A 1,153,433-nucleotide genomic window follows, 5' to 3' on the forward strand; every position below is an offset into this window, starting at 1 on the left:
TACTGTCGTGGTTTGAGAGGAAGTGAGTTTTTGGGAGGTGGTGGTGGTCAAACCAATAGGTGCTCAGATGTGGATATTGGCACCTGGTTTGACCATTGAGGATATGGATACGCCTCTGAGAACACAGGGGTTAAAAGCGAGGAGCTCCCAGGGGAACTCTTTCTTGGTTCCGGTGGATGGGAGGTCAGACCTCCCCTGCCCGGCTGCGGGCTGGGCGGGGGAGGAGAAGCCACGAGGCCGAGGGAGGTAGGCCGGAGCCTTGGGCAGAGACGGGAGGCGATGGCTTGGATAAGAGTGAGTTCCCCACAGAGATGGAGGGTGGAAGAACTCGGAGAGGCATCGGGCAGCCCCCCTTTCTCAAGAGGGAGAGAGAGAGAGAGAGAGGTGCCAGTGCTACCTTGAATTCGATAGCACTGGCCTGGCCGAGAAGGAGAAGGGAAGAGTGGGAAGAGTGCGCAGCGGAGCCAGCAGCCAGCGTGGGAGTTCGGGATGAGTAGAGACTGCGATTTTAACCCTTCTGTGGGATGATGGAAACCTTGCAAATGTTGATCCTCCGGGAGCTGAGAGAGAGGAGAGAGACGGATAAGAAGGAATGCGCAAGTGTGATGCAGAGTTGTGCAAGTGAAGAAGGACTGGGAGAAGTTGAGAAAAATCCTAGGTGGAGGAGATGATGGAGTGGCTTTTGGCTGGACTTTTCTTGTATAGCCATGGACAGAACCTTTCCTGTAATACAGAGACTGCATTTTAGGGGGAGGCGGTGGCTTGGTGCCAAAGGAGCGATGTGAGTGGAGACGACAGGCGATGAGGTGATGGTGAGACCCCTCGGCCCCAGGGGGTGAAATATTGGGGGGGACTGGTGTCCCGAAAAGGTGAGAGACTGTCGTTTTCTCCTGGAACTGGGCGAAGCATCCTTGAAAAGGGAAACCCTAAAAGCAGCTCTGGTCCATGTGCAGTGGTGAGAGCACTGAACATGGAAGGAAGAAGTCACGAAGGTGGTTGCTGAGTGACGGGGAAACACAGCTGGACTCGGCTGTGTTTCCAGGGGAATTTGCCTGTGATGCAAGGGGGCTCGTCTCTCCTTGATGAAATGAGAGGTGATTGTCGGAAGGGTGGAGATGGACTGAGTTGATCATTTGAAGGGTGATGGACTGGATAAAGATCTAAGGTTTTGTGTTATTCTGTGGGAAATTGAGTGGGGGGAGGAGAAATGTGTGAGAGGTTTCCATTTTGCTCTGTGAGTTCATTTTATAATTGTATGATAATAAAGTTTTTTTCCTTCCTTGTTTACAAGTGGAGGCCTGCTTTGCTCTGTCTCTGATCGCATCTCACAGCGGACACCAGGGAGAATAGGTTTTCATGGGGGCACTGGCATTGGGCCAGCGTCAAACCATGACAACTACACATTTCAAAAATATCGAACTCTTTCATTTCTGTGTTAAAAATGTTATATTAAATATTAAAATTATATAATATTATCAATTCCACATATTTCATGGCCTGACAGACAATATTCAATCAATTAAAATATGAGAAGAATAAAATGTTAACCCTATGTTTCTACCTTAGACTGAAATCTTTCAGTAGTAGGTTGTGGGTAAGTAAAGAATATTTAAATTTTATCTTCTGAACATTTTATGGAAAATTTCTCAGCTTGACTTTTAAAAGTAATTCTAGTAAAAGAATTATTCTGGTTACACCTAGACATCAGGTATCATGGAATTTTGATTTATCACAGCTCCCTCATTATTTACTTCTTACTGCAGCTGCTACTTTTCCTCATCCACTGAACAAAATATAATAGTACTATATAGTTCCACACTGTAAATATGATTCACAGTTATCAACTACCCATTAACTGTTAAGCATTACACATAATTACAGGGAATTAAAATAAAATGTTAAATTACTAAAGTATATATGAACCATAAATTTCTAGAACCCAATACTTGGTTCTTCTGTTTATGGTTTCCAGCTTTGGGATGAATATAAACTTCATGTACTTGGTGCATAAAACTAGGACAAGATCACAATATTTCATGTAAATTGATAAAAAGGTCAGGAAATTGTGTGGAACAACCAATTACAGGATACAAGAAAGAGCATCAAACAATAAGCAATATGGTTATGCTTGAAAAGCCTAAATGTCAAAACTGCAGTGTTAACCGAAAGTCTGCACATTCCTATGCAGATTTTATCAGTTCAGCATAAATTCATTCTTACTGAAAATAAAAACAGGGTCACAGAGGAAACAGACAATGAAACATAATAATAAAGGTAAATTAGAAAACAAGACAAACAAATTTGTTTCTATCTCCTAGTGTAAAAAACAAAAACAAAAACAAAAACAAAGAGAACTTGCAATATACAGATAAATGTACTGTTGATAAATAAGATTTAAAAAAAAAAAAAAAAAAGAAGGCAAATTGAACAGGTAGAAAATATCCAGTTAGGCAATCTCACAGCTAAGACAAAGAACAGAAGATCTCTGCCTTCTGCTATATTACTTGACTTCACTATCACAATGACCACATAAGGGTTGGTATAACTGTAAGGTAAATCTGTACTGATGTGGAAATGGTGATCAGTCCTGCCATAAGCTCCCTACTCATTTTCCGAATCTCGCCAATACAATTTTTGTTTGTTTTTTTTTTTTTAATTCATAATTCTTCAATTAGTTCTCTAGGAATAGCATTATAAGCCCATTTCAGACAGTGCCAAATGAGATGTCTGTGGTTTTCAATGACCTAATAAGAATTTATCTGAGAGATATAATTGCTTCACATGTCTCTCATCTAAATTTTAAGGGAGTTGTTTGTTTGGTTTATTTTTTTCTTATCTCCTTAGTCTTCTCCCTGCAAGTGTCTTCAGAGACTGTTTAGATATTCTCCCCATTTTTATTTAGGGCCACAGTTGCATCTTTAAGTGCCATTGGGACAGTGTAAAGGAAAGAACTTTTTTTTTCCTAGAAACATTCACAGAAAAGACCATCTTTATAAAACACATCTAGAGTTTAAAAGGAAATGCAGTGTTATCTAGTGAACAGATTATTGCAATTTATTAAATTTTGAGGTCATAAGGATTTCATTTCACCACTGACTAACTGTAAGTTCTCAAATAAATAAGTTAGTCTTTGGACCCAGATAATATTAAAAAAAAAAAAAGACAAATGAGTCATCTTCAGCTTTGAAATTCCTAAAAATTAAAACAATTACACAATCACTGAATTGTTGCTTTGGTGTAGAAACTCTATCTTCAAAACTGTCAGACATTGTAAAACTGAACTTTAACATAGAATATATATTTATTGAGGTAATACAGACTTAGAGGATTACTGAAATTACATGCAATACAGATTAGCATAGAAAATGCAATATATGTTTACATATTTTCTGTGGCTCTGAATTATTTTAACTAATGAAGGAAGAAAAAGGTAATAATTTCTCTGAAAAGAGCAAAATGCAGGCACTTTGAAATAAAGCAAAAATATACAGGAAATAATTTTGTGAGTATTATTTTCTAGTCAGTGGAAGGACATTTCCATAGGTTCAGATTCATAGCCTGTTGTTTTGTAGAAGTGTTGGGGGATACAGAGAATAAAACAGACCAAAAGATCTACTGTCAGGTCCTTCAGGTGAGGAAACAGTCTTTCTAAGAGCAGAAAAATAAGTAGTTTTTATTTGAAAGGGTGATGGGCTGATGGCAAAAATTACTATTTAAATCTTTGACCTTCACTGAGAGAGGGTTAAATCCAGATTGTTGTGGTGTAATCCCGGCCTGCAACTAAACCCCACACAGCCTCTTGCTCACTCACCTGCTGAGATGGTGAGATGGGGAGGGAATTGGTAGAATAAAAGTGAGAAAACTCAGCAGTTGAGATAGTCTAATAAGTAAAGACAGTCTAATAAATAAAGCAAAAGCCATGCACAAAAGCAAAGAAAAACAAGGAATTTAAGCAAAATAAGGAATTCATTCATCACTTTCCATGGGCAGACAGGTGTTCTACCTTCAGGAAAGAGCAGTTACTTGGGAAGACAAACATCATCACTAAAAATGTCCCCTCCTTTCTTCTTTTTCTCCACTTTTATATGCTGAGCACCACAACATATGGTATGAAATATCCCTTGGGTCAGTTGCAGTCAGCTCTGTGTCCCCTCTCTGCTGTACACTGGTGTCGCAATGTGTGAGGTAGAAGAGGCCTGGATGGTATGCAGGCACTTCTCAGCAGTAACAAAACACCAGTGTGTTATCAACACTACTTCAGCACAAACCCATATCATAGCCCCATACTAGCTACTACATAGAATATTACAAAGAATCACACAGAATCCCTATGTTGGAGGAGACCTACAAGATCATGAAGTCCAACCCAGCCCTAACGCCTCAAGTAGACCATGGCACCAAGTGCCACATCCAGTCTTTTTTTAAACACATCCAGGGATGGTGACTCCACCACCGCCCCAGGCAGACCATTCCAGCACTTTATCACCCTTTCTGTAAAAAAATTTTTCCTAATATCCAACCTATATTCCCTATGGTGCAGCTTAAGACTACTCTATTAACTCTACCCCAGCCAAACCAGCAAACAGATGGGCAAATAACATAGATCTTTCTGGTTTTAAATACTGTGAGCTTCAAAACAGCTTTCTGTTTCAGTTGTTATGTAGGCATGCCTCTCTTCATTTTCCCCAGCAAAAAACAGTGTTTTTTTCTAGACCAAAAGCTCTCTAGTCTTGAGTAAAATGCATTTGCACTATAATTTCAGGGATGATGGAGTCCTTCTATCAGTTTTTGATTGTGGGGATATCTACAGACAGATCATGTGAAAGATCATAGGTTTCTGTGTTAGAGCATCTGATATCAACTTTAAGGTACATGAAACAGAAAAACAGAAGTCAGGTTAAAAATATAAGAGCAAATAAGTGAACTGAAAGTGATGCCATGTATGCATTTTGGGAAGTACTCCAGTGCTTCCGATTTAAGTGTCCAGAGGCTGCTTCTCACTTGTTCACTCCTTGTTTAAAAATTGCTATTTATACATAATCATGAACTGAACAGAGTAGAGTAAGTAGAGTCATACATTCCTAGGAAACAGAAGTCTGGAAATAATTTACCAGTGTTTCTACAATCTGTGCTTTCTTTTATTTTATTAGCTTTCTCATTGCCAGAAAGAGCACCCTTGAAACTACTCTCAACCTCACCAGTTCACATAACTGCATCCGAGATAGGTTTATTCTCCTTCCTAGTATGAATATGCTCACATATCTGTAAAGATACCCAGTGTTTACTTCCACAGACCTGAAATCTACCATTTCTCCACATTGTAAAAAGACTGTAAAATACAGAGATGGATATAACCCTGTACAAACAGAGTACACATGCAACTCTGCATCAGAGAGTATCGTTGCTTCAGTGAGAGCAGACAATTATTTAAATTATAAATGGCACTTACTTTGACAGAAGAAGAATCATTTTAAGTAAAACAAGCATTCATAAAATGGCATGATTATGCTTTTCTTCAGTTATTTGGTGATAATTTCTTCTGGAAATACCCCTGCTAAACACTGGAAATTGTTTGAGGAGTACAGTACGATTTAATATGAGTAAGCTACAGGTCTGAAGTTCTTCTGGATAAGTAAGTACTGGACAGATAAGGATCTAGCAAGCTTCTAAGTCAATATAAGAGTAAGCTATTTTTTTCTTGTAAAAGCTATCACATATAGACAAAGAGTTCTTCAACTAAATAAAGAAGACAAATAGCCAAGAATTAAGATAGCTACCTTGTGAAAACTCTGCATTTTGAGAAAAAATGTGTATGTTTGATTTGCATTTCCAGTTTAGCTCGTCAGTAAAGAAGACAGATGGCTGTATTAACATTTCATTACTAATATTGTTATTTCCTGATATGTAGAGTCAGTCTCCATACATCATTTATAATGTATGAAAACAGAAATTACATTTACCAGAATAAATGGAACAGGGATCATACTGCTTTGTAGCTGAATTAAGAGGGAAACTTCAGAAACTTTCACCTTTCCGTATTAAAGTTATTACCAGTCAGTTCCTGTTAGGTATTGTGAACAATTAATGGTGTCCAAACTGAGTAATCACTTGTATCAAGGATTGGAGGCCTCATCTGATGGTTATTTTCAATAAAGTTAAAATTCAATTTCAATATATTTTATCACCTCTCTGTTCTTTCCCTACCCCAAATGTCACTAATTTCACAGAGGCTACCACAACAGTATGTGTTTGTCCCCATTTGCAGAGAAGTTTAACTGTGCTCTAATGTAATCAACTTCTCTGTCTTTCAGAATTTAAACAGCTGAATAGGAACCACAAAGACAAATCCTGTCCTTATTAGGAGGGGTTGGGAAAGAGGATTGGGAAAAATCAAAAGAGAAAAGTTATGATCAATGGCTCTGGTGATGAACTATGTCCCTCTGGGCTCTGTCTTGAACAGGTTCAATATCTTCATCAATGACACAGAGAGTGAGATTGAGAGCATCCTCTGCATGTCTGCCAATGACACGAAGCTGAGCAGTTCAGCTGACACGAGAGAAGGATGGGATGCCATCCAGGGAAACCAGAACAAGATGGAGAAGTGGGCCCACAAGAACTTCATGAAGCTCAACAAGTTCAAGTGTAATGTTCTGCACCTGGTTCAGGGGAATCCCAGATGTGAGTACAGACTTGGAGAAGAACTCACTGAGATAGTTTCTGTAGACGACTTGAGGGTACTGGTGGATGAAAAGTTGGATATTAGCCAACAGCATGCACTCACAGCCAAGAAGGCCAGTCACATCCTGAGCTGCATCAAAAGAGGGGTAGCCAGCAGGTCAAAGGAGCAAATTTTCTCCTTCTACTATGGCCCATAGAACCCCCATTGGAGTAATATGTCCAGCCCTGGAGTCCTCAGCACAAGAAAGACATAGAACTGTTAGATTCGGTCCAGAAGAGGGTCACAAAGACAATCTGAGGGCTGGAGCATCTCTTCTCGGAAGACAGACAGAGAGAGTTGGACTTTTTCAACTTGGAGAAAAGAAGGATATGAGGAGACCTTATAGCAGCTTTTCAGTTCCTGAAGGGGCCCTATAAGTGAGCTGGAGAGGGGCTATTTCCAATGATATGTGGTGAGAGAACAAGGAGAAATGTTTCTAAAATAAAAAAAAAGGAGATATTTAGATTAGATGTTAGAAGATACTCTTTATTATGAGAGTAGTGAGGCACTGAAACAAGCTTCCTAGAGAAGTTGTGACTGGCCCATCCAAGCAAGTGCTCAAGGCCAGTTGGGATGAAACCCCAAGCAATCTGATTTAGTGGGTGGCATTCCTATCCATGTCAAGGGGGTTGGAACTAGATAACCTTTAAGGTCCCTTCTATCCCAACTCTATAATACTTCTATTCTATATTTCTATGATTGTTCAATTTGTAGTTCTTGTTGAATTGTATAAGATTTTACAATATCCATTTCTACAACTTCTCAAAGTCTGTCTGAATGGCAGCACCACCACTGATGAATCACTTTTTCCAGATTTGTGTCATTGCAGCATTTCTGAGAGTGCATTTTGTCCCATCACACCATCATAAAAGATGATGTTCATAACAAAATTCCCTGGCAGTGTGTTCTCTTTATTGATACATCAGTAGGAAACAAACTCAAAAAAATAAAAGGTAATCTGCCACAGGTCTGACAAGCTTGTCATTTTGATGACTAAATGTATCTTATGAAGGAAATAATTTTTGTAGCTGTCGGGTTTCTTAGAGGGAAAATAAAGCTGTCCACCTTATGTCTTTTAATCAGATGTTACTTGGTGAACTTTGCTAAGCTAGCTACTCAGAGTCTGGCATTCTCCTTCTAATTAAAAATGGTATCCCCCTGAGTTTAGTAGAAGTCTTGTTAAGATTAAATTTTCAACGGTTGTCTGTTTCTGTTGCTGACTGTATTTTAGAGAGTGTCAGAATACTTACCATCTTGGAGCATCTATTTGTAGACAGATTTAGAGGGAACAGCTGCAGGTAGCAATCAATCATATTTGGTTCAGTGACAGAATTTAATTAGCTGACAACAAAGTGAAATAGGCTATAAAATAAATTAATTGTTATTCATGTACAAACACATTTCCTTTTCAGGTCTTTATATAACATGTAAGAGACAAGTGAAAGATCAGCATATAATGATGATCCATGACTGACTCCAAAATGAGAGGTAGAGGTATCATCCCGCCCCTCTGTCTGTTGCCAGGATGCTTGCTTTGCAATTAGTGATATGCATCTTCTTTCATCACCAAAATAATTTTTGTTTCTTTATGCTTGGTGCTTTGTGTGACATACATGCTTTTTCTATTGATTTTTACTATAAGATGGGTCAGTTGGTTACTGATAAACTAACCCTTGATGATTGCAACTCTTGTCTCTGTATGAAAGAAAAGTGGATCAGATATTCTCCCACATCTGGAATAGTGACTTAAGAAAGACAGTTAAAATAGTGAAATACCAATACTCCTGTTGGATTCTTTGGACTCTTGGAGCAATAGGAAAAGTGATATTCCCTAGAAAACAGCACTCTGAGGAAAAAAATGGCTATCATGGGTAAAAATTGTATCCAGTGTAGGAAAGCACAAAAAAGGTTTTACTTTTACATTTTGTCCAGAAGACATCAACTGGAATTAGACTTCTCATGGGTTGGTGTCAGGGAACAACAGGAAGAATTTCTTGCTATATCCAATGGTGCAGTACTGAGTTGAACTTAACAAATGGTTCTCTTATTCTTTTTCACATGTTGTAACAATATTTTAATCTGTTTGAGCTATAGATTGTTTTGAAAGTGGCCTTTCTGAATGACTCTTCACAAAGTTAGTCCACCCTGTAGAAAAACAATAAATTACATGCTACAGAAGGCATCATATGTTTCAGCAAAAAAAGTTCAGTCTCTGGCCCAACAAACCATTATGCTGTGGCTCCCACTAAGGCTTAAAATGTATAACAACACATAAAGTGGTTCAGTCGCATCATGCTTCTGGTAATTTTTTGTGTTAATTCACTGACTAGAATTCCCTTAAAGGAAGTATGTGCACTATGTTGTTTTCCCATGTGTACAAGCTCATTTCCCAGATGTTTTAACCTTCCTTTCTCACTTCTGTGGTAACAGTGAAATGCACAATAGCTCTGACCTGTACGGAAGATCTAGATGTGGCCAGAGTGCATGTGCTGTAGGAATTACCTTTCCCCAGGTGTATAAAAGATGAGTCAAAGCTCCAACATGGATCTTGGTGTATAGACAGTTTTACCAGGTGAATATGTGCACATACATTTTTGTGGAAGGAGAAAATGTGTGGGAGGACTTATATATATGTATATATAGATATATATGCATGCATATACATATATATGTGTGTATATATATATATATATATATACAATATTTTAAAAATACTGATATTCTGTACTTTCATCACATTTATTTGTGCTTAACTCTCCAAAATGCATCATAATTCATGCAGTAGAGGGACATGACACATGGCTCTTGCCTAATTCTCTCAGCATCTAAGATGAAAAAGAAGGAGCATATTTTGTTTGCCTTTATCCTCTGCTGCTTGCTGAACAATGTTTATGCTCCTCACTGGCCTCTGCAGCCTAGCATTAGAAGGGAGAGCCCGTAGGTTATTTAAAGACAGCATGAAAATGGACTTTTCCAAGGAGAAGGTTATGTAAAGGTGAGTTAAAAGTCATATTTTTGCATTCCTTCTGACCTGCCCCCAGTGGTCTGACTCGCCACACTATTCAAAGAGAACAGCATCTATAGAAAATGTGCTTTTGTGGAGAAGCACCCTCAGCCTGCAGCTACTTTTCCTTTCTGAAGAATTGATTTATTTTTTTCTTCTTAAATGAAATGCTTATTAACCTGAAATGTTTTGGAGAAACTCTTCTGTAGCTAATCTCCTCGCTATTGGCAATATACTAAAAGTGAATTTTTCTCATTTTTGTTTTCTAATCAATGCTAACAATAATAAGAATAGTTTGCAGGTTTATAACACAGTTATTTAAAACTTCATTGGCGCTCAATTAAAATTTGAAGGGGGAAATAGAAATACAGAACCATTTTTGTGGATTTTACCACCAACAATTCAGTGGGAAAGGTAGAAATAGTGGCTAAGCAAATTATTTATTAGGTAAAGTAGTTTGGTAACAAGAAAATTCCTGACTTTACTGGTGTTTTGCCATCACTCTTAGAACAGATTGGATTTGCCTTGTGCAGCTGAAGGGCAGAAATTTTAGCCTGTCCTTACAAGGCAGTGCAGAAAAAGCAGCTCAGGTATTCTAATTTTGGCAGCTTGCTGCTTGAGTAAAGTATATGTATATGATTCTCATATCAAAACGTTATTGAGAATTAACTGAATTTTATTGACCTGCATGGTAGATACATGTAATTGCAAGATCAGTTACCCTGATTGCACATGCCAGTCAGCCTGTAGGCTTAAGGACCTATTTATATGCAAGAGCAATTTATCCCATCTACATAGATAATTACAGATAAAACATATAAAAATGAAGTTCACGGTTGGGCCTGCAAAAAGCACATGAATTTGTGTACTAACTCTGTTTAAGCATAAGAATTATGTCCAAAACCCCTCCTGTCTTACTTCATATTTCTTTTTTATCTGTAGAACTACGGAAGTAGATAAAATAATACAAAATGTAAAACAATGCAGATACTCACTTATGCTAAAAATGAAGGCTAATATTGAAAATACATAAAGTACTGAGGAATATTCAAAATAAGATGCAATAATAACTTAATGAACTTCTTTTGGAAATAAGAATTGCTGTATTTTCTTAACCATACTTCAGGTTTTTTCTGTACTTCTAAATTCACACACATATACATGTGAGAAAAAATACACTGAAAAATCATGTAAGTACAGCAATTATGAATTTAAGAATATAATTTACCTCTCATTGGAACATGAGTCTTTCTGTGCATTAAGAATATACTGTTTGTTAGAGGTTTGCATTAGTTGCATTAAATCTGAAACATTTCTGGGTTTAAATCTTTGAGGAATGTATAAACATAAAATTCTGTGTACAAACTTAAAGCGTCAGAAAAGGAAAAAGTGAAATAGTATATTGATATATACTGAAAAGGGAGTACACCACTTTGGGTACAGCATCACGGGATTTGGACTTTCCCAATGGAAGTCAGGATATCACTTCCTTTCAGCACTCAAAGAAATGATACAGGGTCAAGACCAAAAATCAATGTAGTCAGCTTTATTTTTCTCCAGCTGAAGTACAATTTCTGAAACAAAAATTTGTGAAGTGATATTGAGCTATAGGGAGGATTGTCTAGATACTGAACATGGTAATTTTACCAGGCTAATTCTAAGAAAATATAAAGGCAACCAGAACAAATGGATTACACCATAGCTGCATTTTTTTTTCTTCATTATAGAGATGAAATGTGTTTCAGGAGTCAATCAGACGTGGACCAATACCTGTCTTGGGAGCTGGCATACATGATCACTAAGTCTGGAAGAAATTGAAAACAACATATTTGTTTCTCTCTGGTAAAAAAGTGTGCTTCTCTCTACTTGTATCCAGGAATGAGTAAATAATTTCCTCTAACTTTCTCCATCTAATTAGTTGGATTTAAAATGTCCCTTTCTTTAAATACTGTGCTTTTCTTGGAGTTTTAATCATATATATAACAAATTTTATCTCTATTTAAGGTAAATGTGATGTTCAAAATTTACCAGACAGGGATAAAAGTAACTAGCAGCCTTCTTTATCAATGGAGAAATTCTCTTTCATTTCAGCAGTAGCTGGATCAAGCTCATGAACAAGTTTTATTCTCTGTGTCCACTTTTCATTAAGAGTCCTTGGTGTTTCTGCCCTTGAAAATTCTAGCATATTCTAATTTCATATGACTGAGGAGTGCTGGAGCTGATGGGTGGTTTGATAAAGTGTGGGTAGAGGATGACCTGGCTACCACTGGGGAAATCAGCAGAAAGCAACGGCCGGCAATTTTGGCTGCACTGCTTGGAGGAAGCTGTCCAGCACTGGCAAAACTGATGTTGCCTGATGGGGATGTTTTAAGGCAATCACTCCTAAAAGCTCTCGACCTGGCAGCACCCAACTTCCAGAAGGTCCCTGGCATGGCAGCCTGGAAGATACAGAAGTCCGAGGTCAGGCACAGCTGTGAAATGTGACTGCCTGGATAAGGAAGCTCAGCCCTCCTGAGGACCCTTCATCCCAGCCCAGGATCAGTGCAAGTGTGTCTGTCACTCATTGGGAGTGTGTTCTCCCAATGAATTCTGGAATTTCTTTACCTCTGCTTTAGTAGGTCACTCTCACTGAAAATAGAGAGTATCTCCTACCTATTTATTCCTTGAGCAGCAGTGATAAAAGGATAGAATAAGTACAGATAAGCATCTAAGGTCTCTAAAACAAGGACAACAGTTCTTTGGTTTGCTAGAATAAATGGGAAAAGGAAAGAAACTTAATCAGTGTTCCCCAAGTTACTGCCTCCAGAGATATTAATATTTTCTTCCTATTTATTGCCTTCTAACTGCAGTGTAGCCATGATATTTTATGAAAATCCTTTTGCCAGGATTTTCTTCTCCTGAGAAACTGACGGGCCTCAGAACCAAAACCTAAACAATGACTATCTGCTGTTGTGGAATGCAACAGGTGCTTCCTTGATTGGTCCATGTTAGGTGTTTCTACTTAATAACCAATCAAAGATGCAGCTGGGTCAGACTCTCTGGGAGTCACAAGACTTTGTTATTTATTCCATTCTATTCCTGTTTTGCCTTCTGATGATTCTTTTCTCTCTGTTCTTTTAGTATCATTTTAATGCAGCATTTTTAATATAATATATATCATAGTATAATAAACCATCCTACTGAAACATGGAGTCAAGATTTCACATCTCTCTTCACTCGTCCTGGCTGCCCTGAAGACCACATCGCAGCATCTAGTAATATGATTATTCCAAAATTCCAGTAGTCAATGAGAGTAAGGTAACAGATTTTCTCTTCTCCATCATAATTGAATGATAGGTTGAAAATATCACTAGAAGGTTATCAAGGTCCCAAACAATTTTCCCAAAGTGTTTTGCACTTTGTAATTAAGGAGATTCCCTAATTGCCTAGTTAAAGGAAACTGAAGAAACAAGCGGTTGAATTGTAAGGCTGAGTCCTGCAGTTTTCTGTTCAGATGAAACAAGTTCATAATTTCTTAACAGCTTGCTTTCTACAGGATTAGCTATTACTGAAATTTTAGGACTGACCCTCAAACTGCAACAAAAAGCTTTTTTTCTTTCTTTTTTTTTAAACAAAAGTTCCCAGTATTTAATGGTTTGCAGTATTATGTGAAAGAACTTACCTGAGTGACTTAATTATTAAATGAAATCCCAAGTGCTGATTTCACAAAGAAATAATCTTGTGTCTTACACTATGCTGAGTCAATTATATTCTAAATCATCACATTCTTTCATAAATGTGCATTTACTCATTCCAGGGAAAAACATTTTTGAAAGGTTTTCAGGATAGGGAAAAACATTTTTGAAAGGTTTTCAGGATAAAGAAATCTATGTTTGATTTACTTAAGAGTAATAATGTAACTCCCAAAAGAGCATACTCAGACATCTGCATTGACATCTGTATACTTGTAAGTGAAAAGTACTTTAATGTCAGAGAATAAACGACTTTTGTAAGATTTCTGGTACGGTCACAGATTTCCATGAAGATTTTTTCTTCTAGTAGTCTTCAAGAATTGGTATAATATATGTATTTTTAAAAATATTCTTATTTGCAATATTGTGTATGAATGCTTTCATTAATAAAACACATCAAAAATAAGTTTACTGTAAGACTGTGAGATTTAGAGATAGTGTTAGCAACAGCTGATAAATTTTCACTTCATAGGAAATGGTTGCCATTTGTCTTGTAGGTCTTTGACTGGACAATGACAAGTGTAAAATTCATCATTTCAATGTTTTCTGATATTGGTTGAACTGGCATTCATCTAGGAAGGGGTTTGGAGACTTTGAGATAAATTTCAAAAACCTAACAGGTAATTATATTTAGTTTTGCATTACATTTGAAAGAAAAGCAGACAAAAGACTTTTTTTTTAGTTAATAATCCATTTTTATTGATTAGAAGAAGAAAGGATGGGATAGAAAATGCTTGATATTTAGCATACATATGGATCTTGAAAAGAAGGATCACAGTTAAAAACACCCCTAAAAATCCCTCAAAAATACTCCAAGAATAAGACAGTCTGCACTAAAAAGATCAGAAGTAATTACCAACACTTCTTTTTCAACATCATTATGAACAGTAATACAAATTTAATTCTATAACAGTCTATAATAATAGATAGAGACTCCCAGAAGTAGAAGGCAGGGCAATTCAGTATTTTGCATGAGAGTTTGGAGGATGCAGTAGTTATAGATTAGGCATTTAATTATTTGGTATTCTAGGCATGAACAGGCTGTAATGCAGTGTTTAATCTGCATATGAAATGATTCAGTAGCTGCTAATGTCACCTGAAGCAGGAATGACTTTTGTCCCTGTCCCTGGTTGAATGAGAAGAGCAAGTCATATGACTCCAGAGCGCAGACAAAATTAAAACAAGTTCTACCCATTATTAACAATCAAACACTTAACAAAATGCACTTTCTAAATAGCAGGGTTGTGGAAAATATTGCATTCTTGAGGCTGTTTGCTTACATTTTAGGACCACATGACAAATAGAAGGAAAACAGGCTAGACACAAACAAGACAATTCTGAGGTACTTTTTGAGGTGCCTAGAAAAGGTTCATATGTCCAGTTTTCAAAGATGACCCCGGCCCTCTATATCACAAAGAAATAACATCAAGTTGCACCAGAAGAGGTTTGTATTGGATATGTCAAGCATTGGAACAGGCTGCTCAGGTCAGTGGTTGAGTCACCATCCTTGGAGGTAATTAAGATATGTGTAGCTGAGACAATTAAGGACAAGATTTAGTGGTGAACGTCACAGTGTTAGGCTAATGCTTTGACTCAGTGATCTTAAAGGTCTTTTCCAACCTAAATGATGCTATGGTTCTGTGTTTCTATGTGGCTTGTTCTTGCAACATTAAGCCTCTAAATATGAAATTATGGCACCTAATTGATATAGCTCCAAAAATAATATTTAAGTACTTATATATTTGGAGGCTCTTGATTCAGAATCCCTTAAGTATAAGAATTCTAAACTAAATCCTTAAGAAACAAAGATTTTAATTGGCTGCTAAATTGTATGCATTACCATGCATAGATTTTAAATGGTGTTAGTCTGTGGGAGGATGGATTGTAAAACAATAGAGATCGTGCTGAAGGCAATCTCACCCCTGAGGAGTTGCAGCTAATTACCAAAAGTACTAATTACCAAAAAGTAGGAACAGCCCTGCCCTTAACAGGCCACAGCTATGTCCAATAAGGATGAGTGCTATAGAAGAGTGGGTTAGCCGATTGTGAGGAGAGCTGGGGTTGTTGGTTGTGTTGTGAGGAGGAAGGGTTAGGTGGCTGTGTGAGGGACAGTGAGGGCTAGACAGTCATGCAAGGGACAGGAAGGAGTCAGCTGGCTGTGCAGAAGAAAGAGAAAAGGAGTGAGTGTTGCAAGAAGCTGCCTGCGGGAGCTGACAAAGAGAAGATATGAAAGTTTTACAGTAAGATAACAAACTGGCAATGATAGTCAGTTTCCATCCACTGTTGATTGGTGCTAAGCACTGACACCATCAATTGGTGGCCTGTATGGGGATGGGTCCCAACATTAATCAGCATAGAATCTAAATTCTGCACTATCTGTATATCAAGAACAGAATAAAAGAAGAATAATATGGTTGAAGCAGGAAGCCCAGAGAATTTGTGGCTTCTCCATTCCTGGAGATATATAAAAGGTGTCGACACTGTCCTGGGGATCGTGCTTTAGATGATGCTGGTTGTTATGGGGGCTGGAACAGATGACCTCTAGAGGTCTCTTCCCATCATTCTGTGATCCTGAGATTCTCTACGCAAAAATTTGGAGACAAGAATAGGAAACATTATGACAGGATTTTTGACTGACATGTGGGAGATGTAAATATATATTTGTGTGCCCTTTGTTTGGATATCCAGTTTCAAGACCACATCATGTGTGAGTAGCTAGCTTCTATCGGGTGTGGTAGATGTGCCATGGGGTAGAGTGCACTAGGAGAACTAGGGAAGAAAGTCTTAATTTTGTGTCAGTCAGGATCCTGCCTGTCAGGCAAGGCACAGTCTAGTCACCTGTGAGACACAGGACCTAATTGTGCTTTATCTATCTGCTCTATACAGTTTAATATAAAACTTTGTTCAATAAAATAATAAGCTGAGCATTAGAGAAGAAGACTATGGAAGGCCATTCTCTTTTGGGTGTGAATGACATTAATTCTCTCCTGAGAGATATAAGTATTGAAGCTTACCTGGGAAAAACCTCTTGACTTGATATGGAGCCAGCATCTCTTGGTGCTAGACCTGGTGACCATGGAAACGAGGCATCTCAGGGTTGGGGAGCATTATTACTATGGCATCAGAAATCTAAGTTAAAGACTTTAGAAGGTATTCTGTGGTTGTGGTGTGACCTCAGTGAGCAACTCTGTGCCACACAGCCACTTGCTCACTCACCCCTGGTGGGATGGGGGAGAAAATCAGAAAGGTAAAAGTGAGAAAACTCAAGGATTGAAATGAAGACAGTGTAATATGCAAAAAAAAAAAAAAAAAAAAAAAAAAAAGCTGCACACAAAAGCAAGAAAAACCAAGGAACTCACTGACAACTATCTCCAGAAAAGCAAAGCTCCATCTTGCATAATAGTGACTTGGGGAGACAAACTCTTTAATTCTGAACATCTCCATTTCCCATTCTTCCACAGAACTGTGTCTCCTCCCAAATTCTAGTGCACTCCCAGCCTACTCACTGGTGGGGTAATATGAGAAATAGAAAAAGCTATGATGCTCTGTAAGCACTGTTAAGCAAAATTAAAACATTGGTATGTTATCAACATTGTTTTCATCTCATCTTAAGAACATAACCCCATCCTAGATATATAGAAAGAAATTTAACTCTCACAGTGAAAACCAGTACATATACCAGTACAATGTAGTGCTATCTTTTCTATTTCTATTGCTACTTTTAAAGCCTCTGAGAGTTACTGATTTGAGTAAAGCCTTGTAAGGTGCAGCAGGAAAGAGAAAATGCAATATTTGTTTCCAAGGGCTTTTTTTAAAATTATTTTTAATTGTTTTATCTGAATTCTTTATCTAACTAAGCACGTGTTTTTTTCTGTGTCTCTCTTTAAAACTCACTTCTAGTTCATATTGTAATTAAACATATCTGCTGAAAGATTTAAAATAATATTTTTTTTTTATATTTGCCTCAAGAGAGTTATATAGTCATTGCTCAGAGCGCTGACAGAGTCCTATCACTTTGTGATAACCATAAGAACAAGTGGATCACCAACACTGCAAAGAGATTGTACAAGTTAGACAAGGATTCAGATAAGTGGGAATGTGACAGAATCACTTTTTATGCTTTTGTACATCTACAACTCAAGGCAGACAGACTTGAAGCAGTAAATACCCTAAACACCTTAGAAACAACAACAAAAAAACTAAAGGAGAAAAAAAGCCTTCCTGTTAGGGGCTGTGACTTGAGGCCTTTGGTCTAATTAACATTTTACATGTGTATTTGCTTTTGGTTTTCCCCACCAAAATATTACATACTTATTTTTAAAATAATCCTAGGTTATTTTTTGTTTACACAGCAGAAAATAGACCAGGATAATGTCACTGTAGACCTTAATACATGCTCTGATAATTGCTTCTACTTTGAAAGAGAGTGGTGGCATGATTTGTCTGCTGCAAATAAACCAGATTTTACTTTGGTGTAATATCACATTTAATTAGAACTTTTGTCTGTAAAGAAAAATAGAGATAGTAGAATCTAAGAGAGGAATTCTTGACTTTTCTATTGTTTTCTTCATAGGATATTGGTAGTGAGTGTAGTAGCTTAGGTGAAAATAATACAAATAATTACCAATAGATCTTCATAAATTCCAAAAAGAATTTAAACAGCAAAAAATGAAAAATAAACCATGGGAGGAAATTTTATTGTTTGTAACTCTTTGGAAAAATGAAAAAAAAAAAAGGTAAGAAAATTGCTATATTTAGTGTTTTTGACAGTTAAAGAAGTTCATAAGTTCTCCATAAACAGCTACATATATTTCTTCATATACAGTTTCAGTTTTTCAAAAATGTATTTCTTCTTTAGTAGAGGATATAACGTCACTCTCTAATGTACCTTTTTTACATATTGGGTTTGCTAATTACATGTAACCTGCATACCTTTTCTTACAGTTCTTGCTTTCTTTTCTTCTTTTTCTAACCAATGGACAAAGAGATGTCCTCTATCTTATCTAAGCTCTATGCATTTGGCAGTGTGTCAAAGTTTCATGCATGTATCAGTCTGCTGACTTATCTTAAGAACTAGACAAACCTTTTCCTTCACCCAAAAGGTCAGAAATAAAGGCAAGTAAACTCTGAGGAATATCTAGACACCACTTTATTCCCTACTCCTTTTTAGTATTGAGATATATTTGGTTTCCAGTCACCAGGCAAGGGGAGATTTTCTAAGTACTGAGCAAGTAAAATACTGAAAATAGTTTTTGGTGGTTGTGCATTGCTTAGTAGGTATCAGTCTCCTGCCCTTCTGATAAGCCTCAGGGCAGAACATGTCTGTGTCCTGTTCCCTGGCTATCTCTGCAAATAACTTGGCAGCTTGTGATCACCTAACTGTGAAGTAATATTGTACCAATGTAGGCCTCTGTCAGATACATGTTCAGCGTATTGCTCCCAGCTGGAAAAGCTTTTGGCAATCAGTACATAATAGTACATCACGGATTAGAACATTTTCATTTAATACCAGTTTGAGTGATTGCTTCAGCCATTTCTTTAGGTTTATTCTGAGGCTTGTTCTCAAGAATTTCTTATTGCAGCGATCCTTCCATGTTTTTTTATGGTAATTAAAATTAATATATGTTTTTTAGCATACAAAATACATTGCATAAAGCTGTTCAATATGTCTGAAGAAAAAATAAATTTGAAATTATTTTCATGCAAGCAATTCCTTATTTAAAGTTGATGGCTAGGTATTTTAAAGCAGATAAAAAAATAAAGTATTGTTAAAGAATACGGCAGAAGACCATTTGCCTCATGTTGTCATGTGGACAAAAAGTAGGTCTTACTCCTTTACAGAGATGATAAACTAAAAATAAATATTCAGCTAAATTCTCCCATAATAGTCTTGAAAATAGTAACTTATCTGAAAAAAAGTAAACAAGGATTTAAATTTTTATTTTAGTTGAATTGCTTTGCTTTTAATACTATCATACACTTTTTTAAAAGGATTTGAAAAGGGCAGGGAAGAATGTGTACAGGGATGAAGATAAACACAAAAGCAGAAATTAAAACTGCTAGGAAAGATCCATGTGCTCAGGAAATGGATTTACACAATGTCATGCTTTTCAGTATGATATGAATTAATGTATCAGTCTTTATTCTCCTGTTTACATATGCCAAATTAAGTTGCTGGTTTGCTGCAGTTAACTGAAGTTAACTGAAGTTAACTGAAAAGAAGGATTTGTTTTATACATCTAACAAAAAGTAAGAATAAACAGTATTTCCTGTATTAAAACCTATATTGTGTATTTCATTATCCGAAGGAAAACTGGGAACCAGAACATTAAAATTATCTTTAGATATAATATTTCTTGTCATTTTTATGTATGGAATATTTTTTAATTTTTTGCTTACTTTTAAGACATTTTTGTTGTTTTCAATGCTGTATGCATTCCATGCTTGAACTTTCTTCACTGAAATTTAGAAAAAAATCTACTCTTACAGTATTTAACACACTTTCTTACAATTATATGTAGAGTTTTGAAATTTGATATATGAAAATTGATGTGATGCAGTTTTTCCAGTGATCGACCCAGTTGTTAAAACAGCAATTTTCAGCAAACATCTGTAAATGAGATGTTTCATTTGAGCTGTATTAATTTATTGAGTCATGAGCTGCATTATTATAACACTATACAGAGCTATACACTTTTGAAATTATGCCATTCCTGTAAAGAAAAATTCTGCATTCTTGAGTGTGCCCTTTCCTTTGCCTCATATACTGAATTATAGATTTTTGAGTAAAAGGGTCTTGGAATTTGAAAGAAAGGGAAGTTCTATCATGAGATTGGCTGGAGCTTTGACTCAGCTATTTTAAGTTTCCTGAAAGTTTTCAAATCAGAAGCCTTTACAGAAAACAGGCCTGTGTCTTCTAATAGATGTTGTGTTTGTTATAGACATCTCTGACTTTTATTCCTGCAGGTTTTGATTCAGTGAGTTGCAAGAGCACCCTGTAAATGCTAAGATCATCCTCTTTCAGTCATTGGTCATATTAGATCTAGTGCCTATACATTTATTTAAATCCTAATAATTTCTTTCTATTCAGTGGGTTGTAGGGACTTAAAAGATCACATTTGCCTGTCTCAAACATTGTCAGGGCCACAGAAACTACTAGTCATAAGATAAGCCACTGCAGCAGGAACTTAAGATAAGCACAGAAGGGAGGAATTTGTCAAAACGTGTATTAACCTTCCTTGCTCTGCCTCAAAAGTCTTTAGATTTATAATGATTTGGCTAAATTTTTCAGAGATATTAATGAGTAAACTTAATAGTCTTAACAAAACAAAAGAAAATGTTATGGTTGAGTCACCCTTCCTAGAGCAGAAAGAAGGACAGTCAAGGACCAAAATGGGACATGGATAAAATACAAGGAAGCCTTTTACTAGCTTCCATGCAACTCTACATGGAACCATTTTTGAAACAAAGCATGTATCAATCATTAGACATTATATCACAAACTGCAATTTCCATTCCATGGTGGGATTCTCCTGTCAGGAATGTTTTTTTTCAAAGTAAATCAGATACTTGTATTCCCATTTGAATTCCTATTTCCAGTATATTTCCCAAGATGTGCTCTAATGGCTTTTCACTTTACCTGTGATTGCAATTCTGTTTATATTAAGGGCTGTGGTTTTAGCTATTCAGATCCCGGTTTATCACATCAACTGTTAGAATATAATCATGCCCTGTGTTTATTCTTCTGATACTTGCTCTCTTATTTCTTACACAGAATTGCAGAATGACTGGGTTGGAAGAGACCTTCAAGATCGAGTCCAACCCAGCCCTAACATTGCAACTAAACCTTGGCACTGAATGCCACATCCAGGAATGGTGACTGCACCCCCTCTCTGGGCAGACCATTCCAATATTTTATCACCCTTTCTGTGAAAAACTTTTTCCAAATATCCAACCTATATTTCCTTTGTCACAGCTTAAGACTGTGTCCTCTCCTTCTACCAGTTGCTGCCTGGAGAAAGAGACCAACCCCCACCTGACTACAGCCACCTTTCAGGAAGTTGTAGAGCGTGATAAGGTCACCTTTGAGTCTCCTTTTCTCCAGGCTAAACAACTCCAGCTCCCTCAGTTGTTCCTCACAGGGCTTGTGTTCCAAGCTCCTCACCTGCCTTGTTGCCTCCTCTGGATGCACTCGACAATCTCAATGTCCTTCCCAAACTGAGGGGCCCAGAACTGGACACAGGTGCAGTCTCACCAGTGCCAAGTATGGGGGAATAAAATTAAGAGGAATTTCTTTTTTTTATAGATTATAATAGTTTAGTGTAGTATTGTGCATTTATATTTTGTAATACTTTGTAATCGTATGATTTTATATTCCCTTATTGTTCCCAAACGGTACCCAGAGTGTGCCCCTTCCCTTTTGCCTATCTAGGCATTTCCTTTTGCTGAGATCATCCCCAAACCCCCCTCCCTGGTTTCCTTGTCAATCACTTAGTATCCTGTCCCCTATATCCAGAACTTTCGGACAAAGTCATCAGGTGATTTGCCAGGGGCCAAAGGTCAGCCCCCCAACTACTGTCCTATACATTATCTCAAATGTCCATTCCCCATGGCCTGATGCCTGGGGAATCTTTATTGGTCATGCAATGCAAATACCTTCTATTTCCTCCCATCCTTAAAAGTGGCCTCCACATTCCTTTGGGTGCTCTGAGCTAGAGGCCCCCCCTCCCCGAGGCAACCAGGGTCCCTCTGGGGGCTCTGAATAAACCTTGGACTGGCCTCCTGTTGAGAGTCAGCCTTTTACTTCTACCACAGTCTCCAGAAGTCTCTCTGCTGCAAAGGCAAGTAGCCTAACAGCCACCAGCACCCCCGGGCACGAGAGAGTGTCCCCCCTGCTGTTGGTGCGCTTTGGGGGTTGCCCCCCCACTGTGTGCTGGCCGGGGCCAGACGGGGTTTGCTGAGAAGGCTCCCAGATAGAGATGGAGACAGTTTAGGAATGGTATTCTCTTACTGAAATCATGTGCCACTCATCCTTCCCTCTGCAACTAGAGACACAAAAGGCAAAGATCACTGGTTAAGAACAATTTACTGGAAACAGCAACAAGAGAAGAAAAATAACAGTAACAGCAGCAATATTAATAACAAAAGTTATAAGAAACAATTCATGAGAAAAATTAAACTCAACAACAGACAATACTGGATTACTCCCTACACCAGGTTTTCTCAACTAGACAGAGTCCCTTGTCCAAAGAAGAGAATCCTTTTCTCCATCCCTTGGCAACAGTGTGAGGTGGTAACTTCTGAGTTCTAACCATGACCCCTGTTGACTACTGCAAAAAAATTAACACTGTCCTGGCTGGAACCAGGACATTACTTTAAGAATGGTCTTCCTGGAAAATCTAAATTACTAGATTTTATTATTAGATAATTGCTATTAAAGTATCATAATTTTATTAAAAACTAAAATTAGATGCTGGTTTTTAAAAGCTGTATTACCATATAGAAAGTTATCAGCATGACCTCTCAAAAGACCGTTTTCCCTTTAACATTTGTTTCTGTGGTACACATTTGTTTCATATTCTGAAACAAAATAAAGTTGTTATTCTGGCATTTTTTAAAGTAAGAAGACTGAACATTGAAATCATCAGTCTTAGTGCTCCTGAATCTGCTTAGTTTCAAGTCAGAGCTACACCTATTTGTCCTGCTAAATGGATTCATAAATCTATTTCTACTAACTGTAAAAATTATTTCAGAGTAACACTTTACAGCTGCTGTCTTGTTACCCATTTTTATATTGCTGTAGCCCATCAGCACCTCATATTACCATGCTACTATTATTTTTTTATGTAATAATTCAAAATGACATAATGGAAAAAGTAATTACAGGCATGAGAGCTGTTTTATTCTACTTTTTTTAACACAGACACCTTCCCCTGTGTGCACAACTGTAGTAATTAGTTCTGGTTTTTCTCTCTCATCTGGGAGTTAACAGGAATTTGGCCATAACTAATAAGTGCATGATTAGTTTAGAACCTTTTAAACCATACACTCCTTTCTACTGACAATCCTAATAATATTTCTAGAGTCTCCACTGGGATTCTGAGAGCTATAATCATGTTAATATGATCACAAATTACATTCTAGTAATCCAGCATTTATTAAAGAGGATTCCCATTAGAAGAATAAATGCAATAGTCTCATACTTGGCAGATTTCAAGAAAAAGTAAGTTACTTGCTTGAATTCTCCAACTCCTTCCAGTGGCTCACAAGCATTTTCATACAAATCTGAGATTTATTCAATACAGCCAACGCATGGAATTCAAATGTAATTCCTGTTTCCACGATCATATATAACACATTGGTAAAGATTTAGGGATTTGGGGTAATAGTTAAATAAAAGTCTGTTTTGATGAGGGCATTCTCAGATCTCTTTCAAGTCAGAAGGAAAGCTTTCATGTATCATGGGTGCCATAAGTCTGCATTCAGACTATGTAGCTTAGACCAGGAAACTCCATGCCCTTAGACATAGAAAACTACTATGAAGTAATGCCCTTGCACTAAAAGGAATATAGAATGGAAATATGCATATTGGTCACTTTGCAGACTGGACATGAAAAAAAAGAAGCTAAGTGACTTACACAATGCCAAGAAATAAGACTACAGCAGGAATAGAAGACCACTTAACGACAAAATCATTTAATGTGTTTTCTAAGAGCAAAACCAATTTTAACATAAGGTATATTGTTAGATTCTCCTATTGCACAAATATAAAACCGCCACTTAGATATTATTATTATTAGCTTGAGTACTAGTGAGTTGTATTATATAGCTCATATCAGGTGAGCAATTGATGGTTTTGATTAACCAATAAGTCAATAAAATATTTTGAATAACTATTAAAAAAACCCAATCCTGGATTGAATTTTATTTAAAAAATGAGGTGCAGTACCAACAACCATGTGAACAGGTGTGGTCAGTATGAACTTTTGAAAAGCAGGAGAAGGGTCTAAGAGCACAGGTCTTAAAACGAGTAGCTGAAGGAACTGGGGTTGTTTAGCCTGGAGAAAAGGATGCTCAAGGGAGACCTTATTGCTCTTGACAACTACCTGAAAGGAGATTATAATGAGCAGAGAGTTGGTCTCTTATCCCAGGTAACAAGTGACAGGACTAGAGGAAATAGCCTCAAGTTGCACCAGGGGAGGTTTAGATCGATATTAGGGAAGATTTCTTCACCAAAATTGTTGTCAAGCTTTGAAAGAGGGAAATGATTGAATTACCATTCCTGGAGGTATTGAAAAGACATGTAGATGGGATACTTAGGGACATGTTTCAGTGGTGGATTTGTTAGCTACACTGTTGGACTCAATGGTCTTGGAGGTCTTTTCCAACCTTTATGAAAATGATTCTTAATGAAAATGAAGTGAGGATTGTGCCAAGTAAAAGGGGCAATAACTTGTAATAGTATCAGTAATTTTTTTACAGAAAATATTTTCAGTCTAAATGTAGGAAAGATTTGAAATTATCTTGGTTACATATGAACTGAATTCCTTTTGTTCTACCACAGTGCATTGCTATTACACTATACACCACACTTAATGAGCTATTTGACCAGTCTTATTGAAGAGGCTAATCTCATCATAATTGGTCTTTCATGTTACTATGCCTTTTTTGGCACATGATTTAAGAAAGCTTGACTTCAATTGTAGAATATATTGCTTTTTTGTTCCAGGAATTCTTTCAACCCTTTCTTCTATTTTTTTTTTTTTAATTCCTCCAGCACTGTGGAAGAGCAAATAATCAAGAATATGAGCCCAGGAACATAATCCCAGGGGGTCATGAGCTAGGCTTGGCAACCAGTGAAAAGGAGATGTGTCCTCCAGAGTTCAAGCAGAGCCAAGACATTCCTGAGTCCTGAGTCCTGCCCTGGCAGATGCTTTTACCATGGGAGAGCACTGTGCCTTTAGATAATAGGGTACTGGGAAATCATTCTGATTAAAATGAAATTACCTTTTCCTTCTCTCTCCTCATAATTGATCCAATTACTGGGTTTAGAGTGTTGAAAAGAACTCTGAATATTTAAGGCAGACGTAAACTAATTCTTAGGAAAATGTGCTTATCTGGAAAGAACTAGTATTGCCTCATCAGTTCAGAATGTTGGTATCAGCTCTTCTTCAACTACTGCACCATAAAGGGAAAGAAAATCATATAATTAGTCCTCCTTAAACAGGTTCAAACAAATCATATAATTAGCCCTCCTTAAACAAAGTTTAAAAGCTGCTGAAATTCATCACCCTATTACTATATCTTCTGTGAGAATGGAAGAAAAATGACATAGGCGATATGAAAGCAACTTTTTTTTTGTTAGAAAGGATAAGCTGGGTCAGTACTACAAAACAGCAAATTACTTGGCCCAGTAATTTTTTTTTCCCCCAATAATGACTTTTTTCCCTAACAGTTACGGAACTACTCAAATACTCATACAAGAAGAATCCCTCTAATCATTCCCAAGAAGAAACTTCCAGCAAAGCAGGGAGGGAAATCATGCTAATGCACAGAAAAATTACCAGGAGGACACAATTCCTATTCTCCACTCCCTGTCTTGTTTATTTATACACAAAATACTCCTGCTGCCTCAAATTAAAGAAAGATAAAAAATCACTTCCTCATTTTTGTAACTTTGATCACCAGGAGAGATGGACTTGGTGCTAAGCAGTGAGCTGGTAGTTATTTTTCAGCTCCTTATGAAGTTACTTTGTAGATGACAGAATACTACTGTTCCAGCACTGGGCTGTGCCTAACTGATATAATCAAGTCACATTTATCCAGTTAGACAGTGCTTTGCCTTTAGGCTTTGTCAGTTCTCAGAGAGTGGATTTTCATCTACCTGTTGAAACACTTGCAGTTTAGCTGTAGGTCTGGTTTCCACTCTTCAGTGGTATTTCCAGATTTCACAGGCCTATTTGATGCATATGAGCTGTAAGATTTCACCGAGTCATCTGTAAGGCTATTTCATACACATTTCCTCCAGAACCTCTCATAAACACAGTGTGTTAAATTGCTCAGCATTAATATTGTCTGTGCATTGCAGATAAAGATCTCAAGAAATTAGATACAAAATACAGATGAGCAGAACCAATGCTTCTGAATGGACACTAGCTTGTTTTCTTTAGAATAATTATTGAACGACCTTGTTTGTTTCAAGTAATCACAGAAATGGTGCTGCAAAATTTCATTCATAAATATTCACTTCTTACTATTTCTCCAGAAGGTAGTTTCACCTCACTTCGTATTTTCCAGTCTTCAGTGATGCCTTTAGAATTACTGAGAGTATAAGTACCCACTCTGCACCAAAAATTTGAAATAGCGTTGCCATTATTTACTTGCTTAAAATTAGAAAGCAAGGAGAAGGAAGTAGAAAATATCAATGAAAATATTTTTTTATGAAATACTGATTATTCTAAAATACTCCAAGCATATGACAAATTATTCACTACTGTGACCTTATTTCACAGCATCTAACCTCAAAACTCTTTGAGTTCTGAAGGTTTCCTTCTTGCCCAGTTTTAGTTTGCTGTAGTTTTACAAAGTTTTGGAAAACAATGGAGAATAAAACAGCTATATCTATGTATTTGCTTTAAAAATAGGCTATTAACTGCTTTTAGTTAGAAGAAAACCCCTCATGTAGCCTGCATAAAATATTTTGGTCTATTCATTGTAAATAAAAATGGAAAACCTTTATTCTGAGAATCCTAAAAACACCTCAAAACTTGCCCATGAACAAAGAAACATACAGGAAAAAAAAACAAAACAACAACCCATTGAAAAAATCCTTTCAGGAACAATTTTTTCAGCTGAAATCAGAATTTAAAAGCTACACTTTGGTACTATTTACAGTTTTATGTCTATCCATTAGCTATAAGGGGATGGTACAAAAACCATCTAATTCTAAACATCTGATTCTAAAATATTTTTAAAATTATAATTATAATTATGATTATAATTATAATAAAAATAATAATTTGCTTCATGTCCACACTAACTTCACTTGCTCATTTTGCCCCAATGAATATTAGGTTTTTCAGTCCAGATATATAGACAAGAAATATGTACCAAACACATTCTAAAGAGCTGCAGCAACCATGAGCTTTCTGATCCTTCTGTGTATAGCAGTATAGTAAAGAAACACCTAAAAAATAAATTAGTCAAACCAAAAAAACTAAAACCCTAAACACTAAAATGCTATGATCTTTTTCTTTCACAGAGAATGATTTGTGGTCTGCATACATCATTTGTAGTTTCTGAGGTTTTCAGTGTACATAATGAAGCATTTGTTTCTCAAGCAGCTACATAGCAGAGGCAGACAGAATGCACAAAGCCACTGTCCCTATAGCTGCTGGTTAGCTTCAGCTTCATTTCCTTTGTTTACAGTGTTTCACAGAGCAGTGGGTTTTTTCTAATGAATGGCAGTGCCAGCAAAACCAGAAAGATTATTTCCAGTATTTTGCCAAGGTATGTCAAAGATGTTCTGTAAGATCTCTCCCCTATATTTTAAACGTGAGACACATTGGGGTGAACTACATATTTTAATAGATCATGTAGTATGTTTATGGCAGTGACAAATTTGTATCTGTTCTGAGAAGCTGAGATAATGCTGTGCACTATACTAAGGTTAAAAAATTGCATTTCACACATCTCATCTGATTGATATTCAAGTCTGCATGAAGCAATGAAGACACCATTAAATCTTGTATCCCTTGGTTTTAAAATTAGTATAATCACATCTGGTTTTTAGAAAGATAGACGATTTTTAAAGACAATAATTCAATCTTCAGATTTGGCACTTGATTTGAAAAGAAAATATGTACACTTCAATATTTCTGTTCAATCTAATTAAATCTGATGAAAGACACATATCTAAACTCTCTGAGATCTTCTTGTCAGATACCCAGGTGCTTTTTTTTTCTCATGGAGTAAAATCATAATCTCAAAACACAACTTTTTCTTGGGTAATTGGACCTGTCACTATGCAATGTCTGAAATTTTACACGTGTAAGTAGAATGCTGGCAAATTCATGATTGTCTAAAAAGTAAGTCAAGCCCAAAAAATGGATTTATTTAAATGCTCAATAATATTCTCAGTACAAGTTGAGCATATGATTTAATTAAGTAAGCAAAATTGTGCAACACTGGGATCACGTGACAATGAGATAAAACAGGACGATCTATAAAATCTAATTCTTGTAATACTGTATGAATCATAAATGACAAAGTAAATATCTAATTCTCTCTTTTGACAACAAAAGTATATTGAACAAATACTCTCCATCCATTGTGGGGTTTCACCCCCGGATTGGGATGACCCTGAAAGATGGAAAAGTCCCTCCTCCAACTCGTGCCTTCGAAGAAAGACTCAGTAGTCTTCTGTTGTCTGTTCTCAAGGTAGTTTATTGTTGGTTATCTACAAGATTCTTCTCCCTGAACTGCTGTGGCCCGTTCAGCAGCTCAGACAAAGGCACACTGCCCTCTCAGGGGGCTGGTGCCATCTTTTATATCATATATTACGTACTACATGTTTATGCTTTTTCTCCAATACCTACTATCTATATTGAATGGTGACTTTCTACTCTAAACCAATCTGTGAGTGCCAACATCACCAAAGACATGGAGGTTAGGAAGGAGAAAGAAAGAGGACAGGGCACACCCAAGTCCCTCCATCTTAGATCTCCTGACCCCCATGTACAAAACTTGGACCCCTGCGTACAAGGCTTAAAACCCCCCTGTACAGCACTCAGAAATCCTACCCTTTACTTCGTGACTACTTCTACTATGCTATCTAAACTTGTGTGTGTGTGGCTTGTAATTCTTCATATAGAGTTAGTAATTTGCTCCATGGGCTAAGATCCAAACCCCACGTGTGTCTTTGGCTGCATGCCATGGTCTCAGAGCCCCCTGCCAGCAGCTCTGGCCATCCAGGGCACCCAGAGGAGAGTCCTGGGTTCCGACAATCCATTACTAATCAAAAATGTAGCTTGTGCAGAGACTGGTTCATGTTGTTGATTGAACACAGCAGACACAAACACAAAGACTTAAATTAAACTGAAATCTTAGAATTAATACCTCAGGAATCTGTTGCAGAGTTCTGATGGGAAAAAGTTTTACAGATGACAAGCTTACTTCACCTCTAAATATAAGCACTGACAATTAATTGCTATGACAACCACTTCTTCAAGTGCTGCTTTCTGTGATGATAAACACTAATGCTTGATGAATTATGTATCAAATACATCTTATAGACTACTCTGGACCTGTTCTTATGGATGAAGTTACAGCACTTACAGCTTGGTGATACATAAATGAGGAAGGAACCTCTACTTGAAGAATTGATAGGAAAGTCACATAAAGGAAATGCTTGAGTAAATATATTCAAGAGTTGGCACATGACTATTACATGAATTAGTAGTTTTTAATACCTTCTATTGACACGTCTATCTGAGGAAATACATCAGGTTTCTACTGCTTTCTCTGCTGCAGAAACTCCTTTCAATTCCCTGTAGTAAACACTGAAAGTATGTTTCTGAATATGTTTTTTGTTATTTACGCTACTTTTTCAGCTCAACTATACACTAGGTTAGTGCTAGGTTGTAGAAAGCTTTTTGCTTTTTACGAATTGAAACATTTAATTATTAGTTTTAATACCTTCAAATTTGCTTCTCATAGTGTCTAAAAGGTTCTTTTCTGTTCTACTCATTTTGATATGGTTTCTACTTTTGAAGGGTACTTTTTATCCACTAATAGTCTCTTGTAGGCTTCTCTCTAATCATACTGATGAATTAGTTCCTGCTTTATGTGCTTTTTTTAAAGGCCATTCTGAATGGCAGTCTGCATTTTCCCTGAGTTTTTAATATTGTATCCTTCTGCAAGGTTGCAATGAATAGGAATTTTATTCTTTCAGGTGAAAACTTTAATTTCTTTCTAATGCACCTCTTAATCTTCAAAGCTCAGAAGTAGAAATTTTGGCCTTCCCAGCTACAAGAAAGCTGGGTTTATGTGCGTCTCTTTTTTTCCAATGTGAGGTGGCTTTTATAGTCTAACATCTTGAACTAGAACTTTTCAGGATTACATTAGATATTTTTTCCTGTGTGAGTTTTCCAAGTAGCTACTACAAGAAACCTTGAGTGTAGCTTTCAAATCCTTAATCTTCATCATGTCCTGATGTGTACTTTTTCTGACATGTATATTACCAGTTTACAGTTTTTACTTGTTTTTACTGTTGGCAGGTTTTCTGATCTCCTGTAGTACTTCATGGTCCTTGTTCTAATCATACACTGGAACTAGGTCAGACATATGCAGAGCGGAACAGTGGATTTGCTTTCCTGTTCCAAACTGCTGTGTTCAGGTACTGACCTTCTTTAGAAGGACCATCAAACAGTACAGATTACATTATTTTCTACTCCTTATATTCCCTGTTTCCTGTGTTTCTTTTCTCTGGTTCTTCCTCCTTTACCACTCTCATCCCCTACGAAATAAATTCTTTCAATTACTTTTTTTTTTCCCCATTAGTTCCAGCTCTATACCCAGATATGCATCTAAATTTGATATTTCTGATACTTCCAAATGGGTGACCATGGCAATGCATACCAATACTGTTGTGAAAGCAAAAGTCACAAATACAGGGATATTGCTTCCCATGGAATTATAATTAAATTCTACAAATGACCAAGTAGATCCTGAAGTTTTCAGGAGGAATGGAAAAGGCTGTTTGAGTAAGACACTGTAATCACAGGTGTCAGACAGTTGTAAGAGGCTTTAGTGACAGCATTCTGTCTCAACGACTGATGAATTATTTTTACTCTTCCAGTTTTCTAATTCATCTAATCCATCCTCATCTCTAATATATTGCCTCTCAGAGGATTTTTAAAGGAGGTTAATGTTACTTCTTGGATGTATTTGATATGTGCATTTGATTTACTTTGGTTCTGTAGTTCTTTGTATTCCCTTCATTTAAACAGTGATGTGCAAAAAGGTAAACACCAAGAATTTATTACTTGTTTTTAAGAACTATTTACTAATGTAACCAAAATTCAATAGTTGTTACTATTAACCCAGTTACAATGATGCAAACACTAGTTATCTGGATTATTAATTCTAAAGAAATTTTATTATCAGTGCTAAAATTTCAAGTTCTCATACAAAAAAATAATATCTAATATCTTCACCTTTTTTGTTTGCATTGTGCTTTGAGATTTTCATTGCTCTTTAGAGTCCTAATGTCAAGACTTCTGCAGGGAGGAAACAATCATAACAAGTTGTCAGTATCCCAAGCATGATATACGCAGAGGTAAGTTCCTTCCCTTTTTGTAGTAGGAAGAAGACATTAATATTCAAGGTTTTTTCTCTTCCTCACCTTAGGGTTTGCTTAGGATTATTTCTATTGTTCAATTTACATGTTTCATACCTTCTTTCTTAGAATCAGAATGATAGAATAGTTTGACTTGGAAGGGACCTTTAAATGTAATCAAGTGCAAACTTCCTGCAACAAGCAGGGACATCTTCAACCAGATCAGGTTGCTCAGAGCCCAGACCCAACCTTGAATGTTTCCCTGCATGGGGCATCTATCAACTTTCTGGATAATCTTTTCACCATCTTAATCTATTAATCATCTTTCTTCCTTATACCTAGTCTGAAGCTACTCTCTTAGTTTAAAACAAGCCTGTCACCATCTTTCTTACTAGCCCCTCTCAAGTGTTGAAAGACTGTAGTAAGGTCAGTAGGCTTGTCTTCTCCACACTGAAAACCTTCAGCTCTCTCAGCCTATCCTCATGGGAGAGATGTTCCAGTCCTCTGATTCTTTTTGTGGTCTTTTTCATTGAAACACCAAGTTATAACTCGCTTTGTTGCGTTTGGACTGTTTTACATGTATTAGGTAGAGGTTGGGTTTCATTTTTACTGCACCTAAAACTACTTTTGTCCAGCTTCTATCTTTGCATTACTGTCAATATATGGCTACTGATGACTTTGATAGACTTTGGTTCTCCAGTGCCATCCTCTGCTAAGAGTTTCCATTGTCACTGTATGCCAACATTCCTTAAGCTGGGTCTTTGTCCTAAGGCCCAACACAAAGGACAACTACTTGCTATTACTGTCTACATAAAAAATCGTAACAATGCTTGTTAAAATTTAAAAATATTATACAACAAATTAAACATTACACAACAAATATAACAATATTTTACTCCAAGTTTAACAAAACTAAAGCAAGCTAGGTAACAGCTACATTGTTGTTACACAAATGACTTTATAGATAAATATGCTAAAAGAAGGCTATAAAAAAGACAAGTTGAGAGTAAATGCTTGTGATAGTCCCAGGCCTGATGAATGTGGCATTAGCTGAATACAAGGAGTAGTCTGCTACTGTGAATACTAGTACTTTATTGTATAACTACAGGGCTAAAAGGGCTTTGATAAAAGAAAGCTCCTTCTGTCTTTTAAATATTTCTGTGAGAATTGAGTTTTGTTCTTACCTGAGCTACCATAGACAGTGCTACCACAGCGCTACCATAGAAAGGCAGACAAAGAAAAGATGGCTCTTGGTTTTGATAACAGAAGTCTTACACTAAATGGGATGGCCTTTTAGAATATTGTTGCAAAGTAATTGCAGAAGCTGAGGGGACATCTGACTGTGGGGATAAATTTATTGGAAATTATGCAGGGAAAATATGCTGACCTATCCTACTGTACTACAAACACTTCAGTCCATGATATAGAGAACATCATAAAAATTAAAGCATATCAATTAGGAGTTCAAGTTAAAGCCTCTAATATAACAATAAGTAAACAACAGGGAAAAAAAAAAGCAAAAAAAAACCCACTAAAAAAATACCACATAGCTTGCTATGAAGATTGAACTGTCTTGATGTCACATAGTCAATGTGTTCTTCAGTTAGTTTTGAGCAGAATGAGCAGGAGAGTTTTGAGCAGGGGCTGTCACATTTCACATATGACTTCTTAAACTTCTCAATGGCAGTTATTGCTCCTAAAAATAAATTATTAAAAATACAAGCCTCAGAAAATATCGTATACTGCAATCAAAATACTTTAATATATGTACTAGAATTCATTTCAGGTTTAAATTTGTCCTTTTCATAACTGCCTAATTCCATTGATATATAGTCCTTTTCTGATCAATTAATACAGTCTTGTCCTCCTTATATTTAAGAATGTGACATTTCATTTTATCTGATAAATTCTTGCTAGTCCTTAATATTGAGAGACCTGCACCTAATATATTGATTCTATTTCCTTTATCTCTTAAAATCAAGCCCATTTTTAAATACACTTTTTTGTTGATCTTTTTAAAGGTATTGATTATTATTCTTTTGTGTCATATCATGAATGGAAATATTACACTAAATCAGTCCCCGGAGATGGTATTTGAGGGATACCATCTTCCTAGTTTTTCCCAAGTTTTGTGGTCAGACATCAAGAGAGGAATTTAATGGATACTTGTCAATAGATATGTCAATAGATTATTATCTTTTCTTTGACTTTCCTTTGTCAGGCTACATATCTTTAACAGCATATTAAATTCCTTTCTATTATTTCTGATTGTTTTTCTTTTCAGTGAACAGCTGTGTGTCACTGTTCTTGTAGTATTTTGGAATGCTGGTTAACGATACTCTCAATTTCTAGGATAGTTCTGCAAACAAAGATTATAATCAATGGAGAAACTGCCTCTCATATCTAACTTCCAATAATGTCACAAAAAGCTAAAAAAATATATGAGCATCATATCATGTGGTTTGTAAATCTGTCTTCAAGCTTGTTGTTCCAAAAAAACATGTTCCTGATATGTAAATACACTCAACAAATAAATATCTGTCATGTTTGCCATCTGTGCTAAACCCATCAATACCCCTCTCTAAGAAAACTAAAGCATCTCCTCTCCAAAGCAATTTTACCAAGGGAGAAGCTTCATTTCCTGAAATATCTACATGAAAATAAATAGACAACATTTCTACTGAGGATTTGCTTGGTTTTGTGTTGTTTTGTTGAGAGCTTTGTTGAGGTTGGGGATTTGGGTTTTTGCTTGGTTTCTGGGTTTTTGGGGGTTTGGGGTTTTAGAACTGCATTATGAATTCAGCATTCAGTCTTGTCGGTAGGTAGCCTACTTTTTTTACTGTATGACTTACTTTCATCAAGCCTGTAATTTGCTTTGTTAAATTATACACATCAAAATGTTGTTTTCAGAGTTGTGGTATAAAAAAAATGAGTTTCCTTGCTGTCATCAAAATGCTGCCCAACATCTTTCCTTCATGCTCTACTTGGGAAGTCTTGTAATAGTTTCTAGGTCTAACATGCACACTGGGTAAAAATGGATGTGACATTGGAGAAATAGTTGGATGACTAATCTCACAGCAGTGAAAAAAGTGGGCATTTAGAGTAGGAAGCCATGCCTATAATGATATGATGGACATCTATCTCACGAGGGAAGAAGCAAGTTTATGTGCTAACAAGCTAGATAGTAGGTAATGGAGAGGAAAGAACTCCTGACAAAAAAATGGAGCTAAAATATCTAGATTATGTCAGGTAATAAATGGACTGGAAACAGAAAAAACTCTATCAGTGAAGTGCACAAATGGCCCCCATAAAAAAATAGACTGTGAAATAATGAACTCTGAACACTTTTTTAGCTTTATAGTGAAATCAAAACATAAGAATATCTATAGCTATAAAGTGCTACTGACATTTTAATAAAGTAATTCTATATTTTTTGTAACAGAGAGTTGCCTACAAATTTCATTTCTTGTAGTAAACTTTCTTTTATTCCTTGCATGTTTGCTTTGGTGTGGGTTTTGTTTTTTGTTTTTTATTTTTTTTCTCTTTTGATGTAGAAGGCAGTAATTGAACAGCATGATGTGAATACTGTCATAGAAGAGGGATTGAAGGAATGAGGGATAATTGTGCTTGGATAGTCTTCCAAAAAATACAGCCCTCCTTTGATATAAAAGTAATCTCTTCCCTAGTTATAAGTCTTCAACAGAAGTCCAACCATTACCCCAGCAAAAGAACTGTCCTTTTAGTTGAGCCCATCCATCATCTTACTTATGAAAAGTCATTTAAAACATGCATCTTTTTCTCTGCCTAACTGCACTCAAAGATCCACTACCACGTATCTTTGAATACTGATCCATCGATCAGTGCCAACCATGATCTCTCTTTTCCATACTTCTTTCTTAAACTTATTTCTTCTTTGTTAGCATTATACCAGAAGATGTGACACTGAATAACTGAAGAAGTCACTACATAAAAATAAAATAGGGAAGGTAAACAGAGAAATAAACAAACAAAACCACAATAAACTCTCCAGAATAGTTCAACCATTGCATCCAAATTAAAGCCAAGTCTGTCGGACCAAAAAACACTTGACACTTACATAGGATAAAGGAAAATATCTCACTCATCAATTCAGAAATTTACTAATAGTTTCATTAGATTGCTAATAGTCTACTCAAAATTTATTGCTCTCCAAATTACTGTGATGGTAGTATTTTTAATCTTACTTTTAAATGGTCTGTCTCTGAAAAGGATGTCTTGGTCATCATTCATTCATCAAAACCCCGTTTGACAGATTGTATAAAAAATTTCAATAGTATATTTGTCACTGTCACTTGTTACAAGAGAATGTAGTTACTATAAAGCAATTATGTTTAAATTACATGAGACTTGGAAGTTAATAAAAGCAGTAACATTGAATGAAGTAGTGTGGGAACAAGTAGGGCTTCTTTTGTATACCAAGAAATTATGATATACTTTCTTCTCAGCTTATAGTTAATGCTTGATCCTGGAAATGTCAAGTTGGTCTTGAATCTTACAGTGTTCTCATATGGTAGGACTGTGCCAGAACTCCTGCTCTGTGTCCAGTTTACAATTTCACCATCTGTTAAAACATGAAATCTGCTTCTAACATTATGACAGCCACCAAAAGTAGAAAAACTTGTTAAACCAAACAGATCTGAATAGATTTGTTCATCAAGCCTATTATTAACTTCCAGCATCATGCTAACTCAGAGCCTTATCATAATTTAAAGTCCAAATTTCCCTCTGTGTTTTTATGGCAAAACTCCAAATGGTGTTCTTTCCTACCACTAATGGAAAGGAACAAATTCAAAAATAATTATTTCTTTCCGGATTTTGTACAGCTGCAGGGGTAGTATCCAAAAGAAGCCTAAAGGAAGATAGCTGTTAAAAACAGACCATAATCAATTCTACTGATAGAATATAATCATCTATTTATCTTCAAAAAAACCTCTCTTTGAGCAGGGTCTAAGCTAGTAAAATTTTAAATTGGGACTCCAGCTGCACAAAAATTAGGGCTGGAGGGGGAAAAAAAAAGGAGTGAGCAATGTGTTCTGAAACTCAATATACATATATTCATAATATTGAAATTCTGATTTTCAGAAAGTGTTTAAAGAAGCCTTGTGAAAAGTCGACCTCTTACAGAAGTCTCAGACTTCTGAGGGTAATCACTTCTGTGTGACTGAAACTCTCTCTAATTGAGAGTCAAGGTGCCTGAACTGACTAGACAAGTCCTTATTTCCTCAAGCTCTCATAGTCTTTGGAACTTTTGTTGTATTTAGGGTTTTCTGTTGTTGTTTCCTTCTCTTAACCTTAAATTCTGATCAAGAAGACGCAGTCTGTTTTTGCTCCATCAGAAAATAGAAAAAAAATGCCTATATGTATCAATGCCTCCTGAAAAGCACGGGACATGGTACCCTGCATTTAGACTATCAACGTTTACAGACCTTTGTCTGACACTTTACATCTTCAGGCAAGTGCACAGCTTGTTTTATGGACTCTGTCAACTTCAGTTTATTTCATAGCACATTTGTCTGTCACAGATTGCTTGCAAGCAGCCTGCCTTAGGAATGTATATTCATGTCACATATGTTTAAATATCATAAGTGGTCTTTCTCTTGCATTAAATTTTGCTGAGGGGAAACCATAAGTGACCAACAAATTAATCTCTTTTCTTTGTTCATTGTCAAATATCCTTTGTTTGTAAATAAGAAAGATAAAATGTCTGCATGCAACTTTTCTTAACAAAATACCTGACTATATATTGTGATGGCAGCCTGACAATCCTAATAAGTATTTATGTGCTATATTTATCACAGAAACAATTTTTTTCCCTTCACCAAATATACTTAAAATAATTAAAAGTTCTCTTTCAGATCTTGTTATAAGAAGAACAAAGTTGTCACAACTGTTTATTTGTTATATATTCCTTCTATACATCACAAAGCTTCCTCTTTCATATTTTGCAGCAGTTTTTCTAAAAATAAAACCAGTGTTCAATGGCAGGGTTGTGATGCTGTACTTAAAATTTTCAGTAAAATCTAGCACATTTGTAAACAGTACTTGCTATTCATAGTAGCATAACACTTGTACATAAACTTTAAAAAAGAAATTACACAAGTGGGTTTAGGTTTGTAGTCAACTTTCCCTCAATTTTTACAGCCTGTATATTTTAACTGTATACTTTTAAATCAATGAGTGAAATAATAAAACTAATATTTATCTTTTCAGTGTCTTTCTTCATTCAATTCACTTTATACAACTTTTGTGATTACTTGTTTTGGTTTGTGTTAGAGTTTGATTTTGGTTTTGTTGGTTTGGTGTTTATTGTTGGGGTCTCTTTAATCTTCTTTTCTGCAAATATGTAATTTTAATCAGATTTAATGAGCTATTAAAGCAAATTTGATAGGTGGCAATAACCAGAATAACCACATAAAGAAAAAGCTTTCTGTCAAAAAAAAAAAGCTGTATGATGTATATCCAGAAAACTTGGGAATCTGGTTTGCAGTTACTATTTCTTGTTACGTCATGCAAACTAAAAAATAAAGTCCTATATTTCTCCATGTTTACTTGGTCACCATGTCTTTGACTTTTTCTGGAGCTAGAAATTATCTAGTGTGTAGCTTGTGCATTATAACTGTGAAGATGAGCTGTTTAATCCCATGTGCATTATCTATATAGAGATGAGAATAAACCAGATTCCTCTTCAGCACCAAAAAGTGTGTTTTTATCAATGAAGTCAGACAGTGCCATTCCTATTGCAAGAACTGTTATTAACTACATTACATATAGTTTAACTATGTATCAGAAAATTTCTATTTGAAGTTTATCATAAAATCAGTTCATTATAAGCATTGTACAGTAAACACACACAGAGAAAAATTATTAAGTTATCTAACTTAGCAGGTTTTTTTAGATTGTTAATGACAGTATCACTCCAGTGTTCTGTGATAATCTGTCTTGATTTACACAATATTGGCTATGTGCAGCTGACAATGGTTTCTAAGGAAAACAAGACTTTCAAAGAAATAAAACTGGTATTTATCCACCAATCTCTCATGGCTTCAATCCTATGAATATAGAGAGGAGTGAAATATAATCCACTTAGGCAAACATAATAGGAAAAAAACAAAAGCAGACATGGTAATGTAACCTATATCTTAATATTTATCACAACTTCTGTAGCCTGCTGAAAGAACCAAAGGAATCACAGAGTATTCTAAAATACAAAAGTCTGTGACCTTACCATTTTTCATCCCACATTTTGCCTGAAGCCCATGTGGATGTGAGGTATTAAGAAAAGATGCATCACAAGTAATAAACTACCTTTTAAATAAAAGTAAACAAAAATATTTTAGTATCAGCTACCAGAAAATACAAACTCCACATAAATGTTGGTCCTTTTATACTTATATATTTTCTCCAATATTTTCCTCAAACCAAAGTAAATTAAAAATAAAATGAAAATTAAATCTTTAATAAATTGGAAGATTTTTTGGTTTTGGGGGGTTTTAAACATTTGTTAGAAACATGTATTTATCATCGAGGTAATTGCTACAATAGACTAAAATAGGATATAAGTATATGTTAACCACATTTATAAAGCCATATGGCAAATATAACTTCTTAAAATTATGTAATCATAATGATTGATTTAGTGGAGGTTGCCATGCTGAACTCATCATTGCCTGGCGCTGGTGGTGTCAGCTGGAGGTATGGGCCAGATTGTGTTACTGACACACAAAGGACAACAGTTTTTTCATGTTCAGAGGAAGCTATTCTTTTCAGTTTGTGCTCATTGCTGCTGGTCTTGTCACTCCCTAGCACTGAGAAGAATCTGGGTCCATTCCCTCTACACCTTCCCTTCAGGTAATTATATATATGAATAAGATCCCCCTGCAAGCCTTCTCTTTTGGAACAATTCCAAATGTTTCCTCCAATGATGAAGTTTTGTCTTTTATCTGGCTTCACATTTTTTCTTTGTTAGTCTGATTAATTGGAACAAAAGCAGGAGGGCAGAGAAGAGCAACCCGACTGGTGTTAGGGCTAGAAGGCATGTCCTGTGACAAACAGCTGAGGACTCTGTGTTTGTCTGGTTGGAGAAAAGGAGGCTGAAGATAGATCTTATTGCTCTCTACAGCTTCCTGAAGAGGGCTCAGAGAGACAGAGGTGCTGAACTTTTCTTCTTGGGACACATCATAGTTTAAAACTACACCAGATGAGATTTAGACTGGACATTTTGAAGCATTTATTCACCAAAAGGATCATCAAACAGTGGAAGAGACTTCCTGACAGAGGTGTTTGATGCCCCAAATCTGTCAGTGTTCAAAAGGCATTTGGAAAACATGCTTTAACTTTTGCATAGCCCTGAAGCAGTTAAGCAGTTGGATTAGATGATTGCTGCACACCCCTCACAACTAAAAACTTCTTTTTTCTTCTTTTTTTTTCTTCTTTTTCCCTTTCCTTCCCTTTTTTCTATTTTCCTTTTTTCTTTTTTTCTTTTTTTTCCCTTTTTTTCCTTTATATTAGTTATAAACTTGGTCTCAGTTCTTCAATAACTGTCTGTGTTCTGACAACTATATCAAGTGCCTTCAGAGTCTGTTTTTTTTTTTCTTAGGAATTTCAGTTGAGTTAATTGAATAATTGAGTTCTAATTTTAAATCTGTATATTTCCAAATTAAATTGTGCTTGTCTCAGTGGATGTAAAATTACCCAGTGTCTGGCCTGCTCTCCTTATGGAAAATGCCATTAATTAATGTGATCATTGTTCAATAACACTTCACAATTATAAACTGTTTCTACACTTGTGTATCAGTGCTCATCTATTGTTCTCTTTTTTTTTTTTTGTGTGAAATCTTTAGTAGTTATAAGGCATTTTGTTTTATTTCAGAATCAGATGGTGTTGTCAGTCCTGGCTGAACTGTAAATTCAGGATCCTGGAGGTAGATAAAGTTAGTTTTCGCTCCTTCTCTTGGGAAAAGGAAGGGAACACAACATTATTGAATTATTGGATGTTATAATTTGATTGTCTCTAATTGATTTTTTATTTTCACAGAGGAAAGTAAGCTGTTCTCAGGGCCAATAATTAACATATTCTTAAAAGTGTTTATAAGATCAGTGTGATATCTGAATATTCTGGGATGTCCTAATGTCTGTCACACCATTTGTCTTAAGATTTCATTGGAATTTTAACTGCAAACTAGGAGGTCTGACATATACATGATGCAACGTGCCTTTTCAAAAGTTTTACATCCAGCCAAAAAATATAAATGTGTATTTTCAATTCAGAATAACTTAATTCCCTTTCAAAAATGTCTGAGAATTTCTGAAATGAAAACTATTCTACACGAATTAAAGATTACCATCATACGCTTTGGGAAAGAGGTTCCTAGAAATACATGAAAAACATATGTGACAGAAGTATGAAACACTGCTTCTTTAAATCAAGAAAAACTGTCATTGATGTTATTGTGCTCATGAGCAATCCTGCACGTGAATGAATTAATTTCTTTGTTTCCTGTTCCTTAAAACCTTTAAAAATGCTACAAGAGATTATTCCAGACCAATCATCAACCCAGCACTGCCTCTGTAACCTAAATGGCTAAGACAGATCAAGCAGTGAGATTCAAACACCTCCTAAACACCTCCAGGGATGGTGACTCCACCACCCTCCTGGGCAACCTATTCCAGTGACTACCTAACATGTAAACGATCATAATGCCTGTAAACACTTTGTATGAAAAAAAAAAAAAAACAAAACAGACAAAACAAACCTCCACCACAAAATAAAGAGCAAATCTAAGCCACAGCAATATCTTGCACCACAAGTCAAAATAACAAGTCGTATACATCCCTGCACTTGGTGAGTCTTGTTCTGCATTAACATTCAGCATTTCCCAGATGATTGTACAGAAGGTAGGTATTCTTCTTTTATCACCAGATATTGACAGGGATATGTACAGACCCTCTACTGCCAGCTTTTTCAATTCTTTTTGCAGAAAAGATAAATTATTTTTTAAAAATTATTTCATGGTTTTACCTGTCTCAATTGTAATCTTTCCAATGGAGGTAGAATAAAGTAGGTCTAAGTGCAAGAGCTATGTTTCAGTAAGGATTTAAATGTGAGCCATTAAAATTCATTGAGTGAGGACAAGATAAAGTAGGAAATTATTTATCACCATGTGAATAGAAGAATTAAATTATTCCTCCTGCCTCTTCTCTACACTGCTTTTTGGGAACACGTGTATTTTACTTAAAATATTTCACCTTATGATGTACAAAAGGGAATTCTGTCAAGTAAATGGCAAAAAATTTGGTCTGAGAAATGTACTGTGCAATGCACATCAGCAAATAGAAAGCAAAATAAACTAACTCAATAATGTAGATTAAATGATCAACTGAAAAAAGGCAGACAATCATTTACTTCATTTCATTTGTCTGTCATATTTGTGATATTCAGCTGTACTCTAGAAATGTGTCTAAATCTTCCTTCTCAAAACTAAATAAAAATTATTAGATTTTGCAAATGTATTTAAGTAACCTGATTAAAAATTAGCTGGCATAAGACTCTGCATGAAAAAAACCAGCAAATTTAAAGAATATTTTTGTTGTGATTTCCAGCATTTGTCAGCTGCTAAAAAGCCCGGAAGAAACAACAGAGAAAAGACTTTCTCAATTTTGCTGTGTGCCTTTCTGAAAAAACTGAATGAATCTCAAACATTGTTATTGACTTAGGCACATTGCTTGCTATTTTCATCTGAAAAGAGTGGCTTGCATAATAGCCTAAATGGGTTGTTATTGCTGCTTGTCAGGCCTCTGGCACTTTGTTGTTTTATGCAACTGACTACCATATGTGTGCTTTGAAGATGACCTTGTAATCAGAATGAAAAGTAGTTTAAATCTTTTCCACTGGTGCTAGGTCATTACAAAAACAGGTGGCCAATTTCATAGAGACCAAAGGTGACTAGAAAATAGCACTACTTACCAAAGAAGGGGTTTAATGTAAAATATATAAGCAACAAATTGCAACACTGAAAATTTTGGCTAGATGTAAGGAAAAGTAAATCGGACAAATAGCAGTGCAACAGGATGGCCTGTGTATATGAAATCTCTACCCTGGTAAATATTTACAATTCAGCTAGATAAGACCCTGAGCAACCTTAAATAACTTCAAAGACAGCCTTAGCCTAAGAAAACAGACTAGAGGACTTCCAGCTGTCCCTTTCACCCTATATTATTGCATAAGTCTGACTAAACTTAAAAAAAAGAGGTTTTTAATCCTGCATTATCTTTTTTGGGGGGGTTCTGTATGGCTTGGTAAGAATTAGATGCATGCTCAGCCATGCTTTGACCTGGGTGCCTATCGAACTTTAGACCCCTAAGCAAAAGAAGTCACACTTTAACTAACTTGCCCTTTATTTAATCTAAAGCTCCATTTAAACCCTGGACTGGACTGGTCTTTAAGGTCTATAGTCGCTAAAAAAACCCCAAAACCAAAGCCAACCAACCAATCAAAAAGCCCCAAAACAACAAAACCAAAACAAACAAATAAACCATAAACAAACAAACAAACCAAACCAACCAAAAAGAGTGGTGGTGTTTGCAATAGCCATATAGCTGTATAGAAATACACCATAGCCAAGCAACCAGAAACAGAAGAATCATGTACATCATCTTTCCTTAGATACATTCCCCTGATTTGGAATGGGGTAGCTATTTCATCTATTTCTTGTAAAAGTAATTTTAAAAAGAGAAGTGACTATCACTTCTAAAACACAGGAAAGTAAAACATGTTGAAATAATTTCTAGGGTGTGGAAGATTTGAAATAATTGTTGTCTCTGCTTAAAGGATTGAAATAATTTTTTCTTTCTTAGAATATTTCTTTGACCTTTTAGCAGTGGATTTGTGATCCATCAGGCTAGAGAGAAAAGAAATACAACTGTATAGCCTTATGGAAACTCTTTTTGACTACTTATGTATCTGGTTCCTCAGATGTTGTAAATAGCTGGTAGATACTCTAATATAAGTGTATATAAATACATACATAAGGGAATAACTCACGCACACTCTATTTTCTTCATGGTGGACATAGCCAATTCTTTATTCACATAACTCGTTTTATTCAGTTTTACAGACCTCCTGTGTAACTCAAATTGGTTAGTAGCTTTCTTGACATTTACTTTATTGGTTAGAAACAAATTGTTATCCTGTAACTATTGGTCACTCAAACCCCCAGTGTGTACATGCAGGAAAGCTGTTCGTGAGAGATAGTTTTCATTTTTCTATCTAAGGGTGTAAAACCAGTTTATACAGGTGCTAGTCGTTTTTCACTCAGGAATAGATTGTTATGTTATCGAACTGCTCACACCAGGATTGCTTTGACATGAGAACTTGACAAGGCCAGCCCTAATTTTAGAGAGTAGGCTTAATTTTATAAGGCTTTTCTTTTTAATTTTTCTACCTTACTGCAACACATACATACATACATACATATATATATATATAATATCTTCATAAAATACAAACATCAGGAAGATTATTGTAGAAAAGCAAATTTTCAAATTTTATTGGTGCAGCTCACCTGGGCTTGAAATATTTGTGTATCACTGGATTACTCATACATGATACTCTAACTAGATAAAAGAAAGAGGGTAGTCCTATGTCAGGAAAGCAGCTGTAGCAATGCTTTTAGTCAATTATTAGAAAGGAATAGAAAGTATGTTAAGGATTATGTTTTAAAAAAATTATTGTTTTTGAAAAGTAGCATTGTGGCATGGATGGTTCTCTTGCATGCAAAACATTCTCTGATCCTCTGGCAATACAGAGAATTATCAGATGATGTCTTTTAGGAATAAACATTTTTAAATCAGCAGCTCTGGATGTCTTGAATCTGTGTATCCTAAAAGTCACATAGATCTTAGGATCCTGATTTCTCACATACATCTTAATGAGGAGAAATTTACACAAAAAAATCACAAAATCAATAGATATATCATTTGCAGGATATTTTTCTTATCTAGCTGATTTTCAAATACATCCAGGAACTACAGGTCACTTCCCAAGGTGATTTTTCCATCATTTGCAGGGTTCCATATATCACACTGCTGTTACTCAGGAGTCTACTAAACAAATCCAGCAGATTAAAAATCCAACAGCTATTTATTAATTTATATCTGTCAAATCCATCTTCTGATCTGATTGATATCCAGTACATACCAAAATCCTGAGGGTACTGACAAGCTAAGATTTGTTTCACTTGTATTTCTGATGCTAACACTCATGCAGTTTTAACTTTGAAGGAAGGTTTATGACCTATTTTAAAAGGTTAGTCCTGGAAAATGAGCTTTCATGTAATCTAATATTGGTTAATACCTTTCACATTTTTCAAAGTCTACTAATCATCTGTAAAAATCACTTTAAAAACTATTCAAAGCCATAAAAAGAATCAGTTTACAGATAAACCTGCTACTCTCAGCCTTTCATCTAGGTATGTACAGTTAGTATTTTCTTTCATCATGAATAGATAATATCCAATACAAATAGGTTCTCTACCTTGAGCTAAACATTTTATAGATCTGAACAATATATACTAACTGATCTAAACCATGTATACTATACTTACTAATGCATCTGAACAATGCACACTAATAACATATTAAAATTCAAACACAAATATCCCCAAATCCAAAAGTTTTAGAGGATGTATATTATGCTACTTCTGCAGGCTGGTCATGCCCCAAAGCTAAGCACATTATTCTTCCACAGTTCTCTGTCAGGCCAGTCAGGACAATGTGGGATGGAGATGCTCATGTCTTAAAAAATGACAGGTTCTGGGGTGAATTAATAGATGTTAGGAAACCATCTTATATCTCCACACCTCTTTTGCCTACACAGTTTGCACACAGGGAGCAGAAGATCTGTGTCTACCTGTCATTGCCAATAAAAATCGTTGCTAAGTGAAATATTGTTCCATCTTGGGAACAGTGGAAGGACAATTCTCTGCAGCAGCACCTCTGAACATAATTCCATGTGTTTTCTTTTGTGAGATGGGAGTGTCAAATGAACAAGAGATTATTTAAATTATTATTTTGTTATTATTGTCCATCCTTAGATACATGTGATTGCCTCCTTGACATCTTGCAAATATCCATCTGCAACACTAATGCTGCACACTTTAAGATTCTTTTTACAAAATTATGCACTAAGGAAAAACATAGTATAAAAAAATTGAGCTACTTAGTACAAAATACCAGTGGATTGGGAATTGTCAACTTTCTTATCCAGAGTGGCAAAAGCTCATTTAGTTCCACCTGAGGAAGGACTTGGTACAAATAAGATCATCTGACACTTTGATTATAAAAACAATGTACTATCCTATACATTTTCACAGCAAAACATGTGCCTACAGTAATTTTTTAATCTTCACTCAAATAGCCTGGGGCTGTGGTGCACTTTTTCTGAAGATATGATATACAGTATCAGCTTATCAAGCTCTTTACTTATCACATTTTTATTCCTGAAACTTGAAATTCCAAGAATCAATTTTCCCTCATACTGAATTACTATCTCCTCCTATATTCAGTGCTGCTGATTTAGAATTTAATAGCATGCAGAAATTACCTTCTACTTAAAACTATGAAATGGTAACACACCAGGTAAAATATGTTCAAAGTGAACTAAATTTTCATTTGGAAAATGAAACCCTCTTGAAACATTTCAACTGCTAATAAATTTGTTTTAATCATTTTCCTTTTCACTGATCTTTGCTTGTAATTCTTTGTTGTTTTACACTATATCTCAGCATCTTTTCAAATTCTTTTCCTGACAAACAGAAATCTTTTCTGACATGCAAAACAATCTTTTGAAATAATAGCTCCATTTATGTCTCTGTCAGACTCCGACTATTGCATCTGCAAATGCTGGAGTTGGAACAAATCACCTTTTTTAAAATACATTTTTCTTCAGCTGCTTCAACTGCAACAGAAATTATAATAGTGGGAAAGAGGTGTGAGGGAGGAGAGTAGGGGACATTGCTTTCTACTGTTGCCTTTGTGTGCTAGTTTTATTTTTATTTATATTTTTTAATTTGTATTTTATTTTTCTTTTAGTTTTATTCTTCCTAAAGAAAATGGATTCTCTCTCAGGCTGAAAGCTCATGAGAGATCAATAAGAAATGCAAGACAGGAGTTTGCATAATCACAGAGTTCTGGCAAGATGAGGGAAATTTCTTTACCTCTTCAAGCAGCCATTAGAAGCCAGAGATTGCGGTTTATAATGAGATGAAAAATTAATAATAACAATTATCATAATTATTTAATAGCAATAACAATAATATTAATAATAGTAAACAAAAAAACCCAATGATGGAAGTGAAAGGAGCAGGGATTTTAATTGATTTCAAATTCTTCTAGATTGAGCTCTTATTTTGGCACTAATCAATTCAAAATATGTATCTGACACTGAGAAAATTGTACATTTTGCCTTAGCTGACAGGCAAGGTTTTTATGAAATGTGCTTGGTAACATTTTTAACTTGATAAAACCCAACTTTCATTGGAATAACTACAGCCATTTCAAAAAGAAACATACTTTTGATAGCACAGATCCCATTGATTACAAAATCATCCAAAATGATGAAAACTCAACTTCCAGACTGTTACCAAAGAGACAACAGCTCAAAATCTTTAACTATGGTGAATCCTTTTCTGTGATTTAGGTTGCGTTGTTTGTTTCTTTGGAAATGTCTCCAAGCTCAAGTCAAAGCACAGGAACATACTGGTTTGAGCTAAAGAGAAGGCAGCCCAGGGCTGGTCACAATTAATGCTTTCTGGGGTAGGAAATTGTCTAAAATTCACAGTGAGGAACTGCTGAGTTGTATTAATTCTCATTTCTAGAAACCTCTTTTTCTTACTGTTGCTGGGCATTTATTTGGTTCTGGGGTTTTTAGTTGAGGTTTTTTTTGGTTGGGAAAAAAGAGAGACAGACATATATCCGTAGTAGTTGGATCATTAATTTGAACTTCATGATGTTCTAACTACATCCTAAAACTATATCCTTATCCTACCCTTAAAACTCTAAAGAAATTATATTACCCTTGGCTCCTGGAAAATAGACCAGATGATCATGGGAATTTAGGCATAAAAATCCAAAAAGATCAGATAGTAGGACTATTCCTCACTCTAATAGACAGTTGTGGAGAAACTGCAGCAAACATCCTTACAAATTAATTATGTAGTGAGGTTCTCTCATTCTATGTGACTTCAAGCAATACTGTTTAATATTTTTATAAGAAAGTGTTTTAATTTACATTGATGTGACTGATACTCTTGTATTGTGCATTTTACTGCAATTTCAATAACTCTAGGCTTTATAAAATGATAGAATGCTAAAATAAATAGATGTATAGAATATGCTGTTAAGATACATGTTTTAAGTTCTCTGCAAAAGTTATATTTAAAATGCAATAGGAAAAGATTCATAGAAAACTTGCTTTTTTTTCCCCCATATCATATATATGGCAGAAACAATGAACATTTTAAATTCTGTGAATGAGGAATACATCTAGCTATTTCATATCTGCGTAAACTGAATGCTAATTTCTGAAATTATAGTTTCCTTTTACTAGTCTCAATATTAAAGTGCAATTTTAGAACTGCACAAATGCTGGAAAGTTACAGCCAATGGTTGTGGATGAAATATGAATTCAAATTTTGTGTCAGGCATTTAAATAAAGTATTTTATATAATGAATTAATAGTGGTGGCATTTTTAGTTAATCATAAATTTGATGATAATGAGGATAATAATTCTCTCTCCCATGAGAATTTTAAAAACATGCGTTTGTAATGTTTCTTAATAATTGCGGCATTAATATTTTATTCAGAACTATTTGAAGTTCACTCCTGTCATTGATAGCAATTATTAAAGATTTTCACCTATATAATTGATTGGAAACATTACCTCATCAGTAACTCTAAAAATAGTCTCAGCATGAAAACAACTTGTGTGGCATTTTGTGATTTACTTAATAATACTGTAATACCAGCATAGCATTGTAATTATGTTCTCTATGTTCTTGACTTATTAGCATTTGAAATCTCTTCTATTGCTCATTGCTGAGTTTTTCTGGTACTTTTTTTTTTTTTATAATTACAACATAAAGCTATTGCAATTTTTCATTCCATGCATTACAAACTTTTCTTTAAACATTTGTTTGGATTTAATTCTTCACTGCGCCTCAATGTCAGAGTAAGTTACATTTCTTTCTAAAAATTCAGAACCAGTCCATGAGCATAGAGAATTTTTTTAGAATATTTATAGGGATGTTTTAGTTTGGTGGTTTTGGGTTGGGCAGGTTGTTTTTTTTTTTAATTTCTTCTGTGTGGGTTTTTAATAAACTGTTACAATGCTGAATTTCAAAGTTGCAATTTGACATTTGAAAGAAGGGGTTTTTTCCCTGATATCTCTCCCTATAAAAATCTTAACTTTGAATGGGAAAAGTTGAACTTCACTCGTTTTAAGATAGTTCTTGACAGAACATCACAAATAAATTGGCCATGATGCGATGCAGATTAAGCAGCCTCTGCCCTGGAAATGAGTAGTAGTAGCTCCTTTTTTTCATTCAGAGAAGGAAAGTTTTGCACAAGAAAAGGTTGAAGGAGTTTTGTCTCCACTGCACTGTTAATCTGTTAGAATGGGAATCAGATTTCTGAGATGGGCTGAGCTGGATGCAGGCTGCGGATGAAGGTGGAAGACTGTCAGAAACCCTGAGTTAAGGTAGACTGGAGAAGCACACGATGGACTACCCAAGATTGGAACAAAAATTATGATCTGAAGGGATTGCTGTTACTGACAGAGATCCTGCTGAAAATCCATAGTTTTCTTAACTGAATGAAATAATGAACAATATTTTTCGTGCTTTCCTCAGTGAGTTCTTTTTATATGTTAATCTCTCTGCCTCTGTTCACCATCTGTGGAATTAGGATAATAAGTTATAATGATGTATAATTATACTTATTAAATTTGTGAATTAAAATAATTTATCATCATTTCTTTAACAATGAACACTGTAGACTTCAAATATACACCTTCGTACTGCACGATTCACCAGAATTGTTGGGGAACAGTTGAATTCATGTGCTCATCTATGCTCACAATTTTTCAGCATGCCCAGAAACTCAGAAATAGTGGATAGTGGAAGGTCGCATTCTTTTAAGATCATTCTATTGAAGTCAATACTGTAGAAGCTGTTGCTTTGATCTCTTAGTGTTTTTTTGGTCAGGGAGATCTCTGCAGCAACATCAACTGCCTACCAGACAAGCTCTAGAATAACATGTAAAATAAGATCTAGTATAATATATCAGATGATGGAAACCTGTTGAACTGCATCCTGAACATTACATTGAAGAGCAGAGGCTCTAAAAGTGATTTAGGTGATGTGCTGGACAATAAAGAAACCATAAGGACTCTGTTTAATGCTATAATAGAGTGGTAATTCATGTATTGGTTTGTTGAATCAATACAAGAATAGTGAGCAGGTTGATTAATGTGGAGACCAATATTAAGCTTTTAGTTTTAATATCTCCAGCAAAAACACTGAAGATTTGAGGACAATAAAATTGGTGGTAGAATAACTAATAAATATGGTTCTACTGCTACATATAAATATGGTATAACTAATAAATAACAGTTCAAGACAAGAACTGTAAAAATGTCCTTAATATACCCTCACTATGTTTAATTTATTAAAGATATTATGTTACAGTGTAAAACAGTTTATATCCCAGGCATGATGGTCTCTCATATGGAATATCACTTTGATCAGTTTGGATCAGCTGTCCTTGCTGTGCTCGGTCCCAATTTCTTGTGCAGCTCCTCACTGGCAGAGTGTACAACACTGAGAAGTCCTCAGGGTAAGCACTGCTTAATAACAATCAAAACTTCGGTGTGCTTATCAATATTATTCTCATTCTAAACCAAAGTATCAGCTACTGAGAAGAAAATGAATCCTATCCCAGCTGAAAACAGGCAGTATAAAATACTGAGATACTGGAAAAAAATTACATTGGAAGTGTTGCACTGAGGTCTCAGTTTCTTAATAATGTCAGTATATGATGAAACTGATTTTCTGAAGCTTAAGCTTTACTCTAACACAGTTTGTAACAGTAATATGAGATTGATAAAGTAAATTATTGTAAGTTGTGTTATTCAGAAAGTCAAACTGCATTACATAAAGGTCTTTATACTGTGGAAACTCATTTATTAATAAAGTGAAGTGAATTTCAACTGACTAGATATTTTGTATTATATTTTTCCTAGAATAGTGGTTCATAGTTACACTGGCTTTTAAGACATAGGACTTTATTTCTTCTTCCTACTGGGAAGTGCTTGAAGATTTTTCTGTTCTGATTACAAATATATCATCTTATACTTGAAAATATTTTTGTGGTTTCAGATGGATCACAGTATTTGTATACAAAACAAATTTATAAAAAAAGTAGAAAGTTTCTTGATTTTACAAGTCATCCTAAGTCAATGCACAGAGTATAAGGCAAGCAGATGCATCTAGGTCTATTTATCCCATTTCCTGTGTATCTTCTTGCTTTATATTTTGCTCAGTAGTATGGGTATGATCATATATTTGTGTGAGACTACATTCAGGAAATTATCTCATTAGCAAAACATGGGTATTTCACCCTTTCTTGTGTTTTTTCTTTAGAGAAGTTCAACATTCTTTAAAAATAAAAACAAACAAAACAAAACAAGAAAACCCCTACAAAACAAAAAAAGAAATCAACTTTAGACTTCATCTGGTTTTGAGTTTTTCAGTTAAGACAGAGACAGTATGTTTTTTTAACACTACTTTTTCTGTTGAATTCTACAGAAATATATCTTATTTCTCACAAGATGTTTGAACCTATGCTATTTCTTTTGAAAAATTTTTGTTTATTTCTTAAAATCTTTTATTTCTGTAATTAAAAATGTGCTCACTAAACTCTGTCACAAATCTCCTCTTAACTTTTATTTTTCTTTTTATTCTATTTATTCTTTTAAAGAGCAGCCTGCTTTTTGGCAGTTCTGCCCAGGATATCACATGACCACTATAGCCTGTTTAAAGTCACAACTTTTCATGATACTGTTTCCTAATCTAGTTATAATTTCCGTATGTTATTCTTAGAACATTTTATTTTTCACTCTTCAAATGAGGTGAGTTCATGTTTCCATACAAAATTTGCTATATGATTACTCTGTCCTCATGATTTATTATCATTCTGTCAATCTTTGCACCATCTGGAAATGTAATCAACATTGAACTGATGCCTACTTCAAGAGGATATATTAAAGTCTCAAAGAGGTTTGGTTTTAATATCAACCAGTTTGGACTTACCCTAGAAAAAATGTTATTCAAACAGGATTCCCCTCTGAAAACTCTACTTTTAAATATGTTAATCTAATAAGGCTTATTTCAAGTAATATCTTTTTGTATTTACAGAATCCCAGAATGGATGATATTTGAAAACACTTTCAGAGACTGTATAGTCCAAACTGTCCTGCTTAAAAATAGGGGCAACTAGGGCACTTTATTCAGGGCCATGTGTAATCAGGTTTTGAACATTACCAAAGTGAAAGGAGATTCCATAACTTGCACAACCTCTTGTCAACATCTCCAAGGTTTGATTCTCACAACTTCCCTTGTCCAATGCCTTGATCATCTTCACAACCCTTCTTTTCTTAAAACATGATAGGTCTTTAAAATCAAAATGTCAAAACTGTGACACTGAATTGTGAGCTGACCAATATTCTAATCAAGTCTGTCTTTGTCAGTCAAAGCAGTCAAATTTTAGAAGAAAAAATATCTAGAAAGCCATTCTAATTATTATTAATTCTTTTCCTTTAATTCTTTATTTGATTCTATATCAGGATTTCTATTAATATACACAAAATAAAATATTAAGCTAATTAGTTTTAGAATTACTTAAATAATCTTATCTATCCTTTCTGAATATTTGCATAATTTTAGTTTCTTTTTAATTTTCCATTTAGTCACAGATTACTCATGTTTGTATCCACCCTCTGAATGCCTCCTTTTTGTCTTTAAATAGATAATACTTTTTCAGCCACATAGGTCTGGCCTTTTTTGATTGATTTCTTCCTTGCTGTGATGGACTGCTCTTGAACTTGGAGCAGGTTATTCCTGAATATTAACCTGCTTTCTCAAATGCCTTTTCCCTCCAGGATCTCATTCCCTGTGACTATGCTCAAAAGATCCTTGAAGTGATCAGTCTGCCTTCCCAAAGTCAAACACTGTGATCCTGCTTTCTGCTGTGTTTCCTCCTCTCAGGAACCTTAATTCCATCATCTCACAGTTGCTGCAGCCGAGGCTACCTTCCACCTTTATGTGCCCAATAAGTGTCTTCTTGTTTGTGAGTACAAGGTCCAGCAAAATAATTCTCTTTTGGCTCATTTCTCACTTGAATCAAGAAGTTGTCAATAAAGTCCTCCAGGAACCTCCTGGAGATTTTCTTCTGCCCTACTTGTTTTCCCTCCAGCAGGTATCAGGTTGGATGTAGTCCCCCGTGAGGGCAGGGGCCTGTGAGTGTGAGGCTGCTGCCGACTCTGTGGAGTGCCCGACGGGTTACAGGTCACCTTCCTGGGCAGGTGACCCAGAGGAGACACCCACTACAATCTCACCCAAACCAACCTTGTCTGTCCTCACCCATAACACATGAAAAGAGGATGGAGTTTGGAGTTTGGAGTTCGGAGTATCATTGCATTCTGGATTGAGAGATGGTTGCATCTTTCATTAAAATCAAGCAAGGAATTAAGAGCAATTAGAGATCTCTGGGGAAAAGAGCTTTTCTATTTTTCCATATAAAAACTGTTACTTCCTTTAGAAAATTAATATTTTCCTTGAATAAAATGCTTTGAAAAATGCTAATTCTGTCCTAATCAGCAAATTAGTGATATAAGTCTTCAGTAGTCTGTTTTTAGGAATATCAAAGGTATTATTTGAGTAAGTGAACATAAGATGTTTCTAACTAGCTAAATTTAAAAAATCACTACTTTAATACTGTTAATAAATTTTAACAAATTAGAAAAATTATTGTTGAGGCAGTATGACACAGATACTTAGAGACAATATTTCCTCTTTTTATTGCATTTATTTTTCCACAAAGGTCGTTCATAATACTCTTATATGGAAACTGATTTCGATCAGAACTCATCTGACAGATTTCAGTGAATTATACCACTACTAGCTATTCAATCATAATGTTCAAATACTATATAAAGGTAATAGAGCTTAAAACAGACATTAAAATATTTTATATATAATTGAGTTTTTAAGTTATATTGAATATAAAATGATCAGATAACTATATGGTCATTTTATATTCAATATAACTTAAAAACTCAATTATATACTCAATTGGAGCAACAGATTTTAGTACTGAAATAAACCAAAATTTTAATATAGAACAGCTAACAGCAGAATAATTTTGAATATAGAAATATGATTTTTTCCTTGTCATGCTCACCATGTGTCAAGATTATTCAATAACTAAGATTCTCCAAATAAATTCAAATAAATTACAGATATTTATACATATATTCATGATACTTTTTGCTAATTTCAACAGAAATTATAATAACTTATTTAAAATATCTTCCATTTAATTATTTTGCATAAGTCCAGACATATATTATGAAACAGTAAGAACCCATATGTTCAAACCAGACACACCACCACATGAAATGAAAATAGGTTTATTTCTGGATTTTAAAACCCAAATATTATTAAGCAAATTTAAAAAAAATCTACATCAGCTTTTCAAATATAATTTGCTTAATATGTAAAGTTCCTTATTTTTTCTAGTTTGTTATTATTTCACTAACATCCATGTAACATCTTTGAACAATCATTTGCATTTAACATTTAAAGTTAATTCCTATTCTGTACTAAAATTATGATGCAGAATTGATAATACCATTATCACCTGGTGACTGAATGGACTTAAGAATCAAGCTGTTATGAATAAAAACTATTTTTTTGCACTGTTTCTAGGAGCCCTGCAATCAAGATCTTGATGATCATGAACACAGTTGGAGTAAATTAATTACTTCCAAAAGCAGACTGAATCATCCTCAATTTTTCATCAGCTATGATTTATATAGAAAATAATTCTATATTTTACTATCTGAAATATTCTGAAATTTCTTCCCAGTGTTATCTGTAGCTAAATCAACCATCAAACTGTTGATCTATAGTGAACTGTGAACTATCTTAGTTGTCTAACTGCATAGTTAAATAGTTTAGGACACAGCTTCAAAGTATCTCTTCCCTTTTTCTTGTTTATTTTTTATTTTCCTTTATTTTCTTGTTTTTCGTTTCATCTTGCTTTCTTATTCTCCTTTTCCCTTTCCTCTTTTCCTTAGGTTTGGTTTAATTTTTTTGCTTTAGACTAAAAACCTAGAATGCTTTATGAACAATAATGTGCACAAGACACTGCAAGATGACAGAAGGCTTCCATTTCTAAGTGCCAGTAGTTTCTGTTTTGGTTTTGTTTGTTTGGTTGGGTTTCTTGGTGGGAGGTTAAGGTTTTTTTGTAGTTGCTTTAGAAAAAAGCGAGGGGAAAAAAACCAAAAAAACCCGAGTGTTTCTTGTGACAAGGTATACTTGAATTAAAAGAACAGTTTAATAGTACATGCAGTTTGAGTTAGGAAGGTGATCCTGGAATATATTGTCAGAATAAGCATGGTTTGACTGACTGTGTCAGAATAGTGAACATCAGAAGAAAACAGGTAGGTGTGGTGCCAAGATAAATTGGCTAGCATATAAAAATTATTCAGATTTCTCTTTTAATGGGATTTAGTAAATAATGAAATGCTGGTATATAGAGGCTAATATTCATGTATTAGGCTGCCAACATAACCAGGACAGTTCCTACCCTTTGGAAGGAATTTTCTTGCTCTCTAACATAAGCTAAAATATTAATGTTGAAATATTAAAATACAATCTCAACTACTGCGCCGTACTTAGAAAAGCACAAAACCACAGAATCACAGAATATGCTGAGATGGAAGGGATCCACAAAGATCACTGAGTCCAATTCCTGGTACTTCACAGGGCCATCCTCAAGAGTTACAGCACATCCCTGAGAACATTTTCCAAACTCTTCTTGAGCTCTGTCAGGCCGGTACTGTGACCACTTCTCTGGAGAGCCTGTTTCAGTGCCCAACCGCTTTCTGGGAAAAGAACCTTTTTCTAATATCCAACCTAAACCTTCCCTGACAGAGCTTCAGGCCATTACCTTAGCTTCTGTCACTAAGAGAAGAGGTCAGCACAGAGAGAGATCAGTGTCTGCCTCTCCTCTTCCTGTCAAGAAGTTGTAGACTGCAAATATCAGAACCCATTCCTCTGGCTGCCCTGGATGGCTAGAGACCCTGGCAGGGGGCTCAGAGACCTTGGCATGGAGTCAAACACACCTGTACCTTCGATTTTAACCCAGGGACAAAATTACCAGCTTTGTGTAAGGATTTACAAGCCACAGGAGTTTGAGTAGAATGACAGTTAATTTGTCACAGGGTGAAAAAGTAGAATTTTGCGGGTTTTAGAATGGGGGTTCAAGAGGCAAGATGGAGGAATCTGGGTATGTTTTGTCTTTCTCCTTATTCTTCTTGTTCTCCATCTTCTGCTGTGATGGTGACACTTTTGGATTGGTTTAGAGTAGAGACAGACTGTCTAACATAGGTGATAGTTATTGGAAAGTTATTGTAAATAAAGTATACGTAGTTCTTAGTATAAATAACTAACACTGCCCCCAAACGTGGTCAGTGTGCCACGAACTGACCTGCCAGACAGACCTCCGCAGGTCAGAAAAAGAATGTATTAGATAATAGAAAATAAACAACCTTGAAAACCAGAGCCGAGGAATCTAGACTACTTCTTTGGTCACTGGGAAAAAAGACTTTTTAATGCCTTGGGAGCCATTTCAGCAACATGAAACCCGAGATGCAAAGACTCATTCCTCAGTCTCCTCTTCTCCAGGCTGAACAGACCGTTTGACCTCAGACAGTACTCATACAGCCTCCCCTCAAGGGCTTTCACCATCTTCATTGCCCTCCTTTGGATCATCTCCAATAGTTTAATGACTTTCTTATATTAATAGTCAATATAAGAATTGACTATTCTTAGATTCTTATATTGTCGCACCCAAAACTACACACAATATTCGAGGTGAGGCTGGCCCAGTGCACAGCATGCCTGGACAATGGTATGCTTCCCCTTGCCCAGCTGGTGAAGTTGTGTCCAATGCCCCCCAAGACAATGTTGGCCCTCCTGGTTGCCAGGGCACTGCTGGCTCATGTTGAACTTGCCATCAACCAAGATCCCCAGGTCCCTTTGCACAGCACTGTTTTGCAGCATCTCATTCCCCAGTCTGGACTTAAATCCAAGGTTGACCCATCCCAGGTGTAGAATCCAGCATGTTCTCTCTTGAACTCTGCATTGTTTGGGATTACTCAGTCCTCTGATTTGTTGAGGCTTCTCTAAAGGGCCTCCCAGTTTTGTATCATCTGTGATCATATAGTTTGGAGTAACAGATTTTATACAGGTATCAGCATCTCCCAGTTTTGTGTAATTTGTGAACTTGCTCAGTATCCTTTCCAGTGCTGTGTTCAAGTAATTGATGAGAATGTTGAAGAGCATGGAACCTAATATAGAGCCCTGTGGAACCCCACTAGTGACAGGTCACCAGTCTGATGTTACCTGCTTAAACAAAATGTTAAAAGTTAATACTGTACACTGCATCTTCATCACCTTCAAAGAAAACCTGTGTCCATGATATTACAATGGGCAATGTAACCTTTCCTTCTAGTTACAAGCTTATATTAGCTTATAATAAAGAATAAAATAAAATAAATCAATATATTAGCAATGAGAGATTCTAGCACCTACATTTTTTTTCATCTCAGTGTGGTACTGTGGTTCCCACCAGTGCTCTCATACTTTCTGCAGATGACACAGAGTCATTGGAACCTTTCTTTGAGGTCCCATGGCTGTGCTTGAATTAGATTCATTTCTGTACAGAAAACCTCTGAAACATAATTTATTTCACTTCCAGTACACTTCACTATTTACTCTTTTAGTGGATATTTTGCTGGAAACGCTCACACAAGAAGAATCCTCATATCCTGTGAAGAAAGAGAAACCAGATTGTTGCTTCCATGACAAACCCTCAAGGAACAGGGAGTCGGAAATATGTAAGACAATAAGAAATGGCATGGCACAAGGAAAATAAGAATCAACTTGGACAGGTAATGTATTGCTTCTGTTCTGGTATGTTAGAACTTGGACCTGTCAAGTGTTAGCTCTGGGCTTTAGTGGCTGCTGTATTAGAAAATGGATGAATCTCTCTACAATCAGAAAGGTGTTTTTACTTATGCAAATAGATGGAAAGAGGATCTTGGTAAGTAGACAAAAATTAAGAAATTAATTTAGCCTGCCCAAAAATAAGGGTTCCTCTGATAAAGGAATTAAAAAATAAAAGGTATACTTTTCCAGAAAGATTAAAGTAGTTTTAGAAAATTTTAGAATATTTTAAATATCATTTATAAAATGAGCTATTTATGTTAGTTGAGTAATTAATGCTGAAAGAATTATAGATGCTGTTGCTTTGTTCTAAATGAAATGAAAGAGATTAGAAGTCTGATAGTTGAGCTGAAATCTGTTGGGAAATTGGAAGAATGGGTGTAGTTGTGGGGATTTTCTACCATTTGTTTTATAAAGTGTACAGTTAGAAAATAATTCAAAGTACTACTAATATTTTTGATTAGGAGTACACCTATCTTACCCATTAAGAAATAACTTTAACAAGTTCTACTAACTAGTCTATGAGGGAGAAGAATTTCAGTTTATATTTGCCAAAATATAAAAAGTAAAGAAGGAAGTCCCTTGTCCTAACATCCTGGATTGTACAGGATATTTCAGAAGTATTGCAACAACTTTTATTGAAAATCATTCAATTGAGATGTCAAGTTAATTCTAGCAGTTCAGAATCTGATTTTACAGTACTATTTCACCTAGGTGAGCCATTCTAGATGACTATTAGACAATATAAGCAAGAAAAAATTCTGGAGGGAGACAAAATTTAAATAGCACAAGTGTAAATAAGCAAAAGTGTAGACAGATAATGGTCTAGGATGGAACCAGTAATATATGCAGTAATAGTTTAGTTTAGTACAAAAAAGAATTATTAAGTGCATAGGACAATAGCATTCAATCTTTGATATAAATAGGGAGAAATATGCATTTTTTAATTTAAACCAGTAAATTAAGAAAATTGTTTCCATCTTTTTCAGACAGCACCTTGACAGCTGATGAAGAGCATAGGTGCCTGCAATTTATGAGCCAGAGGCATCACCTCAAGATGACCTCAAGTTGATTCACTTCTCTCCTACAGACAGGAGGCAAAAAGAAAAACAAACAGAATGTTTAAAGAGCTAGTGACCAATAATAATACAGTCTTTTACGTGTGCTATTTATTGTCAGCATTATATATGTTTCCATCTGATTTTGAATGGAGAGGGACAATGTACCTTCCTGTGAAGAGGAAATTAAAATTTTGCTTATCCATCTGCCCTGGATTTACTTTCCTTATAATATGTTTCTAAAATGCATATACAGTACAAAAACCAATTATTGAGGTTATCTCAAGTGATCTTTTTTGCAATTCTTTAAACTACAGAGGGTTAGATCTGGTGTAGATTGTTTGACATTTGAAATTGCCTTTTAGCAACAGCTTAAGAGGTGTCAATACGGACAATATTTTATTACCTGTATGGAATTTAAAGAAAATGTCATTACTAGAATACCAAGTTCAATGCTAACATATGTCAGGGAAAATTCATACTAGAGACTATATTTGTTATAAAAAGTATTTCATTTCAGTCCAACTTGTGATTGAATATGTGGTCTTTCTTGGACAGATGGATTTAAATTAACAAAATACAGAATGTAGGATCCTTCCTTTATTTGTAATCCAAATCCAGAATGAACCAGATGTCAGAAAAAAAATTGTGTAAGGATTTTATAACCTATTCACACCAAAAGAAATCTTTGGAAATACAGGATACCATTTTGGAACTAATCATTAGAAAGTACTTGCTAGACTCTGGAAAGTTTAACAAATGTAGAGATCAAGATCAAAATGAAAATTTATTTTCTCCTTTTGCTTTTTTGGTTTTGGGGGAATATGGTTCAGTGCATATGTTTTGCTGTAATGAAGTATATTTTTCCTAATTTTATGAGTTTGAAGTATTTCATTGCATCAGAACCTTGTATTCATTACCCACAGAGATGCTATCCACTGTTAATCATTCATGTAACAGCAAAGAGGAAGAGCTAAGTCTACCACTTGTACATCTAGGCTTCATTTATTGGAGGTTGGAGTAGATGACCTTTAGAGGTCCCATCCAATGAAACCAAGCTATGATTAGTTTCATCACCTTTTTTTTTTTATGGAAAATCTCTTTTCAAGTAAGGATAGAAATATTTAATTAATGCAGAGATGCTATACACAGTACATTTTTAACAAATAATCGACATTCTGTGGGTGTGTAGATGATTTTTTCAAAAGGCATTATTTGCTTCTGAAGAGCAGAAAGCTTAATAAATTCACAGAGGAACTTCTAACATACAGCAGCTACTGTGGAGAAGAATACTCCAAAATGTGTGTTATGTACAAAAGCTCAGTCTAACTTATCCCCAGAGTAAGGCAATACTTACGTAATGAGAAATTACCATTGGTGACTACATTTAGGAGGACAAAATGTAAGCCATCACAAATGTTATACTTAATAGAGAAAAATAGTCTATTCTTTCCTTCTTCCATCTTAAATGTGATCTGGTTTGCATCAATGAACATGAGATTTAATAAAGTTTCACACGGTACTCCATGACATTTAGACATCTGCAGTGAGAAATCCAACTCAAAAACTTTCTCCCTTTGAATTTTGTCATGTAAATGTTGGGAAAATGGTCGCTTGCAATTATTGCAATAAAGGTTTCAAACATACATTGCAACAACATTTGAAAGATAAACTTGGAATAAAGAAATACAGCTTATAGTAAATGGTGTTTATAATAAATGAATATTTGTAAGAAACAGCATGTTTTTCTTCAGATAGGTTTCATTCTGATAACAACTACATAAAGAGTTAGAATCAAATATATGCAGGTAACTAACATGGCCAAAATCCAAAGATGAAGTGCTTAAAGAGTAGATTTATTCCAGCATCACACTGGCAAAATGGGGACACAAACACTGCTAAGCTCATTCTCTCTTAGCAAGGGCAAAATGTGCCTGTTCATCCCCTACTTTAACAAATCATAGGGGTTTCCTTGTTCCCACATTTCCTTCACAAGAATGTGTTTTCCTAATTTCCAAGCTTTGTATCTCTCTTCCCCCTCCCCACTGAGAGGCCTAGGCCTGTGAATAATGTTGTTTAGGTCTTTTTACAACATCCTGTTATCTTCTGCAGAAATTCCACTCCCCAAAGTAGACAGAAAAACACAAGATAACCACAACGTGTAAAATTCCCACACCGAATATTCTTAGTGTCTTCCAGCTGTAAGTTCATCTTTGAGTAAAAACAACTCTTATTCTTTTGCTTCTCAGTCAATTTTCTATTTTCAACCCCCTTCTCCCTGCATTACCCCATGCAATAATATATATTGCACCATGCTTTAGAATACAGATTGCAGAGATAATTAATTTATTTTGTAAGAAAATTTTGAGAAAGGGAAATTTTGAAACAGGTTATACAGTAAAAAATAATCAGGGACAAATAAATTAAGGTCAAGATACTCAGAGGTGATGAATAAAAGAAGTATGACACAATCCTTCTCAGAATATTAGCCCCTTGTTAAATTGTTCCTTGAATGATGCATATAGATTGAGACACTCTAGAATCCTAGTTACTTTGAAATTGTATTAATTATTTTAACCTGCTACTCTTGGATAGTCCTCTGAGAAGCACAGCAGACACATGGGAAAAACTGATACATAAGATTCACTGAATGTGCATGACATCGTCTCAAAGCTAATCTATTACAGCAATTTAATGGGATCAGCTTGAAGGCTTTTTCTGGAAGGACATGTTATATTTTTATTAAAAAACCCACAAAATATAAATTCCTTGAAATTTTCAATATCTACTTACAGAATGGAGACTCAAGCAAGTAGCTTAACCAAAGGGAATTTTGCACATATCTGTATTTTTGTTTGCAATTATGAAAACAGACTGTCTCATTCAGGCTAGTTATAACATTCTTAACTAGAGGTAATTTTTCAAATAGACAATATTACCATGAAAAATAGATCTCCTCAGGTTTCACTACTATATAAGTTAAACTAAACATGAAGATATTTATGCTTAGCAGGAAGCAAAAAACCTAAAATCATATAAATGACTACATTTATGTTTAAATGAGTGTTGTTTTTACTAATGAATCAATTTTATTTTACTGTCTATCTACAGCATTCCAAGTGCACATGTATACCATTGCCAAATGCTAAGGTTATAATTTGTCAAACTCTCTGAATAAGCAATTTATTCCCTTTTTAAGACATATTTAATTATTATAATAGACCATAGGGTAATTGTAATAGATATTTGATTCTGGTCGAAGAATTTTTGAAATATCACAATTGCCTCAACATTTACACTCTCAAGGATACTGCAAAAATTTCAAAGACTTTTTATATTTTAAAAATCTTTATATTTTAAAGAATTCACAGTTTCAGACCAAGAAACAACACAAACAACCACCTCTAGGTAGCATCCGGAATGGTACATAGAAACTTCACTTCTTCAAACAGGTATACCTTACCTAGTGAGATTAAAAACTCCTCTAACTCAGCTAACACTGTTGAATATTATTGTATATTGGTGTCTCTATTGGCCAGAGGACACAATCAACCCTCTGTATTTCTGTCAACTCTTCAGAACAGTTGCTATTTTCAAGATGCACACATGTGCAGACCTTATTACAAGTAAGAGAAAAATGTGCTACCAGAGCAGTTCTCAAAGGCAAAAAGAACAATAACCTGTTATTTATGAAACTTTAAGCCATCACTGACATACTGTCATGGTTTAACCCCTGCCAGCATCCAAGCACCATGCAGCTGCTAGCTCACTCCTCCACCAGCAATACTGGGGGAAAAATTAGAAGGATAAAAGCCAGAAAAATCAAGAATGAAGACAACTATTATGAAAAGCAAAAGCTGTGCACACAAGCAAGGCAAAGCAAGAAATTAATTCACCCCTTCCCATGGGCAGGCAGGTGTTCAACCATCTGCAGGAGAGCAGGGCTCCATCATGCATTATGATGACTTGAGAAGACAAACACCATCACTCCAAATATCCCCCTCTTCTTCCTTCTTGCCCTCACTTTATATCCTGAGCATGATCGCATATGGTCTGGAATATCCCTTTGTTCATTTTGGGTCACCTGCATGATTGTGCTTCCTCTCAATTTCTCATGTATCCCCCAGTCTTCTGACAAGTGTAGCGGTACAAAAAGCAGAAAATTCTTGGCTCTGTACAGGCACTGCTCAGCAATAACAAAAAACATCTCTGCATTATCAACCCTGTGTTAAGCACAAATCCATAACTCAGCCCCATACCAGCCACTGTGAAGAAAATTAACTCTACCTGAGCCAAAACCAGCACGTGTAGTCAAGTAATGAACATTATTAATAATTTTGTAACTGAAACAATTTCAGAAGGTAACAGAAATAATGGATGTTTCTTTCATTGTGCATAACCTTACATCACAGGAACATGGTTCTCACCAGCACTATGCTGGTATGACAGCAAATGATAACAATGTGATCATATTTCTTGAAGTGACAAACATGGTCCACCCATTTCTGCTCCACTGACAGATTCCAGATGAAATTGAATCACATAAAGAAGTGAACTCTCAAGATGTTTTATTCTACACAAATAGTTATTATACATTGGATGTTAACACTTCATATTTCTGAAATATAGTCCATTCTGAATATTGTAAAATACTACTAAAAAAGACAAGATAAAATGAAATTGAGGAATGTAAACAAGATAAAATATTAATGCATTTAACACTGTGTGTCTATCTGCCTTGAGTTTTGTTACTGTGTGTTATTTTCTTTCTTCAAACCATCTCCCTTTAAAGATGTTAAAGCTCATAAAAAACTATTAAAAACATGCCTCGTCCCTGAAGAGTCTCAGAACTAACCAGAATTTACTTATTCTCTTTCTGGCAAGAAGATGACATTTTTCTTTTTCTTTTTTTTTTTTTTTTAAACTGCAAACAAGATATAAGTGTTTGTTGTGTAGCATGAAATATGAAATTTTACTCATAGCAATAGTATTACCCTTTTCTAGAATCTCTTACATTCAGTCAGACAATAAAGATTAAAACATCAAATCATGAACTCATTAAAGGAACAAATTTCCTGGGTAATATATTAAGCAATGTCCTCAATAGTGCTTAATTAACACAATCTTAAAAAAAAAAAAAACAAACCAAAAAACAGATGAATAAACAGCATGTGAAGATACTTTAGAATGAATGAAAAATGTCAAATCCTGTGTATAATTTTGGGCCCCTCACTGCAAGAGAGACACTGACTGAAACATGACCAAAGAAGGGCAACAACGATGATTAAAGATCTGGAGCACAAGATTTATGGGGAACAGCTGAAGGATCTTGGGTTGTTTAGCCTGGAAAAAAGGCGGCTCAGGGGAGCCCACATCATGATCTGTAAGTACCTGAAAGGAGCTTGTAGCCAGGTGGGGGTCGGCCTCTTCTCTCGTGTTACTAGTGACAGGACAAGAAGAAATGGCCTCAAGCTACCACAGAGATGGTTTAGACTGCATACTGGGAAAAATTCTTTCACCAAAAAGCTATTTGGTTTGCTTTCCCCTCCACCCCCATCCCAATTTATTTATTCTCCTTCTCACAGTTCATTATTACTGTAAGTTATTAAAATTGAATAAACCTGACAAGTGCTGCTGATATTTTTAAGTGCCGCGTCCCTGATCACAAATTAACAATGACTCCAAACTGCGAATTCTTAGTTTAGTAAATATACAGATGAAATTTCAAATTACAAATTTAGGTGGCAAATTGCAAGAGGTTTCAGTCATCCTAAGGGCATTTTTTGTACCTCTTGGATCATAAATTCATATGGTTTTAAAGAAAAAATTACCTGGATCCTATTAAAAGTTTGCATTTCACAAACGGACGTCTCTATGAATTCTTGTGATTCTGATATTGCAGAGCAAAGGATAGAGATCACAATCACAATAGATTATGGATAATGCAATTTTTATGCTAGCCCTTTCGGTCAAATTTTAAGATTGCTGGTATTTCCATATCAGGACAATTATATATTAGTCTTTTGATAAGAGCTATCTCTGCTATGCTTCTTTTTCTTGTTGCACTTACCTCAACCATCAGGTGTATGTCTGAATGTAAACTGCCATGTGGATACTGCACTTAAGGACATGGTTTAGTGGTAAACAGTGGTGGTGCTAAGTTGATTGTTTGACTTGGTGATCCTAGAAGTGTTTACCAACATTAATGATTCTATACTTCTATGATTCCATAAAACCTAATTTTTTTAGTTTTTAAAATTTGAGTTCTTAACTCTATCACCATCATATTATGAATAAAAAAAGTTCTCCCTTCCTCCCTCTCTTCCTCGCTTCCTTCCTCGCTTCCTTCCTCGCTTCCTTCCATCCCTCCTTCCTTCCTCCCTCCCTCCTTCCCTTTCCTCTCTTCTAAGCACATGAGTGGGAAATGATAAAGGGTGAATATCCTACTTTAAGATAAGGAGTAAAAACCCAACTAAAAGCAGTTGCTATCACCTTGTTAATTTGTTTTAATAGTGAGAACTGATGAATAAGGATGGGCTTCTGCATCTGTTCTGAATTTTTTGTTAAATATTAACATTCTCTACTAAAACTGTTCTCATTTTGCTTCTTGTATTTCACAGTTTTAAAAACATGAACAAATTTCCTGGTTTATAATCTTATAACAATTATAAAGTGAATTTTCAATTTTTCCTTCCAGAGGCATGGAGTACAATAAAGCTTTCTGGATTCTTCTAAAATACTGGTATTACACTTAGTCAAATTCAATTAGAAAGAGTGATGTCATCTGTTAAATGTTTTGCTTCCCTATTACCACAGTTGTTTCTGTTTACATATTAGTCTGTAGTATAGTAACAACAGTACTGAATTTAGCAGTTTATATCTTCTTATCACAGAAAAAAAAAAAACCTTGAATATTAAACATATAATTATTTCTATTTGAGCCATAGTAAAAGTGACTTTATTATGGTTGAGCTTTTTAGTAGGTAAACAACTAAAGGAATTCTGTTAAACTAGAGAGGGCAGGTATGGAAATTTATTTTATAACTGAGACATCTTAGTAATTATGCAATTTATTTTTAATGGAATAAGCACACATGAATTGAACTTCATAATGCTTTTTGTCTGGACCTATACCATTAAATGAGACAAATATTAAAAAAATAAAATATTTATGTGCTGCTTGCAAAGCAATCGAAATATTCAAATTTATGATACTTAAAGCAGATGAAACACTTAATAGAAATAATGCCCCCACTGAAATGCCTGAAGGCATCTGCTAACTTAATTGTAAAATTTCATTATATAAGACAAAAGAACTGTACCTAGCCATGATATATTTGAAATGCTGGTTTATTTTTTTCCTTAGGTCCCAGGATAATGATTTTCCAGTTATGGAGAATGCTTCTGTGTAAATAGACTCTTCCTTCAGGAAAATAAGAAATGGCTAATAAACAAGCTTGGCATTTTCAAAGGCAATTAGTACAGCTTGAAATTAGATATGCAAATTAGCAATGCTCCAATAAATTGGTGGTTGGTACACAGATTTCTCTCTTTAGATATACAAAAATGCACAATCCAAACCACAAAAGGAATTAATTTATGCTTCATTTTACTTTAAACCAGTGTAGAGATTTTAGCATTTTACTCATGGTAAGTAGCAGAGTTGATTATGGTAATTTGATGGGTTTTTCTTGTTTATGAGGCAATAACCGTAGTCCTGAACATAAATTTTTAGGCAAAAGGTGTTTATTAGTCTCTATACAATTTCTAATGTACTAAGTATTACTGTCAAATTACAGTCACACTATAATGCTGGTTAATATATATGTTATTTTTTCTGTTGCTGTTTTTATCATTCTTAATGGTTTTGGTTTATTAACATGAACAGCACTTTCTGGACATGTTAGTAACTTAATTAAGAATCAGGACATTTCCAAATAGAACAGAAAGCTGAGGGACTCTTTCTGTTACATTATTCTGGAAAAGAATTGGGCTGATCAGGCCTCCAACCAGATTCAGGCATTTGTTCATTGGTCAGAGAACAAGAAATTTGAAGTAAGAATATTACTGAAAATTAAGAGCTTGACAAAATGTCTTGGAGTTGTGCATTTTTCTCCACCCCTATAACTTAAAATACTATTATAAAAGTTAGGTTATGAACTGAGTTATTAAAGAGTTCACTGGAAAACTCTGACCCGCACAATTTTAGTCTAAAATTTATATCTAAATTCTACACTAACTGATTCATTTTACTAAAGAACTATTAAAGATTTATAGATGATCCTGAAACTTCAAATATCTTACCTATATTTACTGAAAAAAAATTGGAAAAATAAAAACATCATACAGAGATGTAGTGATACAAATATAGCAAATATTGCCTGGTAAGCATCTCTCACTAGAACTATAGGGAAATAATTGTCTGATCAACCCTCTTATTCATAGATAAAAATAGTGTTGAAAATTTTTGAAAACTGCAATTCTTTTCAGCCATAGAGTCATATTTTCTGGCAGTGATACTACTGAATGTCTGTCATAGGTGTCCTATTTGGTAACTTTAGTTCCCCACCCATTATAGAAGCGTGTACATACCTGCAGGGCTGCTGTTTCTCCTAGAGCCAGTGCCGCCAGGCTACCTCTTGCTCCGGGAGCATCTGCTCTGCGGTGCCATCTGGTACCACCCTCAGCCCACCTTCCGCCCAAGCCCAGATGTCGTAATATAAAAGCCTCACCACCGAATGAAGAGCAGGAGGGCTTCTTACGTGCTTAATCCAGAGAGGTTCATTGAGGAAGAAAGTGAGGAGCAGCAGGGACACAACCTTCTCTGAAGGGGAGTAGAGGCAAAAAAGCCCTGACCCTGAGCGGGGTCCGGGTATATAAACTCAGGGAGGTAGGCGGGGTTTGGGGAGGAGCCAGGGTGGGGTGACACAGCACGAACCAATAGGGGAAGGAGGTAGGAGTGGTTCCAACCTTGGGACCAATGGGGAACAGAGAACCAAGGAACCTTCTAGAACAGGGGAGTGGGGAGTGGGTGACTGACATGGTGATTGACATGGGATCTCGCACTACACACATGTTGTCTCCCAAGGCATTCCCAAGCTTTCTTCCCTCAGGCCGCCTCCCACACATACCTTCATCCCTTTCAGCTTATTCAATCTCTTTCGTTCTTTCCTTGTATTTATTATTAATTTTTTGTTGTTGTTGTTTTCCAGATTCTTCTACTTCCTACTCTTTCTTTGCTTCTTTTGATGTCATCTAAGTTTGGTAGTGTTCAAGTCCTGGTTTCATATTCATGCAAACTTTGAAAAATTGCTAGTAGACTTTGACTAAAAACTCTGTAGAATGCATAAAATTATGATTTGCCTTCTTGTCCAGAAACTCTTTGTTGGTTTTCTTACAGATTTTTTTTTTTTTTCTGTGTAAAGTCCATTTTTACTAGATCTCATCAAGCTCACTGGAGAGTTTTATCATTCTCTAAACAAAGGAAACTTCAATCAGTGTTATGTCTCATAAAACCCTAGAGTATAGTTCTCAGTTGATATTTCTCTCCCATATATATTCATTAGTATTTGTCACTTATGTGGATGCTTCAATTATGAAAGATACTTTGTGCTTAATGAATCACAAAGATCTTGTCATTTATTGTGCACTGTGCACAATAACTGACCAGCTTAAAAATATCAAAGTTTAATGATACGGATATCAGTTTATAGGACCAAGGGGGAAAAATCAATTCTCAGAAGTGAAGATCATTTTAAGACAAGTAATGATTCCTGAGTGAAATTCTGCCAATTCTAGCATTAGAGAAAAAATCATTCAGATTGACTTTAAAAAATTTGCTTGTGATTATTTCAATAAAATGCAAGGAGAAGATGGGTGTCACTATACAGATGAGCTTTTCATGCATAAGAAAATATTAGATTGTCTAAATGCCCAGTAGATTCAACCAAAACAAGAATTTCCAAACTCAGTAGTTGACACCCTGATGAAAACTATACTGCTTTTCTATTTTTCCAGAAAATTTTCCCCTCTTCAGGTGGCTATATTCAGGCTAATATGAAACTTTCACTCTAGTGTAAGCATGTGCTCTAGCACAAGATACATAGGTACTTCGTGATTTTGCAAGTTAGAAAATTATTTTGTTAGACTGAAGCAAATGTTTCTCTTTGTGCAGTAAATTCAAGTTCTCTTTCTGGGAAACAAATAAGATAAATCTCTTAACAGACTATTAGCCTATGAGATTTTTCTGTATGACTTTCACTATCTGCAGTCCTTTCATGTACAATTACCAGCAAGGACAAGATGTCCAAAACCTCCTGGTGAAGCTTATATTTTAATTATTTTGTAATGCATTTAAATTGGATCTCTAGCAGTCAGCCGCTGATGAGGTTTACTTTTTTAAAACAAGTCATGACTTTAGCCAGACCTCAGAGATACAGAAAATTATCCTTTCTAGTAGCCATTTAGATTCCAAATTTCTGTTCCTACCTTTTTTTATTCGGTAGATAAAATCTTGTCACTGCATCCTGAGTGTTTTATGTAGCATTGCTCTCTAAAATCATCCTGAAACTTATTTCATTATGAAGAGCACTTTCAAGACAAAATATATACCCATCAATATATTTGTAAGAGTGTGGTTTATAAGAATATCTTGGTGATAGCTATTCACAGTAAAGGCAAACTCAATAAATTTTAAAAGCCCTGATACATAAACCATGATGTAAAGGGGATTTTTAAAGAAAATAGCAAACCCTGGAGCTTGGGTCACTAACAGTTGGGTTTTTAAAGAAATGGTACAGCACTGACATGAAAACGTTAAACCGGCTCTATCCTGTGTGAGTGTATGCATTTGCATATGTGGATTCTGTTTGTGTATGGGATTCTCTTTTTTACTCAAACTGATCTGCACAGCAAGTCAATGCTATTCAGACTCTGAAAAAGCTGGTGTCAGAAGTGAAGGCTGGACAAAGACAGCCCAAGACATGGGCTGGGACTTTGGGAAGATATGATTAGCAAAGGCTTTGCAGGCTTTGAGAGACATTAGCAGATGAGCATGTGTCAGTTGCTCAAGGGAGAGTTGGGGATGGGGGAAGTGATAACAGGGGAACTCTTGTCTTGATAAAGTGAAGAAAAGAAGGACCTACCTGCCTGAGTTGTTCACAGCTGGGAGTGTTGATGGGGTTTAAGTGGGTGCTAGGAGGATTATTTCTCTATGTGTGATGTTATTACCACATCTGTCCATCCATACAGATGTACCTCTGCACTGTGTGCATGTGTATCTATATTTTTGGACATGCTTAGTCTTGTTGCCATGGGGTCATCTAAAGAGTAATATCAGCAAACAGATGGGATAAGAGCTCCCCTAAGTCCCAGATTTGGCCTTGTCACGGTTTGACGCTGGCCCAATGCCAGTGCCCCCATGAAAACCCATCTTCCCTGGTGTCTGCTGTGAGATGTGATCAGAGACAGAGCAAAGCAGGCCTCCACTTGTAAACAAAGGGAAAAAAAAAACTTTATTATCACACAATTACAATAAAATTAACACACAGAGCAGAATGGAAACCTTTCAAACATTTCTCCTCCCCCCACTCAATTCCTTACAGAATGACACAAAACCTTAGATCTCTTCTCAGTCCATCACCTTTCAGATAATCAACACAGTCCATCTCCACCCTTCCGACAATCACCTCTCATTTCATGAAGGAGAGAAGAGCCCCCTTGTGCCACAGGCCAATCCCCCGTCACTCAGCAACTGCACGTCGTGACTTCTTCCTTCCATGTTCAGTGCTCTCACCACTGCACATGGACCAGAGCTGCTTTTAGGGTTTCCCTTTCAAGGATGCCCAGTTCCAGAAGAGAACGACAGTCTCTCACCGTTTCGGGACACCAGTCCCCCCCCAATATTTCACCCCCTGGGGCCGAGGGGTCTCACCATTACTCATCACCTGTCGTCTCCGCTCATATCACTCCTTGGCGCCGCCTCCTCCTGTTCGGGACACCAGTCCCCCCCAATATTTCACCCCCTGGGGCCGAGGGGTCTCACCATCACTCCTTTGGCACCGCCTCCTCCTGTTCGGGACACCAGTCCCCCCCAGTATTTCACCCCCTGGGGCCGAGGGGTCTCACCATCACTTCTTTGGCACCGCCTCCCCCTAAAATGCAGTCTCTGTATTACAGGAAAGATTCTGCTCATGGCTATACAAGAAAAAGTCCAGCCAAAAGCCACTCCATCATCTCCTCCACCTAGGATTTCCTCAACTTCTCTCCGTCGTTCTTCACTTGCACAGCTCTCATCACACTTCTATATTTCCTCTCATCAGTCTCTCTCCTCCTTCGACTCCCGGAGGATCAGCATTTGCCAGGTTTCCATCGTCCCACAGAAGGGTTAAAATCACAGTCTCTGCTCATTCCGAACTCCCACACTCCCGGGCACTCTTCCCTTGTCGGGCCCCCCCCCCTTCTCTTCCTCGGCCAGGCCGGTACTATCAAGTTCAAGATAGCACTGGCACCTCTCTCTTTCCCGCTCTCTCCCGAGGGGGGGGGGGGGGGGGGGGGCTGCCCGCCACCTCTCTGAGTTCTTCACCCCTTTTATCCAGTCCACCCTTCCATCTCTTCCACCCCACATCTTCCATGATGTGGGGAACTCACTCTTGACCGAACCATCGCCTCCTGTCCTCGGCCCATGGCTCCAGCCTACCTCCCTCGGCCGCATGGCTTTTCCCCTCCCCCACCCAGCCCGCAGCCGGGCAGGGGAGGTCTGAACTCTTCCATCCACCTGAACCAAGAGAGCGATCCCCTGGGAGCTCTCGCTTTTAACCCCTGTGTTCTCAGAGGCGGATCCATATCCTCAATGGTCAAACCAGGTGCCAATATCCACATCTGGGCACCTATTGGTTTGACCACTACCACCTCCCAAAAACTCATTTCCTCTCAAACCACGACAGGCCTGATGTTAACAACATTATTTAGTACATGACTTATTAAAAAATTATTCTTTAACTGAAACGTAAACTGCAATTTAAAAATTGGCAAAAAATAGGTAAAATATTAATGGAATGAGACTTTCCATTCCTGAAAACATAAAGAAATTTAATCCTATTTTTAGGAGTTATTGAAAATTTTGAGTCAGTGCTATACAACTAATTAGACAGTAATGTCTAGTGAAAAAAATTGACTTGTAACCACTAACTGTCCTTGGATTTTATTTTCATTTGGCTACCTTTGGAAAAGCTTTATTTCATCCCATGTCTTTAAAACAAGGGACAGTGAAACTTTAAATCTTCAAATGTAGAGGATTTGCACCTGAATAACTCATTTTCATGTGTCAAAGCGGATAGGGATTTTGACCATGTTTACTTTCTCATAATACTGGTCTTAGACCATCAGTTACAGTAAACCATAAATAATATCTTCAAGCTAGGATTCAGATAATTTTACCTCTTTTTACCTCTTTTTATTTTACATACAAGATTGTAAAAACGGCTTATGAGACTGAGAAAATATATAGATACAGTATGTTTTAGCAACATTACTACCACATATGACGTTATAGTTAGCTATGTAGACTAGAAAAGAAAATGTAGAATATCTAAGCTATAATCACAGGCAGACAATGTTTGAAATAGAGGATTTTGTAAATCACTCCCTAAGATTTCTAGTACAAATTTTAAGCTATAAAATTTGTTCCTTCCTTAACAAGGTAATGACTGATTATATATCATATATATTCTGTGCCACCTTAGACTGTTTTTGGCAGTGTTATCTCATAAGATAGGTTTTTCTTTTTCCAAGTCATCCTGCCTGTCTTTCTCTACACTTGTTCCAGTTCAGCTCATCTTCATTACAACAAAGAACCAGAGCCTTAAACAGAATTTCAAATGAATTCTCAGTGGTGCCATTTACAAGAAAGGTAGCACTTGTCAGTTCCTGATGTATCTGTCTTGGAGTATTCTGGCTGTGTAACCCCCTTTCATCACAAACCTTACCCACAATTGAATTACTTCCAAATAATGAACACAATAGCTTATAGCATTTTTAATAGAACCTAGGACTGTAAATTTTCATTTCTAATACAATTTTTTTCCTGTTTCTATCCTCTCATTTTCCAGTTTTTCCTCTTCTGTGATATCCTGTTTCTCTCTATTGATAATGTCTCAACTTAGTGCTGTCAGACTTCATCACTCACTACCAGCTTTTCTGCAATGGTGACTAATTTGACCAATAATAAAAACAACCTTAGTAGCACCTTTATCTAAAAATACAATGGCATTTTATATTCCAATAGTAAAATTCAGAATAAAACAGCAACATGTGGAATGGTGTTAAATGTTGATTATTCCTATAGGAATGATAGTAACTATATGTTAGAGGGTTTTCTTGAATTAATATTTTTAATTAAACAAGTAGAAATTTCAAGTAAATACACCTGGATTTTAAATTAAATAGATTACTGAAAATATAAATATGAGATTGACCTCCTTTCTTGACTTTATGCTTAAAGAAGCCTACAACAAATCTTAAAATTGATAAATCTTCAGGATAATTCCACGAGAAGACTGAGACTACAGATAGCTCCTTTAATCTTTACATATAAAGATGATAGTGGAAGCTAATCAGATCCTATCTGATGCATCTTTCACAGAAGTATGTCAGGTTTTTTGTTAGTTAAAAATTTATGTTGAAGACTATCCTAAACCAGAAAATATTAAAAACCTATTTCAATTTTCAAAATATAGCTGCTTAAAATTTAGTTAAGCAAGCTGGAATTATGTAAAAAATAGCAAAGTCTTGAAAAATATTCAACAGAGAACAGACCTGCTAACAGAAATGATAATAAAAAATCAAATTCATCAAGACTGTAATTTTTGTATTGTACACCAGTTACATGACTGATTGGAACTGAACGCTTATTTCGTTTTCATAATCTTCATTACTGTTTCAAAAAAATGTAACTGTACTTTTTACAACTAATTGCAATGCACACAACTCTTAGGAGAAATGTATATTAGGAAGCAAACAGTAATAGGAATAAGCTGTATCAATAGAGTTCTAATTCTAAACTGCATAATTGATGAAGTGTTGTATTGCCAGTGTCCTGATTATTAATGCTTGTAAATTGTCTTAACATCCAGTACTGACAAACAATGTGCATGTATTGAAGCAGCATTTCACAAAATAGTATTTGTACCTTCTTCCCTCCTCACACGGTTAGATGCTATGGGCATGCTCTGTCTACACAAAGGTTTTATAAGTAGGCACAGGAAAATATAGAAAGATGGCCTTTTCAAACTCACATGCTTGTTTCTACTTCTGCACAGCTCCACCAAGGAGCAGCAGAGCAAAATGGCTCTGCAAACCCAGGAGACTGAGGAGTGGGATTCACTGCAGGGCAGAGGGAAGGCTCAAGGCCAGCCATGTGCTCTCCTGTGTGGATGAACCAAGTTGAGCAGGGCTCTTTGGAGGCAGCAGCCGGGGCAAACAAGAGTCCAGTTTCACCTCTACATCCTCTGTGCATAGCAGGTTCAGCCTCAAGGTGGAAAGGAATGTCTGGTGGGCAGGTTAGAGATATCAGACCACTTGCAAAGCAAAGCTGCCAAGTTGGTTAGAGATCTTGAATTTTAAAGCAAGTCCCAAGCAGAAGAGGCACTGAACTCCTCTAAGCATCACAAAGACTGCCTCTTGCAGTCCTGAAGTGGCCATCAGCTCAGATCACCAAAGTCCCTCCTGGGGAGAAACACAGACACAGAAAATTATTAGTTTTCCAAAGGAAAATTCTTAAAAACTTGTTAACCATATTTTAACAGATTGAATCCTTTTGTAAAGTTAATCCATTACTCTAATCTCATGAGAAATCTTGATACATTTAAATGCATTTCTAAATAAAACATACTCATTTTAAATAAACCAAAACCTCCTAACATAAATCACTACAAAAACACAATATACCAAAAATAAGGAAAGAATATATATATATATCTTTCTACAGATTTATTCTGAGTTTCTATGTGGCTTCAACATTTCTATAGGTATTGAGAGAACTGACTAGTTTTTATTTTTGATGGCATTATCAAAAGAAGAAACATGAAAGTTTACACAGAAGCTTTTACACAGGTTTTAAAATTACTCTGAATCTTCTCTATTTTTTTGAGAAAGCCTAAACACTACATTTCTGTAGCAAAGTGAATAAGAAAGTAACAAGATAATTGGTGTTTCCTCTGTTACAGAGGAAATGGCCATTCCTGTTCCACATCATTCTGTACCAATGCCTAGTATGCTTCTGAAGGATAATTAGCACCGATACATAAATCACAAACATGAAGCAGAAAATAAAGAATTTTTTAAAATGTTGCTTTCCCCTTAGACATCTTCATCACTGATGAGTCATATTCTAATAGCTTCTGGAGTATTTCTTGTTATCTTTCTGACTTTTTTTCTGGATGCAAAATAAGAAATCTTGGAAAATTCAAGGAAGATGGAAAAAAGTCTCATTAGTAAAAATAAAAAGGGAACCTTTTATAAGATTTCAAAATAGATATAAGAATGGTGTGACAAAACATGAATAAGAATCTACAGTATAATCTAAACTAGAAAAAACTCTCTGTATACAAAGTGTGTACAGTACTCACAAAGAAAGCAACATGAAAAAAAGAAACCTTTAGTTTCCAGAACTTATTCTATTGAATTTAGCATATCAGTCTAGTTTTCTTTAAGAAGCCAATCCAACTTCATTGATACTTCAAAATTAAAGACAATGAAGGAGGTTAAGTGAATGCTATCATGCTCAATATACTGAATCCTAGAAAATAATTACTTGTCTTGTGGAGAAGACAGATGCAGGCAATGCAGCACTTCAGTGTTAAAAGAGACTGTCTTTCACAGACTCTATAAAAATGTAAATGCCAGTTTCTTGCTCTATAGTAGATAATACCCAGTTCTACATCATAGCTTCTTGCTTCAAATTATAAACTAGTGTCAGTGAAAATAGCATGTACAACATCATACTGCATAGACAGTGTTCATTGTCCCATGCATTCAGTGATACTGGAAAGAAAAATGATATAATGTGCATGCAAACTGATGGCTAGGTTCCTATCCTCACTGCAAAACACTTATTGTGTTTGTATGAATGTTAGGAATATCACAGAGTATTATAATAAAGGAATGTTATATCTGACATTTTAGCAATATAGATTTTTATTCAATTACTGTTGAATAGTCTGTGATTGTGGTTTCTAGATATATTAGTAAAAGGTATTTCAAAAATTTGTTGAAATATCTAAATCCAAAGCTATTTGAGTACCTGCTTGAAATCACAAAAAATGTATCAACAAGTTAAAAAAATATAGGAAAATGTATGTGATAGTACTAATCTTTTTTTTTTCTTTTTTTTTGTTTGTTGTTGCTGTTGTTGTAAGCATTAATTACTGAAAGAAACAGAATAATTAATAATAATTTGTACAAATATTTTACAAAGTCACTAATTTCAAGGAATGATAGGTAACGTACATATTCAACAACTGTATCACACTCAGCGGGGAGGCTGGGGGTACACAGTGAGTTTGGAGGAGGCACAGCCAGGACAGCTGACCCCAACTGACCTAAGACACAATCCAGACCATATGATGGTCTGGATTCCAGCATATAAAGCTGGAAGAAGAAGGAGAGGGGAAACATTCAGGGTGATGTTGTTCGTCTTCTCAAGTCATCATTCTGCGTGATGGAGCCCTGCTTTCCTGGGGGTGGATGAACACCTGCTTGCCTATGGGAAGTGGTGAATTAATTCTTGGTTTACTTGGCTTGTATGCTTGGATTTTCCTTTGCTTGTTAGCTGTCTTTATCTTAACCACCATGGTTTAAACCCATCCAGTGACTACACCACTGCACCCACTTGCCCACTTCCCCCCCACCCTGCCACATCTCTGGTGAGACAGAGAGGAGAATCAGATAAAGGTAAAAACTGTGAACATTAAGAATAGTTCAAGAAGAAGGGGGAGAACAAGCAGGATAAAAATAATACCTTACCTGTAATGGAAAAAAAAAAAAAAAAAAAGAGAGAGAACAAAACAAAAAACACAGGAAAAACAAGTGATACACATACACGATACAATTGCTCCCCACCTGCTGACCAATGCCCAGCCTTTCCCCAAGCACTGATAAAGCCCTCCTGGCCAGGTCCCGCTAATTTATAGATTGAGCATGGTGTCATGGTATGGAATGTCTTTTTGTCCAGTTTGGGTCAGCTGTCCTGGCCATACTCCACCCCAACTTCTGATGCAACTCCCCACTGGTAAAAAATGAGAGACTGAAAATTCTTGGACTCAGTGCAAGCACTGCCCAGGAACAACTAAAACATTAGTGTATTATCAGCATCATTCTTTTACTAAACCCAAAATACAGCACTGTAGCTGCTACTAGAAAAAAAACTCAACTATTGCAGAGAAAACCGGGACATCAACCCACAAGTTTTTTCACATTTATTCTTCCAATTCTTTCCCCCATCCTATCCAGGAAAAAGTGTATGATTAGCTGTGTTGTGCTTAGGTACTGACAGGAGTTGCTCCACAGCATTGCCCTCCAATAGTGGCATATGACTAAAGTTCTAAGACTAAATTTATCACTGGCTTTATTTAGAATTTTTAGGTGGCATTACATAGTGTTCTTTAAGTTAAAAGACATCATGAATAAATACAATTCTTTTTCAAAATGTTTGTCTCTGTATTTTTGTCTAAAATGTCACTTGCAGGTAGGAAAAAATCCATTTGCTATGATCCAATTAGTGAGAGGTACCGTTGCCTGAATTAAGCTAGAATTTAGGTTTTCTGTAGTGAAGTTGCCTGTGAACAATATTGGTATATGTTCAGTCACTTTTGCAGGCCTTTTTCACACTTAAAATACTAAAAGGCAATCAGTATTTTCCTGAAACTATATGACTTGAATGCTTCCAAGATGATCTGCAAAAGGACACTCAAGTGATGTGGGGGGATAGAATATAAGAAAACAAAGATAGTATAGAAAGTAATCTTACCCCTAAGGAGTTGCAGCTGGGCCAATTATCAAAGATTAGGAGCAGGCCTGACTTTAACAAGCCACAGCTGTAACTAATAAGAGTAAGAGCGTTATAAAAGACTGGGTTGGTTAGTTAAGAAGGAATGCCCTGAAGTGGGAAGGAAACTGGAGTCAATTTGTTCCCTGGTAAGGGAGAAGGCATGTGCTTGGAGGAGTTGCTCACCAGAAGACACTGGAAAGGTATGAAACTTTTGTGATAAAGAGATGATAGTATAGAACTCTTGCTATATATGTATGATAACAAAGGGTGCAACTCAGATTGCTAAGTATTATGAGGGACATTTTCTTGTGCTGAAGTCAATAGTGTGGATTCTATTTAAGAGTAAATGTGAGGTATAAAGATAAAAAGAGGGGTCAAGAAAATGGGAGAGAGAATGATAGGGAGAGACAAGCAGATGATAATCAGCCCCAATGGATCCAATGGCATCCCTTTGGTCTTCTTTCAGATTGTGCCTCTAGATGGTGAGGATCCGAGCGTTCTTCTGAGGGCACCGCTTTTATACAGTCCAAGTTCCAGGTATCCATTGAGGCTGCTCCCAGGCAGTTCCAGTTATCTGTAGAGGCTGTGCCCATAACTTGGAGTGATCTCTGTGTGACTAGTGATATATGTAGAAGCAGTCACCTCCTTTCTCACACTTTTCTACAGTGGCATTTTTTTTTTTTTGTCTGGATTCATTAACTGTGATGTGCTAACCAGATCTGTCTCACCAGGCTTGAAATTAGTACCTTCCTGTTGTAAATTTCTCCTGCCTTTGTTTATCTCAAGTTCCTGCTGTGGTGGTTTATCTTATGCAATTTCCTTCAGTGGCCTTGACAGTGTTCTGAGAGAGGCAACAATATTCATTAAGTACTTACAGCATTAAAAATTTCCAAATATGATGTCATGTAAAAAAAATGTTACCATTGAGAAAGGAGGGAGAAAATTATTATAAGTCACAAGAAATGGATTAACATCTTGGACAATTAGATAATTTATTAAAATACAGTCAGAGCTATGAAATTGGTGGAAGTCCTAAAGTTCTGAAGTATAGGCTCCAAATCAGAATATCAGTAATCAATCCACTTCTATATGGTCATTGTATTTAAAATTTAAAAACTATTTAAGATTTTTCAGACATTTGCTCATTGAGTAGGTATTCTTACATGTGGGTAACACCCTGAACGCTTCTAAACAAATCTAGCTTAGAATGTAACTTTCACATTTCAATAGGCTAAAATATATCATTTAAGTGTTTTTTTTTTTTTTTAATTTGAATTCCTTCATATTCAGTTCAGTGTTGCTTGTTTGGAAGAGATAAAATTATGTTAAAACTAATACATATTTTTCCAGCAATTAATTTTATGCTCATAATTTATGCTGAGCTGAGTCCAGACTACTGACTCCAGGCAAGGAGAAATTAATGTGTATAGTGTGAGAGTGGTTATAAAATAAGTATTTATTCAGATCCTTGACTATATAGCAGGACTATAAAATAATGCAGTCACTAAATAGTAAAAAAATACCTGGGAATATCAGGTTTGATGGATTATATGTTTTATATGGATACAATCCTGAAATAGATTTTTTAATACAGCAGAGCACTTTTCAGCATTTCAGTATTTAAGGGGAAGATGTGAATGTAGAGAAAATCACAAATTAGAAATATTGCTGAGGCACACCTCTCCTGCAGAGTCCCTGACCAGAGCTTACCTGGTCTGTCAGCCATTGTGAAATGCATGTTATACATGACTCTTGTGACACCTTGAAGGAACATGTTCACATCTTCACCTAGTGAAATTACCTGTAAAATTTCAGTTTTCCTAGAGAAGTTGTCTGTGAAAGTGATTGTTATATGATCAGTCACTTTGTCATTTTTTTTAGAATGCCAAAATACATTCAGCATTGTTTTCCTGAAATTATATTATTTGAATGCTATTCAGGATGATCTGCAAAGGACACTCAAGTGACACAATTTTGATTGCTAAGGATTATGAAGGATTTTTTCTGAAGGTAACAAGAAAAATGTGGTACAGTTCATTAATATATGTTTAGCAGGCTCAAAAATTTCTAAGTTTGCCTCTCATGAGTCCGGGAGAAAATAAATGAGGTTTATCACTCAGAGAAGAGACCTTGATGTCTCTGATCACCTACTCAGATAGGTGAATACTGTGGATGAGAAACTGGGTAAGAGCTGGCAATCCAGAAAGCCAAATGTATCCTGGGCTGTATCAAAAGCAGTGAGGCCGGGGGGTGATGCTCCTACTCACTAAATCCCTGCAGGGTCCAGAAAGGGGGCTTATTAGAAAGATCACTTCCAATCCAAACTGTTGTATGATACCATGATTCTACAGTTCTGTGTTCATGAGTCAAATAATCGATATATGTATTTAAATCATGTGATCATTAATAATGAAAAGGGAAACCTTGGGGATATAATAGCTTTCTATTATTGCATTATTTGTGTAAACATCATTCAGTTTTCAGTCAATTAATAAAGTGCATGATAAGTTATTTGAAAATACCAAGATATAAAATTATTACAAATCTACAATTTCCTTCCCAATGAATACATACCGCAGCACTGTTGAAAGTAATGGAAAGGCTAACAAAGAACTGACAGCATGGCCTCAGATTCTCTGATGTTCATTTTAACTACCTTGTTGTGCTATGAAATATGAAAGCTCTTTAGAAAGCTCCTATAGGACAGGTGACAGTGTTTAGCAGACATACTAAAATACAGCAAAATACTGGGAATCTATTGCCTTTTAACTGCTCAATTTCTTTTTGCTGAGCATCTTCAGCTTAATAATAAACAAATTATCAACAGAAAAATACGATGGGGGAAAGGTTGGCAAGGAGCTCAAGAGGCCAAGGTCCTAGAAAGCAACAAAATACAAGTAAATAAATTACTTCATAAGCTTCAAGGGAGATACTACCTTTTAACTAGAAATTCACTGAGACAAAGTTAAACTAAAGCTGTGTCTTTTGGGGGATTCTGGCTGAATCACTGTTAACTGGCAACTGATAAGGCCATTCTAATATCGCCTTTAGGCAAATGCTTTATCTATCGAGATATTTATGATCAAGCAGGTCTACAGTCTAGATTTCAGAGTATGATTGCAGGGTACAGACAATACCTGTGTAGTTTAACAGATATAAATGTTCCATACTAGATGATGACTGGGAAGTGTTGTTACGTGTTTATCCTTTCCATATTGTGTAGAGAGAAACAGATATTGAAGAGAATAATAGGAACACTAAAATTACTGTCAGGAAAAAAAAATGGACTAATGATTTTACAGAGGGCTTAGTCTTTGAGTTATAATATAGCTAGAGAATAAAAGAGCAACAAGCTCCAGAGACCCACTGGCATCCACTAGTTCATCTTGTAAAAGGGCACTGGGGTTAAACCATCTAGAAGCTGTCTCTTCAATTACTTTAAAAGACTAAAAGAACGATGATCTTTTTCTAAGTCCTAGTTACACTGTATAGTCCCTGCAGGTAAAAAAAGATAATCAGACTGACAAAATTCAGTGAATGGACAGTTAGTGCTTTTTACTGCACAAGCCAACAGCCTGGAGACAAGGGAGGAATGTCAAGTCCCAGTTTATTATTGCTTCACTGGGCTTGTTAACTGTTGCTTTTTCCAGTTGCATGACATGGATATTTTGGATGTCACTTGAATCTTTTCCTGCATGATCAGCTCCTCTTGAATGTTTGTTTCAAGCAGCGGAGTAAATTGTAATCACGGTTACCACAGTGTAAATCAAGAGTAACTCCAGTCCAGGCACTGGAGTGTCATGTTATGAGGCTAAACTCGGTTCAGAAAGAAACTCACTGAATAAATGCTGTGAACCCGCTAAAGAGTCTTTTCTGGCACAGAAGTACATGTCAAATTATCCCTCATATAGCTGTCCAAGATCACTGCAGCATGTGTGTTGGTTCTTTCTTCTTTAAACAACAAAGCTATTCTTTCCTGTGTTCCTGACTCATCCAGTCATTCTCCCACCCCCAGAGTTTCTACTATGTCTGCATGCCTTTTAAGAAAACGCATGATATGATGAAAAAATTCTCTAAAAATATCCCCAGGAAATTTAACATCAGGATGAGAAATGCATGAGTTATTAATATCTTTTTTTATGGGCAAAGAAAAAAATCACTTTTTGTTCATTTAACAAATGTTGTTATAACTTAAATAGAGTAATTGTTGGCCAGATCATTATTACAGAATAAGAAAAATACTAATGCACTTAAAATTGTTAAATACACATTTCTCAGTATTACTCCTGCTCCTGGTGTTGTGTTTACCCTCCCCCTGCTCCTATGTTCTAAGTTTCTTTCTAGTGTTGGTGTGTGTGATGAAGTGTTATTGGGAATTTAATATCTGAGCTACATTGCCCAGACAGAAAGATATGATATTCATGCTGATAGTGTCTTCTACGCAGTTTTTTCTCTACATTTCCCAAGAAGTCATTTTAATGTTTAGTAGCATGATCTTTCTTCAGCGGCTTGCTCCTCCAGACTACCACCAAATTGACTCTATGTGCTGGTATGCTAGTACATGTTGCCTGTTTTCTTTGTTGCACTCAGAATCAGTTTCTGTAAGTGTTCATGGATAAGTTGTTTATAGAAAAGGGCTGTTTAAGCCTATACTTCTCTATGCTGCATCCCATTTCCACACTTTTCAAGGACTCTGCTTTCCTATCAGGCCTGCGTTACTCTACCCTACATCACTTCTACAATGGAATGAATAGCATCAGAAGACAAGGGAAGAGCAACTGGTGTTCTGTCTTGATAATGTTGGTCAATGACATTCTTACACCTACAGTGGCAAGATATATATTTGAAGAAAGAATTATTTGATGGAGTTGGCTGTATGGATGCATCCAAAGTTGCAGACAATGGCTCCATGCCCAAATAGAAAACTAGTGATATTCTTTAGAGTGTCCACACTGGGTCCAATACTATTTAATATCTTAGTTCATTACACAGATAATGGGATGAAGTGCATGCTCAGCAAGCTGAGTGGTTCAGTCAATATTCTTGAGCAAATGGATAGCATCTAGCTGGACCTGAACAGGCTTGAGGAGTGGGAAATTTGGACCTCATGAAGTTAAACATGGCCAAGTGTAAGATCCTACACCTGGATCAGAGAAACCAATCCCCACTATCAATATTGACTGGGCAGTGAATATGTTGAGAGCAGCCCTGTGAAGGAGGACTTTGGAGATACTGGTGGCTTCACTTAGAGCAAGCCTGGCCAACCATAGTCCTTATTCATGCAGTCTTGATATACAGTTCATAGACTGCTTCTAGCAATACTGTATAGTATGATTAGCCTATAGACTAACACAGAACTTGCAGTTGTTCCAGTGGCTTATATTTTGTTTTCCTGGAATGACATCAGCACCTGATATATTATGTAATTTGATGTGTTTGTATCACCTTAAAAAACAAGCTACTCATCTTTTTATTCTATTATTTGCTTTTTATTAAAGATTACCTTTTTATATTTATTAGAGTATAGTTTCACTACTTCTCAGATGGAGAAATAGAGAATCCATATGTTATTGTCTACATTCACTCTCTTGTAAAGAACACAAAAACTTTACACAAAAGAAAGATTATTGACCTCAGCCCAAACACAGGCGCACTGTAAATAACATATTGAAAGAAACACAGCTTCTAAAATATCTGTAGGTAATGAAAATTCTTTATAAAGGGCTAAGATATGACAACTGTTTTTCTGCTGTATCTGTTCTTCTAATTGACGCCATTTCTCCTACTGTGCTCTTTGCTGACTGCCTACTACATTAAGAGGAATTATCAGGTGACACAAGGTAGGGTTAAAAACACAATGGAAATCAACTAACTCTTTGGCTTCTTAGATTTTTCATAGTATAGATTTCAGGTACACTCTTTTAGTCCAGAAAAAACTTCACCAACTCGTGCTATGAAATATGAATGTTCATAAAAAGTATCAATCAGCATTATTAATACTCTTGATCATATAATTACATATGTGTGCTGGTATATTATGCAACTTTGCAAGTTTGATATTGAGTAATTGCAACTAAATCTTTCTGCCTCATGGAGAAAAGAATGAATTATTAACATGATATTTTCAATAGTTTGATAGTGAATAAGTTCTCTTGTATCCTTTGGATATGTAATGCAAACATGATTTTAATGTTTTACAACAGTTTCTGTAAACCAAGTCTTATGAGGATGATTTTTTAAATTAAAAGAAAACTAAGCTAAAATTTAAAAATGTGATTTTGCTAGAAGCCAATGTCCTTACTTGACTTTAAAACCATGGGGTAGCTACCTAAACAATGTAGGGGGAAGAGTTAAACACATTAGCCTCCTAGCCATATACTCCCATGTTCATATTTCAGTCCTTCTCCTAATTGCATACACCTGCACCAAATTTTTGAAATAATTACTCTCTTTTTCTTCAAGGTACTACAAAATGCATTCTACAGAGCAGTCAGACCCCCAGTAAGAATTTTGTTTGCTCCTGCAGGAACTCTGAACCAGTTTTAATATCTCCTCATGGATTCTATAAACATTGTAATGTTATGAAGCGCTCTTCTATCATCTGGTTAACATGGAAGCAGTTGCATTTCCATGTCATAATTAGAGAGGCAGAAAATATCTGGTGTTCCAGTAGGTTGTCCAGAGAGTCACAGGAGTGGGAGGCAGAAACTTCATCTTTCTTCAGGTAGTTTATAGTCTTGCATCACTTTACAGCTACTTATTAGTGTTAAAATATATGGGATGACTTTCATGCATAGAACTAGAATTTAAACAAGGGGAAGGGTCTGTGATGTGCTTCAAGCAATGCTACAGAAGATGGAATTTTTCTTGCCTAGATTTGAAACTGAAGAAATTGCATCCTCTGTAAGTACACTGCAAATTTCAGAGCAGCCACATTCACTTTTTTTTTGCAGCATCCAGTACTACAACTGGTGTGCTGGGCAGAGGACCACCTCAGTTGCTGATGCCAATGCCTCCTACTTAATATCAAAGCATGATACCTACCAATAACTGCCAATAAAGAGAATTTTATGTTCCAACTAAGTTTAAATAAATAACATTTTACATGATATTGCATTCTACATGCTTCTTTGGTTTATAGCTGTGATCAACAGCTCAATATCCAAGTAGAAACCAGTGATGGTTGATGTTTCTCAGGGGTTGGCATTTGGACTGGATCTGCTTGCCACCTTTGTCAATATTGTGGACAGTGGACTTGAGTGCACCCTTAGCAAATCTGATGATGGCATGGAGACACTGTGGTGCTGTCAACATGTTGAAGTGAAGGGATGCCTTCCAGAGGGACCTGGACAAGCCTGAGAGGTGGGCCTGTGTGAAGCTTATGAATAATACAATTATACAATGTTAAGTGTTGGAAAGGACATTAAAGATAATCTAATCCCAACCCCTCTGCTGAGGGTAGGGATGCTACACATTAGATCAGGTTGCTCAGAGCCTTGCTCAGCCTGGCCTTGAACACTGGTAGAGTTGGGATATCCACAACTTTCCTGGGCAACTTGTTCTGGTGTCTCACCACTTTCACAGTAAAGAATTTCTTCCTAATATCTGATTTAAACCTATCCTCTTGCAGTTCACAGCCATTAACCCTTGTCCTCACAAAAAGTCCTTTTCCAGTTCTTTTGTAGGGCTTTATGCAATGGTAAGTTCCCCCTCAAACTTTCTCTTCTCCAAGCTGAATAATCCAAATTTTCTCAATTCATCTTCATAGATGAGGTGCTACAGCCCTCTGTTTATCTTTGTGGTTTTTGTCAGGACCTGCTCAAACAGGTCCATGCCTTTCTTATGTTGGTGGCCCCAGAATAGGAGGCATTACTCCAGGTGAAGTTTCACAAGAGCAGTGCAGAGGGGAAAAATCACCTCCCTCAACATGCTGGTCACAGTTCTGATGTACCAAATATTGGCCAATGAGGTATGAATAAAGATTCCAACCTTTCAGGTAGAAATGGCCCTGAACAGCCTTCTCCTATCCCCTGAGATGTCTGTGACTTCTGGTCCAAAATTAGCCTTAGTAAATTTTGCAGGGATTAATTTTTCAGTTTAATATATGAAAAGAAAATTCAAGTAAAAATAAAAAGCTCTGCTTTCAAAAACCCCTTTTTTTCCTCAATTCATATTTAAAAATATTTTCAGATGCCCAAGATCGAAACTTGTGAAATTTTACCTACTGTTCATTAACTTTTTAGGAATTTCACCATTGTGTTCCATCCAAGTCCTGCTGAAGTACTTATAGAGAATTTCGGAATACCTTGCAGTTTACTAAAAAGCCCATGTTCAAGTCAGTGTCCTGGGACCTCTAAAGCAGCACTTAAAAATGAGATACTGTCTCAGTGGTTTCAACAATGAGGCTAATGCTGGTAAGCCTGTTCAGGCATAAAGGTAATTAGAAAGAAAAGAGAAATGAGTAGTCAAGCCAATATTTATTAGCTCTGTCACTAACTATTCTGATGGATTTAAAACAGAGATCTGAAACAAAATCCTATGATAAATGGTTATTTCCATTTTTGAAGCTGTTGGGTATACAGAATTGAGCTTCTGATGCTGGACAAGCCCTAAAGCATGAACCACCATAATATGAATAGAGAAGCAGGTCCAACTTTAAAGGCAGATATGAAAAACTTAACTTTATCATGGACTGAAACTCCCACTTTATAAATAAATAAATCTGTAGGATGTACTGTCATTACCTGATTGTGGATCAAATTCTAACAAAATAAAAATAAACATCTCTATTAGAGAAAAGTAATAAATATTCCTGAGTCAACATTAATGGCTAGGCATAGAAAAACAGCTGTATGTAGTAAAGCAGGACTGAAACAGTAGAATTAAATCTCAGGAATGGGAGGAAATTTCATGAAAACATGAGACTAAGCTGCATAAAAATGAGATATTCAATGAGACTTACTGTCATGGTTTGGTGCTGGCCCAATGCCAGTGCCCCCATGAAAACCCATTCTCCCTGGTGTCTGCTGTGAGATGCGATCAGAGACAGAGCAAAGCAGGCCTCCACTTGTGAACAAGAAAAAAACTTTATTGTCTTACAATTATAATAAAATGAACACACAGAGCAGAATGGAAGCCTTTCAAACATTTCTCCTCCCCCCACTCAATTTCCCACAGAATAACACAAAACCTTAGATCTTTATCCAGTCCATCACCCTTCAAATAATCAACTCTTAGTCCATCTCCACCCTTCTGACAATCACCCCTCATTTCATCAAGGAGAGAAGAGTCCCTCTTGCACCACAGGTTTCCCCTGGAAACACAGCTGAATCCAGTTGTGTTTCCCCATCACTCAGCAACCACCTTCGTGACTTCTTCCTTCCATGTTCAGTGCTCTCACCACTGCACATGGACCAGAGCTGCTTTTAGGGTTTCCCTTTTCAAGGATGCTTCGCCCAGTTCCAGGAGAAAACGACAGTCTCTCACCTTTTTGGGACACTAGTTCCCCCCCCAATATTTCACCCCCTGGGGCTGAGGGGTCTCGAGAGCACCATCACCTCATCACCTGTCGTCTCCGCTCACATCACTCCTTTGGCACCAAGCCATCGCCTCCCCCTAAAATGCAGTCTCTGTATTACAGGAAAGGTTCTGTCCATGGCCATACAAGAAAAGTCCAGCCAAAAGCCACTCCATCATCTCCTCCCACCTAAAATTCTTCCCAACTTCTCTCAGTCATTCTTCAACCTTCACAGCTTTCATCACACTTGCGTATTTCCTCTTACTTTATTTCCGTCTCTCGCTCCTCCTTCAACTCACGGAGGATCAGCATTTGCAAGGTTTCCATCATCCCACAGAAGGGTTAAAATCACAGTCTCTACTCATCCTGAACTCCCACGCTGGCTCTGTCTGCCGGGCGCTCTTCCCACTGCCCCCCCCCCCCCCCCCCACTTCTCCCACTCGGCCAGGCCAGTGCTATCAAATTTCAAGGTAGCACTGGCACCTCTCTCTCTCTCTCTCCCTCCTGGGAAAGGGGGGCTGCCCGATGCCTCTCCGAGTTCTTCCACCCTTCCATCTCTGTGGGGAACTCACTCTTGTCCTGCCGGGGCCAGGGGCCTTCACCTCCTGTCTCTGCCCAAGGCTCCGGCCTACCTCCCCCACCCAGCCCACAGCTAGCTGGGCAGGGGAGGTCTGACCTCTCCATCCACCGGAACCAAGAGAGAGAACGTTCTCCTGGGAGTTCCTGGCTTTTAACCCCTGTGTTCTCAGAGGCATATCCATATCCTCAATGGCCAAACCAGGTGCCAATATTCACATCTGAGCACCTATTGGTTTGACCACCACCACCTCCCAAAAACTCACTTCCTCTCAAACCACGACACTTATGTAATCAAAAGTCAAAGTACTTGAAGAACATAAATTCTCATTGATTCAAACAGGATCTAAGAGTATAAATGCTTTTAGACATTTGGTAATCAAAAAAATAAATATATATGCCTGTTATCCAAGAGATTTGAAAATTCTCAGAAAATATTTCTAGAAGGACAAATTAATTAGGTTCTCACAAATTAAATTTTTCAAGTCTATAATTTTTAAGAGTCAATTTGTGGCATTTCAGCTTTATGAATCAGCTGAGTTCACCACATGATCTTACTTAAAGTCTCTTACTTAAAATGTTTACAGTGTAACCCAAGAAAAGAGATTCTTTTTTTCCTTTTTTCCTCCTCCCTCCTTCTTCCTTTTCTTCAGTCACTGGATAATTAGTGTGAGCACTTGTCTTCTAGTTTCACACACTCTACTATATTATTTTTTTATCCTCATTGAAAGTTACAGTATATACCACCTCAAACTCCAGCAACTGCCGAAGTTTCTCATGCAATATACATGGCTCTATGTTTAAAAAAAGAAAAATGAAAATTCATAGAATTCTGATTTTGATACTTGAAAATATTTTAAATGAAGAAGAACACCAAAACGGGAGTTACAATTTTTGTTCATGAGAAGAAAAAAACACAACTAAACCTGTTGGCACCACATTAAATAAAAATTTATCTGGAGAGAGGATCAGTTAAGTACTGAGATTTAGGAATATAAAAGTAGCTATTTTAAGAAACCTGGCGTTCCTGAAAAGAAAGGATAAGAAATATTTTATGTGCATGAGGAAGGCCTTTACAGGACCTGAAATATGAATCATTAGAAATTTTTACTAATGTGCCTTTGACTAATCTGGAGCTTCTCCTCTCTATTTGCTCTATGCAAAATACTCCACCTATACTGCATTGCCTAGAAATGACAACTATGAAAGTGCTGGTGTCCTAAGATCAGGATGCAAACTTCTCTTCCCCTTTTCTATTTTTTTTGCATCATCTACTGTCTCTTTATTAATATCAGAATTGTAAAGTAATTATAAGATATACTCATGTTCTGATTTCATGTGTACACAGCACAGTAATCACCATGTGCATGTTGGGATGTCTCCAAGGTACCAAAAAATGCAGACATTAAATGATAATTTATTGGTTCAATATAGTCTGAAGCAAGTTCTCTAAGCAGTTTAGCTGGAAAAATTATTGTGAAATACTATAAGTAACTTCTATTCTTTTTTTCTTTTCTTTAATGAACAGATTTAGTTTTCATTTTTGATTGCCATTTCAGAAAATCATGTTGTGATGTATGAAAGTTATTGTTAATATTTTTATAATTTTATTACTTAAAGCTGAGCATTTAAAATTATTTAATTTTAAAATTATTTTATGTTATTTATTAAAATTTATTTTATGTTTTATTTGTTTAAATAACTTAAAAACAAATTAAAAACTGCTAGGCTACTGTTCTCCCCATCAGGGGATTGGATTTTACCTATTTTTAATCAGTTATTTACTTCCAGGTGTATGTGCAATATTCATTATCTCTATATTTATGAGTGTACTTTTTGATGTCAAATTATTTGTAGAATCCCACATGTTGACTGTGGTGTTACCAGCATTATATAATGCTGATGGAAACTGAAATTTTCCATTGAAAGATCTCATTTGCAATTGGTCGCTACTTTTCCAGAAGTTAAATTTTCAAACTGAGATGCTATATTATGTGTGGCAATATCAAACCAATTGGTTTGTTTTTTTTTAGTTTAGGAGACAGATTTTCAAAATTTTCTAGGGTATCCCATTCAAAAGCTAGAAGAAGACAGATGAGTAGACTAAGTGTAAGCTTCTATTGAGACAGGCACTACCTTTCAGATAATTCTAAATGTTCTCAAAACTTTAAGGAAATCTAGGTAATCTTGGGGTTCAGTTTGGTAGATTTTCAAACAGTTCATTTATTGCACAAATACTTAGTCATTGCAGTTGTTGTTCAAAATAAAGCAGATGCAGGAGCTATGGATGGCTTCTGTCTCATATCTAACAACTTAGAAGTTGAAGATTCATCCATGACAAAATGGTTTTAAAATATCTGCTAGTTGAGGTAAAGTTAATCAGGCAGTTCCCAGGAGACATACTTTAAATATTTACCTGTTTTTTCTTTCGCGCCACCTAATTCTTCTTCCATACCTTTAAAAAGCTGTGCTATCACACAGAAAAACAAAACAACAACAACAACAAACTGAAAACAAAATAAAACAAAAATAAAAGCTCCCCCAAAATAAACAAACAAGAAAATGTCCATGGGCTGAAATATTAACAAGCAAAAACATGACTCTTCAATGTAGGAGGAGTCAGAGTATTCAGATGTTCAGAGAAGACAAATATTAACAGCTTCCAGTGCCCTGGCTGCTCTTGATTCTCAATTAAAAGGCTTAAAAATTAGAAATACAACAGGCATGGAACCATAGAATCATAGACTATGCTGAGTTGGAAGGGACCTATCAGGATCATCAAGTCAAACTCCTAGAGCAGTGCAGGAACACCCAAAAATCACATCATGTGCTCAAGAGCATTGTTGAAATGCTTCTTGAACTCAGACAGGCTTGGTGCTATAACTACTTCCTAAGGGAGCCTGATCCAGTACTCAACAACTCTTTGGGTTAAAAACATTTTCCTGATATCTAGCATAAACCTCCCCTGATTCAGCTTCATAGCATTTACTCAAGTCCAATCACTGGTCTCAAGAGTGAAGAGGTCAGTATCCTCTGCTTCCCCTAATGAGCGTGTTGAAGATCTCAATGAAGTTTTCCCTCCGTTTCCTCCAGGCTCAACAGACCAAGTAACTTCAGCTGCTCCTCACACACCTTCCTCTCCAGACCCTTCACCATTTCCATTGTTCTCCTTTGGATACTCTCTAACAGCTTCATGTCTTTCTTGTATTGTGGCACCTAAACTGCCCCAGTGGTGAGGCTTGAGGTGAGCTGCCTCAGCACTTGAGGTGAGGCTGCCTCAGTGCAGAGCATACCAGGACAACCCCCTCCCTGCCCAGCTGGTGATGCTGTGCTTGATTCCCCCATTTGGCCCTCTTGGCTGCCAGGGCACTGCTAACTCATGTTAAATGTGCCATCAAGAACCCCCAGGTGCCCTTCTGCAGCACTGCTCTTCATCCTCTGGTTCCCCTGTCTATACACAGAACTAGAGATGTCCTATCCCAGGTGCAGAATCTAGCACTTGCCCTTGTAACAGTGCTTAAAAAAGGTTTTAAGATTCTGGACATGTCTGAAGCCAGGAAGAGAACTAAATTATCTGTTCTCCTAATTTTTGAACAGAAGGTCTAAATACTGGGTCACTGGGGCATCATAAAAAGTGTCTCTTTTTTCTCCTCCACAATGAGCTGCATTTACAAGAAAATATAGTATGGAATTCATCTCTGAAATGTTTTGAATCTTCTGGCATGCTGTATATTTCTTCTAATCACATCTTAAAAAATTGGGCACCTGAGAGTATGCCATTTTCCTCTGTTTAGCTGTTTATTACTTTTTTTGAAACTCAGACTGAATGCTGATAGCCTGCATCTGCTGAGATATATATTCTCTGGAGAAGAAAAGCTAGAAGTGGCAAAATATAGCATGCTTAGGTAATTTCAGGACATAGACCCACTGAGCAGAGGGAATGCTCAGCTTTTGTTTTATTTAAAGCCTCAACAAGTCCTTTGCTGTATCTGTGCACTTAGGGATTAACACCAAAAATATCTTTTATGTTCTGAAGGCTTGAAAACCCAGAGTTGGTGTAAAGTATTTTGCATTAGTTGGCAGCATGTACCTATATCCATATTTGTAAATTCAGTGTACCAGACATTCGTTTCTGACTGCGAGGCTGGCTACTTTGGAAAGGTTTTCTTTTCCATTGTACTGTCATATTCTTAACTTTGCTATGAGCCTCTCATCTTTTTACTCTTGGGCACAAGGGAGATAAAAACAGCAGGACAATATTGATACTGATAAGGAACATTTTGTCAAGCAGCTGGACCAGACCATGAAAACTGAGTCTTTTTTAGGAGGTCTTTCAGTAGAGAATTTTATTTTACTCTTATCATACCCAGAAGAAAGGAAAAAAACTAATTCCAGTCTAGATTAAAAAAAAAAAAGGATTCTCTGACTATAAGTATTCATTTCCTTTCATGGCCAAAAATATCTTTCAACTTGAAGTGTTCTTTGGACTGCTTCTTATATAACAAGAAATGGTAAATACAAAGTCCGTAAATGCTGTATCTATAACAGAAAATTGCATTCACCTTAGACTATTCTCTTACACTGAGAACATCCATTGTCCAAATTACCTCATTTCATTTCTCTGACTAGCATTTTATCATGTCAAAACTGCCTTCTGGAAATTATCTCTAAGCAGTAGTAACCTATGAGCCTCACTTGGGATTTATCTAAGAAAGGTTTTGCAAATCCATATCAAAGTTAAAGTGCAAGTTTCTAGTTTGTATTATAAGTGGGAAAATTCTCTCACCTTAAAGACACCAAGCTTGCATGTCTGGAAATATTTCTTGTGTTCATTATTTTATCACCTTTGGAAGAACAGACAGGCAACTCAGAACTATCTTGAGCCAAAACTCAGAAGGGTGTCATGAGATTATGCAGGGAAAAAATTAGGAGGGCAAAAATCCAAATAGAACTTAATATGGCTAAAGCTGTAAAAAACAAAATGTTTTTATAAATATATCAGAAAAAAAATGAGTGCAAAGGAGAATCTCCATGCTTCTCAGGTTGGGGGGTGAAATCATAATAACACAGGATGAGGAAAAGTGTAAGATACTTAGCACCTTCTTTGCCTCAGTCTTTAATAGCACAAGTTGTCTTCAGGTTGCCCAGCCTCGTGAGCTGAAATACCGGGAGCAGAATGTAACCGCCATAGAACAAGGAGAATCTGAGGTCTGCTACACCTCTTAGATACACAGAAGCCTACGGAGCCATCTGAGATTCTCCCAAGCATACTGAGAGAGCTGATGGAAGTGCTCACTGGGCCACTTTCAATCATTTGCTAGCAGTCCTGGCTTACTGAGGAGGTCCCAGCTGCCTGTATGTTAGTTAATATGATACCCATCTGCAAGACAGTCAGGCAGGAGGAGCTGGGGAGCTACAGGCCTGTCAGCCTGACCTCGGTGCCAGGGAAGATCATGGAGCAGGTCATCTTGAGTGCCATCACATAAGATGTATGACACAAGCAGGGGATCAGACCCAGAGAGTATAGGTTTATGAATGACCGGTCCTGCTCAACCTGCCTGATCTGCTTCTATGAAAAAGTGATCCACTTGGTTGATGACAGAAGGGCTGTGGATGTTGGCTGCCTAGATTTTATTAAAGTCTTTGACACTGTCTCCCACAGCATTCTTCTGGAGAGTGTGGCTGCTCATGGCTAGGACAGGCGCAATGTCCATTGTCTAAAAAACTGTCTGAGTGATGGGGCCTAGAAAGTGATGGTGAATGGAGTTAAATACAGTTAGTGGCTGGTCACAAGCTCCCCAGGGCTCAGTATTGGGACAAATCCTGTTTAATATCTCTGTTTCTGGATGAGAGGATTAAATGCATCTCCAGTAAGTTTGCGAATGACACCAAGTTGAGTGGGAGTCTTGACCTGCTGGCGAGTAGAAAGGCTCTAACCTGGAGAAGCTGGATTTATAGGCCAAAGCCTAATGGCTAAAGGCAATTTTCTCAAGTTCAACAAAGCAAAGTGCTGGATCCTGCATTTGGACAGGCTGAGGGAAGAATATCTGGAAAGCTGCCGGCAGAGAAAGACCTTGGTTTTCTGGTCAACAGTGGCTCAACGTGAGCCAGTGTGGGCCCAAGTATCCCAGAAGGCCAATGCTATCCTGGCCTTCAGTGTGGCCAGCAGTAAGAACTCAGAGATCATCCCCCTGTACCTCAAATGCAGTGTTTGGTTTTGAGCTCCTCAATACAAACAAGACATTGAGGGGCTGGAAAATGGCTAGAGAACATCAATGAAGCTGGTGAAGGGGCTGGAGCACAGATCTCATAAAAAGCACCTGAGAAAGCTGAGGTTGTTTAGCCTGGAGTAGAGCAGGGTTGGAACAACCTTCACTCTCTCTACAAGTGCCTGAAAGGAAGTTAAAGCTTCGTGGGTGTCAGTCTGTTCTTCCCAGTAACAAGGAATAGGATGAGAAGAAAAGGCCTGAAGTTCTTTAAGGGGACATTTAGCTTGGATATTTGTGGAAGGCCGTGGGTTGGGCATTGAAGTGGGAGTGCCCTGGGAGGAAACTCCCTTCGAGGTCAGGGTGAGAAACTAAAACATTCTCCCAATGTTCTCCATTCCTTTATGTAAATGTAGACCTGTTGCTCAAATAGTACTCCCTCCCCTGTTCTGGAAGTTCTGTATCTCCTGTTTCCCCATTGGCTTTTTCTGAGAGACCACTCCCACTCTACTCCCTCATTGGTGTAGTCCATGTCACCCCACTTCAACTCCTCCCCTGATTCCCTTTCCCATTGGATAATTTGTATCCTGACCCCTCCTACCTTCCCCCAGTTACATACCCTCGCGCCTCCCCTGTTCTTGGCTTTTTGCCACTGGTTCCTTTCAGCGGAGGTTGTGTCCCTGCCTGCTCCTGCTTCTCTTCTCAGTCTCACCCCATTCAGACCCACAGGCCTACCCCCAAAAACCCTGCTGGATTCACCAAGCAAAGAGCCCTCCTTCCGCCTCCGGTCATGTGTGTTTTACTACATCCGGGCCAGAGTGCGAGGTGGGCTGGGGGAGTGAGTTGTCCCGCCTGGGAGGAGATTGCTCTCACGAAGGTGGTCGCCCTGACAGCACCTGCCCAGGGGTTCCTGCACATATTAGGGAAAATTTCCTCACCAGAAGGATGGTCAGGCATTGGAGAAAGCTGCTGAGGTATGTGGTAGTGTCAGAGACATATTTTATGAAAATCTTTTGCCAGGATTTTCTTCTCCTGAGAAGCTGAGGAGCCTCAGGAAAGAAATGTAAGCAACAACTTTCTGCTGCTGTGGAATGCAAAAGGTGCTTCTTTGATTGGTCAATGTTAGGTGTTTCTACTTAATAACCAATCAAGGATGCAGCTGGGTCAGACTCTCTGGTTAGTCACGAATCTTTGTTATTCATTCCTTTCTATTCCTGTCCAGCCTTCTGATGAATCTTTTTTCTCTATTCTTTTTCTCTATTCTCTATAGCATTTTTAATATAATATATATCATAATATAATAAATCAGCCTTCTGAAACATAGAGTCAAGATTCTCATCTCTTTCCTAGTCCTGGGACCCCTGCAAATCCCACATGGTAGAATCACCATCCCTGGAAGTGTTCAAAATATATTCTAGATGAGCCGCTTGGGGACATTGCTTATTGGTGAAGGTGGCAGTGGTATTTCGCTGATATGACTCAATGGTCTGTGATCTTGGAGATCTTTTCCAGCTGTAACAATTTTATGCTTCTATTTTTAATTTAGCGTATTTCCAGAAATGTAGGCAGTTCTCTAGACTTCAGACAAAGCTGTGAATATAGCATTTCAGCAAATATCTTGGCTGTCTTCTCTTACAGGTTTACAAAAACTTATTCACAAAATTCCAAAAACAAAGTTTTTTATGGCTGCTTTGTCCAGTATTATGGGCTAGATGTGTCTCAAACTCAAGTTTAATTTAGAGTTTCAAAATAATATTTGACTAACTATAAAAGTTAGTTTATAGTACTATGATTCCCTGGCTCTAACCACTCAATTTGAGATTCAGTAACAAAGGGATGCTGTGTTCTTCCAAACAATAAGTACCATCAAGATTGACATACTGAAAAATTCTATTTTTGCAGGCAGAAGGACAGAGATCTTGTAGAAAACATGACATTTATAGTCCCATGAAAATGACATTGCAAAGAATATATGTAAGTAAATTAAGGAAATAAATGAAAAATGAAAATAATAATAACTCTTTTTTCATTTTCTAAGTTTTGAGGGCTAAATGTGTAAAGTTAGGAACATAAAGAATAGCATTTTGATGTTTAAGTCATCATAGTTGTATGTGTATTGGCTAATGTTATATTTTCAGATTTAAGTGAATAATATATTTTGATCAAGGGAAATGATGTATATACTTAGATAAACAATTCACTTACATCATTAAATCCAAGTACCAAGGTATACAGTAAACAAGTTCTAGTTTAATACAGTATTTGCTGCTAAAAATTCTCAGTTTAAATTCCAGGAACTGACAAATGAGGCCAGCAAACAATAATTGAGTCAATTAATGTACTGCAACATGTCGGGGAAAATGAAGCATTTTCATGCTATATCAATGAAAGTGCTACCTCTTATAAAGCTAAAACATAAGCATTTGTAGGACATGCCAATATAAAGCTTTTATCATGTGCCTCATTCATGTTTTGAAGCCAGTGCACGAGAGACATTAGAATCTGTTTTGCATTCTGTTCAACGTTGTCTTTTTCTATAGCAGTTTGTTAAGGCATCTGTGATGAGGGATTAGGACACACACTTAACTGAGAGAGTAAAAATTTCTCTCTAGGAAAAGAACAGTTATAAAAACCAATTAGCAGAAAAAAATAATGAAAGCCCTGAAAACTGAGGTAGTTCCCATTTTTCAGGAAATTAACCTATGTTTGTTTAAAATATTGTTATAGGTGAATAGGTATTAGTAAAAAAGCAGACTTTTGTCTTGGGGTTTTTTTTGAGTAATTTGTGAAAATGAATTCAAAATGTTGAATTTTAGATTAGAGAATGAGATGTTCAGAGAATACCTACTAAGATTTTGTCAAAAGATCCTTGAGGGCACAGCTTAAGTCATGATTTAGGATAGCTTTAACAGCTTCAGTTTTAACTTGAAAATAAAGGACTTAAAGTAAGAAAAATTCTCGTGTTTGACTTTTCCATTTAAATTAACACCTCTGAAAACTTCTGAACAAGAACATATATTAATGTCATAAGTGGGATCAAACAAAACTTCAACTTTTACCATGAAGTGAATAATTGCCTCAGTATGGAGGCTTATTTCTGAATTATTGTGCATTAGTTTTCTGAAACCACCCTACGTTTTATTTCAAAGGTGCATCAAAATATTTTATTAATAAATTAGCTTTTCATTTGGAGTATTTGACAGTAAACAGGTTTATGGGAAAAGCAATGTGAATTTCTAATACATTCTTAGTCTTTTTGCTGTCTAATAGAGGCATAGAGTAGCTTGTTCATGAAATCCAAATTTTAAGTGAAAGAATGAATGAATAAATGAATAAAACATAAAATATTTGAAAAACAGGAAAAAAAAAAGCCAGGGAAGGCCAAAAACATGTGTGTATGTATGCATGTTTGAATTATATATATATATATATATATATATATATATATATTTTTTTTTTTTTACACACATATAAAAATATAAAATAATATTATATATGAAATGATAAAATACTTTAAGCTTTATATGTTTATGCACATATAATAAATACAAAGTAGGAGATGCAGTCAGGTACTAATGCATTCAGTCAGTACATTTTTAAACCTTTTTGCTTTATGAAAGCCAAGAAAGCTAGAAAAAGAAAGCTGTCTTCATGAAAGTGAGATGAAAAGGACTTCAGAATGAAGAAATACAATACAGAAGAAATGGAATTATGGTGGAGATGACAGATATAGTCGCTCATATAAGAGGAGAAGAAGGCAGAAAATCATCATTCCTATGAAAGAATGATGGAAGCACAGAGTAGAATTATACTTTTTCTTATGTGTTAGTAGAAAAATAGAGTGAGCAAAAGCCTAAGGAAATACAAAAAAAAAAATTCACTAAAAATAGTGGAGATGAAGAGGTCCATTACTGGGCCATGCATGGACCTTCATGACTTCATAGACAACTATTGTTTGCCTTGTATGTTGAGGCCAAATACAGGTCATCTGGAATGTAAAATATGGAACAAAAGATATTTGACCAGAAAATTAATAAATTACTGTATAGCAAGATTTCACTGGCAAGTCTAGAAGGATGGGGAGGTGCAGCTTTGTTTGATAAACTGTCACAATCACGTGAAGGGTTGGTATTATAGGTGTTGGGATACTTTTTAGTAGGATATGGTACTGTGAGAGGTAGGACAGCATGACATCTTGGGTAGGATTTTGCCTTACCAATTCTGGGTGCATGAGTAGTTATTGCTTATCAGCTGCACTGGCTCTGGAGGAAAAAAACACCAGATTAAATCACATCACTCACAACATTAAAATTATCTTTTTCATTTCTTTGCAGACCATAAATATAACCTAGATGACTGGTGAAGCTGTAGCAGCTATTGACAAAGAGGCAATGCTTTGTAAACTGAATCCCAGGAAAATTCTTTCAATATATACTTATACGTAACACCTGCAGGGCAGGCTGTCCTACATATCATTCAAAAACTTGGAATATTGAGAATATGTTCACAATTCTTGTGATAGGAAAAACAATAAAATAAAAAAGTAGGGTATGAAGGACTTAAATATTTTTGTTTCCATTGCATTATGTTATTAGAACTATGGAAATATAAATATTTTGTACTTAAATGTTACATCATTTTACTAGTTGAACTCGTAAACTCTAAAAGCCTGTAAAACATTCTAAGAAATAGGTCAGAAAGTGCTAAAGAAATTTTACAGTATTGCTGTTTTAAAATTATTGGGTTGAAAATACACATATAAATAGTCCTACTGCAAAAAAGCTTGGGCATATTTTTAAAAAAAATCAGGTGGCTATATATGGATATTTCTTCATGTACCTCAAACACAGAAGAGTTTATGTAGAAAAATTGAAACCTAGGACAAGGTACTAAGCATAAGCTGATCCGAACAAAATCAGGAAAGCCATTTCACAAATTAAATATACTAAGGTACAAAGTTACACAAGCAGTTCTTCTGCAAGTAGGTTAACAGCAACATGAAAACTTTGAAATTTATACTAATGCCACAAAAATGAAGTATTTCACATTATACTAACTTGATGAAAACAGAACAGATGGCAATTACAATGAGAAAGATAAACTTAGTCGGTAATAAGCAAGAAAATTTAAAAGTGCTCAGGTTAATTCACACATTTTCCTTTTATAGGTTAATTTCATATAAATACACTTGAGATTTTGGTAATGATGTCTCAGAGTTTAAGTAATTTATCTCTTTAGAATTCAGAGATACTTGTTGAAATTTTGAAAGACTGGGTAAAGCTCTATGGTCCCTATTTTCATAAAATCAGAAAAGAGGAATTACTAGATATAGATATACCTGGCTAATAAATGTTCCTTCAAAACTATTAGGAACAAGTTATCAAACCAACTATGTTTTCCAGTTTTCCTTCTTTCTGTGTTTGCATGTGAAACATCATAATAATTGTGGCTAAGAAATTAAACAGATGAGACATCTGGTGGTATGGATAGAACAGTTCTGAACTACTTTGTTAAGGCTTTGGAGCCTCTACCACCCCTGTTTAAAACAGAATAAAAAGAACATATGTCAAAAACGACTTAAGCAGAAACTGAGTTAGATACCTTCATGAGATACCTTCATGATCTCCTTTCCAATCACAACATGCAATGAACCGAATAAAAACAATAGACACAAAAATATTCCAGTGGCATTAGAGAACTGTTCAGAACCAAACTTCTGTATGACCATAGCAGTAGTGTCTATTTAAAAAATGAATTAAATTTATTTATTTATTTATGTAATGTAACTTTTTAAACTGAGTAGCAGCTGAAAAAATAACATGAAATCTTCTCATTCAGAAATATTAAATTCAAATGTGATAGATGTCTTCTTTTAATTGCTTACAGTATTTTTAGCTAGTCCTCTTACTCTGTAACTTAAAACTGCATGACATTCTATAAATAATCAAAATTTCAACTTTAGACTTTACAATGGGTCCCACATTAATTCAACCTGCTTGAAAATCTCTTTATCTTGATTTCTTGGCTTTAAAATCCATTATGTCTATTACAGGATCTCCTTTTATCCAAAATGTCATAGATTGCTCTCTGTATAATAGACAAACAACTTTTATATCTTGGAACAAGTTCAGAGAACAATGAGTTAATTATACTAAAGCAATGTCTAAGCTAGTTGCTTTTTACACAGTTTTTTCACTCCATATGTGCCTTTTCAATTGTTCAGTAATATATTCATAATGCTTTAACAGAAAGGAGAAATAGTAAAATAATAAGTCATAGGTACATTGAAATAAATACCAGAAGGAATCATTGGCTTGTGTGGCCTGAGCTACTTTTTTTTTTCCTAGTTAATCTGTATAAAGCCCAATTAGTTGTAAAGTCTCAGAGTTTTTAACACTTTTTTTTTTTTTCCAATAAGAAGTCATATAAGGAAACTTCAAAGATGTTAGCTTGATCTGATGAAGGTCAATTTAGTCTCCTTGCTTGAAAGGAAATCAAACTCTCAAAAGACACTCTGAGGAAATACAGAAACATTAGATTTCCTGCATTAAAATGGCATTTGCCAATGCAATGAACAGTTTTCTTTGAAGAAGGGAGAGGGACAAGGAGGACAATGACACCTTCCTAGTTCCCTTCTTCAATGACAGCCAGATATATACAAAACCCAGTTGTATGCTCATGCATGTGAACTATCTCTCTGAAACCTGCAAAAGGTTGAGCATTAGAATTACAATGCAGTGGTGAGAGAACATTTATATTCTTGGCCTCACAAAGAAGTCATAAAAATTGGAAACTATCCAGAAATTACTGGAGGAGAATGCAAAACTGCCACTGATGCACAGAACAAGGTAGGAATAGTTCAAGGATGCTATGTTTTAAAAAGTAAATAAAACTGTGAGGTAATTTCAAAAAAAAAAAATCTCCTTGTTTGCTGAGAAAGAACTTAAGGAAATTTTCACTTTTCTTGCACAGGAACAACTCAAGAGAGAGAATCCATGTAGATGTAGATGATATTGATGTAGAATAAACCAAGTACTCAAGCAACATAAAAGCTACAGGACTCTTAGGAAGAAAGGCTTTTTTAAATCAGCTTAGTTTTGAAATGTCTTAAGAAGCTGATGATATTGCCTATCTATAGCTTTGTCTCATACAGTCTCATACCGAATGTTTGCTGTCTCTTCCTCTAGCATTGCTTGGTCTTTTTATTGTTTTATTCTTCTAAGGCTTTGGGTTTTTTTATTGTATTTTCATTTCTTCATTCTGTGCCACATTGCATCAGATACCACAAGGTATATTCTGCCTAATGTTTTTAAATTTTGGTTCCTTCAATCTCCTTATGATCAGGATCCTTCTAATTTATTTGATGTGAATTTAATTTATTGTATTGTCTGTAATTAATTTATTTTTCATGTTCCTGTGACTACATGTATGTCGTAAAATAGTTTAGCATAGATTTTTTGAAGTGTGTGTTAATCCACACTTGTTTTCTCTTGTGTTTGTATATTGCCTGTTACAATGACTAACTCCTGAGTCATGGCATAACATAAAAATTATAATATTAATAATATATTATTAGTAAATAATACAGTTAAACATAGAGAGTATATTATTATTTGATTAGTAATATATTTTAATAAAATGCCTATGTATACCTGAATATATGGAAAGAGACAGAGAAATGTATAGTTGTATCTTCATTTTTCAGCTAAAAAAAGAGCAGACTGGGAAGGGCCTTTAAATCTGCCTTTTTCATTGTACCAGAATGAACATGCAAGAAGAAAAATTGTGAAATCTTTTACTTGTATTCATACACCAAAAATGAGCAGGTCTAACTGACACAATTATTTTGCACCTTTTATAGTGTTAGCATTTAACCCAACAAATATGAGAGTTCAATTAGTTTCAGTTTCCCCAACCTTTTTTATTAAAAAAAAAACCAACAAAACCAAACCTTTTTATCTTTTAAAATCATATGAATAGGAAATTGCTGACATAACTGTCTCATAGATCAGATCTTATTTGTGGAACTTTTCTGACATTACACTGACAAGGATCCCCTTTCCTAAAATCTACTTATTTTCACATGTTTTTAAGTAGCTTTATGCCACATCCCAAAACTTATAATTTTTACTAAATCTTTGCTTCCACAATCTTTCTTTCTGTGACATGAGTGTTTAAGCTGGGTTTATCTGACTATTGCTGAAGAATGTGTGCAGACACACACAGAGTCCGTGCTGAAGATGTGTTAATTTCCTAACAAAATTATTGTTTGAGAAGTGGAAAAGCTCTCTCTCCACTCATTATACTGCAAACATTTGTCTCTTCCAAATACACTGGAAAAGGCAACTAGGTTCCATGAGGAGCAGAACACTTCCCAGTCTTCACATTTTGGCATCGTGAAACAGATATGTGTGGAATCAAGTCCACTGGGGGACATTAGAGCATAAACTACATTTGCCTCAGACTTTTAACAAATTCACCATAGTCTGAAAAAAGACAGTTATTCGTAATCACACATGTATTTTATGTGTAAACATATATGGATATATGAAAAATATACATAGTATATATTTAGTGTGCATGGGATTATACATATGTAATTTGCAATAAATCAGTCCTAAAATTCATAAATCATGTGTTCACTGTGAATTTGTCTAGGCTATTACAAGTGCTGCCATATTGAAGCCTAAGGAGAAGGTTCATCTATACTTTTCCTTTTGTCAGCTTTTAATAGATCTAATTGCCTAATTATCTGCTTCAGTGCAGTGGTGGAGTGCTGTAACATTTCTCCTCTCCCCCGGGGAATGTGCACATTCTCCTGGAAGTTGCCATCTGCTTCCATTTAGAATACTGGTGAAGCACTCATTTAAGCACTGAGGGTTGCCAACTTCATCTGTCAGTAGGCTTCATTCAGAAAGGATTGACTGTTTTTAATTCTGATTCCTGTTAAAGTTGTAAACATCCTGGAAGGAAGAACAGTTTATCATCAGAAGTGAAAAGATGTATTTGTTACTGAAAGTGACCATAATACCAACCAAACTAAACAAAAAAAGCAGCTCAAGTCAGCTATTTCAGAATTATAATTTTTACCTTCTTGGTCCTAGTTTATTCAGTTGATGAAACACATGTTTTAAAATGTGCCCATGACCATGTACAACAGGCGTTAAAACCACGCTAAAACGCTACCCCCTGGAAAGGAAGCATATCTTGTTTATTTACAGTGTACAGTTAAACTCCATTCAGTAGTTCACCTCAATTACTGCTTGCAAAATGTAAAGGAACTCAAGTACCCTAAAAAAACCATACAATCTGATGGTTATTACCTGGTACAACAGAAACCAGTGCCGGTGTAACCTGCTTGTACTTCTTCCAAGAGGTTTCTTCTTGGTCTGGGTAACTTGCAAACACAGAACATATAAAATATTTTAAACAATTGTCAGTAGAAATTATGAGATTTTTTTTTTTCCTGAAGACTTGTCTGGCTATGCAATCAGTTAAACAGAAAAAGCACAGGTAAAGGTTGAAATTTTTCCAGTTTCTGCACAGTGTGGTTAGAAACCAGGCATATTTCAAGTTGTACACCATCTAGAATTTTTGCAGCAAAAAAAAACCCCAAAATCAAACAACTACTAATATTGAGAGATAAAAATCAAGTCATTTTAGTCTGGGTAGGTAGATGTAGTAAAGAAAAGTTTGTCAGAATTTAGATTGTATTTAAAAGCTAAAATCTGTAAGGTTAATTTCTGATTTCTAGACAATATTTTGGGTGGTTTAATAATCTTTTCCAAGATAAATGCCTACTGACAATTTACACTCCCATTTTTAATACTTTGAAGCAGTTCTAATCTTTACCTTTGTAGCTCACTGTGACACTTCCCCATCCAATGTCCAGTCGCAATTCCAAACTTTTTTCTTAAGACATGCCTTTGGTACATATTCTACACAGCAAAACCATCTACCAGAGACTATTATGGAACAACTGAAGTAAATTTGAGAAGTTCCACTTTGTTTAGCTAAGGATGTGTTTTTAAAGTAAGCTGTAAAATGTTGGCAAAAATATTTCCTTAATTTTGTATTAGCTTAGATAGGAAGATAATGGGCATGACAGATCCTACATTTATGAAAAGTTGACCACCATGGTATATCAAATGTTATTTCAAATAACTTCACTGCAAGTGAAATTAAAACCTGCTAAAATAAAACAAATTTAATGCCTAAAGGGCATGGTTATATACTAACTTACCATAATAATTCCACTCCAGTAGATATTTTCCACAATACTTTTATGAAAGTGATCAATTGCATAATCAAACTACTGCAGCACCAAATTCTGCTAATTGGATGTAATTTTAAGTTGTTAATTTTTCTCCAGAAGACAAAATATTATAATTGTTGAAACCATAGAGTCTGTATCACACCACTGCGTGTCTCCCTTTGCTAATACTAAAAGTGTGAAATAATGGCTAATTTTAATCATTTTGGTATCAGTGTCCTACTGCTATTATGCATGCAGTGTTCACATAATGAAAGTCAAAAAGGGAGTTAAGAAATCTCTTTTCAAAATTATATTCTGAAAGCAGTAAAGAATCCTCATCAAAGGTAGAGAAGCTTACATCATGAAGTGGGAGTTGATGTTGATTGCATTGTGATTGTCTGTTATCTTTCTGTAAACCCTGATCACAACTTTCTGTATAATTAAAGACCACTGAGAGAAAAAGATAGAAGGGGAAATAAAACAAAGCAAAACAAACAAAAACAATTAATTGAAGTTAGTGACAAATTAGGAAGAAAAAAATTGTCTCTAAATGCTTTGAAATCAAACTACATTGTGAAACAATTATATCCTCTTTTCATCTTTTACTCCCGAAACAGCTAAACCAAAACTATCAAAATATAAAGCAAGTCTAATTTAATGTTTCTTTTAAAATCAATATTTATATATTTTTATAGCATCTTTTTTCAAATGCTTGTGCTCTGTAATTACTAATGAACATACTCAAAGAAAAAAGAATATAGTAAATCTTTGCACTACACTAAAATGAAACTGTGGTTATATTCATATTAATTTCTAGACATCCCCCATCCATGTCTTCTTTTTTCACATCTTGATTTCTTTGCAGAACAATTATTTATACCCTTCATTTTCTGACTTAGTTTGGTCTTGTTGTTTACATGCAATGGTTTACCACAGCAACAACTAGGCTGTGTGGATCCATCCATTATAGCTGCATCTACTTCATACGCATATATACATGCACATATCTAACATACTTTATGAGATTAACTGCATTAATTCAACCTTCTCAATTTTTACAATATCACACATAGTATTTATCATTAAAGTATTGTTCAGTTATTTTTGTTTCCCTGTAACAGATTTCCTTTCAGAACCTGCATATTTAATTTGATTCTAGAGAATATATACATTTGTGCATTTGGTCATTATTTCTACTTTATGTTGCATCCAACTCAATCTCTTTACATTATGTATTTTTCATAGAAGAATCATGATTTCAAAAGCTGTATTAGCACATCAACAAAGCAAAAATGAAAAGGACAGCTGACACCTAGTCATAATATTCCAAAGCCTAAAAGACATCTTCCAGTTTGACTTAGAAGTCCTCAATAGTTTTATCTCTACATTTTCAACCACTTCCACGTTTCCAGGAGCTTGATATCTGACTCCTGTCTAATTCACTTAGGCTCCAGAAGATTGACACAATGGTACTTAAGAACCGTCAGAACCCAAATTCAGTAGTGTATCACTAAATTATCTACTATAATTATCTACAGGATCAGCTCTTTCCACAGTGAGTCTTGCCATCTACATTTTGAATTTACGAACATTGTGATGACTCTTTTGCTGTAAGAGTAAATGGATAAGATTCAGAAATGTCTTTCAGGTCAGGGTCAAGCCATTCACCTTCCCAAACAAATTTCTTTGCAAAGTCAATAAAGCCATTGTCTGTCACATCTTGAATCAGGTATTTCTTTCCAAACAATGTCAGAAGGTAAACAAGAGAGTTTTAGTTTCCAGCCCAGTCTGTGCTATGACCTGAGGTTTAAAGTCCCTCTCATGGGAGAGAAGAAACATGGTTTGCATCCAAGTGTCCTATTTTCAGGGGATGCATGCTGTCTGCTGAGAGTTCAGAGCTCCTAAAAGGGATTCATGTCATCTTATGGCAGTGTCGCTAAGGTGATAACTGCTGCAGCAGGGTGGGAATTGAGTCAATTTTAATGACTTCATAGCTGAACGCACAAGTCTAAGTGTAATTATCTTTAACTGCAAACTTGGCAACACCACTCATTTCATTAATTACTCTAGTGTTGCTGTTAGTTTTGATGCATCTTTCTTTTGTAAATACCTGTTGTGTTTTTATCTCTGTTCGAAATTCTATTACCACCAGTTGGTTTTTAAGAGTTTGAAAGAATTGGTCAGTTCATTAAAATTAAATAATTATTCCTGAAGGGCTTTCTTTTGGAATGCTATTTTTTCTATTTTAATCTTTCTGATATATTTCTGAGAATTTCATATAGTCAGTACTCATGAAAAATATTTGCTGGTCAGTGTTTCATGCCATCATATTTTTTGCTGGACTAGACACGTGAGTGTTTATATTTCTTTAGATTCTGAATGTCCAAGATAGGTTCCTTAGCATCAAGTTTTTTGTTAAAAATTTGCCTGTTTTTCATTTTATGGTGAGATTTGAGGCCATGCAGGGTCTGTATCCCACCAGGGTCAGAGCTGCCATTTTAGCTCACTAAGTTCACACAAGATAACCAGCAAAAAGAGCCAGATAAATCATTAAACAGTTCATCTCTTCCAGAAGAGTGTTGTACTCATCTGGTAATTGCAATTCACAGTCATGACATGTAAAATAGCTGTGGAGCTTGATGGATATCTAATGGTTGCATTTGGAGGACATAACACTGTAAAAATTATATATTTAACTTGTTTTCAATATTTTGACTTGGGTAGTTGTTATATAATAGGCAAAATTTATTATAAAGAAATTATTTGTTATTAAGGTACAGGAAAAAAATTAGAACTGGTATTCTTCTGAATTTTGATGATCACATTATTGACATTGTATTTTCTAAAAGCTTTTAGTAATTTGAAAAGTCACCCAACATGGTAAAAAAATTTAAAATCAATATTTATAGTAAGATTGCATATTTTAGTTCAAATGTCTATTGAGTTTTAATATTCCATAACTCTTTGTCTTAGGTTTCAAGATCTAGCTGGGGGTGTGTATATTCTATTGCCATCTATTAGAGGTGGGGCAGTTATCTTCTGTTAATTGGGCCACCTGCTAAAACCAGGTGGGACAGTTTTCTTTATCTCCTCCACAACCAGTCTTCCCTCTGGCAAGTATCTTCTGTTAATGGGCCGGTGAGTCTCACTGCATGACTGATAAAATTGCATCATCCCATTGTAAGATGTTCTGCCCAGGGGGAGGAGCCAAACATTCCTACCTGGATGTAATCTGACATTTGGAACACCACAGGCAGCCTTTTCCACTGGATTCCCAGAGAAGCAGCTTTCTTTTCCACTGGATTCCCAGAAGAAGACCAGGCCCACCTATACCACCACCAAACATTCAGAGGAAAACTGCGCCCTTCTACAGGATCACTGCTTCAACAGAACCACACCTGTCACTGCAGGAAGACTAAAACCACCATTTAATCAGATGTCTACCAACACCCTGACCAACAGATTGTCAGGTGATATTCTGACTCTGTTGTTTTATATTACTGCATTTTTTTTCCCTAATAAAGAGCTGTTATTCCTAGTCCTATATCTTTGCCTGAGAGCCCCTTAATTTTAAAATTATAATAATTTGGAGGGAGGGGGGTTTACATTTTATATTTCAAGCAAGGCTCATGCTTTACTTAGCAGACACTTGTCTTTCAAACCCAGACGCTCTTTTGCCTCAGTCTTCACCAGCAAGTGCTCCAGCCACACTACATAATTCACAGAATTAAAAGGCAGGGACTGGGAGAATAAAGTACTGCCTGCTGTAAAAGACCAGATGCAAGAATGCCTAAGGAACTGGAAACAACACAAGTCCATGGGATCTGGTAAGATGTATCCAGGGGACCTGGAAACAATCCTGGAGGAAACAATCAAATGCTAAGCGACTGTCGATCGTGTTTGGACAGTTATGACAGACTAGTGAAGTTTCCATTGTCTGAAAAAAGGGATGACACCAAGCTGTGCACTGTGGTTATACTGTAGAGGGAAGGGATGCCATCCCGAGTGACTTAGACAGCTTGAGAGATGGGCGGTGTGAATCTCAGATAGTTTCTTAAGGCAAGAAGGCCAAGTCCTGTATTTGACTCTTGACAATCTCGAACATGGATTCACACTGGGCAAAAGTAGACTGAGAGCGACCTTGGGCAGAAGAACTTGGGGATATTGGTGAATGAAAAACTGAATATGAGTTTGCAACGTGCACTCCCAGCCCACAAAGCCAATCACATCCTGGGTTGCATCAAAAGCAGATTGGCCAGCAGGCTGGAAGGATGTAATTCGCCCCCTCTGCTCCTCTCATGAGATATGCACCTGGAGTTCTTCATCCAGCTCTAGAGCCCTCAACACAAGAAACATGTGGACCTGTTGAAGTATGTCCAGAGGAGGGCCATGATATGATCAGAGGCTGGAGCAAGCAGATCTCTGAAGAGAGGCTGAGAGAGATGGAGCTGTTCAGCCTGGAGAAGAGTGCAGGGAGACCTTTAGAGCAGCTTTCCAATACCTAAAAGGGGCTACAGTCAATGGGCCCTTTTTCAGTTTTCAATGATTGGACAAGAGGGAGTGGCTTTAAACTGAAAGGAAGTAGGTTTAGACTAGATATTAGGGAGAAAACCCATTAGAGGTGGTGACACTGAACCACGTCCAGAAGTGGCTTGCATCCCTGGAAGTATTAAAAGTCAGGCTGGATGGGGCTCTGACCAATCTGGTTCTGTGGAAGGTGTCCCTTCCAGCTGTCCTGTTATTCTAAAGTGATATATTTCCCTGGGAAGTGACTTACATAGCCATTGCTGGAAACAGGATGCAAAGCTAGATATAAAAGTTGTATAGAAAAACTCAAGATGTTTTTATATTTCATAGTTTTTATCCTTCTGTAGATGAGAATTGTCTGTAAACTTATCAATGCACTGTACATAAATGCTGTATTTAGAGACTATGACAGAGCAGGACCCTCAGTAATCAAAAACTCTTTACACAGCATGCGCAAGAAATATGAATTTCCTCTTTTATTTTCAATTTTATATGTTTTTTATTCTTTTCACTTTAAGTAATTTTTTTCTAATTTTATTTTGTTTCATGTTGTTTTAATTTCAGGGATAACACACACTGAGAGGGGATAATATGACATGAATCCCCCATAACATGCCCCTGCCATTTGCTAAAATATTACTATGACTAATACGAATGGCTTCATCAGAGCTATTGTAACAGAAAGCAGAAAGCACCTTGAAACTTATTCCAGACTTGTAAGATTCAAGTCATATGTGCTATGGGATTATTTAATTCTCTTGATAAAAAATATGACACAGAATTTATCAGTGTCAATGAACTGATGGAATTTGAAACATGCAAATTATTTAGTCCTTCTCACATACCCCTGGTCACAGCACAATATTCCCCTTTATTTCAACCAAGTCTATGTTTTACAGATCAATAGACCATGCTGATAAAAGAGTGTCACACAGTCTGCAGAGAAGTCTGGTTTGTTTCACACCTCTGATAGACCTATAGAGTTACCAATCTGTTCTCCCTCTATGGGGTCCACAAACAGATCCCCAGGATACTGTCAATTCTCTCATTCCGGTCTGTAATCCAGATTACTCCATGTCTAGAAATAAACAATACTGCATTGAACCTGAATATTGCAGATAGCTAGCATGATAAAGGGGAAAGTTTTAATTTATTTATGTCCTATGATTAGAAGACCTAAAACTCCTGAGAGCTTTTAGACTTAAGAAAATCTGCCTTAAAGGAAACTAAGCAACATCTCCTTGGCATCTCAAGATTTATTATCTGCAGATATTATATCTTTGCAGATATTAGACTCGCCCATGGGAAATTATAGGTTGAGTGACAGAAAAAAAAATTAAGTGACCTAATTATGGTGTGATCAAGAAGACAAGTCAGATTTCTGCATTTCAGGAAAGGTTATTTTCTGTCTTTGTTATTAAAATATCCCTCTAAAATTATGTCACCTGTTCTATATGTTTAGATTTTAGCACAATTATATTTACATGAAGTTTTCATCTAAAGTTTCCTTTTCATTCATAATGCTGGACAAAATTAACCTATTAATTTTAATTTTTATTCCAGAAATACATGAAAAGGTACTTTAAAGGTAATTTTTTCTAAACATATAATTACAAAATAATAATAAAACTCTCAATATATAATCCAATCAACTGATAGATTTACTAGACAGAGGACATGCATTTACACCAGATTCTGAGCTGTTTTTAATGAGTTCCACTAAAGCAATTTAATATAAAATCTCCATTCATTAAAGACTGCTATGAAAAGCTTAATGTTTAGCCTAAAATTGATGTTTTCCATTCTATTCTTTCACAGAAAACTTTGCAACTTTTCCTACGGCACTGAACAATCTGTCTTCACTTGTGTCTCTATAGAAATCTTTTCAATAGTTATCTTCTCCACTTAATCTCAATTTATCCCTGTTTACCATTGTCCTTCTTCTAATGTAATGCCAGCCTTGCATGCCCACAGAATTTATTTAACCATAGCAACACAGAAACCATTGTCTTGTTTGATCCTGAACATAATTCCTCAAGACATCCACTTGTATGCATCAGTAAATATCAGTTTCTCCTCCCTCAAATATATCTCAGCCTCACTTTTGGAATTGTAAAAGCTTAAAAAAAAATAGAAATCAGAGTCATTAAGTCCTAGACACAAAATTCTACCAGAAGATTCCAGGTCCTAAACCCAGCAGCGTGTTTGGAAAACAGAGCAAAATAATAGTAATCATCTTTGTGATTCTGAGAAACCATAGCAAACTGTAAGGAATTATTCCCTTGAGGTCAATGTAAGTTGAAGACACCTCTTTGCAGGACTTGGTTTATAATAAGCAAAAGCAAATACCATTGCAAAATTAACTGTCACTCAGATCAAAATCTGTGACATGAAAGAAATTAAGTTTCTATGCTACATACACAGTGGGTGTTTTATGAAGTTTTCATGGTCTATTTTGAATCTTATTGGATTGAGCATGGATATTTTCTTGACTTTCATTAGAATAATAAACAAAATATTGTTGGAATTGTTCCAATATGACGTCTTGCCCACTGCTTCTAAGACTGAACTGAGATGTTCACAGGTGCAATACTGTTCAAACACTATTGCTAAGTGTCAGTTTGCATAAAATTGAAAGCATTTTTATACACTAAGAATGCAAGATTTTCTGCAATTTTACAGCAGTTATTAGTGTGACTGCTAGTTCTTCATAGTTGACAAATGTCTATAGTGTTCTCATATGGCAGATTTACAGATCACAGGACCTAAAGATCCTCTTAAGGCATTTTAGGAGTATCTCCTTTGTTTATTCTCAGAATGAGTTAATTTCCAGCAGCTGTCCTCCTGATAGTAATGAGCTATCAGATATTAAAAGCAAATTTTAGAAAGAGATAACAGTATCTTATTTTTGTGTGTTTTTTGTGAGGGTATGCATGCTTAATCCTCTGAATTTTGTGCTATATTTAAAGGGAGCATAAGAAATTAGGATTTTTAAAGACCAATATGAAGAAATGTTGCTGTGTTAAGAAATAAAGTCTAAAGAAAATAGTCTCTTAGAGGTGCAGTTTATAGTACAATGTGGTTTTCTTTTTTTTTTTTTTTTTGTCTTCTGGAAACTAGTTTACTGATACTGGTATGGTAATAAGCAATTAACTTTTTTCTAAGAAGCAGAATATCTGGGTGCAGGGCAAATAAGCAAGGTTTTGATTTTAAAACTGAGCTTTGATAGTTAATTTTTTTATTGGAAAAGTAATTATTTTGCTTTAAACTCTATAGTACTCCTACTAAATGTTAATATATAAATGTAGATAAATGTTAAATGTTAATAAATGTAAATAAATGTTAAAGCATTTATTTTTCATTTATCACAATGCAGACTATTGTAATCTGATTTATAGAAGAGTTTTCAAAATAAGAACTATTTTGAAAGAACCCAAAATCACAAGAGATTGGCAGAGGCATACACATTCAGACGTGTGTCTCTCTCAGTGATAGATAAATAGAGAGAAAAAAACCTCAACTATTTAGCTATTTATTCTGTTCTTCAAAGTCTTGGATTTCACCAAGCTTCTAATAAACAGAAGATCAGATCCAGTACAAGACTTAGACACCTAAATGTATTTCAGAGAAAAATGAAAAATAAAAATGAAAAAAAAAACCTAACCAAAAATCAACTTAAAAAATCCCCAACGAAACACAAACCACACCAAACAAACAACACTCCTCAAGGCCCTCTCAAAGAAAACAAAGACCAAGCCAAAACAGCCAAAACCCACCCACGCACCCACCCATCAACCAACCAACCAACCAACCAACCAAACTAGCAAAATAATTAAGGACAGTAAAGGGACTCTTCATATTCCTTAATTTGTTTTTAATTTATATATTTTAAACATAGAAACCTTGCAGACAGACTTTAAAAGTAAATGTGTTTTTTTAAATCTTCAGGTAAACATTCCAGAAAATTTTCAAAAACTTAAACCAAATTGAGCAATAATTGGAGGAATTATTCATATTGTTTTGGTTAGAGTCTCAGCATCTACCTTTTGCAAAAACTTAAGATGGACAGGTATATGAACTAAAATAAGCAAGTTCAGCTTGTAAAAGTCTTGCATCTCAACAGCAAAAAATGGAAATCGAAGGCTGCTTTATAAATTTTGTAAACTCTTGAGTCTAGTACTTCATACTACTAAAGAAAGACATTGTGACATCACCTGTGAAAACTAACCTGCAGTCCCATTCCTTAAGATAGATGCTCACAACTCGTGCTTCCAAGTAGGAAATGAAGTGTGACAACAAAGTTAATGCTTGCAGGACTGCAAGGTAATGATATGGTGGGCTCCTGATGAGCAATTTAAGCAATTCCCTAAAGATATATGAACCAACAGTTTGTGCTGTGCACAGTTTACCAAGAACAATTCAGCCAACAGGACTAGTAAGGGACCATCTCCCTGTACTTAGCAGTGGTGAGGCCACACCTGGAGTCCTGCATTCCGTTCTCGGCCTCTCACTTTGAAAAGGACATTGAGGTGCTGGACTGTGTCCAGAAAAGGACAACAAGGGTACCTCATGAAGGATCCAGGAAATGCATTGCATGAGGAATGGCTAAGGGAATCGGGTTTCTTTGGTCTTAAGAAAGGGAGGCTAAGGGGGGGGAATCTCGCTGTTCTCTACAAGTACCTAAAATGAGATTGTAGCAAGGATTGTAGCTGGTTTCTTCTGCTGTGCCTGCAGTGAGAGGACCAGGAAAAATGACCTTAAGGTGAGAAAGGGAAAATTCAGTTTAGATATTGGGAGAAAGTTTTTTCACTATAAGGGTGGTCAGGCATTGGAATAGGTTGCTCTGGGAGGTTGTAACCTCACTGGAGTCATCCTGCCTGGAGGTGTTTAAGAGATGTTTGGATCTGGTGTTGGGTGTTGTGGTTTAGTGGTTTAGGGATTACTGTGGTAATACTGAATTGATGGTTGGAACTGGTGATCTTAAAGGTCTCTTCCAACCCTGATGATTTGATGATTCTTTAATATTAGTACATGTTGCCAGGCTAAAGGAGAAAGGTGGCATGTAGGATTTAATGGCAGAACGAGATAAAATCATACACACATCTTGATATCTGTAATCCATGCAGACCTTGAGATGTCCTATTAATATTTCCATTTCAACTGGACTTCAGAAATAATGTAGCATAAATACCTGAGATTGGTATTCCCTGTTTGTTTGTTCAAGTCAGAGAATCAAGACATTAATTGTTCATAATTCCATACTTTCAGCAGTGAGAATTTATGGTGACTGATATTGTTACTGTGCTCAGAAAATGTTCAGACTTTAGTGGAATAAGGCCATGCTTAAATTTACTAATGTTTGTCATATTTTGCAATGCTGAGTGTTAGCACTGGAGAAAAGGATGAAAAAATCCAGACGAGCTCTTCCAAATAGATGAGGACTGATAGGAAATAGAGATTTAGGTATTTATCTCACCCTGGCCAAAGCAGACAAAGCCTTCACTTCAAAAAGGTAATGTTATGAAGTGTCCATGTTTCTGACACTGGGTATATGTGCCATGGGGAATGTTTCAGAGACATAATTTATATTGCAGCTCTTTCCTACAATAGAGATTTCATGTATTATCATTTCTCTGGCTTGCAGTTTGAGAACTAAGTTTCTTGTAAAAGAAGCTTTACTAGTCATGATAGTGTAAAATTATGGTATAGATAAATATTATTTTTAGGTTCTTGCCTGCAAATCCTAATAAAAGCATGGGTAGATTAATATAAGTATAAAATCTAAAAGAAACAATGCAGTCAGATCCATAACTACAGTTGTTGGAGGGAGATGAGAAGAGGGAATTATAAAAACTTAGTCTTTCAAATTCTCATACATTTGTAAGGGTGTTTTAGACTGGATTTATTTCCATTTTATTTCATCACATGTGACAGAACCTGCTAAAAAGATGACATGCTAAGACTAAGAAGTCAGCTTCTGGTTGGGATGCATTATGTGATCAGACTGAACTGCAGGGCACTGATGGATAGCTAATCTGAACCCCCTGCTGTAAAAGAAAATCAGTCAACAAAGGCCATAGAGGCCAAATTTATCTGGTAATTAGTTGTGTACCCAGAAACTACAGCAGACATTTAAGATCTTACAAAGGATACTCTTTCGCCTGTGAACCTCTTTCATTTCAGACCTTTTATCTGTATGAAACTTATTTTGCAGCTTTTTGACTGTATGAAAATTGTGGAAGATGGTTTAGTGTCATGAAGGGTTGCTATAACTTATCCATAGTGCTCTGCTTAGATAATCATGAATTTCCATTCTAGTCTGCGAGCATCTGGAAGCCAATAGGATCTTTTCCAGATAAGAACAAATTCCTGTCTTGTTCTATAAAATGCAAAAAATAGGCTGTTGTTTTATATCACAGCCCCTGCTCTCAAAGCATCAATTCATGCAGCGGTCCAGAGAAGCTGACTTTATCCATGGGGTGGATGATGGTGGTGTATTCCCCCTACCAGGCCCCTGTGCTGCACCCCTCTTGAACTCAACTGAAGCATTGTCTGTGTGTGATCTAGAACAGCTGCCTTAATGAGCACCTGCTTTTTAATGAACAGCCTTGAAAACTTAAATTTCTTGCCTGAATAAAAAAACCAAGTGGAATAATGTTTTTGTTATTGAACCTTCAAAGAAAGTTACTGAGTCAAATGGAGGCCAGGATATAAAATACTAAGCCCACTCGTGGGACGTTATAAACAGTGGTCCAAAGTGAGACCCTTTGAGCTCTCAATTCCCAGAAGATTATGTGCTAAAGTGTATGTCTCGAGCACTGATAACTGGAGGGCTGTGAAGCCAACCAAGGACAGTTGGTATTAAAACATCCTAAGAAAGAACAAGATTTAGCTGGAAAAGGGGGGTCCAAGTGGACAGAGAGGCCAAGCAGCACTTTTTTGGGAAAAACATCCTTCCTGGCACTATGCAGCACAAGCACAAGAGTTAGGCCAAGAAGTGGCCATGGACTGTAGGGGTGGATAAAGACTACCAAGGACCCTTGTACCCATTTCCAAAGTGGCCTGAAAAGCAGACTGCACATGAAAGTTCATTTGCATGAAACCTATCTTCAAACTGAAGAAATCTATCCATAAAAAGAAACCCTGCCCAAGCCCGGGTGGGGCCTCCAGGACCCTGAAGCAGCCAACTTTTTCTTTTTTTTCTTTTTTCTTTTCTTTTTCTTTTCTTTTCTTTTCTTTTCTTTTCTTTTCTTTTCTTTTCTTTTCTTTTCTTTTCTTTTCTTTTCTTTTCTTTTCTTTTCTTTTCTTTTCATCTTCTCTTTTCTTCTCTTCTCTTTTCTTCTCTTTTCTCTTTTATTTTCCATTTTTTTCTCTTTCTCTTTCTCTTTCTCTTTCTCTTTCTCTTTCTCTTTCTCTTTCTCTTTCTCTTTCTCTTTCTCTTTCTCTTTCTCTTTCTCTTTTTTCTCATTCCTCATTTTTTTCTTTTTTTTCCTTTTCTGTCTCTGTGTGTGGGTGTGTGTGGGTATGTCTACCTCCCCTTCTTCCTTCCCCCACTTTGAATTAATTTCTGCCTTTCTCTCTTCCCTTTCACCCTAGTGCTTAATCTGAAATCTTCTGACATGTACTTATATAATAGGTCAGGGACTAAGACACCAATTTCCATGCCAAGTATATAATTTACTAATAAAACTTTCTTATTGTGAGCCTTCTGAATTTTGTCATTAATTTCAACCATGAGCATTTACAAGTCTGGAATGCCACCATCCACTTAAGGGTGGGACATCAGACATGATTCCTCCAAATCGGTGAGTTTTAGTTTGATGTCTCACATAGACTTATAAAAGCATGTACAGCCATGCTGATGCACTGCTAAACTGTACAAAATTTCCCTCACCTCTGAGCCTCACAGAAAATTGTCTGGGAAATTACTGAATTTCTTTTAAAAATACCAATCTAAAAGGTCATGTGGCTGAACACCTCTGAAGCGTTTTATTGGCCAAAAAATATTGGTGTGCAGCCAGTAGGGTCCTTATTTAAGCAAAAATAATTTTTGAGTAGACTAAGCTTTTCTTAATTTCAGCCAAAGATAGTCAAAAGCAGGATATCCATGAAATTGTCTAGAGGGGTTTTTTTTAATGTGTTTGTTTCACTGTCTAATTACATTGCCTGTCAACACTGCTCAACAAATTCCAGTCTGTATATGACCTTTATTACCCAGAGACTGTTTTGTATACATTAAAGGCTTGTTCCTTGCTGCTGTCTCTGAGAACAGGTATGTCCATCTCCCAGGGTTGAATTCTTTTAGTGATCACAATTGACCGTAAGTATTTTTTATCTTGGACCCTCTGTTATTGTCTCATAGTACTTTCAAAAAGGTTGCTGTCATATTGTGCCTTTACTTTTAGGTGTTTCTATTTCACAATCTAGCACTCTGCAACATGTCAGAAAAACTGTCAATCGATCTTGAAGTGAATCACTCATTTTAGTTACTATTTTGAGTGTCTTGAGACAGAAAGAGTAAAAAACCAAACCATCAGTGTTCTTACAAATTCATCAAATAAGGCAAAACCTGTCCCAGGCTTGGTGAAAAGGCTGGGGGCAGTGGAAAGTGGATGCAGTGTGTGAAACAACCAAATTATATTCTAGTGTTATTTCATCTAAATAAGTCAATGATATTCCTTGAGTTTCAGATTTTTGAAATTTACTGAAATTTTTGAAATTTTAAAACTAAGTCTTTATTATTTGAAAATTAAGTCTTTATAAATGCATGCCTATTTTAAACGAAAGAAGTGTGGAATTTGGTGTAAGAGAACTAGCAGCAAAAGAGACATTTTGGCTCTGTTCTGACATTTACTGAATTGTTCAAGCATCTTTTTGTTTATACCATGTAACACTTTGGCCTGAAGAACTTCACAGACACAGAAAACCTGGTGCTATCTTTTGAAAGAGATATGGTAACAGCCATGTTAAAAGAAAAAAGCTTTATCAATTAGGTCCAGCCTAGTGTTGGAAAATTTTTTTTGGATATTGGGATATTATAATATTGAAATATTTCAAAACGTATTTTTTCCTAGAATCAAGAGTAGCTGCCGCTTTGCTTCAGAGCTAGATGAGTCCACAGATACTACAGTTCTCAGTAGATTATTTATAAATAAAAAACAAAAACTAAATGAAAGCTGTTGGAATTTGTTTTGCTTTGTCACTCCCTTACCAAACTGAATGCACACAGAAGAGATATTCAGACACAGATTATGTGTTAGAGGAAAATGGCACAGTCACAGAGTAAAGGCATGTATGTTCAAGGATACGAGCGTGGTGGTTTCTGTACACGTGGCAGCTGCTGCAGTGGTGAGAGGAACCTCTTCTCCCAGCTAAATGCCTAGTGCTTCCTAAGGCTGTTCGGCTTCATTCACATGGTCCTGTGCCATCTAAGATGCAGATCACATTTTCTAATAAATAAGAGCTGGCGTGGATGTGGGATAATTAAGCACCCTATTATTTAATTAATTGTAAAAACATGTCTGATATTTTACATACCAGGTGACCTGCTACAGAGGCAATTGGTAATAAAGGGAATCTTCAAGCATATCTTAAATCAATAAACAAGATAAATCCATGAACCATATTTAGTCTAAGATATTTTATTGAATATTGTTTGACGAAATTTTCTTATGTATGAAAGAGCCAAAGGACTAAGTTGAAAGGGAACAAGGAGAAGCAAAGACATAAAAGACACAAAATAAATAAGAGAAATGTAACTAAAACAACATGGGATAATTTTGGAACTTTGTTTCCAAAATGTAACAGGACCTGTGTACATAGACATTAGCACTATCATCTCCTTCTGAAGATCCAGAAAGCGAACATTCTAAATTGCTCTTTAAATGAATGAGAATGGACTTTACAATAACAAAACTGATTGAATTATAGATTTATCTCTTATCTCAATTGTAGACAAATGTCTAATATGGCAGATCAGCACCAAGTGGCAGGTCAAAAGGTAGTCTTTGAAACTTGGTTTGCATCTTAAGTTCAATAAGCAAGGGTGTGACATTTCCAGACTCATGTCTAAATTATTTTCGAATTCCTATCTCCCTTTTTCAGCCAATGAAACTGATGAACACTCTATAAAACTGAAAAGAAATATTTCTGTTCAAATAATAAATTTAATAATAATTTCACTTACCTTTGTCAAATATAAAACTATACTGCTATAAAAATGAGGTAATAAACCCAAAGAATTATTTCATGAAAGTATTTCTTAGATTAAGGATAAGCATTGTTCAAGCTGTTATGCTTATAAAGTGTGTGTAGACCTTATTTAACATTTCCTTTTAGTGAAAGTACAGGCTAATTAACATATCAATATCCTACTGCAGACTGGGATTTTCCGTGATATTTAACACAAATCTCATACTTGAACTTTTCTAATTATTTTAATTATCTTTACCTTTTGTCCCACGTTATCTGACAGAGAGTGGAAGATGTTAAAAAGAGTCTAACACCTGGACTTCATAGTATGAATGTAAATCACTGAGAATATGCTGATTTACAATTATTACCAGTAGCAATGGCAATTGTGAGACTGAAACAAAATGGTGGATTTAGAACTGCAGAAGTACCTAAAGACTTTTTTGTAATTTGTGCTCAACAATAGTAGGAACAAGCAGTGGACTGCAAGATGCAAGTTCTACAGGACACCAGACATAATTCAGGAAGGTAAAAGGAGCTCTCATACTATTCTACCAAATCATGACCATTAAAATATTGGATCTGTAGACCAATATTCCAAGGAATGGAAATATTCCAGAAAGCAGTCAACAAAGTAGATGAAATTAACAGTCTGTTGAAACAGGATGGAAAGGCAATGAAAATTGTCTGTTATGAAAATTAGGAAAAGTATAAAAAGAAAAAGTATTCTTATAAGTATTCTGCTTGCACAGCTGCTGAATCAATGTGCTAGTTAAGAAAACTAATTGAGGTTATTTGAAACTACCATAATGAAGTCTAAGCTGTCCTCTCTGCAGTGAGAGAATTTTTAGTCTTTCTTCAAGAGTCTCCTGATTTAGCTGGAGATGCCACTGCTCGTTGCAGAGGTTTGAGCTAGGTGATGTTCAAAGGTACTTTCCAACCCAAACTATTCTTTAATTTTAGGAAGGAAAACAAAAAGAAAATGATATTAAAGAAGTACAAGGAAATAGTTACAGTATATTTTGAGAATTCAACTGTTGGTCATCCTGTCTTCTGATATAATCACAAATGAAATAAAAGCAAGAAGGAGGAAGGAACTAAATTTTGGCTTGTTGATTTTAGCTTAAATCTTAAAATGTTTTTAACTATACCTTCAGTTGTTTAACAGTATTTTGCATTTAGTGTCACTTTTTTTGGCCCTCACACACTGAGGGATGCCAGATGTAGCCAGCACCTACTCTATGTAGAGAGAAAAGGTTATGACAACCCTGTTATCATCATAAATGGTTATTTTTTGTTCTCTAGACTTGAACTATAGTCTTCTTATCCCTTTCCTCATACTATTTGTTTTACTGTAGTTTATACATTTTTGCTCATTTATAATTTTCAATAGACATTAGGAAATCCACACAGTGTAAAAATAAACAACAAAAAAAGGAGTGAGCATTCCATGTCAACTCATAGTACTTAATGCAAGTTTCAGAGGAATTAAAGTATTTGCAAATGCTAAATGAAATTTAAAATATTGAATTTTTTCCCACAAAAAGTTTATATTTGACAATTTGATTTCAAGAAAATATATTAAAAAAGACAATATTAAAAGTACTTGGTAACAAACACATGTATTTGTAAAGGAATATAGGACTAAACAAACAATCTAAATCCTGACATATGCAATAGTTTTTCTTGAAAATCAGTACTATGTGCCAGCACTACCTGCCCTTCTTTATAAAGAAAAGAATCAGCTCTGAAGATGTCTGTTCTGTTAGTCTTATAACTAAATTGATTTATCTATTTCTAATTAACAAAGCACTTCTAAGAAGGGACTTTAACCTAATTATTTCTAAATTGATGAGTTTATATCAACTATATCTTTATGTGAAATTGCTTACTGACAGCTTTACAAACAAACTTCATCCAAAGTTCAGGTAAGTTCAGAGAGACATTGGCCTACATTTAGGAGGCCTGCAGATGATCTACAATGACTTTTGAAATGTCCAAATTTTGTGGTCTTGGTTTTGTTTCCTTGTTTGGTCATTTTCTGAATTATGGAAAATTAAATTTTATATGCTTGCAGGTAAATTGTTCATATAAGAGGGATTTAAGTTTTGTTTGTTTGCTTGTGTTTGTTTGGTTGGTCTCTTGTGGTTTTATTTTGGTTTTGTATTTGTACATATGCTGTGACGCTTCACGCCATGATCAGTAGCAAGAAAGGAACCAACATTTTATTCTTTATCAATACTTGGCTACTAAAGCCTGCGGAAAAGTCAGTAATTTGATCCTATGAAAGACAGCTACAGACTATTTTAATTTCAATTACACTGGACAAAAGACTGAAGCATTTTTCTTTCCTTGGACTACAACTTTGTGACCCTGTGCTTAGGTGGAAATTTAGCCTATAGCATAACTTTTGAACTGATTTTGCTTTTAAACAACCCTCAAACACTGAAAATTTCATATATATTACACTCTGTCTGAGACAGTCATTGTTTTCAAATTACTATAAATCTGTAATCAGTTAGTAACCTTTATCTTTCTATCTCTTTTAGAAAACACAAATATTACTGGTACACCTGTTCATGTAGGAAAAGGTTTGCAATAAATAGGCTTGTAAGAAAACACAAAATGGATTCTTTCATTTGCTTAGGATGTACAGTGACAACAGAGAAACCATAATTCCTTGCCTTGAATCATATATTTAGGATCTGTCTAACATAAACTTTAGGACAACAGTTGTGTCTCTATTAAAAATTTCTAAGGAGACAAAAGGGGTTGATCCTATCAACCTGGTGCTGATGAATGTCTTCTAAGTCCCAGGAGGGGATTTCATTAGTCAAGATATTTACATAAAAAATTTGTCAAGGTGGTGTCATCTTTTATTGCCCATGCTGACTCTGTGTTGCAGCCCAGACACAAGCACCTGTTCTGAAGAATGCTAACTTTATATAATATCTCATAGCTGAAGTCATTAGGACATACATTTTCAAAAGAGAAGGTAGAACTTTTACTTCATATTTGGATTCTGACCAAGACTATTGTCATGCATGCATAGTTCAAACTAAAATTTAAAAATTATTTTGTCTAGTAATTTTAAAATCTGATTCACACTGCTCATTTTTCCTGTTAAAAATTCCAAGCAAATTGTATGGAGGATTCTAGCAGCAGGAAGAGCAATATGTCAAAAAATTTAAATACTTTTAATAGTTTAACATTACTATTCTCTCTACAAGAGATATAAGCACAATGTTGATAAGAAAAGGGAAAGGAAAAAAAACACAGAAAGGTAAAAGGGAAAAAAAAAAAACATCTCCTGAAATGGAATTACTTTTTTTTCACAAGACTTATTAATACATGAGGGGCAAAAAAGGAGGCTGTCTCTTCCAAACCTCCTTGTAACACTGTGCCTTAAATGGAGAGATGCCAAAAGTCCTGAGAGTTTTTTTTCACTGAAGATGCTGTTGCTCAAGCTCTTCTGTATTATATCTGTAGTGTGACTGCAGGTGATTAAGGTATCTTGTATCCATGCTCTGAGATGTGGGTGTAGGAGAACACATACCAAGGTTAAACTACTCACTCTGTCACTAATGCTGCTGAGGTTATGTTTTCATGCCTTGTGTGAAGATGAACATCATGGCAAGGTTATAATTGGATACAGCTATCTTTTCCAAAATACAAAAATACACAAGCAACACTGTAACCACTGCATTTTAGATCAGTTCTTTCATGTTGAACAAACAATGTTTAAAAGCCCCTGAAAGCTCACTGCTGCTTTTCCTCGCTGTGACAACACACAGCACAATGGACTCTAATTTATGCAGGGTTCTGAGTCATTGTACACCTAGCACAAACTGCACTTAATTCTGTAACAGATGAATCACACCTGAAGGAAGTATGAATAAACTACTGAGAGCAGTCTTCTCCTTGTGCCAGAAAAATCTTATTAAAAAAAAAAAAGAATAAGCCACTCACCTTCACAAATTTGAATTTTGGAAAAGAGGTTTCTAAATGTTTCAGATTAACAAAATGTTGTCCAGAAGGAATAAAAGAAAAAAACAAACGTGCAGCTTGTATGCTTATACTAACTGATACTAAAGGATGTCCAAATAAATATTCAAATAAATATGAAGTTAGATGGGAATAGCAGGTGGCATGTGTGGATGAACAAGGAGCTCCTCATCAAACTCAAGCAGGTAAAGGGGTAGGAAGCAAGGGTAGCAAGCAGGGTGTGATAACATGGGAGGAATCCAGAAACATTGTTAGAACACCCAGAGATGAAATTAGGAAATCTAAATGCCAAATGGAATTACATCTGGCCAGAGATGTCAAAGTAAACAAGAATTTGTATAAGCACATAGGTGACTAAAGATAGACTAGGGGAAATGTGAGCCCATTGCTCAGCAAGATAGGGACCTGGAAAAGGCTCTGGTATAAAAGGTTTTCTTTCTTCTGCCTTTGCTTGCAAGACTGTCCTTCAAGAAACCAAGATCCTAACAAAGGGAAAAGGCTGGAGCAAAGAAGATATACACTGAATGAAGAGCACCAGATCAGGCAACACTTATGTGAAATGGATATAGAGTTAGTCCATGGTCCCTGATGGGATGCTTGCAGTGAAAGGATCCTTGCCCACGGCAACAGGGTAAGAAATACATGACGTTTAAGGTCCCTTAACCCTTCTGTGGTTCTGTGGACTAATCTGTTTAAAAAAATACTGCAACACTTAAACCCCACTGAATTCTGTGTATATGTTTAAATATGTAAATACATATGAAGTATATTTAGATTATTTGGAACATATTGTGAGACAGTCTTATCTCATACATAATGTTTAAGAGTTACACTGACAGTTTGCTTATATATTCAAGCAGATTATTGTACGTAAGTGGGGGAAAAAATAAAAATACATACAATTTGTCTTATCAAATTACTTTTCTTTTTCGTAAGAATAATACATATGTATTCCATGTATAATGGAAGAATGGAATGGAACTTGCGCGCAGAGAAAATTTTGTATTATCTACCTCTATTGATCTATTAGGCTTCACTAACAACATAACTGTGAAAAAAATATTGACATTTTAAACACCAAGTTATCTTTTTATTAGTTATTATTTTTATTAGTAGCAATCTAATTATATATATTATATATATATAATATAAATTAAGAACATGACTATTTCTAGATGCTTTTGAAAGACATACATGTCAATGCAAATTACTTTTCTACCAAAGAGCAAAATGTTACATTAAATTACAACCATTTTGTGCTTTATTTGTATTAGATGTAAAGTGTAAAATAACATCCTATATGTAAGAAGTGGAATCTTATATATAAATGATTTATTTCAAGATTGTAAGAAAATGAATTAAAATGGCAGCAATTCTAATCAGGACACCAATTCTGATTAAAACATGATGGAATTAACTCTACCAAAAGCACAAAATGGGGTTCAGACATAACAATTTTTCTAAACTGCTTTCTCCTTTTTTACTTTTGTACACTGGAAGTTTTTTATATGTTGTGAAGGAGGAAGCAAAAAAAGCATAGTTTTTCCATATAATTTTGGGCTTACCAGAAACTCTTTTTTTTCCTGAAGTAATTATTATTTAATTTTCAAAGCCATAATATTGTCTCTTTACTTTGTGCAGATGTTCTAAATACTTAGAAATAATTTTACCCAGCATTACAAGGAACATTTTATAACTTCTTTCAAGATTTTGACTTACTGATTCAGTCATTTTGACTTTTCTTTTAGCACTATGGCATTAATTTCACAATTTATACCTTTACAGGTCAATTTTATCTTGCCTCATAAACTGTATTTTGGGTATGTGTAATTTCACTTCAGAACAATGATTGATATCCTTGCTGTGCACATTTTTTCCTTCCTGCTTTTACAGAATCATTTTATATTTGCTTGGTATCACCACATGTTCACTGAAGTAGCTGGCCTTTGTTCTGTCCCAAGATTTTCATTTCTTGTCACACACCAGAAGGTGAGCTGAGATATCTCATTTCGGGCTTGAAGGGATTGTCACTGAGGGTCAGTCACTGCAGTATCTGAACAAACAGTAAGATGAGAAGAGGTGAGGGTATGCAGGATCTGTCTGGATAGCAAGCAGTATCCCAAATATCTAAAATTCCAAGAACTCCTAAAATGACCTTGGGATTAAGCCCCATTCACTTTTGGACTTTAGGGCAGGTGTAAGATGATGTGTTGGTTTCGATCAGATGTTTTAAAATAATTAGGCCTCTGATGAGAGCTGTAGCTTTGCGTGAAAATTATAGATATGTTAGTATGACAGACTGACTGAATTCAGAGTTCTAAGGATAGAAGTGGAGACTATAGCACTGCAACCTCAGACAAATGGTTAGAAAAAAAGAATGGATTGCTTAGAGGTAGAAGGTTCAGCAATTTCTACTGTTGTCATGACATATGGCTGCAACTGTTTTTAACACTAGTACTTATGACCTCAATTTTTCTGGCACAAGTGATGACTCTATTAGCCTCTGTCTGACTTTCTCTTTTCTTGTTATATCTTTCAAAGCTGCTCCCATATTTTTAGGTTTTTTAAATGATACCTGATCTACAACAGCAGAAAAGTTGTCTCTTTTAATTTTTATTTATTTATTTAATTATTTTTATTGGATTCTTCTCAGTTTTCTTTTTGGCCAATTAACATTGCTTATTTTTTCACATCTCTGCTTTATATTTTGCCAGGATTCATTAATCTACAGCACATGAAAAACAACTGTGTTTTTTCAACAATCTGTTTTGATGCAGGTCCAGCATTAAAGCATGAAAGGATTTAAAAGAATTTATGCTGCTGCTTATAGTTTTTGTCTTCCATAGAAACACAGGAAGGAGGGGTTAGTTTGTGATTTGGAGGAGGAGGGGTGTTCTTTTTGTTGTTTTCTTTTCATAATACAGGTCTGATTTTAAAGACAGTAAACAGAAAGCACAAGTTATTTTACACTCATGACATTTTTTCAGACTTTTTGACAATTTAAACAGTCTTTTTGATGCTTTTTAATTAACAAGAGTAGCTATCTTCTTGCAGTCAGTTGTAGTCTCATAGCCCTCAAGTGCCATCTAAAGTCTATTTACAATTCTTGTGAATTTTCCCTGCTGACTTGTCTTATGCATTTCCTGAGTCCCTTGCATCTTCTTTCCTCTTTGTTTGCTTTTGACTGTTCTTCATCTGTCAGATCTCTCCTAGCAGATGAATCTAGCATCCTCCTTTTTTAAATTCTGAAATCTAGTTCAAGTTCATTACTAGAATGTGTAGTCCTGTGACATGTGTTTATTTAATTTCAGCCGTATGTTTGCCTCGTTTAACACAAGGAACTTTTATTTTCCTTTCCATTTTTTGTTCATTTGATCTCAAGTCAGCCAGGCATTTTGAGTGTGATACTGATTGCACATTCAGTGCTTTTCAAAATTTTCAGATGTCTCATATACTCAATATAATTACAGTTTGGTGCTCTATATTTCTTTGAAGTTCATAAATTGAGTTCTTTCAAAATAAAGATATAATTGAACTTCTATTTCCAAATTAATTTAAAAGAAAAAAAAGTTTTCAGCAGAAAAAAAACAACAAATATGATAGTATTTGAAAGTATTTTGCAAAAATAAAGTCAAACTAATATTTCCAGCTACAGAATTTCTGTTCAACAGTGAACAATGCTAGCATACTGGTCTATATTTTTTTTATAGCAATCACATATATATATATATATATATATATATATATATGTATACAATTGAAGCATTACCCCTTTAAAATAATTTATAAGAAATATTTCAAATTTTCTAAAACATGTGTTCAAAAGCTTCTAAGAAAATAATATGTTATTTCTGTCTTTAGAATTGTTCCTTTTAAATCTTAGAAATAGATTCACTGGAAGCCGTCATTCTCCAGAATCAGATTGGGAGTTAATTTTCTGAATGAAAGTGCCCTTATTTCATGAGTTGTCCATCATCTTGAAATTGCCTTTGACTCCTCTGATGTTAATGGTCTCAGTTTTGAATAGTTCCACTATTTTTATAGTTGCATGGATATTGAAACTTTTCTAAGTCTAAACAGAAAACAAATACCTTCCTACACTCACATGCGGTCCACCAAATATTCAGTAATCAAGTTTTTCTCCATTTGCTTTCATTCTTGTGGAGTTTCGTAAGATTTTCACTTTCTTAATTTTTTTGAGGAAAAAAAATCATTCTTTTATAATGAAAAATCAATAAAGATTATAATGGAAATTAATTTGCTTTCACAAATACTTCTCTGCAAGGTTCATTATATAGCACCAGATGTCCTTAATTTACCTTATAATTTCCTCCAGTCAGAATTCCAATGAGCACCACCAGACACATCATTATTTATCAGTTTCCCACACCTGTATAACCTTTAATTACAGCAGAATTTAAATTATACAAGTGGATCATCTATACATGCAACTGTAGTCAGTGTAACTGTAACCATAGCTGCACAAACAATACCTAAGGTATTTCTGGGACCTGTTGAATTTATCAAAATTTCCTTCAAAACTTCCCAAGAGCTAGGACACGGTTTATTCCATATTGTTATATGTATGTGATTCCCTAGCAGAGCAGCTATAATTTGTTAAAAATGAAGCAATATGAAAGGTGTGTCAGGTTTTGGATTTATGACTTGAGTTGCTTGTATTGGAAATGTACTGATTTTCAAAGGTACTATGGCACTTAAGGCACTTGATATAGACTTAAAACAAAGAAAAGAAAGGAAACTCCAGGTCAGAGGCTGAATCTACACATATGTACTGTAATAATGCATATCTATGTATATCTAATGCATAAACACAGGCTTGTCAGGGTGACATAATAAAAAGGAATGTATTGAAATTCCCTTGTTATCCTAAAAGAAGAAAAAATGTTAATTTAAATCTTATTTGTGGTGAAAGTAAGAGATAGGAAAACCTTCAGCTTTGCTATAACTGCTAAAAGCTCTCAAGTAAGCTGTTACCATCTGTTGGTACAAAGAAGAGTACTCATTCTTCTACTCATTCAATACTAATAATTTCAGAAAGAAACTATTTAAATTTACCCTTATTAATGGTTTAGTTAATAATCCTCCATCATAAACTGAAACACCAGGGAAAATTACACTTGTTATGAAGTATTTGGAAGCTACTTACTTCAGCCAGCTAAGTCATGAAAGTGCTCTTAACTACATGATGCTTCTGCCATCTTTGAAGTTTCGACTTCTGTGATAAATGAAAAGGGCAGTGGTCTTGTGGAAAGTCTGATTTGAGCTGGAGTAAAGCATGTGTTTCACATGGGACCTGCTAGAAGATTGGGAATTGAACTTCCAGCAGTATCTTGGGAGTTTCTATCACAAAGGACTGAAAACAAAAAAAAAAAAAACTTTTCCTAAACACATCTAAGCGGCTTATAGTTTGCTACAATATTGATTCTGAAATACATTAAATTTTTATTTATCTACTTTAGGGAGTGAAATTCCACAGGGGCTTAAGATTTCTGCTGATTCAGATGGCTTTCCTCCAGATCAGAGGCTTTTTGGAAGTATAGTAATACAGAAATGAAAGATTTTCTGGCTAGATTGACACCCACATGAGATATTGAAGTCAGTGAAAAAATGCTTAAATATTGATTTCTCCAGTGAAAAGTTGTAGGTCTTATATTCTTATATTAAACTTCCTTTGCAGCTCTATTATGTGAAAATTAAAGGCCTGTTTTTTCCTTTTCGTCCAGTTAATTTTTATATAAATGTGAGCACCCAAGCGATTAAATGTATAAAAAATATGTGTACCTCCTATCTGTTTGGAGGTACAACTGACAAAGAAGTCAAAAAGATCATTTTTTTCTTCATGTTTACTCAGACTACTTTGACCCCAGTTTCCCCTTCAACATGAAGCAAATTTTCTAGAAAAGAAAGTGCAGGTAAGAATTGTCAACTGCCTGGGGGAAAAAAGAATCTCTTAATTAATATTTTTGAAGTATATTGAAGTACATTTTTATTACTGTGGGAAAGAAAGTTAACATGGTGCCAATAGCTGACTATTTGTTCTGCATTCTTTTTTATAGCTATTCATCTTTTTAAAAGGAAAGACATCGTTTGGATAAAAATAACTGCTTCAGACATCTAAAAGCTCCTCTAGAATAATATTCATGTTTGTGATTATTTTGTGTAATAGAAAGAGTCAGTGCAGACCTTTTGGAATTGGTAGAGTAGAAGTAATCAAGATTATTAACTTGAAAGACTGCAAAAGAACATGGAAGTAGCAAAACCTGTTTGACAGTGAGAGATTAAAGTGAGCTTCTGCACGTCTCCATGTGCTGCTAATGACAGTGGGGTCTTGTCTGTAAGATTAAATTTGTGCATAGTTTCATCTCATACTGACACCTAAAATATGCCACATTAGGGAAGATTTGTCATAATTGTCATTCCTTGGGATGTCTGTTTCAAGTTTACTGATGAAGGTTTCATATTACATTCTAGTTACTTCTCATCAGACCCTGACAAAAGAAATATCCTGATATACCTTTTATTTAAACTTTATAGGTGACAAGATATTTTTTTTTCCTTTACCTCCTTATAATAAATGTCTTCATGTCCCCGAACTAATCTAATTTCTCAACAGAATGCTTAAGATAGACACTAAATTCCAAGCCAAAGTTGTTATATCTCAGCAGGTGAAAAGAATAATCCTTGTACATCTGTACATTATGATTTGAACAAGATAGTAAATAAGTCAATAAAGCATATTTAGTAGAAAACTGGTAAGCAGCTGAAACTGCAAATGCCAGCTGAATGTTAGCATTATTAGTAGGAAATTGACTATTTTTTCAATTATTGGAATTATTGAAACAGAATAAAACAGTATTTCCATTGTGATGTAAATTACTGGGATTTTCACTATTTTAAGTAGGGTGACAGACCATATTTTGCATTTCCAAGTGCTAGTGCAGACTAACAACTCAAAGGGTCTAAATATATTGAAGGTGAGATACTTAATTTTGTCATTTACCATGAGACATGCTGCATTTCAAGGTAAGGAATTATACTCTTTTGGTTTATTGGTGAAAAAAGCAACAAATAAAACTATAAAAATTTCTGCCTGCCTTTCTCTCCAAATGACTAGAAGAAAAGTATAAAGAAAAAAAAAATTCTTAAGGAGCAAATTCAAATTGTGTCAAAACCAAATGCAACTTCAACAACTGAAATCTTAAATAAAAATGAGTAACCTTCTAAAAGTTTCCGGGTTCCTCTTTTTCTCAATAAATGCCAAAATACATTTCAGCCATTAAGCATGATAGTAAATTACTTTGAAGGAAAATTATGTTAATTTTGCTGAGAGCAGCATTCAGAAACTTAACAAGAATCAAAAAGCATACATTAGGAAGAAGATTATAAAGCATTAACTTTTTTTGTGTATGTAGAACATCAAAATCTTGGCTTTTCTTCTTTTCTTAAGATGGTGTTTATAAACACTTCCTATTTCTCCTTTCTACGTAATCTTAACATTCGTTTGAACAGTGTACTAAGCTTAATGACTACATCTCAAGGTTCAAACCAGGTATGGGCAGTATGTCAGATACTGGAGAGATCAATAGTTTCTATTAGCTCTAGAAAATCTGTTATAGTAAAGTTATGTAAATTATGGATCTTGCTTTCAAAGGCAACTGGTAGGTCTTTTCTTACATTAATTCTACACTTTTCTGAATGGAAAAAATTTTACATTCAGCAATGGAATCATGACTGAGTGTGTTAAGGCGAGCTCCCTGCTTGTGCCCAGGAAATCCACTGACTTGCAGAAATTGTGTCTGAAATAGGTTCAGATCTGAAGCTGTAAGTGTTAAAAAGCAAGGTTATTCCATCCATGATCAAGGACGAGTTCCATGTAGCTATTAGTAACAAAAAAGAAATGGGTTTAATCAGCAGTAAATCTCAAATGCTTCTGAATCAATTGGACAGTCTCCTCAGCTAGTTCTGGGTTCACAGTAGCTTTGATGGACATACAATGAGAATGCATGATCAAACAGTTTTTCATTTAGCCATGATAACACAGTTTCCTCATGTGGACAGCTCCCCATGCCAAGACAGAGTTAGGAACAGCTGTTAGCTCATAAGGAGCTGCTAGTTTCTGTTAATCCTGGTATGGATGAGATTTTCAAAGTAGTCATTCTCTGGAAATCCTTCTTTGTTCCCAGGAAAAGAAATTGTTTGCCACTCCCTTTACTCAGGCCAGGATTAAAACCAATTTTTAATTTTCTGTTAATAGCACTCAAAATAATGTGTCTTCATTAAGAGCACATTTTATTTAATGTGTAAATATAATTTTTTTTCATATAAGACACTTGAAGAGTGAGGAGGGAGAGAGATAGGTCAAGGAGGAGAAAGAGAGAGAGAGAGAGAGAGAGAGAGATAGGGGAATTTTTCCCACTCAACATAACACTGAAGGACAGGTAAAATTCTCATTTTACTCACATCAGAAAGTGAAGAGCTCTTTCCATTTCTTTTCTTAATCATTTAAGAGACTTCTAGTCAATCATCTTTGCTATAAATTTTTTTAAATTGTAATTGGATTGTCTTCCAGATTCTAGGAGGCCCATTTGTCAGTGAAATTTTGGGATTATTTTTACTCTGATTAAATTAATAGTTGCCAGGTTTACAAAGGACTAACAGAATATATGGGCTTTTTTGTTATTTCTGAAACACCAGCTTATCAGCAATATTTCAAGAAACTCTCTAACAAAATATATATTCCTGTATATCCATGTTCCTGAATTTGGTCTTTGTCAAATGTGTCTCTGAGTTTATAATATGGTTATCTGCACATGTGTGTTTTATTGAGTAGTTGGACCTTAAATTTCTTGTTTACTACCCTTGAACTTAAAGATCTTAAATGCAGGCACATTTTGAATGAACTGTTCTAAATCAGCTTCATTTTTGGACTCTGAGTGTACATTTACCTCTTAGTCACCTGCAAAATCATATACTTATAACTTTGTTTGCTTAGGTTCCAAAGTTTTGCAAAAAGATATTGGTTCATCCAACCAAGCTGGGATATGGAAGGACTTTGAGAGAAAGCACAAGAGTGAAGAATCTAATCTTCCATCCTCATTGATAGTGATTTTGACATTCATATTCATGTCACAAATGTCCCTGTAGTCCATTTTTTCTTGCCCTTATTTTCTTGTGTGATTCTTAATCATACTCTTCTATTCCACTCTTTCATTTCATCCTCAAGTTTTTCTATTAAGAAGGTTATTTGTTTTGACTAGTAGCTCATCCTCTTTTTACATTCCTGCCAGTTTCCTTCTTATTAATACTCTTACCATGACTTTTTAACAGTTCTGTCCATCACTTTATCCATTAATTATTGTCCCATCCATTATTTTATCTGTGCTTTTTATTTTCCAGTTCTTCCTTTTTTTCCATCATCAGAGTTACATTATCCTGCACATTTTCTCCACCTGCTCTGGTGTGGGGCTCCTCCACGGCATGCAGGGGGATCTCTGTGGTCCTCCATGGGCTGCAGGGGCACAGTTGCTTCACCAAGGTCTGTACCATAGGCTGCAGGGAAATCTCAGCTCCAGCGCCTGGAGCACCTCCTGCCCCTCCTTTTGCACTGACCTTGGTGTCTGCAGAGCTGTTCTTCTCACATCATCTCACTCTGCTCTTAGGCTGAAATTAAAATTGTGCCACCACTTTTTTTTTTTTAATTTTTTTTTTATTTCTTCTTAAATCTGTCATCACAGAGGTATTGCCATCATTTCAAATAACCCCAGCCTTGGTCAGCAGCACGTCCATCTCTGGTGCCACCAGGGATTGTCTCTCCTGTACACTAAGAAAGCTTCTAGCAGATTCTAACAAGAGTCGCCTCTGTAGCCCCCCATGCCACCAAAAAACAGGCCATGCAAACTCAATATACATATCTTCTTTGTCATTAAAAGATTTGACAATAAATGTCCTTATCACAAAATATCTGAAAACATTAAATATTAAAGAAAATTAATAGCTTCATTTCATGAAAAGTTTCAGGGATAACTTCTTAAGTCCTGGAACATTTTATGAACATACAGAAGTAGTAATTTCTCTGCAACTCAGCCTGGCACAAAGCTGATTATCACCTTAAATTTTCAGAAAAGAATGAGGAAAGGATGCGGGGGTTTTTTGGTTTTTTTAAGGAAAAATTGGATATGCAGACAGGAAAATAGTTCAGCACAATTCAATTACTATGGACATAATTACTGTGGACAATTACTGAGGACTTAAAAAAAAGGAAACATTTGTTTTTTGAAGCAGAATGAAAACTATGAATGACGTTGATCTAATGTCATTCCACCTCTGTAGGTGGAAGAGCTGTGTTATTATAAAAGTAATATTAGAAAATCCTTCCTTCATACAGAAAATTGGGAATAAAGATTGGTAATTCTAAGCCGTGATGGACAGGTTTGGTGTCAATGCAGAGAAAATAAAAATATACAGAATAGAAAGAAAGAAAGAAAATATGCCTAGGATTATTATTCACAAGATATCTTGCCTGATTTCTTTCTCCAGACCTCCTGTCTGGTTTATTTCAAGACAGTTTCTTGAGCTGATTTATATCTATCTTCTACTTTCCTATTTCCAGTAAAATGATATATTTTTTTCTCTTTGAATCTAAACCATGTTCAGATATTTTTGAGGGCTTGTCTCTGTCAGATTCAACTGCCATATTAAAAGTTTCTTAGGTCAGTTTCAAAAAACTTGCTTTTAACTTGCATTACAGACAAAAAAGTTTTGACTTAACTGGACACACATGATATACAAAGTTGTGAAAGAATTGCACTGTGTGGTGTTTTCTTTTGTGTGGGTTTTTTAGTATTTTAATTTCTTGTTATTTACACAAGGTCAGCCAAAATCAATCAGAGAGAGTCAAATTGTCCTGTAATGTATTCTGCTGCAAATCTTTGAGGTCAAACAGGGTATTAATGAGCCTTCATTTCTTTCAGATGGCTGTACTGACAAGTTAATTTTGCAATGCATTTGGTGAAAAATGCCTTAGTATTGTGATTGATGGGAAAAGAGAAAAAAAAAGATAATTACAAAAGGTCAAGAATTTCAATAGGAGCTCAAGTCTGCATTTTTTGATGACAGTAGTATTTTTATACCTTTCTGTAATTGTGTATTTTATGGTTTTTTAATCTGTGATGTACATAACAATTGGCTACACTATGTTGAAGAACTGTCGAAGGTCCTAGAGTAACAGAATTTTAGGGTCATAGAATCATTAATGTATGAAAAGACTCTTAACATCAGAGTGCAACTGTTAACCTAACACTGCCAAGTCCACCACTATCCCATATGCCACATCTACATTTCCTTTAAATATGTCCAAGGATGGAGACTCACAACTTTCCTGAGCAGCTCATTCTAATGAGCTTGATAACTCTTTCTGTAAAGAATTTTTTCCTAATATCCAACGTAAACCTCGCCTGGTACATCTTTAGGGCATTTTTTCTTGTCCTATCACATGTTAATTTGGGGAAGAGACAAACACTCACCTCACTGCAACTTTCTTTCAGGCAGTTATAGATAGCAGGAAGATCTCTCCTGAGCCTCCTTTTCTCCAGGCTAAACAACCCCAGTTCCCTCTGCTGCTGAAGACTTGTGTTTCACACCGTTCTATCAGCTTCTTTGCTCATCTCTGGACCTGCTTCAGCACCTCCGTATGGTTTTTGAATAGAAGGACCCAAAATCGAACAGAGAATTTGAGATACTGCCTCACCAGTGGTGAGTACAGGGGAACAGTGACTACTCTGGTCCTGCTGGCCACACTTTTTTTGTGACACAGGCCAGAATGTCATTAAACTTCTTGGCCACTGAGCACTGGCTGGCTCATGTTCGGCCAGCTGTCCAATACTCCCAGGTTTTTTCCTGCTGGGCCACTTTCCATGTCCTCTGCCTCCAGCCTGTAGCACTGCATGGGTTTGCTGTAACCCGAGTGCGGGATCTCGCTCAGCTTGGTCTTGTTGAATGTTTTACAGCTGGCCTCTGGCCATCAGTCCTGCCTCTTCATATTCTTCTGTACAGCCCTCCTACCCTCCAGCACAAAGGCACTCCTACACAACTTCCTTTGATCTTCAAATATACTGGGGGTGTGCTCAATTTCCTCACGCAGATCATGGATAAAAGTATTAAAGAGGACTGGCCACAGTAAAAAGACCTTGAGAACCCATCCTCATTGACCAGCCAACTGAATTTAAGCCCATTCTCTGCCACTGTCTGTGTTTGGCCATTCAGCCAGTTGTTTGCCCAGCAAACAATACACCTGTGTAAACCACAAGCAGCCAGTTTCTCCAGGATAATGTTGTGGGGAGCAGTGTCAAAGACTTAACTAAAGTTCAGGAAAACAACATCCATGGCCATTTCTCTATCCTATACACATGTTATGATGTATGTGAAGGAATACAAGACTGGCTTGGTAACAGGGACTTTAAAGCTCTGGGCCAGATGATAGCAGAGATTAAAAAAGGCTCTGGAATTATCAAAAGCTCATGCATGGTAAGTTACTGGTAACAATGTAAACTCAGAAGGTGAGAAAACCTCATGTTTAGGGGCAATAAAAATATAAGTATCTAACACATATTAAAAGCCATGTATACAGTAAAGTTGAAAATAACGGAGAGCTGCAAACTACTGGAGAAAAACCAATATTTATGAAGAGAGGTAAAAATTGGACTTAAGCAGAAAAAGAAGAACAAATTATAATCATTGACATCATGGCCATCCAGACAAAGAAAAAGAAGAGATTCTCACCATAACAATGCTTGCATCCTGGGAAAGACATTAGGAGGCTCACGATTTATTATAGCCATGCTCCACAATCTTTTATCAGTACACAGGAGCAGTCCAATGGTGAATGCAGCAGAAAGGAAGCATAAGAGATACTAGGACAGTAAACTTTTCACTGTAACAGTGTTTAAAAGAGGCATTTCATAGTAATTAACTAATTCAGACTATGAGTGTTAGCACCATCATAACTGGTTGGAGTTTTGATTCAACTGTTGAGATATTATGTAGAGTAAAAATAGTTTGAAAAAATTTATTTTGCAGTAATACCTTGTGTTTTATTTTATGTAGAGAGAATTACATATTCAGTTTCTGATCTCAGAATTGTTTTTTTTTTCTTGACCTTCTGTAGTCTTTGCAGTTAGCACTACTTAACCATGAAGAAACTAAAGACTGATTAATTACAGCATGTATCAAATTTAGCCAAAGGAAAGAGAGAGAACAAGTGATTAAATTTTTTAAAAGCTAAATTTTAAAATCAATGGCTCTGTAACTTGATATTACAGATAATTATTGTCAGGAAAAAAGATATTCAGAAGATGAATCAGGATATGATTTTCATTATAATGTCAAGAACAACTCTATAGTTGTTCTTGTGAATATGAAAGTACTTAACATGAATGATTCTTTTCAAAAATCTCTGATGACTGAGAGAGATGACAGCTGATAACTTAAATGTTTAAGGTGATATCATCAACACATAAATTAGTGTACATACATGAGAAATAAGTACACACTGTATATTTAAGTCTCCATACAATCTCTTTCAGTTTACATAAAGTAAATAGTAAAAACAGCTTAAGAAAGAACAAGAAATTATTCACCAGAGACAATATTGATCTGTTTCTGAGAATCTGTATGGCTACAGGAATTTTCTGGCATTTAATATGTTGGGAACTATAGAAATTTCTGATGGGGAGAAAATCAGAATGATAGAAGTAAGAAAACCATGGACTGAGATGAAGACAGTAAAATAAGTAATGTAAGTAATGTAAGAGGTGTCCACATAAGCAAAATAAAGCAAGGAATTAATTCACTGCTTCCCGTGGGAAAGGCAGGTATTTAGCCATTTCCAGGAAAGTTCTTGCCACACAGAACTGTTACTTGGGAAGATAAATGCCACCATTCCAAAGGTCCTTCCTTTTCTGCCTTCTTCCTCCAGGTATGTATACTGAGCACGATGCCAAATGCTATGGGATATCCCTGTGGCCAGCTGGGGTCAGCTCTCCTGGCTGTCCCCCCTCACAAGTTCTTGTGCATCCCCAGTCCCCTCAATGGTGGGCTGAGGTGAGATGCAGAGAAGGCCTTGATGGTGTGCAAACATTACTCAGTAGTAATTACTAATACTATCTTCAGCCCAAATCCAAACCATAGCCCCATAGTAGATACTGTGAAGAACACAAAACATCAACACATCTATTTTTTACTGTCTCAGATTTTGAAACCCAGTTACAAAAACATAGACATAAATACATCAAACTGCTACAAGTACTTATAATTAAATTAGAATATGTAGAATAGTAACTTTATATTTTAGCAATAGTTTACTTAATAATCTTAAAGAAGTATCTGATTTTAAAATAGCTGACCTACTTGCTGTTGTATGTGCAGCCTGATAACACTTGTGTGTCCCTGGTGTTGATAGCTCTATTAAGCATAAAAGTAGTACACATCAAACATTCACTCCTGTGAATTAGTTCATTAACAAATTCTTACAATATTTCAAGAGGAAAATAAAATATTCTATGCATACGGTTATGTTAAATGCACATTGTATATACATTGACTAATTATGTAGCGATGATGCTTACAAAAGTTACTTATACTATTGATTGAATATACCTTGATTAAGTAGTGGTCAGGTGCTGTCCATCACCCAGAGGTACGATCCTGGATTAGCCATTGTATGGATCAATAATTCCTGCCTTCTAAGCTGAATACTAGACAGATCAACAAGACCTCTAATTTTAGGCCTCTCTTCCAGTTCATACCTTTCACACACTTTGCAGATCTTACATGTAGGGTAGAATAGGATTACAAAGAAAAAATTTAACTTAGGACATAACATAGGACAGATTGCTGTCCTCAGGTGCAGGGCTCTGTCAGACAGCTTGATTGGCTAACTGCAGGCTTACAAAACATTAACCATTTTAGGGCCCTTGTCCCCCTTTTACCATACTTGTTCTTCACCTGAATATTCCACAAATACCCTCAAATATCCAACAGTAAGTTTTACGCAGTTCCAGAAATAACAGCAAAAATACCAAAATACTCATGTAACTTTTGTTTTCCCCTTTGAGTGATGAATTTAGGCCAACTCTCTTCAAGGCAGTGCCTGACCTCCCCTCAGTGGTTGATAGGTTCTGATCTTCTCTGATGTCCCTGTTGCCACACAATGCTAATGCTTTTGGGACTCTGAGTCTGTGGGTTTGAAGGCCTAATTCAGCAGTTTCCTTTTTATTTCCTTTTTATTGTACTGAATAGTCCTTAAGCAGATAACTGAAAGAACCAGGTATTTTAACATTTCTTCTATACTTACACTCTGGCCCACACAAAGTGTTCAAGCAGCTGTTGACCTGCAGAACCCTGTTGCATCTCAAGATATTTCCCTTTGACAACAGGATTGAGAAGAAAAAGACCTGATCCCTCTATGCCCTTTGCTGTCACCTCTAGAGACATGCAAGCAAGATCGATACTCTCCAGGTTTTCCCATGGCAGTGTCAGCACCTGCAAGGAATACAAGCAGAGCATGATGGTCTAAGGTCTGGATAAGGATTGGCAGACTAGATTACCCTTAGTCTGAGCCCTGGCAAATGGGAAACCTTTCTAGATCAGGCCTTACATCTGATATGGGGAGGAATTTCCTTTGATTTTCATTCATGTCACCCTCATTAGGGTTTGGGTCAACAAAAATCACACTTTGCATGTTCAGTCTGTTAGGTTTATTTAGAAGATATTCAGATTTGATCTTTTCCTGTCAGGCAGTATGTTTTGGTATTTTCTAAAAAAATATGTATGCATTTTAATAAAAAGTTGTCTGTCCTTCAGTCAAAATCCTTGCTCCTCAGTCTATGGGTTATTTATGGACAGATAGTTTCTTAATTGCACATTAAGAACCATAGCAGCATTGTAACCCCCAAGGCAGACTGTACTCTTGATCCTGCTGGTAGAAAAATGGAGTTAGTATAGATCCATAGCAATGTTACTGTCTCTGAAATGTTGAGCTTATTTTTATCATCATGTTAAGCTTATTTTTCTCATCTGGACAAATTGTGTAGGAGAGTTGAGGTTTTACTGAGGATACACAACACTACATTTTAATACTTTAAATTGCTCTATTTGAAGTGTTTTGAAATAGAAAATTACTAACTGCATGAATAAGGGACAATGTTAATGAGATAAAGCCAAAGTACTGAAATATTAAACAAGAATGGTAAAAGAAAGACCCTCAAGTATTTGTGATGAATAGTCACAAGAGGCAGATCCAGTCCTGCTCTCATTTATAAGAATGAAATAATATCTTATAATTGGTTAATTGATGTCATATTACTATATAATAATTGCAAAAGTATCTTTCCTGTACCACAATAACTAATAATCTGCAGTATTTTCATCTCAATATACAGTAAATATATTGAAAATTTTTCACTCATTTAATGCATTCAATTAGTTTTTATGTTTCCTGATATTTTAGTGATTCCATTGCTTATGGTATCATTTGAAGAGTTTGGGATTTTTTTGGAGAAAGAAAGCCCTAACCAATCTCTGCATGTATCTGTAACCTCAGGGAAAATTAACACTCAGATGTGGACCTTTTTGGTCTTTTTAGTATGTTACACAACAAGATGTGATGCTCCTGGGGCAATCTTGGGTAGACTTGTGCCTGTTATATACTTCTCTGCTAAGTTTCTGCTGTTTCTTTGCAATACCTAGAAATTTTTGTTGTTTAAATCCTTCTTTTCAATCTTTTTAAGATGCTGATATTGTTTCTTCAGGTAATTTCTTTAGTCACCTTTTCTATCTTCTGGGAGTTTCCTTTACTTATGTGTTTGTTTACTATATGGCATTTTGGAATTTTAGAAATGTTGAAAAGTTCCCGCTGAAGCCTGTGGATGATATTAGCTGTTCTCCAAAGAGCCTCATTTAATTATTTCTATAGAAAAGGCTGCTTCAAGAGTCTTGCAGGCTAACTGCAGAAGCTGCTTGACAGCCAGTGGTACTTGCAGTCAGCAGCAGATGGGTGGAAGGAAAAAGAAACCAGTCCTGTTTTCCATGTTTCCCAGCTGGGGCATGAGGAATCACAGTAAAATATATAGTGCTGCGCAAAATAGACTAAATTGTCTATATTCATCTTGGCGAATGTAGCCCATAGCCTGTTAAACATCACTGTCAATTTCATGTTAGTTTCTTTGTTTTTCATAAAAGAAGACACCATATCATCTAGTCCAGTCCCTGATTCCTCAGCACTGTTGGAAATTTCATCTTTCAATCTCTTTGACATATCTTTCAATGTTTCTTGTATTTTTTTTCTGTCTTATACATTTAAATCAGTCCTTCATAGGAAGGATTACCATGCTAAACTTCAAATAAATACTAGAAATGCAGATTTCAGTAGCATTAATCAGGAGTACTGAAAAAAATAGAACAAATTAAAGAAATGTTATTTATTCCAGAACACTAAAATTCGAAGAATGTGTATTAACAAGAATGAAGTCTGAAAAAGTCCTTCAGTTTCCAGTGATAGTTTTCTTTTCCACTAATATCTGTAACTCCCTGAATGGCATCTAGAAACTAAAATTTTATGTCATGACTGAATAAAGCAAAAGTTAAATAGAGCACTCTCATTGCAAAATGCCCATCTTGAATACTCCAGCTCTCTTATCTCACATTATGGGTGTCTTGATTTCAAAATTTTGTCTTTGATAACAAGGGGTGTTTTCTAAGTCATTTCCATAATGATTATGCATGGCAAAAGAAATAATATCCTGTATGTAAAGTTACTCATTTTACAGTTCCAATTAAATGATGTGAAATTTCAGTTCTCATGTAAGAACCATCAAAAACACTTATTCAGAAGTCCATTTACTTAAACTCTTATGGGTTGAAGAGTTACTGAAAAATTCGTAAGGGTGATTAAACAGACAAATACCAAAGCCTTTGATTATGCTTAATCAATATGAAAAGTCTGGATCCCATGGATAAATTATTAATTCTGAATTTTCCATTAAGTGTTAGTAAAAATTTTGTAACTTGGTTTTTGGCTAATAAAACATTGGCAATATCCCAGTAAAAGTCTTAGGAGAAGTAGAATTTTTGATACATATTATAATCTAGTACAAATAGAAGTTACTACCAAGGTGATGATATTCAAGAATATTTAAAAGGCAGAAGTGGTGTCTAGGATATTATGAATCAAAGGAAAATTATTGATTGTTGTACAAATTTAATTCTAAATATTCTATTAATTTTATATTGCAGATATCTATAATGGGAAAATCTATTTAATTACTTCAAGATCAGAGAAGTGGCAGTACATCAAAATCTAGAATTGAGTGAAAGTAGCAAGGGCAATTTTGATGAAAAGCCCAAATCATAAACACTGTCTGACAAAACCAAAGATGAAATACTAATCACTAGCACAGCAGAAAGAATTTAACCAAATGAATACTGAAGGAACAGTGTGCAGGCAAATGTATCTGGTCTCGGTAATGAAAAAGAAAACATAGTGGCCCAAATCTGGCTTGCTTTCTTACATGGTTAATTCTACTGCAGTTCATTTGCCTTTCAGGTATTTTTTTCTCAATATCCCCATCAAATTACTAGCTTAGAATACGTCTTACAAATGCCTGAAAAATCTTAGGTCCCTTTGAACATTGAGAAAATGCTATTTTCTGTAAGTAAAGAGAATAACATTAAGGCATCTCATTAATAGCCTATGACTATGGATGTGACTATTAGCTCTTAATATCAAGAATGCCTTTATAAAGATCTTAGTTTCTGTTCATCTAAAGTCAGTATAAAGAGTCTTCCTTTACTTCAATCATTTAAAGAAAGGAAGACTTATATTTCCTAAAATTACAGATAAAGGATACAGTCTGATTACATAATTCAAGAAGCAATCAAAAATTCAAACCAAAAAACATAAAGAAAATTATTAATGCTTTACATTACTGGCCTTCTTGCTAGCATACTTCTGCACATGGTTATATCTTTCTTTGTATAGTCTGAATTAGATTTTTTTATATACATCTATGATTTGTACAACTGTTGTGAATTATTATAGCATAAATTACTATGATGCCAGTAAGTATACAAAGCATGTGTAAAGGAAGAACATTTTTTGGTATGAGGACTCTGACATTAATATCTCATTAAGATCAAGAGCTATATTAATGAATAACACATGCACGTATTTGCACATACACACCAAAGCCTGGGGAAAAATTAGTTACTGTTTTTTGGGAGGTTATGGTTTCTCTTTTTTTTTCCCTATGCAAAAACAGTATTGGCAAAGCAGGACAGGGTCATCTGTGTCCCAGAGGTACAACACAGGCAGTAGAAGCACAGGAATTTCCTAAATTAATTTTTCTATAAAAGCAAAAAAACTAATTGCCTAGGAAGCTCCAGCGAAGTTTTTCATGCTTTAATCTAGCAGCAGATTGTGATATTTGGTGTTCTGTTGAGGGGTATTTTTTTCTGTGTTTATGTGTTTTTAACCAAAATTCATATAAAGAGGCAGCTTACACAGTTTGATAATTCTCCAAGTTCAAGTCGCCTCCTGCTACAAATCCCACAGTAAGATATTCATTAGTTGAAATTTCCAGCCAAGTGACAAGGAATTTTGAAGACTTTCTGCAACTTTTATAAGGAATTATTGACCCAGAACAACACAGATTAGGATTCCAATATTTTCAGGTTTATACCTAAGTCTTTCCTCCTGTCAATCCCTTTCTTGATGGAATACCTTACACATAGCTGCCAAACTGGGACATATTACAGGATGCAACTCACAATGCAACTCAAGTATGGAGGGGCTTGACAGCTGGCCTGCAAGCAAACCTGAGTTCATAGAAAAAATAACAATTGATGATTTTCAAGTGTATCCATAGCAAGGAAGAAGACAAGGCCATCAACATGGAAACAGATTAGAAAAGATACATGAAAATTTTTGTAAGCTGGACTACGTGCATAAGTAGATGTGTATACATGCCTTATTAAATTCTGTAAAACTTTTACCAATTATATTGACGCTAATTGCTTTGCACCAATGAATATAATAAGTTATTGTGATGTAGTGAATGACTTAAGATCACGCTTTGTTAAGAGTATATAAGCTGGAGAACACGCAGAATAAACTGTTTTTTTTCTTGGACCCTGATCATGTGTGTGTATGTCATGTCCAACCTAATGGTGACACTCACGTATAAAATAAGTAATCTGGTAAATCACACACTAGACAGTGAATCTTTAGGTTATAAAAAAAGTATAAAATAAGCTTATAGGTTACTGTAGTAATATTTATGTGTTTTCCCTCTGTCTTAGCAGGGTTGATATTTTGCATGACTAGCTCATAGGATTAAATCAAAAGGAAAAAAAGACAAGATAATCTGAACAGGTATTGATAAAGGATGTTGAACAGTGGTCATGAGGAGGACAAGGACATAAATTCTTATGTTGGTGATGAAAAGAATGATCAACCTACAATACCCAAAGACTAACATTTTAAGTGACACCAAAAAACCTTGTGCTTGAGTGTTATTCCATTTTCAGACAGCAGTTGTGAAACAGATAGACAAAATAACCTTTTTTATATATTTCAACTTAAAGAAGAAAATTGGATCTCATTTACTGCATTAAATGAAGTGGCAGATGGCTAGCATACCAAAATATTTCAAAATTTCTCCTGAGAAAGTCATTGAGATATAACTATAACATAGCCAGTAAAACTTTCTACTTTTCAAATCGACTCAAAAACTCATCAGCTGCAGCCCAGTGTTTTTAGCTAGTTCAGAGCCACAGATTTTATAATGACAATACAGGACATGAGATTGTTGTGAATTTAAGCCAATCTGGATTTGTTTTATCTGTGTTAAAAACTATGTTGCAAATAGGAAATTTCTGCCTTAGTTTTTTTTTAGTTTGGTTGAGTTTATGGGAAGAGTAGTTATTCTCTGTAGAATGAACTAGCTGTGACCCTGTAACAAAAGAAAACAGAGAAAGGAGATGATACTACAGGTCTTAGATTGTCCCAAATACTGTGCTCAGTTTCTGGTCACTGCAGCAGTGCAAATTTGTGAATCAGATAAAAACAGTTTCGTTGATAACCATAAGAACAGAAAAATTCAATATTTAGGAAACAAAGAAAAGAGAGATGACTCAGACTGCATTCAGCAAGGATAAAAATGGATCCAAGTGGCCCAAGTCTGATGAGGAAGAAAGCCACAGCATAAATGTCATACTGTTCATGATTCAGGACTCATGACTTTGAACACGTTACAGCTGTGTTTCTAAAAAAAGCATTGTCTCCAGGACTTCTCCTAGCTTAGTGAAATATGCAGTGAAATATGTAGGAAGGAGGTAATTACAAGCAAATGAGAAGAAGTATCGTACTTAAGCTAGCTAAAGAGGACAAGGAAGTTAAAATCTTTATGAAGGGGTGTTTAGTACCATTTGAAACATGAAAACTACTTCAAAAGCCTTCAGTAGACAACCAACAAGGCTTCAGGTTTTGTGTGTCTTTGACTACCTTCCTGGAGAACCAAAAGAAATGGGTGAAATCCCTTCCTTGGAATTTCTAGCTGAATGCTGCATAATGCTCTATAACTAATATTTTAAAATTATACTCCAGTCAAGCGTAAAAGAAACCACATACATACATAAGAAAGCCCTTTTGCTTCAAGTATTTGAGAGGATTTCAGAAAGCAGCAGCTAGATTACAAAGCAGTACTCCTGGATAATGAACAATATAGATGATATAGAAATTTCATTAAGATGGACTAAAAAGTTAGATTTTTTTTCATATCTAATATTGATGTGTTTCATGGGTTTTAAATGTTTGAGACTTTTAAAAAATCCATAATATAGTAAGGTCTTAAAATTTTCATTACTATATAATCTGTAAGAATATAGCAAGATTAAATAAATAGTCCTGAGTCTTCTCTTTTTTGCTGGGGAATTTAACTTTGATCAATCATCTGTATTTATTTAACCTACAGGAAGGGATTTTCTCATTTCAAGTTTAAAACACATACTTTATGTATGGGGTTGAGTTGTTTGTTTGTATACATTGCTATTTACTAACATTTTAGGTAAATTAAAGGTACTAATGGCATAGCCTAATGGAGAAATCCTTATTCTGTTCAACTCCATGCTGAGAATCAAATTAACATTATTTTTTTCAAAGCAGCAAAAATACCAGAGTGTATATTATTAAAATATTCTGATATATCTTATGTCACTGCTAGTAGAATCATGCTGCTGTCTTATTTAAAATGAGCCATCAATCACACATGGAGACAATAACAAGCACTTTGCTGACAGTTTTCTGACCCAGATAACCTCAAAGTGAAATATTAGAATACAGAGTGGAAAAAAAAATAGTAAGGTCTGATAATTTTATGTATTAACATGACAATTAATTTACTGGATAATTTATAAAAATAACATTCGGCAATTTTTTTTTTTTATTCTTTGTATAACTAACGAAATGCTGGAGGCTTGAGTTTTGTCTGTTTGTTTTCCACAAGAGGTTTATTTCACTTTACTCCTTTCTTGTTGAAGACTATATTTTTTAAAATATGAGCTAATTAATGAAGATTAGGAGTTGTGCTTAAACTGGATGATTAACACTATATTTTGGTTATTCCTATATTAGAATGACTAGAAAAGCTGTTTATGATCTGTTAAAATCTTGGAACATTATTTTTCATTCCTTGATTTGAGGAAATTAATGTGTTTGTAATAGAATTTAACATATCCCACTTCAACTGTCAAAGTACCACACAAAGGACATAACACTTGTGTGTTCCATAGCCCAATGAATTCTTTTTCATATTCACATCCATAGAAGGCATACAGAGGTCTTCCAATATGTATGTTGGAATCAAGGAAACAGACATAGCAGGGTCAGCTTGAGCTTGATATAGAATTTCACTGTGAGGTTTAAATCTGGATAAGTTTCTTTACATACAAAAATTATTGACTTCACATTTTATCAAACAATGTAGAAGCTGAGACTGTCATTTAAGAGTTTCATAAAGTCTTTCAACATACGTATTACAAAGTTTAATTAAAGCAAGAGGAATATGATTTATCAAACCTTAAATGCAATGAGAGATGTATGTCATTGTTTCACAGAGATAGCACTGAAATTGCAGATAACCTAGGTATTGCCTAAAAATTACATAAATTCTTCATTCAGGTATCAGAAAAGAAGATAATTTCAAACACAGAGCAAAAGTAGAAAATCTAATGGAAATGGAAGCATACTTATGAAACTGTGTTATGTGAGACTGTGTTTTAGAGAGAGTAGCATAACGTCCCTCTATTAGCACTAAAATAAATGTATTACAAAGCTACTGAGACTTTTAGAAGGACATCACAATAAATCTATTTATATAATCATGGTATTATAACCCTGGGGAACTACCAATATGGTGAACCACTAAAGAATCTGTCTTGGGACTACTCATATTAATATACAATTTTTTGTTAGCATTATTGATAGAAGAATAATGATAATGTACTTAATTTATAACATAAAATTAAAAGGAATGAACAAGATTTGAGAGAATTGGAATATTATACAGGAAGGGATGGATAATCTTCAGGGATGAAAAAAGAAGAATGAAATTCAGTGGAACAATGCCTAGTTCTTTTATTGATGCTAGTGAGAACAGAGGACTTTTTGGATTGAAGCAGAGGAGAAATAGGACCTAGGATTTATGAACTGATAATAAGGTGGTTGCAAATTACCAACGTGATGAAGCTATGAAAGTAAACAAATGTAATCTCTGGATACAGTAAACACAATTTAGGTATGAGGTAATATTACTGTCAATGTACAAAGCATTAAGTGCAACTCCTCTATGTAGTATGGTCTGCTGTTTAATCAATATTTAAGAAACATATATTTGAGCTAGAAAAAATGCAGAAAAAGCTTGTTAAAAAGTGCAGGGTAAAGAAAGGTTTTTTTAGAAAAAGAAAAAATAAGTCTAAAAACTATTCCTTATGTAAAGTTGAAAAGAAATGTAGGTTTCTTTCTATAATTAAACTAGGGAGGCACATAGAAAGAGCTAAAGGAAAATGAAGGCAACAAAATAATACAAACTGACAGTGGAAAAACTCAAGGTTGTTTCTAAGAGAATAAAATGTTTCTAAGAGAATAAAATGTGCTTCAGAAATGAAGCACAGAATTATGGAAAACAGCATCAAATATAACTAGTGTAGCAAGATAGGGAATTGGCCATATCTCTTGCCAGAATTTACATCTGCTGCACAAGACCAGAAATTCCACAGGAGACTAGACATGCATAGATGCTCTCTGCCTCAAATTGGACACATTTGTGTTGTAAGTGGGGTTGGACTTCTGAAAACTGACAGCATTTCCCTTTTAACTAAACCCCCAAAATTATGACTGATAGCTATCTCCTGACCCACACAAAATGAGTTGATTCATCATAGTCTACTTCCTGGAGTAGAGTTGTTTGCCAGATTTGAAAATAAAACCATGAACTTAATCACACTTTTCCCCCTTTACTGTCAACATACACAAAACATTAAATGAGTCAGTATCATGCAGTTAGGAAAACTCCTTTATCCTAGCAGTAGTAGATAGCTGCAGTCTGGGTTTGAAATGTATTTGCAATAATAGTCTTCCATTGTATTCTTCCTTTGCTATTTTGGTTCATGCATTAAAATAAATAAATAAAATAATCAGGCTTTAAGTCAGCTACTCAGGCACTTTTACTCAGGAACTGAAAATAAGTCATGACTGTGAGAGACAGACAAGCACTGAAAATGTCATAGAAAATCCCAGTAGGCTCCTGTATCACCAAAGGAAACTCTAATACAATAACTTGCTTTTTGTTTATTCATGGTCTGTTTCACTGACAAAAAAGAAGGGGCCAACAAGACCCTACCCATTAGTCATATTATGAAACTAGACTTACAGGGATTTACTGTAACAAATGGATAAAATATTGTTATATAAAGCATACTGTAAAAATTTCCACATCCTGCACATCATCCTTACATATGGATATGTGAGACCCCCATAAGTAAATTGTTCATCTCTTTTAAGTAGAAAATTTAAATAACTTAGAAATATCTAATGCTGATGAAATGTGTCTGGAGACATTTTGAATTTCTGGTTACTTTAAATTCTTAAAAAGTCTTGATAACATAAACAACTATCACATTTGTGTCTTAGCTGGAATCACCAAACTGTAGTCACAAGAAGAGTTTTTCCTGTTCATTTTTCATATACTCTATAACCTAATGTTATGTATTCTTGCAAAATGTGATATCATAATTAATGAAATTGGCAAAATTCATTGATAAAAGGAACAGCTTTCACATTTCATTGCAACTTTTGCAAGAAAAAAAGGCAAGAAGAACTTTTCTTCAAAAGTTTTCAGACCATTAAGCTGTCTATGCTTTTCAGTTACCTGAGAATTTATTGCACCACCTCTTTTTCATCCACTGTTATCATTAATCATGAATGAAAAGTCCATGACCCCTGCAACCACAAATGTAGCCTTGATTATTCAGCTTTTTCTGTTATAATGTTCAGCATGGGTATTAGCAAAATCCGGCTCCAATTCCACTTCATTTCTGGGAGGAGAGACTTCCAAAAAAAATTATTTATTTTTGAGGTTTGCTTTTTATCATAATGATTTGCTTTTAATCATAAAAGTGAAGCAAAAGCAAGACTAGCACTTTTTTCCCACTAATTTCTCACTGAAATATATTACAGAAGAAAAAAAGATAGACCTTTTCTCAATGTGAAATGAACTTCAATGAATGAAGTTTGTCTTTATTTCAGATGTGGAAGTGCCCTGGCACTGCTGTGCTTAAACGTCAATGACCTACAAAACCTTTTTTAAATATGGAGTGTATGGGGCTTTCTCTAAAGACAAACAACTGAAATGCCATTGGCAGATATGTCAAAACCATTTCCATCCATACTTTGATCCTGAAGTTTTCTACAGTAGGAATTGTATCACTGTCTCTGCACTCCATAAAATTTTCACATTTGGTATTTTGCCACTATGAAAATGTTTAAAACCAATTCTATAATATTATTATCTGTCTTTGACATGAAAAAAATCTGTATTTCTATTTTCAATAAAAGTCTTTCACATTCTTTGAAAATGAAAAATGTCTTAAAAAAACCAAAACAAAAAAAATTAAAATCTGTTGAGAGTGATAGGGAATTTTCAGGCAAAAAGAGAATTCAAGACACAATCACATCCTGCTCCATATTCAAAGATGGAACAAGATCTTCAGAATACAGCTTCAGGAATCACTTTAATGAATGCTTTCCTGAAATACAATTGTTAAAACAATTGAGAAAGTGCTTAAAATTCTTTATATGTCAAGAAATTTGCTGCATGATCCCAGCAAAACAAGTCTAAAAAGGTAGTTTAAAATTATTTTTCTACTCACTTTTCTGAATCACTCAGAAAGACAATAAAAATTATAGGATTCTATATAGTAGTATTTGTATTTTTTTATCTACAATAATGTCATTAATAACCTTTTTAGAATCTCCAAATAGCTTGTTATTTGTAAAATATGTTTTATTTCATACAAATAATTTGGTCTTGACAATTAGTCTTGACAAAGAAGAGTCTCTAGGATACAGATAATTTATTTAATTCTTAATTTAGGGTGCTGGATATATGCCATGTTTGATAAATGAAGGGGGAACTGCAGACTGTAGAGGGGCCACTGAAGTATGGCAAATGTAAATGAAATGGTAAATGATGGAACCCATGAGAACTTGTGCTGATTTACCAAGATTCTATTGTTTATGAGCAAGCTGATAAAGACAGCAGGATTTACCTTGTCTGTGGTCCTGGGTATTTAATTCATTTTGTCTGTTGATGCACTTTAATGTGAAATGTGTCCATAAAAGCTTGAAACTAATTTGAAAGGCATTAATTTTGACAATTTACTTTTAGGTGGGCTAATTAGGTGAAAATAAATTTTCCTCTCCTTCTCCCTTCAAAGGACATTGCTTGTGTGTCCCTGTAAATTTAATTCAGATTCAACTGGGAACTGCTAAATTTTGTCTGGATTTCTTTTTTTCTGTGTCATTTAGCATATTCCACCTATAGAGAAAAAAGGTAATGATATTTTCTTAATTTAGAATTCGGTTTTTTTTTAAAGTAAATTATTTTTATAAAAATAAAGGTTATGTGTGTTTAATGTAGTGAATTTTCACATGACAGGAAAAGGAAATAATTTTCTGCAGTATTTAAAATAGAGTTCTGCTAGAAGATTCTATGAAGTTTGAAATTTTAGAAAACTTCCATGTAGTCATTTAAAGTGAGGGACAGTGCAAAAAAAAACCCTCACAACAAGAACCAACCCATCAAAAAGCCTCCAAACCAGCAACAAAACAAAACACAAAACCCTCAGACAATCTCCAAACCAACCCTGAAAGTAAATTTGAAACTACCATTCTCTATGTAATCCATTCCTTCTCAGAAATTCCCACCTGCTATAACCCCTGGTATTGCCCTGTTGTGTCAAGGCTTTCTACTGTCCTAAGCCTTGATAAGCCACCAAGCCCTGGCCAAGGGCTGTGCACAGGAAGGGCACGTGCAAACGCCACTGCTCTGTAATGCTGAGACCCTCCAGGCTTCATGCAGTGCTGCTGCAGTGAGTCCTTGGGCTGTCCCTCCACATCTTCTGAGTAGGTGCCTTACCAGCAGGGTGTATGACACTGGACAGCGGAGGGGAGTGTTTGGTGGTCACGATTCTGGCATTGTTTCAACAGCTTTATCAGCTAATAATTGCACAGAATAAGTATTTGGAGGCAAATTGAAAGAGGCCTAACTCTCTTCATGTATGCTTTGATTATGCTTTGTGGATTAGTCACATCTCAGATATACGAAAAAAGTAATTAGACATATCTACAACTGAGTTCAGGTCATAATACAACATACCAAGTGCTATGTATCTATTTTTCTGCTGACATTCAAGTTCTTAGACAACCCTCAGATTAAATAAGAAAGACATTAGTGGGTATTTTGCTTCTGAGGCAAGTAAAAACTTACTGTTCGTTTTAGTTCAACTTCTAAGAGAACGCATTAGAGCTAAATCTCAAACATTTTGATAAGAAAATAACTACTTTGAAACCCAACATGTTACATCAATTAGTTTCTTTGTGCCACATTTTGGATCTGTCTTAAGCAAAACGCAGAATCTTTTTTCAAATTCTGAAGTGTGCTAAAATGATGATCCCTATGTTAGGTTTGTAATAAAAACTATATCAAATGGAGTTTAAGGCTTTTAGCAACATTGGATATATAGCCAAGAAAAGGACTGTCTGTAGTCAAAATGTACTATTATCTCATCAAAAGCAGTTTTTCATATTTAAAGGTATATTCCTCTGGTATTTAGGGCAATGTATTCTTTTCTTCATATTTCAAAATGTTGCAACAACTTTCTTAAACTTTTACACTGCTGACTGCTTGTAAGCCTGGATATCTGTAACCTAAGCTGTTTCCTTTGATGTTTGGCATCGGAAAGCCCTGAAAATTCATGTTGTGTTTGGAGCTTAGCTCATCTCTAAATCTCTGAGGAAAACCCATCTGGATCTACCACTGCCAAATTTACTAAGCCTCTCATTTCAGATCAAATTCTGTGACTTCCTTTAAATGTACAGAATTAGCCATCCATGTTAGAACTCTCTAAAAAGCTAAATAAAACCATCATTTTCTTCAGATTCTCAATGGCTTCTAGCAGCAAAAACATTGACAATAAGGTCAGTTTTACAAAGCAGCTACTAGGAAATGTCTTGCTTACAGAAATGTTTTGTAATGAATTTTATCTAATATTGATAAAGGCATATTGCAAAAAAAAAAAAAAAAGAAATTTTACATAAAAATGTTTCTTTATGTTTCTCTACAATCCTAAATGATGAAGGCCTTGTGACATGACCTTTAGTTCTTGACATGAAAATTTCCCCCCTCCCACCACTAACATATCACACACACACACACACACACACACACACACACACATCTAATGAAAAAAGAAGCTTAATAAAGTTTCCAGTAATCTGTTTAGCACCATGCTTAATATAATGCAATAAAATTAAAAATTAAAATGGAGCACAGCAACTTATTAAACAGAGACCTCTAAACACACTGAAACAAGTGGCTGAGATGAATTTAATACAACCATTTTTCTTCTCAGTCAGAAAATGCTTTTTCTTTTATTCTTCATTAGCTTTCAGTGCTTTTTCAAACCACATCCTGGGGAAATTTCTTTGTTCTTCCAAAGTTGAACTGTGAGTATGCCATTTACCGCATGATCTTTCTCTGCTCACACCGATATGTTGTTCCTGCAAATTGTGTAACTATCCTTGGTTAACTACACTTTGACAACAAGCTATTTTTTTGACAGAGATTGTCGTTAGTTGACTTTTTCATTTGCTCATTTTTATCTCCTCAAGGTGGATAAGGAAATCACAGATAGAAAAAGTTTCTCATTTTTTTATGATTTTATAATAATTATTTTATAATCCTCACTGTAATATATTTGAGAAGGAGTCATTAACCTCAAGGAACTTCATAGCTATTTATATCACATTAAGGTAAAATCTCTTAAATGACAGCTTTACACCACAGCATATAACCTGACTCAGAAACAAACACGTCTTGACAGAGTCAGAAGTACTGTGTGTAACACTGGTGGCAATTTTTTATTAGGCAATAATAAATACAGTGTATTCAGAAGCTTGATTAGACATAGTATATTGTCCTTCACAAAAGCAATATCCTCAGGGTGGACAGTGAAGGTCTGGCAAGATTGTCCTACCTTGAGCAAACCTACAGTACACTTGTAGTTCATCTTTTGTCTATTCACACTTTTGTCCATCTTCCCAGAGGCACAGTGCCTGTAATAGTTGGGTTTTTTTTTCATTTCTTTGCAAGATATCTGCCAAGACAATGTGCATGCAGATGGTTAGTGTGCAAATTATTTGAAAACCTTCCCCCTTTCCTAAAGAAGCTCTCTCCTTTGAGACTTCATTGCCTCGTTATTTCAGGTGCATCACTTCTGGACAATAGATGATTTGCATAAGCCAAAAAAATTATCTGAATAGATAAAATGCAAAAAAAATAGATTTTACATAATCATACAGCTGTCAGTCAGGCAGAATATGTTCTACTGGGCAGGTGGAGCACCCATTAAGAACAGTCGTGATGTCAAAATACATTCAGCTCAAGACTGCATTCATCTTAGGTTTGCAACTGACAAACAGTGATATCAATGCCAGTTGCTACATCAAGAACAAGAACATTCATATGCCCACCCAAACATATACCTGATATATTTGATATCAGTTCAAACTCATAATAATATATTATAGTTTTCAGAAGCACTTTTACCTTTTTGTGAAAGATGTAGATCTTGAGACTCAAGTTATCAAGATAACGTGTACAAATGAATGATTTGGAGCTTGGGGAAGGATGTACATTTGGCCAGTCCTGACTAGAATTGTATAGAAGAGTCAAATGAAGCCAAGACTAAATTTATATTTACATTTCTAATGCGTTGCATATAGGTAATATCTGACAAAAGAAAAGCCTTATAAAATACAGAGTTAAGCATGCTACTATGGCTGAATGCAGCTAGCAATTAGCTTGTAACTTGTCATGTGAAAAAATCATTAGAATGAAAGCCAGTTAGCACAACAATCTATTCTGATAAGAGAACCATTCCCACCTGCAAGAAGAAAAAAATCTGTCCCATGAGAATCAGTGAATAAAATATATAAACTAACCAAAAATAGAGAGGTTTAATGGATATGCAAAATGCCATTTACTGAGCAATGAACTGAGTGTCAGAGTATTGTTAGCCAATTAAATTTAACACCATGCCCTTCTGATGATCCTATAAAAATATGAACTATGCAAAAAAGATTGGGCTTTTCTGCATGAAGAAACTGAGTCCTGTCTGCTTATTATTGCGACACTAATAAACTTCCCTGATCCCTCTTTGAATCTCGTCTGAAATCTCACTTTATCATCAGTTTAGTTTATTATGTTGAGAAGAAAAGACTCCACAGATATTTCCCAACATAGCCACTAAATGTGTTAATTGTCCCACCCCTAAGAAAATACCCCAGACATTGTACTAACCCGCCCATACTGGGTTGCAGGAACTCTCAGGATTTGTCTTGTTCTGAGATACTTTAACCTGGTTTTAAGCACTCATCTTTGTTTTTTTAAAAACATGTTGACGTGGGGATTCAGAAGGACACTAGGTAAGTGAAAGTAATACAAGGAAAAAGGGGATTACATTAAATAGATTTTTTTCCTTTGTTTGGGTTTGTTTTATTAAGTTTTTTTTTCTCTTTTTTTAAAATTTTAACTCTGTTATTGAAGAGGTTTTTCCTAAGTTCATTCCAACTGAGTGTTGTAACTGGAAATCACCTGTATTTTTCTTACTATTAGTTTTTTTTTTTTTAATTTTGATTAAACCCTCTGCACTTTAAGTAGACCAATAATACATATTATTATCTCCACAGCTAAGTTGTCACTCCTTTTATCTAGAAATAAATTGAAACTTTGGATATTCCTTATGATAATTCGGCCAAAATAACACATACAAGGTTTCCCATTTTTGTTAGGGACTCTAAATAGACACTATAATCTGGATTTTAATAGTAAAGGACTGTAATGCCATACATTATTCATGTGTAGGAAAGTACTCCAAAATTATATTAGAAATAGACCCTGTAGCATGTTTAAAACTCAATATAACTGCAAAGCAAAATACTGAATCAACTGAATCTATTTGTAGACTCTGTATCTTCTTCTCAAAACTGAGTCAACTGTCACAACTGGTAGAGGCCAGTAGATTAATTGCTAGATTTATCTTCTTGTACAAAATCCTCCCCTGACTGAGGAACTAGGTTTATTAGTTCAGATTTACCACATGAAATTATTAATAAACACCTAAATTTCAAACATACATTCATTTTTAAATCAGGCTGATGCTGTGCTCAATCCTAAAGCATCCTTATACTTATGTTTTGTTTAGTTATCTCCCACTGGAAACAATACAGTCGCATAACTCAATGCAGAATCATTTTCATATCCCATTTTGGTAATTCAGTATTGCTGTGGACAGGCCACATCCTATTCTAAGGTTTTTTTTGTCCTAATTATATAAGAGCAGTGCAACTCTGCCAGTTTATCCATGACAAATTAACCACAGGCATCATTAGATCAGATATTAGTTTCATTTTCGTCTGTATATTACCTGCAGGTATATTAAAAATTACTTTAATCTATGCCAGATTCAAATAATAAATCTAAGGAGCCAAGGTGATACAAAAATATTCAGAACCGTAGATTTAACTGTAAAGATATATTTTTAATAATAAAGCCTGTCCTCTAGCCACTGAATTGGTCACTAAGGAAAACCTCTGTTAAGTGCTAACTTCAGTTTCAAGAATTAGTAGGAAAATTTAATTTCCCATTCCATTATGCAAGTAGAAATTTACAGCAGTCACTTTTTAAAGTGAAAAGGTGCAAGGTGGAAAGATTATTTCGAATCACATTTCATCTTCCATTGAAAGCTGCATAGTCTGCATAACTGAAGTCACAAAACTCACTTTTTTTGCTGACTATGTTCTCAGTTATTCAGCAGACTCAGAGTTTAAGTTTTCCATAATTTCTAGGGAATTCTACCCTGGGAAGGGAAGAAAAAAAAGTTATGCACATTTGCATCACCTTAAAATATAATATGCAAGGGAAAAAAAAAGTTTGGGTTTTGTTTGGTTTTTTAAAGAGAAAAAATGTGGAAGTAGCGCAAGTATTTTGCAATGGGAGGGGCAGAATGAGTTTACAATTAACTTAGAGAATAGTAAAAAATAATTAGTGAATTTTGACCAGGCTGTACTACCAGAATTTTAAAGATCCTCATTCTTTTTTATGAATCCACATTTCTTATAAAACTGCACATCTGATTTTGAAGGCAAATTCAGTTTGTAGCAAATACACTATATGCACAAACCTTATTTCTCCTAGTATTCCCAATGCAGACCTCAGAAAAACAAGTGAAACAGGAACTCAACTCAAAATGATTTACAGCCTATATGATAGAAAATAGCTGTTTGGTTTAATAACATGAATATACAACTCTCCACAAAAATTATATCAAAATGGCATGTCATCAACAGTTCAGAAAAACATTGTTAATTTGATTCTGATTTAATTAAGAGCATATTTACTCCATTTATTTAATAATAGTTTAATGCTATTAAATTCCTCGTTGACATCAGGACTCTTCTATTAAAATCCAGCAGCAAATCAGATGAAGAGTGTTGAACAGGATAAAAGCATGAAGGCAATTTGTCTTAAAAAGAGTACTGTATATTTAAATTTTGTAAAGTGGGGATACTGAGCTTTAGAGAAAACCTACTAAAGTCGTGTCTCGAATGTCATCTTCCATTAGAAAGGCAAAGAACTTATTGCTAAATTATATCCCAAGACATGTTTATTCTTCTTGTTATTTTTGTCATCATTATTAACAGTAAAGTAGTGCCCATATATTTATGTTCACAGAATAGCTCTATTACAAAACATTTGGAAGCTTATCTATGTTTGCTGTTTGACTCAGGAAAAATTGTCAAGAATATTTTGCTTAATCTACTCCAAAAGTTTATTTATTGGGTTTCAAAATTAAATAATAACTTATGGTATCATTCTACTCTGGAAAATAAATATTTTTTCAAAATAGTATTTTAGAGCTTGCTAGTTTCTCTTCTACATTAAACATAGCCATATCTTGAAAATATTATTTGGCTTCTACCTTGTAGAATTAGTTTTAATTTATAAAAATCCACAAAGTTAACATTATTACATGCATACTCTAATAACTGAACTGCTCTAGATGGCTTCATCAGCAACTGAGGGCAGGTAGCTGTCGATAAGACTGCTGGAATGTTTACAGTAAGGTTTTCCAGAGTGGTCCTGTACAGGATGTGAAGATAAGTCAGTTGCTATGAAGTTATTTTTAACCTCTGAATATGCAAGCAATGTTTCTGGGAGGAGAAAACACAGATTAAGAAATCAGCCCTATGGGGAAAAATACATAAAAACATGCTTTATATGTTTTTAAGTGCAAACTTTATCTTGAAGTCATACATTATGATATATATTACATGAAGTCTGGGTAGTGTATAAGAAGAACATTAGCAAGCTATTGAATAATTTTTGTTTTCAAAATAATTCTCTGTACTACAAAACATCTTTAGAAGTACCAAAACATTTTCTATGTAGGTTATTTCTGGTTTTGTTTTTTTTCTTGACAGGGAAAAATTATAGTTTGAAAGGCAGCAGGGAACTACTGTTGCATGCTTATAATTGCCCTGAGGTTTGATTCCTTTTTAACACATTCTGAAAACTCAGAATGTTGATCTGTGCTTCAATAAACCAATCCCGTCCAAGTGTATGTCTCATCAAGGGAGCACAGCGGCTTCCTTTTCTTTTTTCAGTCTTCAGATCAACACAGAGTCTTCAAACTTTAGGTTTCTTCATTTATAATAGCTGACAGATCAGAAACCTTAAGCAGTCTAACACCTATTTGAAAAGTCCAACAAATAATATTCCAAAGAACAGCTAGAATTATGATAAATGTCGTTTCCCTCATCAGTTTAAATGTACAAATAAGGAAATCTTGTTCACAAAAAAACAGTGATTTTTGTGCACTGAAAACTATAGTCAGAATAGGTGATTTTACCAATTTTAACAAAAACTGCTTATGACTATCTCATGCCTAATTTCCAAAGAACACTACTTTTGCAGAGGAATAGCCCACACCATTCCTGTGTGTGGTTGGAGGTAGCTGGGTGCTGCTTGCGTGCATTGAGCAGTGCTAAGCAGAAGCACAATGTCTTGCAAGAGAACAGCAGATGGCAAATGCAGTCATTCAAAGGGTTCATCCAGAATTCCCCCATGCTGCTATAGCTAACTTGATAAGAAGATAATTATGTGTCCTGATTTTGGCATCTGTTTTCCTGATCTTTTTCTGTTTGGTCACTCTAATCCAGGTCACAGCATGACTGGGTGTGGGCAATGCCTCAGGCATTAGAAGAAACATTTAGTACTTGTTTAGCAAAGCTTTAAAAAGTGGAAGGCACTTGTCACTAGCCTGGTACAGTAGGTGGAGGGCTTTGCCTTCCACAGTGAATGTCCTGCCAGGGTCCTGGCCAGGATTCCAGGTGCATGGAACAGAAATACAGCTCCTGCCATGCTGCAGTCTGATCCCATCCAGCCATGGTGGACAGCCCAGACTGTCTGATCCTGATCCTCACCCGCATGCTGCCATCATGGCCTGGTGTCAGCCCATCCCCTCAGCTGCCCAGTTGTCCCAGGTTTGTGTCTGACCTCAATTCCACTCTCGCTGCACCTGATCACGACCCCAGCATTGGCCTCAACCTGCCTTGTCCCCAGGCAGATGCCTTATGCCTTGCCTGGAGCTGCCTTAGGAAGCCTGCCCTGCTCCCTGCAACTGCTCTGACCCCATTAGTCCTGTTTCCAAAAAATCAATTTTTTCTGTATCTGTTGTGTCAGAAATTGAGAATGTGTTTCTCAGAATAAGGATGTAAAAATTCACCTGATCTACTTTTGAAAATGCAATTTCTTATAATGTGTTGGTTTTGTGTGAATAACTATGTTGGGAAGGATTATGTGAAATTATGTAAACATAAAGTACAAGAAAATTCCAGGGAAAATTTCTGAATATTCTGATTTTATTACTTAAGCCTGAGAAAACCTAAAAATAAAATAAAAAATCAGTCTTTATTGAGGTAATTTTTTTTTTTTTTTGAGGACAGGATTTTTATTAATGCACAGAAAAAGACAGTGGGCTCTCTATCAGCACCAGGCTAATGGGTGCTAGGTTACAGCTGTGTAAGGAGCCAGTTTTCAGAAAGCAGTGATTCTACGATGCTTTTCTTTCAGTCTTTTTTTTTTTTTTTTTTTTAATTGTTCTGCATGTTTCCAAAAAATAACAGCCTGGAGGAATATGTTTTACATTTTGCTGATTACCTAGAAAAAGTTGGGCTTGTTTTGCTGGGGTTTTCTTCACTGTTGTATAGGCTGTCCTGAAATAGAAATAATTTTAAATTTAAAAATCCAGCATGGTATTTCCAAGACGCACTTGTAGAAACATGTAACTGAAACTCAGAGCAAACTGATTATTTCTTCTGCCCAGAGACAGTGTTATGTTACCACTGTGTGTTATATCTGGCTTTCATGAGAAGCATGAGAGAGAAAAAAAAATAACACATCATTCAATGCTGAAACATAGAACATACACTAATGTATGGAAATACAGAAGTATCATACACATGAAAATATTTTTATACAATTCTTTATTTCATAGAAATGCTTTTCCAAAGTTTTTCTTTTCCTCAAACAAGATTTGTTTATTTTCTGATTCTTTAACATATAAACCACACATCCCACAAATCAAGAAACCAACCCAAAGCAGAACGTGTAATTCTAAATAATGCAATGTGACAATAAAGTTACATGTCTAAAGCCTATGAATCTTATATTACATCTGAGCCCCTCCTGGGTGATAATGTGTCTTTGCTCATCATATAATTTAAATAACATGTGACATCTTTGCACTTTGCCAAAGATGCCCATCCTCTCATTTCTCATGGAAGCACATGCACATCCTTGGAGGCGCCTTACAGGCCTGATTATTTCCTGTGTAGTAAGAAATCAAGCCTTCTTTTGGATATGTTTTTATGCCTCATTTAATTCTGTGATAAATGTCTGTAGATTCTTAGTCACAGTGAAAATAATGCACCAAACCTGAGAGAGAAAAAGATTCTACCTCATACTTTACAGCAGAGAAATGTTAACTGAAATTTTTGGGGTTCATGACTACATATCTTGTTTTGGTAGCCAAATACAGGTTCTACCAAATGTTAGATTCCTTTGTAAAGCAGTAAATGAGAATTAAAATTATTTGGCATAAATATGGCAAAATAACACTTGAGAAAATAATTTTAATTACTATTTAAACACATGTTAAAACTATTCATGATTCTTAGGTTAAATGTACTATACACAAAAGTGTGTCAGGGTAGATGCTGCAATAATAGTAAAAAATAACAGCAAGACTGTGGCAGGAATCTTTTTGATTTGAAAATGTAGCCTATAGGTTACAGTTCTTGCTGTTGTTGTCATTATGACATACAATTGCCAGGCAGCATAGAAATTCACTATAAGTATCATCAGGAGAAAGGTTGTTTACATATTTGTAGAAGGGTGTCTCAACGCTATTAAAGATGATTTACTGAGCTTTTTGAACATCCATAAACCAGTCTGTGCTCAAATCTGTTCTGGCTCCTGAAATTTTATTGTTCCAGCTATGTTATGGTTAAACGGCATGATGCTGATTATTGATTATGACATAAAGGGCATTCCAAATTTGGGATTGAATTTTTAAGGCACTGTAAGACTGGTCATGGTGCTAGTGGCTAATGAGGACATCGCACTGTTTAAATGAAGAAACAGTACTCACACTGAATTTATGTTAAATGTATCTATGAGATTATGTTTCTCATTCGATAACTCAGCACAGTTGGTGTTTGAACTATATTTTGACTACAGCTTTTGATACTTTGAATCTCCTTTGCATGCTGAAGCTTCATTTTCAATATTCTGTATTGGCCATACATACATACAAAACCTGGAATTTTCTTGGAAGCTTTACAGACCACTTGATCTTTAATAACATAATATTTTTCAGGACAGAGCTTAGCATCATTTTTGCTTGAGGTCTCATGACCTTTTCAAATATATTTCTTTCTCTCTGCCTGCCTTTCTATTATTTCATGTGAACCAAATACAACCAGATATGGGCAAATACTTGAAACTAGTTGTAAGCTATAATTCACTAGCTGGGTAAATATTTCCATTGAAAATGTATACATGAGACTTCTTTCAGAGGTGTGCCTAGACTTTTAAAAGCTATGGGGAGTTTTTTAAACAAGTGCAAAATTAATCCAGGCAAAAATAAATCCTTCCGTCTAAGTGAAGGAGCCATGCAACAATTAGTTTTTGTTTCCTTGCTCCTGCTATACTCCCTGAGTAACACTGAAGTCACTGGATTATGAACTTCACTGTTTCAAAATTGTCTCCATTTTGTCAACTGGCTTTGTCTCTAGCAGCAATAAATGCCTTCTTTCTTTCTTTTTTCTTTTTTTTTTTTTTTTTTTTTTGGTCATAAGGCAGGTAGACAAGTATTTTATTTATTTGTGGACTTCATCCATACTGTCAATGCAAGGGGTTTGTTTTCATTCTGGTTCTTTTTCTGTCTTGTTTCCTCTTCCCCTTACCTATACCTCCTGCATATAAAAAACACATTAAGAATGCATTGCTAATTCTTGTCCTGCTTTTTAATGTCTACTTTTCTGCTTACTGAGTAGTTTTGATTATCTTCCAAGGACTACAGCAAGAACCAAACGATAACCATTATAGAAATGCAGAAAAATCCTCAAAAAATGTTTAAAGAATGCATTTTAACATTTAATTATCCAGGAATACAAACTCAAAAGCATTTCTAGATTAGTTTGTAGTTCCTCTGTAGTCCATAAAAACTGGTAAAGGCCAAAAGGTTAAATATGTTAAGATAATCAGACTTTTTCCAATTATAAAGAAAACTTTCAGGAAATATTAGTATGTGTCCTTTATTATTATTATTATTATTATTATTATTACTATTACTATTACTATTACTATTATTATTATTAAGTTTCAGTTTTAAATACCTTGGAAAAAACTTTTACTTGAACTTCAAAACCTTGCTTCCATTTGATGTTCATCAAATTTATCACATTAGTAAGACTTGTGCTGACTCTTGGGACCTTACATCATAAGATTTTAATGGCAGCTTGGCATATAAATCCTACTGCTAAACATTGTAAATCATAGTTATGTCCTAGTCAGCCATGGTGAAGGACAGTTCTTGTCCATGGTTGATTTAGATTTCTTCTTCCAATATTTCCAAACTGAGACTCATTATATAGTAATTGAGTGTTATGCTTATAGCATTTCAGGAAAAACACTTCGGTAAAGTATCTCAATTAGCCAATGAGTTCTATCAGTGAGACAAAAAATAAATAGAAGAAATGGAAAGGAAGGCAAGTAGAGCCCACCATGGAATATGGAGTATGTCACCTTTCCAATATGTCAAAGGAAGTACAGTACTCAGGGAACTGTCTTTCACTTAAGATGATAAGGAAAGTTCTGTTCTTGATGACATAGGGCATTTATCGGATCATTTTTTAGAAAGCAAAAGTACTTGGCACTGAGAGAAAGACAAACTTCTGTCAAAGTAATCTAATTTTCAGTCTTGTCCCATTGTTCAACACAGTGCCATTGTACAGCTTCAGGCTATGGTCTGTGCTACTGCTATGAAATCACTTAGACCTGTTTTAGCCAAACAACAGTTTAACAATTTTATTGTATTTGGTATTGCCAGTTCACCCTGTTACACACATTTCCACTACTTACTCTCTTGGTATTGTATCTTCCCAAACCCAAGAGTCAAAACAGACCTTGTGATATGGTTTCAAAAGAACTTACCAGGCATGAAAGTGCCCCACTATGCCCACAAGTTTTGGGTCCTTCCGTTGTCCCCTCTCTGGTACTCTATCTTCTATTTCTTCTAAAGTCTTGAAGTTCTAGAAGAATTTCCTGAGAGACTTGAGTTCATTGGAATACTTACTAATGAATTGAAAAAAACAAAACTGGTGAGAGCAAGGGGAACTGTCAGCAAGTTCAAGGTCAGGAGGACATACATTTTGAAAAATAGTTTGTTTCATCTCTCTACCCTAAACTAAGACTGAAATTTCAATATTCCATTTTATATTATGGAAAACCAAAGCCAGAGAAATTATGACAGAAATTGAAAGTGTTTCTGTATACCCTTATATACATACACACACGCACAAAGGGACATATTGCTTTTTTTCCTATCCAAGTCTTAACATTCTTGATGTTCTCTCTATTGGCTCTTTTTTTTTCTTCTGAGATAATCTGTGATTTTCAATTACAGGCTCTCTACTCCCTCCTTCCAGATCATTATTCTGTGAAGCACAATAGTGATGCAATATGGCCATGATTAACTGTAAAATTCTTATTGTTATTTCTCTTCCTTAGTGTGTGTTTCTTCACCAGACAAAATAAACAATAATTTGCAGTATTCAGAGGGGTTTTTTTCTCCAATATCTTCCAGTGTTATCACAAATAGTATTAAAATTTAAACATATTAGCTATAACTGCTTTTTTAATAACTTGGAGAATAAAAAGAACTAGATTAGAAAAAAATATTTTCTGTAAATTTAAGCATCATTTTACTGCTTTTTTTAACATTCAAGCCTTCTTTCCCCTTTCAATATATTGTTCTACAAGAGCCAGAACATATAGAATGATGTGCAGGTTATCAAGTTTCCATGAGTTCCTGACACCTCAAATTTGGTTTTCTATTTTAGTAAAATTAAGTACCATGCTTGCTTATCTTATGCCAATTGTTTTCTCAAGAGTTCAGGGCTTTCTTATGAATATGACTTATTGATTATTTTGTAGCTACACATGGGTACCAATCATTCAGCCAATTTAAAATTGGACTGTTCAAAATGCTTGACAATATAAAACATCCAACAATTCTTCGTTGGTGAGTGAGAGAGTAAATGACCTACCAGAATTTGATGTTTTCCTCATCACTGGTATACACTGATGAGTGATCTCTTATCAAAGCTGTCACCAGTATCATTAACAGATTGAATTTTTAACCAAACATGCATGTTAGATAAATTATTTTAATTCACAATAAACAATTCAGATATCTCCACATACAGATAAATCAATCCTAGATTTTATGTAATAATATTTTCTGAATGAGAAAATTTTCAATTAAAAAAATCAGAATTTGAACATAATTTTAATGTATTTCACTGTCAAAATATGATTACATTACTCACATTCAGTGAAAATCAAACACATAGAAGAGTTACAAGGCATAATAAAATCTGTTCTATATTTTAGAGGAAGACAAATTATTCAACCTAAACTCCATATCTGTTTTTTTTTTATTTTTATTCTGTGTATATGGAAAGAAAGGTGGCATTTTTTTCATCTGGATTCAGAGAGATAAATACAGAATAAGACGCGATCTACACAGACTGCAGTACACCTGACGAACTTTCTAGCTATGGGGAAGGGAAAAAAGGAAAAACAAAGTTGTCTAGTTGGGTGAACCCAGCAAGGGAATAAGAAAGTTTAGCATATCTGAGAAGGAAGCATTAAATATTCTTTTAATTTCTTCCCATTTGAGGATATTCCTGGACTAAAGCTTGATTGCAAGACATTAAAGCCTGGGAAAAGGCTTATTTTTATCAGAAGCATTTTTGGATAGATTATCTAAGTTATGCTACAGTATTTTATTTCATTTACTGAAATCCTTTGAATTCAGACTTGTCTTTGAATCCAGATGAGAAAAGTCTTGTTACTATTTCTCTGTCAGTTGCCCAAAACACATAATGTGAAATATGAAAATAATGCTTAGAAAGAAATTTCAGAGGATCAGAAATCAAAGGACACTTTCCAAAATCCTTTGCTCTTATTTCTGCTGACTTTCCAGGTACCATTCTACACGTACCTGGGAAAGAAACAATAAGTTGCTGTGGAACTGGAGCAAAAGTTATAAGCTCAACATTTTTGTGGGAAGACACATCATTGTATACTTGATTGTAGAACTACATCTTTCTGTAGGAAGGTGAGAATTTTAAAACGTCAAAAAATAGGACAATATTCAGTGATGAAGAAGGGCAATATCTATCTACATGGTATTGACAAGTACATGAAAAGTGGTCAGAGTTAGGCATTCAAAAATATAGTGAAAAAACAGGGTTGCTGAGCCAAGGTTTTTGTAATTGAATTTGCGGTGTAACTGAAATTTAGAGAAGACAGAATATCACAGTTAATCTACATTCACACAGTATGAAATATAAAATGCTCTCCAGTCCTTTATCACAATGCTAAGACATTTTCTACTTATGACACTGTAAAGTACTGGAGAGAGGGAGCAGGAGAGATGAAAAGCAACATTACAACAGGGATAAGAAAATATTTAGCCAGCAACTGAAAACCTTCTCTAGAGTATTTTGTGGTCTGATTAGTGCACTTCTTAATAAGAAATGTAAGGAAATCAGTATATAATTTGTTGCAATTAAGAAAGAAGCAACTTCATCCCAATCCTATGACATACTACTGAATAATTGAGTTACTCCATTTAGTAGACAAAAGCAAAACAAAATCCAATTACTAGGAATTAGAGAATTATGATTTGATATAAGCTTCAGATTCTTAACACTGTGTTAATCATGAATAGCTAAATCAAAAATTACATTCCTACCTGCTAAACAAGCCAAAAACCTTAGTGTAATCCACATTTCATTTTATAGTTGAAATTACCAAAACAGCTATACAACAGAGTTAATATAACAGCTCAGTAAGACCAGTATGATTCTTTTGACCTTAAAATGCCTGAGGTTACAACAACCCCACTGCACAGTGACCTAATCACTTCTAATCACTAGTGTATAATCTGTTCTCTCTGAATTTACCACTAAACTTCCAACCCCTTTCATATGCTGATTTCCAAATGTAAATCAATCTGTAATTGTATCTTTAACACGTCTACCAGATGATGTGATAATTCAATGGATTAAATTAGGTAAAATTTTTGGTTTTGCACTAAATACCTTTCTTGGGTATATATGTAAGCAATATTTTCTTAACAAAAAAATAAGCTATGAAATACTGAGAACTTAAAGAACAGAGGACATGCAACATCTTTGGAGATGAAAAAACTGTGATAATAACTATTGTTAGAGAAAATTTAAAGAAAACATTCACGTTTGTTTCACACATGTTAAGACAATATCCATTTAAACTTAATTTCTCCCTTCCTCTTATTTGAATACAATGTTCATATTTAAGGCCTAGGGAAGATGCAGTGCACATAATCCAAGTTCTTTTCATATCAAAGCCAAGAATGGGGAAGGGTAATTCTAGGAAGAAGACATAGAGATAAGGCATTACCGTTGTCTGCAAGTTTCCAAAGACAGTGATATTTATTAACTTTCTAAATTACTGTGTATTAAGGTAGCCATTTTAGAATGTTTTAACAGCTTAAGCATAACTACTGATATAAAATGCAATTTCAATCAAAACACACAATTAACTAGCCCATGAACTGCCTGGCTGATAAGGCTGATTCATCTAAATCACTCAAAGGCATAACTACTTGTTCATGCACCTCAGCTGAGCTTAGCCTGACTGAGCTTTAAATTGGCAAAATAGGACTAGCTGTGATCCAAATGCCCAATAGCTTTCTGAGTATGGTTTTGTGTCTGGGTTAACATTCCCTTCTGAGAATCCCATTTCAGGAGTCTATAAACTGTGATGAAAATAACTGACCTGACAACTGAGATATGCTCTTAAACACATCTGTCATGTCTCTGGTACTTTATAATTATTTTCTTGGTATCTCTCTGTTCATCTTCTTCTTACTCTTTTCTCAAACCCCTATCCTTACAGAATGTCCAAGATAACAATGTTACTTTCTTATCCATGTGAAGTTTACAGTGACCACATTGATGATACTACCTTTTCTTAACCAAAGCATTACTCAAAGCTGTTCCTTATTTGTTGAGGTTTCAGGACAGACTATTATGTGTAACTGTCATTCAAATGAAAAAAATGCTCGAAGTTTCATTCTTTTGGAATTGGGTCTTGAAAGATACCATATGTACAACTTCAGCTCTTATAAATAAAAAAAGAGCTACCTAAACAAAATATTAACCAGAGCCCATTCAGAACAAGATAGATATTTTTGTAGTATTTTTAAAACAAAACAAAACTTAAGTCATGTAACTCAGATTAGTCTTTATGAAGATATACACAATGTCTTACAATACTGTTGTCCTGAGGACTGTTTCTCAGTAAGAAAATCTTCAAAGAACTTAAGACTTCCACAGGAAGTAAAAAAAAAAACCAACAAAAACCAAACCAAACCAAACAAAAAAAATCCAAAAAAAGCCACCCCAAAAACCCCAAAGAAACCCCCAAAGAAACCCACAACAAAAAATACCAAAAATAAAATAAAAAAAAAAAAAACCAAAAAAACTCTGACAAAAACCCCCCAACCAACAAACCAACCAAGCAAAAACAAAACCAAAAGCAGGGACCTGCTGGAAGATGCTAGTGGTTTTATAAATGTCCATTTTATGGTCCACTATAAAAAATATCTGGACATATACTTCAATGTCAGACTAGAAGAGATATTTTAGCCTCATGGTGCAATCCCTCACTACTGGACAACGGGTGGAACTTTATTCCACGCCGAGTCAAAGGTGAACATGAGAGCTCAGTGAAGCAGTTAAAGATGAAAAGAAGAGATGACAAGGATAAAAGGGGAAAGAAATGAAATTATTTGGAGCAGAGGAATAAAACGGGATAGCGATTAAAACAAGAATGGAGACACACTGAGTCTTTGTTGTGAATAGTGAGGGAGGAGAGTTGTTACCAGAGGGCAGAATAGACAGTACTGGATGGCAAAATATCTTTTACAGTCTATTCAGGAGAAAAGCACTGTTAGAAGAGTGGAAGAGTAACACAGTGGATTCCCACTGAGTGTGGACAGAGTCACCTAATAGTTCAGATGAAGCGCGGCTAAAAACAGTAGGGATGGGAATAGCCATCCACCCTCAAAAGATCATATTCAAGGACAAAATGCCTTTAAGTTTCAGAACAGTAGAAAGCTGTGGAAGACTGCAAAACTTGACATCTTGAAGTTAAAACAAGGGTTTACAGGGAAAGACCTTTGGCTTTGTCAAATTTGAGATACAAGTGGCCTACTAAAATGTTTCAACAGACTGTGGTTTGATACTTAGGAGTTCAATGTAAGTTTTGTGCACACACAAAGCAAATTCCTAATTAAATAATTTCTTCCAAAAGAAGAGATTACAACTTTATCAGAACTTTTAATTTTTTTCTTCTTTTTTTGATTCATCCTCTAACTCACAAGAACTGAATCTTACTTTGTAGTTGGAAATTCTTAATGAGGAAATATATATTAAACTAGGTTTGAAGTGATTGTACAATATGTTATTGATGTGCATGACTTCTTTTTCACTGTCTCTCTTCTACATGGGTTCTAAATACTATGCAAAAAGTTACTCCTTAGCCACATATTTTTGTAGTTTTAAAAAAAAAAGTATCATTCTTGGCCACTGCAATCACCCTACAAATGTTTCATGTCCTTTACAAAAATAACTAATTTGCAACTATTTAAATATTATTGGTATGACAAAAATAAAGAAACATTCACTAGTGTATATTTCTTAACTTGTTATCCCCAATTGTGGGTTAATTTCTTTCATACAAGAAGAAAAGTGGCAGTAGACTCTTGATCTTCTGAATAAGTGCCATGGCACTTAGTCTTTGCAGTAACAAGGTCCATGGACTCAGCATTGTGGCTCTCTTTCTTCTCATTCCAGGAAGATGCTTCTGTAGTTTCAGAGTGAGGCATACACTGTGGTATAAGAGTCTAATTAACCACAGTTAGCCACAGAACCCTTTTCCTTGGTGCTTCCTCTTGACTAGGAATGTTCAATTAAGCAGTGCTCAATTTGATGTCTGGCTTTTATGGATCCATCCTCAGCGTATGCTGTATAAAGGTTCTATATCTAAATTAATAGACAAGGATGCATGTTTTAAACACCACTTCAAAATGCTTCCAGAAATTTTTTTGGCCTTTATCAACAAGTGCTCTTCCAGATGATGTCTGGGGACTTTGTATTCCAGGGCTTGTTTCTCTGAGGCAGGATGAGTGACAGATCCCTGGCTGAAGCAGGGTGAAAGTTTAGCTAAATGACCCTCAAGTTCAGTGAATGATTCAAAGTCCACTGTATTTCATAGCAAACACCATCATATCTATCTAGGGACTTTGGATTTCAACATGCTACGTTCCTGAGCACCATGTACTTTGCCTTTTTTTTTTCAGTGCTGTACCTCAGTGACTTTCAAGATGTTGAGAATATTTTCCAGGCCAAATACATGCCCTTTGAAGAATTCTGGGCTAGACTCCAGGAACAATAGAGAAAAACAAAACAAAACAAAACAAAACCATATCTTACTCCAATATGCTCTGAATTCATATAAACACTTGAAATTTTACAGTAATCAAATTCACCTGATAATACAGTCCTCTAAGACATGTCTATAATCAGTGATGGATAACCCAAACAGAGGAAATTGAAATAAAGAGGTGAATGTTGAAATAAGCAAAATTTCAGGCAAAGAAACAGATGTTCCTCTTTATGAGATAATTCAGAAAAACAGTTAATATTATGTGTATGTTTCAGTTTCATCACTATCAATTTGACTTATGGATGTATTAAAATTAGATTTATAAAGATGCATCTATAGATTGATTCGGACTGTGTGAGTTCAAGCATTATCATTACAGGTGACATTAAACAGATACATCACGTCGATGAAATATCCAAAAAAACAACAAACATTGTGTGTATTTGTTAAAAGTGTTGCATATTTTGTTCCAGAAAAATAACCCAAAAATACATATCCTTGGGAGACAAAATAAAGCAAAAAAAGTAGCCTTGCTATTTAGTATATCTGATAACTAAACTGGATTTTCAACACCAGTATATATTTGTATGCATATATATATTTAGTATTTCTGAAATGAGCTCCCTAGCTAATTTTTCATTATATTAATGCAATTTTTTTAATGAAGTACAATGTAAATTTTTTTTTACTCCTCTGTATTTTCTGGATTGTGCTCTTTTCAATAACTTGTTTGTTTTTTCTCTTTCAACATTGATTACAAATAGTTCAAAAATATTTGCTAAATACATAAGTTGTACAGTTTTGAAAATATGGCGGCGTTTGTTTACCCAGACAGCTTAGAAATCAAAAAAGAAAAGACAAACACAAACAAAAAAGCAATTAACCGAAATGCCACGCTTTAAAAAAAATGAAAACTTATGTTATATTTTGTTATATCCAAATCTCAAAATTTTAACAGGCAGAGCTGATTAATTAATTTTAACCCTTCAGAGTAACAATTTCAATGTTTGTCTTAAAATTACTGTTATTACTTTAAAATTAGTTTGAAACATAAACATTAATGCAAGAAATTTAGAAAAAATTTTTGCTATCACTTAGGGGGGAAAAAAAAACACTAAATACAAATGGAAATTGGTAATTTTCTGTATTTTTACTGTATAATCTAGTAGTTGGTTCTACTCTTTTAATAATACTTGAAGAAGCAGGATTAGAAATAAATTCTCATTTCCCATTCCAGAATCTTGCTGACCCATAGGAACATAAGCCTTTCCTTAATGCCAAATAATGATACTGTTTCTGTTGTAATATGTTCAATGACTCATGAATTATTCTGGTGACTCCAGGAGGGGAATTCAGCCCTACAGTTTTATTAAAATCCTAAAACTTTCATTCATTTCATACAAAAACCCAAACACCTCAATTTGTTTGGAGTATTTGTGTGTGCATTATGGCATGCTAGGTTAATCTGTGTTGGTTTGCTTCAATTCATTTTGATAGTAGGTATGCCTAGGTGCTGCATTATTTTATCAATCAGAATGGAGATTAACACCAGATGGTTTTTTGCTACTTGTATCAAGCTGGGGGAAAGGGGAAAACAAAACCAAAACAAAACAAATACCATCACTGAAAAAAAAGAAAAAAATAAAAAAATGTTGGTAAATGTTAATTTATGTGTGCTTTCCCATTTCAGAAGTAGAAGGGCATATCATGACACTTACGGTGTAAAAATAGAGCTGTGACTACCTGGAGATTGTGAGAGATATCTGGAATCTTTGGATAATCATAGGACATGTAGCACAGCTTCACTCATGCACTTCTATAATCTCCACTTCCAAATACTTCACTTACACATTCATCTTCTCTCATCAGGTTGAATCTGAAAATGAAAAATCATTGAGGACATATCTGATCACTAGCAAATACAGAGCTTCATTTCTGAAATGTTGTCCTTAAAAATTGCCGTTATTAACATTTTATATATACAAAAATGGTAGAAAATGCTTTCAAAATTCAAAAATACTCTGCATTAAAATACAGAGAAATTGAACAATATTTTTGGAAAACCTTTGTGAAGTAATTAGGATAAATAGTGTCCAAGAGCTAAACCCAAAATTCTATACCATAATATGTCAAAAACTTGGGCAAATAAAATCAGCCCATGTTGCTAATATGAAACTTTTCTCTGATATGCTCTGTTTAAAAGACTATTACAGAGTTTACTATTTTATTTTGCCTTGAGGTAGATGAAATATAGCTAGTAAAGGTAAGACACCATATTATTTCATTTCTATGTGATTGTCATAGAGAGAAACAAATACGCCCTCTGCACTTATTTCATTATTCTCTTTTTAATTAAAAAAGTGTAATAATGTAATAATTAATATCAGCCTAAAAATATTCTTTTTAAATTGACATTTTAGAGATGTATTTCCATTGCTGTGGCAGTTCAATGGCACCCATTAACTAGCTTCAGAAATTGTTCATAACTCACATAATTGTTCTCCAGGATACACTATCTCTTAAAAAAAAAAGTCCTTTGAAGAGGTAAGTGGGAAGCTGCTTGAAGATAGAAAAGCTGCACTTAAGCTCTCAAAGTATATAAAAACTAAGTATAAGCAGAAGAAATTTGGGGTTATCTAGTAAGAAACCCATTCTATTTTTCAAAAATATCTCATTTTACCCTTCAGATGACATGACATCAGAGATGTTGGGTTGCACATACAAAAGGAATAGCATCTGCTTTATTTCTCTTCATCTAATGATGAAGACCCTATAGGCACTTTCTCCTACTATCTGAGTAATGACAGTGTATTTTTATGTGTTTCTTCATTTACCTCATATATTTCACCTGAACTTACTATACCTGAATATAGTTGCATTTCAGGTGCACAGAGTTACATCAGAGGAAAATCTTTGAAAAGGGCAGTGCCTGTCATAGTAAGGCTATTTCTACCCTACTAAATGAAACAGCACTAGAAAATACCCCACAATACTGCTTAATTTACATATACATTCTTGTCCTAAATTTTATGAATCTTGGTTTCCCCCCAAGAAAATCACTCTTTTCCCTTAAGGGTGGGACACCACATCATTCAGTACACTGTTCTATTTAAAACAGCTTAATGATATTTAACAATTAATACTTTTTTTCTCCAGTGTTTCAATCAATTTAATTTCAAATTGATGAATACATCTTTAGAACTCTGGAATAAAGTAAGAAATTAGGTAGAATTTTAGAAATTATTGTGTCTATCTTTACCTCGTTATACCAGCAGATTATTTGTTCTCATACACTTTAAACAAAATAATAAAAATTAAAAAAAATGGAAATAAACAAAATAAGTTAAATATTTAAGAATGATGATCTAAATTAACATGCATAGTAGAGTCTGAGGCTGAAACATTATATGTCACTCCAGTGGTGTGTCTTTTAGCCGTATCAGTCATGTATTTTTAATGAAAATGGTGTGGAAAAGGTTAGAAGTCATGGTTTATTACTGCATCCTTTTGCTTTTTGCTTGGCCATTCATTGCAGTGGACTGCTGGAAGCCAGCGATTTCTTGCTGGACAGAAGAGAGTTTCTGGGACATGGAAAAGATGACACTGACTTCATGCCAGTTAATACACATAAAAAGGAAAAGGGCTGAGTACAAAATTAACAGCTGGGAAGTGATATTGGAATAAGCAGAAAAAAATCTGGCTGGCGTTTCAGAATATTGCTTTTAACTTAGACGGTAATTAAGATAGCATAGGCAGAATAATTAAGGCTGGAAGAGAAATCAGGAGGTCTCCAGTTCATCAAGGTCAGGTGTGAAATCAGTTTAGGTTGCTCAGGGGTTTATTCAGTTGGCTTGATCAGATCTGGAAAAACCTCCAGGGGCGGGGACTGCACAGACTGTCTCAGCAGCCTCTTCCCATAGCAGGAAAAAAACTCAGCTTATGATCATTGCTCATCCACCCACCAAGCACTGTTCTTATCAAGTCCCATCTTCAACCAGCCCTCCACCCACTCAAAACTGATCCTTCTGCAGGCTGATCAAGTCCACTAGATTCTGCTCACAGGACAAGTGCTCCAGTCTCAGACAGCCTGGTGGCCTCACAAAGAATTCACTACAGTTTATACATCACTTCTATGCTGGGAGACCAAAACCGGACACAGTATTCCAGATGTGGTCTAATAAGTGCTGAATAATAGAGGATAATCACTTTTTTCAGTCTATGGGCTGTGCTTCAATCTCTAATTCTGTGAAACCTGGCTATGTACTGATATCAGGCTTCTTGATTTCAGGATTTTAATAGGTAATGTCAAAGAGAGATGTAAAATGCAATATTGAAAAAAAAAGGAAGTTTGAATTTTCACACTGAAAATATATAGAGTTCATTGTTATTATTTAATTTATTCCTATAACAATGCATGAGGTTTTCCATTACACTACTGGTTTACTTTAATACTTTAAATTGCTCTGTACCTTCAGCTATTTTCTTTTTTTTCTACTTTTTTTTTTCCCCTTCTGGGAATTTCCTGTTCCTATTTTTTACACCTTATCTTTACCTTTTTTTTAATATCCTGATGATATTAAAAATATCATCGGCATGATATTTTTAGCATATTATTATTTGCATATTATAGTATTTCACCCCTGAATATTTGGGGAAAAAAACCTAGTATAAACATTGAAATGAATATTTAATGTATTATTTATCAGCATTAATTTCTTTTTTTTTTTTTTGTGGGAGTGCACAGAGATACAGAAATACATATTAATTAAAATAACAAGTAAGCAAAAAAAATTCTGCTAGAGTGAAAATAAATAGAAGTTTTGTTTAGCTTAGAGTGAATGTTTGCAGACTTTCAGATGCTAACCTCTGTTAGATGAGTTTTGTATCCAGGGCTGCCAGGGGGAGCTCTTCTGCAGCAGCTGTACATTTGGAAACTCTTCTAAATCTGACTTTCCAACCATCAGGGAGCAGATGGGTCTCTGAGAAAAAGTTAACTTCAAATATGTTACATTTTTTTTAATCCTGACCCATCTAAATTGCTTGCCTAGAGGGTGCTTGTTTAAAATGTTGTCAGCTCTCATCACACAATTGTCTTTTTTCAGATATTTTGAATTTTAAGTTTGTTTTTGTCTCTTCTTTTTTTTCCTCTTCAAAGAGGCAAGCTTCTGAAAATAAGTGTTTATGAAAGAGAAAAAGACTTTTTGCCTGTACTTACAATATTTTTTTTATTTGCAATAAATCATTTGAAGAAAGAGACGCTCTTTCCTGCAAGAAAAAAAGCATGTAAAAATATGTACGTAAAAGAAAAGGATCATGACTAATTGTCAGGTTCTAACACAAATTTTAGTTAGTAGATTTTGGAATTTCCACAGATCTTTCTTAAATGTAATTTGAGTGGGAAATGTTTATTTGAAACAAAAAAGCGAAATTTAATTTGCAAAATTATTAAACCTTTGAATAAGGTTGAAATTAAAAAAATTCTGCAGGCATGGGAGAACACATGAAAGAAGTCAAAAATGTAGATGCTTTTTTTGTTGGTGTAACAGTGCTCTATTTCTATCCAATAAAAGGATGCAAGTAAGTACCTGACACAGGCATTTTATATCATCCTTATATCCTTATTCAGCTGGACATAACTCTCAACATTAGTGTTATTAGGCTTAAAATGTCGTTATCCCCACAGTATCAGGTGCTCAAATATTGACAATAAAATTGAAGCAGATTTCCTCAGCTAGTGAGCCAAAAGCAAGCTAACAGATAATGTGATACTAATACGTAGTAAAAGCTGTGTTAAGAAATGTGGATGGTCCTCCTAAAATGCCTGTAAGTAACTTGGAATATGAATAGCAGAAATGAAACTGAGTTGCACAATCTCATTGCACAGGTGGATAATGCTAAAATAGATGCACATTTGTTTGTCAGTGTCAAATTCTATTCCTATGAAGCCAGATGGAAAATATGAGAAAATAAATGTTATCCTCTGAAGAGGAACAAGGAGAAAAATTAATCCAGTATTTGTAAAAGCCACTATAATTAGTAAATTTGAACAGAATATAGAAATGCTGACTAACAAAAAAAGAGTTTAAATGTAAAACTGTGTTAAAAAATATACAAAAAAATATTATTTCAAGTGGATCCTACGGTGAGGAAAAAGAAATCATCAACTTGCACATTATATTTCACTTAGTGGTGAAGGTGTCCAGGAGCTGACCACTCACTGTTATACCACAATGATCAGAATGAAACCACCAGTCTTAGAATGCAGAGAAGGGCAAGGGTGAACGCAGTAAAAGGAAAGGGGTAGAAAGGGTTTATGATATAATTTGAACCATGTTATTATTCTTTCTTTTTTTTTTTTTTTGTAACAATTTGGTATGAACTAATAGGCTAAAACTCTTATGATTTCAACCGTAAGGATTATAACAACTATTTCTTGGCTTTGTATAAGCTACTGGGTGTATACAGATTGCCTGGGCTAAAACAGCCAAGGTTAACCAACAAAGAAAAGCCTTATTTATTTATTTATTTATTTATTATTTATTTATTTATTTATTTATTTTAAATGCTCAGGTACCTTAACTTCACCTTTGCTCATCTCCATCTGCCATCCAAAGTACATCCTGAGAACTCTCTACTTCTCTCTGAGAAGAAAAACTTGTCTCCCTCAAGGTCAGGACATAGGGACCTCATTTTTTTAGGACTACACCTATGTAGGACTGAAATGCAAATTTTTTAGAATCTAGTGACAGAGATGAGACAAACATCCACAATTAGGTCACGTTTCTCATTTTTTACTCTTGTGCGGACAGGAACTCCTAGAGTTGCCTTTAGCTGAGTTTCCAGCTTCCCTGTCAGGTCACTGTCCCTATGTCTTATCACATTCTTGGTGGACTGACACTTTTGAAGGAGCTGTGTGACACTGGAACAAGGAATGGTATTTATAGAGCTTTTGGGAGCAGAACAGTTCTAAGAATGCTTAGGAACAGCAGCAAAACCCCGAGCATTCTTCTGAGGAAAAATTTACATTTCTAAACTGCTAGTGAGTTCCATAAGATGATAGCAGTTTCCAAGACCTCAAAAGGTGTATTTCATATAAAGGCATTCTAAATTTCTACCCCAACTGTGCAGCTATGCTGCTGCAATTCAAACATAAAAAGGTAAAACTTTCTAGAACTAGAAGAAGCAACTTAATTACTTGACATGAAAGTTTAATAATTTTTCAGGCATAGATCCTGGATGAAAAATTGTCATTTGACTGTTTAGATGTGGATATAAAACCTTCAAAACAAGAAGTCAGGTATATGAAAAATATATCCAATTATTGAAGGTCGCAAAAAATATTTTAGGAGTAGAAAACTGAAAATTACAAAACCATTTCAGGTTCATTTGCAATATCTCCAGTCAGAAGTATGGGGTTTGTGTTTCTCACTGAAATGACAAAAATCACCATAGAAAGCATGTGCAGCAAAGTCAAGCACAAAATCACCTTTTGAATTTCAAGTGCAATTTAAATTGTAACCTATCTTCCTATATAACTATAAAGGCACAACTATTTTTAATAAATGTCTAGAAGCAGATGAATCTTCTTAGATAGTTCAGGCTGTCTGTATTTAATGGATAAGATCCATTTTTATAAAGAATTCCTGATGAGATTCTGTTTCCCTAACTATAATCTCTATTCTGTGCAAATAATAGAAAAATTCACTTGGACTGACTATTGCACTAGTTTTTGGAAAATTTGATCACAAGTTGAGTAGATATGCACCCCACCTGATTAAGGAGGCACACTTATATCTCCAATGATGAGTGAATCTCTCTTCAATTTAACATTGCAGAGTTTCTCAAATGGCTGGCACATTCATTGTTTCATGCATCCCAGAAAACTGACACTACTTAACATTATATGGCTAATTTAAAAAATGTTATAGCATCCTTTGAAACAATAGAGGATAAAAAAATCTGGTCTGACATCTGTAATGCATGCTCCTGATAAATTCTGAAATGCTCAGATTTTTTCTGTTATCCACTACAGAATCATAGAATGATTTGCATACCACATTCATAATATTTGTAAATCCATTTGTGCAACTTATTTTTGCATTTGTTTTGCAATATATGGGATTAAACTATCATTTTTGATAAAACAGTGTTAGGAATCTGGAATAACCTTATACTGAGGTCTTCAGAAACTCAGCTTATTTAAAAAAAAAAAACAAAACGGGGGATCCAAGATACCAGATTATTGTTTCCTGTAAATTTGTACTACATTTTAAAATTATCTGTTTGCTTACTTTGTCTTATTCAAATACTGATTTATTTGAATTTCAGATTAGTGGACATACTAAAGCTAGTTATTCAGCTGGCAGATTGTCATATGAAAATCTACTTTGCATATGAATAAATGTAATTACCAATTTTCATCCAAATCTAAATTTATTATCTCAATTCTAACCAGCTTTTATACATATGCATTGCTTTTCAATTTTTGATATCATTATAATTTAATTTCTTCTCTTTCCCATCCTATAATATTCTGTAGTCATTTTAAGGCTTGGAAGTAACGTAAGCATTTTGGAGTGGCAATACATATGCACCAGTACAGGCTGCAGGCTGACTTGCTGGGAAGCAGCTCTGTGGAGAAGAAGCTGGGAGTCCTTGTGGAAAACAAAGTGACCAGGAGCCCAGCAGTGTGCCTGTGTGGCCAAGAAGGCCAGTGGTGCTCTGGAGTGCATTAGGAAGAGCATTGCCACCAGGACAGCAGAGGTGATCCTGCCCCTTTACTCAGCCCTGGTGAGGCACATCTGGAGTGCTGTGTCCAGTTCTGGGTTCCTAGGTACAAAAGAAACCTGGAGATCCTGGAGAGGGTGCAGAGGAGGGTGACAAAGATGGTTAAGGGACAGGAGCACCTCCCTTACCAGGACAGGCTGAAGGAGCTGGGCCTTTTGAGCCTGGAGGAGATGATTCAGAGGGGAACTCATCAATGTCTGGAAGTATCTGAAGGGAAGGTGTCAAGAGAATGGAGCCAGGCTCCTCTTGGTGGTGCTAAGCAATAGGACAAGAGGCAATGGGCAGAAACTGATACACAGGAAGTTCCACCTGAACATGAGGAAGAACTTCTCTAATGTGCAGTGACCATGCACTGGAAAAGTTTATCCAGAGAAGGTGTGGAGTCTCCCTTACTGGAGATATTTGAAAACCATCAGGGTGCAATTCTGTGCTATGTGCTCTAGGATTACCCTGCTTGAGAAGGGAGGTTGGACCAGATGATCCACTGTGGATACTTTCCACCTTACCCATTCTGCAATTCTGTGATGAAGATATGGTATGGCCTCATAATAATAGTCCCACAAAATAAAACCATGTATTACCAGTTGAAGACATAATGCTAGCTTGGAGCTCACTATCTCTGGGACATTTAACAGCTCAAAGCAGACAGAGTGCTGTTGAACTAGTGAGTTTTTTTTCCTTGTGAGGGAGATATAGCCAGGTGACTTCTGCTTTCAGACTTTCATACTGTTCAATTGATACAATATGCCCATGATGCAAACTGATCAAGCTTTTATAAAGTCAGACAAGTTTATTGGCAGCTGTGGGCCATAGTGGTAAAAGTATTGATAATTTGTCCTTGCCTTTCAAAGCCCTAAACCAAGAACAATCTGGCTGCACTGGTAAAAATGACCAATTATAATTGTGATAAAAATGAATGATTATTTTTGATAAAATAGATACACATTTAATTTATAATTTAGTGATTTTTTTCAAGATGTTAACATGAGCCCTCCCAGCAACTGGCTGCCTGGGTTGCTTTTATCTGTTTGTTTTGAATAAAAAGTAATTCTAGAATAACTTCATTGAGAAATCAGGGAAGGAGTAGTACATCTATTTTCATTTGATTTCAAGACCCTAAATAATACAACAGGTGTTAAATGGGACAATATGCATTCATTGTGGGCAGCAGGCTGACATATAGAATACATTATTACACCTTGGAGAGATGGTTTCTGTGTGCTAATGATATTTCAATTTCTTTGATGTAAGATAGACTAAGCTGCACTCCAGAACATGTACCTCTGTTGAGACCCATTTTAAATTATGAACTGATTTGCCATTAATATGGGAAAAACGAAAACGAGATTCAAGCTTTTATGGAACATTATCTTTGGAATTCTCCTACTCTGGAGCTATCATACCTGTATGTAACTTCCAAAAATATTTAATGTTCATTGCTTTCGGAGACCTCATATTTCTACTTGAAGCTATGGCATAATTACATATTTTCTGCCTCACAGTTATAAGGTCATTTTGTCATTGTTAATAAATATTTAACTATTGATGCATTCTTAGGAAAGCAACAGGCAAGCCCTAATGGACTCAAGTCATTGCTTTGCAAAAAATTACACTATTTCTAACCCAGTTGAGTCCTATTCTAAGCTGATTCCTTATATCTGCTTGTATTAGCACCAGTCCTGTGAATGCTGATGTGGGGCACCTAGTCCAGCCTTTAGTCCAAACTCCAGGTTGCTCTGCTGCCCAAATGTAGCTCCTGTGTGCTCACATTGTAGGATGGCTGCAGGACAGGTAGATGCTGTCTGTTTCTTTTCTCTTCAACGGAGTCCATCCCTCTGGCTATGGAATTCCTGTTTCCAGACAATTTAAACCCTTTTGTAGGTGGGCCTTCTCACCCTCCATTCCAGACTATTTTAGTGTCACAAATTACCACTGCTGAGAACTTACAATTGAATTTTCCCATCAAGCAGTGAACAACCAGTCTAGCTTAAATAAATAATAAATCAGTCAATCTGTTGTCAGAGGGTGTCATATTGCCAATTTTGTCTATGCCTAGAGACAAAACTGTCAATCCATTTAAAGAATAAACCTTGCCAAATTTAAAACATTCAAGTGCTGTTTCCAACATCTAAATTCTGAGAAGATAGCTCTATTACATCACCACACAGTCTTATATGATGACAGGAGGTCAGCAAATTAGCAGCACCTATGCAGTGCATATGCCATATGCCCTTTATATCTGTAAAGAGTTGAGGAAAGGTTTTCTGATTCCACAATTTAGGCATTGACCAGAAAAGGAGAAATAAAAAGTTGCCTAATGGTAGGACACCATTGCAAAAGAAGGAATAAATCCTGAGAATCCTGGAATTCCAGCACTGACACAGTGTTGGTATGTTCCGATCCTGTTAAGATAATGTCCAGATTTCACTTCTGTGGTTAATTAATAACATTATGACATAAATGAAGCAAATAAATTGTGACATTCTAGTACATCAACCAAATAGTTTGAATTTTTCCTTAAAAGTAGTGCAACCTAGCCTGAGGTTCATCCCTTAGACTTGACTTTGATTTTATATCCCCTTAGCTTTTTACACTTATTCTCTATTTTTCTGCCTATTCTCTATTCAGGCTGATGCCCACTATGTAATTTCTAACTCTGCTGTACTTCTCCCTGAGATCATTGAGACCCCCTGTGATAGTGTTCCTGCCCTCTAGCCCTGCATCTCATTCCCTGACAGCTCATTGAAACTGCAAGTCTTCACAATTAAAAGGGATATTTCGTAAAAGTAGAGGAACTGCAACATTAAGCACAACGTCATCATCCTACTGTAAGTACCTAATAATACAACACATAAATTGTATGCACATAGAATCCCAAGAATATTTTAATATATATTCCTAATAAAAGAAAGCTGCTTCTGAGAAACTAGTAATTTTTGTTCTGGTGTCAAGCATATCTTTCTGAATTTTCATACAAGTCTAAAATATAAAAAAATTCACCAAAAATATACTACAGGAATATAGTTATGATATTTTATGAAAACCCCTTGGCTAGGATTTTCTTCTCCTGAGAAGCCAAAGGGCCTCAGCTTCAAGTGTAAACAAATTGTTATCTGCTAGTGTGGAATGCAGCAGGTGCTTTCTTGATTGGTCAATGTGAGATGTTTCTACTTGGTGATCAATCAAGGAGGCAGCCGCTCTCGGACTCTCTGGGAGTCAAAGAACTTTGTTATTTATTCCTTTCTATTCCTGTCGCGCCTTCTGATGCATTTTTCTCTCTGTTCTTTTTAGTTAGTTTTAGTGTGGTCTTTTTAATATAATACATATCATAATATGATAAACCAGCCTTCTGAAAAATTGAGTCAAGATTTCTCTGTCTCTTCACCAAGTCCTGGCTGCCCTGAAGACCACATCACAGGAACATTTTGTCAGCTTATTTTAGTGAATTGAATTCTAATAGTCAGTGCAAAGTATAAAGTCACAGATTTGAGTTTTTCTTCTTCTCCTATCTAGGTGTGATTGAGTAGCTCAATAACCTGTCAAGAATTCCAAATAGATTGGAAGTTACAATTTAAAGAGGCTGAATTCATCAAAATGTTTTTTGGAAATTATGTAAAATAGTCAATGAAATATATATATAATTCTGGTGACTGTGAAAAGACTCCATGAGTTAGCTTTCCATTCCAGATCTCAGGGAAGCTTTTTAGATGTCAGAGGTAATTGCTGTATAACACATAGAACTTACTGCCAAGAGAGACCAGGTGTTGTAGCTGTTGGGGGAAAAACAAACCCAAAACGTGTCTCTGATGAAGGCTTACTGGATCATAGGCTAATGATAGTAAATAAAGACCTAACTGACATTTTATACTCCTCCAAATGTCTGGAGTCTCAGATGTTCTGTATAAGTTTATCACTATTCACAGATTAGAAAATCCAGAAGATGATAGCACCATTCAGTTCATGTCTGAAGTGCTACAGTAGCACACATGAAAAATTTTTCTCTCTTTCTCACTTAAGGAGGAGCTGATTCTTGAAGGGTCTGCTGTGTGGCATGTCAAACAAGAATTATATAAAGTATGTTTTAAAAAAGCCATAATTATGCTTGTATACAAGTGTCAGCATCTTTCTACATGTAGCTTTTAACCCTGGTTTGCAGATTTATGATTGACAAATAAGGCTATTTGAACGGTTCTCCTGATACATTTCAAAATCTGATTTTAATAGGAAAGAACGCAGGGTACTTACTCTTCTCCTCCTATCTTCATATTTTATTTTAGTATCTGGTTTTAAAGATGGAAGGTAGACTTGTAAACTGTAGGAAGTAGCGATACTTTCCTAGCTGCCTTCTGTTTTAAACTTCCAATATAATTGGACTTGAAAAATTTCTTCTTTAGGTATTGATTTATTGAAACTTTTTCAATGTGTCTTAATTCCTTATTTCTCCATGCTTCGGTATTGTTCTGAAATATGAATATAGTTTAAAATGTATTAGTATTCATGGCTATCATATTTTTCACGAGAACTTGATCTTTAGATTGTTAAATGTTATGGGAAATTCACTACTGCGACCAAAAGGCCTGCAATATCTTGAAAGATTACATCATAAAAGTACACAATATATGACAAACTCATTTGTAATAACTGTCATTCTCATAAGGCTGCATTTTTTGTCATGTAGAAAAGCCAAGGGTAGACAGAAGAAGCATATGAACAGTTGTGCTTTCCTTTGAGTTTAAAGAAGTATCCAGCATCTTTTCCTGCATGCTAGAAAGTGCAAAGGATGTTTCTTGCTTACTTTCTCTATTTTTGGTGAAGGAAATCCAATCTAGTAAGCCGTTTAGGTAAATGCACATAAGGGATTCACAAGGATGTATCTCTCTTCTGTGCGTGGTCATATGATTTTTGTAGGACACCCTGTGGCCAATGTATCAACGCAAAGAGTGCAGGCCAGGTAATAACAGGGCCTGTCAGAAAGCAAAATTCCATGAATAAATATAATCTCAGCAGTATCTCAGTAGGTGTAGCATATAATCCCACACTCCAATTACTGAAGCAGAATAAAAAACCCCTGCAAATGCAGGCATCTGCAGGGCACAGGAAATGGGAGCTGAGCAGAACTCATGCATGGAAATGAAGATTGTTCAAGTCCACGAAGGATTGCAACCCAGAGTGTACCAGAAATCAAACTAAAACTTAATGGTTTTTTCCCTGTGGAATCTTGACAATTCAAGCTTCCGTAAAGCTTAAAATTGCACACTCATGGTCTCAAAATACAGGCAACTATTTACTATGTTGTCATATTTAAATCATTACACACAGATAGCAGTTTAGATACTGGAAATGTTTTATTTCAAGATCTGGATGATCAATAATGAGGTCTTAGATAATTAAAATTATGCACAAATGTAGTGTGCATCAATAGCTTTCTACAGAAATGTAGAAACATGAAAAACAAACAAAAAACCACCTTCATAGAAAGTCTGAAAACAGGCAGAGCTCAGTGTGAGCTTGGCTCCTATCTCTGCCACTGCTGTGACTGGTGTTATTGCCTTGCATTGTATGACACCCCTCTGCCTTCCATGACATGCAGTTTTTGGACTGAGTTCATGATTATGCTATGTGATTATCACACCATTTCCACTGTGTGCAACCTGCAAATATTACAGAAGGTAGAGCCAGACTAGTGAGTGCATGTCAGCAGCTTCAGATTCTCCTGGCAGCTCCTGCCTGCCAGCCTCACCTCCATAGTGCTCCAACTCTGCCCACGTATTGAGAACATAACACAACTGATGACTAAGCTTGCACCGGGCTGAGAAGTGAAACGAAGCCTGGGATAACAAAAATTTTCATCCCAAGCTTCAAAGGAAGCTAACAGACAGGAAAATCACATAGGTTCTGTTCTTAAAAGAATTTACTGAAGTAATGAAGCAAATGCCTATTTCATTAGCAAGTTGCAAATTCATGATGAATGAGGCTTTCCAGGTCACCCATAGGACAAGGACTACTGAGAAATGTGTGTGTAAGGGCAAGTGCAAGACTAGAAATGATCAAGCTGTAGTAATTTTAATGATAGTAATAATAAATTCCTGTGTTTGTGTATAAGTTGCTTCTTTTTTTACATAAAAAATTAGCAAAAGAGAACTGTTTTTTGATAATGGATCCTGGCCAAAATGTGCCTGGAAAATTGAAAACTGCTTGGAAAGGTCAAGGATGATGATGATGACGGTCCTCTACTCCTAAACTGTTATTACACAGCTTTTAGGTTTCTATCTGTCATATCTTTGAAAGAACAGTCAACACCTTATCCCTGACTACTCATTATCTTGAGATAGCATCCTCCCAAAGGGATATGAAAGACCATTTTTACAAAAAATACGAACAATTCCTTTATTCTCAAAATTCCTTTAGTCCTTTGATTATAGAGCAGAACATATCTGCCAGAGGCATATGCCAAGATATCTCAGAACAGATATCTGACAGCCTAATAATCATCTTGGAAATCTGTGTTAGGCTTCAGCTCACAGAGAAATGTAGATTTTTAATATCTCCTCAAACAGCCAAACACGTGCCAGATAGTTGTAGATGGAAGGATCTTTTCTGAGGCTAATGCCTGGGGAGCACTTAAGATTTTCGCTCCAGAGAGGTCTCACCTGAAATTTATATTATCTTGTTACCTTAAATAATTTGGTTCACACCCTCCAAACAGGTATCTATTGAGTTAGTGATAACTAACATGTAACTTGAAAGATGTCACAGGTGCCAAAGTAATCGATTGAGGCACCTAATGAAGCAGAAAGACTAATTGTTTTGCATAATCTGGGATGAAGGGACACGTTTAATGTTGCTGTCTTTCAATGTCTGTCCAATATCACCCATTTGACTGGAGTACAGCACTGAATAACAAAAATCACTCAGCATTAAGTCACTTTCTTTACATTTGCAAGCCTGGGGTGACAGGATTAAGTTAATATGATATATTTTCTATGACTTTTTCTCCTATAAATGATTACAATATTGTAATTTTTATTCATGCTCTGAGGTTATTCTATTTGCTTGCCGGGTCTACAAACATATACCCTTTTTTTTCTGTGTTGTAGCAAACAACCCCAGCTCAGACAGCTGCTCAGTCAGACTGTATTGACTCTATTGGGCCACTATTGATCCCAGTTAAACCTGGTTTTTTTTGCCACAAAGAATTTCTTGCTTAAGTAATTTTCCCTATTTTTGCAAACAGCAGATAGGAGGAACTAGGATTCAAAGCATCATATCAAGGATTTTTTGGTTATAATTTAAATGTTTTCCTTGTGATTTACTTCTGGGTGATAAACATGTTTTAAATAAATAAAATTCAATTTATATCTGAACAATGTGACTCATTATCTTTTCTTTGAAAATCCTTGATTTTTCTACCAAATCAAACCACCCATGCTTGAGTAAAAAAATCAATAATAAATTTCATTCTAATAAATATCATCCTTTGAGAAATCAGTTACAAGAGGCTTTCTGATTACAGTTTTACCTTCAAATTCTGTCCCACATACCACTGGGAGGAACAAGCAAATGTCTGCATGATGCTGAGTTACCTGCTTAGCTTAAGCCATGCCAGTTTTTGGTTTGGTTTTTAATTTTTCACACCTATAAGATTTCACTGGTTTATATTGCAATGAACTTCTATTCAGAAAAAAATATAATTTGCTAAGCAATAAGTTTTAAAAAGAAATCCATAGTTTTAATTCTGTTGTTTTTTTCCAGAAAATCTTTAAGTTTTACTTAAAGACACGTCAACAGTTTCTTTAAAACCATCCATGGGTATAAATATGTCATGGAAAATGTCCTGGCACAGCTGTTGTAAAATACTACTGGAGAATCTGAGCTGATTTTGTGCTGTAAGAACCTAGTCATGTAGATTTTTCTTTCCACTGGCTCAGTTTGAAAATGTATCTGGATTGTCTCACAGAAAATTAAAGAATCAAAGACCGAGAAATACCTGAAAATGGACCTCAAAGTGACCTTTCAGTTCTCCATCCCATAAAAACAATATTTGCAAATGTGCTTTAAACATTCTCGTGCCTTTGAGAACATGAAGTACAGATGATGAGGCAGACAAACCACAACCTAGTGTAGCCAATAGCACAGAAAAGCACAGAAGGCAATTTCTACCAATGGCTCAAGTCACGAGACTGATAAATATTTCCCTTTGTTGTTGCATTGCATTCTTGGCCAGAGAGCAGCCAGCAGTCCTTCTTCTGCTTACTGTCATTCCTGATGCATCATTTCCTCTTACTTATGACAGAAAGGCAGCCCCACACCTCCATCCACATCACTGCTTCATTCAGACTTCACTTATTTGTACAGTGCCTAGGGCAGTAGAGCATCATTCTCAATCACATGTAAATAAATAAATAAAGTCATATTCTCTCATATTTATCACTGTGTCAAGTACTCCTAGCAACTGAATAGAATTTTAAAATCATTATTTCCTGTTTGTGTTATGGCAGCAGCAAAGAATATCCCTCATGCAATATGAAGTGTCGAGCATTCTGAAAATATCATGCAATGCTGGAATTGATAAAGTTTTTCGAGGATTTAGAATAAATGGAAGAAAAATACGTAAAGCAAAAGGATAATGAGATTATGCAGTGAGAAAATATTGTTATTGGTGACAAATTATGACTTGCTAGGTATAGCAGCCATTATTAGAAAGAGTGTTCGTGGACATTTTAAATTCTTGTGCCCTGTGTTTGCAGAAAGCAATTTGATATGTTGAATTTCAATTATGATAATCAAATTTCCCATTGAGTTCATTAGTTACAAAGTCAGCTCATTAAAAAACAGAAGAAACACACAGGTAGGCATTTCAGAGTCTATATTACAACTACTTTGTGAAATAATCATGTATGGTTTTTCAGAAATAAGCACCCCAAATTTGTGAAATTTTACCACCTTCTTTTAAAGGAAAAGTGGAAAAAAGGGAGACATTTAATCAATACTTTTCTCATTTTCATTTTCTTTCTCAAGAGTTTAATAAATAAAGTTGAAAAGATAAGGCTGAATTGGATTTTACATATCAGATATTCTGTCAGGTTCATTTCTATATTCATTTTTCCTTAAAAAACAACCCATTAATTTAATTCTTGGTTTAAATTTTTAATGATTCTCTATGGACCTGAAAGAGATGGTTGTGTCTGTTGCAGAAGAGCCTTTTACAAATTGATAATTCACTACTCATTCAAAAATTTTTTTTACCTGCATCTCTTTGACACACCCATCATCTCCCAATTTTTTAACAAATTAATTTGTTTGGCTTTATCTTCCTCTGACTATGCATTTTCATTTTATGCAAACAAGGAAATTTTTCATTATAAATTTCAATTATTGGGATTTATATTTCATTTAGAATAAGGTAAACATTTAATTGATTTTCTTTTTTCAAAAAAGTCTCTAGAGAGAATTTTAAAAGCAGATTTTAGTGGCAAATTAGTGGATTCCTGGTGCAAACCAGTTGGAAGACTGTATTATACTTCTGGAAATACTGCAATAACAAATAGGTACTATTATTAAATTATTTACAAGATAAAACTATTTATGGGCTTCCATTATTCTGAGCAGTCTAGTCTGGAAATTCCTGGTGTGTTTTTGATAGTGCACTGGAGCAATCAAATGTTGCAATGCCACTGATCCACATAGAGTATTTTTTTTTTTTTTAAGTAGAATGCTTGTGCGTTGGAAAGTTCTCAATGAACCCATATTTTATCAGGCCCTGAACACAGCTGAAAAATTCCTTTCCAAGTTACTAACTTCACAAAGCAGTGTTCTAAGTGGAGGTCTGCCCTTTTCAAACTTGAAAAACACAAGTTCACTGAAATTGTTTTTAACTTTATTAAATTATTCCAGGTGGTTAAACTGAGATTATCCTGTTTTATCCTTGAAATCTCCTGGTACCTCTGAAAACAGTTCTACTACATAGCCATTTAATTTACCAGAAAATGTTGTAACACAAGCATTGCCAACATTTGTAACTGTTGTAAAAAATATAATTTATTATTTTCATATTACGGTATAAGTGGGAAGAAGTTTTCTGATATGCAGACAAACAAAATTCTTTTTTATGAAAAGCTGATGCTTTGCAAGAATGGATTAACACAGTAGAACAATGAAAGAATTCCTTTTTTCATATAGAAACTGAAATAATGGGTGAAATACATAGCCTTGGAAATGTTTTATCCCTGATGAATATAAAAACTCACTAAGTCAGAATTACTGATTTTATCTTTTTTTCCCCCGTCTATTGTAAGTTAACTGTATGAGGGACAAGACAAACAGCAAAACTCATAACAAGTAAATGACAATATTATTTTTCTTGAAACATTCATTGGCTCCTGTATTTTGGTTTTCCTTAAATTTTAACGTAAAATCCTATGTTTGCAAATGATTTTGAGATCGCCATAACAAAGTACTCTGTCAGGACATTATTTACAGCTCCAGAGCCATACAAATGCTATTCCATGGATGGTTTCTTGTCAACCAACTGAACCCTACCAAATAATTTTAGAATATATCACAGCATCAGCTTTTAAGTAGAAGTCCTCACTGGAGTCAACTTCTGATATATAAATGATTATACTATTTGGATTTTGTCAGTAAGCCAAAAGAAATTTTTTGAGGACTTTAAAGAATAGATCTGGATCCTGATGTAATTATAAAATGGAGACTAGAGTGAGTATAAAGGTTAACAGGGCTGCTGGAAACCTTCAAATGGCTCAGTTCCTATTACTTCAACAAACTTGTGCTAATCTGCTACAGCTGATTGATATTTGGATAGGAAAAAGTGGCAATGAGTGCAAGTTGTACTGCACAGTTTCATAGTGATAAAAGAAGGATTTTTTTTACAGTGAGAACAAATAATCACTGGAAGAATTTCCCCAGGTATGGGGTGAAGTCACCACTGCTCATGAGGTGGCTGGACAGGGTGTTGGATACTCTCATCTAGACTCCCTTTCCCTTGACGTGTTGGACCAGTTGATCATTCAACTGGTGAATGATTTTATTATTAAACAATTTTATGATTCTATTATCTAGTACAAAAGTGACCGTTCTTCATACTTACTGCACGTAATTCTGGAAAGTAAAATTTTTATTGCACTTATATTAGCATGGTAAAACATTGATCTACTTTAATGAATCTTTCAGATGGGAAAATTAGTGCCTATATGTTTTCAAAATGAGAAGAAAATATTGTATGACAGTTACCTTAAGGAACTTAGATATGGCCTTCTATGTTTGTGGGTTTGGGTCTATCCTGTAGTCATTTGTCAAGATCAGAAAATTCCTAAAACCACTGGAAGTTTGTCTAAATAATGGGCAGTCCCAGTGCAGTTCAGTCTGACATGTCTCCTATTTTCTTCTCTGTTTCTACATCTAATATAAATTGTCTTGCTCTGACCAGTGTCATTTGGTCAAGTTATTGGCAATGCCAATCAATTAAAGAGTTTATTTCAATTCCAGACTCTCTGTTGCTAAACAGAATACTCTGGTTTTCTCAGGACTCCACAGAAACTCAGTGTTAGGGAAATACAAAAGTATGTTCATTTACAGTACAGCTAAAACGTACAAACATACTCAGACAGAGGTGATGCAACCTGGCTAAGGATGTGAGGTATTGCAAACAAACAAGCCCATGGTCAGTTCTGCACTATGCAGTGAATTTCATAAAACTTCTCAGCACTATAAAAGCATTAATATTTTTTAAAATTAAGTCTATGCTGTGCATTCACTTGTCACACTTTATCCAAGAGGAAAAAGAGCTATTTCACTTTGTCCATTGCATTTTTTGGCTTGTATTTTACTGTAGAATCTCTCTACAGTGAAGGACCACAGAGTGACACCTTAAATTTGCCTGTGATAATATTAAAACATATATGTCTTATAGAAATTTTCTTTATCGATAATACACACTTTTAGCCTTTTTATGTTCATAATTCCTTGCCAAGCTGTGAAGACTTTGCTATTGTCCAAAGAATTCCAGATCTGTCATAATTTCAGAAGTAGAGTGCCACTTGGTCAGTGATAATTCTGTTTTGAAGGCTTTTTGGTGGGAGAAAGGATGAAAGATGAAGTCGGATTTTTCTTTCATACAGAGTAAGAAGGGAGTTAGGATTCTCAGTACTTTTATATAAATCCATATATCTGTATTTGTATTTGTCTAGATCTAGATAGATATATACAGAGAGAAAAAAAAAACAACACAAAACAAACCTGTGAAGTTTCTGCTTCTGAATTTTTCAACTAGGAAAAATGGCCTTGAATCTCAGTGTCATTGACTCCACTTTAACTTCATCTTTGTCCAGTCTTAAGAGTAAGAATATTAATTATTACTCTCATACAGTCTGAAAAAGTGTTCATCAAAATGCAAAGAGTAAAGGAAGAGTCCAATAAAATAGGAAATGTATTTGTCTATGGTATCATTTACCATTTATTATTTGATTAATTCAATCAAATACTTTACCCATCATTACTTACATGAGGTACTCCTGCCACTAGTGAAATATGAAATGTAAAATCCACATACAGAATGGATTTCCAAAGACACCTAATAAAGATGACTGTATGGTGATGGAATAGATGCTATTTGCCCTATTGCATTACAAACATAATTCATTTTCACTTTCAGATGACAAACACTACCCCGATGCCATCTGAGAAATATATTTTCTCCACAGGAGCATCTGGTTCATTGGCAGACTCTTCAGGCAGTTGCACTGACATTGTCTGCACTGCCTGTACATCTCCCATATCATTATGTTTATAATTTGTCTGGGTTACTGTTCCCTTCTGTTAAAACCTTCATTTGTTCAATATATTAATTTATTAATTAGCAAATTGTTTTACACAAGATAACATCTTTATAATCAGTCATGGTAAAAAATCAGTGATTACACATTTCTGCAAAGTGTAAAGTTAACTTCTTGTGTGAATCAGAATAAGAATGGAAGTCTCAATAAATTCTTTAAGAGGGGGGAATTTTAAGAGACATTAAAACACCACTTTTTCTGGTATCTGTACACTTTTTAAAATAATAGTCTTAATAATTTCATTACTAACAGACACCCATGCTTTTTCATATTTAAAAGATAACTCAAATGTAAGTACATGTCATAGGAAAACTATCTCCTTAAATGGATTATACCTGAAGGATAAAATTTCAACAAAATGTAGTTATCACTATGGGTGTTCATGATTAAAGCACTGAATGCCTGTAGTACTGACAGCAATTAAGAAATTAAAAAAAAAAAAAACCAACAAAACAACAAAAACACCAAACAGGCAAGAAGGAATCAGAAATAAGTAAGACTAGCATAAGGAAAACTTATGGATTTAAATCAAATACCCACCATACTTTCTGTCCTGTCTCTAAAAGTAGCAAAAAAGTAGATGCCTGGAGTACAAGAACAATGTAAGCACTCTATATCTCCCCTGGGCACATCCTAAGTCACTCAATAAATTTGAAATTTAATGATATTTCTAAGTTGTCAACAATTCTCAACAAATTTTTCCTTCACAGATAATTTGAACTATTTTATACCTGAACATCAATGATTTGCGAATATGATCTGATTCATAACATTTATAGCAGCTACAGCAAAGACTCTGTAACACATTTTCTGATGTGATTTTATAATTAAGGTACACAAAAAGGGGAAAAAAGGGCAATAAAATAAAAGCTTCTCAAATATGTGGGCATTTGGGAAGTTTGAGATGAAATGAAAATAACATGCAATCTAACTGTAGCAATCTGTTTATACAGTAATCCACTACAAAGATCATTCTAAGTCCAAAACCCACTGATACTACAAATATTTGCACACTTTAAATTTATTCCTATCTATATAAGTTCAATTTGAGTAAAAACATAATTTGGAATTCATGATTAATCACAGAACTATAGAACCATAGACTATTATTGATCTGGAAGGCACCACAAGTATTACTAAAATCCATCTTCTGGTCCTGCACAACACCATCCCCAAGAGTCACACCATGTACCCAAGAGCATTGTCCAAACCCTTCTTGAGCTCTGCCAGCCTGGTGCTGTGACCACTTCCCTGAGGGTCCTGTTCCAGTGGCCAACCACCCTCTGGGGGAAGAACATTTTTCTGATATCCAACCTAAACTTCCCCTGACACAGCTTCTTGCAATTCCCTTGTGTCCTACCAGAGATCACCTGACAGAAGGAGTCAGTGCCTGCCCTTCCACTTCCCCTTATAAGGAAGCTGCAGACCCCAATGAGATCTTCTCTCTGTCTCCTCTTCTTCCAGATGAAGAAACCAAGTGATTCTTTGAAAATCTTAAAAAACTCAGTCATTCTTTATGCAACTTCCCCTCAAGGCTGTTCGCCATCTTCACAGGCTCCCACCTTGGGGTGCTCTCTAATAGCTTTATATCTATTATATACTGTGGTGCCCAAAACTACCCTCAGGACTGAAGGTGGGGCTGCACCAATACAGAGTGAAGGGGGAAATATGAAATATGTAAATATTTCAGCTTAAGAAATAATGAAAAGCAGTCTAAACTGAAAGCTACCTATCTTCCTTAGGTTTTTTGAGGGTTTTTTTGTTGTTTTTGTTTTGTTAAAACACCTTAGTGTGTTTGATGTAACATTGTTGCCTAATCTGCTCTTGTAGAGAAACAGGATCCTCTTTATTTTTTATTTAATAAACAATAAAATAACATTTTAAAATACTTTTGATTATTTTTTGTGCCTGGTCTGTATATTTGTTTTGAAATGCATAATTCTGCTTTGAGAGATACATCTGTTTTGCCTATAAATACACATATTTTGGGGGCAGACATCAAGGATTTCTGACATGATATGGTGTAATAAGTAGTTTTATATAACAGTATAATAAATCAGTTTTCACCAGTAGATATTGGTGCATATGCACACAAAGAAATGGATCATTAAACATTTCTGAAATATGTTAATTATATTACTCTGAATTTAAGTGATTGGACAAGATAAACAAGTTAATTTAGCAAAGTTTGTTTACAGTAAAATAATTTCTTTTCTTCTCCTCTACTATTGTCACTGTCCAATTGGGTTTATTTCCACAAGCTTGTCTTACCCACCAACTGTTCCTTTGTAACTTCTACTTCTTTTTCATAATTTCAATAATTAATCTTTCTTCAAAATTTATTCCAACCCCAACTAAACCTGAAGTACATGTTTTAAGCTGTAAGTTAATATGTCTATATTTTATAAACAGTAAATGTTATTTCCTGATAATTCCCTTAAATATATTTTTTCTACTACTTCTGAGCATACTCATCTTCCTTTTCATGAATTTAGAAAGCCATACATGAACTTGTAATTCCTACGAATGCAAAATTGCATCCCTGGATGAGTTTACTCAGGGCGCCATCCAGCCTGGACTTAACCAATTCCTGTGATGGAGCAGCCACAAGCTCTTTGGGCAGCTTGTGTCAGTGTCAACAGCAGCAACAACAGCAGCAGTAAAAACAATAAATAAGTTGTTCAAAATTATTTTAATAAAACAAAATCTGAAACCAAATTAATTAGGAAGCTAGTTGGTCTCTCAAGTCTAGTGTTCTTTCAGCTGGGAAAAATGCAAACCTTTAATGATCTACCTACTGTGAACCCTGTCTTACAAAGTGATGTCCGGTAATTTGTTTGTGCTAATTTTATAGAAGGAGAATAGAATTTAAACTCTCCTTACTAACAATTGCAGGAGGTCATTCGTTGGACTCCATAATCTCAAGGATCTTTTCCAATCTGTAATTCTGTGATTCTTAATTAAGAAATGAAAATATAGAGAGAAGGAAAAGGATATTTAAAGGATGAAATAAAATTATCCAGTGCTTTTTTGCACAACCTTTTGCAGTATACTCTGCAGCAGCAAGCTACACTTTTACAATAAATGTCTGGGAAGCTGTTGATAATGGAGTAAATAGACAATTTAATATAGCAGGTTTTCTTTTCCCTTGTAGAAGGCTATACAGAGGAAAAAATATTTAAGAACATGATGATAACATGTTTACAGCTTTGGTGCCTTGTTCTTGAAGTTATAAGGACCTTACATGCAAGAATATTTTATCTTTCTCTATCTTTTATTCAAGAATTTATATTAGATAGCACACTTATCCATCTTTGAAAGAACATTGAAATCATAAGCTTTTCTTATAAGCATTTTTTGAAGAAAATGTTAAAAAAACTTGTAATTTCTTTCCTCTTGAGACATCACATTAATAGACATCAAATGTACCTCAAATAGCACTGAATTCAGTTTATTACTGCCAGCTATGGACATTTCATTAACTGGATCAATATTTTTTTCCTGAGGAAAGAAATAATGGAGAGACAGAGTATTGCATGTCATTCATTTCACTCTACTACTACCAAAAAATAATGCTGGTGGGACACAGTTATCCTAAGGTGTATGGCTCTATAATTGTAGCAGAAGAATTAACCTACAGCAGTTACTGAACAATTTTCATTTACACCAACAGAATTGCTATAAAGCTGTGAATGAGGTTGATGAGGTTGATTTTCACCAAAATTTGAATATGTTTCTAGCCTAACACTTAGATTGCTTCTTTACTAAAAAAAAAAAAAAAAAAAAAAAAAAAAAAGCTTCTTACAATCACAAAAAAATACTGGACAAGATTGTGGTACAATTACCCACTGATTTTTAATTTGCATCTACAAAATAGAGGGTACATGTACTTTATTATCATATGAGCTAAAGCTATTGAATTACTATGGTTTAATGAATTATCATGCATCAGCTAAGCCCTAATAGCTGCTTGCCTCAATTACACCACTTTGGTTCTGAAGTAATTTTCTTTATCAAAAAACACCATTATATTGAGTCAGTGAGCAACAGTACTAGAATGTGCAAAGAAATCACATTTTGCCACATGACCAAACAGTTAATAAGTTGTAAACAGCACAAGAAATAATTCTTGAGTATTAATATTCATAAGAGAAATATAGGAACTCTTATGCAACTAAATATTTAGTAAATCTATAGAAAAAGATTCATAATTTATTATATTTATAAAATAACAGGACAGAAATTTGCTGAGAAAAAATTTTGAGTACATCCAGTCATGTACCTCCCATGTGAGTGAACATGCTTTTAAAATTACCAGACCTGGTAAAGTGAAAAAAGATCACTGAAGTGATCATTAAATCAAGATATGCATTATATATTTTTACCAAGAGAAATAACATCTGACAAATTTTTACTGTGGAGTAACTTTGTCTAATCATCACGAGATAGGCCCATTACTTTCAGTATTCTTTTAAATGCATATCCTTTAAAAAGGGGTATGGTTTAGAGCCCTTCTGTCCCCCTCTTCCCTCTGAAAGAAAAGCTGCAATTGTATGAAGTGTACCCAACTATCCACTCTTTCACGCATGGAGAAAATCTTTTGCTGAGCAATGATTTATTAAGTGTAGGCCTTCCAAAACCACAATGACATTTTACTTCAAGTATGATTTATGAGCACCAGTACTTCTGGAAAGCTTCCTAAGTTTCATTAGTTTGTGCATTTTTACAATATCTGCATCATGCCCCCAATTTTTAAAATTAGTATGCCAGTAGGGTATTACAGAAAACTTAGAGTAAACCCCTTTCATTTTAAAACTATTGAAATTAATTTTTTTAAGTTTTGTTAAGGGTTTGATACTTTGCCGAAAACCCAAAATGTTGAAAGAAGCATTTTCTGGACTATATTGGAGGAACAGATTAAAACTGTGGACAGATGAGATTGAGGTACTGAACGTGTTCTTTGGCTCAGCAAAGGGCGGCAAAGGAAAAATTTCCTCCTCCAAGGTGACTTTGGCCCTTGTGTTAAAAGGAAGGACTCAAGGAAGAGATCTGTTAGCAGTGAATAAGATGTGAGTAAAGGATCATTTCAGAACTTGAGCCATGTAAGTCTATGAGATTGACACCTTATATCCAAGCGTGATGAGAGCTGGCCTGTGTCATTGCAAGGCAACTAGCATTTTGAAAAGTTTTTTTTATCAGGGGATTCTCCAATTAGTGGGAGAATGCAAATGTTTCACCCATCTACTAAGAACCTTGGAGACAATTTAGAGAACCACAGGCTGATCAGCCTCTCCACAGTCCCTGAGAAAAATCAAGGAATGGATTCTTTTGGAATTTCTGGACATTTGGAAAAGAAAAATCTGGTTAGGAATAGCCATCATGAACTTATCAAGAACAAATCAGTCCTAACCAACTCAGTTGCTTTCTATGTTATGCCTGGATTTCTAGATAAGAGGGGCGCACTAGATGCAATTTTGGTCTTTAGGATGCCTATTGTCACTCTGTCCCAACAGTATTCTTTGTGTCCAGGTAAGGATATTGCTTGGATTCATGGACAACCAGTTAGGAAAAGGAAAATGGAAAAAAAAATCTATTGGACTATTGGACGATTGGAACTATTGGACTCAGGGTAATGGGTGATACCCTACCTAGATGCTGGTAACAAGAACAGTGCCAAAGAGGTCTGTCCTGGGGCTGATCCCATTTAATGTCTTTATAAAAGACTGAAAGAAGTGTCAGTGTGCCCTTATCAAGTTTGCAGATGGCACTAAACTGGTAGGTGGACTCATGACTGTGCTTGAGAGCCATCAAGGAGATCTAGGCAGGCTGGATGAGGGGACAGAAGCCATGGGTTGTCCACAGTGGGACATCCTGTGCCTGGCAAGAAAGAATCCCTGACAGCATTATAGGGTAGGGTCTGATGTCATGGAAAGCAGCTCTATTCAAAAGGCCCGGGGCCTCCTGCCAGACAGCAAGCTGATCATCACCCAGCAGTGTGCACTGGCAGCAAAGAGAGCCAAAAGCCTCCTGTGCTGTGTTAACAGGAGTGCAGCCAGTATAACAGGGGAAATTATTGTTTTTCTTTAGTCAGCTCTCAATAGTCTGCATCTAGAATCCTATGTCTAATTTTTCATTGCAAACAGAAAGAAATCAATAATCTAGGGATTATATAGTGGAAAGCCACTATGCTGGCCAAGGCACTTTTCTTGTGAGGAGAGGCTGATTCAGTGTGGAGAAGGGATGACTATGGGAAAACCTCATAGAAGCCATTAAACATCTATAGTGAGGTCATCAAGATAGGAAAGTATCTCTGCAGGGGTTCCAAATAGGACAGAGACAATTGGCATAAGTTAAAAGAGGAAAGGTTCAGACTATATAAAAACTTCTAATGATCACAGGCCAGTAATGAGCACAATCATGAATTAGTACAGCTTGTCTAGAGAATCTGTGCAGTCTCCAGCCCAGAGCATCCTTTTCTTAACTTTATGGCTGACCCTGCTTTGAGCTAGAGGTGGAATCAACAGCCTCCCATGATCTATGTCACTCCAAATTATTGCATGATTCTCTGTATTTTCATAGATATAGAAATGTATTTATTTCTATGGCAGCCTTATGTAGTATTATTTACTACATAAAAGTACTCTCAAAGCAGTTAAGTATGAAACCTTAACTGCCCTGAAACAGCCTCACACAGAACTCCTTGTGTAAACCCAGACCAGGGCTTTCAATCTCAGCCCGAGTTATTTTGTAGGTAAAATGTACAGTTTCCTTTACAGTATTGCCTTTTAACATGATTTCCATGGAGTACAGAACAGCAGTAGCAAAGTATAATTCCAAATACTTTACCAGTGATTTCTAACTTCTTCAGTGGGTATGATGAGCTCTCACTTCAAATTCAGAGAAGCTTCATAAGTAGTGAAGAACAGAGATAAGGTTTAGCTAATTCAAATAGCCTATGTTATATGAATAGCTACCTTCACTTCTTTTCTCATAATTACCTATGTTACCTTGCAATCAGATATACAAGGAAAAAGGCAGAATTAAATGTGGCAGTGGGGGTTTGAAGATGTTTAGTCTCTCCCTGCCTGTAGCAGTGGGGGTTTATGTTTAGTCTATGCCTAAAGTTGTTTACCCCCTGTCTCACCATGGTAGTTATAACAATTCCAGATTTTTCTCTGTCTATCCTCAAAAATCCTGCCCCTGCAGATTGTCTGTCACAATTTGTTACACCCCTTTATTCAGAAGGTTCGCTGTCAGTTATGATTCTTCCCTTCTGCCTTTGGTGTGTGACTTTTCCGCTCCAGCTTATGTTTACATTTTGGTACCCCGGACCCCTCCTATCCAGCCATTCATTAGCTGGACAGTCTCCTCCCAGGATTCCATCCCTCTCTTCCATAAAAGCCACCGTTTTTCTCTGTTTGCCCGCTCTTTTGCCGCTGTCCCCTTCGAGTCCTGCTGTCCCCACGTCCCACCTGCGCAGCGCAGAGGTCAGCAGCCTCGGCGTGCCCCTCCGCTGTGAGAGAGAAGAACGCCCACGCGGTGCGACATCAGCTGTCCCACTCTGGCAGCAGGAAAGCCCCATCGCCACCCGCGCTGTTGTTCCAGCCTGTGCTTCCACGGCTCCTGCCGTAGTAAAGATCCAGCGCGGCTGCTCCTGCCCGTGCTGTCGCTCCCGCCGCCTGCGCTGCCTCTGTGGCTGCCGCTGCCCGTGAGGTTGTGTCACCTGCCTTGCTCCGGTGCTGCTTCTGCTGCGGGGAAGAATAACACCCGCGCAGCGGCCCACTGATCCCTCAGCCCACTGATCCCGCAGCCCACTGATCCCATACAGCGCAGCCCAGCACCGCTTCTGCGCGGGAAAGAAATAAAGCAGCTCGGAAAAACAAGCCAAGAGCCCTTCCTTTTCCTTTATCCCGATCCTTCGGCGTGGGTCCACATTTATTGGACGCTTCTGGCGGTCTGGATCCCAGCCAGTGGCCAAACCTCAATCCTGCCTGCCGGCAGCAGAGGTAGGGCACAGCCACTCCTGGCGTGTGTGCTGATGGCCTCCCGTGATCTGGACACAATTACAATTAATGAAATTGCTTTTTTGCACATTTAAAAATCTTCTATCACATATGCATTATGATTTTCTAATGACCAAGTAAGAAATCCAGTGTTTAAGCTGTACTATCTTTATTTATCCTACCCAGCTGTTGATGCTGTGATGGAAAGATTCTTGATGAATTTGAAGCATATTTTGCTTTGAGTATAGAATGACTTATATTTCAATCAGAAGACAACCAAAGGACATTATTTGAAATAAATAACTAAAAATTCTATGACAATAAGGAAACCAGTATGCAGTTCTCACATGGGGATCTAGTGGAGAGAATGTAAGAAAAAAACACAGTAAGCATAGGCTTGCTTGTACTGTGCCTGTGACAGCATGGTTCTGCTCTACACCTGCTACACTTGGATGTGTCAAAGACAGTAATTTGAGATTGGCTTTGAGCACACCATATTAAATTATTAAGCTCTCAGTCAAATATATTTGACGTTTTTAAATAGGGTTCAATAGTATAAATAAGGATAGTAAATTTAGAATTTATTCACCCATTTACATAGATTTTTTTTAAAACAATGAAGGGGTTTTTTAGCTCTCCATGACATTTGGAATGACGCTGAAGAGGACCAAACATTTTCAGGAAAATGGGTCTTTCATTTCCTAGTATGAGAAAGAAGCCACTGAATGCTCTGATATTTAGTCTGGTACATATGTGAAGAGAAGCAAAGGATGACGTTTGAATTTATTATCTTGATCTCTCTTCATTGAAATTTGCTCTCTTCAAGAAAAAAATACCTAAAGCAAAGGAGAAAAAACCCAGCAACTTTTATGCTTATAATCCAGGATCCATAATGTTAAATAATTTGAAGTTCTTTTAAATCTGACCAACAATGTCCTCAGCATCCAGAGATTATCTCTGCACATGGAAAAGAAAAATCGTCAAGTTTCTTCAGAACTTTGGAGAAATGTTTCTTTCTGTTGACAAGTGATGTTACCACCCAGAAATGCCTCAAATAGGAGCATCCTCAAAGTCTAAGTAAAGATGTAGGGATAGGCTGTTGACCTTTTTGTAAGCAGAGTAAAAACAACTTAGACTAGAGAAAAATTTTTCTAAAAATTCATATAAAGTCACACAGGACCCTCCTTTGGTACTTCTATTACAAGTATGACAGTAGACCAAGACTCAGAAAAATGTTAGACTCTGTTAATGGCACATGAATTGACAGGAGGAAATTATAAAGTTACATGGAAAATACTTTACAATTGTATTATGTGCATTTAAATCTAGCTGTTTGAAGTTATTGGTGTGGTAGTTCTCATCTGATACAAAGACCGCCAAATTCAATGCAACTGAAGTACAAAACATTGAGTTCTAGCTGGAAAAAGCCAGATACATTTCCTACTGTGCTTAAAGCCAGCAAGACACTCTTTTTTAGCTGGCTTTGTAGTGTTTCTGCTCAGGGAGGATTGGCATCCTGTTCAAGTATGAGCAAGATCTTCACTCCTTGATCACAAATGCAGGGATTATTTCAGTCTGGTCAACATGTGACATTTTAACATAATGAATCCTATTGTGCCTGTTTCACAGTTAGCATCACAGATGCTTTTTGTTAAAATCAGTGATTAGTTTTCAGGTTTTCCCCCTTTCCTGTGTCTTCTTTCAAACCTTCTTTACATGTACATCAAATGGTATCTTAAAGAAAAAGAGATGATCCTGATTCTTTTATACACTCTTTACTGATTTTTTGTCTGCTTAGACCTTTTTTCTCAATAAAATAATATGTAAAGTTGCTACCAAAATAATCTTATATTATCTGTTTTCATTTTTGCAGTTTGTTCTGTTTAAATTTACAAAACTCTGTTACTTACCATCCCCTACTCTATGTGACTAGGCAAGGCTTGAGAGTAAACTACTCAGCAGAGAAAGAAGAGACATTCATGTCTAACAGATGTTGCCATGATAGCCTCCTTCTACTCTTTCAAAGTGTTGAAGCTTTAAAGGATATTTTTAGACAAGATGACTATTTTGTTTGAAGTAGATTGAGTTCTTGTATGTTCTTTTCATACGGCAGTATCAAGAGCTGGGGAGCTTCCAGCACAGAGCAGTAACCAAACAGCTAAAGAAGTTTTATTTTTTATCTCTCCAAGGGGAACCCTAAGAGCCAAGGACTAAAATAAGACGCATAGGAAATAAATTGTTGTTAACTTGGGGTAGAAGTGCTATGTAATATTTGGGCTGCACAGCATCTTTCCAAGATGGACCAGACCTTAGTCAGTGTCTTAAAAAAGACCATTTACCTGAATTTCTAGAGTAGGAATATTATTACCAAAAAAAGATTTCTTGCTTATAAATGCTTTCAAATTTTCAGTAAGAAGTTAATTTAATTATTTAAATTACTTTAACCTAATTTAATTGAATTTATTATTTTGAAATATGTATTTATATTGTGATTCGATACACCACAAAAAAACACCTAGTAAAAATATAAAAAGGCACAGAATTGTTTTAAATGGAAAGTTAAAACCATTATTGGTTTAATGCAGTAGATGTTCTGACAGAGCTGTATATTTGAAATGGTGGCCAACTTCTAGCTTATAATTCCCCCTTGTTTGGATGTCAAATACAAATATATAGAATGACAGGTCAGCCCACCTTTGCTGGCACCAGGCTGTTCTTTTTTTATGTTTGCACATTCAGCTGCACAAATAAAAGAGCAAAATTTCGTAAACCAGAGTGATATAATCAAAGTAGTATCATTTTGTTGCTCTCAATTTCATTATAAAATCAATAACATCCTCAAAACATACATAGGGGGAAAAAAAGCAACAAACTCTATAGTAATGAAAATAGAAAATAAGTTATTGTGACCTCAGTTACTAAAGTAGAGAGGTACTTCCATAATGTTTCTTTCACTGTCTTGGCTTCACGCCATAATGTCCTCAGATATTTAATGTTCTCCATTTCCTTCTTCCCAGTCTGAAGGTCATTCTGCTGGTCAAACCAATCAGGTATCCTGGCTCTTTGCTTATATAACCTCACCCCACAGCAACTTGTACTATGTTCCCTGCAACAGCAGAAGGATTGACGGTAGAACCATGGCACTTAGTAATGAAAGTTAAAAGTATTTAGGTAGTCCAAATATAGTTGTACTGTACAGCCAGGAATAAGAGACCAGGGAATGAAAGCCAGAATGTGCAGCAATTTGAGCTTGCACTGTGCAAAGCAGTGCAGCCTCACAGCCACCATTGAAGTGTTTGGGTTCCATTGAAAGGGTATTTTGCCCTTCCTAAAGATTTTTATTCTTCTCTTGCACCAAAAAAGATTTGGCATAAAACTGTATAAATATAAACTATAGTTATCATCCACAGGATTTTATATCCAATCTATGCATCCATTGCACACTTGATTGCAAAAATATTGCAAATCTAAAGTTTTACAAATTAGAGTTAAGAGATTGCAATACCTTTTCTAAACAAGAAATTGGCATGGTTAAAGTAATTGTATAAATTTCAACCCTACATTAGCCTGAGCTGTGTTTTACTTACATTCTGAAGACATGCTAATAAAATAATCTAATAAAATTTATTTCCTCAAATTGATTAGACAGAGGAAAGTTAAACAATAGTAAGCATTTTGCAGAATAATTTCAGATGATAAGGAAATGCATGGCAGAGTTTAGCTTTGAAGATTGTATGTGCTTGATGACCATTATCTACCACAGCGAAGAGAATGTTTTTAGAAATTCTAAACCAAACACAAAATAAGAAATTTGTTAGTCTTATTCAATGTTTTCTTCATTGGGATGTAGACAAGGTGGAAGGAACAAGAGTGTTTGCGTTCCTGATTCTATAAGGGAGAATATAATCCTCTATTTTGTCAGAATGCAGCTCATTATTATTATTGGAAGACTGCCTAAGTATTTAAAGTGATCTTAAAAAAAATGCTAAATGTACAGCCAATTCTATCAAGTTTTTAACCAAAAATAAATTGGTACCTCAAGCCAATCTACAAAGATAGCTCTATGAGTCTTAGAAAATATAGCTTGTTCCTCATTAAGGTGAAGGTTTGCCTTTAGATTCAGAGCAAGGCAGGATGCCACCATTTTTTTTGCCAAGAGGTGTGCAGTGGAGATATCATACCTCTTTTTCATAGAATTAAAGAATTGTTGAGTTTGGAAGACACTTCAAGAGGGCATCCTGTTCAGTCGCTCTGCTCAAGCAGACTGATCTAGAGCAGGTCTCCCATCAAAATGGCTTAGGAGTATCTTCAAGGAAATACTACAGCCTCACCGAGCAATCTGCTCAGTCACCCTCAAAATCTTTCAATTTTCATGATCAGAGGGAACCTCTTTTGTTTTGATTTGTGCCTCTTACCTCTCACTGGACAGCACAGAGAAGAGCCTTGCTCTGTTGTCTTCACAGAATCTCTGAAAGGGTTTATATACATTGATAAGATCTCCAAAGACTTCTCCAGGTTGAAGAGTGCCAGATCTCTCAGCTAGATCATCTTTCAACATATGAGAGACATCTTCTAGTCCCTTCATCATCTTAGGATGATGAAGTGCTTAGGATTTTTGCTTCCTTCTCTTTTTAACCCATGAGAAGGATATATACACAAAGACATCCAAATGAATAGAAGTCTTAGTTTGCCTCTGACCCACAGAAAAGTCTATGAAACACTGACTTGTTATATTAGATACAGCTTAAAATTTTCAAGGGCAATTAATGCTACTGATGAAGATTTGACTGTGAATTCAAGGAAGAATGCATATGATTATGATTAGTATGTACAAGTGAGACAGCAGACTGTATTTTTCACTGTTTCTAGGCCCTTCTATCTCTGTGTTTGCAAATTATTTACAGCACTTTGATGATAAAAGCTGTGTAGGCTATAATTTCATTCACTAAAAAAGTTTCCACAGGCGTAAAGTTTTATTTGTGAGCTTCTAGAGAGTGTGCTATCTTATTGAAATTCACACCCATAACATGTAAAGAAACAAGCTCCAAAATGGCATTCATAATTGATTTCCTTTTAAATGAATGGATCATTAAGCTAATATCCCACTTATTGGAGAAGTCATGGCGGTTTGGTGAAGTTTCAGCTTGCTAGAGAAGAAGAAATATAACACTCATTTTTAAAAAGAGAACAAGGATGATACAATGAACTACAGGTCAGTCAGCCTGGCTTCTGTGCCCAGCAAGATCATGAAGCAGATCCTCCTGGATCCTCCATGCAAAGCTACATAGAAAATTAGGAGGTGATTGGTGACCACCATCATGGTTTCAATAAGAGAAAATGATGCCTGACAAACTTGGCAGTCTCCTATGATGGGTAGATCCTTACAGTCATCGTAGATAAGAAGAGAAACAGATGCCATCTACCCAGTCTTGTGAAGAGCATTTGACACTTTTCCACGACATTCTTGTCTCTAAACTGGAGACACATGGGTTTGACAAATGGATCACTTGATGGTAAAAGGAATTGTCTGGATGGTGTCACTCAGTGTCCAAATGGAGATCAGCAATGAGTGGTATTCCTTAGGACCTGGTGCTGTTTAAAATCTTTGTTGGTGATATGGACAGTGGAATTGACTGCCCCCCCCCCCCCCCAGCAAAAACAGTGAGGCCAGCAGGTCAGCAGAGGTGATTCCTCTACTCTGCTCTTGTGAGGGCCTCCCCAGAATTCTTTGTCCAGCTCTGCAACCCCCTAACATATGAAGGAATTGGACATGTTGGAGCAAGTCCTGAGGAGGAACATGAAGATGATCAAAGAGCTGGAATATCTCTCCTATAAAAATATGCTGAAATAGTTGGGATTGTTTAATCTGAAGTAAAGGAAGACTTTATAACAGCTTTGCAGTACATAAAAGGGGCCCACAAGAGAGCCGGAGAGGGTCTTTTACAAGGACAAGTAATGATCGGACAAGGGGTAGTGGCTTTAAAAGGAGGGTAGGTTTAGGTTAAATATTAGAAAAAATCTTTACTGTGAGGTTCGGGTACAGGAACAGGTTGCCCAGAGAAGTTGTGGATGCCCTACCCCTGAATGTGTCAAGTCCAGGTTGGGTGGGCCTCTGAGCAATCTGGTCTAGTGGAAGGCCAAGGGCACAGGGTGTGGAATGAATGTCTCTTCCAACCCCAAGCATTCTATGATGTTACCTAGGATTATCTACCCTCTTTTTCTTTATAGCATTTGGTTTAGTAAATGGTGTTTAAATTAATATAGAGTCTGAATGCCTTTCTTACTGAGGTCATGATGAACACTAACACTGGTACATCGCGATAGTATTAAGCCTGATCTCTGGATTTGGTCAGCTGCATTCTTGATTGGTCTGCCACAATGGACATCCATTGTAACATGGTAGTAAGACACGACAGAACAGAAAAAGTTAATGCATAGGATACAGCTTGATGGCTCCACATCAAATACGTATTTCTGGCTGTTTTCATATTTTTTCCTATTACATGTCAAAAGAAAGTACTTCATACTAAATTCTTCATATTTTTCTGTCATTGTTCTGCAGTTGAACAACAATTTGACCAATTATACGATGGTTATTTATAGATGTGAATGGCTACTAAGGACTCATTTATAAGTTGTGAATAATAACAGCCCTGTGAGAATTAGCCTACAATATTGTCTATGAATATGTATACATTATGGTAATCATCCTTCACTAGGTTTGAGAGGGGAAATGGCATATATAAGGCACAAAGCTTTGCTAAATTATGCTAAATTCATAAAAAATTGGTTTTGCAATGTCTGTGTAAATAGACTGCTCTCTGTGGAGAAAATGTGTGGAACAAGGAGGACAAGCAAATGCACCCATACATGACTAGTATCCTGGGGTCAAAGGCTTTTAAAAGTAATTAGCTTTGGAGTTTCAGGGCAGCAGTCAGCTCTTGGCTATGTTAGTGGAAATATTCCCACAGGCTGGAAATTTGGGTGGTGTGATCTGCTCAAAATGGAGCAGATTGGATTTTACATTGGCATGTCTGCATTTCAATAAATTTCACAGATTCAATATGGATTTTTATTTCTTGTCACTTTTTTTGACGAATAGGGTGGATGATTTGTAACCAAGTTCAAATTTATGTATTATTAAGAGGCCCTGAATGTATTTGTGTATGTGTGAATAAGGGGAGTGTAAGTGTACAAGAGAAAAGTTGTCCCTGGGAGGGCAATTACTTTTTGTATTAGCCATCTCTAGATTATATGATCGCTAGAAACTCTTGTCTTAAATTTAAATTTTTGAAAGCGGTTAATGTAAATTAAACTATTGCATTTGGGAACTAGATATTGCTTATATTCTTCCCTGTCTGTCATTCAACACCAAAGCTTTAAGGAACTTGATATTTATCAGAAATTATATTACTTTCACTTTCTGTGTGCTGAATCTCTTGGAATTACGGGTTCTCAGATTTTGACTCTGACATTGCAGTTTGAATTAGCTCTCCTCATTTTCCAAAGTAGAATTGCAACTGTATGTTATTTGTTTTTAAATAATTCATTGGTAGTTTGTTTTTTCTTTTTAAATCCTGTTGCTCCTGGGAAGTCTCAATTCTTCCATAGGGCAGCCCTATCTAACTTTTCTCTTCACAAAAAACCAATTCCTGGTCTATATGACTTCAGTCAATCATTCCTGGCCTTCCTCCACTTAGCTGTATTCTGAAAATATCTGGCTTTAAAGGGCTGCACTAAGTTGTGTAATTGCTGTGAGATAATCTATTTAAGACTATTTTATAAATGTGGCCATATCCCAGGGCCATATAAGACTGTTATGATAGACGAAACTGAGATTATGAATAAGCTACCAATTCCAGTATATCTAAATCTAGCCGAATGTCATAGGGTTGCTCAGATGTCTTGCTGAAAGATGGAACTACCTGCTAACTACTTCTAGTCTGTATTAAGATGGAAGCAGGGCTATGTCAACATGGCTTTGAGAGACTTCTCTAGTTTCAGTAAGTAAAGAGTATGTTTCATAAATACAGGAGAAATATTTAAAGTCTGAAGGGTTGGAAGAGCTGTATTCAGTATTTTAAAAACTTTCTGGCAATATCTTTTAATCACAGGAAATTATTTTTAAGAATGTATGAAAGTACCAGATGACTGAAAAATTGAGAAGATTATATTCAAAAGGAGTTAAGGGAATGAACCTGGTAACTGTATGGTAAGTATGTCATCAGTGATCACAGACTAGCAAATGAGAAAGCTGTAAATTTGTCAAAAGAAGTCACATCAATATATAAGAGCCAGACATATAAGATACCTAAAACATTACCCATAAACTCTGACTAACGCATTTTTATTGTAAAGGACATGAGCGTTAGAGTATATGATTGGAACTAGAAAAGAGAAGGCAGAATATTAATCAAAGTGATTGCTTTAACTGAACCACTGTGATAAGTTTATAATGGTGGGTCCAGAGTAGAATTGATGCTGGAAATATTTGTGCAAAAATTCTTAGCAAAATCTGAAAGAATAGTCAAGACCTTTGAAGAATTTAATAAAACTTCTGATATTGTGTTATGAATAGACGTGGGGGTTTAGATAAATCCTTGCCTTTTGCCCAGGCCTCTGGCAGCAGGCAGTAGCTTTATTGAGGTGGCCAGCACCCCAAAACCCACTCTCACAAAGAACTCACAAGTTCTTTAATAATGCCTGATTCAATCTGTTATAGAATGAATTATTTATTTAATAGACATAAAACTAACAGATCTAAGACTTAAACTAATACTACACAGGAATGAAGACAAAAATAAAACTACTAGTAGATATATACAGCCTGAGGTTAAAGGCATCTAATGATTTTACAGCTAGAGAAGAAATAATATAACTTAGGATTCAATGTATCTTACTATCCAATGGTTGGTGGGGCATACACCAAGATCCTTTCCCTCAGTCCTCAGGAACGTAACCATGGAATCGGCGTCCAAACTCCAGGGAGAAGTCTTGAACATTTAAGAGTGTAAGAGGCTTCTGCTTCTGAGATAACTCTTGTGTATTTTATAGTTTGTAAAACAGTGTATCTCAGTCAAGAATAATTATTTTATCTCTTCCCACATCTGCTCTCCAAACTAAGATGTTGATTCTTAGCTGAGGCCTGAGCTCCTTTGGCACCAGAGACAACCCCTTGCTGGGCCTTTCAGCCTGGGTTATCTCTTATGCACCAACTATCTGTGGTACAGAGGAGTGGGGCAAGGGGGGGTAGGTGTCCTGCCACATATGGACAGTGACAGATAAAATTCCCAGATAAAAATGGCAAGGCCAGTCATATTTTTTTCTAGGAAAAGAAATCCATGCAAAATACAGAGCAGTGTCTGGAAAAAATCTGTTTGTTGTGAGCTCACAATTTTTTTGTTTTATTTTAATATAGAGATTATTGAGAAATTATTCCAGTAAAAAAATTCCATTGCTCATCAATGGAATGGAGATTAAACTAAAACCACATCCAGGAAATGTCACTGTTTTTTCTTTACCTTAATCTGAAAATCAATGGTGCTGTATACTGTTGTGTATAAGAGACCTAACCTGACAAGCAATTGGTTTGAATCAAAGTGTCCATTCTCACATTCATATAATAATCTTTTCCCCACCTTTTACCAATGGTTTGGCTACCTACTCATCCTTTATTATCTCCTGCTACTTTCTTTACTGTCAGTCCAGTAAAATGGAAAAGGGAAAACGATTGATAAATACACAAAAAAAAAATAAGAATACATAATATTTTTTCTTTTTACTAGTAATCTTGCCATTCCAAATTATCACAAATGACTTATTAATTCAAGGGAATAAAACCAAATACAAGGCACTTCCCTCTACCAGTTTTACAGGATAGTTATGGAATGCATCTGTGAGACCATATGGATTTTCTTTCTTCATTAGTAACATGTCATGAACTCAAAAACCTGTAAATATGTCCAAAAAAAGTTTAGATAATATACACAGATAAAATAGCAGGTATTGCCCAAGACACAGCTAATAGCTTTAAAACTACAAGTGTATTAAAATGGCACTCAGTACAAGTTTAATTTTAATACAAGTGTATTAAATTACATTTTAATTACATTTTAAGTGTATACATTTTAATACAAGTGTATTAAAATGGCACTCAGTACAGATAAATATGAATTCTATTGAAAACAAAGCCATAAAATATCAGAGCAAAAAGCAGAGGAAATTACTTTGTTAATTTAAGTCCACTTAATAGTTCAGGTTTCTTCCTAGGCAGAAACAGATTGCATTAATACAGTGAACAAAAGTACTATTACTAACCTTGTCATCACCATTTATCATTTTCAACCATCTGCAAACCACTTAGCCATCTGCCTCTTTGGGTCCATGAATTTAAAAAATGGAAACATAATAATACAAACATTTACAAAGTTAAATATCTTGAGGAAAAAAATATGCATTACATATAGAGTGTCTGGTTTAATTTTTCTTAATTTTTGTTTTTAATCTTTAAATACTATTTCTAGAAGACATACAGTACAACTACTGTAAAAATTCTGTTACATGTAGCCCTACTACAACAGAAGCAATGCCTTGGGCTCAGCCTGAACATAGGGTTAGGGTCTGGTTCAGGAAAAAACAGAGCTACTTTGGCAAAACAGAGCTGACATGGCACTGCGAATGGGAGCAGCAGGCTTTCAAAGAGCCCTGGCTGTGTGAGGTTCTTCCCTGTGGTATTATGTGACTTTTTTTTTATTTATTTGGATAGCATTTTGCAGCACAGCAACACTTTTGCTTTAGAGTGCCTGTACTGTTAGTCTCATATGCTTTTCCTCATTCTCATGCACCCAGGCATTTATATTTTGTTGTTTAATGTGATGCATGGGAAGTACATTATTGTCTTTGAGTCACCTTGTCCCTGTTTCCTTTACATGTCTTGTTTGTGTTCTTTGGCTTATTTTGAAGAAACTAAATTCTCAACTAAAACACAATTCTCAACTAAGAAAATAATAGTAATTTCAGTACTTGACAAATATTATCTAATAATATTGTGAACAGAAGCTTAAGAATGTTAATTCTTATTAACATACTTCAATCTATGCTAACAAAATCATAGTCACAATCAATAGCACAATTTTGCTGCTCTATATGGAAAGTCTGTTGAACCTGAGGTAAAGCACAACATCTACAAAAGATCATAATCTTCAAAATATTTTTCATTGTCACTTTTTCCTTGCACTGGTGAGAGCTTGTAGTGGGGAATGCTCATGTCGGACCATGTTTCTCCTATCCCAAGAAGGGCACCTGGGAAGAGTTATCCTTTTTCAATTTCCTCTGTCTCCCTGTCTCTCTCCCCTTCTCTCTGTTAATTTTGTGGACCTTGGGGTTTTTTTGGCATTGGAGTTGATGTATGCTGTTGCATAGTCTCTAATAGATTTCTGCACATGAGACTCCTGCAGTCACCTTTGTGTAGCAGAAGAGAAATGTTCTTCAACTGCATTTTCCTCTGGGCTATAGTTAGTGTTTTCTAAAGGTTAGCAGAAAAGTTAGTGTTAGGTTTGACAAAAAGAATAGAGTGAGTGGGAGTGGAGGTAAAATTGTGTTATTAAAGAAAAGCTTTGAAAGCTTTTCTAAACGTTTTAGTATTATTTCTCATTTATATAGACCTCCATTCATTTTTTCACTACTTTCAACCAACCAAAGGACTTAATTTTTTTTTCAAGTTTTGTGTAATTTTTCATGCTCTTTAGGTGCATTTTAAACTCAGCATCTGTTGTCTGGGAAAGAAATAGTCTTACATTCACTGCAGTGTCTCCTAGAATCTTCATCTTTCTGAACTACAATGTCCTAATCAAATATCTATTAAAAGTATTTTAAAATATAGTGTTGGTTTTATGAGTGCACATATAATTTTCTATGCAAACTATTAATACAGAATCACAGAATCACAGAATGGGATATTTAAGATCATCCTTCCTATGGGTAGGGACACATGTCACTCTCCATGAGGGCTCACAGCTCCCTCCAGCCTGATCTTGAACACTTCCAGGGATGGGGCATTCACAGCTTCTCTTGAAAACCTGTTCCAGTGCTTCAATACTCTCAACAGTAAAGAATTTTTTTCCCTAATATCTACTGTAAACTTACCCTCTTTTAGTTTGAAGCCATTCCCTTTTGTCCTACATGTCCTTGTAAATAGTTTCCATCTATGTTGCAGGATCCCTTGAGGTACTGGAAGGCTTCAATTAGATCAACCCTGAAGCCTTCTCTTTTCCAGAGACTGAAAAAATCCAATTCTCTCAGCCTTTCCTTGTATGAGAGTTGCTCCAGCCTTCTAATCATCCTGGTGGCCCCCTCTGGACTCGTTCCAACAGGTCCATGTCTTTCTTGTACCGAGGACCCCAGAGCTGGACATGGCACTTGAGGTGAAGACAACACCAGAATGGACTAGAGAGGCAGATTCACCTTCCTCCACCTCCTGCCCATGCTGCTTTTGATGCAGGCCAGGACCTGTTTGGCTTTCTAGGCTGCGAGTGCACATTGCTATCTTGTGCCCAGGCTCTCATGCAGCAGCATTCCCAAGTCCTTCTTGACACTGTTCATCCCTCAGTCTGCACGGATACTCAGGATTTCCCCAACTCACACAGAGCACCTTGTACTTGATTTTCTTAAACTTCATGAGATTCATGGACCCACTTCTTGAGCTTGTCCAGGTCCCTCTGGATGGATTCCATCCTCCAGGTGTGTTAATGGCACCACTCAGCTTGGTGTCTTCTGCAAATTTGCTGAGGGTGCACTTGATCCCTTTGTACATGTAAGTAATGAATATATTAAATAACCCTGGTCCCAATACAGACCCCTGAGGGACACCAGCTGTCACTGATGTCCATTGGGACTCAGCGCTATCGACTGCTACCCTCTGGGTGCAACTGTCCAATCAATTTCTTATCCATCTAACAGTCCCCTCATTGAATCCATCTTTCTCCAGTTTAGAGAGAGGAATGTTTTGGGGGATGATGGTAAAGGCTTTACAGAGTCCAGAAAACTGGCATCTGCAGTGCTTCCCTTGTTCACTGATGCAATCATTCCATCATAGAAAGCCATTAGGCTGGTCAGTCAGGACTTGCCCTTGGTGAACTCCTGCTGGCTGTCTCAAATCATCTCCCTGTCTTCCATGTGCCTTAGCATGGCTTCTAGCTAAACAGTAGGAAATTGTTATTAAAATGCCACCTCTCAGGATTTTTTTCCATATTTACAGAAACACTGGTTTTCAATAGTGATGACAAGTTCTATTTTCTCATTTCTTTCTCTGTTATAAGGTTGAAATTAGAGTAGACTTTCTTAAAGACCTTGATATATAAACATGATATATTTCTGAAGTTTCTCAATAATGCATTCACACCCAAAAAGGTTTTATTGCATTTATATTCAGACCTTTGAAAAAAGGACAATGTTGGAGAATATCTGTATAGAGTATGAAACTAAGTGTAAGGCTCCTATTGCTTATCTTCATGGACAGCATGTTTTACCTTTTCCTTCTGGAATTAGAATCTTACAGGAGTTCTCTAAAATGAAACAAAGCTGTAAATTGAATGTTGTAATAATGGAAACTTGCAGCATCCTGCTCTTTTCTGTGTATATCAACAATGACTCAAGCTGTTGAATTATATTTAGGGACAAGGTCACCTCTTCCACACAGCAGTATAGATCCCCACTGAAAAAACCTAACTGAAGTCAAGACAATGACACCTTTTTAAATCAAAAGGTATTTATAATCCAAATCAAGTTCTCCTGCATACAAAATAAAGATTAACAAATGTAAAGACTGTTAGGCAGCGTGCAGAATAGTGCCATGATGAGAAATTTATCACACCTTTATCAGAAATTTATCAGGGCTTTTGAGCTTTGAATAACAAAATCTAGCACAGGGTGAAAGATCTTGATTCCAAAAATACTCTTTGGAAAAGGTTTATCAAAGGTTATTTGGGCTATGGAAATGGATATGAGAAGTCTGAATAAAGAATCCTCAGTATTTTGAGTGCCACTTTTGAATTTAGCTCCATTACAGGAGAATATACCACAAGTCTTGTGGCACAGCATAATATAACCTATACAGTCTTTACATTAATCCTCTTCATTAATCATCTTCAAAAGTTGATGAGACTCTTACTCTTCAGAAAGACCTCTATCATTTTATTTATTTAACAGTATCCAGGATAACTCTAATAACTGTATTCTTGGAAATACAGTTTCCAGGAACTGGAAACTTAGAAAAATTAGGCATTTCACTTGTAGTGTAATAATTGTATACAATTTTCCTAAAATTTTTTTGAAATTTATATCCATCTTGGATTTTTAAATCATTTTTGGTCTTTTTTTTTCATTTCACTTATTTGTATCAACATTTTATAATAAATTTAATTATCTGTTTGTTAAATGCTAAATTCTTTTAGAAGTAGTTTGCTTTATTTACTTGTTAATAAATTTTTTGTCTCACACATCTGTGTTTTTAGTGAAGTATGTAGTAATTAGTAGAGCTATTACTAGTTGATTTATTCATTGTATGTGAGTAGAGAAAAGTAAGATTCTAAGACCATCGTACATTTGTACACAAAGCAAGACAAGGCTAATTAGTGGTCATGTTGCTGCAAGGCAAATTATTTTTCTTTTAATTTATTTATTAAAACACTCAGGTTTTTTCCATAAAATATGCAGTACAAAATGTACCTAAAGAAACATTTTTATCTGCTTTCAAAAAAGGCAGAATCATTTTGTTATGGCAGAGAAATTTATTTTGGTTTAGTGACCTGACAATTTTAAACAAGTTTCGTATGTACTGGTTTAATGCCCTCAGTCATACAGATTCATTCACTTACTGAGCAAGTTGTACTGAGATTATTTATAAAGAACAATGCTATTTAATAGATTTTTATGCCTTAGTCATACATGAAGCTTTTGTGAGCTTTGCAGCTTTTTCACTCATGAAGTCATTTGTTCAAACAAGACTTGAGTAGTTGGAGTACATCAAAAAATCACTTTTTCTTGTTCAGTCTTAAGTCACTAGAAAGCTGCATACTACTGTTTCATCTCATTCCAACTCACCACTGTGCACAATAAGGTTTTCCACTCTCAAGAGCAGACATTTCTTTGTTTATTATCTTTCTTAGAACAGGCAAAAAAAAGCGCATCTGTCTAGGCTCTCTGTACTTTTTAATCTTTCATAAAACACTGTGGGTGGTCAACATAATTCTTCAGTTGCTACTATGGAAGAAGTCAAGAGGAATGGGGATACTGTCATGAAAGTTCAGGGCTTGCAGGGTCTCACCTGCATTAAGCAAAACAAAAGATCTGTCTTCTCAGAAAAGGTTACTCAATCAAAGAAGATTTAAAAAAAACCAAAACAATACTCACAAAAACTCCACAGCCTGCTGTCTTATAAGCTGAAGCTGTGATGCTAAAGCTGTAAATGGTTTACATGAATCTTTTAATCTTTTCTAAGAAAAAAAAAAAAGGTATACTTGCTTTTCTGGAAGCAGAGTTTGTTGCTTTTAAAATGTTACAATCCTCCTGGTGGTAAATAAAATCTTAAAGTAAATATTGGACAAAAGTCAATGTATTCTTGACCTGTGTGTCCTTTGATCAGTTTACTTCTTAGAGACCATTAGTAAAGAGCAGTGCAGACACTTCCATAATTCTGTGCACCACATCAGCCTTTGCTGTACATTTATGGAGTCTTTCCAGGAAAGGCTTTGTCATCATGCCATCTGCTGAGTGGGCCATGGGATTTAACTGCCAGAGCTGATAGATGTATTCCATACACATTGCAAGTAAAGCACGCGTGGGATTTCCCCACTGAGGAATGCCAGTGACTCATGGTTTCTACCTGATGACTCTTCAGCTGTTCTTCAGTGATGAGATCTGCCAAGAGGTGCATTTGGCTTAGGGAAAATCAAGCACTGAAACTGCCATCCAAACCAGCCTGTGTGTTTTCTAAAGTGATGTATATGTAGGCTGCTAGTTTAAGAGCACTTGGCGAAATGTCTTATTCTTTTTTTTTCAGGGAGACAAGGAACTCAGCTGCAAGATAATCCAAATAGAAAACAGGAAAAAGGAACATCTCCACTCAATAATATGTGGGGGATTTTGACTCTTAGACCTATAAATTCTTCATGAGGTAGTTTAACTGCATTTATTTTGTTTCTAATTTGATGTGATGTAATTACTTCTGGTAAAAATCTTACCATTTGAATATATTTTATCACCACTCTTTGCTAATTTATAGGGTGTAAAATGTGGTAAAGTGATTGTGGCTAGCTTATCTTCCTGATGACAACAGCAAGGAAATTTATTTTCCACCTGCACTCACATCAAACATACAATTCTGTGTGTCCCTAAATGTAATCCCCCAGTTAAAAAAGATGTTATAATAAGACATTGCCTACATATAGTGCCAAAGTTAAATAAGACAAAAACGTCTTCTTCAGACTTTTTTTACTGCGTCAGTTGACCCCTAATACTTCCTGTCTTAAGAGAATTATAGAGACAGAGACGTATAGAACAGTTATGATTAGAAAGAACTTTGAAGATCATCCAGTTCTATCTTCTCTGTCCAGCTTATGTACTTGATTTTATACAACGTTATCCAGTTTTCACATGCTACCAACTCAAGAGCAAAATAAGAACATGGGTGATGGAACTAGACAGAGGTACACTATAGTCACAACAGTAAAATGATGAGAAAAAAAATGTCAGCCTGCCATAGTTTGTTTTTGTCTGCTTTTTTTTTGTTTTTTTGTTTTTTGTTTGTTTGATTGTTTTGGTTAGGTTTGGTTTGGTTTTTTTCCTTCAGCTTTTTTCTCTTACTTACTTCTGCAGATTCCCCTAAAACTTAATGTTGCATGCCTGAAATAAATAAGCAAATATGCTGCCTAGATGGTATGAAGCTGAAGGCTATTATTTTCCCTGGCTGAAAAAACAAAAATGAATATTTTTATAATTTCCAAGTATATTTACTAGTGACAGTTTGATATAACAAGGTGGGAAAGTAAAAGGAATTGAATATTTAAGCTTTGTGATTTGTTTTTTATTTCTCATTATTCAACTCTTAATAATCCTTAATGCACTAAATTAATTTTCTCTGAGTCAAGTCTGTTTTCTTTGTTACTTGTTCTTGGTATTTGGGCAATGATCTCTCCCTGTCCTTATCACAAGCTTTTTGTAATATTTTCTCTCCCCTGCACAGGTGAGGAGTGGAGCAATACAGTGGCTTTGGTGGGAGCCTGACATCACCCAAGGTTAACCCAGCACACGTGATTTTCTTGTATGTGCCACATGATGGTGTGCCTCAGTCTCAGCAGCAACAGACAGCACACTGTGGTGATGACCTCACCAGTGCTTTTTAAACTAACCCTAGCTTTTTCTAACTTTTCTCTACTTTTTCTTTCTCTTTCCCTCTTTTACTATTAAATAAAAAGATATCAATTTTTGGCATCAATATTTAATCTCATTTCGTTTTTATCTTGATTTTTGGGAGTATTTTGTACCTTCAAAGTTTTCCATTTTATTCACAGAGACTTCATTTCCTTTGCTCTTCTGTGTTTAAACTGGTTTGTGACAGATGGCTGCCACATTTGTTAACCTTCAGTCAACTGGGACCTCCCCAGTTAGACAGGACTGCTGACAAATTATTGAAAGTGGCTCACTGAGCACTTCAGCTCAGTACCAGCTCTCTGGGTACTCTCTCAGTACCAGTACCTCTGGGTGAATTTCATTCAGCCACACACCCTTGTGTGTGTCTAAGTGGTGTAGCAGATCAGTGATCATTTCCCTTTGGATTATGGTGGCTTCATTCTGCTCTCCATCTCTATCTTCCAGGTCAGGAAACCAGGTACTCCAAGAATAGTTAGTCTTACTATCAGAGACTGAGTCAAATATGACATCAAATACCTCAACATTTTCCTCAGGTTTTGTTACTGGGTTTCCCTGTACATCTAACAAAGCGTAGAAATTCTCCTTAGCTCTCTCTTGGCTGTTAATTTATTTACAGATTTTTTTTTAATTTTTGCAATAGTAGTCCAATTAAAATTTAATTCTTTGGCCTTTCTAATTTTCTCCCTGCATAGTCTTATGACATTTTTCCATTCCAGCTCAGTTGTCTTTGCCTGGGTTCTTCCCAGGAAACGGTCAAACAAAGTAGAGAGCAACTTAAATGCCTTTAGCCCTTGATTTGCTCTCTTTTCCTTACCACATTGCTCCACATTTTCTAGGTGGAAAGAGGGGCACATTTACAGATGAAGAAGTAACTTAAAAAGGCATGACAAGGGAGACAACTATCAGCTTGTCATATTAATAATGAAGTGTGAATGAGAAAGAATGAACAGAGCTCATCTAATTTAGTATAAAAGATTTGTTTCCTCATTTCTAGTAAACAAACCATGTGACTGCACTCAGCAACATTTTCCCTGACTTCTTCTCTACCTGAATGCCCTACCATTCCCCTATGACTTCTACTGAAACATCAATAGTTGGAAGGATCATTTGGAAGTCACCTAGACTAACACATATAAACTAGGGCCAGTTAAACCAAGTTGCTTATGGATGTGCCCATTTGATTTCTGAATGATCTCCAGAGATGGAAGGAGATTCCACAACCTCTGTGGGCAGCCTTTAAGTGTATTTGATCACCCCGTAGTAAAAATATTGCCCAAATAAATGGATTTCCTTTTTAAAATAAAAATTGAATATCTTTGTAGGATGAGGGAAGAATACTAATGTAATTTATCTCAAATTTAGAAAGTCTTTAAAGTGACCCAAAGTACTCCTCTATCTGAGTTAAGATTATAGTTTGAATGGGTGGATAACCGTCTGAATAAAAAAAATTGTTCAAGAGGTCAGGATCAAAGGAGATTGTTTGCCCTAACCATGAGGTCTGGTGATGTTCCTCATAGGTCCATTCAGGAATCTGTCCTGTTTAATATCCAGAGGAGCTGACAGACTGAATTCTCAGCAAATATGCAAATGACAATTTGTGAGTGAAAGAACAGCCAATACTGCTGAGGGCAGTGCTGCCATCCAAAAGGACCTGATACACAATTACAGAAACTTTATGAAATTAGACAAGAACAAAGAGGATACCTTGCACTTGGAAAAGGTATTCCTCTGGCTACAGTACAAGCTGGAGCTAGCAGCAGGGGAAGAAAGTTCTCCTGAAAAATCTCAGGGAGTTGCAGCTAGCAGCAAGCTGATTACGAGCTATCAGTGTGCCCCACAGCAGAAGGGCAGAGGAATCCTGGCCTGAGTTAATAGTAGGACAGGCAGTGGAATGAGGGATTTCCTTTTTACTCAACATCTATTAGACATCACCTAGAATGCTGCAGCCAGTTTAGTAACTTCCAAAGCAAGAAAGACGTTGATAAATTTGCTTTTTTTTAAAGGAATTTAGGGGCTGCAAAATTTGTTTTGTGAGGCTTCAAAGGCCTGAGTTCATTTAGCCTAGAAAAAAGAAAACTTTGCAGGGAGGACCTAATGTTAGTCATCCAAAAACCTGCAAAAATGGCCTCAAGAAGACAGAGTCAAAATTTTTGCAGCAATACATGTCAGGAAGACAAGAAATAACAGCCAAAATTCATGAGTGACTCCACCTTTATCAACAAAGAAACTTTCCCCCTATGAGGACAGTTAGGAGGTAAAAAATGTTAAAAGAGAAGTTGTGCAGTCTACAATTACTGAGGTTTATAAGACCCAACTGGATAGTTACTTGAGAAACTTTAGATAAAGCATCTGAGGTTCCTTCCAGCCGCAATTACTCTATGCTAATATAATCCTGCGATTCTATGGTGAAGAATGAACTATTTCAATAGTTTGAAATTTTTTTTCTACCCAATTGTAATATTCCTGGCTATTATAACTGCTGCTTTCCATTATTGCACAATAGTTAAGAAAAGTCTTAACCTGAAGTTTTAAAAATTGACTAGAAAGAAATACTGAGCTTTATATGTATATTTTAGTTCTGAGAATTTACAATTTTGTTTCCATAGCTAACATGAGTTATATAAGCTCATCTTCTCAAGAGAGACCATTTTCAAAAAACCATTTTCTTCCTCCCCAGAATTTGTTGCTCTGTCCAAACACAAACATTTTACAAAAGAAGTTTTTTTTTAAATATGAAGCTACTAATTACTTCTGGTATACAGATTTCTGTAGATGTCTGTTAATCTTATGGGAGTTGTTACAGTACCTTTTTCCATTATTTTAATATGAAACATATTTTACTTCAGACATCGGATACTCATTACTATTATGGATCAATATAATGCAAGTATACTATAATTTGAAACAATAAATGTTTTATGAGGATCCTCCACTTGCAAAATTGACTAAGCCACATAAGTAAAAAAAAAAAAAAAGTATGTATAAAAATGTAAATTTTGTGTATATATTAGGCTATATGCAATATATATAACCTACATATTGCATATGCTTCCTATGCGTGTAGAGTAGTATACTAGTTATAAATTATATATTTATATAGTGTATACTCTATACTGTATAAATTTTATCTTTCCATTAAAAAGAATAATGAAAATTTCACCACAGTCAGCTTGATTTCAAATTAGATGTGTGCATGGATATATCTGGTTTATTTTTTATTGTATAGTATGTATACACTCTGTGTACACATTAATATACATCCAGCATATATAAATATATACTCTCCAGTGTCTTCTGGATCCTTATATGATACATTCACCTTAACTGGATCCTCAACTATCAGCTTTTTATTTTCTTTAATTGCTTTTGTCACTTTACATGGTTCTCTGGAGCCCTTGGCTGTGCTGAAGAGAGTTGCCTGTTCTCATGAATTTTATCTCAGAGAGAAATTGACAATTTATCTTAGCTCATTCACATGTGATATCAATTCTTTATTGAAGAAAGCTCTGGAAAACTGAACTTTTGGCAACCAAATCAAAATTAAATCACAGAAACACATAGAAATTAAAGGAAAATTAGGGATTTTAGGGGATGCTATGTAGATTCTCTGATGTACCATGAAAGGCTAGTAAGACTACAAGCAACATATGTAACAGGAGCTCTGGATCTTGGTGGCTGAATTTAACATTGCTTAAGTAGTCATCCAGTCTCTTCATGTACCTATATCAACCCTCACTGGAAATCTGAAATTATAAAATATTTTCATAAATTAATCTAACAAAGACTGTGGAGCTTTAATATAACAAATTATATAAGATATATTTTCCTCCAACTCTGATCATCCTATAAATAAAGATGCTGCAACATGTATGGACTTAATGACTTGGCTACAGGCTCACTTTAGTTTCCATTAGCTCTCCATAGGAAGCTATAAGATTTGTAGCCATTAAACCATTTCCTTGACAAGAACAGCTTGTTCTACTTTTGTCAGTGAATTCCTTCACATTAAGATGTCTTCATATCAATGGCAGTTCTGTTTTACAAACCAAAGTAAAATACAGGAATTTAAGCTCAATTTTATGATGCTTCTGAGAAATTCTACTAGAACTGCTATTTTGGTGAGTGTAGTTGAAATGTTGTGGTTTCTGGATTCCAGTAACAAACCAGATCATGGTGAGATTTAATGGCATGTACTGGACAAGATGGGTCTTGACACGCTGGTAATGTAGAAATAAAAGCTCTCCATGTTATAGAATCTTAAAGAAAATTTTAAACCTTAGTCCATAATATTGCACAAGCTGTCTTAGTCTTGAATAGACTCACAGAGTTGCATGACAATTTCTATTCATGCACATTTTCGTTGTGTACTCACTTTGCTTGAATAAGGCAGCCAAAGTGGTATCATCTATTCAGCTACCTTCCCAAGAAAAACAAAAGACAGTGAGTAGACTGTGCTAACAACCTCCAGTGAAGCATCCAAAACTTGGAATTCTATCTGTCAGAGTGAAAATTGACCACTCTGCTACTAGGAAATCAAACACTTCACACATAATTTACAAGTCACACATGTCAGGAACTACAGGAACAAAAACCCACCCCAAAAAACAACTCCCCCGCCCCCCCAAAAAAAAAAAAAAAAAAAAAAAAACCAAAAAAAAGGAGAAATCCACAAACAAACAAACAGATCCAAATCCAAAACAAAAGCAAGCAAACCAATAAACCAATCAAACCCCAAATTGATTCTATTATGCATAGGACATTTTCTATAACAATGAAGTCAGTATAACTCTTGAAAAGTGCAAACTGGGTATATTAGCTAAGCTAATTAACATAATTGTGGAACTAATTTGATATAAGTTCATTTACTTTTATATGTTGAAACATATAATGCTAATAAACAAAAATTGAAGTGCTTAACTTCATATTCTCGTTTGGCTACTGTGAAACAGGATTTTTTTGTTTTGCAGAGTGAACCAATTTACTCTAGAACACCACCTCCTCCCCCTCAAAAACATAATCCTCATGCTTTTTACACTGAATCCCTGATTCTCTAATGTATTTAACAACACAATTTTCAGCAATTTCAATATGGACCTGAACTGGCATTTTTAGTTTATACAGAGCATCAAATTCACAAATGAATTTTCGACTATTCTCCCATTCCCCCATTGTACAACTAGTATATCAGATCAGGATTTGCCATCCACTTTCCATGCTTATAAGTAAAAGGGGTCATAAAAAGACAGTTACAGTACTATATTAATATAATTAACATCCCTCCTTCCAGTTCAAAGTCACTAAAAGAATCACGGGGGGTTTTCAATGCCAGAAAATACTGTATGCTCTGGTACTGTCCTGCACATTTCTGAGAAAAGGTAGCAAAATAATATGCAAAGGCTGTCTACAATCTTGAGAAATGCTAAGGTTTTCTACATTACTTTTTTTCTTTTAATTTTTTTCATATGCTTTCCACTGGGTTGGCAATGGTTGGCCTATTTTTCTGTAAAACTGCTTCTTCAAGTAAAACCAAAAATTAATTTTAGAAAATAAAGAGCTTTAAACATTGTGTTCATCAATTTTTTTTGAAAGTAATCTGAATCTTACAACTTCTCCTAAAATTTGCAGAAAGAGGCAGAGAAATTAACACGATTTTAAGACCCACAAGAATACCAAATTTGAATTGTTAATTTGGTTATTTTCTCATCTTCCCAACTTAAATAATTTGAAAGCTCATCTTCCAAAGAAGAGACATGGTTAAAAAAAGCAATTGTCTGGTTTTATTTTGTTTACATTGCACTGAAAATTTACATCATACTTTTACAAATCCTTTTTCATAAAAATATACTTCTTTACAAAAGTGTATGCATTAATATAAGAGGAGTAGCCAGTTGCAGAAGAAACATTTTAAACGATCTCAAATGTATTAACCTTAACATTAATGAATGAATAATAGTTATTGCAGTCATTTGAATAAACAAGAATAAATAACAACCAATGGTATAAAATATAAAACAGCATCCTTTTAGTAGAATACAGTTTGACAGAGTTGTATGAATATTCAAAACAAAGTGTTGTAAAATGATTTATAAGAAATTCATCAAACTTTATAGAAATCCAAGCAGCAATCCTGGGTACAATGATTTTTGGTAGGCACTCTCTATTACGGTAATAAAAAGGTTATTTTCACAGAATTATTAATGTCTAAAAGGGACAATAACAGATAATTCACACTGGCTAACACACAGCATTTGAGAGTCATGCTATGAATGGAAGACAATGACCTACACCAAATAAATTACTGAGTTCCTGCTGAATAATTCTGATATGAAATAACTGTAAAACTAAAAACTGCATTTCCTTAAAAGTGATTCTGGAATGTCTAAAACTTGTATTTGAGGGCTGTGGAATCTGAATTGTCCCTAAAATGAATGGATTGTCCGTAATAAAATCATGGCTTTATATATATATATAGATAGATAGATTTTTTTTTCATTGCACTATGGTAATATATTCAATTTTAAATGAGCTGTAAGGATTTGCTTCCATAGAGTATGGAATATATAGATAAAATAGATGTGAAAACACAGTATTTCCAAATTATAACTTCCTGTTGCCTTGTAGATAGGATCCAAAGTTCATTGAAGTCTCTCAGAATCCATCAATTTCAAAGGGATCTCATCATGCTTTATGCATACATTTTGTCAAAATGCTGAAGGAACAAACGGGTGGGATATGGCCTACTTTTAAGTAACATGGAGTGAAAAATGGACTCCTGTTTTTCATATAGGGATTTCATTATTAATATTACTGTAAACTGCACTTTTCAATAGGAAATATTAAATTATGTTTTAACTTTTGAAAGAAATGTAAGATGGTCACTCCTGAATGTTCTTCAATATTAAAGGAACATAGTCACATACAAGACTCAATTCATATTCTTCATTGTAAAATTTGTCTAGATATATGACTGACAAAAGAAATATAAAAACATTGCAATTTGGGGACATTGTTATTAGAAACAGAGAAAATAAGCTTGACTTGGAACATGAAAATGAAGCACGATGTAAAGCAGGGAAGAAAATTCATTTCATAAGGACATGAAATTTTAATTTTTTTTTTCTGTGATGTGAAAAGAGTAAGTTATACTTGCTGATTTCTAAATACTACATCCTGGACTCAGAAATTCAACTGTTCTGAAAAAAATAAAATGACTGAGAAATTCAACTGTTCTGAGAAAAATAAAATAGTTAAAGGGCTGAAAAAGCAAAATAGGTACAAACTCATGAGAAAGATGTAGCATATGACTGTTAAAGAGAAATCAGTGACCTATTGTCTCCTGTAAGTATAGCTCTTATTTTCTACCTATATCTTTTGTTTTTAACCCAGTCCCTCTATTATAGTTTTTATAAAGCACAGAATACTGATAGTGGATGCTCCTCCAATATATGCAAATATGTTTTATGTTTTAGAATAACCTCCTTTTTTAAAAAAGCAAATAAACTGTGAGTAGCACTCATGGAGTGCAGCAAAATTTTTTAAAACTCTCCGTGGCATACACAAAGAAGAATTCTGATCCAGTTTATGAAAAACAAAATCAAAACAAAATAACAACAACCCAGACTTGCCTATCATCCTCAGGAAAAGGTGACCCACTAGATCCTGAAAAGTGTGCTTTAATATTTTTTTCTTTTTTTTTTTTTTTTTTAAAGCAGTGAACTGTGTGTGCACTGTGTTGTGTGTCAATTCCCAGACTTTGAAGACAAATCATTACCACATTATACCATTGTGCAAACAGTGTTCAAGTTGGGGTCAAATCGTACTGCTTTCCCTTCCACTGACTTTGCATTTGTGTCATACATGGGGTTTTCAAAAGCAGCTTGTCCATTATTATTTTCATGTACAGAGCATCCTGTGTACTGTGTTTTAGGTGCAGTCCTGTAGAAGAAAGACAGAACATTTGAAACTGCAGTTTTCCTTAATATAGTTTAAGAATCAGAACAGAGTTTTACTCCCAATTACAATTACAGGAGCTAAACATGACATCTTGATTTTTTTACAATATTTATGTTAAGAATTAGTAGTGTCTTTATTGAAGTTAAAGGGCTTTATGATTCCTTGGAAATGGCGTTCACTTAGAAACATTGTTAATGGCCTTAGAAGAGGCTATCCTTTGATATTGTATCCATTATCCAAGTTGTTATTCATTCCACTTGGATAATGAGATTATAAAGATTACAACAAAATCTTGTAAAGACACAATAATTCCTCAGTCAGATGAGCTTTCCTTTTTCCCTTTGGAGACTCAGCATTTTTGCCAAGAATAAGTTTATAGCTGAAATGCCCTGTTTTTCACTAAATAGCTCAAAATACCAGAGTTCAAACCCTTACAATTGTTTGATCTCTATTGCTATACAAAATGCATACTATGTTTTAAGTCATCGATATAAAAAGCCAAGTCAAGTGCTTACAGCATGCAGCTAATGGCAAATACATTAAAATTTACATGGGCAATTTTTCATATGCTGGAGCAGTTGAAAACAAGTAGTGCTAATTAAAAATGGTTTAAACTAATGTTATCCTCTAACATATATTACTAGTAGTATTGTCAGACTATCAGATGTAAATCACCATTTTAGCACTTATTATGCAATGAATTGTCTTGGCAGTAAAGGAATTAAGTTTTCTTTAGCAATCAAATGCTTTAAAGCTACAGCAGAAGCTTACTGCATCCCAATAATTAACACTGGTCTTGGTAACATGGAAAAAATGGATCAATTTAGACTGATGAAACTGAAAAGGCTAGGGGCTATTTAATGTACTTGCATATGAACTAATGATTTCAGATGCAGAAAGTTTCACAATGAAATCTCTTAATGACATAGTGTTTGCATATATAGTTGCATGCAAATAAACTGGTCAGGCATTAAGATAAATTACTCAGGATATGACTCGATTCTGTCACATGAAGAAAATAATAAAGGCAATTTATTCTTTTCTTCATGTGACAGAATCTTAGTCAAAAAATCTACCAATTATATTATTCAGCATATGCCAATAATTTACAGCATCTATTTTAACATGAAGAGATAAATTTATAAGATTTTAAATAGGTAGGAATGAAAGTACAGCACCGTCTAATAAACTCATCTCTTAGTTATTATACCAGATATTATTAGATGTAGTAAGAACTGTCTACATGCATATTTTGCAAAGCCTTTGTTGCTTTACAGAAAACTTTATTGACACTAGCAAAAACTGAAGACAAAAAATCACCAACACTTAGAATAATAAAGGAATTCTGTATATATCATTTGTACTTACCTTTGTTTATAAAGATAAAAGCCAAAACCAGCAAATATAAGGGCAAAGAAAGGCACAAGGATAGCAATGGCCACTGAACTACTATTTGTACCATGTGGTTGATTAGAGGAATTTGAACCCTCAGACATGTTAAGACCTAAAAAAAAAGAAGAAAAGCAAGTAATATTGTCTACATGTCTGTTTTCAGCAGCACATACAACTCCATAATCTTTGGAAATCAATAACACTTTGTTACTAGGTGTTACATCATCATTTGTTCTGCTGCATACATATAGCTCTATGCTGAGGCCATGTGGAATTTGAGTATATACCACATTCTGATCAATATGTGGATGCCACAGGTTGGCAGAACAGTACACCCACTCTGGTACAGTAAATATCTTACAGCATAATTCTGCATGGGATTCAACTTTTGTATGTAAGGAAAGCACATTACTGTGATATGAAAAGTTAAATTTGTAATAATGGATATGTTAGATTGATTATATTGCTGGTTTAATTTGTATATTTCAGTAATTAATAAATACTACATATACAAAACCCAAACATACTATCAAAGATAAGGTCAAGGAAAAGAAAAATTGAAAACTCATTACTTCCTTACGTGCTGCTATTGATACACAGAGTGAAAGAGATAGGAAAAATTTGAATAGTTAAAGCCAGATATTGATTAAAAAAAGAGAAATATTATTTCCTGCATGGCTGAAGAATACATTATCTACATAGACAAGTTATACCTCTTTTAAATGTGAAGAAAGGTTATAACAATGACCCAGACATTATAAAAAAATTTTTTTACAGAAAAAGTGGGCATTGGATTAGGCTGGACAAGGAAGTGGTGGACTCAATGGCCCTGGAGATATTTAAAGACAGATGGGTTGTGGCACTCAGTGTCATGGCTTAGTCGATAAGATGATCTTAGGTCATAGGTTGGACTTGATGGTCTCCAAGGTCTTATCCAAACTAGTTGATTCTGGGATCCTCTAATGCATCTTCAAAGTTAATTTTCAAGATTTTAACTGGATCATTTATGCATTGCTTAGGTCATAATGTTTTCTGAATTTCTTTACCGTATAAGAGAATATACAGAAATTAAAAAAACAAACAAACAAACAAAACACAAAAAAGGCCCCAAACAACTATCCATGGTTGAGATCTCAAACAACCAACCATGTGAGGAAAATTATGTGAGAATAACAGTCAAAAACGTTTATTTCAGAGAAGCTAATTTGGAGTTTGTGTGCTTGAAGTAATGAAGTGGTAAGCATGCTAAACAAAATCTGTTCAAAGATTGTGAATCTCTTTATAGTGATATTATTGATTATATTAGCTACAATTAAAAATTGCATAGAATTTGACTCTTAATCATTCCTTTTCCTCGAAGTTATACAACAATAAAAATTACCTTCAATATATTACAGAAAATCATCCAAAAATCAAATGAAGAAATATAATTTTTGTAATAATCTATCAAAACAATTTGACAAGGAAGTCTTGCATTTAATTTTTCTTAGATGACTTTAAAATGTTTAAAGAAGTTAATAAAAGGAAATAAATTATAACATTCATCTAAAGAAAACATTTCTTGATAAAAACATTTCTAAAAATTCTGGCAAAGTAATTTGCATATGAAATCACAGTGAAAAACAAGATCAGTATATTTTACTGTGACTTAGAACTGTGAAAGAGAAAAATTTTATTTTAGATTCATTTTTTCCAGCACATTCAGGAATTAAAGAATTCCCTAGTTTTACTGAAAAAAAATAAGAAAGAACAATACTTTGTGGCTGAAAGAACATAATTTTTCATCCACATATAGAAATTTTACCTGAAGGTAAGAATCTAAACAGCCATTATATTAGTAAAAAGGAAATCCTCTTCAAAGGCATTCTCAACAGTATTTTATCATTTAAAATTCAGTATAAACTAAATTCAAATTCTCATGTAAGGAGAAATATCACAGTTCTTAAGACAACATTAGAAAAGAAAATTAAATTATTTTCTTAAATAGCACAACAGAATGTTGTCACCTGAGCTCTGTTACTAAAGCTCTCTTAGTAGAGAAACAAGAAGTTAAATTTTATTAAATAAACACTCATCAAGTAAGACTTTTTTCTTCTTAAAAGTTATATAAGTATTTACCTGCAAATATCTAGCAGTTTCCCTCTTCTAACAAATGTTTAGGTGAAATGGTGTCTCAGCACCATAAGCAAGAAATCAGTTTATCAAAGCACTCTACAACATGGGTTTTCTAGATAGCTGTTAAAATATGAAACTAAATGCATTTTACACATAACTGGCTATAAAAATTGCTCAGAATATTACAAATTAATATGAATACTAAGCAGTAGATTACAAGTCATCTTAAAGCTTATTTGTGAGTTGTACCACTTAAATGACAGTTTAAAGATATTAATATCTCAATATTCTATGAAACATCAATTCTGTAACATCCTACAGATATCCTCATACTACTGGATATAAGAAAACTGAATATGGAAAAATGAACTAGCAAAGAATTCAAATTTTTTGAATACCTATTCTTTGAAGCCCAAATTGTCCATAATCTTTACCCTGGATGAATCCTTGAAAAACATATGTTGCTCCATCAGGTTCAGCAGAAACCTGTAAACAAAAAATACTTTGAATTAAATGGGGAAAACTTTGTTGCAAGTTGCATGTATCTGTTTGATAGGGAGCTGTTCTATTCTACATACTAATATGTTTGACTGGTAGCTGCTATTCCCCTTTATAAACAACCTCTTTTTATAGGAAATTTATATAAAAAGTTCAAAAGAAAAGACAGGACTGGGCACAACTAGGCACAATTTAGGCATGGTGGTTTATGGTCACATATGACAGCTTATACTACCTTAAACTGTATTTTTTTAAAACTGCTAAGGCCTAAAGTTTCTGGTAGTTCAAATGTCAATATTACACTTCATAGTTTTCTGTTTTGTTTGGGAATTTGATTGAAGAAATTATATTGCATATAATTCTAAGGATGAAAGTATTGAGGTTTTAATAGCTAGTTTTAAATGAAATAAAAAACCTCAAATTAATTGAAAGTTATTTTGATTTTTCTCAGTGCCTGTCCCAAAGAGCACTTAATTATACAGCCATGGACCAGAAGAATATTGAATAAAACTTTGGCACAAGGGCAAAATTTGCTAGTATAAAATAAAAGGCCTGTGGGAGGGAGGAGATGGTTGTGATCCCATGATTATATCTCTTACTACAGTCTAAAGTAGTGTACTGCATACAACTCGACAGATACTTGCTTCTAAGAATAGTTATTAGGTTTAAATTCAGTGTTTTCTAGGTAGGTTCCCTCAAGCTTTTCCCTTAAGCTTCCCTTTCTCAAGACACAGTATGTCTTCTGCAGTGACCTGAAACTGTGTTTTCACTGAAGACCGGGTGCTTTTTTTAGGTGAAGGTTTTACTTTGGGCTAGAGCAGCCTCTTTGTGCTATTCCAAAACTCAAAGGGGAAAAAAAAGGCCAAGTAGGAACATTATGTAAATAGTTTATGGAATGTAGGGAGTATACTGTCTATTTTTTGTATATTTAGTTTGCTACCTCAGGAGCATGTTCGTGAAGCCTTCAGTTTGCACAAGACGAGAGAGTTAAGCCTTTTTACTAGTTCATTGCTTGCCTAATGAGTTTAAAGTTTTCATTCTGCACCTTTGAAAAAAAAAATTGTTCAACCAGTTCCACTTTTTATAAAAATATAAATTTTTGTGTACAATTCAATGTAAACATGGCGTGTGCAAACATAGTGGTGGCCCTCTAGGGCTTAACCAATAGCTGAAACAAAAGAAAACAGACAAATTCCTTAAAAAATCAGATGGTGTAGTAAGGATATATGAGTGTTTATCCTCATCCAAATAATTTTAGCCTCTTTGTTTTATAAAACTTCTACTTTTGTCTCTATTTATTCTTGGAAGGTATTTCCTTTTCATGGTTTAATCACATCCCAGAAACCTGGGCTATTTAACCATCTCCTTTACTTCTCCTCCTCTCAGTTATGTGTTCTCTTCCTCTCTGTTTTAAAGAACAAACTCGGATCCAGAACCCCAAGGGGCCCCAATGCTAAATTGAAGTAATCTGTTTTGTTTTCCACATACAGGTGACAGTTCATCTTTTTCAAGGTATTTCTAAAAAATCACCAAAAAGTAGAACATGTATCCTAATATAATGATTGAAATTGTTATAGTATCAATAGAATATAGTATTATAATAAAATGGGTTTATGTTTGATTATTATAAAATTTCTAAATATATTGGAATAAAGAGACATACAAGAAAGACTTCTGTACTAACACACATTATAATTATGCCTACACTCTATAACTGTTCCCATATTTTCCCTTGGACTGGTTTACTGCATTTTACAAGAAAATTTTCATGTAATTTAATGAATCAGCCTTGCTAAAAAGATTCCATTTTATATGTCTGAGGATTTTTTAGATGTCAACACCAACATGATTTCTATAATATAAAAAAAAAAATCCCTCTCTTTTGTAGCAGAAATATACTCACAAAACCATCCATAGCCCATTTTTCCTCTTTCAACTTGCTTGCAGATGTATGGGAGGGTGCTTTAATGAGATATATGTGGAGCATTAGCCGAGCTTCCTGGCTTTTATACACTCCTGTAGAATATAGTTTTAAAAATTCATATTTGTGTTGACTAGAAAAATCATGTCATCTTTGAGAATAAACACATAATCTCTTGCGCTTAAGAGAAAAAGCAGGAAGAATAGGTACCGATTTTCAAAATTGTTTGTTTAAAAAGATGCACTCTATTTTGAAATTATTTCAATAATTATAAGATTTCAATAGAAACACATTTTATCTTAGCCTAGAGAGAGGAGAGAAGGGAAACTCTATTCACACACATTCACACAGCTGTTACTTCAAGCCTTAGGCAGAACATTGACAGCAATCTGATTTGAAATTGAAAATATTGCTCTGAATCAGGAAAAGTGTATTTAAACCTCACATCCCTACTTTCAATATATATAATTTAGCCATTACATAGAAAATGTGATAATAGGAAAATCCACACACAAATCCTATTCCAAAAGCTGCTGCTAATTAAAAAAAAAATTGAAAAAAATTTTTTTACAATTGGATTGTTCTTCATGAGTTAGTATTGTCATTTACCAACCAGTTTCTTCCATATAATGAGAAGACTTGTATGCCAGCTTATTTACTTGTAAACGTAGTTATTGACTCATTTTTTTTCCTGCAGAATAATTGTTTAGAACCCAAATATCATCACTTGTTAATTTGGAAATGAAAATAAAATACCACAATACGTTTAGCGATTTCGTCTTCCATTCCTAATTCATGTCTCTTGTGTACATGCCTAAATCGAAAAAACAAAAAGTCTTCTCCACATTAAGGATTGGTGACTGCCCTATAGGAGGTATCATTACATATAAATAATCTCTGAGCTAATGAGAAGACTTACTTTCATGTAAACACTGCACTGAGCTCAGATGAATGAGCCTTGGCAAGATGCATTTATTCTACGTACAATTACAGCAAGCACAGGTGTCAAAATAAAAAAGAAGTAAAGACAGATGCATCAAATGATGGGATGAAAAACAGTAAATTATGTAGGAAGAGGGAACTCATTTTCATCTGAGAAAAATACAAACTGAGTATAGGTGAATTCAGCTTCCTAGCATGTAAGTGTATTTTTTGATCTATCCCTACTTCCCTGGCCTTAAGATACCCTTTCACTATACAAGATCTCAGTGTTCTATTTTCAGAGTAGGGAAATAAAAAAAAAATATTAATTACCTGATGACATGTGAAATGCCTGTACATAGAGTGGAAAAGGGCATTTGGAATCACATTTGTGTCTAGTTGAAGGAACCTTTTATTTGGAGGATAAGTGTTGAGTGAGAAAACATAGTGGTTCACTTTCCAAATAGAAAATACTACACCTGTTGTTCCTAATATCATCACAGAAACTACATAGATGAAATTAATACACCAGAAAAAATTCACACACAGCCCAGACAAACATGGTTGTCAGTCAGAAAACATTCCGTCCACTCTCAAGCATGACTCTTTAAAGGACACCTACAAAATAATTTAAAAGACAAACCTAGTAATAAAAATTCACCATTCTACTCAGAAGAAACACAGATTTTGTGACTCATCAGATCCTTCCTGTAGATCACCCCTCTCAGCAACCAGGAGATCAGGCCCAGCCAAATAGGCTTATGAAAGGCAGATCTCTCTTGACTGCTCTGGGCTCCTTCTATGATAAGGGGATAAGGTGACTCAGTGGATGAAAGAAAGACTGTGGATGTCATCTCTCTGAACTTTAGTCAAAGCCTTTGACACCGTTTCCAACAGAATCTTCCTGGAGAAACTGACTTTTCATGGATTGGACAGGTGGTCTCTTCAGTGAGTAACAAGCTCTCAGGCTGGATGAGCTCAGAGATTTGTGTTGATTAGTGTTACTTTCAGTCGGTGGCCAGTCACAGCTGCTGCTCCCCAGAGCTCAGTGCTGTGGCCAGTCCTAATATCGTTATCAACAATCTGGATAAGGTACCCTCAGTCAGTTTGCAGATGACACCAAGTTGGGCAGGAATGCTGATGTGCTGGAGGATAGGAACGCTCTGCAGAAGGATCTGGACAATTTGGATCAATGGGCCTGCACCTGGGTCACAACAACCCCAGGCAACTCCACAGGCTTGGGAGGTCCTGGGAGTGCTATTCATGGCTGAACATGATCCTTCAGTGTGCTCAGGTGGCCAGGAAGGCCAATGGCATCCTGGCTTGTATAATAAACAGGGTGGTCAGCAGCACCAGGACAGTGATCATTCCCCTGTATTTGGCACTGGTGAGGCCACACCTTAAATACTGCATTCAGTTTTGGGCCCCTCATTACAAGTGAGACATGGAAGTGCTGGAGCATGTCCAGAGAAGGGCAATGGAGCTGGAGAAAAATCTGGAGCACAGGTCTTATGAGGAGAGTCTCAGGAAATTTGGGTTATTTAGTCTGGAAAAAAAAAGAGATTGAATGCAGACTACATCCTCTCTTCAACTACCTAAAAAGAAGTAGAAGCAAGGTGCGTTCTGCTGCTTTTCTCAAGCGGCAAGTGGTTGGATGAAAGAAAATGGTTTCAAGTTGTGCCAGCAGAAGTTTGGATTGGATATTATGAAAAAGTTCATCATTGAAAGGGTTGTCTGGCATTGGAACAGGCTGTGCAGTGGTAGAGTCACCATCCCTGGAGGTATTTAAAAGATATGCACGCGTGGCACTTTCAGAAACATGATTCAGCGGTGGATTTGGCAGTATTAGGTTAACTTGGTTATCTTAGAAGTCTTTTTAGACCTAAACAATTCTAGGATTCTAACTTTTTTTTCTTCCTTAGAAAATCTAACAAGTGTCAACTCTAGTTTCCTTCCATGTTCATTAGGTATGTCTGACTTTTTAGGTCAACATATATCAATTTCATCATATTTAGTATTAGTCATTAGGCTACTGTGGGGAAATTTTATAACTAAGAATTAAGAAAATCTCAGTAACAGTACTTGAAGTTTATTTAAAATGTTTAAAAGAGAAACATCATAATTAATGTGATTCTTTCACTCCTTATTGACTATTAACTCCAGATATAGTAAAACCTTGAAAAGTAAAAAAAAAAAGCAAATAAGGGGAAGGGGAGAACTGGAAAAAATCCCTACTTTTGGAAAGGAATTGAAATGTAATGAAAATTTATTTGATAAGATGATAAAATTTAAGTTATGCAGGAAGTTACAGGAAACCAATGTATGTAAGACAGAAATATAAAAAAAAAAAAGGAAATTAGTTTTCCTTAGCTCATACCTGATAGCAGCAATTCCATATTGCTGTTTGTAAGTGTTGCATTTACTCGTCCTGAAGTTGCATTGAAACTGGTAACTGTCAAAGTCATGGGTTGCTTCTTGCTTTTGTAATTATAAGATCCTTTCCATATATAATTTTGGGCAAATACATCATCAGGAACTAAACAGATGAAAACACGTATCAACACATTTTGCGATATTTAGTACTTAAAAAGTCAAATAACTAATAAGAAAATGTATATTAATGTAAATATTAGCATTTGCTTTACTCTTTATAAACTACTAGGCATCATTTCCAGATATAAAGCATAGAAACCTGGCATGAACTTTTATGAAAGAAATGTATTTGCACTGAAGGACACAACCACAATTACATCTTCATTTGCCTTTTTCCTAAAATACTGACCTGTCCCAGAGTTAACTAGTTTCACAAATTCTAAAAGCTTTAGCCAGAAGATCATATTCCACTCACAGTAGAATCTTTTCTATGCCATCACAGACAGCTAGGAACATATGGCTAGCGTGAAATTTTGCAGAAATTAGCATCTATTTAGGTATCAAAATTTTCAGAAGCAATTTCTTTAAATGACATGAAATATTATAGTAATTTTCTTTATTAACTAGTTCTTTATTAACTAGTTTCTTTATTAAATTTTTCTAATAAAAATATATAAGTTTTGTTTTGTCTTCAAATGCTTAAAAACATTATGAGCTTCACCAGGAGAAAAATATTAATTCTGTAATTTAAAATTTAAAACAGATCATAGTCTGCCAGGGAAAAAATATGCTAGATTTATACCCTCACATTTAATACTTATCATTAGTGACCTGAAAAATTATTAATTTAAATAATGCTATATCAGCAAGAAAATAACCCCACCAAAACAACGAAAAGCTACCTGTGATGTAAAAACTGATGCATGCAAATCTTGAAAATCTTAAATGAGATACCTTTCAAACAATTAAAAGTGATTTACCATGGGCTTACTACACTTTCCAAAGTAATGTATCAGACTTATCCCTTTAGGAGTCACTATCTAAAATCAGCACTTTCACATTATTTGAAGTACTTCAAACTTAAAGCTCTGTGCTTCTGTGTGCATTGGCATCTCATGTCAGATAAGCAGAGAAGAATATTTGCCCTTTTCTCTCTCAGGATACCCCTAAATCCAAGACTGGGGCACACTGGAATACCCACATCATTTATTCCTCATCATTTCCTTCATCATTTATTTTATGCAATACGAAGGTCTTCTCCATGAAGGGTAAAGGAGCTTTCCTAGTTTTTTTGTCTCTGTACATGTATAAATATTTGTATATGTTTCTTGAAAAAACATGTAGCTACTGGACCTGTAAGCAAGGAAATTGCATGGTGGAAATGCTCTGATGCTGTTGATTTGTAGTCTGCCTGAAATATATATTCCTACTTTTAGGAAAATTGATTTTTTGTGCTATATTGGCAGTTAACTGGGATTGCACAAAATGAATGAAAATTTTCTGAATTAAAAACTTGATGTCTACCATTCAGCAGAACATAATTGAAAAACACTGCTTTGAATTAGTACACAAAATGCTAAAAAGAAAAAAACCCAAATCCCCATATGCTAAAGTACTACTTTTGAACCTTATTCATTATCAGTAGAAATTAAATTGGTTTATTATAGTCAAAGGTTAATTTTAGGTAAGGAGCCTGGTCTTTTCAAAAAATCTATTCAGTAGACAGGGAGCTTCTCTTGTCAGGAGATCCAAATATGGTCTTCAGCAAATCTGTTAAAACTGAAGATTTGAGCCAGAATTGGAGAGATTATGTTGTCTCAGCTAAAATTAGCTTTTTGTCTAAAGGCTAAGTTCAAGGTTAATACAAGGTATTTAGGTAAAGCAATTTAGATTAGAGATGTGTGAAAAAGTGCAGGACTGAAGAAAACTGCAAAACATCTTTAAATTATTTCAAGGTGAGTAGTACAGCTTCTAAATAGGTAAATTTCATAGAATCTTACACAGAACACAGTGATTTCAGTGAAACCAACTAAACTCTCATTACATTACAGAAATTGTATCCAGATAAAAATTACACCATATGATAGATGAACTTCAAAATTAGGGAATAATCCAATTATCTTTTCCCCCTTGTTAATAGTGCCTCATCTAATATCCTTTACACATTCTAAACCACTCAGTGCCATCTCACTAAACTGATCCTCATTTTTTTTTTCTACAGAAATGGTTTATAGCTATATAAACCTTGGAGTACTCACCACTTAGTTTGGGACTTGGTGTTCCCAACGCTGGTCTGGGATCCTTCACTAATATTTTAGAACCAGCTGTTAGAAAGAATAAAAGATATAAAGAGAAATAAGTAGCAAGATGTTACTTAGAAACAATAAAAAAATCCATTATGGAATTTATTTGTTTAAAAGCATATAGGATGATGTTTAAAACTCAAATATGAGTAAGATTTCAGTTGGTATCAAACCTCAGTATCACAGGAGCACTGGCACACAAATTTCTTCTGTTCCTCCATATCCTCCTAAATCAGGCACCAGCACCTGGATGCTATTAAGTCATTCTCAGCTGTCAAACAGTGCAGGGTTTCACTTCAGAATCCATGTTTCAGAGTTTACAGTCCTGGATCATGCACCTAATATGTGAGATGCCTTCTAATATAGCATCTAATCCACTTGGATTAGGAACAGTGAACAGTGCATTGACTGCAATGTAAGACCAAAAAGGGAAGACACACATAACAAAGGGAGCTTGAAATAATTTCTCTCCAGGACTTAACTATCTTCAACAGTACTGAGTGAGACATCTTCTGTTCAAGACTGAAAACCCATAGGTACTGCTTTAATCTCTTAATACTGAAGGAGAAGGTCCCTGGTTCTTTAAAGGATAACAACAGAAAGAAAGAAACAAAAGAGGCTGTCCAGAGTATCTCCAACTGCTCAGGTGATATGAAAATTGAAAGTTGGAGAATATAATTTCTTCTCTGCTTAGAGCAGAGACTCTCCTATCACTGAAGATGATGAACTAAATGCACTAGGACTTTATAATTTCCTGGAGATTAAGCTAATTTTTTCAACTAATTTGGATTCATTGGAAGATAAATAAGACAAATAATTCTGTATCCTAATGTAAAATATTCTCATGTAACAGTAGACTCAATTCCTTGCTCCAACTGTGATTTCAATGTTTTCTATTTGGGTCTTGGCCTTGAACCCAGGCCTTTTCTCTCCAATCCATGTTATAAAAAAATACACAAGAAAAGAAACTTCCTTGCCCCTAAGCTGAGTATTTTTCTGCATAAAAATGAAATTTTTGCAAGAAGGACTGAGAATATTTTTATTGAGAATAAAATTTAGCTTTTTTAAAAGCTTGTCATGTATGTTAAAACTGTGCAGAAGCAAGGGCAGGGGTTGAAATGCAACCAAAGGTTTTCATGGACTGTTACTACTGATTGATTAACCTCTATTTCCTCTCTGTTTTGAAAGAAACTTACTGAGCTTCACTGTACATTGTTGACCTGGAGGGCATGGTTCAACAGCGTATGCTTTCTGTCTACATTAGGTTCAAGTTAGAAGTATCTGGATCACACTTTCCAGCTGGGCTTTAGCATAAAAAGACAAGGAGTCAATTTGCCTTGTCAAGTTGAAAAATTTCTAGTCAAGTCCACAACTGAAATTTGAAAGACAAAATAAAACCTAAATACAAACGATAAATATAATTTCAAAACTAAAACTAGTTAACTATGAATTTTAAGTTCCTAGACCTAGATACTTGCATTGGACTCTCAAGATTTCAATTTTGTATTTAAAGCATCAAATTCTAGTTTAATTCCCCTACACATCCCTTTAGACCTCTCAACTCCAAACATTTTATTCCTTTTCATCTATTTCTAAGGGCTTTTTGTGAAGTTCACAATAAGAGGTGAATAAATTCTTCCAGCAGCAGCAGAAAATTCTTGAATCAAAATACAATCTATGAATCATATTTGGTCTGCCATGATACTTTTCAACTATTGAACAAGTCATAAGCTTCCTGGCTGCTAGCTTTCTAGCACTTTCCCAAAGCTCTCCTTTATTTTCCCCCAGCAATTGCCTGGCACGCAATTCCAGGACACCTGTTTTTTAGTAATACAAACTATTCATTTCCTATTTCCCTTCCAAGTAGCAGTGTTTGGCTACAAAGCCTTTGAATGCCTCTGCAAGAGCCCTGGGGATAACCACATCTGAAACATTAGGTAACAGTAATCTGAAAAGGCCTTTAATTATTCAGGAAATAAAATTCCAAACAGTTCCTACACTTGAGTGTATTCCTTATCTCACATGAAAACCACCTTGCTCACCATGACTTGGCTATGGTGCTTTTCATGTCCTACCATGAAAAAGTGGATAGTAAAAATTAGAAACAAAGGTGGGAACAGAAAGGAAAAAGTAGATACATTTTATTTTCTAGTAGTATACAGTTCCTTACATAAAAATATAAAATAGTAAGTAACTCTTTGGATTAATTTCACACAGTGATTTGCACATCTTGGACTTAAGGCATCTTTCTCAAAAATTACTACAAATTCATTCAATCATTTAGGTTGGGAAAGACCTCTACAATCTTAGAATCCAATAGCTAACTTAACACTACCAAGTCCTCCACTACATATGGCTCTAAATGGCACATCTCCACCACTTTCCCAGGCAGCCTGTTCCAATGATTGATAATTCTTCCTAATTTTTCTTTAAAATTTCTCATAATGTCCAACCTAAGCCTTACCTGGCAAAGCTTTAGGCCATTTCCTCTCACCACTTATTAATTTGAAGAAGAGACCAACATTCACCTTGCTACAACCTGTTTTCAGGTTGTAGAGAGCAATAAGGTCTCTCCTCAGCATCCTTTCCTCCAGGATAAAGACCCTCAGCTTCCCCAGCCTCTCCTCATAAGCCTTTTGCTGCAAACTTTTCAGCAGCTTCATTCCTTTTCTTTAGGAACAGTCCAGTACCTCATTATCTTTCTCAGAGTGAGGGGTCCAAAACTGCACACACTATTCAATGTGTGGTCTCACCAGTGCCAAGTACTGAGTGACCACTAAGCAGGTCAGTTTGTTATAGAAGAAGATTTGTTTCATCAAACAGGACCTGCCTTTCATAAAAACATGCTGATTGGGCCCTATCAAATTGCTGGCATGCATGTGCCAACTGCAAGTAAAGAAAAGCATTGAAATATGACAGATGGCAGATGCAGTGGGAAACAGAAGCGCTTACCTTCACAAACTGGAACTTTCCCAGTCCATGTGCCATCAGACCTACAGGCTCTGTGCTCTGATCCTCCTGCCAAGAAGAAGCCTGGCTGACAAGTGTAAATCAATGTATAACCAAGTGATGGAAGATCCATTCCTGCAACATTAGCATGACTAGGTGTTTCGGGTTGTTTACAGCTGTGAGCTACAAAGAAAAGATAAAATATCCTTCAGTCGAAATGGTGAAAATATTTCTGAAAAGATAACATATGCCCATTCTGACAGTTAATTAGCAAAGTAAAAAATCAATAGAAATTACATATTAATATATTTTAATTCACATTCTGAATTACTATATAGTCTATAAAATATCACCATGAGTCAGTAAATACACCTTTAAACATGGACCTTTTAATTCCAAGGGACCAAGAACTGACTGAAATGCACTTGAATGAAAATTGCATATGAGAACAGAAACAGCATACACCATACTTAAAAGCAATCATAGCTTGTGACTTACACCACTTATGATATCTATGTAGCATTGTATAACAACAAGTAAATGGTCAGTTGGAAAACATTATGGAAGGTCAAAGAGAAATTTAAGGTGAGTTGTAAATATCAGAAAAATTAAGTTCCCATTTCTAATGTCATATGAAGACTCTTATATATTTAACAACCACCAGAATGTGGGATTTATGTGTTATCTCAAAGAGAGCATACCTCCAAGAGCAGAGTTCACCCTTCACACTGAGCTACTGATTTGCTGTTTGCTTAACATTAACGCTAGCAGCAGCTGAAATAATAGTAATGCCATTTCCTTCTATGGATATGTTCTCCATTCACGGTAGTGATTCCATAGGGTCAGATCTTACAAAGTAAGACTATTTCCAGAAAAAATACAGCTGACTAGCTTAACTAGAAAGATTAATCATGATCTTATGTCTTCAGTAAATTATCATTATTTACCAAAGTGTAAAAGATCCATGAAATGAAATGCTTCTGTCTATATTCAAAGAAGATTGTCTCTATTTTAGATTCAAAAATTTCTAATTGCAAACACTTTTTTCCTCATCTTAAAATATGTTGACTCCTTGGCTGGGAAACAGTTCAAACTCTTTCCTAGAACTGATTTTAATTAAATGCTTTCCTGTGTATTTTAGAATAGGGCCTTCTGATATGTCCTATTCTCACCACCTCCTCTCTGAGTTGGAAGGGTTGCACCCTCTTAGATAGAAATTCTTTGGATGAAGACCTGCCTATTTTATCTCCTTTTTTTTTTTTTTTTTTAGTTATATTGTTATTTTACTCAGAATCATATTTCTAGCTGCTGTAAGCTAGTAATGCAGATTTCTGTTAACTTTCAGTTAATAAATTCATATAGATTAATTTTATGACAATGTTACTGCAGCTAAATAATCAAGATTAAAAAAATTGAGGAAAGAAAAACATTTATAATTTCTTACGTATACATTCTGGCTGGATGCCACTCCATGTAAGATCAGGAAGGCAAGTTCGTGTTGTTGAACCATGGAGTAGGTGTCCTTTTTTACACTGAAATTGAACAACATTTCCCACCTGTTGAAAAGTAGAAAACACAGTAATATTGTTATGAGCAACTATCAAGCTGGGATTTTTTTCCTAAATTTGATCACTCCTTCACATAATACAGACTTGATAAGTTGTGATTCCCTTTCTCTGGAAAGTAAATTAATTTCACAGAACAATTTGATATGAAATAAAAAACTGCTTCATTCTCAGTAGAATTACTCTCCCCCCAAAATTAGATCCACCATGGAAGAAAATCGAATCCTCATCTTCTGTGGTCTCTCTAGTTGTGTTGCTTTGGGCCTGGAACACTTGATGACCTGTGAGTTTGGAAACAAAGCTCACGTTGCCTTCCCTACTCTGGGCCAAAGGAGAGCCAAAATTGGCAAAATTGCCACAAACAAGGGAAGTCACAGAACTGAAATGGGTATTGGATTCTGCTGGATTTTTGCTGAACTAGATCCCCCTTTGGGGAATGCTGGATATATTCACAGGTTATAAGGAGAAATATTTGATTAGAATAGAAGGGGCTGGTCAACAACACTGTCTCATGCTTCAGAATGTTCCTATGATATTTTAATTTTGTTTTTTGATGAAAGGAGGAAAAGAATAACAGGTCTTCATACCACTTTGATAATATAAACTGGAACACAACTACATTACAATTTACAATAGCAATTCATCTGAGATTAGCTTTTAATTATTATCCTTATTATGGGTATGTGTTGCATAAAAAGAGAAATAGAATTCTTACAGTTTCTGCACAAACATGAAATGGAATAACTTGTTCAGCATGTCCAGTCATGGTGAAATTGATGAAAATGCAAATAATTCTTAGTTTCCATCAGAAGCGAGGAAATTAGATTAGAAGTACATAATTCAGCAAGTATTGTATTACACAGTATGAGTGCTTAACTCAAATATTAAGGTGCATAGATCATATCTACTGTTCTGCAGTGACCTGTATTAATATATTTATCAACTCATGTTTAAACAAGAAGTTGAAAACGTTAGGCTATCTGTGACAGCACATTTATAGTTCTGGTTTGGGTATGATTTTTTAATTATTTTGCTTAAATGTGTAACACTTGATTCAGACTGATGACCAAAGGTAAAACGTGGATTATTTTAGTACTGGGAAACAGCGTTTCACTGCTGCAAGTATTCATTTGAAACTTTATATTGCTATTTCATTTCAGCTCAAGTCTCTCATCAGAATGAAATTTAACAATAATCCATGAACTACAGATAGTAGCTCATCAACACAGGATGTTATTTAAAATTCATCTCCCTTTATTTTGCTCTTTCTGTGTTCACTGGACTATGTAATTACTTGTAAAAGATTTTGAAGGAAATACGCTAAATCACTCGCATGATTAAGCACAAAGTAGTAAAATACTACAAGTTTTAGAGATTGCACCAAGTAGCTATAGAAGCCTTTTTTTTTTTCTTTCATGGTAAAGATCTCAGTTAAAACAATCACCATCAATCTATTACTTTAAAAAAGTACTAGCCTTAAGACAGATGTGTTCATATGACTACATCAGTGGACAAGGGAAGCACTACAGATATCTTTTTCTGCAATTCTGTCAAGCCTTTCTCAAGAACCCCTCAAAACATCCTTCTCTCTAAATTGGACAAAGATTGGTTAGATCAGTAGACTGTTAGACGGATAAGAAAGTGATTGGGACAGTCACATCCAGAGGGTAGTGGTCAATGTCTCAGAATCCCAGGGGACACCAATGACACATGGTGTCACTCAGGGTTCAGTATTGGAACCAAACCAGTGTTATTAAATATCTTCCTTAACAACACAGGTGAAGGGACTGAGTGTGCCCTCAGCAAATTCACAAATGACACCAAGCTGAGTGGTGTGTGTGACACATCTGAAGGATGAGATCCATCCAGAGGGACTTGGACAAGCTTGATAAGTGGCCCATGAGAAAATCCTGAGGTTTAGTAAGACCAAGTTCAAGGTGCTGCATTACACCTTATAGTAGGGGTGCACTGGGATATGAACAGATCGAGAGCAGCCCTGCTGAGAAGGATTTGGAGGTGCTGGTAGATGAGAGGCTGGACATGAGACAGCAATGTGCACTTGCAGCCCAAAAAGCCAGTTCTATCCAAGGAGGCACCAAAAAAAGTGTAGGGCAGCAGGTTGATGGAAGTGATTCTGTCCCTTTACTCTGTTCTGGTGAGACCACACCCAGAGTCCTGGGTCCCACTTTGAGTGTCTCAGCACAAGAAAACCATGGACTTGTTGGAGAAAATCCACGGGAGGGCCACCAAAATGTTCTGAGGGATTCTCCTCTGAGGAAAGGGTGAGAGAACTGTTTGTTAAACCTGGAAAAAAGAAGACTTCATTCTGACCTAATTGTGGCCTTCCCATAACTGAAGGGAGCCTACAAGAAACCTGGAGAGGCAATGTTTACAGACACATGCAGTGATAGGACAAGAGGGAACAGATTCAGAAGAGAGTAGGTTTAGACTAGATACTAGAAGGAAGTTCTTTGTTGGGAGGGTGGTGAGAGACTAGGACAAGCTGCCCAGAGAAACTGTTGATGCCTCATACCAGGCTGTGTTCAAGGCCAGGCTAGATGGGGCTCTAAGCAATGGGGTTTACTGGAAGGTGTCCCTATCCATGGAAGGGGGGTGAAACTAAATTATCTTGAAAGTCCTTTTCAACCCAAACCATGTCATGATTTATAGTTTCACAAAAAACACAAACTTTATTAATATAAGCACCAAAGCAGCATCAAAAATACAGCCGCTGCCCAAGGGATGCAGATGTTTAAGTGCTGCCATGCTGTTCAAGATTACAAATAAATGAAAAAATATCAAAATTAATATTTAATAAAATATATCAATTAATTATATAGGATATGTATAGTAATTATTAAACAAATAAAAGTAATTTTAAAAAGTTTCGTGGTCTACTTTGCAATGTTCTTGCACCAGAGGCAGCAGATGGCGCTGCAATACAGTATTCTATGCTGAAAAAATTCCCAGTCCTGAGATGTTCAGGTTTGTTCTAAGTTTTATTCTATAGCTCAAGTAGAAGCATTAGTACTCTGGGCAATGGTGTTTGCATCCAATAAAAAAAATAGTGTTTGATGTCTGTTCTATAGCTGCCTTTTCTATAGTGTCAGTTATAGCTTGGATATTCCCAAAATTAACATAATAATTAACTTTTTTCTTTTTTTCTTGCTAAACCCCAGAGTGTATATTTGTTATTCTCTGACAGGAAAATATCAGAAGAAAATTCATAATTTGAGAAGAAAATGAACAAACATCAACCTTCATCCTTTTATAAAGTACTCTAGATATTTTTTTCACTAAATAAGATGAAAATAATGTATAACAATTATCAAAATAATAAGTTATTATCCTTCTTATTGCTTATATGTTTGTAAGATTGGAAGATACTTCCAACTCTCCTGAGTTACTCTACAGTCAAGTTTTTTCTTAGATTTCAGTTCAACAAAAAGCATGAAGATACTCTAATAAATTTATTTATCCCTAGTAATTTGTGCTGAAGAATTGAGAAGCTAAGGGAATGCCAGTTATTTATCTTCAGTAACTTTCAGCATCACATTTTAAGTGAATGAAAACATGCTCAGTAAGTCTTCACTATATCTGTAGTTTGGTAACCCACAAATACATTATTGCCCTTATAACAGGGTTTTGAGTTTGCAAGACTGCTGGGCAGAAGCTTGACAGGCTTCCTTTGTCTGCAAGTGTCTTGAGCTGCCTGGAGTTTTGTGTTTGTTTCAGTTTTGTTTTGTTTTGTTTCTAAACTTGCTTTAGCTGTAAAATTTAAATTTCCTGTGATCAGGTAGCTACGACCAGGCTTTATGCCTTTATCTTTGTATGGCACAACCACAGATCATATCCATAGCAGAGAAAAAAGAATCTAGTATTGCAGAATGAGCTATTTCCCACTAATGTGATGCAGTACAGAGAAATATAGGCCTGGTGCTGGAACAACAGCAAAGCCCTTGACAAATGCAGACAGCGGGATGCTCTGAGGAAGACTACAGTGTGACTGTGATAGAAGATGCAAGACAGTCTTAGCACTGGAGATCCTGTTGCTGTGAGCAACTCACCCTTAAAGACATACAGGCCTGGGCAGGATCAGATTTCAGAGGTAAAGAAGAACAACTATAGGTGAAATTTACCTTATAGTATAGATTGAAATATATGTGTATGATAATGAGCTGTAGTGTGAGTGGTGTAAAAGTGTGTTAGAAACATTACAAATGTTTCAAGTGAAACATGAATGACAGACCCTTAAAAAAAAAAAAAATCATATTTGTGCTAATGAAACACTCCAGATTGTGACATTAACACACTGACACCAGAGACCTCAGGACAATGAGAAGCAGGAAAATACATGGTGTCTGATATGGCTTAAATTACATTTTCATTGATGCAGTGGTGGTGCCAACTGCACTAATGGAGAGAGCTATACTGTGGCAGTAGAGTACTTCTCTTGGAACTTCATCTTACAATTTAATCAACACTGAAGTTTTTATAAGCATTACATTCACAGAAGGAGATTATTTGTACGGCTGCTCAACATCTGCAGATCGAGTTTCATATAGAATTTCATCAAATAGAACCCAAGAGCTAGCAGAGGGCTGTCACTACTGCATTGTGTCTATTTTCCTTTTTAAATTATGACTGCTCTTTGGCTCAGTTTAGGCCTCAGTATAAGGGAAGATAGCTGAGTTTCTACAAAACATGTTGGAAAAATATGAGAAGTAGTAAATCTTATATATATGACTGACTGATCTAAGCAGTTCTAAACTGTTCCTTCAATTGAGTAGTACCTTGTGTTACAATAGCTTATGGTGAAAGTGCTATAAGCACTTTTCTCTTTCTAGCAGTATAGCTGAAGAAGTATTTCAAATGCCACAGTTTCTTTCCAAGGAGTGATTTATTTTCCAGATTACAGATGAAGTCAGTATTCACTAAGTTCTAAAGTTATTTTGTCTTCATTGTAACACACTGCTAAGGTAGATCTGTCAAATAAAAATGGCTCAGATGAAAGGTAAACATCGTAGATGTATGTATTCATAACAATTAAAGCAGATGATGCTACTCATTTCCATGCCATGCCAGATACCTAAGTAGAACCAAACTGTTATTTGAACACATAAGAAACTGCTTCTGCCTGAAGAATTCAATACTGAACAATAATGTCCCTGCAAAATTCTGTTGCCTCATTTTCTACAAAGTTCTTTTTTAATAGTTGAAACATCATTCAAATGTGGTGATACTAGTGCTTTTGATAGGGTAGGTTCCCGGACATCAGGTTTAGACACGCCTTTTAGTCAAGCCTAGAATTATCTTGTATTTGCCTGAACTTTCAGTCCAATCAATGAGATAGGAAAACAGATAATCAAGAGTAGGGGAAAAACAGGAACAAAGAAATGGTGCTGTGGAAGCTCATAACTTGACATCAGTGTTGTGAAAAGCAAGTGTCTGTGAGTGATTTTTGTCAGATAAAAGAAGAAGTAGTGCCATTTGATAAAAAGTACTTAAAACATTATTCCACATATGAAAACTTGAATTCTAAGTGTAAGGCTACAGCTTGGTATTTTTTATGACACAGAGAAAAAAATTTAAACTTTGACAATTAACTCAATTAAGTTACCCTACTAATATTAGTTTAAATATTAAGTATTTAAGAGAGGTAAAACAAAACAAACAAAATCTAAATAAAACAAAACAAAAAAACCCACATCTGTATTTTGCAACAATTTATAATTATTCTTTACCTTCCTGCTATGGATGGAAACAAAAATCCCTATTATCCCATTCACATAGGAAGCTAATTATAGCATAATATACATTATTTAACAATATTTTTGTGGTTTTAAAGGAGCCATAACATTATACAATATATGATAATGCAAAAATTTCTTTCTTGGATCTACAGACAATAACTCGTCTAGAACCAATCATTTTCACAGTTGTTTCCACCCAATCAAGAGCTAAGCTCAGCTTCATCTGTATGACTGATACTTCTACCCAGTTATGTATTAACTAAACAATCATACTTAGAGTAACCAGAAATTGCACATTTAGTTACTACATAAAATCAAATTCACTGTGTGAACATGAGAATAAGTTGCTAGCTGGGTAAGGGGACTATAGCACATGCACCTTAAATACTGGGCACTAACCTTATAACTGTTTATTATTTTAAATTTTTTTTTTTTTTTTAGAATTTATAGCGTTGTAAACTCTGCCAGCATTTACACTTATTTTACAAATGATTTGTTAATTGACATTTGGCTATATTTTTACAGTTCTATGCTAGCTATGAGTGCTATTTTACTCACAACAACTACAGCACAAATGAGAGACTGCCTTACCTCCTCCCATGAAAGCTCATTAATATGTGAAACTGCGATAATAAATTTATCGATAGTACTTAATAAATTATTTCTTTCATACATAGTTGTATAAAGAGTTGTCCTCTAGGATAATATGGTATTATAACTAAACAAATTTGGTTATAATAAGGTCTGCCCCTACATATCCTATCTTGGCACAAAGTAGCACTTTCAGTTCCTAGAGAAATCTTAGATAATTTTATTATCACTTGCATATGATTGTGATCTAGCACAATCTGGAAACCCAAATATTGCAAAAAGCAAGCCAGAGTAGTACTGCATAAAGGCCACCAAAAGGATAAACCAAAGAAATTTTTGGTTGTGAAACTTTCTAAAGTCTTTAGCTATAATTTGCTTTAAAAAACGAATTTAATTTTGTAAATTTGTTCAAATTTCACCCAGTCCTTTCTTGCATTTCCAGCAAACTGCAGTTTTTTATTCTCCTCCTACTAGACAGAGACCTTATACAGCTGCGGAGCTGCTAGGTACTCTTCGGTTCATCCCTCTTCATATGCCTGGAGCTTTCAGCCCTGACATCAAACACAGATGTCACAGGATAGATTAGGCTCTCTCTTTGTTCACAAGATTCCTAGCAAATTAAAAGGTACATTTTTGCATGTCTAAACCATTCACTCATGAAAACATCTCACTGACTTAAGTGTTTTCTGTGAATCAGAAAATCAGTAGTTCAAAATAATTTTCAGTCTCACAATTCTTTTTCCAACAGAAACATATCCACCATTTGCCACAACATAGCCTTGTATAAAATGTGGCAAACAGTCTCCAGGAAGGCATTAGGCAGAGCAGTGAAAACAGGTCAAGGAAGGTGTTTCTTCTCCTCTGCTAGCCCCAGTGAGTCACAAGTGAGTGCTGGGTCCAGTGCTGGGCTCACCAGTGCAAGAGAGAAAAGGACAATACTATATTGGGTCCAGCGATGGGACACAAAATTGATTAAGGGACTATAGCATCTGAAATGCAAGGAGTAGCTGAAAGACCTGTGGTTATCCAGCCTGCAAAAATAAAACCCTGGGGGCAGGACAAGCAACAGAAGCAGATTTTCTTCAGTGGTGCCCAGTGACACAACAAGAAAAAATAGGTATAAATTGAAACATAGAAATTCTCTTTTAGACTAAGAAAAAAGTGTTCATTTTCACTGTATAGGTGAACAATTTGGCACAGGATGCCCAGAGGCACTGCTGGGTCTCCATCCCTGCAAATATTTAAAACCACCTGGAGACAGCCCTCGTAAACCTGCTCTAGCTGACCCTGTTTTGAGAAGGGGGAGTGGACTAGAAGTTTTCCTAACAGGTCTGAGACTCTGCAATTCATTTGTTATTCCAAACAGATTTTCTCTCAGGAAAAAAAGGACTGTTTTTTAGAGTATGTCTATACTAGCAGTTTGACACACAGTATGCACACTTTTGAGGAGAAAAAAGCCTATTTAATAAATTGTAGGAAGCACTTATGTATTGGTGGGAGATACTGACAGTCTTCAAAGTGAAATCAAGTGGAACTTGATTACAAGTTCTTCATGTAGTGCCTTGCTGATAGGAACACAGGGTTAGTGTAATCCAACAGCTAGAAATAAGGAAAGAGAGGAACACAGCAGCACACAACTCTTACAGAAGCAGTCTCTGAACCTCTAATCAGATGTTTCTAGACTTTGAGGTAGTATAAAATATTTAAATATTTATGGAAGTTAATAAAAAAAAGTATACTCTACCTGATAGCCAAATGTGTTATTTTGTGACCCATGCCTTGGAACTCCTGGATTTTCACATGCTGTGCGAGTAGGTTCTAAAAAAATGCAATATATTAAAGACAAAACAAATTACAGTATTTTAATTACATACATGATTATATGACAAAATTAAGCTTGTTCAGCAACAGGCAGTCATAAAGCCAATCACAAAGACAAAAATAAAGTGATTTAATTCTTAGAGAGTATAGAATAACACCAAGATAATTCAAAATAACGGAAAAATCCTAGATTGACTTAGCAGGAAGAGGAATAATAAGCATTAAAAGAAATTTCAATTTATGGGCATAATCATACCTATGCATCGAGGAGAAGAACCACTCCATGTTCCATCTGCTTGGCAAATCCTGGTGTTAGAGCCAACCAAAATAAAAGGAGGGTTGCAGCTGAAAGAGACTTCTGACTGATAGATGAAGCTTTTGCCTTCTCTTTTCCCTTGAGCAGGCACTCCAGGGTCACCACAAAATTTTGCTGTGGAAAAAGACATGATAGAAATGGAATGTGGCATTTATTAGAAAAAAAAAATAACACAGCTGAACTAAGTGAAGAAATTACTCCAAATTTTGTATTTATTTTATTAAACACAGGTCAAATATGGAAACATTTAATAGGAATTCAGAGAGACTAGATATATAATATTTAGTCTACTAGATTGTACTAGTTCTGATAGTTGTTCAAAATGACTATATAGTGTGCTTGATCAGTACCTCACACTTAACATATCAAAATGACAACTTATTTTATTAAAGTCCAAATATTCATACATCCTCCAAGCCCCAAATCACATCAGTCTGAAAATCTTTAGAGAGCAATCATAGAGTGTATCACACTTCCATGTCAATCTTCCCTCCTCTCCTGCTTTCTTGACACCTACCCAGTGCTCAACATTTTTGTATGAATAAAGGATTTAGCAGATAGATTTTAGGAGTCATAAAGTCCTGCTTCCTCAGCCTTCACTGAAATACAATACTTGAAAGTTAGAACAGTTAACAAAAATGAAGCACCAAAAAACCCTGCATAATAAAGAAACTTCTGTAGCAATCTAAAAGTCAGATACTAATAAACTGTAATTAGACAGGATAAATTTCACTCATAAAAATCTGTTCTTAAATGGATATTTTTACCTTATTCCTATCACCTAAGGATTCCTTATGTCTATAGCACGTCGTAATTGTGTAAATGCACTGTTAGCAAACTTACTGGCCTTCTTCTGGTCCAGGAACTAAATGGACTGACAAGATGCAGATTAAGGTCCTTCTGGAACTGGAGGGCAAAACAACCTACCCCCTCCATCATGACCACCTCTGTCAAATAAAATGAATGGTGGTTTTCATGAACCCCTCTGAGGGAATCGGAGGACCCAATATGCCAACCAGACCTTACTCACAGAGAAGCCTGCTGCCTCTCTGGAGCCCGGGACATTACTAGAAAACTCTCCAGTCTGGTACAACCCTCTGATTATTATCTGCTGTTCTTTATGGCCACAGAAATGAGGTAGCAAAGAGAAGTCCAAGGGTAACCAAAACAGATTTCAGGCCTTAGCACAATTGTTTGAAGGATCAGGAGGACATCTAGTGTTTTCTTCGATTCTTTCAATATCAGGGAAGAATACTGAAACGAACAGGCAGACCCAACTGATCAACAGATGCCTCTGGGGATGGTGTCATCAGAGGAACTTCGGCGGTTTTGATCATAATGTGGTCTATACAAGATCAGATCAACTGCTCTTCAATGGCAGTCAGAAAACTCTCTTCTCTGAGGAGAAAAATTGTTTGTGTGCAGGAGTTAGAAGGGCTGACCGGTAGAGTTTTAAACTACACTGGAAGAGGGAAAGGGACAAAATCAGGTTCATCTGTGAAAAGCAATGGGAAGGCATGCCAGAGTTTTAGTATTAGTGAGATCCTTCAGTCTTCTCCATGAAGACCTAGAAGCCTTGACTCAGCCCATGAAATATTACATCCTTGGCACAAGCAAAAGCTGGTGGGATCAGTCCTGTGACTGGTGTGCCAGTATGGAGGGTTACACACTCCTCAGGAGGGATAGGCAAGGCAAGTGAAGTGGGGTATGAGGTAGGGGAGAGGGGTGTCAGACCTTCCTGTTTGTTATGTCTCCTGGTTTAGGAATGGTACTTCCCAGTTCAGGGTCACCCACTGTGATTCCCCAAAAGCACCCTGCTGCTCTCTTTCACTCCTCTTGGTCTGTATCAGGCTTGGGTGGAGAATTACAGGGACAAAAGGCAGAGATCATGGGTTGAGATAAGAACAAATTACTGGCAACAGCAATGAGATAAGAAAACAAACAGTAACAACAACAATATTAATTACAAAAGTATAGAAAAGAGAGGCTGATTTACTTGCAAAATATTTACTGCAGAACCCAATCTGACCTGACCACAATCATATTTTTCTGATTGGAAGGACAACCTTTCTCCTCAGAAGCAGAAATCCCTCCTCCCCACACCTGGCAGTTATGTGGGGTATTATAGAATAATACCTGGGACCTAGCCCTGCCCCCTCCCAGCTACTGCAAAAAGTTAACACTGTCCTGGCCAAAACCAGGACATTAAGGCATGGTAAGAGCCTTTGGTAAGGATTAAGGGACACACAAACAAAGCAGATGTTATGGGGGTCTACTATAGGACACACAGTCAGGATGTTGACACTGGCAAATTATTCTTCAGTTAACTAAGGGAGACCTCTAAATCAACTTCTGTTGTCCTTTTGGGGGATTTCAACCTGCCAGATGCTAACTGTGAATGCAAACAGCTGGTACAAACAGGTCCAGAAGAATCCTAAAACACCTGAACTCAAAGGTATACTAAGTGTGTTTGCTGTTGACACTAAATTGGGAGAACCTGTTGACTCACTTGAAGGTATCTGTGTCCTACAAAAAAACCCAGACAGGTCAGAGGACTGGGCAATCACCAATAATATGAAGTGTAACAAGAACACTGCACCTGGGATGGGACAACCCTGGATGTACATCCAGAATAGGAAAACACTGTTGCAGAGCAGTGCTGCAGAAAGAGACCTGGAGGTTCTGCTTGGTGAATAATTGAATATGAGCCAGCAGTGCCCAGCCATCAGGAGGGCCAACCATGTCCCAGGGGCATCAGGGACAGCATGGCCAGCTGGGCAAGGGAGAGGATTATCCTCCTCTGCTCTGCACTGGGGCAACCTCACCTTGAATATTGTGTGAAGTTTTGGGTGACACAATATAAGGATGTAAAGCTATTAGAGAGTATGCAAAAGAGGGCAGCAGAGGCAGCGAAGGGCCTTGAGAGGAAGCCACGTGAGGAGTATCTGAGGTCACTTGATTTGTTCAGCCTAGAGGAGAAGAGACTGTGGCAAGACCTCATTGAGATCTTCAGCTTGTTCATGAGACAAAGCAAAATGACAGGCACTGATCTCTTCTGTGTGGTAACCAGTGACAAGACCCAAGGGATTGATATGAAGGTCAGGGATGTTTAGGTTCTATATCAAGAAAAGGTTTTTCCCCCAGAATGTGGTTGGACACTGGAACAGGCTCAGGGAAGTGGTCACAGCACCAAGCTTGACAGGTATTGAGAAATCCTTGGACAGTGCTCTCAAGTACATGGGTACAACTCTTTGGGTTGTTCTGTGCTGGGCCAGAAGCTGGACTTCAATGATCTTTATGGGTCTCTTCCAATTCATTATATTCTGTGATAATTCTATGATTTGAAGTTACATCTGAAGTTAGGAATTTTTTGGCATAGATCTACATTTTTGCCATCTATTGCCAAACCTATCAAACCAGCAATACTGAAACTACTGCATGAGTAATTAAGCAAACAAATTTACTGGGTCATAGATGACAAATACTTAACTGAGGACACAGTCATATTCCATTCTGATTAATTATTCTATGTCATAACTGTACCTTGCACATCTTCAGCTACAGCCTCTATGGAACCAAGCTAGGAAATAATTTTCTGATGTCAGGAACTGCTTATTGAGAATGACTTTCACCAGCTCCCCTTCATTTCTGCCAGATGGCAACTAGCTTAAGCTCTTCAACAAGCCCGGGCTGCCAATTGTTTTCTCTTGCAGGCCAATGGATAACCATTGCACATCAACAACATTCAGTTAATGTAATCTGCATGAAATAGCCTTTAATTCCAGGCAGCTGCATTCTGTGCTAAATATACCTTTTAAAAAGTTTAAAGGTAGAGCCTACTTTTCAGAGAATACTGCAGTATTGAGTATTCCGACTTTAAAAATCATAAATTGCGTGTGGTATCCAAAAATGAATGAAGGACACCATTTTTCAATCAAGAACAAATCATGAAAATAATTTTTCATAGTCTCTGATATTCACAGTATAGTAGACTTTAGAAGAGCTCTACATTGGGAATTTAAGCAACAAATAGTGGTCTTGCTCTTTTTCTTCCAGAAAAAATGCCTTTAATTATGCTCCACCTCTGGCACACAGAGTTTCAGCAGCAGTCAGAAGATGATGATATGAGAATATAATTGAAAAAAAAAGGAAAGGAAAAGATGGTCTATGTATTCTTTCATGGTACTGGGATATAGCCAAAATAGAGAAAATTTTTGACAGGGAGAGATGAAAAATGAAAAAAAAAAGGTAAAAGAAAAGAGATGTGCATTTTGCAACATTTAGCAAACTACCTGGCAAGCAGAGCTACTTGGCAAGTTCAAATTAAATTTCAGAGACTGTAAAGCCATGAATAAGATATGATCCTCTTCCAGTTAGACTCTTTTTTGAAGACCATTACAGAATGGTATAATTATTCTGCAAATAACTACAAAACCTCCCTCTTCAATGCAATCAATTGACTATTTCTCAAAAAAAAATCACAATCACTTTTAATGAATGGGATTGGATATTGTAATGAAATTTTTTGCAATACAGGAATCCATCAATGTTATTTATAACTTTCAGATTAATAAAATTTTCTGCATAAAATATATTGGTTACTTTACTGCAGGGTGAAAAATAGATAATTGTCACAGAATCACCCAGGGCCTAGTCGACATGATAGCCAGAAAAATTTCTCTGTAACATCACAGGAAGTTTAGGATGAGTCTGAGGAAATGAAAGGGATTGTAATGAAAGTTACCTTATCACATATGTAGCTGGATCTGAAAACAAGACAGAACCTTTTGAATTGCCTTGAATTATGTAGTACACATTGCCTGTAATATTTTTTTTTGGGTCTGTGTCTAAAGACTCATATATGCTCACACAGGGTTTACAGATATTCCCATGACCTCAATCTACTAGTAAAATTAAAATTTTGAAAAATTTTAGAAATCTTTAGAAGGATTGTAATTATCCCAGGTTTGAAATTAATTGAGCCACGGCAGGAGGGAGGGAGGGAGGGAGGGAAAGAAAAAAAAGTGAAAACTTCAAAGAGGAATAAACCATAATACAGCAAAATACAGACTATGATGTGAATACATACGTAAGCACTGAGGTACTTCACCACTCCATGTTCCATTCCCAACACAAGTCAAAACAGCAGGAAAAGAGAGTTCATATCCTGGAGAGCAGACATAGCTAATGCTAAATCCCCAGTCCAAGTTTGTTCCTTCCAACCTTCCATTAGAGATCTGCGGAGGAGTTGGGCAGGTAACAGCTGCAATAATATTCAAAATAATTAGGGCCAGCTGCTGTAAATATCCTCGGTGTACACGATTACTAGAAGAACCATATGGGCTAATTTCACCTTTTTTTTAGAGGACAATACAGTCAGGGCATGCTATCTTTCTCACTGTATTCTTGCCACATTTCCTGAAGTTAGTACGTCTGGTTTCCTTCATTTAGGAGGCAGCAGATGATTGATGAAGTGTCTTAAATAAACCAGGATGCTGCATCAAACCAAATAGGAAGACTGCCTAAAAATCAGTATGGAAACTATGACGTGTAAGACATTTAAGATATGTCTGGTAATCTGCTACAATTTTTTTTTCTCTGTTAAGACAACACGGAGTACAACCATATTTTATTAGTGTGGCAATAATAAAATATTTTCTTCCTGTAGACCAGCTTAGGCACTTGTTAGATTTAACATGTAGGGATGAAATCCCAGGACAACTGTTCTTAAATATTAGTTGAAAGCTTGTTTCTAGGTAGCACGGTTTGGTTACTGTTTGCTTTGTGAGTAGCTCATCACCAAAAAGCATCTAGCTGCTAGCAATAGGGAGAAAATGTAAGGATTTGCAATTCCTTGGAACTGTTAGTATTGCTACCTCTAAGAAGGCGAACATGAAGTATTTCAGTATATTCTGTAATTGCCAGGCCTCCTAGGAAAAATTAGAAACATCTTCTATTTGCTGGTAGGCAAGAGGACTGAAAAACAGTACAGGAAGGCAGTAGAAATAAAGAGAGAAACTGTTATGATGAAGATAAAAGTGTTATTCACTGGATGGAGGTAGAGTAACAGACAACTGCTAATTGAAAGCTTAAAGGAAAAGTATTAAGGAAATTAAATGAAAGAAAACCTGAACCAGAAAGGGAAAGGATGAAATTTAGACCAAATTGATAGAATGAATGAGGTAGACAAAAGGGCAAACAGTGCTAGCAAAAGAGAAAGAAAGCAAAAAAAATCTAATACAATTTAATCTGGTAAAGCCAGTTGGTATAAATGAGAAGATGTAGTGATTAAAAATTGAGCAGAGAACACACAGGTCACAACAATGGAGGAAGTTAAATGCTGCACCCATAATCTTTAAACTAATGTTTAGAACAGCTGTCATCTTGCAGGCTTAAAAGAATTCAGAGGTACTAGGTGATGAGTAATATGTATTTGAATGCAACCCGCAGAGGGTTCACTATGTACCATTTCTACATTCCTATTATTCTCTTCACTGAGAGAATCTCAGTTATGTAGACCATAAAAATATTTTACAGCAGCATTCATGGCTGTTTGAGAATACTAGTATCAAATAACCCTTTGCCAGCCAGTAAATCAAATATAGATTTTGGGACCTTAGTTTTGTTCTAGAAAAGGACATGATAGCTTTTGCCACACTTCTATGGTGTTTTTAAAAAAGTAATTCAAAATAAGTGCTCTAAGAAGCAGAATTCTGTCGTCATTCTCCAAGAGCTTCACAAATAGTCCTTTTAAAAGGGTCTATATATTTTGAATTCTGAGCTGACTAATAAGGGAGGAAATATTGGTGAATACTTGGGAAAGGAGAGAAGAAGTGGAAGAAAATAGATGTAACATCTGAATTTTAGGGTGAGAAAAGGAAAACAAAACAATACCTAACAACAAGCCAGAATGCTTCTTTGTTTTGGTCAGAGACTTAGACATAAATATGTACCACGACATTCTCAGTTTAGGACCTACAAGTGTATTACAAATGCAAGTCTGCAAAAAAGACAATGTTAGAATATTTGAATATTTAGTTGCAGATGAACATGCATCCTTTTCCAACTTGGCACAGCAGAGCAGTATTTATATCTACTCTTTCAATGGCACAGTGACAATTATGCATGTGTTTTCTGCCCAGTTCATTTTCCAATTATTTTAACTAAATAGTACCAAAGGACCCTGGCACTTCATTCTGACAGTAAAAAAACAATTGTTATACATTTAGCACTACTGCATATTATATATTATTTTAAGAATATACTATTAATTTACACTATTAACTTGCCTACAGTACTTACACAAACTAATGTAAAGTAGAATGAAATTCTGAGAACACTAAAGATTTTTCATAGGATAATTATTTAGCATTTATACAAGCCTTAAATATGTATGATCCAAAACCAGAAAGACTCAAAAACTCAAAGTAAAATTTACAGTAAAATTCTTTCTTTGTATGATTCTTCTTGAGTCAAATCAGAGTTAGATCTCCTGGTCCCAGTTAGGTGTCCTGTAGACCATAAGAATTTGAGGCTGAGAGACTTCATAAAAAATACTTGTTCTTTCTCATGATCTAGCTGTTGACTTAGAAGCACTCTTGGAGACAGACAGATTCTTGGTCAAAATGACCACTATGACAAATCTTCAGTTCTTAAAATAAGTTTTAATTGAAACTGAGACTATCTATGAGCACAATGCAAACAGGGGAAAAAAAGTGAAATGTCAAGAGGATTTCAGTGTTTGACATCTTTAAGAATGTGTCAGGAAAATAACTTAAAAATTGATATTATCAAAGGTGAATTAGAATTAAACTGGATTTGGTAAGATACTGGGAAAACTGTGTTCAGCAAGAAAAGTATTTGCAAATATGGTAGAGCTTTGAAATTAATTTGATCTAGTTTGACAAATGAATTCATGGAAGGAAAATGAGCACTGTTTAGCAGGTGTGTTACTTTGGTTCTTTAAAATAAAACAGAAGAAAGATGGATAAGAAAAAGTAAGTAAAAAGGTAGCTAACTAAGTTTTGAAAGAATAGAGATCAGACATATTTAGTGTGAACTCAGAAAGAATACACCAAATAGTAGTGCTGCTTTTCTACAGATGGAGTATCAGGGAGAGAGAAAAACTACACTAGAGAGAACTTGTTTTAGTGTTGAGCAAGTGAAAATATTTTCTCAGAGAAAATATTTTTAATGACAGAGATAAGTTTGTCTTTCAGTTATGTTCAGATTTTTGCTGTTAAAATTTTAACATGGGTAAATTTTAGCATTAAAAACCCCAAACCCAACTACAACAAAAAATCCCCAACAAACAAAGAAACCCCATAAAAATCAGGAATGCAATTTGAAAAAGATAAAGAAGGAATATCTTGAGATTAATGCTTTCAACTTCCACAGTAGAGATAATATGAAATAGAAAAATCTTGTTTGGGAAATCTGTAGGAACAATTTAGTCTTTTTGTAGCAAGGTGATGCTTAAAGGTACCTTTCTAATTTATGGAGGGATCAGGGAAAAAATCTTAGTATTATAGACAGAGTAGTTCAGATGAATTTGTCTTTGACAAAGTTCAGTTTGTATATATTTAGATCTTTCCCAGAGGTGTCTTTGACATATTTGAGTGTTCTGTTTCTAAAAGCAGAGACATATATATGGTCACTTTCTTATGACATGCTAACTGCAATTAACAAATCTAAGCCATCCAGCAAAGTACTAAAGTATTCTACAGAACCATAAAAAACTGTTCAGTGTATTGTGCTTGTAGGAATATAAAAGGGATAAGAAGTAAAAGATGAAGTCATTGTTTCTGCAGCCAAATAAATCAATTCAATGTATTCATATTAAAAATAATATTGTGGAAATACACAATAAATTAACAATTTACAATAAACAGTGTAGGTAAATGTCACAGAAGAAATAGCTGACAAGCAAAATAAATGTTGTACCTTTGCATGTTGGGATTGCTCCACTCCACGTGCCATTGCTAGTACAAGTGCGAATTAAGGAACTATTTGCTTCCATTGTATAACCAGGTTGGCACATATAAGTAACATTTTGTCCAACAACATAATCATCACCATATCTCATGCCATTGGCTGGGACTCCTGGATCTCCACAACTGATAACTGCAAGTAAATAGTTGAGGAACATATTTTAAAATCTAAGTGAGATTTATCTATATGTGAGGGGAAAAAAAAAAAAAAAAGACAAAACAAGGCATTGACTGGGGAAAAAAAAGGAGCAATAAAGTAACATAAATTTTATCTCCACCAAGAGAAGATAAAGATATGCCATCCTAATTAGCTGCCAAACATGTGGAGCTATATAAAAGTTATATTTGGAGAACATAAATGCTTTAGTTCAACAGTAGTAGTAAAGGACTGTCCAATTTTTTTGAAAAAATTTCAAGATTACAAAACAAACAAAAAAAAAAAAAGAAAAAAGGCAAGAAATAATACATACACCACTACCACCCCTGGATATGCTAAAATTTTCCTATCAATTCAGTTTCATTATTAAAAGAGTAGATGCCCATTACTTACTTTCTTTTCTATGGTTTTCCTGAAAGGAAACAAAATCTGGAAAATTTAAAATATATGCCTGCATAAGCCTCCCACTTTATAAATGCTCACATAGTTGCTATGTATATAAACAGGTGAGAATATTCAGGTGACCCTCAAACATGGGCTATAGCTTACATAAAAAAAAACCTGGGTCTGTAGTACTTTAATGTGTGGGAGTGGTTGTAAAACCTTTTATGACTTCTAGTGTCAGGAGCTGATTTAATTTACTAATGAAATAAAATACTCATAAGGAAGTAATAAAAAGTTTTATATCATTGTAATCTAAGAATAGTGCTAAAACAGGTAAGTTTCCCTCAGATCTGGTCAACTGGATCTATCAATTTCTGGAACAGTTTTTAGAGAGAGAACACCAGTGGCAATGCTAAAAAAGGGACAAAGGGAAAAATCTAGTTCACACAAAATATATCATTCCATGTGTTTTATGGTTTATTTTATAGTAAATTTGAAATTCACCCTACAGCACTGCTATTTCTTCTGGGGAAAATGTGAGAATCAGTTTCCTGAGCAGAGTACACATCCTGGCCACTTCTAACTCAATGCCAAAGCATGGCTGATGTGAGTGTCACCCTTTCTGGATCTGGATCTCCAAAATCACAAAAATCCATAACTACAGATTTGTGGTGTAGCTCCCTTGACCTAATAACTCAGGCCCTGAGAATCCAAGATATATATAGTATACCTTCTCTACAGTTTACCATGGTCTGAGTGAGCAGATACTAATTACACAGCATATATCAAATCTTAAAATATCCCCTGCAATCGTTGTATGTATATAGAAGAGACTAGAAAACATACCACAGGGTTATCTGAATTACTGCAAAGTTAGCTAATGTACTGATAAAGAAAACAGGTAGCTAATGTACTGATAAATAAAACTGGAGATCAACCTATTTTAGCTTACCTAGTTGCACAGTAATTTCATTTTTTTAAAAAATTAAAAAGCCATAGATTTTTCTTGGTCACTTTTCAAATAACATAGCACTGGGTAAGATAGAACTGTTTCTCTTATTTACCCATGTACTTTCAAATACTCTGAAATTTTCTTTATTTGACATATTCCATTTACTATTCTTAACGTGTAAATTTTACTAAAATAATGCACAAAAATTTTTACAGATATACTATTGGTTTGACTGAATTAAAATATAGAGCTAATGCCTTTATCCTTTTTCCTCTTATCTTCGTTTCATTTCAATTGGACCACCTTCACTCAAGTCACTATTTTAGGCAAAAACATCTTAAATTGTTGCAGTGATGTTGACCAGAAGACCACTTCCTGTTGAGAGCCAGTGAATCCCAGTAGGGTGGAGGTGGGGAGCCCCAGGCCTGCGCTGCACAGCCAGGGTGGCCTTCAGAGGCCACCTGGCCTTCTGTGTGCTGTGCCACACAGATCTCCTGCCTGGGCACAGCCTCAGCCAGCTCCCAGCAACAGACCTGCTGCAGGCACTCAGTGATTGCACCTTGCTGACTGCACAGCCTTGCTTTTTATTGAGCAGTGCAGCAAGAAGCTCTCATGAGAATGTTATTTCTGCTTGGCTGCAGAAATGGTAGCATTGTTTCTTTCTAAGAAAATCCTACAATAACTTGCTATGGTCTAGGCCTGCATGAGGTTGCACACGGGTCAGTCCTGTTTGATGGTATGCTGCCCAGGACTCCCAGCCAGTAAAGGAGCATAAAATTATCTATTCTATTCTCGTCTTACAGTGTCAGCTCTTAACCCCCTAAATTTTGATAACACCTTGACTAAACAAAAGTGGTATATCCTGAATCTCCCTCTCTTTGTTTTACTATGGTACTTCCTCTGTCAACGTATTTCAAGTTAAAATCTCATGTTTCTACCTGAGTAATGTGTCCTGAGAAGACTGTTTGGCATATATTTCAGCAAAACGATATTCTAAAATACAAGAAAGAATATAGCTGCAGTTGACATCATGAACCACCTTTATGTTTGGTACAATTAATCTAGTTCTCATTCTAATTTGTAAAATAATAAATAAACAAAAACATTGGGCTCTCTCTCTGGCTTTATGACTGCAAAAATTTATTAAAGATGGATTTAACAAGAAGTTTTATGATCTAGCTTTTGGCTTCTATTTGGGTTGCTCTAAGTGTGTTCAAAATTTAAAAACCAGTTTGCTATACCTCTGATGAGGATATGTTTCTTGAAAATGATAGGCAGTCTCATGAACCACATAAATGTAAAATTTTCATAATTGCTACTAAAAGATGAACTAGGACAAGTAATAAAGAAGGAACAGATGGGCTTGAAAATAGTGTTGCAAAATGCTCATTATGAATGTTCGAGATGCTGTAATAGCTTCTGTTAGTTGGGTAGCCAAAGGAGTTTTAAGGTTAATGAAGAGGCCAAACAGAAGATGATATGTCAAAATGGGACAACATTTTTAACCTTAGAGTCACTACAAAAAGAATCCTCAAGTGTTCATTACAAGGTTTTTATTTTCTGCTCTCTGGAAGAACAGAATATTATACTGCTAATTTTTCAAGATGAAATAAAGCAATTAAAATAAAAAATGTCTGGATGTGTTGTATCACAAAACAGAAACAAGATTGAACATATATACTGGTAAAGAATTAAAGCGGGTAGATAATGTAACCATACAACTCCCTTAAACTGAAACAGCAGTCTACACATTTTACTACGCTCTGCCTTTAAAAAAACATATTCTTCACATTTGCATAACATTATATTTTTTTAAGTATTTAGCACACAAAATTATGTAGGAAGGAGTGCAAGAAAAAGCTGAAAATTTATTGGCAAGAGACTTCTGTATCTTACTTTATTTATTTATTTATTACTTTCAGAGGAGAGGAAAAACTAAGATTAGTCATTAGAAATGTGTCTTACTTGTGCAGTTTGGCAAGGATCCAGACCATGTTCCATTGGCAGTGCATTGTCTTACAGATGATCCAGAAAGTATGTATCCTTCCATGCATGAATAAATTACTGAATTGGAGAATGTGGTCCCATCAATACGAAGTACTTTTCCGTTAGCAGTTGTTCCTGGATTACCACACTGCACAGCTATAAAGGAAAATGTGGAATATTTTCAAAACGTAGTAAAGATGATTTCTGAAATGGGAAAAATTGGAGCACGAACAATCCTTCTTCCAGCAGTATTACTTGGTAGAAATCCATTCTATTGTCATTAAAAATGTAAGTTTCCCCACCTACTGATAAGGCACATTGTACCGTAAAAACTGTGTGCATGAATTACTATTTTTCCCCTTTGGTTTGTAGAGAAACAAAACCTACAAATTTAGGATATAATCCACATTAGTAAAAAGATAGTTTAGCTGAAAACAAACAAACAAACAAAAAAACCCTTCCAATTTCAAAAAAAAAAATCTGATCAGCAATTATATTTGTAGATCTAATTTGAATCGTATGTTTCTAGCATCAACAAAATATAATCTTTCTAATTCAAAGCAATGAATGGAGTCAACTTCACAGGCAGGCGGAATCCTGATGTATCCCAGTGCTTTATTGTTCAACTTGGGAATTTAAATATGTCCTTCTTATGTGATTGTATATTTAAACATCTAATCTATATGACCTAAACTAGAACAATATACCTGTGCATGCACTTCCAACACCTACATTTATCTGTGAACTATATTTATCATTTCAAGAAAGATCAAAATCAAAATTATCTTAAAATTTATAAGAGTTGATTTATTTCCTATAATAGATAAGGTCAAAGGAAAATAGCAGATGGTAGAGTTGGGCAAAGCATATCCCTTTTGATACCAGCATAAATATACATACACACACACACACACACACGCACACACACACACACACACACACACACACATATATATACTATATTTTTAATGCAGTGTAAAGTTGTCAATCACTCAACAGAAAGGATATTACAAAACCAGTTTATGAAACAAGTTGTTATTTTGAAAATTAAATCACTCGTTCGTACAGATAACACAGTCAACAGTGATAAAGTAGAAATTAAGAGTACAGGTTCTCAAATTATTTTCTTCTTTTCAAGACACCTTTGTTTTGCAAAAGAATCTGTTGGAAATTGTTTTCTTATTCTGAAGCAAGGTAATTTAGGCAATGAATGAATCTTCAGAAATATCCTCTTATAGCTTTCTTTTATGATAATTTATCTACCGTGAAATTTCCAGAATTATATTTTACAAATAAGCTTGTTTCAGCATTTTGTTTTCTATTGAAAAAAAGTAATGTCAACAGTATTATTAAAGGAAATTTTAAGTCAACTATTCATAAATAGATTAATAAATCTAAAGAAATCCTGACACTGACATTTTCCTAAAACTGGGGTTGTTGTCTGAAATTCAGGTGTTATATGGTTGTTATTAAAGGTCAGGTTATGCTGAGATTTTTAAGTGAAAAAATACTCATCAAAAAATTGAATTCTAAAGGCTTATCTGTTTCATTCCTCAAAACCTGTAAACATGCAGTTTCACTGGTGCCAGGAAATGGTTTCAAATTTTTCACCTGATGTCAAGCCACTGCTATAGTGCAAAAACTTATTTGAAAAAATTTTTCAGTCCAAAATGTCTGCACCCTGTTCACAACAGAAAGCTGGCAATGCAAAATTGGTTTTCTGATCAACAGTATAAAAAACACAGTTTAAAAATTGAGTGGATCTTTGATTTACCTTTGCACTCAGGTTGTCTTCCTGTCCAGCTTCCATTTGCCAAACATGTTCTTTCTTCTGAGCCATGCAGGATATATCCAATATCACAGCTGAAATGTATCGTGCTTTTAATTTTAAAATTGTTTTCTTCCCTAGATCCATGGCCTGGGATACCTGGATCACCACAAGAACCAGCTGTATCACCTAGATTTTAGAGTACAAAGATTAGAAAAATTATGAAATATTAATATGATTCTGCATTTATAAAGCAGGTCTCTATGTACTTATAAACAAGTTTATAAATAGACATAATTTTTTTAATCCCCATAGATATCAGTGGGTGTGAATCCTTATATCTGCAAAATTACTTGATACTCCACTAATTTTTTCTACTTATTTTATAGTATTGCAGTATTTTATAGTATTTACGAAATTCCCCTAATACCATGCTAAGATTTTGATAACAGAATTATCAAATAAATTAGGAAGAAAAAAAGACAATCACAAAACCTTGGTAATTTTTCATTTTAAAATAAGGAATTCTGAGGAAAAGCAAGGTCCTGATTGCAAAGAAAATTTTCTTGCGTATAACTAGTGTTCATAAAATATTTCTTAGTTTTTTGATATCACCAGAGTTGGAAGAGACATGAAGAATTTTCCTGAATTCTAGAAACTTTGAAACATCACTTCAAAACTGCCTGATAGCTAAAATCTCCCTCAGATATAAATGTTTCAGAAAATTCTAAGATAGAGGGCTAATGGTAAATATGTTTCTATTTATATACAAATAAATTAATAATGTTAAATACTATCTGTTGTATATAAATGTTAGACTAATCAACAAAGTAATAATGATAACAATAAAAAGTAAAAATAATATCTAAGATTACACATCTAAATCTTTAACTATGTAAGAACTTTTAGGAAGTTCTAGGTGATATGAACAGCAGCTCATTTGTTTGAATATTTGAATATTTACTTAGGATCATTTACTTTATTTTTTTAGAGAACTTTAAGACAGTTTTCTATGTAAAAAGATATGAAAATATATTATATTCCAGAGTTTCAATACTGAAGAATTGAATTCTAGAATTCTTGGAGCTCCACTGTTCTGGTTTCTTCCCCACAGCCCATCTGTTTTTCTAACAACTTGCAAATAAAATTAAAGTCTTCTAGACAAAAAATATGTTAAACACACCAATATTTTTGAGAGAAAATCTGCATTACTTTGTAGTTAGTTACACTATTTTAAAAAAAGATTAAATATTTCAAGAATCAGGTAGAAAGAATTAATCCTACTATGTATATAATCTGTAACGCAGATTTTCTGGGGTTTGTCTAAGCTTAAACAGAAGTAATAAGAGCAATTTTTACAAAGAAATAGTAAACAGATTTGCAAACTCTAAATATGCAAACGAATAAAAGTGACAAACTCACTGGAGAGGGGTTAGCACCCTGGAGTCTTACATGCAGAGAAAAACAAGTGTTCTGCTGCCTTAGTTGTCACTGTATATTTCTAAAAAATGCTGTTGGGAGTGAACAGTTGGACACAATTCCCTACTGACAAGAGTACGTCTAGAACTGAATAGTGAAGGCAGAAGAGTAGAACTAGCTTCCTTTGCTTTGAAAACTATGGTACATTAGCAAATACTTGGTTTAGTCCATTATGCCTAAGAAGTACAAGGTACTATGTTTTAAATTATTTCATAAATAACAAATACACTCAAGTAAGTAAAAGGGTTAGCTGTCTGCTTCAAAATCACAGGCTGAGAAGTTAGGCTGTTCTCTGTTTACCCATTTCATTATGTGACACAGATCATTAAAGCAAATTGCCAGCTGTAGCCATGATATTTTATGAAAATCCTTTTGCTAGGATTTTCTTCTCCTGGGAAGCTGAGAGGGCCTCAGGAACAAATGTAAACAAATTGTAATCTGCTACTGTGGAATGCAGCAGGTGCTTCCTTGAGTGGTCGATGTTGGATGTTTCTACTTGGTGACCACTCAAGGAGGCAGCAGCTCTCGGACTCTCTGGGAGTCTCAAGCCTTTGTTATTCATTCCATTTTATTCCTGTCTCGCCTTCTGATGCATTTTTCTCTCTGTTCTTTTTAGTATAGTTATAGTGTGGTCTTTTTTATATATCATAATATAATAAACCAGCCTTCTGAAACATGGAGTCAAGATTTCTCTGTCTCTTCACCAAGTCCTGGCTGCCCTGAAGACCACATCAGCCAGCCCTGTTTAAAAAGACATTGCAAATAGTTCCAAACCATAGCAAAAAAAAAATATAAGGTTTCAAAATAATTTATGTCCAAGGTACTTAGGTAACTTAACAACGCTCTAGTTTGAAAAAATCTGCTTCATATTTTTGAAATAATTTTTAAAATAAGTTCCTAGATCAAGGATGCTTTTTGTTGTTTTGGGAATCTGTATCTTACATTTTCTAGTAGTATTTAGTTAGACTACGGTAAAATTGGAACAGGGCCTACTCATCATTCTACACTTGTAAAGTCTCCACAATAACAGCTCAGTTTTTGGCAAGCTATTTAACATTATGCCTAAAAGAATTTTATGATGAAAAAATGAAAATAGGTTACTTGCTATGCCAAATAGAAATCACATATTCCATATTCTTCTTCTAAGTGAAATCATGTGTTCTTTTCTGATGCCTAATTATTACTATGGAGTATTAGACTTTTTATTTTAGGAAGGTTAACCACCAGCTCTTTTGATTGAAGGTTACAGAAATAATTTTTCTAAATGACTAATCACATCAGATGTGATGAAATCAAAGAATCACAGAATAAGCTGAGTTGGAAGTGACCCGCAAGGATCACTGAGTCCAGCTCCCAGCCTGCACAGCACCATCCCCAAGACTCCACCGTGTGCCTCAAAGTATTGTCCAAATCCTTCTTGAGCTCTGTCAGGCAGGTGCTGTGACCACTTCCTTGGGGAGCTGTTCCAGTGCCCAACCACCCTCCGAGGGAAGAACCTTCTTCTGGTATCCAACCTAAACCTCCCCTGACACAACTTCAGGCCATTCCCTCAGGTCCTGCCACTGGACACCACACAGAACGAGATCAGCGTTTGCCCCTCCTCTTCCCCTCAGGAGGAAGTTGCAGACTGTGATGAAGTCTAACAGAACATATTTTATTACCTCATGCAGACTCAACTAAATTGTTTTTACAATTAGTTATGAGCCATCCTTCACTCACATGTGTAACAAATTCTCAGTTGACATTTAATCTTGATGAAATGGAGGATATTTAGACTATTTACAACCCTTGCTGCACTTATGAGGAATTCTACATTGCAAAAAATTTCTGACTCCATCTGAGAAGCATATGATGATTGAAAACTGTTTCTGAATGCCAATATATATCAATGGGACATGAAAATTCCTCCTAGCTCAATGTCATGTGACAAAAAACTGTCATAAAGATGATGCTAAAAATTTTGTTACCTTAGGTTCACTGATCTAGGGTTTCCTTTGTTAATTCTTTTTCATATACTAAAAGGACAAGTATGCTGTATCTTTTCGTAGTTAAATATTCTATATTTTATATTATCAATAATATCAAAAATCATGCAAATTTTAATGTTTTAATATGCATTAAAATGAAGAAACCAATTTAAAGGCTAATAATGAAATCTGGTGATTTAACCTATCTTAGATGCAAAATATATGAATTCTGTGTCATGAACTGAAAATTATTTCATAATGAGAAAGCATTTCAGATATAAGCTTTGAAAACAAAATCTCAAAATTTTACTAAGAATTATAGTTGGGTACAGTAACGTAAAAGAAAATAAGAGCTGTATTCTGTACAGTTTGATTCATTATGATTAACATTTAAATGTTCTTATGTCAAAGAAATCTTTCTTCAGATTTTAAGAAAAATAATTAGATCTGATTAGAGTTTCCTAGGTGTAGGTAGAAAAACAATAATTAGAATAAAAAAACCAAACATGTACATCTCTCATAATATCCCAAGATATTTCAACACTTATTTAATTTAATAGGAGAAGTACTATAAAATAGTCCTATTTCCAGTAGGGCTGATTTCATATTTTCATATGTATTTTTAGGTTGTACTCCTTGATAGTTTTGTCTATTTCTTAAATTGTTTTTGCAATTAACAATTTAGGTTTTTAAATTTTTTTTTCTTATTAACATTATGAAAAATTATAACAAGTAGCCTTAGATTTTATCTAAAGAGGATTTTTCCTCCCAAACACATATGGATTAATGCTAGCTGGAAAACCACTTTTTATTAAAATAGTTCAAATTTGCAAATACATGAATATATCATTATTTATTAAATAAGATTATTTGACATTAAAGTTTGTCTTCTAATGCATAACTTTAAAATTAAAGATTATATGAACTTGATCTTTGCTTCATTTTGGCAAATTTAGTTCTATTTTATTAATAGAAAGTTTAAGGATTTAATTATGCATACATTTTTCTAGGTTTTGTCACATTCTAGTTCTTGAGAGTTTGCAGGAGAAGGCTCAGATACTGAAAAATTCTTCCAACACTTTAGAATTTAATACAATATTTTAACCAAGAAGCTCTATTTTAATATTTTATATTAATTTTCAATTATTTTTGTGCCTTGGGATGTAAGATTTTGTATCCCAAAACTGCAGCTGATAATTAGTTTATAACTGATTACACTGAAGAAATAAGGGCAGGAGAGAAAAAAACCAAAAAGGTTTTGAATATGTGAGACCTCCACCTGGACTACTGTATCCATTTCTGAGGTTTCCAATACAACAGAAACAAAGACCTCTTAGAGGACGTCCATAGGAATTCAATAAATATGATCAGAGGGCTGGGTCACCTCTGCTGTGCAACAAGGCTGAGAGAATTTGGGCTGTTCAATCTGAAGAAAGGAAGGCTTCCGGAAGACCCCACTGTGGCCTTTCAATACATAAAATAGAGAAGAAAGGTGTACAGTGGGTTTTTATCAAGGTTTGTAGTGACAGGAGAAGAGGGGACAATTTTAAACTGAAAGAGGCTAAATTTAGATTGGGCATAAAGCAGACATTTTTTTACAATGTGTGCAGTGAGTCACTGGAACAGGCTGCCCAGAGAACTTGTAGATGCAACACCCCTGGGAGTGTTCAAGGTCAGGTTGAACAGGACTTTGAGTAACCTGATCTAGTGGAACACATCTCTTCTTATTGCAGTAAGGGAGGACTAGATGATCCTTGGAGGTCCCTTCCACCACAAACCATTCTATGATGCTAGTGGAAGATGTCCTTACCTATAACCAGAGGCTGGATTAGATGATATGCAAAGGTCCTTCTGACTTCCACCATTCTATGCTGCCATTATTTATTAATACTCTAAATAACCTTGGATTTTGAATGTGAAACTAGTAGAGCATAGTCAGTCTTGCACACCAGTTATTTTTCACGTCTAGTTTTGGCATAGATCTAATCTAAGAAAAACATGTCACTTGTTTTCTTATTCTTTTCTGCCGTTAAACATGTCAAAGTTCTTTGAATTACATCGGTTTAAATAAGATTCAAAACTCCTCTGATTTCTTCAATTAAATTATGAATCAATATGAAACATATTCACGACAACAAAGAACTTCCACCCATATTTACTGAGAATTAAAACTGATAACATGGTTAACCTTCATCACAGTATTTGTTTACATAGTCTGCAATAACAAAAGGGATTTAATCAAATCCCAAATTAGTGTGTGACTTGGATTTCTGTTTTTCACTTGATCATTGCTTTTAAAGTGAATCAAACTGAAGTTGTGAAATACAATATTCCTAAGCAATAAGTTTTTCAGAAAACATATCTTGACTTCAGTGAGGGCTAAACTACTACAAGGATTAGATGGTGTTCCCTCAAAAACTGAGTACCCTATCTTGAAACCATGTGGACCCTACCTGGCCTTATTATACAGATGGATGTATTACACAATCAAGTTATATTTGAGGTGTCATCAAGCCAGTAGACATTTTGAAAGTTAAAAGAAAAAATATAAGAAAATTAACCCATCATCTTGAAGAGACAATGTTGCAAGATTTCACTGTGGAAATTAACACTCTTGCCAGAAATCACATAAAAATATTTTCAAAGCAAACTGGTTTCATTAACAATCAACTGAATGAGAAATATCTTGTTCATATCAAGTGCTACCAAGAAAGTCTACTTCTTCTAGGTTATTTTCTTGCTAATATTTTATGCTTAATTTGGTTTTGCTTATTTTTTTACTTCTACTGAGTTGGTAATTCTGCTTTATACATGATTTTACAGATTTTTAAATGGCCTTCTGAAAAAAATCAAAATATATTTAAAACAACTTCAGGATACAGTCATTAATTCATATATATTACCTGAGCAGTGAGGAAGAGATCCACTCCAGTGTCCATTTAACTGACATGTGCGAGATGACTGCCCCAACAGCGATCGTCTCCCTGTGCAGGTATAATGAACAGTAGAACCAAAGGTATATTTATCTCCAGACAGGACCGCGTTTGGAGGAACTCCAGGATGTCCACAGTCAATCACTACAATGCATAATTATTGGAGATAAAAGAAGGTTATTATCACTGATCATACAATTTTTAGTTTTCATTTTCATAATTGCACACATAAATTTTGTGAAGGGGCTAACATGTTTAGGGTTTCAGGGAAGGGGGAAGATCATGGGATTAGAATCAAAATATGCTTCAGACCAACAGCTGTGAAAGAAATGTTCAGAGGTGTCAAAAAAAAAATATTTTAGATACATATATTGATGTTCAAAACCACTCATTCACTAAGTTGATCTTTATGTCATGAACACATACACACACCTTGTACTCTTCAGTGAAAAATTACAGGAACACAGTATCTGACAAAGTCACTGCTGTGGTAGAGAGTATGCATCCCTCTTTTAATAATTCAGGGCAAGGAGTTAATTTAAAAGCAAGTTAAATAAATCAAGTTTGGGAAATGCACAAAAATTCATGAACCAAAATTTCATAAACAAATCCACTATGTACACAAAATGAATATAGGCCTGATGTTTTATTTCTTATCATACATCTGTCCATGGTATGTAGTTTATCTTTGCCAGAGATATTTGTATTTATGTATGATGAAACCCACGAATTAGAGCTGCAAATATCAGTGTAGTAGAACCAGATGCTAAATCATACAACTGAAGTTTTTATCAAAATTTCATTTCATTAAATACTATTTTCAGCAGGACTTTTTAATTAAAGAAAAATCCAGACAGAAGCCTGATCAAGGTCAAGGATGTGTTCAATTCCATGGCATTTTAGATACATGCAACGCTATCATGGTTGTACAATACAGCGTAAGACTAAAATCATATATGGCAATTTTTCTTTCTTAAATTATTGTTGCGGTCTTAGAGCTTGAATTTATGTATATACTGTTTTGCATTTAATGATATGTTCTCCCAAAGGTCCAACCTTCACAGTGCAGAACCTTCCTGACAGGATCACAAAGGATTTAGGAATGTGGTAAGAAATTGACCAACTTTGATCTTACCTAGTGTTGCTGACCTCTCTGTTCTGCTATGAGGACTTTAAGTATTAAACAGCCATAATAGTCAACTTCACATAACAAGCACTTGTTGTCAGCAGATTATTTTTTTAATCAATTGCTTCCAACTAAAATCTACTATCAGTTATGGATAATTACTGAGAATGAAAAATTAGAACACCATAAGAAAGAAGCATGTTGGTCATGCAGGCTTCAACAAAATGAGACCTTTATCTTGTGAAGAACATTCACAATTTTTCAGAATATTTTTTAATCTGAAGTATTCTTGATTGATTCTTTTGCCCTATTCAGATGTCAACCAGGACACCCTGGTACCTTACAGTTTCCACTTTTGGGCTTTCCTGTACACACTTTTCTGTTTACATTTATATCTAGAAGTCTTGGATCCCTAATAATTGACTTTAAAATTATAGCACCCTTAATAAAATTACCCTTAATATGATTATGCATTCTACAAAATTTAATTTGATATTAATGTTTTCAGGCTGAGATTTCATATGAGAAGTTGATTAAATTTCTTTTTTTTCTAATACTAACTAATTTCTTCCTTTCTATTTTACTACCCTCATTAAAAAAAAAAACAAACAAAAAACCAAGAAAACCAAAATAAAAAAACCATCTCTAAACAAACTCTTTTTAGTTTAAACCATTACTCCTTGTGCTATCAATACACACCATTGTAAAAAGTCCCATTCCAGAAATAATTTGCAATCTAGAGGCTCTTAAAAAAGGCTCTTAAAAACTTTTGGTAAGCTTACGATTACAAAATATCATGGATACCACTTAGGTAGAATTAAGTGACCCCTCTATAAAAATGACAAAATAAATCAGAAGATGCCCGTTCAAAAGTACATTTATCATTTTTACTCCCAAAGCTCTTTTATAAAAAAGAATAAAAGCTGTATTATTAAATTACTTGTGACAATTCAGACAAAAATGACTAAGAGATTAAAATACAAATGTAGAAAGAAGAAATATTTGCAACTTTACCTTTAAATTAATTTTTCTTTGGAGATATTTTACTATTAAGGAATAACTGTCTTTGGCAATGGTAATGGTAAAGTCACCTTTAATTTGACATGCAACCAATAGACACCTCGTTTTAATTTTTACTGTGACTTGCAGTCAAGCTACTTATTAAAGATAAGGACAAGTTCCATAACTGAAATTTTTATTAATAATAAGAAAAAAGTTTATTTCTTCCTTATTTTTGAGAGGGAATAGTAGAACTGCTGAAGGCTCCTGAGGACAAATAGCTCCAGTATTGCAAATATCAGTCCATGATTCCTGAATAAGGAACCTTTTCCCTTTAATCTCTAGAAAAAAAAGCCTTTCTCAGTGAAAAATGTTGATCCTAAATGAAACCTATTTCACAGACTGATAGAGAGCTGGGTAAATCAACTGTCTCAGCCAATTAAAAGTCTAAGAAACATCTCTGGCTATATCTGCATCACAGTGACAAAGTTGTTCATGACAAATCATAACAAAAATATCCTACTTGTGTTGATCCACTTGCCTTAGTGAATAGGTTGTGTATGAGTATGATGTTCAGGTACATCTTTTAGTGTGGTAAACTGAGGACACTGCCCAGAGGACATCTCAGGTGTTCTACAGTGCTATTATTGGTGAAGTCAATGGACAGGTTTTGACCTCGCATCTCTACTATCAGGGATTATTATGCTGGAGCCTTCAGCGATGTTTGTTTGGCTATTGCATTTCCTAAGTATTCTATGTTATTTGCTACATACAAGAATAATATAACTGCTACTTCAGCAGCTACTGAGACCCTCCATCAGTACTGCACACACACACAAATGTATATAAATATGGTTATTATAATTGCTGTCATGAGACTGATGAAAATGTTGTATAAAATAATGACTCATCTAGTCCACATTCTTTGTAGAAGCAAACTCATTATCTACTTACTAATGCATTCAGGTAGAGGTTTGTCCCAGTGGCCATTTGGTTGACAAATTAAAACTGAAGAGCCAAACAAAAAATATCCAGGATTGCAGTCATAAAATACCACTGTGCCATACGTGAAATTTCCATGTTCAATTTTACTTTCTCTTATAGAATTTGCAGGAATTCCAGGATCAGAGCAATTGACCACTAAAAAAAAAAAAAAAAAAGAGCACAGACTTGAGAGCCATACAAATACAGTCTCCTAAAATGGTCTCCTAGTCTTTGTGTATGAAATATCCAATGTGTTGCTGGTTTTATATAACCTAACTTTTTATTTAATGTTAGTGAATTAGGAAGAAGAACTGAAATGAGACACTAAAGCCAGAAGATATTAAACCCAGAGCAAATAAAAGGAAATGCTTCTTTACAGTGTGATAATACTGTAAAATTATTGGCCACTAAAAGTTACTGAACATACCAATAAAATAAATTTATATTCCTGTCTTGACACACAATATTGTCCACAAATAGAAACATATTTTGGGGCTTGATGTGATTTTGGTCTAATACACATAGAAATACAAACATATTTATGTTCCTAGACTAACATTTTGATAATGGATCACCTTTAAGACAGATAAGGTCAGTTAGGTAAGACTGTGGTGAATCTGACAGAATAAGAACATATTCCAAAAAGTGTGTAGGAGCTTTTAAAAATAGAGGATAACTTTAATGATGATGAATTTTTTGAGTCCTTAGTACTTTAAAAGTTGTATTTTTGAAAATTTCTGAATATGGATATTTTTCCCCTTTTTTGTGTCTCATAGTTACCTGTGAGTTCAGTATAATATGTGTTTTGGGGGTCATGAAGATTATTTTAACAGTTTTCATATGGTTTCCTCTGGTCAAGGAAACACATCATCATTTATTCAATGTTAATAATTTTTTTTTTCTAGAAAACCAAAGTTCACACAAAAATTACGTTCCCTATATCCTTATAATCAATTGCATGTTTATATACAGGCACTTGCACACACCTGTGTGCAAATCTATATATCTGCATGTGTATTCAGGTGGAATTTCATGTGCATCAGTTCCTAGCTATTGCCTCTCATCTTTTTACTTGGCACCACCAAAAGGAGCCTGGCTCCATCTGCTTGACACCCTCCCTTCAGTTACTGACAGTGATGAAGTCCCCTCTCAGTCACCTCTTCTCAAGACTGAACAGGCCCAGCTCCCTCAGCCCATCCTTGTAAGAGAGATGCTCCAGTCCCTAATTATCTTTGCAGTGCTCCACTGGACACACTCCATGTTCTCCAGATGTTCCTCATTAGGGCTCAGCTCCCTCGACTGCTGGCCATGCTCTTCCTAATACACTCCAGGACAACACTACAACACTGGCCTTCATGGCCACAAGGGCACTGTTGGGCTTGTGAACAGTTTGTTGTCCACTAGGACCCCCACTAGGGGGGACAACAGTCTGGACAACAGTTTGTTGTCCACTAGGTCCACTAGGACCCCCTCCTCTGCAGAGCTCCTTTCCACCCCAGCCTGTATTGATGCATGGGGTTACTGGGGTAATTCTTCCTTCCCCAAGTGCAGGGCCCTGCATTCAAATTTGTTGAATTTCAGAGATAAATATGCTTGGATGTCTGTGTATTAAATTATTAAACTATGCTGAAAAGCTCTGTAATCTGCAAAGGAAAAGTGGTATTGCCAGATGCAATTAAAGATCATTTTTCCTAACTAAATCACTTAATGTAGTCATTTTATGGCTCATGTCCTCTCTAGCCACTATTCTAAATGTTGTAGTCTGCTTGTGTGCATCTTCTAGCAGGTCTCAAATATTGATACTACAAGCCTAGAAAACATACCTTTTCCAAGGACAGAAATAGCTTTCTGCCTGTATTTGATGTCTTTAACAGTAAAGGACAGAACGATTTGTTAGCTACATTGATGGTCAATACTGAATTTTTTCTTTTCCTGGAGGAAAGCCTGAGCTACATTTCTGTCTTTTTTTCCGTTTTTCCCCCTGCAAGGATCATTGAAGTCCAGTTCCTGACCCTGCACAGAATAGCCCTAAGAATCACACCATGTGTCTGAGAATGTTGTCCATGTTCATGTTACTAAGCATATATTTAACGTAATAAAAAGAATTTATTCTTTATTCAGGAGTAGTGAGCACTTGAAACAAAATACAAGGAACTTTGACCATTTCAATAGTTTTCCACAATTATTACGGTTGGCTAAGAAGCTAGACATTTAACAAAGTTGTAAATAGTATAACAGCAAGTGCACTGAATTTATATGAAAATTTTATGGGAGAAAAGCAAAGTCTTCACAACAGTGTGCAACCTTTTCTATAATACTACACTTTTGTGAGTTTACAAATATGCAAGGTAATAGTTTATTATTATTTAACTTCAAAGTAAATAAACCAAAATCATATTAGAATGGATTTCACTGCACATTGTTGACATAATTAATCATGCCCAAACACAAGATTAGTATTTATTTTAAACTCTCTCCTAAAACCAATACACAATTTCAGGACTGTGTAAAGTTTCAAAGAGCAACCTGATCAACTTATTTACCAATCCTTACATGCCAATAAGTTTCAGCACTTTGGCACATTGCTATGCATACGAGAACACCAAGATGACTGATAGCAACTGGATTAAAAATGAGTTTAAGTAGGTACCCTAAACACACAGTACATGTTTTGTATTGTAAATTTAGAAAATAATATCTTCTCATCAATTAAGAGTTCCTTGCAAATTTAAGTTCTGCAAACTATTTGGCAGTATCTCTTAGGGGAAAGTGATCATATGAAAGTGGAGAACACCTACTGAAAAGAAAATGCAGTTAAACAAAAACTTAAAAAAAAACCTCCACATGATTTAGTTTATGCACAGATAAAAGTCCATAGAAGCTGCAGAGAAGATGCTGAAAAATAATAATTAGAATTTCTGCATATGTACATGCAGGTTACAGCAAAAAGTAAATTTTTTCTAAATAAAACCAATTACTTAAAAAGCACATAAGAAATTTTAAAAAGATGGGGTGAAAAAACCTTCCTAAAACTGTTTATGAAAACTCAAATAGGACTAATTTCATACTATTAGTTTTCTAAGTGAAAGAATTTTACATATAATATCTAGAAGCATTGAGAACCAACAGAAATGGGCAATGTTAATAAATTAGAATAACAATTTTTAAAGTCATGATGCTCAGTGGAGCACCAGTGGAAATGTAAAAGGAAGAAAAGTAGCTTTTCTTATGTGTCTGCTAAACTATATTGGCTAAAATGCAGAGAAAATTATTTCAGGTTTTAAGCTCCTAATTGTCTCTCCATAATTTTGCTTCAGTAACTGGTAGAAACAATTTTTAAAAAACAAATACAATCTATGGACACATAAGAAAGTTTCTCTGTAACTGTTATCCTGGCAACCTGACTGTAAAAAATCATAGCATCACAAAAAATCTTTAATAACAGGATTATTATGTTAGTTAATCATTCTCACTGTTGGTGAGAAAGGAATAACTTTGTCTTGTGTTCCTTTACACTCTGTTTATTTTTCCACCTGAATTTCACAACATTAAGTTAGAAACCTGTAAATGCTGCTTTCTTACCTTTGCATATTGGAGGTGAGTGGCTCCACTGCCTATTAGCTTGGCACTGAGCTTTGGTTGGTCCTTGCATAACATACCCAGTATTACATGAAAATGTCACAACATCATTGAAGTTGAAACCATTTCCACTTGTTCTTCCATATATAGGACTACCAGGGTGACCACAGCTGACAGCTAGCATAGCACCAGTCAAAAAAAAAAAAAAAAAAACAAACCCAAAACCAGAACAAGATGTTATCACTTTTCATTATTTATTATACAATAGATAATAATTATATAATGGTATTTTCAAGTTTTGATGTTATAAGATACTGCATATTTTCCATGATGTAATCATGTTCAAGAACTTAATTAAATTTTTAAAAAAACTGAACAGAATTTGATATGTGGTAATGAAAGCAAATGAAGAAAACTCTTCTGAAGAAGTAGGAGAAAAGCAAGCCCTAGATTTTCATTATGTATAGTCTGAAATTGAAAGGAAATATTTCACTACCTTATTTCCTCAGGTATTTTTTGCAAATTTGTCTTATTATCAACTCAATATTTTATAATTGTGGCCTGAATACTTAGTGAAGCTATAAATTTATGACATCTCTTTGAAAAAAACCCAGAACTACTGGCACAGTGAAATTTTTCTAATTTTTTTGTTTACACAAAATCTATCTAAAGAAGGTAATGTTTCTTTTCTGTGCCTACAAAAACCAGATGGAAGAAAAGTAAGGAAAATTGGACACAAATTAATATTCACAAAATGATCCAAAAAGCACTTAACAAACATTTTCTTCTATTTTGTAACAAACTGTTGGTTAAAAAAAAAAAGGTTAATCAGTATAAAAAGTAAATAATAAAAAAATCATAAAATAAATGTATAACATGACTTGGCAGTAAGCGAATTTCTGCTTCTAAGATAGAGCTATAGGATTATTTGGAGGCAGATTAATACAGTTTCAATACACTAATATTACTGAACCTGTAAAATAGAGATCATTTACTTTAAAGTGCTTAGAGAAATCTCAAATTTTCTTAAATTAAATACATCATTTTATGTTAATTTTTAAAGGTCTTTCCTGTGATGGCTTGACACACTTATCATCCAAAAGAAACCTCATTAACAAAGTACAATATTAACTCAAAAGAACACCAAAACCAAAAATCAAAGTAACAGCATCTCTGTGAGGAGGAAGAAGAAAAACAGTGGTAAAGAAAACACTTTAATCTGCAGTGTTGATAGTTTACTTCAACAGTATTTACTTATGTAACTGAAACAGTGAAAGCAAATATACATTAAATATTTCCAAAGGCCACTCCAGGTCATAAAGCCATTTTCAAATTTGAGTAGTGGCATTCATAAGTCCTATCACTTTCTGAAGAATTTTTATATCCAAAACAGCAGGTATTCAGTTGCCAAATGATGCAGTGGAAATTTTAGGTGACAACACTTAACTTCACCTGATAGAATCACAGATTTTACGTGGCCCCATACTTTTGAGGACGCTTCAATCCTCATCTTGTTTGACACAGAAATTCCTGTAACATCAATCAGTATGTGCTGCCATGCTTACTTACGCACACAGGATGGAAGTTGGCCAGACCAGTTGTGATCCTGTTGGCATATTCTTACAGAAGAGCCAATCAACCGAAAACCAGGACTGCACTGGTAAACAACTGTGTCTCTATATCCATAATTTTCTCCTATTACTTGTCCATTGACTATAAGATCTGGGATACCACAGTGACCAGCTAGATTTATTTATAGTAAAGAAAAAAAAAAAAAAAGATACAGAAAAAAAATCAGTAAATATGCCATAGAAATTTTAAATAAACCTCCTTAACTAAAACAAAGAAATGCTGAATATCTTTCCAGGTTTTTTATTGACCTAAATCAAAACTTTATTTTTATTACCTTGGTAAAAACTGCAGTCATGCATATGTAAAGGTATAACTATACACAGATAAAACTTACAAAAAGATGATGTAGCAAAGAAATTAAATGCCATACATATCATCAAATTTCCTTTAAAAATATGGATAATTCCTTTTTATTGTGACATGTAAAAATATGTATTATTTACCTAAATAAAAATATATTTTGGTTATGACTAAATGAATAAGGTAATATGAAAGCATCACAAAATAAATAGAAAAATTCCATATAAAAAAAATTATACAAATATTGTAGATATCAATCCATGTGGACATTACAAATATAGCCTTCGTGCAATAAAAAAAAAATAACTTGAACAATTTATTGCTGGAATTTGATTCTCTGTAATGTTTTCCATTCTTTCTTCTTCCCAGTGGAATCCCAAAGAGATTAACATCCTTAGGTTGAAGGCAGTCAGCACAACAGCCACCAAGTCTTATGGCAACCAAACAGCAACCAAAAATCTGTCTATGCCTAGGCCTAATCTTTTACTCTGTATTATCAAAATATGAGAAATATAGTATTTTCACTATGAAAGTCATAAGGCGACATTTAGTCTAAAAAGAAGGTGGGAAAAAAACAACACACTGTGTAGTTTGTCTTCTAATTTTCCTCAAATAGCCTCCACAAACAAATCTCCAAAGCATGGAATTGCTAATAAGAAAAGACATATAGAACTACTATGGTCTGGACTGTTTTTTCCTTTGAAATTTTAAATGCTTCCAATACCCTGATGTATTTTTCTGCATTTTGCCTCATTCATTTGAGGCTAGAAATTTCAAAAATAAAAATAAAAAGAAGATGATCTTACATTTTCTTACAACTTGAGTTTTGTATTGTATTACATTGTATGAATCATGATAAAACGATCAGAATTTACCAATTTACCAATTCAGTATTGGTAGTACATGAACCTCCACATATATTAGATTATTGACTGCAATTTGACTTCTGTGTACTTATCAGGAGTCCAAAGCTGGAACTGTTCAAAGCTATATTATCCCTTCTTTGTTCCCTCCCTGTTTCCCTCAGTCTTATGTAAAAAACCGGTATGCATGAAATTTATGTTTTCTAGGGTAAAATGGCATAACATGTTCAAAAAATTTTTGCCAGAGTATTTCTTGATTTTCCAAGAAATTCATAATCCAGTCAGCATATGTTAGACCTTTTTGAACATGCTCCAAAGGAACTAATTTCCCTATTCTCTCATATTTCTGACTGTAAACAGGACTAACCAGATGAGGAATAAAAAATGAGCTGTAAAAGATTAGTTTCTATCAAAATGCAACCAGACAGTCTGCAGTGATTCAGATCATGTTCAAGGAAATATTTTTCTAGTTGCATTTAATCAAAATATATGGCTTGGTTCCTAATTAAGAATTTAGTGTTGTTTTATGGCAGAGTGGAAGCAGAATACTTCACCAGAAAGGTCAGTCTCTGTTTCCTGTGCAGAGAGAATAAAATTGAAGTAATTCAACATGTGAGGTAACTGAGATCACAGTGCAGTTTCTGCAACTGTGCATGGACTTTATAAAACCCATACAACTTCATCAGGTGAAAATTCATTACAAATCATCTGTATGTTTTGCAGTAATGTCCCAGTCTCACTCCAGAAAATTTCAAGTAATTTGAAAATCCCACCCTCTTAGTCTACTTCCTTTCATTGTCATGAATCTCTCAGACCCTAGTTTTTACTTCTTTTGACTTATGAATTTCTTTTTTTCTTTATTTTCTTCTTTTCTTATGACTTTCTTCAACATCTACTATATACAAGGAGAGGGATAGTGGATGCTGTATACCTGAAATTCAGCCAAGTATTCAACACCATTTCCCACAGCCTTTTTCCTGCACAAAAGGGCAAGATACAGATTGGGTGGTTGGTCTTCAAGATGGGTAGGGAATGGATTAACAGGCTGTACTGGAAGGGTGGTGATCAATGGTTTGCACTCAGGCTGTAAATCTATCACAACAGGGTTCTCTAAGGATCAGTAATAGGCCCCATGACATTGAATATCTTCATAAATTATCTGGATGATGGGATTGAAAGCAGCCTCACCAAGTTTGCTGATGACACCAGACTGGTGGTGAGGCAGACGTTACAAGGAAGAGACATCTTACAGAGAGACTGAACAGACTGGAGGAACAGGTGAGAAAGAGCTGTCCGAGGTTAACAAAAACATCTGCAAGATTCTGCCCCTGGGATGACAGAACCAAAGAGCCCAGAACAGGCCATGATCTGTGTGGCTGGGGAGCAGTGTCACTGAAAAGCACATGAGGGTCTTGGTGGACAAGAAGCTGATTGTGAGTCAGCAATGTGTGGCTGCAACAGTGAAAGCAAAATGGATCCTGGGCTGCATCTGCAGAAGCATTATTAGCGGTGCTAGAGATGTGATCATCCCACTCTACCCAGTGCTTGCCAGGCTGCACATGAAAGATACAGAAAGATTCAGACAGACTGCAAAGGCAGGTCATGAAAATAATCAAAGGCTGAAAAACCTCTCCTATGAGGAAAGGCTGAAGGCATTAGTTCCTGAAGAAGCGATGACTCAGGTGGGGTGGGCTCATCACAGCATTCCAGTACTTGGAGAATGGCTATGAAAATAATGGAGGCTATCTCTTCACATGGAATCACATGGAGAGGAGGAAGAATTCTTTTGACAGTAAGAACAAGCATTTCCCGGAACAATCTATTCAGAGATGTGATGGGAGTCTACATCACTGGATGTTTTCAAAATGGGACTGAACAGGTTGCTAGGTAATCCCATCCCAGCTCTCTTTGCCATGAAATGTTTGATCATATGATTTTTCAAATTCCTTCCAACTTGGGTTGTTCTATGAGTCTGTTACTTCAAATCCCTCTGTCTTGATTATTTCCTCCCACTCTGTGTAACAGTTAGATCTTTGGAGCACTAACTATATTGCATGACCGATTGTGAACTTCCCACTACTAGTAATGAAATATGTTTTTAAAATAGTAGAGACTACTTCTATCCCCATTTAAGATTTCTAAACTGAGAAATAAAATGGAATTAATTAAGAATATTATAATGCTGTATTATAAAACTGTAGTTCTGTCATAACAAAATTCTAAATCAATCAGTGAAAAGTGTTAAGCAAGTGAATATAATTTAAAAACAGGATATATCAGACTTGTGACACATTTTTTATCTTAAATCTAAAAAAGAGATTAAAGCAAACAAACAAAACATTGGGATTTGTAGGATTTTTTGCCAGTCTTTACTCTGCTTTCCAGAGGAAGTTTGGACTTCCTAGTGTGACTGGGGGATATACAAAAAACATTAAAACCAAACCAAACAAAAAAAAGAGGGGAAAAAATCCCAAAACCAAAACAATCCAACACCCCAAAATTATGGGTTCAGCATTATTTCTATTATTAAAAAAAACAAACAAACAAAAACCTGACATTTGTCATGTAGGTGCATGTGGAAAGCAGTTCACTGTTTGCTACGAAAAGTCCAAATAATGGTGTACATAGTTCCTGTCAAGAGAATATTGGGGAACTTTACTAGAATTTCCACTGATTCATGCAGGTAAGTAAATTCCATAAGATCCAAAAAAGTTAGAGAATCATTAATATTTTCTAGAACTTTTATTCTTTGCTTTATTTTCCCACTCTATTTTACACAGCCATAGAGATGTTCTCTGCCAGAGGAAATTAAGACCTCAACTTATAGTAGCTGCTATCATTACTTCTCCAATATCAAGAGGGAAAAAAAAAAAAAACCATAGAGAAAGAAAAATGAAACACTTCTCAAACCATCAAAAGACCTCTATCACTATCAACGCCTGTATTTGGAAGAGCAATTATTACTTCAACTCTATTCTGTGTTTTTTTGCATTTCTTCTAAAAGTAAGGTGTTTACTTATTTTTCTCATGAATTTTAGTAGAATTCTTACCTTTAACATTTTTCTATTAAGCTATCTAAGAAAATAATTCCAAGATGTTCATTATAGATTAAAGATATGCTCATATTTATTGCTATATATTCTGATATTTTTAATTATAAATTCTGATGGTAATTGTTACCCAGGACTTTCATTTAAACTCTTATCATAAGGACTTTGTGACAAATAAGTATATTCTAGTAGTAAATAGCTGGTAGTAAATAGCTGACTTCCCACTAAGTTAGGATTCTAGACTACATTAGTCTATGCCATTCTAGACTATTTTCATGACATCTTTGTCCATTGTCAATATCTTTTTTTTTTTTCTCTGCTGTACCGTAAGACCAGCTGTAGTTCCATTTTTTCTATGACATGGATGTAAAAGATTTTTTTTCTGGATTTCTATCAATCCAGATGAGACCTGTGGGTCTTCATGTAACCTGTAACATTGGTTAATAACCCTGGTCATAATGTAACCTGTAATGTAACCTGTAACCCCTTCTAATACTGAATCAAAAGATACCACTTTTACAAAGACAAGTGAAAATTAAAAAAAGAAAAAAAAAGTATTAAAAGAGACTAAATGTGAAGATTTTACTAAGTAGCAGATTTGAGAGAAGAAATAAGAAATATAATAGTCTCAGCTTCCAGTCTAGCAAAACTTGAGAAGAATAACTGCATGAAATATTATTAAAAAACAAAATTAGTCAGATTGGGAATGAAGGATATTAATAACCTGTGACCACCAAATAAATTACCTAATTTGACATGAAATCCTGTTCTAGCAATGAAGAATGAGCATAATAACTTAGTGTCAGAACCTTTGAAACCATAGCTGTAAATGAGATTTCTTTTCTGCAGGTTGTTCTGTGAGAACAGGAATAAATGAATACAGAATCTTTACATTAAATAGCCAAAAACATGCCTGTGCTTACTTTAGTTGTCAGTAGTGTCAAAAATGACCACAGTAGTGAAACAAATGTATGTTTCACAGTAGTGAAACATACCCTAGTGAAACATACCCACGTATTATTGAAAACAGACATTTATGTTATTTATTATTCAACAAAGTTAATTAACTTGTCAATATGATCTCAGCTGAAAAGGGAAAAATCATTTCCTGACTTTTTTTCTTTCCTCTTTATAGGGCTTCCATTTCATAAAAAGATATAAGAAGGCACAGCTCTGGACAAAACAGGGCTTGGGGCATTTTTCTTGCTATTTTCAGAAGAGTCTCATTTTGACAGCTGTTCAAGATGTACTAAAACTCTTCAGGATGAATGGTAAAGTTATTTTAAATCTTTTTTTAATCCATGGCCCACAGAGGGAAGTTCTCTGCTGAATTCCTTGAAACAGCTAAATAATTCTTTAAAGATGAAACATCATATACCTAATTTGAAAGTCTAGTTATTATTATACAGTGGTACTGAAGAACAAAGAGAAGCACATGGCTAACTCCAGATATATTAATTCAGTAACACTGGAGATACAGAATCCCCCTTAACTGAAGTAGCAAGAGTTTAAAAAAGAGATTTAAGAACAGTGAAAATGAAGAGGGTAGTGGCTTATATATTTTTTCTAGAAGTTTCAAGTATGGAAATTGTGGAAGAGAGGTTACACTTCAGAGGTTACATAGACACGGAAACCTTTCAGTGGCTGAAAGCTATTGAGAAAATATATAAAATACTAGTGATAAATTAATGCACTGAACATTCTTTGCTGTTAGCTTACATGGTTGCTTTGCCGCATATGGTATGCCTGCTATTTTTTTGACTCCATGGACAACATTGTTCTTAGAGCTGATGGGTAACTGGTTTTCCTTTACGAGTAACAGGCTGCCAACAATGACTCATTAGCATTTTAAAGCAGTATTTTTGTATGAAAAAGGAGTTTAGTAAAGCTGGGATAAATATTCCCCAGCTAACACATCAAAGGTTGTGTTCACATTAGAATTTTGGTTCAGATCTTCCTTCTCGTAAATGTGCTGAGTGATTTTACCATGAACAAATTAGCTTCCTTTCAGAGGAAGCACACTGAGAAGCTCAACTAGGTGCACAAAACGTGTTTTGTCTCCTTTTGGATGAAAAGTAATCAAAATTAATGACAGATCTTTTTGACAACTTAAAACCATATAAGAAATGATGGCATTTAGCCTAGAGGACTAGAGCAGATATAGTCCAAGGAAAATTCTCTGAACCATATATAATGCAAATGTAGATAATTCTAAATCAATTATTTGTTACATGATCTGCTTAGTCTGATGGATTATTTTTTAATTCAGACAAAGACACAGTATGTGAAGTGTAGCCTTTCTCTTAGGAGAAGAGATGAATGGTATTCTTAATATTATTGCTTGGGAAGTGCAAATATTGACATTTAATGTACACACTAACCTAAAAAGCTATTTTCTTCTATCCATCTGCCTTTACTGAAAGATCCTCTAATATTAGCCATGTTTAGGCTACAGTACCTTATGCCTTATTAATCAAATAAACTTCATTCTTCATTTTTGCATCTAATTCATAGGGGCACTTTATAAAGGTGCTCTCCAAATGAACTGAATTAACATCATTTAGCATGTCACAATTAAAAACAAAAAATGAATCTTACAGACCTTTAAAAATTTAATCATATCTCATCATTTATCTTTATTTGAGATTTAATACTAATATGCAGAACTGAACAAAACTATTGTTCCAGAACTTGCTGATTCTATCTCGTTTGAAATAACAGCAGTGACTTTTGGTAAATAAGGGAGAGAATATCAACAAATCTGTTTTATCAGGATGTTTGAATGTCACGAGGTATTGAGAAAGAAGAAGGAATTAAGTGTTAGGTGTTGTACAGCTGAGATGAAGAGGATAGAGTCACAAGTTCAAGAAATGTGAAAACCTGGCGTTAGCTCACCAATCAACAAAAAAGAGAAATGTGCATAAAGTATCTTTTCTCTAAGTATTGGTTGAAAATCATACTTTTTGCTGCCTTTCCATGCAGTTTTCATTGATGAGATGTCTAAACAACACTTAAAATTACTATCAGTCATGTAACTAGCACAAGTGAGAGAAGCTCAGTTAGATAACCCCCCAAACAGAAGTATGGAACTTTGTAAATTGCATTAACAATAAGATCCTAGAAAGAAATCAGAATTCTCTGTAAGAATCTAAGAAAATAACTGCTCCACTAGAAGAGCAGTAAGAAGAACTGTATCTAACAGAAAGACTTTTCAAAGCATGCTATACTTTTCTCTGTTAGTTTTACTTTGTTAACTGTTTTTGACTAAGCTGTCTAAAATGTTAACCAAAATAAGACATAAAACATTTTAAAAGGAATAAAAATATCAATAAAAAATAAAAAGGAAAAAGTAGTCCTGATCATGATGTATAAAAGTAATGTTCAGAAAAAAGGGGAGGAAAAAATTGTGCTAGAGAAATCTTAGGAAATGTTTTTCACCATTCATATACTAGTTAATTCCAAAGTTTATCTGAAAGTACTGTAGAATTAAAATAGACCAAATTTACTTCTAGTCTAGGAAATTCCCAGTTTAATAAATATCTGATTACAGGGATTAAAATAAATACACTAAAAAAATAAATTTAAGTATGATAATATATGTTCTTATGATCAATGCTATTCCTAACAGTATATTTAAGAAAACAAAATAGTGTAATAAATAAAGGCAATAATGCAAACTATAAAATTGTAAATATGTCATCAGTAAATACTGCAAATATACAAAGTTTTCATACAAACAGACAAAAGAATAATCAATTTCTTGCTGAATATTTAACTATTTTTCCAAGAGGAAAATGTGTAACAGTCACAGATTTGTCAGCCTCTTTTTATAAGTAGGATATTCAGTAAAAATCTATTCCATGTTTCTAAATGTTTCTCAGGATCTATTGCATAGACAGTTTCAGTGTTACCAGTACAGAAAAAGATCAAGCATAATAGTGAGAGACTGTTTGTAACCTAGGAGACACAACTGTCATGATTTTAGTCTTTGCTTATTTTTTATTCTAAATGACTAATGTGATTTTCTTCAATAAAATGTCCTGAAACATTTAATTTTTTAAACTTCGACAACAGAATTACTTTAGAAACCCTATTCTGTTTTGTTTCCTTTGTTTTTTTCAATTTGAACATTGTTTCTTCTCACCAACTACAGAGAATAAGGACCAAGAAGTCAATTTCTTACTATTATAATAATGTGATTACTCATGAAGTACTACTTTGTCATTTAGGTATTATTTAAAGAAAAAAAAAGTGGGATTGAGAAAGGAAGGCGATTGTGTTAAGTGTTCTGGTTTCTGCCACAGATTCATTATCCATAAATTATCCATCTTTTAGTAAAAAAAGTCAGAATGAGAAAAGAAAGTCAAAAAAGAGCTGTGAAACCTATCATCATATTCTCACTATTATGACTGTCATCAAAACCATGCCCAACTGTTCACAATGTCATGGAATAACATGACTTGGATTTTAGTCAATATTTTTGGTGATTTAAATCTTACCTCAGTTCTAATTCTTATCTATATCTGGTTAGGTTCATCACAAACTACTTTAGAGTTCTACTGCACATACTTAGATTCTAGTTTGTTCTACCTTTCATAAATTTTTAACATTACCCATACCTGGAATTAAAATCAGGCTATCTAATTCAACAATTAAATGTCATTATTTCAGTAGCACTTTTGAAAAAAAAAAAAAAGTGCATTTCTAAAAAAAATACTTGAAAAGGGTATTATTTTATCCTGTAGGATTTCATGTAAGTGTATTCCTAAAGGCATCTTCAAAACTTAAAACAGAAATACATTGGTAATCACTTCAGTCCAAGAACAAATAAATTTTTCAGAAAGTAAAAGTGAAAGGCTCAGTTGTAAAATATTTTTACAACTGAGAGCACAAAAACCTCAGAAGTAGATAGTGATCATTACGGATAAGTTGCACAAAAATTAATTTCTTAAAAGACCCACTGTTAAAATACCCACTCTGTAGGTCTTCCTGCTGTATTTGATCTCCTTTCTCCTACACTGTAATACTTCTTTCATTTGCTCCACCTCCTATACTTTCTGACAACAACCTTCCTTAAAATATTTTTGATTTGTCATTAGCTGATCTCAACCCTCTTAAGTCTCAAATTTCTTATGGAAGAAACAAGAATTGAACTGAGTTATTCTGAGTCTGCAGGGCACTCATTCCTGCACAGTGATGTAACACAGTAGGCAGTGTTGTTGCAAGAGCAATTATGGCAGCCATGACTCTCTCCCTTTTATAAATTTCCTCTGTCACTAACTTTACTTTTTTTTTTTTTTAAGCAAGGTGTACATTTTTTGCCTGCTCTATATGATGTATATTCCATTCTTTCTGAGTAATACTTGTTTTCATGATGTCTTCAACAATTTGCCATAATAAATCTTTAAATATATGCATTAAAAGATTTATTGTTGTGCTATTAGTCTGATACAATAGGTTTGGTTTAGATTACTGTTTTTGTCCTGTAGTTGTTTTCTTAACTTTTTATTGTTACTGGACATTATAGTGTAGGAACTGAATAACGACAAAACTCTTCTGAGAAGTAGGGGTCCTCTTTTAAGTTGCAATTAAAGATTATGTAATCTGTTACTATTATTAATTATATTACAATTTTATTTCTACAGGCAAATGTAGGAGAAATTCAATTCATTCTGTGCTGATCTTCACTTGGCATGAAGTTATTTTGGCAAAATTCTTAAATGCAAGTATTTTTCCAAGGTGCTATTCACAAATAGCATCCAACTTATCTACTTTTATATAACAATTTTTCTGAAGAAAACAGCTGCAACTTCTGCAGAAAAATCAGTAAAGTAAAAACAGACAAGCAGGCAAACAAGAAAAAAAGCGGAACATTTTGATCATGCACATAGTATGGTGCTTCAAAAATTTAGATTTAGAACATCTTGTAATTGCTGACAATTTAGAAGATGAATATCAAGGGCGTCCATTGTTAAAGTGAAACATAAACAAAGCCTCTATCTCTCTCTGCTGCATGTCAGGGAACATTCCAGCTGCAGACTTGTAACCTGATAAGCAGCACTCACTTCTGCTCATTCATGAGTCATTCACTAATGAGAATATTAGAAAATAGTGCTGTTTTACAGAAGAAAAATTATTTGGGATTTAAAGTAGTTTAAAAAGGTGAGAGGCGATCTGTACAAAGATGTATTGCAACAAACCCCTATATTTAATGTATATTATGCTAGTTCAGTTTTCTGAGAGTATCAGTCTGTATATATTCTGTTATATATTCATGCCTTTACAAACAAGATACAATCCGATTTGTATATTTCATTCTAATTCAGAATGCTAACATACTTTTGATTTCAACTAAAATCAAAATTTTGGTTAAATATAGAGTTAAAATCTATGTCTCTACATAATATAATAACCCAGCTCAAGGTACACATGGTAATGAATCAGAAAGAAGCCCTGAAATTGTTTAATGTGCTCATTTTATTCATAAATAATTTAGGCAACAATGTCTAATTATTTTAAATAAGAGAAGATGCCTAACCTCGTACAAGTAAAGGGTCTCAAATTCTGTAAAAAGCGTCAGGATAGTGGTTTTCTCTCAGAAATAAGGTTGCACTGGTCCTGTAAAAGTTTCCACAATTTTTTTTTCTTCCTTCTGTATCTTTTCAAGAATAGAGTTTCTATGACATAACCACTTACTTCAGATCTACTATGCTGATATTTTAGTGAAGGTATGTATTAGAGCTGATACATATGGAATCAATCTCTCTTGCTGCTTTTGTATAGTTCTACTTTAAAGACATATACAAAAATACACTAACACAGATTTTGTAAGTTGTGCAGATAATAAAATTTTTGAAAATATAAATATAGTTCTAATTTTATGAGAAAAACAATGCAGCCCAACCACACACATGCAGAGCTCTCTTCAATGTGTCTGCTAATAGAAAAGGACAAGCAGATCACTTTGCTTACTTTTGTCTCCTAGAGAGAAATAAAATGGACAAGTCATGACAGTAGCATCCATACCTAAACATCTGGTCTCAATTCCTCTCCAGAGTCCAGATGACAGGCATTCCCTCACTGCAGAGCCAACTAGCATGTATCCTGAGTCACAAGTAAATATAGCTGTAGATCCATATGTGATTTGAGTTCCAATCTTATTCCCATTTGGAGGTATAGGAAGTTCTCCACAGGAAATAACTTCATGGCAAAACAAAAACAAAAGATAAGTGTACAACTAGGCATCACAAACACCCATATAATAATGCCTATCAACTAACAAGACTTATCAACCAGCCAATCAGATAAATAAATTTCACACCTTGAAGTATTTTGGAAAAATCTGTAGAAATCATAGATTAAAAATCTGCTATTAAAAAAAAATAAGAACTATTCCTTCCCCAGAAATTACACTTGGGAGAGGGGGAAGAACAATTCAAATAATTTCTATAAAGTTAAAAAAGCCACTCAGAATATTAATAAATGCTTTTCAATTACCTTGGTTTTATCTAGTACTTTTTGTGTATTGGAACATCCCAATTGCTATCAGATTTAATTATGCTTCTTTGGGAAGGGCCATTTGGTCTTCTAGGTCATAATGAAATGCTTACCCTAGCATTCACACATTCACATATCAGTGAATGATATTGATGGAATTTCTTGATATTTATTTACAATTGAAAGCATCTTTTCAATTAAAACAATATTTTTCTTTTTCAATTTTCTTATAATAATTTAAAAAAAATTAAAAGTAGTGAATAAGAGGCTGAAATTAGGTAGCATACTTTATGCCGAGAAGAAAAATGTCATAACATTTCAAATTAAGTTTCTCAAAACATAGCTAATAGTAGTTTGTCTTTTATAGCAAAAAGAGATACAATTTAGAATGTAGAATTTATATATACAGAGATATAAATACAGACATATACACAAGTATTTTTAACAATAGCAGAGATGAAATATTGAAATTAACTTTTAAAATTTCTCTAAATTATATATTAGATTTCCATTTATAAAGAATTCAAAATTAAGGTTAATTTACACTTTAATTAATGTCTTTGAAAATACACTTTTAAACCTCTTTTTTTTCCATAAATATTGTCAATAAACTATAAATGTATTTTAAGCCACAGTTATCTGTCTTATCTACAGTTTTTTTAAGATTTTTTTTTTATTTCTACATAAACATGCAGATACACACATTTTTAATACAGGAACCAAAATCACAGTTGTATCCCACTCTGTCAGAGGGTCATATTTCATAAAGACAAAGAGTTTTGCAGTTTCAAAATGTAACCAAAACCCCATAGCTTTGAAAAAGAGATCTCTAAATGTAAATATATAAAGAAATATGCTTTTCACAGCAGTAGGGGAGGGAAAAACAATTATAGCTACATCTTTAGTTGGTTTAAATATCTGAATATTCATTACTTTTTTTTTTTTTAATTATCTATTGCAGGTTACCAGCATACCAGCTAATGGTAGGAATGATGTGGATGTGTGCAAATGCACACTGCATGGTAACTACCTGAAAGAAGAGATTATTTTATTTATCAAGTGTGCAGATAGGATACAAAGGTTTTGCCTTTTTCAAGACTTTACAACATTCCTGATCTAAAATAAACATACAGGAAAATATTTTCTTTGTACCTTTATGAATTTAGGGACATTTAAACTCCAGAAGTGTGCCTACAGGTATGTCCTTGTCACTAAATCTAATGTATTATATTTGTAAATAACAACCTTTAGGATATCCAGGAATTCCAGCCAAGAAATACTTTTTTCTAATTTACAGTTTTGAATACTAAATTAGTTCATTTCTAGTTCACCCAATAAAATATTTTCTCCTGAAATCTGTACAGCAGATGCAGATAAAAGATGTACTCACTTTGGCAGTAAGGCCGCTCATTTCTCCAGCTCCAGGTGCCATTAGCAAGACACTCGATAGACGCTGGTCCCAAACCATAATACCCAGGATCACAGCTGAAAACTACTTTTGTTTTATACTCATAGTGTGAACCATTCACTATTCTCCATCTTCCATGTTCCAGGGTAAAAGAATTGATGCTTGGACATGTAACAACTTCCAAAATACCAAAAAGACATAGTTATTGGTGGCTTAGCACAGGGAAATTGGGCAAATCTGTACTATTATTAATTTTAAAAAATGTATTTTAAACACAGTGACATAATCTTTGGAAACTAAAGCTGTACTTGAAATTGGCTGTGGTTAAAGGGCATGAGTTTTCTCATTTAATTAATAATTACCCAGAAAGAGAAGGGATTGTGTATGCAGAGTGATGCAGTTGGTGTAGATAGGAGCTATACCATGGTTGAATTCACTATAGGTCGAACTACTGTGACATCAGGCACCAGAATCTATACTAAAATTTTAAGTACATTTAAATGGAGAAATTATTTTCCTACCCAGGTAAACTCTATGAGATATGAAAGACTTCTTTGAGAGGCTGTACATGGGTGACAGAAAAAATAATATCCATATACAGGCTGTTTTTTCAACAGCTATATATTTTTGTCTCATTTCATAGTTCTAAGTGCTCTTCCTCCAGAAATGGAACAATGGCATTCTACAACACTAATAGAATAAAAATAGTATAAGAAGCATAATGAGAAGCATGATGATTTTTCCTACTTTGTTTTTCTCTATTTTCAGTGGTTCTTTAGAAAGAAAAATTCATGACAGAATGAAATTTTCAAGAACAAGAAGAAAAAAAAGGAGAAGGAGGAAATCCTTGATAAATACTCCAGTCTTAATTTGCTTTCATTTCCAAAAATTCATTCGGTGAGCTAATCCAAATCCTAATGTGCATTAGACATTGACATCCCCGTATCGCTCTTGCAATCGTCTGAGTTTTCATATCCCATTTGTAACTGCTGATATCCACTTCATTTTGGAAGGTAAATGCATTTTCCCTGCAGTGATGTTCCTCCAAGTTTAGATGGTGTAGGACTATAATGATGGGGTGAATATACATAATAAACAGCAGTTTCAAACAATTATCACAGGTTTTGCAATTCTGGATAGTAATAAGGGTTTGCTAACAGTACATGAATTATACAGCTATCACTGAAGAGAGGACTTTTGCTGCAGAGAAAACCTCTGCAACCATTAACTTTGATTTAACTGTAAATTAATTATTAGTTTCATTGTATTCTACAAGCTCTAGCATGCTTTTTCTGCTTATGCTGTTAAGTTTCAGCATGTCTTAGTTACATATACTTCACATATATGTATTTCATAATAATTGATTAGCCGCAAATAATTAATAGATTAAAGTAACCTGAAGATGAAAGTTCAAGTCATGGGAAGATTTGTGCCATGGATATATAAACAAAATGTACAGACAGGTTTTTACTCACCAGAGACTTCTTACATGTTACTCACCTACACAGCGAGGTGTTTTATTGTGATTGCTCCAGGTACCATCGGGCTGGCAGACTGCAGTAGTAAGCTCTTTGGCTGATAGCCTGTATCCATCATTGCAAAAATAAGTAACGCGGGTGCCAACCAAGTAATCTGTAGTTAATATCCCACCATTTAGTGGAGCTTTAGGAATTCCACAAGATATTGCTGAGTAGAGAGAAAGACAAAGTTTTTTATGTCTTCAATATAAGTTTCCATTGACCTCAGAGAGCTCATGCATTGCAAAATCACTAGTCTTGAATACATAAAAATTAATTTTTAACTCATTAATGTGAGTTTTAAACACAGAAATAAATTTTCTTAAAATGTTAGGGAATTGAATCTAATGAAGCTTTTGCATTTTGATGAAGAAAGTAAAAAATAAGAATAATCATTCATAACTCTGCAGCTAAGAATTCAAAATGCAGATGATAATAAAGAAAAGGGAATAGAAAATATCTGGAAAAAAAATATGACCAGCATGGTTTAATCAGTAAGGCACCAGTCAGAGAAACACACTTTCTGTGTTTCTGTGTCTTATGATTTATGTTCAGATTTCTTCCATCAGTTGTACTTTGTGACCTCTGGACAATCACTAAAATTACCTTTCAACATGCTATTTTTTTCACCTGGAAAGCAGAAAGAAAATGCCCTTTTGAAAATATTGAATCATAGAATCATAAAATGGCATAGGGTGAAAGGGGCCTTAAAGCTCTAGTTCCAATCCCTCTGCAATGGGCAGGAACATGGTTTACTACATCAGGTTGCTTACTGTCCAGTCCAGCCTGGACTTGAACACTTCCAGGCATGGGGCATCTACAGCTCCTCTGGGCAACCAGTTAGGAATTCCCTCCTGACGTGTAATTTGAATTGATCCTCTTTTATTTTAAAGCCATCCCCCCTATTTTAGCACTAAATACTGTTGAAAAAAGGCCCTCTCCAGGTTTCCTGTAGGCTTCTTTTAGCCTTTGTCTTTTTAATCTGTGACTTGTGAAGCGAGACTGAAAGACTTGTCAGTGAAGACTATCAAAACCACTGCTGAGTACCTCAGCTGTCTCCATGTCCCAGGTAACCAGGTCTCCTGTATCCTTCTGGACAGGGCCCACAGTCTTCATTTTATCATCAATATATCTTTAGAAGCTGTTTTTGTTGCCCTTGACAAGCATGGACAGATTTATTTTATCAAGGCTCTAGCTTTCCTAACCTGACCCACAGCTGCTTGGACAACTTGTCTGTATTCCTCCCAGGATGCCTGTACTCACTTCTACCCTCTCTAGGCTTCGTTTTTGTATTTTGTTTTGTCCAGGAGCTCCTTGCTCATCCAGGCAGGCATCCTGAAGTTTCTACCTGACTTTCTCTTTGGCAACATTTCTGAGGATGCAACATTTCTGAGCTTGGAAGAAGTGCTCCTTTGACTATTAACCAGTTGTCTTTGTCTATAAAGCCTTACATCTAAGGCTTTATTCCATGGTACTCTACCAAGCAAATCCCTGAAGTGGTCAAATTCTGCTCTTCTGAAGTCAAGGCTAGCTATCACTCACCCTGCCCTCTGCTCAAAGGATTTTTGTACCCTAGAATTTCACAGTCATTGCACCCTTCAGCTTTATATTCCTCATTAGCCCCTGCTTTTTGCTGATAAAAAGATCCAGCATAGCACCTCTCCTTGCTGGCTCCTCTATCTCTTAGAGAAGAAAGTTGAAAACTGCAAATGAAAGTAAAAGCTACTATTTTATTTCTTTTCTTTAACAAAAGTAATGTACCAAGAGAAGATCTGGTTCTAAATAATTCTCTGTCTGTTTTGGGACTAAAAATAAAAACTAACCCCTTTCCACATTCTGAAACCATTTATCTAATGTAGGTCAGATCAAAAAAGAAAAGTGAAAAAAAAAAAGGGCTTAGACATTTAAGTCTGAAGTACCTTACTTTGAAGTCAAATCTTGAGCCCTAAGAAAGTACCTATCATGCTCACACAGGAAGGTTAATCCTCTCAGACTATGTATAAATACTTGGGAAAAAAAAAGAGTGCAATCTATTTTTGCCCCTACTGGGAGCTGATCTGACATAAAACTGATTTGCTTCATAAGCAATATAACAACTGTGTGGCACAGTACCAAAGCTAATAATCACAGCTAAGACACAGGTAAGGCACCAATCCTATAACAACTTGCAGAACAGAGGTGTAAGAATCAATGTTAAAATATTCTTGCATTGCCATAAAAAAAATCCCTTGCATATTACATGGAAATTTAAGAAAAAGAAAAATCAAAAACCACAGTACAGACACACTGTGCTGAAAAGATCACAGAAAAATATTTCTAATTTGCCATCATCCTGTCTTGGCAACCATAAAAACATATACCTAATGACTGTCACAGTATCTATTGGCAAGTAGAGACAAACACACCTTTAGAAAAACGTAAGAAAACTGATGAAGAAATTGAAGATCCCAAGAAACTATAATTGAATTCAAAGCTCCATGGGGTATGAGGACATGACCCCAGAGAGATAAAAAGTGACAAGTTAATTAAACGAGAATGTTCACCTTCCATCTTTTACTGAACATCTGATAAAACTACTATTTCACTTGCCATCATCAAAGAAAGAAACAACTTCTATGACACTAAAATTAAAACATGTGACCATGTTTATTACTTCTTAAATTCCTTAATAGCTTGGATTGCAGATTAGGCAAATCTATCCATTCCAAGGTGATAGCTAAATGCTTGTATAACCAAGTAACTCTCTTTACTGCATAACTGGCCTAGCTTAACCTCTTCCTTCAGAAGCATGTTAATAAGAGCTTTGAGACAATTACAAGAGTTGTCTGAAGAATGTTAGTCATGTTACAACAGGGCCAGCATTTAGCAGTGCATAAAATTAATATCCAATTGCAAAATAATTGTAACATGTAAACAGCATTGATTACAATTCTAAGCACTAACAAATTCTACCATATTGCTTATTCACATAACGGACATAATTCACATCCTGTCTCTTTTACTAGTCAGTAAAATATATATCAGATGCATTCTAGCTGCAACCTGAGATGTTCTATATCTACCACTGAGATTAATTACTCCTTCAGTATTCAAAAATCGCCATTAGTGACTTGATACATTTTGAGTCCTATTATCCATGTTAACAGTCAATCTTGCGGCACAAGAAAAATATAACCGTCCCTTAACCCCAATTTTTTAAGAAACAAGATGCAAACCAGCAAGGTATGATAAAAGACTATTACATAAATAATAGATCTCCCAAAGGTCACCCAATGACATTTTAGTTTACAGTAGTTTTGAGCTGAATTTCACATTTGTGGAAACTTGCACAGAAAAGCTGCCCAGAGAAGTTGTGGATGGCCTATCCCTGGAAGTGCTCAAGGCCAGGTCAGACTGGCCTTAAGCAACTTGGTTGAGTGAACAGTGTTCCTGCTCATCTCAGAGGGATTGGCAGGAACTACATATCTAAGGTCCCTTCCAAGAAAACCTGTGTATGATTATATGAAAATTACCTTTTAATTAGGGGATAATGCAAAGAAATCAGGAAAAGTTATTGCCACATCAGATACTTCCACAGGAAAAAATGACAAATAGGAAATATCCAAAATTCCCTAAAAATAGATCTATCTCACAAATATTTGGTCACTATATGTCAGCTTGGACAACATTGTTAATCAAACTGAAACATTAAAATCTATTCCTTTTTCACAAACTTTAGAACATAGTGCCAGTTCCAAAGATATACATTAAAAATATACACAGTCCTTGGAAAACCTCGGTCATATTAGTTCTCAAAGAACACACCAGCATTTTGAAGACTTATGTAAAATTTCAAAAGTTATTATTGGACCAAAATGAAGTTCTTAAATGTTCTTCACTGAATGTTAAAGCAGTGTTTTTTGTATGTCAGTCTTATTACCTCCTCTTGAAATACTGTTTCTTAAAAGTGCATTTGTTTTTATGAGGTTGAAAAATTTTGGCACAGAAGTATGTGAAACATTTCCCTTCTATTCATTTTGAGTCAGAAAAAGAAAAAGAAAGTTTCTTAGAGTGTATCTTTTCTTAACAAAAAAAATTTACCTTGACAAGCTGGGACTGGAACGTCCCACGAGTAATACCCATATGGAGACTTCCTGCACACGGCAGTACTTTTCCCAATGAGCCGAAAGCCGCGGTCGCAAGCCCAGCGGACCATGCTGTTGAGCTGTCCGCCTGTCTGACTGACAATGAAACCGTGCGGGGGCGACTCTGGGGTGCTGCAGTAGAGAGCTTTAAACATAAATATTAAAGGAATAAAATATGTGTTCAGAATTCACATAGCAATTCTTAAGAAATTCTTGTTGAACTCAGTGGACATCTGATTGAATGCAGAGAAACCATTGCTAAAAGTTGTATATTATGTATGATAAAAATTGTATATTATGTATGATAATGCATGCATTGACCAATTTCACAAAATATAAAGGTAATAAAAATAGAGTTTTATAAGCTATTTACAAGAATGAGGTTTCAGTAGACTCCAAAAAAAAAACCAGAATGATAGCTCACTTTTATAACTGGCTATAGCTTTAAGGTTTGGGGTTGTTTTTTACCATCTTCTTTTTAAATCAAATAAGCTACTGAACTTTAGTTGATGATGAAATTTATTGCAATTGTATACATTTTAGTAGTATACAAATTTTTGGAAGAAGGAAAAAACTAGTTCATCCTGAATATAACTCTTTTTAAATAGTCCTTTTTTTCTGGTCCTAAATAAGTTCTTTCATTTAAGTAATACACTGAACTGAAGTAAAATATTAAAAATAGATTTTAGTGATATTTATGATGATCACGATAATCCATGGCAAAAATACCGAATCTGCTTTTAGTTGTTGATTTATTTAGAACACATTAAGTTTTACAGAAGTCTTATCTAGAAACTGTAGAAAAAATCCTTACTCAATATGAGAACAAAAAATATATCTAAGAGTTACAGTTCTTATAATCTGAAATTATTTATGTACTTAACAACTCTGACATTGAATACTGGTTACTTACTATGTTTCCTTTATCTCTCTTGTTTATTGAGTACCAAGTAATTTAGGTTTGGCTATCTTATCATAGGAGTAGATCTAGAAGGCTCTTATAACCTGGTAACTACTTTAAGATGAATTGTGTGTGTGTAAAAGTTTAACTTGGTCTCTGATTAATTTGATTAATAGCTGCTAGCCATAAAGGCTGTTTTCCCTTTTTGTAGAAAAGAAAACTGTGCTGGAAGTTTGTTTTCAAGTGCTTCCTTTATGCTTTGGTGAAATGTTGATAACTTAATCTTTAGCTTCACCCGCTCTTTAAACTTTTCCATGTCTTGTGACTTGCTTCAGGTCAATCTTTCTCACGTGAAAGCTTCTTCTGACCAGAATGGAGTCATATGGCTGTTTGTTTACAACAAATATTTATTAAACATACTAAAGCAAAGAGCAGAATCAGAACTACTGCTATATCTTTCAGGCCACATACTATGAAAGTATTTTCTTCCTTACACTAAATGTCTCCTGACTGACACTTTTTGAAAGATCCAAAGATACAGAGACATAACATTATTTTCTGTGTGAAAGAGACCACTAGAAAATATTTCCTGTCTGTCTCTCAACAGTTCTCTCACTGTCTGAAAGGAAGGTCTTTGAAGAATTTTTTCTTCTTTCTCTTTTAACAGATCCAAACCAGACTACAGGAAATGAAAATCGATAGCATATATTATTGTATGCCTAGTAAAGAGTGAATTTTACCTAATGAACAACAAACATTTTACGTCTGAGAAAACTGTCCTCTCCTAAAGGGAAAGATGGAATTGATGTATTTGCAATATATATGATCATAATTATTTTTCTCCAATTGTGACACAGCCAAAAATTGAGGAAAACAAACAAACAAAAGAAAAACTTAGTAGAAAGAATTTTATACTTATTCTTTATTTCTTTATCCACCTTGCAAAATGAAACTGCTTTTATGCCAATAACTTCTCTAATATCTACAGACACTATCCCCAGTACTCTTCCTTATGTGCATTTCATATCTTTGGTCATCATAAAAAAATTCAAATATAGATTTTGTTCAATTGCTGTAAATTGCAACAAATCTACTTTAGCTTGACTAATTAAAATATTTTCCAGTAAAATAAATATTATATAATAATTCTGTAAAAGCAATTTTACTAAAATGAAACTTTGTCAGGTACCATTTCCATACACTATTCATAAATTTGTTAATTTGAATTAATAACACATAAAATACTGGCTTTTTTACATAATAATTTATCTCTTTTAATGTTGATTGCTGCTTCTGTTGAACTTTAAATTAAAGAGTTCAACCCTTCAGCGTCTTATATTTTTCCACTTTATTGCTGTACACTCCTGACTTGTTGCAATGCTGTCCCCTGTCCCACCTGAATTCTTAATGATGAATTGCACAAAGATCTTGTTAGAAAAACACTCCAGTATGAAGAGGCACACAAGTACAAATAAATGGGAGGGAGAAGGGGGAAGCTGTTTCTTTTATCTTTAGTACTGGCTTATGCCATTTTGATGCCCTGTCTTTTATTAATTCTCTACAGAGCACATGTGTGGGTTTTTTTTTTTCCTCACAAGATGAGGGTCATTAGATTCATATATATAGAACAGATTGGATTTCCTTTTAGTTTGGTTAATTAAGGATACCAAAGATAGCTTGTATTACCCTTTTCACATAAACAAATGTTCCGCATTGAAATTTTATGCCCATTATAAAAAGTCACATTTGCATACCTATATATCTTATCCTGAAACCTTTTTTATTGGTGCCATGATCTGCTGACCACCGGAGAAATACTTCATGGCCATTGCTTGTTATATTTAGAGAAGATGAATAGTCCCCACTGAGAGATATGAGCAACGGGCTATGACTATTTGGTCCTTGGTACAAAGGAAGGAAAAAGAAGAAGGAAAAAAGGAGTTACAAAGTTTAAAATAACATACAATAAAATCTATGCACACAATTAGCATACATGCAAAACATCCTTCAAGGAAATGGCAAACTAATTTGAATTAAAAATTGAAATACATTTTAACTGAAGTTATATATTTGCTCAAAACAAAAATTATTTCTAAGTATAACATGCAGTAACATGTTAGCATAACAATTATAGCATAACAATTTTAAAATAAAGTAATCCAACACTTCTTTTTATCATAACAAATCAAAACAATTGCCTAACATTTTTTATACTGAAAAATTATGATATGCGTATTTAGACAGAAACAATATAAAAAAATAATGATATTGACAAGGTATCATCTAAAGTTATGTATCCTATAGTTACCATCGAAAACCTCAAGTATATCAAATTCCTTTTCTGTCTGGAAGAATTCAAAGAACATGCTGATATTATAACCCTTTTCCACAGTAATGGTCCACGCACACATCTGGAGGTTTGGGTAGCTGTCAGGATATCCAGGGCTCAGTATTACACCTGTTGAATCCAGACGCATTTCATTGGCTGGACAGAGAACTGTGAAACAGAAAAATTGGCAAAAAAATCTAAAGCCCTTTATTTCTATTTCATGGGATTGACGAGATTTTTCTGAGTTTTAAAGAACTGCATTACTCATTTTATTTCCTTAAAATTGAGCAACATAGTGATTTAAAATATAAGTAATCTAATTTTGAATTTATCTGGATTCACTAGGTCTACAAGAATAACCATCTCATTAAATAGAAATAGTTGACCATACCATCTTATTTGAAGTTTTTTTCAAAAAATATGTTTACCTCATCATGTATGAATAAATGCCTTTATTGTATTTAGAACCTAACAGTGCTAAACAGGAGCTTTGAAATCCTTTTATACTGGCAACTAACTCCTACATGAAAATGAGTTAGTCCTGAGTTACTCAAGAAAAATAATAGGATCTTAGTTTTCTCAAGAACACTGGAAATAACATTGTCTCATTATCTAAAAAAATCAGGTTTTATGTTGAAAAATTTATTGGATTATGGAGATAAAGAACACAGGAAAGCAGAGAAAGGGAGAGAAAAAGAGTATTTATCTTCTTAAAAGACTTTGCAAGAATCACAGAACATTTTGGCTGCAAGTAACCTTTGAAGATCATCTAGTCCAACCCTCTTCAAATGCATCCAAACTGAACTTGAAAAACTGTATCTGTCCATATATTTTAAAAAATATTTGTAACTCAGCTGCAAATTAGCATCTAGTTGCTAAACTTCAAAAGTTGTTTCTCGTGTCCTGTTTGTTTCAATTACTCAAGAAGAGATTGAATACAGCACGTCCACCCCACTTAACAAAACTCATCTGGCTGGAATCTGGCTGTCAAACTACAGTGCTGCACCACTTGTGAAACGTATCTTAAGAAAATGAACAAAGCAATCCTCTCAGCTTTTACATACATATAGACATATATTTATATAAAAATGTGTAGCAGGAAGAGCATTACAGTAATCTGGCTACACTCATTTATTTGCAGCTGGTTACGCCTTACAAACTGTCCTTAATTTTGAGATTTTCAGCTAAACATCCCTCAGGAATTTTTTAGAGAATTTAAAGACTTGTTTCTGTTAAACAGATTCCCTTGGGAATCGGGTAGGTAAGTTTCATGTGAATCAGAGAAAATGTTATCTGAGATATAGTTAAGAGATACCATTAAAGAATTTTCTCAGGGTCCCCTTACTATGATGCAAAATACAGTTTGAATCTTCTTACTCTGAAATTTTCATTTTATCCTGAAAGTAGAAGTTACAGGCTTTGTTTGGACAATACTCTATTTTAACTAAATAAGTTTATAGAAATTGGCTAAACTTGTGGAATTTAGTGACTATTTTCACACCTAAAGGAAATCTGCAAGAATTTTGAAGAAATGGTCATCCAACTGACACACACAAGAGAAAAACAAAGAAAAAAAATTGACATAGTTTTAAACAGTACTAAATGTGATGTAAACTAACCTGTAATAATTAAATTTACCAAATAAATATTAAATATATTTTGCATCAATATTTTTTTAGTAATTATTAATTTGTCTAGTATATCTTTACTGCAATATATTAGATTCAAGACAAATGTTAGTCTTAAATTTTGCTCAGCAGCATTCTTCAGATTTACTTATGGATTAATTTTGAATGTAGGTATCAATTTATTTCAAGTCAAAAATTAAAGAAAAAAATCAATCAAATGCCACTATACTGGCTAAAGGATATAAGATATGCGCAAGGTTAAAGCATCAGGAATTAACAGTATTAAATTAAAAAAAATATATGCTCTACCCAGTGAAAATAATTAGTAAACTAATACTAATATGAGCCAACAGAATAACTGAGACTTTTCCTTGAAAGTGACTCTTACGTAGCGTGTTATACTCTGCACAGTGAAGTGTAGTAGGTTACCCAGAGATCAATGCGAGATGGTAAAATCATGAAAGACAGAATTTTTTTGGCATGCATTTTTGCTGCCTTTAGATTCCACAAAGCTCTCTATTCATCTTCCATTACTGAAATGTAACTTATATACTGTGATCTTTGGACTTAGTCATCAGATAAATTAGGATAAAAGAAGATATGCTGCTTTCTTTTTTAGGTTGCCTGTATGACTGGTCATTTTTACACAATTTGACAAATTCTTTTGCAATTTTCTTTTTCATTTTCTGAATCTAACTCTGAAGACCATATTAATTTCATTCTGCTTTAAACAAAAAATATAAGAGTATCAATTTAAAATTTAGCATTGGAACCAATGTTTAGCATTCATATCTGACAGATAAAAGATTAGCTACAGTAAATGGAGTCATCATTCCTGAGTTTTTGTCTTGGGTCTTGCATTGAATACAAATATGCCTTCAGCAACATGCACTGAGAGAATGCTTCAGGATCAGCACATATGTCTCTATTTGCCCTATCTAATATTGCATCGTTTTAATATTTAAAGCAATGCCTGGAGGTTACTATGGTTTTTCACCTATTAAATGCTATATGTCTGCCAAGTTAGGATTTAAATTTAAATTGAGGTGTTGGAAGCTATTTCTAGACACATTTGTATCTAACTAAATGTCTAGATTTTCAGAAATCAGTGTGAAAGTTCTTATGAAACTCACATTTCAATTTCACTTTGCATTTTTAAGAACTACACTCAGTGCTGTGAATGATTTTGACTTCTGCATAGCTTTGTTCATAAAATCAAGGGAAAACAGCTTATTCAGTTATAAGAGTAGACCCTTCCAACTTTCCAGGAATGGAGGAAAGGAGTATATTTATACAAGTTTTTTTTTAATTCTCAGCTGAAAGCTTAGGTGAATATTATAGTAATAATAAAGTCCTAAAAATTAATATACTGATATTTAATTTCTTAACATCTTTATTGTGCACTATCATATAACTTTAGAAGATGCTTAGAAACAGTAAAATATCAAAGTTTTACATATAAATTTAGTAGATTTATTCACAATTAATTTACTATTGCCCAATAAATCTTTCATCATGAGTGTTTTATGGATATGTTAATGAATTAAAATTACTGTAGAAGGACACACCAAAACATCAGATTGGTAGAAAAAAACAGATGACAGTATTATTCATATAATAAAATGTAAATCAAATGCACTTATTGTGACTGATTTAGGAAAATATTTTAATCCTGATATAGATGTTAGAATACTAAGCTCAGGAACAGATGGATCACAAAAGTATATCACAGAAACTAGCAGAATTCAAAATGGCTTTTGTTTACATAACATACTTTTATGAGGCTGTGGTGTTTTGGTTTGGTATTTTTTTTCTTGAAAAAGCTTTATCAAACATATTTATAACTCTAGGTCCTTATTTATCCTTCCAGATATAAATGAAAGAATTTGCAGCAAAACATTAACTCATGCCCATCGCTGGAACTGCAAAGAGATTCCATTTTTTCAATTAAGCATATTCAAGGCTGATCTTCATTTGTTTCCTAATCAGTTTGGGATGAAAGAAAGATCTCACTATTTTTTTTAATTATGGAAAATTCATATTCTACCATAACACATCAAGTTTCACCTTAATAAAGACTGGTTTAATAAAGCATGATGTTAGTGGCTGGCAGGAGTGTAATTGTTTTGACCTTAACAATGAGATGGCATTATCTCTGTTTGCAGTGCTCAGTAAGAGAAAAAGTGAACAAACACATGCACACATACACACACATACACTCACACACACACATGCAGAAAACCTCTTTTTTAGAATACACTGAATAAAAAATGCAAGTACTTAAAACTGTACTGAAAAATTATTTTGTGAGCCTGTTCACCCAAATCCATGCTATGTTAATTTAGTGGTTTTGAAAATCCCCATATAAATTTTCATATTATGTTGTATGGAAAATGAATCTCATTATTTACATTATTTACCAGACTCCCTTCCAAAAAAAAAAAAAAAGAAAAAAAAAGGTATTGTAAAATCATTTCCGCAAAGTAGAGTAGCAGCCCTTTCAACTTGTGAAATTCATTAAAAGATTACTAATTATTTTGCATTAATATCTGACATAAATGAAACAAACCAAAGACTGATATATTGGGATAAATCCTGAAAGTCTGAAATAGTTTCAGTATGCTCTCTTATATAAAGAGATGCAGAAGTTATTTAAGGAATCACCACTGAACTGGTCTGGTGGCAGGAAAATAAAAAGGAAAAAAAACCTTGACAAGTAGGTGGTGCTCCATCCATCTGAAGTCTTTCCCCTAGTCGGCATGTCAGAATCTCATTACCAACCAGAGTAAAGCCTGGTTGACACTGGTACCTTATTATGTCTCCTGTTCAGAAAAACAACACAGGGCAAAACACACAAACAAAATAAGCATTAAACAACAATTAACTGGGACTTTTAGCTTTGAAAACATTATTGATTAATGAAGTTTCTTAACACCATATTATACAATGGGCTAAATGACCTCTGGCATAAACAACTTTGATTAGTCTAAGAAATGTGGTAAATGAGCTTTGTGCTGCACACTGTGCTGCATCTATCACTCCTTTCCACCACATAATTTATTAGATAGTTTGCTAAGTTTCCTGGGTTTGACTGATGCTATGTGAACCAAATGTCCACAGAGCTTTAAGCAATATAATTTATAGGATAAGCATTATGGAACTAAATAAAGGTCTAAGATCAAGTCAGTAATTCATACAATCCTGAAGGAAAAAATTAAATAGCAAATGGATTTGTTGATGTTATCTCAATCTGGCACTATGAGAATAAGAAATTTGCATTTTTTAATTAAGAAACCAAAAATTCATATAGTTTTATGTACCAATAAAAGTAAAAGCCTGCACCCAGCAGTTCTCATTGGCTTGTTTTACAGAGAGAAAATGAAAAAAAAAAAAAGAAATTTCTTTTTCTGACCTATACAACTAATCATATATTGGTGCATATACTAAAAAAAATATTTTCTTTGTCATAACATGAGCAAAACTAGCTCACCAGACATCTGAAATCAGATCATAAATCATATTTCTTTGAAATACAAGTGGCTAAGTAATATTATTGACATGTCTCAGAAAGTCAGAATATCCCCTTCTCTGATCTTCATAACTTTTGCAAATTTGATTTTACTTTTTAGGTCACAGAACCTTAATTCTGGCACAAAATATACCATTGTCTACATGTTGTCTTGTGGGTTTTGTTTGTTTGTTTGTTTTAGTGTAATATAATGTTTTATATTAAATACTATGAAAAATGTATTTTAAAATTAAGTCCATTACAAAGAGTTATTGTGTTACTGACATGGATGGGATTCAGGATGCATAAGAAAGAGGAATGATTTCTTAAAAAATGTTTTTTAAAAAATGTATTTTCAGATAAAAATCTAAAATATTACACATATCATTTCCATTCTGAAAAGCACCCTATGCACAGCAAGTTTATTTCATAACCAAATGTTGTGATTTTATTTTATTATATTTTAATATTACCTATTTCAAATTCATCATCCTCAGCTAGAATTTCAGCATTTGGTACATTTGCTGGAGGCTGGCAGACACGGAGCTGATAGGCTATAAACAGGAAGAAAGCACAGTTGACATTCTGAAACATTATTGATAACTATAGTTATCATAGCCATGCAATACCAGATTTAATATCCACATTAGCAGGATAAACATAAAAACTCAATTTATATTGAAACTTTCAAAAGAATCAAGATAAAGGAAATGAAAGCATTAGAAGTTGTGTCTGCATTCTCAATTAGTTATTTAGTTTTAGTGGCGAAATCCTCTTCATAAATAACATAAGAACTTTAGAAGTGGTTGCCAATTTTCTCACTTGAGCAATTCCAGTCAAAAAGCAAATATTTTTGTACTTTTCAATCATTGTTTCACTTGGGTTTTTTGTTTTTTTTTTCATGATACAGTTTTACTTTTGAACGTTTCCACTTTTGAAATCTTGCAATAAATACAAGTTGTGGAAACCCAAAGATTGTACATGGAGGCAGCATAGCTAATGGACAGAAGCATTTTGAATGTGAAATTTCCTAATAAACAAACAGTTGTGGAGTACACATAACCTGCAGCTAGTGTCAGAGAATAATCCTGCTTTCAAAATTCTCATTTGAAGTTTCACACAAACTAATGTTCTGAGATTTAGCACATGATACAACAGCCAGGCAAGATAACCATGTCAAATAAATAAAAAATAAGTAGGAAGTGTATGCAGAAGTGGTGCAGACGGATTTTTCCCCCAGAGATCTAATGAAAATGGGCCCATATTTGGAGACAGACAAAATACAATCTGATCTTAATACAATTAGGACAGAAATCTGGAAAAAGAAATCACTTTGACATATTTTTACCTACAGTGGAGTCTTTCCTGTGTTAAAGTGTATGTTCAGGATGAAATATGCTTGGTTTTCATTAACATTACATTTTCATACAGCATTGGTTTGTTGCATTTCTCTTCAGCACAAATTACCATCTATTTATAGCAGATGGCAGTTCAGCTTCAGTAATACCCATTCTTGGTTGCTTCGTGTGATTAGATCCTTTAGTACTCTAATTGGTCAAACTTTTGAAAATCACAAAATTTATACCGTAAATATGACCTTTTGTTACTAATGAGTCACCCTTATTTGATATCTTCCTATTACACCTTTTTTTCACACAGGTAATGAAGATCTATTTAAATCAGTGAGACAGAAAGTCAAACCAATAAAACACACCAATTAAACATGAAACAGCTGCGCTGTTTGCATCTTAAGAAAAATAATAATAAAAATCATGAACATTATTAAAAATTGATTCAATAAAGAAGTCCTACAAATCATCTCAAATGTCTCTCATTTTAGGGTAACAGGAGTACCATTAATTTTATCCCCAAAATTATTTATTTTGAATAAATTTGGCTCCTTGCATTTATTTGACTTCTTGACTGCTTTTCCTTCATTACTATAATTTTTGTCCAGCTGATATGAAGGATCATAGACTCCAAGATACAGAGAAATTTATTTGTCTTGACAACATTAGTACAAAAATAGTTTTAAGTTTCTTTTAACTAATCTTTGTGCTGCTTGGTTTGCATCTTTATTGCACATTATAGTCCATACCTGTGGTATGAAAATTTTCACAACAAAAGAAACAAGTAAAAGGAGATCTTTAGAGACACTTTAATACTAGCAAATTACTGGACCAGAATAAATAGCCTCAAGTTACTCCACATGAGATTGGATATTAGTAAAAATGTGTTTACCAAAAGGGCTGCCAAGCATTGGAACAGGCTGCCCAGGGAAGAGGTAGAGTCACCATCCCTGGAGGTATTTACAAGATGTGTAATGTGCTATTTATCAACATGGTTTAGTGGAAAATTGGCAGTGTTTGGTTTATAGTTGGACTTGATGATCTAAAAAGTATTTTCCAATCTGAATAATTCTATGATTCCAAGAGCATTTTAGCATATGTTTGGTCATATATTGATATATTAGTAGATATCAATACATATGGACTCACTAATGAATACAAAATGTCATTTTGTCCTTTGCAATTTGATACATTCAATATAGATGCCAAGATTTGGAATGGAAATTCTGATCCCTCTCTGTCTAGCCCTGCTGGAGTCTCTACTCCATAATCAATTGCTAGTGGTTTTTTTTTCATTGTAGGCTTTATGTAGTTTTCTGTTTTGTTTTGATTAGCTTAAAGTTCCTTTAAGCCCATAAATTCTGTCTATTTGTATTCACCACTGTCTTTAATAAGTCAAAAAGAAAATCTTCTAGTCACAAAATTTGACCGGCATCCAGAAAACAGGTTGTAGTGTGTTCATGTTTCCTAGGATGTTCAATCCAATGGGCCTTCACAAAGCACCTAAACTCACCCTTACTTCTCAATCTGTTTCCTTGTAACTATAGCAATGTGCAAGACACTTGGCCACAGAGGGTCTGGATGACTACAAAAAGAGGTAGAATTCAGTGAATTAATTCATACACATTTTCATTCAGTCAGTATTTACTTCAAGTTAATTAACTTTAACTACACTATGTAGTTCACTATCATTGAACTATATAGTGTAGTAAACAATATATCATAGATATAGTTCACTATCGTTGATATCTCTACAAAAACAACACTTCAAAATATCCCAATTTCAAAAAGAAATTTAATGTCCTCCAAAGCATAATTTAGGTTTCAAAGGAATTTTAGAAGCATTGAAAAAAGTAAAAGAATGCGCATCTTGAACTTTAGGGTCTTGATGCTGCCTTCTTTGTTCATGTCTCATCATAGTGCAGTGTGGCAGTGGGGTTTTGAAGATTATTTGTTTAGTCTCTCCCTAAAGTTATTTACCACCTGTCTTCCTGCCTTTTCTCTGTGGTAGTTACGATATTTCCAGATCCTTCCCTGTCTATCCTCCAAAAAGTCCTGCCCCTGCAGCTTGTCTGTCATTATTTGCTACACCCATTAATCTAGAAGCTTCATTGTCAGTTATGATATTTTCCTGCACTCATTAGTATGCATCTTTCCCTTCCCCTTCTCTATTGGTTTTATGTTTACATTTATCCCCCCATACCCCTCCTATCCAGCCCTTGATTTGCTGTTAGGCAGTTTTCCCCCTTGCAAAACAGCCCCCCCTTAACAGCTGCCCTTTTTCTTTGTTTCATGCCCTTTTGCCTCTGCCCCGCTTCGAGCTGCGGCACTGCAGCACCTGCACTGCTCCCGTCACAGGAGAGAATACAGACAGCTCGGAGGTACAAGGAAAGAGTCCTTCCCTCATTCCTTTATCCGGATCCTTTGACGTAGGCCCACATTTATTGGCCACTTCTGGCGGTACGGGACCCCAGCTTGTGGCCGAACCGCGAGCTCCTGCCTGCTGGTGGCTGAGGTGGGGCAAGGCCACTCCTGACGCGCGCCGAGGGGAAAGGGGGTCGGAGCTCACCAGTGACTGGTGCCACCCCCTTCTCCTACCATTGGAGCGCAGCGTCAGCACAGTCCTTGAATTTTTGTTTGACTAATAGCAAATTTAATATCTGTTCCAGAAGATAAATTATTTTCATAATTCGTGTTAGTCTTTCTTATGTTTACATCACCCTAGTAGTGGTCAATCATATAATTAATAGCAACTCTTCTTAGAAAAAGCAACTAATTTTTTTTATGTCTTGTATTCCTCCAGTGACCAGTAAAAACAGTGAAAAAGTTTAATTTGTCACACTTACCATGATAACTAAGTACAAAGAAGCCACTGGTAGTAAAGTCACTGTGAAACTTTATCAGAATCTGATTGGAAGTGCTATACACTGATTCTAGTGCAGTGTTGCCACTAAATTGTCCAATTTGAGGGGAAGTTTGGTCTGGTCCATCCCTAAGAAAAACAAACAGAATAATTTTTTTTTTGTTCTTTGGTCCAAAAATTTAATATGATTTCTCCAAATTTTAAGTGAATGCAGTAAATTTTCCTTAGATTGGACTAAAAGGCATGAGACAACTAAACTAAGATAAACCAGACAACAAGTGCTGAAGACATCATATCCTGTACGAGGATTGAATACTAATTCAACCACCTTTTGAAAGTCAAATTCTTATTTTCTAATAAAAATTTCAGCCAACTCAAAATTACTGAATTTGTGATTGTACTTCATCTATGTGTCATAACCTCTGATCACATTTTTGTATCTATACATTCAAACGTGGCTATCAGAAAAATAAATAAAACTAATAACTGTTCATGTCCTCCAGTCTTTTGAATTCGATCATCTCTAGGAAAATTTAGAGACAAATAGTGTTGTTATGATTAATTAAGAGAATGAATTTAAAATACAAGAATGAATATTGGCTTTGGCAAAAATAAACCCAAAATTGTAACAGACTACAAGATTCCCCTTGAAAACTGCATGTTGACATCAATGAATGCACATTTTATTTGTAATGCTTATTCTAAGTTACTTTTAGATATGCTATATTGTCAGCATATTTTAGCATAGCTTTTCCCTGCTAATTAATAGTTTTAATGTTGTTATTTATAGTTCATAGTATATATGCATATATATGAATTAATTTAAAGTTTATTTTTATGAGTGATTCAGTTTTCTCAATCAATGTGTTGCTCTGTTATGAATTTTACATAAATGATCATGTCTTTTTGACTCAGTTAGTGTCATGGTTTACCACTACAGGTAGGTATTATATATTTTTGGTCGCTTTAACCAAAACTGAGTATGATAGGCAGCTGATTAATTTCTTGAATCCTTCTTCATATGAATGAACTGATATTATTTTCTACTATTTTTATGATTTAGACAATACACGTACTGCTCAAAAGATCATTGCTACCTTATGGAGAAATGAAACACTCATTTCAATAGAAAAATTAAATCAAAGTTAGTAGTAAACAAAAATGGAACTGTACAGAGGACAGCATCATGGTACAAGAGTATTAAATGTTCATCCTTGTTTCCTTCCAGATTAGAATTGTCAAATAGTAAGCAAGAGATGTTTAAATTTAAAGGTTTTTTTTCAATAGCTATTAGCATAATATATTTTTTAAAAACAAAATAAAAATATGGATATATTTTATTTTGAAATTTTTGTAGTAATATGTTTTGTCCAAATTATGGCACATTGATCATTTCCCTTCTGATTTATCAGGGAAAATGTATGCTTTGAAGCATTTGAATTGTGAATAAAATTGAGGGGTTTTTGCATTGGAAATTGCTATAGAATTTTGGAGCTGCATTATAAATAAAAAGTATCCCAGAAATGGTATAGGCTACATAATTAAATAGTCATCATGTATATAATAAAATTTTTACATATGTGTACAAATGAGGACTAAAGCCATTAAATATCTTCAGATACGCGGTGGAGGGATTAATGCAATAGGCTGCTGCTGAGGGTCATCATGCAGAGCCATGACAGGCATGGATTCAAGTACACAGAGAACAGAATTTGTTTACAGTTATTGTAAGCTCAATTTGCTTTGTCACAGCCAAATGCAAAAAGAGCCTCTCATTTTATGTACTCTTAAGAATAAAAGAAGCCAACTTGGAAGAAATGAATGAAGTGTTGCCCTACTTTAGTTTCTAGTAGTCTTTTTCTAAAACACTAATGCATACATCTGAAACTCTCTATCACTCCTTACTTTCTTAAGTATTATTTCTCTTGGTTGTTTATGAGCTATTATAGCATACCTCTGTATGCTTTTCTTTGTTGGCAAACTGAGAAACACTATCACTGCTTTTGATTTCTTGTCCAGTCTTATCTAGAGAGAATGGTCCATTGGAAAACATGGGTTGGTGCAACTCAGTCATTTCTCCTAGAGAGAACACCAGTTTCAAGGGGAAAATCACAAATATATTCTTTTAAATTCATATTTGGCTATACAGTGTCACATGAAGATTAAATAAATGCCAAAAGTGTTTTCTTACCAGACAGTTATGAAATCATATATTGGCTCTGTTTGGAGAACTGTGAAATTGATGTAGATTCCATTCCCAGGTGGTACTCTTACAAGCCAGAAGCAGTCTTGAAAGTTTGGATACTCATCAGGGTATCCTGGAGAGTATATGGTGCCATTCATTGCAGTTATGTTTCCTCCACACAGAGCTATAAAAAAGACACTTTTTAAAACTAGCCAGTAAATGCTTTTTGCGTTCTATTTAGACTATATAAAAACTCTAGTTTTGAACGCATTTGCTACACTTAACTTCATTGCATGTGACCATTCCTGTGCAAAGAAAACAGATTTTATTCAGCCTTGTGCAGAGTCAGAAGTCTATTTTGACAGTATTTGTCAAATATAAAAGTAAAAAATAATAATTCTGATGCAACAAATACTATCAGAAGTGGAATTAAATAAATATATATACATATGGGGGAAATTTCCTACACAAGTGAAAATTGCATTGTTAGGGCTTTGTGTAAATTTCAGCCACAAATTAGCAACAAATCACACTAATTGTTTTCATGTATGGTCGCAAGAAGATAGCAAAATTAACACATGAAAGAAGGCACATACAAGGTTGAGGGGTGAGTGAAGATTAGAGGGGTACTTCAAAATTAAAACATTGTGTCCAACAGTATGAATAGTAATTTTGCATTTAGGGATACAAATTCTGGTAGATAAAGGGTAATATGTGTCAAAGAGTGCTAATTTTAGACATCATACAGTGCAAGAGTGACCGTACAGATTCTGGACTTTTATAACTCTGTATTTCTGGAGAACTAATAGTCCAAACTAGATTATTTTCTCCATATAGATTTCAGATGTATGTTGAATATGACACCACGTGGTTATATTACAGAAGAGAAATGCTATACAAGCCTAGCTCTGGAAAAGTAACCAAAGATTAAAATTGTATAATTTTCTTTATTTTGCATACATTTATTTTGCCCACTCCACCCCACAAGGTGCATGGTATAGCAATGCAGATTTTCTAAAATATGTTTAAAAGTGTTCAACCAGAGCAATTTTGACATTGAGGTTTAACATACAGGAATAATGTATCGTTTGTATTTAGCAAAAGCATATGTTATGGTTTATGTTTATAAACTTTGGTACTGAACTGTAGAGTAAGAAGTGATGCACAGTGACACTTCAACCATTCAGACTCAACAGTTTGGACACTGCTTTTCCTCAGCTTTAACCTTAAAGGCTCAAGGGAGTTTGAGCGATACAGACAGAAATTGTTTTGCAGCCAGCTCTTAGGAGAGTGAAAACATGGTCTGATGACTGTCAGGGAACAAGACTTCTTGGAAAAGGAGAGGGAACAGAATCCAAACAGGTTAAAGCAAGGGAGATGAGTTAAGAAGGGACAGAGAGTGTTAGATGATGCTGAGCACAGGTTAAAGGAATATAACAAAGCAAAACAAAACAACAACAAAAAAAAAAAAAAAGAAAACCAACTCAAAAAATATCTATAGAATATAAAAATGTCACAAAACCTTTACTAAAAATACCATAGTAAGTATCGGCACAAAACCCCATGTAATTTAAGAAATTTGTCTAGGAGCTGAGTAGTGTTGACAGTCTGTAATCACACAGCAAACATGGATCTTAGATCTCTATTATCAAGTTTGTGGATTTTTTTAATCTTCATTTTTCATATCAAATTAAGTAGCAACAAAGCTACTTTTCAGGAACTTCATCAAAATTGATATTGAGAGAAACAGCATGCTTTGGATATCTTAGAATTCACTAATTAAATTATTGGCTCCAGTAAGGTATTTCAAAGAAACAGAATCCCTGCATTCAATAAATTGTTTTGATTGTGAGGCACAGAAAATACAGCTAGAACTAACTAACAGGAAAAGCTAAGTGTTTAGCAGTTAAGACATGAACTATGAAAGCATTACTATTCCACAAGAGCCACAAAATGGGTGGTGAGACTTAATTATAATGAATTAACTTCTTCCCCTTTCAAAAAAAATGTCAGTGTAGGTGTCATCTGTCTTTTATATTGTAAGGCTTCCCCTTCTGAATTCTGTACCAGTTAGGTCCTAATTTAGCTACTACATCCCTCCAAAATTCCTAAGGCTCACCTGAGTCCAGCAGGAATTTTGAACAATGAAGCTTCTCATTTAAGTACCTAAATTTGGATATATGGCGCAAAATATAATGAAAAATATTGAGAAAATGGGGGAATGTTTTATTTTCTATTTGGGTGGTTGCATTTGGCTTTGGAGTATTTTTGGTTGTGGCGTATTGCTGTTGTATTGTTGATGAGGGTTTTTAGTTGAACATTTCTCTCCTAGTGAGGATGATAGTGAGGATCCCATTCTCCATGCTGTTTCACCATTCAATAGATCTAGGCCTTTAAGTGGAGGACTGACCTTCTTCAGCCTGCGGCTTAGAAACAGATTCCTTTCCATATAGCTAGGGAAGAGATAAACACTTCTACAGAACCATCACAGTCATTCTGTCTCCTTAAAATTATAGCTGTGTGCAAGTCACAGTTCTTCAAACCTTCTTTTTTGTTTCAAGCACAAGTGAAAAAAAACAAATGTAAAAGGTTAAAAAATGTAATTTAAAAAAATATATTTAGAAAAAAGCATATGTACAAACGATTTCACAGAGCGCTGGCTGGAGAACAATTTCACTCTAGACCACCTTTATAATTTCTTACTAACTGACAAGAAAGAACATAAGTGGCCAGAATTGGTAAATTCAATTTTTTAAGCCTTTTTTCTTAATTTAGTCCAGAGTTTTTACTTCATTGCCTCACCTAGATTAAAAGTGGAATGGGTGTCTACATTCCAGACTTTAAGCTTAACCTTCTAAAAGCAAATGTAGTACCCCAGATAAGTTTTCAGAGATTTCAAATTACAAAACATTTCAGCTTCTCTACTAAAATTTTAACGTGCAAAATTGAATACTTCCTTTGCAAAGACTATGCTGTAAATATGCAGGCCTCTGTAAATCAAAAGCTGAAATTACTTCAGTTAACAGTCTTAGGAAGACTTTCAAATGATGAAGGGTTTATAGGTCACCTGGAACTTACCTTCACATCTGGGGAGAGGATGATTCCAATTGCGGCTGATGCCATGAAGACACGTTAGAGCTGAATTTCCAATCAACGTGTAGCCAGGAAAACACTCAAATGAAATAGTTTGCCCCACAGTAAAGTCATTTCCAATAACAAAACCATTACGAAATGGTCGAGGATCAGGACAGCTTTGTAGCTGATATGCTGAAATAAATAACAATAATGGTAGAAAATCAGTAAAATAAAAATTCTGATTATCTCAAAAATAAGAGCTTTTAATTCAAATAACAATAATATGCCATGGACAGCCTATATGATGGGAACCAAAGTTCCATGATGCTGATGATCAAATAATTGATTTTACACCTGGAGAAGTACAGTGAAACCAGCTACCCTTTTGTGCTGCTAAATAACATTTATTTTTGCTGTTTGAAGATACTGTTGTGAGATAGATGAAGTGCTTTTCTGATCCAAAAGGAGTTTTCAGTTTTTACATTCTTCTGTTTAAGGAAAAAGAGAAATAAACATGTCTATACTTTTGCTTGTTTTTCACAGAAGAATTAAAAGACTCTTTAACGAACTGGAATATCAAAGACTTTATTGTGAACAAGTACAATTTGAAAACAAACTTTTCACACACATCTTTGATTTTTTCCAAGAAGATTTGAAGCATTGTCTTCTTATTACCAATGTGAGAACAAATAAGAAGTTGTGTACAGTCTGAAGTATAAGAATGTCATGTTGTATATATTTGAAAAAATAAGTTCTGTCTCATGTGGTTAAAACACAGAAAAGAACTTACCAGTTTTTTGACAAATGACAACATCTCCAAAACTATTACTGTTACTATTAATAGTATATGGTCTTAGGTTTTTACTGTCCTCAGCACTTTAGGCCACAAATTGACTTTTTCTTTAAAAGCTAATTCTTTTTACAGTGGCTCGCTTCCAGAATGTTACACAGAGTTCAAATCAATTTGGACTTGTTACTATTAAAAGAGTAATAGGAGACTGCTCTAAAGTAAAATCTCTTTAAATCACTCTTAGGTGTTATTTGTATAATGAAAACAGGTCTACTTTAAAAGACACATTTGACCTTTTTTCATGAACAGTGGTGATCTAATCCCTTTTAAATAAAAATGCAATTCTATAAACAGAACTATGATCTCGTGATCTTCACCAGCTCAACATGACCTACTTGGGTACAAAAGAACAAGAATCTTCAGAGAAATGGTGAACTAGGAAATAAAATGGATTTGTAGATTTTTGGGTTGGCATTAATTTGCACAAACCTACATCCATCCAGTAATACAAAACAATATTTAGATGTATACCTTCCAGAACCCATGACACAAAATTAAAATTCCAGTATGCTTCCAAACATTGAATAGATACGTTTCTTTTGTAAAGTCATGCAATGTAAATTAATATGCCATTCAGTTTCAGATATTGGCAATTATCTGTTTGCTGACATTTGACCTGATTTTAAAGAAAAAATATGCAATTAATTGTTTCTTTTCATCTTAACTTTCTTCATTCTTCTGTTTTATCTCAATGTTTAAAGCTTGGCACCAAAACACATAAAATCTTTTATATTTATTTATAGCAATCTCCAAAACCCCATAAAATCTATAATAGCCACCTTATTCTCTCATAAGAATGTCCAAATCTCACCTTGATATACAATATGAAATCCTTGTTTGTTCTGTGAGTAATCACTGTGAAAGTATAGGCTGGTTTCATGAGTTGTGCTGAACAGAGAGGATGGTAGCTGTGGGCCGCTTAGTCTCCCAATAACAGTGCTAGTTTCTGTAGATCCACTCCTAACCTCTAAGTAATCGTGTATGGTCTCCGTTGAGAAATTCAAAAATTGCAAATGGACACCTGAAAAACATTTTCAGTAAATAAACATCACCAAAACCAGGAGGGAAAATAAAATGTGTTTATCTTACACTGATAATTGCAGAAAATAACCAGGTGGAAATCCATGTGCTACCTGGCCAGCATCTGTGTCTTTCACAGTTCTGATGTGTGCAGGGCTGCACATCTGCCAGCAACCTTTAAATTGGACTAGACGGTGAGCAGAAAGGCCTCAGGTCCAGCTCAGAGTATCAGGCAGGCAGAGCCTCTCTGCTGGTACATCAAGGACTTGTGGAAGCAGAGTGCATGGGAAACACATGCGAGTGCTCCACATACACACTGTGGTATATGATGGTTTTGGTGACAGAAATTTCTGATTATTTGGTTCAGTAAGGAACAAGAAGGCAGCTTACTATCTATTATCAAGTTATCTCTCCTAATCTGGTGATGTATTACAAAAAATTATGCAGCATGAAAAGAAAATTCTATGCACTGAATAGTTACAGGGCTCTTAAACATTTTCCTGTTTATAACATATTTCTATATAAGTTACAACCAAGAAAAAATTGCATTTTGTCTGGATCTATTGCAACTATGGAATAATAATGCAGTACTTTCATTAGAAATATGATTGAGTCCTTTGTTGATTGGCAAAGACAATCAACACAATTTCATATAAAACTGAAAGTAAAAGGTATAATGTTGGATAAATTTTGAAAGTCATGAATAATTTTGTAACTCTTGAACTGTAATACCTAAATAGTGTTTCTCACTGTCTATTAGAACTTTTTCCCCAGATACCATGACAAGTTTATGAAAGATTTTCTGAAGCATGAAACATTTTATATGCAAGTTAGGCACACAATTAAATTACTGTAACCCTGATAATTTCTGTCTTGCTTTATCTGAAGACAGTCTATAAGTGATAAGAAAGCTTTTTAAGTGCCATTTTTTGACTTTGTTGGTATTCCAAATATTTCCTACACAGAGAATCAAGCTATATTCAATCTTTGCTCTTTCTATATCACAATACTTTGGCCTTTCAATTGATCCTATGAGCCATACACTTTTCCAAAGGTTAGCCTGTCATTAATAATTGCCAGCTCATGTGACCTTGCTGTCAGTTTTTTCCTCTTTCACCAACATTCTTTGATATAAAAGTAGAAATATATTTTCGCAAATCATCCTGCTCTCTGTATTGCACTGTCTTTCTCTTCTAGTTTCTGAACCATATCAATCTTCAAAAGTATTCATCTCTTGCTCTGCCAGTAGCACCTGCCTCTATTTTCTGAGACTTCAGCTTGTTAGAGTGATTTTTTCCTATGCCCTTTTGCAGTTTGGATATCCTGCTTGAAAGAATGGTTAATATCTTTATATATGCAAATAAACACAGTGTTCTTGGTAAAACATTACACCATTAGCTAATATACAGTGGAGAAGATTATGATCTTAACTTATAATTGGGAGAAAGTCTTCCTAAAAAGAGTTAAACAAGTGAAAGCCTATAGAAGGTTCTGATGATGGTGGTGTTGAGTTTTTATATTTACTATACAGAAGAGTTGGACATGCCTCCACTGGATCAGAGTCACAGCATCACTAAAACCAGTTTTAGCCATCACTTCTTCAAAGGCCATATTTTATTTTTTTACAGTGAAATTTTATTTTAATATATAATTTAGTTTCAAACATATCTCACTTTAAAAAAGTTAAAAACCATCAAGTATGTTTCAATCTGTGCAGCTTTAGTTTTATTCTAGAAAATTAATAATTTCATTTTCCTATACAAGAACTGGAAAACAGTTCATAAACCCAGTGAATAAACTTCAGTTAGTACAGAACAGTTCAGAACTATTGATTTTGGTAGTTAAGCTTACTTATCCAAGAAACTATTTCCAAAACTTCAGTAGTTAAATCTCCTGCCTAATGGAAGTCAAACTAAATAGTATGTTAACAATGTAGAGTGTAAATAGCAGTCTGAAGAGTTAAGTTAGAATTATTGGACACATAAGCCTGGCAGAATGCAAGCAAAGAAAATGGAGTAAGGAGTCAGTATGGGAAGAGAGACAGGATAGCAGTAACATGAGGGAAGAGGCAGATGGCAATGTATTCAGGATAAAAAGACAGCAGGTTCTGGAAGCAGCTGAACATACAATTTTATCAAATTTGAAATTTAAGCTATATTTCAGATTTTTATGATTTCTTCTCTATTAGCAAATGCCTTTGGAATCATCTGTCAAAATATCCTGTTCCCTTATAGCTCTGACTATCCTTTTCTCCTGTGGATTTGATCCAGAACTAATGCACCTACTACTGCTATATTTTTTTTGATAACTTAACAAGCAGAAATCTATTTGTGATTCTAGACAGCACTATGACTCATAATGAAGCACTACAAATTGTTCCATTAGACTATCTAAAAATTCAGGTAGTTGCAGAGTTAAAGTGTCAATATTACTTCTATAAAATGCTAAGACAAAAAAAAAAATCAATTATCGACTGCAGTCTTGTGTGTTTGAACAAAATGCAAACAAACAAATTAGGTTCTGTATATATACCCCCATTCTAATATAATGTATTTCCCCTAGCTAGATTTGGTTCAGTCAATGTTACAGAATGTTTAATATTTCTCAATATAAACAACCCAGGCAGAGAAATTTGCTTTCATATAAATTGTAAGTAAACTAGGCTCATGGGATTTCTAATTAAAAAAAAAAAAACCAAAAAAAACCCCACATAATTGATTTTAAAAAGAGGAGGAAAAGAATCTGAACCGGTGCAGAAGAGAATGTTATTTGGGGTGTCACACTCACTCTGAAAGACCCAGAAATTCTGTATTGTCAAGTAAAGAATTTGACAGAAGATGGCAAGTATAAATTAGAAAACAACAAGGCCTGTCTAAGAAAACCAGCACACGATTCAACTAGCATACAAAGGAAAAAATCCAAGTACATATGCTCCTCAAAAAGTGCCACATGTGTTAAAAAATTAGATAGGAAAACACTACTGGCTAGATTCAAATAAAGATTTCACAATAAAATATGCACAGGATCCACTCAAAGTTGCTCAAGGTGTTAGTTAATGTAATCAAAATGCTGATAGTACCTATACAAAATCATAGTGAAATAAAAGAAGTTCTAGTGACTTGAAAAAGTCTGAATATATAGTCACCTTTAAGACAACAAAAAGGATCTGGGAAATGGCAACTACAGGTTCCCTGCAGTCCTTGGAAAAATTATGGAACTTGTTTTTTTGGAGGCAATTTCCAAACATACAAGAGACAAAAAGACACTTAGGAGCATTCATCATGGATTTTCTAACAGAAAATAACAGTTAATCAACCATTATATACTTCTATTATTAAACTGACAAAGGAAGAAAAGTGTATATAATATACTTTCACCCTGCTATGGCTTTTGACTCAGTCTATAACATTCTCATCTGAAAGCTGAACATACATGAGTTTGATGAATGGAAAGGAAGTCAGTTAAAAATTTACATAACTTTGAGACTCCAAGGGTGATAATCAGCCATTCAATGGTTGGCAGCCAGTAACAAGCACAATATTCTGTGGGTTGCTATGGAAGCTTACACTGGTTTATGTCATCAGAAGAGACTTGGAAAATGAGAATGCATCCTCAACAAATGTGTGGATGATACTAAACTAGGGGTTATGGATGATATGTTAAATGACACAAATTTTGCCTGAAGAGCACCAAAAAACTTAAGGACTGAGCAAATAAATGCTTCTTAAAAGTTTGCACAAGGAGAGGAGCAAAATTCTACATCTGGAGTACAACATCCTTATCTATTACAGGCTGGGGATTGATTAGGTGAGTAGCAGCCCCAGTGAGACAGTTCCACCAGTCGTGGGCTTGATCCAGTGTTTCTGACAATTCTACTTAGAGTGGGAAGTTTGACAGCTTTAAGTGGGAGGCTTCTACATTTCTATGCTGCTATGAATTTCACCTAGGATATGCAAAGAAGCTTAATGATAAAATAATTAATTAAAATGTAGCTTAAACTTCTAAATTGACTTGGTGTGAAATATTTATGATAGCTCTTTTTTTTTTTTTGGTTGGGTTTATGATTTCCCAAAAAGATAAATCAATCCTGTAAAGTCAGAGAATTGTGCTGAATGCTAATTAAACAATTTTGTCTTTATCAGAAAATGTTGGTATATATTAAATGAAAAACCAAGAACCTTGTAGCTTTTTTTTTTAATATTTCTTTTAAGATTTTGTTAACTTTTTCAAAAGAATTATAATTACTTTTGGTTTTTTGCTGGCATAAAGATTAACAATATTTTTTAATCTATGCTCAGTGTTTTGCACTCATAAAAAAGCAATTTTAAATCCATAAAACAATACATACCAAACCCAATAGGAAGTTTTATTGTCCACGTGCAATCCAAGCTGCTAGGATAGTTGCCAGGAAATCCCGGACTGAGAATCACTCCACTGAAGTCTGACATGCCACCACCACATTGTGCTAAAAAAAACCACAAACAACAAAACCAAATCTATTTTTCAGAGGAGTGAAATGAGCAAAAAATTAATCCATAACATTGAAGATCTTTAGAGCATTAATAATATAATAATACCTAGGGTTATATTTAGACAAATACACAAGCATGTCTTTACCACTAAATATCTGTTAGATATTAATTTACAGGTCGATACCTTGCAACCTTGTATCAGCTCTGAATTGAGTAGATTTTAACTTGGGGGATACATGCACACAAAATAGAACAGATTACAGAACTGCAGAATCATTTAGGTTGGAAAAGACCTCCAATATTATCAAGTCCAACCTCTGACTGATCATCACCTTGTCCATTAGACTGTGGCATTAAAGTGCACATCCAACCACTTCCTGAACACCCACAGGGTTGGAGACTCCTCCATATCCCTGGGCAGCCCATTCAGTGAAGAAGTAATTTGATATTCCTGACCACCTTTCCCATAAAGAAATTCTTTCTGATGTCCAACCTGAACCTTCCCAGGTGCATCTTGAGGAACTGTCCCCTCATCCTGTCAGTGGCTGCCTGGGAGAAGAGATCAACCCCACCTGGCTACAGCCTCCATTCAGGGAGTTGTAGAGAGTGATAAGGTCTCCCTGAACCTCCTTTTCTCCAGGATAAATACCCCCAGCTCCCTCAGCCACTCCTCATAAGACTTGTGCTTCCACCAGCGTCATTTCCCTAATGCTTACTCTGCAATCTGTCTACCTGAACAGAACTGTCCTTTTGACAGGCAAGCAGCATCTTATAGCAGTGCTGAGACAATTGTGCTTGTTTGTAAAGGAGCATCTGAATAAAATAAGATAATGTATTATAAAAAGATTTTGTACTAAAAGCTATCCAAGAGGCCTTTTAAAAACTGCATTTGTATCCTTTTGTTCTAAAAATGAGATAAAATAAGCAAATTTCGAAAAGTAAACATACACATGGTTCCAGAAATTAAGCTAAATTCATATCTTAATTTTATTTTTGTTTTCAGGCATGACAACAGTAAATAAAATTACTTAGATGTCCATATTACATTTAAAGGTGGTAATTATGATAAAAAGAACTCTGTTTAGAAGTTTTGTCCAAGTAAAATTTGCTGCAGCATTTGAAACACAAGTAAAAATCATTCCTTGCAAAAAAGAAGGAAAAATATATGGAAAAAAACCTCTAAAATTTTAGCACAGCATCTGTATCTTCAGAATTTACCAAGAACAGTGCAATTACAATATTAGACTTCCTAACCATATGCTAATGCATAATGACAAAAACTGAAGACTAACTCCTGAAAAAATTCTTACGAATATCTCAACCTTGTTGAATATTTATAAATTCTAAGCTGAGGGAGCTCAATACCTCACAGGAGGTTTTTAAAACCTCACAGGATTAAGAACAGGATTATGTGAGGCAGCTCAAGAGGATATATATTGACTGTCTTGAAGAAAACCTAAGCAAAAAAATCTTGAATGAGATCTACAGCATCCTGCTTTCCATACATTCAAGATTACAAATCCAGATAACTTTTAGTCTTAGAGAACCCAAACAAAAACACGTTTCTATGCAGTGAAAAAGATTTCAACTAGGAGTTTTACATGCCTCACATTTATTCATCATATAGAAAGAGTATATTTAAACACACTTCACAGGTTTCATTTTGGTTCCTGATAGGTTATCAGTGCTTTTCCCAGTAATATCATAGACATATGTATAATTCAACTTGAAAAATAATGTATCTTCTGAAATTCAGTAGACATGGTTATGTTGAACTCATTAGAGATTAAAATGTAATGTTATTCCTATCTTCTACAATTGCCATTACTCTTCTGGGGAAATGAGTCCTAAATAAATTAGCTGTGTTGCAAAGGTCTCTGGAGGTGTCATTCCTGATAATGAATTGATGATATATCTGACTAAAACACATAGAATCATATTATAGAATAGTTTGGGTTGAAAGGGACAATGTGTTGTCCTTTTACTGCTTGGACATTTAGGAAAGATTTGCTAACATTAGAGTGCAGCAGCCTTTGAAAATCTCTAAATTTAATTTGACCATTTTCATATTTAATTTAGTTCCTCTGGTTCTCCCAATTCTTTCCACTACATGGGTCTATTGTTTTTGAGGTTTCTGGTTTCCTTATTCTGGTATATTTAAGAAAAATGATGTAAGCTGAACATACCTAAACATATTGGAATGGGATAATTCCATCTTCTTACTGGTCCAGGCATACAAGTGATATGTGAATGTCCCTAAAATGACACAATATTTGCTAATTCATATTAAAAAATATACGTTATACAGCACATTAGTATTTCAACAAAAAGAATGTATAATTTAAAACCTCATCAAAATGCACAAAACCAAAAAGGCATAATATTTATATTGTACACTGTGAATTGTACCATGCCTTCAATGCAGCAGACTGACTGTTAGCTCACTACATGATGTCTATTAATATTATTTCTTATAGTATTACACAATTCAGCTGAATCCTATGCTTGTTTCAGTGTAAACCAAGGGTCTGGAAACTACAGGTCGAACGGAAGCAATGTTTGCATAGTATGGATGCCCATCAGATGTTGAATGTGATGAAACTATACATACTATATAATTATGTAAGCTCTGACTTTACATCTTAAACACATCATAGACACATCCTCTGTGTTGTTCATCAGCCTCATGTAATTCTGTCTTCCACAGAAAGCTAACAAAAATGGAAAATCTAAAGAGAAAACTGTACTTGGGATATCTTCCAAAACCATCTAGTCAGACTGCATAAGTCAGAAAAACTGTATGGTGGGAAGAAACTTTACTTGGTTGTTTGCACTTTGTTTTAAGTTTGCTCTTAAATTCTTTATTTTCTATACTTTTTATTTTCTTTATTTCAGCCATTTACTGTAGCTTATCTGTTCACACTCACTTGTATTTACAGTGAGAATTAAAGCAAAGAAACAAAAAATATTTCTCGGGCTGTTTCCAAGAATGGCCAGTTAAAACCAGACAACATAAGAAGAAAACGTCAATAGTCATTCTCAGAGTTGCAATCACAGAACATGTGTTTCATCTATTCTTGAAATGCTAAAAATCTGCAGACATGACTAGGAATTCTATCTTGAAGGAGAAATTGGGATAGAGGTTTCAAATCCAAACAGCAATTGAAATCTGGAAGCAGACAAGACTACTTTGTTTCAATCACTGTACATAAACTAGGTTTTGTTTTTTTTGTCAAAGAATATAATTCAATTTTTATTTTTGATGCAGCACATATAAACCCAGTATGTAGGTTTTCACAGAATTATGTAAAATAAATATTTGAAATTATTGGCATTTTTAAAACTTCATTCATGACATCAACACATGTTATAGGTGAGACTGATATTAATGGCATTTTGACCATTCTGGCATATTTTGCTATTTTGCTATTTTGCTCCAAAAGTATCCATAACTCCATTAGCAATTCATAATGTGCTGTTATATAGAAATTATTTTCTCCCTATTACACTCTTCTTTTTGCAGTGCTTGGGTAATGTAATAATTTTCTGTCCTTTTAGCTCGCAAAGAGCTAGAAAATGGAAGATTGTAGAATTTGCAAACTCTTTTTGGGGAGTCTCAAGTAAAAACAATACTTGGTTTTGGATCTGATTCTATAGCATAATTGTACAAGTTTTTGAACATATTTTCCACTTCTTTCCTGTTGGCAGACAGGTTCCTACTAATGATTTGCAATCACTGCATCTCCTGTGGATCTATCTTTTGCTAGTACAAGGACATTCCAAATTTACTTGGCAAAAATACACCCCTATTTGATAAACATTTTGGAGAAAAAACCCCAAGAAATTGCTGCAAGAAAACAACTGACACTATCTGATTTACTAAGAAAAGCAATTATTTCGTTCCCCTTTTTTAACCTTAGTTCCCCTCTTTACTTACTTTCTTTTTCCTCCTGTGTATAGAGAAATACTGTCAATTATTCAAGTGATTTTAACTTTATTTTGCCATAGTGGTTCAGCTATAATTATCAAAGATTCTATCGATAATAAATAACAACCTATAATCACTAACACAGAAGAGGCACCAAGTCATCCACTTCTTATGGAACATTTGGATAGTTTCTAATTCACTATCTGGTAGAAAAGCAAACAGTCCTGTAAACTTATCATGTGTACACGATTCCTGAAGAGTTCAGTGTCCATTTTGCACTGACACACCCAAACATTACTATGTTAAAGATCTGAAAGGCACCATTTGAAATAGGCAACTTGGCTTACCTGCAGAGAATAACCCTGGTCACACTGGAAAGACACCACATCTCCAACCATGTATCTGTCTCCAATTTTGATCCCATTACTTGGGGTCTGCGGTTCAGGACAGGAGTCCAAACCTATAGCTGAGAAAAATAGAGAAGTTTAGTCACTCTAATGAACATAAAATTGTTTTTTAGATTTGCATAGGACTCTGTACAGTGTACATAGGCACACTGTGTTGATAAGTTTTAGGGTGCTCTTGGAAATCAGCAGTTGTCTGTGGATAAGTAGCATATTATTTCGGAACAACTGTGCATAAGGAGAAAAGATATTATCTCCTGAGTAAAGGAAAAGGATCAGTGTGGCAACAAACACTTCCCAACGTGCACTCTCAGTTTTAAAATTCCACTATCTCCTGGCACGGTCTTATTCATTTCTACCTCCAGTCTCACTTGTAATTACAGCCTTCATCATTCAGACTGGGAACACCTCCGCTATGCTTTACCAGCGTGTGTTCTAGGGAAGGCTGGCCAACACTACATCAATTGGAAAACATTGGAAGAACAGTGCAAAGTAAAAGTGCTCTCCAGCATTCCATCCTCCACAAGTCTGACCCAACTCCTTCATTTGTTCACACACACACACACACACACACACACACACAAATAAAATAAATATTTGTATCAGAATTCATCTAATCTGCTATGTTTAAAGTACCTATAGAGCTATAATACTGATATTTTGAATTTCTGACTGCAATGGAATCTTGGTTGCCAAGATACCACATGCTTTTTTCATGGTCATCAAAAAGAGAAAATTTTTTTCCTTGCATCTACTGAGGAAGGCCCAGGAATGTAAGAAAGTATAATCAACCAAGTTGTTTTCGTTGCCTATTGTAAGAATTACAGCCTAGTTGTGAAATCAGAACTATTACACAAGTGGTCATCAGTACACAGGATAATACAGAAACATTGTGGGATTTGATTATGGCCTCCTACTACCTCAGAACAGTAGTAAAATCTGCATGTTTTCAAACTTACTAAAGTAACTGATCACTTCACGTAAGATTCTCACTAAGTAAAATCAATCACCTTAAAAGAGTGAATTTTTATACAATATGAAATATGAAAGCTAATAAAAATTTTGCATTTTCAAATTCTATTTTCTGTTATCAAACTAGAGAAGAGCAAAGAACTGGTTTTGAAAGTGGCTGATGGACCTAGATCCACTTTTTACGTTTCAGACATCTGGAGTGTGATCCACTTAATGTACAAAGTACAAATGCAAAATAACAAGTGTTCTTGGCTTATACAGATCATTGCTTATTATCTGTTTTGAACAGTTAAACTAAGAATTAGCAGGTTTTAGTTTCCAATAACTGAACCTTCAGTTGAAATGTGTAACCTAACTATGTGACTAGTCAGGCCATGCAAAGGCACATGACTTCATCTAAATGCCTTTCTCAGGCTGCCTTAGCAGCACAAACCACATTTGCAGGTATTCATCCTATTGTCTCTCACTTCAATTAACAAAATCATATTTGGAAAAAAATACAGTCTGAATGCCTACAATACCTTTCAAGAAACTGAAACAAATTTTGACATCTTCCCAGCTGAGGACTAGTTCAGAGCTTGTGTCTTTGGAGTGTCGTGATATTTATTCAGGTCATAAAAATGTACTCATAAATACATTAATAAATTGCAGTCTGTTCATTATTGATTTATTTGTGGTGCATGAATACTTTCTTGAACTACCTTATACTACTCTCACAGTAAAATGTGTTAAGTTATTGAACTTTCATAGCCAATGGTAATAAAAAGAGATTTTAACATAGGCATTCATTGAAAACATACTTTCAGTATCTTCTGCTTTTCATATAAGAAGAATTGTGTATAAAGAAAAGGAAGCTATTTGATGCTGTCTTGCCCTTCTCCAGAAGCTCCTGTGATGCTCAATACAAAAACCTACCACTGAATTTTTCAATAACACAAAACTTTAGTTAGAGAAAATGAGCAATAAATCAAAATTTTTATAGTGGTGTAAAAACATATAAACATTATGAAATTGTTTACCAAACCATTCTGTGGCATTCTTTGTTGGAAAAGTTCAGGTGATATAATGCATTTTCAATGCAATATATTTTTGCATTTAAGATGTCCAGTGTAATTCAGAAAATGAATTTTGTGGATAAAACAACAATTTAAGAATTCAACAGAGAAGTAAAAATATGATAGAAGAAACATTATAGATAAGAATACTAATCAGTTTCAGAACATAAACACTTAATTCTTTATGTAAAAGTATCATTTACTTGTGTTAAAATATTTCTTCAACAAATAAAGTTCCTTTTGTTTTCTTTTACTTTTATATTCACATTTGGATTTTTTAGAAGCTCAAAAGACAATCCCTAGCAGACAGGACAAAAAACTATTCATGAGGGATGAAAAGAGATATTGGAAATGAAACAGAATGAAACCTTCTTAGAGAAATCTGTTGCTGAAATGAAAAAATAATCATTTTGGCAAATGGGGCAGTTCAGACTTGTGCCTCCTAGAATAGGTGAAATAGACTTGGAAGATGTGCTACAAATTGGTCAAAACCAATCTTTATGGCAAGCTCACTTGAAAAACACTTAATAAAAATCTTCAACTGATGTGATTCTGCATGGGAACCATGCCCTAATATTTCAAAGATCAAGACTTTAATTCAGCTGACTCCTCATGATGTCCTTGGCCAGCATGTGCTCCAATGAAATGAAATAAATTAATGAAACACTGACATTAAAATTTGGCCATTACTTTCCATTTACTAACTATCTTTATACAAATAATTACAGCTTTTAGAGCAGGAACTGCTGTCTAAGAGTCAGATACGACCAGGACAATTGAAGAGAGCAACTCTGTATCTCCTTCTTTGGAAGAAATTTTTGGCCAAATTTCTTCATAAATACAGCAGTTTTGTGAGTTCTAGAATTGCAAGCAAACATCCTATTTGTTGTAGAAAAATGCAAGAGAAAAAAATCCAAAAGATACACAAGACACAGTTTCTGTTGTCTTTCTTCCTAGTAATAATGACAAAATGTTGTCCCTTAGCTTAATCTCCCATACCAAATTCGTGATTCAGCTCAATGCAGAATTTTCCATAGTCTCTTCTTGAAAAACAATTGAACAACAGATGGAAAAAAAAAATCCTAAAACTTTCACAGGTAATAGAGACTATGTCTTTCTTGGAGAATAATGGAGGAGTACGAGTCATGGATTCAAGCAATGAAACAGCTGGTGCCTAGGACTTGAAATCTGCACTAAGCAACTAACTATAAGGTTTCAGGACAGCTGACCCCAACAGATCAAATTCCATATGACCCCATGCTCAACATATAAACTAAGGAGAAAACTGGCTGGGGACTGCTGCTTGTGAACTGGCCAGGTATCAGCCAGTGGGTGGTGAACAACTGCATTGTGCATAATCTGTTTTGTATATTTTTTTATTGTTATTATTTGTTTTATTTGCATATCATTATTATTTCCCCTTCCTTTTCCGTTCTATTAAACTGTTTTTATCTCAACCCACAAATTTGACTTTTTTTCCAAATCTGTTTCCCATCCTACTTGGGAGCAGGGGGAGAAAATTGAGAAGCTTTATGATGCTTAGTTGCTGTCTGGATTAAATCACAAGAGACTGAATGATGTTTTAATCACATATCTCTATCACTTACAGAAGAAAAATAAATTAATCATTTATCTTCCAAAGCAACATATTTTACTGAGTTACTGGTTAATTGCATATCTACTGAGAGACATCAGTATTATTTCCTGAATCACAAATATTCAACATAAACTTTGGGTTTATACATTCACACAGAAAACATTGTTTTTGTTCAGATTCACACATACATCCCTGTATAAATCCATACACACATATTTGGTTATTGTTCTTGACATAGAACAATACTTTAAATAGTGTACTGTTAATATTTTCTTTTTTTAAGGTGGAAGTTGTACATGGGCAGTATATTACACATATTATTTGGACATGTAGGAATACAAAGGTGCATTTTCCCTTTCACTGGATTCAGTCTAATTTTATTTAATTTTCATAACCTCCTGATGTATTTTTCTCATCTGAAGTTGTAAGCAGCTGAGAGACTATCCACATTTCAAGGAAATGGCAGGATAATTCTACCTATAATTAATGTTTAGTTATAGACAAGCGATCAGGCAGTAATTTTGCAAGGCTGTGTTCTCCAACTGGCTAATCAGACAACCAGAGCATGGGATTTGCATATGGTAAAACTGACAAGAAATAACTGTGACACAATTATGCAGATCAGACACCAGAACCAATATAAGCAGAGGGAACCACACAGCTGGTGATTGCCAGAATTCCTGTCAGTCATCTGAGACAAAGTCATTCAGACAGAAAGCATGTTTATAACTACAGCTGTTTCCACTGGTGGTATACTCAGCAATAATAAAAACCATTTGAAATAATTCAGTGTTCTCACCAACCTGCAGGCATTTCTCACTTAAGATGCACAAGTGCTATTTTCAGATTATTCCTTCTCCCCTGTTTGCCAAGGGTGACTAGTATTTGTATCCTACACATATATATTGTATATTACATATGTTATTGTATTGACCATAATTTGTATATTTTGGCAAGGAGTGCAGGGGTGGCATTTGTTAGAAGAGACCAGGGCTGCACTGGACACAATGGATTAGGATTGCCACATGAGCCTATCTGCATTTATTTCTGTCTGCTGTAGGTTCAGAGAGTTTTTCAGAGAGCAAAAACAATTTAAGGATGAAAGCAAGACAAACTAAATTTCACAGTCCTTATAGTACAGTTTCAGGCCTGAATTTGTTCACTTGAATTTAAATGAGGAATTTTAATGACTTTTAAGTTACAGTATGTAGCATTATGAGCAATGCTAAATATTCCTCTACAGTTTAGGTAGAACTGATGTCTGGAACCAGCAAGTGATCTTTATTAATTGAACATTTCTGAATTACCTGTATACTCAAGGTGAAATCCAGCAGCTGAAACACTGATATCAGACTGAAAATTGAGGTACAGATTATTTGATGTGCTGTTTAGAAGTGGGGGTATGGTTGTTCCTGAAAAGAGAATTCAAAATATTATTGAAAAGCACAGAAAGTGACATAAATGTAGACATAAGGGTGATGTCTGTGTGTATATAAACAGAATTAAGGAAAGAAAAAGAGAAAGGGGGAGGGAGAGAGAGAGTGGGAGCAGTGGAGAGGGTGGGAGCAGGAGATAGATCACATAACCAATTCCATAATATTCTGTCAACATGGATGCTATCAAATAGCTGTCCGTATAAAACTTTTATTACATTTTCAGTGCACCACAATATCAGAGACATGAACAATAGACAAGGAAAGGCTAATATAAATTTATATTATTTGCTTTTACCCACAAAAGGAGAAATATTCACTAGGGTCTTTTTAAAAGCAGGACCAAATCCCCTCCCCAGAATGATTCTAAACATAACAGTCAGGTTATGTTTATTTAGTATGTCAAAATAATATATCAAGCAGCTCTGAAAATATGTTGCTGGACTGTTTTTAGAAATGTGATGGACTACTTATTTGTGTTTCAGCACAATCAATATAATATGAATGCCTCTGATCTCTTAGCATACACATGTATTTAGTATAATGAAAAAAACCAAAAGAAAACAAGAAAAAGAAAAGCAAAAAGGACTGTCTTCTTTGTTTAAAATAAGGACAAAGAATGCATCCTTTTTTAATGTACAATATCAAGAGATATCTATTTTTGAAGTCTGTATTTCTGGACCCAGCTACAAGTGTGAGAAAAAAAATGGATTGAGAAAGGTCTAGTTTGGAAGCCTCTGAGTGTTATTTTATTTCTAACATTTTAAAATGTACAGGTTTATGAAAGTCTGCTAAGTGATGACTGATTAAAACAGAATACTACCTGTTGCTAGATATAGGAGAAACAAACACACATACTCTGCTCAAGCATGCTTACACACATAGAAAGAGCTGTGTGTTTACAGTAAAGAGTTGAATCTGTGAACCATTTATTGTAAAATCTTCTCAGTCACCTGAATAACTTCCAAGCCTTGGAGCATTGTTGTCAGCACCATCGTAGAAGTCTAAGGAATCCCAGTTGTGTTCTGTAGCAAAACTCACCACTTGCACCTATGAAGAAAAATGTGAGGCAAAGAACATAAACTTCTTCCTCTCTTTATTCAAGCTCAAAGATGACTCTAAATTGTGGCCTCTGTTGCTCTCAGTCATGAAAAATTGTCTTCCTCCCCTTGTCAAAGAGAATGGAAAATCATCATTAAGTGAATAAAATGGCAACTATTTTTTACTTGATTGCAAATTCAAACTATAAATCCTGTAACCCTTAGTGACAACCACATATTACCTCTGTCAAGAGTCACCCAGCCATGAAAATCAGATGGGTGTAGACTATGATTCTCTTGTTTGGAGGACATTGAGGAGAAGATGAAACATGGTATTTTCAATACATGTAGGTTTTTTTTGTCTATTTTTTTCAGGACTGAACTAGTCCCACAGGGATGTATGATGCTTCATCTATTTTGCCATTTTAAATTATGCCTCCAGGTAAGAGAAAACTGCTGTGTTTGATTACCTTCATCATCAACTCAACTGAGGAGAAGCAGTCACTAGCATGCTACAAACAAAAGGCAGAATAGTCACTTCCTTTCTTCCAGAGGTGAAAATATTCTTCCACTCATATGGAGATGCAAAGTGGTAAGGAGATAAACTGCAAAGAGGGAGGCCATACCTGCTCTCATATAGTGAAATCACACCTTACAAAGTAGAGAAATATCAGATTCTTGTTCCTGATTAGTAGGGGAGAGTTTCTAGTGTTAGCTTTTTGTTTGTTTTAACTGTTTACCGAAAAGCTTCAAAAGAGACAGAGGCATGATGAAATCCCAACCACCCTCAGAAAGGGTCCCTCAGTCATTAAATTAGAGAATAATGCTTCTTTTGCCTCATTTTTTTTCCCCAGAATGGAATAATTTCAATAGAAGAAATAAACTCCAGTTCCAGTAAAACAAAGTAATGAAGTCATTTTTCTATGTGAAATAGATCACTTGGACCTTGTTCCACATGAAATAAATGTTCAGTCTGGCTATCTATTTCTTGGATGGGGGCCTCAAACACTGTACCTATATTTGTAGGAATTGGTCAGATACTATAGCCAACGGATTTCTTTTTCGTAAGTGAAGCAGCGAAGAGGCCCTCGCTGTTAGCATGCTTCAAATACCTGGAGACACTAAATATATCTTTTTGTTTATTACAACTCTGGGGCAAAAGAGTATCACAAAGATTAAACACCTAAAATGAAATCAAAGTTAGTAATTTAATCACCTCATTAATGATTCTGAAAAATGCAGCCTGTGATAAGAGATAAACACTTTCAAAAAGCAACAGTGATGGCCTAAGTCAGGAGGACAGTTACTGCCTAATTTAAATCCTCTGAACTATCTTCCTAGTATAAGAAATGCACAGAACAATGTATCCTAACTGTCAGCTGTCCTAGTCAACTCTTTAAATCAAGTAGTGCTCCTCAAAATCAATCTCAATGCTGATTTAGGCTATTAAATATTATTGAAAACTCTGTAATGAAATTCATAAAAAAAGCTTTAAAGCACTGTCAAGATTTTTTCTGGTTTTCTTCATTAAGTCTCTTGCTACATAAACAGAGTTCTTTATTCATTTTCTACAGCAGTTATACTTTGAACTAGGATAGACATAGAAAACTTGCTATCATGGTTTCTTGATGTGCATTTTGCTAGGAATTTGCTCAGATGATACTTAGAACTTCCAATTTATTAAACTCAAATGCCTTTGCAATAACCAGATTTCTGTCAATTTCTTCAGTGAACTCTTGAGATATGCATGACTAAGCTTAATGGATACTTTCGTACTGTGTGTTCTACTAGGTTCTTAATCTATGTAAGTAAGTAACAACTCTGAAACTATTTAAAAGAATAAATTCCCATCTCATGTTGAGACATAATGAAGCATCTTTACATTACAGTGAACTTCCAAAAACATAGAGTAAATAGCAGAGTTTCTAGGAGAACATATCTAACTTGTCCTTGAAAGCAGCTCACTTAATTTTACTGTATTAAAGGAGATATGTAAATCCAGGGAGAGCAAAAAAATACTTCCTAGGAAGGCTCTCTATTTCCTTTGGCTTATAAGGAGTCACTGATCTGTCGAAATACTTTTGGAAGTTATGGTGATATTCTTCTAAGTGAAACGTTACAAGTACATATTTTAAGATTTTAAAAAATATTATAACTTTCAATCACTGCATAATTAAAAAGATGTGCAGTAAAGTCCATTTTCAGAATCATTAATGAGATAGAAACATTGTACAGATAGGTGATCTTTTCATCTTTTGCACAAGAAAAACTAGTTTTAAATATGATGATAGCAAGCAAATAGCAAGTAAACTTACTTGAATTCCAGCTCCCTCTGGTACTGTGATCTTCCACACACAATTCAGATTGTTGTCATAAGGCTCAGGATAACCAGGAGATAAAATGGTCCCTTTGCGCTTTGTTAAAATACCACCACAGGGCACTGAAAGGAAATGCATAAGGCAAGAAAAGAAGTATGAAGCTTCAGAAGTGAGAAGACTTATTATAAAAGCTTATACCAAAATGAAAGCATTTTAAATGGATGCTGCATTAAAAAATACATATATGCCTCAGGAAAATAAAATTTTATATCTCAAAACTCTTCTATTAACTGACCAAAAAAGGAGTAGAATTAGAATTATGTCAGTTTCCTACCTGACAGAATCATGCTAATGTTCCCCTTGTTTATTTGACTTTTACAGAGTGAAATCCATTTTATTGTCTCCTGATAATCTTACAAAAATAAAGCATTTTTTAAGGCTTAGATTGAAGTATATGTATTGTATTACTATAAAAGATAAAAAGTGTCACAAAAAAGGTAACATTTTCTTCTTTCTTTCTAATATTCTTTCATTCATTCTTTTTAATATTGTCCCTATAAATAATTAATAACACCAGTCTCAACTCCTTGACTGTTCTGTGCTTGTGTGAGTTATTTCATCACAGTCTGTGCATCTACTGCATCAGTAAAGAATTTACAAGATCCTTGTAAGACTACATTCATCACATTTGTTCACAGATTAATAAAAGTGTTATGCATGAAACAGGACAGACACATTAAGTAACATCAAATTTCTCTTTTGAATGTTCAACTTGAATGCATCTTGTCTATATCATTAGAGGCTTTAACACAGACAAATAATAGTACATCTTAATCTGCATACAGATATTCCGTTGGTATTTTTGTAGTTGAAAGAAAAGATTGATGAGATGGTTTATCAAGTCCATTAAAAGCTAATGCATCACTTCTATGCAACATCACTAAGTTCTGAAGGGACTTCAGGAGCTGCAAATGTGAAGATTTAGAAAATAGATAGAATGAGACTTATCTTAATAATAAATATTGTAGCTACATATTGCATGGCATAAAATTAATAGAATCTGTTTGGAACTACATGGATAAATTAAAAGCCAGTGCTACTTAAAGTGTTTAAACAATTACTCATAAAAGGATGACCATACTGAATGGTTGATGCCAGGCTTCATCTTGAGTGCTGTGTTAATTTTTGGGCCCCACACTACAAGAAAGACATTGAAGTACTGGAGTAAGTCCAGAGAGGGGCAACAAAGCTAGCAAAGGCTCTGGAGAGTACATCATCAGAATGGCTGAGGGAGCTGGGGCTCTTCAGCCTGGAGTAGAGAAGGCTCAGGGAGATCTTATCACTCTACAATCTGAAAGGAGGTTGTAGCCAGGTGGGGGTTGGGCTCTTCTCCCATGCAAGTAAGGCAAGAGGCCATTGCTTCAGGCTGTGCCAGGGGAGGTTCAGATTGGACATCAGGTGAAGGTCTTCACAGGAGGGGTGGTTAAGCTTTAAAATGTGCTGCCCAGGGAAGTGGTGGAGTCACCATCCCTGTAAGCATCCAAGAAAAGAGTGGATGTGGCACTTTGTGCTGTGCTGTAGATGACATGGTGAGGTTTGATCAACAGTTAGACTCGATGATCTTGTATGTCTTTTCTGACCTTAATGACTCTATGATTCAATGATTATATGTCTATGATCTGAATACATAATATTAAAACATTCACTAGAATTAAGGCAATTTAATATGGTCACATCTACCACTTTAATTATTAAACTGGTTTAGTTTAATGTAATTTTCATCTCATAGGTGTTTTATCACCTTTATTGACACAGGAATTTCCACTCAGAAGGTGGCCTGTAGCCCTTCCTTAATTTAGCCTGTCTAGAGACAGATAGCTTTCTCTTCATAGACTAAATAATGTATTAAAATAGCAATAATATATCGTGAGCAATGTCCAAAAGAATGATTTTAACACTTTGTCAAGTTGTTATTACTGAAAAAAATAAATGGAATATAATTCAAGGGGAAAAGTAGTACAATTCTACTGATTAAACTGTAATCTATGAGACTAAATGAGATATAGCTATATACTTCACCTTCTTATTTATATAAAAATTGTGGGGGCATTGCTATGCCTGAAACAGTCCAAATCAACATTATTTGTTTAAAACTTGATTAATCATATTTTATCAATAGTACCCCACTGATACTTAGCCTTGATCTCTATCAGGATTTTGATATTTTGGAGATAATCTTATCATTTACTAAAAACCACATATACTCTACTGGGCACCATCAGCTGTTTAGCATGGCAGATGAAACATCACCCTAATGAAAATATGTTCTTTATTTTCTTTTCATCTACTCACATAAACCTCTGTTTCTGTATTCTGCTGGAGTCAGTACCATAATGCCATTTTTGCAATGGGTTATGATATCTTTTATTAAAAAATTATGTTCCCTATCAGGAAAAGTAAAGTGGGGAATTTCATTACAATTACTAGATTCTAAGTTGGTCCGAGTCAGTTCATAAATATCAATGGATGCACTTTAAAAATTTAATTTTGAGCATTTCATCTCAAAGTGACTAGAACCAGAAAAAGTATGTTTTCTGATCTGAAAAGCTACTGGCCTTTTCCTGACAAGTAACAAAATATTAATGTAACTATTTCTAAATCTTGAATATAATAGTGTTCTTCCTAATAGCTTGCAATATCTTGTTAGACATCCACAAGATGTCTTTTTGTGTAAAAGCATCTTAGTCTTGCAAGAAGTCAGGGCACAAACTTATATTTCTGATTCTTGATTAAAGAGGGATATCCATGAACTTCCAGGGATGTTAATGTAAGAGAAGCTATCACATTAATTATGGCAGCAGAACATGTTCATGAAACTTGTGAAAGTTCACAGCAAGGTTAGAATAAAAATAGAATAGAAAGGAGAATAAAACTTAACCTTGAATAAAAAAGAAAGGAAATTAAAGTAAGCAAGAATAAAATACTATATCAATGACAAAGAATAAACAGATTCAACAGGAAAATAGTCTATACTTTAAGCAGCAACTATTTATATTAAAAAGCCTTAGAACTCACCAATACATGTAGGGAGTGAATCATTCCATTGTGCCAATGCATTTGGTACTGTATCACATCTAATTGCTGTTGACCCATGGAGAATATAGCCTGGATTGCACTCAAAAAGAACCAGTGAACCAACTGCAAATTCATTTCCAATCCTTTTTCCAAATCTTGGTTCAGGTACAGAGCTACACTGTGTTGCACTTGTTCTTGGAACAGCTGTGAACATACAAACAATTGTGGATTCCTAATTTTTGATTTGGTGAGGGAATACAGATATTGAATCATAAACATTTAAAATGTCTGGAAAAAAGTTTCAGCTATTTCCCAGATGTGAACATTTCCATAATCCCCAAATAAATCTTCACAATAGAGATTGCTCACTTTTGATGTCTGAGTTGCTATTTAGGAGAGCATAGCACTGATATCCTTGCCAAGATTGGAAGTAATGCATAAAATCCACATGGAAACCTTTCTAAAATGACACTTATAAGAAATACTACCATGAGATACTCAACTAATACAGGGTTTCAAAATAAAATTTTGTGTCAGATATTTACATTTATTCATGTGGATTTCTAAATGTGGGTTCTGACTGTCAGAAGAGGATTTATGTGTAATGAAAGAGTGAATTGCAGTTGCAAGTGCTGGTATATAAAAATTTCCCATTTGACCCATAAAAAGGCAAATAATGTAAGCCAAGAAAATAATCTTAATAACAGTAAGATCATTTTTAACCCACAGGTAATAACATTTACAGCTATTCATATTTAAATTGAGAGATAAACCAGTTAGAGCACCCAGATGGATCTAACATTTGTCAATCAGATTACCAAACACAAACAGCAGTTTTGTAAAACTGTCTTCTTAAATTTGGAGCCCCTCTTATGTTTCTTAAGTATTTGATCTCAGCTTTAAAATACAGATAAAAGAATAGTTTCAAACATTTTTCAACACATGTAGAAATAGTGACACTTTTTCTATTGTTAAAATGCTATTAGTTTCCTCTTTATTCTCAGTCTGTTACTCTCTGATGATTTACAAACTATGATGAACAGAATAAAGTACACATTTCCCTCGGTTTTCTCACCTTGATAAACAAAATGAAATCCTTTAGCTGTTACTGGTCCAACTGAGGTAAATCTGACTGTGATCTGGTTCCCCGAGCTCAGTGGAAGGGATTCACCTACTCAAACAATGAAAATTATACAAACTTATCATAGCCACTTTTTAGTAAAGAAAACACCTGTCAACATCTTTGCAGCTAGAAATAATACTCTCCAAACCCTGTTCTGCTTCAGTAAACTTTGCAAGATACATGCACTTTTAATATTTTATGTTGACAGTATTATGTCATTCTACAAAAGGGGAGTTAAAACTCATCTTAGTTACTAGGAATATTTGTTGCTTTTTTCCTTTATCAAAAACAAACAACTCCCCTCAAAAAACCCCAAACCAACAAACCAATGACGACAAAAACAACAACAAATACCCACACCACAACAAACATCCCTCCCCAAAAAATAACACAGAAAACCTAAACCAAAATGGAAGAAAAAAAAAAATCCCAAACCCCCTACCTCTTTAAATAGACTCAACATGTAACTAATCTATTTAATTTTACTTTGGTGCAAATATGCCTTGATTTCCTTCCCTTTAAAATATGTACTACCTATTTCAAATTACTCACTAGATAAAGCTATAAAGGCACAGAGTAAGACATCTGAAATACCCAAAATATTAGCTAAATATCAAAAGAAAAAAAAAGGCAAAAAAAGAGCAATTTTACTTCATTTCATTCATCAATCCAAAGATTTTGAAGTGCTTAGTTCAAAATGTAGACTTCACATATTTGTCTGAAATGAATTTAGGCAAATATGACAAACCTCTTTTTCTCTTTTTTTTTGGACTACATTTTCTTACTAGATTCATTTAAAAAAAAGTAACTATATACTGAGAGTTCCATTAAATGATACCTGAATGAGATCCTGAGAGAGAGGATAACAAAGATGACTGAAGAGCTGGGCCATCATATACTTCCACAACATCATGGAGTGACGTCTGGAAAAACACAAACTGGCCAAAAACAACTGACCAAATAGAAAGGAAAAGAAGGAAGAGGCGCCAGTAGCCAAGACAAAAAACAAAACCAAAGCCAAACACACGGAATAGAATAAGAAAGGGGAAAAAACAAAAGAGAGAGAACAAAATATATATTAATGTATGGTTTTAAAAATAACTACATCACCTGTCCTGGTGCTGAATGTAGGTTATTTTTCAGAACCATTAAAAGTACAGTAAAAGGATGAAAGTACATCTAAAAGAGACAATGAAGGTACAAAAGCCATACATATACATATAATCATTAAAAGATTCTAATAATTATGGAACAAAATTTTTCTGCTATTGAATTATTTTCTACTTTCAAATTTTGTGCCCTCCACCACACATCTAAGTCCTCAGTGCAATTTTCTGCTTTATAATTCCAGTCATATTATTACAGACTGTGCTTTATTAATTAATTTTGTGGAAAACCCTCTGTAACTTTTACTTAGCTTTGAATTTTTCCCTTTTTTTTTTAAGAATAGTAACATTCCATATATCTTTACTTTTGTGAAATAAATGAGAAACTGATTGAAGGCAGCAAACAATACATCTACTGAATCACAAAAATCCTAATTTTTAAATTTATTCTAGTAGAGCAACTCAGTGCAAGACCTATTTATGCATTAAAGTTCAAAGGTTTGCATATCCCATTTGAATTAAAAGTGCTTTCCCTTTCAATACAAGTAATCAGTGAAAAAAAAAAAAAAAGAAAAAAAGAAAGAAATTTTTGTGTTAGTTCTGACCCTAGTACCTAGAAAACATTTATATCTAATACTATAAGCAATGGAGGGAAAAATTACTTAGGTACTACACATGTATAAAGGTGGAAGCAGTCAGATATTTTTATGTACTGGAAGACCTAAAAAGAGAAACTGAAGCATTTCTTGTTCATTATCCAGGTTAGACATTTTGGAATAAATATTCCAATGTGTTCCTACTAGGTTCTATTTGTCTGTCAAAAGTTCTGCAGTATCTTCATTTGGTAGTTTTAGTTATAGAAGATGAAGCTCTCACCTCCAATTCTTTCAATTAATTATACACCCTTAAAGCTTTAAAAATTGTATATTAAAACTGAATTGTCTTCAAATGGTTGACTTTTTTTGACTGGTTTTTTTGTTTGTTTGTTTTTTTTAGGCAGTTCCATGTTCCTTACTCATGATCTATGGTATATTTGTTTCAGTTTTTAAAAGCCTCTTTTTGAAGGAAAAGATTGAATGTTATACTTATAAAAATTTGAAGCAGAAGTTTTTCTGAGACACTTCTAAAGATTCTTGTCCATATTTTACGAGGAACCATAAGAGATATGCTGAATTATCTCCATAATTTCTCCTTCAATTTCCAGGAAATTAATCATTGATGTTTTTCATAGGTCTGCTGATTTTCAAAATAATATTTGTCTGGATTCAAGTCTTCTCTTGGTGTTGCTAGAGACAACTAACAAGCTTTTAATCCAGTTAATTTTTTCTGTCATATTTTGACTTTTATCAAACCTTTTTTCATACCCAGGGAATTTCATTTTGCCATTGAGACAGGAAAAGTTCCTTGTGACTTCCACTGCTATTTCCCATTTTGAATTAAGTTTCAAACTATCTGTAGAAAATTCAAGAGCTGTATCCTAGGAAAACTTTAAAAATGGAATTTTTAAGCTATATTTGTATTTTAATGGGTTAGGAAATAAATAAATTAAATATTTACCAACAATTTTACCATATATTGAGTCAAATTCCAAGGTCTTTTTGTATATTTTGTAAGTATTTCAATATTGGTTTTGCCTGTAGCTTTGTCCTGTGAACCCTTTGATCTAAAAGTGAAGAAAGGGAACTAATACATGACCTGAAATCAGCCACTTTGTAATGAGGAAGGTCCACATATAATTTTTGGTAACTTTGTTTTTTTTATCATTTGTGCATTTCCTAATAAAATACAAAAATATAAGAACATAACCAAAAGTTTTCATTGACTTGAGATAAAATATATTTAAAAGAGACTTGAGGTGGCTGAGACATCAAAAGAAGTGACAAAGAGGAATTACTGCCAGAATGGGATTACCATGGAACAGCAGAAAGCTCAAGTAAGGGGTTTTGAGCCCTTTATGAGTGATTTACATGAGTCAAGCTGCTTTCTCAAATTAAGCAGGAATATGCTGCAGCCACTCAGGAAGAAATAATCTAGGTCCTGTTCCTTCCTTTTTGTGTGACAGGATACTTTATTTTTATTAATTAAACTGTAAAATGTTGAAAGGTATAGTGACTGATACCTGACTAGTTGACATAATGTCATGAGAAAGGAAATTCAGATTATTAGAAAAAGAACAGTTCCGTACTCCTGTGTTTTCTGGTGCTCTATTTATTGTCTACTCCATTTGGCATATGTTCATTCTTTTATTTTCTAGTTTTTAAAAAGAATTTTCTTAAAATTAAATAATAACCAACATATTTGTAGCCAGTGCAAACCACCTTTTAAATTAGCAAATGTTGATAAAATATTATGTAAGTACCCAGTATAGTCTGCCCTTGGGAAACAGATAATTGAAAACTATTGTCTGGTTCAAATAAAGATCAAATTGCTTCAACTGACGAATTTGGATATGGCTTTTTTTTTTCTCTAATGATGGATGGATAAGCATTCTCTGAATAATGACTTAATCATCTGCTATCCCCTGTCAACTGAAAGCCATCTGTCCAAAGATGTCCTTTAGACTTTTGACATCTAAAGTTGAGTAAATTATTTCTGAATTTATACTCATCTTGGCCTTCAATGTTTTACAGCAACACTATTTAAAAATAAAATACATTTTTCCCTGTGTTTTGTGGTTTAATATTTTATTTACACATTTAGTTATCTTTTATTTTACAAGATAAACAATGCAAGGTTGTTCAAAAAACACTTTCTCTTGAAATTTTGATAGTTAATGATTTATGCACTTCTTAAAAAAAACAAAATACATTTTTAAGGTCTTTTTTATGCATTTCCATTTGTGTGATTTTTTTAAAATTTGAAAATTCCAGGAAAACTGTAATGTTAATACTGCCAATAATTTAGGACAGTGAGGGAATACATTAATTCAAATTATGTCAGCACAAAAAACCTCCCTTTTAAACAGGCAAGAGCTAGATAAGCAGACTTTCCATGCCTCTACATATCTAGATGTTTCTATGGCCTTCATCACTGTAACATCTGGACACTTTCAATGAGTTTGGAAAGCATCTAACAACAGATGGAATTGGCCAAAAATAGTTTGGTAGTTAAAAAATTTCATCAAAGAAGTTTTAGTTTCATTTTTAGAGTAAGAATAAATATGTATAGAATTTACATCTGCCTGTTTAAAAAAATACCAGTATAATTTAAATAGTATTAGATTATGAACTAAGTATAATTCTTATCACAAAATTAGAAAATAACTGAGACTAGAAGCCTTTGACAATTATCTGGTACTGTCCTTTTTCAGACAGGATGGCCAGATTGCTCTGGTCCATGTATAATCAGGTTTTGAATTTCTCTGGGGATAGAGAACCCACAACCTCTTTGAGCAACCTGACCCAGCATTCTGCCTCCCTTACAGTTTTTATCCCTTGCCTTGCCTTGCCTTTCCCTGCCTTGCCCTTCTTTCTTTTGGCTGCACAGTGCCAACTCTCTACTTTTAATTATCTTGCTCATCTCCAGTATCTGTAGAAGGTGACCAGGACTATTCAGGTACAGAGGTGAGTCAACCTGGCTTTTATTTCCCTCAATCCTTCTCCTTGCTTTTCCTGAAGATAAGAATGTTGTTGTCTTTTTCCATCCCTTGGGTACCTCCCTCAGCTGTCACAACCTTCCAAGGGTAACTGATCTCCCATGCACCCATCATGTCCCATGGGCTTGCCCAGTTTGTCTAAGTGCTCCTAGTCCTCCTCTAGGTCATCCTTACTCTAGACTTTTCTGCTGGTCTCAGGGTTCTGGGATTGTTCAAGATTGGTTTACTGGCAAAGACTGTAGTTAAGAAGAAATCTATTAATTCATGTTTCTCTGAATTTATTTTTCTTCAGAGACTTCGCCCCAGATTCAATTCTACATGGATTTTGACTTTCCTAACCTCATCTTTTCAGTGTATTCATGTTTGTATTCCTCCTCAAACATCTGACCTTGCTTCAACCCCTAGTATTTTTCTTTTTTTTTATGTTCAAGTTTTATCAGCAGTTCCTTGTTCATCTGTGCAGGGTCTTTGTTTGATAGTCTGATCATTGGCATGAACCATTACTTTCTTGAAGTAGTGATCCCTGAAAATTAAATATACTTCCTGGACTTCTCATCTCTCCAGGGTCATGTACAATCAGAGTCTTCCAAAAGAGACCCCTGAATTGCTCACATTTCTCACTGTATTGGGTCTGACTGAGATAGAGTTCATTTTTCTTTAGCAGCCCTCACGGTGCCGTGTTTTGCATTGGTAGCTGGAACGGTATTAACAGGGGTTGGGAGTGGGCAAGATCCTGGGGGAAGGGACAGAACCAGGACAGCTGACCAAAATTAACCAAAGAGATATTACATATCATATGATGGTTGCACAGATATAAAAGCTAAGGGAAAGAGGAGGAATGAGGGGTATTTTTTATCCTACAGCGTTTGCCTTCTGGAGCAACTGCTAGCTGTGCTGAGGTCCTGCTTCCTGGGAAGAGCCTGAACATTGCTCTCTGATGGGAAGTGGAGATTAACTGTTCACTTTATTTATGCACAGACAAAGTTTTGCTTGACCTCTTTTTTGCTTTAAACCTGCTAGCTTTTTTCCATCTTATTGTCTCTACTTGGTCTGCTGGGAAGGGGACTTATATAGTGTCTTGGTGAGACCCAGCATCCAGCCAAGGCCAACCCACAACACTGACCCAGTAAAGAGTTAAAACTAACTCAAAATTCAAGCAAGTAGCATGCAATTGTCATTAATGCTAGTACTCATCAAGTAGTATTTACCTGGAAAAAATATATTTATTTTATATATTATGCCAGCTATTGGATATAAAGAAATAGTCTTAACAACTTGCATTGATAACGATGAAACAAGATGATAATTCTTTACCCTGGATTTTCCCTTTTAGGGATATTTTGTGTGCCTAATGATTTACTGAAATCAGTAAGCTTTAGTGTAAAATCAAGTCCACTACTGTTGTAGTTCACATGCCTCTAAAAAAACACCAGAAGGACTAACATGGTTTGAGCATTTTTATTACAGAAACTGAAATGTGCAATTCATATATGCCCTGCTGGTGAGACTTTAGGCATTTGTTTAAAGGCTGAATCAGCATTTATAATGATTGGTCTTAGTAACTGACAAGGAAATATGAAAATCAGCCCTATTAACTATATTAGAACCCAAATTACCTTTACAGTTTTTATGTCTCCAATCAGAATCTATTTCAGTCTGGAAAAGACATATATGGGCTATATCATGGCCCTTATTTTCTACAGTAACTTCACTGTTTCTCTAGCACCAAATTAGTTGGAAGAACTGAGCAAAATCCTAACAAACAAAAGACCCAGATAAATCAACTTATTTGTTAAGAAAGAGAATTTAAAATTGTGATATAAAATGGTAGTTTAGATAATTTCCCCGAATATATTGAAAAGAAGTTTCTTCTAACTGTGAATGAAAAATTAAGGTGTTCAAGTGTCTACAACTTGTGGTATAAAATAGGTCTAATTTTAGATCTAGAGGTCTTAGAATTTGAGGTTACTCTGTAGTAGTTAACTTCTCACAGTTTCAAAAACTTTTCTGTAATCAGTCTAAATAATATTTCCAAAACAGAGTTTTGTTCACAACATGAACAAATAAAACATAAAAAAATTATTTCACAGTGAAAAAAACCCATAAAAATCTGTTTCTATGTCTGGTTCACTAATGATATGCTCTCTTTGCTTATGATTTAGCTTGATTTTTTTTTCCTGTGAACTCCTTTCAGGAAATTACAATATAATATTTAATTCTTTTTTGGGAAAGTAAATAAAAAAGAGGAAGAAGTCCACATTTTTGAGAAACTTCTTAAAAAAACCAAGAAATCTCTCACTAGAGAAATTGTATCTATGGTGATTAAGGATAACAAGGAAGAATGATAAGGATAACAAGAAATGCAAATTTCTCATGCATCTTAACTCCCAAGTCTGGAAACCCCATTCACTGTGCTAAGTGGTAGTTCATGGTCAGTCAGACAAATGATAAATGACAATAGAGAACATCTATGCTTTAAATAAACAGGATTCAGGCATAACACCAGGAAGCAGAAAACTACTGTTTTCTGTCAATGAGAAAGACTCAGTAAGTCCTTACAGTTGATCATGTGAGTGTCATCAATCAAATGATCAACTGATAGGAAAAACCTTGTGCCCAGTCTCATAAGAAAGAGAGGAATTCCTCACAAAATAAGCACTTGCATTAAGATTTGACTACCCTAGTATGATGACAATCACTTTCAACCCATTTTCTTTGCAGAAGTTACAGATTTTTTAAAATATTTTTAGGAAGAGAAGTTTTGGGTTTTTTGGTTTTTTGGGGTTTTTTTTTGGTACAAAATTGTACATTATTTGAATTTTTCACTTCTACAATTTCCTTTGGATGTCACTATGTCACTTTCAAGACATCTCAAACCAGCCATGGAGTAGCCATGAAAAAAATAAACGCATAAATGAATATCAGAATGTCTGCATCTAGAAATATTTTAAAGTTAAGGTGCATACATTATTTATATGAAGTAGCTCTGCAAGCCAAGAGTTTTGCATAACATAGCTTAATCATGGAAGTTATATATAACAAACTCAGAGATTATCCAGTTCAAAGGCTTATTATGACCCTTTGCTGTTTTAATCTATGATAAAAGCAGAAAAATCACTTTTACTATAATGTTAAAAAAGTCAGTCTACCTACTGTTGCAATTTATATCTGCCCCTCCTACAGGAGCATAGCCTTTCTCTTTAAATGGCTCTTTTCATTTAAGTATTTAACTTTGAAACAAACAGGAGATAAGAAAAAAATTATTAATTTTTCCATTATATTTAGGATGAATCAGCAATACACTGTGATGCATTGAACTAGAAATACAAATGACAGACTGACTCAGTATTTTAAAAATAAATTATATTCATGTAGACACCAAATAAACAGATATTTGCCCTCTTCTGCTGAGAAAAATGTCCAGTAAAGCTGCAGGATAATTTGAGTGTTTGTTGGGCTTTTCAAAGAGAGGCAGTTCAATAATCTCTGAGAACTTTTTGGAGGAAAAGACTGAAAGAAGACACCCTAAAGAGATGATCTTAGAGAATTCATGGGTAGGAATACTGCTTTCAGTGAGGAAACCTAAATTAATTTTGACCAGCTCACATAAAAGAATTAGAATATTTGATTTTTTACTGTTCAGTGCAATACTTCAGTTTGACATAACACTTACTATGTCTGAGTTAGCACTGCTACTATAATTTCTAAATTAAAATAGTAGCAGAAATATAATTTTTTTAAAAAAAATGTTTCTCCTCTTACATTTCCAAACATTTGGTTGTCTGCCAGTTCCTGCTAATACATTCAGTCTAGTCTGTGTCTGTAACAGTGATCTTTAGTGATATCAGTTGCATTTCTCTGTAATGGTTGACACTTCTTATCATATGCTGTAACAGGAAAATTATTCATTGTTTGTGAATACAAAGTAGAGTCTCTTCTAATAGTATCTTGTTGTGTAAATCCTAAATCATTACAAAGCAACAGAATGAAACAGTTGTCTAGTGTTCCTGACCTTGGAAGAAGTAAAAATTAATTCCATCTGTATGAGCCTCTTGGGTGTACTACAGGCTAGATATCAAAATAAGGCTAGAGAGGGGTTTATGTGTAAACCATTGAAAGGGATATTCTTCCTGGCACGAGTTAAGGACAGAGAGGTGCCGAGAGACTGAGCAATGAAACTAAATGGACTTGATGTATTAATGTTACTAAACATAATCAGGTATAAAACTAAAGTGAATAATGATATAACTGAAAAATGCTAAAGCTGCCAGTAGGTAAAAGGAATGCCCCCATATATAGATCGATCTATCTATCTATCTATCTATCTATCTATATCTATATCTATATCTATATCTATATATCTATATATCACAGATAAATATTTACATACATATACACATTTTCTATAGCAACTGAACTGTAGATAAGCTAGAGAAACTTTACACAAGTTTCCCAGTGTAAAGAAGCATGACCATACAAGACAAACCTACAAAAGTCCTCAAATATAACAAAATTCTATTTCAACATCATATGTATAGCACAAATTTACTTCTATTAGCAAATAATTATGAGTGATTAACATAAAAGTCATGGAGGTATTCCAAACCACACAAAGATGTGCCAGTTAACTGTACTTGAATAAGGTGAATTAATTGGAATACATACTAGTTCTTACTAATGTTTGTTGAACAGAAACATGATGATTTGTCGTTTCTCCTGTTACTGTATTCCTGCATTCTCAGACTGGGAGAGGAAGAAGGAGATGGGATCTGCTGATTTCTCATATTTGAGAAAAGGAAATATTTATCTGAATGTATAAAAAAGACAGTAAGAATAAATTTGGAGACAGAAGATGGGGCAGTTATTAACCCTAGAAGATTAGCATGAGGAAGTGATGTTAAACTGCACAGAAAAAAATCTTACGTGCATATTTCCCCACAAATGAACGCAATTCCACAAAAAAAAAATGTGAGATTTAGGACTTTTCCTGGAGCTGGAAGAGGACTGAACTCTCCTATTTAACACATTTCCTGCTTTCTTCTGAAATCAGCAGAGCTTATTACACTAAATAAATGATCATTCTCCTCTGGCTTCAAACCTCTGCCTCCCTTTCTTCTCCCCTTCTGCAACTCTCATCCCTCTCTCCTGGCCTGAATCATGATGCATACATGTAAAGCTCTTTCAGGATCTGCAACAACACAATAGTAGAGGGAAAAGAGTTAAAACAGAATTTTTAAAAATTTATTGCTAGTTATATCATGTTATTTTATATTAATAATTACAGAGTATATTGTTTCCAATAATTTAAAAATTACTATTGCGTACATCTGCTATCACAGAAACCTTGAAGAAAGCATCAAACTTACAACTTTCTTTTCTCTATATTGATTTGTTTTGATTTTACTCAACTGAAATTCAAACACCTACTATTATCATTTGTTTAAAAAGGTAACAGATTTATTTATCCCTATGGACAAAAAAATGTATCTTATAATTTTAACTCCTTTAATACTGTTCAGATTTATGTTTTTTATATCTGAGATGTTGAATTTATCTCATTTTGTCTTACCCACTAAAATATTTTTGCTGAAAGGAAGGAAATGTAGGACCACATTTAAAAAGAGAAAAGGCCTCTGTTCCAGTGTGTTCTGGTTTCAGCCAGGACAGGGTTACATTCTGCAGTAGCCCGGAGGAGCATGGCCAGGACAGGAGGTTTTTCTTTACCACCTCATGTGATTGTCAGAGGCTGGGGGAAGGAAGGCTCTTTGAGAAGAAGGGGTTCCTTCAGATCCTGCAAGCCTGGCAGAGAGAGAGCCATCTGGTCCTGTCTATTATCATCTGGCTTCTTTTCCATGTGAATTGTTTCTTTTCTTATGTCCTTTGTCATTAATACTGTTTCTGTTACTGGTCTTATTCTTATCTCATTGCTGTTTACAGTAAATTGTTCTTATCTCAAACCGTGATCTTTTGAGCCTCCAGTTCTTATCTCCAGTCACCCTCAAGAGGGAAGGGGGATGGGGTAGGAAGTGGCAGTATGGTTTTAGTGGGAACACTAAATTGGACTAAACTTCCCAAATCACGACACTGTGAAACTTGCTTGACCTACAATTTTGATTTTTTTAAATTTTTGAAAGAATGTCATCCTCAATGTCTCACATGAAAAATATACCTCTCATATGTTGCCAATGTAGTTTCTAAACTAGCGAAAGAGGGTTGAAGTGATAATGCAGCTGAAGTGGAACAGTTTGAAAAAAAAATTAAATACAGCTAGCCCTAGGCAGTAATTATGTTTTATTTAATAGACTGAGAGTGAGCTAACAGACCTGGAGCACTGACTAGAGTGAGAATCAGAAATTTAGTTTGAATAAAAGCTTCATGAGGAAAGCCTACTAATAAATAAAGCAATATATTTTTTGATATAAAAGTACACTAGTTTCAAAACATCCTACTGAAATGCTTTAATGAAGGTGTGGAGACATTTTCCTACATTATGTCAGTCCTATATGCAGTCTTTTTTAAAAACTAAAGTAGGTCTTTGGTCACTAGTAATGCTTTTTAATTAGGTATTTGTGTGGTATATAACACAACACATTTTAAATCTATGATAATGCCTAACAGATCCATCAGTGATTAATGGTATAAACCTAAATAAAAGCAAAAGAATGAGAGAATTATGTTTCACATCTACTTTGCACAGGCTGTGTTTTCTGAGATTTTACCAAAGCACTAGTCAAAGCTGCAGACCTAGCTGCTAAATCAAAATTAACTGTTTTGTACATTTTAAATTTCTGGCTTCAAATCTACTCTGAGGGGAATAGCAAGGGAGACAAAATTGTGTTCACTTCTCTGAAAGTACATCAGAGAGCAATATAGTAGTGAGAAAAAAATGAAAGTACAATTAATGATATTATTTTTCTTCTTCTAAATAAAACACTGTTATAATGTGCAAGTACTCTCGATTCACTGAAAGGAACAAGACAATTAGGTGGAATGCTTTTTATTTGGGCCCAATAATTGTAACCTAAAGAGTTTTTTTCTTTAGTCTCTTACAAAATAGTATGTGAACATGAAAAGAATCCAAGACTGTACAGCTAACAACTAGTGACATGTACTTTATCGTGAAGAAGGTACTACTCAGATAATAACATTCTGAGACCAGTTGTGCACACTGCATGATCCATCACTTCATCGGTCCATTTTATTGAGAAAAATGAGTGGAAGAGGTCAGACAATGCAGACAGTAAGTAGGAGGCTATTGCCCTGCTACTACAAAAGTGTTCTGAACCACAGAAATGTGAAAATTTTGGTAATCTTGAACATGGGCAGCATTTTCCAATCCTGCTTCATTGTGTTCTTACACAATTGTTTACATGCTTTGAGAAAACAAACCACAATCACACTTTCATAGCATATGACTGTCTAAGTAAGATTATCTGGCAAGAAAAAAATCTGGTAGAAGTAAAACATCTGAATTTTGTTTACTGCTAATTTTTGTATTACAGTTTCTGAACTGAAGGAGAAAGGAAACACCTGCAATTTTTTGTTGTTTTTCTGTAGATCTTAACCGTAGCCTGTATATAACAGAGGGGATACCCAAAGAGAAAACAGATCAAGAAATATTGGGTTTGTTGATGACTCTTGTGATGGCAATAACAAAATCATTCATAAAACTATTATCTATAGAAACACAAATTACATGAAGTTCATATTAATCGCATTTTTCAAATCCCTTCATTATAGTTCTGGGAAGAACTGACTTTTAAATATAAGAAAATAAAAAAAAATGTAGCAAGGGACCATGAAATGGGCTAATGAGGTATTTAAGTAAGGTGCCCAAATTATTAATTAATTATGTAATAAGGATTCTAGATTTAATGGTAAAGTCACTTTGAAAAAGCTCTGTTTCTTCAGACACCTCTCAGCTATTTTAGAGCTACTAATTAAAAGTACAACAGCTTTCTACGTTAATTTTTAGATCAGATGATTAATCACTTCATTCATCTGAAACAAACTATCACTTCAGTTTACTGAATCATATGGATGAAATTAATATTTGAGTAATTATTTTTCTTTTCATTTGTAGGCAAACCTGAAAGAACTCCCAGTGGAATGCAAAAAAAAAAAAAAAAACCAAAAAAAACCCTAAAACAAACAAAAGAAAAAAAAAAAACACCAAAAAAACAAAACAAAACAAAAAAAAAACTGGAGAAAACATGAAAATAATCCTTCATAGTCAAAATCATCAAAAATTATATAAAGGGAACTTGTGAAAGGAAAAAGTGAAAATGTTCCAGCCATTTGATGGCAGTAAATATGAGAAACAGGACTTCATCAATATGATCCTTATAGTAAATAGGACCTCTTATCAGTTGCCAGTCTGGCAACAGATGTATTGCCAGTCTGTCTGAGTCTATAACTGAAAGGTGAAGTCAAAACCTAGGGAGGGTTTCAAGACCTAAATGAGAAACATTTTTGTTTTTGGAGAAAGCAAATCTTGCATTGCAATCAGCTTGTCATTTCAGGATCTACAGTCCTTTACAGAAAATGGGAATAGGAGAAAGGAGGATGAGAACAGGAGAAACAGATGGCTTGGAGAAACAAAAGTTTGACTTGGTGATTCAATAATGAGAAACCTTACAAAACACAGGCTTTTTAGAAGCCTATTTCTGATTGCCTATTATAACTTCTAAACAGTGCAAAGTGGGCGTTCACCATTACATGTATTTTGGTCTCTCCAGGCCTCAAGTATCGAGACAAAAAGCAGAGTATTCCATCTAAAGTTACATTTAATACATACACTGTTAGAGTGGAACTTGAGGTGTGATAGTCCCAACAAGAGAACCACATTGCTCTGACATCATCCCAAACACTTACAAAACCTGGACAGATGTGGTACAGGTGCTCTGTCAGACCAGTGCTATTGCATGGTCTCACCCCATGTAAATAACAAAGTTGATGTTTGCCTTTTTCTTCTCATGCAACTCTCATATAATCAGTTAGAGTTGGGCAAGTCTCATTAGCCAAGTGTTGGTTTCAGGGAGGCTTTACCCTTTCACAAAATATAGGTATATGTATCCATACATATATTTATATACACACACTACTTTTCCTACTCTTTCCATTCCTTCTTTTGCTATTCATCCCTTGTAATCATCAAATTATATGGTCCTCCTCCAGTTTCCTGTCTTACTGACATACACTAGGTGCTACCTCTCAGAAACAATAGGACTGTCATCCTTCAATTGTTTCCATGATGGCCTCCAAAACCAGAAATTCAACATCTTCACTAAGTAACAACTCAAAGTAATTTTGTATCACCAAATAGGCATATTGTGACAGTCTCTCAATGACTTCCCAAAATAAAATTCAAGTTCTAAACTCCTATAAAGACATGGGATTATTTTTTTGCCTCAAAATATGTGCAACTTTCAACTTCCAAACTTGGTTTTTTTCCCTCTCAGAAAATTTATTCACATTTTCCTGAAATTTACTCATATTATCAGAGCAGATGTATTTCATCTCTATCTAAAATTCAACTAGAAAATTTCTTTTAAAATTACAATATATAAACAACTGGATACAAACAGCAAATGGCTAACACCTCCCCCACCCCCCCTTTTTTTTCAGTAAAACAGATCATAGTCAGGAATATATATGGAAGAAACACAAAGCAAAATATAGTGGGGGCTGCAAAGACCTTTTTATTTGTTTTCTAAACAAAGAAAGTTAAATAGAAATAACTGAGAGAAATCCAGTATCTTTGAAGTTTGTATATGTGTACACAGTGGTGAGCACAAATATTTGAGTCAATACAGGTAATCTCACTTGAGAGAGAATTGGCTTATATCCAAAGGAATATAATAAAGAGGAAAAGTAAGAAATATGGATTACAAGTATGTAAACAGGGCCTAACAGTGAACCAGTTTATAAGCAGAAGATGTTTTGTAAAAGAAATTTTTTCAGTTCCTTGATCCTAGTCTGATCCTAATGAGCTCCTTTCCTGAAATATATCAGAATAGTTCAGGATGGAAACTTGGCGATAGTAACACTAACTTTTCATGGTATTTGTTTCCAGATCTCTCTGTCTCTCACTGCCAACAAGTGAAACATGCATCAGGGAGGAGGCATTTCTGCAATTTTTCTGTTAGGATGATTTTCCTATTGGTATTTGAAGCTACAAAATAGGAAAAATGCAGTGGAGGAGGACAAACATAGGAAAAAACCCCAAACTGCTAAAACCAAAGAACCACAAACCCCAAGAGAAAGAAAGGCCTGGTCCCTACAATTGGCCAGGCTTGAAGACTGAGAAAGCAGATTTTTTACTCATGCAGAGACTAACAGTAAAAATCATGCCTTTATTATTAATATAACTTTATAATAAGATGTCCTAACAAATGGAGATTCAAGATTTTGCTATTGTCCTTCCAAAGTACTGAAATCTTATCATAAGAAGTAAACCAAATAGAAAACAGAATTGTTCAGAATATATGTCACCATTCCGTCTCCTCCTTGGGACAGTAACTTGTGTTGAAAAGCTTTCAGCAATGATTGTAATGTAGTCTTTCCTCCAATATTTTGAATAACCAGAAACCCAGACTAATTTCAGCTATTTTAATAACTTTTAGCCTTTTCTGTGAACAAGATTTGATGATTAAATATTTGGAGCAGCTGAAGTCATACTGCTTGGAAAATTAAAAAAAAAATACTAAGAAAAAGTCTTTAGAAATCTTTCATCAATTCAATCACATTACAGTCAAATTATTTTACTTATTGGGTAACTGTGAATTTCTTTGAAGACCACAGATGTGGTCTTATTCGACTTTGGGTTTAGGGCATTAAAAAGGCAGCTCTACTGGTGCCATATGTTTATAGTCAAACTCAATAGCTTCAGCTATTCTGTCGTCTGTATTTAATTGGTCATTATTATATTCAAACACATCATTAATATTTGAGCCAAAACTAATCATTTTTATTGAAAAAATCTAAAAACAGCACTGAAAAAAGTGACTTCAGATCAAATGAAGTGACTAAATTCTTTAAATTTCATTTCAAAAATGTGTTGAACAGTTTGAGGTCCTTTAAATGTCACCCTATGGTGACTTTTGTATTGGCATCTGCTCTCTTGGCAAGCATGTTAAGCACTGAACCACTGAATGAAGTACTCCCCAGCTGTGAGTTTGAGTACATAAAACCATCTAGTTCTTCCTCTCAGAACCTAGGAGATTCATAGTTAAGTGGAAAGTGATGCAAAATGACCTTCTGTTAATTCTGTAATTTATATTGTTAGCATCTCAATGACACAAACTTGTCCTTGAATTAGAAAAGCAAACCAGAAGTTAATAGTTATACAACTAATGCTCACCTCTCTTCTTCAAAAAAATCTTAGGCTGCAAGCTCCAGCTATTCTATGGAAAGCCTGTAGCACAGTAATCCATGTATACTTGAAATTATGATAAAAACCATATTCACTATCTATCAGGTATGTTTCATAGACAATATTTTGCCACTGGACTATTCCTATTTAAATAAAAGTAGTCAGTATTATTGTTCTGTGTTTGAAATACAATGAAAATTAAAAATATTTGGCACAACCTTGTTAAAAGTAGCAAAATATTCTTCAAAGGAATAAATTCTTGCATTAAAGAATAAATAATTTAATAGTTAATATATTTAACTTAAATTCTTGTACTATACTATTTTTTTACCAAATTATTTTCGCATTTTAAATAGCACTTTTAGGTAAATATATTTTATATTCTGGAGAAGAGAATTCCTAATACACACTAAAATTCCTCCCCAAACTTCGAATAAAATGATTTCCAGCATATAATCAATCCTGCCTTTCATTTTTCTTTTTCAGGTAGAAACATAAATCCATTAGGTATTCATTCTCAAGAAAGGCTATAGTGCATGGCTTCCTGTACCTGTAGAAAAACTAACATAATTCAGTCCATCACCTGAAATTCTTTTTGTGTCCAACAACACTCTAAGAAGGAGAGATATTATTGTCAAATATACACTTAATAATAAGACATTATTAGACATTTTGTTCACCTCCACAATTAGGTTTAAAACATTTGAGGGTGAGGAATCACTAAGAATAGCTTGAATTTGAATCAACCAATCCCAAGGTGCTAAATGATTATTCACTGAAATGTATCAGAAATTTTCAGCTTTAGCACATATGCATAAGATAAAATCATGAAGTTATGCATGTGCAATGTGACTGCAGGATGGATGGAGATCACATATGCAATGTTCCCTAATTCATTTAACACTTTGTAGCTGCTAGAATAAAAATGATAAAATAAGGCTGTGCTGTTTCTTTTAAATTACAAATAAATGATGTTCTTTCAAAAATTGCAGATAGATGTTTTAGGTAGGCTGAATCGCACCATGGGAATATGTATCTCTATTTGTTGATTAGAGCAAGGATCTGAATGAGTTAGATTAGATATCTATTTAATTAGCTGCATAACTAAAAGAAGAGGAAATGTATTCCAGCATAGGATTCAATTACATGTATACACACCTATTTGCTTTGCCTGCAAGCCTAATCTGCAGTGTTGAAGGGTAGCACTTCAAGACATTCACAGATTTAGATCATCCCCACTTGGATTATACAGATTAAAGCACAAATCCTGTCACTGTATCTAACTCCAAAAGTCCAGAATTTACATTTATGGATGAAGACTTTTTTTTTCATTAGAATTTTCATGTCCATTTAGTATGTAGAAGATAGACTTCTAAGCTTTTTATTTCTGGCTCAACACCAGTACATTCTTTTCTTGCTAAATTGCGCAGAATATGAGTCAAATTCTACCAATTTTTATTGTATTCATTATATAGCTATACAATCTTCTTACTTTAAGGAAGAAATGAACCATCACTTTATATGGTTAATTTTATGCATTTTAAATTTCAGAAAAATTGTCCGTTTATCCTATTTAATCAAAATAATAGTGAAAAATAAATTCATACTCAGTCATTCAATGCACATTGAATGAACATTGAGAATATTCAATTTCTATTGTGGTAGGAGGGTGCATTAATTTGTTTCACGCCCAATGAACACAATCTACATATTTTTCTGGCCCTAAGCAACCTGACTCCAAGCTTAACCCTCTTCAGTTCTCATCATTAACTCTCAAAATTAAATTTGAAGAAGAGTCAAATGAAAAGACATATACCTATCATATTGAGCCTACTCAGAGAATTTTCAAATTCAAAAAATATTCTGGCAATTTGCTAAATTAACATAAAGCAGAATTTACACCAATATTGTGAATGCTTCCATACTGAAACACTCATTTCCATTCATTCACTAAAAAAATTACTTCAGCAATTGTAATTAAATATTATATATAAATATTACCTTTATTAAGCTTATTATCTCTGGGATGAAAAGTACTTCTGTGTCTGCCTGATATCCTTTGCACAATGATCTCTCAGTTCTGGCCAGGGTTTCCAAAGTCTATCAGAGATGAAACTCCTGCTAATGTACTTTTGAATGAAGCTTAATTAGCTGACTGGAGAAAATTCTAGAAAAGGACTGCCACAACATTTTTAAAGCTGAGTTCTTGCAGTTTAGTTTCAAGAATTTACTAAGAATCATTCTAAACTAACCAGCACAAGATCCTTTGAAAATATTGCAGTAGCAGAATGGTAGAAAGAGAAATAACAACATGGCAACAGAGTTAAAAGAATACCAAGAAAAAAGGACGAGATGTGAATTTTCTATCAACTATTGGTATTACTTATACAGCAGGTACTTCTTCCTATTGTTCACAATAAATATTTGTATTTACACCTTCAGTATTCCATGATGATCACTCTATACTTTAGAAAGCTGAGAAAAGAAACCAGAAAACTTAATTACTCAACCAAATTTGATTTCATTACATTTCTGGATTAAGGGATACATGTTTTTAAAATATTTTTAGTTTTTATGTTTTTATGCAAAAATTTTGTGAACAAATACAAAAATATGGATTATTTTTTCTTTAAAAATAGTTTTATGGTTACATTAAAAATGTGTAAATAAATAAATAAATTATCCCTTTTCTTGGAAGTCATTTTGATTTGAAGTAATTTTTGGTTTTGGGAAGGAAAGGTGAGCTGACTTGCTTTTTATAAAATATAGGGTACAAGCTGGATCACTGTCTCTTTCTTCTGAAATTAGTGTCTTGAACCTTTATACAGTTGGACACTCAAGCTTTTGGAGCAGTCTTTGTGGCTTTGCTCCATCTTGTTGACAAGTAATCATTGTTTGAACAGTGCAGTCTCACAGCTTTGAAGTGTTTGCTTTTATAAAAAGAGGGTAGGAGCAGAATCAGATTCCTGTCTATGGTGGCATTTTGATATTTTAGATAATATTCTTTCATTTCTATCTCCCTTTCAGCAAAGCGTTGCTTAATTCAATAATTGTTTAGTTTATGTTTAAAAATATTGATGCTAGCTATTTAGCCAGACATTTCCATCCATTTTTACTTAAGATGGAGAGTTTTTAAAAATGTCAGTCCATATGCATCTGCCACATTTCTTAAATTATATTAAGATGTACACAGCAGTGATGAAGGATTCAAGTTACTAAAATGTTTTTATTGTAGATCTACATCTGTAGATGTACAGATGTTTAACTGTAACTCAGATAAGTATTATCAGAAATACCGTTTTGGTTCTCATTCCTTCTTGATGTGAGGTTGTCATTTGGCACATTCTGCTCCTTATGATTTGTCCTTGCCTGTCTTTTTCTTTCCAAATGTAATCTGAGTTTGCAATCATATCAAACTACTGAAATAACTTTACTGTGACACGACTGTTAAGGGGTCTAACAGTTATAGATGCAGTGAGCTGTCTTAACAGAAAACATATGTTGACACCATTGTTTGATTAGTGTGTATTTTCAATGGTAGAATAAAATCTGTAGATTTACCTTCTAGTAACTGATAAAAAATTATTCTTTCAAGGACATTATTAATAATAACAGTAATCCCAAAGTTCAGCTGTTTGGTTCTATGTAGTTCTTTCCTGTGTTGCTAATATGGAATAACTCAGGTCTATCTCCTAGAAATTCAAGACAAGACATAAGCAAAAGCGGAAAATGGCATAAATGTGTCTGTGAATATAAGCCAGTTATTCAGGAATTTAAGAGAATAGTGGAATTAAATTTCCCTGTTTACAGTAAGAAAACTGGATCTACCTTCATTGCTATAATTCTAAGAAGTCTTGTCCCAAAATATCACTCTTATCAATAAAATTCTTGCAATTTTTTGTATTATTTTTCCAGTAGATGTAATGCAAATGTTTCTATGGAAACTAGACATTTTCCCAATTAATGTTTTAGCTTCTAGGTAGGAAAAGATAATTCTGATTTAAATTTCATAATTTTTGATGGCAACTGAGAGAATATATTTATTTTGTGATAGCATAGCTCAAAGCCACACTTACATACCTTACTGCGTATGTTCAATCTATCTTTTTGCTCTAACAGAAAAGAAAGCCATTTGCTGAGGCCAGCTGATATAAAATCTATTTTACTGTTAAAAATAACAATTTAAAAAGAAGTATAAATGACACCATTATACAGAGCAGAGCATACAAATTAGGTCATGTCCATCAGGGAAAATAAATAAAATCTCAAACATCTGCATTTTAATTGTGACCAAAGCTATATTTCAGGACTGAACAATTAACAATCATTACACCACTTAAAAATATCAGTAGGAGAGTGTCAGATAAGAAGCTGAGTCTTCCATGTTTACAGAAGATTTTGCCTGTGGCACACTGTGTGCTTTTGTGAATCATTTATCTTGTAGCTTAAACCTGTCATGGTATGAAATATTGCAACTGTGATTCTGCATGACAGAATAATGAAACACTGGGAAAAAGTCCACACTGAAATGACTTTTCCACAGAAATTTTGACTTGAGAACCCAAGAAGCTGCAGATGAAATAGGTTTTCTTTTCAGTCCATCAAAAACTAATCCAGGCCAATGAGTTCCCTTCTACACACTGAATATGTTATTACACTGTTTGTGGGTTTTGTCTCTATTGACGAGGTTTTCACTTTTTTTTTCTCTGTTTTTTGTTTTAAGTTCCCATATACTGTATTGGATGCCAAAATCAGTTCTTGAAGAGCAAATATTCAGAAAATATTTGATTGCTGTATTTCACATTGAAAGTTGTAGCCACAGAGAAGATGACAGATTTGTTGCTGTTTTCTTTAGGAAAATTAAATTATCATATGTCAGCAGCTTTGCTGGAGTACCCCTTTGTAGCAATGTATCTGAACAACTTAGACTACATTGTGCGCCAGTCATACTGCTTGTAATCCTTCTTAGCAGAGCCCTCTGGAATGCATCAAAGTTACAAAGACATAAACCGTTCTAAAATAAGAAAGAAGAGGCTGAGAAACAGAATATCAAGACCTTGATATCAAGAATATCAAGAACTTGATAACAGAGAGCTGTGAGGCACCTGGACTGTAACCAATCACATACTCTGAAGAGTGAGGGGAGAACGCGTGGACAGGATAGCAGCACCAATCAAGAAAAGCGTGATCAGTGCATGCAGTAGTTGTAGAATCTATAAATAAGTGCCTAATGTAAACAGTAAACGGCTTCTGCTCAATCATATTGGTTAGTCGCACAGGAGTCCTGGTTTCCCACACCCCTTCATTCTCAAAAACATTATTTTGACTGTTTTCTGTTGTGAGTAATCTCTGTCAAATCTACATGATGTGATGCATATTACTAAGTGAATTAAACATGAAATCTGATGTCTTTTTCCACAAAGGCCACATTTTTTTGTGACCATTTGTCAGTGAGTGATCCCTACATACCAATTATTGCAAGTGAAGACTCTTAATGCAATATCTTCTATCAGAACCCAAAACAACAGAGTTACAGGAAAAAAAAAATTACCTACTAAAATTGATCTGAAAGACCTCAGCACTGCAGTTTTATGGCTATTCTTCTCTGAAACTGTTCTTAAATATATTTTGATGAGTGAGAGATAAAAGCTATTAGATAAAACACATTCATTACTCATACACTGAAATTTCAGATTGAGACAAATAATTACATTGCATGTAAAACACTTTGGTTAAATCAATTGTCAAAATTACTTTGCCTTTCTTAATGGTTTTTACTGGAATAATTTTAGTAAAGACAGATTACAGAAAGACCCTAGGTCAGGAAAAAATCTATATTAATAACTTACCAAAAAAAATTGCACACCGGAGTACAATTCAAAGACAGATTCAGATTTTAAAATGTGAGCTTCTTGCTGTCAGTAATTCTGCTTCCTATTCTTTATGAGTATCATTGGAAAAAAACAGCTAAAATGGAAATATCTGTTTTGGCACTTGTTTTATGTGTCATGTCATCCTCATTTTGAGTGGTTACTACCAGTTACCTTTTTACCTTTCTCGTTCAACAGACTTGTTTTCTGCATTCACAAAAGTGGATCAAATATCATCCATGATATATTCTACAGGTACCTGAACTAATTGTCAAAATACACTATTTAAATACAAGAAAAAAAGTAAAGGTCTATCCCAAGGTAGGACAGACAAAAAGTTTAGGTATTCTACAATATTTATATTCCACAATATGTCAATGAATCCTTATATGCTAAGGTTAAGTATATTTAAACCTTTTTATTTGCATCAGCATTTTTGTCTAATCACTGTGAAACAGTTAAACAGAATTCCTTAATACTGTTACTATCATGCTTAGTGTGTAAGAAAACCAGAATTTCTCAAATTATTCCAAATAACTATGCAGAGCAGTGGGATGTTTCCCCATTTCCATGTGCTGTTTTGGGAAATCTGACTTTATTTCTGGAAATCACAAAACTACACATTTTGAATCCATTATTGTAGTAATTTTAGGGGTTTACATGTTGAGATCTGTTTCAAAAACTAAGTACCACTATAATGATATTAAATTAGTAACTTCAGATTTGATGAAAATGGGAGGATAGAAACCTTACAGTTTATCTAAAAGTGATTAGCTGTGTCAAAAGTCCATGCTTATAATAGCTAGAAATAAACCAAGAATTGCGCACATCTATTTAATTTTTTCTTAATATTTTTGGAATAAGGAGAAATCAGCCTGACTTAGGAGACAATATTTATAAAATCCTATTTATTTTGTAGTAGTCTATGCACCTCTACACTATACTCAAGAACAGGCTAATTAGATATTAAGAGAGTTCAGATATCATGAGGATGGCAGATGGTCACACAGAAGCTGAAGCACTGTCTTTAATTTGGCTAAGATGTTTGCAGAATCACTATGAAGGAAGGTAAAGAAATACCCATCCCCATCCCCAGGCACCTATTATTTGACAAACTGAAATATGAGCTGGGGGTCATAATGAAGTCTTGCTTATCTAAGCATAAATCTACAGCGTGGATATTTAAAGCTTAAATGATACTCAATATGTGGCATACTGCTTACCAAGAAGTCAAAGTGAACAAAAAACCCATCAGCTGGTATCATAGACATTTAATAATCAAGTGAGAGAGAATAATTCATAAATCCAGGGAGATAAACTGTCTTTGTAAGGGACAGAAGACACCAATAAAATATTTGTCTAATTAACAGAAAAAATGTTAGAATGGAAGTGGAGTTTTGATGGAGGTTCAGAGAATCTACAAAACCCAAGCAGAAACCTGCTGCTCTAATTTCATTTGTCAATAAAGACTATGCCAATTCCTCCTGATGCAGAGAAGCCAAGGGTTAAAAGAGCAACGCTACCAAATATATAAGATAAACATTGCTTCCCCTGCTTACATGGACTTACTGGAGCTATGCTTCACTTTCTAGAGCATAGGCACATGACCCTGGGTGAAAAGAAACCTCAAATGGTACCACTAATTTGTTAGCATCACAGTAGTATTCTACATTACATGCTAGTTATTACAGTGAGACAAAAATACTGAACACTAATTTCAAAAGATAAAGGCAAAAATAAATGTTTTGAGAAAATAATGCACTATAAAATGATAAAAGTGTTAATAGAAGTATCAGCTTAAAACAGCTTATTCACATTAATAATTTTATGTAAAAGCAACCATACAAATCCAGAATTGTTGAAAGTATTCAAGCAACAAAAATATATGAATGAGACCAGACCTACTTACCAAATTCCTTAGGAACAGTGATAGAGTAAATACAGTTGTGACCAACACTATAATTCTTGGGGTAGTTTGGTGATAATACAGTCCCTTCAGAACCTGTTGATCGGCTTCCACAGGGTGCTAGAAAGTGAAGATAATTGGTTTAAAAAAATGTAATACCATTAAAAAACCAGTTTAAATTGTGTTACAAAGCAGAGTGATGCAGAATCCTCAGGCAGATGCATTTGTTGCATGTTGGTATATGATATTACAGGAAATTTTATTACACTTCTACACTGGATTAAATTTGTACATCCTGTGACATACCGAGCATGTGCAATTTTCTCATATATCGAATGAGAATTGATGGCACTCTGCAGTTTACCAGATCAATTTTTTTTTCTTTAAAATTTATAAACCTTCTTAATAAAAGTAATGATGAGGTTTATATGCAGTGTGCTGTTATTTACAGCATACAAAACTATTATTCATTCCTATGATGCTTTATACTATGTTAAGAGCATAGATTATACAGCCCTTCTGCAAACTAGTAAATTCTTACTCATGCCAATACACTCATCATGCAAAATAATGTCTACCACTACTGATATAAGAAAGTCAGGTTTTCTTGACTGAACATGATGTACCACTTATTTATATCTCAATTATTTATAACTTTATATATAAAAAGCTATGAGCACATACTTTTCTTTATCACAGAAACATCACGCTACCACAGCCATAATACTTGACCAAACGGAAGATAGATACAAATGCTTTTTACCACAACAATGTATTTTTCTAAGGTTTATAACAAAACTTAGTATTTGGCATTATTCAAAAATGTCAAGCAAGAAACAGTGTTATTTCTTCTTTTTTTTTCATAAGATGTACAGGTGCATATATATGAAACATTATTCAATGTCAGTGGTTTCTTATGTCTATTACCTGCTTGTCACAGAGACCTCAGAGTTTAGGGCTTTAATTTAGATTTAAGCCTAATCTATTTTCAAGACCATGACATCTCTTTAGAATATTTTTTCTCTTTTGGACTATAAAACATTTTTAATGAGTTTAGTGTTAACTTATCTATTTAACAAATATATTTCCTATTAAGACATTAATTTATAAATGAAGTAGTACTCAGTGTTTCATTTGCTAAACACATCTGGGTTTTTTTTGTGGTATTGTCTCAAAATATTAATACTTCATGAATTACATTAAATAAGAAAAAGATGGTTTTCTTACTGCTATTCCAGAAGACTTTATCTCAGTAAATACTAAATTCAAGACATTTATTAGTGTCACTACAACTTACATATTTTAACACTACTTATAGTTAATTCACACAAAATGTTTGGTGGAGTATACCATGAAAATAACACATCTTTAAAATGTAGCAAGTTAAGGCCCCAACACTATTATGGGTGGGAGCAGGCTTATGCAATTTGCATTAGCATGGATTCCTTTCAGTATGGTGTAACTTCAGAGTTTGGCAGGCTGTGTACCTGGAACAGGAGCAGATGGCACCTATTGCTCCAGTTTGCACAACGGTTTTGGAAATTATTTAATGGATTGCTGTGAAAGGGTATTTGAAACGTGTCAACAGAAAGGTCATACTTTTGCTTGTGCACATGTATATGCATGTGGCAGATGTGGCACATGCACACACATGCTCCAGATATACTGGAGCTAAGTAAATCCATCAGGACCCAGACCAGGATGAGCTCTTGGTGAGGCTCAGGGCAGAAGATGGGCACACGCCCTGACACATGGAGTAAGCACTGACTTCCACATGTACACAGAATATTGCCCTCTGTGGCTAAAAGAGTTATCTCAGTGCCTTCCCTCAATCCATCACCATATAAAATATTAGAAATTAATGATCTTTTGTGAAAACATATTTAGATAATAGAACTACTGGGACTTTTTCCAAGAGATAGTAAGTGCCTTGTAGTAATCTTGGCTGAGCCTCATTTGCAGAGACTTCTTTGCCATGAGTTACTAGAAAAACACAAAAGTAAAAAACCTTCGCTATTTAAATGTGGCAAATATTTGTGATAAAGACAGATCTGCTTACTAGCTTGTAAGTACTCAAGATTTTCTATTCCAGATTTTTGATTAAGCAGAAGTGAATATGGAAGAATATAAGCAACAAAAACATTAAAATAAGAGAAATAAGATTGTCAAAAAAATTTATCCTTAACTCCATTTCCCTCTTTACTGTTTGTGAGTTGAACAACTAAGCTACAATCACCAATACCGCTGTCCCACACTAGCATTCACATCATTATTACACCTTCCTAATCAGCAGAAATAATGTGCAAATTTAGGGTAAAACTACAATTCCACTATAGTCAATGGCATTGACACAAAGGAAAATAATTTCACCCTTAATGAAACTTGAAGTCTTTGTACACAAAAGCAGTACTTAAAATAAAATAAAGAGCTAAATGTGGTCCTCAGCATATAGTGGATCTTTACTTATAAAGAAAAATAAAGATGTGCTTATAGATATCTAGAAGTCATTAAACTCAACAATTTTTGCAAATTAGGAAAAAAAATGTCTAGCATCTTCAAAAATCTGAGGGTTCTCATTAATACTCAACTATGGTTAAAATAACTTCCAAGTCTCTAAAAGGTGAAGATAATACCATTTTCTTTTAAAGCTGATAATTGAAATGTTTATATGACACTTTGTATAAAACATCTACATTTTTCCCACACACTGAATTCCATGAAAGTAACATACATCTGCACTGAATTTAAATGGGGATATATATGCTCACAAAAGAGAAGCTGGCATAAATCTGTTCACACAGAGGAAGAAGAGACACACTACTAGTCTGAAGCAGGATTTCCAGTGAAGATCTTTTAGGTACAAAGTCTTTCAACAAGAGTTGTCTGCAACCTTTGCTACAATGTACTCAGTACAAACTGGAGTCAGACATGAACTATTTGTCACTCTGGCATATGCAACATACAATCAGCAGTAAGAACTTAATATCTGTGTTAAGTAGTTCTTTCCTTGAATTTCTTTCCTTGGTCTTCTCATTCTGGATTTTTTTCACTCAACCCTTTCTGAGTTTACTTTTCCCCTTATTATGTCCCTTATTTTCCAACTGCTTCTGTAATGACTGTTATCTTCACAAGAATTCACATTCCTGGGTCTCAAAATCAACTAGTATAAAGGGAAGTTGGCTCAAGACATAAGCATCCAGCTGACCTTTACAAACTGAGAAAATGTTAAATTTTGTAAATCATTAGGTAGTGAATAATTTAACTCTCATAGCAGCCGGATGGTCCTTCAAGATATTTCTGAATGTGTCAGGGAGGAGGAAGAGATTTGCTTGGTATTTTAGTAAGCTTAGAGAGCTCACTAACTATATTTCCTTCCTTGCATTTTGGGAAATGTTTAATTTAAAATGCCAAAAAGTTTCAAGAAGAAGAGATTTTACCCTGACCTACACTAAACATTAATGCTCAGAAATCAAAGATGGACATGAAACCATAGCTACAGTGAATTGAAAACATTAAGTTGATGCAAACATATATTTTCACCTTCAGAAAACAGCTAGCATCAAGTTGTTTGTATAGATGTAAAAGTTTCACGATTACCATGCTATCCATTGACTTTCACTTATGCTTAATTCAGCTAAGTAGGTCTTACTGTCTTTGTTTCAGTTTTATAGTGCAAGGATTTATTTAGTTTCCTTATGAATAAAAAGTCAAAGACTTAAAGGTTGTGAAAGTGAACTCATCTAATTATTATGATCTGCATTGAAAAGTCTACCTATAATAAAAATCTAGCTAACTCATCACACCCACAAATATAAATTGTTAAACAAAAAATGCAACAAATACTGCGAACCATTCCCCCGGGAATGTAAAACATCCTGCAGAATAAAATAACCCAACCAATCAACCAACCAGCAAAAAAACCTCTTCAGGAGGCAACTGATATTTTCTAATGCAATTCTCCAACAGTATTTCATTATTTTTTAATAATGTTTGCTTAGACTCTGAAATACTGTATTCCTTTATGTATTTATTTATGATCTAGCTTATTCTAGTTTATTCACCAAAATTTTATGCAGTATGCTGTCCTTGTCCTGCTTTCCAGGGTCAGCAATGGAGCATTAGTGGGAAATCAAGAGACTTGACTATGTTAAGAATGTGATAAAGATCAGTGTGTTGATGCATTGCTCACTATTTCTTTGAAACATTTTTAGCATTAATGGTAAAAAGTTCCTGTGTGTGCTGAACCTAATGGTATCTTGCCTTGTAAAACAGCATCTCCTGTAGCCCTTGACAAACCCTATCACAAAAACAATAGAGAATCACCCATTCTGTATGTAAATTGGCAGGCATTTTATCTGGAAGATTACCCACCTTGATCATTAGTATTCACTTACCTTTGTCAAAGAACTACATTCTCATTATGGCAGTGTATTAGTAAATAGAGAATGCAATATAAAATGCATTACCATCAGAGTGACATCTTTTCTCAAATTTCAGTAGTTGAAAAGAAATGTGGTTGAAAACCACAGAGGGAAAATCACCCAGCAGAACAATAGGTTCTCATAATTTATGCCTAACTACTGTTATATAGCCAAATTTTCTGTGCCTTCAGCTAAACAATACCGTGTTAAAAGCCCCAGTCATGAGCTTATTGCTCATATGTTTTTCATCAGGCCTTTGCAGTTTAACCAAAAGAAAGAATGCACAAGGTGAAAGTTGAGTAAGAAAAAGGGAAGAATGGACTACTAAAGCATGAGGATCAATTTCAAATCTCATAATTTTCTTTAAAAATTAATATTTTTGCTATCAAGGTTATTTTAATGCAGCTTGAAGTTTTAAATTCCTACTCTTGCTTTCAGATCACCTACTTTCTAGCTCCTACTGCTAAGATCTAATATAATTTAATTGTATTTGCAGATTTAAGTGCCATATTGCACCATCCATTTTTAAGCAGCAGTTCTCAATGGAATCAGTGGGGAACACTGCTTAAAAATGAATGGCACAATATGGCTTTATGTCATGCAGATAAATTTGATTACATAGCTACAAATACAATCAAAAAATAAGAACAACTGTGCATGCAGTCTAGAAAAGGAGGGAAAAAGGCCTTGAAGAACTGGTGATGGGATACTGACTTTTCATCTAATAGGTCACTGTATCAAAATCCAGACTAAGATACCTAGTATTCAATTCATCTAAATGAGTAGGTTCAGAAAAAAACTTACTTAGTGACATCATTTATGTTTATAAAATTTAATATATTATTTTGGTTTAACTCCAGCTGGAAAATGAATACCATACAGTCCTGCATGTTCATCTCCCCTTGGTGGGGAGAGTGAGAGAATCGAAAGGGTAAAACTGGATATTGTAAAGAAAAGGAAAATAAAAGAGGAACGTAACCCACAAAAAACAAGTAACGCCGCTGAAAACTCTTGCTTGCCATCAAGCAACCAATACCTTGCTAGTTACTCATCAGTGACCCCAGGCCAACCTTTCCCCTGTATTATTGCTGAACATGATGCCATAAGGTACAGAATGTCCCTTTGGTCATTTGGGATCAGCTGTCCCACCTGCGCTGCCTCCCAGCTTCTTGTGCCCCTCCGGGTTGTTCACTGGTGGGATGGTATGAGGAGCACCAAAGGCTTTGATGCTTTGTAAACACTGCTCAGCAGTAATGAAAACCCCCTGGTATTATCAAACCAGCAAAAATCCAGGTCCTACTAGCTACTGTGAAGAAAATGAACTATGTACTAGCCCAGACTTTCACATATATTAAATCATTGGATGCTCTTTTTCCTAGTCCTACGTAATAACATATCATTCTATTTATTCTTTGTAGTCCAATTGCCAGATTTTCAGTTGCAATGATTTCTTGTAGTGGTTATAAGTAAAAAGAAAACAAATACAGTGACTGATATATCACCTTATAGATACAAAATAATTTTAATGCAAAGTTGTGGAGCATTCATGTTCTGAGGAGGCTGTAATCTCAGTTTAAGACTCCTCCCATGGGACACCTGATAAAACCCCGACCCTGGGTCTGCCTCTCTCTCTGCCCTCTGCTCTCGGCTCTCTGGGTTTTGCTCGGGCTCCTGGGCCTCCGCTCCTGCACCCCGCCCTTTCCCCCTGGAAAGGGGTTGGGGGGGAAATGAAATGGACCCTTGTGCTAAACAACCAAGAGACTCGTCTCATCTGTTTCCCCTGCAGTCAGGTTGTGGCCTCCCTGGATACGATCTCGTCGCCACACCCTGCTACACAAAGGACATTGTAACATATAAAAATGGTAGACATTTATTCTAAAGTTCTAAATTACAGATATATTTATTGTGGATATCAGTCTGTAAATGTGAAGCTGATGAAGAACATAAAGCTGCTTTGAAAATACAATGAATATGTAAATGACAATTGGATAAAAAAATGTTTTAGTTGCAACTTGGAAAAGCAGAAATACATTAGAAATGAAAACACACTAAAAATACAGAGAGAGAGAGAGAGAGAGAGAGAGTGCAACATCATAATGCTGAAAAGCAGTATGAAAGAAGAAAACATAATGAATATAGATTTCCATACTGTAGTCTCTTCAGTCTTCACAACAGAATTTAACTATACAATCAAAACTGATGTAAAAAATGAGAGAGAAACTGAGGCTAATATACGTAAAAGTATTTGATTGTAATTAGCCAAAACAGGCCAGCAGAAGCTGGCAATTAAGAAATTTACTAAAGCAGGCCCTGAATCATTAACAGAAAATGGGGAAATCATGGCATTATTTAAAAGCAAACAAATAAAACCTCCAAAACAAAACAATAATGAAAAAGAAAAATCAAACCCAAACGAAAGCCCCCCAAACAGAGAAATTCTAAGTAGCAACTTAAAACAAGGATTAGCAATTGTAGAAAAGCAGCTAGCAACTGCTGCAGAAAAACTTAAAAGGTCAAAGACAGATTTTGAGTTTCAATGAAACATTGCTGTAGAGAAAGATATATCTAAGTTAGGCTTTAATGTAGACATAGAAGGTAACATTTCTGTTCCATTTAAGAGCAATGAAGTTTCAATAAGAACGTTGCATCAAGTTTTTGCCATTTAAAACAAAAAAAACCTCCATATTTTCATATTAGCACAAAGTTTTGAAATACTAGGGGTAGTTTAGTCTCCAAAAGAGAAGAATGAGAATATGGGCAGTCTGATCACTTTTTGAAGATGTAGTAGATTGAGATAAAGATTAGAGAAATAAATGCCAGCAATTCTAGTATAATGAATTAATTTTAGACATTCTCATGAATATTTTTGGGAAGTTAATAAATTTTTATGTGATTCCTGGAAAAAAGAGAGATTTAAATATCTGTCACAATGGGTTAAGGATATCAAAGTAGACAAGAAATAGTATTTATATAATTGGCTATGGATCTATCCATATTAATTGATTCTAAGATGACAAGGAAGTTTGTCTGATATTTTTGGTGCTGGCAGTGGTAAACCCACAAATCAAATGCTGTAGCATGATGGGTTATTTAATATTTTCTAGAAGAGAAACTCATAAAGAGAAAAGATTATGAATAAAAAAGTTCAAAATGGGAAAACACCAAATGGCAATTCTTAAAAAAAAAAATCCCTGAGAACCTACATCTATTTTCAAAGTTTTCTAAGAGATGTATAATAAGTAAAATATGTCTTGTAAGGAGAAAATCAAAGAGATTAGAATCTGTGTAGCAGATAATTAGCAGAGAAACACAATTAGATACAGTTTAAGAAGTACATTTCAAGAGGAAAGTTCCTCTTTTAAATAAAGAGAAGCAGCAGAGAATTTACCAGTGCTTTTGATGTTAATACATAAAGTTTATATAAATAAATAAAATGCAATTAAACACATTATCAAATTATTTCTATGTGAATTTATTTAACAGTTCATCAACTTTTACCAACAAAGCCAAATAAGCCAAATAACTTTGTATATTCAGTTTCTGTTTCTTGAAATCTTTTAAACAAAACTAGATGCTTTTCTGAAGATTCAAAAAGCAGATTTTATACAGCTAATTATGAGATACACTTCTATATTCAGGGGAAACCTAACTTCAGAAACAATGTTTGCTCTCAATTTAATGATTAATTATAAATATCAATTCTATTCAGTTTTTCCTTAAGGAACTGTGGTGCACAGAGTTTTCAAAAATTCCATATATTTTTCTCAAGTGCTGAAATCATGTGTTGCTTAAAATCCATTTCCTAAATTTACTCATTTTAGCCAAGTGTAAGAAAAGTGTGAAATGATTTTTTTAAAAATAGAAACTGAGATGTGGCAGAAGGTCGAAATCCTACATTGTTTTGTGTTGTAGAATGGGTTCACATCTGATAGATCTTTGATAATATTGGCTGTTGTTAAAAAATCCAAAATATTATCAGTTTGCAAAATTATTTCTTCTTTACTTTTTTCTACATTTTTCTGAACAAATGCAATTATCTGGAAATTAGACATATTTCTGTTTCTACCCTATCTGACTAAATTCAAGTCCATTTTAGATGAGCAGTAAAGTGAACCAGCATAAATGAAAAATTGTGCGCTCCTATTTCAATTTTCAAAGCCCTAGAGAGAATATTAAAGGAGATTTGAAGAGTCATATTTTCAATTTTATAACCCCAAATCTAATTCTATATAATGATTCCATTTTTAAATGTCAGGGTATAGCTACACATCATGAATTATTTATTATCAAGGCCTGTGGCATGTAAATGTCAAAATATTGCATAGCATAATCAGATACCAAATAAGTATGGTTAATATGTTAATAGTCAATAAATAAAACTAAAAATAACCAGATTAAAATAATCTTAAATTATAGGAAATTTTAAATCCCTCTTTAACAGATGCATTAGTAAATTTTTATTTTAAAAGAGCTAAATAGCAGACAATTATTATTCTTAATTCTTCACTTTCCTGCTAATACTGCAAGAAATAGCTTCCTCAAAGAAAGATTTTTTCAACAAGGAGCAGTGGATTAAATTAATTTCCAGTGAGGTATAGTGTTCTAGAATCTCAAGCGATGTTTAATGCATTAATATTTTTGTTCTGAAGGAACTGTGTGCAGATGATGAAAACAAGTTCTTATGTTGTTTGCCTCTAGAACAAGGGGTGGAATCTGAGGTCTCCCTGTCTTGCTGTTTGCATGGGAGCTGGAGCTCCTCTTGTTCATGTTTCTCACTGCTCCAGTTGATAAAACCAGTAGAATGCCATGTGATATTTTTGCAGGAGTCTCTCACTGCATAAACAGTCACTTAATAATGTTGTGTTCTTTCTTTCAATGTTTTGTTTTCTTTTGCCAATAAAATCAAATTAAAGTAGTAGGCTCTGAGAATGGAGCCATCAAATAGGAGAAAACATTTTCTAACTTCTTTTGTGCTAGAATAAAGATCTTTGCAGTGAAACACTCTCTGCTTATAATAAATGGAGGTGGAATAGGTGTCTGCAGTCAGCCTATGCTTCAGCACAGCTTCATTCCTTTGAAAGAGCACACCAGTGTTATAGTTTCCACAGCTGAAAAAAAGTAACTAAATAAGAGTTTGAACAAGCTTTTCAAGTCAACTGCCTGCAGGAGACTTGACATGATATTTAAGGAACTTCTGAGGGAAAATGAACAATGATTTTAAAACAATTTAACTGCCAACACACTAAATGAATAAAAAAGAAGAGAAAAGAAAATTGGCAGTCTTCTGGGGAAGACCACTTCAGAGTCTTTCAAGCATATTAAGATAGCAAGAGGAAAAGAGCATTATATGACAGATGTGTAGAAGTAAAAATAAATCAGAGATTAACAAAGCTTAACACATTTTAGCTACAATAGCAGAATTGAGAGATTGATGCATCAGAAAATATGAATCAAAAATGTGTAAGGATTTATAGATCTCTTCACAAGAAATAAGCATCCCTTCCTTTTATTTTTTTTTTGTGAAGGTCATATAGCCTACTTATTATTTATTTGTTCATCTGTGCACTCTTCATATCTAAATGAGATTTCATTACTTATGGTTTAAGAATAATTTCTATTATATGATGAAGAGCATGATGATGGCTTCTAAGCAGAAGAAACATAAAAAAATTGAGGATGAAAGTTAAATTATGAGCTTTCTCAGAACTCATTAACTTTATGAATTCATTTAAAACTTCACAGAACAAAGAATCTACTTATTACTATAGTATTATAGAGTTCATAAGTGATATCAGCCCCTGAATCCTGTTTTGGCAATAGGACTTTCACCATTTTAGGGCTAGGGAGGCTGGAAATTCAAAGGAACTTAGGAGTAAAAAGAGGATGTATCATCTTTGGAAGGAGGGTCAGGTTTCTCAGGAAGTATTTAAGGGGGTGCTAAGGTATGTAGGAAAAATATTAAGGAGGCCAAAGCTCAGTTTGAACTTAATTTGGCAATTTTTGTAAAGGATAACAAAAATATTTTTACAAATATTTTAATGGCAAAAGGAAGGGTAAGACAAACCTTTGCTCTCTACTGGATGTGATAAGGAGCTTAGCAACTGCAGATGAGGAGAAGATGGAAGCGCTTAATGCCTTCTTTGCCTCAGTCTTTCATAGGAAGACAGCTTGTCCTCAGGAAAACTGTCCTCCTGGGTTGGTAGATGGTGTCAGGGAGCAGAATGGCCCCCCTGTTATCCAGGGGGAGGCAGTCAGAGAACTGCTGAGCTGCTTGGATATTTATAACTACAGGTTCAGATGGGATCCATTCCAGGGTGATGAGGGAGCTGGCAGATGAGCTTGCAAAGCTGCTCTCCAACATTTACCAACTGTCCTGGCTCACTGGTGAGGTTCCAGATGACTGGAACCTGGCCAGGGTGACACCCATTCACAAAAAGGGTGGGAAGGAGGATCCTGGTAATTATAGACCAGTCAGCCTGACCTCATTACCTGGTAAGGCAATGGAATGGTTTACACTGAGTGTCATCATGCAGCACTTACAGGATGGCCAGGGTATCAGACCCAGCCAGCATGGGTTTAGGAGAGGTAGGTCATGTTTGACCAATCTGGTCTCCATTTATGACCAAGTGACCCTCCTGGTGGATGCAGGAAAGGCTGTGCATGTTGTCTACTTGGACTTCAGCAAGGCCTTTGACACTGTCTCCCACAGCACACTCCTTGGGAAGCTGGCCGCCCACAGCTTGGACAGGAGCACTCTTTGCTGGGTTCAGAACTGGCTGGGTGGCTGAGCCCAGAGAGTGGTGGTAAATGGTGCTGCATCCAGCTGGGGGCCAGTCACCAGTGCTGTCCCTCAGGGGTCTGTGCATGGGCCAGTTCTTTTCAATGTTTTTATTGATGACATGGATGAGGGGATTGAGTCTTTCATTAGTAAATCAGCAGATGACACTAAACTGGAAGCGTGTGTCATTCTGTTGGAAGGTAGGAGGGCTCTGCAGAGAGACCTGGAATGGTTGGATGGATGGGCAGAGTCCAATAAGATGAAATTTAATAAGTTCAAGTGCCAAGTCCTGCATTTTGGCCACAATAACCCCCTGCAATGTTATAGGCTTGGGACACTGTGGCTGGACAGTGCCCAGATGGAAAGGGACCTGGGGGTACCAGTCAGCAGCCGAGTGGACACGAGCCAGCAGTGTGCCCTGGTGGCCAAGAAGGCCAAGGGCATCCTGGCCTGTATCAGGAACAGTGTGGCCAGCAGGAGCAGGGGGGTCATCCTTTTGCTGTACTTGGCACTGGTGAGGCCACACCTTGAGTGCTGTGTCCAGTTCTGGCCCCTCAGTTTGGGAAGGACATTGAGACACTTGAGAGTGTGCAGAGGAGGGCAACGAGGCTAGTGAGGGGCTTGGAACACAGGCCCTGTGAGGAACGACTGAGGGAGCTGGGTTGTTTAGCCTGAAGAAGAGGAGACTCAGGGGTGACCTTATCACTCTCTCCAACTTCTTGAAATGTTGTTGTTGTCAGGTGGGGGTTGGTCTCTTTCTCCAGGCAACAACGGACAGAATCAGAGGACACAGTCTTAAGCTGCACCAAGAGAAATATATGTTGGATATTAGGAAAAAAGTTTTTTACAGAAAGGGTGAAAAAGTATTGGAATGCGTTGCCCAGGGAGGTGGTAGAGTCATCATTCCTGGATGTGTTTTAAAAAAGACTGGATGTGGCACTTGATGCCATGGTTCAGTTGAGTTGTTAGGGCTGGGTTGGACTCGATAACCTTGAAGGCCTCTTCCAACCTAGTGATTCTGTGATTCTGCAACGAGGATATTGCCCATTCAACCCCCCTTTGTGTTGCTGTATACTGCCTAGTTGCATGTCTCTAGAATGGTTTTTTACCCAAATGAGTTTTTAAGCACTAGCAATGAATCACAGCTAGAAAAAAAGAATCAGCTTTTTCTTGAATCATCTGCAAATAATATTACTATATTAGAATGACACTTTAGGTTTCCAAATGATGATCACTTTGTTTCCAAGTGATTTTAAATATTTTGAGTGTGTGTGCATCAGCAGTTTGAAAGGAAACTGCAGGAACAGTTAATGATTGTAATTTTAAATGTGAGATCTGACAGTTAACAATAAATTCACTGAGGTCATTGTAATCCTCTCAATCTCAGTTTTCTTTTCCACCACTGCTGTTTAGGTTTGCCACACAGACTTTTAAATTAACTTTAAAAAGACAGAAATTCCCACTTTTCAAACTCACTAAAGCAAAATGAACTAAAGAAAATGAAAAAGAAGGATGAAAAAAAGACTGAAAGAATACACTATCCATAATTAAAGACACATTCAGATTAGAAGTCAATAAAACTAATCAAGAAATTTAGGAACAGGGACTCCTGAAATACTGGAAGGAAAAGTAGGGTCAGAAAGAACTATAAAACAGAACAATAGTAAAAAAAAGTAGTCAATGAACAGCTATGAGCACAAATACGAATTGAAAATATAAAATTAAATAATACAGAATTGACATTTAAAACGTGCAGAAGACAAAGAAATATACCCATGAAACTTTTGTGTCTAGGAAACTTTCACACATGTCGCTGGGATCTCTAGGGATCAGCAGAATCAGAGAATCTTATTTACTACATTTCAAATCACCAAGTTGAAGAGTGCATAATGTACAGATCTATTTCTCAGTATTGGAAAGATTTTTAGTTACATTTCTCAAAAATTTAGGTTTTTTTATTTTGTTGTAATAAGGACTATATATAAAAACTTCAATTCCATTTTTCCTTGAAGTATGAATGCTGAGAAATAGACCCTTCTATAGCTACAGGCAAGAAGTAAATATGACTTTCATGTTACATTTGTTTATTTTTTGTTAACCCTGCCTCATCAGAGTATATCTTATGGGCTAGGATGCTCTGTGAGGAAAAAAATTCTTAAATATAATTCTGATAGAATTTTTCTAATCTGCAAAAGACTAGTAGTAATGATTTCAAGGTAATTTATCTTAGACTGGAGCATCTCTCTTACAAGGACAGGCTGAGGGAACTGGGCTTATTCAGCCTTGAGAAGAGATGATTGAGAGGGGACCACACGAGTGTCTATCAGTACCTGAAGGGAGGGTGACAGAGGATAAATTCAGGCTCTTCTTGGTGGTGCCAAGGAATAAGACAAAAGACAATGGGCAGAAACTGATGCACAGGAAACTCTACCTGAGCATGAGGAAGAGCTTCTGACTTTTAGGTCACTGCCCAGAGAGCTTGCAGAGCCTTGTTCATTGGAGATATTCAAGAACCATCTAGACAATTCTGTGCCATGTGCTCTGAGATGAATCTGCTCGAGCAGGGAGGTTGGACTAGGTGACCCACTCTGGTCCCCTCCAACCTTACCCACTCTGGGATATTGTGATACTTCACAACCAAAATCTAGTTACCATCACATGCTCATACTTAGGGTTATTTCTTATGTAAGCATTTTATCTGCACTTAACGGAAACAAAATTTTTGTACCTTTTACTCTGTGCATTTGACTTTAGATATGATTATACTATATAATTTTGTGATAATGTGAACTTCGTCATCTCAAATTTATGTGAATTTTTATTGGAACAATACAAATATTGCACAATTCATAAGAAAAATATGCATGAGATCTTTGTGGTAGCCTTCCTTTATTGATTTTTCCTAGATAACTTAAAACTGGACATGACAACAACTTTAAATTCCTACCTTGTAATCAAATATTATCCTTATGCATTATATTACTTTCCTTTAAAAGATGCTATTTTTTCATGGAAGACTGCCAAACATCTTTATAAATTCAATTACATGGTTACAACTATTTATAATTTTACCCATATGCTTGTTGAGCTCTAAGACATCCCAAAAAGATCCACATTCCTCTTCTCCTCTTCAAAAGTTATATTGATTTTTCTTCAGCTTGTTGAACAATGTGTCTCCTAATTCTACTTTTTTTTTTTTTAACTAATCTCTACCAATTTTCTAACAGTGGAAATTGGCCAGCTGCTCATCAAGGAAGATTTCTGACAGGTTAATCACCTCCCACTGCTTTGACAGAAAGGCTAACTTAACCTCAAGGTCAACATTTGTACTTCAAACGCTTCATATCTATCTCTTTCAGTACTACACAGAAAAGATTGCCTTATCCTAGCAACTTGCTATGCTTCTGTTTATTGATTTGCCTTATTTTGACTCAGTTCCTTCAAGCCAAAGGGATGGTTCCAATGCACTACTTATCCTGCTACCTCAGTAGGGTAATATAAGAAATATAAAATAATATATAAGGAATTTCTTTTTTTTCCTTCCCCTCAATAACATTGTCTTTGAATACACTTTTGGCCTTGAACTGTTGTTGAATCTTTAGCAAGTTTCTACTTTTTTAATCTTTGCAAAATTGTATTACTGCTTAAATTAGGTTTTATTTTTTTCTCACAATCCTGGTGGCCACACTTTCTACTACCTTATTTTAAACAAGATTTCATTTTCCTGAAATGTATATCCTAATATCTATTAGATCCCTTGACTGTGTTGTTTCATCACCTCTTTTGGTTATCCATTTAAATTTTGATCCTGATTGGCAATATGCTAAGATGGCATTTTTACATGATTGCAGGTCAACAGTAAATACTTACCTTTTTGCTTTTGTGTTCAAATCTACTTCAACAACCTTCCCGAGTTTGATATCATTCCCCATACGAAGTAAAAAAAAAAGAATTTTCCTCTTTCTTTCCTCCCAGAGTGTCCAATTTGAATGCATTATAGACACTTCAGATACATTTTGAGCATATTATTGCCACATTTACTCCCATTGAGAAAATCTGCTCTGCTTTGGGCCAGTTGTTTCTCTGTTCATTCCATACTTTTATCTTATACTGAAATAAAAGATGTTAACTGAATCACCAGCATTTGAACTGAAAATAATTAAAATATCACTGAAATTAATGTTCCCTGGTCTTCTACTACTTATATTTGCTCTCAGTTGTAAATATAAATATAGCTTAATGTCTAAAAATACTGTTTTTTTAAAATTCAGCCACAAACTAAAGCAGTGTATTTCCTAGCATGTCACCTAACTAAAGGTTTAAACTACCATCTAAGTCAGTAATGGAAGAACAAAATAATAGAAACATATAAAATGTGCAGTACAACAGGGAAGAAATTGTAACCTTTTAAATTTATAGCACCAAAACAATTTCTGCAATAGATGGAATACACAACTCTATATTGCATGGTGCTAGGCTGCTTTACATTAACTTCTTAAAACACAACTACCCTTTATGGTGTAAAAAGAGCAATATATCATGAAAAGACTCCAGTAAAGACCTCAAAACTAAGAGTAAAGTTTTGTTGTGAAGGACACCTTTCCTTCATATGAGTATAACATCAGGAAAAAAAGCTGTAACACAAGCAGCTCCTGAGTTAAATGTCAAGAGACATGGGATCTGTAAGAGGGAGCTGTGCTCCTTATGCTGGACAATGTCCTTGCCTACATTCCTATAGCATGTTGGCAAAATGCTTTATGTAGCCCAGTCAAGAAGGAAAACAAAATAGAATTCAATTTTAAAACAATACAGTCCCTTAATTGCAGGTTTCTTCTGTTGCCCAGAACCATCCATCCCCCAGTCTCCACTGTGACAGACAAAGTGGAGATGACAAAACTTGTGCAAACAATGAAATATGAGTCCTATGAATGTAACCACCAGCATATTCCACATAGTATATCTTCTTCCAGTGCATTACTGAGGTCTTATTAGACAAGAGGATGTTCAGACTGCTGCCTGAGGTTAGGTTAGAAATATGCATGTCAGCTATAGCCAGTGCAGATGATTGGATCAGTTTCTTTAATTCCAGTTATTAATTAATTAATTTACCATGATTATTAACTGATACTTCATAATCCTGTCCCAATTCAGTGTCTTGCAGACTTTGGAAAATAAATATTTGCTTTTCTGTGTGACTAAATGGTAAAGATATATTTTTCCTTCTAAGAACAGAATACCCTGAAATCACCTTATCTGTTTGAAAAAATCTTCAAAGAAAAAGATTCACCTATGGTTCTAACACTAAATACAGGAACAAGCATATATTTATGTAAACTACTGCTAAAACCAGTTTTTCTCTGCACCTCAAAATACATGATCAAAGATTTTTTTTTAAGGTAATGTTTTTTCAATCTTCTACTAGAAAATTTACATATTCAAAGCACAAAAAAGTGTCAGTTTTTAATATTCTAAAGAAGAAAAAAGATCACATAATTTATTCTATATTTTCATTGGTACTTTCTGTATACTTTTATTCCCAAACAAATTAGAAACTGTCAATTAATTTACATATTTTATAATTAACACACTACTTTAAAAAATATTAAAGTCACTGTTACATTTTGCATGCTAATCCACAATGTTGTTTTAAACTAATAGTTGCATACAAGCAAACATTTAAAATTATGGCTTGAATGGATATGCTTGATTTCAAATAATTTATTTTACAGCAAAGAAATTTAAAAAAAATGAAAGTTGAAAAAACCCCAATTTTATATAGCTTAAAATATTTCTCTTTTTTAATGTTTCCTTCTTTAAACTCTGCTCCCAAAAATTTGGCTGCAGATTTAGTTCAACAGAAGAGGAAGTGACTGGTTTTATGATGCACTCCACTTAAATAATCCTTTAAATTCATTGGGAATTAGGATTCTCTGGCAGTTGATTTTAATAAGATCATTATAATTAACAACTTTCTTCATTTCTAATACTTTACTTACCATTATATGATATGAATACTTCTTAAATGAAAGCCTGGAATAATTACACACAACATTTATTATTCAATGGACTTTGCAAAGCCATAATGTGAATTCCAAATGTATATGCAAAAGGTCAGACAGAGTAGCTCTTGCTGTGAATATGCAAGCATGTATAATAATAATATATGTCTGTATTATCTTTTTTTTCTGATCTTTCCAGAATTATTAATACTTATAGTTAATTCCAGTAAAATTTTCAAACTTTTTCTGATATGAAGAGAACATCTGTAAGAAAAGCTGAGCTTTTAACTTAATCACTTTTAAAAAAAGCCTGTGGGTTTTTCAGCAAAATACCAGCTGTCTACATAGCCATAAAGAAAGATATTAGTTTCATTTCCTATTTACAAAACTATTTGTGTATTTTACAGTAAAGAATCAGTCACACATCTTCAGAAAAATGAGACCACTGTCTCTGAGAAGTATACACTGAAAACTGAATCCCTAGTCAGTCACTGCAAATTCCACTATGCAGAAGCTAGATTTTCTCATTTTGGCTTTTTGACTTGATAGTTCTTAGTGTACAATGGTCTCCTTTGCATGGGTGAGGAATAATGAGTGTGCTCATACCAAAAAGGGTCTGTAGTGTGAGGTTTATAGGTTAAGGTACACTCAGACTTAGATGCCTACTTCTTTACTTTACTCAGAAATCTAGCTGCTTAATTTTAACACATGCCTCCGAAACTGAGTTTGTTGTGTGCTTTTAGTCCAAACAGTACTGCTTCCACACAGGACATTCAGATATTTCTCTAGATCTAGTATTTCCTGTGTAGCTGTTCTAAGTCATATTCTGCTGAGCAGGCAAGCAGATTAAATCCCTTTAATGCAGCCCAGATGCATATGGAAAAATATGCCTTCTTAACCAGCTCTTTGAATCCCCCTTGATGACCTTTTAAGGAGCCTGTCTCTCTCCACTGACTATATGGAAGGAAAGCTTAGAATGACAAAGCAATGTACATAAATTTGTAAAAAAATTGGAAGTGGAAGCTTGGGAACAAAACTTCAGAAGATAGTTCAATAACAATAAAAAAAAATCCTTAATATTTTTTTTCAAAATACCTGCAATTGATTTTTAATGTTTGACTATTAAAATTAACCTTTCAGAGTATTCAGAATTTAAAGAGCATTTTTGTATTCAAAGCAAAATCCTAACTGATTTAAATTCTACTTCTATGTACTCGGGTCATTGTTTATGTGATTCTACAAAACAAACATGATGTTCTGGGCAAAAAGAAAGTGAGAAATGCTTTGTAAATAGTCAACATATGACAATTTTAAGTAAAGTATGCTGCTTAAGTAGTTAAACTGACCATTACTTTGGAAGTATAAAACATAGAGACACAGAGCATCTCATTAACAGTAACATTCAGCTTCATTAACTGCAGGACTATTCTGGCTTGTGCAGTTGCCCAACTCATTCCTCATTCAAATTTTGAAATAGATTTAAATAACAGCTCTTTGTATGGTCAGTATATAAAAAGTGCATAAAAATATGAGCTATAAATCCTCTGATTAGGTAAACAATGTTGAATGATTTATGAAAAAGTTGTCAGCATGTCCTATATTACGAAACAATAAGCAGTAAGATTATGCTATTCTGTGCATATCTCTTTTCTAACCTAAAAGTTTTCAGATATAAACCTGATCTGAGCTGCCTCAAATAGCCATCAGATCAAAAGAAACTGAAATGATACCCTGAATTGGTTTTGCAACCAATTAAAAAAGTGAATAAATCATAAGCATAGGCATATTCTCATAGGCAGTTAAGAAAATATTAGATACTGTTAGCTATATCTTACAGATGGAGTTTTTTTGAAGCCTGGATTCAAATATTTCCAAGGATTCAAAAGTAATGAAATGTAGTAAAACGTTTTAGTGGTCAATAAATTATTTCTTCTGGTAGGAACAAGGTTTTCACATTCAATTAAGAATATAATTTCCCATTACTTGGATTTTTGCTATTCTGTAAACAATAGTTGTTCGCTACCAAAAATTTAAAAATACCTATAGTTGCTGAAGCTGAAAGAAATTGTTAATCAATGTCTCTGTCATACTAATAATGCATATGCATATGTTCATTACATCCCTTTCTTAACATCCATAGTGAAATACCAAATACCTTAGCACATTAGCCTAGATAATCTTAGCATGTGTTCAATTTTTTTTTTTTTGTGACTAATTAACTAAGTAAATAAACCCCCGATATACATTGAGGTGGTATTTTATACCATATTTCGTTGTAACTCTATCAGTTTCAAAGCACTTGCAAAAATACAAACCGAAGAATGGAGGAATCTGATTTCTACTATGCAAATTTTATTGTGTAGGTGAGAATGGTTTTCAGGAGCTAAAATTCAGCTCTCAAATTGTTTCTGCCGTCTCTGTAACTGAAAGCTAATTAACTGATATGATCTTTCTTGTATAAGAGTTCTGTTTTTCTTGAAATAAATCACACAAAATTGGAAAGCATTGATAACGTGGTCAAAATATAATATATCACAGCAACATAACTACAAAACTCCATTGACTTTTAACTGGAAGAAAAAGCAACAAAAGAAAAACAAGTGAAAACATCTATTCTGTGTTATCACATCCTAAAGAAGTATGGGGTTTGTCATGTTTGAAACAAGGCCTTGTTCACCCAGGAAAGAGGATGGTCCAGCTGGAATCAGTGACAGACATCCACTACTTCTTTAACAATAAAATTTATTTTTTCCATTTATTACAATGGCAGTATTTCCAAGAAAAAGACTCTCCCTTCTCTGAAAGTTACAACAGACAGCACTGGAAGATTGCTAAGTGGATTATAAGTGACACTAATAGACACAATTATTGCATCAATAAAGTATTTTTTAACTGTCATATACCCATCAAAAAGACCTTCCAAAACAAGGGAATCTGTCCCCTATTGTACGCAACAACCTTCCTCACCATCTCCTCTCTAAAAAATAACGTTCATCCCTCATTTTAAAACGTGGAAAAATATTTGACTTCTAATGCAAAGATTTTAGAAGTTTGAACACACTTCCAAATATTTGCAAGGGCCAGTGTCCCAATTTGATGCCTCTGAGTTTTGGAATGCAATGTTATGATTCTGGTAGATAAAATATTGAACTTCTTCAAATGATAATAATGTGGGATCTTTAGATTAGACAAATTTTTTGTTGGTTTTGCTGGTACACTGCCATTCCCTTTGCAATAGAAATTTAAGTACAAATCAAAGAAAATCCATATTCTATTTAAAATATATGTTTGTTCAAATTGGAAATGAGTTTAACGCATATTTTGTCTTCAAATTGTGAAAAGAAATGGAAAGTAACTTAATAATTGGATTTTATTTAACTTAAGAAGCAAATGCTAGTTTTCTCATATTAATATCTGCCTATATGGGAGAGGTTTTGTGCTCAATCTTACAGAATATGTGATTTTTCAAAAAGTTAAAATTGCAAGTGGCTATCACTTCTTGTTAAGACATCAATAAAATAAAACTTTAATCTTTTCTTGGGGTTTAAATATGAAAATGCTGATGCTTGAGATTTCAATGGTCATACAACTAAAATTAGAAGAATCTTGAAATAAGCAGACTTAATATCTGTAAAAGTTTGAATAATTAGATATTTCCTGCATTTCAAGGTTTAACTTTTCCACACGCCCAAGAATTTAAACCTTGTAATGTGGTATATACAAAATATTTCATCTGCATGTTTTCAAAGCCAGCAATAGCAAAAAGAAACAAACATCTATTATGACATCCAATGCATACTTACTGTTGCATTTAAATACATATATATAGTATATATCTCTATACTCTGCTGTAAGTTAATTCAAGAACACATGTTGACATGGAGAATGACATCACTACTAAGCTCTATTCAAATAATAACATTATTTATCCAATGTTAATAAAAACTGCAATCAATAGTTTCCTGAGTTGTCATATATGCATTTTATTACATCTATCATTGGAAAGGGTTTTTTTCTGAAAGAGAGTATTAAAATCACCTCAAAATTTTCGCTTGTTTTTTCCCTATTACAAAGCAAGAGTAATGACAACAGCAACTAAAATAAGCTAAAAACTTCTCTTACCATGACAGCTGGGCAGGGCTCTGTTCCATCCAGGTCTTCCATCGTCTCCCATGATACATGTTAATGTAGAGTATCCCTGAAGAACATATCCTGCATCGCAGTAATATGTAACAGTGGAACCCAGTTTATAATCCATTCCAAGTCTGGTTCCATTCATTATATTTCCAGGATCAAAACAAGACTCACGAAGTTTTGCTGTAGAGGAAACAAGTGTGAATATAATTCTAAATGTAAGCCAAAGTGCATAAATAATGACTATAAATAAAAATAAATATAATCTAAATATTTCCTGAAGTTCTTTTGAGGTCTTTTTAGAGTACCCAGTAGAACCTGCTTTTTTTATTAAGAAGACTTTCCATCAAATGTCTTTTCTACTTCATTTTAACAACTGTACAAATTACTATATAATGACAGAAACTGTCTTCTGTCTTTTTTTTTTTAAGATAATTCCTATAGTGCTCCATTTTTTTTTTTCAGAATTCATTCTGATCAATGATAAAATTATGTAGTTAGATAAGTTAGATATACAGACATTTTTCAAGTAGATAAGGCACATCCTAGTTTTAAAATCTATGGTGTGAAAACGTAAATGGAGGAAACCAACATGAACAATTTGTTGCAAAATAAGAAGTATGCAAACCAGAATGTTTTCAAAATTAATAAACCTCAGATGAGTTTCTATATGTATATGATATGATGGTATATATTTTCATATACATATTTATCCCTCAGTGGACAAAAAAAAGTATAGACGTTCCCTAAATGTATTTAATTTTTTTATCACTTATAGCTATTTATTTTAAATTATTGAAATAAATTCAAACATATGCATACACTTTTATATTTGCTTCCCTTTTACTTCTATAATGTGAATACCAATGTCCAGTAACATACTGAACAAAAATACATACTCAAGACTTCTAATTAACAGCATTATTATGCAGAAGGTGAGAAAAGTAAAACATTTAGGAAAAAATGTAATTTCCTTTAAGGAAAAAAGAGTAAATGTATTATGTAGAAGCTGGAGTAAAGCAGATTATTTTATGTTGTGCAGGATGGAGTCTGCAGTAATATATTTTATCAAGCAGAAGATGGAAATTGCAGACTTTCGTTAACATTTAAGGGTGTTGTGGAGGAAATCAATAGGAAACATTTCTTCATTTTCTACAAGACCAGCGCCAGCTTTCAAATACATCAAAAAATGTTTATTTACCAGGCATATTTGCACTGTGGAACTTTCTGCTACAGGTAGGTATGGTTGCCAAAAGATTATATGAGCTTTGAACTTCCTGGAAGGCTTTTTAAGAGTTTTATATAAAAAGACACTTTATCTGATCCTCTCAGTACCTAAAATGAAGTTTCTGAGAAATTATAGATAAGCAGGAACAATTATTATTTATTTGACTTTTATATAGTTTGGCCACACATAAACGATTGGTCAGTACTAGAGCCAAGTTAATGAACTAAGTACATCCCTTAAGGCGACTTTTATGTTGTAGTACTTCTGAGAGGAGATAAATAAATACATTGTGGTAACATTTGAAGAAGGAAACACAGAATAATTCTTTTGAATTTTCAATTTCACGTCTTTCAAAAGAATGTCAAGATCTCCTAATGTGTTTAAAAATTTTTTATGATTTGCATATATAATCTACAGAGCATGGTTCTGATATGAAAAACAACACAGTAACAAATAATAATTACAATATATCTTTAATCATTAAGAACAGGATTAGGTATTCACATTAATTCATATAGGTAGTAGTGCTGTGTAGTCTAAAACTTATTTAACACTCATTCAAAAATTTGGATGGACAATGAAAAGTCAAAAGATGCAATTTACTAGAAAGTCTATAACATATCACACAGATATTAATAATTATTGAGTAAGCCATCCACACATTCATTTGAGAATTCTGGCAAGTCTTAGGGCAAGTTTCAAACTCTTTCAAGTCTAGTTTATCAAACTTAGGGGGGAAAAAGGGGGAAAAAAAGGATAAATTCATTTGGGATTATAATACTTTAGAAAATTAATACAATAACATTTTTTCCTGTTATTGAACCAATATTGATATAACTGTATTGATTCATAATTGCTATTGTGAGATCATCATTCTTGAGTTTATGACAAAAAAAGTTCAAAATGTTTCAAAGGTACTTTAGAAGGTACACAGATAAAGCAGATATTAGGACTAGATGAAAAAAGTAAAGAGAGAAAAAATAAAGTAATCTATTATGTCTGGTGCATAAATCAAAAATTGAGAAAAGAATTATCTGTCACAGCACAAATTACCTCTAGGGGAAAAAATACAGCCCTGTAATTTTCTTTTCCCCAAAATTATAGTTGTGACAGGCTCCTGAAATTGCTGACTAAACAGTAACAATGTCACTATAGAAATACAGTTTTTTAATACCAATTTTGAAAAATAAAGCCTGAAATACTAAGTATCTTAAAACTACTTCTGCAAATCTGAAGGAACTGCTAAGTGAACTTGCAGAAAAAGTTAGTAGAATATGCTACAGTGTATGAAGAACAAATCAAATTAGGCAAAAGAATTCTTCAGATCAGGCTGAGAACCAGTGGAAAAAAAACAAACAAACAAGCAAAAAGACTGTTTCAGCAAATTTATAAGTGCTCCCAGGAGACAGAAGGGAAAGTTCTTCACCACTGATATCATGTTGCTCCAACTGAGAAACACAAGACATAGATTATCCCTGTAGCCCTTTCCCTTTTTTCCTAACAATGTAACTATCATTAAGTTAAAAACATGTAAGGGCAGTGAAAGATTTAGCAGAACATCAGAGAAAATGATGCATTATTACAAAGATTTTTTTTCAGTAGGAGCATTTTAAAAATTATTTTGTGTACTACTAGGCAGAAAATATTTTTTTTTCATTGGGCAGTTCAGATTTAGGTTACAGTAACATTAAATTCTTGGCTGTTCCTACCGCGTGCCAATTCCTTCTGTACATAATAAAATTTTGCAACCAGTTTCAAAGAAACCAGCATTTACTTCTCTGATAACATCGTCACACCAGTGGATCAAGTAAGGCTCTGAAATACAGGCTGAAGACAGTGACACATGCTATTTCAATCTCAAGTGTAACAAGGAAGTCTCTGTTGAATAACATAGTGTAATGATGCCAAAATCCTCCTGAAAACTAGTATCTCAGTGCATGGAAAATGGTATTGAAAGCCAAGAGAAGCAAGTGCTTTGTCCAGAACATGATGACTTACCACTCCATCCCTAAGTTTTAAAGAGAATAAAGCCATAAAAATCTTCTTGGAGATAATATTACAGATATACCAAACTATAGCAAGCATTCAGTAATTATTCTCCAGAGTACTTAATAGAACTAATAAGCTTTTCCTTCATTATGACATAGAAATGATGTGACGGAGAGAGAATGGGAATTAAACTCAACCACGTGGTTACAGATCAGACCTGAGTCATGGGTCAGTCTGAGATTTGGATCTGAAAAATAAGATCCACCAATGAAGTGTAATTTGAGTACACTGTCACTTTAAATAGGATTAGTGTACATATAGGGCACAACTGCATTAGTTACAATTTGTATGAAAAATGTATGTTCATCAAATCAGAAAAAATTAGGTTGAAAGAGATGTAGTTCAACTCCCATGCAAATCAGGGCCAATTTGATTAGGTTACTTAGGCCTTTTTACAGTCCAATTATGATTTTGAAGGATTCTGATGACATCATCTAAGGAAAAGCAGTTCCAATGTTTCACTATTAGAGTGATTTTATTTTTTATTAATATGCAATTGAAATTTCTGTTATATCAATTTGTCAGTTCATTAGCTCTCAGCTTATCACTATGAGCACCTGAGAAGACTTTGGCTCTGCCTTTTCCACATGCCCTGCAACACTCCCTCCTTAGGTAGTTGGAGCAAACCCAGTTGGGACAGCTGATGCCAAATGACCAAAGTTGGATCCTACCATATGGTATGGCATCCATATCATATGATGCCATGCCCAGGATATAAATTTTGTGGAAGAAGAAGGAAGAGAGAGACATTTGAAGTTATGCACTTGTCTTCCCTAGTCATCATTACTGGAGTCATCATCTCCCGCTTTACTGGAGATGGCTGAACCTCTGCCTGCCCATGGGAATGAATTCCTTATTTTGCTCTGCATGTATGCATGGGTCTTGCTTTTTATATTAAACTGCCTTTATCTCAACCCATGAGTTTTCTCACTTTTACTCTTCTTATTATTTCCCCCACCCTGCTGGAAACTGGAGTGGCCATTTTCCTAGAACAACACCCTTTTGTGATTTTTCCTTGCAACTCACATTCCCATGTCTCTAGGATTGAGGTGGATATTCTATCTCACTTTCTCGTGTTCTCTCCATGTCCAGTTTATCTATTGATTGTCCCTCCCTGTCTTCCCAGATCTTTACTGCCAATGAGGTGACATTTGACATGCTCTATAAAAACTTACATCATGTGGATCATTTACACAGGACTTCTGCATCTTTGGATAACTGCTCTGTATACAGGTCATCATAAATCACCTGTATCATAGCTAATTCCTTCAGGTACTGGATACATCTCCTCATGGGGGTCCATTTCCCTGAATGAATTATCATCTTAGAAGGGATACCTTTTCCTCATGCCTGGAAGGAATCATCTTCAGAGGCTGAGGGCTTGTGCCCCATTTTCAATCATCTTGACAATACCTCCTTCCCTAGAAAGGGATCCTAGGTGCTGGACTTTTTCCTCTAATTCCAGATTATTGACCCTGTTAACCCAGCATTGGTGCAGCCAAGGTGTCTGTTTGCTGATTGTATGGTCACTGACTTGTTTGTGAGTTCTTCCTCTTCCTCCTCCTCTTGTGATGTCCCTTCGGAGTAGCCCTCTTCATCCACTTCCTCCTCCTTTTCCTTCTTAAGAGGAATTTCTTTCCTTACCAAACAAGCTGATATTTGCAATATTTCTGTTTGTGTGTAGGGGTGACTGATACCAGTACGGGCTGTTCCTCTGGTTCAGTTACAAGGCCTGTCATGGCAGCTGGAGTAGCCAGAACTCCCGTTGTTTTGTTGTCAGATCCAGAGATCTCTTCCACTTGAGGACAGTCAATTATGTTGAATAGGGCTTGGTAGGTCTGGGCCAGGTCCCAGTACATTGCAATGATTTATGTCTCTCTAGAATTGCTAGTGTGACAAGACACTTTCCTCAAATATTTTAGTAGTTTTTGAGCATTCTACACTTGTTCAGGGCTGAACTACCAAAACATTGGAGGTGGACACTGTCCTTCATACTTGCCCACCCTCTCCCATGCGTTCTGTAACTTGTAATGATCCAGCTTCAGGGCAGATCTCTGGGCAGTATCCCTAAATGATTGTTAAACCTCAAGCAAAACCTGAAACACATGCAGGAGACATAGCAATATGAATGCACTGGTTTGAACATCTCAATGATATTCAAAATTCTCAAAAGCTAATGAAATTAGACTGGAGGAGAACGAAAAGGTGAAAGTGAAGGAAAAGGTGAAAGAATGGGGGAAGTGTTCCTCCTCATCTGCCCCATAGATTGGGCCTCTGATGAGAAAATATAAAGGCTGTGATTGTTAATAGTTTTCAAGAGGTGGTTCCCTAAAAGTACATATATGAGAACCATACTGAGAAAAAATTCAAGATTAGTCTCACAAACAGGAATTATTTTATCATATCTTGAGCCAGTGTTACACAGTCTATCAAAATTATATCCTTAATCCAGTCCCCAGAGGTAACAAAAGAAGAACATATAGAGAAAGTAATACATAACCAAATTCTCAGAGCAAGCACAACAGCTCTGACTCCAAATAAATCAACATTGTGACCAGTGACAATTGAATTAACATAATGGATGATTAAATCAAATTTGCTTGAACACACTCTGGTCAGACCTGCAGTCAACCTGCCAAAAAACTGCTGAGTTTTAACCCCAGTCAGCAAGTAAGGACCATGCAACTGCTCATTCAGTGGGATCCACAGTGGTATGGGGAGACAACTGGAAAGGTTAAATTGAGATAATTGGTAGATTAAAAAAGGAATGGTTTAATAGTTTAAATAAAATGTAATAATAATAATAATAACAATAATAGAAACAATAATAAATTGTAATGGAAGGGAAATTTAAACAGAGACAGACATAATACCCCAGAAAAACAAGTTATGTAAATGAAAAACAATTGTTTATGACCAACTGACTGATGCCCAGCCAGCACCTAAGTAGGCTCTCCCAGGCCAGAATATGATGTTGGAAAGGTGGGGTCAGCTGTTGTGGCTGTGTTCCCTCCCAGCTTCTTCTGCTTCCCCAGACTCTCAGCAGCAAAGAAGCATGAGAAGAGACTGTCTCCCTAATAAATAGCCTTCTCTCTTGGATTGGTGGAAAGGAGAAACACTTTGATTCCATGACACAAGACTTCATTCAACAGCACAGAAGAAAAATATTTGCCTCTTTAAAAGAATTTATTTTCTTGTTCTTCAGAAGTTCTGTTATCTCCCTATAGCACTTCCATCTGCATTTATTATTTTTCAATTTTGTTGAAGAAATATATGTAAGTGAACTGAAACACTTTATACATCTGGGCTTACCACCAACATGGTTGAGACCTACTTTTAACTTTTCAGGATTAGCTCATACTGTGGAGACAACTTCTTTGACATGTGTAGGATCCAACCACTGTAGGAAAGTATAAGGAGGTTTCATGGGCTTTATGAAGCAATAAATACGTTATTCTTTCCCTTCTATATCTTTGCAATTACTTGTGGAAGGGGCTAACAGCAGGCCTGTTAGCTAAAGGAGCAAGAAGAAGCTGAGAAGCAAGAAGAAGCTGATAGTGAGCTTTCTCCAAGGCTGTAACCAAGGAGACCAAGAGAAGTGAGGAACTGAAGAAAGGTAAGAACTTCGCAGCTGGATGAAGTATTTTTAGAAAGTTAGTTAAGTCACTGTAACTTTTCACCAATGGTGCTATGTTGATTTATTGTGTCCAATAGTTAGGGTAGAAAAAGCATAAACAATCAGAAAGTGTATAAAAGGTCAGCCATGTTTGATGATAAAGAGTTGCCATCTGAGACTGCTTGTGGTCTCTGCTTTGTGTCACGACCGCCTCGACAGTGACAATTACTAACTTCTCTCAGAATGAATGGAGAAGAAAATATGACCAAGGAGGTCGATACCACCCCTATATTCTTTCTGATTCTCTTTACAGAATATTTTCATATTCATTTAATAGCAAATATTTCTTTTTCTCAAGCTATGCAGAGGCAATTATGAAAGTTCATATTAATTATATATTTTTGCAAGTCTACATTTTCTTGTTCACTGTGATATGACCTCAGGTATACCTGAGACAGGCGGACAGCTCTACTGTGGTCTATCATACAAAGGTCTAGCCAAAATTGTGTTTTATTTTCAATATCGGACTCCTTGATTCTAGCACATCATTTCATCTGACAGGACCTTAAATGCACCTAAATCAACATGACCTTCTATGTAAAATCTAAAAAAAATTAAATTCTGGATAAAACACACACACACACACACACACACACACACACACACACACACATATATATATATATATATATATATATATATACACACACATATATGCGCTGTTAAGTTATGCCACTGCAACATTATTTTTGAAATCTGTAAACTGCTGTCTCCTATTTTTTCATAGAATCAGTATCACAGACTCATAGAATTATTTATGTTGCAAGGGTCCCTAAAGATCATCTAGCTCCAAATGCTCCTGCCATGAGCAAGGATGACCAGGTTGCTCAGAGCTTCCGCTAGACCAGGTCGCTCAGAGTTGCATCCATCCTGGTTTTTAAAACCTCCAGGGACTGGGAGTCTACAATCTCTCTGGGCACCTTGTCCTGGTGCCTCACCACCCTCACAATAAAGAATTTCTTCTTAATATCTAACATAAATCTGCCCTTCTTCAGCTTAAGGCCATTCCCTCTTGTCCTATCACTACATGTCCTCATGAAAAGTGCCTGCCCAGCCTTCTTCTGCTTCAAACACTGAAAGCAATCATACATTCAACATTACAGGTAAATGAAGTCATACTAGAAACTTTATTTTAAGTTAGCAATCTTATAACATTGTACTTGTATGAATAGAATATTCACATCATCATATTTTCAGGCAAAACAAAAACATTACTAGACAGAAAATTATGAGAAATTAAACCATAATTTGCACTCATGCATTGAACTTTGTAAAGACAGAGAAAAATAATTTTATTTACCTTTGTATTCCAGATGGAATCCAGTAAAACTAACAGATCCATCACTCCGAAAAGCCAGATGCATGGTATTTGAACTGCTCTCTATCCTCTCTGGCAGTTTGCTGTCTTGAAAGCTCCCAATCAGCGGGCTATTACTGTCTGGCCCATCATAGATATAAAGAAAATCATAATTTGGTTCTATACTGAAGCTGGAAAACAAAAACCAGAAATGTCAGATGGAATTCGCTTTGCCTAACATTTTCACTCCTATTAGCTTAAATTTGAAATTTACTATCACTGTTTAAATAAAAGGAAAAAAAAAATCCCTCCACTGTCAGAAAAAAAATGGTTTGTAGATGTGTTTTATTAGCAAACACAGAAATACTCAATCTTTTGGTTCACACCTTAGAAACAATAATTTCCTGCTAGCCAGAAAAAAAGTAAAGCTTTTTAAATAGATAAAAAATAATAACATATTTCTAAAAGTTTAGAAAAATAAACAACTTAGATCTATTGGAACCCTTGGCAGAAACGCTTTATGATACAATGCACTCCACTTTCAGCCAGGTTAAACAGTTTCAGACAGCCAGAGGATGATCTTCCCAAATATTGTAGAGCAAGAAGCATTTTGCCTATGATCAGTTTAAACAAAAAGATGAAGTATTGAAACCTCCCATTTTCTTCCAAACTACATTATTAACTACATTTGTTAACTAACTTACTTAAATTAAAACTTAATTTTAGTTAAGGGCAGAGACTTAACCAGTTTTACTTGTAAGATTGTTTCCATACAAAAAGAAAGTTTTCTAAAAAGGTAGTTAGTAAGAGAATGAAAATCCATACTATTATGTCTCTACTTGACAGTAGCCCCCCACTGAAATAAATGTAGGCATTGAAGACCTGATAGAGCTCCCCTTTTAACTTTTGGATGATTTCAAAAATATTTCCTTATAAAAGAAATGCAAAAGGAAAAAGTCAACAGCTTTGATTATTAAAGTGCCATAGTTCATCTTGAGTTTAAAAGGATTAGCTGGAGTAAGTTACACTCAAAAGACTATTTAACAGTGCTTAGGGGAGTATTCAGTGTTTCTCACTCTAGGTCAGTCTGTGTGTCATAAATGAGGCAATTCTCAGTAAAGATGCAATCTACTTTTACCAAGACTAAGCTTCTGAGTTTCTATCAAAGATTCATAACAATAGACCATATTTTGAGATTTTTTTAAACTTGGTATTTGGGATCTATAAACTGTTCATAATATCTGGATTCACATTGCAAAATATTTTTTTTATTCTAAGATGGAGGATCTCATATCTAAATGTAGAATATAAAAATCAGAATATTCTTAAATATATTGAGCTCATGATATTAAGCCAAATCAACAACAGAAGTACTAGTACACAATAGAAAGTTTCATTACCAATTTAGAACATTCTGAAATCACCAACAAAATAATTATACTGTTAATTTTGTAAATATAATTACATGATTAATTTCCTTATGATGGATTCACAAAAACACATACTATGTTACTGACCACCAAGAACAGACAACTATATGACCTACCTCTCTTAAGAAGTCATCATCTTTGGACTGGTCAGAACAATATAGACACTATTAAAGAACATCCAGCATAAGAAGAACTTAAATTTGATGGGACATCATAAGTACCATTTTTACCTTTTCTGCGACATATTTTTTAGTTGGGATGCATAATTTACACACATAATAGATATATTAATTTACATCATGTGCTACAAACAGTGCAGACAGCAAAAGTTCCTTTGTGAATTTTAATAAGCTCAATTTAGTCTTCTATTGTGATAAAAGAAAAATCTAGAGCAATTCCATTTAACAGACAGAACATCAGGAAGTATCTTGAGTGTCCTGAAATCATATGGACTAATAAAACTAAATTTAAAGATTACTTTTGAAATTTTGCCAAAATAGCAGCTGTCACATACAAGTAGATGAATCAATAGTTTTTGCTATTAAAGACCATCCTGGTTTTCAGACATTTCAGTGAGTTACTCCATGCCACCTTCTTAGGAACAGAATCTCAGCTAAATTAGGCAACATCTACCTCAACATTAACCAGTGAAAACAGAATGCTTTTAAGGAAACAGCAATGAAAGTTTCCAAGCGCCACCTGTATGTGTATTGATGACTCTGACATCTTTATTGTAACTTTTGACACAGATAATGATTACTAATCCCTTTGATAGTTATATTAAGTACATATATATTACCCTACAGAGATCTGAACAATAATAAAGTTATAATAATGAAGCAAATAATAATAATAAGCAAATAATAAACATGACTTTAAAAAATTTAAGTAGCAGCTTACCTGATAAATGCTAACGATATGACATAATCACTATTAACATTGATAGTCCAGTCACAATCTCTACTATGGGGATAAGGATGAGGGAAGTTTGGTGAAAGTATAAAACCTGATGAGCCAGTCAAGTTTCCTCCACAGGGAGCTGTGAATAAAAATAGACTGAACTTGAGGAAAGAAGGTAAGAGACAAAGAGGCAAGTAGCAGCAATCTGTTCACTGACATTTAGTGTCCTCTAAAAGTTAAACAAGCGAGATATTTACAAAGCTTTAATAGAAACAAATAAAAAACATATTCACATTTTGCCTTAGACAAATACTAATACTACTATGTGAAACTCTTGATTTTGAAATCTGTCCTTTTGCTTGCATAGCATCATTTCAAGGTTTTTCTGCATGTACTGTGAACTTGAAAAATGCTCTGGCTACACACATAAAAAGACTTGACTGGATAAGTTTTCCTCTTTCTACTTCTTGTTAAAGGCGTTCTAAAAGAACCCTCATGCTGTGGAACATGATACTTACATTGATAACACAATCATCTGCCTTTTTACCAGATAACAGTGATTAGTAGTTCAGATCAAGATGGATATAATACAAATTAAATTAAAAGAAATATTCAAGTAATTTCACTTTTCAAACTCAGAGATAAATAAAATAGCTTTAAGCACAATCAGAATAAAACAACCACATTTTTCTGTGTGATTTTGAGGTTCCCAAATGTTGTGGGGTTTCAGTCCAGAAAAACAAATAGTAAGAAAGAAGGAAAGTTTAATGAAATTTTGTTCTTCAGCATTCCTTATCTGAGACTTCATGTAGCAACAAGAGAATAATCAGGTTTTATAAAGATCTTTTTTGAAAGAACTTCTTATAATGTTATTCAAAAGATCCCAGACAAGATTTATAAAGATTTATAATTTTGAAAGTTTTAATTCTGCTAAGTAATCATCTAGGCCTAGGAAGGTAATTGATTACTCAGGTCTTCTGTAACAAAGATTCTGTGAGCTCTAAGGTTATTTAAATCTCTTATAGAATCATATAGATCATTGTGTGCAACCACAAACCTAACACTGCCAAGTCCACCACCAAACCATGTCCCTGAGTGCCACATCTATATTTAAATACCTCCAGCGTCAGGGATCAAGCTGCTTCCCTGGTCAGTCTGTACCAATGCTTGGTAACCCTACTGGTAATGAAGAAATTTCTCCTTACAGACAGATATAAGGACAGAAATCTGTCCTTATAGCCAATCTAAACCTCCCATGGTGCAAACTGAGGCCATTTCCTCTCATCCTGTCATTTGTTACTTGGGTGAAGAAATAAACACTACCCTCAATACAACTTCATTTCAGGTGCTTGTAGAAAGCAAGAATGTCTTCCCTGAGCCTCCTGTCCTCTACACAATACAGCATCAGCTTCCTCAGGTGATCTTCACAATGCCTGATCTGGACCCTTCACCAGCTTAGTTGCCCTTCTCTGGACTCATTCTATTACCTCAATGTCACCAGTGCTGAGTACAGGAGGATGATCGCTGTTCTGATCATGCTGGCCATACCTTACTGATACAAGCCAGGATACCATTGGATTCCTTGGCCTCTAGGCACACATGGGCTCTTGTTTAGCCTCCTGTCAACCAACAACCCCAGGTCCTTTTCCAACGGGCATGTTCCCAGCCATTCATCCCCCAAGCCTGGAGTGCTACATGGTGTAGCGCAGGACTCATCACTTCACCTTATTGAACCTTGTAGCAGTGGCCTTGGCCCATTGATCCAGCCTCTCCAGATCCTGCTGCAGAGCCTTCCTACCCTCCAGCTGATCAACACTCCAGCACAACTTAGTGACACCGGAAAACTGAGAGTGTGCTCAATCTCCTCATCCAGATCATCAATAAAGACGTTAAACAGGACTGGCCCCAGTACTGAGCCCTGGGGAACACCACAGGTGATGGCCACCAGCTGCATGTAACTCCATCCACCCTGACTCTCTGGGCCCAGTCATCCAGTCAGTAGCTACCCAGTGAAGAGTTCACCTGTACAACCTATGAACAGTCAGTTTCTCCACAAGAATGATGTGGGAAACAGTGTCAAACACTTTACCAAACACTGGATAGTTAACACCCTGAGCAGGTGTCCTTGTCATACAAGGAGATCAGGCTGCTCATTCAGAACCTACCTTTCAGAAATCAGTGTTGTCTGGACCTGATCCTCTGGTTGTTCTGTATATGCTGTGTGATTGCACTCAAGAGGATTTGTACAGATAAAGATGATATGTACAGGTATAATTCAACCTACTGGGAAATATACAGAGCATTTCCTAATAGCATGAGAAATCCTGCTTCCAGCTCTGGGGCATCCAACGCAGGAAAAACATCAAGCCTTTGGAGAGAGTCCAGAGGAGGGATGATCAGGGAGATGGAACACCTCTCCTATGAAAACAATCTGAGAGAGTAGGGATTGCTCTACCTGAAGAAGACAAGGCTCCAGGAGAACTTATGGTGCCTTTCAGTGCCTAAAGAGGGCCTACAAGAGAGCTGGGGGGGGATTTTTCACAAGGCCATTCTGTAGTAGGACAAGGGGGAAGTGTTTTAAACTTAAAGGTAGGTTTAGATCAGGTTTTAGGAGGAAATTCTTAGCTGAGAGGGTGGTGAGACTTGAAGCAGGTTGTCCACGGAATTTTTGGATGCCTATTCCTGGAACTGCTCAAGACAAGGCTGGATAGGGCTTTGAGTAATTTGGTCTAATGGAAAGTGTCCCTGACACAGGAGGAGGGTGGGAATTAGGTGGTCTAACCCAAACCACTCTGTGAATCTATGATTCTATTAATTAAATCACTGGTCATTTATGAATTCAAGTAAAGCAAGTAGAATACTTAAGTACATTAACATATCCACAGTCACAGTATATATGAGTATAGTCTTTCTATATATTACATATCTGTTTTTATTAAAAGGGAGAAATGAATAGCAAAATTAATTCAAAACAAAATGAAACACCAAAAGTTAGAATCTCCGCTTACATTTTGGTATTAAAATTGGTGATGAATCATAAAATTATTATTTTGTGTAAAAACAGTTGAAGTGGAAATAACAGACTTTAGGACAGCTTTAGGAACACAATAATATCACAAATTAATAGTACTAACAAATGCATAAAATATATATTACAGACCTAGAACCATTTGTTTTGCTTTTTTTGACAACTGCCAAATACAATTTTTATCACAATAACATTTTCCCAGATGTTTTCAGTTGATAGGTAAAGTTCCATTAGCTACAAGTGAACAGATGGGAGAAATTTCATTTAGTGTAAAACATTTACTTAGTTTTACAATAAGGATAATAATTGCAAATTTTCTGTCTTCAAAAAATTAAAATTTGTATTGTTTCTAATTAAATGCATGTGACATTGAATGTTACTTTGTCACAATTTCAGAATGAGTAAAATTAAATTATTATAAAACAATACAGATCTATTAATTGTAAAATAGTTCAGTGTAACATTCTGTAACCTTGTTGAAGTAAAAGTTCCTCTAAAAAAGGAACTGTGAAGTTGTATGGAATGTAAAGGCTGCTCATCAGCTGGAACTAATGTTCTTCAGTGTAACCCTGTACATTCCTCTTTTTCTTGTACTTTAATGGTTTAGGTTGCAGTCCCTGCATATCCTAGGAATGAAAATGTGAAGAATACCAAAGAGGATATTTAGGTTATTCACTATAACCAGGCTTCACTGAAATGATCACTAAACTGTTTGAGTCTGGTGATATTTTTGAAGTACTCTGAACTGGCATATAATGATACAAGGAAGTTAAATGCTATGTCCTTGTTCCAGACTAAATTCTGCCAATGTCTGCATTCATGCTACTTTCCTGAGCTCTTGTTTTAGTTTAGTTCCCTGTTAGTTCATTGATAGAATATTTTCATATGAGTAACTTCTTTCTCATACACCTATTCTTTACACACAACAGCAGTTACTTTTGCTATTTACAGTGTTTCCATTTAATTCTTCCCAAGGTCTGTTGATAATCAAAAAGGGAATAAATGGAAAGCACACTAAACTAGACAGACAGCCACAGTATATTTTATTTCAAGTCATGGCATTAACAGCAGTAAAAGATAATAGATAATAATAAAAAACATAATCTTCAACTTCTCAAAATATCTCCCAGATAAAAATTTCTACATATATAATGGTTTCAGATTATTTTGTCAGTTCACAAGATAGTGAGTTGAGAATGTTAAAATAATCTAGTGAAAAATGTTATTAGATTATGTTTCCTTTTCCAGTTTACTATCTTCTCTAAACTTAGTCACAGACTTCTGTCTCTGTGACTTTTAATTAAATTCTTATGTGTTTCAGAATCCATAACTTTCTGAGTTAAATGTGTAGAAAATTATTATTGCCATAACCTCATTTTTAGCTGAGGACAGACCAGCTCTGAAAACAAAGTTTAAAGAAAACCTTTTACAGTATTAGACATAAGAGGTAAGACTGAACAAATATAACAGCTCATCTAGATAGAAAGGCAAATGTCAAAACACTATGAAAAAAAAATATATTTTTATGTGTTATACAGTAAAAACTAGATGTAGGCTATGTGAGCCTGTCTTTATAAACTTCTGGGTAGACACAGTGGTAAGCAAGCACTGAGCCTTACTGTCTCTGTGATGATCTCAGCATTCATTATTTCTAGATAAGGAAGCACAGGTTGGCGGGGGGTTTATTTACAATCTATTTATTTTCTCCAGGAAGCAAAAAATCTTATTCCACAGCTTTTTGGCTTTCATTTATTTATTAATTTATTCATTTAATTACTTCTTAAGAAAGCAAACAGAATGTATGGTGCGATTTACGTTTTGTTTTCTCTTTTTTTAAAAAAAACCCAATATATTAAATAATGAATTATCATATTATTTAATTTTGAATGGAAAATACCACTGGAATTGTTTACAATAAAACCTTTTTTATAGATATAAATATGTAAAACAAGACCTTGCCTGAAACAAAACAGTCAAAACAAGCAAAATCAAGCCACAAGGAAAAAAATATTGACCTATGAATTTCTGAAGAAAGTCTGAAACCTTGGGAGACAGTCTATACTTCCCCACAATGTATAGTTAACCGGAATCCTAAAATCTGTTTTTGCATATTAGAATTTTTAATGTAATCCCTGAGAAAAATAAGCAAATACAGTCACTTAAGATTCTGGTATCTATGCAGGATTGGAACCAGAAAATCTTTGGAATGGAAAACATGGGGCTATTTTTTTGCAGCACAGGCACAAACCAAATGACTGTCTTTTGGCAGAAACATGCTCTCAAATTTATAGTTTCTCAGAATAATAGAAGAATTTCTAATTACTATCTTTCATTCAAATATATGAATCATTATTTAATTCTTTGTTATTTTCCCATTGCTAGTGCCTTTGAAAGGAAGATGTTCTTATAATTTGGTGAGGCAAGACTAAGGGGATTAAAAAAAACAAGGCACACCCACAATTAAAAAGTACATTTACCTAGTTTTGAGCATTATTAATTAGGAGGTTCAAAAAGACACTTTGATGTGTAAAGAACCAATAAAATAGATCTAGAACATGGTACAACTACACACCTTAGGAATTATTCCTGCCTCTTATTCTTTCATCAAAATTATGTTTGTTTTTTTCTAAAACTTTGATAAACTATGATGATGCTGAATTTATGTGTGGGGTAAGTATTGTACAGTTTGGATTTACAGGGATGGAAGCAACATTAATGAATATATTACAAGTTATGAGAAAAAAATCAATTAACTTCAGGGTGTACTGAGCTACAACACAGTTTTGAAATCATTTAGCTCCAAGGCAAGGTTTGCACACTCTAGTCTATTAGCAGTTCATATTCTCCAAGAATGTATCATTATAGGAAATCAATAGAGAATAACTTCATGCTTGACATTTGGACAAATAAATCATCATAATAAGCATTCTGCTACTCTGTGCACAGTAGGTATTTTGCATGAAGTGTGGAACTTACCAGTATTAGATAAACGGATGCATGCAGCTAAAATCAAGTGTATGCATATTTAATATGTACTACAGACAGGTCAGTTGAGCACCAACACCTACATTTAATCTATTTTGTGATATCATCAACTCACTATTGATAGTGATTAAAACCACTAGTACTGCTTTATAATAGGGTAGTTATTTTTCAGTTGAGATATATATTTTAAAAACAGCAATATCAAATAAGGCCAGCACAATAAAAAAATACTTTAACTTTTGGGCCCAAAGCCCTAGAATTCCTTTTACTTGTTCACTCAGATATCTACAGATGTTCAGTTACCATTACTATAAAATGCATATTTTCACATCTAAAAATTATAAGAGATGAGCAATAAAATGCTTCTTTACTGCAGTCTTCCAGAAAATAGTCTAGACAGTTCTTGTCTTCAAGCCCATAAACTCCCATGACACAGGGAGGCATAGTAAGGAGAGTAAGAACAGAGAAAATAACACTTTAACACATTAAGTAGAATAGCCAAGACACCAAGTCAATACTGTAGTGTTTGCAAACACCTTTCTGCAGATATGCATGAACAAGGTAGACAGTGTGCATACAGAGGATATGCAAATAGAATGCAGATTTTATTTCTAACAGCTAAGGTCAAGATAAGTTTACTAAATGAAACAGAGTGTTTGAAATCTGGACAGTGCTCCTTGCAGTTGTAATCTCTGGCAAGTTCCTCCCTGCAATGTTTATCCAAAAATACACTACCAAGGATAGTAGTCATTGAAACTGACTTGTTTTCTCTGTCCCAGATCATCAAATTATAAATGAGATGGCCCTGAGAGGGAGAGCATGAGAACTATTATACTAACCACTACAGAGGAAAGGCTTTGGTTATGACTATCAGAGGTTGATGTAAAATAGTTTTTAAGAGGTACAGTACATGTATTTTTTTAAACAAGTTCCTAGAACAGTGTAATTCATTACATAAAGATTTCTGGTTTTAGGAAAGCATTATTTAATTTTTTTCTGCATACCTATACAGACTGGTGGGTTTGGCTGCCAGAAGTACCGGTTTTCTACCTGAATGCAGGTTATTCTCTCATCTCCTTGAAGTTCATAGCCAGGGTCACACTGAAAAATGACAGTGTCTCCAGGTTCTCTTCCATCACCATTTCTAGTTCCATTCATGGGGACACCAGGATCACGACAGGCAGTTGCTACAGAACCTAGCAACACAGTGAAAAAAATGTAAACACATTTGTGGAAAAAAAAAATCATTTTGTTACATTTTTCTGTTCAGGAAGCTCTGCAAATTCAAAATATTCTCAATCCCTTAAAAATGTTGAGAAATCATCCAACAATCTGCTGTTTTTATGCTATTATTTTTTTCTATCTCCTTTAATTATTAAAAGCACCTAATTTTTCTTTGTTATTTTTTTTATTCTGTGAAGCACCACAGTATGCAAAAAGGAAAGAAGGAGATTTCCTATTAACCTAGACATTTAGCACTTTTAACTCAGAGCAATTTTTAATATTAATAAAATTAAAAGCAGATGAAGGTCTTCAAATTTTCCAATTAAGGTATGCTTGCATACATCTTCAGTTCTCCACAATTCTATAGTTCATAAATATATCTATGGTGTAACATTTAGCTGAGACTTTGGAAGTGAATTTTACTGATCACTCGTATCTATACCCTTGCATATGACCTATCTACAACACTAGACTTCTGTAGTAATAATAAAGAAATCACTACAAAAAATACACATGGATTTAGTCTGAGACAATGTACCGCTATATATAATATATAAGTATAGATTATTATTAAGATAACATACAATCACAAGGATTAAAAAAAGTATAAAAACGTTAAAGATATTTTCCTCTTGATAAAGATAATAAAATATATTATGCACAAAAACATGTAAGCTTAAGCAAAAAATAAGTACATCAATATTTATTTAAGTAAATATTATTTCCTACTAATATTATGGAACTGAAACATGTTACATGTATTACAAATAAATACCGAATGTCAGACTTGCCTGTGGAACTAGTCCCACTGAGCTCAGCAACCTGTGTAACATAAACACAAAGTGGCAGTACTGAGATTTAATTCAGATGCCCTCTTTCTGGGAAGGTAATACCAGCAGACAGCAATCTATTCAGCCAAAATGTGTCTGGGTTTTGGATTCACAATGTTTTTGAAGAGCAAATTTTGGTCTAAACTGTATTTCTCTAAAAAAACCCCCAAACCTCCAAGAACCTTCCTTTCCAAGACATACTTAATAAAAATATAGTTGGTGGTATGCAGTTATTAGGATTTTTATGGGATTGTTTTTAAACATAGGAAATACTTAGTCCTCAAATATTAAATTCATATTTATTTCAAATGTTTCATAATAAATATAGGATAGTTTTTTTTTATATTGTCATGCAATTTTTTAAAACTTCTGCTTTAGACACTACCATGGCTCCTGTTGGTATCTTTAAATATGTTGCTGGGTTTAAAGTTAGAAAAAATATTACTAAAATATGAAATTACTAAATTGACTGTGTTCTGCCCACTTTAATATTATCTGCCTTGAATTTTGCCATAATCACGAAAAACAGTTCTCTGATTAATCTAAAACATGCAATTCCAGAAGATTGGGTACTCAGAATTTGCAACCTTGAAGGGACAAAGAGAATGTTGTCATGCAACTTGTTATTGTCTGTTCATCATATTGCTCTTACAATGCAAAATTGCATTGTTCTGTAAAAAAATAGGATATGGCTGAAAAAGATATGAAGAGGCCACATAGGAATTTCTGAGACAATCTCTTTAGGTATTTTATTCACTTATTAATATTTATGCAAATTAATTTTATAAGATGAGATCTGTGTGCCAAACTTATCACCTTATCCTTATTGCCTTGTATAGCAGTCATCTTGCTTGCACGCTTGCTCAACCCACCTCCTGGTCTTTTGGCTTTGTTGCCAAATTGATGAAACATGGACTAGATAAGTGGAGTATGAAATGGATGGAAAACAGGCTGGTGTGCCAGGTTCAAAGAGTGCCCATGATCCAAAACATAGGCAGGAGCTGATTAGCAGCAGTGTCCCTCAGGGGTGGTCGTTGACTTCAATTAAAGATGGGGACCATGAGACAAAGTTAGCTTTTGGAAAGTTTATGGACACTGGCTGATCAGTTGATATGCTCTAGTGCAGTGATGCTATTTAGGGAGGTCTCAGTGGGCTGGAGAAACAGGCTGAGACAAACTTCTGTCGATTCTAAAAAGGAAATTCATCCTGGACAAATGAATCCCAAGAAACAATTTACCAGAAAGCAGCTTTACAGAAAAGGAATAGAGAAGACAAAAGCTCTTTTAGGAAGCATGTGTGCAGCAAAAGCACAAAGATAGCAATAAGAAGACGCAACAAGCAAAACTCCACATGTATTAAAGAAAAGTTTCACTTTAAGTGTGGTCAAACATTTTATTAATTTTTTTTAAGAGGGCTTGTTATCTCTTTGACTGTTTTGTGACCAGGCAATTGGACTAGAGGTCTTCAGAGGTACTTTCCAAGTTTAACTATTCCATGAATATTTTTAAACTTTGCAAATTCACACTAAATACACACAGATCTAATTTTAAAATAAAACCACTGCTTAAAGACTGGTGTTTTTTTTGCATTAGAACACTAGAATGCAAAAGAGAGCTTCTCTGCTCCCACTATGTCATCATCTGGGTTTTAGAATTTTAAGTAGATGATTTCTAGAAGTCTAATTCTCATTTTTTCAGAGTTTGTCCAGCAGTTTGAAAGGCTCTATTAAAAGTATGAAATCTAACTGAAGGGTTTATGAACTTGTCTGACAGACCAGGTGAGCTTCTCAACACGTCGATAAAAAATTTATTCTGAATGAACAGGATGTAAGAAAGGGAAAGAATGCAGCATGCCATTAAAAGCACTGCATATACTTTGATTTATCATAAATAAATAATAATTTATTAGGCTAGATTTGCTTAAAATCTGTGGGAAATGTTGCTTCTATCTTCTCTTTAAAATGCTACTTAAAGGAAGAGAGAAAAAACCTTTCATACTTGTTATGTGATTTATTTATTCTCATAGTTGCATGACATTATCCTAAATATCATCATCAGGATAATAAAACAGTGACGAGTTCTTAGTGACAGCACACTGTAGAGCTATAAAGCTACAAACTTGGAGCACTTAGGTACAATTTTTCACACAGCCTTTGGAGATGTGGTAGGCTAAAAATAGGTAATAGCCTTAGGTATTCATATTGGATAATTCAAATATAAATACAAGGTTTTAAAACATCTTTTTCTCTAAATGTTTAATTTGTATCTATGTAACAATCTATTTTTTTTTACTTGAAAGCAAGAACTCCAGTGTTTTGTGTCTTTCACCTCTATTTCAACATATACACATACCTCCATGGAGCATTTCAACAACTGGAATTGAGAGATTCAGAAACCAAATTTCAGCATATATATATATATATACATATGCTTATACATGTTGGTTTGTTTATTTGTTTTTCTTGCATGCCACCATACTTTGTGGTGGAAATAAGTGAGCATTACAGAATACCTAAAAATGACTGTTTCCTGAACTTTCTTTTTTTTTCCTGTCTAATTCATTTTAAAGAGCATAAACCAGGAGAAGGTATCCAGAGTTCCACAACTACAGGGAGATTGGAACATAAATGAATTATTCCTTCATGGTATTTCTGAACACCACATATTCTGCTTTGTAAGCACATGTCTAAATCAACTTGCTTAATTAGGAGTGGGATTAATTTAATTTATTTTGGCCATGCAAAAGTTGGGTGTCTTATTAATAAGCTTGTTCCCCAGATTCCCTCTACAATCACAAGGGAGAAACTTTTACTTAAGATCGACACTTAATGTTCTCATCTACTGGAACAGAAGGAAACACATGATTTTTTTTTCAATTGAGACAGAAATGTTATATTAATAATTTATTTTAAATGTGTAGTCTATTTTATTATTAAATCTGTTGGTAAATTTTATTTTTACTTGCTTGTTGTCATATATTTACCTCAAAGAGGAGGTGGATTTTTTTTTTAATAAATAAATTTGTCAGAATAAGAATCCTCAAACACATAATTATCTTTTTTTTGAGGGAAAAATTAAAAAATAGTTATGCAAGAAAGAGACTGGAGAAAGAATATCTCAATACTGTTTGTAATTATAGAATTAATACATTTCTGGAGAGTTAACATATATTCCCCATATATTGAAACTGAATTTCTTAATCACAGCTTTCTGTCATGTCTTCTGTAGCCATAAGGGTTTTTTCATGTGCCTGACTCTAGCCCATCACAACTACTGTCAAAAGCTGAGTATGTTTCCAGGTTTTTTATTTCAGAGGGGCTCTATGTGTATCCTACCCTCCATTCTCAACTCTGTTTGTCTCTTTAATCTGTTTATTTTTTTAATATTTTTCATTACCCCTCTTCAGCCTTTTTTTTTCTCCTTTTAGAGTATCAATATTGTTTATGAACTGTATATTCCAGTACAAGAAGTGGGATTTTTTTCCTGTTATATATTCAGGCACCTCAGTCACAGAAGTGATCACATCATTCCCCATGAAAATTTGTGGAGTAAGCAAAAATTCTGGGAATGATGCCTTTATATATGCCTGATTACCTGCAATGCAATCTTGAGAGCTTTCTGCAAAATAGTGGCCTATCACAATTCCCCGTAAGGTCACGTATAAGCACTAAAGTTCTTTGTGATGTATTAGAGTTGATAAAGCAAGAAAAGAATATCTCATGTTTGAAGGAACCCGTGGGTTTCGGGCTGTAAATCCCCCCGGCTAGCTTAGGATTTAAGCCCACACGGATCCTACATGGGCATAGTAAAGGATGAGAAGCGCTCTTTCTCCACGTGGTTCCGATGTCCTGTTTATTAGCTGGAAGGGGACATCTACATCGTAGGGTTTCCAGGTGAAAAAAGAGCAGGAGCTCCAAACTCAAGGGACATTTATACCCGCAGTATGGAAGGTGGGGACGGAAGGCCACAGCCAAGGGGACACCAGTGAGGAGGAGCGAAGGGAGGGGCTGCAAGGGACAGACCACCTTATCCAAGGGATACCATGGGAACAGTTCACCCGGTGCAGAACATCTAAATACCTATATAGTGCATCACAACACATGTTTTATTCTATTGTAATAATTGTAAACTCAGAGTTTGGGAAATATTGTCTTGACTAACTAGTAAGCTGTGATTTGTGAATGTAATCCATTAAATTCCTATTAAAACATTTTTCTGGGAAATGGACGAACCTCAGATGTGTCTAATACCTAATATATGCAGCATAACAGGTGCAAGAGTGACTCTGTGTGTAGCACAAACCTGTGAATGATCATCTGAGAGCTTTTTTTCTCTAGTGAAGAGAGAGAAATACAGAAAGCTATTTTATTCTTTCTCTTGGCACTGCTAGTTCAGAGTAATCACATGCAATCAGTCAAACAATTTGGGCTAGATAAAGAATTAAGAGACAATTCTTGATCACAAATTCCAAGATGGGGATGAATGCAGCTCATGCTCAAACTGTTCAGCCGGTGAGAGACTCGTGAACATCTTAGATACACAGAGGTTGGATGTCTCTCTACCTGGTCAGAGTGACAGAAAGTGTTTCAACACAATTATTACACACTTATGAGCTGAGTTTGTTTGTAAAATAAAACTCCAGATTGTGTTTTGGTCTGCAATGAGGAATGGTTTTGGAGCAGATGAGTTGTTTTAATTTGGATGAAGCTAAATTTGAAGATACACTACTGAACTACGCTAGAATGACTTTGAACTAAGAATATCTCTAAACAGTGTTGCCAGCAGCGGTTCATTACCAGCTGTTTCAATCCATGTATCACCTCCCCTTAGTTCTGTGTGATGTGCTCACACAGAAATAACTGAAGGACCCACAAGTGAGACTTAGTATCTCAGATAGCCATATAACCATATTTTCTAATTTAGACTTTGAAGATGAGGTCACCAATCCTGCAGAAAACAAATGCCATTCCACAGGCAGAAGTATTTACTCTGGGAAGTTGTTTATCTTACACAGCTTCTGCTTGGTGACTTGAATAAAGTGGGGCAGAATCTTGTTTAGAATCTTAGGAGCCAAGCCATGCAAAAAATTAATTTCCCTTCCACCTAAAACTTGTTCCTAAGAGCATTCATTAAACAAATTCCTATGTTTTGAGCAGTAGAGTTAAAGGAGATGATCCTAAATCATCTTTTTATGAGCTGTACAATACAGTGCAAATGCTCCTACAGTGCCACAGAAACCATTAAACCAGCATTCAATCATATCCAGAAAAGATGTAAACACAGATCTTTCTATAAGTGTCCTTTATGTGGGATATAAAAAAGTTTTGATTCATCTTTTTAATAATAAGGAAAGAATATATTTAATCCATAAATCAGATAATTAAATATTCTAAATTGAGTATTCCAGCTTCAAAAGCAGGAAGTTACTACCAGGGTCAAAAAGTTTCTGATAGTTCATAAGCCCAGGTGATTTAACAGGTGACTGAAATGTTCTAAAACGACAGCTCTAATTTCGTGGAGGAAAGATACCTTGAAACATAGCATTAAAAGTTGGACAAGGTTATCAGAGACTCCACTGACGCTGGAAACAATATAATAAATGCCTTGAGATTTCTTGGTGTTAACAGTGATTTCTAAATTTGATGTCCTTATGCATACCAAGTCAAATATAATTAAAGAGTCTGAATCTCAAACCTGGAGAATTAAGGAAAAAAGGAATCTTTTTTTTCTTTTTTTCTCCTTTTTTTCTTTCCCCATAGCCCACAGTCATGTCAGCAGCTTCAAGCCTTCCAAATTTCAAGCTCTTCATAACACAAATCATGTCCAAAATATTATTATAAACTTATTTAAACCAACATATTCTTCCAAACTCCTATCACTTTAAATAAAGGCTTTCTAGTACTGCTGGTCTTTCAAATGTGCATCAGCTTGAGCCAAGCCTGACTGCACCTTCAAAATTCAAGCTGTCTCAGGACCCACATAATACCTTTACCTATATGGACACTGCAGTCTCCCTGAATCTCTAATGCTGTTTGACAACCAGGTGAGCCTGGTATTTGCTATTTTAAATCCAACCTTCTATAGAACTTTTCCTGAAAAAGAAAGAATAAATTACCTACAGCATTTTCATGGTCTTCTACCAACAGAAACACTGCTGATAGCATTTCTTAAACCTATTTTTAACTCTCCTTTCCTAACAGATATTTAGAAACATGGTCATTGTAATTCTTAAGTAAATTCTAACCACCGACTCCATTTGTTGATTTTGCATGACTTCATGGTTTCTATCTAAGTTTCTGACTAAGTTTGTCAGTTATTATTTGAAGATTAAAATGGGAAAATATTAGGAATAAATCAAAGAATCAGAATTTCATTTGGGACAACAAATCCTTTCAAGGAAGAAGTTTAACATCTTGCATAACCAGGGTTTTCTAGGTTGCATAGGCCGGTCTCTGTGTTAAGGAAACTTCCCCATCCAACCATCCTGGACTAACTCTGACAGTCACACATGAACAACCAAAGCCTGGACCAAGGCTCCTTCACAACCACACACCCCACACGCACAGTCACAACTAGTTTCCTCATCAGCTTGACCCCATCTCATACATCAACTGAACTTATTTTAAAACTCTTGTTTACTCTGTAACCTGATATAGTCTCTTTTTTGAGGGGTGGGTGGGGATGGTAAAGGGAGGAAGAGGGCAACAGTGGACATGAAGATTTTTCTTAAGGGTTTTTATCTGATTTTACTATCAGATAGGTTAGAATTATAGATAGGTTATCAGAAAAATAGTTTATGGATCGTACTACTAGATACACTGTAGTTCTTAGGGAGATAACTGATATTGGTTTAATGAGATAACATAATTTTACTTTTTCTTATTATTTTGTTTTGTCGATTTATACTAGTTGTTAAAACCATCCAAAGCACTACACTTTTCTGACCGTGTCCTGTTGGAAGCCTTAAGAGTTATTTTATCTCCAGTTCATAAGTAATAATCTTTTTTCCCCATAATATGAACTCTTCACTTTGGAACAGGTATTATTTCTTAAGTATTTGCTCAGAGCTTTGGCAATGAGTATGAAACTCAGGCCCAAATAAATAAATTGACATACAGTTTCAGACAATTTCTGAAACGCAGTAGAAAATGGATACTGTGACAATATCTAATCATGCTGGCAATGCAGTCCAGCTGGGAAGAAGGGTTTTGAAAATCTTAATTTCATTTAGTTTGCATGTTTAGGGCTTGGAGCTTTTTGGAACCTTTTGGTTCTTCTAAGATTTTTATACTATATCAGACCACATACTCCTTTATGTATACATGTGAATACAGTGAGACAGAAAAAACTTCTCAAAAAGAACAAATTATGAGAACCTTGGACTACACACAAGGGCTGCTCATGCAGTGAAAAATCTTACTAATAGTAATTCAGTTCTTAATAGCATTTCTATTAAAAAGATTATTCAGATGATTTGAGGTAAAATGTGTGTGTTTCATTTGTTGGTCTGCAGAATAGTGTGCAACCTGCTTTGTTGCAACTGTTAAGGATATGGTTGTTCAACAGAGAACAGCACTTCTGGTTTGCCTTGTCTTTTAACTGAAATCTTCTGAAGAGGGGGGAGATTGTTCCTATGTTAAAAGTTAAATTTTTTTATTTTGCCTTTTAGTTTCACTAAATTATAGACTATATTAATTAAACTAAATTTTAGATTTATAGTTTCAAATCACCAAGAATATTTTGATAGTTCCTAAGGATATGGCCAAATCTTTAATCTGTCTTATTTTTTTACTTTTGCTAATTTTTTCCAATAAATATTTTTATTTGTTTGCTTGGGTTGGGTTGGAGGAGTGGGGAGGGTGTACCATAATTGATAAGTTTGACATTGATGCAGAATTTGCCTCATCATTTGGTAATATTTTGTCCATACACTTGAATCTCATTACCCTGCTCTTTGCTAAGGCAATATTCTTTTTTTCTGTTGAAGAAAGTATTGCACTGTAATCACTTGAAAAATTTAAAGAACACTGTCAAAGAATAGCTTCTGTTTTCTTTAGCATTATACAGATTACGTTTTACCAAAACAACGATGGAATATAAATAAGAATGAGGATTCTATATTTATATATTTAGCAAGATTTTAAAATTCATCTCTGCAAATGAATTGCATCTCAGACTGCATTTCAGAATATGTCCAGCCTGTAATTGAAGACACCAGCTCACAAATAATTTTTTCCACATTCATACACATAGGACCAAAAGACAAGCACTCATCAGTCAAGAGTCTTCTCTCTATCTGTCAATTATGAGATCAGGCAGATTACTGGAATGCTGTTAAGAATAAATATAATTTCCTTAACAAAAAACAGCAGCAAAAATCTCTCTTTTTATATTACTATGTTACAAAATGGGTATCTCTGGCCAGAAATGGGATAAGAGGGAAAGTAGGAACAGACAATAAGCTGACAAACTTGAAGTCAACTCCATTCTAGCAGTGTGTTTGTGCTATACAGATGGTTTGACTTGATGATCTTAGAAGTATTTTCCAACATTAATGATTTTATATATATACATATATATATATATATATACACATACATATGTATATATATATATATATATATATATATGCCACTCTTTCAAAAATATTACTTCTCTCTAGATACATTTCTGTGATGTTCAGTCAATTACAGGCTTGCAATAAAACCTCCAAAACACTTTCTTTTCCTTTGGTGAGGATTGTATACAATAGAATATGCACTTCTCTTACACTCATTGACTAAAAAATTAGAGATGTTCAACTGAGAGGAAGATAAGACCTTGAAGAAATAAAAGATAAGTCTCAAAATAGTTGTTCCTCCTGTACATTTGTGAACTCTACTGCAATCTGAATGTAGAAAAAAGGTTAACAGTCCTGAAAATGTACCTGTACTTGCAGGAAAGATCCCATCATATCTGTGCATGTGCATACATCCATAAAGGATGGCACATGAATGATAAACAAAGAAGACTAATGATACTGAAAATGATGAACAGAATATCTAGCTCCAAAGTAGTATTAACCAGAATGAATGAAAACCAGAATTTCTCAGTGGCAACAGAGAACAGAATAACTATGGCATCTAATTTATCTCCCATTGGAAAATGGCTTCGCCAGTCATGTGGTTGAATGTCAATTCCACAGTTTTCTTCTGTATTACTGGAGAATTCTGCAAAAAACAGCTCAATATACTGTTCTCCTATGTACAAAATTTATTGCAAGATGAACTCCACATACATTTGAAGATGTGCAACCTGTCACCTGTGTACGGTTTTGTAAAAATAAATCACATAAGCCTTAAAGGATGGATTTGTCAGTCCCACATTATTTTGCTTGATGTTTGGTATAAGATTACAAATATGGACTGATGAGTAATCAATCTAGCATATGAATGCAGAGAATAATTTTCATAGTGAATTCTTCACAAGACAAGGGGTTTGGGTTATGTTTCTTTGTACGTAGAAGACAAAACATGATAAGTCTTAGTCCCATTCAGTTTTGTTCACTTATTGGTAGCAAAAGAAATACGAAGGAAGGAAATTATACTTCTTATCCAGTCAATGGAGTCACATAATTTTGGCCCCCAAAAAACATAAAGAGGCAAACTATATTATTAAGCATAGGTTATTTGATCACCAGTCTTCCTCACATCCTCATTCTATGATTTGATATTTTGAATAAAATCATACACTTATGTATGTGGATATAGACCAAATTGTAATGTTTTTCTGTTGGTGTCACGCCTAAATGTTAGGAATTTACCTGGTACACAAAATAGCATACCCTGAATACTTTTGACAAATTTTTAGTGACTAATACAAAACATAAAATAAAGTACATCATGTTAATTAAATCTTCAAAGTGTCTCAGTTGAAATAATTTCAAGGATTTGTATTATTACATGAATATTTTGCTGTCTGGTGCTCTATTTTGATCAATAGTTGATTTAGATTTCAATGAAAGAGATTAGATTAACCAAAGGATAAAAAATATAAGGAAGTAAGAGAACCTTTTCTGAAAAAGAAAAGTAATTTTATTTATAATATTAAGAACCACACAAGTATAGTTTTGCACTTCCAAATTTACTTTGCTGTATACACAATTATAAATATTTGTGATGGACTTCTTCTGCAATTAAAATAACCCATTGGAATTGAAAATTTTATCCAAGCAACTTAAACCAGAGTGTTCAATTTTATTATTCTTTAACAGAAAACATAGCATCAGATTTTTCAGATTCAAAGAATAGCTTTCCCACATATAAAATTGAAATATGAAATTAAAATGTTAGTCTGAGACACACAAAATTTGAAATGTGGAACCGTATCAGCTTGATTTCTCTGAAACACCATGTCACAAGTCAGACAAAGTCACCTTTACATATGTAAATTTAGGACAGATGAGTAGACTTTCTATTTATACAAGTCAAAAGGGTTTGGACAAACAATGCTGCATGGGATTTAAAAGTCAGGAATTTCAATCTGAAATATAATTAAAATAAGTTATTTTTATGGTGACATGGTGGAAAGAAGGATTTGTTTATTTATAATGTTAAAATTATTTATAATGTAATTATAAGTCACCAATTTCTTTTGATATTTCCTTTCAGCTTTCCCTTGTTAATAATATAACTCCAGGTCTCTCTAGCTACAAGTCATTACTAAGGCATTTTACATGGAAGCATTAACTCATAGTATTTGCCTGCATAAAATGCACATACCCTCTACACTACTGAAGTAAGAGATGACAGCTACTAAGTTATTGTAATTTACAAACTTGTGACAGGAATGACATTTTTTTCATTGAAAGACATAAATGGTCACTCCTTTTACTAATATCTGCTTCTTAAAAGAAAGGTAATAGCCGATAGGAGAAAACAAATCTATTAAATGGTTTCTTTTTTTTTTAAGCCTCTTGATGCTAAAAGCAAAGCAAACCCACCCCTACCCCCAAAATCAAACAAAAAAAATCCCCAAACTAAACAAGAAAACACACATCAATACCACCTCCTACAAACCTAAAACAAAATTACTGAGCTAAATGTACAGGTGTGGACATCCACAGATATTTCCGATAGGAAAGTAGTGCTCCTGCAATCTATAAATCCAAAGAATTTTGCTCGAAGTTGAAAGAAATCAGCAAATCAGCATGTGAAAGTATTTTACATTAAAATTTCTTTCTGGTACGGAATAGACACAAGGAAGAAGAAACCCTATGTTAGTGACTTCATAAAAGTGAATAAGTTATGTCAGAAGTGATCCCTATACTACCAGTGGTAGGAAACAGCATTCTGAGAAAGAAACTTGTAAAATTCCCTATATGCATTTGCAAATCACCTTCAGGGTAAATATATCAGAAGCAGAGATCTTTGTTACTGTAAAGCTGAAGAAAAGAAAAAAAATAGAAATACAGGAAGCTGTTCATCATTAAAAGAATCTTCCTAAATGAGACTGTGGCTAATACGTCTGTCTTTGAACAAAAGAAATCCCACCAAAAAACAATAAGAAGAAGACAACAATGAAAACAACCAAAAAAAAAAAGAAAAAAGAAAAAAGAAATAAAATAAAAAAATTGAACACAAAACATTTAGAAGACATTGTGGCTATAAATCATAAAGATAGAAGGTTGACTTGCAAGCATTTAATCACCACAGTAATCAATGTAAGCAATATGATGCATTATAATTCTAGACAGGAAATTAATATTGTTAGACTTAAGCCATGCAAGCAGGTATATGCCTCAAGTGCTCTAGGCTTTTTCTATAGTATACAGAGGCAAGTAACTCCAAAGGGCTATTCATCCAGTCTTAAAATAAGGAGGAACAGCTAGCTGCAGTTTGACAGTAAACCCAAGCATTTTAAGGCATATCCTGTTACATAAGAAATACTGCTAGAGCATCTATTTACAAAACCTTCCCAATACTCAAAAAATATTTACAGTTTAGTTCTGCACTGACTGCCTTACAATGCTCAAAAATGCTCTATCCTGTGTGATGTTTAATTAGTCAGAAATGTGACTGCACTCTGAGATCTGAGCAGAATGTATTCTGTAATGCTGAGTGATTCAGCAGCGCAGCTATCTATTAGTGGTGAAATAATGGCTTACTAAAGATGAATACAGATCCTTCCTTTCTGCATGAAAGCCAAATGGTACCTGAAGTGTTAAAATTAGCAGAGAGAAAACTTTCCTGTAATACCAGAATCAAAAGCCATTGAAATCTGTGGAAAGGATCTGATTAAATTCATTGGGATTTGATCTAATAATACACACTTCACATATACTAGAGTGATTAAAAATATTATTTTAAACATGCACACAATTATTATAAGCAAATGTTTTACATTTTAGTGTTCTTACTCAACTAGTTTCAGTTCTCTGTCTTTTTTTCACAGATTCTACTTTCATCTTGGTGACATGAAGTGATATCAACTGAGGAAAATGTTTCACTGTGCCTAATATTTTGGTCTGACCCTGAGAAATACAGCTCATGTCTCTGGCAAATACATGATTGTTCCCTTCGTTTTCTCCTTCACTTGTCTTTAAGGTTTAGTTTTCTATTTTGTGCAGAATTTACTTAAAAAAAAAAAATACTGCTGATTTAATTGGTGTTTTTCCAGTATGAACTGGGCTCCTCATGCTCTGTCTCTGTCAGGTGAGAGAAAATATGCTGTAACAGGTATTTCCTGTTTGCATCTTGCTTCTGGCCTGTTGTCAACTTTTCACAATTCTTTAAGGATAGACCTCTGGCATCTGTTCTATAGCTACATTATTCACAAGCCATTTAGACATGTTCCAAAATCCTCATATTTTTGTCTTACTGTTGAATCACCAGAGGTTCTTATTTTCCTTTTACACATATATACAAAGTTTTTTAAATACTCTGCTTTATTATACATATTTTTCTACATTGATTTGCAGGATTTGTGGGCTCTGTTTTCTATCATGTTACTTCATTGAAGTCTCAAAGGAGACTGCAGAAACTGAAAAGTTGTAATGTTTAAGATTAAAAATTAAGAGATACTGTTGTGGTCATTTGCAGAGGCCCAATACAAAAATTAAAGACTTAAAGACACATAAAAGAAATATTAGACCAAAATTCTGCTCTGCCTAGTGATGACATGTGAAGTCAATTATTTCTTTGTTTACATTAGATGTATAACTGAAGCTTCACTAGTTTCTTTTAGTATACTTTCACTAGCCCTGGATAATTGGTGGAAAGTAGAGAAGAACAATCAGGCTGAGTTCCCTTATTTCATCTGAAATTCATCACTTTTATTTCCTCTTCTCAGAGTAATGTAAAATTTTGTTTAATTTATCCTTGTCCAACATAAAAAAAAATCTCCCATATTCTTTAATTCAGCATAAAATAAATAATTTCTTGCCCCTCTACTCTGACCTTGTGAGATGCCAGCTGGAGTACTGCATCCAACTTCATGGTCCCCAGCACAGAAAGGAAATGAGCCTCTTGGAGTGCTTGGAGTGAGTCCAAAGGAGGTCACCGAGATGATGTGAGAGACAAGACACGCCCCCCCCCACCACCATGAGGAAAGGCTGAGAGAATTGGGATTGTTCTGTCTGGAAAAGAGAAGGCTACAGGGAGTCCTAATTGTGGACTTCGAGTACATGAAGGAAGCCTACATGAAACACAGAGAGAGACTTTTGACAAGGGCATGGAGTGGCAGGACAAGGATCAAACTGAAACAATAAGTTTACATTACATATTAGGAAGAAATTCTTTACTATGAGCATGATGAGGCACTGGAACAGGCTGCCCAGAGAAGTTGTGGGTGACCCATAACTGGCAGTGTTGAAGGCCAGGCTGGATGGAGCTCAGAGCAACCTGTTCTAGGGAAAGGTGTCCCTGCCCATGGCAAGAGGATTGGAGGGTTGGAGCTGGATGGTCTTTAAGGTCCCTTACAACCCAGACCATTTAATGATTCTGTGATTATTTTCTCACTGAAGGAGATTACGAATGTTTAAACTATCAAAATAGTTGTAATATTTTATATGCAAATAACTTTTTGGGTATTTTTTTCCTCCACAAAAAGACAAGCTAACAAAAAATACTAATTGACATAATGAGCAAGAAAAATTTAATTGTGAAACTTTTTCCCTTAGGATCTTCTAAATTTTACAATAATAATAATGATAATAATAATAATAATAATAATAATAACAACTTCCACGACTTTTAAAGGATTGCTTTGGGCAGCCCTAGATAGAAACAATTCTAATATTACCTGCTGTAATACATAATAATAATTAAATATAATTTTCTTTCTACTTTTTATACAACATTTCATCTTCTTTAGGTTTTTCCATCCACCCTTTAATTTGGTGAAGGATGCTATCTCACCTGCCTTTTGTACCTCTCGACAAAAATTGTTTTTCTGATTATTTGGATGGCTTATAGAGGAGTCAAATATAAATTATACCACATTATCAGTGGTGAAAATTTTTGCTCATTAAAGGACAGATGAAAAATTGTGTAAGAACAATTGATAAAATGAAATAAAAACTGTAAGGAAGGTAATAAAAAACTAATAGGAAGGTTTAACCCATTTTTGGAAACACATTTTTTGTTTAAAGGGTAAGAATATAATAGAGAAGAAAATAAAGCATTCAAAGTCTTAAAAGAGTTTGAACGTAAAATATCTGTTGTCATCGAATAACATTCCTCTTGAGGTAAAAGGGTTGATAATCCAGTTAAATACTCTTACTTCATAAAATGGCAAGAGGAAAGTAAAAGTAGATACCTCCCTTGTGTGAGCTTTCTGTTGGTTACTTACAGTGTAGCTAGAGTATGAAGACACCATCTGTTTTACTCAGACAATATTATGTACTCAACAAAAGTATACAAATACTTGGAACAAAGTTGCAAAGAATTGTCCTTCTTTATCTGCCATCTCCTCAAATATTTTTCTTTATTGGTTAGTGAAATAACATGTCCATAGACCAATAGTGTTATTCAGGTTGTGTAGCTATTTGCACATTACTTTAAAATCGTTACTTAGGGGAAAAAAAAAAACAAAACAAAAAAAAACCAAAAAACCCTCTGTTATTCTACTGAGAATATACACCCAAACTGTGCCACATCAACAGTTGGAGAAGGATCATTCTGATTTTGAGAATCTGGACTAAAGACAAAGAGTAATGCTGAGGCAGCAAAGCTTCATGGATTCTTTAGTGTCATTAGAATTCAACAGATTGCAAAACCATGGAGAAGCAAATAAAAGGCCTATCAGATAAATTTCTAAACCCTCTTTTCATATAAATCACTGCAACTGCATCAGTAGCTGTTTTATAACTTTACTCCCATGTACTATCCATTTTTCCTTGTAACTCCATTTTTATTCTGCATCAATCTATTTTACCACTCAGCTTTAAAGCACTGGACTAAATAAGTCCAGTGCATAATTGTCTCCCTCTCTGGCTTCAACATTAAATATAAAAGCATGTTTGAGAATGGAAACACACGTGAGGATCTCTCAAACAGGCTCTGGAAGGGGGTAAGGTTGTAAAATGGCAAAAATACCTTGGAAGCCAAGGGATTAAAACCTCTATTCACAGCTTCCAAAATAACCTGATGGAGCAGAAGCACTCTGTCACTACAAATTAAATATCTTTCACTTTTTACTCTCATTTACATAATTCATTCTTCCTTTAAATTACTGTATGCACATACATGTATTTGTACACACAGAAAGAATAAGAGTAGGGAAAAACAAGGGCTAATACAACTACCAAGCACAGGAAGCACAATGAGGTAAATAGTGTTAACATTGAGTCTCTGTGTCAACCCATGTTAGAAACGTTGCTACCACTACATAAAATTATATTAGACTAGATCTTGCTAATCTTAAAAAAAAATACATATCAACTTCATTGACCCGAGGAAAAAGAAGGTCAAAATGGACCTGGCTCAATGATTTCTTCTGTTTCAGCAATAAAATGTCTAAAGGGATTTAATAACAGTTAGGCAACTGTTTAGATTTGTCATCCTGCTGCCTGTAATGAGATGATATAGCACTGGAAGGCAAAAGGGAGAAGGACATTGCTATTCCTGTGGAGTTCTTTCCTGCTTCATCCCACACAATCACAAAAGAAATGAAAACTCACCACAGATGTCTCTGAAAGCAGAAACTCTTACTGATTAGAAAAGGATGGAGATTTTAACATGCCTACTTCACCTCCTTCATGAAAAACACTAATCATAGTTATAAGCATTCTTGCACTGCCCCAGCTGCCTTTGAAAACCAACACTAGCAAAGAACATGGTATTTCATTGGTTTTGTTTGTTTGTTTCTTTAAGATAAAAATATAGCTTTACAACAAATCTTTAAGTCTGTGCCAGTTCTTTCCATTAAAACATCAGAAATGTAGTCACTGATTTCAAGTGTTTCCAGCATGACAATTTTCTGTGAGTGAAATGTCTTATAAAATAAATTAAAAATTAAATTAATCCACTTACTTGAAAACTGTATGGCGAATCCAGATTTACTGATATAAAAATCTGTGTCAAACTGGATAGTTACTATGTTGAGTGTACTGTGAATGCCTTCAGGAATAAGGGAGCCACTAATTTCTTTGAGCAACATCTCATTCTCAGGTGGACCATCCCAAACTCGAAGAATGTCATGGGATGCCTCAGTATCAAAAGCAAGAAATTGGAGGCTGAAAGAACATCATGATTTTATTGTCAGCTTTATTGTCAACTCAACAACATAACTTCAATAACAAAACTAAGCAAGCAAGAGAAAAAAGCAAATAAAATTTAACTTCAAAGGGCAATTTTTTATAATGTTTCACACATTTATCTTTGAAGCATGAGACCCCAATACAAAAATGAATTTGAAAGAAAAAAACCTTAGAATATTTGAATTTGTCCACCATAAAGTAATATATCACTTTAGCCATTCAAATAATCTATAAGTATCTACACAATGTTTTCAGAAGAGAGTTTCCATTTTTCTAAGACAATATTATATTATCACATGCCCATCAAAACTAATTAACTAAAAAGAGATGTGAAAATGCAGGTTGTGTTGTTTTGTTGTTTTGTGTTTTTTTTTTTTTTTTAATGTAGTCTTTCACTAAAGAGTTCTTCTGCCTCCAGCATTTCACAAAATTATAACCAATTTTAAAGCTCAGTCTTCTTTGGATAATGCTTATTAAAAAATCAACAGTTTCAACCCAAACCTAAAATGCCAAAACCTGAGATCTGCACCTTAAGTTTTTCACCCAAAATCCCTTTTTTTCCTCCACTCTATAGAGTGATTTGGTTATTATGGCTCTAAGATTTGGTTATTATAGAAAAAAAAAAGTTACAATTTTGAGATTCATTTTCAGTACCTGACAATATTTCCTGGGTCTACTTCAATCACCCACATGCAACGCAGATTGTTGTCATAGGGAAAAGGATAGCCAGGAGACAAGATTCTTCCTGATGACTCTCCTTTAAACCGTCCTCCACATTCAGCTAATAAAAAACAACATTATGAAATGATCTTACAGCTAATCATCTGAACAATCAATTTATACATCTACTCTTTTGTTGAACAGGTTACATAATTAAACTGATCATATGCCATAGTATTAAAAAACCGCATATAAAGAGTCACATATAAGCATTTCAACCCTTGCTTCACCTACTTACTCAATCCCAATTTCCTCTAAATTAGGATGAAAAAAAAACTACAATAATATTTAACTCTTGTCTTCTTATCATTCTCCTATGGGAATAATGAGGCTATAGGTAGCTGCAAAACTTATGAAGTTATAGCAATATTGTAAAGAAACAGGAATGACAAAAATAAAAGACTACTTTATATCTCTTCATATCTGGTTTTATTTTATTTAATCTATTTCACATAAATATATGAGGTTTTTCTGGCTTATTGATATTTACATATAAGTTAAAAAAAAACTAGTTTTACAATGCCTTTTTCAAAAAAAAATTTATAATGATTATTTTCTGACATTAACTAGATTTGCATGTATTACGACTTTCAATATGCACAAATATTTAAGAACTGCTATTTTTAACCTAAAAAGGCAATACTGCTTAGATAGACTTAGATGAGATAGATGCAGAGAAGACTGTAAGTGCCTGTGTAAATAGATCTCTACACATATCAATCATATCAGATCACGCACATCAGATTTTACATAGATATAACAATCCTTACAATATTTTTTCTTTCTTGCATTCAAAAAATAAGTAAAGAAATAAAAAAAATAGAAGAATGTAATACCAATGCATGATGGTAGAGGATAATCCCATGCCCTTCTTTCCCCAGTCATACACTTGAGAAGGCTACTTCCATGGAGTGTGTAACCTGGATTGCATCCATAAATTATAGTACTTCCAGCAAAATGACCTTGGTCACTAATTTTATATCCAAACTGTGGCACACCTGGGTCCTCACAATGTGACAGCTCAAAACCTGTGTGAGGAATAAAATGTTGTATTTACAGAATCAAACAGATAAATACATTAAAGAAATTCAGATTTTCTGGTTTTCAGTGGAAATCAATATTTTTCAGACTACCTATAACATCTTTAGGATTTGTTCTCTGTTATTAAGCAGTCTAAGTAGGATAACTGCCTATACACCTTTCCCAGAGCATGAAAAAGCTGTGTCATAAATTCAGTTTTCTTAAGAGTTCAATTAAAGACAGGAAAAATCCATTATCAATATCAATCAGTTTTTAAATTTTATGATAAATTATAAACTAGAAGCTAAAGGGCCTGTCCATGTACTTATGAATAGACATTTAAAGGCTCATAAACAAAACAACAAGCAGATTTCTCATTATTTTGCATTGTAACAACAGCAGCACTACAGTACCAGTGGCACCAAAGGAAAACTGCTATTTTCATCAATCCCTATGCTAATTTTTTGTTCAGTAGCTCATAAATTTAAGAACTACATGCAGGAATCAATGAAAATGATGATAGAGAGATTTCAAGCCAAACAACTTGGACATTTTTGAGACTTAAGAGACAGGAAGCAAGAAGAAAACAAAATAACAATGCATTACATGGAAACAGGGAGGTATACTAACTTATGGGTAAAAATAAACTGCGATTTGGGAGAAAAATTTTCTATTCCAAATCAAGTTTTCTGTTATCAACTAAGAAGCAACTTGAAATCTCACTTTGTTCCAAATCAAATAATTTTACCAATATCATGTGCCTTAGAATGTATATAGACAAAAAAAATAGAGCCTTTGTATCAGATTGCTGTTCCTATACATAGGTAATATGGGAGGAAATGAAGGGGTTTTCATGTCTACTTTGTTCAACAAATCATTCACACAGTATCTGTCCATCTGGTCAACAGTTGGTCGCCCTTCATAATCTCTCCTCAGATGGTGCATTACTATTCTTTATTGAAAAAATCTTCTTTATTTTACAGGCAAAATACTTGTAAATGCACTGTAAATGTCGGAGAAGGCTGCCCAGAAAAAAAAAAAAAAAAGAAGTATATCAAATGCTGTGTCTTTGTGGTTCTTCCTTCAGCTCATTTCATGTGTGACTGAACATGTCTCAGCCTCCACAACCTCTGAGCTGAACTTTTCTCATTCCTAAACTATTGTTTCTTAGTACAGTGTGTACTGCAGAAGCTCTGAACGACATTAATGTGAGTCCTAGATGAAGAACCATTTTTGATAATGCTGGTCTGGACACTTATTGACCAGTCAAAACTACCTCTTTTCTAAGAAAACTGACCACACTGTGAAAAGAAGTTCAAATCTGCCTTGATCCCTGATATGTCCTCATTTCTGGACAGCCTTTTTACAGACACAGAACCAAAGTCAACTTTTTAACTGATCACCCTTTTGAGCGTGAACATGTAACTCCGTTGCTTAGCAGCATTTTTGCTGCCTTAACTGTGTGTGGCCAGAGCAGGCAGAGGGCATGGTGCCTCAGCCAGGGCATGGTGAGGCAGTTTGTGTGGGACAGCACACAGGGAGAACACCTCTTTGAAGGATAAAGCTTCCATGGGCCCAGTAGAGAGACTTGAACTCCTCATAACTCAGCCCTGGTTTTTGAGCATCTGCACCGCTCAAGGGTGCTCATCCAACCTGACCATCAAGGCAGAATGGTGGGCACTCCTCAGAGCACAGGCTGCAGCTCTGACTGGGAGGTCTGCACCATCTCTCCTGGTTTATGGATCCACCCAGACAGAGCTCAGACTGAGCACTTCCTGGTATCCAATCTAAATGTGCCCTCTTTTCATTTGAGGCCAGTACCCGTTGTCCTGTTATTACATGTTCTTGTAAAGAGTCCCTCTTCATTTTTCTTGTAGGCTCTCTTTAGGCACTGGAAGATCCTAAAATGTCTCTCCAGAGCCTTCGCTTTTCCAGGCTGAAGACCCCCAGATCTCTCAGCCTTTCTTCATACGAGATGTGCTCCAGGCCTTTGATCATCTCTGTTACCTTCTTCTGGACTTCATTTTTTTCTTTAAATTCTACCACTATCAACAAAAGAAGACTCATCACTCTTCAGGCTAAGAATTCTTCAGGCTAGGAAAGTGTACTCTAATATAAATGTCTCAAAAGAGAGGAAATGTTATTGATAAGGTTCAAGTGCTGGGCTTGGTTCTACCTATAAAAATATGAAAAATTAAATTCCTTGACACATATAGTAACACAGCACTGAACATCCTATCTTTAATCAGGGTACAGTTCTATTCTATCACATGCTATTACAGAATATAATTATGCAACTTTAATCTGAAAAATAATTACATACTCTTTTATTATCTTGGAGTATTTTCCTTTCACACAGGAAGAATAATGCTCTTTTTTATTAGAATTAGTTTTAAAAACATTATGCTGGGCTTTTAAATGAACAATTTTTGAACAGGTGAAAAATGAATGACTTGAGCACACAAGGAGAAAGAAAATATGTTGATAGCTGCATTGCAGAATTACCTTTTAACACTGTCCTGCTTGATAAAAATTAGTTCTGCATAATAATTTAGTGATGGCAAAAAAAAATTATACACTAAAAAGTCTTATACACTACATGTCAATAGTCACGTGCTACAATTTTCAGAAACTGACACTTGGTAGAGTAGATGTATATAGCTTCTTCATTTGCCCTCTAAGCCAGATATCACAAATATGTTTTTCCTCTCCTCATCTTCATAGTTGAGGTCCATATAAAGGTTTTTGTTAGGAACTTTATCATTTTGGCTCTAAACAATAATCCAAACTCAGAAACAAAAGCAAAGTAAATATCAGAGATTAGTCTTAAGAAGGAGAATTTAATTACTTATCTTCACGAAATAATGGTTTTTGTTGCATCTTTTAAACTACTCACATACTTGAATATTTTTAAATGCTAAAACAATTAACCTAAACTCACCCTGTTTTTTTCTTATGCTTTCCAAAGTTGAAAAATACCCCTCTAGAAAAATGACAGAGATTTATGTACCAGATTAAATATCAAAACCAGGTTTCAGTATGTTATGTGTTTTGGGTTTTATTGAGGTACAGCAATTAAAGCATATTATTTTGATAAGTAATTTGCTGTTAATTTCTTCCATAATTGTCATTTAATTGCATTTTCATCTTATGAGTGAAGAATTTTCATTCCTTTAAAAGCATAAGTGTGTTCCTACTATTTTCTCAAATACTTACTGGTATACACAAGCTGAAAACCTTCATCAGTGCCCTCCATGTCCGAGTTAAATTCCAACCATAAATGATTTGAAGTGCTACTTAGCGTCAGGCCTCTTAATGATGCCCCAGTATATGCTCCCAGCAGGTGAGCAGTGTTGTCTTTGCCATCATAGATCTGTAAAAAATGTGGGTTTTACAGTTATGAAGCAAGAAAAGAAGGTATCTTTTACTTACAAAACAATTCTGTACATCTGCATTAAGAGGAAGAACAGCTTTGTCAAGGGAGATCTATTGCCAGTCAACCTGAAGTACTATTTAGATATACCATTTGCCTCTCTTGACTTAAGCTGACTTAGGTGTGGTGAATTTTCAAATGTACTTTAAAATATGTCAATTCCTTTTTTACATGACAATAGAAGGGGGCAGAGGTGCCATATCAGCTCAGGTTGTTGAGATCTCTATGTTTTCTCTTTCACTGTCAGTATTGTCATGCTGATCACAACCTATCAGCAAACACCTATAACATATATCTGCCTCTAGTCTGAGGTGGCACAACAGAAATCTCACATATTCCCAACTTTGGCCTCTTAAATAAACCTGGGGTGGCTTTTTTATCCTGTAAGACAGGTTAAAATATAACTGTGAAGTAAAAGGAGACTAGAAAATAAATTTAACCACTGCTTCTATAAGCTGAAAGAGTATTGTAATCTATATGTAAATCATAGAACTGCATTTTTATTATTTATTTTCCTTCACGTGTTGTTCTTTTCCATCTATCAGAATACTAAATATATAGAACAATCTTCTAATAATTCTCAGGAAATTTCCCTACAAATCTGGCAGGTTGTTGTATTCCTGTAATTCCTAAAAAAACTTCCTATAATTTAACTATAATTTCTCACCCAAACATTATTTCCTGTAGGATTTATTTAGGGACTTCTATAATAACTAAAACATTGATTGATGTGTTTTATGAAAAATTTCACTTGCAACTGAGTAAATTGACCTGTGAATAATTTTCAAATTGCAATAAGGGGAAATTGTAAAGCCTTATTAAAAGCTACTGAATTGTCTGCAGTTCTAAATTCTATTTAAATTCTATTAATTACAAAGTTTGCATTTTTAGACAGGAGTCTTCATCAGAATTAAATCATAGCAAATACATCAGCAATAGAAGTAAGACAACAAAGTAAATGTGAAGTACTATGATGCCTGTTCCCTATCTGTAAGAATGAGTTACACCTCTAATTCCTATTTTCCAGAAATCCTCATGTCTCTAGTAATAACAAAGATTTACATTTAATGAAATGCTGAAATAAAACAAATAAGTGACTTCTAGCTATGTGTAATGAGTAAATAATTGTACAGGAGTTTAAGATGCACAACATGACTTGACATAATTCCTTGGTTTTTAGTGACACAAGCAAATAAATTCCAAGCAAACTTAAATTTAAAAGACCATTTCCTCATATGGACTAAAAGTAAGAAATCAGAAAAGAAGAAACAATTTTAATTAATGCATATCAACCAAAAAATAATTTCAATATATATAAAGCAGTATTAAAATAGATGTCTTATCTTTCAGAAAAAGGAAAAAAACCCCAAAACTAATCCCAAAACAAGAAAACAAAACCAAAACCAAACAAAACCAAACAAAAAAACCCCACCCAATCCAGAAAATTAGTTCTGAAATGCACTTAGTTTTGTTTTAGCAACTGAATGGAAAATACCCATTTCAGGAGATTTACTGCTATCTAGCAGATATATTTACCTCATGACAGACAAAAAAAAAACCCAGCTTGAACCTACTTATAATTAATAATAACCTAGGATTCGGGATTTATTTTATTTTTAAAAGCTATATAAGAGTAAACCATTTCCTGCTGTGTATCACTAATACTTAACCAAAAGAAGCTGGTAAGAAGTTATAAAAACTATTTTCAACATTTTACACAAACTTTGAATAAGCCGTGTCATGATACCAATTTTCTTCATGTTAGAATTTCCCCACACACACTTTATTTCCAATTTTGTTAGATGTCCTACCATATTAAATCTTGCACATTAGTCCACTGACATCTCTCATTAGTTAATATTCTTTCTATTTCATGGGCTAACCAGCTGTCACACTGTATAATATTTTTAAAACTATATAATTTCTATGAAGGAACAGAATTTAAAGTATCTAACACTTCTGAAACTGATTCATTTGAGTAGGAAAACTGCATTTGGCTGAGCCAGGATTGTGATTCATCTGAACACCAAATTGAATTATTTTTTTCTTTTGGTTGCTGTCTTTCAGACATTGAAAGTACCCCTCTTCCTAAGACACTGGGGTCTCCCTTAGGACAAGAAATGAATGCATGTTTTGTAGTGTAACTCTCAATTTAGGTCACATTTTCATTTCTCTATTACATTTGAGGTAATAGGGACAAAAAATGGAAATTAATAGAATTATTTAAACGATACCATTTAGCTTGCCAATAAAATGGTAGCAGACCATTCTGAGATTTGCAGAACCAACGTTTTCTTTCTAACCTTGTTAAAGTAGGTGGGAACTAAATAATTTGAAAGAGTTAGTAATTCAGCTTCATCATTCTTTTGGAAGGCAATATTACATGTGAATTAAGGCAGCACAATTAGCTTATCTTTAATATATGAATATACTTTCTTATAGGCCTTGCCAGTGCATCTAGATTTAAGTCACTTGGGTGCTAAAGATAAGTCCAAGAATAATCATTATAAAAATATAATCCACGTGGATATATATATATTTTTTTAAGTCATCCTGTAACATTAATTCAAAGATAATCTATTCATGACTGGATAATGCTTGTTATGCCAGTAACAAAGTATTCAGAGGTCCATCTTTATTAGGTATTTAACGGCCCAATCTTTTAAATTATTAATACATAAAGAACAAAAAAAGCACAGAAAGAAAATTGTGTTAATGTTCTTCATACCACAATAATATGTTCAAATGTTACAGGGAAGGATGCTATTAGTGAACACTCTACCTAAATATTTGAACTAATAGATGTTATATTCAATTTTTGAAGGAAGTGTTGCTTGCATTTGCAATTAGAGGGCAAATAAAACTTGCTAATCTCTGAAGTGGCTCCATTATCAGCAAATTTTAAATGCTAAAATTTTAAATTTTAATGCCCTTTTTTTCCTGCTGACTTATTAAAATATATGAAATTTTAGCAAAGGAGTATCATAAGTGAATGTATAAAATTTGTGCATTTTAATCAAGCTATTTTTGAGATTTTCCATTGAAACATAAAAGGCATATGGATATGAAGATCTGTTGCTTTATAAAGAGAAGAAATAACATAAAATCAGCAGCTCAGAACTGAGGCTGTCAACGCCCTGTCAAATGTATATCACATGCGAATAGAAGCACTAATATAAAGACAGAAAACGGTCCATATGTTTGGGGGGGTGAGGGGGTGGGGGAGTTTGTGCCCAACATTTATTACCTTTTTCTCAGTCATATTCAGGATGATATTGCTAAAAGTATAATTATTATAAACATGAAGATTCTTAAGAAACAAATTAGCAAAAAGATCCGACTATCATCATGTGCACACATTTAAAATCTGGCCCACAGAGGAGACAAAGAACAAATGCAGTAAAACTGAATTCTCTGTATTTGGCAGGAGCACAAACAGTGCTGTGCCAAGCCCAGCCAAAGAGAATCGAGTGCCAGTTCTATTTGCTGACACGCTGTTACCTGCCTGTTGCTGCAGCGAGTGCTTTAGTAAAATGAAAAAGAAGGATTGCTTTATAACTTTATTAAAAATAATTATTAAATCATTTTTTTCACATAGATGCAATATCATCTACTACATCATTTCTCATGCTACATAAAGCCAGGAACATAGTCTGTTACAAAAGAGAAAAAAGATCCTTTTCATAGTCAATGTTTCTCTCTCTTGTTTTAGGTTTACTCAATGAAATCTGCAGAATTTTTGGAGGGTTTTGTTTTGTTTTGTTTTGTTTTTTATTTAAACATTACCATAAAACTACCAATTAATTAGTACCATGCACAGGTACATTTTTATTTCTGCTGAAATCTCCTGAAAATAAAGAAAACAATTATATTTGCCATGTCCAAGTTTCAATTTTAAAAAAGGTCCTTTTTTCCCTGTAAATTATAATGTTAAAATATCCTTGATATAAAAGGATATTTATAAAAATATTTGAAAAAAAATTATATAAAAGAGTATTTTCTACAGTCAACAGATTTACAACACAAATAACACGTTCACTACTATCAATGGACTATTCAGAGAAGCAGAACAATGATAACTCTGTTCTTACTGTGTATATCTCAAGGACTTGCTTACAGCTAGCAGAGACTAGAGTTTGCGAGCAAAATTGGTGGATGGAGATAAAAGCAGGGAAAAAAACAGGAAAAATATTTTCATACATTGAAAAAAATGTATTATTTATCTTTGCCTCCCACATAGGTAGTTTAATCTAAAAATATTGAATTATGGAAATGTAGTGCACAAACTCAATTATCTGTACAATTGAAAAGAAGGAAGCAATTGTTACAGAGTTTCTGAGTTAATATTAAATGGATTGGCATGTAGCAATTGTACAGATCCTAAATTCGTCATATGTTTTCATATAACTTTCATAAATATTAGAACAATGTATGGGACTTTCAAGAGCAGGTTATATCCCTACACACACACACACACGCACACAAAAGAAAAAAAAATAGAGATATTTATATCTTTCTTACAGTTTCTAATAAAACCCTAAAAGAACTACACCATTAATGTAAGTAGCCAGAGCAGTTTCATTCAAGGGAGAATAAGAAAATTGAATATTAAATGAAGTAAATGAAAAACAAATTATATTCTCTGAAACCTCTGTTTTATACCAGTTCACAACTGATAAAAGGGAACTCCTCCTTCTCTGTCCCTGAAGTAATAATAAGGGTGATGATTTACTTGTGTTAAATATGCTGTTTCACTCTAAGGCTGCATTCCCAGTACAGCTGTTTCATTGTTTCAGTCACAGTGCTTGTCAGATAAAAGCATCATCTACGTCAGTTAACTCACATGGCAAGCAGCAGATCTCATGGCTTTGATAAAGAACTTGTCAAAATTTTATTAGAATACTTAGTCTGTTTAGACTTTGAATGGAATTTTAGCTGCATACCTCTAGTGATCTAAAAATCCTAACTGCATGAAAAAGTAACACAAAGTACATTACTAATTTCCTTGCCGTCATTTTCATCTCTGGATTCTGATGAAAAGAGATGGATTATTCAAACAAAGCTTGTCACTAAAAACCTGAGTTTTAATCATGATATGGAGTTGCTTCATTTGTGTTTAGGGGAAGGAAGACCTCTCTAGAAGCTGTTGTTTTGAGTATCTTGATTTTAAAATGGTGACTACTATACCCTCCCTCTTTCACAGCTGAAATGGAACTCTGTATTCACTAAATGTCACTTGGCTGTTTTGAAGACAGGATGTTTTTTAGTTTTTTTTTTCTTTTAACTTAAGTTCTTTCCAGTTACAAAGTAGTGATACATATTAGGTTAAAAGCATTTGCTGGCTATTAATGATTCATTTAAAACTAAAATATAACCCTAATGTTCTATTCCTGTAGCCAAAAGGTTTTTCTCCACAATCAGCAAAACAGTCAAATATCTCCTTTTTCAGAGTAGAATAGAATCATAGACAGGGATCAATAGACAACTGCAGAACTGATTCTGGGAGAAAAGGTTTGGAATGTGTGATGGATAATGTATTTCGTGAAGCATTTTTCTTTATCAAATGAACACATGAAAAAAGAGAGTGATAGAATTAAGACATTTTGTGAGAATTTCATCTAAGAAAGGAGGCAAGAAAAGACACGATGGGTTCTACAGATATTTCTTCCCACAATTGTAAAGGCTGAGTGCCTCTGCCTTGCTATGATGTCAGATAGACTGAAAAAAGTGACAGTCATAATCAAGAATACCTCTTAGAGTTTGTTTTGGATTTTTTTAATAGGGAAGAACTTCAGCTTAGTATAATTCAAGGCTGCTGGTTTGAAAAACAAACACCCCAATTACACAACAATAGTTTTGTTTAAAAAATACACCTGCAATATGCAGCAAATATTTCTGACACTGACATTTACAGCTGAGTGCTAGCATTTGTCTATTTATAATTAATTTTGCATTGCTCTTAATTTCAGATTAATTGAGTAGCAGTATTAAAGCAGAATTTTCTTCTCTAAGTCTCTGAGTTAAGGTTATCTAGTTAAACATCTGAAGCCCATATGGTTCAAATGGCCCTCGAAAAGTAATAAATTATAAGATCATAAAAAGAAGAAAAAAGTTGAATTGTTTTATTTTTATATTCATATTTACCTGACTGTGCATAACTGTATCTCCATTCCCACAGAGGGATGTATTTTAAATTACGATAATCGAGTTGAATGGTATCAACCTAAAAATCTTGAGAAAAATCCATCCATATGCTTTTATTGGCCAACAGTTACTTGAACAACTAGTCTGGTTGGTTCATTGTTTGGTTTGAGGGTTTTTTTCCCATACTACTTATATTTTAATAAATACTAAACAGCTTTCAAATTAAATCTTTCAAAATTAATTAATGTAACACTTAAAGGGCATCCACTTGGTTCTTAAATAAACAACAATTTTAATATAAAATAAACACACCTGTGCATTCTGGGTATCTAGTACCTTTTGGTTCATTTTTCTTTGCTTCTGTTTTGCTTTAAGAAGAGCATAGTATTTTTTTAAACCATTTGATTTGCTTTTTCTTTTTGATGCCTAATTTCATTTTACATTAGTGGTTTAGGTCTGCTTGTACTTTAGGTATAATTAGCCCATTTTGGAAATGCTTGTGTCTGACAACTAAAGACAGAAACCCCACCCTAATACACAGATGGTTACATTTAGATGAGATAAACCCCAGTATGAATCAGAGTTGTTTCTTAGGAATAGATATTTTCATAATCCTTCTTATTTAATGAGTACAGGGTACTTATTACATAACTAATAAGAATATGGCAGAAAAACTTTTTTAAAATAAAACATTATTGGCATGGTACCTCTTGTTGCTTTGATTTAGAAGCAAATTTAATTAAATTACATATTCAGAACAATTGGACAATTATTTAATCACAGATATCTTATTGCATTGGTGTGCAATTGCAGATGGCATATATGAAAAGACACCCTGACCAACATCAGTTTTAAATGTGTAGATGGCTAAGTAATACATGTATCTGGAACTATACTTTTTGGAGTGCAATAATAAAGTCTATGAACAAATCAAAGATGGGGGAAATCACTGTATCAAACTCTGGTAGGTGGTAGTATCCTTCTTTCCCTCTTGTTGTTTCTTTTTTCCATGCACACCAGATTAAAGTAATTTAAAGTGTAAAACTTAGGTACAAAAGGCAGCATTTAGACTGTGTTAAATTAAAGTTATGGGTGTTATGTTTTATTATGTTTAGATCGCAGCTCAAGTTATGAAGACACTGTGGAAGAAAACAAATCCAAAGATGTAACTGATGAATATTTAACACTAAAAATACAATACAAATAACCATTAAGGCAACATTTGTTTCATTTTTTCAACCTCTTTTTTTAATTATCTCTGTGCAGAAAAACATGTGTTAAGAAACAGACTATAGGTGCACCTGAGGGTGCCTAATTTTTAGCGTCTTAAAAATAGAACCAGTTTAGTAAGATATTTTTTAAGAGATGCTTTATATCCACTTACCTGGTACTGTACTATTGCAGATAAATCTCAGTGACGGGAGGTACTAGAAATTGAGAAATAACAAATAAGTTACATGATTACATACCTTAAGAACATCTCCTTGGGCTAAGTGAAATGTTCTGGCAGAAATATTGATTCCTTTCCCTGCTTGTACCTGAATGCTATAAATACATTCATGGTTGTTTTCATAGTTAAGAGGATAATTGGGGGACAGTAAGATTCCTTCATTATTTGTTGTGGAGGCTCCACATTCAGCTGCAATTAAAAAAAAAAAAAAAGTTAAGGCATGTTTTAATAGAACATATAAATATTTTAGTAATGGTGATAATGGTAATGTTAATGTAACCTAGTTCAACATTAATAATGTTATTATTATCTAAAATCCAGTTTTAAGTACATGATCATGATGGTGATTGGAGTCTACAAGAATATTTCTAAATTGCCATACTTTAGTAAAAGTATGTCAAAAACCATTGAGAGCTAAAATCATATAAATTACACATTTCATAATCATATTGTTTTTTAGGATCTTCCTTGAATTTTGTTGGTTTTGTTTTAATTTCTCCAACACTGAAATTCATAAAGATGTGCAAATTAAATGAAATTAGAAGAATTCTATAAATTTATATGAATATTTATTTATATATACACACACATGTGAATAAATATATGTGTAGGTAAATACATTTTTACATAGATTAATGAAAACCAGATTTTTTTTCCTCTGGTCTTTTTAACCAAGATAACCAACATAGTCAATGGTGTAAATTACAGTAGTAAAATATTATGTAATAGCTACCAGATAAATATAGAAAAAAAAATCAATAACAAGAAAAGAAGATAAACATAACTCCTAGGGGAAAAATAGAAATAATTTAATTATTTTCAGGTGATACAGTTATTTCAAGAAGTAAACCTTATAATCAAAGATTTTGGCAATTCATTTAATCACCCAAAAACCCCCTAGAAACATAAACACTTGTGGCAATGCTTCATTAGGCATTATAAACTAACTTCATTTCCTATCATATATTGGACTATATACATAATTTTAATTAAGTAATTTTTAGCATTTTGTTACCACATATTTTAAATAGACACTGAAAAGCTATTACAATTCTTTGCTTCCCTTTTTATTTAGTCTTGATATGTGGCCATTATAGTGCAAGTACAGAACTATTTCCTGTATTTTAACCGATTTAGATTAATTTTGAATTTAATTGTATCACTAAATTTTCTGGGTTTATGTTTGTTTTCAGGGTTATTTCAGTTGTCACTTCTTTTACCCTCATGAGAATGCATCTCTATTATTTTAACCTGGGAATTCAACTGATTTATAATTTCACAGAATAAGTAATGTTGTTGTGCAAAACTATGTGGTAATCTTAATGTTTTAGAAGATGTTTAGGCAAACTATGGTGTCTATTCTAAAAGCTTTTATTTGTTTTTAACATTTTTATAATTTCCACCCCAGACCTGAGTAACATTCAGGATATTAAAATATACACTTTTAACATGCAATTAAAAGACAGCAATGACAAAAAAACCCCAACTTGATAAACTACCCTTTCTGTATGCAACTGAAGCAGACATTGCACAGAAATCCAAATCAGCCACAGATCAAAGAACAAATGCTTGATGACTACATCTAATTCAACAATATAGAACAAGTACCCAAATAATTCAGGTGAGACTATTTTGTCCTGGAACAGCTGGATACACACAATCTAGGCAGAAATGGAAAACCTTCTATTCCACATGATCACAGCTATCATTTTATTGCACTCTCAAATAAATGGGTGTTTCCTATTTCAAAGATGCGTAGGTCACTTTGAATTACAACAGAAAGGAGTAAGATGATTGTAATTTCAGGATTGTGAGATCTCTTTTTGCAATCCAGAGAGATATAAAAGCCAAAAGGCACAAGGTAATTATGGTATTAAGTTGATCCAACAACTCTGGGCTATGTCAGAACTGTAATTCAAAGCAATTTTTTAAAATCTGAACACAGCAGTAAGTTAACTGTTAAGACAATTTCAACTAGTGTTTTACAATCATGCTAAGTTTTCTGTTAAGAAGAAGGATGCAATCATGTAATTGTGTTTCATGTCATCGTATTTATCAAAATGATTTTCTGAATTTAGAGAGAGAATATTGTGTTCCAAGTTGTGGATGTCCCATCCCTGGAAGTGTCCAAAGTCAGGTTGAATGGGGCTTGAGCAACATGATTGATTAAAAAATGTTCCTGCCTATGGCAAATGGATATACCACATGATCTTCAAAGGTTCCTTCCAACCCAAACCATTCTGTGATTCTTTGTATCTTGTGTTAGCCAACAAGAAAGCTAGTTTAGTAAATGCAGTGCCAAAAACCACAATATAATAGAATTTCTCCCATAGCATCATCACAGTCCCATGCAGGCACACAGTCCTCCAGTTGCTTCTTTTGTACACTTATCAGCAGAATTCTGACAAAATCAACAGTTAGCTCCTGGCTTCTCTCTTTGCCTCCTGTCAGTGCAAATTATGGCTTAAAAACCCACAACAGAACAACCGACCATAAGGCATCAAACACATGCTCAGACAAAGACGAGAGTTGGATCAAGTGCTAAATCAAACTGGGAGGGTCCACAATTAATATTGCAAGACATTCCAAACTGCACCATAGATAGTTATATCTGAGAATCTCCACTCCTATCTCTAAACATGTTATATTGTTTAAAATCATATGATATGAGCTTCATGGGACATACAGTTTCTTTCTATTCTCTGATATTAATACTAAAGCAAAGATAAAAAAACACCATAATGATTATATATGCATTTATGTGCTGAGTAAAAAAGTGTCCAGAAAAAATAATGTCAGGGGAGTTCTTAAGTTTAAAATAAATCCAAATATTAAACACATGCAATTTTTTTTCAAAGTGTTTGCAATATAATTTTAACAGGCATTACAGTGAATGAAAGATAAAAAGAAACTTAAGAGGCAAACCAGGATGAAATTAAGGGAATATGTGTAAACAGGGAAACATAGAAAGGAGGTGACAAAACAGGACTTCAGAAGTAAAGGAAAAATTACAGTGGATCAGAGAGTCTGTAACCATTCTTCAAATCATAGTAGAGCCGTTTTCAGAATTTACAAATATTTTGTTACTGTATTTGTTTCATTTTAGTAATATTCCCTGTTCAACAGTGATAAAAATCAGGTTGCTTTATTAATAAAGTTTTGTGTTTTTTTACAAAAACTACTTGTTTCAGTTGAAACTTAGAACCTGCCCTACACTTTCCTGTATGAAAACATCTAGGAAAAATATTCCACATCCAGATATATTTTCACAAAGACTTTAATTCAGCCTAATATAAAGTAGAAGTATGTAACAGTAAGTAAATTACTGAAGTCAATTACTGTTTCCAGACTGTGACAGAAATAATAGATTCATTTCAGTATTAGAAAGGAAAGTAAAAAAATAAAAAAAAGAAAAATAATGAAAAGTAAAAACTTCTGTAACAAGATAAGTACAGTGACAGACTGTGATGCTTTTTGTTATGAATGTGTGTTCATTGTACCTTTCCATAATAAGACAGATGAATTTTAACTGCTGTTTATTAGTGCAGTTAAATTTTGTAAGCAAGGGAAATGTCATTGTGATGGTAATGTGATTGTAACCAATGAAAGAAATGCATCTATTTGGGTAACTTAACCATTTGAACTCAATTCTTCAATGAATTGAAAGGCTTAAAAAAAAAAAAAGAAAGGAGACTATTGCAACATTCCTCACAATTTAGCCGACTAAATTCTTGCCATAAATAATTATGAATAAAAAACACACTGTGTGCTCTTACAGATCAAAATTCAGACAGAGGGAAATTATTTTCTTCAATACAATCCTTTAGAATCAAAAGATAAGAGCTACGACTAGGAGTCCTGTGTTTTGAAAAGATGTGTCTCTTGGTAAGGAGACTGTGTATTGCAAAAGCTTGACTGGGCAGGTAAGCAGAAGCATTCCAAAAAGGATTTTATCTTTATACAATTTTGTACTAAATTCTAAATAAACAGGTACTTCAGAAACTGTATCTAAATTCAGTGCTCAACAAAGGGTGTCTTATAAAGCTGTTTGTCTTCAGACGTTCTACCTCTTCAACTGAAGGCTGACAGAAAACAGAAAATAGTTTCTTGTCAATACATAGCAGTAAAAGAGATGGTAGCACAAAAAATTCAGAAAGGATTAAATTGTTGCTAAAGCTTTATTTCTGTGAATAGCATGAATCATAAGGTCATCACAAATTTTCCAGGCAGTTTTTATATTCTGATCGGTTAAATATAGGGAACCCTACACTGATGTAAAAAGTAAATAGAATATTATCTTCTTCAATCAGTAAAAATTATGGGATTTCCTTTAATTTTACATTGTTCCAAAATACAAGACTTCCTTTCATATAGACAAAAATGATGAACAGAAATTTCTTATTATGTATATGCAATTTGACCTGAACATCAAAAGATTGATGCAGCTGTTTGTGAATTAAACTTATTTTTAATATACTTTGGCTGGTTTATGACTACATTATTTTTTTTATAATGAAAGATAGTATTTCTAGATCTGGGAAGATCCTGTATTTATGACCCAAAAAATATTTTACAAAAAGATATTTTTACATCAATGGCCAAATGCCCAATGGCCAAATACAAAAGAAAACTTTCTTAGAAAGACTTATTTCCATTATTAATGTTATTTTTCATAACTGATCCCTCCAGCTGACAGGAATGGGTAGGAGTCCCATATACATTTAATAATTAGCTCCTGCATTGCAATCAATCACAGGAGGATGAAGAAATAGCATGACAAATGAGCTTTTGAATTAATGTTAGCAAGGCAAATTGTATTAAAAAACCCACATTCTATATTAGAAGAATTTATACTACCAGTGTGCATGATCTTCCTTTAAACTAATTATATATTTCAATAAAAAACTCCAACATCAACAAAAATATCCCAAAAACATGAACAACCAAAAAAATCCTCCACAAAATAATTCAGGAAGTGCTGGAACTGTTGGAACTTAGTAAAAATTTCCACACGAGGAAGAGGAACAGTTAAAACTTGATGCAAAATCTAAAAATACATAAGAAATATTAAAAAAATCTTATCACATCATAATGCTATTATACTAACATATGGTGAGACCTCAATGACTGTGTTTTGCTTTTTAGAGGAATCCTATCCCTGAAGAAAATAATAGACATATAACATTTTCACACTTGACAGAAGAAATATTTAAGGGAATAAAATTACTTCTGATGAACAGAAGAAAGTTTAGGATTCATTTGATCTGAGAGGAATCAGTGACATTTAGAAGTGGATATCACAATCCTTAAACTCAGAATTCATGCTGCCCAAACATTCCACATATTAAAAGAAATCTCAAAACTAGCAAAAGGACTTTTTTTGAAGAAAAGTATATTAAAAGAAATCTTTATTTTTAATATTTTGTATGCATAGAAGTGGACAGAGCTATGTAGATGGAGTAAGATTAATGGAATATAGAATAAGATGCACAGAGGGTAACTAATGGTCCTCCTGCTAATAAGGGAATTTACAACAGATATGTCTGTGGTAGCACCTTCCCTTCCTTGGTTCCATATTAATGCATATCCGGTCAATGCCGAATTTATTTTTTCTTTCATACAATATAACCTTTCAGACATTTCTGAAATGTCTGTTCTTGGTATTCTTTGAAAAGCACTTAAACTAAAGCTTGGCAAAGAAGCCGCATCACTGAACACCTTGGCAAAAAATCTCTGACGGAAAAAAAATCATGTACAATATTATCTGAAAAGTATGCAACACAATAGAAATTAATGAGTTTGCCTGTAGGTATTTTATGTCTTTTTGTCTGCTTTTTATAATTTCAAGGGGCATAGTTCGCATAGTTCCTTTGAAATCTGTAAGTCCAGAAACTGTTTATGACCTACTGAGAAGAATGAACAGAAAAAGTGAAAGTAGCACAGGAGAAAAAAGTTTTAGAGTCAATAGTTTCCAGTGAAGGGTTAGCAGTCTGGAAAGAAACTGTATGGCCCTAAGAAAGCCAAAGGAAAAGACTTAACACAGTCGGGAAGCTATGAAGACACAGATTATTTTAACAGACATAGAAATAATTAGGATCTATACATTCAAACATGACAGTTATAATGAAAGGTAATACAATTTGGGTTTTGAACAGCCTTATAAGGAATGAAAAAACTAGAAAATGGCAGGTGAAAGGAAAAGAAGACATAAGAAATCCTGGTATAATACAAACAACTTTCCACATTTTACTGAAAAGAAAAGCAATTCTAAGAAAGAAATGTGTGTTGAATATGAACAGTGCATTTGGTTATCACTTGAGTATGGCATAAAAATAAATAAATCATGAAACTAAGGAATGACAGTGTTCTAAAAGATCTTTAATTATCTTCATTCCATTATTGATGATAAGAAACATTTAATTTTATCTATGTCATTATTTTTCCCTTCAAAGCAATAACAATTGCTCTTGTTTGTTCCTATCTGTAACACAGTTACAGGAAAATTACTGTAATCTATTGATGGCATTGAAAATTATAAAGAGAACTAGGCAAAGATGTCTGAGCTCCAAATGCATGAGAACATTTCAGAGGCAATACAACCCTATGAAAGCAGCTCCATATTCACAAACTTAAGACAATTTCTCTGCTCTTTATTACACAAACAACGGAGACAAACCCTTAGCATATTGAGGAAAATGTTGATTCCTTAGGACCACCCAGAGCTTAGATTTTGCTTTTTATAAAGTCAAAAGTGAACACGCATTCATGCTTACTGTAGGATTTTTTTTTTTACAAATGTATTACTTAGACTCAAAAGGAGACTGCTTTTTCACTGTCCATGGAAAAGTTCAAATAAAGCAATTTAAAGATTATGGACTTTTTTCTGTCATCATTAGATACACCCATTTATTCACAGCTTGTTCAATTGGCTGTGTGATAGTTACTTTGTTGTAACTCATACAGAGTGTGTTTTAGTTTTGTTAGCCAACACAGAGTAGATAACACACCAAAGTTTCAGCTACCATCGAACTATGCTTGCCCCATGAGTGACCACAGACATCTATGCCAAGAAGTGCTGCATCACGTAGTGAACAGAAAAATGGAAAACCTTTATGCTTTTTTTAGAAAAATCTTATCATGAAAATTATTTCAGCGCATCATGACGCCCTACTGAATTGAGATAATACCATAATTCGAGAAATTCAGCCTTAAAAATTCAGTAAAACTATATTTGTTTGCTATTTGAACATTAATTATTATTAAGTAAAAATTATCAAGTAAAAATTCAAAAGAATTTACTAATAATTTAATAATTTATTAATTCATAATTTTAATAATTATTATTTTAGTAATGAATCTATTTCTAAAATGAATCTTAATAATTTATTAACTCCTGATTTCAAATAACTAATAATTATTTAGTTATTTAATGATTATTAATAATTCGATAATGTTGATTCATAATTTCAAAATTTAAAAATTATTAATAATTAAATATTCTCAATTTAATATTTCCTAATTTCAAAATTTCATTCCTTAAGTTTTAAGTCAATTTTTTTAAGACTATTTTTACAGATTGAATAATAACATTAATAATAAATTACAAGTATTTATCCATCTTCTGAATAAGGAAAAGGAAAGACAGCTGCTAATTTTCTGGCAAATTATTTGGTTTAGAATTGATTATGACTGACTAGTCTGTTTCAAAACCCAACACATTAGCTTTTGTTGTATCCAGGCAGGGATGCTTGGCCTTCCACCAAACTTCTACTTTATCTGTCTTCCTTGCATTTTATTCTTTTGTTGACAGTCTGAACACAAATATTATGAGCAGTGTTTACTTCTCAATTGATGTTGCCTGTATGTGAAAGTGCACGTTGCATCGGAAGCATTCTCTCATTGATCATTTTGACAAAAGACGCCAAACATGAGCAGCAGTACCAATACATAAATTTTGAGTCCAATATAAGTGGTCGACAGGAATTTCTACTCTTGTCACGTTTGAATTTCATTATTATGACACATAAATTAAGCGCAAGACTGACAATGACTGGATATTTAAGGAATGAAAATGGCTAATTAAGCCGCTCTAGTTGAGACTTTTATTTTCACAAGTAAGGAGAAAACACGTAGACTAGAAAATAAATTATTATTTCTACTAAAACTTTTCGCTTTTCCCCCAACAAGCAAACATAAACATTATTTTTCTGTCATGAAAAATATATAGGGATTTTTTTTTATATTTATGCTGTTGTGAAAGATTCTTTTTGCTGATAATTTACTAATTCATTTTATATTAACCCTTCCTGAAATTTATTATTGAAATTTAAGCTATCTTCTTGACTGTGCACGCATTCATGATTATTCTTATTGTTAAAAATTCATTAACCCCAAGACAAAAAGAACTTTTGTTCATCCATTGCTCTGACTCAGCATCTAAACCATCTCTTCTAGAGGTACATATATAATTGTTGCTAATGCATAAGCTAAATTCATAATTTTCCTTATACTGAGGTAAATATAGGAGTGGTTTGAACCAAAAACGTTGATACAGTAACTAATAACAGTAACTAACAGTAACTAACAACAAATAAGAGGAAACACATAATCAACCCATAGATACTTTGCAATCAATATCTGAAAGACATTTATGTTTAACTAACATACAATTTAGTATGAAAAAAAATTTAAATGCACATTGATACAGATGTTTTCATGTATAAACCTTTCCATATAGTACATACTCTTTAATAAATTTCACCAATGTATCCCCCTAACTAAAAATAATGCAGACACTTAACAAACTATCCTACTTTTTAGAGACCTTATAGTTTTAACAGTTCTCAACAGGACTGAAAACCAAATAACTTAGGAAGCATTCACCTCAACCAACATCCTTTAGCCATTGAAAGCTAAATTTCTAGTTAAATTTACATAGATAGTCTACCTCTACAGTGAGTGGAGAGTGTTAGGTAGGAATCATCAGAAAGTGTTTCTTCTCAATTATCTTAGCTATTATTTAGAAACCAGAATAAGTGTTCGAAGGATATTCTGAGGATATGGTTCTTACATAGGATGTCCAGGTTGACTGTACTCCTACAAATGGACCTAGTTTTATGAAACTGGTCTAAATGATCTGGTCTAATTGCTTTCAAGTATAGACTATGAAGTCCACTTATAATACCAAATATATTAAAAAAAGGTTTAAAAAATTGACTAAGGAGATATGGAGAATATGAGAGTACATTAAAAAGAGGTGTATTACCATGCTTTTCCATGCTATAAATCTGCAAGTCCATGGACAATGACTACACATACAAGCAAATGAAAGCAGCTGACCACGTACCCACACACCTTGGCAGAGGTGCACTCCATACTCGTCGTCCACCACCAAGACAAATAACCTCAGAAGCTCCTTCTAAACGATATCCAGATGAACAGGAGAATGTCAGAATATCTCCAACGCCAAAATTAAACCCTATTCTGCTACCAAATTGTGGGATCCCAGGATCTTCACAAGGTTCAAGATTATATTCTGCAAACAAGTGCAAGTAAGCTTATATGAGAACATGTTCTTTACCAGCCATATATGTAATCTTGCAGTCTAGTAATTTCTGTATATTTCCACCTGAATATCAATACAGGCATCAGATTTTAAAACAAAATTACTGTATGATGTTAAATTGATAATTAGATTATGTTGAAATTAAGGCAAAATAATACATTCACAATGTTTTAAAGATGCATGACACAACATGATTTATCATTCCTATAAGAGCCATAAATAACTCCATTATATAAAACAAATTTAAAAAATGGCACAACAAAAACTAAATAGTTGACACTTCAGCTCATCTGGAATTTCAGTAACTGAAATTAGACTAGTTCTGTTCCCTCCCCTCACTTGATAATGAGTCTTACAGTTTACTGCCATCTTATTCATCATGTGACACAGAGGTTCACTTGCTTTTAAATTATTGTGCTTAGGGAAAAAATTATATAATACAATTTTTCAGTATATATATTCATCAAAATAATATTTTTTTCTTTATATAGCATACAGAAAAAAAAACCAAAACAGCAACTTTTTCAGGAGCCAGATATTACAGGTATTTCCTTACCAGAGAAAGAAATATTAAATCCTTCATATGATATTGAAAAATCTGAAATAAACCGCAGCTGAGCTCTGAAATTTCCATAGAGACCAGCATTGATTGGTGAAGGAAGCTCTGAGCCTGTCAGACGTGCCAATGGCTGTGTGAAACTGCCATTCTCTGTTATTAGTAAGTAGTCATGATGATCCTCCAAATGAAATGTGTAGAAGGTGAATTGCACACCTATTAGAAATAGTAGAATTAGATTTACATGTCACCCTATTAACATCCATGTAACTAAGCTAAAGTTAAAATTCATGCATCGCATTATGAATAATCCTTTGGAAAATTAAAATAATCCATTTTTTCTAAAAATTAGTATCTGTCTTGATTTTGGAATTAAAATATCTTTGCAGTAGGTTTTGTTTTGACATCATATTTAACTTTTGCCTTTAGCTGCAAAATGTGGACATCTGATTTATAGCATTTAGAGATAAATGCTTCCATTTTTGTGTAAAATCCAATGACACGCTATGTATATTCAAAACTGCAAAGAGTTAATGGCAGAATAAAAAAGGTAAGCCTTGTTTCTTACAATCACCAATATCCTTGAGTAGCACCAGTGAAAGAAAAGATTATAAAATATATGATATTAAATTCTAATGACACATCAGTAGCATCACCAATTCCTCCCAAAAAACAGGAGGTCTCTTAATAAGATGTGACATACGTTAACAGTACAATTTTTGCCAATCATCATATATAAATTGCACATCTACAAAGGAAGACATCTCCTGGAACACAGTAGCAAAAAAAAGACTTAAAGATCAAGACAGACAATTAAATCACTTCTGCATTTTTAACTAAGAGTTAGAGCATGATCTTTTTGTAAAATGCACAGAAAAGCCAAGAAAAATAAGCAGAAGAATCCATTAGCTAGCTTAAGTGATTACAGATATCTCCAATGTAATACTATTTTCAGTTTTATCATGTAAGTTATAAACAAATTATTCAGTCCTTCAAATATATCTGAGGATGCAATATTTAGGATGGTCCATTCATGTGATTACAGATTAACATAGTAAATGAATAGTAATGACCTTTGGATACTCTCACGGCCAATAGATTTTTAATAGTAAACATAATTTAATCAGAAGCAAAGAAATAGTTCCCCTTCCTACAGACCCAACACTGCACCGCTCCCCCTACCCCTGCCACCACCAGCCCCAAATTTCCCAAACAGGGTAATAAAATCCAAGCTAGATGTACTCTGCTTGACTAAGCTGTCTAAATAAAGAAATATAGTGCCCCTTCAGATGTTGTAGGTTACCTTTTCTAGACCTCACAGGCAGTTTTAGAAGCTCTCAGTACAATTGTCTGTTATTGGTTTTTGTTTGTTTGTTTGTTTTTATAATATTTCTGAGGTTGCCTAAATAGCATTAAACATTTATGTTAATGTAACTCAATCACACCTAAGAAATACAGCTTTTATGGGTATCTGGAATATAAGGACACTTGGTTTATGAACCTGGTAAAGTACAGGAAGCAAAGACAGGAAACAAGAGAAGTAATGAATGGTATACACACACACATAAGCTTTAATGAGCAGGATTAAGTGGAGGTACTAACAAAGACCAGATTTCTTATGTTTCTGTCTGATGGTAAATGAAATGTATTACTGTAATCTTAAAGCAGTAACATCTTAGTAATTGATGATAATGGGGGAAAGAATTTTATCTTGGGTCTCATGAAAATTAGAAATTTACCATGGAGTACTTGAGGGAATTTGTGAGATTAAGTAATATTGAAGATGAGATTTTTTTTTTTAAATGGTAGTTGGAGACCTTAAAACTTTTGGTGAGATGTTTTGGGCCAAAGGAAGATAAGGGAAAGGATCATGCTTGGTAAGAGTGAAAAAAGTGTCAGAAAAGAGAAAGGATTAAGGCTCTCTAATCTCTACACCTAACCTGTGCAACCTATCCTTTATTATTTTAAAACTTTACACCTGACTAGTGTGTAAATGTCTCTTCTGTCCAGAGAGTGAGCACATGGGTGATCACTAGTGAACACTAGTATGGACTGTCTTGGGAGCAGGATGAGATCAGGGGACAACTGGAAAAAGAGCCACTGATCACAGACCAGGCAGAACCTAGTAGGAGTAGAATCTGGAGTCCAGCTCCTGGGTCAGAATTTGGGAGACTGGGGGAACACATGCACGTGCATGTGTGAGTGCCACTTTTAACAGACTCCTTTTCCCCTCAGCCTGGATGGAGAAATAGGATTTGTTTGCCTGTGGTGTTCATGTCTATTTCAGTGCTGCTGGTGTTTCTTTGTCAGCCGATAAGATATTTGCCTTCATCCTTGTTAATCTGTGTGAACAGCGTACATACTGGTATCTTTAGAATACATGCTTAGTCTTGCCATCAGCTGGACGTACAGATGGGAGCAATCAGAGAAAAATCTTGGATCTTGGAGACCTTTATCTTTTATTTCCCTTTAAAGAGACTGGAGAACCATTCAGATTTTTCAAGTAGATAACTCCTTCTCTTCTTAAAACTTCACACACATCACATACTCTCTCTGAATCCAGTAAAACACATTCTTACTGAGTAGCACTGACATGGAAATTACTGGATGAGATTTTATTTTACGCTTATGGTAAAATAAATAATCCAAAAGATTTATTCTGGCTTTTAAAAGTTCTTAATTTACTAGTTACATGAGCAAAGCCATTCATTTATTTTGATCATTCTATTTATTCTCCCAGCTTGTGTGAACATAAATTAGCAAAAATGACACAGAATTCTGGAATTGAGATTGGGTCGCATAACTTTTGAACTAATGTATATAAATATAGCTTTGGAATTAATAAATTCTTAAATGTCTGTGGTTTTTTTAACTTAGTTCATATAGGATATAGTGTTGATTTCACATGCAAAGAGCCCTTAAAAAAAACATGTGATATAGATACAGAATAGGACTGAATTTCAGCTCATATTTTTTTGCATTTACTGCAAATTAATTTTTGGTCCTTTTTATGCATGCATGTATACTGCAACAACAAAATCAGAAATGCCGAAGAAAATTTTATGGTAGTAAGCCAAAATAATGAAATTCCTGTGAATCACAGCTGAGCTTCACTGAGTATTGTTCAAACATCACACTCAAGGTTTAACTCAAGGGAATGTTTCAATCAATTTTGCAGATTGCCATGACATTTCTTAGCAAAACCCCAAGGTATATTACAGCAGTAGCTGTACAATTTGGTTTTCTTCAGAAAATATTCTAATCACATTAATAAGTGCTGTGTGACAGATTGTGTCTTCTCCAGGGAAGAATTTTAAAAGATATGTTCAGGTAGATTCCTTCTCATTCTGCCTCATATTTCTTTATAAAGGGAATATTTAAAATCTGAAATGAAGATAGGAAGACATAACACTGTGAAATGTCGCCTCTCTATGTTACAATCCAGACTGTTGGGGGACGGGTTAATTAACTGATCTCAGATCTTTTAAAAGATACCAGTGATACTCCACAAATTTCATTTCACCATATATTTAAATTGCATTCTAATCACAGAAAAAATGCAATAATTATTGTCAATAGGTGTTTCCTTTTCTCTTCATTATAGTGATTAATAGATATATTAACTTTATTTAAGATAAATATTCAAGTCTCATGTCAAGAATCATAATGCTGGTCCCCAAGAACACATATGAAAAATTAATTCTAAAACTTTAGATACACTTGAAGAGTAAAATTAAAACCACATATATTTTTATTGCAATATTGTCACTTAAAGCAGTATATACAAACACAGAAACTGTTTATACAGACATAAAATATACATAACTAAAACTATGCATTTAATTACCTGTTATTATGTAACAGCAGTATGATGTTGTAACATAAAGATGTGTGAATAAGAAAGTACCACACAGCATTCTGCAGCTACAAGTTATACACTTTTTCTTGGAAGTCTGACATGAAACTACAAAACTTTATAGAAAAAAAAAACCAAACAAAATAATCTAAAGTAAAAATCATCTCACTAGTTAGTAGCTAGTAGAAGATACTCCTTGTATTTCTGAAGTTGAAATTATACTACCCATGAAATAGAGCAGAAAATGAGATATCCAGAACAAAGTTTATTTCTCCCTCTCATTAAAATAACCCATTTATATGTATGGGATTAATTTTTCTAAAAGGCAACTGTGTAAACCTTAGTCACTCAGTCTCCCCATAAACACTACATCTGGGGGCAACATTAACCCACTGGACATTACATGATGAATGGAGATGAACAGGTACCTTCAGAGGATAGTTCATTCCATCCACTTTTTCAGGGTGCAATGACCATATCCTGAAGATATATGCATTTCTCCTTTAAATACAGAAGTGTGCTATTGGACTAGTTCGCTGTGACATGGAACTTAACTGTTAGAAATTTAAATTAAGTAAGCCTGTGACTTATTATCATAGAAGGACAGCTATCTTCCTCATGCAGTACAACAGGAAGAGCTTAAAGAATTAATAGCCTTTTGCCAAGTACAAAGTATGAGGATTTCACACATTATTTCCTACTCAGAGCAAATACTCACTCTACAGTTTTTTCCAGCAGCTGAGTGGCATGAGTCAAAATGTCCAAGTCAAACTGTGACATTGCATACATGCTTAATGTTTTTCCTTAATAACATTTCCACACAACAATATAAAAATTACAGAATCATAGGTCATTTAGTTTGGATAAGACCTCTAAGATCATTGAATCCAACCACTAATCCAATACTGCCAAGCTCACCACTAAACCATGTTCTTAAGTACCACATACACATGTTTTTAAATAGCTCCAGGGATGGCACTTTCCTGGGCAGCCTGTTTCATTGACCGATAACTCCTTCCATGAAGAAATTGTCTCCTAATGTCCAATTTTTGGACACGCTCCAGCACCTTGATGTCTTTTTTGTACTGAAGGGCCCAGAACTGGACACAGGACCACCAGTGCTGAGCACAGAGGTATAATCACTGCCCTGGTCCTGCTGGCCACACCATTTCTGATCCAGGCCAGGATGCCATTGGCCTTCTTGGCCACCTGGCCATGTTCAGCTGCTGTCAAACAGGTCTTTCCCCACTGAGCAGCTTTCCAGCTACTCTGCCCCAAGACTAACATTACGTGACATTGAATCAAACAAGAATACGAGTCTATAAATAGGTGTGCATACATGTATCAGTGTATATGTGCTTATAAGTATCCATATTTTTACTATTACATCTTCCCCTGTATATTTTATTTCTGCAAATTTGTTTTCTCAGGAGTCTCATTATATATGGTGGATTTTCTCAAGGCTCATGTAAAATATTACAACATCAAGAATTTCAGCTTTTATTTATCCCAACTATTAAGTACTTCTCTATCTGAGGTTTTAAGAAAAAAAGATGAATCCCAAAAAAGCTACTTAATTTTCTAAAAAGGAAAAGAAAATTAGAGAAACCCCCCAAAACTTCTCAAAACTTCCCAAGAACTTTTCTTCATAATCCTATTTTTGATTTAAGAGATATGAAAGAGTTAATAAAATGTCTTTCAAGAGTCCTGAAAAATGTAGCTTAATCGGACCTCATTTTTAAGGTAGAATTTGCATAGTTTTCCATCATGTCTTACTCCATGAAGCTAAACTCTTATCTATCTCTGCTACTTGCCTTCAATTCTCAGATTATAAAACTTGTACTGTTATCCAATGACTTCTCAGACAGAGTGCAAAATAAATGACTACAGGTCTAAGAGTTTCTTTACACTTTCTATTAGTCTTTTTTGCTTATCCAGAAGAACAAAAGATACACAGTCCCTTATATTCCCACAACTCTAAAAGCCATGTATCATACCTAGAGGTAACAAAGGCAAATGTAGCATGTGATGTAGCATCACTAAGTTCAGGAGGCTCTTTCACTGAGGATATTTAGAATCAAATTACACTGACACAAAGGCATCACTTGGTAATATGACAGACTACGGAAGAGTTGGGGCAATAATTTTGAGAGACACACTTTACCACTTTAATGTTTTAAGAAATTTTAAATAGGACAACCAGTCAGAGTGATTTAATATCTAGATGAGAAACTATCACACAACTTGTACAAAATAGAATAAGGGCATCACAGATCAGCACAGTTCTCTTTATCAGAAGTCTTATTTTTATGTTATCAATAAGTCTTTCTTAGAGGAATACATTATCACCATACTTTGTCACATTTTTCATGCTCTCACAGAGAGCATAGATGAAATTCAGAATTGAGCTTGCCTTCCTTCCTTTTATTTCTTTTTTTGTATTCTCTCCAGTGTTATAATTCTCCTTTTCGTGTTCTTACCACCTTATTCTCTTTGTATTAAATTTTTCTTATCTCTGTCTCCTTCCCCCAACATTAAATCTTAGACCTCTCTATCTCTTTCCACCCATAGTACAAGAGTCACTCCCATATTTAATATAAAATACCAACAAAAAACTAAAAGTATGATCCATCTCATCTAGTACCAAAACCTTTCATTTTAAAGCAACTAGGGCATATTATTTCTAGGAAACTTTGCTACCTGGAAATACCAGCTTCCATTTGTGACCTAAGCATTATTTAACCTCTCAGAGGAGAGCAAAAATCACTATTATATCTTTTTTCCTGAAATCTAACATCAAGAAATAGCCACCTCTTCCTTAAAAGCCTTCTGTGCTTCAGCCTCTGTGATTAGCCATTACATAATTCTTTCTCACTGACTTTTCATTCTGTGGGAAGTATAAGGGCCTAGTCCACTTCTGGAATTCTTTGAATGACTACAAGAAAATTAAACAAACCCAAAAATCAGCAATGCAAATCCAAGTGCTTTGGTGCTAACCTAGGTCTCCTTCTAGAGCAGAGAATACTGGACTTATATACTAAAAAAAATAAATAAATAAAAAAATTAAAGGATTTATTTACCTTTTCCATGGGTAACATCCACAGTCCATGTGCAATTCAGTGAATTTGGATATAGATCAGGATAACCTGGGGATAAAATTGTTCCACTAGGTCCTCTAACATCTCCACCACATAGTGCTAGAAACAAAGAAAATAACAACAACAATAATAATATAAATAACAGAAAACATACAGATAATGATTTAGCAATTTCAGATATGACGACAGGCCATTTTTATACAGTAGAAAAAATGCAATCAATTATTAATTCTTTTGTGTTTATTATACATAAGAAAATCAAAATCAAGTTTCATTAGCTGTTTTTTTCAGATTTCTGGAGCCTCTGTGAAAATTCTTAAGTTCAGCAGAGTGATGCAGGCAGATGATAGAGAGCCAAACAATATTACTAAAACAGAAGCCAAGGCTGGAAAGTCAAAATGGTGGATCTTGGCTGTTGAAGAGTTATTTACTTAAAATACTTGTGCAAGGAAGGTTGACCTGGTTTCATGAATACAATTATAATTATTGGTTATGTGTTTATATCTATGATGACAGTGCTAATGACAGATTCCAATATAAAAATGAGCATTTCTACAGTTTCATTAGAAACTTTATGAAAGTAATCGGTAATTGAGCAATACAAAAATTAAATTACAGCTTGAATTAATGCAAAATACAAAAATTTAGTCATTACAACACTGGCAAAAATGTACAGCTCAATGATTTTCTGTTCTGGGGTTTTTGAAATACAACATTAATCAAGTAACTTTTAGTAAGGAATAGTCTCGCATTTTAGAATTATCATATATCAATAACAGTTATTAAAATTCAGTAGCAAATCATTACATCAGAGTTCTCTGAATATAGATTATCTCAGAAGGGCATACATTATAAAACAAATGAGTAGTTCTATATTTTTTTTTCTCAAGGTTAAAAGCATCTATTCCTTTTATTTTCCTTAGCCTAATTATATGCATTACCAAAATAAATTTGCAGAAATATTTTAGCATAAAACAGTGACCTATTGTCACCAGTTTCAGGTCAAATAATCTAGACCATTCCAGTAGCTGATCGCAGCTCTCCATAAGAGCAGTCCTTCCAAAGTAATTAACACAAATTCTTCTCTTTAGGAGATGTTAAAGGTCTTCAAAGGCACTTTTGGAGAGATGCAAATGACAGCTGTTTGTCTGTAACTCCAGCTGATACAAATATCAAACCCTCTTCTTGTTCAATAAGCGGTCACTCAACTATTTCTTGCTCAGGTCTGTGCTTCCCACCCTGCTGCCACAGCAATGAGGGTGAGGGAAGGAGCCTGTCAAAGGTTGTAGGAGCAATGCCTCCCTCTGAGAGATGCTGCCCCACCTGCCCTAGCTGGTTTAACCTGCTCCTACCCCTCCTGTAACATCAGTAGCAACTCCTAAAGCAGCACTCAACAGCGGGACTCGTAAGGAGGGGAGAAGTTTGGCCTTTCAGTACATGCTCAAACTTTACTTACGTCAGGAGTAAGGTGCTGTGAGTAATTTGCTGGATCATGCTGTTTCTTCTGCTATATCTTGATATTTATGCTGCTTATGGCAATTTCTGATACACTTTGATGGAGTAAAAGATTGATGTTATACTCATTCTGCCTTTTCTGCTAATGCTATGTATTTGAGAATGGACATGGCACAATTTTCTGCTTGTAGATGTAAATTCAAAACTGATTTGAGGACACAGCAGACAGGGAATCAAAAGAATATCCAGAATGTATCTTCAATCTTACCCTGTACCTAAGCAGACATTTGTGTCAATGAAATAACTGTATTTCTGCCTTTCAGTAGCAGTGAGGAATGTTTTCATAAAGATCAATTATTTTTCATAAGGAGGTTATGGCATTGCATATCATCATTGTGTTCAGGGCACTAAAAGAAGCCTTATTTTATAAATCAGAAATGGAATTTCATCCTATATACTAGGTTGAAGGCTGCCCTATCTTGCCTAGCTAAAATTTGATCATTCTAACTATGTTTCTGTTTAAAACATGCTTACTTGTCTGAATAGCTTCATGATTGCTTTGTATGTGCCATTTCTCCTGCCAACTTTCTAGCCTTTGTTGGCTTAATTGTAAGATAGAAATTTGCAAATCCAGTACCACAGGCTGAAATAAGACATTCTAGGACCACATTTGCCCAATCTCTTCAGTGTTGCCACAGGCAAATAACCTCCTTCCATATTAATTTTCCCCCTCACTTCTCTGATGAAGAGACAGTGAAGGCAAATACTGCCACCTTATCATCTGATCTTGCTATATTTAGACATTAGCAAAACACAGCCAGGGCTGTGACAGCATATTATTGGAACTCCTGATGGTAACTATCTACTTCATCCATTAAATAAAAAATACAGTCAGTTTTTATAATCATGGGCTATAGACCAAATAATATATTTTACAGGGGTGTTTGGAAAACATGTCAGGAATGCAAATAGTGACAAAACATCTATGGCATGCCATCAGGCCTTCAGTGTAACTCTATGAAGGCTAGCAGATGGCAGAGAAAGGCATCAAGGGAGCAGCCTTTTGAAAATAAAGCCAAGCTGACAAATCTGAAATCGTAGATGTGCAACTGGCCCTGATAAGATGGCTAACAGCCCAAGCACATAATATCACTACTAGTATCTGACTGTTTTTCAGAGTGCAAAGGAAAAGGAAAAGGAGCACATAAAAATAAGGAAAACAAAGGATAAATACACATATTTCCAAATTCTACCTTTCTTTCACTTTATCTGATTACACCAAGATGGAAGCTAGGACAGAGTAAAAGTAGAATGAATACTTAAGGAAATAATTGAAGCACTACTTTTGATTTCTAATGCAGAAAATGGAACATTATGTTAACACTAATTAACTTTTTTGTACAATCAGACAAGTTGAATCAAGACATGCCTGCATTACTGTTTTCCAAATATTGAGAATAAAAAGAAAAAGAAAAATTTTAAAAACCACAAAAGAACAACAACAACGAGAATAAAAGAACAAAAAGTAAAAAGAACAAAATATAAAAGTGGTTATATGAAATACAGATCAGTATGTGGAAGTATATACTGTGGTGATCAGAAAAGATGTAAAAATTTAAGAAGCAAGTTTTGGGTAACTATGAATGAGGATTCCAATTTAATAGTGGAGTTTGGTTTAGGTATTCTGCTGAAATAAATTCTTACAATATTGGGTTGATTGTTTACACTCTCTTTTGTTGCAACTGTATTCATTTTGCTCAGTAACATGATCAATCACAAATAAAAAAAAAAAAAGTGACAACAAGGAAGCCTAGCTTAGAAAATGGTCCAATATATATTTTGAAAATAATTTTTGGCCCAAATAATTTCAGAGCCTTTAGTCAGGCTACTCGTGTCTCAGTGGGAGACATGCAGGGCATGCTTCATCCCAAAAATACATAAATAATTGTAATAAAAACACTTGACTTTTGTCATTCATAGCAAAATTCCACTTCAGACCATATTTCATGCTACTATAAAACTGTTACAGGAAATCAATATTGCAATACTAGAAATAGCCTTATAATTTTCAACCTAAATTTATTCATAATCTTTTTTTACCCATTTGATCTTCTGCCAAACTGTCATTATGTTGTATTCCCTCTTGGGGTCTCACTTGGGGAGGATAGCAAACAGTGTAAGAATCTATGATTTTGGATCAGTAATGAGACAGGGTTTTTTAATTTCCTAAGATATGTTTTCCATCTCTACAACCCTGCATTAACAATTGCAAGTACTTAGGTATCTTGTCACAGCAGCTATGCTACAGAAAATATTTCTGGGACACTCCACATTTGATAATGACATGTTTTTTCATATTTGTTTGTTTGTGTTTTCCATTTTATTCTCACCTGCGCTCTGTTCTGGTTTTAGCATGTTTATATTTTACTGTAGAAGTCAGTTTGTATATTCTCTTCCTGCACAGGATCATCCTGTATAGCTTAACATTTACAGAAAACTCTCTTAAACTTTGCTTTTTATAACCATCAGGAAAACTCAACAACCACTAAGTATGTTTGCTGTCACCTGAGATTTACAAATATAATTTACCATCTATTTAAAGCTAGTTTGTTTTGATGTGATACAAGTTAGTCTCAGAGTTAAGAAGAGTATAGTGATATGAAATGTCTAGAAATCTGGATATGAGAGGAAGGGGGTCCCCATCAGAAAATGAAATATTATAGTTTATGACTGAAATATTATAGTTTATGATTTAAACATTTCCATGAAGGTCTTCTAAAACTGTATTGCAAAAGCCACAGAGAAGAACACCACACCCTGAATGGGGCTCTGAGAGGCCCTACACCATTCGCTGGTGAATACAAGTTTTAGTAATAACTCAGGGCTGGCTGGGGACAATCACGAAGCACAAGCCTGGTGCCTTTAGGGTGGAGACCACAGCCCAGGGCTATCAGCTGCCAGGCTCTCAACAGACCCACCCAGCAAAGGGTGGGGGAGAGAGGCTTTGGGTGTGTGTTGGAAAGGCCTCTGGTCAGGGGCAGTGACTGCCACCCTCTGCTGTGCAGAGGAGCCCAGCTGAGGGGCCCCTCATCCGGGGAGAAGCTTATCCACAGTCCCTGCAAGGGAGGCACAGGGCAATCCCACCTGCCCAAAGCATGAATTAACCCACGGGATTCTGCACTCTTCAGCGTGGCGCGGTGTGTGGTGGCAGCCACAGGGGACCCTGACCACTAAGAAGACCAGATGGAGGGGAGCAATGAGACGTAGTTGGGACCCTCAGGTGGGTGATATGCTTCTACATAACCCCTGTCTGTACTTCCTTCCTTCCTTCCTTCCTTCCTTCCTTCCTTCCTTCCGCCACTTCCGCCACTTCCGCCACTTCCGCCACTTCCGCCACTTCCTTCCGCCACTTCCGCCACTTCCTTCCGCCCCTTCCGCCACTTCCTTCTGCCACTTCCTTCTGCCACTTCCGCCACTTCCTTCCGCCACTTCCTTCCTTCCGCCACTTCCTTCCGCCACTTCTGCCACTTCCGCCACTTCCGCCACTTCCTTCCGCCACTTCCTTCCGCCACTTCTTTTTTTTTGATGTATTTCAACAGAGAGTGTTCACTAGTAATTCACTTAAAGAAAACCAAACAAACAAAAAAAACCACCCCCAAAGTGTTTTATTTTTTTAGCCTGATTGATGATGGTGATATCTGTGAAATTAGCATTTTTCACATTTTCAAATGGTATCACCTATTATTTCCTTAAGTAAAGATTTTTCAAGAGACTAGCCATAGATCACTGCTCACAACTCAGACACTAACACAAAATGATGTATCTCAATTTTCTCAGGAATGATAAAATACTCTTAAGAAGAAGAAAAGCTTTCAGGAAAAAAAATTTCAGAAGTTCAGTTTGTTGTAGGTACACATAATTGGAAAATAGTTGGATTTCAGAAGTAATGGGAAGAGAAAACACACAATTATAATTGATAAGTAATAACAATTAGCTTTAGATTTGAAGCATCATCAAAAAAGACTAATAACATATGCTATTTTAGAAAGGACGGCAGAGAAAAAAAAGAAAAAAACTATTTATATGGTAATATATTGGGTATATATGTCTAAATACAAATATATGTGTTCACAAACACATAGAGGCCTCATTACATTAATTTCTTTAATTGACTCTAACTTCCAACTAAAAATGTAATTCTGAGATGATTTTCATTTATTGTGCAATTGGATAATAAAAGTGGCATATAAAATAGACTTTGAAATTATTGAAACAGGGAATTAGAGTTTGAATCTAATACACTGTGCTTCACAGACCAAGTAACTTCAGCATTTGTCTTCCCTAATTATAGAAAATGTAATGTATCTTAAAATGGGATGTAGTTCTGTAGGGGTAAATAAATAAGGATATGGACATCAAATTAACATACTCAGCTTCAAGAAATAAACCTTGGACTTGAGTTATATTATGCAAGAGATTAATTTAATGTAAACTAGTGTAGCCTGGATTACTCACAATATAAACTTGCATTTTGACCTTCTCATTTAAATCTAAAATAGACCAGACGTTCTCCATTTCCAGTTCTGGCCTCTACTTCACTGAGTATTTGAAGCAGGTTTTTTAACAGCTGTGTTTTAATGGAATTATTATTTTTATTTTAGAGATGTCAACAGAAAGGACATAACACCTCTGCATTATTCCCTGAATATGTTTCTCATGTACTGCATAAGTCATATTTGCTCATTCATTTGGACATCTAGGAGTTTCCAATATAATCATTAAAGGTATTTTTTTCTTGCTTGAATTATTTTCATTTTATTTATTAATTTTCTTAAGTAAATTAAGATTGAGGGAATGACAATATTTTTAATTCAAATAATGAATAAGAACTTTCTATTAGCATTCAATTTAATGTTATGATGAAGGGAATAAAGAGTAATTTGCGCTCTTAAGTAGATATCTAACTTTTACATTAATTTTCCTGTGACTTTTGATGGGATTACTAGAGTAATTCATATACTGGGTAGAATAGGGTTCCTCACATATATTCAAAGTCTAATAGCAAAATTCTCCTATAGTATTCATATAGAAAGGACATTATAAGATACAATTTCATCTTTTTAGTTAAGCACTGGGTGGTGATTACAGTTAAGAAATTAAAGGCTTTCCAGATACATAGGTAAAAAGTGAATCATGTGTAGTTGGCACATGGGAATGGTAGAGATGCAATACAAGCAGTGCTTTTCAGCAAAACTCGTAACCATCTGGTTTAGCTCTTTGTTTATCTCTGCAACATCAAACACATAGTAAAAAATTTAATTTAAACTCCTTCAAATAATGGATTTTCAGTCAACACCATGTTCTACTTTGAGGAGGAACTTGTTTTAAGCAGTCTAAATTTTTTCCTTTCATAGTCACTTCTCCAAACCACACCCACTCAGGAGTTGCCATGACCTATCTGCACAATTACCATAGTCTGTCTCCACATCACTACACGCATAATTATAAAAAGAGAGATGTGGTTATCAAAAGAACAATCGAAAAAGAACTTGTCTCTTCAGAAACCATCAGAGTAACATTCTGAATGCACAGTAATAGTGACTGATGTGTTTGTTAGTGGTATGATTAATACAAACCCATACTCTTAATTTCTGCAAAGAACAACCCATTTAGCAAATGCCCTTTTTTGCCTGGGGTGCAAGGACTCCGGATTATTTTAAAAAAACATTCCACCAGAGAAGAAATCCAGCAATTAAATTAAAATTACATCAACCATTAACTGATTACATTTAGTAGAATAAATGTACTCAATCCTACCTTTACAACATATTAATGGAATGGGAAATCACCATTTAGCAATGTGCTCTGGAGAAAAAGAAACTTCATTTACCTAATGAATTGCATACTAGTTCGGCATCTTTATGAAGAAATTCATCATAATAAGTAATTTTATTTAACAACAGAGCACAGTATTCATAGGGAGTGTGCTTATTTGTTTGTTTTACATGGTTAGCATCTAGTGCCTATCACCATTAGAAAACACATCCTAGTTTTCTGGCCTGTTCAGCAAAATATAGTCCCCTTAACTGCAAATTGTGGGAACCCTGCAATTCTTCATTGCAAGAACTTGACTGAGATGTAGAAACCTTCAGAAAATGGACTTGGAAAACTACAGATGGCCATTTTCAGCCAAGTTATTATTCATGTCCTTTTCTACTACCACAGATTTTGAGTATTATCATATACTGACGCCATCAACTTCCTGAATATAAAATCCCAAAGCATTTCCTAACTAAACAATCTGAAGGCCAAAGTCCCTACCATTTTCTAAAGAAAGTAATGCAGTGGGAAGGAATAGTCTTCCATATAGCAAATCACACATGATTCAATGAGCTTCTTCAGTCTTCATTCAGATCTTTCTTTCAAAATTAGTGTCATTAGACACTAAGAACTGCATTAGAAAAAATACAGTATCATGTACATTCTGTAGCTCATAAAAGCTCAGGAGATTTTCTTTGGTTAAATACTAACTTAGAATTAAAGGGTTATATTATTCCTGTAAACATTTTTAACATTAAAAACATGCACCATGCTGCAAGGAGGGAAACTGTTTTAAAAAGTAAATATCTCAAATAATGTAACTGAATGAACATTTCAATCCACTTTCTTAATAGTACATATAATTGAAATGACCCCAACTAGGAAAGCATTAAAATGAACAATTCCGATTACAAGAGATGACTGAAAATGATAAATAGTTTTTCAGATTTAATGATATGGTGGAGACAACTTTTGTTTGGTTTAATAATCACCAGGTATAATGTGGTCCTCATAAATTTCCACAGTGATTGAAGGGTGTGAAGTTCTGTTTACAAGCTATAAACAGAGTAATCATCATGAAACGGGAGAAAATGAAGTTTTTGAGTCAGGTGCAAATAAATTTAATTTCATGGTTTTTATGTCAGCAATCTGTGTCTATAGATGGATATCCAAACACAAATATTTTTAAGCTGCACTAAATGCTTTACAACCAGATATACACAAAGTTTGCAATCAGTTAGCTCACAGTCACATAAATTCAGATAGATATACCTTCAGTAATCTGCAGGATTAAAAAACTATACATCATTATCTGTTTCATATGCCTCATCACAGAGATATATAGAATTTATTTCCTCTAACTATTCTTTCTCTTTCTTAAAAATACAGGTTTTATAGGCTCTGGCATTTAATTCATTTTGACTAATAATAGTTTGGCAAAACGTGTATATTTTAAAGTACTCTGTATTAAATCTGTTTATCCTTACCATCACAAGTTGGGAGAGGGTGACTCCACCAGTGATTTTTTTCACATAATAAAGGCTCCTCATGACTGAGCCTATAACCTGGATCACAACTAAATGAGACAGTGGAACCTATAGAAAAGTCATGTCCATAACGACGTCCATGCACTGGTATGCCAGGATCCAAGCAAGAGTAAGTATTAACAGTTACACCTAGATTAAAAAAAAAAATAGAAAAAGAAAAGGGAAAATAAAATAATTAAACAAAGGACCTATAGATTTTTTAAAATTAATTTAAGTAATAGGTTGTGATTGTTGTGAGGTGAAGGCTTCATTATCTCACATTTACAGTGAATTATCTTTCCACTATTCTTCTCCATGTTACCATTAAAAGATACTACAGATCACACTTTGAATCCTGCCATTGTTACAGAGAAAAATAAGAAAAATATCTCATAATTTATAGGATATTTATTTGTATCCTGTCTTAGCAACATTAAGTGACTTTGTACCTGATGCTGATATTAAAAAGCTTTGATGATCACTCAAAATTCTGATTTTCAGCCTCTATTTTTTCCTGATCAAAATTTGCTAGCATAGCTGAAACTGGTTACATTTCTTCTGATATTTATATTTTAAATATTTACGTAGATCAATTATTTATATAAATCATACTCATACCTAGTGTTATTTGATGTATGAGACAATGAGAAGATAAAGACTAGCAGAAAAGAATAAAGAGAATTTGACTTGATAAAGAGATTTCAATGTGTGCTAAAAATTAAACCTTTTAGATTATTTCTCAGTGAGATGTTCATATATAAACTCGTATAAAGAAGTTCATTTTAAAATAATAATGAAAAAAACTCAACCCTTTACAGATAATACTGAAGTTAGTAAATTACTAGAAGTATTCAGTGCAAGATTTTTTATGGGTGCTATTCCTTTTATTCCTACATAGAAGTCATAAAAACATCCTTCATTACAAAGAAATTAATTGAGGAAAGATATTAGCATAAAAGTTATGAACATATAAAAGATCTTAGCTTTCAGTACAATATTTGAAGGAAGAAGAAATGATGAATAAGAGACCACTGATCATTATTATTTGTGTTCTGAAAAAGGAAAGCAGAATTGGATTATACTGGATAATGCAAGATGAGAAACCAGTAAGAATTAAGCAAAAATAAAATGAATACTAGACTTTTGTGTATAAACAGGGCCTATTAAACAGAAAATACTGAAAATTGTTTATTTTGTGTACAAATGGTAAGAATATATATTTTCCATGCTCTCTGATAGCATAAATTTAGCTTTTTTTCTCCACTAGTGTAGAGAACTGTGGGGTGTGGATCGGTTTTACAAAAAATAGGATTTTTTCATGAAATTTAAGAATTCATTTATAAAGAAATTTCAGGTTTCCTTTCCAATTTTATTTAATTGAAACTGTTTATTATTTGTAATAAGTGCAGAGTCCCTCATTTTGCTGTTCACATTCCCAAAGTATAATCTCTACCATTTAACATTATTCAGTCTTTCTAGGAATTTAGTCTTGGTAGGCAATCTTCATCTAGTGTTCCTGATGTGTTAGGATTGCCTTCCTTTAAACTTCAGACTGGATGAAAACTTAACAAAATCATCACTTTTTCATAATGCAGAAGATTATACAAATAGATGTTTGTGTGTGAATGCTAGGACAGGTAATAATTTTGGTATAATAAGAGATTTTTTTTTTTTTCCAATAAACAGCCTGAATTTAAAGTTCACTGGAGTTCAAATCAATCCAAATTTTATCTGGCAATATCGCCCCTCTGCATATTACCTTATAGTGGCCAGGAATAGTGAAAATTGCAAAAAATAATGTTAAAAATTAAGAACATCTGAAGTTTTTGGTGGTAATTCCAGCAAGTAGAAGTACAAGCAAAGTGCCAATGACCTTTACTAAGCAAATAAGATAGTGATTACAGTAAAAATATTATTTCTCATATAAGTAGGAATTTTTACAACAGAAGTTATATTTAGAAAGATAAAATGTAAATTGAATTATAGTATTTCAACATAGGAATCTTAATAATTCATGAAGTATGAAATCTTACAGATACTTTCTGCAACATAGTTTATATGACTATAATAAGGACAAAAGAGCATTTCTATGGCAGAAAAATAATCATATAGGCAGATTTTTAGAACATTAAAAATCCATAATCAGCCAATTCCATTTCTAGATTTTTCAGGTCATTATGAAAACTGCATTTTCCCCTACTTTCTGTTAGAGCTGCAGATACATCAACCAGAACACTAATTCAGTTTTTTCTTAGTTTTTCATAATCTTCCTGATCTCATGCCATTTTACATGCACAAAAATGCATTGTATAAAATATAAGAATATTAAGACATAAAAGCAGCCTCCAGAAGAAAGGCATTTGCTTCTCATTCTCATTTTTTTGATTCTTAAAGCACAGAGCAGTATATCAATGATAATAAATATAAATAAAATTAGTGGTCATCTCTTTTGCAGTTTAACATTACTAAATCTTTTTCAGATGGGGAAATAACAGGAATTTAACCAAGATGACATCATTACATGACTAGGGTAAGCATTGAGAGGGAGGGGGGATCAAATAATACAACACAGAAGTACTTACTTTCATAGTGAATTTTGAATCCATTGTTAGAACGACTGTTATCAGTTGTAAAGAGAAGATACATGAAATTGCTACTGCTAAACAGAAACTGTGGGACCTGTGTACCATTGTAAGAACCCAGAAGTGGAGATAATAGGTTTGGTCCGTCATGAACTTCCAAAACATCATAATTCAGTTCAGTCTGAAATCTAGAATTGTGGAAACACACAGGAACAAATTTAAGAGACAGTTAAAACAAATTCAAAAACTCATATTTTTTAAACTATGCACCTTTCCTGAAAATATTTTTTCTCCACATATCTATTTTTCAATACTATTACAATAATATAATTATCCTATATAATTTATACAATAATAAAATTTCAGGTTAGTTCCTTAGAAAGATGAGAAATAAATTTAAACTCCTGGAGCTGGTTTGTAGGGCAGTAAACAAAAGCTAGAAAGAGTTTGTTAATAAATATCAACATTACTTGCATATGCTATTTTATAATAATATTATTTTTCCTTTTGAAAAATATTAAATTATATGAAGGGCATGTTGACGCATTTGGCAAAAATATAAAGGTACTTTGTATGATCAATGTCTCATACTCTTGAGTTCCTACCTTACAATCGTCTATAAGCAGGGATAGAATTACTTGACTCGTGACTCAGTGGCATTCTGCCAGCTGAGACTCAGTCCAAAGTAGTGACAGAAGTTATTTGAAGAAAAATCAGCAACTAAAAATCCTTTTTAGAAAGCACTAAATACAGTATGTGTGCTCTCCCTGGCAAGAAAAAGCTGAGTGTGATAGTGCTGCTAGATATCTCCTTGCTTGTCTTGTTTCAGATGGTGTCAGCAATTCCAAACACCTGTTTGGTATTTTGACCATGGTTTATCTTTTTCTTGCTATGACAGACTTTAGATCAATCATAATGCTTATGATGGACTCTGATGGATTACTGAAAAACCTTTCCAGAATTAAAAAGCAACAATTAACAGCAGGATCTTACAACGACCCTTAGATAGTTTTAATTCTCACTTTGATTTACTTAGATGCCTAATTCAGCTATGTGAAATCCATTCAAAGAACTGTATGAGTAAAGCCAATGTACTGAGGAACTCGAAATTTCAGTATTTATGTCCCATGAGTCTGAGCCTAAAGATCTGAAGGAGTCTGGCAAAAGACAAGAAGTCAAATTAAACCTACAAAACATGTATTTTCTTTTATTGTCGTTCTGCTCCCTCTAAACAATTATAAAAGAGCACAGAACTAAAGTGATAGGGAGTTACAGAAATGAAGTGGGATAATCCTAGAAGCAGGAAAACTGAAAATTTTGGGTTTTGTTAGCTCCCCCAGTAACTTGCAATGACATCCTGCTGAAAAGCAACTAGACAATAACTTGCTCTTTCCAATATTTTCTTTTTTTTCTTTTTTTTTCCAGCAATCCATACAACACAGGAGAAATCATGGAAACAGATCATTTAGTCTTGCTCAACTTTCTTAGCACCTATATCAAAAGCATACTTGAGACAGAAGGTGTTAAAAGCCGTGCATCTGATAAATGTAATGCAACTAAAGTCAAGTGGAAATTAAGTTGAACCTCCAAAGACATAAAGAAAATCTTCACAAAACTACTTAGACTATAGCACCTCAAATATCAGAAAAATATGAAGATGAAAAAAATTAATAATCACCCATGAAAGAAAATGTAAGACCCATTTTTAAGTGAGATGAACTGAAAAAAATTCAAAGAGGGCATTACGTTCAATGCTTTTGCTTGGTCATTTAGCTGAAAAACTGGTCAATTTAAATTTCATTTATAAATCTTATGCCTATATCAGTTTTTCCTTCAATATATTTTCCCTTGATGCTCAACATATGTGCAATATTTACATATTTTTTCCCTCGATGTAATAAAACAGTGGGGGCTTTTAGGAAAATCAATAGGAAATACCCTGTGCTCCTGCAAGACCTTTCCAATGTCCTTTCCTACTTAATTGATCATTATTTTTAAATTAACCTGAATGTCTTAATTGCTACATCATGTCTAATCTTGTGAAGCACTCACAAGCAGACAGGAGTGAAAAAAGTTTTAACACAGGAGATCCTACATACAATTTTTTAGGAGGCGTTATTTGAATAGATAAAGTTGCCTGAATATTTATAACACACATCTTTGTTTCTAAGTGACAGCCTTATCAACTCATTGCAGTGTCAGGATTTCCTGCTGCACAGTAAATGCTCAATAGGCAAACGTGACTAGTACCCCAATCAGTAGTTTGCTATCAGCATCTCTCACATTCAAGTACTCATAATTAAGCTTCACGATAAACACTTCATTACAATCAAGAATGGCATTGCCATTTCTCACTTCTGTCATTTTAATTGAGCCTAAAAAGATACTGATTTATAACAAAATATCAACAGATTATCTATCTTAGCTATGCTTGTAGAACAGGAATAAACATTTTAAAAAATACATGTACAATCATATAACAATATATGAAAAAAGTTATTTTTTGCATGCCAAAAGCACAAAAGATAATAGGCATTTTTATTTGATTTGTCTGCAAATCTCCTTCTTTTCTCATGTCCCGTCTGCTTGGCACAGGAATTCTTTAGCATGCGGTCATGGAATGCAGTACCTCACTCCTATCCAATGTGGTAAGAGAGAAGATATAGGAAGGTAGGAAGATTAAAAGGAAACTACTCTGCAAGTGAGAAAGTTAGAAAATAAAAAAAAATATTTAAAAGTTATAGACATGTAATAAAAATATTTATCCCTGACCAAGAAATTCAAAATCTTTCAAACAACAACATATATTGTGGAAGTTTTGGTATTTGCACCAATAAAGGCTTAAAAGAGTATGTGTGTTTCTCAGGACAAAGTTAAAAGGCAGAGAAATGGGAAAACCATGAGCAGTTTTGTTAATCATATAGGAAAGTCATTTGGCTATAGTTTTAAAACTGTGTATTTCAACAAAATTATCCTTTTCTTTTAGGAAAGTGCAGCTGAAAATTTGCAAGCAGAAGCAGCAGAACAAGAGTAGCCAAGACGAGAAGGAGCCTTTAAACAGCTAATGCACAAATCACTCAGAAGGCAAATTTAAACTATGTGGAAAATAATAATGTCTAAGTAAATAACATAACAGTCGTTTACAAAATGTTTTCTTTCACTACACTACAAAGTTTTATTCCATCATTTAATTTATGGAATAACTTTGTCTTTGCACACAGACACATAACTATATATAGCTAAGTGCATCTGTGTGAACATACATAGATGTATTTTTAAGTGTACTTCTGCACAGAGATACATGAGAGTACACGTTTATCTGCAAGTAGGGCCTCTCTGAATTGCTGCATCTGAGCAAAATGTGTACCAGACCAATTCTGACAAGTGACAAGAGTGTCAAAAATGAGCAGCAATGAGGCAAAACGTGTCATAAAGAGGATAGAAGCTTTCTCTGTGATCCAAAGAGACCACATCTTGTTCTTTTTTGATCTTTCTTGCAAGAGTAATAGAGATTGTGCAATTTTATGACAAGGCATTAATGTATTACAAAAACTGTATGCAAGAGAGTTTCAGATTTAGCAAAACTCAGGTGCAAAGAAAGAAAATGCAGCTGGCCTTGTATTTTGCAAATACGAAGGCAAACGCTTTTTACTTTGAAATGACTATCCACATCAAATATGTAGTTTAAATGAATTGCTGAATTAAAAAATCAACTATTTGAAATAATAATTTTCTTTTCAAACACTTAACAGAAGTTTCAGCAGGAGGAAGTTATTCAAATTTTTATTGTATTTAATTGGCAAAAATTTGGTAAACCATTATTTTAAGTGATATACAAGTGATTTTGGAAGAATAGCTTTCATGTTATGGTAGGGATAGAAAATAACTAAAGTGTACATATTACTTGTCCTTTGATTGTCTATATTGTCCCATGCATACTTTATTATGGAATAAGCTATAGTAATAAAAAAAAGGTTTCAAAAATCTTATCACAATGACAAATTTTATGAAAAGAATATGAATTTAATCCCTTGCTAAAAAACCTTTTGAATTATATTAAAATTAAGAAATACCTTCTTTTAAGTCAAGTGTGAGCAGGTCTGGTCAAAACATGATACATAAATATGAACTGAAAAGTACTTGTATGGTATCTGTACACTTAAATTTTGATCAGCAATGGCACTTTTTTACTGGGTTGTCATCTAATTTTTTAATATTTACAATTAAAAATCATCTAAAACATAAGAATATCATTCTTTATTGAATTTTTTGGTCTTGTTTTCTGATAAAGAGTTTAAATTACATGCCAACATCCTTCTACTGTGAGAAATGTAAGGTGCTTCATCACATTTCTATCCTTTGAATAAGGAAGGGACTTAGTAACAGACGTCAGCCTAGGAAAAGTGGAATGCTGCAGTAATTTGGGGACACTGGAACTCCATCCTGAGAGTACACAGCCCTTTCACAACAATAGTTCAGCTGATATGATAATTAAATATTCAGAGTGGGGAAAATTGTGACTGCATTTAATTTAGTTTCCACAGCTGATTCAGATTTTCAGAGTTGACGATTATGTGATTTTGAAAGACAAAAAAAGAACTTAGCAATTATAATTCATCGTAGCAATATAATTAAAAGCAAATGAAACATGCTAATATTTAAGAACAGACAACATTTTTACTGGGCTAGACAGGTTTAAGTAAGGGTAAGAGAGTAGAAATTTTAAAAGCTTTTCAGCACATTAAAGTGGAAATTACACTGAAGATAATATCCATGCTCTGAAGGAGTTTGCAAAAGTCCTACATGGTAGTAAAATTGCTTGTTTTTAGAGATAATGCAAATTAATGTTATGATAAAGCTAATAACTCCTGGTAAAAACTGGAAAACATGAAGTAAGAAAAACATTAGCCAAGACCTTTCGAATGTAATTTTGATAGAGTGTCCAGGTTCAGCTTCTATCACCCACTCACAATTCAAGGAATCTTTATAATACCCTGGCCAGCCTGGAGAGAGGATTACTCCACTTGGAGATGAAAAATGCCCACCACATGGAGCTAAAAATGAAACAAAGAGAAAGGTAAATAGTAGAGATTTATTAGGTGCAATTCATATTTACCAATTTCAATATAGGACAATTAGAATGAACAAATATTGAAAATCCAGTTGCAGGAAGATGCAGTCACTTCAAAGCTGACAAGCTCTGTGGTGTTCAGAGTTAGATGAAGATAACTGAATTAAGACCTTAAAAAGATGAAATAAACTGTTCAATAGTTTTGAAAAAGGTTTTTTCCCTACTGTGTTCTTATGTGCTTAATACATTTTCTGCATTAAAGAACATAAACAAAACACAGTCTCTACAAAATATCATTCTTTTTGCTTTTAATTGTGGGCAGAGAGTCTTGAAAAACTTGCTGAAGTTTCAGCTGAGTTTAAAGCTCAAAATCAGTAAACTGTTATTTTAAATTTGACATCACGGAATCCACTGTCATACCACATATATTTTGCTTGGCATGTTAGCAGTTCAAATTCCCCATTCATGAAAAATACATACCATTCTTACAAGATTAGTTGATTTTTTATTGGAAAATATATATAACATTGCAATATATACTTCTGCAAGCAGCACTCATGTAGATGGGAAAGTTCACCTGTTTCAGCCTGCTCAACAGTTTGCCTTATCCATCCCAGAATACCACTGACCTTTTCTGCATGAAGGACAAATGTTTATCTCACTGTCCATGAGGACACCCAGGGCCTTTTCCATTTAGACAGAGAGCAGAAGCATGTTACTTTGCAGGAAGAGAAGGCTGCACCATAGAGTTTCATAACACCAAGGTTCCAGTGCCTTTATGCATACAAGGCTACTCAAAAAAAAAAAAAAAAAAAAAAAACCGAAAAAACCACAAACAAAAAACCCCAAAACAAACAAAAAAAACCCCCCAAAAACCAAACCCAAAAAACCCAAAAATCTATGTCACTGTTAGTGTCACTGTTAACGATGCATGTCACTGTATATTCAGTGTATATTGCAAAGAAGTTGGAAAGGTCTTACTGTACCGTTGACTAAAAATAGTGTAAAATATACAACATTTTCTGACAAAAACATGGCTATCTATTACATTTCTGATTTTGGTTACTTCACCTAGTAGAGCCTGCATTGCTCATTTTGATGAAGTGGAACAGTACATATCTATATTATTCTGAACTTTTCCACTAAAAAAGAAAAATAGATTAATTTTGCTCTCTTTGACAAAACTTCAAGTTGAAGACCATGAATTATTACACATTTTTCTGATCTTCATTTTTCACAGGAGAATACCAAGGCCCTATTTTAAAATGACGAATTACTGTAAACAGGTTTGTTTTGGTTTCTTTTTTTTTTTTTTTTTAGGACATAATGCTCCATCTCTCCATCCTGTGTAGGGAAAAGAAAGGGTTTGTAGAAGTTACAGAGTTCAGAATTTAGTATGTTGCAAACAATTCTAAATATGCAGTTGCATACCTCTTTTTTTACATATTGATGGATTTAACGTGGGCATTTCTCACTTTTTATCTTAGAGTCTCGCTTTTTCATACTACCTTCAGTAAACAGTATCAGTCAAACAATAAGTTATTTAAACTCATACTTACCTCAACAACCAGAAGGTTAACTCTAGAAAATTCATAATCTCTATATTTCATTGTATATAAGGACTTTGAAATATTCATAATACATATAGAGCCTAAACTCTAACTACAAAATATATTGACAGGAATAGGAACCAGATGGCCTTATTCTGAGCCAGTACACTCCATAGTTACAATACAGTATTACTATACTCGTTCAAAGTTCCATATTCTCACTAAATTTTCATGACACAGATTGCATTTAGAATACAAAAAGCTCCAAACTTTTATTACAAAAATATTCCTGTGAATAATGCATTAAAAATAATGCACACTGTAAGATTGCCTAAATTTGGAATGATTTCTCGATTTTATTTAGGAGAGTTTTGCTACCAGCTTTCCTTAAAGAAAATGTTTCTTATCTGTCCTCTGATTATGGCTCTTGCAGATAAATATCAAATGGATTTTTTTGTTTGACTTTCACCATTACATGCTGATTTCCTAAACCCAGGAGTACTTCTCTTCAAAACAGCTGAGCTACTGAGCTTATCTTAAAAAGCCTTGTTTTTAGAAAACAAAACTCTCCAGTCATCGTGCCAAAGGATTGTTTTCCTAACCTTTTTTACACTGATTTTAATCCCCTCTTCATTCTTACAGTCCTGTTTGATGGTTGTCTGACAGATTCATACCCAGTGTTCCTGTGTTCAAAATGAAACTCTAGAAATATAACACAACTAGAGGTGCTCATCAAGCAGAATCTCTTTATGAAACACAGGCCTATGTCAATTAGTAAAGGACAATCTCAGTCTGATCTAAGAATTCTCACAAAGTCATTTGTATTTATTTCTTTGTATGACAAGGTGCACAGGTTGAAACAGGAAATTTTCCTACATGAGCATGAAAAAAGCCTTTAGGATAACAGGCTATTCACGGAAACACTAAACAGCTTGTAGATTCATAGTTTTAGAAATGTTTTTTTGAAGAGCTTATCACTAATGCTACAGAGTGGCAGGATATTAAGCCTTACAAGTGTTATGCAGGAAGACCAAGGTTAGAGCTTCAGCATGGGTACAACAGCACAATATTCGAACAGATTATGGGAAAATCCTCCATATTACCCTCACACAGGAAAGATGAAAGGCATGAGGACAGGAATCCCAAACTCAAAATCATCAGGAAACAGCAAAAGCAGGACCCCTTCACTAAAGAAAAGAAGCCAGGAACCAGGGATGCTCACTTGTGAACACGCACGCACAAACACACACACACACACACACACATAGTTAGTGCCTTCACAGATGTATCCAAGTCCACCTGAGAAAGCTGACCAGGACTGGATTGGTTACAGGGAAGAGGTTTGGTGACAACAAAGTGGCTGACTGATCTGAAACAGAATCCTGGGCTGTGGGCAGGGCTGAGAGGAAGTCCCAGCAGAGGCTAGCCAGGATTGCCCTGAAAAACTAGTATGTTGACCCTGTTAATCTGCACCAGATTATTAAATAGCTCCCTCCTATATACTGTAATTTCTGACAATTCTGAACTGTAAGGAAAACTGCTCAGCAGTCACAGTCCTAGTCAATATGTGGAGCTTATGCCTTTGACTTCATATATATGACAATGAAATTATGAGGTATATGTAGAGTTTATACCAAACAGCTTACATCAAACATTTTTCTGTTTTACATACAAATGAGTACACAGTCAATAAAACTTGTGAACACCCTAACAGACCAAATTAAATTTTCAATTTAAAAATACTTTAATTTGCCTTTCAATTTTATTATAAATTTTAGAAATATATCTAATTCTACAGCTGATAAAAACCATCTAATTCAAATATACCTGTGCGTCAAACTTCAGGATTCCAATATATCTTCCACTCAGAGTCTCTGACCACCTGTGAATCATATTATCATTGTGCATGGACGTACACTTAAAAATATTCCCGGTAATTTAAGATTTTAATGTAGCATTGAAAATGCAACCTTATATTTTATTAGCAATGTTGTACAGATCCATGAACCTTATAATAAAGAACAGGTAATATGGCCTATCCTGTCTAGTGAAACTGACACACCTTATATCTATGAAACAATAATCACTCATCACAGAAAGAAACCATGGATGAAAAGCATATTATAAGCAGTTGCCATAATGTATTAAAATTGTTCAAATTTTGTCAGGAAGGCAGTTACATAGTGAAAATAAGAGCTAAACAATTGTTTCAAGTAAAAGCTAACAAACCAGAGATTATATTATCATGTTTGTTTTGTTTTTTTTTACATCATTACAAACAGCTGAATTAATTTTCCCCCTTTAGGTACAAAGATCCTAGAATACAGACAAGTAATGAAGCAAAGATTTTATTTTAGTGTCAATTAGTATAAATAAATCAAAGGAAATATGTATAACAGTATGATTTTAGGTTGCTATGTATGGAAGTATTAATTTCTATAAAAAAGAAAAATCAATTGCTAAGAGAGTCTTCCCCAGCTTAGAGGCGCTGTAGGTAGAAGAAACACAAGCACTGCAACAGAGAGCTAAAACATCTTAAACAGTTTTAAATAGCATAGCCAAAGACCCAGAAGAGATCAACATCTTCATTCTAACGTAATACTGCATCAGCAATACAGAAGCATTCAGTTACTCATTTGCAAAAATCTCAACTTCATTTGGTGGCAATTTGAAATGCATTACATCAAGTTCTCCTGATTTAGAAAGAAATATTATACATACCTCCACACTTAGGAATGGGTCCACTCCACATTACTTTACCATCCACTAGCATACAAGTAATTGTTTCAGTTCCTTGTGTTTTAATAAATCCTTCTTCACATATAACTGAAATTGAGCTCCCCAGCTGAAAGTTATCACCAAAACGCCGAGCATTGATTGGCACTCCCGGATCTGGGCACTCATTATGTCCAAATGCTTTTTAAGAGAAAAATAAAGAAAAGTGGTAGAGGACATAGAACTCTTGCAAGGAAGATCAGATTTTTGTTCACTAGTAAGAACAAACAATTTATATTAGGAAACTGAAAGGAAAAATAAGAAACAAGAACTTGCTCAACAGCAGAAAATGCAAAACAGTATAAATAATTGCTTTAAATATGAAGTTATATCAGCATGGATCTCAGCTTGGACAGCTTGTTGCTGGTAGATTTCAGTGATGGCTAAATTCTCCTTTTTCAACAATACTCATCCTATTTAATGTTAAAATGGGACAGAATGTTCCTTCAGAAGGGCAGGGCAAGCATCTATGTATGATACAAAAACTCAACTTTTGTACATGTAATTCACCATCACATTATTTGAGCCATACTGACCTTCAAGGGCTTGATCCTACCATAGTTAATTTTGTTTCCTGTATTTAGAGCTGGTGAACAGTGAAAAAAAAAAGGGTTATGTTGGCCAAAGAAAGAAAACTTGAAACTTTGAACATTTCAAGTTTAGGTCTGGATAAATTGAAAAAAAAATTTCCCTGTATACATGTAGATACTATGACAAAGACTGTTGATGTCTTTTACTGCAGAATATACCTTACTTTTGGAGAAGAAAGACCATCTTCCTAACAGAAATTAGCAAAGTAACATTTATAGCATTATCATTAAATGATATGTAGTAGTTAGTTACTGTATTTTGTTGTTTTATTGATGAAGAATACTGCACATACATCTGGTATTTTTTAAAATATCGATTTTTCAGTAAGAAAAAATATTCACCTTCCTTATGTATGATGACTGCAAATTGTATCTTCCTAAACATGTTTACATGGAGACATCAGAAACTACTAAGTCCTTAAAAAGATGATTTTCACTTTTTTCCCCTGCAGTTTTACTAATGTATCTGCTAGACAAAACATATACAAATTCCCTAATGAAGTTTTTTTTAAGTAATATTTAAATAAGTTACTAGAAAGATTTCTCAGATGTTTCATTACAGAGGTATTTTAAATCATAATAACGGACAAGAGAAAGCATTTATTTATCAACATTTTGACTTAGACAATGCCATATATACTGGGAATGAAAACAGTGCTTTCATTGAATAATCATCTACCATTTAAAGATTGCATTAAGAGTGATGCAATCTCATACTTTTTCAGAGGAGTTACAAAAACTTTTCCAATTCTTTGTTCACAGTCATCACTTTTAGGGAAGGCATTGATAGTCTGTTTTTCTTACTACTTCAGACAACCCAGAGATAGATTTTCAATATTATTATCTATAAATGTAGATAAACGTTGACTCCAGGTTTAGCTTGCTTGTGTGTGACACCAGTTTATTAAGGTTGAAAAATCAATTCATTGCTCTACATTTCAGCTTGGAAAATGCTGCCACTGCTGCTCCTATGTGATCAATTTTACTGCATAGAATGACTTTGGGAGACAAGATAGTGAAAGACAATCGGTCCCACCAACAGCAGTCACTCGTAGCTTAGCCTGGCTACAATTATAATATTCAATGAGCCAAATTCCATCTGCTGATACTTCTAAACAACATCATGGTGGAGCTGTAATATTAAATACCAGCCTTAGGCTGAAAAGAAAAAGAACACATGGTTATGTAATTAGTTAATATTTTACTTATTATCAACAAATCAAGAAACCACAGAAAAGTTCCTTATGAACTATTACATGTAAAGAGGAGATACAGTTTTCCTGGCATTTATCTTCATCAACTATCATGACTGTACAGGTATATAAGGCAATATCTGGAAAAATGTCAGGAAATAGAATCACAGATCAGGGCAATGATGATATTCTCCTATTAACTCAGAAGTATATTAAAATATGCATTTTGCGTTAAAAAGAAAACAAAACAAAAAACCAAACAAAAAAAAAAAAAAAAAAAACAAAACCCCAAAAACAACAAAACACAGGGGGAAGGAACTGCAGAGATCTCATGAGATAGGAAGGCAGGTAGCTCATCTCATCTAAAGCCAGCTTGGAAAGGTCCTTTCAAACAGGACTAGAAAGGAGTGGTCCACTGGCACAGTTAATTGTTTTGGTGGATTGCCCTACCAAGAGTTTTAGTTGGTAAGAATAGCAATAGCTTTGAAGTAAAGATAGTATTTTCAGAATAAAATATCAGAGAAAAAACAAAAGGGAATATAAAATAATAACAATATATTTCATACTAAAAACTATTGTGAAAGATTATTGAAAGCTATGTAAACAAGTGGCAGCTTATTCAGTACCATCACACGTAAACTCCTACTTCTTTCTAGTGCACTACCCTCTGAAGAGTTCTAGCTTGAGAAGTACTAAGACTGAAAAAGTCTTAACAGGAGCAACTGGCAGGAAAAATGTGTTGTGATGAACACACTCTAACACAGCAATAAACCACATTAAATCAGTTTTTATATATAAACACATCATCTGGGATTGTCCATGTTTTGGTCCACTGAACTGAAATAACTGGAGTAAAGAGGCTGATGTCAGAGGCCCATAGTTTGACCTTTGTCAGGCTGCTATGTAATTCATAAGGTTTTTGCTAGCACAATTAAACAGCTGTAATAAAAAACAGTAACAGAAATATCTACATAATAAGAAACAGCAGGTCTTTCAAGCTTATTCAAAGATATTTCCCAGTCAATGAGGAACAGCTCAAAGAAGTCCACAGCAAGCATAAATCAAGCGATCTGGAAGATGCTTTCCTCCTCAAAATACTCATCCACTTCAGCCCAAGGCAGGTTGACATGAGTCTGGTTTGTGGAGTGCCTGCCCATGGAGGACCTAGCAATTTTGAGGTTCCTTTGCATTAACTCCTTTGCCACAGGAAGTAAATATGAGCTCACATGGCTTCAGTTGTCATGCTGCACTTTAAGTGTGCATTTCATCTATTCTAACCTAAGCTAGGAAATCTACACTGAAGCAAAGAGGCTATATAAATTTATTTCTTATAATTATTGTGACTATAGTCAATACTATGAATAGCTCTGTTCTCCATAATTAAACAAAGATATATGTAAAGAGGGAAGAATTCATAAAGGAGTCACAAATGTGATAAAAGGCTCAGACTTTCCTTGAACTGAGTAGTTCAATGCATATAGCTTACTACAGGCAGGATTAGGGGATGACTGACTTTATTAATATCTTCACAGCTAAATATCATTAACAGCTCTTGGGTTTGGGATATAAAGGGGAAACAAATGAATCAGGTGTAAGTATGCTTTTCCATAGCAACTTAAACCAATGCAGTTTTAGGTTGCTATGTCCCTGTGTTCTGCTGCACCTACTGAAACATTCTTCTGCCTCCTTTTCCAAGCAGAAAATCACAGCCTTTCAGTTCCTATTCCTTTGCTTATTGCAACATTCTCTGTATCATGCATTTTCAAGTCATGAATTTCTATGATATAGTCCCAAAATTTAACTAAATAGGAAATCTTTGTTAGACTTAGTGCAATAACTCAAAGATGACGCACTTGAAATTTAATTTTTTGCTTAATTCCAACTAAAGTTAGATTTATGTTCAATTTTACTGGAAGGAGTGCAATTATCTGACACCACACATGTTTCTGTAATAAAAATAAATATGGCATTGAAAAATTTTATGAGAAATACCATCAAATAATCAGATAATGTAATAGTAACTCAGTTTTATTCTTCTCCATTCTACACATCAAAACCACCAATGAAGTTATTTACATTACTAGCCTACATTCTTATTAGAAAAGATTGACCAAGACATACTGTTTCTGTGATATACTGTTCCTACTCTTGAAAGGGGCAAAAAGAGACTGATAGCTTTGGAATATATCAATTGGAGTGTTAGCAGAAAACAGATATTTTCAATTAACTTTGGGTTTACAAATGCTAAGACAGAGTGAAATTCTATTCTCTCCTTTTTTTATTATCTCTTTTGGTCTTTAATTAATATGGAAAGATTACTTCTGTAATTTATCAGATTGAAGCTGTCTTTACTGAAGAAAATTAGACATTATTTGGAGATGTTGTTGTTTTTGTAAGTAGATTTTAGCTACAGAGTTTAATAAACACATACTCAAACACATCCATGAAAAAAATAAAAAAATAAATGTGTTTGCTCAAATGTGTAAAATGTTTTGAATTCTTTTCAGAGTTAATTGGTTTCATTATACAACAGGTAAAAGTTAATATTGGATTGTCACTTCTTTTTAAAATAAAATTGTATCACTTGATGCTATTGGTGCATAATTTAAATGACATGATCAAACTACTACATGCACAAAGAAGTCTGCAAACTTTTTAAAGAAGCAGAATTTATCGGATAAGTATATTTCTATGTAGTTGAAAATATGAACTAAATATAAGAAGCCTTCCATGCTAATCTTCTCCATCTTTCATTTTTACTACAAATTCTACATGAACTGATCTATATTTAGATCTAGTTGTGCGAAATGGGATAACTTGAGAAAATCCACTTATACACAGCTCTTATTTTTATCCTAGAAGACTACCTTAGTTCCTCTAATAACTGATTTTGGTTTTCTCATCACTAGATTTAGGCTTGACAGCATCGAGCACACCACAATTAAACATTAAAGTAAAGAGAACTGTTATAAATGTTGAAAGGACATGAGACAAAAGAAAATAAAGAGCAAATGTTAAAACTTCTGTAAAGAAACATGGATTCAATATCTCATTTTCTTTATTCGTGATTTCATATTTCGGTAGCTCTGAATAACCCCTGACTTTCCAATATTTAGTTACAATACTGAGATATGTAGCTACCAGTCAAAGGTTAGTTTGGAATCATGACTGGTACCTATAAAAACCAGTAAGAAGATACCATATGTTCTTCATGCTTACATTCTACATTTGTGACAAATGATCTGAGGATGAATCAGAGGGCAGAGAGCATAAATATAAGACAATATCAGAAAAATAATGTTTACAGAATAATCTAGTGTCAGTTTATCTCTTTCCTATTCAGACAGCAACGTTTAATGTAGGTCTTAACAAATAATTCTCTGAAAGACTGACAACTTAAACCAAAACAAAAATAAAAAGAGAAAAAAATAAACCTGGAGTGGTGAAAGATGATGTAAGAAAAGTAAACAGCCACAGGGGAATTCAGTCCTTGAAATTTTATGAAAGCAATATTAACTTTTAACATTCGTTTGAGAAAAATGTGAAGTCTGGATCTCTCACCAATTTCTCTTAATCTCTCATTTCCTTTTTGATTTAAGAGTTATTTTAGGTTCTTTAAGAGTGAAAAAACCTAAACAGCAAAATTGTTTGTTTTTTGTTTTTTTTTTCATACAGTCCAGCAAGTAACACAGGGAGGGAGAGATGTGCTCTCCTTCAAATCATGCTGTTGTATATTCTCTTAAATCTCAAGCAAGCCTCTGGAATTATATATACTGTCAGATGTTAGAGAGAAAGACAGGAATAGGACTAATTACACATGACATCACATTTTGGAAATATCAAAATATTTATTATATTTTGCTTATTTTTTTTTCTGTCTGTTGGCATTCAAAACTCTGCTACACCTACCATCAAAAAGAAAGAAAAAGAAAAATCCAAGTTTCCAGATGTAGGGGGATTGATGAGGTGGTGAAACTCTGGTTGAAGGGTTCCAATGAACCCCCTACTAGCTGCTCTCTTATTCCTATCACGCTCTACCCATAGCAGCAAGTCTAATACTTCAGCATACTGCTGGAGTGGCAAATTTAATTTTGCATACACTCACAGGAAAGTTTCACAGTGTATCTTGCAATTATTCATGCTATGGCCTTGCATCACTATGTCTGCACTAGCTGGGAATATATCCTGTCTGGATTTTAGAGTGGAATAAATACCAAGTTACTTGGTACCAATGCAAGGTAGGCAGCTCTTCATATGTGTTACAGAAAAAATGTAACTGTTTTGGCAGCAAAAAGGTGAATACATGCTAATGGTATTTAGTACTGGAGAGGATATTTGATATCACCTTCAATTATTATTATGTGGTCAGTAAATAAGGAAGGTAAAACAGAAAAAAAACCAACCAAAAAAAACAAAACCAAAAAAACCCAAAAACAAGTCTATTGTGGTTTGACTGATCAAAGGGCTCCTATGGCTGCTCAATGAACTGCCATGACTAGAAGCTAGCAAAGATTGCAGCCACCAGCTCCAGAAAATTACGTATGTTCACAGCTGAATATATGAGTTTTCCAGAACAGTTTTGTACAGGCAGTGGTGGTGATTAATATTATGTGGCATTGCGTTGCCAGCAAATTTAGTAAAGTCCTATTATGCAATTTGGATCTGGCCTGATTTGTCAGTCTGCCAAACACTCCTATCACAATGATCTCTAAAGCCATAAATGAGAACAATACATGTATTTTCAGCCCTAGCACAGTATTTGAGCAATAATCTAAACACATGTATTAGGAATTTTTAGCCATATAGAATTTACTTGAAGCTGCATTACCATAGCATCATTTTTTAATATTTAAGCCTATCTCCTAGACTTTATGTTGAAAACAAAACCACACACACACACACAAAAATACAATTACTCACTGTTATAAGTGATGTTAAATCCACGTCCTGACATTGAATGGTCAGCTTGAAATTCCAGACGCAAAATATGACCATTACTGGTAAGATGGGAAGGGACTTCAGCACCAGTAAATGTTCCAATTATGGGGGAATCAACAGAATCACCATCTTTAACTGCAAGGAAGTCAAACTGAGATTCCAAGTCAAAGTCATTAAAGGAGAGATGAATTCGACTCCCAGGGTCTGAAATTATTGTCCAGATACAGTTTAAATTATTCCCATATCCCTCTGGATAATCAGGTGAAAGAACTGTTCCCATTGGTGCAGTGAAATTGGAAAGACAAGGAACTGCCAAAAAAGGGAGAGATAAATTAGATAACAGACTAAAACACTTCAATAAGGACTGTTTTTAGTGCTATGTTTTTGCAAGAAATCTTAAAACTCTCTGAGTACCTCAACTGAATAATCCATTATTTGTGGTGATATGTGAATCTGGAAAGATGGTTGTTTTTTCAATATTCATGTTTCCTTCTTCTCAATAAAACTACCTCTCAAGCAGAGCCCACAAGAAATACACAACGTATTTGTTGCATTGGAAATCCATGGCAGTCATTACAATTTATCCTTTATAACAATCACTTGGCACCACTTATTTTCTCTTGTAGGGAACTGCTTAGATGAGCAGACCTCCAGCTGAGCACATTAAAGGGGCAGAAAGTCAATAGTGCCCTTATCATTTGTTGTTCACACAGAGGCACAAGAAATTAGGAAGTCTCAAAGAGACCAGATGTTTTGTTGTTATCAGGATAACATATTATATTCAATAAATTCAGCTGAGCCATATTAAATTGAGTTGCAGAGATGAAAGCAACTGATTGCACTCTGAATATATTTGATCCATACTACTTAGTGGAAAAGGTAAGAAAGGTGCTGCCACAAATAAGTATCACAGCATTGTATATACCTGTGCTATATAATACAACTTATGCTATTATGCTATATAGTGCAAATGTTTTACTTATGCTACATAATGCTACTGGAAGAGAGGTATAAATATTTATGATAATTTAAGTGCCAATAGGTATTTATATAAAATACATGGGGGAAACGTAAATAATTTAAACTCTTGATTTCAATTCTGCGACTTCTAATCTGAGGAAATATATTAAAATTTAAGACTGGCTATCAAAATTGTACCATACAAAATTTACATAATAAAATCAACAGAATCCTACCCAAAAAAAAAAGCGCCAATAATAAACCACCACATCAAAGCACATAAAGAGAATTGCTTTAGGACTTGGTATTAGAGAAAAAAATGTTTTAGCAGTTTTAGAACCTGTCCCTTGGGCATATACATTAGTCAAACCTGCTAAGAAAAAAGTAAATTCATCCTCTCAAGAGAGTTAATAGTATTTTACTAACTCTGAAATCAATCCCACAAATAATTACCCATAATTATTACCCATAAGTAAAACTTATCACAATGCCTTAAAAATAATAATAAGAAAATATGTGGTACATACAAATACAGATTGGTATGTTTGCAGACCACTGGTTGTTTTCTTGGCAAATGATAGATTTCTCTCCAATTAATTCAAATCCAAACTGACACTCAAACCTTAAAACATCACGGTTAGAAAATCCGTCCCCTTCTCTAATACCGTACAATGGTGTTCCAGGATCCCCACAGCTTTCTTTTTCAATTTCTGTAGAAATAAACAAGGAATTTATTCATAAAGAATATAACAAACTTGCTGCATGTATATGCTGACATGTAGAAAACTCCAAGCAAATTAAAATGATCTACATAAGAACAGCTGTCAAAATGCACCACTGAGTCTGATTGTATACCCCAGCTTCTTAGGGAGGAAATTCTGCATAAGGAATTCTGCCAGGGGAATGAGTGAGTGGTTGTGTTTGGCTTTGTTGGCTACAGTTAAACCACTACAAGGATTAGAAAAATCAAAACTCTTTGTGTTTATAAAATACTTGAAAATTAAAGGATGTGAGGAAAAGTATTTCTGCCATTTTTTTTTCATAAAATTTTAAAAAATAATATCATTAAATAAAATACTGCTAGTGGAACATGAACTCTCAAAGGTAGAAACAGAGACCAGTTCCCCAGTGTGGAAACACTGCCCATGTTGCAATACAGTTCAAATTGAGGTACCAATGACAAGGCATATAAGGGAGTGGTGGCACCAAAAGAATTGTCCACAGGAAGAAAGGAGGCTAGACATAAATAAATATACAAATTTATATACACATACATTATGTAAACATATGCAAAAAATAATTTCTCTATAGTCAAATGACATTTTACCTCAGTAGTCTTAACAGCAAGGAATCTGAATGATTACTAATTCAACAAATATTAGAGCTATGATATTCTCTCAAGCTGCATCCTGTTTTGAACTTTCAGTGGTTACAGGCATGGAAGAATCTTCTTAAAATTTACATTTAATGACAGCAGAAAACATCGCTGTTCGAGGGATGTTTTTATGGAAAACATACCAGAGGTTGAGGTTTTCTCTTTAAAGGTCTTGAAGCCTTTTCTCTTTGTCTCATATTTCTATGTATGATAGTTTGAGTGCAAGGTAAAAATAGAATAGCAAGTGTTTTGATTTTAACCTGAACAATTTTTCTAGGGTAATATTTTCAACAGCATACACATGATTTCTAAAAGCTTTCAGATATTAAGGTTCTAAACACAATTAAAATGCGACATGAAGCAAATAAAAAAACATTCTATTTTAACAAGAAACTGAAAAAGAGTTGAAGACTATCTAAAAAAAATACTCCACAGAGTTTTGAAAGGCTTTATTATTCTTTTTGACTAAAGAAGACTCAAAAACAACAAAAGAAAACCATCTAATAAAAAAGCACAAAAAAACCCCATGTACACTTCTTTTTGGTTTATTTGTATTTTTTTCCAAACAGTTCTAGGAAAGGATTGATACAGTTCATTATTATAAAAGCAAAAAAACCCACCAGGTTCAATTTATCCTAAGATCACAAACCTCAAAAAAAAAAAAAAAAAAAAAAAAAAAAAAAAAAAAAAAAAAAAAAAAAGTTACAGCTTTCCTGAAGAAACAACATAAGCTATCCCGAAGAACACACACTCTCCTGTCTTCAATTTTTGTGGCACTCTTAATGTCAAACCTACAGAACTGCCCAGTTTTTAACTGCCAAAGAAACAGAAAGTTTTCCTCGGATGTCCTGGTAGATGAATACCAAGTGTCTAAATAATTTCATATTTCATTTGGGCAAACAAATACATTCTATAAACAAATGTAATCTATAAACTAGTTCTCCAGCAAGTGGCTACATCGTGTAACTTACTGTAGTTTTCTCAAACAATGTATACTAGGCAATAAATGTATTTATACCTACTTCAATTTACTCTCTTTTGGGGCTTCTATTCTGATGTATCTAGGCAAGACATTCCATGCTTTTTTCTCAATTTTGAACAGATACGTAGCTGACCAAAACTATCCCTTTTAGGACTTAAAAAAACTGTTCTGCATTCAAAAAATGATTAGGCAGAGTAAAATCATTTACAGGATCTAGTTGGAAAAAAATTCTATGTGATTGCTGTATTTGAGAGATTACATCCATAGCCTTATGCTGAATTTGCTTTCATAAACAAAATCAAGTAGAACAAAATGCTGTAGGAATAATGGATTTATTTTAATTAAACCATCCTTAAACCCCATTTCTATTAATTTAAATTTATAGCAAATATTTCCTTCATTACTTTTAAAATTTTCCTGGGTGCATTGCTTGCAACACTTTTATACAGTTTCTAAATTTTGTGTTAGCATCAGTTCATCTCTGACTTTAAAACAGACTATTTCTGTCATTACTTAGTTTACCACAGGAGCAGAAATGATTTGGTTTGATTTTCGGTTTTGTTTGGGGTTTTTTTGCTGTTTAGTTGTTTGGGTTTTTTGGTTTTTTTTATAATTGAATTGCAAATACTTCTTCAATTTCTTTAGAGAATGTCAATAAACTTTCTTTAAAACAGAGAGGAAAAAACCAAGCTGCTACCTGGGCTTTTGTCAGGTAATCCATTTTAAATAGCATGATTTTAGGAAAGTGTAATAATATTTATTTGAATTCATATTTTTTTTAATTCACAAAGGAATAAATTAAAATAACATTTTTTTACTGCTAGTTCTACTACCACTTGTGTTTTTGCTTCTCTGCACTACATATTTTGTTTCAAAATTTCCTAAGCAGTTAGGTTCAGAGCCTGACAGAGCCTCTCTTCTTGAAAAAGTCAGACTAGTCCCTCATTGTAAATAATTCATTAATGATAAATAGAAATAGTTTACTGTTGTTTTACGATTAGCAGAAAACCAGTAAATTTTCAGGCAGCTCAATTAATAATGCCATAATTAAAACATGAAAAACCTCACAACTATAAAACTGGAAACTTCAGTATGAGGCACCAAATAGTGAAGAGAAAGAGAAGGTACATGGGCTACTCTTCTGGAATATAACCTGAATGCCTGTCAATAAAATTGCATGTAAGAGTCCACTGCTTAGTGTATTTGTTGGACTAAAATATTAGTAATTATTATGCTCTCTTTCATGTAATGCAAATGTAAAAAAGAGGTTCTGCAATTCACAGCAGAAATTTCTATAGAGTATATTTTAGTTTAGGAACACTATTTCTACAGTATATTAGTGTAAGTACTTGGAATAAGTTTATTATATATATCAGCTACCTTGAAAAGTCAAAAGTAAATTTGTTGGTTAAGCACATTTTTGTATTTTATTTTACATTTTGGTTACTTTGTGTTACTTAAACATAAATAAGCATAAAAATAAGTGTTACTTATTGGGTTTTGTTCTCTTTTATGATTCATTCTGCTTTTCGAGATTTGCACTTTGTGTTAACTACAATGAGATGGCTAGGATGGATATTTGCTTTCCTGTGATCATTACCACTGTGATACAAAAGATAAGTATTGCTATTTGTGCCTAAGGAAAAGAACAATACCTTATGATAAATTATTTCTGGTAAATAGTCCTTATTTCCTTTGTAGCCTTATAAAAGGGGAAAATAACCTCTACCCATAAATAAAATTTGCTTAATGTGGTAACAATGAATCAGGCATATTCGTTTGTGTTTTAAGTTTTTTGAGATAGAAAATAAAATCCATTTTTGTTTTCAGAAATTATTTCACAAAGAAGGACATTAACAGTGAAAGGAGGGATGATTTCTGGCAATGTTAGAAAGCCATATTTTTTTAAAAGATAAACTCCTGTTGAAACTATTTTGGATACAAAGTTTGAAAAAAACAATTACCCTAGAAAATCTATAGAGTTAGATTTTTTTTTTGTGCAGTTAGTTTCACCGCACTGAATTAAGTTAATAATTGCCAAAGTATTCTAAAAAGAAATATCTAGAAAACATATCTGGTTAAGGGAAAAGTAAAATAATAATATAAAGGAAATTAATATAACCATCTAATTTCATTTTAAATTATCCTTACACTACTTTACTATATCTCACTGAAAGATTTTGAAGATCTCTAACCAGTGATGTACTGAAGGGAGAGCCCCAGGCTACAATAGCCCCTTGTATAGCAAGAGAGGAATGTTTTTTTTTTTCTCTTACCCTTCTCTGTGTGAAGGACAAGCCCATTTTGGAGGTGACTAAAGGTGGCCTTGGGGAAAAGAAATGGTCACTTACTACACAAATGCATTTTGACAGAAATGCACTGGAGTTAGGGTTTGAAAAGGTAACTTGTCTATTTTTCATTTCTGTAACTCAAGAGTGAATAGAAGATAAGAATGTTATTCCTATAAGGAAAACAATTTTGAAAGAAAAGAGATCACTGGTTCACACTGGAAAAGTGCAATACTGAAGACTTATCACTTCAGCAGAGATTCAAAATCTTTAGTCCTTCAGGGAAACACCAAGCAAGACCAAACATTCTTTACTTTAACAACATCTCAGAATAATGCTCATTATTTGTTTTAGTGACTGCATCAAAGGAAATATGACACACAACTAGATTTGTTTAGTCATTAATAAAAGAGCCTTTGAATTCATTACATAGTATTTTTTGAAAAAAAGAATACTGGATGAACTAAATACTAGTATGTAAAAAGAAAGTTCAAGTATGTAATTCAGAAAGATAAAACTTGCTCTTTGATATTTGAATTCTTTATGCAAAAGCTACAGGCATTCATCACCATACATTGACACACTGACATTTTGCAAGTTAATGCGTTAAAAATTTATGTAATCCCACTTTGAAATACCATGGTATGTACAATTTATATACACATTGCTGAATACATATATCTAACTTAGTTGTGAAATTGTTATGCTTATGTTCCCAATGCAGGATTTTCTTATTCAAAAATTTAGAAAAATATACCATCATATATTTTACAGAATCACAGAATAGGTAGGGCTGGAAAGGAGCACGGTGACTCATCTGGTCCAACCTCCTGGCTCAAGCAGACACGTTGCCCAGGATTGTGTCCAGACAGGTCCTGAATATCTCAAATAAGGGAGGAAATTTGTGAAATTTTGCTTGCAAAGGCCAAGGAGCTAGTGTTAGTATAATCATCTTTAGGTTTGCATGTCAAGGTTTTGGTAGTGGAAGGACTGTGCCCATGAAAGGGACCCATGGTGGATCACATTGAAAAGAACTGCAGCCTGTCGGAGAAGTTTGTGGAATTCTGCCTCCCCATGGGAGGGACCTCATGCTGGAGCAGAGGAAAGGTGTGAGGAGTCCTTCCCCATGATGAAGAAGCAATAGCAGAGACAGCATCTGATGAACTGACCAGTCCCCATTCTCTGTCCTCCTGTGCCCCTAAGAGGCAGAAGGGAGAGAATTCTGGAATAAAGTTAAGGCCAAGAAGAAGGGAGGAGTTGGGGGGGGGGGGGGGGGGGGGGGAGGGGGGCAGGAGGAAAGTGTTTAAACATTTAGTTCTTTATTTCTCCTTATCCTACTCTGATTTTGATTGACAGAAATTAAATTAATTTCCCAAAGTCAAGACTGTTTTGCATCCCATGATGACTGGTAATTCTGGTCTTATCTTGACCCATAAACCTTTTGTTATGTTTAATCTCCCCTGTCCTGCTGAGGAGTTGAGTGATAGAGCCACTTTGGTGGGCACCTGGTATCCAGCTGGAATCAATCCAACACATCATCTATCTTATCCTGAAAATTCAAACCTAAATATTAAGGAGAAAAGGCACAGAAAAAGCAGAAATTGGGAAAATAAAAACTAATAACTTATGAATGAAGAACATATACACTTCTCAGTGTAAACCAGGATAAAAAATAATGTAAATTACACCATGTTTCTTCATAGTATGTATACCCAAAAAACATAAAGATATATAGCAGACAAACAGTTTTGGACCAATTTCAGCAGTCTTATATGATTCTTACCAATTTACATGGTAATAGATTGAAGATTAGTTATATTTATTTGTAATAGAGTTTAGGTATCTATAACCAAACAGAAATTTGAATAACTTAATAGTCCTTCTCCTAAATATTATAATATTTGTATGTATCTTCAAATAAAAGACATAATTTTGTGTATTACTGTAAAGTGTGAGTGTTTTGATAAACAAAGGATGGAAGTTCATTTGTGAGAAAATAAAATGTCTATTTCCATGTGATTTTCAGTTGTATCTTAAAGGTTATCAATACCCTTACTTCCTTCTAATGATCAGATTTTTATCTACAGATAAAAAATGTCCTGGGAAATCCAGATATATAAAACATTTTTTCCACCTTAACCACTACTTTTACCCAGAACAACTAGTGTGATTTTCTCACCCTCAATTCTGACCAGAATAGGTTTTATATTTATTTTAAGGTTTGTTTTTTTTCCTTCCTTGTTTGCCTAAGAGATAGGGAAAAAGAATCTTCTCTAATGTGTAATGGGGCTATTTTTTTAGCAATTGGCAAGTGTAAAGACAGGGAATGAATCTTACATTGTTTTTAAATACAAACAGAATGGAACAATGCCTGTAGCCAAACTTTAAGAAAACTCCATCTGTGCCTGACTGCTCCAGGTGAGACACACATTACAGCATTCCAGCACCTTCTCTGTGCTCCTGGGTCCCTCTACAGAAGAAACAGATATGCAAAGGGAGGAAAGGACATGATGAGGAGGATTTAAGCATATAGTCTTTTCCCTATATGATTTCATGAGATGTTTAGCCTATAATGAATAATACAGAACAGTTATTCAAGGGTACAGAGTCAGTTCTATTCTGCTCAAATTCTATGGGGAGAAAACAAATCTATAAAAAAAGATTTATTCTTTCCCTACTATGTAGGTGGTGATAATTTTCTTTGCCCTTGCTGAATTGTGCCAGTTGTCAGGGTACGTCTCATTTCCTGATCATATGAATTGATGAGCCAGAATGTGAACATTTCACAAAGAAAAAAATGGGGATAATTAATAAAAGGAGGATAATTTTTCTAACAATACTCATAGTAAAGTCAGGTGAAGATCCTCTGAGAATGAAGAAAACAATGGCAGACACCATTAAAAGTAATATTTTATGTATATCACAAACACTCAACATTTCTAGTATAAAGAAAACAAGTTACAGCCATTCTTCATGACAATAGATTCTTCAGAGGGACAGCAGATATATCAACATGATTTTTATTCCATAACTTATCTGAAGTTTTCTACTACTAGCATAATATATTTCATAACTATGTTCTGTTACATATTTTAGATACTTAGAGACTGTATGGATATACATATTCCTTCTCTTCTTATTCAGGACTGTGTTCCATATCTAAAGTTGAGCTATTTACTAGTCAGCCAGAAATAAGATGACCTGGCTAATGAATGAGCCCTGGGCGGCTTTAAATAATAACCAACCTCCAATAAAATAAGTTACTCTCTTAATTTAGGTTTAGAAAATGAACTGTTATGTAGAAGTCCACCCATACAAACAATTTATTCACACCATGAGACTTCTCATTCATATAAAAAATGAAAAAAACCTGGGGTATTTCCTAAATTTCTGCTGAAATACTGCTAAATCACAGTATCTTGTTAATTCCAGATTTGCTTGCAAAAACAGCTGGTATTTCATCACTTAAAGAATTTCAGTTAAAATTGTGTGAATTAGCGACAAGGTTTGTATTTCATCTATTCTGCCTCAAGAGATTTCTGTTGCCTTCATAACTATACTGTCCCAAATGCCGTCAGTATGGTCTTTCTCCTTCAGTCATATTGAAGTAATACTGTCTTTGTTTCAGTGTAATTTTGCTGTGAAGATGCATGTCAAGAGAGACACTGTTTTCTTCTGAAACTGCAGTGTGTATATGTATCTTTACATTCCTGTCTGCCTGTTTAATCCCCTTTGCTTCCCAAACACTATAGCTTTTAATCAATCACACCTTTTTTTCTTCAGCTAATCTCCCTCTGCCAAGAACCTAGACAATGGGATAGAAGAAGGCATATTATATTTGCTTTCATTGAGCAGCTACTTCAATCTGGAGCAACTACATTGGGGCATAGTTAACTACTTCAGGAGGACTTTTTCTCAATGTACATGACTTTAGCTGGACCAAAGATGGATTACTGAATAATTTTAATAATGTTTCATGCAACTTTTTTAATTTAAAACTTAAAATGCAGTTTTGACATTCTGGTGTGCTATATCACATAGTTAAACCTCAAAAAATAAAGTAGTTTTGTTAAAGAGAGAAAATGTCTATGAGTTTCAGTAGTTCTACCTTAGTATAACTTTTAGTAGCAGCCAACTACATTATTAGGTTTCCTTATAGAACTATAGACACTAGGCACTCTCAAGGAAGAATAAATGGAAAAATAATTATAAGGAATTTTATCTAAGTCTGCAATCCTTTACATGAACAGTTTCAATGCAAATACACAGAATATCCCTTAGACCAGCGATTGCTGCTTGACCTATCAAAAGGAAAAAAAAATGTGGAGTCACCATATGCAGAAATGCCTGAAATAATTTTCAAGGTAGCTTTAAGACTAAAATACATTTATTAGCAGTTAGAAAAATTCTATAATTTCTGTGTCTGAATCATCTTTATTTACATGGTGGGCCTTACTCATTTTAAAATAAGACTGGTTTTCTTCCATAGATTAAATAAAATGTAAGCATGTTGTTAATCATCCTAAAGAGATTGAGCTGTAGAGAATGTGCTTCTTTGATGTTTATGAAATATTATAGGTTATTATAAGAACATGCAATACCCTGCTTTAATAATATGAGCAACAGGAATCTCATTTGTGTCATTGATGATTTGACTAAGGCCTTTCACTCCACTTTAGAAAATCTTTGGGAAAATAAAATAAAAAAATAAATATTTATTTTGGGAAAATAAATCTTTGGGATAAATGTTTCACTGGACTACATATCTTCCTCTCCAACTGTCAGTATGCTTTTGAAGAACATATAAACGAAAATGAACTAATTCAAGGGATATTTTTCTGGCAATATGGGAGTCAGCATTGTACAGATAATTTTGATCCTTTTGCTATAAATAGTGCTCTTCTTTTTTATCTTTAATGGTAAATGTGTGCAGATAGAAGTCCAAACCACAGACTGTTGAGGCTAATATCAAGAATGTATCTGTGATACATACAGAGTTGGTCTGTGACAACAGTGAATCTATTTGCAGCTAGTATATTATCTGTTGACCCTTTCAAATCTATTGATCAAGGCAACCTGCACCAGCTCTGCAACTCTTCTTTAATGGCAATCAATAAATTTGTCCTCTGATACCTTTCATAATGGTTCCATGTTCTGAATATACTTGTGACTGTAGATCACTACCAAGGTTTTAATTTAGTAGCAACTTTATTGTCACTTAAACTTTTTCAGTTTTGCTGAGCTAAACATCTAGTCAGGATGTAAGACTGTTAGTTCCACCTTGCTTTTGCCTTTTTCAGAAGGTCACGGAACAGAGCAAAAAGGAAAGTCTCTAGAGAAACAGTTACCAAGACTTATTTATGTGGCTTGTCTTCTTTCCCAAACTTCTGGTCCCGTGATCCTTCAACCTACTTCTTTCTAGTTCAATCAGTAATTCCCTTCTGAGACCAGGAAACTATATCTTTCCAAAAGGAGGCTACAACAGACTAAAACCAAACATAAAAAAACCCCAATCCCAAAACACAGAACAAATACTGTTCTCTGGCAAACACATACACACACACACACACACACACACACATACACACACACAAAGTTGCCAGATCAACTCTATGAACATAAGCAGGGTTTGCTCCAAAAGTAATTTAATACATTTGTAGTGGGCTTAGAGGACAAGGTTTTGGTAGTCAGGGGTCTGCAGAAGTGAATTCTGTGAGAAGAGGCTGCTCCCATGTTGGACAGAGCCAGCTCCAAGAAGGACCTACTTCTGGTCAAAGTTGAACCCACCAGAAACAATGGTGGTGCCCTTGTAAAAACATATTTAAGAAAGGGTAAAAAAATGCTGCAAAGCAACTTGACAGAAGATCAATAAAAATATGTGAGAAACAGCCCTGCAAACACGAAGGTCAGAGAAGGAAGCAGAAGAGGTGCTCCAGGTGTTGGAGCAGACATTCCCCTGCAGCCCATGGTGAGGGTCACAGGGAAGCAGGCTGTCTGTCTGCACCACATGGGGGTCTCTGCTGGAGCCTGTGGATGACCCCACATTGCAGCAAGAGGATAAGCCCTGAAAGGATCTGCAACTAGTGGAGTAGTCCATTCCTGAAGGACCACACTCCATGGAAAGGACACATGCTAGAGCATGTTCTCTAAAAGAACTACAGACAATGTGAATGACTCCACAGTGAATCAGGGGAAGAGCATAAGGAGGATAGAGTGGCAAAGAACAAGTGTTATGAGCTGGCCACAAATCCCATTCCCATTCCCCATTCCTGATCCACCCTTACTGCCCTGGTGAAGGAAAAGTTAGAAGAGGTGGGAATAAAGGAGTAGAGTCTGGGAAAAAGAGGAGGTGGAGGAAATTTTTAAAGTTTGTTTTCACTTTGCACTATTCTACTTTGCTTTTTATTTTGCAATAAATCAAATTAAACTTCCTTTAGTTGAGTCTGTTTGTCTTTGACAATAACTGTTAAGTTATCTCCCATTCTCATCTCAATCCATGAGCTTTTTCATCCTATTTTCTTCCTCTGCTGAGGAGGGGGTGGAGGGAGCAGCTTTGTGGACATATTGCAGTCAGCCAAGTTATCCAGCACAGAGATGCATATAAATTTCACCTAATGCTGGCTGTCAAATGTAGACTTTTTCTAAGTTAGAAATGGAGTGCTCTCACACACCCTACCCCCAAAAAAAGAAAGTAATAATAAGAGAGAGAAACCTTGCTAGAAGCTCTGATAAGACTGCAGCTCGGACTGAGCTCTTGGGGATTTCAGTTTCTGTAAGCTAAATCCTCTTAAACAAGTGAGTAAGCCTATGCAAATCAGAATTTTACAAACTGAATCTGGTTAGATATCCCCTTGCCAAATTTCAGGACACCAATTCAATGGGCAAGAAAGTTAGAACTTATCAAAAAGGCTATCGGGTTTTGGTTTTTTTGTTTTGTTTTTGTTTTGGGCTTTTTTTTTTTTTACTGGTCACAATGGAATGCATTTTCCTGAAATCATGGTATTTAAGCTTCTAAGTGTTTTCCTTGAACTTAGTCATAAGCACTTCAAGTGAGATAGCCACTGAGTACAAATAACTTCAGCCCAAAAAAACCAGTTAAAGTTCAGAGTTTCTAAACTGTAAAGAATAATTAAACTACTTCTTATCTTACTTAGGAAATTATGATTCAACCTCAAAGTAATGAACTGGTTTTGCCAATAATATGTTTTATTGTTTCACTCTCTATTATGGTTGAAATATACAAATTGGATAAAAGATTTTATTTGCATATGGATGGGAGAAGAATAACTTAAATTTAGACAGGAACTTCCCCTTTACACCAGGAAGATTACTGCTCTGACTGCGTGTCCGAGCTGTAATATTAAAATATTGGAAAAATGTCAGTGTGATGATGAGAGTAAATTTTTCAGTCCATATATTGAAATAAGTTTATCTACAAGTTGCATGTGATCTTCATTTAGTGCATATTTGCACACTAAATAAAAGACTAAGAAATATCTAAAGAGCATGAGAGGAAAGTGCAGCATTCCAAATTTCATCTACATCCAATTTAATATCAAATTTTTAAAGATAAAAATCAATAATGACTGAAACTAAAAGTGTGGCTTCTAAATTATAAAGATACATAATGGATGGTTTAATGCTTTTTTAAACTATAAGCTTTAGATAAACTACAGGACACTGAACACAACCACATCAGAAACATAGAAGCACCTCATTTCTTCTTCCTGTTGTTTTTTTTTTTTCTCATGTCCATCCCTGTGTTGTACTGAACCTTACTGACAGCTTATACAACTTGGAATATAAATAGTAATGTTATTTATGGAAACAGAAATATGAGAGAAATTAGGATCACAGAAAACAAAAGGACTCATTCAGACTGATTCAACGCATATTCAATTATAATAGTTCATTAACGTGTTAATTTTCCTTGATACACAATACAATGTCTTTGTTTTGAGTCTAATGACCTCATTTTTCATAGTCTCTATTAATGGCATTTTCATTAAATCTGATAAGAAAGAGAAAATATAATTCATGAAATTAGGGAAATATCAAGCTAAACCATTCTACATCACTAAGAAAAAATGTATTTAAAGGAGTTATGTCAAAGCACTTGAAGATGCAATATTTTTTATTTGAGTTGTGCACACATCACTTGATAGCTGAGTTGAAAGGATTCAAGCAAATGACAATGTGAATAGTCTGACAGCCATAAAGTTTATTTAGGCTGCCTATTACCATTTTCATTTACTTATGAAAATAAAATAGAGATGACGAAGTGAAAAAAGTGAAGTTAAACAGCACTTAGAAATCTGTTATCTTTCTCAGAAGCTTCATTTATTTTGAAGCAGTGATAAATATTATGAATCAAGAGAGCAACTACAGCTTCTTGTTTACTGTTTCTGACTCAAAGAGCATGATTTCCCGGCAAGGTAGTCTAACAATCTCAAACACCTTGGGCCACTTCTGCTGTAACAGTATGAGTACAGCATGAGTTTTCCCCACAAAGTAGATGGAGTTAATTATAGATTTATTATTCCAAGTGATATGCAAGCAAATAAAATACAACTGGGCCTCTGAAAATCATCAAACTCTTGAACAAAACAGCAATTATGCAGCAATACTCTCATTGTCAGAACTCCATGTTCAACCTGAAGCTGAGAAAAATTGCTGTTTACTCTCCAATCTCATGCAAGACCTATAGCTTGCACTGCCTTTACAATCTGCTCCTTTACACTATTATATCTAGGGAAATCTTTTAACTAGCACTGTAGGAAAATTTTATCATGAAACATTTGATCATTGCCCTGCCATAAATGATCAGAAGTAGTACTTCTGTCACTACATCATCTGCTACGCTATGGTTCCACTCTTCCATGTATTATATTCAAAAGAGCTCATAGTTTCAATGAGTCAAAGATCACCTCCTTAATACTGGACAGTTTCCTGAAAATAAGAGTTGCTCCTGCAAAAATATCACTATGCTACTTTTAAGCTAATGCAGAAACTGAAAACATCACAAGACATTTGAAAGAAAGCTTACAAAACAAAAATTCAGAGAAAATATCTTGAAAGGTTTCACTACAAGCTGGTGTTCTATAGTGTCATGGGCCTCTTATTGCATTACACATAGGAATTTCTTCCTCCATTAGAAACAAATTAGTGAGTAAATAAATATTCTTATGTTAGAAATTGTTTTTAAAATGTACCTAATAATTAATAAAGGTGAATAATATTTATTTCCAACCTTAAAACTTAAGTTACAAAGGAGTTAGGCTGCTGAAGGTCAGCACAGTGACATTAGGTAAAGCAGTAAAAGAATGCTAACACTAAACTAAAATTAAAGGTGTGCATGTTGTGATAAAATATTTATGTAGATGCCCACAACACAAAGTAAAATAAAGTGTCATAATTTATCCTAAAGTAATACAAAGGTTGCCCAGCGAGTTTAGGCTAGGCTTCTGTAATATTCACTAAGTGCTACAAAAGACCGTTTTAAAACTCTTTTTTTTCCAGAAGAAAAAAAATGTATTACATGATTTCACCTTCAGTGAAATAATCTGCAGCAGTATAGTTTGGTTTTTATTATGTAAGACAAGAATCAGTAAATTATTTGCTTGCCCTATGAGCTCATGCTTTTCAGAACAATGAAACTTTTTCCTGTATATTTCTCTTCCAGGAAGGAATTAAATCCTCTCTTAGCTATCACTTTGGTGCACATACTCCAAAGAGAATCGTCTAAGAATGTAACTTGAGGACAAGCTGTTTTCTGGTGCAGCAGAATAAACTTATCTCAGTTTTGACATGAAAAATCTCAAGAGAAAAAAGTGGAAGACAGACTTTCTACACCAACAGTAAGCAGTGTAAAGTGTATTGGGTATGGCTGGAAAGGAGTCACCTTTCCCCACAGCAGATCTCATAGAGATGTGCTTTGTGTTGGTAGGTAGAACATGTTGATGACACACCAGTGTTTTGGCTACTGCTAGGAGGTCCTGATACAGCATCAAGGATGTCTCTCCAACCAAACTGAAGTTGGGGACTTCAACTTGCCAGATGTTAACTGTGAACACTACACAGCTGATAGAAACAGGTCCAGAAGATTCCTAGAACACCTGTTGATAATTTCTTGATATGGGTATTAAAGGAGATGACTAGGAAAAATGTTCTCTTTGATTTGTTGCTTGTTAATAGAGAGGGGCTCTGTAAAGATTTGAAGAGCACAATGAATTGTCTCAAGTACTGTCAAAGAAGGACGTTTCCATAAGATAAGCCCATACAGGAATTTAAGCACAGATGGCAAATGGCAAGTCGCTAATACCAGACCTAACAGAGGTGAAGGTTTGGAATTAGCACACAGGACAAAATTCTACTGTGCAAACTGTGGGAAAAGCAAAGATGGCAACAACAGGAAGATGCCAGGCCTGGTGATGCAGATCTGGGTAACTTGTCTGGACAAAAATTCCCACAATGGCAAACTGTGAGAAAGTAAGCTAGTCCTTATACACATCAGCCCAAGCTGTGGGAACAGCTATTACACTCTGTGGATACAGCTATTACACTCTGTGGATACCTGGGACTCAGACTGTATAAAAGTGCCTCTCCTTCCTTCCTCCCTTCCCCACTGAGAAGACCAGAAGAAGAAGGGCTGATGAGATGCTGCAGGAATCCAGGTGGTAGTATCCATTGTTTATACCCTCTCTATCTCTCTTCTCCCCTTCTCTCTTCCTTCCTTCCTTCCCTCCCCACAACTCTGTCCTCCACTCCTCTTCCCCCTACTCTTTCCTTTCCCCTCTCTCCCCTTCATTTCTTCTCTTCCTATCTATATTGCTACCTCACATTTACTGTTAAGTAAAATCTGTACTATTGACTTTGGCATATGGTCTTGTTTGCACCTTAATTTGGGCAGAGGCATCTCTAAATAATCTTACCCTGACATTATTTTGGGGTCAGAAGTGGGATCATAATAGGCTCATGGGTCAAGCTGTGATTGATGACCATATTTGCTATAGGAACAATAAAGCAATTGGGTTTATAATCTCCAGTGACAGGAGGAAAACTGTCAGGAAAAACTTCACCTCTGGACATAAGAGGAGAAGACACTTTGAAGCTGCTGAGATTCATCAGTGCTGTTTTTAAATGCCACCTCCTTAGTGCACAGGAGCAGACCATTCCAAAATGTCAAGCAGGCATGGCAGAGGCCTGACTTGGTTCAACAGGGATCTTCTGGGCTTCAGGTGAAAAAAATAAAGAGTATTACCTGTGAAAGCAAGGTCGAGTGACATAGGAGGAATACAGAAAGGCTGGTCTCCACTGCAGGGAGAAAATTCATGTTGCCAGAGCTCAGTTAGAGCTGTATCTGGCCAGAACTATGTGGGACAGTTAAAAGAACTTTTAAAAATTCATTGATAGCAAAAGGCAGTGAAAAATAACACCATCCTATTGCAGCAAGAGGATCACCTGAAAAACAGGGACATAGACAAGACAGGGATGGTCAATGTTTTCTTTGCTTCAGCCTTAAACACTGATTATGGGCCATGAATTTCCCATTGCCAAGCTGGAGGAACTTGACTGCAAGTATAATAAACTCCCAGCAAACTCCAAACTTGTGTGGGATCTGCTGCTGCATCTAGATCCCAGTCAGATTCATCTGAGAACACTGAAATAACTGACTGATGTCATGGGGAAACCTCTATAAGCGATTTTTTTAATCTTAGGAATCTGGAGAGGTACCAGTTGACTGGGAGCTGGCTAATGCATCCCAGTTTTCAAGGAAGGCAAGAAGGAAGATCCTGGAAGCTACTGTCAGTCTCACTTCAGTGCCTGGTAAAACTATGGAGAAGACTGTTCTGGGAGTTATTGAAAAACACCTGAAGGATGACTAATCTGGGAGGAGCTATCAGGAGCTATTAGGACAATGTGTAATTGATAATGTAACTGTAAGATTGGTCTGAGAAATAAGCATACAGGCAAACTAACAGATACTACAATACAAAGCAAGCAGAATTCCTTTGGCCTAAAGGTTACTGCTCAGTAGATATAGTATAGGCAGATCAGTATACTGACAGTTAGGTATTAAATCTGTAAAACAAAACAAAACAAAAAGACATAAAGGATTATTGTGGGGAAAATGTGGATTGAATAAATTTATTTATAGCAGTTGCTTAAATATTAGTTGTATGGATGAACACAGTTTTATTTATGCAAATTACTCTTGTTCAAAAAGTTAGACTATGCTTTCAAATCAGCTTGAGATGAAAATTTTTGAGATATTTTCTACAGGGAAGAGAAACCAACTAGTAAAATATCCTTCTACACACCAAGAGCACACTGTTGCAGTTAAAAATGTAATGAGAAGAATCTAAAAAGTTGGAGTCTGTGATGTACTATAAATGTTAACACCATTAAATGGATAATAACAATGAATGTATAAGCCTGGAAAGAATGAAAAACCAAAATTTTAACATTTTAACATCTCTCGTGTGTATTTAATTTTTGGAGTGTCTAGGTTGAGATCCTGGTGTCTGAGCAATAATAAATATCAGGAAAGTATATAAAGAGAGATAAAAGGTATCACCTAATATTGCAGTTTGGTTAGCAGCAATCAAGCCGAGTTGTGCATCATGCAATAAGAAGTTATAACAGTACTTTTGCCACTACTTCTGATTTATTCTCATCTCATTTTCTCCACATATAACACTAGGATAATAATGTTTTTTCTTTTGAAGTGGAGAAGAAAATATTACAATTTTTACAATTACAGTTATTATAATTGTTGTTATAACTAAAAAGTAAGATCAAATATATGTTGAAACTGATAGAGAATAATTGTGTACTTATTTCAGGCTTCAAAAGAGTGTGCAGTAAATAAGGCAAAGGCCAACACTTGAATGATGAACTTAAAAATTTTAAACAGCTGCCGCATACTCAAGACAACATTCATCCAATGCAATGAAGGAGGCAGGGAGCCTAAGGGAAATACTGTGTGACTGTAATTAAAGACTATGCTAATGAATTTGTGCACAGAGGCTGAATTAAGCTTTCATGAGTAACTTACATATTGACACTTCTTAATTTTTGAAAAATCAACTTTGCAAAAAGACTGCCCTTGATAAAACCCATCCACTGTTTTTTTAATTCAATCTATTCCATAGGTAGGTTAAGTAAAGACAGAAACATCACATATTGTTTAAATAAACTTTTCACCTCTATCACATTATGTTTCACTAGTAGTTATTGAAAATGAACTACTGCAGCACAGAGGTCTAATGATAAACAGGTTGTGAAGAAATCCTAATTCCAGCACAGTGGAAAAGGATTACTGTGACCTGTTCTGGTGCATCACTCAAACATCACTCATTCAGGTGCCAAAATAACATAGAAATCTCGAGAGAATAAACAGGTTTCAGATTCATGCTTTTTTTTTCCACAGAAACATCTCTGATTTATAAAATAGTACTGGGTATATGAGTTATCTCTTTACTAAAATGAAGAGATCACTTTAAATACCTCAAAGCTGTAATTATGGACTCTGTCAGAATTTAAAATATTTATTACATTTGAGCTTGATTTTCTAAACAGATATAGGATTTTTTTAAATCATGAAAGAGATAATTATATATCAGAAACATTTCTAAAATGTCTGAATTTTAAGAGAAGGAGCACACAGCCAATATTACTTAGGTTTAAAAATATAATTTTTTTGTGACAGTTATCTAATGAAGAAATGGTCTTGCTTTCAAAATTAGGTTTGTGCATGCTTTTGTTAGTATTAGTCACTCATCTAGTTAAGGCCTGCAAAGGAACAATGATTAGATAAAATCAATTTTTGGGGTTTCCCTATGCTATTTTATGGTCACACATATTCAAAAAAATAAGCCTTAAAGATTATAAAGATCAGAAAAAAGATGAGTAGTTATCAGATAAGGTCTGCTTATATTTTGTAGTCATGTTTTTTGTTATGCGACAGGATATTACCATTTAAGACATTGCTCTTTTTAATAGTTCTAAGGACTTAAAGAGCACAGTTGCCTCTTTCAAAACACTGTGAAGGCCACAGAAGGAACTTTCCATAAAATAAGCCACCACAGCAGGAACTTCAATGAGCCCAGAAGGGAGAAATTTGCAACAGGAAGATGCTGATTTCAGGCAGACAGAGGTACAGCCTGGTTAGTACATCCTGGTGAGTGTATCCAGGCAAAAGTTCCCAGTGTGGCAAAGAGTGAGAAAGAAATAGCAGCTCATACAGAGAGTCACAGAATATCCTGAGTCGAAAGAGGCCACGAGGATCATTGACTCCAACTCCTCAGTGAATGGCATGTACAGGGATTGAAAGCACAACCTTGGCATTATTAGCACCAAGTATACATGGAACTTGGACTGTATAAATGTGGTATTCCCAGAAGAACAACTCTGGGAATCCCACCACTGAGAAGCCCAGGGTGAAGAAAGGATGCTGCTGGATCCACGGGTGGTAATTATTTTCTGTATTTTTGAGTTCAGCATGTGGTCTCATTTGCACCTCAGTTGGGGCAGAGGCATCTCTCACTAATTGGATCATAACAGTAGTTTATGGGGAGAAAGTAGATACCAAAACTACTGCCAGAATATTTATTTTAACTTTAACTTGTGCTGTCAGGATTTTTTAAGCAAATGTGATATTTATTGATGTGCATAATGAAGTCTAGAGAGTCTCTTCAGTCATGTATAAAAAGTTTACTACAACAGGACAAAATCTCCCTCATGGTCCACCATTTGAACTTTATTTGAGTAAAAATAAAGTAACTGTTGTTTTTCTATGATAGGCAGAATCCAGTTGTTAATTTTTTTTCAGAGAATCCCAATTTTGCAATAAAGGTTGGCAGCAAGACAGTTACCATGAATAAGACCTGTCAGAGAGCCACCACAGCTTTTAACTTTCCATGTTTCCATGGAAGTTAGGTAGGTTAAGTAGATCACTTTATAAAAAGGACATGTGAGGTACTTTGGAAATTATGCAGCCTGAAAACCTCCTTCATTTGCTAGAACTGCAAAATCATGGATCATGCATTTTTCAAAACAAAAGCTAAATGAAAACTGTGTGCCTAATTTTTGAGCTACCACAGAACAAAATCATTTGGACCTACAGGAAGAATTGGGAAAAAAAAGGATGACATAATTATCTCTACATCATTCCTGCAATTTCAAGACCATTAACATTTGTGACAGTCATGGAGTCATGACAAGGAAATTAAAAGCAGACGATGACTTCAAAGACAAAGTAGGGAAAAGCATATAAAACAGTGAATTCCAACAAATAGCATGTGCTCCTCTTCAACTTACAAACAAAACTACTCCCCTCATGACCACCAAGAAAGATATTTAAATTCAGATAATTTAGTCTTCCTTGTATTCCTTGGAATTCCTTTGAGTGCATTTACTGTTTCTAGTGATTTGAAACTCACGCACACAAAATAATAGATTTAAAACCAGCCAGAAAACATCAAGTACTGAGTATTGCATTTAAGTTACACTTTATGACATTCTATTAAAATGCGTTTTATTAGTGACAGCTCCCTATAATTTCTAGATATAGAAGTTAAATGGGGATTCCTAAGTCTCATTGAATAACATTCACAGGCCCAGGAGGCAGAGTGTTAACTGGGTTTTCCATGGGTTTAGGGACTAAGAACATACCATGTATATGTCCACTGTCATCCAATGGAAGTGGATTAAATCAATTGAAAATCAACTTAAGAAAAAGAAAATGAAAGAGTGAAAGAAGGAAATACATAATATTATCATAAGTTGGCCTCCATGTCATTTACAAATTCTGCAAGACATAATTCCATTCCTTTTGTGAAGACGAGTGTTTTAATGAAGCTGGCAAAAGAAATAAGAAATGTCCTTTGTTGAAGGGAACCTCTGTGGAGAGAAAGGAATCAAATTTGGGACTCCATGCATGCTACAGCTGGAAACTGTTTTGCCTATTTGAAGCCTTTACAAGCTTAGAGAAAAAGTACAAGTCAGATACATTCTATCAGATGCCAATTTTTCAAAAGCAGGTTCAGCAAGTCTAGCTGGAAAAAGCCGTATTCCTACACATTTGATTTCATAAATGCAAACTCATGATGGCAGTATTGAATAGGCTAAACTTTCACTTGAAAGGTCTGAATAATGTAAATGACAATGGAATCCCCAACAAGATTAGGAACCCCTTAGCCAGAAAAAAAACATTCATCAATAATCAGCTCACTTCTACTACTGAAAGTGGTGGTGTAAGTGGTGCTTAAATGTAGGAAAGGAGTAAAAATGAAATAACACTAGAAATCATGAAAAATTAGAAGTCTAAAGAGTGACATTTATTCTTGGATCATTTCAGAAATGATCTAATGGGATGTTACCCACACTTAATTATTTCACTAAAACACTCAGTAAATTTCAGTTCTGCAAGATAGCTGGACATGGAACGCTTCTCTGCACAAAATGCCTTTGATCTGACTTTTACTGAGAATTCACCATGTTCACCTTGTCACCAAATAGCCTTGGGGCTATTCCATAGCCACATTATGATTTTGAAAGATTGTGTTTTACTCTGGGGTGCCACCCCTGCTTCTCAATAGACAGTTCTATGAAACTGCTCAAGATCTAAATTTGATTGTTCACACCAACTCCATTACATTAGGAGGAGTTAACTTTCCACCAATAGTTTTAATGAAATTACAGGAACTTGAAATTAGGTCCTAAGTGAAATGTTCATTATTTCTCTAAAACTTAATATCTGCCACTAAACATTACCTTTCACAGAAATATTCTGAAGACAAGTTGCCATAAAAAGATTAAAAGGAGCTAAGAAAAATCCAACAAAACAACAACCTCATTTTATCCTTTTGTCAAGTGACTGAAGCACTTATCTCATACAGAAACTGTATTTATTCATGCATTTCATTGAACAAAAGAAACTTGGATACAAAGTAAACTTATACTTGAAATACACTAAAGCAATACGCTCATTAAAAGATGTTTCTGTGGCAACAAAATGTAACATTATTTGAAATATTTAATGAACCACATTCGTTTCTTAAGTATTTCAAATATACTAGTGGTAGTTCAGTAATGGTGGAAGAGGTACAGGAGTAATGTGAAATTGAAGCTGCACTGGGCCCAGACCACATCATGTTGCTATGATTCATCTTCACTATCAGCTTGGGTCACAACACAGAACCAAAATCTTTTTGATCTTCTTTACCTTCCCCCAATAAATCAGTCTAGGGTTCAACATACCATAGAATTCTGAGAATTTTATAAAAGGAGCATTTAAGTCTGACAAGAATGCTACTTGAAATGCTCCAGAAAAATAAAATAGTTAATGTGTCAGCAAACAACAAGAAATCATCCCTATTTACAATAAATGTGGCTTTTCAGAAATATTATAACTAGTAGAAAAAGTGGGAAAATTAAAGTTTTTGTAAACAGATGCACATAATAGACAAGAATAAGTGCCTCCTTTAGTACAGAAATAGTAGATTTAAATACATTAATTTTGACTGCGTTAACAATTGAAACTAGAGATAGCAGTGCCAACTTTCTGACCGAATCATCCATTGGCATAAAGCCAACCAGAATTCAATGGAAACAAAATGATCTTAGGTTATTATCTTATCTTATTGTTGTGCCGCTCCAAATGTCTTAGGAATAGCCCAGTTTGGGCAAAACCTAAATCTTTAGGTTTCTTTTTCTTTTTGAATTACTATCTAAGTCTGATCTTTTCCCCCACATCCCTCTCCACCTGGCAAATGAAAGGTATAGCTAAATCTCATATTTTGAAATAAAGATGACGTGTTAAGTTTTTTCAGTAGTATTGGTCTCTCTGGAAACAGGAAGCTTACAGTCACTGAGGAAGACTGGAACAGTTATCCTTTTGATCAGGTTAGTTCTGGCTGGCTAAGCAAAACAAAGAGACAAAAGGAATAAGGTATTTTTGTGCTGGCTGTCCATACATTACCTGCACAAAGCATCTCACTGACAGAATATAATACTTTTTCCACTTTCAAGTCTTATTAGACTAATACTTAAATGAAGGTATTTACTCCAGAATTTAGCTAACAGAAGGTTCTGCTTTAGCAGACATACCTATGAAAAAAGAGGGCATCTGCAGGAAGAACTATACTCGTCATTGGTGAAGCCTCACTGCAAGTAATGAATTCAGTTCTGGGCCACTCACTTTACAAATGACAATGAGGTGCTGGAGTGTGCCCAGAAAAAGGCAACAGGGCTCTTGTAAGATCTAGGAAAAATGTCTTAGCAGGAATGGCTGACGGAGCTGTTTTTGTTTAATCTGAAGAGGATGTTCAGGGGGGACCTCATCACTCTCTACAAGTACCTGAAATGAGGGTGTAGCGAGGTGGGGGCCGGTTCTGCTGTGTCTGCAGCGACAGGACCAGAGGAAATGGTCTTTAGCTGAGATTGGGGAAATTCAGAGTAGCTATTAGCATAAAAATTTTCACTGTTAGGGTTGTCAGGTACTGGTATAGGTTGTCCAGGGAAGTGGTGGAGTCACCATCCTGGGGATGTTTAAGAGGAGTCTGGATCTGGCACTGGATGATCTGGTTTGGTAGTTTTGTGTTTGCAATGGTGGTGCTGAGTGAACAGTTGGATTGAGTGGTCTTGAATGTCTCTTCCAACCTTGATGATTTTATTCTAAGAAAATGTTGTCCTGGCATGGAAGGTAATAACTAGTTACTACTTAGAGAAGAGAGAGAACAAAACTCTTAACAATTGAGAACACACCTCAAATGTAATGATTTTAATTATAGTTCACATACCTAGCCAGATATCCTAAATATAGCCATTTTAAAATTATTGCAAAAGACACTTTAAAATAAACTATAGCAATCATGGAGAAAAGATTTCCAGGATGAGTCATCTGGGTAATAAGGCCATGTTAAAGCAAATTAATTTTATAATCCTTAATAACTAGTTGAAGAGATCAAAACTAAAAAACTTCCAATCACTACTCTATATTTTTATATGATTATTTCTAATCTACAGATGCATTTTGGATAGATAAACAGAAAAAACCCCATGATATTTGTAGAAAAACACACAAAATTAAACCAGTTTTAAATACTCTTTAAAATAAGGGTGGAAGTGGGGAGGAAGAGCAAACAGTTTGAAAAAGGCATTGACAATCTTTTTTCAACTCCCTGCTGGGTAATATGAGCATATCACCAATAGGTGTGGGACCTAAAATTGTTGAAAGTGAATAAAATTTGACCCACCATCTGTTTTTCTTAAAAGCAGACAATTAATGGTTTAATTGACTTGGCACACCATATATTACAGTACATATGTCACACTAGATGATGTGATTTGGTTTCTACAAAGTTGTAGAAAAGGTGCCTTGAAGCTTTTAGATTATTCTTATTTCTTCATTGTAATATTTTAGAGACCCTTTTTTATTTTGAGAAAAAACCATGCCCAGGGCTTAAATTCTGGCATGTGCAGCTTTTAGTCTTTTTAAATGCAATGCTAAAGTAGGAAATAATGCACCATACCGCTATGCCAAATGTTATTTATTACACTGTGTCTGTGCTTTCATTTGATGAAGCCTGCGGCTTGACTGTCAGATTACAGGTGTCTTTTAGGTTGAAATAAAAAGTTAACAGTAGTAATTGCCATGTTAACTGAATACATAGTGTATTCACTACTGCCCAAGTAGTGCCTTATAGGCATTTTCTCAGATTATAAGTACACTAACACAATGAACATTTTCAGGATTATTTTTGATTTATCTATTTCTTACTATACATTTAAGTGGTTAAGCTTAGGGAGAAAATAACCAATTTGAGGAGAAAATAATATTAGCACAGTACACTCAAATAAACAAATTGCAACGCAGTATCTTTAGATAGCCATAGTGCTCAACAGCTTCTATCATCAGATATGAAGTTATTTTTTAACCTAAAAATGATCTACAAATTTCTTCTAGAAAGCAACCATAACACTTATGTTCTAACAGTTTTTTCATACTTCTTACAGTTAGGCTTATGACAAGATTTGTTATTATTGCAGCTATGTGCATAACCTACAGCTATTACATTCATATCTGTTTTAAGTAATTGCAAGACAGAATTCTAAAAAATTCATGGTTGTATGTAATAAATAATAAATTGGTAACAGCCTCTAGGTCTTGCCAACAAGAAAGTGACTGCATTCAACAGTGCACTTCATTTTAGTCACTCAAATTTAAGGCCATATTATTTTCCCCTCAATTTAGCCAAAATTTTAAACTGAAAGGTCTTTTTTTCTTTTCCTTCATTACTACTGACAATGCTACTACCAAAAAGTTCAAATTTTTATATAATTCACTACTTTTCAGAAAGTCAGGCACAATTTCTTCCCACTTTTGAAATTCCTAGTTGTTAAGGCAACCATTATCTCTCTGCACCTGTACGTATTTACCGTAAATCTGGTCTATAAAAGCAGTCATTTCTTTAATTATAGTGAACTTTTCCACTTGTCTGGTTTTTCCCCTATCCCTAACTCATCATATGTGAGATGTTGATTATTATTTTTATCATCTCAGACTGAAGAAAGAATTCATTTAACATCATTTTTCTTCATAGAAATAATTCAAACACCTGTATGTTTCACGATTTCTAATATAAAGCTATTATATATATAAAAATTATATGTGGTCTACTTGCTAGCAACACATAGACAACAGACCAGAGAGAACTCTGGATTCTGGAGGCCAAGTCTTAAAAGCATTTAAAGTTTCTTTTTAAGAAGGCTATATAGTGTGGTTGCTAGCCCATTAACATTAAATGGGCACAAGCATTGCAATGATCTGCCATGGCAGGGTTCTGTGTTTGGCTAGGTTTGACTTGGCCAGAGCTGTTTTTAAGCTGGTTTGAGACAAAACAGAAATTTTTTTGTAATGGTGTGACCTATTACTTATCCTGTCTGAGCTTTTGTGCCAGTCATGTGCAGGGAAGCTCTAACCAACGGGGGTGGACACTGCATAATATTCCACAGCCCTTGGTGGTTGTGGGAATAGGGGTGCAAGGTGGAGGAGTGGATTCTGCAAGTTCAAAACAGTAAATAGGAATCAAAAAATAAAAAAAAAAAGAAACCAACAACAACAACAAAAACAAACCAATCACAAACAAGCTGGCTGTTTCAAGTAGTATGTCAGGATAGCTGCCTAAGGAGACCCCAAAGAGAAGGGAATCCCACTAGGATCATCCTACTCCTCCAAGCACGGAAGTCAAGATGTTGATAAACTGTAGTACATTCCTCCCCACTGCCTTCGGCAAGTGGAAGGCAAATGTTAATATTAGGGCACAAAAAAATTTTGTGAAGGAACTTAAATCCAGGGAAAAGGAGCAGATACTAGCAAAGTTATGTGCCATCTTATCTGCATTGTTAATAAAGTTCCTCTGTGTTAATTAGATAATCTGAATGCTAGACTTAAAAAGTGAATTTGACAAAAAAAAATTCTTAGTTCTTTTTATATTGTATTCCCTTTTGCTTATGCTTAAACTGAATGTATTATTCCACTGAAGTGCAAGTTGCTCTTTATCCCTTCCTTTGTCTGGATGGCATAATCTTAGATGAGACGATCTTCAGATCACCTCCCAGAAATGCCTCCTCAAAGAGGAAGAATTGCAAGCCCCACGATTTTTGGGACAAGGTGCTCAAAATTTCACCAAGTAAAAATTAGATTGGAATAATATCAGTTAAATTTGGAATAATAAAAATTTGGAATACTATCAGTTTGTTTCTCTATTTCCAAGAATTCAGTTGAGTTTTAAATAACAACATTACCAGACCTTCTAATTTCTATTATTATTAAATGCCTACTAAAAGCACCTTCTAAGGCTGACTTGTGAACTCATTTGTTACATGTAATCTAATTAATTTCACCAGGTTAACTTCTGTATTTGTTCAATAATTTACATTAATACTCAGAGAAAGTTGTCATAATATCTCTTTAATTACCATTTAATGAAAATATTGGTCATGACACTTATGTAGTAAAGTTCATTTGCTTCACAAATGGGTCTCTGTAACAATCAAAACAGTTAAAATTAATAGTCTTAAGTGACTAAGAAAAGGAGTAATCAAGATTTATTAGTTTAGAGGCATATCCTCATATCTCTATATTTTCCCAATAAGCTTAAAATGCAGATTTAATTGATATTCTACTCTATATGATTTTATATGTTTTTCCATATTAGTTAATAATTAAAAAAAAAAACAACCAAATCCGCCACCATCTCCATTTCCATTTAAAAAGAAAAAAAAACCACTATTATCTAAAAGAAAAAAAAAAGACCCTATTATGAAGATAAGGGTCTTATAATATTCTATAATATTTTCTTATTATATTAAGGAAAAAAAACCCTATTATGCAGAAAGAAACAGAGACCTTAAATGCCTTTCTGTATCACCAAAGTTTCTTGAAACTGTTTCAAATTTCCAAGACATTGTATTTTCAAGTGCTGTTCTCCTAAGCCCCAGTTATAAGTAGTTCAAAACAGCATCCCAAAACTCAGTTTAGCTGAGAAGTCAGCTGTGGTCTTTTTTCATTAGCTGTCTCCATCACCTGTTAATCAGCAGTATTAAAGTTTTCACCATAGAATTAACGTGTTCAGTTTTACTTTCACAATGCAGTTGTACTTTCACCTAGGTAAGATAATTGAAATTGCACATACATATTGGATTATTCAACTGCAAAAAGTCTGTGTGCAGTGTTTTGTTGTTTTTTGTTTTTCTTTAAAATCTGTTCCCACTTGAGGGAGTCTAATTTTTTCTTTTCTCCCACAGTAAAGAACAAATATATAACTCTGATTGTACAAACCATAAAGGAACAGGCATTTTTCTGGAGAACTACCCTTTCTGGTAGTTCTCAACATGACAAAACTAAACCACAGAAAATTGTTTCCAAGGGACACTGGATTGATATAAAATGATAAGTAATTTAAAACAAGAAAAAGCTGAAAATAATTTTTAGAAGAATGACACAAGAAAAAGTGCAAGTTTATATTTCAAAACCCTCATTTTTTTCCTGCTTAAAAAAAGCAAAGAATATTTGTTTCTCAGATTATTTCCAGAATTGCATAGTATATAAATGTTGACAGATCTATTGAACCTGGCGTTTGTGATACCTAAAGTTAAAAATAGAGTAATAGAAGGAAGGTATCATGGAGAGCATAGGAAAAAAGTTTTTTACCCTCCCATTTCTTTTTCTTTCATTTTAACTTAGAGATTCCAGAAAATAAAATTAATTCTGAATATTCACTACATTTTTAGAGTGAATGGGACCAAAGACTGCATCAGAAGCACTAAAATCCACAGCATGTTGTCTGGAAAATCGCAACATTTTCCGAGGCATATCATCTTGGATCTTCCTAGGGTTTCTCTGCAGCTCACTTTCTCAGGTGTTCATGAGATCAGACTTCATGAATATTCATGAAGTTACAAGGAATTTCTGATCAGCTACTCTCATCTTGTGTTACTTTAGCTTAGCAGATCACTTTTTACATGATATGCAAGACTTTCCATAGGCAAAATATTTCAGCCTAGAGGAAGGGGAGAGGAAAAAAGGAAAAGAAAAGGGGAGAAGAATGAGATGGAAAGAGAGGGAAACAGAAGAAGTGGGAGAAAAGGGGAGATTGAAGGAGAGAGCAGAGTGGCCCTGACAAATAGACCTTTTTGTGTAAATGGAAGAACTTTTCCTCAGTATCTGGAGAAGCCATTAATTGCAAATGATAAAAGACCTGGACAGATAATAAAACACAGAAATGTAATAATGGCAACATTATTATTGTAATAATAATGACTACAACAACAAAAAATGTATGTTGAGCTGTTGATAGAGAAGGTAAAGACTCAGTGTTTGGACACCTTAGCACCCCCTTGGAGAACTAGCTAGTCAGTGCAGTATTTTGTTTTCTGATAAAATTGAATCTTGCAGCATTTTGCACATGCTGCTAGTGGTTAAATAAAAAACAACAAAAAGCTAAAGCTAAAGGCAAAGGGAGATGCCACCCTCTTCCTTTTATTACAGTAAAAGATTTAAAAGCCTGGATTTAGAATTAAAGTATAAAGATGATTGTCTATTTTTTGATGTGACAACATAGAAAAAAAATCCTCTTGAGATTTGAGATTGGATTTTTGCCTTAGTTTTAAGGAATGCAAATTCATACAATACATCTCACTTTAATAACAGATTTGCACCATGGGGATCAACAATGTGTTATTCCAGCATTTTTCATATGTCATGAAATACTTTACACAGAGAAATACATCACACAGGGCTAAAAAAGGGGGAACAAAAAAAAAATATTATGGATTTCTATTTCATTTCCTACATTAAATATAATGATGAAAGGAGATATTCAGCATATATTTTAGAAAACCAATATGAATTATCAGCATAAATAAGGCTTCTTTTAAGTTAAAACTCTCTTTGTATAGTCTTTCATATAATTCTCAATTTAAAAAAACTAAAAATTAAAAAAAAAAAAAAAATCAAGAAGAAATTCACATAATGTCCCCCATGGCAAAGAAACCAGATTTTAGTAAATTGTTGCTTCAGCACCAAAAAATATGATGAAACCTTAGTAAAAGTTTGGCAATGACACCAATTACTGTGAAAGTACAGGCTCATCAGTTCAGAAAAATAATAAATGAATTTAATTTCAAAGTAATTTAATGATTAGTGCACTATCTGTGCACCATCTTTGGAAGAAAGCATCGTAGTAAGCTGGTGTAATAGTTTTGCCTGGGGTAAGGGGCAGTTTTCTTCCCAGAATCTCATGGTACTGTTTTGGATTTGCAATGAAAATAGCATTGATGAGACACTGATGTTTTACCTACTGATCAGTGCTTGCACAGAATCTAGGCCTTGGGTGCTCCTCACCACCCTAACAGTGAGGAGATTGTGGTAGCACAGACAGGAGGGGTCACAGACAGGACAGCTGATCCCAACTGACCCAAGTGGGGGCCATGCCATTTGATGTCACGCTCAGCAATAAGAGCTGGGAGAAGGAGGGAGACGGGGACCTTCAGAGATACAGAGCTTGCATTCCCAGGTAACAATTATGAATAACGTTGCTAAACATCTGCCTGACAGCAGGAAAAGGAAAATGAGTGCCTTGCTTAGTATTGCTTGCGTGTGCATCTTTTGATTTACTTATTGAACTCTGTCTCAGACCATGAGTTTTCTCACTTTTTCCTTTTGGATTGTGTCCCTCATCCTGCTGCAAGGGGTGCAAGCATGTGGGATTTAGATGCCTGCTGGGGTTAACTGCAATAGTCAAATATAAACAGGCAAATCATTATAGCATTAAAGCATTATAGCTTTTAGGCATTTTCTCTCGAAATATGTTACAGAAAATACCAACCAACAGCAAACGGAAATAAATGCCAGCAATAAATGCAAGATACACTCTAATACAGTATAAGTAATTAATAGAAATTTCTCAGACTATGAAAATATATGATGAAAAGGCCTGCTGATGTAGTTGTTTTCTAGCATAATAGCACTCACAGAAATTAATTATTGACTTGGAGGAAAAAAGAAGGGAAAAAATAATATTCTCATGGCATATGCTTGGCAATATGGAAAACCCAGAAGTCCAAGTTAGTAAAGTGTAACATCTCAATCAGTTCTGCTTATTCTTTTGAGTGTTTCATCTGGAAAAAAATTGAAAGAACAATTTATACATGCATACACTTTAAGTTCTGACTGTATTCTAAATATAGTGCTGAACTGCTTGCATTTACCTGGCATACTGAAATATACAAAACAAAACAACTACTTCACCCAAGAAAGATGCATTTTCAGCCCTCTGTTCCATGCAGTGCCAACAGATGAAGAAATTAAGCAACTACTATGCCATGATGTTACTTCAGTAGATAAACAGATGGAAATCTTACTTCTGTCACCCTTTCACAGGCTGATGTAGCAGGAAATGCATCTTAGTGTTTTGAAAGCTGACATCCCCCGAGACTGCCACACACAGACCTTCATCACTGCGAGGAAATTGTTCAGTACAACCAGGAGGGGAGCCTCCATCAACTCAAATGCAAGTGTAGTAAAAAGCATGAACTAATCAGGCATGGCAAATTCTCAGTGTTGTAGAATGTGTGGAGAAAATGAGGTTTGAAGTCAGGAACCACGGCCAGTTGGTGGAGAACACAAAAAACAAGTACTGCAAATAAGGAGGTAGATTCACTCAGAGATAAGAAAGGTATTAAGTATGGACAACGACTCCATTTTTCATATTCCTGCCACTTTTTAGAGCTCAAGATACCCTAACTGCTATTCTATCATGTTAGGCTTTTAAATTCTACCCTTTACCCAGGAGAATCTTTGAAAAACATGAATTGCTTTGTTATTTGCGTATTTGTTTTTGCTTTCAGTTATAGAGATAAAGCTCAAAAATGCTTGTAACAAAATTCTAACTTGAGCTGTTTTGGATATATATTTTTACTCCCAAATCAAAGATAACCAGTTACTCTCTCCTATATGCTTAATGCAGAAGACAATGAAACCACTTTCAGTTAAATACACACTGAAATACTGCAGAGAACAAATTAGCCCAGTGTCCTGGTTTAAGCAGTAGCTAATACTTAGGGACATAGCAAAAGATGACCTTTCCACGTGTAATGTATTCATATTGCCCAACAGACTAAGGTCAGAGCAGTGAAAATCCTTCCAATTCTTTATGGATAACACTATCACAAAAGGTTGGATTGCTAAATGCTTTTAATTAAATATTGTAAAGCAGAAAGAATGACCTACAATTTTATTGAACAAAATTAAAAAGTCGGGGGAGTCACCTTCAAATAAAAACTTGTCTGACCAGTTCTCCACTGACAAGAGGGGAATTGTCAAAAAGGATCATAAGTCATATGCCACCTTCCTTTTAGCTGAACAATTAAGTACAATTATGAATATTAAATTGACTTTTTGAAGCCAAATAATGTCATTTTTGAATCAACTTGGAAAGTATAATATTAAACAGCACTAACATGGAGAATCAGTATACTTAGGATAGGAAGAGACCTCTGAAGATGGCCAGTCCAACCAGAGATGATCTAGCCCAATAGCCAAATCAGATTTAAAACTCAGCATTCAAAAAGAAACTTATATGCAAAAAGCACCAGTAAATAAATATTTTGGGACATGGAAAGGTGAAATGGAGAAAAAGCATGCAATTTCATTTTCTAAGAACTTGCTTTTAGACTGAAGACCTATTTTCATCAATCTGGGAAAGTTCAAAGAAAAATGAAAGTTTCTCAATACCAAAAAGATACACCTTCCAGAAATTATTTTAAAAGACATCCAAAAAACCCTACATGAAAACGCATTCTGATGTAACAACTTTTAAAAACACAGCTTATTGTTAGTTTTAAATTACCTGAGACAAATATATTTGCTTTGGAAGATTACAGAGTTACAAGAAATACTGGTAAAAATTTATTGAGAAGCTAAATTCCAGTGGCTGCATAAAATGCTGTAATTTTTTAACCATCTACTACATTATATTTTTAAGACCTTCTTTGTATTGTAACCTGCATAGCCTTTTAAGATCTCAGAAATATCACTTAAGATTTTATGAAAGATCCCATCTGATGCAACATTGATTTATATTTGTCCCTATAAATTTTATGAAGTAAGTGTATAATTTTGAATATTTAAAAATTACAAATTACATGGTAACATTTGACTATTTGTTGGATTGAAAGTACATTTGTGTGTGTTTAAATACACATGAACACAAAAAAATTGCACACAGTCTCTTGATTAAGGGTAGAAAACAGCTAGTGGAGCAGCAGTAGTCTTTTTATTCAAACCCAAATGCAAAACATATATCCTGATAAAGATAGAAAATTCCTTGTTTCAGCCATACAACAAATATGAACTTTGCTAATAATGAAGATGAACTATTGAAGATTGAAATGTTAAAAAAACAGTTGGAAGAAATTAGTAATTAAAAGCTAATATCCCAATAACAACAACAAAACAAGCAAAACCAATAACAATTATAAAAAACAAACAAACAAACCACAAAACCCAAACAAACAAAAACCCCAAAGAAAAGAAAAGAAAACAAAACAACCAAAAACACATCACAAAACCTCAAGGTACACATCAACGTTTTGGAAGAACTTATTTTCCAGGGAACAACACATGATCATTTGCAAACAGCCCTCTCATAACCCCCAACAACTACCAACTAGTAACCAAATAACATATTTACTCCATCAGAAAGAAGAACAAAAGCTTCCAATTTGCCTAGCTGCCATAAGGCAATAGTATAAAGTAATTTTTCTGTACCCATGATTATATGAGAAGAACTTGGGTTGTGATTCAAAGTGCAGGTTGAAAAGCTTAAGAAACGTCCAATTTCTTAAGATGATTTTAGTAGTGTAGGACAGGGATGCAAATATAGTTTCTATTTTCAGAAAGAGTTCCAAAGGACATCTGAAAAGTACAAAGATGCAAACCTGAGATGTAACAAGACTGTAGAAATTATAACTAAGCTTAAATTCAGCTGACGCGTGGATAAAAATGATGTCTACAAACCACCACGGTTTTTTTAAAGCAAAGTCCTGCATTATAAATCCACTGATGCTTTCCAGAAAGATTAGCTGGCATAGAGATGAGTGAATTTCAGTTTAGGTATACTATTTGCAGTTCTAAAAGGGCATTTGAGGAAGCGCAAATGGAAGGTTCTTACAGAGATTAGGAACTCTTTCATAAAATGACAGGCTTTTTTTCTGCATGTTAGCCTAAAATATAGTTAGTTGATGGTAAAAGTAAGTGGTCAGTTCTGCCAGAGAGAAGTCACTAATGGACTTCTGTATCTAAAATATTTCACAGAATCACAGAATGGGTAAGGCTGGAACGAGCGCAGTGAGTCATCTGGTCCAACCTCCCTGCTCAAGCAGGGTCATCCCAGAGCACAACACCCAGGAGAATGTCCAGATATTGAATATTTCCAGCTTTTGAATATTTCCAGTGACGGAGATTCCAGTGCATGGTAACTGCACTTTAAAGTTCTTCCTCATGTTCAGGTGGAAGTTCCTGTATACCAGTTCTTGCTCATTGCCTCTTGTCCTATTGCTTGGCACCATCGAGTAGAGCCTGGATCCATTCTCTGACACCCTCCCTTCAAATACTTATAAATATTGATGAGATCCCCTCTCCAAGAGCTTTTCTCAAGATTGAAGCCCAGCTCCCTCAGTCTTTCCTCATAAGAGAGATGCTCCAGGCCCTTAATAACCTATTTTGCCCTCCACTGGATTCGCTCCGGAAGCTCCATGTCTCTTTTTTGCTGAGGATTCCAGAACTGACAAAACACTCCAGATGTGCCTCACTAGGGCTGGGTAAAGGGGCAGGATCACCTCCGCTGATCTGGTGGCAATGGTCTTCCTAATGCACTCCAGAACATCATTGGCCTTCTTGGCCACACAGGCACACTGCTGGGCTCCTGGTCACTTTGTTTTCCACAAGGACTCCCAGCTTCTTCTCCACAGAGCTGCTTCCCAGCAGGTCAGCCCCCAGCCTGTACTGGTCCATGGAGTTATTTTTCCCCATGTACAGGACCCTTCACTTGCCTATGTTGAATTTCAACTCTTCTCTGCCCATCTCTCCAGCCTCTTAAGGTTCTTCTGAAGGCCTGGACAGCTCTCTGGGGTGTTGGCCGCTCCTTCCAGCTTTGTGTCATCAATGAACTTGCCAAGGAGGAATCTGCCCCTTCATCCAAGTCACTGATGAATAAGCTAAATGATATTGGGCCCAGTATGGAACCTGGGAGGACACCATTAGAGAAAAACCTTCAACTAGGTTGTCACTGATTATGACCCTCTGGGATCTGCCATTCAACCAGTTCTCAATCCACCTCACTGCTCACTCATCCACTCAACAGTTCCTGATTTTGTCTATCAGGATTTTGTGACAGACAGCATCAAAAGCCTTGTTGAAGCCAAGGCTCTCCCCTCATTGATCCAGGTAGTTGTTTCACTGTAGAAGGCAACCTGTTTGGTCAAGTCTGATTTACCTTTAGTGAATCTATGTTGAATGCTTCTAATCTAATACTTCTTGTAATCCATATGGATACAGATAGATTTCAGAATTATGTGCTCCATCACCAGAATTATGTGCTCCATCCAGGGATTGAAGTGAGGCTCACTGGCCAATATTCCCTGTGTCCTTCTTCTTGCCCTTTTTGAAGACCAGGGTGGGATTTGCTTTTTTCCAGTCCCCAGGCGCCTCTCCTGATTGCCATGACCTTGCAGAGATGACTGTGAGTGACCTTGCTACGGTGTCCAGAAGCTCTCTCATGGACACATCCTGCCAGAGCTCACGGGCTTGTGGAAGTCAAGTTTGCTTTGGTGTTATCTAAGCCAATCCTCCTTCACCAAGGAAAAGTCTTCTTTCCAAGACTCATTTACCCTGGTCTGTGTCAGAGAGCCCTGAGGGCTGATCATGTCAGTGAAGATTGATGCAAAGAAGGCATTTGATAACTCTGCCTTCTCGGTGTCCCCTGTTACCAGAGTCCCCCATAATTTACTAATGTCCCCACATTATCGTTTTGTCTTAATTCTTTTGATGTATTTTAAGAAGGCCTTCTTGTTGTCCTCGACATCCTTGGCCAGATTTAATTCCAGATGGGCCTTGGCCTTCCTGGTCTCATTTCTACTTATTCTGACAATCTCTCTATATTCATTCCAAGAAGCCATTTCCATTCCTGCTTTTATCTGTGTATTTCCTGTTTATGTTTGAGTAATGACAGGAGTTCTTTATCTACTCACACACCTCTTGTCCCCTCTGTTTGATTTCTTACTTGTTAGGATGCATCGTTCTTGTGCAGGGTTGGAAGTGATCCTTGGATATCAACCAACTCTCTTGGACCCCATTTCCCTGTGGTGCCTTTTTCTATGGGATTCTTCAAGGAGCATCCCCAAAAAGACTGAAGTAATCTCTCCCAAAATCAACGGCTGTAATTTTACTTGCTGCCCTGCTTGCTCCTCACCCAATATTGAACTTCACAATCACAATCTCAAAAGCCAAGGCTGCTCTCAACCTTCATATCACCAAAAAGGCCTTCCCAATTCATTAGAAAGAGGTTGAGGAGTACGCCATTCCTTTTGGGGTCCTCCAGTACCTGTGTCAGAAAGCTGCCATCAGTGCTTTCCAGGATCCTCCTGGATTGTTTCTGGTCTGCCGTGTCGCTTGTCCAGCAGATGTCAGGGTAGTTAAAGTTATTGTCTGACAATATATTAGAAGATGGAAAACAAGGCAAGCAGTGAAGTGACAAAGCTTGCTGATGATAGTTTACACAAAACAGTAATGAAGACAGTTAACTGTGAAGAAATAAAGGTCCTGCAAAACTGAGTAAGCAGTAAAATGGAAGATTAAATACATTGTATTTTTAGGAAAAAAAAATGAAACCGCATCAGATAAAGATAGCAGAGCTACAGTGAACAGAAGGAAATACTTCTACACTGAAATGTCCCTGCCATAAAATATTTAGAACATTAAAATTATATGTGAGCTTGAGAGGAAAAACAGACGAAATCATGTATGAAAAAGTCCATCAATTTTTACTTAATCTAAATATACTGTATTTTGGAAGTGTCTATGACATAAACTGTTAGGGAGCAAGAAAACATTTTGTAGAAGTATCACTATATAATTTCTTGCTCTTTTTTCCTTATGTTGTACCCAGGTAAATTAATTTTTATTATGCCTCTCTATGACTGTTCTCATATTCTCATAATCTAGGGATTGCAAACGGGAAATTTTATGTTGAATGCATTTTTTTAAAAGTAGATAAAAAGATTGTTAACGTATTTGGATAATGCTGACTGAAAAAGTCAGAAAAAGTCAGTGGTGAATTGTGGCCAACAAAACAGGAAGAACACAAGAGCAAAATACACAACCAACTACTATCTTGGCATTAAGTTGACAAGGGGAACTGCTACAAGTTTCTGAAATGGATGCCCTTTTGCTCAATATGTTCAGGAAATATCTGAAATAGAAATGATCTTGAATTACAGAACTTGCAACAACTTTCAGCAGACATGGAATCAGTACAGAGAAATTTTTCCTGTATTAGTAAACTGTTGGTAAGTGGTGCTGCCCAAAAATAAGTGTTTAACTTTTTAAAAATACAAAGCAGTATTTGGATTTAATAATTTGAACTAATCATGAAACTTACATGGATTAAAATAATTTGCATGCATTTTCACCATTAGTGTGAATCTCTTCATGTCATTCTTTCTGCAAAATGAAGTTAGGATGCACAAGGAACAGAACTGGGGCTAGAATCCAATTAAATACACAATTTATATAATCCTGTCTAGTTAATGCACCACAAAACACACAAAGAGAACAAGCACATGATGAGAAACACAGAGAAGAGTGGATAGAAAGGCAACAGAAATCATCAGAACAGTGAAAATACCACAAGAGGATATACAGTGAAATTTATAAAATTGAACAGTTCAGAAAGTAGAAATGTGTCGTAGATTTAATTCTTGATTTTGATATGCAGAAAGCAGAAAAGCTTTACGTCCCCCATCCTCACAAAAGGGGGATTACATAGTATTTAACTAAAGAAACACATCAACTGTCTTGTGAAACCCAAAACTACATAATGAAACTGTCCACAGTCTCGTTGAGGTTTAGTTTTTTTGGTTTTTTTTTTTTTTTAAATTAGCCAGTAATAAGAAGAGCAAGAAATAAAGCTATATTTTCTCTTGTTAGAATGAACATGAAGGCACGTGTTTCACAAATAAGCCACTTTCACAGTTTGTCAAAATGAGACCTTCCTGAAGTCTGTGTTATGGTAAATGTTTCTTATTTCATACATTTGAAATTCATGTTTCTAGACATGAGGGACTAACAATGGATTCAGATAATTTAGTATTTTGTCACCAATAGAAAAGCAATCACTGTTGGGCACTTAGTCATGGAAAAATATCTCTGCCATCTGTGACAAAAAACCTCAGATGTGTCAGAAACTCAGTGCTTATTGCTAGGAAAATAGGATGAAATGTGGATCACAAACTCCAGACAGCTGCCCCAGGCTGCACTAGCATCCCAAGAACTCAGGAACAAGCCATAGTGCTTGAAGCAAAATGAATGTTGTGCTTTAAGCAAAAAGAAATCTTCTGAAATCCTGGACATCAGAGTGTAAATCCCATATTCTAACATTCAATGATCATTATGGAAAATTGAACAAGCAAGTCTACTTTGCTCCAAATTCATTTTTTACCTACACTGCTATTTAGCTTGGCATCTTAAATAGCCCTCTACTTAAACCTATCATTGCACTTTAGTCAATGTAATCTTCTTCAACTTTATTTTCTTATTCAATTAGATTGGAGTATGTCTGATGTATGAGTAAACAGTTTTTGTCCTAACAGAAGACAGAATTATCAGGAGAACCCACTGATTTAAGAGTTTTCAAAGGATAGACAAAAATAAAACAGATACACCAAAAGAGAAAAATTTCCCTCAGATTTGGCCACAGCACAGAAACTGAGGGTGTGATATCAGGACCTAACAGAACAAGACTCTCCTGAGGTTAGTTTCGTATGTTTCAAAAGATTCATATCTGACCTAAGCAGAAGTTCAGCTTTCCCACATGATGCTGATAAAGCCAATTTTACTGTGTTTACATTACTGATTTCATTCCCTACAGCATCTTTTCCAACTAATTTACACGACTATTTACACTATTTGTTAATCCCAAAAAATTTTGTCATACAGTGTATGTTGAAAGACTGTATAAGAAATATCTTGTATTTAATCTTTCATACATGTCCAAAGTTACAAAAGTAAAAAAGAGTGTATGAAAGCTATTACACTTTATATTCTCATATATAATTTTCCAGGAAATATAATATTCTATTGCTAGATTATAAAAGTTTTTTGTGAATCAAAATCTGCAAAATCTTATCTCAGAAAAATGGGTTTCTTTGAAGGCTCTGCCATAAGTTTGTTTGTCTCATATTTTGTGTAGCTGTTTTATACTCAATTATAGATGAAGACCATTCAGTTCCAGCGTTTGAGTATGTTGGAGATTGTTTCTCTCCTACTAATGTTTAGCTAAATATTTCTTTTGTCTTCACCATGGCTTTGAGAATAGAAGTGCTACTGTGACAATATGGTACCATTTCCTGAAATATTGAATCATCCTAAGCATTCATGAAACATGCCAACATTTAAAACTATTAATTTGTGGTTTCTTTTCATCATAATGATATGGGAAGTCTGCAAAGAATCCATTATTTATTTGTTTTATTTGGTAACTGCACAACCACCAAAGTCAAATCTCATTTCTAAAGAAAGGTTTTCAAATAATCCCAAAAATTATGATGTGAAAATATTTCAATTACAATTTGTAAATATTCCATGTTTTTTCTTAATAATGCTACACATACATTTGAAGTGTGAAACAGACCCAAAACAGTTTCTACTACAGTGGATAACAGATAAAATATTATCTATAGTGAGACAGTGCTTGTACTTCTGCTCTGTCTAATCCCTATATTAATTATTCTACCTTTTTAAGTAGTGTTATTTTATGCAATACTGGAAAAGAGATTTCAAAACAACAATATTTATTTACTTTAAAATAGTCTCACAAACATTTAATTTTATAATTTAAATATTTATGTTATCCAGCTATTAAAAACCATAAAATAGCTCCATGTACACATGTACTCCCTCAATGTAGAAGTAAACATAATTTCACAAAATCTTTCTAGATTTTCTCAAATGACAGCTAAATAAAAGAGGATCATCTGTTAGTTCTTGTAATAACATAAACTTAAAAGCATTACTCAGCTAAAAACTGATAAATACAGATGTATTTAAATTTTTTCTATTTCTATCACTAAAAATGATGTGGCATATTCAGTTCTATTCCAGTCAGAAAGGAGGTGTCCTCCTATCTTGCACTGTAACTAAGTATACAATTTTGGGAAACAGTGGGGAAAGGACACTGAATGATGACATCCCATAATCTTTTGTTCCTCATATTCCATGTAGGAATTGGAACAATCTTCAAAATGCCTGGCAGAATCAGATGCAAATGTCACTTAGATTTAAGAACATCTTTATGAATTTTGATGCGCTGAGGCATGGATATCTCCACTACATCCAGTTAGTTGAGTCTGAGAAGCACAGCAGCAGATCATCAAAACCTTTTAGTAGTAAATTATTTTAGTGTTAGTAAGTACTGTTATCAAGTACAATATCAAGTAATTAACTCCAGCATAAGCAGATCAGTACAGTGAAACAATAAATACCTGTATTATCTATATGCATTTCATTGTGTTTTAGTGGTTTTACTTTGAAAAAAGCTTTACAAGTTCCTGAGAAATGCCCATTAGCAGCTGGAGCACCAAAGCAATGCTATTCCTGATGCCATTCAGTTGCATCTTATTAATTACCTCAAATAAATCTAATTTGGGCCTTTCAAGATTGCTCCATGATGAAAACTAAAACAAGGGCAGTGGGAATGATCAGGAGAAGATTCAGTTCAAAAACCAAACTGCTGGATCTAATGTAAAATGCTAATACAGGTAATTGTACCTGTCACGTAAGCAGAAATTTACAAGACTTAAACACATAATAAATACATGTAAAAATAAATACATTATCAGCCATAGCTAGCTGTCTAGGTGGATAGTGAAATTTTTGAGGTGGAAGAGGTCAAGTTAAAGTAATACATTTGATCTAGTGAAGAGATGAACAAGCAAGTTAAGCATACATTCTAAAGAATTCATGAAATAACTTAAACTGAAATTGCCTTTGACCCTGACTTCTAGAAATCATCATTCTCATAAGTATTTCTAAAAATTCTCTGAAAAGGGAAAATTCTTTACAATTTTTTCTTTATTCTAGTAAATAATTCAGTGTTATGTCACAGTCCCGAATGCACTGTTCTAATGCAAATACTCAGTTTACCTCACCAGACTTTCTCTCAACTTCCAATTCATAAATTTCAAAACTTAAATTGCAGAACAGTTGCTAAACCAAAATACTACCCATTTATGCATCTATTTTCAGTGCCTACCATGGTTACTAGAAAGGGCTTAACACAAATTTAAAAACAACAGAAATAGCAATCTCTTAAGACATGACTTGCCCTTGACACCCTTTCCATTTTACTTTATGACCATTGCCCAATTTCTGATGTGTCTAATAAACACATCCTCTCAGGGATCAAAATGAAGGCAGCTTAGATGAAAAAATTATCCCATACTCTGTCTTGGCAGTGAGGTGGTGGTGGGGAATCCCACAAAATAAACCCAAACCAAAACAAAAGGAAAGAAAAAAGGCAATCCCCCCCACAACTACCACCACAGAGCACATATTCATTGAGTGTTTGCTGCATTCAAATGCTATGTAGTGAACTAACATAAATTACCATTGTAGGGCAAGGGACAAATAGATTCAATATCTAGGCATACAATCACAAAGTTGATTATATGGAGATGCTGTTGTGAATGTTCACCCTTTCTGTACCCTTCTACCTATTCATATTCAATTATTTTATTCTTGCAGAATGACAGCTTCTAAGAATAAATGTAACTCATGAATAAAAGAAGACGTAGCATATAAGAACAGACAATAATCCTCTGCCTTCTGCAAACCGAAACTGTTGTAAGTAAAACTAATTTTATCAGGAAAGAATCATGTAAATAAAAGAATTTACAACTTGAGTTCTGCAAGTTAGGGTTCAGATCTAAAACTCATCCTTTTCCACTGAAATATGGTTCTAGTTTTGCCATATTAGAAAATTTTTAAACTTGTTTGCCCCTTTCAATAGCCCGAATGTAGAAATCCTAGGTCTTAATTATTAACATGCAACAAAGTACTAAGATCTTCCTATCTTAGGCCACTAGATATGAATATCTAGAGTGCACAAGTGCACTTGTACCACACCACTGTGGAGCTTTACTTTACACTACAGGAAAGTTATGGACAAAAAAGAAAATAACCCAGCAAGTCACACTGTGCAGGTATATTCACAATATGTTCATTCACTCCATCTGCCGATTCTCAGCAACATAAGCTCCACTTCCAATAGACACAGTCACTGGTTTAACTTTTGTCTCTCCTCTCTCATTTTCTGATGAATAATCATACTTTCTATTATCTGGTTTTGGTGCTAGACAGCAACCATGCAATTAATAAAGCTCTTGTAAGAAAGACATACATCTATGTTAAAAGTAATATAAAAAAAAAAAAAACCACCACTAATTCTTTAATAATACAAAAATGCATGTGTATGTATATATATATATGTTATACTTTAGCTTTTTTTTTTATTTTGCTGTTCATGCTCTATAGAAAACTGTATATCCTTCCAGAGGTATCAAATAGCAACAGATTGTTTATATAGCGCATTATGCACTTTAAGACCATAAAGAATAACATTATTAGGTTTTTCTTGGTCCTGGCTCAAAACTTAGCAGTAATTCAAGTTGTTCACTCACAGTGTTTTTTTATGTTATCATAGGCATTATTTTTCAAAAGAATGTAGGAAGCATTCATTTTTTTTTACTCATCCATCTTTAAATAACCACAGAATTATTTCATTTTAATAGTTGCCAATGTTAAATAAGAGAAAATAAGAGTAAAGTTATATGTCAGAACTCAATTGCTGTAACAACACATCAAACAAAATGCATGCAGTTTCATGTAACACAACACCTTTAAGAGAACTTTTTTTTTTAACAATTCAGCTCATATTTTTCTTCTTTTTAAAACTGACAGAACCAGAAATAGAATGCATCCACTCACTAATATGAAAGAAAAACATTTCATAATATTGGCCTAATTTTTGGTACACCATTACATTTTGCTTCAAATGATGTCATTACCTTTGTAGTTAACCTTGAAACCAATTGAGCCCACACTTTCATCCGTTTGAAGGTGCAACCACATCTGATTGCTCATGCTCACAATTAAGTCTGGTACAAAGCTCCCCGTTAACCTATAGATAGAAGAAAATTTCTGTAAAGCCATTAAGCATTAAGTAAGGAGATTTTTTTTTTCTTTTTGCAAGAAATCTAAATAACTGCCAAGCATTATTTTTAATATTTACTTTTAAGTTCATTGCATTCAGCTCACACTAAATTAGTTATTTACTAGTTGGCCTGCCAAGACAGCTCTCACATTTCCAATGACTGGAAATTTGATAGTAGTCTGTAAACACAAGAAACTACTACTTATGTTGTATTGAAATATTTAATCTCACTTTCAGTTGCCGCTCCAGAAAGAAATACAACTTCCCTAATCCTTAACCTCATCTGACAATCCAATGTCCATTATTCAGGTACATGAAGGCATATCAATGGCATTAGAAGCCCAGAATGAGGTATTAGAGTGATTCTTTGATTTTTCCAGTATGCAACTGCCCACTTTGGAATATATGTCTTCCAAATTCAAAAGAAAGCTGTTATTTTTAAGTAGCAACATTATTATGAAAGCTCATGTGTTCCCTGCACTCTCTCACCGCCTCTCATCCCCTCTTCTACAACAAAGGAAAAACAGCCAAAAAAGAATCAGCTGTTGTCTATTACTTCATTAAGAATACTAACAAATGTCACAACTCTAAAACCTTCTACTGTTACAGGTTGCTGATTAATAGGAAGAAGCAAACATGATTTTCTTTCCTTTTTTTTAAATTTTAATATTGTTTGCAAAAATTTGCAATCAGTGCAATTCTAAATGTTGATTCTATTTGCTGAATGAACAAAGTGATAGCAATAAGGAAATGTTGTGAAAGCTGCAGTTTTATGTTATATTGCATGTTCTTCCCAAAATTTTGTCTCAAATTTGATTATAGTTTATTATCTGAAATGAAATGCTGAAAAGTTTCCAGATATTTTTCATTCCTGTAAAGTAGATCACAAGCACAATACCGCATAGCAGTGAAAACTGTTCATTTTTTGAAGTTCTAACCATTCTTTAAAGCTAGTTGAAACTTTAAATGGACTATTTTAAATGCATTTTACAGTTAATTTTAGTTCTTCCCTCTGGTCTTTTTTAGCTTCCTTCTGTATTAAATAGTCTGCTGCGGGAAAAAAACCCACGTCTGTTTCCCACATCTGTGTTCACAGATGGAGCTACTAGAAAGACTCTTGCCAGAACTGAACAAGTAAATGCCTGGCCAAAATAACATATTAACTGCTCATTCCTGCACTAAGGAAAAGTGTCTTCAGTAAGTTCAGTCTTTGCCAAATTAGTAGATTAACAGGATGTTTCTGAGAAACCACACTGATGTAATGGCTAACAGAGTTTTGTATTTGTCACTGGTGACTGACAGTCTGTATTTTGAATATTAAGGGCATTGAGAATATTAATCTCTCTGTTGTGTCAGACAGAATAATTTCTGTAAAAAAAACTCCATCAAAATGTTCAGCATTTCCATTTTCTGAAATGAATTATAAATACTTTTTTTTAATCCATAGTTTTTACAAGAAACACTTTCCAATTAAATAGTACAGGAAGAAAAAAAAAAACTGAAAATACATTTATATTAAAAAAATAATAAATCAAGAGAACACAAAAATCACTTGTTGATCTATCTTTTAAGTCCTTTTTTAAGTCCATGTAAAAAATTTAGGAATGGACCACAGAGCAATAAGATCCAGGAAAACCATTATTATATGAAGGAAGGTTTTTAAGAAAATAATGAAAGTCTGCAGTGGAGAATTATTCTTTCTGTCCTTCTGGGGGTTTATGTAGGTTTCTCTACCCTGGATTTAGTACTAGATTCCTCTCCTGGAAGTACATGTTCCCTTTTAGGACCGGAATAGTGAACACTGAGAACAGTAGAAATGGAAGTATGTGATTATGATGTCTGCCTTTCTATTAAACAGCTTAACAGTTACAACACTCAGCAGGGTGTTTTCGACTTCTTCCTCTACAACTCCAGAACTACTCCTCCCACGTCCTAGTGACATATATTCTCCCCTTTTGAGAGTTCACTGAAGACTGGGTTTGAGGACATTCAGAAGATTGTGACACTCTCCATTTGCTGAAGACAACCTGTAATATGAGATTAGACACATGCACACCCAACACAGCAAGCATACTAAAACATTGAATTTCACTATTTTTATGCTGGATTTTCAAAAGGCATGTTACAGGAACCAGTGCCTAAATGGATATTGCATTAAAAAGTCATCTGCAGCAATTGTCAGACCAAGCTGCTGAAAGCAACTTCCAAACCTCCTGAAAAAGTGCTGTGACTGATGTATGGAGTCACTATTTATTTTCCTTCTTCCTCTCTATCCCTTGGTAATAACACTTAACACTGCTCCACCTTGCATTTTAGTTTCATAGGAAAGCATTAAGAATGCCTTCATATCAGTCATGTTTTCAAACGGACTAAAAATATTACAGCAATCAGGTTTAAGTTCACTCGGGTGCCAGGCTCACCAGGCTGGAGCAGACTGTCACGTTGCTGGGTGCATGGATGTACAGGCTCAGAATCATAGGCACCCAGGGAAACTTAATGGCAAGTACGGAAGAGGCTTTGGAGTTTAGCTCCTTCTGTGATTAACATCAACAGAATAGTAATAATCAGGACTGCAATTATCAATTTAGGAAGCCTAATTCTATTGAAATGCCACTTAACTTCCGTTTTTGCTTCTCAACCTTCCTATCAAGCAGTGCCCAGTAAAACTAGCAGATTAAACACTTGAATAAGTTTCTTGATTAACCCTGATAAATTGGAAGATAAATGTTTTCACATTATTAACAAGTAAACGAGACATATTTAAACCAATGTTCTTTAGCAATTTTCCAGGGGAAAGATAATTATTTTTAAATGTAAAACCCCAAAATAAATGATACAACAACTGATTTATTTGCTACGCATCATATCTCAGACAAAATCTGCATGGCTCACAGGAGAAAAGATTTACATGGTTTTTACAGTACTTAATTATCTTCCATCTTCTGTGTAATTTTTAATGCATTCTAACCCTAATAACTTCACCATTGATACTTCTGATCAGAATAATGATTCTATGGGTAAACAAAAAAATATACTTGTGGCTTGTTGTAGAATGTTACTTAATATTAAACCCCCATAAATTAATGGAGTATTTTTTTGTTTTTCCGGGATCTTCATAGTAATAATTCTTTAAAATTATTTAACTAGTTAGTTACAGTTATTGTATGTTAACACTACACAATTCTAATTAACTTTTTTAATTTTAAAAAAATACTCGGGATTCTTTATACTTGTGGCAATTTTATTAGTGTAATTCCATAATTTCTCCCCAACCTAAGGTACATCATTAGAAATACTTTTATGAAATGCTAACATCTTCAATTAAATACACAGACTGTTCTACCATGTTACTCAAAATTTAAAATATTGCACTTTTCCTTAATGCATCACTGTAATTTAGTAACAATACTTTAGTTAAACTTTAATAAGAACTTATAAATTGACACTTAATAAAGGTTCCTTCCACAAGAGAGACTATTCCATGTATTTTAAGAATTTGAGAATAGCTGAAACTGAATTCTAGCATCATCAGCAGTATTTTTTAATGATTAGTACTGCTTAAAAAGTAGAGATTACAGTACTTCCACACGTCTCAAATTTATTAGTGGTAGCAACTAACTCATCTGCAATCCATTAAGAGACTGCATTATCCTAAAGAAGTTGCACCATAAATACTTGGCCAAATCCTGGTCTTTTCATGAATAATAATCCTGGAATCAGATATTTAGGTCAGAAAAGACCTGTAAGATCACCAAGTACAATGGTTAAACCAACACTGCCAAGTCCCCACTAAACCATGTCCTTAAACATCACATCCACACAACTAAACACCTCCAGGGATGCTGACTCCAATACCTCCTTGGGCAGTCTCACCCAGTACTTGATATTGGAACAATGTGCAATCCTTCTGACATTAGTCAGAAAAAAAAAAAAAAAAAAAAAGCTGTTTCCCCCGATAAGTGAGAGGGAGAATTGGTGACAACAGATATGGAGAAGGCTGGGGTACTTCAGAGAGTTCTTTGCCCCAGTCTTTATTGGCTGTCAGGTTTCCCATTTCTCTCAAGTCCTTGATCCTCTACATGGGATTTGGGGGAGAGGGGTTGCTTGCACTCTAAGCACAGAACAGGTTCGAGACCACTTGATGAAACTGAAAAGTCTCAAGTCTATGGGGCCTGATGACATGCATCCAGGATCATAAGGAAACCAGCTAATGTTGTTGCCAGGTCACTCTCCATCATTGGAAAAGTTGTGGCAGTCACGTGGTTACGGGAAGGAGGAAAACATCACTCCTGAAAGAAAGGAAGATCCAGGGAACTACAGACCTGTGAGCTTCAGCTCTGTGTTTACCCTCCAGCAGATGGACACTCCTGTCCAGCTTGGTGTCATCTGCAAACTGACTGAGGGTGGACTCAAACTCCTTGTCCAGACCATTAATAAAGATATTAAACAAAATAGAACAAAAAAGAAAGGATAGAATGATTACAAAATCAATGAAAAATAGAAGGCCAGATAATCTATCCTCTGGAGGATAAATCTAAAAGGGGAATTCATTAGAAAAATCTGTAAATCTTAGTAAAATTGTATGTTCTGGTCAAAATTTTGCAACTACTAATACGCATGAGGTAAAATTAGGACAGAAAAAGGGGCAAATCTTGGGTTTAGTGTATTCAAATGAAACTAATTCTTTATATAGAATTAGTATAGAATTATATAGAATTAGTATAGAATTATATAGAATTATGGTGAATAATGGAAAACTAAAATATGTAAAATTTTTAATATATTTCCAATAAATATACTGCAGGGATTATCATTCTAAAGAATTCTAATGTTGGTATTCTTTTGTTTTATGATTTAGTATGTTTTATACTAAACTTGTATCACATTCTTATCTGTGTTTCAATTATTAACTCATTTGAATTACTTATAACATCAGGTGTTTGCTGAAAGGGCAGTTTATTTAAAATTAACAACTAAATATTATTTGTCCTTTAAAAGTATTTTCTAAATAGCAGATAATCCCTTACAGGCAAACAATGGTTTTTCAGCATTAGATAACTTTTTTTTAAAATAAAATTGAGTCAGATTTGAGAAAGTAAATGCAATGTACTTTAAAAGATATCAATTTCTTCTACATGACTGATTTATTCAGACTAGAACTAGAGTCACTAGACTGATATAAAATGATTAATTATAAGGCCTAATTGCAGTGTTCTGCATGTTTTCAAGTCACTGTGGAACAGAGTCACTGACTTATAACACTGTCTTGAAAATTTTACAAACTAATACAATTCTGGATTTGTCTTGAGACAATTGTTAGTATTATTGCCAAAAGCTAAGTATTTGAGAAATATGGATTTAAAGTTAATCAGTGATTGTTAAGAATATTATATATCTATATATCGGGGCTCACACATTCTAGAAAAAATGTCCGTGAATGATAAAAATCCATTCAATACTCAATGCTGGTTTGCAAAATGTGGTTTAGGTAACATCCTATTCAGCCTTTCTCTGTAGTAATTTTCTTTACTATGTTAACTTACTCTTCTGAGTTATCTATAACAGTCACTAAGCAAATTAAGGTCAAGACACTATGGTACATCTTTTAGCATGCTAACCTTGCCAGAGGACTGTAAAATTTGTGCACAAGTTGTCCATATATCTATTTTCAATTATGTTCTTATACACTTTTTATTTGAGAACACACAAAAGGGAGCACCATACTTCCTAAAATTTACATATCTAGATATAAGTGTCCACAATATGCCTTTCAAACTTCTGATTTGTGTTCATCTTTTTATTTTCTGATGTCTAGGTCATCTCTTTCTGACTTCAGAACAGTAAACATATAGCAATATATTTAAACTGTCACCTTTAATAATTTTAGAAGCTCACTTAGTTTTTGCACAGATTTATCTGATTTGAATAATTCTATAGTCTCATCAAAGCACATTAATGGCATTCTTCAATGCACACAAACTGTAAATGCAAAAGACTTACACTTGAAGTACGGTTTTAGGATCACCCACTTCTCCTCCATCACCAATTGTCAGTGTGTCATAGCCAATCTCCAGATCAAATTCTTCAAAATTTATCTGAATAACCTAAAAAATAAAATAGGTAAGTATATTTTAGAAATAAATAAATCTATTTGAGAGATGAGTCTGTAAATTAAGCTTTTCAGCAGTGTAAATACAAGCGATCTTCCAATTAATAATTGCAAGTAAGTTTAGCATATTTCACAATAAATTAGTGTAATTAACCCCAAGGTTTTGATTCATGAAATGTGAATTATAATAACCCTTTAGGGGTCATCACTCTGCTGACGTCCTCAAAGCACCATTCACTTATTGATAAGTGATTTCACTTATTTATGTAGTTGTTGCATGTTTTTTACAGTTGTGGGTAATCACATTACATTTTGATTAGTATATACTCAAAGGGCAAAATAACTAATTGCATTATGTGCAGTACCACTGTCTTTAAATACCAACTAAATAATTGTACATCATTGAGTAAATGCAGTGAAGGTGAAGAATATAATTTACTCCTGACATGTATAATGTGGCTCAAGTAGGATAAAGAGGCATGAAAGGTAAAAGCAGTTCTCTTAATTCATGCAGTTGAGCAAAATACAAGTATCAGAATCATTGCCATTTTTAATATCCTGTAAATTAAATCACGCTATGCAGATTTCTGCTAAAGGATAAAAATTTCAGCACAATTTTAAGAAAAGGAAAGAAGAAAAGAAAAGAAAAGAAAAGAAAAGAAAAGAAAAGAAAAGAAAAGAAAAGAAAAGAAAAGAAAAGAAAAGAAAAGAAAAGAAAAGAAAAGAAAAGAAAAGAAAAGAAAAGAAAAGAAAGAAAAGAAAAGAAAAGAAAAGGAGGTACATTGTTTCCACCCATGTATTAATCATGGCAATTCTGTCTTTAGTTCCTCAAAATTTCATATGGATAAAAATGACAGAATACTTATATGTAGGAATTTTAATACTGTAATACATCATCTTTTATTACAGTTATAATTGAGAACAGAGAGCATTTGTGTTTAAAGATGTGGATGCCATTCTGATGGATTATTATCATGTCCTTGAAAGCTCCTGTTCCTTTGTTACACTGGGGTTCTGGTAATTGAAGAAGAATGTGTTTCTATGAGCAAAAGCCAGTTACAGGCAGGCTGGAAAACTGATGTATGTTCCAAGGACTGCAATTAGTTCCAAAGGGAGGAGAAACATTTTCCTTTACAGGTGTAAGTGGTGACATAAGTACACTGAAGAACAGCCAGTTTGGCACATTCACATATATAAATGCCTGTGTGTGCATGTATATGTGTACATGTATGTGCGCCATACCCCAGGGACTGCAGTCAAATACAGAGAGTTAAGAGGGTGCAGATAGAAAGGGACATGGAAAATTGTGTAGGCAAGCAGCTGATTTGCTTTAATTGAGTGAAGAGGAGAAAACCACACATAAATCTTCCTAATCTTCTTAGTTTAAAAAAATATTCTGGATATTTTGTGCTGTTCTAGCCACAAAATTTTTAACATGAGACATAAGAATTTAAACTGAAATCCATAACTACATTTAAGGCTGACTCATATTTCACTCAGTACTTAAAAAAAAAAATGAACCAAAAAAAAAAACAAAAAAAACCAAACCAACCAAACAAAAAAGCCGTAATTTTTGGTCCACTTTTAAATTCTGTGCAACTAGATGTGCAGTTTCAGCAGAACAGAAGACTTCACAATAAAACATGGGCAAATAATGTTAGTACTGAATTCAACTTGAAAGCATACTTCACTTACGAACAGTAAAATACATTTTGAAATAATATTGTGGCAAAACCATCAATAATATAATAAGAAGAAAAGGAAGATAGTATGAAAATTGTACAACTAATTCATGATCAGAAATCTTAATCCTGTTTTCTATTAAACACATGAAGGAATCTAATTTCATTATCAATTTTTTTTGTAAAGCAATGGTTATATTTTTAAAAATTTATATCCTTCTATATATTTTATATGAGTTGAGTACCACCAAATTGATACAAGGGATCTGCTCCTTTGTCATGGAAGTACTTGTCTTCATAAGTTGCATCGGAGAGCTAAAACAGATTTTCTTTAGCACAATCAACATTATCCCTTGTGATATGTATTTCATCAGAGGAGAAGATAGAGGTTAAGGAAAACAGAAGTTTCAAGGTATGGGATTTTTTAATTAGAAATGACAAAAAATGTTTTCTTTATTTCATTGCAGAAAAGAAAGATCTTTGTCATTCTTTTTTAATAATGCCCACGAATAAAAAAGTAAGAAAAATCTGAAAAATATCTGTCTCATTAAGGAATACTGTGGAACATGAAAAAATAACCAAAACTGATTTTTTTTGCTCAAAGCATAGGCTTCAACTTCAACCTTTGAACGTGGCTTCAGCTTCAATCTTTCCACTTGTCTGTAGTGAATATCCAAAATATTGATGACTCAGTTCTAATCTGGCTGCTTTGATATAGCCTCTCACTTTGCTACAATCCGAAATTCTTTTCTATGATAAGGAGAGTTTTTTATTTTTAATCAAAAGAGGTGTACATTTAAAAAGTTTATGGGGTTTTTTTCTCCATTAATATTTTTCAGAGGAGGATGTTTAATTACATGATTTTTGTCTTGCTCTCTTTGTAACTCACCTAAAACTATGATAATGGGATAGGTAGGACATTGAAAACTGTAATTCTATAAAGCCACATGAGCATAGCTGAGTCTACATTTGTCTTGTATCATATTCTGTGAAACAGTCACATTTTTAAGACTATAAGAAGCAATGATGTCATTAATGACTTCAAAAATGTTAGAATATATAAAAAAATATGTTGTAGGAACTGACGATAAGTAATTTGAAATACTAACATTTGATAATCTTATTCTTGTGAGTCTATTACCTAGATTTCGTCTTAAAATTTTTATTTCAACTGAAAATTAGAAAATGTGCAAAATTGACACTAGTAAATTAAAATCAGGAACAGCAGTCACCAAATAGAAGCATATTTTGTGTACAGTAGAAAGTAAAACATTATTCCTTGAGACAGTAAATTGTTTTGTTCACCATGCATACCCCTGCTGGAAGAGGGTTAAAACCAGTTGCTACGGCCTACTCTAAACATTCTATAGTATCAATGAAGTATTTCATTACTCCAGGTCATTAAAAGGTAAATGAGCTGTATGTAACAGTTAATACACAACCGATTTCAAACTTAGGTTTAACATAACCTTACGTAATTTACAGCACTAACTTTGGAACTGGTAAAGTAAACTTGCCATTTATTTAACAAATGTGCTTCTCAGCTGATATTGAAGATATTTACTTTTAAGAGAATTTGCACAAATTGAGCAAATGTAATGTACAGAAACAGCAGAGCCATCAATATCCAACAGGAAACTAATTTACTACACATGTACTGTGCAAGCCTTTACATTTTCCTACTGTAAAAATAAACCCAGGATACTTCATGGAAATTCATCCTTTGACATGCAAACTACACACACAATACAAAATGTACTTCAAATCCTTCAAAATATGCCAATGAGCAAGAAAATAAGTAGTCTTAAGGCTATGTTTTCAGAGTCCTTGTTTTACAATGTCAGCTTTAGTTAGATCACCCTCAAAGTCAGTCGGACTTGCAGTGCTCATAATATTGACTATTCCCTTTAGAATACTGAACAGGTTTTTTGATTATAACAGCATTTAAAATTGATTGTGATGGAACCTTTCAAAATAAAAAGTAAAAATTTGGGTAAGATGAGTAAATAACTTAAAAATTTTTAATAAACTTTCCAAAAAGTCTTCTTTTACCAGTTATCTAACAGCATCTTTGTTAATTTTTCTAAAAAACCTATAAATGGCGAAAAATTGAATAGGATCCTTGAATCAGTTTATTATTAGAGTAAAACCTTAGAGTTATTTTAATTTTTAGTCTGTTGTTCATAAGAATAACACTTCAGGGAAAACTGTGTTGATTTATTGCTTTATTTACATATTTTTAAATCAGACTAGCATTACTAAAGTGTGCTATTGATCTGGTTAGTGGATGCATAGCAATCAGAAGCACAGGGACAAGTATTTTTCTCGATCTACACATTCCAGTAAAGCCTATTTTTCCAGTTTCCCAGAGCAAAATTAAAGCATTTATATAAATGAAAGAAGATTCATGGGTTTATTGATGTACACAAACATTGATCATGCTATAATATATTTATGCATTTATTGCATTTATCCACTGCTCCACAGTCTCTTTCAAAGCTGAATAGAAAAAATGAGGGACCACAAAATATTTTCAAATAACAAGGTATAACATCAGGGAACAATATTATGAACAAAAATATTCATCAACGATACGTCTGAGCTATAAGATTCTCTATAACAGGATTATACTACCAAAAGTTGGTTCTGGAAGGCAGAAGAAGAAAATTTCAAAGATTCCATCTCAGTTTGCCACCAGACTTGAGCTATCATTTCACCCATAATGAGTCAACTAATAATATCACATACATATCTGTATGGCTTCAGAACTGAGAGAATATCTTAAAATTAAGGAATATATTAATTACTATCTTTCATTTTTTAGAAAGAGATACTCAGTACTCCCTAAAAGTTTTGTGCCTTTATAATAGCATTTGTGATAAATTCAGCAGGTATCAGACTGCTACAATTGTTCTGACATAGGCTAATAATATCTTGAATTTTGTTCCAGACGATATTATTAAATACATCCCTATATACTACTATGAGAAAAGCGTAATTTTGCATTTTCTCTTCCTCCATATACACACTTTATAAAAAAGGTACAGTACAGTACTGTACCTCTTTTTGGAGTTTTTTATTCAAAATATAATATGCTGACCTGTGTACTATTACCTAAAAAAAAAAAAAAAAAAAAAAAAAAAAAAGTACCCAAACAGAAGGCAAAAATCCCTCTACATCCAGGGCTGCTCTTGCTATTTATAAACCCAAAAACAATTAACAAGTTTGAATCCCTGCTTTAATTGAAGTTATAAACCTAGGCAGAAATAATAATAAGAGGCAGTAAAACTAAAAAGTATTATCCAGTCTCTACAGGGAAAAAGTAAAGTCCTATTTGAAAAATAATTTTCTGAAAATTGTAATTATGTACTTTGGTCTACAATTATTTTGCAAGAAATTTTTCAAAGGAATCACTTGGAGCAGAGATCTAATTTTTAACAAATATCTGTAGGTGTACCTTCTTTCTATGTCTTGGAATCTATCCATTAGAACCTACTCCTTGGGCAAAACACCAGCTCAGAAGTAAAATGGGAAAAGGTTTTATTGAATAGCTAACGACTAATTTGAGAACTTCCTACAGCTTTTCAGAGAGAGCATGCTCAGAAGGATGTGTTCCAGACAACAGATTTTCCAGACAGTTGTTCAATATGATGAAATTACCTCCCTGAAGATTTTTCAGGGAAGGTAGTGTTCCAGGTGAAGTACTCAACTTTTAAACATTTCAAACCATCCAAAGCAGAATGGTGTGTAACAGAGGCAAGTATATGTTCCTCAGGACTGCTTCTGAAGGGGAAGATACAAAGACACACATACTTGTGCATCTGTTTTCCTGAGTCTTCCAATGAAAATGTAACTCTAAAAATATTTTCAGATGTATAGTAACATTTCCACTCCATAAAATGGGACATTCTACCAGTAAAATAATGATGACATTTCTGTAGATGTAATGAATCTTTTCTCCTTACAAGTGTAGTTAAGTATTAAGCTAAGATACAGCTTAAATTAGATATATATTAGATAATATTAAGGAATAAATATTAATTAAAACATCCTTACAAGAATGTAACATATCCAAGACTGTTGCATAACATAACAATAGTTTAATTGGTTCTTTTGCAGTTACATATTATAAGAACAAAACATAAGAAATTCACCTCACTGAAAAATATTCACAAGATATCTATTTTCTCCATTTTTCACTATTACTCTAGCAAGAAAAAAAATACCTAAAGACTCTCAATGATGCCTGGTTGCCTTTGTCAGTTGTAGAAGTGAGATTAGGAAAGGAGAAGAAAACACATCCTGTTTGTGTCTGAGTGTCCCCATATGCCCTCAGGATGGTTAATTGCTTTTGTGCTGAGGATGTCTGAATACTTCCCAGTAAGTAAATAATGGACATTTATATCTGATAGTACAAGCTAAGGAAATATCACTGTCTGACTGACTGGCTTTATTGCCACCTTTTCCATAGAATCACAGGTCCCTCCATCAAAAAATTTGTGTTATCATACATTTGATCATAGAATAATAGTTTCAGAAGGAAAATATATTGAATCAACCATTTATTATAAGATTTAGCTATTATTTTATTTAAATTATTTATACTGGGTATAATTTTATTTAATATTACTGCTACCAGGGAGCAGCTAATCCTGGAAAATTAAGGACAAGAAAATCATCAGGAGTAGTCAGCATAGCTTTTACCAAGGGGAAGTCATGCTTGACAAACTTTGATAGACTTCTACAATTCAATGACTCGCCTAGTGGCCAAAAGAAAAGCAGTGGATATTTTCCACCCGGGCTTCAGGTAGGCCTTTGGCATTGTCAAGATATAAACAGACAAGCCTTTGATGTGTGGGCTCAACAGACAGCAAGGTGTATTGAAAACAGGATGAAAGTCTGGGCTGAGAGGATGGTTATCAGTGACACAAAGTCTTGTTAGGGGCCAATAACCCATGCTGAATCTCAGGAGTCAATATTGGGACAAGTCTTCTTTAACATCTTTATAGGTTATCTAGATGATGGGGCAGACTGTACTCTCAGCAAGTTTGCCACAACAGTGAGAAGGGATGAGCAGTTAATAGGCCAGAGGGTCATGCTGCCATGAAGAGGGACATCAACAGGCTGGAAAAATGCTCCATTAAGAACAAAGTTCACAAAGTTCAGCAAAGGGAAGCACAGTCAAGTCTCTGGACAGGAACTACCCCACATACCAATATATAGTGGGGGCCATCCAGCTGGAAAGCTGCTTTGCAGAATTTTTTTTTTTTTTTTTTTTTTTTTTTTACTTTCCCAGCTATAGAGATAAAGGGAGATAAAGATGCTCTAGATAGCCAGAAAGGAAGTATGACTAGCCTGGACCATTAAAAGGAGATAGTAATAGGTATAAGCAGGAAAAATCAACTAATTTGTAAAACCACAATGAAAAAATCACACTCATCTTTACCTCAAAAAACTAAACTCAGTGTCAGAGTTTACAAAAACAAAAAAATTATTATTCACAAATAGCAAAATAATTGCAATCATAGGAAGGGCCTGTGGACTTCAAATTAACTTGTCCCTGCTTTGGTTCTTCCTTTCAGTAGCTACTCAGAAGGATATCCTTGCACCCAGCATAGAAATCTGCACTTTTTAATCCCACAGAGGGTAAGCCATCTGTTCCAAAAGAAAGCAGAGAGGTCACTACCTGATGTCAACCTAATCTGATGCCACACATCCTGAAAGGGATGGAAAATGGGAATCATACTGTGACTTAAGTCTCAGTACAAGCCTTCAGGTTCCACTCTGAATGTGTATTGGGTTTACAAGGTAAGATTTTGGAAGCAGAGGTACTGCAGGGTGAGGGGGAGTTGCTGATTAAGATTTCTTCTTATTTTAACTATTTTATTCTGATTTAATTGGCAGTTAATTTTATTAATTTCTCCAATCTGAGTCTGCTTTGCATATGAGAGTAACTAGTGAGTGATATCCCTGTCCTTATCTTCATCTATGAGCTTTTTCTGCCCCTGTCCTGTTGAGGAGGGAGCATTACAGATCAGCCTGGTGGGCATCTGACAGTCAAGATTAGTACATCATAGAATGGTACCACAAGCCTTTGAAGGAGTCCCTCCATAGAAAACAGAGAAACAATCAAACAAACTACTATCATCTCTATTTCCCAGTCTAATATCACAAAAAAAAAGGTATGTATTGAGCAGAACAATTTCCTGGAAAGATCACTCGCAAGAGCAACCAAGTGAACTCAACCATGGAGAAAAGCGACAAGTTCTATGCCAAAAATTCATCAAACAAAAAAGACTGAAACTTCTCAAATGCTCACAGTGCAAGCACTGGAAATTTGCTATCAAAGTCTCTTAGTCATATACATATATCTTTTTAAAAGTTCTAGCTTGGGTGTGGGTATTTATGATAAGTAAAAGTGAGAAAAATGTTTGCATTTAGAATTGGTGAGAGACATAACTGAGACCAAATTTAGGAACTTATAGAAAGTCAAACAGAACTAAAATTCAAATTCGACATTTAATTTTACATCCAGTTTTATCAAAGGGTGGAGTTAATAGCTCCAGGTATAGTAAATACAGGCAACAGCTAGAATTTAATATTGCTAATGGTTCAAAGAGAAAAAATTGCTTTTGTTGTAGCTATTGCAATAAGTACAATCTCACCCATTTCCTATGGTTGCTCATATTTTCAGAGTGTGAAACATCACTCCTATAGTCACAGACATGGCAGGAAAAAACAGTTTATAATAATGAAGATAATGAACCTCTCCTCCTTTCATAATGAAGACCTATAGCAAAATTTCAGGATAGAACGACAAGTCATTTATCCCTCTACAACTGCACATACTTCCTGACTCCAAATTATCTTCTTTAACAACTTAGTCTGTTCCTTCACAGCCAAACCTGTTAGCTTCTTGCCATAGGAATAGCTGGATTCCCTACTGTGCTCTTATTCTGCTGAGAGAATCTCCCCTCTATACACATATATTTTTAAGATTTTTTAACTGTAATATATATGTGACTCAGACATTTTAACTGGATCAAAATGAACTTGACACATGAACAATATGGAAGAATATTTTTGCAAACAGAAACAAAGAAATTTATTGTGTTCTGAACAGAACCAAAATATATTTACACTTTCTAGTTTCACATAAGATAAAAATGTGTTATCTAATATAGATAAATACCAGAGCAGCCTATTTAATCTGCATGGATGAAGAACACAATTATGGGTAGAGTATAAGTTTAGCAAGGGTTTAAGTATACGCGTACTTTTTGAATCATTTCACTGATTGTAACACCCACAGTACAGCTTCACACTAGACTTAGGAAGAGCCACGTTTGAGGCATTTGCTTGCAAAACAGAGGAGCAGTGTGCTTTGTTCCAACAGACCTGTCCAAAAGAAACTTCATGAAATGGGTCTTTGAATTCATGCCGAAGCACCCTGCCTGCTAGAGATTTATGCTGTTAACCTGATTAAATATGGATGGCAACTGGGTTTAGGCTTAACAGCAAGCTTAGGAAATGTTCCACTGACAGTTTTGACATGGTTAACAAAATAACACAGCTGTGGAAAATTAAATGTAAATACTCAGAGTTTTGCTGAATATTTTTTTGCTTATTTTTGGCTTGGTCTAAAAGCAGAAAACTCAGAAATTGAAAGATTCTTTTTTTTTTGCAGGAATAAAACAGCAACTTAATGACATGAGGAAGGAGGAAGGGAGAATTGAATGTAAAAACAGATTTAAAAAAAACTATTTTAATACAAAGTGATTAAATGAAAACCATATTTAATATTATTTCACTAATAGTTGCAATATATTCCCTCAGTATAATTGTCCAGGCTCGCAGAAAATGTCATTTGAGGAATTTCCCAGATACTTTGAATTATTTAAACAGCTTCTTAGAAAGTAAAGAACTACAGCAATTGGAAACAGATGTTAAAAATTTTCAGTAAGCTCTGCCATTTCAACAAATTCAGATTATAGATTACCTAACAGACAACTGACATCCACATAAAAACCCAACAAACCAAATGAATAAAAAACCCTCCCAAAACAAAAAACCTTAGCAAACATAATAATTAAAAATCCCTAAAGCCAAAATCAAAAGTCAGCTATCTCCCAACTCTCAAGCATGTCATTCTTAATTTCAAAATTATTTCAAAATTCAATAGATAAAAGGATAAGAATGTGAACACTGTCAAACTTTCAGAAACCTATATTCTAAAGAATAAATTTTAAAGAATGTATTTATTCAAGCAGCATAGAGATTCTTCTGATTGAAATATATTCAAGATAAAATATAGTGATGACAAAAGATACCTTCCAGGTAAAACTTAAAAAAAAAAAAATTCCTGACATATAAAATTAACAGAACCGGGATCTAGTTTTCTTATCCATCTAAATTTAGCAGTTAGCTCACCATATTTAATTTCTTCTTACAATGCTAAAAAAAAAAAAAAAAGAAAAAGCTTGATTTTTTTTTTTTAAGGAACCCTTTTGCTTATTTTTCTCCTTCTTGATGCTTGGTGATGAATGATATGTGGTGTGAATGCGGTTGAGATCTGTCAGAAAGTCTGCCATTCTAGCACTGACATTTTCCACAGTGTTTCTGTCACTCTGGATTAGAAAAAATCAGCAAGTATAATCCATAAGACATGAACTCTGGTTAACTCCAGCCCTAATTCAGATTTCACTGGTATTTTAGCCTGGCATTCAATTAAAAATTCATCATTTTTTAGTCCTTCCTTCCTTTTTTATTTCTTTTTTTTTAAATAAAACAATGAAAGGAAAATAATTTTTATTTTTTTAGGAGAAAAGAAGTACAAAAAATGCATTGGGGAGGAGATGGGAATTAAATCTTGAAAATACAAACATTTACTACTCAAAATGTAAATGTCAAATTATCCCATTACCTAATGTCATAATAAATTACTGGCAATACATAGCATGGTCCAGAACCTAACTGATGAGTTTATGCAATATCCCACAAGATATTCAAGTATCATTTCCCTTACTAGATGTGGGAGATGTAATGAAATGGAGTCCAAACTGAGGAACTCTTCTTCTCATTTCTGTTCAGATATTCACAAGAACTTTTTCAAGGGACCCAAGGATTAATAATATGTGCAGCAAAGCTGAAGACAAGTAAAGAAGTTTAAATTTTGTTGCTTCTTCAGAGTTCCACATAAAGGTATGATTTTCATTAATGTCCTTTCAGGTAGATCCCTGTAATTATAGCTCTGCTATTTTTGATCAACAAAGCTTTTGTTGATTCCAGAGCAGCCGTGGATAAAAGTGGCAACAATCGCTTCATTGGTGTATGTAAAACACTCTATGGAAAACATGTTAAGACAAGTCAGAAATGGGAAAACTGTCCATAATTTCCTCTATCATATACTGTTGGAAAAGCCTTACATGTGCAGGTACTGATCTTCAGAGTATTTCACCCTTCCCTCCTAAGAGGACAATAAAGGTACACGGCATCAAGAAGGTTTAAAGATTATGCTGGTGTGATACCATACAGGCATCCATAGATATTTCACTGTTGCCAAGTTATGTATCAATTGCCCATATTTCTTTCTCCACGGAATCATTATTCACAGCTTTGTACATCATATATTATAAATATTCTAATCATAATATTAATTATTGAAAAAATAAGTTTTTTTCTCTTAAACAGATCAGCTCCAGAGAACAGGATCCTAATATAAGAATAAGAATGCAAAAAACATGCACAAGAACAATGAAAATATGGGGATCTCACTGATTACATCAGATGTGTCAGTGTACCTTCATCAATGAGTTTTATTTTTTACTCCATCCACATGACTTCCCTTTCACAAACAATTTTTATTCTACTTTTTAATAGTAAACTCACTGTCATCTCTGGCCATGTTTGAGATTTTTAGTTATGGCCGTACTGCACTGTCAACAAGGCTTGCGCATGAACAGTATATTTAATTGCCTGTATGAGGCAAGAGACTAACTATAATCCATACAAAGCTATGGAGGCAGATAACTGACTGGGGAAACATTTCATTCAACTATATGGCGCTGTTACGAAACTTATTTCTGAAATCAGTTTGGGAGAAAATTAGCTGGAGTCAGTCCTGGATAAAGCTATTTACATTAGAGTTTAAAAGCCTTTCAGGGTCTTTCATGTATTGTGTTCTCCCTTAAATATTCTCAGTTTATGATCTATTTTGTTGCAAATGATGGAACAAGTAGCAGCCCTCAAGTACCAGGATCACAAAGTCATCCTGGTTCTCACAGCTGTGGTATAGAATATTGTAAATATTGTCATTTTATAATGAATAGCATCACATTATTTGTTGTAGTCATTATAAAAAATTCTTAATGACAAATCTTCATTTATACATCAATGAGGTTTTTTGACTTCAAGGCACAAACAATCATTAAAATCCACATTCAACATACACTCTTCACTGAGAACAACAAAAAAAACCCAACTAAACTAAATAGAAGAAAAAAAGTTTCCTACATCAAATCCAAAAGCAACATTTTCACAACACAGAACCAAAGAACAAATTACAAAAAATCCACCCCTGGACTCTTCACAACAATTATGATACAAATTCTCCAATATCATTCTACTTCATAAAACAGTTTAGTACTTGCTTTGCCCATTATTTCTCCCAATTAGTATGCCTTCTAGCAGTCATACAAGGCCAGCAGCAATATTGTGTTCAGAACAGTAAGGCAATGTTAGCATGAATCAAAACTAAACACATAAACCATTGCTTATATAAGCAAAGAATTTATACATCCTAAATACCATTGATTATATAAGCAAAGACTTTATACATCCTTTATACATCAATATATCCTAAAAAGAAGTTGATCTAACTTGTAAAAAGATCTTATTTTCTTTTAACCTCAACAAGTTAATATTCTTCTAATCAGTGCTAGACCCCTTTCTAGCACCGTTCCAGATACCATTGTAAACCTTTTATCTGTTCCTTAGTTTAAAAACTCCATAGTTCCTCTGTATCTGCATTTCATTGCAATATCAAAGACCTATAATTTGTCCAACCAATACAATGCAAAGAACAGTACTTTCTGGGTAATACTGAAGCTATTATAATATAGCTCCTAGCACTACAATCTACCCATGATGAATCTAACTCAGAGTACAGTAATTTCGGTGGTATATTACAGAAGTTCAGATACAGTGTCCAATTTATACTTTGAAATAAAATTACTTGTTTGACCTAACATTACTTCTTTGCATTCTTATTACTGATGTAATACTAATGTACCACCAATACACAGGTGTTCCTTCTTAAGGAATTAGGCCTTACATTAGGCCTTACATTAGGCCTTACCTAAATGTTCATATTTAATTTTAAATAAGCGACCTGTTCTTAATTATTGCTTTCACATTATATCTTCAGAGAATTTAGATATTTGAGAAAACAGATAAATATGCAAGGTACGCTCATTTAACTTTGTCTGGCTGTCAGATGCTCACCAAGTCACTCCATCACTACCCCTCACCAGCACAGAATGAGAAAACTGGATGAAAAAGCCTGTGGCTCAAGATAAGGACAGGGCTATTGCTCACTAATTAGTGTCATGGGCAAAACAAACTCAATGTAGGGAAAATTAGTTTTATTTACTGACAATTAAAAATAGAGTAAGAAATTGGCAAATAAGAACAAAACTAAACCCAACATCATCCCAACCCCTTTCCTCATGGGCTCAAATTCACTTTTTTGTTCCTGACTCTTCTGCCCCCTCCCCTCTACCAAAGTGGCAAAGGGGAACGTGAAATGGGGGCTGCAGTCAGTTTGCAACACTTTATCTGTGCTGCTCCTTCCTCCTCACGCTCTTTCCCAGCTCCAGAGTTAGAGCCCTCCCACAGGAAATAGTTCTTCACACTCTTCTCCAACACGGGTCTCTCCCACAAGACTGCAGTTCTTCAAAATCTTTTTCAGTATGTTCCTCCCACCTCCCACCTCCCACGGGGTCACAGGTCCTGCCAGAGACTTGCTCTGCCTTGAGCTCTCCACGGGGTCATAGCTTCTTTCAGGCACACCCCCTCTTGAGGCACATATCCTGCACACACCACAGGTCTCTGCTCCACCGTGGACCTCTGTGAGCTGTGGGGAACACCCTGCATCAATCGCACTCTACAGAGGGTCCAGAGGAATCCCTGATCCAGCACACGGAGCACCTTCCACTCCTTCTGCTCTGCCCATAGTGTCTGTGGGGTTATTTCTCTTAGGTATTCTTATTCATCTCCTTCAGCTGCTGTTGTTCAGCTTTTTTTTTCCCTTACTCAAATAAGGTATCACAGAGGTGCCACCAGCTTGCCTCATTTGCTCATCTGTGTCCTGTGGTGGGTCTGTCTTGGAGCCAGCTAGAACTGAGTCAGTCTGATATGGGGGCCACTTCTGATCTCTTCCTAGAGAAGTCACTCCTACAGCCATCCCTGCTACTGAAACTCTGCTTTGTAAATAAAATCAAAATGCATGTACTAATCAAGTCAAACTGAAGCATGCATGCACTGAAGTATTTTACTGAGTCAGCAGAGGTTAAAACTAAGAGTTCTGATTCATCCCCAAATATTAAAACTGTGTATACTCTTACATGGTGTTATCATTCAGGTATTAGGACAGTTTTCATATGGTCATATGCTATTCTGCAGTATTTACAGTTTAAGGAAAAAAAAAATCAGTGTAGAATAAAACTTAAGCACATATTATTTGAACTATAGCCGGCATGATCTCTGACTAAAGAGAGGGTCAATTCTATTTTCATTAGAATTGGAATTTTTATATCTGGAATAACTTGTTTTTTTCCAAGTCTTTTGAGAAAAAGGAAAACTGCACCTGCCCAGTACAAGCGAAATAGGAAGCTTCTAGAGAGAGTGCAGTGAAGGGGCACTAAAAAGATTAAAAGATTGGAACTTCTTTCATGTAAGGTTGAGATAGCTTGGCTTGCTTACCCTAAAGAAGAATAGGGTCACTGAATCTCAATATCTATAAACTCCTGATGGGAGGATGTAAAGAAGATGAAACCAAACTATTTCCAGTGGGGACCAGTGGCAGGACTGGAGGCAATGGGCACAGAATAAAACACAGGAGGTTCTTTCTGAACATCAGGAAGCAGTTTTTCCCTGTGGGGGTGAGCAAGCACTAGCTCTGGTTGCCCAGAGTGGTCATGGGGTTGCCATCTTCTGAGATATTCAAGTCTGGGCAGCTGCCTCTAGGCAGCTCTGCTTGAGCAGTGAAGTTCAGCTACAGGATTTCCAGAGGTTTGTTCCAACCTCAATCATTCCGTAACTCTGTCAAGCACACGGACAACCAGAGACAAAGCATTTGTTCAATTAATTTTTTGCAGTTCTATAAATGCAGAAAGTGGAAATTTCAAAGGAAAATAAGACTGAGTAATAATGTTTTTAAATATTCCCATTAAAATAATTGTGGTAAAAACAAAATTCTGAGGTTTTGCACTAACACTGCATCACCATTTTGTGAATTGGCAGGGAGGGAGAAGGAAGGCAGCATTAAGACATGAATATCACCAGCAGAGTGTAATCCTTAATAATCTCCAAGTCATTAATATCTTAAACCTGCAGTCACCTGTGACTTGCCAGTAAACATGTACCACTTTGTGAGCTCAAGGGTTTGCTTCTACCAATGGTAGAATGTCTAAAATCTTATTTGGCTTTTTCTTTTTCTCATGTAGACATGTCCTTGCAGCATTTTAGAAAGGAAACCATTTTATGCATTTTTATGGCCTTTTTAGTCTTAAATTCATTCAATCACTCACTGGAGATTTTCAGGCCATTTAGAAAACTTGTACGAAGTGTGGTAGCTGTGTTTCATTTCCTCAAATAGTATGATACTAAATTCTGCTGGCACATTTGACAAAACTTTCAGAAATTCTAGACATGTATACAGATTTCATCTTGTTCACAAATAGTTTTTAATTAAAGAAATAAAAATGTGAAAATTCTTTGGGATGAGAAATCTTAAATACTACTTTTGAGCTTTTTGCCCATCTGTGGAACAGAGACTGAATCATTTTTCAAGAACTCTTCACACTTTTTTTATTACCTATAAATTGGATAAATTTGATTAGCAGTCCTTGGACAAGGATCAAACAAACAAATGACATCTTGCCCAAACACATTTATAATTTTCATTATCAAATTCTAATCAGTTTTATATGTATCCTTTTTCCTTTTTGTAAAATTACAGTGAAAAATACATCAGTGTAGCTAAATGTTCTTTGAAATTTTGAAAATAGTAAGGTTTTCACTGAGTCCTCTGATGAATTCAGGCACAAAGGAGTGGGCCTTATAGGCCTGTCTGAGCAGTTAATGGAGTGTGATGCAGATGGCAATATAAAACAAAGTTAAGAGGTAAAATATATCCTTGTACCAGCAAACACAGATGATGATAGTCTTTTATAAAACATTCCTGAGTTGCACAGCTAATTTATGTTTTATTACATCTAAACAAGTCCATTACACTCAGTTCACACAAAATTATACACCTGGAAATAGAATATAGCCATTGCTTCCAGGTGTTTAGTTCTTGAAATTAAAGACAACTGGTGTCATAACTTAGCTTAATTGCTCTACTTTGACTCGTTTGACATTATCAGAACTCGCAGTACTTTTGCTTTAAAGCGTAGGTATAAAGTACATGGGATTTTAATATAGTGGTTCAGACAATAGAATAAACATCTTCAGAACAGTTCCTCACAAAGGGAAAGTGAATTCAAGAACTTCAGTGATTTCTCACACAGTCGAAGGCCAAACATGATATAAACATACACAAAGTAGCTATTCTGCTTATAACACAATACTAGTGGGCCCATGAAATTGCCTCATACCTTTGAATAATTGTTTCTGGGAATTAAGTTAGAGAATGACATAAAAAAACATGAGAGTATCTACTTGGCATACAAAAACTAAAACAATCTTAGGGGAAACAAGAGGTTTTTTAACATCTGTCTATACTCATCTGGTGTCAGACATTTCTTAAAAATATCTGAAATGCACCTAGTACAAAACCTGGACTGTAGAGATAAATCGTATTAGTGAAAAATGTTATGGTCTATGTGTGCTTTTGTTTGGTTGGTTTAGAGTTGAGGGGGTAGAGGTGGAGGGGGGGCTTTGTTTGTTTTGGGTTTTTTTTTAAAAGAAAAGCCAGAATATTAAACTTACCTTATTAGTATTGATAGCTGTGATGATCCACACACATTGAGCATTGCTGTCATATTGAAATGGAAAATTGGGTGATGCAAAAGTGCCTCCAGGCCCCTGAAGATTGGATCCACAAGTTTTGACTGCAAAAAGAAAGTTCACCTTTTAATTCACATAGAAAATACATGTAGCAAATTCATGAACTGATCTCTAACTTTTATCAATATATGAAGAATTAAAATACCATTGAACAAAAACAGAACCACCTCTTAGAAGGGAATAAAACATTCACATTTAATTATTCTGACAAAATAAAGTAGATCTTCTCTTGTGTCTAAACTTATAATCTCAAAAAATGTTGAAAGTATTTTGAGGAAAAATAGTAAATACAGTAACAGAATCTGCACTACTTATTTTTAAAATTCTTTAAAATTCTAACTTATTCCACCTTCACTAATGTCTTGAAAGGCAAATTTAAATAGTAGAAACCTTTATCACTGTGCATATGTGGGGTTTTTTTGTGCATATGTATTGGTGTATGGCATGCCAGCATTTTTTCTCCTATAACCCTTGTACAGCCCATTGAATCAATGGCCAAAGCACTGAAAAATTTAAATTAATCTTGTAAAAGTTAGACTACACAAAACAGTGTTATCTATTTCTAAAGATTACAAAAGGTATTTATTTTCAATTCAAAGTCTGTATGGTTATTTGCAATAGCATGTCAGTAAAAAAACCCATATTCTTATTTACATAGCTTGGATCTCTGTCATGAATAATACAAAGGATGTGTCCTTTGTGCTTTCAAGTGACACTTTCAAGGCACTAAATTCCTAGTCTGTTGAAGTCAATAACACTTTTATTGTTCTTCCCTTGATATTCAGATCTTTGCTGAATGCTCTACTGGTTAACTTTTCCTGTATGAGGATGTAAAACTGACAAGCAACCTCAACTAAACATGAGCCTATACTATTTCTCCAGTGATTATTATGACACTATATAAGCTGCAAAAGCTAAAGAACTATTTCTGCCACTGTATTCTGACAGACCATCTTGCATAATTGAATAAAACAAATTGACATTTAGATACGTGAAATAATCCTAGAGTTGCATTGCACTTTCACAAAGCATATTTATTTGATCAATACTGAACACAGGAAGATTCAGCTGCTGCTGGATGAAGGCTTGTTCCTTCACTCACGTTACTCTCTAGAAAGAATGCCACTTTTGCACCACCCTCAGAGAAACAGTATATATAAACACTCATCAGGGTGATGAGTGTGTTCAAAGTCACAACAGATCCCTGGAAAGAAGTAGAGGGTAGAGAGATGAGAGGAAGGCTCCTCATTTAGGATCAGTAGCATTAAGGTCACAAGTGGCACTAATGCCAAGCATTTTAGTCTATATCTTTAATAAGAAATTGTATGACTTCTTGCAGCTTGTATGTGCGAAGTAATTCAGGAGACGAAAAACAGTGAGTGTTCTAGACAGTTTGTTGCTCCATCTGAACATGTGGGTCCATCTTTTGGGGCTGAGTTGGAACATAAAGCACAGCTCCTTTGTCTGTGTGCTGCAGAAGAGTTATGAGCTCAGTTTGCTGCCTTTTCTCAGCGTAGCCTTGTAGCCTCAAAGGAACCATGTTGTTCTACAGTGGAATGAAATCAAAGTCTTTGACACCCAATGTCTATTATTTATACTGAATTTAAATATTCCTAAGACACTTGCTTCCAGTACTTTAAGTTTGAAATCCAGAAAAAAAACCTGTTGTGATTAGGACAGTTTCTGTGTATTTGTGCACATTAATATTTTCAGTATATATTAATATCTGATCTGTACCTACACACTAATACTTTCATTCCTTGATTCAGGTATTCATCATACTACTTGCTGCTGTATTTTCAGCAAAATTCCTTCATGCTTTTTTTCTTTCAGTGAATTTTTTGCCCTTTATCCATTTGCTCAGGGTCAAAACCAGGTGTAGACTTACTTCTCCTACTTACCTATAATAAATTCAAGAATTTCTTATCTGCTTATAAAATGAGTAATGAGGAAGCTTCATGAATTACTGGTTTTATATTAAATCACTGCAATTTTGATACCCATCTTGATAAGTTCTAATAATTAGCATGTGATAGGTTTGTGTCAGCTCCTTATAAAGGAGCAAAATTTATAATGTAAGTTGCCCATGGAAGCAAGCATGCTGAAATACAAAGTTCATGTTAAACAAAACAGCATAGGAGAATCCTTTTTTATTGAGAAAGTGGGGACACTGGGATTAAAATTTTAGGTACTTACAAAAAATTTAATAGGATTGGCTATCAAACAATGGATAGATGCCAAATGGAATAATCACTCTGAGGGTAACAATTTCTGTTTACCTTTACACACAGGTCTATGATCACTCCATGCAGCAAAAACTTCAGCTATCCTTTGACAGGTGATACTTTTGGAACCTTGTAGTACATAATCTTCATCACAGGAGAACTGTACTGTTGCTCCCAAGCTAAAATCAAACAATGACATAAAAAGAAGCATTTTTAACAAATAGATAGCAGTCCATTGTTCCTATTCCTTTAGATATGACAGTCTTGACAAACAATACAAATATGTAATCCAGAAATCTCTGCTCTCAATAGTAAAACACTGAGGGCTGTGTACTAGCCTGATAGTGCACACTGTTCAGCCCTCTCTGGGCCTAGTTTGGCTGGAGCTGGTTTACCTCTTTTTACAGTCATTTGGAGGTCAAGTGACTATTTTCTGACCTAACTTCAGACCTCCATATAGTAAAAATTTGTCAAATCTAGACATTGTGTAACTAAAAGTAGCTATTTATGTTAATTGAAGCTAGGAAAGAATGGGAAAACAATACCAGGGAATCACCTAGAAGAAAATTCAAAAGGTCAACTACAAGACTGAAAGAGAAATTCCTATTATAAACATTTTATTTCTCCCAGTGAAGACCTCAGGATATAAAATATGCTGTGAATATCTCCCACCCCTGATTGTTCTTGAGGAAGTCTGGTACTTTTGACTTTAGAACTGGAGAGCATTGGAAGGAGGAGCACAATGCCAGAGAAAAAGGGCTTGTTTATTGCATTTAAAAATAAGTATATTATTAATAAGATTATACTATGTTAATATGTATTATTGTAAAAATATTAGTTATAGCAATGCTTTATATTTTGTTTAGTAGGTTAAGATTTTAATTAAGCTTGCAGTGAAGTCTTAACTTCATAGAAGTGGTCTCTGTACTCTTGCCAGTAACAAGATTTTGAATGTAACATCTACTAGATAAGTTACAAGAAATTAAAGTCACTAGAATGTGAGGACTTGCTCATTTAACTGGCATATGTTTCTCAAATTAATGGAAGAAAATAAAAGATTTCTAGTGTTTAGCTGTGATAATTTATGAAGTTATAATGCTGGCTTGAAGAGGTTTTTTACTTCCTCATATGAAGCTGACATCTGGTGCTGGAAACAGCTCAGGACAAAACAAGAAGTCCGGCAAAACATTTTTGGTTGTTTGTTTTGTTTTGTTTTGTTGTTTGTTTATTTGTTGGGTTGTGGGTTTTTGTTTGTCATTTTTTGTTGGTTGGTTGGGGTTTTTTTGTTATTTTTATTGTTGTTTGTTAAGTTTTTCTGAGAGGAGGATTGAGGCTGGGTAGGAAGAAGGAAAAGGGCAATTCAGTCTGGAAAAGTTGAATAAATCAATATGTAAATGTATATTCTTGAGATAAGTATTTTCCTTTAAAAATCATTATGGTTTCAAATCCTGATTATAGCTGAAAAAAGCCAATACATCAGGTCTTTCTCTGATATCAGTACCTCACACTTCATAATTTCAGCCTGCTGTTTTTAAAGGCTTGTGTGTCACAGCTGCCAAGTGTAAAATGTTTTATACATACATATGACTTACAAGATCTTGGCTACACTGTGAATGCAGTTCTCTGGGTATTTTAAGATTAAATGTGCAGTAACTCCCCAAGAGTTTGTTATAGCAGCCTTCCTATATAACACTGTAAGCCATGTAGTTATCGGACCCTCCTTGGATGGATGGATGGATGGATGGATGGATGGATGGATGGATGGATGGATGGATGGATGGATGGAGTTACCTGACCATCCTTGTATGGATGACATTTCCCTGTCTGATACATTACATTGTAGTAGGTAGGGAAAAGCGCTCGGAAGATTTTGGGCTGTTACGGAAAGTTACAGGAATGTCTCTTCCCTAATCCCCTAAGATAAGCCATCACCCTTGGAATGTGTAGCCCCCACTAACATGGCTAGTAACTTTCCACTCTACTAACCCAGAAAGTGTTGCAAGACCCCCTCCTGACGTAGTGAAGTACCCTAGAGTATATAACCCCATGAGATGAAGCAATAAATGCCTTTAACCGTCCACCACATTGGTGTTAGCGTCTTGTTAATGGCCCGAGCGACCGTGAGGAGTAGGTCGCCGTACTGTTTCATCGGAACCAGGTTGCACGCCTTTGCAATCAGAAAGGCAACATTACATACTGGTAAAAAAAAGGTTTGTAAATTTCTCTAGACAAAGTGTCAATATTTACTTGACACTTTGCTTGACCCAGTCTTCAAATCTGGGTTTGATCTCACAAGGTATGACATACATTTTTGGCAAAAAACGTACTAAAATTAATTTTTCTCTCAAGGGTTTAGCTTGCAAAGAATGAGGCCTGTTTTTCATTCCTTATAGATGGCCATTTTAGTGCTGTGATTCTTCAATTCACAAAGGTAAAGAGAAAAATAAAAGCACACATTCCAGAGAATAACTTTTGTCAGGTAATCTATTCAAATGCATCTATGATGAAAAAAGCTACTAAAGAAGATTGATACTTATCAGAACAAGAATTAACTTAAGGGAGTTAGAAATGTTAGATATTTGAAAAGGAATGGTGTCAACACAAAATAGTTGATGAAATCTGGGAAGTACCTGGGCCTTACAGAGACATAGATACTAAGAAAATGAGGACATGAAACATGATAGTCACCTGAATAGATATCTCAGGAAAGGAGGATTTGACAGTGGGTACAGCTCTATAAACTGTTCCAAAACAGTTCCTGTTTGAATAAGAATGTTAGTGAAAGAATGGGATAAAGGATAGCTGCAGAATCCACAAAAAAGGAGATAGAAGAGTGATAAACTGAGAAAAAGAAAGTAAACATAATGTAAAGGCCCTTGCAATGTAAGAATAAAAGGCAACTGAGGAAAAAGACCCACCAGGCAGATCATAGAGTTGGAGGATATTTCAAAACTATGAAACACAAAGATTGTCTATAACTAATTTTAAAAATTATGCACAGCTGCTACAGGGACTATATGGTTAAGAAAGTTCAAAAGGTAGCGATTGGGAAGACAAGAATATCTTTCTCAAGATTAGATTTTCATAATTCTCTGCTTCAGAAAGTCATATTGAGAAAATCTGACTGTCTTTATTATTAGGATAAAAAAAAGGAACACTTGAAGAAAAATAACATAATAATATATTTCCTTTAACTAGCTGTGGACTGATTTAAAGAGGAAATGCCAAGCAGGAAATACACCATTTACAAATAAAATTAAACTATTGGTAAAATAACCAAAAAACCTGTAACAGACAAAAATCCCAGAGGTGTGAATAATTATGAAGACTGTGCAAGCATAATAATTATTTCTATCACCTACAAAAGTATAAATAACATTCACATTATGAAGTCCATTTTACTTATCCAAATAATTTTTGATAATTAACTGATATTTAATAGTATATGACTATAAGCATATGACTGGACTCAGAGTGGAACTGGATAATTTAAGAAATCTGTGACATATATGCTGTGTGAGTGAGACCTACTTAGGGCCATTAGATAAGCAGATGATAAAATACCAGTCTAAGAAAAAAAATGGAAGAGCAGGAGATTAGTTCCTATGGAAGATCAACTAAAAAAGGACAATAATAGAGAGCTTTTCAAGAAAATGTTAAGAAAATGTGTCTCTCAGGAACTTAAAAGCATAGTCAAGATTACCACTTTTTAATATTTTGCTGTCATTATCTATCTATACACTCTTAAAAATGAAAATTCTTTCAGCTCTTTCCAAATTTTCTAGTATCGGAGAATCACAGAATCATAGAATATTCTGAGTTGGAAGGTACACAAAAGGATCATGGAGTCCAGATCTTGAGTGAATGGCCCACACAGTGATCGAAGGAGAGATTCTTCTTGTTTCTGATGACAATATTATTTTTCCAATACCTTTAATCTGTGAGCTAGAATTATTCAGAAATTCATCTTTCTCTTTAAACAGTTTGATTACTCGAGTACAAAAGGGTAAAGTGTCACTTCCCTCCACTGGCAGGTGCATGAGGCCCATGAGGTGAATATGATGAAGATTCAAAAAGGACATGCAAATTGCCAGGAAAAAATTATTAGCTCTAAGAAAAAATGAAATAAAAGATAAGCCACGAGTTTGATGAAGGTTTGTGTGCTGTGGTGACATAGCAACAATTTAAGTAAGGTTTTGAATTTTTATTTTCTGTTTTCCTTTTCTTTGACAGGATCTCAGATGATGGAAGGATTGTGTTATAGACAAAGACAGAACCTTGATAGGATAAAATTGATGACATCTATTACATATCCAGAGGTACTGTAGGAGGACATGTGAGAGATCTTATCTCAGCCTTCTGGTATGTTAGAGAACTAAAAATTGTGGAGTGAGAAAATCAGACTGTGGAAGCTGGTTTTAGGGGAACCTCTGAACTGTGGGCAGGTATTATTTTAGAGAAAACTGGCAGAGTGGTCCAAAAACAGATTGTGGGAACAAATGACCAAAAATAGTGTGAAAAAATAAGGACAGTTTGATCCTGACTTACATTTGGTCCAAACTGCTTACCAGATGAAGCCCCCTAAAAGTAGACTATTTCTGCTTTGTAAATCTCAAGAGAAATGAAGCATGATATAATTAGGAAGCTGTTCATTGTGGTATACAATATAGATATACATCATCAAAAAAAGAGAAAAATTTAAAGCATAGAACAAAAGTCTCATAAAATTTTAGAATCAGAATATATTAATAAAGAAATTGTTTGTGGATGCAGTCAATGGCCATTGAATTCAGTATGCTAACACTGAAAGAGATGAAAAATCAATGCTCAGAAAATCTTTAGAAAACAGGAACCATTTATAGTGCATCTTCTGGTCATTTATGATTAATGAACTTTCTGAACTGGACCTACTAATTTAGGAGTCCCTGGGTGACTAAATTAGACTTTTGAATGAGACTCTAGCTAAAGCTAAGACTAGTGAGGTACACTGGTAAGCAAAAATGCTTCTTTGTGTGTATTAGTCATAAAAGCAAGTTCATATACAATGCAGGTTCATTTGTAAATGGATGAAGCAATCTTGTGGTGCTGAAATCCAATATGGAAAACGCAGAAGCACTAAATGTCTTTTCTGCATCAATTTCTACAGCAGATGTGCTCCTAGGTATCTGTATGTACCAACATAATTTGTGAAGAAGAGGGTCAGAGAATACTGGGAAAGAACAGGTAAAAGGAGGTAGCTGTTTTCAAGGCCAGGTGGCCAAATAGCTTTCTCCAAAGGCTGCTGAAAAATCTCCATGAGTCTGTGCAAGGTGGGTATAATCTATGAAAAACTATGATGAGATGTTCTGACTGATCGTAGAAAGGCTAGCATCGCATGAACTTTTAAAAAGGGCAAGAAAATGCTTGGAATCTTTCATTGATCTCTGGAAGAACGTGCTGTAGTAAAGCATGAACTGGAAATCAAGAGGACATACACAAATTTACCAAAGTTGAATTATATTTGATCAACTTGATTGTCTTCTATGACAAAATGACTGGCTACATTGGTAGATGTTGCAGCCCAGTGGTTGATGTTGCAGAGCTCAGTGTAACGTTTCTGAGAGCGCCTTTCACAGCAGTGTGTTTTGAGAGCTGACAAAATACACACTCAATCGATACATATTCAAAATCTGCCTGGCAGCTGTGCTTAAAGAGCAGGAATCGATTGCTTCATATTCAGCTGGTGGACAGTAATAATCTGAGCATTAGGAAATCAACATAAGGTCTGATACTGTCTCATATTTTCATCCTCAGCCTTGATGGGGAGACAGAATGTATGGATCCATATATTTATGCATCAAACTAAAGTAGGAAAAGTAGCTGACACACTGAAGATCAGACCTTCAATCCATAAGCCTGGCAAAGTCCAGCACCGGGCAAACAGAAACCACATGAAATCCAACAAGTAGAGGTACAATGTTCTGCACTATTGAACATGTTCTCATCCTGAATAAAACAAACTATATACTTATCAATACTAGAAGTGGTGGCAGCAGATCAAGTGAATTGTGATACAGCTGATGAAGCATTTTCATAAAAACCCCAAACTTTGGATATATTTTTATTAGGAAAAATGTATAAACAAATATCAAATAAGGATGTTAGTATACAAATTTGACAAAATTTTAAGTTCCTGTTTTTAAATTTTTCATAATTTGCCTCAAATTTGTGATTCCTCTTTAAACAACAGAAAGTAAAAGCACTAAGGAGTCCAAAATGAACTATAGAACCTCAAAAGGATGAGAAAGTTTAAAATTTTGAACTTCATATAAAGTCTATACTGAATAGTATTACACTAATAGTTGTCATTTGTGTAGCAAACTACCTCATTTTAGGTTCTTCTCCTCCATTATTTGATAAGTTTTTTAAATTATTGTTGAAAAATAATAAATTATGCAAAGAATCAAAACCATCATTATGATGTATTAACCTGTTCAGCTCATGCCTGCAACTGAACAAATTTGAGAGAGGGGTACCATTTTTAGCCATAGAAGAAAATGTACAGCCAGAAATAACTAATCAGTTCTTAAAGTCCATCTCCATCAAATTGTAAATTTAGCATTATCATATATTTTAATCCTAGCATAAAGAAACAATCAGCACATATATTAATTCTTCTGTCTGCAGCAAAAGAAAGCAAAGACATGTCAGTTTTCAAGATTATGAACAGTGATTGTTTTTTTAACCTGGCAACTTTCTGCACATTACTGATCCATAATATTTTTATGTGCAAGCTACACATAGGTTCTACTGTTGTCTTTGAGTCACAGTATGAGAGCAGAGCTAAGTCACAGCATCTCTCTCAAGAACATCCATAGGAACATTTTCACAGATCAGTTTGTACATTACTTGGAAATATTACTGCAAAATGCTAGAATTCCATCATATTATGTTAGAATATCTAAATCTTCCAAATTTCTGACCAAGAAAAATCCTTACTGAAAAAACTAAACTGATGACTAAATTTCAGTTTCAGAGGATTTCCTGACACTATGGAGGTCATTGGTAAGTCATCTTTAAAAAATAAGTATAATCTTTTCTCACAAAGCTTTTACTGTCAGACACTTGTCCTTGACAAAGGATCCACTTAACTTTTAAAAAGTTATAGGTGCAAAAATCCCCCATAAACTAGCCTCATATCTCATGCTGCAAACCAAGTTTGATTTGTTTTTCAGGATGTTTGGCTTCAAGTTTCCAAGTCTAGAAGCTCACCTTGCATATCTGCAGAGAAGGATAGGTGATTCAGAGAAGATTTAAGGAAAATCAAGTGTGAAACTTCTAGTCAATCTATTCAATTAATGCTGAACTTCATTCTTCCAAAGAAAATAACTACAAACTAATTTATTATATAAAATGAAAGAAGACATTATAATTAGTTATACTGTAAATCAATCTGTTGGTAAAAAAAACTGTCCTTATAAACTTCATATTCTTCCTTCTGTCAGTAGAATGTATATTTTTAAGACTGCATCAGCATTTTTTGTCCAACAGTATTTACTGGTTTGTTGCGATACAGGTTTGATCAGAATCTCACATTTAAATCCTAGTGGGACCACACTACAGAGGTAGAGGGATAAAGATGGGCTTGTTAATTCATGTCCTGAAGATAGAACTTTAAGATGGTGGTGAAAGAACATGTATGCCTCATAAAAAAACACCTATTCGAGGATAATTCAGGATATGAATATGGATGTGTTTATTCCACTAGAAATAAACAAAAACAGAAACAAGACCATGTGAAAACTTTTTTCCTTGATCTATTACATCTCATATTTTTACATAGTGGCATTCATTTTAAAAATGGACACATGAGAAAGATTTATTATTAGTTCTAAAAAGATTTATTTTAGTGGTTGATGAGTAAAGAAAAATTAATTATTTAATTTAATGAATAATTTTTCAAAATAATGAAAAATTATTCAGCAAATTCCAGCTGAATAATCACTAGTGTGTCTGAAATTTTAAGAAACTCCTAGGGATGGGAAGTTTTCTTTCTGAAGTAGAATGTTTTTTTCAGTACAGGAAAAGCTGGCAGCTACAACTAAGTCTTCTTGACTTTATTTCAACATGCAAAACCTTTTATGCTCAAATATGCATCTAGCCAGATCAGAAAAAATGTCTTAAATACTCCAAAATGCAGGTATGGGGAATTTTATCATTAGAAAAAATATCCAAAAGGGCAAACATGGAATTACAGGCCCCAAATAATGTCATGGAATGCTCCAGTTTGTCTAAGAGCTTGAATTGCAGATTTTGTAAATCTGTGTAAAAACCATGTAAGGGGAAATTAATGTGCTGAGAGCAGGTAGTGTTTGTAATCAGAACAGAAGTTCAGCTGCAATACAATGCTTCCAAATGTACACCTTCACATTTGAAGAAAGCTAAGGAGATGTGACAAGAGCATGCTCTTCTCTAATATATATTAAATTGTACAGAAATCAAATTTTAATTGATCTTAGCAGAGATAGAACCAAACCCTTCTTCAAAATACTGTGTTTTCAGATGAAGGCATTGTAATTGGAATTGTGCTTTCTTTTCAGAAAGGAAAAAAAGAGGCAAGCTTAAAGTAAAGCTATTTCCTTCATTACAGAGAGAGCGACTTAGAGAAAGAAAAGGTGAAAGTGTGCTATTTTTTAATGTGCCAGGTATAGGTCAGAAAGGAAAAGATTTTCCATGGTACTAGATGTTTTTTGACAAAATGTAACACAATAATAATTTGTAACATTATTACTTTGGAAGCCTATGAGGCGCTTGAACAACTATTGTCATAACGGCAGGAATTGAAACCAGGTTAATTTAAACAGGAATTTTGTTAAGTCTGCTGAAAATTTTTGGCCTGCTTTTGTTCCCTGTAAGACCTTTATCAATGTATGATGTTTTCAATTTGAGCTAAATGCGCGTTTTACTAATATGCACCAGTGCTGTTTTTAACAAGTATAAATCCATAAAGATTATTGGGGGATTTTTTTAAAAGAGAAAAAAATGTCACCAAGATTAATGAGAAATTAGGGAAAGGAAACACTGGAAAAGATATTGATGCTGGTACTTGTATATCTTTTATACTATTGTTCAGTAATTTGAACACCTCTTCCTTTCATTTTCTCATCAATGCATTTGAAGCAGGAAAGCCTGCTACATCATCCTAGTGTACAGTTAAAAATAATGCTAACTGAAATCCTAACATTTTGGTCTAAAAAGAAAGATGAGGGCATGATCATCATCATATCTTTTTCGAGGTACTGCCCTCACATAAGTTTAACTGGAATCATCTTTGTAAGTAGGTCTTTTCATGATCACTTGCAGAGATAACACTAGAAAAGAACTGGCAGGTTGTCTGTCAAATGCTGTTGCTCTCAAGCCATATTTTTGAAGTTAAAATACAAAATACCATCCAAAGTAATGATTCTAGAACATATGACAGTTAAATACAGGTTTTTTTCTATTTCTCTGAAAATACAAACTTTTTATTTTGAAAGCTAACATTAGAAATTGTATTTTATAAAATTAGTTATAAAGCTTTCTTGGGTGCATATTGAACTTCTGCTTTTCTCAAAAGTAGAGAAATAGGGAGACATAAAAAATAGAGAAATTGTAGTTACTCTGTGCTAGCTAGCGCATTTACTTAGGATGTAATTTTCAATCCTGTTTTCTGCTTGATTACAAGGATTAAAGACAAAACACACAAAAAGGTACAAGAAGTTATGCAAAACATGAAATATAATTTTGTGAAATCTTTGTACATCCAGATTACTCTGAGTTCTCTTCAAATTCTTAGAAGTGTGTTGTAATATGTACAATACAAAATACATAGAAAACAAACTTGAATGTATCAAAACAAATTAATTTAAAAATTATCACACTTCTACTTCTTTCTGTCTTTTTTCTTTCATCATTAAGGTGTTTCATGTTTTGTAAACATTATGTGAAATTAGCATATGATGTGAAACAAGAACATAGATTCTAATTTTTTTATACAGTCTGAAGTGTCTTTGTATGTGAAATATAAAATAATATGCATGTTAACTCTTTTAAATAAATGTTCAACAATTGGAAAGGAAAAAAACGAGAAACTCGGAAAAGAGATTAAAATTAATCCAAAACATTCTCAAAAATTCATTATGTGTGTCTCTACTCATCAACCACTGGTGGTACTGGAATTTAGAGTCAAGCTAACTGATAAAACAACATAGAATATTTTGAAAGAGTACTGAAAGCCTGTTTTATCTTACAAGATAAGGAATTTGAATGATAGCTGTGAATAGAAGAAAAATTAACTAAAAAATGGTCTGGATTAAGAGTCCTAGGCCAATCTGATGACCACTAGGGAAATACATCTGCATGTATAAAACTTCTGGGGTCCTAAAAAACACTCTGTAGGGACCATAAGTTCTCTATTAGACTGAATGAATATTTCTGTACGATCTGAAACTTCTTCTCTGAGGTTTTATTGTTCTTCTTGTGTTATATTCAGTTTTGCTTTGTACTTTGCAAAAGCCTCCAATACAACATGTATGATCAATATTTATAAATCTAACACAGTATTTACATGAGAAAATAACATAAACTTACCTTCAATCCTATTTTTGTCAGATTTTCAGAGATGTATGATCTCTCCTAGGTATTCTATCTTTTTGCATACTAGGTACATGCTATATTGCATTACATAATTCTATACCGAATTATAGTGCACCTTCTATTAAGAAGGTCAGTTTTGAGAAAGTACTCAGCAACACAAATACATTTTCAACATATTCATTTTCCAAGTTCACTATTAGAGAAATGATACGATGGTAGAGTTTATATTTTACCTAAAATCTGAGCCTATCCGTTTTCCATTTTCTGGTTCTCCAGGATCTGGACACAAATTGGACGCCTGTTTAATACCTCCCTCATTTACTGGAAAAAAAAAACAAAAACAAACAACAACAAAATAAAATAAACAAAAAATAGATAAAGTAACAAAGTTTTCAGAAAATACAGAGGTAAGCAATTAACAAATATGAGAGTATATTCTTTTCCTTTTAGGTCTTTTAAAACAGATTTTCTACAGAATATGATCACCCATATAAACTCTATATGTAAGTTTGTCCTCCCTATAAGTAACAAAGCATGTATTTTCTGGGTTATTTTTAAAAAAAAAAAAACCCACAAGTTTTTTATCAGATATATTAATAAGCAATTTTTTGCTTGCAATATTATTGAATCCATATGGAAATGTTATTATTATTTTTTAGAAGCATTAACATTTAAAGGAATGTTCATCAGGTTTAGGGCTGTAATATTCTGAACATACGCTAATAAATGTCATATCCACTTAGAGCTGACCTTTTCTCCTTGAATTGTAATAAAACTTGAATGCGTAAACTCCTGCTGAGAGAATTGTCCTTGATCAGTATTGAAAATGGATATATACCCAAAATATGGTGATCTGAAGGTAAACACAAAATGCCAGTTTGATTCGAATACATTTATCTTACAATAAACTAAAATGGATCTTCAGAAAGAAACTTCCTGTGAACCATTCTCTGTATTTTTCCAGAAATTTGTATGTAACAATACAATAATATCTCAGCATATTCAACCACCTATTCACAAAAGCAGAAAATTAGCAAAGGATGTTAGTCTGCTATTACTTGATAAATTCATGTCTTGACAGAAAAATATTTAAAAAAAATAAGTTGACATGAGGCCAAGTAATTTGTATTAAGCAGAGAAATATTTTAACCTTTATTCATCTTTATTACTGGTGAACTAGACCAATAATTAGGGTAACCACACTGCTGAATTAAAAAAAAAAAAAAAAAGTAGATTCTACCTATACTTTCAAAGATTTTTCATTAACTTTCAGCTTTTAATGAAGAGAAATATAATTCAGAATCCTTGGGGGTTTCTCTTCCTTGAAATTTGTCTTCTTACACACACAGAAAGGGAAGAATTGGTTTGGTACCGCTGAGGAAGCCAAAGGCCAAAGGCAAATGTTTTACAGGCTTAAGCAGAAAACAACACAGCACACTGCTCAAAAAACCTGTCAAGCTCAGTGCTTGTCAGCTGGAACCACCGTATTTACTCTCCTCTGTCCCAAGACACCTGTAACATGTCAAAGGTTGCTCTAAAAACACTCCAAGGCAATCTCTGGATTTCTATGTTCAGGGAACTTTTGGGCCAGGAGGAGGCTTCTATCCTGGTTTCAGATTTCAGTCTTTTCCTCCTCCAATAGATGTCCATGTGATGAAAGCATACTAGCTACAGAAACTGATATTCATACAAGTGTTGAAATATATATATTTCTCTGACAACTACCATTCCATAGACTGCATGGAAAGCAGTCAAAGCCATCTTGTTGGATAGGCACTTAGAATTAATGCTCTCTTTGAAATATTGGGTGCTTCATTATAAGATGTGAGAAACTCAGAATCATCAAAGGTAGCCTGCATATAAATAGAAGACATTCAAACTTTTCTGACATTAAATATATAGTAAAACTATAGTTTTAAAATTATTCATGATGTCTGATAATCATATTATAGAAATTATAATGGTGCCATTTGGCCATGCATTGCAAATCAATGCACACAGAAAAAAAATTTTACTGTAAAAAAAAAGAGTTTAAACAATATTATCTCTATTTATTATAGTTCCTGTTTTAATATTTCAAATAATCATTTTATTTTTGTACATCACTTTTCCCCATACACAGGTAATAGAGCAAATATTCATATAAAAAGAATATTCTGCTGGATTGCAAGACACAAGAACTATTATACATACACTTAGATTTCTACCAGAAATGGAAGCTTGAAAATCCTATTGGTTTTCGACACTTTCTGTATAAAGTTTAATTCCTAGAAACACTCTACAGGATATAATTTTAAATTATATTTTATGGAATTATCAGTACTAATAAATAAAATATAAAGGCTTATGTAAAAGAAAATCAATGAAATAATTAAAATTTTAAAAAAAGACATATACTGCATTAAAAATAGAGAGAAAGATTTTATAAGTAGATACTGATTTCTAATTTGATCCCAATTCCAAAATACATTTACACAATATTAAAGCCATTCTGGTTTCTGTAAAGTGCCTAATGAAAAGTAATTTCACAGTTTAGGATTTTTGTATTGATGTTACTTTTATAGACATAATGCCTGACTTTTCAGTCTACAGCCCTATGTAATTCCAGAGATATCTGTCTATATATTTTTGTTTTACACCTCAGATCCTTATGCACAATACGCAATTAAAGGGTTTCCTGTAGTAAATTAAATACATCTAGGAAAAGCATTCATTCATGATCTAATCATGAAACTGGTATCAAGAAAGTCCACAGTTCGAATCCAGATTGAATTAGATCTGCCGATTAATTCACTTGTCAGTGTCAACACTTTTAAACTGAAGCTGATGCATACTTGTTTCAAAGTGTATCATCATACCAAATATCTTCTGTCTTTACTATGTGCAAATCGCCTCTGCATTACTATTGAATGTTATACGAGTGATACATTTTAAAAAAAAACAAAAAATATGTAAAATAAGGAAAGGACATACAGATGAGAATTCTAGACAAAAATTTCTAGTGTCATTGCTAATAAAAGGCATTAAGTAAAATAGATATTCACTTATCCTTATTTTCAGTAACAGTTGGTCATTGTTTTTCTTAAAGGACCCTATCTGTCATTGTAATGCAATGACACTAGACCCAGCTGGGGCCACACTGAGAAAATTATCTTGTCAACAGCCAAATACATAAGCTTCTTAAGAAATACTATTTCTTCAACATTCTCAGCTACCACAGTGACTAGAGAATCAAATGCAAAACTATAATATAAAACCTTAGTTATCCATTTATGACAAGATTATGGTCACTAAAGATAGAAATCACCAAGGTTTTCACCTTCACTTTTTATTGACTCATATATGTAATCTATTCTGCATAATCAATAACAAAAAAGATAAAGAAGTTTCCAGCTTCATATAGAATATGATAACATATGAAAATATCTAAAGACCTTCAAAAATATGTTGATAAATTTCATCACTAATTTCATAGCAATCAGCTTTGGATATCATGAGTATCTGGTATTTCATTATAAATATGGAATTCCTAATAAAGTTTATATAGTAGAAAATGTAATCATTAGCTTAAAATAATATCTTTTATCATCCATTGTATAATTATTTTATTGTTATTTGCAACTACAGAATCACAGATGGGCCGTTAGACAGATACCTCAGTGATGTACTTTATAAACACTACTGTAATTATCTTACTGTTACTTCTTCTCCATAATCGCTCTGGTTTCCATTCACCCAATAGGTATAAAAAGAGTATTTGTTTTTAAATACCTTGATACAAAACTTTCAAGTAAACCAGAAATGGCTTACAGAACTATTTAGATGATGCAGTTTACAGACAAGTTGAATATGGCAATACATGACATTACAAAATCTGAACAGAAGTGTGTTTTGCTTTTTTTTTCTGACTTGGTGAATGCTAAAGGGTCATGGTACTTGGAGATATCTTTGTCTAAAACATAATACCTTGACAGTTTAAAATCTAACAATGAAAATAAAAACATATGCTAATGCTGCTAAATTCTGGCAACTGAATCCATCACTGATACTTCAAACAAATAATTAATTCAAATGTGTCCAACCTAGGGAGCTTCAAAAACAAATCCCTTCAATCCTGTGAAGAGTAATGAAATGTAGTATAATCCAACATATGCTAAACATTTAGTCCATTTTATTTACTTTTAAATATTTAAAATGTGGTTCTATTCCAAAAAGGTCTCTATAAAAATGGCACATTCTTTTTCGAAAGTATCCTTTCAATACATTTAGAGAAATGCCTGTTTAATTTGTGCTAGAAAGTTGCCTGACTCCTTGTGATTTAATCAAGACTTGGTCCACTGAGATGTCAAGCACTTTGAGTTTCTAATTTCTGTAACTAAAATTGAGACACCAAGCATCTCCAGAATTTTTAAAGCTACATCTAGTTAATCAGTTAAAATGTCAAACTTAATGAATTTTTAAAAATTTCAAGTAGTGACCTTATATGTGGTTGTGCACTTGTAAATGAGGATACTCTATAGTTTGCACAGCATTTGATGCTACTTCTAATGTTAATTTAAAAAATTGATCTCTTACAGCTAAATTTACAGCTGACACCTAGAAGGCTGAATATTTGTTTCATTTCAAATACTGTAAATTTATTGTAAAATTATTGACAAAATAACATGTCTTTATACAATGCCAGATTTATAGAAAGGCTGTCTTTGGTGTAGAACCATACTTAAAAATCCACCATGCAGACTGGAGTAACCAGTTCTATTATAAGAATACATAAATAATTACACACAAACAGCACACCACAAACTTCACTCTTGCACTAGAAAAAAGTAACAAAAAGGAGTACACTCACAGATAGAAAACTTGTTGCTGTTGTCTTTCCCTGGAAACAATTTAAATCCTCTAGATTTAAAATCTATGGCCTTTTTCACTAGTTAAAAACAAAACAAAAAAAAACACGTATCAGGCAATACAATCTAAAATATTTCATTTGACAAATTTTATCATGGAAGTATATACAAATTAGAGTACTGGCTACCTCACAAGTTCGGATTTCGTACCTTTGGTGTGAAACAATTTACAAAAATAAATATTGAAACCAATTTGTATACCTGACAAAGGAAAGAACTGGTATTTGCAACTTAATTTTTCTCCTGCATAAATAAAAAAAAAAGGCTAGGAGTGTTTATTTCCATGCACCACATAATTGTGTAAAACATTGTCACACATTTATGGAACGTGGAAAATGAAACTAATTATAAATATGTTTGCTCTAAAATAGCTGTTTCTGTGGTGAGGAAAAAAAAAAAAAAAAAAAAAAAAAGAAGAAAAAACGTATTTGAATGTAGGAAATAAAATACAGTCCAGTATTCCACTCTTGGTTCTGCAGCTGGTCTTCTTTCTGGTTTGAAAATTGTTATTTGCAAAATGTGATGTGGAAGGTAGCTGTCTCCCACCTTTCCATTAAGCCCAGAGCTCATCTGTAAAAGTCCTTCTTGTGGGCTGGCTTTATGATATAAACAGTTAATCCTGGCAAACCTTGTGGCCTCAACATATCTTTGTAAGAAAACAACTAATCAAAAGAGAATAAACCCAAAACTTAACATATATAAAAAATGTAAGCAAGAATAAACAAATAATCTACAAGAAACTTTCCTTTTCAGTCATTAAACTAAGTGCCTCATCTCTAATAGTCTTGGCCTGTAAGCAGTGAATTATACATTAAAATGGACCTGCTTAAAAATTTTAAATTTTAAGTTGATTTTATGTACAATATACTTAAGTGGCTTTATAGCCACTACAGCCCCTGTATATTTTTTTAAAAACTATATAGAAGATGTTTTATCTTGGCTAAAAGCAAATTCTGCTGATGAAGACAGCATACATTAAAGGAGCTGCATCTAGGAGAACTTAACCTAAGTAGACACACTGTACCTCATCAAATAATTTTTCATACTCATAATTTCTTACAGAAAATCAATGGATAGTCAAAGAACCTTTACATTAGGTATAAATACCACAGTAGCAAAATATTATTGATGTCTTTTTATGAATAAAAATATCATTACTAAGCACAAGAGAAGAACGAGATTCAGAAGAAAGAGCATTCTACTAGGAAAGACAATTTATAGGATAGATACTGGATGTGTTAATAAATATTTTTATACCTTTGAAGAGACCAAATTTTCTTATAAATACAGAAACACTATTATCTCAAAAGGCAAAATGTAAATTTACTTGTGTGTTACTATAATGTAACATACAAATATTGATAACAGTTCTAGGAAAGACATTATTTGCATAAGTAAAACATGCATGTTAACACAAAGTACTAAATTTTGAAATTTTTTTACTCTTAATAGGAGAAGGCCCTCCCCCTCTCCAAATTAATTGAAGTCCATAAGCAATTCTACCCTCAGGGGAAATCATAGACCAAAGAACTCTATCTTCATACAGCAGAGCAATACTGGAATAACAGCAATGCTCTCTTGTCATGGTCTGAGCTTTCTAAAATGTTATTTCTATGTAAATAGGAATGTTGAACTATAGCTCTAACCCTCTCCTGGCCTTCTGTGAGGATCAGTCTAAAACAACTCCTCATGAATCAGAAGATAGGCTTAGTTATTCTTCCAGCAGCTAAGCAAGATGACAGTGGTCTTGAATATATGATCTCAGATGCTGGAATGAGTTTAAATGTTCTCATTAGAGATATGTTTGTCCTTTATTTTCAGAAGTCATCAAAATAACAGACTAACAAAGGAAGACTGTCCTGTATTTCTTTTTTTTTCATTGGTTTCTACTCATTCTGAAACATGTAGACAGCATATCCCTAGTACAAAAGAGAGTCCACAAGATCTAAGGTGGAACTGCAAATAGTTAAAAGAGTGTCTTGGTGACTTTTATAATCATTTGCATCACTTTGCCAAGACTATTAAATACCACTACGAAAGCAAGCAATTCCAGTTCTCTAAAGCATGTTTACGAGAGAAGAATTTTACTCTAAACTGGGGTTTGTATGTTGATTTACTGAACAGTAGTCACTGAATACACTGTGAAGGAGTAGTTATAGCAATTTATATGGCAAACATGCCAACTCTAAACTATGTGTTGGGCTGCAAATGCATGAACATACATAAAAATAACCCTACCATTACCAAAAAAAATCTCCTACCCAATAAATAGATTGTTTTATACTTGGCAAAATAAGGATTCTTTTGTATGTCAAACATATGACGGTAAGAACTGAAAGTGGATTTCACTTTTCAGAAGTCTCAGAGGATGGAATCATGACAACAAACTGTGTAGTTGTACACATCTAAGCCCATCCGCAAAGAAAAACAGACACTTTAAGAGATCAGTTAACCTGGTCTTAAATTACCTATTTTTGCAAAAAATGAGTTTATATGCCCATTTATCTCAAGAAAAAGTGTTCAGAAGTAACAACAGTACAAATATTTAAATACAGTCAGATTAGTATGTTCTCATATATTTGAACAGCCAAGAGCCTAGAAAATAGATTACAACAACAAAGTAGGATACTCCTGTTGAGACATAAAAATATAATAGGAAGGTAGTGATAAGACAAAAGTATATTCTACAAATAATCTAAATTTATAAAAAACATATATGACATAACCACCTTTCCAGTGTTAGAATACAGAGAGAGGCTTTTTTTTTTATGATACTTTAAATACCTATGGCTTTTAGGTTGGTTGGTTGGTTGGTTTTAAATTTATAAAGACAGCAGGTTTTTTTATTTCTATTATTTATTTTTGGAGAAGAAGGAACACTGGTGCACATCTCCTATGTGAATAAATCTCTGACAATCCTAAATCTATTTTTGATCACATGACTGGATGAAGCATAAAGAGCAGCATCAGAACTCTCCAAAACCAAATCAGAGATTATGACAAAACACTGAAAATAATTTAGGCATCCACCTTGGGATTTCTGCTCAAGCTCGTGCTTTTTTCCTAGTTCAAGTCATTTTAATACAAATACAGAATTATTATTATAGAATCATAGAATGGTTTGGGTTGGAAGGGACCTAAGGATCACCTAGTACCAAGTACCTGTTCTAGTACCTCACCACCCTCAAGGTAAAGAACCTAATATCTAATCTAAAACTACCCTCCTTGACCTTAAAGCCAACCCCCCTTGTCCTATCAATACCTGTCCATGTAAAAAGTCCCTCTAGAGCTCTCTTGTAGGTAATCTTTAGGAAACTGAAGGTGCTGCAAAGTCCCCAAAAAGCCTTCACTTCTTCAGACTAAACAGCTCCACCCTTCTCTCCCTCTCACTCTGTAACTTTTTCTAAGGTTAGAAGGCCCAATATTTTTCATAAAGAAGGAAAATGGATCTGAATGCTTTATTAAGGAGGGAAGTCCCAGTAATAAAGGCAAGAATTTTTTCATTACAGATGTTTGAGCTAATATTCAGTCTATAGACACACCACAGACATGCACACTTTTCAAGCAGCCAATTTAAAGTGAAACATGTTCAGAAATATTTTCTTGAAGTTTTTGACCAAAATGGTCTCTCATGTAAGATAATGAAGATTCTAATACTTACAGGCAAAATTTTAGGCACACATAAAGAATAAAATATTGTCTTTTTTTCTTTTCTTTAATAAAAAGGCTGTGTAATTATGCATATTTATCCAAATTCTTATGTGCATGTATGCAATATATGCAGGCGTGCTACATACAAACACTTGTAAGAAAGGACTAAGTGACAATTCCAGCATTTTATACTTCAGGAGAGGCACTGCATTAAAAAAGGGCCTCAAGTAAAGAAGTTTTAAGCATAGATATCATAAAAAACCCCACTTAGTTGTAAAATTTTAATAACTACCTATAGTACAGCAAGATCTCAAACATTAGAAGCAAAATTCATTTTGAATGAAGATTGTTCAGTTGACACAGTTCTGGATTCATTGAAAAAGTGTGTCCTGAGGGCCAAATGAGAAAAAAATTCAAGAAGGAAAATTTGCTTCTACAATATGGAAGCATCAGGATAATACAGCCATGTGAAGGACATTAATTTAAAACATTGTCAACAAAAAAATCACATCTTTGTATTGGTTGTGCAACAGCATTTATGTAACAGAAGTATCCAGCTTGTCCTTTCTATATTTTGTAAATTTTCAAATCAAATAGAAACAGTATTTCAGATACTGAGTACTAAAACACCACTGTTCTATGTAAAGCAGGCACTCAGGTTGCATTATTTCAACTATTTACAGAACAATGGAAACAACCCTCTCCAGAACTACTCTTACTTTATATTCACTATCACTCAGCTAATGGACATGGGGAACAATATGATAACATCAAAGCCGTTATTTCAAGATTGTATATACAGTCCTACTTAAATTACTTATGCAAAAGCATAATACTGTGGGAAAATAGGTTATCTGAGAAATAAAGAGGAATTAAATTTTCAACTGCTTTCTGAAGAGGCAGGAAAAAAAAGTGTTTGAAATACAGTGTAGAACTGATTTTGACTTGTGCAGAACCAGTCATTCATTGATTATTTAAAATCTTCAATATGTGGTGATGGCAGATTTTACTCACAACAAAGCAATTTCTAGTGACAGAAAAAAGAGTATTGTATACTTTGGACTTCCAGCATTGGCTGTGCATATGCAGATATGCTAAATACATCAATATATCATGCATGATACTTCCAGTTCACCTTTGGCATATGTTAATTCATCAAATTAATTGTATTTCCTCTAGAAGTACATCCGCTGCCAAAATGCATTGAACTTCTACTCACTACTCATAAAAAGGTCAGTTACCTTTTTTTTTACATCATATTCTCTACTCATGGGATACAACTACCTATCCATAATTTCCAGATTCTAACAATGCAAGAGTTAAATATCCAGGTATCTTAGAGATCACCACTAAAAAAATCCCTAAACCTAGTGATTACACAAATGTACTTCACTGTAACCCAACACCAACTAATGTACATGTAGCACTATCTTCTAGAACCTTTCTGCACCTTGAAAGTCAGCATGAGAGAAATAAGAGAACATGAATTTTCGTCAGTATTTGTAGTACAGCATGAACTGCATAGGCTAACAATTTCTTACATATGAAGAGCCATACAGGAGATGAAAAGACGACCAAGTGGTGAAACACCCACTTTTTCATACTAATAAATTTTTGACTTTTTACATGAACTGATCTTGATTTTTTATTTACTATCCACCACTTCCACCCATTTTCCAACATCCCTCCCCTTTAAAGTACCCTGGTAAAATCAAATTGTATAGAAGATTTATATTTCAAATTACTGCAACTACTGCATTACTCCACTGAATTATTGCACTGTGTTACTAATTTAAAATTATTAAAATTGTATTTTTTGTTCTATATTCTATATTTTATTAAATTTATGTAATTTGAAAAAATATTATTTAAAAGGAAGAAATACATTTAATATGTGTTTTTAATATTAAATTATAATTTCACTATTTTTTAATATTCTAATTTAAATAAGTCTGATTTATACCAGCAATTTGTGGTCAAGAGAAGAAAACCTGAAATACCAAGGGAAAGTAATGATACAACACATCAGACAAATATCAATTATAGAAGTAAACATTGATAGTGTAAAGAAAAACAAGAACTGCAGGGCGTGCAAAAAACATGAATAGGAAAAACTAGTTCTGAGAAGAAAATTGACAAGGAAGTACAGCAGGCAATAATTCAATTAAAACATTACCACAACTCATTCATTAAAATCAGTATGACTGATTTTCTTTTTTTTTCCCTTTCTTTCTTCTAAGCACTCCAGACTTGACTGTTGGATGAAAAAATTATCTCCATTCCTCTTTCCCAGTGGGAACATATCAAGACGTTTATGATATTATTATCATTTTTTGTCGAATAAAAATCTTGACCTTAATGAACCATCCATTATAGAGCTCATCCACCAAACAGAACATATCTGTGGATTTGTTGCACATATTAAATAGGTATTTCCAAAAGTATAATGAAATATTAAACAAATTTAATTCAATGATTAAATGTTTGAGTGCTAGATTACATTTGTGTTATGCTTATTTCTTAAAACTTTTAAAATTTTCTAAGAAGAAAATTTCTTATACACAATTTTTCTTATGTACAAATAATCTTAGAAACCTTACTGCCAAATACATTTAATTTCTTCAGACTCCCATCTTTGTGTTCTGGGTTTCACTAACAAAAACAAAGAAACCAAAAAACCCTGAGGACATATGCAGATTTATTATCTACTAGATTTAAAAAAATTAAACAGCTCTTCAAAAAACCTCTCCATCTTTACTCCTCCTTTCTTCTTCCTGCTTCTAAGTAGACCTCAAAAAAATAGGATGTGTGAATACATATTTTCTTACAAATTCTTATAAGTTTTATATTGAATAATCCCAAAGTAATGATCTATTATACACTTTTATCAGAATCTTAAAAAAAAGGATAAATAATTTTATCATACCACCCTTTTGTTCTCAAAAGTTTCATTAGCATACAATTTAATTTCCTGTAACAAATGTTAAAAATGTCAAAAAGCATAAGGCAAGTATGTGGTTGTGATATTTTGTGAAAATCCTTTTGCTAGGATTTTATTCTCCTGAGAAGCTGAAGGGCCTCAGATTCAAGTGTAAACAATTTGTTATCTGCTACTGTGGAATGCAGCAGGTGCTTTCTCGATTGGTCAGTGTGGGATGTTTCTACTTGGTGACCAATCAAGGAGGCAGCAGCTCTCGGACTCTCTAGGAGTCACAGAACTTTGTTATTCATTCCTTTCTATTCCTGTCTCGCCTTCTGATGATTCTCTCTCTCTGTTCTTTGTAGTATAGTTATAGTGTGGTCTTTTTTAATGTAATATATATCATAATATAATAAACCAGCCTTCTGAAATGGAGTCAAGATCTCTCCTTCGCTTCACCAAGTCCTAACTGCCCGGAAGACCCATGGCAATACAAGTACTCTTATAGTAGAGAGGGGAAAGGACATAAAAATTATAAAGGCTTACAAGAAAGTAATAAAAAACATAGAGAAAGATAGAGAATGGAGATATCCATAGAATTATAAAGTTTTGTAAAAAAATTGTTAAGTAGAATTATCAACACATATACATTTCCTCAAACTGAAAATATATGGTTAAAAATTTGCGAATGCATAAAGACATTTCTACTCTTTAAAAAGAGAAAATTGGAGTAATAAAATTTTTTGGAATCCAGAGTTCTCTTGAAATTATTTTCCTAAGAAAAGCAGAGAGATACTTGTGAATTGCTAGATTATGACTAGAGTCTCCATTAAGACTTCCTGGCACTATTTGAGCCTGAGTCTGCTAAGCAATTTTTTTCCTCCAACTACTGTATCTCTTTTTCTGACTGTTTATTTTTTCTAAATTTAAGTTTTGACTTACAAATTGTACTAGAGGTCTTTTTCATTGTTTGCGCCTGGTACTCATTTATTTCTCAGGGGCATTTAAGGACAATGTACGTGTATTTCCATATTAAAATTAATATTGAGAATAGACTAGAATAGAATAGAATAGAACAGAGCAGAGTAAAATAGAATAGAAATGACTGGACAGTTGGAAGGGACCAACAACAATCAATACACAACTTCCTGACCTCTTCAGGGCTGACCAGAATTTAAGTCATATTATTAGGCACACTGTACAAATGCCTTTTGACATTTGGCCAAATGTCTCTTAACATATCTTTAGAAAGTAAAAGTATGCTATGTAAGCTCTCACAAGAAAATGTTCTAAAATATCTCTCATGATGTATGTATATACACAAATAACAATTCTAAAACCTTGATAAGCAAAGTATGTAGTTGATACAAACTATAGAACAATAGGACTAAAAGCATTACTAAACTCTGAATTCACCATATGAAACAAAAATCGTAGAAAACAAAAATATGTCAGATTATCCTCTATTAATTTAGTCATGATGAAGCCAACCATTCTTAAATACTTAAAGAGAGGAAAAAAAAAAAACCAAAAACCAAACCCAAAATGAAACAAAACAAAACCCCAAATGAACAAAAATAAACAAACAAAAAAACCCACTTGGAAATATCATGTTTCTATCATGTTTCATTGTCTTCTTGTTTTCACATCTGAGAAATACAGATCATACTAGGAACTGTGATTGTAGCATCAAAAAAAATTTCTACTAAATCTCAGCATTTGAAGTTTCTAGGTTTAACTGAATGAAAGGGGTTAGGCATCTCCCTTTTTCTCCCCCCTTCTTCTGAATTCAGGACACAAACTTTCCTGCATTCAACCACTTAGTTTCATTAGATCTAAGGACCCAAAAGGTGCTATTTTTCACTACCAGCTATTCTATCTAAATATATTTTTCATTAGCCTGTCAAGGTGCATCTTCAAAGCAAGCTTCTCATTCTTCATCTCCCTCCTTCTACATGGTTTCAATGTTCCAATAAAAAGAACTCTTCTTACTCATCTCCCTAATAAAAATATTTACATAATACATACTAACTTGTCCTTACTTAAGTTGTCTACATACTGACATTCACTTCAAAATTTATGCTTTCATCCTGTCTTACATTTTATTTTGTAAGGGGTAATCAAGAAAATGTAACACCATTATAGTACCTTTATTTATCTGATTCAGTCTGAATTCTTGTTGATGAAGAAACTATAATCATGTACAGTATTCCTCAAGAGATTTCTACTGCATTATAAAATAATACTTGTACTTCCTTAACTTTAAGGAAAGTATTTCACCAAATGCACCTAAAGTTCATTTTTCCAGCTTATAAGCTTAGAGAAGATAATAATCAGTCAGCCTTTGACACAATTTAAATTATTATTGAGATCCAAGTACTATATATAGTACAACAATTTACAGCTAGCAGTTGAATTTTGGGTATATATAAACCTCTAGTTCTCTCTCTACATCTCGTTCATGCACTAACTTCCAAAACATTTTTACAAAACGAGAGAGTATTGTTATTGTCTATTTGTTCTGAAACACTTTATTCACAGAACAATCCCATGGAAGGCCAACAGTACTACTCTTTTTCTGCAGTTATGATTTTGCATCTATGATAATGTATCATAAAACTGCTCTATTTGGGTCTTACTATTAATATTCTCAAAAAATCGTACAGTTAGGTCTATACATACAATAAATTTTTACAATTTTAAATGTTCACACTTACATAAAGTAAGTTTTAGTAACTATATTTTGTATATTAAATTTTGTCTTCTCAAATTAATTTTCACAACTTGAGGGTGTTATTCTTAAATTTAAAATAGCGAAAAAAATTTCCAAAGTAAAAACTAATTTTTAATGGCTATTAAATAGAGAAATAATTTAAAAGTAATTAATATAAAATTCTTAAGTAAGTAATATAATTCCATACTTATTTATTATGCAGAGTTTTTAAACTTCTGCACATAATGCATTGTCGAGGAGAGGTTAAAATACTTCAATAATAACCTACAGGAAATTCTATAGAAATACCTCTGGAACAGCCCTCTGTGATAAAAATTCCTTCAAGTCAATTAAAAACTATCTCACATTCACAAAAATTCCTTTAGAATATGTCTGTGTCTTTTTAATAAGGAATATTTCATGGAAGTAAATTATAGTTTATTTATTCAAGGTCATTTGATATGTTTTAATAGCTGTTATCAAATATTGCTGTTTGCTGAGTAAAAATGGTAAATTTTACTCAGCATAGGAATATCCTTTAATAGCATGAACACCCATACTGTTCCATGAGTAAGAGAGACAGAAAAAAAAATTAAGTTTTTGAATAATGTGCATAGCAAAACCAAGACTTTCAATGTTGCATGAGGGAATAAAATGCACATGCAACTAGGTGTGGCCTTGCTTCTCCACTAAGGTCTACACAAGTCTGATTTCAGTTGTACGTGGGTTGTTATACCTTTTGATATGTGTAGTACTGTTTTAATATGTGAAAAATTAGCACCATAACATTATTTTAGCAGTATCTTGATGTCTAAATGATTCTCCTTTTTTTTTATAATCTAATGTTTAGCATTTTTTAAAAAAAAAATAATTTAGAAGCACATGCCGTACCTATATCTTGTACTAAAGAGTAGGTCAGAGAAGAAAGGAGCACTGAGAAAACAGTGGAGAAGACACTGCAGTGTAATGATTCCAAAGAGGAAATGGGAAAAAACTACGTGTATCACAGTTACTGCCATATTTATCTGCCAGAGTAGAACATTCTTACATCTTTAAATTAGAAGATATTATTACAGATCGTTGTATGCTCCCTCATAACTGAAAATAAGCCTGTTTTCTTTAAACTTGACCAAAGACATTGTAAAGTGAGTACACAGCCACACAACTAATACAAACCAAACTGTTGATTAATTTACATCAGTCAATAACCAGAAAATACTTCAGATCTCCACTGAAATTAATACAAATGAAACATAAACATCTATTTAATTATTTCTGTTTTATATGCAAACCAAAGACAGTGTTTGTTTTTCATTTATTCTATTTAATTATATATTTTAAAATTCTGAAGTACTGCAGGTCTCCTGTTTCAAAAAGTGTTAGTAAATGAAGCTACAATAAGTTACACCAGGTGACTATCCACTAAGACAACAGATCCCAAATAAAACTGTCTTTACAAAATATCAATCATATAATAAGACTTCTACAAATTGTTTGGGCTATAAAAGGTGCTTCTAATAAATATATTTGTTATTATAAATTTTTCATGTACAATTGATTAACATGAAGAAAATAATATAAATTCAAAATGAAAAATAAATTGCATTCAACAATATTAGCCTGAAAAATTAAGCTGATCCTTTCGTGAAATTGTGCATGCTTAAAAACAAAACACATGCAATTTTTTTTCTGAATATCTGCTGGTTAAATTAAGACATTCTAGCATTTCTTTTTTTCAACTTCATGTTTCAGATATAGACATTTACTTTTAACACAGCAAACAATGTTAGTTTTATAGTTCAAATGTTGTTCATTATGAATACTTTAGCACGCAGATTAGATGATCTCAATATAAAAATATATGAGATCTTTAGCTTTAACACTTTGATATTAGCTGAATATTCTAGTGTTCTAAATGTTGCTTTGATAATTGATTTCATGTTTGATAGAATGAATATGCACAGATGTTTTAAAAAACAAAATTTTGCTGAAGATTTAAACAGATGGGAGATGAATACAACTGCATCACCTACTAGTTTAGAACAGCAGCTATTTATAAAGTACATTCTTAATGTTATGGTTAATTATATCTAATCACATATGCAGAATAGATTAATAGTCTAATCTCAATTCTCTAAACTTTTATCAGATATCTCTTACACTAGGCTTTATTGTGAAATATAATGATTCAAGCTATAAAGTCACATCAAAAGAAAACTCCTTATATGTACATTTTGTCTTTTTATAAATCAAATCAGTTTAAATAACCAAGACAATATTATTACTAACTTTGTTTTTCCATCTGAATGACCTACTAGAACTCAAAGTTAGACAGATTTAATCCCTTTCCCATTTGGTTCACTTACATTTCCTAAATGGATACCTGAACTTTCATTTTTTAATAAATACAAAATATTCTTTCATAACTACATGGGCACAAGTAAAATAATATCCAATACCTCTATGAGTAACAACTGCAAGTTCTTTAGTTCTTTCTATCTGTTCAGCATTTCTTGGTCGTCGTCTTGTGCTTTGTAAATGTGCTTGATGAAGAGAGAGTGTTTCCTTGTAAGTGGCCGACTCCAGAACTGATTTTCTCATATTCATAGCTTGTACTCGTTGTTCTTCAGCAGATTGTCTACAGGTGGTCACTGCACTGGATACAGCAACATCAGCAGATGTGCTAGCAACAGTAATGGCACCAGTAGTGGCTGCAATATGCTCCTCTAACTCACCAGTGGAGGCAGTTTTGATGAAAGAAGAACCTGTGGGACACACAGTAGTACTGGATGCTAACTTTTTCTTTTGAATTGTGTTTTCCTGATCAATCTAAAAGATTAAATTTTCCTCTGTTTAACATAGTAAAGACAACTGACATGAAAAGAGGAAAGTCAATAGGCTTTATTTTAAAAAGTGAAGGAATCAGAACATTGTTTAATGCTAGTGAACATTTTGTAATAATAGTGATAATACATGTTAAGTTTTAAATGTCCTCAAAACTTAAACTTTTTTACCAGTCATAATGACAACACATAATTTCCACCCCTGCATGTTCAGTCCTGAATCAGCATGGCTAAATCAAAATATACAAATATACAGCTATACTATTGATAGGGGCCTCACACTTTGAAAAGTGGTAACCATACTATTGAGAGGGAAATGGCAGCATTATGCAGTAACCTAAGTAGCAGAAAAAGCTGCCATGAGCTACTAATCCAGCTACTAATAAGGCTGCCAGATATGCTCATTCTCTTCATCAAAGCTTGACAAGGCTCTAAAAGCCCATTTAGACTTGACACGAGGCCAAGTGTAGATGAATAATAAGAGGTACCCATTTAAACAAAACTTGTCAGCATTATTATTTATACTTAAGATTGTCAAAAGGTTTCATGTGTAATTTTCTTTTTTCTCTCTGGTTTCTGTAATAGACAAGATTATTTTACTAAAAATCCTCACAAAATGTTTGGTAAGCTAATAAAATTGTCCATGTCCTGCCTGTGAAAACATTTTTAGCACTTTTAAGTTCTCTAGTATTTAGAATATATAGGAATTTTTTCAATATTTTCTTAACATTTTCATCCTTCCCCAATCCCCATATTTGGCTGCAAATGTTTGGAAGCCAAGTCTCTCACCTGTGAGCATTTAGAACATCTTAACATTGTAGAAACTCCATCTTGACTGGAACAAATAAATGACTGGGCAATGAATAACAAAATTCACCATAAAAATAGCAGAAAAAAGCTGATGTAGCATGAACTGTAGTATGTTTTACTAGTATCTTTAAAACTTTTATTATTCCATCATAATGGTTAGGGCTCCTTGAACAGTCTTTCAAACAATAATATTCCACACTTCTCTTTTTGGTTCTGTGCTCTCCTCTCAAACTTTGAGACTTGTCTTTTAAATGTAATGGGTGATGTCAGGATGGAAAGCAACATCAGTTTTCACACTTTTAGAAAAATCTGTCCACTAGAAAATGGAAAGAAGACTCCCAGAGGAATTAAGCATTATATAGCATTTTTATGGCACAAGGTATATCATCAGATCTCTTGGCAGAATTCTCAAATGTTGTGTATAAAATAATGGAAGAGATCCTCATATCAGAAATAGTCTTGCTAGTAAAGTCTCTTTTGTTTACTGCAGAAATTTTAGGCTAAAATGGTTTATTTTATCATATTATTAAAAATAATAAGATAAGAGGATATGTTAGCTTTATAAAGACAACAAATTAAGCTGATGTGGGTGCATATTACTTTTGCTATCTGACATTTAATGTCTTAACATCTGTTCTGTAGTATAGCAATTCTAAATCATAGTGGTGGTTTCCCCTGCAAAACTAAAATACCTTAGAAGCACCACATAAGATTCCAGGTTTATGTATCAGAGACCAAACCAAAAACTATTTGCTATTCTATAATTGCAGTGGCATAAATAACTAAAATAGATCTAGACATGTTTTATTCTTTATTTCATAATAAAAAAAAAAGAAAATTGTCACAATATGCATAATATCAAAAGTCTGGACTACTTATGACTCACTTTACAATAAGTTTTGACAGACTGGTATCAAGTTTAAAACACAGAAAATACAAATGCATGGCCAAGAGATATTTTGGAACAGAAAAATGGTGTTTAAAACAAAGAAAACTTAATGTATGTTACATAACCACTGCTATTAAAACAAAATCTACGTGAACATATCTTTTTCATGCATGCAAATGTACAAGAACAGGCATTCACCTGCTTCCAATATCAAGGTCAAAGAAAAACTATATTCAAAATTTCCATCAAATGGCATGATCTATCCTATTTATTTAAATAGGCACAGCACTTTAAATTAGAACAACTTTAAAGAAAGTTCATCTCAAAAGAAAAAAAGCAAGAAAAATTAACTTACTTAAAGCTACAAAGCTTTCACACTGGAAAGAACTGCTTTGATACAGAGGCAATTTTCAAACAGAAAGTTGTTAGTCTTCTACATCCATTTACATTGAAGAACTCATACAGAAGATCAGTAAAGTTAAACAATATGGCTTGATTTACATGGAGGATTTTGAGAGAAAATTAATGTTATGTATAAACAATCTTGTAAGTATCAGCTACCGCACATGGTAGATCAATCAATGTTTTCCATAAACAGTAATCTGCAAAAGTATGAATTTTGCTGTATTTATTTTATAAAAAACAGTCTTAGACTAGTTGAAACACATTTGTTGCAAGGGCATTTTAACATACTCTCCACTCTTCTGCAATCACATCTGACAATTCAGTTTGTCAAAGAGATTATTTTAAAAATTGTATTTTTCTATGTGATAAAGAAATACTCCTATATTATTTTACTTTAATACTCTAGTTAAAAGAAAAAAAGAAAAAAGTGAAGAAAAACTTTTAATGATAAATGGCACAAAAAGGAAGAAAAGAAGACTGAGCTCTGCTTTTTGGGAAAAGCCTCAACCAAAGTTTTGCAGTCAACTGAAGTCAAATCAGAGGTAGAGCATCACTTTGAGTTCACAATCAGCCACTGAGAAAATGTGAAGTTTGAGGAACTGCCAGGATGAATCATATGAGGAAGCAGTAAGGACACAGGGACAAGAAAATATAATGGCTGTTTAGGGCACAGGTTCACAAAGAAAGAGAACCTGACCAACCCACACTTAAACACTCTGAGACATACTAGATTGGACCAGCATTTTTCTAAGTAAGTCTGTGGAAGGAGAATAGATGAAAGCCAGTAAAACAGAGGACCTTTAATGTGTCAAATTAACCTCCTCACACAAGGAAAGATTTGAAGTGGTATTTACACTTAAAAAACTTGTAGCTGAGTAGAAGTGAAAAAAGATCAAGTTGATGATCTACAGAGAAATTCAGTTCAGAAGACTAGTCTTAACAAGACACCACTCAAAAGTGTTGCAACTGTTAAAACTTAGGATAATGCAAACATATGGGAGACCCATAAGCCTTTCTATTTATATGAGTGGAAGTTGCTCTTGATTCCAGGATCATTTTTAGTAAAGAAAAGAGGCAAGAGCCTTTGACATTTGCCTGAAACAAAGCTCCAAAAATAGATTATGAATCTGTGCTAGATGCACACACTTTGCATATGCAATACGCTACAAGTATACACAGGGCTCCTGCTGTAAACATGATACCAAAGGAATTTACCCCAGATAAACTCATAGCGGAAGTTCAATTGCCAATTAATCTAGTGGACTAACTTTTTATGAGTAATTCCTGAGGGAATAATACAGGATAACAATAAATACCTTTGCCCACTCTGAGAAGCATTCAGCAGAAACAAAAATAAGGCAGAAAATGGTATCTAACAGAGTGAAAACACTTGTTGAAAATGATATTTTTATTTTTTCCTTTTAGAGGACTCTGACTTTGGAAAGCTTTCCTCTTCTCCAGGGTGAAAAAGCTCAGGTTGCTCAGTCTTCCTTCACAGGGTAAACCTTCCAGCCTCCAACCATCTTGGTGACCCTCCACTGAACTTGCTTCAGTGAAGAATTTGTCTTCCCTGTCATGAAGCCCAAATCTTGAAGCACTGTTCCAGCTATGGTCACAGAAGACTTAAGACAAAGACAAAAATCTTTCCCTTTCAATGTACTGACCACATTTTTATTAACATAACTCAGGATGCTCTTCACCTTCTTTCTTCCCAGGGCACTCTGCTGTCTTGCTCAGTTTGCTGTCTGCCACAATGCACAGGGTCTATTCAGCAAAGTGGTTTTCTATCAGACACTCCTGTTGCCAGGGGCTCTTCCTATCCAGCTACAGGACTGACTTTACATTGACCATTGTTGAGTTTCACAGGATTCCTGTTGGCTCATTCCTCCAGCTTGTCTGTGTCCCTGTGGCAACCCTGTCCTCAGCTATATTGATTTTTGGTCCTTGACTATAATTACTGACATTGTGGTGTCATCTACAAATCCAATGAGACTGCTCTCTGTCATTGATTGAAGTGCATTGATAAACATATTGAAGACAACTTGTATCAGAACAGACAGCTTGTAGAGCTCCACTTGTTACTGGACTCCAGGTAGAAAGTCTGGCCCATTTATTACTATTTTCTAAATTGAATTTTTTTAACGTCAATGGTTGAAGAATAGATAAAAACATGCAAATTTTTCATAAGACCTAAGGCTACCATCCAACAGCTATTCTAATTCATTAGAATTTGTTTTGCTGATTAATTCCTAAAACCATGTTGAGTTCAAAATGTTAAAGCAAATTGGAAAATTCACTATCTTATTTATTCAGGATGTATAAAAGTGCAGGACTTCATTAGTTCTTGTGACACATATGATCCAGCCACAGACTTCCCAAGTAAGGCTAAAGGTCCCTAATGCAGATCCCCAAATGGGACTCAGACTACAGGAGGGTGTTAATGAGGTAACTGACATGAGGTCAGCCTGGGACTTTTCCAGTATATCTTATTACCAAAAAGTCAGTCTATTATTTTGCAATAGGTAGTTGAGAAAAAATTGTAAACAGTCTTGAGAAAAAAAAAAAAAAAAAAAAAAAAATTCATACCTCATTAAAGGAAAAAAGAGAGTTACAATTATGAACAGAATTTTTTAAAACAGCAATAACTATATTCCAACTTCATTCTTTCAGATGTTCCAGGACTTTCAGTCAAGGCTTATTTAGCTTCCTCACTTAAAACTTTCCAATACTTCACTAATTTTGGAATGACCCCAGCATCCTATTAAGAAGATTTTTTTTCTTATTTTAATTAACTCTACTCTTTGATGTTCTCTGTCATTAAATATCTGATGCTTACAAAAAAATTTCCAGTAAAGTTAGAAACCTAATTAGAAGAATATATTCTGGATCTGTTAAGGGAATGTTCAAGTTTATGTAGATATAGCAGCTTATTTGACTCTTTTAACATATGTCATTCCAGATATATTATTTTTAAAAATCACTTATTTTAATCTTCAAAAATTTCTAGTATCTTTACCTGTTCTTAGGATCAAATTGTAATAGAAAATAAAGGAAACAGAGACATAAATATGGATTTTAGAACATAAAATCAGTATTAATGGCTGCCATAAAATATTCTTCTCACAAAATTTATTTTCACCTCACAGCTGTTCAGAAAAGAACTGAAACTGTGGTTTTACAGAAATACAAGAAAACCGTGGTTGTAAAGAAATACATGACTGAAAAAAAAAAGGGTTCAAAACAAATTTCTAGACTTTAGTTCAAACAGGCAATTGCAGCAATGGCTTATACAAATAGCAAGAACTCTAAAAGTTATATAGTCAGAAGTTTGAAAAAATCATTTTGGCTGCTTTTGTTTTGATGTTGTCCACATTCCTGATACTAGAGTCAAAATTTCATTTCTATTTCCTTTTGGTACCAGAATTTACCTTTTTGCATTATTGCATTCTCTTACAACTGTTTTTTAAGCTTGCCTTTTTTTCTGCTCTCTTTTCTTAACCTCCTTATTGTTATCTCTTTTTTCTCTTTTTCTTTATTGTTTATGTAAATTTAATCAATTGCTACAGTAAGACATATACCAAAACACTCTGAAAGTGACAATTAAGCATCACCCAGAAATTTTCAGACATGCAGGAGGTATGTCATACTTCAGTATACACAAATGCATGTCTAGATGATCTTCCATATGGCTCAGTGAATTTAAGATCACTTTACATTTTTAAGCAGATATTGAAAATATGGTAATTTTATGAATCTTAATTTTATCAAATTGATTAAATTTGGAAATCTGAAAATTCAGACAAAATGCCAGACATCTCTAACATTATTTATTTCTTTTCTATGAAAATCAGGACATAGACAGAGCTACTATTTTTTAACATATATATTTGTCCAAATAATAGAATTTATTACAGCAATTTATGTTTGTTAAATAGAAAAAAATATGAAAATGACCAACATAGACCCATAAACATATGGATAATGTTATTTCAGTTGGTTGATTTAAAGTGAGAAAGCACTTTTTAGAAGGCCTGTTACTTAAAAAAAAAAACAAAAAAAACCCCAAAACTTAACACAAATGAATGTTAGCAAATGAGAAAAAGGTTATTCAAAATATGAAACAAAAAATTCATATTTTCATGCTTAGTTTTCTTTTCAAAAGAGATATGCATCAATGTGACATAGATCTGTAAAATCAAACATAATCATACAATTAAACCCCCAAACAATACAACTTAAAAATTCTTCAAGACTCTCAATAATATTGTGGGAGTCTATGAAATGAGCAATATAATGCTGGGAAATGAAAGCAGTCACATTTATTGGCCATAAAAAGAGTAGCTTTATTGTATTTTTCAAGTAAAAAGCCTGACGAGTATTGTCTTACATATTTATTTTCTTTCTAATTTGATTCTGCAAATCATAGTGCAAGAATGTTATTTCCCTTTTTCAAGAATAGGATAATATCAAATAAGCAAATCTGAAAGCATAATTACAAACTATGTACATTAAAATGTATATAGCAACCACTTAACAAAAAGAGAAATTTAAAATTTAAAGGTTCTGACTTCTAATTCTGTTTCTTGTGTCTCCATGGATATGCCATGATATTGTGGTGCTCTCCTTTCTTTTCAACAAAATTAAATTCTCACTTTCCTTTTAATATTAACATTAGTTGCATAATATGTGGTCTTAGGTTGCAAATGGGGGTGTGTATTCTATTGCCTTCTGTTAGAGGTGAGACAGTTAATCTTCTGTTAGTTGGGCAGTTTTCTTTATCTCTTCCACAACCAATCCTCCCTCCAGGAAATATCTTCTGTTAATGGGCCACTGAGTGTCACTGCATGCCTGATAAAATCACATCACCCATTGCTCTGCCCAGGGGGAGATGCCAAGCATTCCTACCTGGATAGAATCTGACATTCAGAACACCAAAGGCAGCCTTTTCCTGCTCTGGATTCCCAGAGGAGCAGCTTTCTTTTCCACTGGATTCCCAGAGGAAGAGATCAGGCCCATCTACACCACCACTGGACCTTCCGAGGAAAACTGCACCCTTCTACAGGATCACTGCCCCAACAGAACGACACCTGTCACTCCAGGAGGACTGCAGCTACCATTTAATGGGACTGCTACAAACATCCTGACCAACAGGGTGTCAGTTCTTATTTGACTCTGTCAGTGTTGTTTTGTATAACTGCATTTTTATTTTATTTTTATTTTTTTGCTAATGAAGAACTGTTATTCCTATTACAAAATTATAATAATTCAGAGAGAGGGGGTTTACATTCTCCATTTCAAGGGAGGTTCCTGCCTTCCTTAGCAGACACCTGTCTTTTCAAAACACGATATAGGTGTTCATTGTTATAAGCAAGCAGAGTGGTATTTATGAATCAAATATACAGTTTCAGATAGAACAATACTTGCTAAAGCTCAAATTATCTATTGATATGACTGACACTCAGTCATAGTTTTAACATTTTCAATGAAGTTCAGATACGTGGGAAAATAATGAATCTTAAACCCAGTAATAATCTCTTTCAGTTATTCTCAATAGCAAAAATCTTTGTACCATTGCTCTTGAGTCTCTAATATTTGCCATAAGCAGACTAATGCCAAGATTTTCTATTCTAAATCCCATTTCAGGCATCAAGAAATATTTGACTTAAACTTATTGCTAGAGATTGCTAAACTAATTTAAAATAATAAATTATCCAATATAGTAACTTTCATTACAGAGAAGATTATTTTAATAGTTAATATATTTAATGTATTTTTAATTATTGTATGATTCAAAACTGATCAGTACTTATTAGAAATGATGTAAAGTTCTTAGTAAGTTTGTTCATTTACTTGGCAAATGGTAAAGACAGGGTTGCAGAAAAGTTATCTTGAATACAAATCTTAATACTTAAGCATATTTTTTCATTGTTTACCTTACCTATGTCACACAAAATGAATAGATACTGCAACCTAGTAAGTAAAAATTGGCCATTAGTAATACAAGGTGACAGAATTTATGTTGACATCATGTAGGCTTGCCTTGGCCTGAGCTGGTTTTCACTATTTTTGATAATTCATAGGTGTCAAGTGAATATTTCCTAAGCAGGTGGCATTTCAGAGGTGTTGTGCTTTGATACTACTGCATACAGTAATGATCTGATAAAGTTACATAGGTCTTGCATAGCAAGAAACATACTTAGGCTGAGGGAGGCTAATGTGCAACTTTCAGATTTTAGTAAAGAATAATGAGAAACAAGCAGACTATGCTAAGAAAATAGACAAAAAAAAGAAGAATTCAACTCCAAGACTAAAGAGGAAGTTCACTTCTTCATGTTTGGGAGTGTCAAACTTCTCCTAACAGATCCTTGGATGCTCTCAATTGGTTGTAATCTCCAGCCAGGAGTACAGAGAAAAGGATAAAACTAAGACAAAAGAAATAGAGGGGAAAGTAGAAAGGCAGTTCTTAACTTCTATAAGTGTATTATTATCCTTGATGCTTTTCTATATTTGATAATTCAGACTATCAGATCATAATAACATTAATTAGAATAACAATCAATTGTGTTCCCTTTGGCTATAACAAGATTCTCTGGTTAACATAATATTACACAAGTGCATTACAACCCAACTAACTTCTGAAGTTCTGTATATACCATACATACACTATTTTTCTATGTACCTTACCCCACTGAAGTACTCTCCAATGATTGTCAGGACTCTGAGGGCTCTGATGGGCCTAAACAGGACTGGCCAGCCTTCCCAGGGCCTCTCCCCACCCATGCCTATGGGTCCAGAGCCCCAAGGCTGAAGCCATAAGTTCCTGCCCCAAGGATGCCACAAAAGTGCTTGTCCCCCTCTTCCACTATTCCTGCTCTACCTAGCTATGGGGCTAATGTCCTTGCCTGGCCTTGACCTGTCCTCTTTGCCATGGAGATGTCCAATGCCCAGGGTTTGGTCTGCCTCCAGATGTACCCAAAGCTGCTCTACTCCCTGGCTGAGGGCCAGCACTGGCTGAAAAGCCCTGCACTGCCAGCCTCAACCCTGATCCCTGAGCCCACCAGCCTTCAGGGAGCTGTTAGCCTGTGCTTGTCTCTTATTCACTGTGAAAAATACAATGCCTAAGAACTAAGCAATACATTAAATTTAACAAGAAGTGTTATTTTCCCCTTATTTCTCACTCTAAATAAATAAAGTTGATCTCTAAGCAGAATGAATGTTAATTATAAAGCAAAGCAAAGTTGAATGATTTATAAATGAAACTCTACTGTCTTTTATGTTTTCTTTTTATCTAAAAGGTCAGGATAGACTAAAAAATAATACTTTTAAAGAAAGGTCAGGTCCTAAGTGAGATGAAAACAATTCTCTAGCAAGGAAAAAGGTTTCTTCAGTATAAAAACTGATTCAAAACCCACTTAGAGTTTACAGAGATAAAGTTATTCCTGCAGAACATTGTGTGCTGTCAGCATCAAGTGGGTAGTAAGTGAACTTTTAATTTAAGAAGTGGCATCCAGTGCAAAACCAGAGCTTTGCCTGAGGAAAATCTTCCCTGTGAGAGGACCCCAGCGATCCATTAGACAACAATTTCAACATGTCCTAAGGTAAATGCTTACACACTAAAACTTCAAAATCATTTTAAGAGGAATTACATATGCATAGCCTTAGAGAGCATTTCAGGCAATTTTGCACCGCAATACAATGATAAAAATTATAGTGCTCTTGTTCAATAGCCAAAATTGTTCCTAATATCCATAAAAGCTTGGTTACTGTAAGTATCTTTCCTCACTTTTATGCTGCACAGAGAAATCCTCACAAAGATAACTTCTACAGGAAAAAATATATTGGCAAATCTAAAAACATGGTAATTTGACACTATCTTACATAACATCCTAGCAGGTAAACTCAGGAAATGTGTGTTAGATGAATGGGCAGTCAGATGGATCAAGAACAGGCTGAATGGCAGAGCTCAGAGGGTCATGATCAGTAGAGTAGAATCCACTTGGAAGCCTGTACTCAGTGATGAATCCCAGGGTTCAATATTGGGTACAATCTTCTTCAACTTGTTTTTCAATGACTTGGATGAAGGGATTGAATGTACCCTCAGCAAGTTTGCTGATGATTTGAAACTGGGGGAAGCAACTGATACACCTGAAGGCTGTGCTGCCATTCAACAGGAAGAGTGTGATCAGCAGATTGAGAGAGGTGATCCTCCCCATCTACTTGGCCCTAGTGCAGCTGCATACAGAATGTTATGTCCAGATCTGGGCTCCTCAGTACAAGACAGACAAGGACCAACTGGAAAGGGTGCAGTGGAGGGCAAAATAGATGACGAGGGGCCTGGAACATTCCTCTTATAAGGAGAGACTGCAGAAGCAGGAAGATGAGAGGGAATCTCATCCACACATGAAAATGTCTCAAAGGCAGGTGTCAAGTAGACGTTGCTGGATTCTTTTTGGTGGTGCCCAGTGATGGCACAAGGGCCAATGGCCATAAACTTAACCACAAGAAGTTTTACATCAACATGAGAAAGAATTTTATGTTGAAGGTGGAAGAACACTGGGACAGGCTGCCCAAAGAGGTCGTGGAGTCTCCCTCTCTGGAGACAGTCAAAACGCACCTGGACGTGCGCCTGTGTAACCTGCTGTAAGTGACCCTTCTTTGGCAGAAGGGTTGGAATAGATAATCTCCAGAGGTCCCTTCCAACCCTAACAATGCTGTGATTCTGTGATTTTTCAGAAGTTGCAGCAGTTTTTAGATACTTCTTAACTGATAGAACATAAAAATGTCATATTTTGAGACGGCTGGTTGCTCACCATATCTGAACATTTCAGACTTCATCAGAATGATTGAAGTTGAAAGACATCTTAGAATTTGGCCACTTTCAGAACTGTCAGCAGTTTTACAGTCATTGCTTGATATTTACTTTACCTACATTAAAGGATATGACCATCTCTACAGAGGCAAGAGTTTCTAAGAGATTCCACACAGTTCCAAAGCAACTTTCTCACATGTAAGCAAAAGTTGCTGGATGGCAGTCAATGAGAGTTTTCAGCAGTAACTTTGTTCCCCCAGGAAATAATAAATAAATAACCCCAACAACAAAGAATCAAAAAAAACTAAACAGAAATAAACCGCCCCCAAAAATATAAACAACATCATCACATTAATTCTAGAAAAAGTGAGTACAAAAAGAGATATTTTGCCTCAGTACAAAGACCATGGGATACTTAAATATTAATTACACATTCAAAAATGACTGTGGTAGCCTTCACAAGCAGTATAAATATATGATATTTAAGAACCATCTGGACACAATCCTCTGCAATGTGCTCTAGGAGGATCCTGTTTGTGCAAGGATCCTCCTTTGTCCACTGTGGTCCCTTCCAACACTACAAGGCCAAACTGGATGGGACAGAGCAACCTGGTCAAGTGAAGGGTGTCCCTGCCCATGTCAGGGATTTGGAACAAAATTAGCTTTAAGGCCCCTTCAAACTCAAACCATTCTATGATTCCATGATTCTATGATATTCATTATATGATTCTGTCAATTTCTTTAAGGTTGGTTAATATTCATAATTTCCCACTAGGGTCATTGGGAATTTGAATGATTCTTGGCTTACCTACTACTGACTGGTTTGCTCTAAGTGTCAAAAGAATGTGCTCAAATGTCTTCAACAAACAGAAGGTCTGATTATTATAATTGAAATTTCTTTCAAAACTATAATATTTTTATCACTAATTTGTTTAAATTATGGGTTTGAGAACTTCCTAGGGAAAAATATTATTTAAACATGTAAGCCTTATATATTTTTCATGAAAACCCAAACTACCCAACATGATGCTGTATACAAATGAAGAATCCTTTTTTCTTATAACTCCAATTAAACAGCTGTGTATGCTATCTGCCTGTTACACTAATACACTAGACATATATGTTAGAGATTAAAAGGTATGGCTTTTAATCCCAAGTTTACTATTAACTGAGAAGAAAAGGAAAAGTACTCAGGTGAAGAAAAATAGAAAAAGCAGCAGTTTGTTTTATTTTCACAAAGTCAATGGACATCTTCCCTTTTGAATTTGAGCCAGCCTGATGTAATTTGAATATATTCCCTTCAGTTTAAGCATTCTCCTCACAAATATTTTCATATATCATAGTGTACCAAGGCTGCACTATAAACTAAACCAGCATTATCCAAGCAATTCTGCCAGCTTTGTGAAAAATGGAATGATAAGTGTTATCTAGCTTCTAGCTACCCTGGATTAGGGCTCAAAATACCTGGTGCCCTATTCTACTGGTAACTTAATTATTTTGTGTAAGTCACTATGAAGCATGTGCCTCAATTCTGACATCCAAAAGAGACCTAATAAATATTTCCAATATCCCTGTGATTCATAACTTTATGGCCTGTTTATCTCCCCTCCTTCCATAGATATATTCCTTTGCCAAGCTGCAGGGTCAGAATCACTTTTCAATCAAAAATTTACCCATATGTTTGATATCTTTGCTTTCTCTGAACTTTCCTCAGCTTTGCTATATTCTTCAGAAATGCAGAGAGGCCCGAGCAAGGAGTTAAGGTGAAAGTTGATTTATACAGCAGCATGTTTCCTGTTCTGTCCTCTACTCTTTTCCTAGTATTTAGGTCAAAAAGCACTAAGGTGTGCTTTTTTAAGAATTCTAACTATGGACCTGAGGACTATGGAGTACCCTCAGTATATCTTTTTTGCCTCAATCTTCATTGGCAAATACTCTTCCCTCACCTCTTGAGTGGATGGGCTTCAAGACAGGGACTGGAAGACCAAAGTCCTTTACACTGCCAGAGAAATTTAGGTTCATGACCACGTGAACAGACCTAAATCTATGGGACCTGATGAGCTGCACCCCAGAGTTCTGAGGGAATTTGCTGATGTAGTTGCCAAGCCACAGTCCATGATACTTGAAAAGTCATGGCAGCCAGGCAAAGTCCCAGATGACGAAACATTTTACCTATGTTTAAAAAGGGTAGAAAGGAGGATCCTTGGAATGACCAACTTGTCAGGATCACCTCTGTGCCTGGAAAAACCATAGGCCAGAATCCTTCTAGAAGCTGTGCTGAGGCACATGGAGGACTGGGAGTTGATTCAGAACAGTAGCGCAGCTTCACCAAGGGCAAGTCCTCTCTAATCAACATAGTGGCTTTCTATGATGGACCAACTATGTCATCCAACAGAGGGCCATATATGTCATCCATTTGGACTTCTGCAAAGCCTTGGACATGGTCCCCCACAACATCCTTCTGTCTAAAGTGAAGAGAAATGGATTCTATGGGTGAACTGTTCAGTGGATGATGAATTGCTTTGACAGTTGTGTCCAGAGGGTAATGTTCTGGACAGTTTAGTGTTCTGACAGACACCATAGAAAAGTGATTTCCCTTGGGAGCCCATATGGGGATCAGTCCTGTTTAGTGTCTTTATCAGTGATATATACTGAGGCATTGAGTGCACCCTCAACCAGTTTAAAGACTACAAGAAGCTAAGTACTGTGGTTGACATGTCAGAGGGATGGGATGCCACTCATAGTGACCTGGACAAGTCTGAGAAATGGCCTATGAGAACCTCATTAAATTGAACAAGGCCAAGCGAAAGGCGCTGTACCTGGCTCAGGGTAACCCATGGGATCAATACAGCCTGGAAGATGAATGTATCAAGAGCAGCCCTGTCAAGGAGCCAGCATGCTGGCAGAGGAGAGGCTGGACATGACCCAGCAATGTGCAATTGAAGCCCTGAAGGCCAATGGTATCCAGGGCTGCATCAAAAGCAGCATGGTCAGCAGGGCTAGGGAAGGGATTTTGCCACTCTACTCTGCCCTTGTGAGATCCCATCTGGAGTGCTGCGTCCAGATCTGGGGGCTTCAGCACAGGAAGAACATAGACCTATTACAGAAGGTCCAGAGGAGAGCCATGAAGATGATTAGATAGATGAGGCACCTCTCCTATGAAGAAAAGCTGAGAGAATTCAGCCTGTACAGCCAACAAAAGAGATTTGTCCTGGTTGACTGTTCACTCCAACAAGCACAGACTAGATTCCAGCCAGGGTATGAATCATACAAGAAATCATAATTATTCAACAGAATCCCTTCAGGTTCAATCTCTGCTGCACTGTGTCCCTCTGCTCCCGGCTGGGGGAGCAGGATCGACGGCGGCTAGCTCCGACACAGCCAGCACCGGGGGGCACTCTCCAGAGGCACTGCCGTGTCCAGAGAGCGCCTGGCTGTAATATTTAGAGGCAGCTGCGGCAAAGTGATGAAAAGAGGGTCTCCGTCCGGGGGTAGAAATCCGGCTTTATTGAACACCAGGGCAACCAGCCGACCGGGGACCCCGGGCAGCCAGCTACACGGGGTTATAAAGGGGGCGGAGAACAGGGGTGGAACTGGACCCAGGTCCAATCAGGAAACAGGGGGGTGGGGGGACACAAAGGAGTGACTGTAGGGGTAACAAATGCATTTGAACTGGGGGCGGGACCCCGGCTCCTAATCCAATCACTCGACGGGAACAGCAGAAGATTCTGGAACAATGGGAGGGGACGCTGAGTGATGGATAGGGGTCTGGGGAGGGGTTACAGTAATGAATTATCACAAATAAGGACAATTGGGGTGGAGATAAGGGGATTGGCATGAACTGATGGGGAGGGGAGAACCAGGGCAGAACCATGTAACAGGAGTGAACAGGGGTGAACAGAACATACCAACTTTACATCATCTGCAACAAAAATGACACACTACAACAAATCTCCTTATTACTCCCATCTCCATCTCCCATCTCCATTACTCCCATCTCCTTATTACTATCCGTCTTGTCACCTAAATCTTTCTTTCACAATCCCTCGCTCTCTACTCCAACCACTTTACTTGGCTGTCTGTCTTTCTTCTACATACTCAGAAAATTTCCTTTTCTGAAAAGGTATTAACAATGTTCATATTGACCCAGGATCCAGACCGAAAATAATATACATTTTGGCATCTATAAAACTAAGCAAGTACATCAGAAAGAAACACATAATACAACAAATATCAGTGCGAGAAACACTTTAGTATTCACACTGCTATTCTATGTTTGTTCTGACATTTTTCAGACAGACTTAGAAGGTTTGACCACCATGGTTCTCAGGGGACTTTTACATTTCTTTTAAATATGAATGGTACTGAAATTTCATAATACAAATCTAAGAAATTATATAACCGAGAATCTCTTTGGTACTAGTTAGTGGTTTTGTACATTAACAAATTCCATAGAATAATATTCACTAGTATGCAAGTTTTATTGCCTCAGCTGCATTTAAGTGAAAAGACTTTGTCAAACAGAGATGTATGTTTAATAATTTCCTGGTGCTTGTGAATAGGGAAAAAAAAATAATTCCTTCAGCTTTCTCATACTGCTACTGAGGCAGTACACAAATAAAGCTGCCAATGTTTTAGAGTATAAAGAGATCCATTGACTGGAACTAAAGTGGAGAAAGTGTAACTGGGAATTAGAAAGGTAGTTCAGAAAATTTTATTTCTTACTTGAAATAACATTCATTAAAATATTAACTTTTAATTAAATAGATTTGACTCCTTATTTACTAGGGGATACTTTGCAAAAGGTACTTTTACTTTTCAAATTAGATAACCTTAGACTTAATTCTGAAGAATACCAAAATGTCCTCATTTTATCTATACTGGGAATGAGTAAAAACCATAGCATCTCATTTAACACTAAGAAATAACTTCCGGCACAGTATCTTGCACAGGCCACTTCCATATTCATATTCCAAAGCAGAATTTTGGATTTTTTTTTTTTTAAGTATAACTTTCCTGTCTTTAGGCAGGAGGTTATCCAGCATATGGTGTGATTATTTTTACAAATAATAGTCCAGGGAGAAACATTTAAAGAACACAACAGCTATTATTTACATATATAAACCTAGCCAATTCATTAATTTAAAATTAAAATTAAAACTACATAATTACTCCACCTTTTTAACCTCAAGGACATGAGGATATGCTTTCTCTCACAAATACAGGTGCTCTCAGTAACTAAATAACAAAGAATACTCAGTTTAATTAAGAGAAGAAAGAGAGACACAAAGAAAAGGTATTTCTGAATACTAATTTATGTCATTTAATTGGAAGGTAAATGGGAAAATTTGAGTGTGAGGGTAGACATAAAAAACCCATATTCAGTTACTTCATTCTCTTCATCTTCCTGTTTTCTTATCAAAATTATTTCTTTTCTTGTGTGTGTGTCCCCTAATGGTAGAAAATCACCCCTCCAAAATATGAAATTACCTTCTAGAACTAAAAAAAAAAAAAAAAAATGTTGAAAATGCTGAGTGAGGGAAGAGAAGGAAATGGGAGTAAATCTTCCAGCAGAAATAAATCCAATGCATCTGATACCAGTGACACTATTAATTCTAGTATTTAAAATCTACTTTCTAAAGTTAGACCATATCAGGTTTATTTCTTTAATGTACAGTAAACTTATAATGGTGAAAACTATTAATAAACTAACTTGAATGGCTTCTTGCATTTAATTATTAATAATAATTATTAGCAAATAATTTTCACAGCTGAAAAATAGAAATAATTTAATAAAAAACCCAATTATATTATGAGAACATTTGCATATCAAAAATTATCCAAGAGGAAGTAAAATGTTCCAACATTTAATCTCACCACTAAATATTCTGAATGTAAACAAGTGTTTTATTCCAGATTTTTCTTTCAGTTGTTTTATCATCCTGACATGAACAGATTGTCAGTGCAATACATTACACTTATTGGTGGCTATGAAGCATACACATGTGTAGGTTAATGTATTAATGTCTTGACCTAATCAATATGAAGAATTTTGAAGGTCCTGTAAACTCTAAAGTTTATCTAAAATTAATAGAAATTTTCAGCTGCCATAGAAAATTTATTTTCCCAGTTAATTTTCCTTGAATTTTAGTGGACTTCCTTAGATGAAATATTTTAATAGATGTATTATACACATATATATATATGTGTGTATATATATATATATACACAAATATATACAAATATATACAGATACACAATAACATAGGTAAAATTGTTATAAAAATATATTATATACATTTTTATACATTTAATTTTTTTCATATATTGATATAGGTATATATATGTCTACATACATGTGTGTATATATATATATATTTATCTATCTATATAAATAGGACCACTAAAACCACACTGAAGTGTAAATAAATCTTTTCCCTTCCAGAAACCAGAATTCTTCATAGTACCTATGGATTTTTTAGTTTCAGTATAACATTTTCCTAGTTTTTTCTATTTGTTTGAAATCTTGTATTTAATTTCAATTTCTAAATTCCTGAGCTTTCCACCAAAGTGACCCAAATAAAGAAAATGCTTGCTAAGCATTAGCTAAATTGAAATAGCATTACCTAAATGCTAAATCTTAGCATTACCTAAATTGAAATAAAGAGTAATTCAGTACTTTTTTCTTGTCTTTTGCAGAGTTGAAATTACTTACAGTCATTAGTAGTACATAAAGTATTATAATTTACTCTTTTTTAAACAATAAAGAGGAGTATGTATGCAGAATAGTAAATGAAACAGAAAGATATTAAAATTTTTGAATGCCCCTAAAATGTGAGAGTTTTTTCTTTATGGTAAATATGAAATTAAGAAGACGCATCCATTAAATCATTAAAAATGGAAACTTTTTATTGCATCGTTTAATGCTCATTCCAGAAGTAAATTACTACCATGTCTTAATATTTAATGTTAACTCTATTGACTTTTTTAAAGAAAATATGATGTTACCTGAAGTAAAAAAAATTTGAAATTAAATTTTAAAATTAGATCTCTCTGAGTCTGTACACAGTATCAGAACTGCCAATAGTGGTGTTACTAAAATCTAACATTGAGGGAATTCTAAAAGTAAGTTCTTTAAATTTGGAGATGGTCAATAAAATGCAACATTTTTTCTCCTCTACAACTTGATTAGAAAAAAAGTCAATGTCATTCTGCACGCTGTAATTGTGTGGGTATATAATTGTGAATAAAAGACATCTCAAGGGTGCAAAGGTGAAAAATAATCTCTTTAGAAAATATATCTCAGTATGAGATGGAGTTGAAAGACCTGAGAGTATGAAAATCCACTAAAAACATTTACATATGTGATGATGTATGCAATTTAAGCTCTTGTTATGTATGCCTGGAGGAAAAACAAATAAAAAGATTACTTCTGAGAGGCTCAGGTAATTTCAGATATGAAGAGACGATTCCTTTCTCCTGCAACCATTGCAAAATCGGGTAGCCATCTGTGCTGTATTGACAAAAGAATTTCAAGGTCTTAAAAGTCACAGATTCACAATTCTGATAACTAAGTATCTGTCTTAAAAAGTAAATATCTGTCATGTGTCAAACATATTATCAACGAAAGAAGCAACTTATTTGAACTGGCCTATGCAAAAGATACAGCCCTTATCAAAGTAGGAGACTTCTACAGATGTGACTCAAGAGATGCAGTACCTTTCTTTCTCCTAGGGAATCTCAAGCTCTTGAATGTTCTGGTATTAAAAAAACCATTTCAGTAAGTGATTAGTAAATGCAAACTGAGATTAAAAACCCACATCAGTGTGTCTGTACTTGCACTAGGCATACAAATTATTAGAAAAAATGCAAATCTAGTAATTGCATTCAGTGGAATGTAGTGTTTTAATTAATTTTAAAGCACATATCTAAGGATACAACAGATGCCTATACGCTGTTTCTTCCTTCCCGTCTTCCAGTTTCTATGCCAGAATGGCATGGTGTCCTGGCTCTTGCTACAATAGAGTGAATTTTCTTCCTAGTTGCTATTATAGTGCCATGTTTTGGTTTTAGGATGAGAATAGCACACTGATGTTTTAGTTCTTGCTGAGCAGTGCTCACCCTGAGTCAAGGACTTTTCAGCTTCTCTTGCTGCTCTGCCAGCAAGGAGGCTGAGGGTGCACAAGAAGCTGAAAAGGAACACAGCTGGGAGAGCTGACCCCAACTGGTGAAAGGAATATTCCATACCACATGACATCATGCTGAACAGGGGATGAGGCAACTTGTCTGGGAGCTGGCAACCACTGCTCAGGGACTGGAATGAAATTGGTTGGCAGGTGGTGAGTTGCTTTGTGCATCACTAGTTTTGTGAATTCTTTTATCATTATTTCCTAATGAAACTACTACTTTCCCATCATTTTATGTCGTGTTAAATTGGCTTAATCTCAATCCATGAGTTATACCTTTTTTCTGACTCTCTCCACTGTCTCGCTGGGAGGAAACATCTGCTTAGTGTTTTGGTGTCTGACATACTAAACAAATCATGTGATCTCCTGTAAGTTCGACTTGCCAGCACCACGCAGATGTCTCTTCTACTCTAGAACACCTCTACCCAACATCTACCATGTGGTCAGCTGAATCACTCTGCAATCCACACTGGCAGGATTAGTAAGGTATGGGGAAGGCTCAGTTACCCACACATCATTTGAATTGGAGAAATTTTTAAATTTTATAACATACGTCTTGGTAACACCTTGGTTTGTCTGCCCAAAGAACTTCTGCACTTCTGTCACTGCCAAAGAAACACATTGGGTATCTTGGGTAATTTCTGTGATCCATCTATGCACATTTATACAGGCACAGTGCTTCACAGCTCTCCAGCTTTAAGGGGTATGCAGGCACCTATAGGTGTCTAAACAAAAATCTTACCTATATCTCTGTTACAGCTGCTAGTCTTTCAGCAGTAGTACAGTGTAGCATTTGTTGCAATAGCTTTTGAGATAAGAAATGAATAACAAAATGCTGATTAAATTGCCTAATCTTGTGAAAAAAGTGATAAAGACAGTTTTCCCCTTCTGGCAACTCTAGCCATGATGTTATAAGGCAGCTTAGTACTATTGTTCTTTACCTGATTGGCAACTGCTTTACATTCTTTCTGAAAGCAAAACCAAGGAGAAAAAATTAAGAAAATCTAACTCCATAAATAATTTATGGATGAAGACACATTTCTATTCATAAACAAAATGACAGAAAGAAAAAGAAAATAACAAGAGAAAATAAAGCAGAGCAAGAAGAAACTTTTCAACATCTTTTTCTTCATATTTCATCCCACATTCAAGGTGCGCATATTTATCCAACCTCAGCTCCACATAGCTGGCTGTAAAGTATGAAGGAGAGTAACCATTTGCATACTTTTAAATATGAGCAAGACAACTAAATTTTATTCTGTTCTGAAATGCTCATGGATATATTTCGTAGCTTCATTTGTATTTTCCTATAAGCAAATATTCTTAATGGATGGCAAATGTGTTTGTGTACTCAATTTATGTATTTGATACTATTTTGCACAAAGTGGAAGCATGAGTTTGCACATGGCTTAAAGAGAGGTAAAAAAACAAGCGAAGGAAACAAAATCAGTTAAGAAATGGATTTCACAAGTGAAATGATTAGCAATTGTAGGGCTATTGTTGAAACCTTCCAGAGCTTAAGGAAGGACGAAGGTAGAGAGTGAGAGGAAAAGGATACTGGATCTAAAAAGATAGCAAAGTTATAGATGCTTAAAGTAATGTCTAACTATCAGAAAATGAAGATTATTTTTTTTCTGAAAGCCTTTTCTGAATCTGGGTATGCTTGATATAAAGAAGGTTGAAGTTTGTGTATGCCAGTCAGTAAAACCAGATACTGTGAAACTAACTTAATCCCTTCTGCCCACTTAGATAATATTATGGATTCATACGTAAATGATGGAGTGCAAAAAGTAACCAAAAGAAAGCAGCAACCAAAAGGAACTGGAAATTGAAGGAGTAAAAGAGTACAACTAATTTTAGAAACAGCAAAAGAGGATTACTGGTGCCAAGAAACAGTGAAGCAGCTGCTTCTTGAAGATCCAAAGAAGCTTTTGTTCTACTTCAGCCAACAGTTTCTGACTCAAAGTGAGTTTTAACAAGGCAACAAGAAGAGAAAGCATCAAGGCAAGGAACTCTCAGTGAATAGAAGGAAGTGCTGAAACACAGATGACCAGACAACACAACCTAGGTAGGGAAATATTTTCATTCTCCTGTAACTGAAATTTCTTACTGAAATTTTTCTTCTAATCACATTGGTTATTGTTTACCAACATCTTTGAAATATTCTATAAGTGAATGCCTTTCATGAATAAAATTGCCTATTACACATAACTCACATGACCGTTTACTTCCGTGAAGCTGAGAGCTTCCTACAGTTTCATGTACCTCATCAGATTTCATCTTTTCTATAAAAGTTAATTTAAAAAAAAACCTTTAACGGCCTTAAAGGCCCATGCCTATTTGTAAGGTCTTAAACAGAAAATTAGGAAAATATATTTAATTACATTAAAAGTGTGGTTAGAAAAATATTATGTCATACCCTAGGTTTTCTATTTTTCTTTGTTGCTGTGGGGTTTTCTTTCCATATTTTGACTTTGCAGTGCATCACTTTTCGTCTTCTTTTCAAATGTCTAGGCCACAATAGCTTTAATATTACACTGAAGCTCAGCTAGGTGAGGCTGCCTATGAAAAAGAATCTTAAAAACCAGTTTTCATAAACTTAAGAGAACAGAACAGAATAAGACTGTAATTAGCATAAATGCCCGGGGTTTGGTAGCAGAGGAGTATAGGGCTGCACATATCACCTCTCCCTTCAGCAGGCACTAAGCTGCCCCATGCTGGTCACAACTGGCCACATCTGGCTCCACAATGGACCCACCACAGGACACAATAAACACTGAGGGAAAGGAACCAGATCAGAGCATGCATGCTCCATTCCAGAGCGAGCAATACTCTCAAAAGGCTTGCAGTCCATGGATAACCCACACAGAAGCAGGTTCTTCCCCTAAGAGACAATGATCCATGGTCCATGCACATCAAGGCAGAAGAAATGAGTGAGAGGGAAGAAATGGCAGAATAAAAGAGGGAGAAATGAGGAGCAGCAGAAATGAACTCCTACACTTTGACCTGATTCTTCTGCACTGGCTATCACATCAACAAAGAGACAAAGAGTAATCTGTGGTCAAATAGAGGAAGGGGAAGTGTTTGGAATGAAGTTAAACTTTCAGAACAGGAGAGTGAGGGTATTTTTCATAATTTCTTTTCTATTCATCTTTGTTTTCCAACACCCAAAACAGTCATTAAAGGTTTTATAACAAGGCTGTTTTTTCCAGGACAGTAGTTGATGAGTGATTTGCCACATCTTCATTCCAGCCATGAAACTTCTCACTCTTGTTCTTCCTATTTTCTGCCCCATTGTACTCTGAGGATGGCATGAATGGGTGAGTGAGTGAGTGAGTGAGTGATGGTGAGAGGGCCTCGTTGCTACTTAGGGTTAAACCATGACCCAAATACACTAAGAAAATGTGCACTAGTGCAAATAAAATCAGTAAACCAAGGGAATGATTAGTTGAAAAGGGTACTGCAGTGCCACGCAGTGACAGACTAAAATTTTGCAGTGTTCTGAAGTTCAGAATTTGAAGTCTAGATACTTAAAAATATGTAACAATAGGTTAAAAAAAAATTAAACTAGAGGAAGTACTAAGAAATTAGTAAGTCTGTTTATAGTGGTAATATGTAGCAAATACTATGTTTCAGGAACTCAGAAAGAAGTTACAGTCAATCTACATAAATTAAGCAGGGGAAAAACCTAGCTTTTAACACAGTTACTGCTGTGTGGCTCTGTGATAAAAAAAAAAATAAAAAAAAAAAAAAGCTATTGAAAGAATTAACATATTCCCTCTCAAAAGTAATACAGAAATAAACTCTTGAAAATAAATCAAGCCCTTGTGCTACATGACATTTTGCAATATTTTTAACATTTTTATCAGTTATCTGATTTTCAGAAAACTCATGTCAGAAAATAAGTGAAATTAAAGTCTGAAAATTGTCATACAAAAAGGCTTAAAGTTATCTCTAACTGAAAAATTTAAGGTTATATTTCTCAAAAAACTAAAATATTTTGTACTATAGATTTAATGTTTCTTTTCTAAATGTAGGGAGGTTTTTTAATATATCCCATCCCTAGAAGTGTTCATGGCAGAGTTTGAGTGACCTGGTCTAGTGGAAGTTTCCCTGCTTATGAAGCACAGGGATTGGAACTAGGTGATCTTAAAGGTCCCTTCTAACCTAAACCATTCTATGATTCTATGATATTTAATTAATTTCCTTACACTCTCTCCTTTAGTCTGCCATTAGCCTACCAGAAAATACACATCCCCTATTATCTGACTATGTGTTTTTCTATTTTCTACTATCAAGGTTATTTTTTATTGATCATATAGGCCTGAGTATGCACATTTAATTCCTTTACATGCTGATTTTTTACTGCATACATTTATTTAAAAGTTGCAAAAGACATTTTCTTCATTTTAAGTATGGTAGGCTGTTGCAGCATTTGACAACTTGGTATTTAGTCCACTTTAACATACATTCATCAATACACAATTAAATATTAAATGAGCAAACCAAAATAGTAAAACCACTATTATTTAATCACTACATTCTTGAGCAGTAAGGAGAAATAGAAGACACACAGCATATTCAAATCTCTCACACCTACCAACTCACACGTTTTATGGGTCTTTGATAAAACAAAGTTTAAAAATAAACATAAGCCTGTTCTCTTTCATTAGCTATTACCTCACATGTTTGGCAGGAATGCATGTATGTCTACCATGAGACATTGTTTGTTCTTCTTTTTTCACTAGCTCAAAAATCCAAAACACTTCACTTAAATCACTAAAATAGTTATCACATGGTTTCTCAATTGTGGGGTGGATTTATAAGAGAGAATCCTTACTTTCTATCTTTTACAGTCCCGTAAGCTAGCAACTTCTTAGTAGAGAGTGGTTCATCATTTGTGGTATGAAAGATATCATGCAAAAAATGAGTCAGTGTTTTCATAAATCATTATAGCAGCCCTGAAGCTACATTAAGAAAGCTTCTTTCATATAAATTCATTCAGAATACACATTCCAGAACATCTACGAACTCAGGAAGAACAAATAAAGATATACAATACCTGCTGAAAATAGTAATAATTTTTTTCTGTTCTAGTTTAGAATATGCTATCTGAGGCAATCACACAGAGTTGTAAAACTTGCTATTATCAAAGATCAAATTAAAACATTAGTCATAAGCTTTAGATAATTGCAATTTTTGCGACACTTGACTAATTTTATCAGATTCTGAAAAACTTTATATAACTAATTTCTTCCTTTGCTAGATTTTCTATAAGAAACTGTAAAAGAAATTGCTGAACTAGATCTTGATAGGAATGCCATGATGTTTTTCATCAGATAAATGAAAAAAGCACAAAAACACAAAAAGAGGTTACTCCTCCCTGAAGATCCATTGATACACTGTGGATATTGAAAAATATTAATTACAGAATTACCTTGCACTACTGACATTTAGTTTTCATTAGCACTTCATAATTAGAATGACCTTGTTTCAAACACTGACATTCCCAAAATTATGCTTCAGATGCTTTCACTCTTACTCAAAATAAATGCTTGTTCATAAAAACTGTGGGTAAGAATTTTTCTGGTTAATTAAACCTTTAATAATGCAAAGTATTTCAAAATATAGTAAAAAGTAATAGTGATTAAATGCTACTTTAGTAAACAGAAACTTACTGCTTTACAAATACGACTTATATAACTATAGAGTCATTCCCATAATTTAATGATAAAGACATTCTCTCTGTTACTGTTCCACAGTATTTTTCAGAATATTATCACCATTTTAAAAGCTAAGTACTTGCACATGTTAAAGTAAAGCAGGGATCTCCCGTAATATTTTTTCGTAACCTAATTTAGATACACTAGATAATACACCATCCATATTCCAACAGATTGTAATTTGATATAGAAGGTTGAAAAAAACCCTTTACTTTTATGAGGTACTTTTTTTTTTTTTAAAGTAACCCTTCCCATTTCCTAAAACTTCAGGCACTATTTTTTTCTAACAAATACAGCCACAATTACAATCTATTTCTTTAAATGTACCTTGGTAGTGGGCACTAAATCCACGGTATCGGTGATTGCTGTCTGTTACAAAATGTAGTCTGAGCCAGTTTTTGTTGCTTATAACTGGAGGAGGTATATTCATTCCAGAGAGCCTGAAATGAAACAAACGAATAAAAAAATATTAATAAAGGATTTCAATATTATCAGGAAAATTTTTATATTCAATCTAGCATTCATTGACATGCCCTCTGTGGGACTTTTTATTTATTGGTTAGTAGCATTTTAACAAGCATGAACAGACAAAATTGTATAATATGCCTGACCAAGAGATGGGATACAAATCAGGGCTAAGCCAGAAAATACACAACCATGTTATTGGTCAGGCACAGCACTGTAAAGATGGAAGTACATGGCACTCAGGATAGAAAGAATTTGTGTCAACACAGGTCAGATAATGGGCTAGACAGAACACTGCTCTGGGCACCAGGGAAAGGTTTGTACCTTGTGACTTTCACCTTCAAGATATGGAAGAGAGCTTAGATTATGCAAAGCACTATCTAAAATGATAAAATAAACATCTACTTTTCAAGAGTAAGTAATTTTCTATATTCAGGGTATAAAGATAAAAGAAGTATTCCATCACTTGTGTGGATTTGAAAATTATGTATTAGATGTACAAGAAGAGTAGGGAATTCTAGTGGATTGACCCCAGCTAGCAGTCAAGCACCACACAGCTGCTCACTCCTTCCCTTCCCTGCCCCAAACAACTGCAAGGGGAGAGAAGAGGAAGAGCAAAAGCAAGAAAGACACTTTAAAAGACAATATAGTAAGTGAAGAGTTGAGAAAAAAAAAGGAAGTGATACAAAAGCAATAATTCACTATATTCTACAAATAGATCAATCAAAATTGTCTCCAATGATTAGTACCTGTCTTTCAGCACCTCTAATTTTTTATTGCTGACCATGAAGTTATATGATATAAAATATCCTTTTGGTCAATTTGGCTCTGTTTAATTTTTTTTCCCTTCCCAGAATCCTGACTATGCCAGGTCTACTCACTATCAGAAAGGAGGAGGAGGCAAAGAAAGCCTTGATGCTGTGCAAGCACGGCTCAGAAGCAGCCACTACATTGTTGTGCTAGCAACTCTGGTTTAGCCACAAATCCAAACTATAGTACCTTATGGGCTTCTATGAAAAAAATAACTATGAGCCATTAAACCCAGTTTACAAAATTACCTGGACTTTTTATTATTTTGGTTTTCTGTTTGTTTTTTAGCATAAGGATATTGCTCCAATTACAGTAGCGTTCATCTTGACTGGCTCATTAAGAAAGTCTGAATTTAAGTTCTTTTTTGTTTGGGGGATTAAGTGGGGTTTTTTGCTTGTTTGTTTTTTGTTTGTTTTGTTGTTATGATTATTGTTGTTATTTTATTTTAAATGAAATGTCATGTAATAAAGGTGAATAAAGTTTAGATAGAAAATTCTTCCATCAAGCCAGTAATTCAATATATATTTCTCACCAAAACCAGAAAGATAAGTCACATCTTCAGAATGTCAATATACTTACCTATGCTCTTCCATTTAGTTATAAACAGAACTATTCCTGCAGTTAAAATAAAATGCTAGCCAAGAAGTATGCCATTTTATGTTCCCACATAATGGATTCCAAATTTATTTTGAGAAAAACTCTATTCATAATAAATCAATTCTGAATGATTTTTTAGTAAAATAAAACCCCAAACTTTGCTTAAACAAATAATTAATAAGTTTGTATAGGTACTATTTTGTGAAGAAGACTTTTGAAATAATAATAGTTTAGAGGTAGAGTTCTTTCCATCTTTTCCCACCCACTTTACCTCAAAACAAAATACGTTTAAGACAACTTCCCAAATTTCTGAAATTGTAGTAGTACTCTTGTTCCCTCAGACACTGATATAAATGACATATATTGACCGACACCACAGGCTATTAAAATTCCTTCACATACTTGCAAAAGAATGTTTTTTATACTGTGGAAACATATTAGCTCACATAATTCATTTCAGTGGAACAACACATAGAATCTAAGTTTTTTGAGCTTATGAAACTGACTTCAAATTTTAGATCCAAGAAATCCAGATGATGAAGTTAAAAAAAAAAAACAAACAAAAAACCCCAACCAACCAAATGAAAAAATAGTGCCATTAGATTACAACAGGATGTGGTATCAGATTGCAACAGAATGCACATTGCTCTGTACCAAAGTCATATGCACTAACATATATATGTATATATATATATATATATATATATATATATATATATATATATATAAGTGTAAGAGGCAGAAGCCTACACCTTTCAATTAGAAAACATCAAATAATTCTGCATTTTCCTTGTGAATTTTAGAATGAAGCACACTTTTTAACAGCTATAAAGTGGCTTTAGTAGCTACAAATTTCTTCTTACAGATAAGAAGTGTACTTTATTTTGCAACTTGTTTTTTGGAAGGTAGAAGTTAGGGTATCCTTTATGGTACAGCTATTTCTCTCTATAATAATATTACCTAATGATGCAAGAGGAAATAGTTCTTTTATTTAAATTCTCACTCTATAAATAATTGTTAGGCAATATAGAGATAGAGGCAACAACCTTTCACTGCTTGCATATTTTAGAATAAACCTATTACTGGAAGAGGTCTTACTAAACAATTGAAATAAAATAAGTCTGTAAAACACATTTCCTAACCCGTATTTTGACTCATATATATTCTGCCTATAAGAAAGTTTCTCTTCAATAATCACAAAACTATGTGAAAAATAAATTGCAATTTCATTCCTAGACATAAGAAAATATTACCCTAGACATTTAAATATGTTCACAGTAAAAGACTAATTTTGTTTCTAAAATACCTAAAAATCTAGCTTACCTATCAAATCAGGTATTTATTAATATATCTATCCTTGCATCTATGCTGACCTCTAAGTTCACAGTTCCTACAATCCTATTTTTACAGTTCATGAGTTCTATGGGATTCTTCTCAGAAAGTAGATTTGCAGACTGACAAAATTGATTCTGTCGATATAATTGTCCCTTTTCTCATGCCAATTTATCTTCTCAGCAAATTATAAAGCTGTTCACCATTAAAATAATACATTGGCAGCCCAACTTACTTCTGTGTCAGTTACTATTCCAAGCGTAGTTATGCTGCATCATCTACAATATTTTCCTAAAGTTCAAAGTAAAACACCATATCTTCCATAAAGGAAACACAGCTGTCTCATGTGCTTTTATAATTCAAAAGATGTAGCTCCCTCTCAAGCTGCACAGAATCCTGCATAGTAAATTTAAGTCAACCGAGAGTAGGCTGCTCTTCTGCAGATGTCTTTCATAAACTCTTAGAAATGTTCATGGAGAATCTTGGCTGTGAACCAGAGATTTAAAGTATCTTACCACTACGTGCAGTCAGCAGCATTGACTGTTATCCACTGCAAAGTGCATTTGAAAAAGGAAGGGCTTTCTGAAGCAATGAACCTTTGTTGCTAAAAAAGGGATTAATAGAAGTGTAAATCTGCACGAAAATATGTCAGTGAAGTTCCTATCTATGCACTTAAGTTGTGTGAAAACCACAGCTTACAGAAGAAACAAGGGACTAACATTTTTGAGAATCAAAATTTCATTCTTCTTGCACTTCATTACAACAATATGCCTCTACTCCCTTCCTTTATACACTATTTAGGTAGTAATTAAAAAAAGCAATCACCTATTTTAGGCTAATTCTGATCCAGTGTAGTCAATTTGTATTTTCTTTGCCCTCAGAATTCTAACACATCATTCCCACTTTATGTTGCAAAATGGAATTCAGGGTTAGTGTGTTTTCTTTTTTTAATAGCATAGTGCACATCCTTTATTTCTTCCAGAGAAGGAACAGTACATTTACTTTAACATTTGAAATATACACTGTCAGATAGCTATAATCTTGACAAGTAATTTAAACATTCCCATCTTGCTCATGTACCAGACTTTAGCTTTAATTTCTAAAAGTCATCTAAAACGACAGTTCTTAGAAACATATTGTCACTGATTGTCACAATTGTCAATACACTGATTATTATGATGTAATGCAGGCCTTAATTTAGTCATTCAATATGTCCAAAAACATTCCAAAGAGAAAAAAGTTTTTCTTATCTTTAAAAAAAAATATAGCAAACTTTCCCCAAAATTTCTTAATTAGGCATTCTACATTTCCTCACATCCCAGATTCACAGAAATTGAATTAATAAAAAAAAAAAACAACCAAAAACTGAGGTTGATACCACATGTGTAAACAGTGCTGAAACCCTTTCTAATTCTACCAAAGCCTCAGGCTGACAAAGACTTATATCTAATCATGACTAAGTGCATACATAGATCTCATTTCACACATATATGCACTACAAAATCCTAAGTGCGTGTTTTGATGCAAACTGCAGCTGTGTGCATTCTTTCTTATTGGTACTATTCACATGTTTAAGTAAAACCACTGTATATAAAGCTTTGATTTATAAAGGACATATTATCACACATTTTGTAAGGCCTATGCATGTTCATATATGTGCTATTGGGGCTTAGAACTTTCACAGCATAATGCACTAAAAGAGAGAGAGTAGCCACCTGTCCCTTGAAAGAAGAGGAAAGACACTCAATAGAACAGTACCTGATCAATGACCTTTCTGGTTTTGTTAAATTATACTTAAATGAGGCAGTACTTGCATTAAATATAAATTTTAAGTAGCAACATCTTACAGCTTATTGTGTCTCTTGTATCTGTATACAATGTATACTCATTACCAAAGACATCTGGGACCCTTTCTTTTGTTCTTCATGATTGCCTTGATCCCATAAAGCGACACCTCACATAGCAAGATTCATGATAAACATCTTTTGCAAAGGATCAACCACACAATGCAGATTTAAGGGCACAAGATTAAAACTCAGGTCTCTCATTTAATAAAATCCATATCTGTTTAAAACTTCTCTAGCAGTTGCACACTAGAGAAGCAAAGCTGATTTCAACTCAATATTTAATATAACATTCGATCTGAAAGATCCTGAATGATTTCATGACTAAGTTAACATATCCCTCCTGTTGCACCAACTCAGTTTGTATGATGTTTACACTGAAGTTAATCTAACTTAACTCTTTGGTCAAGCACTAAAAAAGTAAGTATTTTGTAGAACTAGGAATATATACATATTTTTCTTAATGTTTTCAATTTCATTGATGAGCTTAATGGGTCTTAATGACATTCATTATAGATGTGAGTGTCCGTTGCATGACAGCTTTGGTTACTGGCCTTATTTTTCCTGGAAATGTTCTATCCAAATTACATTAAATCATTTCAGAGCAAGGACACTGCTCTGACCTATATCATCAAAAAGCAAAGAAAGCTCCACCAACTTCTTATGTTTCTTGCAAATCTATTGCTGTCTAAACTGATAACTCAGGATTTAAATATTTTTGAAGATATCATATAAATATTAAATGTTAATAGGCATTTTCTGTTGTCTTTGGATAGCAACAAAGGTCAACAAAATGGATAATTGCCTGTAAATTTTGCTTCTGTGAAGAATTTCTAACATAAAGTAAATATATTAAGAGCTGTGGTTTCCCTAGAATTTTAATTGTAGCGTAAGTTATGCAGTACTAACATTTATAATATTAGTATATCTGTATTTCAGAAAAAGACTAAATGAGACATCTCTGTGACAGAAGCTATAGAACGTTAATGTAAGTTGAGTTTTTCATTTAATTGTATATGTGAAACTCAAACTGCTGGTGGGCGTCATCACGGCTGCTCTTGTGTGTGCAGTCAGTACATTCAAGTCATTAATTCCCTGCATGATTAAGGAATTGTCCATCTTGTGAGATAGACTGGCTTCAGAAAAGAGACTAATTTGAAAGGTAATTACAATATCAAAATAAGCTGTTTCCCAGATGAGACTTGAAATGATGAAAACAAAAATAACACAGGAAGAGAAAGACTAACTTGGAAATAAACAAGCATATAAATAAAGAAAACAAAAGAAGAAGAAGATTAAGTTATTCTTTTGCATTGCCATAGTCCAATATCCAGTCATAATAAATGACAGAACACATTGTTCCAATGAGAAATTAAACGGTCATAATTCAGTCTTTAAAGAGGAAAGAAAAAGAAGTTTTTTTCCTAAAACAAACTCCTTCTCAATGGTAAATATTCATTAGAAAAGTAAAGGAAAAATGCCCAAAAGAAGTGAGCCTCTACTAGAATTTTGAGGGCAATATATAACCCAAGTTTTAAGTGGTTATAAAGTTATTAAATTACCTAATTCTTATGGTCAGTCCCTGTAATATTTATAGCAGGACTGAGCATTTTATGTATCTGTGAATGAGGACACTCACAAGTTTGATATTATGTTAATTGTTGTTTCTATATCTCAGAATTGCAGCCAAATGAATGACAAAAAGCAGGTTTTTATTTTTAGAACAGTAAATTGCCACTCTTCAAATTTAGACTCATGAGCTATTTAAAACTAAACCATGGGTTTAGGTTGAAACTTCACTGCAATCACTTATTTCTGATTTATAAAACAAAAAAATTGAAAACTGAAATAAGTGAGTGTTTGGGAGGAAGAGAAAAAAAAGTTCTACATTATTTAACCTTGAAAAAAATACTTGTTCTGTAAAGTACTTTAATAATCTATTGATTAATTTTAGAGTTATTCATCTAGATGGATAAAAATAATTCACCCTTTGACTCTTTTTGTCAAGTACATTATGATGTCTGAAAGACCAAAAAAAAGTCTTTGTTTTAAAAATGTCAGTGTTGAAATATATGAAAGCTTTGTCTTTCCTTTGCAATGCTGGAAAAAGTTCAATTTTAGAGTTACTGTCATATAAAGCAGCTCCATGAGAAGCCTGTGTATGATCATTAAGGACTGAAGTCCAAGTGATGATTAATGAAAGTTTATAGAACTCTGGATATGAAATTTTGAAAAGTGTCAAGATTAAGAAATACTTTTTAAATTCAGAAGTTGATCGCACCCTATAAAACCAGATGTCAGATTCCTATGTCAAAGTTTTCCAACTAATCTCTTGACTTGACAGAATAATAAAGTATGAGGAAAGGAGCCTTCTAAACACAAAACTGTTAGCTCATGATACATGTAATCTTGTCTTTGTGATATAAGAAAATAACACTGATGGACAGTGGTGTGTCCTGATTGCCTGCAGGCCTAGTACAAGCTGCTGATTTTCATATAGATGTCAGGGTCTTAGAAGGAGTCATTTTTCATAAATGTGATGCAAATACCTTATGTACAAAGTGACCTTGCACTCACAACTCAATTTCCCTGAGCATATCATAGAAACAATATAAATACATATTAACTTCACCTGGGCTGCACATGGTGGTTAATACATGAGTCTTTTTGCCACACAAGCTGTGACGAGTTCCACAAGCAGCTCATTGGTGCAGTTGGTGAGACCAAGCTCAGGGCAGTCAATAAAGAGCAGAGGCAGATGAGCGTGGATGCAGCACTGATTAGCTACAGGCCCACCTGGCACAGGCTGCGCAGTTTAGGCCTCCCACAAAGGCTCGGATCCTGCTGGCCCAGAAGCTATGATAAGGTGGACACCAAGAACTGTCCCAGGATGTTTTTATCTGCACATGCTAAATCAAACCGTCTCTTTCAAGAATCCCAAATCTGAGGGCTTTGGCTGGAGAGTGGAGGACCTTGAACAGGTATAAAGATGAATGTGATTATCTGAGCATTTTCTGTGGAATCCTGCACATTTCTTCCCCCTACTTTCACATCTAATCTAAATAAAACTAAATTGAATACAACCTGTATGTGTCCAATACTTCTTTAAGTAACAGTCAAACTGAATAACTGGGACTATTACCTGGGAGAGGCTTATATAATTTACCTCTCCTAAAATGTTGCCACACTCAGTTTCTGAACTGGCTGTTTTCTTTTCAATTCTATATAAGAAATTGTTATACTTACAAGTATTGCCTGAATAGGAGAAAGAAGCTTGTTCTTGAGTCTTTCTGGTAAGTGTCAATAAATGAATGAAACTAAATATTCAAAAATATTACACTTGCCCTACAATTTGATGTTCTGCAATAGGATTTGTTACACAGAAAATCTTGTTGGGATAGAAAAGAAGAGCCCCATGTCAAAATTATTATTAGTCCAATTAATGCTTTAACAGAGTAACAGTCTAAATATTGAAAAGTCTCCTTAATACTATCAGTAACTTATTTTTTTAAAGAAATTGTTCTAATATCTATTTCTTTTCTCAAGTGTTATGTCCAAATTTTAAATGTCCCTCTGTACCTTGAGATCAGCATTTCATTCTTTCCTAAATAGAAGGGAAAATTTTTTTATTGTGAGTAATTCTGCCCCTCTAGTGAGCTCTGGTGAGGCCCCACCTGGAATAGTGCATCCACCTCTGGAGTGCTCACCACAAGAAGGACATAAATCTGTTGGAGTACAGAGGGGGGGTCCATGAAAATGATTAGAGAGATGAGGAATGGCTGAAGAATTGGTGTTTTTTATCCTGGAGAAGGGATGGCTCCTGGGTGACTTAACTGTGGCCTTTCAGTTCCTGAGGGGAGCCTATAAAAAAGCTTGAAAGGAATTTTGACAAGGTCATGTAGTGATAGGACAATGAAAGTAACATTAAACTAAAAGAGAATGGGTTTAGATAAGATATTAGGAAGTAATTTTTTACTGTAAGGTCTGTGAGTCACCAGACCATGTTACCAGAAGCTGTGGATACCCAATCCTTGGAGTGCTCACAGCCAGGCTAGATGGGGCTGCAAGTAACCTGGTCTAGCAGACGGTGTCCCTGCCCACAGCACAGAGGTTGGAACCAGATCATCTTTATGGTCCTTCCAACCCACACCACTCTCTGATTCTATGACCTGAGATCCTGAGATCATAATGATGCCACTCTCCTTCCTCAGCCTTGAGTAATCCTTGGGCTATCTGATGCTTCCTAAACAGAATCTTTGGTTTTTCTCATTGGTTCCCAGCTTTCTCAAGACCCAATTATCATAGAGGACCAACATGTGTTGCACAGCAACTGCTTAGGGTTGTCAAACCTTCGGTATACATGACAGTCATATAGTCACTTGAACAGTAGACAAAGAAAATATAAAAACAGATAAGGTCAAGACACTTCGGAAGAGTCCTAAGAGAATCCAGCTGTCAGATCAATACACGGCCATACAAAGCCTGTGACCACTTCCCAGTAATAAGGCAAAAGTCATATTTGCTGACTTATCAGTTGCTATCAGTATGGCCAGATGTATACTAAAGAAACATGGAGGCACTAGAAATAGGAAGCAAAGAGTACTTATCCATGAAGCTAATTCTCATTTTACTTCTTCCCATAATCATTAGTATTTCATGAAACTTAATATTTCATGTAAATAAAGTAGGTAAAATGAACACCTCATATAGGTATGCAGTGGTCAAACTATTAAAAGACTCTAATTGTATTTTCTGTAGTATATGAAGGGAAATTGGCATGCAGCTCTGCATAGATATAAAGTTTAAAATATAAGTCAAATTACTCCCACTCTGCAGCAAAATTAAAAACCCCATGGGTCTTACAAGAAAAAGTACTTCTAGAGTCTGAGTTTTCCTGAGTATCTGCCACTCTAATTGCTGATATTTAGATATGCAAAATGCAAATTTATCTTAAAAGAGTTGTTCCTTAACACTAGAATAAAAATTTGAAATGCTGTCATTATAAGTCTGAGTCAGTTATATTATTTCATCTCTTAAGGGTGATAATAAGACAGTCCTGAAACGCCTTTAAAGAACAACTCATCAATACAAAGTAAGAGGGTAAACATTAAACATTTCAATTCAAACGACAGGTGATATTTTTCTGAGAATTCACTTCCTCCTTTCTTCCTCCTGTTTCTTCCCGTTGAAAATGTATGAAGGTACATACCGAAATCCGTCAGGAAAGGCTCATTTTACTGCATAGTTTAAATATACTTGTAGTCAAGGAATCTATGCAGATTACTCACAGAACCGTTTACCTTAGCTTTCACCTTCTATGGAAAGCGTCTATGGAAGGTGGATTAATATTTTGTTCAGCTATATATTGTGCAAGAACTTTCTTCTATATAGCCAGCATTGTGACTCCTTGTGATTCTACTGAATTTAACACATTAGACATTTAATTTTTTTAATTTATTACATTTATCTGTTGTGACTTTCCCCCTTCTTCAATATATCTATAAGGTAAGAAATTTCTTAATAATTTTATACAACTTTTATCTCAAAGTGTTTGTCAAATACCAAGAAACTACCATTCTTCACATAATGAGGATGATGATGATGATATTAATAACAATAACAATATTTTTTTAATTTCCAACACATAGATTTTTTTTTTCTCCACCACAAAAATCTAAGAAAAAATCAGAAACTGCCTGGGCTGTAAGAGTACCCTCTTGACCTTGGCTTGGTCTGCCTGGGGATTCTGTTAAGTCTCTGCCTTGTATCCTGGAACCCCATTCCAGCTCAGCCTAAGACTGCTTCTGTTCTGTCCTTGGTTATCTCTGTTTGACTGGGCTCCTGGAGGGATCCTGGACCTGGTTTATCACTTACCACATTGGAAGCTGTTACTTGACTCTAAGTCCCTGTGTTCAGCCTCTGGAGGACTGCATATCATAGATGAGTGAACAGGAAATGTGGCCTGTGTAGAGTCTCCCTTGGTTCCCAGTTATCTCTGCCTTGCTCCTGTTGCTCCTAGATAGAAATAGATTCCAAATCTCCCAATTAAACTGGTCTAATCATTAAAAATTCTTTCTATGACAATTTACGTTCTTTAAACAGCACTATGAATTTATTGTTATTCTGCGTATTGATCATACCTCTCTTTACTGTAGCCCTGACACTAGTAACCTTCATATTCAAAAGTATATTCAAAAGTTGTCTGACTGTATTTAGGGAAACATTTCTCACTTTTTTTGTATGGAGAATTTTAAGATGTTGTGATAAAATTAAATGTGGATATCATACAGCTCCATCACCTGTACTTCATATACATATAAGCAACAAAATTCTTTTAAAACTGAGGACCAAAGCTTTGAAATTATCTGAGTAATAAGGGGCATGATATTTTATATTTAGCCCTATTAGATAATAATTAAAAAGGAAGAAGGGAATTGGGCAAGTAGTATCAGCACGCATGCAGAACACCTCATTTTGACAGAAATTACTTTCATGCTTTACAAGATTTTAGACTTTAATTCCTAGTTTGATGGCTCCTAATTAAAAACCTCAAAACAGAACCATTAAGAACATATGATCTGTTTCTATTTATATGAATAGGTGAGATTTAGTAATCGAAATTGGTTCCCTTTGGGGATCTTGTCAAAGGAGGCTTTCGTAACAGAAATTGTGAAACTTGGGGGATTGTAATGAGTTTGAGTGGCAAGGTTTTGGTAGATGGAGTGGCTTCTGTGAGAAGGGCTAGGAGCTTGCCCTCTGACCACCAGAACACATGCCAATTGGCTGCCAGATGTATCCACTAAGGGGCCAAGGACAAGCCCACCAGTGACAGTGGTAACACCTCTAGGATACCATATGTAGAAGGAGGAAAAACTGCTGTACAACCACAGTTGGAAGAAAGGAATGAGAATATGTGGGCAAAACAGCTTTGCAGACACCAAGGCCCTGAAGAAGGAGAGAGAGCTGGTGCCCTGGGTGTTGGAGAATTTTCCCCTGCAGCTTGTGTGAAGACAATGGGGAGACAAGCTGTCCTCAGAAAAGTAGTGTAAAAAAACTGAAGATCTCTTTCTCTAACCTGACAAAGACATGAAAAATATCAGCAGCTGAAGTCAATGATAAACACATAAAAAGTATATTATTCCCTTATTTTTGCAACAATGGTGAGTAACTATCAGAGCAGATTAAAAAAAAATTTAAAAAGGAAGACTTAAGTATTCTAATCACTTAGGACTTTTAGGAGAAGACTGGTTTGTTTTTTGGGTTTTTTTAATTAGCACAGAAAAGCAAATGCAATGCACAAAACTCTCATTTACAGCAGGGGCCACTAGATTATCCACTAATTCTTTCTGGCATTAAACCCTGCATCTGTGAAACACATATTGAATCTTAAAAATTAGAAGGTTTGCTTCTCTCATTCAAAAACAATGCCTTTCTTACTGACCCCTGACACTAGTAACTGAAATTCTGTCTTCTGTTCTTTACTAGGAACACACAACCTCTTCTATTCTGTGTATATTCTGGAGATTACTGGCTTATCTAGACAATGAAGAGCAACACCTCTGAGATATTCAAGTCAGCACCAAGCACCTTATTAAATCTGAGCTCTGGACATCCCACATCTGCTTTACAGTTTGAACCACTGGAGACCACACAATGTGGATATCAGATACTAAATGAATGAGCACCAGAGCCCTTCCCCTTTGTGCCACATAACTAACAGGCTGGAGTTAAAACACTCCTGTATTTCATATTGAAAAAACATTCAGAGATATTCATGCAATCAAAATCACAAATATTTGCAGTGAGCAAGGATTCCTATTGTTAGAGCTGTACTGCTTCCAATTCTAGACCCAGGCTGGTATGACACTGAACATTGGAAGCTGTACTGCTTCCAATTCTAGACCCAGGCTGGTATGACACTGAACTGACCCCTGTAGATAAACATGAACTGATGTGTGTGTAAAGAAAGTCTGGGCCAAACTCCACTGATTTACAAGAGATCATGTTGAAAAGGATTCACCAAACTTTAATATTGATGTACTCTTGATTATTGAGTTTTCATATGGAAATGGATGCTAAGACATCCAGAAAAACCCAAGGACATAGTTTTTCAGTGTGTTTAGTATCTTTTAGAAAAAGAAATATTATACAAAGAATTTTAAAAAGAAATATTTGTGTCAAATTTTATGGGAAATGAGACCGTAACTTTTGTTTCTTAAGTTGAAGCATAAGCAAGTGTAAAAATTATTTATGTCAATTCTTAATATGCAGGTGTGTGTAAAATTACATTTTTATATATATAGAGAAAGATACAGATATAGATTTTTTTTTTTTTTAACTAAATGCTGGTCTCAGAGATGAGAATACACTTTGGGATACTGCATAGGTCTGACTGCTAGCTACCTGCTGTTTCCAGTAAATCAGCCAGTGAACAAGCCATGACACAGCATTTTCATCTCTCCATGATTTGACACCATGTATCCAAAATGAACATTTGTTATTTAACTTTTTTAAAAAAGACATCACACTCTCCATAAACAGAGGCTGTACTGAAGATTTAAGAAGAATAAATGTCTAAAAATATGATACAACAAGAAATTATGAAATAAGAAGAATTTATAGGATTCTCCACAATACTATAAAATCCCATAATCCTTTTAAATTGGGGGCAATTATTATTAAAAACAAAAGGTGATTGATAATTGAAAGTACTTCAAAATTTTTTTTTTTGTACATCAATCTGTGTTACTCAAACAACCTCCTGGGATTCAAAAGTCTTCAATTTACAGCTAAAAGAAACAGTAAAAAAAATTAAATAAATGTTTGTTCCTTAGAAAGTAAAACTAAAGTTTTCATTGTCCTATAGGCAAATATAACTTGTTCTTAACCCTCACGTCTTAGCCTCTTCCTCTGCCACAAAAAATGAACCAAATAGACCTGCTTAATAACGTTGGCTTTTACAAGGAACACAAAATGTTTATTATAATATTTCTTTTTAATAAAATTAATATAATTGCTCAGTATGCTGACTAATAAATAGGAAAGCTTTGCTAGAGAACAAATACAAAGCTTACAAAATTTATCAATATTCTGTGGTTTTAGAATGAAATATATTACTACTCTAGGAAATTCTGGTATCCTAGTTGAACAGCCAGCTCATTATGCAGATTTTCCAGACTGGAGTAGATTTTAAGTAAGTTTCTCTTAATAGTGATTTTTATTTATTTCACCACATAAATAAAGTATTACAGCAAAAATTGAAGTTGCCAACATAAACCTTTGTTCATGAAATTTGACTGGAAAGTGATATATTCTAAATTATGCAGTAAAAAGAAAATATCAGTTTTAAAAAACTTGTATCAGAGTCTATTATCTGTTAGATATGATGCCTTTACTGATATTAGTGATAATGAGATATTGTTATCTGAACACCTCGAGCAACTCTTCTGAAAAATATGAGTTGAAAAGTTTGCAAATTCTCAGTTCTAATAACTGATAAAAGATCGTTGGTCACTAATTCACATGCTATACATTAAGACTGACCTTCAAAGTATTGACTTATAAGAATGCAGTTATTAGAAAGTTAGCCAGACTTGGGCAGGTGAAAGCGAGCTTAGGCTCCACAACTGTGCCAGTATTCTTTAGTCCCAACCCTTAATACCCATCCTAGCATGACTAACCAAACAAATGTTGGGCCTACTGAGCTACGACATCACCTGATGATTTAATATTGTTTCAAATGGTTTTTTTAAAATTTATTTTATCAAGATATACTAGGAACTACCCCATTAGAAAGCATGAAAAGATTTGTGTTAACTGCTAATGCAGTTTTAAAGGCTGTATAAATATCAAGTGTCATTTACATTTGTAAATGAACATCAATGCACAATTTTTTCTCAGTTAAATAAGAATCCAACCCTTTTCAGAATCTTTATTAACCGCACCTGCCACTTATAAAAGTTGTGTGCTTGTACTATAAAAACAATTTACTTTTGCACACATAAAAGCATGTGCACATAAGGAGACACTGTTCAATAATTTTTCCTAAGAATATTTATTTGTTTTGTATTTTCTTGATCTATTTAATCACTATTAGTCCTCTGACTGGGTATTTAGTCTTTATTTGGTATTTACTCTTATGCCTTCTTTATTTAGCCTACCTCATTTTTTACTTCTCTGAAGTAAATTTCAATGTTCAAGTTCCCTTTGATTTATCAGCATCATTTTGAAGTATATTGCTGTCCTTTCAAAAGCCTGTAACCCTCCAAATTGACATTATGGATATTTATGTATAATTCTTCTTCCACTGAGATATTGCAAAAATATTTAACATTACTGGGCCTAGATCTAATCGATTTAAGATGCAACACAACATGACTTACAGAGACTAAACAGTACATATTCTTTGTGTGTTCTGTTCTTTAAGTACACCACAAATTTACAGACAATACTGACTCTTTTTTCTGCTAGTTTGTAATAAAAAATTGATCAGTAAATTTTTTTTTCATTCAGTAGTTTTTCATCACTTACTCCATTATTTTTACAAGGTTCAGAACGAACTGTCTCTATTACAACTTCCCAGGTGTCCCTTTCCTTTGCCCTGTGCTGCTCTTGTTTCACTGAGGAACCAATTTTTCTTGTTTTCTCTTTCCTTGTAATGTAGCTACAAGCTCTCTCCATCATTGTCTTTTATTTCCTTTGGTAATTGTAATTCAGCAACTGTGATAGCCTTTCTTACTGTATTCTCAAAACTTCTTAGTATTTTATGTTTTTATTCATTAGTCATGTGGTTCTTTTCTCACCTTTTGCAAAATTTCTTTCTGCTCTGTATATCTTTATGACTGCACCAGGAGCTTTAAAGGTCTCTTACTATGATATATATCTTTCTTTTGTAATAGGATGGCCAGTTATTATGTACTTGATATATTCACTTCCACTTACTGCCAGATCTCCTGTGGATTATATTAACCTCTTCTTTTTAGAAGTGGTTTTGGTAAGTTTTTCAATGCCTGATGTCCTTCTCCCTAGTATTGAAGTCTATTTACCCATAAACAGCAATAAAATTCCATTCATAATGTCTTAATCCTTCATATTTTTAGACAAATACTTTTTTTTCAAAAAAATAAACATCTTAATATGCCTATATAAAGCCATTCTGCTGTTTCAAGAAATTTCTAGATAAATCCTCCTTTTCATCAAATAGTCTTTTACATGTAGCTATTTTTAAGTTTTTTCAGAATACAAAGAATGCCTTGCTCTTCTACTTCAACATTCAATGGTGGCAGCCCTAGTCTTTTCCTTTCTTTTTTTTTTTTTAATTCAGATTTATATTAAAATATAATACCAAAGGATATATATAATTTTTTATTTTGCTTAGATCAATGCAGATAAATAGGTATACAGGATTTTTTCTACAGTACCTTCCTTTTTGTCTATTTGATTTAGCACCAAAAAATACCAATTATTTATCTGTCTGAGTACTGTTCTCCCCAATGGCATCTTACTCCAAATTCTGATTTTTCTCAGGTTTAGTTGCAAACTTGAGTTCACAGTGTTTTTCCCTAGATTTTTTTTTCATAGGAAAACACATATATATATTCTCTTGAATGACCCAGTTGCTTGTATCAAATGGTTTTCAATCTGAGCACCACAATAGATATTCCTACCATGAATTCTGAGCCACTAAAGTTTAAATCTATGTCCCATGTTTCCAGGTGAACCCAAAGGAAAATCAGAGACCAGGAATACAAGATATTTTGCAAAGTAATCTGGACTCCACTGTATAAACTGAACTAGCTTATTGAAACCACGAGCTTCATGTTTTACCCTTTTCGTGCATCAGTGCAACCTTTGCACAAAGTAAGAGGAAAAGTCGTATTAAACAGAGCAGACTTTTATTTAAACCAAGTTGCATCACTTTTAAACAGCAACACATACTTGAAATTACAAGTTTAACAAGTTAAGATTTCTATGGAATCTTTATAAAGCAGAATAATAAAATGTACTGCTCTAATTCACAGTTTTGGGGAGCCTGTGTTCAAAATCGCCAAAACCAGATGGAATGGCAATATTTCTGGGACACTCCAATTTATGTCTTTATATGCCTAATGCACAAGATTACAGTAATAAAAAAAAATCCAGCCTATCTAGCAAAGCTGTGGCTTCAAAGTTAGTGAAATTTTCAGTATAAATGTAACTTTCATCTATCTAGTTTAAATCCATTAAAAGTTGGTGGAAGGTCTTGCTATTAGATTCATTGTAATTCAAAGCTAAATGAAAAAAATAATGCTCCAAAGACTGTTAGCCTTTGCCTCTGTCATAATCATCTCTCATTTCTCTCCCACAGGAGCTGAACTCTGCTTTAAATTGCATTCAACACTGTAGCAATTCCTTAATTCCACCTTATTACAGAATTCCCCTTTTATAATTAACTCTCCGGAAAACACGTACGTCAAAAATAACCAAAATGCAAACAAGCGAAGATGCATGCCTTTTGGGATTGAATCTCATATTCTATAAATTATTTAGGATTGGAAAGTTAGGTAAAAAAGTTGGAATGTTCAGTTCACAATTGTTTTGATTTTTTTTCTTGAAAGGCATTTTGTCAGTTTCCAAACAGAAAATAAGCCTTATACAAACAGTCTTTCACCTTACCTTTAACTTCCCTTAGGACATTCAGGACAGCACATTCTTGCTCAAAAAATAGAGATGATGGTTTAAGTTCGTCCTCTGACATAAAAAATAATGGGGAAAATAATTTCTGCAGCAGTGCAATATATCCCCATGAAAGATGTCAAAACCTGTGTTATAAGCTTCAGGAAGAAAGAGTATGCACTATGCAGTAGGTAATTTTTCTGCAGGTTCAAAGACACTAGTCTGGATACCAAAAAGGCTGATGGAGAGATGTCAAGCTGCCAACAACTTACTTACGGACTCTTACAGAAATATCCAAAAAGTCTACTTAGCAAAGAAAGAAGAATGAAGTTTGCTTAATCAGGATATATCTTCCTTAATAAGCTTTTTAGTAGAGGATAGAAAAGTAGTTGACTATGAAAAAGCCTCACAAAACAACCAAATAAAGCTGCCATTGAAAGTATAGTTTACATCTTATCATTTATTATGATTAAACATTAGATAATGTTAGGTGAAATCACTTAATCAGAGAATTATTAAGGTTAGGAGACCTTTAAGATCATCAAGTCCAACCATCAACCCGCACGACCACTCCAATCCCTAAACCACTAAATTATATCACCCAGTGCCAGATCAAACATCTCTTAAACACCAGCTTGGTGTTTAAGATACTCCCTGGACAACTTATTCAAATGTGTGACCACCCTACTGTATGTGGAAGAAATAAATATAGAGTAAATGTACATAACTGGTTTATTTTCATTTTTTACAGACTATTAGGTCATGGCCAGAAAGTTGTGGATTGTCACTAGCCACCTGCATATTGGATGGCACGTAATTATAAAAAAATTGTTCTGACACCAGTTTGACCTTGTGTGGATCCTTAATAGAATGGAATTGCATTAGCAGATTCAAAAGATGCTTAATTGTTTGTTTTAGTCACTGGTTCATTTTACGAGTGAATTTGCACCCTACATATCCTAATGTGATATTCACATGCAAAACAGATGGACAATCACAAAAAGAAGCATCAGTTTGTGAAGTTATGTTTAGCCTGTAGGGCCCATATAAATACTGTTTTATCTTGTCAGAATTTATTAATGAATGCAAAGGATTTTATTCATCTATTAAAAATATTATATTTTTAGCTATTGTAGCCTGAGACACAAAAGATGGAATTATGAATGCATGTAGTTTGCTCAATGTACAAAACATACTAAAATTTTTAATTCAGAATCTAGAAATGAGAGTGATTTGGGATTATCTCTTTAGGGATCACTGTTCTCCCACAACATGCCACTTACGTTGCTGAATAAAGTAAACATGGCAAAGACTCCGAATATATGAGAAGAAAATGTGAAGTTTTAATCACTCTGGAATTAAACAATCATACGTTTTGCAGTTTAGTTGTTCTCTGGGGCTTGGGTTGATTGTGATGTTTTTTCCCTGTCTTGTTTTAAGATTTATGCTATCCTAATACACCATACAGCTCACGTAGCATAAAACTTACTTACGAGTTCAGTCACTGATGTTTCAGTCAAGACAAGAGCAACGTCTCCCTTACTACTCCAACAATTGCCATCCTGAGACTATAGTGAATGACCACATCAAAACAAGTGCAGTATTCTGCTGCAGTAAGCATACTGAAAGTGCCCCCTGTTAAATCATCAAGCCATCTTCCTAACTCTATTTCATTCCCCAAATCTGCTGTAAGAGATTTGTTTTTTTTTCTTTTCTACTTTTCTTTCTTTTTGCTACACTTTTTAAGCATTCATTAGCAAAATCCCCCAGGTCTAGACTACTATTTACCTGGTTTCTACAAAGCACAGTTACAAATAAGCCACTCTGGAAGCATTCTGTTTCATCAAAGGAAGATTAAAGTGACCCATGGAAGCACAAAAGCAGTAGTCTTTGTCTAAGAGGGATGTGGGAAAACCAGAGTACTGCTCTTGCATGTAAAGATTCAAGAGAACTGTTTTTCAATTTGTTTCTGAATGTTGATAAGACTTTGTGAAATAATATAATCCTATCTCTGTTGAGAAGAGTATACATAAAAAGCCCATCCAATGTATAACTGCTCATTTGATAAGTGCTGAATATCTGACTCCAGATGAGAATAACTTCATGCATATTAAAAAGTACTATCAGAATAATGAAAACATGCAGCTTCAGAGAAGGCTTAAAAATGTTTCCTTTTGCAGAGCTCCTGAACATAGAAGTGGACGAAACTAGGAGCAGCTTCAGAAAAGTTTCCTTAAAAGAAGTGCTTTTAACCACCTTTTGCAACAGCAACAACCAAATACTGCCTTCCTGACATTGTGTACATAAATCAAAATAAAATATTTCATGCCATCACACGAATGCATTAAATTAAGGATACAGTATAAAAAATATAAAGGAAATAAAATAACTCTGTGAAGTTTCTGCACCGACTGCAAAAGAGGAAAAAAAAAAGTAGATCTTTGCATAGGTACTGTTATTCAACATACAAGTACCTGAGAAGACAACATATCAGGCTTTATTTTGACAGTAAAGTTGTTCTACTCCTTGAAGAAACAATATTCCCCTCCCGATGTGCGTTGCTGTTGTCTTCAACTCTTGTGTTTCCTGCTCACTAACACAGGGGGGAAAAAGCGTAGTTTTAACTTGTATAACTTCCTGGTGCAGTTCCTTTGTGACTGGGTAAATGCCTGAACTAACACCTGGTAGGGGATGAGTCAGAAATAGAAGTGAGAACACTTTTTTTTGAAAAGCAGCATCACAGTGCCCATATAAATTGTTCATTTGTACCACAGTGAGCCAAGGGTATTCTGTGCCTGCACCTGACTTGTCTGATGCAAATACATGGAATTTAACAGATGGTTTTCTCACTGAGGCTTGACTCCACTATGTAGTTGTAAATCACATGCGCCAGATAAGCTTTAGCATTTAGCATTCTAGAGGAAGAGAGGACAAATCATATCTCTGCTCATGTACATATCCCTGTGAGATGAATGGGATAACTTGAGCCTGACAAAGGAAGATCTTCAACCTGTGAGCTAGGATTGGCCATATCAGCCAACCTGCTCAGGAGAAAGGTCATACCACTATCTATCCATAAGGAAGAAAGAGAATGCAGGAGATGTTTGGACCTCAAACAGATAATTTGTAATAGTTAAGTCTTATGTGTTGATTCTGACTGAAAACAATCATTCCTAAATTAGGAAAAAATGGAAAAGCTTTTCCTCCCATGAGGACAGTCAGGAAATAAAGAAGGTTGTCCATGTAGATTGTTTGGACTCCATGTTTGGATAAAGGCCTGAGTAACCTTGCCTCACCTAAAAGCTGAGTCTGCTTTCAGCAGTAGATTGGACAGGTCAGCTCCTGAGTTTCCTTCCATGCAGAACTATCCTGCTTATAAGGTTTTGTCATTCTGTCTTGTGTTTCCTTACAACCCGGTTATGTGGACACATACATAACATATTGAAGTCCAGGATTAAACTGTGGATTTACACCTTGGTTGATTTCTATTTCCATGGATATGACAATTTCTAGGAATTGCATTTTTTTTGCTAAGCACTAAATCAAAATGCCACAAAATAACTTTTATAAGAAGCATAGACTGCAAGGTGTCTACCCTTGAGTGACAGATTTTCATCATGTAACTCATGTTTATATGTGTCTATTCTGCCTGTAAAGTATGAGGCATGTTTGTCACTGCACATTGAACTAAAACCTGAGAAATTAATGCAGAAAACCCCAACAAAACAGGGTACTCACTATAGAAGGGCCTTCTGTTTCTTCAGAAACACACAAGAACAAATAGTAGAAAATAACGCAAGAAAAGCCTCCGCCTCTACTGTTAAACATATGATTCGATATCTAATTCCTCTCTTACATTCAAATCTTTCTCATGTGTCAGTAAGAATTTGAGAGTACCAGATGTAAAACCAGTTTCAAAGTCCTTTTCAGATGATGATTGCCAGATAGAATCACACAATAGAACAATGAAGAACATGTCATTAACCTCCACAGTCACTGTAGCAAATTCCCCTCCTAAACACTCATTGTGCCTGACCTTACACATTACAGAATGCATTGTGCTTCTAGGAGGGTTCCAAATGACCTCATGGAAATGCCACAGGTGAAATGCTGAGTCACCAAGAAAAAAATTAAATTACAGAAGTAAACAGTAAAGGACAGAAATACCTTGCTTCTGTGGAAAGCTTTTGTTTCCAAGAAAGCAAAGAATTTCATTTTTGTTCTCAGTCCTTCAGAAAAAGATAAAAATGATAACACATAATTGATGGATTATCAAAGGCTCAAACCAGATAATATTTTTAGCATTGGTATTCCTCCTATTCCTGATGTTCTGCTCTCCCTGTTCCACAGTTAAGCATTATCTCTGTTATCTTCTGTACTCATTTTGGAAGAAGAAAAGGATTTAGGCACCCCAAAATTTGGCCAATTTTTGCAGTGACTTTTTTATAGTTTTTTGGGTTTTCTTTAGTTTAGTTTTCTTATGTGTGTTTTTTGCTTGTTTGTTTTGTTTTTGCAATTAAATCCAGTAAAATAATTCTATCCACTATCAGTAAACTAACACTCTGATAATTACAGGAGGTTTTTATGACTGCACTTTGCTTGCTCTATTAATTGAATAAAATTTTCTACCTATTTGGCTACAACCACAACATTCTTCTGAAATCATTTCTCCTATGATAAGCAGTATCAATTTTGCTACTATTATTTAAATTTAAATTCAACTGTTATCAGATTACAAACATTTTCATCTGGGGCTTTTAGCATACTTATTAAAATTATATTACACATAAGCCTTACCTTCCTGAGTCCTTCCTCTGAGCATTAAACACAGATTTAAAAACTTTGTAATAGTGAGAAAACAGTAATAACTATCTAAAGCAGTGTCAACTGTCTTCATTATTAAAAAAGAGATTGTTATACTTGTCACTTTCTAATTTGAAGTGATTTTTCAAGAAAATAAATGCTGGGCTTTAGGTGGGTTTTTTTTTCCTCCTATTTTAATCTCTTCTTATGAGAACCTCTGCTTCTTGTCTTGTCTGTTTTGCTTTTTTTCCTCCAACATATTATTACTTTCATTCATACTTGTACTATTGAGGTGTGATTTTCATCCCTGTGCTGCCACATTCATGTCAGACAGAGGTTTTCCTCTGTAGCCTTTGATATGAGCGCTATTTAATCAAGTACACTAACTGAAAATAAATCTAACCTGTTCGGGCATTGGTAAAAAGATCTGATTGCGAATCTGTTTTATTAATGCATGTGTCTGTTGAAGATTAATTGCATGACAGTACACTTAATTTTTAAATGCCTCCTAAAGGCTAATTTTTATTGCAACCAAACTGGCAATAAAAGTGACCATGTACCTATGTAACATGGACAACTTCATTTTCCACACACAAAAAAAAAAAAAAAAAAACCAAAAAAAAAACCAAAAAAACAACTCCAGAAAATACCCTTTTCCATAACAGATATTATCTGCCTGCTCACCCTCACTTTAATTACCACTAGTTAGTATATTCTTAACTAATATTTCTTACAGGTTCTGTTTCTCATTTTGCTCTTTCATAGCATAGTAAAATAGGATTAAGGATCAGGAAATGCTATTTAGCAACCAAGCCCTACAAATATGGAGGAAGAACAGCTGTCAACTTCTGTATTGGTTTGGCACAGCCTGTTTTTTAGTAGACAAAAAGGAACATCTCACTAGATCATATTTACTTTCAGTGTTTTGTTTTGCTGACAAAAATGGGGAAAATAATTTCCTCAAACAAATAATTTTCCTTCAGTTCCACTTCCAAAATCCAAAATTTAAGAAATGCTATAATTCAGCTCAAGCTGGCAAATGTTAAATTAAGCAACACAACAAGAACCCTGAATGGCATCTACACAACTTTTTACTGCTATTTAAATGAAAATGGCCTATCAAGATTTTCTTGAGAGAAAAGACTGCCATATCTGAAATATTATAACAACTGACTACAGAACTACAGAAAGTTAGCACATCATAAAGAATTCCAAGTCTTGTCTTATGAATAACATCAGTCTATCCACTTGATGCATATTCTGACTCTTTATTTCAGTTAAAGAGATATTTTTTACACAGCAGATATGCAGAAGAAAAGTTTGAGGGTTCGTTTTTTTTAATCAATAGGTATAATAGTCATATAAAGCACAAAATTTTCTAACATATTCTTTTATAATACTTATTATCCAGATCAACCAGTAAGTTTTTAGTAATTTTGGAAATTAGGAAAGTTTTTTTTCCAGAATGAAAGATAAAGAACCTGGATTTAGTTTTTGATTAACTATAGTCTAAGGGCATATATAGTATTACCACTCTAAATCTAATTAACAAATTGCTGTTAATTAAGCTTTCCAAAGCTGTTTTTCCCAACATATGGGGGATACTTTTCCATAATTGAACACATCAGTCCTATTTAGGGAATATAAATGACAAGCTAAAAAAAGAATATGCTCTCAGTCTGTTTCTCTACATGAGCAATTATTAAATTAGCATTGTAAATTTTCATGTTTTGTAAACATATAATGGGAATTTCCATATATAAAGTAATCTTATTATATCATTTGAATACAGTCTTGTATTTATAAAACAAAAATTGAAATCATTGTTTGAAGCTCATAAATGAATAAATAAAACACATTCAAGAAAAACCTAATGCACATTCAGCTATTCAAGTGATTCATAATGTCTATATGTCATTGGTGTTACCTCACTAATTATTATAAATTATTATTTAAGATTTATTTTAGCTGACAGCTAGTTCAAAAGATTTCAGTTTAAGAGCTTGAAAAACTCAATGGCAATTAAGTAATATTCTAATACAGGTAATTAACTATGTAGGTGGCAGTATAAATTAGCTAAAATTAGAAAACATTATTTGCTAAATCTTAGACTTATATTACACCCTGAAGCAGTAAAAACATATTACTTATATGCAACACTTACAGAAACCTAGTCTGATGCTTTTAAAACAATATAATTATCTAATTTTAGATCTTTCCTTATTATAAAATCAAAACCATTTTATTTGGTCTCTGTTACATTTGGAGGGGGTTTATACTGATATGAAGAAAACAAGACTCTACTGACCTTAATGTGTCTAGCCAACCACTTGTATCACCTGTTGTTCATATGCCTCTGTCACACAGAACCTCCAGAAAGCTTCATGAGCCAGTTAAGAGATCAAAATTTTACTGGAGACCATAACTGTGATTTATAGGTTTGTATGCAACTCCTTTTCTGTGAATCAACAGCATATTTAAACCAATAAAACAAACAAAAGGATTTGTCATATTGACATGTTTCTTGAGTAGCGTGCTGCTGTGTTACCATAAAACTACCAGACCAGAAAGCCACAGAATGTATATTTAATGTATAAAATTTATTTTTCCTATTTAACTGATCTTGGAAAAGGTTATTTACTATTTTATTTCTTGTGCTTGTGTTACAAAACCTATATAACACATGTACACTGAGATTAAAAATTGCAGAAGTCAGACTAACAAAAATATTTTTACTACTGCTAAGTCAACAAACAAAAAAACAGTCATAAACCCTCATTAAAGGTGCTATATTTGGAGTAAAACCAGCACCAAAAAGTACTGTGACTACTCAGCTAAGGGTGTTTGATCTCACAGATCAGGATGGATATTGCAAGGTAAGTGTATCGCCAACCGTACTCACATTATTCAGAGATCTTGCATACAGTTTGCTGTACAGAAACTCCTCCAGAGACAAGCCATGACCAACAGGTGTGGCCAATGCTAATTCTCCCTAGCTCTGTGCTGAAAGCCTCCACGCCATTCACTTTCTGAGATTATGAATCTCTCTGAAGGCTTCACCAATCATTACCAGTACAACAGTCCATTCCAGTCTGTTTCTAAATATACGCATTTTTAACATAATAATGGTTAAATGGTTAGACACATAGACAATGAGGCAAATGAGTCTACAGTGCCCTTCATCTTGGTGCTATACCTTTGGAATATATTTAAAAATCACTTTACAGCTGCAATTGGAATATCAACATTTATGCCATGGTCACACTTATTACTGTGAAGGGGTTTTTTTAGCAAGACTACATATTCAAAAAAGGAAAAGTAACAAAAAGTTGTATTTTCATGTTTCATCATCTTTTTTATCACATTAAAATTGCAATATTTGACTTACCCTATTGTAGGTGGTTCAGAACCTTCTATTTCTAAATAATCATATTTTTCTTCCATTTGGAAATCTGTAAATATGAGTGAGATAGTATCACCAGGCTCTGCCACAATTGTCCATGTGCAATCTGCATTATTATGATATTCATTAGGAAAGTTGGGGCTCGAGATGATTCCACTTGATCCTCTCATAGTTCCTCCACAAGCATCCTCAGCTGTAAAAAAAAGAAAAATAATTAATATCATCCCTTAAAAATGTATATTTTATTGCTGAGAATAGAAACTCATTACTGTTTAGGTGAACAAATGCTTAAAACCTTTTAACATGTTTGACTTGGAATGTTGCTCCAAAATTAAGGTGTTAAAAATGTAATGTCTTCAAGTTACTAATTAAATAAGGATGATTGTACTTGTGCCAGCACATATTTTTATAATCTACTATTTATTAATAAGTATAAAACTTGATTAGCATTGTTTCAGTCAATTTACAATAGCATTCAAAAATGTTTGCATGAATCAACTCGAGTTTAATCCCTATCATAAACAGTCTGACACATGAAGTGCAGCAGTCACATTATACTGAGAAAAGAAACACGAAAATCTTACCCATTATACACTATTTGTATTGCCATATTTTATTTTAGTGAGTATCAAGTCATAAAGTTTATTCTTGAGAAATCATTTTCTCATTTTCAATCAGCTGATCAGTTTTCAAACCAAAGCCATTAATGTGTGATTTCTTAATGTCACATGAAAGATGCTTTCACAATTAAGATGTTTACATCAGTGTAATAAGTTTTAATAGATCAAATATTTACAATTTTACCATAGGAATACATTTTCATGTCATATGAAACTGTGAATTGTAAAACTATTTGACCAATTATCACAATGTATTTTTTTTTGTTTTTACGGTGACTCTGAAACCAAAATTACTCTGGTTTTTAGCACGTGATCTTACACTGGATATATCAGGCAAACATTGGATATTCACAAAATCAGTTCTAAAAGAATTTATTCTATGATGAAACAATTCTCAAATGATTGGTGTTCTGTATCTCTTTATTCATAGTATATACATGCCTAATAACTCAAAAATTACTTTTGATGATCTTATGTTAAAATTATTTATGTGAGCTAATAAAATTAATTGCAAATTTAGTGCTTTTTCTTTCAAAAATGGAAATATTTTTTCAAATAACTTGAATGGAAATACCATATTGCATTACTTACTCAGTTTATTACCCAAATGTTTGAAGCATACTTGAAGATTGTTTCTGCTCAATTAGAGTGCTAGTATGAATAAAATTTGCCCCAGAGTCTGAAAATCCAGTCAATACTGATGAAAAATGAATGATAAGGATAGGAAAAAAACCCCCAAAAAACAACTTTAAGGAGTATAGGATCACAGAACAAAAAGTTCAAAGAATTTTTATATACACAATGGCTCACTTCTAACAGAAAGAAAAAAAAATCATGACTCTTTCTTACAGCAGTGTACAAGTGTAAAATAACAGGTTTTGACTTTTAAAAATTCTGCTAAATTATGCCACGGCCAGATTTAAAAAAAAAAAAAAAAAAAAGTAAAAACAGATCTTAAATTTATTCTTACTAATTAGGCAAAGCACTTTCAATCCACTAAATATAATAAAACAGAGAAACCTCATCACATCACAGGTTCTGGCCCCATACTGTGAAAGGAATAATAAATATATATAAATAAATAAGAATATAATATTTTCCTGCATTACAGACATTCAGAAAAATAATTCTAAATTGCTAGTTTACAGCAGAAAACTTTCCTACTGAATTGCAGAATTCATGTTCTGGTTTTCACAAATGACTTATAGAGAAACCTATCTTAGTTCTGAGAAAATAGCAAACTGTTTACTTACAATGTTGTTATAGTATACCAAAACTTTAAAAATTAGTGTGGCACTGTTTAAAAATATAAACAATGTCAATAAATGTGCTATATATTCTGAGCCACAGCTGTTTAGGAATTTTTCCAAAGTGTGATTTTGCTACCATCAGCAAACTGGCCCAAACAAATCATCGTGGTTTTTATTCTGATTCATGTAGCAAATTTGCTACAAATACAATTATTATAACCTACATTTAAGTGTTGCATATATAACCAAAAGCACACTCATATTAGTCTATTGCAAGTGTTAAAACAATAAGTAACAAAATTACTGTTCTGTGATTTTATTTTTCTAATTTTCTTGGTTCAAGTCTTGCAATCAGATCCCCATAGGTAAAAGTTCCCATCTGTGAGAAGATTGAAAAGCATTATACCCATGCAAATGTTTGGTGCCTTAAGTTGTGAAGACAGTGTAAAAAAAGATTTGATCTTCAAGTAAAGTGACAAACACTGTTGACAGGAGTTCTACCACTAACTTCATAGTGTACAAGACCCTGACAAATAAAAGAAAATATAGTAATTGTATCTTGTGCAACCTGCTTTTAGCACCCCTATTTCTATCACAATTGAAGCAGCATAATTTCTTACATGTCAGCTATGAAATGTTGCAAATAAAAGAATAACTGGTGTGGGAACATTTAGGAAGTGTAACAGTGGCTGATCTTCATCAATGTGCAACAAGCCCAGTAAGGAGATGTGAAGAAGGAAGAGAGGAAGATAAGCTTTGCTGTGATTTTGGTACAGATTCACAATAATCTCTTTCCCTGCCTTTCTGTAACATTCTGAATTACCTCTAACAAACTACCAAGGTAGGAGTCCTCAAAGACACTTAAGTGCCTAACCCCCTTTTTCCGTGGTAAAAGACAAGTCCTTTCATGGGATTGTCCTTGATCAAGGACCACAGTGTACTTGGTGGCTAAAGCAGCCGGATGGGGAAATCCAGTGCATGCGTCAACAACATTTTATCTTGGGGGGAAAAAATAATCTGTGGTGCAGATTATGTTGCAGGGAGCAAAATAGCAGGAATAACATGAACCAATGAAGAATGAATTTTGTGAGGAGCAAGGACAGTGTGGCAGTGACCTGGATCTGGCTGGTGTTGGTGCCCAATCATCAAGTGTTCTACTTCTCCTGTCATAGGCACCCATCCTGATGAATGGATCCCAAATCATGGCCTATTTTTGAACATCTGGAGGGGAGGATGAAGTCCATGAAATGGGAAAATAATATCTGTCTGTGAAAGGATGGAAGATAGTAGTTAATGAGAATATATTTATCTGTTTGTTGGTTATCAAGAGGATTTAAGGATGTAGTTACGTTGTGTATGTATGTGCCGCATGCTTCCACACCCAATACACACTATGATCACTACAGTCAAAATGTGGGTGCTAACCAACAGTAAAGCACCTAAATACCTTGAAAGAATTGTGTGCATCCCTATCCTTTTTATTTCCAGTTACCAAATATGAAGAAAAGCATTCACAGAAATTGTAAGAACACTTCAGTTAAGACTTGATAGAGTCTGACATTGTTCAATTACAAATACATAGCTAATACTGATTTATTTTCAAAATCTACTTTTAAAATTCATACTCCATACTTTCAAAATTAAATTGAATTGGTCATGTACTGGGAAATTTTATCCAATAACAATCCTGCAAATGTGATATGAAGGCATAAATTCAAAAAATACACTTACTGCCAAGATGTCATTTTTCCTAACATATTTCTCTGATCTTAACCATATGCTGAAAGGGGAAGATTTTTCAAAGTGATATGCAAGAGGGGACTTGGCATTAAAAAGCTTTTCAAGGTATTATGAATTCAAATTAAGATGTCTGTTTGAATATGCATAAGGGCTCTTGTGCAGAGGGAGTATTACTGATATCATGATGAGTGATGATTATGAGAGTAATGTTTTGGAGGTTTGGTTTTTGCTTTTATTTTTGTGGGCATAGATTATTTCTATTTATGTTCATACATACCTCCAGGTTTTTATCTCCTTTTTTTTTTTTTTTTTGCTTTTACAATCTTATGATTAAATGCCCATTAAAAAGAAAAAAAAAAACAGTGAAATATGTACAAGTTCAAATAATTTCCAGTGAAATTTGTTTTCATAAAATTTTATCTTTTTTTTATTTCCTGGTTTGCTGTTCACTGTTTATTTTTCATAATAAATTTTGAAAATCTATTTCTCTAGTTATGTCTTATTTAATTTCCTGCTTATTCTTGTAGCTTTCAGTGATATTCACAATAATGTTACATAAATATTGAACAGTAAATTTCAGTAAAATGGATGATCAAAGACAGGCAATGTCATCAGTGATTTATACAACATGCAAATTTGTGGATTTCATTGAGAATTCAATGAGATTGCATGGTAGATCAAGCTTTAATCTAGTACACAATGTATCACATCATCTTATCTATCTAGATATTTATAGCAAACTAAACAGTTAAATTTTCCGCACATCCTATACTGCCTTCACAAAAACCCCCCAGCTTCAATTTAGTTCCTTATTCTGTTTCTTCATTGGCTGTGCTACAATCAGCAGAATAGAAATTATGCAGGCTGACTTGAAAAGCACCTTAAAAAGTTAGGCCCTCTTTTAAAGTTGTAGTATGATTATGAAACTTGCTAATGAGCACAGTAATAGATTACATAGGAACAAAAATATCTTTAGGAAGCTCTATAGGCATTGCCAGTTCCCTCTGCTTGCACCTTTGCACAAACAGCACTTACTGCTTATGTTTCCTGCCCACTTTTCTTGGAGAGTCTGTATATGTCTATTGCAGAACTCCAGCAGTGCCAGCTGTTTTGCTGCGGCTCTGTAATTTTAATAATGTCATTGATCTCTGACCGCATGTAAAGTTGCAATTCTTGGGCTTCCCATGCCACATTTGCTTGCGTACGGACAGTTGAGAGCTGTTTCTGGTCACCCCACTTCATCAAAAAGAGTGCAAGAAAATCCCTCATCAGTCTGTTCTGGGTGTACTCTGTCTGATCCTCTGCTCCTCAATAAACCTTCAAGCTTTGGTAACCAACCACAAAACCCAGTGGACCTGGGTCAAAGACCTTCTCATTAGGTTAGCAAGATCTTGCTCTGCTAAAAAAAACTAGCTCTTCAATTTAGTCTCAATAATGTAATGTTTAGAGCCAGAGACTAAAAGAATGGATCTGTACAATATAGAGATCAGTGTCTGTAGTATAATATATATTATATTTATTTTGTATAGTATTTTGATATGTTCTAGAAACTCCAAATTATAATGCAAGATAGATATATAAATATATAATATGTGAGAAACGCTTATATGTTGACTTTTTCTACAAATCTATAGAAATGAAAATATTTCAGCCTTTCCTCATAATTTATGCACGAAGAATAACCTTACAGATTTCAGAAATTTAAATATAAAGATTGCAAAACATCCATCAACTGAAAATCTTTCAGGTTAGCTTTGCAGAAGATTTTTCATCTTTGACTTACATAAAGTTCATCCAGCTTTTGAGTAAAGGGACATAAAACAGTTCTTGAGGACAAATTTGTAAAACTCACAGATTTTAAATTCCAAATAATGATGATGACCATAAATGTGATGACTATAAATTGACATGATGCACATCCTAAAATCTCTCGCTTGGCATTTTTGTGCTGTATACCAGTAAAATTTATACAGATTTGACAGCCAGAAAAAAAAAAAAATCAAATAATGCATCTGTAGCTCAAGAGGTCAGGAGTTTAAGTGGTGCTTGAACATAGGTTAAATGGAATAAATTGCCTTCCCGTCTACCACCGCTGAGACAGAACCACAAAAACTACCTAAGCCAGAGGAAAACACTACAATACCCACACAGTCTGTGCCTGCCTGGAGGCCGGGATCGGGCAGCATGGGGTGACCCCTGAGGAAGGCGGCGGGCGCCAAGGGCACCAAGGGCAGAAGGGGAGGCACAGTGGGGCTCCAAGGGCATCGAGGGTGGCAGGAGAGGCATAGCCGGGCACAAAGGGCACCAAGAGCAGAAGGGGAGGAACAGAGGGGCACCAAGGGCAGCAGGGGAGGCAGAGCCGGGCTCCAAGGGCAGCAGGGGAGGCACAGTGGGGCACCAAGGGCATCGAGGGTGGCAGGGGAGGCATAGCCGGGCACGAAGGGCACCAAGGGCAGAAGGGGAGGAACAGAGGGGCACCAAGGGCAGCAGGGGAGGCAGAGCCGGGCTCCAAGAGCAGCAGGGGAGGCACAGTGGGGCACCAAGGGCATCGAGGGTGGCAGGGGAGGCAGAGCCGGGCACCAAGGGCAGCAGGGGAGGCACAGCCAGGCACCAGGGGCACCAAGGGCAGCAGGGGAGGACACGATTTGATGAGGACGCAGAAAAGGATGAGGGACAAAGGGGAGCCGGGGGCGCTGTCCCCTTGTCGCCAGTCAATGGCTGGAGGAAGGTGAGGTGTGGCAGGAGTGAGGGGAAGGGAGAGATGGAGCCCAGGTGAAAGCAGAGGAAATCTCTGCTCTGTAAGTGCTCTGACATCTTGTCTTTGTTTGTTTGTTTGTTTGTTTGTTTTGTTTGTTTTGTTTTGTTTGTTTTGGTTTTTGTTTTGTTTTGGTTTGGTTTGGTTTTGGGGTTTTGTTTGTTTGTTTGTTTGTTTGTTTTTGGTGGTTTTTGGTTTTTTTCGCAAATCCTGAATCAGTGACTAAATGTTTATGTTACCTGGCAATAAATTAAAGATCACTGATATCCTCAGAGTTGCCCCTTTTTTCTCCAAGGGATTGTCATGTTGTGGATGTAATTTAGGCGAGTTGGACTCTTCTGTACTGCTCAGAGAAGTTACTGTTTTCTAGTAAATGGTGCACAGAGGTCTCATTTATTATTGTTTATTCTATAAAGAAGGAAGGAAACATTTAAACACAAGTAAAGTCTTGGCACATGAAGCCAATACTTTGTCTTTGTTACAAAAACAAAACAAAACACAAAGAAAGAAAAAACCAAAACAAACAAAAAACAAAACCAAAAGCCCCCAAAGGATGCAGCCTCCTGAACTCTTACCTATATATTTAGTTAAAAATGTACATAGAATTATTTTTTTTTAATTTTCTGTTTTAGTAGAACAGAGCTTGAAATTGATGGATTAATTGACAAGATTTTCTTAACAAAAAGAACCAGTCTGTATATTAGTCAACTGTGCCTTTACTGTGGTCTTCCAACAAAAAAAAAAAATACACTTTTTTTCTCATATAAAATGAACTTTGGAAAAAGATTGGTGCTTTTATTGCTTACAAACCAAGATAATTTGAATTAAAATATTTGGGCAGGCCTTGTATGAATATAAGCACAGCAGAAATATATATAAAGATTTCTTGATGATCAAACTGTTTCCTATTGCTTTGTGAAACAATAAACCTTAGAAGCTCTGCAGCATTAAGATAATCATTTAGATTTCATGTGCTCAACCCTGATATTTACTGTTTGAGTTCCTGAGGGGCAGAAGGCATGAGTAAATTCATTAAAAATGGAATACAGAGAAAAGCAGAAATTACTTTAGTTGATTCCTTCAACAAAGAAAAAGAAAAAAAAATACCTAGAAGTAAATACATCAATTCATCAACTTGAAATTCAACTATTTTTTATTTCCCATTGTTCCTAATATCAACAAGAAAAAACAGTTTTTACTATGACTTATAAATGTAATTTTGTCTTTAAAATTTGTCTTGTCTTTAAACCAAGCATGAAAAATGTGAAAGATGATAAATAACATAATACTTGAGCTTTTAGAAATTACTGAGGGTCTTGTGGATTTTGTTTTATTTTTTTATTTCTTGAGAGAAACTACATCATGGGGTTCTTTTTATTTCTTGAGAGAAACTACATCAAAGTATGAACTTGGCAGTGGCTGATTTTTATACCTGGTTTTGCAGTTTTGCCTCTGAACCACAAAAAAATATATAATTAAATTATTGTAATTTAAAAACAAATATTTATGGAAATGTATAAAATAATGGCAACGTTGTGTTTTAACCCAGCTGGCAACAAAGCACCTCACATCCACTCACTCCAAAAAAGTAACTATTTGAAGTGGCAGTTGTTTTATTTATTTGTTGATATTTTACTATATAAAATAAGTTGGTTTCTGTTGTGCAAAAATCACGTGGTGGTAGAGTCAGGAAGAAGGGTGAATCCTAACCAGAGCACCCTGTGTCATCTGACAGACAGGGCCTGCAGAGAGGAAGAGTTAGTGCTTCCTTTGGGATCAGTTTTACACCTCTTAGTTTGAAGGACCTTCTCAGGAGAAGAGTGTAGCAGGCAGGATGTGAAAGCCACCAAGACAAAAGCTTGCACAAATGAAGATTGTACTGGGTTAATGTGGCAAGGTTTTGGTATTGGGGGCTGCAGGAGTGGTCTCTGTAGACATCAGGAGATGCCCCCATGGAGCCAGTTCAGGATGCTCCAAGAGGGAGCTCCACCACTGAGTAAAGCTGAGACAATTAGCAATATCAGTGGTGCCTCTGTGGTAACATATTTAAGAAGAGGGAAAAATGCTGTGTAGCAGAAAGAGGGAGCGAGAGAGACAGAGAGAGAAGGAGAGGGAGGTGTAAGAAAAATGAGAGATTCAAACCTGGAGACACCAAGTCCAGTGAAGAAGACCACAGTGATGCTGGCTATGTCCTGGGAGCTTATGTTTGCCTGGAGGGGCTGTGGAACTTATGGCCTTGGAAATTTTCAAAAGCTTGTGAGCTGCATAAGACCCAGAGAAAATATAACTGCCTTTAAAGTCAGACTTGAGAGGTCTGTTAGATTTGATAACGTCTTGTGGTCCCAAAATTAGTTCTCCTATAATTCAATATAGTTCTCCTATGATAGATTCAAGATAGAAAAATGTCATCCAAGCAAATTGAAAAACTAAAACAGTGAAGAACTTGTGTTGTTTAAATTCACTTAGTATTTTTTAAATTTTCCTGCACATAAACTAGTAAAACACCTAGAGCAAGATCGGGGGGAAAAAGAATACTTCCTTTGTTTTATTTTCAACTTTCTTGACCTGATTAAAAGTTTTATTTTTTTTTTTTTCTGTCAGAACAGGTGCACTATTTTAAGTTTTGCACCATTTAATGAAGAATGAATTTCAATGTGTACATCTTCAGTTATTTTTATCTTAGCTTTAAAAATGTTGGAATGAGACCACTTCAGTTGCTAAACCATCAAGCAAGATTCCATACTAATTTTCTGTATTACATTCAGTATTGGGCTTTAGAGGCTATTATAACTTTCATTGTCTAGACCTTTGAACCTTCTGGCCTAATGACATCTAGATTACAAGGAGCATGGAGCTTAAAACAATTTACTTTTATGAACTGAAGAACTAAGTGCAAATGCTCAAAATTTCTTCCTAAAATGTGCAATTCCATATGCTTATTTTTGTAAAACCTCTAAACAACAGGCTGTATTCTTACCAAGCACTGTGAAAAATAAGCAGCACAATTTCTGTGGCATATTTGTGATCTCTTCTGTAAAGTAATATTTCTACAAGAATTTTTGGTTTATTGCATTACAAAATACTTAAATGATGGCAAAATGTTTTCAAGGTTTCAGCGTCAAGATTTATGTAGTTGCTTAATTATGCAGAGACTTTAGAATTCAGCACTCCTGAATGTGAACTCTTACTACTGCTTAACCAGAAGAAAGAAGCAGGACTTAACCTCTTCTGAAGACATTTTCTCAGCCAATTTATGACTGCTTTGGCAGCTCTGTTATCTTATTTGCCAAAATTTATCAAACTTAAATTAAGTCTGCCTGCATTTGAAAAGTTCACAGAGACATTCAAATTTGGAAAACTAAAATCAGAACTGGAAGAAAAAGATTTTTACACCACAGAAGCATTTAGAAATAGGAGTTTCAGTGTTCTGCTTGAGTGATGAACAAAGTTTTCAAGTAGAAGTTGAATATATCTTCTTCACTTTAGCCAGTAACACTCTCATAGACAAACTGATAAAGTATGGGGTAGATGATGAGTCTGTGATGTGTGTTGAAAAGTGACTGAAGAGCTGGGAGGTGAAATGAAGGGTGGTGAAATGCATGAAGTAGCATAAAGTCCAGGCAGAGACCAGTTCCCTTGCACCTGGAGTACTGAATCCAGTGATGGCTCCCCATATGAGAGACATGGACAGAGAGAGTCCTACAAAGGGTCACAAATTATTCAAGGACTGGAGTTGCAGACATAGCAGGGAATCTGAGCGTGCATGTTCAGCCTGGGGTAGAGAAGGTTCAAGGGGAATCATCAGTGCTTAGAAATACTTGACAGGGAAGTAAAGAAGATGGAAGTAGACTCTTCTCAATGGTACCAAGAGAAATAACGAGGAAATTTGGCATAAATTGAAATAGAAGGAATACAGTTCAAACAGTTTTTTTTTCCCACTGTAAGGTTTATTGAACATTCAAACAGGTTGTTCAGGGGAGCTGTGGGGTCTCTGTCCCAAGATATTCAAAACTCAACTGGACATGGCTCTGATCACCCCACTCCAGTGGCCTTGGTCTCAGTGGGAGGACTTGAACTAGATTATATTCACAGGTGCCTTCCAGTCTCAGATACTGTCTGTGGGATTCTGGAAATATTGTGCTCTCTCCTAGGTCAAGAACTGAGTACAGTGCAGACTGCAGAAAGCCATGGAAACCAGGATACTGTAAACACAGTCTGAGTGTCACGAGTCTTGACATTAGCCACAGATCAACAACTGTCAGACCAATACCAGAAAATAGAGGAAAGGTGTGTAGCGTGGGTGGTTGTGGACTGATCTGATTTCCTACAAAGACCCTTGCCTGTAGACATGTGCTGGAAATGTTTTAATGCACTCACACGAAATTGCATAGAAGCAAAGTGCCCACAATGGAACTGCTGTGTGTTAAAGCCCAGCCACTGCATGAACACCAACACTGAGTGGCTGGAAGGAGCATTGACTTCTGTGGTTGCAACCAACATCCACTCTGGAGTGGTGATCACAATGTACATCAGTGTGAGTAAGGTAAAAGCTTTGCCCTGACACATCTATTTCCTCTGATCTTCTACCTAAAAGATTGAGCTCTGGCAAGTACATTTTTCAGTATTCCTTTCCCCCCATGACAAATTTCACAGTGAATATATACACATACACAAACACATGCACATACACATACACATACGCATAGGCGCTTTTTTAATATCTGTGCTTTTTGTCCCTTCAACATTAATCAAAAAAGCTAGACAGAACAGTTCTTTTAAAAAGCCTTGCATTTAGAGCCATTGAGGCTTACAATATATATCCTTCTTACTACACACATCATTGAGTCAACAGGTCATCCTGGCATCTTTGGAGCCATTCTGGTTTATGATAGAAATCCAAAGCATTAAAGATGTGTGCTAGAAGTCATTATAGATTTTTTTTTTCCTAGAAAATCATAACGCATGTTTAATAGTCAACTTAAAATCTCAGGTTGGTGTCCATTTTACTACTTCAGATTGAAAACGTGATTCGAATCACGGTCCAAATGTTTATCTTTTATTTTCATTAGCTTGGTGTCAGCTTTTGAAAATTTCAAAGATTTAATTGCCAGGACTTAAAACATATGCAAAAACTTGTAATAATGACCCTGTTAAAAAAGCAATGATAGCAGAACTGAGCTAATCATAAATTTAAAAAAAAAACCCCACCATGCATCTCTCTAGTGCTGTTTTCAAATAAGGATGTTGCGATACATTTGTTGATGTTCAGAGTCACAGCAGTCTGTATGACTACGGCTATTACAGACACTTCCCAAAATGAAACGGAGCTGAGTTGAAGAGCAGATATTTAGAGAGGCAGCAATCTCACAATTAAAACTCTGAGGTCCCTGATGACAGACCTTGTAGTAGACCACCTTGCTGAAATCAGAATTCTGAATTCTGAAACAGGTTCTCTTTATTTCCATATTCATCCTTTATTCCCCTATTAACCCTCTAGCAGGATATAGAATCAAGTAATTGTTTTAGTTGGAAGGAGCCTTAATCATCATTTAGTTGCAACCCCTCTACCACTGTCAGGGACACCTCCAAAATACAAGACATGGAAATATTTTGTTTTATAAATTCTTGTGAAGTACACTCTATCTCATTAAGTTTAAAACTTTGTCGGGGTATGACAAAAAAAGCTGAATACATATGGTTGCTGTCAAACTGTTCTCTTGATAAAGGCAATTAAAATCAGTATCCTGATACTATTTGGGATAAATATTTACTGGTAGCATGTTGAAAATGAAATATCATATTACAATGGAATTGTGCTGTTGAAGTGCTTAGACAAAATAAATATCAAAAGGGAATCAGTATGAACATCTTATCTCATTATAAGCAACTTCATACTCTGACTCCTGTAGCTTGATGTCGTGGTTTGAGAGGAAGTGAGTTTTTGGGAGGTGGTAGTGGTCAAACCAATAGGTGCCCAGATGTGGATATTGACACCTGGTTTGACCATTGAGGATATGGATACGCCTCTGAGAACACAGGGGTTAAAAGCGAAGAACTCCCAGGGGAACGCTCTCTTGGTTCCAGTGGATGGAAGAGTTCAGACCTCCCCTGCCTGACTGCGGGCTGGGCGGGGGAGGGGAAAGCCACGCAGCCGAGGGAGGTAGGCCGGAGCCTCGGGCAGAGGACGGGAGGCGATGGTTTAGACAAGAGTGAGTTCCCCACAGAGATGGAAGGGTGGAAGAATTCAGAAGGTGGCGGGCAGCTCCCCCCCCCCCCCCCCCCCCCTCGGGAGAGAGAGAGAAAGAGAGAGGTGCCAGTGCTATCTTGAAACTTGATAAGCACCGGCCTGGCCGAGGAAGAGAAGGGGGGGGGGGGCCGACAAGGGAAGAGTGCCCGGTGAGCTAGTGTGGGAGTTCGAAATGAGCAGAGACTGTGATTTTAACCCTTCTGTGGGACGATGGAAACCTTATAAATGCTGATCCTCCGGGAGTCGAGGGAGGAGAGAGACGGATAAGAGGAAATGTGCAAGTGTGATGAGAGCTGTGCAAGTGAAGAACGACTGAGAGATGTTGAGAAAATCCTAAGTGGAGGAGATGATGGAGTGGCTTTTGGCTGGACTTTTCTTGTATAGCCATGGACAAAACCTTTCCTGTAATACAGAGACTGCATTTTAGGGGGAGGCGGTGCCAAAGGAGCAATGTGAGCGGAGACGACAGGTGATGAAGTGATGGTGAGACCCCTCGGCCCCAGGGGGTGAAATATTGGGGGGGACTGGTGTCCCGAAAAGGTGAGAGACTGTCGTTCTCTTCTGGAACTGGGCAAGGCATCCTTGAAAGGGGAAACCCTAAAAGCAGCTCTGGTCCATGTGCAGTGGTGAGAGCACTGAACATGGAAGGAAGAAGTCACGACGTGTGGTGCTGAGTGACGGGGATTTGCCTGTGGTAGCACAAGAGGGGCTCTTCTCTCCTCGATAAAATGAGAGGTGATTGTCGGAAGGGTGGAGATGGACTGAGTTGATTATCTGAAGGGTGATGGACTGGGAAGAGATCTAAGGTTTTGTGTCATTCTGTGGAAATTGAGTGGGGGGAGGAGAAATGTTTAAAAGGTTTTCCATTCTGCTCTGTGTGTGTTCATTTTATTAGAATTGTAAGATAATAAAGTTTTTTTTTTCCCTTTGTTTACAAGTGGAGGCCTGCTTTGCTCTGTCTCTGATCACATCTCACAGCGGACACCAGGGGAAGATGGGTTTTCATGGGGGCACTGGCATTGGGCCAGCGTCAAACCATGACACTTGAGCTGAGGTCTATTACAAGCATAAATTAAAGTGCTAATCAAGATATAATTATTTGCTTACCTTGACCCCCAAACTAAAAGCACTGGAACTGTGTAGCCAATCTAACCTAAGCATTTTCATGATGTTGTATCACACCACAGAGAGACACAATACACAAGGGGCTTTGAGAGGTATGTGAGTGATTCACCAAAGGGACAAGGATGTTTGTAGCTGCTCATAGGAGACATCCCTATATAAAAACCTGCAAGGTAAGATAAACACCAGTAACTACTGACTACTGTCCTGTCCATTATATGAGAATGGCTGTCAAGGATATATTTTCAAGGGCCAACACCCTGATAAATGCATGTGGCCATATTTATGCACATTCACTTGTTACACTTCTCATCCAATACTTGGTAGATCAGAGTGTTTATGAAGATGGTGCGATGTTATGTGTACTGATGGATTGATTTGCAATTCTATCTGGACCAATGGCATTACACAGGATTTACTAAAGCAAGGAAAGTAAAGGAAGGTATTTAGAGATAGTGTGAAGAAAAAATCTGAGTTCAGCAGACTAAATTTCTATCAAAAGAATTTTAAAACATTAATTATAAAATTAGTCGGCTTTTAATGTCATGCTGACATAAGGCAAATACCATTTATGTGTCTGGGAACCTTCAGTGAAGTAACAGCAAAGAAAATCAACAAGAACATACAAATTGGCTGAGGAACCTCATGCAATTAATTGGCTGCAAAAGTATTTGCATCAAGTGACAATTCTCAAAGCACACAATGTAATAATACAGTAATATGCATAATGTGCTATTTTCATCATGATGACAGTGTAACAGTTAGAATCAAAGAAAAACACATTCCTTACATTATAGCATAGACTACCTGAAAGTTAAATAATTCAACAACAGCATAAATGTCATATAAATTAAACATTATGCTTAGGAAAACACAGCACATATGATTAGTTGTATAGCAAAATGCCAAAGAAGCCCTGAACTGCACTGTTGAAACTTAATGCTGAATTGACTATACAATCACTAAGAATTTCAGTTTGTCTTCTTCCTTCTCCAGCGTATCTTGAATCTATAGCTGAGCTTTTAGCAGATTTAGCAGTAGTGACACATTCTGAAAAACACTGCTAAAATTTTCATGAAAATAGGCAGCTAGATAGATGTAAATAACTAATCCCTTTGCAGAATTCACACAATGGAGAGCAAATACAATCATATTATTAGACAATGAAAATTGACAGAAGGGAAAGGACTAGAAAGCCAATTTTTTTTTTTTTACAGCTGACCACCACAGAAAATACAGATTTTCACCTTGTTTTTTTTTCTTTGCTTGTTTTTGAAGAGTTAGATAAGGGTCTGAAGATAGCTAAGTAATTTTCTTACTTTAGATTTTAAATCTAAAGTTATTTAAATCTAAATATGACTTTATTAATTACTTTTTTCATATATTCTAAGCTGATGTGGTTTCTATATGTGATTGTATTTCTCTGTATCTACAATAACCTCTGCTAAATGAGGATCAGTCCTAGAATCATAGAGTGGTTGGTTTTGAAGAGATCTTAAAGATAATCTAGTTCCAACCCCCCTTCCATGAGCAGGGGCACCTTCCAACCTGAGCTTATACACCTCCAGGGACAGGACATCCACAAATTCTTTGGGCAATCTATTGCAGTTACTCCCTCACACCACCCTCACAGTCAAGAATTTCTTCCTAATATCTCATCCAAGCCTACCCTCCTTCAGCTTACTGCCATCCCCTATTGTCCTATCACTACACTCCCTTGTGGAAAGCCTCTCTCTAGTTTTCTCTTAGTAGTCTCTTTCTAGGTACTGAGCGTCTACCAAAATTACTATTTTTGAAGCCGTGTTCTATTTACTTCCTACTCTACTCTCTAATGCAGAAATTCCCTATACTTCTGCAGAAATTATTAAAAATTAAGATCAGAAAGTTACACTTTTGAAATATTAAAACTTGTGGAAAATCAAAATTACAGTGCTCAGCTTGTGGTATGCAATTTCAAAAATATTATTAAAGTAAATTACCTCAAAAATAATATCACAAGACCATAGACACATATAGCAGGTCATTATAGTGTTTATATAAATATATATTTATGGGCTTTATTGGTAAATGTGTTTTTGTATGTATAAATAATGTACTCAGTAGTAATATCTTTATTGTTTGAAGCACACATGTGAAAAACTTATAGGACTATAGTTAGATTTTTTTAGCAAATATATAGCATTCATTGAAAATGCAGTGGATTTATGAAGTTTATCTTTTTTTTTTTTTTAGTTTCTTTTTGAGAAAATGCTATACTATAATGAGTGAATTTTTCCTTTGCCTCTTTGATGCAATTAGATTACTTGCCATTCAATCTGTTAATTTAGGGTCAAGATAATGTTCATGTTTGTCCTTCTGACACAGTAAAAATCTTTATCTCAATTCAGCAAAGGGAAATGTACCATTTTTAGCAGAACACAGTACAGTGGTTATTGATAAATGAAGAGCAGCATATTTAGACTCTAAATATGATCATATGTTGTTTGACAAAGAAAGAAAAAAGAGAAAATAAAATACAGACTAGTTCATATTCAAAAGTTTGGTTGTTTATTTCTCAAAACAGATTCATATGCATTCAAGGAAACATACAACTTTTTTGCCCTGGAGAAATTTGTTTCCAGTTGTATGTATTTATATCCCTTTGTGCACCCTCTCCATTCCCCCAGATTTGACCTTCTCATTTGGTCCTTTAACAATACCCTATAATCACTGTATTGTTCTTACTCATCATTTTATCTTCTGTCCTATCTTTAATTGTGGTGACTTTTTTTTCCATTAACAGTTTCAAAATTGCCTGTTCCATTTCTCAGAATATTCTTGCCTGCTGTATTTTGTGTTCCCTCATACTTCTTATTCATAGTCTGGTACTTCAGGATAGGTTTTTCCAGCAATTTCTTTCACTTTGCATTTGCAGGATCCACTTAATATATGGAACTGGAAATCTCACCTAATTTTCATATGCATACACACTAGACTTCTGTATTTGAGCTGGTCACCTTAGGCTCTTTCATAATAATTTATGAAAAGTAGACACTTTTACAGTGCATGGTATTAAAAGACCAGTATGAGTGTAAAGGGTCTGAATGACAAGGTTTTAGAACAAGGTGGGCTACAAGGATGGCTTCTGTGAGAAGCTGCTGGAAGCTTCCCTTGTGTCTGGTGGAGCTAATGCCGGCTGGCTCCCATGACGGTTCAAGGATGAGCCCATCAGTGACAGTGGTAGCACCTTGGGATAATGTATTCAAGAAAGGCATAAAAACTGCAATTTGAGCTGGGGAGAGGTATGAGATCATGAGGTAAACAGCCCTGCACATACCAAGGTCTGTGAAAAAGGAAGGGGACAAAGTGCATCAGATACCACAGCAGAGCTTCCCTTCAATCTGTGGTGAAGACCATGGTCAGGCAGGCTGGACCTCATGGAGGTCCCCAATGGAACAGATACTCACCGGCATCCTCTGGAGAACTGTCGGAATCCAGGACATCCCTCTGGGTGCCCTGGATGGCCAGAGCTGCTGGCAGGGGGCTCTGAGACCCTGGCATGCAGCCAAAGACACACGTGGGGTTTTGATCTTAGCCCATGGAGCAAATTACCAACTCTATTTGAAAAATTACAAGCCACACACACAAGTTAGGTATTGTAGTAGAAGTAGTCACGAAGTGAAAGGAAGGATTTTTGAGTGCTGTACAGGGGGGTTTTAAGCCTTGTACACAGGGGTCCAAGTTTTGTACATGGGCGTCAGGAGTTCTAAGATGGAGGGACTTGGGTGTGCCCTGTCCTCTTTCTTTCTCCTTCCTAACCTCCATGTCTTTGGTGATGTTGGCACTCACAGATTGGTTTAGAGTAGAAAGTCACCATTCAATATAGATAGTAGGTATTGGGGAAAAAGTATAAACATGTAGTACGTAATATATGATATAAAAGATGGCACCAGCCCCCTGGGAGGGCAGTGTGCCTTTGTCTGACCTGCTGAACAGGCCACAGCAGTTCAGGAGAAGAATCTTTTAGATAACCAACAATAAACTACCTTGAGAACAGACAACAGAAGACTACTGAGTCTTTCTTCGAAGGCACGGGTTGGAGGAGGGACTTTTCCATCTTTTGGGGTCACCCCAATCTGGGGGTGAAACCCCACAGAGAACCTCATACTGCATCAGGTAGATGCACCTGATGGAGACTTGGTCCCATGGGAACTGAACTGAAGTAGACTCCTGACAGAACCAGTAGAGAAGCCTACACTGGGGCAGATTTGCTGTTAGGACTTGTGACCCCATGGGATATTCCACACTGGAACAGTCTGTTCCTGAAGAACTGCACCCCATGGAAGAGGTCTGTGGTGGTGGAGCAGTTCATGAGCCACCTCATGGTGGAGCAGTTCATGAGTTCATCAGCCTGTGTGAATGACTCAATCTGGAGAATTTTTTGTGGACTTTCCCCCATGGGAGGGACCTCACCCTGGAGCAGAGGAGGAGTCTGAGGAGTCCTGCCCATGAGGAGGAAGGAATGGCAGAGACAATGTCTGATGACCTGACATCAACCCCCATTCTGTATCATCCCTGCAATGTTTTGGTGGAGGGGGTAGAAAAAATCTTGAGTAAAGTTAGGCCCAGGAGAAGGAATGGGGTGGGGGGAAAGTTTGATTGATTTGATTTTATTTCTCATTATCCTACTCAGATTTCATTGGTAATAAACTAATTTCCCCAAGCTGAGGCCTGTGACAGTAATCCTGAGTGATGTCTCCCTGTTCTTATCTGGGTCCATAGGCTTTTTGTTAGATTTCCTGTCACCTGCCCAGCTGAGAAGGGAGAATGATAGAGCCAAGGTCAGCCCAACACAGCAGAAAAGACAAAGGTATACTGGACTGAGTGAAGTTGAAGGTTGCCACAGTGATTTGGGAGCTGGAGCATATGACTAGAGGAGAAGCAGAAAAAAATAGATATGTTCCGGTTGGAGAAAGGAAAATATATGGGGCACCTCACTGTTGTCTTCCACTTCCTAATGGGAAGGCACTGAGAACATGGAGCCTGTTTCTTCTTAAAGGTAAATATCAAAAAGGAGAAGAGAAAATGAACATATACTGAAACGTGAAATTCAGATTCCATGTAAGGTAAAATAAATTTTCCATGATTGAGGTCAAATATTGGAACTGGGGCCCAGAGACAGTCTTTAGAGACAGTATCTCCATCTGTGAAGATACTGAAAACAGACACAGGCCCAAGCAAATTACTGTAATTGACCTTGCTGTGGACAGAAGGCCCTTCCAACCTACATGATATCACAAATCTATGATTTCTTTTAGCAGAGAACATAAGATGGACCATAAGGGGTTTATTTTCTGTTGTGGCCTTAAAAATATAGAAATATAACAAACATGTAGACTTCTATATTGAAGATGCTTGGGGGAATCCCTCTCATCCTGGCTATTCCAAATCTAGCTAAAGACCATTCTGCTTTGTAACTTCACTTAAGTTGATAGTACAGGAGACTGATTAACTCTTTGGTCAGCTAACAATATTGCTAAATACCAAAAATTTTGAGAACTGCCATAAAATGAATTAAAAATGTTATGTGGTTTTAATATGAAGCAGTCATATAATATGAAAATGAATTTTCATGAGAAGAAAGGGACATTTGAGAAATGGAAAAAAACCCAAACCAGTCTTACTTAAGCTCTTTTCAAAGATCCCAGAAGACAACACGATACTTGTATTAGTAAGGTAACACAGTTTCATTTTCATTACAAAGATAGATTTAACAACATATTTACTGCTGTCCTGCTAAATGAATCTTTCATTAAAGTGTTTTCTCGTCTAAACATTCTATTTTGCAAGTATGATTTCTCTGCAGTTGTCAACAAACATCTCAATTGCATACACAGTTCAGAGCCCAGAGGAAATGTTTAAATGCAAACATTTCAGTCCAAGAAAGAAACCCCACCCTCTAAGTGCTGGTATTCTTTAAGAGCTGTGGAAATTCAGATATGGAGGAAGCAAGTTATTAGGCTGTTGTAAGTCACATGTCCATACCATATTCCTCGTCTTTCTTTTTTCTTTTTTTTTTTTTTTTAAAGCTAATAGAAAAAATAAGCATGACGGGAAAATAGCAGTCTAGGTCACATTTCTCATTCATTCTCAGTAAATGAATAGTCATATCCTCTTAATGTAAAACTGCCTAAAATTAGAGCAGCAGCTTAAGATTCACAGAATTTCAGAGCTTATTATAGAAAGGAATATATTCAATTTAATGAGGAGATTAAATGCTTTCATTTATTGCACAATTTGAAATGAAATGCTTATGCACAACACAAACCACCTAAAAAAGAGGAAAGGGGACAAATCAGAGAATACAGGACTTTTTGGAGTCTTTAATAATGTTCTTGTTTCTATGGAAACCCTGCCAGTGTGCTGGATAGACTCCTCTAGGGAACTGGTGATCGCATAATGCTTCTTAATTGTTTAGCAACAACTTGTTTTATTTTTCAAGTATAGATCTTCACTTAATACCACACATATATTGCCAAAGGACACAGGATAAATTTCATGAAAAGAAGAACAATACAACATGAAAGTATGCTACACAGAAGGACAAGGTAATGTTTTCGGTTGACTTACTCCAACTCTACTTTCTCACATTTTAAATACATTAAAATATATGTGAGTCTATTAAAAAATAAGAAATCAAGTAATATAGGTAGAAAGCAATCCAATTTTTAAGAAGCAATAGAATATGAAATGTTCCAAGTGACCTTGTAAAAACCTCCTAAATCTAGTCAAGCTGAATTGCACCCAGCCATCTGACACATTTGGTATCAAGACAATCTATGCAAAAACTGCAGCTTTTTTTTTTTTAATAGAACCTCAGTGAGAATACGCTCATCTGTCTGAATATTTAGTAGAAGAAATAATCTGCATATACACATATGCATGTATGAAATTTTAGATTTGTTTTCTGTTTGGAATACTTTGCATCATGCACACTGAACCTGAAATCACTGTCAGTGGATTTGAGTCTGAAACACAGCACATACCACCTCTCCAGGCACTTGCAAATAGATGTCTAAGGCCTATGCTTTGAAACAGGGCTGTCCCGAGTTCCTTTTTTTCTTTCTTCGGGGTAGCCTGTGCATCAGTCTTATTCTTAGATGAACTTTCTTACTTGTCCTCATCAGCCATCTCCGCAAAACAGTCTTTAGAGGCTCCTCATTTTCAAATTCTCCATAAGGCTTCAGTTTGCATAGGCCTATTTTGCTTGTCAAATATTTGTTCACTTGAAATACTGTCATTTTTTTCAGAGTTTCTAATCTGTAGTTACAAAATAAATTTCACTTTGGTTTGCAGCCTCTGGGCAGGAGCTGTTATGAGACTTTGAAAATTATGTGTTGACTATTTACATACCTACTAGGTGTGTCTGTGACTTAATCTGTTCATTTTTCTTCATTTGCTATTTGGGTTTGCTTTAGATTTTGATACAAAGATGAAACGGTAGTTTAACAACATGAAGTCTTTGGAGGTAGCTATGACAAATGTTATAATTAGACATGAACAGTTTATCTTCAGAACCCCCTAAATAGATGACAAGGAGAGGAACAAATGCATTTTTGACCCAGAATTCCATATTCTGTCCTAAATATATGAGTTATATGACAGACATTATTAAATCCATGAAGTTTGTGCTTTTGTAGGATCTTAATGCTCATATTTTTATCTTCAATTTTTAAATATTTTCCACAAATGTGTGTAATATTTATCCAAAAACTGAAAGCTTTTACCAAACAGAGATATCTGATCAGTGTCCAGAAATAAATGTGTTCTCTTAGCATGCTAGAGTTGCTTATAAATTTCAAGCTATTCTTCAAGTCTATCAAAATATTTATGGCAAAGCTCTTCGCTAGCAGCTTCTTGATTTGGACCATAGATCTTCCAGACTTTTGCACAAATGATTGCACAACAATTAAGAAAAAAAGTTGGATCTTTAGAAAGATTGGAAGAGTGAAATACTGGGGATGATGGAAAAGGGAGATGTTAGTGTAATTATTTGTACGCATTTAGAAAATCTCTTAATTGGACCTTCTAGGTAATACCCTAGCCAGAAAATGGCTGAAGTGCAGCAGAATCTACTAAGCCTGCCAACTCCTGTGCTGACATTGTGCAGATTATACATTAATTTATTCTTGGACTAGAGGGCTACAAAATCACTATTGTCTGTAAACCATTTCCAGAGTGCTGGCACAAAGCAGATAATATGCAGCACTGGAATTTATGTCTGAGAGGAAATTATTTGGCTAATAGCAAGATCATTATAACATCCTTGTTCAAAATGGCAGGTAGTCTTACAAATAGCAGAGTAGACATGAGACACAAGCAAATATAATACAAAGATACTTGAAATTAGAATGGTTGTAAGGCTATATGCAACAGCACAAAACAAACAGAATTAACATGCAGTGTCAGACTTAGCAATTCATGATACAGGATGCATATTTCTGGCTCTTCTATGCCCATATGAACCTTTGGTCAAGCAATTTATCTAAGGTTCTAGGTGGTGAGCAGTAGTATTCATAATGGAGAAACAAGGCATGTAAACAACAATGTGCTATCACGGACTGAAGAAGATACTGAAAAATCAGATTACCCTGTAGCTTTTCCAGTAAACAGAGCCTGGAAAAACTGTAAAATCATTTCCCTCACTGATCAAACTTAGAAATTATATCTGGAATCTTAAGAATTAGATTACTGCTATTGAAGAAATATTATTTGTAAAGCAACGTTAGCTTATGATAATTAAACCAATTTCTTGCATTTCTTGTGGATACCTCCAGAGTTAAGAGGCAGAAATGTGATAGAATGAATGCTTGAAAACTACACTTCTGAAAGACAGATTTGTGTGCAGATGGATATCATCCTGGATTTGCATATTCTTTTCTAAAATCATCTTAGGAGTTCTGTAAAAGGTAGGATGGAAAAGGGGACCATGGATCCAACATACAAAATTAATATAGATTTTTACTAAAAGTAAAGTCAGGTAGTGGACTTCCTAGGTAAAGTCTTTGTTTACCAAAATAGCATATATATTACTCTTCCCAGTAGCACAGTATCTCTGTTGTAGCATAATCCTTTGAATCCCTTTATCTTTCCTGCTTCCTCTGTTTTTCTCTTTTGCCTCTTACCATCACCATTCAGTTCACTGGAACTTGGGGAAGTGGCTGTAAAGGTTCCTGGTGAAAAAGAACCTGGGGACGTTGGTTGCACAGCAGCTGAACATGATCTAGCAGTGAGTCCAGGTGGCCAGGAAGGTCAATGACAGTCTGACCTGTGTCAGTGACTGTGTGGTCAGCAGGACCAGGGCAGTGATTGTACCCCTGCACTCAGCTCTGGTAAGGCCACTCCTTGAATCCTGTGTTAAGTTCTGGGCCTCCCACTATAATAAAGACATTGAGAGGTTGGAGTGTATCTAGAGAGGGGCTGCTGAATGTGTGTGCGATGAGCAGCTGAGAGAGCTGGGGGTGTTTAGCCTGCAGCAAAGGAGGCTTAAGGGAGACACCACTCTTTACAGTTGCCTAAAAGGAAGTTGTAGAGAGGTAGCTGTTGGTCTCTTTTCCCAGGTAGCAAGAGATAGGATAAAAGGACATTGTCTCAAGTTACAGCAGAAAAGGTTTAGATTGGCTATTAGGAAAAATTTCTTCATGTGAGCAGTTATCAAGCTTTGGAATAAGCTTCCCAGGGAGGTGTTAGAGGGGGGGCAGACAGCAAGGCTTTATGAAATGTTTAAAATTCAGTCCAAGGAGCATGGTATACTATGTCCAAGAACATATATACAGTATACAGTGTACTCTGGTCTCTTTGATAACTACAGTTATTAAAAGAACAGTTGGAAATTACTACGTATGTGAAAATAAACACCTGGTTTACTAAGCCTTTTTGTGCAAAGAGAAAAATGTGTTACTATTGGGAATGAAGTGGAGAAAGATAATGTAAAAATCATTAAGATGGTTGGTGGTTTTTCTCTATTTTGCTAATGAAATGAGTATATCGTGTACAAACAGCTGCATCAGTAAAGGAATTTGGGAGGGACTTCTTGGTTTAAATTTAAATTATCCTTAGAACAGAGAAAGAAATGCCTTTTAATTGGTACCTACAGAAGTAAAAAGAGCAAAATTATAGTAATCAGGTTGTTTCTCACATATTTAATGAAAATATCTAATTTATTATATCTTTATCTGATAATTATAAGGCCATTAGGAAGTGAAATGAAACATGCCTTACTGTGTCAACTATACATGACTGGAACATCCAGCCACTCTTCCAGACAGCTCCAGATGAAACAGGATCAAAAGGGGAGAACCTTGTTCTGCTGATACAGGATTGTCAGAAGGAAAAATAAATGAAAAGAACCATGAACATATTTACCATAAGTTGAATCTATATTTTATTTTCTGATTATAGTTGAGTAGATCTCTATTTATTAAAAAAAAAAACCAACAATAAAAAAAAACCCCAAAAAACTGCTCATGACTGTGATCAAATGTTAAACCTGTAATAACATGAAAAACAGTTCCCAAGAGTGCCATCAAACTGTGTGAGACATATGAGGCTGTGTTTAATTTAAGGCAAGAGTTTACAGATTCAGAAAGCAAGTCCTAAATTTGCAAAATGGGAGTTGAAAGTATCTTTTAAGAGGTCTCTTTAAATAGTAGAAATTTTTCCACAGACGCACCTATAGCTGTGCGTTTTCTTGCACAATTCAAGCTTACTTGAGCAGCTACAGTTACCTGCAGAAGAGGATAATGGAGTCACCATGCACCTACATATAAAGAATGACTGGTCCTACTGTGGCTTCCTGGAACATTTGGACAGAGCAAATGGTTGGCAAGTCACTTTGCTGACTTAGCTCTATTTAAAATGCAGCTATTATTCTTCTTCTGCAGTCATTAATCTTATACTATGACTAATGCATAACTGCATGTTATCTGGAAAGAACTGACTTCTCTATCAGGGAATTAGGAAAGAGAAAAACCTGTCATTATTGTACTTGAGAATCCAGAGAGCCAGCTATTGATTATTGTGCCATCCATTTTTATGCTTTCTCCCTTCAGGGAAGGAGTGCTCTTAATCCATTTGCTGTACCATTTATCGGTGATAAACCCTAGCTCAGTGAGTATCAATCACTTTATTGTTATTTACTCAGGTGATGGAAGCCTAGTGTTTGCTAATGATTATAAAATTTGACTTTAGTCTTTGGTATTCCTAGTGGAAACGGAACACTTTATAAATCCTTGGTGTATGGATAGTATCCACATGACTTGGATAAATGACAGAAACTCTCTGAGCTTTCATCTCCAGTTAAAACAAAATTCCAGAATGTTTGCTCATGAAGTTACAGTCATTATTTTTACTAATAAAACTCTGTTTAAGTAATGTTCAGATAAACAAATGTACAAAAAAAAAAAATTTTCATCATTCTTTCAGTTTGACATGAAGTAACCCCTACCTCAGCATTTTCACTTGGTGTTCAAAGATGCAGGAGAACTGAATCTCCAAATATTGCTTTTTCAGTATATGTATTAAATGAAATAAGAGTAAATGGAGAGTTAAACCACAGCATTTTTCCTATAGATGCATGCACTTTGCTTTTTACTTCAGATAGTTAGAAAATTGGAATTTGACACCACATTTTTGGCCAGCCCAGAGATTAATAGATTGCAGTACATAAACACCATATTATTCTGGGACTTTGGCCAAATTTGTCTACTGAAACTCTTTAATTTGTGTCTTACCAAAAGTGCTTTCTTTATTCCATGGACAAAATAGATGGATAAAAGCCTTGGCTATCTACCTGGAATTCAACAATTAATGTTTTGAATAAAAACCAAAAACCAAACAAACCCAACCAACCAACCAACCGATCAACAAGAAAAGTAAAACCTAAATGTATTTTCATTAAAAAATGTTATTTAAAAACCAGGACATTATTTAAAAAGGGGACAAGAATTAAAATTGCCCTCACAGATTAACTGGGTGAATAACTGGACACATCTGGGGATCAGAAAGAGCATGCTGTAAGTATGAGCCATGATCCATGAAACACAAAAGTTCTCAGCTAGTCTTTGCAAATCAGGTCCCAGTACTTCAAAAGAAAGCATAGATAAATTAAAAAAAAATTAAGAGGAAATTAGCAAACATTACTAGTGGTCTCATGAGTTGTAAAGTAAGATAGCATTAGTATTATAGTAGTTAAAGAAGACCAAAACTAAGTATGTAAAAGGAAATTGCAAAGAGGAAGAAAATAATTGGTTTCTTTAGTGCATAGGTACAAAAGTATATACAGTGTGGAGGGAAGGGGGAGGTGGAAGATAGTATGTTTCAATTTTAGTGGGAAAAAATGTATGTGGATTAAATTATGAAAGTTCTTTCTAATAATATTAAATGCAAAATATATAAAACCACTGCCTTTGGAAAATGGTAAAGTTTTTAAAAACTATCTGGACATTATCTAGAGGCAATAAATCTTGCAGCGGAATGCAGGTGTGGATTCTTTAAGATCTTCTGAAATCTTTACAGTTTTCATCCTGCCCTTTTGCCTTTTCAACAAGAAACAGGAAGGTTAGAATGTATGAGAACTAAAGTATGTGAATTAGAGAATTCCTTGAGCTCTTTTAAAGAACACTTCAAACATTTCCTCTCCTTTATCCTGACAATATAAGTTCCTTGATTGTTCTAGTGTTCTCTGATCCTGATCCGCAAACCCTGGACCAGCCCATTCTGAATCTTTGTCTTCTGAGAAGTTTGCATACATCCTTTGTTACGCTCCGGCCATGTGAACTGCCCTACTATCTCTGTTATTCCAACAATGTTGCTCTTCTGTGACTCCTGCTTGCATCCCAGGCTGACCTGAGGCAGGTATGCTTTCACCTTGCCTTATCATTTCTGATGTCACCCGTGTGCCCATCATTCTGCATCCTTTGTTTATGACCCCTGTCCACTGCTACCTGACTTAAATGTGGGTCAAAAATGTCTGTTTCCCATGGATCTTAGTTTAAAATTATTTTCTTTTCAACTTGATTATGTAAGTATTGATACTGAAAAAGATCTGCTTTCCTCATGGTTCTCTAAAGAAGACAAAACTAGGAACTAGCAGGCATCAAAAGCAAAGACTACTTTTTTCACAATTTACACAGTTTTTACAGGTTCTAAGATGTATATAAAAATTCTAAATATACATACTTAACAATTATACCAGAAAAAAGTGTGAAATATGGGGGGGGGGTCTGTCTCTTCTTTCATGTTTCAAGAGGAAATGGCCTCAAGTTGTGCCAGAGGAGGCTCATATTAGATATTAGGAAAAAAACTTTGCCAAAAGAGTGGTTAGACATTCAAAAAAATTTCCTGGGGAAGTGATGGAGGCACCGTCTCTGGAAATGCTCAAGAGGCATCAGGATGTGGCACCTGGGGATATTGATTATGGTGGTGCTTGATTGATGATTGGACTAGATAGCCTTGAAGGTCTCTTCCAACCTTGATGATACTGTGATTATGTGAATTATATAATGTTGTGATATGATATTAAGTCCTCAAAATGAAAAATTAGGGAACTGTGACATTATGTAGCAAGAGATAATTGATGCCTAACTGCACACCAGGAAGTTTCTTGCTCTGAACTGCAAAATACCAGCCAATATTAAGAGTATTTAGAATAGGAAGGTTAAACTGATGAGGCAGCTAGTGATCCTAAATTCTCACAATTAAAATTATTGACCTCCTCTCAGTTTGCCTTAAAAGAACCCAGAATTAACTTGATGATGTAGTGCAAATAGAACTTTTACCCATGAACTGTTTTGTGCAGTTTAGATAAAGTTACCTCCACTGGTTAACAGAAATGCAAAAGAAATTTAATGTGCTACACTTCTACAGATCTACCATCAAAGATTTAATCCTGAACAAAACTCAGAAGGCCAACATACAAGATGAATGAATTAACAAAAATGACTGTTTACCTATATGTTCATTACAGTATTTTTGTGAGAAATTAAATCTTTGCTGATGGAACCTTTCATACACATGTAGCAAAAATGCTACAGCTTCATTAAATTTAAATGCCTTTCCAGAGTCAAGATAATTTAAGACAAATTTGTTTTAGCCCCTTAATTTTCACAGCCGAATGAAAAGATTAATAAATTTTGTGGAATTCCAAATTTATTTTAGTAACACAATGGCATCATCTTCAGACTCCTTCATCAATGTACAATTGTAAATATTGGAATTTAAAAACAAATTACAGTTTTGAAAACCATCCAACAAGACACCAAAAGTGATGTCTTAATATTTAAATAAACCAGCAATATTTTCACTAATTATGAGAACAAGATTAAGAACATGATTAAGATGAAGATTCATGTTCCATAGGTGAATCAGTCTTTAGGCGAAGAAAGATACAGTCTTAGACAGATGTAGTCTTGAAGAATCCTAAAATGTCATTCTAGAATTTTAGCAATGAATCTTTCACCTGCAAAAACCACTACTGGCCATCAGTTATTCTCTTGAGGAAATACTTGAAGGACTTTAAATACTCCACAGGAAACTAATTTGCTGTAACTTCTGCCTTCCAGATGTAATTACAACTGAGTTATAAATCAGGATTTGCAAAGTGATACCAAAATACTGGACAATATTCTCACAATTTCCATTTAGATCCAGGTAAATTCTCATTTTAGGCAGAAACTGAGATATATTAAAAGGTTTATCAAGCATAATTTCAATAATGTTAGGAAAATGTACTAGTCTGTTTAAAAGCCTATGGCAGCCAAAGGTTTTAGATTAAGCAGTTTAGTAAATTGAGTTAATGAACCTGGGATGTACCAGTAATTACTTTCAAAGTGTCTCAAATTATTTTCCAAATATTATTTCTGCTAATTGATAACTACGAAGATTTTATCCAAGAATGCCATATAGAAAATGATCCGTGGAAGAACAGAATGGTGTTAAAGGGAAACGATTGCCTTGCAAAAGCAGAATTTACTAGCCCAAACTGGGATGAAGGTAGTTATACATTTAACAACCATTCTCTTAGAATAGTCTTAAAGCGTTTCTAACAAATAAGGATATTAGTTTTAAATCAGATAATTGGAACTCTTGTGAATACTGTTGCTCATTCTGGGTATTATTTTGCAGATCTTCTCTGCCCTGCTTGAAAGCACACAGCATGGTATTTGAAAACACTCAACAATAATTCTACTATTTCAATAAATAGTAGATCTTTTTCATCATTTCCACCCCCCAAAGAAACTTAGTTAATATCTCTAATTCTAGGTAGCAGCATTGGCATTTATGTTTTTTTTAGATACTACCCATAAGAGTATTAGCTGTTCTAAGCCACTGATTACTTATGCACCAGAAAGGATCTGCAGAAAAGCTCTGGAAAACTGCTCATATATAGTTGCTTATGTATAAATACATCATTCTAGATTTTTTTTTTGTTTTCTTTTCAATTTTCTCAAATAATCCAACATGTTTCTTATCCAGACTCACACAGCTGTGCTTGGGCTTTTCCCAAGAATAAGCAAGAATAACTATTTGTGTATAAGAATTCGCTTCAGGCAGCAAACTGCTCATTCCCTGTGAGATGTAATTTATTCTTGCTTTCAAGTCAGTGCACTCTATTTTCTTCTGTGTATATTGTCAGTTCCAATAGTTAATGTATTACATGGCATCAAGTGCAGTACTTTGGCTTTATATCCTGCTTTGTTCTTTACACAGCCTACAAAGACCAGGTTATAACGAAGATGCAGAGGCAGTCGTCTTACTTTACTGTTTCTATTACTAGGTTCTATTTGACGTGATTTCATAAACTCATAAATCCATCTGCAACCAAATATATCTGTCTGTGAAATGTTTACACTGCTGTATGATTATTTCTTGGCAATTATGTGAAGTTTAATTTTAGTTGTTTTCTTTTCAAAATTCCATACTATTCTATGCTATATAGAAACAAATACAACCAATAAATATAAGTGTAGTGGAAGGTCCACAAGACACTTTAATTTAATTTAAACCTAGTCTCTGTTTCATCTGACCTGAAACTTACCTCATGGAGTTGAAATATGTATAGTCATGTATCTGTGTAATTACACAATTATACCAGTGACTTGCAATTAACAATTTTTTTCAGTCCAGTGAGTTCTGCATAGAGGAAATGGCAAAATATTTAAATAGTGAGCTGAATATTCTAATTCAATTTTGACATGTGTTAGATCACTTTTAAAAATAAGAGCTTATAAGTATCTCAATTCAGTTCATTTGGAATAAATCCACTGAAGAAGAAGAAATTAAGTATAAAGATAGGTAAAAAAAAGCATATCTTTATAATTACATACATACATTTGTATTGCAGGGGAGTTACAGAATTCCCAGACTTGGAATTTAGTATGAACCTTTTCAGCCTTTTACATGCCATGAAAACATGCAAGAAATAATTCAATGTCCTTCCAGATATATAGTAAAAAAGCAGAAATGCATTTTTTTTCAATGGAAAATAATGAAGCTAGTCAGTGGGTTGTACACTTCTCTGATCAAAATACATGTTCACTTAGACAAGTAGAAAAACAAAGTCTCTCATTGAAAATACAGAGTTTTTATATTGGCAAATATTTTGTAGCTATATGTACAGGCAATTGGAAGGCCCACAGGACACTTTATTTTAATTTGAATTTTATTAGAACGTCTAGGAATACAAATACAACTGTATTCTGCACTTGAAATTTCTGAGTTCTAAAAAAACCCAATAATTTTAGAATGGAGAATCTTACAACACCCATTTTAGCATGGGATAAGAAACTTTTAGAAGACATAAAATCAGAATGCTTTCTTGATTATGAAAGTGCCTAATTCTTATAACCTTTATGGAATGAAAATATTATATACAAATGTAGGATTATTTATTACTATCAGTAATTTTTTTCTGGTTTGCTGCATTATGGAGAAACTGCAAGCTGCAGCATTAGCTCAGGAATAGGTGATGTAATTAAGCTTCTGTCACATTTCATGATTAAAAACAACATTATCAAAATTAATTTTTCAGGGGAAACAGTTTATTTAAAAACTCGTCATGGATTGTGCACAGTATAATTCAAAGAATCACAGAACCACTAAGTTTGGAAGGCAACACGTGGGTGATCTGGTCCAAACTTGCTACTCAGGCAGGGTCAGCTAGAGCACATGGCACAGAATTGCATCCACCGGGACCCCCAAGTCTTTCTGCACAGAGCTGCTTTCCAGATCAGCTCCCAGCCTGTGCTGGTCCGTGGGGTTATTCTTCCCCAGGTGCAGGACTGCACTGTCCTTTGTTGAATTTCAGACAGTCCTTCCCTGTCCATCTTTCCAGCTTGTCAAGGTCTTTCTGAAGGTCTCACAGAACTCAGGTATTGGCCACTCCTCCCAACTTTGTGTCATCAGTGAACCTGCTAAGGAGACATCTGCCATTTTGTTCAAGTCATTGATGAGTAAGTTCCACAATTCTGGGCCCAGTATGGAACCTTGGAGGACACTGCTAATGACAAACCTCAAACTAGACCCCAAGTCACTGATTACGCCCTGCTATTCAGCCAGATTTTAACTGACATCTGTCCACTCATCCAGTCAACAGTTCCTGATTTTGTCTGTCAGGATTTTGTGACAGACAGCATCAAAAGCCTTGCTGAAGCCAAGGTAGACAATATCCCCTGCTCTTTCCCCATTGATCCAGGTAGTTGTTTCTGTAGAAGGCAATGTTTGGTCAAACCTGATTTACCTTTAGTGAATCTGTGCTAAATACTTCTGGTTGCCTTCTTGTCATCCATCTGGATACAGATAGATTTCAGAATGAGGTGCTCCATCACCTTTCCAGGGACTGAAGTGAGGCTGACTGGCCAATAGTTCCCTGTGTCCTTCTTCTTGCCCTTTTTGAAGATCAGGGTGAGATTTGCTTTTTTCCAGTCCCCAGGAGCCTCTCCTGATTGCCATGACCTTGCAGAGATGACTGTGAGTGACCTTGCTATGGTGTCCAGAAGCTCTCTCATGGACACATCCTGCCAGAGCTCACGGGCTTGTGGAAGTCAAGTTTGCTTTGGTGTAATCTAAGCCAATCCTCCTTCACCAAGGAAAAGTCTTCTTTCTAAAACTCCTTTACCCTGGTCTGTGTCAGAGAGCCCTGAGGGCTGATCATGTCAGTGAAGATTGATGCAAAGAAGGCATTTGATAACTCTGTCTTCTCTGTGTCCCCTTTTACCAGGGTCCCCCATAATTTACTAATATGCCCACATTATACTTTTGTTTTTCTTCTGTAATTCATGTGTTTTAAGAAACCCTTCTTGTCCTTGACATCCTGGCCATATTTAATTCCAGATGGGCTTTGGTCTTCCTGATCCCATTTCTACTTTGACAATCTCTATATTCATTCCTTGTGGCTTGATGCTCCTTCTAACTCCCATGCATTTCCTGCTTATGCTTGAGTAAAAACAGTAGTTCTTTTTTCATCCATGCAGGTCTCCCTCCCCCTTTGCCTTTGTCTGATTTCTTGCTCATTGATATTCAGCATCATTGATTTTGCAGGAAGTCAACTTTGGATATCAGCCAACTCTCTTGGACCCCGTTTCCCTGTGGTGCCTTTTTCCATGGGATTCTTCCAAGAAAATCCCTGAAGTGGCTAACATCAGCTCTCCTGAAATCCATGATTGTAGTCTTACTTGCTCCTCTTTTCCTGATATGTAGCTCCAAATTTTCATGGTCACTGCAGCCAAGGCTGCCCACAACCTTCACATCTCCAAAAAGGAGATGCTGTTAATATGAGGTTGAGCAGCTCACCATTCCCAGTGGGATCCTCTAATACTGGAGACAGGAAATTGTTATCAATGTTTTCAAAGGAACCCCGTAGAATATTTTTGCTTTGCTGTGTTGCTTCTCCAGCAGATGGCATGGTGGATAGAGTCCCTCACAGGGACTGGTGCCTTTGACTTAGAGGCTGCTCCAAGCTGCCTGGAGAAAGTCTCATCCTCCTCCTTCACCTGAGCAGACAGCTAGTACTAAGCACCCACAGCAGTGTCACCTTCATTAATCTGCTGTGATCTGAGCCCATAAACTCTCAACTCACTCATCGTCCACCCCAAGGCAGATGTCGATACATTTCAAGTGTTGTCTCATATAGAGAGCAACTCCACCACGTAGTTGAACAGAAAAAATAAATACAATTTAGCTTTTTTATATTAGGTTTGTTTTTTTTTTCACTTCTAATAAATCTAATACAGTAACAATATTTTAATGCATACCAAAACATGCAGGTGAAAAACTTTGTACATTCAAACAATTTTCAGTTAGAAAGAGGATATGAAATAAAGCAATCATTAAATATGTCTGCTGATTTTTCAACAAAATCCTATGAAGACAAGTGAAAGAATAAGAACTCATTTGAGGAATAACTATTTTCTTCATGAATAAAATTTGGCCCAAAAATATATTACTTTAAAAAATGCAAATATTGGTATAATTTAACAAATATAAAATTAAAACATTTAGTAGGGTGTCCTGTATATATGCTTGTGACATTACAAAACACTGTTGTTTTCAATGAAATTCCCCATTTTTTAACATCAATCCATAATAATCATAATGCTAAAACATGAGCAGGACATTTTCATCATCTCTTCATTTAAAGTGAAGGCAATGTAAGAGGAAAGATCTAAAATAATTATTTAAAAACAACTCCTCAAATTCATTTGTTCTGAAGTCAAGAGGCAGATGAGATTGATATTTACACACAGCTGGTCTACAGACATCTGTGATCTTATGTCTGCTGACTTCTAAGTGTGCCTCAAATTCAGTTTTTTTCTTAAATGTAAAAACAAGCAAACAAACAACCCTCAAATTAATATTGAACAAAATATACGTTTGTTCTGTTCTTAGAGTTTTTCCTGCTTGTGTCAGAATCCTCTGTGTTAGATGTAATGACCATTGGTAGGGAACAATAAGACATTTATCACAGGAAATCTTTAAGGATGAGTGTTTAATCAGTGTCTCCATGGCAAAGAGTGAGAAAGAGATAAGAAGCTCATTAGTCCATAATCATCTTTAGCAACCTTTTGCAGAATTCTGCCTTGGATAATTGTATTAGGCAAAATTAGGAGAAATTCATTTGAATGGAATCACAAGGGTCCATTTTATATGTAAAGTTAGGTGTTTCTAATATAAAACATTGACTCACAGAAGGAACTCTTGGAAATAATTAGTTATTTTTCTTCTATTAGACATGGCAAAAAAATATCTTAACAGCAATTTGTGCATTAAGGCTTTAAGCCATAATATTAAGACTTAAATCAAGAATCTGTCACATTCTAAAGTTATGTTTCAGTAATTTGTAATCACCACTATTAAAATATGTACCTTGGGTTTTTGAGGTATTTTTTTATCAAACTTATACCCTTTAAATTCCTCACAGCTATTGATTAAAGAATTGTCTTCTCAAAAAAAAATTTTCCTTCTGCATGAGTTTCTGCAGTGAATCAAGCTGTTGTCTTAATCTTCTTTCAAGTACACGGTTCGAGTCCCAGTCTCTAGACACCATGGCAGTTTTGAAACCTAACAGAACTTGTTTCCTCTTTTTCTGAATACTTTCCAAATTTTTAACTTTATTTTGCCTTAAGAAATGACACTTTGCAGACAATGGCCTCTCTAATTATGAGTTTAAAAAAATGATTTCCATATTCTCATGCACTAGTCTTACAAATTAGTAATGTCTAACCACAGGGCTACTTTAGGAGTTTATCATATGAGTTCAAATTTACACAGTATATTTTCACCTCCTCTTGGAGCAAAATCAAAATATCTCCAAAGATCTCCTGAAAAATTCAGAATCAGGAAGAAGAATGTGTAACTCCTTCAAGAATACAATTTTTTATGCCATTCATTTCAAAATTCATTTCAAAATTGGAGAATTTGAGCAATGGAGTCCATTCCACTTTGATTTTGGTTACAAATGTCTTTTTCAAGTTAATATATTCTCATCATATCTTTTGCATTCTTATCTCCAGAAACAAAATTGGGATATATGCCTTGATTTTATATCTCCTTCATTATTAGCTAGCAGTTTTCTGGGAAGTAGGAGTGGAAGATTGAGAAGTTATAAATATTTTTACTGGAAAATAATATTATTAAAAATAAGTTTGTAATTTTTTCAAGACCATCAATAAACATATTAAATAGCTGTAATCCAGGAACAGGAAATGAATGTATGGTATTTCCAATTACACACTTTTCTCATACATAATTAATTTTTTGCAGTGCTGTTTAACCATGTTTTAACCAATCTGTATTTATTAGAATGGTAATTTCAGCTGGAATGTTTTTGTAGCCTCTGCAACTCTTCATCAATGTCTTAGACAAAAATAAATGTTGCATTTTGTAAAATTAACCTGTGAATCTAGAAACTGATCCCAAGGTTACCTGACGTATTATATTTGGTTGTGTGTAGTAGTGATAGTGCCTTCATTTTATCAGCATAACCTCCTTTCACTGCTCTGCAAACATTATACATCTGTAACAATATTCCTCTCCAAAAATAAGATTTACCCGTAATACAGGCTTCCCTACTACTGCTATATTTCTAATAAGAGCAAGGGAAAAGGATTTGACCTACAGTGCTTGTTAGAATACAAGGGATATCCTATATATAAATCTTAGGATAATCAAACCTGACTGGCAGTGAGGTAAGACCCTGTAACCCAATTGGTTTGGCAGTTTCATATTTCTGTTTGCTCAATAGCCAAGTTACTACTAGACAAAAAGTCAGTTCTTAGAAAGCACTAAGAGATCCCAAATCTATATTCCCATAGTTGCAAGTACATTATACACAGACATTTATAGTCTACTTATTGCTAGATTTCTAGTTCATATTACATAACATATATTTTAGAAATAAATGATAACTATAACTTTAGTAGAATATTGACCTAAAAATTAGTAGGAATATATGCTGACATACATCATATATGTGAACAAGAGATCAAAATATTCAAAAGAGGGGTTCTTTAATCATACTTTAAAACATAATTATTAATAGATTAAAACTTGTTAATACTAACGTATATATTCAAGAACATTACTGTAGAATTTGTCTTACCTCTACAGATAGGAACAGGGAAGTCCCACGATGCTGTATTGACAGAGCTGGCTATGCAAGTGAGCTGTGGGTGTCCATCCAAAATATATCCAGTTACACAGCTGTATCGGATTTTGTCACCAACATCAAATCTTTGACCATACAAAATACCTTTTGGTGGAACTCCTGGGTTGCCACAGGAGCTACTCTGTAATTCTGGAAAAGATACATATTTATGAATTAAAATGTTTTTATACTTAAAATGGTGTTATAAACAAATGTTTCATTTTGCTTAAGAGCATAGAACGCAAATTAAGGCATCCTAGGAGAGATAGTGTTTTCATGGATATTACACAACTCTCAACACTGAAAATCCATTGCTGACTTATTTAACATTTGCTTAAGTACCCACATATCCTAAGGCAGATGAAAATAAGCATGAGATTTTACTTAGGCTCCAGCTATCAAAATATTAATGTAATTTTTAAATTAAATTGATACAAAAGAAAGATTTCTTTTGTATCAATTACATATGAATATCATACATATACATATCATTACATAGAAACAGGAAACAAAGCAGTTTGATATATTTCTGACTTTCAAGTTATACAAATGAAAAACAATAAACAAAATTGTAATACAAACATGAAAGAACATCAGATTCAAATAGAAAAAAATTTGGAAGAAAAATAAAATATATCAAGACAAAAGAAACTTTTAACAAACGTAAGTCTGAGCATGATCAGGAACCTGTTTAATGATTTAATTGATTTTAGATAATGAGGAAAATGGATGAGATACTGTGGGTAACTGATTTCTGAGCAAAGAATTAGTTAATTTAATCATCATACCACAGGTCTGGTAACATATATAATACAGAGCTTTAAACCACTGAGAATCCAAAATGACTCATGGCCACTCTTAGTCTGATCTCTGAAGCCATTAATTAGAGTTTAGTTTCAGTAGCTGGTACTCCTTTGACTGCGTACCCTTTTGACTCGTGTTTCAGCATCATAAATAGCTTGATTACAACATTTTCAGTCATTTACTACCAATGTCATTTAGTTAATGGTCATTAAAACATAGATTTTTTTTTTGCAAGTGTGAACAAAAGACGTTTCATAATTTCATCCTGAGCTCTTCAAGGCTTGTGCCAAGTATACTTACCAGCCTAATGCTAATGGGGAAGAGGCAAATCAGGTAAACCTGTATTTGGATTCATGCCAAATGAACCTGTATTTGGACTCATACCTAATTCCCCTAATTTCCATCTAAAAAGGAAAGTGATGAAAGAAGAAAGGGTTACGTATGTATTGTTTTAATTTCTTTTCCTGAATTCCAAGTGACTAAAACATTCTTCAGTAGCCCTAAATTACTCATGAGTGTGTGCACAACATATTTAAATATCTAAGGTGTTATAGGTTTCAATTAAAGAAAAAATATATATAAACGCTTACTAAAACAATCAGTATGTCTCCCAACATTCATTGCATTCTCAAACTTCAATGCCCAGAACTACCAAGAACTAGGAAATCCTATTAGATTTGTGATACCAGCCAAGAAACAAAGCTATGTAACAATTACTAAAAGGCAGAGTCCACTATACTCATGAATACATCTTCTACATGTCCATACATATATAAACACTATATGCAAAATATATGCTAACAATGAGTTAATTTACAAGATTTTATTTACCAATCATGTTCTGATGTGAATAAGTTAAATATGCATATTAGCTGCTGTTGTCATTGCTGCTATTCCCTGCTTTCTCTTACGTAATCAACTGTGGGTTTGGATTTGACTTTCATTACCTTGCACAATGACACAACACAGAAGTAAAAAAGTAGCCCATCTCACCTTGGGCACTTCAATGCTCATCTAAGGAACTGATATTCTTATCACTCTTTTGCTGAAGTGTTCTGTGCTGAAGCAATACTCCCCTGCCCTCAAATCTGCTTGCAAGCTCTACAAAGAAGGCAATACTACAGCATCTCCTGCATATTTGCGCAAAAGAATTTCTTTTAAATCCTCTAATAGTTTTCAAGGCTATTCAATTTGTTGTTTATCATCACAGCATGTCAAAATGAAGGTAAGAATATCATCCTGTGGATTTTAGTTATCATATGAATCATATTGTATTAACTTGAAAACTCGGCCTGTACACAGTGTTTTCATTTTCAACTTCTCCCAGAAGATGAAGTCTTTCAGAAGCCTGTATCTCTTAGGGTTTTGTAAAAAGGTCACAGAAAGATTCCCTGTCCTTTGAAATAAAAAATGTAAAGATTAGCAATGTCACTACCAAAAATTGCTTCCTTTACTTTTACTGCTGTCTCACCAAGAATTATTCACAGAAGGCAATTTATTCTTGTGGAATTACATTACATTTTAAAGCACTAATTAAAAATCACCCTCCTTCTAAAATAAAACTGATTTTCCAGTTGCAACACTATATGACTCATCTAAAAGGAATTCTTGCCATTTTTCATTAACTTTTTAACTTTATGATAAAGTGGCATGGGAGTATGTTACTACTTCTAACCCTTCAAGCCATTTTGCTCCTGATTCTAGATAAGAAAATAGAAAAAATTAATCGTACACTTTTAAGTTTATAATTTATTCTGTGAGTATTTTCGTTTTGAACATCTATAAGTGCCTTATTTGGGGACAAGAGGGAGATAATTTACTAAAGTAACTTCATTTGTCTTCTTTGATAGGTAGTATCTATTTTCAAACTGAAAGTGACACTGTACTACCAACTCCCTGACATTTAAAGCTATGGATTGTTACCCTGAGATTGTCATCTGTCAGGGAACGCAGGAATTGCCTAACTAGATTGTAATTTTTATTCAGCTCTGCACAGATTCTTGACTTCAGTGACATTTTGATAATCACTAATGATATGAAGGGTGGAAAAGTATTTCCTTTTAAATTTGCCATCTTGCAGTTTGGTTGAACTTCTCCTTGTTCATGTAGTTTGAAAATAAGCATAATTGAATTTTTTACCCCTTCCTACTTTTTTTAATTTTTGTGTATTATTTCTCATCTCCTTTTCAAAGCAAGCTGCCCCAGTTGCTTCAATCTCTCTCCAAGCAGGAATTTTCTTTGTCCTAGATTTAATTTTGTAAACAAGGTATGTATGAACATATTTGTCCTCTTTTTTTTTTTTTTTTTTTTTTTTTTTTTTTACATAATGTTAAAACATGAAGCCTAAAATATCCTTCAGTGCTGTTCAGTAAGTTTCTATTGAATTAATTCTTGTTAATGCCACTGTAAATTCTGTTAAAAAGCTGTGGGTAAAATGTATCTGGGAGAGTTCTGGTCAGCAGGAGTGGACCCACTCCCTTAAAGACTGTAATTAGCAGAAATTCAGCCCCTTATAGATACCAATATTAACAAGATATTCAAATTAAATAACATTAAATATAATTTATTTCTGAATTTCTTTTTTCAAAAAACAAGGCTAGCAGAAATTTCAACTCTCTTTCTGCCTTCACTCAGGGGGAAACAAATCAGAACTAGATATGGAAATTTCAAATTTACTTGCTTTTTATTCATTTTTTTCATCCAGGAATGTTTAGAGTATTTTAACATGAAATTTATAATCAATGTCTAAATATACAAAACAAGTATTTTCACGTATTCCAGTAATAAAGGCATTTGTCACAGCACTGCATTCTATTAAGCTTAGTTATGAATACTAATGTCCTTCACACACTATTTTATTATAACATTTGGAATATAAATAATTTTTTCTTTTTTAAAGGGTTGATCTATTTATTTTAATCGCTTTTGTTGCAGTTATTGCAAAACATTATGATCCCATTTTTCCCAAAATAAAGTGAGAAATACTGTCAATACATACATCTTCATGAGTACTCACTTATTGAAAGACATATTTAATATCCTGATACAGGCTAATACTTGTTTCATGTAGTACTTTTGAAATTAAATACTCCTGGTATCCCTGCACTCCCAGTTTGAGATCTCCCACTGTGGGAGTGGTACCAGTCCTAGACTGTTCACTTGTGTCTACTACTCCAGACAGTAATTCCTCTGCCATGCAAACATGAACATGAGCATGTTATTGCAGGGACCACTCCAGCTGTTATTTGGGACAGGACATGGTGGTGTACTGGAAACACTAGAATATGTCTGTACATGGGTATCCCTTGGAAATATGTACTTTTACTTGACAAGCAAGAATACTTCGGTATTGAAGACTCAAAGCTGATTTCAGAAGTGCTGCATGTAGTACATGTGTGGATATAGGCAGAGCTGTGCATTCTAAAGATCCCAAATACTACAACAGGTGCTGTCTTTGTAAAAATAGGACGTAGCCTGAAATTACCTTTTCCAAAATTTCATCTATATTGGATCTTATAGTAGTTTATTTTAGTAGTCCGTTGTTTTCCAAAGGTTTTGTAAACTTAAAAAGTAACTTAGATGCATAGCTTTTAGCTTATAATATTTTGCTTACTTTCTATTCTGTCCTCATTCACATTGTCTGAATATATGAGTAAGCATGGCCTATATTCAAATATAATAGGGACTAGAAGAATTAACTGATGAGTATAGGAATACTGTTGTCTTTCTACACACATATTGAAATGCACATATACATGCATGTTTCACTTGAGATTAGAGAGTGAAGGAAACCACAAGAAAAATTTGGAGTAGGCAATATAAGAGCAGTAAAGGAAAAAAATTAAAAACTTAATATTGAAATGTCAATTTAACTGCACAAAAATGTAACATTCAGAGTGTAAAGACACATTATAAATGAATGCTTTAAAAAATCTATCATAAACAGTGCAGATATACTAAAACAGTTATTGAGTTTTAAAAATTCCCACCCCAAATTCCAGGTTTTTCCTTTGTAGAAGTTCAACAACAAAAATCGTTATCCCTTCATTCCAACAAATCTGTCACCTTAAGATGCAAGTGCAGAATGAAGAGTCTATATTCTGAAATTCACTTTTGTTTACAACAGCCACAGGAACGGTTTGTCTAACAATCTAAACTTCTCTGAAGTTCTAATTTTAATTTCTGCATTTTTTGTGGATCAGTCAAAAGAGACTGTCACATTCTGGTGTCTAACTATAAATAGCCAAGCAAGAGAAACTCTGAGAAGATTTGGGTGCTTTGGTTTTTTTTTCGTCACAAGGAAAAGAACATTTTTTTCTTTTTGTGTTCTAATTACTCTTTCTTAATTAATATATCTGCAATAGTAACCTCACTGAGGGTCTCTACTGTTCACTAAAGATAATACAACTAATTACCTTGCAGTTATCTACCTATTTTCAATGAATGACATAATTTTGCTTTTTTCTTCCCTTTGAGATTATTTTCATATCAAAAAATGACAGAGGACACTGTTATGAGGTAACTTTCAATGTAGATTTTTTATACTGAATTTGACTTTGTTTCTAAATACATTGAAACAATCCCTGGATTTGTCTTCCTTGCCAGTAAGACAAGAATGTTTCTATTTATAGCATAAAGTCATATGCTATTTTAATAGGGGCAAACTTGTTTCAGCATTAAGTTAGAACTGCATTAACATAATTCTTCTACAAGCAAGGGAACAGCGAGAAGAAGTACAGAAAAAAACCTCCAGGATATGTGAGGGAAGCAAGGGATAATTACAATACTGTAGTCACATTAATACAGTGAGCATGAAAAATGTCCAGGGCTTGCAATGTATTCCCTTTACATGCAGTACATGCTCAGGATATCTGCTTAAATCAGCTGCAGATGCAGAACAGCACTAGAGCTGAAGGACCATGCCAAAAAAAAAAAAAAAAAAATGGCAGTTACTAATTTTACAACAGGGCATCATAACCTGGGACCAAGTGAAACCAGCAGAAAGATGCCTACATGCTTCAGTAGATATGGTTAAATCTGATGCTTCCCCATCAGACACACTTCTGAAGTGCTACCTGAAGGGAATGACAAGCAGGCAAATACCAGATTGTTAGCAAAGCTAGACAGTTAACAGCAGCAGCCACCCTTACTTGCCTTTACCAAATTCCACTTGAATAGAGCTCTATCTGCAGTGAATTCCTGCACAGCTGCTGAAGGCACCAGTTTAATTCTGGGTATGGCTGGAAGGTAAATGCACAGATACTGCATGGACTGAGGAAGACCATTAGAAACAACATGAAGTTTTGGCCTGGATGTAAAGTATCAATGCAAGTAGCACAGAGATTGCTGCATCCACTCTGTCATGACACTATTCAACCAAATCAGTATAACTTGAGTCTTGAGATACTGTATCTGCCACATGTGATGGTTGTTCAGCTTCTCAGGTGGATGAAGTCCAGACAGATGCACCCTGCCTGCCATGCAAAGGCAGTGTAGATATATGTGTCTAAATAGGTGTGTTCTATTTAGACTGCAGTGTTTTCTGAGTACTTTTTTAATATGGCTGTATTCTGGAGTCAGCTGGGAAGAGGCTGTTGAAATTACCAAAAAAAGATTATTTCAGAGCCCAGGACAACCTAAAGTAAAAATACTCCTAAAATTTATGCTTTATTGATAATCCTTCTGCAATATATATTTCTTACTAGGTCTTTTACAGTTGTATAAAATAATTCAATTTTCAATTTCTGAAATATTATGGCAACAACTATCTCATTGTATTACCTCTTTTATTCCACCTTAGCCTCAATGCCTCACCTGATTTTACCTTGTGTTAGGTAATATAAATGTTGCATTTTTACCCACTGGCTGTTCTTACCTGGAGAATTTACAGTTACCAAATTTGTAAAAAGCTAACAAATTTAGAAAAAATCAGTTTAGTCACTGAAGGAGGATGTCATAGCACAAACAAGTTACGTGGTATTATATAGGCAGCATCTCCAGATTTTACAAAAAATAATAGATACATATGTCAAATGAATGTGATGAATTTTATATATTTGATGTACTAGGATATCTAGTTTCCAACTGAAATTAAGGTTCCATTTTTTGTTCCAAGGTGTAACAAAAATACTAGGAAGATGCATGGGTTTTGTATTCAAGATAAAATTTCTGAAATTAGAGAGCAGGATAAAATAGCACATTTGATGTAAGAGTACTGGGACTTCTAAAGAAAAAAAAAAGAAGAAATAGAAGATTCAGTGAGCACTGATAGACATTTTTATTTAATTCATTGACTCTTCAGCTGTTGCAAATGATAGCCTGAAAGATTTATGTTTTAAATTATTGTAAATTAGAGACTGGCTAACCTTAAAAAGAATATAACTTCTTTTCAACCTTCCTGTTGGCCAAGCTCATCTGAACTGACCAGTGTGTAATCTGAGGATACAACCACATGGCTAATCAATCATGCTTCATGTCTAACTTATTAGCCAAGGTTTCCCTGCTACAGGCCTTTTTCACAAATTGTGTCTTAACATGAAGGCAGAACTCATGGTATGTTGAACATTTCAACTTATTTTAAAAAAAAGAAAGAAAAAGGAAAAAAAAAAGAGAAAGTTATTTCTACTACTTTGAATTACTCAGAGTTTAAACATGGAATTTAAAGCATAAGATGTGGATATGGAATATGGGATATGGGATGGGATGTCATAGACATGTTGTTGGACAGTGGCATATGGGACATATGTTGGACAGTGGCATAAAAGGGCACAAAGAAAACCAGTTTTCTCCTGAAGGCATCTTTGACACATGAGAACTGGGCACTAGGTGGCATCTGAAACATTCAGAGCTATTGTATGATCTTGCAGAGTAACAAGCAGTTCCTTTTGTGAACGTCTCAGAAGAATATTCCAATTTCTCATATTGATTCCATATGCTTTGTATGTACCTGTTGTTGTTTATGTCTAGAATTACTATTAGGAGACACTGTAGTGCCCTATTAGAAGTCCAAACAATTGCATCACTGCATTGACCACCTCCTTCTTTTACTCAAAGGCCATGTTGTCTCTTACAGGGATATTTCAGTCTGGCTTCCACCATTACTTTTGATCTGAAAAACCTGTGACAACATTGGTTACAGGAGAGGTGTTAACAAATTTAGACCTACATTCCTGTGTTTATGTTCTAAATGCTTCTGGTTTAGAAGAAGAAGAAGAAAAAGAATAAAATTTGAGAAAAAGCAAGATGGCCTTAGTTCTGTAATTTAATTTTCATTTTAAAAGTCTTATGGTTTAGAATTTTCCTTTAGAAGATTATATCATTGTTCTCTCCAAAATCTGTATCAGAATTGTTTTTGCAGTACACCATTTCTTGATAGAATTCATGTCCTTATTGTATTTGATGGCAAAGAGTCATAATCAGCTTTCTGGGACGTCATGAAGACATTAACCAGCTCTTCAAAGGGTTTTTCTAAATTCCATAGTGCATCTCAGCTGGTGGGTTGAGAATTTTGCTCAGTAGGTAGGATACATGGTGGTTGGGCAGTGCCTTTGTTGAGCCAATACTAGATAAATTTTCTGGCTGTTCCTTTTTTTACTAGTCTTTCTTTTAGAAGACACAAACTCTTTGTCCTTTTATGTCTCAATGTCTCAGAGCATCAACTGAAATTTAAAACCCTTACTCCAAGCTTCCATTTAAATTATTTTTGTGAATGCTTCATGGTGCACCAGCATATCTTTCAGGCTTTATATGGCTGTCATACAGTTTATACAGTTGAATATATTTTATTGCATTATATATCTGTCATTATTATTTATGCATACTCTGAAGAATGCAAATTTGTGGTAATGTAGAAAAATTGTGAGCTAAATTTCTTCATTCTAAAATATAGCATCTTACTGTTTATTGAATTATTTTTTATCAAAATACTGAAATAAAATCTCCACTCTAGGTTAGGATGGATGTGTAATCTCATTTGCTTACATCAGACTGTATCAAAGATTGTGCATTCAGAATATAGCTGAAAACAGTGTTGATACATTAAGCAAGAGAAAATTTATGGTTAAAAGTGTACAACTATGAGTAGTAAAATTCCTTTATTTTGATCATTTTTTTAAGTGTTTATGACACAACTCAGAAATACATCCAAAACCTTGCATAATAAAATGCTATTCTCAGAGTCATTTTTTTTAATATAGTCATAGAGTCAAAGTCTAAAGCAGAAGGCTACCTAATGAAGTACTGTTTACTAGACAATGTCTTTCTGGTTAATGCTCATCTCGAGTGTAATATGAATTTTTCATTAAAAATGTCCAGATGAGAGAACATTTAAAAATACTAGATCAAGTATATTTGCATTATTATGCTTTTAATGGTACTTGCCCTGATCGTTTTACAGAACAAAAATGCATTATGGCTTATTGACTCCATTTCATAAGGTGAAATAACGGAACATTACTGATCTTGTCCAAATTACTTACATGATGATTGCTTAACCAAGAAAGACGGTGTGATCAAATTAATGGATAGCAATGTGAATAAACATCTGCCACAGGCCACTCATCAAGACCAAGCACAAAACCTTTGAATAACTTACATTCCATAAAAATTTTGTTTTATGAATCAGTGCTGAGTTGTGCATACCTTTCAAAAGTCTTCTTTCCCCGTGGGAGAAAATATACATTATACTGCAAACATGAGAAATTTAAATCTGCTTTTTCTACCTATTCTAAATTTCCTTTTCACTTTTAGTAAGAGTATCCAGATGCCCTTCACTTAAGCAATCAACTCTAATTGTTATTTTATTTCAGCATTATGCTGTCATTTTCCTGTTGCAAGAGTTAACATTAGTATCACAGAATCAGAGACTGATTTGGCTGGACCTTAAAGATCATCGAGTTCCAACACCCCTAATATGGGGAGGGATGCCTTCCAGTAGACCAGGTTGCTCAAAACCCCATCCAACCTGGCCCTGAGCTCTGCCAAGACTGGGTCATCCCTAACTTCTCTGGGTAATCTGTTCCAGTCTCACCATCCTCACAGTAAAGAATTTCTTCCTCATGTTGTTGTTCAGCATTGCTGTTCATGCAATGTTCAGCATTGCATCCTATTATCACCTTCATTGCCTGGGCTTAGAGAACAGTTCTTAGAGAACATCTCTCAAGTCTCAAAATTTGTGCGCTTTGCCTTATGCTGGAGGCAAGTTCCCAAGTTCCCTGGAACGTTTGGAAAAACATTTTCAGAACTCTGAAGCATGGGAGAGTGAAAAGTACTGTTTGATGAAACATGATTTTGTTATGCAGGAATGATTTCAAATATCTGAAGAAAGAAAGAACTTTCAAGCTGATTGATGTACCAACATTCTTCCATAAGCAAGTATCACCTGGCATAATGGGCACTGATTTATATAAGCTATCCTTTGTGGATCTCGAGGAAAAGTGGTTAAAAGTGGTTAATCAAGACTCTTTTCTCTTTTTAATAGTGAAAAAGTAAATAATATATCAATGTGAACAATTTAGGACATTATTGATTCTGGGCTAGGGACTTTTATGGGTATATTTTTTTTTTCCCCAGACATTTTAATATCAAAAGTGCTATCTGCAGTTTCTAGTCTGAGTCTTGTAGGATCAGAGATCAAACAACTTGCTTTGCTTTTCCTTCTTTAAATAACTGATTTGAGACACAAGTAATAAAAGGCATTTAATCTTATTTTATAGATGTAATTGTGGAGATCAACAGCTGAGTAATTATTGTGACGTAAACATGTAAACTTTCTTTCTTCAAAGTCTCCTCTAGTAAGTAATATAAACTAGAATTAACATAGAGAGCCTTCATATTGGCAGCCAGAATAAGAACTTCTTTTATTCTTATCCCTTCATGTTACCTTCCGTGGGTCGTTACTCTCTTGACTAATTTGTTATTGGATTGAGTAGAAGTGGTCATAACTTGAGAGGAAAGAAAGGATTATACTTAAAATAACTCAAGATTTGCATTTACTTCACACTGAGCATCTGTGTAGGCCACCATTTCTCTGGCTATCTCTACATGACAGGTTAATACTGAAACAGCTGTGACAGTTGTGTCTCTGAACTTACTGATATTTCTGTATTGAAAAATGGCTTGAACAACGCCCTGTCAGCTTCTACTTTTAAATACTTTCAATACTCTCTGATTTTATTGAGAAAAAGAAAAATGTTCTAGGAAAAGCCTGCTGCAGTACTACACAAATCACTGTTTGACAGAGCTTATGAAGTGTTCGTTGTGGTGCTAACTCACTGAAAGATCATATATCTTACAGAGATCTTTGCAAAACTTCTTTAAAGAGTGACAGATTGGTGTGTTAGAAGAGCTAAACAGAGTCAAAGAAATATATGTTATACAAGTAGGCTGTTAACACAGTGTGAAATGGTAGGGAATACGCAGAAATCTATCCTCTGGTCTATATCTGACATGCTCAATCACATGATACAGAGTTCTACATTAATGTGTAAGGAGCAAAAGATTGCCAGAGTCAATTGACAGACAAATACACCCCTATTTTCAGGTTAATTTTCCATTTTTGTTGGACACACACTCCCAAGCTGATGAACATTTCAGGTTTTTCCTCCTTTTTCCCTGCAAAATGAAGGTGAATGGGAAAAATGAGGAGAAAAATCCATTTTTAATTCTTTTCTCAACAAGTTTAAAAAGATGTGTTTTCATTCAGGGAAAAAAAAAAATCTTTCATCAGACACATTTGTAACAATTGAAGCACTTTTGCAATTAACATTGACTTGGTTATCAGATGTTATCTAAATTGATGTATTGGCCAAATATAAACAGAAAGCTATAAGGAAAATTAAAAATAATTAAAAAAAAAAAAAAGATTGAGTCAGGTGCATTAAATTCTTCTTATCTGTCCTTGATCATTTCTTACAGAGATTACTATTTTGATTGAAGTCACACTATTTTGACATGGTTTTAATTTGAATAATGTTTACCTGGTGAAAATAATTAGCTTTTAGTTTGCTGAAGGTGCTTTGGTATTTGTATTAATAGTACATTTTCATGGAATTAAAAGTTACTTTTTCTCAGTTCAGAATTTGCTTGGGGTTTAGTCTATTTGTGTTTTCACCTCCAACAGTCTTGCTTTCAGAAATGTTTCCTGGTGAAAACCCACTGCTTTGTCATTCTGGAAATGTAACTCAATTTCTCTTTTGAAAACACATTATAACATATGGTTATGCTGTTGGTACTGTTTTGGATTAAGTAATTACCTAAATAATTTTTTATGAAGCTGATAAATCCCATTTTTTCCTCACTTGTCTGTTTCCAAAAAATGTCTTTACTCAGGGTAATATCTTGAGATCCCAGATAAAACACAGTATTTAAAATGAAGAACATAATCAGGGCATTGTGTCTTGGATTAGAAAATATCTTTATTTCAAAATAGTTCAGCAGAATGAATTACTCATACTGTAATTGGCTGGGATAAAGGATTTAGTATTGGTATTGGCATGAAGGTATCAGGACATTTTTAAAGGTTTCCTTGGAATCTGTATTCTACTTCTATTTTTCTGATTATAGCACTAATTTAGCAATCCCATAATTTAGTGCTATCTCTAAGGAAAAATTACAGCTGAGGACAACTATTGCAAATGGGTCTTTGAGCAGCAATCTAGAGAATATAGAAATTTTGCATATAAATTGAGACATACAAAGGCTTGCTGTAGCTCTCTCATTATCATCAGGCCATGCTGTTCATTGCAACTTGCTACACATCCTGCTGCCACAGACATGAAGCTTCTACAGGTGACAGCAAGAGATTTTGAGGGCACAAAATGTTTGTGGGTTTTTTGTTTTTTTTTGTTTTTTTTTTTAATGTAGGGACAATTTCAATTTAAAAATGCACATACTTCCATGTTCCAAGCATGGTAAAGAGGATGTAAAATAGAATCAAAACAGAAATGGGTCTGTTACAGGAGCAGCAGAAGTGAAAATTTCTTTATCCCTGAAACCTTTATGTCTGTCTTCCTGTATTTTGTCTTTGATTTTAATTAGCATTGGGCCTTGTTTTAAAAATCAGGTAATTCTACTACACAGAAAGTTGGTAAGGTACTGTCATGGGCAGGAAAGTGGCAGTCAGGGTCTAGTTTCTGTGAATGTAAGAGTGAAAGGAGTGACAATATACTCTACCACAAGAAGCAGAGGAAGTTGCTTATATTCGCTTATATTTATTATAAGGTGCTTATATTTGTTGGTATTTTGTGATGCTTTCATGATGAAATATATATTAGGTAGTGGAGCCATGGTGTCCTAATGTGCAAATTTCCTTTTTCTTTCTTTTCTCAGTTTCTGCAATGCCAGAGATTTGCAATATTAGTGATCATGCAGATCTTTATATATTTCAGTATGTTGATTGCTATATGCTTCATAATATTCATATTATTCATAATGTTGAACAGCAAAGCAAAGATCTCATCAGTGCTGCCTTAAATTTGAAATTATGCAGATGTATTGGTTTCAAACTGGGGCAATTGCCCCGAGGCATAAGTTAAATTAATATCAACACCATCACTAACTTGTCAAGTATTTTGCATGTATATAGATTTCAAATTAAACAAGATTTAGCCTGATATATTTTATAGACTAAAAAAAACTAGTAGCTTAATATAATATTCAGTTATTTTTCTGCAGTTAGCATATAATTTGCCCTCATCCCATTCATTTACCTCTTTATGGTTTTTAGTTCATTTCTTTTTATATGTCTGCCAGAACAGTCATCTCTTGAATGACTTGAGAAATCAGAGTCTAAGGTTAGAAGTGACATGTCACGAACATCCTAAAACTTGGGGTTTCTAAACCTCAGATCAACAGATTTAGATATATTTTAAGATGCCATCTGGTAGCTTTATACATAACAACACAAACTTTGAAATTAAAGCCCTTATTTATTAAACAATGATGGTTATCTTAACATGATTCATTTACTAGTAGTGATGATTTGCGTGAAATAAAAATTGTTAAGCAGCATTCAATTGATTTGTGATACTATATCAGCAATTGTTTGTTCTCTCATGTTTGATGTATAACATGTGAAACTTTACAGACAAAGCGAAGTTTCCTAATGACCTAGAAGCATATTAATTAACTTAAACCATCAGTCAGGAAGCCAAACTACCATACATCTAACATTTTTTTTCTTTTTTTCCTTTTTTTTCTTTAACATGACTCTTTCTTAGCTGGACATGTACCTGCTCCCATTTTCCAGCAAAAAGATGCAGCTTTCCTAGCTGCTTAAATACTCTTCCTAAATCATGAAAGTAGTTCATAAAAGCCCTTCATCTTAAGATAAATGATACTTTATTTCATCTCCAAAAGTATGTGCCTTGGAATGATAGTTTTTTCCTGTTACCAAACCATGATAAAAGTGACTATCCCTTTTTCTTGCCGTAATTTTGAAATCCTTAACTAATTATTTTTGAAATAGTTTTGAGAATAAATCAAATGATGATCTAATTGTAAAAAAGTTGCCAAATTCTCTGTTGCTTTATCTAGATTTTAAACACCCATTTCCAAGGCAAAAATCTAAAAAGCTGCATTCTGTGTCTTAGTTCCATGTCTTACACACTGAAAAAGTGAATACCAAGGAAAGATAGTTCCCATATATGGGTATTAACTGTGAGACTGTACAGAATTTGGTAGCTGGTAAACCCATGCAAAGCAAGTGATTTTAAATGTTTGTCAAGTGGGAGGTTGAGGCTACATAAATGTTTGTAAAGAAATAGGTCAGCAACCATTCTCTACCCCGGAGAGCCAGTGGAAAGCCATGGTGAAAATCCTTATATTCCAGTATTTTCTCAAACTGTGGCAGCCTCATCCACACATGAAATCCCCTACATCATGCCTTTGAATTGTATCAGGGTGCTAACTTATAGAAATGGAAAAAATGCTAGGGAATAAATATTGTTACAATTAAACAGCAGAGATGATCAACTACTAGGGTTGATCTAGACCAATCCTTTAGAAATGTGGTTTACCACTGTGTATACAACTGCAGTGATTCAGTCAGTGCTGCATAAATGTCTTTCCATCTGCTCTAATAAGCTTCCTTGTTAATTAAAACCGTGGAACTATTCTTGCAAAGCTCAAGCTGGGATCATTGTTTTATCTTTAACTTTGATGCAGTTACAAGTGGCAGATGTGATGTGGATGAAGGAAATGCATTCCCTGAGCAAGAGCTCTATGTAGGAGGCTCTAGAAATCACTGTTAATAGCAGTGTTAAGCAGAAGGAAAGCCCCTACAGCAAAAATTTGAAATTAAATTTCCAGAATAATGGAAATTTTGTGGGGCAAGCTCTCCATATGGAGGGAAGACATATTTATTTGTGCTGACACCATTTGGATGGGAAATAAAATCTGTGTGGCAGCAAAACTGCTGCTAGGGCTGATGGAAGATGCTGGGGAAGGACTTTGCCTCCTAATGTAGATGAGTACAGACACCAGATAAATTGCATTCTTGAAGCACACCTCTTTTTCCTCCAACTTAAAAGAAGCACACAGTGTCTAGGTCATATATACACCATAGATGCCTTAAATTAGGTGACATGGTATTTATCTGTTTCATTAGAATCTAATCAGGCTACTTAGGTTTCCACACAACTTCACAGACAACTGAAATAGAAAAAAGTATGAAGTTGGGCATTTTCTTCCTCAGAGTAGGTAAATAAAACATTTTCTGACTTGGTACTTGTTTTGTGTTTTTGTTTGTTTGGTTGGTTTTTGTTTTGTGGTTTGTTTGGGTGCTTGTTTGTTTGTTTGCTTGTTTTTTAATTAAAACATTACTCTTTCCAACTATTTATTCAACATATAAATTCCAGATGCTTTGCTGAACTTTAATTTTCTAAATTACATCAACATTTATATTCAGACCTCTATTAAAAAAAAATTACAAAAAGACATTACCAAGAAAGATTTGTACCAATCAAAATGATAAAATTAAAATTTCTTTTAATCTTATACCAACTGACATATAAATTCAGATCTTTAAAAGCTTAAGACTATCCAGAATGCTTCCAGAACCAGTTTTATCAGACCAAGAAATAAAAACAACACGGCTGTTACACAATAAGATTTCCCATGACCAAAAACCAACTTGTTTAAAATAAACAAATTGTTATTTTTTTTTCTCCAAGTACCACATTACACATCTTTTCAAGTATCACAAAGTATCAGAAAGAGGAGAAACACGAAAGAGTGCATCAGGTTTGGAAAAAACCCAGAGTGCAGTGAACACTAACACATGCATATTATTTGCAGAAGAAGCTTAAACAATTTGTAATTATTATCTATGATTATGGTAACCCAAATAGATCTTCCCTAGTTTTAATGTTAAAGAACTTTTAGGTGAAATCCCTGCCCAGAGTTTTAATTTCTTTCACTGTGAATTTTGTTTTCTCAGTTACACTTCTGGACTTTGACTCTGCCAGAATTACCTGAGTTACAGAGATGACAAACAAGTCCCTTGAGGAACATGGCTAACCCTGAAGAACTCTTTAGGAAAGCTGGCAAATACTATTCTTTCAGCATAGTCAAAGGTGACCATGCAACAAGAGTTCTCTTTAATTCAAGTTTGTTTCCAAGTCATGATTAATAAAGCTGATAGTAGTAGTCCTGCTCAACAGACAGACACAGCACAACAGGTGAAAAAGCTTCTCCTCCTCCATAGTACTATGTATAAGTCATAATTGTTTTGTGATAGGAACTGCCTAAATGTTGCTTTTGTGTGAAAGCAAAATAAAGTAAAGCTAAAAAATTACAGCAACAGGATGCAAAAAATAGACTTACAGGACAACAGATGGTAATAATGAATGCAGACATATATAGTGTAGTTACTTATGAACTGTTCATCTCCATTCCATTTATAATTAGTTGTTAGCAGCATCTTTAAAGAAGAGTTAATTAGCTTAATGAATGGCATTAGTGTTATACCAAGTTGGGTGGCTCATGCTTTATTTCCTGTCACTTACAGAAAAAGAACAGTGATTAGCTCACCTCCAGACATCAATATTGTTAACAACTGTGAATGATGAAGACTAACCCAGCCTGTAAGCAATTCTGTAATAACAGTCCTTAACATAATTTGCCTAAATTAGAATATAAAAAGTAAATCTTGTCCATGGTATTTTGCCCTTTATTCCTACATGTTAAACTTTTAGTTACACATTAAGTTTTTGTGCATATACTGCAGGTTTTAAATTGCTTACAGGTAATGTCAAAGAAACTCTTCTAGCTACACACATAGCAGAATAGATTAGATACCTTCCATTCAGAATGATTCCATCTGTGAGAATAACTAGTACAGATATACTATAACTACTGCTACTATTAACTACCACAGATAGTGCAGATAGGATTTTCTGTTTAATCTACAATAAATTAAAGCAGCTGTACTGTGCCCTGTAGAAATAGATAAACAGTCTCTGTCTTTACCATGTACACATGTTGGAAGTTGACTTTATTTGCCATGTATAAAAATTCATTTTGAACTTCATAATTTTTGACAGAGAGGTCAGGGTTGGATGTCTAGAAAGAAGAATATATTTAATGGATTTATAAACACCACAAGACACATGCAGAATCATGACATGAATAGGGACTTCAGAGGCCAAAATAAATACAGGTCTTTGACATAACTGCCTTTTAATAAAGCTGGAAAAACCCTTTTGATTTCAGTGCACAAACAATGAGTTTTTAGCATATACAAAAATAAAAAGATATTGACTCACTATGAATAAAACCCCAACAAAATTATGAATAAAATAATAAAACTAATAATGACAACTTCTGTGGAAACATCAAAATTGCAATATTTGCCTTACATATTCTCTTTTTCTGTTATATTTAAAGAACAAAAAGTTGAAGCTGCATTCAGGAAGAAGCAAGAAATGTGATCTAGCTTGTTTTTCATCCCCTTTCCTGTACAGAGCTGAATTACAGGGAAAATACCTGCTTCTACTTATTATTTTTAACATACATTTAAATAACTCTATTGGTGTGGTTTCTGTGCAGCAAAAGTTGTACCCTGTGCAAATATCAGGATGGTTAGGCTACAGCCAAGCCTTTAATTCACCCATACAATTCACATTAATGTAATAGGGAGCTGTAAAAACAAACCAAGGGCAAGAAGTCCTGTGGCCCTTTGGAGAACTATAAAACTGCAAGTTTTTATTAGGTGATATTTTCTTGCTTTTGGCATTCTATGAAAGCACTGAAGTTTTGAATTGTAGAAGCAAAGATTTTTTTCCATGATACTCACTGCTGAATGTTCTGACATAATTTTCTGTCCAAAAAATGAGTATAATTTGGTCATCTCAACTGCAGTCATTTATTCCAAATGAAATGCTAGATTTTATCTTTGCCTTCAGGTAGATTTTGTGGGAAACTATGCTGGAACCCACAGTCTGGATGACACCATTTTAATGGTGTCTAGACATAACAAAAAATTCCTGCAATCCAGAAGCAGGGCAAACAGAATATAAGCAGCATGTCATGTTTCAGCTTTATCTGACATATTTTTCTACTGAACTATCAATTACCACTTCCCCATCTTGCCTAAGGTTGTACTAATACTGTCCTATCAAAGTGTCCATCTTTGTCACTGACTATTACAGGAAGAATTCTTAGTCACTTCAAAAAGAGACTCTCCCAGCTATGCATATCCAAAATAAACCCCTTATCCAGAAAAGGAGATTGCTTTGTACACAGACTATATTTACATTTCTACCTTGCCATGGTATTAGAAAGCTGTAGTTGATGCATCTCATTTACTACTCCAAGTCCTCCATGCTAAGTAAAGCGGGCTCTGGCAGTGTTAATGATAGGAAGGGCAGATATAGCTCAAAGCCTGCTTTTCACAGAAATAGAAATTGGGCAAGAACAAACTGGTAAGAGGTGTGAGTGTTGTCATTAACTTTACATGGTAGTATTTGTTTTTCCATTTTTGTACATATGTCAAATGCAAGCTGGGGAAAAAAAATGGTAATTAAAAAAGAAGTTGGTAAAATGAAGGTTTTAAAGATTTTTTTTTTTTCCTAGCTCACTCTCTTTTATAAGTCCACTTCTTTTGGTGTTTGTCATCTTGAGCAAATGCTCCCAGAAATCACAGATCATCTGCTATCCACACAAACAGATTATAGAATTAAAAATACAAGTTTCTTCCCCGGAGCTGAAGGCCTGGAACTCTTGACACTTGAAACTTGAAAGGGCTTGAATGGTTTCTCCTTCACAATTTAAAAAGTATTTTATAAATTTTGCTGCTCTTATTATGTTGCAGGCAGTAGAAATGCTGACGAATAACATTTTTTAATTCAAAGCTTTTGTTCAACAGTTCACAGCAGAGAAGTGACCTAGAATCCTCTATGACAGAGGATTTTCTATGACAGACATGCTGCAGTTATGAACCCTGTAGAGATTATTTTTAAAATATCATTGTTTCTAAAATGAAATCCTATGGTGTCCTGGATCTCTCCTGATGTTTTAAAGACTTGGGATAGGGGTGAGGGTGACTGTATAGATATGGAGTCCTTTTTTCCTAATCTTACCAGTTTTTAGCCTCAATAGTGAGCTTTCCACACGGGCTTTAGTGATTATTTAATTTTATCATTTTTAACATTTCATTTCCCAGTACAGCCAAATGCTATTAGTTCACTTTTGTTTTTCCTATTTCCTCACTAAATTGCAGGAGAGGAGAATTCAATTAAAATAGATAAACATATTAAAGACAACATATGAAGGGTTAATTGAATTTTGCAAGAATTGAATATAGTAGAACGTAGAATGCAGTAAGCATTTAATTTGAAAAAAGGTGCTTTATTAAAGTTTACTTTCATTAGCTGATGAAAAAACTGCTTCAACATTGAAAGCCTAATTGAATACCTACAAAGACAATGAAAGAGCAATTTCTATCACCACAGTGAAATTCTGTAAACAAATGATTATTTTATTTAAACTAAAACATATAGAAATATGGATCTATTAATTACTTGACTAGAATACTATGCTCTTGATTAGAAATATCTAAATACTGCATTTATAACAGAATTGAAACACAATATTGCTTCTGTTCTTGAAATAACTTCTTATGATATAGTAGCATTTAGGAGTTTTTCCCCCACTTTGAAGGCTAAAGACATCACAACAATGTTATGTTCATTACAAAAGTAGGGGAGAATGTTACAGTGCACTGGGTAGAATCACTGGCATTTGTTACCTTGCCTGTAGCACTTAAGCACTCTCAGGATAAAGTTAAGTCCTGAACAGTGATGAGCACTGATCCAGTCCACATCAGGCTGCTATTGAACCACAGTCTCCACTAACATTCTGTGAGCCCCTGGACTGGTCTGCAGGAAGAGGCACTAAGGTTGGTTAAGTTTAACGTTACCTCCAAATTGCAGATAATATCTTATGATGGCTAATTAGACTGTGCCTTATCTTTTTTTCTGTTACTTTTCAATAAAATTATTTAGACCTCCTTTATGCAAAGAATAAAAAAAAAAAAATCAGGAGACATTTGCATTGACAAAGAGTTCTTCAGTAAGGTGCTGGTAGAGTTCTGGGGATGAGGAAAGCCTTCTAGTTCATGACTGTTTTGCAGCTCCTTAATAAGCCAGGAACTTTACTGGAAATGACCACCAGGCCTCCCCCTATTCACAAATCATACCAGTAAGGCTGTATGGGAAATAAGAACAAGTCTACTAACCCAGATCTTTTTTTTTTCACTAAAAGGCCTGGTACTCCACACAACTTCTGAATCTTGCCTTTCCCTTGCTATGAGAAACCAGGGTATTTAAAGTGGTACTTGGATTTTTGAATGAAGGAAAAATACCGTAATATAAATATATAAGAGTATAAAACTTACATTTCAGTAATGAGAACCACACCATACGAATACCTATTTATTATGGTTCTATCATGCTGGAAAATAACCACAATCAATAGATCATAATACTATGCAACAAAATTAATTTATAAATTAAAATATTTAATTTTATTACTTTATCTTCATCTGTTTCTTACTATGATTTATCATGCTCATTTCCCTTTGTTAATATAATCCCCAACTGAACCATATATTAAAATTTTTCTGTTTTAAGGAATTACATTTAAGTTGGGCAAGAAGATTCTTTTACAATGTAATTATGTCTTTTACTGCATTACAAAAAAGGTTTTCATGTAACAAAGAGTATTTTCTTAGTAAGATAAACTAAGTTTATCTAAGTGTTGAAATATAAGTGTTCAATTCTTCTGTTTTAATACTACTCAGATCACATAAATTAATGCTTTTCTGGCAGACATTTACGTACATATTTTTAAAATTTAATTAAAGTTCTTCACAACAAACTCAGACGAACAGACACAAAAAAAATTGTGCTAAAGTTAATATTAATAATACCAAATTTTTGAATGAGAAAAAAACTTTCCTCATTTGAAATAAAGCTGAAAAAGAAGATACAAAAACTAGTATCCTACTGGGTTATGCGAGTTTGCTGAGAAAGAAAGAGAGGTCCTTCAAATAGAATAAAAGAGATGAAAATCCCTGTTGAAAGAAATACTTAATTGTCCATACAAGTGGAACACATGCAACCATCTAGACTGAGACAACCACTACAGATTATCTGTTAATTAACAGGTTCACAGACTCCAGACCTTGAACAAAGTGCCCATTTCAAATTTAGCTGAATTTGCAAGCTGGGTGGCAATTTAAATTTAGATCTTTTCTTTAAGAAGGGGTTTTCTAATCAATACAAGAAATTCCCAACCTGCTGACAGTTATCTTTTTCAGATTGCAAAGCTATTAATCTACTACATTTGGTTCCTCTGTATGAGAAATTATTTTGACTTGTTCATTTTTACCATGAGATTGAGCCTTATTAGGAAAATGAGTTACTCATCTAAGATGTAAATTCCTCCTTTCTGTTTTCAAATTTCAACAAATGAAATCCAGATTTTTTCCCTACAATCTGTAGACTTTTTCCATCCTCTTATCTTTTCAACACATTTTCATGTTCATGATAATCCAGTTATCTTTCTTGAACTGCTTGGTTTTTCCATGAAGTCTCAGATCAATGACAATTCATTGTCTCCCTAGCTGAGGCTCTTTGATAAGGCCAGATATTGATTGTTGCCTTTTGTTATATTTCAGTCTTTCTGACAATCCCTTTACTTTTCTGGTTCAGGCTGTGAAACCATGCTCTTGCATTGTCTAATATTACAGTGGAATTTCTAACGATAGTACTATGAGTTACAGAGATTTTTTTTCACTTGAAAAAAGTCAATGACGACATAACTCCTAGTAAAGGACAGAATGGTTGAGCATTACTAAAGGAAACAAACAAACAAAGCAACAAGAAAGAAGATAAAAAAAAGGTAATATAAAAAACCCTTTAATTTTAGGACTATTGTTAATACATACTACTATTGATGGTTTGTTTTGGTTTTTTTTTTTTTACTTTTTAAAACTCTGCAGTTTACAAAACAAGTCACAAGCAAATAAGTTCTGCTAATAAGCTCTCAATGGTTTGTTGAAGTAGATGAACACTTCTAGAAAAGTTGATAGTGAGAACTACTTAACCACATCTAATTTTCTTCAGAGCTGGTTGTTGGCCAGAAAAATTAGCCAAAAAGTATTCAAATAATTTGCTGTATTGAGTTTATGCAGCTTTAATTAATGGAATTTAATTAATTTACTTTCTAATGCTGGTCTGGGAGTAATGAACATTCCAAAGGTATTCTGTATTGGCAACGTAATTTAGACATTTAATCGAAGTTTATAAACTTATAGTAGAATTATACTCTCTCAGCCCGTTGTCTTGTCCATTGTATGGTCTGTGACACACTCAATTTGCAAACCTTTCAAGGTTAGGAAATGTGTTTTCCACAGCTTTCAAGTATAACATGTAAATTGATGACACTTTTAAAATATCCCAAATACAATTCACTTAAGCTTATTTCACCAGATAATGCAGTGGTACAATTACATTTTGAAAAGAAAGAAAATTCACAGTCAATATTAATGATTAGTTTTGTTTGTGCTCAGTATCAGACATTCACTGCCCTGGTCCTGCTGTCCGCACTACTCCTGACACAAGCCAGGATGTCACTGCATTTTTGGGCCACCTGGGCACATGGTGGCTCATGTTCAGCTGGCTGTTGACCAACACCACCAGGTCTTTTCCCACCCAGTAGCTTTCTGGACATTCTGCCCCAAACCTCTAGTGGGGCTGGGGATTGTTTTAAGCCAAGGGCAGGACCCCAGTGTGGAGCCTCATATAACTGGTGTCAGCCCATCAATCCAGCCTGCCCAGATTCCTCTGTGGAGCCTTCTTACTATCAAGATCCTCATGATGTTAGGTTCCTATTTTGGTTCTCAAAATTAAGAGACAATGCTTTCCGGGAAAAATCAATGGAAAAAAAAAAATTCTTTTTCAGGGGATGATTTAAAGTCCAAAAAAAATTATCTGAGATAAACTAAATTTAGTATTGTAAACACTTTCATCATGCCTTCTGAGCTATTTTGAAGGTAGAAGGCACCTGGTTACAAATGTTAAAATTATTGTCCTGTGGAATGTGACATGATGGTATTTCTGACTTGTCAATTCAGAAATATAAAGAATAAATAATGTAGTAAAGATTAACAGAGCATGTCTGCTTATTCATAGATTTCAAGATATGTAGTAAAACTCCAGGATCTGCACACTTGCAGCTATCACAGTTCAAAAAAAAAAAAAAAAAGGAAAATATACATACACAAAGTAAAAATATCTTGAATAACCTGAGGCAGATTAAATGCCAAGGCAGTGAAGGCAGCGATAGAACAGCGATAGAACTTGATCAGTATCTACTGGCATGTGCATTTCCGTGGGCTCAGGAGTCCCACTTCATCCCAGTATGGATCCATCAGTGCCCTCCAGCCAGTCTTCAGATGTCTGCTGCACAGATGCCTTGGCCCAGATGTGATGTAGTGTGTTTAGCCCTGTAAGGACTTTCAGCTCTGTGATGGCACTTTATCTCCAGCCTGGCCCTCACCCTCTGTTAGCAGCTCTGCGACCCATGTTGAGTCCCACAGACCCTGTGGGACTGTGCCCATATTGAAGAGAGCACAGTCTGTGTGAAACTAACCCAGTGACCCTCAGTTTCAGGTTCTTTGTTCAGCCTTTGCTTTTCTCTGACAGTAAAATTACATTTAATTGGAACTATGTCAAGCTAACTTCAAAATCTCTCTGTATTTGCAGGGAAATAAATCCTTCAAGAATGCACATTTGATGTTCATATTAAACTATGAAGTTAAAATTATTACTCTTGGTTACTTTCTATGGGTTGCTTGGTATAGACCTATAAAATAATTCAGGTCAGAAAAACTTCAGGAGAGATCTAGTCCAACCTCCTCCTCAAAGCAGGGTCAACTAGAAGAATAGATCTCAAAGGGGAGATTCCACAATCACTCTAGACAATTTTGGTAAGTATGTCTGTCTTTCCATTCACTTCGATGAAGACCTTTCTCTCTAAGCTCCATACAAGTATTTGAAGAATGCTGTGACACCTCCCTGTCCCCAGAAACTCTTCTCCAGGCTGAAGAAGCACATCTCCCTTCACCTCACCTTGAAGAGTGAGTGCTCCATGGCGACCCTTCCCTGAACTTGCTGCAATGTATCAGCATCTTTCTTGCACTGAGGATCCAACAGTGACTGCCATATTCCAGATTTAAAAGCTGCAGTAAAATTTGTTTTCCCTGGTTTACTGACTGCACTTGCATTGATACAGCCCAGTATGCTATTGCTCCCATTGCTTCCTGGGTGCACTGTTGAATCATGTGACAAATACTTGAAGCTTATGTTTATCCTGTTACAAGAAAAGAATTTTCTATTAGCGTTTTCCCAAAACAACCCAGTAACAGAAAAGATGATTTTAGGCCCAAATGAACGACATGAACAGGAGTTCCTGATATATTAATTTTCTTTTAAAAAACAGTATAGCATACCTATGAGGGTCTCAAGGGAGTCTGTCTGGAATCACAGAAAAGCTATTGTTTTGGGGTTTTTTATCCTGAAGGTGACCTTCTCTGTAATATGAAAATCAACACTAGATTTATCTTCCAATATTTACTGGAAAGACAAGGGTCTGTAGTGCAAGCCTTGAAATAATACTTTTCATTTGTTTCCAAACCATAATGGTCTTGTCTTTTAAAAAATCTACTGCTTTAACATGTGGATATATAAGGATATATATGTTTATTTTGTGTACCAAACAAAGAGACGGAATTGTTGCCGCAGAATGAAAACCTTCAATTGACTTCAGGTGACTTTCAATTGATGCCCTGTCTGTTACAACTAATTAGTTCCTTCATCTTGTTCCTAAAGTAAAATAAGTTGATAACTATCCTTAGAATTCTGTGCAGTTTCTGTGGTAAATGAAATGAAATTAATTTAGTTATTCTCAAAAGCAAAAAAGAGTCAACAGATCAGATGAATTGTAATGAAGTTCTAATTTTGATCAGGACTGGAGATGCACATATTTAGGCCAGATCTGTGGACCATAACATTAAATATAGAGTAAATCCAAGTAAATTCTGTGAATAAGTTTCCTAGCTTCAGACTTTCAAAGAAGCAGACAAATTCAGAAAGAGACTGAAAGTCTACTCTTGCCTTTGTTGCATACAGGCAAAAATCATAGGAAAAATCCACCAGCAAATAACAGGTGAACTGATCAGACAGGTTGGTTGAGGGTAGCAGTATGGAGGAGTTTTTGACTTTAGTGCTCTGATGAGGACAGGATGAATTTAACTGAAATACTGACGCAGCTTTTCAACACTCCCACTAATTGCAAGTCCCAGCTGCCCTAGGAGTCACTGCAATGCTCATCTGTGACCCAAAGGCAGGAGCAGCAATAATGTCACAAGTACTTATGTTTTTCACCATGTCACATGCACCTATGTGAAGATAGTGTAAAACTGATTAAGATTTCTGGGGAATGGGGTGAAAAACATTAATTCTCAAATATGCGTGATCATGGCAATGAAGAGAAAAAACTGCTTGTTGTAGTGTGGCCAGGCATGGCTTACCTATACACCTACAAGTCCTATTCATTTATGCTTACTTTATAGCCAATAGTAAGGAAAAAAAATAGCATAGTACTCTGGAATTGTTTACCTCTACCCTCTACAGTACAGGATGTCTGCAATGACAGGATATTGATATAAGCACTGTAATGTGTGTTGGAAGACTTGTGTAGTGAATCCTGACCACCTAATCCCTCACACATGGTAGGAGTTATAAACTGATGTAGCAATCTTTAAAAATGCCACCTACAAGATAGTGTGCTGGGATTAAAGGAGAGAGCTATAGAAACAATGTCATTAAAATGAAAGCTAAAAAAAAAATCCTAAGAAAGGAAACTAATGCCAGAAAACAGGGAAGTATCCTTTTCTCCTTCTTTTGCATTTTTGCTATAAGTAGTACTGTTAATGAAGACTTATGCATATCATAATTTTCATGGACAATTCAGAACATTCTATCTATCAAATAAATAAACTTGATTTAAGATCTAAAATATAAACACAGAAGAAGACAAAAGAACTCCATCCCATAGAAGTGCATAGTGAAAGTATATTCTGAAATATCTCACATGGAAAAGCCAAACTTAAAACCAAAGGGTTTCCAGATGAGAGTTTGGAAAAAAGAGATCTCAGTCTCAAGGGAAATTGAAACATCTCAGAAGGAAAATAAGTGTTAAGTTTCTCTTTTTTGTAGAAACAGGGCAACCCCTGATGAGGGGAGAGAATGATGCATCTGACTCCATCTTATCAGAAGGCTAATTAATTACTGTATTATTCTATATAATTCTATATTATTACACTATATTACATCACATCTAAACTGAATCTAAGCACTCAACTCTGCACACAACTGCACGGAAACTCTTGACTGTCAGCCGGCAGTCCCGACACACACACACACTTGGCCCTGATAGGCCAAGGAAACAAAACACCATCAACTTTGGGTAAACAATCTCCATATTGAATTCTACTTCTGCACAACATAGGCACAGCAAATAAGATAAGAATTGTTTTTCCTTTCTCTGAGGTTCAGAGAATGTGAAACTCAGAAATATTATTGGGAAGAATTGTGCCTTGCTTTTCTCTGTGAAGAGAAATGTGGCTACACTTTTGTAACCATTTTCAATCTGTAACACAAATTTAATCTTTGGGACTTTTTTTTTTTTTTTTTAATCTATAATTTCAAGTCTGCATAGTGATTAAACTGGATTCAAGTGAATAGAACAGACACGCTGTGTAATCCTGTCATGAAAGACCCAAAACCAAACATGACAAACTTGCTTCTTGGAGCCTTTTCAACTCACAATAATCTTGAGAATCCAAAATACTGTGATGCATTTTCTTCTAAGCACCAAGCATCAGTTTTGTGTGAGTAAATCTGTCAGCAGGTTTTAAGCATTGAAATGCAGATAATTAGTGAGTCAATTTACAGCTCTAAGACTGCTAAAACCTCCTATTGTCACTCTGCATTACACATGATGCATCAAGATGGAATTTGATAAATGTTTTAAATTAAAATAAATGTACTGTTGTCAATGGAGCAATGTTTTCTCACAGCATCAGTTGTGTATCTTGTTTATGACTTTGGTTGCTTGGGTTCCTGCTGGTGGTTTTGAGCCATACAGCAGGCTGGATTACAGAAAAGGATAGGGGAATAATACAGATGCAATAAAATTTGTTTTCATCCATATTATTTCCCTGAGATTGCTCCCTACATAACCTGGTGAGTGCTGAGCAGAGAGGGAGAAAGTAACATGACAATAGGTATCAGATTAAGTCTGTAGGACCTCAAAAGCAATAGTGACATTAAATAATCAAATTAAAATAATTTTCTCTTCACTGTTTTTTCAATTCCTTTTCTTGCTCTCTAGTTCTGACTTAATCTCATCAAAACTTCTCCCCTGAAAACTTCTTTAGTACTGTGCTTCTTTGTCTTGGTCTGTTGGTCAAAACTGAAATGCGTTGCCCACCAATAAGAAAGTGAGGAATGCATGTTATAAAAGTCTTCCTTTCACCTTGCATTTATAACTAAATCTGTTTCATCAATGCTTAGGTTCTGTCTCCTTTTGCATTTTAATCTTTGAAGAATTTCTTTTTTTGATTTCTTTTCCAATTAACTCCTTGGTTTTGAGCAATTTTCCCTGATTTTATTAAATGTTATTTTATGCTGCACTTAAGAGGTATCCTATGAATAGTAAATAAATAGATATATTTAAATGATTAAGAAGAAGTGACTCAACCTGTGGGTTTAGATTAGATTTTATAAAAAAGAGCATGGTGCTAATAATGCCAAGGTCACAGGCTTGATCCTGGTATGGGCCACTCAGTTAAGAGTTGGACTCAATAGTCCTTGTGAGTCCTTTCCAACCCAGAGTAGCCTGTGATTCTGTGAAAAATTCTTTCCTGTGAGGGTGGTGAGTCACTGGAACAGGCTGACCAGAGAAGTTGTGAATGCCGCATCCCCAGAAGTATTTAAGGTCAGGTTGGATGGAACTCTCTCAAACCTAGTCTAGTGGAAGGTGCCCTGCCCATGGCTGTGGATTGGAACTCGATGAGGAATCTGTATTTCATGGCTTCTCAATAATATGTGAAGCTGGAATGTATTTTAGGTGTGACAGTAGCAGAATTGTGGGTGGAAGTAGAAAGTTTTTCCAAATTAAGATGCCTCATGCCCAGAATAACACATTCTATTTCTTGCAGTATGAGCTCCTGTGACAAGTACAGAACTGAGCAATGCTACACTGTAATTAAAGATGACACAGCACGTTTTTATTTAACAACAATATTTGCCTATAAACATGTTATTCTTGTCATCTGTCTACTTACTATTAACTGGTAATCTGGAGTGACAGGGTGCTGAGAAGAATAAGCATTTAGCACAGACTTTTATTTCTACATCATCAGTTCAGACCTGGACTTCATGTTGAGAAGCCATCATTTAGGAGGATTTTCTTATCCTGTGATTTCAAATCATTTCCCATAGCATGCATATTTCATCAAAAAATCAGCTCTACAACTGGCACTAAGTGCATCAGTGTTGATTATATCTTTAAGAGAGACTGGGAATTGAATGCTGCAAGCGGCAAAGGTATCTGGTCCTAAAAGAGGTAAGAACACATTGCTTGGAAGCACACTGACAGGAGAGTAAGGCTAGAACAATATTAATGCTAAATTAAATTTTTAAAAAATCTTTTGTGATTCTAATATTTTTATTTCTTCTTTAATTATGCAATAAATACATAAGGATGTCTCCTAGTCTTCTATTTTTTTTTCATACAAAAGCAGTAGGATTATTTTCTGATGTCAGGTTTCTTCATTTTCTCAATACACATTTCAGATGCTATTTTATAGCAGGGAAACTGTAGAATGTTAAATTAAAAACAAAAGAAAAAAGGCATAAGAATTCTGCACCAAAACTTCAGCTGATACTTTAATGGGTTTTCTTTTAATTATTCCATTGGTACTAGTTTCATAAAATTCTTTTTACATGCTGCATTCTACATGTAATGAACTAATGTTTTTAGTATGTAATCTTCAAAGATTTTAAATAAATACCTATCAAGAATTAATCATGAATTCATCAATGTATTCAAAATCAAAAATTTATTATGATTTTTTCTTAGAATAAATATCTGTTTAAGAAAAATAGTCTAGCTTTTAAATTTTAAAAAGAAGTTTTAAAACTTTCTGAATGCTTTGTGATCTTTCCAAATACATCTATAGTATTTATTTTAGCTAAATAATTTTTAGCTGTAACATACCACTGATGGTCCCTGAAATGTTAGTGGCCTATTATCACCTAGCAAAGGAATGACATTTTCTTTATGGTGTTCAGGGGTTCAAAGGAGAATGGATCTTTCAGAGAGAAGATTACTATTTACTTGTAGCTAATTACTTCATATATATAAAAATATAATTTAATTATAAATTACTTTCACTAATTTAAACTTTTTTTTTCCAAATTGTAAGGCAGTTGAGTGACCATCTAGATCACAGTATTATTATCCATCTCAAAGCTCTCTACATTTGCACTGTTTTCCTTGGATGGCCTCACAGGCTATTGAGACATTCTCTGCTAAGAGTTGATCAAAAAAGTAAATATCTTTCAAAATACACTTCTAACAATTTTTTTAATAGGCAGAAAATTCCAGTGCTGAGTAAGCAAATTATTTTCTCTTCATGTTAAAATAAAAGTGTTGTCATAATCACCACTAAATGATTATATTGCTATTGTTCAGGCTGATGTTAGTGACTGACATAAGTGGATACTTAAATTTCACCTATTTCCAAGTATTTTACATGTCACGTAATTTGTGCTCAACAATATGACTATCTTGTATAGAACTAAGTGTCCAAATATGAAATATAAATTTAACTCATGTGAAAAACTTGCAAATTTGAAAATCTGCTAAGATGACAAAATGAGTCTTTTAGGTTATAGTTCTGTAATATTCTGTATTATGTTCTCTTCATAAATAAATTTCTCCATCTGCAGAGCTCCTATGTTTTGAAGAGTTTTTAAGTTGCATGCTGGCATACTGAACATGTTCTTGCAGATTTCTGTGTTTTGATACTATTGCTACAGAAGTTCTGTCAAAGCTATCACAAATCAAAGCCAAAATGCTATCAAAAACCAAATGCAGATTGAAGGATTAAGCCATGTAGTTCTAGATTTGTAAGTGGTACTTAGCAGCAGTTTCATTTTTATGAATTGTATGGATATTTCAAAGTCTGCTATTGTGAATTACTATTTAAAAATTTCATTGAGCTGTAACTTAAAACTTGAAGGAAGGACCTGCTTATAAACATGGAACTGCATTTAATTAGATGCTTTATTGAGCAGTATATACTTATTCCTGCAGAATACTGTTTCAGCTATATTGGATTATAGTTATCACTGCTTGTCTAGACATGGGATCAAAATGTGAATCTTAAATTGGATTTCCTTAGGATCTGCTTTTGTCAGGGTACTGCACGTATCTCAACAGTCCAGTAGCTGACGAATATAAGTTGGCCAAGAAAACCTTAGAATCTCTTGGGAAATTTCTTTCAAGACTTGCAGTATATATTCAATTATTCTTTTAATGAAAAATGGCATTGAAAATATAAGAAAAAATCTGCTAAAGTAAGGCTGACGTATAATTAAGATTTCAAATTAATCACTGTCTTAGTTAAGCTTCAATATGAGCCATGTATCAAAATGATAAATTGCAGTACCATAAGTTGACAAATATGGCTTACTTAACAACATTATTCTGAAAGAAATAAATTAAACAGAACATTGAAATAATAAGTGGATTTTTACCAGACTAAGGGAGAGACATCTCTTTTTTTCCCCAATAATTAAGTTTTTCTCAAGGCAGAAGAAATTATATGTTATTCATTGGTTTTTAACTTTCAAAGAATGACATTTTTTGCAAAAGATAAAACAAATAAATATATTTTCATTCATTTTGTCTGGAGCAATATTATGCATGTTCTGTGGCTCTCTAATCAATCAACTTTTTTTGTTTTTTTTTTTTAAGATTTATCAAAGAAAACTTAGTGCTTAACAACCACTAGAGGCTAACTGCTAATTATGGTAGAATAAAACACTAGATCTATAATCAAGCACATGTGCATGAGCTTTTTTCTTAAAAAATTTTATGTTATTTTTAAAACAAAAGAACAGGGAAGAGAATGACAAGTCTATTTAGATGAATTTATGACATATTCTCCCAAAAATAGGGTGACAAATATTTGGCAGCAGAAACAATCTTTAACTATCTTTAACTGTACTTTTTGCGTACTGATAATAAAGTGACACAGCCATCTACAATGAGCTTTTGAGAAGTTCTAGTGGTCAGATACTCACTCCTGCATGGCACAGTCCCCTGCCTGCTAGGCAGACCTCTAGTCTTGGACTGTGTACTCCTTGTCTGGAGCTCAGGAACATAATTTTACAAAGAATTGCTCTTTTTTTCAGCCTCACAACTGCTACTTCATGCTATTCACTCATCTGGGTGGCAGTAAGACAGCCAAGGGAAACCTTAAACTGATCTAAGTTTGATATGGGATTCGGAGGGGAAGAATGGATGTATGTGATCCCTTAAGGCGTTGGTATCACTTTCAATCCTTCTGATTAGGAGAAAAGCTCTGGCTGCAAGTGCAGCAGAACAATGCCTAGTTGCACAGTTGTCTCCATGGGATTGGGCTTCATAATCAAAGTACCTCATCTGAAGATGAAGTAGGACTGCTGGGAAGAAATGAAACTACCTGATCAACACAAATAAGAATATAATCATATGCAGGCATTTTTAACTCAGAAGGAGGGCCTTTAAAAACACTCTTTTCAGGGGACAGGGATCTAACTACAGAGTAAAAGAAAACTGAGTCCAGGTTTAGAAGGAAGGCTGAGAAGTACTAAAATTGGGACAATAGACTTTAAGATATCATATTTGGATTTATATGGGGAATTGTAAGGCAGAATCTCCTGGGAAGCAATTATGGGGAGGAAGTGCAGTCAGAGAGATGGATGATTTTTTTAAAAATGACAACCCAACTATTTTAAGAGGAAGTGAACTTTGGCAAATGACTCATGAGGCTAACAAGGGAGCTTCTTAATGAACTAAAATGCGAAGAAGTACAGACAAAAAAAAAGAAGGAAAAAAGGGTGGACAGATAGAAAGGTGTATAGAAAAGGCACTCAGGAACAAAATCAAGAAAGTCAAAGTCCAAGGGGGCACTAACACTAGGGAGGAGTTTCATGGATTATACAAAGAGACTCGACAAGTATACTAATGGCAAAAAAAGGACAGGGAAAATTGTAGATTCACCAGGTGGAAAAGACAATAATATTCAGTATAGAAAAAGCCAGAGAACTCCATGCCTTGTGTTCATCATTCTTCATAAGGAGTAACCTGTTCATGTATCAGTTCAGTTGGGAAGGAGAGAGGTAATTGGTTCTGGGTTTACATCAAAAAGTTGGATATATTCAATTCACAGATTCACCCAGGGGTACTGGCAGAGCTGTCCCATCCTGACTGAAAAACTGCTGTCTATAATCCATGGAAAATTATAGCAATCAGCAGTAGTCCTTCATAATTTGACAGATTAGTGGTACACTTGTACTAATGAAAGCAAGAGGGATCACTACAGGCACTATAAACAAATAATCCTTCCTTAATTCCTGGGAGTGGCCTTAAGAGCACATTTTTGTAGTCCATTTTCCATCACCTAAAGAATTACTCTAACTGGGAGTAGTTAGCATAGTCATACCAAGGGCAAACTATGCTTGGTGAACCAAAATGATATCTGAATGGATGTAATAAGTGGCCACTGCTTTCAGCAGCAACTGGCCACTGCTTCCAGCAGCTCTGAAACCTGGTCATTTCCTTGCCTGGCCACAGAATCCCAGACCTGGGACAACTTGTGCCCTGGGGATGTAAGTCAAGCCAATGGACTTATTTGCTGGTTTCCCATTTGTGGATTTAACCAGTTTCACTTCTGAGTAAGTACCCCAGAGAAATACACAGACACACAAGATACTGACAGATTGGGCTACAGACTGCCAGAGGCAAGACTCTGCTTTGCCAGCAGCCCCTGAGCATGAGCATCTGTGGCCAAACCCTCTCTTTGTCTGGCAGACACAGAAGGCCATCCATGGAGGCACACACACAGAATTACCTGACTGCATGGGCACACATACATTCACAGGTCCCACAGGTACCAGCATGATCCCTCTGCCTGCCTGGAAACCCCGCCCAGATTCCAGGCCCCCTTATTGGCCTCTGGAGTCCTCTCATCACTGGCTGGTCCAGCTTGATGCTTACTAGCAAACATGCAGTACTGGCATACTTGTCCAGCACGGACTCCCCATCCTCCCGATACCTCACCCTAGATCCAGACTTCCTTCCTGTGGTTAGTCCAGATGGAAGTGTTCAGGTGAGTGACCCATGCACACCCAGTGTGCAGAAGCTGAGGACAGTTGTCATCACACTGCCTCAGCACCTGTCACACGGCTTACTCCAAGTGCTGGCACTGAGTCCCTCTCTTGCTTTGCTCATGCAGGTTCCTCCTGATGGCTGCTTTTTGGGACACACACCATTCCCACCCCAGTGACTGGCAGCTGAGATCCCCACCCTCTCCAGTAGCTGGTACCATGCCAAGGTTACCTACATCCTCAGCCTGGCTCCAGCAGCTGGCACTCAGCCCTTTCAACCCTCACACATGCAGGACAGAGAGAGTTTGCTCTGAAAGTTTAAAAAAGATTTAATAAGAAGATAGGACAGGTTATGTTGATCAGGTGCAGGCCTCAGCCAGACAAGTGTACTGATGAGAGCCCTTTTTCACACAGCTGTAACAAAATTATGAAAATTCAGAAGAATGACAGAAAATAATTCATTATTTGGAAAATTAATGTTAATGCTTCAAAAGCCCATATTAAAGGGAAAGAATACTCTGAAGCCTGAGATTTAATTGCAGTACTTAAGAACCTCCATAAGAACTCACAGATGTTAATAATAAGGGCTCTATAATTTAGCAGATAAAAGCAGAACAAAAGCCAGTAGCTAGAAGTTCAAAAATCAGAATTAAAAAGTCTTACTTCCAAGTGAGGCAGAGTGATCAGTACGATCAAAGAAAGTTTTCTTAAAGACTGATGTCTTCGAGAGCTAACTTTGTTTCTAGAAGTTGTTCTTTAGCCAAATCAGTGGTTGTGGTATCCAGAAAATGCTATAAAATTAACCAGATTAAGTGTGTGAAATGCTATAAAAATTAACCAGATTAAGTCCACAGAGCTATTTTTCTCTCTACTTCCTCTAGACTTATACAAGAATGACGGTACCAGCATAGCATATAGGTAAAATAGGTAGAAGCAACATGGCAACCTAGTATTGATTTCATACGGAATCCCTCCTCTCCTCTCCTCTCCTCTCCTCTCCTCTCCTCTCCTCTCCTCTCCTCTCCTCTCCTCTCCTCTCCTCTCCTCTCCTCTCCTCTCCTCTCCTCTCCTCTCCTCTCCTCTCCTCTCCTCTCCTCCCCTTCCCTCCCCTCTCTTCTCCTCTCTTTAATTCAATTTTTATTAAGGGGCTGTTGAAGCAATGTAACGACAGAAAGCAGCCACACCCACAGCAGTTATGGCAAATGTGAACAGCAACAACAAAGAGCCTGTAGTATCCGTCAGGTACCAGCTTGGTGACTAACAGCTTAAATTTGGTGCCTTTTAGACCTCCAACCTGGCAAACAATTCTTTCAGTGGATTTCTTGTAGAGAGCACTCCAAAATCAAACAATAATTCATTAGTATGCCTTTAAATTTTATATTAAGCTAGCAGTGATATTATTAGCTTTATACACCTAGAACTTCATGAACCTTACCTGAATCCAAGATTTAGATTATGTGTAGCCACATTTCTGAATTCTGATATGTAGGAGAGCTAAAAATTGTTTATCCTATTTGTTCAAATTTTCTAGCTTTATACCAGCTGCCAAAATTATTTTTAGCACCCACATCCTAACATATTTAAGTCCTGCTATTATTTATTATCTACATGCTTCAATAATGCTGTACATCAGCTACCTATTTTTCTCAATATTTCTGAATGAAATGAATGATAAGTCCACAGAAGTCACTAGATGGAAATACTGTTCTGTTAATAAACACCATCTGCTCCTTTCTTTGCTTCCCCACCTCCCAATATTGAAAAAGCTGTGATCATTCATGACATTTTGAACATTGCACTCAGATAACTCAGACCGCACTCTCAAAAATATTTCAGCAGAATTTCTGAACTTCGTAGCAGCACTCCAGTACAAATATTAAAACCATTTCATTACTTATACAGTATCTAATAATTCAGTTTTATAATACAGCTTTAAAATTATGTGCAGCAGTACAAACCAGGTAAAGTTATATTTCATACCACTACTATAAATATTTGCAATTCACCTCCTGGGCATTCAGAGTTTTTCACTATAAGGGTAATCTATATATTATTTTTTTTCTATTCTTTGCTATGGCCAATAGGATAACACAAAAATATCTATCATCCTTAACTTGAATAAAGATTGCCATAAATTTTAGCAGTCCATTTCTTAATGAAGTCAATGATTTTAGCAATGTCAGCTACCTGTTTAAAAGCTGTAAAATACCACAGTGAGAAGAGAAGGAAGCACTGTTCAAAGCAGGACTAGGTCCACTGAATCCCCTTTGCTGAGTAGCCAAGCTGCTATGCTGCTTTCTTTCTCAGCAGCTGTATTTCCCCTCCTGTACTCTCCATGAATAAAGCTGCTTATGTATCTTAGGACAACAGGAAATGGAAAAGTCCATCGACCTCTTCTATTCCAAAACCAAATTATCCCACAAGAAATAAAATAAAAGGGCACATCTACACTGTACCTAGCCTAAATTATCAAATAGGAGATTAAGTATAGCATTCCTTCTCCAGATATTAATACATGTTGCAGAGAGCCTGAAAGCTACTAAAAACCTCCCCATAAACATCTCCAGAAAAAAAAACAACAACAAAAAAAAAAAAAAACGGGCACAGAATCAGCAGGCTTAGAACTTCCCCATTTCTCATTCCAACCAGCAATGCTGTGTTACTAGAGAGTGATAAAATTAGCTCCAGGGTATTTTTAAAATCCCTCCTTAATTTTTAGTGCACCTCACCATTTTCTGTTGTCACTGTAAGTGACATCTATTACTTTTGAGTAATCTGTTCCAGTTTTCTCTCGTGAAGTAATTTTTCTTCAGGGGTATTGTGCCATACAGAGAGGTATGTTTATCAGATGTGTTCTTTTCTGAATAATGAAGAAGCTGAACATGAAGAAGTTTGTGTGTAATGGTGCCAAAGATAACTCAAATATGCCACTTGATATAGAGGAAAGAAAAGGGGGTGAGAAGAAGAGAAAGAAGGAGAGAAGAATGAAGGGACGCAGATTGCAGACTGAGGCTTATAATATTGATGTTTAGCAGGCCAGAGTTGATATTTTATGATCTATAGTCCACTTGGGTTGACTGAATGAAATTGCAGTGGCTTACATATGGTGGCTCAGAATAGTCTTCCTATTTAATGATATAATTTTATATCTTTTCATAAGCATTTTTATTCTCAGGAGATCAGAAAATGAATATGCTTCTATATGTTATGATCAAGAAAGTCCACATTAGGTCCATATTTCTCACAGATTCTGTCGGGTACTATGGAGTTTCTTGTCAACTTTCAGCTCAACTGCAAATTTGTCAAGAGGATAAGAAGTCACTACAATAGATGTTTGGAGGCTTTGTTTATTTTATTTCATTTTTTTAAAATACTGAACAGTAATGGATTCCATGTAGCCATCTACCTGTGTAATCTATTTCAAAACATCTCAAAAGAAAATGTTTTATATTATCTCTGATTATGAAAGGTATGTTCCTTCTTTTTCAAATTACAACTAGATCTAATCCCTTCAGATATATGTCACTACTTCCCACCCTATCCTCTCAAGCAACTTTTATCATTTTGCTTTATTGCAATGACAGGTTGCTAATCATTCCTATCCTAAATTTCAAATTACATATCCATAATGAAGCTTTAAATTATGGGGCCTGATATTTAAGGGTACTAGGTATGCAGATGTTTCATCAAGAAGCTAAAAAGGAGCTACTGGGCAATCAAAATTTTTGAAAACTGGATACTAGGCAGAACCAGATCTTAAAATGTTGATTGCAGGGTTATGCATGTGCACAAAGAGTACAAGAACAGAAATGGAAATTTCCCTGATGTGATTATCATTTAAATACATCTATTCTCTCACATCAAGGAAAGAGGCAGTAAATGAATGTAATTTAATGTAATGAGTTTTCATTTCTTTGCTGTCTGGGTATAAAGAGGATAGCTTCTCATGAAGTCAGAAAAAAAAACTTATTGAAAGAAAAAGTCTCTGACTGAATGAAGTTACCTTGATTCAAGTCTTAAAACTGTAGATCTGGCTGTGGTAAGGGAGACTCCATTAAACGGAAACTCTGGTATCCAGCCTGACTTTTTAAAAATTTCCTAATTTCACAAAATAAAACATCAGTTTCAAAAAGAAATTAGTATCAAGTTCAAGATAAAAAGTTTATGCTTTGTTCTAAAATGCTGATTTCTGTGGTTGAAGGTAAGATTTCCCCAGATTTTATACTGACCTAGGAGCTCGAGTTCTATTAATCAGCATGTTATTTTCTCCTAGAAAGGAACTATGTGAGGGGTCAGTCATATTAGCAAGCTGAAGTCTATAGCTGATCTTCCATTTTATCTTAATTATTCTCTATCATGACTGAGATGCATAGTGTGTTGTGTATTAGTGTTAGCAGTACAAAATCTTTCAGTAAATTGTTTATAAGAACAGATGATACTGTATATAATGAATTCAATGAGAAGCATATATTTTGCATAATTAAAAATCCATAGGAATTTAATAGTGAATTTTAATATAACAGTTTTAATTATGCTGCTGCTGAACAGAGTTACCAAATGCTTAAAAAATTAACAGACTGCAGAGTAGCTGTAATCTAGACAAAACCATTTACATACAGCCTGAATTTCTCTTCCATGTCCACCGCCAACCCCCCCCAAAAAAAAAAAAAAAAAGATAGTGTGTAATAATCTCAGCTATTATCTCTAATAACTCAAGGAACAAGAAAGGCCTAAAAATTATTTTATGTATTTCATTTCATATCTTGGTATATAGGAGAGAATTTCTACATGAGGTAGAATTCTAATCCGTCATACCTAAAGGTAAATTATTTCAATGGCAGAAGACATTTTCCTACAGAGTGATTCTGGACTGTATTTCTACAGCAGCCCTTCATTGCATTACCAGTTTTTGTATAGCTTCCTAGCTATCAAAGTGTTACTCAGCTAGTTACTTTCTCAGAGATTAGTTTCTTTGCAGATGGGACCAAGCAGGGTACAGCAATGGCCTCAGAACTTCTCTAGGCAGCTTACTATAGCTCCAGCTTTGCTGGCAGAGACACTTCGTGGAAATAGAAAAAACAAGTGTCTTAACACCAAGTGTCCTTTAAAAAAAAAAAAAAGGTGGGGGGGTAATCCAAAAATGAAAAAATCAAACCACAAAAGACAATAGCAAAGAAAAAGAGAAAAACAACAGTTTATGTTGATATTCTACAAAAACTTGTTAGAGTTCATACTCCCTGGTACCAAGAAATGAGTTTAAAAATGAATGCATGATATAAACCAACTCTTCAAGCACTACTATACTGAACTTTATCATAAACAAGATCCTTTCTGGAATGTATATATGCAATACTATGAACTTCTGGGCTTCAAGAATACATGTTCCAGCTCATTAACTTCAGTGCGTGTGTGAAAACTGCAGACAATTGTGAAAACAGCAATAGAGAAATATATTTATGTCAATTCAGAGCACTGAGTCAGCAGTTCTCTGGAGCAAACATATGAGAAGGCTTCCATCCATAAAATTTGCAAATGCCACTATCCAGCGAAATTCAAGACTAACTAGTAATGTCTTGACATTAATTTGAATAAGCATGTGTCAGGAGGACCAGAACAATAACAATTGTTCAATAACAATTAAGTTTTTCTGAATTAAAAGAACTTGCCACTATTAGAGATCATGAAATATTTGTGTCTGGATGATACTATAGTTTGTAGAGTGTAAAATATTTTGGTTTGAGATATGACGATGCCTCTGTGACTGATTACCTGAAAAGCAAATATAGCAACTTGGATAAGGTTATATACGTGTAATTTTGTACATTTCTGTGGGATGTTTAGGGTTTTTTTATGTATAGAGATCAGAGGAAAAAAAAAAAAACAAGAGATTATTTTGTTAAGAATGTCTTACCTTCATAGTAAACTTTAAACCCATGAGCACTAACTGCAAAGTCACTTGTCAAGCGCAGTGAAAATACAGATTTTGTACTTGTCACAGGTGGAGGAAGATGAAATCCTGTTAACCTAGGAAACAAAAAAACCACAACTCATGGTTAATTGTTTGGAAAATAAAACTGTGTGTGACAGATGGTTGTTCCCAATAATGTTTAATCATGGAAAGGACAAATTTCTTAAAAGGATGTAGTTTGCATTACTTGAAAAAATTATTTTATATAGTAAATGAGGAAATAATAGAAAATTTGACTACATTTGATGGACACTATACTTAGTATAAATGATAGCAAGATGTAGAAACTGGACTTAAAACCAGTTCAGATTTTCAGTACCTGAAAAAATAAAACAACCAAAGAAATCACAATACACCAGACAATTTAGATTCTTTGGGTTTATGTTCAAAAATGTATTGCACTACATATCTTACACAGGTTTCTGCTAAAATTTGTAGTAGCTGAATTTTTCCACATTAATATGATGAAAGAAATTGATGTTTTCATTGATGTTTTTTCTTAAGCAATCTTTGGAAAACAAATCAAAATTCAAAAAGAAACAACAACAAATTCCTCAATACAATAGTCAATTGTTGCCATGTTACAGTCATGACAGATATGAAAACTAAATGATAGTAGTACTCATATCACATAAGCATAAAAATGAAAAACATGAACTAAAGAAGCAAAGACCCCTAAAGAGGTACATATTCACATATCTATATTTAGCAGGTGCTTAGAGGGCGTATTTAGAAAGCTGGGGGGTTTTTTTGTCATGGTTATCTTTATGAATAATGTCATTAAAACAAGACTAAAGAACTTACGTTTACATGAAAAATGGATAATTATGTACAGAATATTTATGATATAGGAAATGCATTTTTTTATTTCATTAGGAAAAAAATATTTTTGTTCTGTTAATAAAAAAGGAAATAAAATGCTTACATCTCCCAAACAGGCACATGCATAATTTTTTAATAAATCAATATCAGTGCATTTTTCTAATAGATTGGTCATCAACCAATAAATAACCTAATTCATAGGTTAGCATCAATACTTTGAAATAAGCTGGCCTAATGTAAAACCAGACCAATAATTAGAATAAAACTCACTGTAGGTTTGGCTGGTATCTATTTATGTACTCAATGATTTAAAAGAATTCTGGGTACAAACATATACCCAGCAGAAAAGAAACACACAGTTATCCCAAAGTATTGAATTTTATGAGTGGTACATAGGCACAGCTTAGATGGGTAGTGGATTTTTAAAATGAACACATATGTTACTAGCATAGTAAACATTACAGCTCCTGATGCAAAACAGATCATTATGGGAGCTGTTGGATACCATTTAGCTTTCAGCAGTGAGCCTTTTATAACCATCATTATGTTGCATTTAGCCAAAAAAGGATAAGCTTGTTTCTTTAATTTGGTTGCTACACTTGAATTGATAGGAAGAAATTCAAAGGTGATATTTTTGGTTTAGTGGATGCAAAATTAATCAAAAATTTTAGTAAGAAAAAATTCAACATGCAAATATCACTCAGTAAAATACTACAGATTTTTAGAAAGAACTGTAATGTAATTCATATTGAAATAACCTAATACATGAGTATTATTCATTAGGTACAAAAGGATATTGACCTCAGAGTTTAAGTCTTATTTTTATATTAAACTCTACAAACTATCATACTGTTAGCTAGAATAGTTTTCATTGCCTTTTAAAATTAAACATAGCCAGCACATCAGAACTGCAGGAGAGAGATGGCAGGTAAGCTGCAAAATACCTGTAAGATAATGTATGTGCATAGATCTGATTGTGACTTACTCAGATCAGTCTCAATGTCCAACTAAATGTTAGACAACTAAATGTCTAACTCAGTACTCTGGTAAAAGTGAAACTTGAGGTGGAAAAATTATGCAAAATAAGCAGTCATCTCGTTAAGCAGATATCATATGCTTATTAAACACATTTAAAATTTAAATTTCCTCTAGTAGCTGAAGTTTTTTTTTATCTACAACAATTTTCCATCTTACATTGCATTTGCATATCTCATTTCATTTGTATCAACTTTTTTCAAATTTAAAATACCTAATGGAGTAGTCAGGTGACTCTCTATTGCTGTTTTAGATACTGTGAGATATTTGAAACATCAGCACAGAGTGGGTAGGTATGACATTGTACCACCATGAGATTGGTGTGCTTCTGGAGAGATGGAGGACGGGCAGGACTTGCCTACATCTTTTGGTAGGGTCTTCAAATATTCCTTTATAGTCTACCACTTTGGCAGAAAAAAATATATATATGGCAGATGTGCTTTCTATTCTTTTTTTTTTTTTTTTCTTTTTTGGTGAGATTTTCTGTTCCTTTCCTTCTTTCCCTTTTTGATTTTGGAAGTGTTCTCTGACCTCATTAAGAGACCCCATTAGCACCTGATACCAGGTAGCCATGGGAAATCATAGGAACAAAAAGACAATGACTACAGAGGTTTAAGAAAATATATTTTTTTCTGTTTCAACTCTTAAAACCCCAAATTTCATATTGTGATATTCTACTTGAGTATTTGATTTTGATGATGCAGTTTAGCTACAGAATGTTATCAAACACAGAACAGTGATACAAATTTGTAAGTGAATACACTGCATATGAATGAATATATTTCCTTTTTTCTTCCTGATGTGTCTAACAGTCTTGCCAGGCACCTAACACCCATAGGAAATGGTCACATTGTGTTTGCAGTGCAAGGTTACAGATGTTTCTGGGAGTGTATGAAAAGGTTAAGAGGTATTTTTATTTATTCAACTTTTCCATGTCAGAAAGACCAGATGCTCGTCCTGAAAAATTCACTATATAGAAATTCTAAAACTCCAGTAGTAAATATGTTGAAATTAAAGATATCATTTGGAGACACAATATGTATTCAGAATTTATATATTACTTGCATACAAAACTACAATGCTATATAGCTTCAGTAACGTGAATCTGGCAGTGTTTTTGCAATCATCTTAGTGTATAAGAATGGAGAACAGAAACACCCATTGCCTTTGAACCAGAAAAAAGGACATACGAGATATGTGATTAAATTACTCCATGCAGACCCAAGAATGAGGAGAAGAAAATCATACTCTGGATTACTCTGTGACAAAGGATTAATCTTGCTCGTTGTTTGCCATAACTACCCCATGGTGCCATCTTTAGCCTCCCAAGCAAAACCAAAGTGGCTTAGGATCCAAATGGACATCAACAGCACCACAGACCACGACCAGAAAAAAATAAAGATATAGATTCTAGTAGAATACTGTACAATTTTATCTGCAAATTTTTGAATAATTAGTTGCTTTGAGTGTGTTAGTAATATTGTAGGCAGATTAGTAACAATACCTGTCATATTCACTGCTACATTTTTATTTGTTAAGACTTCTTGGTGAAATAAGACAGATTTTGTTTGAGTCCTCAGATGTCCTGAGGGGTGAGAGTGCATACAATTTCTTGATGTACAAATAAAGTGGTTAAAGGATGTTCTTTTACAGAGAGACTAAAAGACTACATAGAGGTGAAAGACTAGTTCTGAAGGAATCTGTGTCTTATGTGTCTTCTGATGCCATCCTCATTTATTTTTTCAGTAATGGAAAAAGTCAAATATATTGACTTATGTACACAGGAATTTCTAAATGTTCTTTCAATATTAATTAAAATACAATAAATAAATTCTGGGCAGTAGTGATAATGTTTGAACCTATATGCAAAATTTTAGTAATATTTTTTGACGTTGTAAATGATTGAAAATGACATAATTGTTTTCTTTCAAACATGTCATTTACAGAGTGTGTCCCTGTGTCTCTTCCTGCTGTACTATATTCTGTCACATGCTAGAGATTCAAAAAAAGAAGGCACCTATATTAAACAGTTGAATCTGTCTGTTTTGATTTTCTAAGTATATTTTAAAACACTAGTACTCCAAGAGTAATTATAATCTCTCTATTTTAATCTCTCCCACCATCTTTTCTCAATCACATAAGACATAATTTTAAAATGACAAATCATCTCAGATTTGTGGTATCCAAGACTTTAGAGTTCTGACTGGAAATTTCTGCAGTTTGATCAATTATTTGTTTTCTGCTTTTACAGTGGTCCTTGTGATAAAACTTAAATCATATATCACTTTAAGGTGCATGCTGAACTTTAAATTCATCAGCCATCTAAGGAAGACTAGGTCACAGCTTCAGAATCTAAATAGAGCAATCATTTCATAATTGCAAAGTTGAAGTTACGGAATGAGATCTTGATTAGTCATGGAAAAATGCTCCTAGATAAATTGTTTACTTGAGACTGTGATGTGACGAATAAGATGACTGTATTTCCTCTTTGCTTGTGTGTCTTAGATATTTGCTGTTTGACATTGAATATGCTTTTAAATAGGTATTTTTTACATGTATTTTAACAGCTCTTTGTATTATTTTGTTTTCTTTTCAGGTTCACAAGATTCCAGCTCTTCTACAGTGTGTTAGTTATTTCCAAAGAAAATACAGTTCCTCAGGAGTATTCCTGCTTAGATTGGATAGTATCCAAAGAAATTCACCAAAAAAGTTTTTTTAAGTGAATAACAGTCTCACGTAACACCAACAAATTTTTGATTAGGTCACAGAAATTTTACAGCAGGAAGAGTTTTTGTCTAATCTGAAAGGTGCAAGAATTGTTTGTCCTAATTTATGTAAAATGATGCAGAAACATAAAACATGTTAACATGCCAAGTTATTGTACCTTTGACTGTAAAATTAAAAAGCATGTCAAAGCCTGTGCATTCTCACTGTTAGTTTGATCTCCAAATAACTGTTTATTCTTGTAAAAAGAAGATGGATTCTGAAAAAGAATATGCATAATAAGCAAAGTCTTAAGTATAAAAGAACAGTAGGTAAACAAACTGCTGTGTAACTTCATTGAGAATCTTCCCCACAAGTAAAGCAAGACTTTCTGAGGACAACAGAAATGTTATTCCATATTTAGCAGTTTATAGGAAACTGAATATCTAGTATTTTCAAATAACAGATAAAATATTTCCAATTTTTTTTTCTTTTACATGAATTTCTTTTTCCACTAAGAAATTTTGGTCTTAATGATGCATATTTAATTTTATAATCTTCAGAAAATATTATTCTAAAATCCCTAGCACATACACAAATGAAGCTTCATCACCAGTGGCTTTTTCCCATTAAGCTAGCTATAATCCTTCTACCAGTCATTTGATTTGCTGGTATGTCCAGTAACTTGCTATCTGTTATTTGTGCAGACAGTACCAGTCAATACTTAGCAAATAAATACATCTTGAATTTAGTTAGCTACTGTTGGGGCTTGGTTTTGTTGGACCACATACTGATGAATCCATTATTAGCTGCTGGAGTCCTGTCAGTGTGATTTTGTATTCATATAAACTTCTATTAATTTTCTAAGTAGCAGATGATTGGATTTAACATCTGACTAGCCTGATGCTACGCTGACTCAATTTCAAATTTAGTGAGATCTTTTGCCTGCCAGATACTTGTTTAAAATTTTCCCACTAGCTCTAATTATTATTAAAAAAAAAAAAAAACCAAACCAAGAAAGCCCTCAACAGAAGGGTTTGCTTATTTGCATTCTCTAAGATAAAAGCATGATCTTCTCACCCAATTTGCTGCTGTATTTGCTGTGGCCAGCATCTACTTGACTAAAATAACAACATTCTTCAGTATTTTTTCTAGATGCAATTTTGTTTTCATCTAATATTCATCAAATATTTGGTTCTGAGGACCATATCCCCTTATTTCTACATGTCATGGCATTTTCTTATTTTTAATACCAAGATAATAAAGAAAATATATGATTACTTAATCAAGTATGGATTTTAAATATTCAATGTATCAAATTTGACATCTCATGTTTTGGTTGTTAAATTTTTTTGTTGCCTTCTTTTATGAGAATGCAAAATCTAGCATCTCTTTTTCTTTCAGTCTGTTGTGTGATCTTTTTTTTTCCTGTATCACTTCCATAATAATTCATCAGACGTGTAAGCATCTGTGCTGATTTTGACTGGGGCAAAGTTAATTCTCTTCACACTGGTTAATATGGGCTGTGCTTTGTATTTGTGCTGAAAACAGTGTGATAATACAGGGATGTTTCTGTTCCTGCTGGGCAGTGCTTTTGCTGCTTCCCGCCCTGCCGGGCTGGCGAGCAGGTTGCAGCTGAATGGGAAGTTGGGAGGAAACGCAGCCGGGATGGCCGACTCCAAACGACCCGAGGGATATCCCATACCACATGGTGTCTCGCTCATCATATGAAGCTAGGGAAGAAGAAGGAAGGAGAAATGTTTGGAATGATGGTATTTGTCTTCCCAAGTCACCATTACTCCTCATGGGACCCCGCTCACCTGGAGATGGCAGAATACCTGCCTGCCTGAGGGTGTATGAAGTCCATGTTTTGTTTTGCTCATGTGTGTGCCTTTGGACTTCCCTAATAAACTGTCTTTATCTCAGTCTATGAGTTTTATCACTTTTACTCTTCCATTTCTCTTCCTCTTCCCACTGGTGGGGGAGTGAGGGAATGGCTGTGTGGCGCTTAGCTGCCAGCTGGGGCTAACCACAACAGCATCTCTGATCTCTAAACAGCAAACTGATTGTCTACCGGTAGAAAGTTTCAAAATCTCTGAAAACTATTTAAGGAGCAATAGCAGTCATCCGTAAATGGCAGTCAACAGAAAAGCTAAGAAAAGCAAGGTAATATGCTTTTAAAAACTAACTTATGTATTTCGCTCCCAAAAATGATGAAACAAAATATCTTCTATGTCATTAAATACATTATTTAACTACCAAAAATGCTTTTAAGTATATGAAAGAGTAACCAAAAAAATTATTTTTAAAAGTAAAGTCACCTACAACTGTTAACTGCAAATATCTTTGCTATTGAACAAAACCTTTAAAGTGGTCCTGAACATACTTACCTATGCTTCTCCTCCCTCTCAGAAATCCATGTTCCATACACAAATGCATACAGATCATTCAGTTTTAAGTACATCTCATATTATTGTATTTCTATATCAAATTCCACAGCCTAGTGTTTGAGATGCAGCTCTAATGGTTTTAGCATTTTTTTACTGTCTCCATATCCACTGTAAAGTAGCATGAATGCCACAAAAGAAAGGAGACTTTTTTTCACTCCTGTTATGTTTTTTCCCTTGCACATTACCAAAATTACATTAATCATCCCAAATAAATAAATAGAAATGTTTTAATATGGAAAATATGAAAAATATTTTTGAAACTTACTGTAAAAAGATTGTTGGATATAAAAAATATTTATTTCACAGCACTAGATAAGAGGCTATCCAACAAAGCAGGGACAGCACTGGGGTCAAAACAGTTTTTTCAGTGCTTTCTACAGTTAGGTCCTGAAAATCTGCAAGGAAGGAGGTGTCTCAGCCTTCCGGGCAGTCAGATTCAGTCCTTAGCTGTTCAAGAGACACATTATATAAGATTCAAATTATTCTGTGTGATAATAGCCTCTGTCACCTGATCTAAGCAACAGACCTAAGTGATCACAAATACCACAGGAGAGAGAACCTTGAAATTCTAACATGCTTAGTCTGACGGCACATACCAAAGTCAGAAAGTGTTGTTCTTCCAGTAATTGAGCAGGTACAAAGAGTTGGATACGAGGAATCAGGCTTGTCTTAAAAGCCCTAATCTCTGTAGAGAGTTCTTTTTCACAGTCCTTATGACAAATAAAGTCATAGGAGCATAGAAACCTTTGGGCTGTAAGCCACCTTCAAGGGTCATCTAGTCCAAGTCCTTTGTGATAAGCAGGGATATATTCAACAAGAGGATGCTGTTCAGAGCCCCATCCAACCTTGCCCTGAATATTTCCAGGGATGGGACATCTACCACTTCTTTGGGCAGTCTGACCCACTGTTTCACCACCCTCATAGTAAAAAATTTCTTCATTATATCTAGTCTGAATCTAACCTCTTTTGGTTTGAAACCATTAACCTTTGTCCTATCACCACAGGCCCTACTGAGTGTGTTCCTGTCTTTCTTTTCTTTGTGTCACTTAAGTACTGAAAGATCACAGTAAGGTGTCCCTGAACCTTAGGGGAGGGAAAAAACCCAAATCCTTGTTAGAACTACCACTATTTACTTATGATATAAATTTTACAAGAGTATTTCTACATCAAGTAGATATACAAAGTTCACCACATACAGCATTAATTGCCAGTTGAGGGAGTAGATTGTCCCACATTATTTTGCACTAGAGTGGCCTCAGCATGAGTACCATGTGCAGTTTTGGGGGCCACAACAGAAGAAGGATGTAAATCTATTAGAGAGAGCATCTGAAGGAAGGAAACAAAGATGTTGAAGGGCCTTGAGGAGAAGCCATGTGGGGCGAGACTAAGCTCACTTGGTCTGTTCAGCCTGGAGAAGAGGAGACTGAGGGGACACCTCATTGCAGTCTACAACTTCCTCATGAGAGGAAGAGAAGGGGCAGACACTGGTCTCTCTCTGTAGCGACCAGTGACAGGACCCAAGGGAACACAATGATTCTATGATTCCACTTGCACACCAAAGCATCATACTTTCCTTAGTTTATACTATATGTTTGGGGTGGGGTTTCTGAGTTACTTTTAATTTTTTTTTCCTTTTCCAGATAGAAAAGAAATGTTTTCTAGAATTAGAAGAAGTTTTACATTTTTTTTAAATACAATATTTTAACATTAGTACACTGCAATATTTCTTAAAGCAAAATAACACTGTTTACATCTTACATATGAATTCAAGTTTCTGAAGATTTGAGAATTGTGTATCTAATGTGATGGATAGCATCAACAATATTTCCATGATTATATCTTTCTGATGACTCTTTCACTGCCAGAGTAAAAATAATCTCCCATTAACTTTTCCATGCATTGACCTTTTCTCACATCTATGTTTTATGTACCCACCTATGCAGCCATGCCTTTTTGAGCTTTGAGCAGAAAAGACCATATCCTAATAGCAAGTTCAAAGAATCACAAGGGTCCAAAAGTCCACAAACATTAGTAGGTAATCCAAATGAGGATCAAATAAACTCCAAAAGAATTCTGATTATTTGGATCACACAATCACCCATGACAGTGATCAATCACTCACTTGTTATATATGCACACTTATTAATTAAACTGAAAAGTGTCAAACTAAAACTGGTAAAATGAAATTCAATTGCTTTGTTGAACTAGTTGTTCAATTAATCAAAAGGTTTAAAAGCGTTCGGAAAGGGATTGGACATGTAACTAATAAGTAAATTCAGAGTTCAGTAATATATTGTTGATAGAATTGCTAAAGAAATTCATGGGATATGAAAATCCCATAATTCAAGAAATCAATCAAGTTTTAGGCAGTGAATTAGACTGAGGCTCTGTAATAAGTAAATTTCATATATACACTGGGTTCTGGTGTAAAGGTAAGATCTCCTTGTCTTTGTCTTGACCCAGGAGTTTTTTCATCTTATTTTCTCTTGCTGTCCAGCTGTTGAGGGGGAGTGATGGAGTGACTGATGGGCATCTGGCAGCCAGCCAAAGTCAACCCATCACAACCTCTCATGTTCTTTTTTATACATCAATTCAGAACAAACATCTTTTAAATCTCAGGAGTGTGTTAGAAAAGGATAACACTTATCTACTGAGTAATAGACAATTAAGTTCAAATATCTTTAGGGTTTATGTTTTTGGATGTGCTTGTTTGCATTCATGTGTACATGTTGAGAAGTTAATAAAGGTGTTGAATTGCAGTTGAAAGTATTGCAAGATTGGATTGCAAAATCGTGGTAAAATTCAGCTTATCTTCTGTCTTTCAAATTTCTTTCTAAAGAAACAGTTACTTAGCCATTCAATCAAGAAGAAAGTAAGAAATTTAAAGGCTTCCTTAAGTGTATTCCAATTAAAATATTAATAGAAGTAACTCCTACAATTTTTATATGTCTTTTTAATTGGTTTAAAATAAATAAACAGAATTTAATAGTCTATAAAACAAAGCAAACTTGATTGAGCAGAAGCAGTTAACTAGATTCAAGTTTTACTCTCATTGAAAATATTAATAAAAATATGCCTTGTTCAACAAGTCATTAACAAATTGACATATGATTTATGAACTAATTTACTTTTTGTCAAATGATAATTCTTTCCCTGTCAAAATGCAAAACTGCTCATGCAATCTATTATTTTAAAATAATGATCATAGGTCAAGGCTGAACACTGTTAATTGAACAGCTGCTTTGAACTAAACAATAAAGTACTCATCAAGTTCTGGTATGATCATTATATTCTGTACAAAACATGTTTCTAAAAACTGCCATTATCTGTTATCACTGTAAAACTTTTATTATACAACTCTCCACTTTTTTTCTATCATCAGAAATTAAACATTTTATAAATAATTATCTTTTCTAAAGCATTCAATTTGTGTTAAGACATAAAACTATCAAGAAGAACTTCAAATGATAAGTAAGAAGAACCAGATATTGCACCACCATACAAATAGTCTAAAAATCTGTAGGATCTGGATTTGCTGGCTTCTTGGAGAGAAAAACTCTTAAGAACAAAACATATCAAGACAATAACCCTTTAGAGAATTTGAAAGCATCCTAGGTCCTTAAAATAACTAGAATTAAAAAAGAAAAATATTAAGCAAGCGGTACATATTTTTAACCTTGAGCATCTGGAACATTATGACAATATAGTTTACTGTCCTCATCTTAAAGCTGACTGAAGATCTATAGTACATTTTAGCAGATCTTGGAGCTTCCAAAGCACCAAAGGGGAGGAACTTGCTCCTTCCAATTTTCCCAGAGTTTTGACACTGTCTTCACACTGGTTCTAGTCATTTGCACCCTTCTCTCTGAATTTATTTAACCACCCTGATGAAGAATTATTGCTTTAAAAATAAACCTGAGTCAATTCAGTTAGCAAAGGGAAGCATATCCTCAAAGTGGTATGCCTGATGAGTGCCAGAGCCAATGGAAAAAAGAGAAGGATCACACAGACAAAGCCAGAGGAACACAGGAGATGGGTTTGCTTCTGTGAGTGACAACATGCTCTTAGATGAGTTGGACTATCTTTTGTAACTTTGCCTTAATGTGTGAAAATAGCACAATATGGAAAGAAGAGATGCCATATTTTGCTTCTCACCATTGTAGGTGCCAGGAACTTCCAGAACAGCTTCAGCTTATATGAAATATTCTGTGTCACTTTGGAATTCATCCATGAGCAAAAGGCTTGTGACATTATCACCATACTCTTTATTTCTGTTCTGGTATAGAGATAAATTTGTAGTAGCAGGCCATGTAAAAGAGGACCAACTATATGCATATATTTCAGAATCTATATACTTTTTAATATGAAAAAATCAGCCTTTTAAAACAGAGTAATGACAACAAATTGAAAAAAACCAACTGATTCATCAGCTAAATTAGCTACAATAACTAAAAACACCAAGCAAACAAAAAACTCCATGGATTTTATTTCATTCATTTTCTTCCAGAAAACTTTCACTGAGTCAGAAACTACTTACTTTTCTGACAGGCCTCTGTTCACTTTAAAAGAGAACATATAAGGAGAGTATGCCGTAAAGAGCAAGAGAGGGAAGAGAAGGTGCTAGAGTAAAGGTGTCTCTCCTCCAACACTGGGTATGTCTATCTTTACACTCAGAGGCTGGAGCATATGGTGTTTCAAGACAGAGCCTGAATCCACTGCAGTGAGGAAATAACTATGAATAAAGTCTCTTTTTGACCACTGTGGTGAGAAATTAAACTCTGAATTTCTCTGAAATGCCTTGGGGTTTGGGTAGGTAAAAAAGCAACAAAACAGACAATCAAGTAAAATACCAATTAGAAGAAAAGAAAACCAGGTTGTAATGGAAAACATTTTACATTTACACATCTAAAATTCTGGAAAAGACAGATCTAAGAAAAATGGTTGCAGCATTTGAGGTTCTTTTTATCCCATCAAACCAGAAATGTGATCCTATAATGATCTTTACAAATGCAGTGAAACAAAGGATTTGAGTAATGTATCTATTACATAAGTACAATTTATATTCTATATAAGCATAAATAAAAAACATGCAATTTTCAGTCTCATAGAAGGTAAATTATTATATCTATATTGGTTACTACATATGAAATACTGTAGAAAAACTTCTAGCAGGAAAATGAAAAGCTCTTTTTAAAGAAAAGGATACTTGAGTTTAAAATAGAAGATATTGTTTCTGTCATATTTTTTGGAAAAATCCCTTTGCCCAGGATTCTTCTCCTGGGAAGCTGAGAAGCCTCAGAGAAAAAGGAAAACAATATTATCTCATTTGCTTCTCCTGTGTTTTGCTACTTTGGAATGTGTGTGGAGATTGTTTATCCAACTGGTGGTTGTTTCATTGGTTTCATGTGAATTGTTTTGACTTAATGACCAGTCAAGGCCAAGCTGTGTCGAGGCTCTGGAAAGAGTCATGAGTTTTCATTAGTATCTTTTGAGCCTTCTGTAAGTATCCTTTCTGTATTCTTTAGTATAGTTTAGTTTAGTATTCTTGAATATTATATAGTATCTTCTTCTAAGAACATGGAGTCAGATACATCATTCCTTCCTTCGTCTGGGAAGCCCACAAATACAAGACATAAGCTCCCACTTCCAAGGGAGAAAAATTAAATTAAAATTTGGACGTGGAAAACATAGAAAATGTAACAGAAGTGCATCAGGTACCTTATTCTAACCTCCACTTTTCATAATCTTCTAATAACTGATTGAACATAGAAGAAATACTTCCAAAATGAACAAAGAAATACCACAATGATTTCAGAAAAGAGATTTTAAAAGATTCTGTTACTTTTGCTGAAATTGGATAAGAAAATTGGATTAGAAAATGCAGCTAGTGTTTGTCTTTGTATTTAGGATTGGATAACAGCTACGGGCACATAAAATGCACATCTGTAAATAGTTATTGGACTGACAGGTCTGCAAATAGCATTTGCCTTTTAATAAATGAGTTTAAATAAAAAAGAAACTTATATTAGAAATATGAGTCCACTTAGCTGATCTATTTTGCAATCATCAAAGGATAGGTTATCTGTGTTATCTTGGTTTCATATCAGAGCCATGTTGACCGACATTAACAGAATCAGATAGTGGAGTAAACAAGATTTTAGAAAGGAAGCAATTGTTACTGCAAACAGGATATCTCACAAAGAAGAAGATGAGTTGGCTGCCCACATTTCATTCCAAAATAAAGAGTTGGAGTTGTTACTTTTTAGTACTATGACTGATAAAGACAATGAAAAGCCTACGTAGAAAGTTTAAAATTTTTCCATTTTCCTTGCATAAATGCTTTATAAAAATGCTAAATATAACTTCTTCAAACCACTGCTTCACATAATACAAAGTGAGAAATCAGTTCAAAATTCTTCTTTAAACAACCCATTTAACAAGGCATAAAGTGAATAGGGTTTTTTAGAACACTCAAAGTTGGTCTTGCTTTGAACATTTCTTCAAATTTTACCTTTAATTCAATATCAAGAATAATAGGGCACTACTCTAAATACCAATCTAAAAAAGATACTTTGTTTAAGAAAACATATTTTTTTACTAAAAAACCCCAAACAAACATAAAACAAATAAATAAATTTGTTTGTGTGCTGAAGTTTAGATTTATTTTTTTTAAAAGTAACTCATGTTTTTGATTTGAGTTCTTTGTGTCTTACTATCAGCTAAAAAATTTCTTACAGCTGCACCTCATAAAACAGTATTAAGAGCCACTTCCATATATATCTGGAACACATTAGCATAATAATAAAACATGGTGTTACAGCATATTAATCTATAACTGAGTGCAGTTCTGTACAACAAAATGTTTAGACACAATCCTATGTCCAATAATAGACTGGGAAAAAATCCAAACAAACAAGACTTAATTTCCCTAGACAACCATCGTGAAAACCTGAGATACAGAAAGATTAAATCTACTTCACCCAAAAAATAAGGGAAGAGAAAAGGTTTAAAACCTCTATATGAAATTGTGGAATCATGTCGAATGCAATTCCAACTTTCAATATACCAAAAGCTGAACGCTACCGGCGTATTGCTTATTACAGGTGCAAGTATTAGAAAGACAGAGAGAAAAATTCTCCAGGTAAAGCCATATGTCTGATGTTCCTTCTAATTAGTGTATATGTAAATACATACAAACAAACATATATTTGCACAAAACCTCAAAGGATTCTTTTGGCTTTCTTCAGACATACCAGTTAAAATAGAAGGATCATGTCTTTCTTCAAAGATAGTAGAAATAGTGTATTTATACAGGAACCAATTGTTCAGGGTTTAGTTTAGTAACAATATATGGTTGTTCCAGATATATTCTGACTCAATTATCAACTTTTTAAGGTATTTTTACTGATACTGCTGACTGCAATAATACAAGGTGAATTTAACACCTGGTTTAATAGTTACCTTTCTGTCATGTAAACAGGTCTAACAGTAACACAACCCTGTAATAGAATGATACTTTCCCAAAGACTATGACTTTCTGGCACAAGATTATTATTGTGATCATTCTTTTTCTTTCTATAACTGAGACATGGATGAAAAACTAATGGCCACAGAGAGAGCTGGCAGGCTGTGTTACAGTATATAAATGGCCTCCACAACAAAAATCAGCTTTTCTTCCTAGGTTGTTTCAAATGCCATGAAGCAATTTAGCAACACAAAGAAAAGTGAATAAGTAAAATTTTTGCTTCTCAGATATGGCCGTACTCATCTCACGGGCAAGTGCACTCTTCATATATACATGGTTACCAGTTTAAATTAGTTACCAGTTTATCTAAAGACAGATAATAAATCTCAGAGTCGGTAAAAGAGGTTTTTTCGTGCATTCTATGAGAAGTAAACAAGTTAGACCAATATCCATCAGCCAATTCAAAGCAGCCAAACTGGCCCTCCAGTTCAGAGAAGAATATCCTATGGAAAGCTGATAATGGGAAAGTCTCTTTTAAGGTCAGTTACTAGAAAGTTACCTCCACCTTCGAACATAGCCAAAATTTTAGTTGGTTGTTTAGGTTGCATTTAGTTTGGCTTGGTTTGGTTTTGGGTTTGGTTTTTAAATCCTTACCATTTAACTTCAGATTTCCAGCTAACTATTTTTTCCAAACCTGCAAAAACCTTGTCTTCTTTGTAGTAATGTAAGCATAAGTTCAAGTGGCAAGTGGCACCTTGTCCAGACAAGCACATTCTTTTATCAGTTTTAATTATCTACCTTTCTCTCTCTATCAGTGTCTAGACTTTTAACATCATATAAAAATATTCCTGAGTGTAGAACAATTGGTATGTTCTTTCAGCTTTGCATTTATAAGCATAGCACCAAAAAATTTTATTGCTTCAATGTATTTTTTCATAAAGCAAACTTGTCTGATTTAAAAAAAAAACCCCTCTGTTTAAATGTTTTGTCTACTCAGAATCCACCTCAGAGCTGAATATTTGTTTACCAATACATTGAATTCTGTTACATCTCTTTCAGTTATCTGTTTCTCTTATCTACAAGTTTTGCTGTATTTATTGTTGTGTCCCCACCAATTTTCAGTTCAAGATTCCACATATTTTCTGTTCACACAGTATTTTTTTTATTTTGCAGGATTTATTTTGCTTGTTTGTGCAGCAAAAATTTTCCTAATAATAATTTAGGGGTTTTTTACCTATCTCATAGTTTTCCACTTTGTTTGCTGGTTCCTTATTTCCTTTTTTAATGGCCTTTGTTCTCTCCTTCAACTCCTTTGGTATTTGTTCCTATTGCTTTCTGTATCCTTATCTAGTCAATGGCCTTTGTCTGGGATTTATACCTTTTTTATTTTCTCTTTCTTTGTGAAAGGAGAATATAATCTGCTTGGTTTTGTTCACTAGTCCCTAAATTGTCAAATGAAATTCCTTTCTCTCTTTTCTTTCCAGGCAAATAATGACGAAATCCAAAGAACCATGGAGCAGCTCAAATAAAAATCACTGTGATAAGGACTTGAAGTTGTTTCCAATGTGGAGAATCCCTAATTTGATCCTAATCAGCTGACAGTATCTGCTCTGGTTGAAAATTTTGACAGGAAGTGAACCATAATGAAAGAAGAAAAATGTGTATTCTTAGGGCATAATAAACAGCTTGAGCTGAAAAAAATCAGAGCTATGGTTGAAAATGGAAACTTTTTGAGGTACAGTACTTTTTGAGGTATGAGTCATTGTCTCCCTATCAACAAGTCCTGGTCTTCATCAATATCCAAAAAGATGCAAACAGGAGAGTGAAAAAGAAAGCTCTGTAAGTTTCAATTGTCAACATTAGTGGTGAATGAAGACTGGAGATATTCCACTCTGAAATGTCTTAAAGCCATAATGACAAAACAGTCAGAGAGAGCTTTTCTCTGACATACTTAATCTAGAACCTCACAGAGTTGACATTTTTTTCTTTATTTTATTAGTAGTCTGCTAACTTGAGCAGCTGTTATATTAGTAGATGTAAATTACAGAATTAACTTGGAGTTAGATACTCCATCTGCTATTTAAAATGGCAATAATCTAAATGAACTGATAAAATACTCTGAAAGGGTCTTTATATGGTGTAAGAAGGAATTGTTCATATGAGAAACAACTTAAATGCAAACAACTTATATGAGAAATAAGACAAAAAAGAATACACATACAAGAAGTAAAATGGATCTACATACAACAAAATTTGGATTCAGGAAGGAAAATTAACACACCCTTATGGTATTTGGCCCAGACAAGTCATTGGCTCCAGCTCTGGGCACCCAGCACTACATCTTGTAGCACTGTAGATCACCTAAAGAGAGAGGAAGTGGGAAACGACAGAGCTAGTAAAACAAGTGTTTAAGTCAGGAAATTCTAGAAGTGGAAATTCTGACATAGCAGAAATAGAGGAAAGAGGAGGCAAAAGCTAAGCAAAAATGTGAGCCTTTTTTTGACTTCTGGTTTTAATGAGAATCCGTATGAGAAAGAGTGGAACACTTGCTCCAATAATAATATATAGTGAATATATAAAAATACATAATAGCCTAATTGTTTCCAAAAAAACATAAGTTAAGGAGTTTGGCTGGGAGATAGAAAAGGGTCCAAGATACATATAAATGTTCATTAAAAAATATGGATAAATTTCTAATGACCAGGAGAAGGAAAGAGTCAGGGTCAGAAAAAAACGCTTACTGGAGCTACCAGGGCTGTATTAGTTGACAGAACAATGTTAACAGAATCATCTAATAGCTGCCTCTTTGACACAGACTGATAGCTACTGAAAGGAGAAACACATATGTGTCTGAATAAGAAATGCAAAAGCAAGCAGAAGTATTAAATGAGGATACTGGAACCTTTTGCTAGTGGCAACACTTATTCTTTTGCTAGCATTTCTTCGTCAAAGTTTTGTAAGATAAATTTGACAATTTAGCACATGAAAGATGTAAATCATAATTCTTTCACATTAAAAATAGAAAGTTTTAAAGGCAAAATCTAGTCTTCTAAAAATATATTTTTCTCCTTTTAAAAATTGGGCATTGTTAGCATTTAACTTAGTGCTATTTATTTTTTAAGGAAGAACATGAAATTAGGAAAGAATTCTTGATTTCGCTTCGGATTTTGTTGGTGATTTTGTTTTGAATTGGTTTTATTTATCTAATTTCCTGAATGGTTTTCAATTAAAATTTAGATGAAGAGAAAAGGATGGATAATTCTATGATTTCAAAGCTCTAAAATAATAATAGTAATAATAATAACAATAATAAAGTAAATTATTCAGAGAAAATGTACCTTAGATTTGTGATTGGTTTTGAATTAAAACACAGTGTTTACTCATGTTGACAGTAATACCTGGCACATTTATTATGGAGAAAGAGATATCTGAAACAGTTTTCAGGCCAGCAGCAGGCACTGGTGGAATGCTCAGATCATGGATATGGGTGTTCCCTCACCAGGTGGGGAAAGCATTCCTCCTGCTCTTTGTGTGGTCCTGTAGACCACTGAGACAGGTCTAACTCCTATGCATGGTCAGACAAGCCAGTTTGGCTTCTTTTTCTGGCATCTTTGATGGTTTTCCATCCCATTCTTATTTAACATAGCCTTGCCCTAGAGTCAAGTAAACACACAATTCATCTACCTGCAATTATAACAATATTTAATATGAATGAATATTAAGGATTAAGTGTAATTTTACATATTTTTACAGGCATTTTTTCCCTGCTTTTACCAAAGTTGGACCAAAGAAATTAATTTTAATTTTACAGTCAGTATGAGTCTGTTGGTTAAGTACATTATTCAAACCTCTGGAATTCAAACCTTGAGTGAGGAGCCAATACCAAATTATATTTAACACTAGGAACATACTGAAATTTTAAAGATCCACTTATTAATCTACTGAAAATGTTGTTTTCTCTGAAATGGGAGTAAATGTTAAAAATGTAGGCATAATCAGGGAGTCAGATGTTTTAGGAAAGCAATTCTCCAATAGAGGAAAAGTAGCAGATGTCTCCAGTAATTTCAGTTAATTTCTCCTATTCAGCTCAGCAGGACTGATCAGGTAACCTGTACATTTAATTCTTGGTGGCCTCAGCAGGGAGTGTAGATGAAAGGATGATTTATCTTGCTTAAATACAAGAGATTAAAAACTATGAGTATTAACTCCCCTTTTAAACACTATGGTTAAAGCTTCCTTCCATTTAAGTTCCCAGGAGAAAATTAACCACAAGTCACAAGAGAAAAGATTTTAATATAATTAAATCTTTGGATGCAGTGATGTTATCAACATTTAAAAATATCTCTGCAGATGCATGGTGATCTTGCAGGCTCTCAATACAAGGAAAAAAAAATTATTCAGTGATCAAAAATTCCATTTTGTGGTAGTTTTTCACAACTCCACTTATAATATTTTTTAATAAACATATTCATAGTTTGGGGTTTTTTTCACTTATGCAAACAAATGAATCACAAATGATTATATCATTTTTCTAACTGCAGATCTTTCTAAACTTCTGTACCATGTCTGTCCTTATGAAGACACACATGATGGAATTTTATGATGATTTTTACCACAACATTATGTTAGACTGATAACTTTCTAAATAATTTTATTTTTAACTTTGTGAAATATATAGTTTTAGCTACTAAGAAATTGCTTTCTGAGCATAAACATATGAAAGATTATTTTAGTGAACATACAGAGACAGAAATATACTGGATTAAATGCTTCAGCTTAGCCAAGTACAATTGCAGAAAGGATGCATTTTATTTCTCTGTCTAAAATAGATCTGAATTTATTTCATTGATTTCAATGCAATGTTAATTTTGTCATGAATATTTAACAGGCAAATAAAGTTACTGGTTAAGTTAATTAACTGGTTAAGTACTAGTAAATTTTGGAATATATTTCCTTGGAACTGCAAACAGTTGGGTATATAGTCACATTATTATTCAAATATTTAAAGCTATTTTGAATACTACACTGCAAGTTGGGGTAGCTAATTATAGAATAAAAAGAGTTTTTGACAACTGCTGAGTACAATACCTCTTTTCAAATTAGTATTTAATTCTAAGCACCTAACACCTTAATTAAAAAAAATACCAACATGTTTTTTGATATTTACTGATAATATATTATGTCTTATGCTCAACAATTTCTTTTAAAGAAAGAAGAAAACAAGATATTATCCAAGTTGCAAAGTAAAATAATTGCAAGGAATAGTCAAGGTTCATATTGCCATTCAGTCATCCACCTACATATGTACCATATATCTCTGCCACAGAGCAGTGTGCTTTAAAACTAATAATGGTTTCCCTGTGGCTTTTCAAGGACTGACAAGCGGAGTACACAATGAAGAACTCACATAGTTAGGCCCATACCTTTTGCTTTATAGGTAAATATTAAATAATTTTCTCACAGATTCTTTTCTGTAGAGTCAGGACTCTGTGAAAACCATTAATCCTTCCTGGCCTTAACAAACCTCAGCTGGTGGCACTGCCACCCACCACTGTCCATGGTTCCTGGGCCTCTGTTTCAACCCACTCTGTGGCATCCTGCTGCAGCTCTGTCCCCATCCCTGCCTCCTTCATGAGCCTCAGTCCTCCTCTGTGGTGAGCCCTGTGTCCGTCCGTTCCCAGCTGCACTGTCTGGAGGGATCCTGGACCTGGCTCAGGCTGTGCAGGGTGTGTGCTGGATCCTCCCAGAGTTCCAGCTCTGCTCTCCCTGCTCAGCCCCTGCCAGGCTGTGCCTGAGCAGGATTTCCTTGGCTCCTGCCTTGTGCCTATGGACAGCTCTTTTCCCACCACTCCCTAGGATAAAACTAGTACAATGAATTATTTACAAGTTGCACTAAGGACTATTTTCTTAACATGCAAAAGGTATCATCAGATGACTCCTACTGGCTTTGCAAAGCAGTTGATTTATGTGGTGTTTTATTGGTTCAAGCATACCTTCTGCTAACTTTATTAAAGCATGGGATTTCTTATCACTAGTGCAAACAAAACCCTTTTTTCTCAAACTGGGCACTCAGAAAATTGAAAACATATTATATAAACTTAGCTGAAATGATTCTTCTGGTGCCACACAAAAAAAATTATAAAGATAGAAATTTGGAATAAAGTTGAGCAGGAGTTTTAATCGGGAAATGCAACACTTTTATCTAGAACAGGAGTTGGAAATATTAGCTACTTAACAAAATAAGGTCCAAACAATGTTTTTAAAAGCAATCAGAATATCAAGCCCTGATTTGATTTTTTTTTTTTTAATATGCATTGGGGGGCAACAAGAAAACTCTAAAACTGAGACAGTGACATGACCCAGAATTACTCCCAGCTATGAAATTTTGCCAAAAGCTTGGTTCAAATACAGGAGCAACACTTTCTTTCTGCAAAGAAACTTTTTTATTTGTGATTACAAATATGATTTATGAAAAAAATTGATAAAGAGTTTTAAGTTATTCTGTATTTATAGTTTGAAACAAAGATTATAATATGAAATAAACTAAATCAAGCATACAGTAACACAAAGATGCAAGTGAAATACTGACTACACTTTCCATAGTGGTCATATCTGACATGCTTCTTTTCCATTTACTATTATTTATCTGCCATTTAAGTGCCAGGTGAATCAGTTAAAAGCTGTTGAGCATTTGCTGTAGACATGCAATGTAATTTCAATAAGATTTAATTCTGAGGAGACCAATTAGACGAAGTACAAAACTGGATGAGGAGGGAGTCAAAGGTGATGAGATTCACAAATAGTAGAACTGCAAAATCATTTCATTCATATAAACAGTTATTTCACATTATTAAAGTAAAAAACAGAAGTAGTGGACTTGTCTATCCATTACAATTTTTTTACCTGTCTAGTTATGTATTTTTTCAAATACATATGTGTAGTTCCCTGAAAATATTTTTGCCTGTTGAAAAATTAAAGGGAGGGAGAAAAGTGTAATCTAATTACACTTTCATTCATGTCACTAAGTAAAATGTCAAAATACATTGTCATACTAGAAGGATAGTTTCCACAAGCAACTGTACCTCAGTAAAACTTCACTTATTTGTAAAAAAGAAAACTTAAAGAAACATCACCTTGCTAATTATTACAATAATCTGAGGAAAAAAAAGTCACTATAAAAGATTTAGTAAAGCTTGTGTAATTTCACTGTCATGCTTCCCTAATTTTAAAGCCAATTCTCCACTCACAAAAATGTGTACTATTCTTCCACACCCACACTCTGAAAAGATCTTGAAAGTCTTGCAAAAGTAGTCTATTTCAAGCCCTACATTGAGGCTTAATCATCTTTTCCTTTTTAAGTGCTGACTGATTCTTTTCTCTTTCACATAACTTACACTGTTCTTCACCAGAATCTAATGGCATCCTAAATATACAGTACTGAAACATTTAAGCATGACAAGTTTCCTTGACTTTCTTCTAAGATATTAAAAAAACCCATATTCTAAAGCTCCAGCATTGAAGAATTAGTTTAATTTCAAAAGAATCTTGCAAACATCTTTACAAATACACATATAGCTATCTGTATATCTATGTATCGATACATATACATATAAGTGAATGTATTTGTTAAAACAAATATATATAAACCATTTCAGCAGCTTGAACAGGACATAAAGAAAAATAGTTCTGCCTTTACAAGATATTATTTTCATCTCCCTTTTAATCTGCTAACTATCTTCATCTGCTTTCCCTGGTGCTTATTTAAACTCTAACTCAGTAAGGACCATTGGTTCCTAACTGGAATCATAGTTTTATTCTTTGCATTTGAGCAGAACATTTTTCACATACTCCTTGAAATTGCAGTTTAGAGTAGATTCACAGACCAAAGTTTTGACTGACAGTGAGGGCCTTTTCGGTTCAAACATTTGAGAAAATCTCGGTTTTATCTTTTGAGGAGTGAACAGAAAGGAGAAAAACTTGTGGAAGACAGGTCTCAAATCTTTTATCTGTGGGTTCCCTCTTTCCTGTGGCTGATATCAGAATTGCATTCAAGCACTCATGAAACAGAAATGAAAACACAGAAGTACAAAGGAAAACAATTTCATTAGAGATGCATCTCTCTGCATCTGCTGACTGTTAACCATTTAAGAGAATTTATATCCTGCACAAATTTGAGATGTAGAATTTTACTCTTCTAATTTTCTTATAGTACCAAGTTACATATTCTTTTTAGTGATCAGATGCCAGACTGTTATGCAATAGTTTTAAAAAAAAACATTACCAGCGTATCAACACTTACCATAAAATATTATGAAAATATATACTTTCTTTGAACAGAGTTATGCAAAGTAAAATGAAACTGGATGTTCCCTGATTAGGAAGAGGTATTACATTATTTATCACAGGATAAAATCATGGAATGGTTTTGTTTGGAAGATCACCTTGTTCCAACCCCATTGTCATGGGAAGGGACATCCTTCAGGTTACACAAAGCCAAGACTTTTCTGGGCAACTCGTTCCAGTATTTTACTGCATTCTATATACAGGATTTCTTCCTCATACCCAACCTTATGATAGATCCATAGAATTTTAAGAGGTTGGAATGGACCTTTAAGATCATTTAGACCCAACTTCCCCAGGGACACCTCCCAGTAGACGAGGTTGCTCAAGGCCTTATCCAGCTGTCTTTGAACACTGCCAGGGCTGGAGCATCCACAACCTGTTCTAGTGTCTAACCATTCTCACAGTAAAAAAATTTCTTCCTAATATCTAACCTGAATTTCCCCTTTTTCAATTTGCACCCATTCCCCTTTGACGGATCACCACAGTTCCTAATGAAGAGTCTCTCTCCAACTTCCCTGTAGGCCCATTCAGATACTGGGAGGTTGCAAGTCTCCACAAAACCTTTCCTTCTCCGAGGTGAGCAGCCCCAGCTTTCTCAAACTGTCTTTGTAGGGGAGGTGCTCCAGCCCTCATCTGTGTTACAGGCTCACATCCAATTTTTCATCTACAAATATCCCCAAGTCTTTCTCTGCAGGACTGTTCTAAATTCATTGATCCAGTAGTCAGTATGGATACTGAGAACTGAGCAGAACTCAGCCTCATCTCATTGGCCCGCTCCTCCAGCCTGCTGATATTCCTCTGGATAGCATCCCTCCCCTCAAGCAAATCAACTGCACCCCTCACCTTGGTACCACCTGCAAACTTGCTGAGGCTATACTCACTTCCACTATCAACATCGTTAATAGAGGTATTGAATAGTATTTTTCTGAATACAGACCCTCTGAGGGATGCCACTTGTTGCTGATTGCTAATTGGACTTTAAGCTGTTGAATGCAATGTTTTGGGTATGGCCACATGGCCACTGTGTTATTCATCAAACGGTCCACCCAATCAAATACAAATTTCTTGCCTTTAATAACAAGGATGTTGTGTGGCGATGCCAAAGGCCTTACAGAACTCTAGGCAGATGACAAATTGACTTACAGAAGTCAAGATAGATGATAGTAAAGATAACTAACAAACATATGAGTAATATATCTATTGGTATTGTAGAATTATTATGTATTCCATAAGCTGCAGCCTTCCAGAACTGAACATCTGGGCTAAGACTCTGAAGTAGGCTCTGATAGAAAATGTTCTGTGGCACATCTTGATATCTCAAATGGATTTCTTCACTTTTTTAAACCTTTTTTGTTAGAAGATGTTCATATACAAACACACACACACAAATTACCTAGTCCACCTTAATTAAATTTTTCCTGATCTGTATAAAAAGCCTCCTGTTGCACAAGGTAGAAAAGTTCCACTGCTACTAGATCATGCAGCTGAGACCTCCACAATCTCATATTCACTTTACATTAAATGTATCCATGCTCATAGGCTTCTTAATTTATTATGTTTCATTGAGACCAATTTTATGAGGGCTAGATTAATTTCAGCTATTACTTTAACTAGAATTAAAACACTATATACATTTTGACACCTGATTAATTAGAGGAAGCTCACCTTAAAGACTAAGAAAGAATCCATATATTAAAAACATTAGCTTTAACTATTTTACCAGATATTTTTTATTTCCTACCACAAGTGAGATTTTAATAATATTTATTCTTTACCTTGTCCTAAAGTTTGCAGGGTGAGGATGCCCATCATATAATGACAAATAATCATATTCTTCTTCTAGAGCAAAAGACTGAAAGACGATCTGTATTCTGTTTCTTTCTTCTGCTATTATAACCCAGGTACAGTTTGCACCATTTGGATATCCATATGGGAAGCCAGGGCTTTCTATAGTGCCATTGAGTCCTTTTAAAGTTCCACCACAGGTATAAATAAATCCTAAAAAAAAAACCAAGAAAAAAAAAAAGTTAGTAATCCATTTTTATATCAACCTTCAATAGAATACATCACTAGAATTCATGATTTCTGAAAAAAAAATCAAATTTTTTTTTAGCAACTACTGCATTTAGAAAGGTAAAGCCCATGGTTTTTATACAAATGCTGGCCACTTAATGCAAAACAATCCCACCTACCTAACAAATGTGTTTTCCATACTGTTTATCTAAAGACATATGGTAGCATCTTTGTAAATAAATATGACAACATCTATGACTAAATTTGTTTGCTTTTGAAGCAAAGTAGTCACATAAATTCCCTTCTTTTTTGTCAAATGTAAGAGTAAATAAGTCTCTTTGGATACAGGTCTGATACAGGTGAAACTTATTAACCTTGTGAGTTTCCTCCATGTATTTTGGCTCTGGAAAAGACTGAAACAAGCTATTTATTATTAACAAGCTTTTCCCAATCAATAATTCTGGGTTACAAAAACTCTGTACTTAGGGGTTCAATCTGAAATAGCCATCTGTTGCATCATTATATCATCTCATGTAAATATTAACAGTTTACATGCTTTGACTGACCCTATGTGGATATTGTTTAACTGCAGTGATCAGGTAGGGCCCCAGAGCTGCTCCCTCACACAATACATTCACACCCCCCTCTCCCTTCCCCCATAGTGGGATGGAGGAGAGAAAGAAGAATGACAGTGAGAAAACTTGTGGGTTGATACAAAGACAGTTTAATAGGTACAGCAAAAGCTGTGCATGCAAGCAAAGCAGATGAAGAAGTTCATTGGCTGCTTTGGCAGGCTGGTGTTCTGCCACCTCCAGGAAAGCAGGTCCACATCAGGCCTAATGGTTACATGGGAAGACAAACACCATAACCCTGAACGTGGTCCCTTCCTCCTTCATTTCATTAGTGTGGTCCCTTCCTCCGTCTTTCCATCAGCTTTTACCACTGGGCATGCTGCCATATATTCTAGAATATCCCTTTTATCGGTTAGGGTTATCTATGTCCCATTTGTGTCTCTTCCCACCTTCTGGCCCATTCCCAGAAGTATAAGAAACAGAGGAAGCCTGGATGGTGTGTAGGCACTGATAAAATGTTCAGCATTGTTTTGGTCACAAATCTAAAACATAAGACCATAGGATCTACCACAAAGAAAATTAAGACTATCCCAGCCAAATTCAGTACAGTGCATCAAAGCTGATAAGTTGTTCTGCTGATAGATCCTTTTAAAAATGAACCTTCTTAAATGTCAGAAATTACCCCTACATTCAAACCCTAACTTTTCTTGGACTGCAAAAAAATGTCCTTTTTATATAGAAAATCCATTTCCTTAGAAAAAATAAGAGAGCAAAAACAATTATAAAAAGGCCTTTCCCAAGTCACTGTGGACTGATAGGGCAGGTCCGTTTCTATACTTTTGTTTCAAATTCTAATGCTCAGTTATGGCAGCTCTTAACTCTTCTAGGACTTTAGAATATTTTTTATTTTCCACCAGGTTTGTAGTCTGAATGTAGGTATACATCCCCTCTCCAGGCTTTCTGCACTCTTATCCCCAAGAATGCTCAGAGCAATCCTCCTCTTCAAGTGGAGGGATTTCATCTGAGAGAAAGCACAAAGCACTGAGCTGCTCTTTCACAGCAACATGATGTACATTTCATAACAAACTACAAACAAACAAACCACACGCCAACTCTTAAATTATACACACATGTATATATTTGAGCTCGTTAAATCATCTTCTTCATGGCACATTCACAAGCTTGTCTTCACGTTGAGCATTTAAATGTACAGAGGCCTCTTTCCCTGAAGTACTAAGCAGAAATCTCTTGAGATTTTACACTTTGTATTGCCATTTGTGTTTTCTTGACAGAAAGAGTGGCATGTACAATTTTTTAATCTCAGCTTTTTCATATATATTTACAGTGGTGAGAAAAGGCGCCTCTTATGAAGTATGACAGCTTTTTTAATACAATTATCAGTGTATCATAGATATATAGGACAAAAAGTGAAGGGAACATACTCTTAGAATGTAATTAGGGTTTTGTTTACCTCATGTGACATATAAAGCAAATTTTACCTTTACTCTAAGGCAAGTTGCCTTAGAGAATTAATTCTCGTATTAGTGCCTGCAAACCTTCATTGTTAGAAGTCTGGTTTATTTATCTCTTTCTGCATCTCCCTCATATACTTGAACTATTTTTTAATCCTCTTTATGTGTTATTATTTATTATTTAAGCTCAGCTGTTTTATTTAGCACTTTTGGAATACAGTTTCACACAAGACCCTTTGGAAAATCATACTGTTTACTCATAAGATCTACATGCTAGAACTTTAACACTTCTTCCCAAAGACAATCACTGTAATAAGTCTTTTTAAGTATCTGTCTGCACATATTTATTAATCTAGTTTTTCCTAGAAAACTCTTGCTAAGGCCTACTTCAATAGAGTTAGAGAAAAAAAATGTAGAGACTTGAAAATTAAATAGCATACACTGTTAATTTTTCATCCATCTCTCCAGACCAAGTGTGGAAAGTACAGTATAAACTTTGACTCAAGATCATAATACTGCTCTATAATTCAGAACCTTTGTTGCTGTACCTATTTAATGAAAGTTTTCAATTACATATGGACTATTCTGTTAATTCAATACAAACTACAAAGTAAAACTCATCTATAATAGGTCTACTGTTACCAAAATAAAATTATATTTAAAAAACCCACAAAACAAAACAAAAACACAGAAAAAAAAAATCCCATGAGAAAACACCCACCAAAAAACCCCAGAGCCACCACTATGAGGGAACAGAGTCCTGTGAGATAACATGCTACTTATTAAGAATTGTAACGCTTCATACTCAATCCAATAATTAGTCCTATTCATACACAGATATGAAATGTAAACATCCATGATATATACACGTTCCAATTACTCCTTTTATTCCATATTCAAACTGTAACAAAAGAGAATTATTCATATGCTGCAAGATGATACAACTTGGATGTTTCTCAGAGATGACTAGCAGAATGTAGCACAGCTATGCACGTGTCAGAAGATACACTTTTAATTCCAAGAATGGAAAAAAAACCCAAATGAACCAACAGTGAAGTTTGATTTTGATAGGTCTAGTCTTTTAGTCTGTAAAATAAAAAATCATGCCTACAGAATCCATGTGCACAACATGCACTTTAATCTCTGCTTTCATATGTTAATTCATTCTGTGATGCTCTTCACCTTGGCAGTCCAACTTGGGTATGATCAAAATAGACAGCGTGCATTAACTGACTGGTCTGATCAAATGTGGAAAACATGACACTTATTTTCAAGAGGTAAAATTCATGCTGAAATAACTAGTAGCATATACTGTGATCTTTTTCATTTAGATTTCAGAACCAGCATTCCAAGCAGAATTTACTTGCAAACTGCTTTTCATTAAAGGGATGGTTTTATTCAAAGCACACAATAAAGAATTTTGAAAAGCTTGATGTTATACTAGAAAAGAAAAATTCTTGTTGAAATAAGTATGAAGATGAACAACACCACTCATGAGATTCTCTTAATAGCTAGTATGATTCAAAGTTTCTGTTGCATTGTTTTCTACCAGATTTTAAAATTCAGATGTTTAATTCTCATAAATTTTACATGGATAAATACTTATTGAAATCAGAAAACACAGCTCCTCTTCCTGATTTCAGTCATCCTTTGATTCACTGTTGGATTATTGTGAGCATCAGTAACAGCAGTTCTTAATCCACTTATTCAACATTCATTGCCTTCTAACAAAGCAAGAGTTCTTACATCATGTCCATACCCCTTGCCCTTGAATGTCCCATAATTACACTCATTCAGTACTCAACAATATTGTCTTTGCCTTTTTCTCTTCCTCCTGACCATTCAATTATACTGTTTAATAACATATTTCTACACCTTTCACCTTCCAAGTACTCCACACCTTTCATTTAATCTTCCTGTTTAGTGTGCTCTTTAATAATAGTCATTAACATAAGATAATTATACTGAGTCTGCCTTGATTAACACACTTGTACATTTCTAAGTTGCATGTGTATTTCCTTTTAATTAAGTTTTTAATACTCTCTTTCTTTTATTTTAAGACAAAACCAAGGAAATGGAAGATGATTTGTTCATATGCTGTATTTTTCTTCAATATCTTTTCTGATAACGTGATCACCTTTCATTTCTTTCCCTTTCACCTATCTTAAAACATAGACAATCCTATCTTAAAGTATTCCTTAGCCATGTCATCCATGTTCATGTCCCTTTATTGTGTGAAATATACCTATTTGCAAAATTATTCTTGTCCCTCTAAATGGTAGTTCTAGTCAGGATACTTTGTTCACTTATCTCTCCTCATGCTTATCACATGTTTCTGCAACACCGTTCTGTGGTCTTTGATCACCTGACTGTATTTGGCAGCAAAGATAAGTTATTTTTCATGCTGACTATAAATCAGTACAAACTGTTCTGCTAATTCTGTTCTGTTTTTCTGGATTCTCTCTGTTCACTTGTATTATCATCACCTTAGTTTATTATGGTTCCTGTATGTTCATCCTTTTTGTTAGGACTTAAAAGAACCTACTGGAGTTCAACAGAGATAGATTTCATAGTGATGTGAACCCATCCCTCTGCTGTGAATCCTTTTCTTTTGCTATCAATCTTATCCAGTTCTGTAAAATATAAGCTCAATATTAATTTCTAATATTTTATTATTTATTTGTATCTCAACTTTAATTGTCCTGACATGCCTCACTCGCAGATCTTTAAGCCCATTTATAAAACTGATAATAGGATGCTCACATCAGACGTGATGACTGCATTTTACTTTTAATTGTGTTTGAAATTAACCTTTTTTATTACTTTTCATCATGTCTTAATTCTCTTTAATTTATTCTTTTCCATTCCCATTATGCCTCTTTTCTGCATAAAACGAGCCTCCTTTCACTAACTTTAACTTCCAATAAGACAAAGTTTTATTGCCTTTTTCACATGAGTACAAATATGAAAGGTAATCATCTCCTTTAATGTACTGGACTTAGTTCCCTCCTGCCCTCCACCTTTTTGTCTTCCTACCCCATGTGTCCAGCAGCTTGCAAGCTTCTTCCTTATTCTAGTGTGTTTTCATATGAAAAGATTGTTGACTGTTTTCCCAGTTTGAGACACCTTAGGACACTGTTAAGGACACTCACTGGTGTCCCTTCCTCCCAGAACATTACAACCCCCTCTTCCTTCACAGCTCTCGTGTTTCCCCTGTGCTGGCAGGGAGGCACACACGCACACAGCAGCCCTGCACCACAGCACACCGGGACAGAAGCACGCTGCACCTGGGCAGCAGCAAACAGTGGAGTAGGAATCCACGCGTGCTGGGGTGACTTTATGATGCTCGTATCCCCATTCGTCTGTTTAGCCCAGAAATAAGTTTTGCATCATTAAGACTGGTTCTGAGAGCAAAGGTGGGGGCAGAAGAAGCACAGAGTTTGTTTTCGGAAACTGCAATCACTCCTGCACATTCCTGCTCCTGGACTGTGTTGTCTGCAGATGGACAGACAGTGGGACAGACCTCTCCTTTGTTTTTAGTTAGTTTGAGCTAGCTAAGGCAGAGAAGCTCCCTGGACTGTGTTTTTTCTTTTTCTTTGGACCTGTTTAAACCTGCTCTGGACTGAACATCAGAAGAGCACCAGCAGCTTGCACCTGTGGCCCACTGGGCCAGGCCTGGGCAGTGGGCAGTGGCACTTCCAGTGCCGGAGGGACTGATACCAGGCTGGGTGAGCTGAGCTACAGCCCAGCAAGGGGACATTCTGAGTTTGTCATCCCTTGGAATGGCAAGAGGTTTTATTGTTTAATATTGTTTTTTTTGTTGGTTTTTTTTGTTTTTTTGTTTTTTTTTTTTTGTGCTGGTGAATGCTTTGCCTGTTAAATAAACAGATTTTTCCACTTTTCTCCAAAGAAATATTTTCTCAAATCAGTTGAGGGAGGGGCTGCTTGAATTTGCTTTGTAGAGAAACCCCTTCGGAGGTTCTCTCCCAAATTTGCTCTAAACCAGGACACCATGTCAGCCACAAGGCCTTTAGAGCTGCTGCTATTTCAGAAAAGACTATCTTGTATTCCTATAGATCTCTGTGTTTGTTTAACTTGATGTTCTGTACTTCGAATAATTCTCATTTCTATCTCAGCTCCAATAGCAGCTTTTATAATGAGCTCTCTACCAGCTCAGAAAAGTTTACATTTAATATTTTGCCTGACCACCTATAATTGTTGCTGCCATACATTTTAATTTCCCAAAGTAATAAAAACATGGAATCATAAAATAGTCTGGGTTGGTAGGGACCTTAAAGATCATATATTTCTAAACCTTTGCTGTGGGCAGGGTCCTTTAGACCAGATTGCCCAACCTGGCCTTGAACACTACAATGATGGAAAATCCACAAGTTGGGGGACCCTGTTCCAGTATCTCACCACCCTCACAGTGAAAAATTTCTTCCTGATATCTAATCCTGTCTCAGTTTAAAAGCTATTTCTCTTAGTCTTATTACTACACATCCTTCTAAAAAATCCTGCTCAAGCTTTCTTTCTAGACTTCCTTTAGGTACTGGAAGGTTTCTGTAAGGTGTCCCTGGAACCTAAACCACTCCAGCTCTCATGGTTACAACTTCTTCTGTCTTGGTAATGTCTGTCTTTTTGGGTTGCTTTTTACTTTCTGTTTTCGTAAATAATTATTGGGGTTTTTGACATATAATGCAAATTTTCTTGATTTAAGACATTTCTTTAGCCCGAGATCTCAGACCTGCTTAATAAAGCCTTATTACAAAAACAAACAAAAACCCCACAAAAATATTGTGTTTGTGAAGTGCATAAAGAACACTGAAGAACTTCTTTGAAAATCAGCTCTTAGGAGTTCCAAGTAATTGAGGATTTCTTAACTAGGTTGCCATTTTATTTCAATTTGTTCTGAAAAGCATTTGCTTTCTCAAACAACGTATTCTGATGCTTATTCTCTGCACAACTTATTGGAAATTGGGACATTATGAAGTTTAGACATCATGAAGTTTTCAAAAGAAGTTTATCTGTGATTTTTTATCATTTTAAGTCTATGAGAAAAGGTGGTTATATTTTTTTTTTTATAAATAACTGAGTAAGATAGATTGTCTTGCCCTTGCATAAGCTATAACAAGGTACCAAGATTACTTTTCCAATTTTTTGGTAGAGTTGACAGGAAACTCTATAACTTAATCAGGGGAACTGGTACAGAATACCAGTCAAAAAGAAACAATCACTGCATATTATCACCACATTTGAAACACTTTCTGGATGTATTGCTTTTCCTCCTAGAGAGTAATTTCTTATTTCTGTTACAGACACATTTTCTGAAAGAGGTTTAGAAACATTTTTTAGTCTTGTCTTCCACTTATCTTAGTTATGAAAACTACTAGAAAGCCAAAAGTTTCTGTTCTTTCCTGTCAGCCTTGATTGCGTTACTTCTTTGGAGAAACATAAGGTCTAAGAAACAGTAGGACTACTCATGTTCACATGGAATACATTCTGAGCAGCAGGAGGCTTAAATTGGAAAGGCAGCAAAATAAGAAACTGGATCTCATGTAACGAAAGTACCCATACCATTTTTATTACATGTATTGAAATAAAGTTTTATTGCCATTGTTTGTGTCTCTTGTTCTACAACAGAAAACTGTCATTTCTTATCATTGAGAACAAAGAGGGCTTAGCTTCAATAGTGTTGTCAGTCTTTGAGGAATTTAAGAAAAAGATGAAACATAAATCTAGATATCTCTAAGTCATTCCATAGAGATTATCACCTTCACAGAAACATAGAGGGGATTTTAACTCACCTTTAGGCATTTGACTACTTTGGTTTATACATATCTCTCTGACATGAAATAGTCTTCTGCTTCTATTTTAAAAGCATTGGTAGTACCACCACAGATGAAAGTCTGGTTCCAACAAAGTCACCTGAAATACACCCAGGATTTTATCCCTGGTATGTAATTAACTTTCCTCCTAAGGATATTTCAATACTTCTCTCCTATTGCTCACGTAATATCTCAATGCCTTGTAGACAAGGGATCATCTGTTCCAAAACAACTGCCTCCTTGCTCATGCAGCCAGATAAGGGTAATCTCTCAGATGTGACAAGCATCTGGGCAGTAGAACTAGACATAAAAACAAGAGAGGACATTTGGAATCTCATCACAGAACAAATTAAAAATACTCCCTGGGATTTAAATCCTGCCGTATTTAATACCCTTCACACATGTGAGCACTACAGAATTGTGGGGCAATCACATTTTTATGTTTAGGGAGAGTCTAGCTAGATATTAAATAGTTTTGAGGTTTTTTTAAAGATAATTCTGATTTCAAATAATGGAATTTCTCATCTCAGTGTCATTTGGCCATCATGCTTCTCACTCCTGTATTTAAGAATAAATGTTTTGAGCTATGACTTCCTTATTTTAGGAGAACTGTGAAGTGTCTTCATTAGTATTCTAAGCTTACACTCTTTCTTCATCTACCTGCTCTTCCTGCAATTCTTCCACTTGAAAAGCGGAAAGTAACCATCATACAACCAGAAATTGCATCAGGAATCTTCCCAGCAGTCCTAAAGAGACCACCATATCAAAGCATATCTGAAAATGAATTCATGCAAATTTTGTGTTTGATAACATAGGATGTTTACTCTTGGAAAAGACAGAAACAGAGATTCCTTTGCAAAGTTAAGTTGTTGAAAGAAATATATTTATTTTACATTTCCTTTTCACTGTTTCTTTCTCTGCAAAGCTAACCACATGTCCAAAGATTTTAATGCTCTTTATTTGCTGTTTTTTTTTTTTAATTCATATGTGTGATCTGTGAAACTGTTAATTTCATAATTAAATTGTGATATTTGTAAAGTTAGCTTAGAACCATCTCCCAGCAAGTCAAAATGACAGAGAAGACCACTCACAGAATACTATGTATTGGCAATATATTTTGAAATGTTATGTTCTTTTAGAAATAAAATCTAAATTTGCACGTATTACCTAACTGATTTGTACATAAAATACCTTTGAGTAAAATTTTCATTTTATTAAAATAAGATGATAAGTACCCAGTTCTTTTCATGAGAACTTCATGAAGACAATCGTAAGATTCAACCACTGCAGTATCAGGTCAAACTGCTTCTAAAGCATTTATAATTCACTTTGCTTTAAAGTACAGGTCTTTGGGTCTCTAGGATATAAATAGATAACATGGCTTGGAGAAATTTTATTTGCAAAAATATAAAGAGTAAATTGAGTTTTCCATATCAGAATAATTAATTAACAATATATACAATTTAACAAATGTAAAATTGATAAAGAATTGAGGGAAACAGTCAAAAAGGTGTTTAAAGAGTCTTTGCTCTTGGCAATAGTGGAATATAAGGAAATACTCTCTACAAAATAATGTATGAAACAAAAGTAACTTCTGAAGAAATTAAGATAGATTTAGTACTATGCTTTTACAGTTCAAATGTCCCATAGCATTAATTAGTTTTCAAATCAATTCTAATGTGACAGGAAAACAGACAATATAATGCTGAGTCAAATTCTCTAAATGTAAAGCCCATTGTCATACACAGTAAACCTCTGTCATTATATACCTGGTTCATCAAAATCTCAGACCTGGGATATGGACCACTGCAAAGAGATTTACACAGAGACATAATCTAGTGAAGAGAAGAAATGAAAGGAGGAGAAGGGAAGGGAAGAGAACCACAGTATTTTTCCTCTGGTGTTGGAAATCTTGCAGCAGTTTCCGGTAAGTGACAGAAAAGATTATTGTAAATCTAAGTAATCTGCTGAGATTCATATACTTAGCTTTAGAGAAAGAAAGAAACAGTTCTCATAAACCATCTAAAACATCATTGATTTAATCAAACTCAAAAAGGGATTGGGGAGAAGGGGTAAAAAGGTCAGAATAAGGATACAATTTTTAGTAAGCATTCAGATAGGAAATAAGCACCATTAAATAAATACAATGCTGGTCTGAAGTGACTTCAGCAAGACTAAAAAAGATTTTGAAAACTCAGGTCTTGGAAAATCAGGACAAAATTAAGGCTATGTTTAAAGTTTCTGCCAACAGAAATTGAACAATGTTGACTAAACACTGTCACAGACAATCTTCCTGTATTCTGTTTCCTTCTTCCAAAAAGTGAAAGACAGACTTCTGTGGCAGCTCAGATTACTTTAGACATAAACAACCTAGTTCTCCTCATTCAATCACAGGAATGACCTTAAAAAAAGTATAATTTTTACAAAATAAAATAAAAGTATTCCTACTTTAGATCATATGGAAATGATCTAAAGAGACCTTTGAGACTTTGCTATAAATTTAAGAAATAATTACCTAACTAGTATTTCATGCTTCTGAAACATTACCTTCTTCAGTGAAACGTCAGCTTTCACAGTGAGGCATATATAAAATTTGATGTCAATAGCTACTCGGCAATTCCATTACTGTAGGATTTGAACTGTTGTAGCAAATGCACTCCATGTTCTCTACAATAACCTAAGCTATATGAGGGTAGCAAAATTAAAGTTGTGTTGAGAATTAAAGGAAGCAGCAGCAGGAAAATCCAGCTATAGCCTTTGATATACTCCAGGGGTTTTCTGCTTTTCATTTTCTAGATCACATAATAGTGGAGAAAATCCCAAAACCACTTCAAAGAGATACAGACTATATAAGGGTCAACTGAATGCAGGGAGATCAGGAGAACTTCTCATGAAGAATTTGATATTAGGGGACAGTTTCTGTTGGTTCTTAACAATGAAGGGGGCACAATTTAAACATCTTGGAAAAATTTAAACACTTTTTATAAACCGAAATTAATTCTGTCTTTTACACTTAAAATTTCTAAGAAATGTAATTTTTGATTGAAATAGCCTTTTAATATATTAAAAAATTAATTATTCTACTCTAAAAATCTACTGAGTGCTGTGATTTTTTCAATCATTTTAGGTGTCTGAATCCAAAACTAATTTTTCAGATATTGTCAGTTCTGCTCAATTTTTAACTTTTAATTTATTCACATTATACATTTCTGAATTTGCAGGTCAAAGGATAAATTTCTTTACCATGTACTTTTATGTGTCATAAATACATATATATATGTATATTTTATCATAAGCCAGAATCTAAATTTCAGTAGTCTGTTGAGACAGTTTAGGCTAAGGAAAGATCAAAATATAAAGACGGCTGTTAGTTACTGTGATATCTGAGCTTGTAAGATTTTCTTAATGGTACTTAATTTGTTGATATAATGAAAACAATAACTTTAGTATTATCAATATTGTTTATGTACTTATATTATCTAATGTCTCTATTATATATATATATATATATATATATATATATATATATATATATATATATATATGTATATATATATTCTCTCATTATTTCCATTTGGAAAGCAAACACCATCACTGGAGGGTTTGACTTTAAAATACGCAGTATTTAGCAAATAAAATAATATTCTAAAAAATAAATTAGACATTTATTTCTCCATACCATGAAAAGCACTTCAAAGTCATGAAAAAAATTCTAGAAAAGGTAATAAAACTGTTTACAACAAAAGGTGTACAAATGTGCCCAATTCTCTGGCACTGATAGCTTCTTGTTTTTTTTTACACTTTTTAGTAGAGATAAGAATGCTAAAATGCTATAGAGCTGAGCAATACAATTGAGAGTTGTTTCAGAGTTTATTTTGGTCCAAATAATCACAGGACTATTGAAGCTGTTGCTAATGCTCTACATATTTATTCTGGTCCTTTGCAGAGAAGACTTGCTTCACTGGTAGGTAGAGGCAGACAGGTGAATTTCATACCCTGAGTTTCTGAGGAGGAAATCAGCATGACAAAATGTTAGGAGCTGATGCTAGGAGCAGCCAAGTTTTAAACATCAGCAGATGAGAAGTGCCCCTGGCCAACTGCCCTAAGTATGACTTAGAGGTACAACTTAGAGAGACAACATGAACTGATTCATCCACTCCAGCTGATGTTTCCAGCCTACCATGTGAGATAAACATCCCAATGTAGAGTCATCACCATCAAGAAAAGAATAATTATCTCTCTACCTACTTTGATAAAACTTGAAGCTACTCTGTGATCATTTGCAAAAATGGGAAAGAGGAGTAAACATTTGACAGCACCATTGGTGTTCTCTCTTCCCGTGCTCCATTGAAAATAGCAAACACAGAAAACAAAAACCCAACCACACCAGCTCAGCATCAAAGAAAAACCCATTTGATCTTCAGAACTGACCAGTTACCCTTTTCCATATTCCTGCCAACAACATCTTCTGGCCAAAAATGCTGGATCACCCAAACTGGGAATGCAGAACAAAGTTAGACAAAAAGGTTATGTGAAAAGTCATAAGAAAGGAGTTTATACAAAATGTTTAAGAATGGAAAAATAAATACCCCAACAGAATTAAGTCAAACAGTGCAGCACTGAAGCAACAGAAACAGGAAGAAGAAATATTTAGGTAAGTAGTTCTGACTTGGATAACATACTTGGAATGTAAAATTGTTTTAGAGGACAGTTGCACCATTTTATTTTTTAAAAAATTATCCTTGTAAATACTGAGATATTGTTAGCAAAATGTCTTCATGCTCATTTGTATGGGACAAAGGAGTCTGGCATATTACTTACTTTCTGCCATACCTGCTGATTGGAATTTGGACATACTTTACTAATGTGCTAGGTATTGTGTATTCACTAACGCCTCTTACATACTATTACATCATAACTACTCCTATGCCAACAATTTATGCATGGGAAAAATGCAGATGTCTAGACTGAGTCTTTCTTCTTGGGTTTCAGCTTGTATAAGCACAAAAAAAAAAAAAAAAAGAAGAAAAAAAAGAGAGAAAGCCTAATTATTTCTTGAGACTTAATGAAAATTTGTTGTACAATAGCCCAAGTCTCAGACATTCAGTTCCTCCCTCCATATCATTAATACTCAGCAGGGTCTAGTGTCTTTTTTCTGATCAAGTAAGCAGAACACATCATTTTCTATTAAATTGTGTGACGTTATATCTGTAATTAATGTGTTCCCAAGTTTTAGCTTATTTCACCTTTTGGCAACTGCTACTCCAAGTGTCTCATCCATTCTGCAGTACTGATGTCTGCTTTCAGTAGCTAATATTTCTGAAATTAATCAGTACCCTACATTTTTTAAAAATTGCTGGTAATATTGCTAGTGGCTTATCATGAATAATCATCCCCTCTGACATGACAAACTAGCTCTAACAGAAAAGCTATTACTTTGAAACAAATTGTACTGCATTGAAATATCCCCAGTAGTAAAGAATCTCAATAGAGTACTAAAGCTTGTTCAATTGAAACCAATGAGGAGAGAAACCTTTGTGTCTTTCTCGGGTCGTATTCTTTTTATTAAATATCAGATAATACCAGTGTCTTATCTAATAAAATTTTCAGGAGGGAGGCACTATTTTTTCTACTTTGATTTTTATTTTGGCATTAAAAAATAAGCATTGGATCCTCTTAGTATAAATATTAGGGACCTCACCTCTTTTTTATGCTGCTTTCTTTCCCTAAACCAATGATATGTTGTTATTAGTCACTGATTCTCTACTTCCTCACAGCAAAGGTAAATGCCTGCTTATAAGAGAGTAAATAGGAACATAGAGGCAGCCTTTTTCATGGGAAATATTTTTAAGTACTTGATTTCTTTATATATGGATGTGTGTGAATACAGAAAGAAAGAAAGAAAGAAAGAAAGAAAGAAAGAAAGAAAGAAAGAAAGAAAGAAAGAAAGAAAGAAAGAAAGAAAGAAAGAAAGAGAAAACACACATGCCTATAATACTTTACATATTCTTTTCAACAGCTCAAAATTATCCTTGTAATGAGGAAATGCTCAGTCCCACCCTGTGTATGGTGTAGGAGTGGAATTTGGATTGATTTTTGGTAAAAAAATACCAGAGATGTGGGGAATGGTAAAAGACTGCACCACAGTGAAAAAGCATTGATTGTATCAAAGTCCTTGTCTCAGAGGAGATTTGACCACCTTGTGTGGCACTCTCTTCAGAGATAGTTTGTGCAGCTGGAAACAGGATTGATTGTAATGTTTGGGTATAACTACTTATCTCTTTTTTTCCCTTCCATATAATAAAAATTTGTTCAATCAAAACCTCTTTGAATGTATATTCAAAGACATTTTTATTAGGGTTTCTTAATGCCAACATGAACTTATGGTCTAACTAAGAGTGACATCCCATGTAATAGCTAGCTGTTCACAGTAATTACTGGGGTATACTAAACTCAATTTCAAGTCCTCAATCTGTGTTCTCCCAATTTATGTGTCCCACAGAGTATTTGACACAGGTTAATTGCAAGTCAGCTTCATGCTTGTATCTTCTAGAGTGTCTTAGTTTTCATTAAATTTGTTGTTAGGATCGAATCCAAATTTGCAAATTGTGTTTCTGTAAAAGCAGATTTATTTTTTCAGCCTTAACTGCATGTCAGTAACTTTTCTGCCAGTGTATCCAGAGTCCTCTAGCTACTGAATGCAGTCCAGGGGCTTAAGTCATCTTTATGTTCCAGTACTGACATTTATTCTTCTCTCATCTGCTTACAAATGAGATATAAAGAGCACAATTTGATTAAATGTGGGTGTTTACAATGTCCTAACAGGAAGGCTCCTGTTATTATCAGTCAAGTCCGGGACAATAGACTCAGAGATGATTAGTCCTGTATATCAGACTGCAATCAAATAAACTGACTCTGTTCTTTTGGCTATAACAGAATTTAAATATCTAGGTCAACTTAAACACTTGTTCCACAGGTGCCTAAGATCAAGTGAGAGAATCCTGCCAAAGATACATCGATACTTTAGTCCTTTTCAATTATTATATTATTGCCTTTTTTCTTCTCTAGCAAGACAAGGACAGGAGTAAATATATGGAAAAAAGGAAAAGTTGCTTAAAAACCTCAGTATTTACTTGTAATTTTTTACCTGTAAGGTTCACAGTGTTTTCTTTTTCTCTGCCTTTTCTGAAAGACATGAGGGCCAGGCACCTGAGCATGCAGGCAGTGCATGCTCAATGTCTGGTCTCCATTTCCAACTTGCACATTACAACCTGGAGTTGCCATGTTTGGTGCCATCACTGTAAAATGTGCAGAAGAATGCAACATGGCCAACACAGCAAGGCAAAATCTGTCAGCATGTTCCAACAGTACATCTTGCCATCCTGCCATTAGACAGGACCATCAAGCTGGTTTGTTTCAACTCTATGGAACAGCTTCTCCCCCAGATCCAAGAAGTGCAGAAGGTCAGTAGGCTGCTCAACTGCTCTCTGTCTCTGTCTCAAATCCAAAATCAGATCTTGCTGTGTGCAAGGGGGAGTTGTTGGAGACATGGCAGTGAAGAAAACAGTTCATAATAGCAATACAGCTAGCTCTTCAAGAGAAACTGAAAATTGTATTAGCTCTGCAGGTGTTGCGAATGAATGCTCCACACTGGAGAGTGCCCCAGCCCACGTTACACCAGTGACCAGCAGCAACAGCTTTATGGGAACAACATGAAACATTTGAACAAGGGCGAGAGAGAAAGAATAATACTCATTGAAAAACATCCTAACAGTAACCCTCTGACTCCTTCCTTCCCACACAGGCTTTTGTTACAAAACTTCTGTATTGCTGCAAAATGTGATGCAACAATGAATTTTAATGAGTCCTTAGTGCGCCAGAGGAAACTTCTTTAGGAGTAAGGGGTGGTATATTCTTTTCTCTCTTATTTTCTATCTCTATAATTAGGACTATGTGATTATGCTATCAGTGCAATAAAGCAAAAATGAAATCCACATCCAGTATGAATAATTTACCCATTCTGCATAGAAATTACAGAATTTTCAAACAAAACATAATTATATTTTTATGCTTCTCTTAATTACTTTGTTGTAATTTGAGGGATGTGACTAGGGTACTAACACACTGTAATATGCTGAAGTCAATGCACAGTGAACCCAACAACTTCTAAGAAACAGCACTTCTTGAGTGCAAAGGATGTACTGACTTTGTTGAATTATGGTGGCAAACTGCATATGATTGACGCTGCAGGGATGGGAATACAACTGCTGCTCAGTGCATTCAAAAGTCCTGATTGCTAGGCTATAAAAATTGTGTCCTGCTAAGACACTGCCATCATTAATATACTGGAAAGGCTTTTTGAATATGTAATATGAACTGCTATAGCAAGGTTGAACACTGATTTGAGTTGATTAATAGAGTAACTCAGAACTCGCCAGAAAGCTGAGAGGGTCTCCGTTTAAAGAACAGATATCTCCTATGCACAGATTCTGCAACTTTTTTCAAAGCTTAGAAGTTCATTAAAGCTCTGTGAAAGTTCATCAGATGTGCAATAAGAAACTTCAGAGAGGACTTCTCAGTACTTCAGAAACAAAACAAATCACCACTTGAAGTTGTTAGCTTTTAAAAGAATAATGCTAGAGTGCATTGCATCTGCCTTTGTTTGATAAATGTTATAAGAACAAAAGGGGGGTACAGAATCAATTTTAATTGTGATTTAATTTTTTTAAGTGCCATTGGTCTTAACATATTAGCCACCCAATGCAACTAACTCATTAGCTTTAATTTGAAATAGAAGATTAGATACCAAAAATGTGTATATCAAATATTCAGAAATGGTGAGAATAAGGCTGTTCCTGATAAGAATAAGACTATTTCTTTACATGAAAAAGTCAACATATTTTTAGATTTCATTTAGAAAGCATGGGACATGTTGTCTAGATCCTTTTGATACTTTGTGATTCTGTTCACAAAAAAACCTCACAAAAATTCTTCACTTGCACTCCAAACTCCCTATAGTCTAGTGGGAATTTTAAAACAATTAATTAATCCATCTTATAAAATATTTTGTCCATCTAATAAAGCATACAGTTTAACAACACTGAGGTATATTTCAAAATTATATTTAGCATGGAGAAAATCTGAAGATTTAACATAATATTTTTATACTTTATCAATGCCACAGAAAAATCTGTGTTCATTCTTATTAACAATGCTTTGTCACAAACAATTTATCAATAATGATGGATACCACCTTCCTAGATGGTCCTATTCAGCAAAACAATTATGCAAACTCTCGAAATGAGACATTCTAGTCTATTTTGCCTCTATATTTGTTAATATTTTCTTTGTGTAAATCTGTAATCCTAAATGTTCATAGGGTTAATGACCCCACACAGACTAATAAACAGCAAGAATAATTGAAATAATTTATTTAAAATTGTTCATGCCTCTATGAAATTCTAAATTGATTTTTTTTCATGTGAGCAGGAATAAATCAAAACAACTTGTTTCTTACAATTCACAGTCAATTAAAGATTCTGGTTTTATAAAGAAACAAGGTATAGATTTTATTTTAATTTAAAATCCATAAATATTGATGGCTCTAATATTATACAAAACCCATGTTTTGGAAAAAATACCAATTTTTGGGTATTTTTGGCTGGTAATTCCAGTCTGTTTAACTGGTTTGCTTATAAATGCTAAGCCCTGTACTAAATTAATCTCAATTTTTGAAATAACACAGCACCCAATTTGTGCCAGTCATGAAATGCATTTCTTTGATGACCACTTAAGTACAGATATTCTCTTTCAGTTACCTTGCTATGCTATGAACGATATAAGAAAAAACTTTAAATTAAATTGTATGACTTATTGAGAGTTTATATACATATATCCTTATGTTTTATAATTAATTTAATTTTGTACACCAAATACTAAAATTCCCATATAAGGACAAATTGTAAAGACTGCTGTATTTGTATCAATTTATGATGGACAATATTTTAACATCTTGGTTATGGTATGATTTTATATTTACTATTTCATTTTGTTTCATCATATATTTGTTGCAGTCAGCTGTTCAATTTTTTTTTAGTATTTTCTTCTAGCTTCTGCATGAATTGTTTTCTCAAAAAAGTCTTCATTGTAATAAATTATATGCTGTATTTTTGGATAATTTGTTTTAATACTTCTTTTCTAATTTTCATACTACTTTGGAAATGAAGAAAAAAAGTAAAGATAAGTAGTTTTAGGAATGAAATATAAAACATTAATTTTATAAATGTTTTTTAAAATTTTCAACAGCAGTTCTTTTAAAACATATGAGAGAAAATGTCTCTTAATCTGCCCTTTAAATTCCATTTGATGGGAATTTATTGCCTACTTAAGCTAGTAACCTTTCTGTGGCTTGCATTACCTGCTACAGGGGTAGATGACATTGAGATTATGTCAAGAAACATACTGGAATATTCCATCTGGCTGAGTTACAAGATTTTCAAAATGCCTAAGGAATAATGCAGAAGCACTAGCTACAGCTATCCTTCTCATAAGTCTTTGGATGTAAAAAAAAAAAAAAAAAAAAAAAAAAAAAAAAAATTTTCTTAACGACAAGTAAATATAATCATATCCCTGAGAGTTTTACACTTTAGTCACTGACCCAAAATCAGGAAATCAAGAAGATTATTACAGCTAATGAGCTCAAGAGACATGAAAGAACTCTTAAAGATTTACACTGAGCTGTTACTGGGTTCACAAATTATGACATTCTTGGTCACTTTTCTCTTTAATTTTCTCTAACTTAATGTTCCTTGGGATTCTATATGGCAAAACATTTATATTAAAAGTTAAGACAAAGGAGTTCGTAGATCGTTATCATTAATTCATAAGGATCAGACCTAACTGATAACAGTATGACATAACGACAGTGACTTTGAACTAAGATGATCATTGCTGCCTTGCCTTAGGAAAAAAAACAAAAACAGAGAAGAAAAGATACTACAGCTATGCACAATGATATCAATAAAGTTCACTAGCCTTCAAACATCAGTAAATTACTCATTAGACAAAAAAATTCTCCAAAAGAAAGGAAAGGAAACAATTCCTACCTGCAAAATTACAAAGCACTTCCAAAGGAGATGTACTTTTATTTTCTGCCTCTATTATTTTTCCTCCTTTATTACACTACAAAATTCATGATATTTGTTTTATTATTGAAATAATGAACTTTGAGCTAAAATGCAGTTAGAACAAGACATCAGAACTGCATGTGTTGCAGTCTTACACAGTCTGGCTATAGAGACTTGATTAGCAAGTAGAATATTTATGTTAGATTTGGAAGACACCTGCTCAAAAAATGCTCAATGGGTAACTTTCATGCCCCTCACTCCACTCCTCTGCCTTCAGGAAAAGAAAAGAAAAACCATATGTTATTCAGTTTATTTCTTTTGCAGTAAGATTGGTATAAAATTCTCTGGTTTTTATTTTGTTTTTGTTTTTTGTTTTTTTCAAATGACATTCAAAAGGCATTTAAGATGTAATGAATTTGATAGTACTATAATTTCCATGAGACTACTAAGGAAAACTGGTAGCTAAAGGCCCTGGATTTTGGAAACCTGATAAAAACAATAATGAAAGTCATGACAGTCAGAAGAGCACAATCCAGACAGTAAAAAAAGATTAAAAATTTGTGTTTGAAGGTGGCAGTCTTCAAAGTAGTGTCCCAGAGGAGAAAGAGCAGGTATGACTTATCTGAATGCCCAAAAAGCTTAGGATAAAGTCCTTTACAAAAGCCTTGCAAGACCATAAATTAATTAGCATATGACAGTGAAAGATAATACATTGATACGGATGCTAGTAAGGAGGTGAATAGAAGTACATGTTTGATCATGTTTATTATGGTGGCATCAAGAATCAGCGAATCATTTAGGCTGGAAAAGACCTGTCAGATCATTGAGTCCACACCAGCACTGCCAAGTCCACCACTAAACCACGTCCTTAAACATCACATCTACCACCACATCAACACATCTCTCATATATCTCCCAGGATGTTGACTCCAGAAATCTTCTGAGCAGCCTCTCCCAATACTTGACAACCTTTTTGGTGAAAATTTTTTTCCCTTATATTCATTCCATCTAAACCTCGCCTGACACAATTCAAGGCCATTTTGTATTGTCCTATCAGTTGTTACTTGAAAGAAGAGACTGACTCCCACCTCACTACACTCTCCTTTCAGGTAGTTGTAAAGAGTCATGAGGTCACCCCGACCCTCCTTTTCTCCAGCCCAAACACTCTCAGCTCCTTCAGCAGCTCTATTCCCCTTCCTTGGACACACTCCAGTGCCTCAATATATTCTTGTAGTAAAGGGACAAAAATTGAATACAGGATTGGAGATGCTGCCTCACCAGTGCCAAGCACAGGAGCATCATCACTGTTCTAGTACCAATGGCCACACTATTGCTGATACAAGCCAGGATGGTGCTGGCCTTCTTGGCCACCTGGGTACATGGTGGATGATGTTCAGTCCCCATGATGTTTTGTTCAGTCCCCATTGATGTTCAATCCCCAGATTCTTTACTTCTGGGGCAGCATTCAATATGCTCTGTCCCAAACCTGTAGCACTGCATGGGTTTGCTGTGACCCAAGTGCTGTGACCCAAGGATATGACACTTGGCCCTGATGAATGTGATAGAATTGAGGTTGAACTTGATCCAGCTTGTACAGATCCCTTGCAGAGCCTTCTGACCCTCCTTATCATCATTATTCCCACCCAACTTGGTGTCATTTTCAAACTGACTGAAAGATCACTCAATCCGCTTGACAAAATCATTAAGATACTAAACAGAACAGGCCCAAATATGAGCCCTGGGGAACAACACTAGGCAATCAGCTAGATTCACCTCCATTCACCACCACCCTCTGGGCCCAGACATAGAGACAGCTGTTTAGAGTGCACCCATCCAAGCCATGAACAAACAGTTTCTCCAGGAGAATTATATGGGAAACTATTGTCTAATGCTTTTTACTTAAGTCCAGGTAGACATGTGCACAATCTTTCTCTCATTCACAAAGCAGGTGATCCTGAGGCAGAAGGATATCAGGTTTGTCAAGCAGGAGCTGCCTTTCATAAACCCCCACTGACTGGGTCTCATCCCTTGCCATGCTGTGTCATGATACTGACTGAACATGGTCTGCTCCAGAGCCTTCCCTGTCTCAGAGGTCAGGCTGACAGGCCTATACTTTTCTGAATCCTCCTTTTGACCCTTCTTGTAGATAGATTTCATATTTTTCTGTTGTGTAGCATGTCACTGATCATTTCCTCTTGGATTACAGGGGCTTCATTCTGCTCCCCATCCCTGTTTTCCAGCTCCAGTGTCTGAGAACCAGAGAAGAGCTGGTCCTACTGTTAAAGACCGAGTCAAACAAATCATTAACTACCTCAGTTTTTTCCTTATCCTTTGTCACTAGGCTTTTCTCCAGATCCAAAAAAGGATGGAGATTCTCCTTAGCCCTTCTTTATTTGCTGTGGTTTTAGAAACATATTTATTGTCTTTTACAACAGTAGCCAGGTTAAGTTTTATTTGGGCTTTGGCCATTCTAATTTTCTCCCTGCACAAACTCACAACAACCTTGTGGTATTTCTGAGTTGTCTGTCCCTTCTTCCAAAGTTCATAAACTCTCCTTTGATTCCTGAGTTCCAAACAAAGCTCTTTGTTCATCTAGAATGGTCTTTCCCTCCAGCTTGTCTTTCAGTGGATGAGGACAGTCTGCTCCTGTAATTAGGCTTTCCTTATTGAAGAATGTCAAGTGTTCCTGGACTACCTTTGACTTTAGAACTACACCCCAAAAGATTTTGTCAACTGGTCTCTCAAACAGGCCAGAGTCAGCCTGTCTGAGGCCCAAGGTAACAGTTCTATCAGGCCTGCTCCTTACTTCTCTGGGAACCATAAACTACCATTTCATCATCACTGTGTCCAAGTTGGTCTGCAACCATCACACCTCACACAAATTCTTCACTCTCAGACAGGTTCCTTCCCTAGCTGTCTCCCTCACCAGCTGTGTCAGGAAGTTATCTTCCACAGATACAAGAAATCTCCTAGGATGCTTTGTCTCTGCTGTATTTTATTTCCAGCAGACTTCTGGAAAGTGGAAGCCCCCCACAAGAGCTACTAATCATGATAGTTCTCCCATCTGCTTATAGAATATTTCATCCATCCCTTCATCCTTATGTGTGGTCTGTGACAGCCTCCCACCATGTTATCTGCTTTCTTGGTCTTCTGATTCTTACCTAGAAGCACTCAAACCTATCAGCAGCAGCATCAAACTCTAGAAAACTGAAACTCTTCTAAACATACAGGGCTACATCACTGCCTTCCTTTCCTTGCCTATCCCTGCTTGGGAGTTTATACCCTCTATGAACAAATCAAAAATAGAATTTAATTGTTCTAAATTTGTATGAATACAGATACCTTTGAAAGTTGGTGGATCTAATACCTACTTGTATCAGGCTGTAAGTTGTGTGGAGTGTAATAGAGAAGAGAAAGAATACGGTACTGCAGCTCTTTTTTCTTTAAATGGATACTGATTTTTGAAAAGGGCAAAGGAAGACATATCAGAATTTTACAGAGATGAAATCATTTGAGAGAAGGAGGATGGAAAAAAGTCAGGAGGGTGTTTGTAAGGACCACAAAAATGTATTTGAGAAAATGAAAGAGGATGAAAAGGAACATAGCCTGATATAATTTAACACACTTCTGAATGAAAATTAACTGGTTTAACTGGACATAATTTTGATTATCTGTATAAAATCTTAATTACACTGAAACAGTGATCTAAAATAGTTTTTTAATTATAAATTTGTGTGTGAACATACAAAATTCATTTAATGTTTTTATTTCAAATTAAAGCACCTGAAAATTCTTCCTCTGAAATACTAAATAACATCCTCTTCTGATACATATTGGAATAAATCCAATGAAGCCCAAAAAGTTACACTGATATAAGACAGCTGATGACTGATCAACTACATTCATTTCTCTTTAGAAATAATACAGAAATTATAAGAAAAAAAATATATGCAGAGATACTGTGAGAATGAATGAAAGGAGGCAATTTAAAAGAGATAAATAAGAATGGGGTATATAAAATGATGGAGTGCCTAAATGATAGGTCAGGCAGTTCAGATAAGATGCTCTGAAATTATTATTTTGTCTAATTCTTGAATATTAAAAGAAGATAATTATACACTGTAAAGTTCTGTTTAACCAGTGTTCCATAGAGGCTGTTCATGCAAGAAAAGACTTAGCACATGAATTTAGTAAAAATACAAGATAAGCTATCTCAATGGAAAGAAAATAGTTCCCACAATTACATTACATAGGTGTACAAGCAGTCATGGTCCAGATGCTACTGCCTATCCCTATATTATGTGATTACAAAATTACAGCCACTGAATTTTTTGGTATATTTTCTCTAGTTTTTTAAGATTGCTCTAGTTTTTCTTGGATTAAAAAAGATACCAAAGCCCTTTCTTCCAAAATCTCTTCCTTTCCTAAATCTAGAGCATTATACAAAACCTAACTGAAGCTGCAGTCAGACTGGCAGATGTAGCTCCATCACAAAGAACTCTAGAATAAACCTTTCTATGAATTATGCTTTCTTTTTTGCAACTACATAATGATAATGAGTATGAAATTATGCAGTCCAAATAATAAATGAAGCACAAGTATTGTGACTATGTCAAAGACTCTGAATCGCTGTATATTCTTAATTAATTCAATGAAAGATAATGGAATAAAATGACAATTTATATATGTTAATCCTATATTTCTTCTCTATATGTGCCCAATACCACACCATTGTACCAGATTACAGACTCATTTTGATGGCTGCCATTGTCATTTTAAGGTCTGCATGCCTACTTCCTTCAGATTTCCTTTTCTTAGTAAATATTCTGCTATATTTTTTTAGATTACTTTATTCTATACACAAAGAGCTGCCTTCTCTTTTCCTTACTATTGCATACAATCCTCCCAACCAAACAGTAGGTATTCTCACTGATGGCCTCTAAGACATCAAAAGAAATAAAGAATTAGGGAAAAACTTCTTGTATTGGCTGAAATAACAAGAAAAGTTGTGTCTCTGACTTCATCCAGATTCTCATAAACATATGGAAGAAAAGAAAATGGTTTAACAACTTTATCTCTTTCAATAAAATCTTGAAGAGTATGCTTTTTTTCCAAAAATACTTATCTGGAAATCTGGGTAAGTTTTGACCTTTTCAGTATGAATAACGTAGAACTGATTTGTGAATCTGTTGTCAGCATTGCCTTTTTACAACTCCTTTTCTGATTTAAAAGAGAGAAAAAAAGCAATTCTATAGTAACTCCTGCAGAATAGCAACTTTTTTTTGTTCCTATGAATTTGTTACAAGTAATAATTCCACCAATGAACCACGAAAAAGACATGAACTCATATCTTCCTACAAAAAAACAATAGATATCATCATTTTTATTCACCATATATTTTTTTATGCTAATACTCTTTTGATTAATTTTTACTCAAGAGAAGATACAGCTTTTTAATTCAAAACTGATTGTGCAAATCCTTTTAGAGAGCTGAATGATGTTAAGCTTTACATTTTGTTAACCTTGTTTTGTTATCATTGTTAATTTAAAATATATTTTTGAGATAAAACATCCAAGTTTTGGTTTTATGAATTCAAATCATGAGAATGGGGAATGCAGTAAGTTATACAAAAAATGTCAGTAGAAAATTATTTATTAGAGACAAAAGAAATCTTACATTATAAAAATCATATTGCAAAAATAATTCTGTTCAGCCTTGCATATAAAATTTATTCACAGAAGCATTCCTCCAGATAAAACCAACATTAATCAGATAAGGAAAGTTAGATATTAACATGATTCCTTCAATCATTATAAACTTTAAGAATGAAGGTACCTTCGTCTTTGTGAACTGACTACACTAAAGAGATCCAGATTTTATATGTTTGGAAGGCATTTGTTTTCTTTGTGGAGTGTTATGGGGTTAATGCCATTAAGCACTTGTCTTCTGATAAGCCCATAAATTTAAATGGGCCCAGAAGCTATTAATTCAAATAAGAGGGGGAAAAAAAAGTCTATGTTTCTATTTGTTAAAAAACCTAAATTTTCCTCCCAGGTGAAACAAAACACCACCCCTCAAACAAAACCTCAAAACCCCAAATACCCCACACCTGTATGAAATTTTTTTAAGCTTACGTTCAATTTAAAAGTAGAAGGTAGCCTTTGCATTTCTGAAGGTTTCTTTAAATACAATGATTATAACTGATGTTTCTTCATAAGAATTCAAACAAATGTCAAGGTAGAGTAGCACCACAATTTTGGTTTTTTATGAGTTTATGACCAACAAGTTAGAGGTCCCAGTCCGCTCCTCTGCATTGAGAGATTACTATGCAGTGGAGAAGGGGGGCAGGGGTGGCAAGGGGTTGTGAGATTCTTGATGTCTGAGTTTCTTAGACTAGCTACTGGAGGATTCACAGTGTGATTCATATTTTAATATACAAATTAATTTTAAAATGATATGTGGCACCAATAGAGAAATGAAGATTAAATTTTACTCATCATATTGCTTTACCCTATCTCTTAATTAAAGGTAAAGCCTATTTTAGTCTCTAGAAATTAGACAAACCTTAATTTCTGCTAGATGGTACATGGAAGATGCATCCTAAAATAAACAAGAGTACAAAAGGCTATGACAAGAGCACAATGAATGTGATGTAAATTCTTGGGGAAGTTGGGGGGGGAGGGGGAAGGTCAGTGAAATTGAAAGACAGAAAGACAGTTTTTTGCATGGGATTAGATTGTTTGCACAACATTTACATAAACCAGTTTAAATGTTGGGAATGTACAGAAAGTATACTTGATGCATTCACACTTAATAATAATATTATAGAAATCATATTTGTAAATCTAAGAAGTTTTGTATCACAGTCGCTTCTTATTTGAGTGCTTTTAAGAATTTTCTGCGCGGTGTACCCGCTGTGCTGGAGGCTCCGGGCCTGGGTGAGCTGCTGGAGCTGCGAGGGGCCGCGTTCCGTTCCCCGCTCGCTGGCACGCTCCATCTGGCGGCTCTCGGGGGCGCGGCGCAGATGCAGAGCCGCGCTGCTCCCGGCGAAAGATGCTCTCCCTTTCCTCTGCACACCGACACTGCGCAGCAGCATCAGTAATGTTTGTCACAAGCACTAGCGGGCATCTGTAACTTCTAGCATCCATAGGATCATATATTAGCCAAATTATGCCCATTTTGACACTGATAATGAGGAAATCCTTAAGTGTTCCAGAAGTTAGAATACTACGGATTTCTGTCACAGAATTTCGGAAATTCAGAAAAATCTGAATCAGTCATATGGAAAAGTTAAGAGGGTCTAAAATACCAGAATTATTTTTAGTTCCCCTTCTGTCCAATTCCTATAGCAGTAACATTCCTGATCAGAATTTAATTTAATAAATAATCATGGCTGTAAAACTTCAATAACCCACACTGTGTAAGACAAATAGTTTTGGAACAGATGTGCTCCTTGTAGCCTTCTACCAATAAGAGCCCTCATCTCATTCCTTCTCTTTTATATCTATTGAGAAAAATAATGTTATTGAAGGACTTCAGACCCAGCTCTGGGAATAAATAGATTTGGTAACAATAAAGAGCTGCATTAGTCAGCCAAGCAAAAATCTGCATTGTTACATCAAAGGTCAAAATATCTCCAGATAGAAGTTTCTGTATAGAGATTCCACTTTTGAGTTCTAGGCAAGTGCAGATAACAAACTTCCATGTCATGTAGCAAGGGACGAGAGGAAAAGAGCACTTCAGAGGAAGGAAGCTGCTAAACACTAAAGAAGGATGTTGCTACTGCACACTTGCAAGCATCACTCTCTATCTGTAGTGGATTCTTGCCTTAATTTTACATAAAGATTCTGAGAAAAATGCCTGTGCAATTTCAACTAGAAGCCTATAATAAGTTTTTGTCTTAGTACTTCATAATAGTGAACACATCCGTGTTTTCTTCTGATTTTTCTTTGAAGGCAGACTACCATGATCTTAATTCAAATAATTACTGAAAACTCATTTATGAAAATTGTGTGCAGCTATCCTGTGCTACATATTAGTTTCCCTAGTATATTTTTAAAACTGAAAAACAAACTTTATCTGGAAATGCACATAGAGGTTTCAAAATTGCTCTGATGCTGCAGGTTCTTTAATTTGCAGGCTTAGATATGTTGAAATAATTTAAACTAAGCTGTCGTATTTATTTACTTATATACAGCAGATGCGAGAAAATAATAAACAGGGATTGAATGAAAAGGGTGTTCAGTATGGATCCATAATTCTCCTTTTCCTATCACATTGAGTACTTCCACTGAAATCATTGGAGGTTTGACTTTACATGGGCAGAATGCAAATACTCCAAGTATTTTTAAAAACAAGTCATATTTCTTACATATATGTGAAAGATAAATGTAAGAGAAAAATCAAAAGGAAAACAAAAGCTGCATTTTAGTCCTTTCTACTTGAAATATTAGAGAAAGATGGCAGAAAAATACTATATTATTTTCACAATTATTGTAGTCATTAAATGCTAGAAAATGTGAGTAGTTAGTTGTACAATTCATACTGCATGTACACTTAACTACATGCTAACTACATACTTCTCTTTGTGTGAATGTGCTTTTATAAAATTCTCAGCAATTGCAGAAGTGGAGAGAAACCATAAGTGTGAAAAAAAGTTAAGAAAGGCAAGAATAAGGTAAGTGCTATGAGTAGAAAGAAGGATTAGAAAAGGAGAGCACTGAGTATGGGAGAAAATTTCTATGACTGAAAGAACTTAGTAACAAGTAAATCGCTGAGATTTCTTTAAGGTTTACTCTCAGTTCTTATTCCACCACTTTTTGTACAATGTTGTTGTCTAAAATAAATTTTTGTGACTCTGAATCCCATTTACAGAAATAGATTATTAAAATAAAACTGTCCCTCAGGCTTAGATATTGAAATTGTTAGTTCCACAAAGCACAAGCTAAGTATTTTTTCATGTGTTTCATTTCCTCCAGTACTGTTTAGAAAAAAATACTACTGCCAAATATTAAAGGTCACTGCTGCTAAATTATCTGATGCTAGGAAAGATACTATTGTAAACCTCAAAAAATTCACATTCATAAGCATGCAAGTAACCTAATTTTTATGGATCATTTTTGTGAGCACAGCTTCAATATTGAAAATTCAACAATCCCTAAGACTCACATTAAAACATAAAGAAAACTTAACTTCTTTTTAATGTGAACCAAGGTGGGTGGGGTTTGGTGGTTTTTTGGGGGGTTTTGTGGGGGCTTTTTCTTTGTTTTTGTTTATTTTCTTGGGTTTTTGTTTGTTTTTCTTTTGTTTGTGGTTTTTTGTTTGTTGTTTTGGGGTTTTTTTTATATGGTAAGTCATATTGGCAATAAAAAAACAATTATCAAATGGTCAGCTTTACAAAAAAATGTTTATATTTAAAATAGTATAGCTATTTTTATATTCAATGTTATAGGGCAATATGAACTGTACTTCACATTTTTTTAAACAAGATAAATTATTTAGTAATGTTAGTTTAGTTTATTCAGTAAATTTTATGAAAAACTGAAGATTCCAATATTGCGTTCCTTTCCAAAATGGATGCAGGTTCTGAAATGACAATATTTACTTCAAACTAATTTGTGAGTGACATTTCTCTTAATTAGTTTTTTATGTATGTTGTCTAATATAATTCTTTAAAATATATCATTTCATTATGTGGGCAAGATTGTTACTATTGTGATTCAGTTCATCTGTTTAGCAGTTAATGTAATGCATCCCAGGCTTTGTTTATCTGTGTAAGGGTGCCTTGGAGTCCTTGTACCTTGGGGAACTTGCAATACTTGGCACTACTTTTGCTTACAGGCATGGAAATTAATTTTCTCATCTTGGGATATGAGAGTTATAATTGTGTCTGCTCAGTTCAAAACCTGTCATTTTCAGCCATGGAGATACCATTCCCACTTGGGCCAGCCTTTGGTTGACAGGGATTATAACAAATTGGCCATGTCTTGAAATGCATGCCATTTTTCATAAGCAAAGATCAGACATGAACATCCAGAATTATTTATCTTTTTAATTTGATAGCAAAACAATATGAAAAGATTAGAAAAAGCCTGCATGTGAAATGGCAGAGACAATTTCACTACTGAAATACAGTGCCTGTGCCTGTGCCTCAGATAGAGCAACCCTTCTACAAGTATCAGCTACCAAAACTGTAAACATCACCAAAAATATCCATGCTAGATTAGCTAATACAGTTTATAGGAGAGGAATTGAATCACATAGCCTTCAAATCCAAAAATAATTACAAGGTTTGTATTTAAAGTCATCTCATTTTTCACACTACTTAGCAGTCTGTAACATTTCATGAGTTCAAAAGCTGTACTGCCAGCTTCCATTGGAACAGTAAGTCTTAGTGCCCCTGTAAACTCAGCCTCTGGGACCCTGGATCAGTTACTGACAAAAACAATTGAATCCCTTTAAAGTTTTTGTTTTAAGTCACTTATCACTAAGGACTCTGGATCACAGGAAATGTATGGGCATTTTAGGCACCTAAGTCCAGACTTCTGATCCTGAAAATCCTCACTCAGCTTAACAAAGGAGGTGTCTATATTTCATTGACAAATTAATTTATCACTTCAAATTCTTTAGAGGCTTAAAAAGGCAATCTTATCCTATGATGATTTCCAATCTAAATAGTGTGCCAGTTTGTCCTAATTATTTCTCTGTGGAGCCATACTTGTTTTCTGTTCATATCTGGGAGTAATTTGTCACAAAGCTTTGTTGCTTCATGTTGTTAAGGGGCTTTATAATCTTCTAAAGGAACTGTTATAGATGTGTGAAATGTTACTTGGATTCACATTTTCTTTCTAAAGAAATGAAAGTAGCTTGCAAAGTCCCACTTCTACTTCATAAAACATAAAAATCCTGTAACGAAAATATTAGAAATAGTAGGAATTCTAACTGCTACCTGCCTAGTGACCAGTGTTATTTATCCCAAATGCAACTACTTCATTGTCACATTTAAGTGTCAATCCTTTCCAGCCCTTTTATTATTCTATGCATATCATGCAACTCTTACTGCTCTCACTACAGAAAAAAAGATCCATTGATGCAGAAAAATACAAAAATTATTGGTTTTCTACCATTGAAAAAAAAATTAATTGTAGCACCATTTTGCCAATGGACAGTAGAGTATGTTATTGTCCTTTAACATTTTTGTCCCATCTGCAGCTTTATTCTCTGAAAGTAGAAGGAAGAATAAAAAGCTTTTTTGAAAAGTTGTATTAATATTCCTGTTTAACTTTCCTTGTCTTGATGGAACCTAAAAATCTATGTATGCCTATCCAGTACTGTTTAAAAATAGTTCTTTCTTTTAAACACAAAAGGTTAAAGAGCCTGAAAGATCTGAGGTTGCAGTCCCTGAAATACTTCTCTGCTGTCCTGGGAGTCTGACAGTCAGCAGAGATGAGCTGCCTCTCGCATCCGTTGCTACGCAACCTCTGTGGCATCCCATGAGCTCAAATGTCTCTGTCCTGTACTTCATGCACAAAATGGGGAGAAGAGCTGTCAGCTTTGGGGGTTTTATCAGTATTTTTTGCTTACTATTCAGTCAAGAGAATTTGTGTAAAAAGGTTTAGAAAACTGAAAGGCAGAAAGAAACTTTAACCATGGGCAACATGGTCTTAAAAACAATCTCTATCAGTAATTTATATGAATAGCAAAATAGCACTTTGTTCACTTGAATCCTTACTGGGTTTTTAATGACTTATAACAAAAACTGGACAGGATTTTTTTTCTTGAACAACCTGTAAAATCTATATTTCTAACAATATTCCCATTTAGAGAAAAAGAAGCTGAGTTGAAAAGAAAAACATAAGAGCAAGAGTAAGATAGGAAAACAAGGAAAAGGAAAATAGGAGCTTTCCTTTGTTTCTCTAGCACCTCGGTCTCAATTTCATTGACCGTTACATTTCTAATTAAAATAGAAATGAAGCACACTTTTTCTACTAAAAAAAATGTGCTGAATTATGAACTGAAAGTTCTTTTTCTTTTTTATTATGCCTGGGGAAGTCTACTCGCAGGTCTTTATTCCTTCTTCTCTTGGTGCTTTTACAATTTTACAAACAGCTTAACTTTATAGTAATGCATGCAGTCTCTAAGCTACTTCAGTTCACCTGCATTTGTAATCATAATATAACCTACTTGGAAACAAAATACTTTATGGGAAATTAGATGGTACCATCTAACTTTATCAAGAACTGGCACCAAAGTTACTAACTCGATGTGAAGTTAAACCTGAATGTTTTATGGCCATGAAATCCAAATCATAATGGAGAAATATATTTTTATGCCCATATTAGGCATAAAACTTAGCAAAAAAATCCAAAATTGGCATTCAAGAAAAAAAAAATCTACTTAACTTTGTGTTACCTTAGTTATAAGAGCATAATACATTAAGCCTCAAATCCAGCAGTCTCTATAATCACTAATTGTGTCATATCTGCTGTGATATCACACCTTGCTTTAGTTTTCTCCTCCATTAAAAAAGCTTTCATACTGAAGTGTTCCACTGAAAGAATATGCACTGAGTGAGACCAATCAGCAGCAGGTTTGGTTCATAAAAGTTTATAAGGTTTTTAAAACAAGGTCTGCATTAACAGCAGCTGTGCTGGTAAAGGTGTAAAAGACAGACATGGATTTCACATGGTAAATACCAAGAGAAGTATTTTAAAAAAAATAGAGAAAAAGGAGCCATTTTTACAAGTTTATCTAAAAATTCAGTGTGAAATTCTGAGTGTTCCCAAAATGGAAATTTAAATCATATATTCAGATCATTACCTACGTATTTGGAACAGTTTTATTTAGGTCCTATTTACATTTCCAAAACTTGATCATTTGAAATTGAGTTATAGGAAAAGATAAATCTTACATTCTTATAAAATGAAATAACACAGAGAATGACCTATTACTTGTAGCTGTACTATGTTTATCCTTCTGTGGATTCTGTATCATTCTGAATTTGCTGTATTTTATAATAGATTAATGAAGTAACCTCACATCCAGATTAATTCACTTTATTCTTTCTAATATCCTAAGTTATTTAGTTTTGGGTGTGAATTACAGCATTGTAAAGGAGGTTTTACTAAGTATTGATTTTTACATTTATTTTCCTCCCACTTTGGTGTCACCTAGAAACTGCATAATTTTCTTCCAGTCATAGATAAAGGTGGGAAATAAGACAGGCCCAAGATCCTGCCCTTGTTATCAGCCTCTGCACTGTCCAACCCACTAACCACTGTTCTCAGAGTCCAGCCATCAATACACTTTTTACCCATCTGATTTTCCACCAATCCAGACCATAATGTTTAATGTGGCTGAAAGTATAACAGGTTTTGCTGTAGTCAGTGTAAATGACATCCACTGCTCTCTTCCTATCTACATACCCAGTCATTTTATCATAGAAGAAAATCAGATCAGTCAGGTGTGATTTACCCCTGATAATTATGGCCCAGATTCTCTGCTGAGCTGCACATCATGTTTTTCCTCTTTGAAATTACTTAGGACTGACTTCTAGAAGTCCTGATCACCTCCTTTTTCCATCTTCCCCTCAAAAGTCTCTCAGATAATTTAAACCCCAGATTTGGTATACAGTTGCTGAATTTACATTAATGTAACAGAAAATACTGATTATTTGATGTTGCATCCCTTGCTGTCCAAAATACATCTCCACTGAAGGCTATGGTTATATACTCACATAAACATAAATATATGTTTATATAGAGAGAATTTTCCACATCAAGAAAAGATTCCTTATTGCAGGCTTTGATAAAATCACAAATTAAAGAAATAAATTAGGAACCAACAAATTGCAATTCCCCTAATATAGTGTAAATACTGTGTAACAATGCTTAATGCACTTAATTACATGGTAGATTTGAAATTAGTTTTTTTCTTAAAAATCATCAGAGAAGCAAAGGGAACATATTTAATTTGCATTATTATTTAGGAACTGAAACAGAAATAGAGTTTTAAAGACAAAGTCAACATTTGGGAGGAACTTTGTCCTACACAGATAAGATATAGAATATCTACCATCTTGATCTTGAAGTGCACCGTACAGGTTTACAAGTTTTAATCATTGTCTACACATATATATTTAGACACTCTATTCACAATAGAATTGAGTTCTATCTTTATCATTTCACTGCTTTTCTTCAACTGCTTTGATATTTTGTCCCATTTTGATAGTGCTTCTTTCACGGGAAAATGAGAAAGTGTTTAAGTGAAATTTTGTTATCTCTCAGATCATCAGGTTGCAGAGGATGCTTCCTTCCTTTTCCCTTAGGTGACTATTTTCATTGACAACCAGGTACCTTTAAGTAAGGAAGATACTTAGTTGACTAGATCCCTTTTCTTGGCTTGTTGAAGACTTGCAGATTAAGAAAGGTTAAGGTTAAAGAAGGAAAAAAAAATAAGCTTTAGAAAATGTATTCTGATAGCTATTACAAGTCTATCTTCTATACTCTCAGGAGCAGAAAGACAATGTGCTTAGAATAGATATGTCGGATTTACAAACTGATGCATTCAAAAACAAATGAGAGAATCCATAACTTATCTGACTGTACAGGTAAACGTTTCATAAAGAAAATGATTATAGTTTTAACTTATTTAAAAGGAATTCCAGCAGTTCTGACCAAAACCTGTGTGCAAGATATAGGCAAACCAGGGACAAGGCATCTGACCAGCTTACTTCCCCACCCTGATTATCCCAAAACAGAGCCTTGCTATGAAGTAATTCATAGCCACACGTAAGTGTTTTGGTTCCTCCAGAAAGACTAAGATGCAGATTGCTTAACTAAAATATTTCCATATCCTAAAATCACCAAGCCAATGACCTGCTAGGCTGTAAAGTATTTGTTTACCTTTTTCATTAAGGTCACTGCCTTAATAAAAAGGATCTTCTCTTATTAATTCACTGGATGAAATGGAGGAAGTTAGGTTTTGATGTCTTTGTTACAAGTGGACACAGCTAAAGATGCACTTTTCATAACTCCAGTTCTCATATCCATGCCTTTCTTTTTAGTCAAGTTCTTGACATATAGTTCTAGACATTTTTGAGAATAAAGTCTGGAGTTCCAGAACAGCTAATTTTAAAAATATTTGTGTGTGCAGTTCAAATACTTATAACTAGCAATCACAAAAGGGTAGTAAAAGTGCTTAAAGCACTTATTATTTGCTTAAAGCAAATAAAATATGTGAATTCTCACCCTTATGCTTAATGGAACGTTCAAGAGAACAATTAATACCATACTCACAACCTAATTTTTCAGGAAAACTGCTTCCAAATTTCATTTTAAATGTTCATTCTTCACACCTTCCCTTTCTCCAAAACCATTATGGAAGTTTTCACAGAGCAGCATTCATGTTTGAAAAGATTAGAATGTCAGCATTTCAGAGGGCATCGTTCAAAGGAATAAATTATGTTACATATGTTAATAATGTAAAATATTAGTTATAACCCTATGTTTACACATTTCTGATGTTACTGTAGGCCATTAGAAGGTCAGAAAATTTTCTAAAGAATCAATGTAATGGTAAATAAATAAATATTTAAAATTTGGAATCAAAGATATGCAAATTTTAGGAAAGTATAAGAAAAAGAATGAAGTATTTAAACAGATCACAATAATGTACATATTAAAGCATATATTGAAATGTATGTGTCTCCATCAAAAAAGTGCATATTCCCACTTCTACATATTATTGTAACCTGATTCCCCAAACCACAGATTTCTTCCCTGCTGTCAAATTCGATTCTACAGTGCTACATATTTAAACATACTCTTCCTCTTTATTGAGATTATACTTGCTGAATGGAAAACCTGCAGATCGAGGTAGATCAAATTCAGCTTTCATACAGTTCCTTATACTTTTCAATATGTAAAATGGGATATGTACACATGTATGCACATGCACACACATTCCTTACTCCAACTTTGAGGCTTAGTCATCCCTGAATTACTACTATAGCTCTCATTCAGAACACTCAGAATAGAGAGTTATTTGCATGAGAATACTTTCACTTGTTGTTGGTTCTTATGGTATTATCTATCGTCAGAGATGGAAGAAAAAATCGAAATTCAGTAATACCCACAAAATTTTTGAAATGTGAGCTGCAAAGGACAGGAGTTTCACTTTGAGTCCTGGAAACACAGGAAATGAGAGCAGTACTGTGCTTCTGCTTCACATGTGGGTTGTCTGTTCCTTCAGAATCCATTAAAAATCTCATAAAAATGTAGCATGCAAAAATGCATTTTCCTTCTTTCATCTGGAAACTGAGCTTCAGAAATTTATACAGAGAAATAATCCTGAAGAATGGTCTCCTGAGAAACTGCCTGCTGTTTCCTTCCTGCGCATTGGCCATCCACACAGCTTGGTCTTTCCTGTTCTGGTTTAGACAGGTTTCTAAGGAAGTTCTCACAGTCACTTTTGTGGAGAAGTTTTCAGAAGATCTAGACTGTAACTTTTTTTTTTTTTCAGATAGATTCACACAGGTTGTACACACAACTTTTCATATATATTGCAACTAATCACTTTACAAACACCAACAACCTCATATGGAAGCCCAACAGTGCATTCACCATTATCTTGAAGATTGTGGAAATAAAACATTTTGAATAATTTGGAACTCCAGAATACCAAATAATTTTTCAGAGTAATTAAAAACAAATACACGACTATCTGGGAGGACACAAAAGCTCAATGTAATTATTAATTATCTAGGTAAGTAGAACACTGCTATTGTAGAGTCCTCAGACAGGAATATTAGCAAAAATTTCTGAAAAAACAACCTGAACATGGAGCCACATGGATGCACAAAAGGCATCCAATATGTGTCTTCTGATATCACCTACTGATACGAGGTAACAATAGTTCAGATCCTCTCCCACCACTCTTACTTTAATCACTTAAATGAATTATTCAATTTCTGAAACTGAATTATGATTGAGAATCTACACAAGAAATGAAATAAAAACAATAAAAATAAATGAAAAGTAGACCATCTCGACTGAACAGAACTGAAGGAAATAAAGAGAAAGGAATGTTCTAAGGTGATCCTCAATAAGTGACTTCAGGACTGAAGTCTTTTGTTGTCTCAGTGCAGGAATGAATGTCTATCTGGAAGATGTGTTTCAGACAAACACCACATTGCCCTTACGTGCAAAAATAATGAAATTATCTTGTTCTAATCCTGGTTTGCAAGAATAAAAACTATATAATTTAATTTTAACTTTGGCCTTCAAAGCAGCCTAATTCTGACAGTGTTAAATTATAATTCCTAAATCAAATTGCAGTACAGACACTGAAAATAGTAAGAAAACATTTTTTATTTTATATCATTTTTGAAAGTGAATTTTTCACATAGAGACTTCAAAGAAATAATTTGAGTCAGATTTGTAGCTATCAAAAATCTTAACAGTGCTCCAAATTTAAGAACATCTTATTAGGGCTTAAAAAAAAAAAAAAAAAAAAAAAAAAAAGAAGAAGAAAAAAACCAGAGAAAACTCATGTCCTCACTGCCAAATTCTGAAACATGATGTGATATTTAAAGCTTCTGGTTCTTTAGAGAAAAAGAGAGAAGAGTTCAGTAAACATATTTTACCATCTGCTTGGGATTCCATAAATTAAAGATGTCTGGGTATTTTTAACTGCATTCATACAGACTTGGGTATCTTTTCTCTGTTTTGCATCTGTCATATTTAGCTTCTTGGTATAAAACTAGCAGAGGGAGTCCAAAAAATACAGAACATGCTCTTACTTCTGGATTGTGATAGAGTGCAAAAAGATACTCACACACAACTTGGTTTAAGATGTTAATATTTACTACAAGGTGTTTACTATCTTTCTATTAAACCTTAAAATTCCTTTATCATCTATTATCTACTCATTGACAAATTCCAGAAACATTAGAAAGAAATATAAATGTACAAATAAAGAACAAGCAATGTCAAAGACCCTTCCCTCAAAAAACATGATGCCATTCACAGACTGTTATAGTTCTTGAAAAAATACATTATTATTTAGATAATAGATTTTTATTTTTATTAAGTAATTTATAAATTTAGATTCTAAAAAATTAAATTAAATTTAGAGGGTTTTTTATTATTTTGATACATTGAGTAGTATTTTTAATACTTTCCTGAAACACTGTGGAATTTGAATAATTTGACTACAGTTAGCAACAATTTTCAAAAAGAAACTAGTAAAAAAAACCTGTGTATCTGGAAATTACTGGAATGTAGAAAGTTCCCATTATAGTTCTTAAGCAGACCTCCAGTAGAGATAAAAGGTTTCTAATGTTTTTTTCAATTCTTTTTTTTGTTGATGGATGATAACAGTCATTACTCTTTGTTTTCTACTTCATGCATTATGAAAAGAATTAAGATATAGTGACTGCATTTTCTGCAGGACAATCTTACCATTGTAAGGTTCTCCTGAAATACTTCTTTTCCCTAGAGTGATCTCTCCCAGTCCTCACAGAGATGTTGATGAAGTATGGGTAAGAGGAACAGAGAGTGAGGCGAATTGGATGGCTGGACCCAGAGGGTGGTGATCAGTGGCATGAACTGTACTCAGAGTACAGTAACTGGTGATGCACCCCAGGGGTCAATTCTGAGCCCAATTCTCTTTAACATCTTCTTTAATTATCTGGATGATTGTATAGATTATAACCTCAGCAAATTTGATTAAATCAGAGTAAATGCTAGCAGAGTGGTACTTGTTACCTCTCTTCCTATATAACACCAAAGCTGTGAAGAGGGCAGTGTAGGAAGAAATTGGAACACTGTGAATAGAATAAAGAACATAACACAATGTATGTAGTATTTCCATAGGCATCAAAATGCAAAACTAGACCAGGAAGAGATAGACAATCTCCAAAACATGCAGAGCTGTTGAATGGAATCAGGCATCCATTAGCTCCAGCACGTACCAGAGAACACAAGAGAAAAATCAGCACATCAGTTCATGTTCATTAACAACTTCTCACAAATTAACATAAGAAAACACAGAGTTCTATTTTATGAGGTGCTTGTACATCAAAATCTTTCCTGAAAAACTGAAGGAAATAACCTAAGAAAGGCTGAAAGCAGTAATATTAGACTCTCACCAGCTTCAGTGCAAAAGAAAAAAATGGCAACTAACTACCCTTCCTAAGTTTATGAATCCTCTGCTACTATTGATTTAATAACAACACATGGTTCAAAAGCAAAATTTTGCATGAAAAGTTCCCATAAATGTATTCATCCTCTCAGGTGTACATCAGGCAACAAAGTCAATTCCTTTAATGGGTCTTGCATGGATTCTTTTAAAAGATTTTATGTTTTTATAGTAGGTATTTTCCTAGGAAGTGGAAATTTATGTTCTTATCTCAGCTTTTTTATCATGGGAAAATAATACAAGCTTTGTTACCACCATGAATGTAGCCTGGGACATGAGTAATAATACACATATATTGTTTGCATTTGAAAATCATACATTTGTTAAAAACTGTTATTTTCCTCACATTGCTATTACATCCCTAAAAAAGAAGCACAGTAAAACTTAGACTGGCTTACAAGCATGATATATTAGTCAGTAAATTAAATTCTTGGAGAAGAGTATGAAAGAAGGAAGCATGCAGTAAAACTTCCTTGGCATGTTCTGCAGTCAAATTCCTCGGAAATTTATGAACTTAAGACATGTTCCTTTATGCTTAATATTTCTCAAGGATTTTATTTCCCAATAGTTTTAGAGGGAAGAAGAGAACACCCAATTTGAACATAAGACAGGCATTCAGTAAAGATGTGATGCATATGAACTCACTGATTTTAATACTATGAAAAGCAAGTTTTAAAAATATCTCAACAGAAAATACCTATGTACGTTGGGAGAATAAAAGCAAAACAAAACACAGTCTTAAGGAAAGTAGATGAACAAAACATATTATGTATCATTGTAATAACTTACTCTATAAGCGAACAAATACTTTTGATTCTTTTCATGGATCACCATAATCCCTTTCCCTAATAAGTGTATTGGTTTTGCATGGCAAGGTTTTGGTGGAGGCTGGGGGCCTGCAGGACTGACTTCAGTGGGAAGATCTGGAAGCTCCCCACGTCTGACAGAGCCAACAGCAGCCGGCTCCAAGAACAGCCCGCACTGGCCAAGGCTGAGCCCACCACAGATGGCAGCAATGTCTCTGTAGCAGTGTATTTAAGAAGGAAAAAAAAAAAAAAAGTTTTTGAACAGAAATAATTGCAGATAAAAGAGTGATGTATATGAGAGAAACAGAGTCAGTGAGGAAAGGGGGGAGGAGGTGATTTAGGCACCAGAGCTGAGATTCCCCTGCAGCCTGTGGTGAGACTGCTGTGTCCCTGCAGCCCTTGGAGGGCACAGGGCAGCAGACATCTGCCTGCAGCCCCTGGAAGAACCTACACTGGAGCAGGTGGATGCACTCAAAAAAGGCTGTGACCCCGTGGGAAGCCCATGCTGGAGCAGGTTCCTGGCAAGTATCTGGAGAATCGTGAAGAGAAAAGCCCACACTGAAGCAGGACCGCTGGTAGGAATTATGACCCTGTGGGGGACTGATGTTGAAGCAGCCTGTGCCTGGAAGATTGCACCCCAGCAGTTCGTGAAGAACTGCATCCCATGCAGTGAGGGAAGGACTCACTTTTGACAAGTTCATGAACTGTCTCCCGTGGGAAGGACTTCAGGCTGGAGCAGGGCAAGAACTCTTCCTGAGGAGCAACAACCTGTGATGAACTGACCGGAACCCCCATCCCTGTCTGTCTGTGCTGCTGAGGGGGAGGAGGTGGAGCTGGGAAATAGGGACAGTTGGAAGGAAGGTGTTTTTAAGATTTGCTTTATTTCTCATTATTCTGCTCTGATTTTGCTTGGTAATGAATTCAGCTAATTTTCCTAATTCAAGTCTGTTTTGCCTGTGATGGTAATCAGTGAGTGACCTCTCCTGCCCTTATCTCAACCCACCGGTCTTTCATTGTATTTTTTCACTGTTGCCCATTTGCAAGAGGAGTGGTTTTGCTGGGTACCTGGCACCCAGCCAGATTCAAACCACCACAGTAAACAATTCTGTTGCTTGCTACTGCTGAATTGATAAGATTTCTTTTAATTATACCCATGATAAACTGAAACTATTTAAAAGGACTAATTTGCTCCTATTTTGCTATAATTTTTCTGGTTTATTTTCTCTAATAGTCCAAATTATTTTTTGGATGAGAGCATTGCTTTGCATTGAAAACATCTGTTTCATTGAACCTAATCAAGAAGAAATACAAAAAAGATGTAAAGGAGACCAGGTTAAGGAAGAAATGCTAAAAACGTCAAGAGGGATCATGGATACATGAACTACATAGATATTTTCCCCTCTTCTTCCTTAATAAATGATGACATAATATTGTATTTATATTTCCTAATTTTGATTTTTAAAGACTCAAATGATTTCAAATCAAAGTTGGTGGCAGTAAGTTTATAGCATTTTTTTAACTCTTTCTCTAATTAAGATTAATTTTCCTTGCCTATACCCAACATATGCTGTTAGGACAGTGTAGTTTAAGCAGCAGAACATCTGCATCCCACAGACCCTGACTACATACATTAGAGACACACTACTTTCCATAGTTTATAAACCAGTTCATTCTTCCATGTGCTGTTAGGAAGTGCTTGAGGAAGGTGGGCATTGCAGTCAGTGAGGGAAATACCTAAGCAGTGGATTGTTGTTCTGAGGGGTCATCACACTGCTGTAAGTGAAAAGCAAATTCGATGGTTATGAAAGAGAAGCAAAAGTCTCTTGCAGTGTAGCTTTTTGGACCATGTATTCCTTCTGCATTCACATCCATCTATTTTAACTCTCAAGTAATTAAATGCATACTTTGTAGATTGCTTCAAGACTTTGTGGGCAATAGACCTTTCCCTCATATATATAGTAGATACTCATGAGAAAATTCTTTGCAACATTAACTTCAGGCTGAGCAGTAGTGTGGAGGCTACTTATCCCTAATCATTGGCCTTGTGGATGAATAATGAAAAATGCTCCTTAGTTTATAACCTTGCTGTGAAACTCTGAAAACTTTTCCACTGTAACCATCCATTCCTCCGGTGTTGTTTCTCAATTTTCCTCTCAGGAAGTTTGGTGGCAAGTCAAAAATCTACTCAGTTCTAATATCCTCATTTTCATTTCCCATCAAAATTCAGCTAGTTTTGAGGAGTGAGAACATCTGGAATTAATTTTCTTGATAATTTGCATTGGGAGAGATTGATGGCATTAGAATTCTGATATTGCATTACTTCACAGAAGGAAGAAAACAACACATTATAAAACAGTGTCACATTTCAACCTCAAGTTTAGCTAGTAAAATTTACAAAGTAAATTATTATGAGGTTAGTACATACATGTATGTGGTACAGATTAGCGGTTATCTACATATCACCTATAACTAGAGGGGCAATTAAGTACCTCTGTTATCTTCATTCAGTCCTGAAAACAGCATGCTACTAGCAGAATTATTCATATGAGAAAGCAATCTAGCATCCTCTGAAGTCCTGTATCAATTTTTTGTTCTGATTTTTCATCCCTTCTTTATTCAAGAAGCCTTGTAAAATGTTAGGAATTCTGTTCACCTTGCTCATCACAGGAAGAGATGGTAAAATCTGAGGCAGGCAGAGGGGATTATTTTAAACTTCTAAGGGACTGAGTAGATATAAATGTACAAATTTAATGAATCCTAATTTGATATGGTTTTATAAGGTCAAATTCACAACATCAGGATGTACAGAATATATTTCTTCAAGACTAAACACCTGGCTCTTAAAGAGGAAGCATTTCTGTGGCCATGTAAAAGGGACTGCAATGTTAATATAAGTGCAAATGCTCATCAGTACCAGATAAAAATCAGAGAAAGAGCTCAGTGATTTTTGATATCATGATGTCTGAATAAAATAACAGGCCATTCAGCCTTAAACTAAAAAATGTGAGTTTTCTACCACTTGCTTCTTATGTCTAAACAAAATTTACTGGCCTTTGAATTGAGAGTTAAGTGTCTGTTGATGCACAAGGAGCTGTAAATTAATTATTTAAGCATTATTGATATTATTATTACATGCATGTCTGTATTTTCTGTCACCTATCTTTAAAATCTTACAGTTATAGTTTTTTACTTTCAAGAGGTTTATTATTAAAAAAACCCACTAATTTTTATTAGTGAAAATAAATTAGTCGAGGTTTATTCCTATGTGCATGAGAGAGAGGCTAAAAAAACCCCAAAACCTGACCCAGATGAGCAGCACAAGTTTGTATCTGCCAATCAGAAGGATGTGTGTGAATGTAAGTATAGCCTCAAAGTCAGAGAAATAGTTTTCTATGCTGAGATTTTCCTCATGAATATGACAGCTACAGTACTCAGTTTTGCAAAATGTATTTACTGTACAAAAATATTTTTATTCTGAAACATAGTTTCAGCACAGTGGCTGGTTTTAAAGATTAAAGATGCCCATCCTTAGGAAACCCTGGAGGAACAAGTCTCTGCAGAGGAAAGGAACCAATTTTCTTTAAAGTTTTCTTTTATCTATTTCTATACAATTTAATTGTGATGACCCAGATAGGTACTTCATGCTATCATCTTTTGTTATATTCTGAATAGGGAATACAGTTTAAATACAGCTACAGAAAATGGGAAAATACTAACCACATATACGTAATGTTAGCAAACATCATTATAGCCATATTAAGAGGAATTTTTATTTATGGAACAAAAATAAAACATATTTTGAAGACAAAAGATATAAAAATAATTTCTATGGAGAATACTGTAGAGTTTAAAATAAACTTTCAGTTTTAGTTGGCTGAAACAGTCCAAATTGAGGCACAAGGAATATACAATATCATAATTTATAGATTACTGTTATCTGCACCATTCTTTGCAGGCATAAGCGAGAATGTGGATTTTTTTTTTTCTTGGAAAAACCTTAATATTATATAGGACTAGTAATTATAGCCTTATTTTCTATAAAAACCTGATAAAGACTTATTTTTAATCTCCAAAATAGGATAAAAGACAGCATTAGTTGTGTTTCCTACACATCACGTATAAACCTGAAGCTGCATTTTAACATATCTTCCTAATCTCAGTTTTTCTATATATATTTTTAAGGCTTTGATTAACCACTTCTTACTATAAATACTAAAACTCCCTGTTAAAAATAATTGTTTTCTGATTTATATTAATAAATGCTTTCTGAATTTTCAAAAATTCAGAAAGATGAGGCAACTAAAGGGTTGCCTCTTCTGTTTTCATGGAGCTAAGTAGCAGAGACTGAATGCAAAAGTACATAATTGAGAATAGTTTGTCATGAAGACAAAATTAAGAGTAATCCAAACTGTACTGCAAATACAGCTACATCTGGTAAGGAATTATGAAATTAAAAGCAAATTATATTTTTGTGGGCAGAAGGAAAGATAAAATTGTGATTTCACTAAATTTTAATGGCTGTTCAGCTACTTTTTCTAACTTTTACCTATCTGGGATATCATTGTTTTCCACTTACAATACAGTTCTGGAATTCTCTAACTGCTTCATTCAAGTAAATAGGGACTGCGTGAGTTTGTGTCAAGGTTAAATTTAGATGTATAGGGTAAATTATGTTCTCAGTTTCATTGCACTGTAAATACTGAGTAATTGAAATCAATGGACCTACTCCTGATTTATACGAGTGTTAGTAAAGGCAGAATTTGATGTCTCTCAGGTCAATACCAAGAGTCTTGCACACAAACAATTACATTAACCTATATCAGCTCTGCAGCTGTGTCAAGGATACCACTACGTGTAAAGTTGCAGCATTTTTTCCAGGCTGAAGATTAACTGAATCCAGAACAATGTCCTCTTAATGGCATTAATAAATTTCCATAATAGAGGTGAAATAAGTTGCAGCAACAATAACCACCTTCTGAAACATACAACATAGTCACTTAAAGTGCTGATACAGTCAGTATACATTGGCAGTCAGAAGCATAAAGGCTACCTGGATGAATATGAAGTCATTCCAACATTGAAAAGACCCTTTGTTTGCTTTTATGACTTAAAAATACTAGAAAATTTCATGGAAATAAATCACAGTGAATTCGTAACCAAAGAGACAGCTAAAACTAGACACTAGTGGATATTTTTAGCTTATATTTGAAATCTTATTGTCAAGTAAATATCACTAAAGATTGTTATAAATGCAAGTAAATTTTATAGATGTAATGATTTACCATCAATTTTAATAAATTACTTTTAGTGTTTAACATGTTGCTTAGTTAAACCATTGAAAATTTTACAATTAAAATTAGACATAGGTATTTTTTTAAAAAAATGAGACAGTTAAAATAAAGTGCTTAATCAATGCCAATTAAATTGTAACAGATTTTTAATTGTAAATTTGATGGGTCCTGAAAACAATGCTGCAATTCCATACTGCAAATTAGTATATTTCAGTAGCAGAAACCAACCTGCACTAAATTAAGCTGGTCATTGATGGATTCCTAAAGTAAGAATAAATTAGCAACACCATTGACCTTAGCAAGTGATATGTGTACTACTTGCAGCACCATTACATACATGACAAACTAATAGGACAAATATCTGGGTCATAAAGCAGAGCTGGTGGATTGGTGAAATGTGAAGAACGTTTATATTTCCAAGACAGAAAGATTAATAACCATTTCCACTAGGCGAAAGCATTAATTTAATGCAGGGCCCACTATTCTTGGTTTCCCTTTTCTCGTCTCAGCTTTCCTTGTTATCACACCATAACTGACCTGGATTTTGCACATGGGGGTTTTTTTCTTTTATTTTATTTTATTTTTATTTTGATTTCTATCTAATAAAAATTTACCTATTATTTTTAAAAGTCCTAATTTTTCACTCTTTTTATCCAGACTTCCTAGTTGATACTGACAATCAGAATGATTTATATAATATTCTACCCAAATGACAGTTGTGAGTGTATTCTCTTCTTATTTATTCAATTTCCAAATAAGAATAAGTATATAAATATTTTTAAAAAACAAACAAAACAAAACAAAAAACAGAAAAAAAAATTGATTAGGTAAGTGTTTCTTATCTAGACCAAATCTGAAAACTCCATTTTAATTCTCCTCCTATTCCTATAGATTTCCATTTCTTCCCTTGACAGTTGCCCTGGCACACACACAAACAAGGAATTCTGCTTGCAGTTGCTCCACAGCAATCATTGGAAGAGTCACTTCTACAGATCTAAGCCAAAGCCAAGTATCTTCATCTTTGGAAATTTGTATAAACACTCTGAAATAAATCAGTCTGCTGTGTATGGAAAATGTCTAAGAAAGGTGAGAAGAGCTCTAACTACCTCTTGGTAAAAGGGGATCAGGAGAAGCAAAAGCAGAAAGCAGCACAGAAACAGAGCATTAAACAAAACCAGGATTAATTTAAAACAGAGTTCTACAGCTTAAAAGAGACTGACTTTCCTGGAAACTACATGCTTCTGTTTTTCTACACAAAAGCAGCAATTTACCCTTCTCAATCCTACCCACATTAGTGTGACCTGAAGTGGCCACCTCCCTGGCCCATCCTTCCTTATGTGAGTCCTGTCAGCAATAGCAATATTGGCTGTGTGAATCAATTTAGTACAGTGGACACTCTCAATGTTTTATTAGATTATCCAAAGTCTGACACAAATGGGAAAAAAAAGCTGAAACAAAGTAGATATTCACTACCAAAAAGCACAAGAAGAGCACTAAGATGGAATTAATTCTAAAAGGCCTTTTTAATTAAGAGTCGTGCTTACAATTTTCAGGAAATGTACAGGCAGCTCACCATATTTACTCCCTCCCTGTACTTGTCATTCTCAGTATTCCCTGAACACTTGAACTCTCAAGACTTTCAGGGTCTCCGGTGTTTATGATTTTGAACTATTTCAAAATGTTTAAAATGCTAAAGAAATTTGATCTAGAGCTCCTCCATGCCCAAATTTTTGTAATAATCTAAATGTTCTTTTTTATGAAAGACCAAGTTATGTGTCATTCATATTGTTCAAGTACTTTCACTGAGAGAAGGAGGAGAAGTAAATCTGACTGACAGACCAGTGGACAATGGATTGAAATTTAAATTAGAGAGATAAACCCAGACAACCTCTAATAGGTACAGCAGCTATATTTTTATGCAGTTGAAGAGTTTACCAATTCATAAAAAAACTTTTTAATGAATTCATTCCAAATGCAGATCAGAGGATACAGCATAAAAATTCACAAAGGAAATATGGTGGCCTATGTCTGATTAAGAGATTTAAAAGTTCTATACCTTTACTTGAAAATAACTTACTCATTTAAATTACACTATAAAGTGTTTAATTTTTAAAAACTGTAAAATTTTATTAAAAATTAAATTAAATTAAATTGCATTATGTTAAACTAAAAATTGTATCTGCATAAGTTCAGATTATAAAAACAATGATTAGAGTAAGCCTGTATTTTGTGACAATCAAGCATCAAGGATCTTTCCTGTCAGTCTCTCAAAACTATATCAGCTTATTTATCCTCATTCAGTATAGGCAACTATTTTAACTGAAATGGATAGGTGGCACTTGCAGTACTGAAGTGTTTGCCTGAAGATGCAGTTTCTTGTCACTCGCTGCTGGCATTAATGAAATGTCTAACTCATAAGTCATGAATCTTTCCATTAAGTTTTTTTAATATGAGATTTTGTATTCATAAAACAACACAAAGTGCACAAGTACAACTAAAAATAATGGATAGGATTTGCAGTAGCGCTCAGGTCTGACAAAATCCCTTCTTTTAGAGTCTTAAATGAGACAAGATTAGGTCAGTACTAAGGGCTTTCAAAATCTTACCCCCTATATTATGCCAAGCTAAAATGTATACACTTTAAAAAGGCAGCACAATATCTACATATTGATATTGTGTCCATAAAGAAAATAATTCTTCATTTCTTAGGAAAAAACCCCTAACTCTAGGAAATAAAGGATATAAACTAGCTTGTTTACATAAGCAAGTAGCCTGCCTTCTTCAGACACCCTTTTTGGCTGTTTTCAGTTAAATTAATTCTTAGATTTTGCTCCAATTAGTCAGTTGGACTATGGAAGTTGGAACAATGGAAATTGCCAGGAGAAAGGGAACCTCAGTCCATACCACTTCTACCAGTTTGATGCCACTGCCAGCAAGAGATGCCCAGAGCCTGGAGAGGGACTGCAGGTCAGCAGGAGAACACCTGAAGAGCAGCACAAAGGAATTCCAGCCACTCCAGACCATAGGGCAGCTTCACCAGGGCTCCAACTTAAATGCCTCTATGCAAACACAAGCAGCATGGGGAATAAACAAAGGGAGTTAGAGATGTGCACATGCCTGCAGGGATGTGATCTTACTTGCATGACATGCAAACCTGGTGGGATGGATGTCTCCAATGAGTGAAGCCTTGAAATGAAAGGATACAAGGTCTTCAGGAAGGACAGGTAGAGGAATCAAGGATGGGGTGTTGCATTCTTTATCAAAGACCAGCTGGAGTTCATGGAGATCTGTTTGAGAATGATTGAGGAGCAGACCAAGAGCCTATGGATCATCAGAATTAAAGGAAGGGCAGGGCAGGTGATATAGTCACAGGGATCTGCTACAGGCCAGCAAACCAGGAAGACCGAGTGTGTATGATGCCCTTTAGAGATAAATGGGAGCAGCCTTACATCCAGAAGTCCTGGTTGTCATGGAGGACCTCAACCACAGATACCTGTTGAAGGGACAACACAGCAGGGCATAAGCAGTCCAGGAGGCTCCTGGAATACCTTGATGGTAACTACTTTCTCGAAGGGACAGAGGAACCAGCAACAAGAGGTGCTATGCTTGACCTTGTTCTCAGCAAAGAGGAGGGCCAGGTCAGCAATGTGAGGCTTCAGGTTGTGAAGGAATGTGAAGCCTTGGCTGCACAGACCATGAATTGGTAGAGTTTCAGATCCTTAGGGCAGTGAGGAGGATGTGTAGCAAGCTCACCCCTGGACTTCTGGAAGAAAACCTTGGCTTCTTCCGGGATCTGTTTGGTAGAGTACTATGGAAAAAAGCCCTGGAGGCAAGATGGCCCAAGGAAATAGGTTAATATTCAATGATCACCTCCTCCAAGCTCAGGAGTGATGCATTTCAACAAAGAGGAAGTCAGAGGCTTGCACGGATGAATAAGGAGCTCCCAGACAAACTGAAATGCAAAAAGATATGGAATGGAAGCAAGGACAGGTAGCCTGGAAGGAATACAGAGAAATTGTCTGAGCAGCAAATGATCAGGTTAAAAAAAGTTACAGCCTTGACAGAAATCTGGCCAGGGATGTCAAGGACTACAAGAAAAGCTTCTACAGGTATGTTAGCAGTGAAAGATTGGGGAAAATATGGGCCCTCTCTGAAAGGACACAGCAGACCTGGTTACACAGAGTACAGAGAAGGCTGAAGTACTCAACAACTCAACAAGCTCAACAACTTTTCTGTATCAGTCTTCAGTGTCAAGTGCTCCAGACACACCACCTAAGTCACAAAAGGCAAAGAAAGTGACTGGGAGAACAAATAATTGTCCAGTGTATGAGAAGATCAAGTGCAAAACTACCCAAGGAACCTGAAGGTACCCAAGTCCCTGGGACATGATAAGATGCATCGGAAGATCCTGTGGGAATGGGCAGATTAAATTGCTAAGCCACTATCCAGCATAGCAGAAAAGTGAGGTTCCCACTAATTGGAAAAATGGAAACAAAACTCCCATTTCCAAAAAAGGCAATAAGGAAGACACAGGAAACTCCAGGCCGGTCAATCTCACCCCTGTGCTTGACAAGATCACAGAGCAGAACCTGCTGGAAGCTGTGCTAAGGTAAATAAGTAGATGATTGGTGACCACCAACATCCAACATGGCTTCGCTAAGGGCAAACTGTGCCAAAAAATTTGATGGTCTTCTATGACAGGACTATAGTGTTGATGGGTAAGGGAAGAACAAGTGCCATCATCTACCTGGACTTGAACAAAGTATTTGACACTGTCCTGCACAATTCCCTTGTCTCTGAATTGGAGAGGCAGGGATTTGGTGGGTGGGCCACTCAGTGGATAAGGAATTGGGAAGATGGTCACACTCAAAGAGCTTTTGTCAATGGTTCACTGTGCAAGTGGAGACCTGTAATGAGTGTTAGTCCTCAGGGGTCCGTACTGGGACTGGTGCTCTTCAACACCTTTGTCAGTGACATGGGCATGAGATCTGGTGCACTCTCAGCAAGTTTGCTGACAGCAGCAAGCTGTGTGGTGTAGTCAACACTCTGGAGGGAAGGGATGCCATCCAGCAGAACCAGGACAGGTTTGAGAGGTGGGTGCTTGTGAACCTCATGAAGTTCAGCAAGATCATAGGCAAGGTCTTGCCCCTGGATCAAGACAATCCCAAGCAAAAATGCAGGCTGGGCAGAGAACGTTTTAAGAGCAACCCTGAGGAGAAGCCACATGGGTTGGTGGATGAGAAGCTCAACATGAGCTGGCAATGTGCACGTGCATCCCAGAAAGCCAGCTATGTCCTGCATCAAAAGGAACATGACCAGCAGATCCATGAGGAAATTCTCCTCTGCTCTTCTGAGACTTCACCTGGAGTAATGCATCCAGCTCTGGGGTCCCCAGAACAAAAAGAAGCGCCCAGAGGATGGCCACTGAGATGATCAGAGGGCTGGAATGCTGGACATGTGGTGATAGGATAACAGGGTATGGCTTTAAACAGAAAGAGCATAGGTTTAGATTAGCTATTTCTCCACTGTAAGAGTGATAAGACGCTGGAATACACCTCCCAGAGAATTTATGGATATCCCATACCTGGTGGTGTTCAAGGCCAGCCTGAATGGGGCTCTGAGCAACCTGGTCTAGTGAAAAGTGTCCTTGTCCATAGCAGAGGGGTTTTGGAACCAGATGATGCTTAAGGTCCCTTCCAACCCAAACTATTCTATGATTCTTAGATTCTATGAGACAGGCTGCTCCCTGCAGTACAGGGAGGGCCATTGTGGAGAAAATAATCACCTGCAGCCCATGAAAGACCCAGTGTTGGAGTATATGGATGTGCCTGAATGATGCTGTGACTCTGTGGGAAGATGGTACTGAAGCAGGCTCCAGGCAGGATCTGTGGTCTCATGGAGAGAGGAGCCCACCCTGGAGAAGGATTCCTGGCTGGACTTGAGACTCTGGAGGGGACCCACACTGAAGCAGTTTGTGAAGAAATGCATTCCATGGGAGTGACATGCATCAGAGGAGTTTTTGCCATCTGTCTCCCATGGAAGGGACTCCACGCTGAAGCAGGGCAAGAGTGTGAGGAGTCCTCCTCTTGAGGATGAAGGATTGGCAGAGACATGTGATGGACTGACCACAGGCCCCATCCTCCCTAAGTCGAATCTGTTTCGCTTATGATGGTAACTGGTGAGTGATCTCTCCCTGCCTTGATCTCAACCCATGAGCCTTTTTTCATATTTTCTCCCCCCTACCCAGTTGGAGAGAGGAGTGATAGAGCATCTTTAGTGGGCGCCTGGTGTCCAACCAGGGATTAACCCACCACAGGCTTTTTTTTAATACCACATGAGAAGAAAAAGCTGTTTGTTGCACAGAGATGTTTCATATGATTATAACCAAGAAACTTCTGGAAAAAGTAGAAAAAATGCCTGTAATTCAAGGAAGTACATAAATTCAATTGCCTAATTTTAAGCATGTGTTATGTATTTTAGTGAAACTTCAGCTTTATACATAAGGCCATTGAAGACATTTTCTGCTGCCAAATGGGAGCAAGGTATTACTGTAAAGGGTTAATAATTCTTTACTCTGATTTTCCTTGCTTTCCTTTGCTTTTCTCCTCCCTTTTCATTTGTTTGTACTTTCAAGTGGCTTTTTATATCTCCACTTTACCTAACAAGCTTTGAAAATCATCTTCTAAAAAAATAAGAAGAAAAGAAATTGGATTTTTTTTTTCAGATGGAATTGCTTTTGCTCTAAAATATTCTGGGAAATAGTCTCTGGGAAATATGCTCTTGCATGCAACACTGAAATGTTCTATGGTGCAATAATTAAAACATCACTTCAGATTTATAATTGTATAATTGATTGGTAGAAGAAAAATATTCTTACTCATTTTTTTTTCTGTCAGCACTTTTGTTTACTATGTTGGTTAATTTCTGAAGGGAAAACCAACCCTGTACATGTGCATGCATTTTATGTGCATTTTACTGCTTTTTATGTGCTTGGTAAAAGTAGATGCACAGACTGCTAGGTGATCTCCGTGAAATCTATAAAATCTGGATGAAAGGACCATTGAATTGTTGGGGGAAAAAAAAAAAAAAGAAGCTTGAGGCAATCTAAGCTTTTACCTAAGTTAAACACAAGTCACACACAGACAGGAGTAGAACAGCTCTGTTCTAGCTTACATGGTATTTTTTAAATGGCCTTTGGAAGAGAAGGAGGGAAGGCAACAGTATTAAGGGAGAATAAGGAAGAAGGGAGCAAGTAAATGCTGTTTGTTCTATGATACCCGTGTAATTGAATCTAGCCACACAATTAACTTTTCATATTAAGAAATTTGTCTGGTTCTTCAAGTTCTGTGGGAATTTTGCCATTTAGATGAACAGGAAGAGAACAAGAAAGAGTTAGTAGGATTATTTCACAATAAATTAAATTAAACTTTTGTGTGCAGGATCAGACATAGAAGTAAGAACATACAGCAAGGTATTATGCTGCATAATGGATATTTCATTTTTTCCCTAACATTTGGACTCATAATCATAGAATCTTTTGCAAATATTATTTGGTCTCTCTGATATACTTTTAGGGAATGAAAAGGAATTTTCTCTGCTTACAAATTTTTTAAAAGAAGTGAAGCTGCATGAATTAATTATGAAAATTTACATAAAGTTCTGAGCATTTATTTTATTACAAACTATGCATTAGAATTTTTACACAAGAAAATCTACATGTCGCTAGTAAAAAGATTGTTTATATGATGAAATTGATACAATTCAGAATTCACATGCTGAATTCATCTCATACGCTTTAGACCCACAAACAAGGATTTTTAGAGAAGTCAGCTTTATGAGGATGAATTATCAAATGCAGGATAAATAATATCAGAACCCGGCCAAGAGCAGCAGAGTAATAAGATGAGAGACTGACTTTCCATTATCAAAATGCACTGACAACAGAGGAGTAACCATATCTACTATTTCTTGAATACTGAAATATTTTTGTATTATTGGTGGGAACATTTGCTCTTAAAAACAATCAAACAAACAAACCAACAAAAAACTCCAAACAACTAACTCACACCAAAACCAAGGTCCAGCTGGTTTAGTTTCAGTAGCCATGTACAGTAAATGAATGCAGTTCCCTTTCCCAGCTATATAGATGACAAACAAGGTCCATGTGCATGCCAAGTTTTTCTGCAGGCATTGTAGCACAAAATAGAGAAGGTTTAATCCCTAATAGCACAAAGACTTACATTGGCTTGAACTCAGCTATGAGAAACAGAGCAGTTACTGTGTTTTCGCACGTAACCGTTTCATGCACGGCCAGTGAATTACTTCTGATGCATTCATATTTTGGGAATTTACAAAACCAGAGGGAGGGAAGGAGTAAACATCCACAGGAAGACAAGATACACAGGCTTCTTTAAATACCCATGCAGCAAACAGATAAAATTCATAAGTAAATTCAGTTCCTTCAAAAAACCACGTATTATTTGGCAATAATTGTTTAATCCTTGTTATTGAAAAAAAATCCAGCGTAAGAAATTTAAGCCAAGGTATTTAAATTCAACTACTTTTTATAATTATTAAGATGTATCATTACTACATGCTATTTTGACTTAGTAAAAAACCTTAATAAAACATTTTCCATTTTTTTTCCACCTACAGATCTCCCAAACAGATAGAAATGAATCCATACATAACGGTATGTAGCAAATCATGTTCATTATTTGTTCTGTCTACTGGATAAGTGTTGATATTATTCAAATATGCCTTTTGGGTACAGGATTTTTTTAGAAAGTATTAGGCATAGAGAAGTTCTGCGCTAAATTGGGGATTAAATAAGTTACTTCAAAGCAACTGACACAATTGGAACTGGAGTTGAAGTACCTCTGAAGATTTGAGCATTTTGCATGCGAAACATTCAAAATCTGCTTGGCCACAATTAAAAAAACCCAAAACAACAAGGACAGAATAAACTTAAAATCTTGGGGTTTAGTATGATGGAGTTGAGACACTGAGAAGTTCTCTGATACTTACTCTGGACTAAGGCCATCCCTTTTCTCCTGTCTTCAAAACATCTAGTAGGCATTCTCAAAATGCATCTAATAGACTAGGTCTCCAGTCTGTGCTGATCGTTTGTGTCCAAAAAAGGGTAAAAAAAAGGGTGAAGGGTCTAGAAAATATCTTAGCAGGAGTGGGTGAGGGAACTGGAATAGTTTTGTCTGGAGAATAGGAGGCTTGGGACACCTCATTGCATGGTACATCAACCTGAAAGGAGGTTGTACTAAAGTAGGGATTTGTTCCCTTCTGGTGTGTTTCAAATGAAAGAAGGAGAGGAAAGGGCCTTAAGTTATACAGTTGTACCAGGGAACATTCAGATTAGTTACTACAAAACAAAACAAAAAAAATAATCACTGAATTAGTAGTTAGGCACTGGAAGAAATTGCCCAGGGAGGTGGTGTGGAGTCACTGTCTCTGGAAGTGTTCAAGAGGGATCTGGATATGGCCCTTGTGAATATGGCTTAGGGGTTATTATGATGGTTCTGGATAGACGGACCAGATGATCTTAAAGGTCTTTTACAACCTTGATGATTCTGTGATTCTGTGACTTTTAGAAAATGTTAAGACAGTCACAACTTTACTCAAAATACTGCAATTTAATGTAATGCTCTGTTCCTTTTTCTAGTTGTGGCAGTTTCAGTTTGAAACCTCCTAGTCTCAAAAACCTCCCAAAGAGAAAAAAATAAGTAGAAACACGACAATGAAGCTTATAACTAGATTATTCTTCCTGGTTTAGAAATTGTTGATTCTTCACGAAGCAATTAACTCATCTTCTATATTTTCCTAAACACCAGACTATGATTTTTGGACATTGTCCAGTCCTTCATTTGTAGTCACTCTATTGCGATTTGGCAAAAAACTATGGGGGAAAGAAAAAAAAAAAGAAGAAAAAAAAAGAAATATATATTTGGACACAAAAGGAAGATCAAGAATACAAGCCAGAAAATGTCCTTGGTTCAAGCACTAATAATCACTTAAACAAATTTTCTTTCTGTGTCTCATGAGTTACACATCAAACCAAGAGATGGCCATTAAATCATAAGTAGAATTGTCTGACTTGAGTATTAATAATAGCTGTTGGCCAATACAACTATAGCAAACATGGACAAACCCCTCAAAATTTCAGGGGAAAAAAAGATAATTTAAAGTTTATATTATTTGAACTTGTAATGGATATAGAAAACACATATCAAGATAGAATATTTACATACACCTGAGACACCACTAAATAAAAGTGCAATATAAATACCAGAAGCTAAGTCTTCATTACTTTGCATCTGGTCTGATCTTCTACAACCTTGCAACTCCTTTTCTCACTGTAAATTTTTTACAAGAACAATGTAAGGATGGAGCTAAAAAAATAATTAGCATCTAACAGACATAAATAAACAACAGCAATGTAGTGGAGAAGCATATTAATAATAAATACTTTAGTATGGACTTTATTACAAGAGTGAATTCCAAACTGGCTGGCCTCTTTGGTTGACCTCTTTGGATACAAATTAGAATGGATACCAAGGGGGTAGAGAAAGTTTGGCCCATTTTTTTTTCCTGAGATTTCTGCATGTTTCAGCATATTGTGTGGCTAATTGCATTTTTCTGCAATCCAGGGATGGAAGTTCAGTGTGTGTATGTCAAAATTATCATTAATGTTTGGCAAAGATGTGCTCTAGTTTTATTAAATGGAAAATGGACAAGAATGCAGACCTTCACAATGCATATTTGAGAAATCAGAATATTTACAGACTGTTAGGCATATTTTTACTGCATATCTAGCATATAATGTGACAATTCATTTTTTAAATTCATGCTTAAAAATAAAAACCTTCAAGAAACCATGAAATTTTTCTTCATTGAAAATTGACAACTGATTTAATATGAAAAAGTTCCAGTTAAAGTATGAAGTTTTTTGTGATATTCAAGATAAATATTTTCTATTTTGGACTTTAATACAGTTAATAAATCCCCAAAAAAAACCAAACTAACTTTGAAGATAATTAGGTTATTGTTACATGCATTTTGATTAATCATTAATCAGTCTACTGAAACATGCTTAAGAGATTAAAAACTTTTGAAGTCCAGTTTATTTACATGCCAAGAATCCCACAGAGATGAGGTTTGATCTTTCGTCTCCGTGAACATCCTTTTGCCATTACAGTCTTTGAAAAATGGACATAAACTGCTATTGTCACTGGAAATGCAAAATTATGATTTGGTTGTATTTCATAACAACTCTGCCTTTCAAAAGCAACAAGCAGACAGTAATTAGACCCACTGAATCATCTACATGAATAGTTTCAGCCATTATTTTGTGACAATATTTTCAAAATATTGACATATAGAAGGTGGATGTTATGCTGCACACTGCACTGAGACAGGAAAGACACCAACTTCAGTTTGAGAAGACTGCAGACTAAACAGAATGCAGGATACTGCAAGTGCATGCAGACCAGACAGCACAAGAACGTGCAGACTAGAGAGCACAAGGAAACAGTGAGATGGTGCTAATCACCATAAAATGCAGTGCTTCCAGTTCACCAGCTGCCAGACATGTACCAGGTTTGGAGAAACTGTAGCAAAGAAACATTTCAAAAAGAAATTATTCCTAGTGCATGTTAAAAAATTCTACACTACTTCTTTTTTTACCGGTCTCCTTTACCAGATGTACTCTTTTTTTTCACATATATTTTGGAAGTACAGTTATTTGTATATTTTAGTCAACACTAATAATTCTCATATGTGAATGTGTCCCTTTCCAATGGCTTTGACTGTATATCAGTTTATATGTCCACTCAAATTTTAATGTTTGTGAGAGAAAGTAATCCCTAGTAATTAAAGACTTGTGTCACCTCTATTTTATGAATTATTGCACTAGGCTGATTATTTAATATGTAAGGCAGATCAGTACTGAAAAGTGGCATAGAACCTAACATCTTATTAGAAAAAAACAGAAATTTACAATAGTATAAAAACCTCCTTGGACACTGTTCCTTTATAGCTAGTAACAACATGGTTAGTATTTCATATTTACTTACAGAAAAGGAGAGGATTTTTCATGGATCACTGTTAACAGATGCGTCCTGGAATCAGGAGACATGGCTTCAGCTTTCTGCTTGATGAAAGACTTCCGTAACTTTGGAAAGTCACTTGGGACATTTTTAAAATTCTTCAAGATTTTTAAAAGGTATTTTCCAAAGAGGGCATAGCACGACTTTGAAAAATGTAGTACCTAACACCTATTGAAATAATGGGTCTTACACATTTAGGCTTCTGTCAGTTCCACTAGGAACTTGCCTGGATCATTAGGTACCTAAATACCCTGAACTAATCTGGCCCATAACTGACTTGCAGAAAGATTTTCTATCTGCAAGCAAGGTAACAGGTAATAGCATTCCCTTATGACATTGGTAGAAGGAAACATGCATTAAAGATTACAGCACTGCTGTAATATATTCAAGCATGGGATGGTATATCAATATGTAAGACAGATCATTAAAAAATGTCATTACATAATATTAATGAAGCAGTATTATCTAGAAAACTGCAGACAGTTGTGCCCAGCCTGTACCAGAGATGACACAGCAGAATTAAAGGTGCTTTAAAGACTGCGACAAAAAGGATTAAGTGCATTGAAAAAAAGGTGTGAACAGAACTTGAGAAGAGTTGAAAGAATCTCAGAGACTAAAAAATAAAAAGGAAACCAAACTTTCAATCAAGATCTTAAATGATCTGGTATGCTCGCTGTTCTAATCACCTGCACTTTGTACCAATTTACTTGCATTCACACATTCGACTAACACTTCAGCTCCAGGTATTTTCCATTTCTCCTTTTGTTTAGATGCACTATTTATCTATCAGATATTCTGTAAGTAACAAAGGTATTTTACATTAAAAGCCAATATATGTATATGTTCAATGTCAAAGCTTATCTTTGTCTCTGCTGTTTTGTTTGTTTGTTTGTCCTGAGTTGGCAATCCTCTTTTCTCTATAACTACTGATCAGATCAAAAGAACACTTCAAATGTCCATTAAAACAGGTGTGAATTTAATGCATGGCACTGCTAATGACTGAAGATTTTGCATGGAATTATTGTACTGATGAAATAACAACTGTTAATAAATTTTGTGAAAGAAGATAATAAAAAATGCAATGCATGAGAGAGTTAAAAAAAGTCAAAAATACTCTTGCAACATGACAGACTATGTCTAACCAATCTGTTCTGGATCAGCTACCATTAGAAAGTTTTCTGGAAATATTTTTCATATTATTTTTTTCTTCTTACTGGTTCTGCTTCACATATACTGCATTTGTATTTTACTAACACTTCATATTATTTTAGAGGTCTTTTGGACCAGGACTTCTCACAACAGCATCTTTGTGTCACTGTTGCTTTTTCAGTATTTGAAAGTAAGGCTGTTATCCTGAAATGGAGTCATTTCCTTTTGGCATGTGAGTAAAACAATGCCACTAGAAATGGGCAACTCTTATTAGGAAAGAGAGCAAATCTAAAAAATAATCTCAGTTTTAATGAATCACTTTGAAATAGAGAATATAATGAGGAAAGATTACAAAGAAAATTGGACCCGAGTCTTAATTACAACCAAACATGTTACATCCCACTAAGAGTATGCATTTATGGAACAATTAATGTATTGACAGAGACTGGAAAAACAAGAGCAATTAAAACCCTCATAACCAGCTTAAAAGTTGAAGTTTTAAAACATACTTCTACATTCACTTACTAGAAATGACTATCGTATTTTTATATATCTAAGCAGCATTATTAAAATCCTTGAGGAAAAATTTAACTGCCAGAGATTATTAGAAAAACAGTATTCTGTGAAAGATAATGTTTCTTTACTCGCATCTCAAAACAGTGACAATATTTAGCTGACACCACATGAACTGCAGCTTTTAAACATGCTGTTCCTAATCAGTAACAGAGAGAACTTGTATTTTGGAATAAAAATAACCCAATCACTGGGCAGATAATCTGCCTGGGTGCCACTTTCTCCCCTACACATCTATTTTCCTTTCCATGACTTCAAATACAGAACGTATGTGGTTTATTTTGAATGTCAAACTATGATTATGTGATCCTACATTTTAATTCCTTTTTAGCAATAAAAAAGAAATATCTTTGTCTTTTAATAGTTCTAAGCAATTAGTGATGGATTTACATGTTTCACTATTCATATTGGCGATGTCTGTTTTGCTATGGACCTTAAAACCTGTGAGGTCAGCAACAGGACCTATGAACTTTGCAATGCTAAGTATAGTGATGTTTGGTTCAGTCCTTGACAGTGAAAGGAGCTACATGAAATCCAGAAACAGTGTGGTATGTATGGCAATATTTGTGAGACACTTTTTTTAAAGATTTGCCATGGAATCATCTATTTAATTATATTTTTTATCACTGTAAAGTTCTTACCATATGTAGAGTTAAGGCAAATAACAGTTTGATTAAATAAATATTTCATTTTATTCTGTACATACTTTAGGTCCTTGTTAATCTGCCATGTAGAGATAGGAAGCAATGGACAGAAATCTGCTTTAAAGGACATTTTACTTTTTCTCAGTCCTAATACAGTAAGGTTCTGACACTTCCCTTGAGCAATACTAATAACACCTGAGATATTTTTTAGGTAGTGAACTCCAGAATATAAAAGTTAAGGAATGTCATAATTACATATTTCCCTATGTTTCAAAAGCTGCAATGAAAATGTCTTTTAGGAATTACCTTAACATTTCCTCAATGAGAGGTACAATGTTAATACTATGTACTGCATGAAAACCAGATCATTGCATAAAGGAGTTTGGTCAAGACAAAGAAGAAATAAGGTCTAGTTGAAATCTATTAATTCTCCTGTAATCTTCCTTAGAAAGTCTCTTCCCAGATGAAGAAAAAAAATTCAAAGAGATCTGCTTCTGCTTTAACTTTGCTGGCTTGAATGATTTTGCATTGAGATCCACAGATGGCTCCCTGAAGCTGTGATTCCCCATTACATCTCAGCATGTCTGCAGCTCAGACATTGTCAGCAGTGAAAGCACTGGTAACTGTACATAGATTAACTTTTTTTCAGCATGTTCCTCTTAGAAAAATCACCTCCTATTCCCTTATCCCTCAAAGTATGTGTCCCTCAAAGTACAAGTTTTTCATACAACACAAAAACAATACAAAATACAATTTCTGGCATGAGCTAAAGACACCCATGAAGACTGTAGGGTAAGCAAGCCTTTTCTTCTTTTCTGTGGGAGGGGAAACCATAGGGGTTGCTGCCTAAGGCATTATGAGCCTGAGAAATTTTCTGTAAGTTTTAGGCAAAGTGACAATGATAGGAATATTCAAGCCATCCAAGCATTTCTTATGCAGTGAGAAGAGTTGATTTTTTTTTTAAATTTTGTATAATTTTTGTCTTAACTTTTCTGACTAGCTTTGTATAAATTGGTAAAACTAAATTGTGAAGTATTGCTGATGTTCTTACCATTGTGTAATTTAGCACTTATATCCAGGAAGAGAATAAAGGTGGAAAAGAAAATCTGTTATGTTATGCAACCAAACACTAATAGAAGAATGCATATAGAATGAGCAAACTTCATACAGGCAGAAGAAAACATCCTAAGAAAATGAGAACCTTAAAGAAGATAATTTGAAAATAATATGATGTTTGTATGCAAATAAGATACTGATTACCTCCCTTTTCTTACAGTATATTCAACTAATTTGCCATGAGGCAATGTAGAAAGCAATAACAGTGAGCTAGCAGAGTAGGGAACCTTTGAATGTTCAAAGGAGACATTCAATCATTTAAGACTCACAGTATAATGTGGTGTGAAATTATTATAATATGCTGGGAAATGGCCTAGTTAGCACAGAGGATGTTCCACTCTGCGTGGCTGCTTTGTTCTCTGTGGAGAAGCATCCAGTGCTCCCTGCAGGTCCACTTGCTCTGTACAGGTGAGCAGCTAGGCTGCCTCACTGGCAGATAAACCTCCCAGCTGGGCACAGAAAACAATAGGAAGACACCTAAAATAATTGTATGGCTTCCTATTGAAGTAATGCTTACATGGAAGTAGCAACTTTCAACCCAAAGGACCACAAAGTGTACAACAAACTGAAATTTATATTGTCTTTTAACTGTCTCTGTAGATGAGCATCTGTGGAGTCAGGGCAGAACATGTTGCCCTAAACGCTCTCACAAGGTTTGTTTGGCTCTTTATTTTCCTTAGTTCTCACTCCCAACAGGGAAAGTTTGTGAAGTCTTGTAATGATGAGACAAAAAAGAACTCCTAGATCACTTCTCAAATAAGAGCAGAACAACCAACCAACCAAAAACCTGCCACAATGTTTATAATGCAAACAGGAACAAAAAATTAATTTTGGTGAGATTGTCTAAGTAGTTTTGATAAACAGGTGTTGATTGTCTTGGGAAGAAAATATATCAAAGGCAAAACCATAATTCATAATTTATTTGCAATTAACTAGCAATGTACAGTGCATTCTTATTAAAGTGCAGAAACAAGCAACAATTACTTTTGCTTATTATTTTTGCAAATAAATAACTTCTTTTGTCAAATTTTTATTTTAGTCTTTGAAATGTAGAATAAGAAGCACTTGAGGAATTCTCTCTTTTTCTTCCTTTTTCTGAAATTCAAACTCTTTTTTTAGGAACTGCCAGAAATATATTAAAAAAAAAAAAAAAAAAAGAAAGAAAGGTGCGCTATTACTGAGGACTGAGTTCACAACCATAAGTGAGTGCAAGAGGAAACAGACAGTCTCATATGTCTATTTGGTAGTTGTGTAACAGCAATTCAAAAACCTCCTGCCTCTTAGTTCAAATGTGCTGATGGACTGTAGGAAGTCAATTATTTCAGCACTTGTAACTGTGTAAGTTATTTTCTACCATGGTACACCCTGAGTTGTAAGAATGGGCCTGGAGAAATTTTCAGAAGCTGATACAAAGAGCCAGCAAGCTCAGAAGGGTAGGAAACTGAGCAGATGCATGGGTCTAAATAGCCATGGTGATACAGTTGTTTGACCATGGTTTAGATTTTTCATATGTTTCAGCATTTTATATAAGAATATTTACTCAACTAGTCAGCAGGAAAATGTTTGATTTTAGGTGCAAAAACACGGTATGTTAGTGAGCACAAAAATCAGAAATAATACATATATAAATGCAGATTGAAATGTAATACAATTATGAACGTGGGGTAATCATCAGGAAAAAAATCTTTCATGTATGAATGAACTCTTACTCTATGAATTTTGAAAATGTTGCACAGTTTCCTTTGGAAGAAATCAAGCATTATCTGAAAGTTTATCTGTAAAGAGGTATGATTTCTTCTCCTAGTGAAAAATCTAATACCCAGTTGGGCTCTTAGCAGCATGCATTAGTGAAACCCAGCGATCAAAATGAAGAAGCTTGGAAATAAATCCTTCAATCAAGTTTGAGCTCAAACATTAGAAATTTTTTGTGCTGTCTGCACTGGATTTGTACCCATGCAACTTCTCAGAGCACTTATAAAACAAATAATTTATTGCTGTTTCTTAATGCAGATATGAGGTGATATTACTTGCTCTTTTTCACTTAGCTATTTATGTAACTGAAAAAATCTTGCAATAATATCCCTTGAAAAAACCATATAAAAAGGCTTTTATGAATAATTATTCATGGTTTCCATCTGTTTAAAGTAATTAAAGCAGATGATATTTGACCCACTAACTTCAAGATTTTATTTTTGGTGTTTCTCTAGCAAAGGATAGTAGCAATTCCCTTGAAGCCAATTTCTTACACAGCTATAAAGAACAGAAGACTTCAAAGTGCATTTCAAACTGCAATAGGTATACTGAATCTTTCTGGCAATGTAGTGTTAAATTGCACACCAAAGTACCTGAAGTTTCACTAACCATCAGATAATGAAACTGCTTAACAGAGAAATAAGCTCATTCCATTTTTCTCTTGATCATTATCTTAAGAATATTGTTACTTTGTTTGGAACTGTGCATATTGTATTACACTCCTATTTACTAATTTTGTATTCATACAAGAAACTAAACTAATAAAAATTCTGTACTGAGGAGGCTCCAAAATAGCAGTTAATGCAGTTTTTGGCAACAGTAAGTCATAGCGACTATCAGGCCAAAAAGTTCTCTGTGTTTTTGTAACATCAGAGAAATGGAGATATCCTTAATCTTCAAGATTGCAATCAACTCAACCACCTGCACTGTAACAACAGAGTTTTCTTAGAACCAGATTTAAATGGTTTCTCAGAGGGCTATAAACAACCTCTGCTTCCATTCCATCCAGACATGCATCAATCCGGTGAATACCTAATTTGCACATAACATTACGTAAAGTGGTCTTGTTATTGTGCTTTTTTAAATAGATTGGACTGAGTTTAGACATAGTTTAAGCACACGTGTGGGTATGATTTTTTTTCTTGAACTAAAATAATGCCAAACAGTACCAGAAGTCATAGAATTATTATGTGGTTGTATTGTTCTCTATAAACCACCACCCCCCCCCCCCCCAACCCCCAAAAAAGTTTTACTATGAACCTGTACAGAGTTCTCAAAATGCAGGGTGGAACAATTATGAGCAAAAATGTTGACATTGTGGTCTTTTCTACATGGAGAGCAAAAATCTTTGGGCTTGATAGAGGGCATTCTGTGGAAGGTAAATAAGTTTGGAAGAAAGGGTACAGGAGAGGGTCTCTTCTAGTTTAACATATGTGTCAACAGGCCCCAAGGAATGATGGAGATAGTGAATATAAGAACACCCCTTGAGTAATAACATTTCTGTGGCATCTCTTTTCTTCTTGTCTCTTTCTTACTTTGCTGAATGCTTCTAGTTACCATCAGACCAAGAGGGAGAAACAAATACCACTTTTGATGGACCAAGGTGCTGATGCCTAACAAATTATCCTTAAACTAGTCCAATAATGACACATGTTCAAAGACATGTCAAGCAATTGTGGTTAATGTCTGAATCGGCAGGAGAAATGTGGCACGCAATATGAGTGATCAACTAGCCAACTGTCCACAAAATCCTCCCCAGTTAATATTGAATTCCCTTCCCTTCTCTTCTCACATTGAAACAAACAACTGAACTAGTATGTAATCAGCAAAATGTTGTACTCAACTACATCTGAAATGTTTCCTTTTCATCCATTTATTTCAAATCTGGGACTTGACTTCATGACTGGTCCAACTGACCCATTTTCTCCCTTTGATTTTTTTTCATATCTGAGGAAGTTCAAAGCTTTTCACAGCTTTGCACTTTTCTATATTCTCTTGTGTACTAAAGTTGTGGGTATTAATCCTTCATCTTGAATAAGAAATCTTTATTTCAACCTTCAATAACTTGTAACTTTTCCAAAACTTTCTATACAGATTTCTCCAGGCTAGTACTTCTCATCTTGGAAGAGCATACTGTATTGTTTATCTAAAATGTTTCCATAAACTCTTAATTAAATTACAGCAATCTTGTTAAGGAGGTAGTTTCCTTATTTTCTTGTACAGTGCTAAGGAGCATTTCCTACACCAATGCTGCTGTGTAATTTATCATTGAGCACTGAGCAGTCAACACACCTTCTAAAACAGTTACTTTCCCCTTGCATTTAGAAGCAGCTGCCTTTTAGATTAAATAGATCTATTATTTAATAATTCTCAGAAATGCCCCTCAGAAGATTAGAAAAGGAAGTGTAGAAGGTTATTTAACACACTCTGCTTAGAGAATTTAGATAGCAGACTGTAATTATCCAAATTGGAATTCAGCCAGCAGATGAAGGCTAATAACAATCTTCTGTGAAAAATACCATGCAATCTTTCAGGACCAGACATGCCAGCAACATCTCATCTGAAACATGACAACTGCAAGAGCTCAGTGTCTCTAAATTTTGCTCAGAATAGTAATTTAGCTCAAATTCTAGAAAATGCTTCCAACAGAAACAGCACCATTTCCTGCTACTCCAGTAATACATTTTTAAGTCAGCTATTAAAGTACTAAACAGTCTCATTGTACCTCAAAAGTACTATGAAAAGTGCCCTGATTTAGAAAATATTTATGATTCTTCTGTGTAGCAGAGAAGGCAATGTATACAGGCAGCTCTTCTGTGGTTTTTGGTCTTTGGTTAAAGCTGTCACACCGGAGAAAGTAATTCTGGGTATAGGTCCATTAATAAGAAAAACCAATCTTTTTAGGTTTAGTCACTGTGAACATTAAAAAATCTCTTAACAAGGCTCACCACCAAAAGCTATTAAAAATACTTTACTACAGAATGGATGGAAAGATCCTTTTATGAACTTAAAGATGTTAAAATATAAGACAGAATAGGTGATGATCACTTGCTTAGATGACGAATCAAAAGTGGGGTTGCCATTCAGATTAGTGATGGCATCAGTTGTCCTCACATCTCTCTCCTCAACAGAGTAAGGAGTATGTAGGGAAATTTGCTAGACTGGAGATGTTAAGATCTTTTGGGTAATCAAATGGTGCACCAATGTCAAGGTACTCCAGAATAATCTCACAAAATCAATAGGTGTGCAAACGCAGAAGTAGGCAAGTTTCAGAAATTAATGTGCATATAGGAAAATATAACTAAATGATACCTGCATGATGATGAACTTGAAACTCAGAGTTTTGACCTCAGACACATCAACGAAATTTCTTTGAAATTACTGAGTTCATGTTCCATGGCACTTCCACAAACAGGAAGAGTAAGATAAAGAGAGTGAAATCTATACCCTACAAAAAATACTGATGTACACCTACCTTGAGCACTGCCTGGAGTTCTAATCTCCTTATGTCAAGAAAGGCAGAATGATATTAAAGAAGATACAGGGATGGCCAAATAGCTGATCTTGGAACTGAAGTAATTTCTTCATAAGGAAAAATTAAAATTCCAGGTGTCTTTTTGGAGAAGGTGGCAGTCTGGAAAGAAGGTATCAGAGCAGTATCTTTCTCATTTTTATTCAGGATATTTTCTTTGAGCTTTGTCAGTCATTGATGTGGGAACCTTGGAGAAACAGATTTCATTCGTCCTGCAAACCACAAAGGCAAAAATGCTAGAGGATATTCTGTTTCCTTGAAGGACCCCTGTCATAAGTGAAAGCTGTTCTACGGGCACAGAGATTTTGCAGAGCTGGAGCAAGGATGGCATGTCTGAGTCATCCACCCTAAGCAATCTCTGCAGAGCAAATACTGTCTAGTTTTTCAGGTGGTTATAGCCTGGACAAACTGGGGAAGATTTTCATGGTGGGAATAGAAAAAAAAAAAAAAATTAAAAAAAATCTCTTCCAGAGAGTCTTAAAGACTCTATTCTAAAGTTGGCAAATAATGGAGTTTCTACATTTCAGAATTTGTAAATTAGAGTCCAGACAATGGCTTTTCTCTCAAATTATCCTCTGCTTCCTCCTTCACTCAGTGAAGAAGAGTTCAGCATAAGTACATAGTATTAGGGCAGTGGACTGATAATTTGGATATGTTTTGTTGGTTGTGATTTTTTTTGCCATGTCAAGTCAATAAGAAATTTCTTCTATGATAATACCTCATTATCATATTAAAAACGGTTGATTGTATCTGGTTAATCATACTTTGCCAGAAAGGTGACTCAAAAAGATTGAAAATGGAGGTTAAGTTAAACTTTTAAGCATCATTGGCTGCCTTTGCATTTGCACAGATAATGCTGTATTTTTCTTAAAATACTTTTTGCCACTGCTGCCTCCATAAGTGGATGTCTGGAAGAAAATATAGCATTGCTACAGTTTAGTATTTCCAACACAAATTTCCTTTTTTTGCTCCTTTCAAGAATTTATATATTTAACTGCATTGTGAAAGATTAGACAGATAAAGAAGCTTTCAGCAGAATCACAATACAGGTAATTAAGGGTCTGTCAGCATTTTCATTATGAACTCCATTTAGTATTAAGGGCTTAGCATTTTTCCATCATTTCAGAAAATGTCAAGCTGAAAGCTGGCATGCAGATTAGCAGCCTGGATGCAAATTTGTTTACACAAAATATTTAAATCTGCTCAGCTGTTTTAGATTTAGAGATCAGCCAGAAACTTTAAACTCTCAGGGCTCCTCATGTGTTTCTGCCAAATTCTAGACCAAATCAGTTAAAAAAAAAAAAAAAAAGTGATTGGTTAATAAACTGTTGACTCATTGTCTTCTAAAACTTTGATATTATTTACTTTAAAAAGGATTTTAGACTTTTGGTCATCTTGCAACTGTAGCCTTACTCCTGCCATCTTTATAAATTAATGATGAATTAGAACAGGATTTGAAAATTATAATAAAACCGGATATTAATATTTTAGTCTGAAACCTTGTTTTTGTTGACTCAACTGCTCTCTAAGACAGTGAACAGAAATGGAGCAAAGCCTGTAAGGTTTTTGAGAGTGTCAATAACTTACCCACCTAGCTCTAATACCATTTTAGGGTACTGGCAAATAGAATCTGGTGGAGTTCAACTGTTACAGCTTTTCAGTTTCATCAGTTCAGACCCATGCAAGATATAAACAGTTTTGTGGGGCTGTCACATCCTAAATAAACTCCTCTGTATTGAAATGAGTATTTTGCTTTTTAGCATCAATCTGGTCTGTTCTATTAAAAGTCAATGACAAATCTTCAGTTCAGTGGGGACCAGCTCTAAAATAATCTACTGGTAAATATTTCAACAAGGTTATAATTGAATGGATGATCACTCTTTTCAAAAGTACACTTCTCACTTGAGAAGTAAGAAGCTTTGAATGGGAAGACTTAGAGCCACCGAGCAGTGTGAAATAGAAACACTGTTAGGAGTATTACTTGAGCCATCAATAGAAAAGAAATAAAAATATAGTATTGTCATGTAGGAAAAAAAAATGACGCTAAGATTGTAAAATACAAACATTCAAGTAGATAATGGACATATTTTTAATACTGATAAGAGATGGGAAAAGAGGAAGAATCAAAGATACACCTTCTAAAAAGTGCACAATCATCCAAGTGTGCCAGACAAAGAATAGGAACCTTGCCCAGAGCAATCTGAATTAAAAGCACAAAAAAGGTATGATACAAAAGAGATAGTGGAAATAAATTTTGTACACATGAAGCATGGAGTTAATAATGCAAAATATCAGAACTTGTAAGAATGAAGAAAAACATTCTGCAGAAAACACCTCGACATTGTAATGCAGTTATGTTTTCAGAAGTGATAATTCAATGCTCATTGTATTGCATACAATATTCTAAAATAAACTATCCATTTTCCATATAGTTACCTCAGACTTATTGTAAATTCCATGAGGTAATTCATGTTTCCTTAATAATTACAGTGGTTCTGATGAGCAGAATCTCTCCTCAGATGGTATCTGTGGCACACTCTGACTCTTAGATTTGTGTTAACTCAGCTGTCAATGGATTTCAAAGAGGGGACAAATACAGGAGGCTCCAAAGGGAGCAATTTGAAACAGTACCTTCCACAAATCAGATACACAGCAAACTCTCCTGGCTTCATTGGAATACACAAAGTCAATGGGAGCAAGTGTGTAACAGCATCCCAACAAATCTAGTCCTTTTTTACTGTATGCAATTTTTTTCCTTTTCTATTTAATTTTTTTCTTATTCTACAGTATTATGTAGAATCCAGAGTTCAAACAAGTCAGGAGTCATCCCAGAACAATGATATTAGTAAAGAAAGGATTAACAGGACCAATATTAGATTGGTAAAATTTCTCTTATCATGTCACTTGGACAGTTTAACTGTATACATTAGAGCTTGAAAAACCAAGAAGATATATCTTGGATTTCCAAAATGTATCAGGTGTTCTAATTTTAACTATCTGATTCTGTACTGTTCGTTTATACCCAAGTGGGTGTAAGAATATCTTACTATCAAATTTTGGACTCTTTTTAATAATGTGTTTTGAAGTTTTCTTCTTTGGGGTGAATGGGTATTACTTTGGTTTCCAAACAATAATCAGGTAAACAGGCACAAGATACTGAAGAATGACAACTGAAAAACCTCTTCCAATCTTGCTTTCTTGGAGATGATATAAAATCCAAAGAACTTCCTGAAAAAGTTAGTAAGTCTAATCTATGACTCTAAGGCTGGGAGGATATTTCATTTCCTAGCATATTACCCTTACATGATTATTACTTTGGGCCAAAAAAGGACTTTACAAATTATATGGAAATTGAAGAGAACTTTCTATATTTTTCTGCAGGCTTTATGTTATTGGGACTTCTCCAGCAGTACTTGTGGAGTGGGAAGAGAATTTGGGAAGGGAGCCCAGAAGTGCAGAGGAGGCTGAATAAATTCAGAAAAATTACAGGAGCTAGTTGATGAGCTAGATTTGAGCGTAGTAAAAATATATGGCTAGAGCTTAGGAGAATGGTGAGGTTTTTTATGGGTAGTCTAATTTAAAAGTAGCTGAAAATAGTGTAGAAACCCATACATGTTTCAATGGACTGCAATTGTAGTACTAGAAAGATTTAGGAATTTTGAAGCATATCCTTAAGAAAGTTATGGAGGCAGGCATGCAGGAGTCAGCAACACCATTGAATGTTTTCTATATTAAACATGATTCTGTTGCTCATTTCTGTATCAGATAAATAGCTTTGCAAATCAAAAGTTTGTCAGTACGTTTTCAAAAAGACTATGTCTTAGATGGTGGATTGGTGCAACTTTCCACTGCTGACAGTGCAAATGCCAATATATTTCAGTATATTATACCAATAAAAACTCTCTAATCAGGTGAGAACTTTTGTGAGCACTATATTGATGCAAAGAGTGCCCTTTTATTATGAGTTATTAAGTATACATATTTCTTCTCTTGTGGCCATTAAAACTGCCATGTCATGCATAGCACTCATCACTCAGCACTGCTGGGTTAACAGTTGGACTTGATGGTCTTTGAGGTCCTTGCCAACCCCCCCAGTTCTCCCATTCTATGCAACAAGCATTGCTCAAGTCAGCAGGAGTCACATAACTGAAGTGTCAGCACAGATGTATTCAAGGGAAATCACTGAAGATGAGAGCATAGTCATAAATTAGGCAGAATTCTTCCTGACAGAGGACACAGTTACAGATGCCTGCTACCAGGAGTGCTGGTGTGTCCGTGTTCTTGCATGCCCCTGGAGATGCAAGAAAAAAGCATCTATTACCACAAAGCCAATGGTCATGATTATGTCAGGTGGCCAGAGACTTATTCTTTTCTTCTCCCAATCTTTCAATCTTTCTTCTCCCAATCTTTTAGGCTTCCCAAAAGTCAGGATTTGGACTTTTCTTTTCTACTATATTTCAGTTCTTTTGATTTTGACTCAGCATATTAGATGTCTTTAAACTAAGGCAGTGACAAAGACAAAGAATGTATTAGAAAAAAAAAGATGCAGTAAAACTCTCATGGAAACTTTCTGACTTTTGTGCTTTGGTTTTACAAGCTAATTCAGCACTTTCAAATGTAACTCCATACTGGAATATATGATAACCTGATACAAGTAAAAGCAAATTGCATTTATAATTAAATTTAAAGCATTTTAAATTGCTATCTATTTTCTTAAGTCCTCCTAGTTCCTCTGCAGGCATTAGCAGCATTGTGCAAATTCCAATATGCTTTACTGGAAAACAAAAAAAAAATTAATATGAAATCTCGAAAGTAGGTTAAAACATTGCTGTAATTCACCATATGTCCTGACAAAAACAGGACTATTCTGGGGTTCTAAGGACTACACCTGACATTGTATTAGAATACTATCATTACACAATCCAGTGGACTCATCCTGAGAAATGCTGATGTGACCATCAACAAAATATGGAAAGAGCATTTTCCTACTGTATCCAAATATATAATTTATTTTCCCTCATTCATAAACAATTTACTTGTGCAGTCCTTAGGTTTACAATGCAATAAGAGTTTTCCAAAGACCACTTCTAATTAAAATATCTAGCGTATATTGTGAAATACATTACTGCTGTTATAATTAATAGTTATGAGTCAAACAAAATAAATGTCCAGCAAATTGTAATTCAAAACTCAGTACAAAAAGAAACAGGAAAATCTGCTCTCAGAGATCTTATTCTGGACTCTCCTTTTGACTTCAATGGGCTCAAACAACAGATAGCTTAGAGGTTCTTTTTATATCCCATTTTACAACTTCTATTTACCTTTGGATCAAAGCTCATACAAAGAAGAAAAATACAACTTTTAGTATAAGCTTTTAAAAGAATACTTTTAATTAGACTGAGCTTCATTTCCCAAAAAAAAATGCACAGCAATCAAGAAAGCTAACTATAGTAGACTCTGAAGTTTTCGTTCTGGGTCAGATTAAATAGTGGAGGAAAGGTTTTATAATTCAAGTAGTTCCATCTCAACACTATATTAAATGAGAATATGTGTACTTTGCATTTATGTGGTTAATTTTCACAAAGGATTCCAAACTACACTTGCCGGTATCCACTTGCTGGGTTTGAAAACAGCTCTATGAGGAGATAATGATGGCAGAAGGTTCCTTTTAACTGCCACTGAAATACAGCCACCTCTGAGATATGTCAGTCTCTTCAAATGATAATACCAGTATTAAAATAAACCAGAAAATAGCACAGAAATGTTCATTTTCTGTATACTTGAAAGGTGATTGGAAGTTTTCAATCTACTAAAAACAGTTTACAGAAACTATATTTGGTAATAATCACTAGAAATAAATATGACAGTCAATTCTTAATTTAAGTTTTTAATTACTGTTTTAGTAATTAGTGTTATTTCTTTTCATCAAGCTTTCCTCCTAACAAGTACTCCTAGCTATCACTACTATAACTCTTCTTTTTTTAGTGAAATCAATTATGTATAATAGTGGAACTTCCTTCTGAGATTGGGAATACACAATAAATTAAGAGGTAATAGATAACTTAGGAAGTACATAAGCTTTGAGTTGTTACCTGTGCCTTTGACAGGTAACAATGGAGTCTGTTAAATGTCTTCATAACATAATCAAATATGTGGATATAATTTTTACACATGCATATTATATATGCATGTGTAAACATATGTGTATACATATTTCCATGAGAATTAAATCAAACAAATTACATGCATAAGGCTAATAAGATACATAAATAAGGGAAACAGACAGAATAGAATTCAAGGTCAGAAATAGTGATTCAATAGCAGTATAATCCAAGTAATCAACTCAGTCATATCTGCCTCAAGCCTCCAGATTCTCTCAGTTCTATTGCAAAGACAGTCTGTGCTATTTACAGGCCTTGGGGGATGAGAATTCATCCCTCCAGGAATGCTACTGTGGTTAAGTTATTTACAGGTATTTTCCTTATTTCTAAGATACAATGCAAATATGACACATAACGGCATGAAGCATTTTGTAGAATCCAAGGGAAAATGGGCAGTCCATCTCTCTATGTCTGTGCTGGCTGCATCCCATCTTGTTTTTCAATATGAGTTCTATAAGAGGAGCAGCCCTGCTGGGATCCCTTGTTTGCCATTTATCAATACCCCTGGGCTCACCCTTTATGAATAACACTGTTCCTAAATCTATAAACTTACCCAACTAAGATTTCAGACCCGGGGAAGGACATGATGAATTCCCACTATTTCCATCTTTGACATTTACAACAGTACTCAGCATCTGTAATGCTGAAATTATGAAGCCATACTAAATCTTACACGTTCTATGAGAACAAAGCAATGCAACAATGATTGTAAATCTGCCCAGGAAAGGTAAACAACTGAATGTAAACAAGAACAAATGTAAATGGTGTGTCTACATGTATATTTGTATTTTAAATAATCCTCCTTATAGTCCAATATCCTTCTCCATTCTACTTCCCAGAAAATAAGCTGGATATTGGGAAGGAAACCTTCAACATTTTCAACTACTAGTTGTTTTATTTTTTTTTAAAAAGAGTTTTAAAACTGGTGCATTACGTGTCACACCCTGTTCTATTCAGGCCTAAGATAATTGCCAAATATTGTCCCTTGAATTTTAAATAAAGACAAATGTTATCCTTTTCTTTGTAAAGAAATTGTACCATTTCATTGACAAGGAAACATTCTCCTCTAAAGCTGATGAAAAGGCATGTGTCTAAATCTTGTAAAAGTTCTGGATTTTTGCAATAAACTCTAGCATGAAAATTAAATAAACAAAATTTTGAGGTAAGGTTTATAGCCTTGCAATAATTGATTTTATCAGATGTGTCTCTGATTTGTGACTTTAAAATTGCTTCTTCAAATATCTCACATAGTAAGAGCTGTTTTAAAAATACAGGGGTTCAAGGAAAAAGACCCAGAAGCTTAGAGCAAATTGTCTGTTCTTCTCTGACTGCTCTTTCCTGGACATTGCTTTGTAGTAACTGGTAAGCTAATTTCCTTCAAAGGCTTTGTTCTGTCCTTCCAACCTCAACCATTATGGTCAGAAACACAAGCTGAATGATATGCATCAGCAAGTAGTTGAAGCTGAGATACGACAACCCCATGGAATTAGAATTGAAGTTTCCTATAAGCAGTAAAAATCCCAAAACAACAACTAATTGTACAGCAGATCATAAAGCCTTTCTTATTCCTACCATTCCAATTTATCAGATTCTGTGGAATTAAAGTTTTATATGTAATTTTCATTTATTTTATAGATGCTTTTTTTTTTTTACTTATACTGTTTCTCTGTGTCTCAGTATCATAATGCTGGACTCACTTGGGCCTTGCTTCAGAGGTGCTAACGTGTCCCCCAGACTCTTACTAGAGCCACCTGAAATTGTAAATACTCAATACCTCTGAAAATCAGACAATGTCTAAGACAGTATCTTTTTTTAAAAAGCTACAACACAAGGCTGTCTTATTCTTCAGAATATTTTCTCTGAAAAGTTGTTACAATCAGGCAAATTGAACTATCCCCACAGGATATTTTAAACTTTTTCAAATTTTTCTGAACAAGTATGTGATTTTCTTTCTTGTTATTAGATACATGTGCATTCAATGGTTTCAAAACTCAGATTTTGTGGGTAGACCTTCACATCACGTCAACAACAACCAATTTTATCACAAATGCTCATACAAGCCAGTGCTTTCAGCCAGATGAAGACTGTAAAGAATGCAGGATTTATATGAATGCCATGGTATGGAACAGGGAAGGAAAGCAAGGCAAGATAAGGCAGGGCAAAGCAAGGGGAAAGGCAGCAGAATGAAAGACAATGGACAAATGAGAGGAGGCCAGTCCATGCCTGTCCAAATGAGATGTTTCAAAAGCAGCCTGTATCTTAGGAGATCCAAAGCTGTTAGCTGCTGAAATCCAGGACGTGCTAGTCACTCCACTTGCTGTGTCTCTCCAGTCTTGCACTAGCCTGCTGCTAATTGTGATGGTTGGAGATAAAGGGCACTAAGATAGATGGGTAATTATCCTGCTAGACTTGCTCAAAAACATTCCCCCCCACCCCGCCCCAAATACAAACAAACAAGGAAAAAAACACCGGTAGACTACAAGTTTCTGCTATGTTTCTGCACAGGAATCTTGGAAAAGGAGGAATTTTGAAGCACATCCACAGAATTCTTTAGGTCTCATGCACTGGTGCTTGCAAACTGAGATGCTGATAATGGAGTTGAAGGTACAGCCTGTCCCTCTCCATCCTGAATGGCCGCTGAAGTGCTCAGCCTCTCGCAGAGGCGCGGGCTGGTTGTGCTTAGGGACTGAGGGGCTATTTCTGTGTGTCAGCCGAACAAACCAATCAACCGACCACACTAGAGCTGCCTTAGACTTGTCAGCCGAAGGAAGACGTGCAGGAGTGACCGAGATAAAGTAAGCAAAGCCAAAGGACGGAATTCTGTCAGGACTGCCCGGAGGTGCGGTCACCTCAGGCGGCTGCGGGGCCGGGGCCGATGCCGGCGGGCAGCCTTTGCTCCGAGCCGGCTCCGCCTTGAGACTGCTGCCCCTCACAATGAAAAAGAGGAAAGCGAAGGTGAGGCTCTCCTGTGCCCTTTGCGAGTCTCGAGTGGCACCGGCTGGAAAAGGAGAAACAGTCGCTGCTGCGTTTTTGGGAGGGATCGTGTGCTTCTTCACTGCTGCCCTGCAGGAGAGGAGAAGGAGGAGGCGAGCGCTAAGCGGGGGCACAGCCATGCCGTGTTTTAGTCCTGAGAAAGGCGGGGGTGACAGAGGGTAACTTTGCCTGCAGCCCTGAAGAACTGCGTAGCTTGAAAAAACGGCGAGTCGCGGTGCGCAGCCCGCTGAGCACAGCCAGCCCCGTGTCACCGGCGGGGGCTTACGGCAAAGAGGCACCCTAGAGGAGGTGAGCGGGTGTGGAGGAGTTGGAAAGGAAGGACGACGCTGTCCCTGCTCCAGTCAATGCGTCCCTCTCCCCCTGTATGAGTATACATACACACAAACACACGAACTAACACAACGCACGCACCCGTGCACACAGAGATGCAGCACCGGCATCGACCATCTGGATATGAGGAAACCTGAACCTGCTGCTACTCTCCCGACCATTCCCGCCTCGGGGACAGAGCCAGCATCTCGCTGCGCCCACCCGTGCCCCACTGGGGAAAGCCATCCGCCAGCAATCCCATCGTCAGTAACTCCATAAATCAAGTGACTGGGAAGGAAGCGGTGGGGAGGGGCTGGCAGAGCATGAAGGGAGCGGGACTGAGGTTGGAATGAGGGAAAAAAGAGATTGCAGAGGTGGTTAAAAGAAGCAGGGCACGCTTTGTCCCTGCTAAATACTCCCACATGCCAGGTACCCATCACTGGAAATGGAAATGCTTTTCATTTTCTCATCACTTCTCTTATCAATGAGCCGTTTAAAATCTCAGTGCTTCATCTCCCTTTCATTTTAAAAGCTGCCCTTGTTCCGCTTGTCACAACTGCAAGAGGGGAACAGAGGAACAACAGCAGCGGCAAAGCTTCATTTTAGCCAGGCAGACAAAAGTCGACCTTGGTGCTCTCTCTCGGAGAGACAGTCAAACAGAAGAAATGGATGAATCTTGTGGAATCTGGTCATTTTGCTTGATTTCTTCTCAGGTTTGCCTCTGCTACCGAAGGCGTGCAAGTCCTCTCCTCTAAATCCCAGGAGGCAAAGCTCACTGATGCTGCCTAATTTCTTTTCTCCTCATTTTTGCCCTCTTCCCCACTTTCTCTAAGGGAGTTGGACAGTGGAGTTTCCCATTCCCTCCTCCTCTAAACTTGGTTTGGATCTCCCTTGCCTGAGGGGAGGGAGCTTTCATGGGTGCCTTGTTCATCTGAAGGGAAGAGCACAGGATTCATCACCCCCTATAACTGATCAGGCATCACTCTGCTTGGCCTTTTCTAAAGGCTGGATCATGGATGTGTTTGCTGGTTTTAATGCCTTTCATGCCACTCAGTATTCAGTGGTGTCATTGCTTTTTTACTCCATGCCTATTGAAGGAAGATTTTGTTGGAGATGGTTCCATGGCATAAATGGGATATTGTATAAGCAAGATATTAATTGAAAAAGGAACAATTCCTCTTTACTTAGCTCTTCCTATCACTCCTTCCTCAGCAGGTTTGACAATTTCCTTTCTTCCACCTTCTCCTGCTTTCTTCTCCCTTTTCTAACCCCATTCAATATTGTTGGAGGTTCCAAAGAGTCATGAATTTATAGATAGATGTGAAGGATTTGTTTTGTCCATATTAATATATCCAAGGAAAGCCTAATTATCCAGATGTGAACGTGATTCCTTAGGCATCCTGGCACCTGTAATGATGGGAGAGCTGTGGATCAAGACTAGGGAAATATTGACAAAAATTGGAAAAGCCTGAGAGGCAGATATCAAGTAAAGCTGTGGAAATGGTCTGATGACAGGAATGACAGCAACAATTTGGGCATTATGACGTGGTGCTGGACTGTTCAGTAGAAGTGTTTAAGCAAGGAAGGGTATGGGCTAGAGCTTGCAGATGGGGTGTAGTAAAAAGGCCTTGCAAAGCAATGGTAGAGGAGATTTAGGATCTGGGAAGTCATCTTGCTCCCGATATTTGGAATGCTTTAAATGAGCAAGTATTCATTCATCCTTTGCCTCTGCTTTCTGGGGGCAGGAACAGTGTTGACACAATGGGAATGTAAATCAAAGTAAAATGCTTTCATTCACGGGAGTGGAGAGAGAATTAATATAAATGTCCAGAATAGATGCAGTGCTGCAGTGAGTGTAAGCCAGCTCTGTAAGACTTGGCTGCCTAAAGGAACCCACATCCAGAATGTAAAATCTCACCTCCTGGGTCGGCAGTTTTTGGGTGAACCGCCCCAGTCCAAAGGAAATCTATGAAAACTGCCAGGGTTGGCACCGGGGAAGCTTAGGCCCTAACAATGGGAAGAAGGAGAAACGGCCAGTTTTGCAAAGCTCATTTTCCCCCTGTTTCTTGGGCTGTTTCTGGTGCTTCATCGCAGCTTTTGCCCTCTGTGCCCAGCGCTTTTTCCTCGCCCCACGCCCAAGGGCAAGCGGCGGCTCTCAACAGGTGCCGGGGGAGCCGCTCGGCTGCGCGGCCGCCCAGCGCGTCCCTCGGTCGGATGCTGCCGCCCCGCGACTCGCGCTCACCACGCAGCCGCTCGGAGCCGCGCCGGAGCCCCCGCTCGCCCCCGCACCGCGCCCGGCCCGCATCCAGCCCGGGGCTGGCGAACCCTGGCACCGGCACCGAGAACGCGCTAATGGCAGAAGGCTGAACCGGGGAAAAGAAATGCCCCCAAAGCCCGGGTCGGTGCTGACAGCAAACCGTCTCCAGACCGGGGCAGAGCGCCGGGAGCGGCTCCCTTCAATAGATGCGAACAGAGAAAGGCTGCCTTAATTACAATGTGCATAAACGTCGCAGGCAAGCCCCTTGGATACCCCGCGTCAGGATAACGCGGGATGAGGTAAAAGCCCTCCAGACCCTCCCCGTGAAACGCGAATTGTCTTTTTCAACGCGATGCAAATGGGGGGAAAAGCAGCTGCAAAGCTCTACAATAAACTGTTTCATCCAAGCCAGCGCCAGCTCAGGAAGGCACGCCTTTGAATGCCACCCCCACAAGACACCTCCTTCCCACCCGTGCAGGCAACCTCTGTAGGCGATAACCAAGTCTAAAAACTCGGAGAGGATCGATAATGTCTACTAAATATTCTGGGAGTGTATGAGTGTGGCGGGGAGGAGGGATGAGGATGAGGAGGGGGATAAAAGGGTGATTAATCGGATATTAATCACTGGCCACAAACAAGGGGAGATTATTTCGGGTAGGCAGCCGACTGTGGGGAGTAGCAGAATAGATCCTTTTACTGAAGGCACGCGTGATAGGATCGGCACTTCACTGTTTAGTGATGCCTGTGTAATTCTGCAGGTGCACATTATTCAAGCCACATATTTCTTCTTTTCTCTATGTGTAGCATTTCCCTTAACTGCCTGCAAGCACAGACTTAGTGAAGATATTTATGCCGCTAACTAGACATTTCCTTTTTGCCCTCCTTTCATGAACACAGAAGCAAGAAGAAAGCAAAATAGCCCCTGCCTCGGGGAAAAAAAAATATATATATATAGAGAGAGAGACAAAAACCACCATCCAAACTCCCTCACACACATCAGAGAAAAGGGACCAAGGGAGGGAGTAGAAAAGGTGTCGATCTTTGCACCCAGCGAGAAACCAAGGCTGAATTACTAACGCACAGCCTGGGAGCCCTGCATGCGTACAGACAGCTGAGCGTGAAGCGCATTTCGGGCTCTGAGACGGCTACGCGTACGCTGGGCTCCTCCGTAACTTTCCCCACGCAACGGGTTAAACTAATAAGTGCATCGATACAGGCATTCCCGCAAAGATCCCGCTGCTCGACCGAAAACCAGAATTGTAGGTAATCCCCCCACACACCCGGCACTAACACCATCGTCACCTTAAAAAAAAAGTGAACCAGTGGGATTTGTTTGAATATACACTAGTTAGAGGCTATATGAACCAACTCACGTCTCCGTTTGAGCATACTGCAAGAATATTTATTGAGCCCCAGCTCAGTCACTGCATTGAACGCCAGCTCTGGCAAGCAAATACATTTCCTATCTCCGAAGAGAGCTCTGAATCAACTCCTTCTTTCCTCCCCGCCTTAGCGATCGTTTATGTATTTCCATTGCAAAGTACCAAGGGCAAAAATATAAAATAAGAGATAAATATATTTTGAAATACACCTTGATGCGAGGCGAGAGCTTGCAACGCCCTGATAGAAAGCAAATGGACCCCTAAAAATATACCACTCAAATACTACCCTACCTTTCACACACGAAACCATCAATAAAAAGACGAGGTTCCAAAATGTAAATCCACTTTTAATCTCCATTTTCTTCACCAGGATGAAGTCCAGCCGGCCACATTTAGTACATCCCCTTTCCCAAAAGTCTGCTAATTTCGATTCCTTTGCACGGATTTCCCCTCTGCAGATCCCTTTCATATTATTCTTGAGAGCTCCTAATTCCTATTCCTCGGCCAGGCGCAGCGGAGTTGTTGCTGTTGATGGTGCGCGGTCACAGCTCGGAGTGAATGGTGTTTCTGGGATACCACAGCAACCTTGACGAGGACTCAACCATCTCTCCAACGGGGGCACAAAGTCTCAGCTACTCTCGATCGTGTCTTTTCCTCCCCCACCCCCCCCGCTACCCCAACTCCCTGCACAGCCGAAACCCACCACAACCCTGCCTCCTCACAGCATCCACCGGGAGCCACGGGAGAGCACCTCAACGCTCAGACGCTCTCTCCAATAAACTCCAAACAGCATTTGCAATTGAGACTCTACCCCCACCCCCTTGTTCCCTCAAGAGGATCAGTGCTGCCTGGGAGAACGGCTCGGGAGATAACGGAGTGGCGGGATCCCCCCGCCGCCCGGCGGAGCCTGGGGCGGCCGGCGCGGCGGGGCTCGCCCATCCCGCCGCCGCTCGCGGCAGCAATCACAGCCTCGTTATTAACCACGCACGTGCGGTGCTCGGGGCTGCCATCGCCACACCGGCTCGCCCGCACCGGCTCGCCCGCGCCTTCGGGCAGGCACACACCCCGCGGCCCCCGGGGATGCGCAGGCTGATTGCTCTGCGCGGGGACATTAATTACAGGCCGGGCAGGGGGGAGCGGCGGGCACAGCCCCGCTCCCCGTGCGCTCAGCTGAGGGGGCCCTTTGCCGCGGCGGGCGGGGGCCGGGGCCCGGCGGGCGGTGGCTCCCAGCGGGCCGGGCCGGGCCGGGCCGGGCCGGGCGAGGAGCGGGGGCGGCGCGGCCGCGGCTCCGCCGGGAAGAGCGCTGGCGCCACCTACCGGCCGCGCCGCCGCGCCGCCGGGCCGCGGCGCTCCGCGGGGGCGGGGGCGCTGCGCGGGGACTCCGGCCGGGGAGCGGGGGGGCTGCGGGACCAGCGCTGCCCCGGCCTGCGGGACTCGAACCCGCGCTCGGGGCTGCCCTCCTCTGCCCGCCCCACACCGCGCAAGCTGCGCGGTTCTTCCGCAGCGGGAAGCTTGTGGAGGGGGCGGGCGGGCACCGCCTGCGGTGCGGAGGCGTGCACGTGGGTGGGTGCGGGGGTGTTGTCCCAGGTGTGCGGGGGTGTTGGGGCCGCATTTCTGCGCGGAAGGGCTGCACGCGTGTGTCGGGCTCCGCAGTGCGTGCGTGGGAGGTTTCTCTTGGGGGCGGAGTGTGTGTTTGGGTGCGCGTGTGCATGTGTGTGTTTGCGCTGCTGCGGGAGTGTCTGTGCGTGTTGTGTGTGCTGCCGTGCTGAATGTGAGTGCGCGTGTGCACGCGTGTGGTGTGCGTTGTGCGTGTGCCCGCGTGTGCAAGTGCTTGCGTGGTTCAGTGAGGGTGTGTGCAGTGCGCACACGTGTTTTGTGCATATGTGCACGCTTCTGTGTTTGTGTAAGTGTGCATGGATTCTTTCCAGTGCCTCTGTGTATGTGTGTCTTTTGTGCACGTGTATTTGTGTGAATGTGTTCTTACACGTCAGCACGTGTGCCTCTGATGTGCCTTTGTCTCGCATGTGTGTGCACACGGGTTTGTTCACACACCTGTTAATTCATGCAGGTTTGTGTGTATAAGTTGTTGCATGGATGATATGGTGCATGTGTGCACAAGCACATGTGTTAAATGTGTGAGCTGCGTAAATGCATCATCTAAAGTGCCAATGGAGATGGAGTTGGCTGTGTGAGCCGGGAAATTCTGGTAGCCAGTAACAAAGCCTGGATCTTTACAGGTGTGTCCACGGAGGGGTTTGCATTTCCTTGTGTTGAACTGTATGGGGGTGTGTCTTAAATGCATGGAGTGCATTTTTGGAAAGCTCTATCCTGGTTAGGAACTTTGAATGTGAACTGAGACTTTCTAAATAGGTGTAGGTGCATGTATGAATTTGTATGACCACATTTTTTTATATATACACATGTCTATTTTTTATATATACATGATAAATATAATAGTGCCACAACACCATAGATAATAGTATTGAAGAAATCTGGAAAGGCAGTGATTCACTCTTTACTGCAAAAGCTCAGTGTAAAAGAGGAGGTTTGTGTGGCTGTAAGTCTGCTCCCGTGTGGGTGTCAGGGTGAGCAGTATGTGCCTTTCTTCCACCTGTACTTAAAACCAAACCCTCTTTCAGTGAGGCCAGCAGTGATTCAGAATGTGGCTCTGCATATGGCTGGCTGTACTCACCTCTATAACTCTAATGTACGAGCGAAGAATACTTCAGCTACAAGTGCTGACACTTGCCAGTCCCATTGGATCCATACATGTTTGTTGGCTGGGGAGAAGCCAAGGTATATATTTCACAGCCCTGTGTACCATCCACAGCCTTCTCTTGCTGACACATAAGTCCTGAAGTGTGACTGCTGTAATTGAAACTTGATGATACAAGGATGTGATCACACAAATTATGTCAGCCTTGTGTTGGTGTTAGGGGCATTGCCCTGATAGGATCAGTGTTATGACAAAATTTCATTTAAAATTTTTGAAATTTTTAAAACAAGTGTTTCTTGTTTTAGCTAAAGTGGGATTGGTGAAAATCACTCTGTTCTAAACCTGTCAACTGTATTTATTAATTATGGAATCTCTATCTTTACTAGATACTTGTATTTACATTTATGCATGTACCTGTAATCCATTTTTTCAAGAGAAATTCAGAACTGGAAACCTGTGCTTTCTGAACAGCATAGATGGCCACGCCTTGAGTATTCATATTTTGGAGTGTGAGTCCTCAAAATAAATTTACTGCCCCAAGAACACTTTCTTGTTCTGAAATTCAAAATCCCTTTGGGTTTTTTTCTTATACTCTACTACTTTATCAGTTGTCAAGTATAAGAAAATAGATACTGAAGATACAGACTCGTTATTTCTAATTCATGCATTGCATTGCTCAGTACTTCAATACCTAACTTATTTAGAGGTCTTACTTTAATGTCATTAGAAGTCACATCTGTTTGACATCCAGCAAGATTTATGCTTCAAGTTATCTGTATTACTTTTGGTTCATCTTTTAGATGTTCAACATGAACAAAGAATTGCTTACAGGGAAGCAAAGGAACCAAAGATTTTCTTGTGGTGAAATTCCTACTAATTTTCAATGACCCTTAGGTTTTCAAGTAATTTAGATGCATTTTTAAAATAACACTTCAGCTACTAAGGCAAATGTTAGGCACATTTGGTAGTATTAGTGCTAGAGATGAACTGGAATTTCTTCATAGTTCACCCCCCACCCCAACCTCCAACAGTGTGATGTTGCATTTTTCTTGTGATTGATTTGTTGTTCAATACTAGTGTCCCATAACCTTTTGTGTGATTCTGGGTTCAAGTTGTAGATTATGTTAGATATTTCATATTCACAATGTGTCCTCCTCCATCTTAGTTTTCCTTCCTGTCTTCCTTCCCCCTCTCTCTCTCCCCTCCTTCTCTCCTTTCTCCCCTCAATTTCTTCTTTCTTTCTTTCCCTTCTTTCTCTTCTTCCTCTTGTGCTTCTTTATCCTGTTTTTCTTCCTCCCTTTGTGTTTTATATTTTCTTCCTCATTCTTTTTCTTTCTCACCCTCTTTTTTTTTTTCTCTTTCTCTTCTCTCTGTTCTCACTTTTGGCATGGTCAAGCTTATTGATCATTTGGGTATCAGTCAAGGATGAAAGTGACTTGGCAAGGACCATTAAGTCAATCACTATGATTAAATACTCCCAAGAATTTTAAAATGTGCTGAAATCAGAAATGGGCAGATACTTAACTGTCTGACCTGTCAGGCACATGACTATCAGCATTGCTAGTGGAAAACTTGTATCCCAGACCTGACAGGCTGTGATGCCTTAGTCACACTATCTGTAAGCAGGCACTTGCCTCTGAATCTCCAAGAAGTAAATACACCAAAATAGTTCTACAGAATAATGTGTTACTATTAGTATTCACATTTTCCCCGTTCACAGTTCCCTGCTCACTTTGCCAAGGCAGATCAAATTCAAGTTTGATAATTACATTACGAATTCCTCCTACATTTTCATCTGCATTTGTTATTCTTCATTCACTGTCATATACTTTTGTGTGAGGTAGCTGCATTTTTTTAAGTAGCTCCTACATTTTGCTTCCAGGTAACGTCACTCTAATTGTGAATAGACTGATTGCTCTGCTTTAAATAATGCAGTGGGGTCTTCTGTGACAAATAATGCTGTGAATAATACGGTGTACAATGCTTGCAAATACAGACAGCATATGTAGGCATGTGCAGAGCATGTAGGCAGTGATACTCAAAAATGAGTATTTGACTTGGGATACAAAATTTATTCACTCATATCATATAATTCTTTTGAAAATCCAGACCAGATGTAGAATATTCTGTATTGCCATAACTTAGTCCATGTGGTTATGAACGCTGGTATGATTGTTGGTCCGAACTCTGACCCAGAACACAGACTGCATGTGTAGCAGTGAGACCTAACATTGTTGAAAACACTAGGAGAGTATTACAAATATGCTGAAAACTTCTATTTCCTCACTTAGGCTTTTGAACATGTGTTGGAGTCCATCAGGAGAAGTCACAAAGAGGAGGACACCATTGTGCCACCCCCACTTCACTCAGACTAGAATAATTTTACTGCGTGAAACAGATAATGAATTTTTGATAGAAAAGAGTGTGTGGAGATCATTCCACAAATGTTGGGATACTATGATGTGCTGCTGTTACTGCTTCATATTCACAGTACAGGATACAGTCATAGTGTGAAGATTAAGGATAATACAACCCAAACAATGAAAAGATGCATTAAAGCAAATACAGCAATGGAGAAAGCTGGAGGGGAAAGTGCAGTATTACTGATGTCTTCTTGTCTACTTAAGCTTTCACAAGTAAGGAAGCTGCCTCTAACACAAAATATCTCTGTTCAAGAAAACTAAATATTCAAGAGTACCCACTACAGTTCTGACTTAAAAAATAAAGAGTATTTCCTTCAGATGTGCTGTGCACAGGGAGATGAGGTTCATATCTTTCAGTATCAGAATTAGCTTTGATTTTGTTAACTCCCTGTTAAACGTTCCTTGTATTCTGCTAGAGGCCACATGTGAAATCTGTTTGCAGACAAGAGAGAGAATGCAATTCTCTTTTATGCAATGTTTCCTGATTTAGATGTTGTACCATAAAACACTTAGTTCTCAAGTGGAATCCAAGGAATTAGTTTTGTTCTGCTGCTACAAGATTTTTCTTATCTTAGTGACTAAATTTATTGTATTATAAAGTATTGTATTATGATCAGCCATGATCAGTCAAGATGATGTTGGTGTGTAGTTGTGTTTGTCTGAGATTAGACAACAGGCATTGTCAGCAAAAGCTGTCACTACTGTAACATTCTGCCATCTCTTGTCAGCAGAGTTGGATGATTTGGGAATCCTATAGGATATGTAAAAACCAGAAGTGTCTGAGTTCTTTACACAGGCAGAATGACTTTTTATGTAGTATGTGCAATGCCATTAGCTTTGGCAGAATTTATCTCTTGATCCCCCTGTCTTTACTGGTTTCTGTTCAGATACCCATTTGAAGAGTAGTATTACCCCTTATCTCCAGTAATTTAGGCCTTTCAGTCCATGACCAAAAATGCCAATGTTTATCCTGCCCAATGCACTGTTTTTGTGGAGATACAAAGTAAGAGAGAGTATAACAATGTGATAGCTCCCACATGAATGTGATACAGTACAGCATTGTGCAGTGGCAGCTTTCCAAGGGACACTTGAATGGTGAAAGTTTAGAAAATACATTTAATATGAACATTGCACCAAGTAAAATTATTTAGTATATACTTAAAGACAGAATATCACCTTGAGTTCTGTATGCCATTGTTTTCCATGATAGGAAATTACTGCACACAGTGTCAGTAGAACAAAAGAGAAGAAAAAGTAAATATTGCAGGGAAAAAAGTGTGCTAGGAAATTGCTATGCTTTGTCACTAATGTAATAAGCAAAAGGGAATTATCCAGAATTGCATCAAATATTATCCTTCTGTCGTAATAGTACTACTGCAGTATGTAAAGGAAAAGAAATCAGGAAAGGGTAGTGAGGTGCTGAAACAGGAAGAAAAAAAAATTGTTTATTTAGTGGATTGTGTAGGTAATAAAGTTGCTGAGCTGGTGGAAGGATGTTAAACTGTCCTTCCAAATTCCATTTTTCTGTTTGCACTGGATTGAGATATAGTTAAGGTATATTAAACATGTCAGTTACTTACTGCAATTGAGTAATAATGAAATGCAGTGTATGTACAATCATTCTTCATTGATCAAATCTGAAGTGCATTCCACTGGTGAGTGTAGATTTTCCCTGTAAACTTCTATTTGTTAGCTGATGGGGTGAAAAGAATTGTTTATACAAAAAAGTTTTCTTGCATCTCAGGTTTTGCTTTAATTATTTCTGTGACTGGGTTTTGTTTGTTTGTTTTTTTCCCCTGTATTATCTTTTGTAATGTTTTCAATGTCCTTGTATGGTTATTGAAGTTTCAGGGAAGATAAGCACTATAGCTATAAAATTATTAATTATTCTTGATAATACTTGCAGAAGTTATGGATATAAATATTCTGGCATATGCCAGAGAAGAGGAACAAATCTCGTAGGCCTCTGTTTCTGTTATTCTTCATGAAGGATTCCCTTGGCTTGAACCAGAATTTTGTGCATGGAGCTGTACATAATCTAAGCCCATAAAACATTGGTAACCCTGACTCTAATTCAGACTAAAAATTACATAAAGAACATTTATAAGTAATTTGTAGCTAGTAAGAAGATGGCCATTCTACCTGCCATATATTCTTTAATAAACACTTAAGAACATAATGTCTGTTGACATTACAGACAATTGATAACCTGGTTTAGAGATGTATTTCTGGACACACAACTAACATATACTGATGGCTTTTAGATGCCATATGTTGAGATTTTAAAGTTACAGATAGCTTAGGAAATTCTGGTAGCAAGTGTTGGTAATTACTAATCTTGAAGAAAAGACAGGCAAAACTGGATCTTAAGGGTATCTGATAAACAGCTAAGATTTAATTTCGATTTGCGACTGCATTATTAATTTGTCGCAGTGTTCAAGACAGCCTAGTAAAATATTTCAGGCTTTTCTTCATATTATTTAATGTTAGACATTGATCAGAAGCTGAGGGAGGGTCAAAGAAAGTGTGTGGGAGAGAATATTGGACTAGTATCAAGCTATTTTGTTTCAGCTAGATACTTGGTATGCATGAGCATAGCTAGACCCTTTTGCTATCTATTTCTCTCTGTACTCCATTCTAAAATGATTTATAATGTTTCAATCCCTTCCCCTTTTTAGCTGAGTGCTGTATTACAGTGGAGAGTCTATCGGTGCTGATTTTAAATAGCATTTCACAACCAGCTCTGTCTCTTGCTTTGTTCTCTATATGGGCATCACGTCACTTGGAGAATGATGAGCTAAAAGTAATGAGTGTTGATGTGGTGATTCTGTAATTTTTTGTGCAGCTTGAAATGCAGATCTGAGCTGACCTGTGTTAAGGGATGTGATGAAAAGCTTACCTTCCCCCTCACAGAGGAGCGTGAAGTCACGAGCCCTTGCCCTGAGCTCCTCAGAGCTGTCCTGGGAGAGCATCAGCCCCAGGTGAGATAAAGCACCACAAGTCCCTGGGGATCACCCTCTGGGACATGGGCTGAGGGGTCCCTGCCCTGGGGGACAGGGCTCATTATGGGATACAGGGAAAGAGCATGCTGGGGTGGTGGAAGACTTACTATGGAACATTTAGGGGGGGAACCAAAGGTGGGCAGATGAAGGCATCAAGCCAGTTTGTGTAGGAACAAATGTGCAAAAATGGAGACAGAAGAAGATAAAGGGAATCTGTTGACAGTTTGCTGGTTGGTACCCTGATCTGTGTTTTAGGTGGTGGGCTATGCTTTTCAGTCCTATCGATCTATGGTTTAGGTAGTTTGATGCACTTGAATATGCTGTTTGTTACCTATTTATTGGTTTCATTAGTGGCAAAATTTGTTGACATGATATGTGCACTAGTTTTGATTCCATAACTATTCTGTAGTTACTTTTTTACATAAAAATATGGAATGTATTATATTACTCATTCTCATGAATGAACTATTGTTTTAAGTCCTCCAAATTCAGTTATTAAAAATAAAAGTTATTAAAAATAAAGTACTTCAATAAAGTATAGTATTAATATATAGGGGCACTAATTTTTTATTTTCCATACTGATGTATTTTTACTGCTTTAGGATTTCCAGTTTCCCACTAAAGTGTTAGCTACAGTTCTGAAAGAATAATTAGTTACATTTTTTATTTCAGGCATATTGTCTGTTCATTTATGTGTTTGTCATTATTATAGAAAAAAAGAAAAATAAGACTGTAGTGTATTGTCTTGCTGAATGTATGACTATATGTGTCTCAGTCTATTCATATTTTTAAGAAAATTGTTTCATTTATAAGCAAGGAGTTTTTTGTCTGAAATCCCAATATCCTCTGGCAGAAGTATTTTAGAGATCCAATTAATGGTATACAAATATTTTATACTAAATGAGAAAAAAGATTTGCAGTAGAAACATTGAAGGGCTACAAGCTAAGAAAATAATGAGATCCTTAGATATTGAATATATTGAAAAATTGACAATTAACTCAGGTGACTGTAAAATAATCTTCATTAGTTCTACAATCATTAAATGGAAAAAGTTAAATTTAACTGTAAATATTTCAGTGTTATTTCAAGAAAATCTTTTGGAAATAACATTGAATATTTGAAAGACTATTCAATTAATTTGGTTTCATCACATTAAAATGTTGGAGTATGCCTAGCATCAAATGGAAAATAAATAGCACACTACAAAATATACCATAGGAACTTCATAATTTTTCAGTATCATTAATAGATAGTATCATAAAGCAAGCAGGTGGTGTAGAAGACCAGCTTGCCTGAACAGAGAACTCCTCTTGGAGATCAAGAGGAAAAAGAAACTGTATGATCTCTGTAAACAAGGTTAGGCTTCACAGGGAGATTACAGAGATGTAGTTCACAGACGCAGGGAGAAAAAAGGGCAAAGCTCAGATACAGTTGCAACTGGCTAGTGTTATGTCTGGAAACAAAAGAGACATTTTGAAATATACTAATAGCAAGAGACATCTAAGGAAAATGTTTGATTGATACTTGATTGTCACCTGACAAATAAGGGAGAAGAAAAGGTGGAGGCATTCAATGTTGGGGGCTTTTTGCCTCAGTCTTTAATAATACTGATAAGCCCTTGGGCTACGTGGTTCTCTGAGCTGGAGGACCACAGCTGCAGAAACAAGTGATTTTCCAGTGGAGGACACTGAAGTTTTAAGGGAGCAGTTGTATCAGTTGAATGTCTGTAGGTGCAGGAGCCTGATGTGATTCGACCCAGAGTACTGAAGGAGTGGATGCTATGGAAGGACCCCTCTTGATCATCTACCAAATGTCTTGGAAGTTCAGCGAAGTCCCTGCTGACAGAAAGCTGTCCAGAGTTACTCCAATCTTCAAAAAAGGGTGTGAGGGAAGACCCAGGGAACTGCAGACACCTAAGTCTAACCTCAGGTCCTGGAAATATTATGGAGAAGATTATACTGGGTGGTATTGAAAGTCATTTAAAGAACACTGCAGTCATCAGGGATAGTAAACTTGGGTTTACAAAGGGAAAGTCCTACCTTATTTAGTATCTTTCTGATTAAGGTCACCCACATAGTGGATTAAGGCAAAGCAGTGGAAGTAGTTTTTCTGGATTTCAGGCTTTTTGATACTGTCTCTCACATCTTTCTCAACCCCTTGTCCACCTGTAGGATGAGCAAATGCAATGGTGACCTGAATGAAGAACTGGCTGAACAGGTTGCATTGTGTGGGGCTACATGTGGCTGTACCAAGTGTCCCTCAGGCTTCAAATCTAGGGCCAGTTCTGTTTAATATTTTTCTGAATGATCCAGGTGCAGGAGTTGAATACACCCTTAGATAGTTTGCTGATGATACCAAACTGGGAGATGCCATGGACTCATGTGAGGCCCGCAACATTACATGTAGAATTTAGGGGAAATAGAGTGAATATAGAATGGAAAAAATATAAGAGATGAGAAAATATTTCTGAATAAAGTGAAAAAGTTGAAATTTATTAAATTTTACTTTCTGTAATGACTATTTAGTAAGAATTTTATGTCATACTTACTAGGACTAGACACATGTTTCTATCCTCTTAATTAATAATTTAATATTTATTTGCGGCTTTTCTCAAGGGGACATAGCATGTTTTTCTTCTTTGATCAGTGCCCATGCTTTCTAGGCAGTCTGTCACCTATTCTGAGCATCCAGTCTGACTCCCAAATCCTGGCAAGCTGCCTACTCCTGAGATTTTTTGCTAAGCAGAATTCCTTTCAGGCATCCTCTGGAATAAATTACTCATCTGTGTTTCTTAAAGAAATTGTTTAGGAACCAAAGTCCATGAGAGAATTCTAGGCTGATAATCCTCATAATAAAATAATTTCCCTTTGGATGAGAATCAGGTGTGTAAACTCTTGATGCATTTTTTCATCATTCTATAATTGCTCATTCTGGAAACTCTCTAGTCAGAGGACTGGCTGTTGTGCGTCTGATTATTGAATGCCCAGGTCTCTTTGTGTGTTTTGCCCGGAGCAAAGACTTTGAGCTTAGGGTTTAAATAACTTATCTTGGTGCCAGACACCTTGTAGCCAAAGCAGAGGAGATTGAGTTAACAAGAAACTGTAAATGCTGTAATCTGTATTAATTTGCCTTGATCTCAAGTGTAAGGGTGCTAAAATAAGCTAAAATAAGGCATTAATATTATGTATTGGTTTGTGCTGTGATGGCAGAACTGTGCATAACTGCTTCACAAAGTTGTGAGGACTGTGAACATCAAAGGGACAAAGATGTATTGCATACAGGATGATTTGGGGAATACTGAAGAAGCGTGACTTACAAAATGAGAAAAAACCCAATATAAACAGTTTTAGAAGCAGTTGAGAGCCTGCTTCCCCTTGGGAGAACCAAATAGCCTAGAAACATTAGACATACTGAAAATATAAAGAAGAAATAAAATTAATGGCCTTCAGTTATAAATTCTCTCATCAAAGTCTCTTGGTCTTAATCATCCTAATCTCAGCAACTGAGAACCGATAATGACCATAGCCAACAGTGTCATCCTGAAATCCTTGTTGTTGTATATTCATAATAAATGATACACATATTAATGAGAAGCATATTAATTTACTGACTGACAGTTTTGTACACATTGCTGTGTTTGGTAATATGGAAAAACTAATTATTAGCCCAAAATGTGTTGTTAATAAATAAATTTAGTAATGTTTGGGTTTAAAGCTTAAAACTGACCTGATTTGTCAGTCTTCTAAACCGTATATAGCATTCTCTTAATTAACTAAAAAATAGATAAACATACTTATATAGACACATACTTGTTTAATTGCAGTGACCTAAAAGTTGAACACTGAACCACTGGCCATTGGAGAAGAAGCACTCCAATGTGTCAAATTTGTGTTTCAGCCAGCTCATCTTCTGCAGATATTGTTTCCACTGCAGGATCCCCCCGGTCTCAGTTTGTGCTCTCTCTTGATTTCCCACCCAGACTCTTCATTGCTGCTGTCACCTCTACTCCATGCTGTCACTAAGGACCTGGAAATTCTTTTTTTGCTGGTAACATTCATTGAAGCAGCAGCTGTTCAGCTTGTGGATGATACTTGCATACTCAGAAGGACACTCTACTTGTCCCATGCTTAGTGCTGAGTTTTCTATTCTTACCAGTCTTTAGAGAATCCTAGATCCATAATTTAATAATTTCTAAAATGAGGGGTTTGTTAGCAGAACCATTGAACATGACAGCTTTCATAGCATCTCACTGTCAAAGTGTTTGAAAATTAGATTAAATGGACCTCTTATCTTCTACATCAGATGCTGTGTTCCTGTGAAAAAGATATTAGTCAAACAGATGAAAATAATGTTGTTTTGTATTTTTAATGGATCTATGTAAAAGCTGTTCAAAGCAAATAAAATCAAAACTAGCATATCTAATTCAAAGGTAGTAAAAGTGAAATGTTTAGCAAGTTATGAGTTGTTAAAATCTGTGCATTCCAGGGCCAGGGTTTCTTCTTTGCAGTTGCTGAAGCCCTCTCAGATGCAGCCTAGGAACCCAGGGGTCTCTCCATCCTGCTTCCATGGCTGCTGCTGCTGCTGCTGTTCCTGTCTGCAGGTCTGGCAGCTGGTGAGGCTGAGCCTGTGCACCAGAGTCTTCATGTCAGCTCATGGACTCTCACACACACTCACACACACACAAAAGACTCAAACATTTGCTAAGAAATCACACACACACACACACACACATGTTCAGGATTAAATTCCTTGGGCAAAGATAAACACAGTCAGGTCTCTCTAGTTGCTGGGACATCCATTTGCTTCCACTCCTGTGGAATGTAGCATTGATATATAGGATAGAGAATGAGAGAACACCAACAAACAAGGTAAGAAAAGAATTTAATAAATTCATGCGAGGAAAATAAGGGATCTGAATAGCAGAAAAAGTTGTTACACTCCTCACCAAGGAGTATGTAGTCTTCTGCTAGTATATGTTTTTTCTAGAAAAGACTGAAGGTGAGATTTAATTCTGGTGGAGGGTTTTGGTTTGTTAATTATTTCCTCTCCTAATTTGACCCCTTCTTGCCTTTGAGCAAGGAATTAATTAACTTTGCTATCATTACGGAGACAGCATTGAAGAGGTTATATTAGGGATGCTGTGTAGGGTATATCTATTCTCTGTTTCAACTTTAGGTCAACAGATAGTAATCATGGAATGGCTCTGTATCACTTTGTAGATTGAGGAATGATTATTTCATGCTGTTGTATCATTCCACAATGATTTCTTGCTTTCCAGTTTGGAGCTGGAACAGCTTTTAGCCCTTTAATTAATCCATGCAAAACCTTTTCTGTCTGATTGTGATGCTCAGTGAAAAGTAGGAAGACCACAGCAAGAAAAATGCAGAATTTGCTGTTCTGGGTTAGCAGGGGAAAGAAAAACCAAAGACATACATTTTCAATTAGTTTTGGACTCGTTGTAAATGTTACCAGCAGTATGTTTCTGAAGGTTCTACTGGTGTGAATCTAGCAATTCTGATGGTTGGTTTAGCAAGAAATTGAAAGGTAATGTCAAATTGAAAGGGATCATAAACTCCTCAGTGGATTTAAAGTAGATGTTGTTAGATGCATAAATGCTAGGACCTGTGGAGTCTAATTATCAACAGATCTTTTTATTTCCATACTCAGGAAAAAAAAAAGTAAGAAGAAAGGGGAACTAAATGGGCATCATTTAAATCATTAAATGCTGACATTTGAAATGAGTTCATTGGGTAAATTAATTGCCTTAAATTTTACTTTATTTTTAGTGTCTTTGTATACTCGCTCTAAGCATAGAAGAAACCCACTTTCCATTACAATCACAATGCATCTTTTCATCAACACTAAATTATCTTCAAATGGTTTAAAGAAAAAGAGGGAAAAAAAGAAAAGGGCTTTCACAAGGGACTTAAAGTATTCTGCTTTAAAAGCCTGAAGCCAACATTGTAAACCTTAGAGTTACACATCTTTTTTTCCTCAAGTGTGAGACTGCTCATTAGGGAAAGTTTCCTAAAACAGCAAAATAATAAAAACATTTATATATAATAAAAAATCAAATTATCCAGTACTTGCAGTCCCTAAGTGTAGATTTTAATAGGAGGTGGCTACTATGGAATAATTTACCTGAGCATATGTCTAAGAAATAAAAGCCACAGAAACAATTATTTCCATGACATGAGTATTCAAATGTATTATAGGCACAGACTCAGATTTCAGCCAACTTTTCTGAAGTTATGGTGTTCAAGGACCTTAAAACAGTTTAAATTTTCACAGTTTTGTATACCATAGCTTGATGTAGCATAACTAAAAATGAAAGGAAAATTACTTTTTTTCTTTTTTTTGGAAGAAATTGTCAGGAAAAAAATCAACAGGGCAAAATATATACAGAAAATAAAAAATAGACTAGTAAGTTGTGCTCAAACCTTCTTTGATATCACAGTATTTCTATATCGTGTTCCACAACTAGTATCTTTTATATAAAGGATTTTATTACTATTCTATACAAATTTATTCTTCAATAATTAATAGAAAGTGCTAGTACTCTGGGGTTTTTAATTTTCTCTCATAACTGACAGGCTTTTCAATATGAGTTGATACTTGTAAGCTTTCTTTAGACATAGGAACATGTGTTTGTCCTGTAGCATTCACATATTGAGATTATAAAAACCTAGATGTTCTATATTTAACTCACAGTTGCTACTTATTGCAAGGCTTCAAAGCATACAAAGAAATGTACATTCTTAATTTAAGATGGTATCGTTCTTATTTAGTTAAGATATAGATAACTAGCATAAATCAATATAATCTCAAGAGAGTCAAAGAAGGTAGATCCTAAGTAGCTGGTCTTTTTCATAATATATGTAATAATATTTCTAAACAAAAATAATTGAAAAATGTATTTGGTACTAAGCATTTTAAAGGACAATGAAAATAAATCATACTTTTTCATAAGTAACTTTGCCGATGATACCAAATTAGGAGAAGCTGTTGACTCCCTCAAAGGCAAGAGACCTCACCAAATTAGAGGACTGGGCAATCGCCAATCATGTGAAGTCTAAGCGCAAGTGAAGGCTGGATTCTGCACCTGTGTTGGGGCATCCCTGGATGTACAGACAAACTGGGGAATGGGACCATGGAAAGGGACCTGGGAGTCCTGGTCAGTGGCAACTTGTCCATGAGCAAGCAATGCCCTGGCAGCCAGGAGGGCCAACCCTGTCTCGGCGGGTATCAGGCACAGCATCACCAGCTGGGCAAGGGAGGGGATTGTCCTGCTCTGCTCTGCACTGGGGCAGCCTCACCTCAAATATTGTCTGCAGTTTTCAGTATATAAGAAAGATATTAAGCTGTTAGAGAGAATCCAAAGGAGAGCAGCAAAGATGGTGAAGAGCCCTGAGGAGAAGCCATATGAGGAGTGACTGAGGTCACTTGGTCTGTTAGCCTGGAGGAAACCAAGACCTCAGAGGATTCTGTAGCTTCCTCACCAGCGAAGCTTTTCACCAGAAGAAAAGTAGCAAGCATCAATCTCTTCTCTCTGGTGAGCAGTGATAGAACCTAAGGAAATTGTATGATGCTGTGTCTGGGGAGATTAGGTTGGATATTAGAAAAAAGTTCATCACCCAGAAGGTAGCTGGGCACTAGAATAGGCTCCCCAGATCATGGCACTTTATTTCATGCCATGTTGACTTCTGAACCTGTGTGTATCCCAACTTCTTAAATTCTGGAATACTGGATGCCAAAAAGTTCATGTCATACTGTAATATCTTATTGCCCTAGACATTTTTGAATTATAAAAGTTTTGTTTCACTGTGGTGTGGAGTGTGATTTTGTTTTTTTGTATCTCCTGTCTAACACATCTATCCTGTATAAAGACAGTATGTGCCAAAAAAAAGAGCAAGTGTTGCTGAATCTTTTTCTATATATTGAGCTCCACAGGGGACAGTGAATGTGCATTTTTCTTTCCATAACTACACAAAGACAGAACTAGAACTCAAATAAAATGGTCAAAATTGTGTTTCACCTGCTGCCTCTGGCATGATGATAAGTGTGTTTCTCACTAGATTTGTCCTCAGAAACTGTCACAGAAAACAGAATTTCAGCATGATTTATTATGGCTTGATGAAACACTGAAAAATTGATGAAGGAAAAATTCAAGTACAAATACAATTTATGCTCATGTAGTGTTCTTACTTTAAATATTGTTAATGCTAGCAGAAATGCAATTAACTAGAAGAAGTATTCTGAACACTTTCAATACAATGTGAAAATAACATTAAGTTCTATTTTCAAAGGGATATTAAAAATGAGCAATCACTCCCTATTTTGCTGGTTTTGTCTGGGATAGAGTTAATTTTCTTCATGGTAGCTTGTGTGGGGCTGTGTTTTGGATTTGTGCTAAAACTAGTCTTGATAGTACAGGAATGTTTGAGTCCCTGCTGGAAGTGTGCTGTATGTGTGCCTGTCTCTGATCTTGTCTCCTGGGTGTGATCTGCACTGCATATACCTTTGCTCCTGGGTGTACCCCTCATACCTAGGTCCTAGACTGTCATGTATTACCATAGGCATTATATGGCATAACCTATTCTCTTCTGTTCTATGTTATCCTGTCCCATCCTCTTCCCTGAGCTCACCCTGAGTCAAATGATGAAGAGACTATTATTGTCTGAAATGCCAAGGTTTTTTCAGCTCCAAAAACATTTTCAAGGACACATATCACAAAGATTACCAGTGGAAACTTTATTTTATTTTATTTCTTTTCTCTTTTTTTTTTTTTTTATAAATCTGTTTCAGAGCTGATGCTTATTAGCATTTAAAAAAAAGGTGATGTAGCCAAGAGCAGGCTGATTCATTCTTCAGTTTTCCTTGGAAAAAAATACCCTTTGCAATCTGACAAAGGCAAGTCGTAGAGCAGCAAAATGCAGTGGAAAGACAAGACCAATCGGTCCTGTTTCCCAAAAAGTGGAAACTTGAAGAATGATGGCCAGGACTGACCACAGTGAGACTGAGGAGATGTGTGGTTCTCTGGGGTGTTTTTGAAAGTATGACACATATTGGTGACAAGCCTACTTTTGCCTTCAAAAACTTGCTCAGCCAGTGATGCATGAGAAGCGCTGTCATGCCGGCCCCGTGCTTGTACTGCATGCAGAGAGAGCTGGAAAGTGGCAGCTCCAGATTATGCAGCAAGCCTGGAGCCCATCCAAGCACAGGATCTTTGGCATGAGTAAGAACACCTGGGAAATGGAGCCAAAGGAAGTGCAGAGCTTGTTCTCACTACAAAAGGTGGAGATACAGCTTTCTTTTTTTGTCTCATGGATGCCATGAAATCCAGGTTATGAAGTAGACAAGGAAACATATTTCTTGAACTATTGTTTTCTTCAATCTAAATTCAGAAGACCTGAGCAAGAATTTCATTGTTACCTACATTTGATATCTTATGTAAGAATAGTAGCTGTGGGTAATGTTGCTAATTGAGAACAAACAAATGTGTTTCAGAAGAGCATAACTGTGGTAGAAAGCAAAGTAAGTTCAGTAGAGTTTTCTTTAAGTATATATTTAAAGATATCTCTTTGCTCTTTTCTTGAACAGAAATCGGTTGATATATTCCTTTAGCAGAAGTAATGACTGAGAATTTAGAGAAATCTACTAGTTTTCAGAAGGCAGAGTAGTTTGTGGTTCCACTGACTTTTAATTAAAAATAAACATAATAAGATATCAGGTAATGAATGCCAGTAGAGTAGAGCTTTTGCAGAGTTTAAGGAACAACATCCAAAATACTAAAGAGGGTCCTACTCACTAGTCATTGGAAATGTGTAATTGTCTCTATAAGGTTAAACTAAGGAATGATGTAATAGAATGCAGACATATTTGTTCTGAGACCTAACTGTTGCAAGATAAATAAATAATTCAGGGGTTAAAGGCAAAAAAAAATGCTAAAGGTAAAAGGTCTGTCTTCACAATAGCTGAGCTTTTTCAATGGGTTGCAGTTACAACAATGATCTAATGAAATGTGTGGATTTTTTTAAGGATATAGAACAATGTTGAAAAACTCTCCCAGAGAATCTCAGAGAGCCACATAATCAAATGAATACTTTTGTTCTTTTTTTTCTATGTGGGATGGATTCTACCTGCTGATGCTAAAGTGATTATAATAACTAGGCATTTTAGAGCTCTTTCATCATTAATACCCTGAGGGAAGAATCATCCTCACTCCTTTCCTAAAAACATCACTTACTAAACAGACCAGTGTTATTGCTAGAATGGTACCAGAATTCCATTCTGGAGCCTTCAGAACAACAATATGGGCTTTTTAATGAGATCTAACAGCTAATTATATGAATTCATTGAAATATGCCTACAAAACTTTATGGTCTGTAATGGCAAAAGGGCTGCTTCCACAAGCAGGTGTGTAGGTCAAGCTATTAAGGTTTCTGTGCATACATACATAAGTACATAGCTGTAGGTATATATATCCTTGAGAGAAGACATTTATGCAAGATCTATTTGATCATTCATCATAAATTACTACTTAGGCCCGAGGATTTTATTTGTTTTATTTGTTTGTACCTGCTTCATTTTAGCAACAAGAGTGGAAGACATATCCCTTTTTTAAAAAAATGCACAGTACCCCATTACCGTAGCATGCCATCTAAAATGCAGAGCAATAGCTCCTTTCTCATCACCTATTTTTATGACTTGAGTAGTTTGTCATCATCTTTCTCATGTAAGTAAATAAATTACCTTTGTCTTGCAGAATACAGAGTGAATTTTGCTTGACACGGTATATGAATTTCATAAACTGAAAGCAGAGAAGAGTACACAAATATTATTTAAGGTCATATGCTTAATATCTTTCTGTTATTGTGAATTATGTTGTTCATCTTACAGTTGTACCTAAAGGCCTCATCTAAATCATACAAATGTTCTTTGTCTTAAAACAGAGCAGGAAAGCTTCCCGGTTTTTTTTTGTTTTTTTGGTTTTTTTAACTGACTGCAGTTTGAGAAGAAAAAACAAAGAAATGGTTGCTAAACTTTAGGAAACTAAACACAACCACTTTGTAGGCTGATAAAAACTTTAATTTTCTAGAGTTTGACAAAGAGGTAAGGATGTCATAGAGCTGTTCAGGGTTAGTTAACAGGATCAAGAGAAAAGACAAAGGAAAATTATATTGGAGAATGAAAACAGAAATAACCACAAAAAAAAAAAAAAAGGAGAAAATGGAAACATAAAACCATTTCATAGTACAGAATTCCCTTTTCTTATAGATTAGATTTTCCCATGTTATACACATGAAATAAATTAATTGCAGGTCCAAATCTGGTAAGTAAACTGCCAGTTCTGAGCTAATAAGAACATTATTATGTCAAATTATGCTTAATTTGTTAGGATTTTATTTAAACCCTAAAATATTGTATTTCTTTTGTAAAACATAATCTCTGTCTTCAGTAGCACTCTGTGACTTTACAAATGCAAGAGCTATAGAATATTTTTGTTGGGCAGACAACATACTTGCTTTGATTTGATACATTTCTCATGTGATTTTTTTTTTTAACATAACTAGGTGCTACAAAGCCTATGCTTTCATCTTGGAAAGTGTTTAAGAAGAAGTAACATCTAAGTTCCCAAGGCCTTTAAGTGCAAAGTATTTCTTCAATGAGAAATTTCATCTAGGAGCTCAAAGACTTCCTGTTGCAAAAATGATGGATTTTTATTGCTCAGCTTAAAAATATGAATCACTCATCAAAAATCTGGAATATAAAGTGATCCTTTAAAATATTTTGAGGATGCTTTTTTGAATTTTTTTGACATCCACTTGATTTTTTTTTTTCTGACTCAAACTGCCAACTAACTTCTTTCTCTGGAGAGTACAAACACTGAGATTGACAAAGTTAGAGGGGAAAAAATAATTAGCATACTGTGTATGGGCAGCCCAGCCAACTGTGTATTTTCTAGGAGTACATCTTTGCTGGATCAATATATTGTATCTGGAAATAATTCTAGATGGATACCTAATGAAGTTATTCTCTGGGCTCACAGTACTGTTAGCTGAAGCATGACAGAATGTTTGTAAGGAGTACATAGGTTACATTCTTAAATGTTATCAGACAGAAACCATAGAGCCACTAATATGACTTTTTATCAAGTGTCTGTTTCTTTCTATAAAGTTTTGTTTAACTAAAGAAGTTTACTGCATAATACCTTGTGGCTTTTTTTTTTTCAAAAGATACTGAATATGATACAAATTTCACTGAAATATTTTGAGCCTTTAGATGAAACTGAGATATTTGTGATTTCCTTGCACACATTCAACATAGGAAACTAATCAACTGATTGCTTACATTTCTTCTTGCATCTGTAATTTGTGTAGGTCAAGTGTTGTTTGATATCAGATACACTCAATTGTACACAAGTATATGCATACATGCATTCTAGTAAAAGAAGACATCTACTTCATAAAAAAAAATCAAGAGGAACATTAACTTTTCTTTCTGGAGAACCATGAAACTCCCAGAATAGGGATGTCTTCAACCATTATATTACCTACTTCTTTTCTGCTGGAACATGCTTAATTCAACAACAGCCTTACAGACCCTGTGGAAATATACCTCCTTTCTCTTTTCTTGAAGCATTGCTTAGCCAGATCTTAGAGAGTAGTTTATGGAATCAGTAGACCAACCTGCATAAAAAGAGTATCATAAATTATTATTTGTTTAAAGGACTTTAAAACTAGCCAATAACTTTTAAATTAAAAGAAGATCTAGTCCATGAGGATATCATCCATACAGCTAATAAGCCTGATGCAACACAGTATAATTGTAAGGACAACCTTTAAATAAGTAACTTCTTTTTCAGAAATCCAGGGAGCAGTACTGTAATTAGAGGTCCAGAAGCTCTAAGGATATTAAAAATTTAAGCATGGAACCAGCTACCTTTGCAGTGTTTGTTTGCTAGCAGGCTGTTCTGTGAATTGAATCAATATACAGTCTCTATATAAAGACATTTAAGTATGCCAATAATTTTATTTTTACCAAGGTTAATAGTTATATTATAAAAAAGTTTGCTAACTAAAAGAGAATAAATTGTTATGTGCAGAGAAAAAAAAACAACCAAACACTCATGTAATCTGTATTTGAGGATGATTTGCTTAAATAGCCTGATTTCACTGGATGTCTTTTATTTTGTCTTTCTGCTGAACAGTTCACATGAGCAAATTCATACTCCACGTGCTATTGATTAATTATTCCCTGTTCATCATTATTGCTTCATCTTTGGGTAGTTTGGCTAATCAATTTGATATGTGTATAAGGACTATGTGAATAACTGAAACTTTTAAGAAAGGTTATTGATTTTTAGAAATAATATAGCATATAAAATGCAAAATAACTAAATACCATATTCCTATGGACATTAATATTAGGATTCTTTTTTTCTTTACTACAGCCTCTCAACTGAAAATTTTTTTAAATACTAACAAATTACAGGGCCTCTAAATACACAGAAAATTATAAAATATTTGAGGTGGCTTTTTTTGTTGTTTGGAAAATATTATATTATTTTTTATGTTTCTTTTAAATTTATAACTGAATAATTTCTTCCAAGCATAAAAAGTTATATTTGTGCAAGATATATTGTACTAAAGATTCTATTTACACCTAATGATGCCTTTTTTTTTTTTTTTTTTTCTGAGGCACCTATGTTTTGGAGAAACCCAAAGTAAAATCTCTTAGACAACTTTCTTAACCTGTTCTTCGGAGTACCTGTAAATTGTTTTTATTTAACAGGAATACCAATGCTCCCCTATTATAGTTGTTCTCTGTTTTATAAGATGGTGAATTCTGTCACCTGCTAAGTAGCATTTGTGTTGTGCTGAGTAATGTTGTTCAACTCGATAGGACACATAAGTATGTGCTCAGCTTTCTGCTGAAACTAGTGTATTCCATGAATGTCAATGAAATCAATTCATTTGAATGGCATTAGGGATAGACTGTTCACTACTTTCCAATTATTCAGAAATAATTTCAACCCACAGTTCCCAATTTCTGAAAAAAATGCATTCCTTTAATATCACATAGTTAGTGCCTTACTTGTAGGTCATCAATCTCTCTGTACAATCTTTAGAGGTCTATTATCATAGTATTTAATGCAAAGATATGTGATGACAATATTTAGGTGTGTGGGTGTTTTATATAATCACACAATTATGTACTTTGTCACAGTTATTTAAAATATTATGGGATTTTATAAGGGGAAGAGCTAACATTTTTTGGTTGCTTTATTCAGTGGGATGCCTGAAAAACTTAAAATTTTTAAAACCCCAGTGGTTTAAAAGAGCCTTTCTCTAGTGACACTTGTCTTTACATAAGTCTCTTGACACTAGAAGGCAAGGAAGTTTTCCAAAGCATCAATTTGTTTTGAAAACTCTAGACTTTCTTTTAAATAATTTACTTTATTACAAAACAAATCATGGCTACATCCAGTATCTAAATTATAAAATAATCTAAATTTTAAATATTCAGTAGAGCTCTGAAAGCTCTCAAGTTCATAAAGTGGCACTCTGATACTACAGATTTTTTTTACTGGTCGTTGTCCAGAGCAATGGAAAAACATATATTTAGTTAACTCTTTATCTTGAAGACATTGATGTTAGATTTTATTGCATCTCATCACAGCAAGAAAAACTTGTTATTAACATGTTGTACACTTGTTCTTTTGCTCTAGGAACATAGGTTTCATGTCTCACATCATGCTTTCTTCAATATGTGCCAGAGTACACTTTAATTAAGTAGATGAACATTTACTGAGCTGTATGTAATTATTCACTGTTGCATTCTCAGCCCATTGCTATCAACCTGAGAGGAGACACAGCCATAATAAGCACAGGATATTAAGTGAGGATTAACATGACCTTTAACTGCCTGGAAAAGCTGGCTGTAGGAGAGAACAACAGTTTTTCTTTGATTGCAGTCTTCAGACAAGCAGTTCTCTGAACTCATACATGGCTTGATTATCATTAGAACCATATTTTTATGTGCTATGTGCATTCTTACCATCTGCAATTTACTGTAGAAAGTACTATATTAGTCTGTGGAATCTCCCAAAGAAATTAAGATGTTCTTTTTCAAGCTGAAGGAATTTCATGGTACTTTATTCAGGAACAATATAATATTGCTTACAAGTCCATATTCTAACTCCTTTGTTTGTATAGGGAATTTAGGAAAAAAATCTGATTATTCTTATGATTGTAAGATCCTGGACTAAAAATAAAAGTAGACTAGAAAAATTTAAGAAAAATCTGGCAAAATGAAAAGTTAATTGGTGTGCCTAGACTTATAAATATCTGTGTTATTTTTATTTTTATGGAATCTGAAAGTTTATATTGGATTTACCAGATGCAACTGATAAATGTAATGGAAGATTTATTTCCATATGGTTTCACCAGTAACTGCATTCATAATCTGCTTTTAAGCAGAATATAACAAGATCCTGTTAATTCCAGAAGTAGGAAACCGGGAAAAAATGAAGACAGGAAAAAAAGTGAATTGTGTGGTCATGTTCCTGTATTTGTTGAAGATCTCTCATTTTACAATTATATTGGAAAAACTATTCATAGGTATCTAGCTTTGCTATTGAACTGGGAAGGTGTGTTTAGACTTATGTTTATCATCCGTAGTTAAGTAACAAGTCAAATGTATGTAGAAATGATTGTACTGGTTTTAAAAACTCACTGGAGAAAAGTTAAGACTGCTCTAGCCATACCTCTGGGGGGAAACCAAAGAAAACAAGACTGTGAGAGGTTAAAAAAGTCAGAGTCACAGTTTTACTGAAGCTAAACTCACAAACAGTACAGAGAAAAAACATTTTACCTACAAATCCAGCAAAGGCAAAACCCCACCTGGTCCCCACCTCTCAGGCAAAACCAAAATTTCCACGTGGCTGGGAGGCCAAAGAAGGCCATTCCCTCTGACGGGATTTACTTTGCCCAGGCACTGGTCTAAGGCCCAGTGCAGCGGCGGCCAGTGAAGCGGTGCAGGTATCGCTGCAGCAGAAGTGGCCAGCGAAGGCAGTGCAGGTATCGCTGCAGCAGCGGCCAGTGAAGCGGTGCAGGTATCACTGCAGCAGAAGTGGCCAGCGAAGGCAGTGCAGGTATCGCTGCAGCAGCGGCCAGTGAAGCAGTGCAGGTATCGCTGCAGCAGAAGTGGCCAGCGAAGGCAGTGCAGGTATCGCTGCAGCAGAAGTGGCCAGCGAAGGCAGTGCAGGTATCGCTGCAGTAGCAGCCAGCAAAGGCAGTGCAGGTATCGCTGCAGCAGCAGCGGCAAAGCAAGGCAGGTATCGCTGAAGCTGTGGCCAGCGAAGGCAGTGCAGGTATCGCTGCAGCAGCAGCGGCCAGCGAAGGCAGTGCAGGTATCAGTATCACTGCGGCAGTGGCCAGCGAAGGCCATCGGTATCGCTGTGCAGCGGGGTGTCGGTGTGGGCAGGGCTCTCCCAACACCTCAGTGTGGTTCCAGCAGCAGCCACCTCTCCTCAACCCAGATAGCAAAGAATTCTGCTTCTGCCTGCTGCCCCCAAGAGGCAGACCAATAAGGTAACGTAGATGGGTGTAGAATACTCAATTTGGTCACCCCCACATAGTGCTAAAGTTTTCCTCCTATCCCTCTGGACAATGATGAACTGAAGATGTTTATCACAAATGCAGGTTTGAAGAATCAGTTTAAAAACATTTCTGAAAGTGATTTCCTTCGCTGAAGCTGATGTTACTGTAGAAATTATGCGTATCACAAGGCAATCTTCAAAGAAACTGCAAGTAATGTATAAATATCTCAATGTACAGAAAGTTCTGGTGAATTTTTGGTTTTGTGTGGGGTTTTTTTTGTTTTTTTTTTAACCTGCTAGAGACAGGTATAAAAGGAATCATAGCTTAAATTATAAAAGCTAGTAAATTAGAAATAAAAGGTATATTTTTTTGATGAAGTGAAAATGCAATTAAATCAAGTAGAAAATGATGTGGAGCCCCAGTCCTCACTTGGCAAGTTTATTAAAAAAGGTCTTGGGGTCCCTGAGGTGGGTGCATGGGAGAAATGCAACAACATTCTCAGAAGGTTAAAAAACCAAACTTTACTGGCAAACTTCAGATCAAAAATTTGGCAAAACTTGAAAAAAACCCATTAAATCAAAATAAAGTATTTCACTGAGAAAAGGCTTAGCAAACTCTACTCATCCAACCTTAAATAATCTATATTTCAAGAAGAGGGAATTAGGAACAGGAAGGAAGAGAAAGAGAGAAGAAGAAAGAGGGAAAAGCAAGATACAGCTAGTGTATCTTGCTGTAGTTTCAGATGCCATAAAATCCAAGTGTAATAGGGATACAACTATGTGTGTCTCAGGGCAAGAAGTTTTATCTGCTCTGGCCTCTTGTTGCCACCCCCACCCAGGTGGAGCTTCCAGACATGTGGCCACTCTGGGGCTCAGCTGGGGCTGCAAGGGTGGCGTAGGGGCGTTGCTTCCCATGTGCTGGATGTGCCAGCAACTGACAACCATTCTGGGCTGGGCTAGAGGCGCCAGGGGGATGGGGTGTGGAGCAGGGCATGTCCTACTTCCACAGAACTTGCACTGCTCCCCCCCACCCCACATTTCAGTTGTTTAGAGCCAGTAATAATTTTCTCCAGTCTCTCACAAATGTTAAAGCTTCCTCTTTCTGATTCTTTGAATAAAGACTGGATTTCTTTTTAAAGAAATGATTTATTGTTATGCAATCACTGAGATCAATAAAAATTACCTTTTACAGAAGTCAAGCTGATAGTCTAAGAGCTTTGTCTGGATCAATCCATACTGAGTTACTGCCTTCCAACAAGTCAGCAGACAGATGCTATATCACTGCAATGGGCTACATGTCATCTTAACCTTGCCAAAAGATAAGGTAAAATTTATACCCCCATGAAATTACTTTAAACTAATGCATTTTACCTCAGAAGATAGGTGAGCTAAGAGTGCACATATGGGCTATTGTAACTCACCTCATGTACAGTGACTTGTAAAGCTCCTGTAAATTGTTAGCTTTTGATTCTGTGCCCCTGTGCTTCCATGAAAGGAAATACTCCATACTTACAAGCTTTCACAGATTGGCCCACCATGGGCAGTAGCATTTTTAAGAGATGTGATGGATCTGTAATTCTGATGGGAATAAGTACTTAATAGGAACACAAATCAGTTTTGAGCCACTCACTACATGAAAAACATTGAGGGGCTAAAGTGTGTCCAAAGAAAGGCAAAAAAGCTGGTGAGAGGTCAGGAGCAGTCTGATGAGGAGCTGCTGATGGAGCTGGGATTGTTTAGTCTGGAGAAAAGAAGACAAAGGGGAGATCTTCTCTACAACTCCCTGAAAGAAGGTAGTAGCCAGGTGGGAATCAGTCTCTTCTCCAAAACAATAAGCAACAAGACAAGAAGAAATGGCCTCAAATTGCACCAGGGGAGGTTTGATTCAGGTATTAGGAAATGTTTCTCAACTGGAAGGATTGTCAAAACATGGGAAGAAGCAGCCCAGAGAAGTGATTGAGCCACCACGTCTGGAGGTGTTTAAAGATGTGTAGATGTGGTGTTTAAGGACATGGTTTAGAGGTGGACTTGGAGTACTCGTCTACAAAAATGGTTGGACTCAATGATCTTAGAGGTCTTTTCCAACCTAAGCAATTCTACAATTTTATAATTCTAAGTGCAAATGAATGTAGGTCTGTATTAAACTAGTTACAGGATCATTTTTTTGTGAAAATCACATGACACACAGATGGTAATAATGCTATGCATTTGATAAAATTTGATACTTTAAGACCATTGATAAAATAATTTATATTTTAAATCCACTGCCTACTCCTTGTGAACTTCAAAAAAAACAATCTTTCTCTTAACAAATGACCTCAAAGGTAAACAAAATTAATGAAAAGGTTTGATCAGAAAGGCCTTAGAATTCAAGAAAACTACAAGGCACTAAAATAACAATATTTTCCAACAGTGCAAGATGTTTGAGTTCAAAACTTTAAGCTATGTTAACGATTTATATTGCCACAGACAGATGATTACAAATTCACACTGAACAGATAACCTGTTAGAAAATAAAGATCCTATTTACACTTACACTGCTTAATAACGCTGCATAAACTAAGAAGTTTTTTAAAAAGGAAATCAAAGAATTTTTACATTGTTCATCAACAAAGCATTGTCTAAAGAGTGCTACAAAGTGTGTCTGTATATTTGTTCCTGCAAATTAAAATTTGAAAGTAAAAAATAAATTATATTATCTCTACTTTTCTCAGGCTATACAGTGATTCATCAAATGTTTTTCAGAAAAAGCTGTTATTCTCACACAATAACTGGCTTCTGTGTTACCCTTTCTTGTTGAACAAAGTAAGTGAACAACCTTCAAACACTCTCTTGGATGTGCTTCATCCAAAACAAGGCTGAAACACCTACCAGTATGTCTGTGTGAGAGGCTAAAAGTAGTGACACCTGCTCTGCAGATAAACATCAGTCTTCAGAGCTGTCACTGCAGTGTCTGCTGATGCTGTTCAGTTTTATGTAACCCATTTTCTTATTTTCCATATGGCCAACAACCTTGAATGAAAACAGGATCTTATCTGCTTATTGTCTGTACTTGAATTAATAATCTTCTGTTTGTGATATCTCAAATTATTGCTATGAAAATGATTATAATTTCACAGAAGGCCATGGTAAAAAAGAAGATGTAAATGCTTCTAATCAAAGATACTCTTCATGCAAATGAAACTCTAATTAGAAGAGGAAACAATCTGTTTTAGCAGACCACTACGAGAAGAGCTCCTCAGCATCAAATATAGCTTGGTAAAGACATTAGTTTGCAAAAACATACTGGAGTAAGTAAAAGTCACTGAGTATTTAATCTGGCTTTTAGGATATAATCCTAGAATATTCAATCCATGGACTGAATTTAAGAATTGGAGTTAGGGTTGAATATAGCTGGAATTAGAATAATTTTTGCTGTGAGGGCCTTTAAAAAAATCTTTCATTTTCTTACACATGTTGAAAGCTTCTTCATTGAAATGGGGAATTTGTGTTAGATTATCAGAGTTTAGTCTATTTGCACACAGAATTCTATCATACAGTCTAATAAGGTTGTCTTGAACTGCTGAAGACTATTACACCAGGGTTCCAAGAGTAACTGTCACACTGCATATAAAACAATAATTTAGATTAACTATTAGTTTGCATAATTTTTATTTTCCTTTTTGTTGTCTGAAAGGACTGCAGTAGGGATTCTTTGCTTATGTTTCTAACTCTAAAGATGGGGTTTTTTCAGCTCTGTTCCTTCAGGACGTTCAAACCCACCATTCTGAGAAGCGTGCAGGCATGCATTTATCATTAGAGTTGGTAGACACAAGTATTATAAGCAGACACTGGTATGATAACAAAATTTACACTATTAGACAATACAAGTTTGTCAAGAGCTCTCCAGAGAAGCAGACTGATTTTATGTAAAATGTAACAAAGACAAATATTTCATTTCAGAACAAAAAATTCAAGATCATGAAACAGTGAATCAGAATGAAACCTTGGAATAACTTCATATGTTTTCAAAACTGAAAACATTCAGATCAAGTCTTTGCATTATTTTGTCTTCCCACATTAAAGGAATCTTATTCACCAAATACCTTTTGTTTGCTTTGATTCGTTGGATTTTGCTTTGGTTTGTCTTGATTTTCTCAGTCTTTTTTTTCTGATCAATGGAATGTGATCACTAGATTATGGAGAGAAACCCATAGCTCACAGAATATAACACGTGGCTGGATTATAGAGTTTAGGTATATCCTGTTCAACTGAATGGGGCAAAGCAAGTATTTGAAATTATGCCAGCTATTTCCTATCAGTTTGAGAGTTTCTTTATTCAAACCAGGCAAACCAGGGTTGTGAATGAAGTCATAGCTACAAACTGACTATTTGCAGCTTTATAGGATAATGCTGATTCAGAAGTCTAGTCAGTTCTAATGGGAATAGAACTAAATTACCTTGATGTAACGAAGAGACCACCTCAAAAATGCAAAATCAGACTCAAACCTGCACCAAAACTGTGCTATAGGTTTGGGATGTTCAATTAATTTTCATACCTGGGATAGAAGATAATTAAATTCATGGCTTTAAGTGCAAATGAAGTTCAAAGAATAAAAAAATACTATAATGCATTGTGCATATTCCAGTTATGTGAAAAAAACATATTTATGATGAATATATATTGTATATCATTAATAGAGAGCATGGTATAGTATGGAAAAGTTTGTTTAAAATCTTATATTGTGAGAAAACTATTGGCATCTAAGCATATTACCCATTGAAAAACATCTGCATACTACAGCTCCTTTAACTGATAATTATAATGAAGAAATGTTATCTAACCTTTAACATAATGTTCTCTATACAAAATATACATTTTATAAATGTACTTACATATGCCAAAATAGGTTCTTAAGTTTATAGGGAATGCTGCAAAAATGTCAAAAAAACCAACCCAAACCACCAAATAACCCCTAATCCCCATAAAAGCTAAAATCCAAATAAGAGACATAATATCTATATAATTTTTTTATTTATAATCAGATATATTATTATTACAGTCAAGAAAAAAAAGGGCTTAACCAAAATGATCAATATTTTAAAAAATGTGCTAAGCAGTGAAATTTGTGAATTTGAGACAAATCCAATGAACAGTGTCACCTGGGAGAAAATCCTGTAATGGGAAACTCTTAATTTGCCCTTGATAATGCCATTCTATCTGATTTTATACTTCCCAACATGAATTTCTTACTGTGTCACTCAGCAAGGTGGGTGTGGAGGTGGGAGGGAATGAGAGCCTGAACTCAATGTCAAATATTGTTTATGGACTTTAGGTTTAAAGTTAATTGGAGAAAATGCATGATTACTCTTGGGAATGTTGGTCAGAAAAAAGAAAAATCTTAAATCTCAGAAAAGACCTTGTTATATGGAAGCCATTAGGCTTCTTTTTGCTTATTCTCTGTATGACTTTCTTGGTAACTAACAGTATTCCTTTTCCATCAGGAGGGCTAGCTGCCCCAGCCCCAGGCTCTGCAGTTTGTAAATTCAGACACTTTCTCAGAAAGCAGAGCAATGCGTTTAAGGCTGCTCTGGGCAGGAAAGACTTAATATCTCAATTCTGTTACTTTCAATACTTAAGGTGCTATTACTACAGGACTGCTCTGTGAAAGAATTGCTATGTTTGTTCCAGTGGTCTTGTTTGATCAAAAAAGTAGTTGACAAAATATTCCTAAAAGAGTATTTTGATGTGACTCATGTTTTCTGTTGCTTGGTTCTGTTAGTTGATACAGCCTTTGGAAATGTTGAGAAATATGTTGGTGGAGAAAAGTGACTTCTCCAGAAGATCTATTTGGGGAAGCTGTGGAAGGAGTCTGGCTGCCTCATTAGGAAATCCTTCTTGAAACCAGGAAACCACTTTCCTGTGGTAGGTAGGGTGCATATGCCCCTGGGTTGCTTTTAAGTTCATGGACAGACCCTGAGCTGATAAAAAGCGGATGTAAGTCTGGATGATGTCAGGCTGGAGCCTCTGATTTCATTGGTAACACCTTGAATACTTTTAGTGGTATCTTGTCTTCATTAACTTTCTTTTCTGGTGACACATCAATTCCAGTATTTGGATCTACAGCTGGCTTTTCATATTGATTTTTAAAATTAATTTAGAAAAGGTTGTGAAGTTCTTCCGAGTAGATATGAAATGATTTATCACTACCAAGAACTATGTGTCTCTTCAGTGGAATTGAAAAGAATTCCAGTAGGGCTCAGCTCCCACTGTTAACTAAGGGCTCTTCTGTATATTGAGCTACACTTAAAAAGAGCAGGAATTACTAGAATTTACTTAGGTACATTTTATCCTTTGAATATATGTATTAGAATAAATCTACACATTTTCTAGAGCCTTTGGGGAATCAGCATGCTTCATATAACTAAGGAATAGCTGGTCACCTTGCCATTTAGTTATTTCAGTTCATTTATCGTGATTCCAGTTCTTCTGGAGAGAGGCAAGGAATACAATTTAACCCAAGTATATGGTCTAAGAAACCTTACACATGTGGTGATAAAAGAATTAAAGTCCCAATCTAATTTTAGTTGTGACTAATAGATCTTCTTTTGACAAGTAGATATTTTATCTAAAACAATGGTAAGTAGGCAAATTATTGGTAAGTTTTCCTAAAGTGGCAAAGGTGACAATTATGAATGTAGCACTTGGTGACACCCCATGTGATGATAGCAAATTCAGAATGAAGAATGATGCCCTTTTCTTCCCTGCCATTTGCAGTGGTATTTGACACAGTGCTGGGGTGCAGTGCACTAGTACTGCTCCTTTTGATATCAGAACACTGACAAGGCTTATCGCTGCTCCTCCATCTCACCCCCACGGCACATCTATCCCTCGCTTTTTCCTATTTCTCCTTATCAATTACTTTCCTAGTCCAGCTCTCCTATGTTTTTTTTTTCACTTTATCCAATCATCTTCTGTAAATAAGGTTATTTCCATTACAGGTAGAGGGGTCATAGGTTTTGGGGACTCAGGATGATTGTACTTGTCTTCTTTTATATATATTAGCAGTTGCTTAATTATCAGGTAACTGAAAATTTTTGCTTTAACTTATAGTGAGAAGACATAGTTATTCTGTGCAGATTAAATTGTCTCTGAATAAAATATGGTGTGGATGAGTGGACACAGAATGATACCAGAGGCTACCTCCTAGTACTGAAATCTTATTATGGGTATCTTGTTATGTGTAAACACTTAATATATGTAGCCAAAAATTTGCTTTTCATACAGTTGAAATCTTAACAGTCTATTCAAGATTATTTTATTTTATTTTATTTCATTTCATTTCATTTCATTTCATTTCATTTCATTTCATTTATTATCAGATTCAGTTATTGCAGAGTAAGAAAATACAGAGTAATGCCATTATAAAAAAAAATCTTTTAGAATACTGTTGAAGTTATTATGCACACATCCTGGTGCCTAACCCATTTTTTCTGAGCTTTGACTATCTTTTCATTGTTCTCTGTATCCTGTGGTAAATAACTTCAATTGGGGTATTGCAAGTCATCAGCATCCTAAGTCCTTTCACATGGAGGAATACGATGTTAATTATGATAGTTTCTTCCTCCTTCTCTCTCCTGAATTTACTTAGGACTATTTTTATGCCTTTGTTAAACCCACTTTGTAGTTTGATCTCACTCCTGTGGTCTGTAACCATTTCATACATATGGTGTATTTTATATATATATAGTTTAGGCTTCCTTTGTTCTCTTTATGAGCAAACCCCAAAACCAACTCTCATGTCTGCATTTATTTGAGTTGTTTACAGCCCTGAGGTCTGGAGCCTGTGTTCTGTTTCTTTGCCACCCCCATGCTTTTACTTCTCTCTATACAAAAACTGCAGCTACACTATACAAATATAAGTGAAAAGAAACCAAATTTGGTATAGCCCCAGTCATTGGAAGAGTTACTGTCATAGAGAAATCAAATAAAAACAAATTTCCAGGTAGGATGAATCAAATTTAAAGTAAACTTTGTAAGCATCAGTCTGGAGGTCCCAACTAAGTCATTACACAACCTGTTACTAACAATGTCAACGATATATTTACTAAAAATGGCTAAAGAGCTAAAAGTGGTAGTTCACAAACAGAAATCACAAATCACACCAGTTATTGTTCAAGATAAAATCTGTTTTAAAATTAACAAGGGGCAGAGAAAGCCTGAAGAATCAGGAATCACTGAACAAAAGGACACACAGACAACCAAGAGTTCCACAACTGACAGAACCAAGCTGCTGGAAGACATCTTTGCACTCTGTAGGCTTGCTATGATGCTCTATTTTATTTTATATCTGCCATATTCTGATTAGACTGTCAAAATTATTTTAATTGAATAAGTTCTTGGATTCCCAAATAAAATGTGTACTTTTCATGCCCAGGACAAGATTTTTAATGCAACACTCATTTTTTTTCAAAAGGAAAAGAAAGCATTGATCAATTACTAACATAGATCTTTTAAGTGATTATTCTGAGTTTTATCAGTGCTTAATATCTCAAAAAAATTTATTAGTGTATTTCCAAAATCTACCTAAAGGAAAAAGATTTGGTCCTTTACTACTAAGTTACTACTTTCCAGTGAAGAAATTAGTATTCATTAGGTTTTGGAATCTAGTTTTATATATTTTGAATTCAAACATCTAGAGAACTGAACTAATCTCCACATTCCATTTTATGTTTTGCTCTGCCTTCTTCTAAAGTTTGTCTGTTGTTGCATTATTGTGAAAGTTGTGAAAGTCATGACTGACACCTTTTTAAAGCATTCTTATCAAATGACTTTGTCATATTTGCCTTTGCAAGCAGAAACATAATCACAAAAGTAGTTGGGAAAAGTCTCAACTAATATACTACAAAATTCTTGAAAGTATTCTTCCAAAAATTGACTTAGCTCCTCAGCTGAGACCTGGTGAATGAATAATATGGAGAAAACAAAGAACACAGATGAAAAAATTTCATAGCAGCTCAAAAGTCAAAATCTGGACTCATTAAATGTCTTTTTTTTTTTTTTTTTTTGTCTGTGTGTTTGGGGGCCCTGATTTAACCTGTCCTTGGTATCTAAATTCACTCTGTGAGAGATTTGAAACCTGCTCAAATTTCTATACCTCATAGTCCTATTGTCTAATCTGTAAGGACTAATATGAGCAATATGATTAATGCAGTGAGCAGTATTCAGTCTAATTGAAATTACTACTAGTTAATTAATTAATTACATGCCCAGTTTAGGCACTTAAGTAAGAGGTAAATCCAAGCTTTTCAAGAGTCAATTTCCTTTATGGATGAAGAAAGAAGCAATTACTCCATGAAGAAAATCAGAGAATAGTAAGGAGTAGGACTAAAATATGGCAGCTTTGAAGACTCCAGAAGGTCAGTCAGACCAAAACCAGAAAACCATTTCAAGACCAAAATTTCAAGACCATGTTAAGACAAAGCTATAAAAATTTGTTTAACCAGGGAGCTTTACTAGGAGCAAGATAAACTGTAGCATTTTTTCTGCCCATAATTTTATTTTCTAAATTATTTGGCGGGGGAAGGGGGAGTTTTTTCTTATTGTGTGTTCTTTTTTAGTGATTTTTTTTTTCTCTGAGCAGATATCATGCTGAGTTCCAGACAGAAGGCTCTCAAATACCATGTTTGCTTATCTCCAAAGAGGCTACAAAGTGTACAACAGTCTGAATGCTGATTAAGGTGTTCTGTTTGCATGTCTGAGTTTAGTTATGACTTATCTATAACAGCCAAGCATTCAAAACTTGGATTTTGAATAATTATTATTTTTACAAAGAAAAAAAAAGAGAAAAAGGAACTGGACTGAGTCTTGTTGATACATCTACAAGTATTTTATAATGTATTGTATTTTATGTATTTTATAATCCATGTTGTTGTGTAAAACATAGAAATTTTTCCTCTTTCCTTTTGGAAATACTGCTTTATTTCTTTGAATTTTGTTCCTGGAGTGGTGTACTGGCTTTCTATGTTCTGCAATGTTTTTTCTGTTATCAAAATCTCTAGACTATCTTATCTCTCATCTCTTGACACCTTTGTTTCTTTTCTTTTTACCTGCAGGGATTTTATAGTTTTTGATGATGGCACTAAGGTTATTTGATGTTTAGCATATAACTTGGTTTTCAGATTGCATTTTCAAATCTGCTTTTCAATGGTGATTCCATGCTAAAGAAAAGCAAATAAAACTGATTTTGTATCTTACATTTATTTTCATAATAGCAAAATTCCACCAAGTGAAATTCTTTTAAAATGTCTACAATCTCAAGTCTACTTGTGTTGAAGTGTTTTCTTCTTTTTGATAGGTGTTTTGTAATTTGAACAGTTTATCTTTTCATCATTTTGCTTTGCTCTATACAGCAGCATTTTTTTCCTTTTCTTTTTTTCTTAATGCAGGTTGAATTCTTATCTTCCAATTTTGAGTGAACAGGTTTTTTATGTATTTCACAGCGCATGAAATATTGTGGAATATTTACAGGGGAATTCCTCAAGCAGACAGTAAAAGCTATACAATCAGTAACAGAGCAAAATACTATGATGACGTTGATGAAGATGATGATGATGATTGAAGAGAATGATAAGAAGACATAGTTCTTCCTTTAAAATTAAAATACTAGTCTTTATGCATAGCAAATTAAACTTTGGTATAATTTATTTTTTTTCTGGAACAATATTGAATAGAAAAACACATTTTCGTTTTAGACAACCAGATGAAAGTTAGGCTTTCAATTTCTAAAGTCATACTGAATAGAAATGTAGCATTTGGAATAGAAAATTTCAGAGTCTTAATTATCATAGCTGTCTTTTCTGACATGCAATTAAACATTTATCTTTTTATCTCTCTTCTGGGATAGAGTTAATTTTCTTCACAGTACCTGGTATGGGGCTGTGTTTCGAATATATGTTGAAAACAGTGTTGATAACACAGGGATTTTTTCCTTATTGCTGAGCAGTGCTTAGACAGAACTAAGGCCTTTCCTGCTTTTCAGCCACCCCACCAGCGAGGGTGCTGGGGATACACAAGAAGCTGGGAGGGGACACAGCCAGGATAACTGGTCTCCACTGTCCCAAGAGATAGTCCAGACCATATGGCATTGTGCTCAGCACATAGAACTGGGAAATAAGGAGTGAGGGGGGAGGGCTTTTGGAGTGGTGGTGTTTGTCTTTCAGGTCACTAGGGCATGCTGGAGCCCTACCTTCCTGAGCACCTCCTTGTCCATTGGCAGTGGTGAATGAATTCCCTGTTTGGCTTTGCTTACATGTGCACTTTCTGGTTTCCCTATTAAAATGTCTCTATCTCAAATGATGCATTTTCTCACTTTTACTCTTCTGATTCTCTCCCCCATCCCATCAGGGGAACTGAGCTGCCACCTGGGGTAAAACCACAACAATCTCTTTTTCTACAAAGAGAATATCATGATGCTGCCCACTACACAGTACTGCTGTGATGATACATGGAATATTGTGGAAGATGAAATACCCTGTTGTTTAGCTACATCTGAAGGAATACTTGGCATGGTGGCGTTCAGCCAAAGATCAGACTTGATGATCTTTGTGGTCTTTTCCTTAATGAGTCCATGATTCTATTAAATATAGTATGTAGAATTGTCTATTTGGGAATAAGAAAATATAGAAAGAAAGATCTTTGGAATTTTCTGTATAATGAATTTTCTATTTATTTACCAGGTTATGGTTCCTTCTCACCTTCTCCTTCTATATAATGAATTTTCTCTTTATTTACCAGATTATGGTTCTTGAATGAACGTACTTTTATTTTTAAGACTTCAATAACTTTCTAAAACACAACACTAGCATGTTCCTCAATAATTGAATAGTCCTAGGATGCAAAAAAGCACTGCAGGGCTGCGTAACTAATTACTTCTGACATACACAAGTAGCAAAATAAAAACTTGAGGCCCTATGTTGCTGTATAGTAGTTTTTTGCATATGATCAAGGAGATTTATACTGAATCAATATCCATCTTATTCATTTGCTCAATTGTTCCAATTAGAAATCTAAGGAAGTATCTTTTCTAATTTTGAATCTCTGAAACTCTTCACAAAGAAATGAACTTCATTCTTCAAAAAAGAAATTAATGTAGAGAAATAAGCATAAATTCAGTATAGAAAAATTCACACTGGTGATAAAATTGTGATCAGAAATACAGTGTTTACATTTCAAGATTTAAGCCACGGGTTTGTATATTGACAGGAATTACTGCCAGCAGTTTTGAGCAACAAAAAATACTAAGTAAATAACAAAGTTAATGATCTTAGCATGGCAGGTAAATTGTGTTCACTTTAGAAAAGTACGATCAATCATTGTATTGTAGCTCACCAGAAGCATCCTATCTTCCATTCCCAGCACAGCATGATTTGCTGGTGTTAAACACCAAGAAAATCTATACTGAAAATGGCACTGCTTCTTAACCAATTCACACAGTCTTTGATATTAAATTTATATACATTAATAAGAATAAATATATCAATAAATTTTAATAGATCATCAATCTTAAAAAGCAAAGAAAAAAACTTTAAAAACAAAGAAAAAATGTGAAGTGATGAGTCATTTGAATAAAGCAGCTAATTTTATCAATTCTATAATTTTACTGCAGTATATTCTAACAGAGAACACTTTAAAGATCAGAAAGGGTATCTGTCTCAACAGACTTGAGACACAAGTCTCACATCACAAGTCTCACTTCAGTGATGAGGTAATCATAATTTTCTATTTCATCCCTTACTACCCATAAACCAACTAAAATATCTCTTAAAGTCACTTGCATTCTCTGTTTCAAACTCTTTCTAAGGAAGTTTATTTATAGTTGCTAAAAATATATTGTTTCCTTTTCTGAATCCTTGTCTTGATTTCCCCAGTGACCACTGATAAGAATGTATTATTTCCCTTCAACTGTCAGTTTTTCTTATGGTGCTTTAGAGAGAGAAAGGTCTCCTGTATTGATCTTTGTTTTTTGAATTTGTGTGTCTTTTAATTTGTTCCATGAGGTAATTTCTGAAGAGCTAAAAATGGACTGAATCATAACTTTCTTTTGAATACAATGGGGTTTGCTTTTGCAAATGTTTTACTGCTTTTACTGGTGCTCATCCAGGATAAGGCCTAAATATGTAAGTAGAAAGGACCTGCACTGGATTTGGAGTTATTTGCCTCTGGCACTGTAGCAAACTCCCTGAGAAATGAGGAGACTGCGGGTGATAAAAGGGAAATAAGTGAATTATAAATGACTATGCTTTGCATCCCCTAATGAAGCACTGATAGAGATATCATATGAGTGATGAATTAAGTAGGAGCACTGCTAAGAGGACTTCATGAGACACTATGGCAATACATACTACGAGACTAGAGAACATCAAACTCCCCTCTGCCTGTCCTGGAGGATTCCTTTGCTGAAGATTCAGCTTGTTCTAGTTTACATGCAAGGTTTCAGAGGAATCCTAGAAGTTATTAATTAACTAATGTCTCTGTGAACTAAAAAAATTTGGTTTTTCTGCCTCCTTCAAATCTGTTTTTCATGTCTGTTGTTTAGCTCACCTCTCGCTGCATTCTGTAACAGTAGATTTCTCAACAGGAGCTGAAGTTAGTTAGATCTTCTAATTCTTATTCTTAATCTTCTAATTCTAATTTAGAAGATCAGCCTCGTTGTATTCCAGGACAAAGAGAAACTGTAAGTGATTCCTTATAAACTCAACTGTCCCTTGCATCTGTTGCTTAGAAAAAGAAAGCAAATAAATTGTACTAATAAATTGAATGCAGCAGTTTAATTTGTTCTGTTGGTCTTACTTCTCTGAGAAAGGTGTAACTTATATCATAAGCAGACTCTTCTTGCTACCCTCAAATATCAACATTTTAAAAATCCTTTTACTTTTCAAAGTAAAGTAGATATAAATTGAATTGAAACAAAATAACTACAAGGAAATGTGCAACAGGGTTTGCTAACACATATGTAGGTCTTATATCCTTGTCCCCAAACTCATCAACTCAGGCTTTAAATGCCAAGCACATTTGATCCAGGCCCACAAATATGGGCTTTGCAAGTGATATAGAAATCCATACTACTTAATAATGGCACAAGAGTATTATGCATCCTGTGATGGTAGAAAAATAAAATGATAAATCTTATGCCAAATGTGCCAGAAAAACTAATATTTTCAACATCTTACTGAAAAGCTTATAAAATTCAGGGTAATTTATCCTTCTAATATTTTGGAACTTTCTAATTTCCATGTACCCCTACTTCAACCTATTCAAAGGCATGAATTCTCCTCATTTACAACATGAACTGTAATTTAGCTTTTTTTTCCCTGTCATTTTAGGAAAAGAAAGTACAATGCTCTCTGTCATTTAACCTATTAATTTTCATGTTTGTACTGGTACAATGAGATTGCTTGCCTAATATGACACATCAACAAGTTTCAAAGCTGGTCATAAGACCTTTGTTTGGTTGGTTTTTTTTCATGTCCTCTCTCTTCTGTATTCATCAGATCAGAGCATTTAACTGTGAAAACCCTTCTACTTCTTGGGTCATCTGCTGTGACAGATAACCCAGTCATACAAGTTATTTCACCCACAAATTGAAGTTTATTATTAAATTGCAGCTTATCATTCAAGTAATTTTTGCATCTCCTTCATCCTTCCTTGCTTCCTTCTGATTTATATCCTTTCACTACCTCATTGTCACTGAGATACTTCTGGTATATTTTCACTAATTTTTAATTCCTAGGGTAAATAATAATCTCAATAATAAATTAATAAGAACAATTTATTTGATAGCAAATTTCTAATAATATTTTTCTCTACCAGCAGTTTCCATTTATTGCTAGTATTTATTTCCCAGATGATTACAGTCCTTCATCTTCCTTCTTCTTTGCCCTTTTTTGCTTGCCAAATTGCTTTTTTTTGTCCTTCTCACCCTCCTCTCCTTGTGGCTCTGATGCATACAAATTCATTTTTCAAGATTACCTGAATCTGATTAATAACTGATCAGGGCTTTAGGAAACACAATTCAGATTAAACCAACAGGAATCTACCTCTAACGATGGTTCATTCACCTTATATTGTCAACAATATCCAGCAGAGGTAAATCTGAATGACTCAGCCCACAAAGGTGGGGCCAGGAATTTATTTTTTTTTAATTAGCTGTGAGAAAACACAGAATCATTGAAAAAATTATGTTTTCTTTGCTGTCCTTTATTGGATAAAATTATATAAAGTGAAACGGGCAATTCTATGAGGCAGAAGAATAACATTAAGCTATTGGTTATGGAAAGTATTTTGAAATCTTTCACCAAGCTCTTATTAAATCACCAGTAACTGCAAGAGGTAAGCATTCAGTACTTCCTCTCAGTGTTAGGCCAATAAAAGTTACCTGATTGAAGTAGGTCCTCTGTCCATGGAGGCAAAATAATCAAAAGCATTAAGAAAATTTGAAGTATTTCATTTTTCTATGATAAAAACTTTTGAATTTGTTAGGATTCTACCATGCATATCTTAACAAGTCCCATTCTTCAAAACTCTTTTTTGGAGTAAACCCTACATTGTGTCCTTTTTCCTGTGATTCTGGAGGAGTCCCTTACAAGCATTCCCCTTCTTTGGGTGGAGCATGATAAGGTAATGCATTCTTTGAGATAAGCAGATAGATGTCTTATCCTACTTGAGGACTACTAGTGATATCCCCTCTTAATACTAATGTTTACTGTCTTAAGTGCTGCTGAGTCAGTAAAGCGAATGACTCACTGACTTTTTCACATTAACTTTTCATTTTGTTTGCCTTGGATGTATCTACTTGAATGTGTTCAGTAAATGAACACCAAACAAACTCCTGAGATTCAGAGTAATTTATATGTCAGAAATGTCAGCTGACTGAACAGTTTCTGAAGAAATGGAAGACAGGCCAGTGCCATAATCCTTAATACACCCATGTGGCATTTACTGGCACCAACCTGAATGGCACTTCAGTATGAAAGGTTGAATTAATAGCTGTTACTTAGCCCAAGTAATGCTTATGGTATAGAGTCCTCTGCTGAAGTTTGAAATATCAAGGGGAAAAAGCAATCAACTGGCTGCCACAAAGGGCTGAACCTTTTACAGTCAGGAAAGGTTTGATGTGGATTCTTTACCTAGTTCCATTGCTGTCATTTCAGTTGCCCTGCCCCGTTGTTTCCACAGATACAATTATCCCTGGGGAAGGATTAAAGGAAAAAATACTTTTTGTTTCACTTTTTTCGTTTTCTCCAAATTATTTTTATGCAGAATAGGTCCTTCACCTGGCATTTCTGGAGCTCCCCAGAATTCCTACCAACATAGCTAGTACTAAAAAAGGAAGGCCATGTGCAGGATTTGGAGGCTTCTTGCCACTTGAAATACAGCCAGGAGAAATCCATGTCAAGTCATAGCCTTTTCTATAACCAAGGTAGGAAAAGTAGCTATAAATACTAAATAAAATAAAATTTAAAAATAATATTCTGAGTTACTTAACCCACTAGCTTTGAAAAATGAAACACCTTGCACAAAAGATGTTCAGGAAAAAAAAAAACTATTTTTACTCATTTTATGCATTGATCCTGTAACATGATCACCAAGTTAAAAAAAAATCTTAAAATCTGTATAAATTAATATTTTATTTACACCTGTTGAAGTGACAAAGGCTCCTGAAAGTAAAACTCTTAGAAAGTTCCTATGATTTAATTGCTCTTAAACATAAACTTAGGAACTTGACTTTAATAATCTTTTTTTGAAAATCATTACTTCTGCATTAAAAATTTACATTATCATTGTTGATTTAATCCTTTTATCTACATCATTGCAACCTCAAGGATGAGATTAATCTTTTCATTTTGGAGTGAACTTTCATATTTTACACTAGTTGTGATCTAGTCTGCAAAAATTTTTGATGTTAGGTATCAAACCACTTTTTCTTTTGCCAGTTTTACTGAATGCCATGAAATAATGTTATGAATAGTCCAAATTTTGCTGTGTAATGAAATTATGCTGTTCTAAGTAAAACAGAGGGTAGCCTTGATGTCTCCCTGTGAAACTCCTTCAATTCTTATATTTTTAACCTTTTAACCACTGACCTACAGTTTACCAGTATTTTAATTGTAATACATTAAAGAAAAAAAAAAGTGAGAGCAGGATGTTGTCAAAGCTGAGGAATTTTTCTTTTATAGGTTTTGAGTTCCTTATAACCACATGATATCTTTGTGTTTTTCAAGCTGGAGAAGTGGATCCGTGTGAACCATGAGGGTCAACAAGGCCAAGTCCAAGGTGCTGCACCTGGGTCAGGGCAGCTCCAGGTGTCAATACAGATGGAGAGCAGCCCTGCCCAGAAGGGCTTGAGGGTCCTGCTGGATGGGAGGCTGGACATGAGCTGGCAATGTGCACTCACAGGCCAGAAAGCCAAACGTGCCCTGGGCTGCATCCAAAACAGAGTGGGCAGCAAGCCTGGGGAGGGGTTTCTGCCCCTTCCACTCTGCTGGGCTGAGACCCTGCCTGGAATGCTGTATCCAGCTCTGGACTTGTCAGTACAGGAAAGAATGGACCTGTTGGAGTGGGTCCAGAGGAGGCCTGTGAAGAAGATTCTGATCAGCTCTCCTGGGAAGAAAAGTTGAGACAGCTGGGGCTGTTCAGCCTTGAGAAAATGGAAGGGAAGGGAAGGGAAGGGAAGGGAAGGGAAGGGAAGGGAAGGGAAGGGAAGGGAAGGGAAGGGAAGGGAAGGGAAGGGAAGGGAAGGGAAGGGAAGGGAAGGGAAGGGAAGGGAAGGGAAGGGAAGGGAAGGGAAGGGAAGGGAAGGGAAGGGAAGGGAAGGGAAGGGAAGGGAAGGGGACCATATTTTTTCTTTTCAGTACTTCAAAAAGATGGGACAGAGTTTTTAGTAGGGCCTGTTGCCAGACAACAATGCCAGACGACAATGATTTTCCACTGAAAGAGGGTAGATTCAGATTAGATAGAAGCAAGAAATTTTTTATCATGAGTACAGTAAAATACTAGAAAAGTTTCCCTGGGGAGGTGGCAGATGGCCATCCTTGGCAACCTTCAAAATTAGGGTAGGTGGGGCTCTGGGCAATCTGATCTAGTGGGAGATGTCCCTTGTTATTGCAGGGGCATTGGATTAAATAACCATCAAAGGTCTTTTCCAGCTCAAATGCTCTATGATTCAAACTAATCAAGATCCAAAACCTTAAAGTGCTTTCGGGATCTCTACTCTGCCACAGAGCAAACCTAAGAAATTGAGAATATGAGATCTGAGCTAATTTAATGGGTGTAGTGAGGTACCTTCACACAAGGTGAAAGTCTTTTAGCTGTTTCTTGAAGGAAATTATTCAAGGACTGTATTACATTGTTGACCAGGATTTGATAATTTTTTAGATGTTATATGCTTGAAGGCTCAGGTAGTGTCTCCATTTTCAAAGCCTCTGCTAACATCTTACACTTGTCATTTTCTGCATTTCATTTTTATTCTAGGGTTATAAAAAAACACTTACTTGCTGTGAAGATCTATTTGTAACAGATTAAAAAAAAAGAAATTATTATAAGAGGTGTAAGAATAGCAGAAAATTCAGCTAGAGCTAGATTGAGTCAGGTAGCATTCAACCTGGTTGTTGCCATGAAACAAGCAAGTTTTACCTCTACGGAGGTCAAGATCAATTGGGCAATTTTTATTCCTGAGGCCCTGAAGACTTAGGCAGTGTGGACAGCAATACTATATCTTCAGATCTACATTAGCTCTGAATGGTTTAAAATACATCTACCTGAGCAAATAGTAGTTATTTTATGCAGAAGAATCTAAGACAGTCTGGAAGAAATAAAGATTTCCTGATTTTTAGTCAGGATTACTCTAGGTGTTTTCAGCCCAATCAAGTTGCAGTGAATCCAATAGTCCTTTGTGGATGCATATACAATATTTTCAGGTGCAGTGCAGGGAAGGAAGGTCAAACACTTGATTTAACATGGTCTGCTATGGTTCCAGGACCATCATGTAGTTATTAGCAACAAATTTTGCATAAGATCCTGGTCCTAGCACAAGCCATGCACACATAGAAAGAGCAGCTGGAGAACCTTGCTTCCATGGGGCAAATGGAGTGCTTTCAAGTGACTCCCTGCTCTGTGGCTTCAGCGCTGGTTCTGCTGGCAGTGAAACTGTTCTGAGCATATCAGTGGTGCCCTCGGGTGCATGGTGCAGGCCTGTGAGCATGGATACAAGCAAATTGCCACCAAACACCCCTCTGTAACACACCAGCTGTATAATGCAGATGAACCCATTCATGCCTCTGGATTTTGTGTTCGGCCATTATTCCATCAGATCAAAACGGTTTCTGCTTTCTTTGATCCTCATGCTGTAAAAAACCCCAGCATTTTCAGAAAAGCTCTTTTCCCATAAAAGGATCAATACTGGGTTCAATTCTATACAAAATCCTTGTAAAATATCGGATTAGAGGACTCTATGCCTCCAGAAAAGACTACAGGCATCATCAGATTGTGAGGAGAGCAGATACACTTCAAAAACAAGCCACTGCATGGCAACACAGCAATAGGCTGGAAAATTAGGATAGAAATAATTTTATTATGTTTAAAAATGGTATATGGAAAGTATTGCACAGGAGAATAGTCTCCAAAGAAATACAGGTTGAAGTATAGTTCTGCTGAAGTGCTTCTGTGGACAGGAAAATGAACATTGATTAGCAGCGTGGAAGGGCAGCAAGGAAGGCAAACCTGTGCTCCATCTGTATGATAAAATCCAGCAGATAAAGGTGTGTGGTTAGTCCACTCTACTTGCAACATCATAGGCAACACCTGAAAATGTGTCTAGCTGTGGCTTCCCTGAGCTCAAATAAAAACTGTAATATTGAAAAGGGCCCAGTGGGGCTCCACCACTCTGATGATTTAAGGACTGAAGAACTTGATGCATGAAAATGTTGAAGAAAGTGGTGTCATTCCTTATGAGAGGAGGTTGCTGATGGACATGTGTGAGTCTGCCTTCCAACACCTAGAACATCATTACTGTAAAGATGGGGATATTTCCTTCCTAGACTATATGGTGGCAAGACTACATGCATGAATTTATTCAGGGGGAAATCCCGTTTGGATATAAGAAACATAATCATGTTTGTGGGAATAACAAAATACTGCAATAAATTGCCCAGTGGAGTGGTTCAATTTCTTTGCGGGAAATATTCAAGACAGTTTTGACAGAGCCATGAATACTCTAATTTAATGCCTTCTTTCAACAGAAAGGGAGCTCCCTTCTAACCTGGACTTTTCTATGATTATGTCATTTTTCCTTGACATTCCTTGTATATATATTCCAGTTGAAGATGATTTTAAATACAGGGTCTAAAGCAACATTGGTATTAGAGCTGTATGACTGCAAGAAGCTTTAAAGATTCAAAGAAAGAAGTCTGACAGAAGGGATAAAAAAAAGATGCCCCCTTCAAAGAAGCCATCTAGAATGACTACGTCCAAAGTCTACAGACGTTAATAAGAGTCTTTTTCTGTGACTACAATGGGCTTTGGTTGTCTCTTTAAGTGTTCTGGCTTATTATATTCTTTTTTTTTCTCCACTTTTTTTTTTTTCTTGTGGATGTCTAAGAATGTTTAAGAATGCCTAACATCGTCCATAATCGTCCATATTCTGTCTGCATATTGGACTGGAATTTTTTTTTCATTTCATACATCATTGGCACTTACTATTCTGATTCCAGGAAAAAAAAGGGTGTTAATCTTTACCACTCTGGAAACAAAAAAACAAAAACCAAAAAAAAAAAAAAAAAAAAAAAAAAGGTCATGTATTGTTACAGAATTGAGGAGCATTAGCTGTGTGCTTTAATAACATATATGTTATATAGAATAGAATATACGTTGTTTAAAAGAAGACTTCTATCCTAATTTTAATGAATAAGTGTAAATATTTAAACATAATTTTTAAATTATATCTGAAAAAACAGAGAACATGTCAATATAACTATGCATGATAATATATTACCAAATGTGACTGGTTCTAATTTAATAGGCACTAATAAAATTTCCACAAGCCAAATGATTTGAGTTTGTAAGGAGCTCTGCGTTAAAAGAAATGGAAAGAGCAAAGGGAAATTCTTTTAAAACACTGCTTTAAAGACCAACAAAAGGCTCTTCCTGTTCAGTGAAGCTGTCTGTGAATGTAAGGATTGCTTGAGTCTCTGTCTAGCATGTTAATCAAAAGACCATCTTGAGGAATAATAAGGTACTTTTTTTAGCATGTACAGCAGATTATCCATTCAATAGTTCAGTGCTATCTATCATCAATGTACAATTTACTAAGGAGATGTGAAATTTGGGCTGCATGTTTAGGGGATCTGGATATGTAATTTCTAAATATGCAGAAGACCCTAAAATCAACAGATTTGGATCAATTTAATAAGTTTTTACTTGCCACAAATCTAGTGAAAAATACCTATCTAGGTTTCATTGGTATTTAGTAGCAAGAGCCAAGCACATCTAACCTTTCTGCAATGTGTGTCCTGGACAGGTGTCTTAACTGACCACAGAGGCGTCCTAAGTTCCTATCACTTTAAAAGGCTAATATTAGCTGCAATCAATTAAGTTCTAAAGGTAAACTGGATGTGTTAAATGTACAAAAAAGTGAAATTGTAGAAACAAATGGTTTGGGGCCTTACACAAAGTGACTAAAGAAAATAAGAATACTTATTCTTAAATAAGAATTGACTTCAAATTAATTAAAGGCATCAATTAAATATACCCACTTACAGAAAGGTGATGATATGGTGCTAGAGGTAGAATATTTTATTTTAGAATATACTTTTAATTAGAAAGAAGAATATAATTTCAATTAGTAGAAGAGGGTAGGGTGTTAATTTCCTCTTGATCATTCTGTTGATTTTTGTAGGAAAAAGAAATCAATCTTTTGGTGTAAAAGTTATTGTATTTTTTATTTCTTTAAAATACAAAATGAAAAAACATAATGTTTTGATAATTTTCCATAGGACTGATTTCCTTAGTAAAAGGTCTATACTTCTTGCTATTAGTTCTTACTAGTTAAAATAGAATCAGCCTTTAGTGCAGAAGATACACAAGTATTTGAATAAAGACACAAAAATGCATCAATTCACACCCACAGAAAATCAAGTAAAAATGTGCAGATTTGAACATTTGGTGGGTGGTTTCCTTTCATACATGACAAAAGTACTGTAATTATATTACATTTAAATGCAACAATCTATAATACATTTGAATGACAGATGCTAAAAGACCTTTAATCCCTATGTTAATTGTATTTTGCATTCATAAGATATAAATTAAAAAAGAGATCTGATATCAAGTCCATCTACTCTTTGAGAATAAAAATAATTTGCGAAGATGTGACTTTGAGGAATTTATTTCTATTTTAGATTTATTTCTATTTTAGAGGATACTACACCAAACAAGAACAACGTTATTCTTTTATGATTTCTTTCTGCAACACACAGAGGAAAGATTGAGAATAGCAACAGTAAACTCAGATTAACTGATTAAGTCTAGCCTGTTTCCTATTAAATTTATGTCTGATGCCTATTATGTGACCACAAGATTTCTATGAAGTAGAAAGGAGCAGATTTTAAAAATTTCAGTTGTTTTTTGGTTTTTATTTTACAGGATACACCAGGGTAAAAATTAAGGAAAAATGTTGTTGATTAATATTCCCCAGGCATCTGGGTCCCTCCACAGTTCCCCAGCCTGTTATGTGAATTCCAGAAGACTCCATTTCATGACTTGGTTGTTCTGCTTTTTCTGTTGTAATGCGTGGAAACTCAGTGGGCCAGCTCCCAGGCGTACTAACTGCAACTATCAATAGATTGCAAAATGCTAATTAAAAATGTGAAGAATTTAAAATATTTTTCAATAAAATATTTGCTGTATATTTTACTGCATCCATTTTAGGTTGGAAATGACATTTGCCTTTTTTACTTCAAATGGATGGGATAATTTTTCTTCTGAATAGTTTTTATTTATAGATGCATGATTTGCCCAGTGTCTTAAAAATTTTTTTACTCTATTTATTGTTTTTCTCACTGAATTTCAAAAGCCTTTACATCTGTGCATTAGAAACTTCCTGCTAAGATCACAGAATCACAGACTGAGTAAGGTTGGAAGGGAGCACAGTGGGTCACCTGGTCCAACTTCCCTGCACAAGCAGGCTCATTCCAGATCACCCTACACAGGATTGTGTCTGAATGGCTCTTGATTATGTCTAGCGAGGGACACTCCACAAACTCTTCGGGCAAATACAATTTCTTGTTGCAAATATTTGAGTACCTTAGAGTCAGTTTTTATTTCTTTTTGAAGTATTCCTATCAAACCACCAATGCATAGTATGTATTTTAATTTCTCTAACAATTACTTTTTTCCAGCTCTCGTCTTTGGCAAAGAACGTTCTTTTTAATGCAAAGGAAGATTGACAGTAGTTTCTACCTGAGCTGTAGCTCAGCTACTTGCAGCATTGTTCCTTTTTTCATTTTTCTTTGCAATGATGGAACCTTTCTGGGGAGGTATTTGACCTCTAAACTTATCAGAGTACCAGATGTGAGGTGCTATTAGTGTTCACTGGGACTGAAAACAGTCAGGACACTTATGCACCAATTAATGTTGTAAAAATATACATACTGACAAATCTATAAGCATCTTTATAAATTTATAGATAAGGCAATTGTGCAGTCTCCTCAAGGTGGACTTGCAAGGTATGCAGACTTAAAAAAAAAAGTAAGTGAAAATATAAAGTTGGTAGCAATGTCTTCTAACCAAATAAACTCATCATTAAACCTTAAGAGATCCAATATGCATATGATTTCAATTTCAGCTTTTCTGAATTCAGAAAAAAAAATTGTATTCATGCCTCAAAGATCAGCAGCAGTAGCCTTCATGATTAGCATAGCTCACATTGCAGATCACATCCTAAAGGGAATAGTTATTTTTTCTGGTGTGAAGCAAGGGTAATTAAGCAACATGCAAAAGAGAATCCTTATGTTTTCTTCCATCCAATCTCTCAAATATTATTCTAAAGGGATTTTTTAATACAAAATATTCCTTCAGGGAATAACTGACTCAGATACATCATGTGTTTCTGTGTTCTGTGTTCTGATAATGATTTATGCTGTTTTTTAAAGCAATAATATACCTAAGCCACGAAGTCTGGTCCTGAATTTAGAGTCCGTTCAGATTTAGGTTTGTAATTTAGTTGTGAAAACTAAATCAGGATCCTGCTCCAACTTCAAGCTGAGTAAATGAAGATCAAGTGAACAGATTTAGATGCAGTAAAAATTTTACACCTCCAAATTAATCTGAATATTATTCTTTTACACATAGATATGCAGGCTCTTCATGAAGATTGCAAAAGTAAATGCCTTCACCCGTGCCAGAATTTGGAAATATATTTAAATGTTTTGGTAATTTAATCCTTCTCCTTTGTTCAGTACTAGTGGGAAACATGGTGATTTTTTTTTTTTCTGAAGCCTATCTATAAAAAAGTAGATTTCCTTTTCACAGAATAATAGAAAAAAGGATTTTATAAATATGCAATGTTTCAGATTTGGGTTCTGTGGATTGGGTATGACCAATTATAGACACGTTGTAGCAATTTCTTAATTTGACTATATAAGGTACAGATGTTTGAGTGTACAAGATTGTGAATTAACCATTTCTCTGTTCTCAAGTTTTAAAGAACTATTCCCATTGGTCAGTCCACTGGAAAAATGACCAAGAGGGTTTTGTTTGCCGAATTAATTTAGCAAAATCATAGATGTACAGAGCTTCAGAGAGAAAGAAACCCCTGTCTTCTCTTCATGTGATAGGAGCATAAAATAGGGCTATCAAGAGGGCTTCATTTGTGCAGGTTTTTAACCAGGAATTCCTCTCATTTTTAAAAGCACTAATACCTTTTGCAATCTTGAATTTTTTCATGCAGGCTGTCTGATGTTGGAAAAAAAGGTGGATTGGAAAGGGCTGTTCGAGATAACCTTGACAGCAATAATAGGGCTAATGTATCACAGAAATTTGAGATCTGGGTGCTTAGATAGGTCAGTGAAATTAAGCAAACTCTCATTTTATCTTTTCTTTCAAGCATTACCTGAAATTGAAATTATAACATGCTGAAGACAGAGAATGATGATGGCACTCTCAAGAGACCTGAGAGAAGCTGACTGAATATATTCCTCATTTGGGAACTAAACATCAAACTGTGATATGAGAACAATTTTCTGGATGGGAGAGAGGTAAATGGTCTGGTACTGGATAGTTTCTCTACTAGATATAGCTGCTGGGGAACCAAGGTAACAGTTTCCTGATCATCTCCCCCTCCAAGACTACAATTGTTTTATTATGGATCCACATGCAAAAATAATGTGCTTTATTTTCTAATAATAATTTTTTCCATGTTTCATACAGAGAATCAGAATTTACTTTACCCAATTTCAACAACAAAATTAAGAATCTATGGAAATATCCCCAAAGGCTAACTGTAGCTCAGGGATTTCAATCTCCCTCTGATTCCTCTGTCATTAATAAAGACAACTAGGCATTTATCCCAAGAGACAGTACACTACTGAGGATACCAGGAAAACGTAGTTAATGATTCGAATGTAGTTAGCTCTAAGAAGAAAATCTGCTGATTTGAACTTAATTTTTTATTTCACTGACCATTTGATCAAAGCTGTGAAGTAATATTGTAGAATAATAATTTAGAAAGAATAAAAAAAATAATTTCATAATTGCTAAAAGTTTTAATTTTATTTTCCCAGTTGTCCAAAATCATCAATTGTCACTGGAAACAGATCCTCCAAAAAATTGAGAAGTTTATCAAGGGTGTGTTTATTGTATTACACTCTCATTTTGTCATGGTTTCTATAATATTTTTTATTTTTTTTAGGTTTGCCTTCTTTTGTTTCTTGCTTCCTCTCTTCCTGTATTCTAAGGGAAATGGAATAAAGGAAAACATGGCTTTGGAGCACATTTTTTGGAGTCAATTTGACAGACTTATCATGCACACTTAGTCAACATTCTTAGTTTCATGGCCTGCCAGCAACTTTTCACCTTTCATTTTTAGATTTTCTTCCAGAATTATTCACTTGGAATTTACTTATTAAAAAAAAACCAAAAAACCAACCAAACAAAAACTAACAACAAAAAAACCTCATGGAAATGTCAACCTTGCCAGTGGAAACACTGAGGAATACTTTTCTGTCATAGGAATGACAGAAATAAAATGACCTCTGTATTCATTCTAATTTCAATGCTATTTGTTACAGTAAGAGACATAATGGGTGAGATTCTATCAGACTATAAAAGAGGTAATGTTGGATTACTTTTTTATTAAACCTACTGTGGCATTCTGATTCCATAAGCAGCTGCCTGTACTTATGCTTCAAATAACAGCAAAAGCCACCATAAAGCACTTGTCCATCGTTTAATGTCATAATGAGAGAAGAAAAGTTCTTTCCTGACTCCCACAGATTATCAGTTTATGCCCTGAAGCATACAATTTTATTGTAATTATGTTAGCTCGCATAGTTGTAACTGTTATTAATGATCATAAAGTTGTAGCTTTGCCATGTAAATGTATTGGAGAAAGAAATAGGACAATGTAAAGGGTAACTAACCTTGACATCAGTTGAAGCTGTGGGAGCCCAGCAAACAGGTCATTTACTGAAGTGTTGAAAATACAGTTTTGGTAATGCAAGGAGGAGAAAAGAGTCCATATTCTTTAGAGCCATTATGGTTTTATGGATTGTGAGTAGGTCATCTAAAGGTTTGCACAGAAAATGTGCAATGGCTGACATAGTTTCAAATTGCCAGAAGGTTTAGGCAATAGCAATATGAATGAAATGGGATGAACTGACTGAATATTCTATTTGGGAAAAAAACCCTCTTCAAGTTGCAGGGGGTTGGTTTTGGTTTTGGTTTGGTTGTGGGTTTTTTTAGTTCATATTCTTCTTTCTGGCATTATGTTTGCTTTAGTTCTAGTTTTGGATCAATAGGAGAGAAACAGTACTCTACATCTTCTAAAGATAATTTTGATTGAAAACTGGGTATCAATATGCAGAAAACATTAGAAATTGAAAGCTGAAAATTATATTGGAGACTATGCAGAGAGGAACCTTGAAAAAGCAGAGAAAGGGCTAAATGAAAATATATCTCCAAAAATGACAAAAAATTATAATCATGGGATGAATTGAGGTTTTGCATTCTAATGGAAAATTTTTGGAGTCTAATCTGGACATGTCTAAATGTCTAAATGTCTACTGAAACGTACATAATTAAATATACTGTCACCAGCAAAACAATTTATACAGAAGCTACATCCTGAAAGGATTAAAATAATAAAGAAGTTTAAACTTTTTTTTTCCTTATTATTTATATTCAGATTTCCCAGCATGGTTCATTATTCTTATTTTCCATCCATTTCAATATGCAAATGTTGCGAAGACTAAGCATATTATACAATTTAGGAATTAAAGATTTTGCATTTAACATTGTGGAAAAAGCCAACAACTGTTGATTGTTAATAGGTGGAAATGTATGATGCTCTATGTCTTTCCATTCCAAGTTATGTTAGCACAGTTACACTTTTCCCTCAGTGTAGTTGTGACTAAGTGAATAAAATGTCAGTTGGGATAATGAAATAAGAGCAGCAAGATGGTGCCGAAAATTAACTGCCAAACTAGCAGCTACATTAGCATGCTAATGTTTGTTTCAGTCTTTGACTTTAACAGGTTGGAAAAATAGCAAAGAAAAACACTTCTGTACTCTTTGCTCCTGGGTAGACCCTTCAGGGGGAGTCTAGCAGTGCTTGTTTGGAACAGACATTTAGGATTGAGGTGGCAAATTTCTGAATATATGTTATTCCAAGAATGTTTGACATTTTGCCTGGGAAGCTGTTCTCTAGTCCTGAAAGAAGAACAGGCATGTTTTTGTACCAAGGAAACAGAACCATCTTGTTTCATCTCTGGGGAGAGATGAGACTCTCATCTGAGTCTAACAGCAAACAAGTAATGAAAAATCCTTTTTCATAGAGTGTCCAGTAATTGCATGTATGACACTACATACGATGTATTTTGGGTTTTTTTAATCAGTGTGTGTTACTACTGCTAAGTCTTAGTGGAATAGGAATTTATTTTGGCAAGATATATGCACAGTGTTTCATCCAGAAAGACACTAAGCTGCCGCTCATATCAGTACGTGATCATAAACTAAATAGATATCAATATCACAGCAATATCACAAGATTCCTGTACACATTATTGTACTATTATATATAGTTGTTATATAAATTATATATATACTGGGCTCTGCTTTTGTCAGAGAAAATTATTAATATATTTGGAATAAGAATGCATGTGACCAAATTATATAAAGACTGCAAAAGTCTGACCTTGCTTGGACTTCTGAAAAAACATCTGACCTTGCTTGGACTTCTCCCACCCCAAAACCAGGGTTTTTCAAAGTTCAGGAGGCTCTTAGGCTATTTTTGAAAATTACTTTTTACTGATATAAAATTGCATCATACCCTAATATGGAACCTATACCTGACATTGTAGGCAGAGCTGTCTGTAAGCTCTCTAGAACACTACAGAAGACTCCAGCAGAAAGTGGATAGATTATTCACAGTATACTTGAGAAACTCATCTGCAGATTGATTACTCCTGCCTCTTCTTGCACTGCTGCCTGTGTAACCATTGCCATTAAAAGGAACTGCAGCTTAGTATTTGCTCCACAGTTTTGTTTATTGTTTTTTGTTTTTGTCTGATAAGATGTTGTGGTTTAGGAATGATACTCCCCAGAAGTGTCCCACAGACACTTCCTGCACTACTCACTTGGTCTCCCCACAGCCTTCCCCCCTGCAGTGGGCTGAAGAGGAGAATTGGAGGCACAAAAAGGAAAGAAGATGAATTGAGATAAGAACATTTTCCTGGAAACAGCAATGAGAGAAAACTGAACAGCAGCAGCAACAATAGTGATGGCTGAGAATACTAGAAAAAAATGTTATTGCCCACTGTAAAAGCCCCTGAAAATAAGCAATACCCCAACACTCACTCCAGCTTGAAACCACCATTACCCAACTGTTCCCTCCAGCCTGAAACCAGGGCCACCAACCCACCTCTCCCTCTAGCACTCTCACTCAACCAGAAGGAACCCCTTTTCCTCATAAGAGACTCCCTTTCCCCTGCCCTTGGCAATGACATGAGGTGGTACAGAATAACCTCTGGGTCCTGGACATGCCCCCTCCTGGCTACTGAAAAATCAACCCTGTCCTGCCTGGAACCACACACTAAACTACCTTCCTTTACAGACTGGCAGTTTAATATGAATGCAAAGGCTTTCCCAACTTTATAATATTCCTTTGCAGAAGATAGCAAAGATAAAGCAAATAAGGGAGACAAGGAAGAAGCATTTATATTGTTTCCCATTGCTATCACTCTGTCCATATTAACTCCACTCAGCATCTTGATTTTTTTCTTTCTTTCTGGTTTTGTTGTTGGTTTTTTTGTTTGTTTTTATTTCCTTCTAGAAGAGAAATGTTATCTTACATTTTATTCTGGTTCAGTTTTTTGGTTTTTCCTGCTTTTTTCCTGCTCTCCCCCGGTAATGTATTACTACCACATGTAGCACATTTTCCAAGGGAAAAATCAAGAAATGTGAGAGTCTTTTCAGGTAATCTCTGACCATCATTCTTTCCTTCACTCTCAGTTACCAAGATGCATAAGAAAATTTAAGTATTATAAAATTTGAATGTCTATGTAAATTGCAGCATAATTTAAATATTTTTATGTTCTTTGGTCTCTGTATGTATATATACATGCTCTACACATCAGAGAAGACTAAATTTATCAAAAAAGAATTTAATAAGCATTGACATTTGCAATGCATCAATACCCTTAGCTACTGATCACTTGACACCTTTCTACTGAGATGTAGAAATAATACAAAAATGTTATAAAATACAGTGAGAAATCTCAGCTCTCATCAGAAAAACTAATCTGCTGCCAAAGTTGAAACGTTTTTGTGCAAAGTCCTTGTGTAAAAGTTCTTGTATAAGTTTGTCATATAAACATAATAAATGTGTGCCTAATGACGTTTCAGTTTGAAATTTAAGAAAATTTTCAGCAGTGGTCTCATGAGCCCTGTTAGGTTTACATTGCTATCAGATTTCCCAAAGTGTGTTAAAAGTTTTTTAGAAACAAGTTAAGAGCATTTATCTCCCTATAGAAATCCAACACAGTCAACCAAGCACAATACACAAAGAGAGAAACGCATATGTTCATGTATCTGACAGCAACTGAAGTAATGTATGCAATCAAGATTTTCACTGGGAGTTGTAAGCAACAGATCATTTCAAAAGGAAAAGTTGTGCCTGCAAATGTTCTTTGAAGTTTTGCTATAAAGAGGGTTCAGGATCAAACAAACAAACAAACTAAAAGGTTTTCCATTGTTTTGCAGAATTTTGAACTCTACATTCAATTACTTTTCAGATATGTCACCTCAGGTGTTTCATGTAACTTTAGTCTATATTTAATTCTAACACAATAGTGAAGGGAAGAAAATCTGTGGAAAGTTGGGTTGACTGGAAAAGGACAAGATCTATAGTTAAGTATTCATTTGTACCAGTGCCAACATTATCTATGCCACTTAGAATTCATAGGGTTTAGGTATGAGACATATAAAATTATCTGTGCAATTTGAATAAAGGGAAATGTGGTACTTAATGTACCACAGATAATGAATTCATTATTACCAAAACTTCAGTCATGCATCCTTTGCTGCTTGAATGGATATGAAGGCAACTATATGGGCTACTGAGAGGAATTTAAAACTCTTACTTTCTTGGTATCTCAGGCTAAGTTTTACCAAGATCTTTCTTTAGGTCTCTATTTGTTTGTGGATTTTTTTTCCAGTGGAAAAAATAAATTCATATTTTTTTCCATTATCCAAATAAGGTATCATAGAAGTTTTTCACCAAAGTCATAAATAACAGAAATATGGTCTAATAAATTTTAAAAAATCAGTTTTTCTAAGCAGCTTTAGGAAGAAAACTAGTAAGATTTTGTGCAGATGCTGAAAAATCATTAAAAATATTGACTTTCTAAGAAGAAACAAAATAAAGCTTGGGTTTTTTCACCCATGTTTAGTTTTTTGCAGAGGCTGGGGATAAACCTGCATATATATATATCGATATATTTCTCATTTCTATGGCAACTAAGCACCAACAATTATTTTATGACACTTGTCCTAGGGTAACATTATGATCCTTGTATTCCCACTTGTCTGTTCTGTTTATGCTGGATAATATGTCCTGTGCCTTCAAGAGTGGCTCTGAAGAGTGAAGTTTTGTTTTGTTTTGTTATCAGCCTGCTCACTCCCCCACAGTTGGTGGGACAGAGACAGGGCAGTACATAGTGTGGCTTTTGCTTATTTTGCACTTGCTTTCGCTTTGCTCTTGCTCTTGCTTTGCTCTTGCTTTTGCTTCTGCTCGTTAGTTAGCTTAGCTGGGCAGTCTGAATTTTCCCTGGAGTGGTTTTTTTTTTCCTTTTCTTGGAACCACTCGAACCTGCTCCAGACTGGGACCTGGGAAACACAGAGAGTTTGCACCCTGTGGCCTGCAGCAGCCATCCCCAGCGCTGGAGCGACCAACAACAGAGCGACCACTCCCAGGAGAGACTTTCTGAATTTTGTCCTCCTTTTCAGAGAGATGAAATAGTGTTGTCATCTGGATCGGCTCATTCTGTGTGCTGGGGGGTGCTGTGCCTGTAAATAAACAGGTTCTTTCCACGTCTCTCTGAGGAATCCTTCCCAAACCGGTTGGGGGGAGGGGCCATGTGGGTTTGCTTTCTGGAGGGCCTCCTTTGGAGATTTTCTCCCAAATTTGCCCTAAACCAGGACAACACTAAACATTCAGCAACCATTCATTAATCATGAATTAAAATATCTGAGGGCAAATGCTAGGGCAAATAAAATGTGGAAGGAATACTTATTTAGAAAACATTTATCAGTGAAGAATTAAAAGTATAAAACTTTTGAAGATGATGTAGAGCATTTGCTAACTATTCTTATCAAAACAGAGTTGGGTAAAAGTTGTTACTGGGTTAGTTTATTTTTATACTTTTATATTCTTATGGTTTTTGTCCTTTCTTTGGGCTCTGGGTTCCTGGGCCTTGGCAGGATGCATCCATGAGTGTTGTGAAAGCTGGCGGACATTGTAGCTATGCCACTCATGATCACTTTGGAAGGGTCATGGTGATCAGGAGACTGGAAGAAAGACTTGCTGGAAAGCAGTTTTGTTAAGGGCCTGGGGATTCTGGTGGACAACAGGCTGTCCATGAGCCAGCAGGGTGCCCTTGTGCCCACGAGAGGGGTATGGTTTGCTAGAAAAGAAAAGCAACAGAAGACAGACTAACTCAGCATTATAACATAAAGGAAAAGTTCTTACACTGAAACTTTAAATGAAGCTCTTGGAAATGTTCTGGGTAATGATTCAGGACAAAAGGAACATTAACATTATAGGAGTCCCCACAGATCAGTAAATCTAGAGATCATATGAATTAGGCTTGTTGTGAGCAATCTCACATAACTACAGATATACACAGTAAAGACTTTTGCATGGGAGCTGGTAAATCTAAGCACTCTACCTGGCAGTGGAAGAAAACTGCTACTCACTGCTGCAGTTATGCAGTATATGATGAATTGCATTCTAAGAGTTTTGATTCATTACATTACCTCTACAGCAAAATGAAGTCATAAAAGACATTTACATGTCATCAAAATAATTAATCCCTCCCAAAAATATAGTAATACATAACTGGGTTTACTGTTAACTGCATGCAATAACAAGAAGGCATGAAGAAAATGAAAAAGTTGGTTTGCTAATACTGGGTCCACTCTTAAGAGGGTAGGAAACTGTTGGCAGATGATGATAAGAAGTTCAACATGCTAAGTTATTTTTTTTAGAATTCTTGACTAAAATATCACCTGTAGCCTAGAAATAAATGTAGTTAAAATGAGCAAAGAAAGATTTCAGCCTTAAATAAATCAAGAATAAGCTAGAGACTATTTATAACAAGTTATGTTTTCATATTTTGAGAGTGCTGGATTTTAGTCTATGTAGTTAAAGGTTTAGTTAAAAGACTGGTGAAATCGGACCTCAAATGGTAGTTATTTTGAGAACTTACAGATCAAAAAGGTAATTGCTGTGCCACATTTAAAGAAAATACAGAGGAGGAGAAGCTGTGGAACTGTGCATCTTTTAATATTAATTTCTAAACAGTAACTGGAAAAAATAATCTAACAAACCTGGAGTACCTGCAAATAAGAAAGAGCAGAGTAATAGACAAAAAAAAAAAAGGTTTATCAGTAACAAACCACCTCAAAACACTTTAATTAACTTCTGCAATAGGATAATAGCCCTTGCAGACAGAAGTAGTAGAGTCATTAAACTTAGCTTTTAAAAGTCTTGTAACGTTGTGCCTCATGATAGTTCTAAGAAAGCTGAGGAAAAAAAAAGAAAATGTTTGAATAAAAAAGATTGAGGGTGGAATTCCAGCAAGTCTGGCAAGGAAATTGTGTCTGTTGTAGTCTTGAGTTCACTGCCAAAAAGATGGGGGTTTGCAGGAATCAGTAAATAAAGCACTAAAAATCCTACTTAAGAATGAGTTTGATTCTTCTCACAGGATCTTCAACAGTGGAGTAAAAAGCACCTCACAAATTTAAATCTATATAGTGTATACATAATAGAACAGAATGTCCTGCCAGAGGCAGCTGGAAAGACTGGATAGTCTCTTGAGAACCCTGTGTGTCTTCTTTCCTTAGCACATATAAATTGATGCAAGAATAGGTGGCAATGTTTTAGCCTACAGGTTTTATTTGTCTATTTGCTTATGCTGATAACAGTTTTAGCATCAATGGGATTATTTACAGTCAAATGCATTCATTTCTGGAGTTTTTCTAAATACATCTAATTGTTGGTTAAAGACAATGTGTGATTTAGTACTTGCAGGCAATTCCTAGGTCAAATGCAGAAGCAGATATTTAGTCATATGTATAGTTAATTACTCAGACATAAATTAAGAAGCATCAGTGTTGTGTTTTCACGAACAATGCTATTTATAGATATCATAAGGAGGTGGACTGTTTTTCAGAGAATTTGAAGATTTAATGGTGGATTTCTGTGCTTTTAGGATTACATCTATGTTGTATAGTATTTACTAAATTAAAAAGTTAGGTTTTAATGTTAACACTACAGAGTTTGAAGTCTAATTCTAGAGAAGGTTCAAATGTGCCTCTAACTACACCATATGGTCTAAATGCTGAGTATTTTATAAACATGCTTGAGACAGCTTTAAATTAGGTCATGGCTAAAACAGCAAAATCAAAGTCAAATTTGGGTCAAAAAGGACCTGCTTGTCCTTTCTGTGTAACACAGAAATAATTCAATGCATAAATCATGTACATCTGCATAGATGTCTAATTTGTGAATCATGTTTTTGTCATTAAAATTTCACATGCTGTGTAAAGCCACAGTGCTCTATGAGTATCAAGTTATGCTTTACAGAGAGAAAAAAATGTCCTACTTAGAAAGAAAAATATGTAGGCATAAGTATTAAATCCATAGTTAATAGGTCCTTAAGGTTTTTTGAGATCTTTCAGCTGAAGCTGGATTTAAATTCCCATGTCCTGCAGTTCATGACTAAATTCATTCTCTGCATCTGTTGTTATTACTTTTTGCTGGGTAGTCTAGTTTTCTGCAATACTGTATATTAATCCAGAATACTCATATATTACATTATACATATGCAATAGCTGTTAACACTGTAAAATATGGTAATTTCTTTCCTCGGAGGCTCTTAATCTTTTGATGAGTATCACCAGCATGATACCATATTGATCCAGAAACTCGGGACAGCCAACTGCAGAGGATAGCTGACATCTCAAGGATGTATCTGCATAAAGCTCAGTTTCTTAATAAGGCTTGTCTCAAGATTTTTGGAGTGGCTTAGCATAAAGATGGTATTCAACTCACCTAAAAGATTATCTGAAAATTTCATATTTAATAAAACCATTGGTCTTTGACTATTGGAAGGAGAGCTACCAGTGGGGACATAACCTTTTCCTCCGGTGGGAAGGAAGCTGAGTCAATACTGACCCAGTGAGCCTGGCTGCCTTGGTTCCCTTGCATTTCCCTCAGGGTATGTACTGGCTCCTTTTCTGTCCACATACCCAGATACATATTTTCACATTTCCAGGGGGAGGACAACATAGACTGACCCTGGCATGCCTACGGAGCAGAGACATTCCATGGAAACCCTATTCAATAAAACTGAGGCATACCTGGGGGGCTAAACAAAGCTTCTGTATGTTCCCATCTCTTTCTTATGCCTAGACTTAAATTGGACAGCTAATCATATAAAAATACTTTCTGTTATTGAATGCTTTCTGATTTTTTTTTCCACATCTTAAATATATTTCCCAATTTATTAATTTCCTAACAATCCACTGGGCTGAAGCATTGAGGAAAAGAGGTTTATCAAGATATCAAGCACTCAGTTCTGTTTCAGTTTTAATTTCACTAAAAGTTCTTTATAGATCTGGGAAACATTTTATTTGTCATTTGTTTTATTAGTAACAAATGAAGCTTTGGATGGCTTGGAAAGATTATCTGGAAGATTCTCATATTTTTGCAGTAGCTTAATATTAAGTAGCTTTTGTTATTTTTCAGAAAGTAATTTTATAAAGCAATGACTCATTAATCCTGTGCAGTCAGCGATTTCAGCAAGAAGTCAATACAGTATTTACTTCACATGTGAACATATATGGTACCATTCAAACAGCTTAGAAGAGTCACGTCTGTATTCTAATTTGTAAGCAACACTTTTCATCAGAAGCCTACAATAGTTTTAATACATAGCATTTTTTCCTGCTATAAGTAAATTAAAATCAGAATAATTTATAAATATGTTAAAATGTAATTTAGCATGATGTGACATATACTAATGAATAAACATGATCAAATTTCAAACATTATGAAAAATAATGTAAACCAAATGTATAATACAAATAACTTTTATTTCAAGGTATTTTTCACACGAAAATGTTAACAGTGCAAGTGTTTTCCGTTTCTCACACTAGAAAGTATTGCTTTTCTGGATATTCATAGTGAAATTTTGGACACAATTATATGGCATTTCCTCAGCCTAGATGAGATTATCTAGCATCCTGTTAATCATGTCTTATAAAACTTCAGTAATGGGGACTCTACCATGTCTCTGGGGAGGTTGTTCTAGTCACTGCCTGTTTTCACTACAAAAATTTTTTCCTTGTATCAAGATTAAATTGGTCCTGGTCTTCAGCTTGTACCCACTGGGCATGGATTTTTTCATGTAGTTTCTGTCATGAAGAGACATCACTCTGTGTAACAGTCCTTTAACTACAGGGATAGTGTTATGAGGTTCCCACAAGCCTTCTCTTTCCAGGGACAAAAGACCTAGCTTATTCAGTTGATTCCTCTTTGGGCTGGTTTTCCAGCCCCTTTGATCTTTACGATGACACTCCATTGAACTCTCCTTAGTCTGTCCATATCTTCTTTTCAATTTCTGGTGCCAAAAATTAGCAGAGGACTTAAGTTGTGGCCTTAAAAATTCTGTTTAGAGTGGGATGATCACATCTCTAGCACCGCTAATAATGCTTCTGCAGATGCAGCCCAGGATCCATTTTGCTTTCGCTGTTGCAGCCACACACTGTTGACTCACAATCAGCTTCTTGTCCACCAAGACCCTCAGGTGCTTTTCAGTGACACTGCTCCCCAGCCACACAGATCATGGCCTGTTCTGGGCTCTTTGGTTCTGTCATCCCAGGGGCAGAATCTTGCAGATGTTTTTGTTAACCTCAGACAGTTCTTTCTCACCTGTTCCTCCAGTCTGTTCAGTCTCTCTGTAAGATGTTGTCGTGGTTTGAGAGGAAATGAGTTTTTGGGAGGTGGTGGTGGTCAAACCAATAGGTGCTCAGATGTGGATATTGACACCTGGTTTGACCATTGAGGATATGGATACGCCTCTGAGAACACAGGGGTTAAAAGCGAGGAGCGCCCAGGGGAACTTCCTTCTTGGTTCCGGTGGATGGAGGAGTCAGACCTCCCCTGCCCAGCTTCGGGCTGGGCGGGGGAGGGGAAAACCATGTGGCCGAGGGAGGTAGGCCGGAGCCTTGGGCAGAGGACGGGAGGCGATGGTTCGGTCAAGAGTGAGTTCCCCACAGAGATGGAAGGGTGGAAGAACTCAGAGAGGCGGCGGGCAGCCCCCCTTTCTCAGGAGAGAGAGAGAGAAGGAGAGAGGTGCCAGTGCTATCTTGAAATTTGATAAGCACTGGCCTGGCTGAGGAAGAGAAGGGGGGGGCCGACAAGGGAAGAGTGCGGAGCGGTGTGGGAGTTCGAAATGAGCAGAGACTGTGATTTTTTCTGTGGGACGTGACACTGCTCCCGGGAGTTGAGGGAGGAGAGAAACAGATAAGAAGAAAGCCACACAGATCATGGACTTTTCTTGTTCTGGGCTCTTTGGTTCTGTCATCCCAGGGGGTGAAATATTGGGTGTCCCAGAATCTTGCAGATGTTTTGTGCAGTTAACTGAACTCAGACAGTTCTTTCGGCTCACCTGTGTTCCTCCAGTCTGTTCAGTCTCTCTGTAAGATGTCTCTTCCATGTCTGCCTCACCATCAGTCTGGTGTCTCAGCAAACTTGGTGAGGCTGCTTTCAATCCCATCATCCAGATAATTTATGAAGATAGTTAAGATTATTGGGCCCAGCATTGTTCCCTGGGGGACCTCACTGGAGACAGGCTGCCAGCCTGAGAAAAAACCTTTGATCACCAACCACCCACTGAGTGCAGCCTGTCAGCCAATTCCATACCCAAATCACAGACCACCTATCCAAGCTGTGCTTTGGCAGTTTGTCCAGGAAAAGGCTGTGGGAAATGGTGTTAAATGATTTTCTCAAGTCCAAGCGCTCTGCTCATGTTGACAGAATGTGTTATTTTGCTGTAGAAGGTGATCAGGTGAGTCTGGCATTAGTAAAGGCATGTTGCCTTTTCCCAGTCAGCAACTTCTTTGGGTTTCTATCATCCTACTAACAGACTTCCCTAACCCTGCTCCTGTGGAGGAAAAGGATCAAGCCATCTGTGCTGTTCATACTTGTGTGAATGCTGTGCATTTGCATAGGTGCTGGTAAGGCACAGTTTTCCCTCGGTGTTGTCTGTGCAGGCAGCTGTGTGCATGCTGGATGTGTGTACGTGTGACAGGCTGTTCAGGTAGCTGGCTGCGAGTGCGGTGTGAGTGTGTGTGTTCCTATTGGGGATGGTGTGATGAGCCTTTTTGCCAGCTGCACTCTGGAAACAGGGAGCACAGCAGCCTCATCTCCATCAGGCTACCCAATCCAGCAACCTGCAACATGGGAATATGAATCTTCAAATCAATCTCATATGTAATGCTGGTAAGAAAAAGGGTATTTTTCTACCGCATGTGAACCTGATATACCCCTCAGGGACATATTGTGTCCTTGACACATTTGTGTCCTTGAGGAACAAAACAGTGGTCTGGCTGAGCTTTCTGATTTTTCTTCCTGTTTGCTTTTTCGCATAATTGCTATTTTAATTCACTCAGAGGTAAAACAGTTTATTTATATCTGATTGGACTGGCTTATCTTACAATGGCGATAAAACTATTTAAAATAATGCGGGGATAAAAACTTGTTTACTTTGTACGGACACCACTTCAGTAGAATAAACATTTCAGAGTAAGAAGTTTCAGTTTTCATTGCAGCCTTTTAATAGCAATATAGATTTTTCAGCAATCAATATTTCCCCTAAAATACTCAGAATAATTAAACAGTGAAGATAACTACTGGAAAAAGTACAGCACATCTTTGCATTTATCACAGAGAGCAATTCTTGCTGGCCAGACTATGACAAAAAATTTCTCTGACATGACTACATATTATACGTATATACTACATATTATACATACAATTATATGTTATACAATTCATATAACAATTACGAAAACAAAACAAAAAAGAAAACTTATTGCTTTCAGGAGAACTAAATATGAATGCTGTTGTCTGCATTGTTGTTTTTATTAGGAAAAGAGATTATCTTGGGGTTGGCCTAATCTCTTTTCTCCAGAGGTAGACCCCTTTAAAGAGTCAGGGGTTTAGTAAAAATCCAAAGCAAACAGATAGAGAAAAAATATTTAGTAAAATGTTTCTGAGAAGAATTTGTACCAATCACCTACTCTAGGGAAGAAAAGCTTATTTAGATGAAACATGGAGGATATAAACTCAAATACTTTATTCATCTGAGGAAACATGGGCTCATGTTACACATAAAAGTTCTCTAATGCCTTTATTATATGGTGTTTTGGGATTTCTCAGGCTTTATAGCATGGAACTAACTATAAATTGCACAAGCTAAAAAGCTGGAGAAATTCTGTGGAGACTAATTGTATTTTGCTGTGTTATTTTTCAAGTCAACTCCTTGCTCCAGTCATTTTGTGAAATTTGTTCATACACACACACGTGGGTGTAGCACAAAGGTACCATGGAGGAAAGATGAAGATAAGAAATGGCTAATGGTGATGGAATGGATGTGCTTATGAAGTTCTGAGGAATGAGATGTTTAGTTATATTCTTATATATCTAAGTATTGAAGCTGTAGGTACTGATATTCTAAGCTAGTGTTCTGGTTTTTGTAAATCTAATTCTTGGGGGTTTTTACTAGTCTTAGTCACAAAACAACAAGAACAGTGGGAATTAAAACAAGTTTTAAGGTGACCAAAAATTAGTAGCTGTCATAGTGATTACCATACCCTGTGAATTCAACTCTTCAAGGATTTTAGCTGGATCCAAAAAAAGATCACAATATTATTTAGACCAAACACAAAGATATCCAAATTGCTTTCAGAATTCGTTCAATTGTTGCCTATAAGACTAGCCAATCAGTGAACTATATTGTACAAATAAACATATCAGAAAGTTTCACACCTAACTGTACAGGAGAGACTGTATTCAGAAATGAATGAACAGTGTTTACAAGAAAGTTGATAGGGAATTCTTACATAGGATTTAAGATTTATCTAAACATAGAAAGGTGTTTATCTATTGGTACAGAACTGGGACTTTCCTATTTTGTAAATTATCACTGTGTTTGAGAATATTTAAGTAATATTAAATTTGCCAGTTATGCAAATAATTACATACACATTGTACTATCCATATAAACAGATTGGATGAAACTGCATAGAAGAACCTGCATGATTTTTTTTTTAAAACAATGTTTTACTGCGTTTTAATACCCATTCAAGTTTTGACTTTTATATCTTTTTGGCTAGTGACTAGTTTCATTGTACTGTGACTATTTTTTCAGTTTCTCTGTTTCTTGTCTTTAAATTTGTAAAGATAAAACATTGACCTATATATAATTCCTACTGTAATCTTCATGTAGGAATTATGATAAGAAGCACTATTATTTCATCCAAAATAGGATTTCAGTTACCATGAGTATTTTCCTGAAAGCTTAAGGAAGGAAACTTCTGTTATTATTTTTTAAAATAGCTTTCACGAAAGGAAAAGAGAAATATTTGTGAAGGATATTGAGTTGCTGAGTGAGATTTTGTTTGAGGACTCATGAAAATTAGTTAAAAGCAATTACTTGAGAAGATCCTTTCTATCAACAGACAACTAAAGAAAAACTACATAAATTAATAAAAACAATTAATGTTGGGCTGCACAATTCCAAAAGAGAAGCTCATTTTTATTACTTTATTTAGTTAGTTTTTATTAGTATATTTATGGTAATTCCATTTTATGTGTTACATTATTGTCTAGCCTCTTACAATAAATTAAATTTTTGTACAAGTTTTGTTCCATTTCCACACTTTGTGTGTGTGTGTGTGTGTGTGTGATTCAATAAAGCAATAATTATATAAGTATGAAAGAATGTATTTTACCATTGCCTTGGTTTGAGACAATTTAAAGAGGTGGACACTCTACAATGAGTTACCTTCCTTTAGTTTCAACCACTCCCTTTCCATCAATAAGCAACTACTACAAGAAAATCAAAGTGAAAAAATAACAGTTTAGTAATAAGTCAAACAGCAACAAGCATAAAATAACAACAAGTAATCACTAGATACAAAACTGCTAAATCTTATGAACTCCTTGGGAAAGGTTACCCAAGATGACGGAGCACCACCCCCTTCCAAGATGGCCCCACTGCTGACTGTGTGTACAGAGACAAAGGGGACATTACATCAGACCGTTCCCAAGAGGGAGCCTGCCATGGTGTTATGGGCTAGGGAAGATGCCTGTGCACAAAAAACTCAAGATGCAGTCAGAATAGCAAAGCAGTAAATACAAACTGACCCCCGGATGTCGGAGAAGCCGCCAAGCAGGAGGAGGAGATAGAGTGTGGCTCCTGAGTGGGAGGGAAAGGAGGGCAGTGCACCTTCAGGGTGTCCCCTGGATGAAAATTATGTACCTCATGTCATCCTCAGCCCTCCACTCCAGGACCACACTGTCGCAAGTCCCAGCTAGATGGTAACAAGGGGCGTGACAGACCCCCCTTTTGGGCTCTGCAGAATCCCAGCTACCAGTGGAGGTTCAGCACAGAAACAAAACCACACGTGTCCTGGGGTGGAACTGGGGTAACTGTATTCGATGGCAAAACTCGCCCTCCCCAGCATCCCAGGACCCCGAACTGAGGGCAGACAAGAGCTTATAAAGGGGGGGAGGTCTCAGGGGAGGATACAATCTTTAACTAATCAGGAGAACTGGGGGTGAAACACAAGGCAGGAATACAGTGTGTAAACCAATAAACAATTTCAAGGGAGGAGAACAGCTTAAGTGAACAAATGGAGTTTGAAAGAATACAAAACTGACAGGGAAGTTTCTAGGGGGAAGGCAGGTTTGGGGAGAGATTGACATTTAATGGAAGGAGGAATAAAGAAGGTTCTGGGGAAAGGGTAGGCGGTTTAAAACTTAGCAGGGAGTACCTAGGTAACAAACACAAAACCAACACTTAACTAAACTAAATAACAATAAGGAAGCAAGTCTAGTTTTAGAAATATAAGATACAAAATGGGAAACCTGTGCCACTCTAAAGGCAGGGAAAGGACAGCATAAGGGAATTACAGAATTACAAATCAAACAGTAAGTGTACTAATAAAACTAAAAAAAGCACACTGCAACACCACACCTTATATCTCTGCCTCAGGAGTGGCCAATTTCAACATCATCTCACACAGAGCGAATGCATGAGATGAGGTCACAATGGCCCATGATCACAATAGTTTTATTGTATATTGCTTCCCTTTCACAGGATAAATCCCACCAGGTGACCGATACATAGTTTCATTTCTGAAGGTTAGTCCTACCAGCTAACCATAAGTTCTACATTATCTTATTGACGTGCACAATTGTGGACAAATATGTCCGGCCTTAGACCTGTCTTCAGTCCCTGACACACACGGGCGACTGCGTGCTCTGGGAAACGAAGGGACAAGGTGGTGGCAAACCCTTCCTCTATTGTAGGAACTTAGGGAGAAGTTCTAGAAGCAGATGAAGGCTGGCCAGCGTGCATGGGATCAGTACCGCTGCCCGCTGCTTCCTCCTGCTGTCTGTCAGACTCCACGGTGTTGGTGCTGATGTCCCCTGTTCTGTGGGTGTGTTGGGGGGAAGGGGAAGAACCGCTCTGCTGGCGCTCACACAGCGCTGAAATGGCTGCCTGGGCCTGGCTCATGCTTCACTGCTGATAGAGTGCAAAGTTCACTCCAAGAACAGTTTCTAATTGCGAAATGCAGTTTTTCCAAGTTGCTCCACTTGCAAGCCCAGAAACCCATGGGAAGCAACCCCCTCCAAAGCTGTGCCTCTGCCTTCAGCACAGGCTGCCAGGCAAAACAGGGAGTCAACTCAGCTGCCCCCACCTTTTAAGAGCACTGACACCTCCTGATACAGCCAGCCACACAGTTCTGGTTCTGGTCACACCTCTGGGCTTTTAAGAGACATTAACAAATTATGGGCACAGATAGTGAAGGAATGCAAAAACATTTTAGGTTACCCAGGACAATCATAAATTTTAATTGTTGTGGAGTAAACAAATGTATGGTGTTTATTTCTCTTACTGTATTGCAAAATATATAAAGCTATGTGTTAAAGGATATCCAGCTCTTTTTCTGTGGAGAAAAGGCCACAAGTATGATTATTAATCATTCCCAGTAGATCATTCAGTAGATGAATCCCAAAGTACTGAGGTGTTTGCAACACTGAATACATTCACCAGACTGGTTTACCAACCAGCAACACTAGCATATCATAAGCCAATACTTCAAAATACCCCTTAATGATAATCTTAGCTCAAGCCCCAAGGATAATGAACATTGCCACAGGGAACACATATTGCAAGTAAGATACTATTGCTATTACAGCACAAAACCCTGACCTAAAACACAACTGTGAGAGCAAATCATTATAATCAGTAACTACTGAACCAATACAACGAATGTTTATAACAACTTTCATTTAACACAGTATGGTCAGATCTGTCATCTCAACCCATTGTGCTTCACATTGGCCACCAATAAGGATTGTTGTAGTTGAAAGCCAGCTGGCAACTAAGCACCATGCAGCTGCTTGCTCACACCCTCCCCCATCCCCAGTGGAATGGGAAAGGGAATCAAAAGTAAAACTTGTTGGTTGAGATAAGAACATTTTAATAATTGAAACCATGTAGAATATAATAATAATATTAAATAATAGTAATGAAAAAAATGAACAAACCAATGAAAAACAAGTGATGCACAATAAAATTGCTCATCACCTGCTGACCACTGCCAGACCCTTTCCCAAACCCTGACCAGTCCCCTTTCCAGATAACTTCCCCAGTTTATATACTGGACATGATGTTCTATGGTATGGAATATCCTTTGGGCCAGTTTGGGGCACCTATCATAGCCATGCTCCCTCGCAGCTTTTTTTGTATATCTCCTCACTGGCAGAGCACGAGTCATTAAAAAGTCCTTGATTTAGGATTAACACAACCTAGCAGTAACTAAAAGATTTATGTGTTAGCAACATTATTCTCATACTAAGTCCAAAGCACAGCACATTACTAGCTTCTGAGAAAAAAACTAACTATCTCAGCCAAAACCAAGACACAAATCTATTCATATATGCAATCACTTGTTGTTAACAGAATTTCACCATATAACTTTAAATATTTATATTTATATGTGAGTATTCATCCATTTCCATGTATTTATTGAAGTAATTTAAACTGGTGGTCCTAGAAGAGGGTTTGTGATAGCAAAATTAATAATTGAAGACAAAAGTTCACAGCTCAGTAAGAAAGTATCACTAATCAAGCAATTACTAGCCATTGGCAAGGCAAAAAGTAATGAAGCTTGATGCTAGAAGGACAGCCTTTGAAAATGAAACACATTCTCAGTGTTTGATACTAAAAGTGCTGTATAAATGAATGAAATGTAATGTAATATAATTTTAATTAAGGCAAAGTTGAGGTCAAGTATCCTTTATACTGAGACTGAGCATGTTATTCACGACAGTGCAGGCATCATTAGACATGTATAATGTCTATAAAGATGAAGCTATGTGAGAGGACATCAGTAACTAAACTTGACATCACCAGTGAGCCAATTCAGACTACTTTTGTGAAATGTAAGAAATATCAATCTTCAGGAATATTATTTTGTGATGGAACTGGAAACATAAACCTGTGTAACAGCAAATCTGGGACACAAATCTCTATACTTATGCAGTAATTCATTTGTAATTATTTGGCAATTGATAAATGACACACACAACATGAACAGAAAAGTGGGAGGTAAATTTAGAAGGTAAAGAAATAAATTCAAGAAAGAAAAGAATGGGAGGAAAAAAATAAAGATGAATGTCACTCCCCAGTACCATAAAATCCATTTCAACAATTTCAGGATGAAATATGAGAGAAGGAAGCATAATGAGAATAAAGGTGAAAAAAAATTATGAAATTCAGTAGTTAACTGATGTAAATTATGCAGTCTGGTTCTGTTAAAGTGTTATCACCAGATGCGATGAAAGTTTAATATCTTATGTAAAATGGTAAATATACTTTTGAGAATAAATGACATCTAGCAGTTTTGACCAAGAGAGAACAGACTCAACCTTTTTTTATTACAATAGTGTCACTTTGCTTATAGGGACATTTTGTCATGAAAGTCTTGTTAATTTGTGACAGGGTGCTTAAAAGGAGCATATGCATGTTGATTCATACATTTTAAAAAAATAGTAATGGAAGGTGTTGGAACCACAAATATTGGTTAGATTTAAAAGGGCAGAAACACCACCAAAGTCTGTTTTTGATTTTCTGCATGCATGTCATTACTTTTTCCTCTCTCTTCTTTATCTATTCTCTTAATTAATATCTAAGTGATTTTTTCCTTCCTCTCACACCCCTGTATATTTCTTTGTTCAACAGTTAACAACTACAATATATCTATATCAGTATTTATATCTATATCTATATCTATATCTATGCCTATATATGTATATATCTATATACATACATGATGTAGTACTCCACTTACTTACCTGATGTAGTACTCCACTTACTTGTCAGATTACAGACAAACATTTGACAGCATTTACAGACTTTATGAGGCCATGGACATGTATTTTACAAAATACTTTTAGTGAAGCCTTTTTTTCCATGGTGTCACGATCCGCCCTCACGGACAGGATTGTGATGGTTCGTTATCTGATCTCAGGGTACAAAACACCAACATGGCAAGGGGGTTTGCAGTAACAATCAAAATCAGTGTACTTTATTGAATAATCACAGCAAAATGCATTGGAGGGGACTGGGGAAAAGAGAGAGAGAGAGAGAGAGAGAGAGAGAAAGAAACCCTGCAGGAAATGAAAGGAAAGACAGAGTAGGTATAGCTACCAACATAGAGGCGATGTAATTCTTTGAGGTCCAGTCGATGTCCAGTTGAGGAGTCGCCTTCACGTTGGGGAGATCTCGAGTTAGCTAGCTGACTCGAGGGGTTTTTATTAGAATTTTCTACTGAAAGTTGGGAAGGAGGGGGGAAAAGATACAATAGTCTTATGATCTCAGCAGTGGGGGAGAGCCATTGTTTTCCCTGGTTCAGTGGTCACTACCTGCAGGCAAACATCTCAGTTTGATCAGCTGTTCTCCCCCACACACACTGCCCTTCTCCCCAACCAGGTTACATGTTTCAGTCCTTGAGGAGAAAAGGAGTCTTTCCCATATAGGCGTTTCATGTCTCAGTCTTAGAGGGAGTGGCTTCTCCCATCTCAGTCCATCTGCCATGGTGGTTGTACAGTAGATGAAGGGTCTTCTGTGGAGACCACCAAAGGGTAATTCCAGAAGAGAGTCCAGCCAGGCTTGGGGGTGGAAAACTCCAGGCCATTGTCACAGAGCGATGCAGGCGAAGGAAGGTCAAGGTGCTCCTTCTCCTTTCACTGGGAGCAGTGTAGCATAAGGTGGACAAATGCACCTGTGAACAATAACTCAAATTCCAGTCCCGGGGCCTTGGCAAGCCCCACCAAACCAGGATGTAGGATCCTCTTTCAGTGGTTTTTCACGACGATCGTGAGGCAGATGAGAGAGCAATTTTGGGCAGAGTCTTACATATGGTCATGGAGATTATTTCTAGTATGTGAACTATTTGTTCTCATTTAAACATATCTATCATATATAAGTTTGCCTTCCTGGATACTGAATTGGATATTAATCAAATACATTTCTGAGAGATGAAAGAGATACCACAGTGTCTTGTCCAATACCAAAAAGAGAATCACTACAGATCAAAAAAAACCCCAAATAAACATAGAGAACAATGAGAACAAAGTCTGTAAAAAGGGCATTTATATCTATTAATTTAACCTAGATGGCAAGTATAAAGGTAATAAACCATAAATGAGAGCATTTTATGGGTAAATAAAAGAAATAAAAATACCACCTGCCTTTTTGCGGGACTCGGATTGGATTGTATTTTTTACCAAATATCAATTAATGTTCTTCTATATCCATATTACTTTGTTCTTATTTCTGTACAGTCATACTTGTATTACATAGTAGCATAGAACTCTTAAGAAAATCCATGTTAAATTGGAAGAATGTGGTGCTATGGACATGAGCTCAGTCAGTAAATATACGAATACACAACATACTTAATCATGCAAATATAATAAATATACATCAGGGTTCTGAATTATTATTTGTAAGCTCTCAGTAGCAGCTTCAATTCAGGAGTAAACTGCCCTCTATTATGTATTAGCTTAACAGACAGACATTGATATGGAGCAGAGGACATCTCTAGGTTCCCTCATATAACTTGTTTATAGGTCTGTATCATTATTTGGATGCATGTGATAGACAGGAGAGACATTAATCATTGCACTGAGAGGAATGAAGTAACAGTTCAGGCATTTAGCTAGTGCAAGAAGATGGATTAGCTCTCTTCTGTAGACTCTAGTTTTGATAGCTGACTGCTGAAGACAATGCTTAACCTGCATCTCTAAAATGCTTATCACAACTATGTAACACTTGTCAGCCTACTCAATTTCTGCAAAAATTTTACGTACAATAATATTTAGCTAGGAAATTTAAAATTGTAAAATTGTAATGAATTGTGGAGGGGCATGGACAACACAGATATTAATAATGCTATATTCTGAGAAATAACAGAGATACTATTTCCAATTAATTTATTCGTCTTTTACCAGCGCAATACGTCCTGAATTTTCACTGTAGACCATTTTTTTTTTGCTATTTTGGCTGTTCATTTTTCTTCCATATAAATTAAAATGCAAGTAATATTAGGGGCAAGATATAACTTTTCTAAGTTTTTTATTTATTTATAAGTGCTGTGTATAAGGTCTAAACAGTTATATTTGAGTACTTCTTATATAGTCTTCAATGTTCAGAATAAATAAGGCCAAAGGAGTTCTTGAAACTCAACTTGTAGACTACTTCTATAAACACTGTCCTTGGCAATCAAGCTTATCATGCGTATATTCTATCAGCTTAAAACAAAGCATGAGCATGAAAGCATTCTATGCTAAGCTTAAGGATATTTTTCTTGTTATGTTCTGGTTCTTTTTGTCCTTTCTTGCTCATCTTTTCTCCTGGAAAAAAAAATTACAAATCTGTCTTTTGTTTAATTGAGTTTTTCAGTTACCCACCTTCTGTTCATTGTGGGGAACTCTAAACCTATCATTCTTAATTTGAAACTTAAAGACCAACTTTCCTATGTTAATCTGACTTTTTTTTTTCTCATGGTAATTATTTATCTATTCATTTCTGACGCATAAATCTTCTGTACTATGTGTGGAAGTGGAGGATAATGGAAGACAGTAAGAATCAAAACTGTAAGCCTGAAACCAGATCGCTGTAAAACTGTGATGTGCAATCATTATCAACTGGACTGAGGATTAGCCTAAACAGCAAAATATTATTTGTATTTATGTTTATGCTTCAGCTGTCTGAATAGAGAAGACTTTAATATAGACAGAAAGAGTACAAGAAAGACAGAGAGAGACTTCATACCAAGACCTCTCTAACAGGATAAAGGACAATAGGTTTAAACAGAAAGGGTAGATTTAAACTGGATACAAGGAGGCATTGTTTATGGTGAGGCTGGTGAGACACTGGACCAGGTTGCCTCGGGAAACTCTGGATTCTCCATCCACGGAAACAGCTGAGGTCAGGGCTCTAACAGGGGGCTGAAGTTATCAGTCATTTTCTCTGATGCTCCTTCCTCCTCAAGGGGAGGACTCCTCATGCTCTTCCCCTGTTCCAGTGTGGTGTCGCTCTCACAGGGATACAGTTCTTCACAAAATGGTCCAGCGTGATCCCCTTCCAGAGCGTGCAGTTCTTCAGGAACAGCCTGGTCCCTCACGGGGTCACAATTCCTGCCAGCAAACCTGCTCCAGTGTGGGCTTCTCTCTCCATGATTCTGCAGATCCCTGCCAGGAGCCCGCCCAGGGTGGGCCTCCCACAGGGTCACAGCACCCTTTGAGCACATCTACCTGTTCCAATGTGGGATTCTTCAGGGGCTGCAGGGCAATGAATCTCTGCTCTGGCACCTGGAGCACCTCCTTCCCCTCCTCCGTCACTGACCTCAGTGTGTGTAGAGTTGTTTCTCTTAAATATTCTCACTCCTGCTGTTCCACAGCTTTTTCCTTCCCTTCTTAAATATGTTATTCCTGAGGTGCTAACACTTTCACTGATAGGCTCAACCTTGGCGAGTAGAGCTGGCATCAACCCTGTCAAGACAGGGGCAAGCTTCCAGCAGCCTTGACAGAAGCCACCTCTGTAGCCCCACTAACAAAACTTTGCCATACAAACCCAATGCAATGGTGTTTGCATCAGTGGCCATATTCAACTAGTGCTGTTTTACTGTCAAAATCCATGTAAAGGTGGACTGGTAAAAAAGTCAGTACATGACTGGCGTCTGCTCTTAGTTTCAGTTATAGTTTAGTTTCTGTCATAATTCAGTGAAGTTGTGCTGAATGTCACTGGATGTCAGAAATGTCAAGACTGTTAAAACCAAAGCCAAATCCCAAGATGCAAACTGTGAGATCAAGGTTCATAGCACTGGTCACCAAGGGGTCTGTTTGATCTTCTGGAACATAAACCTTGGCTAAACCTTGGCTTCAATGTTCATTGAAGTAGATGTTGTTTTGTTGTTTGCATCACATTTAAACTCTAAAAAAAGAAAAAAAAAGGAAAGAAATTCTTTAGTAAAAGCATCCAGATAACGGATTTATTTCTTTTATTTCTCATGTTAAACTACATTAAACTACATACTGTGCATCTGTACCACAATCTCACCTAACATAAATGTTCTCAATGGTTAAACATTTCTATGTGTGAAGCCCCATCCTCAAAAAAAACCCTGCATGTTATGATGCAATTTCACAAAATGGCATTAAGTGATAACTTATTGTTTCTCTTAAATAAAGCAATTAATTTCTTCTGCTGAAGTGATTCACTACTGAGGGCACCAAAAGAGGACAGTCCTCCTATTTAAATAACTTTGCATTTTGTATTGAAATCAAATTGTTTGTACATGTTTAATGGAAAACTCCACACTGTTAGTGTGACAATACTTTGAAGATTTTTGGCTAAATAAAATTTTGTATTTATTTATTTTCTCCTTTGAAATGCCTTAAATTTGCATAATTTTTAAAAATTTGTGTTTGTTTGATAATTCTGAATCTTTATATAAATTTCCCTATTTATTTACTCTGGTAATTTTGGGTGTTTTTTATAATTACAGACAAACTATGTCAATAATAAAAGAAAAAGAAGTAAAGCCATGCTAGTAGATCTAATTAGTTCTTGCTTATCATTACATTATTTACAAGAGATATATAACATTCACAATATCTACAGTATATCAAGAATTCTTGAATTATTTCTTAAGAAATAATACAAGGAACTTATTGGAGAATGGATCTCTGACACTCATTTTTAATACAGGCTCATCATTATCTTTCCATTACTTAAAATATTTTCTTTCTCCATGGAAATAAGTAACAAAGTGGAATCATATGGGAAATCCAAAAAACTTTAAAACTTTATTTCTTTAAATTTTATTATTTTAAAAGGACACCCTGTGACTGGAGGCAAAAACAAACAATGTTTTGATCAGCAGGATAGTACTAATGGTCACCAACCGTTGTTGGTCTTTTTTCATCTGATCTGCTGAAGGTAGTCATAACCAAGTGCTCTAATTTGAGATGCTGTTTTTGTAAAAGCCATTAATTCCTATGGATAAAAGTGAGAGTTTGCAGAAGGTGATAACTTCTCTATAAATAAAATAGCTTGCAGGGGGGAAGAGAGAAAAAGTATAAGGGTTGAACAAGTAAGTCTTTCCACTTCTCTGAAGTCAAGAAAAGGAAATTTCAAGCCAAAAATATTGTAAATTTAACTTAATTACATTACTTAATTAATGGATTAGATAATGTAAGGATAAAGATGACTGGTAATTGCAACATAAAGGGGAGTGTTAGGAATAGAACAAAAGGATAAATTTGCTCTATTTCACCAGGCTATAGACAATTTTTCAGAGCAAAAAATAGGAAGTATATGTAAACTAACATCAATTTTCAGTTGAAATACAATTTATATTGTGAAAATATACCAAGGAGGGCTCTCCTGACAACTTCTAAGCAATGAACCCAGATGATTTAGCAGAAATAATGCCAAGTAATAAGTGTTTCTACTGACTTTATAAAGTCAGTGTCTCTGGTAAAAATAAACAGAACCTTTCTTCTTCCTACCATGAGTGATTTCAAATAGAGAAAAGTTCTTTCCTTACTGGACATATTTAAGCAAATTTTTAGAAATTATCTTGTGAAATGATTTCCCCAAATTATTTTTAATTATGTTAATAATGCAATATAAAGCATCAGAAAGGCTGAGGACTATTTGTTAGCATGCTATTACAATAACTTCTTGCTACCAATTCACTGATCCCTTTCTCCTGCCTTTTTTCCATTATGACCTTCATGATGTTGATGATTATACATAGCAGAAAGCTTAGTTACAGATAACGACAGTGAAGCTTTCTGATTTTTTCTCCTTTCAAGTTATTTAATTTAATGTGAAACAACTATTTCTCAACACTTTTTTTTCTTTTTTAATTCTGTCACCATTTCTGTGCTGTCTGATCTGCTGACAGGTCACCAGCATAGCTTTTCCTAACATGTTCTTCCTCCTCTCTTAAATTTTTCACCTAAGATGATTTGTAGTATGATGAATTGGTCCATCTCAGTGTTCACCCCTACTGTAAAAACTTCAGTACTGTTTTTGCCAGGTGTAGTAGCATGCCTGCTGGGCACTGCCAAGGCTCTCCATACTTTGGTCTGCACTGTCTCCCCACAGTTCCACATTTGGGAGTCCACAGTCAGTCCCTTCAAGGAAATAGAACCTTTTCTACAGAAAAAAAAATGTAATTTGAGTAAATAAAGGACCCACATATGGACTCAGGGCCTCACTTGCATGAGGAACATGCTTGTATTGTTGCACTGCAGTTGCACTGCACTGGAGAAAATACTTGTGAACACACAGCACAACATTTACACCTGCATGGCTCAATTATGAGAGGTTCCTTATCTCTCTACTGAACATATATGATTTATTTTGAGTTGTAACAAAGGGCTCAGTATCAGAGAGAGAGTTGTAAGGTAATCTTAAGTAATGGCCTTAACTAAGATTAGAAATTCACTTAATAAAGATGTCATCTAAATAATCCAGGATTTTAGAAACCTACAAAAAGATGGAAATGGATATTTCCAATATAAAAAGGTAAATGGTTTCCAAAGGGTTTTTAATGCTGTTCATACCTGCATAAAGCTGAGACTTTCACAGTCATTGATTTACTGTGGCTATGCCTCATGCAAAAATGTGATGTTTCTAGCAAGTCTGTGCCCTCAAGCAGCATACTTTAGTTTCTAGCTTAGTACAGACTCCAAAGTGTAGCATTTGTGTGTCACTAACTCCCTTGTCTGTAGCAGTAGCAGAACCAACAGTGGTCTTCATCTTTACAGTGTCATTGGAAAATATTAGTTTTCAGAAGTTTTTGTGGGAAAGTCATCAAACAATCCTGCTCACTCATCTATAGCCATAAGCAAAATTCAATTCTTAGTAACATTCCTAACATTTTGTTTCAGGTTGTATCACAAAATCTGTAGCATGGCATGCCTTTTCAATAAAAACAGGCACATAAGGGGAACAAAACAGACCAATTTTTATTTGTCTACCTCTGCATTATTTCTTAAGGGAAGTAGGAAAAACAAACATTTGATCTGTAGTTGCCTGTAACAGGAAAGAAGATGCTTGTTGTGCTTAGCTAGCTACAGCACAACGAAAACTGTTATCAAAAATCTAAAACTAGAGAAATTCAGACTACATGAAGGTAAAGATTTTTTAAGAGTGGATTGCCATGGAGCAGCGAAGGACAGCTACACTTGAAGGGATGGGAATCTGGGAGCCAAGGCCGGCTCTGGCAAGACATTTTCCTGCTGATGGTGGGGGAAAATCCTGCAAGGCCTGAACACAGGGGCAGAACTGAGCACAGGGGAGAGGGTGCATCAGTAGGGCAAGCAATGAACCAGGTTCAGAGTCCTTCCAAGTCCTGCTCCTGGGAGCAGAAGGAGAAGAAATCAAGGCAAGCCAGATCATAGTGCTGGGGGGTATCCAGGGGACCAGGACTGGGCTGCAGGCTGGTGCTTCTCCAGTATTATTTGGGAAGATGTGATAGCCCCAAAGCTGAGATGAAATTATGTCCTAGGTCTGTGCACAAGGGTGGCTGAGGGCCCCAGGTGAAGCTCTTAATGCCTCTGGGGCTGTGAGGAGATGCTATGAATTCTCCACTGCTTCAAGATCTTTTAAGTGATATTGGTATTGTAACTCAGCCAGATGTGTCACGTATTGTTTTTTAAAAACACATGATGCCCTTGCTGACACAGCTTTCTAGGTGCTTACAGTTCTGCTTCACTGGAATTAATATACATAATTAGAGCAGCATTTATAAAATTAAATATACTCTAAATTGATATATCTGGAACACTTTAAGATGAGATTGAGACTAATCTTTAATGCTGTAGTACACAATTGATTCAGTTTAGAAATGGTAGTGTATTTTAATTCTTGTCTTATTGATCATGCACTAGATAAATTCAAAAACTTTTGCGGAAATGCAAAGATGAAACTTTTGAACTGGAAAAACCGTTTTCTCAGCCAAATGAAATTCCCCAAAGATGAGAAAATAGAGGCTTTTCATGCTATCTATGACTTTGAGAGAAATAAAAATAAAACCAATACAGAAAACCATCTGACAATATCAAAAGTTGAAGTGCTATTGCAGTTGTCCAGGTTACCGAGGGAAAGAGGGGTGGCATTTCTAGCCCTGTCTCATTCCATAGCATGCATGTCGCAGTGGGGCCGTGGTTTCAGCATGGAGACCCAGGGGGCGGCTGGCAGAGCCTCCATCTATTTCTCGGGCTCTTTTTGTGGGAGGTCTGCGACGGGTCAGGATCGGGAGTCCCTGGCTGCTCAACGCTGAGATGGAACCTCCCACCACAGGCTGGAGCAGCCCCAGCCCCAGCCCCAGCCCCAGCCTGGGACCCGAGCCCTGCCGGGCAGCGCGGAGCGAGCCGCTCGGCAGCAATACTCCTTATCCGAACCAGCTGTCCTACTGCTGTTCTGCTCCTGGTTTCCCGTGTTTGCGGACTGAGGAGAGGAAGATGAGCGGGAAGAGCCTGGCGTGCTGCCCTTGCTCTCCCGGGTGCCATGTGATGGGCAGAGTGGGACCCGGCATTTTGCCTTAGTCTAGAAAACAATGCCAGGCTCTTCCTCTCTCCTTTCCTCTCAGAAGTGGTTTTGTTTGCTGGGTGGTGAATACCCTCTTGTGGGTAGAGCACTCTCTCTTTTGTGGCCTCTTTTATTAATATTTTTTGTGTTTATTGTCAGTTTTTTAGTAAAATTGTGATTCCAACTTGAGATCTGTTCCAGTATTTCCTCTGTTATTGGAAAGGGGCAGGGGAAGAGGTGCAGCTTGAGTGAGGTCAGTTTTTCTGCTGGCTTTTAAGCCAGATCAGCAATCATATTAAGTTTTGCCTTAGGGTTTCTTTTTTTTGTTAAACCTTATTATGATATATTAACCTTTTAATACATTTTTACAAATACTTCTTGCATAAGACACGCTATTAATGTCCAGAATTCAAAGTGTTCATCATTATGTTCATCATTTTTCTTTGTTTTCTTTTTTAAGTGACCTTAAGATAATTAGAAGGAATGACGATGGGTGAGATATCCTTAGTCAATGCTTTTACTGACATCTTCTAATGTAAGCTCCTAATAGCTTTATTTTATTTTAAGCATAATTTAATAAAATCCAGATTGTGCTTTGTTTACATTTTATATGAAATTGAATTCCTAGAGTTCTCTATTGTTTATTTTCAAATATTCCTTGGGAAGGAGGAAGGAGGTGCTGGGTTTGGGGTTTTTTTTGGGTATCTAAATATATGTTTTAGCTAGTCAGTACTGATGTATAACCAACATATGTGGTTGATGCCTAAATATACAGTCAAGAAGTTAAATTTAGAAATCTGTATTTGAAAACCGTACCTGGAAATTCCTTCATACTTCATATACAACATTCATTCTATTTGATATCACACTAAGACTTCACAAGGATTAATGAGCACATTAGTGTGTGTAGGTTTACATTTCTCCACCTAATTTTTAGTGTATTTCCTTCACATTATATCTCTTAATTATTTGTTTGTAACCTCTTCCAAGTCTTGTTTTTTTCTTGTTGGAGTTGCTGTATCAGGAGCAATTCAGGAACTTCTTCCAAATGTTAACTGATCAGAATTCTTAGCATCTAAACACAGTTCTTTTAAACATGCCTGTCACTGCTTAATCTGACAAGTTCAGTTTAGTCTTCAAATATCAATTCTGATTTTGATACTGTCTTGATCTTTGGTACTGTGCATTTTCTCTGTTGGATTTTTCTTGGGAAAGTTAATACCTAAAGATGTGATAGTCAGAGGTAATCGGTGTAATAGAATAGCGAAGAAGTACCAACCCAAGGAAATATAATAAGATTTATGACACTTTTCCAGAAATGTATATTTACATTCTGGTCCTGAATCCAGAACTAAACATCCATTTTAGTCAGTGAAGTGTCAGAAACGAAACCAATTGTGTACTAAAACACTCCAAACGGAATTGAGCAGTAGTCATTGAGCTAAGGTTCTAGCCTTTGTTTATTTCTTCAATATTCCTTGCCTAGAAGGAAGGCAGGAAGGCTTATGTGTTTAGAAAGCTTACATGTTTAGAAGATTCATGTAAGAAGTGAAAACTATGTGCTTGCTATATATTAGGGAGGGAAGCACTTTAACAAATGAATGACATTTGAAGTCCAGTCTCACAAATTTTTGCAGTGTTTTAAAGGCTGTATATAGGCAGTAGAACTTCTCTAGCCTTTAATGCTAATGCAAGAAACAATACCTAATGGGCTTTTTTTTTTTTTTTTTTTTTTTTTTTTTGTTGAATTCAATATCTTTTAAGTAGGTCCAGACAATATCAAAGCCCTCTTGGGAATTTCAAATTCTCTGTGTAGACTCTGTCAGAAGGTAACAGCAGAACTGAAACACATAAATGTTTAGTGACTCAATTAATTAAATAAAAAGCCCCATGTAAAAATAAAAGTAGCCAAGGTGCTTGCAACTCTTGCTGGTCTGGAATGATAATGCTGACTGAACTGCAGATGCCCCTGGCTAACACATTAATGGAAATTTGGAATTCTCTTTTCCAGGGATCTACATTCTATGGACTTGTTTCAGAGGTCTTAATCAGATGCTCAGAACCTTAGCTGTCAGACAAGAGACACAAGGTGATGTCATATTTAACATCAAATAAGTTCAGTTATTTGAATCTCTCCTTATTGCCTGGTTTGTGTGGCAGGCTGCAAGAATTTTCAGTTTGTCATAATTTGTACTGTGTAAGATGCTGAACTGCATGACATTTTCTATTGATTTCCAACACAATACCTTCTGCTTGTATGTATTCACTTATTATACAAATTCAAAGGTTGTTTGTCAATTATTTAAAGGACATCTGTTTAAATTAAGAATATGCTTAAAAGAAACAGTACTGTCTTCCAATTTAACAGAACCCCTGTCTAAAGAGTTCATCTTGCCAATGTCACAGGTTGTCTTCAGTTGCCTCCCTGATCTCCTGGATTCCTGCAGGGTTAGAAATGTATCATTTCTCTGTACTTTATTGTCAGAGAAAAAAAAGAGAGAGAAAGAAACACTGTTACACATGATGTATTTTATACCTTGCATTTTAAACCTTCATAATAACTCCGTGCCTTCTTTGTGATTAGATGCTGTGTAGTAATCTAATGAAGAATGAGAAAGAAAAATCAGTACCTCTACTATCTTATTTGCCTTCTAGCCATTTCTAACTGTTTTCATCAATTTCATCAACTTCATGGAACTGACTTAAAATTTACATAACCAGGAAGACTAGGAGGATATAATACCTAGAGAGTTGTACATAAAAGTGAACTGATAATGAGGATAAGAGGTTGGACAAGAGGCTGATTTGACTAGGCCTCCGCTACTTCTGGTGCGGATATGTTTGTAATTTGCATTTGTTCTCCATGTGATCAGTAGAACTGGCTGAGGTTTAATTCTGTGCACAAACCACAGGACAAATGTGCACGTAGAAACACCAATGCGTGGGAAATTCAGGACTACCAGTCAACTAACTGGTATGATTAAACAGAAGCCATTTATTGTTTACAGGATGAACTTATTGATGCATTCTAACTCTACTGCACACCTCATCACACATTTCTTATTGGTGCCTCTGCTTGTCCACGTGTTTTGCATGAACTTCTCAGAATATGTGATTGGTTACAGTCCAGGTTCTTCGCTGCCCCCTGTTATCGAGTTCTTGTGGTCTTTGAATTCATTTTCTCAGCTTCTTCTTTCTTATTTTAGCACAGTTTCTGTCTTCGTAACCTTGATGAATTCCAGGGAGACCTGAGAAATTCCTGATAAGAACAGTTACAAGCTAGATGGCTGGTGCACCCAGTATAAGTTGTTCAGATACATTGCTACAAATGAGAATTCTTGAAAAACAATGGATTTACTCTGATGCCAGGCATTGACTGCTTAGTTTGAAGATTAACAATTTTTTGTGTTCTCTGCTTTTATGTCAATGCCATATAAGAACATTTGTTGTCACCATATGATATATGTGTAAAATATAATCAACTGCATTTCCAAGTTTTACTGCAGTCATCACCAGAATTTTTGATATATGAAGCTTTACTGGGCATGGCTGTACCCTTCTGGTCATCCAGCTAAGAAAGCCTCATTGCAAGGCAGCTCTATACATAGTAGAGTGATGAATGTAGCAAGGGACATTAAAAAAACTTAAATTTAGGAAAAGCATTTATCTAGTTGGGCAAGAACTTACTGCATTTTTTAGTTTGCTCTTCTGGGATATCATTCTCTTTTCTGCATTCTTCAGATTGAGATCTAAACTTTTTTTCCCACTGGAAAATGGCCAGTCAAAAATGTTTTGGGTGCCAAAGTATTTAACATTTATGTCAGGATAAATATTGGTAGTGACAGGTTAGACTAAAATGTGAGTGTAATCATTAGACTCTCACATCAGGACAAAACCAAGAAAGATAATTGAATTAATATTGTAAGGTAGAACTAAGCATGATATCTCCACAGTCACAGTAATGACAATTATTTGTTTGGGATCTCTTTGGAACAAAGGGTGCTGCATTCTGCATATAATCATATATGCATATATTAAATCATATACATTGATTGCTATAAATGAAGACTGATTTGATTTATTTCAGGAGTATTGCAGCATAAAACAACTTATAGTAAATATGAGACTATTCTGAGGACAAGTGAATTCACACACACAAAAAAGAAAAAAGCCTTGCTATTTCTCTTTTTTTTTTTTTAGATCTTGGAAGAGAGTGGATGAATAACACAGTCATCCTCAGAAGTATTCATTTAAAAGTTGATTTAAAAGGGGGAAAGGGACAAACCCAGGGTCACCGGTGATGAGTGATGGGATGGTGTGCCAGAACTTGAGGAAATGAGCACTAATGGGATCTCTCAGCCTGCTTCAGGAGGTGTTAATGCCAATGTACCACACCTGAAATGTTTCTACACAATTGCAGGTAGCATGAGGAAGAAGCAGGAGGAGCTTCCGGCTTTGTCCCAGTCCCAGAGATTTGACATTACTGGTATAAGTGAAACCTGGTGGGATGAGCCCTGTGTCTGGGGTGCCCTGTTGGATTGTTACAGGCTCTTTAGGAGGGACAGGCAGGGCAGAAGAGGCTGGGGGTTGTCATTGTACGTAATAGAAGTGTTCCAATATATGGAGCTCACTGTTGGCAATGGCACAATTGAGAGTCTCTGTAGGAGAATCAAGGGGCAAACAAATAATTCAGACATCATTGTAGGAGTCTGCTGTAGACCTCCCAACCAGGATGATGCTGCTGATGGATTTATTATTTGAGGAACTAAGGGACACTTCCAAGTCAACTGCTCTTGTCCTTATGGAGACTTTAACTGGCCAGAAATTAACTGGGAGCATCACACAGCTTGTACAACCTGCACCAGAAGATTTCTAAAAAACCTGGATGACAATTTTATGGAACGGGTCCTAAAGGAGCCCACTTAGAAATATGCCCTGCCTGATCTGCTGCTGGTGAACAGAGTGGATCTCATGAATGAGTGAAGATTGGCAGCTGCCTCAGCCACAATGACCATGAAGCCTGACAGAGTTCAAGAAATGTTTGGACAGTGCTGTTAAGCACATGGTATAACTCTTGGGGAGGATCCTGTGCAGGGTTAAGAGTTGGACTTGATAATCCTTGTGAGTCTCTTCCAACTTGCATATTCCATGATTCTGCGATTCTATAATTAGCCAATTATTATTTGAAACTTTAAAAAATATTTCTATACATTAAATGTGCAGTATTAACAGCTTTCAAAAAGACAGAGTGTTAAAGCTGTAACTGGTTGGCATTGTGCAACATCAACTTTGCACCTAACATAATGTCAGATTTCAGATGACTCATACGAAGACTCATAGGTTATGTTTCTTCCAGTAAGTAAAAGGTCCTATGATTATATTCTCTTCCAGCGAGTTTGAGGTTTGGGATAAATCATGCAAGTGGGAGCCCTAACAATTAAACCATGGGAGCAGTCAGCAGTCTCTGAGCTAGAACAGCACCTCACTCAGATGAATTCATTAAAACTAGGGAATATTCTGAGATGGAAGGAACCCACAAGAATTTTGAGTCCAGTTCTTAAGAGAATGGCCTGCACAGGGATTGAACTCACAGCTTTGGCTTTATAAGCATCATGCTCTAATGAACTAAATTAATTACTATGAATGTCAGCTCTAAAGCCCCTTTGAAGAAAGGTAGAAATTAGTGATTAAATATGTTTGGCAGAGTTCTTGTTATATACATAAAATGTTACAAAATTCTGTTCTTCTGAGTATTAACATAAAGGAAACCAAAATAATCTTCCTGGATTGCAACCCAAATGTATTTCCCTCCAGAACACTGCATTTTTTCATCTTATTTCTCTTCTCTTACTGCTGTTAGCATTGTTCCCACATTCAAACGTATCCATATTCATTATTTTTATTACATTCTACTGAAACTAGTTTTTATTCCATATACTTAGTTTTTGATGACCTTCACACTCTTCACCTTTTATGTGATGGCAGCCATTGTTTCAGCTACCCGTTCATACAAAGAAGCCTAATCACTTCTTAAATATATCTTCAGCATAGGACAGATTGCATATTCTCCAGTTTCAAAAAGCATTGTGATTTCTTACAGCTCAGAGATACTCCTGCTGCTAGAAACCAAATTCTTTGTCATAATACATAGTTGAATGTGGACATCTCCTATGGTTGATGTCTTTGAAAATTGCATTTCCTGCTGAGATAAGTCACTCTTTTTACTACAAATGTCTTTTATGTGATGAAGTTTGCTTAAAAGCATCCAAGCATTTCCCAGAAGCACATGTTTAAAAGCAGAATGCAATAAAAAAAGGAGAATTTGAGCTGGCAAATTTCACTACCATAAAAAAAGTCTGAGCTATGGGGCCACACATTCTAGAATATTAAAAAGACTTAATCAAGGCAAACCAGCTGTAAATCAAGGTTGTAACTCTGTAGAAACATAGGGAGGTATAAAAAGAAAAACAAATGAAAGCACTATACCAATCATAAACAAAACACTACCCTTTGTTTAAAATCAGTTCAGAGTAGGTGAATAAAATAAGATTATGCAGGACCATTCACTAAAGAATTTTTCTAAATCTGCAGGTTTTGTCTTTAACAAAAAGAAGTGTCATAATTGCTTCTAGGATAGTATTAAATTTTATCAACCACCTAATCTACTTTAGATAATTCCTACAGCTGTATCAAGAACAAAGGATTATCACTACGAAGAATTTCTTAACAGCTCACAAAATGCAAACAGTCCTTTTGAGAGGAAGCATTAATGCAGTGACTGTGATGAAGCCCAGTGATCAAATGCCAGGGAGGGAAGGCCATTGTAATCTAACAAACCTTGATCCATATTATTCCAGAGAGCAGCATGGGAAAAGTGTTTGCAGAATACTTGCTGATATAACAGACTGTATAATTTGACTGTATAACGAAAACTTAGGCTGTCAGGGAAGATTATATGGTAACTCGTAGCTGCCACAAAAAAACATTTCTCTCCTTGTGGATCCTACCCTCCATCAGAAGATGCATAACTTACAAACTGAGGCTGTTCTAACACTTTTGTCAGAACCTTGTGACCCAGCCCAAAATCTCCAGCTAAAATTCAGGAAAATAACATGACCACTCTCCTAACAGGGAAGTTTAGCCAAGGCCAAAATTTAAAACACTTTTAGTCAAGACTCTAAGTTTATGAAAAGTCTTAATGAATACCTGAATGAAAGAATTGATAACAGATTTTTTGCATTACTCCTGGTTTGAACCTTTGAGTTTATATGTGAGTATTCATTTAAGACTTTTTCTGAATCTAAGAAAACTGTACATTTATCTCAAAAATAGAATAGAATTGTTTCAGTTGGAAGTGATCACAATGATTTTCTAATCCTTCTTCCTGACCACTTCAGTACTGACCAAAAGTTAAAGCATGGTATTATGGACATTGTACAAATGCCTTCTGTGAACTAACAGGCACTGATCACCTCTCTGTGAGGCCCTTCCCAGTATTTGATGATCATCTCAGTAAAGAAAGGTTTCCTCACATCAAGTCTGAACCCTCTCTGATGCAGCTTTGAACCATTTCCACACACCTGTCTCTGGATATCAGGGAAAAGAGGTCAGCCTCTCCCTCTCCATTTTACCTCCTCAGGAAGCTGTAGCAAATTATGAGCTCATTCTTCAGCTTCCTTTTCTTCAAACCAGACAAACCCAAAGTCCTCAGCTGCTCCTGACAGGAAATGTCTACCAGCCCTTTCACCAGCTTGGTTGCCTTTATCTGGATGTGTTCAAGGACCTTTACATCCTTTTTAAATACCATTCAAACAATGGAAAGACAAGTTATTAAAAGATTACACTTTTGTCTAAAGACTTGTAGACCCAAATGAAACTCCCCTGCACAGAAAATCCAGTACAAAAACATCCGAGTATCCAGTTTTATTATATTCACTATATAAGCTGCAGAAGTTGGTAGATGCATTTGGAGTCTAAAAACATTTTTAGACAATTATATGGAATCTGTTTCTTTCATAGGACATATCTCTTCATTAACTGATTTGTCTAGACTACCAATATACTTTTAATTCTACCAACAGCTGTTGCATATGAAGCCTTAAGATTCAACAGTCAAGAGATCTGAAATAAGAAATTAGTAGATTTCCACTATGTTGTTTCCCTGTATAAGTTCATTTCATTCCTCTGGAGGCTTTCAATTAAACATGTGTTGGTAGTGTTGTCTGAGTTGTTCCTATGTGCAGTGTCAGATAATAAACCGAAAGGTTGGGTATTTATCCATAGAATAAGAATTGCAGTTTCGTTTAGGGGATTGACTGCAATTTATCACCCACAATATCTCATCCATACTCTGACAGGAAATTACTCTTAGGAGACTATGTTTCTGGTCCTGTATGACAACACGTTCCCAACTGTGTTGTAACAAAATGGAGGTTATCATTGATGTATGGTATTGGCATACATGGATGACAGATTTATTTCTTTTATTATTTGAATACAAAAAGTAGAAATTAGAAAATTAAGACATACTGGTTAGCAAAAAAGAATTGCTACAAAATGTTGTTTCATTATTCCTTCAGCCTTTTCCAGATATGGCTGGCAACACTTCTTCCCAAGAACAAGAGCATTCCCAATGAAGTAGCAGCAGCTGGTGGAACTTGGAGACATTTGTTATAATCTGGCATTTTCCTTCCAGAGGCATCCAGTTGCCTTTTTTCCAAGTTCTTGCCCTCCCATTCTTCACTTGGATAAACATTATGGAGTAAGTATTAAAAGGACATGAGTTTAAGAAGAAAATAAAATTTATGGTTTGTATCTTTACAGTTTAAAAATTCACTTCATAACATGCAAAACTTAAAAACCAAATCCATTTGTTTTAAAAGAGTAGTGATGTTTTCAAACTTACTTTATGTAGATATTGTTATTTACCATTATTGTACCTGAAAATAAATGCCAAGTTTTAAAATAGTAGTTTATTTCATCCAGCAGTTACTAGCTACCATTCTTCGTTTGAACAAAATTGTTTAAATTGATGACATTTTCACTCACTAAGGTTAGCAAATGTATACCTATCAGAAAGTAAGATTAGAAATATAGAGATGTATTAACAATGTACTTTTGATGGAAAAACATTGCTTTATTTATCAATAATAAAATGTAATTTAAATTAATGTTTAGAATTATTCAACACTTAGGGATACAAAGAAAGGTGTATAAAACTTACATTTTAATGTAAATGAAATAGGAATGTAACAGCTATTTTTATGCTCACACAAATTTATTAATCTTGATATCTCAACTATTTTTTTTCAAAATCGTAACTGTCATAAGGGGATTTTGTATATCTTAGAAAACCTTAATGATGTTAGTTAAACCTTTCTTATATTTTTTGTTAACACACATGAACTTTGGAAATTTAATTCATCTTCTTAACCCCTTCCAATGATCCTCTACTGAATTTCACTGCTTAAATTGAATCTTTAAAATGAAGTTGTATTTTTTAAACACACATGTATACCTGCTGGTTTCTTGTGATATTTTCCGTAACATTGATTCCATTTCAGAAACAAATGTACTCTTGTTTGAAATCCATCCCTGTTTTTTGTTGTTTTTTTTTTAATATAATGATATAATAATCTTAATACTGTATATATTGTTATTTCAAACTGATTTTTTTCTTATGTGATTTCATTACTCTCACTTGTTTTTAATATGGAACATGTGAACAGTAAATTTTATAGTTTTAAATGATGTTCCACCTGATCTTATTCTCATTGATTATCTTATTGCTTAACCTCTTCTTTAAAAATTAGTTCTAAGTCCTTGACACAAACCACTTTTTTAAACATTTTAATTTTTCTGTTAAATCATTTCCATGATCTGTGCATTCTTGCATTTCTGTACTTGACTCCTGTCAGTAACTAAATCTCTTTTGAATAGAGCAGAAATTCTTCATTCTTACTACATTCAAAATCCAGGAAATATGTATGAAATTATGCAAATAATGGGTTGCAATTCTGAGTGGATTTATTTTAAAAATAGTATATCCCGTTTTTGGGATTCTTTACATTTTTTTCCAAAGTATTTATAGCAAGTAATGCTTTAGAAAATCTCTTTTTCGATTTGTTTTCTTCTCTTGGATTTACTATAAATGTACATATGCTTTGAAGAAGAAATCAGTTCCTCTAAGTCTTGCTTCAGAATCCTATATTCCTTCATAAAGAAAACATGGAACCCAAGAGATGTGTATGTGTAAATCATGTTAATCTTTTCAAAGCAAATACAGAATATAGGTTCTAATCTAATGCTTGAGCTTGAGATTTTTCTTTTCACAATAGATTCACTTTCCTTACATCTTAGGGGACGTAAAGCAAGACATAAAGTATATGATGGTACAGTCGAGTTATAAAGACTGCTTGGATATTGGAAATAATAATTTCTCCTAAAGTCTCTTTATGATTGTTTCCCATGAGACACCTCTCAGCTCCGAAGGACATAGCACAGAGAACATCCAGAGGATCTAGGTTACAAGGAAAACCCCTACATCTAATTCCGAGCAGAAAAAAAGTTCCAAGTCTCTTAGAAATATGCACTCATTTTTGACACACAGTTGGATGATATGTCATACTGTCTGAAGAGCTGGTCTGAACCAAATCTATTGATTTCAATATGGTCAGGATAATGGGGTACTCTTAATTGAAATGTCTTTTCAGCAATGCTGAGAGCTGAGTCTTCAGTAATGGTCAGCCTTGACCTTAGATACCTAACAATAATGTATCTGTTGTAGTACATTTATAAATTTAATTTCTCTTCTCGATAAGGCAAAGTTCATCACAGAGTCATGCCTGTTTTTTCACTCACTGTTATGGCAGGAGTGGGGTGGGAAAGAGGGATTTCACAATACCAAATCCAGTGTTTGACAGACACTCTAGGGTGTGATTGTCAACATTTCTGGAAAAATAAATAATTTAAAAGGGAAAAGGATGTTGGAAACTATGTCAGATTGCAGAATACACTGAAAAGAAAACTAAACCTCTCCCCCATGATTGATACATCTCATACAAAACAGTAATGAAAACAGTAAGGACAAGGTAACCACATCCTAAAACTGCAGAACAAAGAACACCTAAGCATGTTCTGAGGGCATTCCTCAACGGTTGGTATTGGGCCAGCGTTGTTTAGCATCTGTGTTGGTGGCATGGACCTGGGATCCAGTGGACCCTCACCAAGTCTGGCAACAACACCGAGCTGTGGGGTGTGGTTAACACTCTGGATGCCATCCAGAGGGGCCTGGACAGGCTTGAGAGATGGGCCTGTGCAAATCTTATAACATTCAACAAGGCCAAGTGCAAGATCCTGCAGCTGAGCTGAGACAATCAAAAAAAAAAAAAAAAAAATACAGGCTGGACAGAGACTTGATTGAGAGCAGTGCTGAGGAGAAGGATATGGTTGTCTTTACAAAGAAGTAAAAATGTCCTCACCATTTTGAAGTATGTACCTATGTTCTGTAACCTATACATGTATTTCACATGAGGCATTAAGTAACTAAGGCACTGTTATTGATAGTTTATAACTGAAGGAGAAAAGAGCGATTGAGGAAAATGTAGAAAGATATTAAATATCATAAAGCTTAGCAGTTTCTAGAGGAAAAGAAGAAAAAGAATGAAAACCATGATGAAGTTGGAATAGCACCTCAGTGGTAATGCTATATAATTGCTTTTTATCCCTTCCATCAGCAGTGAAGCTCCAAAACATTGATCAAAGGTGATGACTAACACATAATGCTCAGGCTGCAGCACATTGTTACAAGTTCTCACCCTTGTAATAATTGTTGTATGAGCCAGCATAAAGATGAATACTTTTTCTTAAATGTTTTTTTCAATTCAGGCAGATAGGATTAAAATGTCTGGCAGAAATGAGCTGTATTAGAACATCAGTGTCAATAGATACATCATGGGCAGTTGCCTGGAATGGAGAAAAATGCTCTGAACATTTTACATTACTACACAATGTAAAAGAATAACTCAATGTCAAACTCCTGCTCCACAAAGAACTCATCTAAACCCTCAACTGACAAATTGCAAACTGAAACTATTTTAAATTAAACACATTACCTGATGACATAATATGCTTATGACTTTGCCTACTGTGATTTAATATGATTTGACATCAGTAAATTTGTACGGTGCTATTAAGCTCAAGTAGGTTAAGAATTTCAAAAAAATTTGTAAAGATGAGGATCCATTGGAACCAAAGCTGCCACAGGAATGTGTGTTACAATTAATGAATTACTCATATGGAGACAAATAGGAGAAATATGATTAACCAGTAGAGATTATGGGTTTTCATACTGCTTGATATATTTGCATTCATAAATATGATTTTTTAACTAAAATCATTAACACTCTAAAAATAGAATTTAAAGGAAAAACCAAGCTAAAATTTTTGGGCAATGAGAATTAATTCTTTAATGGGTGATACATTTAAAATTTTCAAAATATTTATTCACATAACTGATGAATAAACAACTGGTTATGGCTAGTTATGGCTACTTAAACTTCAAAATTATTTCTAATTCATTTATAGGTCAGATTAGTCTCATTTAAATGTGCAATGTTTTTTCTTTCAGATTCATTACAAACAGCTAATTATAATACAATATGCTACTACAAGATTCTCATTATGGTTCTGGGGAATGTTATTAATTTATTTTGTAAACATAATATGGATTCGTAACTTGCAGGAATTTCAAACTCTGAGTCAGGAAATCATAGAGTATATCACAGAAACTATTTTCTAAACCATGTAGAATATAACATCTAGTATAATAACTGATTTTTTTTTGTAAGGAGGTACACTTTGGGGGAAAAAGTATAAATAACCCATCAAGATTATATTTTAGCAGAAACATGGTATTTGTTTTCCAGAATTCAGAAAAAAAATGGGAGAGCTTTAAGAAAGTGAATTTAAAGTTGTTTAACTAGAACTTAACAATTTTAATGAAGAAAATAAGGCTCACACTGAACCCTAGAGAAAAAGCTAGTCAGAAAAATCTCCCTCTGCCCAATACTTCCAGATACTCTAGACATATCTTCCTGGTTCTATTTGAATGTACAAATATTCATCAGGAGGGAAAATTTGCTGGATACTCCTTTTATACGTAGTTCACAGGAATTTAATTACTTGAGTTTAAATATATTTGATTTCTTTGGTGTGTCTTTCCCGCAATATTTTTTTTGTAAAGTGTACAGAGAGAATTCTAGTACTACCTTTTCCAAATTAAAGAATGATCACTATATTCTCACTTGCATCAATAAATAGTTTTCGTGAAAGGTGGAATTTATTTTAACTATATTGGGTATAATAGGAATGCTCAATGTAGTATATTTTTTCTCAGTGCTAAAGGAATAAAATGATAGTATGTGTTTGCTTCTGAAGCACCGGGCCAAAGAGAAAACTCTTTTTTACACTGAGCTCTGCAAATTCATGAAGTCTTTTACTCTTAGTTAACATCTGCATCAGGTCAGATAACAAACAACTCATTATAAAATGAGTTAGTTAAATTTATAGTGCATAGATATTTCTGCCTTAAACAACCAAATTCACATCATGTGCAGTGAAACAAAAATTTAGGGACTACAAGTCTGATATTTTGCATTATTTAACATATTTCCTTTTCCTTTTTTTCCCCTCTTCACTTATTCTCTTTTTATCTCTCTCTTTGCAGGGTCATGGGATGATTAAGCATCCACTTGATGTTTTTTCTCCTCCAAAATTTGTATTTGGTCAGTTCCTGAGGAGTTTACATTTCTGTACAGGATTTTGGTGAAGTAATATGTCAGTCTTCTGTGACCCAGCTGCCCCACACCTGAAAATCCAGACTCTGAACATGTTTTGCCCAAATACAGCTCTTCCAGATATTAAACAGCCCAGTGATGTTGAATGTACATGGCTGCTTTGTTCTCTAACCACATTCACTGTGTCTAAACTTGAAGACCTAAGAAAGCTCTCAAGAGCCTGGTCTCAGACTCGGGTTGTGACTTTTATATTCGCTTTTTTCCTCCTCTTTTAGCCATGCACAGAATGCAGCCAAGAACATAATATACATAAATCTGAAGTTTACTTCCAGGTGGTTTTCTTAGGAACAAACACTTTTTTATATGACAACAGTGATAAAATCCAAAGGTTTAACTGAAAATAGTGTGTGATGTAAGGAAATTCACCCATACACAGGATATACCCAGCAATAGAAAAAAAGATTCAATGTGCCAAAAACTTTTTTTGTTATAGTCATGACACACATTTTTTTTTAAGATTTCTTTCATTTGCCTATGCTTCTATACAAATAAAGCTAGCATTTCACTTGGACCTCCAGGCTGACTCACACTGACAAAGAGCAGAAGGTTGCTGCCCTTTCTTTACCATCCATAAATGTTTGTCTCAAAATATTACTGCCATTCACACTAGTTAGTTAGGGGAATTTTTCAAGTGCAATTGTAGCTGAAAACGCAATAAAGAGAGGGAGAGCTTGTTGCTGCTTGTATAGGGAACTGACTTGAATTGCTGTCTGGAATGCTGTATCAACTGAAGTCTTTTGCTTTAATTGGTAGCTCGTGTAGTCTTTAAGAAAATTGCTTGAGTTTACAAGAGATGTAGTGTGGGGACCCTTGGGGTTATCCCCTAGGCTGGGGAGACACAAGACGCTTTCCTCAAAAAGCGGATAAGACCCCATTGGCTCCTTCCCCTATTCCTATGTCTGTTCCTATGTCCCTGAGCCACTCCCTCCCTATTCCCTGACTGGCCCTTATCTTGGTACTGCCCAGGGTCCTCCCCTGCCCCTCCGGAAAGAGAAACCTGGACCCTCCATGTGTCTGTGCCTTGGATCCTGGACATCTTACCGGGTGGCTGAATAAAACATCTGTGGATACCATGCAAAGGCCCTTTTTGCTTCCTTATCCTGAACTTTACTAGCAGCATTTCTGGCTGCAACAATGTAGCTTACATGACCGGAGGAAAATGAAAAAGTGTGTGAATCTGTTTTTAAATTAATTATAGACATGGTACTTGCTTGTTGCGGATGGATTTGGTCTTTTGAAGTGATTAACAGAATTAGAATTTTGCACCCTCTGTGTCACTATACTGAGCTGGACACAAACTACCTACAAGATTTTCTTAACCCTAGTCATTCTTCTTAGTAGAAGTGAAATTCACCTACCAAAATAGAAATAAATCCCCATAAAATTAAAAAAATTACAATCAATGTCATAAATGTGTTGAGTAAGACTCGACATATATATGTGAATTGCCCATCTTTCTGCAGAATGAATGGATTGGATTCAGTAAGTTAATTACAAAGTGATTTAATGGTAAGGTGGCTTCTCAAAATACGTGTATAAATAGACAGTAACAATACTTTTATGCAAATTGATGGAATTGTTTGCTGTTTGAAAACCATGGTCATAGAACCACAGAACCTGCTCAGGTAGGGTCCTCTGGAGTTCATGGCTCAGGATTTTGTCCAGGGGACTTTTGATGTCTCCAGGAAAGGAGACTCCACAACCTCTCTAGGAAATATCTTCCAGTGCCTTGCTACTCTCACCGCAAAGAATTTCTTCCTAACATTTAATCTAAACTTACTCTTTTTCCATGTGAAGCCATCCCCTGTTGGCCAATCTCTGTATGCCATTGCCAAAAGTCCCTTTCCGTCTTTCCTGTAGACTTCCTTTAGGTACTGGAAGTCTGGTATATCGTCTATTGCCTTTCAAATTAAAGTTAATCAATCAAAGAACATTTTTTAAAGTATCAGCCTTTCAAAACTCAAGCATATTAACAACATGATCAGGAAGAGTAATCTAGCTGACATTTATGATTACAGAGAAAAGCAATTCAGTAGAACAAACTCAGGCAGTGAGGCAGATGGTAACAGCAGCAAGAAGTTCTGTGGCTGAGTGTTAGAGTGCTTTAGGAAGAGTGTGGCCACAAGGCTGAGGGAGGTTACACTCTCCCTCTATTTTGCCTGGGTGAGACTGCATCAGGATCACTGTTTCAATTTTTGGCTGTCCAGTTCAAGATAGAAAAGGAGTTACTGTACAGAAAGTACAGAGGATCTTTCAGTACATCTGTAAATGGGTTCCAAGTCAGCCAGTGTTTTTAGCCTAAACTTCTGCCACCTCCTCCTTAACACTGGCTTCAAAAACAACAAAGAATTCTAAATTTTTAAAGCCTATGTTTTAGAAACTCAGTGGGAATAAATTATTTTGCAAATGTGTATCCCTTTCTTTCTTCACAAAGTATGTGCCTCAGGTCTCACTGTCAAACCAACATTTTCTGGTGAATTCCTAGACTGGAACATCATTCCCAAGCACAAGGATATCTGTCTATGACTGTCTCTGGGGTGAAACAGAATTACTAGAATCAATGCTTGTCAAACATATGTGTGTCAGTCAGCAGAACTGAGAGCACAGCTAGTCTCAATGCTCCTCTGGAATAGCAATTAAAGGCATCTTTGAGGGAAAAAATTCTTAATTTTTGAAGGAAAAAAATCTTACGGGGTTGCTTGTTGAGATGGTACAGTTATTGCTTTGGTTTCACTCTTTTTTTCAATCAACTATATCAATTTGCATTTTTCTAAGGTGAATTTCATTTATCTGTCCATGTTTTTAATGTGACACACTGTTTGTGTGTGCGTAATGTGACACAATGTTGACTCTATGACTCAATAAGATTTGTATTGGTATTTACACTACTGTATAGTAAATGTTGACTCTATGACTCAATAATATTTGTATTGGTATTTACACTACTGTACAGTATATTCTAAATGATCCTACCAAAGTAAAACTTTTTCATCTTATCTAGACAAGATTTTTTGACCTTACCAAACAAAAGTGTTTTATGAAGACAAAATGTCATATACAATAGCACTTTTTTCCAAAAAATATTGAAATTTCACATTTTTATTCCAATTTGTGATACAGAGAAAGAGAAATTTCATCCAGCTCCAAAAAAATTTAAGCGCAATATTTATATTTATTAATATGCCTTCTTGAGTAATATTTTCATAAGCTCCTTGACATATTTGATCTGTACTAATGAGCTGTTCAACACAAAACTCATCTATCATTTGTTCAAATAACATTCTCTTTTATGTACCTTTTTAATTTCAGTGGCTATAGAGAGACAAGTTGATATTTATGCTTTATACTACCTCTTCTCTGTAGCTGTTTCTTTAAGAAAAAAAATTACCCACTGTCATCACTATCTCTGCAGGACAACTATTGCTGTCTGAGCAATAGCTCAGTTTTTTTTTACAGCTGCAATTCCTCACAACAAAACGTTGATCATATCCCACATAAGTAACCTCCACTAAAGAAAAAACTTATGTTCTTCTCCCTGGAGTTTCAGTTTACTTCTCGGCTTTTTTTTTTATTGTCTTACTATGCAAATATTATTTCAGGACTAATTTCTAATGATTTGTCAAAACTCACTTGTAACTCATGAGAGCTGATTTTTCAGTTTATGGCTGATTTTACAGGGTTCTGTGGTCTCTCTGGAGTAATTCAGAGAAATTAGCCTCTGTCCTATCTGGTTAATTGCTTCATCAACCTTACAAATTTATGTAAAGAAAAAAAAAAAAAAGCTGTAAAAGGACACAACATAAAGCACATAGCAAAGAAAGAAACTAAACAAGTAGTTTTTCACCTTCCAACCAGGATGTCTGTGAATGACAGACAATGTTTTTGTCATTGTTGAAGGTGAACACTTTTAAGAAAAGTAAGGTAGCATTGTTATTTATAGTTATTTATTGAACAATAGAATTTTTATCTGAAGTTTTAATTAGTAACTGCTATAAATACAAATTAACAGATTTTTTCATTTAACTTGCACAACATAAAGCTTTCAGTGCTTTTTCTTTACTGCCTTATACTCTAAATTGCTCTTTCACAGCAATGGAACTCAATTTCAATGTGATAGCAGGCATTTCCTCTTTAATAGGTCATCTAGTCAAACTAAAAATCACTGAGTAAGGAGCTAGACATGGAGGACTCTTGGAATGTACTAGAACTATGGAAAATACCATCTGATTGTGCCTGCCAGCATCACACATAGCACACTTAGAAGTTCACTGTTCTTTATATTCAAATGTCCAACACACAGTTGCATAAATGCATCATGTGCTGGGTGGGCAGCCAGCTCACAGGTTGGGCATAATGTCTTGCAGTGAATGGGGTGACATTAGACTGGTGACCTGTCACAAGTGGAATTCCATAGAGCTCTATCTTAGGGTTTCAAGATGAGAATTTCTGGATCCTGCAGAAAACATAAGGCGAAAAGTAGCTGCTCCATCTGACCAGGACCTAAGATACTAAGACAGGAAAGGCAGAAATTATGGAAGTTGTGGTAGTATCAGAAGCTGAATATGAGCCAACGAAGCCAAAAAAATAGTGGAACAGATGCTGCTGGATCACCAAGGGTTTGGTGTTTAGGCCAAAATTAAGCCAAGTATTTAAAATCAGTAAAACTGGAATAAATGGAAAAAAAAGTTTATTGGAGGTAAATTGTTTATCCATGAGGAAGAAAGAGGGCAAAAAAAAAAACAACTATAAGGTGAAATAAAGCCTGTGAGTGAGGCTGTTTGGAGGTCCCTGGTGAGCAACCCGGATCTGACCAGCAAAGACTGATGAGAACACAGGTGTCTGACTTGATTTTGCAGTCAGGAGACACAGAGTTTTTGACACAATATTGGTGAGGAAGTATCAAACTTCACGCTCATTTAATGAACTCAAAGAGAAACATTTACGCCAGCTGAAACACTCACCTTGATAGCTATTTACTAAAACAAACTCCCTCTTTGTTTTGTGATAAAGTTATCTTCTCTGAGTTATTCTCTAAGCTGCATGGGCATATCACCCTTGTGGATCTCCACTGGGCCTTCTTCCATTATAGGAGTCACATTATGTTCCTAAGGGTTGAGTCCATCACAGCCTGTGTCATCAAACACAGGGCTGCCCGTCAAGTATGTCTGTACAGCACCAATGACATGATTTACGTAAATTGTTATAATTTTTTCTGGTTCTTGACCCTTTTTTTACCACCCATACACCCTCACATAAAGAACCTGCCCCTATTTATTTTTTTCTCTTTCAATCCCAGTGCCGCTATATCCATATTCAATTCAGTATTTTTGCTATTACCATATGGGTGACAGTGGTGTGCAGCATTACTCTCAGTTATCCTGGCAGTGCTGGCCTTGGGCAAACATAATCCCAGCAGGACTCAGTACTCTCTGAAAGGATCTGTGAGGCTCAGTCCCTTCCTGTTTCTGTCTTTAAACACTCTTGAGCTGCATCTCTGCTTTGTGGCACTGTCTTTAACACCTGGCTGCTTCTCAGACTGCTATTTGTCATGTCTGGCAATTTTTCCAGTACTTTATCACATCCTGCTTAGTTAACTTCAGCCCAAGGTCAGGTCAGCAGTCCAGTCTCATGCTTGCAATCCTGACAAAGACTTCAAGAGTTACAATGGGCTGACTCTGAACAGCAGCTAAGCACCCACACAGCCACTCACTCATTTCCCCCCACTTCTAGATTTAGGAGTAAATAGGAAGACTAAAACCAAGAAAACCCATGGGTTGAGGTAAAGACAAATCACCCCCACCCCCCCCCCCCAAAAAAAAAAAAGCAAAAATAAACAACCAAACCCACCAATAAAACAAAACCAAAACACAAAAGTGATCCAAAGGAAGTAATCTTTGCCATTAGGAGATCAATGCACAATCAGTCTCTGAAATGCAGCTACACTGAATGATCCCTGCTTCTTTTTTTTTTTTTTAATTGCTGAGCATGACATCATGTGGTCTGGAATATCCCTTTGGCTGTTTAGGATGAAATGTCCCTCCTGTGTCCCTTCCCACTCCTTCTTGTCCACTCCTGGCCTTTTTGCTTGGTACAGAGGCAGAGTGAGAAACAGAGAAAACTTTGACATTATAATGCTCAGTAACAGTGACAAAACAGATCCGTTAGCAACACTGTTCTCATCACAAATCCAAAACACTGCACCCTACAGGCTGCCATAAAGAAAGTTATCTCCATCCCAGACACCATATTATTGTTTAAAGAGTGTTGTTTAAACATAACAGAAGGGACAGAAGCCACTGAGAGCACAGAATAAATTTAAAAAAAAATAAGCTTTGTTTCATTTTTTTAGGCCTTTCTAAAATTGCTTATAGAAAAACTAGACTTAGGAGAAAATTAAGCCTTTAGGAACTTTAGGAAAGTGTTGAGACCTATGTACAATGAAGTTCAGCAATACTTTGTTGTCTGGCTGTCAGCATAAATTATGATTTAGGTGTTTTCCCCTACAACTATAGAAGTGGCAATGAAATACTCTGATTCATATCAGAGAATTCTAAAAAATATTATTAATGTTTGTAATTCCTTGTTTTAAAATAATTCTGTTTTAAACCTGATTGGTTTGCCTATATCAATGATAGTATAGGAACAGCAAATGGACAAAAAAACCCTTCTAAATGTGTTTTAATTACTGGCATGATGTAATTTTGTAGCACCTGAAAAGTTTTTAAGCTGACAACATTACAGCTGCAAAGAAAAAGGAAACTGAATTCCTCAGAAGTCTGCTGCCACAGCTGCTTGTCTGTGGAACTTCTGTACAATATACCCTGGTGCACAGACCTGTGCTCAGTATGGCTCAAAGGAACATCTTTCAGAAAAAGCATTTAGTTCTCCTGTTTGTATAAAAGACTTCTCAGAACTCCTTTCCTCTGTAACTCATAGCCATTCTTCAGTCGCATCTTAAAACTTTTAATATATTACAGTAATCATGGTTCTCTGAATGCACACAACTGGATTGGGCCTCTTACAGCTCACACTTCACTGCATTAATCTTAAAAAAATAATATATTTCCGGGCAGTGCTGTTTGAGAAGAAGGCAATTTAGTCATGGTTTAATCACTTTTCACTAAAACCTGGACTGAAAATTGACAGTGTTATTCCACTAGAACATTTCTAAGGCCTAGAGCACAGCCCTGTTCTTACATGCTCTTAGAACAGTCCAATGATTGCACATACTTTTTGTAAGAAGAGCAGATTGTATTTAAAAGTTATGCTTTCTAAAACTTACTGTGGTAACTCTTTGGATTTGTTCCTAAACAAGAAGAAAGTGGATTAACTAGGCTGATTGGAAAAACATAAATGGCAAAGTTTCCCCTATGGTCTGAATCTCTTGTGTGTTCAGGTTCATATCTACTGGCTTAGTGATCAACATCAACATCCTTCTTGCTTTGTCAGTATTGTGGTGTCAATATATGTGTGGGTAACTGAATTTTATTCTATTCTGGTCATATAAACAACAGGACTCAACTAAGTATTTACTGGTGTATTTATTGTTGGTAGAATCATTTAACAAAATTAATCTTGACTTTCAGACTCCAGTTTACACTCATCACTCAGATCTTTGAAAGGTATTAGCTAGATCTGTTGCTTTGCAAGGCCAAGTCTGTTGCTGCTTGCACAGCCTTTCTGTGTGATTTGTGCTTCACTCCATTTTATTGCAGAATTATAGAATATCCTGAGTTGGAAGGGACCCACAAGGATCATTGAAGTTCATCTTCTGGCCCTCCACAGCACCACATCAAGAATCACACCATGTGCCAGAGAGCATTGTCCAAATGTTTCTTGAATTCTGTCAGGCTTGGTGCTGTGACCACTTCCCTGGGGAGTCTGTTCTAGTGCCCAGCCACCTTCTGGGTGAAAACCCTTTTCAGAATATCTAATCTAAATCTCTCCTCACTCAGCTTCAGGGGGTCCCTCAGGTCCAGTTACTGGTCACCACATAAAAGAGATCAGTGACTGTCCCACTTCTTCCCTTCATGAGGAAGTTGTAACTCCAATGAGTTTTCCACTCAGTCTCTCCTCCAGGCTGAGCAATCCAAGTGACCTCAGCCAATCCTTGTATGGCAAACCATGGCTAAGAAGAGGTGCAGGATCAACCTTCTGGAATGCTCTTCCTAATGCAGCTCAGGATACCATTGCCTTCTTGGCTACAAGGGCATGGACATGGACAGTGGCTGGCTCATGGACAGTGTGTTGTACACCAGGACCCTGAGGTCCTTTTTCCCAGAGATGGTCACCAGCCTGTACTGGTGCATGGAGCTATTGCCACCTGTGCAGGACCCTGCCATCACCTTTGTTGAGCTTCAAAATGTTCCTTTCAGCCCATCTCTCCAGGCTGTCGAGATCCTCCTGCATGGCAGTAAAGCACTGTGGGGAATTGGTCACTCCTCCCATTTTTATTATTTAGCCAAGACTGTAAACTTGAACCCATTTAACAGTTGTTGTTTTTTGTTGTTTTTTTTTTTTTCCAAGAGGAATTCAATATATTATTCGTAAGAAGCTTTCTGTAGTTACAATTAATTCAATTTAAATTCTTGGTCTCTCTTTCAGGTCTATCATTATAATAAATAAATAATTCTAAAATTGAACCATAAAGTTTAAAATATAGTTATATACCATAGCTAATATTTCTTTGATATGTCACCTCCAAAAGTGACCAAGCCACACATCTACCAGAGGAAAAAGCAAGCAAACAAACAAACGAAAAACCCCCAAACCAAAAAACCAAAACCAATAAAAGTAATATGAATTAAGGTAGAAGGATTCTATGTTATAGGCTTTATCCCACATGTATTGAGAATTAATAATTCAGCATCTACAAACATAACAATTCTGAATCTCAGACTATTATCCTTACTTATGCTGAGAAATAAAATTTCAAACAGTCTTCCCAGTCTCTTTGCCACAGCAACTAATCTGAGCAAAGCAAGGGAAGAGTTAGCACTTGCTTAATCTCTGTATCTGTAAGAAAACTGGACAAAAGAAAAACTGGATGCATGATTTTTCCTCTCTCCTTCCCTCCAAGTCCCATGTGGTGTTCAGTGTTGCTGAGACAGCATTTGGCATTGTTCAGAGCTAGTAACAAATTGCTAACCTCTGGGAGTAATGAGAGAATAGGGAGGAAATCATGCCTTTGTGAGAGAATAATATCTTTTCTTGATGCTTCCTGAGGCAAGGCAGCTATATGCTTCTTTTTAATGGAACTGCAAAGAAAGAGACAAGCTACCTCCAAAGAAATAAAATACCAGTTTTGTTCAGACTTTTGCATTCTTTTTTTTGGAACAAAATAAATATTTTAAAGTCTTCCTTAATATTTGAATAGAATTGTGCAATGCACTGATGAGAGTGCTGTAAATTTTTGAATCGATTAGACTGGCACGGATTACTGTAACATTGTAACTGACATTACCATGATACTAAACCCTTACATGATGACAACCTGCAAGGATAATGTTGATTTTTAAGTAGACTAATCAGACTTAGCTTATGGTTTGCACATGACCTGCATGAAATTTGGGTATGCCAGTTCATAGTTGTGCTCTTTTGCCATCACAGGGAATATCTTTGCTTATGGTTGCCCTGAGTGTCTTGTGATATCATATGATCTCATTTGAATTCACCTGGATGGACTCAGCATACTAGGAAAACTAGGACTAGGAAGACTCTAGTTTTCTTCAGTTTTGCCTAGGCAGAGCACAAGGAAGTCTGTGGCCAAACATATTTCAATGCTACCATGTACGGTTCAAAAAGTGCAAGTCATGGCAAAATGCTCAAATCAGCTTTAATTCAACCTGAACAGTTCACTCAACTCTAACAGATATTATTTAAAGTATTGATTAATACAAAAGCCTATAAGAGATATAATTTTAAGAAGAAAAGTATATTCATGTAGGCAAAGGATTTTCCCCCTTCTTTAAGTGTGCTTGTGACTTCAATTACTTCTAAGAACTCAAACCAAGTACCTTGCATTTGGACTTTTCCTACATTACAACAGCTGTTGAACTTCTCTTTCTAATGTATGACAGAGAAGTCCTTTTAGTATGCAGTTACAGTAAATTGAGACATGCATTTAGCATTTTAAGCCTGTAGCAAGTCATTCTTTCTACACAGCAGCTCACCAATTGAATATTAATACAATGCTTGGCAATTCAGAAACACATGGTGAATTTCCTTTGTCTGTAAAAGTCTGTTTAACAACTATTTAATATTCAGGCAAAGAGCTTGAATTCTATACCTGCACTTACCCTTAGAGTATGAATGACTTATTAGCAAGGCACAGTGGCATTTGATACCTTTACATCCATTTTTAAAGAATGTTGCAAGTTACTGCTATGAGATTTTCCACTATTTATAATCAGACTTATATTTCAAAATGGTGAAACAGCTTGTGGCTCATACATTTATATGATACTCCTATTGAAACCTTAATCATATTACAGAAAAATAAAATATTTTCAGTTCTTGCTTTGCACTGGAATTACTGATGGTTTTTCAATATTTCTGCATGCAGTTTTTACATTTACCTTTCCTTGAATCAAAAGTCACATGATGTATATATACGAAATTCAGCGATAGATTGTACTAACAATTAAACGGGTCTTGAAAGCTGAGCCAGACTCACAAGTCTGTGTTTTTATATTCTTCTCTTTTGCTCATTCTTACCCCTTCTTCTCTCTTGCCAAATCTTGTTCTTTCTTTTTTTCTCTTCCTTAAAATTCAAAATAAAATAAGGGGATTATATTTTCACTGGTCCAAATTAGAGCAGTCAGAGTGTTCTTTGCAACTATGTTTGTTTTTTTTCATCTCTTCATCTTTATTTAAATAATTACTATCAATAATTTTTATTAGATTTGCATTTTAACCAAAGGCAATGACTTTACAACTTTATGAATGTAGTGAATATAGTCCATGATCACCATCCCTTACAAAGTATCTTCACATCAGAAGAGAGCCTTCTGAAATTGCACGTCTTCTTTCTTCATCCTGCTCTCCTTGGCTTTTGTTGCATCATTTTTCTTTCTTACCTCATGTGTCTAACATGCAGCTGAATCACATAGTCATCTTTATTAAAAGAAATCATAAGAAAGAGAAACATCATAGAAGTTCCTTTCATGTTGATTATTTCTGTTGTATAAATCACCCTTTACTTTACATTTTTAGTCCATAAAGGTGAAAACCAGAAGTAATTAAGTATTTTTCACACTGTGTATGTGTACCCTGTGGTACAGTTACTTTCCATCATCAGATGCCCACAGGCAGTTTAGTAATGAGGTTTAGGAGAAAGGTACCACATCAAATTTGCTGTGCTACATCTGCATTAGAATGAGCTTACCACAAACCATCATTAAATGGCTAGTCAATCAGGCAATGATACCTTTAAGTATAGATGTGGAAGAATAGAAACAAATCTATAGGTTTATGCAATATTTTAATACTGAACATAACTTGTTTGTGCCACTTCCAGTTGACTTTGAAATACATCTGTGGTGTTGGCAGAATTATTGGAGAAGCGTAGAATGAGATTTTATTCCATAAATTATTTGTCATACTCACTGCTATTTGTTTTCTCATGTAAACTCTATGCCATTGTATGCCTTTCTGGCAATATTTGATTTTACTCTTCGGTACAAAATATTTGGTACAAAATATTATTAGTGAAGCAAAAAAAAATTTTTTGGAAGGGAAAATTTCTACCATATTATGTATCATGTTTTATATTTATTGCAAATATTAAAAAATTGAGAATACTTTTGAAAGAAAATAGTTCCTGTGCATACATTTCCTTTTACAAAGACCTTTGTTTTATGTGTTTGAAAGATAATAGAAACCTACCTTTCATTTTAAAACTTTCTGATGAATGTTCTTCCTTGAGAGATGTAGTCCACCTCTTTTCTGAAATGGGTATTATATTTTGATAAAGTTTTTAATAAGCTTCTTCTGAAGCTTCCATTTAGATGAGTGACATTTAGAGCATAGAATAAGAGAAAAGGAAATAAGGTAGAACTGAATGTAGGCTTACAACTTTAGGTACATATTATGACAAAAGAAATGCTTTGAATGTGATTTTAGAATTCTAAAAAACTCCCTCTTGACAAAAATTGAACTGAAATCTACTTTCTCTTTAACCTGTTTCAGTTCAAAGTGGAATTCCAAGGGGTAAGTTGTTCTTTCTCTCAGGTTACTGTGCAAAGACAAGCCTATTTTTCTCTCAGAAATAACCATGACATAAGCAACATTAATTCAAAAAGTACCAGAGAGAAGCTACCTGGTACCCTGTAAGTGAACTGGATAATTTATCCTTTCTAAGAGTGACATCCAACTCATGAAAAATACAGTCTAAGGAAACTCTCCACATTTTCTTCTTTATGTAGCTAAAAAGTATTATATGTAAAACAATGCTTGTGTGAGAATATACTGCAACAGTCTTGTTCTAATGTATTTGGCAAGATTTTTAATAATGTTATAGGTGCAGAAAACTGCAACATCAAGTATTTGGTTGTGGAAACATAATTTCTAACACAAATATAAGAAATCAATCCATTTATTTTATTGAACAGAAATTTATTCAGTGGCCCCATCAGCTAATACATATGTAGCAAGGAAATACCTTACTGTAAATTGTCAGTTAAAATCAAGTGAAAGAGCCCAAGGTTAAAATTAGAAAAATGAAAAATAGATATACAGATAAATTTTTAACCCTGGTAATAGTTAACATCTGGAATGCTAAAGGTAGTGGAGAAGAGTGAATGAGTCTGTGTGGAAGGTCTTGGTAGGACCAAGCTGTTTCGATACACAATGCCTCTATGTCTCCCTTTAGTGTACGGGATCAGTTGGCTGAGGTCAACAGGATGAGGTTCCACAAGCAAAGTCCTGGGTCCTGCACTTGGGTCACAACAACACCATGAAGAGCTACAGGCTGGGGGAAGAGCAGCTGGAAATCTTCTTAGCAGAAAAGGACCTGGGCTGCTGGTTGGCAGTGACTGAACATGAGCCAGCAGTGGGCTCAGGTAGCCAAGAAAGCAAATGGTGTCCTGGCCTTTATCCCAGTAGGACCAGGGCAGTGATTGTCCCCCCATACTTGCCACTGGTGAGGCCACACCTTGAGTACTGTGTCTACTTTTGGGATTCTCATTTCAAAAAAGACATTGAAGTGCTGGAGCATATCCAGAGAAGGTCAGTGAAGGTGGTGACCAGTCTAGAAGGCAAGTGGGAAGGACCAGCCTAAGGATGTTTTGTTTCAAACATTCTATCTGTTACAGCAGCAAAAATGTGATCAGAAGAGAGGATCCCATTGAAGTGGAGCTGTGCTGTTTTGAACCAGCTTCCTGTTCTGCCTTGAGACTTGTGCCCAATCATGTCCCCCTACCCCAACTCACTTGCTGGAGGAGGGTTGATTGTGCATAAGTGAGCAAAAAGCAGAAAAATTCTAGCTTACATAATAGGTATGCACCAGTTTAACTATAAAAGGAAGAGGATTAGGACCCCTCACTCTCTTTTCCCTCTCTTTCTCTTTTACCCCAGCATGCTCACAGCAGTATGAATGTGGTATCTAAGAACTGGTGATATTCTTTGTTCTCTCTCTCCTTTTTCTGTCTTTATTTCTCTCTTCTGTTTCTTTGACTGTCCAAAACACAGCTGTTGTATTCTACCTCATACTCTGTACTGAATTTTATTCTGGAAGTGGAGAGCTTGTAAAAGTGTGTTGTGGCTTGTTAGCCAACACCTTTGAGTATTGGCGTGTTGTGGTTTCTTAGCCAGCACCTTTGGTGGTTTGTTGCAGCTTGTCATCCAACACCTTTGAGAAGTGGTGTTGTGGGAGTTGAGAACTTGTAGAAATGTACTATACAAAATCTAAGGGCCTGTTAACCTCCACTTTTTACAAAGGATATTGAGAATTTAAGGGCCTGTTTGCCAACACCTTTGAGGCTACATAGTGGGCTAGTTGCCAGAGGTAAAGTGACTGTACAACAAAAGTGCAAGAGTTCCCTGATACATAGTCTGGTGTATTTGTTCAGCCTGATGAGAACTTACAATGAACATCATGCCCACAGATCATAACAGTAAGTCCTATGAGGAGAAGCTGTTTGAGATGAGTTTGTTTAGTCTGGAGAAATGGAGGCTCAGGAGGTCACTTTATTGGTCTCTGTAGTTCTCTGACTGGAGGCCGTAGCAAGGTGGGGGTTGGTCTCTTCTCTGACAAAACAAGTGAAAAGACAAGAAGAAATGGCCTCAAATTGTGCCAGGGGAGGTTTAAATTGGATATTAGGAAGAATTTCTTCATGGAAAGTGTTTTTAAGCATTGGAACAGGCTTCCCAGGGAGGTAGAGGAGTTACCATCACTAGAAGTCCAAAAAAAAAAGACTGGATGAGGCACTTAGTGCCATGGTCTAGTTGACAGGGTGATGATCAGTCAAAGGTTTGACTCAATGGTCTTTTCCAACTTAAACAACTCTGTGACTCTGTATTATGTGAAATGAGATTGGACAGAGTTAATTTTTAAGCAAATGAGTTAATTCCTTTATTTACAATCATGTCTCATGCTTTTAGATTCCTAGACCACAGCTGGCTCTCAATAAATTGGCAATACTATTGGTATGCTGGAAAACAAAAATGAAGGCATGAGGGATATAGTGTCCTCCGCATGTGATCTTCTCTAGGATGTTCTCCTGTAGGGAGGTGTCAATAAACCGTCAGCTACTCTTAGGCAGTGGTAGTTTCAGATCAGATTATTTTTTATTTATTTTCCCATCTTTCTTTTATGTACATAGTGCAAAATTGTGTCACATATGAACCTTGATACATCTCATCATGCTTCTTTTCACCTGAAATTGCATTCCTGCCATCTCTGTGAGACCACTGAGAAGCCAAAACTAATCAGAATTTAGCTCCCCTTATTAAAATCTTTCAGACAGAAGGTAACAGTGGCACCACATAACCTTTGAGATCCTACCTTGAGATGTTGGTGGGTAGTAGAAAGAGTGGTTCCATTTCCTAGCATGGTTTATAAGTTTAGAAGGATTTTATTTGAGACTCTGTCTCCACAGAAGTTAAAACACAAGGGCATTGTGAAAATACCGGTTCTTAAAAAGTAAGGAAGGGCTACCAAATATATTACTGAATATTGTATATAATATTAGTGTCTCATCCTTCATTCTTGAGGTTGTAATTGAGATAATGTTTAATTTCTGCTATTAAGCTTATGCACTTTTTCAAAGTATGCTGTAAAATCCTTTAGTCTCTAATTTTTATCTGAAACTATCTGAAGAATATAAGCTCTGTGCATCATATGATAAATCAACAAAGTATCATCATATCATAAATCAACAAAAGTGTTCATGAATAAACAGTATTAGCCTCTCTAATGGAAAACATTTAGATATTTAATATGTCCACTTCAGTTTTTATTGGAAATGTGAAAACCTGAAACTTCTAAGAAATCACTGTAAGCTACAAAGATATTTAAAGAAAGAGACATCTAGTTGTTATGCCAATGCAGTTAGAACTAATCCATTTGTCAGCAATTCCACTGTAAGTCATAGTCTTTCCAGAGACCTAGAACATAATGGTAAAATGATGTTTGAGAATTTGATGCATGTCTTTTTAAAGGAAAACACTAACTTGCTCACTGTATGTAAAAACCCCCCTTTTTTTTAATACCTGCTTACTCTTCAGGAGTTCATACCATTTTAGCTTGAAATATTATCATATTAGAGAAGGACAAAACTCCTCTTACAAGCATGTGGAGTTTGTACAGTCTTCATCTTAAAACCTGTGTTATATTTTAATTATTGCAGTAAAAATAGGATGGCCAAAGGGACATGCCCTAAAATATCCCTTTATAGCCTTTATAGGACTTAGTATCTTCTGGAGACCACCAGGAGTCATGATTTATACTGTTGGTCCTCAGTGCTGCATATGAGAAGTGTGCTGGATTCAAGTCATCTGGACAGCAGAAAATATCATAAAGAACATAAAAACCAAGAGGTACAGTCAAAGATCTAATAAAAGATCTCTTCAGACACAGAAGAAAATGTGTGTGAAATATATATCATCTTAACCCATCAAACACCGAGCAAAGCCTTCCATGCAGCTGATCATTGCAGGACTTGGGAAGGGCTGTGGCTGCAGTTTGCTGAGCAGAGCAGCAAGCAGATGTTGAACGAAGGTTGTCTCCTGCAGCATCAGCAACAGAAGGAGCTGCTCTGATCCCCCTTGCACCTGTGGGCAGCCTGGCAACAATGTGGTAACATGGACGTGGTAGTTAACATGAGGAACTGAGCAACTTCAAGTGCAGAAAGTTTCATTTGGAGCGCACATAGATGATTAACTTCAGGTCTCTCCCCGCAGGAAGAAGACCACAGAAGATATTCCACTGCAACACATCCCCATAACAAAAAGAGATGGGAAACACTACTTTCAATGTCCACAGCAGCCCTAAGTTTGAAAAAGACTACTATCTAGTCTGGGGCCTAAGGCAAATCTGAACTTCACAGCTGAGATGTGGCTAAAAGGATCCATGAGTTGGGTGACATTCTGGACAATAATCAGGAATACTCTGATAAGTATTTTATTAAAATATAATGAGGACTTTATTGAGATACAAATGCAAAAGTTAATAGTGGCAAAGATTCAAGACAATCATGATTTCTTTTACTGGAAAATGATCTGATCTGATAAAGATCTGAAAGAAAAACTACAGTTATCTGTTAAAAGAGAAAACCTATAAGAAATGGCAAGAGTGGGCAATATGCAGTGAAAAATTGACTGGTTGGATGGCCCCTCTTGTCTTTAACATCTCTGCTTTCCTTGGTGGTGTTTTTGCTTTGCTTTGCACCATTGCCGTAAACATTAAATCTGCTCCTCATGCACTGAGTACTACCTATAAAGCATAGACATACTACCCTCAGTACATAACTATTAGCAAGTCCATAGATTTTTCCAAAGATTTAGAACTTCGATCTCTATCCTGAAGTATGAACTGAACTTGATGCTTATATGATGTACAAAAGAAATCAAAGACAGTCTGAATAAGGGTAAGGGACTGTCTGCATTACGAAAAGTGTTTAGAAAATTGGAATAGAACTGGAAATCATCCAACTGCTTTAGTCCATGTCATATTTTTATAGGTTGCTCAATATGGAGTATCTATAAAACTACAAATTTACAGGAAGTTGTTATCACATCTAATTGGTTACTGGATCCGTTTATTTCAACAAACGTTTCTTGTGTATTTTTACCTTTTAAAATGACTCCATTAATGAAACAAATATAATTCTGTCAGTCTTGAAATAATTCCCACAGCACACCATTATGATTAGTTTCACTTTCACACCAGTGCTGCCAATTTTTTAAAACAGTTTTTCATTAATAACACTGCCTAGTATGAGCTGCCAAAAACTATTTAATGTGTGATATGAAAAATCTGGCATTATGTAGGTGCCTAGCGAGAGCCAGTAGTGTCAGATTTTCATATTTCTTCGAATGGATTTGTCTGAAATGAACTCCATGTATTCTCACAGTGTGTTTTCTGTTAAAATAAAATTGCTGTGTTTCATTATTTAATTTACACATTTATTAAGTCAGAATGATACAATCAGTATTCCCTTAATCCTATATTTATGCATGATATTCACATACAAAGAATCATTTGCTTGATTTCAGTGCCAACACATGATTTTTTTTTTATTCCTCTTAAGCCTTAGTCAGTATACCTTTTCAGCTTAAGGAAATTCATACTGTCATTTTCGTAGCCTACATGTGCTGCTCCACCCCAGCTTACCTTTTTTTGCAGCTGGAAACCTTTCCTGATGACTCTCTTCAGCAGTATGACTTATTTGCTTACTCTGGCTCACTCTTCTCTAAAATTAGATGGTGAGCTTTTCATTTCATGGACCATGTCTTTTTATCTGTTCCATAAAGCTTACATGACATTTATGGGATCAATGTAAATTAATAATAATAATAAACATTTTATACTCTACTGATATGCATTTAGGTGTTTGAACTGTGAAATACTGCCTTTAGTCAAGGCAGATGTCAAGGTACAGGTGTGTCAGGGCACATGGGCTCGGGTGTCCTCAGCGCCTGGAGGGGAGGGAGGGGCTCCCCTGGGGCAGCGGGGATGTGTCTGGCATCCAGGACTGTCCTGCTGTCCCAGGCAGAGAGAGGTAGGCAGGGGGGCAGCCAGAGCATCACCAGTCCTACCCCCTCAACTTCCAGACCTAATTCACATCTCATATTTAAAACCCAAATTTGTATTTGGATCCAAGCCTAATTCTAAATAGCAGGCAGAACAAGATACTGAAATAATGGAAGTTTAGATTTGAATTTGAAGTTTTTACTTTGTATTCACATCTCCTTTGCAGTGAGATAAATAACCTTTTTTTATTTGTCTAAATATAAACCAGAATTTTATTCTATCATCATACATACACCTGTGTGTTTGTGCCTTAAAGAATATTGCCTTTCATTTAAGGCCCAATTTCATCTGCAACACTAAATATTTAATAAAATAATTTTCTTAGGTAATATATGGACATAAGAAGTTGGGTGTCAGAGTCTGGGATAGTTTGTCCTCAGAAGAATTGCAGAGCTCTCTCTCACAAGCAGAAAATAGACAGGAAAAAAGAATGTTTTAATTGAGTATGAGTGTATCAGAATCAGTAATCTCATGATTTTATCTGTAATGATATATAAGTAGCTGGCTGAGTTCTCAGACTTTAAAGATAGTTTAGACTTGTTTTATGAATACATTCAAACCACTTCTGGCAAAAAGACAAAATGTAACAGCTTCTACCACCTAAAGTAAGCCCATCAATACTTGTTGTTATGAGAATACCCATTAAGTTAAACTATTTTATCTTGAGTTTTACCCATTGAGTTTCGCAATTTAGTGCTAACAATACTTGAGAAAGCATTAAACTATTTATAAGGTCTCACAAATAATTTCTTTTTATTACAATATTAGCATCTCCTGATTCTCTGATGTTAATTGCAAATATATAATATATATACCTCCTGTAAAATGTATGAGAAATGAATCCCACTTGTTCTATATTAAATTATAGAAGATTAAAAGATAGCAAGGATGACGTTTTATTATCTGCAAAGAGACATATTATCTGCAAAGAGATATGTTTTAACTCAGGTGTGTAATGTACACTGCCTGACCTCAAGCAGCCTGACACCAAGACCCTCAAGGGTTGTAGGTTATTGTGATGCCTCCCAAGCTCACAAAGAAGATTTAAATGTCTCAAATGTCACCTGTTACCTCCATTTAGGAAAATCAATCCCATTCTAAATTTTAAATTTTCTCACATGATTTTAGATATTTGCAATGTAGATAGCAAGAGATGAGAAAGTCACTGGGTTACATTTATAGTCAAAGGAGGAATCCTTACATAAGGTTTTATGTGGTCATTTTAGAACAAGACTTATTTTTCAGTGAGTGCCTGTTCTTCCCCCTTCACTATAAAATGGTGCTATGATAATTGCTAAGCTGAGAAGGTGATGCTGTAGATTTCCAAAGTGGATCAGAGAAATTCCTTCAAAGTGCTATTGCACTGGGTCTCTGCATGTCTCAGCTACATAATAATTCATCCTCAATAACTTTTTTCCCCATTTTTAAGAATTGAACGCTGCCTTTCATTGCATTGGTAAATCAACAGCTCTGTATTCTCTAAATCTGTCATTCAGTTGAACCTGCTATATGGAGAACTGAGTTTTGCAACATAGTTAATGCTATGACTTAAAGCCAGTTAAAATATGGTAGTTCATACACAGAGATATTTGTGTTGAAGAAATATACCTTTGGTGCCAAATAGGAACAAACTATTTTTAACCTTTAAGGAAAATATATATGAAGATATCTTATTTAAGGTATGTGACTAAACTTGTTCTCTATTAATAGATCCTAACTAGAACTGAAATTAAAAGCCTTTTGGCCTGAGCTCAAATTTTTGTGTCAGGTGAAAATCCTATCTCATTTAGATACAGGTGACAGAGTTTAGTGTGAAAGAAAAAAAATCTCAAACCATTTTTTGCTATTTTGCAATATCTTTGTAGTCTTCCTTGTGACAATAGTATAAACCTCATCCTAATTCTGCCTAGTTGGTATGGAAGTGGTATGAGACCAGTATATCTGCCAACATCAGCTATTGATGACTGGAGTCTACAGGATGATGGTTTTACAATACTGTAGTTACTTAATTTGAACTCACATTTCTACTTAAAAGAAAAGGCTGTGATACATTTTGTCAAAATAAAGACATTAATAAAATGTTTAAGCAAGTGTAAAATTTTTAGAATTCACCAACTCTTTGAATATTTACCAAATAGTTAAAATTCACCAGCTTATTAGAGGATTAGTTGAAAAATAAAATAATTTGTATGCCATAATTTTTTGTCCTTAATTGTGGGTAATTAATTCTTAAATAATCACTTCTAAGAGTTTAAATATTAAAAGTGTACCTCAAGTTCTATTTTTTTTCTTTTTCTTTTTTAAAATCTCCTAAGGTGACACTTTTTATATCAGGGGACTGGCCCTGTGGTGTGTTCAGAATCATAGTTACTGACTGTAGTCATGAAAATAAGTTTTAACGTTATTACTTACTGTTAGCACAGCTTTGCCAATAAAATAGAAAAGAAAGTTCACTGGAATCTGATGCATTTTGTCCATCATGTGCAGCACTACCTGTACTTACTGAGAGCAATAACATCTCAGAGGTGTTTTCTAAAAGCACAGGCTACACAAAAGGGGTAACAATATTATGGATATTAATGCAGGACATGAATTGAAATGTCATTGAAAATAAATAAGTAGAGAGAAGCCAGCCTGAATCTTGGGGAGGCCAAATTTGCATGTTTTGCTTTGAAAAGTAGCACATTGTTTTTGAGAAGGATACTTTTTCTGTAAATCACTGGAAAAATGGAAGCTTTAAGTCTCCAACATTGTTCAAGGAAACATATTTCATTAGACTAGAATTACATACTGTGTTCTACCTTTGGGTAGGGATGGTGTTTTATTTTGCAACCTCTAAATATCGTTAGGTGTGAAATTTACTGCTATTGTAACCCCAAAGTGGTGTGTATTTGCCTCCCCCCACACCCCAACCTGAGCCAGAGATGGCACTCACATTAAAGGAGGAATTCTCAGAAAGGCATGGAGTTACCTCTAAAGAACTCCATGTACAATGCGTAGGCAGGAACAGCATTTGTGATACAAACTCCCCTAACTCCAGTTTCCAAAAGGTAGTTTTTCCAGGTTTTCCTGTCAGGCAGCTAAACACCACACAGCCATGCCCTCCCTCCCTCCTGCAGTAGGATGGGGGAGAGAATTGGGAAAAAATCTCAGCTGCCTGGGTCAAGATAAAGACCTTTGAATTGGACAGAAAAGGAAGGGGAAAGTAAATAAAAATAAAAATTAAAAAATATAATAATAATAATAGACTATACTAAACAAGTGCTGTCCAAATGCAACTGCTCACCACCCACTAATAGATGCACAGCCACTTTCTGAGCAGTGTTTCCTGCCCAACTTTTTCCAGAGCTTATAAACTGAACATGATAACATATGGCAGAGAATATCCTTTTGTCCTGCTGTGGTCAGCTGTCCTGGCTGTGTGGTCTCCAAGATGTTGTGCTCTCCCAGCTTCCTTATGAGTTGGAAAGACCTTGACAGTGTAAGCACTGCTTAGCAACAACTGAAATAGCAGTGTGTTATCAACATTATTTTCACTCTAAATCCAAAGATCAGGACTGTATCAGATACCAGGAAGAATCTTAACTCTGTCCCAGATGAAACCAGGACACGAGGCTAAATTACCTGTTCAGGTTCCCTCAGCAGCAGCCCTTACACAGATACAGATTTCTATAAACACACTCATCCCATAAAACTTCCACTAACTGCAGAATTATTTGATCTTTAGAGATGCCTGTCTATTTCTGATAACTATCTAGTTATATTATCATCATGTTTGACAAAAATGATATGAAATTACTCCAAATATCCCAGACTATCCAATAAATGATATCTAGCTCCTATACAGACAACAAGGTATTTCTGACTAACTTAATATGAAGTGCTTCTATATATCTCTATTTCTTTGTAAGAGGATGATTGTTCCATTGCAGGGATTATTCCATTAAAACAGTTTTTGAATAACAAAGTGAAGATGATCAGCAGCAATAAATGAGGACTCTAAATTAATTATTTCCAGGGGTTTGCCTTTTAAAATATTTTACTTGCATCTTGTAATTTATTTATATAGGCTGTGTGCTAAAAGCTCATCTATAAATTCACAGAGGAGCAGGGAAACCCAAATAACTCTGGTAAACTATTAGCAGGCCCAAAACAGGAACCATAAGCCCATAAGATAATAAGGCTTATCATCTTAAATTCATAGTACCACAAGGATACTATGGCAGACAGGACTCAGAGCCTCAGAGGGCTTTGAGGACTCAGAGAAAGGGACACCCTGTTTGAGTGCCTCTCAGGACTGCCTCAGCCCCAGTAACTGGGTATGAAAGCCATCCTGATGAGTCAATGCCAGATGTGTTACAAGATGCGGGGGAAGAGCACTTTTGAAGTGTTATTATGGGAATGTTTAGAGAGGGGCCAAAAGCGGCTGAAGGGATGTATTTGGATGATTTGGGGAGGGATAATACAGGAAAAGAGAGGATAAGGGGGTAAAAAGAGCCAGACGTATATAAAGAGTTTGGTGGTAAATACACTTCTCTGACCACGAGCAATACCTGATCTGCACAGTCTGTCCCATCTTCCAGTTAAATTATTTTCTAACTCCTTCCTGGCTGAAGGACTTTCTGTTCTGTGTGAACGTGTGTGTATGGGGGCATGAGGGTGACAACTGGAAATCAGGCCATGGGCCAGAGGGTCTCTGTGCTTGCAGTGCCAGCCAGTGGAGAGACTGAAGTAAGAGACTGCAAGCAGCAGGAATTGTAGTGGCACAGAGTGGCATAGAGGCCCATGTGGCTAGGGTGTCAGGAAGTGCAGCAAGGGAGTCCTGGGTGTCAGCAGCTGGGTTGGGAGGAGTCCAGACTGTACATAACTCTATGTATTCTCACTAGGGCACCTCCATCTCCTCAGCCAGAGAGGGAAGTATGAGGGCATTTGTGCAGTGCTCTGTGTGTCTGTTGGTTACCAGTGGCCATGTGTGTAAGTATGTGTGTGGTACATGCATGTGCTCTCTGTGCACAGGCCTTCTGGAAACACACCTTCAGCTCACCACTTACCCAGCCAGGGGTGGTGGAGATGAGGCAACCAACCCTCTCTTGGTCTGCTGTGTTTAAGGGCTATTGTTTTTTCCCAGAGAACTTTTGAAATGTTATTAAATGGTAAGAATTAATGTCTAGTTAATGTGATACTATATAATTAGTTTAGGTTTAGACAGCAGGAGATGGCTATGAGCTTAGGAAAGCCAATGCTTATCCATGAAACAGTAAGTTCATGGATCTGCTCAGAACAGGATATGATTTAGTAAATACTTCATGGCATTAACTGGTGAATGCTTTGATTGAGGAACATCTTTGGGAGCAGCATAACAAACATAGGTAGCATTAAGACTCATAGGACTCCTTATTTGGAAAAGACAAAGTAGACTAAAGCATTAATATGCTTTTGCAGAAAACTAGTTTGATTCAAATAACTCAAATAATTAATTGCTGAATTATTTGTTTCATGTCATTACCCAATGAACTTTTACAATAGTGTAAATTAAAAGAACAAAAGGTGGGGACTACATTTTTCCCTTTGCTATTATTTTTTGCAGAATTCTTTATAGTTACACAGCATAGAATCAGTAAATCAGAGAATCAGAGAATGGTTTGAGTTGGAAAGGATCTTAAAGACCATCTAGTTCCACTCCCACTGATGTGGACAGAGACACCTTTCACTAGACCAGGTCTCCATCCAATCTGGCCTGAAATACTTCCAGGGATGGAGCATCCGCAACTTCTCTTGGCAACTTGTCCAGCGCCTCACCATCCTCACAGGAAAGAATTTCTAACTATTATCTAATCTAAATCTACTCTTTTTCAGTTTGAAGACAATTCCTCCTTGTCCTATCCCTACACACTCTTGTAAAAAGCTCTCCACCTTTTTTGTAAGCTCCCTTCGGGTACTGGAAGGCCACAACCAGTTATCCTTAAACCTTTTCCTTTCCAGGCTGAACAACCCAAGCATGATTTGTGTTGGAAAGGACATTAAAGACCATGACATAGGATTTTAAATCCAATTCTCCTGCCATGGTCAAGGATGCCTTTATTAGACCAACATTCTCAAAGCTCCCTTCAGCTTGGCCTTTGAAGACTTACAAGGATAGTACTACCACAGCTTTTCTGGGGAACCTGTATCAGTGCTTCACCACACTCATAGCATCATCACCTTTGGTAGCTCTGGTCATCTTCTGACCTTTGGTACTCAAGAAAATTGGTGAGTGAAGCATTGGCTGTGGAAGCAACTGTTAGTCCTCTGCTTCTGACTGTGACACTAGATAAACATGATGGGTAATATATTACCTTGGAAAGAGATTTCATCATTCTGTACAGTGTAGTAAGAGCATAATCATGTTTCAAAATTACCTTAAAATGCCCAAGCTGAATTCCAGATACAGTGAAAGATTCAAGTGTCTAGTGATTTTTTATTCAGGTGGACTTAAGAAGTGTCTTATTTCTCAAGACACTCAATTTATGCAGTCAACATTACACTAATGTTTAATTGTTTATATTAACCTTCTAACTTCATTGTCATTTGGTAATTACCTCAAGATAATGAAGAAGAAGAACATTATCTTTCATAAATTTTAAGCAGCCACCACCAACTATCATGTCTTTTTCAAAACTGTATTTTCTGATAAATACTTTCTCCACAATATTGATCTGTCATCTATTTCCTTGGTCCTTAAATTCATATTTCATATCCTTAATATTATTTTGGAAGAGGAAAATAAGGATCAACAAAATTCAGACACTATAGTAATATAAATCTTATTAAAATAGGGGTTTGCCTCAAAATTCCTTTGGATTTTGACTGTTTTAATATATTTCTGAATCCTATTGAACTCTGACATCTCAAAATGTTACATTGGTTAAAAATTGATTCTCAGTCAGTCCATCTACTTCAGAATGAATGATAGATGTGCATCAGTCATTTTCTATCAACATTTTGGCACTTGAGTAATACCAGGAGTCTTTGCAATTTTACCGTAGAAGGTGACTCACAGAAAATATCTTATTTTGTTCCAATTAGTATGGCAGAACATTGTTTGTATAATCTAGAGGAAAACAAACATTTCCACAATGAATAAGACTGAAAATCCTTTAATATATTTAATGAATATTTGAAAATGACAGACACAAACATTGCTAATCTCTCCACTGGTGTGTGATTTTGAACAGCTTAAGCTATTCTAACTATTCAAAGAAGAACATATTTGCCAGGTGAGCTTGCTAAGCCTTCACAATTGTAAACCAGTCTACCATGCTTCTGAGAGATTAAATGCTCACTTGATGTTAATGTACTCATTGGTTTTACATTACATTTGGGAGTGAATGATTGAAAAGCTCACTTTCGAGAAAAGTTTCAGAGAATGAATGTAAAAATAATGAACTAGAAGACACTTTATGGTTTTGTGGTTGTTGCATTTTCTTTTATTTACTTTTACTGATTCAAAAATTGTAAAACATAAGCATTAGCTAGAGGAAATCTGAATCAAGGGCTGACCATAAGCTGCAACTGCTCACTCAGCTCATACTGATAATGTGTAATAATCGCAATTCTGAAGTTAGAAAACTCAAGGAATATAAATTCCTGCATCACTTACTGCTGTTTGAATTCCACACACAGAAAACCAAAACCACACACATTGTTTTTAATTGTAGCAAGTTTAAAACACGGCCAAATCACAAAATACAATCAGTTCTCTGATATCAAGTTGAATAGTTTATTACATTTATTACATTTTTTTCAGGATTATGGGACAGGAGAGAAAAACAAGGAATGACAGATTTTAGGAACAACCTAGATGTCTTGACTAGATCAGTTTTGTGCCTTTCTAAACTTTTACCTGAAGGGTAAAAAAACCAATCATACCAGCAATATAAAATAGAAAACTTTGGTTGTTAAACTCTGCATTTTACCCAGCTGATGAGCATAAGTAAGTTTTAGACATTTACATTTCAAAAATCTAGTTATAACTGTGACATCTATTTTCTATATGTTTATTTTATTACAGTCTGAATTCATTCTGCTGCTTATTCAAGTCCATCCAAAAATAGTCACTTTTCTTCTGCACATAAGTTTCTACATAGTCTTTTAATTCTGGACTTCTTATTGTGACTTTTTCCCCAATTTAATAAAACTCTTTCAAAAATGTGGTTAGTCAGTCATTTTCTTATTAAGACTGCATACAGTTTTGTGAAAACATTTGTACTGCACTTTTCCCAACAATATTGATACCAAGTTCCACTAACTATTTATATTCATACAACTGTGGCTTGCAGCAGTTGTCCAGTAAGTCACAGATGCCAAGTATCATCAGCTTTTGAGGAGTTACTCTGGATTTAATTTATAACATCAAGAACAAAATTCTCAGGAATTCTAAGCATACAATGCACTTAACCTATTAGACAAAAAAAAAAAAAAAGCACAGTACATAAATAGTGCTGGCAGCTTTCTACTGAAACTATAGGAAAGATGTCCATCTTACTCCTCTAAAGATTTAAAGAAAGAAGTTTTAATTTGTCATAAATAACCTAGGTAGCATTAACTATGGATCTACTATCTACTTTCCTCCCTCACCCAAGTGATTAGTTACTGGGCAGTAAATATTTTATTTTCTTTCCTTTCCATTAGTCACAGAATCTCAGAATCACAGAATGGCTGGGTTTGGCAGATCTCTGGAGATCATCTAGTCCAACCCTGCTGTTAAAGTGATGCCTTGTCAAGGCTGACCTACAACAGAGGCTTGATGGAGTTAAAGAATAAAGTAAGTATTTATTAAAAGACCTCAATTGATACGCCTTGGGCTTGAGCCCAGCCAGGGCTACACCCCAGATGAACCCAAAATGGTCACAAAAAATGGGTGACTGGTCATGAGGTCTCTCACTTTTATATGTTCTGGTCCATTAGAATATTGGAGTTAATTGTCCAGTTATAGCTTTAGTTTATGAAGTCCCATCCTTATTGTTTTTCTCTCTTCAATCCATGTTGTTTATGCTCTCGGGCCTGAAATTTGGATCAGTTGTCCTTGGTCCCAAGCTAGAAAAGAAATTGTTTTGTCTAGCTACTCTGTGAAGAGAGCTTACCACCCCTTAATATGAAGCTCAGAACTACACACTAAAGCAGTACAGAATCTGAAAAATACAAAAGCTAAAACTTAAGGCATCAAAAGCAGGTCCACAAGAGCAGGTTGCACAGGGTGACACCCAGGTTTGAGTACCTCCAGAGAAGGAGACTTTATAACCTCTCTGGACAGTCTGTTCTGGTGTTCAGTCATCCTCAAAACAAACAAGTTTTCCATCACATTCAGATAGAACTTGCTGCATTCGGTTTGGGCTTGATGACTCTTGTGCTGTTGCTGTGCATCACTGAAAAGAGGCCCCATCCTCCTGACATCCACCCTTAAAATATTTGCAGGCATTGATAAGATCCCTTCAAAATAATTTCTTCTCCAGGGTAAACAGGCCCAGCTCCCTCAGCCCTTCTTCATAAAAGAAATGGACCTTATCCATCTTTCTCATTGCATCCCTGCAGGCTCGGACAATGTTTCTATATTCCTTCCAAGTGGCCTCTCTCTTTTTCCACATTCCATACATTTTCATCTTCTGTTTGAGTTCTGTCAGAAGCTCTTTGCTTATCCATGCAAGACTTTTTCCCTTTTTGCTTGATTTCTTACTGATAGGAATGCACTGATCTTGAGCTTGGAGGAAGTGATGCTTGAGCATTAAATGGCTTTTGTGGATTCCCCTGGCTTCTAGAGACCTATCCCATGGGATTCCTCCAAACAGGTCCCAGAAGAAGACCAAGTTACTTGTCTTGAAGTCCAGGGTTGCAGTCCTACCTGATTGCCCTGCTTCCTCCATGTAGGATCCTAAATTCTACACTCTCATGGTCACTGCAGCCAAGGCTGCCCTCCAGCCTTCACATCCCCAACCAGTCCTTCTTTGTTAGTACAAGGTCCAACAACACATTTCTTCCTGTTGGCTCCTTTGCCACATGTGTCAAGCTGTCATCAGTGCTCTACAGGGGCCTTCTGGACTGTGTGTGTTCAGCTATGATGTCTTTCCAGAAGATACCAGGGTGGCTGAAGTGCTCCATGAGAACTAGGGCCTGTGGTCATGAGGCTACATCCAAATGTCTGTAAAAGGCCTCATTGACTTCTTCCTGCTCAGCTGACCTGTAATAAAAACTCACAGTGTCACCTGTAAAAACCTGTCCTTTAATTCATTCAGTCAGACTTAAATAAAAAAATCTCCCAGTAAATTTTCTTCAATCTGTATCAAATTTAATTTTAATGAAATATAAATTATATAACAAATCATATTCACAATACCTCCTCAAGTTTAACATATCTATAGTTTTACATATGTTCTACCATTTACAAAATATGCCTGTCAATCACTGCCCAGGGTCTACTTGAACTTTGTAGCTAACAAACAAGCTCTCTCTCATTTCAAAGGATGTTTGACATTACTTTTCACTCTCATGATTAAAAATTGACATAAAGAGCATTAGTGATTCTGGCCCATTTGGGGGTCAAGCCACTGAATCACAGAATTAATTAAGTTGGAAAAAACTCCAAGATAATCAAGTCTAACTTGTGACCAAATACCTCCATGTCAACTAAAGACACTAAAATGCACTAAATGCATTTATGCCACAACTCGTGGCGTTAAATTTCCTTAAACATCTCCAGGGATGGTAACTCCACCCTATTACTCATTGAGTAAGGGAGAGAGAAAGAGCATCCCCAGTGTCACACTTTCCTGTAGCTATTTAGGTATATTACAGAAGATGGATCATCTTAAGCAGTCTGGGGTGATCTACACCACTGAAGTTGGGTGAGGGTCCTGTTCAATAGTGGATGTGACTTTTATTTCATCAGGGTGTTGTTGGCACCTGAAAACAGGTCTTGGGTGAGTGTTCAGATACTGAATAAAAGGGCACAGCAAAGGAAAGAGTGCCAGTTTTGCCATCTGTCTGTTGTAAAATAAGGTCTTCTGTACCTGGTTCCAAAAAGGTGTAAACAAATGAGAAAATATATATTTCTGTAGCACAAACTCTGAAGAGCAACAAAATTTAACATCCTTCTTGGTCCTCAGCAATTTTCCTGGCTACTTCAGGCATCTTCCATTCAATATGGCCTTTCTGGCAATTCAATTTTCTTAATGCATTTACATGCTTCTGTGCTTTAAATGTGGAGTTAGCATGTATAACAGACATAGTGGATTACATTTAGGAGGCAAATATCTAAAATTGTGGTGCAGCAAAATGCAGAGTATTTTTATCTCTTTCCAGAATCCTAAATACCTTGTCATGGTTAGCTTTAAATTTTAACCCTATGCTGGAAAAGACTGAGAAGCTAAAATATGAGACATCAGTTCCTCACTGGTTTACTGTGCTTGCATTTGGAAATTTTGGTGTGGAGGGTTGACACTGGCTGAATGCCAGGTATCCACCAAAGCCACTCTATCACTCCTCTCCTCAACTAGATGGGGGAGAGAAGATATAATGAAAGGCTTAGGGGTCCAGATAAAGGCAAGGAGAGATCACTCAGCAATTACTGCCACAGGCAAAACAGACTTTGCTTGGAGAAATTAATTTCATTTGTTACCAAACACCTTCCTCTGACCTCTCTCTTCTTCTTGGGCTTTACTTTCAAGTTTCCTACATCCTTCTGGCCCAGCAGCACATGGGGACAAGGACTGAGGTTGCAGTCAGTTCATCATATTTTGTGTCTGCCGCTCCTTCCTCCTCAGCAGGAGGACTCCTCACACTATTCCCCTGCTCCAGCACAGGGTCCCTCCCATGGGAGACAGTCTTCTACAAACTTCTCCATCATGAGTCCTTGCCACAGGCTGCAGTTCTTCACAAACTGCTTCAGCATGGGTTCCTTCTACAGAGTGTAGTTCTTCAGGAACAGGCTGCTCTAATGTGGATCCCCGATGGGGGCACAAGTCCTGCCAGGAGCTTGCTGCAGTGTGAGCTTCTCTCTCCACAGGTCTGCAGATCTTGCCAGGAGCCTTCGAGGGTCACAGACTCCTTTGGATATATCCATCTGTTCTGTTGTGGTCTCCTCTATGAGTATCTGCTCCACTGTTAACCTCCAAGACCATAGTCTTCATGATGGGCTGCAGGGGAATGTCTGCTCTGAGACCTGGAAAACCTTATCCCCTTCCTTCTTCACTGGTATTGGGGTCTGCAGAATTGTTTCCCTCACATATTCTCACTCCTCTAGGGGGCTGCAAGTGCTTTTGTGCAAGTTTGTTTTTGTTGTGGTGTTTGTTTGTTTGTTTGTTCCCCTTTCCCTGCTCTTCTTAAATACATCCCAGAGGTTCTACTACCACTGTGGCTGATGGGCTTAGCCTATGCCAGTGGCCAGTGTTTCTTGGAGCTCGCTGGTATTGGCTCTGTAGGATACAGGGCAGGCTTCTAGCAGCTTATCACAGAAGTCACCTCTTTAGTCCCCCTGCAACCTAAACCTTGCCATGCACACCCAATACATACAGTAATCTTTTCTAAGTTAGTTAGCTGTTATAATTATTTTATCAGCTTTTGACATCATCCTTCAATGAAACAGTGAAAAAGTTCAGATTTTTTTTGTTCTCTTTTTTTTTTTTTTGTTTTTCTTTTTCACCAAGAGGAATGAACTGATAAAGAATAGATTTGAACTGGGCTCGATTTAGTTTTACTGAGGGCATTTTTAATAAGGTTGCAAAGGCCATGTGAAACTGCAGACTTTGGCTTTGGATGAGAATATTTCTAATAGAAATACCGTTTTAATCAAAAAATTTATCAGAAGAACAGAAAATGGAAACTCAGTATAAAGTGATAGCAGAACATTTTAATCTAGTGTAAAAAAACCTTCCTGAATTTCTGTAAAATAGACTGTTAATCTAAAGGATCTGTAAAAAACCCACCCTTTGCATATAAGTCCTTTAGTCTTCAGCCTCACCATTTTATAGAATTAATATTTCTATACTAATCTGATAACTGTATAAATCTAGCAAATGATGGGCAATCACTTAGATTCAGGAATTTTTAGTTTTCCAGCACATAGATATAAGAAAGGATCACAGCTATCTATAATAGAACACATAAAACTAACTCAGGTGAAAAAGGCCAGAAAAGAAATCAGAATGGATTTATATTTTCTCCCAGTGGAGTAGATACTATGGCAGAATCAACCATCAGTTATACACAATTGTAGAGGATTTGCAAGCACTCAGTGTAGAATGGAAGAAAGCAAGAGATTAAGGTTTATGAGCTAGTCAGTTGCAGTGAATGGGAATCTACACAAAATAATCTGTTTTCTGATTGTTTCTTTGTTTTTTTCTTCATGTATAGCTTTTTTTTTCCTATACCCAGAAATTAAGTATTACAGAAGTCAATTCAGCTGATTTAGGCTTGTATTATTTAATAATTTTTATTAGGATGTAGGAAGGGAATTAGGTATGCATTAATTTAGGAACATATTCCAAGAATATAAACCACCATAGAAAAATTATAAAATGAAAAAAATTATTTTACACACCGAGTCAGTCTGTTTTTCACTAATCAAGCTCCTCTGTACAAATATTTACCTCCCCATTATTGCAAGTAAATGCATGTTTTCATACATACATATTTATCAATATGCCAGTTAAGAAATTAGAGGTAATTTGAATGGGAATGTTTAGAAGACTGACAAATCAGACCAGTTTATGCCTAAACTTAATTGAATTAATTCCTAAGCAACACACTTTCATAGTTTCATAGTTCATGCTTCTATTGAATATCATCACTACTAGCAGGAAAAAAAAAGTATACTTCTTTAGATGCATTAACAAAACATCCCATAGCTGATGCCATTTATTGAGCATTTTTGACTGCAGTCCTTGGTCTGATTGCAGCTCTTAGTCTCCAGTCAAGCTGGTCATGTGTGTTGGGCTCTGATGAGAAAAACCAGAACTGAAGCAGCATTGTACTCTCCATCTTTCTTCTTAATGGTTGGTGGGTTTATATAATTTCCCTCTTTCCTAATTATTGTCTTGATACTCCTTTTTTTGTTTGTTTTGCTGGGGATTTTTTTGGCTGGTCAGTCATTCATTTTATGCATTAGACAGGACACTTATCCTATTATATGAATCTATGATAAATACATTTTAAAATAAAAGAAATGATCCTGTAATGAAAATTTATTGAATGTCCTTTTAGTAAGCTAGAAATAGATAATAAAAATGTGCGTATATGTATATACATATATGTATGTGTATGCTTTTCATTATGCTAATTATCTTGATCTACATATGCATTCCAGCTGCCATGACTTGACCCTTAGCAGTAATGTTCTGCTGGAGACTTTATCTTTCACTCCAATAAAATTTGAAGTACTTTTATCTGCATTAGCAGGAAATGGAATGGTTTTCCAGATACTGTCTTTGACTTCAGTTTTTCTTTCTACTTTGAAGCTGAGAGAGAAAGACTGAATCCCTCTAAGCTGATAAAGGCAAATAGGACCAAAAACTAGAAATGGACATCTGAGAACCTCTTTATACTTTTGATCAATACAGTTGTTACTAGAGATAATACTTGTCCCAAATGTTTCAAAAGACCAGTGAAAAAAGTTTACTCTATAGTTTTTATTTTAGAGAAACCTCTGCCCTGTAACATGTAGACTTGTGACAATTCTAAAAAAATTGTCCAAATATGTATTCTGCAACTTTCTGATTTTTTAAATTGAAAAAATAAACAATAGTAGTAGGAAAATGTGGGAATAAACTGACATTTTTTTCACAAGCAAATGAAAAGCATTAACATTTTATTACCAGTACACAAAATCCCACTCTTCTCAGACTAAGGGTGACAGGATAGTTTCTGGACCAAATTTATAAAACTGGTGGTGATGTTTACAAGCGCTGCATCTCAAGTTCAGAGCATCAATCCTTCTCATATATTACTAGGAATAGTTTTAAAAATAAGCTTTTTGGATAAGAATTCATGGCAGGAAATCTGATTTGAAATACTTTTCTATCTTACTTCTATTTTCCACCTCTAAAAGTAGTCCATGAGATATTTTGATTTGCAAATGTAAGTGTTCCACAGATAAATTGTTGACCTCTGTTGGCTGTGCTCTGATGTCACACATTGTTACCCATCTCACACCACAATCTGCCCTTTATCTGAACCAAAGTCATGTATTATAATGAGCTGAATGCTCAGAGCTACCTATGGAGAAGTACAGGAATTAAAGATGTATTGATTTCAGCACTCTTTCTTTAAAGAGAAAGATGATTTTTGTGTTTGCAATGAATTACTTTTACTTTATCTATTTGCATGTATTTCTAAGACTTTACTGTGATCGTAGATAAAACTTAAGAAAGTAACTTTGTCACTCACTGTAACATTTGGTCAGTCCATGTATCAGAAGATACACAAATTTGAAATACTAAATACACCATGTAAAAACATTCCATCCTTTAGGCTGGAGAGATAGGAGAAGTTTCTTTTATCTGTTATCATTGAACTTACTGTAACAGTAATAAATTTAAAACATGTTATTTGGAGGTCTAGCACTGTAACTCACCTAGCAAATAGAAAAGTATCACAAAGACTTTCATAAGTATCTAGACCTGTTTGACTTTTGCATATTTTTGAAATATCTCAAGAAATTTTTTGGGGGGTGTGAGGATGGGGGGGAATGACAAATCATTAATAGATACATGCCAAGTCAGAGAATCAAACTATTCAAATGTTCAAATTTGTCCTTTCTGAAATTTTCAGTTGATATTGTTGCAAGAATTCGTACAATTCTTTTTGGAAGGTTTGTTTCCTCTTCAATGAACTTTTGAAACACTTATCTACAACCTTCCTGTTCATTTGACTTTTTTTAAAATTTTCTACATCTTTCTTTTTCCCCCCAGACAGCCATCCTTTTCACTCATTTTTTTTCCAATTGATAGTTAAGCTTCAGTCATATCTCTGCTTTCTGACAGTGGTTTCTTATTAAAATTCTGTGAATTTTGGGTTAAACAAAAGGGAAGTGTGCTCCCAAATTAAATAGGCACCAGTTTGGTAAGGACCAAAGAATATAACCATAAGACTAAAATCTACTCTGTTGATACATTTCTGTATCTTTATTTGGTGGAAAGCAGATCTTCTCTAAAAGAGTGTTATCTGTGTTTAGACCTTAGAAAAACATAAACGCATCTGCCTGTATATGTGTGTCCATGTATGTGTGTATAAATAAATGTATGTGCTAGGAGGTGGGTAACATAGATGTTACTTGGCTTCCAGCTATCATGAACATTACAAGTTATGTAAAGCTTTACTATATTCATGTTTTAAGACATTTCTTTTCTCTGTAACATGTACTGAAAGGACCACCCAAGCATTTTAACATAAAATACAATTCTGCTGTCACTTTACTTAATTTCTACCTCAATGAATGAAGACCTAATTTTTTCCAAGATTCTTTGTGAAAATTCAGCCTTTCTGCAGCATGTCTCCATACCCTGTGTCTGACTGACATCTTTGAATATGAAGATTCAAAGATTTAATGGGATATGGTCATGTCAGACATAGCTGCCCCTATGTGGCATATAAGATATTTATTTCAATTATGTCCTTAAAATGGAAGAAAAGCAGGTTTTATCTCATTTCATTGTCATTTAGCACATGTGTCTGTTTATATCATATAATTACATCAGAGCACGTGGTAAACTTTTCATTGTCATTGAAGTTTTCTGTTGGTCAGTTAGAATAAGACATGGTTCAAACACTACTGTAGAAAAGAATTTAGTTTGATTTCTGTTAGGCACAGAAAATGCTGATCCAACTATGTTCAACCTAATTGCCTGCTCTGAGTTTGGACCTGCTACACTGGAGAAGGAGTGAGAGGGGGTGTTAAGATGAAAGCAGCTGCCCCATCTTCAGAAACAGATTTGTGAACCTTTCTCCTTGCACTGGCAATCTGACATGCATTTTAAATTATTATTTTCAGGTAATAAACTATTGATTTCTGCAAGTGATGAGTAAATGGCTGTTCTGTGCATGCAGATCAGCACATAAGCAGTGGGTCCAAGCAGCAATTGATTTTCATATCAGTGAATCTAATGCATCCTATGTGAGTTAGACTTGAACAAGAACAACTACTTTCAGGGAAAAGCCTGACATATGGATCTCTTACTCAGGCAACTGCCTTCAAGAGCTGCTGAGGTAGACACCAAGATGCAGACAGAATCAGAATTTAAGATTTATCCCTGTCTGCAGAGCTTCCTTATATAGATGCTAGGATATGAATATATTTATACAGTCATACAAATCCAAGAATATTTAGAAAAAGGGTTTATAGGTCAACTGAATTACTGGAAATGTAGTGTAGAAAGTGCTGTAAATTATATATACATTGTTTTACTGTGGAAGTAAGCAATACTTTCAGGAGAAGGACTACTTGAAAATAGATAAAGGGGAGTAGGATTTTGGCAGAGTGGTTGGCCTCTTTGAGGAGAATACACACAAAGTTATCAGCAAATTGTCTTAAGTGGTGTCATCCTGTGAAGGATAGAAGGAACAGAAATGAGGCTCCTGTAAATTGAGGGTTTATAAATGTACTTTTGAGACTTTAACCAAAATAAGTTATCAATCCTTGTTACGAAAATGATCTTTACTATATGAGTAGTTTTAGCACTGACACATCATAAATAAATATAGCACAAAAAGTATTTATGACAATTTTAAATTTTAAAGCCAAAGCAAGATCTTTGCTAATAGGCAGAGCGGATGCTATCTGTAAATGCATCTAGAATATTTTTCTGGAATCAGCACTGAATGAGCATTACAAAAAAAAAAATACATTCATAAATATCTTTTTTACTCTTTGATTCTGAAAGACTTGCTTTGGCATTTAAAAATATAGCTTATGTTTATACAGCACCCTTTGAAGATGAAGACTTCTATTGCAGCCATGTAGTTGGAAGTGAACATTATGATGCAGTGAAAGCTGCAAAATATTTCCATTATAATGAGTTATTTCTCTTGTTTGAGCTGTTTCTCTTTGTTTACCTCTGCTGAAATTTGGAGCTCTAAGCTGTTTTTAATGCCAATTTCTTTATAAAGTTGGGTTCTTTATCTCCTGATTTATCCCACATCAGCTCTTTTTTTTGCCTTCCCAGTCCTGGGAAAATAAAGGGAAATCATATAGAACTAGAAACTCTGTGAACTCATGAAGCACTAGGACATTAATGCCATTTAGCTATTTACTTCACTGGCAAGTCTGTGACCTCAAATAAATGTATTTAATAAACATAAAATCCCTTTTTCAGAGAGTAGTCCTTTGTACATGAAGGAAAGCTTCCATTAGGAATTAACATCTAATTTGAAAAATGTGCCCTTTGAACCCAAGATGGAAAAAGAGCAGATGATAGTGATGATAGTACTAGTATTTAGTTTTACTGATAAGTTATGTGCAAAAATCTCAAAAGTAATTTATAAACAGAATAATAAGCCCAACTTAGCTGGTTTATTATTAAAAGTTTATAACTTTTATCTGAGTATTTCAGTGGAAGGAGCACAGGTAAAGATGTGAGATTCTTGGCCTAGGCAAACCTAGTAATGGCAAATCATTCCATGTATCTTGGTTGTGAGACATTGAAATAGTTAATGGCTTAAACATTGGTAAAATCATGGACTTTTGCCCACTGTAGCAAACTGAAAAGAAGCAGCTGTTCATCTGTGACCACTGAAGTCCACCCCTCCCCAAACAGGCCAACTAACTGGACTGTGACAGGAACTTGAGATAAAGCAGATACTATTGTCCAATCATCCCAGGTCTTCGGAGAAGAATGTATCCACAGGTGATACTGGAAGAGAGAATGGAATGCTGATGGCCTAAGCATTCAGGGGACAAGCTGCTGATGTGTAAAGGAACCACCCAGGTGCAGAGGGTGAGCACAGCCCCACCTCAGGCTACAGATGGTGTTGACTGAGATAAGGAAAGAGGCAAATCCTGTGAGGCTGGTACTGTCTTTTTTGTCCTTACACAGGTGTACTCTGTCACCCTGATTTTCTAAGACTTTGCTAAGCCTTCTGATGTTTGCATTCTTGTAACAAACTTTCTCACACACAGTTCTGTAAACAACTTATGTTTTGCATTCTTTCATGGAGGAGGAGAGAATTGATGGACTCTTGGTCTGTCCAGTGTCATTGGAGAGGTGGCACTGTCACCCTCCAATCCACTGTCACTTTTGGAAAACTATAAATGTTGGAGTCAGAAAATAAAGGTCCCTCTTTTTTATTCACCTGGAGAGCAACAGTGTCCGTGTGGTCTTTTTGTGTCGTATTACGACAGTACTCAGCTGTGATAACTCTCCTGCTGGGACATTGACACGAAGCTTGACAGTATTCATCTCCACTGACAGACCATAATGGGCCATAATAGACTCAACTGCACTGATCTACCAGGCAGTTTTAGGGACTTAAACCATCAAAGACTCCTAAAAGTATCCTGAGACTCACAGCATTACATCATCAGAGCAAAACTTCCCACCTCAGGGTAGGAAGTACTAGATGTTTCCACATGAATCTGAGTGTATAAAATTCATGAAATTATTGAATTTTTCTACTGCTGATGGATCAAAAGTCACTTTAGCCAATGAAAATTTAAATTGCTACAACCAAGACATCACTGCTTGGTGATGTCCTAGGGGTGGTGACTGTATGTATCTTTCAAAGTTTATATTTTCTTTGTCTTTTCCTTATGTGTTTTCCTAAGTGTTATTCTTTTCCTAAGTGTTATTCTCTATTTCTATATTACTATAGCAAATAAACCCCAAAATGGCTATGTATCTGTTTTCCTTTGCAACCAATTCTAAAATAAACCCTATATATATTTACAAACATTGATCATTCAGCATTGCTTCACTTTAATCCACCCCAAAGGATCTATTAAGAAGTAGTTAAGTTATCCTCACCTTCTGGTTCCAACAAGGGTCTGCTTGGGGAAAAAAAAATGCAAACCATCAGAAATGGGTGATAACAAAAAAATTGACTGAAATACAATCTCTGGCTAAAACTTGCACTTATAAATTATTGACTTTCCTGCTGTAAGTTAACAAAGGGTTAACACACAATGTCTCCTGCCTACCTATATAATTCCAGGTGGTTATACCAAAACCAAATGATTTCTGCTTTAATAATATTTCTGAGTAGCAGCACATTCTGTTAAGGCCCCATAGGTTGGCAAGAAGATCTTCCATTATTTCAGAGGTTCGCTTCAGGACTATGCAAGGATGCTCCTTCACCAAACACATCATCCAGAGCTATCTCAGTCCTTGGTAGCTTTCCAAGGCAAGGACATGTCTTCCCCCACTTTTCATGTACCTCTTCAAGAAGCATGAACATATATAAATACAGCCTTATCACGGTGATGAACCAGAGAACAAAAACATTCTTGCAACACTTCAGATTGAATTTAATTTTTAATATACTTGTGGTGTTACTCCGCAGAACTTAATCCTGAGTTGCAGATTTATGAAGAGAAAATCTGGCTACTTAGACATATTCAGGTCACAGATTTATAGATTTTACTGCTATCATATAAACTTCCCATTATCTTCCTCAATGTTCATTGGTATGCCTTTCCATTTTGGTTACTTTGACCAAATAGTGAACTTAAAAGAAATCCATCATGGAAAAAACCAACAAATTTGCACAGTGAAAGTTCTGGTTATAAAAACAGTAGTGATGATAGTAATGTAAGAACATAAATATTACAAGGTTGTTCTGAATCAGAAAAAAAATACTTTAGTATTGTGATAATTTCTCATTTTCTTGGCTTCTTATGTATATAATGATTATGTTTTTTTCTCCTTACTTTTAAAAGTGATGTTAAATATTGGCAATGGATTATATCCAAAGGCAGGAAAGAGCAGCATCTGATAAATGCAACCTTCAGGTGAGATCCACAGAGACTAATTCAACATTCTCATTGAGTAATGCTCCAAGAAAGGCAGGGTTAGACCTCTGTGCTCCCCACACAATCATTTAGAAGCATCTGTCGCTTCCGAAGTGCAATCCAAAAAGATGAATATACTGTGAAAGGGCTGACCTAGCATTAATCAATAGAAAAGGCCAAGTGCAGGGCTATCTATATCAATACTGTTGAATCCAATTTTGGAACTTAAAGGCTGGCTTCTTTGAAAGTTTATGCCACTTTCAGGATGAATATGCTCATCCCCTTGGAACATACTGCTGAAGCAATTCCCTGCAAGTGCATATATTGAGCAGGATTTTAAGGTTTCCAGGAGGTATCACTTCTGTAGTACTCAAATGTCATTTAATGAAGACTAGTTATAGGCCTGTCTCCTTTGAAAAGGAACCAAACCATTTTTCTAGAGGGTTCCCTAAATAATAGGTTATCAAGTAACTATTGAGAGTTCATTTATCATGGAAGCAGAAGAGAAATATCCAGCAGAGGCTGAAATCTGTTTGAAGAAAAAAATAAGAAAGGACAAACCTAAGTTCTGTTCCCAAGTTTCTTTCCTGATTTGCAGTTTTTTGTTTGCTCAGGGTTTTTTTTTGGAAAAAAATGAGACTGTCTGAAGAAGGAGAAATGCTGGTATAAATCACTTTGGGTTGAAAAGGTCAAGAGATAAGACCTCCCCATTTTTTGGGTGATGACTGTAATTCCCAGACTAATACCAAAGTCAGCTCTTCTTTGGCAGGCTTGTTCTTGCCCCCCACAATGTTGTTGAACACACCTGAAGGTCTGCTTCATGGTCGGCTCAGTACTGTTGGTTTAAATTAGGGAAAGCTCAGAGTTTCTGCACACAGACAGAGACACTGAATATGGTGAGAATAATACAATTTTAGCCACTGTAACATGGATTATTGCCTTGGATTCAGTGTCTAGAAAACTTGACTATCTTCTAAGTTAGGCAAATAGTAATGGCTCAGAGATGTCTCCCTTTAATTCCAGAGAGCTAAAAAGTGAAATTAGTTGTTTGACTGGTGACACCAGAGAGTTGTGCTGCCATTCACAGAGGCCTAGACAGGCTTGAAATTAAGCCTGAATTCCTGAATTAAATTCAGGAATTTAATGAAATTCAACAAAGGGAAAGAAAGTCTTGCACCTGTGAAGCAATATCCCTATGCACCAATAGACACATTACATTGCCTATAAAGCAGATTTGTAAAGATGAGACTTGGGGTCCTGGTGAAAAACAAGGTGACCTTGAGTGAGAAATGCCCCGTGAGGAAAAGAAGGCTGGCAACCTCCTAGGCTGCTGCCTGCAATTGAGGATAATCATCCTTCTTCTCTGCTCAGCCCTGATGAAACACATTTAGAGTGCTGCGCCATTTCTGGACCTCCCAGCACAAGAAAGATATGGACTTCTATGGAGATCACCCAGTGGAGTACCACAGAAATGACAAAGGCACTGGAGTGAGCAGGTTGACAGAGGTGGGGCTCTGAATGGTTAGCATCCATGTGTATAACCCCCAATGGGAGAACTGAAGATGTGATAGGCAGAGTCCTCTCAGCAGTAGACAGTGATAGGAGAAACAATGGCCAAAAATTAAAAAATAGGCAGGTTCAATCTGAATCCTAGAATTTTTTTTTTTTTTTTTTTTTTTTTAACTATGAGATTGGTAAAATGCTGGCAGAGGTTGACCAGAATGTTTGTGGAAACTCCATTATGGTTACATTCAACACCCGTCGAAACATGGTCTGAGGCAACGTATTATAGCTGACCATTCCTGAGCAGGCTGATTGTTTAGGTGCTCTCACTTTCAACAAAAATTACACTGTAATTTCAAAGGTATTTTGTAATTCTATTGCCTTTTCCATTAACTGAATATTTCTCTACTATCAGTAATTTAGTAAATCAGCACTTCTCTCTGCAGATGTACAAGTGGAGGCATTTTAAATAGCTTTCTGAAGAATGTGCACCCACATACACCACAGCACAGATGAAATTCACATGTTGATTCACAGTACTGTTGCATTACCTAGTCTTAAATGCAGAATGCCCGTCCAGTTAGCACAGGTTTACAAAATCTTGATGCATTGTCTTAATAAAAATCAGAATAAAAAGCTTTGTATCTGCTTTCTGAATATTGCAGCTACTTTTGTCTAGATAAATATTTTTTATATTTCTTCTGAAATCCCAAAGTAGCAATTCCTTTTGATTTAAGCAGATATTTATTAAATAGGAAGCAGTTCACATTATGGGAATGTTTTATAAAGTTTACGTAGGGAAAATGATTAATGGAATTCTTAAAAAATGAACTTTATTACTGTTTTGGGATTCCAAGAATTGGTGTTAAAAAATGCAATATGTGGTTCTTTAACAAATTCAATGAAAAAAATTACAATTTATGCACAACTTTTTTTTATGCTCTCTGATTAATTTCTTATAAGGTTTAATCCTAATTAAAATCTTGAAAAATTTTGTTGGGGGTGTAAGAGACTGAAATGTTATGGTTAATCACCTAAACATTGTCATAAAGGACAGTTTGCCCAATACTGCAAAACTGTATAAAGAAGCTGCGACCACCAAAGCCCACCCCTCCCTGAATAACCCACCTCACTGGAACTTTGGACTGTGAGTTAAGCTGCCCAAGGGAACTTGAGGTAAAGTGACTTGAAAAGTGACACTATTGTCTGATTATCTCAGGTCTAGGGAGAAGTAAACAAGGCTGAGGGAGAAAAATGTATCCACAAGGAAGCCAAATCCAGCAGCTGTCCTGAAAATCATTCCCAGCTGGCTTCATTGTGAGGGAGGACACAGACCACAGACTCATCTGCTGAGGCCAGGTTTGCACACACTTTCCCACAGCCAAGGGGGCAGGAGAAGAGCTCTGAGGTGTGTGGCATAACTTCTGAACAGAGACTGAATTCCCATTCTCCCTTTCCCAGGCTGGCTCGGCTGTAAACCTGCTCCCATCCCCAGGAAGACGAACACACTGGACATTCCTGTGAGAAGCAGCTGAGGAGGTGTCATAAACCACCAAAGACCCCCCAGAGTGCTCTCCAGACTGATTCCTCAGGCCTTGCACTACAGCACTTAAAGTGATGCAGAGATTCAATAGATGCAGTCCTTTGCAAGAGACAGTGTCAAACTTCCCTCCTGCAGGGGGAGGTACCTGGGAATTTGCCCTGGCCCTGACACGCTAATCCATCAAACTCTGTGTTTTGTGGGACCCTCGCCACCAAGATCACCAGAAAAAAAGGATCAACAGGATGCTATTGGGATCCACGGAGTGATGATATTTTCTACTTGCTACTATCTTTCATCTACCCCCTCACCTCCTTTTCTATTTTTTTTCCTATTGTTCTCTACCTCCCACTTACTGTTAAATAAAATCCATACTATTGACTTTGGTATATGGGCTTGTCTTCACCTTAATTCCAGCAGGGGCATCACTCTAATAATTTTAATAACTGGATTGTAACAGGTGGATAATACTGTGGACAGTAGTTCTTGTTAATTTAAATCTTTAAATTTAAATTCTTTTAAATTAGTAATTTCTGATCCCTGCTCTTGTATCTCAGTGTTTTGTCATACATGACTAGGAAACATGTTCTTTGACAAGCTTTATTTAGAATTCCTTGAGTTGTTTTTCCATATATGTCAAAAACTTAAATAATTGCTCTGGCAATATACCAAAACTTAAATAATTGCTGTGCAGTGTTTCCAATGTACCTGATAATAAAAGAAGCTGGACATGCTGGCATGGTTTCAGGACAGCAACTAAACACCTGGGTAAATTTAAATGTGTGAATATTCCCAGCAGAAAGTGATTATATTGTCTGTTTTAAAAGGTCAGCATGTTTACTACTGATTTCTTTAAAACAAAATGTAAGTTATTTGTTGGCAACTGCAGGCTATGGTATAGCATCTGTGTTATGAACAAGTATTTGCTGTGTGCTGCTTCATTCCACTTTATGTCAGATTAACCTGTGAGGTACCCTGCTGCTTGATGTTTTCAGACTGTTGCACATGCACTGCTTTACCTGTATACATGGCTGCCTGCAGAATTGAGAAAATGGCTTTGCAATTTATATGTTAAATGGCTTGAATTTTGACTGGAAAGACTATTTATTCTTCTGTTTCCTCATAAAACAGAAAACAAAAGCATGTTCCTCAATTATACCCTTCCATTTGTTAAATATATATATAAAATTGTATTCCTAATTTTTTCTTACATAAGAAAGTGCACAGAATGCAGAAAGACAGAGGACTAGAAACTCAGGGAGAAAAAAGCTCTAAATCTGCATTCTTCCAAATACTTTACAGAGTAGATTACAGACGTTGCTAGTTTATGTTTGGGGTGGGTCTTTTTTCTTACTTTTTCCAACTTTATTGAAAACATACTGAAAATGTTTTTATACATTTGAAGATTTTTAAAAATTGGATGACCTTCTAATCAGAGATAACAATGACCAAAAGATGGCTGACTGGAGTGACGTAATGAATGGTGCCTTTCAGTTTCTGAGCAGCACCAAAGTGCTAGAATAGAAGTTGTTCCAGGCTGGGAAATAGAGCAGTGACTGCTGGCGGTTTTCTTTGAAAAACATCTCTAGGCTGCCTTAATCTTATAATATCTTAGGGGATGTTTTTGCACAGTAGGGCATATACACTGCAGCAAAAAATCTTCACTGTTACAGCTGTGTTTGGAATTCCAGTCCATATCAGTTCCATTAATAAACCTGTTGTCAAGTAAAATAATTTCTGAATTAATTTAGCGGATGCTTTCACCAGTTAAAATTTAGAAACACTCTGACATGAATTATTGCTCTTACAGAAATTGTTCTTTTGTATTTTCGATATGAAAGGGCTCAGGTAAGGTATGCTGGAAAATACTCAGGATGAGGCAATTCCCCAAAAATATATTTTACTCTGTGTTTGTATTCTCAAACATAGAAAGGATTTAGCAAATAAATTTTGCTGAAAACTGGATTTCCAATAGCCAGGATATTCAAACAGATCAATCAACATTTGAAACTGAACATTTTGCGGAACAACTGTGGAAATTTAATTCTTAGAATTGAGAATTCACCAGATTGCCCAACTGCCTGATAAGCAAGCTCAATTGACTTTGAATATTTATTTTGCTGAATGCAGTTGCAGAGAAAATAACCGTGAAGAGATAATGCTTTGTTTTGCTTTTTCAAGAATATGCATTTACATAATTTTTAGATCTTCCTGGAAATGTGTGAAGGGTTATTGACCCAGGAACCTCTTACTTTAGGTGTCAAAAAAAAAATGGTCTGCAGAGCATGAATTTAGTATATTGCAAATGTTCAGGGTTTCCTGCTTTTCAGGATTTTTGGGAGAAATGTGACTGGGTAAAAATGGAAATGAACATGTGTAGGAGACACAGAGTTTGTTGGCCAAGCAGCTCATGTTGAGTGTAAAGGAAACCCTTGACATGGGAGAGACACTGAAATGGAACATTTATCCTAGAGCTCCACTTCTGATCTAGGCTACATTAAAACAGAGAGCAGCTGAATGTTTACAAGTGCCTTTGAAGAGTTCACACAATGAAAACAATAGCTTCTAGACGGACATAGACTTTGGCTGAATTTTTTGCGTATCATTATGACAGAAACAAAAGAAATGTATAACACACAGAATAAATTTTATTTCTGTATTATTGCTGAATAAAAGGTTGTTTGTTCTTTTAGAAGATGTCCCCCCCCTCTGGCCTTACAACAGGAAGAACAAAGCTTTCATTAATAGCATTTGATTAAAAATATAACTTGGACAAAACAGGCCTAGAAATTAGAATGTTACTATAAATATCACCCAATAAACGACCATGGCTAATCTTCTTTACATTATTTTCATTTCACTGCTGAATTATTAAACAGCAAATTTTCTACTGCTTTGAACTCTGAAATGGCATTTTCTGCAATACTTATGCTCTCTGGTACACTGCATCAATCAAATCTGGCTGCCACAGATTTCAAATAGCTTGTTGGAAAAATGTGGTGATTTAACATGTTGCCTGTACTGAATGCCTTGACAAAACTGCAAAGTAGTGAGAACATTTTCAGTAAAAATGATTGTCCACTATTAGCTACCTAATGGAGTTTTGGTTACTTAACAGTTATTTACATGTGAAATATTAAGGCAGTTTAAACTAGTCCCCAACCCTCTCCCATTCTTCATTTACTATAAAGCCAAATGAAAACCTCTAAATGAAGCTGTTGCTGGATCAAGGATTTTAATGCTTCCTCTGGTCAATAAGAAGTGCTACTTGTAGCAGTGATCAGTACCCCAGCATCAGATCGCATACAGAATGCTCGAAGGTACCATCAGTCAAACTCAGATTTATCAAGAGGGATTCCCCATCCTTCAGCCAGAATAATACATGTCCTTCTGCATCATATGCCACAGCTGCTGGCTGGTGGTTGTTGTGGGTGTGTCTCTGATCAATCTCCGCTTTCACAGGAAAAGAAAACTTGAAGTTCCAGGTAGGAATAATTGGTATTTTTTTTCACTGGGAATAAACTTCTCTACTTAATTCTCTGTCATCATGGAGAAATTATGGAAAACAGTGTAAATGTAATTCCCTTTGAAAAAATTCTCCTGCTATTAAATATGAAGTAGCTTGGCTTGGATATTACCTGAAAATCCCAATTACAATAAGAACAGAGAAATCATGGTTAGCCATCTAAAATCAGAAGTCAGGTAAATGCAAAAGCTCTCTGTTTGGAAGCATAACAGTCCAAATGGAAAATAACAGACTGACAAATTGCTGATGACAACCCACTTGGAACTGAAGCTGTTGTATGGCTGATTTCAAAGAATGAGACTTGTCACTGATGTGAACCTGACATCAGGGCTGAGCAACTTGTGCATGCAGTGCTATTTCAGCGGGCACATTCTTTGGGTCAGGTGAACTGGAAGCTGTGGGCAAAACACAAGCTGGCAAGACAAAAAAGGGGTTGACAGGGCTGCTGCGAGGCTGGCTAACTGATATATAACCTGCTGCCTGGGAACACGGTTGCATCAGTGGGATCAGAAGCTTTAAACCCACCCTGCGCCTGCGTGGGGTTGCAGGAGGGGATTGGGGGATGGTGGGAAAGGAGGTCAGATGGCTGCAGGCTGAACAGGTGCCACCGAGGCCCCTGGCAACCAATGGCTGCAATGGCTGTTTTGTCAGCAGGACGTGATACCTCGGCTGGGCAGAAGGATGCATGGCAGAGCTGCCAGATGAATGAGGCTTGGCAAGCCTGAAGGTGGGGATGGAAATCTGGACCCTCCAGGCAAAAGTAGGGAATTTGTCAAGTCCAGTCTGGATACAGAACACTGCAAACAGAATTGCAGTTCACCCAATTTTCCTAACTGATCTTGTCTTTACAGCCATTTAATTTGTATGCATTTTTGTTTTCTTTTATATGATTTTTAAATTTTTAGTTAGATAAAACACAATAATTTTTACATAGATGTGAAGATTAAGTTCATGTCAGGAATGTGTAGAAAAAACCACAACTGTTAATTTTCAAAATATTCTTATTTTTAGCAAGAAGCAATCTTTCGAATTCTTTATAAGAAAAGCATACATTTTTCCTTTATTAACACCCACACGAAGGAACTGAAAAGAGAGACTCAAATTTTGAAAACAGTATACATAAAAATTAAGTTTCTAATTGCTTACTGTGAATGCAGTTAAACAGAAGCTGAAAACAGATATCTAAGTAAAACCTTAGGGAGCCAGCTTTGGAAATCTTGGCTTTAAGAAGAGCATAACATAAGCATTCATCCACCATTAGTGATTCTGGCTTACTGAATTGGCTGGACACAGTGACGGATTCCTGACTTGTCAGCACTTGTATCTGGAGGACGCATTGCCAGAGATGTGGTTATCCATAGTCAGGAAACAAAAGACACTTGAACAGAACTTCATACCCTGTTTGTACTGTTTTATTCAAAGCAGATTTTCATACTTTTAGTTGATTAATATTAATCGGTCTGATGGACTATTTTATTTGATTACTTTGTGCTGAAAACCATATAAATCAAGTATTGCAGAACATTAGAGAACTTTGGATTAAATTCTGAAAGTTTGAATTTCATGTCCAGTGATTCATCAGTATTTTCATAAATGTGTGAGCTATTATATTCACAATATAGGAAGTTAGCTACATCATACATATTATGAACTCTCTTCAGCTCATAAATTTATATAGATAGACTTGCAAAAATGTATATTAAAAATATCATCATTACTGTAGTGTAAATTAGTAGATAGATCAGTTCATAAAATATATTCTGTCCACATTTTGTTCATAATTCTGCCCAGCAACCTGATTAGTAGCTCTGGATAGTGTTGTAAGAAAAAGTTCTGAAAAGAAATCATGAATCTGTACAAGTTTCAGGAGCTGCTTCTCTTATTACATATCCATTTCTGTAGCCAAATGCACAGTCCATCTGTCTGCAAGCAGCATAAACAATAGCATATGTTCACAGAGTGGCAAAAAAAAGTTGGAATTATATTTAAATAGAGGTCAGAAACCCAGAAATTCTGCACTGCAGCCAGCCAAACAGGTTTGGTTTTAAAATTTCATTGTGTCATCTTCCTTTACCTCTCGGTGAAAACTTTTACAGGGAGTTTGCATATTGATGTGATCTAGTCATTATTTTACCAGTTTTGAAACTTAATTTTGCAAAAATCATGTTTGCCTAGCTGGCATGAGGAAAAGTACAGAGAGAAAAGTAATTTATGAAAGGGGTTAAAAAGGAGACAGAATGGCAAGTATTCCATTAGTTCTTTCTTGTTCCCACCAATTACACATTTGGGAGAAGACTGGTATATCATTTTCTCCTCAAATGGGAAACTACTCAACTTTATTCTACTAATATAATATGTTCTTTTGAATACTCCTCTGAAAACTCACTCTTTCCTTCTCTTATTGAAAAGTTTAATATACCCCCTAATCCATTTTTTATATGAGAAAGTTTGAAAGAATCCCATATTTTGTTTAAACTTTGCTCATGGGTAGGTGATAAGTACAGCCAGGAAGTTATTAATTGTTCAGCAATAGTTATTAGTGTCCAGCAGGACTAAGGTAGTGATCAGTTGCAGCTGAGGCTGCAACTTGACTTTTGTGCTCAGTTTTGAGCCCCTCACTACAAGAGGCTGGAGGAGCTTGGCTAGAGAAGAGCAACAGAGCTGGTGAAGGGTCTGGAGCACAAGTCTGATGAGGAGCAGCTGAGGGAGCTGGGGGTGTTTATCCTGGAGAAAAGGCAGGGGCCCAGGAAGATCTTATCACTCTCTACAGCTCCCTGAAAGGAGGCTGCAGCCAGGTGGGAGTCAGCCTCTTCTGTGTCACTAGTGACAGGATAAGAGGAAATGGTCTCAGATTGTGCTTGGGAGGCTTAAACTGGATAGTAGGAAAAAAAAAAAATCTTCCTTGAAAGGGTTGTCAAGCATTGTAACTGGCTGTCCAGGGAAGTCTTGGAGTCAGCATCCCCAGATGCATTTAAAAATTGTGTAGATGTGTCATGTATGGACATGGTTTAGTGGTGTTGTTGGTGGTGCTGGATCAACAGTTGGACTCAATGATCTTAAAGGTCTTTTCCAACAGAAGTGATTCAGTGATTCTATGATTTTTTTTCCACAAATAGAAGAAAAAAACTTTGAAGACTCCTGCAGCACTTGTGCGTCTAGGGTCCTTGTCAGGATCCAACCTCATGACATTAGCTCTGCCTGTGGGAGGAGGGGTTGGTATTAGGTGATCTTTAAGGTCCTTCCAAACCATGATTCTATGGTGCTATAGTGCAATCTTTTCAAGTAGTCTTCACATTTGTTGTGAGCAGCAATCCTTATGGAGTTTACCTTGCCAGCAGTTCCTTCAAAAGCATACCTGTTTTGTTTTTTTTACCTTCATCACTGTAGCTCCTGATCAAGAACCATATCAGGAAATGAAAATGTGAAAAAGAAAGAGAAAGAATATTCTCTTTATTGTTAATTATTAAACAGATTTTTTGCTTCATTTACAGTAAATCTTTGAATACAAGCTTTTCTGTCTCTCTACTAACTTCTAAAATAAAAGTAAAAAATGCCTATGTAAGATAAATATGATTACCATTCATATCCATCTGCTTAAAATAAGAAAGTTCTTTTGCTAGTGACTTTAAAGAGAGAGTGAGAAAACCTGCTATGAGACACTACTGATCAAAAAGACATTCTTTCCTCCAGAAACCACAATTCTGAAATGTTCAAATCTCTTTTCTCTGATGTCTATTGGGTTAAATCTGCTCTTGCTTTGACACACAGGCTTAAGATCTCTCAGATTCTGTCTCCAGTTTCTGACTCTGCTGCTGTCTTCTTTCCTTCCTTTTAGAAAATGCTTCTTGCTTTAAAGTTTCCACAGGATGTAAGTCAGTCCTGTGCAGATAAAGCTTAATACCTTTAAGCATGGCTAACTGGTTAGTTAAAGTAACAACCTGAGCATAAAGTAGACATTAACAAACTGGCTGTTATCTCACACATCTCAAATTCACACATTAGACAATTCCTGTATCATGTTGATACCTATTTCCTTTCTCTCTTCTGTAATTTTATGTAAAATCCCAACATCTTTATTTTTCATCCCACTCTTTCCATTTCTCTTTTTTGTTTTTTTTTCCTTTCTCACTTTCCTTTTGTTTCTTTCTCCTTCCTTTATGTTCCCTTTTGTCTCACCAACTCTTTCTCCTTATATTTTTTTCCTGGTGGGCAAATATATACAGGGCAAATATATTCACCTTGGTAGGTTGTTCTTTAAGAGGCCTTCAGTAAGGAATTCTCCCAGGCTTTGTGTGGCGCAGGTTGAGGGACCCCCCCCCCCCCCCACTTCCACCCCGTTCAGCTGATTTGTTTGCCATAGCTCTTTGGATGAGTTGAAGTCACTTGATCAGAATGTAGTCACTGGAATTCCCTCAGAGCCTTGCTGAAAATTCTGCAGTGATACATTCACCATGTTAGCACCAAGGATACATTAAAGGAAAAGAAACACAACTCATGAGCTGCGATTGGAGTTGGACGTGAAATAACCACTGGATTACACAGAGGTGACAAAGACTGTTCAGGAATATGGGAAGTCAGCATTAATCTGGAGAATTGAAAAAATAGTAGTAACAACAGTAGTCTAGTCACAGCTGTTTTTTCAGTTTTCCACACAAGCTTTGCTGGCCCATAGCTCAGTTACACTGTTCTTGGTAATCAAATTCCTAGTTTAAGGACAGGATAGATAGGTCTGTTGACAAAAGCCAGCACATTCAGGTAATATCTTTCTGCCATAGTCCTTGGAAAGGAGTGACTGAACTTTTTTTCACAGATGGTAGCATAGAATATGTCCAAGTGTTATCAGTCTTGACATTCTGAGCTCTTCTGTTTTGTACTAATAGTATCTTTAACAGTTTCTGTGTGAAATGATTATATGTTTCTCTAACAGTAGAAACATGGTTATTATTATAATTAATCCTTATTTTTTCAGTTATCTAAAACTTAGAGCTAAAAGATTTTTTTTTAAATTATTGTTGTTAAATAGGATTTATAATACACTAAATCCCTTTTCTTCACTTCTGCTGACCTCCCCATTTTAAATGGAGGACTACCCTAGGACTCACACGTACAACAATATCTTCCCTATTCTAAAAGTTGTATCTGTATTCATTGTACTTGTCTCCATTCTCACTATCTCTTCTAGTGGGAACACTGCATTGTCCACTGGATGGAAATAAAAGATAAGAAAATAACAAAAACTCTTGCTCTGGAAATAAAAACAGTTATTTAAGGCTTAATATTTCAAGGGGATTGCTTGTGGCTCCATAGGAGCTTGTGTTTGACAAGTTTGAATTTTGCATTACAAAACATTTGCCAAGGAAAGAATGTTTTTCTGCTCTGCACAAGAGGATAGAGAAATGCAAATGACCTTTCAAACTCTGTCATACCTCATTCTCACACTCATATGGACACACCACAAGTTTAATCTCACTTATACTCCCTGGTGCTTCAACTGCAGGAATCCAGATTTTTTCAGATGTCTTCTGTGAGCCAGTCTATGAATTTGACTGACTGAATCTCATGTCTGTGTAGTTGTAATGACTATTACATAAGAGATTCTAAGAGAATTTCTAAGGCATGAATAAATTTAAAACCAGAATGTTAAGAATTAAGTACATGCATACTATTGCTGTAGGAAAAGCTCTGATCGATCTTTCTGGAGTAGGCTCTGGGCATAGTTTTCCTCCACTCTTCCCACACAGATGCACTGATTCAGTGTTTCCTACATGTTGCTTGCCCCACTAAGAATGCACCAGCACCAATACATCTAAGGCAAATTATGATAACAGATGTGTTGTTAGTGAGCAAAGATAAATGGGATCTTTGGCACAGTATGTAGAGGTGTGTGGGCAAAGAGATGAGTTATTTTCAATAGAACTAGAATAAGGATACATGCATGGGAGCCCAACGTACAGATGGGTCACAAAGCTTGGAAATCTGTTGGGTTCAGATATGTCATCACAGATGAGGAGGCAATGAATGTTTTTTGCCTCCTCTGTGTGTGCAGGAGAGCTACTGCTGGTGTGGCACAGGTGTGTATCAAGGATTCTGCCCTTTCTTATACCTAAAGGTATTGTAGAATAGCCATTTGCCTGACTGATCCTCAGGAGGATGTGATACTTCAAATATGCTTGTGGGACATTCAATTTTTGTATGACAGGAAGTGATTTACCTGGATGGTCAGGAGGTCTTTCAATTAGGACCAGCTTCCAGTGCTTCCACTTGGTTGGATCAATGATATTGTCCTTGTATAGCCTCTGTGTGGTTACTCTAACTGCATCTGGCCTTGCCTTGATTGTGTGTGTGACAAGACTCATGAATCAAACCACAGTCTCTCAGTTGGTTTATGTCTGTAATTATGTTCCCTGTGTTTATTTTAATTTACATGGCTGTCAGCTGGGAAGAAGAACACTTTATAGAATTATTGTAGTTGTGTATTATCAGTTGTGTCAAATGATCTAATCTCTACTGCCTGTCACTATCTGTGAAACTGATTATCTACATTTCTTTTTTTTTTTTTTTTTTTACAATTCAATCTAACTAAAGAGTACATCTTTATATTCTTAGAAATGAAATTAAAATTTCATGGTAACTCAAAACGTGAAGTGAGGTCCTACCTGCTTAGCCATTGAAAAATAAGCCTTATATTACTTTCTGAATCAATCACACAATACAGATGACTCTTAAATATGCATCACTGTGTTGAAACTAGTTTATATGCCAGTTATAACATCATTTTGCTATAAAAACAAAGTAAGATATAGTCAATTCAAAAATCAAAGATGAAATTTTCATAACCAGCTTTTTAAAAATTTGGTTGCTTAGTTTCACATTCATAGCTTTGATTCATATTTCTACAGCCAATTTTACTGAGCTTCTCCAAAGAAAATTATGAGGTTACATATGTGCAAATTAACTTTTATCCTGTGTTATGTTTGCTGACACATCCAAAGGGGTGAGGAATTTTAAGACCTCTTTTAAATGCCTTCTCTTAGAGTATAAAATCAAATACAATCTTACATGATCAGAATTAAACATGCATAGTGAATAACTGTGCCATGAACTTCAACTTCAGTCAATCGAAATAGGACACAGTTGTGGTAAACTTTTGTGGCAAATTTTTGATCCACAGTTTACAAGAGTAAGCAATTTACTTGTTGTCATTCCTTGTTCTGGAGATGCCTTTTTGCAGCTTAATGGGACTTAGGATTTTACCAAAATGTCTGTGATCTGTAAGCCACAGTTTCCAAATTATAATGTCATCTCTGTAAGAAACCTCCCTTTAAAATCTTTCCTTCAGTTTCTAGTAATTATGATTCAAAAACATGATGCAATATACAAAATAACCAGAAAACAAAAAATTACAACTCAGGAAATAATATATGATGACAGGTAAGCATTCAATAGGTTCTAGAGACTTGATTTATAATTTTTGAAGTCTTGTATTTGGTACTACAGTCTAGTGGTGCTAGAATTAACTGACAAATCAATGTCATCCTGAAGCAAGTTTTTAGGCTTTGAAATGTACTGATTTTTTTTTTCAACAGTAGAACAATGAGAAAACCTTCCTGAAAACAGTGTTCTCAGAAAAATGGAATTTTGTGAAAAATATTGTCTAAGCCATGAGCTGTGGGATTTGAAAATTGTAAGTGGCCTAGTGTTTAGCTTCAGGCCTGGGGACACTCTTCCTGGTCCAGAATTGTAAACTGTATACTCCTATTTCAGTATCTTTTCTGACTTATATAGGGCAGACCTTCTCATTCCAGATCAGTCTGAACTGGGCAAATAAAAGTCTTTGACACACTGCTTTGCCATAGTGGCATTCTTATGTGCTTTCTAAAAACCCTGCCTAAGAAAACATTTTTATACCTTTTGTATTTTATAGAAGGTTTTAAACTTATAAAACAAAAAAAAAAAAGCTACGTCTACATGGAAGTGCAGATTGTGAAGTTTCCATAGGGTCTGCTGTCAAATTAAATTGGTGCTCTTCTCACCAATGTTCATGTGAATACATCTCTGTGTCTTGGGGTGAATCATGGCCCAACAACAATGTTAGAAGTATTTACAGCATCAGCTGAAAGTACATTTCACACCATATGTAACAAACCCAGCAACAAACATGTTGGTAAAATAATGGTATAACTTGCAACTATACAAGAATTACGAATATTCTGCAACTACTACAGAAATGGGAAGGCATTGCATTTTATTGTGGGCTTTGTTTCCTGTAACTTATGTCCACTGCTTTTTCCAGCTACATATAAGAAATACCTTATTGGACTGTTACAGCCAATGAAACAATTAAATGTTAGGACAAAGAAAAATGAAAATCATTGCCCTGAGGATAGAAGAACCTATCTAGAGAATAGAAAAAATGTTTTCAGTGTTTGAAGGCTATAAGATAGTATTTTTACTTCTTGTGGCTATTAATAAAAAGTAATCAGAGAATATTTTTTGAGATAAGAGAGAAGAAACATATCTGTAAACACAACTCGACTCATTGCTTATCCTTCTTGTTCTTCATTAGTCCACAGTGAAGAGTATGCCAATATGAGAGATGCCCAAATAGAAAGTTACAGGTGCTCATTTATTTGGCAGAGAAGTAGAAAAATTAATATGAAATGAGTAAGAAAAATATGGAAAATAAGTAAATTAATAACTAAATTAACTTTCAAAAAAGTCCAACTCCCCAGACTAGTGTAGAAGGTTCACTACAATCTGAAAAAGAAGGGGAAAGAGGGAAAAATAAGAGAACTACTGACATTCCAGTGTGGCAAAGGGCACTTTTTTTATAACAGAACTCAGTGCTTTATGTTTGAAACTTTCCTGTTTAGCTTAATTTTTATGTCCCACTTCAATACAGAATGCTTATGGGTCTGCAGAACAAAAAGCATTCAACTGCAGGAGCCTATCCTTAATGTTATTCTCTATAAGTTTACCAAAAGTATTCAGGAATAAGGAGGCAGAAGAGGCAAAATCACAATGTAGTAAAGAAAAAAAAATTTAAAAGGATAATGTTTATTTGTCTGGGAAACAAAACATGAGCATGTCTAAACTATGCTTGGGACCTTACACTAGTCTGTAGATGTAGAATGATAGAATCATGAAGGTTTGAAGAGACCTTTAAAATCATACACTCCAGCTGCCAACCCAGCACTACCACTTTAAACCCTAAACTACTAAACCAGATCATCAAGCACCAGATCCAGACACCTCATTAACACCTCCAGGGGTAGTGACTCCAGCACCTCCCTGGGCAACTTATTCCAGCCTGACCACCATAACAGTAATTTCTTTTTTTCCTCCTAATATCTAATCTGAATCTTCCCTGTGTCTGCTTAAGACCATTTCCTCTGGTCCTGTCACTGCAGACCTGGCAGAAGAGTCTGGCCCCCACCTCACTACAAGCTCCTTCCAGGTACTTGTAGAGAGCGATGACATCCCTCTTGAGCCTCCTCTTCTTAAGAGTAATCAAACCCACCTCCCTCAGCCTTTCCTCATATGACATCTTTTCTAAACCACTCGTGAGTCATCCTTCTCTGGGCATGCTCCAGCACCTTAATGTCCCTTTTAAATTGAGGGCCTCAGAAGTGAACACAGCACTCCAGGTGTGTCCTCACCAGTCCCAAGCACAGAGGGTGATCACTTCCCTGGTCCTGCTGGCCACTCTATTCCTGATAGAGGCCAAGATGCCATTAGGCTTCTTGGCCAACTGGGCACACTGCTGGTTCTTACTGAGCCAGCTGTCAAACAGCACCCCCAAGTCCCTTTCTGCCAAACAGCTCTCAAGCCATGCCTCCCCAGCCCATAGTGCTCCATGGGGTTGCTGTAACCCAAGTGCAGGACTCAGCACTTCACTTTATTGAACCTCCTGCAACTGTCCACAGCCCACTGATCAAGTCTTTCCAAGTCTCTCTGTAGATCCTTCCTCACCTAGAGCAGGTCAACACTCCCAACCAGCTTGGTGTCATCTGCAAATTTACTGAGGGTGGTCCAAATCCCCACATTAAAATTATCAATTAAGATGTTATACTAGCCCCAAAACTAGCCTTGGGAACACCTCAAGTGATCTGACACCAACTGGATTTAGCTTCATTAACCACAACTCTCTGTGCCAGTTTTTTACCCAGCAAAGAGTCTACCCATCCAGGTTGTGAGCAAGCAGTTTTTCTAGGAAGATGCTGTGGGAGATGGTGTCAAATGCTTTACTGAAGTCTATATGGGCCACATCCACAGGTCTTTCCCTCATCTACCAAGGAGGTCACTTTTTCATAGAAGACCAGGTTGGTCAAGCGGGACCTTCTTTTATTAAATCCCTGTTGGCTGGGTTTGATTCCCTGGTTGTTCTGCATGTGCTATTTAATTGCACTCAGCGTGATCTTTCCCATAACCTTGCCCAGAGCTGAGGTTAGGCTGACAGGCCTGTATTTCTCTGGATCATCCTTCCAATCCTTGTTTGGAGCTTGTAATGAGGTGTTAAATTTGCTAATTTCCAGTCACCTAGAACTTTTCCAGTTAACCAGGACTGCTGGTGGTTGATTGAGAGTGGTTTGGCAAATTCTTTTGGCACTTCTCATTAATCTGGGGTGGCTTCCATGAGGACCCATAATTTATGGGTGTCTGATTGTCATAGCAGGTCACTAACTATCTCCAGGATTACAGGGGCTTCACTAAGTTCCCTGTCCCTAAATTCCACGTCTGAGGGCTGGATATCCTGGGGACAATCAGTCTTGAGAGTGAGGACTGAGGCAAATCCCTCAGTCTGTGGAATATCGCATAGGCTTATTCATTCTAATTTAAAGAAATACTTTTACAGGAAGATGTTTTACAAATGGACACAGTTTTTCAATGTGTGCTCTAGTTGCAGTACAGGTTTATCATTTTAGTAGTATAAATGTTAGTCTGGAATCGAGAAAAAGTGAATTATTATCCTTGTTCGCCTTTGTGTTGCTGCAAAATCCTGTGAAGTTTCTTTCCTTCCTCTGTGCCTCAATTGCTAACAAAAAGCATTTCTGTAGAAAAATTTCTCTTAAAAACAATAGAGGGCAAGCATTTCATGGTATTAAATACTACTCTTTTGCCATATTCAAAAGAATTTTTACGAGCATTTTCTGACTAGTGCTTGGAAATAACAAAATATTTAAGGTGTGTCTATTTACCTCAGTTACTGAAATTACATCTTTGAAACATTCTACTGGACTTCACAAGATTTTCTTTTACTGACCCATGTTCATCAGTAAATATTTGCTGGATTCAATCATTCAGCTAAGCCAATTTATGCCACTTTCTGTTCTTAATATTTTAGCTATGAGATTTCACCTACGCTGCAGCAGTTTTGATGACTAATGGGCTGAACAAATTATTTTTATGGCATATGTTTCTGGTTCATACTTTTATATTCTACACTATTAAAACTCCTACTTTGAGTGGTAAATGCTGATACAGTGAAGCATATGTACATATACTTTCACATACATGAATATTTTTTATTGAGTACTCAGTCATGCATTAAATGTTTTTAATATTCTTTTAGTTGTTAAGAAACACAGTTTAAATTTGTCTTTTGCAGTCTTTTCTCTCTGAAGCCTCAAATAAAACATTTCTATTAACATCTCTATTATACCTTGCAAGTAAAATTTCTAAACATTACATTAGAAATGTAAGATCATTTTTGATGGTTTTAAGTACTTTTCTTCAGTATTATGCAATAAATATTTGTGCAGTAGAATTTTTTTTTTTTGCTTAAAAATGCATGTAACAGAACATGTGTTTTGATTAATATTCTTTGCAATTTGATAACATTTTTGTAACACAAAGGACAAAAAAGAGCAGAATATATTTTGGACCTATTTTCTGTTTTAGCTCCTATTATTCCACAGCACTTAGAAGCATCTGAGTACACGTCTTGAACATAGAAGGAACTGATTCAGCCTAAATTAACTCTGTGCTAAGATAATATCATCTTCAGGATGATTTATGCCAATATGAGAGATGCCCAAAGTAAGTTACTTGCAGAATGTGCCTAACCTGTCGTATTAAGGCAATTAGGTGATAAAGTGTAATCTTTCTTCAAGTACTCATTTATTTGGCAAAGAAGTAGCAAAGTTACCAAGACATTGCTAAAAAAAAAGTTGGACAATAAGTAATTTAATGACTAAATTAACTTTTCAAGCAATAATGATTGACTCCCCAAAATCATGTTCTTTTAAATAAATAAATATTAGATTTGGGTTTTTATTTGGGGCTTTTTGTGGACATTGTGGTTTTGGTTTGTTTTTCTTTTCACTTATTTGCTCATCCTCTTAAGGTGTTTATCTTTCTAAGGAACCTTCAATCTTGTCTTGATTTGGGTGTGATTTCTACTGGCATATGAAAATAGTGAATCATAATTCTGCACTTTGTTTCATCAGTTTTAATATGAGAGATCAATACCCCAAAGTCATAAATACACATGAGAGTACTCACTTTCTCTATGAACTTATTCATGCAAAACTGTCTTTAATCAAATCTAAATAAAGAGAAGAAGAGAAACAATATATGCCAATGCAGATCTGTGTGAAAGGCCAAGAACACAATGTGATTTATCATTTGGAAGGTAATGAGAACTCTAAAATTCAAATGAATAATGTCTGAATCATGGTAGCAAATATACAACACTGGAAAAAGTTTGTTTGGTTTAGGACACAAACATCTTTGCTAGTTCAGAACAGATATTTGTATAAGTCTGAAGAGATATTTGAACCCTGTTAGCTGTATACTGAAAATAAATAATTCGAAACTGAAGATTAAACTATAAAAAATTTCCTTGGCATACTTGCACTTGAATGGGAGCTTATAATTTACACAAAGCATAACTACATTTTTAATATGCAAAAGGCACATTAATCATTCAAGTGCTAGAGCATCCTTAGAAGAGTCACATTGCTATGTGTCAAAGTAAGAACTATTTATAGGAACACTGGTTGTTTTAATTTAAGAGTAAACACATTTTTTTCCAATTTAACCAAGTATTTAATAATTTAGACAATCTCATACCAATGAAAAGTAATGTTTTTATTTCCCTAACAAATAGGCTGACCTTTAAAATGAGAAGTAATCTCTCTCTTTTACTGGTACTGGATGAGGAGATTTTATCATTTGATTTTGTCTCAACCATTTATATTTAATTCTTTTTTGTGTGTGAAATTTGTCTCAGCTATGACTTCAATGCAATCAATCCTTGTCCTTCATATTTCACTTCTGTGTATAAAATCTGATGACAGCTTCTTTTGGTCTAAGACTGAAAAACAGTGAAGAGAGAATAAACTAAACTCTTCTTCCTTTCATTCTCTCCAGAATATTTACTTTTTTTTTTTTGCTCTAGGTATAATTCTGAGTGGGAGTATGTGAGACTTATAATTCTTTGAGAATAGGTTTTCTAGCTCTAATAATTTTAACTTAAATTTGAGTTTAGCTATGTGTGAGACTTCTATATAGAACAATATTGTCATGTGGCAGTCTAGAATTTAGTTTGGTTCTATGAAGTGTCATTTCAATATACTATTTTAATCATGTTTTAAACATCTTGATTATGATTAAGATCATTAATTTGAATTGTAAGTTTCCTTTATTTTCTTCACAAAAATAGTTTCAGTCTCATTAATTTTCATAAACATTAAACCAAATGTGACCTTTGCAGTAAATCTAGAATTTCAGTTTCAGTAAACTAAAAAAAAAGAAAAAAAGTAATTTTCTGAAAAGGAAATTAAAAAAATAGAAATATGTGGAAGGTACATATATTGGGACAGATCCTTGTATATTTTAGAAATAACTTTATTGTAATGGTATCCAGCCTACCCCTTTTGAAAGTCATCTGGTTTCTCTCTTGAAACTGGGAACACATTAGGTATTTACTGTTTACAGTTTAAATATTAGCAGGAAGTAATTTGTGGAAAAAAGGAATTTTGCATTAGGATCCAGGATAGGTATGCTGTGCTCTATGTCATGGTGTGCCCTTCCTTTCTGCCATAGAGACATAAAGACAGAACCTTCCAGAGCCCCAGCCAGTGGTGTGCAGGGGAGAGGGTTTAGGTGCTCTTACTGAATCATACTCCAGGGAAAATTGGACCTAAAACCATTTAAATTAGAGTACTGAATTTTTGAGACCTTCTCTGAAAACTCCAAAACACAGTTAATATATAAAAATAATTAATTGTGTAGTAGGTAATAATTACATCTTTAGTCATTGTTTATGTCAAGCCTCATTACCATGAAAATTGGAATTCATTTAAGATGTGTGAAAACTGTGGGTTACAATTGCTTTTATTAGTTGAATAAAACTGCAAGTTCTGTGGTGTTTTCAGTTATTGCAGCTTCCCATTTATTTATTTATTTATAAATGTATGCTTCAGAGCATCACTGTTACAAATGCTGTGTGATTGGTGAGTAGATTGCAAACAGAAGAGTATTTCAGCTAAATGTAAATTGAAACACTAGCATTTTAAAAGAATTAAGTATGAATGTTAAAAATGGGTAAGAATTTACATTTTAAATAAAATTAATTTTCTATTTAATGCAAAAATTTTATAAAAATTGAATTTTCGTTTTTTCATTTAAAAAGTTCAAACCCAGAACAAATACTGCTGGATTAAATGTCTAATTTTTTTACTATCTGTGTTCTAGGAATAGTAGTGTAGGTCTTACTTTTAAAACGAGACTTCTGTTTAGAAAGCAAGGAGCTACACATATCTGATTATTTTTTCTGACATCAATTTGAGAGGCTGCATCTCAGATTGAGATGGAGTCAAATTTATTTAGAAATGTTTATTTTTAGACATTTCAATAAAAAACAAAGGACAAAAAATCTTTCAAAGAAAAAAATCATTTTCTGGACATACCTCATTACCACTCTCTGTGGTTTCCTGGAATTATTTGTCTGGTAATGCCCATATTTGGTTCATGATTGGCTGCTGTTCATTTGCAGGGGTAATCACAAAATTTCTTTATTTCTCTGTGCAGCAAGTTCAAAATGATGTATCCAGCCCACACCTCTTGATAGGCAATGCATTCTCCTTAGTCACCTCCTCCCTTATTAATACTATATACATAACTCTTCTAAATAACAACCTCAGAATTGTAGAGACATGGATTTGAAGGATGGATTTTGACTATTCAGGATAAGGAACTGGCTAGATGGACACAGCCAGAGATTTGTGGACAATGATTCCATGTCCAGATGGAAGCTGGTGGCGAGTGATGTCCCTCAGGGCTCTGTCTTGGGCTGGGTACTGTTCAATATCTTCATCAATGACACAGAGAGATGGAGTGCTGGATTAAAGTCAGCTGATGACACGAAGCTGAGCAGTTCAGCTGACACAGTAGAAGGAAGGGATGATATGCAGAGGGATCAGGACAAATGTGAAAATGGGTCCACAAGAACTTCATGAAGATTAACAGGTTCAAGTGAAAGGTGCTACACCTGGGTCAGGGCAATCCCAGAAATGAGTACAGACTGGGAGAAGTCATTGAGAGCAATTTTGTGAAGCACCTGGAGGTTACTGTAGATAAAGTGCTGAACATGAGTCAACAATGAGAGCTTGCAGCTCAGAAAGCCAACCACATTCTGGCCTGCATCAAGAGAGGAGTGTCCAGCAGGTCAAGAGGTGAGTCTTCCCCTCTCCTCTGCCCTCATGAGACCCCATCTGCACTTCTGCACATCCTGGAGTCCTCAGCACAAGAAAGATGTCAAGACAAGAAGAAAGATGAGTCCAGCAGGGGGACACAAAGATGATCAGAGGGCTGGAGTCCCTCTCCTATGAACACATTTTCTCAGTATGTGTTAGAGAAGTTAGCTTTTTCATAGAATGGCAATTTTCAGGTGGTTTCTAAGCAATTGATACTTTTCTATTAAGAGAAGTTCAAGCTCAGTCATAAGATTAGTCTTAAGATGAAGGATTATTACTAGCTTTTATCTTTTTTTAAAAATAATATAAACTACAAAAATAATTCCACAGTTCAGACACACTGTTTTAGTTTATGACCTGAGGGGAATCCACTGAGCTGTTACATAGTATTTTCCTTTGGTGCTTATATAATACAATTTTATATGCTAATGAAGAGACAAGGGGGGAAATGTTTTGTTATGATAACCATATCATATTTTAACAGAAGTACAAAAAAGGATGAATGAGGGAATAATTTCATCTTCTTATATTCTAACTTCATGATTGTTAGGATAAGAAAATATGATTCTTTGTACTCCAGGTTGGTAGACTAGTTCTTAATTTAAAATGTGCTATCTTGGCTGTTGTAACCAACCAGATGTTCTCCACCTGGTATTTCAGATGATTCCATGAATATAGTCATGAGTACATGCATATAATTCAAACAAAACATAAAAGTTTTGTTTGAAATAAACTGAATATTAATGTATTTTTGAGTAAGTACAACAACAATAGGATAAGTAAGTAGAAAGGAAAAAGAAACTAATTCCGTTGAGAAACACAGTGTGTACTTTAACAAAGAGTATAATTAACCTTTGGGAAATGTATCTAGAGAGCTAGAGGACTTTACATTAAGTGAAATTTTAAAAATGAAATTAGTTGAAGTTTAGTTGTGTTCTTAAGTACCATACTATAACTATATCAGAAATTTGGGTCACAGTGCAAGAATTAATGAATGCTATTATTTTGTCTGTTTTATGCTGTAGATCAGAATACAAAACATACTTCTACTTGATTCTGACTAAACATTAAGGTAGCTGAATTTTTTGTAGGTATCTGCAATTCCATTTTTCTGAACTCTCTTTGAAGATTTTTCACTTGTATTTGAAATATTCAAGTTCTATCGAAAGTTGTCACTACCCTGTAGCATCAAATATGCCATGGTTAGAGTATGGCATTTTTATATAACACTCTTTAATGAAGTAGATCTAAATTTTGATGTAAACTCGGTCTAAGAAAGCTATCAGTCTTTCAATGCATAACATATTTATCAAGGATTTTTACTTTGTTGGTAAAAGGGTCCTTGATTCAAAGCTGAAATTTTCTTTTGTAGCTTTTTTAAGCCCTGAGAACTCTTCAGGACTTTGACTAGTACATTGATAGCATTGCATACACAAAAATAACAGGTAAGAGATAATCAGCTTCAGCTCAGTAGCTTGAAAACCAAACCTTGGAGCAGCTAGTGTTTCATCATTGCATAAGATCCTTTTCCAGAATATCATCTTTGATTCATTAGTTTTCTCTAAAATAAAAGTGAAATTCCAAATGCCAAATTTAATTTTACTTTTCAAAATGCTGCTCAAATCACAAACTGCAAAGATGCATTTTCCTGTGTCAAGGGAATACTTGGCTTAATAGCTGGTTATATAAAACTAAATACTATTAAATAGGAAGGAAGGAATTTCAAACAGAACTACTGGAGAATGCTAATTGCAGGAATGATACATAACAAGGACCAATAGTAGAAAAGCACAAGAGGAACTATAATGGAAAATATCAGTATAGAAATATTAGATCCTTTAAGTACCTGAGGAGAAACGATTCTACTTGATGTTAGACAAGTACTTTTGGCAGTACTCCATACTTTTTATGGAGAAGGAAAGAGTAAGGGATGAAAACTAGTGTGCCTTAAACATCATCTTCATTGAAAAACTGCTCCCAGCTTTTGCTAGTGTAATAATTTATTTGCATGTTAATTATTGTAAATAAGTTGTCCTAGAGCACATAAAAAAGTGTCACATTTCAAATACCTTATTAAGCAAATGATACTCAGAAGAAAACAGATAAATAATTTGTAATAAGATTATATGTGTGATATTATTAGCTGAAAAGGACAAGGAAATATTTTAATTTCATTATTTATTTATGTATAGAGTACCAAATTGTAATTAACACTTGATTCTTAAGACTAGTTTAGTGACTTGTATGTTGATGTTGTTTATATGCTGGCCAGGACTGTTACAGGTCTGTAATTGCAGTGTTATCAGGTAAACCATCTTGTTCTCAATTAGTTGGAGCTCTCAGAAAAACTTCTAATTAGATTCTTAGGCCTAGTCTTAAAAGAGCAGCATCTGTTGACAAATACAAAAAGGAAAAGCTATTATACAACAAAAAATAAATTCTTCCTAAGTATTTTTGGAGAATGGAAGGAAATGCGTTAAAAGTGCTGTGACAACATACAATGGCAATTGTGCTAATTGCAAAGGGGAAGTAATATTGCTAATGTGTTCCTTACAAGATCAGTGGTGCCAACTTTTCAGCTACTTTCTTTAATTATGTCTCAGGTTAATAAACCAAAAGAAATAATTAAAACAGGCAATATTATTTACTTGTAATTCCTAAGAATTTAGCTAAAGGGTTTAATTTTTTTTCCACTGGGGAAAGAAAAAAAGATTTTCATCACTTTTAGTTTAGTTTGTGGTTTGACTATAATACTCAATTTGCTTTTATGTTCAAATCCTACTTTTGTTTCATGGGTAGAAATATGACAGAATTTATATTATATATTTTATATTTATTTCCCTCAGGACCAGACTAAAGGTAGAGACATGAAAAAATGAACAAAATGCTTGTGCTGTCAATGAATCCCCTAGATTCTTTGTCATGTGGTGCAGAAGGACTTAAAAGAAACTTTGTTTTACTGCCATTCTAGATAGAACTTTAAAAATCTTGACTTTCCAGTGTATTCTAATAAAAAATATATTTAACAGTTATTATGATGCTTGAAGTGTTTAGTGTTTTTTAATATGACCCATAGACTGATCACTTTTCAAAATCTATAAAACAACAGAAAACAGACAAAATTCTAGCTGCTGGTTAATGCTTTTCCACGATCAAGTGAAAGGCCAGAATCCTACTTATGACAACCTCATTCTAAATTCTAACCTAATTTCTAAATCATAAGACATAATTTGGTTTTGTTTTGGTTTTTGTGTGGGTGTATGTTTTGATTTTCTTGGGGTTTTCTTCAAATTTCCTCTAAGTACCCTCTGAGAGCTCTATATATTCGAAGAAAGTTTATATTCTACACTATTTACAAAGGAAGTTGCTAATTGTGTCTATTACGTGTCTATTGATTTCAAATATTTTCTATAACTACGATATGAAATGTGACTCAATAGCTGACTAAACCTTAATGGTTTTTCAAACCAGGGCTTTGTTTTTTCAAGAAACTGTATCATAATTCAATAATAGCACATATATCAAGCTCTTCTCGAAAACAGTTAGATTTTTTTTCCCATTCCATTCTTTTTAACAGTCTGCTTTAAAACCTGGGCCATTCATACATCTGCTTGTAGCTTTGCCAATATCTCTAACCATTTGGCTGATGTTTTACATGGAGTATGATTCCCTCAGGCTAACTATTTCTGGAGATGTTTCAGATAAAATAGTTCAGCTGTTTCCAGGAAGGGCTAGTAAAAATTATTTTGCTTTGCCATATATAATCATAAGAGACAATTCTGGTTACTTCTCTCCCATTTCTGGATAGGAAGCATAAACAATTCAGATCATTCTATCCACCATTAAGAAACAATATTTTACTTGGGCATTTTTTAAATGAAAAATCAAGGATAATACTAAATGAGTACCACTCCATAAAAACCACTAAACCCAAGCAACCTTGACTTGTCTTGCCTTTTTAAATAATTTGGAAGCAATAGAATTATTGAACAGATTTCTCAGCATTTGTTCCAGGACAAAACACATACCTGGATATCCATATCTGTGGGTAGAATCTATTTTCCATGTACATTTACTTATAATTAAATACACAGAGCACAACAAATATTTCAGGAACAATATTTCTGATTATATATTTGTCCTGTATGGCAAATCTATGAAAAATACTTACATTTACTATAGTCTTCCATTGCCACAAGGGCTTATTGCCTATTCGTGCTCAATACCAGGACCCTGGGGCTTGTTTTATGCAAAAGTCCTTCCTAACCAATTGTTTCTCAGCAGGTATTGTCACATGGGATTGTTTTGTCCCAGATCTTAGCATTTGTCTTTGCAGGAATTCATTAATAGTTTGCCAGAGACTTTTCCAAACTGTTAAGATCACAGCCTTACCCTCCAGCATATCAAATGTTTCCCAGTTTGGTGTCAGCTATGAGCTTTTAAAAGGTGCCTTCTGTCACATCCCCATGGTCACTATTGAAGGTGTTTAACAGCAGCAGCACCCTGAGCAGTGCCAGTGGTAACTGGACATCAGCTCTTCCTGCTGCTGGTCACAGTATTACTGGTTAAGATGCACAGTTTTGTTTTACTATCAAAATCACATCTCTACAATTTGACTGCAAGGATACACCGACATACTAAATGGAAAGCCTTTCTGACACCAGGATAAATAATATCTACAGTACTTTCCCCTTCCATTGAGGCAGTTGTCTCATCAAAGAATCAAAAACACTTGATCTGTTCTGGGGATATAATTTTCTAGAAGGGCAGCAAAATTGATGTACATTACATATATCAAATCTAATTACACTGTTATTAGTTATGGTAGTTTCCACTGAATAACCAGAAAATACTTTCTTAATATTCCTTTACAATGGCTATTATACTCAGTAATCTCATACAGGGAAATTCACTTCCCTAGTTCAAGACAGTATAAGGAACCTGATTAAAAAAAAAAAAAAAGAAAAAAAGAAAAAAAAAAGAAAAAAAAAAGTTGAAAAGTACTTTACCAAAAACATTTTATAGAACTTCTCAGATTAATTAAAAAAGCATAGCTATTAACTGAAAGGAAAATATAACTGGCATCTTATATATTCCATTGAAATAAAAGATTCTTAATCCTCATGTGTCTATAAATTACAGAATGATAGCAAGAGATTATTTTTCTTAGTTCATATTTCAAATTTAAGTATCACCTAAAATGGTGATTAATTCTAGTCATACTACACTAGAGAATGGACTGTAAATTTAGACACCGTGGGTCAAAAATAAAATGCATTCTCTAGATCCCAATGTTTAGGTGGATTAATATTATATTTCAGTATTTGTTATTATAAATATTATGCTGCTGTGTAATGTAAATATTATTGCTGTTGAATTTTAACTTAATATTATTTTAATAATATTAGAATACAAGTGTTTCTGATTTTATTAATGTTTATTAATATCAATATTACTGTTATTTAATATCAATATTACTATAAACTGGTGTTGATACTGAGAGATATTGACAGGTATTTTAAGAAGCCTCTAAACTTTGTGAGATATTATAGGTCTTGGAAGTATTTTAATCAAAATTTGGAAAAATAGAGACATATCAAAGGATGAAACAAAGAAAATTTTCAGTGGAAAGAGTCTGCAGAAGCAATGAATTCCTTGTACTGATAAATTCTTTGTCCAGAAGGTTAAACAGCTCATCAAATGTATGTACAATGCCCACTAGATAATCAAATGCTTTGCTGAGAGGGTAGTAGGGAGTTCAGGCAATTACCTTGTCCCAGGTGAGACCCTTGTCCCAAATCAGTTTGATGTCTCATTTATTCAGAGACAAGATGAGGAGTTCCCAAACCACTCAGGGAATGAAATGCATGGTCTGCACACAGTGTGATATCCATGATGCCATAATTCTGAAAGACACTGTAATTACAGGAGAAACTTGGTTATTGATAGGATAGCTCAGAAAACCCCAGGTTTTTCAGTAGTTTGCAGTAAAAGACATTGTCAGGGAACTGCTCCCCTTCAAATTTTATTATGTATTTACTGTGCAAATGGACCTTTAGTCCTTGTATGATGACATTTTATATGTTGCTGATTTCTTCTTTATCCAAGAATTGTTGTTACTATCAGTTAGATGTTTTGAGATTTCAACCTGCACTCAGTCAAAAATCTCAATTTTTAGCTGTTCTTTGAAAACATTGTATAAAAGCCTCAGAAATCCTTGGAATGGAAATTGCTATATAAACATGAGCTCATTCATATGCTTTTATAAGCATATTAGAAATTATAAGAAATAGCAATTTCCTGCATCTCATTGTTATTTTACTTAGGTGGCCATACATTTTTAAAAATTCACTTCTGACTGTTAATGTGAAACTATTAAAACCAAGGTTGCTAATACTTTGCTTTGTTATATGATGTCCTTCTGATCTTCCCTTAGTCTCTCATTGAATTTTGTTTAAATTTACAGTTATTTTTCTAATTTTAAAATATTGTTGCACAAAATAATGATTTCCTACTAAAATTCCAGAAGAAGTTTCTCATATTTCAAATAAGAGGCAATGTTATTTTTATGCCTTATTTACTCAGGGATCAATCTTAAGTGTTTTTGATAACAGCTTGAATTAACTGAACTGGAACTGTTACTCATGACAGTTGACCTCAACACTTCCCAGAGGATTTTTTTGTTTGTTTCTGACTGTGTTGCTAAGTTGGGTAGAAAATGGAGAAATTTCCATGTCATAAACTGTATGATTCTAAATGGCTTCTGAAAGCCAGTAACAGGAACAACAGGATTTGCACACTACAATTATCAAATAGTACTGTGATCAAAAGTTTTCAACTGCTCTTTTTTCAAGACCAAGCCAAGACAAGCATTTAGAGTTGAAATTGGTTGTAATATATCTGGCCTTTTACCTGGTGTAGCAAATTCAAATATAAAGATATATATTTTCCCTGTGTTCATTAAGTATTTCATGAACATAGAATTTTTATATCTATAGTCATTGCCTGGCAGCTAAACATTCATTCAATAGTGGTTTTACACATTCTGAGAACAGATTTGCAACTGCTGGTGATTATGCTGATAGTCAAGTTATTTAGAATGGAAGATGTTTATCTTGCTTAACATCTCTCACATAGTAGTAGACTTAATCATCTGGATAAATCAGATAAGATTTTTATATCAAGCTTTTTAAAAGTGACTAATTATCTTGGCTGGGCCATGGTAAATACACATATATCCTGTTTTTATTTTTTAAAATCATTTTTGCTATCTAATTTTCCAGGAACTGCTGAGCAATCTTTCTCTGAAGGTCAAGAGAAAGCTTCAGAGCTTCAGATTAGAGCTTGTAAATTTGCTAATAAATTCTCAGGATGCTAGTTAAAAAGTAACTATTAATTTTAGTATAAAAAGAACAAGTGAGAAAAAGAAGTTTTAAGATTATGTGGGGAAATCAACAGTTTAATACATAGAAAAAAAAAGTAAAAGAAGGTCAGTATAAAAAGTACACTAAAAGGAGAAAAAATATAATGCAAACTAGTAGATAAATTAACGTTCAAAACACATATTTAGTCACACTGGGTGGAGAGTTTTACCATTGCCATTTCTATTCAACAATATTTTAATGTATTGCAAACTGTTCACATAATATAGTCTGGATTCTTGGGGTCCAAACTTAAGCTACATGACATGGAGAGAATAAAGATCTGAAAGAAGAGATTAATTTACAGAAGTACCAGTTTTGCCTCCGAAGATCTTTGTGAAGTTTTAAATGGAAAGGGAAAAGAAATTATTTTACTACTTTTGATCTAAAATCTCGTAAAGATTCAGCAGGAAAAAAATACATGCAAAATTATGTCAGCAGTTGCAAAATTTAGTAATTTTCTTCTAGAGCTGAGATCATGGTGTTCCCAGAAACTGTTTTCAGCCTAAGAGAGATGAGCTGCTAGACAATACAGATAGAAATAAGCTGTTAAAGAGTGATTCAAAATGCAAAACCGATGTGGAGGCTTTGAGTTTTTCTCTGAGGGAATCTCTCTCTAAGGAGTATAGAAAGCCTTGGAAGACTTATCTCCTTAGAACAAATTTAGTTTGTGATTTCTTTATGCTGGGAATGTTCTTAATATCAACAAAAGTATGAATTATTGATTAAACTTCCATCATTATCAGTATATTCCAATACCCTCTTCCAACCTTTGACACTCAGAGAAATAATTTACTGAGAACATTCTCTTTTGAAGCACCAGAGGTTTAGTTTAGTGCAGCAAATCCCATAAATATAAACCTTATTTTGCATCTTTCAGTCAGCATTACCTATATGTAAGGATTAGCATAATATTGAGTTTTACATCACACACTTTCTTGGATTAAAGGGGAAAGCCTTTGGAACCTTCTAGAAAAGAGTCTCATAAAATGATAACAGAGGACTATGCATATTTAAATGTTTACTTGAGAAATAAATTTTTGTTGCAGCAAGAAACTCAGTTTTGGACTGAATTTTTATACTGTTTAATATAGATTTGAAATTGTTTTGTAAATTTACAATTTAGAAATGTAAGAAGCAAGTACAAGTTCACATGTTATAGCAGTATTATCCAGCTGACATAGAAGCAAACTCAGATACACGACACAAGTGTTTGAAATAATGGGCATGTTTGTGATCATCACTTTTAATCCAGCTGCATAAAGACAGCTCTGGATATTATATATTTTGGTTGGATAATAATTTTTTAACTGGGTGGAAGACTTCTTTTATGTGCATGATTTTATTATCAAATTGTTCTCATTGTCCTTTGTAAATATCTGAAGGCAGAGAGCAGTGACAGTAGCTTCAGATCTACAGTAGCAATTTAATCACACATGGGCTGAGAACAAATTGTTAAGAACTTTAAGGTACATGAGATTTTACTGAAAGGTATTTTATTGCTCATTTTTCATAAAATGCATGTTCAGTGCAGCTACAAGTGATACCTCATTGTCCTGGTTTTGGGAAGTGGTGGGGGGTGGCTGAGGGCGTATGGCCAGGTTTCTGATATGACAGGGGCAGGGCAAATGGGCTTTCCCTTCCAGTGCAGAAGGTGGAAAGTCCAGTATGTTTATGTTCAGAGGTTTTTCTATGTAAATAATTTCTTTGTCTTATACCTTTTGTTACTAATATTATTGCCATTACTGTCAATTTTCTTATCTCATTGCTGTTTCTGTAAATTGTTCATATCTCAGCCAGTCATCTTCAACTTTTGTGGCTCCCACTGGAGCAGGGACAAAAAAGGTTTTGTGGTCATTTTAGTTGGAGTACTAAATTAGAGAATGCCATTCCTAAACCGTGACACTCAAAAAATCCAATTCAACAGGTATCACATAGAGAAATTAAAGGATCTTCCAGCTTTCCTGAGATTCTACTGAAAACAGACAGAAAAAGATTATTTGCTCTAATGTGTGTGGGAGTTTGCTTTTTGGATGTGTTTTATTTTCATTTCTTTGGTTTTTTGTTGTTTGTTTGTTTGTTTTCTTCTTGTAACAATGTTTCAGATAGAAAAGGAAAGTGAAGGTAAAATTTGAACCTTGGGTAGTGGAAAGAAAAGTACTTGTAGAAGGCATTGGAAAGTGGTACCAAAAAGATAAAACATACAACTAAAACACACAGACACAAATCCCAACCATCCAACTCATCTAATAAAGTACAGTGTATCTGAATAGTTCAGACTATTACTCAGTAGTGAAAACAATGTTCAGAAGTATTTTTCTTCCACGTAATTACCTTGGCAGCGGGGTAGCTATTTAGTTAGAGCTTTGAGAGAAGTTGAACATAGAACTTTAAACTGCTTGAATTGTTTGTTTTGATGTGATGAGAATTCTTAATCAGTATTTTATTGAAATGTGGAGTCACTGCCCTGATATGCTTCTAGAGATTAATATTAGAGTTAATGTGTGTCACTTTATCTTCATTCCTGAAATTAGGATGTGTGATCTTTGGGGAAAGTAGGTTTTTGGGGTTTTTTTTCTATTTCAAGTTTGATACCATCCTTATTGTGTTGAGTGAAACAAATAAGATTTTTTTCCCATTGGCTTCAATTACAGAAGGCTGAACCTTGGCAGTTAATCTTTTCTGAAACTTCATCCAGAAGCTTTTCTTGCACAGAAAAGATTTCATTCCATACACAAAATAATTTGTTTACATATTATGCATGTCTGAACAACCATTAATTTTAGCAAGTGGAGGAAGGTATATCTAAAAATAAAGTAGAAAAGCCTATGTATGTTGTTACATAATGGAAAAACACATTGAGGTAAACCCATATACCACACTAAAGAAACTTTTGACATGTGGAGAAGTTAATGTGAGGAATACTTCAAAACCTCTGGAGATTTTGAACTCTTTCTCGCCCTTCATACACATGGAGCTCAGCCTTATCATTCTGGGGAGCTGGGGAAAGAAAATAAAAATGTAGGAAATCAAGTGGATACCACTAAGAACAAAAAGACTTCTAAGTCACCCAGATGAGGGAATATTCCTCAAATGACCCAGTGTCTTACCTAAGTATTTTCTAATATTTTTTCCCCTTTCTCAGAAGAGAATCAGTCTTTCCAAAATGACCAGCTCTTTTGCTGACATGAAGAGTTCTTTTAGGTCTGTTGAACATGCATAAGTAACTGGATTTTCTCTGGAGCTGGGAGTTATATCCAATCCCTGAACACCAGGTCACCTAATCAAGTTCCCTTACTCTTTCTATCTTTACATATTTAGGAAGTGCAGCAGGACATTCATATTATAACATATATTCTTGTCCTGGATTATCAAGCAAATTGTATTCTATTTACCATCTGTATGGGAGTTGTCTTCTGTTAAGTGGGCAGTTTTCCTTATCTCTTCCACAGCCACTCCTCCCTCCGGGAAAGATATCTCTGCTGATAACAGGCTATTGAATGTCACTGCATGACTGATAAGAACTATAGCATCCCATTGTGAGATGCTCCGCCCAGAGGGAAGAGCCAAGCATTCCTACCCAGATATAATCTTGAGTTCTGGAGCAGGAGCACAGCTTTCTCCACTGGATTTCCCCAGAGGAACAGCTGCCTCTTTCACTGGATCTTCAGAGGTAGACTACACTTTCTACAGAATCATTGCTTCAACAGAACCACACCTGACACTCCAGGGGGACTGCAGCCACAATTCCAATTGGACTGCTACCAACACCCTGACCAACGGGGTGGGGTGTCAGGTTGTGTTCTGACTCTGTCAGTGTTGTTTTAGTTTACTTTATTGTTTATTTTATCTATTTATTTTCTTCCCTAATAAAGAACTGTTATTCCTGCTCCCATATTTTTGCCTGAGAGCCCTCCTTAATTTCAAATTTATAACAATTTGGTGGGAGGCGGTCTACATTTTTCCATTTCAGGGGAGGCTCCTGCCCTCCTTAGCAGACACCTGTCTTTCCAAACCAAGACAATTTATATTGTATAACACATGACCACAATTTCCAGTAGTTCTGTGAAATCTAAATGCAACACTCTCAAATAAATTAAAGAAGGAACTTTCTCACTCCCAAATTACCAGTTCAGTCTTACACTACAGTTTTATGTTAGTCCTTTTCTTTCCCTATGAAGATCTATCAAGCTAGCAACAAAGTACATGCAGTATAGCAAAGAATATCATCCTTTGAAGCTATCAGAATATTACATTAATGTGCAGTTCTTTTCCATTTTCAGCACCATTTATAGGTGCACTTAAACTGAAAGATTAGGACAACTTCTTGAGTTTCAGTGTCACTCAAGACATCAAAAAAGTCTTTGCCTCCAACACAGAAAAGGATCGAATATTTCTCTGCTGTTTCTGACTAATGTTTGTTTAATGATTTCTTAAAGATCTCCCATAATGAGCACTCTACAACTTCTCAGGCAATTCCTTTCTAAGCCTCACCAGCATTAGCAATAGAAAGCTTTTTCCCCCTAATGTTTAATTTATAGTTCTCTTTTCTGTAATTTAAATCTATATTTTTTTTTGTCTTTTCCACCATAAATATGAAAAAAATTAACCATTCACAGAAGCCTTTTACATGCTTCAGAGCAGTTATCATATCCTGCCTTGCTCTTCTTTAGGATGATAGTTTGCAGACAGTTTGTTTTGATCATTTTTATCAATCTCTTGTGCAATTTTCTTAGTAAGTCCCCATCTTTCTGTATTACTTTATTTGTGTCTTAGCAAGCAGAAAGATTACTTTATGTTCCTGCATACTGTACTGTTGTTTACAAAGCCCAGCACAGCTTTTCAACAACATTATTTCATTTGTCATCTTGTTTACAGATTTGATCTGCTCTAAGTTTCAGATTCTACATAGCTAATTTTTCACCATTTTGTGTTTGTTCAAAGTCTTCCTTCCTACATGTGGTATCTTGCATTTTTCTTTCTATTGAGCAACATAACCTAGTACATGCATCATTGTGTTTGGTCTTGATTTTATTTATTCCTTTCCTTCTGCATGCCTTCTCCCATCTAATGTTGTTACTCTCTCATGTAAAAGAATTAGGATTTGTCCAGTCTTGTTCTTATTAAATCTCTATTTTCTTTTCCTTAGTTCCATGTCACATTTGAAATATTTAAAGGTGGAATGAATTTTTTTGCTGTTGTTTAATTGTTTGTTTGCTTCTAATTTAAAATGCTACCTAGCGTTTCTTTCAAAATTTAAATCAATATCAGGAGACTGTTAAATATCCCATAAGCTCTTTTTTTAAAAAACATAATTTATGGCTTTTTTTCCAAGTCCTCTGGAAATTCAGCTGTCCTTCAAAAGTTTGTAAAGAAAATCACTGGAAAGCTGAGATCACAAGATCATAGAATCAAAGAATTGTAGCATCACAGAACAGACCAGGTTGAAAGAAACCTCAAAATATTGTCTGGTCAAACATTTCATGGGAGTGGAAACCCCAGTGAGATTATCCAACACCCTGTTCAATCCCATCTTGGAAACCTCCAGTGACTCTGAGCCCTTTCACCAAATAATTTTTTAATTATAGAAAATAAGTTTTTAGTGTAGGGATGAAACTGTTCCCATGGCAAATTTCATCTGTTGTACTCAGTCATCTCCATGTGCCTCCTGGGGAACAGGGAGCCTCCTCTTTGGAGCTGCTCTTTAAGAACTGGAATGCTGTAAGTAGGTCTGTCCTGAGGCTCCCCTTCTCCAGGAAGAAAAGACACTTTTAGTCATTCCTCACTGAGCATGTTCTCCAGATGTTCAAGCAACTTTGTGGTCCTCCTTTGGACCTCCTTTAGTCGGGCCATGCCTTTCTCAACATTTCATCAGCCAGATGCCTCAGTGTTCTACAATGCAATGGATAGTCAACTTGAATACAATGAATTTATCCAACTAACCCCTATAATCTGCTCTGTTATTACATAGATTTTTTTTTGTTTTCTCCCTCTGCAACTGAAAATAATTGACACAGCTGAGTCTAGTTAGCTTTTAAATTAAAAAAAAATGGGAAAAATTAGTTCATATTTTTGGTATTAACTATCAATAGCTTTCTTTCTCCACTGAGTGGCATATGAGCCCACTTCTAGCTTTCCCTCCTGCAACTAATTGGCTTCTGGTTACTGTTGCATCTTTGTGCTTCATTTGATTTTTTCTCTCAAGATTGTAGTAAACATTTGCAATCATGTTTTTAATCTTTGTGAGTGAGTTGTATACTGAACTCATTTTTTGTTTGAATGCTCTTCTATTATGCTTTCAAAATTTATTCCAGATTTGTTTTCTTAGACTGATCCATTATAAAAATGTTCAAATAAAGGCATTAAGTTTATTGAAGTATATAACTGGACTTTTAAAAATATTATTTTGATTCAATTCCATCTGTATTAAATTCCATGAAAGTGCCCATTTTATTGTCACCATCATCCAAGTAAGCCCTCACTCTGAAATTCTCAAGTGTGTCCTCCAAATTGGTACATCTACTTTGTAGAAAACAGCACCTAGTTGTCCTACCCACAGTGAAGACTGAAAGTCTTTACAAAGCGCATTTCCAGAGCTTGCTGCACAATCCATTCTCTTCTCAGTACATACTTAGGTGAACTTCTTTCTCTCCTCATCACCCTCTGCCTCCGATGACTTCTGCCTTCAAGTTTAGAACTCACAAAACTGGACATTGTACAGCAGTTTGGCTGACTGCCTGTTTAGGGAGATTTGATATATGACATATGAGATGTTTGGAATAAGATGTACGTTATATTTCCATCAAAGCTGTCAGAAGTCATCTCTGAGATGTATGGATCTGTAATATACAGGGCATTCCAACTAAAGATTGAAATGCCTAGACAGTCACGCAGGAAAACTGAAAAGTTTTGTATTTTGGAATAGCTTATCTTTGGTCTTACTCCAGTATAATCACTTTCATAAGTGGTAATGACACTGACAATTTTTCCAATGTTTTAAAAATGAAAAGTCTTTTCTGCTTTAAATTTGATATGCTTTACCTGTGACAGAAGGACTAACAAAGGATAATAATTTTAATATGTATTACCTGTTAAGGGAGAGTTATTATTATTATTATTATTATTATTATTATTATTATTATTATTATTATTATTGAAAATATTATCATTATTAGCCATTAATCATTAATTAGGAGACATGAAGGGGTGAAAAATGTACCCACTTCATGTCAACACCATTTTGGTTAGCTCACACTTCTGTAGTGCACATTTTTCTGGATCAGCAATGAACTCCGTCATAGTATCAGCAAATCCTTGGAAGTGGAAGGAATGTGAGAGGGCAATCACTTAATTGTAAGCAGTATCCTAAAAGATTGTAAGACTTCAGGCTGTTATTCACTATAGCTGCTAGGACTCCACAGATACTATCTGTCATACCATGTTAACCAACAAGAACAATAATGTGTTCCGTATTATATGTTCCTTAAGATCTGAATAAAATTGTGAACAGCAGGTTCGTGCCAAGGGAATAGAACAAAACTGCCAGCAAAGCTGGGACAAATAAATTTCCTATGGAGAGAAAAGCTAGTTTCTCAGTGCTGGCTAATCTATGTGCCAGACAAACAGTTCACAAAAATAGGTTTAGTTTTTCCATGCTTCTGAACTGCCTGGCTTAGAGATGGGTACTGGGTTCCTGGTGTACTATCCTGTGTCTAAGTGTTCCCAAACCAAATGGCTATTCTGGCAGCAGGGTGTGACCTCATTTGACAGTGTGTTTGCCACGCATTTTTATCTGTTTTCATGCATCTTGTGTCTTGGCAGAAGGAACTGTTAAAGCAGCTAAAACTAAAGCAGACCCACTATTTCTTTTTATATAGCTGAAGAAGACAAATCAATTACATTAGGAAACTGAACCTAGCACAGAGATTGCAGCTTAAATCCCCTTCTGCAAGGAGAGACGGAGGTAGCTTATGGCAGTGGTTCCATTCCTCAATACTCCTTCTCACAAAAGGCCAACAAAAAGCACTTCTCTGAGAGGTGAGAGATCCAAATTCCAATCTCTATCACAGTTTAATTCATACATCAAAATGTAGCTGCACAAATAACTGGACTTCTTGTTATATCAATTTGAGGTCTGCTCTGCTGTTGTGTGCTCTTTTGTCCTTATTTTTTTTTTTCTCTTTTTCCCTGGTGAAAAAAGATAAATGTCTCTGCTTTATTCCATTGCAAAAATACATACTTCAGAACTGTTTATGAAATAGGATTCTTATCCTCAGATCAACTGGACAAGTTTCTCAAGTTGATTGTTGTGTTTGATCTTGCCTCTCTCATCATATTTTGGAAAGGTTTATTTTCTTCATTATTTTCTAAAGATGAAAATAATAGGAAATTTAAACAAAGAAAATGAAGAAAAGACCATGGATTTCTCTCTGGCAAATTCTTCTGGCTAATTTTTTCAAGAAGTCTTGACAAGAGTCATTCTTTACCACAGTAACCAGCGCCAAGTCCTATCTATTCTCAGGTCTGTGGCTGCAATAAGATGCTGATGCTGATCACAGAATATTCTGAGTTGGAAGGAACCCACAAGGATCATTGAGTCCAACTCTTTAAGTGACTGGCCTGTACAGGGATCAAACCCACAACCTTGGCATTATTAGCACCATGCTCTAACCAAGTGGTAAGCCTTGGCAAACTGTCAAATAAAAATTAAAGTAGTAGCAGAGCAAAGTCCCTTCTTAAACACTTGTCACTTCCAGCTGGCAAGGAGCTGTAGTCCTAATGAGAAAACAGGATTTAAATGTAATGAAGCTCCCTGGTTTCAGTTGTTTATTTTAAAAAGATCTCATTCTGCAGAGTGCTTGTTTTCAGTTCCAAGTTTTAACAAGAACTGCATGTGTCACTGTAAGGCCAGTATTATTATTTAAAAAGATAAACTTTATAGAGGAAGATTATCTCAGTTCCTAAATTATCTCTCTTCATAAATCTTTATAATAAGATAGATACCAGTAAGAAAGGAAGTAAGCATGCCTCAAAACCAGTATTTTCTATTTTCAAGGGAAAATAAGTGTTTACTTCTGTGGAAATTCTAATATTTTGGGACTAATAGAAGCTATCATATAATTAACACACTAATACTAATAAAGAAATTTCTTTAAAAACTCAAAATTATTTATTTTGTTTTGAGTAGCTAAATTTAAGACATTTTTTCTGTCTAAATATGTAACTGAGATAAAATTAAAAAAAAAAATCTCTTCTTTTTTTCCCCCTTATTTGCTCCTGTCTTTAACCCACCAATTTTTGCAAACTTTAGGGTTTCAGTGACACTATACAGAAAAACAAATATGAACAGGGCTGTAATGATCAGCATAAAGTCTAGGTAGAAGCCAGACACTGGTGGGGTGTACCAGAGATGAATACTTGCAGTACTGCTTACCATCACTATTAATGACACATTATATGACCAAGCAGATCCTCAGAAAGTTTACAGATAAGACAAAACTGAGAGGAAAAACTTGTGCATTTAGGGTTTAGGCTTGTGCTGCTATTCAGAAAGAGAGGCTGGAACGGTGAACCAACAAGAGCCTCATGAAATTGGGAAGAATAACCCCACGATATCATGCACCTTATGTTGAATCATCTGGAAAGTAACTTAGTAGAGAATAGCCTTGTGGTACTGGTGGACAAGAAATTCACCATTAATCAGCCACCAGCCTCTCCCCTCCCCTCCCCTCCCCTCCCCTCCCCTCCCCTCCCCTCCCCTCCCCTCCCCTCCCCTCCCCTCCCCTCCCCTCCCCTCCCCTCCCCTCCCCTCCCCTCCCCTCCCCTCCCCTCCCCTCCTCCTCTCCTCTCCTCTCCTCTCCTCTCCTCTCCTCTCCTCTCCTCTCCTCTCCTCTCCTCTCCTCTCCTCTCCTCTCCTCTCCTCTCCTCTCCTCTCCTCTCCTCTCCTCTCCTCTCCTCTCCTCTCCTCTCCTCTCCTCTCCTCTCCTCTCCTCTCCTCTCCCCTTCCCTCCTTTTTCTTTTCTCCTATTTTTTCTTTTCTTTACTTTCTTTTCTTGATAGCTATATTTCTCTTTGTTAATTGAAGCCTCATAATTTACCTGTATACATTTAAGCAAAGAATAACATGTACACCAAATATTTCAGTCACCAACTATTCATAAAAAAAGCAGACTCCTTTCATGGTTTCTGCCATGAGCTAATAAATAATAAGAAAGATGTTTCTCAGAAAAAAAAAAAAAGTTATTTCCAGTTTATCTAACACCATAAGTAAATATATAACATATGTGGTTAGAGCTGGCACTTTCTGATAGTCCTGTAGAGCCATGTCTTCTGGCTGCTCAGACATCAGCAGATGGCTTCAAAGAGGCTGCAGAGAGCTGAGCAGAAACTCTTGCAGTGTCTATATATTAGAAACAGGGACTGCAAATGGGTGGAGATTTCTTGAGTCGTAGTTGAGGGAAAAAATTACTATGCCTATGTTTAGATACTGCTTGATATTTATTTTTATTGCAGAGCATGTGAATATATGTGAATAATTATCATGCTCTTTTTGGGTTTTTTTTCCCCATTTTCCAAAATATTTCTAGGTCTTTTTTTCCTAAATCTTCTCAAATACAAGTAAGACCAAAGCAAATTAAGCACAACCTGAGTTATATTTTATTTTTATGAATAAAATAAAAGTCTTGATTGTCAGATTTCTATCTTATGCTCTAGAGTGCAACTCTTACTGCTGTCATTAGCAGGTGGTTGCATATGTATCAAATAGGTAGAAGAAAACTTGTTATTTTATGTGTGTTTATTACATAATGGAAAAGAGAGAAGAAGAAAAGATTAACAATGAAATGACTTTTATTTCCCAAATGTTGTGTCTATGATAGATTTTTATATCAGTCTTATCCCTTTGAGATACATACATACGCAAGTGAAAGACAAAATGGTTTTAATGGTTTTGTTTTTGTTTTTGTTTTTATTGAATTGTTACAGAGGCTTACTAATTAAAATGGTAATTGTCTGTCACCAAAATAAGTTAGTTACAGAAACTTGTTTGTGTAGAGTGATGAGCAAGCTAAAAAAAGTCACTTTTCAGAAACTAGCTACTGCCAACGTTCTCTTGGTAGGTTGAAAGTGAAAGAGGATGGAAAGTTCACCAAAAATGCTGGTGTGTAAATTTCTTTGGTCAGAATCCAAAGCACATCATACTTAATTCCTAAGGCAAGAACTAGGAAAAAAAATTACAATACTACCTTTTAAAATATGCTTGCAAATTTAACTTAAGGTTTTTAATTGTGCATAGTAATAGATTACCACCTCCTGACATCTTTAAAAATACACTACCTCCTACTAAAATCATTAGAATTAGGTATTATGCTAATAGGCAATATATAGGATTGCAACAAGGAAAGAAACTCTTGTATGTGTCAGTCTTGCTATCTAAATATCCTGCTATTTAAATATCTTGACAGTACATCAGAAGGGGGTTTATTTCCTTACATTTTCAATAATTGTTTTCTCAAATTAACACACATATCCTTCAGTTGTGAATCAAGATTCAGTTGATTAGAAGCTCGTGTAGGCATTACAAAGCAAATAAATATTTTATTGATTTAGTTTATTTTATTTATTTATTGGATGAAGTTATTAAAATTAAAGCAAATAGATACTGATTATCTTCCATATCTGAGCTCCTGGAGTGAATCCAGTGGAGAGAGATAAACATGATTAGGGAATGGAGCATCTCTCTTGCAGGGACAGGCTGAGGGAGCTGGGCCTGTTCAGTCTTGAGAAGAGTTGAGTGAGAGAGGATCTCATCAATGTCTATCAGTATTTGAAGGGAGGTATCAGAGGATGGAGCCAGGCTCTTCTGGGTGGCACCAAGAAACAGAACAAGAGGCCAAAACTGATGCACAGGAAGTTCCACTTGAATGTGAAGAAGAAATTCTTTACTGCGCAGGTGGCTGAGCACTGGAATAGATTGCCCAGAGAGGGTGTGGAGTCTCCCTCACTGGAGTCTCCCTCACTGGAGATAGTCAGGATTTCATCTGGATGCAATCCCATGCAGGGATGTGATGACCCACTGTGGTCCCTTCCAGCCTTAGGTATTTGGTGATGTTGTGATCTCAGTGCAATTGTATATTGCTAGAATTAACCACAAATGAAATCAAGTTTAATATTCATACTCAGTTTACTCAATTTACTCAGCCACATAGGTAGTAGATTTAGATAGCCAGATTACTGAATATCCTTTGTTGAACAAATATCTATTTATTTTAACTGAATGATGACTTGTCTTTTTGCTCATGTCAGAAATGCTGTGAAATACACAATAAATTGACAGATTGAACAAGCCAATATTTTCCTGGCTCAAGCCAATATTTTCCTGTGGTGTGTTTGTTTCCTGGCTCAAACTTACCTTTAACAATAGCTAATTAGAATAAATAAAGAAAATCATAGATACTATTATATCTATAAAGTTTATGAATGAGATATCAGAATTTTATGTCAGCACAAAAGTTCAGTTTCTGAGTAAATTCTTCCCTACTTGAGCCGATTATGTGCAGTACCCAAGAGGATGTTTTCATTGGAAAAAGGAAAAAAGCCTTGGGGATTTCATTTAATCTGTCTTGGGAACATGAGAGATTTTTCTGAAGTATTTTGACTCCTAATTAATTCCTAATAGAAAACTGAGTTGAAAATATAATAAATTACTTTTCAAGGCCATATACATCTTATGTTCCTAAGTTGCAGGCAAGAGATGAAATAGACAAACCTGTCATGCACCATAAACACTGCTGGTAAATAGTTCCTATGACTAATTGTATGTTGCTCACATGATCTAATTTGGAATAAGAATATAAAATTTGTGTATCTTTTCCTGGGCTCCTAGGAGATGCTATTTTTTTTTTTTTTTGTAAATTTATTATCTTCTTTGATAGCATAATTCTTCCAGGTCTTTTGGTATTCTTCCCTAAGGTATGCTCTGCTACTGCAAGGACACTGGAGCTGTAAATGTGTGTTCCAGACTGTCCCTCTAGTGTTTTGTGTTTCTTGAGATTTTTGGTTTAGGATTAAAGTCTGTGACTAAGTTTCTGGGAATCAGTATCAAAGTGTGACTATGGAGATTAAAAATAATGAGATACTTCTGGACATAATATGTACTGAACAACAAGATTTATGCAAAATTTGACAGCCTGAGTAACCACTCCTTTCATTCTACAGATAAAAAAGAGGAAAAAATATGTAAAAATGATCAAAGTTTGAAATGCTTAGTCCTATAGGAAGCAAAGTTAATTCAGTTTTTAACTTTCTCTTTTTTTAATTGAAATGTGCAACTCTTTTTCAGGAAAAGGAAAGTGCTTACAGCATTCATGAATTTATTCTGTGTTCTATTGGATGGATGCCTGTGTTCATGTATTCAGAAGAAGGTGTTTTACATGCATTTAGAGCATTTACATTGAAATTTATATTGGATCTTTAATACCTGTCTGTGTAAAAGATAAGAAGATTAAGATGGGGTTATATCAGTGAGACCATCATAGTATACAGAAGATTTCAATTACCTGGGAGATAAGTGAACACATGTTTTACCATCATTCTGGTACATACTAAACGGGAAGAGCTCTTTGTACAGTACTACAACAAAACTGACCAAGGTGGCAAAAAAATGAGTAATCTCTTACATAGCATAAAAATTGTAGGATGATGTATGTATCCATTTTCATCTGTACATAAAATTACGGTTGCTTCTTTTTCAGGGCTGAGTTACACTTCCTGCAGAAGGAACAAAGAGTAAGCTCCACTTGAGCATGCAGAGACCTGCCTTGTATGTGGTGTGTTTGTAAATTTGTAGTGGCATAACACAATCCACTGAAAAGTAAAGTAAATGTTTTAAGCACCTATGTTCTTGGCCTCTCCTTTGATATATATATATATATATATATATATATATATATATATTATACGTAACACATAAAGACTATGATGTCTCTGGGCATCATAGAAGATAAATTTGTAAAAAATTGTAGCAGCTGTAATTTTTTAATCATCATATTTATGCCTGAATGAAGATCAGAGTGACAGAGAATTATGGCAATAGGGACTTACATATGTGTCCCAAACTGAGCTGTTAGAAATGTTTGGGGAAGGGAAGGGTAAAGAATCATGGTGACACCTTGCTCCTTCATGCCTCAGAATTTTTGGGGTCCCTTGTACTCCAGTGTGGAGCCTTTCTGCTCTGAGGAGGCCGTAATCTGATCTTAAGACTTCTCCCATGGGACTCCTGAAAAAACCCCATGGCCCTGGGTCTGCTCTCTCTCTGCTCTCTCAGCTCTCTGGACTTTGCTCAGGCTCCCAGGCTTCCATCTCCTGCCCTGGGCTGGTGGTGGGGAGAGAAATAAAATGGATTCTCATGCTTAACAACGATGAGATTTGTCTCGTCTGCTTCCCCTGCTGTCGAGTTGTGGCCTCCCTGGACACGATTGCTCACTGCAGCTACACGCTGCTACACTCCAGGTATGCAAACACCTCATTCTGACTTTACAAAATCCCTCACACTCTTTCAGGCCTTTAATGTCCTTAAGACTCTTGGACACTTAACATCTCAGCCCTTCCACGACAAGATGCAGGTCTTGTCATCTTTGCTCCTTTCACACCATCAGCTGTTAGCATCCCACCATCTGCTTCCCACCTTTGCTATATCTGTTTCCCTACCTCAATCAGGGAACATGTGTTCCCTGCAAACCACATAATTGTCTTATATAATAAGGATGAAATAATAAAATAAAACTAAAGTCTTAACACAGATCCCAATCATTGAAATAAAAATTTCTAACTGGGTAAGCCTCTGGGGTAGAAGAATATGACTGAGTTTCTGCAGAGTCATTTGAATTAGTGACCTCCTTAATTTGCTACATAATCTAAGAGCCACCTCTTAGAGCACATTGAGAGCAACAGGAGAGCTCCTGTAAGGCAAGAGTTTTCAGGAAACCACTTATATCCATTCAGATGTCCTTCTGGAGTGATCAAGTAAATTAGTTGGCCATATTATTAGCGAAAATTGGTTCTTTAATAGTTTTACAGAACATTTTAAGTTATCTGTTCAAATTGCCTTTTTTCAACTCCCAAAACATCTTTTTGCAGATATACTTTCAGAGCGAAAGTGCAATATAAGTAGTGCTTAAAAAAGTTACCAAGCAATTTTAGCTATAAATGAAAAAATCACATAATAAAGATTACAATAATCTAGATGTGACATCACACAATCACTATGAAAACTTTTCCCAACATATATCACCAACGAGGTTTTCAGAAGCACTTCACAAATTTAATCAGGCTACTTGAAGAAATAAGGAACTACAGAATGAAACTAGAAAGGAAAGTTGGAAGGAGAGGGGTCCAGGAATTCAAACATAAGCTTATCCATCAAAGAAAATATATAATAACTGTATCCTAAAGCTGCAAAAACATGCTTTGTACCAAGGGATTAAGGGCGACCTTAAAATCGGTTACCACAACAGAGTTGTGGGTGTAGTAACGAACAGGGAGAATGAGGTTACATCTTAAGCCAATACTTACTGCTTTTCAAAGTGATGACATGAATTCCCCTAAACACTGTGGGGAAAAAATGCCATTCACAGTAAAGAGAGGTTTCAAAAGAACTCGTAAGCTGTAGAAATCCTTTTATGAAATTCAGTTCTGCTAAAAAGAAAGAGACTGATGCTGGCATGTGAGTCTTTCAAAACACTTGGATGCAGACTTCTAGAGCAATTTCTGTTTCTTGTATTGGCTGGCAGATAGAGATCATTGCAAAAATATTATTGGTGACCAATCAACTGAAACCTGAAAGTCTTTGACTGACAGCTTATTTCAGTAGTGAGTAGAGGAAACTGGGAATGTGGAAAGGGGCATTGCAGAGGACTTGTGTGTGAGTCGACACAGTCATGTGGCCAGAACATGAAAGCATGGTTGAAATGCAAAGAGTAAATTTATTTCATTGCCTTGCTAACTGGTGGATCCTGAAGCAGCACCTGGGCAGAGGCACACAGGTGGGAACTCCAGCAGCGTTAGGCTCAGTCTGAGCAAGGCAGGGCTGCTGTTTGCAGCAATTTAGCAAGGGCCTGAGCGCGCAGTGTTTCCTACCATGAAGTGATCTCCTCTGTGCTTTTTGTGATCTCTGAGCTTTGATGTCTCTCCCAAAACAGGGAGTTCAAGCATGTCCATGAGAGTGCCTCCAAATCTCTGTAATCACCTATGTTATCTCTACACAGAGATTTTACATCTTAAAACAGCAAGAGGATAAATAGCCGTAGGCATAATATAATGAGGTTTCCCACAGTATTATTTTCCAGACCTCAGCAATCCCACCTGCAAGGACACTCAAGTGAATCTACCATTCTCCTGGCTGTTCTTCCACTTTTAACACTTTCCTCCCAGCAACTTGGTCTCCTGCTTACTTAGGAATGCCTGTTCATAAATTCACGTATTATTTATTCTTCTAAGAAGTATGTATTTTTTCTTTATTTCCTGTATTTTCAATTTATGAATCAAACTGTATTATTTCACTACTGTTGTATGCTATCAGTTTATTTTAGTTTCCAAGGGAGATAGACTTGTTAATAAATTGGGTGTGGGAGAGGCAGATTTTCTTCTCTGCTGATTAAAAATCTGATCCAAAATCTATTTTGCATAGGATATTTGATCGCTGAATACAGCGTCCTCTAGATCTGACCTTTTTTTTTGCTGTTTTTCCACTCATCATCTACTAATTTTGCATTTGCCTTCTTTTAAAAATATCTGTCTTATTCACTTAGACATCAAACTGTTTAGAGATCTTGTTAGTAAGGCATGTAGTCTTGGAGTGTGTCTGTATAGTATACAAAACAAATTGAGAACTCTAACAACTGGTGCAAAAGACAATTTTAAAAAGTTACTTTGCCTGTCTGAAGAGTTCAGGTGATAGTGGCATAAATAAGTCAGAAGTTCAGTTCAGCGACATAAATCAGCAGCTCTTATCACGGGACATGATTCTGTTGTGCTACATCTACCTGATGGCCTGAGTCTGTGTAAATCTTGTAAAATATCTGAGTCTGTGACATTACTGTTATTTGCCAATTTTCACTACAGCATTATTTACATGTTCCAACCACAGAAGCTCTATTATACTAGGAACAAAACAAACAAGCAAGAATGCAGTGCTACTGTTCAGAGCAGTGTATAGCTGTCTAAGAAAACATAAACCAAAGGTGAAAAATCAAGCACATAGAGAAAAAACTAAGCAAGACAATTTACACATCAGGATAATGTGAAAGCCAGGGATAAAGCCCTGTCCACCAGAACATACTCCATCTCATTAGCTATTTTTGTTTACTTCTCCAGTACTATTGATATTAAGTATGTTATTATAAACTTCTATTATCCTTAAACTAGTGATGCTAACAATGGAATTTCTTTTTGTAAAATTTCATCAAAAGAGTAATAATTCTTAAGTTACTCTGATAAGAAAAGCTTTTCTTTTACTTTAGATATGAAAAGCTTTTCTTTTACTTTAGAAAATTACCTTATTGCAGCAAGAAATTTGAACTTGGGTAATTTTGTGAATATCCTGAAGAAAATAGTACTCAGATTGAGAAGATTAATGTAGATATTTTCAAGTCATCATGAGAAACATTTAATGTGGCAATTTTCCCACATGTGCAGTAAGATCTTTAATAATTATTTTTAGTTTGAGCAGCAATTAGGGATTTTAGAGTTTAGCACTGAAAATTTTGAACTGTACCAACTTTCTTCTGACTTTTGGGTGGTCATTAAATGAGGAAATACTGTTGTAGAAGATACTGATCACTTCTTTTGAAAAACCCTTTTCTTAGTTCTATTTTCTATTCTAGAAATAGACAGATGGGATCTCTGGGAATCATCTAATCCACAGCTCTGCCCACATCAGGGCCAAAGCAGAGGAGGTTGTACATGGCCTTGGGCAGTCAATTTTGAGTATCTTCAAAGAAGGGGATTCCACAGTCTCACTGGACAACCTGATACAGGCTTTGACAAACGCAGTAAAAATTTTTCCTTAACTGAATATCTGTTTTGGTAGCTTTTGTTTTGGATTTTGTCCTTTCATATTACACATGAATGGACTGATTACAGTGAGCCCAGAAGAAGGTCATGAAAATTATAAGAGGAGTTCCTATTGTATAAGAGAAGGCTCAGAAAGTTGAGATTGTTCAGACTGGAGAGGAGGAGGCACCAGGGAGACTTCAATGTGGCCTTTCAGTAGTTGGAAGGGACTTGGAGAAATATGGAGCAAGACATCTACCAGGGCCTACAGTGACAGGACAAGAAGCAATGCATTTCAACTAAAAGGGGCTTTTAGTTGGATTAAGGGAAAAAATCTTTTACGATAAGACTGATGAGACACTGAAACAGGCTGCCTAGAGAAGTTGTGGATGCCCCTTAATCACTGGAAGTGTTAAAAGTCAGTTTGCATGAGGCATTGAGCAGCACAATCTAGGGAAGTTGCACCTGCCCACAGCAGGGAGAGTTGGACTAGGTGATATTTAAATCATTCCATGGCTCTATAATGAGTTCAGTACAGCCAGCATTAGATAGCTGTCTGCAGTAATATCCCACCTTAGCTGCCTTTTTAAGGTTAAGAGCAAAGCCTGTTTTCTCCAGTCTTTTTGAATATTTTGAGTTACTAGTGTATTTCACACTGTTCTTTCTTGTGGCTTCCCTATTTCTGTGACATTCCTTTGAGAAGAAGTGATCAGAACTTTTTAGGGCATGCTCTGAGGCACTTCATCATCATTTGAAGCACCATTTGAACAGTATAATACTTTCTATAATTTTCATAATGTATTAGCTGTATTGTTTTTATTTAATATTTGAAAGATTTGAAGTGTTTCCACCTTATATCATTTTGTTCTGGTGAGTATTTTAAAACACCTGATTATTAAATTGTGCCTTTTCATTTTGTCAGTCCCAATAGTCTATTTTATTTTCTGGATATTGAATCTGAAGAATCATTTTTTTCTATTCCTTGCTCAGTTCCTGGTTCACTGTATTTTCTAATATTGTCTATTCCCACTTTGAGGCATAGTTACTCCCTTCTTTCAGTTATTTTTTTTTCTGACAGTTTCCTCCTTTCTGCCATTCTGATGAGAAAATAAAGGTCTGCATTACCAAAAATGCAATGATTCTAGATTTGCATAGCATGAGGGAGCAGAATCTGTCATCCTTTATCATAATAATCACATCTGTATACTAATTATCATCTGATCTTAAAGCTTGCTTTCAGGCTGATTCATCTTTACTTCTTCCTAATTAGTAATGTCTGATCCAATAGTACTTCCCATTGCAAATTCGACTAATATAATCATTCACCTTTGAAAATGCCAGTAATAGCTGAAAATGCTGCACATCACGTGACACATTTGAAAATTTGCAACTTCCTAGGATTTTATTTATGTCATTTTACAGTCCTTGAATTTTAGCTTTAATGTATTACATTTACTTATAGACTTGCAGATTGAGCCCAATGGAAAATTTTATCCTTTTACACTTTGCATAATGCATTATCTTTATATGCAAATTTTAAAGATGCTAATTGGTATTTCAAGGATTATTTAGAGACTGATAATTTTAATACTGCAAGGTAATTGCTCCTAAAAATATTTATTTGGATAATGTGACAATCATCAATGTTTTATATTTTATAAATCAACCCAATAGCCATCCATGATAGCATCACATTTCATTTGGACTTTTATTGACTTGGTGTCTGAGTCAGATTTAAGCTGTTTATGTTTCTCTCACTAAAATTCTAGAAATGAAACTACTTTCTCCACAGGTGATTAGTAGTTTTAGGGTTTTTTTTCCAGGACTAACAAAAGAAAAGTAAAATTTTCTACTATGGGAATAAAGTCTGAGATAGGAAATTCTTCTGTTCATTGAGACATATGATGATAAACATGAATACACTTTAAAAGAATTTTCAAAGCAAATCCTTCAATTTTTGTCATTGCATTTTCTTGGCTGCATTTCTGTCTCTGCTCATTTTTTTGCATTCATCATTTGTACTGTGAATTTGCTCTTCTCTGTAGACTTCTTTATGATATTAGACTTTCATTACACCACCTATTTTAAAATATCTTTTAACAAAGTCGTCACATGTCAATCTTAGCAAGTCTAGCGTTGTTCAACTAACAAGTATAAAATGAATTCACAAGAAAACACAGAACCTTCCTGTACAATAAACATGCTCCTACCACCGAGACTGAAACTGAAAAAAACTAGGAGACCTTTTCAATCAATTCAAACAATAAAAACCCAATTAACCTCTAGTATTTGTCTGTCCTGTAGCTAGCTTTTGTTAATCAGAAATATTTCTGTTGAGACATTCCTTCTTATTATTTTTGCAGAGATTTAATAAAAAAGAAATAGGTATAGTTTAAACTGGACAAATACTTGCAAGTAATGTGAATCACAGTCAGTAGTGAGTGATTCGTGAATTTCCAATAATAATTAGAAATTTTGGTAGGAAAAATGACATATGCTTGATGGTGCACAAGTAGAAGTTAATAATGGAAAGCAGTTATTTATATATATAAACATAAAGGTGAATTTGAATTTGGAAGAAGAGCTATCTTTATGTCTACTGCAAACACAGAGTGGTAAATTAAAATCCTCCCATCCTTCTCACATTCTTGTGCTCATCAAATTGATGAGCATTTATCTGAGTGGATATTAACCACTTGGAAAGATAAGAAAGAAAACAAGGGAAACAGGATGCCACTTGTTGTAGGGCAATAACTTAACGTAAACAGGCAGCAACTGCTCACTCTGCATTTTTAGTGAAAAGACGGGTTCAAGTTGGCCTAAATGTATGTTTAAGATTTTAGAAATATGAAGTCACGGTCAAAACAAAGGATAATCAGTTGTTGGTACCATAGTTATCAAAAGTGACATGGCTAATGAATGTCAAACAGGGTGTGGGACCTCACCTTGGCAGCTTTTGACAGTGACAAAAGAAGACAGCAACAGAATTCTCTCATTTGTCTTTGTGGGTTGAGACAGTATTGTCTAGTTGATACACATAAATCTAACTGGAACTGAATTTTTCTCAAGTGCACTTTGCAAACTGAATCATCATAAACATTGACAATATCACAGAAAAGAAAATGCAGGCAAAAAAAAATTTAGACTTGGTAAATCACCTTTTCCAGACCTTCTTGCAGTGGAACATCATGTTGCAGCAATTGACTAGAAATCCCCTTCTTGCACAGATTGCTTGCTGTTGTTAAGGAAACCAAGAGAATTTGAACATATATGCATTTGCTCCAAGTGTGCAAAGACTGATGTACTGCAATTCTTTTATTATACCAAAAGAGAAAGTGTCAGAGAGCAAAATATATAGAGAGAAATCATTGCCAGGAGGTTAAAAAAAAAGGTTCTAAAATTCTGTAATATTTTAGACAAAATTTTTAAAAGAAAGAATTTTCACCGGACCATCTGTAAAGGTTCCTTTACTCTTGTGCCCTCCAGATTCTAGTTTTATTCTAAAACACAGGTTGAATTCTTCAGAAAACCCCCTGCTAATTCACATAGCCCTTTCTAGGTGCCATATGAAGTACAAGGTAGATTCAAAAATATACATGTTCTAGAAAGACTGTTTCCTCTAAACTTTACTCCTGATGGGGCCTTGAGATCAGCAGAGAGCTATTCCATAGGTTCCACCTGAACTTGCAATTGTGTGGTTTTTTTTTCCTGGGAGGTAAGATGTGTCAGGGGGCTTTCAAGGCTACAAAAATAAAAGAATTGAACTTTATCATAAGGGGAGTGGAACGTGTGCATAACTTAGCTGATTCTTGCTCAAGTTTCTCACCACAAATACATCAAAATTTTTTTCTTGTGAAACAATGACCATTTCTACTTTGGACTAATTACATAATAAGCCTTTTCCTGGAATACCAATTATCTCCCTTGTTTTTTTTTGTTTTTTGTTTTTTTTTTTCCCCAAATTCAGTCACTCCACCAAATATACCAACATAAAATGTTACCATATCTTTTTAAGGATTATAAAATGATATAGGAACATCATATAGGGATGTGCAAATATAATGACAGCTAGAAAGTACTCGTTCTGAAAAACAGAAATGAGACAAAAAGTAAGATATTTCATAATCTTAGTTGTAATTGAATTTTCACTTTTTCTTTGCCTTGTCATTAATACTATTGTCATTGCCACAGAAACAGAAACAGAAAAACATGCACTCAGTGTAGAAAAACCCATATGATAAGCTGTATTATATGTTGCTTTCTGTTCTTCATTAATTGAATAAATTGTTGTAAGGGTTGTATACTCCTGTCAAGTTGTAAAAACAAAGCCTTGGGTTTTGACAGTGATATGTATTTCTTTCAGCTTACTTCTGGCTTGTTGAAAGAAAGACTGTTTTGGGAATATTTCTCATTCAATATTAAGAAACCACCTTCTCAAAACACCAATATTGTACCTACCTGTGAAAAGCAAAGTGAAAATTGTAATCTGTGATGACTGTAATTGCTTACAGCAAATGCATCCTCAAAAGTGGCAGGGCAACTTGAAACCTCCAGTGTAAGTGCTGCCTTACTCAATTATTGACCTACTTTAGAGTTGAAGACAGAAAGACCTCCTTCACTAAAGTAATAAATTCCAGGAATTCTCCGGTCCCTGCCATGAAGCATAAGCAGGGTTGGAGAAGGTTACATACATGAAATAAATAATCATTCTATAAAATAAAACCTCCAAAGGAAATTTCATGTGGCATCCACCACCCAGTTTTAACTTGGAAGTTACAGTATTGTATTATGTTTGTGTTAGTTATTAGCACTTGGCAAAACACTGAATTTAAAATATTAATTTTAAACACCGAATTTAAATACTAATTTAAGGTGGGAGGGAGAGTTCAGATAACTGTAAAAATCTGGATATTTTGTACAAAGGCACCGGAAAACTGACAATTCTTCTGAATACAGTAATATAGTATTGTGGGTCTCCTTTTTTTTCATCTTGTAGTTTATGTCTTTGCAATTTCAGGAAAAATGTCAGTTTGTAGAGGTTGTTAAAGAATATTAAAGAATAATTTTAAAGAATAATTTTCTTCTATTTTGTAACAGTCTCTAACAGAGTACAGTCAAATTCTATTCATTAACTGCTGAGAATATGTTGACATCTTTGATTTTTAAGAATATATTGATCAAAACCATAAAAACTGTAGAACAAGGAGGACTTTGGATAATCCAGTATTTCTTTATGCAGATTGGTAAATCTGTATATTAAAAGTAGTCAGGCTTTTTTTCCGGTCCTTTTATTTTTGAAAGGTTATTTCAAAATGCCACTGGTTGGAAATCTCTTTTCCTTATTTTCTGCCTAAAGATACTCTTGCTGTTTGGCATGTATTTTCGTCTGTGCAACATGGTCCTTACTACCTGCTTAGATATCACAAACCTGTGATGAAATTCACTTGTTTATTAAAATATTTATTACATAGCAAGGAGACTGGTAAGTTGACCCAACTGACTTTATTAGCATAGCACTAATGCATTGATTTCTGTAGAAATAGTGGAATATTTTTAAATATAAGCTATAAATCCCTTTTTCTCACCAATCTTCTTGACTTATGGTGTCACTGAACAGAGTTTAGCAGATCTGTTTCTTACCAAAGGAATGTTTTCAAAGTAATTTTCTTTAGAGACTTAATTCAACTTTGTTTTTTTTAAATTTTTTTCCCCAGAGGATGAGACTACAGTTTTGCTTTTCTGCTTTTTGATTTGGAGTTACTTTGAACAAATATTTACTAGTCTAGACATTGCTGAAGATAATAGATCCAGTAGTTCTATCAAGGCTAGCATTTCAAAGCCCTGTGCAATTATCCTAATCAAAGTTCAATCAAATTTCATTAGACTCTGGCACTCTTGTTCCTGCATCAAGGACAGAGCAACAGATATACTTGGAAAAAGTCTGATCAAGAGGTCTAACTTTAAATATATCAGTATGCCCCATGTGATTTCATGAAATTTGACATGCTAAAAAGAATCTTTCTTAAAAAATGGAATAGTCGTGGTCTCTTATCAGTAAGTGAGTATTTGATTTCTTTTACAAATGTACATCCACAATGTATTTTCTTAACTCTGTATCTCTCTCAAACATTCACAAAGAAGTCAGAGAAACAAAATATGATACATATAAATTAAAATTGTTAAAACTCTTTGGTACATAAATTAAGGAGATTGTTTCTTTGAAAAGTACTAAGTGAACAATTCCCAGCAAAATCTGTCCATCAAACTTACTATTTCCTTGGGAATTAGTTTCAACTCCTGAAGTTAGCGTGTAGGTCTAATCAGTTTTACCTCTATTGTCTTAAAAAATATTTTCTGTATGCGCACAAAATAGATATAGGAAATTATCTATTAGTGCTGGAGTCTTCCTTCATGCTTGGAAACCTTTCATCTTTACGGAAGCTGGGTGAGGGAGACAATTCCCAGTGATTCTGAACTACGTTATCTGAGCTAACTCCTCCAAACTAGGATAATGAGTGAAAGCTACATCAAGAATATTGGAAGAATTCCAGCTCTAAATCTGAGTTTGAGTTCCTTCTCATAAAAATCTGTTGATATACGTGAGAGCACATTCACACACATTTTTATAAAATATAGTTAATGGATAGTATTGTACAAGATTGTTCACACAGTGATTTGGAGATACAGATTTTGCACCTTAAATATAAAATCAGAGAGGTGAAGGAAGGAATTGAAGAGATTGGGAATGAACACAGATATATGTTCTCTGACTCCACAATTCACAGTTCTGATAAACTAGTAGATATTATCATAAATAAAGCATTAAAAATTTGTATAAAGCTCAAGAAAACACTAAATTTTAGGTGTGATTCTAGTTTAGCTTATGCTTTCTATTACATATTTCTTATTTCCATTAAGTTTGTTCCTACTAACTGCTACTTAATCACAACCAGTTTATTCTGATTTAAGTAGGATCTGTGTCTGCATAGGAAAATGAGATTTGCTTTGGTATTTAGTCTAAAATCTTTCCCCAACTGTTTTAATTGCATTTCATAATTTCTGTCCAGATGTTCATTAATCACAATTTTTTTTGTTTGACATTACAATAATTTCTGGCAAGTATTTTCATGTCAAAATCATAAGATAATTTTAAAAAATGCTTAGAATATATTGAAAATGAAGAATATTTGTGGCTTTACAAGAATACCCACAATAGTCATATGTTTCTTCTTGTGGCAGAGTATGTTTAAGTAACCTTACTGAACCTTCAAAAAGAAGACTTACTTGATGTCGTTAAGAGATTTAATAAGATTTTTTTTCCCCTGATGGGACAATACAAAGAAATTTCAGGTGAAAATTCAACAGAGATGGGACAAGAAGTACTTATCTCCAGTTCATATTTTACATCTGAAAGTTAATCTCTGACATGGCTACTTCTTGCAGCTTTATTTTTTTAAACTCTTTATTTTTTAAAACCCTAATATTTGAGTTTAAAGATTTTTTTATCAATTGAACTATAATGAAATACATATTTACAGTGGTTTAATTATAAAATCTCAGTTATTAGGCCTCTTTTATTGTCTGTAAAATATTTAAAGAAAAAGAACTTGATCTCCATTTCTACTCTTTCTCTGATTTACAGTGCTATGTAGGTAGTTTTGTGCCATGTTGTGGGGAAAAGGCTGGTCCAATAGTTAGCACACCAAATAAGAAAATTTGCAGCTAGATTTTTCACAAACTTCCACTGTAATCTAGAAAAAAACTTTCTCAAACATCTGAATAGAAAAGGATTCAAATCCTTGTTCATCTGACCTTCGTCTTCAATAATGTTCAAATACAAATCAGTATCTTGCCAAAAATTCAATGACTGAAGCAAAAATAGAGTTCGTGCTTGATGACTTCTCATTTTTCATATTTATCAGCACTTCATATGCCTCCCATTTTCCTGTTTATTAAACATTTCCATTAAAGTCAACACTGATAGAACTGATGTACATATTATTATGGACTGCTCTGCTTAAAGCCTTTGGTTATTGAGAGTTCTAGATTTTAAAAAATGGCTAGCTGTGCAAGGAATAACATTAATATCCCTGCTTTAACACAAGAAAGCAATCTATAATACTTCTAGCATCAAAGGATACCAGCTGGTTTATAATAGATGTTTCATGGGTTTTATGTCATCCTGCCCAATGTGCTTCTCATCACTCCATCATCATAATTAGCTTTTCAATTAGCAGGTTTGTGTTTGTACAAGATTAGCAGCAGCTGAATCAAATTCACTTTGCTCATGACAGCAACCTTTGCAGTGACTACTGCTATTAAATAACAAAATATAAACAACAGAGAAATAAGCCTTCGAAAACAAAATTTCTGCTTTCTCCACTCCCACTCAAGTTCAAGGTAATTTTGTTCACACTAAATCTATGTATGTTGAACAAAAATGACCTTGGAAAAATCCTCATGCATTCCTACCAAATTAATTTTTATGCTAATTAAAATTAGCATACAATTAGACATTTAAAAAATTAAATTTATAAAAAGTACAATATAAAATATCCTGGCTAAAAGTAAATAATTTTTTGACATAGAGATTTCTAGTATTATTAATAATATAGGCATTGTATCCTAAATGAGAATATTTGCTGAATACTACTCTTGAAATAAATAACAATATAAACAATAAACTTATTGATAAAAGTAATTTAAATTAAACTTTAATTTACTTAGTTATCTACCAGATAGAAGACATCTTATGTAAGTCTTAGATGTTGCTACCTAACAAATGTAAATAATACAAGCTTCTGGTAATGAAGTTCTTACTATACATACAAGTTTTTCCTTGATGAATGTATTGGGAGTTCTGAAATTATCTGAAATAGCTGACTCATGACCTTTTGTTGGTTAAATCTAAAAATAAGAGCTTAGGAAATAGTCCATGCAGAACCACAGAATCATGGAACATGCTGAGTTAGAAGGGACCCTTCAGGATCACCAAGTCCAACTCCTGGCCTTGCACAGGTTGCCCCAAGAATCTCATCATGTACCAGAGACTATTGTCCAAACATGTCTTGGACTCGGACAGTCTTGTTGCTGTGACCACTTCTCCGGGGAACTTGTTCCAGTGCCCAGCCACCCTCTGGGTTAAAAACATTTTCCTGATATCCAACCTAAACTTTTCCAGATTCAGCATCATGCCATTTCCTCGAGTCCTGTCACTGGTCACAAGAGTGATCTGTACCTGCTCTCCTTATGAGGAAGGTGAAGACTGCAATGAGGTCTTCCCTCAGTCTCCTCTTCTCCAGGCTGAACAGACAAAGCAACATAAGCTGTTCCTCATAGGGCTTCCCCTCCTTCCCCAGCCTTGTTGCCTTCCTTTGGACACTCTCTAATTGATTAATGTCTTCTATATTTTGGCATCCAAAACTGCTCCCAGCACTGGAGGTGAGGCTGCCCCAGTGCAGAGCAGAGCAGGACAGTCCCCTCCCTTGCCCAGCTGGTGATGCTGTCCCTGATGCCCCCAGGAAATGGTTGACCCTCCTGGCTACCAGGTCACTGTTGACTTGTGTTAAATGTGCCACTGAACAGGACCCCCAGGTCCCTTTCCATGCACTGCCTTCCAGCCTTTTGTTCCCCAGGCTATACACACAACGAGGGTTGCCTCATTCCAGGTGTAGAATCTGGTGTATCTCCATCCTCTGTATCTTTTATTTCCCAACTATCATCTAATACACAAAAGTCAAAACAATTTTTGAATATCTTTTAATGTTTATTCAAATTACTCTGAATATTGAATGAAAGTTGATTTAGAACACCATGTGTGAAGAAGGAAGCTGTCATAACTGTGTATGTGAGTATTGTACTGTTCATGAAAACTATTAGGAAAAATGAAACTATTCAAGTGAGTTTTAGCACCACTTATCTCTGTGTGACTACCTAGAAATGATTACTTCTTATTATTTCACTGGAATTCTAAGTTCCTTTAAAAACTGAAACTGAAGACACGTGTCTTGTCTACAATATGTGTGCAGATCGCTGATTTTGTATAACCAGTACTGAAAGTGTGCACTACTGGATATTACCAGATATATACCAGTAGTTAGATCTGGTCTGTGAGTGATCTTGGATATCTTTGCAAGAAAAGAAGGTTTGTGTCTCTGGGTCCAGGACCTCAGTGTTACACTCATTTGTAATCTGCAGTGTAATACAGAGATCCTAGAGATCCTAAAGGAAAACAAATCAACCTAGAATTTTAAGAAAAAATTCCTATTTTGTTGTGCTACTTGTCTCAATTTAAACCTATTGCACTGATACATTCAGAGTAATTCTTATTGCAAGTTAATTTATTTACAGTTACTTCAGGTATATTTAACTTCACATGCATAATTTTTCTTATAATAATCTTTAAGTTAACATCCTCAATGAGTGTGTAAAGCTGGTGCTGGAGACTGAAACTTGAAGGGAAATTTAGGAGCTCACATGTGCCTGGAAAAACTTGGAGAAGGGGAAATATGAGATATGGCTATCAAAGATCTTCACATAAAATCCATCTGCAACCTCAGCAAACAGAAAACCTCTGTTTTCCTTTTTTCCTACTGATCCTTTGTATTCTCTATTCTGTCCAATTCACTCCTGAAAACGTTATTAGCTATATGTGTTTCTCTTGGCAAAAATCCAGCTTCCATTCTGATGTGGTAGAAGGGCAGATCACTGTGGTTACATTAAAAGAGTTATCTTTCTTTTTTGAATATAGTATTCTGCACTGCAAATAGCTGTAAGCTATTGTCTGTGACACATTTTGCTTATATGTGTCTTGGGTAGAGAACTGTACTTCTGAGCTGAGATATTGAATAGAGAGTATAAATGTTTTCAGGCTAGAAATCCAGCACTCTCCTTGACTCATTTTTTTCACATTCTTTTAGATTATTTCCATTCCCTTCTACACTTTCCTGAGAAAAATTCCTCATTTTTTAATTTCACTATCTTTGCAAGGAGAAGACTTCCCTAAGCATTGGATGAGATGGATTAATCAGAATGGTTTAGCATTGTATTTTGGAAACATATTTCTCAATTAAACATCCAAGATCATCTTAATACCAAAAATGAATAAATTTAGAAAACATCAGATTGCAATTTGGTCAACTTATGTTCTCTTTTAATGAATTTTTTTGTTGTTTTTTTGTTTTGGGTTTTTTTTTGGGTTTTTTGTTTTGTTTTTTTGTTTGTTGGGGAAAAGATCATTTTCCAGCATGAAGCTAATTCAAATTCTTTATAGATTGCATTTGTTAAGGCTCAAATCTTAAGTGGTGCTTTAGTGACTTTAGTAATTTTGTACAACACAACCTTTTAATTCCAAAAGGCATAATGTAACTAACAGAGTAAGAATATACTTAAATACGATCTATCTCTTTCTATCTTCTCATTTTGCTCATAAAGAAGTCACTATTTCATGCATATTCCTGCTCTATTGACATGTGAATAATGGTCTGTTTTTATTTCACAGTAAAATGCTCATGGGATTATATTCTCTATTAGTTGTGATATTAATCTTATTAGATCAAAAAGATTTTTTGAACATTGAAAAATATCTCATTGCTTATTTCAAAATCTCTTTGTTAACCAGCTTTAAACAGCTTTTAATATTGTTTGGTTAAAATTTCTGAAGCTGCGAACTCTCATGTTGTTAAGTGAAAAAAAGTTTTCATAACACTTGAGAAGCATTCACTGTTCATCTTCTAAATCTTGGAGGTTGATAGTGAATCCTGTGCTTGAGAACTTGAAGATTCTCTTGGACCTTTCTATCACTCTTGCAAAATATTGCAAGGAGTTACAGTCCCACAGCAATGGCCTCTAACACTCATTTCAGGGGCAATTCAGTGAAAGTTTCAAACATGTTGACATAAATTTGTTTTCTGTTAATAAGATAAAATAAAATCATGTTTCTCAACTATAAAATAAGCTTGGTTGCCAATTCTCACCACAGTCACTTCCTAGTTCTGAACTGTTATAGTATTTCAAGAAATTTGGGGTTGAACACTCTTCAGATCATTTGAGATAACGTCAGCAAGCTGACCACATTTTGTGTATTTTAGACCTAGTCAGCAAAAGTTACTTTATCTGGGTGGAAATGGCCACACTTAAAAAATGCAGCAAGTTTAGAGGACATAAACACATCCTTCACATTTCTCCATGAATCATGAGGAAACAAATGGTGATGATGTTCAAGGAACATTTCAGTCACTCTTTCACAACCTGGATCTTTGAAGCAATAAATAGTGTTATCACTTATAGTGTTCTTAGTCATAGGATGAAAAATCAATTACTAAGCTAATTCCTAATGGATTTACCTTGAATTAAAATATTTCCATTAGTCACTACTAATATCCTGGAAAATACTAATGTAGTAGTGACTAAAAAAATACTAATATCCTGGAAAATACTAATTAGTAGTGACTAAAGTCACTACTAATATCATGGAAAATCAGTGCACTGTTTACATACAGCCTACAAACACTGGACAAAACCCAGAGAAATGAAGTAATTCCTAGTGCCTAGGGCTGTGTCTATAATTTTTTTAGATTAAGAGTGAAAAATAAATTTACTTATTGTTCTTAGCCATTGGAGTTCAGATTGCATCACAGCGCAGGCTTGGAACTCACAAACCTTATACCTCTAGATGAAAGCAAAGAAGAAAATGCATCCCAGGAGAACACCTAACACATTCTTGGCATTAATGAACATTCATGTTTTTGGAACAGACAACAGCTCTGAAAAGCATATTGAATATTGAATATTGGTTGAATATTGGTTGAATATTGGTTCTTCAACATCATCTGTTTTGTTGTATAGATCTCTTACTCAAGGGCCAAATTAAATTCTAATATAGACATATCCTAAAGTTTTTGTTTTCTTCTCCCTCTCTTCCTTTTGCCCAGTCCTTTGATATCTCTTTCCATCATTTCACATATTAGATAGAAGAACAGTCTGTGTTTCATAACAGAGTATGCATGGGTACAGCTCATTAGTTATTTCTGGGCCCACTAATGGCTAAGACGTGTATGTGCTGTTCTGCTGTTTAGCAGCTTGGATGCAGCTCAGAACTCTAAGCTAGTCCATCCACCCAGCTATTCCTGCTGGTCATTTAAACAGGGTTTACATAAGTCTTTGACTAACCAAACATCAGCAATATTCCGCCCAGGTTGTTGGATAATCAACATATTGAAACCATTTTGAGAAGAGGTAGCAGCAGTAGAAAGCAGCATCTGTATATTTTCCAATTATAAACTTGTGTCACTATTACCATCTCCACAACTTTTTCCCTGTCTGTGGCAATGTAGAAAAAAGAAAGGGACTATGTGCACTGCAGGAATTAGATGGGAAGCTATCTCACACAGAAAGCAACACTAGTAGTAGTCCAGCTGCTTGTTTGGCTATGTAATAACTCCTTAGTCTTTTTGTAATTTTGGACTCTTTTTGCATTTCTCTCTTTTTTTTTCTGTAGAGGATTTTTTGTTTGGTTGTTTTTAATATATGGTAGTTATGTTGCTGTTGTTTTCATATGGGATTTTTTTTTCTTCCTGATGAAAAATGAAAATTAATTTCAAACCTTAATATTTTGCATGAAATAAAGTTCTTGCTTTTGAGGAAGTCTAGTCATACGTACTATAGAAATACTAAATAAAAATACAAATGGCTATATAATAATCATAATAATATTCATAATCATAATAATGATTTTGCCACCTACCTAAGAAATAATTGTTAAACAATGTGTCTATCAAAACTTGACAATTGACTTACAGTTTCATTGAAGATTATGAGAAAGTAAATGAAATATATTTACTTTAGCAATTCACTGTAAAAAAGGTTCAGTGTTTGAATTCCTGTGCAGTTAGGTATAAAGATTTGTGACAACCCCAGAGAATTTGTCAGTTTGCCATTCACTCCATATGATTAGACACAATGAAATGTTATCCCTTTTTCTGAAGATATCAGAGGTGATTACTTCCTTTAACACCTCTATCAGCCTGGGGGGAAAAAAAAAAAAAAAAGAGGAAAGATGTTTGAACTAAAGACAGAAGAAAAAAAGCCTGAATTTTAATTTTTAAAGCATCATTCAGGAATTAGAAATGTATATACTACAAACTGCATTGCTATACATTGTAAACTGTGGACAAATTCCATTCCATGCAAAGACAAGATGCCATCTGGTTCCTTCTGGCCATTTTAAACTCAGCTTAATCCAGGGTTAGCTAATATCTCTGCATTTTTACTTATACAAAGTAATAAAAGCTTCTAATTGGACTTTGTATGAATATGAGTGTAGAGCTTTGTGGGTTTTGTAGAAAAGCATTTCTGATAAGGTTGCTGCTCTGCTCAGTGGGTTGCTGGAGAGGATGCAGACGTCTGAGGGTACTGGAAGACTTTTGTTGCATGTGTTCCAGGTCTTCCTGCATAGCCTTGTTGGTCTACTATGAGTGAAAGGACAAGGATAGGGGAAAGATGAACATAAAGACACCACTGCATTATTTGGTTGACAGAGGGATCTGCAGCTGTATGAGATAGATAAAAGAGGTAGGCACCAGATAAAAGACTTAAGGAGAATTTCATAGTTACGGAAGTTTTTGTCTGACACCTTAATGATAACTACATAGCCAGAACATTCTGTGAAAGTCAATTCTGTGTGTAGCTGTCTTCCTACTGATTACTATCTTCTAGAATCTTTAGCAGACATTTGGCTCATAGTTCTAGCTTTCTGTGTTATCATACAATAATTTGGGTTGGAAGAGACATTAAAAATCATCTGGTTCCAACCTTCCTGCCATGGTCTCCATAATGCTGAGCAACACTCCTTTCTAGCTGTCCTTCCCAAAGAGCCTATATCCTTCCATTCTGACACTCCAGTCACAGGAGTCATACCACCACACCTCTATGATTCTAATAAGATAAGAGCCCTGGAGGTGTGTCACTATCTCCCCTTGTTCATTCTTCATACTGTGTTTATTTGCATAGAGATATTTATGTTGAGCCCCAATAGAATCTGCCTTAGTGTCTGGAGTGTCTTGAATTCCTTTCTGTTTCTCTTTGTGTGCTCTCCTGCTGATCTGCAACCCTGCTCTAGGCTCTGGGCATCTCATTTTGACACTGGTGTAAAACTGACAGGAGTGAGATGGATTGAAGTTCCCTTTATCCACCAATTATTGCTTAAAGCCCTCTTAACCAGCTTGTCAAGTCTGTGACCAAAGATGTTTTTCCCCTTTTCTGACAGCTGGGCTCCATTTGCCCTCAGCAGAACAGGTTTCTCAAAGCAAGCCCCATGGTATAAGTACTTAACCCCTGGCTGTACCATCAGTCCCGTAACCATTGTTTATTCTCCAAATATGACTGTTCCTTTCAACCTCCTTCCTTAGACCAGGAGTACTGATGAAAAAACTACTTGTGCTTCTGAGTCCTGTATCACTGCTCACAAGACTCTGTAATCCTTGATCTTGCTCAGGCTGCTTCTGTCTGTGTCACTGGACCAACATGAAACAGCAGTGGTCTGTACAGGTCCTGGCAACAGCCCGGCCAGAAGGCCCTGGTAAGGAGCTCACCTCTAGAGAGGAGTGCAGCAGGCCAGCAGCTGGATGCCTCCCTCCTTCTCAGAAGAGTCAACTGCTGCTATCCCCTTGCTTTTCTTAGTTACCATGGCTGCTATACAGGGAGCAGGTGAGGCTGCCTTAGCTCCAGCTTCTCTCCTGATGTGGTGGGTCTTTCCTCTTTAGTCTGCAGAGTGACAAAGTGATTATCCCTCTAGGTGAGCTGCAGTGGAAAATAACTGCATATTTTCTATCTCAAACTAGGCATAGCATGATATTTCATGTCCTGACACATAGATAAAAATCTCTCTGCTCTATTTTCTCTATACCATTTTGTTTTCATATTTCTCCTGCACTACAAGAAGAGAGCTTGGAAACAAACCAACTAACCAAGCAAGAAAAATCTGTTGTGCTGCTATTTTTTATTTTATCTTCCAAAAATACTGGTATTGCACAAGGTTGACATTTGCAACCAAATAGCATGGAGGGATTTACACTAGTAATACTTCTATTAGTTCATTAATGAATTGATGGAATCTTGAAGTATCAAGAAAATAACTGTATGTATTTGGAGACTAGAGTTTCCATTGTAAATGGAACTCTAAAAAAATTTTATAGAAATTGAAATCAAAATATCTTTGTGGATCCAGTTGCTGAAATATCTACTGAATTGACTAAATTTGTTTAGCTTAATAGACTGGTTGAATAAAAAATGAAAAAGAAACATATAGCTGGAGAAATACTACGACTAAGAAAACATTTCAGTGCCGAGAATAGTCAAGGGCAAGGAAAGAAGAGCTCCATAGAAAAGACATCAAAGGGACTATTGCAAAGAAAGAAGAAAGAATAAGTTTCTGAGAAGTTATATTTTACTAGATTATTGCCAAAGTGTCAAAGACTATTCTGTGCGATGAATGAAAAATCTCCAATTTTAAAAGCTTTCCTCTTGAAATATTTTTTTCCTTTTTTTTTAAGCTTAAATTCTGTACTACCTAACTTCCTTAATACAGACTTGCAAAGTGAATAACAACATATCAGAGCTCAGCTGGATCATCTGGGAACGACTGAAGGCTTAGATCTAGCCTACAGTGCCCTACTGGTGTCAGAATTGTGAAATTTTCCCTGTAGAGGTACCAGAGTGGAAATTAATTTGTGAAGACTGCACACAGAAAGAAAGGCAGCTTCTCACCTGTGTCTGAATATCAAGTGAGACCATCATTACTGGAGCATGGGACTTCTAGTGGAAATGAACTGGTGGATGGGAAGGAGAGGTAATTTATGTTCACAAAAACTGGGTATAGAAAGAAGATATAAAATTCAGGGATCAGTTTTGAAAAATCAGTCAATCTTCCTGTACTACCAGATGGTGTTGTTACATATCATATATGAGTGAGTGAGTGAGTGGATACTAATGCTAAATGCCTGCTATTAGTGGATACTAATACTAATATGTTGCAAATTTTTCCTTATCTTATGTTAAGGAGATAGTGTCCCTCTCCCATCATCAATTATTCAAAATTTCCCAATGAACTTCTCAGCACCCAGAAGTGCCCATGGCATAAATTATTTGACAACTTGACCCTAAAAATTTGGAGAGCCTCCAGAATGTGATTTTCTAGTAACTTAGCTTCACATGGCTAAAGCATTATATGACTACTGTGGTTGTTTTGCTCCCCAAAAGCATACTGAAAGACATTTCCAGCCCTTTAGCAACCATTTGCTCTTCTCCACAACATAGTGCAGACTGAAGCATATTAGCTAGTGTTCATGATAAAAAGTCTAGTTTGAAATTCACAGCACTTGCTTGAAATACATGTGATGCTTTATTGGGATAGAACTGTCTTGAGAGTAAATCTACTGCTGTTGAAACATTTTTGAATATTGGGTGAAAACAGGTTATTAAGAACAGCTTGAAAGAAAAATTGAACCTCTGCAGTGTAAGGTTTTCCAACTGTGGCAATCCAACTTTTCATAAGACACAATCCAGGTAATAATTTAATTATTGAAGTCTTCACTCAGTTCTGCATCAGCGTACTTTGGAACTGCATGCGATTCCACAAGATTCATAATTGCTTGAGTATATAATGGCAATTTTGAATAAATAATGGCAATTTTGGAGTTAAAGGACAATAGTTAAAATATTTATTTAGTGTATCATCACTTGAACATTCTATTGAGCTTGTTTCTACCAGGCTCTGGGATGTCTGTACAGGTAGACACAGATGAAAAGATAGACTAGTCTAGAAGTTCTAGGAGAATTTTTTCCTTAAATAATTGCCTGCTTTGAGTTTCAGAATTTTTGCTTGCTCCTTTTTCACATGAAGACTTCTGTCAAGAAAAAAATCATCTTGGAGCATTCTTCAGAAGCATGTTTATATTGTACACTAATATTTATACATACAAAAGGAAAGTCAGACTTGATATTAATAAAAAATTCCAGGCTTTCACTTTCAGATAAAATATTTATGAGGTAGTAACACATATCTGAGAGGTAACTTACTTTTTCAATCACTGTGATAATACGGTGAAGCGTTCATGTTGTGAGATACTTGTCTTACATAATTAGATATTGACATTCTTTCCTTTGCCTTTAACATCTCCTAAAGAAAGCTGAAAAGAAGATTAAAAAAGAACAAGTTAGTATATCTTCCTTATAGGAAGCATTCATTGTGTCTCATTTAAAGGAAAAAAAAGATGCTAAAAATGTTGTTTTCAAATATAAAATCTAAATAATTCTATATAAATATAATAATAGACTGTTGAAAGTATAATGAATATGAATATATTTTCATTTGATGAAAATTTTTCCCTTTTCTCTTTTATTGTGCTTTCATTAAACACTTGAGTTGCAAAGCCTTACAAAGTAATTTTTCAACTTTACCCAGAGTGCCATCTAATGGTACTGTAGTCTCAGATGAAAAAAACCCAAGTATGGGTCATATTGAAGATTTCAATTTAAGATACAAATGAATTACATCATCGTGTTGGAATGCAGCCATCTATTTGTTCACCAAGTAGAGCAGTGATCCAATCTTTATGTTTTCTCATTGGATGAATTTATCATCAACTTAAATTCTGCTATTTTAGTGAAACAATAAGAAAATGAATATTAAATATTCATGTTGAATACGAAAATAAATAAGAACAGTAGTAGGATTTGAGTAGACTCTCATTGTCTTTTCCCTCATCATCCTTTTTTCTTCTCTTTTACATTGCATCTTTCTCTAAATTTCTGGATGTTACTTCACTACTCTAATACACACCGTAAATTTCAGCTCCAGGGATCTATATAAATGAAGCCACAGAAGAATCACAGAAATTAGACTTTCCTAACTTAATTTGTTCTGTGAAATACTTTACATATATGTGATACCTCTAAAACTTGGTATAAGTGATGACACAAGGCTCCAGCTGGTGGCTACAGTAGATACATAAAACGAATAACTTCAGTTTTGCACAGATTCTTTTGTTTTGGCACCTTATCTCCCATTAGAGTTTGCATTTACTATAAATTTAGATGTACTAATGCCTGTGATAACATATCAGTTTCACTTGACAGTGAGAAAAAATTTAGCTTGAAAAGGCTTGTACTGTATAGCACTTTGGCCCATTATATTCCATTTACTTTTATTGTAGCCAGGGAGACCCAAATTCATCTCACAACAGATTCCAATTTCAAAGAAAAAATACACTGCTAATAATGCACTTTATGTTGCTCCCCAGATAATGGTTTAAAAATTGAATTGATATTTTTTATATTACATCCAATTTTATTCTTCTCAATGTAAGAAATACATTGTTGAGATTGAAAGGAGGCAAACAAAATGATCCAGGTCTGCAAGTCTGAATTACAAAGGAAGATTTGCCTGTATATGTGTAGAAAATAGAAGTCCAAGTAAAGACCCTGTAGACTAGGAAATAAGATTCTGAAAGAAAGGAGCACACTGACACTAGCGTACATGAAATGTCTTCTAGAAAAATATAAGTAGAGAATAACTGGGCTAAAAGACAGGATATGGCAAAGAAATTCCATAATCCACAAATTGTGCCAAATGCTTACACCCAATCAGTAAAATAAATCAATTTAGTGATGAGACAGACATACAGAAAAAGCAAAATGTAAAAGATACCGTGCTGATGGAGTAATAGAAAAATACACCAAGGTGTTGCATACCAAGATGTCATGTAGATGATCTCTTAGGTACCAACAGGAGCTGGACAACAAATTATGTATATGTGGAACCATGAACTCCTTTGACTAGCACATTGGACCTTTGACAGGTGCTTAGAAAGCAAAATAGACAATGAAGACTTCAGGTGAAAATTATTAATTTAATTCTGAATGTGACTGTAGGTTTATATTTGTCACTTCTCTGTATGTTCAAGCACACTTCATCCATGAAGTGTTCACATTCATTTTATGATGAGTGTATTGAACTGGAACACTCTCACTCCCCACACTTCATTTTTTAAATCAGTAATTCAGTCTGAGTCTTAATAAATCTTATTCTTTCACTCTCTCTTCTTTATATAAAGACAAAATTTATAAAACACAAGAGCTTTGGGTCCTCTTTACATACATTTGCACTCACAAAATACAAAGTGCTTTTCAAATTCAACATAGAAATTTTAGGAAAAAAAGGCTTGGCAGGTGTAAGATATGCTGCACCAGGAACAGAAAATTCCAGGCATTTCACAAGAGTAAAACAGTCTGAGCTTTATTTTGGATTGTTCTTCAGGTGAAAATTTTCCTACAAGTTAAGAGAAATTTTATGGCTCTTGGACTACATATCTAAAAATACAACTTATGATAGATAAGTCCATGATATGAAATTATTTGATCCATTTAAATCCATTAGTTTTACTGGGATTACTGGATAAAATCTATTGTACAATATTAAATTAAAAGTATGGAGCCTCAAATACTACTTTTTATTCATTTTTATATACCATTATGTCTTTACAAAGGAAAAACAGAATAAGAAATAGATGCAATGAATTTACAAGTGGGTAATTATGTGATGTAGTGATTTTATCATACAGTTTCTTATAGTCTGATAGATATTATTCCTGCATAATACTGTGGTATGATTTTTCAACTTTACCTTGAAGTGTGACCAGATCTTGAATATCAATCATAATTTATTCCAGAAATTGATATATTATTTTCCTGGACTAGTGCTTGCTATTTTACTGATCTTGAGTTTGAAATAGCTCCTAGAGAAGACTTACAATTATCTCACCTTCACACCTGCTGAATTTTTCATCTGCATTATCTTTCTAAAAGAATCATCACAAAGACCTGTGATAGAACTACCTATTTGTATAAAGTTCGCTGCAAATGTCTGCAAATTCATATGCACAGATGATCATTGCTTTTTCCTCATAAAAGGAATAAACAGAGAAGTGCAGTTCTTTTTTTCTAATGATGATGTTAGACCTTCTACTTTAAGGACAGTGGATCCTTATTTCACGGTTTTTTTAATCTGCTATCCACTGTTTGCCATTTGCTTTAACATGAGTTACTTCTTTGAGCACAGGTAGCAAGCCAAGCAAAAAATATGTTAGCATAATAAAAGGTTGTACAAGAATTTGCATGTCTATGCTGTTTGTATGATTATTGCATCAGTGTTCTTCTTTTTATACTCTTCACAGACTTGAATTGAACGTCGTTGCACTCATGGTCAGAATGCCTATTAAACAACAACAACAAAAAACCCCAGAAAATAAACAAAAGCTAATTTATTGGGATCTTTTGAATACTGTAATGGGAATTGAATTTCTGTGACAGGATGGTTGGTCACAGTCCAGAGGGTGATGGGAGTCTTTTTTGCACGAGTCCTTGCAATGACATCCAGCTGGATTGAACGGGGGCTCCTCAAATCGCTGATCTGCTCCGTTCTTGTGTCCAGCTGGGCTGTGGGCCCACACAACCCCCTATTATTTGTATTAAGCTTTGTGCAAAACACTTCTTAACTATTTCATTTATTTGAGAAGGATTGTCTTATGTAACATTTTGCATCTGCAAGCACAGTTTCTACTGGCTATTTACAAGAACCTTGTTTATGTACAATTTCCACCAGTTTCATATTAGGAATGGCCCACGGCTGTCTCTGGCCACATTCTCCATCCAGGAGGTTAATCAACCACACAAATAGTACCTGTCAGTCAGGGCAGATGCAGCAGAAGCTGCTGGGGGAATCTCCATGACTGCCTGAATCTCAGGCTGCTGCAGATGAGTCCTTTGTCTCAGACCAGTTTGTTGGCTCTTCTATGCAGACAAATTGGGGAGCTCCTAGTTCATCCTACAGGAAATAGGTGACCAAGGGCAGTGGATGCATACACAGACATCCCAAAAACCTGCTATTCCATAACTGGAGCCTAAAGTCTGTAGGTTTTGCCACAAGCCTGTCCTAAGAGAAGGCTGTTTTCTTCAGCATAAGTGGTTTGAAACTTGAGTCAATGGCTGTCTTGGTCTCTACATTAAAAAACAAAACAAAACAAAACAAAACAAAAAACCCAAAAAACCCCCAAAATCCCCCAAAAAACCCCTATCTGTATAAAATAAATAGAACTATTTATAATTTTATACTGTGACAGAGAAGATTAATAGTGATGAGATGCATCTATAGAAAATCTCTTCCACTATTAACATCTGCACATGAGTAAAAGGAAGGATTTATATGTGGATCCTCTCCTTGGAAGATAAATAATTTGAGCAATCTGTTGTTTAACAGCAAGCAACAGAGGTGCTTGTCTAGAAGTCTCATTAATAATAAGCTTCAAATAAGCTTCACACATACTAGTGTGCACATGTATTTATTAATCCAAGGTTATAAAAATAAGTGTGCACAGAAGTAAATAAATAAAATACTGAATTGAAAAAGGATTCAAAGGCTAAAAATTCCAATATCTTTTACGTTCACAGGCTGACTTACACTGACACCATAAGCAGCTTTATTTCATATTTGTAGCTGCTCTAAATCATGGTATGTTGTAAATTGTTGTGGTATGTTTTGTTTTATTAGTATGATTATTGTTTGATTTGTAATTTTCTTGTGCTGTCTTTTGGTGTCTGCCCCTTTTCCCAGAACTTTCTTTACTCCTCCTTTCATGAAATGCCAATCTCTCCCTAAAACCTGCCTTCTCTCGAGAAATTTCCCTGTCAGTTTTGTACTTCTTTAAACATCATTAGTTCACTGAAACTGTTCTTTTCCCTTGGGATTCTTCATTGGTTGATATTTGAATGCCCGCCTTGTATGTTATCTCTAGTTCTCCTGATTAGTTGAAGATTGCATCCTCCCCTCAGTCCTCCCCTTGTTTTTAAGCTTTGTCTGCCCCGAGCTCGAGGTCCTGGAAGCACTGAAGGGGAAGTTGTAACACCAGATAAACTTATCCCAGGATCCGTGACTGCTGATTTTGTTTTGTGCTGTGCCTCCCTGGCAGCTGGAAATCAGAGGAGCTTGAGAGGGGACTGTCACTCCCGTCACCATCTAGCCAGGACAAGCTACAGTAAATGTACACTAAAGGGACTCAGAAGCAAAGTCTCAAAAGAACTCATCTTAAGTACATTGAAATAACAGCTGGAAATGTACGAGGTTCCAGAATCCCTTTTGACTTCAGAAAGACAGTCATATCAAGTGCTCACAGCTTTGAGCAGTGGAGGCAAAGTCCAAGGTGAAAATTGTGATGTCTGCACAACTATGAACTCTGCCTCAGAATAAATGTATCAAGTTGTTTGTAAACACCACCATAGGTCTTATTTCTACAGGCTCCACTTGAAAGTTGGTAACATTTTTTGTCAATTATATGACAAAATTATATGAATTCTCTATACCTTTGCTATGTAAATTTAAGAATGTGTTAAATAAGAAAAATTTAAATATGCTCTTCTGTCTGGATGAAGAACAGAAAGTTACATCATAAATTATTTTGGTTATTGAATGCAATGGGTGTAATATTTCCATGGAGTAATAATTTTGGTGTGATACACTAATATTACACCAACCATATGCTTTGCATTTATGCTTACCTAGTCATCAGTTCAATATTATTTTATTATGCATCTTGTAGTAGAACTGTTCACAGATTAACAAAGTTATAGTGGACTAAAAACCAAAATATGAACATCATTCTCAGCTGTACAGCATTAGAGCTGCAAGGGACAGGGAGATAATGTTTTCACCAAAATATTATCCTCACAAGTAGCTAACATTCAACTATCACTTTTATGCATTTCATTATTTAATTTTGAAAGTATTAGACTTTTCTCCAAACATGGTTTGTTTTTTTTTTCCTGTTCGGTCGATGATTTCTTTGTTCTAATATCATTGTTTCTAATGTAGCTTTTCATTTGTCATTTCTACAAATATGCACACTGATATAAAAAAAAAAAAACTCACTTGTGTATTTTAACAAACTTATTTATTGCTGGTTACCCCATGCATCTCTCTCTCACTATGATTAAAACATAAATGACAACAGCTGAAATACTAAATAAGACCAGATTTAAAAAATTATTATGAGAGGGAAAATGATGATTCCGTGAACATAATGTATTGAATCCCACATGCACTCACTCTTCTGTTATGTAAGTTGGAGGTCTTTCTAGTTTGGACATTTAGAATTATTAAGTAGATAAGAGTGAGCATTTTTTCTTTCAGATGCTGACACAGATAAATTGTTCACTTCATTTTGCTTTTTTCCTGCCCAAATATTAATATCCTGATTAAGGGTGCTATGTCAGTTAAGATCTTGCTACCTAATTTGCCTGACTTTTTGGTGCAAATATTTTCTTGTTGACAATATCTTTTTCCATGTATTTCTCTTCACAGTGACTCTGCCATATTGATTGAATTCCAAAATCTTTCATTGTTTTCACGGTGTTCTTTCTACATTCTTATTTAATTGCCCCCCTTACATGCAATCTGCATGATTCTTTCCATATCTTTGAAAACAGAAAATCCTCACATGCAACTTCTATCAAAAGCATTTAGTTTACTCATCTGTCCAGTTCAGAGCAGCTCAGATTTCCTGTTCATGTTACCATATTGCTTCTGCTTATCTCCTTGATAGTATCTAATAATCATTTACAGGTTGAATCAAAAGTCCAGGCCTAATACTCTTATCCTTTGTAGGGGACTGATTTCTTTTTCCTTACCTCAGAGAGTTAGTTCCCTTTGCTTACTATTCCCTGAACCTCACTCAAAATAATGCTCTGTATCTGAGATAAATAAAAGTGTAAAATGTGTATTGCATGATTATTTATCATGTCTCTGAAAATGTTTTCTGCTACCGTGACCATATGCCAATTTACCTGAGCAGTTGTAGACCTATTCCGACATCTTATTCATGCCATTGAATAGCATCTTACCTCTCAAGATGTCCAGCTCAATGCAAATTCAATATGCATAGAGCATATATCCAGTAACTGTGAATAAGTGATACAGAATATAAACTCAGTAGAACATGCTGCCAATTATTAAAGAAAATAGTTGATGAATATTTGAGTAACTAAAACCTGAAAATCATGAAAATGATTGTTAACATAACTTGCATTTGCAGATGGATCTAAAACCAAAACTTAAGATCTTTTTTTTCCTTAAAATGTAATTGGATATCTGTGCTTGATACCAAGAACATTCATCTTGTTGCAGTTATCTCTGTAAAACTGATTTTCATTTTATTATTGCTAATTAATGAATGGGTGAAATTTTTCACTGTTCATTCATGTAATTATCCTATCAAAATTAGTGTTCTTGTACCTGTTTTGCATTAACATAGTCCCAAGTGATTTAATGTTAAATTAGGGAGTTATAATTAAGGAGGCTGCTATGACAGTAAAAGAGACAAAAGTCATGCCACACCTCAATGCAAACTAAAAACCTATGAAAAGGTGATGAGTACTAGAGTGAGTGAGATAAATATAATTTCTGAGAAAAACTTGCAGGTTTCTGGCTGAGATAAAAAAAAATAATCACATCATCTAAATTGGACATAAGCCTTCAAAACAACACATATGATAAATTTTAGTTCTGCATAAAGTTTGTGTGGGCCTCCTTCAGAGAGGTGTATGCCGTAATCTGTCCTCAAATGCAAAATTACCATTGAGTTCATTGGGAATTTGAGCTGATGAAGGGCTTTAGAGTATTGTTTATTGAATATTGATGTTTATTATAATAGTTTAAATTGCAAGATAATGACAAAACAAATTTTTATTTCTGTCATAGAAATTCTAGGGTTGTTTGGTAAAGCTGTAATGAGGTGATCAATATCCTTTCCCCAAAAGCTTCTCCTTTTTGATCCTCCTCTCAAACAAGGGAGCAAAACCCCAAGCCCAAATCATCCAGCTCAGCCCTTCTCCCTCCCAGAAGAACCCAAAAAAAAGTTCATTATAGCTTCCGGATTTGACTGGCTTACGTACTCTTTTGTAAAATGTACTACTGACAGTCTTAATTTTCAACTCATTATCAGTTTTATACAGCCCAGCATATTGAAAAATACTAAGTATGTAATAAAAAAATCCTCTTTCTTCTTGAGGAGGATACATAATTATACATTCTTACAATGTAAAAGGTTCTGTAACTACTCCATTCCTGCTGAAGCATTGATAGAGTATGTTTAATAAATCAGGTTTATAGCTCATTCAGAAATGACAATACTTGGGCTGTGTTATATTTTCAGCTGTATCTGTATCATGCAGAGTTCTGCTCTGTACCTTAGTGATTGCCAGTTATATGATATAAATAAAGGTTAGATAACAATGGCACTTAAAGTGTGCACTTCAAAATGGTTTGACATCACAGCATTTAAATCACCAGTCTCTGGCAAGATGCCTCACAGCAGTATGTTGTCTTCTGCTGTCTTAAGTAGAACTAATAATTCTGCAATACAAGGCTCACAGTTACATATAGTGCTACAATGCAGGTTGAGATAAAGGGGAAAGTGTGTTACTTGCCTTTGGTTACTCCAAAAACTACTTTGTAAACAAATATTTCGTGGTTGGGCACAACCCCAGAATTGCACTGCTAGAATGTACAGCAGTGAAAAAAAATTGATTTAGGGACCAAGCTGAAGTACAGATGTCCTTATGGTTGTGACCTGTCACTGGGGACTAAACTCAAAACTAAGAGGGGCATGAAATCAGTGAACATTTGCAGGGCACACTATGGGAGTGCCTACTGCCCTTCATTCACAGCGACCCTATGGTTGTTCCCTCTTCTAAATAGACTCATCATAAGCTGAGAAATAAACTGTACCAAGTAAAACACACACACACACACACAAAACATTTCTCACTTGGTGTAACATATTTAGGAGTTTTACCTTCCCTTGGAGAAATACATCACAATGTATTGTTAATAAATGTTAATAATAAATTTATTAACTAGTAATTCAGATACCAAATTTTAGGCATCTAACTCTAAACTTATTTATTTGCTTGAAATCATATATATACACAGTTTTGAACAGCAGACTGCACTTCCTTCTCATTCTGCACAAAACCCAAAATAGATGGCATTAACCCATTGGCAAACACTTAGGCTGCCACTGTTCATAAGGCCAATCTGATGATGAGTATCGAAACTGAAATGGTGTCTGCTATAAAAGGGATATCAGCACTGCTGGGCTTTCCACGCTGCTGTGCCAGTATGTCTCAATCCTGAATTTGCTCAGTGCTGGAGCACTGACACTGCTCTCACTTGCAGTGTTCAAACCAATTCTTATTAGAGACAGTGGGAATTTAGCAAGGTTTTACATTGTTATAAACTTTGCTGCTCATAGTTCATTAACTACACGTGGGCTGCCGATCACTAGCAGTGTTTAATGTTGCCCTGCCACAGTTTTAAATAAAATGTGCTTATTATCATAAGCAGAAACCAGGGTTTAGAGAAGGTAGAATGCAAGTGCCAAATATTAAACAGTGGTTTGTCACCTCACAATAAAATGTCAGCAAGAGTTTTTTCACGAGATTAAAAACCTTTTAAATGAGAAGAATCTTGGTGATGCTTAGTAAGAACTTTCTGACCATGCACATTATTTAGACACTTTTTTGGTGTCTGCAATTATCTGGTTTGAGATGGTAGGTGGTTTTGTGTGTTCTCTTCCCTCCCTATTCCTTTTCAATTTATTTCCCCAGAGAGTATGGGTTAGGCACAGCAGCTGGCTGTCACTGTGACTTGCTTTTTACTCAGCTGTGCAGCTGAGCTGAATAAGGAACAAGGAGAAAAAGTCAGGAAAGTTGTCCAAAGTCAGTCGCTGCCATAGTTGAAACTAGAACATGGAATCATCTTGACTCTCAGCCTAAATGCTGCAGGACTTGCCTGCTTTTAATTAATTACTGTAAATTTTGGAATTTCTCTTGCTATTCTGCTACACTTATATTTCCATATAAGTAAAAATATAAAAGGGGGGGGGAAAGTGGTGGTAGCCATGAAGAAACAAAAACCAGATGCCCCATACTGTGAGCTAGATATTTTGAGCTACTATATACAGAAATTTCTATATTTTTTATATGTTACTCTGCTTATTGTTTCAATGCAAGATTTGTGAATTCACTGGAAAACAGTAAAATGGGTCTAACATGGGAATGAAAGCATAGAATAGTAAACAGAATGGTGTAATCTTTCTCTCATTGAATAGAGATATATTTTAATAGATCTTAATTAATGTGATTTCAATAATATGATTTTAAAGAATTCCAACCATATTTCTAATGAAAGACAAATAGATTTACTTTTATTGGCCACAAGTGAAACACTGATATTTCTTTACAATGAGTGGAAGTGTATAGTTATTTTATTTATTACTTTACTTTTCTAAAACTATCTATACTATCTATCATGGTTTGGATTTTATTTTCATGGTTTACACTCTCCTTAACTTTTTTTTTCTATTTTGTTTGTTTTTATAAAAAACCTATTCAGTTTTAGAAATGAAGGTAATATTTGCTCCAAGTAGCATAGCAACTATTCTGATAAATTTAGATTTGATGCATATAAGCTCGTCCCATAACTATGTATACAACAGCTGAGTCAGTGCAGTGCTTTACATCAACTGGGTAATCAATAATCTTTCTGAGAAACCAGGCTGGGGATAAGTGATAATCTGAAATAGTTCTACCACAGCTAGCTGCTATGTTACTTCATGTAGGCATAACTGAATATTTGGAGCTAACTTATGTCTTGTAGAGGTATCATGGAATCCGTTGTGAATAATGAGAAGCAGTGAAAGTAGTGATAGCACTGGGACTACCAGAATCCACAAAAAGGAAAAGAATAATTTTAGAAGGTAGTGGGAAGAAAAGGAACACTTGGTAATTGAACATAGAGATACAGCTGTGAACTAAACCTGAAGATGTGATTGTGGGCAATAACTGAAGTAGTATAGTCCCCAAAGATTATGTGAAGGTGTCACATAGAAAGTCATTCACCTTGTAAAGACAGCAGAATTTAATTTTATTATTAGAAAATTAAAATATATTTGTATAAAAATAATTCATATGATTAAGATTTGTTGAAAATTCTTACTTTTACTCAAACAATTGTTACTACTGCAGCATTCTGTGCAGCTTTAAGCAAAAGAAAACCAGAAAAAAGACAAAGACCTTGAGCTTCCTTGTCCAGTGTAAAAGCACATAAAACAGTCTGAGGAAAAGCAGTTCCAACATGCCTTGCTCTGTGATTTTCACAGGGAGCAAATTATGGCTGATCTGTAATTCCCCAGGCTAAACTTTTGGACTTTTTGGAAGATGGGTACAATATGCACAATTCTCCTGGTTTTGGGAATACTCCCTCTATCTTCATGACTTGTTAAAGGTGAGAGCAGCCAGATCTCCCAGCATCACTGGATGCAGCCTTTTATTTCTACATACTTGCAGAGGTTCAACACTCTCAAGTAACCCCTGACTTAGCTCTTATTCACAGCTCATAGATCTCAACCTTGAACCTTTTCACTGACCACAGGGGCCTTAGAGCCCCCAAAGGTGAAGACTGAGGCAAAGAAGATATTTAATGACCTGAGTCTCATCTGTGTCCACTGTCACTTGGTCACCTGCAGTCCAGGTATTGGCTGAATAACTTCAGAGCTAAGTTGGAGAAGAGATTATAGCCTATAAAGAGCATATACTGAGATTCTTAGTGAACACATATTGCAAAAACCACTCAAATGTCACATCTGTAGCTAGGCTGTTGTATTGGTGGCTAATTCAGTTATACCTCAAATCCAATCAATGCTGAAAACCAGCAATATTTGTTTGAGCCAAATGGTGGATAAAGTGTTTGTGATATCTCATAATGACTCTAATAGTGAGGAAAAATCTTGCAAATGTAAAATGTCCATTAAGAAACACACACAAGGACATTGTACTCTGAGATATAGTTGCTGGGCAACAAAACAATGCTATATATAGATATGAACAGAAGATAATTTGAAGCTTTCATCAGAATGGGGAAAGAAGGAAAATATTCATTAGGGATTACAGATAAAAGGATAGCAAAAAAGTAAATATTAATACACAATGGTAATATGAAAAATTAAAATTTTGTCATGTGAAAGGAATGAACTGAAAATTCTCTAAAAAACCCATCAAACAAATATAACTGCACACAACCTCTTCAATCAATATCCCAACACCACTGGCACAAATGAAAACATAAATTCAGTACCATGAGAAAATGTTCAGATTAATTTTTACAAGACCTCCCAACAAAGCAAAGAAAAAGAATGGCTAATCTTTGCCAGCTATTGAGGACACTCTAGATGATTTACAGATTAAACTGCTGACTGTGTGTATTTTTACATGCAAAGTATCAGTGTCATTGGAACAGCTTGGCAGTGTTTCACATGCCTCTTGACAAGTATTGTTGGGTACAAAGGGCTCTGGGTATGAACAGAGCCTGCAAGTCAATAGTGACATAAAGTAAACTAGGCTTTGAAGGATTATAACAGATAATTATAACAGATTATATTCTTACTAAAAAAGTTAAAGAAGAGGCAAGCCCTAACAGTGGTGTGGGAATATAACTGCATTAAGCAACTTTTCTGAAAGCATTTTAGGTCAAACTGAAGTTGGAAAGACCTACTGCTGCCTTCTTCAGCTATCATTGATTCTGAAAAACTCCCTTAAGGTACTGAGGGCCATTAGATATATATCCAGGCCATGGGAGAAAAGAGGAGACCAGCAATTTGCTGTACAAAAATTCATCAAAAGCCTGAGAATATTCAAGTAGCAGAAAAAAAAATAAAATACAGAAATAGCTGCAAATCAAGAACCAATATTTAATGAAGTAATGAAATGTATATGTGGGTCACTGATCCTGAAGTACTATAGTTCAGTGCAGTAGCCCATAATGAAATGAGACTGGGCTGGTATTTAAGAACTTTGAGGAGCAGCATTTAGAAAAATAAATATTATAGCATTTTCAAGATAGGAACAAGTACAGATAACATTCAGGAAAGTAGCTCCTGGTTGCATTCTTTTAAATTGAAGAATTCTACTTTCCTCAGCTTTGAACACAGGATATTTGTGCAGGCAGATCCCAGGTCATTAAAAAGCATCCACAGCTAAGTGCATCCGTGTGTGTATCACAGATGTTACTGGGACTTGGTGTGAGGGTGTGAGAACAAGGTGCTACTCTGGGAAGTTATTTTGTGCATTATACATGCTTTCCTGCATGCAGCAGAAATGGCATGGCTCTGTCAAAAAGGGGATAAAGTCTGTCAATATGTGAAAAAAAAAAAAAAAAAAAAAAAAGGTAGGCTAGAAAATACTAGGAATGGAAATGAAAACTAACCAGAAAATGTAAATAAGCCAATACATGAATCCATAGTGTTCCTAAACATTATTGATTGAACTTTCTCAAGAAGATGAAGCACCAGTAGAAAAAATTCTAGGGTAGGCTGCAAGAGATCAGAAGCATAGATGACCAAATAAGATTCAAACTTGGAAAAATGTGCTCCATATAAAATCATTAATTATATACAGATGCAACTAGGGAATTATCCTTTTATATTATTAAAAAATGAGGCAGTGAGTTGCATTACCTAATAATAGGTTTTTTTGAAGAAAAATAGTTTTGGTTTTTTTCATGTGGTGCAATGTAATTTGGTAGAATTTATTCCTGCATGTTTTGGATAGAAAATAGATGAAGACATTGAACGAGAAAAATAGCCTTTACTGAAAGTGAATTCCAAGTCAGTGCATTCTGGAGCTTTTAGGCCAGGATTGATTCATTTTCATACCATTTCCATCTCTGATATTTTTCCTTTCAGCTGTTGTCATTAATCACTTTCATCCACTTGGGATGCGAACGCCTCTCCTTGCCATACATGTATTGACTGCATGATTTAAGAATTTCAGAATAACCTGAATTTGGTACAACAGACCATTTATTTATCTCTTAGTGTTGGCTAAAATGAAACAAACAAATGCCATAGGAACTTATTATAATGGGAAAAAAAGTAAACTGTGTAAGAAGAATGAGTGGGACTTAAACTGGTCAGAAACTTGATTTGAAAACCACCCTTAGGTAAGCATATCAAAATACATCAATTTTCTAGTCTTTAATACTTGTACCAAAATACAGAAATCTAAATATAAATTATGATGGCAATATTAAAAATAGAGAAAATTCCTATGTGCAGAGTAACATGAACTCTTTTCTTGAAGTATGCTCTATCAGAAAACTGTACTGTGTAATTCTTTTTTTCCTCATTTATATCTTTACACATAGCAATTGACTCAAAAATTACGCTGACTGTATCTTTTGAGTGTTTCTGAGCCAGGGATAGCTACATGAAGAAGAAGAGGATTCAGAGACTCATTTTACATGACTATTGTTGCTAGGGAGAGTGCTCCACTGGGATTCTTCTCTAAGCTTGTTTGTCTCAGTCTGCCTGGGATTTTCAAAGAGACAGTTCACTGACACAGCGGAAACTCAGAGTGGTTTGGGTTTTTCTGTTTGTTTTTCATCATCTTTAATTCTGTTACTATGGAATTTCTAAACAATAGGTCAAATCCTCGGAGGGTAGTAAATAGTTTTAGAGGATTTTTTTGAAACATGCAGAGTTACAGCAATTCTGCAGCCCAAGACTGGCAATGTGTTAGTGCCTATAGAGAAGGGAAAAATCCCAGTGAATTCAAAACCAGTCAATTACAGACTAAGGGTCTGATGTGATTCTTCTTATATTCATTCTCATGTTTATGACTGACTCAAGGAAAATGAAAATCAGTCCCAAAAAGTGTTAATCATTGCTCTTTCTGATTTTCTCACCCTTAATATTTTATATCCTTCTTTTTGGCCCATTTTTAACCCTCTCCTTTTCTTTCTTTTTTTTTTTTTTTTGTTCTTTTCTGTCTCCCATCCAGTTATACAATTAGAAGTGTTTTAAAATTATCAAAACACATGGAAAACTGCATAAAACAAGCCACATATTTTAAAACTGGATATGCTAGCCTCACAATTGTAGAATGCTAGTGTTTAGCTACATACTAATATCAGTTTTTTGTTTCATTTGACAGGACCTCCAAGTCTGAGACTGTTTTTGTGGAAGGTAACAATCACAGAGAGCATCCATAATTTTCATGCTTAGTCTTATTTGGTGCCTTAATTATTTTTTAATTACACTGATTTCTCCATATAGTTGAGTTGTAACTTGTATTGCAAAATGCCTAAGCAGAAATGTTGTGGACTAAAAAAAAAGTATAGAAAGAGAGAATAAAGTTCCTTGCAAAATCAGAAGATGAGTCAGGTCTCCAAAAGCCGACACCATTGAGCCATGCTGAGCTGTTTGATTACAGGTAAAAGCCTGATTTCCTGAAATATTTTCTGTATTTGTCACAATGTCTTAAGAAGAGGCACTCCCTCACAGGTGCAAATTGTTTAAAATGTGCTCTGCTTGGCCTGCTTTTTAAATTTGTTTTCTCTCTCTGGCTTTTTTCAGGTTTCTTCATTTAGATGTAGCTTGGTTGGCCAACGTTTATATTGACATTAAATTTCTGTACTAATGTCATATGCTCTAACACCCTTGATAAGATATAAAAGTGTAACTTTTGTGGACTTTCCTATTCCTAAATGAACCCATGAGATTTATAAACTTAAAATACGTAGAGGTGAGATGCGGTTCATGATATAAATGTTCCAAAATAATGTAACAGACCACTCTATGAAGCTATGCCAGAAACATTTTTCTTTTCTTTTTCTTTTTCAAACCAGCTGCTGATTGACATCTGATGATATATATTAGGAATTTGAAAATATTAAGGGATTTTCATCCTACAAAATGCTTTCCCATTTGAACCCCTTAGAAGAAGGTTATAGCTGTACTACAAATATCTTCTTAAACCCTTATAGTTTTGCTAATGGCTCTTTCTCTTAAAAATATATATACACTATTTAATTATAGCTGTAGAAAATTGAAGAAAATAGGTCATTTTATTTTTGACTATTGACTCAGTGTCATAAGTTCTTTTTTTCTTTTCCCCAAAGGTTTTGTTTGTGATACTTTTTTAGAGCCTGAATAGAATTAATATTGCAAACAAAGTTTTTTCAAGGATCCAAAAATGAATTCAGATGGATTAGGTGGGTAAAGAGCCCCCAGCTAATGGAAAGATCTTTGGGTCAGTGAAAAGTGCAGATGTTCTAACATGAAGATGTACAATAACTCAATTCATACCACTACACCTCCATTATAAAAGATCTTTTCCAATTCTTGCATTGTATCCTACAGCAGTATGTTCTTTCAGGTTTTCCCTCTAGAAACTGACATAAAATATGTTTTCTTGCTCTCAGAAGTGAACATAGATAGCGCATAGGAAATGTAGCGAACTTTTACATAAATGTAATTATACCAGCTGTAGGTGATAGTTAACATGTTTACTTAACTGATAATCTAATAAGAATATTCTGTGTAATTGGAATAGGAGACAAAAAGATAAAATAGTCAAATATATTTAATTAAATAACAACAAATGAATTCAAGGTGTTACCTAATGGCCTCATATTACATGGCAATTGCCATGCTTCAGTCTCAAAAACCTTGTCCTTTATTAAGGAAGTATAAAAGGAGATTTCCCCCTTGATTTTCTGACTTGCAAAAACACAGTCACAGAATGGGTAAGATTGGAAGGGCCCACTGGAGGTTGTCTCACCTCACTGATTAAGACTGAGTCCAACCTCACTGATTAAGACTCATCTTAAAGCACACTACCCAGGATCATATCCAGATGGCTTTTGAATAGATCCAGAGAAGGAGGCCCTACAGTCTCCCTGGGCAATCTGTTCTAGTGTGCAGTGACTGTGTGAGGGTCCACAGTGAAGAAGTTATTTCTCATGTTCAGGTGGAACTTCCTATGCATTAGTTTCTGCCTGTACCCTCTTGTAATATTGCTTGGCATCACCAAGAAGAGCCTGGATCCATCCTCTTGACAGTCTACCTTCAGATACTTATATTGATGAAGGCTCCTCTCAGTTGTCCTTTCACAGGGCTGAACAGGCCCAACTCCTTCAGCTTCTCCTTTTGAGAGAGATGCTCTTGCCCCTTAATCCTCTTTGTCACCCACCACTGGACCTGCTCCAAGAGCTCCATGTTGTCTCTCTTTTCCTGAGGAACCCAGAACTGGACACAGCACTCCAGATGTTCCTCGCTATGGCTCAGTAGAGGGGTAGGATCACCTCCCTTGACCTACTGCCAATGTTCTTCCTAAATGCACCCCAGGATAACGTTGACCTTCATGGCCACAAGGCCACGCTGCTGGCTTATGGACAGTTTGTTGTCCACCAAGACCCTCAGGTTCTTCTTCACAGAGCTACTTTCCAGCAGGTCAGCCCCCAGCCTGTGCTGGTCCTTGGGGCTGTTCCTCACCAGGTGCAGGATCGTGCATTTGCCTTTGTTGAATTTCAGAGGAATTTCTTCTCTGCTCATCTCTTTGCACCCTGAAGGGCTCTGGGGTAAGGACAAAGTGACAGTACTGGCCCCAAGCCGCATAGGGTTTTCCTTGCACCTCAGTCAACACCAGCTGTAGCCTGAGGTGGGTATTTTGCACATCAACAGCTTGTGCCCTGAATGTTGGAACCATCAGTGTTCCAGTCTCTCCCAGTATCACTGGTGGATATATTCTTCTCCCAGACCTAGGATGACTGGACAATAGTATCCCCTTTACCTTATCTCAAGTTCCTGTCACAGTCCAAATTCCAGTTGGTCGGCCTGTTTGGGGAGGGGTGGACTTGAATGGTCACAGATGAACACCTGCTTCTTTGCACTTTGCTACAGGGGGCAAAAGTCCTCTTATGATCTCAGAAATGTTTAAGCCATTAAGCACTTGTCCATCACAGAACATAGTAAAGGAGACACAGTTACAGAACTGTGGTCTTTCATCCAGATCCCATTATGCACAATTTAAAAATATTTTATAAATAAAAGAGGTGAGGAAGATTTCTTTTGTATGACGACTATGATTCATATGCTGTTGTTATGACTCAACAGCAGCCTTATTTCAGACTCTCTAGAAATCTCAATGCCTCAGAAATATTTGTGGGTTTTATTTCGTATATTGGAAAGAATAAGAAGTGTTTTCTAGCTGACTGAAATGTTAAAAGGAATTTATGCAAATCAGATTATGTCTGTCTCATTAAAATGTTAATTTTGAAGTCAGATTAATTATAATATTTTAGATTTTTGAGCTATTTTTGTTTAGAAACAGTCTCTTCCCCTACCAGACTATCACCAAGGCAAATTTTCTTTGAAAATATGTTAAAAATTTTTTTTCATCGCTTATAGCAGACAGATTTGGGGGCTGGAGGAGAGAATAGGGAAGATGTAACCATGACTGCAGCAGCAAGAAATTCTTATCAATGGACTAAACAGCACTTAGAGGGAAGTACACAGTTTATTTGTATAACACAGATCCAAAATAATTTTGAGGAATGATATAGCATAATATTTCTTCTTTTTTTAATAACCAAATAAACTTTTGGGGTTTTGGTTTGTCAGGATTTTTTGGGTGGGTTCAATTTTTTTTCCCTTGGGCAGGTAGCCAATAGTTTGAGATATTTCCATTGTTAAGAAAATTTGCTAATGATACTTAGTTATTTCATGTTCAGTTCTGTTGATTTTCATGAGCAAATCAAATGGTCTTATCAAGCCAGAGAAACCAATTTGCACATTTTCTCTTTTCTAACCAGACTTTTCAGTTAGTACAAGCACTAGCACAGTTGTTTTGGCTCCCATCAATCTTTCATTTCTTCTGACTCCCTGTTGCCTTTGGCATCCTTTCACATACAAGCACACACCATTACACAGGTAAAATACAAGTGCTAGAGCCTCCACATATTTTATACAGCTCCAAGGAACTTATTCTGAATTTCTCAGATGTTTAATTGAACTCTGGCTTGGGACAGTGACTTCAATTTTTTTTCAACCGCTCTCCACCTGTATCTTGCTCTAAATGCTTCCTCCATTTAAGCAGGCTGACAAGCAGATTCACTGATACCAGTGAGATAAGTCATTGCTCATTTAACAAAGGCAAGAGGACCTGCAGCTTTCAGCTTTCTCCACTATTACCAGTGTCGGTTTACACTACTATAAAACGTTGACATGTAGGCACTGGGGCTACGCTTGCTCATTAATACTGCTCAGGGAAGTACAGCATCTGTGCTTGTCAGACAGAAGGATAGAGCCTTGGGCTCCTCACTCATCATTGCCCTTTGGAGCAAGTGACTTGTAGCTGTACACAGGAACTATCCCTCTTCAGTGAAACATGGTACAAACATAATTGAAATGGGAAAAGAAGTAGAAAGGGAATATTTACTGTCCTCTAACATTTCTTCATGAGCAAAGCAAATCTGCCTTCCAGCTTTTTGTATCTAAGAAGTTTGAAAGGATCTTTGTCTTTACTGTAGCTACAAGTATTTGCATGAAAGATTAATGTGATTCTTCCACAGCTGAAAAGCACAATTAGTATTGATAAATAGCACTGAAATCACATATGCTGGAAGGTGGAGGTATGTATCTTATTTGAAAAGCAATATTTTAATTTGATAATGTATCATAGTATGTTCACAGTCTGATAATGTATCATAGTATGTTCACGTTACCCTGCAGATAAAAGGACAAACCAAAACTTATGCTTTAATACATAAGGGGGATGGGGATACAAGTTCTGTATCCAGAGCTCAAGGCTGTTTCTTTCTGGAATCTGAGGTAGTGTATATATGCTGTTTTGCATTGGGTATCCAGGCTATTTTGGCAGTGGGTCACTCCAAGGGTGTCCTCTGTGAGGTGGAACCAATGCTGACCATGCTGGATGCAGCTGGTTCCAGCCAGTCCCAGCCATCTCTGCAGCAGACCCAGCCCAGGACAAAGCTGAACACATTAGGGCAAAACAGTGTGCAGCAGTGTTAGAGGGAGAGGAAAAAGGATGAGAAACACCCCTGCAGACACCAAGATGAAAGTACAAGGAGAGCCAGTGGGGCTCCAGGTACCAGAACAGAGATTCCCCTGCAACTTGAGGGGGAGACCACAGTAGAGCAGGTATCTCCCAGCAGGCAATGGAGACAACCATGCCAGAGTAGGTGGCTACTTCTGAAAAAATCTGCATGTAATGAAGAAGTCCTGCTAGAGCAGGTTCTCCCAACAGGAACTGCTGCTGGCAGAAAGCACACTCTGGACTGGGTTTATCCTAGAGGACAGCAGCCTGTGGAGAGGACTGAGACCAGGGCAGCTCTTATAAGTAGCTCATGGGAAAGAATCATATTGGAGCTGGGGAAAAGCTTGAGGAGGAATGAGAGTCAGGATGTTTTAATGGACTCAATGCAATCTCCTACTTCCCATCCCCAATGCACTGCTCAGGTTGAAGAGAGATGGATGAGTCGGGAATGAAGGAATTGCATTGAGACTGGGAAAAGAAGTGGAGTCAAAGGTATTTTGATTCTTTGTCTTTATTTCTCAATATCTGAATTTGTTTTACTTGACAATGAATGAAATTAATTTTCCCCAAATCACATCTGGTTTTCCTGTGATGGTAATTAATAAATTATTTCCTTATCTTTATCTAGATCCACAAAATCTTTCATTTTTCTCCCTGTGCAGTTGAGAAAAGAAGCTGGATGGGCACATGGCATCAAGACAAGGTCAACGCACCTTGCTGAAAGTTAAGTATCTGAGCTCTTGCTCCTCTCAGTGGGCTTCACTCTGTAAACAGTGGATGGAAGTAGGCACCTTTAGAAGGAAATACATCGGACCTGTCTAAGTGTGAGCTGAAGCAAATGTTACTTTGATGTTGGCTTGATTAGAAACAGAACCAGGAGTGACTAGTTCAGTCTTAGATGCCAAGACTTTAGACATCTCATTTTCTATCTGTGCTTCAGTCTTTTAAGTTCTGGGTACCAGCTTTGATGCGCTGTCAGAGAATATAAAGTCATTCGATTTTAGACTTTACATGCTTTGTTTCCTGTAGTAATCATTAGCAAGAGAATAGTCACTCTTTTTTCTTTTGCATTTAATTTTTAAATTTTTACACATTTTTTTCTTTTTTTTCTTTCCTTTTTTTTTTTTTTCCTTATTTTCCTTTTATGCCAGAAAGAAGGATTAAAATGGTAGTTAGAGATCTTTGGAAAAGTAATTATAAAATATTAAGGATTATATTGTGTTATACATGTATTTTGTCTCTCTCCTTGATCCCTGTAACACTATCCTTCTCATCAGTATCCAAAGGAAAAAAAGGTATTTTGACCCCTTTTTTAGAAATTTTTTATTCTTTTTGGCTGTTTATCAACACTATTATCTTACAATAATTGACTGGTGACAAGAATCTTGTTTCTCTCTGGTCTCTAATGTAATCAGTAAATTATGTTACTGAACCTTACTCATTGCATCTGACATACTTTGCATTTTGACTGGTTGGTTATACAGCCTCTCTTTTGAGATTTAGATTGCCAAAAATGTAACAGGGAAGTAGAATGTCTTCCTGCCAATCAAATTACACAACACTGAAAAGGTCAGAGTCACAAAGTATATTACTGTCTTTCAGAGATTATACTGGGTATTAAAATTCTCTGATGTTTCATTTCACTGACAAAGACTGTGGTAAGAAGAGGAAAAAGCACGCTTTGTGACCACAGGGTTTATGATGGTGATAAAGGAAAAACAAGCAAACAAAACCCAAGAAAACCTGACCCCTTCTCATTATCTTGTGATTTCTAATGTGTGGGGTTCTTCTGGTTAGAAAAGCCAAACAAAATTTATTAGATCAGAACTCTCTGGTCAGCTCTGAGTTAGAACATTGTTAATTCTGTCTCAGAAGTAGAACATGAAATGAGATGTATGAGAAAATTAACAGATTAAAATGGTAAGTAAATTTCACCAGACAGTTTCATCCTGTAAATTCACTGTGTGTTCTGAAAAATTCAAAGTATATGTTCTAGTTACCTCTTCACGGCAGGGTGAAATCAAATCTCAAAACCCCTTCCACACTGGATGAGTAGCAAAGTAGTATGTCAGGAAAGTCATCACTTCTGGCCTCAGGGACCCATATTGAAATAAATTTTTAAGTTCATTACTATTTTATTGTTTGGGACTTTTCCCAAAAATACTGTAGTTTGTGCCTCAGTCATCATACACAAATAGTACCACAGCTTGACATTTAACTCAAGGGTGGTTTATTACCTTATTCCCCAACAGAAAATTATTACATAAAGGAATGGATAAGTTGCTTTTAGTTTGTTTTAGATCACATGTTTATGTTTATGTTTATGTTTATGTTATGGAACAGTTTGTCTCCAGTTTCTCCTCCTCATCTCAGATAAGGGGAAGTAACAGAAAAAGGAATAGAGGTTTAGGCTGTCTTTTCATGCAGCTACCTTTCAAAATTTACTTAGCTGAAGTAGATTGCCTAGGCTTAAAACATAACAATAATAGTTAAAAAGAAAACAAAGCAGAAAAAAAAGAAAAGATAGATAGAAAGAAAGAAATAAAGAGTGGCAACATAGGAAAAAATTAGATATTTACAAGAAATAACAAGCAGAGAATATGAATCATGAAGGGTTAAATATCACCACTTTCCATTCAAAAAGTAGTACTTCTGAGTAGGTGCCCTGTATGAGAAAATATGTTTTTAAAAGGAACTAGCAGTTATAGTGAAGATTTAAAAAAAAAATAGTTATTTGTTTACTTTCATTATTGTAATCTGTCTGCAGACAGACTGTTCCATTATATCATCCATCATGCAGTGTCTCACTGCATTGTGAGTATATTTTAGAAATACCTTAATGTAAGCAAAAATGTACCAAATGTATGAATGAATCAGAACAGAATTGTCCCTCGATCCACCAAATTGCAGTGAATGCCATAATAAACATAGGTAAACACATATAACATCTAAGTTGGACAAAGATTAGGAGAACTAGGCCAACCATATATTTTATTTTATTTTATTGAAATTTCATGTATTTCTGTCAAAATCAGTTTCTAAGTGTAGAATGCAATGGTTTTGGTAGCTTTTACTGGTACTGTGGTGGTTAGTGAATTCATGTTTTTAATTCTACAAGTATTATTGCGATGGTAGTCACAGATTTGGCTTTATTTGAAGCTTTTGATAACTGTCTAGAAAATCTGTTCTGCTTCCTGTAGTATGCATGCTAATTGCAGAGTCTTAGCTTTCTTTCCCTAATAACTTGATTGGAAATGCTACATCTTAAAATATAATTTTTAATAAAAAATGGATTTCTCCTTTCTGACACTCCCCTCTCCCAAATCTATGGCCTTCAAACCACTGGTAACACTGAAGTAGAAATGATAATTTCAGATGGATAAAAAATAATGACCATTTTGAGAAAAGAATAACACAACATTTGGCCTAATTTTTACTTTTGGACAAATTTCATTAAGTGACTAGATGATTTTGTTCAAGAGACTTGAGAATTCAGACCAAGTCCAAGACCAAGTTTAGTACTTTGATAAACAATGTGATTACTTTAAACTAAACAGACAAATTTTAACAATGTATAAATTTTAAAATCTATTTTCATTGTGCTAACATTCATTGCCAATAAAATTGACATCACTACCATACCTGACTTGGAGTAATTTTTAAATGTATTTAATTCCATTACAGATACAATTTTCAATGTTTACTACACAAAGATTAATGGTAATGGATAGGCAAAGCATTGGCAACATAGAATATCTTTTACTGAAATTTAGTATTTCTTAAACTTTTCTGTCTCTTTAATTGCTTTCCCCTTTGTTTTAGAAAAATTACTGAACATATCCAAATTATAGAAGCTTCCATACATTTGGTTTTCAAGACATCTTGAGAAGGGGAAGTACTATGTTCATTAAATATAAAAACAGTAGTCAGTATTGGACAATATTTTCCTCTAAGAGTTTTCAGGTGTAAAAAAGGAGGCAAAAAACAAACTAAATTTTCTGGTATGTAACTCCTCTAAACTATGAACAAAGCCTATACGACTACATTCATAAAGAATAAATTCTGGGTGTCTAGGGAAGGTGTTGTATTCTGTAAACTGTTGTGGTTTAACCCCAGCCAGCACCAAAGTCCCATACAGCCACTCACCCACTCTCCCCAGTGGGATTGGGAAAAGAATCACAAGAGTAAAGGTGAGAAAAGTGTCAGCCAGTCTGATAGCCTTTCTCAAGTCTCCTTCTTCAGAGCATCAATCACCTCTGGAAAAAAAAATGAAAAAAATAAAAAAGAGACTACTACCCAGATAAGCAAAAACAATGTAGGGAAAGAGTTGGTTTTTGTTGCCCAGATTTATTAATCTGATAATTCCCTTCATGCTATAAACTTGCACTACTGATTGCTCATTTAATGACATTAAGTCTTGTCTCACAACTGCACTAATGACTCTGATCTATGTTTAAAATTAAAATCCTGTTGTCACAAATGCTGTGAGTGAGCAGCAGGTGTATTATTTAAAATAGACATTTGTAGTTTGTATGGGCTGTTCTTTATAAGGCAATAAGTTTGCATTTTAAAATTTAAAGTGTAAGTATAATGGTGTTTTTTTTAAATAAAACCTGCACTGTTTTGCAAACTAGGTTCTGATTGGGAATTAATAAACAGTGCTGAGCTCTGAATTCTGCTGGAGTAAATCTGTGAGTCTTGTGATAAATCAAATATCATAAATTATAATGCCAAAAGGGATATCAAATGTGACCTACAGTAAAAGCTAGGATTAGCATTCTCAAGTGATAATGCCAACTAGTGAAATAACCCATCTAATTTTTAATATTCTGTCTGATGCACAATTAAAACTCTCTATAAGCTAGTCTGGTAGTTAGTTCTCTCATAATTCAAGTTTACAAGTCCTATTATTGACCTGAATTTGCTTAGCTTTACTATTTTAGACTCTGTAAACTTTGAGGGCAGAGCGTATGACTGAGTTTTATGTTTATAATGGGAGATTTAGACTGGGATTAATCTAAAAAGAATTTAACAATGATACTCAGTTGGAGGTGAAGAACCTTAAATTTATGTGTAAATATGTCAGAGTTTGTAAGTGAGCCAGATTTCCAAAAACCCTTGTTTTGGTCAATGATGTCAAGAGTGCTTGGAGTTTTTTTTCACTAGATGGACAAGAGGTTGAGCAAAATTGTTTTCCTGGCTGTTTTGACTGAACTCTCCAGGTCTCTACTGACAACAGCCAAGTTTTAGACTGTCACTGCACAGATACTCACCAGTTTCAAATATCTTAATTTGCTGCTGAATTACAATTTTGCTGCATATCTTTTTTTCTACTGAATGCTGGTAACTCAATTTTCTGAAATCTGAAAAAAATTGTATGTCTATCCTCTGTTCTTAAATATGTCCAATAAGAGCATATAGGTATCCAAAAGATTCAAGGCTTAAGCACTTGTCTGTTTCCTTTAAATTCTAAGAATGCTAAAAGTTAAGCAGATGGCTAAGTTCTGCACCAGACTGAGGTCATTGTGTGTACTTCAGAATATATTCAGACTATTGATGAATTGTACTGACAATTAAATGACTGCAACTTAACTTCTGTGTATACGTTGTCTTCTGCTTTTGTTTAATCTACCTTTGTACTTTCTAGATCTCAAGGGTTGCTCGTAGCATCTGCTCTGCTGTCTGCAACTTGTATAGAAACCCAAAATAAGCCTGCTAATAGGCTTCCACACATAAACTGATTAACACATAGAAGTTCATGAACCTTTTAAAAGAGATAGAGAATCACTGTGAAGTTCAAAACTAACACTAATGAATGACCTTAAACTCTAATTTTGTTACTTTCTCTCTCCTAAATAGTTATTTGAGAGTACTTCCTACTTCCCTGATTGAGGGAAGGAAGTGAGAGTTGGAGAGACTACAAGGTCAGGAAGGAAAAGGCAACGATTTGTTTGTTTGTTGGTTTAATTAAGAAATGGATTTTTTTTTTTCCTGAAGGCTGTGGTTTAGTCAAGCTGCATTTATGAGAAGAAAGAACTGATGCCAAGGTTCTACAACCTATATTATAAACATGGGTGAAAGCCAAATTATGCTTACACAAGAAAGGGTGCAAGGATACAGGTAGAACTGATCCTCTTCTCCCTATTCATTATTAAGATACACAAAACAAATTACAGACTTATTTCCATTTATTTCAATAATTATCATATATCATAAAGAATACAAGAAAGTCTTCATATTGCTTTGATTAAACAATAGTTGGTCCAGATTTAAATGGATGTAGATGACTTTATATTTCAACACTGATGCAGCAAAGAGGTTATGTCTAAATTAAATATGTATATTCATATATAAAAAACCCTAAAAAATACAAAAATAATGTGATAGATTTGTGAAATTCTTAAAAATATTTACAAATAGGGAATTATCACTTTCTGAATGTTATTCCTAGATGGATTCCAGAACTTCCTTTAATTCTAGCTATTACTTTTACATAAGTGTTAGAACCACTGATAAAATATTCAGATGGTCCAGTGTCTGGGGATTGAAAAACAGTAAACATGACACCAACATGGTGCCAGACATACATTCGTAAATCAAAAAATAATACATATTTTACTGTGGACACATATAATTAACTTGCCTAAGAACAAATGCTATGACACATTTCAGAATGTGAAGATTTTCAAAGGGCGTGGGAATAATGGTGGATAATCAGCTGGACATTGTCTTCTAAAACCTCTTCTTCAGGTAAAAAAAAAGATAGATGTCTTCCCAAGGGAATGAAAAGCAAGGTCTTACAGGATTGGGAACAGCAACAAATCCAAGAAGAGGTAGGGTCCAGACAGTGACAGTCTTGTGTTTGGCCTTAAATACCCCTTGGCCTTCCTGGGCCCTTCTCCCAGGTGGGACTTCTGGCCATTTGGCCACTGAGGAGCTGGGTTAGGGGCGTGTGGAGCACTACCTCCAGTGTGCCATGACTGACAGCTCTGCTGGGCTGGAATACAGGCTCTAGGGGTGGAGGGTGTGGGGCAAGGCACTGCCTTGCAAGGGCAAGGCCACACCTGTCCCTTCCTGCACACACATGCCTCCCAAAATGTCTCAAGACATCAATCTGCCCAGTCTCTCACACTGGTGAATCAGAAATTTTCAGGCTACAAAAGACACTACTGCTATTTATTTTTTTCTTTTCCCCACGAGAAACAGGAAATCTTTCTCTGTTCTATTGCCATCAATGTTCTGTCAATGGCAATTTCCACTTTTATCTACTAATAAAATAGAAGAGGGTGTTTAGTTAGAGAACAGAGGGTGGGTCTTCTAACACTGAACACTGAGTATGGCAGGGAGCTCTGGAGATCTCATAGTCCAGCCCATATTTGACCAAAGATGAGGTTTGAATGGGCTATAAATGAAGTTTTGCAGAATGATTAGTTGAGTCAGTTCTTCCTTGAGGCACTGGGCCTGTAGCTGACAACTCTCCCCATGGCTCAAGTCACCTAAGGTATTGCCTAAGGTAATTCCTTGAGGATGAAAACTATTGTCTTGTTGGGTGAGTGGATTCTGAAAAATCTAAAACCTGTAGAATTTGTAAGTCAAATCTACTATCAACTTTATCTGAGATCACACAAATCTGTATTCAAATGATGATGGAGCTTTAATGGATATCCTTGATTTTTCTGGTTTAATGTATTTGTAAAATAAATCTCATTTTAGTGTTATTTTTCTGAATTTTATTAGGACCATAGCCTGCAAATGTAAGACTACTTCTAATCATCTGTAGCAGAGTACCAGAAAAAAAAAGTGATGGGGCTTCTCAAATGTCCTAAGTTTCAGGCACTTGTTGCATACTTTTGACTTTCAAATTCTGCCTTGAATTAATTTACATGTATTTACAATGAATTCTAGCTTAATGAAGACTTTCTGACCAGGATGGGGAAAAGATTTTAAAAAATCATTAGTTTTAAAATTATGGATGTCAACAAAGACAAATTTTTAATGTTGATATTTACCATCGCACTGAGCCTGATTATTTCTGCCCTGGCTTATTAATCTAATTTACATCAATTACTGAAGATGCATATTTGAATGAGTTTAATAAAATTCCTGTTGCATTATAGCACCACTTTTCTGTTACACTCCTGTGCTGAGAAATCTCAGTAAGTAATTGGAGTATATACTGGGGAATATATATCAGGAATGTGTTTTGGGCCCATATCAAGAAATGTGATTTCTCTTGCACAGCAGAAGTACTTGCAAAGTGGGAACAAGAAATGTACAATGCTGTGTCAGAGCTTCAGAACAAAGTACTGCTATTAGCATACCTCATTTTCCAGTATGTTAATTCTTCCCAAGGTTTTACCACTACTGCATTCTATCCATATATATGCCTTCAGCCAAAATATCTTCTTTTCCCTTTTTCTTCCCTTACAGTCACCTTTTATTAACCACGAAGATTATCCTAAATTTTATTTAAGAAGTACCACTCTTGATACTAAAAAAGGAAAAGCTCTTGTGGATAAGCGTTTGTGTACTTGAACCACTGTTTCCTTTTTGTTTATTGTGAACTAGTGGATAATGTAAATTTTATGCTGATCTGGGATTTACAGACAACATTCTTATATGAAATTATCTTCTTATAATGAAATTATCATAATCAATAATTGTTGGAAATATATCTCAGGCAGAGACCTCTTTCAATAAATTACTGTCTTTTTTTTCAACTACTGAAAGTTATATAATGTCTTTTACTGGTTCAAAAAGAGCAAAGAAAAGAGGAAACTGGCAATTGATTGTCTTCTGTGTATGTAAGAAGTCCTAGTCCATATTCAGAGGCAGTTTTTCTCTCTTAACGTATCTAACATAGCTTTTTTTCTTGAAAAAAAAGAATAAAGGGAAGAACTAAATATTCTTTTTCACTAAGAATTAAATCTGTTTCACTGGGTTTGTGTTAACCTAGCTATAGAAATCATATGTATTCATCACTGGTTTTAGAGGCTTTCAATTTGAGTTTTCCAATGGAGCAAGTGTTAGGAGCCAGCTATTAAAATGTTTAGAGAGATGCCTCTGCCTAAATTAAGGTGCAAATGATACCATATGCCAAAGTCAATAGTATGGTTGTTATGTACCAGGAAATGAGAGAGAGAGCAAGAGAGTGACAGATTAAGTAGAAAATATCACCACGTTGTGGATCCCAAGGGTGTCCTGTTGATAATCTCCATCTGGTCTTCCTGGGCCAAGTGGGAATGCCCAGCTATCTCCCCTGGGGGTGTGGGGGAAGTTTGTCACTGTCTCTTGCAGACAGAGTATAACAGACTCAGGATTTCTTTCAACACTTTGCATCAGGTGCAGTGCTCTGCCGCAAAATGTAAGGAATTAGTCCAGGGGAGTACCTTGGCGGTCTGTGATGGTTTATAGCACTTCCTAAGTGCCATAAGTGCCATTCCTCTCACGTGAATATCCCATGGATGTGGCCTTCCCAGAGTGGAGGGTTTTACAGCTGAGGCAGTTTGTGTAAGGGAGGATGGGTGTTCACTCCCTCTGACCAGAGGTTACGCCACACAACCCAAAACATTCCTCCTTTCTCCTAGGATGGGGAAGAGTGTGTGCAAACCTGGCCTCAGCAGATGAATCTGTGGACTTGGCCTCCCCCACTCCAAACCCAGCCATGGATGATTTTCAGAACTGGGTTCAGCATTCCTGTGAAAGCATTTTTCTCCCTCATCTTTGTTTATTTCTCCCTAGACCTGAGATAATTGGACAATAGTGTCACTTTTTTCTTATCTCAAGTTCCCTTAGGTGTCTGAACTCACAGTCCAAAGTTCCAGTCAGGCATGTGCGGGTAGGGGTGGGCTTTCGTGGTCTCAGCTTTTCTATACAGTTTTGCCATAAAAAAACTCCTTCCTAATAATGTTGAAGCCATTGACCATAATATTTCAGTCTCTGACAGCAAGTAACTGCCCCAAATTAACCACCGTCTTTAGTTTATTTACTTTTGCTTGCTACATGAATATTTAAGTATTACAGACTAAATGAAACTCTTTATCGAGAAGGATTGAGAGAATCACTTCTCAAAAGAGTGATATGCAGATGCACAACACTCTTCAAAGAAGTGGCACGAATTCCTGCTAATCCCTTCAGACACGAGAGGAAAAACAAAAGTTTTCTGCAACCTAGATATGGATGCAAACCATTGAGCTGATGAATCAAGAGGAAACCATGGTGTTCTTACTCTGCTTTTTAGTAAAACTACTTTTCTGCTACCACCATTTTCCTAGAAAGAACAAAAAATTGCTATCTGAACTTTTACAAGGTAATTATTTATTTGAAGTTCACAGATATTTTTTTGAAAAACATGAATGCTTTAATTTAAAAACCATTAATATTTTCACATTGTGATTTTAAATTTGAAGAAAAATATTTATTTAGATTTGGCTCAAGAATGAGAAAAAATCAGAACAAGAAAAAAAACCAAATCATATAGAGTTGAGAATTCTGTTTTTTAATTTTTTTTTCCTGGCAGCCAGAATTATGATCAGCTGAAGTGCAAAAGACTAAAACAACTTAATCTTTTCTTATCTACTGCTAAATTTTTGGAGATGAAAGCTGACTTATGTACCAAGACTTTTATGAATTTGGAAACAAACCAGAGCACTTCATTAATGAGTACGTAGGGTGCTGGCTAAAGTGTAGCTTGGATAGCCACTCTCAACATCATCAGATAGATTTTTCTTTTGTCACTTCCTCTCTTGTATTGCAGTTTATAATGATCATATTTTGTGGATGTGTTTTGTTTTGATTAATAGGGGAATATCAGAGTCTGAGAAAGTTACTTTTCTGCTGATTTTGTTTGGTTTTTTTTCAGTAGAGAGGAAATGCTAATTATAGTCATCCATTAAAAAAAAAAAAGTGTTCCTAAATTGAATCTAATGAATTAGAAGTTAACAAAATTTCTCATAAATTTGGGATCTACTGAGGGCTGACAAACATTAGGTATGGAATTAGGCCCTAAGTGTCTCATTAAGTCATGCACAAATGGAATCAGTTTCTCAGTACTATTTTGGGATCTGGTTGTTGTTGGTGGAGTTTTTTACACCTTTACACTTGATTATACCTTTCAATGAAGCAAAAGTGAGATTATAAGAACAACTGAAATAGAGAAACTTCTAGTAAGCCTGGTAATCAGAAAATGCATATAAATCACATCGGAACTGAAAGGGTAGTAAAAATACAAAACATTCTTACAGAATCTAAACCACACATACTTCTGCAACATGCAACTTAACTTTCAGAATTTGAGTCTTTTATTGTATTACAGGGGAATCAGAATAATTTCAGTATTTTTACTCATTTCCTTGAAAAAAAAATGTTCTTTTTGTCAATGAATTAAAAAAAGTTAAAAAACTCTTAAGAAGAAAATTCTCAGGACTGCAATCAGTTAGAGAACAAAAAAACCTGAAACCCCTTCCCAAAGTTATATGATTAAAAAGGATGACAATTCTGCTCTTTAGAAAGGTACATGGAGAACAATATTATATTCCCTTCCAAGTGTCTTGTGAAGACAGGACTTCTCTTTGAGTATTTCAAAATGAAATCCAGTCAACCTGTGTATGGTGAAGGTCAGCACATATGTTGTTGCTTTGATTTACATTTAAGTACAACCTTATTCAGCTGCCAAATAAATCACTATGAATTCTTTGGTTGATTATGATTGGATTAGGATAGGAATCCAAATAATTAAATTTTTAGAAGAACTTTGCCAAATCTAATGATACATTGTTTTGGATATTATGGCCTGGGAAAACCAAAACCAAAACCAAAACCAAACAATTTTTAAAAATTAAAACTGCAGCCTTTATAATATCTTAAGCAGTAAAGTTAATTTATTGTCTGAATAATTGTTTAAAAAACCTTTTTTTTTAATTGCATCTTCACATTTTTTCCCTTTCTATCAACTCAAATCAGTTACAGAGTAATACAAGCATTACAATACAAACCCTTTGCGCTTTTAGTGCACATTTCCATTGACTAAAAAAACCAATAAGACCTACTAGAGGAAGGCCAGTAAGTTTAATAAATTTTACAATGGCCTTCTAAGAGGCACCATCTTCTAAATGCACAGTCTAATTGCTTCTCCTTACAGGCTGAGACTCCTTCTTTCAGCATGGTCTGGTATGCTTTGTCTAGGTTAAGAAAAAGAAATCTTGGTTGTAGGGTTTCCTCAAGTTTCCAACAGAAAGACTAATTTTTATTATTAATACAATTGTGTATACAGAAAGACATTGAATGTTTTTATGTTTTTGCTGGTAGCAAATGGCAAATACATTGTAGGCTCTTGATTTGTAAACAGCAACTGACAATTGCAACGAACATATAGGTGCCTCAAAATTGAGTTATTATTTTGGCAAATCCATATAGGTGTAGTTTTCTATCTGCAAATGCTAAGGCTTGAAAAAAAGATATTTTCACTTATTTTCTCTGTTGCTATCAAAATTGAGTTGCAGTTCCTATATTAAACTTTGCTCACTCAGAATAAGCAAAGCCCTCTCTCTGGGCATGTTTTGCCAACAGGAGAACTTTGAAATATCCTTCTTTCGTCTGTAGAGAGTCATGTCAGTTATTATTATTAAACTTCCTAACATAAGCCAAGTGTTTGTTAACTATAAAATATTTAAATTACAAGTCACACAGTTTTGGTTACCTACAGCCGTTTGACTTAATATAGTCAGCAGTACTCCAATTTATTTTTTTGCTTAATAAAATTACATTTATAAACCAAGATTCTGAATTTTATTTTTACCTATGTTAAATCATCAAAAACAGCTATCTGAAGAGCACATTTATGATTTCTTTTGCAACTACTGAGAAGATTTTTTTTTTTTCCCCAGTGGAGAGGAGGATCAAACTCTTTGTTATTTTCCATTTTCATGCTTTTTTTTCCCTGGTGCTTCCTAAAAGAAGGCTGTAGGGAATTTCACCCTACAGCTGAGACAGGAGCTGTCACTAGGACAGGTCTTGGTTTCCACCTCTACAAATTAAATAGTGTTGGCAGTATTTGCTTATAAGCTCTTACTTGATTCATAAATTATTCTGTCACTAATGCCTAATACGCCCTTTCTGTTTTTGTAATTTGGGACAATGATGACTCCCCTTGTCAAATCAAAAAAATTATAGGGACAGTAACAAGCAAGATCTAAGTGAAAAACAATGATAAAAATTAGTATTATTGTATAATTTTGCAAGGTCACAAAATATTTACTTTCTTATTCCCTACTAATACCCTTTTATGTTTTTCCACATGGCTGTGATTGCATCGGCAGATACATTTCTCTTTGTGGAAGTACTCCAGATATCTCCCGATATGTGACTGTCTTATCCACACCTAGGGCAGTTTAATGCTTTGTAAAACTTATTAGCCATCATGTACTGCTATTTATTTAGTATACTGATAGAACCAAGCCCATCAGCCTCATAGCATAACAATTTATCTTTTGTGCTAACGGAAAAATCCATATGTAGATTTTATCTTGAGCTATTGTTATGCTTCAGTATTCAAATTTGTAATCTGAATTATTTTTCTTCCTGACTATAACACCACAAATTAAATATATGATAATAGGTGACTCCACCATGAATACATCATAATCTGGTATAGTTACACTACACAACTTAAGGAGAATAGCCAGAGCGTCTCAGGAATACTCATTCAACACCATATTACACCTTATCTCTTAATAATGCAAAAAGTGGCTTTGTTTTCATCCCCAAACTTCTGTAGGTGCTCTTAAGATAAAAAGAGGAAATAATTTTTTTATTTTTGAGGATCCATCAGGGTAGGGGCAGCTGGATGATTGAGAATAGGAGGTCTTTTTCACTGGTAGATATGAATTTTATCATGAGAAGGCTTTAAAATGTGAAACTTTTGAGGAGTTTCCTCATCACTGTAAATTTTATTCATTCTGTTACACACAAAATATGAAAACATAGATGTAGTCAGATGCTGAATTAAATTTCATCACTATTTGTACTGTATCACTATATTAGAAATACAAACCCCTCACACTATAAAGGAGTTGTCTTCTTAGCTGTCTTTATAATAAATAAATATAGAGTATAGTAATGTGTTACCAGGCTACCACATTACTTATTACAGGAGAACTACATACAGCAATTACATTTAATGTAATCCAAACTCTCATCAGGACAGGGAGATTGCCTTTTTTCAATAGTTATTTGTCTGATAAGTTACCTCTGCATAATTTGGAGTTAACATTATACTTAGAGCTATTTGAAAAGACTTTAAGAGCATAATCCTTTTTGTTTATTTGGTTCTTAAATAATTGCTCCATGGTCATATTAAAAGAATCACGTTATGAATTTTAAACTGAGGTGTGCACCTTATGTAATATTATCTGGAGGGATTTGGTTTTTGTTTTCTGTACATGAATTTAAGGTCATGATTAATCAATACAGTTTGTTCAGTCTGCAGAAAGGTATATTGTTACACAGCACCAAGATGAGTTTAAACTGTTAAAAAACAAACACACAATGAACAACAAAAATGAGCCTTCTGTGCTGCTACCAAAATCAATTTCAATAGCAATCACATTATAACAGTATGCTTGTAATACAGTGAAAAGGTCAGTACAATTTCTTGCCTAGTTAGCAATGTAACTTTCAAGCTTCTCTGGGCAGGAGTTGTGATCTGGCAAAGTCTGGCAAAGTCATTTTTCCACAGACCTTGTGTTTGTCACATTGTTCTCCAGAGCTGAACCATTTGTCTCTAGCATTCTGAACTTCACGGCCTACTTTCTTTTCTGTCTTTATTTTTTTAACAAAATTGACAATAAGTGCATACTTCTTGTCATTAAGAATTGACATTGCAGGTCAGTAATAAAAAAAAAAAAGACTGATTTTCATGTTATTATTTTTAAACATTTTGCCCGTAAACCCTTTGCACTTTTGTCACTGCAAGCAGAGAATGCTATTGCTCTGTGGTTGCACCATCCCAGAAACCCCAGAATGTGCTTTGAACAGTCAGAAAAAAGAAATCTGGAATGTAATTAGGTAACAATGAGCAATGCTCATTGCTTATGAGCTGATATCTCTGTTATGATATAGAAGTCTGGGTGAAAGTGGAATGAGTTAACTCCCAAATAATCACTTCCTCTACAAATGGAAAGGATTATCAGTATGATACGGAACACTTGCTAATGCAAGTATATTCTTCTACTTTGCCCTGAGATAAATGACTAAGAGCAGCTGTTACCTACAATACAAAAGATTATTTTTTTTTTGTATTCATTTAGGGTAATGTGTGAGTTTTCTTCTGATTTAAATTTTTATTACCTGTAACAGATGTTTACCCAGTTAAAGTTTTGAGTTGAGTACTGGAAGAGCATCTGAATTCTGAGAGGTTTTCTGTTACCCATTAAAATCAATTTTCCACTGATTTCAGAGAAAACAGAACAGGACTCTAGTTCATTAATGCAACAGCTAGAATGAGTGTGGATGAAACTTAAAGTTTATTTAGAAAATACTGCTTTTGATGATCAAATTTCACAATTTTATGGTGATGTTTTACAAATAAGAATGTTGTACCATTCTGGCTGTTAAATTTACAACTCATTCTCATTTTAGAGTAGTACTTTTATTCAGCTAGCTTACTTTTTTAATTATGTGCCACATGTTAAGTATAAAATCTGTATTCTTTCCAAAGAGTGTAGCCTCCACTGACTGCCTACTAGTCACAGTAGTCGATGCTTTCATAAGAAATGGTCACACAGAATGTCCAAATCTGCACTGAACATCAAAAATTTTATCCTGAAAGAATAGCAGACATCTAAAAAGAACTCCCAAAATAAATATTCTTACTTCTTTTGCTGAATATATTCAAATAAATTCTGAAGGAAAAACAATGAAAACTTTCAAAAGAAGACAGAAGGGAAAAAAGGAACTTAAATGAGTGAAAGGAAAATAAGATGAGGAGAAATTAACAGTATGTAAGAAGTGTCCCATATGCTTGAGTATTAAAACCACTTGAATTTCTAACATTTTTACCAGTCTGGTAGCATGTATCACTGTAATTTTCAGCAGAAACTATGGTCCTAAACAAATTATAAACTCCAAAAATACAACTCCATTAAATTTTTGTCATGTTTTACTTATTTAAAAGAATATTTCAAAATTACAAAATATTTATGAAAGAAACACCAGTTTCATCTCTTGGTTTCTGGAAAATTGATCCTTGGATTTTGTCCCACTGCTCTATGATTTGCAATTAAAAGTCAGATTGATGGATCCAGGATGTTTTATTACACCTCTGTTTCACTTCTTTTTCTTCCTTTCCTAAAATCTTTTACTATCTCCTGCTGTTTTGGAGAGAAAACTATCAGTTCTCCTGCCTATTTGCCTTTATATTACATCTATTTGATTGTTTTATATTCCCTTCAATTGCTTTTGCCACTTGGGGTCTAAAAAGAGGAAAAGTGTCTCCAAGATGATATTTCAAAAAGAATTTAGCCAGCTGTCACACATTGCTTTCTGAAGCAGGAGCACAATCAGTAGATGATGTAATAATACCAGTCGGTTCTCAGATGCGGTGTGTCCCATGCCAACAATATTTCTTAGTTAAAACCCTCCTGTGTCCCTTAAGCATATCACTCTATTAGAATTTTCTGATGCTTTCTGACCTGAAAATAGAAAAAAAAAAGTTTTCCAAAACATGATAATTTTATCCAATGACCAGTTCCTGCCCATATTACATAGTGCTTGTAGAGTAAGCTTCCAATCTAAGCAAGTTCATCTACAGTCTTTACAATATTTATGATGGAGAGTACAACAATGGCTAGAGACAAAGTAAGAGGCCATCAGATTAATCAATTTTTAGGTACAGTTTCCCTGGAAATTTTCTCTAGAAATTATTCCCTATTTTCCCATAAAAGATAATTCTGTGTCTTTTATGTAGGTAAATGAGGTGTTTCCAGTCCACCAAAAGAAAACCCCAACAAAAATCATTAAATTTTCTGACCAGATCCTACACCTCTGAAAAAGGCCCAGGCTGGCAACAGAACTGGGTTTGCCAAGAAGCTCCCTTGCTGTCCTTGAGAGGGATTCATAAAGGAAAAGCTCCTGGACACTTGTGAGCAGGAGCAGAGCCCTCCACGACTTTGATGTAAGGGCCAGTTTTCTTAGCTCCACCTCTCTCTCTCTCTGTCTCTCTCACTGGCACATCAATCTCCCACAATGAGGGCCCAGAACTTTCATTGTGAAGGCTGTCTTATGCTCAAAATCCCATATGTTAGTTTGGATTTTTTTGGAAGTTAGGAATGCACAGATTCAATATGCTAAGTCTAGGTAAAAGGTTCCTGAAATGCAGGAATTTGGAAAGAGAAAAATAAGTAGTTTTTTTAGAGGTCAATCAATTCTTTCTCAAACCTTAGGCTAACCCAGTGGCTTTTGCATTGCACTATTTTTATGAGAAAGTGGAGTTTAAAAATTATAGCCTTAAACAAGCAAGGCACACCTCTTGCTGCATGCACATGTAGTCTTAAAAATCAGATGGATTACACTGTGCAAGGAGAGATTGATTTGCAGGAGTACATTTTAACTACCAAAACTCCTAGCATCTGAAAATATTAGGTACCTTAAGGAGGTGTGAAGTAGCTTTTTCTGCTCACAGTGTAAATTACACCTATCCCTCTTCAAGAATTCAAGGAATGTATTTTTCCTGCAATTCAATTTCCTTCCAGAACAAGCTTTTTCCTTCAGATGTAGGTGAAGAACGCAGCAGGACAAGGGAGACTGGAAGGTATATATGCCCTCTGCAAAGGTTTGGGTTTTTCCCTTGTATTTTTCCAATGGTAGGGGTTCCATCTTTCCTCTCTATCTACCTTGTAACTCCTGTACTTCTGTGTAATAAGTGGTGCATGTGCTCAAATATACAGGGAATGAACAAACTCGTATAGATTATGTCACATTTTTCAGATCTGTGATTTCATAATGTCTTAATCTCTCTGGAATAGTTTTGTTGAGCTGAAAATCTTACTGAGTTCTCTGCCATAGTAATAGAGAATTTTTTATTTTTATTTCATTGACATTTGATATATTTCATAATTAAGATAATCTAAGTGTCCTACCAGACCATTTGACATGGGGCTCTGGATACACAGTGCTTCTGAAGGTCAGCAGTGACTGATGATATACATTCTGTCCATGTCACTGACTGGACCACAAATCCTTGTCACAACACAGTTATCTCAGTGTATTCTGGTTATTAATTTTTCCATTGGCCAATTTTTTAACATGTCACTGAAGAAAATATTCAGAATGTGTAAGTAAGCACCACCAGGTTTGTGAGAGAAAATTGGCTTCCTGGCTGCAGCTGAACTGCTTTTCCTTCATGTCACACAAGCTGGATATCCTCATAGGTTATAGGATAGGCCCCAGGACGTGCGCCTTTTCTTCTTTTCCCAAACTCTTGAAGCCACACAGGGGTCGTAGAAGGCTACCATTTAGAGTGGGCCTGAGAAACTGTCTCTGCAAAGGCAGCAAACTAGGTCCAAAGTAATTTGAAATCTGAAAGGTCTAGCTGTTCAAATACAAAGCTGAGATGTGAGTAATACAAAAAGTAGAGGAACCAGTTGTGGGTAGATGAGCAGCACAGGGAATTAGACTTTGGCCTTGCTGGAAAGGGCTGGCTGCAGCAAAGGCAGGAAGTCCAGCCAGGTTAAGCTCAGTAAAGAAAGTATTGAAGTATACTGTAGTGCCTAAAGCCTGTGCTATCTTGTGACATACTCCTTTTTCTAACAAAATTATAGAGCAGAAAGGGCGTCACACAGCAAAGAGCACTCTTCATACACTAGTATGATTTTAAATATGTTGACTTTCTGGGTGATCAAAATAAATAAAATTAGAATAAACTGGAAATATTGACAAATATGGTTTGATTTTCAGGAAGAGGCAAATGGAAAAAACTAAACAGATCTGTCTAAAAACATATTTATAATTTATTGTAATTCCTGCCATTGATTTGGGATACAGACTAGGGTCTCTGTGTGCTCCACATTAACAAATTAATGTAATGTGGGGTTTTTTATGTGAATTTGTCTGAGTATCTTGTGGTACACATTCAGGAGTGCTTGTGAGGTATTCCATGTTCTGTTCAAAAGTCACTCTTTTGTGCAGCTCTGGAGCAGCCCCAGGCAAAGCAGACCCAAAGAGTACCAGCAATTGGTTTCCTGCATAGGTTGTGCATACCCAGAAGCACCACCTGGTACAAGACCCACTCCATCTAAACATGCAACATAGAAATGAAACATTGGAGATGTAAAGGATCACAGCAAATATAATTGTCATCATTTCCTCTTTACACTCTATCCATAGGTAATAGAAATAGAAAGAGTGAATTCATATAATCACAGGATGGGTTTGAGATAGGACAGAAGCTCCAAAGGTTATCTGCTCAAGAACAGCTACACAGAGCCACCTAACCAGGACTAAGCCCAGACAACTTTTGGATATCTCCAAAGAGGGAGACTCCAAAATCTCCCGTGGCAACCTGTGCTAGTGTTCAGTTGCCCTGACAGTGAAGTGTTCCTTTGTGTTCAGAAGTAACATCCTGTGTAGCAGTTTGTGTCTATTGGCTCTTGTCATGCCATTGGGCACCACTGAAAAGCTCTGTCCTCTTTGCATCATCCCTCAGGTATTTGCACACATTAATAAGATTTCCTCCTCAACCTTCTCTCCCCCATGCTCAACAGTGCCCACTTTTTCAGCCTTTCCTTATTGGAGAGATGCTCCAGATCCTTAATCATTGGATCATGGAATCATTGAATATCCTGAGTTGGAAGGGACTCACAAGGATAATATAAGTCCGATGTCACTGTAGGACACAAAATGAACGGCACGCACACTGCTGTTCTCAAGGTGAAGAGAAAAGGGGAACATTTATTTTCTGATTCCAACATTTATAGTTTTCTAAAAGTGACAGTGGATTGGAGGGTGACAGTGCCACCTCTCCAATGACACTGGACAAACCAACAGTCCATCAAATTTCTTCTTCTCCATAAAAGAATTCAAAAAAATTAGTTATTTACAGAAAGTGTGTGAGAAAGATCGTTACAAGAATGTAAACATCAGAAGGCTTAGAAAATCGTAAAAAATCCTTTGGACACTTTCTAATAGCTTAGTGCCTCAAACTGTGGTTCCCAACACTGCATACAATCCTCAAGGTGAGCCTGCCCCAGTGCAGAGCAGAGCAGGACAGTCCCCTCCCTTGCCTGGCTGGCGATGCTGTGCCTGATGGCCCCTAGGACAGGGTTGCCCTCCTGGCTGCCAGGGCACTGCTGGCTCATGTCCAGCTTGCCATTGACCAGGACTCCCAGGATCCCTTTCCACGGCTCTGCTTTCTGACCTCTCATTCCCCAGTTTGAACATGCATCCAGAGTTGCCCCTTCCCAGATGCAGGTTCCAGCACCTTGTTAAACTTCATACAGTCAGTGATTTCCTGGACCACTCTTCTGGCCTTTTTCTGGGCTGTCTCCAATATAGACTTATGTCTCTTCTGCCAAAGATCTCAGATCTGGATAAAGTTCTTTTAATGTGGTCTCACCAGTGCTGAGTAGTAGGGGAGGTGATCCTTCCCTCAACCTGCTGGCAATACTGAGTCTGATGTAACCATTTGTCTTTGCAGCAGGAGTGCATTGCTGGTTCATTTCTACCATAAGTGTAACATAGCCTTTTATACCCATGTGTTCCGGTTAGGGGAAAATACTGAGACATTTTGCAAGCAGAATCTAGTTATAGCTGTATCTCAACTTCAACCCAGCTGATAGCATTAACTATGTAAACAGCTAACATCTCCTACAAGAAAAATGTCTCAATTCAATAAAAGCCAAATCAAACAAAAATCCCTGAAGAAATTAACTGGAAGAGAAAAATACCAGTGCTTCATTAGCACATAATTACAGTTTCTAGATGATGTCTTGTAGTGTGTCACAAAAGTTCAGTTCATTAAAATGCAGGTTTCTGAAAACAAACACAACGAAATTCAGAAAGTATTGGTGTCCAATTTTATCATTTCTAGTAAATGCCCCTGACACAATAAGCAGTGTAGACATAGCTTCTGTGCTATGACACTTTGAAGTGTGCTGAAAAGGAAGATGCCTACATTCTCCCTGCAGTCAAATGCTGAGGTTGAATTTAGACCATACAATGGAGCTCAGTGTAGTTTCCAAGGCTTGCAAAGATGAGAGCCAATATAGCTGCAGAGCTACTGCAGTCTGGAGAGAAAAGATTTATTATTTTGGTGCAGGATTGTTTGAATGAGGCTGTATTTCTTCCAGACTGAGCCTGGCTTGTATCCAGATATTTCAAGTCCACCGCAGAACTTCAGAAGGTCATATTAGCGAGTATAAAGGCCCCACAGACAGCCCCTTAGTTCAGTCTACATAGATAGAAAAAATCTCTCCTGTCCAGATTACTTCTATTTCTTAAATCTACTTATCCTCATAGTCTGCAACTTTTCTTGCAGCTGAAAGGCTTGAGATACCACCTACTAATCCTAACTGAACTAAAGATTATTTTGGTCCTCAAAATTATAACAAATGCACCATGCAAAAATGCCTCAATATTTATTATGTTATATATACCAATTTCTTGCAGAGCACCAACACAACATTGTCTTGATCAAATTCATTGTACAGCCATCAAAATATGAGGCTGAAATTTCCAAAATATTTAAATCTTACTTAAGTAAATGTCGGAACTCAGAATGTCCCACAGACATTCTCGGACGTTCCAGACCCAGGTCAAAAGCATCTGAGACCCTGGCATGCAGCCAGAGACCCCTGTGGCTTTGAATCTGACCCATGGAACAGTTTACCAACTTTGCAGGAAGAACAAGAAGTCACAAAAGTTTAGATATTGTAGTAGAAGTAGTCACGAAGTAAAGGGTAGGATTTCTGAGTGCTGTACAGGGGGGTTTTAAGCCTTGTACGCAGGGGTCCAAGTTTTGTACATGGGGGTCAGGAGATCTAAGATGGAGGGACTTGGGTGTGCCCTGTCCTCTTTCTTTCTCCTTCCTAGCCTCCATGTCTTTGGTGATGTTGGCACTCACAGATTGGTTTAGAGTAGAAAGTCACCATTCAATATAAATAGTAGGTATTGGAGAAAAAGTATAAACATGTAGTACGTAATATATGATATAAAAGATGGCACCAGCCCCCTAGAAGGGCAGTGTGCCTTTGTCTGAGCTGCTGAACAGGCCACAGCAGTTCAGGGAGAAGAATCTTGTAGATAACCAACAATAAACAACCTTGAGAACAGACAACAGAAGACTACTGAGTCTTTCTTCGAAGGCAGGGGTTGGAGGAGGGACTTTTCCATCTTTCGGGGTCATCCCAATCTGGGGGTGAAACCCCGCAAGTAAAGACATCAGGAGAAGTCCAGAGTAGAGGTCTACTAATTAATTTCTGTATTCTGCAGCTGTCACTGGGTATACTGTGTTCTCTGTGAAATCGTGAGGCCAATAAGACTAAAAATAGCACAATGACTGATAATCTCTTGACTTTATTTCATACCTTTTATATAAAGATATGAAACTGTGAATCTGTGATATTGTGAGCAAAGTAGCAAGAGTCTGCAACAAAGCAGTCCTAAGTTTGCATATTTATAGAAACTGTTTGCATATTTTGCAAACTATCAAGGATTCAATAATATGCATATTGGGGTTTCAATTTATTTATATTTCCAACCATTGTAAATATTTAGCATAACTTCAGTAATCTATTATAAATAAGGATTTTCACTGAGGCTTGCTAAAGACTTATTGCAGTATGCAAAATAATGGATACTTAGTTTCTAACTGCCACTGAAACAGGATATATTAAAATTCTTTCAAGGCAAAAGAAGCACTCATGGTTATATGTATATAACACTTGTTTCTATAATCCATTTATCACAAAGAAGAGGTATGAAATTATTCTTTCAGAAAACACAGTAAAGGAAGAAAAAAAAATTACATCCAAATTCAAAATTTAAGTACAAAGTTAAGTGACATGATGCATAGATAAGGTACCAACACAGGGGAATGACTGCACCAACCACAGGCACAGTTGGGAAGGTCTGTTTGAAGCAGAGACGTCTGGAAGCTGACTACATCCTTCTTACTTTATTTGGTAGTCAGGTTAATTCTTGCTGCATGGGAAAAAAAATAATCTTGCATTTCATTCTCTAAGGCCTGTGACAGCATTTTATTAAATCCAAGGGTTGCCTGAGACATTCTCCTTCAGCCTGTACCTTCAGCAGGGATTTCTCAAGGAGTATGCAGTTCTCAGCATTCTGCAGAGGAACTGACGGTAGATCCTTCCTTATTCCTTCCTTCCTCCGGCCACATCCCTGTAGAGCACAGTGCATACATTCAAGGGAACAATGACGTCCTCATTTCCTCCACAGCCTGCAGCTGACTGACAGATCATTATCTATCTCTGCAAGTTCTGCACATCTCCACCTAACAAATCTTTACTTTCATGAATAAATTACAAGAGGCAGCTCAGCCCTGTCACATCCATGCTTCACACTGAGAGGGCCTGGAGTCACTTCATTGGAAGAGACATTATTAGAAATGAATCCCCAAATGTGGTAGCAGTTTTGGCTCTTAAAGGCTAAGGAACAAAGGTCACCATAACCCGTGACTGCCCTTGCCTATTTGTTGGCCTTCTGTGATTAACAGAGTTTTTGTCATCAAATAAGTTGAATTTTGATAAGAGAGTTTGGTTTTTTTTTTAATCATGAATATTCCCAGCTCTAAGACAGATGGAATTATTCTTTGTCTTGACTATCTAAAATGTTCCCATATACTGTAGTATGAGTTGTATATTTCTCCACTGAACTGAATCACTTCAAAAAAGGAAAAAAAATGGAAATTAATATAATCATTACTTTCTATAATTTTTCCCCACTTAGAATGGTTTGTGTCTGTTTGTTTCCTGATGATTTTAAGCAAATAGAGTTCTGTTAAATGCATTCCTGAAACTGAAGTCCTTTGAGTTCCATCATCTATCATCTATGAGGCATAAACATTTTTAAAATAACCACTTAGTTTCGGCCTAATCACATGGGCTCTAATAAACTCTCACATAACTTAGATCCACTGTGATGTCTTTCAGAAAGCTACCTTAATTTTGATGTTTCCTGTAGCAAAACCAGTAGTATAGCTTGTATCGAAGACCATTAGCCCATATAGTAGTCAAGACTAAATACTAACAAATCCCAGTTGAAGAGGGATAATCAGGGTTAGATTAACCTGTCTAAACTAACAATTTCTATAACAAGAGGGCTGGAGGATGATTACCAAATATTGAAAGAGGAACATGTGTGTGAAAATGATGGGGAAGGTGGGAAAAAACAAAATATGAAAGACAAAAGAAGAGTAAGTTATGTTCAAGATATAGAAGATGGAGTCAATTTTTTTCTTACAATGTTATCCTCAAGCTTTGAGAGATGGGCCCGTGCAAACCTCATGTAGTTCAACAGGGCCAGGTGGGCCATCCTGTTCCTGGCTGGGGCAACCCAAAGCAAAAATACAGGCTGGGAGAAGAATGTATTGAGAGCAGATGTGGAGAGAGGGACTTGGGGCTGTTGGTGGATCAGAAACTCAATGTGACCCAACATTGTGCACTTGCAGTCCAGAAAGCCAACTGTGTCCTGGGCTGCTAATCTAAAGAAACATGACCAGCATGTCCAGGAAGGGTTCTGCCCCTCTGTTCTCCTCTCCTGAGACTCTGTCTGATGTACTTCATCCAGCTCTGGGGACTCCTGTATAGAAAGGCGATGTGCCTGTAGGAGTGAGTCCCAAGGAGAGACATGAAAATGGTCAGGGAGCTGGAGCACTTCTCCTATGAAGACAGGCTGAGTCTCTTCAGCCTGAAAAAGAGAAGGCCACAGGGAGACCTTGTAGCAGCCTTCCAGTACCTAAAGGGGTCTACAGGAAAGCTGGGAAGGGAATTTTTGCAAGAGATTTTTGCGATAGGACAGGATGGCATGGCTTTAAACTGAGGATAGGTTTAGCTTAGATATCAGGAAGAAATTTCCTACTGTGAGGGTGGAGAGGCACTGAAATAGAATCCCCAGAGAAATTATGGAGTCCACGTCTGTGGAAGTCTTCAAGGATGTTGATCTTGGATGGGGTTCTGAGAAACCTTGACTAGTGGAAGATGTCCCTGCCCACAACAGTGGGCTTGGAACAAAATGATCTTTAGGGTCCACTCCAATACAAACCATTCCTTGAATTTATGATTGCATGGTTGTCTGATTTAAGACCTTCATATGAAAAGAAGATTCATAACTGAGCACTTGGAAGTTATCTCAAATCAAGGAAAGAGGAGATGAATAGAGGAAAACATTCATGTTCTGAAAGAAGTTTTTAATTGAATTTCATCTCAGAAAATTATTTTGTGCTTTGTCTTTTGCTTACACTAGCAGCACAGCAAAAAAAACCAAAAAAACTTAAGCTATTTCAGAAGAGAATATATATTCTAATGTTGTTTTGAAATCTCAAATGCCTTTATTTTATTGCAGTGTAGTATAAATCATCAGAATTGGAAAATAAATTGCAATAAAAAGGTCTAATAATATTGGAGTAAAACATTTTGATTTTGTTCATACAATCTATGAGCTATATGTCATGTAATCTTTTTCCTGTAAATCATGTTGTCAAAATTTGACATAGTCTCTCAAAAAAGGAAGTTTTTAGATAAAACAGCCCTTCTTGATGGACAGCTTCTTCATCAAAAAGAAAATTCAATTTAATTTTGCTGTAGGAGTTGTACACCCAAATTAGCTCAGAACTAGGAATAAGGACGTATTATACTTGCTTGAATATTGATGGGACTGGAGCAAAAACCTGTTTCAAAATGAGAAGTAAATAATTATGGGAAAATATCAAACAGTTAATGTTGCTTGTGACTTAGCAGCAATGTTGCTTGTATGTCAAACATAAATACTTTTGAATGCCTTTTTTTAACTGAATCTGAATTTGGTGATTAGAGGTTTTTGCTGTATGTGTGTCCTATGATCAGTGGAAGCAAGAATTTTATCATATGCATTACCAGCAACGCTGATTTACTTCATGCCTCTTCCTTTTGAGATTCCTTCCAAGGTTTTATTTGAATCCCTCATCTGCAGTAATTGCCACTTAACTTTGATATGGTGAGCCACACCCCAGCTGAGTTTTGTTTCTCTTGCCCTGTGTAGCCATCAAGGAAAAGAACACTTTTTTACAGGCTTCCTTAAGTTGTGTCATAATAGTTATAAAGAATAAAAGCCCAGTAAGATGCAATTCACATTCATAAGGCAGAATATACTTTGGGACACAGTTCTTGTATTACATTCCATATCCAGTATGTCCTTGCTCAGCAAGGATAGTAAAGAAAAGCAGTTTATATTTTGATTTTCCTAATTGAAAAATTTATTGTTCCTGTAAAATATTTCCAAGTGGCTAAAATAACCCTAATGGAAGGACAGAGACTTTACTAAGCCTTAAACATGCCTCAAAAGTTTGCTTAAATTCTGCTGGATTTAAAGGTTTATATTTATTATCCTTGATACATGTTCAAATAATTTAAAAAATAATTTTATTCTTAAAAATTTATTTTTAAAGGAAAATATTATAATTTTGTTTTTAAATGTACGTGTCAAGAGGTCTGCAAACCTTACATTTCTATCAGATATTCCTATTGCAGGATATTGGGATATCCAGCACCTCCTCTGAAAACTATTAGTAGGAAGAGGTACTTACAATTTGGATAAAATACAATCTGCTCTGAACTTTCACCTATTGGTGACTATAACTCACATGTACTAGCTAAAGGAAACCATCCAACAAAATGTAGAGGAGAATCAACTGTTCAGGGTAAAATCAATATCTCCTTGAAAACTGCAGCTGTTTAATTTGTTTTGTGCTACAGCCTGTTTTTCAATATTGTAGCACATTAGTACCTCACTACTTGACTCTCTAGACATGGCACATTATATCTTGGAAACCTCAGAGATTTCAAGACCTGAATCTAGAAGTAGAGAAGCACTGAGCAATCTGTGTTTATTGCCAGAGAACTACTGTTCTTAAATACAAGTCACGAATTATTCTTCCCAGGGAAATCCTGCCAGGAGTGAATCATGTTCTTAAGGATCTTTTACAACCTAAATGATTCTATGATTCTGTGATTTTGCAAGAATGCCAAACACTGACTGTGGAGAAGATAACATGACCTCAAAGAGGAAGTAGTGGTTTCTTGTGAAGTTTTAGGGAAGCCTGTCAAGACAATTTGTATTTTAAGGGAAAATGAAATAAAAATCTAGAAAATAATTATGAATCTAATATTTTTTCATTGACTGAGAACTAATTCTACATTTAGCTAAATCAAATAAATGGCATATTTATTCAATCTATCTTTCTGTGAATAAGTGCGGCTATAATAAATTTGTCTGATCTAATCTGCATTGTTTGAAAGGTTGGCGTTCATGGTTCAGCAGGAATTCAGATAAAGCTGGTTAAATGATATGTTGGACCAGGCCAACAGATTCTGCTTCATGTCATATCCCTAGGCTTTAAATTTCCTATTGAGGTATGATACAATCCATTCCTCTCTGACATTCTACATTAGTGTAACACAGCAACTGAACGATTTCCCTCCTTTTCCTTTTTTAGCATTCTGTTTTAGGAAGCAAACTCAAAGACAGATGTGCTGGCTAGAAGCTCCCATATTATCCATACATATTTGTTTACTCAGGATGGTCACTGGAGGCTGTATGTCAGGATCACATGCTGCAGACCAGTGCAGGTTACCAGCCACAAGCATCTACACTTAGTGGCTAAATAAAAATGTGATTGCAATTAAAGAAAAGATTTGGAGCAAATTTTCATTTCCCTCAAGCTCTGAAAAACTTAGACTGTAAGGAAAACTTTAAAGACTTAACATTTTGGAGTTTTCTGTCTCCTCCTCCTTTCTGTTTTCTTCATCAGTTCTTGGGGTTTTTCAGTGTTTTTGGGGAATATTGGATTTGCCTGTTTGTTTGGTTAAGGTTTTTTTTGGGTTTTTTTAGGTTTGTTTGTTTGTTTTACTGCTGTTATTTCTTCTTGTCTGCTTGTATGCAAATTCAATTTAATATGGGAAAAGAAGCTTGTGGCTTTTCTGTCTCCAAAATGTGGTGCTCCTGTCTATTCATATATATATTGTAGTGTTTACAAAACTTCTTTAGTTACAAACATTATTGGCTAAAGAAAAAGAAACACCTACCCACACACTAGCTTCAGCAGTTATTATTGTCCTAAATTTTAGATCATTCCTACACAGAAGACAAACTTCAGCCCAGAACTCCAGCATCGCTAGAAGAAAAAAAGCTAGGCCATACAGTTATCTTTTACACAATAAAAAAAATCTTATAAAATTATGAAAATATTTGGTTTGTGATATATTTTTGCATTACTTCTACAATTTTGTTTAATCCATAAGTGAGCAGGTGGGAAATATTAACACTTCTCATTCACTTTTCAGCAATTACAGTAGTGCCATATTTCAAACATCATTATTTTACTAGTCCAGGTATTCTACATGAATTCTCAGGTAAAGACATAAAAATATATTATTTCTAAAACTTTGGTGGAAGGAATCCTTGAAGGAGGGATTTTGGTGTAGCCAAGCTGGAAGATGAAGGAGTGCTGGCATCAGTATCTTTCCTTGTGCTTGGATAATCACAAGAGAATATTCTGTATGAATTTACTTTTACTGCCATAAGTAAGGAACAAATTCACTGAAATTGAGAATATCTCAATGGCATAACTGAAGAACATTAATTCAAGAGATGGAAGATCATGCCAAGCTCATTTCTCTGCTGTGAGAGCCAATATTTGCATATCATCTCTTTTGCTGACCAGACTTGATCCTACAGTAATTCCATTCATTCTGTTCCTGGTAGAATGCTGTCCTAGACTGCCACCCTGGTGGTGAGATATCTTCCATCCTAAATTTTGACGTGATAATTTTATACATAGTTATCTCTTCAGATTTTTTGGCTTTTGTGTTTATCATCCTAGAGAACTCATGAGGACTTTAACTGTATTCACTCTTGATCTTCTTTTCCTAACCAAGATATATCTATTTCTCTTAGTGTCCTTTCAAAAACATCATCTATTTAACTGACCATTCTAGTAACCTAATGCTACTCACTGGGTTATGAGGTGTTCCCAGATAGCTGCATTAAGCTCAGCCCTGATAAGAGCTGCCCGTCCACACTTCAAGCAGCGCCCTCCAGCCTTCGCCTCAGCAAGCCATTAGTGATATTCAGCTTTGTGATTTTCAGCTCATTAGTGATTTCAGCTCTTGCTTGCTAGGCTCGGCTGGGGCATGCAGCAGGCATTCGGTAGACACGGGAAGAGAAGAGAGGAGAGGGGAGAAGCTGTGTGAGGTTCCTCAGAGATGTCTTTATTGGTCTTCTCTTGTAGCTGTTCTGTGAAGGGTCTCAGGGACAGCAACTCTGATGAGCCAGGCAGAAACAGGGGTTTATATAGGGCAAAAGGGGATTGAGAATTGTCCAATGGTAAGGGTTAAAGGAAAGCGACCTATAGCCTTACAGAGAGATAAGCAAGGGTCCAAGAGCAGGAGAGAGGGGCTCCTAAGGTCTAGTCATTACGACTCAGCATTTTGCCTATCTTAGGCTTCCAAATGCCAAGGCAGGTTTGCAGGGCCTGCGCCTGCTACAGTAACCACTCTTTTATTGTACTGCAGCCTGAATCAATCTTTGATTGGTACAAAAGAATGAGGACACACCAGTCTCTCTTACCTTCTTCAGTTACAGTGACCAAAACCACTGGGAAGCTGAAGCACTGAAGAACAGCAAAAGTGATGATACTAAATTCAGAGGCAAATATCCACTCTGAACCCACAGGAGCTGACAAAAAGCACCTGCTTTTACTGTCAACTAAAAGTAGAGTGTGGGTGCCAAGCATATACACAAGCCAGCCCTCAAAACCTCTACATTTTACCAGAAATTAGTAGGAGTCCTAAACATTAGACACTGTTTAGAATGAATAACAAATCCTCCAATAAATCCTCCATCAACATTCTACCCTACAGTTTCTGAAAACAATATCACAATATCAAAAGGAGTGCTTAAAAATATTTTTTTCAGATACTTGTATATAAAGCTGTGTGTTTTAATTCTGAAATAAAACTTCCTAATAAGGAGCTAATGATAACTGGTGCTATGTTAAACTAAATTATTTTAAATTCCTCTGAACAATATCAGCTCTGCTCAGTAATATAATTTCAGTAATTGACAATAATACAATAAAGGAATACAATAACATAGTAATAAGATAATAAATGAGCATTGGATGAGTATGGATGCTCTGAATTACTAAGTTGATGCTCCTATCAGTAAGTGTTATTAAGATTAATTTCCATATTATTAATTATCATTAATTGTTAATTTTTTTTAATTTCAATATTCCACTCAATTAATTTGAAATATCATTCAGCTTATAAAGAACTGAAATTTGGGCTAGTTTGATTGTAGCTAATTCAAACATTTATATACTTATATATCTATATATCCATAAATGCACTTGGAAATGTAAATATGGCATGTTTGCATGCAATTTAAATACTTTTGGCATAGCATTTCAATGTAGGTGTATACACATGCACATATAAAATAATATTTGAACACTCAAAATTGGCACTCAGCAAGGTAGGCAGTGGCAACAATGGTAAATTCTGTGTCTGAGCACTAGGTTCAGATGGGTGGGGATTTCCAGAGTCAGGAAATAAACCAAATAAGAGCTGAGCATACATGGATACCATTAAAAGAAATGATGAATTCCTGTATTAGGTGACTCTCCTTTAAGGGTCATTAAGTTGCTTATCTGTCAGCCTGACAGGGAGTCATGAGAGAAGAAGCTGTCCAAAATCAAAGCATCTATTTAAAGTTAAGGGCTGAGGTGATTTTTACTAACAGACAAATGCATCTGAATAGAACTGACCCATTTACTATAGACTGAGAAAATTAATATTGGAAAAATTGCCTTCTGAAGATTTTTATTTATCTTTTTTAACTATCTAGACAACTATTAATTAAACTATTCTTACAGCTTTAAGTAAGTATTTGAATTCATCCTAGAGCTTTAAGAACTAGGGTGATGAACTTTCTCTGTAGAAAAGCTAGAATATGGTCAAGAAAAAAGAAAAGAAAGGCTGAAAGAATCAAATAGAAGAAAAAGGATGAGGGGAGCTAGAGAAAGAAGAGGAGGTGAGGTGGAGAATAAAAAGTGGTCTAAGAAACCCTCCAGTGTTTACTGTCTGGAGTGAGAATGAAGAGAGAAAATCAGGCAGTGGTACACTCAAAATTGGAGTGAGTGCACCATGATGTAGGGGAAGGGTCCTCTTTTAAAAAGAAAAGAAAACTTGAAAAATTATTACAGTAAAAATTGACTGAAAGGAAAATTCATGTAAGTCAGAATGAGTAGGAGATAAAGAGATTAATAGAAAATGCCCATACAGAAATGGGTTTTCTGGAGATGGTGTATGAAAGAAATTTATATCATCCTGTTTAACTCATAAGGGATTAATTTTTTCTTTAACCTTTAGCTTTTAGTAATTCTTAGTCTGACATAGAGTACCACAGGATGAAATTAGTCTCATCCAGTCTTATCCACCTGAAATATAGACCTCTAGTTTAAACAAGTACTATCTATATGATGCTGTAGGAGTAATCTAAGATGCTTTTGTTCAGCTAATCTTTGCTAAGATTGTTCCCATCCCCTACACAGATGTTTCAGATATACTTCATAATTCTGAGAGTAAATCTGAAAAACAAATATTATTTTTTATTCTACACAAAAAGTACAGTCTACCTTTGTTACAGAGCTGTCTGTAAGATCTTGTTTTCACTCAGGAAAAGCACTATTTTAAACTATTCATGCAAACAAAAATTCAGAAATATACATCTATATGAAATCCCCAAATTAATGACCAAATTTTTTCAAAACCACTAGAAGGTTTATTGTTGATAGCAACCACTTCAATTTACCAGAACTCCTCATCAATGCCAACTAAGTTGACATTTTTTCGTTTTTATTTGCTCTTAAAAATCTCCTTAATACTGGAAAGTCTGAAGTACATTTTCTGCATACCAGATTTTGATTTTTTCACATAGTTAAAGGCATACCTAATGTTGATTTACTTATATAAACAAATTTTTACAATGACATGCAGGTATGATTATTATTATTAATTTTTAAAAAGACTCTCCAGTTTCTATGGTCTCCATTTTCTCTCTCATCTGTTCCTTCTTTCCCAAACAGCATTCTCAAAAAAATAATACCTGGATATGGAAATGTAAATCAGCTATATTGAATTTCTTAATCATATTAAAGCCATGATATGTTAAATAATTTTATGAAAGATAACATTGGCTAAGTCAAGCCTTTATTTGGCAGACACTCAAATTGCTCATCAGAGGACCATCTATCAACCATGGAACAGCTTAGGCATAAAACAACTGAATCAATTTTGAAAACAGTCAGAAAAGATATTAAAGACTAAGTAATACATTGCAAACATTGAACGCTAATAGAAAAGTTTGTAAATGGCTATTTTTCTGCTCACAAATACTGACAAAATATTTTAACTTTTATGATCTGATTAGTAAATTGATTTTTAAATATTTTTCATTTTCTTGTTTTGATTTTTCTGCTCTTAATTGGCAAATATTTTTCAACTACATGATATGGAAAGCCTAAAAATAGTTGTGAACATAGGTCCTGTAAGTATATTCTATATAATATATATATATATGTACACACATATATGTATGTAGATTTATGCATACAGAAATTTACACATTATGCATATGTAAACCAATAAGCTCATTTAAAGAGCCATTTTTCAGGTAGAACATGTACAAATACAAGTATAATTTATTAAATGTTATATTCATAAGTTATATTTAAGCAAGCAACAGAGCAACTTCAGTGGGAAGTTAAAGCAGCCTTGAAAAAGCAGAAGTTTGGGTATGGGGTGATTTTTATTTCTCTAGCAACAAACCCAATCAATAAGTCATACGGGAACATCATACTCAGTAATATAATGAGTGCAGCCTCCTGCAAGAAAACTTTAAGTATCATTCTTCCTAGTGATATTACAAAGAGCATCAAAGATTGGTTTATGGGGTTGATCCAGAGAGGCTACTCAGTAAAACTGCACCTGGATGAGAACAGGAGAATGAACTACAGTTTCCCTTCTTCAGCAGCCCAACTTGCCATTTTTCATAGTCTCACACGTGGTCAGTTCGATCTGTTTAGCAAAGACACATTTTGAGAGGAGTGCATTATATCTGTCTCAGATGGAGCTACTCTTTTCATAGCAGCCCATATGGGGCTGTGTATTTTAGATTTCTGACCTGCTTCTTGCTCTGCCCACACAGTGAGTAGGCTGGGGATGTGCAAGATGTTGGGAGGGGATACAAAGAGGGCAGCTGACCCAAACTAACAAGAGAGATATTCCATAACATAATGATGATCAGTAAAACTGTCAAATTTTGGTTGATGGGGTTTTTCCCAAATTAGCTGTTGCCTGGGGACTGACTGGGCATCACATTGTCCATGAAACGTGGTGAATGATTGCCTTTGCATAACTTCAGGGTTTTTTTTTCATTTTTTCTTTCCCTACACTTACTACACTATCCTTATCTCAACTTTATCTCAACACAGGGGAATAGTGAACAAGAGACTGGATGAGGGCTTCATTGCCAACTGGAGTCAATACAGCACAGACAACAAGAAAAAATTAGTCTTTAACATTCTGATAAAAAAAAAATAGCTGGAAGGTGAAGTTGGGGTGGAAAAAATATAGAAGAAAGAAGAAAAACCCTAAAAATATATTTCTCATGAGAATTCATAGCGTGAGTTTTAGGGTCTTCACATCAGTGCTGTTAACTAATGAAACAATTTTGCTGGGGATATACTGGAATTTTCTTAATATGCATTCACTGAATCCAGACTTAAGGTCTGTGTATTTTTCTACCAGAGTCACGGAACTGTTGTTAGAATCTCTTCTTAAAATTATAGAGCCTGAACTTAGCAGGAAATTAAAATAAATTCCTTCTCATATTATTAATCACTGATCCTGGGTTTTCTCAAATGCATATCAGCATTAGGTGTGGAATGGTATTAGAGACAATTCAGGTCACACAGTCATTCTCTTAATCACTATCACATATATTGAACGTTTCTGCAGCTTCTCACAAAATATTACTTATCTCTCGGCAGAATTTCACAATGGTAGACTGAAGTAAGATAAATTATATTTCTTCTCCTTTGATTATATAGGGTACTGACAATCCTTTGTTAGTTTTAGTATAGAGTCATAATTTGGTGTGAACCACAGTATTTATGAATCATAAAAATTTTATGCATCATGCAAATTTGTTTCTTCAGCAGATAAAGACAATACTATTGCTAATGCTTCTGATGGTGCCTCTAAAAATGTTTAGCTAGGGAGGATCACAGCATGATATGCAGCGAACTTTTAAGTGCACACAGATGTGTTTGATGCAACACAGGTTTCAAAGAATAATAGCTTCTATTAGAAGATCATTATCAGTTATTCAACATCAAGACAATACTTACAATTGTCTTCATTTAATATATTAAGAATTTATTTAGAATATTTAGTAGCTATGTATTGGAAAAGAGAAGAAGAAAAAAAGGAAAATAATTCCAAAACACCGTGTAACATGCTCAAGGAGTGGAGCTTTTTACACTCCGTACAAGATGCCACAGCTTATCCAGGTAAGTTTAAGGACAGCCTTTAAAATCTTCACAGATACATGAATACACGGGAACTTTGAACATATTTCCTGAACCTGCTTTTCAACTCAAAAAGCCTGCTTCACTAACATGAAGGAATACAGAACACAACTACTGCTTCTCATCATTCTCTGCACAAAAAAGAATCATGGGACAGGCAGGATGCCAGGGCCTTCCAATTTCCTCTAACTGCAACGCTCATTCCTCAGATCTCCCCAGTGCCAGTCAGAGTGGGAGTCAGAATAGAAGAATGAAGTCAAGCCTGGGAAAAGAGGGGAGTGGAGGAAAGGTGTTATAGATTTTGTTCTTGTTTCTCACCATACTATTCCACTTTGCAATAAATTACATTCATTTTCCCTAAGTTAAATTGCTTTTGCCCGCAACAGTAATTTGTAAGAGATCTTAACCCACAAGCTTTTTCATCTTATTTTCACCTCCTGTCATATTAAAAATATGAGTCAGAGAGAAACTGAGGAATGAGAAACTGCTATGTCACACTTAAATGAAAGAAGTACAAAAAGAAATAATAGTAAATATTAAGTAGTGTCTTCTCCCTCAAAATCATCACCATTTCATTCATAGAACATTTACATATCAGTTGCAAACATAGTACCAGAAAGTAGTATGAAATTCACCACAAGAAATAAAAATTACACTGTATTAAGTAATTTCTATGATTAAAAGATGGATTCTGCTTTACTTTAAGAAATTTGACTTGTCTCGTTTCCACAGCAGTGATACAAAATGAATATAGGAACATAGGTCATTACTTAGAAAAAAATTATCAATCTCTTTGGCTTTCCCCTCTTGTCATCCTCATTATCTCACTGAATTACACCACAAGTTTCCAATGAATTAATGTTATCAAAACTTTATCCCATAACCTTTCTTAAATATCAAGTGATTCTACAAAATCTCTTAATATTACAACTGATCTTTTTACAACTTTACCAGAAATGGAAGATTAAAAACTTTAATTCAGCTAACTTTTTAGAAAGATACTATCTTCCACATTTTCCACAGTTTCTCAATCAAAAACAATTAGAGAGGAACTTCTGCTAATTACTAATCCTTATGATATATAAGACCATATCTGGCATAGGTCACTAAGTCTCCTTTATAAGAACCACCTATGAGGCATCAAACACATTTTGACTCAATATAAATGACAGAACAATGTTTTCTTTGCTAATGTCATATTAGTCATTTTAATTTTCTGGAAGTTAATCACTTAATGCTAATACAGTACTTGCCTCTCCCTATTAGCTGTGATCTTATGGTCTCTTTATTGTGTATCAGGCCTCCCACACATTCTTGCTAGAGTTCATTTTTCTCATAAAGTTTTTTCTAACCTGTAATTGTCAGGAAATTTAAAATTAAATGCTGGTGTATTCAGAATTCATTTACTCACCCAGAGGAATTACCCAGTATGCCATCCAATATGCAGAGAACAAAGTGTTGTGAAAGAATACTGCAGCAGACATGAAGTTCCCTATTTAAAAATAAAATAAAATAAAATGTGCTTTGACCTGAAGAAAACAAGTGGTAAATATAAGGGGTTTATATTAAATTTATGAATAAGAGATGAATAAGCCATGTTACTATATATGAACAAGAGATTGATATGATTTATATGAAATTACCAGCTACATTTAAGAAATCATAAGAATTAATCTACACTTTGCCTTGTAGCCTCTTCACTACAGGGGTAGGAATATTTTGTACATGTGCAAGAAATTACTAAGGCCCTGTGTTTCTCTTGACTGTAGGCAGAAATGTACCTATTTAACAGATGCTTCTTCTTATGAATGAGTCCAGATACTTTCTTTGTATTTGGCCAGTGAGTTAAAGAGTCTAAATTTCCCCAGGAACTCAATAATTCTAAGGGCCCAAGTGTTTTCTCCTACTCAGCCTGGATCTTCCAATAATGGAAACTCTCAAGTGAGCAGTTTTCTCATTTTTAAGCAAGTGATATTTTCACTTTCTAAGAAAATTCTGCCCCAATTTTATTCAACTTTCCTACCACCACACTGAATAAGTTTTCCAATATATCCAATGAAACATTGAGTATTCATATAATATGCCAATATGTGCATATAACATTATTCTCTGAACATAACATATTCAGTGTCAACATCTGACAAAATTATTTGTTGCCTTTCTTCCTTTTTCCCTTGTGAGAGCAGTCGGCAGCCACAGGGTGGAGGTCTGCCGGCAAGCGTCACCTTCAGTGGCCGGAGGGCACACACAAGGATGGGATGGCTGCCCCCTGATTTCTGCTGAGATTGTCCCGGGTGGCAGTGATTGCAGCAGCGTGGGTGACACTGCAGGGGCTCTGCACGAGGAACTCGAAGTAAAGGAAGCAGGGAAAGACATTTCCCTGAGTCTCCAACAAAAGTTTATTTTCCCGAAGGGCGTCAGGGGCAAAAGCCTAAGAAAAAGGGGTCCGGAGAGCATTTTTAAAGAGGGGAGGGTACAAGGGGTGGCTACAACTCCCTACCAATGGGGGAATCTTAGGGGAGGATAACACCACATAACTATAGAGAACACTCAGGGGAGGGAAGAAACCTTTTAAACCAATAAATTTTTAAACGAATAAGCTCTCAAACAGAGCTAACTGACAGAGGACTTCCTGGAACACGAGGGGAGTGGTGACAGTAATTGACCGGAGCAAGGGGCAGGGCGACTGGGATAGGCAGGGATATATAAGGGAATGAGAGGAGGGACAAGGGGACTGACACAGTGAGGGACAGACAAGTGGCGGGAAAGTCTTGAGGTAAACAACTTAGGGCTGAACCATTTGAAGGAATAGAGCGGGGTACTTGGGAGAAAACATTAATTGTAACCAATTAACATAAAATTTTAACCAATTAACATAAAACCTCTAGCTTTTATATTAAAACAGCAGCCAAACGTCAAACTACCACATCCCCTCCCTTTCTCTGCCTTTATTTTCCTCTAAAAAGTTAGTGATTAACATAAAAACAATGATCTGGTTTGCATAAAAATAAAAGTGATGTGTAAGGTACAAGGCTTTTAAAAATTGTATTATTAAAAAAAGCATCTTCAAACTGTCATTAGTGTAAATCAGCAAATGATTCATCAGTTACTTCTTGTCTTAAGGGAAGCAAGAATCAAGAAGCTGCTAAAATTTTCAGTAAAGGCCAAGTTCTCTAGAAGTTTTTCATATTGCATATGCAATAACTCCAGAATATTTACAAAGAAACATGAGTAACAAGCAGAATGAAACTGATATTTTTGTTGGTCCTGTCTCTAAGACAGAGAATCTCTAAATCACAACTAACATTAATATTCATCAAATTCTTAATATGGCAGGCTGTTCTGTGACTATTTTCACTGTTGTCAGTCTTAAGCCTGGTTTATGTTCCTGACATGTCCTCATTAGTATCTTTATAAAATTGTTAGTAGACTATCCTGGAAAAACACAAACTACCCCTATTCTCTACCAGGTTTGATAATCACAACAGCTTCTTACACATCTTTATACAGTGGAAGTGTTATATCAAGAAAGATAATATTAAGTTTACAGTATGTTGTGTCATGTGACAAGCTGTCTGCAAAAAAAAGTTTTTTCAAAGCTATATTTTTATTTTATGGGTAGCAAAATATCTGATGCTAAGTGTTGAAGCTTTATCAATTTATCTAAAAAGGTAAGAAATATAAAGCTGTATTGTAAATGTGAAACTCCTATTCCTTGGGTAGTTTGAGAGAAACTAATGATTATATTTTACCTTTATCCCAACATACTGTGTATTTGCTATATATAAAAAGATTTAGGCAAATAGAACAGAGGCAAGTAAAGACACAACCAAACTATGAAGCAAAAACCCTATGCAATTAAGGAAGTTAAGTATGGTGTTTATAGTTCCACATTTTTGCACAAAAGTGCAAAATACAGTTTTTTATTACCACATTGCATGAAAGAGCAAAAGATAATTATATTAGAAGAACAGAATCTCTGGAATTCAATTGATTCAGTTCAATAAAGTTTTCAAAAGAGTTGAGAGGTAAGAAACCAGTTCATTTGAATGAACCAGTGAAAAAAGGATGCTTCATCAGGGGAGAGATTTTATTAGACTGACTCATTTGACTGGAAAACTAAAGAAATCTTCCTGGTATTATGAACAAAATTATTTTTGAGACACTTATCTGATAGGAGCATATTTTTGTTTTGGGTAATTTCTGTGTAAGCCAAAAATAATCTTTCAAGGTTTTTTTTTGGTTTTTGTTTTTTTTTTTTCCACACTGCTCTGGATAGGATCACTTATCTATAGGTGGTGATTTGATTTTGACTTCTGTATTTTCCTCCATACTTTTCTCACGTGCTTGTTACTTGTCCATATGACATTTTAAAGATCCAATATCTTGGCTAATATTTTGGCTAAATTTTATGGTAGTTTGAGATTATCACTTTTTGTTTGAAGCTCCATTTCCTTGGGGATTTTTTGGTTGGAGGTTTTTTTTGGAGGTTTTTTTTTTTTTTGTTGGTTGGTTGGTTGGTTGTTTTTTTTTTGTTTTTTGGGGTTTTTTTTCACTGTTTGAGGTGTTTTTGTGGGGGCAGAGAGAGGAGGCTGGGGTTTGTTTGTTGTACAAAATTGAAAAAGAGATGCTGGAAAACAGAACCACCAAAAGGGACCTGGGGGTCCTGGTCGATGGCAAGCTGAACATGAGCCAGCTGTGCCCTGGAAGCCAGGGGGACCAGCCCTGTCCTGAGGGACATCAGGCCCAGCATCACCCGCTGGGCAAGGGAGGGGATTGTCCTACTCTGCTTTGCACTGGGCTGGCCTCACCTCAAGTGCTGGGGACAGTTTTGATCAATATAAAAAAGACATAAAGCTGTTAGAAAGTGTCCAAAGGAGGGAAGTGAAGATGATGAAGAGTCTAGAAGGGAAGCCATAAAAGTTGCATCGGTGGTCACTTGGTCTGTTCAGCCTAGGAAAGAGGAGACTGAGGGGAGACCTCATTGCAGTCTACAGCTTCCTCGTGAGGTGAAGCAGAGGGGCATTTACAGCTCTCTAAGGCCTGAAGCTGAGTCAGGGGAGGTTTAAGTTTGATATTATGTAAAGTTTCTACACGCCAGTGGTGGATAGGCACTGGAACAGTCTTCCCTGTAAAATGGTGAAATCACCAGCCTGACAGTTCAAGAAGGTCTTGGAGAAGGTTCTCAGACACATGGAATGAATCTTTAGGTATCTTGTGCAGGGGCAGGAGTTGTCTTTAGTTGATCCTTGTAAGTCCCTCTAATTCAGGATATTTTATGATCCTATGATTTCCCATGACAAGGATAGGACACATTTTACTCCTCCTAGCACATATATAAAATAGACACTCTGAGGGGTCCTATAGAACAAGTATATGGTTACTCTAATTCTTGGTGATCTCAGAGAAAGTGCTAAGTGTTTTGTCTTCATATTTAGAGCTACCTTCAGAATATTTTAAGATCTCAGTGAACTTTATCAGCATTTACAGCAAATCAAGAAATTAATTCTGTTATCTACACAGAATTTTCACTTGGGTCATGAAAATCAATACTGCCTATGTTGATTAGATTTGGACTTCAATTAACCTTTTGACTTGAAAGTTGTCAAATCTGGAGTTAAACTTTATCCCACTATATATATATTTTAGAATTAATATTTTTATTACTATTTATTTGTAATGTAGGAATGCCTAAAATTGTGGAACATTTCCCTTAGAATGTTAGGCAGTGTCCTAAAAACAAACTAAAAAAAAAATCCAAATGAATGAGACATTCAATCCAACAAATAGACCACACCCCTGTCTTAGAGTTTGAAAATTTAATAAGGAAATGTATTTTCTGCAGCTCTTAGAGTAACATTGGCCCTAACAGTTAAACTAGGACACAAGTAATGGCCATAAAAAAAGGATTATTTTTTCTTGGTATTTTTTTTTAAAGACGTTTATTCCTTTTGTAAAGCAGATGTAAAGCAAAGAGTCAACTGTTGTACAGGTTTTGATCTTTCCATGATCCTTTTCAGCCATATAACTGATGAAATATGTTATATGTGAATATATATATATATATATATATATATATATATATAATCTTAATTATTGTAAGAATCAATGACATTATTGAAGTATGGATGTAACCAGCATAATAAAATTTTTCATAAGGAGAAACTGCTTGGTTCATGTGTGTTTAAACCAAATTAAGATCAAAATTATTTATTGATTTATTAATTATTAATAATTAGCAATCAATCAGTGATTCATTTAGGATTGATATCAACAGTGCAATAGAGAAATCTCCATGTTAGGAGCTTAAAAATGCTAAGAAAAACTCCTTATAGGCAATTCCAAATTGCTGTAGCCTCACACACATGCACATATAGAACTTCATGCACATTCTCTCATAGACTGTGTGGGCTACAGCCACAAAGGCCCCCTTTCCTGAGCATATGGGTTATCTCACCCACACACACCTTCTTTGGGACATGTGGCTGTTCCATCCTTACCTGTACCTGTGCTGCTCCCCAGTGAGCATGTATGCACCAATGGATGACAGGATTCAAGTTGTCACTGCATTCTATGGCTCTGGCTGGCCAAGGCAGAGGTCCTGATGTCTTTAGGAGATTTCTTTCAGTGCATAAAGGGATTTTGAAAACTGGTCTTTGCACTTCTAGGTCTCTTCCTCACAAATTTTACAACCTAAAATTTTGCACATTCTCGTGCCTCTCTATATATCTTTTCCAGCTCAATCACTCTTAATTTCTAAAGTCTCAAACCTCATTAAAGTTGTTGGTTTTAAAGAAGGTTCTGTGATTAGAGACTAGATTGCAATGGTTATTGCAGTATTGGTACATAAGTTTATTTCTTTTCTGTGTGAGTGTTATTTTTAACTTGTGAATAAATAGGTAACATTGCTACGCTATGTTTCATGAAAAGAGCATGAAATGCTTCATTACTTCCAAAGCTTAAGCAAGTTAAAGCACCTGATATGGCTATATTACATATCTGCATAGATTTGGCTGCAACTGCCAAATTCTGAAAAAAAATTCATTATACAAACCAGTAACTTCTAGTCACCTCCCTCAGGATATTGTCTGGCATCAAATTGGTCAGGAAATATAAGATATTCTAAATGCTGTTGCCTGTAACACCTTAGCATCCTGGCAGCAGACAATAAAGGATGATCCAATATGCTGCAGCTGATATAAGGAGTTTTTTGGTTGACAGCTGGTCCAAATGTCATTTGAAATGATGCACTTTTTAATGTATTGCAAACTGCAAAGCAGCTTCAGTTTCACACACACAATGTGTTTTAGATTTGTGGCCTTTTAATGTTTGAAAAATATGCTTACAATGGTGCAGTGTGATGTATTGTAGTTTCAAATGCTACGTAACCTTAGTTAACCCTACATGTTCTTCTATTGTGTAAGGCAATAAATCAAAAGATAGCATCCCTGTAAGTTTCTTTTTTCCCAAATTACCTTACCCATGCTATTTTATCCTATGTGGCCTCTCATCCTCCACTTTTCTCTCCTCTTCTCTTCTCTTCTCTTCTCTTCTCTTCTCTTCTCTTCTCTTCTCTTCTCTTCTCTTCTCTTCTCTTCTCTTCTCTTCTCTTCCCTTTTTCTCTCTGACATTAAACTCAGTAACTTTAACCTTTTTTGTCTGTAAATTAGTCCTGTCAAGCTTTTTGTTTCACAAAAATACTTAACCTTTTATCCTACAAAATTTTACACAATTTAACATGTAAAATTGAATCGCATTAAAATGTGCTTTGAGGACTGATTATCTGAACACTTTCTATCACTCATCAGGAAATAAAGCCTACATTCTAATTGCTTTTTGTGACTGCATGTTTGTTTTGTCTTAGGATGTTTGTACTTAATAATCTGATATGCTCACTCTGATGGAGTAATTACAGTAGATAAGGATCAATGTGTTTGCAACACATGGGCAGAGTTGGAATAAGAGGGTTTTGCAGATCAGAATACAGATGCAAGTTTCACAAGAGTCAAGTGTTTTCCAGCTCAGTCACAAGATTGTTGCATTGCTCTGCCAGTTACCCAGAATTAAATGCATTTTGACAGTTTTACATACATAGTAATGGTGGCAAAGGTCATACCTTGAGTATGAAATTCTCTGCTTCTCGGTATTTGGCAACTATTACATAAAAAATAAAATAGCAAAAGTACACTAACAGAAACATTATAGGAGAAACACAGAGAGTGTTTGGTGGTAAAGTAACCAGAAAGTTACTCTAACTACAAAAATCAAAATATAGGTATTCAATTTTATGAAATCAGTATCTGGGAATTTCACTGCCTTTCCTGGTAAAAGGAGATAATTGTAAGAGGCAATAATGAATACAGCTTCCTGGCTCAGTCTCTCATTTGCTTTGTAGCTCTCCTGTTATCCTGAAGAACTCCATTTCTGGAACCACTTTCCCTTCCTACCTCTTTCTTTCCTTTATTTCTTTCAAAGCAAATAACTGTGATGAATATTGTTGTGTTAGTAATTCCAGTTAGAGAAAATTCTTTTCTTCTCTGGCTTTAGTTTTGTACTGCTTCCTTTTTCAAGACGAAATTTCTTCTTTCAAAATATGACAAGGGTACAAAGCCACCCATTGTTCCCTTTGCTTAGCCTGAGTGAGGGCAGCTGACCTCCTCATCCCTTTTAAAATGTTTCTGGTGTTTTCAAGTATCACCTTCTCTCTGAAGAGTATCTTCCTTGTCTTGTGCAACAGACTGAGCACATCCTTGTATGAATTTTATTCAATGGCAAAACTTAAATGTACTTCCTTGAGGTCAGGATCTTTCTCTAAATATGCGGAACATGGTACAAGGGTTGGGATGATAATAAATGCCACCCTACTTGTCATATTTTACTTTTGTAGATCTACAGAAGAATGAGCTGGTGCTTGAAATGTTGCAAGCATGTAGCAGGGATGTTTCTAAAACTGTTCAATATGTGCTCAATGATGGTAGCAAGACAACTTCTGAGCATAGGATGATGTAATGTGCATAGGAATAATCCTTATAGCAGCTTTTGTTCCATGAGGTGTCTGAGTTTTATTTAATCAGAGATCCTGTCTGTAGGTCAGCCTCAAATATTTCACTGCAATTTCACATGCAGTAATTTGACCCTATAATTTAAAGTCCTTAGAAATGCATCTCCATCAGCCCTAATACAGATTTGATTTAAGGTCAAAACACTTCCCCAGTTACTTTGTCATTTCCCCTAGGACAGATCTGCATATCTCTTCTGCATGATCAGAGATGCTCTATTTGCTCAACATGCTGACCTATGGAGGAAAAAATTGCTTAGCCAAGGAACAGACATCCATAGAAGTGAAAAAAACCTGACTACCATTTAGGACTCAGAACAAGGAGTGAGAGATATGGTAGAATTAGATATACCAAAGGGAAAGTAAATTGTATAGATTCACAGACACTCATGAATATGTTTTAGGCCTCGACCAGAACAGTGTTTAAATTAGGACTTGGGCATTTTCTTAAAGAAGTGTTGGCAGGCTAGATTGGGTAGTCAAAATTGCTACTAGCCATGTGAAGCTTCATTATTCCACTCCTACAGATTAACATCAAATTTTAATCACAGGCGCTTTTAGTTCATCTATTTACATTTTAATTAGAGGGAAACAGATATGAACTTGCACATATTGGCCTAGTGGGAAGCATAAAGAATTTATTTTAGACCAGGGCCTGTCTCCATTCTCTCTCCATTTCAGGATTTCTGCTGAGAATGCAGGAAGAACCTTGTAAAGCTTAGACATCCTGCCTTTCTTAACTGAAAGTGACAAATAACACAACTGTTACTGCCTGGAATTCCCATGTGCTCAGCCTAACATAAATAAAGATTTGGGAGCTATAGTATCAAACTTAATGTTTACCAGACCAATTATCTTGATTCTGCCATTTATCAGAAAAAATGCATAGTAGGTAAAACAGAGTGAGCTACCACAAACACTCGAGTTCTGAATCCAGGCCAATTCTAAAACCTTTTAAAGAAAAAAAAAATATCATTACCTGCACTGCCACTCTCCTGTATGGCTTTTGCTGAGATACAAACAGCTGAAAAAACACTTTTCTCCGTTTGTTTGCATGCCTCAGGGAAATGATAAAAACATTTTAAAAGCCTGTGACTCTTGGACACAGGCGCATCAAAGAAAGCATTAGTACACTATCCAGGAAAGTCCAGGCAAAAAGGAAACTCTGATTAGAGATCTACTGTCAAGAAAGTCCAGCTCTCCCAGTGATTCACCAGTAGTTAGTGGCTATTTGTACTCTCTGTGTTCCAGAAAAGCAAACTTGAAAACAGTATCCCATTAAAAATTGTTGATTTGTTTGGGTATTTCCCTCAGTTTCCTTTCATTTTCCTAAATACCATTGGTATTTTAAAGCTCTGCGTACTTATAACACTACTGAACAACATGTGCCCATAAAAAAACCAAACAAAAATAATTTCAGGCTTATACAACTTCAGTCTGATCTTTTGCTTACATTTCCCCATTAAAAAAAAACAAAAAACAAACAAACAAAAAAACCCCAAAAACCAACTTACAGAGCTTTTCAGGCTGTCTAATTACATCATAATTGATCAACACATTAATAATTAATGAAAACTATCTGTGATAGCTCTGCATAAGAATGTGAAAGGACAGAACCACCAAGTCAGGCTAAAGATTTAACCTTTTTTCTTTCTCCAAGAGCACCAGCAGATATTAAAGGAAAAATATAAAGGGATCTCTGCCCCACTGTATCCTATAATCACTTCCAAGAATCAATCACGATGCTTAATAATCTGGATGCCTCTTCTCAATTAGTTCCCTTTTAATTTCATTCGTATTTTTTAGACTTAAGACACATAAAGACATGAAATACATGAAATGTGAAAAAAAATCTTTTTACTTTATTTCTCCTCCTATAAATTTCATTGTGTGTATACTGATTATTGCATTTGACAAAATACTGATTGTTGCTTGTTCAAATTCTTTACAATGTTCTTGATTTGGCAAACCAGCATCACATCTCCTTTTTACTCATCTGTTTTATTTTCAGGCTTCCCCATTTAATCTTAACTTAATCTTTACTTATCCTATGCTTTCAGTTATCTACTTTACCCTCTTTGCCTTTTGCAGTTCCATTGTCTCTCTGTCCTTGGGTGACCTTGGGAGATGGAATAATCAGAATTACATTTTCTATTTAGCATGTTGTTACATTATGAGCTTATATAGGGAAAGAAGGAATTTTTTTTCACCAGTGTACATAAAGTGCTGCATAGTGGACCCAATTTCCACAACATTATCTCTTTATGTCAGAATAAAAGAGAGGAAATGAAATACATGGTAACTATAAGAGTAAGTTCTTACCTAGTTTTTATTAGATCTTGGGATTTTAAAAAGAGAATTTCTCATGAAGTAGAGCCAAGGCCAGGAAGTTAATGGGAAATACAAAAAACAGTCTGGTCTTTTTATTCACAAGCAGAATCTATCTCATAAACAAAGTAACAGTCACTGACCTGAATGCACATTAAAAAAAAATGCAGGAACTGACTTTCTCTGTGGGGTCCATGGTAAAAGAGAATAGCAACATACAGAAAAAGCTAAATCCTTAACTAAGAATATATGAATTAAAGAGACTAAAATGAACCAGTTGAATAGAACTGACCAACAGCTGCTGCAAATCCAACCCATTCCAACCTCCGGTGAACTGTTATAGAGTCCATATCTTTCAGAAGACATTTCTATTTTCTCTAGAAGTGAATATATGAATACATAATATTCATAAAAATCATAAACATAAATGCATAACAAATTCATAGTGAATATTTCCATAAGGCATATTACTATGTGACACATTCCATATATAATACATTGCATATATTATTTTATTCTTTTTTAACATATTTATAGTATTTGCATAATAAGTTCATGTATATACACACAACACATTTTCAGGCTTGTAGATTTTCATGCAATGTTTTGCTCGTAATTTATGTGAGATACAGCAGTAAAACTGCTCTAATGATCAATAAACTTGTTTAAACCTCCAGTACTGACTGTGCTGTGGTAGCTCCCCTGCTTTCCAGCTGGTGGAAATCTCAGCTGGCAATATCCTTCCCAGTTCAGTGTGTACTTTCTCTTTGGGTGTGTGTTGCCAAGATTGGTGCTGGCATTTGAGTTTTCTCTGTTTAGTGCAGGACGGAAATGAGATTAAGAAAGATTTCATAGAGGGTTGTAATGTCATGCTAGGGATGGATTGTACTGTTCCCAAGGAAAAAGTAGCCCAGCAATCAGAAATGAATCAAAATAAACCAGCTTGACTGGAAGGTTCCAAGTTTAGTTTTATAAGATATTAATTCCATATTTTCTTTATTTTTGGTCATATTTACTTGGGGTTTATGTAGAATTTTTTCTTGATTGATGTGATAAACTCAGGATATATTATTTTCAGATTTTCACCCAAAACTTTTAAAAGAAGGAAGGAAGAAAGAAATGCAGAAAAAAAGAGAAATTGTGGAAAAATAATGGAAAAACAGAAAGAAGGAGAGTACATTTAATGGTGCTTCTGTTTGGGAGGACATCTATGACATTTACTGTGAAAACAATTTTTGGGTATGTTACATGCTATAAAGCCATGTTAAACACTATGTTCTACTGTAAGTTTAATTTCTGAAGTACTTATCTGACACTGGTCAGAAAGCTGGAAGTCTGGTTTCAAGTCATGTTCTGAAGTTTTTAGATTGATGATGGAGCACAAAGCACAAAAGATTTTAATTTCTTCTGAACCTGTTTGTTGTGTCTTTGCTTGTTTCCTTGAAAAAAACCAAACAGGCCCTCCCCTGAACATATTAGCATAGTAATTGTAAATTTTCTTTTTCTTTTCATCTTTTTCTCCTCTTATAGTCATTCATATTCAGGAACTCCCCATTCTCTCCCAGTCAGATCTCTGTGAAAACCTAGACTAAGAAAAAAAAAAAATTGCTTAGAAATTAATTGCATGTACCAGAAAGCAATGGAACATGTGTGACAAGTTTTACCTTTAATTTCTTTTATATTTGTACTATTTTTCTCTTTACCCTTCTGTTTCCTCTCTGATAAGAAGTTACACATTGCCTCCACTCTATGTGCAAGGTCAAGAGAGCAGTAGCAATCAACCAGTGACAGGCTGAAGGTTTCAGCAGCTAAAATTCAGCTGTGACCTTCATGGAAAAGCTGAGTCCTCCTACAGCATAGAGAGGAGCAATTATAGGGTACAGGTTAGGGTAGTGAATTATTTTATGAAGCCCATGAAATTTAGCTTAAGGTTTCAGGGAAACAGGTTTGCCATGGGAGGAAATATAAAAAGATAAGGGCAAATAACAATACAAGCCACTGCTTAAAAAACTTCTCCCATGCAAACAGAAACAACATTTTTAAAAGTTATTGGCAGATGTTTTCAGATGTTCTGAAAAACTTAGTTATTGTTTTGTTCATAATGCCAGTGCCTTCACATATTATTAGTTAATTTAGATAAAACATGACAGGAGGTCACAAAAAGGAACAGTATTGGAGACACTTGGAGACTTTGTTTCCTTACCCCAACAGCTCAGCAATCACAGGCTGGGGGCAGTAAACACCAGGAGATTCTGGCTCACTCCCATGCATTGATGTTCTGCCATCACAGTGTCTCAAATAACCTGGCTAAACCACCCAGATGTCTTCAGTCTTACTGCCAATTGATCAGCATTCACGATATTACTAAAGCCATTCTAGTGTAAGTGTAAAGTTATAAAGTCCTTTCAGCAAACATTTTTGCTGTGTGTATGGGATGTTTATGTCCAGGTTTTGACTGTGTGAAGGATGCAGTGCTCTCTCTGAGAGGCCAGGAGCTACCCTATGCCAGACACAGGGACATGGCTAAGCCCAGCAGCCATGCTGGTGGTTCCTCTAATGATAACACATTTAAGAAATGCAGAAAAACACCAGAGAGAAGAGAGGAAATGAAGTGTTAGACAGAACAGTGAAAACACCAAGGTCAGGGAGGAAGGGGAAGGAGGTGTCCAGGCACCAAAGCAGAGGTGGCCCTGTGGAAGCAGGCTGATGGTGAAGAGCCCACTCCAGGGCAACCTTGTCCTGAAGGGCATGGGAGGGACTCACATTGCAACAGGCAAAAGCGTGAAGAAGAAGGAGCAGCAGAGAGGAACAGTTATGAATCCACTGTATCCCCATACTCTCTGTAACGCTTGAGCTACAGGAAGAACACATATGGGTTGTAAATGGAAAATGTAATGTGAAGACTAATAAAAAAGTAGAGGCAGGGTTTAGGTATTGTTTTAATTTGTTTCTATTTTTCACCATACATGTATATTTTAATTCACAATTAATTACCTAACTCCCCTAAATAAAATATGGTTTCCAAGGAGAAAATTTCTTACTAATCTACCCATCTAATTCTTGAAACCCATAATCTTTTAATTCTCATTTTCTCCCCTTATCCTCTTGAGAAAGATGAGTGAAAGAGCAGCTGCGTGGGCATTTGGTTGCTGGTGCATCATGTCAGCAAACCTTTAAAAAGTTCTAACAAATATGACTTATATATATACTACTGAAAGCTGAATAATCATCACAAAATTTTCAGGCTTCACATAAAATGTTCCACATTTTCAAAACTCCAGGGAGGAGTGGAAACACATTTTTACAAGAAATTACCTATATTCTGTTGAAGTTTAGTTATTTGTAGATGGCCAAGAAGAGGCAGCAGGATTCTTTATTTTGATGGAGATTCAAATTTTTTTTTTCCCAGCTCTATTATTCCGTGTCTTTAATTGTGACTTTGACTCTTTCTGGATAAGTGATTATGTATCTAGAAGATTTTTATTCTTAGTTTTGTGATAAACTTTTCTATAGGCATGGAACACATCTCAGTACTGAGGACCACGAAACATATGATGTCTTTAAAAATGGATTTTCGTTGCAAAACTCATATCCCTCTACACTAGTAAGAACTAGCAATACAAGTATCTAAACAATGAGAAGTGAAAGCTCAATAGAAATTGCTTTCACTGTCACTTGAGTTCATTCAACGCTTCCTGTAATGCTTTTCTCTCTGTTTTTTACCAAAAAGTAGAGAGGTTCAGAGTTACAGTAATATCCCTGAGCTTCTACCGATATGCTATTTGTAAGTAATGGCTTCTATTTCCAGTCCACAGCATGTTTTCCTATGCCGTGAATCTGAAAACAGACAATGGAAACCTGTTGTTCCTGTAGACCTACAAATTACTTCACACATGAGAACAACATTTGCTGTGGAACAGCATTTTGGTTCTCCATGATACATATCCATCCTGTATTCTCTAAATATTCTCTAAATTTGGGTTACTCCCACTTGATTCCATCATTTTTTGTTAATGAGGTTTTCCCATTTTCCTCAAATTTGGCTAAATACATAGTACAGTGGGCCTTTACAAAATGCTCAAGTGAAAAAAGGTGTTTGGTTACTACATATGTATATATATATATATATATATAAAATAAAATATTATATCCTGTTTTTAATTAGCTATTTCATTAAGAAAAATCTCAACACATGTGTGCCTTCATATAATATGTTTATACAAATGTGCGTAAAGAAAAATGTCCAGAACAGTCAGGGTTCTGTCTCTTAAATCTTTCAATATGAACTGTTTTGTTTTTTGTGTAATACAGTGTTCCTATTAGTAATTTTGATAGGTTAATTTCATTTGCAAGCTTTTTCAAAAATATTATTCTTGTTGAAATATCTATCTAAATAGAAAGTATTTCATTTTTTCTAGCTATTATTATTACTCTATTTGCATCCTAAATTTTCTAGTATTGTAAAACACACAGCAACATATATTGACCCGGAATAGGGTCTCTGATTTACAGTATTTGGTATTTTTTTTTTACATTTGAATATATTCCCAAGTCACTCGAAGTATCTCTTTCATTGTCCCTAGCTGTCACACTAATATTAATTAATTAACTAGTAAAATAACACACTATGTTGCTACAAAAAAAAAAAAAGTGTTATTAAATACAAGGTTCTTTTTAGTACAGTGGTCCTCTATAGCAAAATCTGTTTTAAGTGGAAGAGAAATAATAAATTTAAAACAGAAAAAAATAAAAAAGAGTTCTCCTATACCTACAGAAAATAATTTTGTAAATGTCATGTATCACTTTCAGAAGTTATTGGATTAGCCTTAGTTTGGTCTTTTAGCTCTGGAGCTGAAATATCCTTTAAATGAACTTCAATTGGTGAAATTTAACTTATTTGAGTTTTGGTAATACAGGAATAAGACAGTACTGCTGATAAAAGAAGTAAGCAGGAAGCAGTTCAGCTATATCTCTACTAAGTAATTTTTAAAAGATAAGGTACAAGAACCTGCACAATCTGTAAAGTGCACATTTTATTAGTTAATTTGGTTTAAATAACTGAAAAATTTGATATTTCCCAAGGGCTTGTCCCTCTGCATAAGTTAAATATAGTAAATCTTTTAGTTAAGGAACATACTTCAGAGCCTGGTTTGGATAGTATTGGTACTAAAAAAAAAAAAAAGATGAGGACTAAAAACCTATTCAGCATGCAGTCATATTTCTATACTATACACGGCTGCAAAGTCTTATAAAATTCTATTACAAGGCTATCAAATTTAATCAGCTAGTCAGTTTTTAGCCAGTCTTGCACTCCCTACATCTTAAACCTGTCATACTAATACAAAACAGGCACTAGCTGTTTCCATTTTTTAAATCTTATTTTGATCACATGAAGAAGTAACGCAAAAGATTGCCTTAAGCCAGGCTGGTTTTCTTGCTTGTCATAAAAGCAACCATTTCCCTTCAATCTTCCTCTTCTTCACAGCTCTGTCACTGCAATACATTGAGATTACATGAATGTGCAGAAAGGCACACGTGGCTTAGTGCTTCAGTGGTGGGATACGGGCTCTCTAGGAGGAAAGGAAACCTTGGGAAGGTGAGAAGAGGGATTTGTCCTGTATGTGAAACCACTTGATTACATGAAGATCTGTCTCTATGATTTGTCCAGGAATTGGTCAAGAACTTATGGGTAAAGACTAGTGGGCAGCCCAACACAGGTTGGTTTTGTGGTCAGAATCCAATAGAGACCTCCTGATCAGGAGGGAGATATGGCCTCACATTCACAGGCCCTGCTTCTTATGGTGGATTTCAAATGCCCTAATCTATGTTAGACAGACACACAGCAGAACCCAGGTAATGTGAAAGACTTTCATGATGTGTTGGAGACAACTTTCTGTTCCAGGTAACTGAAGAACCAGTAATAAAGGTGCTCTGCTGGATCTGACATTTGTGAACAAGAAAGAACTGTTCAAGGATGTGAAAGTCAGGGTAACCCTTGACTAGCGTAGCCAGGAGACATTGTTCTGAATCCTAAGAGGGAATAGTTTAAGCTTAGTCCTTGGGAATGTGATGGAGAAAATCTACCTGGAATCTAATTCCAAAAACATGAAGGACAAGAAGGTGGCCAAGAGCAGTCAGTATGGATATATGAAAGAAAAATCTTATTTCAACAGCCTCAGTGAGGTGATGGTTTCATAGGGGACAGCAGTTCATGCTATTTAACCTCAACTTAGCAAAACTTTCATCATGACTTCTAATAAACTTCTTGTGGAGAAGCTAACAAAGATAAGGAGACAGTGAGGCGAATTGAAAAGCCTCTGAACAGCCAGGTCTGCAGAGTTATGCTGAGCAGTGAAGGGCTCAGTTGGAGTCCTGTCACTGGTGGTCACTGTTCTCCCAGGGGTCAATACTAGGACCAGTACTGTTGCAACTTTTTGTTAAGACCTGGAGGAGAAGATGGGGTGACCCCTCAGCAATTTCAAAAATACAGAACTGGGGGACCTGACGGGTACACCAGGTTTTTGTGCTGCTATATAGAGCAGCATCCTGCTCCTTAGGTTTCACAAAAAGAGAGAGATGAATCACATAAAGTTCAGCAAGGGGAAATGCAAGGTTCTGCACATAAGAAGAAAGAACCACAGACACCTGTGCATACTGGTTGGAGAATTTTGGGACAATCCCTTTTAGGAGAAAATAGTAAAACATCCACCACAAACATGTCTTAGCTGCCTTGCTCTGTCATTTTCCTTGGCTCTAAGGTACCAAATATCTTCCAGGCATTGTGTGCACTGGTGGAACATAAGTCCAAAAAAATATATGGTACAGACATTGCCACATCCAAAATTGTTCATGCCAAAATTAGTAGATGCACTAGGCAAAGGCGGCAGGTCATCCCAGTATCACTATACAAACTATGTAAGATTGGAAATTTACTTCATTCCGTTTAGATCAGTTTTTACTCTCTGATATCTAATTGTGACATATCTTTTTAACACAACACCAGAAGGAAAATTGGACATTTTTACATAAAGGTAAAATCTTACAAAATAAGGGCCTTGTATAATCATGGTTCAGGCCTTGTTACTTTGGCTAAGTATAGCTAACAGCTAGCCTGATATGTTCCCGTGAGAAAAGAATTGTAACAGTGAGAACCAGCTTGCATATCAATCTATTCCTGTGGGAATTGATTGCACCTGTGAGGAGAAAGACTCTTATCTGTAAGAACTTTTTCTTTACCCAGGACACAAATATGTAAACATCGTTAAAGAGAAAAGTTTTGATGGACATGTAGACTAGCCATTACCAACCAATGAACTGAGTTACAATAAGTTGCTGAGCAATTGGAATTAAACATGGTGCCTTCTGATAACCATATAAATATGAGCTGTGTACAATAAAGATTCAGCATGGTGCAAGAAGAAAAAGGTGTCTTTGTCCATCTCTACTATGACAGGATGTGATAATAGTTTTCCACGTACTTAGTTCAAGGGAAGGAGAGAAGGAACCAGCTGCAGAGTTCCTGAAGGTAAAAGAATTTATGGAATTTCTTTCTTCTTCATCTCTGTGTCTTATAAGGCTGCCATTTAAGACTTCTTTCCCACATTCTGTATTACCAAAAAAATGCAGGAAGTTAGTGACAGTGAGAGATGATACAACAAAGTGTATTAAGCTTGGAGGCAGGCTGCAGAACTGACCTCAGAAATGTAGCATGCATTTTTTGAAGCAGTACCATTCTAATACGTGTTTTGATTGAACCTGATCAAATTACATCCAATGTGCTAGTGCATTTTGTGAAGAATGCAATCTTTAGCTAAGTATTCAAGGAAGTCCATACTAAAGCTGTCAGGCCACCAAAGGAGAAAGTCTGGGCTGGACTGGAAAAGACAATCACTTTCAGCAGCTCTATAAAACAAGCAGCCATTCCTTTTTATTTGGGAAATTTTAAATGATGAGCTGTTCAAGGATACGGAGAGGGAACAAACAAGCTAAGAAAAGAAGGAAGGAAGCAAAATATCAGTGTACTAGAATAATGAAATTAGAAAGTATGTATTGTTGTCTGCTAGGTACTCAAACTAGGAAATCTAGCAAATAAACCTATACAACAGCTGTGCCTAATCTTAGCATTTCTGCTGCTATCCAGATTAAATTTAAAACCACGTTATAATGTGCTAAAGCATTTCCACCCATACTTTAAAAATATTTAAATCTGAACGTGATATCTCATATCATGCAATAATGTGTGGTCTGGAGGCAGAGAAGATGAAATTGAAATGTTTTGTGTTCTCAAAATGAATTTTAAATGAAATCTGAATACTATGTGAGTCAGCCACAAAGCAAATTTATTCTTATATCTGTCAGTTCATTTGGTCTCATTTTTCAGCCAAGCAAAAGTATTCCCAGAGTACCTATTTTAAAACAAGTATCCAATTCTTTACTTAAAAGGAATGCTTAATGACTGTTTTGGATATCTCTGCTCCTTTAAAATCATACAGCACTAGTTACCACAGCTCTAGGGAGCAAACACATACTAGCTGATAACATCTCTTGGGCCAGTAATGGTTTGGGAAAAGCAATTTCATACCCAAGCAAACTGTGGCAATCACGTATTCATGTTACTATTTTTTTATGTTCCCAGTCTAATTTCAGCTTCCATTAAATATTTCTTGGAGATATGTGGGACTGAACAATTGCTATTGTTGTCAAAATAATTTCTTTTAACAAACTTAGAGATGATTCTTGATTATTTAATGTTAAATTTTATCTTGTGTGATATGCTCACTTGGTAACCAGATGCAATAAGAACACATTTCGTCTCCTGTGAGAAGCCTAACTCTATCAAGGAAATAGTGTAAAACCTCCAGCATCATGCTGTCACTTTAGGTTCACATAGGGAAAAAAAAAACTGACTATGACGTGAAAATTCTTTTGGAGGGGTTAAAGGTTTCAAAACCTGACAATGCTAGTACCTAAAAGCAGACTCCAGCCTGGTCTAATCCAGTTCCTATTTTTCTTTCTTTTCTCTGATAGAGAAGTGGTTCAAAATATTTCTAAGCTCACTTTACACCAGTTTTGGTCAGCTTAAGTTCAACCAAAGTAGACAACAATAATATAACTCCAAATTGAAGGCATCTTCAGAAGTGGAAGAAGGTCATGATTTAAAACCATTTTCTGTTGAACTTAAAACAAGGTTTCAGAATGGGATTTCCCCATGTTTCATGTTGGGCCCTAAGATCCCAGCTTCAGTTTGATTGTATTCATGCTTGTGGGGTGACCACTTATCTCATTCCAAGGCTTATGTTGACCCACTCAGTAATATATTCTGCCAGAAAAATTATGTCTCCTCAACATTCCTCAGAGATCGTTCAGTGTACCTTATAGGGAAATACTGGATAAATAATTTAAGAATTTAAAGATTTTTTCAGCCTATATAGTTCAAATTTGCCTCATCTAATAGCAAGTCTTAGGGGTTTTTTTTCAACAAAAGACTGAGTCTGTCAGACCAATATTGGTGAGAACTTTGATGTGGTCTTACTTATTGGGTTTTCTTACTTTCCAGTAAGGAATGGCTAGGGAATGGGAATTAAATTTTGACCTTTTCTTCCATAGCTTAGGTGGTCAAATAACTAGTAAATCTTATAAAAATGTAGTATACAGGTTATAATGATTCAAATTTATATTTGATAATCCTATCTTTCCATCTTTAGGAGAAAGCATTGACAGCTAAATTAGGAAATTTCTTGTCTCCATATAGATGGACTGAAATATCAGATTGTGATGAGTTTGAAGTGTAATTGGCATGGAAAGTACTGGATGGTCATTCTCTGAAATGCTCCTGGGTAATTTCCAATTTCTTCACGGGGATCTGTGTGCCCACAACACCAGAGACTGGTAAAAGAGTAAGTGGTGCAAATGTCCATCTCTCCAGATATTCAGAACCTATGAAAATGTGAACTCTAGGGTTTTTTCCCCTAGAGGAAATGAAGGATTCTTATTTGTCACCTGTGTATTCAAGATGTACACAATGGGTCTAATTCCCTCTAAGATTTTGCTGCACTCTGAAAACTTTGAGATAGATTTACATATCTTTAATCCCTGTTAATTCCTCAGAAATATTTATAAGACAATTTCACTGTTGTCCCCTGTATAAGTTACACAGTCATATGCCAGGATATCAAATTTCTCTGCTAAACTAAAGAATAATATATGGCAATATTTGTCTAAGTTTGATTAATTTAGAAATTAATTGTGATTTCTACAGAAATGGTACAACAATAATGTATCTGCAGGGTGCCTTCTCTCTTATTCACATGGTCTTCTCTTGTTCTTTCAATTTAAATAAATGGCTTGTTATTTAAAGGACAATCTTCTGGACAAGATTCTGCATAATAATTTCTGCATAATTAATTCTGCATAATTAATTTATTTTGCATCTGTAATACTATTTTTGCTTTTTGTTTTAATTCCAAAACTAATGTTTCCTTAAAAAGAATTTTAAATTTGGTGAGGATTGTTAAATTTCCTAGATACATTTGCTTAAAGCAAACATGGTTAAAAATAGTTATTTATATTCTCATGATCCAGTTCCATATCTTTGGACAGCAGATCAAATTACCAATAATTGTATTAAATGGAAGTCATTATATGTAAAATAGGAAAGCTTCTCCATAATACAATAAGAAATGGATAAAATTCAATATATGACAAAATAATTTCAGAGGCAATTGCTGAACTCTGAAAAAACACTTCACTTAAATAAAACATGTAATTATGTTTATGGCATAGTTAAAGAAATATCCATAAAAATAGTTTATTTCCTTGTATCTAATTCTGGAAAACCCCTTAGCAGGATTTTCCTCCATATTATTTTCTCTAAGAGAATTTATTATTTGCCTAACATTCAGAAAAAGAATCAGCTACTTAAATATCTTCAATACTGATGTATTTTTGTAATGCACAAACATTTTGAAAGATTGCCTACTATGAATATTATCTTTTGCCTGCTTCTTACAGCATCAGTGAGGAAAGAGAAAAAGTGACTTAGGATTTCCCAAGAATTGCACTTTATTTTCAAAAAGTGAATTTGTCTCTTGTGTGTATTATATGAATAAATAGATAATGTAGAAGGATTAATGTCCAAAGAAAATGTTACCTTTCCACTTGTCTTTTTGATTGCAAGTAATTATACTTGCAAATAACTGGTGTTTTTTCTCAAGTACTTAGATGTCTAAGTACCAGATTGGGCCCACCAAAGAAGTAATTAGACTCAAATGTGCAATAAAATGAGCCCTCAATTAATTGCAGATTTAAAAATGCAAACACAAAAGTGGAAATTTAGCTACAATATAATTGAAAAGAAGAGAGAAAAGAAGAAATCCTTATATGGCAAATAATATATTCCATTATATCTGTCTAACCACTATATTTTTATTTAGGCATTCCACTTAACAGCAAACAACCACAAAGTCATATCCTAAGATTCTTCCAGGAAAATAATAATCCTGCATCTTATACTAATAAAGCTTAAAACATAAATAGCCTCGGCGCTCCCCTAGGACTGTGCAAGATACTAGGCAGAAACAATTGCAATTTTCCCAGAGAAGTTAGATTCAGAAATTGCATGTGATAGCTTTCTTGCCTTGTACCTGTGAAGGACCTGACATTTCTGCAGAGTGGTTGTGAAAAAGTTATCATTCAAAGTCAAGGATATTTTATTATTGATTCATATAATTACTACACAAAGGGTAAGAAAGAGAAGTGTGTAAACATTGTTTGTGTCTGCCATGCACTTTTCTAACTGTAGAGGGATATTAAATCAGCACCACTTTTTGAGACTTTTAAGGGAGCACCTTAACTAGAATCTTTATTCCTATAACAGGGTTTATTTCTATAGTTTTCTTCTTTGATCTTCAAAGGTTCCTCCTGTATATCAACCACTTCATTCTCAGAATCACCTACTATATGAGCCAGCACGTTAATGTGCTTGCCAATGTCTCAGATGTTTCTTCTTCTGCAATCGTTTTGCAAGAAAGTATTACAATTTCTCATTTCTGGAGAAAAATGTCTCTGGCTGTTCTTTACCTAATGATCACAGACTTCCCATGTGAGCAAACACTATTAACTTATGTGAATATCATGCTTTAAGAAAACCATTCTAAACTACTTGTTGTTTTATAGCATCCTGGTTACCACATTTACTTCCTAGCAACAGAATAATATTTCCCAGTAAAGTGAAATCATAATCAATAATGGAAACATTCAAATGACAGAAAGCTGATCAGAAGAAAGATTTAAGGCAGCAGTAGCAAGCACAGTGAAAGATTTAGGAGCAGAAGTCACACTAAATTCCTATTGCTTATTTTTAAAAAACCTCCCTTACTTTCTCATGCTTTTTCTTGGGCTCCTAGCTAATTTCTCTGATTTTCCTCTGAGCATTTGCTGAGTTTGCTGTCCCTCTACACCCACCACTTCCTCTACTAGTTAAATACACTGATGTGAAAACAGAAAGGAATTTTTCAAAAAAATGTTTTTCCATTTAGTAGCAATGATATATCAACTGTAACTTCAAGTGGCAATATATCCGTTTTGACAAAAATTATACTAGAATAGTTTCCAGCTCTGAAGTCAGAAAGAGGAGACAAGACTCATTATTCGAGAAGCGCGCTGATGATTGGCTCTAAACTGAATGCATTCATATGGGTGTGGGTGTTAGACTGCCCCAGTTACCAGTGGCAGCTCAGAGCAGCCCAGCAATTCCCCATCCCACTGGCCATGAAGCAAGGAAGTCTTCTGGCTGCAGCACTGAGTTCCCACCACTCTCCATTGTTCAGATGAGGATGCAGGGCCAATTTACTCCTCACAACTCAGGACTTACTCCAGAACACACAGCTGTGCAACCCTCCACTCTGCAGATGTGGACAACTCTGGTGGAAGTATTCCTTTTGAAGGAACTTTCAACTTGCTCTGTCCTATGCCAAGAAAATGGCTTAACCGTAGAACTGTTGACTGAGAAGAAGAGGACTGAAGGAAACAATGTCATTTGCTTGCTTGTTTTTGTGTATGTCACTGAAACAAACAAATAAACAATTACCTGAAATTTGGAGTTGAGTTTATTATTTTTCTATGTTATAGCATTCCTGTTATCTAGCCAGCTGTAGTTAATATGGAAGACATACTCACAGCCAGTGCTTCCCAAACTTTCAAATCTAAAAAATAACAACTCATGCAGTAAAAGCCACTGAAAACATATCCCTGAATTTATAAAACATTTACACACTGCTATATTCTCACACTGAACAAGGAATTTCTGTACCGGCTTTGGATGATAGATACCATGTGTAGAGACTCTCTACAGCTATTCTAACTTTCTAAAACTGTCCTGTCTTACCTGCTTGCTCTCTATAGTGAGGTGCAGCTGGTATAATCCATTTGGCAAATTGATGTCTGTTCACCAGCTGATGGCTATACTCAATGAGAAGATTGTCCTGGTGCCTACAAGAGTGGTTTGCAAGGCCTATGACCTTGATTCCAAAAGAGAAGTCAGAAGTGCACTTTGCGCTGAACTCAACAGGCTTTAGATAGAGCATTCATTGCTGAAAAAGGATCTGGCTCAACGAATTCAAATGGAAATGGGAATGGTTACAAATTTATGAATAACCTGTGGAAAACGCAAAATTGCCCAACGAACCGTGCCAATAATCCAGATGTTGCAGTTGCAATAAATTTCGTTATTACTTACCAAAAGAAGAAAGGAAGAGAAAACAATGCATTCAACACAATTTTCTATTAAAGTTTTTTCTCCAATATGTTTTTAGAAAAACTTGCTATTATTATTTATGCACTGTGAAAATTATTCCCTTTTCTGCACTTTTCACCTGACATACATTAAGGTTGTGTCAATGTAAGACCAAAGCTTCTCACTTGGAAAACAGAGCTGAAACATGAAGGCTTTGTGCTTCAAGGGCACATTGATGCAGAAGTCTAGTGCAGAGCTGATGCTGAGATACAGATATTTGCTGAGATCATCCACCTTGGTACAATGGCTTCCTATAAATAGGGAAACATGAATAATTTACTTATGTATGAAATAGCTGATAGCTCTTTACTATAGGCGTGAGTTGAAATATGTGTCTGATGCTATCTGTTGCTCAGCTTTGACTGCAATTACTATAAGATGGTGTTACTAAAATCAATGTTTGGTATATTTTTTTAACCTTAAGACCAAACACTTGGAAAAAATGTCCTTTTTTTCATAATTATTTAGTAGAAGCAACCTTTCTAAAACACTGAATATTTATATGTATACATGCTTCCATATTACACCACCACTGAAACTTTCATCTTTTGGCAAACCTTTGAAAAATTTTTTTTCGAGGGATATAATTCTAAAATCTCCATAACAGGTGTTATGAAAAATAAAAATATTTAATCTGGTCTTTACTTGGAACAGTAGACATAAAGCATTTTTCACAGTTCTTTGCATTTAGATATAAAGAAACAAATATATATGTACATATGCATATATATATATGTATTTATGTATGAATTTATGCACATATTAATTATTTAATTACAGTTTAAACCTATTGTATAGTATAAAACTGATCTGGTACAATTTAAGACAGTATAGATTACAAGCCCTATCTATCCAGGTTGATGCCTTTGTAATTCACATAAATTTTAGTGCTCTGCAGTTTGGAGTCTTTTCACATTAGCTATGGGTCTCAGCAGCACCCTGTGTGAAGCAGTCTTTGGTATTTCCCCTCCAAGTCAGGGCTACAGAGTTGTTCAGTCTCCAACCACTTTGGCATGGTACCTCAAAGGAAGTTCTATTCTGTAGGAGTGAAGAGAATGTAGATTTTGGAGGGAAAGCTGGATCCAGATGGGGGAAATAGAATTCATAGAAGAGCAAGAACTATCTATCCCCAAGAACAACATCCTTTTTTTCCCTTCTCATCTTTGCTATGGCAGGATTTCATTTGCCAGTCTTTCTGAGAGGCCTGTGTGACCTAATGAAACAAAAACTAATTGTTTCAAATATATTTTTATCTTTATGCATAGACATTTTTGATTAAAATTAGAACCTATTGTCACTGACATAATGGTTGTAATTGGGAATGGAACAATAATAAAAGTCTGGCTGTGCACCATCCTGTTGTACTAGAAAAATTGGTGCTTTTTTCTTGGTCAAAACATTACTTAAAACCACAAGAAAAATATCCCTTGTAGAAAACAACTAATTCTCTACTCTTTAGACAACAAGCAATGAATAGTTAAGACATATAACCAGAATTATGCAATTAGATCTTCAATATAAGTTTTATGCTCAGTTTTGCTGAATCCTTAGCAATTGACATTTGATTTGTGGCTGTATCACAAGTGTCTTACAAAGAAATTTAAAGGGGAAGAGCATAACAGCTCTTTGGATGTTCTCTTACATGAACCAAAAATTCTAAGTAGACATGAAAATATTCACAGTGCTGCTTCTCAGGAAATGGAAAATCAAGGACATTTTCTGTCAGACATGGGAGACTATAGCTATATATATTAAAAATTAGAATTTGCACTTTTTTATTCAAAGTCTTAGGACTAAAAGCTAGTGAAAAAGAAAAATTATATGCTTCCTAGCCCAAGATACAGAAAAGTTTTTCTTTTTCTGTCTTGTTTTCTTGATTTGAACAATGACCTTTACCTAGATTAAGCCAATTTTCTGTAAAATAGTGAACATATGTGTGAGTATAGATTTGTCCTGGGAAAGCTTGCTGAAGTATTAGCAGCTAAATTTTTAGGGACTGAAATACCCAGAAGAATTCTTAAACATCACTAAAATCCAGTCATATGCCCTTTGACATACCAACATCAAAAATGTATTTCTAGTTCATAATAGTTCTGAACCTGACTGCTGGGCTCAAGCCAATGTTTGAGGGGTTTTAGTTCAACGTTTGCTCATGCTGTTTGTAATTTTTTCTACATCTTGTGTAACAAGTGAAAAATACATACACACCTTTGCCCAGTTAAAAGATAGTAAAATTCCAATAAGAAATAAATTCAAGTTAGAAATTACTGTTGTCATGGGTTCTATAGGTATTTTTCACTTTTGCTCCTTAATTATAAAGGCAAGATTGCCAAGAAAACAGAGTTCAAATGAAGAGGAGAGAAATAGATGACCTTGGAAAATTGAGGAATGTCTGTCTCCACAGCATGCTTTCTGCCATAAAAAATTTGCATGCAACAAGCAAGAATATATCATAATATGAATAGCTTTTGCTGCCAGCCAGCATGTTCTGTGATGATGAAAGTGTCATTCACCACAATTGTGATCTAAGAGACTACTTCCATGGCTGGGAGATTAATAGAGGCATGAGGACAGAAACTGTTCTTAGATGACCTGTTATGCCAAGGTGTCCTGTCGGCATTAACCCGTTTTGTCTTTGCTATGCTTTTGCCAGCTCCTACATGCCCATTACAATGTTGGAGTTCTCTAGCTTTTTAGCACAAAGTGTGAGATGCAGGAGACTGACGAGCTGATGAGCTACATGGGCATGAGAATTTTCAGAGCAGGAAAGATATTGCATTGTGCCAGAGACAGAAGTATTTGTTTCTATCCAGCTGAAGACCAAAGTGTATTTTCCCTATATTTATGTGCCCAGGAGGAAACTGTGGCCACCAGTTGAAACAGCACAGCTTTGCAAAGATTCCTCTTCCTTATTCCCTCTGGGACACTTCCCAACTTAACTTCCTTTTAGAATGAATCATACTCCCAGCAAAACCACAGCACAATAGACTTTGTCTAGCAATGCTTAAATTTGGGTAGTACTGTGCAGCCTTTTGGATTTCTGTCGTAGTCAGTGTTTATTTGTGTCTTATTTTTCTTAGAAACAGATGTGGCTTTTTCTTTATAAAACCATTTTTCGTTATACTTCACCCTGGATAGATTTGCAAAAGTTACATTAATTTCTGTTAGAGTAGGATAGAACAATCAACCCAAGGCTTAAAATTAAATTTGTTTCCTGTTGTATTCAATGTCATTGCAAATTGTGCAAAATTTTAGCTGAATATAAAAGGTGACTTGTCAGGTTCTTGAGAGAGGAATCATGTTTTCTCAATTATCCATAAAATACCTAACAAAATGAAAATCAGTGATCCTAACCGCTCCGAGGCAATACCAGGACACAAAAACTAAATAATAATATATGTATGTTAAAAATATTTATGTAGCTAATATACCTATTCATATAACCACTCCAAGAGTTCTTGTTTATACTCTTGTTTTTCAGCAGAGATGGAGAACTTTTACACTGGCTTATATTCACTTAATATTATCTTTGTGTGCTGTTTCTGTCTGCTTCATTTTTTTTTCTCCTTACTGCTCCTGTATTTGTCTGTAAATCATATTAAGAAATATGATTTACAGTATATTAAGAAATAACATTGAAATGTTTATAAATACCTGAAATGTTAAATCCAGCTTACCATCTTTGGCATCTCTTTTCTCCATTGTTTGATTTGATGCAGTTTATAGTTTTAATAACAAAGTAATCAATCAATATGATAATTCTTCAACAACTGCCAAAATTTCCTTTGACTGTTTTGAATTGTAAATTGTGCTAATTGACTCCAACATTCCATCCAAATAGCTTGCTGCAGAAGTTGTCCGTGTTAGAAATTTGGCTTGATTTGCTTTTAATGGGTGTCGTTTGTGTAAATGAAGCCATGAATAAAGGTTTTACTTTCTGATATAAAACAAACTTTAAAAAAAAATTATACAGTCTAAAATGAAAACAGATTAAATCCCAGTTCTGAATCTAGTTTGATAAGAGGAGAGCTCACCATTGACCAAGTTTGTCAGTATTCTACCAAAGTACCATGTATTAAAACATTTGGTATTCAAAGACCTGATCACAGAAAATTGATGAAAGTTTTCATTTACATCAGTAGAAATCCAAACACTTTGAATGTTTTGTTGATCCTTATTTAAAGACTTGTGAAAATACAACATATGGTGGGTTTTCATCTTATATGAAACCTAAATCTTTGAAGCACTTTTTTGTCTAGGTGTGAATGTACTACAAAGAGAAAATATGGTTCTCTAAGTCCTCTGCCCTTTTATGGTTCATTTATTGCTCACACACAGAATAAGGCTCAACATTTGCTCATTATTAGTATACAGAAAGTGCGTGGCCTGATAATGTTCAGAAAATCTGAGGAAGGTAGAGAGGAAGGAAGTGGCGGAAGGAAGTGGCGGAAGGAAGTGGCGGAAGGAAGTGGCGGAAGGAAGTGGCGGAAGGAAGGAAGGAAGGAAGTGGCGGAAGGAAGGAAGGAAGTGGCGGAAGGAAGGAAGGAAGGAAGGAAGGAAGTGGCGGAAGGAAGGAAGGAAGGAAGGAAGGAAGGAAGGAAGGAAGGAAGGAAGGAAGGAAGGAAGGAAGGAAGGAAGGAAGGAAGGAAGGAAGGAAGGAAGGAAGGAAGGAAGGAAGGAAGGAAGGAAGGAAGGAAGGAAGGAACACCTAGCAGGTCTTTAATTAAAAACACATACGGATTAAAAATTGTCATGTTTTGTCAGAGAAAGGAATTAATTCAGGCTCACATGATCCACAGGGGAGAACTGAGCAGAATTCAGCTCTGGTTCTCAAAAACTTTTCATAAACCTCTGATTATTTTATATCTCCCAGGCTGAGCTTAGAATATACTTTCTGTAAACAAAATCCAAAAGACATCTTTAGGCCAGTTGCTGTCATAGACAAATTAGGACGTATTAAGATTTTATCCAAACCTAAATGTGGCCCTGCTCTTAAATGCCTGTCGGCCTCATAGCCCTAGCAAATAGCAGCTCATTAATCCTCACTGCATTTATTGCAAATGAAATGTTGTCTAACAGATTATGTAACACACATAATTCTATACAAAAAGTCTATATAAAAGATAAAATAGGAAATCAAATTTCCATTACCCCAGTATTCAGTGAGAAAACTGGAGCATTTTCCTCTAATTCTAAATGTACCTATATATTTACTTGTATTACAGTATCACCTTTGATTATAATTGCTTCATTATAAATGAAACATATAAAAATATCACTTTTTATCTAAAATTCCACATAAGTAACTCTATCAATATCTGAATAAAATGTAAAGAGGAAAAGAAATTTAATGAAGCTTTTGAATTTCTTTGAAAATAAGTTCTAACTTTGAAATTGATAACAAAATTAGCAAAAAGCATTTTAATCATTGTTACGCATTATCCACAATGAAATATGTAAATATTTTTTTGTTCTTCTTATTTGTTTTATTTATGAAAGAGACTGTTTTGGTTTATTTTTTGCTCCATTTAAAAATTTGACTAAATTAAAAGTCTTAAAGTTTGCCATGTAAAGGGAAAATAATTTCCTGTCAAGCTTAATCACTATCCATTAAACTCAGAACAGTTTAAAATTTTTCACATTTCAACATGAAAAACCTACTGCTGTGGGTCTGTAACAGAAATTAACAGACCGGTAATTTCTGAAATCGAAATATATGATAGGTAATCCATATAATCATTATAGAAATCTATAGAGTCAAAAATCGTGTTGAGCCAATCATTGCTGTTAAATTAGTGTGTAGGGTGGAGCAATTAAATAATTTAACTTTCTCAAATATGATTCACATTGTTTCACATAAAGCAAAATAAACCCTGTCAATAAATAAATATTTAGCAAGGACATACTGATTTTAAAAACACCATTATCTAACATGTTGGTAGACATTCTAGCAGTGATTGCAGAAAAGTGGGTGAATAAATCTTCAAAAGCCTCTCAACTTTAAAACAGAAACCTCCAGTGGGCATTGCAATGATATCTTAAACAGCAATTCTTTTTTGTCTTTCTCAAGCTTCCATCATCATTCTACAATCTGCAACAGCATGTTTTTAGGACTCTGTGAGGAAATTGGTGCTGATGTTAAAAATACATAGATAGACAGATATTCCTGTAAGTTGCCATCTTGCTTTTTTTCTGCATTCATCAATCACTGTTCATTGGCAAGTTGTTCGCATAGTGCATGAAAAGACATCCAGCTCAAAAATTTTATGGGAGATTCTAGGCCCATGAATTTGTTTGAAACTCTAAGCTTCTCTGTCGTGGGAGAAATTGATTATTATAGGTTTGCACACATTTAATGCCTATGATATAATTTAGTGTATTCTTTGTCTGACATTTACAAAGAGAAAATCCTCTTGCAACATCTCAGTTTGTTTTTTTTTTTTTTTTCATTAAATTCCTTATTTGGGAAATCTTGGGCTTCTGGATAAAATTAGCAATCAAGTATTCCTGTAAGTATATCCATTCAAAAACAACACTACTTGTTCTTGAAAAATCTATACAGTTCTATGAAACCTTTTTTTTTTTTCTTTACCCTAAAAAGCACTGTAGGATCAAGCAATTTTCTTTTGGGACACGCAGTTCAGCCAAGATAAGTTATCCTGTTAATGATCAGTACAAAACAGCAGTGGATATGAATCAGTGAATTAAATCTTATTAAATCTATGAGCTTTTCTTCCAATAACACTTACACTGCAATTCTTAATGCATAATCCAAAAGAAATAGAATAATTGAATTGGCTTAGAGTGTCAGATACCTTGAAACTATCTAACCATCACTTGCACTGTCAAGTTTTTGAAATTCAAGAAGGTGTCTGATTTCCATTGGGATAAAAATTTTAAAAATACGTTTGCCTGTTGATTTTAATTAATTGCTTTTTTGTTTGAGAACAGTTTCCAATGCAGTGTTTATAACCTGGTTTCACAAATTGAAAATCACAAAGGTACATATTGCTCACATGAATATATTTATACATTAATAAGAAAAAAAAGAATCAAGTGTTTTAATTTGATATTGATACTTATTACATATTCAAAGAAAATTATATGAAACAGATGTCTGCAATGTGCAGACAATGCAACTCATTTCACTCACGGAGTGGTTTTTTTTAACAATAAACATGGTTTTTTCTTTGCAGTAAGCCACTTTATAGTCATACTAAACCAATTTTTTTTTTGTCTTCAGCTCAGGGAGAAATTTTAAAAAAATTATATGAAAAAATGTATATTTTTCTCTCCATGTGAAAGTCCAAAAAGTTGGTCAGTAATTCCCACCTAAATACTTAGGTGCCTAACAGCCTGCAGACAACTGAGTTGTACCAGAAAAAATGTTAACGCCCAAAGTTTGACATGATACTTACTCAGAGGATCTGTCATCTTAGCTGAACCAAGCAGCTCAGTGTATCATCCAACCTCCAGTTGTTCAGGATTTAGAGAACCAGTGTCACTGGCTTCAGGCCCCAAAGGAGCTGAACTGATTAGAACAATCTTTGTACATTTAGTACTCTCTGGAAGTCTAAATAATCACAATTATTTTTATTAAAAACCCTGGAGGAAGGGTTGCTGCCTACCTCTTCAACAGTAGCCTTGAGGATCCCACAGATGGCCACCTTGAACTACAGAGCTAAAGCATTTACTTCAAAGAAGATCTGCTGTAACCGTCATGTTTCACAAAGGTGGAACAGAGACATTTCCCATGTTCCCTTCAAACCCGTACCAGCTTTCAGTTAACTAAAATTCAATGCATAGCTTTGAAGCCTAGAGGGTACTCTAATTCTTTGTAAACTTCTGTCAACACAAAGAGAAATCACTGTACCCATCTCTTGTGGGCTCCGAGTTTCAGTTCAACAGACCCAGATTCATCTAGGTTATTGTTGCTGGGCAGCTCTCAGCTTTTAGGCATGGAAAAAGAAAATAAGTGATTAAAAATAGTAACTTTTGGTAGCTAACTACAAGTAAGATAGGGCTTTTTAAAAGATGTATAGCTTTAACAGGGTAGTTCTTGGTCAAAAGTCAGAAAGAAGCATATATAGTAGTGGAAGGGGTAAAACCTCTTAGGCACTGTTTTTTGATGCAGTTCTTAATTGTGAAAATCTGGTTTATATAGCATAAACATAAATGGAGCACCATTTACACAGATTAATCACATGAATAGTGCTTCAATGAAACCTGGATCTCTGCTTCAAATGTCCTTTTGCTTTTACTTTTTTATTATTATTGCATTCAATATATGCAGCAGTAAACAAAATTAAATGAGCTTATGAAATGAGCTAGTGAAATATTCACACATGGGTATCTGTGGGAAATAGACTGCTGGTAGGTACATCATGTCAGATAATCTGTGGCCTGGTCTACCCTCTGCTAGGAAAATTTTTATGATCAGTCTCTACATTGTAGATGTCTAGAGCTGAGCCAGTCTTCAAGACTTTTTTCTTAGCCCATGAAGAGAAAAAGGCCTATTTACAGTCAAATATTTTTCATCTTGCTGCTGATGTCTAAATTGAGGCAGAAGTATTGCAGTGCAAAAACAGCCTGCTTCTTATGAGCAACTCTAATTTACATCATCTTGGAATGATAAGATCATTGCAGATAGTTATAAGCCCAGTCATCTGACTTGTCTCACAGATGTGGACAAAAGTGTATTTGTTTCTTCCATGTAAAAGTCTTTGTAATGGCCTGATGCAATTTAATCTTCTGACTACAAATAAGATACCTTCTACAAACAGCTTGTAACAAAAGAATGGAGTGGAAATTGTACAGTATTTACACCCACAAATCCAAGGAGCTTTCTTCTTGTGTCATCTTTTATTCGTCCTAATCTAAAATTAAAATACTATATGAACACTCATTGTTTACTCTTGCACTGAGATTTTAAGGTCATTCAAGCTACCCTCCACTGTTGACAGATAATATTGTTCAGTATGTTTTTTCTCTCTCAGTGTTTAGCACTGGGCTGGTAACCTTGGGAGTGCTTTGTCTGACAACTAAATAGTCTATGTATTGTCATAAGTGGGCTGCAAGCCTGATTGTGAGAAAACATACCCTTCCAGCAGCTGTTGTCAACACAGAACATCATGAATGTCTTTCCAGACCTGGAAAGACCTAGATTTGTTAGCAAGGCTCCTCACAGTGCCTTTCTTCTAGATTTTGCCTTCAGAATGTTCTTTGACATCTAGGGAATAAAACATTTCTTGAAGCAGAAAATCCTAATCACCAGCATTTGTCCTGTTGGAATACTGCCACTGTAGCCAGCAGAAAAGGAAGCTCTGAGGTTATTGTGGAGACCAGGGATGGGAAGTATGTCCATATCCAATGTCTTGAGATGTGAAAAGAAATAATGAAATTTACTTAAAAGTTAAAAAAAAAAAAATGCACAATGTATCAGTGTGACAACATGAACAGCCCAAGCAGAATGAAGACTGGACCATAGAAAACCAGTAATTTACACAAGATTGTGTTGTTTAACCTGTCAACAAATGCTCATCTCATAAATGCTCTCCAGAGATCACCTGTTCTTGTCTCTGAAATCAAACACCGAGGCAAAATTATTGCAAGCTTTCCTATCCTCATAGATATCAGTCATCACTGCCCTACATCACACCATTTTCCCATTATATAATTTGATACAGGACAAATAAATGCAATTTTCAAGGCTGAATTCCTGCTATGCTACTTAATTCCTGCTATGGCAAGGTCAAACATTCAAACAACTGTGCATTGATTAATAGAAAATTATCTCTGTCTCATATGCTGACCACATCACAAAGCTGTTAAAAATTGGAAAAACATCTGAACAAATTAATATTGATTTTTTTCATGTTCCTCTTAAAATCAAATATACTCAGCACTTGTTGAGGGTATACTTGGGTGAAAAAAATGAAAAAGTAAAATTCCTAAGTTGATTTTTTTAGGACTTTAATTCAGCTAATTTAGAAGAAGTTGTTATAAAATAATGGAGAAAAGATCTAGTATTACATTATACAGTCACAAAGAACTATATTTTCTTTCCTCATTCTATTGTCACTGAGGAGTAACTGCATTAAATTATAAATGTTATAATTTGATTGGGTTAATCTGGTTAAATGTTGGTGGCTGCAATGTTAAAATCACCTGAGGTCCCTCACTGTTGGCAAGTAATTGAGCAGTGTGGAAACTAAGGTATAATTCACTTCTTTCTAAACTGAACTTCTACATCTGGACAATGGACTTAAGACTAAACTCCAGTGAATATGCTGATTAGACCACTGTTATCTATAATGGGAAACTAAGCAGCTAATTCCAAATGAGTGACCTACATTAGGATACGTGGGTTTGAGTGAAATGAACCCTACACACAAATGAATCTGAATCCATATCTTTCCATGTCATTAGAAAATAATTTAAATAATTGCATTACAGTGACCTCATATTACTTCCATATTTCATCATTTTTATCTTTTGTGTTACTGTTTTCAAAAAATGGCTGAGGGAAGGTAAGATAATAAGCCGAATTCAGGCAACCTTCTTGATCTTCTGAAGGTCTAATCCTACAAAGTGCATGCGTATCTGAACCTTTCCTGGGACATCCACTAGGTGTTTGGGGGTTTTTTTCCAGCTTTGAAGATCAATCCACTACTGCTTGAATAACTGTCTTTTAACTAGGGATTTATTTACCCTTTCTAATTTTAAGCAGTCAAGTATAAAAATTTTGGAAATAGATCATTATTTAGTCACCTAAATACTATTTTGAGCCTTAATTTAGTGATTTGCTTACTGGCATTTTATGCAGTCAAGCCTGAAAACTGGTCTTTTAATGCCAATGGAGCAGCAAACTGGAGCCAGCCTTTTACATTAATGAAAAAATAAGGCAAATGATAGAAGCTGTGTGTTTTCAGAGGAATAGCAGTCAAGCCACTGCACTGAGTAATTCTCTTTATTAATTCTTCTAACAAGCACATGTTTTTAAGTACCTGAGATTTTTGATACAGTACTTTTAAAGAGCTCATTGAAAACTGAAATACTCTGGTTCTGTTTGGCCTTTTTTTTCTTCTGGTTTGTCTTTAATTGAATACAAATCCATTAGCTAGCAAGGGAATAGAGAACACAAAATATCGTCAATGTGCCCTGATTTTAAACATCTCTTAGGGACTGTTTTTTAGTGTTCCAATGAAAGACTGTGTGGGTTTGAGGAAAAGAGACCTTCCACATAAACACCATCTTCATCAAAGTTATACCTGAGGCCGATAAGATTGATTCTGCAATGTGATGATGACAGATGCACGCAGTTAAATTTTTCAGCATCCTGAGTATACTAACAACCGTCCCTGGCCCCTTCCAGTCCCACCTGTGGCATCCCCTCACACTGTCCCGTCAACACTAGGAGTGGCTGTTCCTGCCCCCTGGATGGACATCTTGAACAAACACTGTAGGCTCCTGGAGCGATCCCAGCTGCTGCCAGCCCAAGTCTCTGCCTCCCTGTGTTCATCCCCCATAGGTCTGTGCATCCCTGGTGAGAGCACAGACTGAGTGGGGACAGCCTCAGCTTGACCCCCTCGTGGGACAACTTTTCCCTCAGCTCTCCATCACTCATGACTGAGGCCTGTCTGAAATACAGAGACACATTCCTCAACATCAGGCAGGAATACTCCTTTGGATCTTTGAAATTATGCCATACTTGATTAATTTTGGCACAAGAATCATGTTTTTAATTAAAAAAAAAATTAGCTTAGTTTCTGACACTTTCTTAAAGGAAAAACAGGCAAAAGAGCAATGGTCCATTTAACTATGTTTTTCTATCATGATGAAATTTGAGCTCAGGATTCAGTTGTTTCTCATCGTTCCCAGCAACAGAATTCATAATTGCAAACCTTGTTTGTCACAGAAATAGCACCTTTTCCAGCTAAAATAGCTCAATTATATAAGTAATTTTCACACTTAATTAATTCTTTTTTTGTCTGTTTATAAAAATGTCCACTTTTTAAATGAAATATCTGTCAAAATTTATTCTTAGGAAACTCAATTTAATTACTGGGTTTCCTTGGTTAAAATTCCACATATTCATACTTTCAGCACTGACAAACATGAAAAGATTGTTTCTATATATGTGATAAATACCTGCTGGTGTTTCTGATGGACCTGGAGAAGAGACACAAAAGAGGAAATCTTTAGGTAATTGAGGAGTCATTTGATTAAATACAAGTCTATTATTTTATCCAAGCTCCCAACCTTGCATGTAGGTATGCAAGCTACCAAAATTCAGGCAATCCAGGTCAATAGAATGGCCACTACTATAAATAATATCGTTTTCCTGACTCAAAAAACTTAAAAAAAACCCCCAAAAAACCCAAAATAAGAACAAAAAAAAACAGATTGCAGTAAGAATGAAAAAAAAAGAAAGGGTAATTTGGTGCTAAGATGTTACTAGGCAAAGATATCTCCCAATCTCCTGATCTGTCAAAGCAAAGACCTTGTGTTATTGTAGCCAACTAATTTATAATTGATTTTCCTATTCTAAGAAGCAAAACATGCTATCAGGAAAAGAACTTGAAGTTAACTGCCACTAATTCTCTCTTGGATGGTCAGCCTGTCAAACTGTTCTTCTGCAGAAATCATTAAACATTTTGAGCAGAGGGCTTGGTGCCATTTAACAGTAAGATCCACATAACAGCCTTACAGAAGACTCAGTAAAGCAGGCCAGAAGAGGAAGGACTGTAAAGTAAAGGAAAAATAACTCTTCCACTAAGCTAAGGATTTTCTGGTTCTCCATCCAAAACCCGGAGTAAGAATCAAGTATACAAAACATGTAGGAAAACATGGGCAGATGCGTGTAAAATCAGATTACAGCGCAGCTAGGCTTTTTTTTTTGTTGAATGGAATTGAGTCAGATTTCTGTAAATGTGAATGTTAAGGAAAATTTAAATTTCTGATATTTTGCTTGCTATTTCAGTATATTAATTCCTTTAAGGTTTAGGGAAGTGGAGTAGAGAATTAATTGTTTTTAGGTTTTACTCAGTGCGAGAAACATCAAAGAATTAATTTTTTTTTCCTTAGTCCAATTGTAACTAAACCAATACATTTATTATATATGGCTTAAAATAAAACCATACATACAGCTATTATACTTCTTTATATTTTTACTTTATTTGGGAGGTTTTTATTCCTATTCTAGCTTTCCTACTGCATTTCTCATCTTCCAAACCAGAGCATTTACATCATCTTATTCTGAGTAGAAGTCTCATAGCAATACAGGATGCAGTCTTGTCTGCAAGGTAAATATTTTAACTTAGAGAAAAAATAAAAAAGAAAATTATAAATGAAAAATTTATATAGACATATGCTTAGAAAGTAAGTGCAACTTGTAAACAAGTCTCTAAAGAAACATTTAGAGGGTGACAGAGAAAGAAGATTTTAAACCATCTCCCAGAATAAAACCACCACCCCCATGCTATAGGTAGCATTTCTTTATCCTCTTCTCCCACTGATAAATTGTTCCATTCAAATCTCATTAATGATTAACCACAAACCAGCTGCAGTGGTAGACCTGCACTGGATGAGTCTCTAATGACAAATTAAAACTGTTTGATGGTGCTCAAGCAGAACTAAACTGTGTTCTTGCATCTTATGACCTTGTAACCGAGTGTTAGATCATTGGATCCATCTCCAGTTTAACCAACAACCAATTGCAGTTGATGCAATAAATTGTGACAACACCTAAGAGCAGTTGGTCTTCAAATCAATAATCATGTGAGCAATTAATTGTTGAAGAGAATTTTGAAAATCAAAGGAACTCAGTATTTGCTGTGGTTGGTTTGGAGCCTGGGAGCTGGGATTGTTTAGCCTGGAGAAAAGGAGACTCAAAGGTGACCTTGTCACTCTCTGTAACTTCCTGCAAGGTGGTTGTAGTCAAGTGGGAGTTGGTCTCTTTCTCCAGGCAGCTAATGACAGAATGAGAGGACACAGTCTTAAACTGTGCCAATGGAAGTTTAGATGAATATTAGGAAAAAAGTTTTTTATGGAAAGAGTGATAAAGTGCTGGAATGGTCTGCCCGGGGAGGTGGTGGAGTCACCATCTTTGGATGTGTTTAAAAAAAGACTGGATGTGGGACTTGGTGCCATGGTTTAGTTGAGGTGTTTAGGGCATGGGTTGGACTCAATGATCTTGAAGGTCTCTTCCAACCTAGTGACTCTGTGATTCTGTGATACATCCTGTGTACTGTACTTGTATTTTCTTTATGACAATAGAATCTGCGATTATCAAAGACACTAATGGATTCTATTAACACTGCTTCTCTTTCAACAGACTTTATAATAATGGTAGGGGTTTATTCTTCATTTTATTTGGTTTGGTTTTTTTTTTGGTACTTGTTTTTGTTTTCTTTTATAAGAGATACTGTCAAAAGGTTTAAAAAAACTTTTCAAAATTACATAGAGAACCCATCCAGGTTTGATGAAATAGAATTCTTCATATTATGTAATTAATTGTCTAACAATAAATCTGTTCATCATTTCAATTACTGTAAAGTTATTAAAGAATAGCAGCAAGATTAAAAAAACCACTTCAGTCAACTTATATTTCCAATTCTACTTTTTTTTTCTTTGCTCCTCCTGTATTTTGGTTTTTTTTTTCCTTCTGTTGGCAAAGAAACTGTAGATACCAAGAGGAACTCTTTTAAAAGAATAGATAAATCCTTACCTCAGTGTTCCTCCTGAAACTGAAGGTATTTTACTAAATACTTCTGTAGAAATAGAACCAGGCAAGTGACTAATACCTTTTAAATATTCACTTACATCTTTTATTAAATGTACAGTGACCCTGGTGGAAAAAATAGTAAAGCTGATTAAAAAAAAAAAAAAAACAACCAAAAAACAAAAACCAACACCAGCACCAACAACAAAATACCCAGAGGCATCAAAAGAGCATAATCTCAAAATCTTTATAAGATAAATTCAAATAGTAGAATTAAACATTAATTTTACAGAACTCGCACACTATATATAAGGAAATGGTCACTATTTGGAAAGACTCCCACATTCCAAGTGAAATGGTCCTTGAAAGGTATCTTGCTTTAATGTTCAACAAGGAATGAAAAATTATAATTCCAACATGATCATTCAGCAAAATAATTTATCCTGCTATAGAATTCTTTCATGCCTGACAGTCTGTCACAAAACACAACCTTGATATTTTAATCTGTATTTTCTCCATTCAATTCACAATTAAAATACTTTCGTTTTGCTTTCCTTTTTCTCTATGGACTCTCAAATATGTCTTTCTATTCTTATATCCATATCACATATTTGCTCAGGAATTTGAAATGTCTAATAATTTCATATCTTCTCTGAAATATTCTGAAATCCTTATTTAAACTTCAAATACATAACTTAAAATTATTGGATTTCTGAAGCAAATTAAAAAAATACTTAATATCTTGATAAAACTGAATTAATTTTCAATTTCAATTCCTTTTTTGTTGTTTCGTATTGCTATCATTGTTTTCCTCAAATAAAAGTCCTAGGAATTTCATGTTCGTTAAAATATTGAATGACTATTGACTTCATTACATACTGGTTCCAGGAATTAAATGCCTTTAAATTTGATCATGTGTTATAAGTCAAGAGTAACAGGGCAGAAGTCACCAGAATTTTAACAGTCTCAGAAAAGAATAAAAGGACATTTAACTTTTTGTTATAGAATTGTTGTAAAAGAAAACAGCATAAGAGGATTTCTCCCATAGTTTTTGTTTCATAAGACTGAAAACTGAAAATCTTTTCTAATTCTACTTAATTGTAGCAATCTGTCTGATTGAAATAAAACTGTTTTTAAGTCACTGAAACTGAATGATTTGTGAATTTTTATCCTTGTAGCTCTTGATTTAATATGTTGCTATCCTATAGTAATTTCTGCTAATTTAAAAATAAATTTCAGAAAATGTTCAATTTTTTCTTGTTGAAAAAACTTTCTTTTGAAATCTATACATGCACACAATTTACAGTGATTAGTTGTGTATTAAAATGGTCTCTTCTATTTATTCATAAAAATTAAATATATTTATTACTCTTGGAATATAATTTCAAAAGACAACGTAGCAATGATAATATCCATAGCATTGTTCTGGTCACACACAAAAAAACCTTGAGCTTCTTATCATCAGTAAATGTAGTTTGGAAGTCTTAATGATAATTTAGTAACTAGCTTAGGTTAAACAATTAGCTAACTGTCTACTTTGAAATATTTTTTATTTCTGTCACCATTTTATCCAAGTCATCTTCTCCAGTGCAGGAAAAGTTATAGTCCCAATATATCTAATGGCTTCAAATACAATTTCCTAAGGAAAACTTGTCACACAGACTTAGGAGAAAAAAACTTATTTCAGCTAACAATTTTCTCTTTCTCTTTTTAAATCTGTATTTGCAATTTTATAATATGAAATTACAACTACCCTAGAAAATAACTAGAGGCACAAAGTTTTACTGTTGTCAATATCTCCAGTCCATTTTCTCCCTTCTGTTTGCCTTGAGACATTGATCTTCACCTGTACTATCTTCTATTTCTTTGTTCAAGCTCTGGTGATTTTGTTAACTTTTTTATTATTCTCTTGACACTGATTTTTCCTTTAGCTCTGTTTTTTCCATTGCTAGACTTGACACTTTCTTGTCCCATCAAAAATTTTTCAGACATCTCCTCAGGCCCTAGCATCCTAATTAAAACAGTGTATTGATGTACTACTTAGTTTCATTTAGTAGTACATCAATAGGGAACAGGTAGGACGGCAAAGTCTCTGAGAATTCTAAGGTGTTTTGTATTGATTTAAATTACTTCCTACAGAGTAACTTTGTATTTTATCTGATGCAGGTCATATCATACTCTCTCTGGAGCCATTAGTATGATGTTGATTTCAGGTATTGTCAAAATTCTGGTCCCTTTTGCAATGGGTAGCTTCAGGGATGAGAAGCATACAGGCAATCCTGGCTCTCATTTCCTTTTTTTTTGAAGCCAGTGTGAGAGACTGGAAGAATTGCTGGCTCAAAATATTTCAGGTGAGTGTTTGGGTGAAGAGACAGGTCAAGTCTTGTCCTGGTGAGGCAAGGCCCCTCTCCACACACCCTATCCCACCCCACCCTCCCCTAGAGCCCAGCCCCACATTGGCCAGCAAGCCCTGGGACACTGCAGGCAATGCTCCACACCTGTCCCTGGATCTCCTCACCCAGCTCCCCAGGGGCCACCAGGCTGGAGGCCCCACCTGGAGGAAGGGCTCAGGAAAGCCAAAGGGTCCTTAAGCCAAAGCATGAGGCAAGCACGTGCTGTGTCCCTAATGTCCTTGGATTGTGTGGCAGCTGAGATCATACCAGAATCAAAGAGGCAATATCTATACCTTGCTTTTCTCTCTTTCTTTTCTTTCTTTCTTTTCTTTTCTACTCCAATTTCCTCTTCTGGAAATATGGGTAATTTAAGTTTGTATGGGTTGTTTGCTGAGTCAGTGTTTGTTGAACTGAAGGAGAGAATGGGACCCACTTTGAGCAGTTTAACAGCCTGCACAGAAAAGAAGATGTACTTGACCCAAGGCTTAGAATTCATCTGAAACTCTGTTGCACAAGCCAACAAGTTTGGAAAAGCTTCCATTTCATAGTTTTTCCCAACTGAGATGAGGAGAACTCATTAGCTCTAGACACCAGTATCATCAGCAAAGGAATCCAGACCCCTGCAAGAGTGTCAGATCTCTGTGGGGGCCAGTATATTTCTGAATACTCCCTTGTTTTTCACTTCTAGTCTCCACTGCAGCTGGTGCTTTATAAAGAAAGAGATTTCTGGTGGTTAGCAAGAGAAGCTGAAACTACCTGTGACCACATACATCACAAGACCTGGGATTAGAGAAGTTAAAGGACGGGAAGGATTATAATTATTTTGCTGCAGTGACTTTGCCCTTCTTTACATTAAGAAAAGGGTTTGTATAGAGAAAAAAAAGATGACAACCTAGAGGAGCCTAAAGGATGAATTATTTGTGCAGGATTATGTGCAGTAGTCTCATTTACTTGTGATTTAGTTGTGTTATACTGAGGGGAAAGGAGGAGATGAGAACTTGGCATACATAACATATTACTGAAACTATTTGCTTATCTTTTCATCTTTCTCATTTAGCAACATCAATTCTAAATCTGCATAGTTATAAAGTAACACTCAGCAATGGGTTTTTTTTCTTTATGTTCTGAGGTCTAGGAACAGCTTGATGACTCTTTTCCATCACGGCAGTTATCCTTTCTCAGGATAGTACTGATCCAAAACATGTTAGCAACCTACTTCCTTGTCAAGGCCAGAACTTTCAAGCAAAGCACATATCACAAAGCTGCTCTGTAGCTACTGTTCATACTAGAAATCTCACCAGACAAATGACAGAAGGAATTTGGAGAGTGAATTGTTTTCCTAATTTTTGTTGTCCTGTTAAAATGCAGATGAAGTAATGGATGTTCATTTTTTAGCTTTTTGTTAACTAAACTGTTACGAGAACATGATCTTTCTGTGCACTTTAGGTTCATTACTAAAATTGAGAAGAAGCCTTTATAATTACCACTTGATTCTACATAGCAAAGGTTACACTTCAAAGCATGTCTTCTACCAGTACTTTTTTCCCACACTGAGAGTTTTTTTATGGAAGTGCAGTTTAGCAGAATATATGAAATACAGATTTGACTAGGAGACTAATTGTATTAGGATCTCAGCTGGATGCTTTATATAGCATTTTTATGGTTATGTTGAAGCTAAATACAGTGTCTAGTTGGGAACTAAGTGATTCCAAATTTATTCTCTAGTTTAAAGTTCCCAGTCATGAATGACTTACTGTCCTGTAGAAGGTCAACTCACTCAATAGTGGGGATACTCATGGGAAAACTGTAACATAGTGGAGCTATTTATAATGTTGAAACAGTCATTTGTAAAAGTAATCTCTCCTTATATAGCAATAACAAAGATACTGAAGATTCTGCTGAATAAATGCTCTAAAAATGTAATAACAAGGCCTAAAATCAAAGGTATTAAAAACAAAAAAACAAAAAAAAACCCAAAACCCAAATATTTTGAATATTATTCACTAGCTTTGGTTGAATTAAGCATTTCCTCTCTAAAATGTTTCAATGTTTGACTGTATTTCAAATTGACCATGGTTAGCACCATTTAATTACAGTGATTTTATCAGGAAGAAGAAACTAAGATCTTTAATCAACTTAACTTGTTTCAAAATTAGTCTCTTCTCACTTTTTCAATGACTTCCATGGGACTCTCTTTTTTGAAAAACAGATACTGTGATTTATCCACCAAGGTGATTATGCCAAATTATGTTAAATTTTCTGTATAGTCTTGGGACTAAAGTAGTCTTTAATGCCTGTTGTAATGATAGTCTATTGGAAATCTAAACAGAAACTCTCACTCAGATCTAAGCTTACCTGCATGATCTGTGCTGCATTTATTTGTTACTACTATTTATTCAAAGGAAGACATTAACAAAAGTGGACCGAAAGTTTGGATCCAAAATTTCTGTTTTGTGTGTTAGGTGTTAGAAGGAATATCTAAAATCAAAGTGAGAAGCAGAGAGCTAGAAAAGCATTATATCTGCTTGCAGGAAGCCTTGGAAGTCAAAACACAGCTTGAAAGTAGGACTGTGGTTATGCTTTTAAAAGGTTATAAGTAAGAGAGAGCTTCTATTGCTTCTGAGAGTATAACAGATTATTAGAGGACCAGAATGCCACAGTTACCAAAGTTCTGTACTGATTGGTAGACAATGTTTAAGTGCAACAAAAAAGATTAAAAATATATACAAATTTGCCTACAGATTTATGGTATTTATGACTCGTATTAACAGAATTTTTACAATCTTATTTTTTGTGGTAAAAATTCAATATAAAAGAAAGGAAAGAAACTGCCTCTATGTACATTTATGGATACATATGTAAGGATGTATGTATGCACATATACAAGTATGCATCATGACTAAATATTCTTGCATTGTAGACAATGTTGTAAAAGAGAGCATAAGCAAAACTTTGTGGTCATCAAAAATCATAAGCTAAGTTAAACCTTCTGTGGGAATACCTGGGCTGTGATGGGTTCTTCAAAAGGGATATTACCAGTTGCCAAGTGACCTGTTTTGTAGTTCTTCCAGACATATATCTCAGTAACCCCATTTTTCTTCCTTAGAGGACTTAGCCATATTTTTTTCCCTTTATTCCCATTCAAGGAAAATTATGCAAGGATGGCCACTTGTTTTCCTTGACAGGATTATGCCCAGAAAAAATACTTCACATTAAAATGACGAGCCAACAAAATCTCAATTTTATTGCACTGACATCATGATAGCTCCCTAGCAGCTGTTATGCTACTATCAATATATAGCATGGATGCAATCATGATACAGGTTGGTGGTGTTATGTATTCAGAACACATGCAGTGTAACTGTGTGGCCTCGCCCGGAATATTCTGAGCAGTTTAGTTCATCACTATATAGGAAAGAAATTAAACTATTAGAGAGTGTCCAAAGGAGGGCCATGAGGATGGTGAAGAGGCTCGAGGGGAAGCCATATGAGGCCGAGGTCACTGGTTCCATTCAGGCTGGAAAAGAGGGGACTGAGGAGAGACCTCATTGAAGTTACAACTTCCTCATGAGGGGAAGAGGAGGGGCAGGCACTGATCTCTGTGGTCAGCAGTGACGGGCCCCGAGGGAATGGCCTGAAGCTGTGTCAGGGGAGGTTGAGGTTGGATATTAGAAAAAGATTCTTCACCCACAGAGTGTCTTGGCACTGGGACAGGTTCCTCAGGGAAGTGGTCACAGCACCAGCCTGACAGAACTCAAGATGTGTTTGAGCAATACTCTGAGGCACATGAGATGACTCTTGGTGATGGTTGTGTGCAGGGCCAGGAGCCAGACTTTATGATCCTTGTGGGTCCCTTTCAACTTAGCTTATTCTGTGATTCTTTGATATATCTCTGCAAGGCTTCTTTGAAGTCAAGTCACAAAGTGAAAGATTTGTGTTTAACATTAGTATTTGGTAGATGTTTGGTGTTTTTTGACCTGTAATGTTTTTGAAAACAAAGCAAAAATATATCCTTTTTACTTTTACATGTATTTTATATAGGTATTCCACTTAGTCTTGTAAAAAGTCCATTTTGAACTTCTCAAGTTTGATCTAGAAAAAAAGGCATCGTTGAGGAAATAAAGGAAGCAGATTATTTCTTCGCTCTGTTCTTCATGACTTAAAATCCATGATTTTGTGTTAGTTCTCAGGGGAAAAAAAAAGTCACAAGTTTCTATTGCTTGTTTCTTTTTTTTCCCGCAAATATTTGGGCTATCAATTTGGAGAAAATCAAAACTCAAAATGGAATTTGTTTTAAGTGTTCATGTCCAACTGTAGGTGAATATAAAAGTAGTTTTTTTTATAATTATGCAGTTGAGAGAGATTAGAAACTTGGAGGCTACTATAAATGAGATGACCCAATCACTGTATTGTTAATTTGGTATTAGACATAGGTATTTCTTATATTCTGCAATAATATACTGAAGAAAAGAAAGAAATGAGGGGAAAAAAATAAAAAGTCTGATTGCATTTTGTAGATATACTTGGCTTCAAACTGAGACAATGTCATAATATGTGTTGTTTCCCAGAGGGTGTTAATAGTAAATGTGTGTCATAAGGTTAGTCTGTCCCCTGTAGACATACAAATAGACTCATGATCCAAGAAGAATGTGTGCCTATTTCATATCACTTAGAGCAGAGTGAGATTGCAATAACTTTTCAGTGAGATTGCGATAACTTTTCAATAACTCAAATAGAAGTTTTAGAATCATGAAGTTATGTCAAGCTGTGTGTACGACAATACAGGAAAAGAGTAACTCGGGTATGTTGAACTATTGAGCAGGCATCATCACATACTGCAGAGGTTTCTGTAGTCCTCTGAATGGCCCACCAGGACACTGAGGTCCTTTTCTGCAAAGCTGCTTTCCAGCTGGGTGTCCTCAGTTTACCCTGGTGCAGAAATTTTTACCTCTCCTTATTGAACTTGATGAGCTTGCTGTCCACCCACTTCTCCAGCCTGTTGAAGTTGCTCTGGATTGCAGCATGACTAATTGGTGTGTCAGTCTGGCATCATGAGCAAACTTGTTGATATTACACTCTTCCCTGTTATGCAGATCAGTATAGATGATAATGAAGAGAACCACACCCAGTATTGACTGTGGGTTTACACTGGTGACTCCTCCCATTGGATTTGGCCCTGTAGATCATCCCACACTGGGCTCAGCCATTCAGCCCGTTTTCAATCTGCCTCATTGATTGCCCATCCACCCCACACCTCATCAGCTTCTCTGAGAATCTTATGGGAGACACTGTTGAAAGCTTTACCACAGTCAAGGTAGACAATATTGGCTGCTGTCTGCTCATCTAGCAGTCAGCCATTTCATTGTAGAAGTATCAGGTTGCTCTCCACACCAAAGTGACCGAAATGAAAACTTATAAACAGTGAGGGAGAAAAGGTTCATAATGCAAAGTGTAATGCTATCACAAGATGTACATGGAATTCCCGGCTCTATCTCAAAAAATAGTCAGTTACTGTATTTCCATGTTTGTAATCTTCAGATTAAATTTTGTTAGGCAGAAGAACATGGCTAGGGTTCATGGCTAGTGATTGATGCCAACTACCTGAATATCCAGTTGGTATGATGGAAAATATGCAGCCTCCTCCACACTTCTCTCCATTGCCTCTCTGTCCTTTATCCCCCACAACCTTCTGTTCCTTCTATTTCAATAGCTCCTCTCACTATAATTCTGCTTCCACTTCTTATTTAGGTTATCTCTGGCTTTATTTTTAAATAAAAACCCAGTATAAGGACTAAAGGTGCAGTGAAGCAGTAATCTGTTGCAGAACACATGACTCAAGGCCACTGAAAGATGCAACATTTTTAATTTTGTTTCACTTGTTCTCTCCTCTTTCGATGTGATGTGGTTTATCTAAGGACTATAAGCTTACAAGTAAAGCAGTTAAATGGGTTGGGGTTTTTTTTTGGTTTATACACCACTATTAAAAATTATTTCAGAAAATTGTTCTTCCCTAAGTTGCATTGTGTGCCATTTATTGAATTATACTCTAATAAAAAATAGCTTATTCTGTTTATAAGACTGAAAATTGGTACAGAGGGTAGACAAAAGCATTTGGTTCTGCTTTTTTAAGTTATTGAGCAATGATGTTTTTTTAATGCTAGCCCAGAACTGTCTACATAGCCCTTTATTACCATGTTGAAAAGCTGAGGGTAATAGCAAAATCTTCATATTAGTGAACAGAACCATGATTTCAGAAAAAAAAAAAAAATCTGTGTTCAACATAAGAATTTAAAGAGTGAGAGAGACTGATGAAAAAATACAATAAAGGAAAACAACTTTAAACTGCCAGTGGAGAATCATGAAGGTCAAGTGATCTGGCACTGCCTGCTTCTGCCTCTATGTGGTTATATACCAGCATTTACAAAATGGTGTGAAATGAACTCTGAATGAAAAATATTTTTAAAAAATGATTGATATTAATAGTGGAGTAAACAACATTCTACTTCAGGAGGAATTGTATTTTTCTGCTAAAACTGGATATATGACAAATAATAAGAAGGTTATTATTATTATTACACTTCTATCTGGGGATCAAACTTGACATGCAAAGAATATGATTCAACAACTTTCTTGAAATAAATCTTATGCCTGCTGATGTCGTAGTACCTTTTGTTTCCAACTACCTTGTGTGATATGAGGATTATGTAAGAGTGCAGTGAAGGGTATATCAAGGATTGCATGATCCAAAAGGCTCTGAAAGCAATAAGATGGTTCCTTTTCACTTCAGTCAGCCTTGGATCAGGTATAGGATGGTTATTGCTGCAGCCTGTGGATACCAGCAGGGCTTCAGAATTGTGGGACTTGCATGTGCTGTCAGGCCATGTTGTGCTGAACTGGGACACAGTGGAAAGGAGATATCTCTTTATGCCCATTACGTATGTTAGATGGTTCTAGGAGACAATATATGCATAAGGTCTTACTATGCTGCACTGAGGAGCACTGCAATCTGGTAGAATTAGCATTTTCACATTTTCTGTACTCTTAATAAGGAGATAAACTATAGTGTCGAGCATGAAGCACATAAGTACTTCTGTCTAACAGCAGCCCATTTCTATTTGCAAAAGGAAGATTCTTTTTGTAAGTGAGAATTTGCTGCTGTGTGAATCTGCCTTTTAAACTGTGTTCATAAATGCAAATTTACTGAAAATAATTCCTCATAAATGTATACTTAGGCTGAGTAATTATAATTTATATTTTAGTTCTGCAGTTTTACTTCTCAGAGAAGGTTTTTTTCCCCAACAGAATCTAAAAACAATCTTCTCAGTGGTTACATGTAATTTTACAATATTTTTTAAGTTGAGCACTCAGTGCTTTATTGTCTCTCTATAATTATGCCATAGTCAACAGTGCTGCACATGGTCTTTACTGTGTAATTGTCTGATCATTCCCAGAAAATACTGAAGATGTTTGTGCTGCAACCATAGGCCAGTATTTCCAAAGCTGGATATCTGCAGTTAAAGCTTTAAATCCTTATTAAGGCTTATAGGCATATTTTTATAAATATGACCTAATTTTCATTCCCCTAGGTCTTTCCTTTGATTCATGGCCACTGAAAGTCTTTGAAAAGCTAGCAAAATTTGTGTAGAAGTAAGAATAAGGATTTAAAAATTTAGTTTCAGAGGCTTAGTTGTGGTCTAAAAAAATATGTTGCCATTCCCAATATTAACATGACCATCATTATACCTGTCTTTTGAAAGGAGGTCTACTCCTGTTACAATCAGTGGGACCCGTGCCAGTGCCCAGCTGGGGAAGGATTTGGCATGTCAGAATGTTTAAATGTGAAAAATAAGGGCTTGAAATCTATGGTACAATTGTGGTGTTCCAAGAATGCAGATAGATAATTCAGGGGGATTATGTGTTCATAATAAGGGAATAGATATTCATTAAACTTTTGTGTGATCCATTCTTTGGCAGCATGTCGATGTTTATGAATGAGTCTTCATTGTAATCCCATGTGTTAATATGCACCTTCTTGCAATTCAGTCTGACAGCTACACCAAATTTCATAGATTGTCCTGCTAGAGGCTTCCAAGGTCATAGTCCTTCAAAGCACTGTTTGTCAAATTGCTCTGACACACCTCCTGCTGGCAAGCCTACTCTCAGGGTGTTAATATTCCATTACAGAGCCACAGGACCTTGAAAATTGATTGCAGGCCACAATAGAAATGTCAAAAAAGCTCAGGTAGATGAAGGTAACTGGTGATGATGATGGCAGGGAATCTGGTATGAGAGGCAGAAAGTGTCTTCAGAAGAAGCAGACATTGCCCAGACATTTCCAAAGTCACCCACAGGATGTTTAAAAAGCAATTAAATTTGTGGCACAATATGTAAATCATATATTTTTTGCAATATGATGAGTGAAAGCAAGTGCCTGTTAGCACTAGCATGCCTACAGAATTGTACCTAGAGAGAAAATGCTTTCAATGAGGTAAAAGAATATGCTAAAAAGAAAATCTTTGGTTTTACAGTAATTAATGTTATCAGAAAAAATAGTCCAGAAAAATATCAGACTTGGTTTTATTTGCATAACTACCTATAGACATAAACACTTAGGAATGTTTAAGTTAAAGAATTATGGAGATGCAAACCAGATCAGAATCAGATCGTATCTTTTTAGCATTCAGATACAAAGGAATTCTGAAATTTTAAGTAGAATTAAGAAAGCTAGTGCATATAGAAGCAAAGACACATTTTGAATTTAAGTTTGGTGAGTACTTATTTAATATGGGAATTCAAATGAATTTGGAAATATTTGGTCTGCATCTATTTTATGCATCTTAAAATTAATGCTGGTAAACTAAATGTGATCATACAGTTTCTTATTGCTCTAAGACCCTCAGAAGAGGTGGTTTTCAGAATTTGAAATGTATGCTTGTTTTCAACAAGATCTAAAATGAGGCAAGTGAGATCAAAGCAGTAAAGTGAATATTTATGCAGCAAAACACATGTTTAAAAAGTGAATCATCAGCTAAAACACGTAAAATTGCTTGTGGGTATATATCATAGTAAAGACTTAATCAATATGACAACCCAAGTTAGACCCTGTACTAACAATAACTTCAGAAGTGTCTTTGAACTTTGTTAGATTATAAAGCACATCATTTGACTTAGGCTGCTCTTCATTACATCAATACAAACACAAGAGCTTTAAATCCCATCAGCAGATTTATAACTTTAGTAAAACAAAGTTGCAAAAAAGTTTTTTCTGCCTTTTCTTTTTTGTTATTTTTTAAAATAAGCCCAAAGTATAGCTGTGTGTCTTCAAAGATAAACTCCCTGACAATCCACGTCTCCTTTTATTATTTTATGTTCCATAAGTTTTTCTCTCTGTCTCGTCTTTCACTCTCTCTTTTCTACAACTCACCCCACAAACTTGGCATCACAGTTTCTTAGACTTGAATGCACACCTGCTGAACTTCTAGGTAAGGAAAGTAACTTTGTAGAGAAAATGTCAGGAAAGTCAGAATCTGAAATTTATTAACCAAGATATGGCAAATGTAAATGTCAGCTTGTGTAACTCTGGATACTTGAGGTTACAATAGATTTTTCAGCTGTCTGGGCTATGAAAAGTGAACTTTTATTTCAATGACAATGAAATAGCACTATACCTGATGTGAGAAAGTGCTGTAGCTAGAGGGCATATTTCAAGCAAATTGGTTTTTAGTTACTTGCATCTCAAAGTTTTCACATTAAAAGTACAGTTAGTATATGCAAAACACAAAAATGCATATTTTCAGTGATTATTCTTCATACTTCATTTATTTGAACAAATAAAGATGAAGAGCTACATGTTACTATGTGATCATATTAAATATATTCTTAAATCTTGTCTATAAACTCTTGAATACTGCTGACTGGAAACTTCAGAACAAGTCAGATTCAGGAGAACTTAATGGACATCAGTCGAGAGGAAAGAAACAATCAAAGCTTAACTTATCTCTCCAACCAGCACAGAGAGAAACATAAGTATTAAAAGTGAACTCTCAATATTGTAGTTTAAAAACATCCTGCTGCTTTAGCACAAGAGAAAAAAACCCCACAAACCACAAAAATCCTCCACAAAAAACCAAACCAAAAGCAGTCTTAAAGCACAATGTAATGTCTATCAGTACTCTGTTTGCTGGTCTAAGTTCATTGTTTGGAGCACTATCTCCATTTACAGAGAAAAAAAGGTTCCTTCAGAGCTAAACAACCCATTTGTGTGGTCATTTCAGTGAGTGGCATAACAGATTTTGATTACAGAAACATTGGTCTTTCCTCCCATCAAATGCAAAATCATGTTATGATAGAACAATATAAAAGCTGACTGCACAGAGTTGAATTTCAAATCAATGGAATTACTGTAGGCAAATTTTTTAAAAGTCCAACCGAAAAACAATGACTACAATAAATGTGGTAACTATTTTCCCTCTCACCTCATATATTAAATTTGGTAAACAATAGAGCTGATAACTGTTCATATCCTCGCCCACCTCCTCCTTTGTCTCTCATGCATGAGTACATGCACTCCATTTGCTACTTTGCAAATGCACAGTAAAATTCCCATAGAAAAGTCTTTTTCTTTCATGGCTGTATTTACTAATTGAAAGTAGAATGATATGAAAAAAAAATCAAAATATAATACATCTCATATAAATTATATCAGGTTGAGTGTGCTGCCTTACTGGTTGGTTACTGTCCTTCGATCACTGCTTTGCATTTCATCATTGCAGTAATGGCAGTGATACTGCATTAGTTATAAGCCTTTTACTTGGCCAGTTACTCACTTTTTATTGCTACTGCCATAATTCTATTTCAACAAAGAGGAATAGTGAAGCTAGGACTGTTGTACTCACTGAAAGATAAAATAGGTGTTGCAAACATATTTTCTCTTAGCAGAGCTGTGCACTGCAGTTATACAATACAAAGGAAACAATACAAACATAGAGAGCTCCCACCTCTGTGTGCTGAGACGTGTGCACAGATGCAGAGAAAAAACAGCTTTGAAATGAACCTTATAGTGAATGTGGTGATATTTTTTAAAAGTTCACTTCCTCTGTCAAGAGAGTAAGTATAGCTTTCAACCGAATTTTATTGCTCAATGGAGGAGCTCTTCTGTTGTATAATAATTACCTGTGTTTTCAATACTAGATCACAGAGAATAGCTCTAGCTCCTCAGAACTACTTTAAGGTAAACAGACAGGTCTTAAGATAACTGAAGTTATATGTGCTTCAGAATGATCAGTAATGCATTCTGAAATAATTTGTTTGTTACAAGACAAGTCCTATATCAGGTCATTTAAAATTAGTTTCTAAGAAAACTTGTGTCTATAACCTACATATAGATGTCTCCAAAATAAGATGGATGAGGGCAAGTACAACCAAACATGCACTTTAAGTCAAAGAGTACATATAATAAACATTTCATTTCAATAGACCTTCACTAAAAAATTCTCACAATTAGTTGACTAATACCATTTTGTGTCTTCGTAGGCCAAGGTAATTACTGTAAGAAATAAGAATCTGTAATAAAATAAGTCTTACAGTGCTCATAGTAAATATAGAAGTGTATAGTGATAAAATGCTGTAGAATTTTCTGGTTAATAGCAATGAAAATGCTACTTGTGTATTTCAAATGGCCAAGCTTAACACTGTAAGTTGGTAGACTTTTTTGATGATTACTATTTATCTTTTTAAATGAAGACATAGCTTTTACTTGACTGTGAAAACTCTGTCACATTTTTACTTTTCATTTGATTCCTCTATTATGTTCTGCAAGATGTGGTGGGGAAAAAAAAGAGCAGGGGCGTGAAACAATAAATTCAAAGCCAGTTGATAGCTTGCAATTCATTCCACTTTACTTCCTAGACTGGCATCATAGCTGAGACTAAATGGTATCACTTTTCTACATCCAGTCAGGTACATCGTTAAGAATTAGAATCAGAATGGAGTTAGACTGAAGGCAAGTTAGCAATTGAGATGTCTAAAATGAACATTGTAACCCAAATCTTCTCTCATCAATGACTATGTTGGAAGTAATTGACTATGTGTCTGAAGTACAGACAGCTCTTTAGTCCCCTTCTTATAGATTTTCCCCATACAATAAAGAATCCAATTATTTTTAGATAATTCTTATTTTCTTCTCTAGACCAGAGAGTATGTGATTTTTCAGCTTAGTGCCTTCTGCACGTATGTAGAAGGAAAGTATCCTGGGCTCCTGCACTTAGGAATTTCTTCTGTGATGTATACCCATTTGATGAGATATACAAACAGGATTGTATCAGGGATCACAATCTCCAGAGTAAAATATCCCAGGATTTACACTTCTGACAATGTAAAGGGCTTGATCAATTTTATATCATTTGTTTTCTTTGCTGCATAAATTTTCAGGAATTTTCATTTTTTCAGAATATGCTTCATGTATTTAAAATTTATTTGTTAAGTAGATCAGTCTTCCAGAAAATTAAAAAAAAAATAGTGGTTTTCAAAGAATCTATTAAACTAAGAAGGATACTGATCCTCAATGCCTGATTTGAAAACTTGCTTGAGACCTGTGACAATTATTTAAAAGGAGGAATACAACACAATAACCATATTGCTAAAACAGGCTGTGATTCTATGTGGGGTCTGTCACAGCACTGAAATGCCGAGGAGCAGCTCAGCCCCCACAGTGGAGTTAAACAAAAGTGCACCTCATTACTTCACCTTTAGTAGGCTAAGGTGCTGGCTGCCAAGCTTTTAAGATAGCAAGTTTAAATATAGGCAACTCAATTCTACCTACATTCTATTTTTGGTATTGAAGCCTTCTGTCAGAGTGAGCTCTAGGTTTCTGGTAGAACTGAGATCACATTAACTGCAAACCTTTCAATCTTAATTAGGGTTCATGCCTGAAGAGAGTACCTGCCTATATTTCAATTAAAGCTAGAAAAATAGAAATAGTTTCCAACATGGGGAAAAGAAAAATGAGAAAAAAGAAGAAAAAAAGAGGAACAGTCTGAAGCTTTTAGTCTGAGGAAAAACTGGAGGCTGATTTAAGATGTTAAAGAGACTGAGGGCAACAAGCCAAAAACAAACCTGTCAAATCAATTTTATGACTGGTCTTTTTTGAGAAATTGTTGTCTTCAGATGCACTTTATTTTTGAGCACTCTGACAATAAAATTACATGAAGAAGTGCTTCCTCCAAAACCTATTTGTAAAATTATTATTGTCAACACAGCCATCTCATGTCCATCAGACTACTATCTACTTATTAAAATTCTAATTAATAAATAGGAAGCTTGCAAAAAATTGTATTGTAATAATTTGTAAAAAGTTATTTGAAGTATCTATTAACACTGCTTATATAAGTGAACTATTTTCAGGCATCATCTCTGGCACTGTTTTCTTTTATCTTAAATAGGAAAAATAATAATAATAATAATAATAATATAATACTTTTGTTGAATTTTTGAAGAGAAATAGTAAATAGTGATACCAGATAAAATATATCTTTGAAACATTTTTTTCAATTTCAGTATAATCATATTCAAAGTTGGAATGTAAAACTTAAAGATTAAAATATTATCACAAAATACTTAGGGTTTATCGAACTTGATTGCTGAACAAAATATCTTTTTCATTCCTATGATAAAACCTTTTTTTTCCCACATTCATAGTCAATAACAAAATGTTTAATTCTAGAATCAAAACTAAATTATATTTTTAAATTTTGATTATATGTTCCAATTAGATAATTTCACTTAAATTGGCTAATTGTGTTTTGTGATGCACTTTTAATATACAACCTTATGGTCTTGCCTTTTTTTCCCCATTCGCAAAATGTTAAATTAACTAGAAAATAGTAACTTCTAAGAGGGGAAAAAAGTTGAGTTCAATAAGACCAGACGTGTACTTACAAGAGGCAGGAGAAGAAGTAAGGTATGCTCCAAAAATTGTGTAAAATACTGAAATTGTGGTGCCATTCAGCACATAGATTATAAACTAAGCCAAACTAGTACTCTAATAACTTGGGATTAGGCAGTGTTGCTGGTTACTGACTCAAAAAAATTTTTCTGCACTTTCTATGTATAGAAATAAATGGAAAGGAGAAAATGAAAGGTTCCAGATGTCAGCAGTTTCAGTTAAACTAGTTAAACTTAACCAATTAGACAGCTGAAACTTCTGTAATATATTAAGTACAGCTAGTCATGATATGTGAAGGAAATCTTGAGGAGTGGAATCAGAAACCTGGACACAGAGGAAGGAAAGTGAGAAAACATATGTTCCTGAATAAGAAATGAGGTAACATAGTTGTCACTTAATACATTTTCAGGAATTTTTCTAAAGCAAATACTGGAATTAGAGTTTCCTGCCTTGTGCTGTGTGCATATCCTCTGTGTATGTGAATGGACAAATGGTTGAAACACCACTGACAACCTTTGACATGATGCAGAAGACCACTAACTAAATATCCCAAGTTCATTCCAAAGAATATTCCAGAATAACCATAAAGAACCAGCATGAAACTTTCCAGAAAGATCGTAAGTGTTCAAATTCATGAAACTATTTTATATCCCAACAATTTTAACTGCTGACATAAAGACAGTGACCTTGGAAGCCAATTTCTGAAAGTAGTGACTTTTCGAGATTGAAAATAACAAAAAAAAAAAAAATTTACAGACTTATTTATCTCAGTCTAATCACATCTAACACAATTCACATGTGATTTCCTTTAATCAACATCTATGTTATACACTGTATAAGAAGACTTCTTTGCTCCATTTCCTGGCCTACATTCTAAAGGCAGTAAATATTTAGTTTTGTAGATTTTAGGGGATCTAAGACAGGTTTAGAGCTGTTGCACACATAATTAATTTGCTCTGAGCAGATCTAGCTTGTTTGAGAGCTCAGCAGCTTTCCTGAAGAATCCTTTCTCTGCACAAAGTTTGTAAAGACTCCTATGGCATGTGTATCCAGCACAGCAATCACAGCAATCCAAAAATTACATGTGTGCAAGGTGGGCACTGGTTCAGGTGGGCAGGTGTGTACTGATTTGCTGGAGTGGCACTTTTAGTGTTGTAGTGACTGACTGTTCATTATTTGGCGGCCTGGGCTGCACAGAATTATATTTTTTTTCTGCATGTCATGTAATTACTTCCCCCCCCCCCCCCATTTTCCACTACTCTATAAATATGGCAACAGCAAAAAAATAATTATATTTAATTTGATTATTTAAAAAAACAAGATTAAGAAATTAATGCATAAATCTGGAAACTTTCCAAATAATAATGTATGTCTGGGATACCCTCTAAGTTTTAAGTGAAAAAGGCCATTACTAAATGGATTTTAATTTCTCTATTGTGAATTAATTGCAAGTCAAAAAATGTCACCAAGGACTACAAATATGCTCACTCACAGCATTTGTTACTAGCAGTACTGAAGTAATTTTATCATGTTTCCCACTTAGGAAAACAGGTGACACTCAGCTTGGCTGAGGGAATTTGTGTTTTCTTGGATTTACTTCAAGTGATCTTTCAAGTGATCTTTCTGTTATATGACAGCTGATTCATCACAGATGAATCCCAGACATATACCTGAAATGCAACTCAAATTGAAATTATTGTTATATTTGCCATTTTTTTCCCAGACTTGAGATAAGTTTGCAGTTTTTATTTGAAATGTGAGAGTATTAATGATATTACATTATTTGTGGATTCTATAATTACTGAACTTTCAATTTTTTTCACCATTATTAGACACAGCTGAAACTGCCTCTTCCTACTTCCATTTGCTCTTTTCCTGGTTTTGGTACTGCATTGTTACCAACTCTTCAAAGAGTTGCTCCAGCTGTGGCTTTTCTTGATATGTATGAGCTGAAGATAGTTGCCATTTTTTATACAATTTTGTTGTTATAGTGTCTCCATCTTGCCAAAATTTGCACACATTGCTTGTTATACATAGAACTCTTTTATCCAAGCTAGAAAACAAACAACCTTGCCTGTATTATTTAATATTCTCAGCAAAGGAGATATCTCGAGATTCACTCTGTTTTCCAAGATTCTTCTTGAGTCCATATCCATCCAGCTTCTTTTTAAATAACGCAACGGGGAGCTGGGGTGGGGGCGTTTCTACAGAATATGGACTTCTGCTACCATTCTTTCTTACACTGGCTTTGTTGTTGTGCTGTTTCAGAAAGAAGCAGCCAAATGTTGGAGCTTGTGGTACCAAGGGTTTATCTGTGGTAAACTTCAGAGAAGATTAAACCTTTTGATATCAATTATCCAAGATTTACAAGAGAACACGATAAATCTTTATGAAAAGGAAAAATGGGCTTTTTTAATTCCTTTGGAAGCATGTAAGCAAATGAGAAAATTCAAAGCAAAACTCCTCAGACACTACCGAATCCCTGCTGACAGCATGTAAAGTATATCAAAACCTAATGCAATCCTCTTTCACTACTCCTCTGGGAAGAAATGGAGTTTTCAAAAGCTTGGTTTGAGTCAAAAAGTCCAGTTCAATGGTTCATGAACTTTTTAACAAATCTGGAGTGAGTTTTGGTTTTATATTGGTAGAGTTAAACACTTCTTTTTTTGTGTGTAGTTTAATCCTCATGACCTGCATATTCTGATCATTTTGCAATCTTCTTTCTTTTTGGTTTCTACTCCTGTGGAGTAGTTAGGGTTGTCTTTGTACGAAATTTTCTACATAGCCCTTTCTACTTTTTGCATTTCTACTTATTGAACCTGTTACACAGTTCAAAGCTGAGATATTCCAGAAGATGTCTGCTCAATGTCTATGTAGACAACTACCCAGCAGCAAAGACAAAATATCCCAAAACTTAGTATTCAGCGCAGCTTAGACTTACTGCATTTTGCATTTGCCACTGAAAATGTCTAGCTCAGAATCCAATGCATCCAAGACCACAAATCTTAAATAAACCCTTCTTTTTGTATTTTTTATTTATTTATACTCTTTGGTATAAATCTGCAACAAGCTGAGGATAGCTATTTGTACCAGTGAAGTGTATTTTGTGCTGATGAGTAATCGGCTCTATTTTGTCCATGCAGATTTTAACACATCTTTATCTCACTCTCCAAAAGTGAATCTTTTAGAAATTGCCAAGTTTTGCAACACAAAAGAGGTGAGGTTGTTGCAACTTGATAATCTTATGTTCAGTCAGCAGTGAGGCTGAGCCTGTATTTTAAATAGGTATACTCTCTCTCCCTCCATGTGTAAATTTTTGCATGGTTCAATATATATAGATCAATACACATATAAACCACACCACACTAACTCAAATACAACGAGCAGGAATAGCCTGATCTTGTTCCCCTCCTGGCTGTTCAAGGGAAGACATCAGTGGAAATTATGCACATATATAAACAGCAGTTGCCTCTGGATCCTAGGATAGTGCACGGCCAGCACATCAACACATGAACCCCTAAATGGTCACAAAGCCCCACTCCGGTTGTTGATACCCAGACATAAACACAAAGTCCTGGTCACATGGATGCAGAGATACATGACCCCTTAATTTTCTCCAGTAACAAACCTTAGACAGTCTATTTAGTAGCTGTCCCATGGGGTCCCACATTTCCCTGTTTGCCTCATGCCCAAACATGCTCTTGCATGAGTGGAACTCACAAGTAGGTGGTTTGGATCTCTGGGCTTGCTCACAGCCCTCCCTGAAATGCCCTAATCTCAGTAGCTAGATCAGACCAGCTGTCACTCCAGTAGTCAGTTTCAACACCTCAGAACTCTCCTGTATGTCAGTAAACTTACAGCACTCCTGATACTCGATTCCCATCCTTTTTATTCCACTCATTATCAGGTCCACCCTGAAGTTCTCTAGGAAATTGCAGGCACCTACATGCACACGCACTACAGTGTGCAGATGTTCCTGTCTCTTTTGATTCTGGCATCAGAGACACAGGGACCTTCTGACCACTCCAGCTGCTGCACTCAGACTTCCACATGTGCACAAGCATGCCCGATAGAGCCCTCACTCAGGAAAGTAGATGGAAATACAGTTTATTTCGACTAGAGAATTGACCTCATTGACCTGGATCAGTGGTCTAGACAAGCATAATCCCCTTCTTACTAAAGACCAGTCCATTTTATCTCCTTATCCTTCTATTTTCCTACTTTTCTAACCACCTGGATCCCTCCCTTGCCCCACCTTTTGCTCTTTTTCCTAATCATTTCACTATCTTGTGCAGTCCCACAACACTCTTTCTTGGCACAGTGAGTGCTATCTCCCGGACCAGGGGGCTGCCCCTGTGGACTCACAGTGCTGGGTCTCACAAAGCCCATAGGGCTCATAATGCTTTCCTGGGATAGCCCCAGGGGAAAAGGGAACAGGGGCTCATGTTTCAGACTCAGGATAATGAGATTCCTCTGGGCAAAATTAGCCCATGTAAGCTAAGAGAAACCACCGGGAGGAATTTGTTGGGAATTTCTTGGTTAGATTGAAATAATATATATTTTAGTTAAATTGTATGATCACTTAATTTCCTCTTTTCCTCTTTCAAACTGAAAATCTCCTCTTTTCAGTTTGAGGAGACTGAAGATAAAGCTCCTATCATGATAGTGACTTCTACAGACTCATCATCTTTACTAATAGTAAAACAAAGATTTTTTAGAAGAATGGCTACAACAGCATACATTAAGCACTGGCTGAGAAACTCAACCAAAATTACTAAGTTTTTATGAACAATTTTTGAAAATTAACCTAAGTTGTATAACAATATTTTTGAGCCCTTCATCAGTTGATAAATGACTATAGGCTTGCATTAAACAGATTATACACAAAAAAACCCAGATTGATGTATTCAAATGTTATATTTTTCTATAAATTCTTAGTCAATTAGGATAACTGAAATTAATTGAATAGAATTTACTTCACTGACAATTACGTGTCTTACTGGACAGAAAGGAAGCCACTGGGAAATATCTTAATTTTATTATACTTTTGATAGCTAACATTCTGTAAGGTGGAGTAAAATAAAACCTTCAAAGATATATTCTATCAAGTCACTTTATAAAATTTACTCAAAAATGAGTAACAGATTTCTCTCAAATTGCAAAACATAACAGGATATGGTCTCCCAGAATTATTCCATTCAGTGAAGATTTTGTGGAAAAAAAAATTGTTAACAAATATGAAAAGCAGATTAAATTAATGTGCAATGATATTGATCAGAAAAATATACTATAGTGGGTAAATGGATCAAATATGGTTTAAAATTGAAGTAATTACAGAAAAAAAATTTCCTGGGACATATTAAGACAAGTGTTACATGTAAGAATCTGTAAATAAATGTTCAATGCCTTTGGTATCAATGGGTTTTGTGCCTTAGTTTAAGAAAAAGACAGATAATTGGGTTATAATTCCAAGTAGACTTACAAGAGCAGTAAAAAGTCCTGAAAAAAAGATTTCTGCAAAACCAAAATGATGAAGTTGTTTAGGCTGAAGAAGAGAATATGAGGACATATGAATAGTGTCAGCACTCCAAATAAAAACAGTGTTTGTTTAAGAGTGTCTTCTGCTCAGTGTTTCTTCAGAGGAGCACAAGAATCAAGTGGCAGAAAGGGAAATTTAAATCACATGTTAGAGAAAAAAAACCCACAACAACAAAATAAAAAACCAAAATAACTGAAATAAGTGAGTTGTAGAATTCCTGTTACTAGAGGCTTTCTGGAAACAGTGTAACAAAGGCTTCATAAATAATCCAGGTGTCATCCTAGAGTAAGGTAGACTAGCTCTATGGACAAGCTCTTCCAACTGCATGCATATAAGATTTCTGACTGAAAATACCTCTCTAGTCACACCATCTTTTCTTCCAAATGCAGGGTGTTTACAATTTGATTCAATAGATTTGTGCTCTTTCAATAAATGCTAGAAATATCACAAGCAAGAATAAGTCATAAACTAAATAACCCCATATTAAAATAATTTTTAATGATAAAGCAAGTTTTACATGTCTGCATTAAACTTTTACTACAGGTGATTAAATTGTGGGCTGTAAAAACTCCCTCGTAACTCCCTTAAATTAAAAAATGAAAGGCTTGGAATTATCTGGTTTCAACATTTTAGGGGGTGGGACGAAGTAGTGGCTTTGCTTCTTTAAGACCCATTTTTTTCAAGAATGAAATCTTTACCTTCAATGTTTTCTCTGGTCTCTCTGGTGATTTATCTTTTACTTTCCTGGGGCACCAGAGAAACGAAGAATAGTGTCCAAAAATTACACTAAGGTAAATATTATATGTAGCTTTTTAGTGGACCTGAGCAAACAAATCTCAACATGGTATATTCCTTTATTTTCTGAGAGCAGTTCACACACATTTCAGACATATTCTTTATTCAGGGGCAGCATTTGAGTAATTCAAAATTTGATGTTAGAATTTGTATTAGTTATTTGAAAACAGGATGTTTGAAATATATATATATATTTATATCTCTATATATCTATATATATGCTTAGAAATTAATACAAACTTCATTAGTTTAATAAGTCTAATTGTATAATTTTTAGCTTTCAAATGAATGACAACAGTACAAATCAAGTCACTAAATATTAAACACGCTTAACTTCAGTTCTAGTTATTGGGGAGTATTTGGGGTAGTGATGGTAAGAAAGTGTTTAAAAACAAAATTGTATTGGTCATGACAGAAAATAAGGTATTCAAAACTGGTGTTGGAATAGGCGTACTTCTTTGCTAAGCATTTTTATTCCATTTTCACTGCTGATCAGTTAATAAACTATTATACACCTCTGATTTGAACTTGTTCCACATTCTTTTTGTCTTTTACCAGCAGAGCAGACACTATAGTTATAGTGAGCAAAATGAAAAAAATAAAAAAAAAAAGCAAACATTTTGAAGGTTGAAAATAATATTTATGCTTATTTGTCTCTTTTTCAGTTTTGCCTTTTTTTGTATCTCAAGAAGCAGACTTGCTGAGTCAAAGAAAGCTCCCTGTCACGTTTCATAAATAATTCCTGTTCCTGGGGATAACCATAGAAGTGAAAATTACTCCAGTCTCCAATATCCACTCTCACAGCAGTGTCTATGACTCCTAAGGTTCTCAGTCTTGCTGAGGGGTTTTTTTATGCATCGTTCTCTCTAACACAATATTTTAGCATAGAAAGACTTCTGACACTGCGGGATTTTAGCATCACTCCTATAAACTGCAGAAGTGCTGCTGTTCTGTCCCTTAGCACAGGGAACTGAAACACAAAGAAGCTGTTTCACCTCAGATCAGTGCCTGATCTGGTAGCTGGGGTTTAGGAGGAGATGCTAAGGGTGCAAAGGGTTGCAAAACTCAGGCTTGGAAAGGTATGTGGCTCAAGCTCCTTGAGTTCCTTATTTAACAGAAGAACTCAGCCACGATCCAGAATCCTTAGGCCTGCATTTCCTTCCCTGGAATTAGCTCACAAAGTCCAAACTGGAGCAAAAATGTAAATTGCCTTGACAACAGATGGAGAATTTTTGCTGATAAACAGCCTGAGAAATATTGACAATATGGAGACAGTTTGTTGTACAGCCAGTGTCTAAACCTGAACAATCAGCCTGTGCCATAACCACCAAATCCATTTTATAAAATAAAAAATTTTCTGAAGAAAATCTTTTCAGCCTCGGGAAAGTCATTGATCCTAGTATGGTATTCAAGACAAGCAGTGACATATCTGAATTAAACTCTCCTTTAATTTGAATTTCACTCCTCAGTATGGATGAAATTCTTGTCTCTCCTTGTTCAACAGTAGTTTTATTCTTGAGTCTTGAGATAAATGGAGACTAAATCTTTCACTTGTCATTATATCTCGTCTTATGTCCCTCCAATAACAGCTTGTCTGTGATAAAAGCAAGGGCTTGTATACACATCAGGTTTAATAAAGAAAAGGGTTTATGTTATCCCATGTTTTTCAATGATTTCTATTCTTGAATCAACAAAATCTTTTTCTGAAGAATGAAGAAAACATTATTGGGGATATTTAATAATATCTTGTAAGAGAGTGAATAGAAAAATGCAACTGACATGAGGATAGTGACAGTTTTTAATAGTGTTAGGCAAACACTTCAAGTATTTTTTTCCATATAATTGTAAACCTAACCTCTCCTATAAGCTGATAATACAACTCCTCTGTATTCATGAACTTTGACTAGAATGTATTTCTCTTTTTTTTTAAGTCTTAAACTATGGTAAGTACATCTGTTCAGCAAAAAAGCTTTGACGTGAAATGCTGCAAAACTTGCAGGCATATGAGATTTATTTTGATGATATTTGAAGAACCTGTAGTTATTCATGTACTCTTAAACGTATTAATGGCTGGGGGGAATTTCTGGCAAAATGTATTCCTCCTTAATATTTTGAAAGGGAAAGTAATGATTGTTTTACAGTGTTATTGACACTGCAATGAATACTATTCACAGATTAAAACCTCACTGTGAAGACTACTGTACATCCTATTCCAAAGCTGTTCACTGAACTGTTGATTGAAGTGAGTAAGGTTTCTAGAAAATTTTTCATCTTTTTCCAAAGACACTTGCCACTCAAAAACCTCTTGTATAGAAATATAAGTGGAACATTCAGCATTTATTCCTAGCTTGTTTTACATTTCTTGTGGATCGATAATTATCAACAGGACACCAAAAAGTGCCTAAATTTTCACCCGAAGTCCTGTTTTTAAATAGATAAGATATTTTTTATGTAGAGTATGAAGCTATAAAAATAAGGTATGCTAACTTAAGTTTCAATTAATTCCAAAGAATCTTTCCAGAATGAGTTATAATATTGACCTGTGCTGCATCATATGACAGAAACTGAGCTGAGAGGGAGTACCTTAGTGGATAGGGGTAGAGTATTTTGTTTGGTTTTTTTTATTTGTTTGGTTTAAAAAACAAAGGGCTAAAAGGTAGAAACATCCTGGGACTCAAGCGAAAAAATAAAAAGAATGAATCGACAAAAACAAAACCCAAATTGTCCCATGAAATTAAAAAGATCTTGATTATAGTATTCCATCTGTGTTGATTTCACTGTGAAGTCTGTATGTACTTTTGTAAAGGCACTTGCCATGGAGATAATCAAGTTAAGCTGCTCAATCATAAGAAAGCTACTATATATTCCTACTCATACTTCCTTCAAACATGATACACACATTCTTCACTGGAGTCACGCTGCTGATTATAGCCTGAAACCGCTTTTTAAATTAAGGTTTATTGGATCAAGGTTGTGGGCTTTCTGTTGTTGCTGTTTCTGTTTTTGGTTTCTTCTTTTTTTTTTTTTTTTTTTTTTTTTTTATTCCAGAGGAAGCTCAGAAGTCTTTGGAGGTGTGTCATTGCTTTGGGAAATGGGGCTGTTGAAAACGTATCTCTTCTTGGTAAGGATCTGGATTATTGTCATACAGGGGGGTTTTGCGCATTTTTATGGTTTTTGCTACATTCTCAACTGGGGACAAAATTTTTGTTAATCTGAATACTGAAATACAACATGCATAAGACTTAAGAACTTGATATTTAAATACATTTAGTTCCTCCAAAATATAATTTTTGAATGGCAAGAGTAAGCAATCTTCTCAGATATACACAGATTAAGAGTCTACTAAACTCTGGCAATTTAAACTGGTACTCTTAATAAATAAGATTTTCTTGAAGTACAGATTAAACCAGAAAAATACAACACACTTTTCACATTAGCTAAGCATTGCAGTTACCATGGTGGTCGTGCCTTACAATATAGTAAAATTAAGAAAGAATTTATATGAAATAATAAATCCAAAGATTATGAGTCTAAAAAATGTTACTTGTTGGGGGAAATAAAAGAAAACAAAGCATTGTCATATCATTTCAAATTTAGGATTGACTTGCTGCAAACAAACCAAACTGAGCATTTGATTTAAATGGAACAAGTCAGATGTCTCAAATATAAAATCAACCTTGTCATTTAACATGAAATACACTTTACAGAACCAACTGAGCTCTCTTATACTTACCTATGATTAAAATACCCAGAATGGGATAGTCAGAATGTAAAACTGGTGAGGATTTATAGTTATGGGAGGAAAAATATTTTCCAAGTATCTCAGATATTCAGATCTCTGAAAATCCTCTAGAGCCGTCTTTTAGTATTTATACTTTAGTCAGAATCTCATTTATAGTGCTAAAAAGAATGTCTACATTTGGTAGTTTATGACTTTTTTTTTGTCATAAACATGGGTTTAGAAGCAGAAGCTCTTGCGTAAACATTCTACAACAGAAGTAAAAGTGCTGGTTAGACACAGGAAAGATACCCTTTGAAAATAAGCAGAAGAGAGATTTGGAGTGGGAAAACACCTTTTTTATATCTAATGGAAAAATGCACTTACATTTTGCATTGGTTTATTTTACATATGGTATACCAATAATTTTAACAACTGTTATGAGTCTAGGAATAAACCTTTATAAATATTTTTTAATGTAATTGAAAATCCCAAATATTCACAGAAATTTACTTAAAATCACGACTTATACTGGACTGAGTTCTTCACACCACCCCTCTGAGAAACCCATTGAAAGTCCAAGACTCATAGAATATCCTGAGATGGAAGGGACCCTTGAGGTTCATCCAAGTCCAGCTCCTGGTCCCACACAGGACACCTTGAGAATCACAACATGCACCTGGCAACATTGTCCAAATGCTCCTTGAACTCTGCCAGGCTTGGTGCTGTGGCCACTTCCCTGGGGAACCTGTTCCAGGGCCCAACCACCCTCTGGGTGAAGAACCTTTTCTTAATATCCAACTTATCCTCTCCTGACACAACTTCAGGCCATCTTCTCAGGTCCTGTCACTGAACAGAACTGTGTCTGTCCCTCTGAGAAACGTCTAGACTGCAGTGAGTTCTCCCTCAGTCTCCTCTTCTCTAGGGTGAACAGACAGAGTAACTTCAGTCAATTCCCCTCTTCTAGACCTTTCACTGTCTTTGTTGCCCTCCTTTGGAATGTCTTGTAATAGCTTTATAACCTTTTTAAATTGCTGTGCCCAAAAATGCACACAGAACTCAAGTTGAAGTCCAGGATATGGTTGGCACCCTGGCATATAGTGAATTTCCTGTTCCGCTACAATCATCTATGAATATTGATATCACATATCTTGCATTAAGTACCTATAAGAAGAAATGGCTCTGCTAAGTATCAAAACAGTAAAGAAAACATTATAAAATATTAAACACAAAATACTAAATATTATTAAATATAAATATTGATAACTATAGAAGTAAATATTTTAATTAATTTTATTAAATGAAATTATTAAATAATATTATTGTTGAATATATTTATTATAAAAATATCTGAATGAAACTTAAAACATAAACATAGTGAGGGGAAAAAAAAGAAAATCCATTCACTTCTATTGAAAACAATAGCCTGTAATGGTAACCCATAAAATTGATTTCTTTTTGAATTACTATAAAGGATGGATGGGACATCAATCAGGCTGAGGTACTCATCAACTTTTCTGCCTTTGCCTTCACCACCAAATACTCCAGCCACACTTTCCCAGCCACAGAAGGCAGGGCAATGAAGGGGAGAAAAAAGGACTCTGGCTGTAGAAGACAATCAGGTTCGAGGCAATCTAAGGAGGTGCACAAGTCCATGGGATCTAATGAGATGCATCCATGGGTCCTGAGGAAACTGGTGTAGAAAGGGGCTGTATGGCAACCATTTTTTAGAAATCATGGCAGCTCACTGAAGTGCCCACTGATTGTAAAGGGGAAGCATAACTCAGGAAGGACATCAGTCTTTTGGAGTGAGTCCAGAGGAAGGACATGAAGATGATCAGAGGGCTGGAGCACCTCCAGTTGGGTTGTTCAGCCTGGAGAAAGGGAGACTCTGGGGAGAGCTTATAGCACATTCCAATGCCTAAAAGGGGCCTGCAGGAGGGATGGAGAAGGACTTTTGACAAGGATATGGAGGGATGGGATAGAGGGGAATGGCTCCAAACTGAGACAGGATATGTTTACTACAAATTTTAGGAAGAACTTCTTTACTGAGGCACAGGAATAGGTTGCCCAAAAAAGGTTGTCTTTGCTCCATCCCTCCAATGTTCACAGCCAGCTTGAGTGGGGCTCTGAGCAATCTGATTTAGTGGTGGTATCCTTGCCCATGGCAGGGGAGTTGGAACATGATGATCTTTAAGGTCCCTTCCAACCCAAACCATTCTATGATTCAAGGATGCAAGGTATGTTTTTTCTCTTTAAAAAGTAAACTGACTAACATATTTTTTTAAGGTTAAAATTTGTGTCAACAATTGTTTTCATAAATATTTCATATAGGAAATATGAATTTGGGTTTTTTGTTATCTATAAAATCCAATTGAAAATTACCAAATTTTCTAGGACTGCAATGATGAAGGCTTATGGAGATCATCATAGCCACAGAAGCAACTTGGAAACTGTGCCATGATGTGAAGGTAAAGGAATATTTTTTTTACTCTTTGGTCTTAGAGTTTATACTAAGTGGTCAAAAACATGAGAAAATTTAATAGTATTTTTTATAAAATAGACATTTGTTGAAAAAATGGGGTTTTTTTGAGTAAAATCAGCAAGATAGCAGGAAAAATGGAACGTGGTGATAAAGGACTTTCACTACTGTTTGTACATCTGTATCTGTGAAAAAATCAAAAGTTAGGAAGATAAAAGATAGTAGTTCTTTGAGTAATTTTCTGTGCCAGAAATGTTTTATTTTCTCTCTGTCACTATTGTTGACATTTGCTTTTGAATAAAAATGTTCTTTCTCTTTCCACTTTAATGTTATTCTTTATTCTTCAGCAAAATCAAAACACTATGTTTATGACATAGTAGTCTACTGCTTGAAATAAGTGAACTGTCAAAATGTCAACATGATGAATTCATTGTAGGATCACAGAGAAAGATCATGTGGGTGTGTGAGGAAGAACAAAACCCTGATAATTAACAGAGAAGGTAGAAAAAATATTAAAACTTTTGAGAAGTTAATGGCTCTAATTTCAAGGCATGCAAATGTAAAGCACTTCCCTCAGCATGAAGGCAAGTCTGCTTTGAAAAACATTTCTGATGCTCCACACAACAAGGCACTTGGAGTTCATCCAGAAGCAGAATCACTGCTCTGGGCTGTTGTACTGCTGCTTTTGCTTTTGTTCATTGGCACTTGACACTTGCCGCTTGAGTCTTTAGTCTACATTGCCAGAAGAAATGCTTTCCAACTGCTCTGTGATTGAACATGCTCTGTAGGACTGGAAGATGCTAATGGAGTTAAGTATACCCTGTATTTCCAATTTCCATAGGGCTGAAGCAAACTTTAGATTTGAGAAATCAAGATATCTTGATAGGCTTGGAGCAGAGTGGCTGAAAAGTTGCCCAGAAGAAAAAGAGCTGGGGATGCTGGTCAACCACTGGCTGAACATGAGCCAGCATGTGCTCAGGTGGCCAAGAAGGCCAGTGCCTGGCTTGTGAGAAGTGACTGAGGGAGCTGGGGTTGTGCAGCCTGGAGAAAAGGAAGCTGAGGTGAGACCTTTCCACTCTACAACTAACTGAAAGGAGGTTGTAGTCAGGTGGGGGTTGCTCTCTCGTCCCAAGTAACAAGTGATAGGGCAAGAGGAAATGGCCTGTGGGGAGGATTAGATTATCTATTAGGACAAAATTTCTTCCTTGAAAGGATTGTTAGGCATTGTAAGAGTCTTCCCAGGGAAGTGGTAGAGTCACACTCCCTGGAGATATTTAGAAGACATGATGTGCTTTAATTGTGAACTTGGCAGGACTACATTTGCAGCTGGACTTGATCATACAGGTATTTTTCAACCTAAATGATTTTATTATTTTATGAATCTATAATATATATTGTATATATAAAAATATATAACGTGTAGTATGTTACATATTACAGAATATATTAAAAGAGTCCTTTCATTCCTCTTCAAGAGTCATCATCAAGTATAGAACTTTTCCCTAAACTGTTTGCACCCATCCTATGCACATGACATTAACACAACATGTAGGAACTAAAGAAGCACAAAGATGTACAGTGAGAGTGCACAGCTTATTTGCTTTACCAGTCTGAGCTGGAAAATTGAAACTGCTAAATATGACAGGGGGAGTGCCAGTAGAAGTTAGGTATTTTCATTTCATCTGTTCATGATGAACTTAAAATTTTCCAAAGCCTTTACTTGTCATTCTTCTTACATTTCATCTAAGATTAACTCCCGGTCTAGCAAAAATTGATCTATCAATCAGATTTCATACACATGAAAAATAAATGTTCAGATTTTTGCAGATTCAGGATTCATTTGTTGAATAAGCCAATAAGAAATGAAAATCAATACTGCATGAACAGAAAAAAAAAAAAAGTCCAACTAGAAGGATGCTGAAAACAGGTGACAAGAAATAAGAAGGAGGGCCTAATTTTTTTTTCTGTTTTTCTTGTACACAAATCTCATCTTTTTATGCTGTTTGTATTAAGCACATTTCAGTGAGATTAAGGTGGGAAAAGTAGATTACACAAGTAATTTCTGAACTGAGTACTTTACTCTGCTAATGCTTTGTAAAATTATCCCCCAAATTTTTAACAAGGAGACTTGGGCTATGTCTAGGAATCAGGAGAAATTAAAATTATTCACTTCTTTGTGGTTTTTTATTTTATTTCTTATTTTTTTTAGTTATTATCAAGTACTGAGGCTGCCTAGGAGTGTCTTCTGTTTCTGTGAGTTAGACACAGCCTCCACAATTACAGACAGCTTCTGTGATTGTACAGCTTGTGAAGATGAATGAACTCCTAGGAGCTGTGTAGCTGCACAGGCAAGTTTGACCCAGAAACCACAGCCTTTACAAGTATTTTATAAAACATGAGGAATATTTTTTAACACTTGGACACAATGAGATTAAGAATGCTGCATAAATACTGAGGATTATTATACTGATTAATTTTGTAAACTAGGAAAATACCATACTTTGAAAGGTCTAAGAGAGAGATTTTAAATTTTATCTAGAGGTGAAAATTAAAGGTTGTTTGTATTCAGGGAGAATCACTTTAAAACAAAGAGATGTGTGACTATGCAGCCATTACTTGTGATCCTTGCTTTGGTTAAATACTGACTAGAATGCAATGAGGAGATTTATCCAAAGGAACTGCAATGTGGTTACTAGTCACACAATTAGAGCAATTGTCTGAAATTTTCCTGCATTAGTAAAGCTCTAAAAATCATAAAACAGCAGGGATCAGAGAGATATACAGCTTAGTCTTCTCTTACTGCTGCTTCCAATAAAAAAAAAAATGTGTTCATTGTTAGGATAAGCTGACTTGTGCTTTTAAGATTTTCATATTTAATGATTCCATGGTTCAGGGTCAAAATATGCATGAATTTTAAAAGAACTCAACTGAAAACTCATGTACATTTTATGCAAAGGATAGTGATCCTGCTACTACTCCACTGCTTTGTTGTCTTTTATGCTGTGATAAGGGACCTTGAAATGGGCACATATGTTTGGCAGAAATAACTAGTGATTTTAATTCTGTGTACATTAATTTATATAAATCACAATGATGAAAAAATATGTGGCAGCTGCTACCACTGCATGTCCATGATTAAATATCTGCCCTATAACTACAAACAGCAATTGACAAGCAAAGCCAAGGTTTCAGCAATGCAGGAGTTCTGACATTCATCAGAAAGTATGTATACTTCTTATGGATTATGTTAAGAAAATCACCTGTGTGGTATAGTTAGGAAGAAACTATTCTTGTCTAATAGAGAAAAGCTGTTTTTCAGTGTGACACTATCCCTTCCTCTCACATTCATTATATGGATAGCTTAGGAATTAGGCACACAAAGCTGTAAGGACAGCATTTATAAGGCCAGGATCAAATCTCTCTGAGGCACTCAGTGAGCAATGAATTTTAAGTGATTTGTGGTTTTCATAGTGGGCTTTGTACCTAGAGGGATAATAACATCAGAGGATTTCCTGCTTTTCTTTCTTATTTGCTTGTATGCCAAATTTACTTCTATGTTAGTCAACAGAGCACAAGTGGAAAAATAGAAAGTTGCTTAACCTAAATGTCTTTTCAATGTGACTGGTAACCTGAAAAGTACCCTCTCAAAGAGGTATACAGAGTTCCAACTTTATCTGAATACAGGCTTCTTCATTTGCAGCATGCTCAACTCCTTATTTATAACTCGTGTTTTCAATGACCATGGTGGAGTACAAAACAGTTTATTCATATGCCACTATGATCTGAAGCATTGGGAAGAATGAAAAATAATAAAAGTGTTCCATGTCTCTTAACAGATATGACCATGAATATGGGGATGAGAAACAAAAAGTTTAAACTTGACTTTTTTTTCTGAGGCATTCTCTTTAAAAATGAGGTGACATGCAGTAAAGCAATCTATTCCTCTTGGGGCAGTTTTGCTTCTTTAAATTATGTGGTTTTCATGCAAGTCTACATTCTATCTGTACAACACATACCTTGATCAGAGGCAGGATATGATTTCTTCATTATAGCCTTCTCCATTCTTTTTGTGTCCTTCATCAAGCTAAATTTGCTTTCAAAATGTTTTTTTAAAGAGGACTTCAGGTTGGTCCCATGACTGTTTCCTGCTGTCCTTTCTCTTCTCTGTAGCAATTGTACATATAGCATTATGAACCAACAGAATTTGGTATATGTCCTTTCGATTTTTTGGATTGATGAAAACCATTTTCAATATTACAGTTAGTTGCACATGTGTTCAAAGCATATTAACATTCATATCTTCTTCCATTGGCCTTTTTGCACACAAAAAACCCCTACATGCAGAGGAAAGTATCTATAAGAGAATATCAGATTGACAGTGATGTTCAGGGCTTATTTTAAATATTGTTCCTGTAGTTATTGTGATAAAATCTACTTCCAGATTAAATGAAAAAAGAAATTTCCTGATAGGCAAATAAATAACCACTTGAAGTCTTAGATAAGGTTAAAAATTCCCAAAAACCATTGTGTGGAACAGGATACTACAGGTTACTTTACATAAATTTAGAAAGATAAAAATGGTTCCTTGGAACACTCAATCAATTTCTGTCATCTGATATCTGGCAAAAGAGTAGAGGAAACAAGGAAACAGTTATGAATTTATTTTTAAGAGTATTGTGGGTGCAATTTGTATATATGGAGGAGTCTGAAGCCAGCTTAGTACCTAAGATTCTGAAGTTAATATGATCCCAGCTGAGCACAGAACTCTTCCCAGATAAGGGAGACCTGAACCTGGAAAAATAGAGACTGCTCTATCATAGCAAGACTCTTCCACAGACTGTTTCTGATGAGTGCTGATTGCAGCAGTAGTAAACCTCCTGGCAGGAGTGTCAGCACAACCTTGCTGTATCTCTCCCTGGGGTTTATATAAAATTTTAGTTCCATAGCATTTTGGAAAACATAAAAAATGGTTTCTGTTCCAGCATCCTTCCATAGCATCTTGGAAAACATAAAAAATGGTTTCTGTTCCAGCGTCCTTCAGAATCACAAATAAATGGTGAGGATGTGGATCCAGCCTAGTCTGGTTTTGAGAAGCAGGTTTGATTATAAATGTTCATATTCCTATTTATTGATGTAAACTGTGTTTTGCCATGTTAATAAAATACAGGACTTTGACATGTTTTTTGCGTTTTTCACCTTAGGCACAGTAAAAGCCAGAAGTTTACCTGAAACACAGAAAGACAGATTGGTTCAGATTGAAACAGACTTCTGGAAGTCATCTGGTCCATTGTGCCTGCTCCTGTAGGGCTGTGTACAGCAGGCTGCCCAGGACGGTCCAGATGGCTTCTAAATATCACTAACAAAGGACATCTCACAATCTCCCAGGGCAGCTGGTACTGGTTCTCAGCCACTCTTTACAGAAAAAAGTGTTTCCTGATGTTCAGAGGGAATTTCCTGTGTTTCAGTTTGTTCGTCTTGCTTGTTGTCCTGTTTCTGGACACCACTGAAAAAAACCTATTTCTCTCTTCATTTTCCCTTCAGATAGTTTTATACTATGATGATTTACCCCTTTGAGCCTCCATTTCTCCAGGCTGAATATCCTCAGCCTTTTCTTCTGTGACAGATGTTTGCACCTCTTTATCATTTTTGTCAGTCTTTTTGGACCTTCACGGCTGGACTCTTTTCAGTATGTCCTCATCTCTCTTTTTCTGAGGAGCCCAGAACTGGGCATGGTACTCCAGATCTCACCAATGCTGAATGAAGGGAAAGTATCACCCCGTTATTCTGCTGACAACACTCCTCCTAATGCATCCTGGGGTAGTTTTAGTCTTCTTTGCTACAAGGACAAATTGCTGGTTCACAGCTAACTCGGCGTCCAACAAGACCTCAGGGAATTTTCTGCAAAGCTGCTTATCCTGGTCCACCTCTGGCATGCACTGGTGAATGGGGATGTTCTGCCCCAGGAACATGACTTTGCACTTCCCCTTGGATAACTTATGCCCTGCGGTGCTGTCCCTCTGGAAGATGTCGATTCTCATACTGCTCAAACAGAAATCCATTTCTTAAAGGATATTTTTAACCGATGATTGAGTTGGAAAAACATTAATTGATGTTTTAGCAGCAGCAACTGTTGGAGTTCTGAAGTTGTCTGAGCAGTATCCTAGGAATTGAGAGCTGTTATGTATTTTGCTTTGTAGTGACATCTATTTCTTGAATGACTTTGGTATGTCTCTGCTCGATTGTACTCAGTGCTAAAAGAAAGTATTTATTGGCCTAAATTATGATTTCTATTTATAAAATGAGGGAGACTTTCAGGAAGAAAATTGTTTTGAAGAGTTGCTGTAGAAATTACTCTGGCTAATGAACTAAACTGGGACATAATCAATCTGGCTTTAGTTCCACCCTCTATCATGCACTTCCTCATATGTAATGGATAGTTAATTACTAATTGCTCCTTACTTTCACCAGTATAAAGATGATAACTTTTTTTATTTCTTATGTTTTTTCTGCCTTGCCTAATAAATAAGATCCCAGAATGGGATACTTTAGCTCTTTAAGGTACCGACTGGTTCCGACTCTCCAGCTGTTCACACTTTCATCTGCTACTCATTAGACTGAAACTACTTTGCTGCACTTACCTTCTTGAAACCAATCAATATCATAAAGAGATGCTTGAGCTTGTATTCATCCACCAAAGATGCCTTCTACATAGTTAGAGCCTGTAGTGTTTCCTTAAATCCTTTGAAAATTCCTCCCAGAAAGGATAAGCTGTATAACTTCATGTCCTGATTCTGCCAGTAACTCATTGTACAACTGTCTGAATCTGAAATTAAAAATTATTCACATATACATTGTGATAAAAAATAGCTCAAATGGCAACTATAGTACTCAACATCATTAATTCCATTTTACAATTATTTGAAAGACCACATCTTCCTATAGCATCTATTATTCTACACAAAACTTATAATATAGATTAGAAAAACTTAAATGTGTATTTATGAATTAAGGACAATAACTATAACTTGTGACGCTCAAAGAAGCCCAGTATGTGCTTATTTAAAACAGAATCTTAATGCTTTATTAAGGGAACACGAGTTTGTATTTTTTCTGCAAATTCATAGAAAACTCAATCAGCAATCTTTTAATTCTTCCCTGTATTAAATATTTTTCTACTGCATTAACAAACTTCTTTGTACACAGGTAGTCTGAATATAATGAATATTTCTAAAGTGCATTGCAGGTATTCTATAATCTCAAACATTATAATGATGTTTGGAATAAAAATAAATGAATGATAGTCCAAGTATTAAAATAGATAGTATGAAATAACATAGCCCCTAAATAAGTGAGTTTGTTGCTTTTTATATTATGTTCTTTTCAGATCACCACTCAAAGCAAACACTTTGACCAGAAGTAAATTTGAGCCTTCTTTCTTTTTAATCAGATAGAGCTGAATTTATAGTTCCAGACAGGACATCAGGAAATATGGCTTCTATGTCAATGATTTAGGAGTTTTCTTATTCTTCACATAGCATAACTGCCATCTCCCTCAAAATCTCACTCTTTCTGATGTCCATCATAAATATGACATCCTATTTTAGGGCCTCTGTGTAAATAAATGAAGTAAATTGGCTCCTAACTCATATTTTCCGACTTACTCTTTGGAAAGGTATTCCTCACTCTATACAATTTGATGGAAATCTACAGGAAATAGCTGGTAGGAATTTACATCTTTTTAAGGAAATGTTGTATCAAAAGAGCTTCCTTTCAGTTTCTGACACCATCAAAATAATTATATACATCATATTCTAATAAGTATTTCAGCACTGATAGTCTATAAAGCAGTAAGTTTTACTCCAAAGAAGATTTTGAATCTGAGAAGAAAGGTTGATCTAACCCACTGGTAATTTTTCCTTGTCTTAATTAACTGGCCACCTATAATAAAAACTGTAATCATTCCTTGCAAAAAATATATTTTCAAACCAGTATTTTTGTGTTCTCTGTTGTGACTTGGATAGTTATCCATCAAAGTACTCAATTTTTCTCTTCCAGAGTCTTCTGTGAACTTTTTCTTGCCCCACCCTATTCTGTTAACCAATGTTGTCTCAGTTTTACTTGCACTCCTTTTTATAATTTTATTGACTATTTTTTCAATAAAACTAATTATAAAAAGTTTTAAAAATTAAGACCTCAGTCTACAGATTTCTTTTTGCTCTATATATGCATAGGTATATTCTGTATGTGAATAGCACAGCTGGATGCTGTGGGAAAAATAAAGCAAAACAACAAGCATTATAAAAAAATTATTTTCACCAAAAATGTATTCCTTTGTAGGGGGAATAAGCATGTGGTATAAGCAGAAGGAAAGGAGTCCTACCTCAAGGTCAGTCTCAATAAAAGCTTGAAAGGAATTTTTGTTTATTTTCCACAATTAAAAAAAAAAAAAAGAGAGTTCAGCAGTTTTCGACCAAAATTAACTGCTTCAGACCTCTTACTAATATTTAAATATTTTCCGTACTCTTAAAAGACTCAGGAATGCTCTAGAGCTTAAGCAGTTTCAGTCATCAGAAGATGTCAACTAAAAGGGAACATTTTCTAACAACATAATTAACAGAGTGAAAATGCTGTTAAATGTTGGAGTGACACAAATCGTATGGTACTTACTTTGGCTTATAAACCTTGGTCAGAATGAAATTGTTTTCTGACTTCTGGCAGAGCTGTGACAAGATCTTCTGTACATAAGTTACACACAGATGTCCACAGTTACTGTACACACAATCACAGTTACTATGATTGAGATGTAGAAAAGTGGCACTGTACACAGTATGTATCTAATTTAAGTTTAAAGATATTTCCAGGAAATGTTAAAACTGTCACTTCCTGAAAAGGAGGTATGAACACTTCTGGGATTTGAAAAGTTGTGGCCATTGAATGACCTGCAGCAGATTAATACCAGCCAGAAGAGGAGCCAAAAATTTGTGAATACTAGTTAAGTTCCACAGAACCCTCAAAGGTTAGCCACATTGCATTTTTGAAAATAAGAGAAACCTCAAAGTACCATAGTTCCAGTCTACAAGAACATTTCTACATTTGTAGAGACATATTTTCTCATTTCTGTAGAGGCTGTAGTGGAAAATGGTTCTTCCTGCATCCTGGGAACTGTTATACAGGGTTTTTTTCAAAGGATAATATTATATGTTACACTAGCAAGTAAAACTTATTGTAACAACATACCTTGCTGTATTTAGTAAGTTCAGAAGTAGAATTTGGGTTAACGTAGAAAAAGCAGGGGAAAAAAATCTCAAGATTTTTATAGAATTGAAAATTGTGTAAATATTTTCTCCCCAATTTTGGAATGAGAAAGAAAATGATTGAGTTTCAATGTCCAGGTCACTACCAATGTATTTCCTATTCCTGCTAAGGTATTACTGCTAGACCTGATTCTCATTATCATAATAATTAGCATAAATAATTGTATGCTAATTGGAACAAGGTGTTTACTCTCAGCCTCCCACATGACAAATAAATACCCTAATTACTGGGATTCTGCTCTGGTCCACCAAATACATAATTTAGAAAAAGAAAAACAGCTTCAAGGTTTTAAGAAAGTGAAAGCATCTTATGTAGCACTTCTATGATAACTCATATTGCAGTACTGGAAACAGATTTAACATCAACTTCATGATTTTAAAAGGTCTTTTTAAAGGAATAATTTTTAAAGTAACTTCATTATTTCAGAAGAGAGTGTTACAATTATATGTAAAACTTTATAACATTTGGGAAAATGACCTGTAATTTCAGTTGTCATTTAATAGCAGTTTGCAGGAAAAATTATGCAATTCATCTAATATTTTAAAAATCAGTTATATAGTACCCAGTAGCTCAGTTGGATATTTTAATAGTAGACATTAGAACTGGGTAAGGAAATTTTTCTTAGTTTTTATTGTCATTGTGTGTAAGTTATATTATTTGAGCAGACCTATTTTTATTTCAATTTTTCATTTGACAAATAACTATATTTCTTCAGTGGAAATTTATTGTCATCACATTTGGGATCATATTGCAATTTTACAATGGATAGTCAAGAAGACCCAGATATAAAATTAGAACTCATTATTAAACCATTCCTTAGTAGATTATCTCTGCAAATGTTGAGTTATGCCAAAAAAAGTTTCTGAGGGTTCAGAACAAGGATGTGACTTTGATTTTGTTTTCCTGCTAATGGAAATGAGATGATTTCTGCTTCAGAGTGCTGTTTCTGTAAGGATGCAAATTTCTTCAACATTTCAGAGCAAATTGCACGCTCACTGGAAGAGGATAGATTCACCTCTCCCCTCTGCTTTGGACTAGATTTTGAAATTTCCACACAGCCTTAATGATAAGCTGTTATCAAATTACATGAGACAGAAAAATATATAATGAAAAACCACATATCTTTCCTTGACCTTCAAGTTTGCAAATAGGAATAAATTGTTAATTTAGGTCTATTCTTCAGGTCATTTAAGAGTTATACTTTAGGCACACAGACTGGGAATTGTTCAAGCTGTTACCAAGGAGATGGTGAGTCATCCTGAGTTTTCTAGGATCATTTAGAGGTGTTGCTGTTAAAAATATTAGATATATAACTTATTCTGGAAGATCAAACCTGTTCAGCAGATGTCTATCAAATTTGCTGATTTCTTTCTCACTTTTAGCTGTCTTTTCTCCAGTCACTGACACTGAAGGCATGAAAAAGTATTTTAATGATTTTTTTTCAATATAGAGGTAAATATCTACCTCCAAACACCTTTTCTTTCTCACCACATTTCTTCTTCAGTCCTCTTGCAACTTTTCTCTTCTCTTACTTTATTTTATAAATAAATAATTAGGTACTTAGACATGTTATGTGCTAGTCATGCTACATGAAGACTGAGAGCAACCCATTTTTAATCAATGGGACTTCATTGGTAATATCTACTCCTTCAGTAATTTGTGTAATCAATTTTTACTTTTCATTTTTGCCTCTAAGTACAAAATGGGACTTTTCTGATGTTGTTTATTGAGTTCTTTGCCCAGCTTAAGTTGATAAAATTAAAGCCAGCTTGAATATGTGACACTGAAAATAAGCAAGTAGACCTGTTTTTGTTATAATCCCACCAAATGGAGAAATGTGTACTTCTCTCTGCTCTTTTTCTTGATTCTGCATCAATCACAGTAAATTTTCTGGAATCCCCCACCAGTACATGATGCTGTTGCTAGGCTAAAGGAGGAAAAGAAATAGACTAGAGAATCTCCCTGACAGAAAATTAAAGATAAGATTTTCTTTGTTGGAATTAATTTCTGTTCTGCCTTTTTGCACATTGTACACTGACAGGTGAGTATCTCAAATGAGTAGGTTCAATACAGAGTAAATAGAGGTTTCGTGCTTATCACAGTTTGTCAAGAAGCTGCTGTTTGGGTATGTGCTCTGATCATCAGAGCTTGAGGATTTCTGAAGCATTTCACAAAAATCTTTTTCTCTTCTTTCCCTCTGGTAATTTCAATGTTGTTTTTTCTTTTTCACAGTGTGTACTGCAGTCCTGCTTATACAAGATGGAGACTCCCTATAATCCTAATAGCTTCATAAAACCATTACCTGTGGTATAATCTGGGCACTCCACATACATTTGCCCTGTCAAAAGTTAAAGTCTGAGCATATTTTTCTTACAAGCCCTGAGACTTTTCTGAAGATCTACAGGAAAGCTCAGAAGTGTTACAGGAGTTCCAACTGTATTATATGAAGGTGTGCCATGATCTTCCAATGAGAGAAGTGTGTGGAGTTAGATTATGTTGTCTGTTTTGAGTGAAACAGAGAATTAAGTCATTTGTGGTTTGCAGACAACTGAAAATTATTGACTTAGCAGTAACTCTGGCTTCAGCTTTAACTTTGCAAATTTAGAAATAGATTTCTAAGAGTCAAGTGCCTTTGGAGCTGCCTAGCTTGTTGGCTAGGCAATTCTTGATATAGTGAAACCCCAAAGTCCTGACTACTTTCACAAAGATTTACTGATGGCTTTGACATCAAAGCATGCAAGTTCTAAGGATTCAGTATTTACTGCTTCTCCCTCCAAGCAAGACATCGTGCAGAATTACAAATTACTAAGCCCATTTTTTATCAACATAGCTGTGAAGGGGTCTAAGCTTGTTCTTAGAAGTCCTCAGAAGTGAGAAAAATGAAAAAAAATAGTATTGTATGAACTACATAAAAAGAAAAATAAATCACTTTTATGCTAATTTTACCAGCAGTCATCCCAATAAGATTGTGGAAGATTGTAATAAAATAACTAAATTCTTATTATATCCCTGAATTTTCATGAATGTCTCAAGTGGCTATAAGGACAGATAAGCAGGCTTTTCAGATTCACATTGGTCTAGTTCTAATTTGAAAAAATCAAATATTAATGAAGTTATTCACTTTGAAACAGCAACAATATTTCAGGACCATCATAGAACTTCCCAGACAAAAAAGTTAGGATGATTTTGGGTAGATCTGTGGAAGGTGCAAGAAGTCAATGACAACACAAGATATTTAAGAATTTAAGGTTTGTTTTCACAAAGTCATATTTGTTCTTTGAGGGCAAATGGTTTGAAAAGATGAACGACGGAAGTGTATAATTTAATTGAGTAAAAGAACTGATCATTGTCTGACCCCTGAGTTAGAGTTCAGAGACTTCACTATTGTTTATAAAGAACAGCTTTGGGAACCAGTCAGTCTTCTTACCGATCTAGAGTATAGAAATGATATAAATATATTCTGAAATACTGATGAAATCGTCAATAAAGCTGCTGAGCAGCACCATAAGAGCTGTTTATGTTATTCCTGTACTTACAATAGACACATTCTTATAAAAAATTAAGAGGCATTGCCAAATAAACGGATGTCTTTGAATTAAGAAAACAATCAGTAAAGTGTGAACTGAAATCTAGACAAAAGGTACCCCTAAAGTTCAATTTCCTTTACAGTTTCTTACTTTAAATAAGTTCACAACTGCAAACTTCATTTGATTTTTCTATCAAATGAAACTATGGTAATTCCCATCCTTTTTTGGAAGAAGATTCTTTTGTAAAAACTGATACTTTTCATGGCAACTGTTATTCATGTTAACAAATTTTGAAAATAAAAAAGTACATTTTCTATTATTTTTTGTTTGTTTTTTGTTTCTTCCTAATTCCAATTATTTTCAAGATATCTCAATAATTTTCAAGAAACTATAAGGATAGTTTTTTTAAAAAGTTACTTCAACTGTATTTTTATGAAATTTTGGTGTTTATTTTCAAAAATATAGAAAAAGTAAACAGGTAAAAATAAGAAATAAATTCAGGTAAGAATGCAATTTGTATCTATTCTTTGATTTTCCTAAGCTTCCACATTTCAGAAATTAATAACATTTTGTTGCTTGTAAAACCTCTGAAAAAAAGCTGTTTTTTTTTCCTAATGTACTTTCATCTCTTTCATTGTCTGCTCTAAAAAACATGTACACTCTTAATTTGGTCCTTTTTTGTGACAGCATTTACACACTGACACACTTTACATGGTATGATTATGTACTTATTTTATCCATCTTGCTCCTCTGGTGCGCTGTCACTTGTACTTAAGACATAAAACTGGAAGACTAAAAAATCCCTTGACTGATTTTACTGAAGACATTTAGCAGTCTGTGGTCTCAAGTTGATCACTGTGTTCATAAAAAAGGTTGGTACAAATAATGCAACATATGCCATATTTCTAGAAGTAGCTTAATTATTTAAATTCCTTTTTCTGGTGTTCTCAACTTTGTTACTTTATTATTCTCTATACATTTTTCACATTAATTTGTGGGAGAGATAAGAAATACTCCTCTATTTGAATAATTAAGCTTTGAATCACACAGTCAAACCTTCAATAATTTTGCTAAATAAATCCAAAATGTATATAGATTTTGTCTCCTCTGATTCAGCTTTCATTATGAATATGACACTCTATGAATGTCTGAATATTACAATATGCATAACATATTCCTTGGAGCTGTCCTAATACTGATACAGAACATAGAGCACCTCATCATTTTTCATTGAATACTCAAAGACTATATTTGCTATTTATCTTGTTGATTTTATGTTAACAAACCCATCATAAAATTTAATGAAAATTACTGCTTAAGAGTAGTTCAAATACTATATAACTTCTAATTGCTGAGTGCAATGATCCAGTTAGTCTTGCAATTATGTGTGATGTCTTTTTCACGTCTCTAGAAACAAATTCTATGGATTTAAACATATATTCTTCCAACATGTAGATTACAAAACTTTTTTAAGAATGGTTTTCAATAAATAAAAACTAACCTCAGAAAGATCTAGATTACAATCAATAAAATATGTTATTTTTCTAAAGAAATGGAAATAATCTTTGCAGTTAAAAGCTGAAATGAATTCACAAATTAAGTCAGATGGCTAAGAGAAACTAAACCACAATTTCAGCTCCAGAGCTGAACAAGCTCAGTAGAAGTCTGTGAAAACCACAAGAAGCTCAAATTCTTCCTTTCTTCTACAATTAATTTTTTTTATATTTTTCCCCATGCAAAGTAATTTCCCTTCAACATTATTGTACATTTTGCCTTTTGCTTTTACATGTAATATAAACTGTTTCTTTCTCTCTCTTTTTCTCTTTCTCCCACACAAACACTCACACACAGAGGCCAGCTGGGCTTGATGTTCTAGACAAGAAGTTCATGGCTTTTGCCTACCAACACAATGTCCCAGGAGAAACCTCCAGCAGCAGTGTAGCCTGCAGGGCTAAGAACCTGTTTCAAGCCTCAGGTTACGAAAGTTATTCTTCTGAAGAACTTCTGGTTTTCATCTGTCAGTCTTCACCTCCCGTTTTTAAGTTTTGCTCATTTTCTACCACATCCTAAATACTCATATCAGTTTTTGCTCTCTAAGTCTTTTGTATCTCTTTAGGATGTTCAATTGATGTATACCTTTAAGACTGTAGAAAGTTTGTTACCAAAGTCATGTCTGTCATCTATTTAATACCTGAAAATTATAATTTTTGCCTTGAGTCTCTCTATTGTAACTACAAAAAGTGTGCTTCCCTTGATTATTCTTTTATTTCCATGGTGATTTTTTCTACTACTTTCTTTATATAAAAGAGGTGGCAAATCATGAGAAAACACAAAGCTGATCTGCACTGAACTGAGCTAAAAACTCATCACAATAATTGTTCACACAGTGTAGTGTCATCTTCCCAAAGGTGCCCAAAATTACATGTAAATGTAAAAGGAGGTATGAATCATTGTCAGAATCTTAATTTTAATGAAAGCATAATATCAATAAACATATTTTCATTTTTGAATGAACTTGAATTTCATTTATTTAAATTCAAATTTCATTTTAATTAAAAATACATAAAATAAATTATGATGAGTGAAATTTTAATGGTAAGAGGGCAAAAAGGAGTGAAAGGTCTACATGAAACTTTTCTTCTCTCTTAGATAAACAGCAAAAATTAAGTTACTTTTCCTTGTTTGGTACAATTTCTTAAATTATGAGAAATACACCATCACATAAAACTCAATCACTAGAATAGGTAATTTGAATTAATTTCAAGTCAATAAAAAAGTCAAATAAAAATTCTACCACCTTACTGGAATGCTTTTCCCTGGGAGGTGGTAGAATTACCATCTCTGGACGTGTTTAAAAAAAGACTGGACATGGCATTTGGTGCTATAGTCTAGTTGAGGTGTTAGGGCATAAGTTGGACTCAACAATCTTAGAGATCTCTTCCAACCTCATTATTCTGTGATTGAATGATTCTATGAAGTTTCAAGTAAACCTTTGTACAAGTGTTGTTTTTTTTTAAATATTGGCATAGAGTAGGAAAAGAGCCAAGAAATTGCAGCCTCTTGGGTTTTAAGAAAAACTCCATTTACAATCTGAAAATTAACACCTTTTTTTCAGAATACAAAGAAAACAAATGTTGCTAGCAATAATCTCTGGGTGACATTTTGATGTCTTATATCCTGGGGCGCCTACCTCTCCTTAGGTTTCCTCTACATGGAAAAATATAGATATTTCAGGCACCACAAAGTCTACAAAGACAGAATAATCTCTGCTATGTGCCTTTAAGAGTTGTTATCTCCTCTGGCAGCCTCAGCTCAGGACGTTCCTGCCCAGGTGTGGAGGATTCAGTTGCTGCTCTCCCTTCTGCAGGGTTGATCATTAGCAAAGATGAGTTGGTGGCCCAGAGACACTCGCCAGGGAACACTGACATGGTGGATCTCACAGATTGCACAGCAGTGCTTTCAACAGCACCTATGCAATGGGCTCACTTTTAGCACAAACACAGGCAGCCAAGCCCCCTCCTCTTGGGCTGTCAGGGAGAGAACCTCACTAGTCTGGGCACACACACAATTTTACAGCTGCACTGCCTGTATCACAGACCTTCTTGCTCATCCCATGAGTCTCCCACTCCCTGACTGATCCAGCATGGTACTTGCTAGCAAAAGGACACAGGCACTCACATATGTTGGATGGAGAGTGAGATTTTGCAGAGGTATCTGAGAAAATAGTTACTGAGAATATAGAACAGATTGCATTGATCAGGTGCAGGGTTTGGTCAGGCAGGCATAAGGACAATTCACATTTTTCATGCCACCAGCTCCTTTTATAGCTGCTTTGTTTCTCCATATCTCCTTCCCCTGCACATTTCCTCATCAGCTGCCATAGTCTTACTGACAACCCATCCCCTTGCCCCCAGCATCCTGAAACCTCCTTTTTCCATCCTTCTCAGAAATATTATTACTTTATCTGAGATGGATGTATTCCATGTGAGACTTGAAGGAACTGCACATTTCAGACACCTAAAAAGAAGACTTGGTATGAATTAGGCTCAGCTTGGCTGGGTCTGAGGCATCTGTGGATGTGAAGGAAAGCAATTTCTAAAAACACAATTAAGAAATGCAGATACACAGTTAAGACATCAAGGGTCTAAAAGAAAGTAATTAATGATTAAGGAAACTATATTTTGGGTTTTAAAATATTAAAAATCTTTATGTCTCTTGTGGAAGTACTTGAGAATATTTTCCTTTGGAAAATGTATAAGAATGTGAAAATAATTCTGATCCATGGATCACAATTAAACTTCATTGTTTATGAAGTACATACAAGATAAAGGTATTGAAAAACCACTTTTTTATGTGACAATGTTAATGTTTACTGTGGCAGTCCTCTTCATGTTGGCTTCTGTTTGAGAATCCAGTGAATGGGTCACCTGCTATAATCAGTGAAAGCATAAATGTTTCCATTTATCCCCAGTCCAAATTTTGAAACAAGATAGGACTTGTTCTTTATACTACAGACTATATAGTTCTGCCACCTGGTTGATGTTCTTTCATATGTGAGCCTTGATGCAAAGATGTATGGCTTAATGCTCACAGCAGATTGATTTTGAGGGGCCTTTCAGCACTTTATAACATCAGAACTGAAAAGTACCTGAGTTGTACTGAAGGAGAGGTGATAGAGAAGAGAAATTCCTGGAATTCAGCAGAACATTCATTTCTGTGTCTGGAACAAGCTAAACAAGAAGTAGAGTTATTGGACCTTTTCCTAAGGAAGATTTCCATTTCTGAGTGTTAAACTGTGCTGTAATGCCAAACTTACTCATTTTCTAAAAGAATCACTACTTGGTGGGATATGACTTTGTCTGTAACGTCGTTTATTAAAAGCTCTAACTCTGAAAAATTATATTAAACCTCAAAGTTCCTAGCATCACCTTTTCTTTGAAAGCACCATTTCTGCAGTTCCTTTTCCCAGATCTCCTGATTATAATTCAGTAGTGCTCTAGATAAGCAGGTAAGATCTGTCAGAGCAAGAAAAGAAAATTTCAGAAGTGACAGAATTTGACAGAACATCAGTTTGTAAAGGTTAAAATTCTTTGAAAAGCAGGTTTTGGAAATGCTTCTTATGCACAGAGTTGAGTGCTGTTCAGCTCCAAATGAGTGGTAATAAATATGACTTATTTCTTTATGTCTAGTTGGTCTGATTCTTTCATACATTAGTAGAAAGAAGCTATTAAGTAAAGATCCAAGTCTGAAATGGCAGATGTTTTGAACCCAGCTTATTATTAAAAGTGCAGTGATTAACTAATTAATGAGCTTACTTTATGCTTCCAGTACCTGCATTGGGCACTAACAATAACTGAGTAGTAAGAAGATCAAGAAGAGATGATATCATAGAAATCACATTAAAGATTAGCATGTTCACTCGTTTTGAGTTCTTACAGTTTATATTAGTACATTGTCAGTGAAGCTCAGCTTAAACCTGAACCTACTAAAGAAATTAATCATTCAATTTTTAAGAGAAGAAAAAGGTGCCGCAGTATCACAGAGAACTCAAGAAACAAAATTATTTGTATCAATATTAAATCTATTTGTATTAATACTGGTAATAGTGATACTCACTGGCCCTTAAATGAATTCATTTTTTTTCAAGAAGTGTCTTCATTTGTTAGAGCATGACCAGAAATAGACATTGAATAAATAAATACCTGTATTTTCTCTGGTTTTTTGTTTTGTTTTTTTTTTTTTTCCCAATATTTTTGTGGGCCTTAACACTGACATAAGCAAGACATACTTCACAAGTTACATGGAATTTGCTGAAATGTAGGTGCTGTCCTGGGGGTTATGTCCATGTGGACAGTGAATAAGGTGGCTCAGTGCCTCCTCTGGGGGTTTCACTTGCATGGCTACTGCCCAAGGGAATAAATGAGAAATGCAGAGACCAGCAGTGCTGTGTTTCCCCGGTCACCCAGCCTACTCAAATCACAGAGTGGAGGAGGTGAGGTTTTGTTTTTTATCAGGTTTGTATTTCCAGTTTGCCTCCATTTTAGGTGTGCTGTATGTACTTGAAGCGCCCTATAGCCCCTCATCATAGGTCACATAGAAGACTGCTTTATATAAATATTAGAGTTCAGAATGCTGCTACTGGATTTGTGCCTGGCTGGGACCCTGGATAACACAAATCTAAAAGCAATGACAAAAGTGGTATGTTTAAAAATAGTTATGCCCTTTTTCTAATCTCATAATAGTTATTTTGCTTTGTTGACTTCTTTGTTAAGAAAAATGGTGAGCTAAACTCTGTCAACATTTTTGTTATTATTCCTGCATAATTTTTATATTTTACATAATTTAAAAGCACAAAAACTGGAGAATGGATGAAAGTATGATGACACTGCACGTGAGAAATTTGAACAGTTATAAAAGAATGTCATTTATTCAGAAATTTTTTTCCATGCATTTTAAAATAATTGCTTTATTTTTGATTTAATGAATATGTGGAAAAATTTCTCATTCCAGATAAAGCAACATTTAAAAACAGGAAAAATAATCTTAATGAGAAAAGGAAATTTTAGTCCCTTTTTATAAAATGAGAAAGAAGTAAAAGGCTGAAGTAATTTCCACCTTGCTCCTAAATACATTTGCTGCAGTAAAACACTGTAAATAGCAATGTTTACTACACTTGTAATAATTGGTGGTTGCAGCCAGTGCTGGTCAGAAAAATTATAGTTAATGTAACCACAGTGTCAAAGTTTTGCAGAAACATGTCAGCGGAATTATTTTTGTTGTTTCTTAGAGGAAAACAGTAACAGACTTATGAGTTTTCACAAAGTAAAAAAATAATATCTTGGAAATGCTGTTGGGTACAAGAGTACATGTCACCTCTTTTCTAATAACATATTAGTGAAAAAGATTTTTCAAGGCTTGCAGTTCAGGGAAAATAATGAAAGGAATTGCCACTGCTCATTGTTATTTCCAGAAAAAGAATGGTTTTAACATTTCCATGTAGGTAGGCTTGCAAGATACTTCTATATACACTTTTTTTTTTTGCTGTTCATAATGGACACATTTTCCTTTGACAATCTCTGCATGTCATCATGACTTTATAAGATACCTTCCTTGAACCTAAAGTAGAGCTCTGAAGAGTTTCACGTTGTGCAGGTGCCATGACTTGAATACAGTTGCTATGGAGTTTCTGAAATGCTATACAGAAAACTTCCTGCAATAATTCAACCACCCTCTGGCTTTTGAATCAAAAAGAAAAACATATATAATCTTCCACAGCAATCAGATAATGGATGCTGGGGTGAATGTTAAGTTTTAAGCTGTTAAGTTTTTTCAGCAAACACTTCAACTTGCAGAAAAACAAGGAGTTCTTCACTGTTCAAATACAGACTAAATACTTTACTAAGTATGCTTTAAATTTTTTGAAATAATAAGAAAGATTTTATGGAACAGTCAGGTTCTAATATTTTAAACAAGACATCTGAAATCACTGTTGAGGATTTTTGTGTTTTTTTTCTTTTTTTTTCTTTTTTTTTTTTTATTTTTTAGTTTTCTTTTCTATGAGAACAATAATTACTTGTCTAATCCAGAAAATAAGAGTTCTGGCAATATCTCAATATTCCAAGGAATGCTAATTTTGTTCATTGTTACTTACATGAACACTTACACAAAATCCAGAAAAGATTATTTTGAATTGCTACACAGCTACTGTGCCAAAACTCTGAGAACATATTCTACATCAACTCAGCAATATTTACACAACAAATCAAATGGATATGATGTGTCAGTTTCAGTTCAAAACCAGGCAGAAACACCAATGTCACTTCCCTAAATGCCTCCCATGCAAACCCACTACAAGGGAGAAAATAGAGCTTTTTCTTTAAGCAGGACCTTCTTTGTCCAGAATTTTGTGCAGAACAATGGGCATAAAACCTAGCACCTCAGTGAAATCGTAATTTGATCATTGTTTTTGAAGGATGATGTATCATTTTTAAGAATATACAGAATTCCACAATACCATGGTTTGAATAAAATGATGAAATAGTTTGTTTTGATTCTTCAGACCTGAGGGTAATTTAGCCCAAGCTATAATGCATTCTTATTATAGAAAGAAAGATAGTAAGATATCCCCACCAGGTGAAATTTTGCATGCCAATAAAACAATGAAAACTTTCATTACCCATTTTTTGAATTTAAGTGACAGAAACAACAGGTACATATTTGGTCATAAAGACTCAAAAGAAAAGGATGGATGTCCTTAATTATTTTTACTGTAAAAAGAAACTAAACCAATAACAAACAACAACAACAACAAAAATCTCTATGAAGGAAATAAAGATCGGATTGATAAATTTCCTACTAAGGAGAAAACATTTTTCAAACATGAATGATGAGGTAGAGCTGTAGCCAAGATACTTGTCTTTAAAGCAGAGAACCTCAATGCTGTGAAAATTCTTTAAAGCATTTTATTCCATGGTCTGAGGTGAGATACAGTCTGACCTTGATTAGGTCTCTGTTTTCTACAGCCTGTCTCTGGCTCAGCATTTTTCAGAACTCCCTCATATTTACATCCGCTAGTTATTTCCCCCCTTAACTGAAGAGGTGGCTCGAGCCCAAATGTGTTCTAGTATATTGGGCACCCAGCTCTAAAGCTTAATTTAGGATTTATCTCATAGGGCTTGTAATAGAAAAAAAAATCCTGGCTTAATTGATAATTTGAGAGTTACTCTTCACTGAAAGGCCTTTGAATCCTGTAAATTGTTGCATGCTTGTGCAATGCAGCAGAAATGACTTTGACATAGTTTGTAGCTGTTTTCAATTTCCAGACAAGAAGGATTTGACCTTGCAAAGAAGCATATAATTAAAAGTAACAGCAATAAGAAAAAGTGTATCTTTTTGATGTGGATTTTCACTATAGAGAACCAGTTCCAATTTGGTGGTACGAGGCAAGTCACTAAAGAGCACTTAATAACTGCCCATGCAAACAGCTGTTGAGCGCATAGGCTTCAGTGTAGATTCTGCTAGAACTTGTAACTTTATAGGTTATCAAGAATCATACTGAGTTACAGTCTGCAAGCAGGTTGTTCACATCCTTCTTTTTCGTTTCTTGCGACTGCCTACTTGTTTGAGAATAGAAGAATGAGAGGAACATTACTCCTTGTATTGCACAGAAAGTGCCAAAAATCGTTACCTCACAGAGCTCACAAATATTCTCTATTTGTCTCTTCACTAGAGCACAAGGATCTGTATCATCAATGCTCCTGAACGAGAGGGGTTAACAGAACATTGTATGTCTGTAATGAATTCCCTCTATTTTTAATAAAATAAATACGGTATATATTTTCTTTTATATTAACTCAATTTCAAGAATTTTAGGAAATTTGAGCATAGCTTTGTCTCATGTAGCCTAGCAGATGACTAGATTCTAATAACAAAAAATCCGTATTTTATTTCAAAATGTAGATTGTTTCCTGCACTTTTTAAAACTGGTCTAGTGTATGAACTTAAATCTGAAATTCTCTGGAGTGGGAAAAATTATTTTACTGTTAGTATGTGTATTTCTTAGCACAGTCAGGTATGGCCATAAGGCACAGGACATTAGTACAGTAGGACATTAGAAAATAAGGAAAGATAGGTTTAAAAGCTCTGGAATGTGCTCAGGGCACTTTATGAATTATATTGGTTAAAAATTCTTGAAAATTTTGTGTGAGCAAAGGCTTTTTATTAACCACAGCTAAATCTGAAGGTGCTTCTGCTTTTGCCATCCATGTCAAACATCCAACAAAACAGAAATTAATTCAGTTATGACAAATCTTATGCTGATGTATAGTGATCTATGGGGTTTACTACACATCTTTGTATTCATTACCCTTAGTAAGATGCATTGTTATGCTTTATCCCAAATTACATTATTGCTTTTGGTTCTCTACTAACACAGATACCCAGATAGTATTTTTCTTAAGAAACACTGACATTCATAGATTCAGTGTACTATTTTGAGATACTACTGACTTTTCAACCAAATCAGCTAATGGGATTTCCAAGATCTATTACAATAAGGTTTATACCTCAGTAATGTACTTAATGTGAAAATTTGGGTACTCAAAGGGAAATTATTTAATCTTGCAGGATCATATTGAGAGATCCAGCTTCTGAAATGTATTTAATCATAGCAAAACTTACAATGAATGACATATTTTCATTCTTTTTAAGAGAAAGAAGCTGAAATCAAATGGTTTTCTGCAATTACAGGGATTCCAATGCTACTGTAGTGTGACACTACAGGGAAATGTAAATGTAGGCAAGGGCTCATTTAAAAGAATTCAGTCTGATTAGTAAACATGCAGTGTTTTAAATGGTAGCATAATGTCTGTTTCTTTCTCTGAATAACTGATAGCTGGATTATGGAAATTGCCTCAAAGAAAAGGAAGTTGTTACAGCATTTTCCAACTAAGCATGATGAAGCCAGATTGTTTTCCCTGGAGCAGAAACATTTCATATAGAGTTTCTGGATCTCCACTCTTGAGGAGGGTGGATGGGGGGATGGGGTGTCATGGATTTTTTTTTTTCCTTTCCTCCTTGCTATCAAAGCACAGAAATGAACTTTCTGAAGCTCTGGGTATCTTTTGTATATATATATATATATATATATATATATATATATATATATAATGGTGTGAATAGTTGATTATTGATTTTGCTTTGACAACAGGACTACATGGCTTAAAATCATCTTCAGATTCATCTTCGGGTTGGTAGAAGGATCATGCTTGCTCATCTGCATGTGCTTTGACTTTTATATATGTTGATAGGTAAGAAGTTTCTCAGAGTAAAATTACTATAAAATGAAATGTGGATCTAATTAGATAATTAACCATTTTCCCTTCATAGTTTTGAATGGCTGCTACTCTAGATAGAGCCCTTCTTGACACAGGGTAAGCAGAGTCCTGAATGGAGTTCGTAAAAGATACACGCAGGTATCAGAATATTAATATTTGTTATGAGGTCTTTTAGATACCGTCTGTTGTTTTGTTTTTATCATCAGAAAGCCAAAAAAATGTAAACTGAGGGAAATCAGCTCTTTAGAGGCAAAGACATTTTTCTCAGTGGCTAAATTGTAAAATATATTAGAAAGCCAAATATCCTCACACAAAATTACAGTGCATATAAATTAATACTATCCACTTATCACAAAAAGGGGGGAGGACAAAAATATAAGACTTGCAGCAAATAATGCTTTAAAATATACTTGAGGTATAGTTAGTACACATGATTATTTGAAATTATTTACATAATTTGGATCTAGTTGTTACTAAACAAATGTTTCCTGGATACAAACTAATCTGAAGATCCAAGAGTGTTAAAACAGTGTGCAGTATATACAACATGCAGTGTGATGTTTCACTTTTTTAAAAAACAGCTTATCAGAATTATAACGTGTGTCAATACAGTTTGTTGGGTTTTATCCTTGCTTCACTGCCTCTTATTTAAGAGGACTGAGCTGATGAACACATGTCAGAGAAAGTGGCTTGATAGCTGATGTTGGAAGTACCAACTTTTTTCTCCAAAACCAAATCCTACTGTTTGTTTCAGCAGCTGCAGCCCAGCACAAAATCCAGCTTACTTACAAAACAGCTCTGTGTGAAGGTGAACAGACCACCCACATATGAAGCAATAAGGAGCGAAATTCTGCACTCTGTTATTGTTTATTTTTGTCATTGGCTAATAGCTGAATTTGGCATATTTAAACTAAATTAATGTTTTAAATGGTTTATTCTAACTTTTCTCAGCTTCCCATCTGCTGCCCAGGGCTTTTCCTGCTGAGATAGAAAAGTATATTCTGTGTGAATGGGTAAAATTCTTTCAACAGGAAGGAGATTTCAGCTGCCTCAAACCTCAGGCTCCTGGTCCAAAGGAAGGTTTACTTGCTAACACGGGTCAGAAATGGTAAAAGGATCACACTGAATCACAGGAGTCCTTCATAATCTTTAAAAAAATAAAACAAAAAATTACTTCAAGAGTCTAAGGTTTTTATCGTATAGTTAATGAAAGTAAATTTGTGTTTTCTGCTATTTAGATAAATTAGTGAGGAGGAGGGAAACACCAAGTCTTTCTCTTGTTTGGACTTTGCAGACTATGTTATCCAGATTGCATTTCTGATAACTACAAGAATGCAAATACTTCAAAAATGCAGTTACATTTTTCAAAAGTTGCAAAAATCAGAAAATGCAGAAGTTAAAAAGTATGTCCAAGTCGCTGGATCAATGGGCCAGCCACTCTGAAGCTGTTCCTGTCAGAACAGAAACATGTCAGTGGTGCTGTCATTAAAACTAATAGGATTCAGTTTGAGTTATTGTTCAGGGATATGTAACCTGCCATATCAGGCTGAAGTGACCTTTGTGAAGTTCTGCACTTCTTTGTGCACCTTTTTTTTTAAACTCAGAGGTGCACAAAATTCACATTGTTTGCCGTCTGGACAAACAGATTAGCATCAAAACAGTATTTAAAACAGTTTGCACTCAATTTGGTTGCTTAAATTTCTTGGTGACTAAAACTCAGTAGTACTTTTGCTTACTACAGAACCATTGAAAATAATTGTAAGGAGACTGGAGAACACTTATGGGTTGATCCAAAGGACGCTGAAATCAGCAGGAGATTTCCATTAACTTCTATAAGCATTCAGGGCTCTTCATAACAATTTATTTTCTGACTGCTGAGAATAAAATGATGGAAGCTTAAACATTTTTTGAATCAAAGTTCTAAAAGAACATTAAGTGTTCTGATGAATAATGTACAACTACTTACATAGCTGCTGAGAAGATCTTTTTGAGAATTATTTGTCTGTAAAATCCCTTGGAGTTTGGGAGTCTGAACCTAGAATCTCATTATTTTTAGTGTCAGCTTTGAGCTTAGATATACAACCTATAACACTATTGTAAGAAATGCTTAATGTTCTTCAAAATAGAGACTGACTACTTCTTACTTTTTTTTTTTTCTGATGGCTATTCCCAAATACTTGCAACCTGTCAAGAGAATCTGTCCATCAATAACACACAATATTATGCATCAGTTACTTTGTTCACTCCTTGGCTGTCAAGATCATTTTTTAAAGGGCTGTCACTTAGAAAGTCATACAAATGAAAACTGAGTTATGCTGCACTCAATGAACCTGCAGTCCTAATTTACTTGATGTGGAGAAGAAGGTGAGAAAAAATTTAAAATACTGCACAAAAAAAAGTAGCTGAAACTCTATCATTACTGATTATTACAGTTCTAAGATTAAGGTCTGTGCTGGTTTGGGATGGGCTAGCATTAATTTTCCTCACAGTAGCTTTTATGTGGGTTGTGTTTTGGATTTCTGCTAAACACAGTGTCAATAATATTGAAATATTTTCATTATTGCTGAGCAGGCCTTCCATACAGATGCACAAGATATTGAGAGGGGACCCAGACAGGATAGGTGATCTCAACTTACTCAAGGGATATCCGAGACCCTATGGCATCATGCTCAGCACATAAATCTGGAGGAGGAAGGCGATGTTCAGTGTGATGGCATTTTTGTTCCCAAGTCACCATTGTGTGGGATGCAGCCCTTATTTCCTGGGGATGACGGAGCACCTGCCTGCCCACAGGAAGTGGAGAATGAATTCTTTGTTTTACTTTGCTTGTATATGTGGCTTCTGATTTGCCAATTAATTTTTTTTTATCTCAACCCTTGAGTTTCTTTCACTTTTACCCTTTCAATTCTACCACCATCCCATTTGGAGGATATGTGAACAAAGGGCTGCATGGGAGTTAGTTGCCAGATTAGGTTAAAATCCCAATTTTCCCTATAAATCTTCATCTAATTTTGGTTGTTATTCGGACATCTATTACTATTGCCATGTAAAGAAGTAAACAGGACAGGAAAAACCCTCTAAACAAAAAATTGATGGAATTCCTGTTGCTTAGGTCTTAAATACAATGACAGAACATACATAAAATATTCTCAAAAGAAGCAGCAAATTATATGAGGTTATTTTTGTTATACTTTTTATTAAAAAATAAATGTAAACCAAAATTATGATACATATAGGTAGCCACAGTAAAGCCTTAGCGGAAATAAGCTAAGCTTAAGTGATCTACCTCTGAGTATAAAACAGTTCTGTAGGGTTTAGAACCTCAGAACATTCCTGAAAATCATTGTCTATATTATTAAATTCTTAAAAAAAAAATTAATTGACACATTGCCACAAATGTGGACCACAACTCAGGCATGGCTGGGGAATCAACATGGCTCAGGAAACTGTCCATGTAGGTAAAAGTCTGGTTTAGAGTCCGAAGTGTAATTAATCAATTATACCTGGCCAATGGTAGGTGATTGCAGAGCCAGAAAACACCCCCTAGTATGTTTAATATTACAGACACTGCAGCCCACCCAAAGGCAGTTTAACTGTTGAACTTGGCCGTACAGTGTGCCAAATTTCCTGCTTATATATCTTTGTTGACTTAAAAAATCTCAGTAATAAAGAAATTGACACCACAAGTACATTTCAGAGATATGAAGTTAATTGCTAAAATTTATTTTAATATGTTTTCTAAGCTTTCTGAATTTCTTAATATATTTTATCATCAATAAATAAATTTTTTTCTTAATTGTATGGGGGGAAAAAAGTAGAAGAAACACAGGAAGATAGACAGGTAGATTGATAGATAGATGATTGATAGATAGATAGATAGACAGATAGATGGATGGATAACACTTGTTGCCATGACACAATTGATTCAGTCAGTCACCTAAAATTGTATTTAGGTGTATTTATAAGCCTACAGGAAAATATGATGATCTCATTTTAAATGCTGAATGCCTGATTTATTCTTTTATTTCCAGGCAATCTTATGATAAAGAGAGAGGTTACAGATGTTTATAGTCTAGAACAGTTGTCCCGAGTCTTCAGCTGGTACATTTGGTGGGAAATGTTATCCCTTTGGGAAAAGAACTAATTTAACAGTAAATTCTCAACTTTAGACAATACATAAAAGTAACTTTGAGCACTGTCTCTTTTTTCTTCATGCCGTTTGTACAAACATTTTCTAAAGTAAGCTGACAAAAACGAGTAGATATTAGAGTCAAGACAACAAGCGAGTGAAAGTGCTTAAAGAAGCAGAATGCTTTTATGACTTTACACTTCAATATGAAAAACCTCAAACCATGTAAATAATTGATATTAAGAGATGCTGGACAGTTTAGGACTTTTGCTGACATTGTGCTGCTCTGCCAGGTTCTCTGGGTTTTCTATTGTTAATTTCTATTGACTTTGTAATGATTTCAGATGTTTCTAAATATATCTTCTTTGAAAACTTCGTGAGATACTACTTTCTCTGAAAGCGTTACAAAATAGTGCTTCCAGCAGTTAAAGATATCAAATTGTCTGTTACTGATTCTTGCTTTTTTGTGTACATTATAAAAATGATTATCATTCACACTACCTGTGTATTGCAAAGTACGTTTGTGATTTCTTTAATGACTTTGTGAAGCTTGTGAAGAATATTGCATTGTATTCAGATCTTAGTAGGTAAAATTTCTATATAATGAATCTAATACTGGATAATGAGTCTTAGTTTAGTAAACAGAAATGCCTAATGAAGAATATGTTGATTATTAGAAACTCAGATTATTTAAAATAGCAATATACTTATAGTAGGATTAGGTTTATTTAACTTTATCCCATCAAAAGCTCTAAAATCAAGTCTAAGCATTAGATCCCTCTACAGTAAGGGATAAGGTATTTAATAAAGATTTAGATAAACATGCACAGTGATTCATTTAACCTCTCTGAGGTCTGGATGAAACTAGCACTAGCTTTTCTCTCTAAATTCTATTCCTGCAAGTAATGAGAAATCTGATAAGCTCTATATATAATTGGAAGAGTAACATTATTCTGTTGACGTAAGAAAGGAAAGTTACTGACCTTCACAGAACTAATTGAAATGAAAGCATTTTGTACAGTCCCTCTATTTATTTTTAAGTGTGGCACACACTACATATGCATTCCTGTTTACATACATTGATACGTGCAGTGTATAGAATTGCTATGAAAAGGCTGTGAATATCTGAGCCTTGATGCTAATGATACTGTGACAGTAATTAATGCTAATTAATATATTCTTGGCACAATATTAGGCACCATGGAGACACATAAAATGTATTAGTTATTTCATTATTCAAAAGTGCAAGACTACATACATTTTTTTTCCTAATCTAAATTTAGTTCATCATCTGCGTGCCAAAAGAGACCCATATCATCTTCATACCAATAACTGTAGGAATTTTTTGTCTCCAGGACAGATCTGTTTCCAAATATTGTCATAGCTCATGTATTACCCCAGTTTAATAATGATAAGGTTTTTTGTCTCTTACTGTATTTGCCAAGCTTCTGTCCTCTGCAAAGGCATGGGAATTTTAAATACACAATTTTTGTTTCTTTTTAAATGTAGTTGAGTTCAAGAAAGCATTTAACACCTTAAACTCTAATATTATGTTTCCTTCTTTCACCAATGTAGAGTTGCTCAGAAGTAATATTGGTTGTCTGAGGTTTTTTTACACTATTTCTAAAAACACCATGTGTACTGAGGAGTCACAGTCTAGATAATTTTACTTGACTAATGGAGTAATATCCTTATCTAATATTTTTTCATCTTTGTTGTGCACATCATGTCAGACAAAACACTGGGTTTAGTTTT

The 1,153,433-nt window shown here is 35.2% G+C and overlaps 1 protein-coding gene across 6 annotated transcripts; it reads right to left on the reverse strand.

Annotated features, from left to right (window-relative positions):
* Positions 1-222,662: 222,662 nt before the first annotated feature.
* Positions 222,663-802,882, reverse strand: CSMD3 (CUB and Sushi multiple domains 3). Of its 6 annotated transcripts, XM_038122727.1 has the most exons (71): positions 802,528-802,705; positions 723,715-723,937; positions 699,065-699,177; positions 659,297-659,491; positions 623,413-623,620; positions 597,847-597,959; positions 572,314-572,619; positions 560,513-560,590; positions 555,897-555,984; positions 545,104-545,228; positions 542,747-542,868; positions 525,743-525,846; positions 519,597-519,709; positions 477,571-477,753; positions 476,066-476,392; positions 469,309-469,503; positions 464,882-465,020; positions 459,967-460,154; positions 457,346-457,534; positions 448,566-448,682; positions 441,630-441,845; positions 440,855-441,043; positions 431,528-431,697; positions 423,698-423,854; positions 420,298-420,489; positions 419,396-419,522; positions 418,515-418,717; positions 400,954-401,145; positions 393,937-394,075; positions 391,610-391,797; positions 383,345-383,539; positions 362,028-362,144; positions 339,012-339,125; positions 338,126-338,221; positions 337,051-337,254; positions 333,973-334,097; positions 331,571-331,667; positions 330,492-330,596; positions 325,504-325,622; positions 323,415-323,484; positions 321,105-321,221; positions 316,548-316,757; positions 314,890-315,078; positions 311,818-311,995; positions 309,610-309,755; positions 305,888-305,968; positions 304,615-304,728; positions 300,258-300,446; positions 299,704-299,850; positions 297,005-297,193; positions 292,908-293,093; positions 291,390-291,584; positions 289,529-289,702; positions 278,227-278,400; positions 276,661-276,834; positions 273,049-273,234; positions 269,940-270,113; positions 263,597-263,779; positions 261,802-261,978; positions 258,297-258,476; positions 254,443-254,616; positions 249,294-249,467; positions 248,961-249,034; positions 240,752-240,863; positions 239,311-239,490; positions 236,314-236,379; positions 234,060-234,218; positions 230,744-230,856; positions 228,741-228,828; positions 226,204-226,339; positions 222,663-224,817 (listed from the first exon to the last, which is right to left on the reverse strand). In XM_038122727.1, the coding sequence occupies exons 1-71, from the start codon at positions 802,703-802,705 to the stop codon at positions 224,658-224,660; spliced, it is 11,118 nt and encodes a 3,705-aa protein (XP_037978655.1). In that variant the 3' UTR covers positions 222,663-224,657. The 6 variants fall into 6 exon arrangements, with proteins under 6 accessions (XP_037978655.1, XP_037978675.1, XP_037978665.1 ...); XM_038122747.1 differs by lacking the exon at positions 572,314-572,619 and having other exon boundaries at positions 224,658-224,817; positions 802,528-802,882; XM_038122737.1 differs by lacking the exon at positions 560,513-560,590 and having other exon boundaries at positions 224,658-224,817; positions 802,528-802,882.
* Between the last annotated feature and the right edge of the window lie 350,551 nt (positions 802,883-1,153,433).

Source organism: Motacilla alba, chromosome 2 (assembly GCF_015832195.1).
Source record: "Motacilla alba alba isolate MOTALB_02 chromosome 2, Motacilla_alba_V1.0_pri, whole genome shotgun sequence".
Taxonomy (NCBI): Eukaryota; Metazoa; Chordata; class Aves; order Passeriformes; family Motacillidae; genus Motacilla; species Motacilla alba.

Coding starts and splice junctions, on each gene's coding strand:
- CSMD3 (XM_038122727.1), bottom strand. CDS start 802,705: ATGAAAGGGATCTGCAGAGGGGAAATCCGTGCAAAGGAATCGAAATTA. Junction 334,098..337,050: donor TTCACTCCCTACATGTATTG/GTGAGTTCTAAG, acceptor ATTTCCTTTCAG/TGCCCTGTGGTGGTATTTTA. Junction 309,756..311,817: donor TATGATTTCATAACTGTCTG/GTAAGAAAACAC, acceptor TGTTTTTCTTAG/GGATGGACCAGACCAAACTT.